At 43.6% G+C, this 1,153,433-nt stretch overlaps 10 protein-coding genes, 1 long non-coding RNA gene and 1 other non-coding gene across 35 annotated transcripts; 5 read left to right on the top strand and 7 right to left on the bottom strand.

Moving 5' to 3' along the window:
- Positions 1-304,331: 304,331 nt before the first annotated feature.
- LOC110478122 (uncharacterized) lies at positions 304,332-332,641 on the bottom strand. Its single transcript, XR_002466713.3, has 7 exons — positions 332,625-332,641; positions 329,194-329,245; positions 328,005-328,044; positions 327,239-327,348; positions 308,822-308,991; positions 308,216-308,283; positions 304,332-304,558 (listed from the first exon to the last, which is right to left on the bottom strand). It is a non-coding gene; the product is annotated as an uncharacterized LOC110478122 (long non-coding RNA).
- Positions 332,642-333,923: 1,282 nt separating this feature from the next.
- On the top strand, positions 333,924-835,861 carry FBRSL1 (fibrosin like 1). Of its 18 annotated transcripts, none has more exons than XM_077787180.1 (20): positions 333,924-334,240; positions 468,115-468,315; positions 553,526-553,627; positions 564,403-564,438; positions 665,360-665,389; positions 740,742-740,795; positions 780,443-780,488; positions 808,344-808,740; positions 810,313-810,566; positions 814,881-815,041; positions 817,486-817,536; positions 818,461-818,556; positions 821,968-822,039; positions 822,603-822,641; positions 823,485-823,556; positions 824,808-824,940; positions 828,050-828,127; positions 829,553-829,636; positions 830,611-830,851; positions 832,843-835,861. In XM_077787180.1, exons 1-20 carry the CDS (start codon positions 333,947-333,949, stop codon positions 834,074-834,076), a joined length of 3,675 nt encoding a protein of 1,224 aa, XP_077643306.1. In that variant the 5' UTR covers positions 333,924-333,946; the 3' UTR covers positions 834,077-835,861. The 18 variants fall into 18 exon arrangements, with proteins under 18 accessions (XP_077643306.1, XP_031362094.1, XP_031362096.1 ...); XM_031506234.2 differs by having other exon boundaries at positions 333,925-334,240; positions 814,881-815,368; XM_077787176.1 differs by lacking the exon at positions 814,881-815,041 and adding an exon at positions 815,133-815,368 and having other exon boundaries at positions 333,929-334,240.
- A 32,362-nt stretch (positions 835,862-868,223) lies between these two features.
- CHFR (checkpoint with forkhead and ring finger domains) lies at positions 868,224-888,742 on the top strand. Its single transcript, XM_021544489.2, has 18 exons — positions 868,224-868,323; positions 868,661-868,808; positions 870,792-870,891; positions 875,609-875,718; positions 877,294-877,353; positions 877,508-877,720; positions 878,411-878,626; positions 878,908-879,064; positions 879,290-879,444; positions 879,941-880,103; positions 880,930-881,072; positions 881,565-881,684; positions 881,975-882,058; positions 882,778-882,848; positions 883,466-883,553; positions 883,722-883,829; positions 884,862-884,934; positions 887,046-888,742. Exons 2-18 carry the CDS (start codon positions 868,673-868,675, stop codon positions 887,086-887,088), a joined length of 2,040 nt encoding a protein of 679 aa, XP_021400164.1. The 5' UTR covers positions 868,224-868,323; positions 868,661-868,672; the 3' UTR covers positions 887,089-888,742.
- A 4,702-nt stretch (positions 888,743-893,444) lies between these two features.
- On the bottom strand, positions 893,445-927,523 carry LOC110478085 (uncharacterized). The gene is made up of 7 exons (XM_021544490.2): positions 927,416-927,523; positions 906,422-907,416; positions 902,294-902,345; positions 902,091-902,193; positions 900,693-900,856; positions 896,712-896,957; positions 893,445-896,090 (listed from the first exon to the last, which is right to left on the bottom strand). Exons 1-7 carry the CDS (start codon positions 927,491-927,493, stop codon positions 895,353-895,355), a joined length of 2,376 nt encoding a protein of 791 aa, XP_021400165.2. The 5' UTR covers positions 927,494-927,523; the 3' UTR covers positions 893,445-895,352.
- A 6,415-nt stretch (positions 927,524-933,938) lies between these two features.
- GOLGA3 (golgin A3) lies at positions 933,939-958,239 on the top strand. Of its 3 annotated transcripts, none has more exons than XM_021544494.2 (24): positions 933,939-934,043; positions 935,692-936,041; positions 938,823-938,981; positions 939,963-940,075; positions 940,554-941,245; positions 942,430-942,541; positions 942,934-943,240; positions 943,839-944,041; positions 944,268-944,405; positions 945,344-945,505; positions 946,272-946,640; positions 946,982-947,059; positions 948,017-948,280; positions 948,769-948,863; positions 949,023-949,239; positions 949,805-949,948; positions 950,338-950,535; positions 951,032-951,148; positions 951,377-951,516; positions 952,332-952,464; positions 952,660-952,782; positions 953,125-953,289; positions 953,493-953,653; positions 954,116-958,239. In XM_021544494.2, exons 2-24 carry the CDS (start codon positions 935,912-935,914, stop codon positions 954,321-954,323), a joined length of 4,428 nt encoding a protein of 1,475 aa, XP_021400169.2. In that variant the 5' UTR covers positions 933,939-934,043; positions 935,692-935,911; the 3' UTR covers positions 954,324-958,239. The 3 variants fall into 3 exon arrangements, with proteins under 3 accessions (XP_021400169.2, XP_021400168.2, XP_021400170.2); XM_021544493.2 differs by having other exon boundaries at positions 938,823-939,104; XM_021544495.2 differs by lacking the exon at positions 938,823-938,981.
- Positions 958,240-959,176: 937 nt separating this feature from the next.
- ANKLE2 (ankyrin repeat and LEM domain containing 2) lies at positions 959,177-975,956 on the top strand. 3 transcript variants are annotated; one of them, XM_077787173.1, is made up of 13 exons: positions 959,177-959,253; positions 962,850-963,281; positions 964,216-964,407; positions 965,226-965,419; positions 966,235-966,423; positions 966,727-966,849; positions 967,193-967,259; positions 967,914-968,095; positions 969,466-969,572; positions 970,420-970,613; positions 971,225-971,906; positions 972,034-972,165; positions 972,901-975,956. In XM_077787173.1, exons 2-13 carry the CDS (start codon positions 962,861-962,863, stop codon positions 973,112-973,114), a joined length of 2,697 nt encoding a protein of 898 aa, XP_077643299.1. In that variant the 5' UTR covers positions 959,177-959,253; positions 962,850-962,860; the 3' UTR covers positions 973,115-975,956. The 3 variants fall into 3 exon arrangements, with proteins under 3 accessions (XP_077643299.1, XP_077643298.1, XP_021400171.2); XM_077787172.1 differs by lacking the exon at positions 959,177-959,253 and adding an exon at positions 959,279-959,560 and having other exon boundaries at positions 964,216-964,356; XM_021544496.2 differs by lacking the exon at positions 959,177-959,253 and adding an exon at positions 959,293-959,560.
- Positions 975,957-976,624: 668 nt separating this feature from the next.
- On the bottom strand, positions 976,625-985,609 carry PGAM5 (PGAM family member 5, mitochondrial serine/threonine protein phosphatase). Of its 2 annotated transcripts, none has more exons than XM_077787174.1 (6): positions 985,340-985,609; positions 982,309-982,487; positions 980,956-981,081; positions 980,472-980,560; positions 980,034-980,167; positions 976,625-978,245 (listed from the first exon to the last, which is right to left on the bottom strand). In XM_077787174.1, the coding sequence occupies exons 1-6, from the start codon at positions 985,594-985,596 to the stop codon at positions 978,095-978,097; spliced, it is 936 nt and encodes a 311-aa protein (XP_077643300.1). In that variant the 5' UTR covers positions 985,597-985,609; the 3' UTR covers positions 976,625-978,094. The 2 variants fall into 2 exon arrangements, with proteins under 2 accessions (XP_077643300.1, XP_077643301.1); XM_077787175.1 differs by having other exon boundaries at positions 980,034-980,164.
- Positions 985,610-1,001,552: 15,943 nt separating this feature from the next.
- Positions 1,001,553-1,108,122, bottom strand: ZDHHC8 (zDHHC palmitoyltransferase 8). The gene is made up of 11 exons (XM_021544499.3): positions 1,107,786-1,108,122; positions 1,023,720-1,023,841; positions 1,020,243-1,020,400; positions 1,016,990-1,017,162; positions 1,015,701-1,015,803; positions 1,012,342-1,012,433; positions 1,010,586-1,010,718; positions 1,009,593-1,009,710; positions 1,008,750-1,008,859; positions 1,004,838-1,005,874; positions 1,001,553-1,003,483 (listed from the first exon to the last, which is right to left on the bottom strand). The coding sequence occupies exons 1-11, from the start codon at positions 1,107,887-1,107,889 to the stop codon at positions 1,003,312-1,003,314; spliced, it is 2,322 nt and encodes a 773-aa protein (XP_021400174.1). The 5' UTR covers positions 1,107,890-1,108,122; the 3' UTR covers positions 1,001,553-1,003,311.
- Positions 1,108,123-1,115,271: 7,149 nt separating this feature from the next.
- Positions 1,115,272-1,124,796, bottom strand: RANBP1 (RAN binding protein 1). Of its 2 annotated transcripts, none has more exons than XM_021544504.2 (6): positions 1,124,695-1,124,796; positions 1,122,851-1,122,987; positions 1,121,688-1,121,845; positions 1,120,056-1,120,184; positions 1,118,145-1,118,210; positions 1,115,272-1,117,169 (listed from the first exon to the last, which is right to left on the bottom strand). In XM_021544504.2, the coding sequence occupies exons 1-6, from the start codon at positions 1,124,707-1,124,709 to the stop codon at positions 1,117,045-1,117,047; spliced, it is 630 nt and encodes a 209-aa protein (XP_021400179.1). In that variant the 5' UTR covers positions 1,124,710-1,124,796; the 3' UTR covers positions 1,115,272-1,117,044. The 2 variants fall into 2 exon arrangements, with proteins under 2 accessions (XP_021400179.1, XP_077643297.1); XM_077787171.1 differs by lacking the exon at positions 1,124,695-1,124,796 and adding an exon at positions 1,124,616-1,124,630.
- On the bottom strand, positions 1,117,934-1,118,065 carry LOC116184205 (small nucleolar RNA SNORA77). Its single transcript, XR_004148961.1, has one exon. It is a non-coding gene; the product is annotated as a small nucleolar RNA SNORA77 (small nucleolar RNA).
- Positions 1,124,797-1,124,876: 80 nt separating the features above from the next.
- TRMT2A (tRNA methyltransferase 2A) lies at positions 1,124,877-1,131,771 on the top strand. The gene is made up of 11 exons (XM_021544503.3): positions 1,124,877-1,125,843; positions 1,126,426-1,126,534; positions 1,127,000-1,127,181; positions 1,128,024-1,128,138; positions 1,128,395-1,128,510; positions 1,129,057-1,129,168; positions 1,129,642-1,129,764; positions 1,130,058-1,130,133; positions 1,130,651-1,130,767; positions 1,130,978-1,131,074; positions 1,131,388-1,131,771. The coding sequence occupies exons 1-11, from the start codon at positions 1,125,257-1,125,259 to the stop codon at positions 1,131,671-1,131,673; spliced, it is 1,920 nt and encodes a 639-aa protein (XP_021400178.2). The 5' UTR covers positions 1,124,877-1,125,256; the 3' UTR covers positions 1,131,674-1,131,771.
- A 1,125-nt stretch (positions 1,131,772-1,132,896) lies between these two features.
- On the bottom strand, positions 1,132,897-1,152,493 carry DGCR8 (DGCR8 microprocessor complex subunit). Its single transcript, XM_021544502.3, has 14 exons — positions 1,152,353-1,152,493; positions 1,145,649-1,146,648; positions 1,145,078-1,145,240; positions 1,143,797-1,143,939; positions 1,142,816-1,143,098; positions 1,141,114-1,141,311; positions 1,140,648-1,140,749; positions 1,140,002-1,140,100; positions 1,139,530-1,139,612; positions 1,138,339-1,138,439; positions 1,137,837-1,137,943; positions 1,137,493-1,137,620; positions 1,137,062-1,137,175; positions 1,132,897-1,136,721 (listed from the first exon to the last, which is right to left on the bottom strand). Exons 2-14 carry the CDS (start codon positions 1,146,369-1,146,371, stop codon positions 1,136,638-1,136,640), a joined length of 2,328 nt encoding a protein of 775 aa, XP_021400177.2. The 5' UTR covers positions 1,146,372-1,146,648; positions 1,152,353-1,152,493; the 3' UTR covers positions 1,132,897-1,136,637.
- Positions 1,152,494-1,153,433: the final 940 nt, after the last annotated feature.

The following is a 1,153,433-nucleotide window of genomic DNA, read 5'->3' as shown; positions in this document are numbered from 1 at the left end:
GTAAGTGGTCTAATGAAGTGACAAGCAGATTTCCCAAAGTAAAAGCAAGGCATGTCTCTGTCTGAATAAGGACCATTAGACTGGAACGTGAAAAAAGCTTGTGAGCATAAATGCTGAACTGGAATAATCACTTTTTCTAGGAAAAAATAAAAACCAAAAAACCAATAAAACAACCAAACAAAAACCACAAAAAACAAACCAAACCAAACAAAAACCCAAACAAATAAAAAAATCTCACTAAAATTTCCTAGCAAAGCATGTTTCCTTGCCCAGGCAGCAGCACTCCCCAGCCCCAGGGCAGCACCCTGGGCTCAGCCAAGGTCAATCCTCAGCCCAGCCTGGGCTCAGCTCTGTGCAGTGTCCCAGGGAAGGAACCCCTCTTCTTCCAGGGCAGTGCAGAACTACAGCTGTAAACGTTCTCTGGTCTTGAATCAAGTTCTCTTTTCCCAGTGGAGAGATTTTTTTCTGGTGGAGAAACTTCCACAGAACATCTCCAAATTACTCCCTGCGTTAGGGCAATTAGTGGAGTCCAGGGCTGACAGAGCTGGATCCCTTCCAGAGTCCTCCAGTCAAGCAAATCCAGCCCTCTACACTTAATTAAAGCACTAATAGGTTTGTTTCATCACCAGGGTGCCCCACCAGCCCAGAGTTTTGCTTCCAAATGACCTAGCCAGAAACCACAGGCATTCAAGTGATCTGTTATTAAGGAGTATTTATCACCAGGCAGGTATTTCAGCTCTCAGAAGTCTGCAAAATGGGGAATTGAAAGCTACAGCAACCTGTCAGGGCTTGGAGAGAGGTCCCCAAAGCAGGACCCCAATGCCATCACCTCCCTGCCCAACAGGCTCACCTGGCTCCTGCCCTGGCCCATACACAGCTCTCATAATATTCATTAGATCATACAGAGTATGCAGCTAATTAGAAAATTATTTCATTTACACGTGAGCAACATGGATTTTTTTCCCTGAGAGATTTATCTCAGTCCTGTTTCTGAATACATTCCCTGACTGCTTGCACACAGAGGCAGTTCCAAACTCAAAAACTGCCAGTGGAAGTTTCATTTCCTCCAGCTGGTCTTATTTTCCTTTCACTCAGGGATGCATCTGAATTGGCTCCGGAAGCTGCACATGATTCTGGGAAGAGGCACCAAGGACAAGACAAGTTTGGGGAATTCATTGTAACACCAAGTAAGGTTGTCATTTCATTAGTTATGTTCTTGGAACTATTCACACATCAGCTCATGACCCGTGTAAATGAAAACAAAGGGTTTGGTTTCATTTTTCATTCATTTTACTTCAGAGCCTCTACTTTGATCAGTTTACAGTATCAACACTCCAAATTTATTTACAGTGGCATATTTCCAATGTGAAAAAGAAAAAAAAAGAAGCAAAACTAACAAAGGAAGAAGTGTCACTTTGGGCCATTTCCAATGCCATGAATTACACAAGGCTGGATTCAGCTGGAACACATCCCACAAGGATGCATTAATTCCACACACTTCAAACCTAGCAACGTTGAACAGATTTATCAGGAATAGACAATTCAGAATGTATGAGTGATTTAGGACGTTGCAAAGGGGCACATATGCTGAGCCTCTCCTTAACTGGCCAATTTTTTTCAGCTGAGCTATCACTGACTGGGGCATATTTCATCACTGTGGAAACACTCCTTGGAAATAACATTAAAGGAGAATGCTCAATGCCTATGTTAAAGAATCTGTTACAAGTTTCTTTAGAGCAAAAGAGGATTTCAAGTACTGGGAATTTTTTTCTGTAGTCCCCCCAGAAATTAAAAGGCATAGTTTTTTACATTTTGAGCTTGAGTAGGGAGCAGCAACAAATGCCTTGGCACCATAAAGTCAGTGATTTACTTTATCTTCCTTCTGAGCTTAGGTAACACCCAAAAGCCTGAAGGCCTCCAGCAAATATAGAAACCTTCAAAAAAAATCTCAGTTTTGTCATCTACCTAGATAGCTCCAAGACAACCCTGTTAACAAGACTAAATGACTCTGAGACATTTTAACCCCAAGCCCTTGCATGTGGGCACTTTGATCATGCCCACCATCAGGTATTGTTTACACCTAACCTTAGCATTTGCCCTTTCTCAAAGCTGAGATAGGTTAGAAAGGATGGAATTGGCTTCCTGTTCACAGCATTTATCGACCTGGAGAGGTCGTTATGATAGACTGCAAGTGCACAAGGTCTCTGCACTGCAGTCTGATTTCCATACAGTTATAGATTTTGTGATTACAGCTGCTCTGTAGAGGTGCATTCAGCTAACAACTGCAGCCAGGTCCCCTGTCCAGCTCTGCTTTCAGCCTGCTCAGGAGCCTTGGTGCAGGGGCTGCCGTGAGCTCTTTGCTCTGCAGAAACACAGAGCGTTTGCCCACGAGGACAAAGATGAGGTGACTTCATGCTGGAGACCTCCAGCCTCAGCTGCACAGCTCCAGCCAGCCCCAAGACAGGTACCGAGGCCATAGAAAGGCCCTGACAGCATCATTCTGACCAGACACTGTAGCTAAATTGGTGTCCAGGACTGCCTTCAACATTTCTACCTCTGTTTACCAGCACTGCCACTAAAATAAAGCACTGCCAGACATTCAGAGTCCACTCTCATCTCCACATGAATACTGAACTGGCTTGTATTGCAGGAAAAAGGATGGGCCTGAATGCCTCAAGCTGCATTTCCCTCTCTTATAATGAGATCCATGGGTCTAGTAAGCGGTATCAGCCCCAACTAACACACTGCCCACGTTTTCTCCCATTGTTACTTAGATAAATGTCCATCCCCAAAAAGATTAAGGCACTAACAGGATGAGATACTGGCCTATCCCTGGTTGCTTGTCACAGTATTTGAACTTGTGTCTTACATGGTATTTTTATTTGCTTGTAAAAAATATTGTAAAACTAGATTGAGTTTTCCTGAGGGGGGCAGTGGGGGGAGGAAATTACAGAGACCAAAGTATTGCCATGGAACATTTTTCCTGGCTGAGAGGAAATTTTAAGGTTTCTGTTCACAAGACTTTTTAAAAGCCATCAACAGTTCTCAGAGGAAAGACACAAATCTCCACTTTTATTTGTTAACTTGATTAACTTGATTGGTGCTTTATTTTTCTTTCAAGATTCTGCTGAGTCTGCTTGGCTCATGGCCAAGGGATGCATTTTGCCTCTCTATTTGTATCAAATTAAGAATGACCATATCCAAGTTGATGTGGAGCAGGCTGGTAGACAAACAGAGTATTAAAAAAGCTCATTTCCTTAGCAGCATTTCCTTCTTCTCTGGTACTTCTGAAGCTCTGGTTTTCAGCACCACTCCATGCTGACAAACTTTCTGCCTCTTGACCTTAATCTGATCTGAGCTGTGCCAACACTAAGTGTCAAATTTAGATGGAGAAAATTGCTCTGAACCTCACCTTTCTTACAGCCTTCCCTGAAGCTGACAACACTTCATATTTCAGGAGATCATTACCCAGAGGAACCCGTGGCATTTAACGTGGATGAGCCAAGCCCCAAAGGGCACCTGGACATTTCCAGCCCTGCATTTTTTATTCAAGCAATGACATCCTTAATTAAGGCCAACTGAAATCTTAATCCTGGATATGCCTGTTGTTAAAAAAAAAAAAAAAAAAAAAAAAAAAAGACCATTATCTCCAAGCAGACAGTCCATCTGATCAGGGTACAAAAGTTTCTGTGCTTAACATAAAACCTTTGGTAGGAATGGAGATAGTATTTCTCTGCTCCTAGAGAAATTAATTAGTGCACAGAACTGTGTTCAAACACCTTCCTCTAATGCAGCAGAAAGCAGCTACTGCTTCACACTGAACTTCTCCTAAGCCTGAGATCTGTAATGTCTGTTTCTGTAACCTAACAGAGTCAAAGATAAATCCCTTCTCAGAAGGAGAAAAAATAATTACCAAAACACAAAGGGGTTTAATTAAGAAACAACTCCTCATTTATCAGTATTGGTATGAACATGTAAAACCACACAGGGAGTTCTTAAGACAAGAGTCTCAGGAACGAGGACTTGCTTTTGACAGGTTTGTGGTTAGCTCTGTTCTCATCAGAGATGAGCAGGAGCTGCCAACACCCACCCAGTGCCAGTGGTGAAAACCAGGAGGCGCCTCACGTGATCCAACATGTTTTAAGAGAATTCATATGCTTATTTTTTGATTTAAACCTTCTGTGGATCAGCTTCAGTTTGGGGTGTGAGGTTTGCATGCATTTGTCTTGAGAGCCTGAGGTGCTGTTAATCCATTTACACAAGCGTGAGCGACTGTTAATTACTGCAGTCTAAACAATTGGGAATAACATGAACCAGATCCATAGTTACCCTTTTCACACCAGCTAGGCAATACCTGGCCCAGCACCACCAGCCTAACAAAAGATCATGGTTTTTTATCATTTCAGAGATATTGCTCACAAACTCATACTTGCATACAGATGGTTGCAGTACAAGCCACAGAAGGAGGAAAATTAACAGGGGTGCAACAAGGCTGCTGCAAATCTTCCATTTGCATCCATTTTGCCACTGTGAAACAGGTGTTCTGCTGGGCTTCCCCACTGGATATGCAACTCACTAATTACCAGATTTGTCTCAGGACCACTGGCACTAATTAACACTGCAGTCTAATTAATCAGAAATTTAAATTCCACTGAAGAGCTTTTGAGCTATTTTTGTTAGACACAATGGAGGACATTTTTTGTTGTTTAGTTTGGCTCTTTTGACAGTTGTTTTTGCTTTGAACTAGTAGCAAGATTAATAGGCTTGATATGAGTAGAATTGATCACTTCCTATTAAACACCTTTTTGTCTTTATGTGTTTTTTTAAACAGACATTGTTCTTACCAAGCTCAAACACATACCCTTACCTCGCCTTTGGTTGTATTCTCAAAACACTGTTTTTTTCATGACATTAATCAATTTGGTAACTGTTGCTTGCCATACAAGCTTCCATCTCCTACTATGAGCAGGCTGGGCTTAACCAAGGAGTCATCCTGCCACAGATTGTGAAGACTGAAGTATCTGCAATTCCCTCCTAGTCAATATTAATTTCAGTCCCATGGGAGAGAAACATAATTTTTTTTTTTTTACCAATGCAATGATTTTTGGAAAATGTGAAAAAATATGAGTACTGATTGCTTTGAATAAAAAAAAATAATAATAACAGATGATAAATGCTATCTGCTTTAAATAATCCTCCTTCCCTACTGTTACTCCTCTACCTCTCTGTGCAGGTTTACCATAATCCTTAGCTCTACAATCTATGATTAAGGTGCTTCATTAGCTCATTTAAGTAGTGCAAAGTACAAAAAGTTAAACACAGCATCACACAAGCCTCTGCTCCAGAGTTTTCCAGCAGCCATGGCTTTGAGGAATTCTGGCACAGTTTGGTCACACAGCATTTCACCAGGCCAGGACAACCCCTCAGTCCCCATCCAGCAGGGTTTCAAACCTCTGGGAACGTCCTACCTGATTTTCTGGACCAGCAGGAGCAGGAGGTCACCGCAGCAGTGGTTAATTTTGGAAAGCACAGACACACCAGCTAAAACCCAGATGAAAGCCAGGGAGAGAAACTCTGCAGCTCTGGCTGGTCTGGGTCACTGAATACTTGAGCAGCTGAGGCAAAGGGAGCCACAGGTGCTGCAATATCACACCTAAGGTGGGGTGGGGAGAGTACCACAGGCAGGGCTTAATCCTGACACTTTGCTGAGTCAAAACAGAAGTTAACATTGTCTTGCTGGCTTCCACGTGGGGTAACATGGCAAGTCCTGACTGGCTGCACACTTTGGAAAACTTTCACTGATTTAAGAGATTAAAATCTAAACACATCAGAACAGGCAACAACTTGCAGAAAAGGAGCCCTCTGTGTGAGCAGGGGGAGGCACAAACAGCCAACCTCCCTGTGCCTGTGCCCCAAGCCACCTGCACAGAGAAAAGCCACCTCCAGAGAGGCTGCAGCAGCTGAACTCCAGCAGTTCCTTCCCCAGGTACAGCCTGACCCAGATGCTTTTACACTTGTACAAAAAGAACATCATGCAGGCCTTGTACCCCTCTGAAAACTAAGGCATGTTTTCCATCTCCCATTACACATCCATGCATTGCTGCATTTGCATTCCAGGGTTTTTGTGTGGAAGGAAGAGGGGCTTTGCAATCATCCTGCTGATTACACCTACAGCTGGTGAAAATTAGGGACAGCCAGATGGTGTCTCACCAATTGTTCTGCAGCTGGCCACAACGAAGGCAGCTGGGGGAGACAAATGCTCCCACCACACTCATCACAGAGAAAAGCACGGAAAAAAGAAATTGAGCTCCATAGAGCAGAACTCCAACTCATTGTTTGAAAAAAAAAAAAAAATACAGGATGAGGAAAATTGTTTTGTGTAATTGCCAGAGGAGAAAGAGGGGGGAAAAAATACCACCAACGTAGTAATTCAGTGGTATTATCAAACCAGCGCAGCAAAACTGAAATGAATGTGGTCGATTCCCAAGGCATGGAAGTGAGGGATGGTCAGGCACGTGTGTTCCTTGTGAGGCTGCACACTGACACCTGCAAGCTCCATGTGCTGTCCCCTGAACTGCTCAGATCATTCCCTCCCTACAGCACAGATGCAGCTCTGAGGCTCACAAGCTGAAAAACCCATTTTTGAGCAAACACGTGCTGGCTGACAGAGAACCATCCATTAACACAAGCAGTGAGGGGATACGAGGGGCTACAATGGAATTCTGCTCTATTGCAGAGCCTACTTAAAAAAGCCCAGGCTTTGGATTTCATTTTCTGTGACACACATAGACCTGTCCTTGACTGTCACAGACCCCACAGGCTGCAGTGAGCCACCCTCCCACCTGAATGAACCAAACAAGGAATCTCCATCTCAAGCTTTCCATAATGCTCAAGCACCAGCTCACTTTAAGATGGGAACTGTCATTCTGATGATTTCACAGATGATTTGGAAAGGCAATTCCCTAAAAGGTCAGTGATTTGTCTCTCTACACCTTTAGCTTCAATGCATCCAAGGGCTCTTCAGCTGCTGAATCCATTCCCAGAGCACTTTCCATTACATCTCTCCAGCCAGTCATGCCTTTAGCCTTACAACCCTAAGCTGATATTCCCATAGCCCTGGATAAATTGTGCTTCTGAGCTCTGATTTCTTATTCCAGAGCTGTGATGGCAACAAGTACACCAAAAATTGTCTACAACAGTTGTGTAAATCTTACTATCCTCATTCCCCTCTCACTTCAGCAGAGTTTTAAACTGCTCATGAGCACTCAGGAGCATTTACACACCTGCTGAATCTTCACTGTGTCAAATAATTGGTTGGGGAAAAAAGACCCCAAACATAATTTCAGTCTATGGCAGATTCAAAGCCACCAACATTCTTCCAGCATGACAACACTGAATGAAGCCTCTTGTCTGTAATAGAAATTGCACAAAATTGCAAATGAAGCATTTGAAATGCTTATTTTCTTGGGAAGGAAAACCAGAGCAATCTCCAGAGACGTGGTGACAAACCACCACAGTTCTGCCATCATGCCACATGATCAGGCATTTGTTCTCTTATGACATTCCATCTTCTCAATGCATTCGGAGTTTCTGGTTTTGTTCTTTTTTTTTTTTTTTTTTTTTTTTTTGCAGCCAAGTAACTACTCAGCACTACTACAGAGCTTCTGCATTTCATCCCAGAGGCTTCACCATCTAAATGACAAGGAAAGGGAATCCTGTGCATGCAGATGAGGCAGCTGTGCCCTGCAGAGCCAGCCAGCAGGAGGCTGAGGGTCTCATCATGACCAGAGTTCATGAAGCTTCACAGACTGGCTGCTCAAGCAGGGGCAACCTCATTGCTTGTGCATCTCACCCCAGAAAGAGGGAAAATAATCAGCTTGTTTGGGAAAGGCAAATGTGGCACTGACACTTTGGCCGCTCAAGGGGCTTTTCAGTCCACAGCTTGAAGAATATCATGCCCCAACTCAATTTAGCCTGACATTTAAATCAGAGGTCCTGGTAGGCAAGTACCTAATAAAAGCAGTATTTTGACATTGAACAGTACATGAGAAGGAAAATTGTCTATCAACAGCAGAAAAATTGTTATATTCCCCGTGTTTGTCCACATCTTCTTTGAAGACAGATTTCTCCACTAGAGAGAACAACAGAGGGCCATACATTAGTCTCCATTTTTTTTAATAAGCTCAAACTTATAATGTGCTGAGTGTTTTTTACTGAATGGTTATCAAGGGTATAATTGTGTGGGATTTAGCTAAAGGAGGAGGAGGAAGAGAAATAGGTCAAACTTTTGTGCTTTAGAAGTATCATAATATTACTTTTGTTTAATTAGTATTGCCACAGATCTCTGTAATGAACTTGCAAGGACAAAAAATAACACCTCATGAAATTTTCCCCCTAAGTTACAAGAATTGTACCACATTAACTGTGGTACCATATCAGTAATGATCAATAAGGAAAAAATGAGATAGAGTTACATAAATATACATATATAAAAGTTTCATGGAAGAAACTTTAACACTGTAAACTCATGCCTTTCTACAGATGATGATTCACTCATTAAATCTAGAAACATTTCCAGACACTGAAGCAGAATAACGTGTCTGTGTGGGTATGGGGTAACTGGAAAACTCCTTTGATTGATAGCTGGAAATGTTAAGATTCTATGTTAAGAACATACACTTATTATCAGAGCTGAATAGACTTGCAAATTTCCCCAGAAACTTAATGACCATGTTTTGCCTGTGTTTGATTGATTTACCTATAAATCAAAAGGATTTCCTATCAATTACCAGTCTGGTGAGCTGAAAGGGAACAAACCTATTTCCTAAGCAGGTCCCTTACAGTGCAGCACAGTGCCCATATTCCTTCTCCCCGAGGGAACCTCAGGGCAGCCAGCAGGTCTGTGTGCAGCTGAACCACACACTTCTGGCTCTTGCACTGTGCACTGGGAAGGTAGGGAAATGCATATATTGTGTACACATAGATAGATTTCTCATTTTAAATTGAGGTAGGTAGATAGAGAAACACAATAAGCAAATAAATAAAGCAGCAGAAAAGAAACCCAGACTAAATTGGTACTGGGACTGCATGGCTGCTGCTCTGGGCTCTGCTTTCAGCTCACCACATCCCCAGGCTGCTCTCAGCCCACGCTGCATCCTGCCACATCCACCAACTCCACATGGACCAGCTCCTCAGCTGGTACAAGCTGGCGCTGCTCCAATGACTTAATCAGAATTTTGCTAATTAGCACCAGCACACGGCTGATGGCTTTCTGCCTGAGAAGATGTGAACGTTTTTCCTGCCTGCTGGCCTGTGAAAGCTTCTGCTAGCATGGGGTGATCTTTTCTGATGTGGTGGAAGCACAGCTGTGTGCTGTGTTTGCATTCCTGGAGGGGACTCCAGCGGTTCCTGGCACCCCAAGGAGAGCCCCTGGCAGGATGCAGTCCTGTGCCATCCAGGGATGGCAGCCAGGGCACTGTGACCACACAGGGCAGCTGGAAAAGTGCATTCCTGCCACCCTGCCAGAGGAAAGGAGCCCTGCTGGCCATGGTGTGGAGCTGTGCTGAGCCAAGCAGTGCCCCCATTGCAGTGACAACCCAGCAGACCTGCAGGGCAATTAACAGCTTCCCAATTAACTCTGGGAAGGCAATGAACAGGGACAGGGGGCAGCACTTCACTGTCTCTGTGAGGGGGCTGTGTGCACACAGGCAGATTTAATTCTCCTGCCACCCCAGCAGGATTTATTGGTAATATTTGTGACAGAGGCACCTGCACAGTGCAACAGGGATGGAATCCAGTTGCACCACACACAGGCTCTGCCTCCAAAAGCACAACACACAAATGACACGGTGACAGATGAGGCATTTGTTAGCGAGGCACGGACAGGTTAAGTGATGTGACCAAGGTTGCACTGACAGCTGTGCATGTTACCCTTTATCCAACATGGGTAAGCTTGAAATGCATTCCCAGATGGAAACAGACTATAAAAACAGAGTCAGTACTGCCAGGAAGCCTAGGTTAAACTGGAGTAACTCAGATTTGCAGAACTGACTAGAAAAGCTCATCAATTTTACTAAGTGAGCATTTCATTAGATATAAAGAAGATGGACAATAATGGGCAGGAAATTAACAGAATAAAAGCAGTCCAGGATCATATAAAATTACAGCTTGATTGGTGTCCAATAAAATGCAACATTCAGAGAATGGTAAAGGCACTGCCACTAATTAACTAAAGGTGTTTGATCACATCATTACTCAGATTCCAGGTTGTAGCTGGAACTGTGCTGGTGTTAGGAATTGAGGCAGTGGAGAAGGCAGCACAGATCTTTCAGCTGACCTGACAGTACAGTGCTCCCACTCCCATCTTCAGCTGCTATTCCTTCCAATGCTGCCAAATGTTAAACAGACCCCAGAAGCAAAGAGCTCAGCAGTTAATGTGCTACAATTTACAGTAGGAGCTTCACCTATGTAAAATACAGCTTTGTCACCAGCCTCAGCTGCACGGGTTTCATACAGAAGACACAGAGGCTACTCTGACTCCCACAGTTATAACTCAGCAGAAGAGCTGGAGCAATATTTTATTATGAGAGGCTGCAGGCTTATTTATTTATCCAGTTTGTTCACCAAGCAGGGGCTAAGACAGGGATGCAGCCTTTCCCTCAGGCTCACACATGTGTGAACAGCTCCCTCCCAGGGAGGGAATGGAGCCTGGCTGAGGAGAACAATCCAGCACTGCAGGAAGCCAGGGAAGGAGCTGTGGGAATACAGGATAGCACTTTTCCCAAATGCCTCTCTTTAGCATTCAACTGAGAACCAGTATCAATCCAGAATTACATTTAATGGCATGATAAGGCTGTCAGAAAGAAGCCCTGAGCCAACAGGATTTTAACCTCTCTCCATCCTGGAGCAAGCACAAAGTGTGAGAGCAAATGTGGCTAGAGAGGTGTTTAATGGATGGGTTTTGTATTTGCTTTATGAGGAATCTTTTGATCTGGGACAACAGGGTGTACAAAGGGTACAGTTGCACAGGTACCTGACCTGCAGAATTGAGACATTGCATGGGATGCGGAGATTTGTGCCAGGGACCACTTCAATTCACACAGGTTATCATTGTCCTCAAGGGGCCACCCTTGAATCCAAAGTGAATAATGTGCAAGGGAATCAGCACAGGCAAGCACTGGATTCACCTGAGGATTCCCTCCTAGAGAGCTTCCATAACCCCACAGGCTGCTTTCATGGCAGCTCTGCAGAAGAAACTGTGCTTAAGGAAGACATTTCCTGTGCTTTTCTTTCTGGAGCAACTGGTGGAGTTCAGCAGGGCCCTGGGGAGGTTGTGAAGGGGATAAGGAATGAGAGGTTGCCTTTGAAAGATCAGGCCACACTCTGGCCTCTTCCCCAACATCCCCTGTAGAGCTGCTCCCAGCGAGCTCTCCCCTGTTGAATGGCATTCCCCAGGTCACTAGCACACACCAGGACAATGTGACTTTGGCAAGGAGAAGGCCTGCCAATAAAAGTGTCTCTACAGCAGCCCTTTCACCTCGCTAGGACTGACTGCTCGTGGAGTTAACTGTCCATTTGCAGCTTCCAAATGAAAGCTGTCAGCTGTGTAAATACTGTTGTTCCCATGGGAGCCGAGTTCCCAAGCCCTGCTCCAAATAGCAGAGAGAATGGGAAATCTGACAAACCCAATTCTTTGTAGGCTCCCTCTGAAGTGTTTCTGCAAATGACAGTCTGGAGCATCCTTCCAGGCTTTACATTTTCCTTCCTTCCTGCATCTGCAGGCAGCACATGCTCAGCAGCTGTGCCCTCACCTTCTTCCCAGTGCCAGCTCCTGGCATCAGGAAATGCCAGCTCCTGGAAATGTACTTCTTTGAACTCCACTACAACCAGGACAAAATTCAATGTGACACACAAAAAAAACTGAGTGCTTGTTTTTTAGGCCTGGCTGCAATTTAAATCTCACGAGCTGTAAGATCACCTAGGGGTTCTAAAATTACTTGTGTACAGGTGAGAAAAAGGTTCATTTATTTTCTGGCACTTTCTCCTGGAGAGCTGGGTAGCATCTGCGAAAGGCAGCGATTTCATTTTGATTAACGAGAAAGGTTTGCTGAGCACATATGGAACAAACCCAAACCACAGCGAGCACAACTGCTGGGCCCACTGCTACCCAACACAGCCCAGGAGGGCAGGGAACTGGCCCCACAGCCAGACATGGGCAGTTCCATGAGTCCAAAAGGACTCACAGTTCCTGAACCCAGCAGCCACAGAGCTTTTAGGACCACAAGGACAGGCTCGATCTCCACAAGGAAGAAGGCACCATAATTACAGAGAATTTTGGCCTGTTTTAATCAGGGTGGTGCCTGTTCATGCCAACTGTCATTAGCCCAGCACTTCCCCTGCTGTTGGAGGTAAATCAGGTATGGGTTATAACTTCCATATCGAGCACTGGCTTCCACTTAAAACAGACACACTGGTGACAGCTGGACAGATGAGATCAGGCTGGTGTTGAGGCTCTAAGAGGCATCCTACCAACGCTTCCTCCTTGGCTATCCACTTTCTCAGGTTTTCTAGTTCATTCTTCATTTGTCTAAAAATTCTTGCTTGTAGCTTCTTTGAAAAATCCACTTTTTCAAAGTAGTTTTTTCTACCTTCTTCAATTACTGTTTCTGAGTTTCAGCTCACATGCTATTTCTAACTTCTTCCCACACAGCTCCAGCTGCATCCACCTTCCCTAGAATTTTACATTTGAATTGTGTCCTCTCTTAGTTTCCTTTCTTCTAAGGAATTCAAGCCTAATTTTCTTAACCTCTCCACATGGCTCTAAACCATTGAGACATTTTATCCTACTAGTAACTCTCTCCTGCACCTTTTCTAATTATTCAATATGCCTTCTGTAATAAGAAGAAATTGGTAAACGCAAAAGCCTCTTTTCTGGCAAACAGAAAGATTAGAAAGAATAGGGCTGCCATGAGAATTTTTCTATTTCCTCTCTGTGAGGACAGACAGACACCTGCTTGCAGCCTGAGTAGACCCCAAAGCATCAATCCTGAGCAGGGGCAAAATGGGAGCAACAGATCTGTAGGGGATTCCTTCTGCTTCCTCATTTACTCACACTGCACAGACTGCAGCTGCTTCTTGCCCTGCTAACAGAGCAGTAAAAAATCTGATGCCCACTTCAATAAATATTTCACTCAAAGGCCTTTCAGCAATATTGCACAGTGCAAGTATCTTGCAGGCTGGGACAGAGCAAGTTCCTTTCAACAGTTTTACCAATTCACTTCTTTCTTGACCTAGACAGATGGGGTCAAGCATTTCATTCTGTGAGCATGTCTATCAGCCTCCTCATCTATTTCTTGGCAGCACAATACCACTGCAAATTCACGAGAGAGATCAATCTAAAGACAGCCAAGATCAGCATCTTTACAACCTGGGTGTCACCTGTAGAGTGGTCTGTAGGTTTATTCATCCCTAAAATAACCGCCCCAAGCAAAGCCCCGGGAGCCTCCTGGAGGAGTTACTGCAGTGTCACGATTAATGGGTGACAAACAAAGCAGTTCACAGAAACTTGTGAAAGACTTTGTCAGGCATCTTCAGCCTACCAAGTTAAGAGAATATGAAAGAGGCAGAGCTTTTTCCTCCTCATCTTCATTAACCCAGGAGAAACACTCTGCAGTGACACGCTGCCAGCTGTCATCACATTCTGCCTGTTAGTCCTCACAGTAGGAGAAGCAGCAGGGTCTCTAGATTAGAAATGCCTCTAACCTCGAGAAACAAGTCTGATGCAAATCTCTGAATTACTTTGACTCTTCTGAATTACCAAAGCACTTAAGTTCAGCTCCTAATTCCCCATCTAATTCATAATTTGTAAAACCTGGAAGTAAACACGCAATGCTAAATTTTAACCAACGTTGGAAGTCAATTCTGGATCAGAGCTTCTGCTAGGAAGGTTCAGAGCAGTTAGAAGCTCCATGAAAAACATTTGCAGTAACAGTAACCCATGCTGCTAAGCTACCTTTTAGTATTATCTGATGATTTTACAAATTAAGAAAATACAGTAATTATATCAAGTCATTGAAAGATTTTTTCCCCATTTTCTCCTTGTTTCCAAGGTGTACTCAGAGAAAAGACAGTGCCCCAGTGGGAGAAGCTGCTTTCAAGCCCACCCTCCTCCTGCTCACCAGCTCAGCAAGCCAGAGTGAGCAGGCTGCTGAGACCAGTAGGAAAATAAACCCTGAAAATACAACACCTGCAGGAACATTTTGATTTGATTTTTTTTTTTTTTTAGTTCCACCAAAACTTTTAAAAATCATACTGTTTCTTCTACCAAGCAATGAGCAGTTCCTGCATTTTCAGCAGCTTCCTTTGGTGGAGGGCACAGCCTGGTAGAACACAAGGGCATGAAATGAAACATTAGGAATTCCTCCCAGAATAATTGAACCCATTACATTCTATGAGACTTCTGCATTTCATTTAGGCTAAAATAAAACAAAGGCTGTGTGTCTTTCCTGAGATTTTCTTTCCATTAAAGTACTGAGACTCTCAGGAGGCTTCTCTGGGCAGAATTCTCTGGATCAGAAATGCACTGAGGCACCCACTTATTAAGAGGGGTTTGGGTGAACTCAGTGACTTCACATTTAAAAAGAGCAATAAGAATTGCCCAAGAATTTTCCAATGGCCCTTGACAGACCTCGAGTGTCAGGCTAGAATCATGAGTGTATAAACATGGGGGAAAAAATAGAAATATTTGATCAAGTCTAACTGGGCGAACTTCTGTCAGGGAAAGCACCAGGAGCACCCTGTGTTTGCTCAGTCCTGTTGTAAAATTGCTTCAGAATCTCCTAAAGCTTTCTGCCTGCAGTTTCTCCTGGGTAAAAGAGGTCTGGCTCAGCATGGGGTGCTAGCAGTGCCTGGGAGATTTAATGCTGCATTTCAGTACCAGCCCACGGAGCAAGCAGTGAAACACCCTCATTAAACTGCTCTGAGATAAATCAGTGCTAAACTGTAATTGCAATTTGCTTTTCAAGAACACCCATTTCTCAGAAGTCTATAAAAGTTCAAGCTGAACATCAACAAAGCCAAATTTTACTCTTCAGCCCCTTTGTTTTTTGGATTTGAACTACTGACGATTACCTTCCTTATATACCCTGACATTTATGAGATCTATGGGCAATGTGTTGTGTGCCTTTTGGCAGGAACACAGCATTATTCACACCAGAGATACCACTGTCTGTAATAACTCAGTGAGGGGAAGGTGTAAGCATGGCAGCCTGGCCTATCTGCAAAGAAAAATAACATTTCCCTCTTTTATGCTACCAAAAAAAAAAAAAAAAAAAAAAAAAAAAAAAAAAAAAAAAAGTGGGTTTTGTTTTTTTTTTTCCATTCACATCTAAAAAGGGAGCTTTGGGAGACAAAGGTCTCATTTTGAGCTCCATACCCTCTGAGGAGATGGAGAATAATCTCAGAGGCATGAAGGGGAGAAAAAAAAAAAAATTAAAATTACAGTTAGCTCTTTCTGTCCAATCCTGTCATTTGCTATCACAGCCAGACACACCTGCCCTGTGTTTCTAGGACCACATCTCATTAGCCTGGGGTTCACACATGCCTGGGGTAATCAGTGCTCTGCAGAGAGCCCATTTGAAGGAGGGAGCCATTTGGAAGCCCATTTCCCAAACAGATGTGCACAGTTTTCTCCCAAAGCTCACAATGCAATGATGTCCTTGGCATTTCCTTCCTCACCAAACAAATGTCCCCAGGAAGAGCCTATCTGCAAAGCAGACCTGGCCAGACACAGCCTGCTCAGCCAGCAGGGCCTGGTGGATTCCCTGGCAGCAACCTGGCATCGTCTGCCCTTGGGAGCAGTTTCATCAAGAGCCAGATCTGCTCTGGCTGTGCCAGCTCTGGGACTGACATCTGGGCCATTTCCAGCATGGAAACAGGGAGAGCTCTCCTGGTGGGAAACTGCAGCTCCAAACGAGAAGTGCAGCTCCACGGGGAGTTGAGAAATGAGAGCCGCATGGTGGAGTCCCGTTTTGGGAAAGAGACTCTGGGGAACATTTCAGTGGAAAAACCATATGGCTCTCCTTTCATATCGAGTTGTTGCCACTCTGGAGTGTCAGAAAAGGGAACTTGTGCAGTTAGCACAGTGAGCAACTCTTGCAGAAATCATGTGGGGCTTTAGAAGTGTACCTATTGCTGCAGTGCACGTAAGGATAGGAAGTGATCTGGGAAAGAAAAAGGATGGTTAATTGGATTGAGATGGCATTTGGAGAGAATAATTAATCAACACAAGGTAAATTTCACCACTGGCATTACTGCATTCCTTAGCAGTGGCAATTTTGTCACTTTGGACAACAGAATTTACTTTTGGGAGTGTCACCATCCAATTCTACTGTACTTAGAGATTACTTCTGTGAACTTCTTTTTTCTAGAACACAAACTACATTTCTTCCTTTTCAGCCTATTGTTTCCCTTCTCCTTTTGTACCTTAGCAAACTTACTTGGACAAGAGCCTACTGATGCTTTGAGCTTATTCTCAGTGCACATCCAGTCAGTCCTTTCTGAATATGTACTCGTCATTTTCAAAGTTTAATTGTGAGAACTTTTTAAATTGTGAGTATGCAAAGAAAATGGACTGTTGCCATAGTGCAAATAAATCAGCCAGCTGTGTCAAGAAAAACTTGGTTTCTATCTTCATTAACTCTACTATGTGCTTATAAAAGAGCTCAAACCAATGAATTCCACTTAGAATTTAAAAATAAGAGGGTGGGGGAGGGCAGGGAGAGATATTTCTTTTAGTACTGATTTTGTGATTGCTAAAGAAGTAAGTGTTACAGAATTGCTCCGTGCCATGGTGAATATTTTAATGGACACCCTCTAGTTTGTACTGCAGAGAATTTAATCTCTAGGATGTTAAAAGCTAAATTGCATAGTAAGACAGCAGAAGCTGGGAGATCACAGAGGACTTCCAGATCTGTTTGGGTTTTGTCTAGCACAATGGAGCAGCATTTTTCACTTCTGCTCAATATTTGTCATCCATTAAATCTGCTTAGGAGGTTAGTCCAGCAGTTCACACACACTCCATCTGGTTTCACAGAATGCTGTATCCCTTGGTGACTGGTAAAGCCAAGGAAATCAAGCAAGTGACTAGACTGTGTGGCTTCAAACAGTGCAGAAACACATGGAATGCTGAGTTACATCCATTTAAGTCTACCCTCTGCAATACAGTGCAAAATGGCAACGAGTGGTTTATGATGCAAGAACTGAAATTATGTATTTGCAGCTCCCCTGTAACAACCCAAAGACACTTTTACCTTTCCTGAGGAATTCTAATCCCTTCATGTACCAGTCTCAGGGCCTCTCACTGAGGATTCCCTTGCAGCATTTGGCCCTTGTTCAGCAAGGCTGCACAAAGCAAGCAGGAGGGAACACACTGCCAGGGGAGCAATGCACAGGCCAGCCTGTGTTTTAATTATGGAGAAGAGAACAAGTTATTCTGAGAGATGATGGCAGACTCACTGATGATTTCTTTGATGGAAGCCTGTCCTGGTGAATGGAGTGTCTTTCAGTACAGTGGAAATAATGAGCTCCCTAGTGTAGGCTCAGCTGTTTTTAAGAAACCATTTTCTTTCTGCTCCACAGTTATCAGCCAAGCTACACCAATCCTTTCAAACATGGCTCAGGGTAAAAAAAGGAAATGCATGGCAGTCTAGCCTATCAATATGGACAACAAAACACACTGTGCCAAGCAGCACTTCACTCTCTGATTCAGAAATCCCACATTTTGATCAACAAGGCCCTTTACAGTCACAAGCAGCACAGGTTTCACACACACACACAGGATTCAGCCCCAACATCAGCCTCATTAACCTTCAGATTCACCCAACACTTTCGCCTGCCTTGGCCATGACTCCACCAGGGCACCTTCAGCTGAGGCTTTATACTTTAAATTTTTCTGCTGGATTCCCAAATCAGCTCAACTCTCAGCCACAGCTCCAGCCTTCCCACAATTTATTTAGTGTTTCCCTTCTCTCCAGGGACCATTAGGCCCTACTGGCTCAGATTTCTTTGGAAATACTTTACTAGGCAGCTCTCAAGAAATAATATTTGACCCCAGCCTGCATTAAAGCATGAAGACATCAAAAGTTTCATATGACACACAGCTCCATGTATCCATATTTCCCACAGATGCCAGGTTAAGGACATCATCTCTGGTTCAAGGGTTGAGTACTTGTTATCCTAAAATTCAGATTTCTCCATCAAGGCCCAGTGTAACCCAGAGCAAAGGTGATACTAGAGGAACAGAGAGACCAACACCAATGCCAGGGCAATGTTTCTTACAAGTGGCAAAATTATAAGCAGAGAGGATGAGAAATGATTAAGCACTGAAACGAATATTGACCAGAATAAAACAGCTTAAGAAAATGAACATAACATTCTAATTATGAGGAGGAATTAACTTTCAGCAACAGCATAGCCTTAATTAAACCCTACAAAGAAAATGTAGTGGTAAAATAAAACAAAAGTAAAAACTGCAAATCAGAAATGAAGTAATATTTTCCTCAAGATAATAGGTGGGCTTGCCCCCTCTTCCTTTCCAGGTCCTTAAATACAATATACTCCCTGAAATTATTCCAAATCTAATTCTCCTTTTGAATGAATCAGCATTGATGCAGTAACTTCAAAAGCATATGTACAAACCAGAGACCTAATGCTGAAACTTAAATAGGGGAGGATGAAAGAAAAGGCCTTCTCTACTATTATTTATCTTTCATGAGCAATCCCTGAGTCCTGCAAATTTATTCATTATTTGAAAGCATTTCCCAAATAGGCAGTGTGAATAATTTCCAGACTTTGGGCAGTTGACTAAAATGTCCATTTCAGCAGATGCAATTCAAGATTGGCACTTTTACAGCACATTTCTCCTCCTGCCTCACCACCGGAAATATCTCAGCAGGGCTCTAATGAATGACAAGGAGAGAGGCAGTGCACATCCAGCACAAGCTGCTGTGTTTTCAGGAAATGGGGAATACTCTTCAGGGAAACCAGACACAAAGATGGATTTCTTATACACTGTAAGCATCCTTGAATATCATAAGCATATTATTCACGAGCCTAATTGAGAAGGATGTGGTGAATTGAGCTGCATCTTTCAGTCAGAGCTGGGACCTTCTGGCAAAGGCCTGGCCTCTGTATGAGAATCACTGAGTAGAGCTCATTAGCCTGAGTTCTAATAAAAGGTAAGATTAGATTACTAAATTCTTAATTAACTATAAATCTGTCTCACAATTCTCTGCTTCTGAAGTACACAAATTCTACAAAGAGGTGGCCAAAAGCAGAGAAATCCTTTAAGACTGACAGCTGTGCTTGGTGCACCTGCAGCACCACAGCTCTGCATCCCCCGGGACAGTGACTCCAGGACAAACCTGGGTGCAGAGCTGCAGCTCTCCCCTGCACAGCTGCTCCTGTCCAGAAACCAGGAGGATGCAAAATTTACCAGAATAAACCCATGAGTCAAAACCTGACTCAGATTTCCCATGAGCCAAAACGTGCTGGTATTAAAAAAAAAAGGAAGGAGGGGACCATGTACCAGGCTGCCTTCAGCTGCCACTCACCAAAGATGGATGCGTTCATTTATTTCAGAGAAAACCTCCTACAGCCCGTGCCCTTGGCAGATTGCCCTAGAGATCACAACTTTGAAATTACTACTTGGCCTGGATCTTTTTAACCAAGCCAGCCTGATTCACTGAAAGTCATTAAAATTTGGAGAAACTAATAAACCATACCAGACAGGTTTGGTCGCTTCAGCTCTATGTGTTGGTTTTCTCAAGTACTGAAACTCTAAGAGGAACCAAGCCAATGCTGTGGAATCATGCTCATCCAGCAGCATCCTGGCACAAAAATCTTTCCCAACATTGAAGAGATCACCAAAACCTCTTTGCTGGTCAATACTTGGTCCATCCTCATTTTGAATGGGAAGAAATTGGCATTGTACTGACTAACTCTGAGGGCACAACATGCCAACACAACACCCACCATGCCCTGTGTGTGTTGTAAATCCCCCTTCTCGCTCACTTTGTGGCAACAATTCCACTGCTCAACAATTTGAGTGTCTCTGCTCACGAGCCAGACCAGAGCCCACGTGCAAACCCAGCGTTTACCTGAATTTTTTTCGCTCAGTGAAGACCGTTCACCTCCCTGACAACACGAGGCACTCCAGTTTGATGGATTACAATCCCCACCGTGGGCAGAAGCGGATTTAGCTCAGGTACAACACGAGTGCAGCCACTCAGGGCAGCTCCACAGGACACCGAGGGCTCTGACAGCCGCGGGGTCGTTCAACGCGCGGCTCAGCGCCCGCCGCGTCTGACAGCTGGAGAATAACAACGGGGGAGCCTGGCAAATCAGCCTGGGCTGCCTCAAATTGGACCGGACTGACTCCCTCTCTCCCACGCCGAGGACAACAGCAGAAATTTGAGCCATACGTTCCACAGTGGAACTGGAAGTGGATATGAAATGGGCTCCCAGGGGCCTGGGTAGTTGATGCACTCAGACTCGGCGCTCCTTCCCAGCTGTCACTCAGGCAGTGCCTGCTGCTGAGTGCAGATAAAAGTTGTTTTTTCGTATCCAAAGACTCCTTGATTGCTGTTAGAGAGCCTGATCCAGGCTGTGAGGAGAAGGGAGAGGCAGAGCTGTGAAAACAGAGGAGTGCCTCACTCCCTGCATGTATTGTTTTAATTTATTTGTTTACCACTATCCAAACCTATGGCAATTAGCAATAAATTTAAATTACTTTTTGTTGAATCGAGTCTGTTTTGCCCATGATGGTAACGACCATTTTTCTCGATTACAAGACTTTCTATCCTATTTTCTCCCTGCCACCATCCTGCTGAGGAGGAGTGAGAGAAGAGCCCTGGCAGCCAGCCAAGGGTCGACCCACCACTGGAATATATCAAAATCTACTGCCTATTCTCCAGTATTTCAGATAAGGGGATTTAGATGAAGGCTTTGTAAAACTGGGGAAAACTAGGGAGACAGCAGCAGAGTGCACTGGAGACATTTCCATCTCGAGACATCAAGATGTTTTGCCGAGATCAGAAAGCACATTATACCTGGTTTTATGGGGGTCTACAGGAGCAAAAATAAGAACAGAATAACAGCTTCCTGGGCCCCACCCAGTCATGTTTGTAACATACATGGCAATACTGCTGCTAATACACATGAGGACTATGAACAATAAAAGTTAACACATCTGGCATTTCCTTGACAGACTGGCAGGAGGGAAATACATGTCTAACATCTGGTTTGGGGTTAGGGTTCCCTGGCACCCAGCTGTTGGGAAGCACAGCCAGAACACCCTTGTGCAGAATGAAATTGTCCACAGCTCAGTCTTCAGAGGCATTTACAGACTTCCCCTTTGTTAAAGCAAACCAATTCTGTACGTTTTGCAAAGCTTCAGCACTATGGAATAGAAAGTAGACTGAAAAAGAAAAATAAAAGCCAAAATATAAACCCTGTTAAAGAGAGGAAATTTTGCTGTGTGAAACAAAGGGGTTTTATGTTAGAAAATGGTTTGAGGGGAAGAGATGCATTAATCTTATATAGGATGCACAAGTAGTGGGAGCAGCAGAGGGTCCACGGTGTCATTGGAAAACAACCTTATTACCTGAGATATGTGTATTTTGTGTCCTGACAAAGTGTAATGTTCCATGGGATATGAAAACAAATGAAGGAAGAGCTACACCAAGGTCCACCAACAAAATGAGCATGGAAGAAGCACAAACATTGCTAGGCTAGAGGGAAAAACTGAAGTTCAGAGTAGCAAAGGGTGGTTAGCAGAGCTGATGCTCAGTAAATTCATTGGCACAGCTGACATGCACTGCACTATCAGTTTCAGTAATCTAGATGGAGAATGTGATGATATCAAACTGGGATGCTGAGCACTGGAGAGCTCCACACAGTGAAAAGACACCCAGGCAATGAGGCAGCTGCCTCCTGGTCCCCCATTCTGTCATGCTGAGAGCCAGGGGCATTGCTGCTGTCACTAAAATACCTCACTTTAAGGAGTGCACTGCCTGGCTCTGCCTGGGGCTGTGCTGGGTTTGCTGGCCAGGATCCCATCCCTGCTTTGATTTCTTCAGCCCTTGGTTGGGCTAAGACACAACATGATGAGAGACCTGCAGTCTGCAAGAAAGACAGAAGCACAAGGCTTCAAAGCACTGCTCCCACCTGGCCCTGCAGGAATGAGGCATTTCTGTTCAGCACAATCAGAGCTTCAGAAATGTTTTCTTCCATTTTCTAAAAGGAAAATTCCGCTTTTTAACTACAGTGTTTTCAGTCTGCTCTGTGGAGAGGAACTGCTGTGCTCAGACCTTTGCCTTTCTCTAGCCAAGGATTCCTATCACCCAGAGCTGCAGCATCAAGGAAGCCATGGAAATCTTTTGAAAGGTAATATAGCACTTTTAAAGCCTTGAAACATGCTGAGAAGGAAGCAGGTCACCTTTGCTACATCTATCACCAGTGTGAGCTATGTTCCCTGCAAGGGAGGCAATTCTGTGGGCACAGGCTCCTGTGGCTGTGTGTCTGTTTCTAAAACAGCTACAATGCAGATGCCAGAAAGACATTTCTCTGGAGCAGCCACCACGTTATAAAATTTGCTTTGTTGTAGGAAACCAGGTCCACCCTAGGAGCCTGCAATTGAGCTTTCTCCTGTCTGTGCTGTCTGTCCATGCTGTTCTGTACCACCATGTAGCAGTGACTGCTGGCACAGTTTGCTCCTATTGCTGCAGGAGCTTCTGAGCAAAAGAGAGCTGAGCCCATTAACTTAATTCTTCTCTTATCCAGCCCCATCTGATCCTCCCTGCCACTCCACCTCTGGCATCACTCCCCTCAAGCTCAAATCTGCAGGTGTAATTCCTATGGAGCTTTATCAATAGATATCAGCTCCCTCCTATGAGTTTCTAAGCCTTCCATTGACTTCTAAGGTAACAGGAATCATCACAATTTCTCTCCTTTTATATATATATATATATTTCTCTTGTCACTCTGCAAATGTTTCAACTGGCCCCAGCTCCATGCCTTCACTGTTCCTGAGTTGAATCCTTTAGAAGTTGTTGATTGTGACTACGGATCTCCTGGCACATTACCAAATTTCTTCTTTACAGTGTTAAAGTCTGCCCAGCTGCCAACCCCCCTTTGCAGGTACACATAAATAAACGAGCTGCTGAGAGCATTTTCAGCCTGTTATCACTGTATTGGGTGTTCCACACAGAGAAAACTGGAGCAGCTACAAGTCACACTCTTTTATTTAATATGTATCAATGCCAACCAGTATCTAATGGACATAATGATTGAATACTGACAGGCATATTTCTCCAGCCTAGTTCTCCTTTGGCAATAGTGCCTGACCAAGATTGATGACTCTAATACCAGAGCAGGCAGTTTGTTTGTTTCTTCTATGGGCTTCATTTTTCAAATAGCCTCAGATTCCCCTTCCCTCTCTCCCAAAGAAAAAGGGAATGGAAAATTGCAGTGACTGCTGAGATACCTGAACAAGTGCTGCTGCTGTCTCCTCAGGCCAGCAAACCACAAAGGTCAGGTTCACTAACGTGCTAACTGGGTTTATTCTGCCATAATTCACAGGGTTTTACATCAGTATCAAACTGGTGTGTCACAGTGACACGTGCAGCTCCCCGGGTGAGGATTCAGCCACTGGAGTGGAACAAAGCCTGAGCAGTCTGCTCAGATCACAACAGGCACAATTTCACAAGCACTCCTCGAGTGCTGCACAAGATTCCAGACAGCTCTCAGGAACAGGAGTGTCAGCAGCACAAACAAGATGAACAAAAGAGACTCCACCAACAAGGCATGGGTTGCTTTTTACATTCTTGAGGAATCAGCAGCAGATGCCAAGGACATCAGAGCAGCAAGGAAACATTGATGTGCCGAGCTAAGCTAGGAGCCATTTTACAGCAGGGAGCAAGGCTGCAGTGTATGTGGCTCAAAAATAAGATAATTAAAGTTTGTCTTGCCTAAGGACAATCCACTGGGAGGCAAAGTGCACAGCTGCATGCTCTTACCTAAAGAACAGAAAATGGAAGAAGGCTCTAAAACAGAAACTTGTTGGTATGTTCTGCTCTTAAAGGAGAAACCCAGAAATAATTTGCTTTTGTAGATCAGCTCTCCTGTGTTTTTATCAAGAATGCTGTGAACTTAGCCTACTGCTTAGTTCTGTTGTTCTACCACTTGCATTTTTATATGCTTTTTACAGAGAAGTTACCCGTGTTTTGTGGCACATTAGAAAAATTAAGATGCAGGTTCTGCTCCTTACTGGCACAAGGAACCCACACAAGGGACTGTGGCAATACACAGAGAGGCAGAATTTGCTGTAATCCATAAGCAGAAACAGCCTCTCTCTAAAATTTCCTGGGCCTTATTTCCATGAGGTCTTAGACAGCAGCAGTACTTGTAGTTCATTGTACTTCACAGCAAAAGCAAAATGCAGTCGTAGAGATGAGTGTCCCCAAAGGGATCTTTGCTCATCCTTAGCCTAGAGAGCTCCTCACTAGGCTATTACACTGTTCCTAATTTGAAGCAAGGTGTGCTATACAGGAAAGGTTAAACAGGACTGATCAGCAGGAGAAAGTGCATTTTACACACCACAGATCTACACTACAGCAACCCCATACTCTTCTCAAAAATCCTGTCCTGAATGAAGCATCACCACACACTCACACACCTGAAAAAGCTCACAAAGTATCCCTGCAGCTGCATCTTCAAATACAGACCTCTTTAAGGTCTGTATTTGAAGATATTTCCCTGTCTTAAAGGGGAAGAGACAAGACAGATTTCACACATTCTTGAGGACCTTGAGCCATGATTCTCAGCCATAAATCCCCAACACCATTATCAACACTTTTCATTCAACCCTCTGATTGTGCCCATTTCTTTGTTGCAGCTTCCCCCTAGTTCCACCAATAATTATTGAAAAGTCCTTGAAAAGCCCACAAGTCTGTAATCATAAACTACAGGTTAGGCAAAGGTGATTTAAAATGCCTGGACTGAGTGCAAGGACATTTGGTAAATGTCAATTAGAAAATACAAGAGCCACCAAAAAAAAAAAAAAAAAAAATCCCAGACTTTCATTGCTCTGAAGCACCTTTTGCACTCTGTAATACCTAAATCTAACTCATCCTCTTCTCACTTTATTGGGAGGTTTTTCTCAGAGCAGAGGTGCCTTTGAGCAAAGGGAGATCAGCCAGGAACAAAGTCTTCCTGGTAAAGAATCTGCGAGGTTAAGTTCTCCAAAAAAGGGGCAGCAAAGTAGGAGGTGCACCATGAAAATATAAATACTCAGAGTACATTATGCAGACACTGGAAATAAAACCAAAGCAAGCTCTCACTGTGTTTTTTTAGTGCTGGAGTTGTCAGGGTGCTCCAGTGAACAGCTCCATGATGAACATTCTCCTGTGACCTCTACAGACATACAGGTGCATTCTTACATAACCATCTTCATATATGGATGAATCCTGAATTTTAAGGTCTGAAACCAAACTAGCAACTATGTTGAAACTCAGGCTAAAACATTCTTATAACTATGAATTTAAATATTAGATCAAAAACCTCTTGTCCTAGAATCCACCATTTGCACCTCAGAGATCACTTGTATCTGTAAGATTCTGGTTTTCTTTTCAGCTTGGGACTTTAAAAAAAAAAAAAGTCTTTCACATTGTAATAAAAGACAGTCACAAAACACCACAGCTTCTAGAGTTTTGTATATCATGAATTTAAACTAATTCTTAATTATTCATGTGTATAGCATGTGCCAAGGGCAGAAAAGATATTAAACAATTTAATAAGCCTATTTTTAATTTATAACCTGCATCAGGCAAAACTTTGCCTGGATGTGCTCCTTCTCCAGGTGCATCCAAGAATTTATTGCTAGCAAAACATTACAGTAAATAGCCCAGTGCTGTAAAACACAGCCAATCAGCATCTAAAGTATTTGATAAAAATGCAACAGAGCAAGAATACAGACTCACAAGTCACTGAGCAGAGTGGCTTGGATGATGTCCTGCAGTGCTGTGGTCAAAAGCAAATGCATGAAAAGAGACTGAAGAACTGAATTCTGTCAGCTGAGGTAGGAGTGAGGAAGTGAGAGGACTCAAGGGCAGCACAACACTCCCAGGGAGCAAACTGAAAACAGAGTTTTAGTATTTGAACCATTTCACATTAAGCAAAGGCTGGCCCTTACCGATGTGTTTCAGTTGCTTCAATAAAAATTTCCAAACAAAGAAATGCAGTCAAGGAATACAGACAAAATAAAGAAATCCTGCTGCTTATCAAAGGCACACACTCATGGTTTTGTTTCTTCCTTCATAAATGCCTGGCTCAAATTCAAGATGTGCTTTCCTCAGAGAAGCGTGGAAGCATCTTAACATTTCTTGTCCTTTGATATTTGGTTTGCACACACATACCTGACACACAAGCAAGCCTGACACATTTCTGTGTGGGTAATACACAAGAGTAATTCTGCATCATTAATGCTCCTCTTTGCTTTTACAGCAGCACCACTAAAGCATTGTTGAGTAAGAGACCCTGCACAGTCCTGCAGTGTCTAAAACTTACCAAATCCCTCACAATCCTGTTAAGGCAAAGAGGTTCAAATGATCATAAACACAATAAAGCCACTATGAAATTCATGTAAAGGGACATCATGCAGGTAAAGTGGTAATTATTGGTATAGATCACAACTTAAAATCACTTAAACCCACACTTTATTTGAAAAATAAATATGTATCAGCAGACCTCCAAACTCTGCTCAATACACTGAAATTATCAGTAATTGCCTTAGATCTAACAGATGTCACAGAAGTGGGTCTTGAAGATACAGCTCTCATAAAATAAGACTTTTTCCCTCAAAAAGCTGTTTTATATTTGAAATAATTTGCAAAACATGGGGGATTCAACACAAATTCCAGCATCCCAGATCTCCAGGTCCTGGGAGATGCCTCACTGTTTGCCTCTCACTTGGTACAACAAACTCTGACACATTCTAGTCCCTGCCCAATGTGGTTCAGCAGGCTTGCCCTCTGCACAGCAGGGCAGGTGGTGCACGTCCCTGGGAACTGTAACTCATGCAATAACTGCTTTCTTTGAGGTCCTTGGAAGCACTGTAACTATTCCTGGGATATTTTCTACCAGCCCTTGCTAAATGATCCATATCCTCTGCTGCAGCTACACAACAATTGATTTTTCTGTTCTTTCTAAGCACTGTCCCGTTGCCAACATATATTTCTCATTTAAGTTCCTGGAGCATTTTGTTGCCTCTCCAGCTTAATCTCACCTTTCCATAAACTTATTTTATGAGCCTCCCCATCTGTTTCTGAGATGTGTGTGCATGTTGGGTGTATCTCTCTCTCCAGCTATTACCCAGACCAGGTGTATGTTTGCTGACTGCACAGCATGTACATGCAGCCTGTCAGGAAAATGAGATTCTGAACTGCTTCACTGCTGGTCCTGCTCCCCATTTCATACCTGTGACCACAATGAATCATGTTGGACACCCTGAATCACAGCCTGCAGCTCTCTCCCTGGTGCTACACAGATTGTTTTGAGATTACAAGCTCTTTGTGAGCATTAGGACTCAATTTCTGACCCAGTCCTATTGTGGATTTTATGCTGATAGTAAAGCAGGTTGTTAGCATCACATTCCTTCTCATCTGTTTGCCAAAAACCTTTAATATTGAAATAGTGAGTGAGGAATCACTGCACTGCCCAACCCTCCTGCCTGATATCAGTACCCTGGGGAGCTGCATCTGACACAATTAAATAAAGGTCAGTCCTAACTGGGTTTGGCCCTCAATAAAATGGATTTGCCACCTCTTTGAAAAGAAAAAAAAAATTAATAAGTGTCCATAGCACTAACATGTCCCTGTTGCCAGGGTTTGAAACCAGCCCTGCTGTGCAGGTGTGGACAGCAGCTCAGTAAGTGCAAGCACAGTTACTCAGGAACTGGAGCAAGACCAGCTTGCAAGGGCTGCTTTGTTACAGCAAAAAGCACAGGATGCAACCCCACAGCTTATTTTTATGTTCTTGGGATGGCTTTGGGGACTGAGGTTAGCCAAAGACAGCAGCAGTCAGGTATTTTCTGCTCGAACTACTGGTCCCACAGGCAGGGCTCTGTGCCTATAACCATCCCATCACATGCTCACAGCACTGTGCTTGTCATGTTCCTGGCTGGGGTTTAAAAAGAGAGTACATAAAGCTGTTGTTTCACAGAGCTATCACCCAACATTACGAAGCAGGATGCAGAATTAATTCCCAACTGATTCATTCTGCAGGCAAGCCAAGGGTTAAAACACCTCACCAGATTTTGTGTCTTTTCCTGCCCTTTGGTGAATTTTCATAACAGAGGATGTGTTTCTCTTCTTAGGTCCTCAGCTGGGAATTCCACCTCACTGAACTGCTGCTGTTGTGGGGACCTATGACCTCCAGCATGCCTCCAGGCCCTCCTGCTCTTTTCTTACAGCACACCACAGCTGTAGCTTGTGATTTTTATTTCAGGTCTTAAAGTTGTGCAGGGAAGTATTTTGTTCTTTATCACTGTGGGAAGCCATGGAGGATGGATTCTTTCAGACACTGCATTTACCCCCATCCCCAGCTCTTCCCAAACATGTCTTTCCACAAGTTGAAAGCTTCTCTCAGTTGGAGTAAAGAGCTGAAAAGAAAACCCATTTCCTCTGAGAGTTTGCAGACCAGCCTGTTTTCTGGAAGTGAGCATTTCTCTCCCTGCAGATGAAACACCAGGATGACCAGTAAATGTAATTTAATCATCAGGGGAAGATGTATTACAGCTCAAAAGCACCCCTGTACTTGGAGGAAGGGTCAGGGGCCCACTTCACCAGACGTAAGCAGAGTGAGGTTAAAGTGTCAGGGAAGACACTTTCCAATGAGTACCTGTAGAAAAGTACTCCTGAAAGTACTGAAACTATCATTAAACACAGCACAGGGTTCAAGTGCTGGAGACCCCATTTAAGTTCAAGTATTCCATGCTTCAAAACAAAGAACTTTCCTGCCCTACAAAGGGCAAGATCCAGCCTGGGCCTGGCATTCAATGCAAGTGTTCTTAAGTCAGCATTTCTGGATCCACCTATGCTCATATTTCTTTTTTAAAGTTTACTGTAAAGCAGAGAAAGAACTTGCAGCAAAGTGTCTTTGCTACAAGATAGATTTTCCAAAGACCTTCTGCCATTGCCACAGCCCCTGTGCCAGGCCATGTGTCCCCCAGAGATGAGGGATGACAAAGTGATGGGGGAGCATCTCTGACATTGCTCAGATGTAAAAGCCAGGGAGCAAATAGAAAAGGGAGGGAAGGCCATCAAACTAAAAGGTTTGTTTTGCTGTTGTTTTTCTCCCCCCACTCTCAGCAAATTAAATAAAAAGTCTAAAGACTACAGCTTGCATAATTTAACATGCCTGTAAACATGGAACATGCATAATTGATGTTAAACAACATGCTAATCACCTCATAATGTGAAGAGAGGGACAACCTACCCTCAGTTTATGTATAAGTAACAAGATGGAAGCCTGCTGAGCTCTGTATAATAGGTTCCCCCCCCCCCCCCCCCCCTTGCATTTGTGTCTCAGCATGATGGTAAAACACAGCTTAGGCAGGAAAGCTAATGTATTATTTATGCCAAGCTTTGAACTGAAATGCTTTTCCCTGTGTTATATAAATATATATATTACTCCTTCAAACACAGTGATTGATTCTGGCAGGTCACTGTGAGAACACTTTCCCTGCTACAATGGGAAGGAACTGCCATGCAGGGAACTCCAGCAGCAGCAAGGAGCTGCTCCCTCTGCACAGACACAGTCCCAGGCCTGTTCCCATTCCTGCAGCTGCCTTGGGAACTCCACAGAGGCCCAAGAGTTGTACAAATGCTGCCACCACAGGGGAGCACTGCCAGAGAAGCCTGCATGGGTGTCCTGAGATGCTTCACCTCTGCCACTTGACACTGCTGAATGCACTGGGGAGTGAAGGGCTCTGTTCCAGCCAGGGCACAGCAGGTGCTGCAGGGAAGCCAGAAAGTGCACCAGGATGCTGAGAGCAGGGACAGAGCTCCTGGAGACTTCAGAAGGAACATGGATGAGCTTAGTAGCAAATTTAACAGGAATTTTACACATTTTGTTTTCAAACAATAATGCAGCTGGGGGTTGAGTAGAGCAAACAGGTATTGAGCAGAGCACAGCAGAGAATCCACAAGTGCCTTCCATCTAGCTAACCCCATACATAGGGCTTTTGCCTTGTCAGAGGTCTGGCTTTAATGAAAATCCATCTTAAATAATCTATATGGCATTTCATTAGATGTATGCTGAGCTAGACTGTCAGTACAAATACATGTACCCAGTGTATCAGCTGGGGAGCTGAAGTCACAACAGGGCATTTTGGGTTCTCCTTTTTGGAATCTGTCATTTAAAGATGGAACACCACATAATCTTTAACCTTGCCCTAGGCAGACCAGCTCTCTCCCATGCAATATGTTAGCCAGATAATTAAAAGACTACAGATAGCCACAAACAGATGCAAGGCATTTTGTTTTAATGCCAGAGCTGTTTCACCAGTGGCAATTTAGAAATTTGACATGAGTTCCAGCATGCCCAAACTGTGCTCTCAGCTGAAAAAGAGGTAAATATTTAATGCTAGAAGGAGTAAATAAAAAAAAAAAAAAAAAAAAGAGAGAGAGAAATAAAAGGTTGTATGAAGTAAGAGATATAAGCCCTAAAGGAGGCAGCCAAGATAGCCAGAATCAGCTGTACTGAAAAAAAGTGGCTTTTCCATCTCTGAATGGAAATCATCCCTTTAGAGTGATGGCAGTACTGCTGGAAAGCTAATTGTGCAAACTAACTCCAGGCTCATTCCCACTGCCCACTCTGCTCATCTGTATCAGGGTAAATCTCCTTTAACTTGGTTCACATGAACTTCAACATCTTACAGCATTCAGATTGTATTTTTACTGATTTGAGGAATTGTGGTGCAGCTGGGTTCTGAGGCTCCTCTTGCACAGCCCCTGTGAGGATGTGACCAGCAGAGAAGGCTCCAGGAGGAGCAGGGGCAGCCCTGGCCCTGCAGAGGCACAGCAAAGCCCTACACTCGGAAAGGAGCAGGAGCAGCACACAGGAGGGGAGGATGGCACAGGGAGGGAGCTGGGTGTGAGGGCTACATCCCTGGGAATGAAATCCAGCTCCCAGGCAGATGGAGCTCAGTTTGTTTACGAGCCTGGGCTGTGCTATCCACTCAGTCCATCTGGCTGCCTCTGAGGGGGAGTCCTGCCAGCAGATAGCCTGGAAGGACCACGCTGCTCCAGCCTCCATTTATTTCATCATTCCACGTTAATCAGCGTGCTCTCCAGCCTGGTGGGGAGGGTATTGTGGAGAGGAAACACCAAGCTATGAAATGCAGCACTCTCTTCCTGATTAATACTAATGACTAAAAAAATTAGAGTCTCTTGAGCAAACCCTGCCAAATTTCTGCAGTCTCTGCAAAGGCTTACTTGTACAAAGATTACTTCACAGCCCTCTTACTGCTTGCTGCTGCCTTATCATGGCTGTAAATTGAATTAACACATCCAGAGCCCTGCAGCACTGCCAAGGGATTTAGAGGTCTCAAGATCAACAGGAGTCTTCTTCTGAACTATGATCCTGACCATAACCACACTGATGCTGCTGAGGGGAGATACAACACTGGACATCCTGCTACAAAGTGATGAGAACCTTCAGGAGATTGTTCCCAGAGACACAGTAACAAGTACCCAAGAAAAAAACCCCAAATAACCAAATCCTGGTTGCAATCAGTTGCTGACAAGCAGTAATGAACATGGGGCACCTTGGCTCTTATTTATACACCAAATGAGATTATGGAGGGCCACCACGGAGACAGAGCCATGTACTAAACATCTGTATATGCAGAGAGTATTTCATATTATTCCAAACAAGTTTTCATGGTTCAAAAACACCTGGTATAACACCAATAATGAAACTTAGTGAAGGCACCCAAAATACATCCTCAGCACTGGTGGCACAACTTTGTTAGTCCCATTTCTCTTAGGTGATGCAGGCATAATATCCCAAATTAAACAGAAGGAATGAACTGAACAGTTCTACATTTGATGTGAAAACTGCCTCTCAGTTCAGAGGGGAAAATAAAACCAGAAGAAGAAACTAAGGATGGTAAAGGTGCTGATTTTTGCTTTTCCTTCAGCAGCGCTGGCTGTCCCCGCTGTGGGAGCAGCAGAATTACCCCATGGAAGAGGCGATGCCAGCACACAGAGTCTGCGGGACAGCACCGTCATCTAGCGGGCATCGGGAGAGCAGAGCCACGGCTCCTGCCTCGGGACTCACATCTACCGGCATCGAGAGAGCAGAGCCACCTCGGGACACACATATCCGAGAGAGCAGTGCCACCGCTCCTGCCTCGGGACACCCCCGGGCCACCAAGCTGGGAGTCCCCGGGGCAGGGACAGCGGAGCGTCCCTCTGCTCCCATCCCTGCACCCCGGCCAGGGCAGCCAGCCGCCCCTCCGGACTCGCTCTCAGACTTCCAGGGATGGAGCTGTCTGCCACACCCTCACCTACTCAGAGATTTCTTTTTGGCAATCAATAGAAAGATTCATTTTGAATAAGGGTGAAGAGTTCAGGCAGGAAATTAATTGACACACATACCCAGAGGTTTTTTTCTAATTAAAGTTGCCACAGTACAGCAACATTAGAGATCACCTATCAGTACTACTGCCCTCTTCAAAGTAAACCTTCCTAATAAAGTCAGAACAAGGAACTCCTAGTGACACTGATCCATCACTAAATTCTCTTCTGGGAGAAAACACTAAAACCACCAAAGATAGCAAATACTCCTGAATCAGAGTGTTAAGGTCTGGATCCAGGTGTCATTCTGTTTGTTGATCACCATCAGATTTCTCCAGCCCTGTTCCTAAGGCAATATTGTCACCAGGCCCTGCCTTTAGGCTAATAAGCATTTGACCTTTCTTGCACTTAGCAGTGCAGCTGCCCCCTGTCTTGGCTGAGGGAAACATGAGCAAAGCAATGCATTTTTACTACAGTTTTGTTCTTTTATAATCCCTCTCAGTGGCAGAGCCTGGATGAGGACAGAGCTAGGACTGGGAATGTCCTGTGGGAGTTAGAACAATTCTCAGTCTCCGATGTACTGCTTAAAGTTCCTGCTTTAAAGTTGAGCCTCTGCTGTCAAAACATCTGCCTGGTTTTGAGTTGTGGGATTTTTCTTCCACATTCCCATTCTTCTCATTGTTCTCACAGTCCCTCTTTCAGTTTTCCCTCACCAAAATTTCCCTTTATAACACCATTTTCCCCTCCTCCAGAGATATTAACCCACTTCATTTGCTGCCTGCTGGGTAAAAAGATAAAAGGGCTCTACTTGTGTCAATTTAAACTCTCTCTTAATAAAGGGAACCAGAGCATTTATGCAGCAACTATTTACCTCATTATGTGGTGTTGTAGCCAGGTATGTGCTCCAAGTTTAAAGCAAGCAGCTAAAATCCATTTTCTGTTTCTAAGAGAGGGAGTGAAAGCAATTCCTAATGAGACTGCAAAGTCTCCATTCCCAGCAGAGGACAAAGCTGCATTTAACAGTAGGAACAGCACAAGAAAAGGTGGAGTCTTAATTCCAAAGCAGACATGCACAACACAAATTAAACAGCCAAGATTAAGTGTGCCACATTGGGATCACCACGTTTGCTACGATGAATATGTTGTACAATCCTCGTCAGATCCCGGGGGAATTAAAGCTGCAGGAAGGTCAGATACACTGTCATTACTGCCAGAGCATTCCATTCTCCACTGCACACAGAGAAGAGCAGAACACTCCATCCTCTGAGTTCTACCTTTTGCCAAATAACTGACTCTCATGACCTAAATTGATGCACTCATACCTTCAAAAGAATGCTTTATTTGAAGTTTCACCTTTTTTTAATTTTAAAACTATGAATGCAATCAGAGAAGGCATTTTTCTTCTCTTTCCTCTGTGTAAGAGTTCTTATGTCTCCTAGATAAATACTTCTGCTCTCATCAGATAAATCTGGTGCTGGAAATCCCATAGACATTGACTTTACTCTCACTTTGACTCAAAGAAGCTAAAGCAACAACAAGTATTAGTTCAGCTTTGTGGTGTATAGGCATTCATTTAGCCACAGAGCAAAAAGTGTTTCTAAGCTTAAAACAGCCTCAACTAATCTGAAATTATCATCCCAAAAAGCAGCAACAACAAAACAAACCTGAAGAGCAAGCACTCAGCTTGTAGTATTTTTTTAAATTGATAGATGGCAGTGATTGAAAATCAGGAGTGAGATCTCTAGCATAACAGCCAAGGGAAACCCTCAGTATCCATTTAACTATTCTCACGTAAGATTATCCCCGAAGTCTCACACGGTGCCACTAGATGTCATTCTTGGACTTTCAGTTGAAACAATTGTTTGGGTTTTATTTTTTCCTCTAGTTGTTACGCCAGTTGCCACAAAGAATGAAGACCTTGCCGTGATTCCACATCTTAATTTAATATGATAGTTCCACAAGAATATATTTGGCTTAATGTTTATGGGAGAAGACACATGCCAAATTCCTCCAGTATGAGACAGGAACTGGTCTGCTCATAATTCAGCCCAGTATATAATCTTTATAAAAGGAACACAGGCTTCAAGAACTTCTTGTTTAAATATTGATCTTATTCTCAGCATTGTTTAATATCTGTGAAAATATTAGAGGAAAGCAGTGTTTTATTGTGGGGAGGTTCTGCTTATTTGAGGGTTTTTTGGTCATCTCTTATTTGCCAAAGCTGGAGGTGTAAATGAAATTATGTTTCTGAAGGTCTTGTTATTTAAGGAAATTCTGATGGACAAAATGTGCACAACTGCCCACATTTTAAAATGCTTACAATTTGCACCTGTGAAGGGGGAAAGAACACGAGGGGTGGAACTGGGAGGCATTAAGTAGCAGAGTAAAAGAGGAGCAGGACTGCAGAGGGAAAAGAGCACAGCAAGCAGACCAGAACAGGACACCAGAATCAAAGGCAATTTGAGAAAAACTTTTCAGATTGCCAGCACCAGGCACCTACACATGTCCATAGTGAACACCATGCCAGAAGTGGTGTGGATTCAGAAACACAAAGTTTTTTGGGGTCAGATCCAGACCATGGTGCTCTAAAAGCTCAACACTGCAGATATCATTATTCCAAGGCCAGGGCTATAGACAGCCCCCTAACACACAGGGATTTAATTTTTTTTGCTGTGAAGGTTACTTAGATGCTTGAGTAAATCCATCTGACCCTTTTTCAAGGTTGATTAATCAAAACACTGGATAAACATTCCCTTGCTAGCAGCAAGTGCACTTAGGCAGGCAGCACTGTGCCCCCCGAGCTGATCCCAGCAGGGAAGGTCACTGCAGCACAGGCACAGCCTCCCTCAGCCCAGGCAGCAGCTTTGGAAGGACCAGGATGGATTTTTCTGGGTCCACATTGAAGGCACTTGAGATGGTATTCCAAGCTCAGACTCAGGTGTTTATTATTTCTTATCTATGTTCCAGTCTCACTGCTGTGAGTTCAGCAGGTTTTTCATTAGCAAGGCACAAAATGGCTAACTCTTGTTACAGGGTCTTTTAAAACTCAACTACCCAATTAAGAAAGGATACTTAGATTATTTTCACTTTTAACCCAATAAATGATCCCCTGAAGTCTGAAATGTGGACTTTTCTGCCCAAATACAAAATACCACCCAAACCCATGGAGAAGGAAGAAGGTGAAGAAGGAGGAAGAAAAAGGTAATGAACCTGTCTCCATCCTAAAATCTCTATCTTGCTTCATATTTATTTCTATAGTCTAAAACCCCAAACTCTAAGTTTTCCACTCTGCGATATTACACACTTTTAACCAACTGCACACTCGCAATCCCAGTGCTATTAATCAATTTTAAAAGCCTCTTCCACTACCTCAGATGAAATGCAGTGTTCTCTGTGGGTCTGTGCCTTTAAGCACAGAAAGTTTAAAATTCTCAGCATCCAGGATTCCAACAGAGCAGGGCTCAGAGAAGCAGAGCTTTCCATCCTGGCAGGATCATCCCAGCCCCTCAGCACTTTGCAGTTTCCCTGCATTCAGTTCTTTCAGGGAGAGGGGCCCAGAGCTGTCCCAGATGCCAGCTCCTCCAGCTGGGGGCTGCTCCCTGGGGTCCTTTGTTCCTTTCTGCAGCCAGGCAGGAGTTCACTGATCCCAGCCCTCCCTGCTTGTCCCTGAGCAGAGTGCAATAACCAGGATGTATGGGTTCAACTGCTTTCCTCCCACTATGTGCAGAGGGAGGAGGGTTCCCTTTGCCAGAGCATGCCTGGTGGCTTCGGAAGAGCAGATGCACTCCTGTCACCTGAAACCCATCACATTTGAGCTGGCCATCACAACACCCACCTCCTGCCCCACTTCCCACAGGATCTCTCATGTTTAAGCATGTGGAAGTGATGATCTCAGGACCAATACTCTCACCAAGAAAGGAAAAATATTGAAAACATAAAAATTTTAATATTGTCAGGAAAGAGGAAAAAAGAGTAACTTGCACAAGCGACAGACTCACAAGAGAAAGCTGAGCACAATCTTTACACAGGGAAACAACCAATTATTTATCTGTAATAAACAGATCTAAAAATGCAATTTGTGTAGAAAGAGAAAAGTTCTTTTACTGAAGAAAAAAAAAACGTGTAACATTGAATTTGAAATAATCCATCCAGCATCCATGAAAGATCCCATTCTAGCACTTACTCTCTTGAGGCACATTCAGAAGTAAAAATCTCATGTAGGGATTATTTCATTTACTGCAAGCTACAGCCCTTAGCCATGGGAAGCCTGGTGGCCACTGACCAGTAGCACCACAGAGAAGTTCAAGATGAACAGAACAAAGATATTTCTCTGGACAGGAAGTCATCAAACTCAAAACCAGCACATTCTGTAGCTGAAGAAGCTGCAGCCATCCTCAGGATGGACACCCAGCTATAATTACAGCTCAGCAGCTGCCTGCTCTCAGTCTCAACTCAGTCTTTTTTATCATAGGAAGCTGCTTCCTATATAAGCAATCAACTTGACAAACAACCCAGATGTTCCCACCCTCCTGCACTACAGCAGCTACATAAACTATGAGGTCCTCCAGCTTCAGCATTCCTTCTCCTGACCAAGAAATAGGCCATCTGCAGCTGGAATTTGGGACACAGCATTCCATACCTGTCTCAGAGGCTGCCAGCACGTCCCAGTTCTGTTTTGGTGCTGCAAGTACAAGGGGCAGAGCAGCCTCACTGCCTGATTAAAGCAGCCTTGATTTATGCAGTCGACTGGGGCTACAAGAAATAGATTTGTAGCAACACAACACAACCGTGTTACAAGGGGGAGCTGGGGATGAGTTCAGGACAGGTGTTCTGCAGAATTTATAATCCACATCTGTATTGTGAAGCAGCAGGCAGCTTATTTAAAATGACAAGGCTGGGGAGAGTCTGAACAGTCCTCCTTTCCTTTTTAATTTTTTTTTAAATACAGAGAGGCTGGTGGGGAGAAGCCCAGCTAGCATTTGCAGCGAGCCAGTGGTCCCACTGCAGTTCTAACATGCTTAACATAGGGGAAAACATCTTAAGGGAGTGAGTGGTAATGGGCCATGAAGCATATGGCAGTGTTGTGGCATCTCAAGAGCCATATGCACAGGCCTACAAACTGTTGGGATGTGATACACTACAGATAATATCCGTGATAAATTATTCACTTAACCAAAAATTGTACATCAACCCTCAACAGCTGGTAAAAGCTGGATCCTTGCCCAGTACATTAAGGAAGTTTGCTTCCTCAAAGCTCTACTGTTCTTTAGGGGATTTGAATTATGCATGTTACCATGAAAGCTAATGCTGTACATATGCATTCAAAGTTATTATTAACCTCATCAGGCAGAGAAGGAGTGGAGCAGGCAGCTGTTTTTCTAGCTCATGTGCTTAGGATGTGGTGATGTTTTAAAGGACTTGCTGAGAGCAAGGATGTAGGAGAGTTGATTTTCCCCTTAGAGTAGCTTGACAGTAGCCAGTTCAGCCTGAAGGGTCTCTGGGGTGGTCACTGACAGAGCCAAGCCTGCTCTGCAGTATTTTTATACTAGAAGAACTAAAAAGTAACATTTTTTGGTGATCCACATTATAGCTGTGCTGTGCCTTCCATTTAGGGTTCTTAAAATGCTTCCCAGACACATGGGGGGACAGGTCCCCAGCAGCAGAGCTGTTATTTTTAGTGACAGCACCAAACTCTACTGCACCTCCCAGAGCCCCCTGCTTGAAGTGGAACCATTGCAGGGTCTGATCTCATGTGGGCTGACCAAGCTGTCTTTGCTGGCAATTACACCAGCAAGTAAGGACTGAATCTTACAACTTCAGCACACAAAAATCAACTTTTTCTCTGCAATGTGTAATATCCAGGGATTTTCCCAGCCACCAGTTCATCAGTCCTTCCTTTCTCAGCCTCCCCCAGCCCCTGGGACCACTTTCCCCCATCTGCTTTAGGGAATTGTCTCCTCATGACAATACTGTATATCTTCCCTCAAGCATCCGAATTCACCAGGCTCCCACCTTCAACGTTTACATTTCATTATACAAATTCCGAGTTGAATTTGTTATTACAGATGTAAAAACAAATCAAGCTTCAAAAACCTCTCCTTGTCCCCATCCCAAATCCATTGGAGAAGCCTGACTTGCCATTAACAAGATTTTGATTTTTTTTTTTTTTTCTATTCAGCTTTAAGGCTACATCTTCAAATGCTGCCTGCAGGACTGACATTTTCCTCTTCACCCCAAACAGCAGGAGCAAGGCTGTGGCATGAACTGCAGATGGAGAGCCTGGGACAGTAAAGGTAGCACCATTATCCCCTGCTTGACATACACGTGCTCTTGGCATTCATTTTTTGAAGCACCCCCAGCCTTTCATTTTTCTCCCTTTCAAATATTTTGCTCTGCCAAGAGATTGAAAGCCAGGCTCTCTGGATAAATGGCCAGCTGGTGCTACAGCACAGAGTATCACAGGCTGGAAATGGGTTTGGAGAACAGTTTGGGGGCAGTTTACATCCCCTGGCCAAATGAGAATGGGGAGGCAGACCAGACATGCTGCTGGGACTGCAGTAAGATTTTGCAGCATTAACTGAGCTATTCTAGCAGCTGCTGGATAGAGCAATAATCTTTGAACGTGACTTCTTGGTCTCTTCTTCCAGAAAGACAAGCTAATTAAAAAGGGGTTACAGAGAGATTATGTGGACCAAGGGGAGATTTCTGAAAGGCATAAAGAGCAGCTCAGCAACCAGATCTCCCCCAAAATCAACGTGAATTAGGAAACTAACTCCCACTTGTCCTTTGAAAAGCTCTGCTTGCAGCTTTTAAAGCTTGTCCTCTGATCAAAAATAAATAAATAAATTCCAATTTCTGCTAGCAAAGCTGTGCATCACCTGAGACAGATTTCTGATCCCTTAGAGGATCAGTGCACACACACTGCGCAGCAATTTTTGGTAGTTCTGCTCTGTTCTGCCATTCCTCAGATGATCAATTGTGTAAACACAACCCATCGACCCTGGCTCCACGTTCAGCCAAAGGTGTTTGGTAAATAAGGCCAGCACAGCCCTGCTGCTGTGCTGCACACAGGAGCAGCACTCGCTGGCTGTGGAGACACAGGGATTAAATCAAAGTGTCCCCAGGTCTTCTGGAGACACGAGAGGAAGGAAAAAGCACCAAAGTGAGCACAAGGCTCACCCTGCTCCCCAAACAGCCCCAGCTGGCAGCAGCAGCTCTTTGCTGCAGGCTCTTCTCCAGGGCACCCTGGGAGGAAGCAGCGAGCTGCTGCCAGAGCCAGCATCTCAGCTTGAATGTCAGTGTCATTTACACAGCAAATGTCACTTCAAGCTAACACCAGAAGGAGCTTGTCGGGGTAATTCACCAAGAAGCAGCAACAGCAACTCAGCAGCTCTTTTCCCCCCATACATACATAAAAAACATATCTACCTAAAATTGGATTTAGACTGTGAAAGGTTTTCCAGTGACGACATCAGAGTGATGAGTTTGATTTTACAGCACCAAAATCAACATGGTACAATCATGTGCCACAAGCCTGACATGATTTAGACACTTCCCCTGAAGATGCAGGCAGTTTACACCCAGTATTGGCTCAGCCTCTGGCAGCTCTGCTCAGGTAAGAATCACAGAATGATGAGGTTGGAAGAGACCTCTAAGATCATCAAGTCCAACCTGTGCCCTAACACCACAACTAGACTATAGCACCAAGTGCCAAGTCCAGTCTTTTTATAAACATATCCAGAGATGGTGATTCCTCCACCTCCCTAGGAAGACAATTCCAGTATTTTATTATTCTTTCAGTGATTTTTTTTTTCCTAATATCCAACCTAAGGGCCCAGCTCTGCCTGTTATTCTCAGGCTGGATAAAGTTGTCCATAGCTGGACTGAGGATTGTTAGCACATTCTACACTGATCACTGACAAGCCAGCACAAGTGGCAGCCAGTCCCTGCTAGCCTGGATTTTGCTGAGAGTTGGGAACAGGATAGTTTCTCTCCAGCATTTCTGCTGCCTCAGCCAGATGCCAGAGCTGCACCTCAGCACCTTAAATCAGCTGCTAGCCTGGTGCCACCACAGCACACAGAGCCAATCTTCCTGCAGAGATTGCAGCAGACACTCACCCCAGTGCTTGTGACAAGGGCAGGGAAGGCCAGCAGAGAGATTCCATCCTCCCAGCCCGCAGAGGAGCTGCAGGGAGCACAGCACAGCCCATTTCCCCTGCAGGCTGAGGAAGGGAAGCTGGCACTGCGCCTGGGGAAGCCATTTCGGGTGCTTTTGGGGCTGTCTCCAACCAGAGAGTTGGAAATAAAGGTGTTTACAGCATTTCATACAGAGAGAATCTTACACTTGTCATTACCTCATCTCTAAAGCCACTAAAATCATCGGGTGTTTTTTAGGATATGCCCCGTTCCTCTCAAAATCCTTCCTGCAAGTTACCTGGGACCTGCAGAGCAAGCACAAGGGCAGGCTTGGGAAGAATTACAGAATTGCTCATCTCCAGACAATAAGGTTCAGTGACTACAAATTCATTTAGTTACTCTAACACAACCCACGTGCCTGACACACGCAAACAAAACATCCACCTGTTGAATGGAATTACCTGTGGTGATGTGCAATATATTTTTATAATGTAAAACACAGATTGGAGTCTTCATTTCCTCCTTCCTTGACAGAATGCAGCTGCACAGAATAGAGACATAACACGGGAGCCTCATGAATCCAGAGCTAAGCTGCAGGAGACCAGGGGCAAATAAATATTTCACAAAGTGTTAGCACAAGACACGACAGCATAAATAAGTGTGAGGATAATGGCTCTGAATGCAATTTGGTTTAAGTCATCTGTGCCTTCAGAAATAGAAAGATGATTTATTTCAAGCCCGAACGACCTGAGAGAGAAGCAGTGGGGGTTTTCCTGGGTTATTTATTTATTTTTAATCATTATCTTTGACCTTTCTGCAGGCAGCAAAGGGAGCAGGGGTGGTGGGTCGCTGGTACAATATGTAGGTTAGCACTGGAAATATTTCTCAGGGGTCTGAGAGATACATGAAGTTAGTTGAGGTGATCAGAGCAGTCCCCAAAGCCCCTTTTGCTGGAACCTGTTAACTGTGTGCCTGTGCTGAGAGCCCATGCTGTGGCCACAGCTGATGAAAGCTTTTACATTTAATAGCTCTCAATGGACATTCCTTCCTGCAATTCATCCAATTGCTTTTTGACCCACAAAAACTCAGCACCTCCCACCCCTGTGGCAGTGTCAGCACACTCTGTGAGGAAGAATGTCCTTTTTAATTAGGGCCCACCATCTAATCCCCCTTAAATCTCACCCTAAAAGAGTAAATGCATGGTCACTCCCTACTCAGTTTTCTTGTTTCACTCAGGATATTACAGCCCTTGGTGATGTTCTCTTTGGTTATTTCTTTCCTAGGAGGAGACTCCTGGCCCTTTTCTAGGTCTACTGAGCCCTGCTTGAGTCAGAGCAGGGCCCAAACCCAACACACTTGTCCTGCAGCAGATGTCCCACACACTCAAACAGTGGCAGAACAAAGCTGGACATGTCAGAGCCTAAACTGAACCAAGCTGCTGGAGTGAGGAGCACAACACTTCAAGCAAAATTTTGCTGAAACATTGCCCCAGATCTGACTCACTCCAACATCCAAGCCTAGGTCAGAGGGTTTGGCAATTACAGCAGAGAAAAAGCATCTTAAATGTATTTTTTATCTCAAGGCATTCCCTGGTTTTGCTGGATTTTTTTAATATTGCCACAACTCATACAGAATTATGCAACATAAAAACAAAGGTGAATCTTTTGCTGTTCTAAAGCCTTCATCAAGCATTAGCCCTTAATCTGAAACACTGGAAATAAAGTAATGAACCAAATACAAAACTCTGGAATTCACAAAATTTAAATTAACACAAACTTTGACCCACAAAACACTCTCAGGTCAGCTCATGAAGCATTCTCATTTCAGGGAATCACTTCCAGATAAGCACGCTGGGGGTTCCAGCTGCACACACCAACTCCCAGGCACCACAAGAACGGATCTGTGCCTTGCACATCGCTGCAGGCTGAGCTTTCCACAAACCCTTTGGAGCCTGGTGGTGCTTCCAGGCAGTGCCAGTCCTCCCCAGCCGCAGAGGAGCCTCTCCCTTTCCCACTGCAGGAGCTGGAATTTCCCCTCTGGGATTTCAGGCTGCAAGAGGCGTGCTGGGGCTGGCAGGCTGCCACCCTGTGCCACACAGAGCTGGTGGCACCCGGCCAGGGGCAGAGCTGTGCTGGCAGCTCCATGGCACCAGCACAGCAGAGGAAGGTGAAAGGCACCTTTGGGTGAGAGGAAAGGGCTGTGCACAGCCTGAAGGACAGTGGGGTTCACCCTTCTCTCTGGCCCTCATCCCCATCACTTGCTGCTGGAGGATGGCCCCACTGGGGAATGCTGCCCTGGCAGCTCCTTCTAGATGCTCCTAATGCAGCAATAGGAGGCACGTTTGAGGAAGGAGTGCACAGATAATTATTTCCTCCTCTGAAATCCCTGCTGGATTTGGCAATCCTGCAGCAAAAGCCTCAGCAAGAGCCAAGCAGAGGCCAGCCCTTGTTTGGTATTCCTGCTTTGAGGGACTGGCAATAACAAATCCAATCGCTAAACAACCCCTGACTGGAAAAAAAAAGGCAAAAAGAAACAGAAGCTGCGCTCGTAGAAGTGCAATATGTGTTTGGAGAGCATGGCTCCCAGCCACAAAGGCAGCCTGCACTGCTGTCCCAGCAGGCAGAGTGGGCAGCTGAGCCTCTGCAGAAGGGCTGAAACGCTCTGTAACAGCAAAGCAGGCACTGAATGCACTGAATGCCTGCTCTGTGCCCACAGATGGATCTGTGCACGCCCTGCAGCTCTGGCAGCACGTGGCAGGGCCATGGAAACACCTGCCAGGACACGGGGACAGCAGCCAGGAGGCAATGCCACTCCTTTGGCACTTGACAGCCATCCTGGGGGGCTGGAGCCCAGCACAGCAGCCCCAGGCAGGGCAGGGCATGCACTGACACAAAGGAGAAGGCTTTCCCTGCCTCTGCTCCCCCTTCCCTGCGAGCAGAAGGAGCAGCTGATCCCCAGCAGCTGTAAACCAGCCCAGCCTCTCTGATTTCCACGACTGGAGCAGCTCCTCAGCATTCCAGCTCCAGCCTAATTGAATCCAGCCCATCAGAGCCGGGCTGGATGCAGGAGCACAACAAACAGCCCAGGCAGTGGCAGCAGGCCAAGGCTGGAGATCCTGACAGCCCTGCCCTGCAGCGAGCACAGGCTGGCTCCAGCCCAGCATCCCAGAGCACAGCGGGCTTGGAAATGTGACTCAGGAAAAATGATGGTCATGTTCTCAGCTGGTATAACCTGGCTTTACTCCACTGACTTGTGTGGAGCAGCAGCTATTCAGTGCAGCTGACAATCTAATCAGATTGCCCTGCTTTGGCCTGAGAGAAGGTGCACAGCTCCCAGCCAGCGGGGGCAGCCACATGGGTCAAGGCCATGAACACACATATGGGAAAAAAAGCAAACTCTCTCCAAAAGAAATTGTCACATCTTTAGTGAGAATACTGTCCAACCCATTGTCTGGTTCAGTTAAATTAAAAAGATGCTATAAAAGACTCATATATACCAAGGATTGTATTTTAAGCACTTCCCCCTCCATCTCTGCTTGTGCATCCTTCCCCAAAATAAATCTCATCTCACGTACACGTGTCCTACTTGCAAATGTTCACACTCCACAAAGCAGTTTTATGAAGAGAACTCAATTACACCCAGGTAAAGTTCATGTAGAGAAAGAGCTCCACCCAGGGAAGTATGTGATCCAAGATTAATTAGCCCTACCACCTGACTACCCAGTCTTTTTAAACGGTACAACCTACCAATCTACCTACCAATTGTTTAACAGGACAATTTAAAAAAAATTCAGAAAAACCTACTAGATCAAATAACATTCAATACCCAAAATTAGCTGCATTACAAATATTGTTTCATCCAGTGTCATGATTTATTGGTCTCCTCCCTCTGAGAGCTTCTACTGACCTCAGATTCACCTCAATGAATCTTGATTTTTGAATGAAAACAGCAGTCAATATTATTTACTTCCTATTGACTTCATCCTCAACAGCATAAGGAGAAGACTGAACTATTCCTGACCCCCCTGTCTCAGATCTAATCACAGTGCTGAGATCCCAGGCCCCGTCTCTGAGGTCAGGGAGAGCAGTGACACCCAGCAATGACCCCACCGTGAGGTGATGGACAACTCCCACATCCAGCAGGTTTATTTATGCAGAGAGGCAATGGAATCCCTGAAATCTCATGGCCACTTCTGTGTGACAAGAACTTCAGTTTGAAAAAAAAAAAAATCTGATCCTGCTCCTGGCTAGTCACATCTGTTAAATCTACCATCAGGCAGCAGCAGCTCTAAACCATGATATGAAGACTTGCCATGAGCATCTGGCAGTCAAATTTACACAGAAGGAGGGATTCAATTGCATTCCAAGGTTACTGCTGCTGTTTATTTACACCTTTCCTGATGATCCTGTGGTTTTAAATGGAAAAGCTTCCATGTGCTACTCCTCACCCCATAGGCCTTCCATCATCAGTTTGGCAGTCAGGTGTCTCTCAGATGGTCAAAGTCACAGGTTGGCTTAGCTGTGACTGTCAATGGGAAACTCAAACCCTCCCATCACCCCTAATGAACAGACAGAGCCTTTCCAGTGCCAGGTTTATTCTCTGCCTGGAGGATTATCTGCAAACAGACAGTCCTTGATTCACACATGGTGGATCCTAGGGAATGCGTCAGGCTCCCTTGGAAACTCAACCCTTGTATTTACCAACAATTTCTTGATCTTAACTTTATTAGACTCCTTCCTTCAAATTCAGCTCGTTCTTTGCCTGACAAACCCAACCACTGCACTGGAGATGAGCTGTGCTCAGCACCCTTCCCTGTTCCCATCACAGATGTTTCGTGCCCTGCCACAGCACCTCAAGCAAGGCCTTGGCAAGGAGCATCCATCTGCATTCCCTACTCACCTCCTAAACCATGTTTCCTGCTCTCAGTCTCCCCAGTTCTGCTGCCATTTCCCAAAACTGAGCTCCCACACCACAGCAAATCCTTGCTCATGTTGCCTCCAAGCCACCTGCGTGGGTTTCCTCTTCTGACCCACCTGCCTCTGTAGAACTTTGTGTCTAGACACATTATCAGTCTCTCTTTACAACAACAAGCACTAAACTGAGCTTACATCCTTCATTCTTGCTGCCAGGAGCTGCAGGCAAAGCAAATGGCACTGTCAGGGAATGTGGGCAAGTCCCATGTGGCCAACAAAGCCAGTTGTGACAACAGAAACCAGCCTGCATCAGCAGGCACCAGCTAAAATGGGCCAATTGCCTACAATTTTTTTTTTTTCCCTTGGTACATTCAGGCTCAGGGAAGCAGTTCCAGGTTACCCCTCATTAGGCAGATGTTCTTTAAATGATTTATGCTTCTATCAAGCTTGATATCCCCACAGAAGATTGTTAGTGAAAAGCTCTGTGTAATCATTTATAGTGGGATTTATGATGTTTAACTTGGGAACTCTCTGCAGGCCCTCTAACAGGATGGAGGTGGGCTGTGGGCAGTAAAAGGTCAGTCCCAAAGGAAGCCAAACACGATGCTAAGAGGAAACTAGAATAGTGCTCTGAAGGGCTTTGTTCACATTAGAGGGGAAGCAGCACAGCCTTTAATCATCCTTCCAAAGGCATGCACATGTGAGAAACACAGGACCCAGGCAAGATTTCGCCTCCGATTTTCAAGGTTGGTAGTAAATATGGTTTTAGACTGGTTATTTGGTTTAATCTTGCCCTGGTTTCTTTCTTTGTTTATATTAAGTTGCCTCAATTACAGTCCTGTATTAAGCAAGCAGTCATGCAAATGTTTTTGTTTGGTTAGGGCTTTTAAGTGTTGTAAACTTATTGTCAGGCAAAAAACATACACAAACTAAAAAAATCCACCAAGAGATGGGATAAGTAGTGAGTAGCTCATTACACCAGACTTTGGTTCCTTCTAGTATACTCAGAGGTGGGAAGAGCTGTTAAAGTCATCTCAGGGACATCTGCTAAACACCAGGACATTCTGGAATTAAATTTCCAGTTTTAGTCATCTTTTTTACATCCCTGTTTCGTCCAGAACTGGGAGGTAAAGTGCTAGAACACACCCAAAAGAAAACACAAGAAAAGCCTGGTAACTCCAGGAGCAGGAATTACTGACAGGCTCCTGGGAACATCCTGAACTTTTCTGCTTTGCAGTGCAGCCCCCTCGGTGTTTGGATAATTCAGCTGTTTGGGTTTTACCCACCCAGGCTAAGCTGAACCACCTGGAAGTGCTGCTCCTGGAATCTCACAGTGATTATTTGGGGGCACCTGAGCCACCCTTTCTGCAGGTGTCTGAGCTAATGTAACCCAGCCAGGCCCCAGAGCCAATGGGCATGGACAGCATCACTGGGCAGGCTGGGAATGTGCTAAAAACCCCTAAATGACAGCTCATCTGAGCAAAGAGCATTATCCCAAAGTACCTGGGGGAAGGAACAATCATTCCTGGCATTCTCTTCCCCAACATACGCACAAAGGTTCTGCAGGGCTCTGCTGAGCTCAGTTACCTGCTTGCTGTCTGTTTCTTCACCTGCAACACGAGGTTTTCTTTAAAATCCTGCTTCTAGAGCACAATGTGAATGCTCTCACAGGACTGGAAAGTTTACAGATCTTTTACTGGTTTTATGCAAAGCAGCCATGGGACACATTGCTCACAGCTCATCATGCAGCAAGGGATGCTTCCCACCCCAGAGAGGGGCAGGCAGAGCAGTCTGGACATCCCACAGTGGTGGGATGGAGCAGCAGCAGCTCCAGCAGCCCAACCCCTGCTCAGCACCCCCAGCTCGGGCTCTGCTGTGAGGGCAGGCCATTAACAGAGCTCCACCTGCAAGCCTGGCTTCCCCACAAACTCTACAGATACCCTGAGAAAAGCCTCGCTGCTTCCTTCCCACCCACTTGTCCCCCAGGCCAGCTCTGATGGAAAATCCCATCCTCCCTCCCACACAGCACAGAGCAGGGGTTTGACAGTTCCTGGAAGAAAATGTTTTAACCACACACTTGCACCTGCAGCCTGGCCCTGTGTGTCACAGAATCTGGAATTAAGCAGCACAGCTATTGTAAAAATGAGTTACAGCACAAGCTCCTTCATCTCAGTCATCACAAGGGCTATATCCCACTCCTGTTTTGGTACCAGATGGCTCAAGGTCTATTTTTCAACAAGTGCTGTCTGCTACACTTGCAGCAAGTCCTTTGAGTTACAAGGCAAATCTCTTCCCTTAATATCTTTTTCATCCTTTCCCCCTCCCCTCTTTGAGCTCACAAGTACATCTTTTCTTAAGAAACAGAAAAAATCTATTATTCTTCAAAGGCCCAGTTGTGTCCTTCATTTACTGAAGTAGTCAAAGAATATTATGGGTCATTTTGTCACCATGGAAACCACAAATAGACCTTCAGGGTTTTGGAGAGGTGATATTATTTTGGAGAGGATGTGCAGGGCTCTCTGACAGAAAATAATAGGGATGGCAAATCAAGGAGACCTTTTATACAGACTGTGTGAAATGCAAAGGGTATCAAACATCATTTCTCTGCCACCGAAGACTACTCCAGGCAGCAGTTTAATATGGTATCCTCTGACAGCTGAGCCCAAATGGAAAATTAATGAGGCAGCATGATATATGAGTCTTTTTAAATCTCATAACCAGCCTCCTTTATAGAATAAAAATGGCCAAATCAGTTTAATATTAGTGGAGAGGTTCTCTGTGTGTCTTTCTTCTGAGCCTTGTCAGTGCAGTGCTGAAGAGACAGTTTTGGTTTATTGACTGTGTAAGTCTAGCTGTTCTCAAGTTTTGGACTGTCTAAATCAAAATAATTCTGAGCTTTATTGGTTTATCAAAATACAGTAAAGATATGAAAGCCAAAGGAGCACCTGGGATCTCAGAGGGGCCACATCCTGCCATTCAGGAGCCCTGAATGCCCTGTGCTGGTGGCCTGGGACAGCAGCTCCTGTTCTGCCTCCTGCCAGCAGGGCTTTCCCAATCCCACTCATCAGAACATCCCCCAGACTTGTTATTTCTGTCATGAAAAGAGGGACTTGTGCACAGTGAGAGTGCTGGCTGCTCTGAGAAAAGAGCAGAAAACAGGAGGATACCCTGAACTGAATGTAACCCAGCCCAGGCTCAGCCCTGCCCATGCAGCTCCCTCCTCTCCCACACTGCTCCACTAAAATCCTTTGGGTGGTGACCTTGTTCTTTTGCAAGGGAAACTCCTAGCAGCACAAATAACTAAACCCATGCAATTCTCAGGCCAGAAGACCCTTTCTGTTGGCATTCTGGCTACCATAGTCTCACAACTCAGTCCAGGCTAAAGACCTACAGAGATTAGAACAAAAGAAATTGCAAACAGAGTTTATACAAAATTATGTCCTATGCTACCTGGTGATGGATGAATTCTAAACCTACTGGGTACCCTGACACCTGCTGCTACTCCAAATTAGAACAAAACCTTAAAATCTCAAGTCATTCTGCAGAACGGAAATTTCAAAATGTTTCTGTTTATAAACAAGCAACCACTTCACTGAAACACTGAAAAAAACAGCTCAAACAAAACAAAGGAATCAAAACAAACACTCCTTTCCAAAGATTTCTGTCAAAACATCCTTAGATGAAGGTGAAATAGACACCTTCATGCAAAACATTTCTGCTGCAGAAGAAAAAAGAGCTTCCTTTAGAAAACTGCTTTATAAAAGATACTAACTCTGGCAGCTTTCTCCATAGAACAGGTGGAAACAGATCCATGGCAAACTTGGCTCAAAAATTGTGCTTTCCCTGTCACCTCTCAGCTCTTACAGTGTCTTTATCTCTGGGCACCTTCAGCACCCAGGCCTCCAATAAAACACAGTGCCCTAAAGACTGGAATTCACCACACGAAAGCAGAGGGATCAACACAAGTTAGACAAATACCACTTTGCTAAAGGTAAATCCTCAAGAGAGAAAACAAGGAGCATTCAACACAGAGCAATAGAAGGAAACTGCTGTAGAGTTCATTGCCTTGGTAAAACAACCTCAACCCCTCCAAAATACCACACTGGCTGTGCTTCAAACACTCCGATGGCACTTTTGCCTCTCACATCACTGCTTACCTGTTGGAACTCAAAATGTCCCTCAGACATTTTTGGAGGTTCCAGGCCCTGGTCAGAAGCATTTGAGACCCTGGCAGACAGCTGGAAACAGCTGTGATTTTGGATTTGAGCCATGGAACGAATTACCAACTTTAAAGGTGGAACAAGCAGTCACAAAAGGTTAGATATTATAGTAGAGGTAGTTACAAAGGCTTCACTCAGAGGGTGGGAAGATAAGAAGGTCATTTAATATTTCACGTGAAAAAAAGTTCACTCCCCAAAGCAAACAGTAAAAGTGGAATAATGTATGGTTGTTTCCTTTATCATCTGATGCTGTGTTGGTTTTGCTCAAGTTGTAAATGGCTGTTTTGTTCCAAGCCATCCTGCTCTCAGCACCAGTGGCTGCACAAGGCTGAGCTAAGATTGTGCCTGCTTTAGCCATCCCCAACAAGCAGCACCACATCTCCAGAGCAGGGGTCTGGCTGGCTTGAAATACTGCCCAGTGTCAGCAGGAACACAGCAGCCCAGTGTTTAACTTCTTACTCCAATAAGTACTTGGAGACCTTTCTTTCCCTAGGCTCCCTAAATGCTTTATAAACATTTATAAACAGGCAGAGTGAAAAATCAATGCAGAGATACTGTGGGGAGGAAGAGATAGCAAGGAAAGGAAAGACAAACTCAATGAAAAATGAAACAGTGCCCATATATTTGCTACCAGCAGCCTTGCTGTTGCAGGGCTTTTTCCTCACTCCTCCCTGTCCCAGTCTTTCTGTGCAGGAGGCAAAAAGCAGGCATTTTGTTCTGATCAACTGCAACGTGGTTTTAATAATGGGAGTGTTTTCTCTCCTTCCTTGAACTAAGATTGGGTTTGGAAACTCAGAGATGCTTTGAGAGTTCTGTAAATAATCCCAGGCTGGAGCTCTGAGCTGCAGTGGTCACTGCTCACAGCCTCCCTGGAGCCCTGGGGTGGACACTGGGATCCCACCCCCCATTTCAGAGCTTTTTGGGGAGAGGATGAACACAGACACGTGTGGGGAAGCTGAGCGGGGGGATGAGCAGTGCCAGGGTCTGTGGGTGAAATCAGTAGGGCTGTACAGACATAAAACTGAGATGAGATCAACCAGACCCCACTGCAGTCTCATTCTGCTTCCTGCATTGCTCAGGTGAATTCAGAGACTTTTAAAAAATGATTAAATAGAATTACTCAGCCATACAAGGTCAGAGTTTCTGCCCAGCATAGAAAAGACATGGTCTTGCCCTGCCATGCTGCTGGGAACTTCACTTTTGCCTTCATCAGGATCAGCAGCAGAGCCTGACACAAGAACATTTGCTGGGAACAGGCTCGGTGCACCTTGCCCAGGTGCTGTGTTTTCTGTAGCCTAATCCAAACACTGTTATCTCCTTTACCCTGGCAGACTACTAATAACAAGTTTATACAGTTCATCTTAAACAAATATTGGGAAAGTCAGACCTTACAAGGTCTGCTAAATTGCAGAGACGTCTGTGCAATTGCAGTTGATGACACAGTGCTGAATTATACAAAGGAAGGGGTCAGTGCCAGTCAGGCTATTTCTCAGAGCAGATTGCATGGAGGTCTCATTTAACACTGCCAACTCTGAACATGTGCACTGTATAAAGCAGAGCTTTTATGGTCCTATCAAAGGTCCCTAATTTGGCTCTAGGAGCCATCTGCTGATTTAATAGAGGATCTGGATTGTTAGGTCTGGTTTGGATTTTTAGTTTTTGTTTTGTTTTTTTTTTTTTTTTTCCCATTTGTTTAAACACCTAAAGCTTAGGTATTTAATAGAGAAAAATATTGCAATAAGTTAATCCTCTGTGCAGTAACAAAGAAGAAAATGAATGCGTTCAGCTTTGTTTAATTTTGTCTCCTAAGCAACCAATATATTGGATATTGTGGGTACCAAACCTTAAGTGTGTGAAATTCATTAAATTAGCCCTTCCAAGACTGCTGCAACCATATTATTAAGAAATTTTAGATGAATTACACTGTCAAGACTGTTAAGTATCACCTTGTGCTTTTATCAGCCACTAATCAAGACTGAAACAGAATGTTAATGCCCATCTTACTTTGGCTAAACAAACAGAGATAATACACACAATGTGTATCTATATTTAGATAACAGGCCCAACACCCACTATGCACATTACTCCTCTATTCCTCCATGCAGATCTGTGTGATCATTAAAAGCCCCCTGATGCCAGAATAAGGAACCTTGAAAGGGTATTTCACCTCCTAAGTGCCGTGGGGCTGGTGACATTTCCATTTATCTTCCAAGGTAACAATCTCAAGAGCCTGCTCCAGGAGGAGCACAGTGAGAGATGTGGGCTCAGCCACAGCCCCAGAGCTCCATCTCTCCACACAGATGATTTGCTGGGAATTTATTAGAAAGCCTGGGCTGACGCAAACCAGCACAGGACCCGGTTTGAGCAGAAGTGCCAGAGCAAACCAAGGATTACACGGGATCATTCCAACAGCTCAGGCTTTACAAACACCAGGGATAACCCCATGAGGTGCACCCCAAACCCATCCTCCATTCCTCCCTCCCTCCCTCAGGAGCAAGGCCATCAGCTTTCCAGCAGCAGAGCAGAGTGAAGGCTTCATCTGATGCAAAATTAATGCAGTGCCACTGAAATCAGCCCACCCTCACTGGAGATCCAATTCAATCACACTCCCTCATTTATGAAGAGTCTTGAACAAACATTTTATGTAAAGGTCTCCGATTTTTCATTTCAAGGGCTGTGAATCTCACAGGCAATCCAGAGAGCACAGAAACTGGGCAGAGGTAATTTCCTTTAACTGGGCTGCACCTTAGGTCCCTGGGGATTTCAGGGCAAGGACTGAGTCAGCAGCTGAGCACTTCCCCAAGACATTTTGGATGAAATCAAGGGCAGTTTCAGCACTCACATGTTGAAGCAAGATTATGAATGATCACTGGACGCAACAATTTACCTTGCCACCAGCATTTCTCTAAGATTTACTTTTTGCCCTTTATTCATGAAGTTGTTTGCAGGTCAAACATGTTCATCTGTTTTACTTCCCTGATTCAAAGTAATGCAGAGGAGCACAAATAAGCAACCAAGCAAACAAATCCCACCCCCCTCGCCAATGCCCCCCCTCAAAAAAAAAAATAGAGACCTAAACCTAAACTTTTTGTGTAGCAATAAAGATAATAAAAATAACAATTTATCAACCAATTTACTAGAAAACCGTGGTACATCTCCTGCATAATGGAAAATGCTTTAAAAATGGGTTTCTAGATTTCTCACTTGTGGTGAGCTGTGAGCACACGTGGATTTAATATCATGGGCAAAACTGTTAATTAGACAAGAAAAAGTCTGCCTTGAGTTCATAATATCCAATGTGATTCCTTCTCATTCTCAATCCTTGGTTGAGACAGACTTGAAGCATTTCTGAAACCCATCTTGTCCAGCATCTGAACACATCTTAGTTCAAGGAAGAGGAATTAAATGAGTGATGAATTACACCCTGAATGAAAGCAATCCTTCTGATGTTCACTCAAACACAGCCTCTCCCACTGCAGTCAGCTGGGGCAGCCACAGCCTTAATAACCATTAGTTATCCCTTAAGCCATCATCCAGTGGGGCAGCAGCAGATCCCTGACTCACACAATATGCCTGGAATCCTGCAGCCAAAGACTTACTGCTGTTTTTTTTGTGATGGCAGAGGTACCCCCTTAGTGCTCAGATGGACACAACTCAGAGACAAGCCCATCCCAAAAACCCTGGACTGCTTTTCCTTGTGGTGGTGTGAATTGCAAAGATCATGAACCGGCCTGTCCCCAAGAAGAAAAAGGGTGAGTGAGTACAGGGACAAAATACCAACAGAACTCCAATTCCTGCAATTAGAAGACTGCAAGAATAAAGGCAGGAAGAGGTGGGAAATTAGAGAAGAATGAAGCCTTAGCCTGGGAGCTGGGCCCGTAGGTGTACAGGGATAGACAGAGAAAGCCTGATGCAAAACCTGGCACTGCAGTCTGGCACTCTGATTGACCTCTTGGAGGAGATAACTCAAGAGTCTCTCTGTTTTTGTTCTCTTTAAATACATGTACAGTCTGCTCCAGCTGCTTGGCTCCAGCGTGAGCCTGTGGTGCCAAGCCAGACATATTTGGCTTTGATACAACATTGGCTCAGCCTTCAAATAAACCACTGCTGTATTGCCATTAGGAAACAGGAGCTGCTGAGTGATTTCATGGAGAGGTCTCAGAGCTGCAGTTGGGGCTGGGGCACAGCCCAGCCCAGCCCTGGGGCTGAACGTGACCAGGAGCAGCAGCTGCTGGGGAGAAATCTCCCCTTCCCAACATCTGCTGTTTATTCCTCAGTCTCACACCATCAGTGACAAACAGAGCAAGTGCTGCTGGGACACTCTGGATCTCAAACTGACAGCCTGTTACAATTTGAGTCTGTTCTAATTTATCACAGGGTTTTTAGGACAATGCTGCCCCAGCCTCTGGTTGGAGATGCTAAACCTGAGGTGTTGGATGAGCTACACAGAAGCTCTGCTAATTCATTCACTCAGTCAAACTTGGCTCCTCCTGCAAGGCCAGGATTAGCAGCCAGCCTGGGCAGAGTGATGGCAAGGAGGCTCCTCTTGCCACCACAGGACTTGGGATTTGCATTGTGGCCATGGTCCTCTCTCTTTCTTGGCAGGACCACACTTTCAACACTGCTGACACAACATCTCCCTTCTGCTTGCTTTGTGCCAGATCTGAAATTTGCTGTCAGCACCAGCCAGCTGCAAGAACCCATCAGGCTTGGGGTCACGAGGAAAGTGAGTCCCTCCTGCCATCCCAGTGTGGCCATTCTCTGTTTTCTGGTTTTGCACCACCCACCCCAGGGCATGGCCATGGTGGGAGATGAGAAACTTGTGAGGTTTGACTGCAGCAGCACTGCTGGGGCAGGGTACACAGGAAAGCAGCAGCACAACAGGATTGAGTCAGAAATACCTGCCAGAAGCCAACAGTGATCTTGTTTCATCTGCTGACAGAAACTCTGACAACTGTGTATAATCTGCCTGACTTTCTCTAGCCCAAATAGAAGTAGTTTAGCTTTTACAGAAGTTGGCACTAGGGAACAGAAATTTGACTAGACAAAACAGTGACCAGGGAGGAAGACTCCTCACTCTCATTCTTCCCATCTCTCCAGCATAGCAGAACCAGAAAAGCAAACACATCCAGCAGACTGTTCCCCTGAAGATGGGAAATGAAAGAAGGGAGACAGAGAGAGACTTTGTTCTATTTTTAAACACTTGAGAATGGCTCCAGAACTACTGAGAATGGCATTGAAAGCACTCAGGAAAAAAAAAATCACCCAAGTACACATCCAAATTCCAGCTGGCACCACCACAGGCTTTGCCCTCCACCAGACGAGGCAGGGGTGTTTTCTTTCCCTCCCCATGGGCTGGCTCATGTCCCCAGCCAGGCAGACTCGAGGGAGGAGCTGAGAGCTGGCAGGAGGCTGCTGCACTGCCCAGCCCGGTGCCTCCCCATGGCCTCACCTCTGTGCCCCGCTCAGCAGCACAGCTCTGTTTGCCCCAGCTGCTGTCCCCTTCTTCATCTGCCTCCAAGCCTTGAGAGCATTCCCATTCTTGCTGCAGATTCCCAGCAAGCTGCAGGGCAGAGGAAAATAGGGGGGAGAAATGTGTGAGCAGCAGAAGCCCTGAAAGGATGGATGTCCACTGCTCTGAACTGCAAAGGATGTGCCTGCTGGAAGCCCAGAGCAAAAATTCAGAGTGATGTCAAAGGATTCAGCGTTTTACTCACTTTCCTGAGCTCCCAACATTATCACAATAATCTGGCAAACTTTAGGAGAAACTTATTTAAGATGTGAGAGTAGGCTTTTCCAATCATATTCTGGGATTTATGCAGGGTTGGGAACTAAAAGTTACAGCTGAGTTATGGATTTCATCAAAGAATTTTCTATTGAAATAAAAAAATCAAATAACTATCCAGATGCTAATGGAAAGCAGGTGTTGGGCTTTAAACACGAAAGCATTTACTGATTTAGCCACATTAATATTATGGTTGAGACATACTGTACTGATTACAGCTTTAATTTAATAAAAGTCAGTGGTGCAGAGCATCATATCCTTTATTTACACATGGCACCCTTCCTCTGCAGAATGAAACCAGAAAAAATAAAAGAACTTTGTCTAGGTGAAATTCACCTCAGATTAAAGAAAGCTCTGCAAAGTTTAAGGTTTTAATAAACAACATCACGTGCTGCTGAACGAATGGCGCCACTGTATTGGGGGGGTTCATATCAATAAATACCAAGGTTCTGATTTGGTAATCCTGCACTGTCCCTTCCCCATCAGAGCTGATGGTTCCTTTTGCCCTTTTCCTCACACAATTATTGTACAATTTAATTTCAAAGGACTTTGGGACCTTCTGGTCTTGCCCAAAGCAATGCTGACTGCAGCCACAGCCTGAGTTTCTTGGGACAGTTTCTTCAACAGGAACAAACTGCTCAGTTTAGGGGCTTCCAGCCACTGGGAGTGACTGTCAGCACCTGCATTCCTCTTCCCCATTCATTTTTTCCCTTCTGTTTCAGGAGGAACAGGGCCAGAATCACGTTCAAAGAAAAACTTGGTGTTTGTAGAACACAGTGCACTGCTCGCTTAGGTCAAGAGGAAAAGGCAAAAGCCATAAAATTAAACAAAAATGGAAAATTTTCTGCAAAATTAGGGAGAAAGGTGTCATGAAAGCCTGATGCAGTGGATTTAAAAAAAGAAAAAAGCCTCAAGAAAACTTAGAAGATCTAGCCAACCTTACAACAAAATAGAGGAAGAAACTGAGAACACAAAAATTACTTTGAAAAGAAAAGCAGCCAAGCAGTGCCACGGTGTGAGTTTATCCCACAGCACCTTTCAGTGTGTAATGAACCCCCAAACAAAGCTGCCACTTGGGAGCAGGCCCTGGATCCCCCCAGAGATGGGCAGAGCTGATCCCAGAGCAGCTCCACAGGGTCACCCTGCTAGGAAGGGAGGGAAGGCTGATGGCCACTCCAAAGAGCCTCTGGAAAGCAGTGTTTGCACAGCCCCTAAGAACAATAGCAATAACATTCTATTGTCTCTAGGTTTTAGAGCCACTAAGACTAATGAGTTCATTTATTGCCCTGATGGAAGTAATTAAATCTGAAAATCAAAGCACAACATTCTTGTTTAGTGCTCTTTGAAACCAATATTCTAATGGAATGCTATCAGCAGCTAATTGAAGCACTAATCTTGCCCAGGGTTGGGCCCATTGCCCAGATGGCTCATACATCATTTTCTAGTCTGGCAAGCAACATATTGCACTGGCTGGATGAAGCTGAGATTAGATATAGCTATAGGATACGACGGAAGCACAAGAATTTTTCCAATCAGTATTTTGATAAAATTGATATATAAAGTCAGTCTGCCAATAAACTTCTTGCTGAAGTACAAGGACACATCCTTGGCTTTATAAATAAAAAAAAAAAAAAATCTGCTGCCTTATGCAAATAGAAGCTCCTATCAACTGGGTAGTAATAGCAATACAGAAACATTAGCAAGATAAATGCCCAGTGAGAGCCATGAGGACAACAGGGAAGCTAAAGAGCTTAATCTTCCTCCTAGAGCTGAACCACTTAACAAATAAAAGTCACATTTTTCTGCTGCAACACATCCTGTCTTGAAGTTTTTGCATATTGCATGCTCTGTCAGGGAGAGGAGGGCAGGAGGTGCAGTGGTGTGTAAGGTACAGCTGACAGGGATGTCTGAGGAGGCAGCAGGATTCTTGTCCTGAGATTAATGAGCTTGGGGTGCAACATTCTGCTTTTCTCAGAACTGCAAGTTAAAAGTATCAGGAGCCACGTTATCAAAACATGTCCAAGCAATACAATTCCTATGTTTTCCTGGCAGCTGTTAATTCCTTTGTGAAATTCAGTAATAGGACAGATTTGGCATTTTAGTTATTCAGCATCTCTGGCCTCTATTATCAACTTTTCCTACATTTTTCTTGTTTCAGCTGTGTGGTGTTTAGCCAGGCAGAGCCTCCCTGGCGTCAGTCAGCAGAACCCAGAGGAGCAGAGCCAGCTCAGGGTGGGCTCCTGAGGCACAGGGGAGCAGGGAGGCAATGAAGCAGGATAACTGCAGAACATCCTTAAGGAGCCCAGTGATCTGTGTCTGCACTCTGAAAATGCTGCGTGAACTCCAGCCTCCAGCCATGAATTAAGGATTGCTCTCAGCACATGTTTTTTCCTGTCAAGCACTGCACAAATCCTGGAGTTTGTGGGCAGCACAAATGCTGTTCTGCTTCTGTGCTTGAGCTTGCTGCTCACACAAACTTTTGAAACTGAACAATTGTCTGTGCCAGCACCCGGTCCTCTCTATAAAGTATGAATTATCTCAAGAATATCCTGGTTTATTGATATTTTTTTCTGCTGTCTGGTAAGATAGTATGTTTTGAAAATATATATATTTTTAAAATATCAGATGAGATATGGTTTAATTTCATAAGAGTACAAATGCAGCATTATCTGGAGACCTAGCAGGAGGCAGCATGATACAAAACTCTGACTTGAGAAGACAAGAATCTGCCTTGACAGGCAGCAAAAGTGAGAGAACTAAACATCCACGTTCATCTGTAACTTCTTTTTGAATATGCAGCTCAAATACTTTGTATTTTTGGCCCTTTACCCATAATAATATTTTTTTTGGTTTTACTTTGCAATTTAAGCTTTACACTTACAGTTAAGATTAGTATTTTCCCAAGGTATCTTAATTAAAAGCATAATTATTCAGAATTCCCTCAATGACAGGGAAAGAGAGAGGCAGCTTCCACAGACTGCTCAGCCCATCTGAGATCTGAATTGCTGCCCTCTCTGCCTCCCTCTGTCCCTCCACTGAGCCTAGGAGTGGCCTAGCACAGGAGTTTCCCAGCTTACATATCACTGATTATTTGTTCAATTCCAGGTGAACTGGAAAACAGAGGTTAAATATGATTCCTGACCCTTAAAAGCTCAACAACAAGTAGGTGAAAGAGTGAAGGCATGATCATCCTGCTTCTTCAGGAGCCCTACTAAAAAGGAACATTTCTGGTGCAGTCAGGCTCCTGGGAAGCCCTCTTCAACAGGCATAAAAGCAACCAAAAATCAGCTATCTGAAGATGTCAGAGATCCATTGCCTTTTAATGGCAAAACACATAATTGTCTCTCCTCTAGTCCAAAATGCTGTTACCAGGACACATTTCCTATTGCTTTCTTGTTACCATCTCCATTTAAGTCCTTAATTAGGCAGAAACATTCCACCCATGCACAGAGGAAAAAAAAACAAAACCCATAGGCGATATTTTAAGTAATAATTAAAAGGCTCAGCGAGGGATCCTTGGGCACAGCTCAATACAAAAAATATTAAAGCATGTCTTGAAATGTGCCACGTGAGGTGTGAGAGGTGCAGTGGCAGGAGCCAGGGCAGGAGGGGGCAGGGGAAGGGATGGGGCTGCTGAGGTGAATGTTAAGTGATGTTCAGCAGCTCGGTGATAGCTGCTAAGAATAATGAACCTGACCTTGTCAAAGGCCGTCATTATTGATAATAACAAAGTTCAACAGCATTATTATAGGATTTTACAGCCGCTAACCTTTATTGCTGGAGGGCTAATTGTGACCTTTCTTGTGTCTCCTTCACACCTAATTAGGTTTCTGTTGTAAAGAGATAAAAGAGTGTTTGTATCAGTGGGGCATCTTTTTCTGCAGCTGAATGAATTCATGAAAGACTGAGATTGTTAAGTGAGAGAGAGAGAGAGAAGAGGAAATACAGAAAAAGGCAGGAGGCATTAATAGACTTTAGAATAAAATCCTGACAGATTCAAATTGATTCTGCTGCCTGAGAAAATTGAGTGCGGAGGGAATTAGATTTATGCACTGTTAAATGTAACTGCCTGGCAGTATCCATACAGAAAGCTGTTAAAATGGTAATCTTTAGAGATGTATGAAAATTGTGTGTGAATAGACCAATGAACCATCACTCAGAGCATGTCTCTTCTAGCCGAATAACACAAGACAGTATTATTATTATTAATAATGTATTACAAACACTATGCATTATGTATGTAATTTAATCACAGTATCTAAATGTATAAACAACAGCACAGGCACATGGTAACTTTTTTGTACTTGTGGTTCCATATTCCCTTTTTCTCTTTGAGGACCCCCTGAGGATGCTGCTGGTGACCAGCTGAGCCAGGGGACCTCGTGGAGAGCCCAGCTGGGTGTGAGGGGCTGTGGAGGTGTCCAGGGGTGCTGGTCCTGCAGCCTGGACTCAGGACAAGACAGCAGCAAAAGGCCTGGAAAGGGGCTCCTTTCAGACAGGGAGGCTGTGGGCAGACAGCCCAAGTACCTCTGACCTGGTTTTTTGTTGTTTGAATCTTCTCAGCTTGGCTGGTGAACCTTCTAAAGGCTAATTTCCAGCAAGGGGCACAGAGCACACCAGTGTGGGTTACTGGGAGTTTTGAGTTGCTATCAAGGAGGCTAGGAACAAGTTTCTAATAAACATATCCATGGCTCAGATTGAGGGGGAAAATCAAGCTAGAAATAATCTCTTGATTCCCCCATTTGAATCCTGATCTGTGGTTCTTATGTCAAGATTACCCCTGGCATCAAAGCAACTTTGAGTGAGACAATGTCATCACTGATGGCAGGGACAATCACTGATTGATCTTTCACGATCTGATTTAGATTAGATGCTGTCATAGGCTCTTTCTATGACTCTAATGGTGTTAAGTTTGCTCTACCCACATCTGGAAGTGCACTTGCTGCAGTAATTGAGCTATTGCAGAACACAGAGAGTTCTCTTTGGTTCTGGCTTCATCCCATCAAGCAGAGGGGGCTGTGAAAAGTTGTAAATCCAGAAATGCTTCCAGGTGAGCCACAGAGTTACTTTCTTTGGATCTCTCTGGAACCAAGTTTGAGGTCCTCAAGTCCTCACACACTTTATTCTATTAAGAAAATGCTGTTTCTACACAGAACATTAATGCACTAAAGTTTTGCAAAGCAGCATTGCCATTTCCCAGGTCCAAACCATCAGCCTGTATCCAGTGCAAGGCCTTGCCAAAGACAAACACGGGTGTAAGGAATGGAAGTAACACAAATTAAAACTCTAAACCTGCAAAGAAAAGCCACTCCTGCCCAGCTCCCACCCTACCCTGCAGTCAGGCTGTTTATATCCTCCTCTGGGAGATAAAATACCTTATCTACTGCATCTGGTTCCATGCCAGAAACTCCAGAGTCAACACACTCCATCAGGCTTCCTGAAGCTGCTAGGAGAGAATCAGGGCTAGACCATCCACCCTTTGCCAGATAAGGAAAGAGCTTAATAAGCAAACAGAGAAAGAATTTTGTTTTCAAACATCTTGGAGGGAGCTACTAAGTGCATATTATAAACATAGGAAAATATCAAACACTCTTAATGATTCCCTACATCAAAAATATCCAGAATACTTTCCTGGTTAAAAAGCTGGATGAGCTGATAGATGTCTGTCTTTTAAGTGCTATAGACTTGACTAAAGAGATATTTTCATGCATATTTGTGGAAAAACTTTCAGAAGAATACAGAAACTAGGGTTCCAAGTACTCAGAATTACTGGGATTTTCCTCATGGGGATTTTTTCACTCTTGTTATAGATAGATGTGAGGTATTTTCTACAACTGTCCTGAGTACACCTTGGGGGAGCAGAGGCATCCTGAAAGAGACACATCTGGATGAAAACAAGCCACAGAGGAGAGCTTTTGGGTTTAGTGTTTCATTTTTGCAGCAGATATTTTCTGGGTATCACAGACCCCTGGTTTTATTTGTCTTGTTAATAATACAGAGCAGAAAAACCTGCTTAACAAAATAATTAATGAGCATTTAGAGCAATTTTTTTGGTAGCATGTTTCATTCTAGTGAAGACTGTAGGTTGGCTCTCTCAGAAATGGAGGAACAATTGGGGCACAATACCCTGAGCAGACACTTGGACTGCTTATGAATATATGGGGAATAAACTCTCCTTCTCTCCCTTGCATGTTCCTCCTGGATTTTGGTGAGGAATTGTGCAGTGCTGCCTGCTCATGACTCCACCTCAAATCGACAGGAAAAGTAAGTGCTCTGGGAATGTACTGAAACTGCTTAAATAGGAATATGCAATAACATGTTGACAAAAACATATGAGGAAAATATTCCTGGGTATATTGCTCTGCAGAGATGAGTATGCTAGCAAAAGCAAGTGTTTTATTTACCAGAACAGCTCATTTTCAGACTAGCTTTCTATAACAAAAGAGTTTAATAATAATGTTGAAGGCAAGAAAGATGCCTATAAATAGGAGCAAGACCTGTCTATGGAACTTTTTCATGAAACTTTAATGGCAAGAGAAATAGCACTTGGCAAATTCTTTATTGCTGTCCTGCCTGCACTAACTTAATGTGAAAGTAGGTAGCAGAATCAAGAAAATATTTCTTTCATGTGTTCACAACTCCCTTTTCTTCAGGCTTGTCTACCCAAAAGGCTGGCTACTGGTCCTGTGTTACCCCTCTTGGTCCATGCTTGGGTCTGGGGACAGTAACAGCCCTGCTTCCTAACACCTGCTGTTCCCATCCTCACCCAAGCACCTCTGTCCCTAGATCAGGGATAACTGGGCACTCCAGCCAAGTGAAAGGCAGTATTTTCTTCAGAGAAAAAAAAAAAAAAAAACAAAAACAAAAACCACTCAGCTCAGAGCTTTCTCCCACCTCAGTGACCCACCCACCAAGGGTCTGCCTCTGGATGAGATTCCCAACAAGTGGGGTTCATGAAGAATGCAGCTTCCCTATGGATAGAAGGCTCTGGTCCAAGCCATCCACTATTTCTGTATTTAGAAAAACCTTGGACACACAGGGCCTCTCAAAATGAACAACCCATTCATTCCCCTTCATCCGTTCAGATGGCCTTTGCTGTGTCTATTAACCACCAAATCTCCAGCCTATCTAAAATGCAATCTGTCTTCCATGACATTAAGGATTTTATCTCTGTGCCTCAGCACACACTGCTCTGTGAAAAGGACAGGGATTTCACCCTGGGCACTTCAAATGTTAGATATACAACATTTGGCATTTCAGGTGAAAAAATTTTTTTTACAAAGGAATGGACGTTCTGCAATTATTTTCCTTTTTAATAATTTCATTGGTGTTTATTATCCATCGATTATCAAACACTGCTGACAAGTATCTTCTTTTTAATGGCTTATGACTAACACTTAAGTGAGATACTTCAGATTGCAAAGGCTTTTTTTGCCTCTCCTTCCTCTTCAACCCCTCCCTCTTTAAATCTTTGCAGTGCCTGTAATAAAAGAGCAGCATGCCCAGCCTGAGATTCCTCAGAAAGAATCCAGAGCTGCATTTCTTTTCCTGGCTGCTGTGCATGTTTATGTGGACATCTGAGAAAGATTATAACTATCTCTACCTTTTAGTTATTTGGCTTCCTAGAACCATACAGGAATATTTCTAGTTGGTGCCACTGCACATATCTCAAGCACCTTGGTGACTTTATAGTGCTTGTTTCTCTAGTCCCACAACTCTTGTCCTCCCAGAGGTTTTATTTTCCTTTAGATGCACTCCTAAAGAAGGAGCAGAAAATGTCACATATCCCAAAGTGCTTCTACCACTCCACTGTCCTGTATAAAACTGAAATTTTTTAAAGAGAGCCTAAGGGGAATCCAGCATCCAAATCCTACTGATGGTTTGGGGGAGCAGTACTCTCAGCCTAAAGGAAGACTCGATCAATTCCTAAATATTCCATAGCAGAGCAAATAATAATATCATGTTACTTAATACTAGCAAGGGGAAGGGCTGGGAAAAGCATGTTTGCAGCTGGAATTTGAAATGCACTGGGAAGGCCTGTGCAGAGGGCTGGGTGGCTGCTTCAGGCAGGAGAAAAGGGTGTTGGTGGTTGCATATGAGCAGAGGAATTGGGAAAAGGCAGGGGAGGGAATGTGTATCCACCTGACTGACAGAGGAAAAAAAAAAAAAACAGCTCAGAGCTTTCTCCCACCTCAGTGACCCACCCACCAAGGGTTTGCCTCTGGATGAGGTTCCCAGCAAGTGGGGCTCATGAAGGATGCAGCTTCCCTATGGATAGAAGGCTCTGGCCCAAGCCATCCACTATTTCTGTATTTAGAAAAACCTTGGACACACAGCCAATGTAAATCCTGACCATGACAGCTCAGCTGAGAATTTCTCCAGCCCCTCCCTCATCCATGATCTTACTTCATGATCAGTATTTCAGGCTGCCACTGCACCAAGAGTGATTAAAAGCCAGCTCATGCTCCAAGGAAAATCACTTTACAGCAGGCACACTCAGAGATGCCTGGATCCCAGGAGATGGTGATGGTTTCCTTCATCCCAGAGGTGCTGCAACCTTGTGGCCAGAGAAACAAACCCTCTCTGGGGCATTTTCCATAACTGTTCCTGGCAAAGATGATTTCATTTTCCAGGTGCACGTGGCAGTTTTGATGAGCTCAGTGTCTAAGCCAGCAGTAGCCGTTTCCTTCTGCCAGATAAATAAATCCAGCAGTGCCGCCCATTTTAGCAGCACAGTTTATGCTACAACTCGCCCCATCTTGTACAGTTGGAGCAAAGCTTCACTCACAGCCCTGTTACTCCAAGTCTCTGTCAGGTCCTGACCTTCCAACTCCATCATTTCATGCTGGCAGGGTGAGTGGGCATGTCCCAGGACAGGTTTGTAAGAGTCTAAGCCGAGCTCAGTGTGTCCAGCCTGGCTTGACAGAAATGTCTGGCTGGAAATCATCAGCCTTTGCTCCACACCAGAGCCCAGCCGTGTTTACCTAATCTGCAGACCAGGCACATCCACTCAGGGAGAAAAAAAGAAAATCACAGGCAATTTGTCAGAGCATTAGCTGATAATTCAGACAGAAATGTTAGATCTTGAGGCATGGCTCGGGGCTGCAGGGGGAAATGTTATTGACTCTGACAGATCCCTGATGACAGATCCACTCCCTCTCCCAGGGGCAAGGCTACATTTAGATACACTTAAATTTTCATTGGAATTCCAGGGTAAGGCAGCAAGTGGACAGCAGGGAAAGAAAGGGAAAGGTTAGTGGAGGAAGAGGGAGCTCGCATGGTTTGGCTTTTCATCCCACCCCTGTAATTGTGGCCTAATTATTTCCATTTAAACTCATTGACTTCACCATGGTAATTATTACTCAAGCTTAGAAATAAATATCCCTTCTGCTCAAAGACAGCCATTCCTGCCTACTTAATGCTACTTTACTCCATGTAATAGCTCAGAGTCCAGATTTAGACAACAGTGGATTCTTTTCAGACTCGATGAAATGTTCCACAGCTATTTCCCAGCACCTTTGGCTTCCCAGCCAGTTGCATCTATTCCTGTCTCTCAGGCAGAGATTTTAAGAGCCTTCAGGTTATTTTGTTTTTCTTCTTCTTCTATGTATTCATAGCATCCAGCACAAAGCTGTCCTGAGCCTCCAATGACAGCTGTTAAGTAGCAAATAATAGTTATAATTGGAGCATTTCTAATTGGGCTGTAGCTTTTAAATTTGAGTGCCTGAGGAGGTGCATTATCCTTGAGCATGGCTCTGCCCCTAATTCACTCAGGTTGCCTTGAAAATGCCACACTCCCGGTTGTATTTAAGCACCTAAAGAAAGATCTTCATTTTTGGAGCGCCTGAAAACAAATTTCAGTAGAGCTTAGGTCTGAGACCTCTTCATAGGAAGAAAAAAGCACATTTCATTTGATGTTTCATCCAAATTGAGCAAAAATCCTACAATTATTTTTTTCTTCCCTATGTGGTTTGGCCCCCGTTTGTCAAAACTGAGCCTTGTTAATATTGAGACACGCAAACTTTAGCATAAACTTGCGCTGCCCGGTGCTTCTGACAGCACTGAAAGCACATCTAACATTTCATGAGCCCACATTACCTTCCAGGCTGTATATTCCTTTCATGCCTGCCCAGGTATGTCCACGTGGGAATGCAGTGCATGAATCCAGCCTGACTTTTGGCAGGTGCCCAGCCCCAGCTGCTCTGGTGGCTCTTTGTGCGTTTCACATGGCACAAAGGCTCTGCTGGAGCAGGCACAAGAGCTCCCAGAGCAGAGTGTACCCCATGAATCAGGGCCACAATGAGCAAGAGGGAAACAGGAACCCATTCAATCCTGGGCACGTGCAATAGTTTAAAGAAGCCCCTCTTCCATCCCAGCCAGCACACGGGGCACAACTGTTAACTTTCAACACGCTGAGGGCTAAAGACAATGAAAAATCCAGCCCTGGCAGAGGTTAAACCAGTGCATCTTTTGCCAGGGCGCTGTGAGCCATTAACCTTTCCACTGGCACTGGCAACCAAGAGCTGGGAGATAAACATGTTGGGGAGGAAACAAATTGGTTCATTCGAACGCTATTAATGTGTCTGCCCTTGGAGGCCACGTTTATGCTTTTGGAAAATTACACATTCATGCATAATGAAGTGAGATATAGCTCACCGATTGCCAACAGGGTGCAAAGCCCACAATAAAGATTTATAGCAGGTGCCTAATTCTCTAAACATTTGCAAATTAAGTATTTACGGGTGTAATGCTGGCGATTTTATTGCCAGTTTAAGTTACCATCATTTGAGCTTTTTATTTTGCACTGAAACTGAGCTGAGCGTTTAATATCCATGATGTGTAATTTATTCAAGTATAATTTGGTGATGTTATAGTGGGAATTAAGGCAATACCCAGAGACCCTAATTATGACACAACTACACATAAACATAGGAAGAAATCCCTTGTCCTAAAGAACATGTTCAAAGCTGACAAAAACAGATCAAGATTGTAATAGACACTGCAGAGTGGAGAAATGCTGTAAAGGGAGATTTAATGACTTGCCCAATGACACATGGAAAGCCATCCTGTTATAGATGGAAAAAATCCAGACCTCTTTCCCCACACACCTGGGGCACAAAAGTAGATTTCTCTACCTGCTCACAGAGGATGGGCAGCTCTCCCAGCCTGAAGAGCCTGGCTCTCAGTGATACTGAGCACAGCCACAGAGCACACCCCTGCTACTGAAATAACTTGTTTCCCTGGAGAGCTGCACAGCTCACAAGTGAGCTAATAGAAAGATTTCCACTAATTCCAAATAGACAAAGATGAAAGTATGGCTAGAAGAGAACACACCACCTAAATATTCCTGCTGCAGCTCTTTCCCATGGAACATTCAAGGAAAGTCAAGAATTCACTGTGAGTTCATAAGAGATTTTGCACAGCAGCAAAGGAAGCATTTCCCACATGCTGTGCCACGATGGCTGTGCCTGGGGAGCACCAGCTCAGCCCCAAAGAGGAGCTGGCAGTGCTCAATCAAACCCCAGCTCGCTGTGTTTGACATTCCCCTATCCCACCACAGCTGCTGCAGCCTGGCTGGACCACGGGAATGGGTTTGTTTTGGAGGGTATCCAGTTCCCCCACAGCTGAAGGAGAGCATGGATGGTTGGTTGAGTTTCAGCCATGGAATGGCTTCAAAACTCAGCACAAATGACCCTCAGGAGGAGCAGGGGATGAAGTGATTCACAGTGGTGTTCTCCTCGCAGGTGGAGGGAGCACATCTGTTTTTCTCAAAGGGAAGGAGCAGGGTCTCTCTCCCAGCTCAAGTGGCTGGTGACATATTCAACCTGCTCCTCTGGATCCACTGCTCAGCCCTCCAGCTGCAAGAGAAGTAACTTCCCTGCCTCCTCTCATCATGTGCTGAGGAGCTAACAGTTCAGAAAGAGAGGATAAGAGAAGATTACTCATTCATTAAAAATGTGGCTTTGAACCAGGCCTAAAGTGTTATTCCAGGACTCTCATAATGAAACACATAAGAGCCACTGGCAGCTTTCTCACTGTGCTGAGCAGCACAGCCGTGCAAACCCAGAGACTCTGTGAAGCCATTCCTCAGGAGACGTGTGGAGGACCTTACCTGATGTGAGCATTCCTCCCACCAGCTGCCGTGCCAGCACACACTGCCAGCAGCATCCTAACCAAATCCACCCCAGAGACACGACTTACACAAGCAGATCACGGGAGATGAAATCTCTCTTGGCCTCATCACCTCTTAGACTAAATCAAAACAGAAACTGCTTTTTGACATTGTCCAGACCCGTGTAAAAGGAGCAGACTGGTCTTTGTTGCACAGAAATACAGCTCCTGTGAAACAAGATAGAAAAAATTTGACACTCTGCTACACGAGGTTTTTAAAGATGAAGATCAACTAATCCAGATGAGTTCGTGGCACACCCTGGGAGCCACTAAACATATTCAGTATTTCTGGTTGGATGGAAAGTGGATAAAATTACATCATTATGGGAAAACTGTAAATGCACAGTGGTTCAAGAAAGAGGAGAGGAGGGAATAAGAGGAGAGGACTGGAACTACTAAGCACTTAAACTGTTTTCCAGCCAACATGTATTAAGAATGTATTTTCAAGTGTAGCAAGGGATGCTGTCAATAACTGTAAGTAAGCCCTGATGCCAAGTGCTGCATATACATTTAGAACAATTGACACTTGTAGAGGTTAAAATGGACATTCTTCATCCATGAGATGCTATTTTGGTCTCTTCCTCAGATGCTGAATGAAACAAAGGTGGCTACAATGACAGATTCAGAAGAGCTGTTAAACACAAGAGCAGCATTTGGAAGCACCTATTTTCCTGAGAGAAGCTAAGTGGGGAAACACATACAGGTCTGTAATTGTTTTCCTTAAACCACAGTTCCTTCCACTCACTCTCAGAAAATCCCCCTCTCCGGGGAAAGCCAGAAATAGAAAGGCAGGCAGAATTTTCAGCTTTTGAGCTGCATTTGGTGACAAAGCAAACAGGTCAAGGCTGTGTGACTTTGAAAGTCCCATCCATTACCTGGGGTTGAAGCAATGACAGAAAAACAAAAGAGGGAGATGGAAGACACACAGTGCCATCCACTCCTCCAAGATCAAAAAACATCTCCATCCACTAGCAGAAATCTTGTGAACTATTACCAGACCTCTTGGACCTTCCCATATGGTTAAATACGCAGCATTAAATTTCTTCTCTTTAAATCATTCCTGATTTGAAACTGTTCTTATGATACTCCTTCAGAGTGGCTGCTTTTCCTTCTACAGGCATAATTCTCATCCCCTTGTTACTTTACACACATGTAAGCTTGGGATGGTAAAGAGCTTGAGTTATAACCACCGTGTGTTATAAACATACAGGGCATTCTCTTATCTCCTCTTTTTTTTTTTTTTTCATTATTAATCCAGATTTTCCTAGAAAATTCTGTAGGAATTTATGAATTCTGTATATATAAATTCTGTAGGAATTTATGAAATCATTTCACTAAGTAACAACACATTGACCCAGGGGGAAAAATCAAAATTAGAAGCATTAGGTGAAATGTGGGCTGTGCAAGAGTTCTTACACCAGATCAGGAATGAAGGATCCATGTCAGATCCACCCACTGACATCACCACCAGTGGCCATCACACTGATGATGGTGTTTGTGCTTTCAGATCTCTTATTCATCTTTGTGATGTCTGAGGATTTTCACAACGGAAGAACACACTGAAATCAAAGGCTTGGTTTTGTCATTATTTCAGACCACTTTTACTTGTTTTACTTTCTGGATGGATACAAGCCAAGCTATGCCTCTGTCCCAAACATTTTTGCATGTTTTCAGTTTTGGAAAGCTTCATTTGTCAGAGACAGGGCGCTCCACACCTGTGACACCCAACCCTGGTGTGAGATCCAGGCATCCTCTGAGCTGGGGGCCCCATCACAGCCCTCTCTGCTGGGCTTGCTGGCTTTATTATCATCAAAGGAAAGCATTTGCTGTCAAACTGTGAAGAAGCAAAACCACGATTGGCTTCACCTTGCACTTACAAAAACCTGACACCCCGGCTGTGGCTGCTTGCTGTTTGCCTCAGCCAGCTCACTCCAGCTTAGGATAAGGGTGTCGTTTTTCAGTGTTGTCGCTATAGGACATGAGAAAGCACAACACGAGCCACTGCGATGGCAAGGAAAAAAAAAAAGAAGGTTTATTTTCTGACTCCAACTTTTATACTTTTCCAAAGGTGACAGTGGATTGGAGAGTGAATGCGCCACCTCTCCAAAGACATTGGACAAACCATCAGTACATCAACTTCCTCCACCCCCACAAAGGAATGCAAAACAATATGTTGTTTATAGAAAATGTGTGGGAAAGTTTTCTAACAGAATGTAATTTCAGAAGGCTTTAGAAAATCTTAAGAATCAGGGCGACACAGTGTCGTTTTATTCTCTAGTTTAAAAGCAGCTGAAGGAGGAAGCAAAGTGCTGATGTGTGCTTCCTCCCATGGGCACAGGTCACCAAATGCCCCAGCAGTGCAGACAGAACCCAAACACACCTGTCAGGGCATGAAAGGCACAAGTGGGACCATCCTCCTCTCCACCGTGCACACTCCTCCTCCTGCCCTGACAAACCACGGGGGAAGTGTGTCTGAGCCTGGAGCAGCTCCCAGCTTGGGGAGCAGCAGCCTGGCGTGCTGGGCTGAGCTGGGCTGAGCTGAGCTGAGCTGAGCTGGGCTGGGCTGGGCTGGGCTGGGCTGGGCTGGGCTGGGCTGGGCTGGGCTGGGCTGGGCTGGGCTGGGCTGGGCTGGGCTGGGCTGAGCTGGGCTGAGCTGTGCTGGGCTGGGCTGGGCTGGGCTGGGCTGGGCTGAGCTGGGCTGAGCTGTGCTGAGCTGGGCTGTGCTGGGCTGTGCTGTGCTGGGCTGGGCTGTGCTGGGCTGTGCTGGGCTGGGCTGGGCTGGGCTGGGCTGAGCTGGGCTGGGCTGGGCTGCTGTGGAGCACACACAGTTGTCAGCCCGAGCGCAGCTCACGGCGGCACAGTTACATCTCTTAATTATTACCAGCCTGGCTCCCCCAATGTGCACATTTTTTCACAGTTACTAAATAAGTTAATCACTTCATGAACAAGGAAATCTGCAGATGCCTTTGAGGCTTTGTTAACATAGTGCCTAAGCCAGCTTTACACTCTCTTCTAATCCTCTTTAAGACCGTATGAGGCAGTGAAGTAGCCTATAATCAGTTTTTAAGGTTATAGACAATATCCCCACTCAAGCTGGTTGCCTAGAGCAACAGTGCAGGAACTGAATACTAGCAATGAGATTGGATTACTTGCCTTGTTTATTCATCCATATATATTTATCCTCTGCTCTGCCTACAGCAGAAACAGGGATTTTTGTAGCCTGTGCCTTACACGTCTGGATGCAGAGCAGAATTTATGTAAAAAAATGCAGACAGGCTTCAAGAATTAATCTCCTTCCATTTCAGATTCTCTCTTTTCCCTCTCCACCTCAATACCTGAAGGTTCAAAACACTCCCAGAGCTAAGATTGCCTGCAGTCTCTCAGCAGCAATAACAGCCTCCCACTGCTTCTCATACACATGGAGGCAGAAAGCCCTCTTCCAAAAGTGCTGCCATCACCAGCAACATTTCAGCAGTGAGCTGGTGCCTGCTCACCAGCAGGAGCTGCTACTGCACTTTCACTGAGGACCTGTGCCAGCCTGACCCACAGGAAACCCCAGATACAGCAAACTGCTCTGCATTTGAAATCTGCTCACAACAGCTCAGTCCATGTTCCTCTTTTGCTCAGTTACAAGCATTCTGACTTCAACTTCTTTTCTGGAAAATTTGGATTTTTCCCTCTGGCCAAAGCTACTTCCCTTTTGTACTTTAAACTTAGGCATAGTTTTAACCAGTTAGTGGGATTTTGGTATGCCTTCAGCCTCTTTGAATATCCCACAGAGTCCTAGTGCTGCCATGCTTCTGCTCATCTGAGCCTTTTTGGAGCTCACACTTTCTGTATCAATCTAACCAATCTCTTCTATGCCAAAATACCTGCCTGGAGCTCTCTCCAACCACAGACTATACAGAAAGCTCCAGATCAGTCATGAACAGTAAAACTGAAAGGCCCTTCTTCACCTCTCACATTCCTGGAGCACGGCTGCGTTCTGTGGCCAGAGCTGACCTCTGCTGTGCAGCAAATACCATTTGCTATTCTTCTCTCAAAGAAGAAATAATCCACCCAATTTCCTGCCACAATCAGAGCATCACATCCTCGTGCAGCCCTGGGACACGAGAGCTGGTTTTCACTGCACATCAACACACTGAGGAGCTGCTGTGGGCAGCTCTGGGGAAAGCGGGGCTGTGGGAAGGCACAATGAAGGACCAAGTCTCAGGAGAACTGCCACACACTTCTCCACATCATCTGGGATATTCCACTTTATAACTCACTTCTTTACCAATAAAGTGTTGTGTTCATTCAAGCAAACAGAGGTTTGACACAAAATTGCTGAGAAACTGATTTGTGAAGAGATCCAAGTGAATGGCACATGAATTATGGGGATGGTTGTTGCTATTAGCAAAGAGGGTGAGGGGCTGTGAGGTTGCTCCTAGAAGGAAATCTAAAAAAAGAGTTCAAGACACTTCATTTCAGGACAAGACTGTTAAAATCAAAGGCCTCATTTTGGGAAGGATGAAATGTATCTCTAAAGTCAGCTCAGCTGATTAAAGCATGGTGCTGATAATGCCAGGGTCATGGGTTCTGCTGGGCCATTCACAGAAGACTTGGACTCAGTGGTCATTGTGGATCCCTTCCAACTCAGATTATTCTGTGATTCTGTGATAATATTTTCAAAAAGAAACTTTTTTGGCTTCTCTGTTTCAAGTGTTTTTTTCCCTTCACACTAAAAGCTACCTAAATTAAGAGGAAAAGCAGGTGAAAAATAACCCCATATGAAAATAACCCCATATCAAAATGAATACTGCTTCATTATTTTACCTAATTGATATTCCAGGTTGACCTGAAAGTTTTAGGTTTCACTAAAAAGATTAAAAAAAAAAAAAAAAAATTCTGTCTCAAACTGACATGAACCATTTTTCCCCTCCCATCCCACCTTGAAACCTGTTTTTGGTTTCTGCACTAGAGGATCAGCAATTCTCACACATTATTGCTTGGCTTCTTGCATCACTCCCCCAGCTGGTGACGTACAGCCCGAGCTGTGTGTGACCCTCTACCAGGTGTCCGTAAAGTCTCTCCCACAGTGGGATTTGGTGCCACACGCTGTCTCTGCTTTTCCCAAATCCTCAGAAAATGAGCATGTAAATATGGGAACCCTACTCCTGCCCCAGGTCCCTGTGCCCCCTCTCCATGGGCTTCCCTGCAGATGGCACTGCAGGAGCATCTGAGACCCCCAGAGCTGACAGGAGCCTCTGCATCCTCCACCCCCTGCCTTATCCCCTGCACTCACATCATTTCCTTGGCCTACTTTCTATTTAGGTTTTTTTTTCCTCCCAGAGAAATTATTTATCATAGGGATTGCCAGCGCCTAATAAACATCCCTCCAAGAATAAATTTGTTTATCTAAGGTATTTTATTATGCTGCCTCAGATAAAAGAGAGGGGGGAAAAATCCTCCCCAGAATATTTTGACTGTGCAAACAGTGGAAGAGCAGTGTCCTTGAGCACAATTTTCAAAGGGGAGGTTTGTCAGAAGCCATTTCAGCTGTTAAGGAATGAGTAATCTTTCAAATGAACAAAAAGAGGTGGCAGCACAGGCCCTGGCAACTGATCCAGTGTGACAGAGACAGATTTGAGAACCTCAAAGCATTTTGTTCCAGGGGCTGCACTGGCTGTCCTCCCGTTTCACCTTCTGTTTTCATCTCGATTGGGTGGCAGGGGAGGAAGGTGGAAGCATTTTAAATTCAGATTGCACAGGTTGGAGTCGCAACACAAGACAGCGGGTCACGGAAAATCAGGACTGCTGTCACTCAGTCCCAGGCTGGTTCTGCCTCTGCCTCTGCCCCTCCCCGAGCTGCAGCAGGAGCCTGTGTCTGTGCTGATGAGCAGCACACGAGCCAGCAGATCTGCTGCACCAGGCAGGCGCCCCACGCCACCGGGGCCTCGAGTAACACCAGCTGGGGCCCTGGCAAGAGCAGCCCTGGGCTGTGCGAGGAGATAATGCAGTGAAAGGAATGCTTCTTAGAAGCAGGAAGCCTGGCAGTAGGATTTCTCATCCCAAATACAAGGTTTGCGGCGGTATAAATAATGCATGTCAATTGCCAGCATCCTGAAAATTAGTTAAAGTAGGTTAGGGGGGAGGAAAAAGAGAAGGGAAGAAAAAATATTCACACTGCAATGCTCCACTGGAAAGGAGTTAGCTGCTTGTAAGGGGCCAGTATGGAAAGAGGGGGCATTAATTAAAACCTCTTTTTTTTTGCATGATAATCTGTTAGCAAGAGATAGAATATTTTGCAAGTTGTTGGACTCAACCTTTTGGCTTCTTGCCCTGCCTGGAATGTGAATGGCAAATCCTGTACCTTGGGCTGGAGCAGGTCACCCAGAGCTCTGCCTGGCTCTCCCTCCAAGAAAGCACCTGGAAATGTGCTGCCCACAGCTCCAGCACTGCTCAGGGATGGGGCAGGGTTTCCCTGAGGATCCACCCTGCCCTGAGAGCTCAAACCCCTCACAAGTCACAGCCAGGGAGCAGGAGGTGGTGTTCCAAAGCTCTGCAAAGTTTTCACTGAACTGGTGCCTTCAGACCTCTGAATTCTAAAGATTTTTGCTAGAACCCTCAGCACCTGAAGGAGGGAGAGGCTTTGGCTGCTGCTCTGACCCACAGCAGCTGCTCAGTGCCCACCCCAGTGCAGCACTGCTGCCCAAAGCCCCCAGAGCCAGAGCCACGGGGAGCTGCCCTGCTGGGCTGGCCCAGGGATGCAGGACCTGCTGGGAGCAGGGCTGGCAGCAAGCCACCCACCATGGAAATGCAAAGGACAGGCATGAAATGCACCAAATCCTCACTCTCTGTAGTGTTTTCAATGAATTTCATCTTCGTTTTGGCTGACAGGATTTGCCAGTGAAGTGCTGAATGCCCCCAGCACCTTGCTGCACGTTGCTGCTTGAGTTGGAGCCACCTGCAGCCTCTGCTAAGACAATGAAGCTTTTTGGATTTTCCTCATCTTCCTCCAAGAGCAATCTGAGCACTGCAGACACCTCAGCACACGGGAGGCCAGCAGCTCCCTCGGACTCGTCAGGAGCAATTTCATTACCGGCAGCAATTCAAGCAATGAGTTGTCCCCTTCAGATCTATCCAAATTCCAGATCCCACCAAACTCCCCCCTCCCTCTCTCAGCTGCAATCTTCCTCCTAATCTAATAATAATCCCACCAGCAATAAAACACAGCCATGCTGGTAGAATGCTTCCCTGCTAAAATGCCTCTGTGCACACCAGTGATGACCTCTGTGGAACTGCTGTGCTTAAATAAATATCCTAAAAAAATAAATCTGAAAACCCTGCATCTTTTTCCATTTCATTTTGATCACCATGGCTGACTTCCAGCTCCTCTGTCTAAGCACACAGGCCTTTGGAAAATACCAGATAGCATGAAAAAATAGTCCCCAAGGAAAGTTAAGCACTAAGCCAGCGATTGCCTCAAATAATCACCATATGCATGAAAACATACATCTTTCTGCACATGGCACCAAACCCTTCACTCCTGCTGGACCACACATTTGTCTTCACACAAATTTTCCAGGACTGAACTCCCCCTCAAACACACAGGATAGCACTGCCTGCTCCTCCAGGCAGTGAGCATGTCTTCATCACAGCGTCTGGTAGATCTGTCAGCATCACAGGAATTAAAAGCTCAGACTCCATCACAGCTGGGTTCTCCAGAGACTAAAACTCCTTACAGCATGGGAAGCAATTCCACTCAGAAAATAGAGAAATGTCCCCATCTGGCTTCCTGTCTATCCTGACCCAAACTTTGGATGCCATTCAAAAACACATCAGGGATCCAGAAAACTGCTGGAGCTGCCTCTTGCATGTTGAAACAAAGTGTCTGTTCAAAACATGATATTTTCTGGTTTTCTGTGTTACTTCTAGAGGATAAAGCTGCACGAGAAACAAATGGGAATTAGGGAGATTTTTTCTTCTTTTATATATATATATATATATATATATATATATATATATATATATATATTTTAATGAGGAATCTATGATTTTCATCTGCAAAGGCCAAAGCATTCAGCATAAGAAAGGACAGAAGATGCCACACATGGTAGGATATTATTCTCCTGAGCTGAGCTGTGACCACTTTGGCTTTTTCCCTAGGAAGGGCTGTAGATGTTCTCTAGATCCCAATACTTTTTGCAGTCAAATTAAAAGTGTTTTGGTTGGGAAGATCTTTTCAGCTGGGTCACATGCTCTTTGCTGTTAACCCATTCAAGCTGCACTTTGCATAAAAACAGGGTAAAGCCCCTCCAGGTTTTGCTTCACATTTCCAGCCAGAAGGGTGAATTTACAGAGCCAGGCAATGCACTTGATTACAGGTGAGGGTTACAAATCACCTTTTATACTTTTCCAAAGGATAGCCAGACCCTGGTGCTGACATAAGGTAAATGTTAATGCATACGACCAACAGAGCTGCCCAATCCATCAGCCACCCCAAGCACACCAGGGTAAAGCATCACAGGGTTGCTTCAAACCAGCAGCAAAAAAACCAACCAGAGTGCCGAAAAACCTAAATATGTGGCTGAAGAGAAGCCTGTTTTCACTTTTCAATGGGATCAAGTCCCACAAGACAAGGCAAAGGCATGTTTTTAGGTGTTTCCTGGGCAGGAAAGCACCTGGATTGCATCTCAGGAGGCTGCACTCAGTTCCTGGTTATGTCAAGCTCCCCAGGCAACTGTAAGCAATTGTATGTCTGTGCTCTCCCTCTGTAAAATAGCAATAATAATTCCTCCCATCTCCTTTGCCCATTTCTATTAAGACTGAGCTGTGCATGGCAAAGAACATCTCTCACAATGGGTTGTAGATACAGCAGCTAGAATAATTCACCTTCCCCACTTGTCTGCTGAGATGCTTTTAAGATAAAACTGAATGACAACAGTGTAACTGAGTTCATTTTCCACTTAAAAAGAGAAGTCTCTCATCACAATACTGCAAAGCTTTGTAATGAAATGTGCTTCGTGTGCTATTTCATAAAAACAGTGCTCAGGGAAACGCATATCATGACAAATACACATGTTAAAATGCCATTTATATGTTACTTTATGACAAATTCAAAAGCAGAAATTCTAGCATTGGGACCAAACACATTTCATAGCACAGACTATATTTAATACATGAGAAAAATTTGTAGGATTTGGAACAGAGTACAGATAACCTTCCACAAGAACATAAACCAGCCTAGTGTGACTGTGCTCACCATTCCCAAACAGGCACTGGGGGATGAGCAGGCTCTTAAGTCTTTTCTCCTATTTGATTAGGGAGTCTGGTTTGAATTTTTAATTTCCAGTGATCAAGTGCAGATTTTTTTGCTTAAGCAGAACAAATAAAATGGTAATATGAAAATTGCTCAGTCAGGGGAGCCTCCCAGCCAGCAGAGGTGTAGGATTGCTCCTGCCTGCTGCAGACTGGTTGCCTTACGTGCCCCTACAGGGCTGTGTATTGAGCACAGTAATTACAGCACTTCCTTCCCATCTGGGACTCAGTCCAAAGGCATTTTACCAAGTAACAATGCTTTCTCTATTCACCCTCTTCAGAACAGAATAGCATTGTTTAGTTTAAGTGGGCTTCCAGCCAGAAGAAGGTCAATCATAACAAAGTACTGACATTAAGATAAAGGCTAAAACTATGCTTTATGAAAAGTATCCAACCCTTGACAGTTGGCACTTGAGTGACAAGTCTGCACTGGGGGTGTTTCATGTACTTAGCTTTTGTAATTTGGGTAGTGTTCGATTTCACATTTGTGTTTATTTACTGCAAACCACCGAATCACCCTCCAGGTTTTCTCAATTTTCTCTTAAGGAAAATACAATGTTCTATTGCAATTAAGTAAACAAAGTTGGTTTTAACATACACTTTAAAAAAACATTGATTTTTGAGCCTGACAGTGGCTCAGCTTGTTTACAGTTTGCGGTCTCAGGCATTTTCCTGTGGTTCTCTGCATGGTAATTTTGCAGTAGAAAAGAGCTGACATTGTCTGGTCTCTTTTTTGTGTTGTCTGCAAGGAAAGCTATCCCTAATAAAGTTGTAATGGTGAGAATATCTTTCCAGCTATCACACCCCTGCAGATTAATGCAGCTTCTTTTATTTCTACTTTTCTTCTTTAAAGCAGCCCCCCCTGACATCTGAGCTGAACTTCCCCTGGTGTTTCCCCTCTGTGCTTTGATACACACTGCTCTCCTAGCAGTTCTCCAGCAAGCCTCTGGTATCTGGATAGTATCCTCCAGAGCACTTGTTTGAAGTTTTGCTGTGTCTTATCTTTCAGTCTCTCCATAACTGAGCATTTTTACTCTTTCAGTGTAGGATTAACCTTCTTGGCTAATTTTCCTTCCCTTCTAATGCAGTGGGTTTTGAGTTGAAATCCAAGAGAGGACAGTAACAAGTTTAAAACTCTAGACCAGAGCTGGGGAGGATAATTTTCTCTACAGTTTTTTGTTTAACTTTATGTGTATCACTTGACATCACCATGGCTTCCATTCCCATCTATAAAAGAGAACAATCCTTTCATTTATTCTAGCTCTTTTTTTAAGGTGACAGGGGTTACACACATCCCAGCACAGTGGAACCCCAGGTGATCTGGGGTTTCCAGCTGCCAGTGTCATAAAGCCAACACAGAGCACATGCAGAACCTCCTTCAGTGATGCTGTGTTGCAGTTTTGCTCTCTGATAAACACTCTGCAGACACAGGGAACCTGTGACAAGTTAAAAGGTTCACAAAGAACAACTGCTTACCACACTGTCACCACCCTCCTGTTGCCAAAGGGGCTTCTTTCAAAAACAATAATATATTTTTGAAAGATGAGGTTTTGTGATGCGCAGTGTACTGGCCAAATACTTAATACATGCCTCTGTCCAAGATTCCTCCATTGCCTCTCATATAATCCTCATTTAAGTACTCTCTATATACTACACTGTCCAATGTTTTCCCTCTGCAGACAGTAAAGAAAGAATTAACACCTCAATATTACATTTCAGACCCAGATTGCTAAAAAAGTTGAGGGGGCAACTCCTACTTATCTCAACTGCCTTGAACAAGAGCTGCAGCTAAGCAAGAAATCAGTAACAGCTCCCAGGAGCTGCTGGACTGTCACTTCATGGACATCCCTCCTGCCCCCAGGCAGTTCTCTCTTGAAATATTCCAGGGTCTAGTACTCCAGCCAAAGGTGTTAAGGAGAAGGAGGTACTGCTTCTTGTTAAGACAAGACAGGGGAAAATAAACTTCCAGGCACTGAGACTGTTCAGACCTGTCAGATAAAGACATTTCTGCCAGCTTATCAGAGCTGGGTAAGTGCTGTCAGCTGATTTAATGCAGGATGGTCTGTTTCCCCACAAACCTTACAGCTCTTATATCCTTAAACCACTCTAAGTCATTTTGAATAATTTATTCCTCCTCCTTCCTGCAAACCTAGAAATACATTGAAATATTAATTTAAAATATGCATGTTGAGGAATGGTGGGGAAGAGAGGAGAGGAAGGCACGTGGGGGCTCAGGCAGCACTGCTGGGAGGATTGCACTTCTCTGCCTTGCACTGGGGTCTCATCAGCCAAAAAATCACCAAGAGCCCCTGCACACCCCTGTTCTGCTGGTGTGCACTGGGCCCTGCTCACTTCCAAGCAGGGAAATTCCAAATCCTCATCACAGAAGCCATGCTGGCACCAGCCCAAAGCCCTCCTGACACAGGAATCAAACCATCCTTCATCTGTGCACACAGAGCCTTGCAGGGCTGGCCAGGAGAGTGTTAATGAGGCTGCACATGATGCCTGGGATAGCCTCAGCTTGTGGCACACTCTGTGCTGTCTGCTGGCTCCAGTCTCCAAGCTAGTTAAACTGGTTTCATTTGTCAGAACTAAAATTAACTCACACAGATTCTCAACGTTATCTTAATTTGCTAAATTCTACAGTTCAACCTAGATTATCCAAACTTCAATTATCCAAAACTCCTTGGTATTCAAAACAGGGTCAAGTCTCTTGACATCCATTAAGTACATTGAAAATTCCCTCAGTTATCAGAGACCTCATTTATATGAACATATTCCATATCCCCAATGGTTTTTATATAATTGAGGCTGAATGTCAGTAAGGTTTTGATTTCAGGATATTTTGACTGATAATTGAAACTTCCAGAGATAGCAATTATTCCACTATATTATTTTTGGCTGCCTTTTTTTTTTTTTTTTTTGCCCTGTCCTGAGAAATCTATTTTATTAAATATTGAAATTCTGACTCAGAACTCCTTCTGACATGCCACCAAGCACTTCCAGACCTTCAATGCCACCTGAATGCATCACACTGCTCACTGCAGGAGCTCCTGGAGGCCCTGAGTGAACTGGGAGAAAAGCACAGGGGGCTCTGGAGTGCTCCTCCCCTGGGCAGGAGAGGGGAGCTGGGGTGGGCTCACATCAATCACAGAATTTACAGTCACACTTGGCTTAGCCTAATGAGCTGACTGCACCTTGAAATGGAAATTTGAGCACAGCACCAGGGACATAGAAAAGGTCTCAAATGCAGGTTTGATAATTGAACCTCAGGCCCTGCAGTATCAGGCCAGTGTCCAGACAAAGACTGCCCTCCTGCATGCTTCACTGGGATGCTGCCCTGTGTGAGCATCTGACTCTGCAAGGTGTTCCATGGCTACCAAAATAATTTTCTGTAGCTAAATGCAGACAGAGACCAGCTCTGTTTTCAACCAGTGAGACAAATTTCATTGAGAATATAGAAAAATGTGTCCAAAGTAAAATTAATATGAAATTCAAACACTTACAAAATGTGAGGCTTACATAAATATTTCAAATCAACTAGTATTACGATTTGCATTCCACAGTTATTTAATTTAAATATGATACGTTGCTATGAGTATAGGTAAAGTGTACACAGTGCATAAAACTCAAATCTTTTCAGCTGTTTAAGCACTTCTGTGTTGCAAACAATTTGCATAATGCATGAACTGGAGAAGTTGATGTGGTGAGCACATCCCTGGCAGGACTCACCTGTGAATGTGAATTTTGGAGCCACAAGCCATGAGCAGAGCACGTCCCTCCCCAGACTCCCCCAGCTCCCCTGTGTGATGCTGCCAGGGCTGGAACAGGTCTGCAGAGCTATGGGTGAGCCTGACAGTGCTGGGAGAAGGTTGTGGGCAGGTTTGGGGAACACCAGCACTTCACCCTCCTCACCCACACCCCTGGGAAGGAACGGGGGCTAGGGAGCTCCCAGAATGAGAATGGGTGCTCCCACCCCAGCTGGCTCATGGTTATGCAGACAGATGTGTTCATCACTTACCAAAGAGAGTTTTTAGGATTCTAAACACATTGGCTGTACAAATGTGAGTGAACAGAGAGGCAGTCTGACACAGGATCATTCAAAGGATCTCCCACAGGGTACAGTGCTGCCCTGTAACCACCCAAGGGATTGGGCTGCAGCTCTGGCCATCCCACAGGGCCTGAGCCAGCCCACCAAGGCCACCCCACAGAAGAGGCTGATGAGGATTGTGGCTCTGCATGGGAGTGATAATGAAACACCTGAATGCTCTATAAACTGTTTATATAAGGGAGTGTAATCAAAAGCACTAACAGATGATTAATGGCTGCACTAATCAAATTTAGTTGAGGCTCCCAGACAGGTCACAAGGCAGAAGATTCAAGAGGTTGCTCATCAATATTCCTTTCCTACCTGCAACACCCGCTCCTGATCCTTAGAGCACACACATTGCCTTCTCTGTAAACATCAATAATATTTGTTAATTGGTCATTACTCCTTCCACAATGGAACCTTTAGGAATGAGCCTGGGCATTTGGGGAGTGAAAGACTGCCCTTACCACTAGGAGGGAACTGTGCTCTGGAACTGCTGAACTTTGATTGCATGCTGTGTGCATGAAAAACATGTTCCACAGCAAACTGACCTGTAGCTCCAAGTACTAATTCAAACACTTAAACATCACTTCTGTATAATATGGAACTCACTGCTGCTGTCAGCAGGAGCAACTGTGTTTGACACAAGAGCTGGTAGGGGAAGGTGTTGGTGAATGTGCACAAAATGAGGTCATTGCACAACGTGACACAATTTGTCACCACCCCTCCCATCCTCAGGCACAGGATTTTTGCTGATCCTGTATCCAGGCTGAGAAGGGATGGCAAGAGCAGAGCAGCAATGCTGGGCAGCCCATGAACAGTCTGGACTCTCTCTGGGCTCACAGAAATTCCAACTGATATGAAGTCACTAAGCAATGACAACCACAAAAATGTCCTTGTTAGCAGTGTCCTGGAAAACGAATATTCTTTTTGCTTACAAAACATTTGGTTAAAAATGGGTCCCTGTCTAAGCAAAGAGCCTCAGCATAGTAAATTTGTTTGCACTGTGGGAGGACAGCTCATCCTTCAGCACACAAAAAGAGAGAACAAAGTGTAGGGATGAGAAAGGAGGCAATAAAAGTGGAAAATTAACAGCAACAGCAATAAAAAGACAAGGTTGAAAAAGATCTCATGGAAGATCCATGTCCAGGAAATTTTGGGAAGGAGGAAGAAGGACTGACTGTGCTCTTATAAGAAAAATCAGATCGCTCCAGAACACTGAATCAAACAGCAGCTGAAGAGACAAAACACAAGGTGTCCTGTTTTCTGGGTTTAAGATAGAAAGCTGATTTTGGGCATCATCTGCAGATTTGTCTAATTATTGTCTTCTTTATGCTTTAAATAAAACCAAGAGACACTGCGAAATTCTGGAAGGTACATGGAAAGGTTCTTAGAGTTACACTTTGCAAATTTAGTTCAGAGGTGTGTCAGGAGAATGTATGTGTTCTGATGTTATCCTGAGAAGCAAAACTGGATCTCTGGGAAGAGGAAACACCAGAAATTAGGTACGTGTGTAATTCTAGCAATAGGGGACTCAGACATCTCCCTTCACTTTGTGTACCCAAAGTCACAGCTTGCCAAAAAGAGAGTTGCATAGGGAAGTTTCCAAAATTTGCTCATTTCAGACAACACAAGCCAACCACTACTCAGAGGAGAAAAAGACCTTTTGGATTATTTTCAAGGCTTGGCATCACGAGGGGAATCCCAGTGTGTCCCTGTGAACACCCATGCACTCAGTAGCACTGAGTAGAGAGAGAATTGCAGGAGCAGCCCCAGATGTGCTGTGGACACAGCCGAGAACCAAATGGGAATTAGGGAGATTCCTTCCCCCTGGCAGGCGAGGAAGGGATCCTTCCCTGTCCCTCTGGCCAGCCTGCAGCACACTGGCCTGATAAAGCTGCAATATCTGTGTGGAATTGCCTGTTCTGACAGCCTTTATCAGGCCAGGCACTTCCAGCACTGTGCAGCTGCCCCAGCAGGAAGGGAGCAGCTCCCTCCCGGCCCGGTGCATGCCTGCAGTAACCACATTAACCACAAAGCATGTTTTTATCTTGTTAAGCCGCTAAGCTCTGAAGTGTTCCGTTTAGTATGGTAATAACAAGGCTGAGTGATAAAGCTTTTAGTGGGTAGAGAAATAGCAGCCAAGATCTCCCGTGAAGGGGACATGCAGTTTGTTTTCTTTACAGGGATTCTTCTGGACATGCCAGCACAGAAATAAATCAAATTCCATAGGCTAGATAACACCCTGGCTGTGAGACAGACCAACAAAAGCGGAGAACTCAGCAATAAAAAGATGCTGTTAAGTGACTTAGGCCAAGAAGCCGACCTGTCAAACCTGATAAGGAATATCATCCGGATATGAACCAACCAATAAAATAAACCACACTATTTAGGAACTCGACTGTTTTTCAATAAACCCAATATAATGACAGCATCTGCAGAAATAGGTTATTTTTTTCCTGTTTTGGTTCTGCATGAGTAGTTCCCTAATGAAAACAGGAGCAGTAAACAACACGCAGTGTTCCGACCCCACCCACAAAAGTCATTCTATCCACCCAAAATGCTCTCCTCACTCAAATTAGGAGCCTAAGACCATCTCCCTAGTGATTTAAACCTGGAACGAGGGTCATTCATAACCACAGTGGTGTCTCTGCCCTTGGGCAATCCAGGTCACTCCCCTGACCCTCCTGCCTCCCAAAGAGCCACCTCCACTTTTCTTTTATCTCCAGCAGAGCTGGAGCAGCTTGTTCTTCAGGGTTCAGATCTTTCCTACTGCTCTCATCAATATAAACTGCTTTTCATGTTTTGAGCTCAGGCCTCACTGATTGGAAAGTCCCATTATAGATCAAAGGGGATGTTCATTTGCAACCCAATTTAAAGTAATGGAAAGTTATTCAAGCATCTATAGATGAAAGAGTCCAGCCTTTAATCACTTCGATTGCTATCTCACCCCTCCACTTTCAACTAGGCTGCTTCCACCCATGGCAGCTGCTCCCAGACAGGTGTAGATCAGTGGTTCATTTCTCACCACTGCACATTTGTGCTCTGTCCTGCACTCTCAGAGCAGTTTCTAACAAACTGTAGAAAGGACAAATTTCAGGTTTGTTCTTTTTTGTTTGTTTGTTTTGGTTTGGTTTTTTTTTTTTGGTTTTTTTTTTTGTTCAGATCACTTGCAACAGAAACTAAACTGAACAAGTCAAAAAACCCTCACAGAAAATGTAGAGCTCAAACAGAATGCTCCAATGGTGGAGCAAGGCTTAGGGGTGTCAGCACTGCCCACCACGCCAGACCAAAAATTTGGCTGTTTTGCAAATCAACAGGATGAAAACACTCAGAAGGGTCAAGTGCCTTCCTCTTGTTGGTCAAGTGCCACAGGATCTTTGGCTGAAAGCAAAGGGTGGGATGCAAAGAACAAAAATAAAAGAGAATAAACTAGGATTTAATTATTATTTTTAAGCAGAATGGGTGACTATTCTGACTCCTTCAGAAAGCCATTCCTACTGCCACCCTTAGAGCTGTCTGGGAGAGCAGCAGCTGGTGCAGCACTGGCTAAGCTGGAATTATCCCAGTGTGCCCAGCAGTGTGGCTGGCTCACAGCCCGTCAGGGGCTGTTCCAGATGGTACCACGCCTGCCCTGGCTGCACACAGCCAGGATTAAACCCTGCACTGTCCACTGGGGTACCAGGAGAGGCTTTGACCTCTGAGAAAATGGACTGAGCACTCAGAGAGACTGCCCGAGGAGCCTGCGGGGCTGGACTCTGCGAGGGGAGCCCTCATCCACACACAGGAGATCCACCCACAGGAGATCCACCCACAGAATATCCACACACAGATATCCACTCATGGAATATCCACCCATGGAATATCCATCAGTGGAGGAGCAGGCAGGCTCCATCCTGCTGCACGCCAGCTGGGTGAGGAAATGAATCCTCTCCACCTTTAACAAGCACAGAGCCAGGCTGACTGCCAGTCTCCCCACTTCCTCGTTCCCCCTGAAATACTGAATCTAGAAACACAAGGGAAACCACTGACCAAACCACTGCAGCAATCCCCTGCTGCAGCAGCTCTGAGGCACTTGTTTGACATGCCAGGAGTTAAACAGGACCATGACAGCTCGCTGCAAACCACTCCATGGAGACTTCTGCAGCTTCTGCAGCTGCACCAAGGAGCAGATTTTCAGGTGTCTCAGCTCCTTCACACCCACTACTGCTCTGTTCAAACACCACTTCACAAGCTGGGCCACTTTCCTGCTCACCTGAGATTTCCCAGCACTCTGGCTTCACACTCATGGACTCTGGTGCAGAGAAAAACCCCTGGTGACCAAATTCTGGCACCCTGGTCTCTTCCCTGATTCCCTGCTCCTGACATTTCTTGTAGTTCTATCAACCAACTCATAACTTCACTCCCCACAAAGAGTTTTGCTTCTATTCCCATCCTATTTTTCTGCATCCAGTTTTCTCCACATCACATATTTATTCTTACTGACCTTTTCCCTTGCCCCCTTTCTTCTCCACGTTGTTCTGAGCATATGCTGGCCTGCCTGAGGCTGGATTTTGAAGAGCTGTGAGTTACAGCTCAGTCGTGTTACCCACTAACATAAGCCGTGCTGAAGCTGCAGAGGAGTTTATTGGCATCACCTAGAGAGGAGCTGACAGCAGATGACAGACTGCAGAAGACACTGGGCAGGTCTCCAGCATGGTTCCACTCCTGTGGACACCTGCCCACTTAGGCTGGGAGAGCTCACAGAGCAAGGGAACACTCATCAGCTGGCAGAAAGCAGCAACAGGCACTCCTGTCTCCTGTTCCCTCTTCATTACTGACAGCTGGAAGCTTTCTACAGATGAGAAAGGGGCTGAGGCAATGGCCAGTAACAACCTCTCCATTACCTGATGTGGTTTGGATAAAAACCATCCTGAAATAAAAATCAGAAAGTGAATAAAACCCCTGGGTATGTTAAAAATTCTTGGACAAACAGTAACTTCGCAGACAGACTCTCCAAGAACACTTTTGTGCCCACAACCAACGAGGCAGGTGTTCATTTCCATAGTATTTTATCTTTGTTTAAGCTCACCACAGTGCCTATCCCTCCAGCATCTGCTGGGCACTGCTGTCACAGTGGAAACCTTGCCCAAACCAAACACACAGCTGAACCTCAGGGGGCTGCAGGGCACTGGGGAGTCAGGAATGCAGAGAGCAGGAGAGAATGAATGGAAGAGAGGAGCAGAAATTAAGATCTTGGGCTTTAAGGTTTGACTAACTGAATGAGACAAGATTATTAAAAAAGTGGGAATGGTAAGCAGGGGAGGAAAGCAATTTTCCCTAACCTGCCTCATCCTGCCATTAACATTTAAATTAAAATGATGAATTACTGAAATAGCCATGGTCAAGACCTTTGTATCCTCCCCCGTAGTAAGTAGTGTGATGCACTGTCATGTGCAAACATCTCCTTCATGAGACACCAAAAGGCTCTTAATAATGGATATTATACTTCTGCAATGATCACAGTGGAAAGCACCCAAAATTACCAGCTTTCCTTGCAGAATAATTTGTTATTTTAATGCTGTCAACCTGCAGAAATAGATTTATTGTTATTAATAATAGTGATTTGCCACATTTTGCTAGTTAAATTACAGTGCTGTATAGTTAGTTCCACAATAAAGGACTGGAAGTATGCCAGGAGATTGCTCATAGCTCAGAGTAACAGCAGTTGGCACTGTTCCCATTAAGGCATTAAAATTTGAGTCAGAAACATAACAGATGCAAAACAAAACATGAGGTCGCTCGCGGGGATTATATAAAAACAATTAAAACAAATTAATTACCAGTTATGTTAGTGTTTCTCGGCGTACACGTAGAATGATTACAAATCCATGCAGAGGTCTTTTAAAGACCATAAAAGTCAATAAGGATCCCTGAGGGACTATGAGGGAACTTTTGGTTTCCAGCATAGCAGTGGGTTTACAGAGATGAAATCCAGGGAGGCACAGGCTGTGGGACAGCCCAGGAGCAGCAGCAGCTCCTGGAGGCTCCCGAGGAAACCCAGCCACGAGGGCTCCTTGTACAAAAAGTCACTGTCCCTCGGTGCTGCAGGTGGCAGAGGGGCCAGGGGGTGGGAGCTCTTCCAAAGCAACCCCGACCCCAGCTCAGGAAAGCTGAACTGGGCCAGTGAGATGAACTGGAGCCAAGGGGATGCTCAAGAGCTCGCAGCAGGACAGACTTCTCATAAATGAGGAGTTTCTTGGAAGAGGCTGCATCAGTTTTCTCCCCATCTTCCCCCAAGCAAGCCTGAAGGTTTATAGTCCTTGATGAAAATTCACTGAAATTCAGCTTCTACAGGGAATCCCTGTGAGGAGTCCAACCATAACTAGATTCCTTTGAAGAATCAGGACTTTCTGGGGACAAGCATACAGTGGCTGCAGCTTTCACCTATAGCAAAGTTTCCTCCTTGGGCAGCATACGAGGTGTTACCTTTCTGTTGAACTGTTGTTTCTAGTTTTATGTTACCAGGGAAAAGAAAAACTGCCTTGGTATTTTAGCATCTGACTAATGGTGTGAAAACATTATCTTCCTATTGCTCTCCAAGGGGTGATTTAGTTCTTTGGAAAGAAATAGGTATGGAATAATCACACCAAAGCTGCTTATTGTGCATGTATAATATCTAATAATAAAGAAATTGAGTTCAGCCTCACCACAGACCTCTCCTGCTGTCCCCCATGTGTACACATCCAAACCATCGTTTTTCTTATTAGTTCTTGTTAAGCATCATTTAAGTGCTTGATGCAGCACAGGAGAGTACCCAGTCCCTGTCCTGAGGAGCACAGCTCTCTCTTTTTCCAAGAGATGTAATAGCAGGCATCAAGTCTTCACGTAAGCACTGATCCTGGGAGGTGGTCTAGACACCACTTAGAATCGCTTGAAGAAGAAAATAATCCGATTTCTTTCCTGCAATTCATATATTTGAATCAACCCATAGAAACCTTTTTTTTTTCCCAACTGTTTTAATTTGCACAAATACTGGCAAGGAAGGAGGAAAAGGGGAAATATACACCTCTGTGGCACAAAGACTTCCAGAAGTGGACAGATGGATAAGCAAACATTCTCCAGCACCGTTTAGTGGAAATAAATCCTTTTCTCCAGCTCACATCCCCAGTGCAAACCAAGCAGCACGGCAAGGCCATATTGAGTTAGGAAAGAGCAAAGATATGTTATCACCTCCAATGGCCCTTGCCCAAGAAGCACCCACATGCCCAAGCCAAAAACAGGGCAAGCTGGCTGCCAGGAGCAGCCCAGCCAAGTGCCTTGCTCTAATTTATTTTTCAAGCAATGAGGAATTTGCAGGCTTTAACTCCACCCTCTTAAAAAGCAGAGTGAAACAGTAAATATTGATGGGTATCACCAGATGTCACTGTTGTACAAAGCCATCCAAGATGCACATGGTAAACTTGAAAAGACACCTCCAAGTTTGCAGTTCCTACCCTGTGGCCTCCCCTCACCCCCAGCAGCCCAAGGAAAGGTTCTACAGGGGAGCAGCAGCAGTTTGCTCCCTGGCTGGGTTTAAAGCCACTTTAAAGCAGAGGCACACCAGGCTGTGGTTTGGGGAAGGAGCCACAGTGCACCATGACAGCTTTTGTTTCAGGTCTGGTCTGTTTATATTGAGCTTTATTTTTTGGTTGTGTTCCAATACCATTCTTTCTGATGGAAAGCTAAATTGCAGTACTCCAGCCACTGCTATCAGCTAGCAAAGAGATAACAATAATTAATACTCGCTAACATTGAGCCTGGAATGTCTTTTGCATGATGCTGCCTTATTAGTTTCAGCAGGGATTCTCTGAGATAATCAAACCCAGGATTTTGAAGTTCATTTACTTCAAGCCTCATTCACACAAATTTTGATGTACTTCTAAAATGGCTTGGAAATGAGCATTTGCCTTCCAATAGTATTGTTCCCTATCTGCAAGGTATCTACCAGAAGAGAACAGTAGCTAGATGAGCTTAAGTTTAAACAAGATATGCACAGAGCAGTGTCCTTTCTAAAGCAAATCTGCTGAGGAAATAATTTCAGCTAAAAAAATAAACACTACTGGCACTGCATCAGAAGAGCAGCAAAATAACGTTGATCCTCTAATGGAACACACTTAATGTTTTAAACCAAAACAGATCTGTGCAAGGAAGTGCTTGATTAAAATCCGTGTGTTTTTATTCTGCAAGTCACATTTAGAAACAAAAAGAAGGCAAAACATACAAGCATGAGGCCCCTCAGCCCCAGCATGCTGCTGCTGGTTCATGGTGTACCATCTGCTATTCCCAAGGTGACAAGTGATATCTGGATGCTGTTTGTGTAGTAATCCAGAACAAATTAGGTGTAATAGTTTTCTGTGAAGTACATTGTAAAAATAAAGAAAGCATGCTGATTGAAAAATGCACTTCTCCACACTCAGGGCTGATGGTGGCACAGGCTCAGTGGCTCCCTGCTCTCCTTCGTGGCCACATGGACAGAAAAGGGACAGAACTGTGCTGGGCTGATACCTCTGGTACTCAGCAACTGCAGCATGAGCCAGCCCCTCTCCTCAGGGCTGTTTTTACCTTAAGCTATTTTACTCTACTCCTCTCTTCAAAAATGCAGAGCAATTTTTTATTACTCATCAGCTTCCAGTTTGGCTCAGCTACACAAACCTTCATCCCTGTATAAAACTGCCTTAAGCACAAGGAACAAAGGAAAAATAAGGACCAGAAATGCATTAGCTTGAAGGGAGATACTCAGGGGATACTACAGGGATTTGTCTGGAGCCTAATACAATTTAAATTATTTTTATTAATGTGCTGAAAGTAGAGCACAGAGCAAATGGCACATGAATTAAGTTCGGATCATTCCAGAATGGAAAGTGTTGCAAAGAAAAATCAAAGAAAAATAGCAGTCCTGGTGAAGTTCACAAAATATTAGCATGAAGTAGCAAAATGATATTCCAGCCAAAAAAATGCAGAGTTAATGCATTCCATGGAGGCTGGAGGAATAAATCTCATGTGCAGCAGTCTGAGGAAAAGGAAGATGCTGCTGAGGCACAGTGAGGGGAGTGCTCAGAGCTGACACAGCACAGCACCACTGCTTAGCTCTCCCCTTCTCCCCACCAGCCCCAGCTTTTCCATGGGTCACACCGAGGGGCACGAAGGCAGTGCAGACTTCTAATGAGACAGATAAGGCAAAGAGCTTTGGGAGAAAGACTCCTTGTTTCAAGACAGAAAGCAAGCACAGGCTACCCGAGGTCAGGCAGCAGCAGCCCACATCGGGCTGTAATTGCCTGCTGCAGGATTTCTGACATTTTCGTCTAATACAGCTGGTAGCACAGTGGGAGACAAAATATCATACTCTGATCCAGTCCATGAGTAGACTTAATCTCTCATGCTTTCTCTCCCTGCCATCCTTCAGCAGTATTTTCTAATAAAATGGAAACGCTTGTGCTTCCATTAATAAGAGCTCCAAATTTAAAAAAAAAAAAAAAAAGCTTATTTTTGAAGGTCTGAAGCTACAGCTTAGTAATGCCACAGCAGGGTCAGCTACAGGAGTTATCCCAAGGTCAACCAGACAAGTCAGGGCCAACTCAGCAAACCAACCCAGATCTAAACCCCAGCCCCAGCTGCCTGAACTCCCCCTGCAACTGCACGGATTTTCTTTTGCTCTAAAAAGGGGCCACTCAGTGCCAGGAGAGATGAGCAGCACAAGTTTGAACAATCGTGACCCACGAGGCCCAGCAGCAGCAGTGCTGCAGACCCCAGCTGCATGGGAGGGATCCCACTGACAAAGGGTGTTAGAGAGCTGGAGCTGCCCCTTGTCCTTTACCCTTGCAGAAGCTTTGGGAGAGCAATTACAGCCTGTCAGAGCTGGAGGCTGGAGCTGCTCCAGGTTCCTCAGCCCCTGTTCCCTGGCTGACACTGCACCAAACCAGCCCCAACAAAGGCAATCCCATCCTCCTTGTTCCTGCAAGGCACTGGGGACAGCTTGGCTCTGGGAGAGAGCAGCCAAGTGCCGGAGCACCGGCGCTGGATAAACGCTGTCACCAAGCCAACAGCAGAGTCATCAGGGGCCAAAGAAAAGAGCAAATATTTGTAATCAGAGCTGCTGCAAGCTTTCTGGTTCCTTGCTAAGCCCTAAGAAAAACAAGGAGATGAAAAGTTGGCTTCTGCTCTTTTAAGTAGGCACTGGAAATGCCTTGGCTCAGTGCAGAGCCATGGTGTTTACACAGCCTCCCCATCACCTCCCGCCTGCACTCACCCCTGAGCTGCTTCTGTTGACAAGCAGCAGGGAATGGGATCTCTGTCCATGAAAATGGATGATGTCAGGGTTAATTAATCCGACCTGAGGTGACACGGCCAGCAGCAGCCGCTCCACGGGCTGGCAGGGAGAAGCTATATATAGTTCTGTGACACGATGAGACATCAGTCACGGGGCAAAGGAAATACAAAGACACTATGATTTAACAGCAAATTCTGCTTGGTGATCCCAGGAGGGCTGGCCAGCTGAAACAGGGCACAAAACACCACACGAGCACAGTGAAATATGCATTTTCAGCATGTGGCATTTACTGGTAGCAGTTTGCACCTAGAATGAAGAATATAGGATTTGTGCATCTTCAACAGGGAAATTTCCTTCTAAGTCTGGAGGTCACAGCTGTTCAAAACACCCAGAAGCTTTACTTCCCCAGGATATGTGAACTTTGTGCTCAGTTCAAACTGCAGACTTTGTTTCCCCCTGATTTCTCTTGCAAATCTGTCTGAGCCCAGAATGCAAAGCAGAATTCAGTCAAATATCCAAGCAAAGCCACACAAAGCCATGAATCTCATGTGGTTCTTGACAGGAAGCTATAAATCCATCCAGGGCTGCCCCTAAAGGTTTCCCAAACCTTCAGGTGACTTTTCAGCTATTTATTTATGGGACTCTAAACACGGGACACAGCTGAACTAAGGTGACTCTCTCAGGGTGCTGGGCTTGTTCCTGAGCATTTTCAGAGCTTATGAGGAAAAGCAAAAATCCTCCTCATGCTCTCTTTCTTCTCACCAACTACCTGAACATAAATCCAGCTCACCAAACGGCACCTTTCAGGAGGCAATTTCAGGAAGCCTTTGCTGCTGTTGGACAGAAGCCTTGTTTTGGTTGCAGGTTGTTGCTGCTCCCTGAGAAAAAAAGCTGACAGCTCTGAGCAGTGTTTGATCGGTGGTTGTGGGCAGCTCCTGGAGGGAGACAGCTTGCCTTCATCACATCAAGGGACAGCAAGCTTAAATTCAGGCAAACTCCACCAAGGGAACACTTGTCTTTGTTGCTGGTTCCTGCTCCAATCAAGGAATTGATGCCAATAGCCCAAACTGCCATTGAGATTGACAGCAAGTAAGGTTTTGTTTGCACTCCTACAGGCTCTGGTGGAGAGCTGGGCTGCAGGTGGGCTGGTGCTGTTCCACAGCCTGCACTGGGTAGAGTGGATAATGATAAACACTCCCTCTCGGCCTTCAAACACATTAATCCATAAATATTGATAGCCCTGAAGTGCTCTGTTTATCCAAAAAACAGGTGAAATCTTGGCAGGAGCCAAGTACCTGCCTGGAAATGGCTCAGGTTTATGTGCTTCCCCAGCCTGGGGAGAAGAAACGAGTGGTGCAGTGCAGCACCAGGTACCCAGAGATTGCCACCTGCTCCAGCAAAGCCAAAGCAAGCAGCCAATTTGTGTTACAACACAAGCAGAGCTGTGGGATGAGAGATTTTCTTGCCTTAGATGAGGGACAAGAAGGAAAATTATATAAGGAAAAAAAAATTAAATTCAACAACGCGCTGCCTCTGAAGACTCAAGTGACTGAACACGGCAGGTGCAGCAGGGATTTCTCAATGACAAACATGTGCAGGCAGAGTGTGTGTTTATCCTGTACATACACTGAGAAAAATATAGCCCCCATCAGTACCACGCCTGAGCACACAGCCTGTGGATCAGGACAGCCTGACAGCTGGGTATTATTTATGGCAGCTTTTCCAACTAGGTAGACATTTACAAATCAAAATAACTGTCATCTGTGTTGTCTGAATGCAATTTTTGGTGTGTTCTATCCTCTGCTTTCCCCTACCTACTGTATTATTAACAGCCCTTGGCCTCTCCCTGCCAATCTGTGTTTCCCCATGGATGTTTTCTCTGCAGCCACAGCCCCCAGACCACCAAAGCCCCTTGCCCAGCAGATGGCACTCAGAGGCTCCAGGAAAGCCACAGGCTTCCAGAAATCCTCTTCCTCCAAGAAGATGGGGGCTAATTGAGATTTTGTTTGTGGCTGACACCATCTCAGGGATGCTAAGCCTGAGAGCCCCCCAGGGCTACCCAAGGAAAACTGAGGTTGCAGCTCCCCCTTGCCAGGAGGGCTGCTGGTCTTGGGTGGTGAGGTGCAGCCACCCCAACCCCTCCGTGGAGCCCAGCTGAGCTGTGGGATGGTGTCTGACTGTAAGAAGGGTGAATTTTGTACTTTCCCTCAAAAGCTGCAAGGCAACCAAGAGGGGAGGTGTTACAGCCACTGCCTTTAGAGGAGGGTTGCAGGAACTGTCCAGCTTGTGGCCACCTAGGAGCATTTCTTCCCTCTAAGATGCCTTTCCTGCAAAAGCAGTCATGGGGCAGATTGTGCTACAGATTTGGAAAATGACTGCAGGGAATTTGGCTCAGGAGCAGGATCTGGCCAGCAGCTGTTCCTCTAGAGGACAAACAACTTCCACCAGCACATGGCAGCCGATGGCAAATTCACCTGTGCTCTCCCCCTGGTTTTTCGGGCAGCCACACAGCAGAAAGACCCAGTGATAATGAAGCAAACTCCCCTTGCAGTTCTGCTTTCCCCCACGGAACTTTCATTACAGGAATAAAACTGAATAAATAAATCCTCCTCACCACTACTCTCCAAAATAATAACCCCCAAAAAGGGTGCATGGAAAATTTATTTTTACCCCTTCACTGCCACAGGAACACACATTTGTTTCCTAAAAATTGCACCTCTCACCTCACACCCTGTGACCTGCCCAGGGCTGGTGCAGGGTATGGAGGGCTGGGAGCTGGCAGGGGGCTGGATTAATGAGGGCACAGGGAGGCTGCAGCCCTCCCCATTAGCTCTGTATCATGTGCAGTAAGAGCAGCCGTCCTACTGTGCAGCCCTTCCCATTCCCATGGAAACCACCGGTGCATCCCGCCAGGAGTATAAATAAACCTTCACATGAACTTCATCCCGTGTGCTGTTCCACAGCTGTGATGTCTGACACACACATTAGGGACACAGGTGCCTCTGTCTTTGTGCTGCACGTTCACTGCTGCTCCCCCTTGTACCTAAATCAGGCCAAGGTTGGGCACACAGAAAAACAAGGAAATGAGGGACCACATCAGGCAATATAACACATGGTCAAACACCACATTTCACACCCACAGTGAACAAAAACAGCCCTGCCACCAATCTTAATTGTTATTTAAGTGTCTAAGAACAGCACTAAAGAGACACTCAGAATGCATATAATCGAATTATAATGAGCCTTGCAAAAACTAGCCCTGCATCTTCCATCCCTGCAGTGCTCCCCACACTCTGGAAGGGAAGCACAGTCCCACCTCCAGGGTTATGACTCCTGTTAGGTATTTGTGATTGGGAATATCTGCTCCAAACACACAAGCCAGGGAGCTTGGGCAGGAAGATCAGCATTCAGCCAACAGGTTTTGTTTCATTTTAATTGGGATAACTTGCAGATGATTTTTTAAAAATCAGGTCCTGTGGTCCATGTTTTATGTACACACATTATACCTTTCCCACTCCTATCCCCACTTCCATAACCATTTTGTCAGGAAGGAAGGTCTGTCCCAATAATTTCCACGTTTGCTTTACACAAAGGATTAGACACTGCACAATATCAGATCACCTGCTGCTGCACCTCAGGATAAAGTCTGTAAGTGTTATCAGCTGCCACGCAGGACTCCACATCCCAGGGTTTAGCCCTTACACACAGGTAGAATTAAATATCAGAAGCAATGGTAGCAAAGGAAATGTCAAACCTTTCCAGATTTTGGGTTTTTTTAGCCAGGTCCCTCAAGCCTGCTGCCACCTGCACTTTATCAATTATTATCTTTAATAATTATCAGATTAAACTCCATGAAGAGAAACTTCTCCAATTAATTACAGCCAGAAATAGTAACGACAAGATCATTTCCAGACCTAGAGCAGGCTCCTCAATGATTCTGTGAACCTGTGAACCTGAGGCTCTGACAGCAAGGGAAAAAGCCCTGCCTGACTTTGTTGGAGTAATTTTATTAACTCTGGCTGGTTCTGTTAGTTGACAAAGTGACAGGATCCTGGGGAAAATTTCTCTGTGTGTTTAGTACATCTTTGGCAGGTGTCAAGGTATATTCTCTGGCTTGTCACTCACTGTGCTGCCCTTTAGATAGTTATTATTTCATGTAATTATGATTATTACATGTGGAGATGCCACCCTTATGAATAGCCTCTGGTTGCTGTCACTCACTGCAATGTGATGCGGGAGGATGAGTTGTCAGGAAGGAGCTGCAGGGTATGAAATTGCCACATTTCTCTATTTTAAAACAAATAATCCATGTTTTTGCTGGCCATCCCTTTTCACTTAGCAAGTAGCATGCTCAGGACTGGGCAGCACAGCAGAAAATCACCTGCTATGAAGCACTGTGCCAGTGTCACAGGGTAAGGGCACCCAGAGAATAATTGTGAAAGGAGGAAGGGTAACAGCCCTCGAGCTGCACACCCATGCTGTGCTGTGAATCCTCTGTGGCAGTTCTGCTCCAGGGATGCTTTCTCCTTCGCTGCTCAGTTCAAAACACCTCCTGCAGGTGCCCATGAGATGCATCCATCCCACCTTCCCACACTTCCCTAGCAGCTGAGCTGCCTGTTGGGGGTGACCCACACTCCATTTCCTGCAGAGCAAGGGAATTACACAGGATTTCACACCACCTCCTCAAATCTCAAGCATTCCAGTAAAAATCCTCAGTTTTGCAAAGCTGGGTCTCTGCAGCAGACATACCAATAATTCCTGCTCTGGGACTATTTCCCACCAACCAAAGCAAACCAAAATAAACTATGATTCTTTCCCAAAGTCTGCTACAGACTTTAATTGTCCTTGGGCAAGTCATTTTGTATTCCAGGGGCCCTGCTGGAAAATGGAAGTCAGGGTATTTTCTAAAAAGTCTTTGGCCAAGCATTCATTTCTACAGTAACCTCTGCAAATAACAGCACAAGGAGGATGCAATCTTGACTAAAGCCTTTTGGAGTAACTACAATGTTAAAAAAATGCACTTTCTCAGTCGATTTCAGATACCAAACACTTCTACAGCACACAGCTCCCATAGGGAGTTATTCACAATTACAACTAGATCAATATTCATAAATCGTCTCCCTACAACAGCTGAACAAATCATTTGTAACGATTCATTTCCTTGATGAATTTCACCTCTTTTCCAGTTTGCAAATTATGTGTGAACAGAGCTGGATTTTCCAAATTGATTTCCCCCTGCTACCACCCCAAACCTTTTTCCACCCTGTGTCGTTTCTGAGAACAACTTTGCATCTTAAAAGAACTCCAGGTCCTGCATCCTTGCCTGGCCAGAGCTCCCCACCAGACCTGAACCCTCATTAGCTTCAGCCCCTCACTACAAGCCCAGTTCCCCTGCTCAGTTTAATGGTGCTCATGAGCTGCTTGGCTGCCTGTGTTCCTTGCCAGGACAAGTGCAGCAGTCACCATCAAGTTTCTACTGCAAATACTTCAAATATCTCTGTTTGCAGTCCTCTTGGAGATTAATTGAACAAATATTTCCCTTCCACATGAACACACTCCTGCCAGTAAACGTGCTCACTAAAATATTCACAGCAAGCTAACACAAAAAGGACAAAGGAAAGGTAATACTGAAGCCAGGCCTGCTGAAGCATTTGCTCAACTTAATACCTGCTCCCTGTTCAAGTCTTTTCTTCTCATATCTGGAGCCATGGACAACACACCAAAGCATCCCAGCTCCAGATGCTCCCCTTGATGCCCTGATCTGTGTCTGTGTCTCACTGCCTCCTCCTCAGCATGCAGAGCCATCCCCAGCCCTGGCACATTTGGAAAGGACATCTCTCAACACCACAGTTAAACACCTGCATCCCAGCCAGGCTGGCTGTAAGCCCTGGCCACCCCAGCCATGCTGCAGGGGTTGTCCAGCTCCCTCCAGCTCAGGGCCTGCTCTCCAGCCAGCTCTGCACTCTCCTCCCACAGCTGCCAGGGATCCTGGTTCTGCTGCACCAGCACTGAGACCTCCTGTGCTCCATGGGGGAAAGGCAGATTGATAATTAAATCCACTATTGAGATATTCACATCCTGTTCCCTTGCCATTTAAGCAGACATAAAACATTTTATTATTCTGCTGATTTAGGAACCTGAATTTAAATATTAGAGTATTAAAGCGATACTTAATTAGTTGACTGAATGTTCTCCCTTTTATCAGTGTTGACAGATCTTAATTATAGCATGGGCTGTGAAAGCTGATAGAACAGCTGATGGCAGCAGCACCGCCAGGAATACTAAAGTGTGTCAGAATTACTTGTCTGTTTTCCCTCTTCCCTCTTGCTCTGTTCTTCAGGCATGCTCTGAAGTCCTTGGCAAATAAAGCCAACACTGCAGCCAAGCCTGAGCAATTTGGCATTTACTCTCAAGGACGTCAGAAACTGCTTGCCCTTGAGAGAGCCAGGATCATCTACAGGCCCAGACCTTTGGGAAGGAAAAAAACCCCAAAAAATAATAACAACAACAACAAAAACCCCTATATGATGGGAAATTATCTCCTAGTTAATCGTTTTCCTATCAACTAATCAAGCAGACACAGAGATTATCGTGGAGCAGGAATGCTGACGTTAGTTATTCAATTAAGCCACACTTTAAAATGCAATTCAGAAATGCAGGAATGGTTATCCCAATGAAACCTGCCCTTAAGGTTTTCAGCTGCCATCATCCTGACACGTCCCTGCTGCAGTGACAGCAGGGGTGGCTCTGAGAACCAGCCAGGCAGACTGAGGCACAGCCCTGGTTCCAGTGCCAGCACTGCCCTGTTTCGATGCCACCCAGAAGAAGCTGAGGGTTCAGCCTCCTTATTTACAGCAAGCACTGTGCTTGTTCCTGTGCCACAGCACAGGGATGAGGCCTCTGGCAGGAGGTTTCTGCTGGGGTGAATTACATCCCTCAGCAGCACATCCTTCACCTTCCTGGGATAATAACAAATGCCCACCTTCAGGGAAGGTGGCTGGCAGCAAGTATCTCTTGATGAACATATATTTCACCTGCCCCCTGCAGAGGCCAAGCCAGTCACTCTGAAGCAGCAGCATTTAACACAGCTCAGCAGCAGAGGCAGTGACAAAACACAGCACTTGCAAGAGGAATGAGGAAATGACAGCCTGGGTTTGGGCTGGGAGCCCATGAAGGTGGGCTGCTCATCCGTCTTGGATTCCTGACTTGCTAGCCCACTTGCCCAAAATCTACCATCCAGCTCAGCCTAAGAGACACCAGTCTCTGAGTTTATTTTTTCTATTTATTTTAAAACAAATTAGGAGAGCTGAAGCTTTAGTTAGATCCTGGCATCCCACAAGGCTTTACCAGAAGAAATTCACTTTGCGAGAAAAGATGTTTGGCCCCATTCCAACCCCAAATGCTCTAAGTACAGCAAATACTGTCCCCCTTGACTGTTCAGGTGGGGATGGGGAAGATCACTGTGCTCCAGTCTCATTTCTGCTAGTTCGTGTCATAGAATCCAGGAGAATACAACCTGCTTACATTACATTGCTTGCAGAAAAAAAAGTGCTATGAAAAATGTGAAGAAAATGAGGTAGGAGCAATGTGTCTGAGCCAGTTGTCTAATTAGGTAAAGTTACAATCCTAAACCAGTCCCTAGACACCAGAAATACAGCTCAGTTCTCTAAAGTGCTGAGTGCTGACTGCATTTCAACTCTGCATCCCCACCCAGAATACTTCAAGATTATTAAATCACCCAGATACAATTTTATTCTGGGGGAAAAGTGTGGTAAAAATAGTGAATAAAATCAGTAATTTTCATCAGTTTGTGTATCCTGCCTTTAGCTCCTTCCTTTTAAGGCTGCAGAGAAAGAGAAGTTGAAATCCCAGTGGTACGCTGATGCTTTAGAAGTTATTCCAGCATGAATGATCTCAACCTCGGGAATGATGTGTGCAAGCACTGCCAGAGCAGAGAAGACAGGCATGGAAGAACAGCCCCTTTGTTGTCACGACTCAGGCATGTGATGGGTTGTGACACCTTTTCTGTGAGTGCCATCCATCACTCCCAGATGTTAGCACAGAGCCTCGCTACCTCCCCACCAAGCAGCTTTTCATTTCCATTGCCAGGCTCAGAGGGAAACAAGTGCTTTTCCCTGCCTTTTTCCAAGAGATAAGAAATAACTTTGCACTTTGTGCATCACAGTGGGCAGGCAGAGGATCTATGCACTGGCGAAAGGCACCTCTCTGCTGCCCTGTGCCATGGCACTGATGCTGGGAGTGCAGCCTTGTCCCCTGTGAGGGACCAGGACCTTGTCCCCGCTCTGGTAATGGCCAGCACTCTCCAGCAGCTCAGTGAGGAATGCTGCCAGCATAGTCAGTGCTCAGGCCTGACTCACATCAGGCTTTTTTAGTTTATAAATTAATCTAGCTGGGGGAAGACGTGCCCAGGCTGCATTCCCTGCCACAGGCTCTGCTGCAGCAGCAGGGCTGGATCAGTAGGGCCTGCCTGGCTCCTGGCCTTGCCTTTATAAACACACTTAATGATCAGCAATGATGTCTTGGCAGCCTCAGCCTCTCTCACTAATGCCCATGTGCTAGGAGGGCATTTTGCCTGCTCCCAGACAAGCCAATCCCGTTTAACAGGGCAGAGATTTAAGAGCAGCAGCCCAGTGCCAGGCAATCCTCTCGCTGCAGCAGCCAGGCTCCCTGCTGCCACAAAGCTTCTCCACCTAATGAAGCTCTCCCAGGGAGGGAAAGGCATCCAGGGGACAGCACTTTCTGGAGTCCTGCTGGTGCTGGCTCACAGCAGCCCTTTCTGACAGGCAAGCAGACATTTGCTGCCTCTCTGCTCCCCACGCAGCACCGACAGGGCCGGGCAATGAGGTGATTTATCTAGCTGAGACTAAATGCCAAGGTAGCATCCTGCCCTGGTGATAAATCCACCCACACGTGGATTCAGCACAGTGTGCAGGCTGCAGGCAACAGGCAGGCAGCAAGGGAAGGGGTCTGCCTGCCCTGCAAGCCCCCCTCCACTCAGCAAGGACACCCTGATGCTCAGGTGTTATTCTCCATCAGCTCCTGGGTGAAGCCCAGTTTTACCAGACCCATAAAAAGGCAGCAGAACACACTTACCCCTGGGCTGGGGCTGCTGGCACTGAGCTGTCACCAGTTTGCACTGCTGGCAGGGGGCTCTGACTGGCCAGCCCCCAGCTGCACTCACAGGAGGGCAGCCTCTGCCCACCTGCCTGGAGGATGCTCAGTGAGTGCAGCTGCAACTCAAGGGCTTCCCCTGAGCAATCCAGCCTTGAGGGCTCAAAGGATAATGCCATTTTTCTCCAAGGTATCCCATTACAGAGCCATTCAGGGCAAATCCATCATGTCACACAAGAGCACATTTCAGAGATCCACACACCTGGGCAATGCCCACGCAGGGAGAGGGAGGAGAAATTGGACCTTGTTTGCCAAGTCATCTCTCATCACCGACCTCAGCAAGCTTTTCTCTCACCACCACTGTTTTTCTGCCACTGCAATTACACTGAATGAGTTGTAGCATCTTCCTGGTGTGTATTGCCTTCCTCTGGCCACCATCCAGTGTTTGCCCCACGAGTTCCCTGCCTCTCTCCAAGAAGCTGTCACAAATGGAGCCACAATAAATGTAATACACAGACCACAGCTTTCCAGAGAGCTGGCAGGCTCAGCCAGCAATGATAAAAGATCAATGAGAATTTCAGTTGTTGTTTTAAATGCCTGTTGGGCTGCAAGCTCCCTACCTTTGATCACCAACCACACACAGCGAGTTGGTTTTTTTTTTTTATTTAATTTGTATGCACAGGGTGGATGAGAGGTTTAGGATCCCACAGTGATGAGGGCACTAGAAACAAAAAATGCTGCCCATGGAGTCCTTCCCTCAATGATAGACAGGCTAAACTGGAAATATATAATAAGGAACAGGCAGGGACTAAGCAGAACCTTAGAAAGAGAAACTCTACTGAACAAAAGAAATAGAAATGCCTTTTCCTCCAGGTTTCTTTGCATTTAGGACAATTCTTTTCCCTCAATATCCATCAACAGAAAGGAGTTAAACTGAATTCTCTCAGTCCACAGGCTGCAAGTGTATTGTGCTCGTGCAAGGACCAGACCCCTCCAGTGCAGCACACCAGGGGTGGGCAAATGCCAGCTGGTGCAGTGCTGCCCTGGCTTGTGCCATCTGAGGCTGGGACCCTCCTCTCCAGCTGCAGCTGGCATTTCCCAGCCTCCTGCTGCCATCGCTCTCGGTGGGCAGCAAAAGCTTCTGCAGCACTGTTGTGATGGGAGCTCGCTATCAGAGGATGAAAAACAGTTTGCAGCCAACTGTAATATCATTTCAGCAAACAGCACGATAAATCAATGGCTGTAAATTAAGCATTTTGTTTACTCTCCACACAGCAGGGCTCTTCCCTGGATGCAACGCCAGCATCAGTGAACACTGCCCAGAGGAGCTGCCTGGCACAGTGAGATTGTGAGGGAGCTGTGCCACCCTGCAAGGGACTGTGACATGGGGACATCCATCCATGGGACTGCTCCCGTCCTGCCCTGCCTCTGCTCCGGGCAATTAGCCCTTTGCTGATGCCATGTGCATGTTTCAGGGCTGCCTGGAAGGCTCCCAGGGATGGTGATATGTCTGTCCCTTCTCTGCCTCTCTCCAGCTGCCTTTGGGAGGGCACAGGAAAGCACATGGGATCCCCATGAATGCACAGGAAAGCACAGGGATCCCCATGAATGCACAGGAAAGCACAGGGATCCCCATGAATGCACAGGAAAGCACATGGGATCCCCATGAATGCAGCAGTGGGAAAGTAAAAAGGTCCCAGATTCTGCTATGGAGTCACAGGCTAACTTGCTGGCTTTGCTGAGGCTGTGACAGACAAGAAGCTCTCTCCCCACCACCCCAAACCTGTAAGGAGGAGAGGGGATGCTCCAAGCCTGCAAAACAGGAGAAACGGAGGCTGCATCTCCCACTGCCTCCACACTCAGCTCTCAGTGTACAGTGGTTGGCAGGGGGCATTCCCTCCCCAGGGAGGGATTCAGCTGTGCAACATCCACCCCCAGCATCCTAATACTGCTTCCAAGGAGTTCTAACACTGACCCTGCAGCTGGCAGTGCCACAGAGCCTCTGTCAGCAGAGTGGGATCACTCCCTGCCCGTTCCCCATCCAAACCCCTTCAGCCCTGTTCAGCCCACAGTGCACTGATGCTTCCCCTCGCTCCCACCCCCACACTGTGTGAGAGACAGGGCCTTTATTGGTGTTTTTTATGATTTCCTGCTAACGTGTATATGCCTCCCTTCTGGCACTTTAGAGCAGAGGTGAGACTTGAGCTCCTATAAACCACCAACACCAGGAAGTCGAACAAGTCCCTCTCCCCACATAAAGAGTGCAGAATAAGCAGAGCAGTAATTCAGCCATGCTTCCAGGGATTCCCCCCCACATTTCCTTTCATCTGAGCTGCCACTCTCCCTCTCCCTCACCATGCTGAGCTCCCCCTTGTCCTGCCTGTGCTATCCATGGCATTTGCAGGCAGGCACTGGATTAAGGGAAAAGCACGCCAGGAGCTTTGCTGCTATTGTTCATCTCACAGCCTGTCTGTTCACAGTTTAACCATTCTAATCCCTGCTTTGTGGTCAGATGTGCCTTCAGCCACACAGGAGACAAGATGGAAAGATCTTACACAACTGTTTCAAGGCAGGGCTTAGAAGTACTTGGGTATCAGGAACCTCAGAGAGCCACACTCTGAGATACTGATGGTCACAAACAGAGATAAACCCAAAGGGGCTCACACAGGGACAGGCTAGGAGAGGAAACACAAGCAGAAAAATGAGGAGGGGAAAAATTCACACAGTGAATCACAACACCTAAACACCTAACTAGGGGTACAACACCTAATACAGCCCTGAGAGCCTGGCCAAAAATCAGCACATCACCATATCCTGCTCTCATTAAAAGGAATTGATCCTCCTCTCTCTGGCCAAGAGCTGGTCACCTCCTCCCAGAAATGAGCAAAAAGCTGTTTGCTGGTAACTCGGCCATGCAGCTCCTTCTCTACAATCAGGACACAGCTGCATTTTAACAGCAAAGCAATCCCTGCATTTATTTGTAGTTAGCATGGTGGCTGCAGCCCCTCTGGGACTGGGGACCTTACATATGTGAATGACAGCACTATTTCAGAGGATGACAGTGATAGCCAATATAGACTGTTGAGTTCCCTGTGAAGAAGTATTATGAAGCCCATAAAAACTGCAAAGGACTTTGCAATTGCCATCAATTTACTGGGGAAGATATTGCAGTGATGGGCAATGGGCAAAAACCTGAAAAGAGATTTTCCACCTGAGACAGGAGGGAAATGGAGCAGCTTGGGTAAAGACCACAGGAAGAAGGGACCAGAGCTGAGAATTGAACACTGATTCCTGCATACCAAGTCACAGACACAGGCTATAACGTGATAAGATATCCAGGAGAATTTACTCAATAACTTACTGTGAGGGCTTTTTCTGTTGTGACTTTTTTTTTCCTGTAGACCGTTGAAAATTGACTACTGTGTAATTATTTGTGAACACAAGTTTCCCACATTTTCAGCCAGCTCCAGGGAAGTGAGAAAGCTATATTTACTCTGGTTCAAGTGCTTTGACTCTCAGCAGATCCAAGTGCAGTATAAATCCCCAGGCCTCCCAAAGAGATCGTGTGGACCACTCTGAACACATCGACCCCTCTGCACCATCAGCCCTGGATTGCTCCTCACCTCCCAGCCCTGGGAAAATAGCTGGGAGCCTCCAAGCCTCTGCTCATCTCTCAGATAATGCTTTCATTTCAGTGAGGTGGGTACAGGTACCCTGGGATGAATTCAACTGTAAATATTCAGAGTGATTCATTGTTTGGCTTTTCTCTCCAATCTAAATAGTTGGAGCTGTCAAAATTGATCTGAGTTTTTTATGGTACAATACTTTAGAGAGAGAACAAACTGTGGATTAAATTTGCTGTTGTGGCCCAAAATAGCTTTCAAATATCAACACAGGCAAGATACACATAAAAGAGACTATTTCCTTGTGAAGCAAGGCAAGCCCTCATATCTCCATTTAAGTGTTTCTCCCTGGAGATGCACAGCACTAGGCTGAGCATTTGAGCTGCCTCCCTCTTACCTTCTCCATCACTGGGTTGACTGGGAGCTGTGTAAAAACCTCTTTTGCTCATAAAAAGTCCCTGCTTGGGCCCAGTAATCTGTCCAGGGTGGGAGAAGAGCTGAAAATAATGAGTGGCCCTTGCTCTCTTATATCATTAATGTAGGGCTGATAGAACAGCAGATTATTTTTGTTCAGTGGGTGTAACTGCTCTGATTTCTATTTCTGTACTCTGTACCCTTCCAGTAAAGAATAAAAATGAGTATGGATCATCCAGCCTTTAGATTCAGGGACATTCATGGGTTTGCACAGCTCTTTCAAACACACAGGTATCCTTGTGTCAGTGATTCTCTTTCCCCTTCCAACAAAAGCCTGACTCTGGCTCCCCTTCCATTGCAGGGAAGCTGCAGACTCATGAGATTGATGGCAGACTGGAGGAAAAAGAAAAAAGAAAAAGAAAAAAAAAAGAAAAAAAAAAACAACAAGGAAACAAGGAAAAAAAAACCTCACTTACAAAAATAAAGAGCAGATAAAATCTTGTCTGGTAACTCCCAGATTCCTGAGGTCTGGAGTGCTGAGTCGCCCCTGTGTGATTTTCTCCTGAGGCTGCCACAACACCTCCTGAAGGTGTTCAAGGACCCATGGCCTGTCCTGTTCCTGTTCTGGTGGGATGTGTCCTCATCTCGGGGTTTAACCTCAGACACTGCAGATGACAAAACCCTGCCCCTCTGAGGCTGCCAGGGTGGCACTGAAAAGTTGGTCTCCACCACCTTTCTTTGGTGTAGTCCTCCCTCCATGGATTCCCAACAAATTCCTCTCTGCTGCAGCTCTGCTAAAGGCAGCAGGATATGTTCTGTCACTTCATGATGAGAGAGGAGCACACTGATGAAAGAAAATCCCTGTCCAGAAGGAAAACATTCTCCAGAAGAAGAAAACTACTTTTTCCCAGCTGGAAGAAAAATCCATGGGAAGTATTCTAAATGTGAGTTACTACTTAGGTGAGAAGCAGTAAAAAATACACGTGGGTATAGTTGTAATCCAAGGCAGTCCACATCCCTACTATAAGCACAGCAACATTCCAATTACACGAAGTGCTAGAGGAAAAGATATTTTCTTTTGTTGGTTTCACTTTTAAAAAAACATAAACAAAATAAACAAAAAGACTAGAACAAGGCAGTTTCTTGAAAGAAGGCCAGCTTTCACAGGAGGCACCTTCCAGAATTTCATGCAAAAATTATCAAGCAAGCCACTGTGAGGCGATATTATATTGAAAAAGTACAAATAAAAAAAATAAAAGAAAGCAGTAGCAGGAAGCAAAATTAAGAATTCTTCACATAAATACACCACTATTATCAGCTCAGGCACTGTGCATAAGCAGAAAGGGACACAAAAAAAGAAAAAGCCAAAAAAAGCTCCCAGTTTCCACAGCAATTTTTCATTGTTCTTTTTGGATGACTCCTAGTAAAGGTTTTTCTTTTTTTGGGGGGCAAATGTGAAAGTCACAAAATGTGTGTTTTGACCTTTAATTCAATAATTAAGCTCATGTTGGGGTCACAGACTCCCCTGTGTGAGTTATGTACTTGGTTAAAACAAGCTTTTAAATCAGGTGAGCACCCAGTGCTCCCACAAAGGTCAGGGTAGAGGCCAGGGCACACTCCTTGGCTGGAAGATCAGCAGGGATTGTTTCAAGGTAAACAGATAAAGCAATTAATGCTCATTTCAGACTGGAGAATTGAAATAAATCATCCAAGACACAACCACATCATAGTCAGACCAAGAATCACCTGTGCAGCCAAAGTGGTTGACTAAATTTTGGGCACGGGAGCAACAGATGAAGCAGAAAAGCTTGGTGACAAGAGGGAAAACAGTGGGCCAAGAAGGAGCTCTTTAGGCCAGCTATTGACTGGCAGAGGCCTGGAGGCACGAGCAGGGAACACTTCCCAATTTAAAACTGGAACCCTGAAAAAAAAGGGGGACTTGGAGTATCCCTGCTAAAAAAAATACGTGTGACAATGGCCATCCCGATTTCCTCCCAGTACCAGGATGACCTCTAACAGGAAGAACTCCTATGAGAAGATGTGTGCTGCACATCCACGGTCTTTGTATCTGCGTGACAGCGTAACTGTGCCTCAGTTTCCCCCACACATGACAAAGCTACAGCCTTGGCTTTGTCCAGTCCCTTTCTCTGGGGCCGTGGCAGCCGATGCCCGGCGCAGGGGAGGTGCCCCAGTGCCACAGCAGAGGAAGAGCACTGGCTGAACTCCCTGCCTTGTGGCTGCAGCAGTGCTTGTGACCACAGCCACATGGACACCATGCCATGAGAAGGAGTTTTCAGAGGAAGAGAGACATTTATGAAAAGAGCCCTGGAGGCAGGAGGAAGGGGCTGCTTCCCAAAGCACCAGGCTCCTCTCCAGGAGCCCCGCTGCGTCCCGCTGGACTGCCAGCGGCAGACAATTAATAATGTAGTGGCTGTCTGCTCCTGCCAGGGACCCGGGGGAGGCAGGCCAGCAGCTGCCTGCTGCTCCATTATTGAACAGATCTGAGAACAAACGTAATCTGTTTTCCATTTACTCTTCAGGGATTACTGCATGCCGCCTTTGTCTAGAAACTGTCTCCACTTCGCAAGCCTTTTTCCATCCATTTGCACAGCCCTGGTCAGTCTCTGGCTTCAGAGGGGCTCCTGATTTCATGGCCCATCTCCAGAACTCTGGACCTTCTAATTAAGCCAGGCTGCAAATTAGACCATGAATGACCTCTTGGTCTGGGAGAGGAGGATCCAGTTTCACAGGGTTCCTCTGCAGAGCATGTGAAGAGGAGTTACAGGTGTAAAATTTGGGGAAGCATTGGAGATATAGTCCTTTAAATTAAAAATCCTTTAAATTAAAAATCAAATAACCCAAAAGACAGAGATTTGGATTTCTCATAGGAGCAAGCTACCTCTCCTCACTATCAGCGTCAACAACAGGTGACGGTCCCACACTCAGGACATGGGCATGGCTCCAGGCAGACAGGGGCAGGTCTGTCACTTTACCTGCTCCTGCTTTGCTTGCCTTCTAGTAGCAATAACTGAGTCACCAAGGAAGGAGGGGCATTTGCCTTCTGATTTACCCAAGACTACAAGCTGGAGCAGAGGTTCTTTAACAAATCTCAGATCACAACTGCAAAGTAAATCCCATCTCTACATATATCCCAGAGGACTGAGTGGAAGAAGACAGGATATAACAGGATCCCTCTGAAGTGGCTCAGACTATATCTCTGGCACCGAGAACAACAATCCTCTTCCCAGCTGATCATCTTCATCTGGACCCCTGGGGCTGTCCCACTACAGAGCAGTGCCGCTCCTGCAGTTTACAAACCAGGCTGGTCAGAGCAAGGTTCTGATTTGTTATTGCAGTAAGGACAGATGGATGATAAGGGTAGCTAATCCCTGATCACCATCCAAAAGCTTTTCTGCAAGATCTGGAGCAGAAATATAAAATTTGTATTCCCCAGGCTATTTCTACACAGTTGCCATTTGCATCTGTCAGCAGGTGGCACGGGAAAGAGAAACTCAGCTCTGCTGCCCGAGGCAAGGAGACCATGGATGACTCCTATGAGCTTTTCTGAAAGCTATCTGTAACTTTTGGGTTCACTCAGTCCCTCCAGCACTCAGTATTCCTTTTCTACATGAAGAAACAGCTTAAAGTGCTGTCATGAGCTAACAGACAAATCTTAATGGGTCTGCACATCACCGCCCAACCTGCAGGCAAATGTTCCTCTGCATTGAGGCAGGGCTATGAAAGGAAGGACACCCGTTGGAGTATTGCTGGCACTCCTTACACCAGTTAATGCTCTCCCTGCAGAGAGATTAAAATTTAGGAGGAAAGGAAAAAGAACAACAAGATGAGAATGAAGAGAAGAAAAATAGATGGAGTCTACCAGTGTTGCAGCATGTGCTGGCAAGTGGGCAGCCAACTTCTCTCTGCTTGAGAAAGGACATGTTACCACAGATTGATGCCTCAAGAACTTGGCTGCTGTACCTGGGAAGCAGACATTCACTTCCCCAAGTTACCTGGCTTCTCTGCAATCACTGCTGGCTGCCAGCAATTCACTAACTGGAGAGTGAAGCCCCCACCTAAGGACATGCTGCCCATAACAGGACCCCAGCAATACCATAATGTGCTGTTACTTTTGGGTCTGACCCCAGGGCTGAAGGGGCCAGAAAAGCTTGGTTGCCAACAAGATACAGGAGATCATTTGAGAGCTACTCAGAGAGGCTTCCTAAAGTCCAGGGCTGAGAACAAAAGCTCTTTTGGTTCAAATCCATGACAACACTAATGTGCATTAACCCATGGCACATAAATCCTTTAAATAGCATGAAGAAACCATTAAGCAAAACCCATCAAATCCATATAAAAATCATGCTTGCAGAGCAGGAAAGGGGTGGAGGAAACATACAGTGATTTCTAAATGTCTGGCTGAGGAGGAAATGTTTGCAGAAAGAGTGCAAGATTCCCAAGGAATCCATTAAATTCAGCATCACCACAATACACTGCCAGTGTGGAAGGCCTCATTACTCTCAAATCACAGCCTCTAACCCAAAGCACAGAGCTGCTTCCCTGAGATCTGTACCTGGAGAAGACAGGCAGCACTTCCTTTCAGAGACACTTGCTGTCTACAACCTCTTGCTCTGACACAAGAGGATATTTGATGTCCACGTGCACGGCACTGAACCAGAACACACTCCCATCTCAGCATCTTGAAATAATTGAGAGTCCTTGGAGCCAAATGCAGAAGTGGCTTAGCAGCTGTAAGGCAGCAGCACTTCATTCCCATGCTGTGTGTTCATAAGAAAGACCACAAGGCTCTTTGAGAACATCACTGTGCCATAAGGGCCTTGCTGGAGCCATTATTAAACTCATTTAGCTGGTGTGTAAATGGAGGCCCAGACAGGATAAACAATCTGTCTGCTGAGAACTGAGCACCTCTGAAACGGCAGCCCAAAATGATTAAAACTCTCATTTTCTTTACGTACCCCAAACATTTTTCCATTCCACTGGTGAGGCAAGGGGACATTATTGCAAATGTTTCCCTCCCCATCCAAATTCATTCTTCATCCCTGTCTGTTTTGAGACAGCAGAAGCAAAAGAGTTCCCATGTGTGGGGAAGGAAGCACCTCCTTCCCCTTTTGGGTGGGTCAGCACACCATGGCTGCTTTTATGTCTGTGCTCCTGCACAAATGCAGTCACAGCTGGAAATCTCCACCCTCAATTACAATTGCCATGGGCACACCAGTCTGCAGTATAACAACAGGTAAGCAGGAATGCTTGCCACACACCAAAGTGCTTGGCTGGATACACAGAAGTAATGGAAAAATGGAGCCATCCTTCTGCCACATTAAGGACATTGATCAATGAAAATGCTGCACAGAACAGCCTAATAGCATAGTTTAAAAGATCATTGCTGCTTCTTTAGCTAACAAGTCAGCTTCTGAAAAAAATCATTTTTTATGGAACCCAAGAAGATATATCAACACTGGCTGAGATAGCCAGCAGGTGTAAATTGATGTGGTTCCACAGATGAACATGGAATTGCTTTGATTTAAAATCAGCTTATAACTTAAGCATGTAGTATTTTGCAGCAGTAAATAATACCCATGAAAATTAGACAGGGGGTGAGGGGTCAGACAGGCTAAAGCTATTTTCTGTCTGTAGTCTCCATGCTGTGGAATTCTTTCAATAGTGCCAAGATACCCAGGGTCACCTGTGGGGTCCTAGCTGGTGTGTGACACTGTCATCAATCAGGCTGTTTCCTTCAGACTGAAAACCAGGGAAGGGTGTGGAGGCAAAAAGAAAATGCAGGATTCCTTCTCTTCCCATAGCTACTGGTGTAACCTCAAATGATTTGAACCAGAAGTGCTGCTCCAAAAAGGGCTTTATTTTAAAAAATGGGGTTTGCTTTCATGACCCTTCACACTTCAGAATTCTTCACCCTGATCCCAGAAGGTTCTCTGGAGGAGGAAGAGCCTTCAGGACAGCAAGTTCCTCAAGGGGCAGGCACTGGGGCGGGGTGGGTGCAGTTCAAAAAGCAGGGGTGGTGTGTGAAGCAAGCCCTGCTGTGCACACAGCAACACGATCTGCACAAGCCCTAATCCCATCAGCTCTGGTTAAACCCATAGAGACCATTAAGATTAGCAGGATTCCAAGGCATGGTATCCAGCTGACTTCCCACGGGAATTAAACAGCTCTGTCCTTGCTATCTTCCCCTCAGGCTCAGGTACTGTGTTTCACTTTCCACAAGCAAACACCACTGGAGAGAATACAATCAACACAGCAAAAAAATGGAACAATTTCCTGCATAAGTGCCCCGTGTGCTTTGTCTGGAAGTGGATTTTAAGGACATGAGTAATACCAATCCCAGAAGAATAAAAGGCAATGTGACTGCAGCCCAGGGAAGGAAGCATCTCCTGAGAAACACTGGAAGCAGACCAGCATCCCACAGAGAAGAGCACTGCTTTTGCCAGCACAATCCATGAATGCCAGCAGCTCTGCCCGGCAGCAGCCAGGCTGGTACCACCCCTCCCAGGCTCTGGAATCAGTCCAGAGGAGAGAGCTTGAGCTCATTCCTGCCCTTGACCTGGGCCACCTGAGCTGTGCAGGCAAGGCTGGGCAGCAGCTCAGGAGCTAAACCTGCCCTCACTGCCCATTCCAGCACCACTGACTCTCAGTTATTGTCCTGTTCTTAACTCCATGAGCCCCAGAGCCCAGAAAAAGGCTTTTCCATCTTCCAGTGGAGGAAAGAACTTCACCAAGAAGGCAACAGATTAGAGAGGTATTTATCAGGACCTGATCCTTAAAAAAAAAAAAAAAAAAAAAAAAGTAAATGAGGGGAAACAATCCCATTTTTGCTCTCTCTTTGCTTCTCTAAGCACCACAGACACGTGCTCAGACTCCCCCGTGGCTGGTGCCACTGAGCAGAGCAGAGCAGACGAGCTGCATGCAGCCCTTTGCTGGCACCATTGCTCTGCTGCCTTCCGGACGCCTGGCAAGCAGCAGCTTCCCCAGCCCATAAATCGTGCAGGACTCAAAATTAAGTCTCCTGCCTCCACTCCTGGTTTATTAACCCCATGAGGCATTAGAAGACCTTTTTAGAACCAGAATGGCAGATAAAGGAAAAGGTAATAAAGCAGAATTGGCTCTCAAACAACCAAGCTTTAGTCCCCAGGAAGATGCTTCTGGTCATATCTTTGAAATATTTATTCTACCTCCACCAGCCCTGCAATAGTAGAGCATTCAGATACCAGCAGCTGATGATTTTCTAAAGACTGCAGCATAAACATGAAACAACAAGAAGCAACACACCATGCAGCAAGACGTTTCAGGAGCATCTGTGCCTTGCCAGATCAACTCTCTATGATCCAACACCTTGGAACACCTCACCAGGAGCTGGACTGTAGATGAAATCTCTCTCCCTGACTTTTAGGAGGAAAACCTCCAACAATTTCAAAGGCAACATTTTCACCTTTTATGAGGAACAGCTGCCCAGGTGCAAGCCAAAGATGCTTTTATCACCTCATACCACTTGGCATAAAGGATGGCACATGGGAGCATCTGGTGTCACGTCTGTCTCATTCCAGCTCTGGTCTCCAGGCAGAGACACCCAACCCAGGGCCTACCCACCTTCCCAGCACCGTGGCACAGCAATGCCAAGGGATGTAATGGTGACCTGTATCTCTAATAAGCTGCCAGATCTCGGTGTTCCTTCACCTCGCTGCCCCTGTGCAGTGAGGTGCATCTCATTAACCTGCTTATTTCACCTCGCCTCTGCCTGAAGATTCCTGCCAACAGCAGCAAAACCCTTTCTGTGTATCAGGTACGCCTCTCCTCGCCATCACCCAGCCTCCTGTTACATCCTGCTCCCTGGAGAAGGGAGCCTGCCGTGTTTTGCAGCTCCCTGCCCCGTCTCTTCAGACAGATTTCACAGTAATTGCAGAGCGAGCCGCCTGGGCTGCGCGCGGTGCCTTCGCTTCAATGTTTATCCAAGGTGCCACGGATTTCCAGCTGTGATCTGTCACTGATTATTTCCATACCCTTCACTTCACCCCTCTATGCAGGCATGCACCAAGGAGAGAGCAGTAATTAGAAGAATTGGGGTCTATTTAATTACCTTCTGACATGATAACACAGTGGCTGCCTTCAAAGCAGGGAGAGTCCCAGCGAATCAGATGGAATGGCAGCGGAGCAGCAGCGTGGGACCTGCATCACATTAGCACAGGTTGCCTCTGCTGGCAGGGGGGATGGAGCATTTGGTCCTGGCTGGCTCAGCAGGAGGCAGGCTGGGCTTTGGAAGGAAGGAGGGCTTGCCCAAATTCACCCACAAGAGCCAGAAAGAATTGGTTTCACACAGATTCACGACACCTCATCCCTCAAGCAGAGGAAAGGTCTCCTCCCACACAACTTTCCCCTCTCTCCTTAGCAGCAGTGCCTGATTTCAAGAGGACAAGAACAGCTTGGGAAGGCAATGGGTAGTGGAGGTTCAACCTTCACCTTCTGTAGCCCAGAGACCCTCAGAGGACCCTGGGGAAGTATCTGGACTGTTCACCCACAGCTTTTTCCATGGGAGAGCTGAATAGTGAATATCAACCACCACAAAGCCTCAGGAGAAGCACCATGGGGTGAGTGGTCCAGAGAGAAAACTTGAGCAGCCTGCAAGTCCCAGGGTGAACTCCTGCACTGGAACACTGGCACTGAGCTTCTCATATTTGTTTCTCTGTCAGGATGTAATTGTTTCTCCTCATCCCCCTTTCACCCTGGATCCCATGGGCTGGGTCTATCTAAGTTTGTACTCGTGAAGGTCACGGTTCTGCTAAAGGCATCTTATTTTTGTTTCCAGCCCAGGCAGAGGGCACAGAGCTCTGGGGAAGGATGCCCCACTATCCTGCCTCCCAGCAGGTGACCTCAGCCCTCCTGCTGCAGGAGATGGCTTTCAGCAGCTCTTCTTCCCTAGCACGCCTCACCTCCAAGCTGTACCCTCGATCCTTTTGGACACCTCCTGCCTTAGGGGAACACAATTATCTTCAGGGATGTTTGCAAATTAATAAGGCCTGGGTGATGGCTGGAACACATCTGTGCCAGGACCAGCAGAGCAGCCTCAGGCTCAGTCCTGCCTTTGGGGATGCTGGCTGGCTCCCCACACCAATCTGTTACAAACCTGCGGTGAAGAGGCAGGATGTAAAACCCACAGACTGTTCCTCTGCTGAAAGGAAATGAAAACCAAGCAGAAAAATCTAACCACACACACCCAAGTTCGTCAGGAGACAACCAGAAAGAAGGAAAAAGAGGAGATCCCTCAAGATGACAGCAGAGTCTGTGCCACCAGCCTGATTCACACCAACCCCAGGAGGAGCTGCAGGTGCAGAGCACCTCTACAGACAACGTGGTTTTAGCTTCATAATTCACCTAGGAGCTCATAAGAAAGACACCCTACCATTTCCTCCTAAACAGAAAGCCCTTTCAGAATCTGTCAGGATATTGAGTTTTTTTCATGACAAAAATTGAGTTACATAAAAGTCTCTTCCCCAGAAATTATTAAATTAATTGTGTCTCCACTTCTCTTTTGGTTTTACTGGTGAAAACAAGAGTAGAAGATAGGCATCTTCTCCTAAGCTGTTTGCTGGGTGTATGCACAAACAGGATATTCTGGCTGGTTTTGGCTGTAGGAATCAATGTCATGTCTCTGTTCTGCAGAAGGTGGTTTCTCTCAGAGCCTAGCAAGAATATGCTATGATTTGAAATTCATTCTCTGGAAAAGTCCTCCATGCTTTGTTTAAAATTCATTGTTTCTTGTAAAGCCATTTACTAGAATATTAATAGAAGGAAAATATATAAAAGAAAGAAATGCAGCTGACAGGAATTTGGTTAAAAATTTAAACCAATGTTCACAGTACTTTTCAATTTCTCTGCTCTGGGTTACACAATTTTCAATGCACAGGCCCTGAAACAGGCCTGACTGCTAATGCTATTTTGAAAAGAAAAGAGATGATTAATGTTTTGGCAGATCCTTGATTTCCTTTTCAGCTCACTGTGAAAATGCAAAGATGCCATTAAAAAAAAAAAAAAGAAAGGAGATGAAGGACAGAGCATTACACAGGAGAAAAGAGCTTGCATAGCCAAACAGGTCAAAAATTGAATTTTCATTACTGAAAGGCTTGGCAGTGCTAGGTTGACAGTGGGACTCTGTGATCTTACATAAATGATTCTGCGGTTCTGAGTTTGGACCCAAAGCAACCACAATAAGACCAAAAGGTGCACAAACCCACTTTGGTGGTGCTCCAGAGGGGTGAGGAGAGCAATTGATAAGACAAATGGCTTGGAAAACACCTGCAGCATCTCTCCCACAGCCACCATTTGACTCCACAGTGCAGGGGTGAATGATGCCTGAACCAGTGACCAACTCATTACAGCATTCAGGTCTGTACCTAATTCACATACCACTGCATGTATTTCCATTAGACAAAATAAATACATATGATTCTATTAGTAATATCATTCTAAGTTGCAGAAGAAAAGAAACTGGTGGGGAAGGCAGGAGGGAGAAATGACTGAAGCAGTTATTAATGAGAAACTACCCTGTAATTACACAGATTACCATTACCCCATCAAAAGGCAGCAAAACCACACTGAATTAACACCCAAACACTCCCAATAGGCACAAACTCTTTCATAGCAGAACTCTCCTTACCACAGACCCTGCAAGTAGCAGGAGACTTGGCCTCACAGATGGCATCTGCTGTCTATCCACCCCCTGTTTATCTCCAACCATAATTAGGAAAAACACCAGCAATCAGAGGCCATCAGCTGCTCCCAGCCCATATTGGAACAGGGCTGGAACAGCTGTGTCACAGCTTTGCACCATTATCCTTCCTCCAGTTCTCTAACCACTAACAGCTTCATAAAGAATAAACCTTGCTATACCTGAAATACTTCAAAATAAAGGGATGGCCTGGCTCTGCTTCAGAAGCAGCAAAAAGAGGACAGAACCACAGTGAGCTGCCTTACTGGATCTGTTCAGTCACTACTACTGGTATTAAAAAGTGCAAAGACGTGATGTGACTGTGTCACACCAAATAAAGCAAAGATTCCTCTCAGCCTTTATTCAAGCAGTTAACCAAGATGACTGCAACTCTTCTGGGGTGGAACATGACCCACGGGAATCAAACTCACCAGTACAATCCAGAGGAGAGAATTGCCCTCATGAGAACTTCAGCTGCAATTTCAAGCGAGCAGAGCACAACCATCTGCACTGAAGTCTGGCTGTGACAGCTGCTCTTCAAAACTTCTTCAGACTTCCTACATCCTTTCAGCTATCTTTCATTTGCTGTACAAATCCCCTCCCAGAACTCAGTCCCTTGTAAGAACACCAGGAAAAATGAACTGTTGAGTGTTGACTTCATGCAGGGCAAGAGCAGAGCCAAATTCAACGCCATCCTCCACAAAGGGCATGACCAGGGAAGAGCTGGTCAAGAGCACTGGTGAGCCAGCCCAGCAATGCTCTTCCCCCACTGTCTGCTGAGAGCAAAGCTAAGGACTGCTGCAGCCCCCTTCCCTCTGGTCCCTGCTGACATGTGGGCTATGGCATCTCCCATCACCCTCCCTGCTGGTAGCACAAGATGAGCACAAAGCAGAAGCAAGGAGCCCATCCATAGAGCTCTGGGCCACTCTGTTGGGCAGACGAGGATGGGCACCAGTGCCTCTGACCTCCCAGAGCTCAATGTTTGACTGGTGACTCACAGGGGGAGCTGGCACCACACCAGTAGCAATGTGCAGGTACTAACTGCAAAAGGAGGCCTCAGCAGTGAGTAGTGCCATCCTGAGCAATGCTTGGTGCTGGTACTACATGAGTTTCCAGGGCCATTGCCATGGTACCTGCCCACGACACCCCAAAATCCTCCCGGCTGGGCTGGGAGCTGCATGGTGCCAGGGAAATCCTCTCCCCAGACATGGGGCTGAACCCAATCCAGTTCAGCCCCTCTCCCACTCCAACCACATCCATACTCTTGTGCAGAAGGCTCCTCATGGAAAACCCAAAAATGGCTATTGCTGTACTTGTGGGCGTGGAGGGAATTCTTCACTGGTGAGAAGCACTGGCAGGGACTCTTCCCAGTATGGGGCTTTGCCAGGACAGAGCCCATCCTGCCCAACAGCTCAGCCCCAGTGCCCAACAGGGCACAGACAGGACAGGCCCCCAGGTGTGTGTCTGCATCAGCAAAGTCTGCACAAACCACAGAGCCATTATCAGGGGTAAAATTAGCTCCTGTTACTGACAGCATCTATCACTCATTCCTACTCTAATCTCTACCAAGGGAAGGATTTACAAGCAACAGTGATGAAAGAGAAAAGGGAAGGGGGAAAAAAATCAAAGTAATACAGAGGGGAGAAGAAAAAAATCAAAGCAAAGATAACAAAAGCATTTGTGAGGCTGGAAGAAACAAACTACATTGTATTACAGGGACCAAGGGATCCTTATCATGCCCAGATAAGATTTTCATTCACCATGTTGGGAATTCTTTTTTTTAACTGTTTAAGAAGATTCAAATACACTGCCAGGTACCTCCAGCTCTATAAGGATTTCCTTTTAGCCATGCAGCATTGCAGCAGCTTGTCCTAATAAAAATCCTAGGGAAACACACACAATGGGAAGCAGATCAAAGAGACACATGTTGCAAGCATCCTACCAAACAGGTATAAGAATTTAAGGTGGGGAAAAGACAAAGATCAGATTTTATGTCAGTGTTATTCTTTAAGAGGTTTAGTCACTCTTTTAAAAAAGGATTTATTAAAAACCTATTATTCACAGAATAACCAGTTTTGATAAACCTAACCCTTAGATCAATGGATAGTACACTACTAGATGTGTATTAATAAATTATTATGTAATGCAGACATTAATGAGCTGTTATGAAAATTATTATTAAAATATGACCAAAAGAAGAAAGCAAACCACCAACAGTGCTGCTTGTTAACTCCCAAATAACCTTTGTTTTGCTTGCCCTTAATAAATTCCTTCAGTTACTGGCAGAATAAATCACCACAAACAAATGTAACTTGTGGATGCACTATTCTGTGAGCTGCCCAGGAGACAGAGCCTTCCTTTCCTGAGGGACACACCTAAGGCCAACTCCACGGGAGTCAACGGCACCTCAGTGACCTGCACCAACACCATCCAAAAATGTCTGATGAAAATGTGCACAGACCTCAGAACAGCTGAGCAGTGGTTATTAATGGAGCTGTTCAGCAAACCTGCCCTATCCTGCTCCTGTGGCCACTGCTGTGCCAGGGGAGAGCCAGCCGTGAGCTTCCAGCCTGACTTGGTGTCACACAGCCAGCTGGAGATGCCTGGGGCCTGTCTGAATCGAATAAAGGACAAACTAAGCTGAGTGAAGGACCTGCCCTGTCTTTACAGCTTCCCCACAGGCCAGTCTCCCACGAGGTTTCTCCAGCATTGTACAGACTTGTGCTCCTGAGCACCCATTTGGATGGGCATGCCTGTAGGATGTGGGCAGTGAGAGCTGGAAAAGCCATGAGCTCAGAAAACAAACCTGCTGGAGCTGTTGCCATGCAGGGTCTCACAGTGAAGAGAAAAGAGAATGTAGGGCTGTCTGACTACCCAGCAGTATCCCTCTCACCCCTCTCCCTTCCCTCCTGGCAAAGGGAAGGCATCAACATCTCTCTTGTAACAACATTGAAATAAATGTGAGGAAATTACCCATTTGCAAAGAGAGGCGATATGTATGCATATGTGTGTTGGGAAGTCTAATTTGCATTTCTGGGCCTCAGAGTGCCCCTAATAGAATTTACAGTGGGTTGTGAAGATTGCCATCCCAGCTAATCAAATATAATAAATAGCTCTGACTGAGCAGATGACTCTCCTACAGCACTGTGGTTATCAGAGGGATCGGTCTTAATTTGAGACTCCATTCATCAGCCCTGCTAACAGGATTGTGCAGAGAGTGATATTTGACAGAAGTGTTTTCGAAATTCCTAAATGGAGAGTGTGCATTGAGGGAGACAAGATGGATGTTTCCATTACAGTGACCGTGCAGCATGTCACAGCAGCCCTGGCTTCCCACCCAGCGACAAATAACTGACAGACACATGCCATTAAGGCAAATGCAGTAGCCACAGATTCCTTCTTGTTTTCTTTATCTAAAGGAAAATAATGAATTAATTCTAGGGATTAAGTGTGGCAGCAGCTTGTGCTCCTGGCCGTACATCACAGTGACAAGCAGCTGTAAAGCTCCACCTGGGGCCAGTGGTGAAGGCAGGGGAGACCTGAGGAACACAAGCACACTTGTGCACATGAGCTGCTGCAGTACCTCCCACAGCCCCGGGCAAAGGGGTTGTTAAGGATCAAAGGGCAGAAAGGACCTCCTGATTTAATGATTCATGTACTCCGCAGGTGGAAACATCTTAGAATCCCTTCCTCCAAGTTATCATGTCTCCTTTAAACCAGTTGGGTTCTTAGACCTCACTGCTCCCACTGGGCACTCACCACTCTGTGTTTTGTCTTGATCTTGACCTGCAAGAATGGTTCTCCACCCTAGGCACAAGGAGCAGCAGGAACCCCTCTCAACCTTTGCTTTGCTAGCCTGATTATCCCTTTAGTCCCTTTAACCTCCACCCACAACATAAACTTCATTTTGCAGCCATGCCAAACTGAGCTCACCTTCCTTGGTCACATGGGGCCACACCTTACTACAGGTGAGTTTATGCTTGCCCCTCCCCAGCCCTCTCAGGATCCTTCAGACCACTGGAGCTGTCTCCAGTTTGCCCCCACTCCACAGGGAGAAGTCCAGGGAGACTCATTCAAGCTGGGAAGAGCTGTGATGAAACCAGACCTGTTTGCTTTGAGAAGCTCTTCCACAGCAGATTGGGCCATTGATAAGGGGTTAATGAAAGATGTGTTAATTATCAGCACCACCATCACAGACATGCACAGGTTTTGAGACATGGTTGATAGCAACTTTCAGCACAGAAACAACCTCTTCCATTTCCTAGGAGGAGGATAATGCAAAGCCATTTTCTCCTTCTGTCAACAGCGCGGCTGAGGGGCAGATCAGATACAGTGAGCTGATGAAGGGCAGCGTGAGAAACACCACTCCTGGCCCAGCTGAGCAGCAGGCCAAGTGCCCCACAAAGCAACTCAGGGGCTGTGAAGGTTGGTTGCTCCTGAAAGAACAGAGCAGAGGAGCAGAAAGGAGCAATCAAACCCAGGAATTACCAAGTTGTCTCAGACCCATTCATCCAGGCAGCACATTTTACCCCAGATTTTGTAAACAACATGGTGGAAATGGTAAGTCACACAGTTACAGTGACATCCAATATTCTTCCCATCTTCCTTCTCTTCATCTGGAGCCATTCCTTTTGGCAGAAACAAAGGGAACATGAAACATGCTGGAAAAGGTTTCTTAGCTCTTGTCTGCTTGTTCCACCTTGAATAGCCACAGAGCTGAGAGCTGCTGTCCCAGTGTGAAACAAGAATCACTGTGAATCCTCTTCAGAGACAAGCCCATGCTCAAGGGACAGAGGGGAGCAAGGGCAGGTCAGTAAGGAACAGGAGAAATATAGATAAAAATATGTTTTTTCTATATATTAAAAAAGAAAAGATAAAAGGAAAGAGGGGAGCTTATTCTGCAAGTCAAAAACAGTTTGGCATTTCCAAGTTAAATAAAAGTGAAGCCTCTGTCCGCATGCTTCATTGTAACACTGTTGCTCTAAATCCCCTTTTATCCCTTTAATTATGCATGGAAAAACCACACGACCTCCCTGCTCGTATGCTCAGCCGAGCAGTGGCTCACAGTGCAGAAGGCTCATTATACAGCTTTAGCGGGGCTGAGTGCTCTGAATTATTTAAATCTCCATTAAGCCTCCACTATGGCATATCTGTGTGATAAACGGATCAGGTGCTGCTGGATTTCTCCCCTGGCCAACCCGCTCTCCCTTCTCCTTCCCTCTCCCCCTCTCCTTCTTCCTGCAAAACTCAGTAGGAAGGGAGATAATTGCCAAGAGGGAAAGAGTTTGCACTCGTGCTATCAAGTGTTTCGTTGTCATTTAAAAAAGGCCAACTGAGCCAAGTAATAAAGACACTTAATCAGGATTAGCACTAGAGGGCATGGTAAGGTGGTCAATGCATAACTTGTTTAATGGCCATTTTATTGTTTAAATTAAATAAAACTTAAATCAGTATGTTTGACTTAAGCGGTGTGAATGCCCTGTCCCTGTTCCCGCAGCACCACTTCAGCAGCACAGAGAAGAAATGGTGCATGGCCAGAGATGGGGCAGTGGAGATGATGAGGATCAGTGTACCCAGAGTGGGGATCATCTCATTTTTCCTCCCTGTCGCTTTTTCACATGCCCACTGTTCTGCTGGCCAGTATCATCAGGAGAGCAATGGTCCAAGGAAGAGCGAGGAGAACTGGACTGAGGGATCTTGGAGCACAGAGGGTGAGGGGTTTGTGGAACACAAATGGGGGAAGAAAATGGGGGAAGAAAAAGAATAATAATCACAGTGAAACACAGCAGTCCCTGCAGCTTCCCTGGGAGCAAGGGAGTTCATCCCAGACCAAGGAGAGGCCCTTAATCCCTGTGAAGTGCAAGATCAGTGCTCCTTAGAGAAAATTCCCTGCTGCCACAGAGCTCTTCAAGCATGAAAGGATGGGGAAACAGGAGAACTTTTCATATGGCTATGCAAAACACCTCCTCAAGGCACGGGCAGACCTACCCAAGAGCACCCCAAGGGCCATGGCAGGAAAGCTGCAGTAAACACATTTGTTTTCCTTGATTTCCTACCCCTAGGGACAAGTAGGCATGGGTGACACCAGGTCTGGGAACCCACGACCCACAAAGTCTGCGAAATAATTAACAGAAGTCTCAGGTAGAAACACTTTCAGAATGCTTTTGGGTTTGGGGGGGAAAAAACGCTTTTAATGAAAAACACTACCAGGGCTGAACGTATCTACTTGGTTATCTCAACACCAGGGAAGAGAAAGGATCCTTCCTTGGATGCCACCACTGAGGACCAGCACAAGTTACTGAGAGTTCCTCACCACAGCACACTTGGCTCACCAAGAGCTGTGTGGCACTGTCACATGCCACAGGCACCTGTCACCTGAGCTGCACACAGCCACACAAACACACCCCAGTAAAAAAACCCTCCACACTCAGTCCACAATGGCTGCAAGGGAAGCCACAACCCAAAAATACACTTGTTGTCATGTCCAAGTCACAATTCCCTACCCCCCAAAAAAAGTGAACAGGATTTAGCTCCTGATCAACCTCAGGTTTCCTGAGTGAACATTAAAAAGTCACAGATCTCCAGAGGCTTTGGCTCCTGGCCTGCAAGATGGAGATAAGGGTCCATCTGTTCCCCCCTCATGCTGTGGAAAGGCTGGAGGATCCCGAGGAGCTGCTGGAGGCTGAGATAAATGCCTGGCTCTCCCCACGGCCTCAGGAAGCACCCGCTGAATGGGGCAGGAAGCAGGTGGAGACAAGGAGGTGCATTAAGTTATTTATTTATGAAAGCTACTGGAAAATGTGCTGAGGAGAGGGAGAAAAAAAAGTCTTTTGTGTTAAAAAATAACCTCTGCCTTAAAAAATATTTAAAGGCATCTTGTTTTAGAAATTTTCCACCATATTTATTTGAGATAAATGGAGGCAGCATAGTGGCAGCATTTTCTTAAGACTTGAGAAATAGATGGCAGGACTCTAGAGACAGGTTTCGCTCATATATCATTGCCTTCCCCTCCCAGTCTCTGGGGGACACATGTTGCTGTGACATCTTTTACTAAGATTTACAGAGCAGTCATCCTGTCAGGGATGTGAAGGCAGCCTTGCTGCCACAAAGCTGCTGTCAAACCTGCCCCATGTTCAGGAGGCAGCAGCTAACCTTGTTTTCAAGCCACAGTTCCTATATACAGAGGCAGCAGAGACTAAGAAAGAGCCCAGTCTGCCTCACTTCTTCTACAAGGGGACTATTTGCTGTCTACTTACAGTTTTTTGAAATGGTATTTATTTTGCTGCCCTGGCAGTGCTTATTTCTTCAAGATGCAGGAAAGCGATTAGAGCTGGGCATCCTGTTCCTGCTCTGCTCCTGGTTCCCTCTGGGTTACCTTTGGGGATGGTGTGGGGGAAGCCTGACCTCAGTGGCAGTGCTGGAGCTGCCTCTGCTCTCCCTCCATGCCTCAGTTTATCACACTCTTGCCAACTCCCATCTGTATTTTTAAAAACAGCATGAGTCAGGCATGAGTCAAAGTCTTAAAATGTGAGGAACTGGCTTTAAATTCAGGCTGCATATTAAGGAGGAAGGTGCCAAATTTTGTGTTTGTGAAATCTCCAGCAATGACCTCTAGGTGCTTCTTCTAAAAGTCTGAGATTGATAATACCTATAAAATATTTGCAAGCATGAATAATCTCAGTTTGCAGAATATGTTTTCCCTTTTGCTGACAACTCTCAAACTAACTTGACTACATCAGGACAACCTTTCCCAGGCAAAAAGCATACAGCATTGTCTGCCATGAACAATAAAGCCAGAATAATATTAGGCTAGAAAGGGAACTTAGGCCTCAGGGCTTCAATGGGTGCCTCCAGTGACTCTCCAGACCAAAGCTCAGGGCCTCAGCCAAGGGGAGGGGATGCCTCAGCACCCCCAGTGCCCCATCCATCCTCCTGGGCAGCCACCATGCTGCTCCCAACTTCCAGAGACTGATCACAAGCAAATGCCTGCGAGATGGATACCCAGAGAAAGTTCAGTATTAAAAGAAAAGCACTATCAGTTTCTAACACAATTAACAGCCCCCTGCCAAGAAAGCCAGTACGAGCACTTCATCAGACCATTATAACCCTGGAGGGTATAGAGAGGCTGCCACGGTAACTCCTTTAATTGCCCTTAATGTTTCATTAAACACAATTACATTTAAACCTAAACTGTGCCATTTGTTGTGGTTTTAATTAGACAAAGGGCAAGATAAAAGGATTGGATTAACCCTCCTCTTCCCTCCCTCCTGTCTACCAGGGAATGGCCACAGTCAAACTGGATTGAAATAGGGTGAAAAGTAAAAGGATGGAAGCACAAAGCACATCCACAGACCTGTGCACATGGTGGAGAACAGCTGGACCTGAGCTCATCAGAACCTGATGTCAGGAAGGCAAAGCAGTGGCTGTGCATCCCCACAGACCTTGCAGTCCCCATCCTGGGGCTGCCACCCACCTGCCTGCAAGGTGTGTGCCACTTCTGAGCCCTGAGATCCCCCCTGGCTCTGCCAAATCTCTGCTGAAGTTATCAGTCAGTGGTCATTTGCTTCAGCTAGCGCAGCACAGGCTGGATGTGGGACTCCTCATACAGCCACACCTGGGAAGGATGGTCCCAGCACAGGTGGGAGCTCTGGGTGGACACTGGCCTGAAGGAAAGGCATTCCTCTACTTCTATCATCCCAGTGCTGACAGCAAACAGTGCTCTCTGACTTTGTGCAGATCACACTTACCCATTTTATCCAGCTGAAATCACTTCAGTGATTTCCCTTCAATACCCCCTCAGTTACAGCCCTTACGCCATGGATTAAGGTCTCTCCAAGGTCACCACTGGTTTCCATGCTCCAGCAGCCTCTGCAAGGAGAGCTGGCAGCACCCTCTGCTCTGGGCCTTTCTTCCAAGTCCAGCACCCCTTGCTATAGTTCCAGACCTCCTTTTTTAAAATCCAGTTCTGCAGTTTCTTTGGCACAATGAGTGATTCCCGTGGCCACACGGTCACGCTGTTACTGATGCCTTTCCTCTGCTAGGAAGATGCATCAGCCCAACTCCTCTGAAGAGAGGCTACTGTGCTGGATGTGCTCTCTGTCCCATAAGCCTTTAAAGCCATTCTAGAAACACACACTGAAAAAGAGCATGCAAACACTTATTTCAGCCTAATAAAAAGAAAAACCATACAGAATTTATTCAGTGCTTCTTTAAGTATTGCTTCTAAATTAAGTCTAAGGCTTAAATGCTGAGACTTTGCAGCCCTATTTGATGCTGCAAACAGCTTTGGCAAAACAGGCTGTCTCCTCCATCTTTTCTAAGCCTTTCAGTGACTTACAGGAAAAAGAAAAGAAGATTTAGCTGCAGTGCCACACACCCAAATCAGAACAAACTGCTGAAATGCTGCTCTGTTCAGAGATTTATGATACAATTAACATTTTCGTTGGTTTCTAATGACTTCTTTCTTCCTTTCTGAAGCTGACAAGAGAGTAGGAATAGCCACGGGGTATAATCAGACTGTCTGCAAGGTGGAAGGGAAATGAAGCAAAGCAGAAAGGGACTCTCTGAAGCAGCCGGGTATCATTATTATCTCTTTGTGGGAGCATTAGCACCATTGGAGGGCACTCGGGCACCACTGGAACAAGAGCAGCATAAGAACTTGAATAGAACCGAGGAGAAGATTAAAAGAATGAAACAGACACTCAGTGACAGGTCTGAATAGTCTCCTTTGTGCCACAAGACTTGCTGAGATTTTGCTATCGCTTGACAAGTGCCAAAACTCCACAGGTCTCATCCAAAGACTACATGTGTCAACAGGAAGCCTCCCATTAACTTCAGGGAAACTTAGCCCCAGCCAAGGTGTAATAGATCATGTACCACCATTACAGGGAAATAAGGGAAATCCATCTTGGAATTCTCACTACTAATTTTCAGCAATCTTTCACAATATATCTCATCATCACAGTGCCTACTCACACAATAAATCAATCCTTCTGCAGAGCGGCGAGAAAAATGAGGGGATGGGGCGGGAGGGAAAGGTGGCAGGGGAAACGTGTGCCATGGCTGAGCAGGGAGTAACTGCAGCAAGAACAAGCCTCCCTCTGGCCCATTAACACAGCTGACTAATTGCTGCCAAGGCGCACAGTGGCATCACCAGTTGAGGAGACAAAGCTTTAACACCTCTGCTTGGGAGGGAACCGAGGCACAGAGATTCCCCTGCCAAGGTGCTGAGAAAGGAGCAGCTCTCATGAGATTGCTGTGGCCATGGCTTGGTGCTCCACTTGGCAAAAACTGCTGGGGCAGGGCCCTCCTCCAGCAGTGGAGGCTGCCTGCCTCCAGCAAAGCTCCAGGTGCTGCTGGAAGAGCACGTGCACATCCCTGCTCCTGCCTCCAGGATTAAGGGGTGACCCCTAGGTTTGAGCTTTGGGAAGCCAGAGGGAGTGAGGGGCAGAGGGGTACGAGGGAGTGGGGAGAACAGCTGTTAAGCTGTTAGAGATAATAAATTGAATAGCTCTGAAATTGGACCCACAAGGATAAAAGTGATTTTAGTGCCTATAAGACCGACTATAAACTCAATCTGTCAGACAGCAGCAGCTGTTAAAGATAATGGTCCTGGTAAATTTAACTTCCAAACTGCCACAAAGGGACTAGTGTGATGTTAAGTTTCTCCCTTCTTTGAAAGGGGGTGGGGAGAAAAAAAGGCATCAAAAAAACACAAGATCTTAAACATGCATCTTCTGTCAGCTCATCAAAAAACCTGCTTTGAAGAGCCAGGCTGGGCACTACCCCCATAGGGGAGAAGGATCTCCCAGAGGCTTTTAAGCAGATGAATACCTCTGGGCTGCTTTGATAGGATTCTACAAATAATACCAAATATTTGCTAATCAGCCAAGGTCAGCAGGGAAAGAAGTGACTCTCTGCTCCAAAGCCAGGCATCTCCTAATTATTTAAGTCCACGCTGTGACTTTTTCATCAGCTCTAGGCAAAGAAAAGCATCTAGCTGGACTGCTCCTGAGCAGATGGTGACTCAGAAGCATTCCCTGTCCCTCAGCCCTCCCTCGTCCTGGCAGGGCACAGGGACTGCTGATCCTTTCCCCAGGAGCTGCCCAGCTCAGTGTGATGGGGCAGGGAGGGGGCAGCCCCAGCACAGGGCAGGAAGCCCTTGCTCCACCTAGGGATGCACTTCTGCTCACAAAAAATTGTTGCTTGTACCAAGTTCTCCACCAAAAACACAAGGAATTTTACCACTGAGCCCAGCAGGGTCAAGGTGTGGCTGCAGAAGGAAGTTCTAGACTGGCAAGTAATTCTTCCAAACCTAATTTCCCTGCCAAGCAGGTGATACAGCATTGCTAAGGACATGGTTTACACCAGCCACTGTTCCAAACAAGCCATTTGCAGCCAGTGGTTTTAACGTGACAATCAGAACTACTGAGGCAATTTCGGAAAGGCGGCAGGATCTGGCCACAGGAACTGAACACAGTCCAATTAACTGCACCCAACAAAGCAGCTATTGCAACTACAGAACTGTCATCAATTTCTTACAGAATAAAGCAAACAAGACCCAAATGGCCCAGGTGAGGAAGGAGGGCTGGTCTTGCTGGACTGCCTCCTCATCCCTGCTTGGCTGCACACCTCCAGCATGGTTTGCAGCATGTCCACTTCTACAGCCCTTCCCAGGCCATACCACAGGGACATGAACCTTTCCTACATGAACCTTTCCTTAGCACATATTCTTAATATCCTGCTTGCTTCAGGATCAGAGGAGGGTTTCATCTCAAGAGGATTTCTACACAGCTCATTTTTCAACTGCCTGAGTGGTACTGTTGGCCTCTTGCCACTCTGAGGGAAGTGGTTCCTTTGAAAATGTTTTTATCCCAATGGAGACGAGATTTCTCATGTGCTTAGCATAACATCTGTGCCTGGATGGATTTGGATTTCACTGCAGTGAAGGATATGGTGTCAAATGCAGCAATGCTTCCAGTCAAGGTCTTGGGAGAAGACCATGCAACTGCTTTGAAGCAATATCCTAGGGTTACTTCCCAAGCCTGGGATATTTTTCAAGGGGTTGGAGGAATCACTCCTTTTGGATGCACTTCAGCAGTATTCATCATTTCTAACCAGTAGTCAAAGAGGGTTGAAGGTGTCAAGTCAGAAGCAGAGCAATGTAAAATAGCTTTAAGCTACTTTGAGTTAAAAACTCCTGATTTTATTCAACACTATGGTTATTTATCACTGTTGCTGTCACCCAAGGACACAAGAAGAGTCCAGTCCAACTTAAATACATAGAATAACTAGGGGGGTATTTACAGATATGCTAATAATAGAAGAGAGCAACCCCAAAACCCAGTGATTTACACATTTCATTGTCACTGGAAAGATTCAAGAGCAGCTCCTCCAGCCTTTTCTGTATCAGTGATATGTAAGGACAGTATGGAAAGGATTGAGGGTTAATCCCTGTGAAATGATTTATCACAGCAACCACGTACAATACAGCTTCTGTCACAGTTGTCTGTCACTTCCCAGCAATGAACCAGGGAACATTATTCTCAGGAACATCCAAGTTTAGAACTGGAGTTCCCCTAAAGCGATTCCCCAGATATGAGCAGCCCTGTGTACACAGCACACACTGGTTATCTACCTCCCATCACATTTCTTTGTGCTCTCAGAAGGGGAAAAAAGAAAAAAAGGGCAAGGGAAGGGAGGGGTAGAAAAAAAAAAAAAAAATAGCCTCTGCAGGCCTCCGGGTTAAACTGTGACCTACTTCAATCCACACTGCTGCCCATTATTACCAATCCAATTATTCCAGACAGGTTAACTCAGCTTTAATTTATGTCAATCCAATTACTTTTTTTTATTATTTATTAAATAAAAAGATCACTTCATGCTTCAAATGATTTATGAATACTGGGTCAGCATCCCAGGGAAAGGACTTGGGAATGCTCAAGGTCAAGGCTGGCCTCATGTAGGAAATCCCTCCCAGAATTTGTGGGGAGAGCTTTACTCACCTCATCTCTCTTTTTGCATTTTAATTGGATCTCTCACACAAAAGCCTGTAGCTTCCAGGACTCTGTTCAGTGAGCAGGAATGGTATTCCAATTGCAAATATGTTTCAGCTGAAGTAAGAGGCACTTAAATTAACTGGATCTCCGTGTCTGCTGCAGTGTAATGGGCCAGTCTAGCACACAGCCTTCCCCGTCAGGGGAAAAATGAACCCAGGATGGACATTTTTCAGACACAAAGGGGAGTCAAGTATCCAATTCCTGCAAATGTCCACTTCATCCCCCTTTGGTGACCTTCTCTAGAAGGCAACAGCAGAGCTGTTTTAAACAGCCCCATCCCTACTTTCACTCCTACCTTCAGTCGCTGCCAGGATTCTGGCAAATTTCCCTGGGAATCAAGTGCCTTGTATCAGGGTGCTGTTAAAACATGCTCAGCAGCTCCTCCTCAGCAGGGCACACAGCCTCAGCCTCCTTTTTGCCTCCAGAGCCTGAGGCACCACGAGATGCTGTGTCTGCTTTCTGACACTGCTGGAACTGAGCCCACCTCCCCCCAAAAAAGAGCTCCAGATTACTCAGCTCAACTTCTGCCACTAACCCACCCTCTGACCTTGGCAAACTCCTTCTGACTTGGGCGCTCTGGTTTCCTGTCCCACAGAGCCACCCACCCACTCTGCCTCCTACCCCTGCTCAGCTTGGGCTGGCCACTACAGCCCCTGCCAGGGAGTAAGAGAATCTGAGACCCAGCAGCCTTCTGAGTGTCTCCCTGACTCCCAGACAGGCCATGAGCAGAGCTGGCTAAGTTCTTAACACATATCCCTCAATTCTTTTCTCCCCAGTGTTTCTAATTAGGACCAAAATAGTTCAACTCTTTTTGTTTTTCTTTAATCCTGTCCAGCTGATCTCAGCTGCCGTGGCAGCAGAGTCAGTTCTGCAGATAACGTGGATACCAGACCATTTCCAAGGCTTTGAGTTAAAACCTTGAGAGGTACCTTGAAGATAAGATAGAGTTGCTGAAGTCGGTGAGAGCCAGTTTCCCAAGCCAAATGGCAGCAGCCAGGAAGCCACACTCTACAGGGGATGGTGCGTCCAAACCAGCCCTGGAGCAGAGCCTTGGGAGTTGAGGCCACAGAGGCATACTGAGCCACAGGGAAGGGGGTGTAAAGCCTAACTGCATCCAGATGGGGAAATACAGGGAAGAGAGATTTCAAGGATAAGCACAACATCACTTCCAAAAAAGCATCTTCCTTTTGGAAAAATAAAAGGGAAGAAAAAGCATCTCAAATCAAGAATGTGATTTTAACAGCCTCCTCAAAATGCTTCCTTTATCTCCTTAGATGAACAAAACAAGGACTAGCTACATCTCAGCCTTAACCAGACAGTTGGACAGTAAGGTTATCTAAAACCATCTCAGTCATGGACAGCAAATCCTCTGCCTGAAAGCATGTGCAGACATCCAAACACTGAGTCACTTCAGTATCCCAGCCAGTGTGTCCTTGGGGGAGAAAAGCCAGACACTCCGTTGGGACACCCCACAATGCCAGACACCCCCTGGGGCAGAGCCCCTTCGGAGCAATGCCAGCCGGAGTGAGGATCTGTGGTAAGAGGTGGGATCTTGTATCACCCTTTCCCAATCTCTCCTGCCTTTTCATCCTCACACTACCCACTATCTCCAGCAGCCTGGGCAGCAACCCTTTCCCATCCCTCCCACATTGTTTTGGGAATAGGGCATGTCTGTTTTTATCTAACATCCTGAGAATAATTATCTGTGTGCACAGACTGCTTGTAGCTGACTGGTATTGCCATCCTACCCCAGTTTTAGATGAGGACACTGGAACAGGTCAGTAGGCTACTAATAGGTACTCAGTTCCCAAAGGCACCTCATTAAGGAGTGAAGGACTTTAGAACTTATTTAGTACAAAGTTAAATGCTGGATAAGGAAAGCATTAACATGCACAAGCCAATTATATTATTCCTTTCCTTTTTCAGGAATAATATTAGGAAATATGTACCATTAGGAAAGGACACAGAAACTGGAATTTTGCTGTATGGCTTCAATAGATGTCCACGTGCTTCTCAAGGACTTTTTGGATACAGCTTTGTGGAATGCACAGCCCAAAGTCATTATGTTCTGAAGCAGTTGTTGAGTTGTCTGAAAGCAGACAAATGGAAACCAAACCAAAATTACTAACTTTTGCAAAGAGGGATTTTTGAAATTCAGGAAATGTATTACTAAAGCCAGAGAACTTAAAACTCACATTTTGCATGCCACCATAGAAATGTGGATAGGCCTCCTTGGAGAGAAAAAGAAAACAAACACCAAAAAAAAACCCCAAAAACCAACCAAACAAAAAAAAAATAAAAACACCAAAAAAAATCCACCTAAAAAGAAAAAGTACATGTCCATCAAGTGGCTTTGAAATTTCCATCCCAAACACCAAGATGGCCTCTTGGGCTGGGACAGCATTGTTTCAATTAGTGCTGCTCTGCCCAGCCTAATTGTAAGGGTTAGGAACAGCCAGCATTCCCAAAGGGCCAGGAGCTCTTCCCCCTATTGTTTTAGGCTCAGCATTGAGAGAACAAGTGGAGGAATACCAGAGACAAACAAGAGGGAGGCAGCTATATTCACTTTCCCTAGGGCTATTTCTGCCAAGTCTTAAATTAATATTGAGACCCTTCACCCTCCTCCCTCTACATTTTCTACCACAGACACCAGGTTGTCCCAAGTTGTCTGTGACCTGGCATTTCATCTCCTGAATGGAAGCTCCACTTTTGAGGGCAAAATCTAATGTGGGCAGGCAAAAGAAAAATCCTTACAGCTCGTGCCTTTGGCTGAGTCCAGGGAAGGGTTTGCTCTCTGCAAACAAGGGCTGGAAACACTAACAGTTCTAGGCTGGTATGCACTGAGGGGAACCAGTCCCTCAGGACCCCCTCTCTGCCCTTCATTTCAGAAGTCCCTCAGCAGGCTCCAGCTCAGCATGTGCTGTCAGTTCACTCATGACACGTGCTCATGTTGCTTTTCTGCCAACCCTCTTTAGAAGCAAAAAGGATGAGACAAAAAAAGAAAAAAAGTACAGCAAAAAAATTATGCCACTCTCAAGAAATGGCACTTTAGGCAGTCTCCACTACATCAGTAATGACAGTCAATAGTGCCTCCAAGGACTTCCTTTCTTCAAGTCAATACTACATTCTGACAGCCAGTTTCTTCCTGGGATCCATGAGCCTCTCTTCCAGATTCAATCTTGTGCAGACAATCATTCCTCCAAGGCTTTTATCCAGATTACAGATAGTGCAGAGATACAAGAGCCAAACTGTGAGGAAATCTTTCTGCTGCTCTCCAGAAATGCACTTCTTTACTAAGTGGCTTTTCTTCCCCACCAGGGTCACACACAGCACTAAGCAAGCCAAGGGTCACGACAAATACAGCAGAGATGCTTAAACAAATACCCCATCCTGGATTCCACACAGCTTAGGCTTCAGGTGATCCCCTCCTACAGCTTTCCCTCTAAGGGGATTTACACTGCACTGGCTTGCAAACACTTGCACAAGAGGAAAGCAAGCCAGAGAAAAGGACCTTCCAAGAAGACACCACAACTTAAAAGCTACAAAGCTAATTTCCCTGACCTGGCTGCCTAAGCTAAGGCTGTCACCAGTTTTGGTGTCTCAGCAAGGTTGGTCCCATCTTGTTAAAAAACTGTTCACCTCCATCATTAAAAACATCTTTAGCAGACAGTCCTTTTCCTCAGGCACCAAGGATGAAATACACAGTCATCCTTTAAAGAAGGCTTGGAGAAGAGAAATCATGTACTAATATAATTAAGTTCAGTGCAACAAGCCCCTGGCCTTCACTTGCAAAGACACAAGTGTAATTGCAATATTAAACAGACACATGAAAGGCCTCCAGGGCATAGCAGGTTTTGCAGAGATCAACAGCAAGTCCTGTGCCTTGGCAAGCACAGCCTTAGCAGCTTCCACACCAAAAGGGAGGTGCTTTGTGATCATCTCCACTGATGTCCCTGTTTTACTCACAGCCTTGTATTTGAGGAAAGCCATATTTGTTGTAAACCTCAGACAGAGCCTTTAAGGTTTTTAAGGTACGTTCAGTAAGGACCTGTTCCTGCTTCTGCAGATGCCTGGTTTTAATGTACCTGAGTGTTGTGTGTTGCCAGGAGGAGCAGAGGGGTTCCCTGCCAGATGGTGAGCAGCATAGGCAAAGAGATCCACTGTAAATTAACCTGCTGCTCCCAGCTTTGGAAAGCCACAGTGAGAAAGTCAGGTTGCAGCGGTGTCCTTGAGGTGCTCCTTCTTTCCTACATGCCAAAAGCCTTTTCTGACAGGAAAGCTGTCTATCAAAGAACAGCTCATCAGCTAAACTGGGCTCTGCCTCATTCATCAGCAGGGCTTCTGCCCTCCTCCCTGCACATCTGATACCTGGAGCGAAGGAGGACACCAAGCCCCACAGCTGATGTTGTTCAGTGAGTAGATGAGGGCAAGCCTGAGAAACAAGGAATGAGATACTTTTCCCAGCACCTTGCACCTTCCTCTGCAGCACCAGTAAGAGCATTACACACCCACAGGCAAGACTCTCTGGTGTCACAGAAAGTTCACCATCTCAGAGTGAGAATGTTGGTGACTGATGGGGTCCAGGGAGGGAAGGATTACTACTGTTTGTACAGCTTTATGGAGGAAGCTGTAAGAGTGTTCTGTAGATGAAATCAGTACATATTTGCACATTAATGTAATTTAACCTGAACTCATTCTTTCTTTTAAACCTCTGGAGTGGCAGGGAAGACCCATGAGCAAACAGGCAAAGAACATCTTTATTAAGGAAAGGCTAAGGTGACAGCCTGTAACATGTCAGGCAGCTAAGGCTAGCAGGAGGCTGTAGATCCATGGAAGAACAGATTGCAAGAAAGAAATGTCTCAAAAGTGTTCTCCAGTACCCACATAGAACAGACTTTTACCTGGCAAATGCAGTTAAAGCAGTGTAATCCTACGCACTCAGGAATAGCTTGTTTGCATGGCTGTTCTCTTAGAAGGAAATGCTTTACTAAAAACAGATGTTCACACAAAATCCCCAGAGGCCCCTGAAAATCCCCTGCAGTTAGGAGCTGTCATGATCAGTATTTTGTACAAAATAATGTCAAGGACTGCTCAGTTCCCCACAGGGCAAGGTAGCTCTTTAGAGATTTGTTACTTCAGCCCTCCTCTCCTCATTGTGCTGATCCAGGACAAACTCACCTTGGTGGCCCACAGCAGCAAGGACAGGCTGACTGTGCTGCTTGGCTTTGTCCCAGCTCAGCCTGTCCTTCCACAGATGGTGCAGGAGCACAAGAAGTCACCTCAGGTGCTGCAGCTAATTCAGCAAATATGAGCATAGACGGTCTAGCTTGTCACACACACAGCCTCAAATATTTTTGGTCACAGTGACCTCTCTGTCACAACACCTCTGTGGAGATGGCCCTTGCAGTGCACCTCCAGAGCAGCACAGACCTGCCCTGAGCAGCAGGAAGGGTGTCAGTGAGGGCTCTCTGCAGCTCAAGCAGGTGTTCCCAGCCATGCTGAGCTCCTTGCTGGCACTGCTGGGCAGATCCCATGCCTGGCACAGCTTGCCACCCTGCTGTGTTCACAGCCCTGACATGAGACCAAGCCCAAAGCTGCCAGCTTTGTCCAGCTGGAGTTGAAGCTCTCTACCAGTAACAATGATCACAGCATTCCTAGGAAGGGACTGACTCAGAACAGACCAAGCAGTGGATAGAGCTGAGTCAGATGGGATAAACTCAGCATAACTCACTTAAAGAAAGCAACCTTCTCAGCAGGAAGAGAAAGGGAAGGAACAAAGGAGTATCCTGAGAAGTGATTGAGGACATTGCTAAGGAAAATGTCCTTAATGAGTTTTAGGATTTCCCATCACAGCTTCAGGGTGAAGCTGCAGAGACAGGACACAGAGCTCTCTCTCCACACAGTCCCTCCATTCTGTGCTGCAAACAGGGAAAGCATTCCAGCACTCCTCCAGCCACAGGACTGCTGCTCCCCAGCCCTCTGACCACAGCTCCTCCAGTCAGGGAGGCCAAAATTGTCTGCACTACAAGCAGAACATTTTGCCTGGGCCCCCCTCAGACTCAGATGTGCAGCATATCTCAAATGCCAGTGATCCTGCACTCTGCCCTCATCCCAGCAACAGCTCCCAGTGGCTGAAGCATAGGACAGTGCCCAGCTGACCCCCAAATCCAGGGAAGCACGCTGCTTCCTGCCAGGTTGACTGCACTAAAATTACACCAGGAGCTTCAGTGCCTCTGGTAAATACTGCACAGACTTGTTTAGCCTGTGGCTCTTTACACGCACCCACCAGGCTCTTTAGATGTTCCAACACAGCTTTTCTTATGGAGGACAGAGTTAGGAAAGGCTGAGCAATGAAAGCAGAGATTGTCACCAGCTTTAATAGGCTTTGGATCACGCCAAGAACGCGTTTCACTGTTTTAGTTGCTTCAGTATGATAATCCCACATCTTTTCTATAATAATCAGATGCTCCTCCACTGCAGTCAGCAGCAGAAGACAAAATGAGTAGTAAAGAGATGAGCAGCAATCACTTCAAAGAGCTGAGAGGACTGCCAAGAATATTTGTAATCTGATTTCATCCCATGCCTTCCCTGACCTGTCACTGGAACTCAGGGTGATCTACACAGTGGGTTTCAGGCTGTGGTACACAGAACACCTCTGAGCAAACCAAGGAAAGCCAACTGAGGGGCAGACTGAGATTCATCACAGGCCTACATCACTGACCTATGCCAACCCATTAGCTCATTTATGAAGGACTTTCACTTTATTACCATTTATGAAGGAGTTTCACTTTATTACAGGTCACTGAAAAAAACCTAGTCTAGATGGGTGATATATTTATTTTAGGGAAAAGATCCACTTAGTAAACTATGACCTGAACATCAGTTCCTCACTATCTACAGTGACAAAGACATAGTTGAGATTGAAACAAATTTCTAATAATTTTTAAAGATATTTCTGTTGAATAATATTGGAGGTGAACTCCCTTATGGGGAAAGAAAAAATAATTTATTATTTGCTCTCTGTCACAGCAGAGATGAACTGTGAGAGCCCAGCATGGCCTTCTCTGTGCAGGACAGTGAGAGCTGCAGCCACTTGTCACCTCCTCTCCACAAGTCTAAAGTGACACAGACACTTTTTGAGGCATGTAATATAACACACACAAAAAAGTAAAAAAGCCACACCATGATTCAGCAGCAGCACAACTGTCTTGCCTCGCACAGGTTTGCTCTGCTCAGCCAGGGACCTTTTCTGCAGAATGCACAGTAAAACAGCTGCAACAAGAGCTCCATGCCTTCAGAGGGATAATAATCTTGACAGTAAAAATATGAACCCAGCACAGCTATTTGTGCTCATTTACAAACAAGACACTGCACTAATTTATGTTCATTTGCACGTGAAAATTGCTGGAGTATTTACTGTACATTGGGGTGATCAGAACAGCTTTGGAGCTGCTGTCCTGTGACCATCACAGCAAACAATTAAATACATTTCATTACTCATTTTAGGGAAGGCATCCACAGTTACAAGGGAGAGACTGAAGTGGATGACAGGAGTGTTACATAAACGTTATTGATTTTGTTTCTCCAAACATTCACAGCAAACACACCAACTGGTTTTGCTGAACAATGCAATGCATCATTCAGCTTTCCAACAGAACATATCAGACATCAGCTATGCACAGTGTGTTCACTGGATGCTGCCATGAAGGACTGGGGAAGGGTGAAGTGGTGATCAGATAAAGGGAGTGCATTCATTCCTCTGGCAGCAGCTAAATTTCCCAGAAGCAGCAGAAATATAGTGGTACTTCTCAGGCAGAACTTACATTCTAAAATATCTCTTAAATCAGCCTCTTTCTTGACAACATCTGCAGTGACACAGGAGTTCTGTTCATCAGCACAGCAAAAAAAATCTCCACCCTAGTGCTGTAATCAGAAGTAGGCACAACAAAGGAGGAGGAAGAAGATAATCTTGTTCTTCCCCCCTTGGGAAGAAAATATCCAAGAGCATTTTTATGTTAGAGGCAGGAAAAACAATGCTGAGGAGAAAATATCACCAAAAAGCGCAACAGATACTTATGGGCAGATCATCTGCAAGAGAGGGCGTTCCAAAAAACAAACCAACCCATGTGGCCAAGCACAAGGATAATGTTGTCCTTGTTTCACCCACACCTTCTTTCCCAATATGTCTCTTTCTTCATCAGCTAGAGATCTGGTAAAAAAAAAAATCTACATTAAAAAAAAAAAGGAAAATTATGTAACTCACAAGTCTCCCATATGCTCAGTGCCTGTTTAGCTCAGAAATCATGGAATTGTGTAAACTACCATGGCAAGGGGTGGATGGACACCCAAAAAAGCAACAAAGACTGGCTTTGGTATGTAGAGCCTTTGGGCGATGAAGAAATCTGTCGCTACATGTTTTTAACACTTAATGGTTTATTTTTCCTTACTGAACAGAGGGAGAAGAAGAGGGTGCTGAAGATGTGAAATACTAGCCAATTTGATCTTTCAAGGGTTTGGCAACAGAATTTGTGCTTTGATACATCTAGTTCCATAAATCTCAAGACACAAGGAAATAAAAATCAATGGGTAAGAGAGATGGATCACTCACTGGGATGGAGAGAAATGAGTCAGCTTGTATCCGATCAGCCAATGAGGCCTAGGCAATCTGTCAAAATGCATTTTTCAGGGGCATTAATCCCCTTAACCAAGGGCGAGAAGCCTCAAGTACCAAGAAGGTGAAAGCTTAACGAGAAAAGGTAAGAATTCTCAAAACATTTTGGGTAATGTTTTCTATTTTAACTCTGAAGCATCATTCTTAACTCTTCCACTCCATTGAAGAAGGATGGGACATCTCAGATTCATTGCAGCTTCACTCCTGTATCACACTTGAAATGGAACCCTTGTGGCTAACCAAAAAAACCACCCTACATATAATTTGTTATAAAACTCAGATCATGGAAACAGACTGAACCCCTGCCCTGCTAGGAAGAAGGAAAATGGCATGGAAAATGCAGCTAGCTGCCTGCCTGCACCACCCAGCTCTGTGGCATGTCCCACATCACATACACACCCCAGCTGGTACCTGCTCTTGGAGAAAGACTCCAGCAAATGCCTTGGCAAGCCACACTCAAACCATTTATAGGCTCCTTCAGTAGGTCACGTTTCCCCTCTAGTAACTCAGTTGCCCCACCCTCGTGTATTTTTAGCATGCTTAGATAAGACTTTTCTGGTATTTCCTCACATCAGAATTTCACCTGTTGCATCTTGCAGTCAATCTGGGTGGGGCTTTTTTCTCTCTCCTTTTCCTCCCAGAGCATTTTGTGGGCAAGCACCTACTTGAGTGTTGGATGGGGGCCACAGAGAGGAAGAGAACGCAGGTGGTAAAGAACTGGAGATGCTTTTCCTTCTGTTTTTCTGTGCTGGCAACAACAACTGAAATGCCACACCAAAGCCACCCTCTCTGAAAAACCTGAGCGGGTACAAACACAGAGGCCCATCTGCTTAGCAACACACAGTGCCAGCAAACAGTTTCCAAGCCTCAGGCTGAGGCTTGCAGATATGGCAAAGGCACATTGGGCTCCCAACTCCACAGCCAGCCATCCAGAGAGGGGGCAGTGGCCTTGCCACAGCAGGCAGGTGCCACCAGCAGGGCACAGCTCCTTCCCTTCTGGCAGCTCCACACAGCAGCAACCTGCTTTAGGATCTCCTGTCTTCTGCAGTCCTCTTCAGATGCACCCTCTTCCTCTGCTCCTTCAGTACAAGGATGCTCTGTGCAAGAACACCTTTCCTGGAGCACAGGAGCAACATCCCCAGTCAGACAGCAGCTTCTCCCCCTTCTCTCCCCATCCAAAACACGTTTTCAAATTTTCCCAAATGCATTTTGACACCTGACCTGCTCTCCAGAGTTCATAAGAAATGAGTGTCTACAGCATGAGCTACACTGTACAAACGTCCCATTACAGGGGTGCTCCCTGATTTCCTGGTCTCCTTCCCATCTCCCAGTGAGCCCCTTCACCTTTCTTAGTGTCTGCCTGTCCCAAGTGCTCAGCTCACAGCAGCTTTGCCTCTTTCCTGGAGCATCTCTGCTGTGCTGGGCAAGGATCAAAGCTCACATGTGCTGTCCCACACCGTCCCTGCTGCCCTGACACAGCTGACAGCACTGCAGGGGCAGTGGCGTTATGGCATGTGACTGCAGGATTTCTGATGCATGTCACCCTTGATGCCAGCAGCTGCAAGAATTCCCCACATTAGCAAAACACAATGAAAGCTGCCCCATGGGTCACCCTGCAAGTCAGGGGATGGGAGCTGCCTTGAATAATCTGAGTCAAAGCACTGCCAGGGAAACCTAGCAGAAGGCTGGCTTTGTCTGAGAATAAAATCTTTGGTTCAAATAGATAAAATCCCACTCAGGAGAAAGCATCATGCTCTACTCAGAAGTCCTCCCCAGGACAGACATCCCGGGTGTAGCCAAACACAGCATCCCACAGCCCTGCTTTGGCCTGGGAAAATGTCAACGGTGGAGTGCTTGACCAAGAGAAATCCTCCTTTTTGACATCCAAGAGCAGACAGGGATCAGTCCACAAACCAGGACAAATAATGCAACTGTAGGCAACAGAGCTATTAGCTGTTCACAACAATCTGGGTTGCTCTACAGGGTGACAAAGTTGTGGTACTTGAAAAACTCTGTCAATCAAGTGTGACTTCAAAGAGGTTTATAATAGGGAAGAACACACTTGGTGGAAAACTAACCAAAAAACCTGTGCCAAACATTAAAATCTGGCACAAAAAGCAGAGAAAGTCAAGAACGGACAGAAAAAAAGGAAAAAAAAAAACACAGAAATGCCTGAGTGATCATAAGGAAATGATGTTTTGTTGTATGATCCCAAGCCCTCTGCCATAGGTGTCATATAAATAATTATTAATTATGTTGTTGATTATCTGTGTGAGCAATAGAGCTAATGAGCTGGTTCTTACAGGATATAAATACAGCTTCTAAAGAGCAGGGCAGCCATTCTGCCAACGGCAAGCAATTAGAATTATTTCTTCTCTGCTGAGAGTTTGCTTTTTTTTTTTTTAACCTGAGGACAACCAATACACACTGTAGATATTTGCTATTAAAAAATCTACTCCCTTCACAGTCCCAGTAGACATAAACTGAATTTCCTTTAATGACTGGGCCCAATTAACTGGAACCTGGAGCTCCACTTTGAAAGCAGCGGGGTTCCTCTTTGGAGGCTTGGCCCCGATGGGCAGGAGACATCCAAAGGTTGAGGATTAAAGTTGCTTTGTTTCACTGAGCATGTACACCATATTGCAGGATGGTTGGCATGGGAACACAGCTATGGAGCAGCCTGTAGTGCACAATAAACAGTCTCCATAAAATACAGAAGCAAATAACTGGAGAGATGAAGGGTAAACCCTTCACCTATCATTGGGAAAGCTCAGCAGATGGAGGAAGAAGGAGCAGCCCTTCCAATTCACAGCCCTTCATCCACACCTGCTTCCAGGATTTTTGTTTTAACATTAGTGCTTTAAGTGCACAAGTGTACTTGACCCATTTCACCATCTGGTGTCCAAACCACAAGATCCAAAAGGAAATTCTGCTTTAACTGCTGTCAGCCTTGAATTGCCACATCTCTCAAGGTGATGGTTGATCCTACGACAGAATTTGAGAAGGGAGCTGGCCAGCAGGGGCCTGAATATCCATCAATAAAAGGAAAAAGGCAAGTTTCTTCTACAGAAAAATACTCTTTTTCATCAGTCATAGATATAGGTTAAAAGAGGTTGGACCCTAAGTCTAATTGACAGAAAGTGCAGTAGCAAATCAGGAATAAAATGCATAAACCCGCTGCTGCAAAAGAGGGGAAGTGAGGGGAAAGGAAGAGCAAGAAGATGGAGAACAACCTTAGGAAACCTGTAATATCTCTATTAACACTTTATTTTGCTTCTTTTACAACAGGATTACCAGATGAAACACCACAAGCATCTTCTGGAAGTAACTTTTTTCTCTGATCTCACCCATGGCTGTAGTTCCAGCATGCTGACCTTCAATCTGCAGAAATTTCCTGATCCTGATCAACACACTAGATAAAACTTGCAAAGCACTGACCCTAGGGATTTGCTCAAGAGACAGGAACACAAAGATTCAAACAGGAAAAGCTGGAATTTATGGGCTTGCTGGCAGTCTGGCTGAAGTGTGGACATCAGTCTTCTGCAAGAGCTGAGAAAAGTCATTCTTTGTTACAAGCAAAACAGAGCAGAACAGACAACATCCTCTGTAGACCCAAAATTACGAGTTCTAAATACCATCCAGCCCCTCCATCAGTAAAAGCAGAGACACATCTTACACCAAACTGCCCTTGAGGCCTTCTGATGCAGCTTTGTCCATGGTTTTGAAGTGTGCAGTAGGAAATTAGTACATTTTCAGGCCTGTGAGTTACAATTTTTTCTTTAAGAAGAAAGTCCATGGTGCACTGACACAGGAACTTTAAAAATGCAGCTTTAAAAGGAGCACCCTGGGCACTGACCTACACAAGCTCCACTCAGCCAAGCCATCCACTCCTTTATTAGACATGATCCACAGTACTTTATGTATTCCCCTGCATTTCAAAGGGGTCAGACAAGAGTTGCCAAACAGGATTAGAGCTGCCAAGGAGCCCTTGCTTTTGTTCTTCAGTAGCCATGTGCTGGGAGCAGGGCTCTGCATCCTGAGGTTATTACACATTTCTGTAATGGATCTCCATGCATAATAAATTAGCTCATTAATGAATTGATTTGAAGGAAGAGTTCACTGCAGGGGCTAGCAATCCAAAGACACACGCCTAAGACTGAACAAATAAGTCACTTCTGCAGCATCACATCGTGCATCCTGCTGGTGAAGGCCCCACTAAATCACCTGGCGCTGCTGCTGCCTGTTCTCCATCTTCACCATTATAGAAGATATATGTGAACTGCTTTTGCCTCACAACTGCTTATTTGTGGAGGTCTGGTCTCATTCCTTACAGGCCTTTTCCATTTGGGACTGTCAGGTTTGTCGTTCATGTTGAGGGAGTTTGTAATTCCAGCAGCAGCTTTTGCAGTTTTTGAATTATTTGGATTGTGGCTCATTTGGATTGCAGCACGGGACTGCAGGTCCACCCTGAGAGCTGTTACCAGCCTGAAAAATCTCAAGGCTGTGGTGTTTGCCTGCTATTGCTGCCCAAAATGAGGGAATCATGTCTGAAAACAGCTGCCCTGAGCTGCTAACTGAATATTTCCAGATGATCCCAGGAACCTACCTCCATGCTCCAGCACCGAGAGCTACCTTGTAAACAAACGCCCTTATATAGGTCTGTGTGGGCAAAGTTAATTATCTCCAAATAGCTTCCAGAAGCCTCAAATCAATTTATGAAAACAAAAATTAACTTTCCATATAAACATAATTACAGTCAGACAACAGTATCCAGCCTGGTGCTACTGCTGTTTTTGGAAGCTGGGCAGAAAGCCAAATGAGTTCATTAGGCAGTGTAATTAATAATGGTTTTTCCCTGCTTTAGGAAGCCATTTATGGTCCTAAGAGGCAAAGGTACTGGGGGAAAAACCCACAACTGGCAAGTTTTTAAAGGTGCTTCTGCAAAAACAATTTATTTTAGAGCCTCTATGAGAATATATATCATTTAATGAACAGAAAAGGAGCATGAAAAAAATTACACTGCAGTGAGATCCATTCACTCTGCTCACAAAGATGCCTCGGAAGAACTTTCTTGAGCAGAAACCACCCAGTTTCTGATCCAGGAATGAGCTTCTCCCACTTCATAACCCAAGAGGCACAAAGAGAGCACCACATAACCAGCTTCCCCTGATTAGTTCCCTATGTCCATTGTGCCATGGCCCTAGAACAGCACAAGATCCTACAATTGCAAGAGGAGTCCACAAATGAACATCATTTTATGGCTCTGATCCCAGAAAAACTCTGGAAGTTTCTCTGGTTGCTAAGTCTACCCGATTATTACTTATCAGCTCTGAATTGCACTCTCTCAGGTTACAGAGATGTGCACTTTGCAAACACAGATCACTTTGTCTCTCAAGGTCACAATACACAATCTGAAGAGGAGTTTGTCCATGTGTGAGAAAGCCACATCTGTTACCCTCTGTCTCACTGGGCCAGAAGGGTGTGTTGATGCTACCAGAGAAGTGCCAGCCAGTGTTGATGGACACTGCACAGGGTGGTCTCAAGGCAGAAGAGCACAGGAGTTGAGCCACTTTTCACTGTGCACTCATTTCTGGGGAAGCAGAGGATCAGAACTATGCAAGTCACCAAATATCTACTTAACAGGACAAATTAAAAGCAGATAGAGACAGCAGCCACCTCATCATCCATATCCAAATATCTGTGTGCCTCTGAGCCACATAAAGGGAATATTTGGGTGTGCAGGCACCAAAGCCAAGAAAGTTGGCAATCCCTGCCTTCTAACACCCCAACTCATCTTCTTGCTCATCTGCTTCACCTCCCCATAGCAGAGGGTAAATCCCCTTGCCATGGGTTGCCTGGTGGAATACACAAACCCTGGCTCAGGCCTGCAGCACAGCAGTGTAATCTATTTATGAATGGCAGCGGAACTCCAAGATTGAATTACGAGGCAGGTATTCAATCAGGCAGGATGTGTAGCTGCTTTCTAACAGACTGGAGGATTAAGAGAGCGATAGAATACATCCTTTCCTTCCACATGACAGCATCTCCCTCTTCTCCCCTCCCCAGTGAAGAAACTAGCAGAGACTGTACTCGAAGAGAAGAGTATTTGCAATGCTCAGGACCCACAAGAAGGATTAGAGAAAGGTTCAAGAGAACATGCATACAAAAGACAACTCTCCTGTATTACCCCCAGCAGAAGAATTATTTAAAAGCAGTCTGTGCAAGACAGTGCAAACAAACCTGAGCTACCAAGAGAAGAGGAGCTGCAGCTGGAAGAACTGCCAGTTGCTCAATTTGCACTGTGTCTGGGGTAAAACCCCAGCACCTGGTTTTAGCAGAGCTCAAAGATGAGCTTCACAATTTTTAAGAGGCCTGTACAGTGCAGGAAATTGCAAACAAGACAGCCTGCAGTCAGTTGGTTTGTATATTCCCCTAACACCCAGGGTTCATTGCCTCTACCCACCCTAGGTCCTGCACAAGCAGAAGAAAGGATAAATCCCTGCTCAAAAGAACACATCACATGCAATGTAGAAATTCCCATTTTACCCACTGTCACCATTCCCAGGGATGTGAAATGTCTGCGCTGTAGCAGAGTATGACAAGGAAATATGGGAATGTATGGCTTAGAACCTAGAGAAGAACTATAGAGCATCGATGTGAAAATCACCTGATGGGAAAAGGCTGCAGTCTGGTGTAAGAAGACAGAGGACAGTGTTTCACATGGCACAGGGAAGAAATTCTCTATCTGATGCAGCAGGATTACATCATGTCTGACGGCAGAGGCCCATTGTGCTCTCGCTTGTAAAGGAGGATTACTGTATATCTGATCTGCAAGAAGGATTATTGTGTTTGAAATGGGCTCACTACAATCAGGCTCAACTGAAAAGCAGTAAAATATGCTGGTGGAAGTTTTTACTGGATTTGTGACAGGGCAGATGCAGAACTGTGTGTCCCTCTGGCATTCACACATTGGAAGAAGCCCCCAGACCTCCTAGAGATGATTTCAGCATGTGGCACAGGCCCACTTCGCTGCCAGCCCCCAACTCACTTGACAAGTCACTGAACAAAACTTATGCCTTAGTCTATAACAGAAGTACATGTAGTTCTGGGAAAAAAACACCAAACTCCCTTAATTCTCTTGATTTCAGTCTCTCTTCTGTCCAATCTGACCCAGAACCTGTGCTTAGCCCTTCCCTGATCATAATTTCCCATGCTTGAATGGCCAATTCTTTTGATTTATAACAAAAACCTTATAATTGGATTTGACAGTGATAAACATGCAACGTATTCTTTAATGTCTTAAAATATATGAACTCTGGGACATGTATCTATTGCATTCTCCATTATCAATAGTTCAATAAACTTTCTGTTAAACCTTGTTATAAGAAAATTACATTTTCATCAAAATCACAGGACTAGCCTATTGTAGCAAGAACCATATCAGGGAAGACATCACAGCCACTCTCACACAACACAAGCCAGACAGCTCTTAACACACTGGGGGCATTTCTCAAGATACTGACTATAAATCATTGCAAATGGAAATGAAGGAGAAGGAAAGTCCTAGGGGGCTGCTGGGATCACGCAGGCTCTCTTTTATTTGATGCTGGGTCACACAGGCCTTATTTTATTTTATGCTGGGTCATCCCTAGGTTTGTCTTCAATAATTTTCTTAGTTCGTTATAGACACCATCCCATCAGCAGGAGAAACCCTGTGCCTCACCACCTGAGCTGAAAGTTCTGCATGGAACTCCACTTTCAGCACTTTAGCTGAGGCATAACAGCCATGGGGACTTGGCAAGACTTGTGCTACAGAGAAGAGGGACTTGTAGACTGCAGTTAACCCTCCCAGCTCCTCATCTTAGTTGCTAGGAGGTTCATCCTCAGGTTTGGCACAAAAAGAAACTTCTTTATTAATATTCACCCACAAACACATTTCATTCTTTCGCCCTTTTTGCCAAATCCTCCTGCTAGAACCCATGCTTCAGGAGAAAAAAAACTCCAAACCCAGTAAAACTCTTCAGCAGAGCAGGCAGACTTGCTGCACTTTTATTCGACAGAAGGGAGAACAGATTGGGACTCCATGAAGAGTGACTCATTATCAGCAAATAGTTTTAAGTGATGATTGTTTCATCACCACCCACCCAGCTCTTCCCTCTGTCTGCAGGCTAGCGCAAAAACTCACTGCAAGAGGATGACAAAAAAGAAAAATTAGGCAGACGACCTTACCTCTTGCTTCCTCTCCCTGGATCGTGAGCAGAACTGTCTAAAAAGGGATCTGTAACCTTGGGTTACAAACTGAGCGCTTAAGGGTTTTCTTTTCTTCCAAAAGCAATGTGTAATATTGTGTCCCTTCTTAACCTATCCAAGAAAACGCTGAAAAACATTTTCAGATAGCTGCCCTTTTCCTGTGCAAGCATATGCTGAGCCTAACCCTTAGGGGCACTAACGCCCTTGCAGTCATTTAGCAGATAAGCCCTCGCTGTAGAATCAAAGCTCCGCTGCAATGTGCCAATTGATGTTGCTGTAAATGAGCATTAGCACATTTGGGATCCAGCAGGACTGGTGCCTGAAGGTGAAGAATCCCATCCTTGGAGTCAAACACATCAAAACTCCATCAATAGCAGGGTACAGAAGGTTACAGCAGCAAAAATGAAACCCTGGCTGTATCATGTTGCTCTCAGCAACTACTTCCAGCAGCGAGCTGCGTTCAGAGCAGCTGCAGAGCAAATGGAGAGAGAGGGAAAGAGCAGAAAATCATCACACACACTCTGCCTAGAGAGGGGTTTTCAATCGAAATGGCCCAAGGGCAACCATATAAGAAAATGGAGTTGTCTGGCTCCAGGCACAACAGACAAGCTTCTGCTGTGTAACCAGGAGAAAAGAGAGAAGGGAAGAGAATGGGGCAGCCCCCCATAGTGGTGGTCTCAGGGTCACAGACTGGGCTTTCCAGAACCATGACCTCTCCTGTCCACCTCTCCAGACAATAAAAAGCTGTTTCAGGTTTCCAAACGCTTTCAAAAGGATCCTCTGCAGGGAATCCTGCTCACTGAGGAGCTATTCCAGCACCTTCCCAACCCTTGACAAGCAGAGAGGCACACAGGAGTTCTGTTATCAAAAGATAATCACATCCCCGGGGCATTACCAAGCACAAAATGCAGCTGTGCCTCTGATCCTCTGGGTGCAGTTACCTCCTTATTCACAATGCTCCCACCTGCCCTCAAGCTGCCTTTAGTTCTATTAGGAAATTGTTTGTACCTCTAGATTGCTATAAATTATTGAGCAGTATCTGAAGCCCCAGAAGGCATTATTTCACCTATCCAAAATGAGTAAATAAATAAAACCCCTTTCCATCAGGACATCCACTTAGGCCTGAATATTCCAAAACCAAACAAAATTTACACAAAGGCTTAAAAAATTCCTTGTGATATTAAACACAAGCCCACACCATAAGAAACGACTCACAACTCCTCTACCATTTCAACATCCAGATATGCTTGCAGGCACTTTGCATCTCAGCTCCCAGCGTGGGCTGTATTTTGCAGGTTTCACATTGCTACCAAAGCTGGAGACAGCCGTCATTGACTCGTTTGCCAAGCAGTGATACAAACTTAAAATATTCTTCAATTGCTTTTTTTGTACTGAGGGCTATCAGCCTCATCTAGTTTCTAACCAGTGAGATCTATATCTTTTGATTTCTTCTGAGACTCTGAAGAATATAAAACCAGGCACAGTGGAGAGGAAGAATCATGCACGGTTTCTCCTCCAGAATTAAGTGGTAAGGAAGGATTCAAAGCCAGATGAGTTTGAGATGATGCCAGCTATCTGTTGTCAGGGAGGGGCAGAGCAGGTGGTTACCTCCCCACTCTCCCATCACCTTCTTCAGGATCTGACCAGAAAAAAAAAACACACTGCCATGCTGGCAGCTGCCACCACTTTATCAAAAGGGATTTTAGAGGAGAACTGAAGTTTTAATGACTTTCTGTTCTTAGCTCTCTGCCACTGTCCCTTAAAACATCTCTACAACATGGAGGTAGGAAGCAAGGAGAGAGAAAAACTGCAGTCAAAGTGACACAGCTGACCTCCCTGCCCCACAGAGGTAGTCTGAAAGTCTCCATTATCCAACAACTCAATCCCTACAGGGTCATGCAAGTCACCCCACAGGCCAAGGTCACCCTTAATCTCCATTAGCATCAGCCCTTGTTTATTTTCCAACCTTTACTCCCAGGAAGCTGAAAGCCCAAAGCAGGGCAAGAAATACAATTCCTTTCCCTAGACACTTACTGCATTATTAAACGTGGATTTAAACAAGGTTTACTATCAGTATGCTAAAATGCCTTTTTTTTTTTTTTTAAGACAACTTTGCCTGAGGGAAACCACTCTTTGTTTTGGCTTAACTGAACACCCATTAATTTTATAGGAAGGTCTAGGGGGAAGGGCTTGTGTCTCCACAGATTTATAGTCTTTTCATGCCAACTGGGAAGGAAATTCTCACATGCTTGTGTAGCATCAGACTTCTCCCACAAAGCTCATATTTACAGAAGAATGCAAAGCTCCCCCAGGGAGTCTAGGAGTTGGTGAGACTATGAGGATCTGTTATTTATATTATAACAGTGCCCAAGATTTTTGGCCATTGCACATATTCAGGGGAAGATGCAGCCCTTCTCTGACAGGGTTCATGCTCATAGCAAATTACTCACTTTCATGGAAATCAGCATGAGTTACACGTGTTTTTCTGGAACAGAGCTATTAGTTCACACAATCAGAGGCAACCTGATGCCTACATCTCCCCACTCCAGCAAACAATGAGCCTACTCATTCGGATCCTGGCTGCTGTGCCCAAACTTGCCAAACAGGATTTTTGGTCGAGCAACAGAAAATCCATCCTGTGCCAGATGCACCAACACCCCCTGGGAGCAACTCCACTGGAGTTGGTCACTGGTGTTGATTGTGAAAGAAATTTGTGTGCAATCTGACTGAGTTTATGTATTGCTGAATTCCTGAGAGAATGCTGAATCAACCAGCTGCCAACAGAGCTGGTGTCATCGCTTCACCTTCAAGTCACAGCTGATTCATCCCAGTGAACACAGCCTGTTTTCCACCTGCATGTGCTGGGAGGCACAGGGTGAAGGAAAGTTGCACCATAGTTTGCCCTAGGGCCAGAGAACCCTTTCTTTTTTTAATAATAAAATCTGTATTGAAGGGAAACAAGTTATTTCACTGACTTGAAGACACTCATTGAGATTACTGAGCCTTCCAGTATGAAAAAGGCTGATATGGATATTACCTTTTCTTTAATTCACTCTGAATTTGCCTGCAAGTGTCTGGTGCAGGTTCTATGGGAGCTTTCTAAAATATCTACAAGAGAAAAGAAGGGATGGGGAAAGACAGCATAAAGACTTCAGGAAAGAACCAGAATGGGTAGGGGAAGAATGGAAAGGCCCAGTAAGGGTCAAACAGGGTGATTTCTGCAGGCTGCAAAATCCTTTTCCTATTTGCAATGCATGTGTAGAAAACAGAAGTAATGGACTTAAAAACACAGAAAGGAAAATGTGAATTAGAATGAAGAAAACCTTTTCTAAGAGAAAGAACAAAATTTGTGAATGAGAGATGCCATGGCACCTCAGCTTTGGAGGTCTGAAAAGAATTGCCCAAGTGCACATGGTCTGAAAAAAGGACCAGTTACCTGGGGTCCCCTACCAGTCCTACAACCAACAGAGAACTCTGAGAAGAAGTGGTGAAAAATTCAAAGTGTTTCCTGATTGCAGAGCTCTGCCTGAGGCACACAGGGAGTGTCACCACATCCCAATCTCTCAAGCACACACCAGACAGGCTGCATGGGAATGACAGAGCTCCAGGAGGAAGCTGGAGCCTGCTCAGGGGGCCAGCAGAGCCCTCCCATCCTCACACCAGATTTGATTGAGTCAATGTTGTGAACTGAGACCAGAGGCAGCACAAGAGCAGGAACAACTGTATTTCCCAAATCTTGCCCAGGGCAACTCTACACACAGGATTTAGCCAGAAGTGCTCTCCCTTCCAGAACAAATCTTCCCACAGCTCAGGTTCTACTGGAGGTGATCTAAGCATCCCTGCCCTCAGGGCAGCAAGCAGGTGTCTACCAACTCCCTTTCCACATCAGATTTTACTTTTTCTCATTACTTTTAACTGCTGATAGGAAGAAAAGCCTGTTGTCATACAGGGGTTTGTAAGTGATGAACATTTGTCTCTCTGCCTACAGAAAGCTGCCAAATCATAAAGCTCCATCCTGTTTGTAAAATAAGCCCTGGGGTATTATTTTTCCTAAAGTCAATGATGTCACAGAAATACTACTTGAAAACAGAATCTAAAATTACACTCCTCAGTGCAGCACATTCTGGAGTTTTCATTGGCACTGCTAAAATTGTTCTGTTGTGTTTTTTTGGCACAGTCCATAGTCAGATAATTGCTTGGGGCTAATCTTGAGAAGGCAAAATATACACAACCAGCACAATTCCACTTCTGCTTCATCTTCTATTAAGAAACAAATATTCTCCACAGCATGAAGCCAGTTTTTTTGCCAACAAACTCTGCTAAATGGAGCAGAGTGAATTTGGGGGAGCAGGGGGTGGAGTGTACAATTTTGGCAAGGCAAAAAGCTGTTGTGAATTATTGCATGACCAAACTGTTAGCTTTTTTTAAAGGGGGAGAAGAAAGGCTATAAGAAGAGGTCAAAGAGTTTTGTTTAGTCTGAAGGTTTTCTGAATTATTTTTCCCTCCAGAAATACATATGAATGAGGGGGGAAAAGGGACACCTAGGCTATTTACCCTGCTCTGGCTCCAAGCAGAATTTCACGACTGTTCCAGACAAGTTCAATCAGCCATTTAAAGACCTTTCCACCTCCTCTATTTACTGTGCTATAAAAGATTTGCTGTGCAGCATTATTCCACCCTATTTCCAGTAGCAGTGCCAAGAGCCAGAGCACACCAAGTCATGTTGGTGAGGTGGTAACAAGCAGTGCCAAGTCCGGGTTTCAAGAATATGCTTGCAACACCACCAGCATGATTGAGTCAGATATTGTGTAATTCAAGCAGGTATTCACTTTACTTTGTCTGGCAGAAACACCCATCATTTCCAGATGGTGTTTTCACCTCAGCTTTGCTGTTGGGTGATTTACAGAGACTTGCTGCTTCTCCAGCAAGCACCCATTCCTTCACATGAGTGTCTCTGTGAACAGCCTTCCTTAAGCGGAGTAAGACATGATTTAATTTAATACATTCTTTGCAATTTGATTAATACACTCTTTTCAAAGGTCTTGCAGAAGTTAATATACCTTTAAAGGCTGCATAGTTGTCCTCCACCTGTGAGGAGATATTGTGTTGGAAGAACAAAAAAAATCATATGACTATAAAATCAAGATACTGAGGACCAGAGTGCCTAAAGTGGATTACAAAAAGTCATGTATAGGAATTAATCTGTCAAAATAATTCAAGCTGAGATTTCTATAAGAAAGGTCAACCTCTTGGACTTGGAGTGAGAAAACCAAAGAGTCAGGAAAGACCCAGCAACTCATACTGAACCGGTATTTCTGGTTGTATGTGGCAAAGTTCACATTCCCTTTTGAACAGAAAAGCAAAAGCCTGCAGAGGAGAAAAGCTGGAGAAAAATACAGGGGATGTCACCTCCCTTTCACATCCCATATTACCATAGTCCTGAATCAGTGTATTCAACACCAACAGTCTCAAGCATGGGATGCTAACAGTTTCAAACATGGGATGCTAACTTGCTCCAGCTTCTCCCAAGTGAGAGCACTGAACAGGGCTGAGCCCCAAAGCTTGCATCATAACCCAGCTTCCCACCTCTGCAGCTGGCAGGGGCAAGACTTTTCCTCCACCCCTATATATCAGCACAATAAATATTAACATTCTAACAGGGGAAAACAGCAGAATGCAAAATCTGCTTATTTAGGTGCACTGCCAATGCTTCCAGTAAAACCATCCCATCTTCCAGCCAGCTATGATTTCTTATTAGAGTATGAGGAAATTCAGCTTCAGCTGACAGTGAAATACTTGAATTAGCCACAAGCCATGGTAATTTGGGATTCTGGTTTCTGTCATCCCCTGCAAAGCTGACACTACAGTATTCAATTTCTGCAAAAAGTTGAGTTTGTTCAAGATAAGGCACTGACACAGTTTACTTATTTGCAATCCTTAGGGATTGCTTAGCAAGCTCTAGAAACAGGCAAAATAGAGAGTAATATGATGAAGTCAATTTATTTAGTCCATCAAGGAGACTGCACACACCCCCACCTTCCCAAAACAGCACTCTTCAGGTAACACAAGTCGAGGCACACCCAAGATAGTGGAGGTTAAGTCTGCTTTCAGCCCAGAAAAAAGGGAGTGGAAAAGCTGAGAGCTCTTTTTAAACTCTAAACACTGCACTACAACTAACCAACAAAACAAAGTAAGCTTCCTACCCATCAAGGACTGCTGTGACAATTTAATTCAGAGAAATGTAGCATAATTTCAGAGAAATTATGGCATTTTTTGTTGGCAAACATTCTAGTGGTGCAGTGATGCATGTTTCTCAAATGCCAGGAATTGTTATTTAGGTTTCAACAGAGTAACATCTCTCTGGGCTGGGACCTTCCTCGGGAGCCACAATGGGTGACCTCTCTTTCCAAGCAGAAGGATTCCGTGGCTATTTCATTGTCTCTCCAGAGACAAGAAGAAGGGGGAAAAAAAAAGTCTTACCACGTGCCTTCCTCAGCAATTTATCTAAGAGGCCAAATGCCTCCAAGACAGAGATTAATATTTCAAATAAAGTCCCTTGATTATCCTCACAAAGCTTCCCAAAGGGGCTGGAAGGAAAAAGATGCTCTGTGCTGATCTGGACCGCTGGATTCCCTCAAGGCAGATTGTTCCACAGTGACGTAAGAAAACACTCCAGTTAACAACAGGCCCTCTTACTTTCTTATTTTCTTTGTGAGGCTTGGAAAATCCCAACCCCAGCCACTCCTGCTTTATTTTGGCACCTTTGCTATTGATCCCAGATGAAGCCAGATACCACAGAGCTGCAGAAACATTAAAGAGAAATGCACCACACTTCATCAAAATTTGAACCCCAGATCCTCACAGTTTGGGCAAGTACACAAGTCAGTTTTATTTCATCTAGAGGTTGATCCTAATTAGAACGAGCAGATCTGTAAAGAAAAATCTACGCAGAGCCCAAGTGTGCAGCTAGTCAGGGAACACAGAGGTCATACTTCAACCACTCAAACCTCATTTCAGGCTGGGATTTGAACACAATGTTGAAAAAAAAAGCAAATACCTGGAGATCAGGCTCAGCACAGGAGCAGAAGTTTTAGGAGCCCCCCCAGGAAAGCCGGCACTCACATGCTTTGAATTCCCATCCTCCAGGTTCAGATCAGCCTCTGCATTTGATGCCAAACCAAAGTAGAATCCCAGGTTTCTGGGGTTAGGTCAAATCTGGCTTATTATACTCTAGTGCTTATCAGCTGTGCTCATACATGCAGTCACAGAGGAGCTGCTCTGGTGGAACTTGGTCAATAGTACTCAGACCTGATGTTACTTGGATTACAGCAGGGGTAGTAAAGAGCATCAAACCAAAGGAAAAAAAAAAAATCATCTGAGTGTGGAGCATGAAAAAAAACATCTGGGTGTGGAGCATGAATCTCCTCCCAGCCTGCTAAAGGATACAACCAGCTCTTGATATAGCAGGTGTCACTGCTGTTCCCTTAAAGCCAGGGCTAAGGACTGTATCAGTGCTGAGAGCGCTGTAGTGCTGTATTTTTACAGCAGCTCAAACTGGCAAATCCCAGGATGCTGCAGGTCTTGATTCCCTGCTGAGCCACATGCTCCCACATGCTATATGAGGAAGGCTTCCAAACAGGAGGCTGCAGATCTCGAGTGGCCACACATCACTTTTAGCATGGGGAGTATTCCTTCCACAAGAGGAATACATAGCAGTTTCATGGATGGGAAGCACCCTGGATCACCCCCACCTAATATTCAACAAAACTGAGAAAGTGAGCATGGTGTCCCTGCACCAGCAGTTCACTGATACCTAAAATGCACAATGAGTGCCACAAGTTGGCTTCTGAATTCCCTCGGGTCAAGGCTTATTATACAGAGAACAAAGAGCTTTTTTATGTATTTTTTTTTTTTACTCTCAGACAAATAAAAGTCCTGCCTTTTGCCTGAGGGCTGTGCTGAGAAAAGGGCTGTGCCTTGCAAAGTGAACAAGCTGCCCTGAGGCTGACAAATGCAGGGAACAAGGCAGCTCAGGGTCATCCTGAGGGGGCTGGAGGACTTGGTACCCTGATGAGAGAGCAACCTCAGCAGAGGGGTAGCACCTTGTCCACAGCTGCATTTACCAGCAAAGATGGGACCAGCCAGGGCCAGACACAAGTACAATCAGTGTGGGGGTCACCTTCAGCTGCACTGTGGTTTGTGTGCTTCAAAGAAGCCAGAAGGAACCATTTCAGTGTAGGAAATAAATCTGCTTTCAGGATGAAGTGACACCTTCACAAGGCTGGCACACAAGTCCAGCTTCAAAGCCAGGGAAAGCTAGAGGCAGGAGTTCTGGAGGGTTTCAGCCTTTCACACAGGGAGGTCCTGTTACCTGCACATCTCTGTGCTGCACTCTCACATTACATTTCCTCCAGCATCACAAGGAATTTCACTGCAGATGAGCAATGCTTTCAGACAGACAGATGTGCAGAGAGGCTGTTTAAACATGACAGCCCCACTGGCTAACTCAGTGCTGGCCCAGGGGCACAGATTAAAATGGCTCACAACCTTTGCTCAGCCCTCATCCCCACAGGTAGCCAGAAGATGGTAAACAGCAGGAAAGTCAATGCCTTGTAGTCATACAAGACAAGCAATGGCAAAAAGCTCCATGCCAAGCTGCAGCTGGTCAGGAAGCGTGGCCACATGTTTGTTTCATCGCAGTTTCACTTCATAACAATCAAAATTTTGCACAACATTTTGAGCAGGTTCTAGAGTTGGCAAGACTTCCCACAGGCAGCCAAAATATCACACTTTATCAAAACAAGGACTTGAGCCCTATTCTCGTCAATCACTGGCAACTGCTGAATTGTTACACTTGCTATTCACAACTAAAGTTCATGAGACTTACAGGGATATCTTTATTTTGCAGGTGAAAGCCAGTAATTAGAAAATAGGGAGTGGTGTAAACACCTCCAAAAGGGATGAAAACAAGAAGAACCTCAGCATTCTCATGAGAAGCATCCAACCCCATTGTCTCCATCACCTCTCAGCCACTTCCTGTAGCACCATGCTACAGCCACCAAGTCCCTGCTGAGGAGGCAAGGTGGCAGTCAGTGCTCTCCAGGGCCTGCAAGCTGCAGCAGCAGAACTGCAAGTTGCCACCCAAGGGCTGTAGCAGCAGCCACCATGCCCTGCTGATTCAAGTGGGTTACAGTCACTTCACACAGTTTGCTCAGCCGAGTCCCAGGAGAGTTTGGTCACAGCCAAGCACCAGCCCTTCTGACAGGGGAGGCTTGCACTGCACAGGGAGGGCAGGCAACAGAGTCTGAATCCAAAAGCTGTGCTTCAGCAGTGCCCAGGGCCCCATGCCATCAATAAGAGCCCTGTTAAGCCTCAGGCTGTACAAGTACAAGACAGGCAGGTAGCTTCAAGCCCAGGACAGAGATTATTTCAGTCTGAGATGAAGCAACAGGGGAACAAAGTAAGTAGAAAATGAAAGTAGATAGCATGAAAGGAGCAGTCCTAGGATAGCAGTGAATAGGTTTAAACCTGAACTCTCACTAGTGTCAGAAATGCTGGTCTAGCTACAGCCCTTGAACAGCTCTAGGGCTTGTGCAGCCCCTCACTGTGCAAAAATAAACTTGAACAAAACACCCACTCGCTCTTCTAGCACTTAAGTAGCTGCTAGAGATGGACCAGAAATGCAGAAGCATGAGAGAGAGTGGAAAAGCTTCTCTTTTGGTTTTGGTCTTAAGATAATACTGAGGACAAGAGAGGTGGTCCTGCAGATATTTAACAGATGATAAGCATGTGCCTGAACACAAGTGATGAAGACATTCTACTTAAATGTGGCAAACAGGCAGTGAAAGCTGCAGCTCTGACAAACAACAGGGAACAGCAGCACTCAGAACAGGGCAATAAGGCAAGCAGTTTATGGAAGGACTGGAGAAAGCTGAGGCAATCAAAGTGACTACCAGCTTTTTGCAACAACATCTGGACACACATTTCCTGAATGCACCGGTGACTAGTGTGGAAATCCTTAGAAGATGCAAGAACTGGAGCAGAGATGGAACCATGACATCTAATCTGGGGTGACATCTGCCTCTGGGCTAGAGCAGCGAGATTGTTTCTGCCACCACTGGAAAGAAGATTGCTGGAGTCAGGAACAGAGCCACTTGGGGGAAAAAAAAAAGCACTAGTGTAAAGAGAAAGCAGAATTCAGTATTATTCAGAAAACTTAGGTGCAAACTGGACATGATCTGTAGAACATCTGTAGAAAGAAAATGCCAGTCTGTGATCCCTGTGGGTCACACATAGTGAAGGAGTGACGCAGTTTGGGAGACCTGCCAGGTACATTCTTGTGTATCATTCTGATACCTCAGTTGTGGCAAGAGCCATTTGGCACAGACACCTTCCTAAAGTGGAAGGACGCAGCTGCAAAAAATGGAGACCACTTCCAGTAACACAACCTGCAAGGTGTGAAATCAAGAGAGAGGCAGGATGGGCACAGGCAGTCATGGAATAAATAGATCAGATCAATTTGGGCTTAAAATGAAAGACACGTTAGAAAGTCAAAATGAAACGTGTCTGTTTATTGATAGATCTTTGAGACTGAGCTAAATTTAAATCAAGAACACTTGAAAATGAAACATTCTGCAGAGATGTGGTTATTTGTACAGCTTTGGTTAACACCCTTCCTGGCAGTGAAATGTGCTTTAATGTGGTAAAGCAGTGCAAGAAGAATGTTGCTGTCTTCTTCTCACCGTGTCTTACATGTTAATCTTTGCATTTTCCTTACAAAAATCCTTGCAGATATTTGTCCCATGTGTCTCTGTGCAGCCCCATCCCCACAATCAGAGACCCTAGAAGTTTCCTCAAGTACCAGAAGGTCTAAATCATCAGTTCCCAGCACTACATTACATCCCAACTACAAAACAGAGCATCTGTAACAGCCTGAAAAGCATGGAGCTCCTTCAGCATCACTCAGACCTGGAAAAATGGATTCTCCTTTCCATTAAATCCCAAGTCTGTCATTGCAGAGGGTCAAGGCAGACTCTTCAGAGAGTCACAGGCTTCATGCTGTCACTCATATTAATGATGCAATGCTTTATTAATTGGAGTTTTCCTGAACAGCATGTGTAGTATCAGTGACACTCATAATTAAATAGGCAGGCAGCATTTTTTTTTTAAATGAGCTGAGAGTTAATTGAATTCTGGAGTCCCTGTGATCAGCTGTGAAATTTATACCTGCAATTTGTGCAGGCAGCAAGAACTAGAGCCTTTGGGGCCTTGTTATTCATCAAAAATAGGCTGATTTATTTGTGCCAAGTATCTCTGTAGGAGGCTCTTGGGCCCGATGTACAGTCACTTTCCTCCAATTAACCTCCCTGGCCTAGAGGGAGAAGAGAATTAGACATCTGTTAAAAGCACAAACCTAGTCTTGAGAAAGTAGGCACATTTCAGTGGAAGCCAGCTCTCAACTGAGTTAACCTCTGGCCACCACGGGCTGAGGAGTTCCCAGCATGAAATATGTCAAAAAACAGCTGACACAAACTACAGAATTAAAGCAATCACAGATGATAAGAAGTGGAAGGGTCCTGGCACAAGTCAGCTGGACCGCTCTGCTTCACAGAGAGCAGACCCCTCTGGATAAGGAGGAGGACCCCTGCTCTGGTTGACAAGTGCTGGTGTAGGACAGCAATTCCTCTCCTCCCATTTCCTATCTCTGCAAAATTCACTTCCCAGAAGAATGGGTGCTTAGCAACCTCTTTCCATGACACCCTCCTTTCTCTCACTGCTTGCATGGGTAGTAAGTCTTTGTACAAGGACTGGAACTGGTTCACATTTTTAGTTTCTTCAGGTTAGGGCCAAGCACAAAGCAGCTCACTGTGGTGAAAGCAATTTCTTAGTAAGAAGTCCCCACACATTTTCAGGAAGCTTTCCAGCCACAGACCACTTTGTGTCAGAATCATAAGGATCAGCCAGAAGCTGAAAAGAGATCTTGAGGACTGAATCTGTATCTCCATTCTGTACAAATCCTTTTGGGATCCCCTCTTAGGGCCAATCATTGCCTAAGAGCACCCATGAAATGGTACAGCAGAGCCAGGAACCAATAATACTCCCTGCTCAATGGATTTTCCAGTCCAAAGTTAACTCTGCCAGCAATATGACAACATTGTTCTTCATCACTGAAGCACGGCACTGAAGCATTAGCTAATCCCTCTCAAGTGTGTGGGAAATAGTTTGGAGTTCTGCAGTTGGCTTTTATAAAACCGTCCATCAGAAATGGCTCCAAGGCACAGACAGATCTGCCATGTGGCCATTCTGGGGAGCCCAAAACGTGACTAGTTTTGCATGGGAGAAATACAGGCCAGCATTTGTTTAATAATGTTTGCTTTCACAGAGAAAGCCTCAGATCAAAATGGCACCTGCTACCCTCAAAAGCACACCAGAACAAGCACAGCCAAATTGTCCACCCTGCTTTTGTCCACAGCAGATTGCAGCACCAGGTTTTTTTCTTCACTGTACTCTTTCTAGCTATGGGACCTGTGACTTGTGATTGGGATCTTGTTTGCCTATTTTTTCAGTGCTGGATTTCCTTTAAAAGGCTGTAATTTAGTCTGCAATTTATTTTGGTTGACTTGGGTATAAAGTTTACTCTGTCCACCACCTAAGAAAGCCCATATCTGTGTCTGCTGAAAATCATGGGTGGCCAACATGCTTCTCTTGAAGAATTCTTCTCTCCCATACAGTACCACTGGTTGTTTTTGGACAGTCCTTTAGGGGTAAAACAAAAACCCAGATACTCAAATCATAATACATACACCATATTGACAGCCTGATCAGCTGCTAAAAAGCCTATCTTTCTTTATGACTAAAAGCAGACATTTAAAATCAGCAGTCAAGACTTGTTAATGACTCTTGTAAAGATCTTCAGTGATGCCTTATGACATCATCATCACAAGAATCTATGTAAAAACTGTTTATATAGAAACCGCTCTCAGAGGCAAACAATTGCATAAATTGTTTTAGAAATTCTTTTGTATCTCAACTGATATTTGTTTATGAACTAGCTTAAAGTGCAATGCAACTCAACCTCCAAGCAGTTTGGTGGTTGATTACAAAAAAAAAAAAGGCAATGGCTGGTCCCAGAAGTCAGCCTGGGAACCTCATTTCAGTCCCCCAAGACCCTCCTGCCACTGGAGAAATGAAGTTGCAGCACAGCAATTGTAGCCTGCAGCATTAGGTGGGATCTTCAGTGGGTTAACTCCTCCAGTGATCCTGGATCTCTGCGGTTTCTCACAGGAGCACTTCATCATTGAACCACGCTTTAGGGCACGCTGCTTTCAGCAGGGGTCTCAGCAGGTACCTTTGCTCATTAAAGCAGAACACAACAGCCCAAGATTTCCTGCTGATCCAGGAAGTTTCCCTGCTAAACACACAGCAACTCCAGAAGCACACAGCTTCACATCCAGCCACTACCTGTAGTGCCTGAGTTCAGTGAGCAGCAGAAACACCACAGTATATTACCAGGGAAAGACATAACACAAGTACAACTGCACAGGAGTTACATGACAGGAGTCAAATGCTTAAAAGCATGAGATACACAGATCCATAGGGAGGTAAAATAAATCCCACAGGAAACAACCAAGCTGCTAACTAGGACCATACAACCAGGACTTATGAAACAGCTCCAGGTACTTTCAGTGAATGCAAAGCTGTATCTTCAATGTCGGACATTTTAACAGGATTTGAGTACTTTAAGCAACACCAGCTATTTGCAGCAGAGAACTGGGTACCAAATATTAGGCTCTGCCAGCCAGGGGAAGGCCCATGCCACCCCATGAATGAGCCTCCCACCCTGAGCTGGTGCAGCTGGGTCAGAAAATATCACTGCTGGCACTTAGAGCTCTCCTGGATCTCTGCAGGGAACAAGCTGGAATGAGTTTGGAGCTGCCTTCCAGAAAGTCTCAGACAGTTCATGGACAGCAGGCTAACTCACACCTATGTTAGGGAGAGTCACTCAGAGAAATCAGGGCACAGATGCAAAAAGGGCAGTTTTCAAGCCATTCATGGCAGAGGATCACTACTGAGATTTTGTGTTTGTGGGTTTTGTTGTTAGGTTTTTTTAAAGGATATACATACACTTACATGTAAACACACTTACAATGAACTCCAAACATGTACCTTGAAGTTATTTATGCAATCTCTATAGGTTTAGTCATCATAGACAAAAACATTGCATCCATCTGTCATGCTGGATCAGATAACCGATCCCTCAAACCTAATAACTACTTCTGGAAAGCCGGCGAAAAACACACTTGCTTAATTCTGCTTCTTAAAGACACAGCCACTTGTTTCAGTGTGGGCACAGAGGAGCCACCCAGGTCCAAAAGAACTACAGGGCATCAAATGTTTGCTTCAGGTCTCTTGAAAAAAAAAAAACTCAATCACCAGGAAACATAGAAGGATGAAACACCAAGAGGCTCTCCTGGTGAGCCATCCAAAAGTCAGCCATCAAGAACTCACGCCAAAAAAGAGGTCATCTCCAGTACAGCTCTTTTTCATCCACCATCATCCCGGCTAACGCAGCACAGCAAAACCCCCAGCACTCCCTAGGGCACTGAGAGTGAACAGCCCAGACCTCACATACCTCATGGTGGGGTTCTGCAGCTTTCATCCCAACAGGGATCACACAGCATGTTCTGCAGCCTTCCATCCCAACGGGGATCACACAGCAGGTTCTGCAGTCTTCATCCCAACGGGGATCACAGAGCAGGTTCTGCAGCCTTCATCCCAACAGGGATCACACAGCAGGTTCTGCAGCCTTCACCCCAATGGGGATCACACAGCAGGTTCTGCAGCTTTCATCCCAACGGGGATCACACAGCAGGCTCTGCAGCCTTCACCCCAACAGGGATCACACAGTGATCTTTGCATCCCAAAGACCTCACAGTGGGGCTGTGCAGGCTTCATCACAACAGAACCCACACAAGACAGGTTCTGCATGCCTTCATCACAATGGAAGCCCCTCTCTAGGATTCTTCACGCCTTCCCCACCATGGAACTCCCGAACGGGAGGGCTTTGTGACCCTTCTTCCCATGCCGGCTGGGCACGGCAGCAGGCGACTGCAGGAGCTCTTGGGCCGCCGCACTTCAGCCACCGCTGCCCTGCGAGGCCACGCAAACCCCACAAATCTGTTCTTTATTGGAAACACATGTGCGTGCCGGGGAGCTCCGACCCAGCTGCCCCACCCCAGGCCGGGGCGGCGCCGGCCACAGCTGCCTTGGCTTTGGCTTTGCCTCTCGCCCGGCCGGAGGGGCCGCAGGCGGCGGTGCCGAGTGCGGGGCAGGAGGGCGGCGGGAGCCGCAGCGGGTCCCGCACAGCCGCCGGCCCGGGGCGGCCACCAGAGGGGGACAGAGCACCGCTCTGGGCCGGGCCGGGCCGGGCCGGGCCGCGCTCCCGGCCCCGCGGCGCTCCCGGCCCCGCGGCGCTCCCGGCCCCGCGGCGCTCCCGGCCCCGCGGCGCTCCCGGCCCCGCGGCGCTCCCGGCCCCGCGGCGCTCCCGGCCCCGCGGCGCTCCCGGCCCCGCGGCGCTCCCGGCCCCGCGGCGCTCCCGGCCCCGCGGCGCTCCCGGCCCCGCCGCGCTCCCGGCCCCGCGGCGCTCCCGGCCCCGCGGCGCTCCCGGCCCCGCGGCGCTCCCGGCCCCGCCGCTCGCCCTCCACCCGCGCCGGCCCCTCCGCCGTGCCCGGGCGGGCAAGGGCCACACGGCAGCCCCGAAAGGGCTGCGGGAGGTTCCCCGGCTCCCCGCCGTCCCCCCGTGTTTGCGGTGTTGCTGTAGGGTCTGCCTGCTGTATTGGGAGCTACCCGAACCTACAGCTGACCGCAGCATCGTCATCGGACCAAGCACCGCAAATAGCGTTTTTTATTTAAAAAATACTAGACCAGCTCTTTGCCATAAGTGACAAGTCATTATTTAATTCCTTTGGTATTCGCGGAAATAACATCAATCAACATGAATGCATCTGCTAGCTAAATATGAACGTAATCATCCATTAAAATGTTAACATTTATGAAAACTGTTTATTAAAATAAAGTTATAAGAATCTCATTGTGATTTGATAATCAGTTAATGTCCCCTTAAGGCAGAATTTAAACATTGGATGTTTGGAACTAGATAACATTTTAAACGCCCCATCAATTTATAACTCCAGTTCTTCTGAAACATGATTAAGCCTTTGTGTTGCAGCCCTGGAAACAAATGTCCTTTTTTTATCCTTGTGCCCTGTGCAAAACGGACCTCCCTCCCTTCCCTAAAAAACCCAAATTCAGACAAAGAACCGACGAGGTGAATGTATGGAGATAAACTGAAGCCAAAATGAGATGGTCTACCCCACCGGATCTAGTAGGGCTTGTGTGACAACAAGAAGTGCTGAGTTAGGAGAGCCCTTTCCTTCTGGCAGGGTGATACTGGGAGGGGGTGACAGAGGAGCATCCTTGGTACGAATGGGCTGTGCCCAAGGAGACACTGATGTGACCAAGAAGCCATCCACATTCCCAAATATGCCTGCAGCTGTGGCACTCCAGACCACGCTCTGTCCTCGCCCTTGTGTAGCTCCCAGCTGGCATCTCCACTTGGATATGCACGTTGGCATCCTCCGCCTCAAACCCAGCCCCTTTTCCAGGAAGGGAGATGTAACACACGTAATTAGGTCCCATTTTGCTGTAAAACAGCTGACAGCCATCGGCAGGTTTCATTTTGAGTCATGCTTTCTATGAAGCCCGTGTCAGGTCTGCTTCCCTGTGCAGAAGCCCCAGCTCCCCAGGCAGCTTGCTGTGTGCCCAGCCTGGCGTGCAGGAACTACACGGTGCACTCATGTGCATTGAGATTTTTTGCCTTCCCTGTTCTGGTAACTCTTCAACTCAGATTCAAATGTGACTGCGACAAATTCAGTTGGCACCTGTTTGCTCCATCCAGCATTTCAACAGACAGCTCTGAGGGGAGCCAGGCTCCTAATTCCTGCCATGCTTTAATCTCCAGACTCAAGCCAGCTCTGGCATACCCCATAGAAAGCTCATATATGCCATTGTCCTTGACAGGTATAGTTTGATCCTAAAGGACTATCCTCACCACATTTAATAATGAATCATAATGAATAGACTTCGCAACAACTTCCTCAGGAACAAAATAGTTTCAGACACCCCCAAAATTGGTATGATTAGTCATAAAGTCAAAAAATATGAAACATCCAACGCTGTATGGGAATAAGAGAATTTTGTATCTTAATCTGGTTTTGTGCGTACTCTTAAAAAATCTTGAGAACTCTTAACACATAATAAATAGGGACTTCACAAATTTCCGAGTTTCAGTTGTTTCAGTTGAATTTAATAAACTGCAGTTTCATAATTCCCAGTCAATTCAGCTATAAACCCCCAATCACTGCCAATTCATTACATATTAGTTTTACCAGAATAGATCCAAATTCCTTTGATAACCACGAGGAAACTCTGAGCACTGTCTTTGTTCTGGAGAATTTCCACTATCATTCAGCATTAGTCAAGCACTAATGGACATTAAAAAATAAAGAATTGCTGTAGACTGTAAAAAATACATAATTTCAACTTTCCCATGTGACTGACGCCCTGAGAAATTGACTGACATTGCTATAACAAAATAATTATCCTGTTATAGCTGTGCCTATATAACTTCTCCACATGGACACTCTATTCTAAAATTTAAGTGACTTTATTACAGAATAATTACTCAAGGACTTTAGACCAGAATGAGGTTCTGCACAGGAGAGTTTTGCCAGTGTGGCTCTGGTGATTTAAATTCACCGTACTAAGCAGGTAAATTTTGCTGTGCGAACTCTCAGGAGAGCCTGCCAGCAGTATTAGATAAGACATCCCAATTCTGTATTATCTGAAAATTGAACTTCTGCACTGTGCAGGGCATAGCATCCTATTTTGCATGCATTGTTAAACAGGCAAGGCTTTTGCCTCCCAAGGGAATGTCTTCTTGAAGCTCAGAAGGAAGGACAGACAGGCATCACTCTGTTGTAGAGAAAAGAAGGGAGGATAAACCCAGAGTCACATTTTCCAAGCACACTATCACTTACTTCCATTTGCAAACATGAACTCTGGTGTCCAGCCTTCCCACCCACTTGCCTATACTTTCTGGCTAGAAAAACACACCTCTGAGGCCAAATTCCTTTTGCTTGCTGGTATTCTCCTAATGGGCTCTCAGGAACAGGCGGGCCTCACACGGGTTGCAGCTGGTCCTTCAGACACGCCGTGCTCCCAGCACACGCTGTCCGGACGTGCTGCTGAGCCCCTGGCTCCTCTGCCCGCTCCTGGCTGCCAGCCCGCGCTGCCTGAGTCACCCTGGCCACAAATTATTCATTCGAGCCACCGAGCATCAGCACAAGCCACATTCTTTTAACAAGACTTCACACGCCTCTGCTAGCAAATGTGACGAGTTGGGTCGTGGAGACACGGCGAGAACCTGAAGTGTGAGATGCACAAGGGAGTCGCAACCTCCTCCTCCTCCTCCTCCTCCCCGCATCAGGCGGGCTCCGGCGGGCGCTGGTTACACTGGAACAGGGAGCTGTGTTTTGCCTGATCTCGGCAGCAGGAACAGCTCTGGTCTCTGCACAGAGACCACCCGAGATCCTTGGGTGCTCCAGGCACAGAGTCATTTACCACGTGCTTGAAATTGAACTAGTGGAAAGATCTTGTTCGGTCCCAAAAGGCAGCTGAGCTAACACACAGGAATCAAAAGGAAACAAGCAGCCCTATTAACAGCAGGATCAGTGAACACCTGGTTTGCTGCGCATTTGTCTTTCAAAGTTGAGCTGCTCTGTGGATTCCCTCGTGCCTGAAGACTGAGTTTGTGCCTTTTATTTGATGGACAAGTGTTTGCGTGACAAGGTTTTGGTGGCAGGGTAGAGGTGGCTTCTGTGAGGAGCTGCCAGAAACTTCCCCTGTGTCCAAAAGAGTCAGAGCCAGCTGGCTCCAAGACGGACCCACCACTGGCCAAGGCCCAGCCCATCAGCAACAGTGGCGAAGCCTCTGAGATAACATTTAAAAAGGGATGGTGGGGAGGGGATGGGGGTGGGAGTGCCTGTGCAACTGCAGCTGGAGAAAGAAGCAGAGAAACAGCCCTGTAGGCACCAAGATCAGTGAAGGGGGAGGATGTGCTCCAGGCACTGGAGTAGAAATTCCCCTGCATCCCATAATGAATGATGGCAATGGTGAGGCAGGCTGTTCACATGCAGCCCGTAAAGGTCCATGGTGGAGCAGATACTCACCTGTAGCCTGGGGAAGACCCCTCATTGGAGCAGGGGGATGCCCAAAGGAGGCTATGACCTTGTGGGAATTCTGCACTGGAGCAGGTTTGCTGGCAGGTCTTGTGCTCTTCCTGGCATCCCTGAAAGGTTCAGCTCTCCACTGAGCTGTGGAGCACTTCACAGGACAGCTGGGGGGACTGCACTGGAGAGATGGGAGAAAATATTTTTCTGTAGATCTCTTCTTAGTCCAAAATCAGGGGGAGTAGCTATACACGGGACATCCTGTTTTAGAAGAGAATTCTTAAAAGTAATCCTTTTTTCCTGCAGAAATTTTGACACTTCTCATTCTGGACTCTACTCACCATAAGTTTGTAATGGGAAAAGAGTTCTGTAGCATTTGAAAGCAAGGAAATACTGAACAGTTCTTGCCTTGCAGCTAAGTGTGATCCAGGCTCCACTGCAGTCAGAGCCAGGAGTCCCACTGACGTCAGTGAGGCTTGGATTTCACTTCTGAAAGTTTGTTTTTTGTTTTGTGTTTGTATTAAAGAGCCTGAGAACCCATGCTTGATAAGGTCAAGCAAGCCCAGCAGGGTCGATACAATGCTCTTCTCCCCTCTCAGATCCCAGGCACAGCTCAGACCACTCTGTGTGTGTCTGCCTCGGAATTATTTAACTGTCCAGCTGGTTAAAAATAGCACAGCAGCAACTCCCTCTCCAGCCTGTGACTGTTAAATGGGCCATCAGAGCCCAGCCAAGGCTGAGGTCGTGGCCTGGGCTGCACATGTGGCCAGGGCGAGCTGGATGCCAGAGGGAGGGAGAAGCATGTCGCCGCAAAGCCCGCTTCCAGCACGATGATATCAGCCTGTGAAAGAAAGGCAAGGCAAACTCAGAACACTATGAAGCTGCCAAAGAAAACACTGTCTTCACAATGAACAAAAGTCTGATTAATTATTAATTGCCTGGCAGCTAATTAGCATTCCCTTGGGCAGCTGTCTACAGAGTGCCTTATATTTCCAACACACTGTGGGCCAACATCATCGATGCAAATGGCTTTGGATCAGAGTTAGCAACTGATTTGTTGCCTGAAACAAGTTGTTCCCCTCCCATCTCCCCATCTCCTCCTGTCGCCTCTCTTTTTTCCACCCAGGGACTTGGGCTCATGACAGTGTGAACTGAGCAGAAACCATCCCTTGCTGATGAATCTCCTTCCTGTGATGCATTTCCAAGGCAGCCAGACATCTCCCAGCAGCCACCCCTGTACACAACCCCAGCCTGCATAACAAGAGGATGACTGCAGTGCTCCAGCCCTGGAAAAAGCCTTCCTTGGCTCTTGTACGGCCAGAGGGGAGGGGAGCAGCTCTAGGTGATGAGGAAGCTGCCCAGTCTAGGCTTTAGAACTCAAGGCAGCATTTAGGGAATTCAGCATCAGCTATTGATGGACTCGTTTATGTTAGAAAAGACTTGTAATGTCATCGGGTCCTACCCACTGCCAAGGGCACTACTAAGCCATGTCCTTAAGCACACATCTACACATCTTTTAAATCCCTCTAGGGATGGTGACTCCACCACCTCCCTGGGCAGCCTGTTCCAATTATTGACAACCCTTTCAGTGAAGAAATGTTTTGTAATATTCCAGCTAAACCTCCCTGCTTGCATCCAGCTCCTATTAATGTTAATGGGACTTAGGCACATGCATCAAGGGCAAGCACACCCCTTATGAGAGCATGAACATAAATTACAGCTATGTACAGGCAGAGCAAGCCTTCAACTTGCTGTTTTACAATGCCAAGAAAGACGCACTTTCCATTTTAAGAACTTAGCAGCTTTAATTTTTATTTTTTTAATGGAACAAGTCAATGGAATTGGTGAAATATTGCAGCAAAATCTGAAGGTTTCTCAGTTTATCATCACACCACTTGGCAAAGGCTGTCCACAAACCTGTGCAGCCTAGGAAACGAGTTTAGGATTACTAGTGTCTCCAAAATGCACCTTTCTGAGGTTTAAGTAGGTGTCATGCTGTCCCTGCAGTACAGAATTAATTTCAAAGAGTTTTTGACATTTTCCCTGAGATATTCACACAGCCTCTGTATTTTACACCTGATATCTGAGTGTACCCGTCACTCCTATTCATTAGATGAAAATGTGTCTGAGAGCTTAACAGGAAAGAGGGCAAACTTTAAAAGAAGAGATGGTGAAGGAAGCAAGGATCAACTACAGAGAGGGCTCAGGTGTCAGCTTTGGCCATCAGGAGCACCAGAGAAGGTGAGCTGACCTGGAACCCAGCAGAGGTAATGGATATCACCCCAACAACTTCACCAGAGCTCAGCCTGATGCTCCAGCTCCAGACATTAGAGGAATGATCACTTTCCTTGCAGACAAGGCCAGGTGATAAAAGCTGCCATGGTGATCAGAGAAGCCCTCATTAACAGGAGCACAGGATTGCTGAGCCAGAGAGCAGTTTCCTGATCTGTTTACACATTTTTTGGAACAAGGAGTCCTGCATCGAAGACTACATGTCCTGGCTGTTACTGCAATATAAACATCATAAAATGACTGTTTTCCTACCCAAAAGCCAGAGGATAAGTGCTGATGCAGCAAGATGATTGAGATAAGAACAGTTGTTTTCAGAGTGAAGGGATGCAATCTGTGGGAAGTTCTTTGTTTCTAGGCAAAGAATTTGAGCTACTAAGTGAAAAAAAAGCCCACAGTCAAATTTCAAGTTCTTATTCTCATTCCACAGGTTTACCCTGCCTGCTGCCTTGTTCTAGCTCTACACTGTGCCAGCGAGGCAGCACATTAGTCAAATATGAGACCATTAAGTTATATGTCTGTAGATATGGGATATAACCCCTTGAAATATATATGCACTGCAGAGGAGCAGAGCATGGCTCTGTTGTACTCCTGTTAACAGTTCTGCAAGGAACCTCCAGCTATGATGCACAGCCAGATATTTTATTAGACTACATTTCTCCTTGCATACATGAGTCACATAAAGTACATAAACTCATGAAGTCCATCTAAGACTGGCATAAATCAGGGGTAACACCAGTGGAGCCAATAGAGTTGCACTGGGGTTTAAGTGGCATAAATCAAAGGCTGATCAGGTACACATTTTCTTTAAGGTAGACAGACCATTAAGTGGCTTACATAGACTTCTTATCACATTACAGTTCTGTAAGGTAAATAACAGTCACCAAGCACTGTATATAATGAATTGCAGCCTGCAACATAGAGCAAATGGCCATTTTTCTCTGGGAATCTCTCAGCTCAGAGCTCTGAGACCAAAAATAATGGGCAATATTCTCCAGCATTCGTGTGTGACATTCCCATTAGTATAAACAGGAGGTATGTGCCCAAAGTCAGGATGTATTCATCAGCAATCTGAATTGGATATTACTGAGGCTCCCAATGAACATTCCAGTTTCATCCCCAGCCATGACCTTCCTAGGGAGCAGCCACAGCTCTTTACTTGCCTTTGCACAGGAAAATATTTATTTGGTGTCAGGTAGAGATGGAACCAGAGGAAGCAGGGTAGTCTGGTATCACTCACTCTGAGCATCAGCCCCCAGAGGAGCCTCGCACGGGCAGCCCAGCTGGCAGCAGCACTCACTGGTGCATGCACTGGGCATCTATCACAGCAAACAGCAGCAGGACACGGAGGCTGCATGGCAGCTGAAGCCTGAAGAAAGTAAGAGAAGTGAAGTGACCTCAAAGTCACAGGACAGATCAAGAATTTTACACTTTAAATGACCAGCCTGACCAGTAAAGCCTGCTTTCTGCCTATGTTCACATTTATTGTATGTTGGAAGGGCAGTAAAGAGATCAGAGTTTGTTTAGATTGAAGTTTAAAAGTAATTTGTCTAGATCAGGGGAGAAAGATGCTTCTTGAAAGCGTAATATACGCATTAATTGCTTAATTTTTAAATTAGACTTCAAGGTGACTGGAATACAGAGTTCAACAGGTAACCAAAGTGTAGCTAACACAGGCAGAGCAAGCATGTGTACACAGCTCTGTTAACAGGAACAAATTGCTTCCTGCCCTGAATTGCACCTAGGAAGAGCCATAAGCTGGTTCAAAACTAAATATACACCACAGCATATGTACTTGCTAAGAAGGTCATTAGAACACAAAGCTAGGGGAGACAGCTGTGCCAGAAGAAAATAAATATAAGATGTAGTGGAATCTGTGCAAGAGAAAATAACTGAAAAGACACGGAAGGCCAGGGAGCACAGCTGCTTGAAATAATTTTTTAGAAAAGAAATGGTGCAGCTGCATGCCTTATTCTAACCTCCTGTCTCTGAAGGTAGGAACCTTAGCAATGCTATTCCTGCCCCGCTCAAGAGTAAGCATCTGGCACTACAGAATGCCTTATGGAGAGCCAAAGATGAGACTGCCCATCCAGCCTAAAGACTTAGGTTATAAGATTCTGGAGGTCTTGGTTTTGCAGTTTAACAAGTCTCCTTAGCAAAGACTTTCTCCACTGCACTAATGCAGACTTCTCTCAGCTCTAAATGGAAGGGCTTAATCCCAGAGTTACTGGCTTGTCAATAAAGTCTCCCAGAATACTGTCCATACCTCGGACAAGCTGCAATTAGTGTAACAGAACAACATAAACAGGGCTCTAACCTAAACATGACTGGCAGGGATACAATAGAGGGGTCAGGGGGAAGCTAATCCAGAAATTCAGTGTGCACCCCCTTAAGCAAGGAATTTGAGTGCAACTAAAAATAGAAGGTGAGACTATCTGACAGCTAAATTGCCAGTGGTAGTTTAGCATGGATTCAGTTACATTGCTCAGCGACCCTCAGTGAATTAAACAGATTGAAATGCTAATGATAGAGTGAATTCCCAGTACAGAGGTAGAATAAAGTAGTCAGATTAGGCTTCAGACAAGGTGAGTTCAACGGCAGCAAAGAGATCAGAGTTTGTTTAGATCAAGGTACAAAAGTAATTTGTCTAGATCAGGGTAGAGAGATGCTGCTTTAAAGCTTAGGGGCTCCCCAGTGTTAAGTAACATGTCAAAAACAGTGTAGACCTGAAAAGCTATTTCAGTGACTGCTATTTTAGGTGATTTCTGTCAACACTGGAACATTTCTCACTGGTCTCAATACACTCCTAATGGCATCGTCATTTATCTCCTAATTAATTAAATGCTACTCTGATGACAGATGTGCGACAGTTCACCTGGGCTGTCACTCAGACTGTACTCGTTTCATTTCTCTGCATATTCCAACCAGGGTAGTGCTGCAATGAAACCAAAACTGTGGCATTTCTTCTCTTTGGGGTTTACAGGTGTTACATGACATCTCAAGTACACAGAGGCTCATCCCCACTGCTCCTCCCAAAGCTCAGGAAGAAGGAAGGAGTCACAGGCTTGATCAAGTGTCTTACCTGCCACTGCACAGACCAAGCCCAGGCCAGCTGCATAACAAAATTTAAATCCCAGGCTAATGATAATGGAAAGTGATACTCATAAAGCACAAACAAAAATTAAGACCTGAACTTGAAACTCCACTCAGGGTTCAGCTGTTCAAAACAACTCTGGAGGCTCTGCAGAGCAGGTGTATTAATACATAAATTCTAGGATCAATTTAGCCTTAAACAACTGATCCATCCCTTCTCTTCCAAGGTCACAAGGCAAGTCAATGCCATTAGATTAAAACCAAACTTGATATAAGATGCACTGTCCTCACAGTGAGGGCAATTAAAGACCTGACTTGACAAGATAGCGGGCTCACCATCACTCAGAGTTTTAAAAATGGGATTAGGCATCTTTCTAAAGGATGTGTTTCAATTCACTACCCTTGTAATTCAGGATAGCTATTCTCGTAAGAAAGTGACATTGCAGCTTGTCATTCAACTATCAATCAGCAGTGTCATAATACTTCAGTGTCAGTTGTCTGTTTCCATTACAATAAATAAATAAGAATTACGTATTCTAGTCAAGAAAAAGCAATGCAAGCCTGTGTAAGGTCAGGGGAGGTGTAACATGTCATGCCCATGGGAATTGCTCTTGCTGTAGTGCTTATATTAAGCAAGAGCAAGAAATCCAAGCTTTCTGACACCCGTGTTTTCAGTCTAAGCACCAGACCTCACCATCTGGACATTGGGCTAATTACCATATAGGAAAAACTACAAGAAAAAACATCTTCCAGAGTGATAATTTGATTTAGGTTGCTCTGCTTGAGGTCTGACACAAACAGGACCAGTTTTGAGATGGCAGCTGACTTGGCAGGAGTCAGGCCCTCAGACAGACGGGCTGCACTTTGAGCAGTCACTTCTCAGACACTGCATATGGGACGGGACTCACTTCTGCCTTCCTCTTCACCGAGGCCAGTTGTTGGCTTAGTCTTAGTGTTACTACAAGACAAGGCTTTGTGGCCAGTATTTAGGAACTGTGTGAGACAGCTTTGATGACTGCCCATGAGGCACCACCTCAGCACCAGCAGTTAGCAAGATCTGGGACCAGTGAAAACCTGAGGAGCTACTGTCCCTCAAGTACAGAGGAGCTGCCAGGAGACTCTCACCCCTTGTGGTTCCAGGCCGAAATGAGATGCAGCAAGTGGAAATAATTCTTGAGAAGCAGAGCCCTGATGTGCTTTCTCCATTCATAGTAACAGTCCACTTTATGCCAAGTGACTCATTACCGTGAGTGAAGGGAACGTGATTCAACCAGAAAAGCACATGTAATTTGCATAGATTACTTTCCCACTTGGTTTTCATGCTGTGAAGTAACAGGGACTGCCTTCAAGAGGGAAAAAAAAAAAAACAAAACAGTGAGTCCCATGAGTAATTCTTTGCTTAAGTATTAAAATATAATAGATTGAAGCGACATTTGGATATGGCAATCTAGAGGAAATAAAAACAAACTAAGCATTGTGTTCTAGTTATTTCTAGTGTTGCGAAAGCAAACAGAAACTATTGTTCAGAAAATGCTCCAAACATCCTTGCAAAAGAAGAAATAAATGTTTCTGTGAGCCCATGGCAGGCAGGCAGAGGGGGCAGACTCAGTCATGAGTTGGTGGGATTTCAAGATTTGTTTTACTTCATCGGCTGAGTGCATCTTGTATTTTTGTCAGTGGTGACACCACCCTGACCAGCCTCTGAGGAAAGACCACTGCAGAGCTGGAGACTCCCTCTGAACAGGGTGTGTTCTCCTTCAGACTTGCACCTTGCTCTGGGCACTGCAGCATTTCACAAGGTAAAATTCAGACCGCTTTCAGCAGTCATATATCCAACCATTAACCTAAAAGTAGGATGTGATTTCACTTGTAACTGCACTGAAATGCAGTGGCTGCAGTGGGTAGTTTGCAATTTTCTTTTGCTGAAGCACTTGCTGGAAGAATGGTGATAAGAATAAGCAACTGGTTCCAGTAAAGTCACAAGGGCAAACCCAAACTGCTTACTTTGTGTATAAATGGTTTAAAGTGACAAGGAATGGGGAAAGCAGAAGATCTGTCAGAAAAAATAAACAGGAAAGAAAATATTACTTCAGAATAACTCATCCCAAGTAAATTGAGCTTTCTGAAGAAGCAGCTTGTAAACTATTGGGTTTCAAGAGCTGCATCCTGGCTCCAGGCAATGTATGATGCTTCACTTGACAAACAAACCAAGCTCAAGAAAAAACAACTTTGCTAGATTAAGACAGCAAAGAGGTTTTGGGAAGAACTGAAGTGACACACAGCTCACCAGATACAGGGCTCGTTTCACTGTAAGAGAGCAGTCAGGCTTCAGATGAGGCAGATAAACAACAGCCCTGACACCCACAAAATCTTTCCCCACATTTTGAGCCAACTGCAAAGATCAGTTACACCGTATTTTAGGAAATGTGCAGAAGAAAAGTTGCAGCTCCTAATAGCAGCACAATGAAGACATGCAAATCAACATGCAGCTACAAGCCTGGAGCATTACTCAGCTTTCTATCCCCAGGCCTGCATCTCCTGAAGCCTTCTCCCTCTGTCTTGCATTTCTCTTACTTCCAGCGCCATGGCTCAGAGGTAGTTACATACCTGAAATTGTGCTGCTGAAAGAGGAGGTTCACCTCTGGTGTCCTGAAGGATAGGAAATGTCACTGCAGAGACGGGTGAAATTACACCCTCTACAAGGCACTCCCTTAACATTCCAAGAAATTTATTATGAACCTCATATAAGAAACCAGCTGAAAAATAAAGAGAAGACAAGTAATAGAAGGGCACTGCAAAAGTAGATAGAATTCATCAATAACAGAAAAACAAAACAAAAAAAAAATCCCTGTTAAGACTCTGATCAGCTTCACATTTTGATCTGGGCTATCTCAGCATGTCCCAGCATCTTTGACAAGTGGGCCTTGTTTACAAGTGGCAGCAGCTGGAGAGCTCAGCTCCAACTGAGGTCTCCTTGGGCAGAGCTCCCTGAGGAAATGGAAATCAAAATGTGCTGGCTGAGAGCTTACAAATGGGGAACTGAGGCACAGGAAGGTTAATAATAATGATACCTCACATTTCTTTATTGCTTTAAATGGCCCACACCCTTTACAGACGTTACCCTCCCAATACCCTGGGGAGAGGTGACTGGCTATTATTATCCTGTTTTTCCACCTATGGGGACAAAGAGTGTGAAATGTGTCATTCCTCAGGCCATATAGCTGACAACTGATGAACATACTTCTCTGTTTCAAGTCCAGCTCAAGTGCTTCATGAAATATCATAGTATTCTCCTGGTCAACCTTGTCTTTATTGCTCCTCCTAACTGCAGACATTTGGAACATCCTTAACTCCTTTGCTGGAACAGTTGGTTGGGGGCCAAGCATAAGGTGCCCTCACCCATCGAGGACAGACAGCTCCTTTCCCTGGGACATCCCTCTCTCCCATCCCCATCTGCCAGCAGCATTCCAAGTGTGTGTCCTTGCTGGGCTCACTCTTCCTAAACATCTTACTACAACCACTGATTTTATTGCTCCAGTGCTTCCTGTAACAATCTCCTCCTTCTTCCCTGCTTTTCCAGCTGAAGGAGGACCACACAGGGCTGGGAATGGGGCTGAGCAATGATTTCTAGGAGGATAAATAGAGAGAAGGGAAATAGCTACCAGGCAATGTTGACATAAGTCTGAGTGGAAATTAAACAGTTTCTCACCAGCAGAGTAAGCTTCTGGAACAGGCCTGGGAGCAGCAGTAGTGGGGAGTAAATATCAAGGACAAAAAAAAAAAAAAAAGCCCTCAGCCAACCTATGTAGTTTTAGTATGGAGCTTGTTCAGTCTATAGTGATGGGCCTTATAGGATGATCTGCTGATGGAGGAGGTCTCCCCAACCTGGAACTCCCTGTGACTTCTTTGAAAGCACTGAGCTGTGCAGCTCACAGCCACCAAGGTCATTTCTGTAAAACCTTGGCTGCCAAACAAACAAAGCAGTCACCAAGAAAATTGCATTGCAGCACTCAGCTCCTGCTCTGTTCCTGGCACTTTGGGAATCTGTCTCTTTATATCCTGAAGAAGTACCCCCATCCCTCCTATGGCAGGGGCTGCTCGAGTCCCACCTTAACGAGGTCCTGGGATGCTTTGCTATAGGGCTGGTGGTGCCTGACTCCAGTGGCACTCAGTCTGCCTCCCCGTGTCACACCCAGCTGCTCTGATTCATTTTGCTTTGCTCCAAAATAAATTACACAGGGCTTCCTGTGGCTAGCATGTCCTGTGGACATGGATCACAGGCCCCTTTGGTCAGGCTTGTGGAGAAGGCTGTAACAACAGCAAGGGGAGTTGGTATGATTTAGGAAATGTTGGGAACTTACATTCAAGCAGGCAGCCCCTTCACTCCCCTCCCTGCTTTCCCAGGGTGCAGACTGCCCTCGTCCCCACCAAAATCAGCCATGCAGTGGGCACACTTCCAGCCAGAGGGGATGAAAGGGATGGGTCAGAGGCCAGGTCCTCCTGCCTGACCCAGGGGGGGTCAGAGGCAGCCAAAAGCCATCCATCAAATGTAAGTGCTTGGTTATCACAGAGGGAGTGCTCGAGGCTTTGTCTCCATGGGAAGATTGTGCTGGTATCGTTCAGGGTATGAACACAAATTGCTGTGATCCCTTGGGGCCCTTCTTCGCTAGAAAAATGTGAGTCCTTAATGCTCATTAATTAACTCAAAGGAGGCTTTGCGGGGAAACGTGTAGTTTTCACATGAATCAGGAGGTTATGTTAAAGACCAACTCTGCATATTTTATTGCTGCATGATTCAGCAAAACTCAAGCATGCACTTAAGTTTAAACATCTGCTTAGAGCTCAGTGAAGTCAAGGGAAGGCTGCTAAAACACTTCAGTGAATTGGAGCTTATTTAGACTGGGTGTGATTTAGGAATCAGCAATCAAAAATTTCCAATACTTTACCTTGTACTGTAGTACCTGAATATGTCCTGCTTTCCATTTGGCTGGAAAGCTGCTAGCACTATGGGAATAGATGAGACCCAAGAGTACAGAAGATTCAAGGCTGGCAGTCATGGCACAGAGGTGCATGTTTCTCTCTGCAGGACTAAATCACCCCAGTGCAATTAGGACCCACACACTGGTTTTCTGCTTTCCTGAAGGCTGTTGCACTACAGACTGAACTGCTTTGTGCCAAGAGGCTACAAGGCACTGCCCAGATATGCTGAAGAGCTTTTAAAAGTGCTGTGTGTGTTTGGAAGGCACTCACAGCCCTGGGATGACGAGGTACTGCTGTAAAGTTGAGAAGATCAGCTGTGCTTTTCTGCCTGGATAGTGGCAGGCATAAGGCATGTGCTGCCACAAGAAGGCAATTCCTGGAGCTCTCTTCTCCTACCATATGACAGTGATATAAGAGGGTCCCAAAACCAGTAAAAACACCATCCTTCAAGCTGGGGCTGACTTGCAGCTGGAGCAGCAGATGCAAGACCCAGGCTGTTCCCCCCTCAGCTTTTCAAACGGCTCCCTTCCTCCACCAAAGCCTAATGATTGTTCTTTAACCTTAAAATATGACAACCCGTGCTGCACTTCTGTGATCCTGTAATCATATCTTCCTATAGACACCCTTCTCGTGCAGCTTAAATATTTTACAAATACATGTCTAAGTACAAATCTACCACATTAACTCTTGTATAGAGGGTACTTATTTTCAGCTGTGTGGCTGGGATTCCTATCAGTGTAATTTACCATGCAGCATGACAGAGCTGAACTAGGAGGCACAGCTTTTACTAGCTAAAATACAATAAAATATGCTACACCATGTTTCACAGATGAATCACTTCTAAACCATGCCTTTAAGTATTGTCTGTCACTGCAGTTCCTTATTGTAATACTGTGTGAGAGCTAAGAGAAGGAGAGAGAAATTGCCCTTTAAATCTCTACAAAGCCTATCATCTAGAAGAAATTAGGGACATTTGTTCTTGGAGTCAGGTGGGTTACATAAGAGAAAACTATACACAACAGGTCTTATAGGAGTGGAGGTGAGGCAAATGTGTTTTCACTTATTTATATTATGTTTTATTCTAAGAATATCGAAGGACCAGCTCACAAACAAAACAACACCCAAACTCTGTAAAGAGCAGCTGCAGTCCAAAGGGTACAGACAAGTATTTCCTCTCGGCTGAAGCTGCCAGGCCACCAGCATAGAGACCCCAGGAGAGCAGAACTTCCTGATACCTGCTCTGAATTAGCTCCCAAGGGGAGAGTCAGCAGAATATGGACAAAGTAGAGGAGCAGGTCAGACAAATCAGCAGACAGCAAGGTATTCCCATCTGCAGTCAGTGCCAAATGGTCTTTGCAGCCCTTGCTCCAGAGGACAGCACTGGAAGTACTGGCACAAGCCCCAGCAGCCACAGAAAACCTGAGGAGCAGACAGCTATTTGGGAAATGGCCATACAAGACCCATGCCAAAGATCTCTGAACACTTCCCAATGTCTAAAATCAAACTGAAGTAGGAAAGACCCAAAGTTACAGGGAGAGAGGAATAATGATCTCCAGTGGGATGTCTAGAGTCTGGCCAAAGACTTTATAATTTATGTGACTGGAAGGCACACACTTCATTCCTTTTCCTAAATACATCTCCACTCACCAGATACCCAGATTTTCCCTGCATTCTCTGGCTTGCCTGCAAGGGCCCTGGAGCCAAGTGTCAGGTTATCCCCAGGGCTGCTGGAGCCCTTCACAGACCCAGAAGTTTCTTCTGCAGATTGCAGCAGGTTGTTTCTAAACCAGCATCTCCTGGGCTCTCCTCTCAGTTCTTTAAGGCCACCTCTGAAATAATGCAGTAAAGACAAAGCTAGAGCAAGAGGGCTGTCACAGCTGGTGGCCACAGCTGCAAGTTTAGGCCAGAACACATTGTTCTTCCTGCTGCAGATGCTTTCTGTTAATAAGACACTAACTACAGAGATGTTTTCTTCTTTGGGCATCCACAGCACAAACCAAAACCAAGATCAAAGTCCACTTTTTCATGTACCATTTTGGAAGGATAAACAAGAAACACTTCAGTCCCATCTGACATAAATTAATAATGCTCCTGTTATTCACTACCTGTCAAAAGTTTCATCAAGCTCAGGTTTTGAAAGATATCCAAAGGAGATTAAAATGCTGCATGATAGAAGAACACTTGACCTTGAGGGCAGAGCTGCTCAGCAGCAGTACAAGAGCTGTGCATGGCTGCTGCACAGGGGTGCACACACACAAACAGCCTGGTCCCTGCAGGGACTGTCACTGAGCTGCCAGCACTGGGATGAGTGTTAGAGCTCCGTATCCCATGTCCACTGAGGGTACAATCCAGAAGGTTTCTCCCTCTCCAATATATTGCAGAGAAGACTCCTCTCCTGCAGCTCTGAAATCAAGTGCAGCAATCATTTCATGCTGAAACACAGCATTCAGCTTCAGAGATGAAGACTCTCTGGACTGTGTGCCACTGCCTTTTGGTCACATAGATTTGAAAATAAAATAATCAGAGGGGAAACACTGAGTATCGGCTCAGTGAGAGTCCTCTTCCAACTTCAGAGAAAAGTGCAGTCCTCTCTTCCAGCTTCAGAGAAAAGTGCAATTTAGGGTTGCTGGAGATCCCTGGCATGCCCAGGGCTGGTCCCAGGCTTACATGCAGCTCTGGATAGCTTGGAGCAGCTTCCCAGTTCACTCCACCCACAGAGATTTTCTATCTCAGGCTGCACAACTGAGTGTGTCTCAGTACAAAAACCAGCATTAAGTTAGTTGGACTGGTGCTTTCCTGTACATTTTGTAAACACTTTGAGGGCACGGGGTTTCACTATGTCTCATGGCTTCTGCAGAAGAAGGGTGAGTCAGAACTGGCCAGTGAAGAAAGCTGTTATGTCTGGGACCCTGCTCCACCAGTTTCAGAAGCTGGCTCTGGGACACATCCTTTGATTTTTGGATTTTTTGCAGGCGGCCACCCCGTCAGAGCCACAGGCCCCTGGGCACAAACAGCGGATCTTTTCCCTGGGAAGGAAAACTCGCCAGCCCAGGTTCCTGATGTCAGTTTGTAGGGCTCCCCTGGGACTGTCAGGGCAGCACGAGTTTGAGGTTGGGGCAGCTTTGGTCTTTGACACATCCCTCACCATTCGGATTTTTTGATGTCAGGGCACCCACCCGGGGTTACAGGGCCCTGAACACAAACAGTGCCACTTTTCCCTGGGAAAGAAAACTTGCCAGCCCAGGTTCCTGATGCCAGTTTGTAGCATTAGAGTTAGGTTTAGGGTTAGGTTTAGGGTTAGAGTTAGGGGTTAGGGTTGGGGTTAGGGTTAAGGGTAGGGTTTGGGTTAGTTCCAGCACAGAGGGTGACAGTCTGAGTCAGGGAGCCCATGCTCTGGACCCTCTGTGCTGGAGAGGGTTAGGGTTAGGATTAGCTCCCTCCATGCTCCCTGACTCAGTCATCCTCTGTGCTGGAGAGTCCCCTCTGGCAGCTCTCAGCTGGCCTGGGGACCAGCCCTCAGACAGCTCCAGCTGGGAGGGAGGAGGTGATAGTGGCCTGGAGCAGTGGTGCCCTCCCAGCTGCCAAGGTGGTACTGGGAAATATGCCCTGGTTCACTGGGGGATAATGGGCTGTCAGCTGAGGAGATCTGGGTGTTTTTAAAGATCAGCTGTTTTACATCTACATTGTCAAACTGAGTAAAAGTTGCCCTTGTAGCAAATTACTTCTATAAAGATCAGAAATGGATGTTGCTTATTGCCTATTGATTTCCTGGATGAGGAATGTGCACAAGGCACAGAGCAGAGCGTTTGCATCCCAAACACTTGTATAATTATGGGAGAAATACACATTAATGAGGGGCTGACTATATTTTCCTTAAGTGGAAAGTGTATTTAAAAGGAGAAGGCTCCTAGAGCTTTTGAAGTCAGAAGTTGTTAAACAGTCGGCAGATGGAAATTTAAAATTCCTTCACATCAAGGATCTGTGATCAATAGGGATTAAGTCAGACAGGACCTTTCAAAGCTTTCCAAGCTCCTAGCCTTATTAACAAATAGGTATCTGAAACACAGAGACACTGTGGAGGTATCTGTGAGATCTTGGTGTCAGGAGAGAGGCAAGGGGACAGAGGCTGAGGCAGAGACACGACCATTGTACCTGGCTGACTCACCTACAGCCACAGCAGCCAAACCTGGATGCTCATTTCCCTTCTTTTGGTGCTGCCTATCTCCTGATCACATGCCAGTCTGAAGAGGAGGTTTCCTACCACATTTCCAGGCACCCTACTCCTAAGTGTGCCATCATGGTACCCCTTTCCCACCAGGAGCTCTCTGTTGCAGCTCAGATGGTCACAGAGGATCAACCAGTCCTGGGAGCAAAGACCCACCTGTGGGCAGGGAAGGTGCAAACAGTTCCTTTGCATTTGCTCCACTTGCAAAGTTTAATGTCCCTGGTTTTATTCCAATCGCTTGTTTGGGTTTTTGCTTTAAACTTAAAGCTTCTCAATCTTCTTTGGGACCAAAGCTTTGTCTGAGTCAGGGTTTGCATCACAGGAGATTCTGTTAGGTGCTCCCAGGGCCTTTCTTGGAACTTGTTTCTGCTGCTATTTAAAGCCCCAAGGCCTGTGAGCTACAGGTGAAGTAAGACTCCCTCTGCTACATGTTCACATCACAAAGCAAGGGGACTGATTTGTAAAAAAATCAGCAGCTCATATCTCTGCACCTCTGGCCTCACCTGAGAGTCCTGTCTGAGGACTGATATTGTGAAATGCCTGGTTAAGGCATTACGACAGTCTTCACTTTCTCCTGTCACCTGAGAAGCACTGAAAAGAGGAGAAAATGGATCTGAATATCTTTGTCTTTTTCTATTTTTTTTTTTTATCAAGGAAAGAGAATAGATTAAGATCCTTTCCTTTTCCTGACAGTTTTCCATTAAGTATGGACTGAAGAAGCATTAGGTCCCGGGCCTATAGAAAAGGTGTCCAGGCAGCAATTCTGTAAAAGAGGAGCAAAGATTAAGAGCTTTCCCCTGATCAGTTCCAGAAATCAATTTCTTCTTCTTGTAGGATTTTTTTATACAGCAGTTTTGCAGCTTTACTAGAGTTATAAATATGCTGTCTTTTGAAGAAAAAAATAGATTCCTGCAAAATTAAGAAATACAGTCCCTTTCTTTTCTTTGTATCTAGCAGGTGCAAGCTACCAAAAGAGATTTCCTTCTCAGCAGACGCTGTATCCGAGCACTGCGGTTTCATTTACAATATTTCCTGCATGAGTGAGCATAGCCCTGTTGCTGCCACGTCTTTGGATTTACGATGTGGTCAACACTTTGTTATTCTCTTCTCCACCTTCCAATCGCCTTTGTCTCGCTCGGGTGACACGGGAGGCTGAGGTGAGCCGTGTGGCCACTGGAGACTGCTGTGCATCTTCCCCAAGTGGCAGTGGGAGCTCGGGGACCCCGGTGATGCCTCAGCCAGAGAAGCAGTGCAGTGACAGACCTGAGACCAGCACAGCTCAGAGCCCACCGTCCTCGGCACAACATCGCCGTGCTGACGAGCGGAGGGAAATGTTTTCTGTTGCTGTGAAAGGAACCGACGCGGCTGGAGATTGAATCCTTTTGGATTCATCCTGGCACAGTGCCTCTGGCGTGTACAAATGGAGCATTTAATGTTTACAGCTCTGCTCTGGCTGCACTCTAACCTCGCTATGGCGCGGTGGGGATTTCCAACACGGCGGTGCCACACGTGGCATCGCCACTGGCAGCGTTTGAAGTGGGCGAGAAGCACTCACCCTGGCACTGCAGCCTGCCCTCTGAGGGCCTGGCACCCAGCGAGGCACCTGCACCAGGAGAGCTCCACTGGGGGCTCCTTGGCATGGCAGCACATGGCTGTGGTGCACAGCGTGACACTCCAGGATGTGACTTCACTGACCACGCCGGTCTGTGCCCGTTAAATAACGTCAGAAGTTCGGAAAGGACATCCTTCTGATAGCGTGGCACCTGTTTTGGGCAAACACAGCCATGTGGAAAATAAGGTTCCACCAGCTGCAGCAGCTTCCTCTTCCCCCACTTCACTCCAGATCAGCTTTCCACAGCTGGAGACCGCAGGAGGAGGAGACTGCAAGTCCTGCATCCCTCTCAAAGCAACAGCAGACCTGGGTGAGGAGAGCTGGATCTCTGCCTCACATTGTGCAAAAGTAGAATGAGTACTACAATATCATGGAAACTGAATCAAATGGGGAAATGCCTTTTTTGTGCATATATTTTTTTTCCATTCCTCTCCCCAGCCCAGCACAGTGACAGACTCCTACAACTTGCAAGCTTCCTGAGGATGCCTTTATCAGCCAAAACAGGGATTGTTTGTAACATTCCTCTCTTTCCCTCTTCCACATCACTTTTATTGGCTGGCTCAGCTTCCGCTGCCAAGTGCTGTTCACTCCTCCAGCAGAGGAAATGAGCAGCACACACAGGCTAGGCAGGAGAACAATATTAATGAAAGAATTGGGAACCATTTAATGCAAATTACCCTGGGATCAGACTGAGCCTAGCCACTGCTCCCCATCTAATATCATTTTTGTTTTTCAGAAATATCTAAATGCTGGGAGCAAATTTCAAGTGTTGTTTGTACTTGGCCCCAGTGTGGGTCAGACAATACAAAGCAAACTCCCACGTGCTCTGCCCCAAGGAAGCTGATTTCTTCTGCACTCTGATTTCCTCCTGCCCTGAGAAACATGTATCATTTGTTACTCAAGTATTTAAAATGCCAAATGTGGCAGGATTTGTTCTAATCAAACTCAGCAGTACTGCTGCAAAAGCATCTCTGAATCTGAGATAGGTTTTTTTCTTTGAACATTTCCTCTCCATTGCTAAACCTTACAAGCACTTACAGCATCTGGCATGTTTCTTGGTTGGGTTTCCTGGGACTAGACCTCAGGAAGCCACACAGTTCATCTCCTTCCCCAGGGAAGGTCTAGTTAACAAAGTCATCCCTGACAAACGTTCACCCTTTTTAGAAAACTTCCCAAGATGGAGGGTTTGTAGCTTCCTCATGTGAGCCATTTGAGTGCTTCATAATTGCAGAAAATACACGACACCTTGGGAAAATCTCCATAATATTACCTCAACCTCATTCTGCCATCTGCTTTGGTTTTAGTAATGACATCTCTTAGCGTCAGGGAAAATCTCTGACTCAGTATTTGCAGGACAATGGCACACACAGGTATCATTGCAGGGAGAAAGCTTCCAGGAACAAGTGGATTTAAAGAGATTTGCTGAGCCTTAGTTGTGAGGTTAACTCTGGATATGAGAAGAAAACACAGAGGGACTGTGAGGTATCAGAAGAGCTGAGTTAGACAAAGAGGGGTGGAATGGTGTAAGAGCAGAGAGTTCTGTCCTCACAGGCATCGTTATCCAGTGGAAGGAAAGACCTTACAGAGGGCAGTACTGCAGGCAAAGGTCAGCCTGTCTGCTCAGAGTGTCAGGACAGCCCTTTCTACAGCACAGCTTCACAGGGGCCAGCCTGCTGGGAACCAGACAGGACCTGGCCACTCACCAGGGCACTGAGCAGCCTCAGGGTACGCCGAGGACATTCACTCATGACTGACATGGTGTGATCTGCCACCTCTGTGGTGGAAGGGAAAGCACCTCTGAGTCATCCCCGCTCTGTTTACTGTTAGCAGGGAGTGCTGAGAAGGGAGCAGCCTCCTGGGGCACCTCCTGCCACAGAGCCAGCTCCAAATGGCCCACGCTCTGCAGAGCAAATAGAAAGGCTGCTGCCGCAGGAATTTCCTACTGGGGAATGGTTCAGAGCAGAGTGAGGCTCACTGTGGTTGCAGTTCGCACGTTCCATTGGCTTTCACCTCCAACAAGTGCTCCTGCATGCCCTCTTCTCAGGAGTATGTGTATTTTGGGACATAATTTAACTTCCCTGCCAGGCAGATCAGCTGGGTTCCCCTCTAAAACACTCAGCCAACCCACTCAGAAGGGCTGGTGCCCCTCACTCCCCAGCTCCCAGTCCCAGCTGCTTCCCAGAGCAGTGGTTGCTGCCTCACAACCTCCTCATTGCTCAGGCCCAGGGGAGAGGACAACTTCTTCTCTCCTCAGAAACATTCACAGCACCCCTGATCTGGTCCCACACCCCTCAGCCCCCACCAGCTCTGGATGCTGACTCTCACCTGGTCAAAGCCAAACCTGTGGATCCAGGGCTTGATCCCAGCAGAGAAAAGAAAAGGAAAGTCTCAGGAACCCACAGGCAAGAGACAGCAGGCACATCCTGTCCTATTCACATTCACACAAGGGTGCAGATTGCCAGCATTTGAAAGTTCCCATGTTCTAATGTATTTTTTAAAATAGGCATTTTAAAAAGCCCTCTCACACAGAGAGGATTTTTTAATAAAATAGTATTTGAGGAAAGAATAAAGCTGGGATTTTGTTGGGGCCAGAGGGCCTAGATAACACTACTGAGTAATGAAACCGTGCTCAGCTAACCTAATGGGCTTATCTGGATGGTCTGTGGGTTTCTCTTTGTCTCCAAGCCAAAACTTGAGAAAACACCTGCAGCAAAAATCTTATCTGCACTCTTCAGTTTTCTTCCCTTCCTCATCTCCTGCACTATGTGTTATAAATAGTTTCTTTCCCTCCTCCCACTATCCCATTTATCAGCACAGCACTGGCTCTGTTAAAATAACGCTACATCTAGAACTAGGCTCCAAGCCTATTTGGAAGGATTTGTAAGTATTATACATTTCTTTTGTTCAGCAAACAGAAATAAAATGGGAATAAATCTGTGAAGGAGCTCAAGGCTGATACCCTGACCCCCACCCCCAGCAGAGATTGTGCACCAACACCATCAGTTCTGGCAATTTTCTCAGCAGGGGTGGCACTGAGCTGCTGTGAGTCCCTCTCAGGTGGCAGTGTCCACCCAGAGCAGATACAGCACAGATGGAAAAAGGCAAAAATCAAAGCCCAGGAAGGGACCCTGTCAGCTTACCAGAAGTTTAAGGAAAATTTAAGTAAATCAGAGCAGGTTGTGCTGGTCTGGAGAAGACAAGGGCACCTGTGATGTGTGCAGGTGGCTCTTGTGGATGGTCTGAACAGGGAATATACTGACTGCAGGGAAAGCAGAGCCCCAGGCTGTGCTTCAGTGCATTTGGAAAGGAGGGATTCACAAGAGGATAAAGCAAAGCTTCAGGCCCAGACCTAGGTTTGGAACAAAGGTGACTCCAGCCTGATGACTCTGAGAAAGGAAAAGCAGGTACCTGGGAGTCATCCTGCAGTGGAAGCTACAAGAATAAAATGGCATCTCAGCCTCAGGTAAATTTATAAAGGGAAGAGCAAGAAGAAGAGGACAGAGGATGTCAGGACAATGTGCAAACATAAGAGCAGCTGACTGTGCATACCCAGAAATGTATCTGAGCTGGGATGCATCTCACTGTACTTCAGAGGCATCTCTGTCCCCCTCATGATGACTCTGGGCTCCCTTTATAGTCACAGCAGAGAAAAGGACCCATTTACAGAATGATTCATCTGACCTATTTTAGACATTTACTCTAGCATACAATGACTCATGTCCTTGGGGTGCCCATTTCTTTCCTATAAACAAGAGTCTAGACAAGTAACTCAGATGTAGACATTCACAATTAGATGTCTACGTTTGGACAGATGAATTCTGCCTCTAATGTTCAACCAGAAATCAGCCTAGAAGCTCTGCCAAAGACAGCTCTGGTTGATAGCCACGATAGGGAAGAGAAACAGGGTCATTCATTCTTTTTGATGGTGCATAGCTCCCTGCACAAAAAGCTCAAAGCACTTGCTGAAAGATTAACCATCCTGTGAAGGGCTGTGAGAACATTCCTGGAGCAGCAGCAGGGACCAGTAAATGCAGATTCATTATTGCAACTATTTTTCTAACGTGCCCCTTCATCTAATGTGTCAGATCCCTTTTCAATCAAAGTCACTTGGCAAAAGGAAACACAAATCAGAGGAGTCTGGAGTGCCATCACCTCTCGGGGTGGTTGGTGATGGTACAGATGTGCCATCCACTCCCCCAGACTTGAGAAAAACTGGTGCCAAATCTCTTGCTAATCCCAAGGGTCCTTTCTGCTCTCAGCAGTTAATGCTGGGGCTCTCAGAAGCTCCTCAGCCTTGGAGGTAGCTGGCAGGATCTTGTGATGCCTTAGGATCCAATAATCTGGACAAGTCAGGCCAGACCACTGGGAAGACTTTTTGTTTTGACAGTTTTAAAGTGTTTCTCATTTCAGCCTGTCAGTCTGATTTCTGATGGCTCACACACTCGCATGGGCTGTGTCTCCCTCAACAACTTTGAACTCGTTGAGCAATTTCAGCCAAATTTGACAGAGAGATAACAGCCTCAGAGACAATTCAGTTCCTCAAAGGTTCACAAAAATAAACATCCACGTAAAGGAGAGAGTTGTTATGAGCAACCTCAACTGAACAAAAGGCTTACACTCGTGAGCTCAGCCTTGAGAATCAGCACTATACATTCCTCAAAGGAAGGAGTCTTTGCAGATCACTCAGACCCCAACCCTGGGAACAGTTTTCCTGACCTCCTCAGCAACCCAGACACACCACCCCAGAGCAAACTAGTTTCACCCAGAAGCCACAGGGCACCAGGGTTATTCTCCAGGCAGTTTTAGTAAGAATCAGTTGAAGTTTGAGCACAGTCTCACCTCAAATTTGAAAAAACAGTTCTGTTGGGTGGGTGAGTTCTGTTTTAATGTTACAACTGCAGTTGCAAATGTGTAAAATCAGGATACTTATGCCCACAGAGTTGAGTTTTGGAAGGGAAAGGTAAGCATTTTCTGATTTAAAGAGTGTGATAGGGAGGCTCCCCAGCAGCTCCTGCCATCACATCTCCCAGGGCAACACTTGCCAGGCAGTGTTGCCCAGGGAAGCACCGTGGCTGCCAGCCTGGGCAGGGAGCACAGCCCAGCCCTCACTGCTGGCACCAGCCAGCCGATGTCCCTCCATGTCCCTGCCCTGGGTGGGTCTCAGGAGCTGCTGGTTGTCCTCCCCACACCCCCCTGAGCTGAGCAAGCTGGGTTTATCAGTGCCACCAAGTTTGCTTTGGGTCCCTCAGAGCTCCTTGTGGGCTCTGCCAGCGGTGGCTGGAGATGCCTCAGCTCAGCAGAGGCTCCAGAGAAGCCTCTTGCTTCCCTCTGATAAGGGGAGAGCGGGTGGGAGGCTGCTGGCACCACGTCCCCAGACTCAGGCAGGGGCCAGGGAGTCGTGCAGAGAGGCTGCCCAGGGGCACTCAGCTCTGGGGCTGGCAGCACGGCAGCCAGGCTAACCGGGCTCACCAGGCTGCCATGGCTGTGCATGAAAAGTTCTGTGTCAGCAGGAACTCTGCACACTCTGGGCCAAGTTCTCCACTGCTCACTCCCCAGCCAGAGCCAGGTGCCTGGCTGTAGGAGCAGCCCTGCTCCCAGAGCCCCGGGGTGCAGGGAACCAGCCCTGAGTTTCAGCTGGGTGCCCTCCCCTCTGCGTGCCAAAGGGGCTGCCCTGCAGCTAAAGGGCAGCTGGAGAGTGAGTGAGGAGTGAAGCCCTTCCTCAGCACCCCCAGAGCCACGGGCACTGCCAGGCCGAGGCTGGGAGGCAGCAGAAGGCACAGCTCTGTGTGCTCCCCTCATGGCCGAGTGGTGGGAGCAGCCCCACATCAGGTCAGGATTTCATCACGGGCAAGCACGGGTTTCTCAACCCAACCCAAACCTCACAGCTCTGGGCACTGCGGGGCACAGGTTGTGAGAAGGAGGAAATCTGCAGCATCATCTGATTTCTGTTGCCACCTGCCAAGCCTCTCTTTCCCTTCCCACACCACCCCAAGCTGTAGCACCTGCAGAAGCCCCGGGACAGCTCTGCTGGCCCAGAGGAAGCAGTGGCATCAATGGCAAACACAGGGCTCTGTTTTCCTCGGTGGCTGACTCTTGCAGTACTGCAACAATCCAGCCCTGCACAGCCAATGCCTGGAAAATTCCTCCAGGCTGCCCCTCTGGTGACCCCCAAGTGATGAGATTTTATTCCCTGACTTTATCACTCCCACAAGTGGCAGAAGCCAGAAAAGACCAGAAATGAATGCTCGCACTGGGCTGCCACAATTTTGGCAAAAATCAAAACGGCATCAGAAGTAGGGGGCTGACTCCGAGGGAAGAAGCACATAAAAAGTTCCAGACATCCTGAAGTGCTCAGACAACTCAAGCAGGCTGTCGGCCTCCCTGAGAAAACACAGATAAAGCCAAAAGCCCCCATTTCCCACTTGCCAGAGCTCTGGGAAGCTGAGCTGGAGGAGAACTCAGCCACTCCACAGCCAGAGCTTGCCAGAGCTCCTCACCAGTGACAGGGGAGCAGCAGCAGGAGGGGAGATGCTCCTTCAAGACACCACCAAGATCATTTAGACACATAAATCTAAATAATCACCACCAGATACCAACTTATTTTCAGTACATCTCTTTCCCCCCAGCACAGCTTCTGCAGTTCAAGCAGCTCAAGTGGTGCATCTCGCTGCCTCATTTATTTTAAATGAGATTTATGTTTGCATTAGTGAAACAAAGCTGTCTCACTTTCACAGCCATTAATGGACAGAACCAAAACCCCAAACCAGGCTCTCCAAAGTGGCAGAGGGACCTAAGATCACACCTCATGCTGTTTCAGGTGGATGATTCAGCCCAGCACTGCCCATCACACCTCCCATGGCACATCTAGGCTGCAAAGCCTTCTCTGAAACCCAAAGGGGAAGGGAGCTTTGCCCAGCCAGGGCAGCACCTGGCAGTGGGGTGCAGAGCTCTGAGCCTGTGAGAGTGGGAGAGGCTCTGTGTCTGCAGCAGTGCCTTGTGATGGTTCCTTCCACACTGCTCTGCTGATTGATGGCTCACCAGGAGCTGTTAACGCAGCAATATCCCAGCCCTATTTACAGACATCTCTGCACATTTACTTTGTCACAAGTAAACTCTGCACACGGCAATAAAGCTTAAGGTAATGACTTCTTCAGCACAAAGCCAGCAATTTCCTGTCAGCTTGGTTTACAAATGGCCAACTCTGTGCCTAATTTTCAACTGTGGCTCCAAAGATGGCTGTACAAAGTGGGGGTGAGGGGAGGGAGAAACTGCAGGCTGTGCCACTCAGAGCTGTGGCAACCCTGCTCTGAAGGATGAACAGGGTGGGCAAATGCACCCCATGCTCACCCACAGTCACGCTTGGGTGAGCATGTTTTGCTGTTTTGCTCTTTTTCCATCAGCAGGAAGGCCAGGGAATGGCAGCCCCAAGTCTTGGGATAACTGCCTCATGTTCCTGTGGCTGTGTGCCCTTCTCAAAGCCAGCTTGGCTCTGTCACAGCTGCTGTGACACAAGGAGAGACCACAGTGGGTTTCCTCTCCAGAGGTTTGTCTGAGGGAGATGCAGGCATCCCACTTCCTACAGCCTCCTGCAGCAGTGCTGTGTGACCTGGCTGGGAATTGTGACCACACTCCCTCTACCATGCTCAGCATGACCAGAAACAGAGCAGAACATCAGCTTGCACAGGCCTGGGAGTACCTGCATGGGCTTCAACACCTTCCTCTGGAGCAAAGGGAAACAGGGCAGGGAGGCCATAAACCAGGGAACTGGGCTGCAGAGAACCTGCACACATGCACACAACCCACTGCAGGCATCAGGGAAAGCAAAGTGGCTATTGCTGCTCTCTCCTGCAGCATCAACCTTCACGTGCTGAAACTGTGCTAAACATCTCCAGCCTCCTGCTATAATTAGTGCAGAGAGAGGATGTCTGAGAAGAGGAATCTATTTTAGGTGTCATGAGTCACCTTCCAGAGATGTGGATTTTTTTTTTTTTTTGCACTGACCATACAGAAAGATCTGAAAGTAGATACTTAAAATAGACGGCATAAATATGCATTGAAAGCTTGGAGCATCCTGCCCTTTAACTGGGTTATGATGTTCCTCCTTACCAAAGGGTGTGAAAACACTTTGTCACACTGAAATCTAAGCTGCTGCACCTAGGAGGGCTGTCAGCAGCCAACTCAGGTACAGAGGGGACAAGATTATGCTGATGGAGTTTTTCCAAACCATCCTGAACCTGCATCCTCATCCCACTGGAAAACAGCAACCTGCTTTCCAGCACAGCCCCTGGACTGTGAGAAAACAGCTTTGGCATTGTTGAAAAGGGGGAAAGTTAATATATTTCCATCTGTGAAAAAAGGGTCAAAAGATCAAGAGCTTTTGTTGGCTCAGTCTCCAAAAGGCAGGTCTATCTGTAATGTTTTCATTTTAAGCTGTGGCTAAAAGGTGAAGAAAATAAAGATGGGAAAAGGCATCCTCTAGATCCATTAGGGAAACAGCTGCAGTGAAGCCTCAGAGGTTTTCCACCCTGCAGCCCAATATTTGGGGGCTTCCCATTTTTCTCTTAGCTTCCTAGTTTTTCTGATTTTTCCCACTTAATGTTTCTCTACCCTTTCACAACAATTTCAGACAGAAAAATTGTGTTGGCTAAAGGGAACCTCTGTGTTCACAAGAACCCAGTCTTCAACAGTTTTTGCTTATTCTTATTGAGATCTCACTCCCATTGTTTCATTTCTACTTTGAAACCCCTCAGTCTCCTGTTTCCACTATGAGCTGCTGTCATTGTTCCTTTTTTATGCCCATTCCAATTCACTCTCCTTTAAAGGTTCTCCTTTACCCTCCCAGCTTCCATGAAGACTCCCTCAACCCCTTCTGTAAATACTTCAAAGCTTTAGAGAATGAACTGTGCTTCAGCTCTGCATCCTCTTAAACAGCTCGCTGAATATGCTTCTTGTTATTTTTAAGAATCTGTTAGAATTAAATCCCTGTAAGAAATCTGCCACCATTGTGGGGGAGAGCACATTAATCAAAGACACAAGCTTCTCCCCAGCTGCCTGGGCAGGGCCCAGCCTGGGATTGATAAATTGCACCTGGAGGTAACTAATAAATCTGAGAAGTCATTTGCTTTTTATGAACAGGAGCAGCAGGAGATCCAGCTTCCAAAGGAATTTGGGGGGAAGCAGAGCAGTGCCTGGAGCCCCCAGCACATTTCTCCTCCCATTCCCCTGCTCACTGTTACACCTGATGTCCTCCCCTGACCCACTGCCAAGCACAGCAGGTCCTGCCACGCTCGGATGGGGAATATTTAGGTGAATCCCTGGGGTTTTTCCAAGGCACAGGGCAGGAGAGCAGCCAGAGCTGCATTGCTGGCACAGCCTGCACAGCTCCAGTGGGAGGGGAGGATGCCCTGACCTGCAGCTCTGCCCAGAAAAGCAGTGCTGCTCCTGCCAGGAGCTGGGACAACTGGAGACACCTCCTCCATCCACACTGCCTGGGCTGGAGGAGGAATTCTGCTGTTCTCAGCAGTGGAGCAGCAGAGAACCTCCTCATGAGGGACTTGGAGGTGAAGTTCTGAGATTCCCCAGCTCCTGTCACATAAAGGTCAGCACCTTCCCCCTCATCATGGTCTGGGCAAACTGTCCCCACTCCCCACCTAGCAGGGGCTCCAGAAGAGTCACCCCTCGTGCTGCAGCCTCAGTGCCAGCACTGGGGACTGCTTTCTGCCAGCATTACTGTCATGTACATGTCAAATAACCACCCCATGGGCAACTTTCTCCCACTGCTATCACTATCCACATTTGACGATTACCTCATCAATTTAGAAAACGCATTCCTTGTCTTTCTTAGTTAGAAACAGTTACATGGTGCACACGTCATAAAAATCTGCAAAAACTAGGATAAATCATTAATTAGACATCTGGTCCTAGAAAATACTGCAAATTACTCTGTTCAGAAACACGGGGTCAGAGAAAACCCATCTTCTGTAGCACTGCCCAAATGTTATTTCCTGTTTTTCCCAGATCACAGCTTCCCATGGTAAGCAGCCTTTTGTACCCATGCACTGCACAGAAGAGAACACAGAGCTCTAGAAAACACACACCAACCACGTACACTTCAGTGACCCAGAGGGAGGATCAGACAGGATGTGATCACAGGAGAGATCATACTTGACATGGGTTAAGATGTTTCCTCCCTCCCCCTTCCTTCTCTTTTCATGTGAACATCATTAGGGCAGCCTGGAAGAGCTTTCCTGACACAAGCAGTGATTTTTCCAGAAAGCCAGGACCAGGCATGGGCAGTGGGGCTCAGGTCCTGGGCACAGAAGGAGAATCTGCTGGCATCCACTTGATCCATGGTGGGAAACAAATGCTTTTCCCCAATACATTAGAGCACAATTCAGACACCAAACTTCAAATCACAAAACTGCATTACAGCCTGTATTTCCCCACTGACCTCACTGCAAGAGAGGATCAGAAACATGTTTGGAAATTCAGAAGTGTTTGGGGTCATGCTGAGACAGAGGCAATCCTTATTCTGCTCCAGGATGTGCTGGCCTCTGCCAAGGCTCTGATTCATTTACTATAAAAAAAATCTCTGCTATCCAAATGTCCATTTTTTCAAAGTCATTCTCTCTGTGGGCAGGGAGAATGAAAGAGCTTTTTCTGCACTTCTCAGTACCACACCTGGGGATAAACATATCCCCTCCCCTGAGGCACTGTGCAATACATCCCACTCATCCAGAGATGCAGGGACACAGAGAGAAGCACATCACATCCAGTGGAAGTCCTCCCAGTGCTCCTGGCCATGTCCAACACCCACACCACATCCATCACTGTGGAACAGCATCCCCAAACCCAGCCCCTTGGTCACAATCAGCAGCTGTGACTTTTATTTTCCCTTTCCTACACAGGGCTGCTCTGATATTTGTTCACAACACAGGCTGTGTATCACATCAGAGGGGAATTACTTACTGGCAATTATTACATTAAAGTTCAAGTGGAATGATGTACTAATTGTCTTGTTATAGCTATTAAAGCTCTGGTGTGCAAGCAAGGCACTTTTCAGATTATCTGCATCCTCTGTGGTGACACATGAAGCATAACACGATCTGCTAAGAAGTGATTGCTGATACAGTCATAGACTCTTTAATAATATGTACATTAAATAAGCAGATATTATATATAAATCTAATAATAAGTACATATATATGTAAATAAGAGAAGCTTTCAAGTTCAAGATTTGCTGGGGATTTTGCAAGCTCCTAGAAGCAACTGCTCACTCACTGACAAAACAAAAGTCCTTATGAGGTACTGACCAAATCCAAACTTTTAAAAGGGAGTAAATACAGCAAGAAATACCACTCTAGTAAGAAGAGGAGAGGAGACACCTCATCTCTTCCCAACATCTCTGGCAGAAAGCCATCCCAGGCATTTCAGTGATCCCTGCCTTCCCCAGGGTCTGATCCCTCACTGGAGGGTTTTGGATGTATAGGAAGGAAGGAAGAGGAATCCTCTTGTTTAGAGGGATCCTGGTGGGATTTCTTGGAACTCTGAGCTGTCTCTGGAATCTTTGCAGGGAGTTCATTCACTTCCTTCCAAAGGGCTTAACAGGTAGATAAATGTGTGAGCTGCTCCAGGTATTTCCAGCTTGGAGGGGGGGGGGGGGCGGGGGGCGAAGGTGATGTGATGACACCATGATTTTCTTGCAGCTAGGGAAAGAAAATAGCCTGCTGTCTCCCTGCTTCCCACCCTGGGATCAAAGCAACCTCCTGGATCATGGTACCATGGTCAGAGACTCAGCAGGAGCCAGCTCTGCTGTTCAGACATTGCATGAACATCTCGAGATATTAATAGGAGGTAACTAACTATTCCCTCATAGCAATGTGTACAAAAGGAAGGGTGAAGGGCCAGAATGGGATAAAATCAAGTTTAAAAGGCTGCTGCAGGGTTTTATCCTCAGTCAGGTTCTTGTACAAGCTCCCTTGCAACTACATATAAAGTTTTTCCAGAGCTCCAGCTATACCCCTTGCACAATTCTCACAGACCCCCTCTGGGGCAAGGCCATTCCCTGGGCAGATTCACACAGAGGTGCTTTACAGCTGGGACACAAGGAAATAATGCTTAAGAAGTCATTTAACCTTAAACTCTTAGATACCAAATCTGTTCATATTGCTACTTTTGTGGGTTTGGGGAGGATTGATTGAGAAGAAGAGGTAGATAAGAGCTGAGTTGCAAAAAAAAAATAACAATTGTTTGCTTTGTGATTATTTGAAACTGTAGCTTACTGTTATCAATCCCTTGGTCTGGTGCAGCTTGGTGCCAGCTCAGGCCATGCAGGCTGGCTGGTGTCACCACTAAAATGTGATCCTGCTTTTATACCATTGCCTCAAAGGGAGGGCAAAGCAATGAACTCATTCTGGCATAATCTTTAGTAAGAGATAGGGAAAAAAGTGTAAGAAGAAAGTAGTATTTTACAAAGGTGATAATGAAAGAGTCAATAATATCCAGGTATAAACAGGAGCTCCTTTAAACTACCCAAGTTAAACTCCAGTCTGAATACATTTTATAGAAGCTATGCATCACACTAGACACAAATTGCAATTAAAAATAGACAACTTTTGTGAGGAAACAGCACTGCAAGCTAACCAAACAAATGGCTTCCCACGACTTCAGCCCCAGCTTTGTCTTTCTCATGGGCTGGGTCCCCTTCCAGCACTCACAACAGCCCACACCCGTGTGCCTGCTGGCAGGGATGGAGCCACCTCCCCAAACCCATACATCCAACCTGACAGCTCCAGCGAGCCCGAGGAAGGCAGCAAAGCCTCCTGAAGGCAGCAGGGCTCCTGCTGCACCTCTGAGGTCTGAGAGGGGACAGCAAAGTCCCACAGCCCCCTGTAACCATCAGGGTGCCATTAGAGCCCTGGGATGCACCAGCTCAGTTGCCACCCAATGGGCTCCTCACCAGCCCATCCCCTGACAGCCAACTGAGCTGCAGCTTCCAAACCTGTAAGGGGGAGGAAAACACCACCAAATAGATTAGCTCCACAGTTGGGCTCTTAATTATGGGTCATTTAGTTCAGTTAATCAATAGGCAGACTTCTTTAACAGGCTAATTATGCCAAACTGCTTCCACAATGAGCAGGTTTGCTGCTGGTTGTTAACCATGAAGGGATAATATTTCACTGTAAAGATAAGAACGGTCCCAGTCCTCAGACAAATGCTTTGCAGTCACAGGCTGCAATTTAACCCATTCCACTCCAAACAGAGGCTTCCAGCTGGAGCAAAAAGGTACCAGCATCTTTGGCTTCTCAGGGCTGAAGCACCAGGGTGAGTATTGCTCTGATCACTCAGATCATTTACTCTCCAAATTACTCCTGTTCAAGCTAAACAGGAGCTAAAAATTATCTATGCAAATCAACCAGCTGAACTTCTTGGTGGCAGCCCTGCTAAAAACCAGCCAACCTCCTCTGCCTTTCAGGCAAGGAATGCAGTTCCCTGCCTTGCTTTGCCAGGGAGTTGCATGACAGGGAGGCAGGAGTCTGGAGAGCCAGGCCACCTCCTCCTCCCAGACCCTGCAAGAGCAGCTCAGCATGCAGAGGAGGAGGTCTAGGCCCTCGTTTGTCAAAACAGATAAAAGGCCAAGACAACCTCTTGTAACTTTTAGTTGTTTAGGAAAAAAAAAAAGAACTGATTTTGTTGCAAACTTGAAGAACTGATTACTGGATTCAAGGCCTCTGCTGAGGTCATCAAATAGTTATTGCAATAGGGCAAGATAAGAGCTAAGTGATAGCTAAAGTTTGTAGCTGAATTTCCTGGATATTTGTTTTAACAGAACAAAGCAATCTGTGCTCAGGGTTTGCTGGCAAATTAACTGGGGAATAGCAGGGTGCTGAGAGAGCATCCCCAGCAGAGCCCCTCAGGATGCTGCTCTGCCAGTGCTGGGCTTTCAGACACCTCTCCTGGAGGGCTCCACTCCCACCCCCCAGGACTGGGACTGTCCTCAGTGCCTCCATTGCCTTCTGAGTGCCTGCAGGGCAAGGCACGGCTCCTGTCCTACCTGTATCCCCCATTTTGACTTCCCCATCTCATTTCCCCTCCTTAACACCCACCTAATGGCAAACCAGACCTTGGCTTTTTCTGCTTGAGAAAGCCCATTCATAGACCATTCAACAAATTCCCTGTCCTTAAGAGCTGGCCTAAAATTTACCTGCATGGAAAAGTCACACTGCTGTAGCTTACACCAGGATGATTAATCCAGTTTGATACTGTCATAAAAACACAACTGAAAGCAACAAATACCTTCACTAGAAGTATCAGCCATCTCTGTGAGGAGGAGAGTTCAATGATAGGAGCATTCAGAATCATTTTAGAATAAACCACTGTGTGTCTAATTCAGCTCATCACACCAGCACAAAACTTGCATTTCTACAGCTTTTAGTAACTGGAGAATCCTGAAATGCAGTGCCTGGGGCAAGGGATGGCCCACAAGCTGCCTCTGTCACCTCTTCACATCTCTGATGACCTTTTTGGACCACTTCACTGCATTCTCAGCCACAACAGACCTCAATAATTTAAAAAACTAAGATTTTGCTGATAGAAGTTCTACTTTTGCTCCCTATCACCTTCTTTTTGGCACATGAAGCCATATTGTTTTCCAAGGAAGCAAGGCTTTAACTTCAACATTTGTCTGCCATCAGCTCTTTCTAGAATATATTGTTGAAGTGCAAGTTTTATGTAAGCTTTACAGTTTTAGAAGCTATTTTCTAACCTCCTAAAACATTACAAACATTGCAATGTTGACTGGAAAAGAAACGGAACACAGACTTGTAGAAAAACATGCATTGCTGAATCACTAAAAAAAAAAATGTTTAAAGAGCAGTAATGTTTGTATCCCAAAGTCTATCATCTGCAGAATTTTCTTGCTGAAAAACAGGGTGCTATCAAAAAGGGCTGCAGTTGGATTCCAAGGGAGTTTGGGCAGAACTGCAGGATCAAATTCCAGGCTAATTCCATATTTACTCTGGGAAAAAGTGCTACTGAGATTTAAACCCACTATTTCTAATACTATAAAACATCATACATTCCCACATGCAACTGATTTATTAAACTTTAGTGCATCTGCCAGCAGCAAAAATATCAAACTAGAGCTAGGAAACAGAAGCTTAATAGTTCGTGTTAAGGAAAAAAAAAGTCAAGACTGTTTTTACTTGGATCATGAGAAAACAATGGGATAAGGGGTATTCCTTTGGGACATGCAGTGCTAGATTGCAGATGTGATTCACAGAGACATTCACTCAGATGGCACATCAAAAGCAATGGTAAATTACACGTCTTCAATAAAAAAACCCCATTAACTCATAGATAGTTGGCCACAGAGGAAGGCAATTAGACTTAGCATTATTTGTTAAACAACAGGCACGAGATGATACATGGTGAATTTTTTTGCAATAATAGCCATTCCTGGTCATTGGTTTTGAAGAGAATAAACCTGTCACTTGAGTGAAAACAATTGACAGCACCATTTATTACCCTGCATGTTTCAGAATAACAGCACAATTTACATGCTGCCCTTTGGCACTGGGACTCTGAGCTCGCCTAGAAACAAAGCAAAAATATCTACAGACCTGGTAGCAAGGATTTAAGCAGCAGATGACCTTATGGGGTTTATTTAAACTTCTATAATGGGGCACTCTTGTTCAGCCTCTGGTTGTAGAAGAAATAGGTTCTTCTGGAGAATCCACAGCCTTGAGACTCTGCAACACAAAGGGTCATGCAGAGGTCTCTGTGTCTAATAGTTCAGAGAGTAATGTTTTAGCTCTGATCCTCTGAGATATCTCCTGGGAATTAAAGATATTTGGTTTCCTTTCAGAGGCTTTAAAGGACTTGGGTCCATCAAAAAGGAGGAAATTTTCCCCTAGTTCATGAAGATATATCTGTGCTAAATCTTTCTTTTCCATGTGAAAAAGGCCATGTCCTCAGTAAATCCAAGCCATTTAACCCAATAGAAAATAAACCAAAAAAAGTCTAAGGGAAATATTACTAGAATAGAATATACTCTGCCAAAAAAAGAGACTAAATATTCCTCCTCCCCCCCGCCCCCCCCAGATGCTGCCTTTGATAGTGACATCTTTGTGGCATCAGCTGTTGGCTGGTATTTCTTTTTGAGAAGGTGTCCTATGGCACCTGTAACAAATACATGAGACACTCAAGTTTGGGTTCAGTTATAATGGAGGAGAAGTCTGAAAACAATTTTGGAAAAGCATTTTAAAGGGATAATTAGCTCTTTGAATCCAATAGAAACACTTAGCTTGAGAGCTATTATAATCCTCTACAAAGCACTTCTGCCTACTTCAGCAGCAAAAAGTTGTCCAGAGTGGGTAAACTGAAAATACCTTACACTCACCCTTATGGAATTAAACTGGGATTTCAGGACTATAAATGGATGCTTAGGACAGCTAGGTGCTGGCAAGGCTTCCTCTCTGCACAGGGAGGTCTCCACACTCCAGCACACCCCTGCAAGAGCCAGAACACACAGCTTTTCCCACCAGAGCCCTCATTTTAGCAGTGGCAATTCCAGCTCCGAGGGTCAGGCTGCTCTTCCCTTTGGCAGTGATGCCCTGAGCCTGGAGGAAGGAAGGGCAGGCCCACAACCTCTCTTGTTATATTTACCATGCAGACTGGGCTCTTTGGTTTTGTTTTCCACCCATGCTTGCTAGCACATGGCCAGGTCAGTAATAGCCTGGCCATTTATTGAGGGACTCCACCAACCCCAAGCACTGCTCTGCACATGGTGAAATCCTAGAGGATTATTACAGCTGGAAATCTCATTTATATTTTCAACTCACACCTTGTGCCTTTGTGCCTCTTCCTGCAGCACCCAGGTCCTCGTAGAGCTATGAAGCACCTGTCACTCTGAATTCTCCTACTCTCAGCATTGTGATATTGTTATAAGCAAGTCAATTAAATCCTGGATTTCAAGTACCTTGACAGATTTTAGCCCTGTGCTGTTACAGAACATTTGCAAAGATCCAGCCTGTATCTGCTTTCCTAGTATTTTTTTCCCTTAATTCCCGGAGATGCTAACATATAAACAAAGTGTCTTTTTTTTTTCCCTTTTTTAACAGTTGTCACCAACCTGTAGTTATGTTGTCAAATAAACTGCTGATACAGGTGTATTATTTACTTCAATTTCTAGTAGGGCTGAGAGCAGAGTTTCTTTTGTTGTTTTGGGTTTTTTTGTTTGTTTTTTTTTTCTTTCTTTAAACACCACAGCATAAATTCCCACCTGACTCACATATCAGTTCAGAGCTCAAAAATACCCTAAATCCATGTGAATAGATTGAATGACCAAGAAACACATGAGAGGGTGCTGGACAGCCCAGAACCATGAAATTCCATGTGCATGACAGCAGACAGAAACCATCAACCAACCACAACTCCTTGCTACAAACAGCAAACACCTGAAGGTTTGAACCTCTCCCTCTCTAGTAAAATCAAGAAACAAAGGCTCTAGGTAGGGATTATTTAGCTATTTAACCATTCAGCTTCCATTCAGAAGAGCCAGGGCTAAATCTTGTATATGGTCTAATTTTTATAAAGACATTTGCACAGCAAAACTCTGGGCAATGGGATTTTTGGTTTACTTTATTTCCTCTTCCTCAATCTGACACAGAGACCTTCAAGAGGAATTGTGCCTAGTCTGTGGTGTATAAGGTGAAAGCTAGATCTCCTCACATCTAGAGTTCTCTTAACCAGGCCTGAAATCCTTTATCCAGTTCCCTTCATTGTGCTCCACATCTGCTTCCTCTTTAAAACAAAATTTGGCAATGGATGAAGCAGCACAATACCAGGCTTGTGGGGCAAACAGAGGTCACATAACCTGTCTCTGCCTGTGGAGTCTAAAAGCAGAATACTGAGTGTTATTAGCTTTTCTGCATGAGTGATCAATCCCAAATTGGACATATGGGTGCCATGGACAGACTGATAAAAGTAGCATTTATTTTTTTCTGAGTGAGCTATTTACTACTTACTTGGGACTGCAATAGCAGCTGCAAGCTCTCCTGCAGTGATGTGCTGCTATCATCCTTTGTGATAAGGCTGAAACCATTAGGCAGACAATAAACAAACAAACAAATAAATAGAGGGGAAAGTGCTCATGTAAATGCTGGGGAATACTTGAAGGCAAACTGGATGTCTGCTAAGAGAAATGACACCACTAAATTTTGTCCTTCACAGGACTACTCCTGCTGCCTCTCTACAGGGATATCTGAAGATGTAGAATAATCTTCTACCTATTTTAGGTAGGTATTTACCCTCAAAGTCTCTATTACACATGGGCAAAAGACTGCTTCCCTTTCTCAAACACACTCAAATATCAAAATACCCAGTTCTTGCAGTTTTCCTTCACAGCCTTTATCCTTTACTTCATAAATGGAGAGACAAAGTCACAGCCATTTCCCCATGTACAGCTGTGGGACTTTGCTCACAAGAATAATTAAAACCCCACAAATTAATCACATTAAAGTTCAGATGACCTTCAGCAAGTCTCAGAAATTAACTCTGACACACCCACACACCTTGTAAGGCAATGGGGAGTTATCACCCAGCTTTGACACATGGTCTTCTCAGGGCTTTTTGCTGTTCAGCTGAACTTTGAATTTGAAGTTTCTGCCTCCTGGGGAGCAGGGCAGCTGCATCCAACAGGGGCACTTCTTACCACGTCAGGCCAAGCAGTTGTTCCTGAAGGTGAATTTGAGGGCCACCACAGCCCTTCTGCACTCTTCCCCATTCTCAAATGTCTAGAAGGAACTGAAAGAAGTCACGTCCTGGAATCAGGGAAATCAGAGCAGGGGACTGCCTTCAGCCCAGTCATGGTCCCTTGCATCATGAGAGAGACACCCATTTCTGTAAAATACTCCCTTCAGCTTCTGTTTTTTTGTTTCACTTCCCTTCCCTGCCCTTTGACACTGCAGACCTCAAATTTGGGCTTTAGCAGGCAGACCAGCCTGGGTCACTCCTGCAGCCAGGCCAGCAGTGCAGGCACACCTGGGCTCCTGCCTGGCCCAGGGCTTTTGAGGAGCATCTGCTTCACCATAGGAGGCAAAGCAGGGAACAGTCAAAATTCTCTGAAATCCATACTTTGCACTTTGCCAGGTAATTCCCTTTATAAGCACTGTCCTTTCTATATGGCAAGCATGCCAACCTGTAACATTTGAAGTTACTTTGCTCCAGAAAAATCTTTTCCCAACATCTACCTTCAATAGGAAACCACCCACAGGAGCTGAGGGTCACTGCCCTGTCTGAGCACATTGGACACCAAAGGAACAGCACAAGAACCAAACTCTATACAAAACAGTGAACAGAGTTTCCAGGAGCCCCCACATAAATCATCTTAAACCCACTGAAATCACAGCCCAAGCCAAAAAACAGTTCATTTTAACACTGGGACATTTTTACTTTTTTTTTAACTGGCAGATTAACTGGAAAACTGCTTTCATTTCGCATGGCTTTACAAGTTGCTCCAAGTTGTTTGCAGCCCAGCAATTCCAAATGTCTGCTCCTGCAAAGCTGTCTACATTTCTTGGCACAGCTGAGCTTTCCACTGCAGATCCCATGAAATTAATCTGTTCTTTAGAAAGTGAAAGTCAAACAAGGAAGTCCAGTTGCAGTTATGGGAATCTTTTCATGAGCTTTAATAGAAACTGAGCACTGGGATAACTCAAGGCTTCGGAACAGTCCCCAGGTTTGAGACAGCAGACATGGGGAATGGAGTGCAGTGATTGATGTTCTGCATCCCTGGATAGTGCTGCTCCCAGCTCTGACTGGCCAGTATGGAGCACATAGACCAGAGCCATGTCCCACAGGCTGTCTGGGGGGGGCTGTGAGGGTTAATTATTGTAGATTGATAAATGAAGGCAAACAGGACAAGCACACACCCACCCTAAGCACAGTGCACATTTTACAGGTGCCAGGGTGCACAGTGTGCTGGCCCTGGCAGTTCGTGTCACACACCCTACAAGGAGCTCTCCTCAGTGGTGCATCCTCCCAGCCTCATCCCCAGCTGCAGAGGCACATAAACCACAGGGGACAATGTCAAGGGAGGCAGTCAGCCCAGGTCTGGGATAAATCTCAGGAACCAGACACCTGGCAGGTCACCTTGCTCTGCTTCCCCAGCAAAGAATTTTGCCTCTCAGGTGGAGCTGCCTCCAGCAGCCATCCTGCAAGAGCTTGTTAAAACAAGCCCAGCAGCACCAGTGCTGCCCATGGCAGAGACTTGAATCATGAGCTCATAAACAGGCTGATGGGATCATAACTAACACGCCTGACAGCGCTCGCTGCTCGCTCCGCTTTTGTCTCACACAGCGGGGACAAAAGGGGGCTTGGAGCTGAAGAGAAGCCCAGGACACATCCCTGCAGCCTCAGAGGTGTTAAGGGCTGTGCTGGGCAGCAAACACAGCTCTGGTAGGGCCCTGGCACAAGCTGGTGCCCTGCATGCCTGAGCAGCTCCAGCAGGGAGCCGGCCAGGCTCCCTCCCAGCACAGCAGCAGGAGCCCAGGGGGGAGCCCGGGATGGAGGGAGGGGGCAGGAGGGTGCAGCACAGCCCATGCTGGGCTCCTCAGCTGTGAGAATGTGAGAATCATGGGGAAAGCATATTCTTTGACTATAACCAGAAAATGAGAACCATAATGAGTCATAAAAATGAAGGAAACTGCTGAAAATCAGCAAGAATTAGGAAATTACACTTCCTTTCTGCACTGAGAAAGCAAGGGTAGCAATATTTCCTTACCTGGACAGGTAAAACACTTTTGTGGGTCTGCATTTATTGGGTTGAGAGCATCTTCTGGTACTTGAGCAACGAGGCCATGCTCAGGGAAACAAAGGCTCCTGCCCTATGGGGCAAAAGGCAGGGCAGGTACAGGAGCAGCCCAGCCCAGGCCCCTCTGAGGGTGTGGGTGAAGACAGATCAGCCCAGGGTGCCTGGCTGAGTGGGGCATGGCAGAGCTGGGGACACCCTACAGCACCACTAGGGAGGCAGGATGGCCCCAAACTGAGCCAAAGCAGGTGCCAGAGCTCACCCCTAGGTCAGGGGTGGCTCCATGTGGTGGAAAACTCTCTCCTCCAACCCATGCTTCCAAAGAAAGGCTCAGTTTTCTTCTGTTGTCTGGTCTCAAGGCAGTTTATTGCAAGTTATCTAGAAGATTTTCTTCTGGGGCTGCTGTGGTTTGCTCACAGCTCAGGCAGAGGCACACACACACCCTGACATCCTCTCTGTCTCTGTCTTCTTCTTCTCTCCCCGCCCAGGGCTGCTGCTGTCTTTTATATGGTACATTATGTGTTACATGTTTACAGTTTTCCCCCAATGCCTATTACCTATATTAAATGGTGCTTTTCTATCTTTTATATGGTACACTACGTGTTACATGGTTACAGTTTTTCCCCAGTGCCTATTACCTATATTAAATGGTGATTTTCTATCTTTTTTATGGTACATTACGTGTTACATGGTTACAGTTTTTCCCCAGTGCCTATTACCTACATTAAATGGTGCCTTTCTACTCTAGACCAATCTGTGAGTGCCAACATCACCAAGAACATGGAGGTAAGGAAGAAGAGAGAAGGAGGACAGTCCCAAATCCTTCCATCTTAAACCTTCTGACCCCCATGTACAAAACTTAAATCCTCCTGTACAGCACTCAAAAATACTTCCCTTTACTTTGTGACTACTTCTACTCTAATATCTAAATTTTGTGACTTCTTGTTCTTCCTGCAAGGTTGGTAACTCATTCCATGGTTCGAATCCAAAATCACAGCTGTTTCCAGCTGCCTGCCAGAGTCTCAAATGCTTTCTGACCTGAGCCTGGAACATTCAAAAATGTCTGAGGGACATTTTGAGTTCCAGCAAGCTGTTGTACCCCAGTGTAGCCCATCACCAATCACATGCAGGTGAAGCTCTCACACACTCATCCCACAGCAACTGCTCTGGGGTGCAGGAGCCACCCCAGGCAAGGTGTGACCCCCTCCAGGGGGGTGACATCTCCCATTTATCATGTCCCACTGCACCCAGCTCAGGCTTCCATCCAAGGGGCAATCCAAAAATGCAAGTGGGCCCCTGCAATCCCATGAGCTGTGGAACTAAAAGGAGATGAAGCTTTTCTACAACTGCTGATTAGGTTATTTTCATGGATAAAACATTAATGATAGGTTTTTGGATGGTAAATGGGTATGGGAGGAGATGGATTTTCCAAGGTGTCAGAACATTTTGTTTCAACATTTTTCAAAATGAAAATGTTGACATTTTGCAAGGAAAAGAAAAAACTAATTTAGATTTTAGTTTAATATTAAATGTGGATTTATCAAGAGTAAAACTCCGGAAAATGATCCATTTTATGTCAAGCATTTTAGAACTTAGGTCAAAATGAAATTGGGGTTGAGATTTGTTTAATTAATTGAACCCTTCTGGAAAGTACAGCTTTCAGCTGGCCTGAAGTGATACAACCCAGTTTACACATTCAGGCATGGAGATAGATAATTCTACATTCAAATAAAAGGGAAGTGGGGGAAGAGAAATCAGCTTGAAACACAAGGAATAGCTTGGGAGAGGGAGTGAGATGTACAGGACTGAACAGTGCAGATGTCAGGGGAGAATATTCTAAGCAAAAATAAATTATGTACAAGTGCATAGACCCCACTGGAAAGGGATAGAGGATTTGTCATTGTAGGGGAAAAGTAGGATGCAGAAGACAAGGGGCTTTGCAAGCATGCCTTAATCCCTTTGCATCCTCAGGCTAAGCCCAGCTTCAGAAGATATAAATGCTTAAATAAACATGAGTCAATTTATTATTCCTCTGTGTTTCGCATCCTCCTCACCTTCTGCCTGGCTCATTTACTGCAATTAAATGCTTGTAAACAGATTATACCCTGAAAGCTACGTTTTCCTGGTAAGTGGTCACCTTAACCTCCTCTGCTTTGACTGTGGCTAATATTCCCCAGGTCACACTATAATCACTGAGCAATGGGAGCAGAGTGAATCACGAGGTCACTTGGTTGGCCAAAACTCTCTCCAGCAGCCAAACCACATCTGGGACTGGGCTTTGCTGGTGGCTGTGACAAGCACTGCTTACACACTCAGGAAAAGGATTACTAATGTCATAATTCTTACAAATCTGAATAAAACCTGCCCTGAACACAGGACACACGCTGCTGTATTAGGCTACTAAGCATAATGACAAACTCTGCACTCCCATGGGTTTGCTTTGTGGTTGGTTATGGCATTGTACACGTTGTGAAAACAGCAAAGTGGAGCCTGCTGTGACACAGTGCAATTTTCTGGAAACCAGAAAAACTTCTCCAAACCATTCTGAGAACTGGTGTTCAATTGCCTTGTTTTTAACTCAGATCAAAATATTTTTCCTCACAACCAATACAGGTGTGGGGAACTGCATGGCCAGCTTGTGGAACCTTCTACAAGCCTGACTTTTAATGCTTTGTTTGGTTCTAGAGGCAAGGTCTGAGCTGAAATGCTACTGACAGGGACAGAGTTTATTATGGATTCTCAAATGGGAAGTAAGTTCTGAGATGGTGTGGATGAGCAAGTCCCCTGAATCAAGGAGGGTCACCAGTTTACAGTAATTGGCAGTCTTGCTCTGTATTTTCTCTCCTCTGACTGTCAAACTGCATTTATTGTCTCTGTCAAAAAAAAAAAAAATCCCAAAACACATATATATAGGAGAGAATAAACAATATTCCCACATTCAGATTAAAAGATTTTGCTCTCCTGAACAGGTTTAAGTAGATAATTTCTCTCCTGTATTTTTCAGTGCCTGCCCTTCATCTCCCTCAAACACAAAATAGCTCTGCAAAAATGAGTAAGAAATCTGAAGCTGTCATGGAAAAGAACTACATTGCCTAAGCTGAGCTTGTAGCATGAGTTTCACAGCTGAGTGGTGCCTGTCATGGGCTGATCTCTACATCCCTTTGGAGAAGCAGCCTGAAAGTCAAGACTTGTGCTCTCCCCCAAGCCAACATGCTGTGCTGCCCCTCAGTGCCTCAGGCCCAGCAGAACAGAGGAAAGGAGGCTGCTGCATGCCACTCACTACAGGAAGCCAGCTCTTTGTTTTTACATAATCATCTCTATTCTGAGCTTTATGAAAAGTTCATAAAAGGGAAGGAACAGAAAGTCACAGTGACAATGCAGCCCAACTCAGAGATGCAGTGTGGTACTTAGAAGTGTTTACCTGCTCCAATAATTCTGATCCCAGGGCAGAGCACTGAAGATTAGCTCCAGACCTCATTAGGCAGGATAGAATTATGTGGGTTAACAAAGTAATACTCTTGGCTTTCTCTTGCATTTTAAAAGTGGCTTGAGACCTATAAAATCCCTTTGAATTTTATTAAAAGTCTTCTGCAATCATTTTTCATCCTGCAGCCCAGTTGAGCTGAACTAATAAATTAGCATGTTATCTGTGTGGATATCCATTAGAGCTTCAAATGAAGATTATTAGAGCCAAAGAACTAACAATGCCACTTACAGCTGGGGAGGAAGCAAACTGCTCCAGTGAGCAATGGGCATGGAGGATAACACATCCACCCCAAGAGCCAGCAGCACCAGGAGGAGCAGCTCCAGCTGCCCAAGGGTGGGCTCTGGCCACCCCAGGCAGGCAGCCAAAGGCAGGGAGAGCCAAGCAGGAGCTGCTAGAAGTGAGTTTGTGTGAGAGCTCCAGTGAAGGCAGGCAGCCCAGGCACATCTCACAGGGTGCTGTGTGGCCAGCGTGGATCTGCTGCAGGCTGCCAGAGCCTGGGCTCACCCTGCAGCAAGCTCATCACAAGGCAGGGTTTTAAAGGAAATGTCATCACATGCTGCCTGGCTCACTGAACCACAGCAGCTTGGTTGTGCTTCCCTGGGCTCTTTTCTTTCCCTTAAACAAGGCCCTTTTCCAGGGCTCCAGACACAAACTCATTTCTCAGCCCCCACCCGCATCAACACCACTCTGACATTCATGTGGGCATGGGTTGTTCTTTCCCAAAAGAAAAGAGCTCCTGCCTGAGCTTGAGCTTCACAATGTGATACACAAAGTGAATTTCAAGATACATCTCCAAGCTGCTGCTCTTCCCCTGGGGTCATACAGTCAACCATTTCAGAATGTCTTTATTTCCAGCCTTCATCCTCTTCATCTAATTCCTTTTCACCTCCCACTCCTATCCTTTATTACTCTTCTATTATTTTCTAAGAGGAAAATGTTTCTTTTTTATTCTTAATCTCTGTTCTTTTCCTCCTGTCATTCCCTTCATGTCTCAGCCATGATGATATTTTTGTTCATGCAATAACTAGTTTGCTCTTTCTCCTCTTCCCACTGGGCTACTTTGATCTACTGCTCCTGTGCCTGTTTTACACATTCTTTTTCCTCCCTCCAAAGACACATCAGCCTGTTTCCCATTCCCTCCTCCTTACTCATCTCTTTTCCTGCTCTGATCTATTCTTGCTGCACCAAGCTCGTTTCATGTGGAGATGGTTTTAAAACCTGCTCTGCTGCCCAGATGGGCACTACAATAAGTGCTGAAGGACATGATCTGTCAGTCCACTCACCCTAAACCAACACAGGATGCCACTGGAACACCCTGCCCATGCTTCATTAAGAAGAACACCACCTGACTTCCAGAGGCAAACCTAACCCAGGGAGCACTAAGGACCATAAACCCTCGGTCACTGCAAGTTCAGCAGCTCAAGTTGCAGCACAAACCTGGAAAAGCCCCCAGGGACTTGTCTCACTGCCTGGATCCCTGACAGGAAGTGTGCCAACCAACAGGAATGGACTTTTTGTTGTCTGTCATCAAGAAAATCTCCCCCAAATTAATACAATTTACTTGCAGCTTCACAGCATTGTGGAAAGAAGAGCTTTTAGAGCTGTGTACAGTTACAATAAATCACAGCAAGATTTAACATCAAACAGGAGGGAGCCTGTTGCCCCCCCACACACACAGCAGGAAACAACCTGAGGGTGGAAATTACTCTTCCCCTCCACATGGCAGCCACTTGTACCCATTGTCCCTTGCCTGAGAACCTGTTTAAAACCTGTGCTTTCCCCCCTTTGCAAACAAGACAGCAGCACTCTCTGCAGCTTCTCCTCCTGATAGAAACACACTTCTACCTCACCTGGCTGCTTCAGGGGGTGAGCAGGTAACAAATGGCACAGAACCTGCTGTAGCATCCTCTCCTGAGACAGAAAAATGCTTCCTCGGGGGCAAGCACTGTGAAACAGGGCCTTTTGCAGCTAGAACATTTGGACAAAGAGCTCACATTTGACCATTTGGTGCCCAGCAAATGCCCACTGGGTGTCTGGGCTGGCTGCCAGGCCATTTGTCCAGCTGCCTCACCTCCAGGCTGTGATGAGCAGCACTTAATTCAAAGGTTACAACAGAGAGTTTTGGCTACTTCAACTCATAGTACACCATCCAGTGATTTCATTAATGCTGTGGAGCTCTGGGACTCTTGCAAATGTTGGCATTCTCCTGGAAAGGAATAAAGAGGCTTACTGCATTTTCTTTGTTCCAGACTGGAGAATAGGGGAACAAAGTGCTGTGCTTGTTGTGATAGGAGTGGTCTGTCAGCAGAGCAAGTCTAAGCTAAAATACCCAGCTGATGGCAAATGAAGAATAGTTAATTTACCAGAGCATTTGCAATACCAGTCCCAGAAATCTGGCTTTGCTTCTTTTACCTTAAACCACCACGTGAATTAGTCATTTCCAAGATGAAAACTGCAGTGAGAGTCACAATAATGACAGGAAGCTGCAAGAGAGCTCTGTGTGCACTCCAGCACCCATGAAACAGCAAAGTGGCCACAGCAATCTTTGTGTCATTGCAAAGGTCAGGTGCAGGCTGCCCTTTGCATGCCCCAAATCCAAACCTGGGCTATGTCTGAGTGGGGAGGAAGGGGGGAACCGAGATGAAAGAAGTCTCAGTGATTGCTTCACACACACACTGCATTGTTCCACAGCACTGGTCTGAAACATTACACTCTCACAAGGCTGTAACTGCATCACTTAGAGCCATTACACAGGCAAAATGCAGTTCAATTTGGCAGCATTTTGCTTTGGTTTTTTTAGCACAGATGGGAAGAACTAGAAGCCTCGTGAACTTCTGTAAGCCCATCCTAAATAATTTCACTGAAATGTAAAGTATCATGCCTCAAGTCAGTTCAATCTCTGGGGCATTAAATTAGCCCATTTGTTGAATAAATACCATTATTTCTATGTAGAAGGGAGCAGTTCAAGTAGATGACAAGTATCTATTGCCACTTTGACATTCAATTGTGCCTGATGGAATGGGCACACATCTCCTGCATCCTAGATTCCAGCAGTATGGCCACTTCTCAAATGCTGCAGAGCATCAAAAATGTCGCGAGACACCTACATTGGGGCACCTGATCCACTCCCACATGCCCCTGCAACAGCAGCTGATGTAACATGATAAGTCTCAGTGTGGAAAATCCTTCCTCTGTACAATTCCCAACCCACTTCTGACCATGAGCCCACTGAGGCCTCACAAAATTACCTCAAAATCAAAGACAGTTGATTTAACAACAAAGTCATAGTTATTAGTATATTTATGTATGGCTTCAATATTGCATATATTTGTGCCTCCCCTTTGTATTCTGCTTACCAAGGGTGACCAAATTCTCTCCTTGGAGGTATGGTGAAAGCCTGTGGGCTCAGATCAGGCTGAGGCAAGGGCAGCACTTGTTCACAAACTCAAGTGACACAGGTTAATGGAGAAGAAAGATAATTTCATTACCTGAATCTGAGCAGATCTCGTCATATAAGAAAAAACCTTAATGCAGTGCTGATAGCAAATATAAGTAGATACCTTAATAGCTGTCATCACTGCCTGAACCATATGAACACCTAACACAATTGCTGTGCTACAAAACAGCTTTTGACCTGCTAGTAACATTTCATTTTGAACTCAGCACTAGCTACAAAACCCAAGTCCATTGAACCTGTAAGGATGTACACACTGCACACACAGTGAACTCCTCGCCTTGAGGTCAAATGTTGCCTTATTTGGTGAAAATTGATTTGATTTGTCAGGTGAATAAAATTCTTTATTAAATTTTCCCAGTTGAAACTTCGCCTGTGTATTCTATTTTTTCATTAGAGCACCGCTGAATTTGTCTGAAGTAGTTAAGAACATTTGTAAGTGATATGGCAGTAACAATTGGACCAAGCCACAGCAGAAACCCCCCAGGAGAACACACTTTTCCTATGGAACTAAACTCTAAACACTGCTGGTTTCAGTTTCTCTCTGCCAGAGGGGACCAGAAGAGAAATTAGGCTAGAAAGTTTGGGGTTTTTTTTTACTTTTTAAACAAGAGAAAATAAAACCCTCAAAAACACCTCTCCTCACTCACACACACAGACTGCCAGGAGGGACAGCACAAATATTTCAGAATTAGCTGTGACATTTGGCAGCAAGCATCAGGGCCAGGCAGAGCTGCCTCTCACCCTCCCCTCTGTGCTCCCCACTGCCCTCTCCACACCAAACACATCCCACGCCTGGGGAATTGGCTTCAGTTGCCCCAATCTGATTTCTAATTATGATGCAGGATGCACGGTGATAAATTTCCTATGGGATACTCATTATATAGAGCATATGAATGTGCTGTAATCAGGCGTATTTGTTGCTATGGGAAAAACACAGCAAGCACGCAGAGCCTTCTGTGTGGCATCTTTGGTGTCCCTGCACTCAGATTCCTTGGCAGTGTGTGGCATAGCAACATGTTACCTGGCACCAAAGCCACGGACCATGCAAGTTTCAGCTGGAAAACTTGAGGGGTTTGTTAGCCTATTGGGACTTCAAGGGGTGTGGGATGGTATAAATTTGCATAATTCCCTTTTAAAGCAAAGAGGTCAAAGAAAAGTATCACAGAAAGCAGGAGGTTTAGAGTGTGACCTTGCCCTCCTCCTGTTTGCTGCCTTCCTCATCTGCAGACTGGCCACATCCCTTCCAGGAGGTGGGATGGGATTGCTGGAGCTGTATCCATGTGCCATGGCTACACAGGGCCAAGTGTGGCTTTCCCTGTGCCCAGGTAAAGGGGTGTTAGCCTGAACAGCACAGGGCAATGTCCAGGTAGGACACACCATGCTAAAGGGAAGGAAAATTAAAAAAAAAAACAAACAACAAAACAACAAAAAAGTCACTCACTCTGCTTATTAATTAAATCCTGCGTTAATCCCTTCTGTGAGAAGCTGGTGGAGGTGGGGAAGGTGCCAAAGCACAGTTCTCTGTGTGCTGCTGAATTAAAAGGATCTTGAGGCACATGGGAACACTCAGCCTGTTTGTTTTTGCCTCCCATCCTCTAAAACACTTAACCCGTGGCAGCAGAGCACATTCCCTGGGGGCTTGCACAGTCTCCATGGAGAGACAGGACAGCAGCAAAGCCACCTCACTCCAGAGGCTGCTCCTCCAAAGGGACAGGGAGGCAATGCTCACTTTCATCTTCTCTAAACAGCTCTCAGCTCTCCACTGCTGGAGGTTCTGACCCAGAGTCTGCTTCTTGTGAGGCTGTGTTTGATGTGAGCAGTGAGATGGTGCAGCTGAAGAATTGCCTCCACACCTCTATGGCCCACCCAGAAGTTAAACTGGGGCAGTCTCAGCAGTCCTCTGCTGGCATGGCCAAGCACCCACCAACAAGGATGTGGATCCTCCCAGCTAAAATTCTTAGAAATTCTTCCTTTCAGGAAAGCAGGGTCAGTTCTTCTGGTGGACTTTTGCCAGGCTAAGTGCATGAAGCTGGGAGCAGGCCAGTTTATATGCATAACACTGTAAAATCAGGGCTCCTCACAGTGCACAGCTCTCACAGCAGTCTGGGACAGAGGCTTGGTTAGCTTGAAGCCTGACTGCCCCAAGAGGAGCACAACTAATGAGGAACACACCCTACCAAGAAGCCTTTGGTATTGCTGCCATTCTTGTCCTTACTCTCATCTGAGTATCTCAGGATATTCCACAAAATCAGATTAATACCATCACTCCTATTCCTTTCGAAAACTGGGAACCAGGGAGCAAAAACTAAAAAGTTTGTTTCATTTTCCTGCTAACTCCTTCTAGGTTTTGAGGGAACACCACACACTGTTAGCCATGTGTGTGTACAGCCTCTCACACACCATCCCAATATCCCAGATGGGTAATATCATCCTACTCACTCCATAAAAATTTACCAGCATCTCAAGCTCTTGTCTTATATCTCCCTCCAGAACAAGTTCAGTGATGAAAACTCATCTGCAAAGAGGCTGTGATATTAAACTGAGCTGACAGCAGACCAGTGACTGCCACACTCCCCAGCCCCTGGCAAGCAGCAGGTTAATTGTGAAGTGTTATTCATCCAGCTTGAAGGAAAACTGTTCAAAACATAGCTGGTTTTGTTAGCACAGCTTTACACAGTGCTTATAAATGAGGAACTGGACAAGAAATGTGAATACACTGTTTCTCAAACAAAACACACATAAAAGAGTGAAACTCCCCTCCAACTTCAAGGGGAAAGTGTCTAATTTGCTGATGCCAAATACTGATTTAAAACACTGACAGACTCAGACCACTAAAACTTCCCGTAATAAACTGTGGTTTTCAGTGTTGGTAAAAAACCTCAAAACACAACAGGAAATGAGGCAAAGGGTTTGTTTTGTTTCCCCTACTGGTGCTTATATAAAAGGGAAATCGTTATTGTCTATTGCTAAATCCATAACTCAGAAAAAAAGACCTGATCCTCCCACTCCCCTGCCCCAGCCCCTCCTTGATCCCAACTCCCACGTGTCCTGGGGAGCTGCACCACTGAAAGAAGCACAGGCCTAGGTCATGCCAGGTGCAAATGAAAGCAGAAGTCTGGTCCTTTTTTTTTTTTTTTTTAATGTTCCAAAACCACTTTTCTGTCAGTTGCACATTGCCAGCACCACCACCATCATTACCACTGGGGGTTTGGGGTTTAAAAGTTTTTGGTGGTTTTTTGATTCTCTGATGCATATATTGATATTTTTGATCTCTCTGCTGAAATGTTTCATAGTCCCACAGGGCTTTTCTCTCCCCAAGCAGAGGAAACCAACACCCATAAAGTTTTTTCCAACTCTGAATTGAGTGTGAATATAAGTATTTGAGGTTGCACTCCCAGTCTTGGGGACCAATCACACTTCTGGGCTAAGCTAAGTTTTACAAAACTTGAAATGTAAAAATCTCCTTTTTGCAATGATTTCTGCTTAGAAACTATAAATAGATAATTTTTTTTAAATCCATAGAAATATTGCAGACACATTTCACCAACTGCATTCAGATGAGCTGTGACAGGAGCCTCCTAACCAAGGCAGTATTGGTACATGTGTCAGAGCAGCTCTCTGCAGCGTTCATCTGCCACGCTGCATTTATCCCCAAAGGACAGCAAGCACACAGGACCAGTTCTCTGGAGTGAGGAGTGCTGCTGTCCTGTGAACAGCACCCAGCACGAGCTGGGTAGATAGTGAAGGATGAAAAACAAATAGAAATTACCTCGGTTTTGAAGACAGAGTCCAAAGAAATCACAGCAAAGAACCCCAAGCTGTGTCATTTTGGAGCTCAGCCAGAAGGTGCCATAAATAAGGTCTGGAGGGCAGGATGCATTAGGGAGGCAGAGGACAGTGTTCCCATGAACAGAGATGGCAATCTCTGCTCAGCTGCAAAGGGCTGCAGCTGCTGAAGAATTGCTTCAATACCAGTGGTTTCAGAGAGGCCTTATCAGCCCACCCTGTCCTGCCCTTGGAGTGGGAGGTTAAGGTCCAGGGACAGAGACAAATATAGAGGGACAAAGAGATGATAAGTAGAAGGAAGAGGAAGGCCTCTGCTTGCTTCCCATTCCACTTCTAGTTTAGAGAGATAAGGATCCTTTTCTTTTTGTCAGAGCAATAAAAGGGAAATGGATTAACTGTGTTGGCCAGGATTTTCACTGTGGAGCCTGAGGGAGGGGGAGCAGCCAGCCTGGGTTGTGACTCCCTCCTGATGTCTCTGTGGCATTACTGATACCAACTGTCCTGGAGTGAGCAAAGCCTCTTCCAAATGGGAAGTCGCCTCAGTGTAGCTACTCACTATTTAAGGTGAAAGAAGATCACTGGTTTGTATACTTTTGACAGAGCAGATGGGATTTTTTTTTTAGCAAAAAACTAGCACAGATTTATTAGCTGGGGCACAGCAGTGAGCTGATGCTACTCTACAGCTTCCAGGTAGCAATAAAGCAATGCCCAGCAGTTCAGCACACAGGAGCTCATCTGTGTCTGTTCTGGCCTGAAATAAGACACCTTAAGAGCATTAAAAATAAAAAATAAATATAAATACACCTTTTAAACCTGCATCTAGCAGCAGTGAGACAGAGGGCAGGTAAGTGGGAAGAGGGAACACAAAAGCTTCAATGAAAAATTTATGCTCCCTTCATTTTCAGGAAGAAAATGTCCAGCAGTACATCATGCTAACACAGCACTGCTGTGCTTAGAAAAAACCTTTGCAGTGGGTTCTCCTCTTGGCAGCAAAGCTGCACTCTGCTCCTGGGCTGAGGCTGGTGGAGGCACCATGTGCCCTCAGCCCAGGAGCTCCCATTTCACTGCACTGCTGGGAAGGGCATCGTGGAGAGGCACAGATGATTATCTTAGAACAGCATTTTTTAGTGGTTATCCATGGCTACACTCAGTTTTGTCAAACAGTACAGCACTGGGATGATGTCACTTCTTAAACCACAGTTTAGCATAATTCTTAGGTGCCTCATTGAACTCACAGGAAATTAAGCAGATGATTATCTAATCAAGAGCACAAACTGCAATAATTTCCCCTTATCTCCTCATCAGCCTAAGATCTCAAAGCAATTTACAGAATGAGTGAGTCAAGACATGTAGCTCATCTCCAAGGGATGGTACCATGCTATTCTACAGACAGAGAAACTGAGGCACAAGAAAACTTTCACTTGACACTGTGACCACTCACCCAGATCAAGGTGGGTGACAGCTGAAATGGGAGGATGGAGGGAATAGGGACAGCCCCAAAAGCCTGAGTTGCAGATGAAAGGGTGGCTCAGAGCAGGAAGGACCTCGGGAGCAGCAGTGCTGGGTGCAGCCCTGGCTCTGCTCTCTGGGCACACACAGAATCTCTGTCCCTACATCAACAGGCACAGTGCACGTGGTGCTCTGTGCAATCCATTCCTGCAGCAGCCCGGTGGCTTAGCAGCCCTGTGCAGCAGGGGAGGGGTGGTGGATTCCCATTAACATGCATCCCGGGAAGCAGGCACATCCCCAGGGGAGCAGCATGATTCATTTTTAATGATACTTCCCCGAGTCTGTAGGCCCATAAGCCAAGAATTACAAGCCTTGAAAGTCATCACTGCTGACTGAGCTGTTGTTGGTGAAGGAGGGTTTCCAGCCCAAGTGGGAGTCGTTACAGCACAGGGATCATTTTAAACTAAGTGACAAGAATCTATCAGGGGAAGGAAAATTACACTTTCCAACAACTGAAGAAAATAAAATTTAAAAAAAAACCACTTCCTGCCAGAAATTCTGATTCAGAAACAAGACAAGAAGGCAAATTGCATCCCCCAGTCTACTCGGCATGGAGCAAACCTACACACATAGGTCAGAGGCCTGGCAAGAGCCTGAGGCTAAACTAATTATTGTGATTTGCTCGTCTTTTGTAATTAATCTAGGAAAGGCTTAAGGCTGTTAGCAGCTTTAAAGAAGTAAATCTGAAGGACCAATTAATTAAGAACAGCAGTGCTTAATGAGGACCTTTTGGTTCTCTCATGTTGATTGTTATATTTGTTGAAAGTTAAGTTTCCGCTGTCTGTCAGATCTTGTCTAGTCTTGTAAAATAGATCTTCTTACTTGGTGCTTAACCACTTGACACTGGAACAAAAGCTTTCGATTACAAAGCAATTTGTGGGGATTATAATGGAATGAGCTACGCCCACAGTCCCCGATTTAACAATCAATTTCAAGCAATGTTCAGTTCAACCCAGAAGGCTTAAGGATCCTGAAAGTACAGTTTGGATCTCCTGGTTCCCTGCCTCCAGGCCAGACCCCACAAGTGCCAATGGTGGAGCTAGGTTGAAGCATGCACCTCAAATCCTCTGAAAACAAAACAGGGATGTACTTTTCCTTACTCCTTCTTGTCTCAAATTGGCAATTAAGCACCCATCTCTCTCCACATTTTCTGTGTGTCAGTCTGGTGCAGAGCAGGAAAATCAGGGCCTGCTGCACAGCCCAGAAGTGAAATTCAGCTGAGCACCACAGAGATAGAGACACATCTTTATCCTCTCCCACCAAACACCATGGAGCCAAACCACATCTGAGAGATCCTGCACAGCAGAGTCCTTCACCTGGGGCAAATGCAGCAAGAGGAACAGGGCACTCGAGATGTCACAGCCAGAGCTGACAGGAAGGGTCAGTGCTGGTTCTGCTGTGCTCCTCAACACCTTACCTGATTTTCTCACACGTGAAAAAAATGTTCAGTTTATTTAATTGGAGGAACAAATAATTCACCCCAAGAACAGCCTGGTTTTTTCTGCTTCTGTTAAGATGGATCTCTGAACCAAGTCAGAACAGTTCTTCTGTGGGGGGAAACATGGCAAACACATCACCCAGAGGCCCTGAGCATCTTAGAGAGACCAGCAATATCATCCATCAACTGAGGGAGGCACCTGCCATTCACAAACACCAAGACCTCTGCCTGTTCTGTCTTTATGTAAGATAAACACAAATGTTTTGTGCTAGAAGAGACCAGCAAGGGAGTAAACCATGTGAAAGGAACAAAGATCAGGTTAACAGCTTACCTCAGAAACAGTCCTTTGTGAACAGAACTGGACTATTTTGCTTTGCAAGGAGAGAAGACATACCCATGCTGTTCTCTTTCAGACACCTTCCCTGTCATCTGTCCCCACTGCCAGCATTTTTCACATGCAGCAAATTAATTTTACATTCTCAGCAGGCATCTCTTCTAGAGACCAGCCAACTTCCTGATATTTTCTGTTCAGCTTTTTTATCTGCAGATCTATTTTAAATAAAAAGCTATGTGTTTTACAAAACATGAGTGCCAGTAACACAGAGGAAGAATGTGACATTTTTCTCCCCAGGATATTTTGACTGACACGTGAAAAAGTCTATAATCTTACATAGGCTCAAGCTGCTCATGTTGACATCCAAATGTTTGATGAAAAAGAGCTTGACTGCCTTCCATGAAAGGTGTAGTCTTCTGATTTAGTCTCTTTAGCCCAGAAAAAAAAAAATGACCCTAAGCTCTCTCTCAAGTTATTTTACTTTATTCCCCTGTCACAAATGCAGCAGATGAATTGTGGGTGAATTGACTTTCAACTCCCTAACCAAATCTCCATGCAAGACCTTGTTTATTTTCATCATGTTCTCATACTACCAGCTGTGCCTGTTCCAAAAGCCACCTCAGCTCAGTGCTCAGCAGGATGGAAATGCTCCCTGGCTTTTACAGCTGTGTGATCATTAACTCAGTGGCCTTCTTAGAAGCTCCTCACAATGATCCCTCATCATCCTCCTGGAGAACCAGCCACCCCTGCAGACAGGAGCATCTGACTGTGCAAGAGAAAAAGAAAAAGCCTTCCTATCCCACACCACCACTGTGCTGCCTCATCTCAACATGAGCCAGCTTTAAACACCTCCCAGGCAGCAGCACAAAACTCCAAACAAGAGCTAGAGCAAGAGTTTACCAATTTTTTGTATCCTCTGGTTGTGTACTTGAGTGAAAGCAAGACAACATCCCCCAGGGGTTTTCATCCTCAAACACCAGTGTCATCAAATGTTAGGAGAAACAGGCCGAATTCACTACTGAGCATTGCAGGGCATGGTAAATGTGCTGGAAACTGGGTCTCTCTGAGCAGAAACCCACAAAATCAGCTCTGCCACCCAAAATTGTAGATGAGTTACCAATGTGAACAAGTAGCTAATCTCTCCAGGATGAGGACTAACACAGATTTCATACTGACCGTTGCAATGTATCAACATTTAGGAGTTCAGTTTGTGCCTGAGCCATATCAGCACATAAGACAGGAAATAATATTAAAGATAAAAAGCTTATTTTGCAGTGCAGGGAGAGGTCATTTGTCCATGCTCACACTAGGTTCTGAATCTGAGCACTGGGGCTGGGGAAGCTGCAGTTCACTGCTGCATCCGTGGACTCAAAATGTGGGATGTGTATCTGTGTCAGCAGGTGTTGCCATACTTCAGAGAAAGGAAAACTTGGGGCAAACAGTGGAAGAGGGAGATTTGTTTCTGGTTCATGCAGATACACAGAAGCTGACTAAGGGAACTGATGGTGGAGGGGTAAATGCACCTCTGGTGATCCTGGGTTTGGACATGAGTAAGATAATTTTGAAAACTGCAGAGCTAGAAGAGATTGCTACAGAGTCATGGCAGGGCTGAAGCCTGAAAGGACCACGTCTTAGGATTAGCTCTGAGCATTTCATGGTCACTTAACTGTGGCTAACCCCAGTTTTGATTTACTTTATGGTAAGGGAAAAAAAAAAAGGGTGTTGGGGAAGGACAGTTCACTGCAGAGCTGTTAAAAAACAGGGCTAGCCTGAGGGATGAGGCTGGCAAAACCCTACTCTTATATTTAATATTAGTACAAGCACAGCTGGGCATTGCTGGACCCAACCAGCCTCAGAGCTGCAAGGGCTGGATGTTTATATGTGCTCTGAGACCAGTTTCTTGCCGAGCTCCTGGTCTGAGAAAGCAAATATTGACACACAAGTGTTCCCTGCTCATGTCCCTGTCCCCCTCCCAGCACTGCAGGTCTGGGTCTGACCCAGCTGGGCACCCCCAGAGCCCATCCCTGCCCCAGGCAGGGCTCCAGAGCCAACCTGCTCCAAACCCTGCTCCTGTCAGCCCTGCCAGGGAACACAAACACAGCCTGCACAGAGGAGATAAACACCCAGAGGTGAAGGCAACAATTTGTGTCTGCTGATACAAACCCAAGCAGACAGAACCGTCTGCCACAGCACAAACAGCAGCCCAGCCCTGCCTTTTACCTTCACTTTCCACAGGAGACTGGGCTTCTTTTCAGCTCAGAGGCAGGAGGGGAGCTATGAGCTCTTTAGGTGAGTGCTAAATATTAAACTCACTAAGATATTTTTCTTCTTAGCATAAGGTTTCCCAGAAGTCATTTTCCAGCAGATCTCAGCTTGATGGTCAGAAGTTTTGCATAAACACACACACACACCAGCTTTGCAACTTCCCAGCCATAAATGCAAGACAGGCAGAAGGCTGGCAAGCTGGTGATTGCTCTGCTAGATGGCAACTAGGAAGGGAACAAAAAGTCCTGATCCAGCAAGTTTAATTCCTTGTTTGTTCAGTTCAACTTGGTAAAGACCATGGCAGCATCTGGCTGCTTCTAAACAGAGAGGACAGAAGTGCGTGAGTGTCTGGTTTGTTGAGTATTATCCCTCCAGATCTGGGCCTCAGCAGCTCTCTAGAACTGTGATTTTTGCATATTCACTTCAGAGCAGGGCCCTCCTGGGAATGAGAGAATCCAGCAGTCACTGGAAACACTGACTCCCTGCAAATCACAAAGTAGAAAAAAAGTGTATAGTGATTGTGTTTGCTATAATTCAGAGTAAATAAAAATCTAGTAAGATAATCAGGAAGGGAACATCTAAATGCTGTTTTATGCAGGACAAGAACACTTGTTTGGAAGCAATCAGAAGATGCTTGATAACATGTTTACAGCTGTGTCACTGGTGACCTATCACTCTCCTTACATATGAAGATGGATGTCAAGGCTGAGCCATTGTGTATTCTTGAGATACAAAGGAGAATACTTTGAAAAGTAGTCCCAGAGCACTCCAGTCATCACCATGAGATGAAGTACAATAAGACATGTGAAAAGCTGTGGCAGTTGTTTTATGTCTCATATGTGTCTTTGTGAATAGCAGCTTCAGTAATTTATGTTCCTGGTTGAAAAGCTTTTCGTAGCCTTAATACACAGAGTGGTTAACCCTTATAACTCCTCAGCTCAAGAATCTGTACAAGTCACTGAAGACAAATAGCACCATCCTTGGCTCCATCTCCAGCATCCTTTTTTCATCTGCACACCAATATCCCTTATTTTCCAGGCATATAGACTGGCTGCAACCCTGAAGCACAGTAGATACTTCAGAATACTTATTTTAGGGTATCAACACATGAATTTCTCTACCCTTCTGCCACCCACCTCTCCCTCAACAGTCTTTGTTTTGTTCCTTTGGCGCTCCATTCTCTCCTTCCTGAAGAATTAATCTTTTCCCTTTGCTGCCTGCACATAGCCTGCCACCCAATCCTTCCTGCAAACATTTTGCAAGGGATCAATTCTCTACATATCAATTCAACACAATTTCAGTCTTTTTGGGCAAATACACGTCTTTCAGAATGACCTCTACAAATCATATTGAGATACAAAGAAACCCAAGTTGCACCCAACAGCTACTCACACTTTTTAGCTGGTAGGATTTTTGACAGAAGCACTTGCAGTGGTTTTGCACGTGTGTGAACGTGCACACAATGAAGAAGATGATTGAGAGAACCAGCATCACCCAAAAAAAGAACAGAGAGAATAATTTGTTGCAATAATATCAGTAGAATAAGAATTTTTAGTGCCATATGCTGTAAAACCAAAATAACCCTATCTTTAACTTGTAAAGGGCATTACCTCTTGCCTACATGCCTTTCTGCATGCTCAGCCTGCACTGGCCTGTGCCCAACTCTGTGGGGTTGAGTCAACAAAACCCTCAGAGAGCAGGGCAGGGACAGGAGATGCACTGAAACCTCTGAGGTGTTCACACGTCTGCAGGAGAAAGTGACACTGCCTCTGTTACACCCTGCTGCCACCACATGTCACTGTTAAGACAGAATGGCAATGAGTGACAGGGACTTTTAGGGAATGGTATAAAAAGAGGGAAGGCTCTAAATTTCTCATGGATGTGGACCCCACAGTCCCCAAGAGCTGCCCCCAGCTGTACCTCAGCCAGCCCCACTCTCCTGACACAAGTGCAGCATCAGGGCCTCAATAGCATTTGGGCCCAGATGAAAGCAGCAGCAGAAGAAAAACACATGCTTGGAAGAGGGAAAAGGGGGGAAATGGATGTGAGAAAAAGGATGTCAAGGGGAAGCACAAAGAGCAATGACTAAAGATCACCTGCAAGCAGAACAAAGTTAGGTCCTTACCTCTGACAGAGTCTATCAGCAGTGAGCAATTTCACAGCAACACAACCATGTCTGTTTTAATACTAACAAAATAAAAAAAAACCCCAAAATCTTTCAGTGTGCCCAAAATTAATAGCAGCTAAGCAGGGACCATTACTAGCTGCACTTTGCTGGTGTGTTGGCAGCCCCATCAGAAGCACAGCTCTCAGCAGCACTGTGACAGCACAAGCTAAAAAACTAAAAAAGGCATTTTCAGAATCATCCCCCTCTGCTCCTGCCCCTGCAGCCACAGGAGACCCTCTGCTCCAGTGCAGGTTCTGGAGCATCTTGTGCTTGGCCTTGTGTGCTGGCATCATTTCTAGTTATGAGATCTGGGAGACTCATTTGAGATTAAACAAAGGACTAAAGATTAGGTGTTCTGTAATTTAGTACTTCCTTTGCCTGCTTTATGTTCAGCAGCTTTTGGCAGTGGAAAGGAGCAGCAGCAGCCAAGATGGGCTCTCTCTGAATCCACACAACCTAACCAGAAACAAGAGCATATACTTGACTGTAGTTAGCAAGAGAATTTTCATCCAGGGTCCCTTTCCAAACACTACACTTGCATTCATTTTGCCATCAAGCCATGTGGTTGTTTAACTAGACTCATGGAAAACACATTAAAAAATAAACCATAGAGTAGATCCAGATGTTTTGAAATGCTAAACTTAGTGCCTCACACTCTTCCCTCCTCATCCAGCTTAAAAAAATTCCTGAAAAACTCAAAAGCATTCCTGAACTGGTTTGTCATGAGCCATTACTTCATACCAAAAAGTATACTCTAGCACAGACTTAAATAATCAATCTTTTAGCCATAAACACAATTACCAAAACACTTTGAAGGTTTGGATCAACTTCATGAAAGGATAAAAATTCTCTGCTCTCTCTCCTATTTTAAGTAAGAGTCTTGTTTCCAATAAACGTTTCTTTCCACATTGAAAATACACACAGAGAAGCAGGATGATATCCCTGAGTTCCAATCTCAAGATGATGCAGTAGGCAAGGAAGACTGGAAGAGAAGGAGGCAAAGGCACTTCACACATGATTTTCAAGGTGTTGTGCACAAAGCAGGAGAAATAGAGCTCAGCAGCACTGCCCTGCTAAAATACCCTCAAAATGGGAAGAAAACAAATTTTTGCTAGTTGTACTTAGTTCTGCAGTCATCTGCCATTTCTATGTTACTCCTTTGTCCCACTCCTATGTTTTATTTCCAATGCAAAGATTTTTAACTTGATCTCCTTCCCTTGAGCTGTCCAGGAACCTCCTCCATTCCCTCCCCACACCACATGTCAGACTCTTAATTTAAATAGCTGCCAGGCCAGAATCAGTTACATCATTTTTCCCCCCTTCTTTTCCAGGTATTCTTCTAATGGTTCCTAAGCTCTCTCCCAGAATATTTCCTACAGTTCTCAGGCAGTTTGAGAAACAATGGCGATCACAATCTATTTTTTATAGTCCTAGATGTGGTAATTGAAGCCTTACATCCCTGAAAAGCAGCTGAGGGTTGTTCACTGGATGAATGTCAAGTGCATGAATATATCCAGCTTTACATTCAGCCATGAAAAGCTTTACTGGGAAAGACATTAAGCCTAGGTCACCACAATGAGACAACTGAGGTGATGGCCACCCTCTGCGTCCCTCAGGGCCAGTTTTCAGGTTTATTTATGCACAAATACCAAGAATGAATGAGTCAACATGTCCAGGTGCTTTTGAGAATACCCTGAAGGTACTCATCACCAGCTATAAGCACTTCACTACCTCTGAAGCCCTGATCCACAAGCTCTCCTTTACATATGGAGCACAGAAACCCCCTAAGCCACCCAAGCCTCCTAAAAAATGAGGGGTTTTAGCCAATGGAATGGTCTTTGCTTCAAAATCATCCACTGAGATACATAAAAAGGAAGGGGGAAAATACATTTTTTTCTAATTAAGCCTGCATCAAAATTGTCAATATAGTATTCCTAATATCAAAACTCTGCTCATGTCTGTGTATCCTCTCTGCACTCCTCTCCCTCTTTTTCCCCAACCCATTTGGTGGTTCCACTTTGTCCAGGCCAATTTGTGGTCAGTGTAAATCTTACACGCATCACTGAAGATTTCCCCAACAGGGTTTTCTGTAAAAGCAAAGGATCTGGGTCTTTGAGACTTAACTACAGGTTGCACATCAGCTTTAAAATCAGCTCCAAAACATTTGGAAATTGTTACAGTCCGCTGGCTCTGTAATTATAAAAAGCTGAAATTACTTTGAAGCTTCATTTAGAAGAGACTAATGCTGCAATTACTCAGCAGAGCCCTTTGCAGCCCGATTATCAATGAGGGCTGCATGTTCCTCTCTGTGCACAACCCGAGGCACAGAAGGGCAGGACACCACGAGCCACCACCCCCAGCATCTCTCGTTAATGCTCCCCCCATAAAACAACCCTATCAGCTAAGAAAATAATACACTGCGTGCTGCTTTAATTGCAATTTACAGTTTCCTTGTAAAGCAGAGCATACAAGAGGGCACTGAGAGAAGCTGGAATGTTTTACAGAAGAGGCCAGCAAATTGTGGCTCAGCTGGATGGCAATGATTAGCACCAAAGCAGCAAAGCCCCACAACCGTGAGCTCAGCGTTTGGCCCAATGCAGAGACTGAAACGCCTGAAGTTTTCCTGGGCAATAAATCCAGTGATTACTGGGATTATTATAACTCAAATTAACTCTCAACGTGTTTTTTTGGTTTTTTTTTTTCCCCATAACAGCACAAATAGTCCTACTCAGATCTTGCCCAGTTGAGCACAAGCCTTAAAGGTATTGCTTCCTGTGGGAAGGAGAGATGAGTCACATAGGAAAACCTGACCCTCTGACCTCTACTCCACTCACATGAGTAGACTCTAAGCCTGATAAATCTGTTCAGCAATCAAGAACTCTCAAAGTTTACAGGTGTTTGTAATGAGAAAAACTTCAGTTAAAAAGTTTTTATTAAAAATCACAACTTTTCTCTTTAAATGTTTTTTTTTTTAAATACACACACACAAGTAAATTCATTCTGCCAGCAGAGAACAACTTTTTAGCAATTTACTGACAAGCAAATAGTTTTGCCAGACATTTTAGCAAAATGAAAATACAGTTAAAAATAAGTCCTATGTAAAAGTAACAGTTTATTTTGTTGGAGGGCTGGGTTGGCTCAGCTTGGGTTTGAGTTGTGTCTTGTTTGTTTTTTTCTTTGTTTGTTCTGTTTGTTTGTTGTTGGAGTTTTTTTTACTCTGTCGGACTCATTTTAATTACAAAGCTAACTGTGAGAGTAAAGATTGCAAAATTAAGGTCCTTGAGTTGTTTGGTTGCTTGTAGCAAAACACACAACAGCCAAGGGGACTATTCTTCCCCACGAGGAAGATGCTGTGCAAGGGCCACCATGAGCCCTGGTGCACCCAGCTGACATGCAGCAAAGGTATTCTCTAAGAAATCTGCTAGGTCATGATGTTATTAATCCTCCAATTTATATATGCTGTAAATTAGTAAAAAAAAAAAAAAAAGAGTTGCTGCTGTGGCAAAAATGCTGGTTAGACGCAGACAGGGTTATAAAACTAGGCAGAAGCATCAGTCTTCTCCCACAAACACACAGGCAGTGAGGAAGAAGAAGGCAACTTCCCATCCAGTCACTTCTTGCAGGTTTGGTTCCAATTCTTGTTACAGGCATGCAGCCCTTTTTAATCGATGGGGCTGTGTGAGGAAGGCCCTAAATTCTTGTCTGTTTGTTAATATTGAGTATTTTGGAGAGTAGAAAATGTCATTCTTCTGCCTATCAGTGCCAGGGAGACGAGCAGCGTAGCAGGAAGAAGCACAGCAGCAGGATAATAAAGATCTCCATCTTGCTGATGAAAAATTAAACTCTACAATTTTAATAAAGATTTGTAGGGAATGGGTGTGTTTATTCACAGTGCTGTGGATGCATGTCAGGACTCACTGCCCTTTAAAGGACATGCACACCTCTGAGAACTCCTGATCTTTTTTTATTATTCTTATTAATTTCTATATGCATAGAATTTTACTATAGGTTAATGCATATTCATTTTGCTGATTTTACATTACACTTATAACTAGTTACACTTGTATTTAGTTTTTGTCAGAAAGTACAGAAAGAACTCTTAGGTTACTCTGCCCTGTCTGTTTTAAGGTCTGAGGAGTCTTTCTTGAAATTTGCATTTTCTCCTTAGCTGGGATAGTTTTCTAGAGCTGCAGTCACTAGACTAAACAGCATATTTAGCAAGCTCAAATGGCACATTTTACTTAAATTCAAATAGATTTTTACCTTCTTAAATTTCCCCTCTGTCTCACTATCAGTGCCAGGAAGACGAGGAGCTTAGCAGGAAGGAGAGCAGCAGCAGAGAACAAAGATCCCATCACGCAGCACCTGCGGGGAGCTGGGGACACCTGGCACCAGCCTCGCTGCCTCTCTGAGCCTGCTGATGTTCCCTGCACAGCTCCAGCAGCAGCAGCAGCTGCCTGCAGCACACCTGGGGCTCAGCACCCAGCCAGACCCCAAACATGAACCACTTTGGACACTACACCCTGCCAACACCCCTGCAGCAGCAGCCCTGGGCTCCTGCAGCTCCAGCAGGGCTGGGGCACACAGGGCCTTGCCTTCAAGCAGACACACTTGGGAGAGAGAATAGAAGGCAGCACTTTCTCCTTGGGTAATACTGACACTTTCACTTAATTAAAAGGGTTTAATAAGCATCTCGCTCCCTCACACCTCCCTGCTAGCAGACACTTATTCAGAGCCGGAAGATTAACAACACTTTTGCTACTTTGATGGTACCCAGCACAAATTACAAGTTAAATTAATCTAGTTAGTCATTTCAAGTACAATGCCTTTTGTGTTACATTACTAGTTGTTTTTAGGTTTTTGGGTTGTTTTTTTTTTTTTTTTTTGGTAGCCTGACACCCAAACTAGAAAGCAATTGGATACTTGTGTGTTCACAGCATTCAGATTTTCTGTGTTAGTGTAAACGTGCCGTAAAGCTTTGACTCAAAGTCATGAATACACAGGTATATGAGGAGGGGGAATAATGCAATTTTTATGCAAAATTATCGACATCACTGCTTTATAGTTCTGTTTACCTCAGAGGCTCCCTTCAATGCCATGCCCTGTTTGAAAAGTCAACTTTGAACCAGAACAGATACAGCACCACAGCAACCACAAAGTCAGCTTGAGTATCCCTGAGGATGGAGATTCCCCCAAGCCCCCTGGGCCCCAGCTCCAGTGCTAGACCACCCTCATGAGAAAAAATAATCGACAAAACAGCAGCAGTTCTCATATTGTAAGGTCAGCAAGGGGACTTGACTGTTAATCTTTTATCAGATGTGCAATCTGAAGCAGCAGTGGCATGATTGCATTTCTGCCTGAACCCCTGCCCTCTGCTATGCAGGGCTGCCAGGAACACATGCACAAGAGGGGAAGAAAACCCTTTCAAGGGCATCTTTGCTTGCTGCCCATTTGATTGCTGAGGGGTAGGTTGTTCCTCTCCCTTCGCATGGAAGCAAGCTGTTGTTTCACTCCTCCAATAAAGCTGTTGGTGTGGTATACTCAGCACCGAGATGCAGAGTTCAGCAGTTCAGGGAGGGAGCTGTGAAGCAGCCCCAGCAGCATAGACTGCTCAGCCCATGTCTATTAAAAACCCTGCCCAGAGCTGTTCCCTCTCCACATGGGTTTTTAGGTGCTGCTTTCCTCCCTTGACAGAAGTGCAGCTTGTAAACTGGGAACTGCAGCTACTCCTCTAAACAGGCTTCTCACTGTAAGCTGAGCCACACTGTTCCTCTCTGAATATTTTATCTGTTCCTAGCATTGAGAAAAATTGGCTCCTTCCTTTTGGCCTCCTCTGTTGACCAGAAAAATGAAGTTACAGGATGAAGTACCTCCCTAGCAGCAACAGAGCCATATCACCATGAACCAAATCCCCACTTGAAGCCAAGTTTTTTTAAAGAACCCAGACTTAGGGGCTCAATAAGCTCGTGTGCCCATGTCTGCCTTTCTCTGCCCATCTCCAAGCTCTCAGACAGGATCCCCACACATATCAGACATCAAACCCAGATCCAGCAGCCACCTCAACTCTTCAAGTCATCGCTCCCCACCTCCCATGGTTTCCCTTATCTCTCTGCAGTGCAGATGCCACTCTCCAGGGCCATGAAACTGTACCTCTATCACATTTTCTCATCTCTACATAAAGTCATAGTCCCTTTTTCCCAAAGGCAAGCAGGAGACTACAGTAATGCTTGAAAATGAAAAAGCCTATAAAAGGTACAATAATTAAAATTCCATTTTAATTCCTCTGCACAGGGGAAGAAGACAGTCTCCAGCACATGTTCTCCTACTACCACAACAGTCCGTGCATTGTGTTATAAAATTTTTCAGTGCCATTTATTTTTATTTGGCCTGTGAAATACTTTGGGGAAGGCCTCCTTGTAAATGGCCCATAAAATTTGACAGGAACTAAACCTCCTACTGTTTTTGTGACTGATATAAAAGAGAACCAACTTAGTTGGCACCCTTAATGCACGTTTTATGGGAAAAGGAAGACTGTCCCCTGTGCGAGCAGTCAGTTCTGGGCCGGCGGAGCTCAGGCCTGTAAGGATCTTTTGTGGCCTTTTACGAGGTAAGGCTTTCCCTATAAAGTTTGGGCCTCACCACAAACCCACTTCCCTCTGGGCTCATCCATTAATAAGCACTTTCATTAAAATTCCACCTTTCTTAGGGAAACAGCGGAGCTAATTTAACAGGAAATTAACTTTGGCCGTCGCCTGCGCGCTCTGGCTGCGGCGACAGCGGCCGGCGCTGCCCGCGGACTCCTGCCATGAGCATTTCTCCTTCGTGCATCGACGTGCAAAAGCCACAGGGCTCCTGGCACGGTCTGGGGGAAGAGGAAATGGGACAGTCACTCAGAAGATGCAGCTGCTTTCAGAGAAACACTGAGAGGAGATTGATCCCTCGCATCCGTGGCAATCACCAGCCCCAGGAAAGCACAGGAGCAGTGATGACACTGGGTGAAAATAGAGTGGGTCCAGTCAAACACACTGAAGATGGACAGCAGGAGGAGATCTGCTTAAGGGGGATTAAGTGCAGGACAGGGTCTGGATCTGAGCAAGGATCTGGCTGTCAGTCCATGCCATGCAAGCATCATCCTCCTCCTGAGGTGTTACTACACTACCAAAAGATCAGTCTTACAACCTCCTGAGACAGACTGCATTCCAGAAAATAAATTTCATCATCATGCCAATACTTTTGGAGCAGAATTCATTAAATACATTATATGTATCCTGTATATTGGCAAACTTAAAAGAATTAAGGACTTTCTTGGCTTTATTGTAAAAATCTATTTCATTCTCTTTTGGCTTCCAAGACAAGCTTTCAGGTGGAAGGCTGTACATAACACCACTGTATTTAGAAATGAGAAATCAGAAATGACACCGACTCCATCTGTCCATAAAAAAACACAGCATAAAAAATTCTATATGAATTTATTCTGCATTCTAGTGAGGTATCTCTCTGCATTTCACAAGAAAGTGTCCAGGGAAAGTGACAGGTTTATTTTTAGCCTTTCTTTAATCTTTGCAGAGTATGGCAGCAGATTGCAACCCATCATGAGTATCCCAAACTAGGCTGAGATATGCTGCTGAAAAAGAATGGGTTTAGATTGACTGTCATACTGCAAAGATATGGAGATGTTCTTAACAACCAGCCCCACTCCAGCTATAAGAAATTTGATCATATGCATTTCATTCTCAGTGTCACATATAAGTGGGAGATACATTTGTCACTGGATAATACATTCAGAATTAACAAGAAGAACTTGTCAGGTTTTGGCTGCAACCACTGAAGCTAAAGCCTAGAGCGAAATAAACTGTCAGATCAGAGCTTTGTTAAAAGGATTAAACCCATTCTTAAGGGTGGAGCTGTGGAAAAGCTTTTAAGCTTTATACTTACACCTGAAAGGTTTTTAACCAGGTTTCTAAAAAAGACTGACACAAACCAAATATTTTTAAAAACAACAGTTAATCTGACCTTGAAAGCAGGGCCATCTCCAGGATCAGCTGTGTCGTGAGCCCAGCATTGAGCAAATGCTGCTGAAAACCCTGGATCCGTCAGGCCGTCACTAATTATTGGCCACATTTCTTGGCATCTGCTCAAGTTGCTGTAGAATCAGTAACTGTTTTGTGGGTTAGACTCATTACAGACTCACTACAGTAATTGATTTGCACAGTGGCCGTGTGGTAACTCATAAAACTTTTCACAGGAGTCCCAATTCTGCAAATATTTCCTCCTGCACTTGTGGGGAACAAAGCACTCTCTAGAAGCCGAGTTCAGGCACACGCCCAGCCTGCACAGAAGCATTGGGAGGGCAGATCATTGCAGTGCAGCCTTTATGTGAGGGCAAAAAGCTCTTTTCCTACATTCAATTAGTTGCAAAATTGCACCACATGATACCCTTGCAAATGGAGTAGGTGTTACCATCCCACTCCCCCGGCAGCTGGGGAGGCTGGGCTGGACTCAGAGGTGCAGGGAGCTGCTCAAGGTCACACAGGAGCTCAGTCATAAATAGTATACAGGTGCCCAGCTCTGAGCTTCCTCACACTGCTTCTGCAGCATTTTGGGAGTATAGCTTCAGCTGCAAACAGGTTTTGAAGCCACTCAGTGTTTGGCCTGTCCTGTATCTGCTTCAGGATGGCAAAGAGCACAATCTCTGCAGCAGGGAGGCTGATGGGCACCAAAGCAGTTCAGGGGGCCCTCCTTACACTGACTCATCTGGAAGCAGGCAAATTGTGGAATCCACAAGGAAAAACATCCTTCTGCAGTCCTAACAAATATCTCCCACCAGGGAGGCCACAACTCCAGCTGTCAAATGAAAGGCTTCACTACTACACATAAGCTGTGGGCAAAATCTTCCCAGCACCCAAGTAACATCTGAAACTTCTGCACCTGTAATCAGCCACTGGCCAAGGACAGCTTGGATGGGACCAGCTTCCAGCACCTGGGCTAGTGGAAGCTGTTCCTGCCCATGGCAGGGGGATTGGAAAGGATCTCTCAGGTCCTTTCCAACAAAAACCATCTTATGATCAGTAAAATACAAAGTTGGGTCCTTCAAATCCCTTACAAAGCCCAGACACTCAAACAGCTGAGGGTGACCTTTACCTCACCTGTTTGCTCTCAAGGCAAGATTCTTGGGCTCTGCAGCTGTGGGAGCTGAACTTCACAGGACTGGACCCAAGAAAGAAGGGAAAACCAGCTGCAGACCTCCTGGCTTTGCAGTCTCTACAATCCAAGGACAAGGAGCTAGAATGAGTGTGCATCACACAAGCCAGATGTTTTGCCAGAAGTGCCATAAAATGAATGCTGATAAGATTAAAGTTTAGTGATTCTGACAGACATCAGGTAGACCTTTGGCACTGTAATGGGATCATGAGAGCTGAAGTCTAATTTCACTACCAAATTGGAACAGTCATCTAGGAATGTGAGCAAGTGTCTTAAATTCTCTGTGTCTCTCTGCCAGATGATAGGATACATCTCTATTGACTTATTCTGTGCAGGTTATCAAGTCATCAGAGCACAGCCTGTTGCTCAGCAGTGCAACCCCCACCACAGCCTTCCATAGCAAGCTCATATTTAATGCTGGCCTCTGTGTGGTGTGGGCATTACTAAATCATTTTAAGGAATATGTTCAGGCTTCTTAAAGCAAGGAATTCTTGTTTCACGTTTGAAGTCAGTTTTGGTTCAAAAAGGCTCTGTTGCCCCACCTGGGAGGAAAAGTATCACAGCTTTTTTAGTGATCAAACCAAGCTCTGCAGCCTCCCAACACCTTTAATCACTGTGTACCATAACTGTGCAGCACCAGCCCCTGTGCGAAACTCTGCTCTCACCCCTCCTGCTGTCTACACCAGTCTGCTTTAGGGCTGGGTTGTTTCACTGTTTTTTTTTTTTTTTAATATTTGAACTCAATTGTGGTAAGCATTGTACACTCACTGAAATACCAATATACCCCTGGCCACCATTCCTGCCAGGTAATTAGGTTTGTTGCTTTCAAAAAAATAAAAAAATAGAAAGCAAATAAAATAAAAAAGTGTAATTATGGTTTAGAGAGCGCTGGTTTAAATTTTTCTGTTCTCAAAAGTCCTCTAGGGAGCCAAAGAATGAGCACTACTTATTGATTTCATCCTCCTAACACTCACACACAAGACTTGCTGGAAAACAGGGCCCCTTGCTAGAAATCACCGCTGTCCTCAGCTCCCCCAGGGAAACAGGGAGAGGGAGACACAACTGAAGACACTTGAGTTAAAAAGGAAAAAAAAATACAGAAGAAGGAAAAAAAAAAAGAAAAAGAGGGCAACAGTTTCAGCTTTCATTATAAGCACTGTTATATCAACAATGGCTGGGGAACAAAGGAAGCCATTTCCACTAGTTCCTGCTTCAATTAGTTATTTGAACTAGTGAAGATTGTGCCACTTTATCTCCCCCTTGTAACATAATCATTGTATTTTACATCTCATGAGAAAAAAGGCCTGCCAGAGGACGTTATCTGGCTCTGGGTCATACATCACAGGAGATAACATCGTTATTCATGTCAAAAGGGATGATCAAGGTCTTCCTGTTTTATCAGCGATTAGCCGGGAAAGAAAAGCTGCTGCTGCTGCTGGCCGGGAGCCAGGCGCTGTGCAAATCCCAGGAATGGTCCTTCCAAGCCTTCCAGCCCCGGCTGCCGGCGCGGCGGAGATCCGCGCAGGGATGCTCCGATCCTGCTCCCACCTCCGCACCCTGCGCGGAGCGAGGCTGGCAGCCAAGCCCGGCTTTTAACAACTTAGGGTAACTGGGAGGCACCCAAGTGCCTTGGGAAGGAGCCAGCCCGTCCTCTCACCCCCACATGCCCTCACCTTGGCTGTGCCATCTGCGCCTCCCTCCATCTGCTGCTTGCGGGGCTCCTGCCCGTGCTGCCCGCAGATGGCTGCGGCAAAGCTGGGGCACGGCTCAGCCCCTGGCTCTGCCACTCGCTGAATTATTCCACTTGCCAAGCGCCTTCCCTGGAGCTCAGGGCTCTTCACTCCTGAATACTTAGCATATTCCCATTTTAAGCATCTCGAGCAGTTTACCTACTATCTGAGAGCAACAGTAAAACCTACACACCTTATCTCAGCTACAAGCCCAAAGGGAGTGAGAATTCAGTGCCTCGTGCCTCCAACACTAACAAAAAGAAGAAAACGGCTGCCATTTGAAAAATACACCGTGTTGGACTACAGAGGTAAATTCCACGGTGGCTTCCTGGAGCTGCTGAGCTTTATGTGCCTGATGCAGGGTTCATTGAACCAAGAAAGTGTTTCCACTCACTTGCTGAGCTCCAGCACTGTATCCACTGGCAGTAACACAGCATCATGGAAATCCAGTGCCCCAAATCACCAGGCAAGGCTCATCTGAGCAGGGCTTTACTGCTTTCTCCCACCCAACTGGCAATAAAGAGGTCTGTTCACCATCAGTACTGTCATAAATCAAAGCATGTAGAAGATCACATGCACGAGCTGGGTAATTCTTTTAAGAGGAAATATGTACAAGTTCTCAGTGTTGCTAAAATTTAAAAAAATGTGATTAACAAGCACAGAAGCCCATAAGGCATATACAAGCTCCTGCTGTGGGGAAAGAAATAAGTTCTTTGAATGCACTCTTAGGTTTTAGAAATCTTCCCAGATTATCCATCATAGGCCAAAGATGAGGAAAGCCACGGAGGAACTGCTACATCAAAACACTCCAAAGTTATTCCAACAAGTTACCCCAGCTCAGAGCCCAATGTGCAATTGTGCTGTTGCAGCAGCCAGCATGAAACTGGAAGAGTGTTAATAGCAAAAATAAAGTGTGAACCAAAAGCTATTAAACCTTGCCATACGTTAAAAATAATAACATAAGAAAACTGAGACCAAGTGCCATTTCCCTTCAAAAGGAGATAAAATTAAAAATGACTCAGCAACTATGAGTCAGGATGGGAACTTGTCCCGGAGCCAGTGATTGTAGCTGCAGTGGAAATGGGCACAAGGGCTCGGAATTGCTGTTGCTGGTGTGTTCATCCCTGCCAAACACAACGTGGGACCTGTCTGCAGAGCTGCCCAGGACGAGCTCACCACAGAGAGCTTCACAAAGTCAGATGTTCCTCCAGATGAGTTATGAAAAGGAAACATAACTGCTCAAACAGACCACAGAAATAAGCCCAGTTAAGCCAACACAGCTGGGGCGCTCTCAGGTCACACAGTTAAACAGAAAAACAGTGAGTTTGGGGCACAGTTCATTTTTTTTTTTAGAAGGGGCTGTGATGGAAAGCTGGGAACAGAACTTTTCTGAGGGCAGAACTTTCCTCCTGCCCACCCACAATGCTGAGGTGATGATGTACAGCAACTGTACCCCAAAGGGGAGCCTAAACCTCGTCATCCTTTTGAGTGTGGACACAAAAGGACTTGGACTCTGGGGCATCTTGTCTGACCAGCTGAGACAGCAGAGTCATCCCAGCTCTTACAGCAGACCCATGGCTTTGGTTTGCCACAAAAATCATGAAAGCAGAGCTGGAAGAAGCAGCCTGGCACCCACTAGAGCTTAAGGTCCTGCAGTGCCCCTCCTGCTCCTCACAGCACCACAAGCAGCAGGTTCTTGCTTCTTCTTCATCTTGGGGATGCATTTTGCTGCCTTGGCACACCCAGGACCAGGAGGAATCTCCACTGCAGTTTGGCTCAAACTCAGCTGATGCCCCAGCTGCTCATGAGGCAAATCATGGGAAGCTGAGCTGTACAGAGGGAAGTCACCTCCACTGTCACCATCAAGACTAAGTCAGGCTGATAATTTGGCTTCCACCCACGGGCATCCTGGGCAAAAATATTCAGCCCTCATGAGCTCCAGTTACTAAAATCATGGGATCCTAACTGGGAAAGGCTGGCAAATAAATCCATGAGTGGTTAGCAAACCCTGCACTGTTCTTTTGGAACAAGAGCCAGGAGATCACTATCTAGATAGAAGAATTCATAAAGTTTTACTACAGAGATCATATAAGCCCTGCAACCTTTAATGAAGCCATTATAATTACAGAGGATTCTTATTTTTTAAATCAAACGTTTCAAGTAGCAGGTATATAAAAACACTCTTGCACAAGCTGCCAAAAACGAATCAAGCAAAGTATGTCCTCTCCCAGTAATTAGTATTTATTAGGGGTAATTTGCATGCAATCCCTCATCAGATCTAGAAATACCAATCCTGAACAAGTGCCCAGTTTGTCCTTTGGGCATGTCCCTTGCTCATATCCTGTCAAACCTCATAGAGCTCAAAAGACCAGCAGAAAGAGCTGGTGCTTGCTGCCACAGGAGGATCCTTATTGAGCATGTAGCAAACTGCTCATGGGCCACGGCAGCAGAAGCTGCAAAGCAAACCTCATATCTGAGCTCCATTAATTAGCTGACACATCTTGAGTTTATTCTAATCTTTTCCTCTTCAAAGGTGGTCCAGACCATCCCTCTGGTAGAGTCCTCCCAGAAAAGCCTCTCTTGCAGGATTTTTCCCACCCTGCCTGGAGCAGTTTTCCCACAGCCCTGCACATCCCATGAGGAGCAGCCTGCCCCCGGAGCTGCAGCCCTGCAGAGGGGCCCCACAGCCCAGGTAATGGGGTCAGTGTGGCTGCTGGGGATGTGGGGAGCAGAGCCAGGAGCACAGAGCTGGATGAACCTGGCAGGGCCAGCCCCGGTGCAAAGCAGCCCTGCTCCGAGCTGGAAGGGGCTGTCACAGAGAGCTGCTTCTACACCCACCCCAGGAAAGCTCTCTGGGGTTGAGTAATGGATATTAAAATACCAGGGAGATGAAATCCATCTGCAAGTGTTTCTCGTGGAAGCATTGTGCACTACAGAAACTGCACACACTGCTCCAAGCCAAAAGTGTTATTTTGCATGGGCTGTACCACATGGTTATTTTTATTACTACACTTCATAAAATATTTCTGAAGTTTCCTGGAAGATACTGTTTCACATGCCACCAACAAACACAAAGCTTGCTCCAAGCAACTCCTGACACATATGCAGAGGAGAGAAAAAAAAAAAAAAAAAACAAAACAAAAAAAAAAAACAAATAATCACCTAGAGCTTTTTCATAAACCATATCTCTTATGAACTGCAGAGATAAGAGCAGTGGGTTGTGATGGATGGGGCTGTCACTGGAGTCCCACTCATGCAGAGCCTTCCCTGAAAACCACACACTCACTCCATCAGGGGTCTCCTTGGATCTCAGCAGCAGTGCAGGACAATTTCCCACACAAGTGTCCAGATAGACCCTGCCAGCACAGTCCCCTCTGCTGCCACATCTGCTCACTCTGTGACTGCTGCGGCCCAAGGGGGACCAGAAGGGGTTTTTGGGTGGCAGCAGCAAACCCCAAAGTGTGCTGCTCAAAACCCACACCAGCAATCCTTCCCCATGATTTTCACTTCTAGTCCTGCAACAGCTGGGCCTCAACAGCACAGAGAGAGCCCTAAGCATGCACAGGGTTATTTCAGCCCAGCTCCATCACCCACAATGTGGTTTTGTAGCCTGGATCTGCTCCACAGCATCTCCAGGAACTGGTGTTTGTGTCCCACCTCCACACCTGGAGCACCACTGAGACCAGCAGTGACAGGGTTAGCCCAGCAGCCTCAGCTGGGAGAAAAGGAAACACACAGTAAAAAAAAAAAAAAAAAAGTACAGTAGTATTTTAAATAAATGTGGAATGATGGCTCTTCTTAGAAGTGCTGCTATTAGGCAGCAGGTTGGAAAAAAATGTCTGATAAAAAACCACTTAAAGTGGTGCTTGTTTATTCACTGATTTCTTAGGTGTTTATCAGCTTGGTATGGGTTAGCAAGGCGTAGCAACACACTGAAAAATTACTTTTAAATCTCATACTGTGACAAAATAATAGCTGGATAATAAGGCAATGACTTTTAAAGCCCACTTAAGAGGGGATATTAATGAAGATATTCCCTAACTTCTAAATTACTGATATTGATTATATCTATATAATGAGGATAGATAGGATTTCAATTTGAGAGTTAATGCAAGTGCTGAAATAATGCACATGAAAACACTTCCACAACTCAGTTACTTTTGTTTCTCTAGAAATACTGACTTGTAACATATTAACAGATTACTGGGCTCTTAAAAGAAAACATCCCAAATTCCTCCTTCATGTTTCAGTGAAGTGGGTATTTCCTCAATGATTTCTCAGTAAATTTATTACAAGTGTCACACACAGAAGAACGTGAATTAAATACCGCAATCTGAGAAATCATTAATTTTGTGATATTTAATTGAAATTTTTATCCCTGAAAAACTGATGGCTTCCAGGCAGGGTCTAGCTATAAATAAAAATAAAATCTATAATTCCTCTATTTCCTGAGGAGCCAAAGGAAGACTAGAAACAAGCAGTGCTAAAAGAAATAATAAACATAAGCATAGACATGCAAAGTTCCTTTAGTCTGTTATTAAATGATTAAATAATTTGAATCTTTATAATACCATGCAACAAATTACTGGGAATAGTGGGTCATTGTCCCATTGCTACTGCATAGTGGTGCCAGTGCAATTAATAACTCTCATGGATCCAAATGCAGATCCTGGAAAAGGCTTGTCTCTGCAAGTGTACAAATGGGGAAAACCAAACAAAAAAATGTTGATCCACACCTCTGAAATAGAAGCACAGATTTATCAAGCCCTTCTTCCAGGAACACATTTTTCAGAGAGCATTTATAATAATAATTATCCATAACAGTTATGGAGAATGACACAAAGCACTAAGTCCTAGACTCACTCATTGCTCCTGCCTCAAATCCCCTTGCTTCTTCCTTTGCTTTATTTCTATTTTCATGGGTTTCATGCACAAAATAAAGAAACCTTAAAGTACTTCATTTCAAGCTGCCTATTTATCCAAGTTTCCATAATTAAGAACTTGGAAATAACAAGCTCTATGACTTTCCATTCAGCACTAACCACTTTGGGATGTGCAGATTTTTTTTTTAATTAACCTCAAAATCTCTGCCAATATTTAGGGGAGGAGGAGATATGTCCTGGAAGGGAGGTGCTTAAGATAAGAGTGGAAATTCTTGCAGGTTTTTTTTTGCTCACAACTTTGCATACACAATCAGTAGTCAGGGTTTAGTTTATTGACAAAGTTTGTGGCAGATCAGACAAGGTGTTTGTGAGATATGGGACTCTGAAAAATGAGGTGCAATTCAGCCTTTGAAATACTCCTCTAACAATTTATCCTGGAGCCATATCTCAAAACCTACTTGACCTAGAAACTTCAGGTTTGTTTTATTCAAGAGTCCTTGGCTAGATTCAGTGCACAGAAATACTCGAGATAAGGTCAAAGTCTTATTTACTATATCCTACCCCCCAGTTGGGTTGTGTTGATTTTGTTTTCTTTTTTTTCTCCTTCCTTAATCCATCAAACACTCCTTCAGTCTGTAAAAAAGACTGTAAAACAGGCTCTGCCAGGATTTTGGCAGGGATTAGTTGCTGTGTGGGGCTGTGGACACAGAAACACCATCACTGCTCAATTAGCTTGACTTCCAGAAGATTAATTCCTGCTCCCCAGCTATTCCCTGGGATCCTCACACTGGCACTTGATTCACTCCTGCTGGAGCCACACAGACACAATACAGAGCCCTTCTGTAAACTGCATAAGGAAAATCACACCTGCCCAGAGCCAGCAGCACAAGCAGCAGCCTCACACACCCCAGCAGAGGGGCTCCAGGGCAGGAGATTTCCACACAAATCTCACACCAGTCTAAGGGAGAGAAAAGGAAAAGCCTTGGATGAACATTTGTTACCTGGCTTTTCTACATCACTCAACTGCTCAACTCTGCTTTACATGGAGCATCCCAGACCCACCCAGCACAAAATCTGTTGGAATGTTCAGAGAGCCCCACTGAGTCAGACAAGCTGGTACCTTCAGGCTGAAGGCAGGAAAGCTTAAAAGGATAAACAAAGCACACAAACTCAGATTTGTGATCATACAGGGGGGTGGGATTTACCCAGAGCAGGAGGGGAACCTGAGAGAAGAGCTTCCAGAGAGTTTCATTTTATTCCAGCTATTATTTAGAAGAACTAAAATACAAAACCTGCAAGTGCTGAAAGAATAACTTCACCCTAGGTTTATAGATCATAATGTTAAAGTCTTCTGCAACAAGAGAGAACTCAGATGGTCTAGAAGTGCTCCTCATGGCATAACATCTCCACTGAGTAGCTAACATTTAGACGGACACATTATCTCAGCTTACCTCTCTGATGCTGGTGCTGGTTTCTGGCACATAAAAGGCACTCAAGCTTCTGGAGTCAGAATTAAAAATGGAGGGGACAACAACCAGCAGCTCCTTGGTGCCTGAGAGGACACCACCCAGCTTCCCCAGCCAATGCTTTGACTGAAAACCAAGAGATGAGGCACCTCACCCCAGGAAGGAACCAGAACCCCTCCCTGACCTCTTTATCAGCCCCTGCTTTATCCCTCCCATCAGACCTCCCCTGCCCCTCATCTGTTACTGGACCAGCACTGGCTGTAAATTGCCATCCATGGCAGATGGATCCAAATGATTTTGACCTCACAATTTCAATAATCAGATAGGCTTTTCACCTGTCTCCTACCTTGACAAGCAAATTATTGTTGCAGATGGGGGAAAAAAAAACCCAGCAAGGAGAAGGGGAAGAGAGGGGAAGGGGTGAGAAATGACAAGCTTTTCCTGTCTTGCCCCAGGTGAGTGCTGCAAATTGGCAGCAGTGGTGAGAGAGTCACCCAGGGTTGCCATGCAGTGATTTGAGTATTAACGAGCATCCTTCATTGTTTTAATCCATAATTAACCCCTTGGAGCCACCAAGTCTGGGAGTGCTCTTGTAAGGGCTGATGTAAAAGGCAGCATGACACGCTGCACTGGGAATTCCTAACAGCCCACCATCAAAGGTTTAATCACATGCAATTTATGCCTTTGCCGTTTATTATATATTGGGGCTTGCTGGAACCTCTCCTGTTATCATGCACCAGCATGCAACAACTCCATGTAATCTCCAGTTGAGAGCATTGTCTCACAAGTGCCCTTTCCCCACAGGAAAAAAAAAAAAAAAAAAAAAAAAAAAAAAAAGCCAAGTAGTAACAAGGCATTTTTAAAGAGTCTAGACTGTAAATTGAATAGGAGAAGATGGAGGCTGAGAATGGAAGATGTGAACGTAGCTCCTTTAATACAGGAGATCACACATACATAACTTGCTTTAACTCTTGTGACAGTTTTGGAGCACACACGGGGATGCCTGAACACAGAAGTTTGACTTTTCTGGGCTCTAAAATACTTCCATTAAATATGTATATATCACTTCCCAGATGGAATTTCTTAATATCCAATATAGGTGTTCTATAACAACAGAGAAATATTTAGTAAGATACAAATCTACAGCAGCAGGTTGTACAAAGGAAACTGCTGAGACTCAATTTTTGTGTGGACAGTGTCAGCTCCAAGGGACTCTCTGCTCCAGGCTAGAACAGAAAAAGCAGCTTCTCTCCTGGCTCCAATGCTAGGCCCATCCCCATGCACAAGACTGATGAGTTGAGCCTGGGGAAAGTCACAATATCAGCCCAAATTTCTTTGTATTTGAAGAAATAGCAGATTCCAGCCATCTGGGGACATCTCTCTCAGGATCTTTTTTTGTACTGGTGTTAGTGATGTTCTTTTAAAAGACAAGATAATTAAAAAAAAAATCCAGAGAACCCAGGAGCCAAGATTCTCACAAAATCAATGAAGTGAAGAAGTTGGGATTTAAATATTGCAGAAAATCTCATGAAGATATCAGTCTGGTTAGCAGTGAACTGGAGGAAACTGAAATACTTTCCAAATCCAGAAGTTAATCACCTAAAGTACTTTATTGGTTCCAAAGAGTCTGCTGAGACTCCTGCACCCAAAAGAGTCCTGCCTGGACCACAATCTGATCCACAGAGAGCAGGCAGGGAGGAAAAATGCAGTATTATGTTACAGATGAGGAAGAAGACAATTAAGTGGCTTTATATCACAGGCAGTATATATTTAAGTGGCTTTAAATTACAGGCAATATATAACAGAAATGAGGGATGAATTTAGACTCCATAACTGTCACCCAAGATTATTGGCACAAAGCTGGCACTTTTGGCACAGTTATTGGCACAGTGCCAGAGAGAAGCACACAAGAGTCACCCAGAAGTCACCCAGGTGTTAGAAATGATGGACGGCTCCCAGATAACAAATGCAAATAGGTCATCATTGCAAAACATGGCAGGATGTTTTTCACATTATCACCTCTCAAAGACAAGGTCTCAGTGCTCCCAAGCAGAGAGGATTGACTTGTTCTGCAGCAAACACTGAACAGGGAGTTTGCCTTTGCTGTAGCAATGCCACTGGAGGAATGACATCCTCACCCAGGCCTGGGAGTGACACTGGAGCTCCTCCAGCAAAGAGAGATACAGGATCACATGGCAGAACATCTGGGATGGGAAATGTCTTCTGAGGGTAACTCAGCTCTTCTGCTTTCCTGTTTGTAGAGAAAAAAAAAAAAAGAAAGAAAGAAAGAAAGAAGTAAAGGTGGCTTGAAATTATGGAAAATAATCAGTAGTACCGAATGCTTGCATTTAAAAAAAAAAAAAAAAAAAAAAAAAAAAAGGCACGACAAACCCAGCCAAACAGGCATATTCACTCAGAATCCATCCTCCACATCCCTCCTGTAGGGCTGTGTGTTTTTAAATCTCGTATCAGCACCTCCTTTCTTCCTGCAGGCCAGGCTGGGGGTGTCTGTGCAGGGCATTTCCCCGGTGGCTGGCAGTGGATTATGCATTCATGGCTGCACAATGCAAACTCCCGTGGCAGAGGAAGCAGAGGTCACAGACTCCTGTGCTGCTGCTCGCCCTGTGCTGGGCTCTCCACTGGAAGGAGGGTTCCAGTCACATCCTCACTCCCTACACGCCCTCCCGGCTGGGTTTCCATCAAAAGCAAGCCCAGGGTCTGAGCCGCCTGCTGTCATCTGGAACAGCTGGAAAAGGAGAAGCAGCGCTGGGCTGCTGCAGGGCTGGGGTGTGACAGCTCAGCTGGGGCTGGGAGCAAAGGCAGCTGCTCCTTTGAGCTGGTCTGGAGGGGTTTGTGGGACCAGCTCACCTCGCCAGTGTTCCATCCACTGCAAGCTGGATTCCAGCTCATCCCTGTCCTACATGTACTTAATTACCTCTGAGTAGAAACAACTCCACCAAGAGAGAAAAAGACAACATCTATAAGGTAAAAGAAAGCCCTTATTCTGATTTTTGCAGACTTCTCACACATCCTTTCCCCCCACTTTGAACAGCTACTGTCCTATCAAAGTTCAAAACATCAAAGTTCATAACAGCTATCTACCCAGGAGCTAATCATGTTTCTCACAGCCAGGAGGCAATTTGGGCTCTAACTTCTCTGTTCTGGGATCCATGTCAGCAAACCACTCTTCCCAGGTCATTCCTGGTCCTCTCCCTGTGCTTTGAGATCTCCCTGTATTCTGATCAGTAACAAGGTGCTACGAGGAAATCAGTCATTAAACTCAGGACATCCAAAAGAACCCAGATCCAGTTTAGGATAAGCAGAACTGTTGTAATCTCGGCTGCTTGGGTTTCCATTGCCAGACACACACACCCAGAAATCAAACATTCCTCTGCACTTCAGAGGAGATTGTGACAGAGGAAAAACAGGTCTGTGGGTGTATTTCCCTATCTCCCCTTAAGCCTATTTTCTTGGCATCTCTTAAGAAATCATTGTGCATTATTAAGATATCTCTTAATTAGCATTAACTACATGACACTCCGATTTTTTCATAGGCAAACCAGATCTCTTTACAGCTGCATAATGTCAATAAATATCAGATGAACCTCACATATGTTCAGCTTGGAAAGAAGTGTAGCTTCAATTTGAAGCATCCATCATGCAGAAGGAGATCTGATACAGAAACTCTGCATTGCCATCATCCTCTGGCTGCTCCCTGAATGGGAGTGCAATGTACAGAGCTTCAGCTGAGCAGAGCACCTCCTAGAAAAGGGTATGGAAGCTATTAAAGTTTAAAATGCAATCATGTGCATGGAAGAGAGGTCATTCTTTCATACTGCTTTGAGTTCAAGGAAAAAAGAAAACAGTAAAGTACCTCAGCTGATTAGAAGAGGTCAGTGGAAAAGGACTAGAAAATGGGAGAGGTGGGGGAGAGACCCAAAATAACTTAGACTGCAGTGTCGACATGATGCCCAGAACAAGGAGCAGGGCAGCTTGGTCAGGACACACCTCTGGCACATTCCTTACCCTCTCCTGGCCTCAGCTCACCCAGAGAAGCCAGGCCAGGGCAGGGTTACATAGATGTGCACAGGTTTTCTTCAGAACCATCCAGATTTTGAAGTGAAAAATGTTGGGTGAGATGCAGCTCGCATGGAAATCCCCAGGCACTGGTCAGGGCTGACCAGGGCAGGGATGCACAGGGACAGGGGGACAGAGTGAGGACACCTCTCCCACCTCCCCACAGCCTGTCCTGTCCCAAGCTGCCCTGCTGGGAGGAAAGGTGAAAATATGCAGGAGACAGAGCTTACCCCTGGGGGACATCATGTGCCCCTCCCCAAACCTGAGGATGGGCAGGGGGTGGAAGGATGAAATTGAACCCCCAGCTGTTCCACGAGGGAGCAGGTCAGAAGAGGCAGCCTGCTGTATTAATAAAAACAGGACAAAGAGTGCCAGAGGTGAGGAGTACCTCACCCATGCCCCATTTCTCCCTTTCTCAGCCTCCACCTCCACAAAACTTCTCCAGAAATATAGGGGTGCTATTTTTTATCAGCAAAACTCCAGAAAAATGAGGGGAAATGGTGAACTGTGCCTCTCCAGCAGCATAAATATCTACATCTATTTTTCATAACATAATTCATTCTTAACTAGGGTCTCCGTCAAGCTCCAATATTGGCTAAGACCTGTGGAAGCAATAACTTATAAATTACTAACAGTAGCTAACAAACAGCTTTTTCAGCATCTGCCATTGCTTGTGACAAAAAGGACATGCAAAGCCCTGGAAATCACAAAGTGTCACCTGAAGAAACATGCCAGGATGAGTTTCCCCATCCATCAGAGTGACCAGCACATCTAACCACAGCTCAGAGCAGAAGAAAACAAATGCTTCCAACAAGCTGCTCTGTATTTGCTCTGGTGACTAACAGCTCGGGGGGAAAAATTTTGCAAGCAATTTATGAGCGGAAAAAAAAGGTAACACTTGAATATTATTCATTACAAATTATTCATGCTCTTTTTCATGCAAGTAGTCTGCCCATTCATCAAAATTTTTGCTCCATCCAGGGCTGGGAAACAAGCTGTTACTCATTTTTATTTTCTTGTATTGCACTCAAGGTATAATATATGAAGAAAGTAATATTCTGCTGGTGCACAGGCAAAGGACAGAATTACAGAGTGAAAACCTGCAGGCAGCAGAGCCATGGGGCTGCAGGCAGCAGTCCTGGAAAGGGACAGCACTGCTGGTGGCAAATCCACAGAGGAAGGTCTGCTGTCAGTGGGGAAAAGCCAGGCTTTGGATTGCACCCCTCCTTCAGCACAGCCTCTGGAGTGGGGTAGTGGAAAACCTGCAGAATCTGCTGTACCCAGCACAGAGGGTCCCAGAAAGGCAGGGAACCTCCTGGAGGGCTGGGACACAGGGCCTGGCCACCAGCACTGCCTGGCTGTGGGAATACAGAGCATCCCTCTGGCTGCCCTGGCTGCTGTGGGACCCTGGCAGGGGTCAGGAACCCCCCTGGACAGAGCCCCCAGAGACACTGGCTGTGATCTCTGTCCATGGAAAAGAGTTTTCTATCTCACAGGTTGAATTACAAGCTCTGAGTGTTTGATAGAAGTAATAATTAAGTGCGGCACGGGTGCAAAAGTAAAATTTTAGGATTCTAGATGAGGGGTCCAAAGGGGACAAGATGGAGGAAATTGGGTGTGCCTTGTCCTTTTTCTCCTTCTTCATGCCCTCCATGTTTCACTGTAGTGTTGGCATTTTTCTGTTGGTTCAGGCTGGGGACACACTGTCCAACGTAGGTGACAGATATTGGCACGTTATTGTAAATCCAGCCCAGGGAGTTTCTGGTATTTAATGTTTGTAACATCCCACTGAGGGCAGAGCCCCACAGGCTGCCCTGCAGGACAGAGCTGGGCAGGGCAGCAGAACATGTTAGAGATAAACAGAATAACCAACCTGGAAACCAGCACAGACCAATTATGGCTTCTGCTTTGGCAGAGGGGCAGAAAGACAGAGACTTTCTACAATCTCAGAATCATCAATACCTCAGATTCTGACACCTGGGGACACAGGGCAGTGCCTGATGGGCCGAGCTGCTCCCCCAGCCCTGCTGCACAGCAGGGAGGAGGCAGCACATGCACCTGCACAGGGATTGAGTCATTGCATGTGGCAGGTACCAGACGGGCCTTTGCATGCATAATTATCCAATCTGCATTGCTGATAATTGCCTGGGCGAATCCGGCACGCAGGCGGGTGTTATCCTGGGCTTGTTAGACTGCTGATAGAAAGGGGAAAAAAAAAAAAAAAAAAAGATAAAAAAGAAGTCAGACTTGCTTATGCATTCCTGTTTTGTTGTTATTCCATCTAATTGATTAAAATGTGAGAGTGAATTTAGCCTTAATGAATGTCAAGGGCTCTCTTGCTGGAAGGAGAGCCAGCTCAGGCTCTGCACACTCGGGGCACGGGGCTGTGCCAAGGCACAGTGCCCCGACTTGCTGAGCTCCAGCCCCACCAGAGCAGGGCACAGGGGTGGGAATGCTGCCCCCCATCCAACCCCTGTGCCTGGGCTGCCCATCCGTGGAGAAGCAGCAGGAAAAGCCAAGCCAGGCTGGCGTGGAGGTGCCAGAAATGCCGTGAGTGTGGTTCTGCTCCTGGAGCACCCACCCGGGCCAGGCAGAGGCAGCAGCTCCTGCTCTGCCCTTGCAGACTGAAGTGTTTACCTCGAGCCCTGCCTTTCTGCAGCAGCTGGAAAGTAGGCTGAAATACAGGAAACATGACATCATTTGCCTTCTCCCAGCACAAGATAGATTAGCTCCTTTGTAAAGGGAAGCAGCGGTGAGAAACACACACCCCCAGCAGTAAATTCCACTATTACAGAGACACATTTATTGGGAGATAACAAAAGAAAGCTGCTTCTGCAGTGACTTTTTGGACAGAAAAGAGAAGACATCTATTTTATTCTTTGAAGTAGATGCTGTGTAGGAAATGGCTAGCTTTTTACAGCTGGCTGTGTTTTCAGCTATAGCTTTCCCCAAACCTGCTCCTGAAGCTATGTGCTATATGAGTCACTCCATCAAATAAAGAGCAATAATAAGTTACTGTGAGCACCAGGCTTTTAGATTTCTCAGTCTTCTCATCTGAAGAATAAAAATTACCCCCTTCCTGACTTCTTAACTTTGTTGGCCAAACTTTAAAGCTGTGGCTGAAAACCAAGCAAAACTACCAAGTAGGCTACTGTAGTGCAACTGGTTTCATGTAGTTCAAAGTCAACATTCCTGAGTTCATTTCCCAGCTCTACCATGGGCTGTTCTTTTCCTTTTTTTTTTTTATCAAACCTTAATCGAGTCATTTGATGAGTTTTTCCTCTGAAAACAAGCCTGTCCCGAAGGACACCAGGAGGTGCAGGAATTCATACAAGCAAATTGCTTTAAAACATTCTTTGCTTGTACAGAAAGTCAAATAAATAATGAAATTAGTTGCTTATTCCTGAAGAAATTAAAATTTAAGGTAAATGTAGCCCCCTGTGGCTGTTGCATCCAGCATTTTTTTTAGGATAGAGTGCAAAGCTGGTCAGACCAGGGCCTTTGACAGGTCAGCCTGGGTTAGATGGGTTAATTCTGGGAATATTTCACAGATTTTCTGCAATTAGGCTTTTGTTGCACTGTTTTTCTGCGTTTTCCTATTTCTGATACCAAAATCTCCCTGCCATCAGCCAGCTCCATCCCTGCAGCTCTGCTCCTCAGTGCTGGGATGGCTGGGGACAGGATGATGTGTCCCATCAGGGACTCTGCAGGGAGGACACACAATTTTGGCACTGCTTTGGGTGGGGGGCAGCCTCTTTGTCTGCAGCAGCTGATGTAGCTCCACGCCTTGGACTTCACACCCAAACAGAGAAAGGAAACCACCTCTGTGTGCCTCTGCACACACTGCTAATTCCCACAGAGCTGGGGAACCTGCCAGGAAGGAGTTTTTTTTCAGAGGGCAGATCCTGGCGAGGTCTGATTTCTAGCTGGGAAATGCATTATGCATCTGGTACCTTGGGGAATCCATGGAGAAGGCTGAGAGAGGCTGGCAGCAGGTAGCTATTAAATATATTGCAGCTATTATTACTGTGGAGAAGGCAGGCACCAGAATATCATTGAGGGGGGCTGAAGAGGAGAAATGCAAGCAAAATACAGGCATCACATAGGAAATTACACTGCCTTCAGAGAGTAACTCAGGGAAATGCAAAATGCTGGTAAAAAGAGCTGGAACTGGCAGTTTTTCTGCAAATATTTCCACATTGACCCCTCCACCTGCTCCTCAGGCACCATCAGAGCCCCATTTTGCACTACAGTGGAATGGTTAAACCCAGCAGAAATGCAGCAAAAGTAAAGGTTATGTGCTCAGTGTGAGATCCTGCAGCCAAAAGAGCTCATTGACTCCAGGGGCCCCTGGGTCAGGGATTCACTTGTACAGATTTGGTTGGAGCTATTCTGGGAAGGATGTTGGCTTGTTCTCCTGCCCTGCCTGTGCAGCCAGGTGTTTTGGGAATACCTGGCACCACGATACCCTGTGAACACTGGTTCTCAGAGGTCAAGTTGCCATGTTCCCAAGGGCTCTGTGCTTTGGAGGAGATGGTCTGGAGGCAGGAGCAGACAAAGTGCAGGGCTCTCCTTCATTTCCTGGTTTCGGCAGCATTGCTTCCTTAGAAATAAGAATTAAGGATATTTGAACCATTTCAGAATTAAAGACTACACCCAAAGCCCAGTGAGGAGGAAGGAGAGATTCCTAGCGAGCCTGAGAATCAGCCCACAGAGCATGTTGCTCTCCTGATTTATTGGAGACTGAAGCTCACCCTCCCATGGGATCCCCAGCAAAGAACAAATGAAATTAAGGCTGCTGCCTTTGGAAATCAGATTTCAAGACAATTAACTGCTGCAAAGAGCTTGCTGTTCACATCACAACCCCTAAAACTGCAAAATTCTGCCTTTTATTCCTCAGAGGTCCTGCAGTAGTTCATAGTTCTGTTAATACAAATAACTCTTCCACCCATAAATACCCCTCTAGCTTTCACCTCTCATCTTTTTCTGTTAGTGTCCTAGATCAGCTACCAGGAAAGCAATCTTATCATTCCTTGTAAAGATTGTCATAGGAAAGTAAATACCACATGATCTAAACGCTGTACTGATGGGAAGTAAATCACTGTATTCTCACTTAAAATGTGATGGCATTCAGGGCTCACGTCCAAATCTGGATCTCTCTGTGCATGGGGCGATGCAGACTTCCAGCAGATAACCCCTATACAAAAGGCAGAAGGAATTGGAATAAAGGTGTGTTGAAAGCGCCCCTTTTATTCCACTTTGTTGAAAGAAGAAGAACTTTAGACATGTTCCCACTCCTTTCTTCTAAGGAAATCAATGGGGCTATTGTCACCATTTTCAAAAGAAGCAAGATCAGGCCTTTCACTGAACACACCAAAACAGAAAGGAATACACTTTCCCTTCCCTGAAATACTGCTGCTGTTTGGCCAGCCTCCCTGCCCTGCACAGACAGGTAATGCTGTGCCAGCTGCAGCACGCTGGGTCATCACAAAAGCCAATTACACTGAGAAAATTCAGTGTATGGGATTTTCCAGCAGCCAGGCCCAGCTCAGATGGTCAAATCTTTCTGGATGGCAGAGCTGAGGATAAACATTTGCCACCCACCTCCCTCCTGCTAGGGACAAGCAGGGAGATGGATGCTAAGTTCTTCCCATGCTTTTCTCTCTCAGAACTACTTCCTAGGGAATTCCAAAACAAAGCTGCTTTTATTCCAAGCTAGACTAGAAGTTTCCCAGAGGAAATGTCATTTATGCTGGAGTGCATGCCAGGCTGCAGTGAGGCCCAGCCCTCAGCAGTGGAAATCCAGTTCTTCTTTGGATTCTGTGCTAATGGCCAAGGAGAGCACAGCTCCAACCAGCCCTGCACTGATGTCAGCCTTGTCCTGACCACCCTGCAGCCCCCTCACCAGCAGCTTTCCCAGCACACCCCTTCCTCAGCATCCCACTGTGCTCAGCAACACAAATTAAACATTTTTTCATCAGGCTGGGCTGCGTTTGTGGGCAGGCCAGGGCTTGTGAAGGCAGCACCTCCCTGCCTGCAGGGTATCTGGTGTTACCTGTGGCTTGTCAAACCACTTGGGGATTTGATCGTCCCTCCAACTTCCTTTGAAAAACGCAGCCCCAAGGTTTCTCCTTCCCTAGCTCACACAGAGGGAAATTTAGGAGAGCACCTGAGGCAGTCAGGTTTACCTCTGCAGGGGTTTCAGGACTTACCCAGTCTGTACAACCTCTTCTCTACTGCAAGGGGAGGAGTGAAGTTCCACGTGGTCAAGTCCTATTCCCCCTTTATCTTTTAATTTCCAGCCCTGCAAACAAGTACATCTGCCAGGCTGCATGTAAATAGAGTAATGGGTTCTCTGGCCAGCAGGAAGGTATGACTCATTAATTGCTTTACACCACACTATAGAAATCCATCAGCATCTGCTATGCCCAATCTCCTTGTAGGAAAGACAAATTTGGACTTCATTTCTCAAAAGAAGTTTCTGTGTGCTCTGCTACTGTTTGCTATGCAAATTTTGGTGTTAATTGCACCAAAATGAGAAACATATTACTTAAATCAGTGCACTCCTCAGATGGGCATCAGTGTGTGTGTGTGATATTCTGCCAGATGTTATTTTATTACTGCAGTTTAATACCTAACCATCTGTTTCCTTCTTATTTTGTCATGGTTTGTATTCTCCCTGGGACCTCTATTCTGTTAGGCTGGCTTTTATCATCTGCATTATGTATTAGTGTGGCCAGGGCTAAAGGATGGCAGTATCCAGAGCTTGGGATTTGAGCAGAGAAGCAAATGAGCAGCAGATCATTAAAGGAAGAGAACAGAACTGATACTCCAGTTGGATCAAAGAACAAAGTTGATAACAAAAAGATAAAATCAGCATTGAATGCTCAGGGATTAGCTATAGTGATCCCAACTCAGACAGAGTGTGCTATGCTCTGGCAAACACCTTGCAATTTGCATCACCTTGTAGCTTAAAAATACCTATAATATTTTAAAGCCTAGGAGGGATGGACTGGAAAAAATGTATTTTATGCACTTATTTGAAATTGCCTTTTTCTGCTCCTTTCTCTTTCCAGGCTGCTCAGTGCTGCAACTGCCCAAACATAGACTAAAAGAAGAGACAGCAGCAGGGATTTTAGCTCAATTTCCCCCTTGCTTGTGCCATGTTAGCAGTTTGAGCCTGGCACCTTGAGAGCACTGAGGTGCAGCACAGCAGCTGCACAGCTGCTCACACTGTGCTTGCATGAGGGCAAGTGAGAACAGGAGGCAGTGGAAAATTCAAGAGAAATTATCAAGATGAACCCTTCCATATTGCAGGAGGACAGTACTGCTAACAAAAACTAGGAGAAGGAAAAGCCCTGTTGAACATGGATGTTCTCAGGGGTTGCCCAAACACAACGATCAACAACAGGAATTACAGGATGTTTGCCTTGGACACACACATTCCTACCTGCACTCCTTCAATCCCACTTCATAAACCAAGTTCTTCATTGGCAGAAAAGAGTGTAAATGCACCATCTCATAGCCACCCTGCAGAGGTTTTTATCAAACCTCATTTTTGTCAAACAGGGCCATGTTTCACTGCTCTTGATATTGGCTCTGAATATTTCCCTGATACGGCTTAGGATTGCATAAGTCCATAAGTCCAGGGAAGGGAAGATGTTGAGCCAAACAGCCACAGGGGCATAAAAATGAAAGCAGCAGTCAGATGGAGAATCTCATTCTTATTTCTCATCCATTTTTTAAAACAACTAGAGAAAGTTTATAATTTTTCCTCATCATTTACATCTTGTGGAGATGTTTTTAAGGGTTTAATGGACCACCAAAATCCAGGAGCCCACCCTTCCCAGGTTCAATTGAGGTCTTTGAGGCAGTTTAACATTCCTGCTCTAGAGAGAAAATGAGATGATTCAGATAATTCATTTTATGAACACATAAAGCAAAATTTTCAATAGTTCTGTCTAGTTTTCAATTTTATTGTCTAGCAAGAGATAATGGATAAAAACAACCTGACCTTTTTGCAAGTAAAATTCCACTGGCCACACATAAAATTAACCAGCACTTCAGAGCTTCGAAGCATCATACAAATGATGTTGGTATGTGTTGGTAATTTAGTGTTGGTAATTTTCCAGTACACTGGAGAGCAAAGAGTGCAGCATTTATGGGAAGCATTGGGACCACAAGGTATAAATCTCACTGGTTTGGGGACTGTACTACACCAGGGTCATGTCCTTGCCATGCAATCCCAGTTTGCCCAGTGGTCCTATAACTGTTGTGAATAATGTCCTGTAAGGCCATAAAACAAAACCAGTTGTGTAACAGTAACCCATATCTGGCTCCCTTTCAGTTAAGAACAAAATTAACTTTCAATTGATTAGGAATTAAAAGCATAGCAGGGAATATAACCCAAATGCACTGCTCGACGGGCAACAGACCTGAGCACCAGAAGCTCCTGCCTCCAACCTTTAAAGCTATTAACCCTGGCATGAATTTTTATTTAGTGTTAATTAGGGGACTGGCAGCAAAAATCAATTAATTAATTACATCTCAGATCCACTGGAAAGCATAATGGAAATCAAAGAGAGGTTGTTCTGCCTCCATGGAGGAAAGGCTGCTGCACAGCCCTTGGTGATGGCACTCCCTGCTTCTTTTACTGTAAAGAAACAAGTGTTAAAAACAGAATTTAAAAAAAAATGGGCAAGATCATTTTCCTTAGTTGGAAATGCCAAATACCTCCTTGACTTGGCCCATCTGTCAAGGGCTGCTGCTTTCAGCTTTGCTTCTGGAACTCTCTAACCCTGGGGATTTCTTGCACCAGTCCCACAAAGTTCACCCTCCCCCTGCCTGCTTCCAGAGCACCATCCACACCCTGCCCTCAAGTCCAGGTTATGGGACCAGTGGAGAAGGTCCAGAAAGTCCCCAAGGGAGATGTTTCTGCAGGACTCAGAAGGAGCCACACCCCTCACAAGAACACACACATTTGGCTATTTCATCTATTTCAACAAAATTATGTGTGAGGTTTGGTTTGCTTAGGTTTTGAATGCCCAAGGTGCAATTAGCTAACTAACATGGCTGGCAGTGATTAGCGGGTGCTAATTACAATAGAATTCCTGTCAAATTACACGGTGCATAAGTACAGCCTGACAAACTAGTTCAATTTTTAGGGAAGAGGGGGTGAGTGGAAGGGCTGGCAGTGCCGGCAGGCGTCTCCACCATTAACACAACCCTCATCCTGCACAGTGTTTCAGGCAGCCAGCTACCACAGGGGGATTTTAATTTGGGTAAGATAATGACATTTGTCTCTTAAGACTTCAAGAGATAAAAACCAAGAGGTGAGCAAGCGTGTGTGTTTGTGGTGTGCATCGAGAGCTGCCCAGAGCACAAAACTGCTGCTGTGGAAGCATGAAAAACTTGAATTTCATTACAGGGATGCTTGAGAGCAGCTGGTTAGGAAGGTCCTGAGTGTCCTAATTGGAAGTGTTCTGATGGGGTTGGTGAGAGAAGGGCTGTGTCCTTGCCAGCCCAGGAAGGGGCTGGTGCCAGAGCCCTTTGCTCCAGGAGAAGCAGGCAGAGGGAAGCAGCTCCACCAGCCTCTGCCGACACTGCTCAGCCCATTTATCAGTGCCACCACAGAGAATAAATATTTATAAGTGGTGTGTCAGGTCTAATGTGATAAATTATCTCCAGTCATCACAGAGATGGTTTAAGATGTGTTAAGCCAGTTTTAAACATTTAGCTAAGAGAATGTCTGAGAGGGGACTTGAAGGAGGAAGTACAAGAAAAAGTCCCCACATGTGCCAAAAAGAGGACAAAACATTTACCTGTTTGACTTTGTACCATACACATGGCCCTGGGTTTGTGAAGTGCAAGTAACCTGTCGAAGTACATTAAAACTCTCTTGACTTACCCCAGTTTATTGTAAATATTACAGCAAATCCATTGTAAACAGCAGCAAGAGGCTTTTGGGAACCCATTAATCAAAATAAACTGCTCTGGAAAATGCCTCTGCTCAGCTTGTTTAACTAGTGCTGCAGCTCCATACTGCATAGCTGATTTCAAAATATACAATTTATTGCCTTGGATGTCTTTGCTCAGAGCTAGAACTAAATTCCTCTGGGTACTTTAACATACAGTTAATCAAAGCACAATGCCACCCCTATCATATTTACAATCTGGCAGGCAATTAGTCAATAATAAATAAAATGCATTGGAAAGACAAATGATATTACTGTGTATGTATCAATGGGCTTATAGGCTCAAAAGATTTATCAGTACCACCGGAGAGAATAAATATTTATAAATGGATGTGTCACTCATAAAGTGATAAACTATCTCCAGTCATCACATGAAGAATGCATATTTTCAAGTTGACATACTTTATTATCTACCTAATCATTTTTCAAAAGGTGTTTTTCAACTTTATTAGCCGTACTTAACAACTGGAGGAACTTATTATCATCATCACTGAATTGAGGTTGTGCAGCAAAGCCCCACTCAGGTTTCCACTGCAGGTTGTACAGAGAGAATAACAGATTCCTTTTCTACTTTGGCCCCAGACTACTGGAAGACCTTCAAACCCTATTTTTATGAGTAGAACCACTTTAAAAAGATTAAAACCCATAACCTACCCCCAAATAAAAATTTCAACATTCACAATGTTTAAATTTCAAATGCCACTGACACACAGATACAGAAAACCCATTGGGACTCAAACATTTTGATTAGTTCTACCACAGTTCCCTGCTGGGAGGGAGCAGGGTTTGAAACATCAGTACAAAAAAGTATTTTCCTTACAATTCTTTTCTCACCATCTCAAAAAATAGGAGCCCTGTTTATACCCAATCCTGACAATCTAAATGAGTGACTTACAGTGTCCAAACTAAGGATGTGTTTTAAAACCCACTGATTTTTTTTGTGTAAATATTTAAATAAGAGTACTTTTTAGGAAAGTAGCTTGTGTTAGCAAAAGTGTGAATGGAGTTGTATTTGCATAAAATTTAAGCCAATATAACTGCATCCACACACAGAAATGTTCACAGCAATCACACAGAAACCCAGTAATTCTTTTCTGCTTACATCCTCACCAACAGATCATTAGTTAATGATTAACTCAGCCATATTTATTTATAGAACTTCGATTTCCATCTTATTAGATGGTATTTTATTGACTGAAAGGCTGGAGTGGTTACATTCTCACTTATCCACGCAACCGTTTTAGGGCCATTAATAACCCAATAACAAAGCTTTCCTTCAGAACTAGAAATACCAGGAGTTTGTCCTTGCAGGAGTCCAGCCAGACACCACATGCTGCGAGGACAGATGTTTGCATGGCTGCTGCACCTCTGGGTTTCCCTGCCCCGGGGGATGGAGCTGTACTTGGCTTGCAGATGGAAGCTTGTGAGTAAGCAAAGGAAACTGGATATCCCCACATTTGCAAATCCACCATGCCAGTTAGACCTGATAAAATTTTAAATGCTCCCTTGAATGAAGTTTTTTAAATGCTGCTGTTGTTATCCCACTCATTTTACATCGGAGTTTGGCAGCGGATGCCATTAGTGAACATTCAGTGTCAACAGTGTCATGATGTTGCTCTTAGAGATGTGTCAAGTACCGTAGCATGATCTTGTTGCATTTAAAATTAACCACAGCAGTGAGACTGTGCCAATTTCTTGCATTAGATCCAGAATGAAGCCAGCAAACGTGTCAGGTGCACAGAGCGTGCTTCAAGAATAAACAAGCAACAAAGGAAAACTCCTTTCTTCTGCTGCTTTTTTTCTTTCCAGCACATCTTGTCACACAAATTAATTGTGAGGGAAAAGCCTTTCTTCTGCTCTGCTGTGCTGAGCAGCCTGCCTGTGCAAGGGGAGAGGAGAGGTGGTTGCCAGCCAAGGGCCCCAGAGCCCTGGGAATCCTGTAAGGCAGCCACTTACAGCCTGGGCTTAACTTGCTTCTCATTCAATATTCTTCCCAGAATCTTTGGAGGCAAGACAAGAATTTAGATAAACCACACAGATCTAGTTCCCTAGAATAAGAAAAAAACCCCTTTATTTTAGAAGTGTGGTGCCCAGGCCACATTAGTTAGCAGATCTGACTAAATGTGCTTTTTTCCCCTGACATAGTCACATAGTTTCTCTCTGCAAGTCCTTTCTCTGTCTAAATCTTCAGTTTCTTGGAAACCACATGACTGATGGTCCTGACTGCTCAAGCTTGAGATAATCTATTGCACTTCAACTGCAGAGTTGCCCACTCAGCGTTATACACGGCTCTGGTTTGCACCACTTGTTTTATGAGGTATAACACCAGCTTTATATGCTTTGTAGCTCAAAGGCTGACAATTTTTTTTTTCCCTCTATGATTCAGACCAGAGGAAAGAAATGCATTTGTTGAAGTGAGAAATTCTCACGTTAAACCACTTTAACCCTGCTTATTCACATGAGAAGATTTAGGATGGAGTCCCTGTAGTGTGTGTGCAGAACCAGGGTTGAGGCAGAGACCGGACATGTCAAACACCAAGATCAGTTTGCTCAGGGTCACCTGGGGCTGGCAGCAGGACTTGTGTGTGACCCAGGGACTTTGGCAAGTCCAGTCACCTTCAAAGCTTCTGAACAAACCAACTCTGTTCCTGTTTCATAGCAGAGTGATGGAGACCTTGCCTTCCTGATAGTGCTTCTTGCACAACTGGGTGCAAGAAACTGGCAAAGCTGCTGGAGCCAGGTCAGCTCAGTCCTAAGGCCCAGCCCAAAGTCCTGCCAGCTCCTGTGAGTGCAAGGCAGAGCTCACACCCAGGTAAACCCTGCTGCTTTCATCCTGGGCACAGGGCCAGGTTCCCCGTGTCAGATGGGCACTGGTGGCAGTGGGCTCCCCATCCCAAGGGAATGCTCACACATTCCTCCTGTGTGAGCAATCCCAGCCTTGCTTTATTTGGCTGGGATGAGGCTCAGTTGCTGTCTGACCCAGTGGAGATGTTTCCTAGGGATGAGAATTTTTTCGAGAGCTTGCAATAAAGCAAACTGCTGGAGGCAAAATAACAAAACTGGGAGGATGAGCTCTTCCAGTGGGTCAGCTGAAGCTAATGCTTTGAAAATAGCAATCTTTCATCCAACTGCATCTCACCAAAACATTTCCAAGACAGATATCAAGCGACCTGCAACAAATCACCCAGGAACTTAGGTTAGAGCTGAAATTCCAAGAAAATCTGAGCTCAGGGAATAGTGGCTGAGCTAATACGTGGGAGAGTTGACTTATGCTGTGAAAGGTTATTCTGGTGTTCTGTAACAGGGCGGGGAATGATCTTTCAAGTTAGAGATTTCTCAGCTGAGGGTGGCTGTTGAATAAGCCAACAGCAAGGCTCAGAAGGACATTTGAAGGAGCTGACTCCTTGCAGCAGTGTGCCATGCAACTGGCATTTTATTTCTAGCAGTTGAGCAAAATTGCAAACAGCTGGTGGATTTTTGGAACATTTTAAAACATTTCTTTCAAGGTACGTTATTGCTTCCTTAAAAATAAACACACATGCCACACATTCCTCCTTTTGCAGATACAGTGAACGTGTGTTCCAAGCACCGTCTATTAGCTGTGCTACAAAACCCCTGTGCTACAGTGGTGGGACTTGATTTTAATTCTTCTTTTTTTTTTCCCTGAAGCCTGGTAGTCCCCCTGTACCAGGTGAAAAAGTGCACATGGTAAAGGAGGAGAGGGTGATGACAGAAGAGTTGTGTTATTATTGTTCTCTCCCTCCTGGGGCATAACCCCTCAGCAGAGCATCCCAACTCAGCAGGGAACCAAGAGGGGGTTTCTAAAAGGTGACTGGAAAAACCTGATTACTTTATGCATGAGGGACTTGTTTCAAACGCTGCTGTGAGGACTCCCCAGAGGTCCTAAAAGCTAAGGATGGATTGTAAAAACTGTATTCTCGCACGTGGAGGGAGGGACTGATGACTGCTCTGCTCAATTCCCTATAGCAAAAGTCAGGAATAGAAAGGAAAAAATTAAAATCTCAGCTCACAAATTGTCTCCCTGCATGAATATTTTGCCTCCAGTTAACACTTACTGCTGCCTGTCCCCAAATCCTTCCTGTGCCTCCCTTCATTTGTCACTGCTGAGAACACAAACATCCTCTCCAGCACACAAGGTCATCTCCATCCTGCAAGCCAGGCCCCGCTGTGCTCACCCTCCCCTTGCTCTGCACTGGCACCAGGCTGCATCTTTGCCTCCACCACTTCCAGTGCAGTGGGAGGCAGCTGGAAAGAAGCACAGACAAGGTGAGGCGACCCTGCAAGGCGAAGGGCACGGAGTCAACAGCACCCAGCTGCTGGGAGTGCTGAGAGCAGCGGGGGATGCGGCGCTGCGCTCCGTGCATTTGAACACAGGCTCTAATTGAATTCATTATGAGAACCACATCCCCACATCATCAACACCATACGGTATTTTGCAGCTGTGGTCGTAACTCAGCTTCATCAAAAGCCTGCAGTGGCGAGGAATGAGCAATAGCAGCGGTGTGTCACTTTGTCACAGGCTCTTGGGCAGGGTGTGGGTAACAGGCAAGTGAGTGCAAAGTCAAGAGGAAAGTGGGGGACTTTGGTTTTCTTAATTTTCATGGCAGTTTTGAAATATCAGAAGCAGAGACTCCTTTGCATATGGACACATTTTAAAAAAATTAGTGAATGACAATGAAGTGCAAGGGCAGTTGCTGTGGATGTACCTGTGGGCTGTGCTACATCAGTGACACTTCCCAGGCTGAGCATTTCCAGGGTTTGCTGTTGTCACAGGGCTGTACCACATTCAGTCCCACTTGTCTTCCCTCTTCCCCATCCTTTTCTCTGCTCCCAGAAAACAACAATATGCAGCGTGAGAGACATGTTGGAAACCAGGAGTGAGTCCTGACAGTCCATGTGCTTTAGCAGCTGTTACCTTGGGATAATGAGGTCAATCCTTTCCAAAGTGAACTTCACAAAATCACTGTTCTGTCTGGAGTGACACATAAGGACGTCACAGCAGACCTCCTACAGACTTGGCACAACATGTGACACATTTCCACAGCCTTCAGTCATCTAAAGCCTCACAGAGTTCTCCTGCATCCATGTGCCCAGGCAAGGATATTCCAGGGGATTTGGGGGGCTGTTCCCCCACTCACAGGGATAAGCATGTGAGGCGCAGGTGGGTGGATGTTAGAGGATGCTTTAGAGGGCAATGACAACACTTTCTCTTTTCCATTGTACAGCAGCTAAACACTGGTTTTAACTTGAAAATGAATATTTGGTATTTCCCCCTTTCAGTCTCTAGAGACCTCCCCTGCACGATGCACTTGGGCACACTTGCACACACTCATCCATCTAAAATAACTCCTGCTTGATCCACACCATTTAAAAAGCCTCACAGGCAGTGGCCAGGACTCCTTTCTTTCTTTGTCCTATGATAAAACTCTGTTCAGCAAGCCAAAGGACAAAACCCCTGGAATTTCATCTTGGCTGATCATCCCTCTTTCTTCTCCCTGTCTCAGAAGTGCAGTTGCTTCCAGCAGCTCTGCTGCCTTGCCTTAGGAGTGGGTCTCTTTAGGAGGAAACTGCAGTTCCCTTAAATTAGGAGGGGGTAGAACTGAAAAAAATTTGGAGGTTTGACAGGGCTTAGATCTGAAGCTTTAGTATGAATCTCTCTAAAGACTGAGAAAAGGAAATTTCACAGAATGGGTGTTAAAAAAAGAAAAAAATCTGTAATCAGTCTAATTTGATAACCAATTTGTCACAGCTATGCTCTCACCCTTGCTTTTGAAATGAATGTTGTTTGGAGACAAATGTCAGCAAGCCAGGCTGGAGTGTGAAATCCATCACAAGCACAGCCACCAGATGTGTTGGCTTTATGAACTTCGGATTTCCTGAACCTCTTGGTTTAAAAGCATCTGTCTCTATTACTTGAGATCAGGAGTGGTGAATTCAGCAGCTAACAATCAGGTTGAAGATGTTTATTGAGAAGTTTCTTATTTCTTGAGAAGTTTCATCAGATTAGGTTATTCATCATGGAATACATGCTCCATTCAAACAATTTGAAACTTTCCAACAATTATTTGATTCCAGACTCACTACCTGGATGCAAAATATTCTAATATAGTTATCATTTCCAGGTGTAAATATTCAGTAATAAACCCAAACTTGTCTTTCATTAAAGTCTCACAGCTGAGCTTATGAGATTTATTAATCTCTAGAAGCATCTTCTGATGCAAACTATAAAATTATCCATTTGAGGCAGATCCTAGATCTTCATTGGAAAAGGCTTGATTTATATGGTTGTAAAACTTTTGCAGGAAGCATACAGTCTTTGACTTTCAAAGAAAGAAAGCTGGAAAGAGAAAGCTTCTTCATTTGCAAATTCAGCTTTCAAGATCAAGAGCAACATTCATGTCTTCAGACTTCCCTATAAAACCATTTTAAATTCACTCTGAGCTACACTGAGTATGTACCCATATTTATATAGAACTTGCTGGTATTTCTATCACACCAAGGTTTAAATTCAGCATTTTAGCTCGTGCCACTTCTTGCTCGCACAGCACACATGGGAGATGTCCCTTTTTTCCAAAAAACTCTGGGGTGAGCAGCTCCCACAAAAAAAACATCAGCAAAGCTGCCCCAAATCCAAATTCAGTATCAGGTTTGCAATCTTCTGTCCAGTAACATTTGTTACAAGCACACGTTTACACAAAGCTGGATCCACATAGAACAGGAATGGTACATTTTACACACTTTGTTCTCAAATTTCTCTGCTAGGATCAAGACAAAACAGCTGAACTGCTCATTCATCCTCCCTAATTTAGTTCCTTATGTCTGGGACTGAGGGGCACAGGAGGCATCCCCTTCATATCCCCAAGTTTCGGGGCTGGATGTATTTCTCCCAGTGGAGAACATGCTCAGGGAGGAACTTGCTCAGCAGCACCAGCATCACTGAATGAGCCCCAGGCTGGGCACTGCCACAGGTGCCACCACAGTGCCCCAGCACAACCCTGGCCTTCCCATCCTTCTCTTACCTCCTTTCTGCTCTTGATGACCATTCCTGCTCCAAAAGGCAATAAAATCACAGGGGATGCTACTCCTTCTCCTGTTTATCTGAGAGCCCAGCACAAAGGCAGTTCAGGAGCAACTGAAGTGTACTGGGAATTGATGATCAGGCAATAAAAGTGTCTTTAGATAAGTAGAACAGTTTGCATACGCCTTTGTGCCTGCACCTGCCTGTTGGGCGAGTCATCACTCATTTCACAGCTCATTTCGCTGACTGTGGTCTGCAAGTTTTATCTCTTTAATTGGCCAAACAATACACACCTCGTCTCTGCACGTAAAGTCCAGTGCTAATGTGTGTGTCTCCTACAAGTTGGTGCTTTGGCTCTTTTTTAATCAGCTCTAAGTAATGCTGAGCATTTAAGGTGGAGGGGTTTTTTGGTGATTGTTCCCTGTCTGCAATGCAAATACTCAAATTTCTGCAAGGATTTTGATTCTGGCCAATCTTTGAGAGTCCACATCTATTGAAGCCCAGGAGCAGAGTCCCTTTGATATCAAATGGCTTTGGGATGGACCCAGCAGGGCTAAAATGAAAAGACAAGAAATGTGAGTTCCCCACCCTCCCAAGAAAGGAGTCTAAAGCAGAATAAGGGTAGTAGCAGAAATTTATCAGCTACCCTACTTCAGGGGGTTTCTGTAGAAAATGATTGGGTTTTTAAACTCACAAGTGTTGGAACTCAAAATGTCTCTCAGACATTTTTAGAGGTTCCAGGCCTTGGTCAGAAGCATTTTAAATCTGGCAGGCAGCTGAAAACAGCTGTAATTTTGAGTTTAAGCCATAAAATGAGTTACCAACTTTAGAGGTAGAACAAGCAGTCACAAAAAGTTAAATAGTGTAATAAGAGTAGTTACAAAATAAAGGAAAAAAAATTAATATTGTACAGGGGGGTTTTAACACCTATACAAAAGGATTTTTACTTCATACATAGGGGTCAAAAGTTCTAAAATAGAAAAAAATAAGATAATCCTATTCTTCCTCCTTCTTCTTCCTTGCCTCCATATTCTTAGTAATATTAGCACTCACAAATTAATTTAGAATAAAAAAAACACTTTATAATATAGGTAATAAGTATTAGAGAAAAACTATAAACATATAATACATAATATATCATATAAAAAATAGCAGCAGCCCTAGGTGAACAGAGAGAAGAAGACAGCAAACAGAAAAAATGTCAAAGTGTGTGTGTGTCTCTACCTAAACCGCTAATCAAACAGCCGCGACCCGCGAAAACAATCTTTTAGATAACTTACAATAAACTACCTCAAGACCAAACAACAAAAAGCTACAAATTTTTTCTTTAAAGACACAAGTTAAAAAAAAAAAAAACTTTACCACCACACAAAACCCCAGACCAAACCCAAAGTTCTCTCACACAAGCAGTCACAGGCTTTAGCATCTCCGCCGAGGCCAGCAGAGTTCATGCAGTTACACTTGGCCTGGCAGGAGCAGCTGAAAGTGCCCGGGCAGAGCACGGCAGTGTTAATGTCTCCCTCCTGCTGCACCTCTCGCTGCTCCCTCCCCAGGATGCAGGGGATGCAGGGGGATGCAGGGGGATGCAGGGGGTGCAGGGGGATGCAGGGGGATGCAGGGGATGCAGGGGGTGCAGGGGGATGCAGGGGATGCAGGGGGATGCAGGGGGATGCAGGGGGTGCAGGGGGATGCAGGGGGTGCAGGGGGATGCAGGGGGATGCAGGGGGATGCAGGGGATGCAGGGGGTGCAGGGGGATGCAGGGGATGCAGGGGGTGCTGCTGCTGCTGCACCACCGCCTGCCAGGGGCTCTGCACAGCTCTGACCGAGGCTCTGAGCTACCAAGGGCAGGACAAAGAGCAGAGTGGACGAGGCTCTCTGCAAAAGGATGAGCACCCATCCCTGCGGCAGCTTGAGCAGCAAGGCCAGAGAGAACCACTCAAAAAAACACACACCCACACAGGCTTTGCAGCATGATTAGTTTTTGGCGAAGACGCACGGAATGTAGGGGGGGGAAAGTGCTGTCTTTGTTCGAGGATGCAAATGAGCATCTTTTTTAGAAGCTGAGAAAGAGCCCCGACTAACCAAAATTGTGCATTGACTGAAATAAGCCAGGCTGCCTTTCAGATGTAGACTTCAGACAGAAAATGAAACATATCAAAGTGTCTGATTTGACGTGGCTTGCAGCTGCAAGGCAAAGCGACTGTCCCATTTTTTTCCCCTGAGGCAAACACTCAAGATTTTCTTGATCTTATCTTTGTCTTTCTATAAGTCTTTGAAAACCATCTGTAGAGATTCATAAAGGGTATTTGTGTTTTAAGTAAACTGCAGAAGTGATCTATACCGAACAGATGGAAACAAATCAAAAAGCTTAACGGGATGCAGAAAAACAGCAACACTTAGAAAAAATGCTAGATATGAATGAGTAGGCAGGTTGTCTCCCATTTGGATTACATTTGGGGTGGCATCTCTTCCCCGGAGCTCTCTCTGCAGCCCGCACAGTGAGCTCTCCTCTCTCCTCTCCTGTCCTTGTTCACAGGCTGCAAAACGTTCCCCTGGCTGCGTTTGCTTTTCTGGACAAGCATCCCCGTGATGGGAATAGCTCAGCTCCTTGGCAGAGCCCTCCTATCCACCCGGAGCCCTCATGCAGCTCCCTCAGAAATAGATTGCGTTTGACAGTAAAGGGTTCTGATTTTTCACGACTTGCCAAAACATTTCTGCACAGGGAAGGTGGGGGAGAGAAGTGCTACAAATCAATCTCGGCGTGCTCGGGGATCCTGCGGTTGTTTGTTTGTTCCGGGTGATGTTTTTTTCTGACAGACGATTTCAAAGAAGCACAAGACTGCTTCCTCAGTACCAGCTTTTCATAGAAGACACAATAAGGTGCAAAATGATGTGTCTTACTGGAGTGAGTGGGCGTTAATGGGACTTCCTGAGAGTACTAGCAAAACCCACAGAGAAAAAGAGAAAAAAAACACTAAAAAATTTCCCTGGTGTTTCAGCTGATGCTCTGCTTGTTCTGCCCCCATTAGTCAGAGCCCTGCGTGCCCAGTTTGAGGATGATGTGACACTGCAGGGGAGCATCAGCCCTGGTTCAGATCAGTCATTGCAGTGAAGCTGTGGCCAAGGATGGGTTTTGCTCAGGGTTACAAAGACTGTTTTTATATCAGGGTGGCTCTGACTTCACAAAATTCCCAGCAGTTTGTTAGGAGAGTCTGGTCCCTGCTAACACAAAGTCTGGACTGTATAATCTCCTCCATAAATTTATCAGCTTCCATCATAAAACCACTCGGACACAGGGTTGCTGCACAGCTGTTTCATAACCTCAACCCTCTGGTGGCAGCAATGCCTGTTTTCTTTCCAGCTTACATGTATTAATGGACAGTTTGTACCTTTATTTCCCCTCCTCCTTTTCCTTTCTTTACTCACCAGTCCCTAACAGGCCCAAGGCAAAGGTTAAGGTAAATTCCAGATGGGAGACCCAGATGGGGATGGAGAAGGCTGTTGGAGTGACATCAAAGCACTCCTCCACTTTGTTTTTGTAGGATGTTACATGATAGAAGTTCAAGATAAATGTGTGTTTCTATTGAGCTACTTAATTTATTACAAAGCCAAGACACAGCTCCTGCCTCGAGGATCTCAGGAGGTGGGTGCTCTCATCCTGCACTCCCCAGGATAGGTCCTCCAGGAGGACATTAGGGACAGTCCTGTCCCTTTAGACTGAGACTCTCTGCTTGGGGTCCCCAGCCACACTTCAAATGAAGCAATGACAGGATATGCTTTGGCCCCACATCAACCTTCCCCCACCAAGATGAAAGTCCAGCAGTTTTAAGCCATGGGCTGAGCTCAGTGCAGACCCAGATGTGTTCCCACTGCTGTCAGAGGGAATTCAGCATTGGCTTTGCTAGAGCTGAGTGGGACAATGTCAAAAGCATCTGAAAACTCAGTTCTCCTCTCTCTGCCAGGAGGCAGGGCCAGAGCAAACCCCTGACATCCCTCCACTCCCTCAGCATGGGGCTCAGGCCAGGAGCAGCTGTAGTGGGAAAGGCCCTTCCATGAGTGCCCACCAGCCTCCAGGACAATCACTGTGCTGTGCTACCCACTTTTACCACCTCTCTTTTTGATCAAGGAAATTAAACATTCCTGTTTTTCTCTGCCCCTTCCAAAGAGGTCATTGCCTTCTGCCCAGTCATGCCAGCTTCCTTCTCCAGAGGGGAACAGGCCAATACTGCCTTCCAGCCTTGTCCATCAGGCCACACTCACGAGACCATGTGTGGATGACATCTGGGGCATTGTCACCCTGACCACACCCATTTTCACCCCCTCTGGAGCTTAGCCAGCTCCAGGCTCTGCCTCCCGAGCAGGGCACAAGGCATCCCATGCTGTCATCCCAATGGCCCTTTGGTATTTGTGTCCGTATAAGTGCAAATTCTCATTTCTATCCATCTACCAGCCCGGAGAGCCTTACATGCAAAAATAGAGGCAATACTGTGACTGATATTTTTAGAAAGGGAATGCATATGTAAATTATTCCCCTGAAAATGTCTCAGTGCGTCAGCCTCTCCCCTGATTCAGAGAACATCCCTTCTATCTTTTCCTCAAGTACACGCTGCGTACAGAGAGGCTGAACATCTCAGGCAGAGGAGGTTGCTGCAAAGTGATTCATCTATCACATCCTTCACAGCTTCGCTAAGCGGGAGCGCTGCGAATCTCTGCCCCCAGCCTTGGCTGCTCCAGCGCTCCGGCTTCCCTCCCATTCACAGCTTGGTGCGCACGGCGGAAGGCGAGGAGCGCGCCTGGCTCCTCACCTCGCTGTGCCCAGCCTCCCGCCGTGTGCTGCCTGCCGAGGATGCGGGCAGAGCCCAGGCAGGCCCATCTGCCGGAGCTCCCTCCCGGCCGGCGCCTCGGGGGCTGCGGAGGGAGCTGTCCGGGCGGCCAGGAGCCCTCGCTGCCCTCTGCAGCCTCCCACTGGGCATCCCACTGTGATTCCTGTGCCCAGGGCATCTACTGCAATTCCTGTGCCCAGAGCATCCCACCCGTGATTCCTGTGCCCAGGGCATCTACTGCAATTCCTGTGCCCAGAGCATCCCACCCATTATTCCAGCATCCCACTGAGCATCCCACCCGTGATTCCTGTGCCCAGAGCATCCCACTGTGATGCCTGCGCCCAGAGCATTCCACTGTGATTCCTGCACCCAGAGCATCCCACCCGTGACTCCTGTGCCCAGAGCATTCCACTGTGATTCCTGCACCCAGAGCATCCCACCCGTGACTCCTGTGCCCAGAGCATCCCACTGTGATTCCTGTGCCCAGAGCATCCCACCCGTGATTCCTGTGCCCAGGGCATCTACTGTGATTCCTGTGCCCAGAGCATCCCACCCATCATTCCAGCATCCCACCGAGCATCCCACTCTCACCCATGATTCCAGCACCCATAGCATCCCACCCATGATTCCTGTGCCCAGAGCATCTCATTGTGATTCCTGTGCCCAGAGCATCCCACCCGTGATTCCAGCACCCAGAGCATCCCACTAGATCAGCCCCAAGCAGCCGAGGCATCTCACCTGTGCTCAGCTGGAGATGGGGAACCTCCCAAGAGGAGGAGGCACCCCCAGTCACCACCACACGCAGCTGTGTTTCTCCACCCCCTCACATTCACATCCTCCATCCGTGCAACCTGCCCAAAACTTCCTGCAGAAGCTCCTGGGCAGCCCAGGCAGGGCAGGAGCTGTGCATGGGGATCCCACAGTGCCCTGAGCTCTGGGAGGTAAACAGCCCAGTCCCCGACGTTATGTTCCATCACTGTCCAGAAGCTATTAGGAAGCTAATTAAAATGAATAAATCACTTAAGTATTCAGAGTTCATATCCCATTAATTCAACAGTGCAAGATACAGAGGAAAAGACAAAGGCTGAAGAAAAGGCCAAGGACGCTACAGAAACCTTCTGCAGTGTGGATTTTTTTACCCTCCATTCTTGTAATACAAAAGATAAGTCTGTCTCCTGGCTTATCTAGATACATTTGTAAAGATTAAAACCACACTTCTTTGCCTTTGCATTCTGCTGTAAATGATTAGCCCATGGTATTGTTAAGCAGGCGCTCTGCCAGCCCCAAGGTTCTGACTTAAGCCACAAAACCAGAGAAATTCAGAGGGGAACCTGCTGCTGCCTGTGAGGAGCAGCCAGGCAGGCAGGACCCTGCCACTGCCTTGCCCTTGCAGGCAGATGGGGAGATGGGGCTGCACAAGCAGCCTCAGCTCTAGAGGAGAGGCTGGCCCCAATTCCTGCACCAGGAAAAAAGAGCATTTTCCTGTTTATTGGTGCTGTTTGGGAACATGGACACTGGTAGCCAGGCAAGGGCATATCTCCCACCTGGAGCAGCCCAAGACTCCACTCTGGCATGAGGCTGGCTATGAATGGGAGTAGCAGTTTCCAAAGCCTTACGCAGGATCCAGGGAGGTTTTCCCTGCAGAGAAACCACTGTCCCCAAGCACATCCTGAAAACCCAGCTCAGCAGGAATGAGCAGGCTGCAGAGGAGGAGTCAGGTAGCTCAGAGGGTGGGAAATGGGATCACACCTTAGAAAAACCACTGAAAAAGCTTTTGCACAGCCCTGCAGCCTGTAAGACCTGGATGCTCTCTGCTGCAAAGATCTGGTTGCAATGGTTCAGTGTGAGGCCTTGGAGAAATTCAAGAGTGGCTCTGGTGCCAACCCCACCCCGCAGTGCCAGGTTTGTGCTGCTCTATCACCCTGCTTCACATTCCTTTTCAAACTGGCATTGCAGGCACCAGAGTCCTCTCTGTCTCCCTGAAAATATTGCTGGGTCAGAAATTCCTGAAGGCAACCTCCTGAAGAGTGGGTGTGCTTGTACCCAAAAGATTCTACTCTATGGTTTGGAGCTGAAGAAAACCTAAGCAGTCAGGGAAAGGCATTTCTTTGTCACATTGCAGACCAGCACAAATTAATGTATCGGCATTAAAAGTCCATGAAAAATGGGGTTAATTACAGAAACGATGACCTTTATATAGTGCAGCTCAGGCATGGGCTGCTCTCATACATCATCACGTTAGGAAGAGCCACTTACTGACACACAACAGCAAATAATAAATAATAAATAATTAATCCATCAAACTAAATTGAACTTTGTGTAATGTAGTCCTGACAAAGCATAGATTAATTTGCCTAATCCATCATCTGCTAATCCTTCATCCCCAAGAAATGCACGTAAGTGCTGCAGCTGTGTCATTCAAGTCTATTCCTACAGGCGGGGTGACTCAGGTACAGTCTTCCTGAAATCCATCAACTGAATTTCCCACCTTTAGCAAATACTGCCAGAGCTTTGCAGATTCCATATGTCAAAGGTGGATAACTGGAGCATCAGAAATTCTGGATTTATGAAGCCACAAAAATAACAATCAGGGGTTTATATCATCTGTAACTAAGACAGTTACACTGAGTTTATTGCATTGTTTGCACTATATAAATAATAAATGCTAATATTCAATGTTAAAGGAAACTGGAGCTGAAACCCATACCAGTAATCTACACAGTAAAGCTCGTTGCATAAAAAGAATAAGGCTCTTGGCAAAAGGAGGAAATTAAGAGGATTTATAGGTTTCAAATGTATTTTATTCTGGGTAATTTTAGGGTTTTGCAGCTGTGGGAGAGGTAACACAGCATAGCTGGGGAGCTGTACCTGGAGAAGACACAGAAGTGGTGGGTGTGCCCATCTTAGTACAGGTACTGGAAATTGGCAATATATTTCTGTAGCCACCAAGTGCCAAAGCCCCAGAAAAGAGCAACCACTGGATTTAAGTGCAATAAAATCTCCCAAACTTTCTGTGGTAATCAGAAGCTTTTGTATCAAACTCAATTGAAGTCAAAGGTGCAAACTAGCAGCTGGTACCAAGCCCTGTAGCAGGAGACAGGCAGGAAGGCAGACACCCAGGCAAATTTGCTGCTCGGATCTGTCCAACTTCCCAGGTTAGTGAGGAAATTTCATACAGAACTCTTAAATACTGAAGGAATCCAGTATTTTCTTCCCAGGTCATGCTGAGTACAAGTTCCACAGCAGTGGAAATCCTCACTTATCCAAACCATTATTGGAAAATAATGTACCAGAAAGGTGCCTACTCCCATGAGAGCTGGAAATCTGTGTCTGGTTTTAAACAAAAAGTTGAGAAGCCAGCAATTAAATACCTTCCCTTCCTGTAACAGATTACTCCAAAGTCAAGTTGTTTCCCAGTCTTGTCCAATCTAATTAATTTGTTCTTTGCAACACTGCTTGCATTTGCTTTAACTGTCAAGTGACACCATGAAGTGACAGTGCCAAACCTGCCCAAGAGCTGCAGAGAATCCCTGCAGCCCTTCTGCATTCAACATTAACCCCTTGTGTTCCCACTCAGCTTGTGCATTGTGGCTATTGGATCCTCACCGAGCAGCTGGGAGAGTGTGCAGGCCTGCAGGGTCCTTCCCTGGCAGAGGGACCAGGAGGATGCCTCTGGTGGCATCAGCACAGCAAAAATCTTGGAAAACGTTCCAGAGATGGCAGGAGCAGCAAGGACAGCTGCTGACAGGAGGGTCATGTTTTGCTGCCTTACTTGGCAGCAAAGAACAGCAGCTGGCATTGGTCCTGCCCCACTGCAGAAGTCTCCATCCCCAACAATAGACAAACTTTGAGGGGGAAAGCTTTCAGAATAGAAAGGCAGGACTGCTGAGTGGGAGACAACACAACCAACTTAGCTACACCCCAGAGAGAGGGCACTGCACTCTCTCTAGGGGAGAATTACAAAGTATTAACATGTTTGTGTGTAAAAAGTGCAGTTATGGCTGAAAGCTGGAAACCAAGGGTTAATGGAAGAAGCCACAGTCACCTGTGCAAATGCATATTTAATGTTCTCAGAGGACAACTGTGCCAACTGCTCGGCAGCCAGGAACTCTTTCTTAAGAGCTACTGTTACAAGCTTCTGATCTAGTTCATAAATAATCATCAAATGAAATGATTTGCTGAACTGAAACTTTCTCTGTTCTTCCTCAGCTCCTCTTCAATGTCTGGGAGAGGAGGGGATGCAGCAGAGCTGCAGGAGCTGCGGCTGATGTTGCACAGGTTAAAATTGTCCCTTGCTTTGCCGGGGGCAGTGTAGGCAGCTGAACCTGGCACAGGGATACCCACGGGATGGACTTGGGAACAATCTCAGGACCCTCCTTGGGTCCCAGTGGCCATGTCCATATCTGGGACCTGCCCCAGGCTCCTGCCCTGCACAGCATCCTTCAGGTCCTGCCTTGTGCCAGGCTGGGAAAAACTTATCCCACAGCAGTGATGATTAGATTACTACCCAGACTTTAATCTCAAAATTCCCAGTTCATTTCTCCAGTTATCCCTTTACTCAGAAGAGCCAGACTGAACATAAATTGACACCCAAGTGTTACACGATTATCACTATATAAATAAATGTCATCACATTTAAGTCACAACTCAATCTAACTTTGAGGTCAGCCCTGCTTTCAGCAAAGGTTGGACTTGGTGACCTCTTGAGGGCCCTTGCAACCTAAATTATTTTTTGATCTGGTGGCTTTCCCTGACAGAAACTTCCATCTCTTTTAACAGAAGTAATTTACTGTAAGCCACAGGAAAAAGAAAGTTTAATAACAGATAGCTTCAAAATAGGAGGTATGTTGAACTCAAAGCTTTAGGAGAAGTAAATACATTTAAAAGACACTGGAGCCTTTAACAGAGGGCACAGGTTGCAGTCCTGTAGCACTCTGCACAGGGCAGGAACCCAGTTCCAGTGCTGGCATGACTGCTTTCATATCTATTGCTATTTGATTTTATAATGGTATCAAATTACCTTTCATAGCATAGAAGACAGACTTAAAATATGTCCTATATTTAGGTTTTTTTCATATTGCTAAAACCCAAACTCGCTTGTAGCAATTTACAGGCTGCTGTCCTCCTGTGAACACCAGTCAGCTCCCCGCAGCGTATTTTTGGTATATTTACAGAACCTTTGGGGTCAGATGGTCATTGTGGGGTGGACAGCCCTTTGCTAAAGACCCCGAGAACTGCGTGTCCCCCCTGCCAGAGCCAGGGTGTCCCCAGCCCCTCCTGCCCCGCTGCGAGCATCACGCCGCGCTCGTGTCGGGCTTTGATGCTCGCAGGCGGAGGGAGCTTTGCCGGCGCGGCCGAGTGTTGTTTTTACACAAGATTTATCAGCACACTTAACACAGCGCCACGGAGCTGCTCCCTGAGCATGCCCTGAATGGCAATGAGCGCTGGCAAGCCCGGCTGCTTCACCTTCAAAGGGCTTTGCAAACAGCAGCTCGGGCAGCATCGCCTCGGCTCCCCGGGGAGAGCCCGGCTCTGCTCTCGGGCAAGGCAGGGAGGAGCAGAGGTCAGGACTGCGTTTGTGATGGGCTTGGGAGAGCCGGCATTCAAAAGAGATTTAAGTATCTTATTTTCACACAGACGTTTATATTAGGCTTACACATTGTACTGCCTGGAGGAACCTCGCACTTCGGCGCCTGAGATTTTTGGTGGGTTAGGATATATTTTATCCTGAGCTGTGTAATTTTTCAATATCCAACAGGATGAGCCGCTCTGTAAAAAAGAGTTCTCAAGCAGAAGCTTTGTTGAATTTTAACAGAGACACATCAATGAATCCACACTGAGATCCCAGGGAGATCAAACAGGAGGCTAGAAAAATTACAGGGAAAAGCATCTGGATCCTTTGGGGGAAAACTGTCAAAGTGTCACAGGAAAATATAAAGCTTGATGGGGTATCAAGAGGTCATCCAGTCCAGTGTTTATAAACCTTTAAAAATCACTTAACTCTTTAATTTAGAAGTCACAGACTACTTTGTGTACTACTGGCACAACTGCCCCACTTGCAAACCTAACCAGGATTTGGACCAATGCTGAAACATGTTTTTTCTTTTTTAATCTCCTGCATAATTTATTCTTTCCTTGTTGTCTTCTGAGCTACCATGTGAACCATATTCTGTGAACATCTGGCCTCACCTTCCAAAGTCACAGGTGCCATCAAAACCATCCATGCCAGCCCATGGCAAAATGCTGTTCCCTTCAGTGACCTCCAGGCTCCATCCCACACGTCACCCCATCATCTGAGATCAGGGCTCCTGTGGTTTACCTGCACAGGAACGTGCTCAGTTACAGGCTTTTAAAAACAGAGCATCATTTCGTAGACCTCTTGTCAAAACGTCCCCAGTTTCTTCCAATCAAAGCTGGGATGAATAAGTCTAACAAAAGCAAATGGGTCTTACTGAATTTGCAAAGGAAGATTGCTTTGAGATACTAGAGTCATCCTCAGACCTCTGTGAACAGCAAGATTTACAGATCCAGCTGTGCTGCCAAAGAGAAAAGCCCAGCAATTTAAATGAACACTATGTCTCTAATCCATGTTGCTCACTGTCCTGCCCAAATTTGACTGTCTCCTGAGCTACCCTTTGCTGTAGGAGAGGCTTATCAATACCAGGCACTGAGGCCAGATAATCTGGGCAGCCTCTGGACAAAATCCTCCTGATCTCACCCAGAGCCAATCCCACCTCTCCTAACTCTTGCTGCAGGACTCTGGCCCATAACTTCCACCCACCAGGACACACAACCTTTGGGATGCCACCAAGCAGCTATTTTCCATATCCATACACAAAACCATTCCCCCATCAGGATTCAAAGCCTTTGATACGACACCAAGCGTGCTTTGGGTTTGTTGTTTTCTTTTTTTACATATTTGAGCAGATAGAAGCGAGCATTTCCCACACCTTTCCCACACCTCCTCCCGGGAACAAGCCCAGCCCATCCAACTCCTTTCCCAACCACAGGAACCGCAACCCTCTGTGATTTGTGTACGTAACTAATGCGCCGAGGTCTGCTTTTTGTTTAAATAGCTGTGAAAAGCAGAGTGTGTGTTTTAGCCAGAGATATATTACACTTGATTAGCCGGGGCGCTGGAGCGCGAATGCTCCAACAGGAGACGGACGTGCTTAAGCAGCGGCTGGAGCCCGCGCTCCGCACCGCGGGGTCAAGGCAAAGATTAACTATATCTGACTGCCGTGTCAAAACACTCAATTGCAGCATTTAGAAACCACAGCACTAGTTGCCTCGGTCGGCACAGCAGATTTATTTCCCTCGGTGTGGCTCCCACGAAACCAACCCGGGCAGTTGGCAGGGCCAAGCCTCGCTTTTGGCTCCTGCCAAAGCGCAGGGAGAGCTGAAAAGTTCAGATGGAGATAGGAGGCTTTCAATATCTTCAGAGGAAAAAAAAGTAAATTTAGGGGAAGAGGTGGTCATCTTTCTGTTGCCTCTGCTTATAGCTGACCCCCAGGCAGGTGTATAATTCAGCTCAGTAAGTCACCTGGCTAAACACTTTTAATAGAAGAAAAAAATCCCATTTCCCTGCTCTTCAACACATGTAACACACACATAATAACTTCTGGTTTACACTCAAAAACCTTGTGAAAAACAAAGTCCTACTTTTGACGCTAGGGATGTTTGGGTTTTATTGCTTTGTAGAATCCTAGAAATGTGTTTCTGTGCAAAACAAGTTGAAGGTGACCCCTGAAGAGAGACTCCCAAGGGAGCCCTCCCACTTCAAAATCAGCATCTTTTCAGGATGCTGTGTTTTAAACTCATGGTTAGATTTGGAACTGCACATACAGTCTCAAAGTGCAAGTCTAGTTCTTTTTATCTCAGTATACATCTCCACTGGAAAAGATTGAGGGATGCCCAGTGTGAGCAGACAGCTACAGCATGTGGCCACTGAGAATCAAAATTTGGATAACTGGGATCACCACTTAAAAAAAACCAAACCAAAAAAAACAAATCAAAACAACAAAAAAACCCCACCATCTCTTCAGCTTTATGATATCTATGAGTAAGGAAGAAAGCTTTGCTTCCCTTCTGCTCACAAATTCAAGAATTTTTTTTTCAGCATCCAGACTCAATTCTATCCAATTTACTTCAAATTTTTCCATATCAAACTCAGTGGTCATCATATGACGTTACTGACAGCTTATTCCTCCCTATTTCATCTGTGGTTTCAGCATCAAGGCCTGGACTGGAGATGTCGTCAGCATTTAAAGAAAAAGGTGCCAGACATCCAGGGTCAGTGTCCCAAGAGCACATCTATTCACCACACACACTGCAGGTACTATTGCTATTGCTCCTCATGCTCTCCAAAAGCAGCAAATTCTCTGTATTTCAAGCCTGTAAGAGCACTTTTGTTTCCAGGGGCAGGACCAGTGCATCCGAGAGATATCAGAACTAGAAGAGTTCACCCTTCAAAGCCTCCCAGGTGTTTCTTAGCCTACTCCAGGCCTGTGGACTCCCAGCTCACAGCAGCCATTGCTCAAGGGTTCCTGCTCTGCACGACACAGCTGTGCCCTGGCAGAAGACACAGACATGATTTCTCCACTCAAGTCACAGGAATGTTTCTGGGTAGAGACTGTCTGGATAAACCAGATGCTTCAGCACCCTGAGCTATGCTGCAGGGGTGCAATTTTGTTTTTAAACTGCACTTAGTAGCGTTCTGACTTGCAGGTTTCACTTTTTAATAGTAAACACATTCTGTAGGTGCCAGAGAACATTTCAAAGCATTTCAGTGGAGTCCTTTTACCTCCACAGCCTGGGGGCACATACACTGAAACAACAGCTGAAATCCAATTACTGAGGAATATTCCCAAGTGCATTTCCATAGGTAATTTGTTAGTCTGTTGGAACATGCAAAGTGATTTTTCTCCACTTCTTGATGCTGTACCATAGGCTTCTAGGTTCTGAAGATTTCTGTCCAAATTGATAAGTAACTACCACTGGAAGGGAATCCACATAACCAGGGGAACAACCTGCCAGCACTTTCCAGGACCCAGCCCTCACCTTTGATTTGACAAGAAGTTCATTAGCCCAGAGCCACCACAATCCCTGCTACCAACAAGTTTCTCATTGCCCAATCGGTTTGATGCATAAAGACATGAGAGGCCTGAAAGTATTTTTTCCTTCAGCATCCTGTTTATTGATTTAGCAAGGAGCTGACACAGATGTGCAGTTCTAGAGACAAGGCATAATGCAATCCCTTCATCTGCTGTCACTCAAAATCACACAAGCTGGCTGCTGCCATAAGGGGAGGAGTGGCCACCCTGCTCATTTTGGGACTGCCAAACAACCCAGCCAGGAGCTTTGTCCTCATTAGGGAGGCACCCCCAGATTGCCACCACATCTGTGCTGTATGTGCCATCACAGTACATCAAACGCTGTGCCCAGGAAACCTCCACGTGCTGGGTACACACGGTGCAGCCACAATGTCCTTCCCTTCTCCCCACAGTCAAAGAAAGGCATAAACCAGCCCAGAAACCACTGCTGTGATGGTCCTGCCTGGGGTCTTCTCCCACTCTCTTGGGGGGTAACCCACACCTTCAAGCCAGGGCAAGAACCCCTGGCCATGCCAGTAACACAGGACAGGTTCACAGCAGGGCTGGTTTGCAGGTGGGAGTACCTCATCCTCTCACTATCATCCCCACTGGTGAAATATCCCTGGAAATTGGTCTAATTTCAGAAAGAGGAAACAAAAATTAAGCAGACAAAGTTTGGGTCAGAGTGACAAGGAACATAATCAGAAAAGAGCATAGATGAACTGCCTGTGAGTTAAAGATAATTCAGGGCAAATTAAAGCATCTGAACTCCTACTGAGAGCCACTGATTTAGAATTATGAAGTTAACTTACAGCAATCATTTTCTATATGAAAGCAATTATGGATGGGTTAAAAGCTTCTGTTATTATGGATTGTGTATGGCTGCCACAGAGGGTTCAGTCTCCCAGGATGAAAATTTAGCCTTCGTGAAAAACTACTACATCCTGTATGCCAAATCTTGTTCACCCATCAGACAGTCATTGAACAACAGACATTTTATTAACCAATGCAAATGCAGACAGCCAGGGAAGAGGTAGATAGGGAACATCCTGCTCGCCAATAAAGCACATACACACAAATCACCATGGTTCACTTCCCAAAATAATCACACAGGCTCAAACACACAGCTGTGATGGATGGCAAATTTCCAAGTCTTAATGCATCAGAAAGCAGAACCATTGTTTGAAGTGGTCATCTCTTGAGGGGAAGAGAAAAGTCAGGGGAAAGCTTGTGAGAAACCTGCAAGCACGGGGCCAGCCCCAGGAACGGCCTGGTGGTGCTGCAGGAAGGTCACCAGCCATGGTGACAGTGTCCTCCTCCATCTGCTGCTCCTGGGCAGAGCCTCCAAAGCAGGTCCAGCTCCCACAGGGAGACAAAGGGATGTTAGAGAGAAACACCCCAGCTCCTGCTCCCTGCCCTTGGCAGGAAAAATGGGGCACTTGGAGTCTGGGGGCACAGCCTCTTGTCACAGCTGCACAAGCTCCAGGCATCCCAGTTTCCATTTTACCTTTCCATCTCGTGTCCCTTTTCTCTTACAGAAAGCAAACCAGAGGCAGACAGATACCAGTGTGTGCAACCCATCCTTACCCTCCCCTCCTGAAGAACACATCAAACACTCTGACACCAGCAGCTCAGGCACACACTGTGCTTGTGGGACAGCCCATCTTCATCTCCACAGCCCCAGGAGAGCTGCCTGTCCTGCCTGCCCCCAGACCAGCCCTGGCACTGGGTCACATAGCAACAGCTCACAAACGGAGCTGACGGAACCACTTACCAAAACAATCTATTACACTGAGCCTCTTCCTTCTCATTCTTAATTGGGCTTTATTTCTTGTTCAGTGTTTTCTGAGCAGTTAAACGAGTTGACAGACCTTTTGTTTCTGGAATGAAAATGAGATTTGGACTGCAATATGCATGGCAATGAGCTGAGGGTGCGAGGGCATCTCCATCATGTGTCTTTCAGGGATGAGATTTGGAAGAATGGGGAGAAAAGGGAAACCTGTCCAAGACCTATTGGGAACCAAAGGTTCAGAGGTGTTCTGTGTAGTGCAATGGTGTAGATATTCAGATTTCTCCTGCTGCACAGGCTGTGGGAGCAGGAGGGGTGTGTAGTCACAGCCAGCCTGGTCCAAGGAGCAGCCCTGGGGCACTGCAGGCATCCCTCAGCAGGGCAGGGAAGCACTTGCTGCTGCACAGGGGCCAGCAGGGACTCAGCACAAGGCTCTGATGGGCAGGATGGATCCACAACTGACAGTCAGAACAAATGAAATTGAGCAGCTGAGCTCAGAGCGTTGTGATAACAGCACTGAGCCCAGCAGTGCTGCAAAGGCAGGGAGGGAGCAAGGCTGGTGCATAATGCATGAGGGGGAAACCCAGGGCACTGACAGCAAGGGCTAAATGCTGCTTACAGAGAGGTGGGAGGCAAAGATCTCATAGGATTCAGTAAAATCTGAGTCCTAACGAGGAGATAGGGCAGCTCATTCTCATTACTCCATCTTCCCTGAGGACACCACAAATCCTGCTCCTCTGGCTCACCTAAGGCTGAGATCTTCTGGCAGGAGGGCTGCAAGCCTGAACACAAACCCTCACAGGTACTTCTGTGCTCTCCTGCTCATTTCATCCTGCAAGAGAATCTCTCTGTTTGCCCCACACAGCCTGTGGGTGATGGAGATGGAGGCTCCTCATGGTTTTCCCAGGGCCATGCAGAAATTCTATGGCAAAGCACAGCTCCAGGCACTAAATGAAAATTGAGCATCCTCCCTGCAGCTTTTGGGAAACTTTAGGTGCTGGTTTTCTGCCTGGGTTCCTGGCTCAAAGGTAAATGTGATAAATAAGAGAAACAAAGCTTTACATTCCCAGAAATCCCCTGCTAAGGTGGATTTGGAATCTTTATTACCACTTCAAAAGTGCTGTTTAAAGTGGTATCTTTTGGGGAAAAAAAACCCAAAGTGGCCATAAAAACTGATAAATGATCACTGGGAAGCAACAAAAGAAGAAACTCAATCTTTTTCCCTTTCTGCTCATCTTTTCTATGCATGTTTTCCATAGCATATTCAACACAAGAAATGGCACCTATTTAGCACTATTGATCCAGCTTACTTCAGTAACAAACCACATTAAGTTAAAATCAATACCAGCCACTCTTAAACTGATTTAGGAGTGTCCACACAAAGGGGCTCACACCAGTTTAGACAGATTTGCTTTGTAACCAATTCAGTTAAAACATGCAATCCAGGGACTGATCTGTGCTGTGAACAGCTGGGAGGCATTAATTCCTGGGGTTCAAAGGCATCAATTCCCAAGTGTCATCAATGGCTCTCAAAGGACAGGATACAGGAAGTGTCACTGACAAACATCCATCTTTCTTGGCAAAACATACAGGTTTCCCTCACTCCAAAAGCCAAAGAGATGGGGGAAACCCAAAGAAAACCAAATTAACCTCAGAGTTAATTTTATTTCTACAGCTCGAACTTGTCATTTAAAAAAAGAAAAGGCAAACTGAAGCTGCAGGAGACAAACAGCTCAGAAAGCTGTGTTTTATTTCTCCCCCTGGAATAATTACTCCACAGGACACACGCACTGCAGATCACTGTGCCCACTGTACATCCAGCAGCACTGGGCTTTGCAGTTCAGGGTGCAGTGACCAGGGTGAGGGAATGCAGCACGAGGAAGGGTCTGACATGCTGCTGTGCTGTTTATCACAGCAACCTCCTGCTCCTTGAACACCCCAGGGTCTGCACGAGGGGAGCCCTGGGGAGCACAGCACGGATTTCATCACACGCCATGACATCATGGCAGCACTGAGCAGGCTGTAAATCTCAACACAACAGAGGGATCTTACTTCAAAGGAGATGGGGCTTTAGTACTTAGTCAAGGGCAAGCTCAAGGGTCTCCATCAGATGTGATGCCAGGGAAAGGCTCCAAGAATACTTTTGGTGTTACCCATGCTGGCCAAGGGGAGGGAGCCCAGGCCCTGTGAGGTCCTGCCACCCCTGTGCCTCAGCACCCAAAAAGCTGACTCATCATAGAGAAATCAGTAAAGACTATCTTAGGCTTGAGCTTCAGAGGGAAACTATCAAAAATTTGCTCAGGACTTGGGGATTATTGGAGCAAACAGCTTTGAGCAGGAGCAGTTCTGGTTCATCTATAGCAAAGGAGAGAAGAGGAAATCAGGCTACTCATCCCATGCTTTTTGCCCACAATATCATAAAATTATTGCCTTTTACACCTTGGAGAAAAATGTGGAAAAGCATCAGGCCAGTGATGTTTGTTTGGTTTAAAACCAGATCTTTGGGTTTCAGCTGTCTCTGGGTTTGTGTGGTTACAGCCACAGGATGAGCACAGAGCACCCAGACAGGGCTGTCAGATCAGCAGAGTAAAAACCCTCTGAGCCTTCAGGAGCCGCACTCCTCCAGTCTCTAAACCCTGTTCATTGCTTTCTCCTTTCTCCCCACTCCTTCCCTGCAGCTGCAGGCACCATTTCCCATCCTTGGTCATTACCTCAGGAGATCAGGATCAGCCAACCCACTAAAAGCCTTCCAAAAGGCAGGAAACACCACACTTCATTGCTGCTTATCCACCTACAAAATATGCATGTTCAGGCATCTTCTCACCTCAGCTGCTTTTACACCTGCCACTCAGAAGTGGTTTGGGGCTTCAGTTTCAGGCTGTAACTCTGCTTTGTGATTTTCTGGATACCTGAAAGAGATTTTTAAATGGTTTTCCCTGCTGTTACCAGCTAATAATTTGTTTCACAGAAAGAGTCAAGAGTTATACTTATGTTGCTGAATTAAACACAGGAATGTTTTGGAAATAGAAATAAACCCTTTTGGGTTTTATTATTTATTTTGCTTTAAAGCCTCAGGTGCTAAAAATTAGCCTCCACTCTTCCATAAAAATACAAGGAATGGGTTTTTTTTCCAGAGTAAATAAAATAGGTAAAGGAAAAAAAATCACTTTCCACATATTACTGCTGGGTGTAGAGCGTTCCTAAAGAGGGACAAATCCTGCTGAGATGTCCTACCTGGGGTCTCCAAGTACAACAGGCACTGGGATGCCAGAGCCAGGCAGGGTTTGGTGCTGGCATCCCAAGCTTGTGGCCAAGGGGTCAGGTCTGGGACATGATGATATCCCCATATTAACTGCTCCAACCACACCGAGCATCCTCACGCCGGAATCAAACACTTCTGGGAGCAGCCAGTGCCCAGCAGTGCACTGAAACCCTTATTGAGCTGTCAGAACACAATGCCCCTCACTGCAGAGGCCACAGCTGGAGCTGGGGCACTGGCATCTGTCATCAGGCTCGATGCTGCTCTGAAAGGCAGAGCCAGGGCTCCGTGAGCCCGGGCGGTGACAAGCGGCCATCAGGGACACCCAGCTCGTGGCTGTGATTGCTATCAGGCCTTACTGGCAGGGAAAGGCAGCACACAGCTCACATGGCCATTTAAGGCCTTCTCTGATGCAGAGAAGGAGAGAAAAACCCTTCTGTGAGTGCTCCATTGCAGGGAAATATGAATTAAGATGCTTCCTGTGGTGAGCAAGTACTTTCCAAATCACCAGATCTAAAGAGAAAAGTGAGATCCTTATGGGCACAAAGCCTGAGACCCTTCTGGGCACAAAGCCCACGCCTGCAGAAGCTTCTGCTGAGGATGCTGAGGAGGATCCTCACTGCCAAATGCTAGTGCCAACTGCACTGGTGGTGGTGAGAGGGTGACATTTGGTCTGATCTCTTTCTTTTGAGCACATACACACATTTTTCAGTGCCAAGGGCACTTTGCAACAGGAGGAGTTAAAACCCAGTTGCAAAATATGCTGCAAGCAGTGATCAGAAATTAATATATTTTCACTGTCTAATCTAATGTGTGTGGCAAAGTTCCCACCACTCTGCTGGACCCACTCTGAGCTAATCTGAGAGAGCCCAATAAGCTCTGCCCAGGTCACTCTGTTTCTGTTTTCATCAGAGCCACAGCAGGACCTGAAATGGGAAAAATCTGCAGTGCTCCAAAAAAACCACCTCCAAGCCCAGCATCTGAACCCCTCACCAGAATTTTTGCTATATACAGCCAGTCCTTAATTCAGTTTCACTCATAGAAAATGCCACAAGCCAAGTTGGTCTTGCATGATTCTGGAGAAAAATAAAAGTATTTTGGGGTTTGTGGCTTCAAAGGAAGCATTAAGTGCCTATTGACCACATCCTCTCAGTCATTCCTAGGAGTTAAATTCACATGACCCTCCTGACAAGGCCTCACCCAAGGCTTGCTCAGGGTGCTGTGGGGGCTGGTGTTCTCATCTCTGTTGTGTCCTGTCCCACTGGGAAGGTCCCACATTACCAGTGCTCCCCAAAGGAGCACTGGTAATGTGGGACCTTCCCAGTGGGACAGGACACAACAGCATCCCTGAGGCACAGCCCATGGAACTGCACTCACCACTGGCCAGCCAGGCAGGAAGAAGTGGAAGCCAAAGTCTAAGAGAAGAAAGGTGGTCAGGTGAAGGCAGACAGAGGATTTCTGTCCTCATTTTCCATGTGACTCAGGCTGATGGTGCAGCAGAGCCTGCAGGACAGGCAGAGGTTGTGTTCATGGTCACAAATTCCCCTCCCACCATCCTGTCCTGTCTCCAGCCTGCCCTTAACTCCCTCCACCTGCTGAGCATTCTCAGAGATACAAAAGCTCTCACCTGAGTACAAATTTACAAATTCACCTGCACAAGGGGCAGCAGCCTCGCTCCTCTCCCCACACGTGTGTCCCACGCAGGGACACCAGGGACACTGCCAGCCTGAGCTGCCCCACGCACAGCTCCGAGCCAGGAGGGCTGCAGGGATGTAAACCACCTCTCCCCTGCACTGAGGGCATTCCCAGCCCAGGGAACAGGGACAAGCCCAGGTCACTGCACAGGCACATCAGCCCCTGTGCCCAGGCAGCTCAGAGAGAGAGGGACAGGAGGCAGCCAGCCCTCCTTTCTGTCTGCTCACATGGCTGTGGCCACAAGCAGTAGCCAGCTCCAGGGCACCTGGCTCTGTTTGCAGCAAAGCAGCGTTACCACATCCTTGCAGTATAAGAATTTTTTAAAAAAATAAATTAAAAAAAAAATCAAAAAGCCATGACCTAAGGTTTGTTTAATCAGGATTTGCAAAGCACTAAGAGATACTCAGGAACCCTTAAGTGCAGACTAACATCTCCAATCACCAAGTGTCAAGATGTACAGAGCTGCCTACAGACATGAAGAGGCACTTAGCCCACAAAAGCCCCCCTGTTCCACTGCTTCTGGAGTATCTCTGTGAGCCTGGGGCTGGATTTACCAGGAGATGTGATGCCTCCAGATGAATGCACGCGATTTGAATGCACCTGGGATGGGGTTTCAGCTGGGTGACAGCCAACAGCATCAGGCCACCATGGCCCAGGGGCATCTTTGGGTTCTCAGGCTGCTCTGGCTGCAGAAACAAAGCACTTTACCTTCGAGACAGAGCACCAGGAGAACCAGAGCATCTCCAGCCACCCTACCTCAAGACTAAATCACATCTTCTTTTCCTTACCTTCAAAGCAATAAATGCAAGGAAGGATTTATTGCTTTTTAACAAGTGCCACAGAATATGCATTTCATTAATTTACACGGGAGGCAGGGAGGAGGCGAAGCCAGCTCAATAAATTCTCCCAGACTATTGCTTTGAAACAAACAACTCTGCAGATCCAGCCTGTGGATGTCACAGCAGAGGCTTTTATCCAGATGAGCTATATGTTCAACAGGGTGACTAAAATGCTTCAAGAAAATGAAAAACAAAACAAAAAAATAAAAAAAACCCAACAACAACAAACCCAACCAAACAAAAAAAACAAGAAGAAACCCAAAGAGGGTGGAGACAACGGAGCCGCTCTCTACAAAAGGCAACGTATCACTGACACGTTGTTTGAACTCCCAGTGGTGTATTAAAAAAATAAAAATAACCCCCCTCTGAACCACAGCTGCATCCTTAGCTCTCACTGCTGTGTTGTTTTAGCTCGGAGGGAAAAACGACATTGCTAATGCCTTTTTCTTCCCTCTTCCCCCCCACCCAGAGAGGAAAACACGTTTGTTTTTCTTGCAGTGTTTACCGTGTGGATGGTGCAGCTCCACTCCCTTCAGACTGGGGAGAAAGGCAAGAGTGGAGAGGGGTGGCTTCAGGGTGGGATCCTTCCCATCTGATTTACTGGCCAGGCCAGAGCAAATAAAAGGGATAGTCTTTCCCCCACCCCAGCACAGCAGGGCTGCAGATGTGAACAGTGAATACAAAATCCCGCCTGAGCCCACAGCATTTCTTTGACAATAGAAAATAAATAGCTCCATATTTGTTTATTTAGTTAACTTCACTTCTGAGGGATTCATTTTGTGCTACTGAAGAGGAGGAAATAGGGATGAGATGAGGCTGGCTGGGCAGCCCTGCCGACCCTGCTGCTGCTGACACCAGTCCTTGCCACAAAGCCTGATGCTGTCCTGACTGCACCACCCCAGGGAAATCCACGGGGATGTGGTGCCAGCCCTTTGCTGGTCACCAAACAACCCAGGAGTGACGTCTCACAGTGCCAAGTGCCCCAAGCCCAGGGGCAAGTGGTGCTGCTTGGCCAGCCAGGCACTCACAGGGGACCCAAAATGTCCAGGGGCTCATCCCAGCTTTGCCCAGTTTGTGACCAAGGACCAGCACTCCAGCTGTCACCCCTGCACACTACACAGGGTCAGCAGCACAGAATCAAACTGTCAGGGCAAGGGTGGCTGGGGAGAACCTTCCTCTGTGCCAGGGGCACCCCAACACTTGTGCTGCTTCTTGCACATCACCAGTGCAGGAGGGAACAGGAGCACCTTTGTCCCTGGGAAGGCTGGGCTGGGATGGCATGGAGCCAGGGTGGGACAGGGAGTGTGAGGGAACCTCCAGACACCACAAAGGGATTCCCCCTTTCCCCACACAAACAGCTGCACGAGGTCAGAAATGGGCACAAGAGTGCTGAGGGAGCAGAGGCAGGAGGAGGGAGCAGTGGAACATCAATCAAAGTTACCCAGTGGTTCTGAAACAGACCCAGGACAAGAAGCATTTTCTGCTGGCACCTGCTGCTCTGCTGGTTTCCATTAGATTGTGGCATAAGGATTGGCACTGGAGCTGCACAAGCTCCAGGCATCCCAGTTTCCATTTTACCTTTCCATCTTGTGTCCCTTTCCTCTTACAGAAAGCAAACCAGAGGCAGACAGATACCAGTGTGTGCAAACTCATCCTTACCCTCGCCCTCCTGAAGAACACATCAAACAATCTGACACCAGCAGCTCAGGCACACACTGTTCTCTCCCCACGCTGCTCTCAATGCCATTTATCAGGCACAAACCTTTCACTTGCACACCTGTTTCTGAGTTCCAGATCAAAAGCATCCTCTTTCCTTAAAAAAACCTCCCAGATGAGCCAAGTAAGCAAACCACAAAGGCACAGTGCAGGCCCTGCTCTTGAGATGGGGAAGAACAGACAGATCCAAGGGTGCTCCAGGCTTCTTTCAGGATTAGGGCTCAAGCAGCAGAAATTCCCCATCAGGTTCATTAAGGTACCTGGGGTCAGGAGGAGCAGCACTGGGGGACCATCCTGAATTACCCCTGCCAGGGAGATCTGCTGGGGAGGAACCTTGCTCCAGAGCCTCATGGAACACCCACTGGCATTTCAAATGTGTCGTGTGTTCCTCTGGCCTCCTAGGAGCTGGCTGTGTGTCCTCCAACCCAACACACCCCATTCCATGGGTTTTTAACACCACTACCACAAAGTTAACTCAATGTGGACATACACTCCTGGGATTTCCCATTTTCATTCAGGCTCTGTGCCTCTTCCCCCAGGTCTGCAGAGCTGCTGGGTGCTGGCAGCCACTGTCCCCTGCCATCTCTAAAGGCAAATATTGAAGGTAAAGCTTGCAGATGTTTATTTAAACAACTGGGAAATACATCACCCTTATCAGAAAATGTTCTGTTTGATCTGCTTTGCCATCAGATAAGAGTAAAAGCAGAGGGGTTTGTTTAAAATGGTACCATTTTTTCCCCAATAATTGCTGTTAAAATTATTCTTTTTATTTTCTGATGATTTCCAGACTTGTTTTTAAAAATCTTCTCTCAAATACCAACACTTCTGCCCTGCTCATTGCTACAGCTTCTCAGCACCTCACAAATCTCAATTAACCTCAGCCAGCCTGGGAGGTAAAGGCATATTAATAATCCTGTCTCAGATATGGAGAGACCAAAGCTGTTAGCAAATGAGGCCAACACTTCTCACCAAGTGCCAGGACTGACACTGCTTGATCTGGGGAGCAGGGAGGTAGAGCAGGAGCTTCAGGGCTCTGCACCTTCCCAGCAGCATGTCCAGAGCACACAACACAGGGAACTGGCTCTGGGAGATGGTGGCAGAGCCAGTTCAACTGGAATTATTCTGCTAATTACATTTCAGCACCCTCACTGAAACATTTCTGCTCCACGAGATGCAACACCAAAACCACTAAATCAGTTTTTCCCAGAGGATTGCAGATTTTGAAACCCACACTGCTGTGCTTCACCCCTAAACTCAGTTCCTTTTCCCCCCATTTTCCCCCATTCTCTGGTATGGATCCCTTCACCAGTCCCTCATGACTTTTACTGGGCTGATCTACACAGAATCTCCAAGATAACAAAGTGCTGTTATGCCAATTTCACAAGGCAGGAGGGGAGCACAGACAAATTAATTTGGTTAGCTGCTATCACAAGCATCTATAGCACAGCCAGGGGAGGGACACCCCAAGTCAGAAACTCAGCTTGACATCTGTTCTATAATTCCTCTGAGATATCAGCTGGGATTTGACCTTGTAGCTACTTGAGCAGAGATTGTGAGCTATAACACAATCTTCAGAGAGACAATATTACATGCCTGCTTCCTATATCACGCAAAGATAACACTACTATGTTTTTAAAGCATGTGTTATAAAAGAAGGCAATGAGAGATTAAGGCTACTGATATTTTTCTGACAAAAAATTTTCAGTCTCTCCACAGCAGCTTTGTCACAGAATTTAGGGCTCTGAGAAATACAGTTATTCTGCTTTATTCCCCCTAGACCCTCTCAAAAGGCAATTTCCCAGGTTATAAAGCTACAGGAATGTAACACACATTACCTGACTGCTGTCTTCTGAGGGCACCAGCCCATGAAGCACCATGGCAGGCAATCTCCAAAGTTTTGTCCAGAAGCAAAAAAGCCTGGTGGGTGACAGCCTGCAGGTGACACCCACCAGTTCTTGTGGACACACACCTGAATAAGGCATCACCACACCACAGAGCAGGATAACAGCTTCTTACACCAGCTTAACCAGGAGTTAACCAGCTCTGCTTCCACCAGCCACAGCCTCACAACCTTCCTCTCCTCATTTGGTACAAATGAGATACATCCCAGCCAATTAGCTAATAATTAAACCTGACTGCCAGGGCTCAGGAGCTTTTAGGGCACCAGTTCCCAAGCCTAAGCCTCCTCCCAGCCACTTTCACAGAGGTTTGAGCTCAGGGTGCATTTCTGTGTCTCGGGGCTCTGGGGTGATTCTTGGCACAGGGGCTGCGATGAGCCCAGGCCAGCCTCGGTCACTGCTCCTCCTTTATCTCTCCTTGCTGCCATCAACACCAATGCAAGGACCCAGAGTTCTTGGTCCCCTGCCAAAGTCCCTTCCTCTCCACAAATAGCCCGGAAGAGGTTTGTGGCACCAGCCTTTGCACTGCCTTTTTTCCCTTTGCTTCGCAGGGTGTGAGGTTTCCCTCACCTGCTTGTTGGGCAGGCTACAATCCTTCTGTCTGCTAAGCTTAGAGATTATTCTGCCAGCCAGGAAACTGTGTGGGACTGGTGGTGAGACCCAAACTGAAAACAAAACTTGGGACAAAAGCACTGAGAGCCTGCAAACCTGCTCAGATTAACAGCAGGTGACAAAGAGGCTTTCACAGGCTGGACAGCAGCACATGCTCTGCCCTCCCTAAGCTGTCACTGCAAAATGAAATTGCTGATCTCAAGTGCCAAGGGAAAAAAAAAGAGAGAGAACTTGATCCAAAGAGAAAATCTCACCCAAACTGGCCTTCAGATGGGGCAGCAATGGAGAGAAGTTGAGTCCCTGCTCCCCATTCTCCCCCTGCCCCAGGGATGCTCATTTTTATTTCCCCCCTGGAGCAACAAGTGGATCCATCCTGACTTAGATTAATTGCTTATGGAAGAAAATAGGCATTTCCTATCATATTTTCCTCCAGCACTTGGGTGGGACAGCAGCAGGCTGATGAGTTTTGGCAGCAGCAGGGAGCTGGGGAGTTGGTGGGAGCTCAGCCCAGCACTTGCTCGGGGTGGGACGGGAAATTCACTGTGGATGTCGGTCAGCAAGATGTGACTGCCTCGAGTTAAAAGCAGAAGCATTTTAATAAGAAATATGCCTCTGAGTCATGATGCTCCAGGGACCAGTGGTGTACTGTCTTACCCACCAGCCTCACTCAGGGACTTTTTTAAGGTCAGAATCTGGGCTTAAAATTGCTCAGCTGTGAGGAGAATAAACACTCGGTCATGTTTGCTCACTCGAGCTAAAGGTGAGTCACCTGTAATAACTTTCAGAGGGAAAATTATATGAGTAATACTTTGAGAGCAAGGTATGAAAAATACCAAGAGGGAGCCTTGTGATGTATTTAATAATCACGACCCCTTGCTGAATCATGATCCTCTCAAAGAACCATTCCCTCACTCACCATCATTTGATTGCATGGCTCTGGAGCGTGCTAACCCTAAAACATTCTGCAAATACATTTGTGTCACTCAGCTCTATCTGTGTTTAGAGAGTGCCTTGGAGAACACATTAAACACTTCAGCTGCTAAAGCGAGTGTCAGCGCCGTCCCAAGAGCCTCTGAAGTAAATGATGTCGTTAAGCACATCGTGGGAATAGTCATATTAATCTCCCAGCTCGGAGCAAACCTGCCTTTGCACCAGAGCCACGGGGGTCAGAGTGGGTCTGCTGGCACATTTTCAGCACTGCCAGCTGCTGGTACCGGCAGCAGGATGAGCTGTGTGAGGCCTGACCCTGCTGCTGGCTCCTGTGGAGCTGGAAATGGAGGAGCAGGTGGGAGATTCTGGCCAGGGCAGTGTTTGCCTCAGCACCTGGCAGCATCTCCTCAGCCCTGCCAGGCTCCTGCCGCACTCTGTGCTCCCAGCCCAGCCCAGCGAAGGCAGGGGGGCACTCCAGCCCTGAGGGATGAGCATCCACCCCCAGGATAGCCTTGGCTCAGGGGATCAAGCCAGGGAAGTGCCTCCTGCTGGGTATTCAGTAAGGCCAGGGGGCCTGGCTGCCTCTCCCAGGCAGCTCTCATGGTGTGTTGGATCTGCTGTTGCACGCTGGCCAAATCCCTGGAGAAGCTCAAGCATCAGCCTCGAGCTTCCTGGCAGGTTGCAGGTTTGAATTTACAGCATGTTAAAGCACTGTGGGGGCTGAGAGAAGGCTGAGCCGTGGGTGCAGTGGTAGCAGAGCATGTCCAGCCCCAAGGGCAGAGCTGCAGGTGCCCCAGAGCACAGAGGAGCAGGGTGGGCTCTGCTCCAGCCAGCAGCTCCCCTGTGCTGTCCTCACCATGTGCTCAGGACGCATTGCTCACGCTGCCGGGCAGCAGGATCCTGACACGGCTGTAATGTAATTTTGCATGTGTTAATTTCATTTCTTGGCTTTGCTCAGGATCAGCTATTATTCTGCTGAGATCGTAACCAGGAACGGGCGAAGCTGGTTCAGAGAAAACAGCCAAGCCCATGCCTTTCATTTCCTCTCTCCTCCCAACTGCTGTGACCTTTGCCCATTATTAGAACCAAAATTGAAATAAGCCTTTTCTTTCTGAGGCTCTGAAATACTCAGCTCTGAGTCAAATTCATGGAACAAGGGAACTGATTCAGACAGCCACAAGCTATTGTTTCAGTTCCACCTTAAAGCAGTTCCAGCTCTGTCAGCTCTTTTCTTTCCTCCTTCTAAAACCCAGCTGGGAAAAGCCCCAGTAAGGGGCCGGTTGACACTGGGGATGGAGGCACTGGGCTGCTCACAGCTCTTTCCAAAGCAGCAGCACACATCTCCCACCCTGTCCTGCCCAGGCAGGGGCTCCCTGTCACTCAGGGGACAGACCCTGTGCATTGTCACCTTGCTGGAAAACCGGCGCCATGATACGGCAAATATGGAGTGGGTGGCTCCTGAGGCAGGAGCTCATTCTTTGGAGGGCCTTGCTTTCACTAGATCCCAAAAAAAGCCAGCAGCTGGTACTGAATCCCTTGGACAAGGGAGGAAGCCCCACTTGAAGGACTGCTCTGCACAGTCTCACTCCCACAACACAATAGTCTTATTTAAATAAATAAATCCTCCATCTTTAGCCAGCAGCATGACAAACTCTGCCTGGACATCCCTGCAACCTGCACAGTTCCTGGAGGAGGGCTCCCTGCACTGCTGTGAGCATTTCTCCCAATCCCACCCTGCTTCTGAACCACAGGTTTGTACTGGTCCAGACCTCAGTGTAGCTACACCCAGTCTCAATTCCCTGGAGAGGGTAAGCCAAGCCCCTAGGAAAAAGGCTATTATGGGATTCTCTGAGTCACCCTGTGCCTTCTCCAGTTGTACTTAAACCTGATACTGATCCATACTGTTGTTAAAAGCAGAAATTAAGCAGACAAACAAGTAGCTGGGAAGGCACTTTAAAGACTTCTCCATCAAAGGTGATTCCAAAATATTTTCCAACTCGGCATCCTTTAGCATAAATACACCACCCAGCTTCCCAGGGGCCTTTGGGGTAAGATCAGTGTGGTAAGGAAGCTTCTTCTCTGCCAAAGTCTGATATTTGAGCAGCTCCTACTTGCAAAATAACACAGGCACCTGTTGTTTGTTTTGGCAATTCTGAAATCACAGCGTTCCTATAAACTCCACACACACACACAGGTCCTGGGAGAGCCCTTGCTCTCAGTGCTGGAGGAGATAATGTTTTTAAATAAATAAATCCTCAAGGTTTCTGAGTGGTTTAGCCAAGACTGCATGGAAAAATTACCGTGCAACTGTCAAATAGTTGAGATTTAGGCCCAAAGGCCATGAAAGGTGTCTGTTCTTGTTTCATTGCAATGAAAGCTTGCCAGCCATGACCACAACTGAGCACAGCTCCTGGTAACAGAAGTGCTTCTTAACAAGGAGAGGTGGGATTTGCTTTTAGAGCACCTTTACCACCCAGTCCAGTGGAAATCTCACAAGGAACGTGGTAAAAGGTAAAATTCAGATGCAAAGCAAAATTTAAAACCACCAAGAGCTAGAGCAGATACCCACATGTGTGCAGGCACGAAGATGTGTTGGTGCAGGACCCTGAGCAGGGACGGGCACAGGGATCCTGCACCACTCTAGGGAGGAATAGACAGTGTTTGAAATGAGGCTTTTTGTCCTCTTCCAGAAAAAACCAAGCCCACAGATGTTAAAACTGCAGTGCTGTGCATTAAATAACAACCTGTTATCCAGCCTCTTGCCTGAAACATGTTTGTTTTGTACAGCATTTATGCAGAAAATTTTTTCAGACACCCAAGACAGTTGTGATTACTCACCTTAATGTTCAGCATTTATCCATATCTATCTCATGGTAGTTAACATACACAAGCCAGCCAGGCTTAGCAAATCTTTGCCCTTTCCTACATTATTGATCTGACATTTCCTCTGGAGTATTTCAACTGAGAATTAAATTAACGCCGTATCTATGGACATTACCTAGTTAAAGCAGACCAGCTGCACAGCCTGGCACACCCTTTGTTCAGTCAATCACCATCTTCCTTTTATTAATTCATGAAACCTTGTTGTTATTTCTTAAAAGTGGAAGATGCCATTAGCAATGCTAATGAAAACTACCAGGCTCATTATGGGCAGAGCTCTGCAGACAGCCCTGAAAGGGCTCTCTCCATCCTACAGAGACCTCGCTCTGCCCTTCCCAGGCAATAGGAACGAGCTCTTTGCTTCCCCTCAGACATGTTCTTGGGAGAAGATATGCCTGCACATTAACTCTGTGGTGACCAGACAAACGTGCTCCACCTGGGCATCTCCAGGAGTCCCCTGGAATGGTCCCACCTTAGTCCTGGTGCCAAGGAGGAGCCAGCACTAGGAGGAGTGGCATCACCCCAGTTCTTTCCCTTCTCTTTTTAAGCTCAAACTAGCTTGTTTCCACAGTTAAATATTAAGGTTGTATCCACAGTTAAATATTCATTTTCCCTTTTGCTTTTATGTCACAGAAACCCCACTGAAAGATCAGGAGGAAAAACAAATTACTCAGGAAAGGCTGTTTGGCCTCAGGAAGAGGTGTCCTCAGCATAGACTCAACTGCCTTCCTGGATTTACAGGGCTTTCTTTGGTATTTAATAAAGATTGCTGCTCTGACACTAAAGAGAAACATCTGCTGCCTTGTGTCTGGCCAGCTTTAACAGCCTTTATTTTTCCTCCTTAAGAGAACAGTTTGGATTGATTAAGACTCAAGCAAAGTATTTTATACTTTGATACATCCCCAGCTTGTTGAAATCTTACCTGAAATATTAAAAAAAATCCAAACAAACCTACAAAAAAAGTACATTAAATGAAAGTCTGGAGGACATGTGAAGGCCCAGAAACTTCAAAGCAGCATTTTCAATGCTGAGGACTGGATCTAAAGACTTTTCTATTGCTCCTGCCACAAAGAGGGCCTTCAGCTGGGCTCTGCTTAGGCTGGGGCTTCACCTGCACAAAGCTTTGCTGCAGCTGAGGGGCTCCCAGTTTGTACACACACACACACACAGAAGCCTTGTGAAGAACAAACTGGGCAAAATCCCCAGTTTTGACTCTGTCTCACCTTCCACCCAGTTGGAGAGCAAAGCATCCAGAGGTTTCATATTGCTGGGTCACTTGGAGATGTGATGGGAGAACCCGGGGATGCTCTAACACTTGCAGAACTGCATCTTCAGACTGGAACAAGACAAATTTTCAGTTTGAAGAGTGTAGTAACATAGAATAAAGAAAACAAATCACAGGCAGTGCCTTTTCAGAGCTTTTACACAGCTCTGAAAAGGAATCAGTGCAGTCTTGTTGATTCCAAGCATAGAATACCTCTAGGTAAATAAAAATACTTCTGCTTCACACATTGCCCTGGGTTATTTCTCCATGGAATACCTAAAAAGAGGTTTTAGCTGTCAGATTTCACTTCCTTCTTTAAAACTCCTCTAGTTTTTGTTTGCAGAAAGGAAAGCTGCCAGAGGAGATGATAAATGTTAATGTTGGTAAATGCACAGTGCTGGGTGAAGTCGTGGAGCATTCAGGCAGATGATGGCTCTGTAAAAGCATTTCAGAGGAGAGGAGATCAGGCTCAGGGCTGGCTGGATGCTGGAACATGCTCCAGGTTGCTGCTCTGCACCCAGCACGAGCAGGCACAGGGTAAGGGGTTAAGCACATGCAGCCTCTGAGCTGCAGCAAGAGGCCTCCCTCATGCTGAAAACTCATCACTTGAATAGCCCAGCTCAGCAAAAAAAGCCTCCATTTCAGAGATAGGGAAATGATGTGCTACGGTCCCTTGCACAGCTTAGCTGATGGGGTTTAGGAATAATGTGCTTTGCTTCTGCTATCAAATATAAAAAAATTCCTTGCTTCTGTGCACCCAAAGAGTCCATTCATGGGGGGGTATTTTGTACTGCAGGTATAAATCAAGTGTCAAAGCATGGGGGACATTTTGTGCTGTAGGTAACAAGTGCCCACTGGGGTTTAGGCTGGGGCTGCTTCACCTCCCCCTGACCACAACCACCAGCTAGGGACCACCCTCACTCAGCTCCTCTGTATTTTGATCCCCCTAAGGATTGTCCCTGTGTAGAAAAGACATCTAATTCACTCCCTTCTCCTGTAGTTTAATTGCTGAAATTATATTATAGAACTGGAGAAGGACACAAACCATAGAAACCAAACCCCTGGAAACATCGTGACACCCAACCACAACCCATTCTCTTCACAAAGAAGAAATCACATCAGGTCAGCTTCTGCACAGCCAGTTTATTTGGCTAAGACAAGAGAGTTGCTGGAGCAAATAATTGAGGAATAATATGATAAAACACAATAACAGCAATAAGTGCCTTTACTGATGGGCCTCTGAATGAGACGTGCTCAGTGTGCTGCACGTGCCCCACGTGCTGTCATTTCCTTGCTCTGAACAGATTTGCTGAAGATTTGAGCCCTAATCTGTGCATGTAACATTATCTCAGCATTTGTATTTGTGTGCTGATCTTCTGTGGTTAGACATGGCTTTGGCTCCCACAGGGCTCCCTGACACACTGTGATCCTGTCTGCTCTAAAGAACTGCACACCAGGTCTTACATGGGGAAAAGGTTTGGTTTGGTGTTTTTTTTAATAGATTTTTTGTTGTTGTTGGTGGTTTTTTTTGTTTTGGCTTGGGTTTTTTGTATGTTTGGGTTTTATTTTTTTTTTTTAATAAAGCCACAGATTTGTGGTGTCTGATCCCAGTGCTCACCCTGGGTCTCAGAACAGCAAAGGCATCCACTGACTTTGGCAAAGGGCCTCATCCAGGTACCCAAAACAAATGACAGACCCTCAGCTGATGTTAAATCAGTGCTATTCACACTGCATCCCAAGGCAGGATCTGTCTGAACCACTGCCCACTGAAAATGCAAGAAGCCAAGTGAAGACCCCAAACCGTTACCAAATAACTTTGTTTTTTTTAATGTGCTCAAAACTAAACAATCCATGTCAGGAGCATTATCCTGAGAAGGAAGAGCACCTGCCACTCCTATGGTCACAGTCTCCCTTTTTCTTTATCTTGGGCTTCTGACTCCTTAAACTGTTGTGGAATGTCATTTAATTAAGCATTTTCAGGGTTCACTCTAGGCCGTGGGATTATGCTGTAAGCAGGCAACGCTGGCCTGGAGTTGTGATAATTAAGGCCACGAAGGACAGCTTGGCACATTGTCTAACCAGGGAGCCAACATAAATATGCCAGAGCTCGTACTAAATATTTCCAAGGTAGAAGAATTCAGAGTTACTAGATGGGGTTTCCCCTAATCATAAAGGAACAGAGAAATAAGAAAAAAAAAAAAAACCACTTTTCCCAGTTAAATTAAATTAGAAAGGAAATAAAAGACATTAGAAACATTCTTGACAGAGGAGGGCCTGAAAAGACTTAATTCCAACCTTACTAATTCTCTGCTTTTATGAATAAAGGATTAATGAGCACTAAGAATGGGCACTGCTGCCTCTGCACACCAGCTCCACAGACAGACCCTTCCTCCCCGTGCAGGGTATCACCCCAAGGGGGGCAGCTGGGTCCCCACAGCACCCATTGGGCAGCCTGGGGAAGGAGAAGCATAAATTAGGGCAGGAGAAGAATAAAATAAGTGCCCAGGCCCAGTTCCCTCAGGCAGCACCTCCGTGCAGTGGTCACTGCCCAGTGGTGTCCCTGGAGCCACAGGAGCACTCATGGGTCACGTGAAGGAAAACCACCACCTCCTCCTCCACTGCAGGTGCAGAAGGGTTTCTTGTATTGCTGCCTTCACTTCTCAGCTGCAGCTCCAGCTGAGTTCTCCACACTGCTGCCTGGGCATCGCCTCTCCTCCTGTCTCCATTCTCTGCCTCTCATCCAGTTCTGTGCTCCACACCATTATTGCATTGTGCAGCTTCTGACAAATGCCTGTGGAAAAAGACAGAATCCTTCAGCACAAGAGCACCTGCCAAGATTCCATGCTGGTGAGACCCAGTGGGCACCCAGCACCCAGTGCTGGCACCCATCTCCTCCCAGCCTGGAGTTCCTGCACAGACAACACCCTCAGGAATTTTCCCCGGTTCCCTGCTCCTCTCATGGGATAGGAATTTACACAGCATGATGTTTCTCTTAGTGATAATCTTGTCTGTTTTCCCAGTTTGCTTGGGCTTCTTATGTGCTGGCAGAGGTTTATTTTATCCTTGAACAGGCTCAAACACAGCAGATGGGTACAACCAGCTCAGCTACCTGCTGGAAAGTCTGTATTATGGTTGTGCTATGAATTCTCACAGAAGTTTCTTTGAAAATTACCAAGTGTGACACACAGTTTTGGGTTCGAAGGTTCCTGTTGTTTCCAGTATTGCCAGGCATGACAAATTCATATAATACAACAACAACGTTCAGGGCATTACAAAGGAAAAGGGGGAAAGATGCATTCAATCTATGCAATGTGATTATGGAAGAAAGACTGAAAGACTGGATTAAAAAGAAAAAAACAGAGAGGCAAATGATAAATAGAAAAGAGCTCTATAGTCTAAGCATAACTTCAATGAATAGTGACTCCTGGTTACTGAGCTGCATTTTACAGGGCAGGGAGACACTGGTGTGTCCAGCACTGAGCACAAACAGGGCTCTCTGTGACCCTGTGCACCACTGGACCTCACAGCTGCCATTCACACAAAGGCTTGCAGGAGCCAGGTCATTCTCCTGCTTTTATGTGCACCTGAGTGAAATGCCAGCAGGCTGGGCAGCAGCCCTGTGCTCCCTCTCTGTGCCCAGCAGCCTGGGCTGACAGCCGGGGCTGCGCGGCGTCGCTTCCCCAGCGCCTCCTCATTAGAAGCCTCTCCTGAAACATGCTCAGTGTCATTTCCATTTAGCATCAGGTGACAGGCATTTCCTTCTCTAACGTTCACTTTAACAGTGGTATTATTACTTTTACTCGAGTGCTTTGATTTAAGCCACGGGAGATGTCACAAATTAGTGTTTACAAAACTTAACACGAGGGGGCTGTCAGTACTTGCTTGAAGACAAGGATTTAGATGGTTGAGACCCCATTGAGGAGGAAGCAGACTAATTGCAGGAGCCAGGGTACAGAAGGATTCTAGACCAAAGTGTCACCTCAAGCAGAAGTGAAATTAATGATGCTCAGAGTGTAGCTCAGTCAAATGAAACTCCCTCCCCCTTTCTGTTGTTTGTTGTTGTTGTTGCTTCGGTTTTTACACAATGCAAAAAGGAATTAAAAGAACAGAGTGACAGAGTCCAGCTCACCTTGGTAACTGCTCTGCTTACAGCATCCTGCCACTGCCCATGAGATACATGAACACACTCAAACAGTGAGCATCACTCATGAACCAGCACCAGAGCTATGTGCTGCAGGAGAACAGAATCCAAGAGGGCTTGAATAAATAAATTGCCTCATGATTCAAGGAGGATATACAAATTCTTCTGTGATCCAAGAATTCAGTGACACTATCTGTTAGTTAGGAGACTGTTTTCCAGCAGTTAGCTATCCAAGTGGAAGGAATCTATTTTGCATTCGAGAAAGTCTGAAAAATACATGTAATTGCTCTGACTAATAAACAGTCAGGAGAAATAAAAATTGTAAAAGCGTGATATTTAAAATCCTTCAAGTATAGAAGGCATCAGTGTGCAGAGGAATGCAGAGTATCCCTTAGAAACACGGCTCTCCTAAGAGGCCCTTCAGCAAGGCAAGGTATTCCCATGTTCACCGTTAATGAACAACAGCCTGCCACTAAACACACAGCAGCACTAATGAGGAGTTTGATACCAGTGCAGCTTCCTCTCTGAGATGAACACAGAACCTCAGAGCCACCAAAGTGGCCGAAGGTCCCATCAGACACCTCCTCTCCAGCCTTTCATCATGATTCATTGCACTGCTCAGTGCAAATCACAAGCTACAAAATTGCATTATCAGTACAGCTCTTTTTAATCAATTCAAGGTACTGATGTTTAAATATCTCCTGCACTGAAAAGCAATTGCTGTTTAAATCCATTTTTTTAAGAAATCATTATAACATTCTCATAATTGCTTATCTCTCAGAAGAAGATAACGCAGACACAGCTGCTATTTCAAAGGCCATTTTAAACATGTAGCTCAAACAGTCACATCTGAAATACAGCAGAGATTCTCTCTAATTCAGGAACCTATTTATTGCTGACTGCATCGTGTGGCAGGGCTGTAGCCTTAATTACACTCACACCAGAGGTATTTATATACTGTGACTTGCCCAAGGACTTTTTCCTGTGCTGGGTCCCCTTCAGCAAAACATTTCAAGAGATGCTCGAGATCACACACAGGTGACTTACTGAGCATCTCTACAGTGGCTTTAGGGAGCTGTTTTCCTCTGGATGATGCTCCCTTTGCTTCCCCCAGCCACATGTGCCCACCAGCCACCTCTGCTCAGGGTGGGCGGATGGCTTCAAACCTCAGCATTGCCCCACGCTCACCCTTGGAGCCCCAGTCCTGCCTCTCTAATAGAAAACCTCAGGAAAATATCTGTGTGGTAGATAGGGTCACATAATGCTGCTGGGGTCAACAGCCATCTCTATCTGTCTGGATTTTAAAGAGGAAATATGATCTTGCCTTGAAATTGAATATCTGCCTTGTCCACAGGTGAGCGAACGCTCCCAGCTGCCTGTGGAGTGCTGCCTCCCCAGCCAGCACAGCCCCAGCAGCAGGGCTGGTCCCTGGGGGAGCTCAGATGCCAGTGGCCAGGACAGCAGCACAGAGAAGTGCACTCCAGCTGCTGCTCTCAGTGGGGTATCAGCTCCCACAGGGTTCCCCAGAGCCCCCCTCCCATCCTGCCCTGCCCCTCCTGCTGCTCTCCTCGCCCTGTGGCTCCCGGCGCAGCAGGAGGGGTGATGGCCCAGGACACTGCACCTGCATGCAGCAGTGTCCCCAGACAGAGCCCCCAGCACATCCCCACTGCCACCCCTGCGAGCAGCCGAATCCCACATCAGCACCTGCTCTGGCAAATGCAATCAGAGGCTCTGGGAGATTGCAATTCCCATTTCCATCAGTGATTAGAGAGCCCAGGAGCCTTCCAGGAGCCAAGATTTCCCACCAGTTCACAAGCAATTCATTGCCCTTCCCCTGACGTGGCCTGAGATGGAGATCTCGGCTCCACAGTGCTCATTCCTTCCACAGTGCACTGCCAAACCCTCTCTGCATCCTTTCCTGCAAGGAACAGAGCTAAACACAGTGCCCCAAGCACCAGGTTTGGGAAGTCCCAAAATATCATGGCCCATCAGGATCATCCATCTTCCACATAGTACAGGCCTCAGGGCTTCCAAAAATTAATGACAGTGGAAAACCAGGGACATTTCTTAGGAAAATACACATCCTGATGTTATTATTGCTGGTACTGAAGGAGGTACCGGTGCTTGTGTTGTTCCAACAGTTAATTATCTTCACTTTAAAAAATGTGCATCCTTTTTCCCCTGACAGAAAACTATGCCAACAAATTAGTCAAGCTAATCAGTGCCCTGACTCACTACCTAACATCTAAGAACAGGAGAAAGAGATGAGATAAAATACATGGGTAATACAGGTTCTAGAAAACTACAGATAAAAATACTCTGGAAACTAGGTTAAATTACCAGGAAGATAAAGCACATTAAAAAACAGGAGGATATGAATCAATAATTTACATTTCAGAACAGTTATTCAGACATTTACAAGAACTTTCAAACACCTGTCTCCCTTATCCCTCTCCAAATCTTGACCCTGACAACGATCCCCAGCGATTTCCTCAGAACTGAACTAATTTTTACAACCTCCTGAGATTTTGCTAGACAGGAACATGGCAAGTGAATGGAAAGGGAGAAAATATTTGGGGTGTAGGAGGGGATCCAGAATCTCACTTGATTGCAATTGTTGCCACCAACACAGTGTAGGTGATTTCCCAGCACTTATAATTTAAACAAATTAATGCAGTTCTGCTGCTAAACATTGTGTTTAAGGACACAGAGCCCCTGATGTTGTTAACACAGCTGGAATGCCAGCTCAGAAATGTCAGCTTTCCTCCCTGCACTGCAAAAGCTCTACTGTTAATTTTGACATCTGGTTTTTAGTGAGATGCATTTCTTGCAGAGCAAATGCACACTGACAAATCCAGGGCCCTCTGTGTATTTTGGTAAATTGCAATCCATTATGAATATATATCTTGCTGTAATTAAATGTTAGCTTTGCAGTTGCAATGCAAGCTGTCCAAGTATCTGGTGGGAACATTTAATAACAATAATATTTTGCTACCTCATTTAAGTATACCTAATACACTTGCCTGGATGAGTTTTTCCCCCGATATATTAACAGCTTAATAGCACACAGGTGAAAGCAACGAGGTGATATTGAGATAAAAAACTGCCCTGGCAGCTTGGAGCCTCTCTGCAGAGGAAGCAGAACATTGACATGTCTGCAGCAGCTCCCACTGGGATCTGGCTGACAGCAAACATCATGGATCAAGACAGTCCTGCGACAATGCACAGCTCAATTACTGCACACTGCTCGCCCCGAGAGTGCTCCCAGGGCCTGGCCCAGGGGGCTGGGGCTGGGTGCACTGAGCAGGGCTGGTGGAAGCCTTCCCTGCACCTGCTTTCCAGCACTGCGCAGGAGTCCTTCCCCTTCTCGGTGATAAACTGTTAATTTTTCTTCATTTAGCCCAAACTATTCTGAACACAAAATCAGATCCCAATGTGAAGAATCACATCTGTCCCAGAGGAGAATGGCTGAGGACGTGGTCAGGGATGGCACTGCACCCCCAGGGCAGCCTGAGTGCCCCTGGGGCTCGGGACTGTGCCTCCAAATGGGCTTCCTGCACCAGCAGCCACAGCCGAAATACTCCAGCTGCACTTAAGCCTGACCTGTTCCGAGACCCATTGCTTCAGCTGGCTCGGTTTGACTTGGCCCTGGATGCGTATCCCAGTGAATCAGCTCCCGCCAGCAGCACAGGCTTCCAGAGGACTCCCCTCAGCCTGGGGCGCCGGCTCCCCGCGCACCCCAGAGCCAGGGCAGAGGCGACAGAAGCCAGCACTGGGCCAGACACACAAAGCCAGGGCTCCAGGCCCCGCAGCCAGGCACTGCTGCTCTCAGAGCTGCACTGAGCAGAGCAGAGCCCCGCAGAGCCCGGCTCGTCTGCTGCTCCATCTCAGAACCTTCCTGAGCAAAGCTGGAAGCCAGCATCCCCTGGCAGAGCCAGCCCACAGACACGGCCACCCCCTCCACGTGGCATCACCTTTTTCTGCTGTATTGCAAAGTTAGTTAATTTAGCCCAAAGCTTCAGGAGTATCTGACTCTACCTGATATTAAGGATTCTGTCAGAAATATATTAAAAAGGAGGCAGCAGTTGAGTAAATCATGGCAAGTTATGACAAGAAAAAGAGTACAATGAGGCCTAGACACCAGAAAAACAGACTAAGGAGCTATTTAGACACAAGCATATTTTTTAATCTCATTAATTTTGCAATAACTGCTCTCTATCTTAAATTATATAAAAGAAAAATAAACTATAGCATCTAGAAAGAAAACCTCAAGAAGTCATTAAAACTTTTGACGCTGTTTATAATCAAGAAAAATGAATATCAGGTAGCAGGGGAAGGCAACTCAGCAGCACAGGTACTACAATTCCTGGGGATTTATGAGCAGCCTTGGTGTGGGGAGAGGGGAGTTTTCCCAAAGCTCTGCATGCAGACTGGATAGAACAGCCACACAGAACTTTACATGGCAAACAGGCAACAAAGAGAATCACAGGCTCTCATTTCTTCTAAATTGCTCACCATGTCTTGCTCTAGCACATAAAATTTGGAATGTTATCCAACATATATCAAGACTCCAGACAGTAAAATCTAGAAGGAATTAGGACCTGTGTTTTTTCATCTCAAATCAGTACCTTGTCCATCTACTGGAACAGTAACAGTTATCCCAGATAAAAAACAGTCTGCACCATCTGCTATTACTGTCAAACTTATTATTATACTCCTTGGTTGTATTTTATTTTAAACTGCTACTTCATAGGAGGGAAGCAAAGCTCACAGTGAAAGGACTTAACTGACATCAGGGATGTGGATCAGGCCCCTGGTGAGTGGAAGAGAATTAATATTAATTCCTAACTTTCCTATTTGAGCATGACGTGCCCCCGGGCTTGCTGCTTGTCGTAGCAGAATCACTATCTCCTGTTTAGGCATGACAATATTTGTCAAGTGTAATGCTCATTAGGCTGCTGTGTGGTCAGGCCAGCAGTGGATAAACACTGGGGAAGATCAGGTGGGGACTAAAGGTCTGTGCTTTGTGGTCAATTACAGCCAGCAGCATTAATGATGTCACCATGGAGAGCCACACGGGAGGAGAGAGGGAAGTGCTTCTCCAAGGCTGGTCTTGACAACACACCTTGGCTACGAGGAGCTGGCAATGAAAAATGTAGTGTGCACTTCCAGCCCCTGCCTAACCCTCTCAGTGATTCATTTCAAGAAGAGTCTAGTGGCTTCTTTTTTTAAATATCTGAATAAAAGACAGGCTTTCTAACCTGAAGTGCATTCTCTTCTATTCTTCAGAATTCACATTGTTGATGATACTTCAACTTGATGTCTAATCAAAGAGAGAAAAAGCAACACAGGAGCTGAAGGAAGTTTCATATCTATGCCTTTGTTTTGAGCTCTACACTTCTCCCCCCCAAACCCTGCAATTTCCCAGCAATCCCTGACATTTTGACTCTATTTGCTTGGAGAGTTCTTATCCCAGCTCCTATGCAAACTGTAAAAAACCAATATGGTTTCTTACCCCTCTGCTCTTGAAAAATTACATGTCTTTTTTTTTTTTCTGCTTTTAATAATTATTAAGATGGGGGTTTAGTTTTGCAACCTCTTAAAAAGGGAAGGATAAAAAAATCTTGCTTTAAAAGCAGAAAGATGCAGCAATACTTAAAAATACTCACTAAAGGAAAACTAATAGTATGGTTCATCATCATCTTCAGCTGGCAACATCCCACTTGCTACCACAGGAGAAGGGCCACTCGTCAGCTTCTGCTGCCAACCCACTGCAGGGCAGTGCTTCAGTGAATGAAAGCAGAAACAGCATGAGCTTTTGCAATCCTAACTCAGCTCCCCAAGCCCACTGGAGCACTATAAATACAAAGGAGCATGAGACAGCAGTAACAGGTCCTGAAATTTGGCATATGCATAACAGACTAAGTAAGCATGGGTATCCCAAACTAAAAAAAAAATAACCCAAAAATCCATGGTCCAGCCCTTCCCCAAGCAGGAAATTACCTAAGCTCAATTTTAAGCAGGATTTAAAACTATGTATTTAAGCTCAGGACAGGTTGAATGCCTTGCTGAAGGAGGAGTGCTTTGATCAGAGTCATCATTTGTTTAACCTATGACCATTCATTTCAATTTAATTGGCATCCATCATCCTCACCAATGCAGTGTAACAGAGCACTAATATGGGGGCCCTGGCCATATTCCATTCCTTTAATTGCATTTGTCAGCCTAAACAGAACCTCCATGTAAGGTTATTTATGTACTTGTCTGTGGACAAGCAAGCTAGCATTCAATATTTGATGTGTTCTCTAAAAAAGAAAACCACATTTTCTGTAAGTGAGGTGTAGCTCAGCCAGTAATTCAAACTCTCAGCATCCATGAAATCCTGCAATCCATTTATGCCTGCTTTGTAGAGCTGACGTGTGCTTGGTGGTCTAAAGCCTTTTATTTTTCTCTTTTCCTTTCCAGCATGTGCTCTTGTACTTACCAGGGCACTTACAATATTATTTAGGCTGCTGCCTGCAATATTTTCAAGCTACTAGAAGACAGTTTCTTAGACATTTTCATAATGTTTTGAAATGCTGATGAGGATTTAGCATTAAAATTAATGGCAGCCAGCCGTGGTCTTTCAGATGTGAGACTGTGCAGTATTTTCTGGGAAAAAGAGGGGGAGCAGTGGGGAGAAGAATGGAGATATAAATAGCCAGTCTTGCTTTTCTCTAAGCAGGATCTTTTTAATCATGTAAAATAGATTTTAAAGATTAAAGACTCTAGGCTCCTTTCTGCCTTTGCTCATGTCTTGTATCACCAATTTTTTTATATGTAATTTGAATGAAAAAGGACACACATGGTGTTTTCATTTGCATTATCCCAAATTGGAATTTCCCCTTGAAGAACTTAGCCCCTATCTCGTTTGCTGCAAGGAGGAAGCCACCATACCTGTGTGGAACAACAAAAAACAGGAGGAAAAAAAACCCACAACAGCAAAAAAAAATCATTATCCTATTTTTTGGAGCTGGAACTTCAGTTTTCTGAGATTTCATTTGGAGCTATGTCTTATGAGCTGAAAAGGAGGCAGAAGAAATTCAGTCCAGGTGCTGTGTATGTATGAGCTGCAGCCTCAGATTTCATCCAAACACCACAGAACTGCACGTGGAAAACCTGCACTAATAGGGGCATCAGCACTGGGAAAAATAGCTGCACCAGGGGCAGGAGATCTCTGTCCTGCTCAGGAAGTTCAGTGGTACCAGGGGTGCTCTGCAAGAGCTGCCAAAAGTGCAGGGCAGAGAGGAAAGGCCCAGCTCCACAGAGGAACAGTTAATCAAAGCTTTCCTGCAGGACAACTCAGCCTGGCAGGAAGCCAGAGGAGCTGCTGGGAGGAGAGAGTAGATGAAAGGACTGAAAATCTGGGGCAGAGTAGCCTGTCCATGCCCATGAACGAGAATGAATGGAACCAAGAGGCTTCCTTCTGCCACTGGCATGATAAACCCTGTTTTGCCACATCACTCCCTCTCACCAAGACACACAATGCAACAGGACTTTGATCTCAGCACAATGCTCATTCTTAAATCTACTTTTCCAATTCAGGTTATGATAAATTCCCCTTAGACATTGACCAGAGCATCCTTTCCCCACCTTACACTCTTTAGGCTTGCAGCTACAGTCCCACTCAGTTTCCAGCTGTGACTCTCCTGGAGCAGGAGGTCTCTCATCTCCTCCAGGATTCTGAGGCCAACAAAACTCAGTGCTGGAATGCATTGGTTTTATTGTCTGTACTTAGTTGTACCTCCCAAATGACACAGGCACAGGACATCTGGATAATTCTCCTTGATTATTTATGAATACTCAGAGCATCCTTACTTTGTTCCATATACTAAAATATCAGTGGCCTCATCAGCTAGATATTCTTTCATATTCATAATAGAATGGAAACAAAGAATATTGTTCATCAGACACAAGCCCATAAATCCTCCATTTGGAATTTACCTAAAAATCCTGGCCAAACCTGAGACAGTTTTCTGGTGAGCTTCATCTCTGTGGGTTTAACAAGTAGAGTCCTGTAGCCCACACAATTACTCTGCCATGCACGTGGCCTGTGGAGAGAGAGGTACCTCAGAGCATGTTTATATTTAAAAAAAGCTGTTGTCATTCTAAGCAGTACCTTCTTGTTGGGACTGCATAGTTAGAGTGAAAAGAAATCATAGCATAGTTTGAGTTGGATTAGACCTTTAGAGATCACGTAGTCCAATCCCTTTGCATTGACCTCAATGAGATCAGGTTCCTCAGAGCCCCATCCAACCCGGCCTTGAATGTTTCCATGGATGGGGTATCCACCACCAATCTGGGCCATGTATTCCAGTGCTTTACCATATTCATTGTGACAAAAAAATTCTTCTTTACATCTAAAACAAACACACACAAGCATACTACAAGAAAATAAAACATGTCTGTTATTACAGGGAATAACTTTTCCTTGACAGCTCTGGAAATGAAAGTTCACAAAGCACATATAGTGTGGGAAGTGTCAGCACAAACCTCCCAGGAGAGCCTCCAGCAGCATGCCCGGGGGATGAGGGCAGTGTGTTCCCAGCCTCCAGGCCTGCTCCTGCCTCTCTGCCAAAAGTGGCCACCAGCACTTTCAATTAATTCCAGGTGGGTTTGTTCCACAGGCACCGATCCACTTGGAGCTGAACCAAAACGCTCCCCTTGCTGCAGATACTGCACATGCTCTGCTCAGTCCCAGCCTGCAGATCCATTTCAAGGTCCTGACCCGAGTTTTTAAAGCCCTTAATAGGCGAGGGCCTAATGAACCTTGGAGACTGCTTCTTACTGCACACTCCAGAGCAGCAGCTGGGACTGCTCTGGGTGAGCAGGGCTAAGTGAGCTCAGGGTGAAGCCCTCCTCGCTTTCTGCAGCCAAGCCTCCTGCCACCAAAGCCTGAGCCCTGCCTTTTAATAACATCCTCAGACACTCATCTGCAGTCCTGACACAGCTTTCTCCACTATGGCTGCTGCAGCATTCATTAAAACGTAGCACAAGATAAAGAAAGGCTACATTTTTAAAAAAAAAACCTTCATTTTGGAAACAGGACATTTCTTCAGGTCTTTGCAGAAAGTCATGGTGAGCTCATGTCCTCAGGAGCAAAGGGACAGGGACATCTTCTTAGACTATAGAGAAGCAGGTTTGGGAGTGAACTTGAGAGGTGAAGGTCTCATCCCTGTGGGGCTACAGCGAGGGCAGCTCAAGCACAGTCACCCTGATGGAGCAGCTCTGCCGTGAGCAGAACCAGCCCACTTCACATGCAGACCCTCACAGCATCAGCCTTCCTGGGAGAGGCTGTGCCAGATGTGTGTGTGGAATCTTCATACTTCGTAGGAGCCAACACTGCATGCAGCTGAAAGAAGAAATTCCCGATTCCTGAGATATTAATGCTGCCTCATTTGTTTATTGGGCTCTTACTCTTGCACATGCAGCCTCTGCTTTTTCCGCTACACAGCTATGAATAGAAAAGCAGAAATTACCCTGCCCCTAAATGCTGGTTTGAAAGCTTGTCTGTACCTCCATCCTGCTTGCCACATGCTATTTCATACTTTATTTCAAACTTTAAAATAGATGAGAGGCTGATGAGCTAAAACACACCCAGCCTGTTACTCCTACAGCACTAGCACCACTCTCTCCCTGCAGTCTTCCTCTCCTTCATCTCCATCTGTCCCCTTTGCCTCCCTCTGCCACCTGCCCCATCCTTTCAACAGAGCACAGCCCCTGCTCAGCCAGAGCTCACCTGCCCCTGCCAGGGGCCACCAGGCACAGGTTTTGCTGAAGCCCTTGTCTTGCCAAGCAACTCATTCCTCTGTTCCTCATCTTTGAACTTCAGCTGGCCACACTGGGCCCTTGTGGACAGCATGTTCATCTGCTTTCACAGCCTGCTGTGTTTTGTAAGCACAGGTTTCAAAAGAATAAGCAGTAATTACTGCAGCCACACCTATACTGGAAATGCCTGTGCAGTGATCTGTAGCCCATACAAAGAAAACAAGAACTGTAAATAAATGAGCATCCATTTGATGTCTGGTCCTTCTCTGCAGCATGGACCCGGTTCTCTGAAGCCCTGAGCTGCCATAGCCCCTGAGAGACTTCAGTTTCTTCTTATACACCCAAATACAAATCAGAAATCACACTACTGAAGCCAAGTGAGTTATGCAGGTGTAACCTCTATGCGACAGTGAGAGCTCATGGATGTCCTTTCATTTTTCACATGATTTTTCATTCTCAGCCACTTGTTTAGTGCAGCTACACCAGCACATGTAGAGCTGGTGCAATAGGATGGCTGATATTTAGGGGAAATCACACGCTTAGATCAATGCACACTGCAGGTATTCAGCTGGAACCAAATATGTTGGAAGCAGTGTAAACCCCAGGGGGCTTGTTCACTAATCAATGAACACGGGGAATGTATGCCACTGAGTTATTGCTGCAGTGTTAATTGCAGCTATACAGGAGGGTTTTTTCATTGCTAAAGAAACTGACATCTTTTCAAGAGGTATGGCTTTTACAAAACAGAGATGATATGAAAAATACATTGCTATTCATGTCTCTGATGTTTTTGGCTTTAGGAAAGCACAGGAGGTTCTCTGTTTTGTGGCTAATTAGAATCTCCCTGTGCTGCCTCTCCAAGGAGAAAGGGAAGTTCACAGTGCTTCCAATGCCCTGGCTTACCACAAGTGACATTTAAGCAGTCACCTGGGGGAAAATCCCAATGGGAGCACTGACAAAGCTTACCATTTGAAAAAGGTCACACCTTCTTTTCTTGCTCGGAATAGATGGTGCTGACCTTAAAAGCCTTCCAGTCCCAGTCCCTCTCCTCAAGCATGTGATGGAGCAGCCAGGCAGGGCACTTCCAGCCAGGAGGAGACGCAGGGCACCACTGCTCTGCAGAATTTTCTTATGCCTTGTTTTCCTCTTGATAAATTGCAGATAAATCAACTCATCTGAGAGCAGGTGTTCCCAGTGTCAGCAGTGCAGGCATCAGTACAGGAGCACCAGGCAGGGCACAGGCTGCAGTGGGGTACTCATATACCTCTCTCTGAGGTGGCTGCCTTGAAAACAGATGGCAAAAAATGTAATAGCACTCCCAACCCAGGCAGAAGTGGCATTTGCTGTAAGTATGAAGGGAAAAGGGAGATTCATAAAGAGCAGCTTTAATCAAGGCATTCAGAGCAGGATTTGCCATTTAGCAGCCCTGATTCAGCCTCTGGAAAAGCCTATTAAATACAGACACTAAAAGAAACTAGTCAGCTAAAGTTAGCTTTGTGACACCCCTCTCTTGTTTCATTGATTAAGGCCCATCCTCCCTCATCAAATTAATTACAGAAACAAAGAACAGGCAGATGGAGAAACATCTTCACCCTGTGGATGGAAACTAAACCTCTGGTAACACTTTGAGCACAAGGTCAGGCAAGGCTCCCAGAGCAGAAGTCAAATCTGGGTTCATGAGGTTCTAGCTCAGGACCTCAGGTGAACCTCCCAGTGTAATCCTCTAACTCTTCAGCTTTATGGGGAATTGCCACCCTAGCACCAGGCTGCAAAGTAAAAGCAGCACCGTGCCAGGCAGCTGCACCCAAACACAGCTCTCTGCCCCCTCAGTACCAACCAGAGGGTGCTGATGGGGAGGGTGCTGATGGGGAGGGTGCTCCACACGGGCTGCAGAGACTTGCAGCTGATTTATCCTGTGGGATGAAACAGGACAGCCCACAGCGGTGATCCCAACTGCTGCAGTATGCTAGAAAATCAGTCCCTGACTGCTGCAGTCATGAAAATACAATAAACATGCCCTATGATTCCATTTTTAGTTGCTTTTCAATGCAGCACTGCAGTTTGTCAGGCTTTCTTGTCCCAGCTGGAATAGATGAATTGCTGATGCTTTTTAGGACCATTGGCAGATGAGCACAATAGAAACATCGCTCAGATATTGATGACTAATGCACACAGAACGTTTCCAAAAACTGTGTTGCCATCGCAGCTAAACAAAGTGTACTAAATTAACATTCACATGGAGGGAGAGGAGCTCATTTCCACATATTCAGCATTTAAATGAACCTATGGCACCACTGGGAAACTCAGCTGAAATCAAAAACTGGCCACAGTTCTCTTGAAAGTTTCATGGACCTACCAAACCCTAACTCAGGTTTCAGGTTGGCAGCAAAGCCTGGGATCTCTCACAGGGTTTGGGATTTCATTATAGAAACTTCTAGCCACTACTGGAAGAGCTTCTCTCGGGTCACAGACCTGCAGATATCATCCTCTCTTGAAATTATTGTTGCCTTGCTACAGAATTGACATGAATTACTTGTAGGGAATAGTCTGGCGCGTTTCAAAGCTCGGAAATCTTTTACCAGCTCAAAGGAATTAGATCAGCTTCTTCATGGGAAACCTCCCAGTTTTCCCTTCAGGACTGGCAGTAACCTGCTGGAGCAGGGCACCAGACAGAGCTACCCTGCAGAGGTAACAGAAATCCTTGCAATGGCTGAAAATGCCACCACCACAAGAACTGAATGCACAGAAAAAATAACTTAATTTAGAGAGAAGCTAAACCAGCAATAACCAACACATCTAAGAGCAAGACAAGGGAGCTACAGACAGACTAATGCAGCAAAAGGAAGAGCCCTCTGAAGCAGGGCTAAGAATATGACTCGTGTTGAAGTTCTGTTGCCATCATCTCTGACTAAACTTTATATTGAAGTCCAGATACAAAATGATCTGACTCTATGGAGAGTTCAAGCACTTGGAAGGAAACAGAACTCCCAGCTCCAGTTCCCAGCTCACAGAGTCATTTGAACCCTCCTACACAGGGTTGATCCACCCACTTGAAAAATCATAAGCAGGAAAAAAAACCAAAACCACACCAACTTTTTCTCCTGCCCTGTGTGCTCTTAAACTTCCTATTATGACAACAATAAAATTTATAAATGCAGAAGCACAGACCATTTCAAGTCTCCAAGAGAATGTTGCTTGTTTTGTGGCTGAAGTTATAAATTTCCTTCAACACTTAGTGAGGATTGATGTTCCAACACACTTAGAAATTTTCTTGAGGATTTTTTCTAGCACCTATTCAGATTATAGTTTGTTCATCAGCTACAAACAGGCAAACAGAGCAGATTTCACTATCTCTGGCTATGGTACCAAACCCAGAAAATCCCTTTTTGTAGAGATTTCAATCACCTTTGCACAGGTAAAACTTGTATTGACTCACAATAAAAAAGTGCTTTCTGCAATGCCATCAAACCATTAAGAACCCTAGATACAGGCTCATATTTCATAGATAAATATCCATCCCTCCTCTTTAAACAGGAATATCACCTCCATGCTCCTGGTGATTGCAACTGCTGAGAGCCAAACAGGGTGGATATATTTTAACAAAAAGCTCCCTTCCAACAGACTGAGTCCATATTAATGAAATTGTTGAGGGGAGAGAAGGAAGAACAGGAAATGTTCTTGAAAATAGTAGAATGTTTTTATATATCTCATGGATTTCTGTTTCATTAGATATGGGAGCAGTGCCTTTAATGTAACTAACATGTGGCAACCACAGGGGAACCACAGAGAGTAAATCTGTCCTGCAGGAGGAAGCTCAAATGCAGCAGGGTTTGTTTCAACTGCTAGCAAAAAATCAAAAAATCTTTTTAGCACTGGTCTCAACTGGGGGCGGAGGGGAGGAGAACTGAGAAAACACTAATAATGACAGCTGAGAACAGAAATGTCTCAGCATTTGTGGGTGGGGGAATCAAACAGGTCCCAGCATCCTGTCAGTGCTCCTATTTATGCTCCAGATTTGCTCTTGTTGGGGGAAAAAAAAACATATCAAAGCAATAGATCTAAATGCCTTGAGATGGTCTTGAGCTAGATCTGTTTATTACCAGCAGTTAATCCCAGCATTTCTAGAGATGTGCACATTTCTGTGCAAAAGCCATGCGAGCTGGAGGAGCTGCAGTAAGGCCTGGCTCAAATTGCCCCATGGTTGGGAGATCACAGTCTGTTTCACTGCTTTCCTTCAATATTCCCATCAGGACTGCAGCTCCCTTGCTTTGTTCCCCAGACAGCCCAGCATTTAACAGATGTCCTAAGTAAATCATGATCATTTGGTAGGCTTTGGGAATAGAAGCTAGATGGAAAAATCACAGTCTAATAAAACAATCAGAACAGCACCAGCACATTACAGGCCATTCCAAAATAAATTAGGGTATCTTTTAAATCTCTACACAACAATTTGTATTTGAAATCAAAAGACCGTATGTCATTGACTTTCCCCTGAGTAATCTAAGTGAGAGAGCTCTCTGAGGTGCAGTAATAGGATGTAAGTGAAGAACTGGGTATTATTTTACCCGTGCTGTGATAATCTGAATGCATCACTGCCCAGCTTCATAAACAGTGAAGTGAGAAGAACAAACAGCACTTTCAAAACCCCCATTGCATTTGGGGACTGCAGGAGGGGGTGGGAGACCAGGTCTCCAGTGAGAGGGAAAGCAAACATTTAAAACTAAAGCAAAAGCAACACAGTATTATTTAAAGTCTAAAGAGGAAAACTACAAAATCCTGCTTTTCACGTCTCCAAGAAGTAAAAAAGGCAAGTCAGAAGCAATGTCAAGAAATAACGTTGCAAGCAGGGAGTGCAGTTCTTAATAATCAGCAGTATTTTAAAGATCTTCTTGAAGTTTTGCACTGAGACACTGTAATTAAGGAAAGAAATCAAAGCTTACCAGTTATCATCTGTCTGGAGCAGGGAGGGAGCTGATGCTACAGGATCTTTTTCACGGAGTGATGCACACTGCAGAAGTACCAGGAAGGGAAAAAAGTAACAGAGCCATTACAGACAACGACAGCAGCCCCATAGGTCATGCTCTGTTTTCCTTCTCTGTCCCAGCCAGCCAGGAGGGTTTCCTCCCTCTCCCCCAGGCACAGCCCCCTTCCCCCTGCCCAGCATCCCACCACCCACATGGGGACAGGCTCCAGGCTTCATTTGAATGGTGTCAGGAAGGGGAAACCAAGCCTTTAAGCTGCCTCTGGAACAGACTGGGGTGAACAATGCAGCCACCCGGGAGCAGGATTATCTAAAGGAAGGCTCAGCTCAGTTCTGAGTCTTACCTGCACTAATCAGGGCAAATCAATTATTTTTAAAGCATGAAGACAGAGAAAAGGATGATTATGTGTAATTATTTTAAAGAACTGTTTTAACATCCTTTTCAATGTGAACTGTGCAAGTTAATGCTGCACACACTGAGGAACCCACAGAGGTTTCTGTGTCTGGGAAAGGATTCTCACACACAGATTTGCCTCCCAGGAGATTTCTGTATCTGCTTGCCTACCTGCATCCTCCACAGCTACCCAGAGCTGTGCAGAGCCTGCCCAAGCAGGGCACACAGCCCCCTCCTCCTCTTTTTAATTTGTGTGTTTGCCCACAGACAACTGGGACCGTGAAGCAGAAGAGTCACCCGGCACACCAGAGGGAAGGTACATCTGCTACTCTGCACCAAATCTGGAAAACAAAAAAGTGGCAGCTGATAATCATATTCAACAAGCAAACTCCTGCTTTTCCCTAGAAAAACCCTTTTTTTCCCTCCTCACTTTAGTTCATGACACAGTGATCCAGTGTTGTGGGTTTGCATCTGTTTGCCAGGTCGTTCACATTTAATTTCTTTTGTCTGTAATTTTTGTTATGCGTTCCACAGAGAAGGCAGGTAACACTACACAGAGCTCTCATGTCAGCAGGACCCCAAGAAAAACCCAGGTACAGTTCAGTGGGATACATACCTGCACTGAATAAAAACCCTCACAGGCTGATCTGTGCATTGCTCCTGAATTACTAGGGGTGATTGGATCTGAGAAACATAATAGCTTTGTACACCAAGCCAGTCCTCCTTTGACTCCAGATGCAAAATTACCATTTTTCTGCTGAAAGAGTGATTTCATGCCATAACTTGCATGACTAAGGTTTCCAGAGAAGACTTTTGTTTAGATAAGGACAAGAGATGCCCCGAGGCTTGTATTGTAATGTTATATGGATATATAGATAAAGAATTTTTTTGTTGAGCTGAGGGTGTGGTGTGATTTTTATCTGCATGATTACTTACTGACAGACACTGGGAACAGCAAGATTCTTCCTGACCTTTTTTCACCTCTGCCTGGTTGGTTATAAGTTCCACAGCCAGTGCAGTTCCTGGGTAGCACAGGCAGCCCAAACTGCAGCTGCTTTCTCTGCGTGCCCACCACCAACTCTCCCAAGGCACCCCAGGAACTTTGCTGGGAGCTTCACTGTGTGTCCTGTCTGAGGCCATCCACTATTCTTATCTTCTCCTTGAGTCAGTGGATTATCTCAGTTCAGATTACTACAAGGCTGTAAAACTCTAGATCAGCCTAAAAATTAATTCTCAGCAATTTCTGAACTCAAGAGCAAAGCAAGAGATTGGATGGTTGGGGTTCAGTAAAGTCAAAACCAGACTCACTAAAGGGATAGCTAATCCCAAAAACTGTGAAGCCTTTTCAACCAAATCAGAGAATAAAAATCACTCCTGCTTTCCAGAGAAAAAAGGACAAATTAAACCACTGGCTGTCAAGGTATGACAGAGAACCTTCAACTGCTGGCTGAGGAAAGCTGCTGTGAGGCAGAAGAGAAAGACCATGGGAGAAATCCCTGATCTGGCAGCCCTTCCCCAGCTGTGTGTGTGCTTTGGGAACACACACACAGCAAGTGGCTGCCCTCCAACTTTGCAGCTAAACATGTTTCCCTTCTCCTTGCCTTCTAATTGATATCCCAAATCAGAAACCTTGAGCTTGTCTTTAAACATGAGCATAATCTCAGGCTCAGACAACTGATCCTCCAGCAGGAGCATAAAGACAGGCAGTAATCAGCTCCAGCAGTGAACCAGAGTCATGAGCAAGTCATGGAAATGGCATTTCACAGTATTCTCTGTCAGGTTTTGTGATCTATGATTTCATGGAGTTTTGTTTTATCCAACCATCTAAGTTTCAAAAGTTTCAGTACTAAAATTGAATTTTTCTTCTAGCCAGAAAGATACCAGTGAGTGCACATAAGTACAACAACTGCAGTTTAAATCACATAATTCAACAGTACCATTACAACAAACTCCTGATAATGGGACAAACCCAGCACCCTATTAATTCAAGTCCCAGGGGTAAGGTAGTTCAAAACAAACATGAAAATATTTTTGATAAGATGAGTACTCCTAAAATGCAATCCAACTCTAGAAGCTTCAAAATATTAAAGAAACATTTTCCCATCCAGTTTCACTGGTAACAGCATTTGAAGAACGCTCTTTCAGCAAAAAAAGTTGACAGTTTGAAAGGGTTTGAGGGCTTTCTTCCTCCTACTTTTGCTTTCCAACTATCAATGATGCAGCCCAGTGTCACAGTGGCACTGTGTTAAGGGGATTGAATCCTCTGTTCCTTTAAGCCTAAAGATTCTTCACACTTTCAGCCTTATCCTTATTCAACTGTGGGAAGGGAAATAATCTGTCTTGGATTCTACTCCACATTTCAAAATAACAAAACCATCCAAACAAGAACTGCTTGTGTACAGGGCAAAGTCTTTGTTTTGACTGGCACACGGGAGGAATTATGACATACTATCATCAAAGCAAACTGCAGATTATGGGGTAAGCAAAACGAGTTTTCTCAGTTTTCTGAGTTTTCATCATACAAATATCTCTGTAATTAAACAGGTAAAATATATAGGTGTTAAAATCTTGGAACCAATGTAGTAAATTGATTTTCAAAAATTAACTACTGTCCACACAGAAGATGTTTCTTCAACATATGAAAAGCATATGCAACTTTATTATATATATGTTTTTAAATTGCATTCCGTCAGGTTTTGTGGATATGTACACACATATCAGAAGTATTTAACACTTCCACATCGTGGTCACACGTGCACAAATACATCATTCTGCAGTGGAAGAATGCACTTCCTCTGCATAGTTCTGTATAGGAAATACTAATCTGCTATAAATTTCATCTTAGCATAAAGACTCATTCTGGTGCCTTGGAAAGAAATTCTGAACCTTCAAAAAGTTTGAGCACCAGGTTAAGGCTAACATTGCATAGAAATCTTTGGGCTGGTTTCTTGAGATGTTTCTTCAGGAGCAGGAAGAAAAAAAGAAAGATGTCATGGCTTTGTAGTTACTAAACACAGACATTAAGGGTTGGAATTTGAAATATTTCTGTAAGCTTATAAAAATTTGGAAGATGCAACAAAATAATTTGAATTGTTTAACACAAAAATATTGGGCACACACCGGAAGGGTCTTCCTGAAAGTCATGACCTCTCCCCACACACATCACCATCTTGACAAGACAAATAGGGCAGCCAGACACTGTCCCTGTACCTCCAAATGAAAAAGTAACAGGTAAGGACAATCAGCAGAGATTTTTAGCTAAAATGCAAATAAGAAATTCTATTTTTTCAACAGTCTGGTTTTCATCAACTTTGGCCTCAATTGGTTTCTTACCTCTCAAACATTTGCTTTTCATAATTCCACTTTTCTAACAAAGCTCTTCCAAAGTCCTCTAATCGAAGTGTATTTGTAAAGCCACACAGGTCCTTTGTTGAAGCTCCTATTCTAATCTGGGAACTTTAATTTTCAGAGAAGCTGATTCCTTAGAGGTACGGAAGCACCAAGATGAAGGTTCAGTGAACCCAAGGTCAATAAGTCACACATTTCTTTTGACTAGTATTTGTTCCTGACAAGCAGGCTGCTCACAAATCCCTTCTGCAAGTTTAAGGCTCTGTGTAGCCCGCAGAGACAAAATTAGAATATAAACATCTACTCACTAGAGAAAACAAGGGAGTTATTGTCACTGTAAAGAAGGAGACATCTAAACCATACCCCCTCTGCATTAATTCCATTATTGTGCACAGGCAAGATGACAGTTATACCACCAAGCAAACTGCAGTTATCTAGTCAAATGATCATTTAATGTTCTTTATTTTACTTTTTCTAAGGAAAATTGATTTCTTGCTATTTATGTTCTGGGTATTTCATTGTGCTGTGATTATAAACCAGACTGAATGCATATCCACAGACTCCCTGCAAAGTGTGTTTTACAGCCCTTCCTGTTTGCACAAGGCAAGATGTCTTTTTTAATTGCCAGTCTGGTTTTTTTAAGTAGGATGCATGCTTGTTTGTTTACTCAGAAGCTCTGAGAGAGCCAGGCTGGACTCCAGTCTTGCAACAGGCTGCTGTGAGATATGGAAGGAAATATCCCCAATAACCATGTCTGCTATGCAAATGACAGAACCGCCCAGAGCCCATTAAACTTCATCAAGGCTTTGCAGCTCTCTGAAATATAACTTGTAAGGACAATTCCTGGGGTGGGCTCTGGGGCACAGCTGTCACTTGGATCCCATCAGGTGCTCTCTTCCATTCTGCTGCAGGGTTTCCAGCCTGAGTGGACAGTGCAGAGCAGCACAGCTGGAGCTGGCAGAAGCTGCCCAGCAGGAGCAGCACCAGATCCTTTCTCCCACACACCCAATTAGCCCCTTATCTCTGCCCTGCCAGAGCACAGAAATAACATGAAATGACAATTCAGGGAGTGCTGCAGCAACTGGTGTTTGAGCTGATGGAGCAGCAAGGCACGGCCCAGCTCTGCTGCCGGCGTGACACCAGCATCGTGCTGAGCCAGGTTTAGCAGGGATTCACTCAAATCACCTCATCTTTGAGGAAATTAAGCGATCCCTTACTTGAGAAGATGCAAACTTTCCATCTCTCATCTGGTTAGTTTACCCACCCCCAGGCTGAGAGCCTTTGAAGGACAGACACTTAGGCTCAGGTTTTGAAACACATTCAACATCCTGTGAATATTTTTTTTTATTTCCTTCCCACATCTCAGTATGTAAAACCTTATTGCTGTGGAAATAAACATGTGAAAAATCAATCAGACCTTTGCAAGCTATAAAAAGTCCTAATGTAGCATCACAGGTTTACCACCAGCCACTTAAAAAGAAGCTGTCTACAAAACTGTGTGGGAGACATTCCCCATGACATGGGGATTTTGATGGACATACACAGTATTTTGCATAATCCAGCAACTATTTACCTACAAAACCACAGTCACCTCCACAAACACATAGCTCTATAAATATTATTTTACTGCTGCCCTGGTCATCTTTAGCATCCCCCAGACAATCCTGAAACACTCAGGAAAAGGGGGGTTTTGGTAACTGAAAAGTTGACAGGCACACACAAACACACACCCCATAACCCCAGACACAAGACACTTTCTTGGCTGCCCATACAGAAAATTCATGAAAACTACAGTGAATAGCATGGAACAGAGGTCAGCAAAAATACAAGAGTTACTCCATCAGCATGAGTATCAGCCCTTTGCTGACAGCAAAAAAGTAAGTTCATCACAGTTTAACAGGGACAAATCTACCTCTGAAAGAATTAAAAGCAAATAAACTCGCCTTAATCCAGCCTTGCAAACCCTGCTCTCCTAATTCCCTGCTGCCCAGGCTGGAGGGCGTTATGGCACCTTGGCAGGACACGTTTAATCAGCAGCATGACCTGACCTGTTGTGCAGGGAGAGCCCTTTGTGCCCACATTCCAGCCCTGACCTGTGCTGCAGCATTTCTCCACCGTTACCCGCAGGGTTCCATCCCAGCAGCATCCCAAGTGCACGGGCCATTGCCCCTCTCCAACTGAACACAGCACCAGCTGACTCCAAACACCCCCACCACAATCCTCCTTGGGTTAGACAGAAGCTCAGCAGCACTCTCAGTAATGCCTTTCAAATTCCCAGCCATGCCTTTTTAATGGATTCTCCCTAAAACGACCGCTGCTCCTAGAAGCAGCCTCTTTGCTGGTGAGATGTACTTCCCAGAATTCTCAAAGGCAAGGAGCTGAAGAGGGGGCTTGTCTGCACCAGACAAGCACATTAAGCTCTGCATGAGTCTGTGTGTGCACTCTGTTCTGCAGACAAGTCATTAGCGAGCTATTTCCCAGTCAGATTAGAAAGGAAAATCCCAGAATTATAAAGTCAAACTTGCAGGGCCTGATTCTCTGCTGGATTGGATAATTCGAGCGAAAATTCCAGATTAAGCAAGTGTAAGACAATGCTTCATGAGAACCAACCTCATTGAAATCACCAGGATTGTCCTTTTAAAGGACCATCTCATTCAGTGTCCACAAAAGTGAAGCTGTTCCCAAGAGAGGTCCAATTGCAAGTGAGAACTGCAGGGAGTTCTGAGAAAAACAATTCTACCAGGATTTGAGGATAAATCCTCACATCTCTTGGTCATGGCTCCACTTCTCCCAGGTCTGTGAGGAAGCTCACAGTGCTGATGGTACTGAGCTCATGTAAGTGTCAGTTATTTTGGAATCTCTCCAGAGAGAAATATTTTGACAGTCATATTCTGTTCATTATTCTTTCCAGAGAGGAAACACGCACGTCGTTATCAAAAGGAGTACAGTCAGCCCACCATGCTCTTGCCTGACTGGCTTACTTATCTTGATAAATGCCGGCTAAGATCAGGACTTAGTGCCATTAGATGTGTCTAAAACATGAAGCTGTCATTACTGTGTCAGCACCAAGGATTGTTTCCAACCGTGATAACGGTGGGGCCACGTTTTGAACAAAGGTTTGAGCCTGCAATGGCCTGCCACACCAGCTGCTTCCCATTACCGCACCGAGACCTTTTGCTCACGATTATGAGCTTCACCATTTCTTTCTTTTTAATTGGAAACCAGAGCTATCCTCCCCATCTATGACTCATATTGGGCCTAGCAAACGGTTACCTCATGGCTAGGGGCTGGCAGGGTTGGAGTCCGCCACAGTTCAAAGATCTGTTTGATGCTAAGCCTGAAGAGCAGTGGGTTAAGAGCTCCAGACTGCAACCAGCTCTGCCACACAGATCCTGCATCCTGATCCTCCCACACTGCCAAAGCCCCAGCAGCACAGACACAGAGCTGATGACACAGTGCTGCTGCAAAAGCACATCTCTGGAACACCTTTTTGACACTGGTCAGCTCTAAGGTGAGCAGTTTCATACCAACAGTGGGATGGGAAGAAGTCAAATTCATTCCGACCTGGCACAGCCCAATATTTAGGCAAAATGCTTAAGCACTTCCCTGTCCAGCAAAGAATTTAAGTGTGGGGTTTAATTTATAAAGGTAAATGTTTATGTGCTTTGGACTGTTGAACTGGCAGGTATTACACCATTACACCAACTGCTATGTATGTACATATAATTATATATAGACAACTGTTAAAAATATATCTATGGCTGGTTTTAATCTCAGGTTTAAGGGATTCTCAGTGGGTTTGTAGAAATTACATAGCCCTGCAAACAAACATAATTACATACATCATTCAGCTGCCTTCCATTTTCCTAGCAGAGATCTGTCCCTGCAAGGCAGCAGCCTGTGCTTTATTCCCCTGAGCCAGCACCTGAAGCTGTGTCGTGTTCCTGTTCTTGTTCCCACCAGACTGAGTGCAGAAGATTCCACATGAATATAGATTTAAGACTTGCTGCTTGAAAATGTGCAATGTCAAGTGTCCCACTGAGTTTTACTGAGCTGGCTGTGGCAATATCTGCTACACGGTGCAGCATGATCATTTTAGACTTTAATCCTGCCTAATCCTGTTCTACAGGGTTTCATATTCCCTCCCATCCTCTTTGCCTGACAGTTTTGGCACCTATACCACACACATCACATTACTTATACTGAAAACTAAGATCATCTTAGGGTAAGGACTTTTGCTGACCACAGGGTTTTTCTGAGACCCAAAACCCAGCACCTTGTGTTCTCACCTTGGAGTTCTGTCCAATCTCACCTTAAACCATTTAAATTCCATTGTGCTGAGAGCTCCCGACATTTTGCTCAGTTTACACTTCGGTTGGTGGCATCTCTTATTTACAGTACATTGTAATGCAAATAGTTTGCAGCTATTCAGCATAACAAAACTGTGATTTCAGAAGAAGCAGAAATCATGTGCCTCTTCTTTAGATTTTTTCCCCCTATGGCAAAGCAACAATTTACCATCCCTAAAATAAAACCAGTTAAGGGAAAAAAAAGTAATTAATTTCCTAGTAAATAGACACAGCATTAGAAGAGATTTGTTGAAGTGTCCTTCTGGAGCTGCAGGGTTGACATCAGGTGGAAGCTTGGCCCTTGTTTGATTAGGAGCTGCCAGTTTTGGAGCAGGCACTGGGCATCCTCCCCCCTGAGGAAGGGAGATGCTCTTTGGGTGCCCACAGAGGCACAGCCTCATTGCCATTCACTAACAGCCAAGTTTCACATTTTTAAGTGTTTGGCTTCCATAAAAAAAGGTAATAATGCCTCCTGAAATGAGGAGAGAGATGAACCCACAATGAGCACAAGACTGAAAGGAGAGAGACAGTAAAATGCTTTTGTAAACAACTTAGTGTGGAGACACTTTGCTGCATACTGCTAATGCTCCAGTCCTAGAAAAATGACACAGCTCCTGAAAACAGCTCTGGGCACTGCAATGTGAAAATGAACTTCAGAGACTGCAAGGGCATGGTTTCAAAAGGCAGATATGTATCTTAGACCTGTCTTCAGGGCAGGTATAATGCAGCAAACCAAAGAGAAGGAAAATAACCTTGTTCAGAGTATGGCAACTCATGATCCCAAGTGGGCAGCAGTAAAAAAGGAAATTGTTATTTACTACCCCCACAGTGCCTGACAGGCTCTCTTTTGAGGTAAAACACACAAAGATCTCTTATGGACCAACCAGAAAGTTTTAAAAGGAGAGCACCTGGGTCTGTATTTGGTAAGAGCTTCCAAAGCCATGTGGGTGTCAGCCCAAGGTTTTAGGGTAGTAGCCTGTAAGACAAACTGCTTGCAACCTCCTCAACTGAAGGACAGTAAGATCTGGTACTTCTCCTCTTTAGACACTGAAAGCTGAGGTGTTTCAGGGCTTTTTCATTAAGCTCAAAGCATTCAAGGGATTCAGTGATAGTGAGTACCCAGATAAGACCCTCACGAAGCCCAGAGGAGAGTAAGGATGCCCACAGCCCTTGCTGTTAGCTGTGATGGGGAAGTCAGAGTTTGGTTCCCTGGTCTGATGCCAGCTGCAAGCCATGGTTCCTCCTCTGCCTGGACATCTCATCTGTGCAGTCAGAAAGACTGGGCTAACAGCAATCCCCTGCCTTCCACACTGCTGGCAATTAGCTGCTGCAAGCCTCCCAGTACCACTGAGGCCTCAAACTAGAAGTGATACAATACATGATGGGTCAGAGCAGGACAGATTTTACCACAAAAGCAGCTGTGGGTATCTCAGGCAGAGGATAAATGCAGTTAACATGCTCCAAAATCATTCTGCTATCATATGTTGTCACTATTCAACAACTAAAAAATACAGATATAAATTTTTATGCCTTGAATTTTCTTCTTTTGACAAAGCACTTTTGCTGAGAATTTTGGAAGGTTGCTACACTACTTTTACTTTGTTCAAGTGTCCCTGATGACAACCATATCCTGGAGTGTATTAGAGTTTAAAAATACAGCAGCAAGATAAGCAGTGGCAGGAAGATAGAGAAATTCAGAACTTTGAGAGTCAGAAGAAAAGACATTTCTAATCTCTGTTGAAAATATAAGACAAAGTGGATAAGGCAGACAAGCATGAGGAGGCTGTTACAAACAGGAGAGGCTGGAAAGGAGGAAAGGAGGAAGGGAGGGGGAGCTTCTCACACCAGCAAGTGAGTTTGATAGCAAGATGAGAGAGAGAGGTCACAGCAAGACAAGCAGAGCAAGCAAGGAGAGCTCCACAGAGATACAGCCTAGAAGACAGGTCAGGGCAAGTCTGTATCTATGGTTTGCTTTGTTCTTATTTTTGGCTTTCCACATACTTTTAAAAGGAGAGGTTATCAGATAAGATTTGATGGGACACCATTAAGACAGAAGGTTTTTCCAGCTCTATTGTGTGCATGACATTCCTTCCCCCCTGGTCTCCAGAGAGCTGTACATCTGGGGATGTAATCTGCAAAGCAAGAACACAGGACGGCAGAGCGACGCTGCCTTTGGTGAGGAATTTGATCAAAGGTGCAATTTAAAGTGGGTGTTTAATGGCCTCATGGTGTTTCTTTACCCTGGGATTGTACAGCCCAGCCTGTAACATACCCCTTTGTGCTACCAACAGGTGCTGGGAAGTGTGCCAATGTCCTCATCTCACAGAAAGTTTCTGCCTCTGCTGATGGACTCCCCATGCTAAAGGAATTCTAGACCTTCACTGCTGTAAGGCAGGAGATTCAGCCACCTCAGCTTAAGAACAATAATTGGTACCAGATGTTGATTTCTGGAGGGTTAAATCTACAAGAATATAATATATTGGAAGGGAAAAAAAAAAGTAGTGTGTTTTATAGCAATGCTGAGGGGATTGAGGAGAGATGTAAGCAGAAAGGCTGGTTTCCACTGCAGCAGTCAGAAGTGCCATACTTCTAAAGGTCAGAAGATTCTGCATAATCAACATGGGAAAAAAAATACTGGTGTGGAACACTTGGCAAAAAGAATCAGTAACCATAGAGGTGGATAATAGTATCACCAGTGGTGCTGCCAAGGTGAAAGAGGACCTGATGCTGTTAGCTTGCTGAATACACACTAAGACACCAGCAGATGAGATGGGGGCTGAGGTGGGAGGAAACTATCATTCTAAGATTTCAGCTGCTCTTTTACAGGAACCTACCAGTTCCTCCCTTCTCTATGCTTCTTTTCATTCACCTTCACACTGAAAAATCTCCAACAATTCCATTCTCAAAGCATTTTCCATGTAGCCCACCGTATGGACTAAGTTCTGCCAATTTATGCCTTGCATCAAAATTACTTTAGACTGCTTTACTTTTAAAGAAACTCCAGACCTCCCATGGCCACGTGGACTCAGACAGATGGCACTGGAAAACTGCTCAGCACTCCCTTTCATGCAGAACTTCTCTGACACACACACAGGATATCACATTGCCCAGCACAGATTCTGCTCCCAATAACCCACCCTCGAGCCATTGGGTTTTATCCCTCCCAAGAGTTGCCAGAGGACACAGGAGAAAGCAGAAGCTATGACACAGCTAAATGTAGGGGCTATGGGAAGACAACAGGAAAATGGCAGAGATGCATGAAGATGTCAGAGGTAGAGGGAAATGACAACAGGGATATCAGGAAGATGGGAGAGATGAGGCTGTTGCAGAGCAGAAATGAAAAGTCTGCAAAGATTGCTGCAGCAGAGGAGCACACAGGGCTGGACAAACCCCCACTCCTTGTACAACAACTCCTTGTTTGCCATTTAATATTCAGGGCTATTTTACAGCAGCAGGATGCCCCTGACTCTTCCCCTGCTCGGGAATGTGGATAGCAGTTGTCTGTGCTCTGCCTGTGCCACCAGCACGGCCTCGCAGGAGGCAGGAGAAAGCCCAGCTTGTTCATCTTGAGAGGCTTAGGAGAGAGATCAGATTTGAGCAGTTCAGCATCAACACGACTTGGATAATTCTGGGCATGCAGAGGAGAGCTCTAAGTACCTAAGGAACCCTCTTGGTGGTGATACTCAGCTGCTTACAGAAGTAGGTGGGAGCAGTCAGGATTATCCTTTAGGATTTAGGTGCCTAAACTCTTCCTTAAGGTCCTCCTTAGGCATCCATTCCTTTCTGTAATTCCAGCACTTAAAAAAAAATCAGTGCCCCTTATCTTCCCTATCCATGGTTAAAACCACCTGACTCTCCAAATAAATCCAGGCATCTTGGAACCTCATCTGCTCTTTGCAGCTGACTTTGGTACAGCAGGGTGATATCAAAATCACAGAACTGTTTAGGTTGGAAAAGGCCTTTAAGACCATTGATTCCAACAGTTAAACAGAAGATAAATAACAGATAAATAGATAAGAAGATAAATAACCTTCAGAAATAGGCAAGAGTGCAAAGAACAAACAACTACAGCAGGAGATAATGAAACAAAAATACAAAAACAATAACAAAGATTGATCTTCTATTCTAGTGAAGCAACTCACATTACTGCTCTTCCCCTGGGATTGCTTTTGGGTTCCCATCAAATTGACCACAGCCACACAATTGAGGTTTTGAGGGCTACTTATAATTTTTCCCTTTTTACTGTAACTTGGCCCCAAGAATCCCTCACAGGAAGCCTTTCTAATATCCTCTCTCTTTTACTAATTATAAATGAGTAGAAATATTAAGATCTCCTTGCAAGAAACCTGAGGATTCCTGCAGAGCTTGTTTCAATGTAAATCTCCTTAGTAACAAAGGAAATGGAGGGGGGGGAGAGAAGGAGTCTGCACAGGATTTGCAGCCTGCTTTTCTAGGGGTGTTTGCTGCCATGCTGTTCCAGAGATGATTCAGCCTCTCCCCACCAGCACCCCTCACTGCTCCCAACTTCTGGCAAGGATCACCCAAGAGGAATGTGTTTTTTTTTTCAAAGTTCTCAATGAGGTATCAGCTGTTCTTTAAAGAGATTATGGTGGGAGCATTCCTAGCACATTGGCTCCACTGTGCAGCCAGCCTTGTGATTAAATGGCTCAGCAAAGGTGGTTTCCAAGGATAAACTGTGCCAGGGATGACAACATTTCCTCACCAAAGGGGGGAGAATCTAATAAAAAATAAGGATAGAGGGAAACTGCTTTAACTCTACAGCTATTATTAGTGTCTCAGAGCATTGTCACTGCTTTGCCTGTGCTGTCAGATGTCACTTTGCATCAGTTCAGGGCAATGCTCAGAAGAAAAATGGTGGAACTCATTGAATTCTGCAATGCATGACTGGGCTCTGCAGCAGGGCCGCACAGAGGGTTAAGTGACCTCTTAATGCTGGTGGGAGCACTGCTCAACAAGTTCAAGTGGGCTCTCCAATAATTTATGCAAACACCTTTTTGCATAGACTGGCAATTTATAGCAATTTATCCCTTCTCTCCAGCTGCTCTCGCAAAGCATAGAGCAGGAACTTAAAAATGAGTTCCAGCACTCTGTCCTGCTGTGCCCTGCAGCTGCTCCCTGCTGAACTGGCAATCCAAACCAGGGGGAAAAGACAACTGAGGCAAGGAAATGACTGACACATAATGGACACTTGGACTTTCAGGCACACTTGGAACCCAAGTCTGGGCCATGCACAACCTATTAGCAGCAGCACAGCTAAATCCCTAAACCCACCCTCTCTGGAAATTTGCTTTTCCACAGTCATTCTACTTTTTGGATGATCATACTTTTCGTCCTGATTTGTTTTTCAGGGGCAGCTTCTCGGCATATAGCTGAGCAACTTTTTCTCAGTGAAGAACTCTGCCCTCAGCAGATGCCAACTGGAATTCTTTCTGCTTTGAGGAAGCACATTATGAACATCCTCTGCCCTCTCAGGAGGAGTCCAGAATCAGAACATGCTCCTTTTCCCTGCTCAGGATGACCAAACGCCCGAGTTCATTCTGCTGATCACGTGGCAGTTTACTTTGAACTCTGTGTACAAGCGAAGTTAATCGGAGCTGACGTGAGACCTACACACATCCTACAGCATCCACATTACATGCTTTACACGCCTGCCTTTGCTCTGAACTGAAAGCCACAGCCACCAAGAAGAAAGAAACATATCTAGTTTTCCTTCTGATCTTAGTCACCTGCCAACACAGTTAGTCTGCTCTAGCAGAGCACAGGATTGTTTAACAGCCAGCTAAACACAAGTTAAAATGGCAGCTTTGGGGGTGAGGGAGGAATAAAAAACCAAAAAACACTGGTGTTTGTGACTTTTAAAAATAGGCTAAAATCATACCTTAACATCCAAGCTGCAGACAGACCCTGTATTCTTGAGGTGAATTTTGGGAAGCTAATTTAAGTTCTCCTTTCAAAACATCTATTAGCAATTCGTCACACTTGATGTGACTGGGAGCAATGTCATGCTGACGGCTGCAAGATTTCAGCCAGACTTGTAGATCAGAGGACCTGATGGATTGCACTTCTAAGTACCTGCACAGCTCTGAAGCTCAAATTGACTGTCTGGCAGTATTCTTTCTGTCCAGCTGCATTGGAAAGCTTGATTTTAAGGAAAACCTTTCACAGTTTTGACCACAGTGTCCAAACCTCAGAACACTGAGGAAAAAATGGATTTTTATTTTCTGAAGACAACAAAAGACAGCTGTGTACACACAGGCTGTGATGTAACATTAGGAAAATCAGAGAGAGACTGAAGACATTTTTGTATGCAGACACACACCTGATTCCCTGGGAGAAGGCATGAATTCTCCATGGCCAGCCTGGAGGTAGAAGGCAGCTCTGACAGCTGCTTGATGACACAGATCCCACAGCTCCCATTTCATCAAGGGCTCTGTCCCCTCCATCTGCTGGGCTCTGCTCCACTACAAGTTTATTACTAGCCACGTCCTGCTACCTTGAGAATCAAAAGCTCCACTAAGCTTTTTTTTTTTTTTTTTTTTTGCTTGACCAAACCAGGAATAACCCCAAAACTAGAGGAGAAGAAAATAAAAAAACCACTCATGCACAAATATTTGAGCTGTTAAGTACCACTGGGGAACTCTTAGACTAGAAAGCACAAACAGAATTTAATGATCATCCAAAGATGCAAGTGTGGAAGCATATGAATTCCAACTTGGGAATGAATTCTTTGAGAGTTGTGCTTCTTTGTTTCCAAGGTCTGAATTTGTATTATTTATTTTAGCAGCAATAGTACTGGTAATGTTTTCCCCCTTCCCTCAAGAAAAAATAGTAATGTCTACTTTAATTTGTTTTCTCTAAGCTGCTGCCTTTGAGCTTTGCAGAGTGACACAGAAGTCTAAGCAAAATTTCACTGACTCTAAAATCTCTTCCTTTGGTTTAACCACAGTTAAGGCTTGAGCAACAAGCACACAAAGGCTACCTCGAGTGTAAAAAAATAAAAGGGTGAAGAAGTGCATCAAGTGCATCTGCCAGGCAGAAAGCAAATAGCTAAATTTATAGAGGTGGCTCCTGCTAACAGAGGAGCTGCTCAGCCCCAGCTATTTCATTACTATTGCACTAAAGGATCCTAGGGACGTTCTTTTTGAGGTGTAGGCAATTCAGAGAGCAGAAACAGCGCTGTAATTTGGCCTATGAAAAATGAGTAGGTGTTCACAGTTCATTTCCCAACAGAGAAAGTCATGCACATCACAGAAACCATCATCATGCACAGAACTAATAGCTGCCCTGCTCAGCAGGCACACCCATGCAGCCTTGCAGTGCCCCAGCTCTCACCACATAAGAACAAGAGACTTTTGTTGGCAACACTGCCAGCAAAGCACCTTTTTTCCCGGATCTACAGACAGGTGAAAAAATATAGCAGTGCTGTAAGTAAGTAAATACGTACAACCGGCACTAGACTGCTGAAACCACAAAACAAATTGAAAACTGTGAAACATTCCCAGAGAAATCCCCTGCTCCCAGCTGAACTGAAAAAAAAAACCCACTGAGAGAGTCATAAACACAAGTGAAAAACTCAAGGATGTGGGGGAGAGGATGCAAAGCTAACAAAATGTTGGCTAAACAGAATAAAATCCGCTGCTGTTTATCAGAATGAATAATATCAGCTGTGGTCAGAGGGCAGTGGCTGGACAGGACATGGTCTTTTTCACATTCCTGTTGTAGGCAAAGGAGAGGGCAAGGCTGGGGAACAACAGAGCACCAGCTCTTGGGATTCCAACAGTCAGCTATGAGCCTACGCAGAGACTCTGCCTTAAGCCCATGCCAAGTCTTAGAAAACCACAAGGCTCCCCTAAAAGACCATTAGAATGATTTCTGCTTGGATATTGCGAAAATAAACCAAAGTCAAAATTAGACGTGGCTGAGTCCAATTTCACCTTGATTAGTATTTACATAATGCACAGGAAAGAGGAGAGGAGCACATAAATAATGTACTGTTTGTTGCAGGCCTCTCAGGAGGAGAGTTCTCAGCTCTGCTATTGATCTGCACACACACACACCAGCTCCCTGTGCAGAAACCCCAAATCTGCCCTCTAAGAACAGCAGCAAGCTTCCAGAAGCTGAGTCACACAGGTTGGGGTGCAGACTCAGGCTTTACTACACCAGAGGGTCAGCAAGCCACGCTTTATGGAAAAACATGGGGAGCTCCCAGATCTGGTTAATTTAGAGGACGTTCTCCATTTCCTTCACTTCTTTCCTTCTAGCAGACTTCACATTTATGACGACAGTTCCAGGAAATGCAAACCTGGGAGAGGCTGATCGTTGAATTTTTCCTTCTGTTGCAGTACCACTGCTTATCCACCCAGTCTTAATACAAGTTGGGGGGACTCCAAAACAAAATTATTACCTGGGAATGACTCAGTACCACCAGTTTCTAAGGCAGCTGCACAATACAGTATTACTCAACAGCCACAAGCTGTCAGTGCCACCTGTGAGAATGAAGTGAGAACAGTTTCTCTTCCCCATTCTCATTCTTTTCATGTTGGAAGGAGGGGTTAACTTCATGCCCAGTCCACATGGGTAGAGGTGGAACACATCAGGACACATCTTTACTATACCTTGGTGAACATTGTTAGGAAAATAATTCCAATACTTTATTTGAAGAGACTTTTCCACTTCTACTTATCCTACTCTGAACTTCTAGGTTCTTTTTAATGACAGCACAATCCTCTACCACACTGCTCCCCAAAGCAGGAGATGTATCTGACTCTGGTTTGCAAAGTCCTGGGAAGTATCTGCAGACATTCAACCAGAGTGACAGAAGATGGCCATGTGGCAAAGCAGGTATTAAATCCACCATATGCTGGAAGCTACAGTGTTCCTCTGCAGGTTTACAGCCCTAAAGCTGGAAGTTTACAGCCCTTAGCTGTAAGATTAGTAGCTGAGGGTATAACTAGTGGCAAGAGGCATCTAAACTGTCCAACACATCAACTATCCCCTGATAAGGCACTCAAACTGAGGCAGCAAGAGAGGTACCACAAAGATTCAGCATCACTATTTTCCTGATGCATCAATGTCTCATAAGTTTGCAGCAAATGAATGTCATCCTCAAGCATACTGTTAGAAAAGATTGCTTAAAACTAATTAGCTCAGTGACAATGGCCTGTCATTATGCTACTAAGTCACCAGCACGAGCACATAAGTTACAGTGACAGCTCAGGGTATAAAACAAGTGCCTTTATATCAAAATTTGCAAAGTGCTTAGCAGTCAAATGCCAATCTATTCACATCTGGTAATATTGCATAGTTTCCTCTTAATAGACTGCTCCAAACTCCCACACAAAGATATGACTTATTTTACTACAGAGAGGTCTTTCTACTTCATACACTGTCCATGCACAAATATAGAAAGCTTTTTAAAGTGCATTTACTTCTACAGTGTTGATTCATTCCACATCAAGATGAACATGAGATTCAGAACATGACTTTAGAAAAAGCTAAAGGTAATAGAACAAATACTCTCTCTTGGGTGACTTAGCCAGGGATGCATGATAAACTGAAGGCAAGGACCGGATTTTGAGGGGCAAGAACATCAGCAGTTCCCACATGCAGCACTTTACAAGATTTCCCCAGTAGAGAAGGAAATAGTTATTGCTATAATTATTTCATAGTTCCAGTCAGCTGCATTCAGTTGTACTGTTATATTCCAATGGCAGGAAAATGGAATACAGTAAACTATAAATATCTGTCAGAATTCCTTTGAAAGGACAACAGTTAATTGCATAGCTTGATCTCCTGCCGTGCAGAGCTTGCATTTCAGGTTAGAAAGGTACAGATTGTTATTGATTTCATTCTCTTGAAACATGTGTGGTATTAAACTGTTCAAAAGACTTATGGGGGAGAAATATATGCTTCCAAAGGAAGTCCTACAGCACAAGACTGTGGCAGGCTACCTTCTTGTAAAATGCTTTCTGAAATTCAATACATTCCCTTCCAAAAGCCCTCACAGCCCCCTCAATAAATTGAAGCTCCTTGCTTCATTTGCAGAAGTGAAATTAAATCAGCGAATCAGATGAAGGACAACAAAAGAGTAGCAATAGTATAAAGTGCATGTAAAAATTTTCTGTGTTAAGAATAATTCAGTTCTTATTACACACTCACTCTAACAGAGCCATTCCCATCTTTCCTGTTTTCCTTTCATCTAACTTCCAGTTCTACCTTTCTCTTTGCAAAATGATTCCAGGCAGTCAAGCCAATCCTTTTGGCTATTATATTCTTCCGTCTTTGAATCCACTTCTGATTTGGCTTGTGCAAAGTTGTCTGGTGAACCGAAGATATCAGGACATACAACTGTGCAGTAATTAGTTAAGCCTCATCCATTCTGGGAATAAATTTCCCCTCATAGACATGGACAGCAGTGAAGGTGAAGCCCTGTTTAACACTTGTCCAGCTCATATACTTGCCATGAAAGGTAACTTGACCCAGCGTAAATTATGGAACATTGTGATTTTGCCTGCCTCCCCCAGTGCTTAGCCTGCTGCTGGTACACAGAGAGCCAAAATCCCACTGCAGGGAAGCCTTTATTAACAAGTTACACAGCTACTAGAAAATAGCTTACTCCCAGATTCTTTAATTAAGATGACACAACTTCCTGATGATTGCTTTAAAGAGACAAAATATTAGCGGAAGAAATGCTACAGAAATGTTTCAGCACCTGTTTATCAGGACCATGTGTTAAGCTCCATTTGCACACCCTGCCAGCCTTTATTAGGAGAGGTCTGCAAGTTGCAGACTGCCAAATGTACCTTCTCTGAATCAGTTGTTACTAGCCTTCCCCTCACTTTCCAGGCTTAGGACACAAAACCATACTTACAGTCTTAATCTTCAGGTTTCCCAAGGTGGGTGGGTGAAGGCTCTTTCTTGTTAACTTGGGAATTTAAAACATTTTTTTTCTTTGAAGCATTAGGTGATTCATAATATGCCCTGAGGGATTAAAAAGAAATGCATTGCTTTAACAAATATAAGAATAAATTGAGGACAACCTCTGAGACACTTGGAAACAGAAGCAACTTCTACATGAGGAAAATTTTTAACGCTTGCACCCAATAAAATTGAAAAGATTGTGACTTTTATTCACCCCTAAACACCCTGCACCAGGACACAGTGAGCAGTGAGGACTGCACGCTCACAGTGTTCTAAAGGCAAGCAGAAGCATCATCAAATAGATGACTGAGCCCTACAGGATTTAGGCATCCCTAGCCAAGCAAGACACTGTGAGAGGGGAGGCCAAAGCTGGACTGAGGGGAAGAAGGTACAAAAGAATCTCTGAGGGAGCAGAAAAGAAAAATTAGAGAGATATTTAAGATATCAGATAGTAAACGCAGACAGGATGCAAATGAGGAATTCTTCCAACAGATTTCTACCTCACAGGAAGCGTTTGGGCTCACTGCTGCATAGGTGAGGAATATTGCCTACTAAAGACATTATGGGAGAGGAACACTGGGCTTTTGTCTCTCGAGCTCAATTTCTGTGGTTTAAAGCAAGGATAAAGATAATAACATCCTGTCCTGAAACAATTTCAGGAGCTAAATAGAGTATATACAGTCAAGTAAAATTAAGCTATTGTTATTAACTCTCACCTTCTCTCACCCATGATATCAGATGAAAAAGACAGTTTCTCTGAAGAAGGAAAAAAAAGCATCATAAGAGCTACCATTCACACTGCTATTACCTATAATAGCATAAATCCTCAATATCTGACTATTACAGATAGACTTGAACTCCTTCTTTTTCTTATTAAAATTCCCCCTCCTTTGCCCACTCTGAACAGAGGCAGGCAACTCCTTCCTCACAGCCTGGCAGTGAGGGGAATGGGGACAGAAGCCCCTTCTCCCCACACAGCAGCCTGGCAGGAGGGCTGAGCACCCCAGAGCTGCTACAGCTGGGCTGGGCAGAGGGGCTGCACCTTCCACCCCCTCCTTTATGACTCCTCAGACCAGCAAAACCACCCCATGTCAGCATATGGAAGCAATTAGTCAATGAGGGGAGGGTCAGATCCAGCTCTCTAAGCATTGATTGCAAGCTCACAGTTTCTCCCAAAGGCAAAAAAAAAGTGTACTTGAACCCTTAGAGCAGATAGGCTGAAGCTGATTTATTGGGGTGATTTAGATCTGTTGAAACAAATTTAATTTTGAATACAATTTTATATCAATTAACAGAGTCTCACAAGTGTAGCCATTAAGGAATCTCTTTCCAAAACCAAAGCCAAATATTCAAGATTTATGAGACTGACTTGCCATATTGGAAGTAACTAATTATTCGTAATGATTCTTTGTACTCTGACAGTGATTATGTATTTTCAGTGCAAATGACCATGATGAAGCAAGTGATAAAGGCAGCCCGTGTTTGTGAAAAGGATACCAAGCAGTTAAGGCCTGATCGTTTTGGCAAAGTATTGGTGTAACAGGGAAAGAAACAACAGAAAACAACTAAGCCCATAGACACAAACCCCAGCTTATTTAACATCCTGAAGAGTCTCCTGGTGTATGTCAGAGCTGTAATGAAAGTCTGTGGTCTCCTTTTATTGCCTGAAGCAATTTTGTATTCAGTTTATTTATTGTGACCTTTTGGTTGTCCTTCCACCTTGGACATGACAGTCTTTAACAAAGCAAAGCCTCGCAGACTCAGCTCGCAGCATTTGCTACAGATTGTGGAGCTTGTTTGGGGTGAGAGGAACAACACAGATTTGGGGCATGATTCTCATTTGCACTGAATTTTCTTCACCTCACTCTGATGGCACTGAGCAGCAAAAGTATAGTAGCAACCTACCTCCACTGGAAGAAGGAAATGTCTCTGGATTATTCTGCCCTGATTAAAGTACCTGTGAATCGAAAATGATAGTTACACAGGGATTGGGTAGATTTTCACATTGCCTCAGGCTACTGAGGATACAAAAGCACCGCCTTTCTCCTTTTTCATAACTTCCAGTACTGCCCCAGACAGAGGAACAGAGTAATTGAGAACAAAGTCCCTGTACCAGTGAGGTGCTCGGTGCCAGCAAGGTTAATGTCCAGGGGCAGGCTCGTGGCAAGAGCAATGCCATGTTTACTGCTGTGGTTGCTGCTGCTCCGATACCACACTCACCCCAGCCATGGACAAGGGTCTAATTTCTGATCCTCAAAAGGCAAAGGCATAGCAAGTTTGTCATTAAAATCCGCAGCAGCATGCATGCGATTAAAATGTTAATGTCAATATTGTAATCAAGGTCTGACTCACAGGACAGCTGGTAAGAGACTTGATCTGTATTGCTTAGCCCCAGTCACCTGATGCAGACCAGGGTTACAGAACGGTTGTGCCCCATCACATGGCAGGGATTGGCATTCACTGGCTCATGTGGCGAGCTGGAGGCTGCAAAGGGACAATCAGCTCAAACCCAGCTCCAATATTGGTAAGTTCAGCTGTGCCTGCACTCCAGCCAGAGGAAAGCTTTTCAATACATTTCCTCGGCATCACCTGGGCTGCAGCTCTGCTGTAAAGGCACTCAGGTCCCCTGCCTACCTGCAGTGCTGCTCCCAGGTTGTCCTGTCCCCTCACTCACCCATCTCTCTTGCTTTTGGAATTTTCTGTGCTAGTTTCTATCCAGTTGAGTTTTAGACATTTAAGCCTGTGGTAAATTTTGCCTGATGTTGTCTAAGCACCAAAAGAGCTATAGTCTGCAAAGCTTCTTTTCAGTAAATTCAGGATTAATGAAGAAGGCCTCTCTATTGTTGGAATGTCTAATACAATTATCCACTGAATGAACGGACTAGGCAGCAGTGGAGGGCTCCCAGGTTTGTGGCAGGGAATTGTCTGTTTTAACATCCATCTGTTTTCATTCCCTCTGATCCATTATCATTCACCTAGAGTTATAACATGATGAATATCATTGTATGGAATGCCATTTGATGCTGGGGGGAAACAAAACCACTGTAGGTCTGCCTTCTATTGAAAACACGAAATTGCCTTGGTGGAAGGAAAGGCATGATTGATTCAGAGATGCTGTTTCAAGCAGAGGCATCCTTTCCCATGTGGACTCTTTGATTTTGTTAATTCCTTTGGATGACCCTTCTGCTGCATCTTTCAACAAGAAAAAATATATATACAAAAATGAGAATAACTATGGACAATCATAATGCTGCTGAATTTGTGGAGTTAATTGAAAAAAATAATGGTATTCATATCTTTCCCCAGAAGGCACCTTTGGTTTACGTTCCCAGTGACATTAAAGTCCTGTACGTAAACATGGGATGAGAATCTTGATGACCCTGCTGACAGGAAATAAAGAAAGGAACTTTACAGGCAATTTCCACTGTCCTTGTTGGTCAGCAAATTTGGAAGTGAATGAAAAAAAGAGAACTAGAAATGCATATTAATGATGGAGGGCCTATAGCACAACGGGAGTGAGATGAGTCCTAGCAAGAGAAATGGTTAAAAATACCCCAGTTTATCTTTTTAGTGACTTACCCTTATGATGTACTTATCAGCAACATAGGAATTACCTTGTGAATAAAAGGAAAGGCTCACCAATGTAAAAAATAACTAAGTGAACTCGGTGTAAATGCTTTTTTCCTATAAAGTGTCCTTTAAAATACTGGTAAGGAAAATGAAGTTGTTAAACCCAATCCACTGTTAAGCTAGGTATATCTAAACTGAGACCTTTAATTAACAACCATCTCTGGGATCTTGGTGTCTTTCAAATACCACACATTCAAAAAAATACTGTACAGTCGTTAATGAAACAGGAGAGGAAATACCCTTTGGAAATCCACAGTCCAGCAAAACCCAGGGCAGATAACTGTCTGGCTCCCCACTAGCCTGTAATTACCCGGGGAAGCAGCTAGATTTAGCTATCTTCCTTCTTTAATTGGCACGCAAAAGATTATAGGATTTTATTAGGACACAAATGACACCGATATGAGTGTGATTGAGGCATGCAATGCATGACTGACTATTTGCATTAAGAGGCTTTGCACTACACATGGGATTTCTACCTTTGGTTTTAAATGGCTTAAATTTAAATGACGTTTCTATGCTACATCTTAAGAGGATGATATTTATTTTAGCGCTTGTCTAAGCAAGGTAGGGCAACGTTGTTGCCAGACATCAGAAACCTTTCTCAAAGAGCTGTTTGGGCCAGGTGGAACAGGGTTAATTTTTGACCGCTCCAGTGTTACAATTAGATCAAGAACACAAGAAAATGGTGGGAAAATGGGCATTGAAGTGCCCACACTGAAACCTTTGATGAGTGTCTTAGACATTCAGCTGCCAGCCTGCCACTTCTGGAGACACCAGCCTGAGGAAACCACCATCCCCAGTGATGACTGAACTGGAACACAGTGGGAGCAGATTTTTTTTGGTGTCCCTTACTTCCATGGCTTCCACTAACTGTGAATCTCCTTCATGGATTTTTTTTTCCCTTATACATGAATCTCAATGGATTTCTTTAGGCTTTATTTCACAGCCTCTTTCTAATGTCTCTCACATCCAGAACTAAAGGCTACCCCCCAGGGAAGGTGAAAGCAGCTGAAGAAGTAAGGAATTAAGGTGAGTCAGTCCAACGGAGCAAAGGCAGCCCCACACAAGGTAGAGAGTACCCAGAAGTGATAGTAACATGCTGCAATATCTGACTTTGTGCAATAAAAGATGATAACAGGAGGATTAAGTGCTGCTACCATTGTGATATGTAGGACAGCCCTGTGCAGGAGCCCTGATCCAGGCACACCTTCCTCAGTGCTGTCCTTGGCACTGGGCACTGCACAGCTGCGCAGTTGGCCACCAAACCAGTCCTGTCCCAAGGGAATGCCTGAGCACCAAGCCTTTGGCCAGGCGATGCTGGAGAGAGGAGAGGGCCTGAACATGCAAAGAATCAAGAAAGAAAACAGCCCCCTCCCACACTGCAGAGCCCAAATATAACCTCAACAAGATGAATGGATGGGGAGCAGGGGCTAATGAACAGGGTCTCCTGCTTCCACCTCCCTGAGTCTTAACCCTCGGTTCCCTTACACTGCTCCATGTCCCACCCAGAGCTCTGATGCCCAGCTCCCGTGTCCTGCACCCTCACCACCATTTCCTAACTTGTCCCTTGACACAGAGGTTGTTCCTCAGCTCATCCCATCCCTCCGCTCTCTCCATGTCTCCCAGCCCTTCCTGTGCTCCCCAAGTTATCCTGAACCCCCAGGCGATCCCTCAGCCTGACCCTCGGTTCAGCGTTCAATCCTCACCTCGTCCCTGGCTCACCTCCGACCCCCAGCTCGCTCCTCGCCCCGGGGCTCCTCGTTTGGCCCCCAGCCCACCCCGCAGCTCAGCCCCGGTCCCACTGCTGGCCGCAGCCCGTCCCCTGTCCCCGGCTCCCCTCGGCTCGCCCCTCCGTCCCGCGTCCCGGGGCCGCGGCGGGAGCCGGGCCGGGGGAAACTTTGCGGGGGGCTCGGGGGGCGCGGCGCCCCCGGCCCGCGCGGAGGGAGGCGAGGCGGCGGCGGGGCGGGAAGGAGGCGGAGGAAGGGGGGGGGCCGGGGGCACGGCCGGGCCTGCGCCGGGGAATGACGCGCAGCTGGCAGCCCTGCTCATGCGCGGCCGGCCGGGCGGTGCTAGCGCCGCGTCCCAGCTCGGGGAGAATGGGGCGGCATCCGGGCAGCGCCGACTGAGCGGCTTCTGGGGGCCGGGGCTGCGCCGCGCCGCGGGCGGCCGGGCTGGGGCGGGCGGGCGAGCGCCATCCGGCAGCGGGCGGCGGCGGCGGGGGCGCCGCGCCGCGCCGGCGGGGGGCTGCGAGCCGCCGGCGGCGCCCGGCGAGGAGGGGTCGGCGGCGGCGGGCGGCGGCGGCGGGCGGCGGCGGGGGCTGCCCAGGGATTGTCTCGCTCGTTCCGCGGCAAGAAAGTTGGGCGGCGAGCGCGGCGGCGGCGGCGGCCCCCCCGGCGGTGCGCGGCGGCCGGAGCGGGGCCCCGGAGCGGCGCTGCCCCCGGGGAGGGGGCGCCGCGCCTGGATTATCCCGAGCTGGGTCGAGCCTCCTGGATCTGCCTCTCTCTCCTCCGCGCCGAGTGAATCCGAGGTGTCCTCGTCCTGATCCAGATAAATCTTCCCCCCCCTTCTTTTTTTTTTTTTTTTTTTTTTTTTTCCTCCCCTCCTCTTCCCGTCGTTGCTTTTTTTGGGGGGTGGGGGGAGGCGGGGGGTGGAAATTTGTCAAGGTCATTCCGTGGATTTAATATTTTTTGTGTGTGTGTGTGCCGCTCGCCCCACCGCCACCGCCACCCAGCCTTGCTCTGTGGATTATCATCGCTCTGGATCCGAGGCTCTGAACAGCAGGATTTTTTTTGTTGTTGTTGTTGATTTTTTAAAAATTATTATTATTATTTTTTAAGAGCTCCAGGGTTTGGAGAGGGGAAGCGGTGAGTTGGAGGGGGGCGACTTTTCTCTCCCCCCACGCCCCCCCCACTCCCACCCACCCCCCCCCCCCCTCGCTCCCGGCCTTCTCATTTTCTTTTTTCTTTTTTTTTTTAATATTTTTTAAATTATTATTTTTAAATTTTTTAAATTTACTTCTTCTTCGGCGATGGATGGGAAAATCCGGCAGAGCCGGAGGTCGAGGTCGCAGCGGGACCGCGTGCGGCGGCGGGAGGCGGCGGCCCGCGACCCGCGGAACCAGAGCCCGTCCTCGGGCTCCGAGAAGGAGCCGAGCCCCGGCAAGGAGAACGGCGGCCAGAACTGCACCGCCCCGCGGGGCCCGCCGCCCGCCGCCCGCGCCGCCCGGCCCCCGCGCCGCCGCCGCCGCGAGTCCAGCTCCCAGGAAGAGGACCTGATCGATGGCTTCGCCATCGCCAGCTTCAACACCCTGGAAGCGCTGGAGGTACGAGCGCCGGGGGGCTCTGCCCTCCCGCGGGGCGGGGGATGGGGCGGCGGGCAGGGTTTTGTGTGTGTGTGTGGGGTGGTTGGAAGGGAAAAGGAACGGGGGGGGGGGGGGGGGGGAAATAAAAAAAAGGATTTGAGAAAGGAAGCGCGGCGCTTTCAGGCTGCTGAATTTTGCAAATAGCAATTAACGTGCATTAATCCTGGTGTCAGCCCGGGGGGATCCCGGGGCTGCGGTCAGGAGGGTGCCGGGCCAGCCCCGGTGATCGCGGCTCCGCTGGCAACTTGCTGCCCCCCCCTCCTTGCTCCTTCCCTCCCTCCTCTGCCCGGCTCCGGCCGGTGTTCGCCATCACTTCGGGCAAGTCAAATGTTTGTTTGGGGTTTTAATTGGCTGCAAAATATTCCTGGCGTGTTGGGATGGTCCGGCATTGTTGTGAATGGTGGAGCTTCCCCCCTCCCGCCCTCCTTCCTCCCACTCCCCCCTCCTCCGGTTCGGGAGTTTGTGTTTGCATTGCCAAAATGTTACTTTATCTGTCTCCGGAGATTGTTAGCAAATGGCTAGTGTTTGACATTTTGTGGAAAAGAGATGTTTAAATGGATAATAATCCCTCGGTTGTAATTCCCATTTTTGAAGTAATTGAACAAATTCTTCATCTCTTGTTGACTGTACATATTTTTCTGGTGTTAATAGGCTGGCAAAAAATATTGCTTGTCTAACTTATTACAAACAATATTTGCTGAGCAAATACTGCCTGCCTTGTCTGAGCTAAGTTAAGCAGAGCAGGAAATTTAATATTTTCAGAGGGGCATTGACAAACTACGACTTTGGCTTTTGATTTTTGTTTTGTTTGTGTACTATTGGAAGAAGTGAGTTGTCGAGAGGAAGCACCTCACAAGTTGCTTGTTGGGTGTAATGATTTGAATTCCCAGTAAGTAGGAGCAATTCTGGTGCTTTTGCCCACTTTCTTTGACACACCATGGTGGAAACGTGGGCAAAGTTTTGGGTGCTCTCCCTGCTTTGGATTTCCTGCCACTTGTGTATCTGTTAACCTGTGTTACAGTAGTGAAGAGTTCTGCGTGGGCTGCTGGATGCTCTGATTTGCCCTGGGATCTGTAACATCTTTGGCTCAGACTGTGAGGTCCCATTTTGTTGGTGGGTTTTGCTGCTCTCCAGCCCACCCCTCCAGCCACGCAGGCCTCTGGTGACATCGTGGTTATCTGGAGTTTTTTGCCTGTAGGAACAACTTCTCAGAGTCCCAGAGATGGTCCCTGTGTGCTCGTGGAGGTGTCAGCGGTGGCCTTGGTGTCAGGACCCTTGCTGGGGGTGCCAGGGGTTCTGCTCAGCAGGGACATTTAGCCCAGCAGTCCCTGAGCAGCTCTGCGTGTGCAGGTGCTGGAGAGGGAGGAGGGTTTGTGTTGGCTTGGTGATGACTGTTTTTTGGCTTTTTGTGCTGTCATTTGTGGGGTGTTGTCCTAACAGGAAAGCCAACTACTTTGTGTATGCAGAACTGGTAATGAGCGAGCAATCTGCTTTCGTGTGCCTCTAAACCAAGCCCTAGACCTGTCTGTATAACCTTATTTTTTTTTTTTCTTGGGCATGCTCTTAGTCAAATATGCATCAGCAGAGAGGTCCAATTAAACCCCTGAGTCTCTACTGAGCTGTCAGGGAAGAAAGCAAAATTCATCTTCCTGCAGAAATTTTCTACCATGATGAGCACATTATCAGGAAATAGAATTCAAATGATAGTGCAGTCCCTCCAGGCTGACGGGGAAAAACTCTGGGCTTTTCAGATGGGGAGAGCCTTGTTATTGAATCAGCCAAACCTTGATAATAAGGTACACAAGGGTAAAAAGTGACCTTAAATATCTGCTGCTCCAAGGTACTTCTGTTTGTGGAAGCACATCTGGTTTTTCCTTAAAAAAAAAAAAAAAAAAAAAAGTCTTTACAAAATTATCCACTTTAAAATTCTTGCAAAAAACTTCAATGCCACCCGAAATTAACCCATTTCTACTCTATCTATGAGCATGTACGAAAACAGCTTCCTGAAATTAACTGATATCTACTATGTTTACCAACATATACCACCTGAAATGAAACTATTTCTACTATATTTAGCAACATGTAAGAGAACACCACCTGAAATTAACTGATTTATAGTGTTTTTGCCAACATTTTAGAAACAACACATATGCACCTCTGCAACCATGGTGGTTGACAGCTCAGAGGGAAAAGTGTGAGCAGAATTCACCTGTTTCACACCAACCAGGTGTGTTATGTCTGAGGTTGTGTTCTTGGACATAATGATGGTGTGCATTTCCTAAATCTCTGTAAAACTAGAAAGAAGAAAATACATTTTGTGGATTTTTCCCTGCAGCACTGGCTTGGACCATGGGTGATGTTTGGCAGATGTGATGCAGCAGCAAAGGAAGGGGATGGTTAAGGCAAAAGCACTTTAAATCAGTATATACCCATGGAAATTACTAAAATGGCAAGGTCATTTTGTGTGGTGTGGAACAGTGTTCTCTGGTGAACTTGGCTGCAACAGGTGGTTTTCTTCTGCTTTGGAAGAAATCTGTATTTTGGTGTACATTGGTTTTTTAAGAGGATTTCAAATCTGTTGTAATGCTTTTTTAAAAATAAATAAGAATTGAGGGGGAAGAAAGTGTAGAAGTGAGTATATGGCTTAGGAACAGTACTGAACTAAGAAAGTATTTTGTTTAATGTTTTAATTCTTAAAGGAGTTTTTGTTGCCTATGTGGTAGTTCATTGTGGTATTCTAGGTTGGTGTGTCTCTTGATGTTACAGTGATCTCTGATTATGTTTAATAGACTAACTGAGTCTTGGGCTCCCCTTGGAAATGAAATTTTTCAGTGTTTAGGTAGAACTTAATGGTAGAATCATTTGGGAGAGGTAAGGTGGTTTTTGGTTTGTTTTTCTTTGTATCTCACCATATTGTGAATTCCCCTTCCCCACTGAAGGAAATTCTCACTGCTGGTGTTCCTGTAAATAAAGGGTGCTTTATAGAATAAATATATGTATTCTTCCTTTGTGTTGACCTGGGAGTATGAGCAGTTAGGTTTAATACTGAAGGATGGCTTTGAGGTCTCCTTCAGCTCTCTGGTGTGAATTTTAAGCATTTTGGATTTTAACTCCTGTGGCAATGTTTCCTTTGGCAGTTGTCATCTGAAAACCATGTGTCTTGCTTTGGTGAAACTTGTGACTTACGTATCTCCTATCCTACCATCTTCCAAATAAAAATTGAGTTGATTATATATATATTTTTTTTAATTAAGTAAAAAAAGAACACAGACACACAAACAGCAGCCTGTTTCTGTGTATAAGAAGCTAAAATTTCTCCTTTCTCTTCCTTCCTCTGGATCTTCCTGTATGAATTCAGCTCAGGTTTCACACAATTTAGGGCTGGTGTGTGTAGTGCTGTTTTGTTTGGGGTTTTTTAGTACCCAGCCACTCACCACGACTTTGGACTTAACCTGGAAGTGTAGTTTGCTGTGACCTCTTGGCTTGAGGTGGTCAGTGAGGTCAGCTGCTGGAAAAACCATCAGGTGCTGCCCAGGAATGGTTTCTGTGCCAGGGGCCAGGAAAGCTGGGGGCTGAGGAAAGGGGGATTTCTGCCCGCCTTCAAAAATGCATGGTATGGATGTGAGCATGTGTGTATATTCATTACGTTCAGATGAGGCTGCTAATTATTCTTGAAGGTGATTGGTGAATCAGAGCGAGAGAATCTAAATGAGTGAGTCGGTAGTTGAGGGCTCTCTCTGATCATAGCTGTTCCTTTCAAGTATGAAAAACAGCGCTAAAAGGGAACTTCATCAGAATGTTAATGAATGCGATCTTTGAGAGCAATTGTTCTCCCAAAGTAGTTGAAAAGACAAGGGGTTGTGTTTTCTTTTTGGCTGTTGTTTATCATTTTTACAGATTCCAGCAAAGCTTTGGCGCTCTGAATGGAAATTTTAACTTTCTTGGGAGGAGTGTGTTTGTGTGTATGGGTTTTTTTGAGGAATGTTTAACCTGTTTATAGACTCTTGTGGAGAATCCGTGCTCAGACGTGTGTGGAGTGCTGCGTAGAAGCAGATCCCCGAGCTGAAAAGGGGCAGACCTGGACTCGGTGCACGTGGTGTGGAAGTGGAGATGCTGCCCTCCCAAGCTGAGCTGGGGCCCAGCTGTGCCCAAGGAGATGGATGCTTCACCCGCTGTCCCTGGCTGTATCCAGAGCTCAGCAGCGCTGCCCCGCAGTCCCAGCTCTGCTGTTCTGCCTCAGTGTGGGAGTTGAGAGAGCCTATTGCTCCTAGTAGACTTCTGGACAAAATCCATAAGTTCTCCAGCTGTCATCTTGATAAGGCTGTTTTCACATGTGTGCTGTACACTGTCCTGTTACTGTTGCTCTGATCTCCCATTGATAAGAAAACCAATGTATTTAACTGCAGCTTCCTGTTCCAAAGGTTTTGTGCTAGCTCCACTGACCTAGCGATGTAACTTCTGATTTGTCACCATCTCTCTCCATGTCTGCTTTGCAGCTTAGATTTTTCCATAGCTAGCTTATGTTTTCTAGATATTTAAGTATTTTTTCCTTCTACTTAATTGTCAAGTGATGGTGTATCAAGCTGGCGTTTCTGATGGCCAGTTATTCCTCTTTAAAAGTGCTTTTGACCCCAGGAAAGCTAATGATTTTCTGGATGATGCTCTAAAGGCTGTAAATGCCTTTTGGTTTTCCTGAAGGCTTGCTAGTCTTCATTGATTTGTTCTCCTAGCTGTTGATTTTCTTTTTGTTTTTGGTTTGTTGTTGGTTTTTTTTTTGTTGTTTTTTTTTCAGCATCTTGTCTGAAGCAGGTACTTAAGGTATCTTTGTTGTTGTTGAGGAATCAGAGGTGATTAAAGCAGAGGAGGAGAGCTCTGGAAAGCTGTGCCAGGCAGGGAGGGGAGCGATGTTCCCTGCAAACTGTGGCTGAGCAGTGGGCTCTGGTGAGCAGGGATCCAGCCCTTCTGCTGGGTGGGGAATTCTCTGCCTCCTCACTGAAACCTGCCGGGATTAAAGGAGTGATGGGGTGCATGGCAAGTACAGCCCCTGCCTGGGGCCATCCCTGCAGCCAAGTCAGGGCACCTTTAGTGCACATAAAGTATCTGCAGGGGTGTTGAAGAGAGAAAATTGCTTGGAAATCTCAACCAAGCTCAGGGGTCACCCTCATCCCTACCTGAGGTTTCATTTTTAACTCAAATTGCACTTGATTCTGTTTGTCTGGGTGTTTTGGAAGACCTTTTAATATCCTACCAATTTTTCTGAAGTAGTTTCCCATAGTATAACTGCTCAAGATTTCTTGGGCACTCTGAAACCTGAGGCAGAACATGAGGTGAAGTTCGCTGAAATGTCAAATAGACCAACCATCACAGAGAATATATATATTCAGTTTTAGAATTAATAAGAATCTATACTACTTAAAATAATAAGGTACTCTGTATTGCACAGGTAATATTTTTTTTTATAAAAGTGACATACTAGAACTAGTGTTCCACTTAATTCAGATAATAAATGTTTATTTCAGTAGTGCATTTGACTTCATGCCTAGTAAGAACTGAAAACTTTACTGTCCTCTCAGTATGCTAAGAAGATGCACTTTTTATAGTTTATCTCAGTTATTTCACAGAATGAGACTGTCACAATGCTTCTTTCTGGGAAAACAGCAGTGAAAAAGGGAGCTGGGTAGGATGAGATCAGTCTGGTGTTTCATGTTGTTTCTTTGGTAGATCCGTGCTTGCTCTGCAGAAGGGCTGATGGTCATGCGACTGCACTTGTGAAAAAATTCGTTTTGGTGCAGAGATGCAGTACTGTGGCTGGAGACATTGATAGCAAGGCTTTGGGATGGTTTGGTTTTTTCCCCTTTTCTTCCCTGCTTTTTTTGGGTGAGGTGTGAAATTCTCCAGGCACAGCCACAGCAGGCTGCTCCCCTGTGTCAGGCTTTGCATGCACACGGATCCCAAACTTGCATTCACCTTGTCTGGGTGCAGCGTTGTCAAAATGTGCTTACTGCTTCAGCTTCTTCAGCATCTGGGCTTTGTCCTGGTGGTGCAGGATGAGGGAATATTAGCTTGTGTAGCTTGTGGTGCTGCTGCAAGTATTCGAAAGAGAACAGTATCAGCAGAACTGAAACGCTGTTTCCTGCTTGATGCAGTTTGTTTTTTTTTTTTAAATAAAGATTTGAAATACAGTGCGTAGGGTGTGCATCTTGGTATCAGCTGTAGGTGAACATCCAGCTCTAAGTGAGAACAATTTCCAATTCGCTGCACTTTAATGCCTCCAGTTTATCATGGTAAATGTATAAAAGAGTTTTATGTAGGTGAAGTGGCTCTTGCTGTTTAAATATCTCCTGGCTCTACTGTGTTCAGCACAACAGCAGCTGTGACTGTTCCAGCCATGCTCTTCAGAGAGAAAAGAGATGGAGCGCAGTGTTACCAGCCCTGGTCCATCTCCTTGAGAAATTCTCTTTCTCAAAACTAATGAACTATTAAGAATACTGCTGTGATGCTGAAAGGAGAATCAGTCTTTATGTTCTAAATCCAGAAGCATTTAACATGGAGCAAGGGTTAACCAGCTCCTGAGCCGCCCAGGCAAAACCAGCCTGTGTGTAGTTGTCGGTCCAGTTCCTCTGGTGCAAGAGTTGTGAAAGCTGGGCAGGTACAAACTGCACCAGCTGTGGGGCTCCCACCTGCACCAGCCAGGCCAGCAGTGCTGAGCCCCAGTGACAGGCACAGAGGCGAGTGTCACCCTTTGCACTTAATTATTTTGTACTGAGTGACTGGATGGGAAGTGCAGAATTACCTGGCTAACAGGAGCGTGGGGGCAGCTGAGTGCACAGCGCTCGGATGATCCAGGGTGAATGCAGAGTGTTTCCTTTGTAGCTCTGTCTTGCTTCGAGCCAAAAAGGGACTGAACTTGAACAAAAGTTGCATCTGCAAGGTCAGTGGTTGGCATGGATAAGGGGATTGAAGGGATCAAAATTATTTCCCTGCGCCACTGGCTGCAAAACATGGGCTTATGGCACCATTCCTGTCTCTCCCTTTGTGCTCGGAGCAAAGCTTTTTTAAATCTTGTGCTGGCTATCTATAGTGCCACACAAACGTGGCAATTTGAAGTTAAATGTTCTATTTTGAGGGCTGCCGTGCACAGTCAGCAGGGCAAGGAGCTGTGCTTGGGCTCCTCTCCTCTGCCCACAGCCTGCCTTGCTCTCTCTCCTGCACAGGTTGTCATAGAGAGGAATTCAGAAAACACATATGCATGATGCAGTTGTGTCTGTAGTCTGAATGTGAAGCTTATAATGTTTGTGGTTTGGTATCATTGTGTTACCTTGCCCTTCAAAAGATGTTCTTTCTACCTTCATAAAAATAAGATAGTGATTGTTTGGTGTTTTGCTTTCCCCTTCCCCTCCCCAATTTTACATATAGATTGATTCACTCTGCTGCTGGGGTGTCCTTGACCTAACCTGTACTTAGTGACCAGATGCTGAAGTTAGGAGCAGCCCAAGTTGGGAAACAAATGGTAATTCAGAGCTACTGGCTGTTGGGTGGCTGCTGAAGGCCACCAGGCTCATTCCTTTAACCCCTCCTCTTGCTGACTGAAGCTGCAGCTTCTTTCCTGGGAGCTCTTATTTGTAGAGAGGAGCAAAAACCCCCAAAGAGTTTCAAGGAAAGTGGTGTCTCAAAGCTTACAGTGACATGAAGTGCATCAGGTAATAAAATGCATTATTGCTGTTGATGTTTTGGTGGCTCTTAAATGTCTCTTGCACTGCTGTGGAAGAGGATGTGCAGCCTCTTAACTCCATTTAGCCTGAGCACATACCTGCACTCAGGGGGAGTGAGACTCAGGATGGTGTGCAGCTAAGAGATGTTTATTGAATCAGTCATACTTGATATAAAATAATTATGATGTTTTGACATCTTGTTAATAACTTGCAGCCATTGGGAGAAATGGAATTATGGCATTCTCAGTCCTTGATGGAACCTTGGCATTTCTTTCAGATTGTAAAATTAAAGAAAAAATGTGAAAGCCATTAAAATAGTTGGATGTGGGGCCTGATAAAAATGATGGGCTACTTAATTGAAAATGTGCTTCATTCCAATTGAAGTTCATTCCAGCTCAGTTCTGCCCACTTCCTTGCATCTGTAATGGAGAAGGAAAAGGGCTGATCCCCAAAAAATCTGTCTGTGAGAGCGTTTTGGGTGTCACTTGGTTCTTCATCTTATCTGTGAATGAAGTGGAAGGAAATCCTAGTGAGCATTAGACATGAGAGAAAAGTCTTGTCACCTGTAATGACTAAAATCCCCTGAAGTGTTGCCAGCGTGTACTTTAGGAATCATATAATTATATGATTATTGAAAGAGACATAAAAGACCTCATGGCAAAAACCTTAGAAAGGGGGAGGGAGGGAATCCGTATGCAAATAAAGATATGCAGAATTTGCTGTCTGTCTCTTTTTTTTTTTCCCTAGTTATTTTTCAGTCCAAAGCTCAGTAATTGCTTTTATGGGGATTACTTAATAAAACTGGGGCATGCAAAGGAGGGAGAAATTGTTTATGCCAAGTCACAGGGCTGGCTTGAAGTCCTACGGAATTGGAGTAAAAATGGATTTTTAAAAGTAAAACTGCAAAGTGGGTTTTCTGCTAAGAGAAAATAGCTATTTGTTGAAATTTTATCCTACAATAAAAGTGTTTTGTGGTCTGGTGGTTAAGCAGAGGGGTCCGGAAGTTGAGATAACGGGGTTTTCTTTCTGACTCTGCCACAAGTTTCCTCTCGCGGAGCTCTGGGCGAGTCGTTTCCTCGCTGCCTGTGTCACCCTGGCCGTGCCACTGCCGGGGACCCGGTGGGTGCTGGATGTGCCACTCGGGGAAACTCCTGTCACCCCTGTGACGTGGCGGAACCGTCGCAAACCTGACGTGGGTGCGGTGTTTGCGCCTCGCCAGGAGGTGATGGGAGAGCCTCTGATGTCAGAATCTCCCTGTGCACACTCCCAGGGAAATGCTTCTCCTCTGCCCCACACCAGGCGTGGGTGGGAGAGCCTTTCCTGTGGCATGTCCTGAGCCGTGCCAGGCCCTGCTCTGGGCATGCTGATGGTGCAAACGCAGCCTGAGATTTTCCTGAGCTCTAGTTCTCCTCTCAGAGCTGAAACACAGGCCTTGACTTCAGGCTTCTTGAGTTCCCTTAAGCTTCATCAGTCCTTACTGATGCTCTGGATTTATAATCTTGCTTCTCATAGGAGCACTCATTCATGCCTTTACTAGGAAACTCTCCTGATCAGAATAGACATATCTCAAGAGAGGTTTTGTTGCAAGATAGGCAAAAACTGCCTTCCATTTGTTACTCAGGCTTAACTAAAGCACTTGGTGCATTAAGAAAAAGGAAAAAAAAAATCCTATTATACTGCTATTAGTGTTGAATTACTGAATATTTTGCAAGATCTGCCCAGGAAAGAGCACCACCACTTAGTTTGGTATTCTAGTTTGACACTGAATAGTACAAAGTTGTGATATGAGTTTGCTGGTGCGATTTGTAGCTGAAAATGACAATGGTTTTCCAACCAGATGGATTTTATAACTTGCCTGCCATCAGCTCATCCATCAAACTCTGCAGAGATCTGTACGTTCGTGTCAGTGTGCACATGGCAGTGTTGCTGATGACATCAAACAAACTGATAACTCTCTTGGAGCCCTGTTCCCACTCCCTGGGCAGCCCCTGGGGTGGGTTTGGCAGGGAGGGGAGCTCTGGGGGTTTGTTCCCAGCCTGTCCCCCGGGTTCTCGCTGGCAGTGTGGAGCTGAGCTCAGTCCCAGCTCCTGTGGAGGTGGCTGCAGCTGCAGCATCCATGGAACTTGTGCAGGGAGTGCACACAGGCACTGGTTGGTGTTTCCAGTGCTGTTTGTGTTGGGAAGAGGGGTAATGAGACATGAGTGAGAGCTTGGAGCTGCACAGGGTCTGGAACTTGGTTTCACACAGCTCTTTCATGCTCATACATGACTGTTCTTCCATGTTGCTGGAAGATGCTAAGTTGCATGGGGTTGTGACTTGGAAATTAAAATTTTAGCTGCATCTAGGCAAAAGTGATTGCAGGGCTCAATCAGAAAAGGTTCCCATCTTCATTACTAAGTCACCTGTGCAACTTTTAGGCTTTTTGCAAGGAAAGATGCTCCTTTTAGCAGCTGTTGGATACAGGAGTCTCATGCTAAAATCAAGCTGGTTTGCCCTGGTTAGAAGATGACGCTGTGTTTTGGCAGGGGTAGGACAGGCCGTTTGCAAACCAGAGGTTATGGAACTGCTGTAACAGGACCTGTGCAAACTAATGTAAACCCTCAGGTGACACCTCAGACAAACAGCTGTATGCAGTTTGTTTGCTTGGTAGGTTCCCAAGAATTATTTTTGAAGTTAGCCTTTAAACAAAAAAGAAAAAAAAGAAAAAAGGACATAGTTTGCACAAGCTGTTTCCAGAGAAATCATCTTTGGTTTCTTACCTTCAGCTGTGTTATGTCCTGAGAAACACATGGATGGTTTGTGGAGTCTGAGTGTGTTGCCTGGTTCTCCTCTGCACAGAAGATGTTCAGGGTTTTATAATTATAAAGTTGCTGGTCTCCAAACACTGTAGCTCTTGTGCCACAGCTCTGAGGCCAGCCATGCTACTGGACTGTAAGATCATTAATATTATTTCCTGAGACTATTGTGCCGTGCTGTGCTCAGGTGGAGTGGGCGTGTGTGGCTTTCCAGGGGAGGCTGTTCAAGCCTGGCTCTTGGGCAGGAGCGAGGGCTCTGCTTTCCTGATCGGCGCTTCCTGCTCAAAATATATCCGTGGATTTTCTTTACCACTGCCAAAATAAATGCTGCAGACAATCCAGGGCCAGGAATGTCATCATCATCAGGTTACTGAGTTTCTGCCTGAAGGTCAGCTAACTGTGACTGCTACTAAATAGCTGTTTGCTGATATGGTGTCTGCAATCATACACCACTCCTGGTGGCACATTTTCAGGGGAGTTTTGGCATGGAGCTGTGTGGCCCAAACAGGGGCATGTTTGATGATCATTGTAAGGTTGATACAACCTGAAAAGATACTAATTTGACCTAAAAAAGGACATAACATGAACGGTGAGTGTTTATTTGTCTTAAGTACAATGTGCTGGCCATCCAAAACCAAACTAATTTGGTTTGCTGTTCTTCTGTGGCATGGGATGGGGTCAGCACCTGGGGTGGTCTTGAGCAGTGTGGCGAGATGCTGTAATGCAGAGCATCAGGGCTGGTAAATGGGCAGCTTCTGGTGTTTCCTGCAGGCAAGTAAAGCTTGTCTACCCTTGGGGTGCTTCCCTTGGTTTGTTCTTTTGTGTACTTCTGATTATCTGCTAGTTACCTGCAGGTGAATTTTCACTGTTCAGTGCACTTAGCTGGACAAAAAGGAGCAGCTACTGAAGAGGGGGAATAGATTTTTGTCTCCCATAAAAAATGAATTCTCCTTGTTCTTTCATGTCTTCCTCCTTTTGTGCTTGTGTGTGTTAAAATTATCATTCCCTGTTTATATATGTTTAGCAAATGAAGTCACTGGTGTTTTTCCCAGTATTACCTTTACAATATTATGAACATAAGCAGAATGTGATTATTCACTAAGTCTCTGCTGAATGCTGTAGGAATAATGGGTCTGTGCCTAACACATAAAGCCAGACAAATAAAGCATGCCATAAGAATACAGACATCGGGGGGAAATGTGAAATGTAGCTTCTTTTACCAATTTTACTGGAGCATTCCAGTACTTACTTAGAGTTAGGAGGAGGTTAATCATGATGTAAGACTGGTATTTTGACCTGAGGGAGCAGAAAGTGGGGACAATGTGGGGGTCACTTCCCACCATGGGAATCTGTGTTCCCTGGGGAGAGTGACAGCTCCCAGCAGTGCACTTTTAATGGTGTACGTGGGGGGAAGAAAATCACCTGGCTTTGTGTCTTCATGGGGATCAAGCTTTTTCAAAAAGAGTGAATTTTGGTGTCTTGCAATGTATTCCTGATGCTGGTGAAAGGAACTGAATTAGGCTGTGGAGGTTTTCCCACCTGGTGCATTGGCATCCCGTTGCTTCTGTCTTCCCAGGCAGCTGCCAAACTAGAAACTTTGGAATGTCTTTTTGCAGGTTCTTTTTAAGAAGGTCAGAATTTGGGTTGCAGCTGAATTACGAAGTAAAACCTTTGCTGTGTTGTGCAGAAATGTTTTTGGACTTTCTCGTTCTTCTAATGATACATTGCCAAGCTTTAAAGTTGAATGAACTTTAAATATCACCTCTGTTTAGCAGCAGTTGAACTTTGTTTTCTACTTCCTTCAGCCTCAAAAAAGAAATAATACTGTGTCCTCTTTAGACTATGGCCACTGAAATGATGTTTGCCTCTATTGTTAAAAAAAGAATGAGAATCTGGGTGCCTAATTACCCAGTGCTGCTCCTTTTAATTTTGAAAGTTCATCCTTTGCCCCTGCTCTTTTTAATGTAGATTTTCTAAACAGCATCTAAAAAGGTGTGTCTAAAAGACCTAATTAGTGTTGATATTTCAATATCTGAGCTTATAATTTAGCTTTTTTTAATAGGGCACCTGGGTATCAGCACTAAATATGAGGAAAATTGAACCTATCTCAAAAGCCAGTTCATATAATTTTAATTGGGGATGGGGGAAGAAACAACCCTTAAACTTCAAATAGAATTATTTGTTTGGGCACACTTGGAACATGTCCCAGGGAGGGAGGGGGTAAATGGATTTAATTAATGCTTTAGTAATACCATGCTCACTTAGCTTTATGGCTTTAGGAAAATTTGCCTAGGCAAAGTCATCCTGGCCGAGGTGGATATTTGTTTGGTTGATATTTTAAGTCTGATACAGCATTGTTCACACCTTCTTGGAATGTAATACAGGAATAAACGGGAAACCCAATCTCCTTAGCACCCTGAGTCAGACAGACAGGCCGTGCTCTGAGACAGGGATTTATTTCATGCATGGTGGCCTAGACATGAAACAAATGTGTGGAAAGGGGAATTACGTAGAATTGAAAGTGACAATTATGCAAACATTCCAGTTGAGGAAGAAGTAAATTCTTCTCTTTTTCCATGTGCTCAGCTTCAGAGCTAACGAGCAGCCTCTTGGGGGTTTTGCTCTGTGTGTTTGTATCTGTCATATCTCTCTCATCTCTCTTGCTTCTTGTTCCTTTTTCTTTTTTTTTTTTTTTTTTTTTTTTCTGGTTTGACCTTATTTTCCCTTTTGTTCCATGGAGTCATTCAGTCTTTGTACTGCCGGGTTTGTTTACCTTGCCAGAGGAAAATGTTAGCACCCTTCCATTTAGGAGCCCAGGGCTGCTGTGCTCAGGCCCTTGCAGCCCAGCACCGTGGCCTTCGCTCCCTCCCTGGGCACAGGAACATGGTGACTGATGGCATCCAAACCCCTTTATTCAATTGTTTTTTTGCTTTTAAAGGGAGTAGAAGCTGGTGAGAGAAGAAACAAGCTGTGAAAATAGCTCTGTGTTTAGATGGACACCCTTTTGCAAAGCTAAACAACTTGATCTTCCGTGCTGCTGGGTAATTCCCATGCTTGCAGAAACAGGGGGAGAGCGAGCAGGGAGCTGGGGCTGTGACTACTTTAATCTGACATAAGTATGTGTTCTTGCTGAAGGGGATGGTCCTTTCCTGCCCTGGCTGCTTGTCCTGATTGCCTCCCTTGTGCCAGTGCTAGCATTTATGCTGCCAGGAAAACTAATTCCCTGGTTCCCTGATCTGGCTCGCTGCACAGCCACGCAAATGCCCTTCTGGCACAGGGCAGGCAGGATGCAGGGGAGGAGGGGATGCAGAGCAGATGTGTATTGATTAAAGAAACCCTGCAAATATGGCCAGAGCCTTTGGAGCAGGATTACAGCTGCATGTTCTTCCTGTGTTTTAGGTCATCTTCCAAGTCTACTGAAATGGGTAGTGTAAAATGATGGTTGTGCTGGAGTGACTGGTCTTGGTTAAGCTTGTGAAGTTGGTTACATACGGGGTAGTGGGGAGTGGCTGAGGGTAGAAGGGATTACTAGGAAAGATAAACCCTCACTTGCAAGTTAATTGCTCCGAGAACAAGTTTCTACCTTGTTTTCAGTGATTAGTTTCAATGTGACAGGGAGAAAGAGGAGACAAGCTTTTTTGTGCTTGGCTGGTTGCTCAGAGTGGATGAGGTATCTAACCCCTTTGATGGCAAGAAGTTTAAAAGCAGTTCAGTCTGTAAATGGCCTTTGTAGCTCTGTTCACACAATAGTTCTTAGTTTTTAACCTTCTGTTATTTTTTTCTCCTCCTGTCTTTCTTTCTGTACTGTATCCCATGCATGTGTTGTATTACGGAGAAGCCTGTATTGGATATTAAATCCAAAGAGTGGGAGAAGAAGGAGCTCGTCTAATCAGTGTCATTTTCCCAGCTGTAATCCCACAGAGGGATTGAAGAAAGTGTCAGGAGGATAAGATCAGTGTTTGAGCCCAGCTAAATGCTGGCTCTGCTGTGTGAAAATGACTTCAATGGAGCTTGGTTGTGTGGGGAGAAAATTGCACGTAAATTGTGCAAATTTCTCAATAAAAAGCATTTAATTGCGCTAAAAGACGGGGAGGGCCCCTCTTGTGTGCAGGTCGGAGACTTCAGTGAGCATAAGTAACCTCTGTGGCACAGCAGTCATTGACCTCGTCAGGCCCTGCCATCCGAGGTCACGGCTGGTGAAGTGGGTTGCCACAGGGGATTAGCACATCTGGGCAGAGCAGAGGGTTTTTCCTTCTGAGCCCCTGCACACCAAATCCCATCTCCAGCAGCGCACACGGAGTCATCAGAGAGCACAAGGGGGTGGGGAGGAACCTGCCAGAAGAGCAGGGAGAAACCTGTGTAGAGCCAGGGGCTGTCTTGGCCCCAGCTGCAAGAGAAAGAAGACTTGGTTACACCACAGACTCCCAGGAGGAGGTGGACTTGAAAATTAACCATAAAACCCCACAAACTTGCCTTGGTAGTCTCATAATGAGATAGCTTTGAGCACAGAACTGTCTTTTTGCCCAGGTTTCCCTTACAGTTTTGCATGTACAAATGTACTTTTGCATCCTACCTGCAGCTGTTGGTTTGGTGTGAGAGGTACAGTTTTATGCAGGAAGGAGGCTGATATGCTTATTTACTGGGCTGAAAATATGCAGAGGATGATGTTTTGTTATAAACCTCAGAAGGAATGAGTGGTATATCGTCTCCTGTGTAAGACTGCACAATTACTGTGTGAAGATATTAGGCCCAATTCACAGATGGTAGTGTCTGAAGTACAGGGAAAACAGATAATTACTAGCAACTGATCCATTTGCTCTTTGCCTAAAGGAGAGAATATTTAAGGCTGGCTTTCCTGCTTGAATGAAGTGTTTATTAGAAGGCTTGATGCCATGGCATCCTTGAAGTCTAAGCATTGCAGTGTCAGATTTTATACAGATCTGTTCTGCTTTGCTTCCTGTATTCTTTTACAATTCTGCCTTAGTTGAATTAATGTCATACTGCAGGAAGAAGGTATTAAAAGAAAATTACCAATACTTCCAGCAGGAATAGTTGGTATCTTAGTAGGCAGAAGATAATAAAGTTGAAGCTCTCTGGTCTTTGTGCTCGCCAGTAAAGGATATAATTTGTCATTAATGCCCAATCACCTCCTGGATGAGGAGAGAAATGATAATGCTCTGCTTCTGCCTTAGTTGTGAGTACCTAGAATGAAGCTATAGTTGGTTGTAGTTACTAGAAGACTGGGTGCTGATGGGGTTTGGTATTTGTGCTAAATTTTTGCTAGGCAGGAAAATGAGAGTTGTGCAAATTTACAAGTTAGAGAAGGCACAGTCTGAACAGCATCAGGAAAATGATGCTGAAGGTTGGCTGTTGGAAATTCTTTGTTCAGGCTCACAAGTGGTGTTGGTGACACCACAGAAATGCAACCCACACTGGGGTTTTCAGCACTGGTGGCTTCTCAGACTTCAGAGGTTACGCAGTTCCTACTAAGAAGTGTTCAAGACTGCTGGGCATGGGTGGTTTTTTACAGTCACCTTTAGAAGCTGTGCTTGACTTCCTGCCAGGAACTGTGGGGCACAGATGAAAGTCTGGACCTGTGTCACAGTAGTAGTGGAGAGCTGGATGGATCTGGATCTGTTTTGGCACTTACTGTACCATATTGCGTCTGAAATACCAGTTTGGACTTGGAGAATTAAGTGGAGCAATTATGAAGCAGAGGGGAAAAAAAAACCACTTATGTGGTGGCTGTGATAAATTAGTCATTTTGTACCTCCAAATAGCCAATTATTCCTCTGACTGGCTTTTATCTGACCAATTTGCATGTGCAGTCATGGTAACTGGTTTGCAGATGAGGTGCAGAATTTCATGTGGATCTGATGTTGCATTTTCGTCTTGCTCCCTTGGAAGCAAAACACATGGATGAAGGGTTCTGTGTAACTCATTACTGTTAGCTGCTTTGTTTTTTCACTCTCAAAGCTTCTTCAGACTTGAAAGAAACAAGATGGCTCACTCTTGTAGGTTGGTGTTTTTTGTTTTGTTTCTTTTTTTTAATATCAGACAAGATGATGTAAAGTGGTCCCAGCTCCATAGAAGCTGCAGCACAGATTTCATTTGTATTGGCGTTCTTGGCTGCACCTTTTGAGAACACGTTGTTTGAGGGCTGGGAGCTCACTGGAGTGTATTTCAGAAGAGATGTGAAAGGAGAAAAATTTAAAAAGCTAAAATAAAGAAGGAAAAATGAACTGAAGCAGCTTGAAGTGACCAGGGGTGAAATGGTGCCTCACTGAAGCCAGTGTCAAAACTCTGTCCTCTCTGGTGCCAAATTGCCATGGCTGCTCTGATTTTGATCTGAAGCTGAAAATTAACAAATGGTAGTATATTTAATATTGTACACCTAGAGAGCTAAGTGAAGTCTTAATTTGAAGAATATTAATTATTCAGGTAGCTGAATTTTACTAGTAGGTTACACAAGCTCTGTTTCTGTCAGGGATTTGTGTCAATTTAGTTTGCTGTGGACTTTGTAGAATCTCTGATATGAACAGTCTTTGAAGTGGAGAAATGGTATAAAATATTTGCCAACAGCCACCCAGCTTTTTAAAGCTTCATTTCCTTCAAATAAGTCAGCCTTTTTAAAAAACAAATAAAACTGAGTTGCAAGTACAATAATAACTATCAAAAGCTGGGGTTTTTTATATAGGCTCCAGCAATGCAGCTGTAGTTACCTTGGTCTCCAGTGCTGCTAAAGACAAATTAAGCTAATAAAACAGTATCTTGCAACATCATAACAAACAAATGGGCTAATCTGTATGCAAGTTTTTTGCTACACCAAATTTACACTGCTTGAGCATTTCCTCTTTTGGTGAGAGGTAGAGGTTTTTTATAAACATAACCTTTTCAAGGGACTGTGGAACAATGCCTTGTCAATCATTCAGGATTTAGGGATTGAAGATTGCATGTGAAGAGGTATTTCAGGAAATTATATGTTTATTTTCTTGTGACAGCTTCATGTTAAACTGAAGGCAGGTTCCAGGGAGGCAGCTGTATCCACCTGCCTGCTGTTACACAATTCCATTGGTAGCTGAAGGAGTTCCCTGGTTCCCATCATGTCCCAGCTAGTATATGATCAGTATAAAGTGGATGTGGGTGCACATCATGTATGAGCAAATGTGCTTTCTCTCCTCTATGTGCTTAAAATAGTTGGACCTGTCTTAGATTGCCTGTAAACTCCTGCTTGTTCCTCCTGTTCTTTTGGATTGAGCTCTGATGTCACTGTGTGTATTTTTTTTTTTTTTTTTTTTTTTTGAGTGGAGCAGCACCTGTGAAGTGTCCTGGTCTTACATAAAGCCTTTTATTAAAACAATTGCAGGTGGACAAACATTTAACTTTAAATTCTCTGAGCTGTTTAAACTTGTGAGTTTCTTTACATTCTGCTTATTGAATTATCAGGGTGTAAGTTTTATTAAAACTGGGTGTGAAATTTAATTTTTGCAAATAATTTTCTCTGCAGTAGCTGCTGAAGAGCCCTTCCAAAGCACTTTCAGCACAGCTTGGGGCAAAGCTGGAAAAATCAGAGTTGAAAATTGGGGCACGTCACTTTCCCCCCTCTCTAGATAAGTTATTTAATCTCTGTCCCTCTGTTTCTTCTGTAAAACAAGGATAACTTATCTCCTGGTACTTTACTGCTTAGTAGTTGTAAACCCTGCAAGCAGGATCTTTTTGATAGGGAGTACATTAAGATTAAAGTACACGGTGTTTTGTTCTGAAGAGTTTGAGGATGAAATTTATAGGCAACTGTAAGCTGCATGTTTGCTTATGATAAAATTGGGGGATGAAGTATAAAGGAACAGACATTGGTACTGGCCGTGTAACTTGCAGCTTTACAGTACAAACAGCCTCTTGTTTGTGGTGATAAAGGCAAGAAATCCAGTGTATTCTACCAGCTACAAATAGTTGCATGGGGTAGAGCTTTTCACTCTGTAAAAATGGTCTTTTTCTCATTCTCAAATCAGTCTCTCAGCTGTTCCTGCTAAAAGGTCCTCTCTCCACTTGTTTAGTGACTCTGAATTTTTGTTACTCTAACAGGAAAAAGCATCTTTCGCTGCTGAACGTCCTTCAGCCATTGCTGTTCTCTCCTCTCCCTCCCTTTTCTATATTCTGAGGATTTAGTTGGTGAAATTCCCCCCAATCCTTGGGCTTAATCAGCTGCAAAGTGCAGCCAGCAGGCTGGCAAGGCAGTAGGTTGGATGATCATCCTTCTCCCAGCCCTGCTGCCTGCTCTGCAGAAGGCTCATGGATTGATGGCTCTGGAATCACGCCGGGATTCTGCAGCACATCAGAGTGCCCTGCAGAGCAGAGCCCTTCCCCTGCACCTGCCCTTGGGATTTCTGTCTCGTCTTCCAGAGCTCTGCCAAGTGCAACAGCAGCCCTGCTTTGTTTTTCCCCACCTGCCAGCTCTTCTGGATGTTGTGTATATATTGGGAATACTGGGGAGGGGGATGAGGTTTGTGTGGAGGATGAAGAATTTTGGAGAGGGAAATTGGCTTGGTAGCCTTGGGATATGATTTTATAACTAATAACTGGAGATGTCTCTTTGCTTCTTTCTGATGGATCCACTGTCTTGTTTTGGCAACAAGATTCAAAACTGATATTTAATCTTCGACAAGGGGAAAGATAAAAAGCTGAAAGATCATTTCTCCTCAAGATTGTACATTTAGATATTTCTGGATGTGTGTCTGTGGGTTGTTCTTCATTCCCAGTGCCTTCCACAAACACAGCTCACCATCTTGTGCCATTGATCATTCCCTTGTGGTTCTGAGCCAGAAAATGTCAAAGGCTTTTCATACCTGCTTAGGAGATGTTTTAATAATAATGGACCACTGGGGCAGGTGTCCTGGAAAGCTTTTCAATGGTGGATCAAAATCAAAACTAAACGAAAAAAACCCAAACTGATAATACCCAGCACCAAACCCACCCAAATTGTGTAATGCATATAATGAACTGTGAGCCATTTGATTCCCCAGAATTCACACTGGTGCACTGTTTAACCTGTGATGTGGGTTAAATACCCCTAAGAGAGCTTGTCTAGTACAAGCCTTAGATCTTGAAAAATGAGCAAATTGTGGTTTAGGCAGGTGTGTGAAAGGCTATGTTAAAAAGAGCAGAGGGCCACATTAACAGGGTTGTAGCTGGGATAATCAAGAGTTGTGTATGGAGCTGTTGTAGTGATTGCTGCCAGGGCTGGTCTGCATCCCTTTACAAGAAAATTATATCCATAGCATGGTATTAACATGTTTACATGAAATCAGGGTGAGCCTGGGCTAGGGCACTGCATCTAGACCCTGCCAGAGCTCTAGATCATTGCCTAAGAGGGGATTTTGCAGCGGCAGAGGACCATCATGGGGAAAACTCCTTTGGGACTGTATATTCCTGTTATTTTGTTGGTATTTTTTCAATAAATTGCAGGAAAAAGCAGCAGAATACTCAGATATGAAGAAGCAGGTGGCTGGTCTTCGGGTTAGTGGCAGGATTGTATTATGTTCAGTATTATTGTTACTTGGTCATTTTATTTTTTCCTCTGCATTTTGTTGAATTCTCCATCTCTCCATGCACATCATAGATGGGAAAATTGCAGGGAGAGTTGCACAAAGCTGCCTTTCTTGTCATTTCTGCTTAAATCTCACGTGACAGTTGGACAGAAGCTGTTTTCACTGCTTGAAGTGAGGGGGAGGTGAAATGGGTGGTGGATTTCTAAAGAAAACTATATATACTTATTTTTCTGCATGCAGGCAGCTTGTGTTTGTGGTGGTGTGGGCAAGGAAGCACCTCATTACACAATCTATATTGGGTCTGTAGTGGAGAGAGCTTGATTTCCTCCTGGGTACAGATTTATCTCCCCTGTCAATTGAGTTTAGATACCCCTGTGGAGGGGATTTATTCTGCCTTTCCTTCCCAACCAGTTACTGCTGGGGGAAATGCATGCAGTGGGAACACAGGGCACAGTTTGCCTTTTTATTTCTTTCTTACTTTTTTATTTATTTCTCTTTTCCCCTCCTTTCAGTGGAGAGTAGGTGCAGGGTGGAGATGTTTCTAAACCACATTAATTGGCTGTGCCTCCACTCGGCCCCTGGCCAGGGCTGACCAGGCAGGGCCAGTCATCACCATGGCCAGGCCCATCTGGGCTTGCACCACAGCCCCAGCCCTTCACTGTCAGGAGAGCTGGAAAAAACACAGTTTAGCTGTGGCTGGGATTTCCTGGCAGGGATGCAGGAGCTGCAGCACTGTCTCCCCAGGCTGGGGCTGGTGGGTTGGTGACTGTGTCCCAGCACACTGCAGGAAATGACAGGGCTGTGCTTCCTCCATCTGCGCTGCCTCCCCGGGGCCACCTTCCCCAGGGCCATGCTGCTGGGCTTGGTGAGGCTTCAGAGACACCTGGGTGTGCTGGGGCACCCATGGTCCCACTGTGACTGGAAACAAGGGCAGGGAGTCCAGTTAGAGTAAATACTGAAATGGTGGAGAACCCGCCATGCTTGACCCCCACACCCATCACCTCCTGAGGTCAGTGGCTGGCAGGAGGACTGACTCACCCCTGGTTCCTACTGAATAAAACTTTCCAACTGCAGTCCAGAAGTGGAAGTGGAGCTGGTCCTGGAGTGCTGGAGCTCCAAGGAAGCTCCTGGCCAGCCTTCCCAGCAGCAGCACAGTGCCGGGCAGTTGTTGATGTGGAGCTCTGCAAGGTGCAGCAAGCCAAGGAGAGAGGAGTGGTCCCTTGGTGGCCCAGGGGCTGCTGTCCCTCAGGCTGGGCTGTAGATGAGCAGATCTGTCCTCAATGTGTTGCTTAGTGCTAGGAGCAAGTCAGGCTCTGTGTCCTGGCTTCCTGTGGCCACAAAGAAGTTTTGCTGTGAGAGGTCAGGTGAGCTGCAGGCATGGCTGTGCTGCTGGGCTTGGCCAGCTTGGTTACACAGCTCTGCCCCTCCTGTTGCTCTTGCAACAGATGTAAGGGAATTAAACCTCAAATTTGAGTTGGTGTTTTAAAATCATGCACTCTTCAGAACAGCAGTCAGTGCTGGGGTACAACACAGTGCTGTATGGGGGAAACAGAGGAGCAGTTGGCACTGGCATTACACAGGTTGTTTTTAGTGTGATAGTCTAAATGTCTCTAAGGGCAAATAATTTAAAATACATTTACTTGTTGACTTAAATCTCTATATCCCTGGACTTTGGAGCAGTTCAAGTCTAAAACTGAGGGTTTCTTTTTTGTCATTCCACCACTTTCTTCCCTCTAGGAGTGTGAGGATACCCAGCCAGGCTCAGGTCATGTAACATGGGTGGAGCAGTGAGCCTGGCTTTGGGCGAAGGCTGTGAGCAGGGAACTTTCTCCTAGGCTGGCATTCGTGCCCTCTGGATTCATGGGGGGACACGGTGTACAGCAGGAACGGGTGGGAGAATGAGCCCCATTGTTTGCCAGGGGATAATGTCTGCACAGTGTGAAAGTCAGCTGGAGACTTGGCACAACAGAATTGCAGTGTGCTCACGCACGTGGTGCGGGGAGCCCTCGGCACAGCCAGCACTTCCCCTGCCTGCCTGGCTCCTGGTGTGCTCAGCCCTTGGGCAGGGTCTCCTGTGGTATTGAATAGGAAGGATGGGTGATCAGGTTTGGTTTGGGTTGCTTTCATGCATGTCTAGGGAAAACAACTTACAAAAGAAGGAACAAAGGTCATCTCACACGCATGACAAAAAATGTGGCAAAAATACGTTGCAGTTGCACCAATTTTCTTTACCACTAGGACTTTATTGGACTAGAGAGAAAATGGGAACCCAGGAGAGGTATATATATTGAACAGGCAACCTTTTAAAGTCCAAGGGAAAAATAATTTGTCCAACAGCTTACAGCTACGTATTAAAAGTTTTCACCTGCCTACCCCTCTTTCCATATCTTTCTCCCATTGTTTTTTCTGCATCAATCTCATAGACTCTTTTTCCCCTGGCTTATTTGCTGACTCTTAGTATGTGGTACTTGTCGGTTCTCTCTGAATTCTCTTCTCCTTGGCCATGTGGAAAAGCTTTCCTTTAGCAGACACTGAGCAGTAGAAGCACAGGCACATGTGAGTGAACAGCAGATCAGGATTTGAGTGTTGTTGCGTGTTTTGAGAAATGGTGATCTTTCCCCTGAAGGACTGAGCTCTCACATCTGAACCTGGCACTCCCCCTAAATTGGACTTGGCTTTCTCTGGGAACTGTAAAACCAGCAAATTTTCAAAACCTCCTGCTAATGGCTTGCTGAGTGAAGATCAATAGAGATGCCTAGAGGAGCCAGGCCTGGAGAAAGAACATATAATGCAAGCTGCCTGATTAATTTGCTCTGGAGAATAAAAGCCTTCAGAGATGAAAACAGGGTATAATATAAGTAGTTATAGACTTGCTATATGCTGAGCAGAGTATGTTAACTTCTTCAGTCTGGTTAAGGGTTTCCAGCATTAGTTTTGTAATAGCATAGTGTCATTTAGTGTGAGAGGGAATAGTCAGAATGTGGTGAGACCCCTGCCTAATGCTCTGCCACCCAAAGTCACCTTTACTTCTAATCTGTATGTCGTGCAAGCACAGGAACGGAGATGTGTTGGCTTCTAAACTGGAATATGTATCTGCTTCTAGTCCTTGGAGTAGGTTCATGGTTTTTATTGTCAGTGCTGGAATTTAACAGTCCTGGCTGTAAACAACAATAAGAGACTGTTTTCTTCCCTTTTGGGCAGTTTCAGTCTGTATTTAAATACAGTATTTCTTCAGGAGGATTAGAGTCATCTCTGAGTCACGTTTAACCATCTTTGTTGGGCAACCACATATGGGGTGGAGTGTCCCGAAGTTGAAGATGGGCAGTGAACAAAGCTGCCCTTGAAGTGTTTGCATGCCTGCTTCTCAGCTGCTCCTAATTCAGATGGCTGCTGCCTTCCCCAGCCCAGTGACTTGCATGCTTGTGGTGTTGTTTGTGTTGTTCTTCTTGATGGCTCCAGTTGAAGAGACAAGTCAGTTTTCCAAAAGAAAAGAACTTTAAAGGCTGTTTTATTGCACGCTCTTCTGTTGCCATGATGATACTCATGCTCAGAGCTTTGCTGGTAAAGAAAGGAAAATGGGATTTTGGCCACGATACTGGTCCTAATCTTTTCCCTCTGTTTAGAAAGATTTGTTAATCACAGGTGTTCAGAACCCCCAATAAATATCCTGGCGGTGCTTTGCCAACAGCAAAGGTGTGGGGGTGGCTTGACTGGATCCTGGAGTGATTACTTGGGCTTCCTGCACTACTGTGTTTCCAATGAGAAGAAAAATGTTATCCTAAAATCTTGTTTTCATGTTTGTTCTCAAGCTACTTAACATGCATGGTTTATTTTTAGAGAAAACAATGTCAGCCAGATTTGTGCTAATTGTTGGCAACAGTATGTTAGCCCCTCAAATGCTGACAGGGAGACAATGTTTGGTGATTGCAGCCATGCAAAGCTAAAAATGACTTTAATTAAACAATCATGAAGTATACTTTTCCATGTATGAGTAAAATAGTGTGGTTTTTGGATTGGAGTTTTATTTATGTAGCTTTTTTTGCTCAGTTGATTGCAGGTGTTGTGTGACAAATTGGATCTCATTGTGTTCTGCCTTTAATTATTATTCCTGAACATATGAAAAAGATGAAGACTGTGACATGTCCCTCTCCTTATGACCCCTCCCCTTTGCTAGCATTGTAGTTGCTCTCTGCTTTAATTGCATTTATTTGTGGGCTTTATTTGGTTTTTAATTTGCGTAGGGTTTTCAGTGGTGTTTTTTTGGTTGCATTTTCACAGATCTTTCTTTTCTCGTTTGAATGTTTGAAGGCTTTGGCTCACTTGGTAGTGCTGAGGCTCAGCTGAGCTACAAACACTGATTTTTCTTGTTTTGTGTGTGCAAGCAGAGCACGTTGGGTGCCAGTTTTCTTGTGGGCCAGTTTGTGGGGTGCAGCACAGGTGGGTTCCTCACCTTCCTCATGAGCTGCCCTTCCTCTGCTGGGTCTGGGGGGACCCAGGAGGTTTGAGGGTTCAGGGAGTCCCCAGTGCTCTTTTTGTCCAGCTGTGAGCAGCACGGTGCATTTCTTGCCCTGGTGTTCTGCTCTGTCTCAGGGATGTTCTGAAACCCCCTGGAATCCTGCTTGGCCTTGGGAAGAAGAGCAGCACTTGCTCTCTGAGGACACACAAATAGTTGCGGTGTATCTGGTGCAATTACCAGTTTACTAATTTGGGAGTGTGCTTAGGCACCATGTGGTTTATTGTCAAGTTTCATTATAATTGCACAAAATCTTAATAAGAAAGTTTGGGAAGGGAAAAAAAATCCCCACAACTCAAAAATCCCCACAGTTGGGAATGATAAATGTTCTCCAAACTAATATTATTAAATTTATTTTTAATTTAATTTTTCTTAAATCTGAATATGCTTGTAGAAGTTAATGCTTCTGACTCTAGGGAAGTTCTTGTTAGCAGCCTGGGGGTCCTGTTGATGGCAATTGTAGTAAATGAATTTTAATAAATATGAAATTATGATTCTGTTCCAAATCTCCTACCCTACTGAAATACAATTGTGATTTGTCTTGGAACACACCCTTTTACTTTTGTTTTATAGAATAATGAGGCTTATGAGGCTGTTTTTTCTCATTTATTTTCCTTGAGAAATCAATTATGTATTTCTTGTGGTGCCAGAGTAAACAGTGCATTCCAGAGCAGAGCAAAGAGCACAGCAGCCTGACTCTAATTCCAGTGTTGCATCTTGTCTACCTTAAATCTCTAGCCATTTTAAAACCACTTAGAATTAATTATTGAGCTTTAAAGCACCCTTTCTCTTGTGCCTGCCTACAGTAGCCAGCAACAGAAAGGAGGACTGGATATAAATAAATGGTGTTGCATTGCGTTCTCTGGTTTGAAGACATCTTTTTTCTCTTCATTTATAAACCTTTCAAGTGGAATTGCCTATTGAAACGTGACTGTTGGTGTTGAATCAAGTGGCAGGGCTCCATGAGGCTTCAGAGTGCTGTGCAGTGACAGTGCAGAGGAAATTAGGTGTTTCAAAGAGCTGAACAAATTAGAAGGCAGAGAGTGCTACTTACGGCATATTAAAATAGGAGTTTTAAAGGGCCTTTGAACTTATTTTTCAGTGGCTGGGTCAGAAACATGCTGTTTAGCCTGACAAAACTGCTCTTTCCTCTTTTGTTTGCTTGCATTGCTGGGTCTAGGGGAAGCAAGAAAGGAGGTTTTGTATAAGCAACCTTGTCAAAAAGCTTAAATCAGTTGGGTTTATTGTTGGTGTTTCCTAAATACTCTTTAGCACTGGTCATGTATTTCTTAATTCTCACTTTGTTGCGGTGGTTATTAAATCCTTTTGCCTGTTGCAACTCAGACCGGGTCCAGTGTGTGTGCTCTTGGTTGCTGGATTTTTGTCCAGAAGGTAAATGTATTGGTGTGACACCTTTAGAGCATCCTCACCACCTTCAGCACTTGCTGTGTACCTGCTCTAACCCTCATACTCCTCCTCCCATCTTTCCCCTAGAATACCAGGCTGCCTGCTGTGGCCATCTTTGATGAAACAGCTTTTATTTTCATTCTGTACTGGGAGAAAGTGCTTCAATTTTAGTAATGTAGTGGGTAGAAACTAAGAAACTACTTGGAGGAAACGTAGCATATCCCAATTAGCCAGAGGAAGCAAGAAGAAAAAGCATTGAGAGCAAACCCAAGCAAGCAGCCAGGAAAGCCAGCACTGTTTATTTTTGGCAGGAGCTGCTGAATGGAAGCTGCTTGTAGTTAATGCTGTTGGTGGCAAGATGCAGCCAGGGTCAGGTTACAGATTCAGTGACCAGTAAATGGTTTTCCTTTTTCTCTCTCCTGGATTTTTCCCCTTCTCTTCCTTTTGCATAGATGTTTGGAGGACTTCTCTGGCCCTGGGTGCCCTTGGAGGAAGATGCTGGGGTGGTGAAATCATCCCCAGCAAGCCCAGCAGCTCGGTGGCTGCTGCACACTGGTGATGGTCGGAGTGTGCCTGTGCTCCTGGCACAGGGAGTGCTGCTTGTATTCAAAGCAGTGCAGCAGAAAACTTCCCAGGGAGAGCCAGGCTGGGCCAGTGCCGTGCCCTGGGCCAGCACAGCTTTGGCAGGGCCAGCAGGAGCTGCTGCAGTGGCCACAGAGGTGCAGAGAGCCAGGCTGGCACGGCTGCCATCAGCATGCACACAGAGTATTAGACAGATCATGTTGTGTAATGCTGGGGTTTGATCACAGCCATGGGCAGGAATGAGATGAGTGAAAGGCCCTGATGAAAGGTAAATAGAGCAATTCCTTAGAAAACAATAGGGAGATCTGCTGGAGGATGGAAAATGTATTTGCTGGTGGGTGGAAAGAGCCCCTTCCTTTCCCTCTATGCATCCTCTACTGCTGCTGCCCCTCAGCCTCTGTGACTTTCAAAGTCACTTTTTGTTTGCTTCCCTCTGGAATCTTAAAAGGAGATACAAGTCACACTAAAAAATCAACTCCACAAGAAAAATAACCAACCCTCCTTTCAAACACAAGCAAACAAACCCAACCACACACAAGCAACAATGAAAAAAACCCAAACAATTTTAAAACTGTTTTGTGTTCTCTTTCCTGTCAGCTGCTCTGTTGCTTGTTTTCTTTCAAGGAGGAAAAAACTCCCAAAACATAATTTGTGTTCATTTGTAGATTAGAAGAAACTTACTTCTCTCAAAACAGAATATGGAGTAGATGTTTAAATATAATTTTGCAAGGTAAATAGTTTCCCTCAGTCTTCCACTTTAAATACTTGAATTCCCTGTTTTACAGTTTCTGGATTGAAAAGCAGCAAAGAAAATTCCCCCACCAGCATCCTCTGAACTGGGAGCAGAGATCTGTTATCTAATCCACAGTCTGGCATGTTTATTAATACCTTTTGCTGCAGTGTTACAGTTCATTAACACAACGTTGGGAAGTTTTAAATCCAGACAACAAATACTTTCTAATTAGAGTTAAGGGATAGCTTGTTGCAGCTCTAATCTTCTGTTTTGCTGTAATGGTTTTAAAATTTAAAAAATAATTTAAAAAGGAAGCTTACATCTCTACAGAGTTTCTGTGTGGCAGAACTATTGGAAAATTGGTCATTTCCTGGCAGGCAATTTCTGTGTTATTTTTCCTTCTCCTCCCTACAAATCAATGATTATAACTAGTTTTGTCCTTTTTGGTGCCTGTGTAAGGGTTCAGATGTGAAATTCAGCATTAGTGTATTTCTGTGTGGAAGTGCAGAATTGAGATGCATTGGCTGTAGTGCTGGGGAGCCATGCTGCATTTTTCATATTCCCATTTAGTGAGATGCAAAGAGTAGCTGCAGCTCAGCCATCCTGCAGTGTTTCTGGAAGTAACTGAAAATCCATCTAATTGCAAAGCCCAAGGCTAATAAAAAGCACATATGTGCAACTCACAAAAGAGAGCAGCTAAAGATTGGAAGGCTATTGTAATCTTATCTCAGTAGGGGAAAAATTAAGGATGTATTTGGCTCAAATTATTCTCTTTGTCTCCCTTGCTGTGAGAATCAGTAATGACCATCTTCCTACCAAACTGGTGTTTTAAATTATCTCCTTTTTGTCACTGGGTGGTCACTGCACTGCTGAGGTGGGCTTGGTGGCTGGTGTGGGTGAGACTCAGCTGAGATTTCAGAACCCTGAGTGTTTATACAGTGTCCTCTTCATGTTAGTGCTGGAATTCTAATGTACATTTTTCCTAATGTTAGGAAGTCTCACTTTCTGAATAACACCCTTTAAATCCTGGAGGCTTCTGCTTGACTATGGTCACATAGGTGTTTGTAGAGCTACACTTGTTTGATGCATACATTACATTTAAATTGCTTTGGTTGTAAACTAAAGGAAGGAAGGGCAGAGAGTAAATTATCTATTGATGTGTTTCTTTGTCCCAGAGATGAGTTTCCAGGTAGCAGCAGCTCACTGAGTTGGTTCACTTAATTCAAATGTGTCCCACCCCTTAAATGGTGGGACTAAACACCAGCTTGATAATTTAAATATCGAAACAATTGATTTTTACTTCTGGGGAAAAAAAAAAAAAAGTCTTGAATTATTTCCTCTCTAAAGGAAACATTGAATCTCTGGATGGAAATGGTTGGTGTGTATTTCTGGAAAAAACAATTTGCTGAGCAGTTCCCAGCAGCTACACTTGTTCCTCTTGGAGCATTTGACCAGAAAGAAGGTCTTAGAGGGGAATCTAATGCTCCTGACTGGGTACACAAATTTCACGTACTTAGGAACCGAGTTTAAAATTTAATAGGCAAGTGTAACTGTTGAGAAAGCAGATGTACTACTTTTAGTTCAGTTGTGCAGAGACTTCTCACATGTTTACAGTTAAGGAAATGGGAAGTCTCATGGGAGATTGGGGGAAATACTTGGAAACATGCTGTGGCTCTCTGCTAGATCAAGGCTAATGCTGTACTCATTTTTCAGTTTTAATTCTACTAACATTTTGCTAAAGCCCCCTAAAATCTGCAAGAAAACTGTACAGCAGTGCTTTTATTTAATTTCTTATTCACAAGACCCTGGAGCAATTTCTAGACTTTCTGGTAAGTTGTTGAAATTACTCCCATTTCATTGCTGCTGACATAAACCTTGCTAGTGAGACAAGAAGACGAGAATTTGCTTTAGCCAGTGTTTGAATGGGCCACCACAGTGTCCCTGTGACAGGGTAGCCCAGCTGCCTGTTCTCCCCACCTGTGTGTTGTAGCAGATCCCATCCCTCATCTGGGCTGAGTCAGGAGTTTCCCCATCCTCCTGCACAAAGTCCATAGTGCAGCCTTCAGGAAATGACAGCTTTGAATGTGGTTTGTCTTCTTAAAAAAAAATTTAAAAGTCAGTTTGCCATATATTGCAGTTATTTTCTCAAGAGGAATGAACCATACTGCAATATTATAAATGAGCCTGTGTAGTCTTTTCATTCCCTTTAGTGAGCTTCACCCACTCATTGGAGCAGTGGGGAGCCTTTCTGCTGGCTACCACTCAAAGCACTCTTGGGCCTTTTCAGGGTGGAATTAAGACTTCAAGAAATGGTGCAGTTTGTTGGCATGAAAACACAGTGACGTTGTGTTCTCTGTGAGCACCTTCCCTCATCCCTTCAGCAGTCCCAGAGCAGCGAACCCCAATGAACTCGAGGTTTCTTAGGTTCCATGGTTTGGGGCCTACATGTGGTAACTGTAGAGATGGAGGTGTGTGACAGCCATAAAGGAGCAAAACAATAACCTCAATCAATTATGGTACTAACTGATTATAACCAATTGTAATAATTGATAATAATCGGGCAATCTTCAACTCAGAGCAGCACTGGAACACTGCTTTATCTGGGCACTGCTCTGAGTCAAAAGCAGATGGAGAGTGAGCTGCTAGAGCTGAAATAAATAGGAGCAGTTGGTTTTAATTTGCAGCAGGTAAAATAAAGCTTTGACTGCTTAGGTTCTTGGAAGTTTTGTGTTTTGGGTTTGGTTTACTTTTTTTCTGTGGGGGGGGAGGTTTGTTTAGGGTTTTCTCTTGGTGTCAGTGGTGTGTGTTCTGGAGAAGCATTAGGGACCATGAATAACTGAGGAGCTTGCCCAGCGTTGGTTTAGTTGAGCTGTTTGTGGAGCGCCCTGTCCTGCACAGGGGGGTAGAGGGTGTTTGGGGAAACAGAGGGTGTTGCACTGGGGCAGGGAGGTGCAGCTGTTGCTGCAGCTGTGCTTGCTTTGCTGCTGAACACAGGGCAGCCTCTCCTGGGGAGCCTGCAGCCTGTGTGGGTGAGCTGCTGTTCCTGCCCGTGCTCCCAGGAGAGTGTAGGCATGGACTTGAAAGGACTTGTCTGCCATTGCAGGTTGAACTTGGTGGTGAGATTCCCCTGCCCACCTACTCCCTGCAGACTTCCCTGCACAGCTCAGACCTTCAAATATACTTTCTACCAATTACATTGGTTTTGCAGCAAAGTGTTATCGTAGGGTCTAAGTGGATGAGGGTTTTTGTGTGTGTGACTCCTTCAGGCTTGCATTTGGAAGTGTGTTAGAGGTGGAAGGCAGTGGAACATGACTCACAGTGAATATTATTTCCCTCCCACCAGTCTTTGAGCAGGTTGGGTTTGATGGCTGAGGAAGTGACAGTCTGACTTGTCTGTAAGGTCAGTGGGATCCAAGCACTTTCTGTGAAAGCTCTGTTTCTAATATTTTCTGAAGTTCTTGAATTCAGTCCAACAGTCATTTCCTAGTTTGTCAGGAAATTATTTTGCTGCTTTATTGAATGAACTGCAAAATAATTCCGAGGAGGGGAAAATGTCTTAAGGAGAGTCTCAGCAATGCTTTAGCTGCTGGTGCCTGGTAAAACTGTGTAGATCAAAGGTACCCATCCAGCTTTTTTATCCTTATTGCTTTCAGTAATGATATTGAATTGATTCTCAGGCAACTGGAAAATGCTGGGTGGAAGTTAATCAATAAATGCACAGCAATATCTCCTCATCCATACCAGCAGTACCCTGGTTGATGGAGGAGCTGCTTTAGGTCCACTGAACCCTGGGTGCAGCAGAGGAAAAAAGGCTGTGATGTTTTTCCTACTCGATGACTTAAGTGGAAGGTTTATGAGCTGGGTTGAGGATCTTTTCTTTAATCCTCCTGGGCTGCTGTTTTGATGTTGGGTCATGGCTGGGTTTGGTGTTGGCCCTTCACAGTGTACTTTTTTCTGGACCTGGCTCTGACCTTCCACTCCATGGCCAACGAATGAAAAACAGCACACAAGGAATATCACGTTTTACATCAGTGTCAATGACTTTTAATTTACAGTATTATGGAAACAATATCTCTTAAGTTTTCCTTTCATGGGTCATACTTAGTATTTACTTTATTATGTGTTCTCTGATAGTGTCCCACCCTCTCGCTGCATAACTTGTTTTCCTGGAGGCTGGACCTGCCTCTAGTTGAAAATATTGCCAAGCAAAAACTAAATAGCTGGCTCAGATGAACTGCTAGAAAATGTTTCTACAAAGTCTGTGTAGGAGGATAGAAAGGGAGAGGCTGTCTCATGGCTGCAGAATAATGTAGAAGTCATATGCTAAGTAACTTCCAATAAGTAGTAAACTTTTTCACTAAGTTGGTATTAAGAAATATGAAAAAGTGACACAATAATAGTGCACTTTGAGTATTGTCCTCCTTCTCTGCTCTGGCCAGGCTTCTGCTCTGCCTGCCAAAGCCCAAGCTTCATATAATAGATGCTTTCTTAAAATAAAGCTGTATTGAAAACCAGTGAGAGGCTTTAGTGATACTAAACCCCCACCCAGTTATGAAATGCTCAAAGGGGTTTTTGTTTTTGTGGGTTTTTTTTCCTGTTGTGGTAAAACTGATAATGTGGTTGGGGAAATTAGGGAAGGGGGTTGGAACTTGAATATGTGTTTTAGAAGCACCCAGACTTTAAATGTTTTATTGCTGAGGTGAAAGTGATTCTTATGTGCTGCTGAGGAGTAGGGGCTGGGTCTGTCCCCTCCTGGACTGTGTAGGGCATGGAAAAATACCTGAGGCTGTTACCACCAACCTTCTAAGGCTGAGAACAGTCTGGATATCCTGGACCAAAGCCCTTCCAAAGGGTTAATTAAGTAGTCTCCAAAGAAATGTCCCCTTTGAGATGCCAGTGTTTGATCCCAGACACAACTAGCTGTGTAAAAAAACCTGGGTTTAATTTACTGGATTCCTGCTGCAGAGAGGCTTTTGTTTTTGATGCACAGTTTGATGAGTGCTTTGGGGAGGGTGTGAAATTCCCTCCTGATACGAGTTTTGGGACATGAGGGAATGACCTTTCCATGCAGGCTAATGGCCCATGCAGTGTAGCAAAGCCACATTACTTACCTGAGCCAGAGGCAGTGGAAACAATCCTGAAGTGAAAGCTCTAGGTGATCAGATGCTATAATGTACATTTTTTTGCTACAGACACAGCTTATCTTGGGCTTGTTAGTGCTTAGCATCCCCCTCCTCTGCCCATTTCCCACTTCCCCCCTTTTTTACAGCTGCTGTCAGCCCTGGGTGGGAGCTGTTGCAGCCCCTCCTTGGAGGGCCAGCAAAGCTCCAAGTGCTTCCACCACTTCTGGAAGGAACACCTATGTGACAATAAGTCTGTTCCTGCTGTTCCATGGCTACAGCCTGAACAGTGCAGGGAAAATACCCCTGGAGAAAAGCCTGGCTCGGCAGGAGAGCCCTGCTGTGTGTCTGCACCAGGCAGGCTGCTCACATTAAATATTCTTGTTCCCAAAGTGCTGCAGCAGCCCAAAAGCTGTGTGGTAGCTTTGCCTGTTGGCATTGCTCTAGGTAAGAGTTCTCTGCAGGCTTATTTCTATCCCCTCTAAGCAGGGACGTGGCAGACCTTAATTCCCTTCGGGCTGTGTCATTGAACCTCAGCATCTCATTTTATCCCGTTACACAGAGACTTAAGGAAGATCCAGCCATCTGAGGGCTGCAGGAGCTGGGGCTGGACTGGACTGGTGCTCTGGGAGGATCTGCCTGAGCCTCTGATGCGGATTGCTGGCATTTCTTTTCAGTCTAATGGGTTCCTGCTCTGTCTGCTCACAGACTTCCCTCTGAGCTGAGCCCTGGTGCTCACACTCCATGAATAAAGAGCTGCTCTGTTGCTCCTGGGATCCTTAACACGATGCTAGGAGCTGTCTGATTTGTCTTTTGCTCTTCAAATAATTACTCAGACTTTAAAAAGTCTGAGAGCAAATTTCATGGTGAAGGAACTTCATATGTTACACAGAGCCCAGGCTGTTCTGCAGGAAGAGTTCATGCTTTGGCTTCTGCAGGATGTTTCAAAGCAGACGAAAGAGCTGTGTGTGTATTTATGTGTATATAGCTGTGGGTCTGATGGGATGTGGATGCCTCAGGTGCCTCAGGCTGCTGCAGAATTCACCATAGTCTGGTGACAGGAAAGTTGCAGGCAGAGGTTTGTTAAACTACAGGCTGGCATGCAGTCTCAGATAAATGGGTCTGTGAGCCCTTATCAGAAGAACCCTTTTATTTTCTCATGTTTTTTAACTTCAAAATCAGTTGAGCTGGATCCCAGAGAGCTCTGAATTTCAGAGCTGACTTGGACAAGTTTTTAGTTGTGCAGGATTTTATATTTCACTTGCTGCAAGGGGAAGAAAATCCCCCTTACAAGGGTTAACTGATAGGGCTAATGGCTCTGTCTGCCTGCTGGCTTGACCTGGTGTTCTGACACCAGGTGTTCTGACCAGCTGCTAGTCATGATGGAAACGAGCTCACCTGAAAAGAGTTACCACATTAAGTCTCAGAGTAAATAAATGCACCCCACCTCACTCTGGCCAGAATAAGTGCTGTTAGATGAGGAGCAGGAGCTGTGCTGTGTTCACCATCGTGCCTTTTCATCAGCTCAGGCATCACAAATTTTAATTCAACTTCCAGCACTGGAAGAGTTTCCAAACCCTTTGTTACTGATACAAAGTCCAGAAGAATTTCACTGAGAAGACATGCTTGGCTGTCCTCTAACAATGACACATGTATGTCCTGCTGTTGCTGCCTGTGCTCTGGAAACTTCTGCAGAAGGCAAGTTGGATTGTAGCTACAATGAGCTGGGCTTTTCTTTACATATTTGGTAAATACACAATGATTTCCTTTTTCTGACTGGTGGCTTCGAAATGCAGCTTGCACATATTTGATGAAATTAAGTATATTTATTCTGAATAGGTATATGGGTTGTTTTCTTTGCTTAAACTCTATAGTAGGAAAGACAGGTGTATATTCTACTGTCATTTCTTCCTGGTGGTGAAATCTCTGACTGAGAGGCTAGGTTAGTGCAGATAAAAATAATAATTGAAACTCCTCCCCCCCAAGCTACCCCCTGCCATTAGAATTGCAGTGGAATATGTGGCACAGTGTGAATTGTGGCTTGCTTAGGAAAGGGCACTGCTGTGGGAGAGGCTTTAAAATGAAGTCTGGTTGCAGGTGAGAGATTCCCCTTTTGGGTTCCCTTTGAGTGGTGGAGCACTTGGTAACAGTAGATTTTTCTCCTGTGTGGCCCTTGCTGTCTGTGTGCTGTGTCCGTGCTGCTGAATTGTTCTCTTGGTAATAAAGTTCTGCTCAGTCACAGAAATTCTCACTCGGGCACTGGGGTGACACTGCTGTGGAGCTGGCAGCTGTGGGGCTATCATGACTGCTGGGATATTTTAGCATTTTCAGAAGGCTGAAAGAAAAAAACACCATCAATATCTCTTGAAGCAATGGCCAAAACCCAAGATTGGCGGGAGGAGACTAGATGCCCACACAAATGTAATGGTTAAACACTTAAAAGGATTTGGGGGAATTCTTTTTTTCTCCAGATTGATTCTCTTAGTATTTCTGTAGTCTCTACAGAACTGTGCCTTTCTTCAGTGATGTTAAAACCAATTAGGGCAGAAGTTCTGACTTAGACTTTGAATTTTCAAGTTTAAACTAAGTTACAAATAGCTTTCAAGGTCAGTATGTAGTTGCATGCCATGAAATTTAATTGATATTTTTCTTCCCTAAAGCACTGACATATTAGCAGGCAGCTCATCACTTGCATAGTATTCCCCTGGACATCATTAAATTTAACCTGGGATGCTTTATCTCTGAAGGACTTGTATTCAAATTTTAAACACTTTCTTTTTCCAGAAATAAGTGATAAATCCTACTTAATGTTTCCAAAGGAAGTATGCATGATGAGAAACAGGAGGAAGAAGGATTTAAGAGTGGAAGTGCACACATGTAATACTAAGCAGAAATATTTTAGGTGGAAAAAGCTGGAGGAGCTGAAGTTAAAGGTCTTTAGAGAAAAACAAAGCAGAGAGTTTAAGTGCATGAGTATTGCCAAGATAGAAGTATTTTTTTTTGTTAATGCAAAACAACAGCATTCTCATTATTGTGCTTTATAGATGCTTAAAATATTTGGAGGCCATTTCTAAAGCATTAGCAAATGTATAGAGAACAAGCACCATTTGTCCTCGAAAGAGCACGTTTTGGGGATCATTTAAATCATATAAAGGTAATGTGCAAAAGCACTTGCCCTCTTCAGAGGTTTGGACTCTTTTCAAGTTTTCACTGGGTATCTAAGCAAGGCATTCCTGATTATTAATCACCTCATACTTAAGTCCAGGTTTTTCATAGCTAATGAGATTTTTCCAGCGTGGCCAGTACCTGAACAGTGCCTTTGGTATAATAATGTGCAGTAACAGAAAAATGATGTGCAAGCCAAATGTTATGTGATTCCAGTGCTGGACTCTGTCCTATTTATTCCTGGCAAGAGATCATGTACCATAAGGGAGTGGTGATGCTTCCAGAAATCTGTGGCACGTGATGTGTTTCTCTTCACTAAGGTACGAGGCGATGTGCCATGAAATGTTAGCTCCCTCTCTGTTTCATAAGCGAGTTTGTTCATTCAAGGAAGACATTTGTAATTAGGTAGGTGAAATTGCTGGGAGAAGCATCCCCTGTCCCTTTCCAAATGCAGGTCAAGGTGTTGTGTGTGTAATCAAATCTATAAAGTAATTTGTGTTTATAATATAAGTTAGAACAAGCAAAATTCTGGCCTGTGAGAAGTTGGAGAGAAGAGGGGGTTTTATTTTAGTACATAATCAAGCAAAAAGAACAATATCTCTTTTATGTTGATAGCCAGGATTAAATGATTCTTGGACTCATTATTAAATGAAGCATATGATTAAATACTGAAACGAAGACTATTATTTTTCATATCTGCATTGGAATGAGGAAAAAGGAGGGGGAAAAAGCCCCGCTAAGGATGAGTCAGTTCCTGTATCCAAAGCAGTGGGAGAGAAGGGAGCTGTTTGCTCACAGGAGTCCTGGGTTTGCAGCGTGGGGAGGAGGAGGTGTTCACGTGTGGCTGGGGGCAGCAGGCATTGCTTGCTCCTCATCACAGCTGTGCAGGTGGAATGAGGCACCTCTTGTAGGTGCATCACCAGCATCATCAGTGCTTGGCATAATGCTGTAGGATCTGGTGCTTTTCTCAAAGGGATCCTCTCTCTGCCAGCACTGAGAGATAATGATCTCCCAGAAGACCCAATTTCCTGCTGCTGACTTGCGTATGTGTATATCTCTTAAAGCAGATGCTGGCTCAGAATGTACATTTAAGTGGATAAATAAATACTGGAGTATTTAGTTGCTGTGGGAGATCCCAGTGAGGTTAGTGCTCTGCTAAAATCCTGCTCGACCGGGTCCTATTTTACTCAATAGCCCCAAGGGTCTGCACAGCAAAGGTGATGGACAAAAAAGGAATGAAAGATGATTAACCCCAAAGTGCAGGAGTTGTGCTTCAGGTCCTCAGTGTGTAGTTTTCTAAAGCCATATGAAAGGCTTCCTAGAGATTCAAACCCTGTCTCTTGTTTATGGCTAGGTTACACATGTGTGCATGTAAGCCAAACAAAACCCCACTGCCACCAGCTCTTGCAGCATATTTCTGCTTTCAGGTGGGGGTGAATGTGCTTCTTTGCCTGCAGTTTATGGGAAGAAGCTAAATTGGTAGAAGCATGCCTGAGAGACATGGTATTTCTAGTGAAGTAAGAATATCATAAGGGATAGAAACTGGGGAGGAAGTGAAATTGCCAGGCATAATTCTCAGTCTGTTTAGGTTTATGGTATATGAATCAGTCTGATGGGAACTTGGGAACTCGGCTGGGAGATGCAAAAAAAAAAAAAAAAAATATTCTTATGGATGCAGAAAGTTATGTTTTGTTGATTTGTATGCTACCAAACCTCTTTACAAGAAAAGAAATTACAGTTATGAGTGTTTTGGGTGGCAGCTGCGTTATGCTGTCAGCACTTCTTAATGGCAGTGGTCTGTCCTACTGGGTTTACTTTGGTTTTTGCATCCAGTCCTGTCCTAAGGTGGTTAAAGTAGAATGATCCTTTTTCCCTAAATGAAACTAGAACATTTTAATTGATTTCTCTGCCATGTCCACAGTTGAGGAATTTCCCTCATGCAATTACTGGCCTTTTTCACATGATGAAAAAATAAGAATTTGAAATGTCAGAGGAGAGCTGCGAATGAGAAATTGATTTCAAATTCAGGTGGTGTTATGTTATGTGTGACAGTCTGCAGTATGAGCTGAGTGCAGGGAAAGACTTCACGTTGCAATGTGCCATTCCCAACTTCCTCCTCTGAAGGCACATCCCTGTTTCCCTTGTGTGGCTCCCAATTCCCACAGCTGGGGTTAGAGGGGAGAGCAGGTGAGGAATGTGGTCTTTTTTTCCCAAGGTTAGACATGTCAAGCTCTCTTGACTCCAACCACAGTAAAGTGCATTAAAGTTTGCTGCTTTTGAGTAACATCCTCAGTATTTCTATTTCTGCCAGCTCTCAGAGGTGTGATTTTGGCTGCTGCAGCTCCCTGATGGCCCCATGGCTCAGAGCTTTGACTTCACTCAGCCCACCACTGTCCCCTCCCATGCCTTGGTCCACTGTGTTTCTGCAGTCTTCATATCTGTGCTCTTCTCTCAAATGGGAGAGAGAGCTTCCCAAATCATCACGAGGATGACTTTGGTGATGAGTGAAGCTGTGTTAGTTGCTAAAAACATGAGAATGAGTAGCTCAGCAATATGTGTGTTTTCTAAGGCTTCTTTCTGCTGCTCTGGTATAATAGCTGCCCTTGCACAGTGTGTTGTTTGTTTGGTAAACTTTCTAGTACAGCTATTAAAAGTATTTAGTTTGTTGTTGCATTGATGGTGCTATTAATAGTCTAACTTGGTAGGAATGAGTGGAAGTTGATGCAGTAGTACAGGTAGGCCTTACCCAGGCTCCATTTTGTTATTTTTATTAGTGACAGATGTGCTTTGCTGGCATGCTGTCCCCCACAGCTGAATTGCATCAAAGTCCTCACAGTCTTGGAATGATACCATTAAAAAAAAAACCAAACTTGTTTGGACTGTGGAGCTGAATTTTAGATTGAGTCTGTGGGGTTGTGTAATTTCTTAATAGTGTATCTCCAGACTTGCTGAGCTGTGTTTCTAAATCAGGCTTCAGTCCAGTTTGCAGTGTCAGTAAACCTCCCGAGTGACTTGGCACTTGGCTTTTGAACGGTCAGTGGGCAAAGTCCAGCTGCAGCCGGGCTTGCATCACCAGCAGTACCCAAATATCCTACGAGACAAGTGTGTCAAGTTGCAGTTAATGTGTGTTTTCCTGTGCCTGGGATCTTGGAGTTCTTCAGCCATCCGAGGACCATGGGCTGCTGTGTTGATTCACATCTTTAAATAACAGAACCTGCCATGGGCTGATCGCATCGATTCCAAACTGGCAACTAATGAAGCAGATCAAATACACCAGGGAGGCTCTGCTCTTCCAGAAATTAAAGTTTTCGTTATAGAAATGTGGAAATGGAAGACTATTAATTTTGTTCTCTTGACAGTTGTTATTAAATCCTACTTATTTCATGTGGTCTCAATTATTTTCAATTTTGACATTTCAGTGCACAGGAGATCTGTGCAAAAAAAAAAAAAAAGCCTAGTCACTCTAGAAGTTACTGACAGATCTGGAAGTGTTTTAAAGGGGGAGCCTTGGGGTTGTTTCTGCTGTATCTGAAGCAAAAATATCCACAATGAAACTCCCATTGCCAGTGCTGGAACATGCCTCTTTTCAGCCTGCCTCAGTCCTGGATGGGCAGCATTGTGTTCTTTATAACAGAGCTCCCCTTTCTGAGGTGTTCAGAGCTGTCAGCTGAAGCAGAATGAGTTTATGTTCTAGCACAATTTCTAGGTGGAAAATGGTGTGAGAATGAGACCTTTTATCCAAGTCTCTAGCAAGGATTTCCTAAGCTCATGTAAGCCCGAGCTGGGAAAACATAAAGGCAAAGGTTTGTAAAATAAGATCCTTTTGCTCCTATTAATGCTTAGAGGAGGCCTCCCAAGTTGCTTTCAGAGAAGAGCGTTATGGATTTTATTTTAAAGCTATGTCACATTTGCTTCATTGCACAATACAAAATATCCCAGTGCTAGATCAAACTAAACTCATTTTTTCCCCTCCTGTTTCTGCATTGTTGGTTTGATCCCTAGATATAGAAGATCAGCAGAAATCCCCCACCATTTAAAAGGATTAGAACTGGCTGGTGGGATTTTGGCTGTAGAATTAACTGGTGGGAGCAGTTTTAAAGTAATACTGCACAGGTCAAACATGGGGATGCATTGCGTGTTTCTGTATAGAGCAGAAAACAAGGTGTGCAGTCCTTAAGCACAATTCTGTGTCTGCTCAGAATGTGCTTTTATACTTTCTGTTGGGCTTGACACTTGTATTTCAATTACTCCTGTTGCCTTGTACCTCTTTGCCTGCCTTTTGTGGTCTGGGCAGTCCCATTCTTTCCAAGTGAAATTCCCCTTCTGCCTACTGGTTGTCCCTCTGGTGTGGAACCTGCTCTGCCGGTGATAGTGATTGATGACCACATCAAGCCTGCTTGTCTGAACTCTTTTCTGGCACAAATGGGAAGGCTGAGGGGTCCATCAGGGCTCACAACAGCTTTTCACTTTACTGCATTGCCTGCCACCATATACTCACAAACTTCCTTTTATTTCTTGGAGCAGTAACAGGGTACTTGTCTCCGGTGGTGTGGTGGTGCAGCAGGGAAGGGTTTGAGCTGTTTGGGATGCTTGAAGGATCTCCCCCTATTGCCTTTTTGTTCTTGAAGTCTGCTTTCTGTGTGGCTTCCCCCTTTCCCAGTCAGTGGAAGGTGAGGGTCAGAATCTTGTGCTGCTAGATCCTGCTGCTGAATCTGATTCCTCAATCTCCACCAGTAGGTTCAGGAAGTCAGTGAGACTTGGCTGCACCTGAGTGTTCCTTACCCTGTGAATTATTTTTGTTAGAAATGGAAATGAGCCTTCTGAGGAAATAAATTTGATTTATTTCCTAGAAGTTTATCTTCTTACTCTCAGCTAATGTTTCTGGTGACTTTTTTGATACCATCAGTATCTGATTGAACAGTTCTGCTGTGCTAATCCAAGCTATTTTCAACACTGGTATTAAGCCAGGTGTTTTAAAGAGAAAGTCAATCAAACTGACTTTGGAAAACTTTTGTCCTATTCTGACTGACTCAAATCTTTGCTCTGGAGAGCCTGTGACCACTCTAGCAGGTGACCTGTGTGTGTCTGCCCTGTGGTGGTGTTATCTGGGCCTGCCTTGGCTGTCCATGCTGGTAATTAACACCTGCACAACATCCTTCATTTTGAAGGGCTACAGGAGATGTTTTCTTTAACACAGAAACTGTTGGGATCTGTATGAGTGAAGTGAGAGAAAACTTAAGTGGTGTGAATTTTCTAAATCAAATGTCTCCGTACAAGGCGTTGGAAACAACCTTTTTCTGCAAAGGTGGGGGCACCTGTCTCATTGTGCTTGCAGTTTTCATGGGAGCACCTGGGGAAAAGCTTAGATTGGGAACATAGCCAAATTTCCACCTTTTAGAAAGTATCTTGCAAAACTGGCTCCAGTTGCCTTGCTCTGGGGTTGACTTCTTGCAACTATTGGGGAAGGGTTGGTTTGGCTTTTAATTGCTTGTCATCTGAAATAAAGCTCCAGACCTTCTCTGGCTTGGGTTAAAACAGACTTGTCCTCAAAATTGAGTGATTTCCTGGCTATACTTCACTTACTACATGTATGAGCCAGAAAAAGCTCTTCAGTGTCAGAAATCCAACAAGCCATCTGAAGAGTGAGGTTTCTGGTGATCCGAGTCTCTGTCTCCTGATGTGTCTCTTGAGCCAAATCTAGAATGCAGATTTTCCACTGTAACAGCAGATTGATGTGCACTGGTTTTGTCAGAGATGCTGCTGTTGTTAAGGACTGGGGAAAGTACCTGCACTTCATGTGCAATGTTAAATATTGCTTCTGAAATAAGATATTACTTTTGGTTAGTGTGTCCAGTTTAATAATTAACTTCAGGGAGAAAATTCTTCTAAATAAAACACTGGTTTACAGTTCAAGAGCTACCCTGACTAATCAGCAGATACTTTTTTACCAAAAAATATGAATAGATACTTGACTGAAATGTTATTTTTCATTTTTAGAAGTGGAGTATATTGGCTGAGGCTTCGAGCTTGGGAGCTCTGACTGCAGTCAGTATTATCAGTTAGATTTTAGAGATAGGAAATTGAGGCAAAAAAGTAAACAATTTGCCTGAGGTTAAATGAGAAATACGTGACAGCTACTGATGTCTCCTTATTCTTTGCTGGCCTTGTCTGCTTAGAACTTGTCATAAACTGTTTTTTGTTCCCCAGCCTTTTTATAGCACCTAGTACTCTTTTGATTTAAGCCTTTAGCCTTTGGTTTGAGTGGCTCCTGTAACATGGTAAAGCTGAGCCCTGTGAGTCTCTTGGCATGTAACAATCAACATTTGAACAGAAGTAGCAAAAAGACTGCAAATACTCCTAATTCCTTTTCTCGTGCTGTCTGATGCTGTCTGCTGTCGTGCTAATAAATTCACAAAGCTTATGTGATTAAAAACTTGAGAACCTGGTGCGCTTTATGAGCTCCAGAGGCTCTCTGTGAAGGGCTGGAGGTGGCTCTGAGAGCTGGCAGCGGGGCTGGGGCAGCGTGCTGGGCTTTGCTGCAGGGCAGGATGTGGTTGTGTGCTGGTTGTGCCTCTGCAGCTCCAGGCAGCACAGCTGGGGCTCACTGACTCACCGGAGTCTTGCTGTGACCTGGGTAGTTTTGCTCAGTGCTGCAGTGGGTCACTGACTGATGTGGCCAAGTTACTAAAGAGAACAAAAGCAGTGCTAGTAAAAATAAAGTGCTTTTTGCCAGTGTCTAGTCTGTGAAAGTGGTGTGTTTGCATGGTGAGAGTTTTTATTTAGTGGTTCCAGATTTAAAAAAGTTTTCCCTCTGCCTCCAGATCCAAGGATGGCCCTTCATCTTCTCTCCTTAAATTGATGTGCTGCAGAAGTTGCACTCCTGCTCTCCTGAGCTGCTGGTGCCGCAGGGTCACTGATGGAATGTTTCAATGAAATAGGACTAGTGTATAATTAGGATCAATGGGTAGCTGAAACCTTTGTGTCTAGACTACCTGGTCAGAAGCTGGGTGGGTGAGGTGATGGTGAAGGCTGGAGGCCATCGTTGTGTTCACCCTTGGCCATCATCAACCAAGGAAAGCCATCACTGCCCTCCTTATGAAAGGAAATTGAAGTAAAGCAGTGTCAGGCTGTCCCCTGTCCTCCAAATTTCACTGCTTGGTTTTAGCCACAGTCCTGTTGTCTCTCTTAGTTGGTCTGCTCTTGATTTACTATAAGAAAAAAAATGTAATTTTGGCTTTGAGTTGGTGCACTCAATAAACTCTGGCTGCTTGGCTGTTAACCTGAGCTGAGTAATGCTGAATGAATGAATCATCTCTGCACAGCAGCAGCTGGGGAAAGGCTTCCTTCAAGGATCAATCCTGCAGTTTGTTTAGCAGCACAAAGGGCAGTGGCTGTGGCTTGCCCTGGTTCAGGGTACAGCAGGGTGGCTCTGGTAGGGTGCAGCACAGTGGACTCAAATAAAGGAGCACCAGGGCCCAACTGGGAGTGCTGCTGCTCTGCCCTGCATCCCTGGGAACCAGGAGACAAGTACCCTACTCTGCTGGAAGCTTGATCTTATTAAAGAGTAATCAGCAGAGGATATGTGAGCATAATTTACTGGGTATCAGAAGGTCTCTTTAAACACTGCACTGAATTAAAAAAGAAAAACTGCTATGCATGGTTTTATTGTTTCTTTATGAAATACAGCTGTTCAATTTGTTTTTTCCCTCATTATATTCACTGTCCCTCAGCCATTTATCATTACAGCTCTCTGGAGCTGTGATTGCTCCCTAGTCTCAAATATTAAAACCCATCAGAAGAGTCCAGTTGGAATTTTCCAAGCCTGCATGGCATCTTGGCATCACATTTCTCATTACTTCTTGTGACATTAAGGATTGAGATCTCTCAGTCTTTTGGAAATATTTTGTTTTCATGAATAAGAAAATGGTGAGGGAATTTTTGCCTCCAAACTCCTTTTTCTTAGTTTTCTTTTTTTATCTCTCGAAGTGACTAGATGCAAGCACTTCAGTTATCCTGTTGGTGAAAGCTCCTCTCCAGCAGTAAATGGGAGCTGGTGGTGTGGTAGGGAGCCTGTAGCTGGCACACAGAACACTTGAATTAAAGCAGCATCTCTGCAGGTACATATTTAAAGCTAAAATATTACAGCAAGTTAAAACAACTTTGGCAGCATGTGCAAATTACTTGGCAAAAGTGTTAATTTCCTTGTTAAACGTCGTAGCAGAAAGGGCCTTTGATCCCAGCAGCCTGTTGGGAGTCCTTCCTAATTGTTATCAAACTATCCTGTAGCTTTAAACAGATAAGACCTAATTAGCTAAAGTGGTGCTGCATTTTTTCAAAATAAAGAGTGCCCTCTCAGTGTTAGGCACCTGTGTTTCTGTGCTTTCAGCTTGAATTACAAACTTGGTGCAGTGCCCAGCATAGGACTTCAAGCGAGAGCTTGGCTGTGGCACTTGGTGACTGCGGCTTGTGGAGACCCAGGAACAAGGTACAAAGAACCTCCTTCATATGGGAGGCAGAGAGTGGCACATTTTTAATGACAGTTAAATGCAATATGAAGGGCTGATAGAACAGCCTTTGTTTTTGTATCCTTTGTGCTGTGAAAAGGAGCAGGGGAAAGTGCATCAATGGAGCGAGGTCCAAGTTCCTTGTCTCGCTGTAAAGTCTTCTCCACTTCCAAAGATCACTTTAATGATGAATCTGAAATTCTCTCTGCTGTTATTAAACTCAGGCTATTAGTGAGGCCACCACAGAGAAGAAGGAAGGAGAGTTGTTGGAAATGCAGTATTCTTGTGTCTCCTCCACCCATCTGCTTCCAATGGGAAAACTGAAGCATTAAGGATTTGGTTCAACACCTGTTAGGTTACTCAAGGAAAAACAAAGACTTTGCCAGATGTTTAAGAAGAAACATATGGCAGGCAGGGAGGGAGAAACTGTGCCGATTTGTCTGTTTAATCAATCAAACTTGTAACAATCAATGCTATTGTCCATACTCTTAATAAATAATTGTTCCCATGAAATGCTGGTTAATGCAGAGTAGAACTTCATTAATGGCCCATGGCAGTGGGCAGAATGAAGGATGCAGTAGGTTTTCCTTCCTTCCCTTGCTGATGGTGCAGAGCTTTTGAATTTTTCTTGTTCCATGTGCTTAAGACACAAGCAAAACAGCAAAACCCAATCAGTTCTGGGAATAGATCAAACTACCTGCACAGTTTTCAGAGGTCACTTGAATTTTAGTTTCAGTAAGTATCAGGGAAAGTTGTTTTGCAAGGTATTTTGTGGATGTTGGTTCCTGGAAGTTCTGAAGCTTAGGTTTCTTCTTCATATAAAGTAGACATAAAAAAAAACACCTTTGCTTTCAACACAAGCTGCCACTGATTGTTGTCTAGAAAAATACTTTGCTGTAAGTCCAGATAAGTCCATTTAGTGGTGTGACATGGGTGTGAAAGCTTTCCAGTGGTTGATGGAGAAACACTCCACACCAGGTCCCGTCCAAGATGCTGTTAGACCTGCAAGGATTGAGCCCTGAATCTTTTACCTGCCCCCTCACCCTGGTGCATCCTCCAATCTTTGGCTGTGGGTCAGAAGGCACTGAGCAAGCTGGGGATGCTTTCTTAGTCATACAAATGTGGAGCATGTTAGGATAAGCAACTTGTCATTAGAGGCAGGGCACAGTTCAGCTGCTGACATTATCTCGCAGTGGTTTGCCTTCTGTCGCATCCTAATGATTAATCACAGCCCTGTGCCATGTGTTACCAGGCAGCCTGCATTTGCTCAGCAGTCAGGAGCTGCTGCACGTTCTCTGCTGCCTTAATCCCCTGTGACTGTTTCCTAATGCTAACACTGCTGAACAATGGGATATCGTGACAGCTTGTGATTGATTCTTTTTTTTTTCTTTTTAACTCTTTTGCAAGGAATTGGGAATTTCCTGGTTTAAGATGCTTACTTAGCTACCTTTTACTGTCAGTGATTAAGAACTGCACTGGTTGCTGCCATTATCAAATAGCTTCTAACTCTTCTAATTCACTATTTGGCCAAGCAGAAAATAAGTGTATTTCCTTTCTGTAAGTTCAGTGTGTGAATTGTTTGGTAGCCAAGTACTAGGTCAAACAGAGGGGAGCATTTGGAGCTCAGGTTTGCTTCAGCTGCCCTGCACAGCTCACCCCTCCTCAGGCACTGGAGAAGTCACTGCAGCTTGAAGGATCTTGTATCTTTAAAAAGTCTCAATTGACATCCTTGGATTTCAGTGCTGCAGTCTTTTCTTCATTACAGTGCAGATGGAACTCATTTTATTTTGTTTAGGAAACAAAAAGCCCCAGTTGTCACAGAGCATACAGTTTGTTAAAGGAAACTCAGGGTTTGCTTTGGTCTGTACCACAAGAGTTGGCTAGAAGAAGTCTTCTCCATAGCATATGGGAACAGCAGTATGATTTTAAAAGGCATTAAAGCCATCTACAGACAATATTTTTCTTAATTCATACATTTTTTGCTGGTGTCAGAAACTTGTTTAGGCCCAGCTCAGTGTATACTTTAGCTGTCAGGCTCTTTGTGAGTGTGGTGATTATTGTTAAGTGAAGCATATGCTAATCCAGGTCGAAATATGCTTTTTCTCTATTGCGTGACACTGTGTTAATTAAAACATCCCTTTGCTGCAGGAGCTGATGGGGGGAATGCCATCCTGTTTCCTTAGAGTTCAGCTCAGGCTGGGCACTGCTGCCAGCCAGGGGCTCTGGGGGCTGTGGATCCTGGCCCTCCTTCTGCTGGGTGCCTCTGCCTTTGAGCAGAACTGAATTATTAGTGGAGGAACTGGCCAAGATGCAGCTTTTGAGAAAAGCTGAAATTGTGGGGGGGAGCTCCAGTGTGAATGATTTATGGCCATTTCTTCCCTCTGCTCTGCTGTGGCTTGGATTTCTGGGAATGAAAGATGCCAGAAGGTGGAAGGAGAAAGGGCTGTGTGGCCTATCCTTTTTCCCCAACCTCATATAATCTCCTTAATTTTCTTTGCATAAACCAGTTCTCATTTCCTGGCACTTCCAGGCAGTTTTTCAAACTGTGGTAGGCATTATGTCCACTGAATTTCATTTTGGAATAATGAACCCGTGCTTTGCGTTAGGGGCTAAAGTATGCCCCTGTAGAATTTTTAATTGTTCTTTTTTCCCCCCTAACTTTCTGGATATCTAAAGGAGGCTTTCCTGCTTTAATCCAGATCACTGGGATTTGGTTATATATCAGATGCAAATCTCTTTGCATCCATAATCCTTCTTTATGAACCGTTGCTGACTTTTCTGTCGATTTTTAAAAAATTATTTTATGCCCTATCTCAATGAGTACATATATTCTGAAGTTTGAATTTTTGAGGAGTGTATCTCAAATGAGTTATGAGACAGATCTGTACTAATATGATTTGACAGCCTGCTGTGGGGTTTGGAGGATTGTGCTAAAATACACTATCTACCCTGTATAAGCTCTTGCATTTTCTGAGATGCAGGGATGAAAGGTTTGTCACTGTTCTAAAGACTTTTGTGCGTGGCTCCCCTGGCAGAGCAGTCCCTTGTGTTTACCAGGCTCGACTCTGGAACCAGGGGGAGGAAAAAAGTTGAGGCTGTGTTTTATTCAGCAGTAATGGAATTGATGGGCGTCACATCCTGGTGTTGTCAAGTGTGACATTCTTCAACTCTGTGAGGGTTGTAACAGAGAAGAGAGGAATTTTGTAATTGAAATTTATTCTGAAGACAGCTGGATTTAGAATAAGTGTATTAAGCAATATGTGAGACAGTGGAAAACAGCATGTCCGTGGTTGAAAAGAGAGGGGCAAAGATGATGTCTTAGAGCCTGATTAATTGGTGGTCTCATGTATTACTGCCCTTTTCTACAGATGGAAAAAAATCCCTAGGATGACTTATTAAATGATTAGTTTTATCTTTGTGTAGTTAGCTGATTGCAGTACAGTAAGTAATTTTGTTGCTATTGCTGTTTAAAATTACAGTTTGATCTGGAGTAGAGCAGAAGTTTAACAGAAATTGGGTAAAACATAATAGCAACAGGCTCTTTGATTAGAGCCTGGAAACAGAATGAAACTGAGGAATTATGATACAGGCAAAGACAGAAAAAGGTGCTGGTGGTAGTTGATCAGACCTGGTAAATCCTTTGGGATAGGGGGGATATGGGAAAGACAGCAAACACCTCTGGGCAGGATCTGCACTTGGCTTGGAGGTGGCAGCTAGGACCTGGTGTGTCCTGTGTGTCAAAAGAAAGTGAATGCAGCAGTGAAAGTTTCATGTTTCACCTGAAAAAGCCAGGGATGATAATTTTAGGGTGAGCTGCTGCTACCTGAACCTCTGTTAGGCAAACAGTACCTGAGGCTGGGGTCAGCAAGGGACAGCCCCTCTTGTTCCTCTGTGATTCCTTTGGCTGATAATGGGAAAAAAGCACTTCTAACCCAAGTATCGGTGATGTAGTACCTTCAGGTAGGATACCACAGAGTGGTTTAGGTGGAAAAAGACTTTCAAGACTGAATCCAACCATATGGAACAAATCTACAGCATCTTCTATGTCGGATACTAGGAAAAGAAAATAAAACTTTTTTTTTTTAATCTTTACTAGAATGCACCTAATTAAAAACAAGAAAAAAAGACATCCAGATTGTAATAACAAAATATGCTTTAATCACAGTGTGACCCTTTTATAATGGTTTTCTTGTCACAACTGTAATTGCTGATGCTTTGATACTTCCTCCAGCATGGCTTACAAAAGTTGCAGCATGAATATAGAAAGGATGTGTACTGAGTTTTGCAGTTTTAAAAACATCAAAGCAAAGCTGTGACATTGATTTTTATTCTTTTGTTGTTCATCTGCATATTCTTGCATCTGTAGGGAAAGCAGGCAGTGACTAACAGCTGGTGAGTAGTTAGAGAGTGGTTTGGGGTTGGTACAAGGTGAAAACACCGAGCAGTTATCCAAAATCCATTATGTATTTACATAAAGCTGTTTACCTTTGGAGGCAGTGGTTATAATATTTAAAAGCCAGCTTTTGCTGTCACACTGTAGGATAATTTCCTTGTGTTGTGACAACAGCAGCAGTGCTAGTGTTTTGTCAGTGGATTTTCATTGCTCAAGATCCTTAAACAAAGAGAGTGACTCTTGGGCATTTTCCTCTGACAAAGAGTTTTATCTCCTTTTCCCTTGTGGCACCCCAGCCTTCCTTCCTTTACAAACATCTTGCAAGATGGTGTATGGATTGAAGGAGGCTTGGTGGTAATAAACCTGCTAGGATTTTTTGCCTGGATGGTAGGAATTTATAATAAATGTGACGAAAAGCTGCTCCTTGATATCGCTGCCCAAAAGCAGCCTCAAACAGAAAGCTTTATAGCCCCAATGTGCCTGGGGTGAGACAGCAGGTTTATCCCATCTCCTTGGTGAAGGGCTCACATGAGGTTGTTCCAAATTCCTCTCCTGGAAGGTGTAACTCTCCCTGCTTGTTTATTTATCCCTGTTTGCAGGCGGGAGCAGCTCCCACCGCCCAGCAGTCGCAGCGAGCGGGGCTGTCAGTGCGAGAGGCACACAATTGAATCAAGGCACTAAAACATGCCACTCCAAAGCTGTTTAAATCATCCTAATGCGAATTATGAATTTATTACAATACATATTACCTCAGGGGACAGAGAGGGAAGGGAGATCTGAAGGGGCTGTTTGTAAACATGTAAAACAATAAGCATTTCCTGCGTTGCCACTGCGATTGGGAGCTCGCCTGCTGAAATAAAACCTAAATAAATAAATGTGTTGACAAGCAGCAGCTCACCTGGGCTCAGTGGCTCCCAATGGGTCATGTAACAAACTGCTTCCCCCCCCCCAAAAAAAAAATGATCAGCAAACAACAATGACCCTGAGGGGGCCAGGAGGAAGCAAAACCTCTGAACATTGGTTTGCTGTTTGTGGAGCAGAAGTGCTGTGCTCTGCATGGTGTAATGTGACCTGTGCTTGAGACAAGCTGCCGCAAACTTAAAAAGACAGGCAAGGTTGGAAAACCACGAATTCAGCAGTGCTTCCTAAGGGGAGAGGAAAAGAAATGCACACCTCTTGGGGAGCATCACAAGTGCATGGACACTCAGCATTTCCCTGAACAATGTTTCCGAGTGTGTGTGGTGGTTGTTTGGGGATTTTTGTTCGGTTCTTAGCAGCAGTGCTGATCCTTGGTGTCTGGCAGCCTCAGCTGTCACTTCTGAGATGCTTTGAGAGGTGAGATCAGCAGCAGCTGCCTTCCCCACCTTCAGCTCTTCACAGAGGGCTGCGTGCTCCAGAGAGGATGGGCATCCCTGATGGTGCAGAGCCCTGCCAGCCCCTCCGTGCAGCTCCCTGGAGAGCAGCGCTGGGATAATGAATTCCAGGCACTGCAGGCTGGGAGAACATAACAAAAGAGACAGCGGCCAAGGAGGGATGGCTCCATATCCCAGCGCTTCTGCTTTTGAGAGCAGTGTGCTTCACAGGGCTCTGCAGGGGATGGCACTGACTGATGTGGAGGTAATGATTTATAAAGTGGAGGACCTAAACATAGTGCAGGCTGCATTGCCAGCATGCTGGCTGTCCTCAGAGGACTCCGGAATCTGCTGCGTTGCAAGACTGCAGCGATTTGGCTGCAAGCTATATTTAGCCTATTTATTCTTTGTTGGTGTATAATGTGCAGTTCAGTGGAAAACTTGGTCTCTCCAAAAAGGAGGTTTGAACTGGAGTCAAGACAGGGAAAACACCATCTGTCTAGAAACCATTTTTCTTAAGCGATTAGAAAGGGGAGGCTGTGTACGTAAGATATGTGCATGGTGCTTTGTTTGCTGTTTGGGTCTTTTTATTTAAAGTTTTTTTCCTTCTTCAGTGGTCTTTTACCCTGTAAGTTATTAAAGGCTATTAAACATGTAGACATCAAAATGCACTTTGCAATTCAGCTTTATAGACCAATTCTTTAGTAAGAAAATGGAAATTGTTTTTCTACTCACATCAAAACTCCAGTGCTAGGGTAAAAATCAACTGTGCTTTGAGGTGGAGTTTATTCCTGTTGGAAGCACCTTTAAATGTTGAACAAGGATTAGTCTTGTTGTGTTAAGGAATGGAAAAGAGCAACAAATACTGTCTGTTTTAAAGGGCTCACAGTCTGGGATGAAAGGTTGGCAAACTGAATAGGTCACAGTGAGCAGCAGCAGGCTGGTGGCTCCCAGCGATTCATGCATGCAGGAAATATTTGTGCTCTGCCTTGCCAAGGAATGTGTGCCATCACTTAGAAATCAGTTCAGGAACTACCTTTGGGAAGTGTCTGTAGCCTGAGATGTGCTCCCCTGGGATCTCCTGCTTTCCCAAGACATTGTCTGCCCTCATGGAATGTAGAGCCTGATCACCCACTCAGGGAGGTAATGCAGAAGGTGTTCTGAGCTTGGCTGGGAGGAAGAGAGAAATTCTGACAGCTTTGCTATCTGTTATTTTTCTGAAGTTAATACAGTGTATCTGCATAATGATACAGGTGTCTTAAAATACTGTTCTAAAATGACTGTATAAATAAATTCTGGGTAGACCATGCATGGAACAAAATTCCATCTATTCTTTTTGAGTTTAAATAGGCAAGGAATCTTTATGCAGATAACACTTTCTTAGATAACATTTCCTTAGTTTTAATAATGTTATATATGAAATATTGCTTTTTATGGCTATGCAATACCTTTTTATGTTGTTTCTTGGGTGTCTGTTCATCTGTCTCCATAATTATATTTTACTTCCTGGAATTACACAATCCATCAATGTCGGGAAGGGCAGGGTGGTTAAGGGTTGCTCTGAGACTCATCAGGCAAATGCAATGCATTGCTGGCAGTTACAATTGTATCCTTATTAAAATGGAGAAATTTATTCTCCCCACCCCTTCCCCAGCTTCCATGATTTAAAAATACACCTCATAAAATAGAAATCTCAGTTTCTTACTGTGGCTTTATAAATTTCAAACTTTATTTAAAAATAGCCCATGGTGAGTATTTTTAAATGAATTGTTCTTTGGCTTTGATACAGTGTGCAAATATCAAAGGGTCTGGCTGTAATGGTGTTTGATTGCTACCTGGCTTTTCTTGCTCTAGAGACTTTCCATGGGAAAACTTGGGTTGTACTTGGAGAATGTTCCAGCAGTGCTGACTGCAGTGGGCAGAAACCACATCATGGTATATGTTTTAGACAGCCTGAGTTGTACATGGTGGCTGTCAAGGACCAGCATCAAAAAATGTTAATAGATTTAAAAGAAAAACAAATGTAAAATAAAATAAAAATATAATAAATACTATCTAAAACTAAGTACAACTTAAAAATCAGTAAAAAACAAAAAAATATTTAAAAATCAGAAATACTTCTAAAGTTTTTTAAAAGTAAGGAAAAGGGACTAAAGAAATATAGCATGTGCTGTACTTAATATATACTCTGAAAGACTGAACTATTTTTGGTAAACTTAAAATGGAAAGTGCATGGGACTGGAGTTGTGGGGAATACATGGTTCATTCAGACAGCCTTACAAATATCTTATTGTGATTATTGATCCACCCCTGCAGAGCCTGGTGCCCGGCTCACCGTGGAGCAGGCTGCTCAGTGTGAGGAAGAAGTAGGAAAAGTTTTGTGGAACAAATCAAAACCAGGCAGCAAGGTGCCGACCTGCTGGGCACTGTGGGCCAGTTGTGGTGCTGCAGATGAACAGCAGCAATGCTGCCAGGGGCTCTGGTGGAAATCTGCTCTGATGAGCTGAGCTGCTTTTGAAGCCAGCTTCAAGCTCTGTCAGCTGGATGAGGCAGAGTTTCGCCCCCAGGGCTCAGTGTTGTGTTTTGGGATCTCTGGTGCATTTTGTTTTACTCAAGACAAAAATAAACCTGAGTTTTTAATTCGTGGTCCAACGGTGGCTTTTTTCACCATGTCTTTTTTCACAAGCTGGTGAAGCCTGGGCAGGCAGGTGTGATTCTCTGACTCCCTCAGCCTGGGCTGTGCATAGATATTCCCACACCAGGCCATCAGCTTAAGTGCAAATCTATAAATTATAAAAGCAGGTGATAAATGGGAGAGGCTGCAGGTGCACTTCAGCACTGCAGTCTCTTAAATCCTTCTCGCTGAGGGTTTTCTTCTCTTCCCTTTTCTTCCTCTACAGTTAAGCATAAAGGCCTTGGGCTTTGCTTCCACCTCCTTGAATTCTTCAGAGTGCACATCACAGTGTCTTTAAACAGTGTGAGACGTGTCGGGGAACTGAAGGCATTAGCAGAGCGCTGGGATTTATTGGCAGATTGACAGCCTGATAGGCACACTCCCTTTTTTCTCTGTTTGTCACTCTTTGATACTTTCCTTTTCACGCTCCAGGAGGAGGGAGGGGTCCCACTGTAACACTAAATGTCTTCAGCAGTTCTGCTCTGCAAAACGCTTTATCTTGGTTCAAGATTTTTTTTTTTTTTCCCAAGTCTGTAGTTCACCTTATCCTTAAAGGTGCATAATTTACCAGGCCTCCTGTGATAACTTTGTATCTCGCAGAGAAACTGAGCTTATTAAAACTAAATTAGTATAAAAAGAAAAAATGTTTTTCCTTTGTGGCAATGCTAGCAACTAGTGTGAAAGCCTGAGATGCTGCTGCTTTGCTGGTGTGAGGATAGCAAATGAGGTGGTAGCTTGGGAAACCGAATCTCTCTCACGATCTGTGTTGAGCAGTGCTCAGTTTCAGGCTCAATAGACTAGAGAGAGGCTGATTACATGTGTGAGATTGGGATTTAAATACACTTCTCAGCTCTGATGTTTCACAGGTTAATCTCCCTGTGCCTCCCTTACCAAGGTTTTCAACAAGACTAAAAAAACTCCCTCTGTCACTTGCATCTGTTCTGCCTTTTTCATTTAAAAGACACTTAAACCCAGCAGTGATGTCTGTGTGTGTTTTTACTGACTGCACCTACACACTGTGGCTGTGCAACGAGCCTTGTAGCTGGCTCAGAGTTTGCACCCCTAAAATTGGGGTCTGTACCGATCAGAACAATTTATTTTAACCTGTGTAAGACAGCAGAAAATACTGACCCTTCGTATAGAGTTTACTTTCTGCAGCTCTGCCAGCTCTGACCAGGCACTGAGCTGAGCAGCAGCAGCCAGTATTACTTACCCTGGATCCTCTGCCTGCAGCAGATAATGCCTCAAAGCTCCTTCCTCCTGTGCATTTAAAGTACACAGCCGTATTAGAAGATTAAGTTACTTTGAACAGGAGCAGCTCCTGTATTGTAGCTCAGGCTGGTTTTCACTTTGTTCCACTTAAGATGTTGCCAAGGCTCTCTGTGACTTTTTTTCCCCCCATGATGTAGTTGCAGAGCATGAAATTGTTTGGTACTGGATAATTTGGTGACCATGGGGTTATTGCTGTTACCTTCAACGTGTTAGGCAGCTGTAATTTCTCTTGACATTTTGGTGTCCGGGTGGGTTGGTTTCTGTGGGTTTGTTTAGGAGTGTGTGTGCTATTACTGCCACTTATTTTTTTTCCAGAGCTTCTTTTCCTGCCTGGCTTCATACCTCACCAAACTGTCAGATGAGGAATGAATACATTTGGTAGAGAAATTAGACCATTAATTCCGCAAGATGTTTTCAGCGATATGTCAAGATCTCAGTTTGATAGAAAGGACTGGTTAGAGGAGGAAACCATCTGATCACTTCAGATTGAGCAATTAACTACTTAACAGCTGGAAAAAAGATTGCAAGTGATGTGATTCTTCACACCGGCAGCACTTAGCTATTCCATCCACAGTTTTAAAATGCTTTGAACAGGAGATTAGTATCTTGCTCATTTTGCAGATGAGCAAACAGAAGTACAGAGGGGAGATGAATAGGCTGAAGCAGTAGGTCAACAGCAGAGCCAAGAGAATGAATCCTGGCTGTCTAAATCAGCTCTTTTAGAGCTGAGGCAATGTTTTCCCCTAGGATTATTTCATCTGCCAGGGACAACAGGGCCAAAATTTTCAAGGCTTTATTCTATGTTAATTTTTTTCTTTAACATGTAGGTGGCTTAGTGAAATCCTCATAGTGAGAGAGTCTACATCCAACACTTGGCAAACATGTGAGAGCCTCTGGTTCAGCATGCCTCATCTTTGTGATAACTAAAGAGCAAAACCAAAATGCTTCTCTGCACACTTGAGAGCTGGTTCAGTGAGCCTCGAGCTGTTTCTGAGCCCCAGCTCAGTGTGCCTACCACCTTTGCCATCCCCTTGGTGATATTTTTCAGCAGGTCTGGAAAAGTCATGGGGCTGGGGCTGTGTAGCTCCATAAACAGCCAGTTGTGCATCCTGGTAGTGAGAGCCAGGGAGCTTCCACTCTCCTGCAGCCCGTGCTTGGGCTGACCCCTTCATTTTCCCCTTCCTCTGGACTCCTGGGGCTCTGATCTGACGTAGCTGTTCCATGGCGCTGCTTCCCCGTTAATCACGGACCCACAGCCAAATTTTGGGTTGGAGTTTGGATGTGGGAATTCAGGCAGGCTCTGCTTTGCACTCGAGAGGCCTTGCTGCTCCCCTTGCTGTGTTGTTCTGTAGCTGGGTTTAAAATATATATTGTTGCTGGCATTGGAATCCATATCTGCTCCCAGCATATGCTATTGGCACAATACCAGCAGATGCTGTTGAGCGGTATCGGGTCTCGAGGCGCAGCTCTGCTCTGAAGTGTGACTCTGTGAAACGGCACCGTGGGGCTCCTCCTCAGCCTCTCAGTGACTTACACGTGAAGTTCTCTCTTAGCAAGTGAAAGATGCTGGTTGTTTGTTTTTAGCAGCCGTCCTGACAAACCAAACCTGTGACTGGATTTGGTTTTAAGGGAAGTGGCAGGGCTGAGGTGGGTTTCTGGCTCCTCTCCCACCTTCTTTCTGTCTCAGTTGTGCAGCAGGGAAGTTCTTGGGGCTGGGAGAGGGGCATTTGTCAGTGCCAAAGTACTCAGGTTACAAATATTTCCATTTTGCTGTTTAATAACAAGTTGGTCATGCTCCATTTGAAACTCTCTTAAAAAATGCAAAATCCATGGGGGGGGGGGATAAAAATTTCAGAGATGTCAATAATTAGCGTTGTCAAGAGTGCAGGTTTAGTTATAAAAAAGAAATAAAGTGAATGAATGCTGAGTTAATGTTCTTCTTTACATCTTTCCATCCTTGTTCTCCTTTTGCTTGTTTGAGATGAAATGATTATAAGCAAACTTACTGCACAACTGACTCTTTGCTTATTGTTCCTCCTCCTATGAAGTGTGGTGCCATCTGGCACATGGACAAGTGGAGGAGATTGATGGCTAACAAAGAACACCATTCATTTTCTCCTACCAGATTTGGACAGAAAACAAACGTTTTTAATCAAATCTATATGTTTTTGAGGAATATTGGCTGCTGAAAACTTGCCAGCAGCTGAATTTTCCCCCTTTCCTTGCCTTGTGAGAATTATATCCTGCCAGGCTGATTCATGGATGGGACAGTGTGGGTGCTTTTTCTCCTGTGCCTTGTTTTCTTTCATCTTATTGAGAGACAAGCAAAAGAAAGGGCTGTCGGTGCTGAGGAGAGAGAAGAGGGGGAATGGCTATGTGTGGTAGCACAAACAGTCTTAAAATTCAAGAGTACAGTTGTTTTAATGGCCTCACAATGAATCATGCAAAACAACTGTCTGAAGAAAACACACAGTTGCTTTCAATGAAGCAACTAAAACATCAGTGGAAAGTTTGCCTGCAGCGTTCTTTCATTTTCCTGAGAAAAATGAAAGATTTATGGATTCCTTCTCCCATCTATCTTCTCTCAATAATTATGCAGTTGCTGGATAATACAGGAATTTAGGATCCATAAGGGGAATTCAGTCATGCTGCTCAACTGGGAGGGGGGGAGATTCAGGTTTTCCTGGCAGGGTGGATCCATGGTATGGAGCAGCTGAGCCACAGAGTGATGTGGAAACCCAAAGCTCTGGTTAGGGAGCTTGGAGGAGGTTCTGGGATGTGGCTTGGCAACTGCCTGGCACAAGAAAGGAGGTGATGTCCAAAGGCAGAGATGATGTTGGTTTTTGGGGTTCAAGGAACATTGCCATAGATGTTTAAATATCCTGGCAAGTTCTAGATGGGTTCTGGCCTTGCTTAGCTGTGTTTTCACTGGGCACATTTAATGAGAGGGGCTTTTGCTTTAAGCTAAGATACAGAAAAGGGGGGGAAAAAAGACTTGGCCATTTGAATATTAAATTTAGATGTCTTTAATAGTACCTATAAATTAATAGGATTTCATGCCCAGCATTCAAAAATATTGTAAAGAGGATGTGGATATGTAAAGATAAAATGGATTTTGTAGCGCTTTAGCTGTGGAAAGAAAATTATTTTCGTTTTGATTTTTTAATGTATTTTTTCCCTTTGAAGTCAAATAATGGACTTAATTAACTCTGAGCACCTGGATTTGAAGCTTTGAAAATGATTCTTTCATTGCAGTGCTGCTGAATTTTCTGGAAAGTTGCATCTGCAGGTACACAGCCTTGTACAATGTAGTTGTGCTGGCACAGCCTGAAACTGCTGCAGGTCTGAGCCTGGGGTGTCCTGGGCCTTGGATCTGGGGTCTCCCAAATCCCCAGGGCAGGTGGGAGCATCTGCAGGGCTTGGGGAGAGAGGGGAGAAGGGACAGCTCTGCTGTCATGGTGTTTGAAGGAGAAATAAAACCAACTGAGGGAAGGGAGTGACTGTGTTGACACAGAAAGTTTCCAACTGTTATATATAAGTTCAGAGCTTAAATTGCTCTTGAAGAAGGCAGATTTATAATCCTTCGAAGCATTGCTGCATACTGTTCCCCTCTTCTTTTCTTCCTGCTGCTATAAATCTGGATGCTCTTGTTGATATAAATATCTTGTCTTTTAAAGAATTTTTCTAAGTTTTCCATGCCCTGAATCAAGTCCTCATGGGCTTTGCTTTGCATGGGATGATTAAATTTTCTCTTTATAAGTCTTTGATTTGCTGCCTTTTAAATATTTCCTTGCACCTTTTTTACATAATAGGAAAATACAGAAGGGAGTGTATTTCTGACAGAGGGACAGCTGGTCTTTGTATTTGAAGGAGAAAGCTTGTGTTTGTCTGCTTTAAGATGGTTTGTAGGAAAAAAGTGGCTCTGAGGAGAGTGGCATGGCCAGGAAAGGGTTCAGGGTGGAAATGTGCATATTCCCTGCTGCCTTAAAATGTATTGGTATGGCCTCTTAAAAGGGCAAAAGTGAGAAGCAGTGGCAAATCTTGGAAGGTTTTCTTTTTGCCCTCCTGTGACTCTGCACAAAGGCTTTAATTAATGAATCCAGTGATGCTGCTAAATGCCTGTGGTGCTCCCCTGGGGACAGCCCGGGCCATTTGGTCCCCAGGAGGGTGCAGGATCCTCACTCTCTGGGCTGGATAGTGCTGCCCTAGGCTGGAGACAATAACCCTCAGTTTGTTGAGAGGCTTGGCTTGATGTGTGAGAGCTGAAAATATTCAAATATGAGCGCTGTGAAGGGAGGGATCTCATAATCTTCGTGCCTGACAGAAATCCGTGGGTGGGCTGAGGAACCAGCACAAAGCTGTATTTGGGGCTGGGTGTCTGTCTGCCCTCTCTGCCTGGTGTTAGTGATGACTTTCACATCATAAATGTGTACTTAACCAGCAGTGTGGCTGGGCGAGCTGATGTGCAGCCTGTAGAAGCAGAGGGGCGGCTTTCCATTGTCTTCAGTGAGTTGTGGATTAACTCTCAGGAGAATAATAATATCATGGTTTACTTGGCAGTAACAATGCTAGCAGTGCTGTTTGACTGCAGACAATAAACTGAGCAAGTTATGGAAAACATGATAACCCTGTCCTGAACAGGAGGAGAGCCACTCAGACGTGAGAGGAATCAGTTTTGCATTCTGTTTCTGTGGGGAACTTTCAGCAGGGTATTTTGACATATGGCTTCTACGTAGATGAAGTGCCAGACCTTAACTGGATAAAGATATAATTAAATTTTCAGTGAAATTGCTGGGAGTGAAGTATGAAACCTCATTTGGAAGTTCCCAGAGAAGGGGAGACCTGTCTGCCCTTGGAGGTGCAGAGCTCTGGCTGTGAGATGCTTGTTGAGTTTGAGGGCTGGCACCACCACCCTTTGTGCTGTGCTGAGAGGCTCCTGCTTCGCCAGCTCTGCTCTGGAGCTGGTGGTGTGGTTTGTCAGGTCTGGGAAGGGACCTTCTTTGGTTTTTAAGTTGTTTTATATAACTCACTGCAGCTTTTCCCGTTATGGAGATGCTCCTGCTGATCAGACCTGCTGTGTTCAGCAGTGTCTGTTGAGGAAATGCTCTGGGTTTGATGCCAGATTAATGACGTGGGCTCTCAAGCTTCCCACAGGAGGATGGGAGCAATGTCTGAATGTTCACACAGGCTGAGCTTCCAGAGGAGCCCTTGTGAGGCAGCAATCGTGGGCCTTCTGTGTCACGTAATGTTGGTTTCTGGAGACACAGGTGTGCCAGGGATTGTTGACTCGCTGACTTGCTGTTTGTCCAGCTAGAGTGACCATCTGTGGTCCTGCCTGGTGGTTTCTTTGTTTTGTGGGTGGTAGTGTGAAATATATAGCTGCTCAAAAAAAGACAAAAAAGGACCATGCTGTTGTATGCTTATTTTAAAAAAAATAGTGAGGAAAACGAAACAGAGATTAACCCAGGGTTCTTAAACAAAGGAGTGCAAATCCTCAAGGCACCCAATGGTCTGATCCTCAGAGGTAATTAGTAGGTAGCCCTATTAATTTTAATGGCAGCTCTGAGCTGTTAAAGCTTAGCTATTGCCTCTATATTTTAAATATTATTAAATGTTACACATTCCAAGTACTTCATTGCTCTCATTTAAGAAAAAAAGGCAGCTTGTTCATTGGGTGTCTCACTGAAAATCATTTTTATTTTTAGTGCCTGTTGGAAAGCAGGGAGGCTCTTCTGGGAGGCAAACTGCTGTTAGGGTAATTGTACTCCTGTGCTGCTCACAGCTTCAGGGAAATCCCTTCAGGCTGTGCTGGAAGAGGCACCAGGTGATGAAGGTGTGTGTTGATAATCCTTGGTTTTGAATGTTCCTCCAAAGCCTGAGCTGTGCCACAGCACAACTCTTGAGGGACAGATGCTGGCAGTGCCACAAGAAGTCATTTGACTCTGGAGTGGGAATAAGTGGTCCTGCCAAGTCTTTACAGCCTCTTATTTCTCTGGCTGGTAGCATCATTCTTGGGTGGCAGAAGCTGCTTTGAAAGGCTCCCCCCTGGCATTTCCAATAGGTGTCCCATGCTTGTATGCCCTGTGTCTCCTTTTACTTCCCTGCTTCTCCCAGGCAGGTGCCTGGGGCCTCAGTTGAGCTTGTGACACTTGTTTTAAAAAAACCCTGGGAAATATGGATGTTTTAAAGACCTGATTCTGCATAGGGTTGTACAGCTGAAGGTGATTGTGTGGAGGGTGACAGTGGCTTTTTGCTGGAGGGGAGGATGGTGCAGCTGGCTGTCCTTGGGCCAGCAGTGCAGATGTGACCTCTCTCTGGATTTGGGGATGAAGTGCAGAGCATTTAACCTTTCCCTGGTGCTCTGTAGCATGTCAGGTGAGGGGAGTTGGAAACCCCAAGTATAGTCATTCCTTTGAGGGTGTCCTGGCAGCCTGGCAGGTACCCAGGCTATCTAACATCCACAGTATTACATTGTTTTTCAAGTGGAAGAGTTCAGAGCTTTTCCTAGGCTTTTATTTATTTTGCTGCTAGTTTATTCCGGCTCAAGTTGTGAATGGAGCTACCATGGGCTATGCCCCAGAAATGCTTGGCTGCCCCACAGCTTTCCTCTGTGTGGGGGTGAGTGTTGCCCAGGGACCTGCTTGAGGAGGAGCTGGTCATTATTTTAGGGCATGGGGTAGTCCTCAGCAGTCCCACTGTGATGGAGATAAATGTTTGGGAGCATTGCTGTGCTAAGGGCAGGTGGGCATGGTGTGAGCAAACATCCTTACAGGAGGGAGGAAGGATGAACTGCAGTAGCAGCCAGTGCTGCCCAAAAGCTTCTTGCAGAGGGAAGCTGCTTGAGTGATGATCCCTTTTTACTCACTTCACGTGTAAAATATAACCTGCAGCATCTCCCTCTAGCAGCAATGTCCTTCCACATCTCCCTTTTATTGGAATACGTGCCAAGTGTTTTAAAACTCACCTATTCTTTCAATATTATAGCATTGGGAGAGAGGGTAATAAAAACAAGCTCCTGCCATTTCCAAGCAGCCTTGTTTGTCTGGCACTGAGACTTACTGCTGCTTGCAGTTTGCTGCCTTCACAAATGGCTGTTAGAGCAAGAAGTGAGGCAGCTCTGGATTTGTGCCTCCCTTTGCCTCCCACCCTTAGGAAGCAGGTTTCCAGTGTGGTGTACGTGTATTACGCCAGCTGATTTTGTATTAACACAAAACCCCACCCGTGCTGTTATCTTCTGAGGGAGGCGTTTTGAAGGGAGCTAATGCTGGAACGTCTTCACAGGCTCACAACAGGATGCTGAGTTACTCCAAGATGCTGTGCTCGGCTGGCACTCCACCAACAAGCTGATTTGGGCTGAGCAGATGTCTGTTAATCTTTCTGAGTGGGGTGGGCTGGCCCTGGCTGGGTGCCGGCTGTCACTCACCTCCTCAGCTGGCCAGGGAAGAGAAGGTACAGCAAAAGATTTGTGGGTCGAGATAAGGACAGAGCGATCACTCACCAGTTACCATCACAGGCAAACCAGACTGACTTGGGAAATTAATTTAATTTATTACCAGTCAAATCAGAGTGGGGTAGTGAGAAATAAACACAAATCTTAAAACCTGCCCAGGTTTTTTTTTTCCTCTTAAATTCCTCATCCCAGAGGCACTCCCACTGGCACTGATGGGCTCAGCCTTGGCCAGTGGCGGGTCCCTCTTGGATTCAGCTGGCCTTGGCTCCCCTGGACATGGGGGAAGCTTCTGCCAGCTTCTCACAGAGACCACCCCTGCAGCACCTGCATCCCCTCCACAACCAAACCCCAGCACACAAACCCAGCACAGTGAGCAGCTACCTTGCCATTCTGTCAAGCACAGCCTAGAGGACAGATGTTTGATGAAAGCACTGAAATATTTATCTAGGATATTTTTCCCCCTGCAGCCGAGATTGCTTGTTGTGCCTATTAATCTTTTACAAGTCTTGCATCTGCTCAGAGGTGGGTTGTTTCAGGCTTCGAATGAATTCTGTGTCTGTGGTTTGAAAGAGTGGTGTAATGAACAAACATGATGTGTATATGAATAAATTGAATGCATAAAGCAGATGAATGAATCCCTCAGTCACTGAAAGTATTTTCCAGTAACAATAACAAAAAAACCCTATAATGCCCCTTCTTCTATGGGCATTTACTCCTCTCTTTCAAGAGCATCTCTGGTCTGCATTTTGTAAAATTAGAACTTCAATGGGCATGTCCTTAAAGAGAGTTTGTCCATTCATGTATGGTTTTATAAAGCGTGGGTACAGCATTGCTAGGTAGTGCACAGTTTTCACTCTGAATTAGCAGCTCTCTTGTTTATTCAGAATTTATTTTCAGCTACAACAGTACCTTTCTGTAAAGCTTATTTCTTCTGCATGCACTTGTAATCAGAGGCACTTGTGTCTCCCATTCCTCCTGTTGTACCAGGTGTGTTAACCAGGGCTGGTAACTGAAACACCATAACAACCTTGGAGAACAAGGGGCATTGAAAAAAGCAAAGAAATCACATACAGAACTTCCTCTCCCCAACCAGGAGTAGCCTTATTGGACAGTATTTTATACCCTGTGTTGAACGTCAGAAAAAAATCCCAGTCCCGTAATTAATAGTTAATAGGGATTAATACTTGTAAAGTTATTAAAAAGGTCTCCAGTGCATTTTTTTTCTTTGCTACTTCTGACTTAAATCATAGCTGTTTTTTTTGCTGGTCTATTCCAGCCTGCTTTTCTTGAATGTTGCAATTCTGAGCTTAAAATCCAGTATTGTCTTTTAAGTATCTCATGGGTGTAATCCAGTTTTTGTTTTCTTTAAAATTCCTTGGCTTTTGAATTCCCCTCTTCTTTTCTCCCTGTATTAACTAAATTGAAGTAAAATGGGAAATTGTCACGCAGAGCCATCTAACTTTCCCCTTCTCTGAATAGATGATAAGTTACTCAGTAAGAGTAGCACCAATTTGAAAATGATTTAGCACAGCCAGAGTTCTACCAACCACTTTGAGAACATTTCAGGGCAATCCCATGAGATGATGGTGTATGATGATAATTATTCTTTATCAGAATAGGCCTATCGGATGAGCAGCTCAGGCTCAGACACTTATATCCAGTCTGTGCTTTAAGGTGTACAATTTATTCAGTTTCCTCTCTGCATGTTCATATTTTATATGCAAGATTAACTTGCTTAGTCTGTAAAATTCACCAGTTATTTTCTGTTTATGTGAACCTGCCTAGTTTGAGTGATGTTGCTCACGTCACAGAAAGTGATGACAGCCCCAGTGATGTCTTCTCTGAGCAAACGTTCTCAGAAGTGTCCTCAGTTGTAATAGAAAATTAATTGTTCAGCTGTCTCTCGTCTTTTTTCTTGCCTTATGTATTCTGCACAGTGGCATTCTTCTTTACTATGATTCATTAGTCTTCAGATTGCTTAAAAATATCCTGGACTGGAAAGACGTATTAGCAAAGTCATAACTATATTGGCGGATGAATATAATCTCATTTCAAGTGTCTACATATGTGCCAAGATCACATCATGCATACAGAGAATAAATGAGTGGGCTTGTGAATGAGCAGGCTTCTGAAGGGCTTCTTTTGTTAATCACTAGCAAAATTGGCCAGAGAAGTTAAAGAAAAATCCAGTCGGCTTTTTTTAGAATTTTTATCACATTTTACTCATTGTCAAGGTGCTTTTTTAATATAAGAACTCCTTTTCCACCTGTTCCTCCTGTGAAACCTGTTGTGCTGGACCTCAAAATATAATATACTCCTCAGAGGTGTTTGTAGAATTGCTGTATTAATCATGCCAGATAATTACGAATTTGTTTTTGCCTGCTTACCTGGTTTGCACATCTCTCTCACAGCAGTGCTGCAGGGCAGCCCCCCAGTGTAAGCATAAGCAGGATTTTCTAAAGCACTGGCATTGCCCAAGAGGAAAAAATCCACAGGAGGGAGAGAAATTGTGATTCTTATTAGAAGCATAATTGTTACATTGTGATTTGCCATGGTTTTCTTGTTTTGCAAATCAGGCCCAGTTGATGGAAACCATCCTGTGGCAGAGGGATGGGAAGAGATGCTTGGGAGGCTGACTCAACAGCTCTCACAGCTGCTTGGCAATGCTTTTTCTTTAATGGTGTTTAGCTGCTTTTATGAGAGATGAGCAAGACATGGTTCTTGAGTTTAGCTTAAGGATTGAAGAAATGACAGAACTTGTCTGAAATGGTGCATGTGGCTGTGTGCACCATTGCTGCAGGACACCATGCAGCTTTCACTGCATCATTTTGTTGTGTTGAGCAAGAGGAAGAAAGGGGGGAAAAGAAGTTGGGGACCTAAATTGTGACCTCAGAGCTGTTGGTACATGCTGTGTCTCCATCTATTCTGCAAACACTGCTGAGTGGGGGCGAGCCCTGGTGTGGGACAGGCTGTGCCTCAGGTGTGGGCTCTGTTTGCACTGTGAGCCTTGACGTGGCTGGTTAATGGAACTGGCTTTGGCAGAATGGAGTGTGTCAGGCTTTCCTCTTTGTTACGTTCATAGGTTATTACGTAGGACATCCAAACTGTCTTTCTAAATATGGTGAGGTTTAGTACAAGGAGTACTAAAGGAGTACAAGGAAATTAGAATGGAAAGTATAAGCAAGGCGGGCGTTTATAAATGATTGAACTAAATTACACTCAGTAGAATGAGCTGCAGCTGTGACAGTGATGTTTCTTTCTTCAGGTAAATAACATTACCCATCATTACTGGTTATGCTAAAGGACCATAATTCCATGTTAACATGTCTTATTGCAGCCTGATAAGTCATAGCCTAATCTCCATTACCAGACTGGCCATAAATATTAGAGATATGTGGGACAGGGAAGGAATGAAATCTGGTTTTGATGCAGCAGTATTGGTGCTGGCTGGCCTTTGACAGGTTGCAGCTGAGTCATTTGAGATAAGGCAATTCCTGTGATGTGTGTGATGACTTTGTTTTTATTTAATTAAATATAAAGCCGTGTTGTCACCTGCCCACTTTTCTAAGAAAAGGATATTGTCCCAAAAAGCCTTGATGACTTTTGCACACAAGGAAATACAAATAAGTTTTAGCTTTAAGGTTGTAAGGATGTTGTATCACAAATGCAATACTGCTGTTGTTTTCGCTTCAGTAAGTTATTGCTTTTTGTGGACAATAAAACCACAGGCTGTTGAAATTATATGGTATAATAATGGAGTCAAATCCACATGCTCAAGTGATCCTGTGTGTTTTTGACATTTTATTAAATTGATGAGCGAGTAAAAGGTTGGACTATTTCCCCCTTTGCTGCTAGAGTTTGAATGAAAACAGGGAAGCACAAACCTTTCCAGTTAACTATTCCTATAAAACATACATGTATTTTTTACTTTTTTCCAAAACGGTTGCGAAAGTGCATCCCTTGGGATGGCCTGGAAGTGAATGACGCTGTAGTCCCTTCCTGTTGGACTTCTTAACTTTTCAATTCATGGTGAATTGCAACCAGCACTTGTTTACTGCAGAAACCCTTAGACTGAAGTTGAAATCAATGGATCAGCTTTGTTTTGTGACCCTTTCAAAAGCACCCTGTGCCAAATCCACTGCAACAATTTCCATTGAAAGCTCAGTGTGATTTTTTCCCCTCCCCATTCTACTCACTGAATGTACCAGGAGCAGCATTTTTAATATGTTAAAGTAACAGGGGTGGCAAAGAGAAGTTTGAAAGTGTTACTAATGTCAGGTGAGGTGTTTTGAGTCAGCTGTCTGTTCCCTGAAGTTATAATAGAATTATAATAGAGCAGCACACTGATAACTCTCTTGCACAGCCTCATGCCTGGGATGAGGTGTGAAAGGGATACTCTGTGATCTGTTAAAAAGGTAAATAATTTTGGGCTCTAATGGAGCAAAAGCTGACCAACAATTGTAAAAATCCTGTCAGGGAAAAGGGTGAGAATCAACTTTTTTTTTTACTCACAAGAATGTGAGTAGATCAATGTGAAACAAGTTAGAGCATGAACTTGGAAAATACCTGTGATATTTTAAAAGTATTTTCCAAGCTAATCCCATAAGTAGCTGTGTGCAGTGAGCGTGGGGAAGATCTTGCCCAGCTGCAGAGATGGGTCAGTCTGGATTTGGGAGGACATCCAGAGCCATGTGGTGATGGATACACTGGTGGTGTTTTCCTTGGGCGAGCAGAGTGGGCACACCTTCATGGGTTTGCAGAGATGAAAGTGACATTTATTTCCATTGCTCAGTTGTGCGTTTTCCTCTGATTCTGCTGGTTTTTTTCATTGTTCTCTGTTACCAATCCATGCTTTCAAAGCTTGCTTTCTCTGCCTTGGATTTATTGAGGGAGCACGAGGGAAAGATGAAGTAATATATTTTGCTTGTCGTTGTCTTGCTGTCAACTGAGTCTTAGTGGTACCATTACTCATTTTATGACATGTTGCTGTACCTGGGTGAGTTTTGCTACCCTCTGTGTGTTTGGCTGAATTTCTAAACATGTTGTTGTGGGTTGCCATACACCCTGAGACTGGAAAATATGCATTTTCTAAATTCAGTTACTTTCTGAGCTTTCAAATCTTTGCTCTCCTCACCCCGATATACTCCTTGTATCAGTCTGTATTTCTGAGAGCTCTCAGGGCTGGAAGTGAGCTTTATCCTTGTTGACACAATTAGCTGCTTTGCAGTGTGAGTGTGGCAGTGACTGTATGCAGGTCTGGTGGAGTGTAATTACAGATCCCAAAAGAAGATGTAATGTGAGGCTGACCAAGGAATCTTTATTTTTACAGAGCTCTGCTCAGTAAGGATGCTTGTGACAAACTCAAACCTTATTTTACTTACATGAACATTTAGAATGGTTGGCTTTGTTACATTTATAGAATCATAGAGTGGTTTGGGTTGCCTGGGACCTTACAGAGCATCTCATTCCAATGTCCCTCTTCCCCCCTGCCACAGGCAGGAGACACCTTCCATTAGACCAGGTTGCTCCACCCTGTCCAACCTGGCCTTGAACACTTCAGGGATGGGGCAGCCACAGCTGCTTTGGGCATCCTGTATCTCACCATGCTCACAGGGAGGAGCCCAATTCTGCTCCCAATCGAAATGATCACCATCACAGATGTTCAGGAGCCTTGACTCAAGGTGGTTAGAGATGGAGATATGGACCTGAGCACAGCTCTGTGCTTTTCTACTCCTTCCTTGCAAATTCTAAGTACAGTGGAAAAGTTTGAAGTTCACATAGCACAGGAGAAACTGGAGTTTCTTTTCTGTCCGTGAGAGCTGTGGAGTCCTTTGTGTGTGCATGCAGCTTATGATTGCTGTTGCTAACAATTGGTTTATAGAATGTGGTTAGTGGGAATGGCAAGTGTATATTGGCTCCAAGGAGCTGGATGCAAGGAGCAGGCTGCTCATGCACCCCTACAGAATCACTGGTTTTGCACTTTTTGCAAATTATTATCTTTGGGCTCTACCTGCATTAAGGGCCTCTTGGGTTCAATGCTAGAAGTGTGAAGTTTGTGGTAGCAAGTGCCTGGCTGACTAGGTATAGTTACACTGGTTAAAACAGAGGTGTTAAAAATGTTTTCACTGAAAACTGAGACTATGATTACAGATCACAAACTGATTCTAAAAGTTGACTAAAAGGTCAGTAAACACGTCTCTAATCATAACTGTGTGATTTTGAGCATTTCTTACAGGGATCATTCATCTACAGCTGAAAGCTGGGAAATTTTAATGTAAAGCTTTCAGTGAATCACAACTCGGGGGCAGGGAGTGGAGAATTTGAGAGCAGAGAAGGAGAACCTAAAGGTCAATTGAATAATCTTTTAGTCCAAAGTGAAGGTGCAGGCCAAGTTTTTTGTCCCGTCTACCACACTCTAAGCTTTGCTATATTCTAGCTTTCTTGAAAATAAAATAAAACTTGAGTTTGTTTCCCTCCACTCCTCCTGACTGTGAGTTAGAGCTGCAGGCTCCCTTGGTGTGAAGCCACCAATTGTGTCTCCACAAAGTGCAACATCAGACCAGTCTGGGAACTAAGGCTGTCAAGTTCAATTTAAAGAAAAAGGATTTTTATTTAGTTTGGTCTCTTTAAATGCAAGCATCAGGAAGACAAGCCAATGTCATCTACCACATTATTGCTATTTTGTGTTAAGGGTTATAATGCTTACTGTAATACTGACACAGGCTGGCATCTGTTTTGTTTCAGCTTTAGTGATTGAGAATTACCCAAAGCCATCATGCTTTTGGGATTCAGATAATGTGGGGGTGAGGGTTAGCCAAGAAGCCTGCTCAACATGGGGCTGTTACCCCTGCTAAAATATCTCTGTGGGTGACTTGGATGTTGGTAAAGGAGATTGCATGTTGGTTTGCAGGAGAATTCTTTTGAGCATAGACAGTAATTTCATAATTAGCCCTTAAAATTACATGGTAGTGAAAACTCTGAAACATTAAAGATCACTAACATTAAAGCATCTGTTTTATATTTCAGCTATTCTTGTCTGGATCCCACTTGCAGCTTCTTAAAAAGGATGTGAAAAAGATAGTGTGCTTTGAATTAGTGCAAGGACTGGTTAGAATGGTAAAGATGATTAAAAGCAGCTACTAAACTGGCCATAAGCACAGGCCATGGGATGCTCTGAAAGGACAGGGAAATATTTTTGCACAGTAAGAGGATCTGTGTGCTGAACAAGTAGATGCAATCTTCACTGTCTCTAATATTTAACCATGTATAGTTTATTTCAGGTAACATAATTCTCAAACATCCATTGACACTGCAGTGATACTTCCACAGAGTACAGGACTTTCTTTCTCTTACCATGAACTTTTTGAGTTCAGGTAAGACTTCAGTGAATATAATTCACAATTTTAAAAAAGCCTGATGGGTGTTTCCAATATTGTTCTCTACAGAGATTTTTCATTTTCCTTCTGGTGACAGTCTGTTGCTCAAAAAAAGAGAAAATGATGCCACTAAAATCAGCTGTTATACCAAATTATGGAAATTTAATAGTTTTCCCCCTACTGCCTGTACCTTGTTTTCCTTACTTAGAAGCTGGTAACTGTTTAGGGATTAATCCTTCTCTTTTGTTTGCAGTCCAGTTGCCCAAGTTGCATGTACACAGCTGGTTTAGGAACACACAAAAATCCTTTTTCTGACTGGGCATTTTAAACCAGCTCAATTCCCACCCAGGAGGCCACTTAAGCTCAAAGCATTTTGAAGTGTTTTCAGAGCTCATTCACAGGAGACTGCAGGTAGTTGCTGAGCAATTCCACCTTTCTGTTTGTGGAGGTGGAACCACATGGCTGGGTCCAACCTTCTGGTTATCCTCCACCTGCCAAGGAAGTCTGTGTCCAGCCCGAGTTATGGCCTGAAGCTCTGTACACTGGAGCTGCGTGGGCCTTGGTTTTTCTTCTGATACTTGAGAAAAGGCTTCTTGTGATACAGACATGTGAAATGCTTTCAGCATCCCCACTGATGACTGGCTGACAAGTCACGGATCAAAAACATTCAGAAAAAAATCAATTTAGCCGTATTTAACTTTGTGTTATGGAGGAGGAAGATACAACTTAATTGCTTTTCTGTAACAGTGGAGTTATTTTAAAAATTGTGTTGAAAAACATTTCCATTAGTGTTTGGTCTAAATAGTGTTTACGATATTTTCTATCTAATTTATTCTGCCTGTATGTATTTCATTTCTAAATGTCAGTTTGCCTTTCGATGAAATTAAGTGTAAGGTGATGACTAAAATCACAGCTTTTCCCAACAGTTTACACATTTGCATATTCCTAGGGCCTTCATTCAAATAGAAAAAATATAGACTAGGTAGGAAGAAATTATTTGAGGAAATATTTAAGTGAAATGCTCATAGTATCAGCAAATGTATCGTCTTCTGAATTGTAATTATTCCTGTCAGATCCATGTGAGTTTCTTGCTTTTGTTTGTGTTTTGTGCCTCTTAGGAGTGTCTGAAAGAGACTTGGAAGCCCAGATCTGCCTGGGCTCTAAAGGCAAGGACAGAGTCCTTTTTTTCAGGAGCAGAATATAACTTGCGAAGAACCCAGGGCCATGGAATTCTGGTTCTGGAATCCCTAAGGGAGGAGTCAATCTCTGGCACTGAGGAGGAGAATGTAAAATGGCCTTTTCCTTGTGTGTGTAATTGCACACACCATGCCCCAGGCAGCAGGAAGGAAAACCACCCGGCTGGTTTTGAACCCATTTTCCTTTCTTCTCTGACTTCGGGTTTTTTTTTTTTTTTTTTTTTTTTTTTTAATTTAATTTTTTGTCCAGCGCCCTGGTTGTGCTGTTCAGCCCCAAAGCTGGTCAGCATTGTGAGGTGCAGGCAGGAGAGCAGACTGACACAGGCTGCTGAGACCCGGTTGTGGTTAACACCTTGCTGAAAGAGCAGTGAGACCTTAAAGCCATCTACCTCGTCACCACAGTGCTTTCCTGCCGCTCATCACTCTTTAAAATACTCCTGCCCAGAAGTGTTTTAAAGCTTTGAAATGTTAACGCTTGTGGTTTAAGTATCTCTTGAAAAGACAACAGCAGAGTCATGTATTTGTGCACGGCGGTTGAGCAAGACTAGGCTGGTGGCATCTCCAGCCTAAGTTTTTGTTCTTAAACGCTGTATTCCTCACTTCAGAGAACTCTCATAACCCCCATGCTTTGGAGGAAGCTTTTTTGTTTCCTGGACTCCTCACTGTCCTGCCTGCTGAACCAGTGGCCAGCCACTGGGATGTTAATCCGAGTTTATCTAAAGTGGGCTATTTTCTGTCTGCTGACACCATCCAAATCTTCCAAATCCACTACCTCCTCTAATGCTGCTTTCAGGGATGAGAGTAACAGATGTACCTCATCTTTTGCAGGGTGGTCTAGACTGTCATGGAGGTTTAGAAATAAAATATATTAATAATGAATGTTCATAACACCACTATTACTATTCGTGTTATTTATTCACAGCTGCTTTGATCCTCCTCTCCTCAGTCTTGGTTGCAGTGCAAGGGGCAGCACAAAATCTGTGATTTGAAGCCCTGGTGGGGAGGGGTGAGCCTGGGGAGTGGGAAGTTCCTTCACACGGAGCAAACCCTGCATGTGAGGGTGATTTCTGCTGGGAAAAGGGCAAGAGGAGGGAATGGGGAAAAAAAAACAACATTAAATATGTTTGAGGCGAAGAATGTCTTTTTGTTTAAACAAATTCGTAGTTAAAAAGAGGAATAGGTTGAAAGAGGAGAGGGTACAGTGAAGGGAGTTGGAGGGTGAGAATGTGAATTCAGCAGCCCAGACGTGCAGATCTGGCAGTCCAGGGCAGGGTGGAATAGCTGTGTGTCCAGTCTGGGCAGTAGAGTGGAGGTTTCAGACTTAACCAGAGCTCTTCAGCTGCTGTAGCAATCCCTGATGGCTGCCTGGGAGATAATCTGTGTTCTTATGCATCCCCTGCCTCCTGAGGACTGCCCAGATCCCTCTTTCCAAGTGTGCTGGGGAGGGTGATGTCTTAAATCAGCTTGCAGATAGAAACTGTACCCCAGTTTTCAAGGGGTGGTAACTGGGGGGAAAAGCTCTGCCTGAATTCCTGGTGTGAGAGGAAGCTTTATTCCAAGCAGACTTTTAAAATACATGTTCCCAGCATTTATCAGAGCACGCCCTGAGCCAAGTTATGATTCTTCTCAGATTTTTGTTCCCAGGGCCAACCCACCCTCAATGTTCATTAGCAAATAAAAGCACCACATGACCCACACACTTGGCTAGCAGCACTCCAGCCATCTTGTAAGCATTTGAAGTAATAGTACAACTTGAATACATTTCCCAAGCAAGCTCAGTAATTTTATGTTTGGAGAGTTTGAGCCAACTGGTATTACTTCCAAGAGAAACACTGTGTGTTCACCCACTTTACCTTTAAAGCAAGAGAGAAGAAAAAGGTTTGTATGGCCTGTGTTTTGCCACCTCTCCCATGGGGCTGCTTAACTACCCTCTTGACATTTCTTTCACAAAAGAAATAGTAGCTTTCAATATTTTTCTCCTTGAGTTTCCTTAAAAAAATACAGTAAAAAGAACCCACTGAGGTGCTGGTGCCAGAGGAGGGAGCTGACCCTTATTTGGTGATTGGCTTGTGTTGTTCATAGTTACCTTTTACAGACTCTTCTAGAACTAATCAAAATACTGCAAACTGGAGATGGATGCAGTGGGAGACACAAAGATTGCTGCAGTGACACAGCTTTGGTACCCTCGGGGGGGATAGGCTGTCCCCACCATCTTTTCATCCACTGCAGCTTCAGATTTGTGGCAAGGCTGAGAGGAACAAAAGGGTTGCTGATAGGTTTGAAAAGGCTGAGGGAGAAGTGAATGTGTTTGGAGCAGCCTCTGGGGATACTGATGAATGAACATCTGGTAAAAATTAAATATTAGTTACTGCAATAAAAATAACCCCAACAAAATGCAAGGTGGCTAACAGCCAGGAGATGGCTGATGGTACATTCTGCAAGCAGCACAGAGTAAACAGTACTTCTGCATGCACCCCAAGCCTCACAACCCTAAACAGAACACAGATAGTACCTACTGCCCTGTCCTGGGCTATCCCCAGCCCCAGTTAAATAGATCTCCTCTAGACCATCAGGCATGTGCTTTCTAAAGTCCTAACCACTGCTGTGAAGTGACCTGTGACTGTGACAGATGGTTCATAAACACACATGTTTTATTTAGGTGGTCACATCGTGGTGCATTTTAGGAAGCTGGTCTGCATAGGAGGAATTTTCAGCCAACTGGGTCTCAGGTTATAAAAAGGGCCAAAGATAAGTTTTAAAACTGGTTAAAATGGCTATCAGGTATTAAAATAACTTTCTTAAATACTGCATCCTCTGCTGATGGGTCCATGGAGTTTCTGGCTTTCAGTTTATATGTCTGAGCTTTCCTGTTGTATCCTTTTATGTCTCAGCTAAGTTTGTTTGAAATCAGGGCAAGTCTCTCTATTTTACTGGGCCTAAGGTAAGAATTTTGCTTACAATGCAGCCAGATTATTTTTGAGGTATCCAGAAGGTTAGGGATCCAGAAAGCTTCTAAGGAACGTCATACTTTTCTCAATAAACTAATTTTAGTAAATTGACAGCGTTCTCTATTAAGAGATTAGACAAATCATGTGCTCACTGCTGTCAAGTGTCAACAGTGATCTGATTAATGCAAAGTAATGTTGTTTGACTGATTGTTTGTAGCTGTCCATAAGATTTTGAGTTTGAATGTGGGGTTGTAAATTAATGAGTTTGGGAGTATTTTTCACTCCTGATGGTGGTCCAGAGCCAGATCTTGGAAAGACTCAAAGGCAAATGATTTGATTTGGATGTACTTTGTGAGGGAGAGAACATTCTGTTCCCATGTGTGCTGTTTAGCAAGGGAACCTGCTTTGCCTGGTGTCACTAGAGATGGCACATCATGCTCCAGCCCAGGGCTGATCCACCACCACTGCCCCTTGGCACAACCAGTTCAGGCTCTGTTCTGTCACCTGTGCAGAAGACTGGTGTCTCAGGAAAGGTTGTAGGAGATGAGAGTTCCGGTTCATGTGAGCAATTTTACATTTTATGTAAATTTTACATTTTATGTGCTGCAAGGAAGCAGCACTTGGTCACTGCTGCACATGAGCTGACTTCTACAAACCTACCTGGGTAATTATTTGAAATAGCATTTAATGCCTCAGGTGTACCATGTGTTTGACAAATAGTATTTTCTCTGAAAAATATCTTTTAGGTGCACTGTATGTCAATCCCTATTTACTTCTAGTCTTTCTCACTTTCCAGCTTATCTCTGACCAATTTAAATAAATTGACCTTTGGGGTTTTTGAGGTAGAAAGGAATAAAGATGTGACTTCAATGTCATGAAAGCCACTGGGTTGACTCTAGGGATTTCTATACCATGTTATCTTTGCTTTTATCTAAAACTCTGTTCTGATGTACTTTGATCTTCAAGGATTTTTAAAACATGGGGTTTTTTTAATGTGCAAATGGCTACCAAAAAGTTTACAGATTCACAGCGTGTGTGCAGTGTAGGGCTCTCTGAAGACTGCTTTTGATATCTGACTATATCTGCACCAAAAAAAAAAATCCTTGAGCACCTAAATAAGCTTACTTTGTATGATAATACCTGGATCTTACCAGTGTGCTTTGTCTCTTGGTGTTGAGGCTTTTTAAGGATTTGGTTTCATTTTCCTCGTTTTACAGATAGTCAGGGGAATGGGAGTTGGGAAGTACTTGTTTAGGAGTGGGAGTGGGGAGAGAGAGAGAGAAAGAAGGGATAATTTTCATTTCCAAAAAGGCTGGGGAGTGGAGATACAAATAGCAGCTGCCTTGCCTGAACACCCAGTCTGGTACTCCATAGGATTGCATATGTTTTTTTTTCCTGGGCATGCGGGCTTACAGCTGATGAAATACATGATGTCTGGTGTTTGGTTTGCATGAGCATTTATTTTTATTTTGCTAAGGTTTTTAATATCTCATGAAGACATGTTTATTGTGCCTTAAAATCTGATTTTTCCCTTGTGTGATTTTCAGGCTCTGGAGGACTTCTAGTATCTCAGTTGAAACCAAAGCCTGATCTTCCCGTTTGGCTCTGGCAGATGTTGTGGAGGATAAACAAAAATCTGTGGAGCTTTTCTGTTTATTTGGAGTGCAGTCTAATTTGTGTTCTGGTGGAACAGGAGCATGGTGTAGGACTGCAGGAAGTGCAGTACAAGTGGTGCTGGAGGAAGGGTACCATCTCCTTCAGATTGCACAGTTGGACTGTGCATCTGAATAGCTGAACATTTTCATGTGCTTTGCTAATTTGTTGTAAAACAAGGCTGACTGATAGCAGTGTTCCAAAGAATCTGAACTGGAAATGGTCGTGCAAATTACTCAGCACCTTTCAGTCACCATCAAAGCCATTAGGTTCCTTGGAGAATGTCGAGAGGAGCATTAATTAAATCAATAGGAATGGACAGGGAAAGGAGTAATAGACAAACAGCTGTTCAGAGATGAGATTAAAAAAATCATACATCAAGCAGGGCATGTGATAATGTGGGAAGATCTTTTCAAGACTTGGATTGTGGCATCCAGGGGTGGAGACCACCCTTCCTCCCAAGTCCTTCCAGCATCTCTGGAAGGAGGCAGAGATCAGGGAAGCGAGCACTGACCTTGGTGACCCTTCCATGCTAATGCCTTGCTCGGTGCCACCTCCTGAGGGCTGGCACAGCCTGGCAGCACCAGCAGGCACGTCTATCCTGCCATCTGTCCTGCCTGCGAGGAGGCAAAGGCGCCACATTCCAGCCAGGACCTGGCGAGAGATGCTCTGCTGGGGTGGGGGACAGCAGGGATGGAGCTCCTCCCTGCACACAGTCCAGCGTGCTGTCCCCAAACAAGTGCTGCCTGCTCTCCGTGGGTGTCTGGGGGATTGGGGGGAAGATGGTGTGTGCAGCCCGGAGCTGCAGCAGCATCACAGCCTTGGGTCCCTTGGTTAATTTTTGGAGTCCAGCAGAGCAGAGAGATCAAACAGTGAGGGGGCAGAGAGGAGTTGTGGTAGAGTGAGGAGAGTTACAGCCCTGATCTGTTCTTCTTCTGCTCCCCTTCACCTGCTAGCAGTTGGCTCCGTTTTTCCCAGTGCACTGCTGAGAGCTGCTATAAACTGCAATCAAACTTGATCTTGCCAAATGCAAGTTAAAATGTCACAATGTTCTTCAAATCCTTTTTTAAAACTACAGACTTCTAAGGTACTCTCCCCCAGTATTTTCTCCTCTTTATTCTTTCTTCTCTTATCATTCATGGAGTGACCGTGTGCTCCTGTGCATAAAAAAGAAGCAAGCATTATGTTCATAATGTGTCAGATCACACAGCCACGTTTTGCTGGCACATTTGTACAAGCTCCCATTATGCACACTGGAATATTTTCATGCTGGCTTCCAAAATTCATGAGCAAGGGCAGGCTAGGTTTTTGTGTTGGACAGAAATCAAAGGATCTGGAAATGTAGCCAGTGACTGTAGAATAAAAGCAATTACCACATGCAACAGTATGTAAATGTGTTTATTAGGAATGTGTATGTCCCTTGTTAGCGTGTATCTTAGTGCCACAGTGTCTTTCATTGTGACAATGGTCTTGTGAAACATAATAGCCCTGTTTTTCCCCTTTTGTAAAGCTTCATCCTAAATAACTTCCCCTTCAAATTAATTCTCTTGGCCCCCTTTCAGACATGCTATTATTTTCTTTTCTTACCAGCCATCTAGCGATGTGGTTGACCTTGGTTTTCATATCCTGCAGGCCAGATCAACTACTTCCTGAAAAATATTTGACCAAGGGGAAATGTAAGGCAGGACAGAGATTTCTGACACGTTCTGCTTTCTGTGCACAAGCTAGATGGTGATGAGGCAGGAGAAGCTTGTACAATAACCTTAGAGGCAGTGGGGATGCTCAGGAAATTATCTTTTGGAAGTCTGTCAGTGCTGACTGTTTCAAAGCAAACAGCCCCCACCCCCCAGGTAAACAGACATAAGCAAGGTGGTGTGTATGGAGTGGGCAAGGGAGGCTTTGCTGTACCTGGGTGAGAAACAAGATTTGACAGCTGGTTAGAGGCGCAGGTGGTGCAGTGCAGGGTGCTCTGTGGAAACATTTTCTGAAGCACCAGGAGAGCTTTTGTTGTCATCTTTACCTTGAACCACATCTGTGCAACATCTGTTGTTTTAAAAGCACATACCTGTCATTAGGTGTACATAATTAACTTAATTTCATTTGAAACTATGTTTATTTTTTTTTTTAATGAAGCACAGGCTTGTTTTCTCTTCTGTGGGGAAACTTTGTTTGGGAGTATACTTACAGCAAGCAAGTCTCTTCTAAAATGTAAGAGCAGCACAGCTTTTGGCCTTGAAAAGAGGGTGAAGATTTCTGAAGAAAACATCTTCTACTTGATAATGTTTTGGCAGGAAAGAGTTCTTCATGTCACATAGTTTGTCTGATCCAACCAAACTTCCCATTCAGGCAGCAATTCTTTAAAGGAAATGAGATAGATAATCTGTCTCATATTAGTTGCCAGAGCCTGTGCAAGGTGAGGGCTGCAGGTCAGCCTCTCTGTGCCTGTCTCCTGTGACCGCTGGATGGTCAGTGCTGATGTACAAATGTAGCATGGTGTCTGGCAGATCTGCCTCCTTTCCAGCTTGTGAAATCCATCCTGAAGGCTGGAAACAGCAGTGAGCTTGAGCCAGGTTAAGTTTGGAAGAAAGGGGAAAGTAAATAACAAGTGCAGTCTGCAGCTCAGGATATAAAACCCCCTTCCTTCCTTCCTGTGAGCAGTGGCGCAGGGACGGGGTGGCAGGTGAGTGGTGTTCACCCACTGGTGACTTTCCCAGCAGCTGTCATAATGTTATTCTTTTCAACAGCCTCTTTTGTTTTTGTTAAGAAACTGTTTCAAACATTTCAGCCTCGATGCTGTGGGAAGGAATTAGAAGTTTTGGCAGCTGGAATTCATCCAGCTCCCTTCCCTCCCCCCAAAAACACTCCTTGGGGAGCTGTGGCCCTAATCGCTGTCCCCAGCATCCCCAGCACTGGGTGGCTGCAGCCGAGTGGCACCGGGGTGAGTGGCAGTGGCAGTGCCCCGTGGTGAAGCAGCTGGAACAGGCTTCCCTGCTGTGTCTGAGGGAGCTTAAATAAGAACTGAAAGCTCATTCTTGCTGTGGATATGGTTCAAAAGCCAGCACGGGTTGTTGTGGGGTTTTGTGTGGGGGACGCGCCATGGTGGGCGCTGGGGAAGGGGAATCATTGCCCCTTGAGCTGCTGTTTGAATGAGAAAGGGTTGGGAGAAAGACACCAAAGGCTGCCTCTCACAGCAAGTTTCTTCAGCATTTGTGTCTGGTGGTGGCTGGAAGGCTGTGCTGGTTGGCGTGGCTGGACACACAGCAGGACTGGTGTGTTGGAAGTGTGAGAAAAGCCTGGGCTGAGCCCAGGGCAGGGCACCTCTTCTGGTGGGTTCTGCACAGCTCTGTGTCACCTTGGGGCTGGGGAGGAGGCTGAGGGCTCAGCCTGGCCACCTGTGCCCAGCAGCAGCAGTGCCCAGGTCCCTGACCCCACTGAATTTTGGCTCCCCAGCACTCCTGCACTCGCCTGAGGCCGGCCCCTGTCCTGGGCACCAGCTGCTGTCCTGGCAGTGCCCAGCTCTGCCTCACCTGCTGGGCAGCAGTGGGCAGGAGGTGAGCTGGAGCAGTGTCTGACATGGAATAAGGAGTTTGCGAGGAAAATCTGCCAAGGTTATATTTGGGGATGGCACTTGGAGCAGGGATGTGCCAGCAGGAGGGAAGGAGGAGCAGCAGTGCTGGGAAATGAAGGCCTAAAGATGTGGTGGGTGTGAGGTGAAACCCCAGCAGGTGCTGCTGAGAGCATTGAACCAGAGTTCTCTGGGTCCTGGCAGGGACACAGCAGGGCTGTTTGTCTCGGAATTGTCCCTGTCTGGGTTTGGGAGGCTGTGGTGCCTCCTGGAAAAGGGAGCGGGTTTCAAGCCATCTCTGCCGTACCTGTGACAGCTGCCTGCCAGCTGCTGGCCATGGTTGATGGAAAGAAACCACAGAGATACTCAAGCCATTGCTATAATATGGAAAAAAAAACAGAAAAGAAATGTAGCCAGGAGAGGGAGGGGGTCTAGTTCTTGTTGGAGTGAGGCTGCTTCCACAGCAGTAAGTACAGGGAATGGATCTGTGGTACTTTGGGACCATCAGGCTCAGGAGACCTTTTTTCTTTCCATTTTTTTTCCTTCCAGTTAATTTCCCACAAAAGGTCATGGCCTGACATAGTCATGGCTGATTTGCAATCCCTGCCCAGCCTTTCTGTGCTCAGGGAGCCTTCGGCATTCAGGACTGTTTGCTCAGGGCAGTGATTTGACTCCAGTCCACTTGCCTGTTACTCAGACTGCTAAAAACCCTTCTCTGCACTTGCCTGAAGTTAGGCTGTGAGTCTTCTAGTTCTCTGAGTGATTTGCCTTCTCTCCTGATATAATTTAGACAGGGAACTGTAATCAATCAATCAGCATAGTAATTGCCTATTTAGCATTGAGGACAGTTGAGAGATTGCCTTGCATTTAACAAGTCCTCTCTGGTGGAGACAGCTCGGAGGTCAGCACCCTCTGACTCCAGGGATCTGCTCCCTGGGGAATCTGTGCCTCTCTTTTGGGGGATACAGTGCAGGGAGAGCAGTGCAGTTGAATTTGTAGTGCTTGCTGTACTGGTTTGGTGTCCTAGACAAGAATGGCAGCAGTGGGATTCTGAGAGATCCTCACTGGCTGCTTGGTTGGAACGTTATCATGGGACATATATCCAGGAAAAATCACAGTGGTATCATGAGCAATTGGTTTCTTGGGTTATTTGGAGATTTAAAGGTGGTATTTGCTCATATTTGGCAAGGTAGCATGGGGGATGTGATCCAGAATTTCTTTTGGTGGGGAACATGTTGTGTGACCTTCCCCCCAGATATACCTCTTTAGGAGGAGGACCTGTCCTTTGAAACAAAGGGAGAGGACAGTTTGCCTGCAGGACATGTAGAAGTTGACAAGTAAGATGAGCAGACTATGGAGCTTATTCCAGGTAGTTATGCTTCCTGTGATAGCATTTTCCAAGTTGTTGGCTTGACTTTATCAGGTAGCAAGACCCTAGTGGGTTTTGGTCAACCTACTTTTCTTGTCCACCTGCATAACATCTCACTGCCTGGCAGATGTTTACAGCACTGTCCCAAAGTCCCTTTTCAAGAAGCAGTTATCCAGATAAATGGCAGTTCCTGCTTTGAAGCCAGTTCAAATCATTGGTCAGTGAACCGCATAGTTCTGCTGCTGTAAAACCTCTACTTCTGCTATTTACAATGTTAGAAACATGTTACAAATGTACAGCTTTATCCCTTCCCCTGTCTTGTCCTGACAGCTGCTGTGTGGTGATCCCAGGCAGTTTAACTTACCCTGCCATTTTCGGCAGGAGCCAGGCTGGTTGTGTTCAGCAGCCACCAAAACCTCACACATTTTTCCAACCATTTGATTGCAGAAGTTCTCCCAACAAGATTATAATAAAGCATAAGAAATCAACAAACACTCCTTCAGACCAGGACAGAAAAATAAAATAATGGAAAAGTCAGTAGTGGCATTAAAATGTAAAATGTTGAGAGCACATAAAAACAAAGAGGCTCTGGACAAAAGACATCAGTGGACCTGAGCTCTCAGAGATCTGAGCTCCAGTGCAGATGCCTGCAGTTGGTGGTGTCCAGTTAAACTGGGGGCACGGGAAGCAGTTCTCAGTCATACCGGTCTGAGCAGTTTTGTGTTTCTCCTTCCTACACACGTGATGTGCTGTGCCAGCCGAAGGCTTCTGACATGGCTGAGCTCTTCCACACTGGTGGAAGCTCTTTGGTTCCCCTCCCCTTCACCAGTTCAGGGAATTGGCTGATCCTGGGGTGGCAGTGAGCTGTTTTGTGAAACCTGAGTATCAGCTGTGCCAGCAGAAGATGGTCTCCTCCCCACATTTTCTTCCCCCCTCCTTCTTTAATGTTAAATGAGGGTGTTAATTCCTTCTGCCATTCTTCATTTCCTGGTCTGGATGTTGAAATAGTTGTACTGCCACAACTTGCAGCGGTGAGCACCCAGTGGCATGAGGCCGGCTATGGGGTGGGCAGCAGAGGGAAGGGAAGAGAGCATGGCAGGAACTGCTGTAATCCACTGTTACTGCCAGACACATCACAGAAACACAGCCTAAGTGCTGCTGAAAGATTAAATATTCAGCAGCAGAAATATGTCCATTGTGAATTAAATTGTAAAGAAAATAGTTAATTCAGATTTGGACATCCAGTAGGATGTAGCTTGCTGCAGAATTACTCTTAACAAAGGAATATTTTTCTGCTTATTGTTCAGAATTCCATTGGAAGTTTGATATTTGGTTTCTGGAACCTGTTTAAAGATAATCCTTTTACTATTTAACACCTTAAAATAAAAATTCTCTTGCAGTCTATATAGAGGAAATAAGCACTTCTTAAATTACTGTAATTAAAAAGCAGCTGTTGAGGGTTTTTACTGTGGAGCTTTGCATGTGGTTATGATCATTGTCGAGTCCTTTCATGGGGGTATGGGCTGTGCATCATTAGGGAGTGTACAGAAACGAGGTGTGCATCATTAGGGAGTATACAGAAACTAAGACAAAATATGGCTGTAGAAATTGCACTGAAACGCCGCGTCTAAACCAGCCAAGAACAAAAAGGATGGTGTCCCTGTTCTGAAGACTCCTTAGAGCTCAGGGTTACATAAGAGATGGGTTGCCAGGTTTCCAACCTTGCTGGCTCCTGGTCTCATCAGCGCTTGTTCTCTCCTGCCCATCTCCAAAGGCTCTCCATGAACAGCAGATTGCAGAGCAGGTGCTCTGACTTGCTCTCTAGCAAGGCAAAGGAGTGCTTTTGTTTGTGTTTCGCAGTAAGAGTTCATCTGTGTTGTAATTTAAGCAGATTCGTTGTTCTCCAAGGAGGTTTAACACGCACCTCCCCTTCCCAAATGAAAACCCTACCCTGTGTCTTTACCCATCCAGTTTTCACTCCTGTGAGGTGTTTGGCACCATGCTGCGTGGCAGTGTGAAGCCATGCCTTGCCAGAAGGCTGGCAGGTATTTTTAGCATAGCCTGTTTGGCAAGGAAAGGGACGTGTCCCTCTTTCCCCCTGTGAAAGGAAGCAGGACCACAGGACATGGTGTGGTTGGATGGTGCTTTTTCAAATCTTATTGGGGTAAATGGTTGCCTTCCCCTCTTGTTCGTAAAGAAATATTTAATGCATGGGTGCTCCAATTTCCATAGCTGTCTTAGCTTTTGCCTTTCCCTGTCTGTCTCTCCCTATTTTTTCCTCTCTTTGTCTCAAATTAGCGCTACAATTAAAGTGTGAAGCCTGCTGGCAGCTCACTAGTAATTACTGTACAGTGAAAGAGAGGAACATCTGTCAAAGCTAGGACAAGATAACAGCTGTAATTGATTGCCACATCATGGAGCTTGACCACCAGCAGATGGCTGGGGCCAGTTTCGGAAAACCAATAACAGCAGCGGTCCCAGGGATTCGGGGTGACTCTCTGAGGTGACTGCATGGGAGTTACACCTGTTCAAAAGATGCAAGGCTCCATCCATTTGGTTTTCCTTCTTTATTTTTGACTCCCTGCTCACCTCGGAAGCAGCATATGCTGGCGCTGGTGCGGGGAAGAGCGAGCGAGGCCCTGGAGCTGCAAGCCGTGGCTCCATGGGAATTGGCAGCACTCGGCACGCCGCGGCTCAGCAAGTGCCTCCGTCACTGCAGCACTTGAGAAAAGCACAGAAGCAAGTTCAAATTCATTGCAAAGCACAGGGATCCCTTCTGAGGCAAGCTTTTAGCAGGGAAATGAAGGGGGAAGCCATTTACTGCAGAGCGTGGGGCTCCTGCAGCAGAAGTAAATGCTCTGAGTGCTTGTCCCGAGATAATTGGGCTTGGTCCCCCTGTTACATCCCCTGAGTTCACAGCTCCTACTCTCATCTCCCGAGCTGGGTCTCTGTGGCAAAGTTGACAGTAAAAGGTCTGAGTTTGTTACAACATCACAAGTGGTAAAACCTGCAGACTCAGACTCAGGAGCTGTCATTGTTTCCACTCCAGTGCTGGCTCTCTGTTTGACTGCATTGTTTCCAGTATGTTTGTGGCACATTCTCTATATGCTAGAATTGTTGCTGAAGAGGTAGAGAATGAATAATCTTAGAAAAGGGTCTAACTTGTATTGCACATAATGTCACATGCTTTGTGGTAGCAGTGAGATAAGGCCTGAGGAATTGGTTCTGTCCTTATTCTCTAGTTTTCCTCTTCTGGTCACACACATATGTACATGAAGCATAAGGAATTTTTCTTTTCCAGTTTCTTCAAACCCAAAGGAATGTGTGGCAAGGGGGGCTGGGGGAATCTTCTGTTTTCCATGAGAAAGCAAAATGCCTCAATGTAAATGAATTGCAGAGACTGGATGTGAATCCCAAACTGCAGAGAGCCTGAATAGCTGCTGCCATTCAGCTCGCCTGGTGTTCAGTCATAGGGTTAATTGTTAAACAATTAGTGCTGCATTTCAAAGGCAATCAGACAAATTGGCTCAGGTATGGTGAGCAGTTTCACCTTGCACACCACCCTCCTCCCCTCCTCCCTGTGACTCAGTTGGATGGAGCTTCCTGGGTTATTGTGTAAAACAGCAGCTTGTTCTAAACAGTGCAATCTGTCATTAATTCAGCTAATAAATCACAGCATAAGAACAAGAGTCTTGTGAGATTAACATCTACAATCAATTGGGAATTACAACATTGGCTTTCATAGGCAAAGCTGATCGTTAAGTCATGGAAAATTTATTACTTTACGAATCTGCTTATAGAAAGTGTTGAAGCCTTTATAGATTGTACTTATTATCAGATATTCACAGTTTTTGATGAAAGGTTAAATAAGTATTTGTGCTCAGGGTTTGAATTGCAAAAAGCAATGGGCAATTTTCTAAGGAAGATGGAAATTTTTGTGCAATGATCTTATTCAAGTCTTCGGTTCTTGTGAATCGCAATATTCTTACCTTGACAATACCTATGTTAAATGTCATAGGAGGCCAAAATCATCTTGTGAAATGTTCCAACAAGTCTTCAAACTGTTTTTGCTTGTGCAAAGTGAAGCAAGATGTGTTATTTTTTCTTTATCTGGAATAGGAGAATTCTGTTAGAGCTGCAACACCGCCATTGTTGAGACTTTCCTGCCCTCTAATAGGAAAAGGAAGTCTGTTGAAGTTTCCTATTAAGAGAAGAGCAGATACCTATGTAAAATAAAACAAAATCCAAGGAAGACATCGTACAGTGAGTCCTGGATCGTTTTGTTTGTTCAAGGGCTTTCTTGATCCCTAAAATTAAGCTCCTTCTTAAGTGAGAACATGGATTCTTTGTCTTGAGTATCTCCCTGTAATTTCTGTTCAAAATAACCAGAAGGTAACTGTACAGTGTATGCACAATACCAGATTTTTTGTGATGTGCAGACCACATAACCTTAAATTTAATTTAAAGTGTTACTGGATATTCCAGTGGCAGCTCACTATGAATGAGACTGACCAGCTGAATCCTGGAGATAACTAAGAGAGTTTCTGATATTTATTTATTTATTTGCCTATTTCTTTTATTAGCTGGATTTTTAACAGTTGCAGCATTTAAAAAAAAAAATTATAGATGTGATCCTGGTAACTTGTCAGTTAGCACCTGTTCAGGTATGTAAGAGTAATTTCCTACCTTATGGCTAGGGTGTTTTTTGGGCTGGAGTGTGTGTGAAATGGTATCTAAAGGGTCCTAACCCAAGTGTTACTGTCACAGTTTGATTTGGGAAGACACCTCTTCTTACATATATATATATATCTTATAAATATATATGTGTGTGTGTGTGCGTATGTGTATGTATATTTGTATGTTTCCTCTTTCTGTGTACCCACCCTATCTTTTAATCCCAGGAGAGCTCCATGTGAGGCTGGCAGCTGGTGGGAGGCAGCAGAGGGGCACTGGATGCTCGCTGGGGTTTAGGTGTGGGATCTGGAGGCTGAGGCAGGAGAGGAGGTGATGTCAGCATCTGGGGCGCGTGCCAGCTCGGTGCCATTCATGCTGCGCTGGCAGCGGGCTCCAGAGAGTGCAACAAAGTGAGGAAATGGAGGGGGAGGACAGAGAATGCAGAGAAAACAGCTTCGAAAATAGAGGCGAGGAGAGGGCAAATGCAGGAATTAATAACTGAAGGAGCGTATTTATGGTGTGAGGACTGGGTACACTACCAGCTGGGACTATGTGAAGCACTAATGCAGCTTCAGAAATAAATTCCCCATCCCCTCACCCCTGTGCCTTGTTGGTGGCACCTCGGGGTTAGTGTCCTTTGCATTTTTATGCATTCCAGAGCGGTGGAGACGGCAGCAGGCAGCACACTTGACATGGAGAGCCCCTTTGTGCTCCTGAGCAGCAGGTCAGCGAGTGAGCAGGGTTTGAATAAGCAGCCCTTGTGTCTTCATATGTCTCTCTGATCCCTCGAACAAAACCAGCATACGAAAGGCAGTAAGGCAATGTGAAGGCCTCCTAAATGTCACCATAATGTCAGCAGCACTGGGAGCAGAGCAGCCTCCGAAGAGCAGAAAGCTTTGTAATATTTATAGAAACAGAAATTGTTAAAAATACATTTGCCTGTTGCAGTTCAACCTTTTGGAGTCCTCACTCCTTTCAGCTCCTGGAGTGGGTGGTGAGTTGAGAGTCTCTGCATGTGTTCCAGGCTGGGTTTAAGCTGTTGCAGTCAGGCTGGGATCCTAGCACATGCTGGAAATATGAGAGTTTTGTAATACTGTGGACCGGGAACAGCCATGGTCCTTCTACCAAATGAATTCAAAGTCACTTAAAACCAAGACTTTTCTGCCTTTCTCTGTATAAACATGAAGGGGCTCAGAACCAGTTTTGCATTTGCAAAACAAAGGTAAATGTGGTGTAAAGCAGATAGTGATTTTTTTTCTCCTACTAGGTAACTGAGTCACTGGCAAGGCATGAGATACCTGGCACCCCATCCCTGGAAACCCGTTTTGTTTTTTGGTAGCTGGACTGGGAGCTGACAGCTGAGAACAAGGCAGACCTGTCTGCTTGTTTTTGCAGAGCCTCCTGCCTTTAACTGCACTACCGTCATGGTTTGTCTTGTCACCATGATCACAGGCATGTAATGCTTTTACAGCATAACAAACTGGACCTGGAAAACAACCAGGAAATGGAGCAAGAGATTGCTGTGAAATGACCCTGGATAAACCTGTCTCTTGCCCCATGTTGTGCAGAAATGCCAGCGATGGCTCTGCTGTTCCACACTGCCTGTCAAGCAGCAGTGGGGGCTGGCAGCAGGCAGGCAGTGTCTGTGACCCACATGGTCAGCAGTGCTTTCCTCCCACAGCCCTTTGGAATAACTGGGAGATCTGGTCCATGTGCTCTGGGGAGCAGCTTCTGCTGTTAGCATTGTTAAGAGCATCAGGCCGGACCCTCAGTCACCTGAAGTCACAGGCACTTGTGCAATGTAAAAATTATTTTCTTTAACAAGGCAGAATTGCTGATTCTCATGTAGGCTTCTTAATTTTTTTTTTCTTGCTCTTGATTTCTTGCACTATTCCTATTCCCCCTCCAATCTTAGGGGAAAATCTCTTTGACTGTTCAGTCAGCACCCCCTCCAGAACTGTTAAATGACAAATTACTGCTTAAAAACTGTTGTGAATCCCTTTCCTTTCCCTCGCCTTTCCTCCATTCCAGCTCTTAGTTGCTTACATTCCTGATGTGTCTGGTGAGCAGGAGTGTTGAAGATGCATTGATTCTTGATTCCCAGCTTGGTGCTCCTGGTCTTGCTGCTCCCATTTATCTGACCTTTGTTACAGTGAGGTGGAAAAAATATCTGTAATCCTACCAAGCTGCTGATGTCTGGGTCAAACATGCAGCTGTCGTGTTTTAGAGCACAGTCTAAGGCTACGTAGGATATATTCCATTGGGGGAGCAGGAAATTATTCTTTTGTTCTATGTGTTTGATATTGTGCAAACATTTCCTGGTACCAGATTTGCTACTGTGCTGCCCGCCTCTCACTGATGTCTGCTGGTGTGTAGCAGTGTGCTGGGAGAGCAGAGCACTCACTGCCCCTTCTCGCTCAAACCATATGTTTTGCAAAGGCATTTTCTCCCTCCCTCCCACCCTTCTGAGCAGGAAAGGCCCAACAGAACATGTAACAGCTCCTGCTGGTTTCCCTTCCCTGAACATTAAAGTCATTGACAAACACACCACTTTAATATTTTGGATGGAAAATCAGCAGAGCTCAGATGCAGAACCAAACTCTGTTCATGTGCTGCTGTCACAGCCCCCCAAAATCCGGGGCGAGGCAGCTGGCCCAAGGTGCAGCCACAGGAGCCATCCTGGGCCCTGGTGAAATCTGCTGTTGTTTGTGGGTTTGCACAGACACATCCTGACTGCCCTCCCACCACCTCTGCTCACTGCGACTCTGCATGGGTGAGTGGAGCTTCATTGTACTGGCTGGAATGGATGGAGAAGTGCTGCTTGGTGGATTAATAGTGTTCCTCAGCAGTTAGTGGGTGCTTTGATTACAGTGTGTCTTTTTTAATGACCACTTGACTGCAGGTGGTGAAGGATGGCTTTAAAAGGTCCTTTTAAAATTACTTTCAGACTCCACAAAGAAATATGAAATTGTACCTTTTCCCCTTCCAGCAGAGCTCTAGCAGAGCTGTTACTTGCTTCTGGTGTATAGAACTACGTGCACCTTTTTGATTTGTCTCTCTTATCAGTCTCTTCTTGTATGTTTTTTTTTCCCCTGTGGGCAACTAAATTGGTTTGGAGGGAGGAGAAAGATTAGCAAAAGGAGTGTTTATCCATCTTAATTAGTGCTCTGTAACTTGAATTTACATGTTTATTTCTTGGACTAAGTTATTGATGGAACTTAGTGCAGATGGGTACCGATTCCCCTTTGCCACCAGACCCTTGGTGACTTTTTTGGTTAGTCACTTGCCCTCCATTGCCCTGCAGGGTTGCCGTAGGCTGTACTTAAAGGACAGACTATGGTGGTTCACAGAAGGGGAGCTGAGCTCTGGCCATAAGCTGGGGTGACCTGTTTTTGGAGCTGCACCAAGAGAGGCTTGGAGCTGCAGCCCTGGATCAGGACCACAGGGTGACTGTACCTGGGGTGGCTGCAGGGAGGGCTTGGAGAAGGAAGATGTCAGGACATGTCTGCAGAACTACACAAGGACCCACTTTGTGTCACGGCCTCCACTCTGTGTGTTATCAGAAGGTAGAAAAGAAATGATGGGCAGAAGGACTTGAATGCTGAGCACAGCACTCCTTGTGTTCACTGGCTGTTTTTGGAAGCTTGCACTGCCACTTTCATTAATCCTCTAATACATGTGAGAAGTTTTGTAGCAAAAGCTCAGCTATTCCCTGGCTTGGAGAGGAAGTAAACTATCTAACAGGGCTTGAAGGGATTTGTGGATTTGCCTAGCTCTTCTACCCCGTAAAAAACCAACCCAGCTCTTCTAGCCTATGTCCTTTTGGAATAGGGACTCAGTGATTTCCAGAGGTGAGTATGCTGTTGCTCATAAATATCTTCCCTTCACAAGCTAGAGATGGCATTTAGTGGAAGATTCTCTGTAAAAGCCCTTTTGGTGGCATCTTAGTGAAATACAACTGTGTGATGTATACAAAGAGATCATTTTCTCCACACTCTTAGGAGGAAAGATGTCCATGTAGTATCATCCTAGGCCTAAGCTGCCCTGGTCACTAGTGGCTGGTTTAATTTTCCAGATTTATTTTTCTAACTCAAAAGAAAAATAATACGTGGCTGTGGAGATAGAAGGTTGCTATCACTAATGTTTGCCTTGAAGTCCTTAAGTGGAATGTGCTGTAAGGGATGGTCTTCAGGCTTTGTGGTGTTGCATTAACAACTTCCAGTGACAATCCCTGCCTGTCCTCTCCTACCTCCCTGCTCTTTGCCTTGGATTTTTAAAGAAACTTGGCAGGACCATTTCAGTTTTGAGCAGAACTTTTCAAATCAAGTGTGAAAAACCGCCTGCCTCTGTGGTTTACTGACTCCTTGGGTAATGTCCCTTTAAAGCAGCAGCTGCTGCCAAGGTCTGGACGCCGTGGTCACTAAATCATTTAGAGCTGTGCTGTAGCTGAGGGCTTCCAGCTTCGCCTTTTGTTACTGTCACACAGTGGGACCTGGAGGAGCGCCAGGGCTGCAGGCGCCTATTGTGCAGGAAAGCCGCACATCTGCAGTGGAAGACGAAAACTGGATGTCAGCTGCCTGAGCAAAACTTCTCAAAAGTGGTGTCGTAAGGCCTTGAAAGGGGGCCTGGCAGGGCTTTTTCTCCTCTTCTCTGTGCAGCCAGGCTGTTCCGGCGTGTTTTGAATCCTGATCCGTCTCTGTGTTTTTAAGCTCTACCTTTCATTTTGGTGGAGGGGATGGTGGTGGCAAGAGAGAAGCGTGGCCAGAATCTTTATAACTGTAATAGACTGCGACAAAAGGTCTATTCACTTCTTGATGAACCAGGGATTTACGTGCATTAGTCCTCGCTCTGTACAGAGAGGGGACGACTGCCTGATGAAAGGAGAAAATTCCTCTATTCTGTGCACCCCTTCCGTCACCCCCCATGCCAAGTCAGCCAGTGGTGTTTGACAGGGCTGTTCAGTAATCAGGAATCTGCAAACTCTCTGCTTGGGAGAAGTGTTTCTGCACTTTGCTTTCTTGAACATTCACACAGAGCAGCAGGAGCTCCTTTATTTATTTTAGCTTTCTATTAATTTTAATTTTCAGTCCAAATGTTTGCAAACATAAATTAAGTAGGGATGGGTTTACATCACAGCCAAGATAGTTGTTAAATGAAATTTGTGTATAATGTATATATATAGTACAGAAACAGCATGCTTGTCTCATTAGTGCAGTCAGAAGTAATTGCTCTGAGTCTGAACATTTATGTTGTAGCAAAGCCCACAAGATTTAAAAAAGGTCCATGCTGCTGGATGCTGTATGAACTTGTGCAGCAGAGTAGAGTAAGCAAAAGTGAATGAGTTTTAAGACCACCTTCAAAGTTCCAAACAAGGCTGTATTTTTTCTTTGAGTCAAGGGAATACCTTTTTCTTACAATGCATTTCTCTACCCATCCCACCTCCTTGTAAGTCCTCCAGATACTCCAGAGTCAGTCTTCTCTGTGTTGTGATGGGCTGAAACCAAGCTCTGCCTTTCAGGGACTTCCACTGACCACAGCGTGTCCAAAGCTGTCTCAGGGCAGCGTGATTATGGTGGGACTGACTGTGGGGCTTGGCCTGTTGCAGAGCTGTGCCTTGAGATCCTGATCAACATTGGAAATAGCTGAAGTAACTGATGGAAAACATCTTGAACAGTGGGGAGGCCAAATTTGCTGTATTGCAGGGTTCTGAGAGTGTCTGTTGCCTGGAAAGGATTATTCAAAGCAGCAACATACGTGTATGGCATGTGGTGTAATGCAGAGGAAAACAGCAGCTCCTGTGGCATCCAGCCCCTTCCTGCCTGCTGGTGCTGAAGGGCTCTGACCCTTGGCATGTGCTGCAGGCTCTTTGTGCCTGACAAGCCTGGCAGGGACGATAGGAAGGAGAAGGGTGGCTTTCCTTTAAAAACAAAGCTGAGGACAGGAAGGAACAGCTGCTCTGTAAGCAGCTGTCTACTGATGCAAGTGTATTTTCCACTAAGACACAACTGGGAACGATGTACCCACACTAAGGGAAGATCTGATGCTGTAGTTTATGTACGTGTTTTGGGGATGGAAAAGTGTCCTTATCCTGTCTCCATAGCACTGTACTTTGGGAGCTCCTTCATTCAGGCTCCTGCATGCTGCCAAAATATGAATGTATTTCCAGGGACATGGGACAGACTCACATTCTTAATTCCACCTGAAAACACATTCTCTGAACCATCTCCTTGGGCAGACATAGAAAGAACCACATTTTGTTTCTTCTTTTAACATATAAGCATGACCCTGTTCATGAAGTCAAAGCTATGAATCCCCGTTCCCTGGGGTTTTCTGCTAGCTGTCTTTGGCTCTGGGATAATATGCCAGGAAAACTCTCTGGATTTATGAAACCACAGCCTGGCTGGATTATGCTAGCAATATATTTGGAAATGCAATTTGTCTCTTGAAACCAAAAATAACAGTGCACTATTTTTCATAGGGCTCTCATACTGCTGATACAGCTAATGATTAGAGAAGATTTGGAAAGAGTTATAGCAAATCATAAAAATAAATCTGAACTGAGATCATAATTCAAGAGGAACCTTTGATAAGTCTAGGCACATCATGTTTTCCTGATTAGAGGTCACTCAGCTTGCATACTTTCTATAGTCAGTTAATTCTCCACAGCCTGTGTGTTAGTGTCCTGTAACCAGTAAAACCGAGCTGAAGCTTCCTTTTTCAAGGTATTAAATTTTGTAGCACTCTGCCAGTCTACTTTTATAGTTACTGGCAGCCATAGTTGAGTTTTGAGAGGTGGATTAGTCCTCCTCACTTCGCTGTGTGCCCCAGCACAGCTCCCCTGCAGTACAGATGTGTTGGGGAGTGCAGAGGCATTGCAGGAGCTCTGGGGAATCCATCCAGTGCAGCAGGCTCAGCACTTGGGCTGCAGTGCCTGGGATGGTGTTTTGGTTGAGACATGCTCCTGTGGTGCCTAAAAACCAGTCAGAAATCTGCTAGGGGAATGAAAAGGTTGGCACACAAACTGGGGATAGGAGAGTCTGCAGAGTGTTTGGTTTCTAAAAGAAACAAGTTTTGGTCTTGAGGATCATCCTGCTACCAGCAATGGGGGTGAATAGGCAGGAGTTGGAAGCAGGATTCCCCATGAATTAGTGCTGTGTTTCTCTTTGGAATTGCTGGCCATGGAGGGGGTGTGGGATGTGCATGTTGGTGGTTAATGGTGTGAAGGGCTGTAGCTGTACTGGCAGCTAGGGTCTTTAGATTATGCAAATGGCCAATGCATTATTAGTGAAGCACTGTTCAATTTTTAATGTAGTACATGGAAGCATAGTGGTATTACTTCCATTATTTAATTAGAAAGTTGTCTGGGCAACAATTGCAATCCTACTTTGAATTTTTGCATGTTAATAACTGCTTTGTACCAAGTTGGGAGTGCCCGGTTTTAATAACATCACATGTGTAAATACTGTTGTCTTCAGATTGCTGAGACCTTTCAGCAATACCGAGGGGAGGGAAACAGTCTGTATACAAATGTTTAAACTTCATTCTGACCTTGTAAATCCTGTTTCCTCCCCAAGTGCAAATCTGGTGCAATGCAAACAGCAGCGCTTCAAAAATAACCCTAATTAGCAATTAGCTGCAATAAATCAAGCTTGGATGGGTGTGCTCAGTGCTGTTGAATTTGATACTATATTATGGCACAAGTTGTGTAATAGACATTTAACTGTTTTAGCTTGTAACACTGCTTTTCTCGCATTAAGTAAAATATCTAAATGTCATGTGGATTTCAGTAGCAGTGTAGTGGATCATATGTATACTTCTGGTATAGTGCATATTTGCTTTCTGCATAAGGATAACAGATAATCTTAAATAACTGCATGCTGCTGAGGTATTGATGTCTTTTTTCAATATTAATAAATATAATGATTCAGCCATTCTGGTTTCCTTCTGAACTGTGTCAGGTTTAAATATAATGATTTCTGATAGCAGCCAGAAAAAAGCTAGAGACACGAGAGGGATCTGGGGTCTAATTGGGCTTGTAAAAAGGCAAATGGTATTTTGATGATATTCTAACCAGAGTGATGAGAAGTGGGTTTTTATGGCCTGGGATACATGAATTTTCTAAGATCCTTTAGAAGTAACTGGAAACTATTCAGCATTTTCTAACATGTCCCATGCTGTTTGTGGGTTCTGAAGAAGCAATTCTCTGAAAGCAAGAATCGGTGCTGGGGGTTTCCGGCGTGGGAAGATGACAGCGGTCAGCAGAGCAAGCACTGACATATCTCTTTAGCAAGAGATGTTAAAAATGGTTTTAAACTCCACCTTTCTATAAATGGCTTTACTTTTTCCATAGCAGCTGTGGGGCTCTGGCAGGGACCCAGGGCAGTGTGGGGTGGGTGGGAGGTGCAGAATCCTGCTGGGCCCATCCCTTGGGCAGGGATTCCCTACAGCTGCTGCCACTCAGGGACCTGCACCGGCACCAATATTTCCCTTCCTCTGACAGGGGCTGAAGGGTGCAGCTCTGCTTTCAGTGCTCTCCTTTTGCTTTTGTTTTCTTCTGGCTGGTTTGAACATTTATTGCACCAGTGAGCTCTTGTTTACGCGCTCTGAATTTGCCTTGGAAACTTTGTATTGCTGTTAGATCAATGTTTTTCTAATACAGATTTGGATTTTGGGGGACTTTAAGTTCTTTTCAAATTGAAAAGTCAGTATAATTTCTAAACAGTAAATACCAATAAATGTATTTTTCAAAGCAGCGATATAAATAAAACTTTATATTTTGCATATATCTATTTTACACAGTATTTGTTTTGCTTGGTCCTTCTTTAAGCTAGATAAATATTGCTGTTAGGCCTCTGAGTCAGCTATTGAGATTAGGAGCCTTTTCCATCGATTCCCAATCCCACAGCTCAGTTAAGAGATTACATTGACTGGATTTGTCTTTATTTAAATTTGCCACAATGTGAGCAGTGTGGCCTGGTGTTACATTCAGGGCCTCTAAAGTGGCCATAATGCATATTCTGGCTTGGTCAGACAGTTTGCTTTTTTTCAGTTAAAAAAGTCAATATTATATTATTGTACAGGAAAGAATGGCAGTAGTGTCTCTCACACCTCAGTTTCTTGAAAGAGAATGTAATTATTGGTACTAATTTAGATGGTGGATCCCTAATTTATCATCAGCTATGTTCTCAGTGTACTTTATTTAATTATTTTTTTGATTTTTATCTGTGCCTTACAGAATTATAATGCTCTTCTTAGAGGTCACCCCCCTTCAGTTTCTGGGAGGATGGTGCCTTGCTGAAGTTGAAGGCAGGAATGGTACTGTTGTGTTGAAAGGGCAGAGAAAAGCAGGTGCCCAAGGTCTGTTTTTGTTTGAAGTTGCAAAAACTCTTGGTGACTTTGTTCTGCTGGGTGAGGGAAAGCACTGCCCTGTGTATGGTCAAATAGCAAAAGTGACATTTTCTTCTTGTGACTGAATGAGCTTAGGGAGAGTAGGAAAAAATAGAGGTACATTTGCAAGAAAATCTAATTTAAAAAATCTAATTCTGCATGTACAGGAGCAAAAGCTCTTTTTTGGGATTAAATTAGAATAACTGAGGGGTGATGATTTAAACTCTGTGTGTATGGCTTTTAATCTGAAATAAATGCTCCCTCTTGGTCTATTTCTAAATCTTCTGTTCTTATTATACCTTATTGTTTCTGTTGAGCTTCCCTGGATGTCCTCATTGTGTGCTGAGGTCTGTAGTGACCTTGGGGACAGGCAGCTGCTTTTGGGACCAGCTCCTGTTGAGCTGGCACAGGAGGTGGTACTGACCCCCCAGCCCTGCCCACTCTGCAGGGCATCAGAGTTGTGCCCTTGTGGGTTCTTACCCTCTCTTGGATTCTTCCATCTATTATAGGATAGGTGGGACTGAATTCCACAGTGAGATTCTATTCTCTGCAATGACTGAGTTTTAGGATTTACACCAAAGGAAAAGGAGTGTTTTCTTTCCCTACATGTTTTCAGTGTGCTGTTTGCGTGCGTTGAATTTCTATGCAGAGACCTTCTCAGTGTATTTTGAAGACAGGTAGTTTAATTTTGAACAGTGCTTTAAAGGATGCTGGCTCTTATTCAACTAAAAAGTGAAATCCTTTAACAACTCCAATCTTAACCTGAAATTTGTGTTGTCTTCTCCACAATCTTACTCCACTCATAACTGACTGTGTGTCATGTAGTAGCAAAGATGCTGATAGTGTTGTCAGCACCAGCTGTCCCTCTTTGCTGCCGTTTCTTGTACTGAATTATTTACTACTGGGATTTATGCTGTGTATATAGTGTAAAAGTTTTATCACGGCAATTGTGCATGTAAACTAGTACTGGGTACAGAGATGGTCTCCAAAGTGTTAGAGGAATGCTGGAGGGGAGGACTTCAGTTTAATTTGTTTTATCTGTGGCTCCAGATTTATTAATTCTTCTCTTTATCTGTAGCTTTACAAACAGTCATTCTCCATAATTTGACACATTATATGGCTCAGTAATTATGTTCTAATTATGGAATCCCTTAACTGCAAGGTATAGTTCCACAAAAGGTTTGGGTCTTTTTTTAACTTGTAGGCACATTTCTATGGGATCTTTTTTCAAAGGAATGTGAGGGTTCCCAATACTGGAAAACTTTAGATTCGTATTGTGATTTTTATTTTCAGGCAGCGAGACAGGAGTGAGTAATGAAGAGAAAAATGAAAATATTGAAGGGCAACTGTTAGCCAAAAGTCTTGGGGTAGTCCTTCAGTGCAGCCAGCAAGAATCACTTAAACTTTAGCTGAACTGAAAGGGAGGAAAGTGTCTGACTCATAAATTTACAGCATGATACATTGAAATGTAAGCAGATTATTTAAGTAGTTCAATGTACCTGTGACTAGTGTCTTTTTTTGATGACTTTTCTGGATATCTCTCATTCAAGAAAGCACTAAAGTGCATCCATTAGTGTCTGTTAGAATAGCTCAGGACTTCTCCAAAGTGAAAGTCAGCAGATGAGATTTTTTAAATGGAAAAAAAAACATCCAGTTTATTAAAAGTCTAAATGTAGTGAGCCGGGAGTGTCCCTGAAGCATGGTCACCACTCCTGCTGGGTGGAGTATCTGCAGAGCTTTTGTTGTAGGCTTGGAGCCCATTGTTCACTGATGCTCTCCTGGGCAAAGGCCTCACACCGTCTTACCAAATGTGCTCAGAGCTGCCTCCCTTGTATCTGTTCAGATGATTTCCTGTAATCTGTTGATTTAATGTCCATCTAGGTGGCAAGCTCCTTGTCCTTCCCCTGGGCAGTTGTCTGGCTGGACTGAGAGTGCTTGGAGACACCAGCACTGTGCAGCAAGGCCAGAGGTGCCTGCTGGGTTAGGTCATTTCTAAGGAGTTTGAAAATATTAGCAAATGTACAAACCAGCAGCGTTATGTCTTTTGCCAAAGCAAGCACTTGTTAGTTGCCAGCTATTTCCTGCTGTATTAGAAGTCTTCAGAGAAGAAATGCCTGCCCTCCTCAGAAAGGGCTGCATTATGTGATATTATATAAATAGTATATTGCAGAGCTTAATACTCTTCTGAAGTGTATTTCCTAAAGATGTGTCCCGATTTTATTGTAATGTAACATCTTGGATCTATCAAGACCTGGAATTGTTATGAGATGCTGGACACATTCCCAACCATGTAATTTGATGCTGTTTTGTTTGATAAACAAGAATACGTGGCTTGCAGTTGCCACAGTGTGAGTGGTAAGTGATAAATCACAGGTGTGGTGCTTAGCTGGGGACTGCTGGATTGTTTCCAGTAATTTTCAGAATATGTAAAGGTGGTGGTGCAAAGCAGACTTTCAAATCTGGTTTTTGGGGCTATGACACTTGATAGGGCAGGAGGGAAAGAGCAGAGGAAAACCCTTGATGCCATTCCTATTTGTGTGCATAGAGGTTGGAAAGCCTGCTACATCTTTTCACCTTTATGGGAGTTAATTTTTTATCAGAAAAGATAAATACCACTTTTTGTTTAGCTGTTTATATAAATGTCTAATAAGTGCACTGCCTTTAATTTTAGAGAGGGATGAAGGGGGTTTATTTTCTTGTGCTTGAGCCTAAGAATTGCACTGCCTTCAGTTTTAGATAGGAATCAGGGAGGTTTGTTTTCTTGTCTTTGGGCCATGCTAAATGGGCATCAAAAATAGCTTCAGAAAGTGCTTAGGACAAGGTGAAGGCAGGTACATACACAGCCTTGTGTGCGCCTGCACAAACTCAGGATATTTCCCAAGTATGTTTGTCAGAGAAATGTTTTAAAAAGAATGGTGGGAGGATTTATTTATCCAGTGGTCTTCAGCCAGAGGCACTCAGAGATTGCTGTCCCATCCTCCTTACATAAAGGGTCCATAAAGAATAGGAGATCATGGGTAATAAATATCCTTCTGTGCTGGAGGAGTTCCAGTTCAGAGGTGGACTGTCCTTTAGTTACCAGAATTGATGTAGAGACCCCTTTAACCAGTCTGGGTTTGATGGTAGATATTATTTCTGTCTAAAATTCTGAGAAGGGGGTGGGTGTCCTGAGGAAGAGTCTGTTATTGCCTTCCTTGTTAACAGAAATTGTATTTCACTACCAGTGGGCAGAATTTGGCTCTTTGGAGACATCCTATTAAATGCTTTAGGGAATAGGTCATACATGATGTGTTCATTTCCTTAGTATAATTCCCTATCACCAATGCCATTAAATGCACCATTACCAGCCATCTTATGTAAATGATTTTTCCAGTCTTTTCTCTTAGCTCAAAATACCCTTTTGGAGGGCTCTTGATTAGTTGAACTCAATTTGCTCAAAGGTTAGCATGTTAAATTGGTATTTGGTTTTCATTAACCTGTGGAGTAATATCTTGTCATTAGGAAAGGCCTTTTGCAGGGTTTCCATCATCATTCATTTCTTGTAGCCAAGTGCTTTTCCTTTTCTATCCAATTCACTCTGTAAAAGATGCTGCTGTAAAAAAGCAGTTTGTCCTTTGTATCACACAAGAAAAAACACTGTGGTGGGATGTTGACCCAGAAGTGTTCTGTGCAGTGGGCTCAGTTAGCAAGAGTAGCTGATTCTGGAATTTTTTTTAGTCAGCCTTCAATTAGGTTTTATTGAGGTGTTATTGTTACAATTTCTTAAGAGTATTTATTGTTTTGCTGACTGAGGCACAGTTGAGTGATCAAAAATTAACAGTATAAAGAAATAACCCAGGGGAAACAGGTGACTTTCTGCAGTGGCACACTTTCAAGAGACACAGATTAGAAAATCCAAAATATGCTGCTAAGGAAGGTTTGGCTTGGTTTTTGTTTCCTAAATAATGATAGCTTGCCTGTATATCTGCAGGAGGGGATGTAAAGGCAGGGGTCTAAACATATGGTTGCAGTAGATTTCTGAATAATGCTTGGGCTATCTATTACCCTGTAATTGCTGCCTATCAAGGCTGTGCTGCATTAATATGACTGATCATCCGAGGGGGTTCAGGCATCTCCTGCTCTGCCCAATGCCTCATTCTGAAGTACAATCATGTTCCTGCCTCCTGATGCATCTCTCTCGCTCATACCAAATTGATAAAAGCAGCATATTTGAACATAAATAAAATTAATGGAGCAATAAAACAAAAGAAATTGTATTGTACTAAATCCTCTCTGTTTGCTTTGCTTAAAAAAACAATATGTTATTCCAGGGATAGAGGGAAGCAACACACGACAAGCTCTGAATCAAGCGAGTTTCTTATGTGCTTTCCATCTCAAAAGAGGGAAGCATCCATACAAATGGTTGCTGAAAAGAAAAGCAAACCCAGTGATTAATCTTTGGTGCCTAAAACCAACAGTAGAATATGGAGTGAGATTTTCTTCCAATGCTGAACAAAAGTCAAAATTGGAGAGGAAAGATGGCAAGTTCCTGTCCTCATGGAAAATGAGAATGATTTTTTGTTTTGTAGGCTAAAGTTTCATCCTGCTCATGATTTATTACCTTTTTCAACCCACCAGTTCTGACTGCAGAAACTGTTTGAGTTTTGCACCACACAAAAAAAATTATTCTACTGCTTGTAGAAAGATGTGTAACTTTGGGCAACTCCTCCCGCATTTATTCATTTTATTAGTAATTTCACAATTGCAATGTGTGCTTCTGCAGTTGCAGCAGAAATCAGAGTGTAGCTGAAATGCTGCAGGTTGGTGTCATCTCTTAGAGCAAACTGGTGACCAAAGTGACTTCCTGTGGCAGCTCTGTGATGACACTGAGATAACTCTATTCTTCTGCTCTGCCTGCAAAGACATCAATGTACTTAGGTAGAGAGAAGAAATGTGGATTTTTCAGAGCTTCTTCCACAGAAGAAACAGCAGCTGTCCCCCAAGGGAAGGCTCAGCTGGGTCATCCCCATTCTCACCCAGCTCTGAGGAGGCTGCAGGCTGCTCCTGGCAGTGCTCAGTGGAAGGAACTGAGACCTGTGGACTTCAGATTTTTACCTGGTTGAGCAGGAATTTGAATGCTTTAGGAGTTTGAATTTTCTGTGCAAAGCTTTGCCGCATTAAGAATTACAGAAACAATAAAAAAAACTAAAAAACAAAAGTCACTCTTACTTTACAGAAAATCGAAGAACAGAAGCAACGCAATTTATTGTTTCATTGAACAGAGATTTAGAAATTCCCTTAATGATTTATTCAATTTAATTTACTAAATTTTTGTTGCATCTTGTTTTTTTGATTTTTTTTATGAGTTAAATTGCACAAGTTTGTTATTACACATGAATAATAGCAAAGGAAAGAAAGTAGAACCTAATTAAAGTGTGAATTTCCTGGGGAGTGTTGCTTTAGCCAAAGAACCATTTTTTGTTTTTGAGGTGTCAGAGTATTAGAATCACATAGGTTATGAATGATGTATATTAGAACTTTGTTTATAAACAAAGTTACGTTGGTTTTAAGTGGAAAAAAAATATTGCTGACGTTTGTGACCTAATGTAGGCAAAGGTTTAAGGCATCTGTTTCAGCTTTTACTTTCTAATCTCGCTGGTAATTGCTTGTTGTGCATTTGCCCTTTCACTCCTAGGAGAGGTTTCACTTTTCCCCTGCCAGGAGCAGCAGAAGCTGCAGTTTGCCCTGTGTGTGGCAGAATGCAATTCCACAGTTTCTGCTGAGCCTGCTCAGCTGCAGGAGCAGCAGGGATGATGAGGATGCTCCCAGCACCCCCAAACCTGCGCTGATGAGGAGCTTGGGAACCTGACTCCTTCCCCTCTGCCAGGAGCCAGAGTGCAGCTCTGGGTCTCCCCAGCTGTGATTAGTTTGAAGCGTGGTGTCATAAAGAAATCTTGGCTTTGAGGAATTGCCTGGGATTGTTTCAGGCCAAACTATCAAGAGGGAAGAGTGGAGCAGCAGCTTATTGAATCTAAAGCCTGAGCTCACCTTTGATACGTCTGCATTCCAGTTTAAAGAGCCCTTAAAATCACTTTATTCCGTGCCTCTCAGCAGTGCTGCGTGGGCAAATACATTCTTTCAGGGTTGTAAATAGGTGCTTTTTTATGAATAAAGTGCTTTCCTGAGCCGTGGGGCTCTGTTCTGTGTGGGGCTGGCTGCTCCAGGAACCCAAACAGCACAGACTGCATGGGAGTCCCCAGGGAGGGGCAAGGGGAAATGGCAACTGGAAAATCATTTGCAGAGCAGATGCTCTGTGTCAGTTTTTCCTGTTGCCTTGCTCCAAATTTTCTGGGTCTTTGGGTGTGTTTTTCTTAGGTGGGGTTTTTTTTTTTTTTTTTTTTCCTTTTTTAACGTTGCCTTTTGCGATCACTGGGCTTCCTCTGGCTGGGCACTTAGTCTAGGTCAGCAAAAAGAAAATGAACTGCTCACTATCAGACCAAATGGAAACAAGGCTTCTCCTGCTGTTTCCCCAAGCTCAGGTGCTGCAGCCCTTTGGGGAACCCTGGGCAAATAATGCTGATCCTGTGAAAAGCAGGATTCCCCTGATTCCACCCTGAGCTGATGGGAAATGTGATTAATTTCTGGCAGTGGGACTTGGGAGCTGACAGCAAGTGGAGGGTGCAGGGCACAGGCATAGGCAAGCCTAAAGAATTTAGAGTGCAGATTGTGGCAGGCAGTGCTTAGAACAAAGGGTTTGTCACTGTGGCTTCCCTTGCAAGAAGGCATACCAGCTCTTCTCTGCTTCTATTGGTTTTATTCTCCTTTAAATCACTTTTGGAAAGGCAGAATAAAGACTACTTTAAGAGTAGTCAGGAAAATGAAGCCAAATATTTGCAGGCTTAATCTTTCAGCAGCAACAGCTGTCTCCTGGCAGGTGACATCCTGACTTGGAAAAGCACATGCCACTTCTGGCTGGTGTTGTGTCAGGATCCTAGGATAAATTCTGAAGTTTTGAACCCTGCAGAAGTTCCTCTGATGCCAGAGCTGAGCTGGGCAGGATCATGTTGGAACAGCTCTATTTCTTTCCCCCAGGGCACTGTTTTCATCTCTGCCCTATCCCTGAAAGGGAGAAACCTGATTTGTTTCCCTCCCTACTCAGTGCCCAGCAATGTAAGCTTTAGTAGCAAATTCCAGTATATTATACCAGACTTAGACTTGCCAAAACTACATACACCAAACAGACTTGATTGAAAATTGGAATTAAAAAAGTTGTAAAACCTGATCATTCGTGTTTAAGACTTCCCTGGTTTGCATAGCTCTTTCATCCTCCTAAAACTGGTCTCTCAACCATCACACCTTCTCAAACCTTCCAGATCAGAGCTTCCCTCCCCCAGAGTGCTGAGTTTTGTTCCTTCCAGGCAGCAGTGGGGATGGTGTTTCTTCTGTGCAGGTCTGGAAGGAACGTTTTAGCCTTTTTGGGCTAGAATTTGTGGATAATTATTAATGGCCCATGAAAACCGATTGAAAAACCCAAGTTCGTGTGTGCTTTAGAGCACTGGATGCATGTGAAAATTCTGTAGATACCCACTGGCAAGAGGCCATGCTTTGCAAATCATCATTTTATTAATCAATAAGGCCCTTTTTTCCCCCCAAGATTTCTGGGCAGAAGTGAAGGAATGTGAAATATGCTGAGTTAGCAACTTAATAACCCCTTGCCCTCACATGTGCACTCCGCTACAGATTGGAACTGATCCCACAGTGCTATTTGTATTTTATATGTGTTCATTTCTTTTATTCTTTTTATGTTGACCAAAAGAAAATCTTTCATGGGAGTACAGTGAATTTATTTTAAATGATGTATTATTTACACAGTGGTAATGGCTTCTTTGTAAAGATGTCTTTTGAAACTTTTTAGCATGCATATTATCATTTAAATTCACACACAGAGACTATTTAAAATGTGTATTACAGTGTACATGTGTATTTAGAGGCTTGTGTATATTATTTTATCCTAATGGGTAATCCATCTTTTCACTGTGTATTTAGGGACACTTAAATCCATGGATTATTCAGCAGTTGAGCATGCACATTAGCTTTGCAAGCTGAAATTCAGATGAAATGTTACTGTGTTTAGAAAGAAAAACACATCCAAAAAAGAGGTGTAAGCTAGCTTTCCTTGGACTGCTCATGGGGAGGGGGACCCTCTAAGAATCAGTCCATGTATATTTTGTACCAAAAGATATTGCCTTTATGGCAGGAAAAAAAAAAGAAAAAAACCTCCCATTAAAAAGTAGTGCTCTTACTCCTCTCCTGTCTTGTATTTACATTCTTTGACTTGCAGAGAAACAGTGAGGTATTAAAACACTTTTAATTTAAGAAAAAAAAAGATTTCTTTTATTTTTTGTCAGTAGATCTGCCTTCTAATGCAGAGAAATGTTTTCTTTGTCAAACTTGGTTTCATTTGAAGTAGGGGCAATTGGCAGTTTTGAGAAACTCTTCTTTATGAAGACTTAATTTTCAGGCTTCATCCTGACCATCTCTTGGATGGAGAAATACCACTGAGAAGCTTAGTTCTGGTCTCATTTTGCATATGTATTTTCACTGAGGCCATGAAAAAAACAGGTTAAGTCTGGCTTGCTTTTTTTTTTTTTCTTTCCAACAGCTTGCAGACTCAGAACTGCTGACACTTGGTGGAAAGCTTTACTGTCTAGAAGAAATAAAAATTCTGCTTTTTTCTCCATTTTGCTTGTTTATTTCCATGAGTGCTAACCTGAAAACAGACTGTTTCTCTCTGGATGATTTGTCTGCTTTTGGGCAGTCTTGGAGCCGTAGATAGCCATCAATGCTGCTTGTTCTTCAGGGAACACAGAACAGCAGCTTCCAGGTAACAGCGAGCTGGAACTTGTGCACATTTTAAAAAGCACATCTTCAGCTTTGGGGTGGATCAGGCTGATGAAACGGGAATACACAGGCAGGAAAACAGATTCCTGTGAGGTTCCTTCCCTTGCTCAGTGGTCCTTGGCACAGAGCAGCAGCGTGTCCTCGGGACTCTGCCTCCCACCTGAGGAGCTGCTTGCTCTGGCTTTCAGTGGTTGGGTTTGTTTTTTAAGGATGTTAATCCATGAAAAACCATGACAGCTGCAACTGGATTCAGGATGGAGAGGTGGCTGTAATCCACTGGGGTTTTTTTCTGAAGAGAACTGTGATTATTATTGCTCTGAAGTCCCTTCAAAAATAGTGTGGCTGTCCAAAAGCTGGTAAGCAGCTGCAGGAGGTGGAGTGTAGGAGCTCCCTGTGTTCAGTGGTGGTTTGTAAAGCTGTGTGCAGGTGCACAGGAGCATCCCACAGGCCTTGGCCAGCAGCCTCTGAGCATGGCCTGCAATCCTGCTCCAATGGACTCTTTGATATGCAAACAGAAAGGGATTGGCTTCAGCCATCCGAGACAAGGCAGCTCAGGCAGAGAAAGCACGAGCGTGTCCCCAAGAAGGAGCCACTTGCACCTACTGGAGTCAGGCAAGCAGATGTCTTTCTGCCCTCTTGTGCTCCACAAATATGGCATTTGCTGCTGTATAAGCAGCTTGCCAAGCCAGTTGCCAGGAGTATCTTTTCATCAAATGGCACAAAACTGATAATCAGCACAGTCTATTTCAAGGTGGAGGAGGGCATGCAGCAGGCAAAAAAAAGCCAAGCAGTAGCTTTTACTAAGTCTACAGATGCTGGACATAACCTCAGCCAAATTTTGTATTGGCCCCCTGGGGAATTGCAGTTGATGCTTTCTGAAACAGTGGAATTTGGGTCAGTGTATTTTGTTTTTCTTATTTTTCTTCTCCTTTTTCCCTGCAATATTATTTTTATTCCTGACTATGCACTTTTCCAGTTCCTGGGTGCATGCAGAGTTTCTCTTGGTGACAGCAGAAGGACTGCTATCATAAAAATATTTTTCAGCTCTAGGCTGTGAACCATGGATAGAACAGACAAGACCATCAGTCCTGCTGCTAAGAGCAAATGCCATTCCCTGGGAGTCTCTTTTGCTGGAAGTAGCTGAGCCTGGTGAAGGGGACACCCAAACTAAAAGTCACCGTTCTGCTCTTTTGATTTTTGACATAAACACTGTAATTAACTTTTGATCACCATCAATTTTCATGTGCCTAATTCCATGGAAATGTTAATGTAGGAAAGGCACAGACATTTATCAGTTCTCAACCAAGTAATGCAGAGGTATCTGATCTGCCAAAAGCTCCAGGTTTTTGATACCAGTGTATTATTTACCATTTCCCCAAATAGCTCATAAAGCAGTGGTGAGTGAAGATACTGCAATACCAAAGCATTAAAGTGTGAAGCTTTTGAATGTCTTTAATGGGTCATTTTGAAGGCTTTTTCCAAACCTCAGCTGTTCTAAATTAAGTGCTGTAAGGTAGATGTTACAGAATTTGCCTTCTGCATGAAGAGAGGGGAATTTTTCCACCCCCACTTCTCAGCCTACTATTACTGCTACAAGAGGCTTGTCATCCTACACTTCTTAAGGAAGCCAGATTTTTGGCTTGAGTTCAAACATATGTTTCTCTGCTGCTGCCTTGTGTGCTCTCTGATCTGCCATTGGAAACCAGTTTCAACTGATGCTCTTCCCCAAATTTCCTTCCCCCACTCCTGAAATGTTGCAAGCACCTACGAAGTATGACTGGTGGATTGACAAGAAAATTCATGTCTCCTCAGAAGACTGAACTTTATTATTCTATGGCCACTTTATAGATTTTTCAGTCTGTTTAAAATAAGTATTAAAAAAAATCTATAGCACTGTTATCCCAGACATCAGGAACCTGTACTAAAAGAGAAAGGTATTCTATTTATTAATAGCAGTATTGTTAGTATTGTTTAAATATTTAATGGAGAAATTATAGACTGTTCATTGGCTTCAGTGCAGGAGTTTCAAGGACCTGAATTCCCATGTTAGCAATTTGTACAGGTCTGTGGTGCTTTCTAGTCTGTGTGAATGTGACCTGCATCTAAATGAAAGCAGCTGGTGGAGGCATGAAGTGCAAAGCTTGGTGTTTAAACACATAAAGGCTGGCTGCTCCCGGGGGCAGGCAGTGTCCTGGGACCTTTGCCTTCTCAGCTTTTGGAAGTTTTAATAACCAGTCTGGGGGAGTAGCTAAAGCAGCAGATGCTTTGTCCTGTGAGTTTGTAACCAGGCCATCCTCAGATTGTTTCAGCCTGTAATGAAGTGTCAGTGAAAGGATGCTCAGTGGGGTTACTGGATGTGTGATTTTAAAAAGTTCTTCTATATGGAGCAAAAAATGTCAAGAAAACCCCCAATTTTGGGCCATGACTATGAAAGAGGAGGGTTAAACTCAGGGAACTTCTGTGCCAACTGTCTGAGGCATAAGGGCAAGAGTAGCTAGTGCTTTGTATTTACCCAGTTAGAAAGTGCTGGAGGACTTAATTGTGTGAAGTCAGGGTTTATTATTAGGTTTGGGCAGTCCTTTGTTTTGGGTTTGTTACAGGTAACTTCAGATACTGATTAAAGAAGAAAAAATGCCTCTGCAAAATCCCAGTTCTTTCTGTATATTTTTCTTTCCCAAATTAGCAACCTCTCTATGCAGGTCCTGCCTCTGTAAATAAACCTGCTGCTTCTGCCTTACCAATCAATTCCTGCACTCCAGGATCCTGCTGGGGTCCTGCTGCTGCCCGTGGGTCTCAGGTGTGGGGCAGGGCTTAGCCAAGCTGGCACTTGGCTGCCAGCCCTGCAGACCTGGCTCTTGGGGAGGCTCTGCAGGGAGGGTTTGATGTTCTTGCTCCCAGTGGGGAGAAACTCCTCCAGCTCTGTGGGCTCTGCCCCCCAGTAATTGCAGAGGACTCAATCCACTAAGCTCATGGAGATTTTACTGAGCCATTTCTCACCCTAAATTTCTCTAGTCCTGAATCTACACCTTTAAGGAGGAAGCAGCAGTCAAACAAAACCGTAATTCAACCAAGAGTGAGTTAAAACTCAGCAGGTTTTTATCTAGACATTCTCTCAAGTTTGTGGACTGCAGAGAGGTGTTTGGACACCTCTGGCAGCTTTAAGTGGCTTTGTTGCAGCAACCAGAAGAACATACCCCTTCTGCTCTAGCACGTGTGTGCCAGTCTGCAGAGCTCCCTGAGCCCCTGCCTTACCTGTTCTGGCCATCACCTCTCTGTTCCTGCCTGCAGGTGCATCACAGCTTAATCTTCCTTATGGCTCAAACAGCAGGGAGCACTCCTGCCAAAAGGAGACATTTTCACATACTTATTTACTCAAGGTTAAGGTTACTGAGAAGGCTTGTAAAAATACAGTAATGGATGTAGGCACATGGATATGTTTTCATAGAGGCTTCAGAAAGACTTTTATAAGTAGATGTTGAGTGGCAGCTGTGTGCTTTGTTTGGAAGTTTTTGAGAAACGCTGGAAGGAAATATTTATATCAGGTTTGGTTTTCTGGAGGTTTGTTTGTTTTTTTCAAGGGGGTATGGTTTGTATTTGTCAATTCACAAGGTTTGTTCATTAAATTATACTTTTTCTACAGTATTTTAAATTCTCACAACAGAGGGAGAAAAGCTTAGTTAGCCCTTTAGCTTTCCATTCAAGTAAACAATAGTGGGCATAGCCAAAATCTTGCTAACAGGCAAAAGCCTGTTTTTACTGCTGCTGAGACAAACAATGTTAATTCTATCAGAGAATCAAGAGTGTACTTTTACTCCAAATCTCTGAGTGCTCTCAGGCTGTGACTAGAGGTGTTGCTTGCAAATATAGCCCTGTTGTCCAGGGTCCTCTGTAGTTAAAGGGGTTTCACTTACTCTCTTTTGACCATCACTTTCCCAACTTTTTATCTTGTTTTGGCTGTGGTTCTCTGTGGTTGCAGGGGTGTGTGTGTGTGCTTTGATTTAAAGGAGGATTTTTAAAGAGGAATAATGATAAATATTTTCCAAATTATGTCAAAATCTGATACATTTTTCATCAGTCTGACATTTTAGGATAGAAACAGAACGGTCAACAGGACCATCACAATGATCTATGTAATGTTATCCTTTCCCTGAAATGCCTCGTGTGCCAGATGATGCACTTGCATGCTTAGATAAAATTTCCAAAACCTTAAATTTTCCTGTTTTGAAGGAAAAGCAGTAACAAATTGATTGGAAAGAACAACAGAAAGAAACACTCATTAAAAAATTCCAGTCTTTCAGTCCCAGGAGTGATTGTGGCCAGGCCTTGGCAACCTTTTTCTTTGGCAGCACCTTCCCACGAGTGTCCTGGGGCATTGGCCTGTCAGGGTTCCAGAGGCTGCAGCAGCTCTGGCAGGGTCATTGCTCACAGTGCAGGGAAGGCTTGGCAGGAAGGGAAGGTGATGAGCAGCTTTCAAGTCCTTAGCACTAATGAGACATGGTTGTTACTGAGGGAAACTGCTGGGGCTTCATTTGTGCCTTGGGTTGAAAACTGAGGACTAACTTAAGTGTAGCTTTCAAAATGTTGAAAGTCTTTGTGGTTGGAAATGTAGATCAGTAGGAAAATGGAAAGGAACCAAAGCTCTTCACTCTGACAAACCCTTGTCTTTTTGTTCCATTGACCCTCTCCAAAACTAAATACTGGTGTTTCTTCCAAGTGCTCCTCCTGCCTTGACCTTTCTGTCTATGCTGATGAAACACTGTCCAGATCCTTCTCATCTCTTGATGGCTTCAAGCCTCTCAGTGCTAACCTCTTAGAGATTTTATACCTTTCCTTTATCTGCTCTGCTTGCACAGTTGTTCAAGATGCAATTTAGACGTAATCTCAAGCTTATCTCTGGCTGTGCCATCCCTGGTGTTGCTGCATTAGATTAAAATGAGGAAGGGGACCAACTTCAGAATTGGTGAGTAGTGGGCAAGAGGTTTGTCCTAGAAAAATCTGTGTATTTGCTGAGTGGGGAGATCTCAGCCAAATCACTCATTTATTCATTCTTCCGTTCCCCGGCCTGCCTTGGCTGCAGGTGTTCTGATATCAAAAAGCCTGGTTACTCTACTGGTGGCAGTACATGTTTGCTTTATCTTTAACCTGACAAGCCATTTGTGCTCCAGGGCATGTGTAAGAAGAATTAAATGCAAACAGTCAGAGTCCTCTGCAGGTTAGAGTCAAGAAAGATAGTGCAAAGGGATTAAGGATTAAAGGGAGAACAGCCATAAGCGGGATAGAAGGTTCATTTATGCACTTGGCTCCAACTAGATAAATATTTATGAGCAAGGGGAATGGATGGCTGTAAGAATTTCTGGCGTTTGCATAAGCAGGGCAAATATAAAATTCTTGAAGGTTTTGGCACTGTTGACGTTCAGAGATTATTTTTTTTTCCTAGCAGTTTGAAGGAGTTAGGAGCACAGATCCCATTTAAAGCCCTAATTAGCTAGATATTTATGGCCACTCCAATTCTCTTTGAAAGTTTGAAAAAATTGTATTTCCTGGTTGAGCTGTACTTGATCTGCTTTTGATACTCTTTTCACTTGCTTCTCTTCAGAGTAAGTTTTCTATTCATGGGTTTTCCCTATGTTATGTAGATAATACACTACTCTCACCATACAGTATAATTTTCAATTTCTTGTGAAGATTTTAATTTATTTTGGATCTACAAAATAAAGTAGTATGAGGTGAGAGGGACTCTTTACCTGGATTTTTTGTGGGTGTTTTTTTTCTTTTTTGGAGACAAATGACCAATGGAAAGACATTGAGAGGTCTGGGAAGTCTGTTGGCAGTAGACATGAAGGACAAATCTTCGAAAATGAAATGATGACACTAGGCCAAATTCCAGCAAAGTTTCAGGGACACTTGCAGGGAAATGAGGCTCGCTAATTGTTTGCCTTGAAGTATTAAATGATTAGGAGAGAATGCTTGCCCTTAATGATTTGATGCTTTGGCTACTTGACTGGCAGCAGTCATTTGTGCAGTCTCAGGGGTCTAGGTTGGCTTTAACCTGCCAACTTTTGCTAGACAAGATAAAGGCTTTACACTGATGTGGCTAAAAACATTGGCAAGCATCAAAAAAGTTCATTTATATAATTTTTATGCTAATTCTTATGAATATATTCAGAACCTCATTTTGCAGAGATGAGTCAAATCATAATTACAGGAGTGTTTGAACAAAAACTTTGCATGGGGAAAGACCTGGAGTTGTGGTACTTTCAGAGCTGTTACTGCAGCTAAAGGGGGAGACCAGGAGCTTTGCCTGGTGTGATTGCAGGCTCACTTCAAGAAGTCCTCACAGTTGTTCCTGCCAGGCAGGATAAGGGGCTTGTCAGTTCTAGTGACATGAAAGCCACTGAAAAATGACATGGCCAAATCTGCCAAGTACTTTCCTTGGTGGGCAGAAGGTAAGGAGGACAAATGCCTGGTGAGCTGGCAGAGCTGTGACAGGAGAGAGCTGTCAGCCTCTGCTGGGCTGGCTGCTGTGGGAGAGCTCCCAGTCCCTGCCTGCCCAGGCTCCCTGCCTTACTCCAGGCTGTTCCTGCCAAGTATGAGGAAAAGCAGCACCCTCCTTCAACCTCAGGATGTGCTCAGTGCTGGGCATGAGGTGCTATTCAGGCTTTCAGTGCTGTGTAATATGCAGTGTAGCCCATGAAACTGCCATTTTACATTGATTTCCTACACCCCTGCATGAATTTATCATTAACAGCTTTATCATGCTGTTCTTACAAGAAATTCCAGATTGTTTGTTACCCCCGGGAAGTTGATCCAGGGCTATCTTTACAGCTCTTTGGGAAGAGCAATCTAAGGATGGATTTAATTTCTTTAGATGAGGGGATTTAAAGACACCTGTTCTGCAGCTAATCTTAGGTTTTCTTTGCACTTAAACTTAATTTTGTGCCTTTTATTCTCATCCTTAGTCCAGAATCTCAGCACTGACAAGGGCCAGAAAGTCATAACCTCACTATTTTGCAGGTGAAGTTGCTTTTCTTTCCGTTGGTGTTACTGATTCATTAAAGGACAAACCCCAGAAAGACAAAGGATGTTCCTCACTCCTGAGTCATCCCTGTCTTTGTGTACAGGTGAGATTTCACAGCAGACCAGAAATCCTTTAAAGTGTGCCACCAGTGTGGAAAGTAGGCATCTTTCTTTGTGGCATATGTTTCATATTTTCCCTTGCACTGGCTTTTTAGCAGCATTTGAAGTTTGTAGTTTCCAGATCTCAGATTTGGAGTGGCTGAAGACCAGGGTAATTTGAGAGATTAAGGCACGTATGGTTTTGCGCCATCAGGAGCATTTTTTAAAGAATAGAATTAGCTCTGAGAGCAAGCAGCAGTGTAAGAAACAAATGTAGAACTTGGCATTGACTTCTGCAGCGTGCAAGTGTGGTGATGCTGCTGGGAGGACAGCAGTGGTGGTGGGCCCTGCTGTCACAAGGATGAATTTTGGGTTTTAGACCCAGAGGATTCAGCTGTGTGCATTTAGATATTATTTAGATGCATTCTTTGCATCCCTTTTCTCATGCTTGCTGGTCTGTCAGGGACCTGTTTCCAGCAAGGCTTGTAGAAACATGACGTTGGCTGTGGTTGTGGCTTTTCAAAGAGGCTGCAGAGCAGCAGAAGGACTTTGCAATTATGGTATTTTGATACAGAGAAATCTATTTTAAACACAAAATGGGGATGTGAAGTCTGGTTGGTGACAGGTAGATGTACTGGCTGGTTTCCTGATACATCATTCTGTGGAGATGGGGGAGGAGGGGAGTGCATTTCATCACTGGACCTCACCATCTAGTCTGGATGACCTCCTGTTCCAGTTCTCTAGGATTTAGAAGAAACTCTGCAATAACCCTATAAAATAACTTGTAATGTTATGGGTCAGCAAGCTCAAATACCTCCTTGTCTTGAAGTGGGGCTGCAGAGCGTGGCTGCCCCGTGCAGCTGCCGGGGCTGGGTGAGGCTGGGAGCTCACAGTGGAGCTGGCTGAGCTCTGGCTGGGGCTGCTCCTGCTGTGCAAGGGATGGGGCACGTCTTGCACAGCCTCCTGCTCCTCTGGAGAGCCCTGTTCTTATTGCTCTTACATCTCCCATTGCAGATTGTCTAATTCTATCGTGGTGGGATTAGGGGACCCCGCTGGGAGGAGCTAAGGGGACCAGCTCAGAGGCACAGCCCTTGTTTCTCTGGTCTCAGAAGGCCACCCTACATAACCCTGAGGAGTTTCCTGGGAGCAGGAGCCTTCCCTTCCTCTGCTGGATGTGCTGCCTGTGCTCCTCCCAGGCCTGTGGCAGGTTTGTGACTCCCAAAATGTGCAGCTCTGCTCTCCAGAGGGACACTGTAGGTAGATGAGTGTGGACTCTTGGACACTGAACAAGCTTTAAGCTATTTACATGGTAGCTGGGAGCTCTGTTTTCCTCTGAGGTCTGAAAGCCCCAGGTACTTGGTTCAATATATTTTGAAGCTGAGGGGTTTTGTCCCAGCACTATTATTTGTTAATGCAGATACTGAACAGAAGCAGCATGAGAGCTGCATTCCAGACTGTCCAACTGGAAGGTTTCAAAACCAGGCAGACAAAAGCAGTCTCCAGAAGGTATGTTTGTACTAGGTTCTTAGCATAGCACTATTTAACTTCTTTTAATCAGTGACCTGGAGCAGAAAAAATAAAACCATTACTCATAAAGCTCTCAGATAACACGCAGATTAGGTGGAGTGCAAGATAAGGCAGGGCCTGAGTGACTGGGATTGCTCTGTGAACAGTGTGTTCTGATGCAATAAAATGCCATACTCTAGAGACAAAATGAGGCCCTTCTGGTATAATGAGGAGATGGAGGAGGGATAGCTGTCTCCTGGGAAATGGCTAGCCTGAAAGGGCTGGCATGTCAAGGCAGATAACCATCTGAACTGGAGTTTTCCCAGCCTAACTGTGCCCAAGATTGAATGTGTAGACAGGGAAGTACTGAGCTGAGTAGGTCCAAGGTGGTTATAGCCCAGTATTTGGCATTGACACAAGTGTAACTTGAATTCTGTATTCTAGCCTGATGCTTCAGTTCAAGAACAATGGTTAAAATTGGAGAAACTTCAAGAGAAGTGTCATGAGGACTGTTAAAGATTCAGAAAATCTGGCAGGGAAGGACTCCAGGAGCTCTGTCTGTTTTATTGGAGGAGGGCAAGGGGTGACATGACTACAATTTATAACAGCCTGTGCAGGGCAGAGAAATTTGATAATAGAGAGCTCTTCTGTCTGGCAGTCAAAACTGTAAGGAGATCCAGTGTCTGGAAGGCTCTAACACTGATACTTTTAGACAAGAGATAAGCTGCAAAATTTTACTGGGGTGAATAATTAATGACTGTAGCAGTTTACCAAGGGTTGTGATGACTCCATCCCTGGATATCTCTGAACAGAACCTTTCTAAACAAGAGGCTGTGTTTGAGTCTGGGATTAATTCAGATAAGTTGGGTGGCCTGTGTTATGGCAGTGTGCCTGCAGTTTTGAGGCAGTAGATTTTTCTCATAGAACAGTCTGGGAATTAATTTACACCTGAGGAGACAAAGCTGCTGCCCAGGTATGTGAATTTTAAGAGTTCTCTGTGTGCTGACCATTTTTGTATGTTGTTCTCAAAGACCTTGAACAGTTCCAGCTTGCAGATGCTGCTACAGCTCTTGCTAGGAAAACTGCATTTTTGAGGTTAGTTGTACACCAGAGAGATGCAGATCTCTTTCCCTGTCATGCTTCTGCTTCTCAAGATTCAAAACCATTGGGGAAGCAATGTTTGTTGTATTTTCCCTGATAGTGCAGTTATGTTTTGTAAACTGGTGAATGCTTGGTTGGAGCTTTTGAAATGGGAGAGATGGGGACACCTGGCGCCTTTGATGCATTTGTCCCTTTTGCTTGCAGTGAGGAGGGTTTGCACTGAGCTACACTCATGTTTTTGCTGAAGAGTTACCTGAACTTTTTCTTTTGACCTCGCTGTAGAGGATCCTGCCTGCTTCCCTCCCTGTCCAGGATTTTGGGGGAATATATTAACAACTGACATTGATGATGCCAAGAAAACATGGTAATATAGGTGCATTAAAATTGTAATATAGGTGCTTACCTCCCTCTCTGTCCAGGTTTTTGGGGGAATATATTAACAATTGACATTGATGATGTCAAGGAAACATGGTAATATAGGTGCATTAAAATTGCTGGGGCTCTAAGCATTCTAATCTCTCACTTCTTGATGAGGTTTGTGCTTGTTTTGCTTATATGTCACCAAGTGGGTCATGACTCAAATTTAGCCAGGCTGTAGTTAATGCTGGAGCAAGTCTCCAGCGGGCTATTTTTAGCAGCCAGGGCTGTTGTTGAGAGCCTGAGCTCGCTAAAAATGCCTGGGAATGATTTCGGGCGATGCTGTCTGTGCTGGAATTCGCGCACCAGCTGTCTGTCTCGGGGCCAGCCGATTGTGTTGACACGAATTCCCTGTGATTTGTCATCTCTGCTCCCCATGGCTGTGACAGGCGTGCTGTCGGTGTCTGCTGGCGGGCAGGGAGGGCGAGGTGACAGCAGCAGCCTCGTCACTGGCAGCCTGGGGAGGGCTGAGGTGGCAGGGGCACCTCGGCCGGGCTTGGATTTCTCCTGCCTGCCCACCAACGTCCTGCCTTGGAGCTGCTCAGCATCTCCCTGATTTTAGGGTTCCTCCACTGCTGAGCTTTGTTTTGTTGCTGGGAGTGGCCTTCTCCCCTAAGTTAACAGGATGGATAAAATGTAAGCCAAATTTTCAGAGAGAATACCCCAAGGAGCAAGGCTTGACATGGGATCGCTGCAAATTGTGATTCTGGGTTTGACTTGTCTGCTGATTTCATGTGTGGCCTGGTTGTGTATGGTTCAGTTCTCCCATTGGAAGTTAAAGGGTAAAGGAAAGATATGAGGTTTATAAATTAAGTGATTAAGTTATTAAAATTTATTACCTAGTGTATATCTGGGGTAGTTTTTAACCTTCAAATACAATAAAATAAAAAAAAAACTTGCTAATATTGCCAAGTGCCCTTGCTCCTGTGAGCACAATACACAGAGATGTGAAACTGCACCTGTGACTATTTTCTCAGTGAAATTACTACTTCAGTTAGCAAAATAAAAAGGTGTTAATGCTTATCCAGGGATTTCAATGTGTTATAAGTCCTGGAAATACAGAATCGTGACATACCTTTGTGTTTTGTGACTGAGAGGTGAATCAAAGCAGCTGTGATTAAATGATTATGAATTCATTTCAGGACTTTGTTTTATAACAAATCCACTGATGAATGCAAACAGCACAAAACTTTCAATTCACAGACCTTCAAAGCAACCCTTTGCTCTTGTCTCTTGAATCTGAAATATCCTACTATTTTTTTAGCGTTACACAGATATGGATCTCAAGTAAATCTGAAACTATGCTAGGAAGGCAAACAGGCAGCTAGTGATGCTTTATAATGCTGTAGGATGTTTGCCTCCAGAGACTTTGATGCAAATCTTGGCCCAAGCCTGTAGAGGAAATGAGTTTGGTTTTAGACTAATTCCTAGTGGATTTTTGTCTATGTTACAAATGATGTGTGGCTCGTCTGGCAGTCAAAAACCTTCCCTGAGTAAAGGCTGAATTAGAGAATGTGTTTTAATAAAGCTTAATGGGGAAACGTGTCTGGATGAAGCCGTGAAGAATTTTGCACCACTTGCTTTTATAAATATCAAATTTGGCAGAAATTATTTAAAATGGCGGGGAAGGGCAAAAACTGTTAGTGGTGCTCTAATTTGCTGTGGAAGAAGTCAGAACCTGTAATGGTGTTTGTGCCCTCCTGTTTGATACATACAGTATTGTATTTCTGTCCTTCAGCTCTGAGTTTTGCCACGTGAGTGGGACTCTGTTCTACCACAAAGGCATCTTTTTCTTTGTCAGTCTGAGCCCAGCACTGAGTTATCTGTCCTGAAGGGGCTGCACCAGCAGCAATAAGCAATGGTTGAAAATCCCATGCACATGGCTCCTAAATAATTCAGCTGGCAGGTACCTTGTGCTTCTGCTCACCCTTTCAAGTGAGTGCCTCACCCACGAGCCTGCTTGGGGCTTCCTGCTTCTGTGTGCTTGAAGTGGTTTCAGAGGAAGGCATTTGAATTGTGCCTAAAATAATTCATGCCAGAAAGAGGTTCAGGGACAAGGAAAGTGAAACCTGTGGGAGCACTGATGTCTCCTGTTGGAGAGGTGATGTGAAGGGTGCTCAGCCCCAGTCCCTGCATGGGGCTCTGTGTTTCTGGCTGCTCAGCAGCAGATTTCGGTGTGGCAAACTTGCTGGAATCCCCCGATCTCTTTTCCTTAGAGTGCATGAAGGCTGGAGGGGGATGTGTGCATCAAACTCCTTCACTATCCTCAAAAGAATGACATTCTTAGTCCAGCTGTTCAAAAAATGAACTTTATTTCCTTTACTATTCCCTTCCCAATATCTACATTCCCTTCTCAGTACTTCCCTTCCAGTGACTTCCCCATTTTTACCTTGGCTAAAGGCTGGGATTAACTTTGTGTGTGTGACTGTACATGCAGCCTCAAGCTGTACACTTCAATATCATGGGAAGGTCCAGAATGAAATATTCTGGGGATCAAGCAGCAAAGAAAGGGAAGGTATGTTGCACTGCCTGGCTTTGTTAAAAATTCTGTGATATAACCACCTCTGCTGCAGGGAGGTGAGCACAGAGCTATTCCAAGATCCCCTAAATCCTGTCACTTTGTAAATTAACCCTGTGCTATGAATCCAGATGCTTGGTTCCAGGCAGTGAAGAAGAAAAGCAGATTTTGGAAGTTGTTTGTTGGCAACTTGAAGCTGCAGTTTTGTGTCTGGTTCCCTTGTGCTCGGCAGTGTGATCAGAGTGGTCTGAAGCTGATCAGAAGTTCAGTCACATTTTATTTGTAACCTGTAAATATCACCAGTTTATGACCTTGTTATTGTGCCTGCTGCCTTCAGTCTTTGCCAGCCTTTGTGGCTCAAAGGTTCCCTTCAGATGTGTGCTGGAGATCTTTAGGAACTGACATACCCAGAATTTCCATGTAGCTGTTGGACAGAACAAATTTCAGTCCTGTGTTTCTTGAGCTTGGATATATTCTGTTTCATTTATTTTACTGGTAATTGATACTCTGGGTCTGTCTGCTAGAGGTGGTGTCTGTGATCAAAAAAAGGAAAACTTACAAGTATGTGTGAACTGATTGCTATAAAGGCAAGTGCATCAGGTGTTATGAAGTGAGTGCACATGCTGCTTCTAGAACAGTGTTTGCTCTTTAGTTATTGCTATGAATCTCTGAGTTGGGCTATTAGTTAATCCGTTTAATCTGTTAAAAAGAGATTCAGACATGGAGCTCTGTTTATTGTTCTTCTACCTCCCCCCTTAGCAGCTTTCCATTCACTAAAGTCATAAGTCACCATGGCATATTTAGAGCATCAGGATTTTTTGGTTCCTTGTGGTACAAAGAACTTAAAAAAGGTGCACTGATAGGAGTTTCTTATTCAAATTTCCAGCCACTTAATGCAACTTCTGGCTGATAAGAGTAGAAATAAAGTATATACATTTTTACTGTAGTGTCCTTAAATACCCTTAACACTTGAGAAAAGGCTTATGAGTTTATTTGAAGAATATTGAGAGCATTTGGATTTGGTGACCTTTTTTTCAGTCAAACACTGCAGTGGAACTGCATCATCACTTCTGAATGAGATGATTTGACCTTTATCAAGAATTTAAAACCTCTGGACCCAGAAGAAGAATCCAAAAAACCTACTTATTTCGGAGTAATTATAAGCATATGGCTAGATCTAGCAGTGCCATTTCTTTTTTAATTGGAGTAATGTACTTCACACAAATACGTGCAGAATATGAGCACTGCTAAAGGAAGCTCAAGTGAAAGAAAATTTCTGGGCTGGTTCTTGTTGAAAGTAGTTTCAGAAAATGCAAGTTTTCACAGTATTCCAGTTTTTGGGGGTTATTTTCTTCCTCCTTAACATGCTTCTCTATGGAAGCCAGATGTGGGCAGCCAGCATGGTTATTTACACAAATAACTTAAAATCATGCATCAGAACAAATTACAGTGTATGGGACATCACACTAGATCATTGTTGCAGGCAAAGATCCACTTTCCCCCATGAAGAAGTTTATGAGGTTCTTAAAACAATGAAATACTGTTTCCTTACTGTTTTGTCAGCCCAAACACAAGGTAAAATCAGATGCTTTTGCAAAAAGTGTTCCTTGGGAGGAGAATGAACTCCACACTTCTGAATAAATTCAGCTAGAGTAGATTATTTCCTCTTCCTTGGTGCACAACAGCGCTTTCCTTGCTTGTTTAAATCTGTAACCCATAATAAACCCTTAATTTTTGTGTGGTTAGCTTGAATTTACAGTTCTCCCTTTTTTTTAAGGTTTCCTTCATCTCTGTAACCAACAAGCTGCATTAATCCTTTCTGTATACACAGATTTATAATCTGTTGTTGAAAGTATTATCCTTTCCTTCTAGGGATCAGATGTCAAAAGCAGAGTGTTTCGGATTCTCTATTTTTCTTCAGATTGCTGCAAATGTAGGGTTTTTTCTTCAGTGAATGTAGTATAAACCACTCTCTTCCTTAAGTACTGTCTGAAAATTCTAGCCCAACCTAATGGATTTAACTTGGTAATGAGGGGTTACTCCTCTTAGAATACATAAGAAGCAAGGGCAGAGAGATGAGGGATGTGGGTTCATTGTCCCTGAGGGGTTCTGCTGCAGCAGCTGAAGGTGATTTAACTGTGATCAATTTTTAGCTCGCAGTAATCCATCAGGTTATGAAGCGCAGGGCTGTGGGCTGGGTGAGCTCTGTGCTGTCAGCTGCACTTGGGAGTGCTAAATTCCAGCAGGAGGGCAGGGAGGAGTCAGGGCAGAGCTCTGCCAGCACTGCCAGGACATCTACCCGGGGTCACAGGGACAGGTGCTTTAAGGACAGCCTCTGGCCTCCAGTGCCCAGGAGGCTCAGCACGGTGAGCAGTGCCTTGCTGGTGGCAGTGGCACCCAGGTCAGGCCACCTGCGGTGCCCCAGGTGTGTCGGTGTTGTGGGTGAATTTTGCAGCTTTCCTTGCACGGCTGGTGTTTGGGCTGTGGAAGGAGCTCACTGCACTTTGCAGCCCCGTGGTATCAGCCAGCGTGACCAGCATCACCCGAGCTAGCCACTAAATTGTCCTGCCCAAGCCCCAGACTTTGCTCCTGATGTGTCCTGCCTGCCTCTCTGCCAGGTGCTGCTTCTGCCTGGAGCCTTGTTAATGGTTTTCCTTCCATGGGCCTGAAATTTCAATCTCAATTACTTTCAGCTGCACTTCTCTGAGAACTGTGCTTCCACAGTACATGCTAAATTGTTTGGAAGGACTACATATGCCTCAGGATCAAAATGCAACAGGAAACGTCAGCAGCATGTCTAAATAAACATCTCTGTCTCTCTTACAAGAGTGTTTAGCAGCTCCGTTGGCAGATGTTTCTATAAAATGTTAAATACTGTGCTTTCCAATCCTCCAAACTGTTTGTAATGAAGCAAATAGCAAAGGACAGGGAAACCAGCTGAGGAAGGTATGGCAAAGAATGGGAGAGCCCTAAAGAATTAGAGGTTCTGTAGAATCAAAAAGTGAAAGTGGGTCCTGGGAATTAGTGTTTCATTGATAATGGTGGGGTTTAAAATCCTTTATTACTGAAGTGCTTTGGTTCACATGTGTAAAAGTACAGAAGGCAATAGGTCAGTTTTACGCAAGTAAGGGGCTTTGTGACTAATGTCTGATTTTAATGTATTGAGAGTTTTCTATGAGCATTTTTGTATCAGTAGCCTGACTTAACGAGTTTTTGAAGTGTAAAACCTGAACAGAACTTAGTGATCTATTTTGTGGGTTGTTTTTGTAGTTGTTGTTTTGTCTGGAGGGATTTTTTTCCCTTGTGCATCCCTTGCATCTTACAATGCTTTTTTGTTTCTCTACTTTTACTTTGGGGTGCTGGGGGAAACAAGGGACTTACTCTTTTTCAGTTCCTCGTTGTGTCTTCTGTCTCTTCATTCCTTCATCCCACAATATGTTTCAATTTAAGGTCAGGATATCACTTGTTTAAGCACTTGTCAGTGACTTTGCTGGCTGGGGCAGTGACGAACACCTCTTGCCCTGCTTGCCAAGCTCAGCTGTCCCTGCGTGGTGCCAGGGCTGCTGCTGCTGAGCTGGGGCAGCAAACTGGTCCAGTTTGCTGTGCTGCTGCCCAGATGTTTGTGCTGCTGTCCAGGTGTTTGTGCTGCTGCAGCAGCAGGGACCCATCAAGGAATTCTGAGTTGTCTCTCGGTGCCTTCATCATTCCTGGTAAAGGAAAAGGCTTTCTCAAGGTCATTCTCAGCAGGTTTGGGCACAGCTGGGAAGGGTGGCAGGGATGGGACATGGCCTTGCACCAGCACCTCCTCACTGCCCACAGAGACAATTAGCACCTTCCTTCTAATCTCCCTGGGTGCTTCTGCAGGCTCTTTTTCTTCCAAATGCTTTAAATGCCAGACCTGCGATACTGTCAAGTACCAGAAAGCGAGATTAGATAAGGGGAAGTAGCAAGTGTGTGCTGAGAGCCGGTGGAGGTTGCCTGAATGGAGCCTTTGCATGGGGACAGCTCTGGGCTCTGTGTCCCGTGTTCCTTGGCTCTGGAACCACTTGCCAGGTTTCAGGCTTGAGGCAAGTGCTGGATCCTGCATTAGGATGCACAGGCCAAGCAGTAGGGCTGGAGCTGGGAGAAGGCACTGGGCTGGCAGTGGTATCACTGCAAAATTGAGGAGGGGATAATTGGCTTGTTCCATAAAGCCAGCTGGGAGTGAATAAAAACAGGTCAGGCTCAGAACAAGGCTGGATAGGTTGTCTGTATTTTCTTAAACTGTAATAGGCATTTGGTCTGATTACTCAGTGATTCCTGGGGGTTTTTTGAGTTGGCATAAACTAAGATCATGATGGTTCTCTCTTCTCCACCACTGTAACTTTCCTTGTCTCAGTGGAGTTCACAGCTGCATAAAACCATGTAGGTGAATGCAGAATTGGATGGTAGATGGGATATGAGACATCCCACTTGTTCTCTTGAACAGATTGCAATTCATGCTGTTACCTAAGTATTCTCACTTCCTTACTGCCAAATCATCCCTGAAATGCTAGAAACTGAAACTAGAAGAATCTAGTGCATTGAGTCCTGGTAGCAGGAGAGGACGGAGTGGCCTGTGCCATGGCTGGGAGGCCAAGCTTTAAGAAATTCTAAGCCATGGAATAATATGTTGGTTTTATCTGCTCTGTGGTGCCAGGAGAATGTCATGGAAGAGTGAATATATAGAGGTGGAAAAACAGGGTTTTTTAAATTTACAGATTAGTTTTGGGGCAGGAGAAGTGTGATACCCTCTGCTTCAAACCTACCCCAAGAAAAACATTTTGCATTTTTGTTTGATTTTGTTTGTGGGATTTGTTTGTTTTTTTTCTGTTGGCAATGCTTTCTGCCAAAACAAATGCTTACCTGTGTCTTATCTGCATGAGAAATTCTCAGCCCTTCTATTGCCCTGAAGTCACTAAACTGGCCCTGTGTTTGCAGCCTGCTGAGCTGGCTTTGCAAAGGCTGAAGAGATTTGGAGTCTGTGCTGCTGCACTGATATGTCACTTTATCTGTCAGCCAGGAGTCTCTTCTGTCCTCTTTGTATACACATGCCCATGCTGGCCAGATGGTGCTGGATTTGGGTGCCATCCAAAGCACTGCATTAGAAAGGCCAGGTTATGTGTCGTATTTCAAAAGCCAAGAAGTGCTGCCAGTTCTGCTCCTCTGGTAAAAAACCAGCTTGACTTAATATATTGATCGTGTTGTCCTTGCTATTCTCAAGCTGATTTCATCTAAGACACTCAAAGGAATATAAGGTTGAAGCTGTACAGATACCACCTGTTGCCCACTCTGTAGCAAATAGCTGCATTTGCACATACTGTGTGTCCTAGAAAAATCTGCTCTCTACCACCACCACTAAACCCTTCCCAGTGCCAGAAGGAGATTTTGACAGTGTTTGACTGTTGGTTCTCCTGCAGCACAGTATGATTAGGAGCTGTGAGATGAAGATTTGCCAGAGAACTGATGTTTGATTTGCGGTGAGCTGCTTTGCATTTGTTAATTTCTCATTTTGTAGAAATAGAGGTCAAAATGCTGATTCCCTTTGTGTTGTACTTTAAGAATTGCTAATGAGAAAAGCTTGATAAAAGCCAAATTGTGATGTTATTTATAAATTATGAAAGAACTTTCCCTCACCTTCTCAGCATGCCTTTTTTTTTTTTTCTTTTTTCTTTTTTTCCTTTTTTTTTTTTTTCTTTTTTTTTTTTTTTTTTTTTTCCTAGAGGCAGACTTTTGCTAATGGGATGTGAAAGCCACAAACCCCATTCTGTATCAATAAGAGAGTCGGGTGGAGAGAGAGATGGGGAATTAAGTGCCATTAAGCATGTGTTAATTAACATGGCCCTGCACTCCCCGGTTGCTGCCTTCTGTGGGATGGGTGCACACTGAAGCCGGTTTTTCTGGTTTTTAAAGCCTTTCTATTGTCAGCCCGGGTCTGGAAGGTTTATGAATACACTTGCCTCTGATATATTTGCAAAGAGAGTGCTGGTGTCTCAGTCACCTGCTTTTTCAGATTCTGCTGAAATCTGAGAACTAATGCTTACAATTTTGCTCGGTCACAGTGGGGAACTTGAGAAAACCGGATCCTTCACTGGAAACAAACACCTCAAAACCCCTGTGTTTTTAAACCCCTTTCTGCTTTAGTGAGCACTTCTGTTCTGATGTGTGAAATTTCCCCTTGTGCCCTTCTATCAGCTTTTTGAAACGGAGTACTCTTGATATTATCTTTTTATCAGCAGTTTTTTCTGTCACAGGGCTCCCTGAATTCCTTGACAGGAGCTGCTTTGCACACAAAAGCGAGATTATCAAAGCTCCAGGAGAGACGCTGCGACCCGTTGGGTGCCGGGTTTGGGAACAGCACCGAGCACCGCGGGGGCAGAGCTGGAGGATTCTGCAGCATCCCGGGGCACTTTGTGTCTTAGCAACAGCCTCCCGAGATGGAGGTGGCAGAGGGGACCAGCCTGCTGCCCCCCAGCATCTCCCTGCTCTGCTGCCAGGCTCTCCTCCTCGGCTGAAGTGCTGCTGCCCCGGTGTGATGTGCTGAGGGCACCAGGAGTGCCCTGCTTACAGCTGTGATGGAGATTAGATCTTTATTAGCAAACAGGAGTTGCAAGATGCTTTTATAGATTTTTGTCGTCTTGACAGTTCTTTGTGTTGTTGCACGTTTGAGCTGTGCCTCAGCTTTTACTTGATTTTATGAGCAGGTTTTAAAACAACTTTTAGACCAAGTATCTCATACATGAAGTGTACTTGTTCCCTGTTGCTTGTGCTGTTGTAGGGTTGTTAGGCAGTGTGTGTGTACAATATAATTGCCATGTCAGTTTTTTTTGTTTCTGGTTATCTGCATAAGGAAGCAGAGAGCTGGTGGAGATGTCAGCTGTGATGTGGGTTATTAAGAATTACAAGACAGAAGCAATCACAAAAAAACCCTGCTTCCACACAGGCTGTTCCCCAGAGTCTCTGGTTGCATCTGTTCCATCTTAACCTTCTCGCATTGACTGGTTTTTTGGTTCTTGCCAAAGGGTTATGCCTGTTTGAACAAATAAATGCTGGGTACTGCATCTGTATTTCTCTCTCTGCGCTGTTTACTGTTGACAAGGTGCTGTGAACAGTAAATGAGAGGCAAAGTTGAACTCTCAGATGTACAAGAATCAGATGTTCAAGTGCTCTTAACTAATTTGAGTGGGTCACCAGGGATGAAAGGTGCTGCTCTCTACCGTGTTTTAATTCCCTACTGTGTTTCAAAGTTGAGGGCTACCAGCAAATGGAAAACTTTGCATGAATGCCCCTTTCTTTAGTCTCTGACTGGCAAAGTCTTGTTTGAGTAAGGAATAAAACTGTCCTACAAGCCAGCCAGCCTTCAGTTTCGGTCTGGGAAGTGCAGGTAGATGTTTCTGTATCTGAAAGCTAAGCATTATGAGAAACTTGCAATTTAGCATGGGAATTGAGGAAATGGTTGCAGAGAGACAGAGCTTAGCACCTCTTGGTTGGGGGAAGACTGAGGTTCTCTAAGCATGATGGAGAGAGTGTGAAAGCCGATGAAAACTTGGAGCTCTGGGTTTGGTGCGGGAGCGTGGCGCGAGTGACAGCAGGGCTCTGTCCCTGCAGTGGGTCCTTGTCCCGGCAGCTCTGCCTGCCCCGGGCTGTGTTTGACATGCTTGGATGAGTGGATCACATCATTCCCGCTCTGCACGTGTTCTCCTCGCTGCAGCTTGCTGGGTTTGTTCGCTTCTATGCTTTAATTGTCTGCTGTCCTCGTTGGGTGCTGCTTGGTCGCTTCTTCCTTCACAGCAAGGGAGACTAACCAGGGGAATCACACAGGCTCCTTTTCCTCGGGAACAGTAATGGATGTGCTGATTTATCTGTTCCTTCTTGGATGGCCTGGTGCAAGCTGATGTGCCCAGGAACTGGTGGTGTCATTTGTCAGTCTCTCTTCCCATTAGCACTGCACTTGCCCTCCCTTTCTTGCTTTCAATTTCATGTCCCGGAGGAAACCAGGCTGGAAATGAGAATGAAATACAAGTTTCCTTCTTAAAAAGAAAATAAACCAAACCTTAAGGTCTTCCTATTTGGAATGTGATGGGATTGGAGTCCTATCTCTTACCCTTTGAAAATCCCAGCTGGAATTATTTAATGTCAAAGCCTGGAATTTCCCAGTGTGAAATCCATGGCTGGCTAAGGATGCACTGGGGATTAGAGAGACATCACTTTGCCAGGGTAGCGTTGCTGTCACTGCAGGAGACCTCAGTCACACAAAGGGACATTGCTGGTCTGTCCTGCTTCAAAGCTGAATCTTGGGGATGAGATTCCTCAATTCCCATTGAGGTTACATGCTGTGTGACTGACAGCTGGATGGGGGCAGAATAAACCAGAGCGAGTAACACTTTGCACTGCCTGGGAATAGAGAGGGACATGAGCAAAACATAATCTGCTGATTTTCGTGTGTGATAAGAGGATAGTTTGCTAGTGCACATCCAAAATTTCCCTGAGATATCTGCTGGGTGATTTTGCTCATTTGGCTGCATGATAGAAGAGTCAGATGATTACAATAATTTAATCTACCCCACAATTACAATAAAATAAAAATCTATGTTATGGGGCCCTGATGTCTTGCAAAGCTTTAGCTTACATAACAGCACTCTCCTTAGGAGAAGTCTCTAAGTTTTGTAGGATGTCTTCTCAAAATCAAAGTAGTTGTATAAAGAAAAAACAGCATATTTAAACAGGATACTAGGTAACCACTAAATGGTTTTTTGTCCCTCTGATCAAGGATGAATATTTTAAGTAGGCATCAATGTCTGTATTAGGGATCTATAAAGGGCTTAAGTAAAACAGAAGCTGGTGGCTGGATGTGCACTGACTGGTGAGGTGTTAACAAGGTGTTGTTTCTGAGACTCATAAATCAGCAGTGCTTTAGGTGATGGGGGAGAGAGAAGAGCAGCTCTAAAAGCATAACCTTGCTGGCCTCTTTTTCTAAACTGTTGATCTATCTATAAAAGAGGATTTGCCCTGCTGTTGTAATAAGAGTGATAATATATGTGTAATTAGAATTTAATAATTATTTGTGCGACTGGATCTGCTGCATAAGCCGGTTCAAGTGATTGTGTAACCTTTGCATTGTGTTCATTATCTAATGTTAAAATAACAGCTGGAAGTTGAGAGACTGACATGCAGTTTTAAAATTACAGAGCTTGAAATTGCTGCTGTCTGTAAACATATGAAAATCTATTAATGACCTTTGAGCTCTCTGACTGAAAATGTTTTGTAACATAGAACACATTAAAATTGCCTGCTACTGTAGTGTTTCCCATTTCTCAGCAATTGCCTAGGATATAAATGAATGTTTTGCCTCTGCCACAGATATCAGACTGTTTGAAACTATTCTAGGATGCCCTAAGGATATATTGAAACATTTGGCTGCTCATTGTTTGTTCAAGCAAACCAGTTATAGAAGAGCTGCTCGGGAGCGCGTGGTGTGCTGAGCCCCTGGATGTGGGAGGACATCTCTGCTGGCCACACTGACAGCTGCAGCCTGCACTGTTCAATGCATCTCTCCAGCAGCACATGAGCAGCAGCAGGGGTGCCCAGGGTGCCACAGATGCACTGTCCCGGGCTTTTCATCAGCACATGTGACATTTAGATGGTTAGAAAGGCATCTCTCTCTGCTAGAAGTCATCCTGCTCAGAGCTTTCCCCCTAGGTTGCAGTAATGTGCTATGGGCAGCAGTTTCTGGAGGAGGCTGGCTTCTGCATATTTCCTCTTGTTGAACCATTTCTATTTCTTGTCGTTTGTTTCCCAGCCAGAAGAAAACTACCAGAGGACTAATTATTGAATACACGTTCTAGAGCTCATGACAGCTGAACTGCAAATTGTTGCCTACCACTGAGGGCAACTGCAGAGTTGGTAAAAAAATGCCTCTAGTGTCATGGTGCTTAAACATAAATTAATTTATAACGCAGCCCCAGGGATCAGGATATGGCTGTTTTTATTTCTGGAGACTCTCACCCCTACAGCAGAGTTGGCAGGAGCGAGTGAGCAAGCGCTCCTCTCTCCTGGTGTGTCAAACTGCAGAGCTCTGCTGGAGCTGAGGAGCGTTCACCCCTCTGCTCTGCAGCAGCACTGGGAGCTGCACCCTTCCTGGAAGGTGGAAATAAAGAGTGTAGGCTGGGAGCAGAGTCCCAAAACGTCTGCAGTTACTGCTACACTGAATGTGCTCACCGTGTGGGAGATACGTCTGGAGCTTTCATGCTGTAGGTGCTACTGCCTTAAGAGCAGTGCATTTTTCATGGCTGTGTTTTAAAAGTATGTACCATGAAGTGAACGTGTGGTGGAATACTAAAAAATAGAGAAAAGCTTCGTATTTAGCAGGTGGAAGCCTTGAATTACTTTAGAAATCAGGCTGAGGTTCTTGAAGTCATGGCCAAGCTACCTAAGGTTATAGCTGTAGCTCTTCAGTCTGAGTATGGAGCTACTCACATGGGAGTCAGTACAATCATACTGAGGTTGTTGTGTATTTCACACTGTGAAGATCAACACTTTACATGCAGGAGTATAGATGGAGGAGAGCAATTTAGGCCCCTGCCTTTGGTAAATGAGCCATGTGTCCAGTCCATCTGCCCAGGCTCAGCTTGGCTTAACTCCATTTCCAGAGTCCAGCTCATGGAAGCATGACATCCCCCTCAGCAGAGGTGGAAGCAGTTGGGTTTTCTCCTTTTGTTTTTAATTTTAAAGAGAGATACAGTATTTCTAAGCATTCCTGTCTATTGTAATAAATAGGCTGGAGGCATCTTTACACAGCATTGTGTTTCTGGTTTTATCTGACTAGCTTAGCTGAAAATTGGTAATGATGAATGCATCCAGCTGCCACACCAGTTTGTGCTGGTAGGATCTTCATGCTTTTTCCTTTGGCAGCTTAGGGCCAGCTGGGGACTGGAGGTTGTGTTACCTTTCTGGTAAGACTGGAAATGAGGGATGAAATGGTCACATCTGGCCTTAGAGAAGGAGCTGCTTCTTCAGGTCCTGATTCTGCCACTTGGTGGGAGCTGTTTGAATTCAAGGAGTGCCTGTTTGAATAATCTGGGGAGAGGGAAATTAGTTCAGATTAGGTGTTTAAAGGCTGCTCTGTTAAGAAGCATGTGTTTGCTAGCTGTCAGCAGTGAGGGCTCAGTGGTGTCCTTGGATATTGGCACACTTGTGTCTTCCCAAAACACTGATATGGAGTGCGTGCCTGAGTGTGTCACTCTGCTTACTTGCTGAATACCCATGGAAGTTACATGAGATTGATGGCCCCAGGTCACATTCTTCAAGATGGGGATGTTTTGCACAGTCTGTCATTGTGGGATGCTGGGCAATGTGGTGCTGCTGCCATTCCTGATGGGTCCCTTGGGAAGGAGCTCCTGGGAGGATGGGAGTTTGCAGAAGGATGTGCTCCCTGCGCAGCCGTCACACCTGGCAGTGCAGCGATCAAATCAGCTGGAGAAGGTGCTGTCTGACAGGCACAAGCTCTTTGCAGCTTTTTTGTACACTACATGAACCAGGCAGGCTGAGCTTCCAATCTTGCCTGAAAGCAGCTTTAGCCAAAATGTACTTTTTTATCTGCAGTGAAAGCTGGGCAGGGTGGCCTGCTGGTGCCTGGGCAGCAGCACCTTTCAGCACTCCTGCAGGCTGTAAAAGCTGGGCAGGCTGCACTTGCAATATGCCTCATTTCATCTACCTGAAAATGGTGCCCCAGCTTCCCTTCAATCATTTAAGCTCCCTTGCTCTCTGACACACTTTCCGCTGACAGTAATTCTGCGAGCACTCGTCGGGCATTTACTGCCATCACTGGAGGAAATACTGATGGCTTAAAATGGGATCATTTCCTTTCTGATGGACAGCAAGCACCTGTGGGAGTTCTAATAGCTGTGCAGTGTCTGTGGGTAGGCAGCGAGGAAGACGAGTGCAGTTCTCTGCAGCGAGGCGCCTGCAGGCTCCAAGGAGGAAATTGGAGGAGAGGGAGAAAGTCACAGCTGGCTGCCCATGGAGCCCGTGGAGTGCAGCTTCAAATCCCAGAGATTTTGTGTATCCACCTCCCCGATGGGTGGTGGTCGACAGGGGTTTATACCAAAAACATGGGCAGCCCTATGCTGACATTACTGCGGATTTCCTTGGCCTCTTGCTAAAGTGAAGGTGTTTGCTGCATGCGTTCTTACTTTTATTGTCCCCTAAATGAGTGTTAAACACTCTGTTTCCATGTATTTCCTACTACTGTGGAAGGAGAGGACTGGATTTTTCCTTAAGTAATTGAAAAAAGGAAGGGAGCAGTATCACCCCCTTTCTCCTCAATATTTAAAAACAATTACTGCTCAGCACTATATCATTATTTATTCAGGTCACATGCAAACAAAAAGAGCAATCAAAGCCTTGTAAATTCAACGTGGATTGAAGTGCATTTAAAAGAACAGTGAACTGACCTTCTTTTTTGTAATTTTTGACTATGTTTTATTGAAGTAACATTTGTCCAAGCTTTCTGTACATGATACCGTGTCTTTGAGGTCCTACAAGCAAAGGTCTTAATTCTTAGGAGACATAACAGTGGGAGTTCAGCAGAGTATGGCAGCTTGCTCTTCAGCTATTCATAGGTGACAGGAACATATCCTCTGGTAATAAATGTGAGTGTTTCAATTACAGTAAGTTTCTTGGTTCATCCACTTGTATTTTTAAGTTAAATCGTGTATCATAAACCCGCAAACCAGTGTCGGCTTCAAATGTCTTAACATTTCCAAATCTGTCTTGTCAAAAAGTCTTCTTATTCTTGAGCTAAACATGTGACAGGGTCAGAGCAAATGTGATGCATTTTAAAAAGCAGGACCCAAACTCATCTGGAATATGTCAGCTGTGAAAGGAGAATTGCAGTCCAAGGTTAAACAAGCAAGGATTTCATTTGCAATCATTTTAATTGATATTGATTGCGCTTCTTGAATGTCGGGTCAAAGCAAAAAAGTCACTTCAGATCTAGACTCTTGTTTCTGCCTTTTAAAACAGCTTTAGTGTCTTTGGCTGAGAGGCTGGGGGTGCTTGAGTTATGTTTGCAGTGAAGTTCGCAGTGGGGGAGAAGAGAGGGCTGGGAAGTAAAACAAACAAGCGTGTGTTATATTACAGCAGAAGTGAGAACTTCCCCATCGGTGGAAATGGAGCCGATGGTGGGGCATGCCAGCAGCCTGCTCCCCAAGTGCCCTGGGCTCAGACACACTCTGGGACAGGAGTCTGGGCTGGCCTCCTGCTGGGGGCTTCCAGCAAGGAGCCACAGTGCTGAGCTGTGGGCATCCCTCCTTCCCCACCCTTCCATCTGCCATCCCTCCTTCCCCACCCTGCCGGCCCTCCTTCCCCACCCTGCCGGCCCTCCTTCCCCACCCTGCCATCCTTCCTTCCCCACCCTGCCATCTGCCATCCCTCCTTCCCCACCCTGCCATCCCTCCTTCCCCACCCTGCCCACCCCACCCTGCCATCCCCCCTTCCCCACCCTCCCTGGCCTCACTGCCAGCAAACTCTGCCCACAGCTCTCCAGGGCAGAGCTCAAACTTCTCCCCTCTCCCACTGCTACATGTGCTTCTAGTAATTTTCGAGGTCTCCAGTTGTGTTTGCTGCCTGTTCACCCTGCTGAGTTCAAATTCAGTCAGATTGGTGTAGTGCTACCTGATGCCCTTCAGTAGTCCTTTTTTATCCTTTTTCTTCCTTATTTTTTCACCTAATTTAATTTGCCTTTTGGCTATTCATCTCTTCTTGTGCTGGCTCCTGTTCTTGTAGTGGTTTCTCTCTCTACAGATCTATCTTCAAATCTATACTTTAAAGTTAGTCTTTCATGTACATTTTTTATGTATATCTCCAATATTATCTTTCCATTTGAATTACTGTCTCCTGTGTCCCCTTTATGCAAATAAATGGACAGTAGGTTTGTGTTAGTAGTGATCCTGTCTATTTGTAATGTATTTTGTCTGCTTAGAAAGTACGAGAACATTGTCAGCAATTGTTTCTGTGGTGCTGTTCTATAAACTATCAGGTCAGTAGAAATATTTAAAAAATCACCTACTTAAAAATCTGTTTCAGATCCTTTCTGAGCCGGGATCTTTCCCTGAACTATTAAACAAACACATTTGATAACCCTACTGCTAATTGCATGATAGAGTTGATACAAGGATAGATGGTGCTGAGATCCTCAAGAGCTTTTCCATTGCAATTTTTTGAGAGAAGCTGGAGGCAGAAGCGTGGACAAGCAGGTTCAGTTTCAGAGGCAGTGGTGTTTTTCATTTCCTTTGTGTGGATCCTTCTCCTGTGTGATGTTGGGTAGGATATTTCGCATTGCCCAACTTAAGGAATAAGTGCTGCAGTGAAGAGAGAAGCTGCAGGCTGTCTTCCTTCTGGGAAATCAGCCCATGTAATCTTCTGCAGTTGGCAGAGGCAGTCTGGCAGGAGTGGAGTGTAACCAGTCCTTGGCTGAGCCTCGCAGTGTCCGATGGGCCCTGGGGACGGGGGATTGTAATGGACTTGATTTTGCACCAGGGCTGCATTTTGAACTGATGCTCGAGGCCTAAGGATAGTTATTTTATTTTCTGTAGGTGTTATTTTTACCCTCTGCATCCCAGCAGCAGACTCGAGGGTTTTCATCTAGCTGTGTGGGTTTTGGACATTTCCTTCAGGTTCTTTAAGTGTTCCCTGTGTATGAAAGGTATTTACAACCACAGCCTTCCCCTGCACACTTTCTGAGATCTCAGAGCTGTGTAAATTCAGAGGATTAAGGCTGAGTTTGAGCTGGGCTGAGCAAACAGGCAGCGAAAACTCCAGCCAGTGGATGGCTGTGGGATGTGAGCTTGTGCCAGGATCCTCCAGGGCTAATCATTATTTCCTGATCAAACACAAAACGTGGAGTCCATTGTGCAGAAGTGTCTTGCTGTGGCATTTTAGGGGTAAGAACAGTCTCATTCCAGAGCTGAGGGCTGTGCAGCCACATTATTCCCAGCTGTACTTACAAACTGGGTTGTGTGTACCTTGAGTGTCTTTGGAGATTGCAGCTGTGCCTTGGTGGCAGAAGAAAAATGGCTTTTCAGGAAGGAGTGTTGCAAGTGATTCAGGGTTCCTGCCAGATCCGCTGCAAGCAGAGGTGCAGTTGCATAACCAGCTTGGCCTGATAGTGATGGAAAAGAATCACAAAGGTTTTTATAGTGGACTCCCAAAATCTGTTGCAGGGCCAGCATGGGTTGCCAGCCTTTGCCAGGGTCTTTGTCAGTGAATCTCCACAGCTGCTGGTGTGTGAGGTAGTCCAGGGGGAGCTGGAGGAGGTACCACAACCCCATTTTCCATGAAGTGTTCTTTGCTGTCTGTACATCCAAATAAACAAATAGGGAGATAGAATCTGTGTGTTTCATGGAGTAACTGCCAGAAAAGAGGCTCTGAAGTGAGGCCTAATTCTTCCTTATCTGTAACCATGCAGCCAATTAGAACCATCTGCACTCTGTCTGCAGCCCAGACAGACAAGGGGGCTGCAGATGGAGAGGCTGTAGCCTGCCCTGGAAGGTGTCAGAGAAATTCTGAAGTGAGGACAGGTAGGAGACAGTCCTGGAAGCAATGAGTAGTAAGGAATAAAACAGTTTTCTGTATTCTAAAGCAAGATTTAGCAGTCTTTTTTTCTGGAACCGAGAAGAGAGAATGGGCCTGGACCCACCAGCCTTCGCTGGGGAAGGGGATTTAGTGGAGCTGTGGCAGGAAAGGTGGTCAGCTCTGCAGACCTGGGTTGGGCAGAAACCACAAGGCTGATGTGAAGACCTGCTGACTTTGGGGTCTGACTTCAGGTGCTGTCACTGTGTGAATCTGCAGGTTTTACCTGATGTGCAGAGGGTGAAAATACCTGCTACTCTGGGCTTGCCTTGGGGGAAAGGCTCCAGTGGGGCAGTTTGTCAGGAGGCCAGCCTCACCTGCAGGTTGGGGTTTCTGGGCTGAAGTCTGTCAAGGTGCATCAATAAACGTCCCCTCTTGTGATGTCCTGTATATTCTGGATGTGCTTAAATTTTCCAGCAATTGCCTGTGCACAAGCACAGATGCACATCCAAAAATAGTACGCTCTTGTGCTAAGTGAGGTCCCCAACTTGGAGGTCATAAACTTTAGTAAAAGAGCAATCACTGGAAGGCTCTTTTAGTAGAGGAAATAGAAAGGAAACAAAGGAGGCAAGAACAGAAACTCCATTAGCCCCCTCCTGCTCTGTGCCTGAGGCTGCAGAGGTCTGCATTTAGCAGCCCAGAGAAGAGCCTGCTGTCACCCTCTGTCAGCAGGGACATGCTGAGCTCAGTGTCCTGCCTGCCCAGGAAAAATCCTGTGGGCTGTGTCCTCTGCTGAAGCTGGGAGAAAAGGGACTCTGGAGCAGGTTTTCTTGTCACACAAACGTGGCTTTGTCCCTGTGGCTGCCCCAGGTCTCCCTCCACTGTCCCCCTCTGGAGGCAGGAGCAGCCTTGGCCTTGGGGCTTAATTCAGGGCTGTTTGGAAAGTGCTTGAGATTCTTGGATGGCACTACAAGCGAATGAATTATTTCCTTGGCTTTGATCCAGCTATAACTGTATTTCATGAATTAATTTTGCTAGTAGCTCAGCAGTGAGACAAGCCTTAAATCTCCAGACAAAATAGGGATGAAAAGCTGCATTTCGAAGTAGGGAATTTTATAGGATTCAGTAAGGAAAAAAAATGGAGATTTGTAGACCAGTTCTATGGCGAAAGGAATCATCTGAAAACCTGCAGTGAATGTGCTGTGGGTACCAAGGGAAGACTTTCCCTAAAGCATTAACAGAGACCCAACCACCACGTGAAACCAGATTGAGTTTAAAGCAAAATGGTCATTTATTGGCTTTGAAGGCATCTTTAGAAATGAATATTGCCCCTCAAGCAGGAGTGCACGATTTGCTGGTGCTCTCAGGTGGTGGCATTTCTCTGTCCCCCAAACTCCTTTCTCCCCTATCAGGGGTCATCTTATGCAGCATCTTCCTTGCGCCTGCTGTCACATCACAAGGTGCATCTGCCTTTGTGAAGAAGTGCATGTTTGTGGCGATTCCTGTTTCCAATGTTTTGCTGAATATCAGTTAGCAGATACCATTTCCACGTGACAAGTTTTTGATTAGTTGCTGAAGATTAGCCATTTGATTTTTATCTCAGTAGCTTCCCAGTAAACAGCACAATATGACCTTCTTCAATTGGCATCTTGAACTGGTGCTTTAAAGTGTTACCTTTAAACTGAAAATCAAAGTGAGCAACTAAACATTGATTTATATTCCTTTGTCATTCATGGGTAATAATGTCAGACAGGTATTTTCCTTGCTCTTTCCCTAATAATGGAATAGGCAAGCTGAGCTGTGTTCTGTGCTCCAAGACAGTGCTAGTTATTTTAATTTTGGTGGAAGAGTTGTATCTTTGGAGGTTTTCAACTTGATATATTTGGGTGTGCTCTAAGAGGAGCCTCCAGCCCCACAGGACTCTGTGCAAGGTGTACAGAGGTTAGGTGCTGGCTGATTCTCTGGGAGCCTGGGCTGGAACTGGAAACAGCTGTATTTTATTGCCTTGGTTCTAATTTCAATGTGTCTGTGACCCTAAAGTGCCAATGCATCATCTCACTTCCCAGGGAAGGGTAACTTTAAACAAGTGACTGATTTGGAGTGGAATCAGCATGTTGCACACTGAGGCAGTCAATTCACTAATTAAAGAAGAGGGGGAGGAAGTAATCTGGAGCAATCAGCAGGGCATTTCATTCCAGTTCCTAATTTTCTTTTTTTGTTGGGCTTCAGTTTTTGAGAGAGTAGAGAGCTAATGATTTTCACGAGCTCTTTTGCGTACTGAAGGTGTGTGCATTGATGTGAGCAGTTGTATTGTGATCTCCATTCATGTAAGAAACAAATACCTGTCATGTAACTGCTTGAATCAAAAGCAAGGCATTTAGAAAAATACCTGTGGCTGAGTTTTGGCATAATAAGCAATGCTTTTAGGGTATTTCCTAATCTATTTACCTCACATTAAAAAATAATCGGAATAGATACCCTGCAAATCATTCCCATAAGGATTCAGTTTTTATCCTTGAGCAGTTAATAAAAGACATAAGGGAAAAATGTATCTAGCTGTAGTGACCCAGTGTCATAATGTTTTGTCATATTGTTTCTTCAACTCCTTTTCCACACGGTGTGCATAGAGAGAGAGTTTGGTACACTGTCACTGGGAGTTCAGCTTCCAGTCCTCAGAGATGCCAGGGATAGCAGAGTAATTCCCTTCTCTGATCTCACTTCCAATGTTAATCATTATGACATGACATACCTGCTTTCAAACTGTGCTTGGAGTGTGTGTTACAGCCTGGTTGGGGCAGACACTTAACACTTAGAAGTGTTCAACCTCTGTTGTGTGTTTGGATCCCATTGATCTCTCTGGCTCAGGGAATTTGTGGTAGGGCTTTAGAAGTGCCTTTCTCCATATGAATGCTGCTGTGAATCAGAGACTGTCAGCCCCAGGGGGGGTCTGATACTTCTCAGATCAGAAACAAAACAAAACCCACCTCTGTTTCAGTTGAACAGTTTAAGGCTTCCCTTCAGGATGCTGATTTGCTCATGTGTCTTGACGTATGGTTTCTGAATTAATCTGAAGTGAGCTCATTTTCATACCCGGTTTCAGCATCACTGAAATTAATCAAACACATAGCCTGGAGAATATTCATCCTAATCTAATCTAAAATTACTGTTTGGTTGTGCATGCCTAATTATTCATTTTACGTCATCTCTGGAAGATACACACTGTCTTGTTTGTGTTTTTATTGAATATTTATACATCTTAATGCTTAAAGGTAGCCACAAAGAACATAAAGAACTTACCATTCTCTTTTTTAATCTCCTCTACAGAAGGACATGTCACTAAAGCCTCAGGAGCGGAAGGAGAAATGGGAGAGGCATCCAGGCAAGAAACCTAGAGAATCTGAAAACTGTGTATCTGCTGAGCCAAGTGAAAATGGCCATAACAATGATGCGGGGAGCTCCGAGAGAGAGGCAGAAAGAGGCAAGGAGCGGATGAAGAAGAAGCTCCCCTTGAAGCTATCCAAACAGGTAGGGAGATACTTCTCACCTGAAGAGACCATCTTTGGTGTTGGGCACTGTGAAATGTTGTCCTTGTTGGCAGCTGAGGTTGTCCATGTAAGTGGCTTCTCTGGTGATCTGTGCTGGTGAAAGCAATGCCTCTTAGGAGACTTGTGGCACTGCATAAATCCTGTGCTGGGGGCAGGGTCCATAAGCTGAAGTGGGAGCCACTGTACTGAGTAATGTAGGCAGGAGGCAGCAGCTCTCCCCAGTGCCTGCAGCTTTGAGACAGTTCAGTGGTTCCTATGGTAGATTTGTGGCCCTGATGGTCTGGAACACAGGTAGGAATCATCCATCAGATCATCACCTCCTTTGGAGGATTTGTGCTGGGCAACATGCACCTGGAAGTTGCAGACTTCTCTGTCCATCTCACGACTTGGGTTTCATTTACCCCCAAAAGAGAGTGTTGAGGAGGAGAGACTATTTAAGTATTTTAGAAGTGAAAAGTCATTTTGCAGGAAGCTGTGCCCTGGGCACTCTTTCTTGTGTACCCTTCTAAAATGTGGTAAAGCATTAATGAAGGAAGAGTTGTCATGCTGGAGGGAATTATTCCAGAGTCTCCATCTGAGCCACAGAGGGGCAGGTGACAAAGAAAAGGCTTGGAGGCTGGCAGGCTCTTTATCACTTAACTGCTGCTCAGCAGGGAGGTTTGTTAGTGACTTAGTGTGCATTCATGGGTTGGCAGTCTCCATGGCACAGCAGCATCTCTCCGTGGACACTTTCCCAGCTGTCCTTAACAGGGTGCCAAGTGGCAGCCAGTGGGAACACCAGTGTACTTGACCTTCCAGCATTTGTTCTGAGCTAAGAAACACACTACGATGAAAAAGTGGTTTTTATTCTCCATTTCTCTAGCAAAAAAAAGAGCTGTTTAACTCAAGCCACCTTCTGTTCTGTGAAACTAATCCTGTGTGTGTGCCAGACAGCCAAAGATTGAATTGTCCAGTTACTGGAAGTGTTTTTTCAGACTTGCAATACTTTAACATTTAAAAATGTGGTGAAGGTTATGTTATGAAGCACTCCCCTATATCTTCTCCACCACATATTCTTTTGTTTTTCAGCATACTGATTTAGAAGGGCTCATCACATTTTAAGTTAGAAATTCTCATGGTCTCTGGTGAAAGTTGTTTCTTCAATTCTATTACACTGCAGGAAATCCAGTGCATGGCAGGGATTTGCATAGTTGTGGATGTGTGAGACAGTGGGGAGGTTCCCCCTTCCTGCAGGAGGAAGAGGTTGTTAACAGTGACATCTTCTACGTGAAATTTAAAACCCTGTTTCACATAGCTGTGTCCACTAGGGATTTCATAGCACTTCCATAGAAGCCTCTGGGATAAGAGATTTTGTTGCACTGGCAGATTCCAATTTCCCTCATACTCTGCTGCCTTAGTTTACCAAATATTTAGTTTCTTGGTAATTCAGCTTTGAAAAATGAGGATGTTTTTACTTATTTCTTTTGAATAGTATTTGGCTGCCATCAGTGGTTAAATAGGGGATTTGCTGCCGCATTCATAAAAACCTAAATTCAACTTCCACTGTTTATTTTTTTTTAAACCTGTAAGGATAAGTAACAAACTCTAAAAAGAGTGAGGAGCTTGCACAAAGAATATAAAAGAAAACCTGTGATGAGTGACTCATTAGTACATGGTGCCTCTTTAAATAAGTCACACTTAGAATTCCTCTGTTGTTGGAAAGGGAGGTTTTTTAAATATCTGCTATTATCCTAGCTGATAAAAATTGTGAAAACCAGACAAGTTTGGAGGTCTGTTAAGTTGATTAAAGTAGCAGCAAAATATAAACTACATAAACTAGGCTATTTTTAGTTCAAATTCATTATGCAAATTATATAGACAAATTCAATAATTTTTCTTTTTTTTTTAGTAATCATGAAGTTCACACCTAGAATTCTGGCATTTCCTGCCAAGCTGTCTGGACAAATTTGCTATAATACTAAGATTCCTGGAATTTGGGGGTGATTTTTGCATCTCAGCGTTATTTAACATAGGTTTATACCTAATTTGGATAGCTTACTGTAATTAATGCTAATTATATTGAGATGTTGCTTAGAAATTACTGTTCAATTTGAAGCTTTCCTTCTACTCTCATCCCTTCTCTTCACAATGCTACTGAATTGTCATCTTTTCCATGCAGCTTCCTCTAATAAATCAAATTGGGCATTATAATTATGGCATTCTGCTAATCCTTGTAGAGAGGTGCAAAGTGGTAAGCTGATTTCAGTGCCAGGTTGTCTGCTTTGTTTAGAAAATTAGATTTATACTTCACTCCATTTGACAAAGCATCCAGATTGCTATTGCTTCTGAATATTTGGTTGTTCTGTACCTCAGGCTATGGGGAGAGGGCTGCAAGAACCAATCTGTCCTTTCCAGCCTATTACTCCCAACTGTGTATAAAAATCATTCAAACACATTTATCTCTTACTGTAACTAAGCAGAGGGAGAAAAAGGCATTTCAAATGGTCCTTTTGTCCAAGGTTTGTCAGAGTTTGGGGCTGCTGTCAGTACACAGGGAAAGGTGCTGACTTCAAACTGCTGTTCTACAATGGGGATCAAGAAAAGCCTTTACAATCACCAGGATCAGGTATGTCAAGCAGTGAGAAAGTGTTCAGAGCTGTGGTGAATTTTGGTGCAGCAGAGTGTCCTGCAGTAAATCCAGCCCCTCTGAAAGGCTGCAACTCCTCCAGCACAGGAGCATTCCTTGCAAGTTGAGTCATGGCCTTTTCAAAAGCTAACCCAGAAAGGATGGGGGACAAGGACAGTGCTGGTGGGGGAGTGCAGCCTGTCACCTCTCTAAGGGATTTTAAGGGATTTAAAGGGTTGGATGTGTAATTTGACTGGATTAAGTAAGAGGTACATATACTATGGAACCTCTTAGTTCCAGTGTTCCCTTATGTGTCCTATGTTGTTCTTCCAGTTTTTGGGGAGTCACTCTTTGAACTTGTGAGTCAGTCTTTGATTAGCCTTAGCTAAGCTGTTCTTCTCTTTTCTGGTTTCATTTTTGGAGTTGCTTATCCCTCTGAATGTCTGAGCATCATGGGCATAGAATAGTTGGAGTTTGGGTTTTTTGTTTTTTTTTTTTTTTTCTGGGTTTTAGAACACGTTACCCTTTCTGTACAATGACCTTGCGAAAAGAGTTTATACAGAGTTTAAAGGAGTTTATAAAGAGTTTAATAGGAAAGAATTGCTAATATTTCCAGTTAGTTTAACCTCAAGCTCTCTGTTTAGTCAGCTTGGGAGCATCATGGTGTGTTGAATATATTTAGATGTTAAATGCGGCTGTAATAACACAGTGTTCTGCAGATAGTCATTTGTCACGAAGATTAGTGTCTTACACCTCCTCCTTCCTTTTCTCACCCACTGTTTAAATCACCCGAGATGAGGGAGAAGCTGAGGAGAGGGTGGTGTAGCACGTATTTAGTGCTCATAAATAGCGTGCTGGGCTTGCAGCCGGGGAGGAGAGGGCAGGGGACTTACAGGGTCCTGGTGCTGTGGCATCTCTGAGGCTTCCCGAGAGCTTCCTGGAGGGAGGGAAGGCACAGCAAATCCCCGAGCTCATTCACTCCCCAGCTTCCCCACACTGCTGAGTGCTGTTGGTGATTAATGTGTCGTGTTGGTGCTGCTCTTGCTGGACTGGAACTGCTAAATTGCATTAACAAGTTTGATTACCTATTCATGTGGTTTCTCTGTGATGCTCATCATCTCGTTATCCAACATTCATTAATGGATGTAACACCCTCCCTGCCCCCCAGGAGGGCTGTGCTCTGGGTTACTGCTGATCTGAGCTAAAGGTGATACACTAAGTCATTTTTTCCATCCAGGATGCATGTTGTTTCTTCTGATGTCTAGGTGAAAATTGATAGCTCCTTTTCAAACCATTTACATACCCTTGGCCCCATTTGTGTGTGCTGGTGGTATTGAAAAGCTATGGGGCCTTTCCCAAGACAGAGAGAAATAGTCTAGAAGCTTGTCTGGATAATGAAATACTGTGGAAGATTTCCTTTGGCATCATACTGCTCATGCTGACAGTTGGGCAATAGAACTGTGTAGCTGCTTGAGTTTTACTTGTATTTTTCAGATAATGGTAAATAGTATTTATCATGCTTGGATTTGTAGCCACTGGTGGGCTGGAGGCAGTGTGTGCTCTAGTGGTGCATGGTTCAGAGGCTGAAATGTCCCTTTCTTAGCTGAGGTTCAGCTGCCACACAGGAGAGTGAGTCTGGAAAATAACCTTTGGAGCCTTTGTCTTTAGCCAGAGGACATGGATATGCCTGTTCTTCCATGGCTTAATAACATAGCATGTGGAATCTGAATTGTGTCTAAGAGGGTCTAGATATAACCGTAAATTATTCTGTTACCTTCAGTATCTCTGCTAAAACCCAATGAATTCTTGGCAGTCAGCTTACAGGGAAAAAAAAAAGACAAAGAAAGGTTGCCTTTAATGTGGGTTTTGGTGATTGGTTTGGTTTGGTGTGTGCTGCTTTGGTGTTTGCATTTCACTGCTTTTGAACACTGAAATTATACAAACTAGTTTCTTTTTTGTTTCTAATTGATATTACCCTTTTTGTTAGCAGATATTGTTATTTAAACATTCTTTGAAACCGAACAACAAAGCAAAAGGAAAAAAGTCCATTTTCTTTTAATCAGTAAAAATGTTGCTTAAAAGCAGGATCCATTTCTACCTTTGTAAGAAGAATGTACAATTTGGACGTGAAAGCTCTTAGACTGATTTTTTTAAAGCAGGAATTTGTGTTGGCTGGGAGAGCAGGGCTGGTAAGGTGGTGCCATTACCTGTGTGGAGCCTCTGTCCAGACTTTGGCCGGGCTGCTGGGGAGGAGAGCCAGGCTTTGGCTTCCCCAGGGCTCTGCTTCCACCCAGAGCGGCCGTGCTGGAGTGGAGGTCCCCGGCTCGGTGAGCTGTGGTGCTGCGTCCAGCAAAGCCTTCCCAAACACCAACTCCCTCTGACCTCCCGAGCAGCCTGGCTGGCTCCAAAGCTCCTGCTGAGGGTGCAGGGCAGGTGCTGCCCTGGGGATTTGGGAGGAGGCTGAGCAGGGCTGCAGGCAGCCGCAGATGGCCCTGCCCTGCTCTCTCCGCTGCTCTGCAGCCGCAGAGGCTGCACAGCTGCCGGGGAAGCCGCTGGGGAGCAGCGGCGCAAAGCGCTGAAATGGGCAGCACAGCATCCAGGCATTAGGTTTGCTAATCCAAGGCCTAAAAATCAGCCTCATTTCAATCAATAGCAATCTGTTTGCACTGTCAGGAACTAATTTAAAAATCTGCTTTAAGTCCTGGTTAGGCACTTGGTATTCTGTTTTTTGGATCAAAGTAGAGGGAAGCAGTGGGCATAGCACAGCAGTGGCAGGAGGAGGAAAAATCCTTTGTAAATAAAAAGTGGATGTTTATTTCCCAAATGAAACCCTGCTATTACAAAGAAGTGCTGTTGTTTTTGCTAAATTTATCCAAGAATTCATCAAGATTCTTGAAGTGGCTGCAGAGCCTGCTCTGCAGCAGAGGGAGAACTTTGCAGAGTGTGTAGTTAATTTAAAATGCTGTACCAACCCATAGCCATTAAAGTCTGCATTATAGCTGTGGCACAGGTAACTTCATCATGGGATTGCAGCCACCTTTGGAGAGCTACAGCACGGCTTCCATAACAGATTTCTGTAACACACTGCTTCAGGAGTAGTGCAAAACAGTGCCATAAACCCTCTGGGAACTGTGACAGGAGGCGGCCTTTGCTTAAGCCAGAAAAAATGTATTTCAAAACCCTCTGCAGTTCTGGTAGGGAAACATAAATTGAAGAGATCATGCTCATTAGAATTGTGGGGTGTCCAACTGTTTTTAGACTAATGCTGAAGAATGAAACAGAAGCATATGCTGGATTTTACTACATTGCAAATAATATTTTCTAAACAGTGAGGTAAAGCATGTTTTGGCTGCTGGAAGTGTGACATGTAAAGAATGTGGCTTTGCCTTGTTCACTGAATAGTGAAACGCTTCCTTGGACCAGTGGGTTCCCCTTTTGTAGCTGACCCTCCCTTGCCAGTGTGGCTGCTCCATGTGCCCCACTTTCCTCTGCTTTGGTAGAGCTCTTTAGAGCTCTTTTAGATTCTTTTAGAGAGGCTCAGCTGCCTGTGTGGGCTGGGCAGGGCTGGCTCACCTGGCCAGCATTTACTGCCATGGGCTTTTTCTTGATTTGTTCCTGGTGTCAGAGCAGGGGGGCTGTGGGGATGGGGATGCAGGGATGCAGTGAGTGCACTCTGCTCCCTGCTGTGTGTTTGAGGATCAGACCCTGCTGTGTTCACAGCTACACCCCAAGGCTTTGCCTGCAGCACTGCCTTCTGCTTTCTTTGTCTCTGCTTTTCCTCTATTCCAAAATTCCTGTCTGTCCCCACTCACCTCCATTTCAACCTCTCCCAGCAGCAGGGTGGTCAGGCCTGCAGATGGCTGCTGGCACTTTTCAGGACGTGTTGGAGTAGATTTGGGGAGCATTGGTGACAAAGCACTGGATGCACCAGTGCTGCCTGTGCTGGGCTGTCTGCAGTGACTCCAGGGGCTCCCCATGGAGCTGCAGCTCTGGAACTGGAGTTACACATTGTAGGGATTTCCTAAGGAGGGCAGTCCAGAGGAAGCCACCCAGAGCAGCTCCCATCGGGCAGGACTCGTCCCCAGCAAACAGGGCTTGCAAACAGGTCTTGACCTGATGGTCCTGGTGGTTTCAAAGTTAAGACAGGCCAGAAAACTCAAGTGGTAGGAAGATAGTTAAGCCATGCTGGTGCAGCGTTAGGAAGTGATGTTGTATGTGTGTAGGGAATCAAACCAGTTATAAGATCCATGTTTTAAAACTCTTGCTGGTCACCTTTAACTTCTCTGCCTGCATTGAGATGACTGATAATGACTTTAGGTCACATTTGCTTAAATATAGCCTCAGAGAGGAGCAGAATAAAGGGAAACAAGGCGATCCTCTCTTCTCGGTGACAGTCTGTAAGTAGTTGTGAATGAATCTCATTACAGCAGCTTCTTTTGAAAGGGAGAAATAAAAAGGAAATTTCATTGCTAACAACTTATGTGGCATTAGATGCTATAAAAAAGGTTGTTGGTGGTCACTGGTTACATTGTTATAAAAGACGAGCTAAATGGTCTGTAATTTAGAGAAAGGAATTTAATTACATGAAGTAATTTTCAGGAAGCTATAACCACTCGTTTCTTTTTCTCTGTTGAATATGAGTGGTTGACACAATGCACTAAGTCCTCTTTCTTTTCCTCCTTCCTTCCTCTCACTTTGTTTTAGATATATATATATATATTTTTTTTTTTTTTTTTTTTTTGGAGACGGTACCAAGATAAAGCTCTTCTGTTGGATCTTGTGATTTTAGCAAGTTGAAAAATGGAGTAGTGTGAGCTATTTGAATAGATTCAGAGCCCTGGCTGGAGGTTTTTATTGTACATCTTTCCATAGCTGTGAGATAGGACATGTTCCAGGTGTCCTGTGAGATATGTAGAGACATTATTCCCAGGTTCAGTGAGAATGCTGCAGGAGGGGCTAGGACCCTAAAGATGCCACAGTCTTTTTGGAGGTTGTTTTTCCAATTTGGACAAGAAGCATCTAAAAGGTTACTTCACCTTGATTTAAGTGCTAGCTGCCCAATATTTTAGCTAACTTTGCAGAAAAGGCTGGGATCTGTTACCTAACTGTGGCCTCTGTTCCTCTGCTTGCACCACATGTCTGCATGATCTTTGGGATGATCACAGGTATTTTTATTGGTGTGAAATAAGCACATTGGTGGTGATGCAGACAGCCAATATTCTTCTCCTAGCACACTTATCAGTAATGATGACTAAACCATCTGCGCCACACCAGTCTAAATCTGAGCTGATTTTAAACAAACAAAATTTCATCCCAATGTCACATGTGGCTGAGGCAGGATAAATACCTTTTTCATGAGGTACTGCTGCTTTCCTCATGCAGAACTTGTCCCTGCTGACTGCTGGCCGTGGATCTCAGCTTCTGCAGGAGGCTGCTGGGATGCCCAGTGTGCCAGGAGCTGGAGCAGGATTGCTTTGGCAGCTGCCAGTCCTTGCCTGAAGTCATTCAGTGGCACTGGTCCAGCTGACTTGGCTTTCCTTGTGGAAGCCTACGGAAGCTGATGCTGTGTTCCACCTCCCAGTCCTCTCCCCTCCCAAATGCAGCCTCGGGCAGTGTTACCCACATCCCTCAGCCTCTGTCTGGGTGGATTCTTAAGGGAGATAATTTTCATACTTCTGCCTGATGGATGGTTTACACGAGCTGTTCGAAGGCATCTTTTAGGTAAAAGCACTTGCATTTTTCCTTCGAGCAAGGTTATTAGTGGCTATTCAGGTGAATGCCATTGCACGATTGTTTTAGCAGAATCAGTCTATTTTCCCTAATGTTTTGTCTTAAAGAAACATGAAAATCGAATAAAGCCAGCAGGGGATTGTGATTTAAAGCTCTTCCAAACTTACTGGTTGGGAGAGTCCTAGGGTGTAGCTGGGAATGTATCTTTTAAGAGGTGAAATATATTGTGTCTGTATGTAGTTTTTTCCAGCTATTAGCACTCTAAGTTGATTCTAAATTTTTTTCTGAAGTTTAGCCTTGAAATTAATTTATTTTAAAAAATCCTAGCAAGGTTTTATGTGTTCATTTTAGGAATTATACTTGTAAAGTCTTGTTATCGTTATATGCAAAAGTTGGTATTTTTTTTTCTTTCTGGTAGCTTTCTTTCAATTTTGCTTTTTTCTGCAGTTGGAATTGTTGAGATTACAAAGCAAAGTATTCTTTGGGTAGCTGCTGGATTCTGAATGTTGGTCTCTAAAGTTAATTGTGTAAATAAGTGCAGGTTTTTAAACTTCAAACCAAATCCTTTATCATCACCTTTTCTTCCCCATTCTGCTTTCTTCTGGTTAAAGGTTTTTAGTTCAGCTCTAGGGAGAGGAGCACAGTTTGATTCTTCCTTCATCTGCAGATCCATTGCCAGCTGAAGATGAAGATTAGCAATGGGTTTCACTTGCTCTCTGACATTTCCTCTTACAGCTCGGGTTGACTCATTGAACTGAATAGTAAAAACAAGGAAAAAACTCTCTCCAGGGGAAATATTTTCCAGTGCAATAATACTGCTAAAAGAATCCAGGGACCAGGTAATGGATCAAGCAGGGGGTGTTGTCCAGGGCAGTTTGAATAACAGTGCCATGATGACCAGCCCTGTGATGCTGGAACATTTCAACCTCTTGCAAAGTAGTACTAGATCTCACAAAGTTGTTTTTCTGCTGGTTCTCAAAACTTTCAAGTGATCATAGGGCAACATTTTATAATTTGACTTGACATTTATTGGCTGTAGTGTCAGTCAGAAATATCTCTTTGGACTTAGAGCTTCAGTCCTTTTAGGATTGGAGCTGGAGGTAGCTCAGCTGGACATTGTGGAGTGCATTTGCAGCTTTAACGTGAAAACAATGGATGTTCCAGTTTCCAGTTACTTTTTAGCTCCTGTGGAGCAATTTCGGTGTATAAAGGTGTAAATGGGGATAACAAAAAGAGTCATTCATATTGTGTTACCTGAACTGAGTGCTTTGAACTTGTTCCAAATTTGTACATGTGCTCCTTTTCTTCCTGGTTCAGACTGCAAAAAGCAGCGATAGAAAAATAAAGCAGTTATTCTTTCTTTACTGCATAGGAAATAACAGCTGAACAAAGCTGAGGTCCTCAAAACCCAAACCCCATTCTGCAGAGCTGGATTTGGTTTTTCCCACCATGTGTCCATGCCCTCTGTTAGAGGGGCTGGCAGTGTCACTGGAACGTTCCTGTGCCGTGGTGGTGTGATGGCTGGGAGCCACTGGAGATTGCTTCTCCATTTTTATCTCTCTTTCCTTGCTACTGCCTCATTTTGTTCATAAAGCAGCTTGTAATTGAGTGTTTGACAAAGAAGTGTTTACAAGCAGTGTTTCTTGTGCATAACTGCCTAGCTGAGGGGAATAACAATTTGGGTCTGAATTTCAGCCCTCCTTTGTCACTGTCGTGTCATCGTCAGTGGCAGTGCTGTCTCTGCTTAAAGAGAAAGATGGATTAAAATGGTTTCAGGGCAAGGCACCCGAGTGGCAGTGCATGGTCTTGGAAGAAGCTGCCAACTTTGCTCTGTGGCCCCTGCTCATCCTTTGTCAATGTCCTGATTTTGAGTGCACCAAGGTGTGTGCTGATTAATTACCAGATGTGGTGACTTAGGGGTTTTTACACCCCTGGAGTCTGCTATTTTAGGGGGAATTCTATTCTGGCCATATGAAATGTGAAGGTTGGAGTTCTGCCAGATTTTAAACCTTCTCCAGCCATTGTGGTGGGTGAGATGCTGTCCTAATCTGTGTGGGGATATGGTTGGAGTTCACTCTTCATGGCTTGAAACTGACTGTGCAGATGGGACCGGTGTAATGAAAAGAAAAGCCACGTTTAGCTATCACACAGGAAGAAAGGGGCTCTAGGATTAAGCTTTTTAGTTCAGGCAGCATGTGGGTGTTTCAATTGTCCATGCTAAAACCCTTCTGCAAATTATGCCAACCGGGCAGGGTGTGAAGGGAATAGAAGCAATGAAGTTATGCATGAGTAAGGAACAGCTCAGGCTTTATTTAGACCCATTACAGGCCATTAGCAAAGGGTTTTTTTTTTTTTTTTTTTTCTTTTGAGGGGGATGCCTTTTAAAGGGGCTGTTTGCAGGAATTAACGTGTTTGTTCAGAAGTGATGGGAATCAGCCATAGGGAACAAGCAAAGACCTAGAACCACCCACAAATCATCAGAGCTCCAGGCTCACTCCAGGTTGGGGGGCTGAATGGTTTGGTTCCCAGTAATGTTGGTACCAGTGTGTGACTAAAACCCTCGCACAGAGTGAAAAGAAATAAATCATAACATAGGAAACAAAAGTCATGCAGTCAGGCATGAGTAAGAGTGGTACTCAGCATTGTGGCCAGTGAGATTAACTCTTTTCCTGCTGCTTGATGCAAGCCTGAAGTGATTTCTGCAGCAAGTTTGCCAGTGTCAAATCTGCTTTTCTGGGTAGAGTTATTGCCTATTGGTTGATACTGATGTGTTGAGCAAAACCAGACCTACAGTCAGAGCTTTACTGACAAAACTAGGAGAGGGTTAATGTGATGACTGCACTGCTCAGAGCATCTGTGAATTAGTGCTGTTGCTTGTCAGAGTTATTTGGCTGTAGCAATGTACTGAACTGTTAAATTCCTGTATGAAGATGACCACGCCACTCTCACATCCAGAGTGCCTTTTATTTATCCTCATGCAAAGTACTGCAGGTGTTTTGCTAAGACATCTTCCAAATCCCCATAGCCTTGTTCTGAATCATCCTGCTGCTTTGAGTAGCTCGATAAATAAACAGTGTGGTTTTATATGCCTCTACAAATGCTGGTCTCTTACAGCTGGGTATTTCCTCCCTGTTTACCTGACTTGTCAAGAGCAGAGGGAGAAGAAAAATGTCTTTGTGACAGCTTTTTTTTTTTTCCTTATAGTGAAGCAAAGGAATAAAGGGATTATTTTTTTTCCCCAGACAGTCTACCCACAGCAGCAGCACCAGGGACCTCTAGTAAATTGATCAAGGAACATATTTGACCTTAGGGCTGCTTGTTAGAGAACATTGTTATAGGCACGTTGTAATAGCAGATGTAATAAAGTCTGCATTGTCCCAGAGAAAAAAACAAAACAGTAGCATGTTTTGTGGTGGGTTTTTCTGTTGGTGTTAGTGGGGTTTTTTTGTGTGTGTGTTATTTAGTAGGAACTGCATTGTTGTCTGATAAGCCTGGGTCACCTCAAATAGGCATAAGCCTAAGGCAGAGCCAAAAGCAGATATTTTGGTAGTTAGTAGAGGCTTCACTGACCCAAGAAACAGGGAAAGACTATTTTTCAGGAATTGGCTATCTTTATAGTGCTTTGTGTTCATCCAACTATCACATAGCTTTGTAAAAACTACTGCAAAAACCCATTTTTATTTCTGCAGCTTTTGAGTCCTAGCTGCTTGAATTGCTTGAATATTTTTCTTACTTTTTCTCCAGTTATACAATTACCACCACTCTGGATCTCAGCATTTACTGACCTGCCAGTGTACTTTAAAAATAGGAATTTATTTACAGTCCCATGGTGTCTGGTCATCACAAATGATTATTTTTCTATGAGAGTATTTCAGTGGCTTCAGATTAGGTGCTTGTGAAGTCTGAACTCACCTATGTGTTCTTCCTGTGAATAAAAAAATACAGGAAAGGGTAAACTATGTTGGGAGTTTCTTCCCTGAGAGGGTGGGGAGGCCCTGGCTCAGACTGCTCAGAGGAGTTGTGGCTGCCCCATCCCTGGAAGTGTCCAAGTCCAGGCTGGATGGGGCTGAAATTGCCCCCATAAGGATTCAGTTAGTTGAGAGCCTAAATCCCAGTGACTTGTTGATGCAATGTGCCCCTTGTTCACTTCAGCATTTACATAAATCCCACATATCGAGTTTATTCTGATTTCTAATTTCATATTCTGACATCTTTCACTAGAATAAATGCCTTTCTCTACTTCGATAGATCCAGGCACATAAAACGTAAAAGCTGTTTTAAGATGTTTGTTGTGGTCCATTAATGAGACTCAAAATAGGATTTCTAATAATTCTAGAGGCTTCCTTCTGTGGTGTCATGTGCTCGTTTCCTAATGGTTATTATTTATTTATTTTGGCAGAATGTCTGTAACTTGCATAGGCAAGAAGAGGAATTTCTACTGCTTCAGCTGTGTTCATTTGCAGGATGTATAAAAGGAGAGGATCTTTGCAGCCCTCAGCACTGTGTGGCTCACATTGATCAGGTGTGTCCTGCTGTTCAGAGACCTGTGGAGATGAGCTGTCCTGGCCTGAGGTGCATCTGCTCAAAAGGGCTTTTCCATTTCCTGCAGCAAAGGCTGTTAATACAACTACACAAATGGGAGCTCTTAGTTAATTCCTGGTTAGGTATTGACACACTTGTTGACTTGGAGCTTGTTCTGACAGAATTAAGGTTTAATCAGAAGTCAATCTTTTCTTTCTACCTATCCAAAAAATGAGCTGTTTCCAGTGCTGAACTATTTATGTTACAATAAAAATTAAGCAATGATACATTCTTTTTCACCATCAGATAATGTCCTTCACCTAGTAATCACTCTGTAAGTGATTAACTTGTACGTGATATTTTTATTTCTGTATTGAATATGAATCTTGATCTCTAGCATGATGGTACTTGGTGTCTGAGTTGGGGTTTTTTAATGTTTTCAGACTCTGCAGGCACATAATTTTAAAACCTCTTCTCTTTGTTCTCCTCAAAAAATAACTCTGGGAGAGGAGAAGAGGCTGTATTCTTGCCAGTAGTGCTAGTTGGTAAAGTTGTTGAGTTTAAAGGATTTCCGCTACCCGGTTGTGCTGCTAGATTATTGGGCAAGAGGATTAATTGCTTTAGCCATCCTTTGTGTGGCTGCTTATTTGTAATGGGGAGAAAATAATTTTTACTTTATTTTTTAAATGCTTGCAATACACAGAAGAAAAGTAGCAGGGAGCATGATGATTATTGTATTAGCATACAGGAAAATACAACACTATTTTTTTTCAACCTGAAGAAGGAATATAGAGGAGGTCATTGCTGTAGGAGTCTGGGTCTTGCAGGATGTAAGGGATCAACCTTAAGTTGTGGAGCCTCATCATCCATAGACTTGTCTGGATTTGGAAACAGCCCTGGCACGTCAGCTCAGAGCTGACTCAGAGCACAGCAAGCTGGTTCAGATGGAGGACATGAGAGAAGTGACTCCATCCAAGTCAGTATTTCTGCATCATGCCAGATGAATGTGCCAGGTCAGGTGTCCAGGATGGATGCCAGCATCAGATTTCAAGGACTTGCTTAGAGGTGCTGAGCACCACTCAATGATTTAATCCAGCAAGAACTTTGTAGAAAGCTCTGGCAGTTGCCTAGGATGATCTAATGCTGGTATTAATCATCATCTCATGATTGAGAACTAGGTGTGAGTACTGAGGGTGTTTCCACAGTACAAACCCAGGCAAGGATCTTGATAGCAAACTCGCTGAGCCAGATTTTAAACCGAACCATTTTCTTTTTCTTAATTATATACCCTCTAAAAGTCTTCTGGGGTGAAGAGCTGGTTAGAGGTACTGAACATGTAATTTAGTGGTTTTCTGTCCTTGGTAACTGGTTCTTGGGTAGCTTTAGGATGGAATAGATCCAGTTAAGGAAGCTTAAAATAGGGCTCAAGGTATCTACTGCTCTGAAATAGCCCTACTTGATTAGAGTGAGCTTAGAATATGAAATGTACAAATCTACATAGAGCTAATTCCAGTGAGCTAAACAGCCTTGCCAAGAAAAAAAATATTTCTACAATTCAGTGTTATTCCATTTATTTTATTCTTCCCAGAAGTGTCATTTGTTTATGTGCTGCCCTTAGCTCAGAGACCCAGACCTCCATCTCTCATGTGGTCTTCTGGTCCTCCTGCAGTGAGTGCAGGAGCCCTTTGCTTTTCCTCACTGACCTCAGGTAGGAAGTGGCAGAAGGAGTTGTCAAGGTCTAACTGGGTGTGTGAAGGTGGCAGATCTGTGCTTCAGGGGGTTTGGCATCCAAAAGATTTTTCCTACCAGAAGATGGGAGGGAAATAGCAGCTGCTGGTGGGTTGTGTTGGCACCTCCGGTGTTGGTGGCTGACATTCTGTTTGCTGAAACTAACGGGAAAATATTCCAAATTCTTAAAATTCTGCCTGCCCAGCAAAATCCATGGGGAGTGTGGCATTCCTGGGCATGGGAATGATTGCCTCATTTAGCAACAAGTAATGAGTATTCAGTGGCATAGGCTTCAGCAGAGAGGAGAGGCAGGAACACAGGCCCATGGGGATCCCAGCTTCTTAACCTGGGCTGCCTTGGGCTCTGCTACCTCATGTGTGCTACCTGGAAGGAAATCTGGGGTGCATTCATCCATGCCACAGCCCAGCCTTGGCTTTGCTTCATACGTGTTCCCGTGGAGCTGCTCATGTGGAAGTGGGACAGTTGGGCTTTGTGTGGCTGCCAATGCATGTGCATGTCTGTCAGGTTTACTCTTGCCGCTTAACCTAATTCATTACACAAAGCCTGTTTGTCACACATGACTTTCAATATCCATGGGCCAGTCTCGTACTCACTCCAGTGTCAGTTGTAAATACAGTCAGGAAAGAACTGCAGTTAGCCCAGATCCAAGCACAGAGGATGAATGTGGCCTGTGATAGGAATCTTCTCTTTACCCAGTGCTGTACCTGCCTTTGCTGAAGCACCAGAGGTTCAAATGACTTGTCAAAGGCTGCAAAGCAAGGGAGCAACTCACTGACATTTGATATCAGGAGCCTTCTGCTTCCCAGTCTGCTGCTGATTTACACTTTCATCCTTCAGTACACATAACTGCTGCTTGAATTAAGCCGTGACACATCTTCACTTCAGTGTAAAATTATTTCAAGTTAGACCTTGCAAAAGGAATGTTGTTCCTTCCGCAAACACCGCGTAGGTTCAGCACGTTCCCACCTGGTCCGTATGCCAGTTCAGCAGCACCGACTAATAAATTACAATTATTGAGGTATCAATTCATCATGTCTGAGGCATGGAGTTGCCTGTTCCACTGCATTGACCGGAGCCGTTTGCTGGCTGCTAATGTACTGCGGTTTTACTCTGTCTTGTCCCGTAATGATGGCATCCCTTGTACCAATTTGAATCCTATTAGATTGCAATTAATTTCTCTCTGCTGCAAACTGAGGCTGAGTCAAGTGCTGTTCAGTGCAGAGCTTACAACACGGCTATATCACAAGGGTGAAGTGCTAAGAACCCAGCCTGAACCATTTTTTAATCTGTGCTTCATGTTCCCCAACTTCCCTAATGGCACTAATTAGCAAAGCAAATTCCTTGCTTTGGGAGCACGAGTGTGAGCAAGTGAGGAGCAGAAGGATATAACTGGTTTGAGAATGAGAATCAGAAAGGGGGGCAATTACAGAAAGCTGCTCTTTTGGGGGAGGGATCTCTGCCTTCAGGTACAAGAGGTTTTTATTTCACTGCAGTGGGACATTTTGCTACAAGACAAGTTGAGCTGGCTTTGTTTCACAGTGAGTCATTTAATGCATGGAAAGTCCTGCTGCAGGTTCCATGAGGAGCCTACTCAGGTGTGGCTTTGATGTTCTTGGTAAGAGAGTGCCTGGGCAAGGTCAGTGCAGTTCTAGGATCGATGTTTCTCCAGCAGGGCAGGTGCAGGTGTAGCCTCATGGGCACAGTCAATACACAGGTGCATTGAAACTCCTTCCTGAGAGGGAAGTCCTCAGGGCCCCAGGAGGTCTCTAAGTGGTCTTCCTCAGCTCTGTTTCTGGAAATATCCTGAGAATGCCAACACACCGTGCAGTCACCTGGAGAATAGCAAAAGTAGCTCTATGGAGGAAAACAGAAAAGAAACCCCAAAAGTGGGACAAGAACCCCCATCTGTCCTTCTTGGTTGTTAATGCAGTGCTGGAGCTGTGCTTTCAGTGCTAAATAAATATGTAAATGTCAGCATGCAGTCATAAGACAGTTTTGTTTTATAGTTCAAGTTCAGATTTTGGAGAAGGAACTTGATTGCACCATCACAATGCGGTTTCTATTGGATAGATTGATCCTTGGAAGCAAACTGGATTAATACTAGGAGGAGATGGATTTAGAATTTGTCCTTCTCTGTGGTTTCTATAAACTGAGCAATACTTCCGGGCTCTTTGTTGCTCTAGCAATTTTCTCTCTGTTGGATGATGACCCTTTCAATAAGTGGTCATCCACATTGAATTTTTCTGACTCAGAGCTTAAAAAACAGGGCTTTTTATTGACTATAGAATTCCCATACTGTAGCTTGACCTCGCTGTCGGCTTTCTTTGGAGACTATACAGAGATTTCTGCTAATGCCAAAAGAAGCCGTTCACCTTTTAAGCTTTCTTTTCCCTGGCTCATAATCTACATCTGAGTGAAATACAAATGCTTATCTCCCATCTGCAAAGCTTCAGTAAGCTCTGGGCTGCCAGAGTGCTGCTGTGCCACCGCTCTGGAGTGCTGCACACCCAGCCCTGGCACAGGTGGCTTTTGGGGCAGGCAGTTCCTCAGACAAACTGGGCATATTGCTTTAATTTTTTTTTTTACTTACAGGAACACTCACATTGGAAAAGACCTTTAGGGTCAAGTATTGCATATAAGCTTTGTAAATTTACTGTCTTTTATTAACTTACTGGTGTCACACATGGCACTGAGAACCTGTTCGGCTCCATTCAGTTCGGAATGGATTTCTACTCAGTGTAAATCCAAACAAGAAAAGGAAATGCTGTTACATATTAATATTTGTAATTTGTATTTGAAATCTCAGGTTGTATTTGCTCCAAATTTTTTGTTGGCCTTTCACTAAGAGTTTACAGCTCTCTGGGGATATCTGTACAGAAAAAATACTTGGAGTAGGATAGGAAGGAGAAGGAATGAAGGAGAGAATGCAGAGAAATTAAGAAACCTTCTGCTAAAGTACAAATCTAGTACTGTTTGTCAAACTGAAATGGTTTTATCTTTAATTTTGAGGCAGGCACTCTGAATTTCATGTGCTGCTTTCCTCCCTAATTAAGTAATTTTGTTCTACTACATATTTATACTGTGTCTTGCTACTGTAAGTGGCTACAACATTACCTCCGAACAAGGCTTCTTGAAATGATTAAAAGTTGATGTTTATGTATACCTGTACTTTTGGGGCCTTTCCACTGGAAAGAAATATTTAACTCTGATTTATACTACATGAAAATCCCCTTAATCATAGCAAGAAGGAAAGGTGGTTTCTGGAGTGAGATGCAGAAGGTGTATGGGTCATCTCTAGATCAACATATGACCTTCAGCAGTTTATTTAAGGTACTTCACTCCCAACTGTTCTGTGTCTAAAGCCAGGCATAACACCTTCCTATTACACACAGGAGTTGTAGGTTGACATTTTGTGGCCATTACATATTCCAGTGTTGCTGACACTGGCATAGCCTATAAAAAGAACCACTCTAACCTTCCATGTGCTAGGAGTAGGAATTTGACTTTCAGACTCCCTTCAGAACATCCCTAATACAAAGCTATTAAAATGCATGTCAGATTACAGAATAATGTAAATGGTGGATATTGGTGGATGAAAGGTTCATTCTCTGGGCCTTGTCAAAGTGCTGTAAAATCAAGCTTGGGAAAATGAAGGTTTTGAGAGTACTTTGTGTGGGGCTTTCACGCTGGGCTTTTGCTTTGAATTACTCAGTGCTGCTTAGTAGAGGAGAGGTGGTGACTTTCCAACTGCACCCGTGGGCTGAACGCAGCCTGCCAGATATGTAGGCTTTTTTGTCTATACTTGGAAGATATCTCTGGATGATGGACCCCTGATTTACCCTAAAATAAAAAAAGTAGGAGGGGATAGGTCCATCAGCCTGACACATGCTGATCTGTGCTCTCCCTGGTGAGCAGGACTTCTTGGGAAGGGAAGTGCAGCGTGGCACAGATCAGCAGGTTGAGGTGGAGCTCCAGGGAAGCAGAGCAGGGCAGGTCTCCATCCCGCTCCCAGCTTGGAATGCCGGATTTCCCCACCATGGCTTCCCGTCTGCCCCCTCCTCCTGAGAGCTGCTTTGCCTTGCAGGCTGCCCCTGTGACTCCAGTGAGTGCTGGAGACTGACTGCAAGCTGGTTGCAGTCAGAGGAGGTATTTTTTACAGATTACATTGCCCGAGGGTCTGACCTGTGCTCTCCTCTTTGCAGCTCTCCCTCCTCTTGCCGTGCCAGGGGTGTGAAATCCAGAACCTCTCCTGACATGCACTTGGCAGTTTGTGTCTGTATCTCTCCAGCTGGAAGGGCAGTGGGGGCTGTGTGCATTGATTGCTGACCCTTTGAAATGTTGGCGCTTCCAGTTGCTTGAATTTTTTATAAATATTAAGTCTCTGCATAAATGATCTTGTACACCTTCTACAAAGCATGAAAGAGGAGAGGTTAAATTGAAAATGAGGTATATTGGACTTCAGAGCACAAAGATAAATATGTATTTAAGTTGAAGTTTAAATGAATAGTTCCTTTGGATATGTACTATTGGGTTCAGAGGGTAATTTTTTTTTCTTAACCGTGATACGTTCCACTCCAGCCGTGCAGATCTAATTAGAGCCAGCAGCACTAACAGGGCTGAGGCACTATCGCTGTGCTGGGCAAGGCAGAAGGAAGCCAGAGTCAATATTCTGGACTTTTCCCCCATTCATCATTAAGTTTCATTCCTCTCAGCCCTGGCGATTTGCTGATGTTTCCCGTCAGTGGCCTGGCCAGGGAGGATATTCCATATGCTGCATAAAACCCAGGATATCACTGGGAAGGGTGGGCACTCCAAATATCTGACAAGCTAGTAACTCTTGGATTATTTATCTTTTGATTTCTTTTTTCTTTGACTGTTCTTGTGTTCTTAGGATAAGTGATGCATGAAGACAGTAAGCGATTGCCAGTCCTGTGTTGTCTTCAGTGGTTTTTAGCTGGTGCACCTAAAAGGATGTGACCATCTCCGTTTGTTCCTCTGCCACTTGACATGTCCTATTTGGCTTCTTATAGAAGTACCAGATTTTGCACAGATCCATCTGTGTTCCTCTCAGGGGCCCTATTTGGAAAATGCATTTTCCAGACAGGGAGTTTTTCAAGAATACTGCTGGGTGCTTTTACAGTAACACAGACAAACCCCATGTGAATATCCTCAAAGTGCAGAGGTATTTTCTGATCAGAGATGGATTAAAAAAGTTTAAAAGACCATTTTATCATGTAAGAATTAGTTGATCATGATTTCTGCATTATTCAAAGATCAATCACAACTGTTGGCAAGTCATCACAATTGTGCAACTCTAACAAAAATGGAAGTTAGGCCCATGGCTTTGAGAATTCCTGTGTCTTTGTTTTGTAAGGAGTCATAAACTGTCTTAAAAAGATAAACCAGTGGAAGATTTGGGTTTTGATCTAGAGATAAGGAAGTCCTGTATACTGCTTGTTCAGCGTTACCAAATGTTCAGAATCATAATATTATCCTGAAAATAGATGATACTTCAGCATAAAATATTTTAATCTATATACTTGCCATTTAGGTACATAACTTTCAAATCCTGCAGTTATGCGGGCTGCTTAAAAGGCTTTATGAAAGGAAGAATATTTAGATTTTCAGATTGCAAGACTCCAGGGTGTTGAATTTGAGAAAAATCTACTAAATATCAGAAGACTGCCAACTCTCTTGAGTTAATGACTGTGTTCTCCTGTCACAATGGTTGTGCTTCATTTTGCATTATAATGTTGTCTAACAGCAAGTGGCACTTCTGATTCTTTTGTAATTTCTAAGCAAAAGGCTGTTTGCAAAATAAACATGCTGAGCATTTCCTAAACCTAATGTCATCAGCAGAAGTGAACTGCATAGCTGGGTCAGTTCTTTGGTGGAACAGAGATGGCTGGCTTCTCTTAATAGTTACTGCACAGATGTGAGCCCCAAATTGTTTTCTTCCTTCCTTCAGCTTGAGCAGACTGCAGCTGTGCTATGTCAATTTATTGCTGTGCAGTGGAGAATGAAGCAAAACCTTCCTACTTTGCTGCTTTTCAACAGAGTTGACAGTAAGACAAAGCAGAATTGCTGTGCTGCTGTTCTTGGAGCAGGCTCGAGGATGGCTGCCACACCACAGGGCTTGAGCACCAGCTCAGGACAGATCTGGTAAAGGGAACTGAGCCATTTCTCCTTTGTATCAGCCCTCCTTAGGGAAGGGAGAGAGGGAAAAACAAAAAGGGTTTTGCTTAACCCCTATTGCTGTGGATTGTTCTACTATTTAATTTTAAAAAAATCTAATTAATAAAGCAAGAATTATTATATCTTAGAATACATAATATAATGAGGGAGGTGGCAGGGTGAGCAGTGATGTAGGGACCTGGTATTTAATCTCTTCATCTTTTAATGCTAGAACAATTCAGGCTAGAAACTAATGTATCTGTGACTGTGAAGCTTATATAGCAGTGGGCCAATTTAATTGGGATGTGATCAGAGTTTCTTTTTGGCAAGATTGAGTTTCTTCCTTAGAGAAGCCTTCAAAATTTAAGGGTAAATGTCATTAATAAGCATGGTTACTGTCACCTCTTCACGTATGCCATGAAGTTTATCAACCTTGTGTTTGTGAAATACTGCCCTGCATTAGATGAAAACCTTGAAGCTTGAATGTAGAACATAAGTCTTGGTAATAATCAAGTAGCTACAAAAATTACCTTTTGCCATCAATTTCTTAGTCTTCTGCAGAAAAGTTCTTATTGCAGTGTTGCAGATGGAAAAGCTCAGGCTGAGGCTTGCGGTGGGGCTGGATTCAGGGGAGGGTTGGAGGCAGACCCCAGCCCCGTTGTCAGCTGCTCTGGTGGACTGCATTTCCTCCCTGTTCCTGAGCCTGCAGTACGAGTGGAGATAACTTTCAAGAGCGAAACCACAGGAGAGCAGTCAGCCATGCAGTGGTATTTGAGTTTGTTCCTACACATGGGCGATAACTGCTGGTAGTTAGATAGCACTGTAGGAAAACTGCGGGTAAACGTTGATTCATGTGTTTAAGGGTATCCGCTGTGGGAGCGGGGGAGGCTCTGAAGTTGTCTCTCTGCGTGTGTGTAGGAGGGATATTAAAGATCCAACTTGTCAGGGTGTAAATTCATGCCAGAATGAAGAAAAGATAACGCTCCAAGTGGAAGCTTGCTGTATGGTTAAATTCCCGTGGTACATCAGGGAGACAACAAAGGTGATGTAAACCGAGCACTGAGGTTGAGTGATGCAGAGGAACTGGAAAGGAAACCACAAACCCATGCTCTGTGCAAATGAGAGCAGTAGTGGCAGTGAAGATTTGTGCCTTCTGAGAAAGCTTCAGTGGTAGGCAGTGTAGAGGGAGTCCTGTCTGCGGGTCAGGGTGCTGGACCTGCTGGGCTGTTGGTAAAACTGAACTAAAATACAGGAACTATCTTAAAAATTTGCATGTAAGCTGCTGAACTTTCTTGGAGCAGAAGTTGTAGAAAGAAAAGGGAACTAGGACAAAAAGCTAGTCAGTAACCCTGTGAGAATGAGGTTTCTGTTGTTCTTGTAGAGCACATCTCACTTGGAAGGCTCTCTTCTATGTGATGTCTGCCTCTAGCACACAAACACTCCATGGTATCTTTTGGTGACTTAATATTTATGGCATGAGCCACAGGCCATCCAAGCCAGTCAGACCTAGTCTGGGAGAGCTGAAAATATGACAGCCTGAGTAAGTACCATTTGAGAGTATCAAAGAGCTATAATAATGTGGAGAGCATTGCATTAGAGAACCAAGGTGGGAGGATTACATGAAAGCAAAACACACAGACAGGCCCCAAGGGGAGACCATCCACCACAAAGGATAATTTCCTATGGGATTCAGCCCCAAGAACACATTCCTCTGAGGCTGCTTTAAAGCATCCAGGCAAGACATCTAAGGAGAGAGAAAGAAATTCATAATGCTTTTCTTAAACAACTGTGTGTAGCTGGAGCAGATGCAGCAGTCCCTGGTCTACAGCTCTATCGTTCGTCTGGACTCCTACATGTTTTCCTCCCTGTGATCTTCTTTTCAACCTAAGAAGGATGTTTTTGAGATTTTTTTTTTTCCCTTCAGGGAGAGAAGAAAGGAAACATCTTTCATCTGTGTTTTGGATTTGTTTTTGCTATGTAGGCAGTGCTGCAGCCAGATCCAGGCTGTTCCCTGGGAATTGTTCTGACCTTGCAGGACAACATGGTAGTGGTACCACAGCTTTTCCCACAAAACAGGAAGGGTTTTCAAACTACTTTCAGTGCTTAATCCTGGTGGTTGATAACCTAAATTCAATAAGCAGTGATTCTTGTTTCCCCCTCCCAAGGTAGGTGCTGTTTATAGCCCTTTCTCCCACACGTCCTTTGCAGTAAGTGAATCGCAGGCAGACTCGTGTGCGTGCTTGTACATGCAGTGTCTGTGTGCCTCGCCACAAAGCATCATAGACAGCCTTGGACAGGGCAGGTTTAGACTCTTTGGGAAGCTGTTGCAGTGCTTTGCCCTTTAGTGTTTGTGTGAAGGGCCAGGAGGAGCATGCTGGCTGTGTTTCTCCTTTTTGCCCCTCTAGTCCCTGATGGAAACGCAGCAGGACCGCGAGGTGCTGCACTTCCAGACACGGTGCCCTGGCAGGAGGGTTGGGGTGTGTGGGGCACAGGTTTCTGGTGTGACAGCAGAATCTGCCTGTGGGCTTCTGTGCAGAGAAAACCTGTAGTCCACTTTGTCATTTCAGCTCCAGGCCTCTGGGAACAGAGAGATTTTTATTATGGGGAATGTGCTGGGGAAGGAGCAACAGCACTTAAATAAATAAAAACAGTCCAGTCCCTCTGTGTGACAGTAAAATATTCAGAGAAATATGTGCTTTTTATCCAGTAGGCATCCTGAAACAAGGCATTGGCACCTCTACAATACAGAAACTGGAGCAAGATGTTTGGAAAAGACAGATAGACAGCTGGTTTGTGCCCAACTTGTGGTTGTATATAATCCATCACTGCCAGGCCTGAAAACAAGCAGGAGCTCACAGGCACTGACTTCCTGGCATGGTGTCTATTCAGCAAAAACTCAGCAGTGGCATGAAGCTTTTCAGGGCTGTGGAGAGATGCAAAATCCCTTCATTCTCCCTTTGCTGGGGAAGCTGCTGGTAGGCGGAAGCAGCTGAAGTTTTTGGGCTGCTGCAGTGCTGGAGGAGCTGTGAGTCAGGTGTATTTTTCCTTGTGATCAGTCTGCACCACTGGCCAGCTGGTGGGTTAAGCCATGTTTTCAGGGAAAAGGAGAACAAAGCAGGAGGATTGGCCTTGGGACGGAAGATTGTGTTAGAGCATTTCCTAAAAACTCTTTTATTGTTCTTGCACAAAATTTGTTATTGTTATTATCACTTCAGAAGCCTGTAGTGATAAAAATTCCTTCTGGCCATAGTGCCAATACTGTGCCCTCAGTGGTGATGACAGAGCAGTTTGTGGGACCATGCAGCTGACAGATATGTCTGTATTGGAATCCCATCTTATTGCCATGAGTTTGGGACCTGTTTGTTCCTTGTTACCTCACTGGCTTGAATTCCATCATTCAGGTATGGACACATGGCTTTCTAGTAGCTTACTGGATAGTCAGCTTAGATATTCCTAGTGTGTCTTGTGTGTGAACTGAATTTGGTGGATGTGAGGATTTTCTGGGTGGTTTTTGTAAGGACAACAGTACGTGGTGCTGTGTGGTTCAGAGCATGCCGAAAGCAGCAGAAAAGGTGCCTGTGGACTATGTAGGATTTGGAAGCCAGCCAAACATCACTTTATTGCAGATTTCATGTATTTTTCTTAAGATGATTGCTACTGGATATATGTTCAGGCCTGTTACTGATTAACAGCCAACAGGGAAACATCCTCTTTTCCCAAAATTGTTAATGATTTGCCAGCTGGTGTTCATGTTGGGAGAGGTTTTGGTGCTGGGCTTTACACAGAATGGGATTGATGTGTGGTGTAACTTCAAGTATCTGTTATCAACAGTTACAGCTTCTGCAAAATAATAGAAAAGATAATACAGAATAATGTAATTAAATATCCTGTTACAAGCCCTGAAGGCCAAGTATCGAACCAAGGAAAGGACCTATTTTTTATTTCTTTAAATTTTTTATTTTATTCTGGAACCCACACTTCAGCAGTTAACATTGTACTTAGCTGCCTTGTACAGTTCTGCTCCTGATGTGTCTCTTCCCTGCAGCAGGTGAAGAAAATATTTGGGGAATGACTGTGGCTTGGCCCTATTGACTTCAGTACAGCTTTTGACGTATTTGGGGTTCATTCTTTGTTACTTCAAAAGCAACAATCTCTGGGTTTTGGGGTTTGATTTTTTTCATACCCCTCCTCCCCAGTCTACTATTACACAAATATTACACAATCCCTTTGATCTTAAATTGCTTTTGGTCTTGATTTAAGCATGTTTATGACAGCCTCTCCTGGGTTGGAAAGATGGTTGGTAATAACGTATGTTCCAGTAAAACATGACACAAACAAACAAGTGATTCTGCAAGAAGTCCTGCTCAACAAAACACAGTAAAAAACACAAAGGCTGTGATACAGTGTCTTTTCCTTTGGCAGCAATTGTTCTGCTCTTTGTATTATCTTACACAACATGACCACACCACCCGCTGCTCTGACTTCTGAAAAAACAAAACTGTTCAGCCATGAGCCAAGAGGAACCAGAGTGATTCTAAATTGCATAAATTGTAGAGGAAATGACTTGTTCAGTTGGGCTGCTTACTACTGAATGAGCTTCTCATCATCTGCAGCATGACATTGATCAACCCCACAGAATTCCTGATGCCCATGGGTTCCTCAGGGCTGTTGGTAGAGGCTGGAAGGGCAGGTGTGGAGGCTGCTGGGCTCCAATCCATGCTGGTGGACTCTGCTGAGTTGTTAGTCTCCAGAACAGTGCCCTGGGAGGCACAGGCACAGGATTTCCTGGCAGGAAACCTCAGGACAGCACTCCTGGCATCTTTACTGTCCTGAGACTGTCTGGCCTTCAGTCAGCTACACGGTGCTGCCAACCTACACCCCACGTCCCAGCTGTATGCTAATGAAGCAGAATTATGGCAAAACTGCAGTGATGGATTGTCCCAATGTTTTACCTTGTTACCCTGTTTTACCTAGAACAGATGTATGTGTTAGTTGATTCAGAAATTCTTTTTTTTTGTTGTTGTTGTTATTGGTTTTTATTGTAGCAGTTGAAAACATCTCAACTCCCAAGGCTTTTGCTGGAAATTTCTTCCCTACGCACCATCTTATCACACATCCTCCCTCATTCTCACTTTGCATCCACTGTGAAACGACAGTTTCCCAAAGGGGAATTCACCTCAGTGGTTGCTGAGCTGTTTATTTCACTGGTCCCTAACACCCTGCAATTTCCTGCAGACAGCTGGAGGGTTTAATTTGTGAGATGTCTCTGGTGGGTTGTGTCCTGCCTTTGCAGGGGATGGAGCATGTAATCTAATAGGTGGTTTGTTTGCTTTCCTTTTCCAAGTGCTATAGTTGTGTTTCTATTGGAATACCTTTTCAGTTTTTGAGGGTAATGAATGCTAACAAATCACTGGAAATGAAAATAAAAATAGAGAAGGAAAGTAGGTGAGATTGCCACTGCAAGCTTGGCTTATGCTTCGTGGGTTCTTTTTTAATAGCAAAAAAAAAAGTGACATCAGCTCTGCTGCAGGCATGAATTAAAGATGAGAACTTAATAAAACTTGTTGGAGGGGAGAGGGAGGTAGGAAAGTGGAGCTAAAGCAACGATGTCTTTATTTTTAAGCAGACAGCACCACCTCTGCTTCAGCTCTCTGAGATGGCGATGGAGAAGAACAAAAAGCTGCTTCTGAAGTGGTGTGTGAATCAAAAGTGCCCTCTGCTGGGAAAACCCTGCATGAGGGAGCGTTTCCAGACCATACCCGAAAGCCTAATTACCCTCTTTTGCTGGGGAAGAGGCTGGATGTGGTCCAGGATGCTCTCAGCAGTTGCCTTTGCCATTACATGCCCTGTCGGGATTGCAGTCTGAACATGTCACAGGGTATTGGAGCAGGCTGTGATTTCATTAGGGCTTGACATCACGTGTGTGTGGTTGCTCAGTCACTGCTCTGCTCCTTGTGAACAGAAAACAGGAATTTGCATTTGCAGTATTGCCACGTGAAGGATAAGAATCTGGATGCGAATCCCATGCAGATAACATCACCCTTGGCAAATAAAAAGTGATAAAATGGGATGGAGCTGGGAAGGAGCCTTCAGTAGCCCTGATTTAATTATTATTTGTTTTATGTGAGCAGCATTGATGAAATACGTGGTGTCCATGCTAAACTCCACAGCCCTGCAGGGAGCCCTTGTTCTTCTGGGGCTCTTTGCCTCTGGCACAGGCCCTGCCCCAGTCTGAACCTGCTGCTGGCTTGGGTGCCCCAGCAGGAATATTCCTGGGATCCCTGCTGCTCAGTCCAGTGGTTCTTCTGCATCTCCCATCAGCTCCTTCATGGGCTGTGTGGGGAACACTGGGCTCCAGGATGGCTTTGATAAATGGAGATGAGCGATCTCTGAAGGCTGCTCTTAGAATGTCAGGTTTATTAGGGATGGAGAGAGGTCCTGCTTGGAGCTGCCAGACACAGCACGTGGCAAGGCCTGAGGGGATGGGGGAGTGGAGAGACAAGGGGTAGAGGGGATGCTCCAGGAGAGGGTGGAAGTTCCAAGAGGGGGGAAGATCCAAGAGAGCATCTGGCCCCTTGGAGCCCCCTTATCAGGGGACTTCAAGGTGGGCTGGAGCAAGGCTTGGGCCAGTGGGGTTACAGGCACTTGATGCTCCAGGGGAGGGTTACAGGTGTGGGATGAACCGTACATTTTGGGGGTGAGATGGAACAGTCCATTTGGCTTTTGGACCTATCTGTAGGTAAGGGTATTGTCCAGCCAGTGGGGAGGATTGTTTTCATCCTGGCTGTACTATTGTAAATCTTTTGCCAGGCAATTACATTTATCCATCCTTTCCAACAGGACTGCACAGACAGGGCTCCAAGGGTGGAGGATGAAGGGCTGTGGGGAGGACGTTGGTGTGAGGTCCATAAAGTGACTCAGGAGGCAAGAGCCGGGACATTTCTTCTAAGACCTCTTCTTCATGAGGTCCTATGGGTGTCCAGCCCTCCTGCCCTTGTAAAGCTGCATGGAGCCTGGATATCCTTCAAATTTAGGGAGTGAAGGTTCCATCCACTTGCATGTCCTGTGGTTCAATGAAATGAACTATTTGTTTGCAAAAATACAGCTCTCACAAGTTCAGCTGCTTGCCTTCTCCAGCTGGGTGTTGCTGTTCCCAATCTGTAAGTGCACAGAAGCACAAGCAAGAAAGATCAACAGAGAACAATAAAAATCCAATTGAAAAAATAAACAAAGAACAATAAAAATCCAATTAAAAACATCAACTTAAGTGTACAAGGTTTCAGCTGTTAGTACTCTGTTGTGAGCTTCTTTAGCAATTTCAGTGACAAGGGCTGTTTCTTATCTAAAGTAATTTATCTTAACATCTGGAGCAAAAAGGAATTGATCTATCTTGTTATTTGTCATCACAAAAGACTGTTTTAGAAGATGAATAGTCAGAGATATAAAAATAGAAGAAATCAGAGCAAAGAGCTAAACTGATTTTAAAAATACGGTTAGTACTGGTGTGCTGTTTGTGCCCCTTGGGAAGAGAAGCTGCTGTGTGATGCATCATGTTGATGTTATAGAGTAGCAAGGAGTGATATTGATGAATTCTGAAAGAAGAGCTGGCCAGGAAAGGAGGGAAATAATCCTTGTGGCTATGAAACAAGCTTGAAATCCTCTGGGATTTGTAACGGAAGCCTTTTTTGTCAAAGGAGCTGTGGAGCAAGTGTCCCAGGTTTCACTCTGCTGGCACTGGTTGATTTTGGCAGGCAGGAGTTTTTCCTATAATTGTCCTTGAGAAGCCTTTGATTGTTCTGCCTGCACTCGTGGGTGGGAAGGCAGCTTTATTTAAGGAGGAATAAATATTTATTCTCTTGGAGTGCTTGCCACAGCTGCTGCTTTGCAGAAAGATGGTAGTTTCAGTTAGAAGCGAGTCATGCAAACTCTGTGCTTTTATGAATTTGCACCTGCTGAGCTGTGGTTTGGGTTTGAGTGAATCTAAAATCTCGGAGGTAAAGTTCACCAAAAGTGGTAAGTTTTGACTGTCTAAACCCAGTGAACTATTCATTCCTTTCTCCCAATACCATTGAATTACCACCTTATGCTCCTGCTGGTGCTCTGGGTGGATTTCTTAGTAAATTTGGATGTTTCAGGTGCACAGCAATCATTTGGCCTGTTTTCAGATTTGATTTCGGAAGAAATGCAGAGCTAAGTCTTGTCATCCAAAATACCTGTGAATTCAGAAACAGGGGTTTGGTGCCCAACTCAAACAATGCATTGAACTGACAGTGTGATCTGTGTTTCAATTTACAGCAAGAAATGGTGGTTTTAACCTATGTGAAATACCTCTGTTTGGTGTAGAGCTGTTATCTCTGAAACCTATCACCAGCTAAATGTCATATTGCCTGGTAGAGTGTGTTGTGTGCTTGGCAACATGTACTTGAGCAAAACGTGGATTGTACAGGAAGTATTTACATAATACATATGCTCCTAATCGTATTTGGTTTCTTAGTTACTGGGTGTTTGTTGTTCTGTTCTGGCACTTCTGATCCTGTCATCAGCTTTTAGATCCAGACATTCAGGAGTGTCCTTTTAGGAGCTGTAGGAATGGAGAAATGTGCTGCAGATAAATTGCAAGTTCAAATGTACACAAATGCAGGATTTTTCTAATTGGTTTCTCCAGAAGTGGGGAATTTAAGTGACTTTGTAATAGTTACTTTTTAATCCACCCCAGTTTCTTCCTGCTTTTCCATGGACAGTTCTAACATAGAATTTACAGATTGATGTCCCTCTTTCCAGGTAGCAAATATGAATCAGAAAACAGAGATTAAAAAAGAAAAGGAAAGGCCCCATATTTTAATAATATAATGCTTATTTCTAAGCAATATTTGGTGCATTTTTAAGAGTGGCCGTGATGTTTTCATAGGGATTAGGTGCTCAGTTCAGCTCCAGGGTATCATTGTCTTGTAACAGAGAGACTTATGCTGGGCTTCTGTAAAAAGGCACCTGCTGCTGAAAGCTCCTCAGGATTGATGTCCCAGCACCACACTGCCCTTCCTCTTCCACCCTGCGTGCTCTGTGTTGGTGCACACAAGGCACGAGGCAGCTCCACCTCCAAAGGGGAGAAGAGCAGCTGGCAGTGCCTGGGCAGTGCCAGCCCCTTGCCCCAGCTCCTCCCCAGGGCTTCGGCAGCTCAGAGCCTCAGCTGAGCTTAATTTGGTGTGCCTGGGGAGAGTGCCAAGTGCTGATGGCATGGCACACACATGTCAGAGCCTGATGATGTGTCTGCACCAGGTCAGCAGTTGATCTCTTAGTCCACACCAGACCTTCCTGGAAAAGGGACCGGGAGTGCTTCTGATCACAGTGAAGGTCTGCGCCCAGGGAGGGGACATGCACAGGGTCTCCTGGAGAAGCAGCACTTTGCCTTCTTCACACCTTAGTCAGGGGATACATTTCAAGGATAAATCCAGTGATTTGGAATATGTGTTTTGTCAGCAAATGAAAGGAGGCTCAGCTGAGGGAGCTGCCTTGCAATCTCAGCATGGGTCATGGAATAAGATCTGTGAAATGATTCCTTGTTAATTTGTCTCATTAGCAAGATATGAGGAGCTGTATGTGATGCAGAGTGTTCCTTTTCTATTGTTCCCCATGTTGGTGATTTCTAAGTGTAATAAACTAAATTCCCTCTGCATTAGCAGTCCCTGAAGACAGCTGAGCCACTGGTGCGCCTCAGCTTTGCACCTCACTCCTGTATTTCTGCATGGAGAAACAACTGCTTGTCTCAGTGTAGAAAGAAACAGATTAAAGAGCCACACTTGGTTGCTCTTTTGTCAGTATTTCAGCATGGAATTCGTCCTCAAAGAAGTTCTAAGTTCTAAAATCCCTGAAAGCTCAAGCAGGATGTGCTGGTGTCTCTGCCCCTTGCTGGGGAAGCGAGGGCAGCCTGAGCTCCGGGCTGTGCACTTGCTGAGGTCAGACTTTCTTGTCTCTTCCTTCCAGTGCTTTTCATCTTTCCATTTTCTGATGAAATGAGGCCATCCTGATAGGAAGGAATGCCATGTACTCTCGGTGTGTCTAGTTTGTTTGTTTTTTAAAAAGCTTGCGCTTGTTTCATATTTCAGCAGTGCTTTAGGAAGGAAAATAAAAATTCATGCAGCAGTCTTCATTATTTTGAGCATGATTCTTTTCAAAGATTTTTTTTTCCCTAATAAGAACTCCTGCTGTGTACATGTGTACATGATGTTTGATAGTGTTTGGTTATTAAAAATAAACTTCATGAGGAAGTTAAATTTTAGGAATTTCCTCTTACAGTGAAATAACAGATTTTGCTTATGATAGAGAATTTCAAATACCAGCGTGTGAGTTGTCACCCCAGCTCATGTCCATTGGTCTGCAGCAAAACATGAAGATGGGGAGGCAGAGAGAAAGGAGATGGAAATGTTTGGTTGCTTTGTTTGACATGGAGACAGTGAGATATCATCCTGAGTTTGGTTTGGACATTCAAAAGTGAGCAGATACAAAGGTTTTGCAAGATGCAAAACCTTCTGCTAGGCTGCATCTCTCTTTGCAGACACTGCTGTGACTCTGCTCTCCTGACCCCCTCGTGGCTGCCTGTAGCTCATCCCTGCTGCTCCTACTTCTGCTCCTTGGGTTCTCCTTTCTCAAGCACTTTGAGAAATGAAGGGTCTGATGAGCACCAGAGGTGTTCCAGCAGCTACTCTGGATGGGGCCTTGTAGTCAGTGGAGCAGGAGTTTGAGGGAGTGTCCTGGAGTTGTGATGGGCACAGAAAGCTCACATTTTGGGGGAATGATCATCACTTACCCAAAGAATCCTGCCAAGTGAAATGAAAAAAGCAGCAAATGTAACATGAAGTTTAAGCATCCTTGAGTGTGAAACTTAGCCTGACTTATTTTCTATGCATAAACTGAGTCAGGAGTTCCTGGAATAATATTTTACCTATTGGTATCTGTATTGGTGAGCATCTTCTCCTTATTGCCCTGCCCTGGCTCTGGGTCCTTGTTTGTTGTTGAATGTGAAGTGCTGCTGAGAACCAATCTGGCTGGGGATTTGGTTTCCTGCTGGTTGAACTGGTATTTGCAAACACTGGAGGATTAGCAGTGTAGTGATTTGCAGAGCTTTGCTCTGCAGAGGGGAAAGCTGCTGCCATGGACCCATCCCACACTGCTGAAGTGCTTAAGCACCATCTCAGGCAGATCCTCACTGTCAGGGCAGTGTTAAAACAAGATGCTTAAACCCTTCTAAAGCTGCTGATTATTGAACAGAAACACTGAGCTCAGGAAAGCTATTAGTATGCCAAACCAGCCTAGTTTTCTCACTTAATTTTAATGTGAATAACTTTATTTTAAATTGGTGCTGGTAAGAATCAGGAAAGCTTTCTGAGAGAGTTTTTTCCTTGCTGTTAGAATAACCTAATTTCAGGCTGTGCTGTGAGACTTTGTGGCAGCTCCTTTTTGTTGGAAGGTTGCCCCAGGTGACTTATGGTTCATGCACTCTTGTAAGTGCTATTAATTTGTGAGGTTTCAGTGGTTAGACTGAGCTGCTAAGTGGGCTCTGAGCAGATAATGAGGTCAAGCAGGGAAGAGAGGAAAGAATTCTGCAGGTTCCCATTTGGCATTTGTACCCAGGTTGCACATTTTATGGAGATTTTGTCCTAAAAGCGAAGTTCCTGTAAAGTCATAATTTTGCAGAGGTGATTTACAATGCTTGTCCAAGCCTGAAAACAAACCTAGTTGTTCATGCTCTGTGGTGCTGCTCTTGAGATCACTGCTGTCATGCTGAAATGCAAATTTACTGCTGTTTGTTTTGGATCATTTTGTGCTGCATTAGAATGAAGAAACTACTCAAATGCTGGTCCTTATTCTCTGAGGGATTTTGCCAGGTGGAAAAGCACTGCTTAAGACGTTTTATAAAGAAAGCAGGTTATGAAGCAGAGGAGGGTGCAAAACTAGCTGTAGAAGGAGCATTATTGTCATGTATTCAGTCGTTGGAAAACCTCAAATACATTAGCTGAAGCAGTTTGCAAACAATTGTCTTCTATATTTTACCCTAATCAGCTCCCTGACTTTGATCTTTTAATAATCTTCATCTTACAATTATATCACAGAGGTCCTAGGTTACACAAGGATTTTGTATCATTTCTGGGATTTGATTATCCATTGCATTCACTCTGAAAGTTTCAAATGCAGTCATTCAGCATGTCCAGGGCAGAAGGTAGCTATAAGTACCTCATGAGAGGCTCTCTTTTTGCATTTTGAGGCAGGAACATGGGCCCTACACACTCCAGAGTTGACACAAGTGGAGCCTTTGGTGGATGTTAAGTCAAACCAAGAATTAAAGGAAAGTCCCATTGTTTCTGGCACAGCACCAGCAATCCTGTCCATTGAAGCTTTTAGTGTAATGTGAATTTTTGCAGAAGTTACTCTGCTGTTTACCCTTCAGGTGGTAATTTCAGTGGGATTATTGATGGTGCGTATAGTGAAGTGTTAATGTAGGATCAAGATCATCTTTAAATCTGCTCCTTGCAGGTCCAGATACAAACAGAGTGTTCTGCAAAAGGGAACTGGCAGCACTGGTTCTGGCCTCCAGCCAGCTGCTCGTTCACAGATGAATCAAAGTTACTTGAAGAAACCAGGTCTCGAAAGGATCTCTCTCTATTTCTGAAAGCATGGTATGATTTTTAACAGCTGTCTTATTGACCCAGGCGAGGAAAGCTTCAGTCTTTTTTAATAGAGCAATGAGAACATGCCTGTTCAGTAATACTGCAGATGGCAAATGTTTCTGTGCTATGCAAAGTCTGTTGGGTGAAGGTGACCGTGGTAGTCATAAGACGTTTTCTGTAATAGCGCACTGTGGTTTCAAAATGTGCATTTACGCTCCCTTGACACTTATTTTTTCAGTGCTCAGGGTTTCATTAACATTGTAGTGATATCTTCAGTTGGATTTGATTTGCATACAGAATACTTGCTTAAAAAGGGACTCATGGCGGAGTCGTCTGTTGCTTTTTGGCTGATGTGTCTTTCCTCCTGAGCTGCAGCTCAGTGAACAGCACAGGAGTTCAGCATTGCGATGTTTCATTTGCCATCAATTTCTTTGAGAGAGGGAATTAGCATTGTGGCAACCTCCCGTTCTGTAAGCACAAATACACATGGCATAAACGCATCACTTTGTGACTGTGGGTCTTTTCCAAGACATTTAGGGTGATGGTATAATTTGAGTTTTTGCAATGTGAATGAGTCCATGCTGGAAAACATGGGTTGTGGGGAGACTGGGGAGGTGTTGAAAGTGAAGAAGCTGTCCAGGTTGGTGTGGTTAGCAGCACTGACTGAGGCAGTGGCTGCAGGAGGGGTGCTGGGGCCCTGCAGTGACAGGGGCAGTAAATGGCACTGGTGTCCTGTGACCAAGGGTGTGCAGGGCAGTGCTGGGCAAGTGCTCACCTCCATGGAAAGAAAAGAGAGGTGTCAGTACAGAGAATGTGTTCTAAACCCACTGTGGTTAAGGAAATACGTTTGTTGGTTGTGGACAGGCTGGTGCTGGAGTTCAGTGGCAAGGAGGGATGCAGAAGACAGAAAGCCTTTGGGACAATGTGAGCAGTGTGTGGTACTCTGAGCTGACTTCAGTCATCCTTTTGGATTTACAGAGCACACAGCTCTGGAGAGGCACATCCATCATGGGTCATGGAATAAGATCTGTGAAATGATTCCTTGTTAATTTGTCTCGTTAGCAAGATATGGGGAGCTGCATGTGATGCAAAATATGATGAAAGAGTGTTCTTTTCTATTGTTCCCTATGTTGGTGATTTCTAAGTGTAACAAACTAAATTCCCTCTTCATTAGCAGTCCCTGAAGACAGCTGAGACACTGGTGTTCCTCATCTTTGTACCTCACTCCTATATTTCTGCATGGAGCTTGTCTAGATAGGCTCTCTTGCTTACCTAGGCAAGGCACAAATGTGTCTGTTCTACCTCAAGTGGTGGTTTGAGTGCCCCATTGAGCTCTGTGAGGAATATGGCTTTTCCCTCATAGCTGCCCTGGGAAGAGCTTAGAGAATCACTTGTTCCTGTAAGCATGTCCTTAGATCTGGGTGTCGGAGCATGTGACAACATCTGTGCTCTGCTTTGCTCAGGAACCTGCTTGAATAGAGTGGGAATACTGATAACAAGTAAATAAATGTGTAAAAAAATACTTCATCCACCCTGCAACAGCCATTACTGTCAGTGTTATTTATAGGTGGTGTATCAGAATCCCCTCTAAGAGATGGGAGCTGATGGCACTGAGCAAAGTGCAGCCTATTGCAGGGGGTTTTCTTGTTTACACTGGGCTACTGATGCTAGGAAATAAAGGAGGTAGCTTAGCTATCATCAGCTGAAGTCACAGTGCTTGTTAATGCCAGGGTTTGGATATCAAAGTGTGTATCACTGAAGTACAAATGTGGAAACTTAGTTCTGTGTGCCTCACTTGTTGTCTGTTGCCAAATATTAGTCATAGGCTACTACAGCAGTAAACTCAGTCCCTTCCTTCTGAAAGTATAACCACTTGCTTTAACCTTCATAAGTTTTAATTAAAATGAGCATGCAATGATTTTGGGATTGAATCCAATTTCATGTGCTGTTTAAATTAAGAAATAAAATTATTTCCATCAGGCTTTTAGTTCAAGGCTTGTGACTGCTGGATCATTTCCTTTTTCATCAGTTTCTGAGTTTTAAAATGGCTTATGAACTTCAGTGAAATCATTTAGAAATGGATTTTATGCGGAATAGTTAATAAATGGATAGCACAACCATGTAGTGAAATGAATCTTGTTTGCATCTCAAGCAGCACAAATTTAAATAAAACGCAGGGCTTTGCATAACAGCATTTGTTTTTAATGCTGGCAGTATTTTTCAAGCCACCTCCAACGTCCTTCATTTTTCACCAGGATATCTTTATTTTCAGGGGCTGATTCAAGGTACATAATTGGAGCAGTGAGACTGCACACACAAAGTGTCACTTAATGGATGAGGCTGGTTTAACTGTAGCCTGCTCAGAAATAACCTAAGAAATACTTCACTGGTAGCTAATGCAGAGGTGTAATTAGACTTCTACACAAGTGTAATTAGACTGATTGCATAGAGAGAAAGACAGTTCATAAGGGTTTTCAAATATGTGCAGAGGCATTTTGTCTCAACTGTCTTGTCCCTAAGCTTCTGCTGTATTTGTGTTGAACTTGAATAAATAAGTACATTGGTCTTTGGCTGGCAGTTACCTGTAATCTTCCATCCTTCCACAGTGGGTTTTACATTGTTGTTTGTTTATTTTAAGGAAAGCTCCAATGCTGCCATGCCCAGACCAGGGTGAGCCTGTGCCCACATTCAGCTGTGGGTCTTTAAAACAGGAAGGGGGTACAGAGTTCTAGGAGAAAAAAAAGGAAAGTCTGTTTTTTTGAGAAATGCTGTCTAGGTTTATTCTACATTTGTTTAAGCAGTGGTAAAGAGGAGAATGCTTGCAGTAATCTATAGTTGTTGCCAGTTGTGAGCATACAGAAATCCAGAGGAAATGTACCCCCAAGTCAGGAGCATAAAACACAGGGCTGTTTCTAGCAGTATCTAACAAGGGGAACAATTTCTACTAAAGAAAGCAAATGTGCTCCACAAGTGAGGGACACTGAGGGGATACTGTGAATTTCTTTACATCAGCATGAATAAAAAAGTATAAGGCCTTCCAACTGGTATTGTGCGTTCTCTGGATTTGGCATGACTGGTGAATAGAGGTAACATACAACATTTAGTGCTTATAAGCTGATGTTTTAATGAAAGAAAGCCACATTTTAATAAAATATGGGCTATGTCCCCACTCCTGTTCCCAGCATCCCAGTGCATGGCCCAGAACCCTTCTTTGGACTAAGGATTTAATCTTCATTTTGGAGAGACTGAACTAGAGCTCAATAAATTAATAACTTTCTGAATCCACTAGGCATGAATTCATCCTTAGTTCAAGTGATTTACTTCCCTGCTGAGGCTGGAGTTAGGTGAAGTTTCAGCATCATTTTGCTGTCTATGTGCTTAGGTAGGTAAATAACTTCAGTGAAAAATGAGTCTCCCAAAGATGAGTTCGCCAATTTGTATTTCCACACTTGAGTATCTCTGAATGCTTTTGTGGAGTAAATCCCAACATATGGCTCAAAGTTGATTATAAAATACAGACACTTTTGTGTGGTTATCTGGCTCCATTCTTCTCCCAGCTCGGTAATGGCCATAACTGTTCTGTCTGACAGCTGTGCAGTGACTTAGAGAACGAGACAGTGGATCCAGTCCAGCTCCCAGAGTGCCAGCATCTGCACTCCTTGGCTCCAGCTTGCTTTTGGCAGTCCTGACTGAGAAACCACTGATTCATTCAGCAGAGAGAGTGAAGCTGAGTCTGACCCTTAGAGGATCTGCTGCTGGGTCACTGGAGACCCACACTGGTGTACTGGGAAAGTTCACACCTTCAGGCCTGCTGCTGTGTTTTGCTGTGTGTAAATGTGGCTTCAGCATCCTGCAATACCTGTGCAAGGGCAGGCATAATGTCTCTGAAAGCTCTGGCTGCAGTGGTGCCCTGTATCCCAGAGGAAAGGCCCATGGGGTTGGTCATCTCTAATGCAGGCTTTGTCTTTGCTGCAGAAACAGGAAAAGAGGGAAGAGTTCCCATGACCAAAGCCAGAGAAGAAGAAAACAGACTACAGTGAGGAGGTGGTAACAGGAAGTACATGGTATGGAAGGGACAGAAGAGAAGCAAATCTCCTATACCCTCATAGGGCTTGTTTTGGATTAAGACCTTGTTGCTGTCTCCTGCTAGTCCAGCTTGCTCCTATGTGACCCTTAATTTCCAGTCTTTGCCTTCTCCATTCACATTTTTATTTCTTTTCCTGGTTACTGTGGGTTGTACTGAGGGATAAAAAAACAGGACATCATATGTGCTTTGATACTACATAGCATTCATGACACATGGGCCCAAAAAACAGAGCTAGGGGCTTTATGGAAATGGTAAATATTTATTTCCTGTCCTAAATTGGTCACATTTCTTAAGCAGAAGATTCCTGACCAAATCCTTAACTTGGGTGGTTTTTAGAAGACCTCCCAGTTGTTTCCTTATCCAAGGTAACAGGAAAGAATATAGAAGAGCACCATCCTGAGTTGCTGTTACAGGCTGGCACCCTCTAGCTACCTTTAGAGGTTCTTGAGCACAGTGTAGCTTATTTTCTCTAGTTTTGTTAAGTGGTAGCATTTATTATCTGCCAGGTGCTGGTAAGTTGTGTGATTACAGCAGCTTGTTTGTCTTTGCCCTCTAGCTCAGATGGCTCTTGTGGGCCTCCATAAGTGAGGAAACACCATCTGGCTGCTGCTGCAGGATACTGGGAGATTTCCATCTCTCAGTTCTTTCAAGCTGGAGACTTTTTTTTAAATTTTAGAAAGCCTAGGGACACTTCCAGCTCTGTTTTCCCCTTGTTTCTTTTGGAGCTGAAGAATGTCTCACAGCCTCTCATTTCCAGCCCCTTGCTGCAGGCAGGCATTGTCAGAGAGCATTAAGTGCTGGGAGCTGGCAGAGCTGTTCAGGGTTCCTGCCTCCCTGCTCTCCTGCTGGCTGCAGGGGAGGATCCTGGTGAAATGTCTGGCAGAGAATTGTTTTTCTGAAACGCTGCAGATGTTACCTAGCTGGGCAAAGGTGGGTGTTCTGTAATTCCCCACACACACAGCACGCAGGGCTGTTGTCAAGAGGAAAAACCCATCTTCAGTGAAGGGTGTGTGTGTGTGAAATGAAAAGTTATGTAATAGCAACTCAGATCTGACCAGGCTTTTGGGTCTAAATTAGCATTTATACCAAGAGGGAGAGAGAGAGAAAGAGATGTAATGGTTATTACTGTGCACAGCTAAAGGTAGCTGGGGGAACAGCAATATTTAAGCAGGTCAATTCTCATCCCTGTACCTCCTCTGCAGCTGCATTAAAAATGTTTTTTATGAAATACCTATTGTCAATCTAATGAGGTAATGTAATGTAGCTATCTCTCTGTATTAGCTGCATAATTGCAGGCAAGAAGGAAATCCTTTCCAATAAGGAAATGCAATAAGATAAATGGGAGAATTACTTAGGGTAGGGGAGTTAAGGGTGAGTTCTGTGGGTGGGAAATGTTTGTGCCTTTGCATATGTAATGCTGCCTGAAAACCACCTTCACAGGTTGTTTTTCCCCATCCACCCTTCAGTGGGGAAAACCAGGGTATTATTTTCCCTTGAGAGATATAAAATGTTTGAGGCTTCCCCCATCTCCTCGTGTTAGAGGCTCCTGGTGGCACAGTGTGTGAAGGAACTGCTTGAAATAGGGCTCATCCAGCCCTGAGTGTGTCTGTGGTTCTGCCATCAGGTTCCTCCAGGGTGTGGATTAAAGCTGGCTGGGGGAATGACAAAGCTGCTTTGTTGCAGCTTCTGAGATTTCAAAGTTTGTTTTGGTTCAATGTTTCAACAAAAGGAAAAGCTTTTGAGTGTTGTTTGCAACATAAGAGTGTGTTGAAATACATAATTTTGGGCAGCCTGGGTGAGGATCAGCCAAGTAGCTGCCAGATGTAAAATGGCTAGAGACAGCTTTGTGCTAGAAGAGCAAAGACTGGGTTGTATCTTATTTGCCTGGCCTTTTTCTTTAACACAGCACTCTTGGCATCAGAGAAAATGACATTCTTGCTTTGTTGGCCAAAAATAGCCACCTAATAGCCACCTCCAGAAAGAGTTTTCTCCTTAATGCTATATGGGGGCCATTTATTGCATACGGTTCTGGAGCAGGGCATTGTTTAGGCACTGAGCTGGTCCTGCTGCCTCTTTCCACCTGGCTTCTCCCTCATGCCAGCTTTCCCTGTGGCAGGACAGCTGTGACTTAGGATCAGAGTCAGCTGGGTTTTCCCTTAGTGGTTTAGTTTTGGTTTTGTCTTTTTCTTCCATGTTTTGGGAGGTTCTTTTTAGTCATACCAGTTTCCTGATGTGCACCATCACCTTTGCTGAGGCGCAGGAGCAGCAGTGACCTGGAGAAGATCCCACATTTCTGACCTCTGTGTGAGTCTGTGTCACACTGAAATCCCTGTAAAATTACCTCCCTAAAGTTGTCGTAGGTACCAGTATTTTGCACTCATTCTCTCCAAACCCCAGTGTTCTGCTTGGAGCTGCCTTATTCCACCACAATGGTTTACAACAGCTAAAACAATCATAGGTGCAGTGTGATTGCAGGTTTGTGAGCTGAGCAATACTCTTCCACTATGGACAAGACAACCTACAGTTTTAACAGCACATTAAAGAGTTTTTAGTTTTCAGGCAGTACAAGCTATGACAAATTGTGATTTTTTCAATTAAAATCAATAACAATGCAAGCTAAACAAAAGATTTAACAGCAGGTGGGTGGTTCAGCTGGTAAATTGATTTCCTTTGGGTGCAGGTGAATGTGCATCATGGTGCTTCTGTCATTAAATAATTTCTGTGGTGAGAGACACAATCAGCTTTATTAATGTGAGTGTTCTTGTGGACATCTAACATAAATCAATGCCTGCTGGAAAACTTAGTGTAATTGGTTAGAGGGATGTCAAAGCAATATATTTGAGTGCAGTTTACTAATCTTTGTGAAGTGCATTAAAAATTGTGTTGACTGGAGAGGAGTAGTAACTGTTCATGCTGTCCTTTCCAGAGTAAAATCAAAATAAAGTTTACACAGGCTTAAGAAAGAAAACCCTACAGGATTTACAACTCTCTGTGTTGGTGCTACTGTGGCTTGAATGCATGATCAAAACCAAGATTGTATTGTTTTAGTAGCACAACTGAACAAAGTTCTGGATACTTCACATTTGGTAATAATTTTCAACTGTGGAAAGATCACAGAGTAACTGGCATATTGTGAATCAAGCTGGTTAATAATACACCAGAAGTGATAAGATACGAGGCTGAAAAGTCCCTGAGTCTTTGCCTTCCTTATCTCTTATCACTCTCCTTAATAGTTATAGTTTTAGATTAAGTAACCTCTCATATCATAAAATAATTTCTGGTTTATTGGTGCATGATACAATTTTGCTTCCTATTGCCTTTTATTGAGATTTCAAAAATGTCAAAGGTCAGCTTTTTTGTTTTTTCCCTTGTAGCAAGTGCTTTTCAATTCACAAGTAAGAATATTGTTACTTAAAAGATACTGATACTCCCTTTCCTGATCAAGGTTTAGAAGAGGATAAGCCAGAGCAGGGGACTCGCAGTCCAGCAGCCAGGGTTAGAAGCCAGACACATTTTATTCAGGCTGCTGTGCTCTTCTCTGTGGCTTTAAGAGCTCATTCCTCACCTCAGTTTCCTCCTCTGCAAAATGGAAAGAAGCCTCAACCACGCACTTTCCTTACTGTGGCTCTGCTAGTTAAATATTTTTAAAGATTTAGGGGATGGCAAGTCTTCAGTGTTAATAATTAACCTGCCACTCTAACTGTCCTGTACTGTAGCTTTCACTTCTCCAGCTCTACATTATTCTTTTTGTTCATCTTTGTGACTTCCAGCATGTCCTGTTGTCCCTGCAGTGCAGAACAACCTTTCCCTGGCTCCCAGGGGCCAGGCAGGGCTGTGTCAGCCCAAACAATCCCAGACCCTGGTGCTGGGGGAGCTCCAGCCAGGATGGGCTTTCCCTGGGAACTGGGCTGCTGAAGGTGGGAGGTAGCAAGGAAATAGTTCTGGTCCTGCCTCTCCCTTCAGTTTCTCTGTTGTGTGGGTGCCCCAGCATGATTGCTTGATTTCAGTTTTGACTACTTGATTTCAGTTTGGTGAGATGGTGGGAGATAGAAGCTTATTTTTTTTTTTTCTTGTTATTTTCCTTATTTTACAGCTTACTTGGTTTTGTTGGGGGTGGTAGTTGATGTACACAACCCTATGCTGTACTGTAGAGATCCCAGTTCTGTTTTCAGTCCTTGTTTTTACTGAGAAACATTTAGTTACCTTACTGGAATGTGAAAACACAGTGCAGAGTCTTCTAATTGCTTATGACAGATCTCCACCTGAAGGAGAAGCTTGAACTGCTCAATGGCAATAGAGTCATCCTCCACTGGGAGATTCTGCACTTTTCCAAATCCTCTATCAGTTTGTGAATCATATTAGTATTGATTAAAAGCTGTTGTGCGATGCAAAGCATGGATGGAGCAGGGGTTTAGGATGATGATGGTAGTATCTGATTCTCTGAATGCAAAATTGGTGTTAATGAAAACATTTCTGGAACCTGTGAAGTTAAGATCACAAAGGGGAACAAGAGCTCTGAGTCTCAGCTGTTCTAACATAGAGCAGATGGTTAACTTGCCTTCTAAATCTTTGCTAAAATTGAGTAAATTCTCAGGACTATCTATGGTCTTTCAGCCCTTTCCCAATTTCTTTTTTGCATGCTAGGAAAAGAGTAATTTGCAAATCGGGTCCAGGCTGTGGAAAAAGAAGGATTTTGCAACAGTGAGAAAGTATGAGTCAGAAATAAGACCTCAGGTTCCACTTGCAGCATTTTGCCTGCTGCAGGTTGGTTTGCTGGAAGCTGGGAATTCTGTCCTTGGGGCCCTGTGGAAGTGAAATGTTTAATGCCTCTTCTCTGGTAGTGTCAGATGAAGTGCAGTATAAAAATGTTTAGTCTTGACATTCTTCAAACTATCCTAGCAACACTGTGAGAAATAATGTTATTCTTTTCTGTAATATCAGTACTAATTTCAATTTCTCTGAAATTTTCTGTTCTCTAGTCTCCCACAGAACCTTGAGGTTTTTTTCAGCATTTCTCATGCATTTTCTTTTATTTCCTTCATGAAGAATTCAATTTGCTGCAACAAAATAATCTTAGTACTGAAATAATAGATATATTAAAGTTGGAATTACCTTGGTGGCAATAAAGGACAGGGTTTTATTGTTTGCTTATCAAGGGGGGTTTTTGTTTATGAGTTTGCTGAGAAGTAAGTGCATTACGTTAGAACTAAATTTAACCTGGCTTGGTAACAACAGCACACATAGGTAATCCATAAAGACAGTTCAGATTTATATGTTAATAGCTTAAAGAAGTTTAAAAAAAATAATTCAAGGGCTTTAATGGTTTTTTTACTTGACTATGAAGTTGTCGGTAGTATTGATAAAATAGATGAGTGTAGCTATTTTTAAAGATTCCCATGAAGAAAACCCAAACAACAGCTAATCAATAGGAAAACTCTTGTAGATGGAAAGCATTCCTAGTCATCCAAACAGGGGCTCAGGCTGCAGCAATTTGGATAATACTGATTAAATTCCATCTCTGTCTCTTAGGTAGAAATGAATGTTTCTTGTTCCAGACTGTATAGCTCAGCAAAATCAAGTGTTGTCAGCAAAATCAAGTGTTGTTAGGCCCCAAGTGTTTTATTCTTAGATCTTGTAAAAAGTAGAGGGAATGAGCAGACCACTTTACAGGGTAATTCCATTTTCCAGGTTAATTTATATCTGATGAGCTTGAGCTTTTAGAAGGAGCAGTTGCATGTCAAGATTAGAAGCTTGGATTGACCAGAAATGGATAGTGCAAAGTGGTGAATGAGTAGTTGGGCTGCTTCTATTGAATTTTTAAAAGGTCATTATTCACTGTGATAGTACTGACTAGTGCTTTGTAATCTGAAAAACCTTATTTGAAGTAAAAAAAAATCAAGAAGGTCATTTTCTTGAGTTGAGCAACTTCACCAGCCTTGTTCCCTGACGCACAGAAGTCTTTGGTTAGTGTGAAGTTCAGCTTGGCAACTCAGCAGCTCAGCATCTGAAATTCTTCTGATCCTTCCTTTTGCCATTTAGGAATTTTCATGTGTGATTGTGTGAAGGCACTTAATAACAATTGTTTCAGGTAACAGCATGAAGAACCACTCAAGACACCTGCTCCTCAGTCTCCATCTGGCTGCTGGTTTTGTGGGTTCAGTGGCTCTGCTGTAAACTTACGGATGGAAGATGGTTAATAATGATATCAACTGTTAAACAGCAGTTAATTAGAAGATCATTAATTAAGTTCATTTAAGTTACAGGCAGTAAGTTGCATCCAACCTATTCTGTTTAAGGAGAATATAGAATAGTTAATTCTATTATTACTTTGCCAGTGAGAGAGTAAGGCTGTGGTGTGGGACAGAACAACTAGAGAAGGAGGAAGAACTCATTTTGTGTGGAGAAGTGTAGTTTCTGAAGGAGCTTTAATAATCGGCTGAACAAATATACTCACTTTTGCTTGCTTCAGAAGTGCAAGCCATGTAAGCTCACATTTTTGGACAGCTCTCAATAAAAGGGAATCTGACTTCTTTTCTGTTTTGTTACTGGGCGTTTCCTGTCATTTGTTAATTCGGTCACCCAAATCGCCATCAGCAGCAATGGTCTCCCTGTGTTGCAGTGTTCTGCAGACCCCTCTCAGTGGTTCCTGCTGGCTCCTGACCTTGGTGCTGTCCCCGGGCGAGGAGGCAGCACAGGGACGGGCAGTCCCCAGTGCCAGGCTGGGCCATCGACCCGAGCAGCTGGGCACGGCTGGGCCGGGGTCGATGCGCGCTTTGTCCAGCTCAGCACAGCTGGGTGGGGAATTGCTTCCATGTGCTCTGCTTTAAAGGCAGGCTTTTGCTTTCAAGGGCAGGCAAGGAGGAAGCAAATCTACAAAGTCTGAGCAATGTAGCTTTAATTGGAGTTGTACATCTTGATGGAGCAGAGGTGAAAAGGAGGAGACCGTATGGTGTAACCTTTATTTTTGTGAAGTTCCCTGATAAGCCATTGATTTGATAAGAAATACTGCTCCATTGGCTGAGCTTGCAGGGTGCAGTTCCCTGATAAGCATGTGTTTACTGTCTGCCATAAATGCCTGAAGTGACAGTTTATGGTGGGTTGGATTGGATGTTTTAAATGCTGAGTGGCTGCATCATAACTGTGCTTTCACAGGCAAGCTTGCTGTGCACTCAGGTTGGCTGGAGAAACAGGCTGAACTGTGATGTTCATTTCTCCTTGGAGCAGAGCAGTTGCACCCAGGGTAATGCACAGTCCTTGCAAATATTACACAAAAAAAACTCATTAGAACACAATATGCAGCCCAAATAACCTCCCAAAAGAGCTTTGCAGGAGGAACACAAAGATGATGTGTATTTTGTTACAAACTGCATGGCTTTTATGACCAGATGATCACTTTCTTCCTATGTGGTAGACACTCATGCTGTCCATATCTTGATTTTCATGCCCAGTGAATCAAACTGGTGGGTTTCCTTGATGTAAGAGACCAAATGCTTTCCCAATCAGAGGAATTCAGGGATGAAAAATAAATTTGTTTTCACAATGTAAGAGAAAGGAAATAACTTCTCTGTCTTTGGGCTAATGAAGGCTGCCATGGTATATTTATGGTTCTGTTCCTACCTGTGCTGGATATTTTTTCTGGAACTCAAGATATTTTCTGATTTAAACTGAAGAGACTCTTACTTCTTTAACCACATTTAAGTCCTGTAATGTAAACAAATTAGTCTGTGCTTCGTGTCAGACACTGATTTATAGAGGAAAATGGGAGTTTGCATCCGGTATGTCTCTTGAATCATTAACTTTTGATTGAAGAAAGGTTTTGAAATAGGGTGTAAAATAATTTTCCATCCTTAGCAAAGGGATTTCTTGGGGTATGCAGCATCTGGTTGGTTTTTTTTTTCTTCCTCCTGGTGTGCGAATACCAAGAAATATTGGATTCCCTTTCCTGATTTGGAAGCTCAACCTGAGACCCGAGGGAATTGAGCAATTTCTCTGGTTTTCACCGTTCACTTTGTGTTCATATGAAGACAACACCTCTGGCACACTCAGTGACAGCAGCACAGAAGGGACCTGGCCACAGGCTGCACCAGGGGCTCTTCCCTGGTCTCTTGGGTACCTTTGGTGGCTCTGCTGCACTTGCAGGTGCTGGGTGTGCCCAGGGCCTTTGCACAAGAGCTGAGCTTGGCTCCCCAGTCCCGTGGGTAAACTGCTCTGGTTCTAAAGCTGCTCTGCCTGTCCCGTGTACATAAACATGATGTGATAAAGGCTGCTTAGCATTGGAGTCATAGCAATGTCTTAGTAGCTTAATATCACTTCTGTGCTCCAGCATAAAGAGAGAAATAATTAGGAACTGTGTCAAGGCAGTGTCTAGTGACCAGAGGAAATTGCATCAGGTGGACTGATGGTTCTGTCCAGTAGAGGTAGCTGGTTTTGTTTTGGTTTTGTATGTCACTTGCCAGCTACATTTAGCATGAATAAGTGTTTTCAGACGTCCCATATATCAAAGTCTCACCTGATGTAAAAAGTCTGTTGCAAGAAGAAATGTAGAAAGAGACACTGGGTGTTCTGGCCGGTGAATGATTTGGAAGATGAGCCATTAAGATAATCCTGCTTTGTGGGTGAGGTGTTCTAGGTAAAAATCCCATGGGACTACAAAGAACATATTTCTACTGCGCTACACCCAGCCACGCCAGGGCCAGGGCTGGTCCTGCCTCGTGTTTGCTGCCTTTGGTTTCCCTCTCCTCTCCCACACAGCAGCTTGTGACAGATGCAGCCACCACTTTTAACGGGACCTTTGTCAAGCTGGGGAAAATGGCCACTGGAATTCAGAGGGAAAATAATGATCCTTTTGATGAACAAGCCGGCGGTGGCGGCTGGGCTGCGCACACCGGCGGGCAGAGCTCAAAGGGCACCAGCCATGGCAGGAACTGAGCCTGGCTGCAGAGAGAAAACCTGGCTTGTGTTTGGAAAGAACCGAGAAGAGAGATTAGAGGTTAAACTGGAAAGGGTGTTAAAATATTCTCAGTGTATGATGGCTGTAGCAGTGGATTTAAATTGCTGAAATTACCTTGTCAGGATGCCTTATCAGCTGCTGTTCTAGTGATTGTTTGGTTTAGATAAGAACTGGAGTGCGATAAAGCCTTGATAAGAGTTTAGAGATTACAGCTCTTTTGAAACTGCTGGCACTTGCCAGGGGCTCTGAGCTACGCTTGGATTTATTCCACTACATTTTTTTTTTCCCCTCCGCCCCCCTTCTCTTCTTTTGTTTCATGTTTTTGTTTAAGTGCCTAAGCTCTTGGTTTAGATCCTCCTTATTTTGAGCCACGCAGCCTCTTCTGAGCACTTCTGGGGAACGGGTGCATGTGCTGAGGAGCAGAGCTGAATGCCGAGAGAGAAGAACAAGGTACTGCTGCCCTCTTGCCATCCGATCCCACTGCAGGCTCTGAGCTGTGCAGTTTCACAAGCTGGGAGGACACAGAAGGCTGGGTCCCACAGCAGGCTGGGGAGCTTTCTGCTGGCTACTTCCCCAAAGTTCCTGTAAAATCTGTTGGTTTACAGCAATGCATTGAATGGGGATGTAAAACACCAACCCTTAAAAATCTATGCTGTGCTTGTGTTCTGCAGACTGTTGTGTTCACCTTTGTGTTCTTCATACTGTTTTTGACTGCATTATCTCTTGGGGTTTGTGATTTTGTGGGGTTATTTTTAAATAGAGACTAGTAACAAGCCTCCAGTTGAACTCATCCCATCTGCGTGCAATGAATGGGGCAGAAATCAGTGTGGTGTTTCTGTCTAGTTCCTGCTGAAGGTGATTTATATGGTATGACAGTATGGCTGTATTTTGGTCCTGGTTCTCTTCCTAAAAAATTAGGCAATCAGCAGCTCTTGCACATCTGAAAGCATATGCTTCTTAGTTTTCCAGAATAATTCATATTGGTTTGTTTTTTGTGTAAATATAATTTGAAAGGAGGAAGCAGAGGAACTCGTAAGTACAATGGAAAATAAGGAAAATTCTGAAGTTGTAGGACTATGGTTAGAAAATGGAAATTGAGGTTGAATTTTTGTGGTGAAAACCCTTTGTAGTGTTTGCTTTCAGATTTCTGCTTGTGCTTATTAGGATTAATAGTAGAGCAGTGCATCCAGGCTTTCCATCTCTACGCATGTGTCCTTAGCCAAATGATAAAGTTAAAACATTATGAAAAAAGCATGAGGAAGAAATACTGCTGCTGTTAGACAGGTATTCATCCTGCTGCTGTTGTGTGAACCTGAAGATACTTTTGTCCTGTGGTTATGAGGTGTGGCTCTGCCAGGAGCTGTGTTCAACTACAGCTGAAGTTACAGAGAAAGTGGAACGTGTTGGTGCTTCCTTATCTTGGTTACTTGTGCTTTTCATCCAACCAGAGTCTTGAGATGCCAGGGTGGTTGCAACTCGAACCTGCCTCTTGCTGTGTGCTTGAGTTTGGTTTTACATTTGGTTTTGGTTTGTGTAGCTCAGTGATTTCTTTTTCTTCCTCTTTAGTAGCAAATCTGGTGTGTCCCCTGTTCACTGGTCAGCCTGATAACACACTAAGTCTGCTCCAGTTGGCTCAGGCACAGCCTGTTCTACAAAGTTCACAACAAAACTTTGGACCACATAAGTTTGACTATCTGGGGATATGTCAATAATTGCAACACAGATTACCAGGGGAAACTGTACTCTGGAATAACCAGACTTTGCTTCATTGTTGGCTTTGTTTTTGCTGGGCTTTTTATTTTGTTTTTAAATGGAAATGCTTCTATTTTTCCTATAATATGGGAGGAATTTTTGTGGCAGCTGACTTACTGAATGTATGCCCATGTCTGCCTGCAGCTGCTGAAAAATGTCACCTAAAAGCACCAATAAAAGAAATGTAAGAGAATGGTAGCTGTCTGTATTAGTACATCTCAAAACATCAGTTTTAAAATATCACTGCAGAGTGACCACCTGAATTCCTTAGGGTTGTGAAGGAGGCCTGTGAAAGAGGAATTTACCAACAGATGGACCACAGCAGAAATACTACTCCAAATTATTTGAGTTATCAAGTCTAATCAAATAATAAGATGAACAAATAAGCTATCCAGCAAGCAAGATACTTAATGAGCACTGGTTTAGAGTCTTCTTAATTGTATTCAGGCACTCATGGGCTGTATTTGCAAGTCTGTGTTTATGACTTGAGCCTGTACACTTTGTTTTTTCCTCTTAATGAAAGCTCAACATTTCTTTTGTTCCAGCAAATTTCAGAACTTAGAAGATGATGCCAAATTATCACATGCCTCACTACAAAACAAAGAGCTGGCAGCATTGCCTTCCTAGGGGAAGCTGGAAATATCCCAGGCTTTGCTCCTGCCATGTTCTAATTTGAGGTTTAACGCTCTGTTAGCAGCAGCCCACGGCTGCATCCCTCGATAGATGTGGGCTGGGACTGGGGAGAGCAGGAGCTCTCACTGGGCTCTGCACTGCATGGGGATGGCAGAGCCAGGAGCTCAGGGAGGATTTGCACAGGGAAAGCAGGGTGGCTTTTGCCCCCCAGGTCAAGCTGTGGGTGAGGATTGCAGAGTGAGCTGCAGTTTGGTCTGTGGTGGGGTCATTGACAGCTAATTGTCCATCAAAGATTGCAGTCAGTGGCTTGGGTGAAAGTGGCCCTTGTGGGTCTTCCCTTGAAGATGCAGTTTCACAGAGCTCCTGTGGACAGTCTCTCAGTGGTTCTGTGCCAGAAGAAGGTGTCAAAGCTAAGGTGAGGCATTTCAAAGCAATCTTTGCAAAACTCAGAAGTTTTGCTTTTTATCTTAAAGTTTCATTTTGAATCTCAGCTCTATTCCAGGTGATACCAAAAGTGAAACTCAGCCAGCTCTTCTGGGCTGGAACTTACCAACAAAGGTCTTGCAGCTCACAAATGGCTTGCAGTGGGAAAAGGCACAGGTGATAAGCCATTCTTCTGCTTCTTAAGAAGTGTCTTAGGGAGAGTTACACTTCTGCAGACACAAGAGGTAGATAGATGTTCATGCTCTATGCCCCTGTTGCTATCTGATGTTTCAACTAGAACTTCTTAAAAAGGAGATCTCAGTTTACTGCTTCCTTCAGCACGTTCTGCTTTGGCAATTAGGAGGTAAACTCTGCATTACCTCTGTGATTTGGTTAAAATAATGACAAGACAGTGGTGTCCCTTCCTCTAGAGCCTGACTCTGAGTTATGATGATTCTATTCTTGAAACTCTTTGCATATCCTACATGCAAGTAATTCTGTTACTGTTCTCTACCACCAGAAAGGCAGTAACTCAAATTGCACAAAGGTTTTAATGCCAGTCTCAGTGGTTGCTGTGGGCCCTGGCACCATGTCTATCTGGAGGAAAGGGTGGTGACAGAGCTGCATGCCCTTGGTTTGCTTGTCTTTCTGTGTGTGTGTGTGTGAAAATGGAGCATATACATGAGGCGGGTCTAACTACTGAAACCACAGTGCTGTTACAAAATGCAGAGAGGCTCAGAAGTTATGCCTCTAAAGATCTGGTTTGTGACCTGCTGGTCACCTTTCTCATGTCTCTTAAGACATGAACACTCTTACAGTAAAAACTAAATGCAATTACAGTGCTCAGAACAGCTTCAAAGCAGCCTGGCTAATTTTGGGTTCAAGTTTGACCCCAGAAGCAGGTCAGTTACATGGGATGGCAGGCTTACATCTTGAAGATTATGACTAAACCACACCAATTTATTTAGCTACAGTGAAGAATTTGAGTTATTCAGGGTTGGTTTTTCTTTTCCTTATAACCTCTCAAGAAAGGCAAACTTTAAGCTACCACACACAGCTGGTGTTTCTAATAAGACACAGATGTGTTTTGGGATCTCTTCCCATCTCCTGCAACATTTAAATGTAGATAAATAGAACTTAATCAGCTATAAATAACAGCGTGTCATGCCTGTGGATCACTAACCTTCTCTGGGACTCCCACAGGACCAGGGTTAAGCTTAATTACTTCAGTCTACTGCAAACAACAGAATAATCAGCTGTTGGATATTGCATGGGGAGAGGTGGAGGGAGCATAAAGAAGCAAGTCAACATCCCTGGCCAGTGACTTGATGCCCCACTGCTCAGTGCAGGATATTTGGAATGCTTCAAGACCGAGGGGATTCTTTTATTCCCTGTTTTGGTTTCAGTGCACAGGAGGTTTAATGTCAGTACTCCATCTGTGAGTGTTGTTTTTAAAAAAAACTCAGGAGGTGCCTATGAACTCTTTTCCGTTCTCCTTAGGGGATATCTTCTTCCCCTTAGGGATAGCTGCTCAGACTTGCTGTGTAAAAAGGTGGTGATTGTGGTTGTTCAGCTCTGTCGTAGATGAAGGCAAGTTGTTCCTCTGTGGCCACTGCATATTGCTAATTTCGGAGGGCAGATTGGTATGTCTGGTCTGCAGTGTGGTGGCCGTCAGCCACAGGCAGTTCTCCTAGGCTGGAGGAGTCAATGTCTGTCAGCTTCCAGCACTGGGCTCGGTGTGTCTGGCCAGGCTGGCAGGCATGGGAATGTGTTACAGAGCTGCTGTCTTCTAGCAGCTTTCTGCTGGAGCAAATGCGAGGCAGATGGTGGTGAAACCACTAAGACCAATTGTCCATTGCTGCTGGGCCCTGCTCCTCCTGTCCAGGCTCTGCTCAGCTCTTTGCTCAACACACAACTTTATTTCCACACTTTGGAGGGACCGTGGGCATCACTCCTCCACAGGACAAGCTGTGACAAGGGAAACTGTGATGTCCCAAGCTGCTCATTGTTGGCATTTGTACTGATATTTTTGGCTAATTGCCACTTCTCTCAAGAGCACTGCCGAAACGATATTTGCTAGACATTTTTCCCTTTTAGTTTCTGTTCCTGCCTGATGGTTAACAGAAACGGGGCTTGTTATTTCATAACCTTTTCCCAGCTAAAGTAAGTTTGAGCCATAGATTTGGTTTCTTACAGTAGATTTGATTTACGAAGCTGTACATACTGCTGTCCAGTAACACAAGTGTTGGGCTTTGCTGGGCAAAGCCTCGGGTGATCCAGACAGGAACTCAGGGCAGTCCTTACAGCTCTCCTGAACAAAAGGGCCTCACAAGGGCTGTGTGGAAGAAAAACTGCAGTGCCTGGCATTTGGGGTGTGATTTGTGGTGTGGACTGTGTGCAGTTCCGCTGCAGGGACTCTGCGTTGGGTTTGGCTCAACACTCCGTGGGTTTCAATGTCTGCTACTGTCCCTGCCCTGCTTTTCTTCTCAAAGAGAGAGCAGGTATTGGGTGTGCAACTAACACAACATTACCTCTTTGGATTTTCTCCTTCCTTGTGTCCCTGTAAGCTGCATTTCCTGCATGGGAAGGTAATTAAAGGTTTTATGAGGGAGGAGGGCCATACCTGGAGGGCTGTGCTGGGGCAGAGCTGGCCCATGGCAGCCCTGCCACCCCTTCCAGCACACAGCCCCAGCTTGTTTGATTTCCCCTGCTGCGGGCCAGGCTCGGGAAGACAGGGGAATATTTATTTATAAGCTGTCTGTACAGATGTTTTCCTTGTGGTTTGCGGTGCATTGGTGCCACTTAGTGGGAGGAGAATTGAATTGACAGCTTTAACGGTGCAAGGGAAAACAAGGAGAGATGGGTTTCATATTCCAGCCCCCCTCCACCTCCTTGCAGTATTTCTGCAGTTTAAAGACAAATCCAAATCTGCTGCTAGCCACGGAGCTGTGGTGGGTTTGGGAGCTGGCTGTAGGCAGAGTAGTGCTGGCAGGCTGGGCATGCATTGACCCTCATCCCAACAGGAAAGCTGCATGGAAAGCACTGCAGAATATTAGACTAAATAGGCTTTGCTAATAGAAAAAGCTAATCCAGCCATGCCTTGTGTTTAGCAGGTTTTTGGCAGGCTTAAAAATCATCCTCTCTCTGTTACAATTTCTATTATTTTAGGTGTAGCAGGAAGGATGACGGATCAGGATGGTGTTAGCTCTGATTCAGTTTTGGAGGAGCCAATCTATACAAAACGTTAACAGTGTTTATTCAAAATCATTTAACTAGATTTTGTATTGATTTCCCTACAGAAAGGCCTGTGGGAAAAAAAGAAAACCCTGTGCTGTGATATCTGTAAGCAGTCTATTCTGCTCCCCCAGATAAATGCTTAATGTTAACTAATGGTACCTGGAAATAGGCTCAATGTGTGCTGTTGGCAGGCATGGGCATGGCCATCAGTCATGTCCCCATGGGCCTGGAGAGTCATGGTGAGGGTGCAGGGGAGCACATGGCACTCAAAAGGCTTTGCAGCATCCTCTGTTGTGTGTGTGGGGTGTTTTACCTTGTCAAGATGCTCAAGAACATCTTGTCTTTGATTGGTATCTGTATTTTTGTCTTGTGTAGGATGGGACACCTTGGGCTGGTTTTACCTTGAGTTGAATTGAATTACTGTATTGGTTTTTTTGCTGTTTGCACATTGTTTCCTTACGCTGTGGAGTCATTTCTCTGTGCTCCTCATGCAGTGGTGCATGTCCCTGAGCTTCTGGGGCTCTGAGCCTGGGTTTGGAACCCCTCTATGTAGGGAACTGCTGCTAATTTTAGTGAAATTTCTGGGCATGGAACAAGTTTGACTTTCAGTCCTTAAGAAAACACTCTGTGCCCAAGGATTGTGCTTATTGGCTTTAATCATACCTGCTGTGGCTTTCATCTTAGCTGGTCCCATGACCCTCAGCAGGAAAAGCAGCCCTGGGAGAGGCTGGCACGTCCCAGCTGTGCAGATGTTTCCTGGAGCCTTTGGTGGCTCCTGTGTGATGCTGTGGCTGGGACAGGAGGCAAAGGAGAGCAGCTGTGGCTGCGTGTCCTGGTGTCAGCCCTGCTCCAGCCTGCCCTGTGCTCGTGGCCCGTTCCTCCCCAGCCGTGTGCTGCCAGCCTGGCAGTCCTGGTGATGCTCCTGGGCACAAACTCTTGGATCCTGCGCCTGGTTTGAGCCCGTTGGTGCCTCTGTTGCGCTCTCACCAGAGGGCACTGCACAACATGTCGCAGCCTAATAAATAACCTCTTAACCTGCTTAGCTGCTTTATGCTCAGTGGCATGTTTTACAACGTTACCTGGAGTCCTTGAATGCTGGTTCCCATGGCAACCCGATATAGCATTTTTATTCTTTATTACTATCACTGTTTTATTGCTGCCTTGTTCAAATGCGCTGTCATCTTTATTTTGCCTTGGTGTGTGCGTGCGAGCCACAAATCTGTTTCTCAGAATTATATTATTAAACTATTTAGTGAATTTAGAAAAAGGGTGGTGATCTGTCACTGTCGATTTAATATTAAATGGAGAAGCACACCATAAGTGGAAATAAGCAAAAAGAAAAATAAACTAGCAACCCAAATATTGATACAGACAGTTTAAGATGTTTGATGGAGGTGCAAATAGTTGGATAAAAGCAAATTAACTGAAGAAGTGCAGCTTCTGTAAGGGAATGTAATAGTCCTAATTTGCATGAGAGGGCAAATTTACAGTGTCCAGATGTTCTTAGGAGTGGAGTTTGGCCAAAGATTGTAACAGGAGCAAGGACCTCAACTGTCTTAAGATGAAGCTTAGAACAGCCAGAAATTAAAGTGGTAGTGTGGATAACTCATTGTTTGCACCATACAACCCTCCATTAATCCTATGGCTGATGTCTCCTGCTTCTCTGCAAGGGTCAGGGAAGATGTCTTCTGGGTGATAACTGAACTTCAGGAGTGGGGGCAGGAGAATCAGCATCGCTGGAGGATGAGGTGGGGCTGGGGATGGGATGCAGGTTTCTATTGCAGGTGTTTCTATTGAACACCCAGGGGTGTTCAACAGAAAGTTGCAAAAGGCAACCATTGACAGATTTGGTGTTGGGAAGGACCAGTGGGATGAACCCAGACCTGGGTGGGGAGTTTGCTTCCTGCTCAGTGCAGGGCACAGTGTTGATCTGCTGGGGGATTGTTTGGGGTGGCTGTGGGGCCAGCCCTGCTGCAGCCTGGCTGTGGGGGCTCCTTGGGGCCGGTTAATCACAGCTGGCAGCAGGAGGGGCTTTGTGCAGGGCAAAGACTGCGTTTGTGGGAACGGCAAAGCAAACAGAGTTAAAGGCAGGGTGATGCTGTGCACACAGGAGCCAGCTGGCAAGCCCCAGATAACAGATATCTTCCCAAGCACATGTCAGGAGCAGTGCTGCTTTCAATGGCTCCCTTGTACATGCTGTCGTCTCCCCATCCTGCTCCTAGTATTGGGGGCTGCTGTAAAAATATTTGTTTTTTCTGAGCTCCTCTAAGTCACTGTTTCCTATCGACTGCTGCTGTGAGCGAGGCACGGCTGGAGGATTTAAGTATCCCCTGTGCAGAGAGAGGATGTTGAAAGGACTGGGGTCAGGGCTGACTCCCCCAGGGTGATCTCCCGTATCTGAGGAATGGAGAGGCATCATTTGAAAGGTATAAATTATCTAGGACAGCACATAGAATTTTACAACCTGTACTTAAATCCTTCATTATATCTTCTGCCAGCAGCAAGGCGGATTCTGTAGCCCTTTCTAAGGACACTGAGCTGAAGATTCAGATGCTTTGGAGGATGTGTTGTCTGTCCTTCCAGAAAAATCTGACTCTTTTTTATCCCACTCCCTTCATTCTTTGTCAGTTCCTCTATTTTGGGGCGATGCTTTGTATCAGGACAGGTTTGGCTGTGATGCTTTGGCGAGAAAATTTCTTTTAAGTGCTTGAAGTACTCCCTTGTTCATCTCCAGAACCCAAAGCAGAACAGATGCAAACTGATCTGTAAGTGGAATTCAGTCCTTGGGAAATTTAGGAAATGAGTCCACCTGGGCAGAATAGCCTTTCTAAAACAAAAACATTTCTGGATTGCCAGACTGCTGATTATTAAGAAGGAAAGGAGGGAGAGCAGCATGGGGAACACAATGGGTTTTGGGGAAGTGGATTTCAGTCAGCTCAGAGCTGCAATCTTGGCAAGCTGCTCTGAGTGAAGAGGAAGTTTGGGAGAGTTAAAGGTTTCTTAGAGAAGCAAATTCAATGCACAAGTAGAACTCTCTTAATGGAGAGGACAGATGGGAAACATAGTAAAAGATTACTTTAGCTAAATCACAGGGTCTTTAATGACCTGAAACTCAAAAGCAACATAAAAATATTGGAGAGTAGGTGGAACTATTGAGAATAATTTTATCATGAACATGCAAAGAAAATTGAGAAGCCAAGGTCCAAATGAGCCACAATTGGCAAAAGACAAAAAGGGCAGCCAGAGGGGTTTCTGTGAATGTGTTTGTAGCAAGAGCTGGGCCAGGGAATGAGTTAGTCCACTGCTCAGTGGAAAGGAAAAGCTCTCAGAAAATGGAAGTGAGAAAGCAGAAGTACCAAATGACTTTTTTATTCCTTCTGTTCTTCCTGAGAGGGTCAGCTGCAGCCAGCATGCTCTCAAAAAAGAGAGAAAGAATAGATTTGAATGCTTAGCGGAGCCTGGAGGAATTCAGCTCCAGATAGTTAGAAGACTGGCTTAAGTGATTTCAGTGCCATTAGTGATAATCTTTGAAAATCTGGAGGACAAATGAGGCTTGAGAAGAGTGCAGAAAAGAAAATTTAATGTGATATCTTTCAAAAAAGGAGGAAGGGAGGATCTGAGAGCTGGGAAGCCTGTAATGCCTAGGGAATATTTTTCAGGAAAGTATGATAATGATGATGAAGTTGTTTCTAAGCACATGGAAGGCAGCAGTCCCTGGAAGAGGTGGAGCTTCCTCAGCATTCTCCATCTCCATTAATACTTGGAAGACACTCTAGTGATCACAGGTATCCTGCAGGTCATGCCAGGCTGAGATGGTACAAGCACAGCAAAGCTCAGGACCAGGATCCAGAGAATATGAAATAATAGAAAAGGTCTGAAAAAGGTTGGTTCCAGCTTAGCAGTGCTAAGCAAAGAAGCAATGAACTGTAAAAGACCAGAAGTGGTCAGGTACCTCTTCTACCAGAAATGATAAAACAAAGTATGAGTGGAGGGTTTGGGGTTTACAGGAGCTTGATCACTCAGTGCTCTGGGATCTGCAATGGCATCTTTTTGTAGGGGGAAAAAAGTCATCAGGAAATAGAAATATGGTTCTCTATAAAATATTCAAAGCATTTAGCTCCCTTTATTCAGTTCTGGTGGTGGGTGCAGTACGTTTCAATCTGAACATCACCGTCCAGGGAGGATACAGGCTGCCAGAAGAGACATTAGGAGACATTTGCAGCATGAGGGCTGGTTCAGCATGGGGGCCAGCTTCCCTGGGGAGGCTGCAGCTGCAGTGAAGCAAGAGGGACCCTCAGGTGATATTTCAGCTCAAGATAGGAGTGATTTATTTATTATTTTTTAAATCATTCTTTTACCTCATAGCAGAAAAGCTGAGAGATTTACTCATGCCTAGGGAGTAGTAATGTTAAGTAAATGAAAATAGAGTATTCCAAGCTAATTGGCAAAAAAAGGGGGCTTTTTTGGACATGCAAGTTATCAGGTAAGACACAAGCTTTTAGGCATCTCATGTGAAAGCTGTGTACCTGGAAACTGCTTTTTCCTTTCTTTTTATTTTTACCCCCAGGTAGCCCAGCTGAATAACAATAGTAATAAAGCTCCAACTTCCTTTCACTTGCCTGGGATCCTTAAGTTGTTACAGTTGAAACATCAACAAAACTGTAAAATGTTTTTGTTTTGTTCTTTTACACAAAACTGGAATTTTCTGATTTTATAGTGTGGGTTAGTGAGAGAGATCCCTGATTTAAATACTGGTTAAATCCCTGGTTTAAATGCTGGTTTGCATAAAATGCTGAAGCATGGTGCCTGGAAATTCCTTGGTTCATTGTTGATTTTTCATATCTTCTGTCTAGCTCTAAGGGTGCCTGAAGACCTATAAAAACATAAAACCCGAATAGACAGAAATTAATACCAAGTTCTTCAAAAGGGAAATGGAGAATATAAGTGGTGTCTGGGGTGACATCAACATTTGGATTCCCCTCTTTCAGTCTGAAATCAGGCTTAGGATGGAGATGAAATGGCATCCAAGAGTTTTCATGACAGGAAGAGTCTTCAGACATCAGAAGACTCTTTAATTATGGGCAGAGTGATTCATTCAGTGGTCGGCATCTGTATCTCGTTAAAGTCTGAAATCCTTCACTGTTTCTCCTTTAAATATGAAGGTATCCCTGTTTTATCTTTTTTGGCTTAGCAGAGCTATATTTTATGTCAGGTCAGTGCAGTGTACCATTCGAGTGAGCCTGAGTTATGTGCAGATTATTTAATGCTGAAAATGTTGAGCAAATGTAATTCACCTGTGCTGCTTTCTCCAGAGTCTTTTCTCCTTCAGCAACCAAGTGCAGCAGAAAAGCAGCTTGAAATTAAATTGGAGGATTAATTTCAAATTATTTGGGGAATGGGAGTTATCAATGAAAATAAAATATTCTTTGTGTTTATTCCTGCTGAGCCCTAATCAACAAGTGAGGATTTTCCTGGAGCAAACTGTCTCAGTGAGCCCAACCCAACTCCTGCTCACGTTGATGGAAGAAAAAAGTCTCCTATGGACTTCAATGGGAGCAGCCTGCTTTGAACTAGCTTTTATTGTGGTGGGGAAATATGCGTTCTGTCTGCAAGAGATTGACCATAAATACGTGTGCAGATGAGCACAGCAGCAGCTCAGTACAGCAGGATGGAGGTGCATGAGGGTCAGGCAAGATAAGCACAGGTGAAAGCTTTTTGTTACACCTTCCTTTCTTTCCCCCATGCCACCAGAAAACTGCAAGCGATATTTTGGATCAATAAAGGAGGACTTCTCAGGCTAAAAAGTATAACTTGCCAGAATTTCTCAATTTCTTTTCCACCATCTTGCTGCGATTTTCTTTAGATTTTGGAAAATGGGGTGTGTGCACACATAGGATTTTACAACCAAGTAGAAGCAAAAATGAGTTTTCTTACATCAGCTGTGGTTAGTGCAGGGGCTTTCTACTCTATTGCCTCTTTCCAAAATGCATTAAGGCTGTCAGATGTAAATTGGGGGCATCAAAGCACTTTCTGCATAGGGTTATGAGCTGGTCTGTAGTGCAGCTTGCTCTGAATTTTCCCAGTGTGTCCAGTGCCAAGCACAAATCGTGTTTTAAAAGCAATGTTTTGTTTGGCCACCATGTATTAATCTAACTGCATTCAGCAGCTGTGTGGTTAAATTCTAGTTTGCCAGTTGGCTTTAGGGTTTAAAAGAGAAACACAGCAGCAACAGGTTTCTCAGCCTTGCCTGTGATAAAGTGGTGCTGGAAAGAGTGGGAGAGGAGAGAGTGTGGAGATGCCTTAATTCATCAAGGGCAAGCACTGAGCCACGCAGGCGTTTGTTGCTCTTTGGTGGGTGTTATGATCTGCCCAGAAATACCAAAAAGAGGGAGACCTAGGTGGAAAGTTGGGACAAAAATATATAAGGAGCTGGAAAGAGGGCTGACTGCCAAAATCCGTGGTGTTACAGTTGGCCCCCAGCTTTGCTCCTTGCTTGTCTTGGCACTGTAGTTGCAAGACAAATATATTTGTTTTACTGTTGTTCATGAAATCTGGCTGGCTGCGGAGTGATGGTGCTGAGCAGCAGGGAGACTTCATCTCATGAGTCATCTGTGAATGGGGAGCCAGGATGGAGGTGATGATTTGGGTCATGCAGGCTGGGAGGTGGGGGTTTGGTGCTCTCTTTCATGAGCACTTCAGCAGTAAGAAATGGCCCCAGGCTGAAGGCTTCTCTCCTGCAGGCTGGAGCAGCAACACTCTGCTGGAGTGGGGCTGTCTGGTCAAGAAGAGAATGTGGGATAGACCAGGAGCAGTGAGGAAGAATCATGGGTGGTTACAGCATCCTGATTCAGGAGATGAAGTCTCCTTGAAGCAGCAAAGAGCTGAATTCAGTCTCCAGTCCCTTTTCTTTATCTGTGTAACCGAAATCACATCAGTGCCCAGCTCGCCAGAGCACTGTGAGGATAAATCCACTGCGGACTCTGAAGTGCTCAGATAAATACCTATGAGAGCACAGGGAGGCATTTGTGCTTGTATGAGGGATAAGTGCTTTATTAGTAATGACCCAGAAAGGACAGAGCTACTTGCAGGTGCAGTAAGCGCAAGCAAGTACCTCCTATAGTTGACAGGCTCTTGGTATAAATCATTTGTGGAATAAATGACAAAAGAGAATTCATGCTTCCTAGAGGAGAAGGGGGAAAGTCTCTGCTGAGTTTAATAAAAATGAAAATTTGGTAATGGATAATACAAGTCTAGAGAGGGTCACAGTCTGCTTGACAGGAGCTGTAAGGTCACAGATTAAGTAGGTGCCCAAGTCAGTTGCAGCAATATGCAGGAGATTATTGAAGGGAGATGCATCCTGGGAATCTCTCCCTCAGAACAGCAAGATCTGGAGTAGCTGTAACTGGGGTTTTGCACAACAAAATTCAAAGTAATTATTGCAGAGAACAACTAATTGTCTATTTGGCATCATAACTTCCAAACAACCAGGTTGGGTTCCAGCCTCATCCACCTTTGAACTTTGGAAGATCCCTGTAAAACAGGGCAGGCAGAGCTTGCCCTTTGCTGGGCTTCCCCATCTTACAGGGACAGGGTTCTCCAGCTCCCTCCCTGATACTTCTGGCCACATGTTCCCCCTCCCTCAGCCAAGTGTTCATAAGTGCTGAGAGAGCTCAACCAGCCAAAAGCTAGCATGATGAGAAAAAAAATTACTTATTTTGGGGGATAATTTCCTGAATTGTCTCACCACTTAGTCATAAAGGTACGGGTGCAAGAGAGAAGGTGGGATTGTATGGCTAGGGGCAAAGAGAGGAGTGGGAATGGGATGGTTTATAACTCACACCACCTAAAGCTGCCACGGGACTGTCATGTCTGGACTGTTATGGCTCTGTCTCCTTGGAATGGAAGAAGTGCATCAGGCCGGGGTGAGGTGTTCCTTTGGCGTGTGGCAGCCCTGTCTGACCACTCCCCGTGTTCTTCCCAGGCCTGCTGCAGGGAAGGAGCAGTGGGGGCAGCATCCTCCCCATGGTCTCCCAAAGAAAAAAGGGTTGGCTGGGGAGCAGCAAGCAACTGCTGCTGCTCTGCGGTGGCCATAGCCTAGGAAAGCTACAGAAACATACCTGGGCAGGTTCTGCTCGTGGGAAAGCAGGAATTTTAGCTCATTAAACCACCAAGGCTCCAAACATTGTAAAGCCGAGGTCAGGAAGTGGCTGTAAATTGAGTGACTGCAAAGGAAACCCAATTAGCTGCTTGTCTGTTCCGGAGCTCCTGCGCGGGGGTCGTGCTGCTGCTGCCGCTGCAAAAAGCCTCCAGGATGGTGCAGCTCATCTCAATCGATACAGCCTTTCACTCTCCTGCAGTCCTGTTCCCCAGCACTGCCTTTAACTGCTGGAAAAAAGTATTTGAAAGAAGGCTTCTCTTCTATACGGCTGGATTTTCCCTGTTATAGTAGCTCAGACTTCTCTTGTGAGTCTGATTCCTCCTGCTCTCCAGAATTCACATTCTTCAGGCATATAGCAACTCCTACCAGTTATTTTCCCCACAGTGATCACTGTAGAGCCAAGTTATACATCTCATGTTGTAGAAATTTTCTTTTAAAAATACGTTACTTCAGCTCCAGTAATAAGTGTTTGTTAGTTTGGGGGTTTTTTTCTTCCAACAGCTTTATTAGTGTCTGGAAGACTGGCCAATGTACAGAATTAAGCTGCATTTAGACTGGAGAGGTGCAGCTCTCTCCCTTTTCTGTGCAATGGTGGCTTGTTTGTACCTTGCCAAAATTTTGCTTGCCCAGGCACCTCACTTCATCATGCTACATGCTCTTGCTTAGATTGCTGTTTTTCCTCACCACCCTGGACAACCGTATGTGCCAGATGCACTCGTGGTTCTTGAGACACAAAGCCATGCCCAGTGGTGTAACTAAGCTGGGAAGACGTGTGCTGGCCTGGTCATATCACAGCTAAGCCCAGGGGTTTGTAACTCGAGAATGAAACTTTCACTATTACCCTGAAAACAGAAGCATAAAAGGAATCAATTTGGAAAGAGCTTCATGTAAAATGTTTATATGCCACCCTGCTGCCAAGATACCTTGCCAGCTGGGTGGTAGTAGCATGGGGCTTAACTTCTCTCTCTGTATGCCAGCAGGATGACTTAACCTGTCCTCTTTATCCCTGAACAAAAGAAAAAGCTGATGACTTGAACAGATGTTTTGTAAATTAGGAGCTGGCTGGTGGTGCAATAGGGGAGTGGTGTGGTCTTTGAACCAAGCTTTGTCATTTGCCCCTGGTGCTTCCTGTCTGTGCCCTCATCTTGTGCCCAGCCAGGTCTTTTTCCAAAAGACAGAGATCCCAGATAGCCAAAGGGAGAGAGCTTGAGGGCAGGAAGAGCTGGCAGGTTGTGCCCCACGGTGAGCAGCTGTGCTGTGCTGCGAGGAGAAACAGCAGCACAGCTCTGGGGCGCCGTGGGAGAAGAGCCTCGTGCTCGTGGTGGAGAGGAGCAAGGGCTGGAGATGTTTGGGACAGGAATGGCACCGTGTGCCTGGGCAGGGGGGATGTGGCAAGGTTTTGGATGTGCAGTGATGAGTGAGAGTCACAGCCTGCCCAGCTGGTTGAGGTGGCTGCAATGGATCATTCCCCAGAGGAAGCTGGGGCCTCCTTAATCCAAAGAAATGGCAGCAATTTAGCAACATCATTTTCTGAGTACATGTGGGTAAAGTGGTGCAGTCCCTTAGCATGAACACTCAAATTGGTTTAGGAGTGGCTGAGATAGATCAAATGTATTGGAACCAGCTAATTTGAGAGTGTCCATGCAACAGGGTTACACCAATTTAACATCATCAAGTTCAATGCCAGTAGCTGAATTAGTGCAGTGTTTGCAGGCTAACAGGGACAGCAGCTAGGAAATGGCCTGAAGAGGCATTTTTCACTCAAAAAGTGTGCAAAGCTACTAAAATTAATAAAATCTTTGTGGTTTTATTCATAGCAGAAACTTGTGATCTGATCTCAAAGGGACTTGATCTTTCTGGGGACAGAAGGAATATTGTTTTCTTAGTTTTTATGGAATGAATAGTAGAAGTGCATGATTGCCATATATTATGCTTGTATCTCCTAAAATCTTTCAGAAACATTCCCCCCAAAAATGCAAATTTTAAGATGCTGAGAGATCGATTAGGGTCTGCATGGCAGTCAGGTGTCCCAGCATGTGGGATTATAGTCAAAAATGAAAAATTAAGTCTAATTTTTCTGCACACGAGTGGTTGGCATCCCTCGAGGTTGCTATCATGCCTAACTAAAGTTGGTTCTTTATGCAATGTATTTCTTCCTACACTTGAGAGATCTCTTCCCACCCTCCCCCTGCTCTGTGGTGTTACTGTGCTTCCCCAGCTACAATTAAAATGTTGACACCTGGCTTGGCTCTGCAGATTAGGATTTGATTTTCTGTAATTATATGTTATCGCTCACATTCAGTAGCAATTTTGCCTTCTGTACAGTATGATAACACTTATTAATTCAATAAAAGAAATCAATTCACAGGCAATTTCCAAATGTAACACCTTGGTAACTGAGTACTAACCAATCAGATTATGCATCTGACATTGTGCCTTGTCATTTAATCAGTAATGGGTGATTGCAAAAGCAGATATATGTCAGATGTTAATTACAAGTAACACAGTTTGGGACCATAATGTTAGCAGTGCCTGTTTTGTTATGATGCTGTGCTGAATATAGCTAATATTTGACTTGCACTTAAGTATTATTTACTGTAAATGGAACGATAAGGATATTTATTCTGTCTCTGTGTTCCGACAGATGTATTAAATTTTCTTTTTAATCAGTGGAACACTGAGTGTTAATGGACTGCCACACAGTGCATGTCTATGTGGGATGTGGAGGTGGGTTTGTTTATAGTGAACATGCTCTATCTTATCTTTTAGAAAGTTATACAGTCTTGCTTTCCTGTGGCTTTTTAAATCTTTTTGAAGTGTTTTACTTGGCGTATGCCAATCAACTCTTTCCATCAGATTATTGTTATACTGTGGAAAAATACACGAAAGCTGTGGGTATGCAGTGCCTTGGACCTGCCAAGACCCTCCCACCTCTCCCTCCTGCCCCTTGCAACAGGTCCCAGGTGAAATGTGTTCTTCAGTCCTGGAGAGAATGAACCACAGGCACATGACCGAAATCACCATGCTCAGCTGCCGTGTCACCTTTCATTCCGTTTTTACACCTGATGTTTTCTCCCTTGGGGATGTCTCCAGACTCCAGCCTGGCTCTCGAGGCTCCAGCTGGGGCTTGTTGCCCTCCTGGGTCTGTTCATTGTGACTCTCAGCATTGACTCCCTTGTCTTCAGCTGCTTGAGGGGCACTCGGTGCCACCCCTCTGCTTTTGCTGGGGATCACAGACATGCAGGACCTGGCCCTTTAATTTCCTGTCTTCACTTTAAAGACCCTTTTGTTCTGCGTGATTAGTACCTATTAGTCCACTTAAATCAAGATGAGAACAGGTGAAATATGCCTGGAAACGACATTTCAGCTTAGCCAAATGTTATCATGCTGACACAACCTTCCTTTCTGCTTTGTAATTAAGTTAGAGCCAAGGCCACCAGCTATTGAACTCTACAAAGCAAATATATAAGATGCAAGGAATCTCCAATAAAGTTGTAAACCTCAATTAGATAGCACCAGCTCAGGGTCTTGAGGTTTCATTGGATACTTACCTAATTTTATTATAACAGTAGAATTCTAAATAAGCAGCTCTGGGGCACAGTCTATTAATTTACCACTCTGCATATTCATTAAATCTTGCAAACCAGCATCAGTGTTTTGTTTTTAGCAGTTTATTTATTGGAAGAGAGAGGCATATTCAATGTTAGATCACTTACATTTTCTGTTCAGTAAGCTACTATCATTCAGAGTTTGCCTAAAATGAGGCAATTCATACAAGTTGGGGTAAATTTTCCCATTGAAGTGATTTGCTATCACTGTTTTCAGGGAGGTGAAAGGATTGCAGATGGAGATGGAAAGACATTTTTCAGCCAAGCCTGTTTTCCCCTTTCTCCATTTTACATACAGACAATGTAATGTCAATTTCTCTGTTTTTATTTTTTATTAATCATCTTTAGAGAAGGAAAAGGTGCTTCAAAATAATGCTTTTCTATGTAACCTCTCTGTTGTGATGATGAGTACTTGTTTTGGCTTCTCTTTCATTAGTGTCCCTCTATAACTGAACCAGTCAGTGATCTTAGCAGAGCTCTGACACCTCAGATCCCCATGTGTGAATCTTGGCTTATTACTTGTGTGGCTTTCTTGAACTTCTAAGGAACAGGGTGTTTATTTTAAATGTGCATGCCAGTAATTAGTCTATATTTTGCAATAATAAATGAGGAGAGCAGCTAAATTTGTAAATGGTCACTTTTTAAATTGTCTTGTTGCACAGGAGTTTAGAAAATACCTTGTCCCTTCAAGAGGCCTTAATGTGCTAAATCTGTGTTTCTGTAATGAAAGCTATTTATGGTCTAAATTCTTTTATGGAAAAGAATAACTTAAATTATTTTATCATGAGAATTTACATTTCTACTTTGCATCTTATGCAGGTTTTCTCAAGTGTCCTTAAGCAGTGAAAAAAGGTTTCTTCCTTCCCTGCAGCTGGGGAGCAAAGTATGACCCTGGTGTTTTCTGGCAGAGTGCAACTGATAGATAAATTGATACTGGAAATAATGTGGAACCACTGAAATTAGGTCAAGCTGCTGGTTTGTCTGTGATATGAGAGGCTTCTATTTCTCCTTTAAAAAAGGATTTATAATGGGATTCTCTGCATGTTTGTGCATATTGAAGCAGAAGCAGATCATGGGCTGCAGGGTTTGATCAAGCTGGGACAGAGTAGTGATTTCTACAAGGCAATACTGGCAGAAGCAGTGAAAATTTTATGAATGCACAAGTAACCTCATGTCACACAGGGATTATTCCTCTAATGTGTTTATGCCTTTATCAAGGATGGGATGGCTTTGTTGCCTAGCTATATAGCATTAACTTGCTACTATCTGAGAAATAATACCCATTAGTAAGTTCTGACTTAGGTATTTATTTCCCATGTTCCTTATCTGGTATAAGTTGATATAAATCCTTCTCCTGACAAATCAGAGCATGGATGAGTTTCCTCTGGCAAAAACTGATATTGCAGCTCGTCCTTTAGCTCTCAGGCCTCGTGGGTTTAACATCAGTGGTTTGACCCCTTCCCATTCTGAGGATACCCTGGCACTGCTATCTGTAGAGATGCACGATGACAGAGTAATCATACTTGGTGCTGAAGATTACAGTGCTTTTGGCAGTCACAGATAAACTCAGCCTCACAAGCTGAGCATAATGACATTATGTAGAACTGGTTTCTATTTAGAGAAAGAAAAAAAAGAGGGAGGATGATAGTGGAGATGAATGTGCCTGATGTCAGAACTGGGGTAGAACTTGACTCTGCTGTGTTTGCCAGCCTCTGTGCTGTCCTGGCTGCTGGACAGACAGCTTGTGTTCTGCTGGATAAGCAGATGTCCTGGAGAATTAGGGATCGCTGTCACAGGCCTGCCGGCAAGAGTCCAATCTGCTCTTTGACATGGAGGCTTTGCCTCTATTATCTCTCCATATGTGTATTTTCCTGCCCAGGGATTTCATGGAAATGAGTGTTAGACATTGGGATGAGAGAGGCTCCTCGAGGTCACTTTGCTCTGTGGGCAGGTACATTGCACTGCCACTCACATCTGGGCACCATCAAACTTCAAACACAGCATCACAGAGCTGAGTCTTCACCCAGCAGGACCTAGATTTGTCAGTGAAACTGGAACTCAGAAGCATTTAAAAAGCACTTTTAAGTACTTGCATTCCTTCCCTATATTTAAATTCCGTTACCACAGTTTTATGTAGGAAGTCTCATGGCCACCAGGAAGGTTCACTGAGTTTGGGAGCTCCTGTCTTGCTTGTACTGACTTAACACACATAACCAGCTACAAAGCAAGTAAAATTTTGACCTGTACTAAGCTCTTCATTTCAACAAAGAGTATTTCAAGACTTCAGCATTCTCAGACAGATTTGGAAGGATACAGTAGAGATCTTAAAATGCATGGTTGATTTAGTTTAAGCTGTGATAGTAAAGATGGATAAAACCAGAAATAAGCTCTCACTACCAAGGTCATTATTTCTCAGTTCTAGGTCATTTGATTTATTTGCCAGCATACTGCAGGCGCTGAGAGCTGAGTAGATGTTTAACCATGGTAACAGTTTTACTTTACCCCACCCAGTGTTGCTACTGGTTGGCAGAGTAAAACCTGGCATTCAACCACGATGGAGGGGCACAGGGATGCTAAATGGCAAAGCTGGAATCTCTGCTTTCTGTTGAAGCACAAGGTTTGTCAAAGAGCAGTGTTGATTTTTACCACACTGGTTGGAACTGGCTCTTTATCATCTGGTTTTCCATTGGGAAATCAGAAATCCATGATAGCACCAAAGGACTTAATTTTAAGGCAGTGTGTAAGTCTCTTGAGCAGATGGGAGAAACTTGGGTTGAATTAAAACCATACTGTGAAAGGTGATCATTGTACTCCTCTCTGCATTTTCTGAATTTACTTAGGAGGATGTTTAGGAGAAGAGAGAAAGGATTTCAAATAACAAGTTGCCATCCTGGGAGTATAATCTCTGGGGTGCTTCCTTATTTAAGGGGATTATACTCCAGAATTCAACAGATAATTAAAATTAGTCCTCAGAATGCTGACCATTGCACAACTATTCCTGTCTCAGCCATGCAAGGAATGTCTCCTGCCTTTCTGCCAGCACCTCCTCTTCCCTTTCAGTGACCCTCCTGTCTGTGCCCTACTTGGGTTCCACTTCAGTCCCACTTTGTGGTGAGGCTTTCAGGGCTCTTAGCCAGCATGTGAACCTTGTGCAGCTGTAGCTAATCCCAAAAGCATGTTCCAGGTTGCTGTTCTCATCAGAAATGTGGGGAGAAAACAGGGCTGGGAAGCTGGGAGGGGGCTCAGCATTCCCACACATGACAGCAGCCCTGTGGGGAGGGAAGGAGGGTGCAGCCTTAGGGGGAGCTTCAGGAGAGCAGCAGCAAATTTAAATCACATCAGCTCTGCTCAGGGCTGTAGCTAAAGCTTCCTGGAGTTAGAAGTTCATGTGAACAATCTGAGAGGCTCCCCTGCCAAGTGATGTGATGAAAACCAGAGCAGATGATGTGAGGGCTCCTTACAGATGTCCCTTGCACAGCCACCACTGCTCTTGGATTGATCATCAGGAATTAAAGAGCCTCTGCAGTGGCTGAGCAGGGGTGTGTGCCGTTCACAGCACCACGAGCTGCTTACATGGTTTATGTTCCATGGTATATCAGCAACAAAGCAGCCCGGGTGCAAAGCCTGTGTGAAAACTGATCCTCAGTGAAATGGGAATTTACAGATGTGGTGTGTTCCTCTCAAAAATAAAATTGAGCTTTACCCATATTACTATTAAAGTATAAAGCTTTAATTATGCCCTAAATCCACTTCTTTAGCTGGGGGGCTCACATGATTAGCAGCAAGGAAAAAAAAAAGGGCATCTGGAGAGGCTGTGTGGTGCCATGTTTTCCCATATGTGAAATTTTATACAGTACAAATTATTAAACACCAAACCTCCGGAGAAAGATTGTAATGAAAAATTTAGCACTCCCCCATCAGGCTGCAACTAATTTGCCTTCTGACTAGATCTGAAAGAACAGAGGGCTGTGCTGGTGGTAACCCTTGATGAGTAGCTGGAGAGAGGAAACAAGCAGTGTTATAATATAGTGCAGTGGGAGCTGTAGGCTGATGCTTCTGTGGACAGCCTCTCTGAGACACATTTAAGGTAAACATAAAATAAAAATAAATCACTGCTTTCAGCAGAGGTCTGTGGGAGAATATCCTATTTTTTTCTATTTTAATTTTGGCCTCAAGCTCCCAATTTTCATCTTGCAGCACTTCTTTGTAATAGAGATGTGCAGGAGAGAAGAGGCTTGGACCAGGTGCTCTCTGGCTCACGTGTTGGGGTGTCCTGCCCTGTTCATTCACCTTCCCCTGCCCTTCTCCTGCTCACACCTGAAACATCCAACCCTGCACACTCAGGGGCTTTGGATGTGAGAACCTGAGCTGCTCACTGCTGTCAGAGGCTGTTCCCCAGGAGAGTGATGGTGTTTATAGAAACAGGCAGCTAATGGTGGACTGTTTCTCTACCTGCTTTACATTTGTTTGCAGAAGAACATTAGTTAGCATTTTCTTTAAAATGGCTAATGGATAATTTCCCTTTTTCCCCCAATTTCTTCTCTGCCCCCACTCCCTTTTTATTTTAAATTTGGCCCTGAAGAATTTTGAAGGCATGTCACTTGACAGGTAAAGCCAAAAGGATGCTGAAGGTAGCCTGATGTGACTGGGGGCACCCACTGTGTGCTTCTCTGTGATTAACCATTGTTACACTCTGCTAGGTGCTTATTGCAATTAAATTCTTCCTTCCCAGAGCAGCCTGTGTCATCCTGATTGGCACGGGGGAGAGCTGACAATGTTGCAGCAGAAGGCTGGAATCTCCACGAGCGCCTGCCTTTTCCTGGCCAGTTTTTTCCACATTTCTTGCTAACAAAGGAAAGGCCCCGTGTGACCCCAGGGGCAGTTTATGCTGTCTCGTTACAGCTGGAACATGATTTTAACAACAGGGAACTAACCTTGTCATGTGCAGTGTGTCCTCTGGCTCAGAAAGCCTCCAAATCCATAATTTCCTTGAAGAATTTACCCCACCATCCCTAAGTTTATATTGCCCCTAAAAGCCAGGGATCCATATTGCCTGGATACTTCAGAAGCAAAGGTCTGTAGGCACAAAAATGCTTTTCCTCACTGAGTCAATCTAAAATCCAGATTTTACAGTCTAAGTCCAAGAAAACTCAGCGCCAGCAGATTGCTCTTGGCCCCTGCCTGGCAGGGTGTTGATTAATAATTTGAACCTGCAAATCCTTTTTCAACTTCTGTGAAATCTAAATTGTCCATCTGAGGCTTGCTTCTTTCAAAACAATTCTACTGTGATTTTCACTGCCAGCATAATTCTTTGTAAAATAGATAACCCTGTCAGTGGCAAAGCTGTGCTGCACACCTGGAAGGCAGCACAGCTGCCTGGCTGCTGGCAGATGAATGTGGAGAGCTGAGAAGAGCAGAATGGAAAACTGAGTTCAGTTCAGAAATACCCAGCTACATTTTGCTTCCTTTGCACTCCACCATATATGTTTGCTTCAGAAGTTTTTAATTTTTTTGTTAGGGCTGAAATTTTAGTATAGACCAGGAGAGATTGGAATCTCAATGCCTGTAGGAGTCAAGTTGTGGTTAGAAAATCTCAGTTTTAGGACTTGCCAGAAAATAATGGTGCAGCCACTTACTCGAGCAAGTCACATTTTGAGGCTGCTCCTGCCACTGCATTGTCCCTGGGGCAGGAGGAGGTGGTTTAGGGGGATAAAACAACAGAGCTTTCTGTGAGATGAGTTTCAGGCTTCTGCACAGGTGGCCTGGGAGGTGGGAGCGTGCTGGTCCTGCTGGGTGCATGATTTTTAGGAGGGACAACACCAAGCTCTGACAAATGTGTTGTAGTTTGTGAACTTAATGGCGTTACAAGCTGCTTTCATGTTTTCTGCTTAGCTGTTCTGTTTCCATTTTGGCTCCTTTTTTATGGCTTTGGTAAAATGATATGATTTTACTCTTGCATCAGTGCAAATCCATAGTAATTCTATTAATGCAAGAAAAAACAACACCTGGTTTTAGAAACCGTGAGAAAAGCAATTGCTGTGGTGTTTTTGAAAAAGGACCTTGTTTGCCCAGTAATTCAATCTTGCTATATCATCTCAATAATGAGAGTTCAGCTCATAATGGCAGCACATTTCAAAAAAGGCCATACAATTTAAACATGTTGTAAATCCAACTAATAAGTATAAATTGATTTTTAAGGGGAAAAATGCATAAAACTAGTCTTTTACCATATGTTTCAACTCTACCAGAAACCCTAGTTGAATGGTATTTCAATGTGCTTTACCTATTGTGCTGCAAACTTTTTCAGGCCCTGTCAAGTTGTACTAAAGCTTTTAAAATACAGATGGTGGTAAAATCCCCAGTGGAAAACAGACTTCTATTTCAAACTTCAGTGCTGTTTTTTTCTCTTCTAGTTCATAGCAGATTTTGACAGATCAGAAGAAATATTCACAGCTTGATGCAGCTGGATTCTTCTTTGGCATGAGCAGAAACATCTGGCCCCAAAACAGCACATTTTACCAAAGGGCCGAAATACATGCACATGCATCTGTTGTGCTAATATATTTTCCTGTGAACTCAGATGTTAATTGCTTTGTTTTGCTGAGACAACAGTGTTGGTTCATTGAGTAAGATTGTTTCCTTTAGCCCTCTGTTAATGGTTTCCTTTAGCAAGTAATCCTCTTTTAAATAGGGAACTGCCAGGTACAGTGTGAGCAGCAGTAAGATGCAAAGTGTTTTGAGCAAGGGTATTTACACTGCAGTGGTATCTGGATGTGTATTGCTATAAAGAATTTGCATGTTGACTGAGACAGCTATTAGCACAAAAGCTCCATGTGAGACCAGTTTCAAACGTCCAGTAGAAATGTTCAATTTCTGCATCAATATTTTAGAGGCTTTGGCCATCCCTGCTTGCTACTTCTGTTGTTCTTTTTATTCTCATCTGCAGACAGTAACAAAGGAGCCATAAAATCTGGATAATTACCTGGTTATTTAGTTCTAGAGCCTTCATGAGTTTTGGTTTTTTTGGGCTTTGTTCCTTCTCCCACACTTGCTTTTTCAGGAAGAGCTACAGTTCAGAGAAGTCCTTTTGCTGACTTCTGGTTCTGGATTGAGCTTTCAGTCTTGTTCCCTGGTTTGGGGCCCCAGTGCTGCTTGTGAAGATCCCAGGTGAGGGAAATGACCTCTGTCATTTCCCAGATCCGTGTCCAAGGTACTTGGGAGCCTCCTGCCTTGGGCAGCACTCAGACACAGATCTTTGTGCCACAGGAAACCTCACTGACCTGTGTATCAAGAGCAGTCCTGAATCTAAACAAATCTTCCCAGTAGCAAAGCCCATGCTCCCTTACCCTTTCTCACAAAACCTGCCTTATCTGGTGGCTTCATTTTTTCATGCTAACTGTGTCTCTTTTTAGTAAAATATTTCCTGTCGAGGTGTAGGGTTTCCATGAAGTATCCAAGAAAGCAGCAATTCCTTTTTTTTTTTTGCTTTCTCAGCAAGCTCTACTCTATTAACATTATGCTTTCATTTTAAGAAATATTTGCTTACATGTCACCCAGGGAGAATGATCTTGTGGTTAAGATGCAAGATGGTTGCTGTTAAAAGCTGCAGTGCTTTTAGCCATCCTGTTTTCTCTGTAGTTGTAGTCCCAGCCTTATTCCAGGTTCATTGCTTGATGTTCCCAAAGTCATCTGGTCTTTTCATCCCTTCCGAGAAGGGATGATAATACTACCCACTGCACATCCTTGCTATTTAAATTTGATGAGTATTTGCAGAGTATTTGGAGATGCTCTCAGGAAACATTAGTAGGATCATTAATAAATGCATCTTGCTATTACAGCATCCTCTAAGGTGCTGTGTATATAATTCTAGACTTTCCCACTGAACAAGTAGAGAAAGCAGATGCTTACTACTGTTTAAAATACCTTTCTGCACCAAATGTGACAAGGAAGATGAGCATTTCCTGAAGCTAAGATCGTCCTTATGGGAAGGACTGCAGCAGGCTCAATTAACTGGGCTGTTACTTTAATTTCATTTTAGAAGCTTCTTGTTCCAGTTCAAGTTAAACTGATTGATAACTTATTTAACTTGAAAAAAATGAAGGTTTGGCTTAAAACTTGACAAGCATTTACAATGCTTTAAATCAACTTCAAATCAGGCTTTTAGTTGAACTAGTGGACTTGTTTACTTTGGGCTTTGGCAAGCCTTTGTGCCCTCTGTGAAACAGTGCAGGTGCAGTGGCTCACATTTCTCTGAGCCTGCCTTAGGCAGCTTCTCCTCCTCTGGACCCAGCTCATCCCCAGGCACAGCCTGACCCCTTTCTGGAAGGCAGCAATTACATTTTTCTCTCCAGAATCAGTGAGGAGAGGCTGTCTAAACTCACAGGGAGCAATTCAGGCCAGCTGGATAACCCTCAGTGTCTGCCTGGTGTCCACTCTGCAGTTTGCCCTTTCAGCTGTATTGAAGCTACAGAGTGTCAGCCAGTCCTTTTGTGGCTGAGAAATGTTAAAAACCACTGTTTTAGGGAATGTGTAGCTACTGCCAAGCCTCTCCTGTGCTGCACATCATGAGTGTACAGCCAGGGCCAGCATCAAAAATTTATCTCCACAACTGCTGGAATCTGTGGGAAGAAGGTAGGGCAGGATCCCAGGCCATCTGCACTGAACTTTTGGTGCTGGCTTTAGTTCCTTGCACGTTTGGGTAGTGTCCTGTGTCCCTTGATGGTAGCACGTACCAAGCAGGTATTTCAAGGAGCTCTGGGCTCAGCCTGACAGCAGAGCTGCCTCCTAAAGAGCTGCTTCCCCTTCCTCAGCTGAGAACATTAATCTCAAAGTTCAGTGGTCATTAGCTAAAATAATTGTCACTCCTTTTTAGCTACTCAGGACTGAAAATTACCAAAGGGTTTCACCTTAGTTGCTTAGTCTCTAATTATTCTGAGATTTTTGTTTTCTTCAGGATGTTAGTCAGCAAACAGGACGTCCCCCTGGGCAGTTAGAGGAAATTGCTTCTCTGCTTCTTTGAGGAACTGGCTGTGCTTGCTCTGGTAGTTTCAACACTTTTCTCAAATCAGAAAGCTTGTCCTGGTGGTGTAGGAGCTCACGGCCTTACTGAAAGTTTCCTTGACAGCTCCAATGTCATGACTGATCACAATGGATGATCACAACCAGACACAGTGGTGTTTCAGGTTGCTTCTGCTTCCACTCCAGACCTGCAGAGGTGTGAGGTTTGCTCTGATTTTTGCCAGAGTTGGCTTGGCTCATCTGTTAGTGCAGGGAGCCTGGAGAAAATGGCTCTGGCTCTTGTGGAACAGAAGCAGCTGTGGTCAGCTCTCCAGTGCCTCTGGGAGACCAGGGACAGCTGCTGTGGGAGAAAGACCTCTCCCAGGGAAAGGACAGACCCTAAAAGTCTAGGCAGAGTTCAAGGAGGAGCTTTGTAGAGTTTGAAATAATAATAAATGCAAATTGCAGGTCTGGCATGAACAAGGTAGGAGCTGGAATAAAACTGCTCATGGTGGTGTGCATGGGAATTGTCTCTGCTTTGCGAAATTCCCACTGTGCCAGCCAGCCATCAGTTCCCTCCACACTGAAATGGTGATTCTGTTCTTGCCTTTAATGCCAGCAGCTGCCCCAGCTGCTGTGAGGCTGCAGCCTTGCTCCTGGGTTTTAGGGGATTGTCAGCCATGAAAGGGACGTGACTGGGGGCTGGTCTGTGGAATGGCTGGAAACACCAATGCCAGCCAGATCCCGGGCACAGGGGAGACTCTCCTGGGATTTGAAATGTGCCACTGCAGCTTCACCTCACCCCAGTGCTGGGCAAGAGAACTGGTTTGGGGTCCGCTTCTACTCCATGGGAATTGCCTGCTCCAATGGCCCAGGGCCAGGCTGTGACTGTCCTGCTGGGGGTAGGGACCAGCAGGGCTGGGGCTCTGCACAGCACTGTGATCTTTGACAGCAGTTTCTGCAAAATTCATTATTCCCTAGGCAGCCTTTGCATTTATTTATTTACTGTGTTTCTTTTATTTTTTTTTTTTTTACTTTGGTTTATTAGTTGCACGTGTGGCTTTATCTGGATAAAAATGCATGCAATTTATGCATGCCTACAGTAGCATATGTTTTATATATTGGGTTTATAGGGATGGTACTGATTCCTGAATTAATTTGAACAGCAAATTGTTGTTGTATCTGCACACAGTATGTCTTTTCTTTTTTTAACATATATTATATGACACACATCTGGTGGTGTTTTAATTGTGTTATTGTGGTGCCTCAGAGTCCTAGCAATGAATTTGAAACCCAACTGTTCCAAGCACAGCTTTTTCACATGGGACTCTTGGAGGGGTTGAGTGAATTGTTGAGCAAGAATGTGGGTGTTTTTGTCTCTGCCTTGAATTGTGAAGAAGAACCCAAAGGGGTTTGCAGGCTGCCTTCACTGTTGGGCAATATCAGGGGACAGCTCTTGTGCCCAGCTCTGGGAAAGGTGAGACCTGCAGTGCCTCACACCTGGGGAGCTGCTGGCAATTTCTGCTTTTTTAAATGATGGTTCAGCTGGTCTCTGTGATCCCCATAAGAAGGACTTGGACCAGTTCAGGACAACTCCAAGTGTGTCCCATGGGTTAGGCTGTACCACCATGGGCTGTCTGTCCAGTAGAGCTGTGCATTGCTGGTGCCCTGGGGAGGCTGAAGACCTTCCAAAATCATTCCTGTCAATGCTATATCCAAGAGAAAGTGGCCTCTCTTGCCTTGTTGAGGGGTTGGATTAGTTCCCTTTAGGTGTAGCATTATGCAGGAGGACCACAAGGACACACAGTCCAGTGTCACCTCCCAGCCTTTCCCAACAGGCTCTGTTTGGCAGCACAGCCTCTCTTCTGCAGGAGCTGCTCTCATTCCTCATGACCACAGTGCAGCCCTGCTTTGGGATACCTTTTCTCCTGAGGTGTGCTTTCCACAGAATTCAAGCTGCTGCCTAAGGCTGCCTTCCCCTCCTCTTCCTTATTTATTCTAAAATGGTATCATTGGCATCTATGAATTTTATCTGCAGTGGTTTTGATAACGTTTTTTCTCAGATATTGATGTGACTATTGAATAGCTTCAAATCTTGTTTAAATCCTTTTACCTTCTGTAGTGAACATTAATGTTTGTTTATTGACACTGCTTTCTGAGAACTCAGCTGATCTGGTCTCCACTTAAAATATGCTACATTGATATTTATACAGCACTAACTTTTATCAGAATGTCTTGTAGTGTGAGTGTACCAGGAATCCTAAATGTATCACATTTATCCAGTTCCCTTTTCAGCCAGAATCATTGAAGAAATGAAACCAAGCTTATTCAAGAAGATTAATTTTCCAGAAAACCTTGTTGAAATAATTTGAGTCAATTTACTCCAGTTATGGTTTTCTTTTCTTCTGCTGCTCAAGCCTGGTGTCACAGCACTGTGCCTATAGCAGCCCAGCCAGGCCTTTTTGTTCTTCTGAAATATGTCTCCAATACTTGTCTTTTGTTTGTCTTCTCAGTGGATATTCCAAGATCAGCTGAAACGTCTGTGTGACATGACCTTCCATTCTATTGCTTGTGTGACAGGTCTGGATTTTGTTCTTGGCAAATGCTGTCTGATATCTTCCCTTAGCTATCCGAATGTCTGTTTTCTTCCCAAGGTTGAGGCTGAACTGCACTGAATGCTTTGCCTTTCTGACATAATTAGTAATAAGTTTACCTTGCTTTTTGGGATCCTCTTTTACTAAAATCACCTTTCATATTGAAATCAAAGTCCTCAGTTTTGTGGAGTACCATTACCAGAAGAGAACTATTGTAATATACAGAGATATCTTTTCTTGGTGGAATTTCCTAATATATTTTGAAACATCTCCTGAAGCTCTGGACAATTTAATATGTATATTAAATCTACTTTTGCTTTGAACATCACAGCTGTTGATATTATCCTTTAATAGATGGTATCTGTATGCATAGATGGCAGCAATGTTAAAGCTGTCAATTCTGATTGCCTCCTACATGGTGTTTAAAAGCATCATGTAAGCTCAGCCTAATTTAGTCCATTGGCTCCAGCTGAACACAGCTCTCTCCTTGCTAAGTGGATGCTCAGTCAATCATCCCCCTGTCCTGCTTGGAGCTACTTCCCTTACAGTGATCCTTTTGCTATGCTCCACTGCACCAGATTGGTAACACTTGATGCATCTGCTCTAAGAGTTCTCAGCTCATCTTCAGTGTATCCATTGCTTTCCCATTACCAAAAAAAACCCGTGCCAAATCAATTTTCTATTTGATGCATATTGGATGGCATTTTATAACTGAGAGTCACAGGTTCAGATCATCTTTATGTGAAACTTGAACCTACAAATCTTATTTTCAAGAGGCACGGAGGCTTTCAGCTCTAAGAGGCTCAGAGGCTTTCAGTTCTCTCATGGGCTATTTATTGGATGCTACTCCTTGAGACCTGTCACCTCATTATGATCTTCACCACAGGCTGCAGGGAACTTCTGCTCCGCTGCCTAGAGCTCCTCTTCCTCCTCCTTCTCCACTGATTTGGTGACTGCAGGGCTGTTTCTCTCTCATATTCTCACTCCTCTCTCTGGCTGCAAATGCTGCTGTGCAGCAACTTTCCCCCCTTCTCAACGGTGTTATTCCAGAGGTGCTGCCACCACTGCTGATGGGCCTGGCTTTGGCCAGCCGTGGGTCCCTGTTGGAGCCAGCTGGCATTGTCTCCACTGGACTTGGGGCAGTTTCTGGCAGCTCCTCACAGAAGACACCCTGCCACCAAGACTTGGCCACACAAACCCAACACGTGCCACTCTGCTTGGCTCATCCAGCCAGCCCCGAGGGCTCGTAGGTGCCATCTGCGTGCCCTGTTGTGAAGGCAGGTTTTAGTTAAAAAGGTTGGGAATGCTCTTTCCCCCTCGGCAGTCCCAGTCCCAGCGCTGGCTGCCTGTAACCCGAGCAGGTCTGCGCTGACACAGTTTGTCACTGACGTATGTCAAACCCAGATTTTCCCAGCTGTCTGCTGCCATCTGCCAAGTGCGGCTGGGGGCACGCAGAGTGCAGTTTGCCATGCAGGCCTGATGGCAGCTGTAAAATCGAGCAGTTTTGCCTGCTTAAGCACCAGCTTTTTTCCAAAATAAGCATTAGGTCTCGCATGGCAGCGAGGCTCCTGATCCTGAGAGCGCGGGCCGTGCTGGGGAAGCGGTGCCGGCTCCGCTCCGCAGCCGCGGCCACCTGCCAGCCCAGAAGCTGTGAAAAATCACTGCAGCAGTTCCAGAGCTGCAGAAAAGCCAACCCTGCTGCTCCACACGGCCTCTGTGTGCTGGCCACTGGGGAGAAAGGCTTCTCCAGACCCCAGGGTGCTGGCCTGCTCTTTCCATGAACCATGGAACCAAGAACCATGGAACCACAAGAACCATGAACTCCGACAGAGTTCCTCACTAGTCAGAGGTGGCACCAGGTCTGCAGAAGTGTCTCCCAGCAAGCTGAAGCTGAGCTCATTGCAGGATGTTGCCCTGGCTAATCACAGCACCAGACAGGAGTTCTTCCAAAAACTGCAAAGGCAGCTGCCTGCACCTAAGGAGCTTGGGTTTCATTTGCTCTTAGAAATGGAAGGTGACCCTCATACCTGGTTGCAAGCATTAAGATGTAAAGTTAGGTTGTTAAGGAGTAATTAGTTTTGCTCTTGTAGCTGAGAAACTATCAGTGGCTTTTGAATATTTTGGTTTTTCACTGGTAATACTTTTTATTAGAAGTTGTTGTACTTGCCTTGCATTAGCAGCTGACTCAGTCTAAGCTCAGAAATCCTTTGCTAGCATCAATTCAAGTTCTCTGCATCCCAGGGAGAGGCTAAAATGAACCACTGTGTCACAGACTGCTTGGCTGCAACACAGGTTATTGATGTAGATTAGCCAAAAGAAACTGGTAAACCAGAATTAGAGAACCAGTAGTCTGCATAGCAGGTAAATGTGCAAACACTAACCTTGGAAATATCATGGAACTGAGTGACTGTTAAAAAAAAAGGACAATTTTCCTTCAGTATCATAACACTGCTGCTGTTTGCTTCTTCATCACAGTAAGTAAAAACGGACGTGTCCTGTTTAAAATGAGTTATGGCCAAGATAGCCCATCACAGTATCTACAGCAGCACCACCCAATTAGAAAAACTACTCTAATCCAACCTGATGCTACTGTCATTTTTTTAAAACGAACCCTACTTCAATCATAAAATACTCAAACCATAACACTGCTTTCTACTCCATATGTCCTTATTTAGAGGGGAGAAAAAATGATTGCACCCTTAATTCAAAGGAAACATTTCCCTCTGAGCCAGAACTCAATAAAATGTATCAAAAAAAAAAAATTGTGGAAAAGGGCAAGCAAAGAAAATCAAATTGTAGCGTGTGAAACGATTTAAGGAGGGACCTAGGGAATACATAATCTCCAAACTGCCAAGTTAGAGCAAGTATAAAATATACAAACAAGCTTGATATTTTTCCCAGTTGATCTCATTATGAGGTATGCTTGGGATAGATAAATTTTGTTAGAATGCATTAAGGCTGGATTTTCAAGGAAACAAATCAGAAGTAATGTGTTTAGCTGATTCCACCTTGTTTTGATACGTGGGCCTTTTCAGGTTTAAAGAAGTACATTTTTAAAGCCAAATGGTTTGTTTTGTTTCAAACATTAAAACCAGAGGCAACTGGGTGACTTCCCCCCGCCCCCTTCTGGAAAACAGACGTTTATAATTTCGGCGTGGTCTTTAATCATTGGGGTAGAGCTCTGTGCACTTTTTCACTACCACTTATTGTTGCCTGCCTAAAATACATTGAGGAAGCCTTGAGTGCGATCCCTTAATAGACTGTTTCATCCACAAATAGTACTTTTTCCAAGTCTCCAATATATTTTAATTAAATTGTCCATTTGTATTTATTAAGGCAGTTTACTGTCTCCTGCTGCAGAAAGCTGCTACTGCTGATGGTCTACCAGAGAAACATGAGCTTATCTGGGACTTGATAATAAAATGCAAGCAAATGTTAGTAAAAAAGTCTCTGAAAATATTGTTTAAGCATATTTTTCATCCTTTATTGGGAAGGGGACAGGCCATACAATTATTTTTGATAAGTTTTTGGAACAATTTGTGTCATCAATTCTTGTAACCATAGGAAATCATGATCTTTGCTGAATGAAACGTTACCTGCAGGAAATTTTTCTTCAACCCTGTAGAAAGAGTTGAAAAAGGGTCCTTTGGCAGAGCTGATGATAAAGTCATTACCTGCTGATGAGATGTAAAGTGGTGTTCAGCAGCATTAGTTTAGATAGATGAGCATGATAAGGTTGATTCATCCCTGTCTCTGGTGATCTGAAAGCTTGGACCTAAACTCTGGGACTTGGATGCCTCTCAGCTCTACCCACTTATCTCCAAGTGGCTCCTGCCAAAATAGATTTACCATGAAGTCGGTAATATGGAAATCCAGAGGCTGTGTTTGGTCTGTCCTCTCTCTCAAGACAAATGAAAGTGGATCTTCCAGAGCTTTATAAAGGAATTAAACTTTCTTCTCAAAGTTAATGTGCTCCTGAAAGGAGGTAACTTGGCTCAGTGCTGTGTGGAGCTCTTTGCCCTTCTGATCTGGAAGGGCAGCTTTGTTTTCATGGACCATTCCTGGCTCCAGAGTGCAGCACAAAGTCGATGGGCGCCATTCCTGCTGGTGCCTATGCACTGGCAGAGGTGACAGGATTAGTGGATTAATAGACCCATCTGAGCCACCAGAACAGGCATCCCTGAGATTAATATCTTCATTATGTGTCTCCCTCAGGCTTCTGCTTTCCGTCTTTCCTTCAGAACTGTGCAGAGAGGTTGCTGGGAATTTCTTTTCCCACCCTGTGTGTAAGCAAGACCTGTTTTATACAACACAGATACAAACCCAAGCAACAGCGAGGGGTTTGAAATGAGGCCGCTGTGACTTTAAGAGCGAGGGGAAAAAAAAAACTGTTAAGGAAGGAAAATAAAAATCCCACAGCCTGTTGTAGCAGCTGTAGCTTCAGATCGTGTGGAAAATGAAGGCAGATGATTCAATTTGGCCTGTGCCCCGAGTACATTTCCAAATGCTTCTGTGTGTGCGCAAGATAATGAACAAATATATTGAGATGGCACAAGATCAGTCCGAGCTTGCCGCTGCACAGCCCGTGGAGCTCCCAGTAGGAGCACACGAGCTGGGCTGGGTTAATGGGGGTGAGGGTCGGCAAGCCCAGCACCTTTCACAACAACTTAAGAAAAGAATTTGTCTCCTTTTGCCCCAGGCTCCCCGTGGCACTCAAATGGAGCTTGTGATAAATCGAAGTGTATTTATTAATAATGAGCAGGGGCAGCGTGCCCATGATGGGAAAATAGGTGTGCCAAATAAAAACGTGCTTCCCTCTGACATCGGAAAAGCTTAAGTAAATGGAGAGCAGGCTGATCTATTATGATTAAAAAGCGGGGGCTGAGAGCCAACATAGTGGTAATGATAAAGCCCTTTCAGGGAAGCAAGGCCCATTCTGCCCATTCATATATTCCTCCACCCCACAGGAAGAAGTAGGGAGGGGGAAGTTGGATGGGTGAGATGGAAAGGCAGCAGCATTCCAGGATAGCAGAGCTAGAGCTATTAGTGGGATGAGTTATGATATTTAATCATGCTACATGATGTCCAACAGCGCAAGGTTCATAATTCTTGGCTCTGAACGTGGCTTGGGACTGTGTGTGAGCACCTGCAGAATGCAAATTGATTGTGGCCTTACAAACCCTCTGTACCTGCCCCGGTCCTTCCCCACCGAGCCAGCCCTGCCTGCAGCCCTGGCCCGTTCCCACCAACCTGGAAACGGCCTCTTCCACCTTCCCAAACACAAATCTGGCCTTCCTGGTGACAGCTGACTGCAGAGAGCTGGGATTGCCTGCCACCAGCTTTGCTCTGCGGTGTGTGGTGGGTCTGGGGTGTTATTTATCTTGCAGGAGACTGCATTGGACTGGTTTTTAAGCAGCTTTGGGTTTAATTAATGCTTTTAGAGAATTCCCTTCAACAGTGAAACAGGCTCTGCTGGAGTAAAACTTTAGCACCTATTCAGTGTTTCAGTTCATATGCATGGACATTAATGTCTTGCTGTCTTAGGGTTTGGAAAATATAAATTCACAAAGAGCTTCAGTTGTCCCCATATGCCTTTTTATTTACTTACAGCTTTGCTCTCCTGAAGTGACACAGCAGTCAGCTGTTGTGCAAGACAAGACTCCCTCCCACCTGGAGGCTGAGGAGCACCTTTCCAAGCCCCTCTCTGCAGAACTTTGGGCATCAGAGTTGAGACATTTTCCTTCTCAGATGGCTCCCAAAACACTTTGAGCAGACCTAAGGGCAGCTCTATCAAACACACTCAGGTTTGGCCCACACACTTCCTCCTGCTGTTCCCAGTCTCTGCTGTGGCTCTGTTAGGCTGGCTGGAACCCTCAGTTCCAGTTGGGAAGACAGTCTGGATTAGTTCTGCCTCAAACAGGGCAAACCCATCCACAGGATTGTTCTTGCCCAAGGACCTGGGTACACTCAGTGGGTAATGCAGAGGGATGGGGACACACAATGTGTGTCTGAAAAGGATTGGATTTTGGGTTAGAACAGCCTGTAATGTTGAATTGCATATGTAATTGTGGTTGCTGAAGGACATTGCCACTGTGGGTAAATACCCTGGAGAACCAATATGGGCTGCTCCAGTTTTAGTGGCTCATCCACCTGAGGTGTTTAATCCCCATGGCTGGTGTTGCATTCGTGCCTCTGGAGGTCCCTGGCAATGTGCTGTGTGAGAGGGTGCAGTGTGTTTGCCTGTGGATTTGGGGAGTTGGGTTGTTGGGTCTATGCTGAGCTGGGGATGACATCCCCAGGCTGGGAGCAGGGCCAGGAGCCCACTTTGCCTCTGGCCCACCTCACCTTTGCAGGCTCTGAACAGTAATGACTTTTTCCAAGGGAGAGGAATACTAGTTTTTATAGTAAAACTCAATCAGGGAACGTGGTCAGGAGGAATTTCCAGAACTCAAGCAAAAACACCCAGAGAAAATCACTAGAAATCAAGCAGCTAAGCCAGTGGCAACTTTGGGAAAGAAGCTTTTGGCCAGTTTGCTAATACCCAGGTCTGCCGAGAGTGCCCTGAAACCAATGCATCCATTTAGCAGAACAACTTGTCCTCCTCCTTGGGTCCTGCATGTGGCTCATTAGGGTAATTACTGATGAATTAAGGCAGCTTGGCTGAGCGCTGGGGCTGCGGGTGTGCGGGCTCCCCTGCTGGCAGGCAGCAGGTGTAAATGAACAAGATCTGTCAAAAAGGCTGATGACCCTCTTAATTCACAGCAGCAAACTGGGGACAGAGGTAGTGCAGCAAGTTTAATAATTGATATTTACTTGGAAAGGTTAATGGCAGCAGTGATGCTTCTAATTTGCTTGCCTGTGCAAGACCTTGTCAGGTCAAATTGTCTCAATTTGTTACCGTGTGTGTAGGTGTAGTTTTCCTTTAATGAAATTTGGAGAAAAGAAACAGGTGGTGTTTGGAGCTGACTGTAACTCAAGAAAAGCAGCAAAAGGATCCAGTCTGGTAACAGGTTGGGTGAGTCTGTGCTAACTTTAAACAGCTGTCAGTTTAGTCCTTTTGAATTAATTCTAGCAACCATTTGCACTTGGGAAGGTGAAAGGATTTGGAATGGCATAATTTATTTTTCCTTTAATTTGCAGCTGTCTAGGAGTTGTTTAGGTCAGAAGTGTAGTAATTTTGACAGGCTTTGATGTGTTCCTAGGTGGGAGGGATAAAGTTATGGATCAGAAATCAGAAAGCTACAGAATTCAATGGGCATTTCTGTACTGTATTTAGGGAAACTGTAATTCTGCCCTGCAATGGTTAAGTGGTTCCTATTTCAGGGTGAAACAAAGCACCTGCTGTGTCTGGAAGGTTTGAAATTGGCAGGTCAGATACTTTACATCCAAGAGTTTTAGAAGAACTGGGTGATGACTCTAAACCAGTGGAGTTGGGTTTTGAGTAAGTGTAGAAAGACCCAAATGACAGAAAAAAGCTGGAGTGCCAGTGTTTGAAAGGCTGTAATTAATGGGGTATTACCATTTGTCTTGTTGGCTTGGCATCAATCCTAGGCAAGATAATGGCATAGCTGAAGTAGTAATTGCTTAATAAAGACCTCAAAAAGAATAAAATAAGCGAATGACAATCATTTAATGTATTTAGGAAAAAATATAGTACCAAATTTACTTAATTATATGTGGAATTAAAAATTTCATGGCTTATGGCCAATATTGATGTAGTATAGTTAGATTTCTCTTTTTGATGTTGTTGACCTAGTTATTAAGGAAACAGACAATATGGATTGAACATCATGAACTTCAAGGGGATTATTTCTTGCCTTGATACGTGGTGTGGATGGTTGCAAATACAAGCTCCCTGTTGTTGAAAATGCTTCTAGCAGACCCCAGCAGGGATTACCTCTCATTGCAGTGCTGTGCCTTTAAACATTTTGACAAAGGAGCAAAGATGAAATATTGGTCTTGATAAAAGTTTTCAGGTGAGCAGCATATTTGAAAGGTGGTGGACGAGGAGTGAGACAGGGCACTGCACTGAGAATGGTGGTTATATGATGAGGTGGCCATGAAAAAATTTTGATTTCTATCACTTAGATGTTTCTCAAAGTCTTATCCTGCAGAAGAAAGCATGTTGGTGAGGTGTAAGGTGGTAGAAAGGCATGCAGAGCAAGGACATCAATCAGAAATCTACTGATCATGATACTTTTCCTTCTACTTCTTTTCCTTTTACTTCTGCTACCCAAGCCCATACAGGGCTGTGCACCTGGATGGGAACTGGAGCCCATTCCACACACAGTCCCTGAACATTTCATTAAAAATATTAACAGACCGTAGGGCACTTAACTGGCAGCACTGTCAGACATCCATGGAGTGCAGTGATCAGTGCTCCCAGTGCTCAGATTGCTGTGCCCACGTGGTGACAGCATGTCCAGCACCACAGGGGCAGGGCTGCAGCACCACAGGCAAACCCTGCTGGCTGCCAGCACCACCATGGAACAGGACAGCAAGAAACAAAGGGATTTTATTGCCATTAAAAATACCAATTTGTACAAGCCGACATTTTAAATAGTGTAATTTAAATGGAACCAAACTGATATGAATAGAACCTATTAATAAATTAAACACTTATTTCCACCCAATATTTCATGAGGGAATTAGCAGAATAATTTGTTAGTAAATGAGCCCAGGAATGAAGCTGTGAATGACATCTATCCTACCCCTCTCCTCCCCCTGTAAGACTCTTTGCAGATGTAAGAGGAAGGTTGCTGTGATTTCAAACATTGGCTCTCTCACTTCTATCCACACAAGCACAATTTCAGCTGAAGGGAGTGGGATGATTCAGCAGTTAGAGCACCAGCCTTGGCTGTAAGAGCTAATCCTGATGTACTCCAAATTCTCTGTAGTATTTCAAGCAAGTTCTTTCAGCGAGCGTCCCTCAGTGCCCGTCCTGACCTCTCAGTGCAGTCCCTGGGGTGGCCCCAGGGCACATCTCTGGGGAGGATGGCCAGGCAGCCCCAGCAGTGTCCCAGCTGAGCAGTGCTGGCAGCTCAGTGAAGGGGCTCTGTCTGTCCACTTCCCTCTTGTGTCCAAGGGCTTTGGCACAGCCTCACCTGCTCCCAGGAGTGCCAAAAGCACCTTCCCTCCCACGCTGGTGAAGAGGAGCATGGACACACGTGCAGAGAGCCCCACGCATTCCCTCCCTTCCACGGTGCCGTGGGAGCCAGACATTGACTAAACTGCTGTCGGCAACCTGGGGAACAGGTGGCAGAGCAGTGCTTGAAAATCTCCTTTTTCCCCCTCCTTCTTCTCCCTCTAGATGAAGGTCCCTACAAGCAGAAGTGGCAGAAATAGCGAGGAAGACAGCATCAGGGAGGCCACAAGCTCTCAGCGGAGCAGCTCAAGGGACCGTCTCAGTGATGTAAGTACCGTTCAGGAGAAAGCATCGCTTCATTGCAGCAATTCCCGCTGCTGACATGGCTTTTCATAAATCTTGCTGAACAAATGTTGGCATCCAGAGGTCACTGTGTAATAACTTTTTTTTATGTCATGATTGAATGTTACGGCATAAGTGGTTGAGCTGCCTTGCAAACACTATAATCATGGTGCAAATAATATGATAAGCGAAAGATCAGAGATGGGAAAACAAAATGGAATTGTTATTCCTTGGGGAAAAATGGCTTGATGGTTTGTTTTGTTTTTTCAAAGAAGTTGTGTTAAAAAGCTTTTTACAGCATCTTTGGGTTTAACTGCTGCACGTAATCACATAGTTTGGGTGCAAAGTTAGTTCATCTAATTTTATGCTTCCTGCCGCCAAGATATGAGAGGGTTTTGGGGGAAAGCTGTCTTTCTCTCAGGAAATTCGACGGTACATTGAGTGAAATGTTATGATAAAACAAAAGCAAATGGTGCCTTAGTGTGTAAACACACAAATGGGCTTTTGAGTCACCAAGAAATCAATGGCAGTGCTGGGATAATTTTATACGAAGGCTTTTTGTGTTAGCAATTAGCATTTCGCCTTCATTAAAACATGATTTTTTACTAATTAGGACCTTTCCCGTTAGGAGAGATTTAAATGAAGAACAATAATCAAACGCTGGCACGAGCATGTCTGAAATATTAAATTTGCCATTTCAATGGCAAGCCACAGAAATCCCAGAGCGAGTGGTTTTCATGTTGAGTTCTATTAATGTAAAATATGCTTCATAACTAAAACCTGTCACAGAAAGTGGCTCACACCAGCTAAATTCAATTGGACAGTTAATTTAGCTTTAAAATTGAAAACACTACCTCCGCTTCAGGATGCAAAAGGAAGAGGGGGGGAAAGCCTTTGATAAGTGTAATGTATTTGCTATTAAGGCTTTCAGAGCCTGTTCTACAAGAGGAAAAGGGAGAAAAAGGGGGAAAAAATGGCTCCCACAAATGTGTTTAAAAGCTGAAAGTATTTATTAAAAATGTCAGCAGAAAAGTGCTTTTGGCAGATTAAAGCGGGATTCAGCTTGACAGCTCTGACAGGGAAATGTGACGGGGGAAAATTCTCTCTACATGTTTGGAGTGTGAATGGGGTGCTGTAAACAGCCGACGCAGTGGGAGGAAGAGAAAAATAACATGTCCTGTGATCTGCTTCCAGGATTGCGAGCCCACGCGCCGCCGTGGGGCCGGGCAGCCGGGGGGGCCCGGGACAAATCCCCTGGCTGTGGGACATCCTTGGCTGTGTTACTAGTCAGTAATGGTGGTGATTTTATACACACACACCGATGGGATTCTCTGCTTCCCCTCCCCTCGGCCGCTCCTGACGGGTGTGTGAGCAGGAGTGCCTGGAGCTGCATCTAGAGTGGGGCTGCAGGAAAGGAATAACATATTCCAGCTTAGCCATTAGCTTAGGTCAAAGCCTTAAGTGGTCTTGGAGACTTTTCTTGTTAAGCCGATGCACTTCCAGTATTTCTCCTCCTTTCCCTTTGCCCCCAAAGTTGCAGGCTGAGCCTGTAGGAATTGACTCAAAAGTGCCTAATTTCTGCAAAATCTTCAAAGCCTGCTCAGCAGCCAGTGAAATTCAGTGGGAAATAGGCACTCTGTTATTTTTCAGTCAGAGGAGACGTTTGGGCAGTGCCTGGAGGCTTGGGGCACACTTCAGAGCTTTGCTGAAGCTGCTCTCGTGACCTGGTGACCCATCGCAAATGAGAATTTTTCAAATTAGTAATTAAACAGTTTGAAAAGTAAGGTTCATGAATCACAGAATGCTCTTCGTTCGTTATTTGATGAGTGCAATTTAGCTTTAATTACATATAACACTGCCTCGTGTACTGGTACATGTTCTGTAGCCTGTTTAGTGACTGTCTCAAAGTCTTAGGAAGTCCCACGGGTGCAATCAGATGGTTTTCCCCATTTCTGTGCAGAGGGATGAGGAGGCAGGCTGGTTCTCTCGCTGTAGAGAGGAAGCAGGGAAAGAGAGGAGACAACAACATGCTACAGAGTGTTGATTTCTGCAGGATTTTCTGTCCAGCCATGCCTGGTCCCTGTTGGCTCTGAAGCTGTGTGTCCCAGCACACAGTTTAAATAGCTGCTGTGCCACTGGAGCAGCACAACTCCTTACATGTGCTCAGGATCAGCAGCACAGGGCAGTCAGGATGCCCAGGGAAGGCAGGGAAGGTGTTTCCTCGAGGCTGGTGGTTACAAACCGAGGCTCCAGCGCCCAGCAGTGCCCCTGCAGATGGATGCTCTGCAGCAGAAGGCACCTGAGCTGTTTCTCACTCTCCTGCTCTTCCTCGCTGCATTTGGCCTTCAGGACTGCTCTCTGTGCTGCCTTCCCTCCTGTGCCTTTCCCCATTGAGTGGGGTGAACAATGGAGTGAATGAGGCAGGAGGTGACAGGTCTGGCTGCTGTAAGGTCGCACACAGCAGGTGTGGTGGGAAATGTGCCCATCAAAGTGTCAGCTGTGGTGGTGCCATCTTGGGAGCACTAGGTCCTCTCTGCAGCTTCACTGGTTCCCATTTCAGAGGTGCTATTCTGAACAGCTTAGCCCCTCTGTGCCATTTGTTTCTTAAGGTGACTTGTTCAGTGGGATGCCAGCAAGTTGTTCTTTATTTACATTAATGCATGTCATTAGTCTCTAATGGACCGTGAAGTCAAGAGGTGGCCTGGTCTGTTGAGAAATAATTGCACTCTAAAGAAAACGGAGGCAAATGATTGATTATGTTGTGCACACACACACACAAACAGCCATTGGTTCATGCACTATGAAACCCAGAGCATTTTGCTCCTTCCTTGCCACAAGTGAAAATTCTGTGGGGAGAGAATGACACGATTTCATAGTGAGACAGTAATTGTCTGGCTTGTATAGTAAGTCTTTCCAGACATTACACTGAGTGCCATTTATTATGGGTCATTGGGGGAAAAAAATGCTTATTATGATCTAGTGAAATCATCTCTGGCTGCAGAGGTTTGATTTGTTGAGGCTGGGCTCTTCTTTGGGATGATGAAACTTCAAAGCAGAAAACCAGTGAAGTTTTAGCCCAAGTTTTGTGGTGCAGAGAGGAGATGGAAATCTGCCACTTGTTTATGTTCCCAGTGTTGATGTAAAATTCCCTTAAAAACTACTACTGAGCTAACATCCTTGTTGCACGTGTACTCTCAGGTCTTCTACAACCAAAACAGAGTCAACAGCCTTTCTCCAAAATGGGATTTTCCTCTGCTGCTTTTCAGTGTGAGGTAATTGGAAGTTGCCAAAGAATTAAGAGCCAGATAAGCCATATTGCTATTTTGTTGTGTTGACCCAAGTAAAAGTGGAAAGCTTGGGCATTTTGTTTTGGTTTTCCCCATGTTCCATAATTGTCTTAATCTTTTCTGATGTCCTGAACAGTCCAAAAATCCACACAGAGCCTTGTATAATGGCTTAAAAAAGGGTTTTTATCTTTTTCTTGACCCATCAGCTTAAGAACTGCCTGCTTTTTAATGGATTTTCTCCCTCACTAAATTGAATGGATCGTCCCTCATTATCATTTAAATAGAAGCCTCACTCCCTGTGAACATGGAAAATTTGAATGTGGTAGTAGAGCTGCGATAATTTGAAATATTCGGAAGGTGGGGGCAAGGAGGGGGAACAGGCGGCAGAGTGCAGAATTGCTGAATGTAATTGTCATGGATTCTCAATTTTGTTGCCACAAGATGGGAAAATAGACTAATAATTGTCTTCCAACCCTGGTAGAATAGTTGCCCTAGTTAGCTGAAGCTAACACTCTAATTGTCATGGGGGCACAGAGATGAATGAGGATGTATGCAGGGCACAGCCAGGGCTAAATTGAGTGATATACTAAGGCAAAGAGCAAATTGGCAATTATTGGCCCAGCTGAAAAGGTTGGCAGGTGTGCTGCTTTCTCAGGAGCCCTTAGGGGGAAATTGGAAATATAAAATATCGACCATAAATACTCGCTGATTAGGAAATATGTTGCAAGAGGTGCTGGCCACTTAAGAGTCAAAACTCTCCTTTTCAAGGGATTGGCTTCAGCTGTGCATAAAGCCAGCAAGCACTGCTACTAAGTTGTTGAGAGCCTTTTCCTCTCATCCCCCAGGCTATCTTTTCTAATTTTTCATCATCCTATCCTCATGTGTTTGTTTGTTTTTCTTTAAACATAATAAATGAAAAGCAGTCTTTTAGGAAATGCAAAGATTTTCCTCTCTCTAAATGTTCTTTGATAAGTGTTTAGCATATTGTATAGGCTAGATATAAAATTCTGTCTCTGGTAGATGAATACAAAATAAGTTCTGTGATTTCTAAGTCAGGCAGTTTACTGTGATCTGCTTTTCTTTGTGTGCCATCACAGGCACGGTCTCCCCCTTCCCTCCTACTTCTTGTACCACACTTCCCCTCCTGGGGCACAGGGATTAGAGCAGCAGTAGGGTACAAAGCTGGAGGTCCCTCATGTGTGCCTCAGGCTGAAGTACCTTGCCAGAAGCACAATCAGATGAGCCTGTGAAGTGAGAATTGAACCACAGTCACTCATTTATCCACATTCATCCACACTGTAAACTTTGGTGCATGTGGGATGCCTGCTCTTGGCTCCAGTAGGGTGGCAGGGGGACCTCAGAGCCATGGTCAGGGGTGTCACAGAGCACATTGAAGGAGTTTTTGGAAAGCCTGGAGTAGTAACATGTGGGCTGCAAACTCTTTGTGGCATGTGCTGTCCACTGTTCCCCTTGTGTAACACACTGGGATCTGATCTGCAGTTTGAAGAGTGGAGTTAAGACCATCCTAGCCAAAAAGAGTAGCAACAGGATAGTTTTAAGACCCCTTCCACAAACCATGACTCTTGGGAAACTGGTTTGAATGTACATGGAAAGATCATGAAACCTTGCAAATCTCATTCTTCTGGAGGCAAAAATTCCCTTCCCTTCAGCACGCTGTCTGCTTTTCTCTTTGTCCCACAGAACACCAAATGCTTGCATGGAAACAGCTTCAGCAGAGGTTAAGTTCTGATTACTGGCACAAAGTTTCAGTGAGGGATATTTAGGAAGAAAGAAAGTCTGGAGAAGTTTTGTGAAGCTGGCAGAGGTGATGGTTTGAACAAGAGCAGCACTCATGTAGGTTGTGTGTTTCTGTGAAGACTTTTCCTGTTGTTCCTGGCTAACTGCACTGAGTTTGTTCATTCCCGGTCAGTGGGCAACTTTCCTTCTGCCTCCATCAGCTGTAGGAATAGAAGTTCTTGTGTGGAAGCTGTCCCGTAGCTTATCAAGCCAGTTATAGATGTTCAGACCTTGTGTAGTTTGATATCTTACCAGACTGGTTTTGCAGTGTTTCTTAACATAACATTCTCTGTTTATCCAACAGAATAAAGTAAGTTCCAATTCAAGAAGGAACACATTCAAGCATTGCAGACGTGCAAATCATTCATCACATGTTGTGATTATCTTGTCAGGTCCGGGTTCTAATCTCAGCGAACATCAGATGCACTGGTGACCTTTGCCATGTCAATTGAACTCACTGTATCAGCACACAGGAGTGTGGCTCTGGAAATTAATTGCATTAAGAGTCTGTGTTGAGGTCTGGGATATCTCCTGCCCTTGGCTCTTTTTGCCCTCCTCTCCACTTACCCTTCTCATTCCATGATATTTGAGTTTTATAAGGGATTTGCTTGGGAAGGAAATATGAGACTTCTCCAGTATTCAAAGCTGAACCCATATTATGTTGTTGAATGCTCTATAAATGACCAAAGGGAGGGCAAACACGTGCAATTCCTGGTGCTTCTGCCCTCTCTGACTGTGGAATTGGGAAAGAGTGGAAGGTGGGTACAGCTGAGGTGACTGTCATCCTGAACAAATGCTATAAATCAGAATTCAAAATCAGATTGTTCTGTGCATACAATTGATTACCCCTGCTGAGTGCTAACCAAGCAAATCAGGCTTTTGCAGCACTGATATGATGAGTTCAGGCCTGTGATTTGGCAAGGCAAGATTTGGCACTAAGTAGGAGCTGGGTATTCTGCCTCAGTTACCTCCTCTGCTGGAGGCTCCTCAGGTGCCACTGGGCATATTTGAGTCTTTCCCTGCCTCAGTTTCCACACTAACACAAGGATGGCATTAACAGTAGGTTGGAGGCTGGTTTTGGGGACTGTCCTGTGCCACATGGGAATAGCTTTGGCTGAAAATAGCCATTTCAACAGCTGCCTTGGACCTACTTGAGACACTCTTGGTTTCAGCCAATGAAATGGCACATGTCATAAAAGCAGGAATGAACTCTTGACATTTCTGGAATATGTTAATTTGTGTCCTTTAGCCAAAGAGGATGGAAGGGAGCACTATAAATGACCTCATTTTGTGGTTGTGCTGCCATCACCTGCTTTTAACTAATCCCCTTATAGCTGGGTTTTATATCAAAGACACAAAAGATCCAACTTGAAACCTGCCTGACCCATTGAGAGTGGGGAATTGCCTTGAGGTGCCCTATTACCTTGATTATTACTGGATTTTAAAGCCCTTCCTGCTGTCTTTTGAGTTCAATAGTAACCCAATAGCTTTAAGAAACTGAACAGAGGGTGTCTTAATTTCTTTTGCATCACAAGAGCAGTGGAAGGCCATGCTTTTATTTATATAACAGAAATAACTTTTTCTATCAATTTAATGGAAGTCTTAGAAAACCTGCTGCAGGTTATTGGTGATATTTTCTCATTATTTTAGTTTCTAAATTGCAGTTGCCATTTTTATCACAAAGAAAGAAATCTTTTAAATACAGTTGCAGATAGCAGCGTAACTCAAGCTCTCAAGGACATTAGTGGGGGGGTAGTAGAGTCTTTCAGCAGTAAGATTTTGCCTTTGCTTCCAGAAAGGTGTATTTTTTTTTATATCCAGTGTAATTAACACAAGAGCTATCCCAGGGTAGAAATAATTCACTCTGTGACATAACTGAAATGTCTTGTCTGTGCTGTCTGGTTTTGTTTTTAACCTTGGGCTTAAAAGGAACCAAAAATCTCCAGTTGTAAAAAAGCACATCATGTGCAAAATATTATAAGCCATTTATTTTTATGCACAAATGCCACCTAGCAGTGCAGCTCCACTTCTGCATCATTAAATGCACACACCACACTCATTTTGCCCCTAACAGTCTCCCTTAGGAAGGCTGGCTATTCCAAAGAGCCCTGGAAGAGGCAGAAGCTGGTGCTCAGCAGGCAGAGAGGCTGCTGCCCTCCCTGGGGCTCTGCTCAGGGCTGCTGAGCAGCTGGACCAGAGGTCTGGCATTCAGTGCCTGGCTGCAGGGAGCTGTGGCCGGGTGGGGTCACAGTCCTGGCTTTGAACCATTTGTCAGCCCTTTTCCTGCCTGCCCTGGTTTCTCCAGGCAGTGTCTGAGGGCCAGAGCTGAGCCTGCTCGGGTGCACTGAAGCTGCTTTGGGTTTGGTCTCAGGTGAGCCAGAGGTGCCAGGCTGGCGCTGTGCTGGTGGGAGCAGCACCAGCAGCAGTGTGGCTGGCTGGGTACCACGGGCACCATCGTGCCCTGCTGCTTGAGGCCCTTCTGCCAAGGAGAAAATTGACCAAAGCAGCAAATAGGCTCTTTGGAGAGGGAGGATTGTCTGACAGCCCTCCATGTAAGTGCTCCTGTCCTTATAGGGAAGAGGCTCGGTAAGTTGTTCCAGCTGAAGGCTTGCCCCGGTAATTACTCCTGCCAGACAAGCACTCATTCACTGTGAAAGGAGGTTTCTTCAGCATTGGGTAGATGCCAAGTTAAACTTCCACTAAGATTTCTTATATTTGCAGCCACAATTGATTACTTTTCTCATTATTTGATCTTGATATAGAGATATACGGACTGAGCCGTGTTTGTATTAACCCCCAAAGATTTTTTATATTTAGGAACATCCATCACAGTTGCATGCAAACTGTTCTGCTCTGGCACTCATAGCTGATATTAGCAGGGTTTTTTTCAGAATTGCTACATGTGACAATTGGTATGGATTTGCCTAAAGAGCCACAGTGTTCCCAGCTAACCAAAAAAGCAATACTGGTTTGTTAGATGTGCAGAAAAATGCATGCAAAGAGCCCTGGAGAGCGTGGCGCATGGTTGTGCATAAACCTAACTTTGGGAAAAGATTTTATGAATTCACTCCAAAGTATTCGCCAGTTACTAATTTTATATATGTAAGAAAAATTCTGAGGGAGGGGGAAAGCCCCACCCTTTTTCACCACTGATTTTTCAGGAAATTTGATGTTAAAACTTTTAAGAGAGAAGAGGCTCTTGGATGTGAAAAATACCAGAGTCAATTGCCATTCAGTTTTCATTATTTCTGATGTAACACTTTACCCAGTAACTGGTCTTATTGTTTTCTACTCAGTGGTTTTAAATCAGTGGTCTGCAGATTCCTGGGGTTCTTGGACAGCTTGGGATGCCTGAAAATTTTTTTAAGAAAAGCAAGTCTGTTGTTAGTGTGCTTGATTTGTTGTCCAAGAATCTACTCCATCCCAGGAAAACATTTTTCGTGTGCACAAAGCTCAAAGATAAAAAATAACTGTGAGAGTGAAAAAGCTCTGAGGCTGTTTCCCTAGAGAGAAGCTGCTAATGAAACCTCTTGTTTCTGTTTTTGGTTATTATTTCCAATTTGTTAGACCTTGTCATTCTTGGTTAAATCTCAGTTGATGGAGGGCTGGAGTGAGAACTTCCACCCTTTTCCCTTTCCTCCTCCTGCCTTTCCAAGCAGGTAATTTGCCTCCTCGTCATTTCTGTGTTTACTTTAGGTGAACTGCCTGGTCAAGCTCTCCAAAGTGACGGAACACATAATTGTGTTCAGCTGTTTGACATACTTATGTAGATAGCAGGATATTGTTATTAACCTTTTTCTGTACAAGGCTGAATTCCATGAGTTCTTCAGGGTATAGAGTACGCAGAGGGATAAGTTTGTCATAGTTTCTCAAAAATAGAGGTAAATGCCACTGCCCTTCATTTCACTGGTCTGTAGCTTTATTTCTGGGCAGTTTGTATTTAGGAGTCAGTTTGTAATGTTTGAAGGCAGTGGCCAAATCTGTGTTCAATATGCAGAAGGTAGGAATTCAGATGCTGTTACCAGTGTTGCTGCTGCCTCAGGCTCCCCTCTGGAAGCCGTCCCTTTCCAGCAGCACAGAGGTCTCTGGAGCTACAACAGGACAGAGGTGCAGGTGTAGATGCCAGGGGTGGGGACTGGCACTCAGTCACACCTTGGCTGCAGACCTGTGTGTAAGAGCTGGGTCACATCTTTCCTTCTGTCTGGCACCCTTGTTCTTGTGCCAGCTGGTGTGAGGGTTAACAGGGAGCCCTCCTCCTACACCCACATAATTGTAGGACTTTGCTCTTGCCTCTTGTTTGCTTTGGGAGCTTTTCTCCATGGGCACTTGGCTGCAGAATTGCCTGTCTGGTGTCGGAGGCAGGTGCAAGCCAGTGGCACGGAGCTGGCGTGGGCAGAGCAAGACAATTGTGTCTTCCACTGAGAGCAGGAGTCTGGGAAAGGTTTCCTGTGTACATCTAGGTATCCTCTGATCAAAAGGCTTTCAGATTGCTGGTACAAAGGGGCTGTTATCTTGCTGGTGAAAAATTACAAGTATTTGCAATCAGTTTGCATCAATCTCTTTGGAGTATTGTGCTGTGCTGATTTAGTAACGCGATAACTTCTGGCACTGCTGCAAAAAGACAAAATAATCCTCACCATCAGCCTGCAACAATTCGGTATTTTTGGTACCACTAGAACATCAGTCTTAGAAACAGGACTGCTAAGACTCCCTGGATCTTGTTTAATAAAATCATGTAGTGAGGGCATCATGATTATAAATCACACTTGGAAATTGGCCTGCAGAGTACTTGCTGGGTTATGTGGTGTCATGTGTTCCTGGCTCCTTTTTAATTTCCGAAAAGAAGGCATATAGCAGCAGCTGCAGCTAGAGGTGGAATTCATTTAGCTGCTTTGAGAAAGCCACTGCCAGCAAAAACCCAGCAGCTCAACAGTCTTTGGTTGTAGAGAGAGGAAAGGGATCCAAGTGACTGGAGCTGGTGTAATGAGAAGGAAAAGAACCAAATGATTTGGCAGCATGTGAAAGAGGTAAGGATGTGGTAGAGAAAGGAGCAGGAGGAGCTGAAATGAAGAGCAGGAGTAAACAATGTAATTTAACTTATTCAAAAGGGACAGAGTGCTTATTAAAGCTCTGAGAGATGATAAATTAGTGCTTTGCTGCTATTGTTATTTCAGATAGAGTTGTCATATGGTAATGCTGCAGCAGTGAAGGCTGGAGGCTCACAGATTCATGGAGGGGAATGGAAAGTGGGATATTTGGTTACATGATTGAGAGTTGGAGTCGATGAGGCAAAATGTGCAAGCGTGGTTCTGGAGAGCATCCTTACATGTGCGTGCTGTTCCCAGGAAGCACCGCCACGTCCTGAAGAGGGATGGCTCAAAGTGTGTGTCCTGCTGCTGTGAAGATGTGTCCCACACTGAGAGCTTTTGCCTTGGCTGGGAGGAGCTGCTCTGGCTTATGAAACCCTGCCTGAAATAGCCCCAGAGCCCTCACCTGGAAGTGCTCTCTGCCTGTTACTCCTGTGGCAGCACACAGAGTATCAGGAGATCATTTGAGGTTGTGGAGTTTTCCCCTGAGGAATACTGGGCTGGGGGAGGGAATCGCAAAATGATTCTTAACTTACATTTCCCAGAATCTCTTGCATTACTTACTGTGGCATATTGTTTCCTCCCACAGAGTTCTGCTCAATCGCTTTCAGGAAGAGGCTACTCCGTAAGTCATTTTACAGCTAATTCTTTCACTTCTGTTGATGTTGATTGCAGAGGTTTACACTACCTGTTGCACAGCCACTGACATGGAAGAAATGCAGAACAGAAACAGGGTGAGAGCACAGGGCTGTCGTGCACCTGGCAGGGGACAGCCCTGACATGTGAGAGTGCATTAAGAGCCTGGGGGCCTCTTAATTTAATATTATACTTATAGGGAGGGTTTTTTTGGTCAGTTTATGGTGTATTCCAGCTAGTCACCAAGACCTGAGTGGGGAGAGTTTTCAACACCAGCAGGAGATGCTTCCCTCCTCTACTCTCTCCCCCATACACGCTTTCATTTGTGTGTTAAATACAAGAGCCAAATACACAATTGCTCCCATTTTACAAAGAATTGCAGCCCTCACCATTGTGAACAACAAGAAAGTCAATATTCTCTTATTTACAAGCCTCTAGTTACAAAACAAGCTCACTTGTTTTCAGGGGAGGGTGTTGCTGATATTTCCTTCATAGGAGTACCACAATGTTCGAGGGTGATGTTACAGGGTCAGGACACTGCCTGTGTATGCAATGTACCAGACATGTTGAATTGTCCATTTCTGTTCATATGTACCTTATTTGTATGTGCAATAATGACATTTCTTCATATAGAGGTGGATTGTTTGTTTTGGGTACATTTTCTGCTCAGCTGTCCAAAAAGGCAGGCACAGACATCACTGAGTAGAGTAATACAGAAATAGGAGAGGGTGTGAGAGGCTTAGCAAAGTCAACATGAAAATTCCTGGAATCACATTATATCTGACTCTCAAAACAAATGTATGGTGGGGAGATATGATACCCTGGTTATTCAGACAGTAAGTCATGTGGAGTGCAAAGGTTCTAGATGAAGGTATATACAAATCTGAACATGGATGTCTCAGTCCAGTAAACAATTCCTGCCTGCATGATTGACAGTAATTGCTGTTTTCACAACCTCTGCCATGATAAAGTTTTGCCTTCTAGGTGAGTGGTCCCAAACTCTTTCATACCAAGAGCTAAAGCTGCTCATTCTCTATAGAACCAGAACAAGGGTGTATTTTATGTACTTCAGGAAGTTGACGCAGAGGCCCGGAACACATTTCTTATGATAATCACCAGAATTATTTACTTTCAATAATTTATGTTGTAAGTTTAGGGTGATGGAACTTAATAACCTTCTACCCAGTACACAAAGAGAAAAAATTGCCAGGCAGTGCAGAATTTATGGTCCGATTTCATAGCAATACTGTCCCATGCTATCATGCATATTATCAGAAATACAAGATTAAGTACAAGATTAATACAAGATTAAGTACATTTTCATCATAAAACCATTACAAAATAACATATGACTTGAAAAGTCTGACAGTTTTAATGAAATAATGTCACAAATTTTTAGACAGTAGTTACATGTTTATTAAGTAGCTTCCTGTCTTGCCAGTATCCTCCTAAATCTTGCCAGTATCCCAGGTGAGTATCATTGCTTAATTCATTGAGGGATGAGGAATGTTTGCTTTAGGACCCATTAAGTGCTGCTTTTCATACATTTGGAGAATCAGATTCACCTAAGCTTCTAAAGGCAGATGCTTTATCTTCTATTTGTCTGTAAAATGCCATGCATGCCCATGGCACCACATAAATAATAACGAATCATCTTCACAGATTTTATGACTGAGGGCCTGGTTTGGGAACTAAACAATTTCCCAGTGGCTATAACATAGGTTGCAAAATCGTAATGGAAAAAGGCCAAAGAATTCTTCTCAGAGTCTCAAGGCAAATAAATCATAGGACTGTTTTCTTCCATTGCTGGCTATTCAGAAATGTCCTTTTGTTTCTCAGAGAAATGATTTTGAGAAAATTACTAGCTCCTTCTCTGTGCATGTGTGGGGATATGGTTCTCTTATTTTGCCAACACATAACTTCTTGAGGGAGGTAAGAGCATTCTGCATGCCAGGGCAGTATTTTGAGATCATGAGTAGTGTGAACTGGCATTGCTTTTCTTTTTGGATTGTCATTTTCCCTGTTAAACTGCCTTCTGCCCCACCATGTGCCAGCTCTTGAGGCTGGCTGTTTCCCCCAAGTCTCCAATGCTGCTCTAAATTGATTGAGCAAAAGTCAGAGAGTGCCAATTCCATTGGCCCAGACTCCCATGGGATGCTGATTCTTGCAGGTGGCACAGAGATGTTCAAACCACCAGATCCAGACAACTGGCCCACAGCAGGAGTTGTCCCTCACATCTCTAACAGTTCTGTTTTCTCACAAAGGCAGCTGTCTGTGAAACATTAAGTCACTGTGGCATTTTGGCTCTGCCCCAGTTTACATTGGATGGGTTGTCTCCCAGACATGGTGAAAGCAGTGGTAGCAGGAGGCACGGTGGAGACACTGCTGTGCTGGGTGTTCCTCCTGATAGCTGTGCTGATGGCTTGTGTTGTGGAAGACTTGTGGAATGATGATCTGTATTGTTACTCGGTGAAGTTCTTGTACTGGGTTCCATCGGCAGCTGTTTAAATACCACAAACTATTTTGTACGTGCTCAATTTTAATTACCTCGTTCTGAATTCCCACTCTTCACCATTCACTTGCGTCAGCTGGCCTTGCAGAGATGTTTGCTTTCAGAAACATTTGTAGAAAATGCACATTTTAAGGAAATGAGCATTTTCCCAGAGAGAACTTAAAACCTGCAGTAGGAATCTTGCATGGAAAAAAATCTCGGTGCAAATTTGGCTCATCCAGCTGAGCCATCAAGGCTTGTCCAGGCAGTCAGAGCAGGCTCATTGGTGAAAAACCTCAGCAAATGCCTCGTCCATGAAGTGCAGACTCTGAAGCTAGAGGCAGGAAGAAAACTAAATGCAAATGTCTAAATAACTAACTCCCGAGGGTTGGATATTCCAGCAACTTCCTTGACTTCAGGCTTCCCATGGAATATTAGGTGCCTAAATAAAAGGAGCATGCTTGAAATAGCTGTGAAATTTTGTCTTATTGAAGTTAGATCTGGTGAACTCTAGTTGCATCTAGATTTAATTTGAGCCTCAAAACCAGCAGTAACAGTGACCTGGCACATAGTTGCAGAGTCTCCTGTACATACAATGGACAAAATCTCTTAAAACACTATTTCCCCAAATTAATTTTCAAATGGTGTTGATTTTTACTTGGATAGGATGAGAAACTTCTAGGTCTGTCCTGCTACTGCAAGCCCTTTCTCTTCTCAGCAGCATGTGTTTCGTATCCATATCTCATTAAATGTATACTTCCGCTGTGCTGAGAAATAGAACACGAGTTTGTTTATGGAGGTTAGTATCTCATTCCCTCTATGACTTGATGGTTACATTTGTGTGATAAACTACTCCAGCCATTTGTCACATTTCCTGCATGCACAAATGAGATTAGTGATCTTAGTCAGAGAGGTCTGTCTGTCTTCTGAGCAGACAAAACAGATTCTCTTTTTGGTAACAGGATGAGAGGCCTGTGTACCTGAAAATGCACTGATTTGTTAAAAAGTACACAGAGAATCAGAAATTAGAGTTAGAACTAGTTGAGGTTTTTACATCACTGATACATATCCACACTGTGGATGTTTGTCAAGTTTTTTTCTGGTAGTTAACTTTGAACCAAACATGGTTATAAAGTAGCTACAATGAGTATAAGATAATACATACAGTTTGTTATTAATGGCCAAAAAGTTGCAGTTGTTTATAAGGTTGAGAACACTGTAGAGACAAACTCAAGCTGCAGCTGAATTTGACTCAGTTTTGTAGAGAGGATGGAAAAGGATAGAGCTGGGGAATATGTGGTAGCTTAAAAAAATAAACAAAAAACCTCTTCCAATAATTTACGTAGTTTATTTATAGAGCATCTGTGCAGCTGTTCGTCTTCTGAACTGGAAGGGGCTAAAATGTGGGAGTGAATGAAAGAATAAACTTGAAAGCATATGGCAAATGGATAGCCAGTGAGCCAACCTGTCTGAGTGTGCCTTGGAACAAAAGTGCAGGAGGATGAAACGTCTTTGTTTGGTTTTATTTGTTCTTGAAAGGTTTTTGGTTTTTTTTTAATAAAACCAGTAACATACACTTGGCTCCAGCAGCAGCTGATTTTTATTCTGAGCTTCTGTAAAATATCAAAGTCTTTGTAGCCTAGTCAAATCCCTGGCAGCTGATCAAATTCTGTTGATTTTACATCTTCCTTGTTGAGCGCAGGAAACCAGTGTCTCAGATAACTCAGGCTGGAGCTCGTGGAGAGAGAGAAATGTGCAGAACACCTTAAGGTTTGCAGAGACTCTTGGGTCATCCAGAGTCAGCTCAGTGCTATCTGCAACCTTCATTCCACCTGCTTGGTGATGTAGCATGAGAACAGTTTTTCCCCTGGGTGAAGCTGAACCTTAGATGACTCAGACAAGTGCTGGGTCTGCCTGGACCCCAGTCTGCTCCTTCTTGGCTGTTCTCTCAGATGATCTTGTTCATTTTTTTGGAGCTGGCTTTCCAGCTAGTTTGGATCTGTGTTGCCAAAGATCTTTACAGCCATCCAAGACTCCTCTCCTGTGCTGTGTGCTCAGTGTTGCTGTACAGTGAGGCTGTTGCCCAAAAGAGTTCCCCACAACCACCCTGCCCCTGTCAGATCTCTTTGGCTCGTGCCCATGAGTGCCCTTGCTGGGGCAGCTGGTTCTGAGCTGCATTCCCCTGGTTTGCAGCACAGAGATAGTGCTCAGCTCAGCGACCTCAGTAGGAGGGAGGACAGGTACAAATGGCTGCAAAGTGCTGGGAAATCATCAGCAGAGGAACTGTTGACTCTGCAGGTTTATATCCCCTGTAAAGCTCTTTTCATGGCCTCTCTGTTTTGTGCCAGCTCAGTGCAGCTCTGTGAAACTCTGAAGCAGATGGTGCCTGCTAAGGAGGCTGTTCTCAGGCCAGAAGTCCTTGGTGTGAGCATGGGCAGGTTCGTGCCTTTGGTGCAGTGGTTACAGGGGCTCACTGAAGATCCCACCAGCAGCATTCCTCAATCCACTCTGTGCTTTGAGGATGCTCTTGTGCTGTTAGGTTGGAACCAAATTATCACTTGGATAAGTACCTTTAACAGCATCTTTTCTGTACAGACTTTGAGTCATTGCCATTTCCCACATGGATCCCAGGGACAATTGTATACCTTGACATCTTTGAGATGGCCGTGGAGAAACTGATGTCCTGAGAAGGATACATTTCTAAATAATGATAAAAAAAATATTGTGATGAAGCATGTCATACTTCTGTTTGGGAATTCCTGAGCATGCTTTCCTCATGGTGTGGAAGCACACTCAGTGACCAGAGGCACATTGTAATTGTGACAAACAGGGTTTTTCCACCTGCTGCTCTGTCACACGCTAATGAAAAATATCTTCAGTAGGTGGGTAACATTTCTTAGTTGGGATGGAAAATTCATTGTATTTTAGGACTTCTGATAAATTAGCATTTTTCTGTGCCAAAAATCAATATTGGAAACGGGGCTCTTGTTATGACTCTAAAACTCCTTGAGCTGGAGCCAAAGGTAAATGATAAAACTGAATTTAATATATATTTCCTACAATAGTGTGCCTGTGGGCTGGCAATGTGAGCAAGACTTTCTGGACAAGATTTATGAATAAAGGAGTATTAATTCCAAAATAAGTATCAATCTCCTTTTGCCATGATGCCAAGCATAAAAGAGGTACTCTAATTGGACAAGAGAAAAGAATGGCAGATAGGTCCCCTTCAGGTGGAACAATACTCTGTCTTCTTCGAAGACAGCGAAAAGGAAAAGGGACTATAAAAAAGTGATGTGGCCTGCTAGTGCAATGACAGCACAAAGGATTTGAAAAGATAGAAAAATAATAATATGGAATAGAGGTGTAAAGTATTTTGAAAGAAATTTTCCCCGTAAGATACCAGGAGTTTTAGAGCCAGGAATAAAATGGTGGCTATCAGTCCAAAGCATTTAACTTCTGCTGGTTTCCTTTTCCCATGTTCCTAAATAGCCTCACTTCACAAAAACTATCCCCATGCTTGAATTCACCTGGACAGGCTGAGTTCACTGAATAAATAGAGTTTTGTTTGCTCTTAGTGTTGTGTGGGATGGAGCCAGGTTGCTGTAAGCCAGCTGAGGAGCTGGACCCTTGGCTCCAGGGACTGTCCCATAAGCCATGAGCTCAAATTGAGTAATTAGTACACATATTATTCCAGATCCGTGGGAGCTCTTCTGAGGGTTTTTGAAATGTCCCATGAAAAGCTTAAGCAGAAGTACGAACATAAATAAACTACATACTTCAGCTTTACAAATATTGAAGTCCGTGAACTTCCTTACAACACATTTTCCTTTAGAAGTTCCCTTTTCTGAAAGTCTGTTTCTTCTTAGATGACCTCTGCTTTTAATTAGGATGAAAAGTCCCATGGATTTTCACTCATCTCCACAGCCATAAGCAAGCACAAAGGGCCCTCTCTGTCTGAGTTTCCCCCTGTCTGAGCATGGCCTTGGCAGAGGGGCTGCCTCGGAGGCTCAGCAGTGGTGCCCCTTTGTCCCTGTGGCCGGAGCGGGGCGGGAGGATCCTGATTTCCATAAACCCCCAGCTGCAGGGAGGCCCAGCCAGCTGACACCATGAGCCCCTCCAGGGATGGGACATATGACTTGTGTGTGATTTTTGCCCGTGTTTTTAATCTCCCTGCCGCTGCCCTCCGCTCGGGGCACGGCAGGAGCAGACCTCTAATCTGACTAGAAAGCTGCTATTGTTAAACAGATGCATCCCCCGAAATTCCCAGTGCTCCTTGGCTTTTGGGCTGGGATAACCTCGCTGTCACTGGCCTTGCACGCTAAAATGAAAAGTTGTCCTAAATCCATCTTGAATTCACCAGCCTGGAAAGGATTACATCCTGCTGAAGAGGAAAGGCAGAGGATTTTGAGAATATCTGGTCTTTATTTCTGGACCTTTTTGATTAAGACTGTCCTGAAGCAGTTGTGTCATATACGTGCTGTAGCTTTCTTTGTGTAGCAGAGCAGGGTATTTGCTTGTCTGTCTCAGCTGTTTTCACATTGTTGTTTGCTCTCATGACTCTGTTTCCTTAGAATCCATTGCCTTGTTTTAACTCTCCTTTCCCTTTACCAAAGCCAACAAAAAGATGATTAAAGCAGACAGCTGATTAGGATCAGGGCTCCTTACCTAACTACCACAGTCAGCAGGGGTTAAGTGTGGGGCCTCTTGGGGGATTTGTTTTTCATTTTTGTTTAATTCTCTGATAGTCTTGTGCAGTGAGAATGGGCAGTTTTGGTATTTTATAATTACAGAGAGGGTTAAAATAGTCCATTTTTGAGGGCTTCTCATGCACTGGTGCTGGGTGCTGTGGTAGGTTCCTCAGAGGAAACTCATGGGGGTGGGTGGAAACGGGGTTCACACTTTCTGGTTTTGTCTCATATTTCACTGCACCCAAAACCCCGACATGTAAGGGGAGCAGCAGTGGAAATAACAGTGCCACAGCAGAATGCAACTGCAGAAATAAGAGATGAACATGTTTTGTTGGCCTTGATGGTGAACAAGAGAGATCAAGGAGAAGAGCTCGATTGCATCAACTTTGTGGTTGTTATTGGCATTAGAGAACACTGCCTGTCATCTTGAAGCATCATAAATATTTAATTGTGCAACTCAGTGGAACTCCCTGATTGCTGTCAGTCCCAAAATGGTTTTCCCAATGTTAAACTGTATTGAAATAAAATAGTCTAGAGAGGATAAGTTCTTTGGGTGATGGTAAAACTAGTCACTGCACATTCAGAGTGTAGGGAAGGGTTCCTGTAGGTTGGTGGGTTTTACTCAATTTCATTACTTGTATTTCTTCCTTGTCACCTTTTTTTTTTTTTTTAATTGGAATTTGTTATTATAGATGAGAGAGATCTTTAGTTTCTTTCCTGTCCTAACAGAAGGCAAAAATGCAACTTTAGTTTAGCAAAACAACAGATGCAACCCTAAGTCAGCTCTCACACCAAAGAAAACTTTTGATAACATGCTGAAGGTGTGGGGGCTCTGCTGTGAAAGCTGCAAATGGGTGGAAATCTGCTGTAGGCTGAGGTTTCTCTCCTCATTTCGTGTTTCAGCCTGCGATCAAGCTGGCTGCTAAAATGTGAATATACTGGGCCATGTGGTTCCTGTGCAGCGGGAAGGCAGCTCTCCTCCATTCCTTGTGCGGTGAGAGAGCAGAGGGGCTCCATGCTGCTGTCCCTGTGCGGGTGGCTCAGGCAGGAGCCTGGGGCTCTGGGCTGCCTTTCCAGGAGCTGTTCAGCTCCTGCTGCAACAGAAGAGTTGGTGAAGAGCAACTTTCTGATCTGCTTGAATGGCTGGAAGAGGAGCATTCAGATGGAAACCCTGGTCAGCCATGCGAGATGTTTTCTACACAGGGTCAGTGTTTTCACTTCCTGCTGCCTCAGCATTTCAGCATCACAGCTACTCATGGTCAACACAAGCCCCAGTCACCATGACCTGCTGATCACATTTTAGAAGGTGTCCTCTCTCCTTTTTCTAACAAAAACATAAATGAAACTCTAAGAGCCTTCCTATAAGGACCAACTGCAGTTTTAGAAAGCCAGGAAATGCAGGGCAAGGGCAGAAATGTCAATGAATCCATTGTAACTTGGGTGTGAGATACGAATTACAACAGGGTGAGAGGTCTTTGCAATGCCATTTGGCAAGTAATAAGGCCAAATACTCTCTGCTTGTTCCCTGTTTCTTTGTTTTATTAAATACCTTTAGGGAGGCAATGGTGGAATTCTGAAATTTAAGCACTACTGTATCCAAAAGTTGTTTTAAAACCCTTGGATCAATGATACTTAGTTTCATGAAGAAATCTATAAGTTCCAGTTCAGAATACCTTGTGTTTCAGCATAGTTTTCAGGTGATTGTAGCTGTTCTGTCTTTTCTCAGCTCGTCACAGGTCAGAAACTCAAAGGCATTGAGGTTGAGTAAAACAATTCTTCATCACTCTGAGCTTTGCTTTGTTTTTGTGGGAATTGTCTGCTTCTGTAGCACTTTCAGTTTCATTACTTGTTCTAAAGTTTGGTTTACTAACCTGCTCTAGGAACAGATACAACCACCAAAGCTGCTTTTTAATTAGCCCTGTGGCCCATCCGGTGTGGATGTGCTGATGTCCTAGCAGTACAATGTACTTCCAATGAAAGGGAACAGTCTGCCATAGTCTTGTGACCTTGAGGTCAGTCTTGTGCTCAAAATTGCTTTTGATTATGGAGTTAGTATGTGTCTCAAAAATAAAATAAAAAATCCAGCAAGCACTAGCGATCCTTACACAGTGCTGCTGAGTTATACACTCAAGTGGTATCACATCTAGATTTTAATGGAATTAACTGCTTTATTTATAGATACTTTCCAGATGTCGTGCTTCTGGTTGTGAATATTTAGAGGTTTGCAACCAGAATTATGGAGAATTGGCATATAGTTCCATCACTGTGGACATGGCTGCAGTGGTTTCTACAGGAATGTAGCCTGATTCATACCTTTACTGTCTGCATTTCTTCTCTGTGCTGTATGATGGATAAGACTTTGTGTGCTGAACACTTACAGCCTAGATGTGTAGTAGTATCCTAAGGAATTTTCTTGTCTGATTAATTCACCACATGTGTTCACCAGAAAGCCTCAGGACATCGGCAGTTTTTGGGAAGATGTAAGATATAGCTGCATGGTACTTGAAAACCTCAGTTCAGTTTTTTTAGACTGGTACTTTGTTTTCTGTAAACAAGAAGACATTTTGGAGCTGATTAAGAAGCTAATTATGTGTGGTTCTTGGGTTTTCTGGACAGGGGGTTGAAATGGTTCATGCTGCCCTTGGAATCAGCTGATCAAAGCAGGACAATTTTTGGACATCCTGTAGCAATTAGAGTGCTGTGGATGAGGGATGGTACAGACTGTGTAGTGTATGCTTTGAACTTGTGCAGCAGCATTCTCAGACCAGTTGGTAATCACCAAAGGGAAAAAAATGTTGCATTTGAGCTGGGTAAAGCGTATATGTGCTTTATTGGATTGATGAAATTCTGCCATCACCTGCAGGGTAGCAGCGGCATTGAACAGCTGAGAAGCTAAACTTAGTGGGATACTTGTAATGAACCAAAGATTCAAAATTTGATCTCAAAAATCACTTGTCTAAAGGGCTTTCTCTGCAAGTATTTCTCATAGCAAAATACAAGCAGGTTATAAAGCTCATGACCAAAGTTAGATCAAACCAGTTCACAGAACACATTTTCCCCATGTATTCATGTCTCTTCCAAAGCTGCTTAACAGCATCTAGTTCTAGTAGCATCCTGGTTTAAGAGAAAATCAGCTGTAGTCACAAAGATTTGGATGTCACAGTGGAGATGCCCGAGGCAGAGCACTGTGTAACGGGTGCAGGGTGCTCACAGCCTTTGCGAAGTATCTTTCCTTTTCTCTAAAGACTTGTTCTCTGAGGAGCCCTAATTCAGTTCATTTCTAGAAAGCTGGGGAAGAGGGCAGGAGAGAATAATAAATGGTCCCTTGAAAAGAAGAGGCAGCAATAGACGCCACACGACGACCCAAACAGCCTATTTAACTGCGGCCAGTTTCCTGCTGAAGATTCATTTCTAAGAGATTGCGAGAGCACTTGAACAGGAAGCTGCAGCTTCACCAAACGGTTTCAGTATCAGTGTGTTATCTGTGGTCATTCCCCTCCACAGCTTGCGGCTGGCTTCTGGTTAGCAGAGACAGACACTTTGAGCTGAGCTGGCATCAGTTCCCACCTACTTAATCAGTTAAGTTGTGAGCCCTGTGGTTAGCTCGAATCCCCTGGTCGTCTTGTGGATTGCCAGTGACAGGAAGGGGGAGATGCATTGAGTGGTTCCGGCAGGAATAGCTTGGTTATCTGATGGTCACCCCAGAAACTGATAAAATTATGTGAGCTCTTTTCTGAGAAGACATCAAAAAAGCAGAAACTGTTGTCTCTAACCACCTGAAGAGTTTACAACGTCAAGGGAAATTTTGCTTATCTTGAAAGCCTCAAAACTGTTAACCCGCCTTCACCACTGCAGACCACAGCACTGCCTCAGACTCGCAGTGCACAGAGTGAAGTACAGATCGTTGTGTGCAGAGCTGTAAATTCTTACTGAGGAAACATTATCGTTCAGATCTTCCAAAATTACCTTGGCACTTCAAATTCAGAGGTGAACAACGTGAAACATATGAGAGAACCGGGTTTTTCTGTGGAAGCGTGCTCCGTATTTTTAGAAAACTTGGCCTCCTTGAGTCTGTCATGTTGTCAGGAGTTTGGGCATGCAAAGTGATGAATCACTTTTCAAAGTGTAGCCTGTTTGATGAGCCTGGATTGATCTGAAGCCAAAGTGATGGTGACTGTGACAAGGGCTTGCAAAGGTTTAACAGAGAAGGTGGTCGCATCCCGGGGATGACTTAGGGTACTTGGTTTGTTTTTGGCATGTGTTTGCTGAGCAGACTTCAGCATCAGAATGGATTTCAGAGATAAACAGTAAGGAAACGAGATTTTAAATTAGTATTTTCAAAGAGCCTTGGGCAGGTTCCTCTGAGCTTCAGTGCCTGAGTGTCTCTAGCCTTAAAATGGAGTAGTGGTACTCAGGTCTTTTCTTGAGGTGTGGAGATGGGAGAATGTTTCACTGAGTATTTACTGAAATAGGTGAGGTAGTTTGGAAGATCCACCTAATTTTCTTGTTTTGTGCCTAGAATATTGGGAGCTGCTTGCCTCATGTCCCTGTCTGATCACCCCTCTCTCAAACCAAGCCCTTCAGCTTCTGTCCCAGACCACAGCTTGCAGCCCAGCTCCCCATGCTGCAGGTGCCTGTCCTGGTAGTGGCTGTGCTGCTGCTAAGCAAGCATGGGAAAGGCATTGCCTCCTGCTGGAGCAAGGGGCTGAGATGTCTTTTTCCATGGGGGAAAGGCTCCCATGGCTGGTCCAGAGCCCTCATGCCCATCACACCAGCCCTGGACATTCTGGCCCCTTCCTCACTGTTGGCCTTGGAATAAAAGCAAAGGTGGGCTTGGCAGCCAGGCTTCATCAGCACAGCCTCCCCCTGTACCTGCACATCTCAAAACTTCACATATGATGTGTGAGTTGTAGCTGTAACAGTCACCATGATGAAACCCTGTTTGCTGCTTTTGTCCAGGTTTTGAAATCAAAGCTGGGTGTTTGTAAGGGCGTGTGTCCATAGAGGAGGCATGAGAGATGCTCTAGTCTGCTGATGTTTGGCTCAGCCTCAGTCAACAACAACTACAGCAATCAGTGCATTTTGGACTCAAAGCTATTTCCTTTCCTGCTGCAGATTATGTCTGGTATGCATAACATGTTAATTTAACAAAGCAGTTCTTTTGATACAGCTTTAATTTTTTAACAACAGCTCGAAGGCAATGATGTACAGATTATATAGTGTCAGTTTCCCAATTAAAGTTTTACAGGAAAATACTTTGGTTTTGCTTTAAGCCTGTTTTGAATTCTTCCTTCTGGCACTTGTGCAAATGGAAACTGTGCTATTGCAAAGCATCCATTTGAAACCTTGAAATATTTATTGCGGCTGCATTGAATACTGAAGCAGGAATCTTCCTGTAGGCTTGTTGATGTCTGTCATATGCATTTATTTTGTAATTAAATGTCTGGAAGCTTGTGTGTGTCCCTGAGTGGTTGATTTCTTGTGTTTTATTTTTTGCAGGTTTTTTTGCTGTTATATTGTTTTTTTTTCTGATAAATGCTTTAAACTCACCACTTTTAAGAGTTCTATGAAAAATTATCCACAGCCAGACCACATCTTTGATGTATAGCAATGAACCTCCTACTAATTGCTGTGCAGAACACTGAGGAGGTGGCTAAACCACTGCCCTTCCTAGAACACCAGACCTTGTGAAGCTCATTGCTGCAGCAGAACATGCCTGTTTGAAGGCTAGGGGATGGAGACTAGCTGAGAAAATTTCATTCTTGAAACACTACCCACAAACTGAACTATTTTGTTTTTTTTTCCTTCCCTCTTTTTTCTCTTCTTCTTAGCCTTTTGTGTTGGATAATATCAGGTCAGTGTCCTTACCTGTTTATATGGGCTGGCAGCAACAGGGACTGATGATATCTGAAATTGCCCCCAGGGTGTGTTCCAAGGGATGGGATGGTGGAGCATAAGCTGAACCTCAGAGGGCAAGGCACTGGCATTAGACAGGACCAGGAGTCACCATCTCTGGTGACAGCAGACCATGCCTCTGTGAAGCTCCAGAACCAAATCCTCCTTGGCATTTCCCTGGTGGCTCTCTCCAAGTGCTCCCCCCACTGCTCATCCTGAACCAAGGCATATCCCTACTCCAGGAGTCTTGCTCTCCTGGAGATTGTGTGATGACTGGAACTAGAGTATTGGACGCCTAATTCAGATTAACTTGCAGCCTGGCGTGGCCCGAGTTATTGCCCAGATTTGCAAGGCAGCAGGGTAGTATGAAGGTCTCTGTGGTTGCATTCCAATCCAGCTGCTTTTAAAGGACAGGGAAAATGATCCCTGAACCTGTGCCCACCCTATGGGCTGGGGCAGGCAGCTTCTCTGCCCTTGGAATGTGCTGAGAGTCTGAAGAATTCCCTGCTGCCAGAGTGCCAAAGAAGCCACCTGGCCCACTTTGAAACCAAATGCTGTGTCTCATGTGTTTATCACCTCCCTTGTTTTCGTTCTTTTTTCGTTTCCAGCTAATCTCTTTGGATTAGTCCTACTGCTGGATAATTATGACTTTCATATCTACATCTATTTCTCAAGCTTGGCTGCATTATTTTTGGGCAGCTATTTAAGACTTTGTTTATTTTAAAAAATATATTGTGTCTGTATTTGCATATTTGCATTTCAGAGCTCGCAAACAATGATACTTCTCATAGTTCATCATTCTTCAAATATTTTTCTTAACAAGTAGAACTTTTTCAGGCATGCCAGAATCAGCTTCATTATATGAATCCTATGCATGGATCCTATTTAGAGTATTTGCAGGGAGAGAATTAATTGGGCTCTTCTCACAAATACATATGTCTGGTCCCATGTAAGAAGGGAGGGTAATAATTGGTTGATATTTCAAGGAAATTGCAGTGCTTACGGAGAAGAAAGGCCTTTGTTCTTTTCCTGTCTTTTTTGCCTTCCTTCCTGGAAATAAAGTACACATTTATGTGGGAAATAAAACCCAAAGCCTTCATTATCAACACCAAAAGAAATAGATTCTGCAGCAGTGCTTTAGTTCAGTGACTTTATTTGTATAAAGACCAATGAATGATGTAAAGATAATGGTTTTATCTGAAGGATGTTAGCACAAGCTGACAGGTACCCTGTGCAGCACTGATGGGCTGCACCTGGTTGGTGCAGAGAGCACAAGTGTGAGCAGAGTGGTCTGTCAGGCCAGACTTCATTCTTCAGGGGGTTTAAATTATCTTGGGGAAAGGGGGAAGCAGCAGCTCAGCCCAGGGATTTTGGGAAGTGTTTCCGTTGAGTTCCTCAGTTGAATGATGGCCAATGAGCTGTTGGGTTGGCAGAATCGAAGTGATAGCTAGCTTTTGGAACTGAATAATGAAATCTGCAAATGTAAAAGGAAAAATGCAAATGTAAAAGAAAAATTGCAAATGTAAAGGAAAATGCAAAGGAAATCAGTTCCTCCAAAGTTTCCAGTACTACTGCAGAGAAATGATCAAAATATGGAAGTTGTTTTAGGCAATGCAGCTTAAATGAAGAGGATGTGTTCAAACACGCACGAAGAGCAATGCAAGTGAACTGTAGGTTGATCTGGTGTTTAGAAAGGAGGAATTTGGCGTGTTTTTAACTAGAGTGTCAGCATGGTGCCCATCTTGGTGGCCCAGTGTGCTCTGACACGCTGCCTCGGTGACTTGTGCTTCAAAGTTTCTGTTCAGGTGGTTGGATCACCCATGGAAACAGGCTCACAGCGAAATCAAAGGGGACGGCAGGTTTGCCAAAGAGAGACAAAAATTAGGATAGTTTTACATTAATTTTCTTCAATGCTATACTGGATAGCCAGGGAAAGAGGGCAGAAGATGGTTGTGTGGAAAGATTGAGTAATGTGAAAATGTGCAGAATCAAAGCTGCTTTGGGGGCTGCCTGACAGCTCTGAGGTGTGAGGCCGACAGGATGATCATTATGAGGTGTGTGAATGGTTCAGCCTCTGAACAGCACATTTGGCACTACCAACTGGTTTATCTAGAGGTTTGGGGGGACAAGGAAAGGGATTTTAGAGATTTTTTTTCTTTGTTTTACTTGAGAAATGGAGTGTGAAAGAAAGATCCTCAATAGGACTAGTTTCTGCTTCACATCTCACAGGTGGTTTACATCTGATCTGACCAAAATCTTATCTCTGATCTGTCTGCCTTGAGCAAACATCCTTGTGGGTATTCTGTTCAGGTAGCTCTTTACCTCACTGGCCTTGGACAATGAGTGGGAGAACAGTAGGATTTTCATCTCTGTCAATGACAGCAGTCGAAAATTGCAGGAATCCCAAGAAAACACAATCTGGAGAAGGGAGTGGGTCTTTGTCAGCTCAGCAGGACCACAGCATGGCTGTGACTTGTGGCTTTACTGAGTGTGGTGTTTTTCACTCACCAGTACCTTCTCAAGTTGATTGATTTTGTCAGAATTTGCTTTAAAAGGAATGAATTCTAATCAGTGGTTGTGAAACTTAAGGCAAACATGTCATTGAAGATAAGCTTACAGTGGTTTGATCAAGATCCCATGATTTGAGGTTTTCAGACATTTAAATGTGTTCAATTGCTGTGAAGCTGGAAGCACAGGTAGGAAAGACTCATAATTAAAGTTGGATGGTGAGGAGCCAGATTCAGAACTTCCTGGAGCCTTCCTGATGGCATTTTCTGATTCCAGACTCGTAGTAATGTGTTTATAATATTTATTTGGGTTTCAATTTGGTCAAAGTCTGTTGCCTTTTTACCCAAACCTCTTTTATAATGGTAGGTTTCTCTCATACCTCACTTGGAGCCTTGCTGGTGGTTTTCAACCTCTTTCAATTTGCAAACAACCTAAGAAAAACGCCACTAAAGTTGCAGAGCCCTATATTTTGGATGCAAAGCCATCTTGACCACAGGCTTGCATTTCTTAGCTACCTTTTTACAGCTCATTTAAGTACTCAGCAAAGCTGGAGGTCTCTTGTTCTAGGGCTGAAAACCAGTAGCTTAATGCAGTGGGGCCCCGTTTCTGGTTCCTGGCTCTGCTGTAGCATGAATGCAGACTGTGCAAACCATGTTTTACAGAAATTTTGTTCAATAAAAGTATGTCTTCAGCGTCAGCGCAGACTCTGTCTACCGCAGTGGATTTTCTTCCTTCTGACCGGAGTTGGGGTTGGATTTGTTTGGATATTGTGGTGCTTTCTGACGCCTATTTAATTTTGCTGGAATGGTATTTTTGTGACACCATGGTGCTGTGAGAGTTGTAAATTATTCTTTTACTTAAGTAGACTTTGTAATTTGGTGGGAAAAATTGCTTTCCAGCAAAACCCAGCCTGAAAGTTAACATGTTCATTAGTCACTGCAGTGGCCCACAGTAGTGCAACTTGCGGATTATTTTACAATATGTACTTTTCTGGTTGCTTGCACAAATGTAATACAAAAGTTGCTTTTATATTAATCTTTAAAGTTTCGGCCTTGAACGCTTGTAATTTCTGCATCCTGAATATTAACCAACAAAGGAAGCGAGGTTTTGTGTTCAAAGCCAGGAGGAGGAGACAGGAGGTCTGTGCTGTATTCCCAGCGCTCCCGTAATCTTGCTCAGGGATCTGGGGCGTGCTGTTTGCTGTGCCTCAGTTTAGCTCATGCATGGGGCAGGGAGACCTTCTGGGTGTGTTCGCTGGAAGCTTTGATGCTCTATGGGATTGCTGGTGGAAAAATGTCATATTGTGTTCAGCGTGCAGGAATCTGTGGGTTTAGAAGTTACTCTGACAGCTCCAAGTGGCATTTCTCCCAATTCTGGCCAGGGCTGGCATCTGCCATGAGCACCCCCACTGCTGTTTTCCCCCTTATATGTTTTGCACACAGGAGCTCGAGCAAATGTGGGCTTTCAGACTGGGCACAGCCACAGATGATGGTTTATCCTTGAACTCTGTGTGCTGTTCTCCTGATGTGTGAGGGTGCCTCTCCCCAGAAAGTTCCTGCAGAAGCCTGGCACGTTGTGTCACAGCCGGCCCCTTGTTAACTCTGAATATCCCTAGCTCCTTTGCCTCTCCAGGTTTGAGTTAGACGGCTTGATGTTACTTCAGAGCCGTCCTTTTGATGGCTGGAAACGATAATAGCCTGTGTCATCTGCCCTTTAGAGGGAAGGGTTATGCCTCGTCCTTTATTCCTCGTCTCTCCTGACAAAACCCGTCCCTCAACGCGCCCGAGCCGCTCGCAGGTGTTCCCGCCGCTCTGCCCTCTCACATGCACCGCAAATTAGTAACAGAAGCTAATGGCCCAGCATGCGGCCATCAAAGGGCTGACAATTCCAGCCTTTGCAAAGGGCCCTTTATGTCGGAGCCCCCCAGGAGAGCTGTCGGGCTGAAAGGGCCGTTTGTGTGTCCCTGTGTGCGGGCCGTGCCGCGCCCCGCCGGCCGCGGGCCTCACGCTGCGCCCCGGGCCTGTTGCTGCTGGCAACAGATAAAAACAGATAAAAATCGCTGCTGGCCACAGCGGGCCCGCAGCACATCAATCACCCGCCCAGATAAAGCCCTCGGGCCTTTGGCCCCATCCCTCGCTTGTTCCTAAATAATTTCCACTGGCTGAGCATGCTATGGTGTAGGCTGGGTAATTCAGTCCAGAAAACTTCATTTCACTAAAAATGCTTTGATTTTTTTTTCTTTTTTTTCTTTTTTTTTAAAGACTGTTTTTGTTCAAATAGATGTTTGTTTCGAAAAGGGGAATTTAACTGATGAAAGGGACGCCGTGAAAAGTTCAGAGTGAGAATAATAACTAGGACTGTGTGGTTAAATGTAAAGTACAACCAAGCGGCAGCAAAAAGAATTAGCATTTACCAGGAGTAACAAAGCACCTTCGCACTTCAGAAGACACCTTTCAGCTTTGGCATCGTTCAGCTTCCTGAATTTATATATATTTAAATAGAGGTTAATCTTTATATATGGATAACATCATTTCCCACCACACCTTTATTAAAGAGATTTATAGCCGGGTATCAAATTACACTTTTAATATAACCTAGTTGATTTTTTGGTAGCAGCAAATCATATTTGTAACTCCGAATAACTAAACAAATTTGACAGTAGCAAATTTTCTCCTTGACACAGCTAATTCTTCATCCTGTCCTAATGTTCTGCTGTAAAGCCATAAGAAATTGTGATGCTTAGAGCCTGACAGTCATAGGTTTTGTTCTTGCCACTTAGCAATCCTTCAAAGAAGAAGCCATTGCAATTTAAATTGAGGGACAACGCTCTTTGTAGATAAGCCCTGGTTTGTAATCTTGCTGGCTTGTGCTGTAAGGATAGGGTAGGAGGGATGTAGAGGAATACTGAAGGTAAAAATCAAGTGTTAGGTCACAAATAAAATTGCTGTGGAAACCCTAAAAATTAAATCTCAGCCAGCCTGCCCTCTGCACAAACATCTTTGCATACTAATTGCATGGGGCTTTGTATTATTGTAGATACTAATTACCAGTAGTTCTCAGAGGGAATTGGACACCTAATTCTCTAATGCTGCTTTTAACCTCCCAGCTTACAAGCCTTGCATCTCAAGGCACCTAAATCCCACTGCTGTCTTCCAAGTACAGGCTTGATCCAGCACACAGGCACTGCTGCTGCTTCAGTGATAGAGAATCCTGCAAAATTTTTCAGTGTTGGCATCATTCAGGGTTGGATGTGATGATGGACTTCAACAACAGCTGGAAAGGCTGTCTGAACTCTCTGAGTCTGCTGCAGTCACTATACTGGGCTTTACTTTCTCTTGTTGCTTGTGTGGCTGTGTTGAAGCTAAAAGGGATAAATAAGGAGTTAAATTGTCACCTGAATGGTATTCATGGGAGCTGAGCCTTTCCTTTCACCCCGACAGGACTTCATTGAGTGTGCCCTAAGAAAGCTCAGAGGTTCTGAAATATGACTTTTCGCTTTGTAGAACCTGGTCTGTGTTTCACACTTCACTGGATGGATGTGATTTATATGAAGAATTTGAGAAGTTTTCTGTAGAAACAGGAGACATACTGGCCTGACAAAGTATGCTTGTGTGCTACGTCCTTCAGTATCATCTCTAAAAACAAAACAGATTTTAAGATTGGTCCTGTTGGATTTTGAAATAAGTAACAGTGCAATAGTTTCCACCCAGCAAGGTTGCTGTAAATTCTGGCATCAGATCTGAATGATGTGCCACTACCCTGTTTCCACTTCTGCTTCTTCTTTTTAAAATTTCCTGTATAATGCTGCCTAAGAAATATTGCAGGGATTGACAGGGAAGGGTAGGCTTAAATAACCCTGAGGGTGCTTATCTTCCTTGGCATTAACTTCATATCCACATTCATTACATGAATGGGCCAGGGAAACTGTTTCTGTGACAAATTGGAGTGCAGGGTAGGTTGAACAGACTCAGTTCAATTTTGGGTAATGGTATACAATCATCTCTATGGCGATGCGTAATGCATGGTGTAGTTCCTCATTTAGAGAAGTTTGAATGCATAAAGCCCTATAAGAAACACGGAGATAACTCAGTTTCCTATTTTCAGAAGGAGTTGCAGTGTGCACAATTAGCTCCTCCATTCCCTCCCCTTCCTCTTAATAACACCAGAGAGGAGCTTCCCTTCATCTCTAGCACTGCCTTGTCAGGGCTGAGCTTCCACCGCAGCTGCAGTTGTGAGGAAGATGGGGAGCACGTGAGAGATGCTCAGGCAGGAGATGGACAGGCACACTGACACAGCCATTATTATTCCATGGCAGCCAGGATGGGTTACTCTTCCCTCGCCCCGCTGTGTGCATACATCAGACACAAGACAGCTTCAATTTGAATGGGAAGATGAGTGGAGTCAGTGCTTGGGGAGAGCAGCCGCCAGAATCTTAACTAACACGCCTGAGCCTTGCTGTACACCGTGGCTGGGAGTTTGCTGAAAGGCTGCTTGTGGAAAATGTAACAGCACTTGTTGATAAATGTTCTTTGTGCTAATTGACCACTGTGTTTGCAGACAGATGCGCTGACCTAGAGCTTCCCACGTGCTCGTGCAGATCCCTAAGATGGGCTAATTAACTTCTCCATCTTCATTTCCTTGGCAAAATCCACTAAACAGAGTTATGCAAAGCAAGTGAAAGAAAACACTGGGCTTTAAGGAGGAGGAGACCCGGGCTACATATAATTTGTGTGTTAAGAAAAGGCCAGCACTGGGTATCTTCAGGGCAAGACACAAAATTCCTTCTTTATAAATGAGAATAAGGAATGATCAGGAAGTCAAGAAATTGTTCTTCCTACCAATTTTTAGATTTGGATGTCATTTTGTCAGCTAAAACGAGAACCTTCTTGCTGCTTTTTAAGGCTTCTCTGATAGGTACCCCATGGAAGGATTTTAATCACAGTGATCTCTGCTAGGCAGGGGGAGATTTACTTTAATTTTTTAATTAGGTACAGATCCACTGGCAGCATTTTATTCCATTTGTGTTAGATGGATGCCTGACTTGACTGTAATGATTCACAACTGTTCCCAGTATTACTGCCTTAGTTTACTGATGTGCACTGGTTATTGGGTGCTGTACATTACCTGCTGATGGCACATGCTCAGCGTGGCTGGTTACACAAGAGGATGAGACAGCGTTGTCGTGCCTGTGATCTTTGCAATATGGGTGTGCTAATGTTTCAGCCTGCCTTGCCTTTTCTTTCAACATGGTGTGGATCCCATCACCTCGTGTGTTTAAATTATTGCTAAATTGCAGTGTTTTGAAGCCACGGGAATATTGCTTAAAGAACTCTTCTCATAAAACAGCTCATTAATATGTGTGATATTCAGGGTTTGCCAAAAGTTTTGTGGTCTGTCTTGCCTCCTCTACTCTTCACTGCTCTCTGCCCTCAAAATGTCTGCAGGAAAGCGTGGGCAAAATTCATTCCCCTGTGGCTGTTTCAAACTACACAGTTCGGGCTCATCCTTTGATCCCTCCTCATGACTTTATTTCATTATCCCTTAAGTATAAGGAGGAAAGTTAATGACATCATAAAAACTAGAACTCTATAAAAGATGTTTCTGCTGATTTACTGCCAATGTACTAGCAGCATGTCATATAACTGCCCATTAAAGATGGTGAGTTGCTCTCCTGCCTGCAGCTTTCCTTATCACCAGCCCTTTTATTTATGACCAGATTATAGGGATTGGGTGTGCACGGTAAAACATAAAACTTATTTTTATCATGCATATAATTAACCCTTTAATTATAGAATTAAGCTGCATCCATCCTTCTTTTTAATTTAAAAAGGAATTATTAAATGTACCTGTTTTTCTTCAAAGAGCCTCATGTGTTGCTGGGAGAATGCAATTCATGGTTTCTGGTTATATCTCTCTTTCCCTGTCCAAGCATTACCTAAACAGTTATGATCAGTGAAGAGGACAGGAGGGATAGTAGAAACTTCATTACTTAAATAAACAAAATCACTTTTCCTGTTCAAGGAAGTTGAATTTGGTCTATGGAAACCCTGATCTTCTTGCTTGCCTGCTTCTTAAACTCTAGTTCTTTAGACATCCCTCCTCATCCCCTTGGGATACACAGTCAGCTTGGTAAGCAGTTATTTGCCATCACAGAATCCTTCACCACTCTCACTCAGAGATGGGTCTGGTCATGCAGCTTCAGGCTGTTCCTTTGAGCTGCATAATGTGAGTGTTTCTGTTGGCCAGTACCTCCTGTTTGCAAGAAAAGCTTCTTGTTTTGGCTACCAGGAACAATTTTGAATGCCAAACACTCCCTTCCTCCCACCTACAGCTCTAGGTACTTCAAGATAAGCTTTCCTTCTCTGAAATTAGGGCTTCTCTTAAAGCATCTTGAGTTGTAGACAGGAGTGAGGAAAAGGTTAGGTGTTCTGACATGACTCGTTGCTTCTGAGAACCTTTGTTAGTGAAGTTACTTATTTAAAATTGATCATGTGCCTTGTGCATCAGGCATCTTCTATTAACACAACCATGGTGATTTCTTTGCTGGATACTTCCAAGATCTCAGTCTTGGGAGTGCTCTGTGATCGACTTTCCACCTTATTAAAAGCTGTTTGTCTTTTTGTTTTTCACCCAGTTAGTTGTTCCGATTTTGTTTTGCTGATTATGAATTGCTGAGAAAGAACAGACATTCCTCAAGTGAAAAGCCAGAACAAAGCTTTGCATTCACACCATCTCTGTTACCCAGGCTTTTTATTAATACTGACATAGTTCTTGAAAATGTCTAAGAACAAATGCTCTCTAATAGCTGCTCTGCTGGGTTTTTCCTTGGTTAGTAGTAGGAGTTTAGGATTCCCATGTGTAGAGCTGATAGGCTGTTGTAGGGAGATGATAGTGAGTGGGACACTGGGCTGGCTACACCTTTGCCACTTGTCTCAACTGGGAAATTCTCTCTGATTGTTTCAGTTGTTTTGAGCTGATTTCCTCCCCCTTCTTCCAGGAAAGAGTGGGAAATGTGATGTATGATTGCATAAGATAGTTTTTATTCATGTGAGTGATGAAATAGGAGAAGTTCCAAATGAGGAAGTCATAAAGAAAAATAATAAAGGAAGGAAGCAATGAATTCAACTCTCAGTGCTTTTTTGTATGGCTGTGATTTATAAAGAGGTATTTATTTATTTATTACATCTCTGCATAGAGGAAGACAAATAATAATAATGTTTAAAAATAAAGTATTTCTGTGTCCATACTGGCTCCTGGCTGCCTGTGATCTGCTCATATTAATTTTATTCAGGATACAGTAAGTATCTCTAAGCTGACAATAGCACTGATGCTCAAAGTCTAGGCAATAGACAGTAGTTTTGTTTTTTTTTTTAATATCCCCATTTTATGAGTAGTAAAGAATAGCAAGTACCACACTGTTCTGAGGGAAAGGTATTGAGCATGACCCATTCTTAATTACAAAACTGTTTTAGTTGATGTGGTGGCTTTAAATGATGCAGAACAATGCTATTGCCTTTGAGGCAAACCTAATTGTAGAACTCTGTAATAGGTGGGTGTTCAAATTGAGTGGAGACTTGCAGGTCCCTGGGTGTCTATGCCCAAGACTCAGAACATGTCAGACAGGAAAGGGAAGCTTTTTGCATGAACCCCTCTTTACATGCTGGTTTTAAGGGTGGTGGTATCTCACTTTGTTGGCTTAATGAGGCCTCCTAAATCATAAAGGTCAGCTATTCCATGTGTGTATTGGACCAGGTATTCCACAAGCTCCCCTCCCCCTCTGGGCTTCCAAAGATCCTGTGCTCGTTCAAAGCTTAATTAATTAATAAGTAATCAGTTTTCAGCTCTAGGGTATCAATCTGAAGGAAAAATTTATTTTCAAACCCAAATGTCTTAGACTATTTATATTTTGAAACTACCGTGCCTGTCAAAGTCTTATTTAGAAAAGTGTCCAACTCCACTCAAGGGCAGGCAGCCTGAGGAATAAATTAATTTTTACCCATCAGTGGATGAGTGTTACAGAGAAGCTCTGAATAGCGGTGTGCTGGTGAGAAGGAACCTTGTGATTCTTACACCTGAATCAAAATTGGCCAAGTATTTAAAATGCACATTTCATTGCTGCCAGACATTTACCTAGGATGAACATTAATAGGATGAGAGGGAAAAAAATTAGAGGTTCAACAATAATTTGAAGTTCTCTGTTTATAATGTGAGAAATCATCAATTAATTCCATACCTGGAATAAAACATGCCCTAAGGCCTACCATCTGCCCACATTTAAAGTTGAAGATAATAGATTTGGAAGAGAAGTTTGTAATTATTTGCTAGGTGGTTCTGATTAATTTACAAGGAAAATTGCTAATACCGATGGTATATTACCCTGGGGCCAAGTGGAAATCACAATATTGCAGAAAGGGATAACAGGTAAATGATGGCTTGTGTGTTATCTGTTAGCCTGATTGGACAGTCTGATTATTTTTTCTTAAGCCACTAATGGATGCATATAAGATTAGAGTGTGCTTTGGACAACATGACTATAATTCTCACCTAACAGGCCGTAGAAAATATGAAGCAAATATACCCCAGTGGCACTCTTAGAAATTAAAAATGCTAAAGGCTAGATTGTGGAATTATAACAGATTTACAGCAGCGTGACTGAGATCAAAATCTTGCCTTGTAGCACTGAAAAATATATTTATGGGGTGATCTATACTAGAAAGAAATTATTACACAGGGAATGCATGGGAGCAGACTAATCTGGCAAGTACCCATGTGCTTTCATGATGTGCTGAAAAAGCCACTGCAGAGTCTTGTATTGAATTCAAGTTGAAAAAGACTTTACTGGACTGTAGCCCAGTGAGGATGGAAGAAGATAATTTATTTTGAACTCTGAAATATTTCGTTTTGGCTGCTATTTACTCTCTTTGGAGAACACTGTGGGCCTTCTGTGCACCATTACAGTTACAGCTGCGCAGCTGCACGACTGGGGACTGACCTTTAAAAAGGGTGTGAATTCTGTGTTGCCAAGGTACAACTGGTGGAGCACAAGGTGTGTGTGATGTAGAGAGTCCTGCAATAACAGCAGAAAATTGATAAAGTGAGACAGAGAACTCATCTCCCTGGCTGCTGGCCAGAGCCACTGCCATCATCACTCCTGCTCCTGTGTGGGTTGTTCTACTCAGTGTAGCAAAAGCCGAATGGAGAAAGACTCCTAAAACGTTTTGGGTGGGTCTTTAGGTTTGGGAATTGTCTCATCAATTTAAAAGAGGGACAACCTTCCAAACAGAACCTCCTTCCCTGTGATAGAATTCTCCCATGTAGCTGGGATCAAGCAGAGCTGTTGGTCCTCAGCAGCTTGTGTGGACATGCCCTGGTGTCTGGTGACTTACAGAGATCTCCCTCAGTTCCAGCAGACCCAATAATTTATGAGTCTCTGAAAGACTGCTGCATTTTTAGAAGGAAGAGGTAGCAGTCATAACAGAGGGAAAAACCAGACTGGAATAGCTTTTTGTTTTCCTTCTCTGTTTCCCCATCTTGTGTTTTCTCTCTCATTGTAGAGCCTTCCCTTACCTCCTCCCTTCTGCTGGGAGCTCTCCTGGCTGCCACTCATCTCTAAATAGTTGTGATAACTTGCAACATCGGGTTTGTGCTGGTGGATTGTTGCCATACGCCGCTGTAAGTTGTCAGTGAGTGTCTGAAGCTGTCAGTCAAGACATTCTTTCCACGTCCTGCTGCTGTGTGAGCCTGAAAGCCTCCCCAGATGCCCCTGCCTTCCCCCAGGACAAGGCTTTGCCCAGGCTCAGCGTGCTGCTGGGATGCAGCCAGTGCACAGGGGTAGCTGTGCTGCCATCAGACCTGGCAGGGATCTGGGCAGGAATTTATTTCCATGGTCAAGTGCCTAAGTTAGAGGAAAGCTGGTGCACCAGCAAGGAGAGAGGCTGTGGCAGGTGGCAGAGACAGGCTCCATGGCATGGGATTGTCCCCATGCCATGGGTCAGTCCATCATCTCTCTGTGCTCTGCTCTCTGACGTGGCTGTGGTGCAGGGGAATTGCATCTACCCAGCAAAATGCTCAAGAGGGGAGTGCTGAGAGGGGCTGAGTGTCTGTCTCATTCTGCTTTAACTTTTGTTCAAGCTAAACAGATGTATGCTCTTTGTCACTGTCACGGTGTCAAAGTTGCAGGCACTGCATTTCCAACATGTCCTTTTATTGTCCAAAAAATATTCTGGACAAACTGGAAAGAGCTACCTGCATTGTCTTGCCTGGATCTTCTTAGTTACACTTCAGCCCTTCATATTCAGGGAGTTTTATCTGCGAGTAATGTAATTTTTTTTTTCCTCTGGTTACTTTTTAATTAATATCCTGTAACTGCTTCAGACTTGGGAGGAAAGTGGTTTTGAATTTCCCTTTTATCAGGTAACTTTAATTATTCACACCATTGGCTTCATTAAGTTAAAACACCTTAAAATTATGTGTGAAATGATGATCTTTGGAACAAGACAAAAATTATTCCTAGCTTTTTGGGAGCAAATTGGCTAAAGTGCCACCAAAGCCACATATCCCTGCTGTGAACAGATGCTACATTACTCGTGCTCTGCTGTGTCCCAGTGGGTGATGCCTGCAGTGTCCCCTCCTCAGCACTGACCCATGGGGTTAAATGCAAATTGACATTAAATTAGTTCCTGCTTCTGTCTGTAGTTTTTCATTTCTGTTCCATAGCTTTGAGACTAAACCAAGGAGTTGATAGGTACAAGAAGGGACATTGGAAGCCAGTGTGGTGAGTTTGCTGTGTGATTATTGTTCTTCATCCCATGACATCCTGAAATGCTGATCATTAAAAGACTTTTGCTTTAGAAAAGCACTTCCAGCTTTCAAACTCGGGCATCTTAATGCAAAAAACTTGTGTCTTAGTTATATCTCACAGCATCAAAAATTAAAGTCTTCTAACTGGCAGGATCACAGTCTCCTGCCTGTTGTTGTGAAATTCACATTGTTGGCAATGCTGCAAATGAAAACCGGAAAATACAGGATGAAGGAGCATTGTTCCAGCAATTTCAGTGCTCCCTCAGTTGTATTTATTTAGATGTTGCCTGTGGATTTGGTTATTTCTGTGTTCCTGTTGGTTTTAGTAAGTAATTGTGTTGATTGTGGCAGTGTGGAACAATCACACTTGCATGAATTGCTGTGTCCTGTTTAGGACTGCATTGTCCTCTTCAGTTCTGCTGGACTTCCACTGGAAGTCCTGTCATTCCTCAAACTGGCCGCCAACGACATTAGGATCTTTTCATAATTGTTTGCTTATGGTTAGAGAAGTACTTTTCTTGTGGAAGTGCAGATGGGGCACAGATGAGAATTTAGTATCAGTGTCATCCAGGAACCAAACAACCTCCAGTACACACCAAATCTGGTTCAGAAATTATGATCCAGGGCAGTTCTTACAGCCCTCCCAGGTGGATGTGCACCCACTGAATGGGCAGCTCCATTTCTGCCAGCAGAGGAAGAGTTGCAGCTAGGATGATGCTCCTGGCTGGTTGTGGGTGAGGTGTGTGCTGGTGGCAGGGCTCTCCTGCTCCTAAAGCCATGGGCTCACAGCTGGGAAAGCACAGGGTCACAGCCCTGTGTCTGCCAGGCAAACCCTGCTCCCTTTGTCACACAGGGGCTCTCTCTGAGCCTTGTGCTCCCCTCCAGAAAAAAGCATTTTAGTTTAAGTGCACCACCATATCAGTACATAATTATCCTGTAGTACAGCTATATACTCTCCCAGTTACCTGTTCTAAGTACTTTTATTAAAATGTGATAGTGGGAGCTGACTTTTAAAGGAAAATCAAACTGAGAGCTGCAGGCTGCCCTTTAGTCATGTAACAGTCTAAAGTGCTGCTGCGTCCTGTGCCCTAAAATCCTTTCTCAACCAGGGCAAGAAAATTAAACTTGCAAGCTAATTTGACATTTAAATATATATATATATATAAACCAGGCAAGTAAGTGTGTCCAAATCAATCCTTGAAAAGTGTGTTTTGAACTACAGAACATTTCTATCCTTGCAGAATGACAGTTAAAACATTGCTGTTAAAGCAGCAAACTGAAATTTCAGTTGCTTGTCAAAACAAGCAGCACTTTCCTTCTGCAGAGCCGAAGATTCTGAACAATAGGCAGCACCTTGCAAAATGGCATCTTCGTTATGCAGGCAGGTTTCTAATTCATCCAGGAGCAGTGTATTATTTCTCCATAACACTTTGTAATGAGTGGACATTAAATTAATGCTACATGACAATGGAATTCCTGCAGAGTTATGTACTACCCTGAGGCAAGTGCCAAAGGGATTTGGAGCGATTAAAAGGAGAGGTGGAAGTGGAAGGAGGAGGGAACTGATGGCTTATGGCAGGCACCTCGGCTCAGCTGAGGATAACAGGACTGTTCAAGGGTTTCAGGCCTGAGGGAGGGCTAAAAAAATCCACGAGCCCAAACCTGAATTCAAACCATAAATGTTAGATTTTCTGGCTCAGGTTCTTGGGAAAATGATTAACATCCTTTGCTACATTCTCGCAACTTTAATCATTAAAATCCCTTTGTCTTAAATGTGAGCAGGATGCATATGTGAATTTGGCTCCATGGATCAGAGCCATGGGAAGCTGTAGCTGAGGGGAGAGTTTCACACACTTTGAACTGAAAAGGATGGGAAAGGATCACAGCTGTCTGATGTCCACAGGGAGATTGTGCCAGTTCCTTAGGAGATCTGTGATGGGGGCTGTGCCACAAGAATGAAACCCTCATTGGCAAGAGATCTTCTTTCCTCCCGTTCCTCCTATCCAGGGTACTGAGTTGCAGCATGCTGATTAAAAGTGTTTTTCAGAGGAAATAAGAACCAGACATGAAAAAGAAGGAGCAGCAGCATTCGCTGTCTTCTTGATCATGATGGAATCCCTTGGATTTGATGACTGAAGAGAACACAAGGAAAAGCTTGTGCTCATCTCTTCCATACAAAGCTGAATTGCAAGTAACAGGGAGTCCTATTGCCCATGCCAGTGTGCTGCCTCTGAAAATACCAATTTGAATCCAAGTGAGAACTCAAGAGCAGCATATTCATGGGAGAAAAAGAGAGTTGTTTTTCTCATGAGTATTTTTACTAGGCAGTGGCAGTCAATAGGCTTTTTCTGTGTGTGCCATGAAGGCATAGCAGACAGTTAGAGAGCAGGCATGCAGGCATGCTGTATCATCATCCCTGCAGAGAACAGAAGTAGCAGGCCATTTCCTTCCTTCATGGCAGAGAGCCTGTAAATGAAATCTTCTCTCTGAGGACATAACAGAGGCCAGATGGGAGAGGAAACCTAACTTGGAGTGTAAAAGCGGAGTCCTGCTGCTGACTTCTTGGAGGACAACAAACAGTCAGAGGCAGCCTTTGACCAGCTTGGCTGGTGGTAGGTGCTGATGTATAATTGGGCAGAAGGCAGCAAGTGCTGCTGTTTCATGTCACCAAGACATGTTTCAGTCTGAAGCTGGAGCCATTTTCTCATTGGTACAGCAAGAGCTCTGTATTCCTTCTCTCCTCGATCTGCAGCAGCACTGACCCCAGGGGAAGCTGCAGGGCCCATCCTTTCCCCTAAAGAAAACAAGACTTGAACAGTTCAGTCCAGGGAACTGCTGCTCTGTTTGTCTAAAAGCATGGTGATTTCTGCTCCCAGATCTGATTTCTCCACAATCTTTACAAGAAGAAGCTGTCATTGTATATGTGTGTAGCCTGAGCACACACTGTGGGAGCAGGTGTGTAATTGGTTCCCTGTTTCACTGAGCCGTGACCTTCCAGGAAGAGTCCCTGCATTTGTGCAGCACTTGATTATAGTTCTCAAACTCAATCCCAAAATCTCACTTTGGTTTGGAGTAATCACAAAAATGAGTTTCTGTGAAAATAAATAAATAAAACTTATCCTTGTTAGCAAGTGCTACCTGAGGCTGTCAAATAGCCCTGCCGACAGGATGTTCTGTTTCCACAAAGCTGTCTGTATTCACAAGGGTATAATGTGCAATTCACAGGCTTGGCTGCTGCTCTCCAACTTTCTCTAAAAGATCCGCAGTCTCCTCGTGAGCAGATGTTACTAAATCCCAAACCCCTTATAAAGTCTTTTCAGGTAACTCGTCCTTCTCTCTCCTATTTGATGCTCTGAAATATATTTTTTTAAACACCCACATTCAGCCAAGAAATACGACAAATAATTCAGATAGCACAGAGCTTTTTCTTCTTGGTGCCTTAAAGTTAACAATGCCTGCCAATGGTGTGCTCATGGCAAATAAATATCAGAAATAGGATAGTCTAAAAGGATGTCTCAGAAAAGGAAATAGAGATAGGCAGAGACACAAAGATAAGTTGGAACAAAGAAATGTCACGAGCTAATTATTCTCAGCACATTATCAGAGATGAATGGCACATACATCATGTGCAGTTACCTTTCTGTGAACCAGAAATTAAAGATTAGCAGCAGACGTATCTGCTAGGTCTTGACGGTCTGTTGGGCTGATCAATAGTATCAGTGCTATCTTGCTTTTCTCTAGATTAAAATAATAATAATACCTTGCAGCTGGGTGGGCACCTGAACTGCTTGTGAGAGCAGGGACAGGGCTCTGGGCCAGTCTCCATGGGGTTTCTTAGACACTTTCCATTACAAGTTTGCCTAATTGCTATGGCAAAGTATTACTGGACAAATAGTAGCAACAAGAAGCACAACAGACATTACTTGAAAGGGTTTGGATCAGCAGGGTTTTTGTTTTTAACTGCACAGGAGTAAATGTAACATACTGTGAAGGAAAAAGTAGTGGTATTTAACACATGCCTACAAGTAGATACTTGCTGCATAATCTCATAAAAGGACAGTAATGAATGTTTTCCTTGGGAATTACCTTTCCTTTCATGCTAACTTAGAATATTTTTGTTTCATGCTGAAGCCTGAGCTATGTCCATGGAATTTTCCAAGCTTTCTTCCCCCCTCTGCAGCTCAGCTCCAAGCCTGGGTTGGCAGCAGGGCTGCAGGAAGCAAAGCCCAGGTCAGTCTCTGAGCCGTGTCCTTGGCCTGTCCCTTCTCTGCCCTCAGTCCATCAGCGAAGAAGGTGCAGGTTACAGCATTGTCTTTTCCATCAAAATGCAGGTGTGTCTCATGCTGGTAGTTGATTTTCTTTCCCCATGCCCTTTCTTTCATTTTCTGGTATTCCTATGTCCTGAGTTCCATCTTTCTGACTGGGAATTTCTAGAAAGATGCCTTTGTAACTTAATGGTGAGCTGAGGTTGATGATGCAGCCTGTGTGTGCAAGTGAAGTAAATGAAGAGCACAGGTTCTTCCCCATTGCCTTATTCTGGGCTGTGCTCTCTGGTGTGTGACTTGCAATGTAAAGGTCAGGATAGTTCATTGCCTCTCTCAATCTTTTTTGCTTGTAAATTTATGCTTTCTTCCTCCAATTCAGCTTAAATTTCAAAAACCAATGGGCCAGACGTTTAGCTGGAGTAAATTGTCATAGCTCCATTGATTCCAACTGAGTGTGGTAGCTTTCATCAGTGAAAAATCGGTCCTGTAAGCCAAAATTATTAACTTACAAAAACATTTGATTATCACATTTGTAGTTTTCTATTGTTTTTAATGTACTGTGACAATCTTTAGAAGGATGGTAGCTCATGATTGAATTATCTTTTTGTCCTTTCTAAAAATTTTTTGTTCTGTTAAGGAGATGTCTGTGTTCAGAATATTTGTTTTGTAGTGATAATGCTTTGCAGATGCCAGTAAAGTCCTAGTACATGGAAGTTGAGCAGGAGCTTCTCCTTTTTAGTTATTACTTTAAACCTCTGCCATAAATGACTGGGTTTTAGTTTGCACTGCACCTGTGCATTATCTGCAAGTTATATGGGAATCCTTTGGAGATTTCGGGCTTTGTACAGTAGGGCAGGTCAGCAGCTGGGATGACTGATTTGTCTTGTCTCTAGCTCGCTCACACCAGTTAAGAGTCTGGACCAACCTATGAAAATGATTGTGGAATAATTTCAGTGTAAGTCCTAGCTCTGTGTGAAAAGTGCCTGGGCTGATTTGCTGGGGTCTGTGAGCACTGGGTGATCACAGTGAGGATGTTAGGGAGGCTGTGTCTCCTGTCCTCCTGTGCCATGTGCAGCTCCAGCCATTTCCCTCCAGAGCTGAGTATGAGTCAGGAATGACAGAGAAATATCGGGCAGCTGAATGCTTAGATTTCTTGTACACAAGGAAAAATATGGTTTTGCCTGTGCTTAGTACTTATAAGAATTAGTTATTCTGATTTTCTGTAATACCTTTCCCCACACCAAGTGACACAGGGCATTTGTCATTTGCCGTTTGACCTGGTTTTTATAGAACATACTTAAATGCAGTTTAATTTCATCAAGATTTATGCACAGTAAATTTCCAATTATTACTCATGTCTTAACGGCTTCGTCCAGAAAGCTTGAAGCTTTTCCCCAGCATATGATCAGATGTTCTTTAGCACTATAAAATTAGTTAGAAAGTAATTTTCTTAATTTGGTTTCTTGCAACCAAATAAATGAAAATCCATCTCCAGCTGAAGCTGCGGGATTTAGGGTTTTCCTTTATTAAAGAGAAATTATAATCTATAAAGCAGGGATGTGGCTGGGGACGAATATTAACTACTAAAAGGCTTATCTGCCATAATATCTTAGAGATGCTTCAGCAACTAGTAATTCCCCATTGACATTTCTTATATATTTTGCTTGCAGCAGGAAATAGGACAACTCTTATGTATCATAAGGAAAAAAAAATGGAAGATTTGGTTAAACACTTTCTCTTCTTCATGACTTGTGACATACTGGTCTAAAAGCAGCAAGGACCTTGATTTGATATGTTTGACACCAATTCATAGAAGCATTTAAGCATTTGCTTAAGTACATTCTTATTCAACAAAGCACTTAAAACATTCTTGGCTCCAGGCACTTTAAGTCCTGTTAATTTTAATGAAATTTAAGCGTGTGCCTAACTTTAAATAGATGCTTAGCAGCTCAGCTGAGTGGAGAGCTACATTTTAGATACATGATCCTGATGTTCTTTTTCTGGTGAGAAGAGAAAGTAATTCCCCGTGGTTATGGTTACTGAAAGACATGGAGACATGCCATGATTGACTGGAGGTAGAGGGAGGAAAATGACAGTGCAGCTGGAGATCGCAAGCTCCTCCAAAACCTTGGGTATCTTCAATCCTGCCTCATCAAGGCTCTATTTTGCACTCCCAGCTTCTCTCCCAGTATCAGTATTCACAGTGTAAACTCTTATTCCTATGGAATAAGGTCTTGTCACTTTCCTCCATCATCTCTCTGTCAATTTTCCCACATTTTGTTGATTGACAACATTATGTAAGCTGACCTCAAGCCATTTCCATAAGTACACATGATAATTGGGGCACCCAGCAGCCAACATTAACCATGCCAGCTCCCTGTCTTCTGCAAAGAAATACATAAAATGTGATAATGAGTAAATGAAGTGTAAAGGCTTTCCTTCCTCTGATTTATGTGCAGAAGTGTTTCTAATTTTCCTGATGTTATCTCCCTTTACAGGATATAATTACCTGATTTACTTGATTGCCTTCTGGGAATATTTTTTATAAATTGACTTAAAATTGTTTATACTGTTGCAAACTGATAATTTCATAAAGTGCCTGCTAATCTGCTTGAGTTGTTTGTTGTATTTTATTTTGTATTTTTCCTCTCTGCCCTTCATTACTTCCATTTGTAGTTATTATGGGAAGTTGATATCATGCTCTGGACTAAGCTGGAAGTAGAACAGCTTGTCAAGACTATTCATGTTGTTGCCTCAACATGTTACTAAGAATAGAACCCCTTACTTCATTTTATCAAACAAAACCAGGGCTTTAACTTTTAATATACATGACAGCACCTCAGGAGGTCTTAGGATAAGTTCTCCATGTGAAATGTGATGTGTGAGATCCCTTTTATTCAAACAGATGTTGGTGAGAAACCATCTCACTTGTCTTAAATTCCTGAAAAATTGAAAGCTTGGACTGAGCAATAAAACGTATTTCCATGTTTCCATTGTCCTTCAAAGACATTGAGGAAGGGAACATCTGGAGGAGCTCTTGGGCTTCCTTGAAGTTTATGACAAGACAATAACAGGCTTTTTGTTTACAGTCATTACATGGACACAGGCTAGCAATTTATTCTTTGAAATATATAAAGCTGTATCTGGGGACAGAGGAACGAGCCTGTTGAAAAGCATTGAGTATTGGGGTTGTATTTTACATTTCTAAATGGCTTGTAGATGTAGTCCCTATGGATGCCTCAAGGATCTTTGTATTTTCAGAGAGGAAAGCAAGTTCAGGAGATACTTTATGTGCACTTCATTCTGCAGCCAAGAGCTCAGCGGTAGTGATGCTCCCTGGTACTGTGGCAAATTGGTCATTTGGCCCAGGATTTCATGGTGACCTGGCTGGCAGTTCTGAGCCATTTCAGCTGTCACCTCTCAGCCACATCTCTGGCTCTCATGTTCATATTCCAGCCTATTGTTCTGTGCCCATTGCCCCCGTGTGAAGGCACCTGTGCCAAGAAGGTGCCAGGATGCTTCCACCTGCCTCAGGGCCAAGCTTCTGCAAAGATCCCCACAGATTGTGGTGATGTCTTGGTAACTTTTAGTGCCCCTATTTTGGGTTTGCAACTTCAGATGTGTTATGTTTGGAGAAGAGCTAACAACTGCTTGATGCTGTTAAAGAGAGGGATAATTATGATTTTATTTAATGGCTTCTCTACCATGCTGCTCTGTCTGATTACCATAAACTGAGCACTAAGCGAAGTGAAGAAGCCTCTCCGTCATTGCACTTGCTGTGTTTATTGTTATTGTGCCGTGTCCCCCCTCTGGAGCCGCCTTGGGTTGATGGCTTGCATTCGTTCAATGATACTTTACCTCCAGCTCTCCCAAAATGGCATCTGTTGCCTGGAGGCCACATGCTCCTCCCGTATAGGCAATTGTGTGATCTGTAAATAGCTATTAGACTGGCATGGCCTAAATTAACTGCAAATTGACAACTCAATTGTAAAACAAAAAATGACCTAGTAATTAACAGGATATTTCCATAAAGGCGTAATTACCATTTAGCAGGCCGGTAGTTGTACTTCCCTTTATTCTAATAAAGCCTCTTTTTATTTCATCCTTCTGCCACAGAAAATATTATTGTTCCAATTTTTATCACTTTTTCAAGCTGACTTTAGGAAAATAAATGAGGATGAATGAGTAGTCTGTTTCTGTCCTCCCCTTCCCTCTCCTATAAGGAAGAGTCAAGTTTATTTGTACTAAACAACCTTCCCTTAGTGGGGGTTTGGTTTCTTTGTTTTAACTTGGCGATAGCATCTTAACTCTGCTTCTCAAAGTTAAAGGCCTTTCTCCTTTTGTCACTTACAATCACTGGTATGTTGGGCTCTCCCAGCAGCTCTTCCCCACCCCCTCGTCCTTTCTCCTCCTCCAGCCCAGGGAAATAATGGCACTGATGAGCTCTTATCTTTTTGTCACACTCCTGCCAGCAGAGGAGACAAATTGATTTATGTATGTGGCATCCTACTCCTGATAGTGCCATAATTTACCACTAAATATTGCTTTGACACAATAGTTTTGTAACAAATACATAATGCATATTGCTCTACTTTCCCTCCACCTCAATCGGTTTTTGAATTAATGGAGTGAGACTCCCTCAATTCAGAGGAATCTCTTGTCCAATGCCTGCGTGGAGCCTCACGGAATACCAATCTGCTGCCTCTCCTCCTTCTCTGCTTAGTGTCACCTTGAAATGAAGCTGGCTCCCCCATTAGGTTTTTTCCCCTTCCTTGCACTGTCAAATGAGGCGGTTCTTCACTCCTTCACAAGGAGTGATGCTTTACTCAAAAAGGCCTGACTTGATTTATTAGATAAAGAAATAAATTGTGTAAAAGGCTGGAAGGCTTTGCATGTCCTTGCACAGAGCTGAAGTGCTACATGGGAGCTCGCAGCCGCTGGTTTCATTACACTGGAGCAACACACTTGGAAATGCAAAATCCTTTTTGAATAAAAGAGGACAGACACTTTCTGTCTGACTTGATTGATAGACTGTCTCTGCCTCCCGTCCTCACCACCACAGAGAACAGATCCCACGAAGGGGATTCTTCATCCTCAATAATTATTCAGGCAAGTGAACAGTTCAGTGCTTTTTTTTTATTTTAAGGAATACCATCCATAATGATTCTGTCACTGAAACCATCCTTGTGTTTTCTTGTCACTTGGTTTAGGAACACAGCAAGAGAAGCAATGGTGAAATTGGGAAGTGGAGGTGTTGAGGGCCTTTCAGACTATGTGGTATAAAACACAGGCTTAAGCTGGAAATGCCATAAACTGGACCTGGTTAACAGCAGCAGGGGTGTGATGACTTTCTCTCCCCTTTTTTTTTTTTTTTGGTACTCCTTTTGAGGGTGTACATGAGACTGTAGTACATCTTTCCTCAGTTAACCTGATGAGTACTTTAAAAAGCAAAAAGAGGATAGAGAAATATTTATTTTCCTGTATTATTCTGTAAGTATTTTGAAGAACAAGAAAGACTGTGCCCCCATGACAACATTTGAAATTGCTGCATTTCTGTGATGAGCTGAGGCTGCTGAGGCTGATTGAAACCACATCCCTGCCCTCCAGAGCAGTCTGTGAGATGCCATGATTCCCAAAGTCTGCACACTCGATAAAAACCCTGGCATTTTTATGTTTGCCTGTTTTCTCTGCTGCCCCTTTGCTCTCTTCTTGATTTCACATTTCTTCTTTACCAGTCAAGGCATAGAGAACCTGGAGGTGTGGGGGAGAATTGGAAAGAGCAACTGCTTAGCAAATCCATCAGTGGCACAGGGCAAGCCTGGCAGGGGCTGAAATGTCATATTTAAAGCCAGGCATTTTGCACTGGTTTCTGAATTCAGGTGTCCTACCCCACCTCCCTCATCCCTTCTAGCAGTTCAAAGCAGCCATGCTCCTGCTTTGTGGCAATTACCCTACTCTTACATGCTACTAATAATGGATGTTTGCTCCCTGCGGGTCTTGTACTAATTTTCAGTCAAGCTCTATTGAAAAAGAGGAACTTCTAAAATGATTATGGGTTGTAAACTCTATCTGGCAAATTACTACATATTTCTAGCACAGTTTCAGTTGTCAAAGATACTTCTCAGCCTGTATGCTTCCAAACAGTCCTATCAATTATGTTCCTTTTGACGTTTGAGTGGAGCTACTGTCAGCTCACTTAGCAGCAGTTTTTCTTTGCTTTTGCAGCTTTCTTGTGTAACCAAGTACACAAAGCCCAGGGGAGTCTGAATCCTAAAGCAGTCATAAATGAAAAGTTCTGTTTTCTATGATTTTTTATTTTCTAGCTGGGAGAGAGGTTATTTACAGGCAGGTCAGATTTGAATTTCAAATGATGGTGGAAAATAGAGATGGAAAAGACAGTTTGTCTAAGTTTGTCCCATTGCAGGTGATCAGACTGTGCCCAGCTGTGTACATGCAGCTTGGCTGATGGTGGCCAAAGCAGCAGCAGCCTTTCTGCATTCCCCTGGGAAGGTTGCTGAACTCCTGCAGTTGCTCTACATTGTAATTTATTTAATGAATCTTAGTATTTTTCCATTGCAGACAAGTCAGAATAACAGATATAATGTTTCCCCTATTTAGGTGTCTGTTTCAGTACATTGGTAGTTGTAGTTTTCTTAACATGATTTAATGACAACATACTTCCCCTCCAGCATGGCATTTTTGCATGGCTGTTGCTGTCAAGGCACCTTCTCGTTCACTTTATTCTGTCATAAGTCATGAAGAGATTGCTTCAGTTCCCTAATTATTTTTGCTGTTTGATTCTCTCCAGTTGAGCAGCATCATTGTAATTCAGGAAGGTCTGTTGCTGACCGTGGTCTTTAAGCAGTGTCAAAGCTGTTAGACACAAAGTGATGGATTCTCTCCTTCTCTGTCATGTAGTGCCTGCTCATACGTCACAGTGATACATCATTGCTGTAAGTTTTTTCAATCGGTGTATTGGGCTGAAAATGTATGACCCAGCCAGCTGGTCTTAACTGAGAATGATGTTAATGCTTATGCTTTGGCAGCAGAAGACAAAGATATTGCAGCATTATGTGTACATGTCCAACTTAACCTGCTCTGCATGAGCAAAGGAATAGAATTTTGCGAGGCTGCCACAGGTGTGTGCTGAAAATATGGGATTGAATATAAACCCTTTAACCCGCTTTTACTGCTACCCATTTCCTGGTTTTATTGTCTCCTCTGTTTTGAGGAAAGGTCTCTTGCAGCATCTTTGGTTTTCTATAATTTTACTGCTTGACTCCATGAATTGTGATGTTGTCAGATGCTCATGCGTTTTGAGAGGAATGCTATTAGATATGATTCCTTCAACAGACTCAAGAACTGGTCATCTGTAATTATATATGGCCAAGAAAATTTGTTACCTGAGCCAAACAGCATTCACAGATCTGAGATATTAGTATGTATTTCAAATTCCACATTTATGAAATGTAGAAAGCTGTGCTGATGAAAATTATGTGCAGTATTTAGCAAAGACAAGGCTGTCAAGTACTGGATTACTGCAGATTTCTTAAATCACTTTTCTCCTTGAGAATCACAGCATCAATTTACTATAAACATTGCCTAAGTAACCAACACTGAGCCAACTCTTCCATTTCTCTTTTGTTTGAGAAATCCCTTTTTGAATTGCTCACTAAAATTATAGCATTTAGGAGAGGGAAATAGCTCACAGTCATCAACATTATCTCTTCAATCTTAAGAATACCAGTGTCTTATCACTCAGGCAGTTGTTGAGCAATTCATTTCTCTGCCTCTACGAAAGAGGAAACAAAACAGCTGGGTGCCTATCAGAAACATTCATTATAATGCCAGAGTAATTAAGAGGTTCTCTTAAATGATAACTTTGCTGATCCTTTCAGATGATCCTAAAGTAGGGTATTTGCTAAGGTTTCAGTGTAAGGCTCTGTTATTGGTCACAGTTGGTTAATTACTGTTCTACAAGTCATTAAAGTTTAAAAGAGGAGCAGTGCTCGTTGCCACTAGCTCTGTGTGTGCTTAGAAATGCAACATCATGGAAGAGAGCACCAGTGGAGGGACTGAGCATTTCATACATTTGGGAGGTTTGATAGGTATGTGTAAGGTCAATCAGCTTGTTCTTCACAAAATCATGGAGAATTTGGCTCATGTCAGGAAACTGCCAAACCTTCAAAGTATGGACAGTCAACAAGGTATTTGTGCTGTGGTTCATGGCCACCTTAATATTTCCAATCAGGGGTAGTGACAGTTCAAGTACAATGCAGCCAAGTGCACTGTCTAATAAGGTTGTATAATTTTGATGTAACAGCCTAGCTCTGTTGTACTATTAAAGCTTTAAAATATTAATGCTCGTTAATGGTGTCACTCAGCCATTTTATATGATTAGTTTTAAGTCTCTCTTGGGTAGGCAAGAAGGGGAATTTTTAATGAAATGTTCCCTGCTCATCTGACCTGCTGTATTACTGCATGAATGCCATTTTTATGAGGCAGGTTTATGACGTTCATTACTCTGCTCCTTGAGCCACTTCATGGCTGCTGTAATTTTTAAAGAAGAGATAAAAATAAGTCAGTTCTTTCTTTGCAGTCAAGAAGCTCTGCATTCTAGCTTTGACCTTTAAGCTGTCATGCATGGATTAATCACATTTCAGCTGGAGATTGTTTTAGACTTAATACTAGCAGTGGACTGATTAGCTTACTTGCCTTACTGGCGACTTCTTAAGGAGGTTTGTCAATGATTTAGACAAAAAAGACAATTAGCTTTGTTTCTAACCTGCCAGCTTTGTGTGTCTGTGTGCGTTCACATAGGTATACTTGCACATGTCAAATCTACGTGGTAATGCATATGTTTTGTATGTAGATAACCTTAGTGCTACAACCACAGGTTCTTAGCATGGAAATTTGTGATTTCCAATGTGAGCAGCATTGGAACAGAAACCAAAAGTCCAGATTCCCACTTCAGAGCTGTAACTAAAGAAGCTTTTTCTTTGGGAAATGAAAAAAAGCTTAATAAAAAAGAAATGCCCCAAAATATCAGCCCTTGAACAATTGTTTCCAGGTGAAATGGTATCACATTGTTATCTACTGTAAATGGGATCAGAAGTTTAACTGCAGCCAGCAGCTGCATACAGAAATTTGACAGAACAATAGCACAGAGCTGCTGCTGTTATTAGCAGTGGTGTAAGGTTTATGACCTTTGATAAGCAAATCTGGTGGGAACACTAGAGTGAAGTACTCAGGACTGGCAGAAATGGTATTTCATGATTCAGTGATCATTTAAAGAAAGTTCTTGAATCAGGATAAGAAACAAGTGCTGTCTCAGAATCAAAGTGTGGGAGAGGGAACTCTGCCGTTGGAAGGTGCAAAGACATAAGGAAAGCCTGGATGGAACATGCAAAGTGAGAAATTTAAAAATCTGAGAGTCCTTAACTTTTTTATGGGAATGCTTGTTTTTCCCTTTGGTGTCAGAACATTCCTGTAAGCACTAGAAAGTACACTTGCTTCCTAAACCAGATGTTTTGAGGATGTAGGTGAGAAAACACATTATAAAATCTTCACTTACACAGTAAGAGCTGTGGCACTGCACAGTAAGTAGAGTTTTAGCCAATGTGTAAGGCTTGAATGTGATTTCTTGTTAAAGAGATCCAGCACCTCAGTGCAACACAGCTCTTCTTTGCCCAGCTGGGTAAAGACCCTGACTGCAGTCATCTGCTGGGGAAAGGCAAGAATGGTGAAGTCACCTGGTGACCCTTTGTGCCGAGCATCAAAGGGCAGTCAGCAGGACCATGGCAGGTGTTCACATGGAGAAATGCAGCAATGAGAAGAGACCAGAGAGTCACCAAGCTCAGCCTGGGTCTCCTGGACAGAGGAACAGCACAACATCCTTGTGCTGTGCTGTAGTGTGAAATAAATAGAGCCCGTAGCTTGTCAAACAGCAGACAAAAGATTCCCTTGTATGAGGTTTTGGGGTGATAAAATAAATCATGACAGCAGAGGCAAAGCAGCTTGTGCATTCAGCAAGAAGAACCCTGTGATAAAAATAAAGCTGCATAATACATATTATGTAGATGTACTTTACTGTTTGATACTTGTATATCAATGAAAGGTGAAAATATTTTATTCCAGCTTCAAAATTTCTGTTTTCAAATGACTGGAAGTGCTTTCTCCATGGTGCCATTGCTTTCATGTGACCTTCTGTGAGCTCCTTTCTGTCTCCCAGTGCCTTGCTGCCTCCCTCTTACTGCTGTGTTCTGGGGTGGGGGACTGAAGATATGCTACTGCAGTACAGCCAATTTTTTCTTCAATATTTAAGAGCTCTAGTTTTCATTTGTGACAGCAGTTTGAGGAATGTTACAGTGTATTATCACAGTACATGGTATTACTTAGTGAAATGTAAGGCTCTAAAAGACACTATTCTAGAGTCCTGGTTAAGAAACAAATGTATTATGCATGCCTACATCTGCTTTTACTAAAGTGACAGGTACTAACTGTGCTGCTCTCCTTTTCCATTCACCTTTTTAATATGATTATCTGACTGTTTCAACAGAGCATAATTTGAAGAATGGATTATATACTGAGCATTCTTAATAAGACATGATAAAAGAGCAATTCATTTACTCCTCCCTTAAGTTTCACATGAGCTGAGTGAAATTTCTGCCAGTGCTTCTTTTGTGGGAAAACCAAAAAGCCTTGGTGCTGGGAGCTGCTCTCATCCTGGTTTCTTTCTTACCTTTATAGGTAATGAGACAAAGCAGGCTGCAAATGTTATCACATCAATTAGATTCAAAGGAGGGCTGATAAGATTAATCCTGTTTTACGGACAAATAGAGTTGTTATGACATGTGGCTCAGTATTATGAAAAATAGAGTTAAAATAAGGAAGATGTTCAGTGTAGCAGGGATGGCCTTGGTGCAGCTGGGGACGAGGTCAGGGGTATGTATGATACTTCACTCAGGACAGACCTGTCACCATCTCTTGATAATGTTTAACCACATCAGCTCTTGGATTTGAAGCCCTGCTAGCTTAATCCTGACCTTTTTTTTTCCCCCTAAAAATTGATTGTGCAATTATTTCCTCTAAAAGTCAGTAGCTGTAGCTTTATCCTTTTCTCACTTTGCCTACCATTGAGATGTCAGTAAAAAGCTTTCTCAGGAAAGGTTGTGGAAGAGGTGAGGTACCTAGACAATATTTTATTGGACAAACTGCTGTAGCTGGAGAAAACAGACAAGCCCTTCTTTAGGTCTGGAGCAGAAGTGTCAAACTTCCTGCTGAGTGCAGCTTAGGAACGGGTAAATGGGATGAGCTTATTGTGTTCAAGCACCTCCAGTCTTATTGAAAAAAAAAAAAAAGGAAGAAGAAGCAAAAGCAAATCCAGCTTAATTTATCATGTGGGAGCTCACGACACAGCATGTTTTTCCCTTGCTAGGTACTTCTATGTTCTCAAAAGGCATTAGGTATTTCACAAACACCAGGCAGAACGTGTGCCACGTGGCTCAAAGCTCTCTCAACTTGGCCTCAATCTGTGAGGGCTCAGCTCTTCATGAAAACAGAATAATTATCCTAGCATGGACAGGGAAGTGGCTTAGTGTTAAGTGACATAGAAAGTACTTGTTATGCATGCTGAAATAGCTATTTTCAAAAAAAAAAAGCCTTTCAACCACACTCCTCCCTGGCCATGATAGCTTCTTCCTCCCCTTGTTGCTGGTGTGAGAGCACTGAACCTGATGCAGATAGCACTCCATTATAATGTATTTAAAGCTGTATAGCTAGAGACATAAAGGAATATAAATTTAATTTAATGGAATTATGAAAATCAATAAAGTAAAGTTAAACATGCAAACTCATCAAACACCCAGTCCTGCATACACAATCTTTATCTTGATGTTCACTTCTGTGTTTCCCCAGTTGCAAACACTATAAAATCTTCCCAGTGTGACCTCAGACAGGGTACTCACCATCTGTGCCTCCTCACCTCCTATGCACACCCTGACAGTATTTGCAAAGTGCTTTTCTTTGTTGGGGGGTGGGGGTAGTTTTACGAGGGCAACTTTCTAGCAATTAATTATTTTATGTGACCCACATGCTTTTCTTTGTACATTGTGCTCATATGGCCTGAAGATTCCTAAATACTTTGCAGCACATTGTGTTCGCTCTGCAGGCACTGGAGAGGGAACGTGGCTGGGCTGTGCTGTGTCTGACCCTCCCAGGGAGTTTGGCAGGGCAGGTCTTTATAATGGGCAGCTCAAGAAAAAGTGATAATCCTGCAGCAGAAAACTGTGTTTTTAGAACAACAAAAGCTGCATTGCTTTCTCTCCCTTGTCATGCTCTCCAAGGGACTCTCCCTGCTCAGAGGAGCTGCCTGTATGTGCACCCTATCCTTGCATAGGCTTGTAAAATTATTCTAAATACAGACTTTGTTCTCTGTTACTTCCCACTTTCTAAACAGTGCCTATCACCCCCTTCCTCCAATAAAATAATCCTGGAAGCCTAATTGTGGTGGCCTTCCCGTTGAACTGTATATCATGCAGCTGTCTCTGAGACAGCTATAAATTCCAGCATTTATGTACCCTGAGCTTCCAAGTATCTTTAACTTTTATTGAAAAAGACAACATTAAATAACAGAGTTGGAGTAGCTCTCCTCCTCTCCTCCCATCTGGCAAGAGCCTGCCCTGCCTTTCCAAGTGGGCAAAGCTTGCAGGAACCTTTGATAAATTCACTGTTGGCCTCCTGAGGTTGCGTTTTTCTCCAGGATGCTGAGCATTTATCAGCATGTGGGACCTTTCTTTCCATCTCCCTCACAAATAGCCCATATCAGTGCCCCCTCTGAAGGGCTGGGCAGGAGCAGGCTGCTCTGTGCAGTCCAGGTTGTCTTTGTGGTGCCGGCACCTATCAGCACACTGCTAATTACCTCGACGTTATTTATACCTCACTCCTTGAAGTCTGGAGCACAACCCTTCCATTTTAATTTGAAGCCTTATCTTGGAGCTGAAAGATAAAACCAAAACATTGCATTTGCATGTAGATATCAGTTAGGAAACAATTTGGGCAACAATTAAGATACAGTCAGAGGGGGGGAAATTCCTCATGCTGTGGGTCTTTAAGGAAGCACCAGAAGAGAATATTTTAAAACTTCCAGTGATTTTCTGTGCACTCTGAAATTGCAGAATTGCAGCAAGCAGGCAGGGCTCATTTCATCAGTGTTTCACTGAAGTCTGTACATTTATGTGCCCTGTAGGACTGTACATTGTCCAGCTCAAGGGCTTGCCCTCTGCCTCTGGCCCAGTGTGGAGAAAACCTGCACAAAGCAGATGTGGAATTTGGCTTGACAAGTCCTGGGTTTTGGTTTGGGTGATGGTTTTTCTGCCTGTGGTGGTTTTTCCTTAGCTGGAGTCTGCAGTGGGTGTGCTGCTCTCCATCCCTGCGTGCAGAGCCTTGGCTGTGCTCGTGCTGCAGCTCATACAGTCTGTGCTGGAGGCTGCAGAGCTTTCTGCTTTTCCTGGGATATTGGCAGAGGAGGCTGCAGGACGTTCCCACACAAGACTTTGAACCTAACTAGAGGTGAGGGTCAGTCCTGCCTGGGGGTCTAGGCTGGTGGAACGACTTCTCCCCTCCACAGCCATGGGCTCCAGGAATTTCAGGAACTCTCTGCCACTTTCTTCCCACAATGTTCAATTTTACTGTGTTTCAATTGTACTGCTAAATCATGTAAACCTTAATAGTTAGAGTCTCTGTTGAGCAAGATGTTTGTAGGTCAGTTGCACATATTAGTAGAGAGTTCTAGTCAAAAACATGTTTAATTTGGTGATGTGCAAATCTGCAGTCAGCATGCAAGTAAAGATTTCACTGTAGCTGCTTATTAGTAATTATCATTACTTTATAGCCTGTGTTCTCTCTGTTTCATTGTTGCTTCATAAGTATATTTCCTGAGAAATGTGGATGGGCAGAGGAGTCAGAAAATCCTCCTTATCTTCTTTCCCAAATTATATTTGAAAACTAAAAATCATAAGTTAAACTGCATCCTGCCTTATGTTATTATTTTCCTGTCATGCATGGTGAAGGGGGAATCTTTGATTTAAAGGGTTTATAGACAGGTTAATTGACTTCTGACTTAGTAAAAATGCATGTTTCCCTTGGAAGTCTTGGATTCTAAACTGATCCAATTGTCCTAAATTTGAAGAAAATTGTGCTCTGTTTTCCCTTTAGAGCTCTCCCATATGCTAATTCTTATTTTATATCATAAATATGCAGCAACAGCACTCGTGGGTTTTCTCTTTTTTCACACCATACATTATGTTACATGTTTGAGAGCAGAATTCATCATTTACACTCTGAGTGACTGGAAGGATGCTCAGTGCTGTGCACAAGTTGTTTGGGTGTCCCTCTCAGATACTGGAGGCAAAAACTGTCTGTGCAGCTCTTGGAGGACCTAATTTAATTGTAATTTGTGTGTTCCGGCTAGATTTTAAATGTACTTCAATGATTACATATTTTCCATTTAAAAAAAGAAGAAGTGGGGGGGAACAATATGATGACAAACCAATAAACCCAGCAGCATGAAATGAGATCTTGGTCTAGGAAGTCACATCAGGAGGTAGGGAGAAGAAGTGGGAATGACCAATCCGAGCAGTTGCTGTTTTATTTCCAGTACAACAAGCTGTAGGTCTTCCTTGCAAAGCACATGTTTAATTACAGCTTCAGGAACATAAAGCCTGTTATTATTTTAACAGAAGGAGCTGAGATTGAAATAAAGCTGAGCTGGGCCCATGTCTTTTCCTGGCAACTTGTAATTTCATGGATAGAAAAAACACCTGTTCAATGGGGAATCCTTATCATTATGTTTTAGATTTCCCCATTAATTTATTTTACAGTCTTTAAGCACATATACAGATGGAAAGCAATCACGTTTAAGGCCTCTCATCACTCTCTCCCTAGGAATTATGGTGAGGATGTCACTTCTTCATTAATTTACCACAGCAGGCTCAGGATTTACCTGTGCAGAGAGTGCTGGCTGGGGACAGTGGGACACAGGGACATGTCCTGCAGGGTGCCAGCCCCAGCCCTGGGAGGAGGTCACCTGCAGCTCAGCAGTTGTTGTGCCCTGGGGCTCTTCACCCTTGTCAAGATTAAAATCTTCACCTTCAGCTATCAGCACATAGCCAGGAGTTATAAAACTGTTTTACTGAAATAGCTCAAAAAAATTAGACTCAAAAAGGCACCTTTGTGTCCTTGTAAGCAAGATTTAGCAGCGTTTGTTTTTGGAGGTGGCTGCCTTTAGATCCTGACCTCGGGGCAGGGTTTGAGGATGTGCTGTCCCCCCTTGCTGGCAGTGGCAGGCAGGGTCAGGGCACAAAGGTGAGCTGTGTGGCCACACCACGTGTGACTTGGAGCATAAACAAGAGCATTTCCCAGAGCTGGAGTTTGGAGTCACAGCCATTGGGCTGGATTTGAATGAAAGCAGCAAATCTATGAAGTGCTGAAAATGCTGATTTGGTTCTTTAGTCTTTTTTCTATAGAGAATATCTGTTTTTATTTTTTGTGCTGTCAAAGTAGAATAAGGTTTGAACGCTGAACTGAAGTGACCCTTTGCAGGACCAAAGAGAGCAGCTGGAGATGAAGGCTGAACTCAGTTTGGCTTGGAGCAATTAGCTTGTATTACAAATGACAAAATGAGATAAGGTGATCATGAGGTCTTCACAGCTCAGGGACTGCTAGTGGGATATCGAAATTTCTATTTTCACTGGGCAGCTCAAATCAGAATCATTTAAAAACTGTAACTGCCTGATGCCTGTTGAAGACTTGAAATGAAATGCTCTGGCTGACAGCACAGTGTGTCCCAGCAGGTGGTTTGTGTTATGCACAAACTCTTGCAGTGCCACTGCCCCAGGGCAGCTGGGCTCTGCTCTCTGAAGCATTCCCTGATACACAGAAGAAACTCTTGCCTGGTGAGGCACTGGAAGAAGTTGCCCAGAGCAGCTGCCTCCTCCCTGGAAGTGCCCAAGGCCAGGTTGGATGGGGTATGGAGCAAGGAACAGCTGTGGTCATCCCCAGCATGGATGTTGCCACATGACAGCAAGGGAGCAAGAGCCTCCCATGTGTGCAGTGAATTTTGTGCCACTTCTCCAGGTTGTAGCTCCAGCACCCTAAAGGTACCGTGTGGGTAGGAGGCTGTGGGGTGGGCACACTGCTGGTACCATTCTTGAGCAGGGCCTGGAAAGGCAGAGGATGGAGTTTGTTGTAGGATAAACTGGAGTGCAGCTGTTCTAGCAATTTGTTGTTAATAAATATGCATAAAAATTCAAGTAAAAGAATATCAGTACTACTTCATGATCATTTGACTCCACATAAATTTCGTGACAAGGAGGAAAGTAATCTGTTGTGGGGGAGAGCAGGGAGGCTTCTCTTCTTTCACCCTCCCCTCTTTCATTCCTCTTTTAATAAAGAAAATCACTTTTCTTTGTCACCATTTTAATGATTCCCAGGGCACTTCACAGCACAGTCATAAATCTGGAAATCAGCTCTCAGAAAGAATGAGAGATTTCTCTTCTCTAAATCACAAAAGTATGCTGAGCTCTTTGTAAATCCCCACAACAATGTAATTGCGGTTCTCCCATCATTATGTGGAATGTTTTTGGTGGCTTGTTTACAAGCTAAATAAATAGCTGTGCAAAACATCTGGAACCACAGTATGTCTTAAAAAGCTGCTTTTAGTAGGGCTTAGAATCTCAGTTATTACTGGGCTTTAGTCTTTCTGATCTGATTGGCATATATTAATAAATTGTATGGAAATATTTGCCTGAAATATGATTAATGCTCTTAATTATTCATAGTGAGAGTTGGAATGATTAGTGTTTTATGGGGAAACTGCATTGATCTTTCTGTGTAGTAAAATACCCACAAAACCAAGGTGTAACTACCTTGTGCCCAGATGGTTCCACTGTCCAGTTGATGTCAACTAGTTACAAGCACAGGGGTTAAGGCAGAACCAAGAGAGATGGAGGTGTAGGAGCTTTCATCAAAATCTTAGGTAAACTCTTGGCATCCCAGAGTTTTGTTGTTATACTGTGGAGCAATGTTGGGGTTCTTTTAGCCCTGCAGATACATTTCTCAAGAAGAGAAGCTAACATTCTTAATATGGCAGATAATCCATTGAAGTTTAGCAGATTAGTTTGTGTAATAGTAAATAATAATAATTGTAGGCAGTGGCAAGCAGTGTGGTCTCCTAAAGTCTTGGCTGAAGCATCAGGAAACCTGCAACTGCATCTATTAGCTCATGAGAACTGAATATTTCTCAGCTACTGAATTTTCAGAGCTGATTTTGAAGACCCCCTTGCATTACTGCAAGCCTGGCCAAGCAGTCTCATTTCAGCAGACTTTTAAGATGGGTGGGAAAGCTCATAACTAGTTAAACCTTTTCCTCTGGGAGGAACACCCTAATTTTTTGTCTGTGATTCACTCAGTTGCCTTTGTATGGTCCTATGTGTAACACACTGTGGACATTTGGGATCAGCAGGAGGAGAGCAGGAGGGGCTTCAGCTGGAGACCTGCACTGGGGGTGTCCCTGAACTCTGAGTAGACCAAAACAGTTCTCATTCGAGTTCTGCAACATCCATTGCAAGTTTTAGTTCCAGCACTCATGCAAGGACTTAGTAAATCAATGTGAAATGTATGATAGTTACTGTACTGGTAAATCATGTTGCCTGGGTCATTGCCCACATTAGCCTAACACTGTAGCTCTTGTGATTTGTGTGGGGTTGTCAGTGCAGTGCTTGTGCCTGCTACAGGTCTTGTTGTTTTCCAACCCGAAAAAAACAAAATTGTGAATAGGCTGTCCCAGAGCAGAAATTCTCCCCTGTGTTTTTGGAATGGTTGTGTTAATACAAAGTGATTTCTCAAAGGCAGAGGCAAACTGAGCCCATGAAAGGCTTTCCAAAGCTTTTGGAAAAAGCAGAGCTGCTGGGGTACATTGTCATCCTTCCAGCAAAGAGCATGGAAGAGTTGATCCTCCTAAGAGAAAGGAGGGGACTAGATGGTCCTGTCCAGAGCTGGAATGCTGGCAACACTGCAGAGTGAAGTTCTTCCCAAAAATCCCAGTTTATCTGGTCAAAAACCAAAGCTGGGTGGTAGGGCCTGGAGTCTGCTACTTCTTACTGTTTGCCTCGTTCTTCTAAGGTTTTGGGCCTTCAGGAAACATTTGGAATTCTCATCAAAGTTGGACAGTTCTCTACTGTACTTCCCTTTAAAAAAAAGAAAAAAAAGCAGAGGATTTTACCATTGCAGCTGAGGATTTCTTTTTCCTCCAGTACACAAGTGGATGACGGGCTCTGAGAGCACGTGCTGCAGCAGCCAGGAACCTTTGGGACAATAGGCCAGCCTTCAGAAGACTTTATGTGACTGTGGACAATTTACTGGGGTTACCAAAATGTTGAGAGAAGAAATAATTGGCAGATTCCTGTTCATGTCACATGCAGTGAAAGAGGCTTGACCCAGAAACCTTAAGTACTTTTCTCTGTCAGGTGTTTGGGAATTGCTGTAGCCAGGTCATGTCCCTGCGAAAAGAAATATTAAACTCAATGAAAGCAGAACAACTGATATGAATGTGTGATTAAAACAAGCTTTTCTAGGCTTTACACTAGTCCTTGTGCTGGTTATTGAATACAATGGAAATTGCACCGTAAATTTTCCATGCAACATTGAGAAAATAATACTTACAGTATGTTTGATGGTCTTTTACACTGCAATTAGCAGGGAAAGATTGCTTTGGGGAAGGGTTTTCCCTTTTAAATACAACATTTCAGGATGGAATAAGACTTTGTTTACTAGTCTGGTATTGAAATGATTACTTTTAAAGCGTGACTTGAGCAACCCTGATTGCCTCCTACAATGAAGAAGGAGAGAATTAAATTCCCATTTTCTACCACAGAAAAGTTTCGTTCCTAGTGTTTCTTGAAGGATCTGTGGTGCTCAGCCACATGAATTGAGTCCTATGGATTTCAAAAGTTTCACTTTTCAAACCTGAGAGGAGCTGCACCAGTTGTAACTTTTATGAGGAAAAATCTGTTATAGAATAAGCCTAAAAGGGAAAAGAAAACTTGCCTGTCCAGACTGGCCAACTGGCGCAGGTCTGCATAGTAGTAAAATGGGTAATTTTCAGCCACATGGGCCAGAGAAGATCCAGAGCAGGGCTTTTTTCTTTCCTTCCTTCTTTCAGAATGCTTTGGAGACTTCTAAAATAAACCACAGTTCAGTCCAAAAAAATAGCCACTCTAAAATCACTTCCATCCGTGGCCGGGGTATGTCATACTCGAGTTTACTGGAGCGCTGTGGAAAGCCTATGCACTTGTCAAAAAAAAACAACAAAAAAAGGGAGCAGGGGATCTACCTCATCTCCTTTTTCTTCCAACCACCCCCTCTTTCATGCGCCTTCCCAAATCTGTCATAAAAGGTATCCCAAGGTGGTTGTTAGTGAGCTCCCCTCATGAGAGATGATTAAAGCCAGATGAGTCGGAGCCCCGAAACACAGTCCCTTTGTTAGGGAAAACAAAGGCCTTGGTAATTGGATTCACATTGAGTGAGGCACTTAAAACAGCAAAGTAACAAGAAAAATCTGCCGGGTTATGTCATAACTGCCAGGGTGGGTGTTTTGTTATTTTAAAAGAGCATGACCGTCTCATTTTTTTACTAGCTTAGTCTGGTATATTGAAGTGGAAGATTAAAAAAATATATATATCCCCAATTGTAACATATTTTACACAACTGACAGAGAGAGTTTGGGACATGGGAAGCAGCAGGATCCGGAGCAGGTCACCGTGCTGGTGCAATAGCCATAAAGCAAGGAGCTGTTTCCATCTGTTTGCCAACGTTGCGATGTGCTGCAGAGGATATACCCTCCCAGAGCCTTTGGCGGGGCAAGGAGTCAATCCCAGCGTTTCACTCATCCTTAAATCTCACTTGTTTGGCTCATGGATAAACTATTCAGCTTCCAGTTGGCCTGTGGAGTCGTTTTCCATAGCTTGGGAGCAGGCGTGTACAGATGGGAATTAGTCGTCACCATCTTGTGCTGTATTTGGGGAAAAAGCTAATAAATACCAAATTGAAGGGAGACCTGAGCTGTCTTGGGGATTTACTGCAAGAGTGCGTGTCTTCCAGACCTTTGATCATCGATTTTGCTTGGAGCACTAAGAGTACAAGGAACAGCTGAATGTGCCAGGTTATCAGGCCTCCAAAAAAACAGGTTGGTGTTACTTACGGAGGTGCTAGTGAGATCTTGCAGGAAGGATGTGAAGTGGCTTTCAAGAATTGCTTTTCACTGTGTCATGGCAAACAATTTTAGATTTAATATGCAAATGTCTGCCAAAGAAAAGTATCTGGTTTGGCAAAGACTGATTTATTCCATCATAGGCTCCAGAGTAAAAATAAAAACAACTACAGAAAATAATCTGCTCTGAAGATCCCAGCGCCTATAAAAGATTAGTCTTAAGAAGAGTTAGCAGAGTGTTGAAAAATGTGGTGTCTTGTTTTCCATTGAAACTTGGCTGGCAATCTTGGATGGAAAACCCAGAATCACACAGCCTAACACCCGCAAAGCTCAGCACTTTTCAGCTCAGATTAAAACACTCGTCTGCTTTCTTGTTGCAAAGGCGTGATGCACACAGCTCCTGGGAAGAGCAAACCTTTGATTACCAAGTCAGTCATTAGGTAAAGGGTAGTGCTCATTCCTCACTTTGGAGACAGTAGAGATCTTCTTTATTAAAATTTCACAATGCTCTCAGGGATTAAGGCACCCAGTTTCCACGAATTTCAACTAAGCATCCAGATCCTGCTGGTAGCTTTGTAAAAACAGCTTTTCTTCCTCAGAGTACCTGTAGTTCAGGGGTTTTGTTCTGGATCCCAGCAGGAGCTGGGTTCAGTGTGAGCCACAACAGGTTTTGCAAACACAGTCCAGCTCCTGCCCTGTATTGGGCACTGAGGTGGTGCACAGCTGAAGGACAGGACTTCTTTCCTTTTTCTCCTTGGGTGGGGTTACTCTCCCTTGTAGGAGCTGCAGGATTTGTGCTTCGCAGGGTGTCTGTCTTCCTCTCCTCAGCTGCACAGTCGCTTGTCTGAGCTCTTGGTGCTTCTCCATCATCCCTGTTCAGACCCGAGTTCCTCTGGAGGTCCAGCAGCAGCAGCTTCTCTCTGTGCTGGCCGTTCTTGGTTCTCATTCAGCCTCTGGGTTTAAGCTTCCAGGAAAAGTAAGAGAAGAGATCTTGTACGACTAAGGAGTTCCCACTTCATTCTTCTTTACTAGGATGGGAACGAGCCAAGGGGATTTAATTCTCTTTTTGCCCTTGCTGACTCTGAGAACAGAGGGAGAAAGCTACCAAAGCTGCTCTTTGGCTGAGTTGTTGCAGGATTTAGAGCCTAAAGTCATGTCTCATTTCTATAAGGTCCTCATGCTCTGTTGGTAATCTCTGAACTGTTTCTTCAGGGATGAACAAACCTCAGTCACTGAGTATGAACTGAAAAAAAATGGTACTAGACTAGTGCTGCTTTTCCAGGAGCTGTGAGCACAGGCTGATGTGTTCCACCACGGAATAAAGTCATTTCCCTCCTACACATGTGTTGTTACATCTCTGCTCTTGGTCCAGCAGAAGCATAATTTCCCAAGACTCTCCTGCAGGGAAGAGTTGTGAATACAGCCCTTAAGTCCTGACTGAGCCCCTGAATCTTAGGCTTTACACTAATCTTAGGGTAGGTGTGATATAATTAAGCCTAACCTGTAAATCAATGCGCCAGTTACTCAGAATTGGCTGGGGACAGCAGCTGAAACCCACTTCTACAGCAGCTGCAAATGGGGTTGCAGAAGCTCATGCATTTGGGGAGCACACAGGGGAAAGCAGGGAGATAGATGGGCTCTCATCTGGGAGAGACCAGGTGGAAGAGCAAAACCAGGAGCCAGCAGAGTCTTTGGACACTTCCCAGCCTCCTCCCCTGCTGCAGCCCCTCAGGGTGCTCAGAGCAGAGAAGGCTTTGCACGTGTCCATACCAGCTCTGCTCAGAAATGGCAATAGCAGGGTAATGAGCAGCTCAGCACCTAGAAGTGTGCTGGGGAGGAGGGAGCCACAGCTCTCCTCATCCCTGCAAAGCCATTCCACGTTCTGCAGTCAGGCTTATTGCTCACAGAAACCTGAGCTGCCTGTAATGCACCAGATGTGCAAAAAGAGCAGCCGTTCCTCTTGCTATCATAGGCAGCCACACTTACAACAACAGTGACTTGTGCTTTGATTGCTTGTCTAAAACTAAAATTCAATTATGCAGTGCAGGCAGGCTTTGCTGTGACACAGAGGGTTAGAAATTAATGTTAACACTGTTTCTGGTTAAGACTTTTTGTGTTGATAAATAATTCATAAGGCAGTTAGCTCTTTGAGTCTGACAACACAAGAATATATTAATACAGTAGACTCAGCTAAAGGTCAGCCCTGAACAGTGAAGCATCTGAGCCATCTTTTATTCATTTTCTGACACAGACTCATTAATTATTACCACATTTGAAGGTCTGCACGGGAAAAGTGCTAATGAGAAAAAGGATATTGGGTTTGATATCTGACGCTCACTCTTTGAAATTACTTTAGATTAAAAAAAAAAGAGAGCAGAGAGAACAATACAAAACAGTCCAGGTAAGACCTTTTCTTTAATAAAAATCTGAATTAAAAAATGAAAAACTAAAGATAACTTGGGAGACATTATTCAATCAAAACCAGATGCTGATGTGCTGCCAGTTTGAGTGGCTGATGGGTGATGAAGTTTTTAAGAAAGCATTAATAAAGACATGATTAAATTATATCCCTATTTAGGCGAGATGTAGTTGCTTTGACTCTTATTTGTTGCCCTCAGGTTTGTTTTCCACATTTTTCATTTTGACTGACCATTTACCTTTCTACATAGTTTATGATCACAAAAATGAAGGTTGTTCTGGCTTTGTGCTGTTGCTCCTGATGTTTTTCCATACTTTTTCCATGCCGTGCTGTCTTTAAATACCTTACAAAACCTGCCTTGATACACTTATCCATGCAGCCATCCACCACCAAAGGAGATGGTTGCTCTTCTCATTTAGCCTGGTTTCCTAAGGAAGCATGATCTGTGGAATCACATGTCCTTGTGTATGTATGTTTGTACTTCCCCATTCTAGTAATTATTTTAATCCCATCAGAGAGTTGGTCTATCAAATGTGATGGAACAATAAATATCTCAAACCCAGTAAACCTGCAGTGTTTGTGGGAGACAAAAAAAAGAAAATAGCACATCTTCAGTATTCCCATAGGGAAAATGTTGAAGCTTAAGCTTACGCCTTATTAGATATCAGAGAATTTACACAAGAAGGAAGTCTAAGCACAGGCCAAAGGCAATGGGGCCTCGTTAGCAATTCTGCTTGGGGAAGTGTCTAGGGACAGGATGTGAGCAGAACTCTGTTTATCCATAAGACAGATGAGGTCTCCTTATGCTTTTGAATTTGTTAGCACAGGTGTGTCTCGTATTTATTAACGAACATACAGGAACCAGACCTGGGCTGTTCATGGAATTCAGAGGGACTGTGATGATACCAGCTTGAAGGTTTGACGTGTGTGTGTGCAACTTGAAAAAAATACATACTTCCAGCTCCTGGACTTCCAAGGAATGGCTTGTCTTTAATATCAGGTTAAAGTCAGGCCACCACTATACCAAATAATCTTTACTGCTTACAACATGTTTCCATGGAGTTCCTGGGGAAATGCAGCAGCCTGCACTGCTTACATGATTTTGGTCTATGAAACAATCCTTATTTACATAGTGCAGCCTGTGCTTTGAAGTGACACTATGTCTGTGAAGGAGGTGAACTAAGGTTTTTTCGCGTGCTAGTAGATAAATGGAAACCTGTCTCATATGGGCAGAAAGAAATCATCGATCTATTTTGAATTTCATTTAGTCTCACTCAGAAAAAAATATATTTTCTTAAACTGTGATGAAATGGTTGCTTTACAAATAGAGCTTTTCTCCATGCAATCAAAATTGCACTAAAAGATACACCCATTATTGATGTGAAAATTGAACCACACTGAAATACAGGTATAATATGGTGGGTTTGATGTAGTCATTGAAAGGAAGAGAACACTGGAGCTAAGACCAAACTCTTCCTTAGCTTTCATACTGCTGTGCTTTGTTGCTGCTCAGTGTGCTGGAGGGGAGAGCTTGCTCCTAATACTGCACCATCATTCAGGGCTGTGCTTCGTCATAGGTAATCTCATCTGTCTTACAGGAGTTTACAGAAACCTCTTGTCCCTCCACACAGTAAAATGTCCTCGTCTTCACAACCCAGTTGCCAACCTAAAACTTCCAGTACAATGTCACTTCCTACAGAGAGCAGCTTAGACTCCTGAAATAGGTGCAGTTATTTGTTGAAAATGACTGAACTGTGATTTCTTCCTAAAGTAAGGCAAAATTAAAAATTTTAAGGTGAATGTTACTTACCTTGGTTAAAAGCCACCTGATTTTTCAAGAAGGCTTTGAAATACAAACATCCACTTCTCATCCATCCCTGGGCTGTAGCTGCTGGTACAACATGAGAGACCTTCCCTTTGTCAGAGCTCGGCTGAGTAAACTGGCAAACTATTCACTAAACCAGTGAATGATGTTTCAAGGCTGTGAAAATATTAGCATGTAATGTAACATCTCTGGAAATGTAATGTTTGCTACAGCTGTGTATAAATTTGTTTAATGGGTCTCTAACTCACCATCAGACTCATAAAGGCAGCCACTGTACAGGCTATTAGGCTGCAGTAACTTAATTGCTCGTTAATTGGGTAATTAGTGCTTTGTTTTGCTTTAAAGCCTAAACACTCATAAAAAGTGAATTAGCTGAGTAAACAAGAATGGAATTTTCATGATATGCTGTCCCAGTTATTGCACATAATTAATCAACCTTTTATTATCATTGCTTTTTTTTTTTATTTTTTTTTCCCCTCTTGGTGACTGCCTCAGGTAGGTTGGATAAACATCCCAGTTCAAAGCCCAAGGAAGGAGCCCCCATTATATCTCATTAGCTGAGGGTGGTGCCTGTATTCCATGGCTAAGGGGGTTCATGTACTGCTCCCAGAAGCAGAGAGGGCAACGCAAGTGGCTGGGGCTTGGTGGAGCCAGTTGGCTTTTAGGTGGGAAGCAGTGCAAGAAAGGACTAATTTACCTTTTCCTATTTCCTGGTATAGTGGTGTTCAGTTCCACAGCTCAGACTAATCTACCAGAAATGTAAATGAAAACCCAGCAGCCTGGAAAACTGGTTTATTTAACCAAGATGTGCATTAACATGAAACTATTGCTGTACTGCTTTAGGTATTTGGGCAAGAGATGGGCCTGCAAATGAATGTTCTTAGCAGTAAATGTCCCCCTGGCTTTAACACAGGTAGTTAAACTAAATATTGGGAAAGGAAGAAGTTAATGGAAAGCCTGTTTGCACCCAACTGTAGGAAGCTTAATTTGCACTCCCAAACAGGATCACAGCACCCTCATCCCTGCCAGGGTCACACAGTCCTGAATGCCAAAAGGATTGCAGTTGCCATGCTGCTTTAGCAGTGCACATCCTTAATTGGGATGAGGCCGTTGCTCTAACGAGCTGTAGGTGCTCCGTGGTGCTCTGCCTTCCATTGCTGGGCCTGGCTGTTTAATGATGTCTTAATTGGCTTTGAGAACTCCTCAAGAGGAGGAGAGCCAGAAAGAAAGGAATTGGTGCATTTTTTTAATATGTTTATTCTTGCTTTAGAGGAAATTTTAAAGGGAGGACAGCTGAGGCAGAATAGTGCTCTCGTCGTGTAATATTTTACATGTGAAGAACAGTTTGGTTCCAGTAAAGCAATGGAAGTTAATCCTGGATTTCCACATTGAAGGGAAGTTAAGTATTTACTGGTAGATGCAAATGTCAGCTGCATGAGCATTCACTGACTAAGGCTAAAGGATTTAGTGCACAAAGAGAGCACGAAATGCAATTAAAGTGAGTCCCAGTAACTTTTATATTTGGCACTTGTGGTCAGATGTTGATACTAAATATAAGCAGAACCGTGCTGTAAAAATTAGACCTCTTTTACTGCAGAGCAATTGAGGTTTTACAAAGAATGGCACCAATCCACAGAGACTTTTTCCTAGTGAGCTGATAAAGGGAACAGCTGCAAAGTTTGACGCGTAGAAAAGTTTGAGTTATAAATCTTTGATCTGCTTGAATATATGAAGTTAAACACTTCTTTCATGCTTCACGTTTTCCAGATTCAGCACTGTCTATGGTTGCTTTCTTGGCTCTGCTCTGCACAGGCATCAGTTAGCAAAGGGCTGAATGGTCTGTGAAGGAGAGCACCAGTCTCTTCCCTCCAGCATCGTAGGCTGGCTCTGGATGTCCTCCTGGGAGCAGAGTTTCTTAGAGATCTGCTTTGGTGTGTGCTTTTATTTAAAACCCATCTGTCTGTAACGTGCAGAAGTTTGCCACGTAGCTGCTGCTGTGTTGTGAGACACTGGAGCATGCAAGGGCTTGGCTGGTGGTGTGGCTGTGCTTTTCTAGTGCTCAGAATCCAGCTGAATGTGGCCTAGTCCTTTTATTGATCATCAGGAGGGCTGGGGCTAAAGGAGGGACTGGCCAGAGTTAGGAGCCAGGCGCCTGGAGTTACAATAGCCAGATAAATCCTGTCTTGATTGTCTCTCACAGACCTGGCATTTCTTGAAGTCACTAATTGGGCAATAAACACTGATTTTCTATGTTGACTGCAGTAACTCCACTAGACCATCACTTATTGTTTTTACTTCTTGAGGGATTGTGCCATACCAAACTTATAAAATCTCAGGAAGAGACTTTGCTGTTGTTACAAAAAGAATTAGAGGAAATAGATCTTAATGAAAATACTGAAACTATTTGAAATACCTTGCCTTTCTCTGCACTTTTTTAATGTATGCTTCAAAATTCCCTACAAAAATGCTGACTAAAAAAACATGGGTGAAAGGTGTGTATTTTTTCCACATAATCTTATACCCTCACCATTTTTTAAAAGTAGCATTCCAAATAAGTTTTAGAGAATTGCAGAAAATGTATTCTGTAATTTGTACTATTCATGTACTTAAGGGTTTATTTTTCCCTTTTGCGGAGATTTTTCCAGTCTACAAGGAAATAGTGGCTCCTCCAAAACTGTGCTGGAATTTTTTAAATTGGCTGAAGGTATAAATGCCGGGAATTAACAGGTTTCAGCCTTTCTTTATAAGCGCATATTAAGTTATATGTAAAACATATATTTCTCCCAAATAGCAATTCATCATCTATTAATGCTCAGGCTGCAGTGCCTGGCACGTGCTGGAAGGAGTAGACAGCAGATTTCCCGTTAACCACTGCTTGGCTCTGCCCATGAAATACCTACAGCCACATTCGTCCCAAGCAGGGTGCAAATTTGCAAAGCAGACAGACTGCCAAGGCGAGCCAAACGTGATTTATTGTTTCACAGTTGCGTAAGTCCTGCTTGTGTTTTGGAAATTTCACTTGCTCAGAAGCTGCTTGAGGAGAGGGGGAAAGGAGGAGACAACCCTGTAAGCACCAGTGCTCAGGAGCCTTCTGTGATGGTCTGTTGGGAGCAGTCAACATCCAAATTGGAACCTCTCGTTGAAGACAGTCTGCAAAACTGAAGCTCCTTGTGATTTTTGCCTTGCATGCAAATACACTCTCACGTTTATCTAACCAAGTGGAAGGCAGGTTTCAGGTTTAACCTTTAATCCTTTGGCCAAATGAAAACTTTTCTCACTTTTGCTCAAGATCTCATTTTTTCAGGACTATATTTTCCATCTTTCATTTGGGAATCACCTTCCTTGAAAGCACAGTTCATAGTGGAAAAACTTCCTAGCTGGATGCCATGTGCTCCTTAGCGGAACTGAGCCTGAGAAGCAAAGTGAGCACTGATGGAGCTGGGGGAGGAGGGTGTTACCTGGAAGCTGGCATGAACTTCTTGTCAGCTAAGTGCCCTCATGGGAATTGGTGAAGTTCCTGGCAGGCTTGTTATTAGGTGTGGCCAATTAGTAGCAAAACAGATCATAATGGGGTGAAGCATTATCATGGAAGAGTTGTCCTCAGTGAGTCCCCCAAATGTCAGAGGGGGATTCTTTTTTTCCAAGTGTCTTGTCCCCAACCCTTTGGACCTAACCAAGGAAGCCAAAAGACAATCATGTAGACATTTCTTCTCCCTCCCAGATTTTCTGCTGAGATAGAGTGGTTCAGCTAGATGTTATTGTTACTATTGCTGGTATCATAATAAGGGTGACAATTTTGTCATGAAGGGATACAGCCCTCTGCAGAGCCCCACCCCTGGAAGTCTGTGACATTGTTTGGCAGCTGCCTTGATCTCTCTGTTTCAGGGAGTTTTCAGGAGGACTGTAAGGGATGATAAAGGCTGACAGAGAAGATCAAGCTGATAAATAGTCGGAAAATTTTCACATACAAAACCCAGCAAATCTGAAAAAAGAGCCACAGCAGCAGAGAGATTTATGTATTATGTATTGAAAAATACAAGCGTGGCATGCTTTGTGAATGCTGAATGGCTGGCTCTCCTCAGCTGGGCTTTCCAGTCTATTAAATTTCTCTGGGCCATAATCTGTTATAATAAATCGTTTGCATAGCACCTCTGGAGCACACTGCCAAGCAGAGAGAAACAGGCGACTTTTTCTCTGAAAAGCTTGTGGCCTGACCAGTGAGGAGTCACAAATGGGGCAGTGGTTCAGGAGAAAGGAGATGGAAAAATTATTAAGAAGGGGGGTGGCAAGGGAGGTTTTCCTGGGAGGGTTGTTTGTTATAGTGGCTGTGTAAAGGACGAGAGCTGGGGCTGAAAGATGAGGAGGGAAGAAGATGCTGGAAAATAAAAGAAGAGAGCAGGATGGGATTTCTATCATTTAGCCTCCATGGGATCAAATGCATTACTGCTCTGAATAATGCCCTCGTTTAGCTCCATTGTGTGATGGATTTGAAGCTTCAAAACATAAATGAAACTAAGGGCCTAGATAGCCTAATGCTGTTATAAATTTTGAAGACTTGGTTTCAAATATGATTCAGGGGCCTTAGTGAAATGCGTTTGGGGATCTCTGCTCCATCCCTGTTGGGTAATTGTGCACATCACAGAAACATCACATCCTGGCATGATGTTGGTGCTCTGCCAAATGGAGGCTCTGAGGCTGCAATAGCAAGGGCAGCTGCAAGCTGTGATTTAGGAATGTTGGCTGGGAGATGTGGAGGCAAAGTCTACAGAGTTTCTGCCTAGAAAGAATTTTAAAAAAAGGAAAGGAAAAAGAATCTCCAAGTTAATTCTCTTGTGGACAAAAGCATGTTGGGAAAGAGGCAAGTACTTTGTGAAATTGCCAATGCCCCATTTCCCTGGGTTATAAAACTTCTGGCAAATGCATCAGCTGTATTCCCCTCCCCTTTCAGATTACATGTCGTGTGTTTGAAAAAAAAAAACAACAAAACTTTTTAACAAATCACAACATTAAAAAGGAGGACAAAAGTCTGAATAGTATCTGCTAGGTCAAAGACGAAATACTGGCCTAATGCACAGCAAAAGTAGCTGCTTCCATTACTGTTGCTATTCTAAAACTCATGGTCACTGGCTGTTTGTGTCCACCACGTGGGATTACTGGCATTTTTCTCTGTCATCCAAAAATGTATAAAAACTTAGGCTGCAAACATCCTCAACTCTGTTTGAGTAGCTCTAATTTACATGACTTAGGTAGGCGTAAAAAGTGAGAAATGACCTTTTCAACATGACTTCAGATATTAAAACGATCTTACAATCTTATTATCATGAGAACATTTCGCAGAGTATTAAGCTCAATAAATTACCTTTTCCCCAAGCTGCTAACCCTCGATCCCTCAGGGGCAGCTGCAGCAACGATGTTGGTTCACGGCCTTCTTATTTTAGCTGAATTGCTTAATTGGTATGTGTTCTACATCCCCGATTGAGTATTTGGAGCACAAATGAAGGTTAGAACCTTTGCGCTAGTTATCGACTGGAAGAAAATTGATTCACGCTCAGGAGTGCAGTTGGGAGACAATTCACAATCCTCCCTTGGAAGGAAAGATTCTGCTCTTTTCTTTTCCCCTAGATTTCTTGCAAAGGTCACTCCAGCTGAACATGGTCATATTTTTGGTTTGGTGGTTGCTTTTTACACAGCAAATCACTGTTAGAGAGCTGGAGGTTGAGTTTCCTGGGCGTGTTTGTAGCTGAACTTGAAATTGAAGTGCTGGGGATGTTGTCCTTCCCTCTCCCTGCCTCCCCCTGGTCTTTGCACACCTGCATTTGCTGTTCTCCAGAAGAAATGTCCCTGTGTGGGGCATCTGTGGAAAAGCAAGTTATAATTCCCCAAGTGTTCTCCACCTTTGTTGGATCCAAGAGAAGGGAGGAAAGGGTTACGAGAGAATGCCTCTGTTTCAGCTCCTAATCTCAAGATGTATTCCATAAGGTGACCTCCTGAAGACATCTTTCCATTGTGCTGAGCATCTTCAGTTTAGTGAGTGAAAATAAATCCTTATGTAAAGGTCATTCAAGACAAAGCTCAGAAATGCCAGAAAGCGACAGCAAAATTTACCAAATTGCTGTGCTGAACAAATTTAAACTGAGCACGTGCTTTGTACTGCCTGATAATTGATCTTTTCTCTGCAATATGATCAAGCCCTTCTGCATCAGCTGCTACAGAAGCCTTTGTTTTTTTGTGATCCTCCTAGCAGGAACCTGAGCTTTCTTGTGGCCTATATTAATAGAAACATCAAAATGGCAGAGATTCTGCTTTCTTTTTATTGTTCATTAAAGGGCAAACATGTGACTTAGCCAGCCACAGCAAGATTCCCTGTGGCTCCATGAGCATGCCAAAAAGAGAAGCAAGGCAGCCAAAGCAAGAGGCATTCCTGGACTACAGAGCATGTTACACATAATCCAGAAGGGAAATGGAAAGAAAAAGCTTAAAAGTCAGACAGGCACAGAGGGGGCAGCAGGATGTCAGCTCAGCATGTTGACATGCCACAATCTGTTAGCTCAGTCTCATTAATACGGAGGCCAGTGAGAGAGGAGATAGGCAGGATTGGAGGAGGAAATTTGGCAGCATCAAATAAACCCAGATAGAGTCACTGAGATGCCATGAGATGCTTAGTCTAAGGAACACTGTAAAATTAGAATAGAGCTCTTCAATTCAGTACTGAGCAGTGTGCCACCTTGAGTGCTTTGTCCAGTGGGTGGTAACTAATCTGAGCACTGGTAGATCTCTCCCATTGCTGCAAGGGACAGCAATTCAGTAGAAATTGTGATTTTTGTATAATGCATGACCAGATACAGTGGGAGAACCCATTTGCTGTGACAGGTTTTGCCTCTGTAACTCACTCACCCCATGGGCTCTGCAGAGTTCCAGTGGCCATTGGCCACCATCCCAGGGTCTGTGGCTTTCCCAGGCACTGCAGAGGTGGAATGTTTGTGCAGCAAAGTGAGACAGCTGGTATCTTAAAGATAATTCCAGTGCTAGCTGTTGTCTGAAGGTATGTAAATGCCATAGTCTGAAGCACCCTGTGGAAAGCTCGAAGTTTTTTTTATATGGCCACCTGCCTTTATTTTTCCTATTTTGTGGCACACTATACTTCACTGAAAGCCTTTGGATGCCACTGAGAGTCTTAAAACTTGTGGTAAGCATTTTGATGGTTTAAATGTATAAATTTAGACTTGTTCTTCTGGCAAAAGAATAAGTGTTTTAGCTACTTGCATAGGAAATATAACGGAAAATTATCCACTGCATGGAATGTAACACAAAAAGATATCACTGTCCTATAAATCTGTAGGGTAAAAATATAAAATATCAGCATTCAGAGTTAGCAACAGTAGTTCTGTGAATGTCTCCGTTTGTTTTTGGATTTACCCTGAGTTGTATATTATCTTTATTTTAACACAGCTAAGATTTCAGAGCCAAAGACAAATATCAGCATGATCAGTTACTGACCATAAAAATAAGTAAATGGAGTACTCCCCTGATTCTTGGCACTTCTGCAATGTTTTTTCTTGGTATTGTTTGGAAGAGTCTCTTGGGACCTTCAAAATGAAAATGTTTCCTTATGTTTTCTCTTCCATTAAAGCTGACACTGAACTGGAGGTTACTCTTGCTGTCAAACTGTTGGTGTTTAGGGCTTTTATTTTGGGTTTTGTTTTTTGGGTTTTTTTTTCTGTGAGAAAAGTAAAAAGCTTTTCAGTAATTTATTTTAAATTCTCTTGCTTCTCACACAGTTAAGGTAGGTAACAGCTCATGACTTAAGCTGAAAAAGAGGTATTTGCTTCTTGTGTCACAGCAGTTGCCTTACTTAGGTTGTTCCAGATCTCCTGCTGTGCCTGCAGGAGGTGGGAATGTCACCTTTCCCTGTGGAGGAGACTGCCCTCCCAGGGACCAGTAGCAGGAGGGCAGCAATGCCACACCAGGGTTTTGCCAAAGGAAATCCAGCAGATGTGAGCATGTTAGGAAAGATGCAGTTGGCTCGTGCTGGAGGTAGTCATGGTGACCTGCCCTGTCCCCAGGGGAGCATCCCCAGGACAAGACCTCCTGATGGACCATGGCTCTCCTGTGTTGTCTCAGTTCTGATCTTGGGCCTTCAAAACTTATCATCTGTTTCCCTTTTTCTTCAAAAAAGAAATCCACACACACAAGGATTTTGTGTGGTCTAAATGTATTTATAACGCTTCTAATAACCCACAGGGTTATCCTGGCTGGGTTTGCCCTACAACACGGCTGCGGCTCATTTTGCCATTCTGATAAAAGCAGCATAGTCCTTAAACCACTTGAGATCTCTCTTGGCTGAAAAGAAATATGTTTGTTATTAGGCTGTGTAGGGGAACGTAAATAATTGTACTGGGAGTGAAATAATATTTGTAGCTTTTATTTATATCGTGAATGCTTGCAGTGAAAGGTCTAAGGAGCAAATGAGCAAATACCTTTTTTTCAGTGTCTGTATCACGCACATTGTCTGCAGATACCAGACACCAATTCCATAACTTAAAAGTTATAGAAAGCTAACTGTAAATATGTCAACATTTTCTTTGTCATCCCAGAGCACTCAATAATCTCTTAGATAACTTGGATGTAAGCCGGAGAGTGCCGTGGCAATAAGGTCCAAGGCTTTGAACTTGATTCAAAATTGTATGGAAATTGAAGTTTAAATTGAAGATTTTGATGTTCTTACAGTAAGTTCTCTTGCCAAAGGGACAAATTCCAATATTTTGTATTACTTAGGATTTTTGAGTGCTGTAGTCTTCATGCCTAACATGCTGTCAGTTCTGTGACTTATATGGCAGCATTGAAACTGCAGTCCAGCTTCCCTTCCCTCTGAACCGTGTCCTTTGGCACTGCCTCAATTCCACCCCAGGTTTTTACCTTTTGTGCGTGGATCTTTCATAGGTAGAGAGGACATTTGTGTACAGAGTCCAAGCTTTCTGTGTCAGCAAAACCACCAAAGTGGTGGCAACTTGGAAGTGAAGTAATGGAGGCATGTGACACTTTGGGGACCTTTCAGGTTTATTTCCACCTTCTTGATGTTTATTCAATGGTGTCTAGTTTCAACAGCCTCTTCGAGGCAAAAGAACATGTCCATCTTCCTGTAGCATGTTTTTGCCTTGTGCCTCTCAGTTGGTGAGCTGCTGTCATTGACTGGATTAGCCAAGTTACTGAAAACCCAGGAGTCCTGGCCGTGTTCCCCAGGGGAAATGGGGAGGCAGAGGCACCCCATGTTCTCAGCACCATTGCAGCAGTGCCCAGGCCGAGCCAGGGGCACGAGGTCCGTGAGGAGCCGGGAGCGGAAGCGTCCAATTCTCACCCTGCCAGCTCCGGGCTGGCAAACCTCCCTGCTGGCAGCCAAGCCACTGGGGGCAGCCTCCGATTGAATTTCCCGGCCTGGAAAATGTTCTAAGAAAGGAAAAGGAGTTAAAACAGAAATAGACAAAACATGCCAAATGGCAGCCAGGAATTCGAGAGCAGGTTCTAGGCCAGAGGCCAAGCGGGGCTGAGCGCGGCGGCGGCTGACGCGCGGCGGCAGCACGGGGACACGGCCGTCCCCTTGCAGAGGAGCAGCAGCCACCAGCACTGGAGGCTGTGGGCTTTTGGAAAAGGAAACAGCCCTCCAAGTCTCCTGCTAGGAATACCACATTCTAAGGGCAGAAGGGGTGAATTTTTAAGAAAAACCATGCAAGCCAGCGCAGCATTTGTAAGCATGAAATTCTGGATTCCCAAGCCATTTTTTAATTATTTCTTTTTGCCATTTTTTCACATCCCAATTTTCCAAGCAAATGTTTAAACTTCAGGAGGAAAGTGATCCCTGTGACTCAGAGAGCAGCCGTGGAGGTGTGAAATGGGGGGCTTGTGGGTGTGAGAGCAGGCTGAGCACAGGGAGGGTGTTTGGATGAGCAATGCTGAGCAGCCAGCTCACAGACTGCAGGTGATCAAATACAGGTGGCTAAGAGCTTTAGGGAGTTTTAAGCCAACATAGTAAAGTACAGAATATTCTTTCATAAAAAAGTAGTTTTCAGGGCCAGATGGAACCAGTGCCTTTCACACTTTATGTATAACCCAAAGCAGGTAATTTTATTCTTTCAGTCTTGTGGGCCTGGTAACTTGGGTTTGGCCAGTTCACGTCATGCTCAGCTCTCCTAGTCTGGGTCAGAAGACTGAACAGTGATGAACCACAGCAGCTAGGCCAGGGAATGGTCTGGGAGGATAACTGGACTGATACCTCTTGGCCTCCTTTCCTGTGCTTACTGCATATCACAGCTGCTGCCGGCCTTGTCTTCAGGATGGTTCAAATTCACTGGTTTTCTTTCTCCTTTTTCATATTTCAGCAGCAGCAGTGGTCCAACATCTTGCACCAAATTTCTGAGTTTGTCCAGTTTTACCATCCACCATTTCTTGTTTAGTTTTCTGTTCATCCAGGAATAAAAACAATTATATTACCAATAAATCTCTTTAAACCCAGTGAAGGAAATTTTGAAACAACAGTGATTAGCTTATAATCATTGTGGTCCTAGTTTCAGATTAAAGCAAACAAGCCTTTGTGTCCAGCATATGAAAATATATATAATTCTAGTTTCCATCTTCTGAAGCTCCTGAATCAGCAGTAGGAATCCTGCCCAAATGTGGAGGGCAGGTATGAGCTCAAAAGCTTTGAGATTCTTGGATCTCTCTTTTCCTGCGAAGGGTGGGAGCAAAAAGAAGGCACAGAATGTTCTCATAAGCTTTCACGAGGAAAACAATATGGTAAGATTGAGAAGATACACATCTGGAAGGAATGTACTCTTAAGATCAAGGTACTCCAGAGGGAGATCTTGGGTACATGTGAGTCCTTGATTAATTCTCACTGCCTGCTCTTGTGGCAGAGGGAAAAAGGGGAATGAGTATGAGCAGGGTGGGTTCATGCCTTCTCTACTGTGCTCTTCTGGTGCACCTTTTTGCTGTGTTCCTCAGCTCAGACATTTACTGCAGCACGAGGAGTTGCCTGGCTTACACCATCACCAGGTTTCTGTGGGGTGGTTTTGTCGCTGGTTTTCTCTTAAAGTTATAGCTGTGCAAAAGTCATTGCTTTTCAGTGAGTTGAGCAAGTTTCTTCCTTCAGTTTCTTAGAAGGATAGTAAGCAGACAATCAGGTTGAAGCAGAAACTGAGAAATGTTTATTAACACTTGCTTTGAATGTGTTTTACTGCAAAGAAGCTAAAGAATCAATATATATTCTAATTCTGCTAAGGAGGAATGGGTGACTCACTGACAAAACTCCACTGTCTGTGTTGGGTGGAGTTTTGCAGGTTTATGCTTGTTAACATTAGTATCTTCTAAATTGATGGTTTTAAATAAACAACCCAACTCTAGTCAGAAATTTGTGAAAGAAGTAAAATTTTGCAAAATAGTCTTGCCAATTAAGATCAGGATGTAAGTTTATCAGATGAAAAGTAAAGCATTCTTTTCTTTGTTCTTTAATGGAGGGCTGGTTGTTTTGAGCACGTAGCCAGCCCAGGTCACTCAACCACAAACGTCTTTTCAAAGGTATTTAAATTGACAACACAGCCTCAAAGAACTTGTTTTTGTTTCTGTTTTCATGACAAAGAATTACATTTAATGAGGGAAGTTATCAGGCTGAATCTTTGTTATCCTAAACTTATGTTTGGAAGAGAATAAATTACAGGATCAGGTTCTTCTGTAGTCGTTGCTGGATTTACAGATTGTGTAACTGAATATGAAATTATGACCCAGTTTTTTTGGAAGTGGTTGAATACACAAGTACAGCCAAAGATTTCTTTGATGTGGTCTTTTATTTTTCTTTTTGCAGTTGTAGGTTTTAAACACGCAACTAAGCTTTTGTTAAAAACCCACAGGACACAGGTGATGATTAGGAACCAAAATGCTTGACCTTGAAATAAGAGTTGAGATCCAGATTTTCTTGTGTTGAGGAGACTTGGAAAAGGAAGAATATTTGGTGATAGCTGTTGATTCTTATGATGTGCATATAAAAATGGCAAAGGATGCCACAATCATAGAAAGTAAATGAAGAGTATGTGAAGAGGTGACTGTGGCCCATGTTACAGATGTGTCATTCCTCTCTCAGACTCCATGTGTTTTGAATAGGTGAGTTAATTTCTTGTGTTTAGGATGTTATTTGATACCTGGATGATAAGATTTTTCAGGTCTGAGGACTGTGTTTACTCTAGAGGAACTTAAAGTGGCCAAGAGAGAGAAAAAGAGAGTAAACAGTTAATGTGTTCAGGAAACAGACTTCAAAGTTTGCTGTGAGAGTAACATTCTTCCTCCTGAAAGTTCAAAATGCCAGACTCTAAAAGCCACTCAGTACTTCAAAAGCAAGTGTATCACAGTAATGTATAACCTTCTAGATAAGGTGTCTCCTGCCAGCAGGAAAAAAAGAAAGTAAGCCTGAGTGTGTGTGAGACAGACAGAGATGTTGGGTGTGGTGGGCAGGGTCTGGGTTCCAGCTGTGTAGAGATGGTTTTTCCTAGTGAAATCCTGAAGCAGGGCTGGAGACAGAGCCAAGAGCTCCTCAGTGGCTCTTGACTTCATCCCATCTCTCCACATTCCTCATGGCAGGAGGTGTGACAGAGTGGGGAGCCATTAGACCCCCACTGTGCAGCTGCTCCTGCTCAGTCCAGCAGCATGAAAATTATCCTTAGAGATTGCATGTGCTCTGTGTCCTCCCCATTTCTCAGTATTTCCAGTCCTGCTTCACAAAACCATGTCTGCACCAGTTTCACCAAGAGCACACACGGAGCATTTGGCAAGAGTGCTGCTACATGCAGATTTTTTTGGGAAGCGAATCAAAGTGGGAGTAATGACTTTCATGAATCATTGTGGTAATAGAGAAATTCTCTTTATTGACCTGTGTGGCTGGCACTGATATCCGTCAGTACTCTGTGGGGCTGTGGGAAACCTTATGAACATCATTCATTTAAGCAATAAACAATAAAAAGAAAAAAGGCATCCAGACTGCATATTGTTCCCAGTGCAGCCTCTTAGCAAAGAATTGTCTCTAGTCCACTGCAACTGTGTAACATTTCATACATATATGTGTTGTTATTCTTCCCCTATTTTTGCAAAGACATTTTAACTGTTGTTTTCTATAATTAAAGGATTGTTCTTGTCCTCCAAAGAGAGTAAAGTATAGAAATCACAGGATTGTTAAGGTTGGAAAAGACCTCCAGGATCAAGTCCAGCTGTCCATGTAGCACCACCACCAAATGTTCACCACTAATGTAACCATGGCCTCAAGTCCATATCCATGCATTTCTTTAACATCCCCAGGGATGGCAATTCCACCACTTCCCTGGGCAACAAGTGGCTCATGGTCAAGCAGTAGCTGTGTGGCAGCAAACCCAGTACATTGGTGGGACAGTAATTTCAGAGAGACCTTTCCTGCAAGAGCAAAGACAGTTTTGCCCTCTAATGCTGCTTTCCATCCAGGTGCTTTGTACACTCTGGGATCAAGCTTTTTGCCATCCCTCTGTACTTGCTTCTATTGTCCCATAAAGAACAAACAGCCTTCTCTGAAGCACTGGACATGAAGTGGTGGTGGGCGTGTTAGAAGAGCAGGACTGAGAGCCGTCACCTCTACTTCCAAACCTTCTACAACCCTGCACATGGCTGTTCCCTGCTGCCTCTTTAGCTATGGAGCAGCAAATGTCTTTTATGATGTTTTGGTGTGGCACGTAGCCAAAGCTTGGGCAAGGGCAAAGGATGGAGAACCATTTTTTCCCACTGTATCACCAGACAGGTAGGTAGGTGAGTCAGTAGGCAGAAGGATAAGGATGCAGCTAAAAGTATTTCCTCTCTTTCAGGCTGTAGCAATCAGCCAGTCCTTTCCCACTGATGCATATCAGATAAGTACATAAAACCATACAGCTTCTTTTTTCCTGAAAGTCCCCTGCACACTTGAATATTCTGTCCTGTTTTCAGCAGCAATGCAGCTGCACCAGGGCTAACAAAAATCAAATGCTCGTGTAGACAAGGCCTATTCTCTCAGTGCACTCGTGGGTTTTTTTCATGGCATTGTAGTAAAAACACCTGAGCCCTGTCTATTTTCAGATGCACAGGGCTGTTGGGAAGTGAGTGTGTTTTGTAGGGTACCAGAGGCCACAGATTTGGCTCCTTGCTCTATAACAAATACTGCTGGAGAACATTAAGCAGCAATTTGCTGTTTCATTGGCAGGAAATAGGATGTTTTTGAAGTGTGACAATGTGTCTGTTTAAATTTTGATGAGACACAGGTTCACGAAAGGTAATAAGGGTTTGTTAACCATCTTGGAGTGCTTGCTTCAGAGGTGGGTGTCTGATTTCAGTGTCAGCTGATGGGGGAGGATGTTTGTCAACCAGTCTGTGAACGCTGCTCGTTCACTGAATCTGGTGTCCATGTGCTAAAGAAAGGGACAGAAATGTGTCACTGGCCACTGAGCATTTCTCACAGCTGACCAGTACCTTGAAATCAAGCTATTCCAACCTGCTGGAGGTATGCAGTGGAAAGAGTCCTTAATTAAAACTCACTTGGAATTAGAGCCTAATTCAGGCCAGATCACTGAAGAGCACTGCAGGGAGTGAAGGCTTCTGGTGTTTTACATATTAATTTGTTAGATATGCTGTAGGGCAAGCCTTGTCCTTTCCTAGGTGGCAGGACCAAAGGTTTTATGATCTGGCATGGGATTTTTGTGTACTAATTTCCACCTCCCTTTGTAAGGACACTATCCTGGTGTTCAAATTGTGCCTTCAGAGCAGATCTGTGCTTCAGGAGCACTGTGGGGTTGTGTGAGTGTTGCTGGGTTATCCCAGGAGCTTAATTTCACAAGGTGTATGTGAGCTAATAAGGCAGCTCCATTTCAAGTCTTAGGTGGCTTTATCCTTGTCTTGTCTTCTGCTGGGAACTGTTAGCAGCATTTACCTTCTTCTTTCTCAGATGTCTGAGATGTACTTTGGACTGTTCCACATTCTTTGTTTGTGTAAAGTACAGTAAAAACTGCAAACAGGAAGGATGTATGTGATTGCCTGCTGGTTATGAAAGCTCCTGTAAGCGCCAGCTTGGAACAAAGGAAGCACTGAAAAAGGCAACTGTAAAGAAGCAAAGGATTAATTTTAATGCAGTTTAGAAATTCCAGCAACTTTTTTCTGAGTGTAGAATAAACATTTTAGTGGATCGAGTGAAACAATCTGGAGGAAACAGGGATTTGTGTTCTTGATGGACTTGATCCAATTTTTAGTGGAAATTATCCTTCAAAGCTTTACTGAGGCCCAGATTTGAAAAAAGCAGCCCTTCCTATCAAGCCTGTTCAGATGAATCATTGTTCATTATTTGTGTTATACGTTAATGTGTGGTTGCTTCCATCCAGATAGATGCTCTGCCATATGCAAGCACATATTAGAGACTGACTTTGCCAAGAGCCTTCCCGATAGCTGAGGGGGGAAGCAGGATGGGAGAGGAGGAGGAGGAGGAGGAAGGAGGGCTGGATGACGAACCAAGCGCCAACAGGGAATGTGATTTCCAGAAAAAACCTCCACTGAAAGTCTGCCAATGTAAAACCAAGGTTGCCTCCCCACACATCTTCCTCTAATAGCCCATCAACCATGGACTCCCAAGACATTTGACTGCACCTACCTCCTCCTTGTATGCCTTTCCTTAGCTGGAATATCACACTGTCTCTGAGCATGATTTATTAAGGCTCAAATTGTCATAAATAATGGGAAGTGACTTGGTGGAGCTGTCCAGAGCACCAGCATAAAGGTCACAGCACATGCAGAAGAGTGTCACCTTCACAGCCCAGCTTCTGAGCCATTATTCCTGGACCTAACAGTAGTCTTAGGAGGAGAACTAATAAAAACATCATGGCAGAATGAATATACAGCAGCCTGAGTGCACCACGTCTTCATTTGATTCTGCATCGAATACAGTCTATGATTTTTATCTCCATCACCTCAAAGCAAAAATAAATAAATAAAATACAGATTTTCCCACCTGTTATGCATTACTATACTTATCCTGTGCAATTGAATCAAAAAGAGATGAAAAGAGGGTTAATTACCATATGTCAGTGTTTCAGATTCCACAGATTCTGGGGATTATGACACTATTCAAAAATTGCCAAAGATTCAGAGATAAATATTTTGCTTCTCATCAACAAAAAAGTTCACTGCCTGGAAATATCCTATCCCTCCATCATACAAGATCCTGTACTGGAGCAATGGCTGGGACCAGGGAAAAAAGCCATTTGAGTGCAGAGTCATTCCTGTAGGCACATTCCATTCCATAGATTCAGTGGGCCAAGCACATCCCTGGCTGCTTTGCAGCTGAGGAATAAGCAGAGGTTTGGCCCCTCTCTTCAGAAGTGAGAACCATTTATCAGGACTCCATTCCTGGTTCCTCATGTGCTCAGTGGGGGAGCTGCACTCAGCCAAACGTGAAGGGGTGTTGGAGCACTAGAGATAGTTTATCTTTCACTAAAACATCCGATCTTGATTTTCAAGTGTTACAAGGTATTATGGTGTTAGTGATGGACTGCCACATTCAAACATTCTGAGTCTGGCAAGAGCATGCATCTGCCGCATTATCTACACTTCACTTCTTTTTGCTCATATTAAATACTTGAATTTATTTCTAATTTCTGTAGGTAATTATAATTAACTGCGTAGTTTTTCTCTCCATTTTTGATAGTTATAATTAGATGTCACAGCGACTGTATGTTATTGTTCTTATAATTTTAGGAAGACAAAAAAACACTGATATAATATTTGATTCCTACAACATTTTCATGCCAGCTTCAGAAAACACAGAAATGGTGAAAGATCTGAAACTCCCTCACTGACCAAGAGGGAAAGCGAGGCACAGCTGAGTTAGGTCAGTTGCTTCAGTCCCAAGTGGTCATGGCTTGGTTCAGAGCAGAGATTTCACCTCTGCACCTCAGGATTTCTCAGACAAACTGGAAGAGTGATAGGTACTCTGGGCTCTCACAGGGGTTTTCAAATCTCCTTTTTACCTTTCTTTCTGAAGAAAGGTGTAAAATAGGGTTGCTTTCATGAGATGTGCATAAAGAAGGCAGCTGTTACCAAGCTCTGAATAGACCTGATTAATCAGATGTATCCACAGCGGGATGTTGTGTGTCTTGTGTGTAATTTGGAGTTGGATGTTTTTACCTCTAGCACACCTTAAAAACCTCTCTGGATAATTCTCAGTAAGTCTTCCATCGATCATATGGAATTTTTCAGCTGAAATCTGCTTTCCATTTACTTTTCACCTTCAAATTGCAGTTCCCCAAGGTCCTTTATAGAGAACTATAAATTGTAGATAGACGTTTTTGATTCTTTTTATTCAAGCTTAATATCTTGCTCAGTTAGTGAACCCTTAGGAATTGCCGTGTGGCCCCTTCTAACCAGGGTGGTAATAAAGTGGCGGATTTGCAGAAACCCTATAAAAATGTGTGCAACGGTAAATTGTATTTAGGCTACTACTGGGGAGAGAGGCATGAATGTACAATTATGAGAAGGATGTCCCTGAAGAGAGATTTCAGTCCGTTGCCATAGTCTAAATCCTCTATCTTGTGGTGCACAAGGTAATTCAGGCATAGAGCAGAGGATTTTTTTTTCTAAAGAGATTATATTACCCATCTCCTCTGTTGATGGATTTTATTGCACAGGTTCACTGAGAGTTTTATTATTGCATTACTTAATGTGTTTTTGAGGTTCCTGAAACATTTAAAATATAATAATGAGTTCAGCTGTATGCCTGCACTTGGCTCCTCTCAATCTGTGACCCCGGTGAGCGGCCGGCCCGGCAGCTCCCCGGGGAGTCAGTGGCTGTGGTGGATCCCAGAGCCCAGATTCCCTGGAGAATGGCTTGAATGGTGAACAGACTTGTCAGATATCATCTAAATAACAGATCCCAGTCCTTTGCCTTCTTTTGAAACAGGGCAAGGGCGAGTTATGACAAAGATGGAGCGATGGCTACGGGATGTGCCCGTGATTGATAGGCTGCTTCTGCCACCCCAGTTCCTGGTGCCACATCTCCTTCTCAAAGCCAGCTGCTCAGATAACGAAGTGTCATTAAGAGCCATGACACTTGTCACACCATTTTAAAGAAGTGTTGTGGTGTTACTAAGAAAAAAAAGCACTCCCATGTGGAAATCGTGGCATAACATCCTTCTTAATAGTGTGATAATGTGGACCACAGTCTTAGTTCTCTTCAAATAGATAAGAAGTTCTTCCTAATTAGCAAGAATGTTTATATTGTGTTGATAGGATGATTTTTGAGACATAATCCAGAGCCTTTAAAAAAAAAAAAAGTGTTTCTTCATTACAGGAGTTTTTTCCTATGGAAAACAGTGGATTTTGCCAGCCTAACTGCATTTTTTTCTGCTATTCTCAACAGAATGGGAATAGTAGACCTGTTGGAATAGTTCAGCATTCATACATTGTTTGCTAACCCAATCTAAAAGAAGCCTGGGAATATAGATCTTTATTACAGTGAATTCCCATACTGCTAATGTCAGAAATCATACAATATTTTGGTAAAAGAGCAACTTCCACTACTAGCAGTAGGAAGGTTCCAGGTTTATGATGTCATTTATAGCATAAGACAAAAATTAACAAAACCACCATGACTGAACCATGCAAGAGGTTGACTGCTCTTTTGCAAGGTTTCCTTTGGGCTTTGCTAGCTGTGGACTGCTGGGCAAATCCTGCAGAGTGGTCCTATGGCTGAGCAGTCATGTTGGATTTCTTCTTTGGCTTTTCTTTTCCCAAATGGTTACCTGCAGCAGCACAAAGTTCTCTCAACAGGAAGAGTTTTCTGTGCCCTACAGAGCTTAATGAATCCAGTTCTCAGCATTTTAATGGGACCCTGAAGTTCAGTAGAATGCCCACAAGTGTAGGCTTTTTACAGCTTGGTAAAGTCTCAAATGAGTTTGCCTGAAAGTTTGTATTCGTAGCTTACAGAGCAATGCTTAACATGAGTAAGGCAGTAATATTGGAGAGAGTCTCTTATTTAAGTCTTTTTCACTCTCCTTTCCAGTGAATTATGTGGATCTAGGGTTTAGATTATGGCATCTGAATGTGAGGATGATCTGAGACCATTTAGCTCAGTATGAAGATGATCTAGCATCTGGATTTTAGAGGAACCATGTCTCTAAACTCTGGAAAGTTGCTTTATTTTTCAGTATATTGAAAACCAATCTACTTTATTCCCTTTACTGTTATTGCCAAGTACACTTTCCTTTTGTGTTACCTGTGCCTTGCCATGTTTCTGATGCTGGTGAATAGCAAGTATCTAATGTTCAAAGGTTCCTGCAGGATTACATTCAGTACAACCAAAGCAGCCCACCTGTGCCTCTGAGCTCTTGTGTCTAGTAGTCTCTATATGTAGTTATAAGCCACATCTACAAATGAAAAAAATCCTGGATAGGCAGCTGGAGACAAGGGAAATGTTCTGTGGCATGGCTGAGGACAGTTAATCTGTCCGCTTTCGTTAGGCGATGCTTAGCTGATAATGAGCCTCAGCAAATGGCCTGCATTCAATACAAACTCCTCTGTGTGTTTGAATGTTTCACCAGTCCACAATATAGTTTAAGCTTTATGCTTCTAATTTTACTCAGTGGAAACCAGATGAAATGAAAACAAGAATAGTCAAAAGAAAACAGTTTGAAATACAGGCCTGTGAGCAAGGAAAAACCCTGAATTCTTTCTAAACCCAGATGAGTCACCAACCCACTGTAAGAGATGCCTCAATCACTTGAGTACTCTCCATCTTTTATTAAGCTCAGCAGGAAAAGAGCTTAAGCCGTGATAAAACTGACCCTGCAGCTGCGTTATTTTATCGGGCAAATCAGCCTGGGATGGAGGACGCTGTGATTTCCCAGATCAGGATGGTGGAGGTTGGCCACATTTCACCCAGCAGATTAGTCACTGCTCTGGTGGCTTTGCCTGGTGCATTCCCCTCTGCTTAACCATTGGCCACGATCGATTGGGCTGCGTCTGTGTCGAGTTTCCTCTTTGTGGTGGATGTGTAGGAGGCTGAATTTTGGTTCTCATGAAAGCGAGAGAGCGAGCGGTAGCCAAGCATGGGACGTGCAGGTGCTGCTGGGGTGCTCAGTCATAACCCAGAGCCTCAGCTGGGACCCGAAACTGCCCCAGCTATTTAGGGTTTAACTGCAGCCGCCGTGGCCCCAGCGGGACCGAGGTGTCTCGTGTCTTGGGGACACGGACACGCTTCCATGGAGATCAATCTGTGACTCGGAATCCTATTTGCATTACTAGTAGAGACAGGTCGTTTTCTAAACATAGATCTTTAAAATGTCAAGGTAAGATATCAACACAGTTTTAATGTATTAGTAAGTAATAAACAGAAATAAACCTCTTAGAGGAAAGAAATCTGGGAACAGACATGCTTTAGATCTCCTCTTTGGTGAAGGATTTGTCCTTTCTAAGTTCTGTCTCTTCAATCAAACTTTATCTTGTAGATTGGACTCAAACCAGGAAATTAGATGCACTGGGTAGTGATTTAAAAATACAGAAGCAGAGATATTTGAAAGTATAAGCAGAGACAGAGTATCTGTGGTTTGGCACCATGGAAGTTCCCCTTATACCTAAAGTAAATGGCTTTTCCATGGCAAATGATAGGCCAGCTTTAAGTTCCTTGTTTACTTTTTGAATAAGAGTACATTTTGATTTTTTGCAAAGCCATTGCCAGCACTGTTTCAGCTCTGTTTCTAGGACAATCTGGGAAAAACATGAGGAATCCACTCTTATATACAGTCATTAGGTTTGTCTTCTCCCTGGGAGGTTTAGTTACAGGATGTCTGGTAAAGTAGAAACCAAATTGGTCATGCTGGTAGTATTGGTGACTCACATAGAGATATTTTCTTACTTAAAACTGGAGCAAAGTGGTGCAGTTGCTGGATCTGCAGCTCAAGCTTGATGAATGTTTTGGGCCAGCAACAATGGACAAAACCTGCCCTCATTTGCTCCATTATGTTCTCAGTGAGGAGCTCCAGAGCACAAACCAGCTGCAAATTGGTCCAGCTGAGATACTGATATGAAAATCTACAGGACACTTTCCTTTAGTCAGAACTTCTTTGTGCATGAGCTGCTCTGTGATCTGACAGATTTCACCTGCAACATTGCAGTGATCTGAAATGAAAGACAGCACTTCTCACCATGGCAGGAACAGCCAGGAGTGCAAGGGAAGAGCAGGCAGGGGAAGCTACAGCTTTGCTGGATATAAAACAAATAGAAAAAGAAGGTGTTTGGCAGGAGTGAAGACTGAAACAAAATGGTTTGCGAAGGATTCGTGCTCACTGATACTGAAAGTGAGTGGTGGAGCCCAAACACTCATTTCAGAAGGAAGCTGGTCAGGATCTCAGTAACCTCAGAGTGGGAGGAAACTCAGCCTCAGTGCAGGATTGACACCTGAACCCTGCTCTGTTGTTCCCCAGTGCAAACTCAGAAATTATTTTAGAGGTGTATTTATTTTTTCTTTTTCATTTACGGGTCACCACTGTATTGCATGATGAAGAGGTGCAAGCTCAGGTCTCAAGAGCAGCAAATGGATTTTGAATTCTTCTGGCTTTTAACAGGCCAGGTGTTTTCTTAGCAGTCACAAAGCACTGTTCTGCTAGAGTCATGCTGGAGTCAGGCTCAGACTGGGACCAGAAACTTCCAAAATGTTCCACACCCAGTGCTGAGTTCTCCATGTGTCTACCAAGCACTGAAACAGCCATATGTGGATGTGATTTGTGAGTGTAGGCTGTCCAAAAGACACAGTGAGTACAGTGTCAGCTTTAGAAAAGCAAAATTAGTAATTTTACATCAGCTGTCTATCCCCACTCGCTGTTCCCAGCAGATTTACAGTGCAGCTGAGAATCCATCCTCACAATTTTGCCAGGAAGGCAAATCTCTGAAAGATACTTCCTGCAACAAAAATACACGTCCCAAGAAGGAGAGGATTGTTTGCTCAGAGAAGTGCAGCCAGGGAGCAGAGGAGAGCAGCTGGGAAGAGCAGGGTTGTGCCTTGCTGCACCCAGAGCAGCTGAGAGGAGCCGGGGCAGCGGCGCTGGCTGGTGATGTGGGAGCTGAGCTTGGTCAGCTCAGAGCCCGTGGCAGTCACACACAGCAGTGCTGCTACTTGAGAGAGGCATGCTGAGGTTAAATGCACTGCATTTTTCTTTATCACCCAGCTAAGATACAGAATTGATGAAGCCAGTGTGTTTATTTGCTTTGACTTTTCATCTCTTGTTTACTGTGTTTCCTCTAAACATCAACAGATTATCTTTCAAAGGCCAGGGTGGCACTCATCAGCAACAGTTTATAAAAGAAGAGAAAGAAGCTGCTAGCATTCTTTCCTGTCACTTAATTGTAAAACAAAGACTTAGATTTCTTAATAACTTTTTGCTTTTAGAGTAGAAGTTTAATCCCATTTCTTTTCAAGGCAGGGACATGATAGTAAGTAAAATTTTAGCAGATGTGAAGGAGAAAGTATATTGACTGAAGAGTTTGCTGCTTATAAGGGTTTGTAGTTCTTGGAAACTTAAAACTTCCTGATTTTGGTGGCAGACACTTTTGGGAGGTTTGACTGCATTGCTCATGAGTGTTCAGAGTCTTCTGCTTTAACTGGTGGGCTTCAGCTTTATTCCTAAAGACTCAGTCCTGGGAAACCTAATCAAGTGTTGCCTTCCAATTCCCCTGTCATTACTAGAAAATTCTGATAAGTACCTCTGTGACTGCCAAAACCCTTCTGGGTTTAATGGCACCAGCACTAGCAAGAGAAATACCTCCCAGGCTCTTGAGTCACAAGCAGCAATAAATATGGTGTTACATATGAAACTAAGCCTAGCACAGGTATAGGAACCCCCTGGAAACCATTCAGACCAGGAAATTTGGGGTTCTAAAGAAGAGTCTAGTTTCAAAATAGTGCTGTGGGAGGGAATGAGTATACATTTGTGAAGCCTTGTTTCCACTGAGATCTTAAACACACTGCCATGATTATGAGAGGTTTTTCCTTGTTTAGTAATATTTTTAGCTGAAGGTTCTTGCCTAAGTTCAGAGACTTAAGCATATGTTAAATCAGTCTACTTGCCAAAAAAGCTTTCTGGGAAGTGAGATTAATTAAGAAATTACCTCAAATTCACAATTCAGGCATCCCTTCTTGCAGCATGTGCCATGCTACTGCTGGGTGGTGTTTTTGTGAGATCAACACAGATAGAGCACACAGACTGTGGTGAGGCTCTTGGCTTGTCTTTGTCCAATAGTCTGTTCTGGAAGAGGTGGTATGTTGAAAATTTTGATGCAGAATAATTTTTTAAAACATGGGAACACAGATTAGGGAAGTTTTTGATTTGAAGAGTGATGCTTAGTGACTCACCTGAGGGGTTTCTCTTTATTAAACTAACAAGGAAAGAAAACATTGAGCGGTTCAGACTTTGAAGGCCTCATCAAATTTCTGCTTCTGCTGTGGTGAATTTGATTAGGGAAGGGAAGGAGTTTCACATGATCCCAAAAGCTTTTGTGTTACACTTGTTTCTTGTTAGTCCACTAAACAGCCTTGTTCTCCTCACACTTGATCTATGCCTGACCTACATGTCAGCAAACAGCAATTCCTTTTGTAATCTTAAGAAAAAAAACACCTCAGCTGAGTTTTAATAAAGGTGCAGCCAACTTGCAAAGCATTCGCGTGTCTAAAGCCAGTTACTTGAAAAGAGGGTTTAGATCTTCTTAGAAGCCATGCCAGACATAGTGGGACCTTGCTTTAAAAGGTGACATTTTGGACTGCATAGAGTCCTGATAAATTTTATGTGACTGACAAAGTTTCCCTGGAGCCCAATATTTGATTGTCAGCACAAAGGTACATTTGGACCATTTTTAGAGCAATATGCAGACATCAGCATCTCATGACACCAGATGAACCATCTTAGTTGCTGTGTTTTGGCCAGGTTGGTGTAGTGAGTGCTGTGCCCTTAGCAGAACAGCCATTTCAGTTCACTTTTATTGTAAACTGAGTGAATGATGCTGGAAGACACCATTGGCCAGTGAAAATACGTTGACAAGGTCATATGTAGCCTATAAAACTCCTGTTCCTTTTAGATCCAGCTGACAGGCATCCTTTAGACTTGAATATTGCTGTGTAACCTTCCCAAGGACCTCCAGAGCTGAAATATTTGACAAGAAAACTGAAGCTCAGCACCAAGGTCTTCCCTGCTCATGAATTTTTCATGTCTTTGTTTGAAAAATGCTAGGCAGTAAAACCCTCTCGTTATCTCTGCTGTAAGGCACTGTAATTAACATTCACACTGGAAAAAAAAAAAACCCAAACCAAAACAAAAAGAACTGTCTTGTTTCTGTTGAAGCCTAATTGCTATGTTGATTTTATCTTTTGGGTTTGTGTGTGTCAGTGAAGCCCCCACTCTCCTCTTTCTCTTCCTTCTTCCTCGCTCAGATCCCAATATCAGCCTCATGGCAGCTAACAAAACACACAGCACTGGCTGTGATGAGATCAGGATTCAGCCTTGGATCCTGCATCTTCCCGTGGAGCAGGATGGGTTAACTATCCCTGCAGGTAGTTGGTGTTATCAGTGCCCTCCTTGGCGTTTAGGTGCTGCTAAGCTGTTGTGTTGTGATGGGTTTAATCCAAGCCATGGTATCTTAGACCTGGGAGCCGAGACTGAAGCAGTCCTGTTCCAGCAATGGCTCCATCCTGCTGTGCTCCTCCAAAGTGATGCCCTGTGTCACAGCTCCTGCCTAGGTCTCACACTGGAATCCAAAGAAAATACTGGCAGCCTGAAAGTATATCCTGGGAAATTGTATAAATGCCCTTAAAATATGGAAGAGTATTATTCCCTGCCCTTTAAGGGAATAATGTTTATCCAGTGAGAGCTTTGGCTCATGCCAGCTGCCACTTTTCTCAGGAAAGGAGTCCTGATGCTTCCCAGGGCCTTCTCTGATCCATACTCATTAATAAACAGGACCAGAGAGAAGGCATATGATGTCTATGTTCCTCAGGCTTTCTACAGTAGCTGAAAGGAACTTTTAGTTTTGCTGACCTTCCTCATAACCTACAGCGACTTTGAGACCCCAACTTCGCCCTGATGAGCTGAGGTGCTGTACAGATCCTGTCATGTTGACCTCCAGTACCTATTTTATGTGCTGTAGGCAAATGTGTGGTTGCAAAATGTTAATGGAAAGATAACAGTATAGCCTGACTTGGCTTTCTTTGGTGCAAAAAACAATATATTGTGATAAATGACAAATTATTGTGCATTGTAAAGTAATACAATGACTTTAACGCACTCACTGATAGTTCCTACAGCAGGAATGTAGGAATAAGTCAACCACTTCTCAGTTCTCTGGCCAACTTTCCTAACCCCTAAATATTAGCTGCTTTATCAATGAATATCTGAGAAATACCTTTTTTTAACCAGAAAACCCTGAACCTAGTCCTTATTGCTGCTGAAAGAGAAGGGAGTATGCTGATTTACCTACATGCCAGTTGCTCCATCAGTGCAACATAGTAAAACAATTGTGGCTTGGAAAATGTGCAGTTCATTTGCATAGAGGTGGAAAAAAATCTTTATTCAAAGATAATTATTGCTTAAGAACTTACTACAAAAATATCAATGGATTTTTCTTTTTAAATATTGTTTAATATTCATAATATGTTACACAGTAGAAAAGTACATATCCCTACCGATCTGTCAAAGGTAGGACTGGTGAACAATAGATACTGTTCTACATGGGAAGTGCAAAAAGCTTTAGCTAGGATAAGGGTCATTATCATCATTAGTATTATTATTTTACTCCTCCTTAAACTCTGAAATAAATTGAACTAAGACTTTTCAACAGTTAAGAACCTGATGGAGTTTAATTAACCCGTTAAAGAAAATTCCACTACAGAGTTGAAAACTGATGAGGGGAAATTTAAATTAATGTATTTTAGTTGATCAAAGCACAATCCGTGGAACAAAAGCTTCTGAACATAATTTTTTTAGCCTTCCCTAGATGTTGAAGAGCATTAAGCCTGTAAAAATTATCATTAATGTGTGTCAACTCCCCTAGTTTCATTTTCTGGTGACTTTGAGCAGATGTAGTTCACATTTATAACCAGCATGATCTTCACCATCTGAACATTCATGATTTTATGAAATAAGACCCTTGAGACATAATGTTTTATTCCCTCAGGGTGAGATGTACCCATGAAGTGACTCAGATGGAAAGCTTGTCTCTGTTACACTCACTAAACTTTCTCTCTGTGGTGGCACCAAGACTGTCAAATCAGTGGGCGGCGTGGTGTGATTGGCAGTGCTGTTCTGAAGGTCGTTTTGCTCAATGTATTCAAAGTGAGACAGATGTGGCTTTTTTTTTTTTTCAGTTCTTACTCTGATTAATTGCCTCATTCAATTTCAACTCTATTGCAGTTAAACATTAATTCAGTAGGACTTAATAATGTATTCATTTATGATCTTGCTTGTGCATTAATGACAATGATTTGCTGTTTTTTTAATTATAGGGATCCATGCAATGCGTATTTTACATCCACTTACAGGAAAATGCTATACACTCTTGTTCTTTTATGTCAGATAAATTAAACACTCAAAGAAGTGCTGGAGTACTTTATGAAATATTTCATTCTAAATATTTGCTGCAAAATATGTGTTGCTACAGACTCTGGCTTTAAAAACACTTGGCAAAGATTTGTCTATACCTAGGGATTACATCTTTTCATACATTATGTGAGTGATAGTCCTAGACCTCTACAAGAGCCCACTACAGACAAATGTGCATTCTGCATAATAAGAAAGTGCCTTTGTTTAATTTTAACAGTAATTAGAAGGTTTGCTTTGTTTTGTCTTTCTTCTGCCTCAGTTCTTTTCAGTAACTCAGGCACTGGAGAATAAGTGGTTTAATGTGGTTTCTGCATCATGTTAATCTGTCTTCCAACCATGGGGCATCACTAGGGGACCCCACTTTCCCCAGTCCCCAGATATTATTTTTGATGTCAGCTCACAGAGATTTTGCTAAGCTTGAAGAGCAACTGTGATGCATCTATAGTGGTTTTAATTCTGTGTGGTTTTTCCTTGGTCACATTTCTTATTCCATAAAAAAAAACCCAGTTTTTTTTTCCCTGAGCTTCCACGTCTATTTCTGCATCATAATGGAGTTCAAAAGTAAATATTCACGCACTGAGTATTTCCTTGTTTCGTGCCTACTCTTTTGGTACGTTTCATCTTTATTTTATTTCAAACCACGAGACATGCAGTGCCTGCTCCCGCAGATGTGGTTATCCAATCTTGCTCAGTACTTTTATAGGATTAGAGCCGCACACCTTCCCTGCATTGCACTGGATACAGCTGCCTCCTGGGACCTCAGTCTCCATTGGCTGGAGCTGCAGGTACTAGTTTGCCTGGTAATCCTCACAGGTTACCAGATTGGGCATTAAGAGCCTTCCCGTGGCCACATTTATACTACTCGTGGTTCCTGCTAGCATAATTACTTAGTGTAGCTGGAAAGGTCTGATCACCTACGGCTAAAATGGCACTTCAATGGGGATTACAGCTTTCCAGCTCGAGTGCTCAGTGGCTTTAATTAAGCAGGAAAAGGCCAGATCAGTAGCAGAGTCAACATCTCTCTGTTGGATGGCATTCTGGTTTGATCCCAGGCTCTGCATTGGTCCCACGAGAGTGATGTATTGGGATGGCCTTTTGGCTGTAAATGACTTTACATATTCTGCCATATACTGTTCCTCTGATACAGATTGCATTCTATATTACTGAAGTCCAGTTCCAAAATTTCAGGTGAAAGCTGGACAGGAATTTCTTTTCTTTTTCTCTTTTTCCACTCTCCATTCTGGGGCTACATCTTTTTTTCTCCTTGTGCATGTCATACTAAATATCTTTTTTCATTCTCATTACTACAGAACAACTCTTGGGAAGATATTTGTTTATGTTCCACTAAGGCCATTAGATTTTTGAAGTTCAGCAAATGTTTACTGATTCCTGAAATATCTCTGTATCTCACAAACCAATGGGAGTATTTTTGGTGATGGTAGAGGGAGGTAAAACAGTGTTTTTCAAATAATTATGAGCGCTATCTTTCTGTCTTAAATATTTTCATCTATCTTAAATATCTTCACTGGGGCATTGAATACTCTTTCTCTCTCTCTTTTATACATTTGTTTATCCACTTGAAATTTAAAGTATTTCCTTGTGTCTCGTGGGTTCTTCAATCTTTGGGCAGATAGTCTAAACTTCTGCAGTTTCTTATTTACTGATCTGCATTGCATTGGGGCATCAACTAGACTAAGCCAGAAATTCTAATTAGCACTTTACATCTTCAAAGCATTGTACAAATGTGAACTAATCATATATTAATCATGCTGAATTTTATGTTGGCTTATGTATTCTGTCTCATGTGCTGTATGTTACAACAATCATACTATGAGCCATAGTATTTGTTAGATGAATCCAATCTCAAATTGTCTCAAAATAGCTCCTACTGCTTTTCTTCCTTGTCTTTAACATTTGGCACTATCAGTAGTCATTTAAAAAATTACTATCTTTATTTCTATGGATTGTACAATTATGATTGCTCTAATCTGTTCACTCTGATTTCTGCTTCTTCTGATTGTTGCCTCACTGAGCTGTTTTCTGTCATTATGTAGGTCCTGCAGTTGCTAAGTAGAATGTAGCATTGCTTTAATTTAAAAAATATACCATGTAGTGTTTGTGCCCAAATTGATTCTTCTTCCCTAATCCCATTTAATTAATATAGAATCTCTCTCTTGCTCCTTGCTTTGTTTCTAAATGAAATAGTAAGAAGTTGTTAGGATACCAGTGCTGGTGGGTTCACTGGGAGCATTGGCACTGTGCTGGGCTGTCTGTTACAAATGCAACCCTGTTACTTGTGCAATGGTTCTGATTCACATCTTGTCAGGCGTGACTTAACTACAAGATCTACCCAAAATAAAAATGCAGTAGATTTATTTTTAATAGTCACTCCTTGAGTAAAATAAGTGAATTTAATTGTGAGGAAAATTAGCCAAGAGTGCGTCTAATCAAAGTATCCTGGTGTCATCCTGTGGGTAAATATTTAGAACCTGGTCCTGTAGCATGTGAGTGCTGTCACTTCCCACCATCCCACCAACCATTTGCTCCTTGCAAAAGCTGTGTCCAAGTGATTTCCAAACTTCAGGACAAATCCTTGTGGAGCTGTGCTGAACACCACAGCTTGGTGAGGAGCAGCAGAGTATCTGCAGTGCCAGGGTGTTTGGCAGGTGCTTTAGGATCCTGGAGGTTTTCAGGTGACTGAGCCTCATGAAAATTTGTAATTCCTGCTGCCTGTGCTCTGAGGAGTATTTCTGATCTGAACCTCTATTAACTCTAGCATGATGCAATTTGCTTAGACATTACCATGCTAATTACATGTTAACTTTTCATACTTACCATGTACTATACCTCCCAGAGGAAAATACTGTATTCAGAACCAAAAAAGATTTAGAGTTCATACTCTTAAAAGAATGTGTAAGACTTTGGCAGGAAGAGAGTATTGAAGTAATCTATCTTCCTAATAACTAAAATAAGCAGCACTGTGTTGCTGTAGGAATTTTTCAGTCAACTTTGGTTAGTTATTTGAAATATGGTAGGATGATGGTTCCCACTCATAAATGTTTGTCATCCTTTTCAGAATGGAAATTTCTGAGAACAGATTGTGCTGAAAACTTGTATGAACTAATTGCACAAAGTACAAAAATTTGTGTGTGGACTTAAGTTACAAATACACTCCGGAGCAAAATATAACTTTTGTTGCCACTTAATGGGTTAGTATTGCATTTCTGGATATTACATTAAATCAGATCAATACAATAAATGAGGAAATGCATCACATTGTGGCTTTATCATGTGTGTCATTGTCTTTAGAGATCATCAGATAAGCAAACAAGAACGTGATTTCTCATTTCTTATTTTCAATGAGCAATTACAGTAATGTTGAAGTATATTATGCATCATTACTTATTCGGTGTCCTTTATTAAAAAAGAAGTGTCGAGGTTTAATGAAACGTCTTTAGATAACCAGGAAGTTGTAGAAATACAAGGAAGTCACTTAAAGCAAATTTTAAATGAAAATTGAATACTATTGCTCCTTTTCTCTTAGCACTGTGTTCTCAAAACAGGACTGTGGGGTGAAAGATGCATCACTGTCGTCCTCCAAGAGTCAGGAAAATCAAGGTTCAGAACCACTTGGCAATCTGTGGTTCAAGTTAGGAAGTGAATCCAGTCCTTGCTTGCACTCTTATCTTCTGACCACTTCACTGCTTTCCAGACCTCCAGTGTATGAGCAGCAGAGAGAAAGGTGAAGTGGATGTTACCAGTAACATTTGCAGTAACATGAAGAGGAATTATTTATTAACTCTGGCTCAGCGCAGGAGAACCTTCCCCCCATCCCTGGTGGAGGAGCAGCCGGGGTAGGAGGCAGAGCTCGACCAAAGGTGGCTGATGTGCAGAGCCATGGCTCACTCTGCTTCACTAATGGTAGCCATGGCAACCCCAGGACATTAACTTATGCAGTGATTGCAAGCCATGAGCATCAAAGCAAGTAATTAGGGAGACAAATGGGAAGTCTTGATGGATTCTTCCATCAAGATCAAAGCTTTATATAAGTTTTTCATTCATTTGGGAGCAAGCACTGAGATTATTTCTATGTTCTATTAGGCTATCAATGAAAATTGGGGCCAAAGCTACATTGTTTCATAATTTTTCAAGGAAGGGCCACTCAGCTGAGCCCAAAACCATTTAATAGCCATGATACCAAATCAGGAATTTGACTTGTTGATTCAGGACATTGGAGTATTCAGTACACACCTTGATATTTTCAGGAGAAAACTGCGCTGAACTGAGGTTTTCTCTGTCATTTCCAGGAATGTTAACTGTAAAAAAATTTAAGAATGCAATTTTTAATCCATGATATATGCTTCTAAAGATTCATATGATTAGGGGATTCACTCTGAATATCTTCAGACAAGAACAGAGGAGATTTTCTGTCTGAAGTGTAATGACTTGTGCTATATGAATGCTCTGAAGTGATGCTGTGTGCTCCCTTCTGCCTTTATACTTTCACATGTCATCTTCAATGAAAGACACTGGGCAGCAAAAACCCTGTGGGCTGCATAAGGTCCTCAAACAACAGGGGAGAACATAAATTGAAAGATGCAACAACAGCTAATTGTAACGTAGATCTTTGCACAAACTTTTGGATGGGCAATTTCTCTCAGTACTGGGCTTTTGGAGTGAATTTTCAAACACTCTATTTCCTGTTTTCCCCCAACTGCACACATTTCATAACAATAACCATTGGGTCTGTTTCTCTTTGTCCAATATTTACTTTTCTGAAAGGTAAACTTTCTAAACTTACCTAAATCAGCAGGAGTTTTTCAAATCAATGAAACTTCCACAGCACTCCATTAAGTACAGAGCTTCATGTGGGATGCAGCAATAGTCCCTAGAGCATCAATAAATTCATTTTGCTGGGATTTTAAGGCAGGCATTAATATTTGGGTTGGGCTTTCATTTTTAATTGATGAAGGAAAATACTATCTGCCTTTCTTTGCTTCTTGATAACACAGGCTTCTCTTTAGTAACTTCAAACACCCTAATTCTTCAGTTGAAGGCGAATTAAGTTTTCCTGTATTTAAAATTAGCTCTCTGAGGGTGGTATCAGCTCTCTTTCTTTTATGTTTTAAGTCCCAGTCCTTTAATCTGTTTCTAATACATTCTGTTCTGCAATTTTGCATTTCTGTTTTAGTGGAAGCAATGCTGATTAATTCCTTCTTATGACATCTGTGGCTGCATCCTAGATTAAACCTACTCTAATACAGAGCCTATCATTAAGTGTTAAATATTCTTGCAAGGCTACTTAAATTAGATTCAACATCAGTGGATCATTTAGTAGAGAGTCGTTAATTCTCCATCTTATGGCAAGGCCACATTCTGGTGATGCTTTTAATCAGAAGATTATTGAGGTATGATTTGAAAGGGATATGCTGCCCATATTTTGCCTTTGGGCAAATTATGAAAGGTCAAGTTGCCAAGGAAACAAAACTAAGATAACATTACTAATTCCTGACTCCAAGAGTTGTCTTTCCTGATCATATCATTTGCTCACTGTACATGCTTAGAAAAGATACCAGCTGACAATATCTCTGCCATTTAGTTCAACAGAAAATGGCTTTATAATTCTTGCTCCCCTAGATAGTGTTTGCAGTGATGACAAGGCTCCCCAGAATACTTGGCCTCCGTGGAATCCACAGATTGGTTGGTTTGTTCACAGATAAGGTAAATTATTCCTGATTTATGGAAGGGAAAAGAAGGAAGGGAAGGGTTACAATTTACATATTCAAAGATAGCTGCAAAGTTAAGATGTTACTGGTTTTGACAGGCTAATTTACAGCTCTTTAGAGAATCCTGATGTTCATAAAGTGAAGAGCACTTGATAACACAACTTCATTAAGGCCCCTCAAGTTAAACACTCAGAGTCACTTCTTCTGGTCACTGGTCAGGCCAGTGGAAGAGCCAGGAAGATTTCTCCAATATTTGCTGCTATCTTGAGTGTCATGCTTCCTCTTTTTCTGCTATTTTCTCTTCTCCTTTCCTATTCCAAGTGGGAAGGAGCAGTATAGGATTGGCTCTGGTGCCAGAGAGCCTGCATGGAGTAGCAGAATGTTGAGTCCATTCCTGTCCCTTTCTCCTTTCCATCCACACGTGTGTGTGTGTGTGTGTGTGTGTGTGAAATGTGTGTGTGTTTGTGTTCAGTTCCTGGTCCTTCTTGTGGGGAACTCATGAGAAAGGAATCATTTAATTCCCTTAAGTATCAGCATCTGAGATTGTGGTAGACTCTGTTCTTAAATTTTCATTGGGAACTGTGCTGTGTCGTAGGGCACTGCATAATGAATACGACCCTGCCAATCAAGACACTCTGTTTTATATCACTTATTACTAAATTGAAAATGGTGTTTTACTACAGCAATAAAGTGCTGGTACAGCACGAGGTACATTTTTATACAACTCTATGAACTTTGTCATTGAAAACATTATAGCCTTGAATTTGAGAGCACAGTGGAAGGCAGTATAATTTGATTACCTATATTAATCAAGTCGAGTACAACATATAAAACCAGTAATGCATAAGTCTGACTGGAGCCAGATAACCCTCTTGTGCATCTTAGAAAGATTTATTTTCTGCAATATAATTCATTTGACATGAAAGTATCATAATTGTAGTTGCTAGGAAGGATTTCTTTCTTTCCTTTTTTAGGAAAAAACCCCTATCATGCTTTCAAGAGTAGTTTGTTCTTCTAAAGCTCTGCTTACTGAAAATTGAAAGCAAAGATTTGTTTTTGTAATTGTGGCAATTATTCATTAGCCAGCTGAGCTAACACAGTGGTTTGTTTTGAATACTGCTTCTTCTTCATAAACAAGTGTTAGGTGTGAATTTAAAAGAATATTTTTTGCTGTACATTGATTACATTGATTATTAGTACTGTCATTCTCAGCCTGTGCTCCTAAAAGCTGCCCAGAAGCTCTTGAGCCTTCAGTTATCTTTGCATAAACTCTGAAAAGAACTTCCCCTCACTCCCTCCATGAAAAAGCTTTAAAGCATATTTAAAGACACCTGATTACTCTGCAGTCTGTGAAAACCCCTGTTGTTATTCGATATGCAGTAGGGACATGTACTAATAATAGCATTATCGTGAGTTGCTATTTATGCATTTTATTGCTGAGTGTGGCTGCAAGCCACACGTGAGCTGGTTGGTGTATCACAGCTGATACAGCAACATTCACAAGTGAAAAAAGAACAAAATGTGCCGAAAACTTGCCTGCTTCATAGTGACAGTGCACACAAACTGAGAGGGGTTAAATATCCTGCTTCAAGGTATTTTCCAGTCCTTCAAACAGATTTCACATTCGCCTCTGTTCATCATAACTTACTGGAAAATAAAAGGTTTGTATAATTCAATGTGTTCTGACTCTGTGACAAATACATAATAGCTTGTTCCAGCTAATTATTATTTCCTCGTTGTACTAATGAAAGGTGATATAGTCCATTCCCAACAGCCCCATCTCATTATTGGGCCACAGAGCAGTAAGTTGTTTTTTTTCCATTTTTACTCTTCAGTCTTCTGTTCTTTTTCTCTTCTTTCCCATCTTGTTGAGATGTTTTCTCTTTCTTTTATTCTCAAGTAATTGCTCAAGTCTGGATTAGACAAATAGGTGGTCATCAATGCTGAGGGAACACTTTGACATGCTGGAATTTCTGTTCATAAATGACATCTATCCACAGAGCTGAGCATTTCCTCGTCTGCTCTGGAAGGAAAATACAAATTTTAGAAGTGACAACAGGAAAGCATGAATTTGCTCAAGCCTGTTCAGAAAGTTTCAGGATGGCTTAGCTAAGAATACTCACATTCCCATCTTTCACCATGTGCAGCCAACCCTTGTCTTGGTCTTTGAGGTCAGTGCTGGTCAAGCTACCTTGGAGTCTGAAAGCAGAACAGTGATGTAGGAGGCTCCATTTGTTAATCATCACATTTCCATCACTCATGGGCATTTTGGGGGCTGACAAGAACAAATGAGTATCATGGGGCTTTGAAAGAGAGGAGCAGACAGAAGGTAGGGGGAAGCCTTTACAATTTTACCTGAAGTAGTATATATATATATATTTTCAAAGTTAGTGTTTAAAGGTTTGTCATTTAGTGGTCCAAAGAAGTATTCTCCAGGTAATGGCATAGGTCTTGAAGCTTTTATATTTAGCTTTGATGGGGCATAATTCTGTAAGAGTGAATAACCAAGTGTATTATTTTCTTATCTAATTAGTTTGAAGTCTCTGCTATAGTCCTTAGATGACATTGAAGATACCCCAATATATGTCCTAAGCAATACTTGTCCTTCATTTCCAAGACTTCAATATTTTTAAGATCTAAATGAAAGGAAAATAAAAAAGCAGACTTAATTTGCAATGTATTAATGCTAATGACAACTGCTGGATATTGGGGATGTGGAGGTGTGCAGAGGTGGTTTTTAGTTTTCATATTTAAAATCTTTTTTATTTCTCTCTAGGTGAATTTCTTTGTTCCAGGGTAGTTCTCCTGTCATGAGTGGGGCAGCCATCCCTTAAGGTTTATTTTAAAAGCAATGGTTGAAATTTGTGAGCACATGCTCTGGGTTTCCTTGAAGGAATAGGCCTTCTGTAGATGTCTCAATTCTTGTGCTAAATATTTTACCAGATTTGAATTTTAATGTTCAATAATGCAAACATCAATAGTAGCTATAGTAAACTTAATATTTTTTACCCACAACAACATAAACCTTGCTATGAGTTAAATAGCTGTGGAATTAAATAACATTAATCATTACATTAATTATATAAGAGTATAGTTAATCTTGACTCTGACAGCAACAGGGACTTTAAGGGACTAAAGGCATTTGGTAAAACAAAGCAGCTGATTCACTTAACCTTCATATATTCATTAAGTGAAGAATGAGCTGGAGTTCTTTTCACTGAATTAGTGTATTTTGAGAACACAGTAGGTGCTTTAGATTGTTTTCCACATCCAGAATCCCTCATTAAACACTGCTCTAAAATGTTTTATTTACCAGGGCAGTGGTGTGTTTCCAGGTGTGTAGCTGGTCAGCCCAGCTTCACCCACCTGCCAGCTCCAGCCTGAGTGGTGACAAGGCACAGCAGAGATTTGCCTTCACACCCGAGTCATGTCAGCTCTGGTTCTAAAATTAGTCCCCACTTCTGAATGTTCATGTCAGACATTTTTGGGCCTTCAGCTTGAATTTGAATGCAAAAAGCTGAAATACTCCTGTGGGGGAACTTTAGGGTTCTCAGATGGGTGTCTTCATGCCTAACCTGGTGTGTTCTTTTGTTGCTGCACCACTTGGACTTAAAGGGAGGAGTAAGGAGGAACAGAATTTGGCAGCATGAGAAAAAGTGTGTGTGTGTAAATACATACATCAAGAAATTAAGTGTATAAATGAAATAAACTAAGCATTCACGTGAATGAGCTGTAAGAAACCACAGCAAGCTTCATAACCAGAAATCCATCACCCTGATTCCAGAGGGTGGCTGTCATTTAGCAGGATAGGGAGGTATTTGGAAGTGCCCTTCCTCCTGAGTTCCATGCTGAAATCCTCTCTAACAGCTTCCTGCAGCTCATAATGGTTTTGCACAGAGGGAAGACAGCCATGCATGTTCTCTACTAAATAAATATGTAAATGGAGCTCCCAAACAGAGTCACATAGCATGGAGTCACATAGCTGAGAATAACTAAATGCTTTCTCGTTAAAGGAGGGTACTTTAACAAATTCTGTTGTTTTGCACTGGCCCAGTAGTTTTTGGTGACTCCACAGCAATGTGGACATGGCATAGTAATAGACTAGATTTGCAATCCAAATAGAGTAAAACTGATGTTTAGAGTAAATGGGGAATTACTAGACAAATCATTATGGTTGAAGTGGCTTTTGACTATATCCATATTAAGTCCTGAACTCCTTAATTTTAGAGAAAGCTTATAACCCCCTCTCCAAACAGCAGCAGCCTCTCATGGTTATAAATAATGGCTTTAAGCCATTTTTTTTCTCTTGGATGTATCATCTAGGCATCCTTGCATTAAACAAAACCAGAGTTGCTCTGTGCAGTCACTGCATATCCCATCTTGGTTTCTGCTCCTCTCAGGAGAGCATGAGGGACCAAAGCAGCTGGGGCAGGGGGTCCAGGTAACTCTGAGCCAGGAGGCTCATGGTAAAGGGGACAAGATGTCTCTTGCAAACACATGGTGTTAGTCATAGCCTAAAACAAGAGAATTAGAAAGTAATGGGTGTTTTCTGGTTTATTAGTGAAAACCCGTGTACGGCTTCTGTAATGTCTCCAAGAGTGTCTAATGAAAAGAAAATGAGTGACAGGTGACACAATGCCCAAGCAAGGAAAGAGAGAAAAGAGCTTGTGAGCACTTCAGAAGAGAAGCAGACTGCATCCCTTTTCTTGTCAGAGTTTCCTCTGTTTTATAAATTGGTGAAATGCAGCATCAACTATTCAACTTTGCTGCACTGTTCTTTCAATTACCCAAGTGTGGCTGTGGGTGCATGGCTGGAGATGGTGTGGAAACAAGGAGAGGTAGGAAGGAGGTGAAAAGGCTCCAGTTCATTATTTGTGTGATCCCTGCACATGCTGGGCTAAGTGTGGCCCATAATTCACATTACCCTTTGGTGTAGTCATAGACAGTACAAGTGAAAATTACCTCCTGCATTGTTTGATCACTCTCCTTGGGAAATATGGGCTGAAATTAAGCATAAAATTGTATGTTGGGTTTTCCAAGTTTTCCCAAGGGTGCTGAGATTCTGCAACCATAGATATAATGAGTCAATCACAGTCAGTAAATTGACTTCCAGGCAGCTCCATCAGCCTACCATTAAATACTTAGAATGAGTCCAAATAGTGAAAGAGAAAGTGAGGGAGACTATATATTGAAAGAGGTGTATTGTATGAGGATAGATATATAGATCTACTTTTTTTCTGACTATTGAGTAGAATAGATTGATTCTGGAAAGAGCATCATTATTCATCCAAAAATTATGGCAAAGCATTCTAGTGGTATATTAAGGCCTGAAGTAGGAGGTATAATATGATAAACCAGCCAGAAGGGCTCTCCTGAGTGTGGTGCCAAACTCTGGTGTGTAGATGGCATTGGATGCTGACTTTTCTTTTTTTAATGAATGTGTCTTTATTAAGCATTTAGGTAGCAGCATTTATCTGTGTAGGCTCCAGTAAATGACTGCACTATGGAAGGAGCTTTCTACCTTTCTTTGTGGGGGAAGGCTGTGGGAAATGAACAGAAATCTGGTGGCTTATACAGCTTTTTCAAGATGGGTTGGTCACTCTCTGTCTTGAACTAGGTAATTTTTAGACTTGGCTGGAGAGTAGGCAGTTGTAGATCTTAGGTTGTAGGTCTTAAGGAATAATTTGTGATTATTCCTTTTTCTCCAAAGTGCTTTCCTGTGTATAGGTATAATAATAAAGAAACCATTTTCAGCATAAAAGATGTGCTTGTCAAACCACAGCAATGATTTTCCAGTTCCTGGCTTTTTTAGTTGTGCAGCCTTCTAATATTTCTGCTTGAATTCTTTCACGACAGAAGCAAATGAAAATTACACCGTGGTTTTTAGGTCTCTGTTCCCTGATTTTTGCTTGTCATGTCATGAACTTCTTCGAAGCAGTGAAATGGCAGCCCATCTCCCTGAGAGCTCCAGACAGATTTCTAAAGTTGTCTTGTTAACAGCTTGTCAGAAACCTACATTTCAGTCTCGCTGAGTTTATATCATGCAAAAAAAAAAAAAAAAAAAAAGTTGCTGGAAATTATGATTTTTACAGGTTCTGACATTTTTCTAAAGAACTGAAATGCTCAAGGCTGCTGCCTCCCTTAACAGGCTGTGCTGTTTTGGGTAATATTCTGCGTTGCATCAACTGAACATCAGAGCAACATTCAGTTTCTTCCCTTTAACATGTTCTTTGAATTATTTAAGGTGTTTTGATGTTGGCTAGAATTCGTAACAAAGTCCTCCAGCTTTTATCCTAAAATATCAAAAAGGTTGAGATTTTTTTCTTCCCCCCCCCCTCCTTTTTCTCCCTCTTCCCTAACCCTTCCTCCCTCCCTCCTCCCGCTTTTAATAGATCCTTGCATGGATCATCAGGGGACTTTCTTTTATGTTGTACAGCATGAAATGACTTAGTCAGGGTCTTCCTGATTAATTTATGAGTGCTATGAAAAAGGGAAGGGGGGAAAAACAGTCCTTGAGGGATTGACCCTAAGCTGCAGCAGATCAACTCAATTTTATGGAATGAAAAGAGACTTAAACAGTATTTTTAGCGTCGGTTTCTCAACCCACAGAGGTAGAGAAGCTCCCTGCATCCGGCAGGCTGGAGCAGGGCGAGAGGTGCCCATCTCTCCGGGTGGCTGATGGAGTGGAGCTCGAGTCTTTGGAGGCACCGAGCACGTTTAGAGTTAAAGCTGTGGCAGATTGGTGGATTAATGTGCTCTGCCTTCAAGGGACAAATGCTCTTTTTTTTTTTTTTTTTTTTTTTTTTTTTTTTTTTTTCCCTTTTCCCTTTCCTCTTGCTCCCTCCTTCCCCACTCTGGGCTTGCAGATGACAGCTGTTGGTCACTTAACAAAATGTCCTCTTGATTGCTGCTTCACAACAGGGGCCCCCTCAGACCAAACAGCACATAGCCCGTACAATGCATCACTGCCCCTCAAAATTAGTTATAGTGCTCTGGGCTATTCTCGGCTGCCATGGCTAATACTCTCTTGCTGTTCTTCTCTCTCCCCCTCGCCCTCCCCCTCTGCAGACAAAGGCTCAGCCTATACATCTGTAGTGCTCATAACCTCCCCCTTCCCCCAGCCAAATGCTGAGGAGAGAAAGGGAAAAAAAAAAATTGCTGCCCTGAGGCTCAATCTGTTTCTTACAGCTCTACCCCGGCACTTGGAAGCCTGAGCTGGTCTAGCCATGGGGAGGCCCTGACTCATTTCATCAAGCTGTCAGGGAGGCAGTGGAGCTAAGAGGACTCTGCTGCCTGGGGCAAGTTCAAGTCAACATTCGATTTCCGTCCTCCCCCCGGCCCCCGCCTTTCGCTTGGACACTTTCTGTGCTCTGGATCTAAACTTCTCCCCGAGCTGCAGCAGCTCACAGCTTCTTGCCAGGAGGAAGGACTTGTGGGACCTTATAAAGGACACAGTGGCAAAATTGCTGCAATAAATCAGTGGCCCTCTGACACTTGGCGGTAGCTTAATGTTTTGGCACTTTCTTTCCTGTGTATGCCTCAAGTCCCATTAGCAAGCTTTTCTGTCAGTCTGGCTCATGATAAAACTCTCTCTTCCTATCATCTTAAGCAAGCCCCTGCAGACATGAATCTGATGCCAGACTTAATAGGAAACAACACCCTCCCCTGCACACACAAGCGCACATCCGTACCACTGCCGCTGCTCCCGGGAAGTCAGCTCACAGGGCATGGGGAAGTGAGGGCTCTGAAAAACAGGCTTGATTTTACTCCTTCCTTTAAAAGAAACATTAAAAAGCCGGGATTTAAGCTTACTACTTCCCCAAGTCTTGCTATTAAAAGAAAATTCAGTAATTAAATATGATTGGAAATAATAAGATAGCGGTAACATGGCTGTGGAGTGGGTGTGCAGGCTGTATAGGTGTCTTCACTGTTCAGATATTCTGTGCAAGTTTCTACATACATATTCTACCCTGCCAGCTTTCATTGTAATGTTCTAGGGAGTATATGTAATATTTTTGCCTCCTCTCCTCTCAGCCTTGCACTTCCCCAGACAGTTCTAGTTGCAGGTAGACTGGTTAGATTACATGTCCCTCCAGGCTGGGATCTGTTTCTTCACGTGGCTAGCTTATATGTCTATCACTCTCTGCTTAATCATAGTATAAATAATATCTATAGGTATATGTGTTTATGTGGAGAGGAAAAAAACAAGCCTTTCTCTCAGCTGTCTGAGCAAGAACCTGTAACTCCTGTGCCCTACAGCATCTGACACAACTGGGCCCACAGCCTTGGGACTGTGTAGTCACAACCTTAATCATAAACCCCTGGGTTTGGGTGAAGTAGGAGATAACCATTTTTGTGTGGATAAGCTGAGGTAGCTTCTCAGAAGCTTGGAGGAAGTGGCTCCATTTGAAATAACCATATTTCTCTACACCCATCATTGACATAACATCCAGGTATTGCCAGTCTTGTTGGAGACTTGGATGGTTTTGTTTTCATTTCTTGAAGCTCTTATTCCTGGCATGAGACAGTTTACATGACTATGTGATGTCAGTTAATCAATGCAGTGTTTTTATTATGTCAAGAAAAACTGAATGACGTAGTAGTTAAAACATTGGGGGTAAGAAAAGAGTCAAAGGACATTCTCCTGATTCCTACACTCACCAGAAAATGAGAATCATAGGACAGTTTTAATATAGCTTGTAAGGAGCTCGATGCCAGTCTAAAGGTAAGAGAAAGTCCTTTGCCAAATACACTGTTGTCTGTTTTACAGTAGCCATAAATTCATCTTTGTCCCCCCTTGAGGTGGTTTGTAGAAGGAGGTCACGGAATGCATCACAGCTCCTTGCCTGGTTGGAAAACCATGATGGAAAGGGGTCTTGTAAAGAGAGATTTCACCCCAGGCATCAAAAAAATGAGAAGGCCCAGTCTACACACATGGATGCTCCTTCTGTGATTCCTGAGTTTTGTGTTGTCCTGCTGAACCTCACCTTATGGGAGGCTTCCTTCTGACTGGAATCTGTCACTGCAAGAAATTGTTTCCAAAAAGCTGCACAATTAGGGCTCAACTTTGCAAACATTCTTGGTGGAATTGAGATGCAATTGGCACAACCCAGTGAATAATCCCTTTAGGAGCCTTTATGAACCCTGTACAATGGCTGTTTACAGTCCTGCTTATAGACCAGGAGTGTTAACAGGACTTTAGAAAAATCAGGTAATTGAAGCTTTTGTCTTTCAATGAGCCCCCGTTGCTTTCAACAGTTGCCATTCTCCACATTTTCTTTAACTTTTTTTGTTTTGACAAGGGCTTTTGTCCCTCAACAACAGCAGCGTGGGAGGTGAGCCTGGCCGGGTGGTGGCCTCAGCCTTCGCAGCATGGCCTCCTCCTCCTCCTCACACGGGATAAGTTGGCTTTTAAGCCACAGAAAATCCTCTGTGGCCAAACCAAAGTTTCTCCCGTGACCGCGTCATCCATTCCAGCATCCCGGCGACACAGTCCCTGCCTCGTGTCTGTGCTGGGGGGTGAGGAGGAGGCTGGAGCAGAGGCTGAAGCTTTCCCACAAAACTGAAGCAGCCCTTCGAAACTGGGAGTTTTCAACAAGCACACCCTGGCCAAGGGGAGGGACGGGGTCAGCAGCGGTTCTGCTTTTCGCAGCTCTGGCTGCGCCCGTTTGGTTTTGCTGCCGTCAGTTTTTCTGTGCTGCTGCTCCTTCAGCAGCCTCTGGGTTCCTGTTTCTTGATGCAAGTGTTCCCACACTTGCCTGTTCCTTTTACATAAAACAAAGTAAACCTGTGGGAATTTGCAGCTTGGGGCCTTTTCCACCAAAGGTGGTTGTATTTTCTTCAGGAGTCGGTGGGAGGTTAGCATAGGTTGGTAGCCATGAGTCTCAAGTTTTTATTTTCTTGTATGTTAAGCAGAAGTCCAAATTTTATAAATATCAATGTGTTAAATCCTCTCCATGATCTGTCATCCCATAGGCCAGTTTGGAACATCCTCACATGGATTAAGATCAGTATTTTGGTGGTTTAAAGCCAGGCAGGAACCAATACAAGGGACAGTTTGTGAGTGTGAGTGATCCTACGTGGCTGCAGAGGGGGCAGAGGATTTGCTTTCACAAGGCAGACAAGAAATTAGGCAACTCACTGCCACAAATGCAGTTTTTAAACCACTCATCTTGTAGTCACAGCTTCACAGAAGGCTCTGTGTCCACATGGAGCCACATTGACGTATGGGTCTACATCCACAGCCCTGCTGCCTTCTGCAATTTCAAGTCTGATGCAATCATGATTAAAGTAAGGAAGATGTAAGCTAAAATGAAACAAAATTCTTTGCTGTCTTTTCCATTTTAAAAGCAATTAATTATGAAGTCTTTATAGATCCTGAATGGGGAAAAATGTATCCTCAGAGAGCAGATGTTTGCTTCGTTCATATGTCTGTTTATAAAATCTAGCATGTGGATTTGATGGTTCACTGGCTTTTTGCAACTTTCACTTATCTACATGAGACAAAGTTGCATATTGGTACAAAGCAAAATTAGGCACCTAAATAAAGCAGTTCTGCACCTTTTAGTAATGTAAGCTCTGTAAGAGGTCTTTATACTCATTATAGGTATACAAATTTTGGAAGTCAAATCTGTTTTCAACAAGAAAAACCCTCTTGTCTCTTTTTTTAACATCATAATGCAGTAAAAATTAGGAAGATATGTTCTGTTACAAAACCAGAGAAGACTAAAATACTACCTTGTATTTGAATAATAATGGTTACTAAAGTTCAAAAAAATTGTTTACATCTCAAATATTTTTAAGCTAAATTTGGTAATGTTTACAGTATTGAGGTTTTTTTAAACCAGGACTCATAGGCAAAAGTATCTGAGATTTAGTGATAATTTTGAATGCTTTCTAGTCAATGGATTTCAAAGTTTAATTTATTTGGTTATTTTATTAATCCAGTGTATAATTTTTAAGCCCTGTTGGAATTAAAATTTGTGTTGATCTTGTCTAAGCATACAATTTGAAGAGACCCATGGCTGAGTGTGCTGGCTTATCTTTATGCTATTCTTGCAATAGGTGTAATTCTACTGTAACATGCTTTAGTCTGAACAGTGAATCACAGAGTCACAATATTCTGCCTCTAAAATACAAGTGTTCATGTGAATGAGGACCAGGATTAAATTGGTAACTTAGGATGTTTTCGTGTAGACAGGCTTTAAAGGGTAAAATAACGAGGTCTTTGTGACCCACTCCATTATGCCAATAATTTGGGGGAATGCACAGTCCCTGTAGCATTAGGGCTTGATTTGAGCTCCCCCTGGGTGGAGGTGAAAGGCTTCCCTCCACTCAGCCAGTGTTTCTCAGGAGCATGTAAATAATGAGAAGTGGACTGCTGTGCTGCATTCTCCCCCAGCCCCAGCTGGGTTTTGATGAATGTGCTGCTCTGTCAGCGTGAATTATCGCTGTCTTGGGCAAGCACAAATGCAGCAGGTACTGGGGCAGCCTTTGCCCAGCAAACCTGTTCCAGCATGTCTCAGTGTGATGGACAATTAGTCCCATTCCAGGCCCAGAGCAGACACTTCTAATTGTCTGTGGTTGCATGACACAGGTTTGGGGAAGTCAGCAGATGGCTGCTTGTGGTGATTTATCAGGATTGATTTTACTTTTGGTTTGTGAAAAAAAACAGAAATTGTGTTTCATATAATAATTTTCATAAAGGTCAGTGACAGAATAAAAGTCACAAAAAGGCACAAATGGCTTATGGCAAGGTATTTACTAAAGACATGACTATCTGATGTTCTTGCCTACTACAAAGCAATTGGCTGGGACTTTGTGCAATTTGCTGGTATTAACTCTGGTTTTTCCCATAGAGCTTGCCCACCCACAGCTCCTGGCCCCTGCAAGGCAGTGTCTTATTACTTCTTCCATTTTTCTTCAGGTTCTTTCTTTTTCAGAATGGTTACACATACAATTAGAACTGTGCACATTCTGCTAAACAGTCAGATTTCTCTGTGAAAAACAGGCTGTGGATCATGTGAGACAGTATAAAATGGTTTCATTTTGGAAGAAAAAGAGTTCTGCTTAGTCAAGACCATAGAAAAACAGATTCCTTAAACCAAGCATTTTCACTGCAGTAAAATGGGAATAAGGTGTCAGTTGGGAAGCTGAGCACTCTTCACTGCAGAATCACTGTGGGAGATTCCTCCAATATAGTGGAGCTATTTGTGTGCTCGGTGTGTTTCAGATAATTTAAAAATAAAAGGTTCCTCAAGTATTTAAGGTCAGTCATTCCATGTGCCAAATAGAAGAAGAAGAGATTAAATATTCTCTCATAAATAAGCAGAAAATTAAGAATGTAACAGCTGAAATTTCTGCTGTGTGACTTGAGGATAAAAGGATGTGACAGGAAAGATCCCTCTTCCCCAGTCCAGGAGGAAATCTGGACAAAATGACCAAACGGATCTATTCCTTCTTTTACATTCATGACACTGAATCATATGCTTTCTCATGGCCCATTTCCACATTTGGAGGTTGTCACTGCTGGCTTGCAGAGTCCTCTCTTGTTGACCCAGTGAGCTCTATAGGATGCTGCCAGTTACAGAAACCCACCAGGCCATCCCCATCAGCAGTTGGCTGAAGGAGAAAATTCCCATTGGGCACCAAGGCTACAGAACACACTGACCACTTCTGTCAGCATAACAGACACCAAGAGATTTACTGCTGTTCCCAGCTGTAAATCTTTCTGAGCTCCAGCCAGCAAGATGTGCATGTCCTGAAATGTTCAGTGCCCAAGTTATCTCTCCATCATTTGTGCTGTGAAAATAGAGTATTTCATTTTCAGAGCCTGAAAGAGATTGCACTCCAAAACTCTTTAAGTAAACACTTCCCTCTGGGATCATGATCTCATTCAAACTAAAAAATGTACCCAAATTTATGATGTATTTTAATTACTATTCGTGGTACCACTCATTAAATTGGAAATTGATTGCCTGTTTCACAGTTTCCTTGTTAGATGACAAAGTGCTTATCAAGGTGAAGCAATGCAAAACTGTTACTATATATTTGGGATGATAAAAAAGCATGGTTTTTGTTGTGGTACTCATGTTACAGTGGTTGTTATAATGTATCACTGATTGTCTTTTTTATTTAAAGTTTGCTTTCCCCCATCCAAGTAAGAGTACACCTTAAATCTGTGTAAGAGAGAATCTGGCTTTGTCTGGTTTATGCTAGCAATGTACAAGGCATTACTGCAGACATCAGAAGTGTGTTTCATTGAGCTGTGAACATCATAAACAGCTATCCTAAAGATTTAAGAGGATGATGCAAAAGATCCCCGTACATAAAGGTGTTTCTCAAAATCTTTTTTTTCTCTCTCTAATCCACAGTGTGACAGCGAGAGCGATATTGACGATAAGGTAAGACTGAATTTTCTTATTTTATATGCTTGGAAATTCCCTGATAGTCAAAATAAGAATGAATTTGAAAATAACATTTTCCTTCAGTCTTCATGTCAAATTTAAAAATATCTACAACTGAATGAGAAAACGTCAGATCAGCTACTCTGTGATCTTCACTAGCTTCTATTTACAGGAAAGAGAGTTCTGTTAACATAATAGTCTTTATTGATTATTATGTGAGCATTTTGTGAGACCTGAGTTGTAACATTAGTGCTGTTTCATTGGAGGTTTCCTCTGATAACTTGTCAGGAGCCAATATTTTATATACAGTAACCTTTGAAGATGTCAGTTTTGTAATCAGTTAGAAGATGGGACCTGCCCTCCCAAGGCAGTGTGGTAACTGTCAAGGAGTGTTTTGTCATGTTGCATGCATATTTATCACAGAGCAATGATTTTTCTGACCTTCTTTTGAATACAGAGGTTGGTCATTGAAAGGTTGTAGTTTATGTATGGGGATTTCTTGTTCACCTCTGCAAGGAAAACAGACAAGTCCCACTGTGTAGCACCAGTGGCACCATGCTTTTAAACAAATATATAAAAGACTTGAGTATTCCTTGCCAGCTTCTGGCAGATCAAACCTGTTAGTCTCAGGTCAGCTCTTCATCAAACCTTTATTATATTTTGGCTGTATAGTCTCTTGCATTCATTGATGAGAAGCTGTGGCACAGAGTTCTCTCCTGGATCAGCATTACCCAAGTAAAGGCTGACTTCAGATAGCCCTGTGTCCTCAGCAGCACACCCAGCTGCATCAGAGGTTACCATGAGTTCAAGAGACTGCTCTGAAAGCCTTTTGTTAGTATTGTTAGAGCTTTAGAAACATCAGGGTTTCTTCAACTTCTTCTTTTAAAAATCCCATCAGATACTAAATATTCTTGGAGTATGGCAAAAGCTGTGTTTTGAGACGGTGGCTTGATTGAAGAGGAACATGTAAATTGTGTGTTGAATGAAAGATACTGTACATATTTTATTTTATATTCTTCTAAATTTATATGAGTATATATGTGTAAAGTCACTCACTGAAAGTACCCCTCTCCCCAAGTTCTCTTTCTTACAAGGTTACACAGCAGCAGAGCTGACAGCAGGGGTGGTGAGGGTGAAATATTATTCCCTAAAAGCTTAGATACCATGGGGTTAAAACGTTTCTCTGACTGCCCAATCAAAGGAAGTAAAAGCAATCACTTAGAAAACTGTTTAAAGATCTGCCAGTCAAACCTGAGATGAAGTTGTAAGTGACATGTAGTTTTATTATACAGCTATGCTATTAATGATTATCTAAATTACACTGGTAGACCCAGCTAGCGGCATTACATCTGAGACTGACGTTTGTTAGATTAGGTTTGACTTCACCTTGTAGAGAAGAAATTGAAATCTGAACAACATTGATTAGCTTTCAGAATGTGGGATCTGAGGTTACCTTCAGAGGAAGCTGCATTGTGTTTGGCTGGTAACTTGATGTCCTTTACAACAAATGAAAGGCTATTATAGTGTTCCTTACCATTAATATGACATTTCTTTACATTTCTTTAACTGTAATTTGACTTTCTAGGCTCACCTATTTCCCAGCTACCTTCTCCTTAAGGTGACTCTGCCTTAATAATAACATTTCTTCATAAGGAGAGCAGCACAAGATTATCATCTTTCTATCTCTTGCCTGATCTGCAGAGACGTAAAACATGACACAGTCCTGTTACATAGGTCTCTGGAATTAAGTGGGGCTGCTTTTCTTGTCAGCAAAGATGTGGGCACATGCACATAAACTCTCAGGGTTGAAGATGCTTCAAGCCTTTCATGGGGACAGTGTAAGCGCAGCGTTGCCTTCCAGCTGGGGAGCACAGGGGCAGCCTGACTCGCTCCATTGATACCTGACATTCTGCACTCCCCTGGAAACTCATCCAGTGTTTCTCTAAAACTTAACCTGACTGATGCAACAAAGAGCTGTAAAAATTCTGCTGTGACTGTCCTGAGGGACTACACTCATTTTCCTCCTCCCTGTGATGGCAAAATGTATCTCCTGCCAATGCTCCCAGGCTATTGCAGGCAGGTGGAGGATTCAGCACAGTGCCTAGCCCAGCACCAGCCTTCCCAAATTACGGGATGGGTTGGCTTCCTTCCCCACTGCTACAAAGCAATGCTGCTCTGCTGCCTGGTCAGCAAGAACCAGCGTTTTCAAGGTACACCTACATATGCTGGCACTAAGGAAGGGCAGGGCAGGAATTACTGATGTACTTTTGATTTGCATAACATTTTTTGTTAGTCATAAACAGCGGGCCAGTGTTGTCTGCATAAAACTCACGAGGAAAGCAGACAAAAAAAATTTGTGTTCAAGTACAAACTGAGTCAGCAATGAGGTAGAAGCAAAACTGAAATTTTCCACCTCCTACTTCTCTCTCTGTACCATGCTAGTAATTATCCACTATTTATTTAGTTCATAGGTGTATGGGCTATTGAGCTGCTAATGTTTTCAAACATAGATGTTAGAGTAAAATTAAGGTTTTACCTTCCCTGCATTGTAAAATATTAACACCTTCCCGATGGTTTGGTTTTTTACCTTGTGTGGGGCTCCAGGGGAGAAAAGCAATTGAGCATAGTTAGTCACACGTACAGTGTATCAGAGAGAGGAGCCATTACTTTAGTGCAAGGTACAGTCTCACAGCAGACCGTGAGTGTTTCCAAACATTGCGCTGCTGTTTTTAATAACTGGAGAAGAGGAGCTCAAAGCAGGGGACTTGTCAATCCCATCTACTTTCTGAGAACTGTCCCTGGCCAAGTATAGCCTTTCACTTCTGCATCACTGCTGAAATCTCAGAGGAAGTAAATGGGATGATACTTTCTCACACCTATCATTCTGTCTCCATGTGCTTCTCACAGAACTGTTTGAGATACCCAAACTAATAAAGTGAGCTGTCCAGCCATTTAACCAAGCGAGAAACTTAGCAAATCATGCGTTCCCCGCGATGGAAATGCAAATCCTGTTTCCTTTACTCTGTGTTCAGTGAAGGGCATTGGTTTGGGCTCTGCAGCTGTAGGGAGGGTTGCAGTGTTGCTGGCTGAAGCTGTGGAAATGATACTGTTCTTTTTGAGAGGGAGGAGGGACAGAAAGGGAGTCAGTCTGATACTTGTATTACACTGTCTCTTCTCTGTGTGCTAGCTGAGATGTGAAGCTCACGGTCCATAAACATTGTTACTGAAAATATATACTTCCTTTAATAGCAACAACAGCATTAACAGATAGCAATTACCCTTCATTTTCAGGAACTATAAAGTCTCCATTAATTCAAGATTTATGTAGTTATAGCATTTAGCACAGGAATAACACCACAGAGAATTGGTTTATACACATGTAATGAGAGAGCTTATGGCATACTTTAGTGAACATTAACATAATAGAGTAATATAAACCATCAACAGTTCCACTTATTGTCTCTTACCTGCTTTAGCATCACTGTGAAAAGTGGCTAGCAGCTTGGTAATGTGCTCTGTTAAATGGTGTTCTGCAGAAAGCCAAAAGTCAACTTGTGTAAAACAAGGGAATGAGTAATCTCTGCTCGTTACTCCAAAATGTTGCTCTCATTTTTTTAATAACAGTGTTCAAGATTGCATTAAAAAAAGGCGGCTGTTTCTTTCTTTAAAAGTAATTCAGTGTTCATGTTCTTTCAGTCTTGGACTTCTGTCTGCTCTGTGTGAAATTGTGGGTTGTCAGCTTAATTACATGGCCCCGCCATGTAAGTGAGCTCTCCAAATCAGGGGTTAGATATCAAGCATTCTTCATTTAATGTGATGCTAAGTAAAATGTGCAAAAACTGGAACTGTATTTCTAAGTTTAGTCAGTATTTACTGTATATTCATTCTGTAGTTTGTATTTTAGCTATAGCAAACAACCCCTGAAGCAGGCAAAGTTAAATCCAAGGTGGAGACAAAAACTTTTGAAATAATTTTTTCTCATGACTTTCTGCAGCAGCCCATTGAGTTCCTTAGGCTGTGCTTGTGGCAAAGTGAATCAGCCTTGCCATGCTGTAGTTTGCTAATCCCAGCGTCCCAGGAGGTGCCTGGAAGTCGGCAGCAGCACGAGAGCAGGTGCAGTTTAGCTGTGATAGATGGCAGGGGAGCAGCACTGTGGTGCTGTGATCCCTCTACCTGGGGCTGGGTTCCCATCCTGCTACGTGCTGCAGAAACACAGAACATCTCATGGGTCATGGATGAGAGGAGAGAGAAGGCACCCAGGTGAGTGGGGGGACACTGTCAGCAGCAGCACTGTTTCAGCATGCCGGCAGCCTCGTTGTTGTCCAGCTTTGATTTCCTAGGTATTAATCTAAAGGTGGTATTTGTAGGTATTAATGTTTTAGGAGGCATTTGAGAGGGAAAGTCAAGTAGCTTTATGGCAGTGAATGGGAAGTTACTCTCCGTAGCAAAAGGCACAGTGGTAAGTAGTGAGGAGGTGCTTATTTGAAAGTTTACCAAGGGAGTGATTGAATCAGACCAGTCGGAGATGGAAGCTTGCAGCAATGCTGAATGTCAGTGTTGGGAAGAAGAAGTAAGCTGTGAAAGAGTCAAAACACAAAGAGTGATAGTTTGCCATTCAGGAGTCAGAAGCTGTGTAGGAAGCAAAGCCACAGACTAGGAAAATTATCTTGCAGCAACTTTTCCGTGGCACAAGGACACAGTTACATCTGCTGTCACCAAAGGAAAGACAAAATGGTAAATGAAGGGTGAGGTAGCTTGACCAAGAATGTAGTTGTGTGGATAAACAGAGGATGCTCATTATGTTAACAAGGATATACAGGACTTAAAATATAGGTTGAATATTTTGGTGTCAGGAGTATCATGAGTCAGAGTGCTGAGAACTGTGGGCTTGAGTGAGAGAGGGAGGTGATAAGAGTAGAAGCAATGAGAAGAATAAACTGTATGGAAGATCTGGTGGATGAAATTATCACTGTTGTTTCAGCTGTGTTGACCTTGAAAGGGTATCCACAAGTCCACGGGAAAAATCACAGCTCAGGCAGCAGGAGAAAGAGATGCAATAATGAAGAGAGGCTGAGGAGTTGCTAGTTCCTGCTAGTTCTTAGCAGGAATGGTCACTCTGTGTGTGTATGTTTGTGTCTAAGATTACCCAGCAATAAGAAAAGCCCCCTCCAGCGCTATTGCTGGAGGCTTCTCTTCCTCTGCTTTTTACATTTTATCTGGCAATGGAAAAGGTGGGTTCCATCTGATTTGTTTTTGTGAGGCTGGAAGTTTAGTTCCCAATTAAGATAATCTGTATTTGCTATTTTTGAAGCCTACCCATCCCAAGGTCCCCAAACTGGTTTTGTCCATCATTCAATTGTCCTTTTCTCTGAGAAATTAAACTTGGTACTTTCCCAGAAATTGAGATTCATACTGGTTGCAGCAGAAGGGAAAGATCAGACATGGAATTGAACCGAGGGCTTTCACATGGCAGTATTTGCACTTCTGTTAGCATTACACTTCAGTCTATGACAGTTTTCAGCTGTGGCTAATAGTGAGAAATCTCCATTTGCCAGTTACTTCCCAGCTGGGTTCTCAGACAGAACTGAAGTGGTTTTTACCATAGCTCTGGCTTATGGACAGCAGTGCTGAATGTCCTTGTGGAAGTGTGTGGCTGGGCTCTGCTGCAGGCTTGGCATCCTGCAGTAGTGTTGCATATATGCATGTGCATGCACATACATGCACAGAATCAGTGCTTCTGCTGAGGTTTATTTCTCACAGACAGAAAACCCAGTGATAAAGAGTGAAAACTAGTGAGAAAGCTCTCTCCCATATAGTAATAACTGGGTAAAGACTGTTAGTTCTCCTAATGGAATAAAGCCTCTCTTTTACAGACAATCTGCATGTTGTTATTAAAAACAGATCTGCTTTTTAAACAATATCAAAATATTGAATTTAAAATAACCTTGTAGCCCTTGAAAGATTTGGGTGCTATAAACAGGCAAATGTAATCTTGTTGCCAGTGCAGGAAGACAAAAATTCACCACTCAGTGAATTTGTTTTATTTCATCATTCTCCAAGAATAGATTTACCAGAAAAATAGCATCCTCTAAGCCCACTGCATACCCAGTTCACTCTGTTGCTTTTTGGAAAATGCCATATGGGGGAGAGGCTTGGCATGCCCTGGGTTTCCATCGATCCACCCACCATGTGCATGGAGCAGACACAAAGGTTCCCACTGAGACTTGGGGCAGTTGAGTTAAGCCCTGCAAGTCCTTCCAGAGGGAGAGGAGCCTTCCAAGTTGTGCTTCTTAACTACAGCTCTGGTAAATATTATTAATAATAATAGCCCTTCTTGACCTTTATATTTAAATAAAACAAGAATGCAGTTAAAAAAATGAAGCAGAGTCAAAGCTTCAGCACCAATGTGCTCCCCTCCTACTGAGATTTTGTGGTTTTTTCTTATCCAGACAAAAACTCCAATTTTAAGTACATTAGTCTGTATATAACAAGCTGAGTCATCAGTCTGTGGTGCTCGTATTCATTCTTGAAAATGTAGAAAAGAGTTTTCAGAGCAAACAATGAGAAGAGCCTTCTAGTTTGCTGAAAAAAAATCCATCATTAATTCACATAAAAAGCTTGAAGAGATCTTATGTAGAGCTCTTGGGCACAGCAGGATAATACCAGTTCTGTTGCTAGCAGTCAGCATGTCCCTGGCTCCCTGCTTTCTCCATTGTTTAACATCTCCCTGTTGCAGTTCCCCATCCAGAAGCATTTTCTTATCTTGCCACGGACCTTGTGAAGAAATTTTTAAGATGTGAGGCAACAGAGAAGAGAGCAGTTGTGTACAGCTGTCTGCCCACATCAAGAAAAACCATTATAACATTATAAAGTAGTCTGAGTCCAAAGGGCTACCTGTGCAATGGCAGGAGCTCCTTGGAAGGTGATCAGATAGAACATAACAGAGTAGGCAGGTGATAGGAATTGGCAATTGAGTTAAGCAATTCAATTAATTAAATCGAATTATATAATTAACCGTAAAGATGCCAAGGAGATGAGAATTCTGGTGGATGCATGCTCCAATAGCCACAATTGCAGGCCCTCATTTGGCTTGCAGAGCATTTCATTCCTGTATTCCAAAATCATTTGCCAGGTTAAGTAATACAGAAGGGCACAGTGTGCAGCATTGTGTCCCCTGGGCAGGAATAAAGGATACAGCTCACGAGGGCTCTGTTCCTGCCCTGGCTGCACCTGGCGTGGGAAAATGAACCTTCCTCTGTCCTGCCCACCCTTGATGCTCAAAGCACAGTATCTGCAAACAAGATACTTTTCCCTCATCACAAAATTCAAGTTAGAATGTCGCTTCTGATTCTGTATTAGTCATTATTAATTTCTCTGTGTGTACTGTAAAGATTGTATAATTCCAGTTAATACTTCATACTTTTTAACGTTTCCTAATGGTCTTTAATACTGAGTTCTACCCAGCTGCATTTTTCTTGAGAAGGGAAATGTTCTCCTTAGCAAATGGCTTACATTTGGTTTTGTAGTCTTAGAAAGCTTCACTCGATTCCTGGTATGGGTGTTGGTCTTCCAAAGTTTCTGCATTTTCATGAGTTTGCTCTAATTTTGTTTGATACCTGTATGATTGTCTGAGGAATGTACAGTCAGTCAAAGCTGTGCATAAGTTCAAAACACAGCAGTGGCTTGAACGAAGCTTTTATGAACTCTTGTCTACTTAAGGTGAACTCTGCAGCTTTTGCTCTGAGGCACACGGTGCAGCACAGCTCCCATCATCTCTGTGTCTGGAGTGTCAGAAGCATCAGCAAGTCTGGATTACACCCACTGACGCCCAGTTTCCCACTCTTGGATGGTCAGATTGAAGTATCTCACATAACGGGCTCAGTTTCCAAGGTTTCCAAGTCTTTCCTTGGCCTTTGCCACACCTGTGTCAAAATTAGTTGGAGATCTTTGCCTAAATCTTTGGCAGCAGCTGACTTAATTTGTGGTTTACTACTCCTGACAGTTTATTGGGGAAGCAAAGCGTGCCTTCATCTCCAATAATAAACAGCCCACCCGCCGACACTTTGACAGACTTAATGGTTTTTTTATACAAAAATGGACAGACTTAATGTTTCAACTGTAGCGATCATCTGTCCTGATCTCCTTAATGAAATTAGATTAAGTGCACCTGGGAAAATGCTGAGACGGCACATTGCCTTCATCACCTTCCTTAATTTAAAACCAATTTGCGGGGAAAATATCCTCTGAAGCTGAGGGAGGCAGAGAGAAGGGGGAGGGAAGGGGATTTTAAAATCTATCTGGATAGCTACTGGCAGTTTTAATTCCTTTCCCTGCTGGCAATGTGAAATATTAACAGCCATAAGAACTGAGAGTTTAAAGACTTACTAACCTTTTTGCCTTTCTTAGGGGAAACAGAAACAAAAAAATATCTTTACCGTCAAGATCACATATAGGAACAAAGTCCAGGATATGCTGGGGCTCAGACTTGGGGCTGGGCAGGGAACAGAGAAATGGCTGAAATATGAAAGTGTCTTCTTCCAAGAGATAGACCATGTTTTCCTAAAATATACTGTAACCTCGAGGTGTTGGTGGTGCTCACTGTCTGCCTTTACCTTGATAATGATTTAGTTCTGCCGAAAAACAGTAATTTGCCCACATAGCTGTGAAATCAGCTGCAGTATGTGCAATATAATGTGACCTGGAAACGACTGCAAATGTTCCTTTGGCTCATTCTGAGAACAAGAAACATGTCTTTTTAATTAAAAATAAAACGTTGCAAAGAATAACAATAACTTTTCTTTTTCTCCATGAAGGATGATTCCTGTTCTTTCACTGACTCCACTGATTGGAAACACGCTAACAGTTAGCTCAAGGTCCTCCAGTGCTGAGGTGGTCAGAGAGCACAGTAGTCTGTGATAGGCTGGAAAGTCTCTTTATAGCAGAATTTTAAATGCTTACAGCCTTTGTTATTGGACTGTTATGGTCCAAGCTCAGCAATGATTTATCCATCTCCTGTCTCCAATTTCAGTATTGCAGGAAGAGGAAAATTCACACTAAAGATGGGCATTTTCTGCTGCTTGGAAATGGTTTTCTCTATTTGCTTAGAATTGGTTTTGTTCTTGGTGAAATCTTTCACAGCCCAGGTTGGGCAGAGATGTCCACCTCATGTCTGGCTGATCTCAGGATCACTGTGAGCCCACACCAAAAAGGGAAGCCCCATCTAACCCAGGGCTCTAGAAAAGTCTGGTAACAGGCTGGGGTTTTGTTGAGGTAATTGATGCACAGTCACTCCTGTTCCTCCAGCTGCTGCTGATCATCCCTCAGGACCTCAGTCATGGTGACCTGTGAAGAAAAAGTCATTCAGAACAACCATGTTGAAAGTCTCAGATAAATTATATTAATTAGTGAAGGTGGGGCCCCATTTTCAGAAGTGCTCCTCACCATAATCAAAGTCAGCAGTGTCCATGGATGCTCCGTGCATCCCAAAATCTGTTCAGCCATCTTCATCCACTTGACTGGTCTATCAGTGGGACTCCTTATGTAAGTAGGAGTTTGTATGAGTAGCCCAATTGCTGTCAATGAATAATTTAAATGATTTAAGCCTCAGACGTGCTTCTTAATAATGAGGGAAATCAGCCCCATATGTCCTTGTCCATAAATACTAGAATATGGGGACAAGTCACTTTTAAATGGGATTCATTTATTTTTAAATGGAATCATGATAAGTGTTTTAAAGGTAATCAAGCATGTGTCGCTATCCTGACTATTATAAATATAAAAGAATATTAGCCTAAAATTGAAGGGGATCCCATTCATATATAAACTCAATTAAGGTATCATGCAAGGATAAAAGCACACAGTAACCTTTGGTAACCAAAAAAGATTTTAAGGTGTCTGTTCTTTTTATTAATTGCCACAAAGGTGACTTAACATGTGTTATACATGTCATTATATATTATGGACACTCAGATCCCAGTTACTGAGTGACTGCAGCCATTTTCACCCCTTTAAATTTGTAGATAACCTCACCCTGCCTGTAGAAGGTGAAGTCCAAGGAAGTAAGATTTTTTTTTTGCATGTGATTATTGAGCTTGTTCCCATAAAACAACATATATCCTACCAGAAAGTTCTCCTTCCTATCCTTGTGTTTTTAGTCTCCCTTTTTTTTTTGGTGAAATATAAGTTTATTGTCCTTTTCCTATCTCTCAGTTTTTGTCTGACAGCGTCAGTGGCCCCTCCCCTGCTGTGCCTGTGCTGCTGGCCCTGGGCTGTGAGATGCCAATCTCTTGCTGGTGGTTTCTCCACGAGACAGGCTGCCTTCAAGGACCAATCTGTGGCTCTTCCCCACAAAACCTAATGAATGTTGTATATATAGGATGGTATGCAGTTAGTGATTGTTTGTATTGCTGGTGAGTCTTACATTTTAGGATCCATAAGACAGAGAATCCATATTGAGACATAGGGAAGGAGAGAAGTATGCCTGCCAGTTATTTTTAGTAGCACTATAAAGTCAATTAGAAATAAAGCAGATGTGTGCTAGAAGTTAATTCATATTAAGAACAGCACTACACTAGCTACCACTTTCATCTGGAGGCAGGTGCAAATCTGTGCTACTTGCTTGTAATGTGATCTAGTGCAACAAAAAAAAAAAAGGATCTTTTTAAGCCACCTTATTAGCTTCTACAGTTCTTAGTCTGTATGATCACTGGTGTTGAATTGATTTGTCAGTGCTGCCAGTTTGCATTGCCATGGATGTAAAGGAGGTAGGAGGAAGGACAGTTCTTGCCTGGACAATCATAGTTTCCAGCTACAATTCTTCACTGTTCAGTTGGTGAATATATTTGGTACAGTAGCAGTGCTGGAAAATATTTCAAACAGGCCTGTAAGACCCAGTGATCATTAAATCCATTCTGTCTTATAATTTCAAACTTTCTTCTCCCTCCCTACCCTGGCTCCCTTTTGCCTTTCCTCTGCCTTGTGGTCCTTTCAAGTTGATGTTCTCCAAACACAAAAAGGATTGAATGGAGGTAGGAAAGGTGATGTTGTTACCTCTCAGTGTTACTCTTCTTCCCTCCATTCGGCAGAATAACTGAGCAATGCCAATGATGTACCTAAGTCTCCTCTGCATCAGTGTAAATACTTGAAGTGGAGTGAGAAGTGGATTAAGCCTGTGCCCTGGTGCCCTGCTAGGACCCGATCTCGGTTTTCACTCCCCCACAAACACACAAGCCCAGGGGCGCTGGGATGGTGTTCGGAGTCGGGGCTGTGGCAGCACAAGAGCCATTTCTTGTGGCTGAGTGCTGAAACTCGCTGTTCTCTGACCTTCAGTTGTGGCTGTGTCTCAGGCTTGTACCTTAGGCAAAATTCCCATTCATCGTGCCATTGTAAAGAGCAAACATTGGGGGGGCAAAATAACTCTGCGGCGAGGACTGGATAATGTAGTTCAAGCCCATGGCCTAATTCCTCTGATGATGTTGTTTAAAACATTATTTTCTCATTACCCTTTGTGAGCTGAGCTTCAGAGCTCTCCATTAAAAATAACAGCAGTGACTTGAATTAATTGGTTAGAAAACATTTCTTCTCTCAGCCGTGTTCCACAACAAAACCTGAGGAAGCCAAGAAAAATGCTGGCCCAGATTTGGAAGAAGTTTTGTTTAGAGGCCTGCAGTCTCCACATTGCTCTGCAGACAAACACACACATCCCTGGGTCTGTTGTAACTGGGTTTACAGGAAAATAAGCCAGGCCGGCTGCAGGGCTCAAAAACAGTTGCTTGCCAGATTCTGATTTATTTGACAGCCTCCATAATAAAGTAACTATTTGTCTAACTCTTCCTGATTAGTCTGAAGAGGTTCTGCCAATCTGAAAAGGATCGACTAGTCAGGAAACCACTGGTATTTTGGCTTTTTTTTTTTTTTGTCTTTAAAGGCTGTGATATTATTTGTAATAATTTCTCCTTTATTAAGTTTGGCATTTCAAAATTATTCACTGCTGCAATGTGAACATTTTCCACATCAACAATAAGTCTATTACGGAGAAATTTACAAAAACAAAATGACTTCATATTGCTTGCAGATGTATTCGGTAAAAGTAATTGTTTTTCACTAGATTTTAATGTTTCTAGGCCTTTGTAAACATAATGCCTAAATACTTTTATTCAATAAACGAGACCCATTCAGTAATTGCTTGCACATTTGAAGTCCAGTAAATAAGGAGCAGATTTCGACCAAAATCTGTGTATCATTTAAGCTGCTTAGGTCACAGCCCTAAGGCAGAAAAGAACTGGTGAGAAACTTGTGTTTTCAGAAGTGGAGAACTGTGACTTCAGAAACCAAGACAAATAAGCCCCATTTCTCTTTAATTAGTGGATTCCTGCTTTCTTTATTCTTCGTTCAGTGAGGCTGGGAATTCAAAGGAGGCTGGAGATGTTAAGCGTTCTGTTCTCTGGACTTCCTTTATAGTCTAGGGATACCAAAGTCCTTGAGGCTCCATTGGAAATCCCATCACACAAATCCATATTTCTTTCCTTGAATGCATTGTTTTCAGGTTGGAAGCACCATTGTGCATAGACAGAGAACATACAGACATGTGGAATGGAAATTGTGGCTGGTGTCACTAACTGTGTGCCTTGGTTTTATGTGTATTAGGTTTAGTATGTACTAGTTTTTAAAAGCCAGAAGTATGGGAGACCTCATTGAAGCTAGGAGAACCTCTAGGAAGCATCTTGTTGTCTTCAATTTGGGCAAAATGTCAAAACTTAAAACAAAAAAGGCAGTGCATGAATAACTGGATATTGCTTGTCATGCAAGAAAAATCACTTACAGAGCAAAGTAGAATCCAGAAATAAAATTGAAATAAAAACAAACAAATACCACATGTATTGTAGTTTTTGTGTGAGACATGTTTGGTGGAGTCCTTAAATCAAACAGCTTACAGACTGCATTGATGAGCTCTCACCGTGCCTGAGGAAAGTAATACCCAGTGAAGTATTTTCTGTGGTGGTTTGTTTTCCTCTACAGATATTTTACAAGGCATGAGGACCTTTTAATGGAATCAAGGAGGGGAAAGGTCTAAAAGACAATGTGTAGTTGTTCTTTGGACCTTGTTACCTTCTGTTCTCCAGACACTGTATTCCCATAGGTGAATCTTTGGCCTGTTCAAAGGCAGCAATAAAATCCTGTTTCATTTAAGTATGACCAAGATTTCAGCTAGTATCAGCAAGAATGCACCTCACTGTCCCTTAGGCCATCGTGTTCTTTTAACATGGGTGCACAGGTAAGCAGTGGCAAAGCTGGCTTTTCTCTGGATGAAGGTGTGTGCAGGAATGGGCAGTCATCTCTTATGACACTGGGGATGTGGGGTGCAGCAGGTCACACTGACCCCGTTCCAGGTGACAAGTCATGAAAAAGCAGACTTTTTGAGTAAAACTGGTATCAGTATTTGAGTAAAACTGTATCAGCCCTTAACCTTCTGCTCGTGTGTATGACAAGGTGTTTCCCTGCCATCGCAGGTCATTCCAAGCCAGCTCGCTGCATGTCTGATTCTCTCTCCTTTCCCCCCTCCTATCCAAAGAACAACAACCCTAAAACCTCATAAAGCTTTGCAGCTGTTTTCACACATAATTAAATTGTCCTGGGTAATCCTTGCCGGTGGCCTTTGGTACAGTGGTGGGGGAATCGCATTGAAGGCACCGCCATGATTTGATTACTGGGATTCCTGGCCACATCAGCTGCTCCACGAAGGCCTCTGTGATGTTTCCAGGCCTCAGCAAAGCTTCACACAGGGAAGAGACATTCCCTGTTCCTCATAGCAGCCGCCTCTGCCTGCATAGGGTGGAGGAGACACAGAGCAGGGAGAGGAGCTTTAGACTCTGTACCTGTGGCTTGGATGTTGCTTGTGAATCTTCTCTGTCAGACCTCTGAACAGGCTGCTGTGATCTGTTCCATGTAGAATTTCCCTTAGGGGTTTTAGATTTATCATTTTCACTTGGCCAGAGGTGTGTACCTGCTCTTCCACCTGCACTTCTTCCTCTCTTGTGCCTCTAACTTGGTTCTTGTGCCTCTGACTTGGTTCTTGCTTTATCAGATATTTAATATTAAAGAATAGTGTGAAAAACATTGAATCAAAGGAAATAAGGGGTGATTTGAAGTGACCCTTCAGCATCAATAACTGTGGTTTTCTTCTGGAGTTTGCAGAGGCTGTAGCATTTTTCAGGGCAGGAATGAGCTGGAAAATATTCTCTCCTTCAGAAAAGCCAGGAAAATCAGTATAACAAACAGGGACATACCAAAGCCTTTTTCTCTCACTGGGTAGTCTCTCTGGGGAATTATATATTTTTATATATGTATGGCCATGATACATTCTCTTTATTATGTCTCTCAGCACACAGCACCACTGCTGAAAGTACTTCCATTCACTTGTTATCTAATCTCTGTCATCAGAGGTCAATGGATACAGCCCAAGGTCCTCCCTTGGCTTATTGCCAAGCAAAAGCCCTGCATCCCTTGAAAAAGCCTGTTTCAAATGGAGTATAAACAGGGACTTGCCTCACACACACTGGCCAGGAATCCAGGTTCTTCAGTGGTACTTTCCTGGGTCACGATAGTCACTCGTGCAGCTTTGTCACTGATTCCAGAGGTGTCTGTTGGTGATGCTGGATGTGACCTGTGTGTTGTATCAATGCCCCCAGGAGCTCTGGCCAAGGACTATATCCTCACTAGGTCACAAAAAGGCTGTCCCCACTACAGGCAGCTCATGTAGCAGGGAGAAGGCAGGAGGGAGTGTGCACAGGCTCTAAAGAGGTCCCTTATATCAGCAACAAGGTGAGGAGTGGCTCTGTCACACCTGGAAGGCCTAAGTGCTGTGTGCGGCATTCCATTAAGGTACATTTTGAGAAGAATAAGGAGGCAGGTCTGTAGGTGTCAGTGGGAAACTCCTCCCAAGGGAGGCTGGAAGAAGGCATGGTCCAAGAGGTGGGTGCAGGAGACTGGTCTCAACCTGCTCCCACTGTGGTTGGGCGTGGAGATGCTCTCCAGAGAACTGGAGAACGATGAGAGGAGATGCAAAGGAGGTGCAATGTTTTGTGCAGTAGCTGTGTTTTGCAACTACCTTTGTAATTAGAGGAACAGAAGCTTGTGTCCTAAGGAAAACACCCAGGTTGATAGGCTATCCTATCCTGCAGTCTGACTAGACATTTATGCATGAAGGAAGGTCACATCATAGTAATTGGATTACTTAATAAATAGCTGGATGTGAGCCTGTTACAGATGGGGAAGGCTTGCAGGGCACTCCCACTTCTTTAATTGCTGCTTTAGCCTGCTGGTAGGAATTGGGAGGTGTTGGGAAATGACACAATAGCAGTTTCAGGAGCATTGCTCATGAATCACTGTCTGAGTACATCCTCTACTCTAGTCTGTGTCATGCAGCAAGGGGGTTTTATGACTATTTTGTTTGTTCCTATGATTTATTCCTAGCTTTCTTCTGAAGCTGCCAAGGCAAGGTAAAAGATGCTTGTCTCTCAGTGTGTTCTTGTAAGTCTAAAGTTCAGGGTTATTTTCTAAAGGCAAAATGAGCATGGAAAATCTTGTCCAATCTCTGCAGAATTTTTTTCCTTGAAACAGCATTTGTCTTTGTCATGTGCAGCTGACTTCATTCGCTGCTTGAAGCTTCTCACTGGTAAGCTTTACTGTCATCCTGGATACACAAATTATCCTTGTTTATTTTGGAATAGCTTTGGAGACATGTTCTCTTCATTCTGCTCAAAGTCACAGAACACAGAGGCCTATTCCACCCTTCTGTAAACAGGATGAGAAGGAAAGCCAGATGTCAAGGTTATCCTACAATTTATACCATGAAGCCCTGCTTTCACATGCTTACAATCTGCCCAGACTTTGTCATTGTGAATTTCCTTATTGAGAGTCTTCTTCAGACTGAATTATTTGGGTGAATTTCAGCTGAAACATTTCAGCAGAGTGGTATCTTCAACTTAGTTCTCCTTGCTGCCAGCACGGATCTGGAGCAGCGAATATGGTAGATGGCAAAAGAACATCCGTTTACACTTACAGCTTTTCCTGCTGGCATCCAGCAGTGTGGAAGAAGATGACAGGTGCTGCAGGGTGGAGGTGTGGGCCTGATGTGGTGTTGGGGAACCAGAGCCTGTGAAGGGATTGCTGAGGAAATGTGGGAGCCAGATTTTGAAAACAAAACACTACCAAAGCATGTGTGCAAAGGGGAGCTAAACTAAGATCGCATGGACAGCCCAAAGTACTTTTTCCCCAGATTTTTTGAAATGCTTTGCTTTGCATCTTTAAACATTTGCTTTTTTCATGCCTGGTTTTATGGCAGTTGAAATAAGTGAGGCTATATAAAAAGCAGTATTACATTTTGCATGAGCCAAAGAGCCATCCTAAAGTGAGAAGCAAGAAAGTGTTTCTCAAATGCCTGTGTATGTTGTTGGGTGCAAACAGATGTTCTGTATGTGAAACTTGGATAGGAACACAAGTTTAGCAAAGCCTTCTCTCATCTTTTGCTGTTGCTTTTAGGGATGTATCAGCTTTCCAGAGATCAGGTTCTGCAGATGGTACAAACCATTGTTTTTTCTTAACAAGGTTTGCCAAGCTTGTCCCTGATTGTAAACCTTTATTTCCTGTAATTTAAACAAATGGTGCATTTCAGTATTTCTGCTAGCTGACTAGATGGAGGCCTGGTTCATCTATACTGCTGCTTTTCCCAAAGCTACTGCATAGCCCATAATGCTGTATGCAGTTCTCAGCTTTGTTCTGAATACTTCCACAATCTCTTTCATGCCAACCTGAGTCTGAAAGAGCATTTGGGTAAGTTTACAAACCATCAATGTTTGAGTGGATTGGCAAAAAGCAAGGCAATTGTTTCTAGAACTGACACTGCTTTCCAGAAGAGCAGGCATGTTTGAGATGATCTCTGGCTTTGTGTCCATATCAGGTTACTCAGAAAAATTAATGGAAGTCAACTAAAATAATAAAGCCAAAAGCCAAGTGAAAGCATGTCCATGTGGACAACGCCTTTTGTGGCATTTCATTACTGAACTGATCTGTAAGGGTCTGAAGTTGTTTTGAGTTGTGTAACTATTTTAACTAATCTGCTTTGTCTTTGAACCTTCGCTTGCCTTCCTTTACCATACCTGTATTTTGGGTATCATAACACTGGTCTGATGCTCAGAAAGTTCTGAGCATTACCTCTGGTTAACATTCATTCTTCCTTCTAACCTGTCTTACTTGCTGCTTGATGACCCATTAGGCAGCTGTTTTTAATGAGCAAGTTAACTACTAGTTGCAGTGCCATGATTAAAAAAACCCCAAACTAAACAAAACACTTAGCTTCTGAAAGTGTGGGTTAAGTTATTCACAATACTTTTTGTAAACTTCTTCTTAAGAATAGTGAATTTTTGTAGCTGGTGGCCTCCTTATCTTGTCCTGCAGTGTCTTTGGTAAACAGGGAGAAAGAAGACAATGTTTGCTTCTGTTTGAAAAACCCCAAATTGGGCAAATTATTGTCTAGAACAGAGATTTCATCAGATACTTGTGGTCAGCCGGAGAGATTTGCACAGGCCTCAGACACCTGCATAAGAAGAGCTGCAAAACCTGTTGATGGAATGAATGACATGCAGGGACTCTACCAAAACTCTCCTTAGATTTCAGCATAAGTGAAAACAAATGTTCTGCTGTAAATATCCCCCAGGTGAATACAATTTTTCTCTTCACAGCTTTGAAACACGCTTCAGGCTAGAGAGGCTCCCTGGAGAGGGAATTTAGCGCTCAGAGCTAAAGGTCAGGGTCAGGTCACTCTGCTCCATTTGAAATTTGGCACCTAGGTACATATGGCAACTGCATCATCCTAGGGGCTAATTTGCCAAATCAGATTGCATCCTCTTTCATTGCTGTGTGCCAAGCTCTTATGTCAGTCTACTCCCTGCAAAGTTGAATGTAGAACATCCAAGAGCTTCTTGTAGCACCAGCCACTTTCAGCAGCTGAGCTCCCTTGGAAGAAAACCAGAGCACACCTACCTGATAATATGAACAACATTTACATGGTGGTTTTGATTTCAAAACTTTATTAAGCATCAAAGGCAAAGTTGCACTTGACCCTTGGAGGCATTTACAAGCAGCTCTCTTCCTCGCTCATGCGCAAGGGCCGTGGGGTGAGTGGATGGAATTGTGAATTCCATAGAGGCGGGTGCAGACCGTGGCTCACAGCCTCTCCTGTGAAGCCAGCACCTCCCAGGAGTTCCCCAAGAGCTTATAATCAAGGCACAGATGGATGAGAGAAGGAAGCAGAGACACTGGAGAAGGTAAATGGTAAGGATAAGGAGCATTTGTTTGGCTGAGTGCAGAATCCACGATGCTCTCGGCGTTATCGCGCTTCATTCAGAGTCAGGTTATTACAAAGCCCCACTTGGGATGCCATGGTTATCTTTACACTACAAGTTCTAGCAGCTTAATTAGGTTGGTCTGGGATAGGAGGAGATTGGCAAAAACTCCTGCTGAACATACAGTTATGCTGAGAAACTAGTTTTTTCCCAGTACAGCTTTGCTTTGATAGGTGTTGTCACTGGGATGAGTGTTCCCAGCATTAATACACATAAGTTGTTGAGAGTTTCTAAACCTAGATGTCCTTTCTTCAAGGCAGAAAAGGGGAGTCATGTAAGTGAAACAAGGGAAGAACTGCAGTGAGTTTCTGCCAGTGATTATACTGAGATTTGGGATGGTTTTGTTCCTGCTTCTGTACCCAGGCAGCTATAAAAGGCATCTCTGTTGTGTCAGTCATCTGGATGCTTTTGCAGAGGCTGGGGCAGGGAGGCCGCAGGGGAGGGCAGAGGAAATGCTGAGATAGAGGGGGAAATTTTGGAAAACCTAGAGGGTGCTGGAGGCTTCAGCTTGCTTCAATTAGTGGAAATCATTGTGCACCTCCTTCCCTCACTGCCTCCCTTTGATTTTTCTTAAAGGTGTAGTGCTAGAAACAGATTTAATCATGATACCAAAAAAAACAGGAAATGCAGTCTGTAGCTTTTATGATTATTCCCTCAAAAGGGCCTTGGAGATTTTAGCTTTCCTTTTCTTCTGGTCTTGGAGATAGACATGTTCATATAACCCTACTCGTTTATCATTCCTATCAGTAACATGCCTGCTGCCAAATCCGGCATTTCCTGATACAGAGGCTGTGCCTAAAAATCGCCAGCTCTGAGGGGCTTTTGAGGATGATGGCTGTTTTCTCTGCAGGTGGGTGTGAACAGTGCCTGCTGGATAATGGTGCACCCACCCTTTGCCCTCTGTTTCTGCTGAGCACTCACTTGCCCTGATTTGTAGTGCTCTCCAATCCTGTGCTCTTTTTTCCTCCCCTTTTTCAACATGACAAAAGGTTCATGTGTTTAACCTTCAGAGGCATTATTGTTAGTCTGTGTTCCTCTTGCCAAGAGGATGGGGATGTTTCTGACTAATGAAGTCCAGGAGCAGGATGGGACTGGACCAGAGGGTTGTGTTTATCTACTATGGCATCCTCACCACAGTCATGCAGTTGGGAGGAAAGATAATCTTGTATTTCGAGTGACTGAAGCCTCCTAACAGGAGATAAAAATACCTCTCAGAAAAATAGCTGGCTAAATATCCATTGGTATTATGCTGTGTCCAAAAGTCAGGGAAGAATTTTTAGCCTGTCAAGCTACTGAAAGTAAATGTGAGCCATGTTTTACCCTAATTCAGTAAAATAAAAAACAAGCCAAAATGTTTTGTAAAAATTAGTCTTTGATCTTTCCTAATGTGCAGCCTGTGTTAGTGGTCACAGCTGTCCAATTCTCTCAGCCTGTTTCTGTTCTCCCTGATGCCATTTTTACATTGGTGCAGTTTTCAGTGGTGTCAGTGGAGCGGTTCCAGATTTATACCAGCAGTTTGGCAAACCTCAGATGTTTAAAAAGCATGAGTCAGGCTCCAGAAAATAATGTGATTTTTCTTAAAAATCATTATTTAGAACAACACGTTGGATTAGGGGTATGGTTTTTAATTTTATTTTGAATGTTTCTGCTGATGGGTGCAGCAGATTCTCTTTAACCTGTCTGTGAGGTCTGGAAGATTAGTTTGCAGTTGCCAGTGAAGGTTGTGACTCCTGCTTGTGCACAGCACTCCTTTATAACTTGTAAACTTGGAACTTTTAAAGAAGAACTTTAGTCAGATATTCTTCTTGCTCTCTGGGCAGCACTTGGAGGGAAGTCTCTTTTCTGGCCCATGCTCTGAATTCTGACACGTATATAAAATGTGATAATTTTTCAACACAATTAATAATCACAGTTTTAATCAACATAATCAATATAACAGTCATCAGTATTTTATATTAAAATCCTGAGAGTTGTCAGAATTGCATTTCAGTAAGAACCAAATGCATTGATTCACCTCTCTGTTGACTGATTTTTACCAAGCTTGGAGACAGAACACAAAGCATCCTACCCCAGCAATTTTGCTTTTAGCTTGGAGCCACGACACCAAGAATGCAGCCAAGTGCTGGATTCCTAGTGAGCTAATATTTTATACTCCTGGTTGGATTAGTTAAACTGCTCGGCAGGAAAGCCTGTGTGTGTGTGCGCTTGCACGGATCTAAACAAAGCTCCTCTCACACACACAGGAAGCCAGCCAGCTACTCCATTGATTGTGGGTTTGTCTTTCTGTTGCCCATGCCTGTGCCTTTTATCATTTATTTGGAAAGTTAATGAAAACAAGCTTAGTACAAGGAAAAGCACCCAGCAGAGCAGCCATCAATGCTGCAGAAGTTTCTTCTTGCCTGCTCATAATTAATGCCTCTTCCAGCAGAGAGAGACTTAATGTGGCAAAGCCAGCCAGCATATGCATCAGTCTGCTGGAACGGTGATTATTGAGAATGGCTGGGAGGGAAAGCTGCCTTAGGTAGAAGGAAGACAGCATGTCTTACCTTGTGTCAAGGAAAGTGTGAAGACCATAATTTTTTGAAAAATTATTTTTAAAAATTATTCTTTCAGCTGTCACAATGACACCATCAGCCCTGGGTAGTGCTGGCTGTGCTGTAGAGCTGTTCTGAGAGCCCTAACGTGTATTAGCAGTCTAGTCTGGCATGCTGGTGCACAAATGCCACTTGTGTTGGTTAAAAACAGTGAGCCAAATGTATTTTGGAAACAAAGGATGAACCCAGTATGGCATCTCTGGTTAGTGTAAAGCATGGACTGAGTGAACTGGAATTAAATATGCATTGAGATTAATGAGGAAAGTTGTAAGCAAAGCAGAGGAGTGATGGATGGTGATCTCCACTGCACATCTCCTGGAATAAATGTCATTATAATTCATGCGGTTCATAGCACCAGGCTTAGCACAAACTCCTGCAGCTCTTGGCCTTGGGCTTTGGAGACACTGCCCCACCCAGAAATGCCTTCAGCCATACTCAGACCAGCATTTTTCTGCCGTGAGATTTTAAAATTCCTGGGTAGATGGTGAGTTAATGACCCGGCAAATTAATTGCTTCATGAGGCTGCATTAATAATTGATATTCTCCTTTTCATATTATATACAAATGCTGTTCAGCATCTGCAACTAAAACAGGCAAAATTACAAAATTGCTTATAATCCCTCACTGAGCATGCAGCTCTGGCAGGATGGGATGAGTACTCAGGTACTGCTTTTAGTGCTGTACCAGGGAAATCAATTGTATCAACAGGATCTGAAGTTGCAGGAAAACTTGCTGCCCAAGGGGTAATGAGAGGTCACGTTTTCAGATTAGGGGTTATGCCTTCCTTACAGGAAGCTAAATTTTAGTTGATACCTGCCTGGTGTCTGGAGGAAAGAGCTGTGAAAACTCTGACTTGAATCCACACCAGCAAGAGAACACATTTATTTGAGAGGCCTTATCTGCACAGAGTATTGCTGGTTGTATGACTTTGTTTTCTCAATACATATTTCTTATTCTTGCAGCTCTACCTTTGAGACCCCCTGATAACAAATCACTGTGACACTTAATTGTCTGGGACTTTCTCCTTTCTTCAGAATATTAAATGAGGTGGTTTAAACATTAAGTGCAGGAGATCACTGATGGGCCTCTGTTAAACTACTGTAGTGCTGGAAGAGATAACTAGAGATACAGAGACATGTTTTCAGGAAAAAATAAACATTTCTAGGAGGAGGTGGATGTGCTAGTGACTGGTGTTTAATGTGGTGTGAGGTTTGATGGCACCTGAGTCGCAGCCACGTCTTTCCCCTGGCACTGCCACCATTCTGTGTTTGTGCCCTGAGCTGCTCCAGGAAACTCAGCTAGCTGAAAAGTTGGAGGTTTGTTTGGCTTCTCTTCATCTGGGACAGCTCTGGATTTCTGTGTTATTTCATGAATTCCAGTGCTGGCACTGAACAGGAGATGGGAACGTGCAACACACAGTGAGGGAGCCCACAGTGTTTAAAGCTCCTGTGGCAGAGCATCTAGGTATCAAAGATGGAGGAAGTTTATTTCTAATCAACCAGTCTTACATTTCAATCAAAGAGTTTAAATTTATACACATAAATAATTCATGCAGTTATTATGCTCCACATTCAGAATGCGGAACACACATTAACTTGTCCTTGTCCCACTCTAACAGATATGCAAGTGTGATCATCCCTGTTTTATTAGGGGAAAATGATTCCAAAGGTGAGATCTTGGTGCATTAAAATTCATACAGACCCCCCCCCATTGCAACTAGATTTTCTCTTGAAATAACTGAGGTGTCTGACTGTTGCTCTGAGGGTAGTAGTGGCACTTTCTAGCTCCAGTGCAATGATTGTGTCACAGAAAGGATATTAGGGTAGTTATGCAGCAGAAATAAGTGAGTGTGGCATTGCCTCAGTGCTCCCAGGAATTAATAACCCCACAGGGATGTGAATGCCTTACCTGCTTTGCCATTTTTAGTCCACGGGGCAATGCCACCTCTCATCTGAAAAACAGAGATAAGTGTGATCACTAATGCTTTATGCTAAGAATGTATATCCTTGCCACTTATAGAAGGATAAAATTTATTATTAAACTTGATTGTGTTGAATTAAAAAAATTTGGGTAGTTCCTAAAAATATTCTTTCATACGATATACATGAGTAAGCCTTTGGCTTGGAGAAGAGTGTTGTGCCTTTCCAGTTGCTGCTCAGTTTTGTGTTGTTCTAATTCATTTTCTTTGTTTGAGTTTTTTATCTTGGCAAGATCCCGACTTGTTATTTCGCAGTTTGAGGAATTAACATTTCCGTTTGATTGAAGATATAATTTAATATTATATGTAAACATTGTATTGCAGCAAATGTCACCTAAAATGTCTAAAGTAGACTTCAAATCTGTACGAATAATGGGTGAGTCTTTCAAGTGTTTTGGAGTAGCCGTGAGTGATCCATCTTCCCTTGCTATAAAGCCCCTCAGTTTTAAGGCTGCGCCTTCTTCACTTCAGGCTCCTCATTGTTAGCAATCCACTCAGAATGCACACCACAAATCACTGCTCCTGGCTCACCCTGAAGAGCTGGCTGACACAAGGTCCATGCCTTCCTGGCCAGGCTGCAGGTGGAGCTGGAAGCCCAGCCCGATATGGGGATTGTCTGGCACTTCCCTTGCAGGGCTGTTGACAATTGCCTGTAGCTTTGCCAAACTTCAGCTGTTAGAGCTGAAATTTTCCATGTCATGTGTCTGCCTGCAGCTGATTTCCTTTTCTTTGAAAGTTCAAATACAAAGATTTGGCTGCCTAAAAAAAAATAAGGTAGGGAGAAATAAATTGGTTTGGTCATGTTAAAAGTGCTTGCAAATAGTTTGCTAAGAAGTTTGCACACTTACAAACTTTGAAGCAAGGATGTGAAATTTGGCCAGGACTTAGCCCTGTGGAAGACAGACGCCTTTTGCTATCTCTACAAAAGCTGCATAAATCAGAATACTCTCAGAAGGATCTGTTTGCACATTCTAAGAGTTTCAGGAAAACAGAGGTAGTCTTTTGAAAGGAAAATACCATTTCCTAAGTAGTTTGCTGGATATTCTATATATGGAGTTTTCCAAAAGACAGCCTCATAAAGACATGTCTTCCATCAGGAAAACAATGAATGCTTAGGATTGCTTAGCAGCCAAGATTACAAGAAACCCCAAGTGTACTTAAAGGGCACCTGATAAGATCAGTGAAAAAAATACCCATTACTGCCTCTTGCACATCATGTAAATCTGTCTGCACTTGCCTTTCACACTTTTAATTGAAAACATAAAGAGGTGGGGGGAGCATTTGAGCAGATTAGCTAATTGATTGATTATTTACAAGGAATCAAAATTAGAGGGACAATGATGTCTTTTTAGAGAGGCATCAAGGCAAATTATATGATTATCAAGTTACCCATATGCACAGTTTGATATGCACAACGCTGCAGCATCCATTTGTACACAGATCATGTACCAGGGGTTTTCCTAGCACATTTTAAGAGAATATAACATGCCTTTCTCAAAACCCCAAAAGCAATACCATAGTGCATTAAGAATGAAATATTTAACTCTGGCAGCAAGCGCTTGTCTGCCTCGTGGATGCCAGTAGAGGTTTCAGTGCAGTATTGACCATGGTTTTGCTGAATGCTCTGGGGCCAAATCCCTCTCCTGCTTATTCCTGGGCAAGAGACAGGCTCATGAAGAATGTGTGTTAATGTGCACCATATTCTCAGCCATCTGTTGACCCCATCTGACTTGCTCTTGCCTGTGCCTGTGGGGTTGCTCTCTGGGGAGAGCCAGCAAAGGTCAGGAGGGCACTCAAGCCTTGTTGTAAGCTGCCGAGTGACAGTGCCATCTGTAAGACTTTCTTCCTCTGCTTCTGTTCCAAATCTGCCTTCTTGAGGGTGGTGGACAAGTATTTTGATATAATTAGTTAATCCTGAAAAAGCCAGCCCCATGCCTGACAGCCAGCAGTCCCGTCCCGGCTGGAGCAGACCTGCCAAAGGGAGGGATCTGCAAGTTCATTCTGGTTGTGCTGCTTGCTGACAGCCCTCGAAGCCCATGGGGATAGCTTGGCCAGAAGTGATTCCTTGCAATGAATGGTGTGATTTGTGCCAAGTGTTTTGAGACTTCTTTTTTTTTCTTTTCTTTTTTTTTTTTTTTTTTTTTTTAATATTCATGTATTCAGTACTTTTGTCTGGGCATGGACAGCCTACCATTTTGGCATTTTGAAATTTAAGCACCTTCCTTAGTAGCAAAAGGCAAGTTCTCAAACCTTTCCCCTGGTGACATTCACTCTTGGATGTCTGTTACAATCTTGGCAAGCAAAGATGACAGATCAAGCACAGAACCTGGCCTCCTCTCCAGGTTGCCTTGATTTCTTATCTCTGAAGCTGGATTATTTTGCACAGATCTTGCTGTTTCATAGGTTTCATGGTCCTATTTCATTTAATACCATCCTGGGGACACATGAGCCCAGTGTAAAATGTCATCACGATGTTTGAGAGTGGTTTTGAGAGTCTGTTCTGCACATACTAAAAACTGTGTCAGGCTTTTAAAAGTGGTGTTTATAGCACCATAATGACTCTGTATCTAGGTCTTGAATCAGAACAGGGTGTGGGCCCTTTACAATGCGAATACAATAACACGTATTAAATAACATTGAGAAGTTACTGCCAGTGCCCAGTAGCCAATTTTCCAATGTTAATACCTGAGAACAACAAATCGTGAGTGGGGCTGGCCAGGCTGGCCTCGGGCCAGCTTTTTCCCAAGCAAGTCTCTCAAGTCAGCCCTGCTCAAGGTGAGCTCAGTGCTCAGTGGGGCTGAGCCCTTGCAGCCAGCAGCATCACCCCGTCCTTGCCCCTCCCAAGGCAGGAGCCCTGGCTGGGCTGGTCCCCAGGCTGCCCTTGGATGGCTGGGTGGGGGAGCCAGACTTTAGAGACCCTGTTGTGAAAGTGTTGATCTAGATCCCCAGGAAATCCTGTTAAGCAACAGCAGAAGTGCCTGGGGCAGGGGAAAAAAAAAAAATCTGTCTGCTCTGAGCTGTGGCCCTTTCGTTTGCATGCAACATATGTCCTCTTCGTTTGCGTGTCAAAATAACCCTGCCCCAGTTGCCTCAAGCAAAGAGATTAGATCTGGGGAGGAGGCTTGCACCAGGACAACTTTTAACACAACAAGGAAATTCTGAAAGAGTAAAGATAATTAAAAACAAGAGATGAAAGCTCAGTCAGCTTGCTTGACATAGCCAAGTATCTCCCAATATTTCAAGAAACCTCTCAGTATCCAGAACTGTCCATCATCCACCCGGTTTTCCCCTGCCAGCACGATCTGGCATTTTAAAATTAAAATTGTTGTGCTTGTCCTGCTGACTCATATGTTGTGCATCTCTCTGCTGTCCAGATTTGGGATGAAATCTTGGCCCTGTGCTGTAAGCCTGTGTTGTGCAGGAGGTCAGAGCAGTTAATCAAAATGGATCATTCTAGCTTTATAGCATAAAAGTCAGTTAAGTCATTGGCAAAACTCCTGCTGATGCCTATAAATGTGGAATTCGAGCTATATAACCCCAAGACATCCAAAGGCTGGCTGTGAGATTCTGAGCCCAGCTCTTCTGTTTAGAACTCCAGAGCCTCTCTGCTTATTTACTTTCCTTTTTTTGCAAACGTCCCATGTATTTGAAATGCTGAGATATTTAATGACAAAAACAAAGCCTTGTTTCTTAGGGATAAAATGTGGTTTTAATATATTATTTTTTGAGTGAAAATGAATGACTTGAAAATACCCCTAATCCATTTCTTACCTTTTTCACTGTGAATTTTCTTGTGCCATTGCAATAAAGCAAATTTATTTTTAATGGGATCGGGGGGGAAAATTCTAGGATCATTTTGCACCATATTTCTACCTACAGCTGAAATCTCAAATCTAACACATAAACCCTTAAAAATAATGAGGAGGAAAGGATCATTAAAACTAGTTTTGAGACTCGCTATAAGAACATTATCTGTAAAGACTGTGTGTTGGTAACACTGACTTAGCAATAATAAGCAATAAAAATAAAGCATACTGCAAGGCTGAAACAAAAGCCTAAAATGTGAATTTTGGAACGTTCTGTAGTAATGTGGTTGACCAGTGCTGCTGTAGTCAGGGTTTCTGCATGAAGATACACCTGCTGATCAGCACCTTGCCCCCTACTGTGTTTGGAAGCTCTTGCTCCTGCTTTTCGTTAGCCCCATTGCTGGAAAATGCAGCTGGAGCTGCACCACAGAGGATGTGGTGGTTGATGGACCTGTGGAACACATTTCGCTGTGCATAGGTAACCTAGCAGACCTTCAGTTTAGGTGAGTCCTAAACAGAATGAAAACTAGGCTTGGATCAAATGCACAGTTACCTTTGTGTCTTCTCAGGGGGCTGAGAAGTCTCCATGGGGCAGAGGAAGCTGAGTAAGTTATGCAAACACTATTGTGTGAGACTTGTATAAGGACTAAATCATTTTAGCCTCTGGGCTAAATTGTTTGATTGGATGGAAACCATTTAAGATGAGACTGGGTTTTTTTTTCCTTGAAATAGTTTATTCCCTGACCACATTTTAAGTAGCTAGAATGTTTTGCTTGGTAGACTGTATGACTGTGGGGGGTAGAGAGCAAGGGAAAGGGAATTGGTATTCATTTTTGTGGATATCCCAAAATAACCCAAATGAAGACAATCCAACCTGAAATGTAAGAATTCCCAGAGGCTGCTTGGTCACAGGATATATTTCCACATTGTATTAGAGCAATTCCCTGAACTGGAGAAGACAGAGGCAGTACTGGCTGACTTGTAGTTTTACTGCCCAATTGTTTATTAGCAATCCTGCTGTGCAAAAGCATTGAAGAAATGGAAGTTATTCAGAGGCAACTCTGAGCCAGACTTGATTGTTAGCAGCTTTAGGGATTTGGCTATTAGCTGGTGCGTTCTGTGGTAATGGAATATTGTAAAAATGTTTATATAAAAAAGTGCAAATGTCAAGGCTGTGTGTATGTGAATAACTCTTCATACAGGAATAGTTCTTAGAAGCAAAATTTACCAGAAGTGCAACAGTAAAAAAAAAAAAAAAAAAAAAAAAAAAAAAAAAAAAGTTACTCTGAAAGATTTGGTTAGTCTTTAATTTACTTTGCTGTAAAACCAGGTCCTGCACACTGGGCCCAAATTATAGAGTTTGGAACCCCAGAACTGTCTGACCTGACTACTGATGATCAAGTCAATTCTTTTTATTACTGCCGTGGGGTTTGCAGTGGGCTGCAGGGTTGTGCATTGAAAGTACATCAGTGCTTTTAGGGTGAACTGGTGTTTTAGGTCGATCGGTAGGAGATAAATTGGAGCTTTCAGCACCCACTAAAGAGATGGAGGTAATTTTTTTCCTCTTTTTCATCAGCAATTTGCACAGCCATTTCCAGTAATGGGGATAGGGCACATCACAGTTTGGGGGCCAAGGATGACTTCAACAGCAGAGCACAAATGTGGAACCCTTCATCTCCAACACAGCAACTCACAGCTGCACCTGACTGCTCTGCTGCTGCTGTCCCCCAAAACTGCCATCCTTTTTGGACAGCCACAGAAGTGTAAATTAATTAAAGCTATCATTACGCAGTCAGCCAGTTGTATTCATCTCCAGCCTGTGCTTGGTAGGTTCCTGAATAAATGCCCACTCGTGCTGTCTCAGGGTCGCTGTTCCTGCCTGTTTCCAGCCTGGATGGCTGTGGCTGCATCAGCTTCTGCTCGAAGGTTATCTACCCAACCAGTAGGATTACAAGGGCAATATATTTCTTAATGAAAATGTTGATTCTGGAGTACAGTTATAGGGTCATTTACATTATTATGCACATAATCTCTTTCAAAGCAGGGGGTCTAGAATGACCTTTTAAGGTCCCTTTCTGTACTGCATTTCTGTGATTCTATGAAGTCCTTGCTGAAAACAAATAAATGTTATCAACATTCCTATAAATTATTCATTTTTTAAATCCACTGGTCATTATAAGATGATTGGCATAAGTAATAATCTGTGTTAGGGATGAGAAGGAGAGCAAAATGATAAAAAGCCTCCTTGATGTTCTGCTGCTGTTTGTCATCCTTTTGGGAGAAAGCGGGGTCTGACAGCCCTCCAGCTTTGGCCTCAGAGGACCTGGGCACCAGGCCCTGCACTTCCACTGCTTCTTTTGTGGTCTTGACAAGTCATTAGGGAAAGACTGAAACAGTGCATTCAAAGCATCTTAGCTGCACTTCAGCTGGCTGCCCTGCTGCTCCCATCCCCCAGACTGCCCGGCCTCACAGACTGCATTAATCAAAGCTGTCCGTAGACATTCAGCCACTTGTATCCATCTCCAGCCTGTCCTGCTTCTGTTTGGCCCACAAGCAGTTTTTAAACGTTCTTCTTGCCTATATTTGGATTTTTCCAAGTTTCTAAAAGACCTTTTCTTTGCATTTCTGTTTTCAGACATGGATTGTAAAAAATAGGTATTCGGTGTGTAAACACTGTGCCCTAAAATCAGCTTTTGTCTCCTTCTGCTCACTCTCATCTTGCAGTGACAGAGAGACAAAGGGAGCTGCTTGCAAGTGGCTCAAACACATCTGAGCAGACACCCAGGGCTGCAGCTCCATTGTGCTGGGCCAGGTCAGTGGAGTCAGCACCAATACAGGGCTCCTCACTCCCCGGCTGACCAAACTGCTGCAGAGCAAAGAGCAAGAAATAAAGCTGCTCGTACTCTTTTGCCTGCAATAAATGGGTTTCAACCATAAGTCTTTGGTTTCCTCTGCAGACACTTTCAAACACTGTGCCTGTAGTTATTATTTTTAATCCCTATGAACTCACAGCACGGGCTAGATGTTGGTGACCGTGGTGGCGTGGGTTACACAGCTCCTCGAAATGTTGATTTTGAATCTCACTTTAACTTAACCAAATGTTCCTGGTGGGCTCAGATAAGTACAATTAGCTCACTTAAAATGATGCCTCCGGTGTGCTAAGACACTTAAAATTAGGACCAGAAGTTAGGCAGTTAATCTGTAAAGCTCAATAAAGCCCCCTGTTTCATCCAAGGGTTGTCAGAAAATTCGTTCCACATCTGTACAGAAAAAAAGCGAGGTGTAAACTGCCAAGAACCATTTTAATGATGGCTGGAGAAAAAAGCAGCCAGATGGCAGGCTCTGCTGTGGCTGCGGTTGGTATTTAACTGCTTTTTTATTGGAAAAATATGGGGTGAAAAATTGTGTGGGACTCATTAGGCAGCCTGCTGCGATTCTGATCAGCTTGCCAATCTGTTCAGTGTGGCAAAGATCCAAACAGCCATAAATTTTTAGCAGAGGCTTATAATCTATGACTTGGAGCTTGTTAAACCTTCTCTACTCCCCCCACTTTTGTACACTGCTTAGTTTGGTTTTTTTTTTTTTCTTTTTTTTTTTTCCCTTTTTTATTTTTTAATAAAAGCTTCAGGGCTCAAGCTGTGCTGGGAAAAAAAAAGATGGGGGGGGTGATCAAGTCTCTCAAAAAAAAAAGCTCCAGTGAATAGCACATCTCTTTGCTCCTTCTCAAAGTAGGAGCCCATAACACAAGTTTAATTTTCCTGATCCTGCATATTAACTAAAAAATTGGGTGTGCAGCAAGATCTAAAGCAAGAGGGTGAGTGGTGTTATCTTTCCACTGGCATAGAGGAGCAGAGGAAATCCTCCTGCTCCTCTATTGTCATCCTCAGAGGGAGGCAGGTTGGCGGAGGAGAGGGCTGGTTTTGCAGGCAGGCAGCTCCGTGCTGTTTTACCTTTTTCCTGAAACAATCCCAAAGTGAAGAATATGCAAATTTCAGGATTTCATAGCTTGGAGCAAAGTGTTAGGATCACAGCACGGCTGGCGCTCAGGGGAGACGGTAAACTGCTGGCAGGGTTTTAATTTTCCGTCGGAGTGGTGTCTGGATACCGAAGGATTCACAAAGGATCCTAAGAGGAAACTTAAAGCTTCCTTTTTCTTAATATTTGCATATTACAGAAATCAATTTCAGACAAAGGAAAAAGAGGTTTTAGAGGCTGCTGTGACATGTTTCCAAGTAACATACACAGAGCTATTGATCTGGCCACTTTTATGGAGATGGAAAATAAGCAGCCAGCACTCCTTCATGGAAGTATAAATATTGGTTTTGAAAGATTTATGGAAGCAAGAGGCCAACAGTGGTGTATATGGTCTCTAGTATATCTACTGTTAAAAATACTGAAGTATGTCTCAGAAATTGCCCCAAGAAGTGAAATAAAATTATAAGCTATGGAGTTTTGATGCTTAACTGAAGCACTACTCTACTGAAATATTTTTATAACGATAACACTGAACTCACGTGTGCATTTATATCTGGGCATGCACGCAGCACGTATGATGTAGGTTCAAGGTTATTTCAAGGAGATGTTTTAAACAGAGCAGTGAGCCAGTTAAAAAGATGTGTATGCAAATAGGTCAGTGTTCACTATTGCTGTCACAAGCAGCTAAACCAGAGTCCTTGCCTGGACATGGCAAAGGTGTTGACTCCTGCAGAAAGTGAGTGGGACTCCAGCTGATTAACTTGGATTTTTCCTGCAATTTTAAATATGGCAGGAGCATTAAAATGAGCATCTGTACAACCCCAGTGTCAGTGATTGAGATTTCTTTTTATTTGAACTAGCATTTCCAGTAGCACGTCTCTTCTCATTATATTTTGGGACAACAGTACAGCAGAAATAGAGAAGAGCTAGCAGACTTCCTTGCAAATGCCAATGAATTTGTTTTAATGCTGGCCAAGCCTTCTCTAGCTAGTTGTCTGCACCAAAATCAGAGCCCACATGGATGAATGTTCTCCTGCTTTGCCCAAGCTTACATGTACCTATTTCCCTCACCTTCTACTAAACACTATGGCATTTCTTGCTACTAGCCGATTTCCTCTAGCTGTTGTCTTTGTCTAGAGTACACATGTAAATAGGGAAGATAAAAGGTGAGTTCCTTCTTTCACAGAATTTATTGTAAAAACAAGAAAAGAGCACTATGAAAAAGCCTAGGGATGTTGTCTCATATTTGCTATAAACATAATACAGTCAGAAAGTCTATGTTGTGAAAAGAGGATAAATTAGCAGATAGTGATAAGAAAATGCAAGGGTACAGTGATCTACTTGCAGTTTTTCTCCTTTTTTGTGTTCTGCCAGTGGGAATATTTGTATATTCCTGTTCAAAGAAAAACTGTCTGTTTTCTTCCTAAAGTAATAATTTATGATGCATGAAGGACACTTTTTATTCATATTGACTTGTCTGCGTTTAGAGAAAGTTGTGTTTTTCCTTCTCCAGCTGCAGGACTTAGGGGTTTTGGGCTCGGGCTGGTTGTGGGTTTTTTGGGATATTTCTGACACTTGGAGTGGGTTTTCTTTAAACAAAAAGTTGAATCACGCCTCTGTCTTCCCAGCTGGCCTCAGACTTGCAAAGACAGCCAATTTTTCTTCACTTCCAGGAAACTGGTTTATTCCTTCCCCTCCCCACCTCAACATACATACATTCATAACACAGCTCCTGCCCATGGAAAGCCTCCCTCGCCCTCCAGCACGCAGCATCTCCTGAAGGTGTTGAGAGGACTTTACTCTCCGTCGCCGCCTTCTTGTTTCTCTTTATGCCGTCTGCGGGGTGTGTAGCCATGAAAACAGCCTTATCACAGCCTGTCTAGCAATAAGATCCATGAATACTTTGGCTGTTCCCCAGGATGGTGAGAGCACAGCATGCCTGTCACTCACGGCAGAGCGGGGAGCAGAGCGGCAGGGTGACAGCCGAGTCGCTGAATTTTATTTGGTGTGGGAGGAGGCTGGAGAGGGACTACTGGAGTGTCACCAAATCTTATAATTCTGATGCAAAATGTATCCTTAAAGGCGCAGCTCCTGGAAATCTTCAATGAGATGAGGAATTTTGGCTTTGCTACAAAAGATGTGTTAACCCATGCAGCCACTAAGGAGGCTGGGCAATAGGAATGACCCTGCTGCAAAGTCAGTGAGAAAATACAAGGAATTGTATTTCTTTAAGTAGGTTTTCATCTTCCAAGTTTGAGGCCAATCTTCTGATTTGTTGGGAGAAAGGGAGGAAGATAAAGAGGCAACTATTGATTTGTGTTCTCTGCCCTTTGGTGGTTCATTGGAAATAAGAATTGTCAACATGCCTTTGGTAGTTCCACTGGGAAGAGCTTTTGCTCCTTGTTTTGATAAAAGTAAAAAAATTAATTAGGATAGGATCTTCTCAGACACCACTAATCTTGTCTCTGTCTCCAGAGGTTTCCATCAGTGGTTTTGGGAGGTGAATGCTACATGTGGGGTGGATTCAGCCTCTTCTCACAGCCTCTTCTCTTCTTCTCACATAATCAGATAGAAGCTGAACTCAATTTATGTGTGTAATCTGGAAAGGAAGGACCAAGTTCCCCAAAAGTTTTTTCCTACTGCACAGTACAAAGCCTCACATCCTCCTGGCCAGGCTTTCAGCACAGGGCAGTGTGTAAGGTGATGCCCTCAGAGCTGCTGTGACCAGGGCAGGAGGCTCTCGAGGTCTGTGCTGGGAATGGGCACCCATGCCAGCTGAGAACGGGTCCCAGCTGGGCACAGCCATGTTCCAGACCAAGTGCTCACCATCATCATCTGCTGCATGGGCTGTGGGTGGGCAGAGCAGCATCTCCAGGACTAATTTTGGGTTAACAAGAGGACAGGAAAGATCTCTCTGGAGCTGCTATTATTTAACGTGTACAGCATGATACCAGCTGGCTGTATTTAGTGAGTGTATCTTTTTCCTGTGCATCAGCAATGTAGAGAAAATGTTGTTTGCCTTATTTTAAATACCATGTTTCTATACACAGCAGCTTTGTGGGGGTTACAGAACCCACACCAAAGCTGGGGTCGGCAGCCCCTTCCCTGTGCCACCTGCATGAACAAGCTGCTGTAACAGCCTCACTTTATAAGATTCTCTTTTAAATAAATAAAGACAACTCCCAGCAGGTACTAGCCCTTTACTTGCTAATAACACTCAAGTCCTTTTGGCTCTCCAAAACATCCCTTAAGAGAGGGGATTCTGCATTAAGCAACTTGTTCTGTCAGGAGCGATTCGCTCTGCGACAGGTCTGGCCCGCGGAAGAGACGGTCGTCATCTGTGCAGCCTCTGCCTGGGGAGGAGGATACACAATAAATGAAACAGATTAGTCATCTACAGGAGGACTTGATCGTCTGTCTTCCCAGATCTCTACGCTTCCAATGGAAGATCTAATTTTTCAATAAAGATAATTCAATTAGGAGGTTTTAATTAGGGAGTTGAAGCTGATTCCCCCCCACACTCCTTCCTGTAGCTGTCAGCCTCTGCACGGGAGCATCCGTGCCCCTCCATCCATGCTTCTCTTTTATTTATTTTTTTCAATTCCTAATCATCCTGGTGGAAGAAAGGAGGGAAGGGGGAAAGATGATGAAGGGAGAACAGGGACATAAAAAAAAAAAATAAATAAAATAAAAAAAGACCCACAGCATGTTGTGTCATTAAAAAGTGCCTTGTATTACCCGGGAGCTTCTCCATCTGCTTTCGGTGGGCATCCCAGGAGGACTTGGCGATTATGAAGGAATTCTCGGAGGCCATTACTGGGAAGAGGAAAAAAGGCTTGCTGCAGACAGCTTAATGGACTAATTTGTAACTGTGAGAGCAGGAGAAATGAGTTGTTGGCCACGTTTTAATTTGACAGCGAGTGGCAGAACGAATGCGAAATGTGATGAGTGAGCAGGCGCGCTCCTTTTCGCGGTGCACTTTGCAGGGGCCCCTTGGCTTTCCCCTGGGGGCTGTCACTATTATTTTTTGCCTTCCCCATCCAAGCGAGGATGGTGGGGGCAAATTGGTGGGAGGTGCAAAGGGAGAGGATAAGTTGGAGGAGGGGAAGCGTGATCAAGCAAACAAGGCTCAGAATGCAATTTTATACTGGCGTAAGGAAGACAGGAGGGGACAGCTAAAGAAATTACCAGTATGTCTTAATTCTTTGTGTGATGAATGGGAGGAAGGTGTCTTATGAAGAGCATTTTCTCTGTACATGACGACTTTGTTGTCATCTGACATATGTGCAGCCCTGCCTCTAGTGATCCATGTGTCCAAAGGTGATGACCTGTCAAAGCAAAACTTGGTGGTCTTACCAGGAGAAACTGCAGCTCCTAATCAGGCTCATAAAGCTGATGTACAGTTGTTGACCATTACCCAAAACTTGTGCCCTTGCTACAGCCACTCAGAGGCCCTTATCCTCCAGTGCTGATGCTTCCACCACCTCCCAGGGACCCCCTCACCACTCTGACACTGCCCAGTCCTACCCGTGCCCTTTGGGGCATGGCATTAATTCAGGTGGCACCTGACATGGAGCCAGGAAAGCGTGGCGATGGCCACCCCTGCTTGCTGCCCCCATGACAAGCCCTGACTGTGGTCTGATGGGCAGCTTCAGCACCCAGCAGCCTCCCCTTGCCCTCAGGTGCCTCTGGGCACATCTCTCACCCTTTGGACTGAGGCTTCTGCCTGAGGGCAAAGGCAGTGCATTGCCTTCGCTGCATCAGGAGGCCTCTGTTCCACGCTGACATTTTGTCAGATCCGTTGTTCTTTAGCTTGTGATGTTTAAAAATCAATGCTTCCCCACCCAGAGGCTATAGCAGAGCAGCTTCTATGAACTGATAGATAAATAAGTGTGGTTCTGCCCATGCTACCTTCTTGGCAGCCAATGCTCACCAGAGTTCCCCATCACTGTATTTTTTTCTATTACGTGTTCTTCACTGAGGTTCACACAAGGGGAAGAAATTCCAATTGGCTGCTGTGTTTTCCAGCGAGTTCTCTTCAGCGACCTGTTAGGAAGTTGTATGATTTAAAAAATACTAATTCTGCCAGAAAACACACATGGATTATAAATATGGATTATAAATAAATTTATATGTATGAGGTGAATATTTATGGTTCTTTTCCCATGCTGCGCTGTCAAGGTATGATGATGACATAAATTGCATGAGGGTTTCTTGCAGGACAGCAGACCAAATATCATCCCACACCTTTGATGGGGTCTTGGAGTTTCCAGTTCCCTCTCCTGGCCTGCTGTTCCTCACAGCTCTGTGCTGTATAAAGGGCTCCTCTACAGGCTGAGGGATCCACTACATGGTCCCTCTGTGTCAAGTCCACCTTTAAGTGCCTGTAAAACCTAATAGGAGCCATAAATCTTCCTCGGAGCTTTTACTGAGCACCTAGAAGGAATTTGACTTAAATTACTTGAGTTGGATTACAAGAATTTATTTCTATCACTGCTGATAGAGGCAGGTACACAACATCCAACTCCCCTTGATTTTCTAAATGTTTTTTTAAAGATAAGCTCGTGTAACCTTGTTTGAAATCTTCATGTTATTCACCTTAATTGTATGTAGCTCTGGACTTTTAAGTGGGGTGGGAAAAATCTAAGAAGACAGAAGCCCACACTTGGCCATGGCATGGAGAGAAGAGAACAAAGAGAAAGGAGACTATTCTTACAAAACATTGGCTTTGTGCCTCCTTTACTCATTAGCCTCGGCTCTTGCTTTGGTGTTTTGATAGAGGGTGACGGGCAAAGGACCTTTTCAGTGCTTATTTTCATCTCACCTACTTTCCTGTTTCATCTCTATCTCTGAACACGGATCTCCAGAAGAGAAGGCATTGGGATTTCTCCAAGTTGTCACCCAGCCTGAGGATGTGATCCATCTAGGGCAGCAAGGAAACTAAATATAAGGAAGATAGAGTGTATATGGCTGTATTTATCAAGAAGACTAAGTGAATGAAATCCATGTTGCCTCCAGGACTTCTGTTCACACCTCAACCTGTCCCCTTTGAATCTAGAAACATGGCCCTCTGGTTTCAATCCTGCATGCACAGGCAGATGAATGGAAACTAAAATTCCTAGATAGCAGCAGCCAGGATGTTCATTTGCAACAAACATGGTCTTGTATGTGGGACTCCCACTCCCACTGGGCTGTGAGTCCACTGTGAGCCAGGCTGGAGAGCTGGGGGTAGGGAATCTCCAGGGTGTGTCATTCCCAGGTAAAACCTTTCTTTTAAGGCCCATGTAAACTTTAGGGAGTCCCGTGCCTTGGGTCTGTAGTACCTCAAAACGCAGAGCTGGAGCTCGGTGATGTGTAATTCCCTTCCCAAGGCAGCGAGGCTCCGCTGCTGCCGCGGCCGCTCGCCCCCCTTTTACCTTCCAGCTCAGTGCGTCTGCTCCTGGAGCCCCGGGAGGCTTTAACAACCACTAGATTGTTAGTGACAGTCAGACACTTTAACACTTAAAGTAGAAGGTTTGATTTAATCGCAAGGCTGTCATTTATTATTTGTCTGCTGTGTTCCGCCGGGGCGCCCGCTGATCAACTGCCTGCTCCCAGGAGGGCTTTTTTTTTTCTTTTTTTTTTTTTTTCTTTTTTTTCTTTTTTTTTTTTTTTGTTATGTCTAAATCCTCAATACAAATTGCAGCGCTCCTAGATCTCCCAGCGGGACCCATTACCGCCTGTGGGGCATTAAGGATCATTAATAGTGCTGTCAGCAAGCTAGCCAGTTGGTTAGCTTCTCATAAATAGGAAATTAATCCATCTACTTCATTAATAATGCCGAGTGTAGCTATTTTGTTGCACTTGATGTAAGGGGCCCTGTGTTTGTCTGTAATGCGATAAGACAGGACTCCAAATTAGCATTGAATGTCTGATACAAGAGTGCAGACTCAATTACTTAGTGGAAAGGTTTTTGTTTTGGTTGGGATTTTTTTGTGGTTTGGTTTTTTTTTTTTCCCCCAAACCTCTTTAAAGTTCTTGAGCAGCAAGGAAAATAAGCCAACAACAACAATGATTTGCTACATTATTTGTATTTTACAGGTTCTGTTTACATCGCTTGTTTCTGTTTTTAAGAGTAAATTGTTGGGGAGGGAAACCAGGGAGTGAGAAATGGGGCCACACCTGGCAGGAAAAGCAAAATGCATTAATTAGAGACAGGGCTAACTAGCTGTGCTCATCAAGCCTTCTGTGCTGAGGGCTTGGGGAGGGGGGTTTGCTTTTTACTTGTGTCTCTAGTTCAGGAATCATTACTCCACTGATGGATATTATATTTCACTTTGGAGGAGGAGGAGAGGAGGAGCAGTAATAGAGCAGGTTAAAGGAGAAAATGATCCATGGTAAGAGTCGTCCAGCTTTTTATGAGAAAATCATTTGCCTACCCAGCAAACGCAGAGTCCCTGATGGGTGGTATTGGAGCCACTTAGAGGATATGAAGAATTCAGAGTACATTTATCTATTGCATTTCTAATTAGTTTTACTTAATAATATCTAAGCACCAGGAACAAAATAGAGTTGCATGGCAATTATCCATAAAAGTACTTCATCCTATGCTTCTGTGCTGTTCAGATCTTCCTGCATTTCCTTCCTTCCTATAACTTTCTCATCAGTGCATGGGAAAATACAAGTAATTTTTCAGCCCTAATTATTAAAGAAAAGCTTTTCAACAGGGGAATGGTTTCCCTCTTGCCCTGGAAAGACGGTACATTTGCCTTTTTGTACTTCAGCCTTGTGAGTTTGTTTTCAGCCAAACAAAAAATTCAACTCGGATGACTGGCTCTCACTAGAGCTGGAGTTGCAGTATGGGGAACCACTCAGCTGCATGGGAATTTTATCTAAAGCTTTGGGGAAACTTTGCTGGCAGTGTCTTTTGTGGTACTTGAAGAAATTGCTTTCACTGGCTTTTGAGCAATATGCTGTTAAGTAGCATGTAGAGGAGGAATTATAAACATGTAACCATATCAGGTCCCTGCCTCTGTCTGGGGCTTCACAGCACTGCCACAACATAAATAACAATCATTATAACTAATTACTGTTTGGGCATTGGGGAGGGAAAGCACTTGTATTTATTTTTATAATGGGAGGCAAATAAATTTCTGAAATATCAAGAGGAGGGAGAAAAGAGCTTCTATAAAGTGATGTGATAAATAGATTTGGAAACATTCCAGTTCTCAGAAGCCAGTAGTCTGGAATGGATATTTTCTGTTTACAAACTCTTCAAACCATGTGAGCTGTGCTGTATTTATTTACATCAGCTTTGCAGTAGAAATGCATTTTCCAAAAGTGGCATGTGAACGAAGAGGTACAGTACCACAGCAGGGATGATCCCAGAAGGAAAAAGATGTAGAGGATTTCCATACCAGGCAATGGAGAAGTTTGAATTTTTTGTGTTAGATGCACGTTGCATGATGGTGCCCTCTGAGAAATAGCCTGAAGTGCAAAACATACAAAGAAATACAGGAGGTATAGACCCTCTCTCTAAAAATGCCACCATGGGCACCTTCAAACTTTACAAATATTCATTGTCCAAATTCCACTGATGGTTCTGGATTTCACAGTTGCCCTCAAGGACAAGCAAGAACAAAGGGATAAACCCAAACAACTTTGAACGTAGATTTGCACTGGGAGAGGGGCAAGGAGGAAGTGTTGGAAATTCATATATAGGAACTGTGCAGATTGGCTCCATTGCCAAAGCATATTTTTTTTAGACAGCTGCCTTCTCCTGTTAGGAACTGTTTTGTGGTGTACAGGGAGTGGCAGTCACAGCAAGCTGTCTGTCTCCATGTCCCCTCACCTGTGTATTATTAGCAGCAGCGGTGCCGAGAATCCAGTGGCCGTAAAAAGCCCAGCTGCAGCCAAAATCCTAATGCACTTCCAATTCCCAGTGCATTAAGCTTGGAAGAGTCTGTTGTGTATTGTCCCAGGCTCTGTCCAGTTTCTCTAGAGGTTTTCTGGTGCTAAAATCATTGCAAGCATTTTTGTCAAATGCTTAATGCTTTAAAACTTAACCTCATTACACTCCAGGCTATTTCTGTATTGAAGGAGAAGGGAGCATGGGAAGGATCTTTTCCCTGAAATTAAAAAAGTCCAGCCAACATAAGTTAGATGCTTGGAGGTTCTTTTATTGTAAACTACAGGAAAGGACTTTGGCAATGTGTTGAAATTGTTAGATTAAAGCTTTCTCTTCCATCATGCCCCATTCTGCCATTAAAGACCAATGCTGCTGTAAACAATTTATGGCTTTCTTAAAGGAAGTCAGATAATCCTGGCTGATTTGTGGCCATTCCTTTATTGCCTTGCCAAACTTTGCTTTGTCATTTCTGGTTGGAGGAGAAAGCACACACAGCCACACATGTGCAAGTTTCTGACTTAATTTTCAATGTTATGAGAGAGTGAACAGATGTGTCTTTGAAAAAAAAAAAAGTCAAAGAAAAAAAATCCTAGAGTAAAAGAAGAATAATTTCCCTAGTAATTTTTATATATTTTTTTTAAGAAATATGGGGTGTAAAATATAACATTACTGATTTTACAATCACTTGACCAGTCAGGCAGGAGAGCTGGCTGACCCAAGCTAGCAGAGAGCACCATTCCGCATTAGTGTCAAAATGGATGTTTAGTCGTGTGCAGCCATGGTGAAATTGGAAGTGGAAAGGAGCCAATGCTTCTTTCAGTGAGAGGGGAATAAGAAACCCTCCCTCTTGCTTTACAAATCTCTCCAGGGATGATGTAAATGGCTCTCTTCAGCATCCATCTCGTCCTTAGTTCTAGATCAGCACATGTGGTAGGAAAATGTGTAGATATGTCATGGCTTCAGAGAGACTGTGAAAATAAAAGGGGCACATTTTTGCCCTCTGCAGCCCTCCTCCTCCTTGCGTTGTGACTAATTATGTTACCATTTAGTGAATATTTATTGTTGTAAGCAGAGCTTGTAGTTGAGTGCATAATGACAGTGGCCTGGCACATTTCATGAGATGTGCTTTGCAGTAGCAGGTGTGCACTGCCTGTGTCTGTCTGCTCTGGAGTGTGGATACACCCTGGATGGAGATTAAACTACTTAAATTTTAGGATGGAATAGGTGTGTCAACAAAGAATGTAGTGAAAGGCAAGGACTGACAACAAACAAAAAGAAATTGATTTTTAAGACCTGTCCTCTAAAATACCCGGAGCTAAGATTGTTGAGCACTTGATTCTGCTGTGATCACTGGAGGGTTTGCAAGTGCCCAGCTCCTCTCCAAGCTGGGACAGAGAGGTTTCAAGAAGTATTTCGAGAAATTCAGGGACACTGGATTACTGGGACATTTTTATTCTTAGAAATTGTGATTCTGAGATTTGTGTCCAGAGCTATATGGAGAGACTTTGATGGAACCAGACTTTCCACTTCCTGGAGTTTACACTCTTCAAACTTTCTAAAAAGCAAGAATGTTGAGTCTTTTACCATAATGGTGAATTGCTTCAGGAAATCTAAATCTGAAGGTATTTTGAAAAGCTGGTAACGAGGAGATGCTGATTTATATTGCTCAGAAGTGGCTGCAGTGGAGAAGGCCTGCACTGGTTTTAGTGCCGCAATGCTGCTACAGACTTTTCAGATACCAACGTCATTTCTCTTTCCTTCTGTCCAGTCTAACTGTACATGAAGCAGCAGACTAGACTGGCTGTAACTGATGTAAAACATCATTTGGCAAACTGTTAAGATCTCTCCTGAACGGAACATAGTCCATATTTGCAGTGGGGTGATTATGTTATGAAATGGCATTCGATGCAGAACAAAGCATTGCCACAGCAATCATTTCCAACATCCTGCTCTAACAATAAGTCATCCCCAGATCCCTACCACAGAGAGCCAGGCTCTTTGTTTACAGTCAAAATGAGAATTGTGAGACTGCAACCCTGCTTGGCTTAAGCAAGAGCTGCGGCATCTCAGCAGTGTTGTATTAAAAGAAAACTGTTAAGACCCTACATGACCATGTCTCCAGCCTGCCATGACCTCTCTCCTGACAGAATTTCTGTGAGTGGGGTTTCTCCTTGGAGAGGATCAGCAGGACTCAGCCAGAAGGGAATCTGTTCCTGAGGAAGCAGCACTTGGGGGGAGAGCTGTGCTGAGCTCTGCCACATCTCAGCACTCGCTGTGAACACACACTCGGAGGTGGTTCCTTTCTCCAGTTACGCTGCTCAATTGGAGTTGCAGAAGCCCAGGGCAATACAGCTGTAGTAACACTTCCATTTTTTCAGAAATTCATTGGTACGTGAACTAGTCCTTTCAAAACACGTGTAACATCTGTAGGTTCTTAACTACTTTCCTTATTAATACAACACTGGTGAATAAAGGGACAATGTTGGTATAGATTATTAGTAATAAACATGTCACCCCTTGAAGTATATATACTTTATTAGCCTCTCCCTAGCACAGCCCATTTTTCAACTGGTTATAATTTCTCCTACTTATTCTTTCCTCCATAAATTTTAGAAGACTTACTATGTGCATGCTTGCAATAGTGAAAATAGCCTTTGAAGATATGTGTATACCTTTTTTCAGCTCATTTTTGAAAACTACTTTATTTTGTGTTTAGAAGGAGTGGATTGGTGTTTTTTTTTATTGTAAACAAGGAGGACTTTTTTGGTTTTCAAGTCATAATCAATAGCAATTGCAGAGGAGGCCAGAGAACACTGGATTTGTAATGCCAGGAAAGCCTAAATAGGCTTTTGTGATATGATTCCTTGATATCTGGTGATGGTTTAACTCAAATGATAAAGGGATTTTCCCTATCACTCTGTGTTTCAGTGATGATGTTCCACTTCTTTGCTAGCTTATATGTGCCAATTTCCACTACCCACAGAAAAGAGAAAGAGAAAAAGTAAATGAAACACCAACAAATAGGGTTTTTTACAACAATTTCTTTCAACTACCAGCTTCAGCAATGGCTGTTAGATCTCTTTAACTGAACAGTCTCCAGTACAAGCACATAATAATAAGTGTTTGGTGTCTTCTTCAGCCTCTTGGAGCAAAGTTGTTTCACCAATTCTTGCTCTCTGGTGGTGTTTGTATCCAGTGGTTGTTACTGAACCCATTTCCCTGCATTTTGGGTTGCAACCACTGAACAATCCCACACTGCCACTTCTTTATTGATACTCCGGATTCATCAAGCTCATAAAATTTAACTGGATGCAAAATGCTGCAATTAGGCTTCAGTAATATATGTGGGTTTAACACAAAATCATCACTGGTTTAAACCTGTCCATTCTTGTTTTTTCATATCCCAGTGCTCCTAATCTTTGGAAATGCAGTTCCCTCTGCATGGGGTGGGAGCCATCCCCTCCAGAGCAAACCTGCTGCAGCTGGGCCAGGGCAAACCCCATCTGGCTAATTTATGAGCAGCACTAATGGGTCCTCAAGGGACCCCATCAGGAGCCTCATCCAGGATGCAATGCCCATGACACAAACCTCCAGGGGAGACTGGGGCTGGTTTTAGGAAGAACTTTGGGATGACTGGGGGCATAGGGAACAGGAAAGCACAGGATATCTCTGGATGATGGGAAAATTATCACCCTCACAGCTACCCTTGTTCTGTCTCTCGTGATACCTGAACAAATGTCCCTGCATCATCAGGTCAGAAATCTGCACAAATAAATTCATGTGACATGTTGTTTTTTCTCCTGTGTTTAATGGCTACCCAGTCAATAAATAATTATTAAGCAATGATATAAGAGCTGCACTCTCAGAAAATTCCAAATTTAGTTTCAGAAAAATGAATTCATCCAGAAAAAACACCTTTGTGCAATAAGGACTTGAGAAATTAAAATGAGATTGAGGGCTTTCTTTCCCCAGGCTTGGATATTGCTTTATCAATACAGTTCTGTCAATAAGCTGTGAACAAACGCAGGCCTTGTCAGATTTACTAACTAATCACAGAAAAGTGTTGGCAGGGCTTAAAGGATTGAGTGACCAGACATAGTAACTCATTTTAAGTGTTTCTGCTTGCTGTAATTTTTTTTCCTTCTTTTTTTTTTTTCTTTTCCTGCTCCTTACTTTTGCTGTTTTAAGTGAATAGGACAGCAAACATCTTCTTCTGACACCTTCTGTCACAGAGAAAGATGTGCAAGCTCCATAGATTTTGCTTGTCTTCAACCTAGTTCCTGAGCCACAGACACAAAAGTATATATGTGCCTAAATACTGTCATTCATTAGATGCATGCACATCTTTACAAGCAAATACACTATTACATGTATGTGCTGTCTGTGTAACCATGTGGTAGATTTTTAATTGAAGGGATTCCATGGCTCTGATGGCTCTGCAGTGATTTCCACCCTCAGCTTCAGTGGCGCTGCTCATTTGGGCTCTTGATAACAGGTTTTCCTTTAACTGAAAAGACGAAACGAGTACATTGGAAACACTTTTTTCCTCTTCCTCTCCATAATTTGTCATGAATTCCTCTGTTTTTGCTGTTCGTTCCCTGCTGGCAGTTGCCATCTGTAGCAATTTTTCTTCTGCCAGAAGGATTGGCAAGCAACTCCCTCCAGTGCCCACATCAGCGATGCCTGGGCGACAGCCGGGTGCCAGAGCGCTGCACTACCTGCACCTCTCCCCCCGTCCCCCACCCACACATGGAGCTCACACAGCCTCAATATGTCACTTTTGGAACAAAGCTGTGCTGCCAGGGCCCCCAAATCTCTGCCAGCCTGCCTGGGGACTCTGGGGTCCAGCCCTGGCATGCCCCTCCTGCAGCCTGAGCACGCCCCAAAGGTAGGGCTGCTTTTCCCTCCACCTTTTTCTGCAGGCATGGGAGGATTATATTTCAGTATTGCTTGCTTGTAAGGCACTGCTTGGCTAAAGCAGCTCCAGCTCACATTTGCTTTCCATTGGGAGATTCAGACCTAAAGTTGGAGTTAATTAAGTCGATAGCCCCTGTTAGAAATGCCACAAAGCAATGATGGTGTGAGGAGAATCCTCCCTCAGAAAGGCTGGGGTTTAGATTATAAGCATTAATTTTTGCAAGAGTGAGGGAAGGAAAGAGAGAAAGACAAAAGAAAGAGAGAGGGGAGGGGGAAAAATAAAAAAGCAAGCAAGAAAATATTATTCGAGTATGTACATTTTTTAGATCACAAAAAAAAATTATGTGTGGTTACAAGAGGGAGCAGATCCTCCATTTTCTAAAAAATGGGGGAAAAGGGTTTTATTGCAAGTTAAAAATAATTTCATGTATGAGGGTTGTGATGGTTATTAACCTGCCGATTGCTGATGTGATTTGAAGGATGGAGCTGGTGTTCTTTGTTCAGAGGCAAATTTTAGATTATTTGCTGTAAAGGAACATACAGATTTGTGTACATGTATATATGCAGAAGATACATGTTTCCATGTGGTCTTTCACTTCATTTAAAGCACCCATTCTGTACTCCTAATGCCTGAGACTCTGCATCATCTTGAAAGAAGTTCAAACAAAGACAACTCGTAACTCAGGGCAGCTGGTGGAAGGGAGCTGGCAGCTGGAAGATGCGTTGGGGTTATCACAGCTGCCATAAATATCCCCCAGACCTGCAAGGAGCCTGATGCAGTAGCTTGGCAGCCAGGGCAGGAGGGGCAGGCAGGAGCCATCTCGTGTTGGATTTTTCTGTCAGAGTCAGGGTGAGCAGGAATCCTGCTGCAAAAATGTCCTGCAGAGGATTGCTGGTGCAATTTAACAATGGCCAGTGGTCAGGGCTGGTGTTAAGTCCTCTGTGTGTGAGAACGTGCATATCGGCCTTAGGGTGAGCAGTCTGTTATTTCCAAAGCTAAAAGAGGAGCATATCCAGGAAAGTCTGGGGCTCTGGTAAACCAGGGCTTGATGTTTATGGTGTGGATGAATTTGGCCATGGGAGAATTGGCTGTGGGTCTCACAGGACCTGTGTGTGTCAAGCCTGGGTGCAGCTCCTTGTGCATGACTTGAAGGGAGGATGCGGCTTCGCAAGCCCCATCTCCCTCAGCTCCTGTCCTCCTTTCCAGAACCCCCAGAGCTCTGCCTCTGGCCATGTTTCACAGTCAGGCTTTCCCCTTCTTTTCCCTGGTGGCAGCCCAGAAGGACCTGAACTTGGCTACCTAACTGCATCTAATGGGGAGAGCAGGGCTCCTGTTTCACCCGGCAGCCAGAGCTGCACAGCTTCCCCCAGTCTCTGCTGGAGCAAGAGCAGTTTCAGTGGATCAGGCTCTGGTGAAAACACTAAGAGCCTCTCTCTCCCCCAGCTGTCAAGGAAACTTGAGGAGGCATTCAAATGAGAGACACATGGATGTTTATAATTCACAGTTTTGCCATTGTTGTCACCAGAGATTTGTTCTTCCTGCTTGGTGAAGGGAAAAAAGGAAGGATAAAATTGGTACCATAACATGGCCAGACATAACTTGTTTGAAAGATGGGCCTCCAATTATTTACTTAAGGAAATAGTGGGAGATTTATTAATAACCTCTGGCGACTTAAATAGCTCTAGTGATTTCCATGTGTGACCTGAGGCCTCAGCCTTCCTGGCTGATTAGACACGAAACTCAACTAAAGAGCTGACCTGGTTGGTTTCAAGCGCTCTGCTGGTTAAGTCCCAGATGTGAGGCCGAGGAAAAACAACGTCTGTCAGAGCCATTACAGAGCGCTCTGCTACAACAGATTTAATCTTGCCCCTGATTTCAGAGGAAACTGTGCAGTAGGAGGGCTGAAGCTGTAATGATCTCTTAACACAAAAAACTATTCTCTTCCATGCATCTGAGAGTGAGCAAAAGTCCTCATCTATCACTGCCTGCGCCGGGAAGTCTCCGCTGCCGTTTGTGGATATGTCACTTCTTTCTTCTTGACAAAAAGAAAGATTTTTTTTTTTTTTTTTTAATATAAAACCCAGAATAGTATATTTTTTTTTTCTGGCTATGTGTAGTAGTATTTCCTGGGGCTGGTATCCATATTGCTGCTGTATGGCTTTGCCAGATGTTGTCTATATAAGATAGCTGGTGACCCTGAAATATCTCTTAGGCTTTACGTCATGACAGCAGGATCTGCTCATTCTCTTTGTTTGTCTTCTAATGGAAGATGCCATGGGTTAGAAAAAACTTCTCTTAAAAAAACACCAAACAACCCTCTTCCTGTCTTCCCATTGCCTCCAAATAAAAAAAAAGTACCCCATGAGGGTAGAAGAAAAAAAGAGAAAACCATAGGGAGAGGTTTGTTGGGGACCACTGCCTCTCCTTGGCTTTTGCTGAGGTCACCACACTGATTTCTGATGCTTTTGAGCACAGGGTGGATAACTTCTTACAGATTCCAGTATGTTCCCAACTGACAGGGATGAGAAGAAATGTTAATGTCTTACAGACTTTTTGTGGCACTAGAAGACTAAAAGCAAATTATGGAAAAACAACAAATTAAACCAGCTAGAATTGCATTAGCATAGGATGGCTCTGATTGAAATTAAGGAGGTGTTCAAGTACCAAATGGTTGCTGGTATCTGACCTGAAAACAACTAAACCTGATGCAACAAATTGAATAAAACAGCACTGAAAAATAATTTAGATCTACTTAAAGAATATGCTGATAGTGTGGAACTTGGTGCTGTGTTAGCATTCATCTTGATGTCTGGCTTCAAACTGGCTTCCATACTCAGGCCTGCTCATGCCTTTTCTTTAATTTCTCAAAATTTATGACTAATAGAAACTGAAAGGAACAAATGGTGGTGTTGTTTATAGGTGGTAGCTTTAAAAAAGAGAAAAAGAGGCTTAAGTGTTTTCCTGTGATTTATGAAGATAGCCAAAGGCTGACTAGGGGAGTTAGGGGTTTTGCTTGGTCTGTAAATCTTGGTTTGGTCAGTAAATTTTCTGCTAGTCGTGCATTGTCCAGCTGACTCTAAAGGACTTATGGAATCCATGAAATTACATGACCAGGAAGGATCATCAGATGGAATGCTTAAAAGAATAAAACAGTTTTACTCAAGCTGTTTAGGCTTTCTACTGCTGAAGATGCTTGTGTGTAAAGTACAGTGGATAAAATCTCAGTAGGTATCTACATGTATTGTTTAAAAAAAAATGTTTTGGACCATCTTTGTACAGCACAAGGTAGCAATAAAAGCACAAATGAGCATTAAAAAAAATCTTTTCTAAGAATTACTTTTACAAGTGCTAAGAAGTAAAATACGTTCTGATTTAGGTACTGTTTGTATTCACAGTGGTAGTAGTCTCTAACTAAGGACACGACTTAAATCATTTGGCTTAAACTATGGAAAACTCTTCTTCCCTTTTAAACCAGGATTAAATAGATTTATCTTGATCTTAATTTAAATTTGCCTAGGCTTAAATCAAATTGAATTTGAAATAACTCATCAAAGTTTTGCCACGCATTAGCAAAATTGTTTTTTAAAACAGTGGAAATTTATACATAGACAAGATGTTATTGTGAATTAGGCTATTTAATTCATTAGATGGCTTTGGCTAACTGTTAGCCAAGGATTTTGAATCATGATGTTTTCATTATGTCTTGCAGCAAACTTATACAGGTTAATTCCAAATCTGTTCTGTGCTTTGTATCTGAGGTATGAAACTAAAGAATGTGATTAAGAACTTGTGCTATTTTGGGGTTTGCAGAATATGAAATTTAAGTTACATATGGGTGCTTGCAATGTGGGACTCAGTTGAGTCCAATAAATAGATTTGAGTCACTTCCTCAAATATCATGTTTCACAGAACATGTTTTGTTTTTAACAGAGAGGTCTTGGTTTTTAAGTGAGATCTTTTTCTCTGTCTTACCCCAGCCTTTGGGTGATGAGGGAATGCATTTAGATCACATTTTTAAGCTTCACAGTGCTAGAAATTTATCATTTTCTGTTTCATTGAACACCAAGATTCCCACAGAATTACACTTAGAGATGGGCTTCAAGAAAAACAACAACAATCATAAGACTTAAGAATTGCACTATGAATTTAAGTCAGAGAATGGGCTCTAGAGCTCAGAGTTATGTCCCTGTTCATTTGCACCCTATTGAAGCAAACTCCTCCTGCATAAAATGCTGTAATAATTCTACTTTTGCAAGACATTTGGTCACGGCATTGTTTAAATTACTTAGAGGAATAAGAGTCAAAAAACTCTGCTGAATATGCTCAGCTGTTTCACCAGAATTTGATCACAGTAATAGAGCAGCTGCACGATACCCATAGGAATAAACAATTTATTTGGTTTAATATCTTATTTGGATCTTCTTTTTGAATTGGGATGGCAAGAAGTGCGAGATACTTTGTCACTGAAATTATTAGCAAGGCTTGTTTTTTATTGGGAACTATGGAAAACCTGTGAAGAATTCGGGGAGGAAAAATGGCAGCGTTCTGCATGTGACCAAATTCCTCGCTTTGCATCAAACTTTAGAACTTTGTTCAGATCCAAATGTTGTGGAGATCAGAGGAATCACCATACGGGGATAATTTTTCCAGCACAGAAATCCCTGCTCAGTGCTTGGGAGGGAGTGTAGGAAGCAGGACTGTGCAGGGTGAACCTTTCCCCAGTCCGATCCTCCCCGCGCCCGGCAATCGGCACTTGAGGAACTTCCTGAGCCAGAGGTCGCATCCCGACCATTGTGTTCAATTGCCACTGGTGGACTTATCCCCCGTGAATTTGTCTAATCTTTTTTTGAACTCATTTATATTTTTGGCCTCTGCAGCATCCTGTGGCAGTGAATTCCACAATTTAATGACGTGTCAATGTGGAAAAACTGCTTCCTTGTGTTTGCTGTAAAGAAAGGTTTACAGGTTTCATTCAGAAAAACTGATTTCAAATCAAACATCAGAATTAATATTTTTCTGAAATGAGGTCTTGATTCAAAGCTCTCTAGAATCAAGAAGCTCTGCATTTTTTGTTTGCAGAATTAAAAGCATTTTAAGTTTCTAGACTTGTTTGACACTAGCAACATATTTTTCTGTCAGTCAGGCGAGTTATGTGAAAGAATTTGGTCATACTACTCAAAAGATGGATTTCTGACTCTTACAGCTAATTCAGTTGCTGTTATTGATGGTGTTAGTAGTAAAAACCCACTAATACCCAGCCTGAGCAGAGTGATAGCCAACATATGGTGCTGCCTGAAGTCCCTGTTTCCTCAGAATTTCATTGATAGCAAAAAGCATTTGAGCTGGAATTAGCCAAGTGTTGTTTGTAGTGGTGTGTGTTTTACTTCATTTTGACCACTTCAAACAAGTGTTTTCCTTTGGCTTTCTCCAGTTCTTGGTGACATTTCAAGATTTCAGTCAACCAAGAATTGGCACAAGTATTTTGGGCCTGGAGAGGGAGCAGATTTGGAGCCTTTCAAGAGGAAGGAGCACACTTCTGTTTCCTACTGTATCATCCTCCCAGCTCAGCTTCCCTCCTGTCCTGTGAAAAGAGAAAGGAAGCATGTCTGGGAGTCCTCAGAGAGCTGCTGGCTGCGTCCAGAAGCCTGGAGCTGGCAGGCAGAGTGCTCACTTGGAAGTGGTGGGTCCCTGACAGCAGGCATCCCTTCAGAAAGGAAAAGACAGGGAAAACATGAATAACCAAAATAACACAGTGATCCCAAGTGTAAAACGGAGCACCAGCCTCCTTCTTCTTTGATGGGATAGAGCAAGGCAGGATGTGGAGGGAAGCAGAGGGTGCCTGGTGTTCGGCCAGAAGATGGAACTGCGGCAGAAGGACAAGAGTTCTGGCACAAGGCCCTCACAAAAAGGCCACTGCAGAGGCTGTGTGTTCTGTCCAACTATTTAGTACAATAAAAAAATTACCTCTGCTATAAACCTCACGCTGTGCTTGTGGTGGCACGGAGACATTAAAGTGATCAGGACTTCCAGGTCACCCAGCAGCTCTCTCTCCATGTTGGCAGGTAGCTGCTGTCTCCACACAAGGCTCTTGTGGCTTTTCCTAAAATGGAAGTGTGACAACCAATGCATCTTTCTCTATTTTTTCCCTAAATACTCCATCTCCTAAATCTCTTATTCTTAATGGTGGAAGTTTTTTCCTGCAGATGCTTGAGTGGAGTTGCAGAGGGCAGAGCTGTCCCACAGCTGGTCACCTCCCTGCCCAGCAGAGGAGTCCCAGCAGAGCCAGAAAGGCAGCAGCTGTTTCCCAAGCAGGGATTTCATTTTGGGTGTTGATACCAGGAGGTTTAGTTAAATCTTTGCCTCTACTGTAAATTCATTAGTATAGGTGTAAAAAGCTAAGAACCAAAATCCATTTTTGAGTTTTCAATTTGTCTTGATTTTCAGAGCTCCTTATCTTGTATTGACTTAGGTATCTAATGACCCAATTCATCAAGTAGTTTAAGCATGTCGCTAATTTTAATCAAGTGCATAATCCCACATTTAGTTAGGCATACATGTAAGTATCTTTCTAAATGAAAAATGGGTATAAAGCCTAATTTAAGACAAATCCCTGCTTGAATGTGTTGCCATTGTTCTTCCTGAGGAAAATGAAGTGTTTTTGGAGGGAGATGTTTCCAGGTGAGCTCTTCCCCCGCGGGCCGTCCGAAAGGGGCGGCAGCGGCGCGTCCCCAGCTCGCCTCGTGTGCTGACCCTCGCCTCCCTGACATCCATCCCCCTCGCCTAACAATGACAAATGGAGTTATAATATTGGTTGTTGAACCATAAGCTGTAGATAAATGTGCTTCTGAGAACCACCATTAAGTCCCTAAATGGATTATATATATTTGGTTTAGAAACCTAATATTTAATATTAGTGTACTCTCCAGCGGTTGGCTTTATTTCTCTTGATAATCTATTCCCACTCCATTTCCTTTTAGATTTCTAACCTCATTAAACCTTTCATATCACAGTTATTTTCTGTTCTAAACAAAATTAAAGACACACCATCCCCAGGTTTTAAGAGTCTAATTTTACTCCCGAACTGGAGGAAACACAGAAATAAACATTCTTTTCAGTGATGAATTTTAAAACCGCTTTACGAGTCAGCTGAAATTGCTAACCATATTGAGGATTGTAAAAGTCTGTGAAAGGCAGCATAATAAATGATGCTTGAAATGGCATTTGTTGTATGGGAGTTCAGATGCTTACATGCTATCTTCCCCTTCTTGGTTTTGTATAAAATGTGAGGCTGTATCTCACATCATACAGTACCTTAAGAATTTATATCATTTTGCTTCTGGTCTGATTGTCTGCAAGGAATCTCAGTTACCAGCAGGGGTTCCTTAAATTCACATGGCCAGGAGAAAGCTGTATCTGTGTAATACTCTGCTCCCAGTGTGCACATTAAACTGGTTTTTCTTGATCGAGGACACATTTCTTCCTTATCATCAGGCACTTTGGCACATTGCTTGTTCTGATATATATAAGTATTGCACTCTGCCTTACTAGACACATTAAAATTGTGTTTGACCATTCTTCTTGTTATACAATGCCCTGGCCCCTACAGTGGCTGCTGTAAGAAAAAATGCAATATATGTGCTGTTGAAAAGAAATCTGCAGGCTGGAGGAAGCTCTAAAACATATATTTTATTTGCTTAAATCCATTTCTCTTTTCCTTGTTTTCCTGTAAGGCGTATAGTACCTCTGCTAATTATCAAATTGCATTAATGGCATTAAATCAGGGTTAGACACTTCATAGGCTGCCTGCTCCTTCTCTCTCCACTTCCACCAGAGTCCTATGGCAGAATTATGACATCCCACCCATGTGCAACATTCCCATCACAGCTGATGGGGCTCTCACAAGCACAGGATCATAGGGAAGTCTCTGTTGCAGGTCTGTTGTCTGTGGTGCAACAGCAGCTCACATAATTCTGCTACTTCTAATTCCAGTGCCAAGACCTGTAGTCTGAACTAGTAATTAGCACTTTGCATCTTAAAAAAAACTTGTCTTCCCTTTGCCTTGTGGCAGGGCAGATGCTGATACTTCCCATCCCTGTTGTGCAGGAAGGGAAGGCTGAGGCAGGGGCACGGTACCCAGGATATTATGCTGTGCATCAATAGCCAGAATTACCACCAGCAGCTCCTGGCTCCCTGTCCTTTGCTCATCTGTTAGTCATGAGGTGGGAGCTAACATTTTAGGGATTTAAAATCAGAGACAGGGGGCTCTGCAATTTGCAGAAGCTCTCAACATGCCACAGGAGCAGGCCTGGTGACAATAGGCATTTGTTTGACATTGAAAAAATGATAGTGAAAATTGGCTGAGCAGTTTCTGATCACTGAAGTCCCTGCTGATAGCTTTGTGCTACTCTTGTTCGAATTCACTGTAAGAAACAGCATGGTGCTAATCGCTGAGAAGTTCTGGGAGAAGGCTGGTCAGCGGGGTGCTTATATGAAGAGTGATGTGATGAAATGACAAGGAAATAGGTCTTTACCCTGACCCTTTTCCTCTCCCTTCCAATTGCATGGAGCAGTTAACGATCACCAGAAACTTTCCTGGCAAACTGACCCGCAGGTTTACATTTGTTTCCAGGGGTTCAGCATCGTTGTCTTTGATAGGATGCTCTCATCTGGGACTTGGTCATGGCTCAGTATAAAGTTCCTACATTTATGTTCTCTGCCTGTTTTCTTCCACCATACATAGCATCATTCAGATGAGGACAATGCCCTTGAGTGCACTGTGATGCAAGAGGATGCATTATTACCACAGGGGCATTTTGAGCCAGTTTCCACCAGGATTATTACACCCTGTGAATTCATTAGGCTCCTGTTCACCTTTCTTGGAGCATGTGACAGTGTTCAGAGGGCAGGAGCAGGCAGCTGGGCTGCTCAGTTTTAAGCTCTAATGGCTGCTTATTTAATATGATTTTATTTTCACCCATCCATAGCAATCATCACCTTAAAAATCACCTCCATTATATCCATTCTGTTCTCCACTGCTGAACAAATCAATGCACCTCTGACAGTCAGAGGCTGTGTGAGTGTGCAGGAATCCTGAGGAATCAATCGCACCCAGGTGCATCAGAGAGGATTAGAGGTTTTCCCCAGGGAGAAACGGCTGGCAACAGAGGCCCCCTGTTCTCATGACTCAGCAGCTCCCCTCCAATTTCCCATTTCAAATACAGAACAGCAAGCTCTAAATCTTCCATGGCTGAGTGCAGAGTGGAGAGCCAATACAAAGTTACATTTCAGTTTGCACCGACAGATGGAAAACCATAATAACGTTCCTTTCTCCATGAGGAGCGATGGGTTCCCACAAGGCAGGAGAGATTCCGAGTGCCTCTGCAGAGGCTCAGGCAGTGCCAGGAGCTGGATGCTCATGTGAGAATCCAACGGATGTTGCGTGGTGTCTCGCCCTAGGTGGGATAGTTGCCATCTGTTCTACAGTGATGCTGTCTCAGACTGTTTGCAAATCTTCTCCAGTACCCCAAAAATGCTGGAGGTTGAAGAAAGCAGGGGAAGTGAAAGCCTTTAAAGGTTGGGATAGATTTCAGGAGGAGATCAGGTGGGAAAGCATGTTTCTACTCCACTGCAAAAGTGGAGACAAAGGATTTTAGATGTGGGCTTGGTACATCTCACCGATACTATATTTTCTCTTAGGGGTTAATATGGGGCATCTGAATCCACTATCACTCAGCAGGCATCAGGATGAAAGAGACAATCCTTATGACCATAAAATAGTGATAATCCAATGCCATAATGTTAATGAGCCTCAGGTTTCCAGGCTTGCCATATGCAACCCCCCGCTGGCTTTAGCAGACACTACCATATGCGTCAGATGTCCAGAATCAGGCTTTTTTTCTCATTTCCCATGTTGGAAGAGATGCCTTTCTGCAGAAAAAAAATCTGCAAGTTTGCCTGTAGGTCAAAATAAAAAGGTTTTTCATCAAAGGAACAAGTTTCCTTCCCGTTTTGCTCGCTGGTGCTTTCAGAAGCTCTTCTCATTTGTGTCCCCCGTGCCAAGTCAACCCTTGGTGTTCCTGTGCAAGAGACACTCAGCCTGCCTCGGACTGACTCGGCGAGTTGGGAGCAGATGTTGGCTCTGTGACAGGTCTGTGTCAGCAACGTGTTTTGATAAGAACAGACTATTCCCAGCTGGTTTCTGTAGAGCTTTTCTCTTTTTCCCTGTTTTCCTTCTCTCTTGCTTTGAGCCCTTCATCAGCCTCAGAGCACGCATTCTGAAAAGATGTGCCCAGCTCTTTTCTTGATGTTGTTTTATTTTCTGCACATTTTGAGGCCTTTTTTTAAAAACATTATCCTTCACATGGTTGGGAATCTCCCAAATTCAGCTTTTCCTTTGCTGACTAATTTCCATGGAAGAAAACTCTGCATTTCTTTCAATCAAGCAAGAACATGGAGACATGCAGTCCCTGTTTAATGCGGCTCTGCCACCAGAAACCAAATAAAAACTCAGATTTAACACAGTTAGCTACATCCTTTCTGGGAACTCTTGGTGCTGAGCTTTGGTATCACTAATCTGGGCAGGCTGTGGGAGATGGGCACAGCTGAGCCCAGGGAGTGTCAGTGGTGGAGAATCACATCCAAATGGGAATGCGTTCCCTGCCTGCAGCCCAGCAGTGCTGTCAGCCAAACCAGGGTTTCTGTCAATGTGTTACTGGCCTCCAAATAAAGACTTGAAGAGGAGGAAGCTTGTGATGTCTCTCTAGATTAAATGTGGGAACCGAAGTTCACCCACCACGCTTCTTATCTTCGATCAGATTCAGTGTTAGATTAGTGTCAGAAGACTGAAGACTGTTGGGATAATTTTTTATTCCACCTCCACCTTCATGCATCTGCTTACCTGGTTAATTGTGGTTGGAAAATCCTGCAACCCCTTATTTTAAATATATATGACATTTCTGTTGCCTCGACAGGGCAGGAGCTCTTGGCTGAGCCTACACTCCTAGAGGATTCTTCAGAAAGAGATCCATTTGCAGAGCCAGTAGCAAATTTCCAGGCTCATTATTGAAGCAGTGTGTGAACAAGTTACTTGTCCTCTTTTTGCTGTGAATCTATAAAACCAGGGGGAAAGTAGAACCTCTTGGGGCTCCAGACAATTCACACTTCCTGTATTCTCCTGAGTTCCACTGAAACTGCACAAGCCACACTGGCCCAAGTAAATAACTCTCCTTTTTTACCAGGAGTCTATAAGACCTGGTTGTTCATTCAACTACTTTCTCCTGGAGTCTCAAACTCCCTGCAGCAGTTTCTAGGTGAGCAGCAGGCTTGGGGACTGTGTTGTAATGGGAGACCTCTGTTTCCCTTTTAACCAGGACTTCAACCCTGCAAAACAATCAGCTCTTCCCTTTCCATTGAGAGGCAGCAGTATCTAATCAGGTTTCACTCCTTTGTTGTATCTATTGATCCTCGGCACTGTAAGATGCAAATTGCCATGCCTGACAGGATTCAGGGTGTTTTATCATCAATGGAGAGTAATTATCCTTGGCTGCACCAATATTGGATTGTTAAGCCCCAGGATAATGCACAAGGTAAAGACATTTAGAAGGCAGTCCACCTTGGGGATTTGTGTAAATGTGATGGATAGAGTGAGAGCAGGATAGCTGAATTACAGCCCCAGGGACTGACAGCTGCATGGGGCTGTAGCCTTGATAATCCTTACAGAGAAGCTGGTGCTGCAGTTGGTATTGAGACACAAAGTGTGTCTAAAGCTTTAAGTTTCCCTTTCTGTTTAATCCTTGTAATGTGTATGTGCTGAAGAAGAAAAAACTTTTGCAAGGTTTTGGATGGATTCTATGCTCTTGTGAGAATGGCCAGACAACTCTTTCTGTTCATTTATTTATTTAACCATATTTCAGGCTTTTCAACTGAGCATATTTTAGAGGCAAAAGGGTGTTCAGGTGCTTATTTCTTCGTCTGTGGATTCCAGTTCAATACTAAAAGCAGAATTACAATTTAATAAGAAGGAGATGCTTTTATTTTTTGGGAAAATATCTGGTTAACCATTGCAATATTCTGGAACATAAAGTAGTTAAGCTGTCTTAGCTGTGGGGAGAAAATGTATGTCAACAGAGATGCCATGTTAGCTGACTAATCCTCGGCTGATAGCAGCAAACCTGAAAGTAGTCTCAGGGAAGAAAATCTCTTTTTCCAGAGTTATCCATATGAGCTAAGTCTTATACCTGTCACTTTTTTTTTTTTTTTTTTTTTTTAACAGACCATTTCTGTAGCTGTGAAATAAATAAGAACAGAGATATAAAGAGGAAAAGGAGTGTTGGTGCCTGGAAACTGCTAAGATGAATGTTGAGAGTATTTCCCAAAGACCTTTAGGCTTCAGGTGCAACACTAAACTTGCAAGCTGCGAGTTCTGTTAGCATTTTTTAATGTTTTTAGTGGCAGTTCTTTCTTGTCAAGCAACTCCTTGTGTTTGACCAAGGCCATGACTAAGATCAGCCAACTTGCTTGGCATGCAAAGCACGCTTTATTCTTGTTAAAGCTGCAAAGGATACCACGGAGCAAATGCCAGAAACTTAAGCAAATAGTCCACGTTTTACCAGAACTGGGCCAGATTTTGCAGCTCTTTGCAGCCCTGTGCTGGCAGCCTGTGCCCTGTGCTGCCACGGAGCCATTGGGGTTACTGTGCTCCAGTGGGATTTTTCTGACATCCTTCACAAGTGCCCCTGGCTGCTTCATTTCACACATTATCATCAAAGTGTGCCACAAGCTCCTTACAGTGCTCCAGACCTTCAGACAAGTGAGAGAGGGGGGTTTGCTCCACAGTCAGTTCTGTCTGCAGTTTGGGAATATGAGAAAATGGAGAAAGATTAAGAAAATTGTCTCACATAACTATGCCGTTTGTCATGGTTTTAAAAGGGAGCAAGTCTCACAGATGTTTTGATTGCCAAGTCAGAATGCACTGCTCAGGAGGATGGAGTCCAGGGAAGTCATGTCGGGGGAGAGAACAGCCCCCCAAGCTAGGAGGGTGTTCTGTGAACAAGTTAAAATGATGCAGTAGAAGCTGATGCTGGTTGGGCTTCTCCCCCTGCCTTTGGCTGCCCAGAGCTTTTGGGATGCCCTCCAGGGAATGCTGCTGGGGGAGAGCAGCTCCTGCACCCCCGGCCCCATCTGCCCTGCGCTGCTGAGCTGTGCTGGCCTCGGTGATGCAGGTGATGCGGGGCTGGCTGTGAGCGCAGCAGCCCCGCAGCCGCTCGGGCAGGTGCTGCAGCGAGCAGCCCGGAGCCTCGGATCCGTCACCGGCTCCCTGCAGCGCTGCAGGCAGTCCCACCTCGCCCTGTGTTTTCCTGGGAAGCTGCAGCACTGCACTCCCCAGCTGCCCCGGCAGCCCACAGCAGCCTGGGCATGGGACAGCTGTGCCTTGAACCCCCCGAGTGTGCTGGACACGCACAGCCTCGAGCAGGAACACTGAAATCCACATTTCAATGTGGCCCTGCTGCTTTTCTGCCTGTGCTCCTCCCGTGCTGCATGGGAGCACTGGGGCTTCTGCAGGCTGTCGAATCTGTGGCCAATTTCTGGAAATGTCAGTGTATGTAGGGCAGTATCTTTGGGGAATTTTGTTGCGTGCTCCCTCTTCCCCACAATCCCTCCTTTTTTTTTCCCCAGAAGCATCTCAAAGCTGTGCAGTTCTGCAATTGAAACGTGCCACGGCTCATAGAATTCCTTGGGATGCAGAGAATGGGTTTGTGGCCAGCTGACAAGGCTAACCACTGTACTCATGGGGGAGACCCATAAGCAGAACCATATTGTAGCTTTTAAAGATCAACTGGTGCTAAAATTCCAAACATCCCAATCCTGGAGTTTGGTGAACTCAAGATCTAGACCCCTACTTTGTAGCAAGGCCTGAATCTGACTTAGGCCAAGCCAGAAATTGTGTGAGCTGAGAGGTTTGGCCCTCAGAAGGGGGAAGATGCTGGTGCAGAACCAGAGCTGAGACCTTTCCTGCTCCATGGCATCGTGCCACAGCACAAAGCCGCAGAATCCTGTAGTCAGTACAGATATTTTAGGTGAAGTATATGTGAGTGGAGGATCAATACCATATGGCATGCATGTTAAAATAAAAACATGCGTACACTGAGGGCTGGATTTGCTGTATTCCACACGAAAGTAGGGGTTTTTTATTGGGAAAATGGTTAGATTTGATGGCGGTATGTAATTAGTAGTTTGCCAGCAATAATTACAGGGCTGTGCTCCAGAATAAATTATGTAGCATTCCTGTGCATATAATATGGTATACCACAAAATAGGAGTTGGAAAATTGCAACATTGCTGGATCATCATATATCTGACATGTTGAAGGGGTTTTTTTGCTCTGATAGTTTATGAAAAATAGTAAGTATGGTGCACTGTGAACCAAAAGGCTTGCTTTGTTAAATTAACCACAATTGCAACCACAAATTATGGCTTCACAAACTATAGATTTAAGACTGGCTTTTCATAAATAGAGCTTCTTTGTGTTACAACAAAACATACATGAAAAAATGGAGCTGTACAGTGATGCCAAAGTAGCACTTTCAAAATCATCAGCCCATTCAAGCCTTTGGAATACAATCATAATATTTGTTTAAAGTTTAATATACAGAAAGGAAATTCATAGAAACCCCATAAGCTTAACACAGTTCTAGTGTAATTTCGGTGTGCCTTAATGAAATATTAGCAAGATAGCAACCTTGAAAGATAGGTTTGTATTTATTTAAAAGTTTGTGTACATTTGAAAGTTTCACTTGCACAAGTGAATAATTTGACACTAAGTGAGCAAAGTTTCTGCAAAATGAAACAGTACAGAAAAATCCTTCTGTGTTTTTTACACATAACATTTCCATATATACAAAGGACCCAAATCTTTCCAAGTAGAGGGAGTGATGCCATTTTTTTCTACCAAAGGTAAATGTGCCCAAAGAAGAGTCTTCTCCAATACAGGCTGATAGCTGTAGATTTCTCCAAGTTTTAAAATATCCTACAGAATATTGGCATGCTCATCCCAGTTTTGAAAGGCATACTTTTGGCAGCAGCCAACTGAGGAGGGCCATGTGTTAACATCCTGGTTTAGCAATATGTATTCCCACATGCTAAGCTCTCGTACAAATGTAGTTTTTATTGCTGTTGACTTCAAACAAAGATGCTTTGACATCTAAAGTTGTATATGTTACAGATGCAATGCCTAACCATACTCATGCTGTATATTTTAGGATGAGCTGGCTGTGCTCCCAATTATCCAATGGAGTATAAACACTCCCAGGATACAGGGCCCCATACGGAGAGTCGCTTCCCTGTGTTGTGCTGTGTTGTACTGCACTGGAACATCTTGCCGTGTCTGACGTTTTCTACTCCAGCTCATTTGCACATTGTTGCTTAACACAATGTATAAATAACATAAAGGAGCAGGCAACATCTCCTGTAGTCTGCCTTGAAATGTGGAACAAGCATCGTCAAGGATAGCTTGAGTTGGCTCCCAAATCCACAGGGTTTCCCATTCCATGTTCTCTCATCCTCACACTAACAGTGAGAAGGAGGATAATAATCTAATTTGGAAGCATTTTTGAGGGAAAAAAAAAAGTGTTATTTATTAGGCAAAATCTTCATTCTAAGCAGTTTAAGGCTTGCCATTTTGAAATGGTTGGTGGTTGGCTATTCCTTTGCAGCAATAGGTTGGCTTTCTGGAAAAAAATCCTTTAAAAGTTGAGTAAATAATTGTTCCCCTTCCATCACTATCCTCATCAGGAAATCAGAGTTCTGCTTTACTTTTGCACCCATCTTTACAAGTTACCTGAGCCCAGGAAGGGCTGGCTGGAGCTGTCTTCTTCTGTCCTTGTGAAAGCTCCAGGTTTTGTCTTAGCTGCTGGAACAGCCTTGTTGGGTCTCCAACGCAGTTAAAGGACAACTCATCCACTACCTGCTTTGTTTAGTCTCTCCCAGCAGTAGAAATCCTGACACTCCTTTCATTTGCATCCAGGAGGTAGCTGAGCCAGCACTTGTGAGGTGTGGGAGCACCCCCAATCTCTCAGGAACATCCCTCTGGGGATGGTTTGCCAGGAGGGAGGTCTGTGAGGGCTGGCAGATCCATGGGGAGATGGGGAACCCCGGGGGCTGCACCACGCTTGGCAAGAGTCCAAAAAAATACAAGTCTCACCCGTCTCCTTGTGGTTTTGTTCTTCAAAGGTAACTGGATTTGCACATAAGGTTTTCACTCCTGTGGCTGGCAGTGTGTGTACAGGAGTTCTTGTAATAATAATTAGCTGTAAATATTTTGCATCTAATTCTGAAAGGTTACTTCAAAGAAACATTTCTGTCTTATCTCTCAGGATCTTTTCTGATGTTGAAATACACATTCATGAGTGAAGCACTGCAATTACAAGGGTGTTTAGAGAATCACAAAGGTATTTATTCTTGTCCTGGCTAGTTTATAGTAGCAAAAATTGCAAGTGGAAAGGCTAAGAAAATGTATTCCAAAAACAAACGTGTAATTGTTTTGTTGAGAGTTAGAGTCAACAGTGTTTATTCATGAGGCTTAGCTGCCCCAGGCGAGAGCAATCAGACTGGAGGTACCACCTCCTGTATCCTTGTTCTCTTTAATTGGAGCCATAGCCTTGGATGCCCCGAGGCAAAGGGCCGTCTCTAAATGTATTCTGTTCGGTTTATGAACATTTGAAAGTGCAGTGGAAAAAAAACATTCTTTTGTTTAGACAGTTTCAGACTTCCCCTCCTTTTTCTGTTCAGCAAGTGAAAACTGTATGTCAAAATGAAGCTCTTGAGCAGATATAGATTTTGCATGTAATGCGATCCTCCAATGGCTAAATAGTTTTGCAGTGTTGTTGGGCCCGGGAGCAGAGCTGTGCATCGCCAGCAGGCTCTGGGATGGATGGATGGATGGAGGGATGGATGGATGGATGGACGGATGATGGATGGATGGATGGATGGATGGATGGATGGATGGATGGATGGATGGATGGATGGATGGATGGAGGGATGGATAGATGGATGGATGGATGGATGGATGGATGGATGGATGGATGGATGGATGGATGGGTGGACGGATGATGGATGGATGGATGGATGGATGGATGGATGGATGGATGGATGGAGAGCTGCAGTCCTGCTCCGGAGCTGCGTGCCCAGCCCTGGCACTCCTCAGCCCCAGCACACTCCCTCGCCCTGCACACACCGGCTTTGAGGCAAATGAGAGCATATTTTAACAGTTGCACTGCAAATTCCTGTGTAACTTCACTTCTGCTTTAGGCCCTGTGAGGGTACCTAGCACAGCCCCAGCCTGGGAGTAGGTTCAATATCAGATTCAATAAAACTCTCCTCCAGCTGGCTCCCAGCAGAAGCCCAGGTGGGGACACATGATGCAGGCAGCAGCATGTGTTATTGAATCTCACACGGAGTTTATCCAAGCTCTTCCTGAGTGTTTTTCTACTCTCTCTACTGTATAATCCTGATTTCCTCATGATATCTTTATGCAACACAATAGTTAAGTGCTCTTTCTGTCTGTTGTCAGCACTGCCAGTATCAAACTGCTAGAAGCTTTTAGCTCCAAAATACAAAGTGTGCTCTGTCTCACGGTGAGAGTCTTCTGTGCTCTCTTCAAGCATCAGTCTGGTGTGATGGATCCTGTCTCAGTGGAGAGCTCTCCACTTGAGACAGATATGCTGGTGGAGTGCATGGCTGTGATCCTGCAGCCTTGAGTCAGGCCTGAGTGAAAACAATAGCCCCAGCCTATCTCATCTCATCTCATCTCATCTCATCTCGTCTCATCTCATCTCATCTCATCTCATCTCATCTCATCGAACAATCATGCTGGCCCCACACCCTGGTGTCTCAGCACCTTCAAGAGATCAGCACCAGCTCGGTGTGGAGTCCCTCGTGTGGTCTGCTCATGCTGTGTGTAAGGTGTTGGTGGTCAGATAGCATCTTGAAAAGACGAGAAAACAAGAATACACCCGATCTCAGCTCGGCTTTCACATTGCCCCAGCCCGGTGCCTGGCCCTGGTGCTCTGAGAGTTCAAGCAAGTAACACCCAATGTTGTCACTGTGGTTTGCACGTTTGAGGCTGAACAGAGAATACAAAATAAGCATCTGATATTGCAGCCTGTGTGCACTTAGCCACCAGTCCCCACCTTTCTGGAAGGATGTTAAGTGGTTTCCCCTGCCATTGATGCTACTTTAGGTTAATTCTGTGCTGCTTCAAACCACCTTTGTCCCCATTGTGTTCTACTGCAGTCAGAAGTAGGCAAGACAGGAAAGGAAAGGGACGGTGTGGCAGGTAACTGATGGGATGAGTACTTGATTCCAGGAAGATTTGTCATTCACTGGTGGTGACTCACTGCCAGTTCCTCTGTAGATCCTTGCAAACAGTGCTTTGGAGCTCTTCAGAGCCCTTTCAAGGGAATGGTCTTTCATTTCTCACATCTTTTTAAAACAATGTTCCTGAGTGGTTTACCAGGTATCCCAGATTTTCTAGACTATCACTCCAGTCCTCTCCTGCAATGAAGCTTTAAAAGCCACCTGTTTATTTAGTTATTTCATACAACTGGTGAGGCTTAAGTCCTGTCCCTGAATGGTATCAATTCTAGTGAGAAGTATGTCATAGCCCTGGAGACTTTATCTAAATAATCACAGCTTTCTGGAGTGCAGTTTTCAGATTTGAGTTATTAGATTTAAACTTCTGGTCTTCTTAGCAAAACACCTTCCCTTCTATCCCATTTCCTTGCCCCTGATCCAAGGTTGAACTGTCTAGAGGATGGCATAATATTTGCTGCATATTTGCCTTGACAAATGGCTAGTTCCCACTCAGATCCATGGGGGCTTGCTGTGCACCAGGGACAGCAGGCTCCTTGGCTTCCTTGCTGAGAATATTTGTTTAAATGCAGCAAGTCCTTTCTCCAATGTTGTCTTTGCAGAATGTGGAGGGGTGAGCCTTTTGATGTTTGTATTTACAGTGTTTTCACATCTGGATGTCATTTGTGACACAGGCTCTCCTCCTTTTTCTATCCCTGTGTCTTCCTGTAAAATACATTTTGAACATACAAGCTCATGTGGCTTTAATGTGTGGTAGTCAGCCAATGCATTTAGCAGGCCTGTAGTAGGCCAATAAAGAGGTACCTTGGGTCATGCTGTGCGCTCTTGTAAATTTATCCCAAATTAACCCTGATTGGCATCCAGCTCCCCTGCTGTAAAGATACAGATGTGCATGCTCTCCAACATCTGCTGCTTCATGAGGAGCTGTGCCATAAATCCACAACCCCCCGTGACCTGCAGTCTGGGCTGAGGGTTTGGGGATACTCGTGCTCCTGTGCTCCCAGATCAGGGTGGGTACCTGCAGGAGGCAAGTGGCAGCTCTCCTGACACAAGGGCAGCTCCATCCTTGCGTTTTCACATGAAAATCCTCTTGGTGTTGCAAGAGCGTGTTCTTCTGCTCCCTGAACAACACCAAGGTACAGCCTCCAGTGTAGATCCTTCTTGTGGCTCCCTGTTTCACGCAAGTGGTTTGAATATCCTCGTCCAACAGGTTTCTTTGGGGCTCGTACTAATTCAGCTTCATTTTTTAAAATGCAAACTTGGGCATGGCAGAGCAGACTCCTTCTGCTGCCTTCACTTGCAGAGGAAAGCTGGGGAATGAGATCAGTCAGAGCAGCCAGAGTGTCGCTGCAGTCCTGCAGCCAGCCAGGATGCAAAGGGAAAAACATACCCATCAATTTCTAAATGTCAGCTGAGATCCCCTGGAAATTATTTATTGCGTCTGCTGTCGTATTTAATGATTTAACAATATACTAATAATCATAATATATTAACTTTGTGTAGTGATATACCAATCAATATAAAATAATGAACACATCTAATGGATTTAATAGTATACAGATGTTTACCGCCTTTCTCCCTGAGGATTTTCAGATAATTTTTGCAGGCCAGCTGAAAACCAAGCTCGGGCAGTTCCTTTCCCCTACCCCAGAGGCAAACACAGTGCTGGGGCCATTTGGGGACACCCCAAAATCCTGCTGAGCGAGGGCCAGCAGTGCAGAGCAGGGTGCTGGGGTGCAGAACAGGCTGTTGGGGCGCAGGCTGAGAGACCAGGGGCTGTGCTGAAGGCTCGTGGGTGTGACACCCCCGTCCCACGCGGGAAGAGGAGGGCAGGGGCTGGCCTCGTCCCCATGAATCACGTTTGCTGCAGCAGGTGCTAACCAGGCATGTCAGGCAGCGGGGATTGTCGGCCCTGTGGCCATTGATTAACCATTTATTAAAGCACCTATGAGTCACAGCAATAGTAATTATATTTTAAATATACCTACTAACAACTGTTTTGCAATGGGGAAGGTTAATCACGATTAAACATTTCCTTTGCTTTTCTCTTCTCCCTCTGCTTGAATCTAAAACCCCTGGGGGTCCAAATGCATTTCAGGGACACAGGAGGCTGCAACTAACATGGAAAACAGAGGGAAAGGAGCCCAACCTCAGCCCATCCACAGACTGGTCAGGGGGAGGGAGCGTGTGTACACACACGCACCAGGGATGCACACGCCCGGGCGCTCAGAGAGCACTGACACACTTCATCCACCCCTCGACTGTGTGCATACGGGCACTGTGCACAGACTGTGCTCACAGAAACCTCACACACCGTGCACACACCCAGACAGCGACAGTGTGCACGCACACATACACACACATGGGCTGTATGCACTGGCTGTGCGCACAGACACGGCACACACACTGCACAGAGCCACAGGCCACACACACAGGGACATGGACTGTGCACACAGGGACTGTGCACACAGGGACATGGACTGTGGGCGCATGGAGTCAGACTGTGCACACACAGACTGCGCACACACGGACTCAAACTGTGCACACATGGACACAGACTGCGCACACACGGACTGTGCATCCATGGACTGTGCACACACGGACACAGACTGCACACACGGACTGTGCACACACGGACACAGACTGCACACACGGACTGTGCACACACGGACACAGACTGCGCACACACGGACTGTGCACGCGCACACAGACTGTGCACGCACAGACTGTGCACACGCGGACTGTGCGCGCATACGGTGCACACGAGGACAGCGCCCGCGCACAGACCGCGCACACGGCTCACGCACACCTGCCGGGCAGACACGCCCCGTGCACCTGGACGTGGGCCGCGTGTCCGCGCGGCCCCTGCGCACCTGCGCGCGTGCGCGCGCCCGGCAGTGCCGGGGCGCGGAGCGGGCGCTGCCGCGGGCGCGCGCGGCTCGGGCTCGCTCTCGCTCCCCTCGCGCTTCCCCCGCCCGCGCGCTCCCGCGGCGCGCGCCCGCCGCCCCGACGGCGGGTCCCGCGCGCGCCCCCGCGGCGGGGCGGGGCCGGGGCGCGCGCGCGGGCGCGGCGCGGGGCCGCGCGTCTCGCGGCCGGATTGGCCCCGCGGCGCGGGCGGGCGGGCGCGGGGCGGGGCGCGGCGGCCGCGGCCGCGCGGAGCAGTCGCGCCGCGGAGCGCCCGGGGAGCGGCACCGCCGCCGCGGAGCGGAGCGGGCTCGGCGCGGTGCCTCCCCGTCCGTGCTTGGGAATAATGGCTACCGAGGCGTGAACCACGAAAAGAAAGAAAGAAAGAAAGAAACCCGCCGCCGGGGGCAGCCCCTGGATGGGGCCGGGCAGGCGCTGCCTGCGGAGCTGAGCGTTCCCTTGCTCCCCTCCTCGGATGCCGGCCGGAGCCTCCGCCTGGGTCGCTGCCTTTTTTTTTTTTTTTTTTTTTTCCCTGTTTTTTTTGCCTTTTTTTCTGGTGCGTCTGTGGGCTTTTCACCCCTTCGTGCGTTTTTGGCCCCGCGGGTGATGGACCCGTAGCGCCGTCTGCGCGGCGGCTCCGGGGCTGAGCGGGCGCGGGGGCGCAAACTTTGAGCCCCGGGTTCGACCGGGGGGAGAGGAAAAAAAAGAAAACAAAAAGAGGAAAAAAATAAAAAGAAGAGAAAAAAGCGAGGAGACGCTGTGCCTGCAGCCCCAGGAGGAGCGGAGGGAAGCAGCGAGCGGCGGAGGACCGCGGCGGGAGGAGGAGGAGGCGGGGGCCGGCGGGACCCCCGGGGCACCTCCGGGCCGGGAGCCGCGTTGCGCTGCTGCTGGGGGCCCCGAGCGGCTCCGCTGCGCTCCGCGCCCGCCCGGCCGCGCCCGGAGGATCATCCCGCGGGGCCCGGCGGGCCGGCGGGGCTCGCCATGGTCTGCGCGCCGCGCGGTGAGTAGCGGCGGGCGGGTGGGAGCCCTCCGGGCCGGGGACCCCCTACCCCCGGGGGTTTCTGCTCCCCTCCCTGAGCCCCGTTCCTCGGCGAGGGAAGTGTTTTCCAGCCGGGGAGCTGGCGGCTTTGCGGTCAGCCGAGGGGAGGAAATCGCCGTGCTTCCCGCCGGTGTGGTGGTGGCTCCGTGCGTGCGGTCTCTGTGTGTTTCTCTTTTTCTTCTTTCCCTCTTGCGCCGTTTTCGGTGCAGCACGAGAGGTGGGTTCGGTTTTCCCGGCCGCGCTGCCGGCCCCCGCCAGCCCCGGTGGCTTCCCCGGGGTTGTTCTCGCCGCGTTCACCCGAGCGGGGTCGGGATGCGGAGGGGCTGGAGCCGCTCGTTGCCCATTCCCGGTGGCGAACAGAGGAGCTCTCCGAGCAGAATTATGGAGGATTTTTTGCAGGAGAAACTGGGTGTGTTTAAATAAAACACAAGACAAGAAAGAGGCGCAGCGGCGCGGAGCTGCTTGGATGCGATGCGCTCCCGAGCTGCCTTTTATTTTTTTTTTTTTTTTCACCCCATTTCGCACATTCCTCCAGTGCGACCGCAAACCCCTTCCCACCCTCGCGGGAGCGGGGAGGGTGAATAATAAATATTGATCCTCCGCCTTCTCCGGGCGGCAGCTGCCGAGCCGGGGCAGCGCGGGTGACCGGGGGGACACGGCTGCTCCCAGCCGCCCACCCGCGGGTGGCCCCGCAGCGCGGCTCGGTGTCCCTCCAGCGCATATCGCGACTTGGCTCTGTCGGGTGTCGCTCGCCGGCTGGCGCTGGAGCCGGCTGCCGGATGAGGCCGGTGTTGGTCTGGGATTTCTGGCTGTTTAAAACGGTAACAAACTCAAAAATCCGTGCCCGGCGGTTTAACCCCTTCGGTGCGGCCACAGCCCCTCTACTCGCAAGGAATAGCAAGTCTGAAAATGGTCGTCGTGGATTTTTAATTTTTTTTTTTTTTTTCCTCCCCCGTTTGTCTTTTGGCCAGAGAAATCCCCGCCGCTCCCGAGCCGGGCAGGTTGTGCGGGCCAGGCCGGATCGCGGGGTGCGGGGCTGCCGGGCTCTGCTCCCCTCCCCGCGCCTGCTGCGGGGCCCCTCTGCTTAGCCTGAATGAAAAATTTAATCCAATTAAGAAATTAAACCTTGTATGTTTAAAGTGACAAATTTGAGAAGGGGAGGGGGAGGCGAAATAAGATTTCCAGGTCACTGGTTAACTAAAGATGGTTTGGAGAAAGAGCTCGGGAATAAGGTGAGGGCAGAGGGAAGGAAAGAAGGACCTTTTTAAATGGCAAAGGCTTGTTTTTCTCTCTGGAATTTAAACCGGTTTTTAGGCTTGTAAAATCTTCTTGAAGTTGCGAATTTATCTCAGGAGGCTGCTTGCCAGCTAATCTTCTCAAGGCATGTCCTGATTTTTTTGTAACGTTACGGTATCTGAGGTCCTTTTAACCTAATTTTGTAACAAAGATAATTTCTTGTTATGTAAGTTACTGTTCTGAATGATTGCTTTGGGTCTTGGAGAGCGTCCTTAACTGGTCTCCCCTGTGCCGCAGAAAGTGGAATTATTTACTTCGTTATCAATTCTTGAAAGAAAGCCTTGCTCAACTGGAAAAGGCTGCCAAGGTATTACAGGAAAACAGAGTCTTACCATTCTTCTTTCTAGAGAGTTAAATCTTTGGTCATCCCTGATCAGAATTTACTTCAGAGGTTTATGTTTATGTATAAATCCGATTTTCCCCACATACAGACTTACAAGGGCGAGCTGCTTGAATTATACACACGGCATTAATTTCCCACAAGTGGCAGGCTCCTAATGCTCTCTTCAAGAATTTTCTTCTTTGCTGACAGCAGTTCCCTAAAACTGCCCTGTGCTAAAGCCAAAAGGCACCAGCTTGAGATGCCTGATTTTCTTTCCAGGGGAGATTAATGCTATAAGACAAGGCAGGCAGTATTTTATTTAGCTGGATAGCAAGTTTTCACTAGTATACAGTGGGGTTTTTTTAAAATTTTATTTTGTTTGGAAGGTGGGCTATTCTGAGTGAAACCTTAAGCCTTGTTTATCTGAGAGGGGCAGTCTGTTCTCATAAACAAACGAAGGGGTAAAATATATCCCAGTGTTACTCTATCAGGACATGCAGTCATCTGCTGGACCTTATGGCCTGGGCTGGCTAAATCAAATAGCAGTGTCACACGTAGCTCTGGTATTTTGAAGTTTAAAAAGGGATTGGAGTATGTCTCCAGTTCCAGTGACAAACTACAGATATTTAGCAGTAGCTGATACTTATTTTCCTCTGATTTTCAAGAATGTGCCATCTTGAAGTGTTAACTTTGAATTTTAGTGTTTGCTGTTGTTGATCTTTACATTAAAACCTGGTAGGATGTTTGGTGGTGATCTGTTGACAGAAGTAGCTGCATTCTTCAACTGGCTGGTCTCTGCTGCATGGTACTTTTGGAGAGCACAGATGTGTATGTAATTTTTTGCCTTAATTTTTTTTTTTTTTTTAATTCCTTGCCTCCCTGCGTTCTTATGTTGAATGACCCACAATATCCAGGGCTTGAGGTGTCTGGATACACTGGAATATGAAACAGGCTTTTTAAATCCATTCAATTAAAATTATTTTTATCATCAGGTTAAGAAATGTAAGATGGTTAATTTTAATGACTTTATGAAATTGCAAGATCTGAGGTGAGGCAGGTATAAGAGTGTGTTAGACCTTGCTTAATAGCATGTTTGAGGAAAGACTGGCATCACGCATCAGAAATGGAAATTTTAGGATCTCCTGGAAGTTTTTTTTCATCCTTCTGAATAAAGATGGAAATTCTAAACTAGGTAAAGAAACATATGGTTTTACCAGAAATTATTTCCTAGACTGATCAATTACTAGGAGAGGTAATGAGAAATATACTCCTTAGGGGGAGGAAGGAGGGATTGCCATTACATAATATCCCTTGGGAGAATTTCTGTATCGCGTAATGAGGTTGATGATGGAACATTTGGGAAAAATGCCTATGGATAGGAATTTGTTCTTCATATTTCCATCAGGAAAACATATTACTGGGAAACAGGCTTGTTAGAAGTAGTACTGATATGTTAGTAGGTGGGTGCTTTGCCTCCATACACATTTCTTTTGTTCTCATAACTACTGTGTAAGAGATTAGGTAACTCTAAGATTGAAACATCCGCAGAATGAGAGATGCCAGTGAATAATTTCCTCATTTACTTAACACCAAGGGTAGACCATTAAGGGCTTATGTTCTGTTCTAGGCTCTGTTAAATTATTTCTGTTTGTCTGTTGAAAATAGGTCCTGAGGAGAAGTAAATCACTAGCCTTGATGAGGGAAACTAAAATTGCCCTATCCTCATGCTAGTGAAAATGAAATATGTGGAAACATGTATATGTGATGTGTGGATTCAGCAAAACTTGGTAGCTGGACATATATTTTCAGAGTCTTTGTGATATCCTAAGGATCACCTAGGAGTTGTCTTTCAGATGGAGAAGCACACACTTGTTAAAAGTTACTTAAATAGAGTCTTTTAGTAGCAGTTGCCTTAAGGAGGTAAACAATCCATTTCCACACACCTGCCCTTCAGCACTGTTGATGCTCGGAGTCCAGAGAGGCTCCAGGAACCACAGCCTGGCCCAGAGGTGTTAAAACCAACAGAGGAAAAGGTGAACAACCCCAGCACCTCTGTCACTGCTGGGGAATTTGCCTAATTTGAGCTGCTCATTTAAAACCTCGAGCGCTGGTGATTTTAGCAGTGTTTCTGATGGCTCGGCCAGCTTCTGTCGGTGGAGTTGCGAATGCGTTCCAGCCTGGGCATCCTCCGGCCGCGGGGCCGTGCCCCGGCGGTGCCGGGCTCGGTCCCGGCGGGCGCGGCCCGGCCGGCCCCGGGGCTCAGGTGCGGGCCGGGCGCGCTCGGAGCGCGGCGTGCGCCACCGTGTGGCGGCGGGCGCGCACTGCGCCAGGTGCGCCCCGGCACCGCCCCGGCCGCGGGGCTGCGCCAGCCCGGGCAGCGTCACCTGGGTCACTTACTGTGTCACTTACCTGTGCTCGGCTGCGAGATCCTGCCCCAGCTCAGGGCAGTGTCACCTGGGTCACTTTGTCACTTATGTGTCCTTGGCTGCGAGATCCTGCCCCAGCTCAGGGCAGCGTCACCTGGGTCACTTACTGTGTCACTTATGTGTCCTTGGCTGCGAGATCCTGCCCCAGCTCAGGGCAGCGTCACCTGTGTCACTTACTGTGTCACTTATGTGTCCTTGGCTGCGAGATCCTGCCCCAGCTCAGGGCAGTGTCACCTGTGTCACTTACTGTGTCACTTACCTGTGCTCGGCTGTGAGATCCTGCCCAGACTGGGACAGTGTCACCTGTGTCACTTACTGTGTCACTTACCTGTGCTCGGCTGCGAGATCCTGCCCCAGCTCAGGGCAGTGTCACCTGTGTCACTTTGTCACTTATGTGTCCTTGGCTGCGAGATCCTGCCCCAGCTCAGGGCAGTGTCACCTGTGTCACTTATTGTGTCACTTACCTGTGCTCAGCTGCGAGATCCTGCCCCAGCTCAGGGCACTGTAACCTGTGTCACTTACCTGTCCTCGGCTGTGAGATCCTGCCCCGTCTCGGGGCAGTGTCACCTGTGTCACTTACGTGTCCTCAGCTGCAACATCCTGCCCCAAACTGGAGACAGTGTCACCTGCGTCACTTACCTGTGCTCAGCTGTGAGATCCTGGTCCATGGAAGTACACACCACAGTGCTGGCCTCTCACTGGTGACATGTGTCTTACTCTCCAGGTTTGTGTTAGGGCTTGGCATTCCAATTCCAAAAGTTAGGAACGTGGTGCAGGATTTAAGCACTGAGAGTTTGCATAAAGAAATTACTGATGTTCTGCACTGTGTGGAAACCATTTCTGCACCATCAAGGAAATGGGAGACAAGCGTTAGTGATAGTGGTGTCAAGACTTGTTTGCAAATGGTGATTTTCCTTGCTGCCTGTCCTATTAGAGCTTCACAGACAGGGACCCTGCATTAACCATCTCAGAGGCACAGGTAGTGACAGCATCTCTCAAGGTAGCTAGTGTAATTTTGAGCACAACCTGTGATTGATTGTTCTGAAAACTTCAACTAGAATGGTGTTGTTGGCATGGACATAGAAAAATAGGTTCTTGAAAAGACCCTTTTGTACCTTACTTGGCTGCATGGGAAGGGTTAAAGATAAATGTGTGATCTTGATTACAGTAAAAATAAACCTTATTTTCTGGTGGGTGGTAAGAGGAGAGCTGGAGTTTACCCAAAGCCAGCATTTCAAGGTGGCTGTTTGTGTTGTTACCAAAGGTATTTCTAGCTTGCTTACAAAACGAGTTTTTTTAAAAATGCTTTTATTTTTGCAAATACTCAGTCTAGCTTTTGTGGAAAGCTAGCTTTTGTCTAGCTTTTTCTTGTGGAAAAAGTATTACAGTTAAATTGTTGTGGAAGGTAGCTGCACAGCTACCTTCCAGAAGGTTTTTAATATTGAGTTGAAGCAGTCTGGGTACATTGTTTGCCATAATATTTCTGTGGGGGGTAAAAAACATCTGACCATGGATGCTGTTCCTGCAGTAACTGCTATTCCAGAGGAGAATCAGGGACAATAACAGATATAAATCTTAGGGGTTTTTCCTGGAGGAATCAACAATAAAAAGTGTTTAGGCTATTAAGATACCTGCAAGAATATCCTCACTCCAGAGCTGTCGGTTATAAAGTTATAGTGCATTCCGCCTTCAAAATGGTTGGAAATCCGTCATAAATATCTCTTTCCCACATCCCCTCTATCTCCCTGGATGATTGGCTTTCTAGCAAAGCCTTCCGTAGAGGGTGTACTGTAATCCTTTTACGTTCCTCCTTCAGTGCAGATTACGCAGCGAGAAATAATTAGGAGATTAATTTTCACCTGTCACTGCCAATAATAGATAACCTTGATACGGTGACAGGGCGAGGAATTTGGGGGGAGCGGAAAAGCGCTTAACCCTGTAGTGATTGCTGCAGGGACCAGGCAGAAAATGGTTGCCAGAACATGACCTCCCTGCTCGCTGTCAGGCGAGGCGGAGGCGTGCGAGGCTCTCCCGCGGACGCTTTGCCTTCATCCGCGAGCGCGCGCTGCGAAATTCGCTCTGTGCCGCAATGGTGCCTCGCGCTAATCAGCCCCGAGCAGCCGTCGGAGACCTTTGTAGCTTCGTCTTTTAATTCAAATGCAGTTCTGTTGCTTTTCATGATTTCAATTCCCAATCTGACTGGTATTCCTAGGCTGCGAGGGAAAGGAGCAAACTAATGAAGATGGCTTCATTAGGCAGAGCGTGGTTTAGCCCTTGCTTCTCTCCAATAAATGCAGCTGAAAAAACATCCCAGAAGTAACTGGGGTTTTGGTCTTCAGAGAAAGCAGAGCTGAGGTGTTTCTGCTCCCTTTCAAAATTAATTACTAGCTCTCATCAGGTGAGCTTAAAAATGCAGCCTGTGCTGTAAGGCACTGAAGGTAAATGGGAAGGGGAAAAAAAAGCCACTCTCCCCCCCACACACATACTGTCTTCTTTTTTATTTTTTCTCTTTTGTGCTTAAGTTTACAATCTGTTGAAAATGTAATGGGAAACCAGCCTACAGAAAATGCCATTATTCATATCATCGTGAGCTCATTTATTTTATCTGCAATAGTAATGATAAGACAGACTGCTTGGCAATGCTGATAAGCTGAGAAATATCTTAGAGCTATTTGTAAAAGTTAAAGCAGATCTTGGTACTGAGAGATAGGGAAACTGATGAGCCTTTGGGCAATCTGCAGAACTGAAAGCTAATAAAGATTTTAATAGGAAGGCCTCATTAGGATTAGGGAGATCTATTATCTGCGATTTACACAACACAAACAGTGGGGCAACTTCAATTTTTGCTTCTTTGTTCATTAAATACTATTGCTGAATGTGAGGCCTTTTAACTCGGATCTGGATCTCTTCCTCTTCAAGAAGCCATCACCAGTTGATGGCTGAGCAAAGATAAAAGGGGCAGCTGATGTGGGAATGTTTGGCACACAGGAATAATGCCAGCAAGCCCTCATAGCTGAGGATCAGTTGCTTGTTGGAGGTATAGAAATGCAGTTGTTTGTAGGTGCCTGGGTGGCAGGGCTCTCCTTAGTGTCTTTTTTTTTTTCTGTTGTGAACAATATAAACTTCTGGCCCTGAACAGCATCTTTAGAAAGAAATAAGCACATTGCTGTTGTGCTGGTGCTCTGGAAGGTGATGCTGAAATACTGCTGTTGACAGCCTGGCCACCCAGCTCAGCCTAGTGGAGTGGCTCCTTCATTAATCGTGATCACCTCATGGATGTGTTCTAGTAGAGCAGCTGTCTCCAGTGCCATTGCTGTGGTAGGAGTGTGTGCCATGGGTGACCTGAGACAATGGTCTGGTAGTTACACACAGGACTGATCATAGCACCAGGTGCATTCTTAGACATGTGATGTAGCAAACCTCACTTTGAGAGGTTGTGCAGACACCTCATGGGCTCAATTGCTTTAGTCCTCATATGTAACACAGTGTGTAAGGTGCATGTAAACTGCTGAAAGAACATTAGTTTACCTGGGTTTACAGAAGTATTTAATTTTTTTTTCAAGGACCATCCAGGCATTTTTTGTGGTTGAACTGAATTGTAAACCAGGAGCAGAAGCTGTGCTGGGAAATTCTTTGGTTTGCGTTTGAGGTCCAAACCATGTTGTAACTTGATTCTGCTCACCTGCAGGTGAAACCATTTTTACCACAGGTGATGAGATCTAACTGAACCTCTGGTGCAGACGAAGGGCTTTGTTAGGTGATATCCATGCTGGATGTGAGAGGCCTGGTGTGACCACACATGTTTTTGGGAGCAGTCTGTTTCCGGCTCTGTGTGGAGCACACGTGTACAGAGCCTTAGCTTCTCCCATTTTCAGGGCACACACCAGCTCCCTGCTGAGTCAGATAACTCCAGTGGCACATTCTATCCATGGAAAAGTAATATTTGGAAAGATGTTCTTGTATCTTCAGCTGCCTTTAATACAATGTAGCAGCCAAAACCCAAAGAGGACCACAGCACCACCAGCCACAGAGAAGTCTATTCCAGATCATAGTTTGGGTTCTGCTGGTTCAAACCAGAGCTTGCATAGGACGGTGCAATGATAGATTTAACTCCAAGTATTCCGTCCTCCATGTGCTTAAGGAACTGGGAGCAGCTGGAGCTGTGATCTCCTCCCCTTTGCCGTCAGCAGTGTGGAGACAGATGGGCAGGGCTGGGAGCACCTCCTGCCCAGGAGTAAAATAAGTTTCTCACAGTGGGTTGGTGTCAGTCTGTTGTACCTTGTCTGTAAGCACTCCCAGGTTCTGTCAGCCAACCAGCGTGGCCTCCCAAGGCAGTAGCGCTGTTTGCACCTAACGTGTTGCTCCAGCAGGGCTGCCATTTGAGACGTTTCTAATATTTATGTTTGATATGAATGAAACTTTTTGTTTTGTCTGTAGACCGCAACGGAACTGGAGCTGACTCGTATCAGGAGTGCCTTGATAACAAGCAAGGTATGAGATCAAGTCTCTCCAACATGGGCACTTGGGACTGATTTAGCTTGATTTCTTGCAGCTGAATTGGTTGCTGTCTCTGTCTCTCTCACTCTGTCTCCCTTTTTTTTCCTCCCTTTTTTTTTTCCCCCCACTGTCTCCAAGCCAATTCACTGTTAACAGTTCCATGTCAGCTAACCTGTTAGCTCAGGGTCTCATTGCACATTTGTGATAAGTCTTCTTGTTTCTAGCACCCCAAACCCTCAGCTGTTAATGGAGGAAGTGAGAAGATTGTAAAACAGAAGTAGCATGTGCAATTGCTTGCAGCTGTCTTCTTCCTCGAGGTTTAGTTGCACAGCCAGGCAGAAAAATATTAAAGCTGAGCTAAGGGAGGGCACGTGCTAGGCTGGCTTACCTTAACATCAGACATCCTGTTATAATTTGTGTGCTGACATGCTGCCTCAGACTTGTCCAGCCTGCTGTCTTCTGCCATGCTAAACTTGGTAAGAGCTGGAAACATCTCTTGTGATTTACAAGAGAGTGATGACGGTGAAGGAGGAATCTATTATCCTTTTGCTCTAAACCTGGAAACAAGAGTCACAGCAGTAAAAATGAAAATTGTAAAGAATACCTCGGAAACAGGACTTCAATGGCAAAATCATGGATGTTGGATTTAAGAAAAGGGTTGGTGTGTTGTGTTCTCTTCAGCTACCTCTCTGAGAACTGCAGTCAGAAGTGCCACTCCATCGCTGTAGCCATGTAGTAAGTGTTGAACCTTCTGGTAATCAGGGAGCATAAGCACCCTTCAGTCCAGAACATCATTCATCATAAGCCGCAGCAAAGTGTTAAGAGGAAATGCTTATCCTAACCAGGTTATAGGCATCAATTACAGGTCAACTTTTACCCGGCTGTTGACCCAGATCTGTGGAAGTAGCTAAAATTATAATTTCCTTAAATTCTGATCTTTCTTGCGTAGTTTTCTAAAGTAGGACCAAGAAACACAAAAAAACTGTCCCAGTTTTGGTGCTTGGTTGGGTTTAATTTTCCACAGGTGTCTCTGCTTTCAGTATCCATCAATCAGTGTTACATGTGCTTTAAGTCAAAGCTGCCATGAAGTGCATCTCCCCTTGCTTGTTGTTGGGTTTGGGATGGGATTATCTGGGGGGTGGGGGTTGGGATTTTTTGCTTGTTTTATTTTCCTTCTCTCAAAAAAAAAAAAAGATACGTTGTTTCTTTGGTGGCCTTTATGATCATCTTTTTCTTCACTATTTCTCTCTACTGACTGTAGTAAATACCTAATCATTGCTAAGCTTTCATTTCAGAAGTTACAACTGGAAGACTAATGTGGAAGAACTGTAATCAATAATGGCAATTCTTATTAGATTAAGTTTAAAAGTCTTGTAGACCAGTGTAATTCAGCAGGCTCCTTTGATAGATAATTTGTTCTTAGGATGAACAGTTTTCTCCAGTAACATTTTTCTCGTTGGCTGGGGGAGGCTGATCCACTTGTCATTTTGTAGAAAGCAATCAAGTTTCAGATTTAAAGAAAAATGAGTATTCTCATTTTTGGAAACTAATTGCAGTCCCTTTGATGTGCCAGTTACCCTGATTTATCTGACAGGTGGTATTAAATGGCGTTATATCCATTACTTTCATTTGTCTGTTAATACTACAGATTTTTCTTGTAGTGTGATAGGTTTCTTTGGCTTCACTGCTAACACATGAACAAGCTGTGTCATTATAAGTACTTTCGATGCAGTATGAATTGGATCTGGTTTGGGTAATTTACCCTGTCCATGCTGCATCGTTGTGCTTAAAGCAACAACCTTTAAGAATGCAGAGGTTTAAAGGAAAAAGTATACACAGTAACTTGTAGTGAGTCTCTTACTGACTCCGTTACATTTTTGAGCATGCCTTAGAGTTGAATCCACCATTTGCAACAATTTACAGAATATAAAACACATAGCTGACAGTGGACCCATAATTTTGGTTGTTTCTCTTACCTTCAAAACAAAACACCACCAAAGGCTGAAAGTAGCGGTGGCTGTTTAAAAGTATTAAATCTTCAAGCTATGTGAAATGCTATTGCCATGGATTCCTTTTATAACAGCATGCTTGTCTCCTGGAAATTATGCTATAATGAGGTTTGGTTTATATATTTTACCCCTCTCCTCATTAAAGTGCTGTCTCTCAGAAGAAGCGCTTTGTGTTTTGAAATACTGCGCGGTTAAAACCAAGGCAGGTTTATAACGATTTAATGTACTTGGGAGCCAAGGTTTTGCAGCTTTATGGCAAAGATGTTTTAACAAAGGGCTTTATGGTAAGGGTGTGCTGTATTTTAGTCAGGCAGTTGCTCAGGGGAAAATTTTCAGTGTGAGCACGTCACAACAGCAAAGAGGAATTCAGAGGGAAACAGGCTTCTGAGATCCAGTCACCAGCTTGGCTGATATTAAAGCTTAATTCTTTGCTGTTTCAAGCTCTGAATTTTTTTTTTTTTGTCTTTCACCTCTTCACTCAAGAAAGACAAAGCCTTGTGCCATATAATGTAACTTCATAAGCAGGCCATTTATGCTTCCCATTGGTGCAGGAGAGCTTGCTGGGAACAGCCACAGGTGGGATTATTACCCCCTCTCAGAATGGAGCTTGCTTTTTCAGCCTTATAACTCCAATATTCATTATTAAATTGTACCCTAAAAGCAAGGCATTTTCTGAGTGTTTGTGGTTTGGAAGTAGAGAGGGCAGCAGTTCAAAGCAGTTGCCCATCCACTGCAGCAGAAGATGTGTCCTGGATCTGCCTGTTTCTCTGGAATATACTTAATAGCCCATGGTTTCCTGAGAGCCAGGGGGTTCTGCCATGGAAAACAGGTATAAAATTACTGCCAGACATAGTTGTTTCTGGAGCTTCTCAATAGGAACTCACTGTTATAATTATTAAAACAGTGCTGGTGTAGAGGTTTAGGCAATGAAAAGCCCTTAGAGAGGGCCCTGGTGGCAGCCAGATGTCACCTCTCATCCCTGAAAGAGTGCATAGAGAAATTTAAGCTGATTCCAAGTGTTTCATGTTATCATGTGTAGCACCTTCTCTTATTAATAGAAAATGGTGTTTTATTTTGCTTGAGCAGTCTTCTCTATGTCCCTGTGTCCTCAAGTGGGCTGGTAATGGGTATTTTGCCCTAGTGGGCTCCAGCTTTCCAAGCAGAGCTCCAGGTTCCTGCTGGAGAAACCCAATACCTCTCACTTTTCCTACTTTTCCTGAGGAGTATTTCCCCACAGATGAATTAGCTGGTAATTTTCCAAGATGAACATGGCTTAATCTTTTTGATGGCACTATTAACTCTTTCTGGTTTTCTTCGGATATGTTACACCACTTCCTGAGTTCAGTGCTGCTTGCTGCTGATGTATTTTGTTAGCTCACCTCAAGAGGGAGGATGAATGTAATTTGGAGCAGTGTTTGGGGGCCAGGAGAAAAGATGGTTAATCTCGATAGGGATCAAAATTGGCTGCAGTTGAGCTAATAGCACCTCTGTTTGAAGGGATGGAGGACTGAGTGCTCCTCCCCTGGGTTTGTGCTGTGAGAGGATCCCAGTTGGGCTGCTGAGCACGGAGGGGATGTCTGTAGCACCAGGCTTGATTTTGAAGCAGTGGCAATAAACCAAAGACTTTTTCATCCTGTTTGCAGTCTCCTGGGCTGTGCAGTCCCAATGTGTGTCATCTTCTATTAGTCTCGATGCAACCAATGACCTTGTTTGTGTGAGCACATTAAGCACAACATTAATAGCTAATTTGACTACTTTGGATTCAGACAGGCTGCAATCCATCACCTGAACTCTCCTGATAGCAAATATGGTTGGATGGGATTAAGGAGAAAGGATAAAATGCCTGCTTGGGCCATAACTCTAGGAAATTGGAAAACTGCTTGTGAGCCTGTGTAGTTGATGAAACTGTAGCACTTGATGGAAGCATGTCCTTCACTGGAAAAAAAAAGCTGCAAAAGTGAGAAGAAGTGTGTGGTCTTCATAGATGTTTGTTCAGCCCTCTTCCTGCCTGTCAAATACTGGCGTGGTAAACGAGACCACCACGATACAGAGGCATCTTTTAGAAGGTGTTATTGGGGTAAGTTCTAACCTGTTCCAGTTCTTGGATCCCTTTTGATCCCTAACAGGATTAGTTTCAGGATGGCAAAGATGAATTACGAAGCAGATAAATAAAAATGGCAGACTGGCATATAGCTGGACTGGAAAGTGCGGTCAGAATAGTTCTGTCATTGAAGATGTTATTTCCATTAAATGTTTAGAGATTTAATATTGATTTCAGTGAAATTACCCTTGAAAACAGATTTCCTCCAAACTTTTTTTTTTATATATTTGTTTTGGAACTGTTTTGGGAGGCAGAAAAATGAAACTCCAGCTTCAAAAACAGTTTTTATGTTTTGAAATGGGCTCTTTTCACTGTATGAACAATTTTTAAAATATTATTGTTATTTGTATTCTAGTCATGCCTGTGCACTCCAGTTATGGGCTAAACGTCATTTTGCCAACCACAAGGCAGACTGGGGGGGATCAGTTTGCCTGAAAATGCTTTGGGGTGTATTTCTGACAGGCTGCATTGATTGCCAGTGCCTATTTGAAGAAAAACCCAACAACATTCTCATTTTACAATATGTTGGCTGTCTTTTTGTTTGAAAAATTATAAATAAATCAGCAGATTTTCCACAAAAACACATATGCTTTCTTCCTGATGAGCACGATGGTGCACCAAGAATCCTTGCAAGAGGCCTTGAGTTTCCTTCAAGTAGATGGTAGGGCTGAGGTTGAAACTGAAATTTTAAATAACTCTTCTTTAAGAAGGATGCTGCTGGAGCCTTGTTAGCAGAAGAATTGCCATTTTCTGGCTAACTTTTTTTTTTTTTTTTTTTGCCAGCATGGGAACAAAGAAAGAAAGGAGGAGGCAGAATAAAAGCCTGTGTGAGTGTATGTACAGAGGCTGCAGCTCTCTAGACTGGTAATGGTATCTGGAAAGAGTCCAGGCCGTTGTAAATATGAACTTTTGTCAATATTCCCCAAGCTTCTTTGGACTCTAGGGTGGGCTTTATTAGCTGAAGGTCACACCATTGTGCTGTCTCCCTCTCCTGAGACCTCTGATACCTTCCTGAAAGGACAGCCCATTATCCCTGGGCTTAGAAGCCAGCTTTCTCTTCAGTGGCACTGAAGCTGATAAGCTTAAGAGGCATATTTCATCCCCCCACTGCTGCTTTCAGGAAACAAACAGTGTTTATCATTCCTGATTAATTCCAGTTGAACAAAAAAATAAAATAGAAGGCATGTGTGTGTGCACATGGGACACAAAGCTGAATTTTTTTTTGAGGCTGTTCTTGTGTAAGGTCAGCTCACGGCACTGGCCACAGCCAGCAGCAGTGTCTGGAGCTGGAGCTTTGCTTTTCCTGGGTGCTGTGTCCAAAGATGGATTTAGTAACATGAGAGGATCCTGGGCTGCAATCAGTGTGAGGAGAAAGGGTTGGAAACAGGGATGGGGTAGCAGCAGCCTGAGCATCAAGGTTGGAATTGATTTGTGGCAATTAAGCATTAAGGTCTGTGAGAGCAGCCCACCTGCTGGGAGATTGGCTTTCCATCACCTGGGGAAGATGAATGGCCCCAGGAGAAAAAGGGGCAGGGATTTCATACACAGCTACCTGAAAAGAATCGTAAAACCACCATATCTCACTTGGGTATCTTGCAACCCTTTTTATCACAGCTAAATCCCTTTGCTGAGAGTTGGAGGCAAGCAAGTTGGAAGATAAAAATGCTAGTTGTTGCTGCTTTTTCTCCATTTCTGTCTTTGGCTCTGGCTTGAAATTTGCTAGGAGGTGTCTTACTGACTTTTTTATTAGTCCTCTCTCAGTAGGACTGTGTTCCATACATGGCTCTCAGTTTCTTAGGGTTATTTTTTTCCCCTTGTACAGAGATTCAGAGTGTGGAATTAATAGCAATGAATAACACATGCAACAAATAACATATTGCCCCTCTGTGCTGATGCAGTATGTAAAGCACCCAGGTAGTGTGTCCCAGTGGCCAGGTCACCCACCCATGCTGTGTGCTCCTCTCCAGCACGCCCTTGATGGGCAAGGCACCTCACCTGGCTGTGCCTCTTGAGGTTCTCGAGTGGAAAATGGGAGTCTTGGCACTGTCCACAGTCCTGTTCCTTTGGATGAACGTGCAGCTGCAGCCCAGGTCAGGTCTTTTGGTCACAGCCCAAGTTGGGTCACAGATCATCTAAGTAATGTATGTTTCATCAAATATTTATTTCACTTCCAGCATAGGCTGTGTTTAAACCAGATTCTTGGTGTTGAGGTTTCAACTGGCTTTGTTTCCTTTGCCAGAACAGAGATGGAACAAAATTTTAAAACCATTTTGCAAAACTATTTTTAATTTTAACCAGTGAGAACCATATTTAAAGGTAGATTTTGGTATTATGGCTCCCTTGCTAACATAAACAGAGTCTGATGGGAAAGGCTGTAAAATAAATAGGGCTATTGGTCATGCTTGGGGAAAATAATTTCGAACTGGAATAGCTCTGAAGGTTTGGCTGGCCAAACCCAAGTAGCATTTCTGATTTTAAATTGTTACAGTAGCACACAGTGGAATGGTGGGCCACTAGTAGCTTTTGTTCAAAGGTAAACTACACAAGCCTTTCTGAATTGAGACACTTTTGTGAATTGGGTAAACTTGTCATTCTTCACATGAAATAGAATACATTTAAGTCTTAGATGAGAACCTCCTTAGATATACTGCAGACTCCTTTCTAAGGGCAAAGTAGATTTGAGGAAGATAATTATCTAGTAATCTTAGTGAAAGCTTCATATATGGCTCTTTCTCCAGATGGGTTAACGTGGTGGAAAGATTTTTATCAGTCCAGTCGTGCACTACAGACTGCAGTAGCATATGTACTTGCTTGGACCTCGAGTTTAGTGATAAGTGAAATGTTAATATATGCTTGGCAGAGCGAGCTCTTAATTTCCCTTAAAATGGAGGGGGCAGAAATGATCTCATCGGACAAGATGTCTTTGGGCTACTGCCCACTGTTAGGTATGTCCTAGACAGGGTTTATTTACTCGGTGTAGGCAGATTATTTCCCTTTCCCTCCATAAATCTGGCCTGCGGTAACTGTTAGCAAAAGAGCTTTCCACCTCCTGTATTGCAGGAAGCATTTAAGCTCTTGTTGAAATATGAAGCTCCCTTCCTTTATTAAAATTAAGAACCACTTTCTCACATGGCAAAGTGATAATAAAGACTGAAATTGGATCTATAACTTCATGAAAAGAAAAAGAATTTTTTTTAAGACAAATCATGCATGGTAATGCCTTCATTGTTCTCTGGCTGTGTTCTTTGTATTGCTTAACTCCCTGCGAACAAAGAACCCATAACTGGAATTGTAAAAATAATCCAAGCATTTAAGTCAAAACTCAAAAGGCCCTTGGGAATCTCATGCGAAGGTGTGCCCTTGAAATGGTGGTTTATGAATTGTCTGAACAGGTTTGAACATCCTGGCCCTGAGGAAATCTATGGGAATTTTGCTGCTGACTTCAGCGGGGTCAGGATTCCAGACGCGGCGCTTTGTGCGCGCTGCCGGCATTGAGCAGAGTCGCCTTTCAGCCTTTGAGAACGTCTGACTCCCTCCTCACAGGCAGGCGGGAGATTTTCTACTTGGTTGCACTTGTGAATTCTAGTTAAGGGAATTGCTTTTGGTCCCTCCATCTTTGTCACTTACTTAAACAAACATGCAAACTGGAAACATGCACTTGCTCAAGCTTCAGCAGCGAGTGCCTCCTCGAGATCTCTTGTTACTGATCTAGAACTTAAATTGATTGGGGAAGTGGCTTTAAGATGAGGTTCAGTTGTGCTTAAATGAAACCAATTGGGCAGAGAGATGAGAAATTTTACTCGTACTTGCCATTCAAATGTCTGAACCCAACTAGTTTGAAGTATGTAGGTTTGGTCCCTAAGCTTGAACACAGATCAGTTGGGATATTGTAAATTGAAGCAATGAGTATTTATTCAGCAGTTTATTGCAAAATAATGGGGTTTTGGAAATACAGGGCTATCCAGGGTCAAAGTCACTGGGAAAGAAAGGTACTTAAACAATGAAGGAATTAGTCTGAAATTTGCATGCAGACTCGGATAACCTGGGCCCTTTAAAACCCAATTGAACATAGATTTAGCCCTGCTGAGGAGGAGACAGAGCCACAGGACCTCTTCCAGCCCCTCCTACTTCAGTGACTCTGATCAGATGTCTCATTCCTGCCAGGGTATTTGGGCAAACCAGTGGTTTGTCTGGCTCTGATTGTTGTAAGCACGGACATTATTTTCCTGTGTCATGTCACAGTCCAGGGAGAGGAGTGGTTAGTTGCCAGAGTTGGAGGGAATTTCCCCATGTCCCCAGTCTTCCACATTCATGGTGCAGTGTCCAATGACATCATCTGTTGTTTAAGAACTGCTGTTTATGAAATAATCTCTGTATTTAATGAAAAACAAAACGCAAATAAACCATATTCCTCAGAAATATGATCCAAGGCACTAAGAAAATTGGCACACTTTAGTTGCCTCATCCTAGTTCTCCATCAAGAGAAAAAGTTAAGGAAAAATTAGTAGAGAAAACGTTCTAAGCTTTCAGCAACAATATCCCACAGACTGTTGTTCATCCAGAGTAACCCCACAAAGCTCAACAACCTGGTTTATAACAAACTTGTTTTTAATTAATGCTAATAAAATTAGGTCAGAAATGCGAGCTGTGTGCCACTCGTGTTGCTCTCACTAGCTGGAAAGGGGAGTTGGAAATCTACATCCCAGGTGTATCACAAGAGCTTATTTAGACTTCCCTGCCACTCAGGATTGTAGAAATTGTTGCAGTAGCAGAAATATTGTCTGTAACCTTTCTGTGTTTAGCTGTAATGGAACATGCAATAGCTTGAAAATTTCTGGAAGGTGCCTGCAGAGGCCTGGCTGTTGTGTTAGCTGGAGTATGCGTTGAAAACTGCTCAAGAGAGGGACACTTCTTAGAATAGTTTGCAGAAAGTAACAATCGCAGCCCAGTATGGACCATTAGAGAATATTAGAAGTAAATGGTCAATTTTCCCCTACTTTTCTTGCTTAAAAAAGAAGCTTGGTTGTTCCTCACTGTAGGTAGCTGTGTCTTGAGGGCTTTCCTTAATGACCCATCTCTTTCTGTCCAGTATGGAAAGAAAAACCAAAAGAGTTAGAGACCTTCCTTTGTCTCCGTGTGATTTTAATCTGATTAATTCATTCCTAATCATCTTGAAGGATTATAAAAGCAAAACCTGTTAAATCTTGATTCTTACTTCTTTTCTTTCTCTCCCAAACATAATTATTTGTTCCTTTATCATGTAGCATTTCTTTACCCATGAATCAGCTGCCTTTTTATTTTTCCTCTCTACAACAGAAGTTGGGCAGGGAGGGAGGGGGCAATGGGAGCGCTGCTTCCTTTGATTCGTTCAACACAAGTGTTCCTTGGCCTTTCATACTGAGGAGTGGATGCAGCTCTTGAACAAATTGGACCTACTTGTTTGCTGGCCTAGGCCATCTTGTTATCCAGCCAGCTGTGTTTTGATCTTGGAGGGCCATTTGAAGATTAAATTGAGACATCTTTTGTTACTATTAAGTGCAGTAATTAAATCAGCTCAGTGTTATTTAAGTGTGAAAAATGTCGCTTTGCTGGCCCATGGGTGTCTGAAGTTGCCATTAGACAGCTGTGTTGCTTCCAGTGCTAATGATGAAGAGGTAGGAGAAAAGAGCCAAGTGCTCTCTAAATAATTTTCACCTCTTTCTGGGTTATGCTGGATCCCCTCCCTACCTCTTTTTATGCTGTTTCTCCTCAGTCTCCTCAATTCATGAAGAACAAGGTTTTTGAGAGGGAGCTTGAGCTTTGTCGGGTGGAGAGCTGGCAGCAAGTGCCCAGTCCTGAGCAGAGGAGTGGAACAGTGTGGGTGAAACCTGCTGAGTTCTCTGGATGGCAGCTGCTGCCCCATCTCTGAGTTTGCAGTTGTTGGCTCTGTGAACAACAAAGAGGCTGACCTAGCAGGGTGGATCTAATAAATGAGCAAAGTTGATTGCCTCCCCGCCTTTCCTCTGTGGTGGGAGTCTGCCAGTCAAGTCAAGCACGGCGAGTACATTTGCTCCCATGAGGGTCATTGTAATACAATTTGCTGGTGCAGACTGGCCTGACTGTGAAGTGGTGGCACCTGGGAGATGTGAACTCTGGCTCAGGCAGGGCTGGTATCATTCAGAGGTCACCTGGGACTTACTAGGGCAAGTCAGCTGCCCTTCCCCAGCCCCCTTTGCCTGCTGCTTGCTGAGCAGATTGCTTTGAGAGAGGTGGCTGGAGGTGATGATTGGCAGCAGGGAGCGGAGCAGACAGACGCTGGAAGAGAAAGTGAGAACCTCAGTGGGAAAGGCAGTTCTTCGGAGGTCGAGTATGTTTTAATGCTGGGTTAAGTTGCACAGCAGTATTGGCTCATTGCTACTGGCAGCACTGATCGCTTGAGCATTGCCTTACCCTTCCCGTCGTGCCCTTTAGAGCCCTGGCTCACCTCCTGTGTGCAGCTGAGGCTTCTCCTTGCTGCTTTCGCTCCCGGCCAGGGCTCAGCCGCGGCCGTTCACTGCCCGTGCCCGCCGAGGCAGAGCCTGCTGCTCCCTGCAGCCCGCGCTGCTCCCCGGTTAGCCCGGCCTCGGTTAGCCCGACCTCGGTTAGCCCGGCCTCGGTTAGCCCGGCTTTGGTTAGCCCGGCTTTGGTTAGCCTGGCCTTGCTTAGCCCGGCCTCAGTTAGCCCGGCTTCTGTTAGCCCGGCCTCGGTTAGCCCGGCCTCTGTTGGCCCAGCCTCGGTTAGTCTGGCCTCTGTTAGCCCGGCCTTGGTTAGCCCAGCCTCCATTAGCCTGGCCTCGGTTAGCCCGGCCTCCGTTGGCCTCCATTAGCCCAGCCTCGGTTAGCCCGGCCTCTGTTGGCCCAGCCTTGGTTAGCCTGGCCTCTGTTAGCCCAGCCTCGGTTAGCCCAGCCTCTATTAGCCTGGCCTCCCGGATGCCCCCGGCTCTGGGCTCCCACCGCAGTAATTGCCCAGCAACATCTATTTGCATTGCTTTTTAACGCCACCCGTGTTTTATGGAGGGGGAAGTGTGTTTGCACTTCGTGAGTGTTCCTGAGCCGTGGCAAGGGCAGGAGAATGGCAGATGGGTGGGGATGGGAGAATCGGGAGCGTGATGAATCTGTTTTTCTTACCTTGTTTAAAACCGCCTGTTAAAATTCAGCAGCCGCACCTCCGATCAGCCTAATGGTGTCTGCCATGTTGCGAATACACAGTCATTAGTTGGTCCAATTCATGCATGCTGAGGTAGGAGGGTGATGTGAATGCAAAGGAGCTGCAGAGAATGGGAGCTGGGGGGGCAGGGGAAGGAGGGGGAGAAGCTTGGTAATACAGTGACAATGAAACATACGGTAGTCACACTGGAAAACTTTCTCCTTCATTAGCAGGGATCTGTTGAGTTTCTGCTCACATTAGGGTAATTAACACAAGTACAGATTGTTGAACATCTGTGCAGTTTAACTATATGGCCGGTTCCCAGGCTTTAAACAGGGCTGTGAGGAGCCAAATGCAAAGCAGTATGAAAAGCCCACACACTATTCATTTTACTGAAATTAGCATTTCTGGATGAAAGCTGATGTTGCACGTCGGCTATAAATTTTCTCTGGTCTGTTGCCAGGTTGGCTAATGATCTGAGGTTAGTGTTTGTTAAAAAAATTTTAAAATTTGTTACTTTTAATATTCTGGAGGGGAAGTTTCTTAAAAGGCAAAACAAAAAGCAAGCAAAACAAAGCATATGGGTATATTATAAGTAATGTTCTTCTAATCTTTTTCCAGAGGAAACTCAGGAAGGAATTGCTGGTTCAGCCTCTCTCAGAGGCTCTCGGCTCCATGAAACTACCAAGGGTTTTTTAGTATTTCGGACCAAACTGCAGTTTTAATTTTCTAGCCTTGTAAATGCCTGGGAGGCTCCACTTACTATGTGTTGTAGATATGAGCTGTGTAAATGAAATGCAGAATTCTGTCTGCAGGATAGTGACTACACAGGTATTGCTTCTCCACACATCACCATATTTATGGACAGTCTTCTGCAGTGGTTATCCCAGAGGAGTGTTGTGTTGCTGTGGCATCTTGAAGCTTCCTCCTTGCTCTTTTTACCTTGCCCAGCTGAGAGCACACGTTTTTCCTACAGGTGGAATTAAGTGTGTTCAAGGCCAGGCTGGATGGGGCTTTGAACAGTGTGGTCTAGTGGAAGATGTCCCTGTCCATGGCAAAGGAGCTGGAACTAAATGGGGTTTCAAGTCCCTTCCATCCCAAACCATTCTATGTTTCCATGAGTTGCTGTGAGATGGGCAGCCCTTATAGCTGGGAAAACAATTAGTGTGTCATGCGTGCCAGGAAATTTTGTCTTAATGGAGAAGACTTTCGTGTGTGAAGATAAAAAGCCTACCAATATGTGTAAAAAGAACAATCCTCATTAGCACTGTTTTGTCCCTGCTGTTTTCACATAAAAATTTTGTTCTTGGTGGAGTGGTTTTTTTATGTAATCCCTGTGGGTTGATGTGAACAGAGCTGACCTTTGAAACACTACTTAAATTTTAAAAGGTTTGTATATTTTTTTTGTTTAATTGGGAAAGGAAGGGGCTTGGTGTCTTGCAGGAAGTGTTATTCGTACCAAGAATGAGTGATTTGATCCTTCAGTTCACCCTCAATTCCTGCTCTGTAATGGCTTATGCTCCAGCCCAGAATTTAGTTTGGCATCACTTGAAATTGTTGGTGAAATTGTTGCACTCACCAGCTCCTCAAAAGTCTGCTGGCAAACATCAGAAACTGTCAGAGTTTCATATTCTTTGTGACTAAAAAAAACCTTCTGGGACCAAAATCCAATCTTCAGATTCGGTCTGCAAATGTCTCAGCCTCAGGAGCACCATCATCCTTGACTGTGTAATTCAGCCTCATAAATGGTTTGTCATTGAAGGATCTCTTTCAGGGGTGAAAGTGTCCACACAAGACAGACTTGCTGAATCATATAAAACTCTGGAAGTTCTGTTAAATATGTGGTTTATTTCTGAAGCACTAATCTAGTCCAAAATGAATTTTAGTCTGGCCTACTTAGTTTTGTAATAGTTTTTCAGATAATTATGTGTGTGTATGTGCACGCAGGTGCACACTGGTTTAGTTAGGAAGGGAAAAACCGAGTGAAATGTTCAGCTACATTAGACTTCTTACCTTCTCCACAAAGGATGTCAGAAGGTGACATGTTGCTTGGTCACAAGAGCACAGAGAGCATCTCTTACAAGGGGCTGACAGAGGGCATTGGCCCTTTCAAAGCAGGGTTGCAGTGAGCTGAGCATTGAGATTTCCTCTGTGGTGGTCTTGCCAAAAGGGTCCTGACTCTTTGGATAAGAAGTACTTGTTTAAAGCTAAATTGGAAGAAAAAAGCATCCTTACTGTTTGTTTTTTTCCTGGACTCAATAATAGGGTTACTTTGAGTACTGGCAGTAAATGAGGATGTTCAATCTTAACCATGGCTAACATCTGTGCTCCATGGATTTGTACCCTCTGTATCTCTGCTTGGATTTTATTTCGTCTCATTCAAGGAAAACCCTGCTCTGTGCAAGAGAGTTATGCTCAGAAAAAAACCCAAAGAGTATTTCTGTTAAAATAGAGAGACTTGGGTTATTTTCACGATTAGATTAATCAAACTCACCTCTTTGGGTATGTGGACTGACCATGAAATTAAAGGGCTTTTTTATCTGCAGACACACAGCCAAAATTTAAAAAAATCTTTCTTTATTAATGCCCCATGCCATTTCAGCCTTGCTTTTTGAGAATATTTTCTACAGACTGGACTTAAAATGCCAGAAAATGGCAAAGGATCCAGAGAAGTGGTTTTGTGATTTTGGTAGATAGGAAAACTGCAGCTGGTGAAAGGCCTGTCAACCTTCAGTTACATAGCTGTATCTGAGAGTGTTAGTGTAATGATTTTTCTAGCAGAATTTCCCATTATGTACTGGAATGCGCTGAGAAACTTGAGGGGCCATAATTTTGGAGGTCTCTCAAAGTTTCTTTGGCGTTTTCACTTCATGTATCACTAAGCCAGCTTCTGTGAAGCAGCGAGTTCTCTTGTGCTCCTGCTTTGAGCAGGCAGATGTATTTATTTAGATACCTAAAATAAGCTCAGAGAACTTGACCCTGCTGTTAGTGCAGGCTGCACATCCTCAGGATCTCTCAGACCTTTATCAGACTCCAAACTGAGCGTGTCGCTAACTCTGCAGTTGTGTGGTTGGAATTATCTCCATTGTGTAGAAGGGAACACTGAAGCAGATTGGAAATTACTTGCCCCAGGCCATCTAATGCTGACAATAGACCACACAGTCCCTTGGCCTCTTTCTGTGCCAAAACTATTCTCTTGTGTCTGCATATGGAAAAAACAGAGTAGATCGAGCAGAGAGTGGTATTTGTTGTGATAACAATGTGCATTGGGTCCCAAAAGGCCATTGGACAGTGATGGATACATGGCTGTGAAATTAAAATCACCCAGAGATGCACAGGAGGAAGGGCTGGAGTGATCTTTGGGCAGGGGAGCAGGCAGGGAGGTGCAGCCCCTGCGCCAGCAGCACATTTGCATTCTCCTGTCAGGGAGCTGGAAGCTGCCACTGAGCAGTTTATACTCAGCCTGTGCTGGCCTTGAATTATGCATGACCAATTTATCATGCCCCCAGCTGAAAAACTAATTGTGTCCCTGGGATATATTTACTAGAAATTGTAGTTTGCTGTGCTGGGGTCCCCGGAGTGTCCGGCAGAGCAAACGACTGGGAAGTCAGAGCATGTTCAGAACAGGACTCCTGGCTCCACTGGAGCCTCGTGCTGTTGATAGATTTTTCACTTCGATTGCCTTTCCAAGGATTTTCCCCCTCCTTCCTATTTTTTTACACTGCATTACACTTAATCAGGCTGCAGGAGTCCTTCCAGTAGTCTCCAGGATTAAAAAGCACACGATGTGCCTGAAAAAAGGCAGTTTATTCAGGAAATGCCAGCCAGGTTGGGAGAGGGGGGCTGGTTTCCTCTGTGTGTGGTTTTACTCTTCTTTTTTTTTATAAGCACAGTGTGGCTTCATATAATGTCTCCAATTACCATGAATGTCCCCTTCCTCTCCAGGTCTAGAGTGATGAGATTCCCTAATTACTGTCATTTGAGCAAGAGGTTCAGGAGGAGATTGCTTTTCCTCACGCAGAGCTTGTGGGGTAGGCTGAAGCTTCCAAACTATTACCACCAGGTCTGTCGAAGGAACATACAGTGTCCCAAATGGAGTTTCTCAGTGGTGAAGTGACAACTGCCAAACCTGTGTCAGGCTGTAAACCCCTCATGCGGTAGTGCTAAATCATAAAGATCATCAGTGGGGGCGAGGTTTGAAAGGGAAGGAGGCAATTCACTGATAAATTAATCACCGAGTTCAGTCTGTCCTCCCCCACTTGTCACAGAAGGAGGATGTCAAGGAGTTAATCACGGTAAAGGAGTCAACAGTAACAAGATTCAGAGGCAGAAGAGCCCTCTGGAATCTCTTGTTCCCTTTCTGTTCTCCTCCTTGTCTGATCTCGTACGTTTCCGCCTGATGCCGAGGAGCCACATCTCCAAGGTCATCAGGAGCTGTGCCAGCTCTGCCTGCATGGCTTCACTGCTGGCAGCACAGGCACATGAATCACAAGGCCTGCTCTTCTGAGAGGCTCCGAGCCCACAAGCCAGGGCTTAGGAGAGAAGGACTGCTCCCCTGCCCCTCCACAATGGGCAGGAGCCTTTCTTCTGACCAGGCCAAAATGGGCTGTACACTCCATGGCCAGGCTGGCTCTCCCACTGCTTTGATAGGATTCACTGCATGTCCTCTTGGGAACAGAGCTGCAGGGAGTGTGAACTGGGCTGGAAGAAAGGTGCTGGCAGAGGTGCTTTCTTAAATAAATTTAAGATCTATGAAATAGTTTATGCTAACTGTTTGTAGAGAAGTTGGAAGACCTGAAGGTGGTTTTACGTAGTTTTTGAATGCCACAGATCTGGATCAGCTTGTAAACATTTAAAAGCTCTCTACAGCTTACTTCTTTGTAGTTCCCCAAATTTGTATTCATCATCAGTTCCCCAGAAAAGATGTGGTGAAAAGATTTGTTCAGGTGACTACACATCTTGCTGCAGAAAATTAGAGCAGATCTGCCATGTGATGAAACCATGCTCCTCTTTGCTGAAATATGTGATACAACCAGCATAAAAGTAGATCTGAAGCTTGTTAAGATCGTTTCAAAGAGAAGGCATAAACAGGTTTGTCTCTGTATGCTGCCAACCAAAGCAAAACCAATACAGAGTTCAAGGTTGGCATGAATTGCCAAATCAGGACTACCCATAGTTTATCTCCTCAAACCCTGGTGTATGAGAAATAGTCACGAGTCAAGAGATGTCCTTGCAGATCCCACACTCTAAGGTTGCCTTGCTTCCTTGAAACTGCTGATTTCCAAAGAACAGTGGGCTGGTCATGGAGCTCGGTGGTTTAATGAGTCTGTGCAGAGGGACAAAGGAAATTCTTGAGCTGAGCTGTACAGTGTTTGTTCCAGTCCGTTTTTCTGGAGGATGTTGTAGCACTTAGGAAATTACTGTGCTTTTTGAACAGTGGGCAGAGCACAAGACAGACTGGAGGATGGAGACCACTTTGATGTAGCAGTATTTGTACTGGTATGGAAAAGGTGTGCGTCACAGCATCTTCTGTTAGTTTATTTTTTTAGCTGTGGCAACTCAGTGTCTGGATGGTTTTGCCCTTTCATTATTCAGAATGAAACACTTCAGTGAATCCAGGTTATGTTCCTTTTGCTGGTGGTTCTTGTTAGCTTGTTAATGATCTTGCTAGGTTTTATGTGCCTACAAATGTGAGTTCATGGATAACTTCAGTTCAGGGCAGCCATCCTTGGCACAGTGTCCTGATTTTTCCTATGAAAATCTTCCATGTTTTGTTCTATTCCAGCCCCTGTTAACTTGTCATTATAAATAGAGGGGAAAAAAAACACTGGCACTGTGTTGCCTTATGGATATTGCTCTTCCCTGAACCTGCCTCTTATGCTCTTTCCAAGGGAGCTTGTCTGGCAATTCAGTTTCAGAGTGGCTCTACTGGGTTTTTTTTCTCAGTTTTATTATTCAAGCACTTTTGGCTTTGCTGTTTTTTGTCAGTCTGTTGCTGTGCTGTTTTCAAGTTGCCTGAGCTGTTTGGTTTTCTCTCATTTGCTTTGCTGCTGCAGTGGGATGAGAAGCTGCAGCATTGCTGGGGAGGGTCAGGTGCAGAGGAACCCACAAACAAGTCATGGCAGCAGCTCAGAAGATGCAAAAAGCTGGTGAAATTGGGGTAAAATAGAAGTCAGTGACTTTTATAACAGGCTGCATGACAGAGAGTGACACTCCCCTCACTCTCTTACATTCTTCTCACCCAAAGGTCCTGTCCTCCATCCTTTTCTTCCTCCTCCCCTTTCCTTCCTGTAGCTAGGATACACTGCAGTGTCAATTTTCATTTAGTCCTGTGCCTAAAGTTATGTAAATAGAGAAAAGCAAGTTGTGATCAGCAAGGGGAGATGTGATTTTAAGAAGAGATTTTTTTTTATTCATGCTGAAGTGTTGAGGGGAATTACACTAACATCAGCTATAACTTAAACATAGTACTTGCTACCACGTTTTCAAATCAGTGTGAACTTAGCTGAAACACCATTCTAGCTTGGGAATTTTGAGGGGGGTTGGATGGAGCCCCATGTTCTGAGCATTTTTCAAGTGTCACCATGTTTTTCCCAGTCAGGAATGAGAACTGACAAAAATAGATGGCGGAAAGGGAGCAATGCATTTTTCTCATCACACAACCGTGGAAGCATCTCTGGAGACGTGTGCACGTACAGTGGCACATCCACATCCCTGGCTTAGGGATCTGTGGAGGAATTCTGAGGCGGGGGGGTGGTGGGGGTGGCAGGGAGCAGGAGAATAAACCTCGCCGCTCTAAGAAATCCTGAAAATGTCCATCAGAAAACGCAGCGAGTATTCGGAGGCTGCTGGAAGCGTTCCAGTATCGGAGTCTTTGTCTCCATCCATCAGAGGCACTGCAATCTTTGTGCCCCCAGCTTCAAACAAGGGCTTCACGCTGTCCTTGCAATCTGCCTTTATGCAGCGGAGTGTGGAGGCTTCTAATTACGAGGCCGAGCGGCGCGGCGGGTGGGGAGCCGTGCTGCGCCCCACAGCCGCGCACCTGATTATCCGCTGCCGAGGTCGTTAGAAGGGTTACTCCTGAGTTTAAGCCTGCTCTGCAAGACCCCTAATTATATGCTGCTCTGCAAGTTGCATTAAAAAGAAATTGTTGAAAAGACAAAGGACAGAATAACATTTCCTCCCTCGTCTTCCCCTCTCTCCCCACCCCCCCCGCGGCACACACAGACACACTCCCCCACCTCTCCCTGCTGGGCCCAGAGCTACTTCTCACGCTTGAGTTGGTGCAAGCTCTGATAGAGCCATTGAAAGATGCAGCAGGGAGACAGAGCGCTCCCAGGGACAGAGGGAAGCAGAAGAGGAAGCCGAAGTAAAATGACCCCCTCCCAGGTAGATACAGCCAGGCGCTGCTTGCTGAAGGAGTTGTCCCACAGAGCAGAATTAGAGAAGAGATTAACCGTCCTTTATTGTTTTGTTTCACTTCCTAGGGAGCAATGTAATGTGGTTTCTTCCATCGTGAAAAACCTGCTTCATCTGGAGCTCCGGGAAGCCTGAATCACTATAGATAAGACATTCAAAGTGCAGTATCCCTTGTACATGCTGCCAGTTCTCATTTTAATCTCCCCAGACATCAAAAAAATTAAAATGTAAAATTCTAAGCTATGCAGTTGAGTGACATGAAGGCTGCATTAGCTGCAATGCAATTTGCAAATCTGGGACATGCACACATGTGTCCATTCCTGTCAGAAATAAGAGTTTTATGTGTGCTTTCCATGAGCCCATGAAGTGTACCACTAGCAGAGATGGAGAATTGAATGGGTTCTTCATTACCACATGTCTGGGCTGCTAATGAAACTAAACCCAGGTTCATAAAAGTAGCATTAAATATTTCCAGAACCTCCTGGTGCAATGGTAGCATTTTCTTGTTATTTCAGGGGTATCTGCAGTACCAAGTGCAATGTTTTTTTCAAGACTGTTGTTTCAAGGGTGGGTGTTTTTATTACTCTCTGTGTTCTAGTTGTACCTGAAGGCCTGAGTGGCAGACCAGGATTTTGCCACACTAGGTTCTGTACAAACATGGTAGGGGAAAAAAGTATTCTGTGCTGCAAATGGGGTTTTTTTGGGACGTGGTTATGAAACTTTTTCATTCCTTCTGTAGCTATAGAGAAACCCATATTTGAACAGGAATTTCAAAGTCAAAATGTCAAGGTTGGAGTCACTTCTGCAGTGGAGTACCTTGCTGACTCTGTCATGTTGTACTGTGCTCTAATCTGTGAGCTTTAAACCTTGCTCGGTCTCTTGGATATCTCAGCAGCAGTGCTCCATTGTATGCTCCGTGTTTCTTACTAGTTTGGCTTCACTTCATTCTGGTGCAGAGCACTGGATTCACTGCCCACCAAGGCACTAACAGCAGGGGAGCTTCTGCCCCTCCTGTCTCATGAGGCACTTTTTTTTTTCCCTGCCCATGTTTCTGTGCATTCAGTTTGTCCCTGTGTAGTGAGGAAGGTCCCTGCAGCAATCTCTGGGGTTCTGAAGAGAGCAGAGGTGCAGCCACGCTGGCAGCACAACATGCTGTCCCATGCCTGTGCTGGCATTCCCTCCAGAGCTGGGGCCCAGGCACCAGGGAAAGGTTGGATGTGCTTCTCTTGGTCGCCTTGTGCTCACCCACATTGCTCCCTCCAAGGCAAGATCCCAAAGCATTGCAGGATCACTTCCTTGTGTCAGTGTTTAATGTGAGCTCACAAGCCTCTCCTGTGTACAATGTGAAATAATCCCAAACCCTGAATCTGATAGCCCAAATTTTTTTCTTTTCATCAACTTGACATGCCCCTTTTGCTTGCTTGTGCCCTGCTTTTCACTGCTGCCTCTTGAAGCATGTCTTAGGTGTGGTTACTGTGGGGCATCGTTCCTGGCTACCTACCCAACAGCAGGTTTATATGGCTTTTATGCTTTGGCAAGAATGTACAACAAAGCTCCCTAAAGTTACTCTAGAGAGCAAAATCTTTGTTTCAAACAGTGTTTGGAGACCTTAGAGTCATGCCTCGTATTTTTATGACATCTGTGCCTTAAGATAGTTCAAAATCTCTCTGATTAAAGATGTCATTTTGTTTGGGCTGGAGGTGTAACTCTGTCTTCAGGCCAGGTGCAGGAGTGCTGGTACCTGTTTAGTAGCTGTGGTACTTTCCTTGTCCTGCACTCTCTTCTTGTTGGCTTTTCAGTTTTGTTCTGTGATGTCTCCCTGCTTTAAAATGTGTAAAGAGTGATCACAGTGTTTTCATGCATGGTTTGTCGTTTTTTCAACCCCGAAGTCCCCAGAGTCTGCAAGTTGAGTCATTTTTCTACTGCCAGAGTTGTGCAAGGGTTTTGCCTCTGGAGACAGCAGAGTCTTGAGGCTTTAGCCATGTATTGTTGAACAGTCTCCAGAGTAAGTGTCAGTTTGAAGTAAAAGAACTTGAAATCTAGAAGCAGAGAAGATAAAAGTGAATTTGATTATAGTGCTTTTCAAACCCCATACATAGGCAAGATAATGAAGCAGGCAGCGTGTTCAGTCATAGGTCACTTAATTCATGTTTGAAACCATAACCCATGGTCATGGCTGCTGCTTTTAGAACACAGAACTCTGATTTCCATCTGCCAAGGAGGGATAGAAGGAACCTGGTATCTCGTTTGAGCCACAACACCTTTAATGTGTTCATTTTTTCTGTCTCAGAATCAGAAGTGTCTAAATTCTTACCTGTCATCTCAGAAGTCTGGCTCTGGTTCAGAGGTCACCTAGATATGAACTCAGGCAAGCCAGATATGGCTCACTCCCTTCAGACTGGGAAAAGGGTAGCTTAGTATTTTTTCTATTTTACCATGCTTTTCTTTCCATTGTGTGAAAATGTTTTGGGGAAACAGATAAGCAGTGGCTGAGATCAGGTGTATGTTTGTACTAGTGGAGGTGAACAAAGAGTGCTTTGATAGAGCTGTATTTCTTCATTAATTACTTCCCTGTTATGAAGGGATCTAGATCTCCTGGCTGTAGCCCAGGTAAATGTGAAATATCCAACACAAAATTCTGCAGTAGCAATGCAAAAGTATATTTAGGTTTATGAGACAGTGATAAAATGGGCCCTTGAAAACACACGTGCCTGATGCAAGCCCTGGCCCTATAGCTGGTGTTCATACTTGATGACCTTGCACACCATGAAGGATTTGCTGCCATGCATTATGACCCCAGTTCCACCCTGGACTTCTTCATTTTAGCACAAAAGAACTGAATACTTTGCAGTGGTTGCTGCAGATTCATGTTAGGATGTGTTTGTGGCAATTGTCTGCATCCACTTCAGTATGTGGTGTGATGAAGTGTATTAAAAGAACCTGGTCTGCAAGGACTTGGAGAGATCAGGTAGCAAAGGAAGGGATACAGATGAGGCAATGAATGCTGGCAATTAGCTGAATTTCAATGGAGCATCTTAGCTGGGACTTCTGGAACAGTAGTGACTTTTTCTGTTTGGAAAACTCTTGACAAATCTCTTCCACTCTTGTACAGCTAAAGAAAATGTTTATATTTGAAGTAAGGAATGAGCAGGTGAAAGAAAGTGACTCTGTTAGTGCCAGCCCTGAGCCTTATTGTATTAGAAAGTGTAAAGTCATAGAGTCAGTGGTCATGATTCAGAGTCAAAAGGTTAGAGGGTTAAATAAGAAGTGAAAAAAAAAAAACAACAGAGTTCCTTATTTGTGCCCTCTAAGTAGTTGAGCTTTCTGTCTGGCCAGCTGCCACAGCCTTAGGACTGTAACCAGCCTTGTATATGGAAGGTTTTCTTTTCCAGTTATCTCTCAGTTTATCCCTCCCACTCTTTAGGATAGATACTAGGCAAATATATTTCAGAAACATTGTCAGTGGCCGCTGCTCTCGCCCTGTCTTCACCAGCACTTGTGCTATGGCTGCAACTGGTGGAGCTGTGTGAGCAGAAAGCTGGGATGGATCAGTTCAGCAGAGGTTAATGCCACTTCTGTGCCACAAGAGCCTCATATTAAATCTGAACCTTGCAAAGATGTCTGAAAGCCAGCAGAGCGGGTGGCTGGAAGATTAACTCTGCACAGGGACACTTTGAGGAGCAGAGGACCACAATAGCAGCTTCAGTGCCAGCTTTGTCCCAGCTGCCAGAAGGGACTTTGTCAGGGGACTCCTTTACCATGGCACTGCTCCCCCAGCTGCTGGAACAATTGCTTGAGACCACTGGCAGTCAGCATGATTAAAGCAGCCTTCAGGCAGCTTTATTTACAAGGGCAGCTATCCAGGTCCAAGGACTGGCTCAGCCTGGAAGGATACAGAAGGAAGTTTGCTGTATTATACCCATCCACATCTCTTCTTTGTCTGTGTTTAAGGGTCAGGCCTGGCTTTGTGGTTGATCTGTAGTCACCCCATGTTGAGTCCATTAAATGCTCCCAGTACCTCTAGGTATTGACTGATCTGACAGGACAGACTGTTTTTCCTTTGTACATAAAGGTGCCATTTAATTGAATTAATTACCTAATCTATTGCTAGATTAACTGGGATTTTAGCTGTATGAATTAATAGCACAAACTAGGAGCGCCCTTAAAACTTAAACCCCTTTCCTTTCTCTCAAACTGGGTGGCAGCTGTTACATCCCATTTACAAACCATAAGTAATGGAACTGCTGATACACAGTTAGCAGTTCCATGTTGGGATTGAACTGCAAGAACCAAACAAAGTTGCTTGCTCAAGCTTGAGTTGCCTCCTTAGACCAGGTAAAGCTTTTCCTTTGCCTTTGTATTTTTAAAAATGGGAACTAGGAGGTATGTTTACCAAAATGGATTTTTGTCCCAATGGGAATAGCCCTCTTTTGCTTTCCTCTGCTTTTTATATGTGAATATGTAAATATATGTAAATGTATACAGGGGCTTGGATTTACCCTCTTCGTCTCCCCCTCCCATGTATAATGTATGTGTTAAACACGTAATCATTAATCAACTTTGTGGGGAGTGGAGACAAGAAGGGCTCTTTGATGATAGATGTATACTTGTGACTGTGCTTGTATGCGTGTTTATTAGGCAGCACAGTGCTATCAAAAGAAACTCCAGGTCCCCAAGGATAAGAAACAACACAGGGAACAAATGAAGAGGAAAAAAAATCCAACCCCTCTTACTGTAAAACCCTCTGTCTTCTACCATCTGTCTCTTTTTTGGAGTGAAATAAATTGGGGAGAGAGCTTTGAATAAGGTGCTTATTTGTAATGCACTGAAACGCTCATGAGGAACAGAAGCAAAGTTATGGTTAATGTTGCCTCTGATGGCTGGGAGTGTTGGAAGCAGGATGACATTATTTCTTTTGTCTGTACATGCTGGAAGTGGTTTAGAGAAAAACAGCCTTCAGGATATCATGCACAAGCACAACTATTTCTAAGGTTTTAATATCACGTTTGATGTTATGGAAGACACAAATTAAAGGTGGCCATTGCCCTGAAGTGTTCATAATAAAGACAACAAAATCCACAGTGGTTCTTTGTGAGTACCCAGCTCAGAACATGCTTCAGGCTGTTCTCTCTTGCTGGAAGAGGACTTGGGGCTCTGGAATTACATGTCTGGAGATTAAGGTAGAGGCATAGGGATGGACTTCTTTGCATTACTTGCATACAGCAGTGAGTCTTGGGACCTGGATGCTTTGGGCTGGATGTAGAAATCCAAACATTTCCTTGGTTGTGCTAGAGGGGAACTTAGTCTGGTAGAATTGTGCTTATGGTCTTGCACAAAATTTTGTTGTCCAAAATGATAAAGTTGCAACAGACATGTTTGGAGTAAAAATAAAAATCCAAAGTATTTAGGTGCCTTTGATTATTTTTTGCTATTCTCATTTAGCTTGTGCTTACAAGTGCCTATTTTGAGAAATACCTAGTCAAATAGATATTTCAAATGAGCTTAAAATGTGGCTTTGGCTCATTGGGTGTAGAACTGCTGCACTGTTTGCTTTGTGTTCTTGCAGAGCTAGGCAGGAGACACCAAGGTCTGATTGGAAGCGCTGGAGTGCGTAGGCAGCCGCAGTCCCAGCTCCATCAGCCATCTGCTCCGAATCCAGGAGCCTGCACCAGCCAGGGCACAGGGGAAGGGCTTGCAAGTGTGTTCATGGGGAGCAGCAGCAGTGAGACAAATGGGAGGCAAATGGGAAAGCAAAATTCCATTTTCTGCAGTCTGCTCAATGTAGAGAGGCTGATGGATTGGCTGCAGCATGCCAGATTCGTCGAGGTATATCTGGTATTGTTTGAGTAAAGGAAAAAAAAACAATAAAATCCCAGGAAGGTTATACTCTACAACAGAGACATACATTTGCTTTGCACTAAGCTAGGCTTTGTTTATGATAACATACCCTCATCCATTCTGGCTATTTTTCTTTATTTTCTATTGATTTTCTCCTCCAATATGCCAGAGTCAGCACTTCCAAATTGTTTTACCGATAAGCTGAAACCACAGAACTTGAGAATTTTCCTAAACTGTTGACTGTTCAGGTCTACGTTTTTGGTTTTGGAGGTCTTTCCACCATTTTATTTTTCACAGAAGGGATAAGCAGGGCTTTGGTTTAGGAAAGTGCTTCAGCTATGGAGAGATTAAGCACATACATGGTGCTAAACATTTGATCAAGTGCTTTTCTGAATGCGCTTTCTAGAAAATCAATGTCCCTTCCACTGTTCTTGCTAAGCTAATCGGGAGATGCTGAGGTCTGATCAGAGTCTTTTGTGCATTTTCAAGATAGTGTCTCTGGAGGATCATTACACACATCCCTCTGCAGAGACTACAAGGAGATTGTCACCAGGAAAGCGTTAGTCACTGTGTATTAACATGCAGGATTATTCTGCTTCTTTCTTCCCTGTAAGCTTTTCATCTCCTTACTAAGCAAGCACAGTTGTGTCTGGGCTAAAATCACAAAGGTTTCTTACAATGCTCCGTTTGTGCTTCCAGTTCAGAAATAAGCTCCGGTGAAATGAGCTGTTAGCGGCTGTGGGACTGTGGAAGAGAGGCAGGGAAAGGGCAGTGGCTTCAGCCTCTCCTGCCACAAAGAGTCCAGAGGGAGATGAGCCAGGCCCATGGCACAGGAGCCTGGCACTCGGCTCCTGGAGGTGCAGCTGTGGGGGGTTAATGACCTGACAGCTGAATAGAGTTGTTGATGCCTTGGCCAGCGAGCAGATGGTCAGCCAAGGAAGGGTCGAGTACAGCTTGCTCTCCTGCTCCTTCCAAAAGCATCTCCTGTGCAAAGCAGTGGTTGAACACACACCAGAGATGTTCCTCCTCCAACTGGACAGCTTTCCTGCCCAGAGCCATGGCCATGCCTGTGGCAAAACAAGGCAAGCCATGTCTGTGATTGTGCTGGAAACTCTCCAGCTGGTGGCTGAGCATGGCAAGCATTAGTCAGTGACTGAAAAAACATTTGCCCTTCAGACATCACCATGAAGGGAGAAGAGCAAAGCCAGAGCATTGGTGCTCTGCATATTCACAGGTCCATGAGCAAACACAGTAGAGAGTTTTAGAACACAAAACAGACAGACATCTATCGCTTGCCCCAGGCAGATGAAACTTTATGGGTGAAATTGTACTGGTATATATGGAAAACTAAGCTAGTAATCGCCCTGCAATTATGCCTCATCAAAGCAACTGCTGTTAGATGGCATGTCCTGCTACACCACCTTCCCAGTACGAGTCATGCATCTACACTTACAGCCTTCCATCCTGCTTGAGAAACACCAGACTCCAAATGGAGCAGAGCCATGTTTTTGTTGGAAATAGCTGGTTACTGATACAAGCCAATTACTGGAGCTATTTCTTATAGTTTGTGGAAATGGCCTGGTTTTGTGGTCAGCAGTTGGCATGGTATGCATTTGACTGCTTTAATAATTTTTGCAACCCCACCCAAATATTCACTGTAGTACAAAAGAAATAAATTTGGAAGAGTTGCTTGGGTGTAGCCGATCACATATTCACCCTATTAGCTTCAGCTGGCCTGTAGAGTTCCTGCACCCAGAACATTGAGAACACACAGCTTTTTGAAATTAAACTAGCTGCTCCCTATGTCAGATCAGTTCATGTCTGTACAGATAGTTTCTCAACTGGAATTGCCAGTAACATCATTGGCAATGGCTCTGAATGACATTTTTTGTCCATTTAGGTTTGGGGCTTTTTTTTTTTTTTTTTTTTGTCTCTGACTGTATTCATAAAGGAAAAATTGCAAAGAAAAGAGTCAAAGGAAAGTCAAGAGGCATTGTACAAGAAGGAAAAGATTATAGCAGGGAGGCATAATGTATTGGAAGTGAAAGACTGTTCCCATCTATTGGGAATTTTCTCAAGAATGTGCATGTACACATCTACTGGAAGAATGGGGAAAGAAGGGCTGGCACTTTGTGGGGTTCAGACAAAAGAATATAGATCCTTTTCCCTTCACATCAAGTGGTCCATGGAAATTAAATTGTCCTCTAAATGCAGGGGGGAGTTCCTGTCCAGAATGGATCACAGCATGGTGGTGACTGTAAAGAGGGTTTCTCTTCTACTACCCTGCTCCACAGGGCATTTGCTTGAAGAGCATAATTAGGATGTGCATCTGAAAAAACACACCGCCAGACAGAGATACAGTAACACACTGGAACTCAAGTGTATTTTAGTCTGCTGCAGACAACAGAAAAACTGAGATGAGCACTGGCTAAACTTCCTTCCCATTAACTTTCTCTCATCATTTCTTCACATACTTTGGCTTATTCACATACAGACCTCTTTCTGTAATGGAGAAAGTTGGGTTGTTTAAATGCCATGAAAGAAGTTTGATTTAAGAGGAAGTTTTAAAAAGAGGATGAAGGCCTGGTTGGTGAGGCCAGGAAAGCTTTTCATGCTTTGGACAGAGGGCACAAAGAGCCTGGGTAACTCTGCTGGCCCAGGGTTTACAGTGTGGCTATTGGTGCCACAGCTGGTTTCTCAGAGCTGGGAGGTGCTGAAGGGAGCTTGTTGTTGGCCAAGTTAGTCCTAGATTGCGGGGGGTGGCGAGATGCAAGAACTGAGAGTCTTTTAGGATTTTTGGAGACAAGGATGAGAAGATTGTTTGTGAAAGCAACTGGAATGGGGCATGGAAAAATCCAGGAAGGCTGTTTTACCCACGGGTGAAACTCTCTCTTTGGTTTGGACTATAGCCAGTGGCACAGAGTAACAGAAACTTTTGAATTCATGCATCTGCTGCTTAGCCAGTCCTCTCTGGAGGCTCAAATGGAGCTGCCTGTTCTGGAACCATTTTAGCTCAAATCAGCTCCCAGAAGAAGGCTGTTAATAACTCATGTCTCATCAGCCCTCTCCTCCTTCACTCCACTCCCTAAAAACTGGGCTGGGAGACTGTGCAGGAATTCGGGCTCTCCCAGGCAGGCCAGCAGCAAGGTGACAGGCTGAGGTCGTCTGCTAAAGCCATCGCTGTCCTGCAGAGCAGCCACGACCAGAGCACAGCCCTGTTCACTTTCTGCCTGTTTTAATGCTTTAAACAGGGCTGTGCATTCAGCAGTTATTTGTATAAGCATTCTCCAGGCATTTGAAAAAGACTTCTGTTTTCCAGAGAAGAGGAGGAAAGGGGCCGGAAGGAACTACGTGGGGCAGAGTAGGGGCGAGCAAGAGGGGAGCAGCCAAAATAGAGGGATTTGGGTGAGCTCGTGTGGGGGTGGCTCTGGGCAGACACATCGCTGCACATAGGCTTGATCAGGCTCCCCTACACCTGGTATTAAATCAGAGAAAAGCCTTCCACCTTCTGGTGCTGGGAGTTATGCTTTTTAGAGCCGAGTTCGACAGTTGTTATTGCAATTTTGTGGTGCTCTTTTGATTTACAGCTGTTTTTACGACCATTGAGGCAGCCACAAATCGAGGAAATCTCATAAAACAGAGAGTAAACGTCTCCTTCACAACCCAGGCAGAGTTTTGGCATCCGTGCTTATTCCATAGAGCAGGATGTGTAAACAATATTGTGTCCCCTGAGTGGCTGATATCAGTACAGTTAAGTGGTAACAGCTTGAAAAATGCATTTCTCATATATTGGTGGTAAAATTCGAAATGGGCCCCCAGGCTAAAGTAAATTGGTGACATTTTGCAGCAGAAAGGAGGGGAAAAAAGGGGGGGCGGGGGGGAAGGGCAGCGATTGGAAATGCAGAGCCCCAGCTTTGAAAGCAGTGGGACTGGAGCCAAAGTTGGGTTTATCTGCATTATTGCAGTATGGAAATCAATGGATCCACCACACTTGTTGCAAAGCGTATCTAATTGGAGAAGACAGATTATATGTTGGCTGCAAATGGGGGACTGCCCCATCCGCCACCTTCTTATACAGAAGATGAGGTCAGTTAATGCCATATTTAATCAAGGTACAACAATGAGAGCTTCTTTCTTGACTTGCTGTATAGCACAGGAGAAAAGCCTGGTGACCCTTTCCTGTAGAAAGTAGGTGAGTGCACTTCACTGCCCTTGAATGAGTGAGGGAGAGGAAGCCAGATGCTTTGCAGATGTAAACCATAGGCTTCCTTCCATATTTTTTCCTCTGCAGCCTCCATTTGTAGAGAAATTTATATGCTGTCCTTTTCTAAGGTGTTCCTAATTCCTTCTGTTGGGTCTTTAAATAAATGTTGGGTCTTTAAATAAATGTAGTGTGCCTTCAGTGGTGGGTGAGGGTGTCCACCAGTGGGAACAGAACTGTGGGGAACAGCCAGTCCAATGGAGACTTTTTTTTCCCTAAAATGTAGAAACACGAGACCTGAGACAGAGGGAGAAGGCTTGATGGGCAGACCTGATAATGAAGTTAAAAGAGTCAATCTAATAAAAACCAGAGAGACAGCTTCTAGAATTTCACCATGTTTTGGGATTACCGCATTCGTATTGTTTACCTAATGAATATTTGATGTTTCCTTCATGTATAGAGTTGCTGTTAGGTGATGGGGGTGACAGGAGGTGTTGTCATCCTGCAGCTTCTCCATCTGATTACCCAGGGTCTGCTGAGCATAATGAGTGGGGGTCCAGTCCAGCTCAAATTAATCTGATGTCTGTTGGCAAAGGAGAGCCATGAGAAGACCTTGGGCAGCTGTCTGCTTCACAGAACCTGGCAGGGAGTTCTCAAATAAAAAAGCTGTTGTTCCTTTCCTGGACTCATACTCAGCATCTACTTGCCCAGTTCTAATTAACCTAATGGATGGTGTTAAAACTGGGCATCTGCAAGGGTTCGTAGACCAATAATCCAGGTGGTTCGGGAAATAGTTCCCTCATTGGATCAAGAGAGGAGGAGAAGGCAAATGATCATTCATTTTTGTTTGATTTTGCTTTCCAGTGCTGTCTGAAAAAAGCTAGTGTGTAGATGGTGAGTTAGGAGGTGGCAGCCCTTTTATTCTGCTGTTTCCTTGGGCAAAATGGGAATGGCCATTCCCCAAGATCATGCACACACCCAGCGCTGTTGGTGGTAAAGCTGCAGTGAATGACATTTTATCCAGAGGTTATTTGTTAAATTCTTTACTGGTGTGTTAATAGAAAGCACTGGAGGTGATTGCACTGTTTGCTTATGAATGTCTTCATGTTGGTAACATTTTTATTAAAATTTTACCTTCTGGAGTCATGTTGCTGCATGGGAATCTCAGCTTCCACACATTTTACACTTCAAAGGAAAAATCCAGCTGTGTGTCTTGGTCTCAAGGATTAAACTTGAAAACTTAAATTTAGAAATGAATGTTGACAAATGTAGACAGATGTCCAAATTGGTTTCCTTTAAAGTTGTATTAGATTTTAAATCTTTTTCGTGTGAGTCCCCTTGGTTTTTATAATTACTTTACATTGTCCTGCCACAAGCACAGAGCTGGAGGGCTACAGCAGGTACTGGCACTGAAGGAGAGGAAAGCAATCCCTGAACCACAGTCCACTGGCAGAGGCAAATCTCCTAAATCTCTGTGCTCTTACAGCAGCTGAGGTGCTCAGAAGGGCACGGCCAGCACTGCTCCAGTACAGCTCACATGACTGTACTATTCATCTTGTAATAAGAATCTCTCCTACACATAATTCTGGTGGGAATGAAAATTTCCCAGTAAACCTCTTAGCAAGGCTGGTGAATTAAAAAGAGGAAATACTTCTTAGGTGGTGAAGCCTGCCTGAATCACACAGTCTCTGCAGGAGCTGCTGCTGGTGGCCCAGTCGCCTCATCCCAGAGCTCCGAGTCTTGTGGGATTTGCCTTCACATTCACTGTGGACACATCCAGCATGCTGCAGCTGTGGGTGAAACCAGGGATGTGCTTTGTGTCCAAGCTGAGTAATCTTCTGCATGAAAGGGGAGCCCACTTCAGCAGCCCCATCCTCCTGGGTTGCACAGCTGTGCAAGGAGTGGACCTGGGAAAGAACAGTGCTTTTGTGCAGCACAGTTATGTGTTTAACATAATAAATGTTTATTGTCCTCTGGAGCAAAGGAGCAATAGGCTAAATTATAGCCTGGGGAGGGAAAGCTAGAATCATGAGGTATAGGCTGTTAATTATCTTTTTTTTTTTTTTTTTAGCTGTCATAATGTACTGGCATTGGCCTGCAGCCCCCCCCCCCATCACTGCTCCATTACCTTCACCACCACTATCTCTAAAATATCTGCTTCCCCTACCACTGGGCCCTCCTCCTCTCTGGCCTCCTGCTCTTTCATTTGTAAGGCATCTCTGGCCTCCTGAGAGATTTGTGACTTCTCTCCCAGCAGCCGCTCACGGTGATAAAGGCCCTCAGACTGCCTCTCTCTGATTAATCAGCCCTCGTGCAGCCTCGATAGGGTGTTAATTTGTAAACTCAGTGGACAGGCAACTGTGATAAGCCTCTGCAGCTGCTGTGTGTCTGCCGGGGGGATGGGCAGATAAGGCTTCAGCCCTGGGATGCAGCCAAGAAATATTTTGGAGCAGTGAATTAGAAACAACAACAACAAAAGAGCCTTCTGCAGAGGCACTCCTTTGAGGTTGCTGTGGGTAAGACAGCAAGTTTCAATGGCAGCAGACAAGAGCTGCTTTCCTGATAAGTTCCCTGACCCCCCCCAGGCCCAGGAAAGGGCCACTCAGGATTGCATCCCCAGTGGGGAACTGTGTCAGAGGGATGTCCGTGTGCCACGTGCCATGGTCTGGGCTAGGAGGACAATGCCATCTTCTCTGTGCCTCATGTACTCACTGCAGTTAACCTGGTGCTTTTCAGAGAATTTGATGCTGGTTTGTCAGGGCTGTCTGGCATGACATGTCACCTGCAAGAAAGGGATGGACACTAAGGGTGTCCAGAACAGCATCAGTGTCAAATGATTTTTGAGCACCTGTAAATGTTTGCTCTGTGATATGGTTCACGTAAAATTCGGTATGGAATCTACTATGTATCCAGTGTATGGATTAAAAACAAGAATACAGCATTTTCCCTAGAGAGCAGACCATGCTGAGTGGTCTGAGACCCAGAGTAGTGCTCTGAGAAATAGCAAAGCTGGGGGTTAAGCTTTGGAATACCCAGGCAGATTGGAGAAGGCTGCAGTGATGACAGGCATGTATTCTGTTTGTCTGCTCAAGGTTATGTTGAATGTTTCTGGTGTGCTCATGCAATTTTCCCTTTTTTATTGATTTGATTATGTTTTCTTCAAAAATTGAAAGGAGGAGATATTTCACTGAATTTTTATCAGTGCTTTGGTTCAGCTGAATCCTAATGATCCTGCCATTGTTGGCCTCCCTAATTGTTCTAATATTATCTGACAACATTCAACAGACAATGGAAGTGGTTCCTTCCCTGTCTGCCAATGCAGGTTGTTATTCAGTTCATTTTTGAACTGCAGCAATCCTCAGACAGACAGTGACCTTTTTATGGAATCAAATGTCTTGCAAAACCCTCTTGGTCTCTGAACTGTGATTTATAGCCATTTGTGTTGGAGAAAGCTGCAGGTGGGATTTGGGTGACACATAATTGGTTAAAAGATAAAATAAAATGAAGGTTGCCCTGCTGGTACAGTGATGGCAGGAGCTACAGGAATGAATTGCTTGGCAGTGCAGAGCCTGGCCCTCCTCCTCCCGCCCTTCTCCGTTGCTTGCCAAGTCCTGTCTGGCAGGCCATTACAATGATAAATGCAGGTAGCTGGCAAAGACCACAGCTGAGAGTTTGTTCTAGCATGCCAAGCCCTGCTTGGCATTCCCAGTTGGTGCCAGCATTTGCACTCTTACTCAGTTTGACGGAAACCAGGACATGAGGTGTGAATTTATGTCCGCATCCTTCCAGGAGAGAGTTGGGATAATGAAATGCCAAGGCAGCCCTGGGAGCAGCAGAGTAATTTGGTAGGTACCAAACAACAGTCTGCCACCTGTCATTCGCAGCACAGTCCCTGCTCTCCCCCATCACTCTTCCCACAGTGCAGCCTTTGAATTATAAGAAGTTTTAGATAGTTCTGCAAAGAGCACTCGCTGTTCCCTTTGATTTAGTGCAAATAAAAAGCCATATCCCTGCCAAATAGATGGGCTGACTAGATAGGATCAAGCTGTAATGACAATAATACAAACTGCTGTAGCAGTGTGTTACACAGCATTCCGAGCCTTTCCTATCTGAAGGTAGGTTTCCCCTTACATTTGTAGCAAAAATCAAATCTGTGCTTGCTTTAAGTGAGTGTCTAGGCAATGAAAAATGAAAAAAATTTGAATATGGAAGTGTAGGCTGAAGTCTGTTTTGGGAGGGGGTCATCTCTCTGAGAAAGGCATGATGGCTCTGGTGTTTGGGATGTTTTAAAGCAGACCACACAAAGCCTTTTTCTCAGTGTGTCATGGAGAGCTGTGTTTCCCTGACTGTGGTGTGTATCAGTTGCTTTTAACACAGACAGATCATTGCCTCCAACTTACCCTGAGAGCTGCAGCCTCATCCAGCGGCACATTCAGACTGTCCTCTGGATGCCATTCACAGACCAGAACACCCAGGAGCATATGAGCATGTGTTATGGGGAAATCAGTGCTGATTAAAATGGAAAATAGCAGGAATGTAAAGCAAAGGTAGATTTGGTAGTGGTTGGGGAGCTGAGGTTTGAAGGAGGAAGATCCTGTGATAAAGACCAAGTGCACTGTAATTTAAATTAGGACACACAGGCACACTAACATTAAGCAAGTATTTTGCCTGGTTTTAATGAGGGACAGCTGGAAATTTTCTTTTCTTGTTGGTGTCTCTGGAAACAACCAAGGAACCTTCTGCAGCTGTCTGACGAGGTGAGGTCCAGGAACTCCCCAGCTTCCTCCCTTCTCCTCCTTCACTAAATTTTTTCAGTACATGTATCTATTTATTTATTTATTGGAGCTGAGCTGGGAAGGAGAGGGAGTTTGATCTTTTCCTTTGGGAGACAGCAACTGCTCAGAGGAAGATGAATCATAAAGCATTGCTAATGGAGGGGATGGGAAGGGGAGAACTCTGGGCTGCAACCATTCCCCAGGGGCTGGGGGGATGGTTTGAGGAGAGAGGGAAGAGGAGTTAGCAGGCCTGTGCCCCAAGGCTCTGATGGCAGACATGCTGTAGGTCAGATGTCCCTCTGTGTCAGAGGATCAGGGGAAGAGGCACATCTGTGCAATAAGCAACACACCACAGTAGCCTATGTTTAAGAATTACTGCTGCTGCTCAATTTAAACTAGTTTGTTCAGTCCCATGATGGTTGTAAAATGATGAGGAACATGCTCGGGGTTCAAAATATTGTCAATTTAAGCTTATCACTGTCTTGCCAAAAGAGGACCAAAACAAGATGTCAAACAGTGAACTTGGTTCCTCACTGCCCTGCACTGACTGATCAGACTCCATCCAGGATTTTCTTCAGTGCCTTCCAGTCCTCATCCACTTTGCCTCCCATTCCACTTGCCATTGTGTAAAGTCAGTGTAATTCAGTGGTAAATTAGGACCAGTCATCTCTGCTTCTAGGCTCTCTGTGGCCTAATTTAAATCTATGTTCCCAGACTCGTGCTAGCTTCTCAAAGGGGCTGTTGCAAAAAATAGTCATGGTTTTATAAACTGCTGAGAGAAATGAGCATTCTTGGAAGAAAAAGTGACAAAGAGGCAAGTGCATGGTGACAATCCCTTCCAGGAGCAGATTATGACTGACTATCTGTGCTAAATGAATGTAAGTGGGAACCTCAACAAGTGTGTTGCTGTATGGAAGTACAGTCCAAGAAACATTTTGTTTCTGGTGAGTATTCTATAGAGTAAATTCATGGAAGATACAGAAGACCCATCATACCTCTCAGAGATGGTCTTGAATCATAATTAAACTAGAAGTATCTGTGGCATTTCAGGCATTGCCATATCAATAAGTAGTTGCTGGTTTGGGGTGTTTGTGCTGTATGTTTCACTGTGATGTGTTGTTGTGTAACTGAAGGTAAAAGTGTATTGTTAGGATTGCTAGAAGGTGCAGACTCTTGTTTTGGGAATATTATTTATTATTAGTCCTTATTTGCACTGGAGGTCAACAGACAAAATTTCATAAATGATCCCAACAGAACAACCTGGTCACCATTCAGGTTTCTAAATGGATTTTTGGAAATGCTCTATACCCAGTAGCTCCAGTCAGGCTGATGCCCCAAAGGCAGCTGCTGAGTGCTGAGCCCTCTTGAAAACCCAGTCTATAAATTCTGTGGGAAGATAATCACAGTGTGGATTTGTAGAAGTCCTGTTCCCTCTTGCTTAATCCCTCACACAGCTGGGCTGTGCTGTGTTCCAGCCAGCTGTGTACCACAAAGCTGGATATTCCTAGAAGGTTCACAAAAATGAGTGAATTGGAGGTCTGACTTTTCTTTTGTCTTCCTAACTGAGCTGTGGTTTCTCTCCAAAACTAATGCAGGTTTTGGAAAGACTGTAGGCTACCTTGAAACATCCCCTCACAATGCAGGCAGTGTTACCCATGGGCTGCTCCTACATCCTGAAATGTGTAGAGTACTTTGTTAGTCTTAAGGGGGATTTTTACTTCGGGGTTTTGTGTGCATATGTGCTATTTCTAGGCTACGTTTGCGCCTTTCCGTATGTATCAATTTCCATTTCCTACAGAGAATCACAACCCAAACAATACCTTCCTGTTTTAGTTATTGTTCTCATATTACTGGATGAGTGGTCTGGTATGAATGACTTGTAGAGTGAACTGCAAAGTAGTAAAGCAGTACTGACGTGCTGAAATTCTCTGCTGGACAAACGATCAAGTGGCATTGGAGTGGTTGGTAAAAGCAAGGGATATAGATCAGAGGAAAGAATGAAAATTCATCCAGAATTTTCAGGTAGTGTCCGTGCTTTATGCTAAAACTTTCTTGAAGTGTATCCAGCACTTCTAGTACAGTCCAAGAGATCTCCCAGAGAAGGGTTTTCTTGTGAACTTTTTAGTGCTTGCTAAGTTCAGTAATTGTGCAAACAGTCTCTCTTGAGACTGGCTCTTGGCTGTCTAGTAGATAGGCAGCCATCCAGATCTAAAATTTAAACTGTATTTTACTGTCTCCTTCTTCTACCTACTGTACCCAGAGTCTTGCTATCAGGCTCCTGGAATATCAGGCTTGGATCTGGCGTTTGGTGCTCCAGGAGATGGTATAAAGGTCCACAGAGCCTCTGTTTTGGTGATAAGGAGCAGTTCTATTCTCTGTTAGCCGTTTATAGGCTACAGATAAAGGGGACAAAAAGAAGTCATTGCTGCGAGACCTGACATAATTTACAGTGCTGTCTTTGTCAGAAGATGTTGTTCTGTTATATATAATCATTAAATTATTAATCTGCAAGAGTTCTTGCACCTTCAGCTAGCTTGGGTTGGTGGGAACCAGGATGGATGAGGCATGGACTTCATTATGCCTCACTGCTCACCTTCAGAGGAGAGGGTGTGCTACATCCTTTGTGGTTACCACCTCAAATTTGAGGGAAAAAGCTGCCTTTGCTGAGCTTTCAGTGCTGAAAATTGAATCAGTGTTTATATGTGCTGGGTTCAGGGTGAGGAAGGGGGAGGGACTGCAGCACCACTCCTCTGCTTGCTCTCCACAAAGCAGAAAAGGGCAGAAATGTTATTTTCCTCTGCAGTGTATTCAGCCTGGTTCCAAGCTGTCACAGAACTGGGTGGAGGCATTTCCTCCTTAGGTCTAGAGTAGAAAAGAAAGAAAATCAAAAGGTGACAAAGGATTGGTAACTTCATTGAATAAGCCACAAAGGGGACCTGGAAGGCTTGGTGTCATCGAAAGGGTGCTGGGTCTTAGAGATTTCAGCAACATGAGGTTACCTCAGAAACTGCTGCTCTGAGGACAGATGTCAGATATGCTTCAAGTGCCACAATTGTTAATGGGGACGAGGGTGGGACTGTGCAAGCAGCATTTTTATGAGCACAAGGCTGGGGTGGGTTCTGTGGCTGTGGGCTGTGCTCCAGGGCAAGGGAGATGAACAGCCAGTGAACAAGGAAGGGTGGAGGTGTCTTCTGTCTGTGAACTTCAAGCTGGGCAGGTCTCGCTGCCTCATGCAGCAACAAAAAGGAACTTGAGGGGTTTGTGAAATGGTTCTTCAGATGGAGACAGGCAGGAGGCAACAAGAGGGGGAAAAAAGGAAATTTTTTGTTTCATTTTGCAATCAAAGAACATGTGATTTCCTGTGATGGCTTGAACTCTGCATAAATGACTCCAAATGCCTGATTTTGTTCAGAAGGGAAGAATTCCGCTTTATTAATATTATTTTTAAATCCCTTATTAAACATATGCAAATGATTTGCTTGGAACAGCAGTATTTGGGAGGGGACTTGTTTTAGCAGATGTGTTGGTTTGCTGGATTTTTTCACTCATTAGTGGGCTCCCTCAGACACATAGGTTTTATTGTACGTTTTCATTAAAGGGTGACTGATAGGGTTGAATGATGTATTCAGGCTCTTCCTCCCCCAGCTTCCCTCCTGCCTTTACAGCAGCTCGCAGAATATCCTATAGCACAGGCGTTCACTGTTTCAGAATGGTGCTCGTGCCAAAAACTGCTCAGATCTGGAGCTAGAAATCACCAGAAGTGAGAGCAAAAGTTACTGTAAACTCTAGGTGTGAAGGTTTGCGTCTGTGAACCGAAGCTGCGATGCTGAAAACGCTGCTCTGTAAATGTTGACTCTGATTGTGGAAGGCGGTGGCACATGCTGATAGCAGAAGACTGAGCAATAATCCGGGTGTTTTACTTTGTCTTTAAAGTGAATTTTCTGGCTTGACTTCCTTAAACGTTGTTTTATATAGTCTGGACCTGTAGCACAGAGGTCCTTAGCTCCCGGCTGCGCGCTGAGCCCGCGGTACCGAGGTGCACGGACGGGAGCGAGCTGGTGGCCACCACAGAGGTGGCCGTGAGCCTGGACTGTGCAAACCAGGGGAAGCACAAAGCTTCTCCCAGCTGGGGTGGCTGCCAGGGCAGAGCCAGTCCTGCAGCCGTGGCTGGCTCCCCAGGAAGGGCTCTCCCAAGCAGGCTCCCCTGGAGGGCTGCATACCCCAGCATCTGGACCCGGCATTTAGGATTTGTGGCTCAGCGGCCAATTTACTGCTGGGGCTTTAGTGCAAGCCACGCCGAAGTTTCATTGCCTGTAAAATGGGGGAATCTTATTTATCCACCTGCCACGTGTCCGAGAGCTTGTGCAGTGCTTTGAGAGTAGGCCCTGGCTTTGGTGAGCTGTTAGCATGGGTGGGTTCCCAGAGCCTGCAGATGTGTTCTGCGTCCGTGGTGACTTGGTGTTGATTATAAGTGAAAAATCTCCTAACAATGGGTTGTAAATTCAGAGTTGGCTGTCAAACGTTTTATGCACCACTGTTGTTGCTGCTGTGTGACACTGTTACACTTTCTTTGCAAACCAGCCTAGGCAAAACATTGTTTAATCCTGGTTCTTCCTCTTTTTAATCCATGCAGTGAAGGGATCGTGCAGGTAACTGATTTTCCCTAAGATTTTAGGATCTTTTTGCTGAGCTGTGTAATGATCATACATGCCACAGCTACACGTGCAGCTTTGTTGTGGACATAATTCAGAATTTTTTTCTTATGTGTCTCAGCCTCAACCTATTTTTCATGTTGTTTTCCCTCTCTTTTTTATACATTTGCATTAAGTAAGACATTCAGTGCTTGCAGTGCCACTTTTCTTAGAAGTAACATTAATGGATCACTCTTGCTTCTTACTATATCTCATGCAGAACTTCTTGCATTTTACTATTTGTTTTTTTCCTTCTGAGTCGTCATTTAAAATATATAGCAATGTAATACAATTTGTAGTGCTCTTTATCATGCAAATCTCCCAAGGCACCTTAGAATAAAATCAATAAAATAAAAAAAAAATCAACTTAGTTCAGCCATGTGTTGAATTAATTAATTGTTTTTAAAGCAGAGCCAGGGGAAAAAGGCTTTTTTCACTATCAGTATCTTTTGCTCGTCAGCTTTGTACTTCACTCATTTTATTCATGCAGCAGTCAGTGCCAACACGTTGATGATACTTTCTTGTAGATGGTAGTAATGTTGATCATGCTCCTACTCCCAGACCAGCTTTGATTCTGGAGAGGCTGCTTGCTATTTTATCAGATAGCGAGGAGGAAAAGCTTATGCTGAAATCGGTTGACTGCTTGATATCAGTGGGGGGAGGAAAGAAAGCCATCAAATTAACTCATAAAAGCTTTAGTTACCATGAATGGACTTTTTTCCCTGTCTGTCGTTATCATCTTGTCTGTAACCTAGTGACCCTGATTATCATGAAGCTGTTTACAAGGTTTAGGTTAATTGGATTTCTTTAACTGTTTCCCAGAGCTGTGAGGAGCACAAATACACTGCTGTGAAGTTCAGACAGCATAGTGCAACCCAGTCTGCAAGGATACAGGCTTCTTCCAAGAGGAAGTCATTTTATTTCATACTCAACTAAGTGCATAGCAGCATGTACCTGTCATTTGGCATAATATTGAACAACACCCTCCTTCATACAGATGTGTTCAGTTGCAACTTGTGTTTCCAATACACAAATTACATTTTGCATGTTCAGCAAGAATTGAGCTTATTTTCAGTGAGAGAGCCTTTGAAATGTGTTTTGGTTTCTTTTTTCTTTTTTTTTTCCTTCAGCTTGATAGCAGTTTCACTGGTTTTGTTTTTATATGAGGAATCATGGATAAAATAGCTGTGCATTGCATGGCTGCCTAAATAAACGAGACAGGAGGATGTAGTTGGGTGAGATCAGGACAGTCCTCTTGCTTGGCTTTCATCTCCTCAGGATGCATGCTCGTTCTTTAATGGCACAACATTGCACCCTCCAGGTGCAATGCGCAACTGCAGGTCTCCAGATAACCCACTTGTTTTATGAGCTGTGTTTTTGTGAGCAAGCCTTCCAAATTTCTCCTTCACGATTATTCACCCTCTCTTTCTCTTCATTTTTCAGGCTTCTGTAGGCTCTGAGAAGCTGTTCTCCCCTGCAGCAAATAAAGGTAAGTGATCTGGAGAAATGCTTTCCTTATTTTACAGCAAGAGATTCGGGTTGTGAATCCGTAGCGTGTGAATAGCAGGACATCAGTTTTGCCAGAGCCTGTAGCTTGGCCACACACATAAAGATCAGCTTTACAAGCTTGTGATGATTTAAGTTAAAATTTAGAGCTGCATTGTCTCAGTGTGGGGTGGGACTTCTTCTCTTTCAGAAAGATTTGTATTAAGTGTCTTGGAGAGAAGGATTACTGACAAAGGAGAAGTCAGTCCTTACTGTAGGGGATATGCTTCTCCCTCTAATACAATCAAATCCTTATTTCTTTTAAAGAAATCAGTATTTCAGTGCTGTCTGTGTCATCCTGACAAGGGCTTGCACATCCCTCCCCAGCCAGTGCCCACGGTGTGTTTGTGTCTCAGTTCTCCAGGACGTGGTGGAGGGTGCTCAGCTCCTCTCCCGCTGTTAATGACAGCTACCTGTGATAGGCACTGGGTGTTGCTAAGAGACTGCCTTGTTCCACATCCCCTTGGGGGGCACAGCCACGGATCTCTAAATAAGCCAAGCCCTCCTCTGAGGGCTCGGCACAGCCATAAAACCCGGCTGCTCTGCTTTCCCAGGGATAATCTCACCAAGAGGGATACTGGGCAGAAATGCCAAAGAAACAGCCTTGGAGAAGGCAAACTGTGGTACACGGTGGAAAGCGTTGTACTGGGAATGGTTTCACTTTGCTATGCAAGGAGGGTTGTATGGCTCCAAATTAATTGCCAGGGCTTGTGGCTATCTGCAGCATCCTCTGCATTGAGCTGCAAAATAAAATCAGTTCACAGCAGTAGTGGATGTTAGAGGCATGCAAATACCCCAAAGAGGGGAGATGAGGCCCATCAACAAGAAGTGATGAAATAACCTTCTTGCATTTTTTCAGTGGGGCCAAGAAAGGAACAATTTGCAGTTGTGTAGGAGTAGGTGCCGGACATGGAAAGGCATTTTGGTGGTTGTGTGCTCCATCACCTGGATCCAGGCCCAGTTTTTAGCTGGGCTCTTCAGCAGCAGTAACTATTAGGAATTCTCTTTCTTTCCAAGCTTTGCAGATTTTCAATGCCAAATGTGGAAACTGATGACAAGCCCATTATGTTATTACATTTGTAGATATTTTTACAAAAGTATGCAGCTTTATCTGGGGGAAAGAGGGAAATTTAAACAAATGGTGGGGAAGAACATTTCTCTTCTCTCACTTGGCTTGCTGATAAGGCAAACCAGATTGCCCATATGGCATTGCCTCGGCAAAACAAAAATCTTGCCATCCTGCATAATGCCTGGCACAGAGATCTGCTGGAGAGGCTTATGTTGAAGCGTTAGCAGCTTTGTTGGCTCTTCCTTGTGCTGAAGCCCAAGATCCCCCACCCCTTCATATCATGGAGCAGCTCAGCAACATGAGTTTTCAAAATACCTCCCTATCAGGAAGTTAAATGTGCGAATGCCTGTGAATTTTCTGACTTGAAGTTTGTGTTCAGTGCTGTTTATATCTCTATAATTTCAGCCTGTTCCTGTTTCCTTTAATGTGGGTGTAGACATTGCCAGCTTTGGGTTCAGATCATGGGTTTTGTCTCAGACTTCTCTTTTACCCTGGCCCTGTACCGGTGTACCTCGCTTATGGCATGGCCTGCCATCGTGGGCAAGCTCCCCTGGGGCTACCTCAGCATTTGGCACTTGGCTTGACAGGTGAGAGAAATTCGCCTCTGCAGAGATTTTGTGCAGAAACCCAAACAGTGCTAAATTTTACCCCTCGCCCTGTTATCACTCCCGCCGTGCAAGAGCCAGATTTGTCTCTTGCACATGCAAATGAACGCCGCTCCTACACGACCAGGCTCGGGGATGCCATATGGCCGGGAGAAAGTGACTTTCAAAGCATTGCACTTAAATTCCTTTTGTGAGATAAGAGCGTTGATTTAAGGCCGTGTTCTCCAGGGCTGGAGCCCTGGTGGCTCTGTGGGGAGGGGATTAGCTCGACACAGTTTCCTGATGGGCACACGCATGGTGCGGCACGCGCTCGTCCTCTCCCGTGGGCATTTGCACTGTGCCCTTCTCTTGTAAACAGTGGCGGCCTTTTTGGAGAGGTATTAGCTAGCAAATGTGCAGCATCCATGCTGCAGCTTTTATTGAAGGTAACCAGGCTTCTAAAACACATAAAGTGGATTCATTGTCTGGTGCAACTCCCCGTGTTCCCAGTTCATTGTTCGGTGCAACTCCCTCTGTTCCCACAAACTTTCCCTGGGGATGTGCTTGGCCCCGTGTATTTGTTTTATGCCGTCCTAGTTTATCAGCAGCTTAGCAATGCAATTAAGTATTAAGATAGGCGGGTTACGCTTATTTGAGGCTGGAACAGCTGTAAAATGTAACCTTTGACCGCATTTGAGAGCTCCACAAAGGGCCGGAGGAGCAGCGTCTTTTGTCTGGGGCTCTGGGTAACGTTTGCCTTTGCCCCCTCCCTGGTGGTGGCCGTGCTCCTCCTCCTGACACCAGCTCATCTGCAGCAGCAGATGCACGGCGTGGATGTCCACTTGGGGGACCAGGCACTATTGTGCTGCAGAGAGAGGTGTCCTGACCCGGGGTGACCTCAGGAGTCACAGCTGTGAAATAGGCTGAATGGGGCGCTTTGAGCTTCCAGCAGAAGAGGAGATTAAATCCTCTGTGTGAGGAAATAATAATTAAAAGTAAGAGCAGAGAAGCCCTGATCTGCTCTGCTGACAGTCTGTTTTCTGATGTAGAAAAGTGTTTGTTTGGCCAACTTGTCACTGCAGTACAGAGTTACAAGGGCATTTGCTGCTGAGGGCCGGGTGTTACATCCTCCTGGAGAATAAATCAATAAACAAATAATAAAGGTCTGTTTGCTCTCTCATGGAGCTTCTTTCTCACAGGAATCTGCCAGCCAGCCCTTCCTTTTTCTGAAGGGCAAGTACCAGGAAAGGCAGGGGAAGCAGAGGCGAAAGCCAAATCTGTCCCTCTGTCTCTGGGTAGGAGCATGAGGCAGAGGGGTGACGGTCAGGGACAGGAAGGCAGATGAGTTGTGGGGCTGAGGAAGTGAGAGGGACAGTCACCTGAGTCATGGCAAGGACCTCTTCCTGACTGCTGCGACCACATTTTGAAGTGTGTGGGGTAGGACAGTTACTATTTTCTGGACTTGAGTGTTGGGTCCCCACTGCTGGCTCCCCCCAGCTGTGGGCTTCCCTTGTGGGTCTGGCTGGAGGCACCTGAGCTTCCTTGCACCAGTCCTTGCTCCAGAGCTGCAGTATGCCAGGGAAAGCAGGAGAGGTTTGTACCACAACAGCCTTGCAGCTGCAGCCCAGGTGACCTGCTGAGTCCCCACTGTTTGAACCCAAGGCCACTGTAGCAGTGAGAGTGAAATGGATGTCTTAAAGGAGCTGTTCTCTTGCTTGGTTTGATAGGTCAGAGGCTCCAGGCAGGAAAACCTCCATCAAAATGTGGAGCCTGGGCAGCAGCCAGGGTTTCTCCATTCATAACCCCGGGCAGGCTGTGAGTGGGGAGGTGCCTGTGAGATGAAAGAAGTGTCCAGGAGCCCCTGGGGCATGAGATGCCCATGGAGGAGCCAGACCTGCGCATCCCCATCTGCCCTGCAGCCTGGGAGGCACTGGGCAGCAATGGGGGGGGAAAAGAGCTTTGAAGTCTGTTGAGGACAGTATGTTGCCCCTGTCTTTGGATCCGAATCAAGCTGGGCACGGAGGGAGCAGTGTAATCCATCTGTCTGGTGGCACAGAGTGGCTGGCCAGGACCCAGCCCTGCCCTGGCTGCTGGGGGCTCGCTGAGCTCCATGCCTCAATTTCCCCCTCCTGCGAAATGAAGACTAATGCTTGTCAGCCAAGTGCGCTCAGAGACTTAATTAATGAATGTTTGTCAAGCGATTTATCAAGAGATCCTTTTAATGAGAGATTCCATAAACAGTGCAAGGCTTCATTTTCATGGCAATAATAAATGACAGTGAAAGTAAGTCTTATCCTTCCCCCGCATATGCACCCCCCAGGAAAAAAGATTGCTTACCCTCTGCTCTTACTTTTCCCTGGGTTTCTAGGCAGAGGGCTTTGAAGTGCTATCTTTCATCATGAACTGTACACATCCTCAAAGCTCTAAAGCTCACAGCCTGTGTCTTATCCCTCTGACAAGAGGGAGGCAAGCTTTCTCGGCATGCAGGTCATAATTGTCAGCCATGGGATGTGCCGCAGCCACCCGCCCCAGCGGGCTAATGCAGCTTATGCTTCTTTGAAGTTCCCTCCCTTTATTTTCTGTCCTCTTGACCACAAAACTGTGCCTTGGGCCAGTAAGAGAGATTTCTTGTTCAGAGACGACACTGAGCTCTGACAAGCACATCTGAACCAGAGAAGAACCCTTGTTCCTCTGAGATCACTGCTCCATAATGTTGTTGCCTTAAGGGTACTGTCTCTCCTTTTTCTCTCTGCTTCTTCTCTTCCTTTCTCTTACTCTTTTTTTTTTTTTAAATTCAGCACTAAACTGTCACACTAAATCATTTTAAAAGCTGGAACTACAAAACCTCCAGTGTAGGACATGCTGTTAAAAACTGATGGTTATTACTGTGAGATGGGGTGAGAGGGGAAAGGAGGGGCAAGGAGGGCAGGGGCAGAACGGGAGAGCAGCAAGTCAGCTCTCCAGGAGGAACCTGTGAGTGCCTGGTGAAGCAGAAAACAACCTGAATGCAGCTGAGTTCAGAATACCGTGCTTGGCACAGGTTTGCAGCAGCACAGCTCAAAGGATGCTCAGCACTGACAGGGCAGTCAGGAGCCCAGTGTCTCCCGGGCTTGCCGTGCTGCCAGTGTGCCTTGGTCCTGTCCCCCAGCACTCTGTCTGCAGTTGTCAGGGCCAGAGACTCCCTGTCTGGGCTGGGACAGCATCTCCTGTAATCAAGTCCACCTCTCCTTCAGGGCTTTGCCTTACTGTGCCAGGAGAGAGGGATTTCCATCACTGGGAGGTCTGCACAGATAGAGCAAACAAGTCTCACCGCACCCAGTCAGGCACTTAGCTGTGTTTTACATGAGTGGAGGTCAGGAGAGATGTCATCAGTTTTCCCAGTTTTCTTGTGTGGGCTCCACAGTGGGATCTGAGCTGCATCCTGTCTCGATCTCAGTTTTATCCCCATGTTCTGGTTACATTTTGATGAGGTCACCATCTTGTGCTTGATTACCTGTGCAGCCAGGGAGCTTGAGGGGGATGATAATTTACAGCTGAGCCTTTGGACAAGAGTCCACCATGATTACAGGCATGCAAAATTTTCCACAGCAGCATCTGTAATAATAAATAAAATAAGTAATGCATTTATTTAGATAGCATCCATATTGCTGTGATTTATTACAGTGCTCAGGATGCTCTGCAGCTGCTCTGCTCCCCATGCTGCATCTCTGGTGATTTTATCACAAGATTACTAGACTCTGTGTTTTTCATGAAACCCAGGCTCTCAGAGGATTGTACCAAAATCTAAGATTTAATTTCGTTATTTAGGCAAGACTTCAGTCTTCCTGACTACAGAGAAGAGCCTAGAATTTTTGATTCTTCTGTGCTTCAGAGCCAGCAGGCAGTCATAAAGAAGCCCAAATACTTTGGTTTCAACCTTATTTTAAAGATGGCTTGTGATCTGTAAACGCTTCTGGGGTTGGCAATACTGGATACCCTGAGTTTAATGATAAATCCAGTGTGGGAGCCTATCCAAGCATCCTCTTTTTGAAAAGTTCTAATTTTGCCACCAGGATGAGTGAATTAGCTTTCTTGCATATGTATAGACATAATTATACAGTGGTCTGAGAAGGAGGACTTTGATTTTCAAAAAGCATGGGTAACCAAGATAATCACCCAAGTCACAGCCAGTTAGCCACATTACAAATCAAAACTAAACACAGAAAATAGTGCAGTAGGTGCAGTCTTTTAGTGTTTGTAGTTTTCTGGTTTTGTAGGCTAGGCTCTGGAAAGCTCAGCTTTTCTTCGGGAATGGGAGAGCACCCTGTGTCTCCCCTGTTAGCTGTTTTGCATGTATGTATTATCCAGGCTATAGCCATCCCTATCCTGCAGCAGCTGTCTGTGAAATTATGATGGACAAGCAAGAGACCATTCACCGTAACCACACTGTCCGGTTAGTTTGGTAAAACTCAGACTGCAAAAGTGGGTAATTTATTAACTTTGACACAAACTGAGTGTTGTGTGCCTCCCAGAGTGAGAGCTGCCTCGTGCAGGCCAGCAGGGTCTGCCTGCACCAGTGGCCATATGGTTTGCACAGGCATCTCCAGGCTTCTCCCCTTCCACTGAGCCAGCATAGAGCTTTCTTTGTAGCTTCAGGCTGCAGCCAGGAGAGTTGAAAAGTTGAATTATAAACATTTCCAGGCCTTCTGGTTGGTATCTTGTGTTTTGTTTTGTTACTTTAAGGATGTGGTGGGGTATGTTGCTGCATTCCTGTCAGTGGGATTAGAATGAATAGAAGCAATACTGTAGGAGATAAAATGTGTTTAATTATTTATTTGAGAATTACAGACTGAAATTGCTTTTTGATTTAAAGCTTCCAAGTCATGGATATGTTTTTGGAGTAGAGAGAGACTCACAGAAACATATATATGCACAATTATCTAGGGTAATGTAAGAAGTCTCTTTGCTCAACTGCCCTTCCTCCACAGAATTTGTTAATTTCCTTAAAGATTTTAAATTTCAAATGCGGCTTTGTTAAGTATCACAGAAAGCTAACAGCATGCTGTGCCTTGCCCACCAAAATGTAAATAAAATAAATAAAGTCTTCATTGTATAAATGTTATGAAGTGGGTGGTTTATTTTCTTTAATTATACATTTATTTAAAATAAACTATAAAAGCAAAATATTATATATCCTGAATGGGCCAGCACAAGCTCATATTGATTGAGTAGGCACATTCTAGCTTTTTTCAGTTCATGTAAAAGTAGATAAAAGGACTATCAAACTGTAAATCAGAAGGAAAAGATAGAAATTCCTTCCAAGTGCCTGTAGTAGTTTACATTGCCTAAGCTTTTAAAGGACGTTTGAAAGATACCATCTTTTTACTCCTTGTTTATAGTTTGTTTTTCTTTTTTGTCGAGTAGCAAAAGCCAGTGGGTAAAGTCTCAGTGCTGTCTCCAGCTGTGGTCCCTGGTTGCATTTCAGCACAGAAGGATGCTGTAGGGTGGTGATGTTAAGAGCAGCAGTTGCAGCCCCGACAAAACTGTTGGGTCTTCTCAATTCTGCTTTTAAAATACCTCAGAGACATGTTTTATTCATGGAAGATTTTGTAAAGCTTCAGTTTCTGAGCAAATTAAACGCTGGGTATAAACCTGATTCCGCCTTCCAAGGGGTGAGCAGTGCAGGATGAGGGGAGGTGCCTGGTGTGGGTCTGAGCTGTGCCCAGCACATCCCCAGGATTTAAATCAGCCTTGCTCCTTGCCAAGGAGAGTCCATGCTTTCTCCAGCCACCCAGCCTGAGGCTCTGCTCAGCCCAGGCTTGTGCTGGTTTTCCCAGCTCTGCGATGCCCCTTTCGGAGCCGCTGTGCAGCCTGAGCTCTGTGTGTTCGGGGAGCAGTGTGACAGGGTATCCCTGCAGCTGTGCTGGCTCTGTAAAGCCCATCAGGGACTCCTGCATACACAGCAGCCCCTCACAGTGCAGCTCACCAGCACAGAGCAGGGCAGCCTGGCCATCCACAAGGGATTTGATAAGGCAGTGCTGGTGCGGAGGGAGCTGGATGTGACCCGGGTCAGCTGGTGTTTTCTTCTGGGCAATCAGTGGAGTGATCAATGAGACCAGGGCATGCTGTTTAATTGCAAATGGATCTGGCTACTCTTTGTGTGCAATGCTGGTGAGGTCTGTAAGTCCCAGCAAGAGACTTCAGGAACAGAGGATGCTGTCAGCTTCTCCTGCTCCTCTCACTGCCCCTCTGGAGGCTGAGTCCTTCCTCCTGGGGCAGATGACAGGATCCTGCTGTCCTCATCAGCCTGTAGCAGTTCATGCTGTTTCTGGTTTGGGCTTGAGTTTTCTGTATTAGCTTCATGAAATCGGTGCTGTAGGTGATGGAGCTCTCTGTTCCTGTCCTGTGGGAGGGGAGGAGGGAGGCCGGGTTCTGGGTTTGCTTTCAGCCATGGGGTTCCTGCCGTTTTCTGCTTTAATGACCGTGCGAGCCGTGCACGCGAGTGCTCGCTGCTTCCCTCACCTCCGTGCTTCGCTGGCCATCCTTCCTGCTAACAAGGGCTGAGCACGTTCCCCGTGGAGCCTGTTAATGTTGCTGCCGAGCTGCCTGGGGACTCACAGCATGAGCCTTTCCTTCCATCTCTGCTGCTCCGGGCACTCGGCCCTGGCTCCCGGCCTCAGTTCAGCCAGGTAAAGCCATACTGACTCCATTGACTTCCCTGGATTTATTTGGGTTTACACCAGTGTATAAGAGCAGGACTTGGCAGAGTGTTTGTGTTTGCGTGTCTGTGTTTCTGAAAAGGATACTTGTTCTAGTTTGTTGGGTTTTTTCCCCAAACAGTAAATATTTTCTTGTAAATTGCTGGGAAAGAAAAGTGACTACAGTGCTTTTAGTTCATGTAGTTGCTTTAAATGGATGGCAAAGACTTGCAGGAGGTAATAGGAAATTAAAATCTTTTAACCATCCTGCAAAATTTATTGCAGAATTATATCCCCACTCTGGGATTCTGTCGGACAGTTCAAAAAGCCTTTGGAAAGGTTCTTGTTCACCATTAAATTTTTTAAGTTATTGAAGTAATTTTATGGAACCCTATTAAGTTTCTGAAGAAACATACTGGTTTCATCACTAATAAATTCTTAAAGGCTTACCCATAAGGGAATAGTCAGTTCCAGATCTCTCTCCAATGAAGTGGACATTAACGTTTTGCCCTGTTGGAGATATATTCTTAAAAAGTGTCAGCAAGGTGAGTGGGAAAGCTGGGAGAGCGTGACTGCACCCAAGTACATTGTCAAGCACTGTGTTAGGTGCTTTGCCAGTCTACCCTGCTGGAGTTAGGTTGGAGATTTAGAAAGTGGAAGTTTGTAAGGAAGAAGATTGCAGATGCATCTATACAGATAATTCCTGGTGTGGTGTTAAACTTAGACCCTGGCATCCGTTTCTGAGCAGCGTTATGTTCAAGAGAGGTTGCAGCCTTCTCAGAAAGAGACACAGTGAAGCCTGGAGCTCGCTGTGTCTCAGGCACTCATGGTTCTTTCAAAATAATACAGAATAATGCATTCACTGTGCTTTCACACCACATCCAGAAAAGCACACAGAAACTTCCTCCCAGTGAAAGCAGAGCATCAAGCTGGCTTTGTGCTTCACTTAGTGCTCACAAGCGCCTTTGGTGTGTGAGTGCAGAGCCACCTGATGCACAGGGAACGGGCTAGCAGGGAAATAAAACTGTGTAATTGCCAGTTTCCTTCAATTCCGCTCCCTCTCCCGTTGTGCATAAAGGAGCCTATTTAAATCTCAGCTGGAGTGAGGCTTGGTAATAAGCAGACCTCTATGAACCTGCATCTGCTGCTGGTGTCTGCTAGGTTTGTTCTGTATTTCCATATTTATTGACAATCCAGTTTTGGGAGAGATCTGTCTGAATGCTGTGTCCCATACTGTGAAACCCGTGGAAGATGAGTTTGTCCCTTCAGTCCCATGAGTCCTCATCCTTGGGACATCTTGGGAAGTGCAGGACCAGGCAGCATCACCAAAGCTTACATCAGAGTTTGCAAACCCACCCCAAGCTGCATTGGCTGGCAAAGCCAGAGCTGCTCCCTGGGAAGCTCTGTGCAGAGCAGGGTGGCAGAAAAGGGACAGCCTTGTTGGATGAAGCAGCTAACATTTTAATGTTTCTCTGTATTACGTGATTTGGCTTCCAAACAGCTGAGCTGTCCCCAGCCACTTGCTTTTGTACATGGCTGGCCTTCTCTGGGCACAGGAGAGGTGCTCACAGTGCAAGCTCTGCAGAGACAGCCTGATTTAATACAGGCTTAATGGATGGAGGAATAAATTTACAGCGTGAGCACTGAATGTTTATACAATAATGAACATGTCATTATTTGTGTTATTGAACCAGTCTTTGAAACTGAGCTAGAAACATGCAACCAACAACTGGAATATGTTCATTGCATTCTGTACTGATCAACTGAGTAACCAAAGTAGAGCAGATTCTTTCATGCCTTTCATTGTATCAACAAAAATGTTCTCTGAGCATAATGTACCTTTTGGCCTGAAATATTTTTGTGTTACAGGCCAATCTCTGGGCTCTTTATGTCATTCTAGCAGTATGTGCTGTAAAGCTGCCTGTAGCAGACATCTGGGGACTCCCCACTGACTGGCAGCATGCTCAGCCAAGCTTAGTCCTGAGGCCAGGGCAGAAAAGGGCCTGACTCAGTGGTTGTGAGCAGCAGAGCACCCTTTTGCCAGCCACACAAGTGGAAGTAATTCAGAGAGCTCTGAAGGTACTCCAGATGTCTCTGTGAGCTGTGCCAGGAGTTCAGATGCCCCTGAGAGTCCGTGTCAGTCATCCCAAGGCTGGTCCTGTGAGAGATACTGCCCAGGCTACACTGCTTGCAGTCTCTCGCAGTAGTACCATTGCTTCACAGTAATAGGCCAGCATGGCTACATGAAGAGCCAGAGTTTGAAAACACTGCCAGAGAAGCTCTCTCCTTTTCTCTCATCAATTCTCTTCTCCCAAAGATTGAAGAGAATTGGGTCTAGGTTTTTGGCTCAGACCCCTGCCTGCTGCATACATTTCCTCCAGCAAATGGACACAACTATAAACCTCTTTCTGCATCATTTCCTGCAGGCCTGTACTAAACATGCCACCCAGGTGTCCCCGTGTAAAGCCACTTCTTGCTGTGTCTGCTTCTGTTGCTGCTGGCAGACTTGCCTTTGCGTGCTCACGGCAGGGCTCCCATCACAGCGTGTTAATTTTAAACAAACAAAGACTGCATTTTGATTTGGAAGGGACTTTCCCATCAGTTTGTGTTAGACTTTCTTTTAAAAGGAAAGGCTGGATTTTGTTTTGTTTTATTTTCTGTTTTCTTCTCTTTTAATATGATCCCTGCAATTTTGTTTTCACTGAAATATTGACTGGCAGCATTGCAAATTGCCTGCATGCAGTCAGGAGCTTGCCAGCACTTTCTTACTCAGCTAGCCGTCAAGGTTGTGGATTCCACCACAATCGGTGCCAGGAAAGCTGTTGATCAAAAATATTCCTAACATCTGTGAGTCCTCTCCATCCAAATGAGATGTAGTTACATTCTCCTTTTCCCTACGCTCCTTCCAAAGTGTTGCTTCAGACACCTAGAAAGCCCTGGTTGCAAATCATAAGCTGATCTCTGTTTGATTTGCAGCTCCATTTCCAACTCTGTCGAAATCCAATATAAACTTCGAAGTGCCCTTCCCCCAAGCATAATAAGTGAAAAATATCTGCCTCCAAAGGGAGAGCAGATGGGTTTGCTTTGCCCCAAGCATCATTTGATCCAGATGCTGTCCCATGCTGTCCATGCCCGCTGTGGTCACAGGCCAACAAGGAGGGTCTTGTGTGGGTGGGGAGAGAGGACAGGGAGCAGAGGAGGCTGCGAGGCGTGCCCAAAGCCTCACACACACGTGTGTGTGTGCACACACAATTCTGCCAGCACAAGGAGGGGATGGGAGCGGGGGGGAAAAGCCTGATTTCCCTTCCCCCCTTTCCTACCACCACCACCAATTCACAAGCCAGCTATTAAATAATTAACGTACCCAGTGGGGCAGGAGAAATCAAAAGCTGTTGTGTTCCCAAGTTTTCTCTGGCTCTGAAAGGCACGTCTCGCTGTGTATTCTGGCACCTTGGAGCGGGTTTTCCTCCCTCCTTCGCCTCCCCCTTATTATCCCGTGTGTGTGCTGGAGAGGGAAGTGGCGTTCCCAGCCCAGCGGGGGATGCCTGTTATTTCAGACTAGCAACAGGGGAAAAGGAACAGCCTGTTGCCTGATTGATGTTTGTTTTTTGTGGACAGACACCAAAGGTTCATTAGAGATGGAAGGTTTGGGAGGAGGGGGGCGGCAGCGGGGGAGACGCTCGCTCTTAAGGAACTATTGTACCCCTGTGCACTAACCTGGGCCTGCACTTTCTTTGACTCCTGTGAATGTCTCAGCTGTACCATTTTGGCCCTGGCAACTTTAGGAAAATATACACACCACAGAGGTTCCAGTGAAAGCTCTGCAATGAGGGGCGGTCAGGGGAAAAGGAAGGGGAGGAGAGAACAATGCAGTGGGTTTTGCTGTAATTAATTTCAAATGTGCTGCTCATCTCTTCTCCTCAGGTTTCAAAGGGAACAAGGGGAGCTTGCAGGGCTTTTCCTACCACATCTGCATCTTTCCAGAGGTGGGCTTGGAAAGGTATCTTTCCTTCCATCTGGGGGTTTGACCAGTCTGGCAATGTGGAGTGCCGAGGGTAGCACAAACTGACAGTGAAAATGATGTGCTGTCCAGAGGTGGAGGAGAGGGAGAGGAAGGAAGGGTGTGAAGGAGCTTCTCTTCTTACCACACTGGGTACATGAAGCTGGAGAGACTGAGGAGGTTGGTACTGGGTAAAGCAGATTCTCTGCAAAGAGTTAGGAGAGCACGTTTGCTTAAATAACAAATGTTGCTGTATGCTACTGTTGTTGGTCCTGAAATGCTTCCAGGTTTTGGTGCAGGTGAACTGCAACAAAGCTTTTAAAGATTTGGGTCAAACACTCAATTTCTTGGTGACTTCATGCCTTTGAAAAATCTCAATTCCTAATTGGGTGGTAGGTAATAAGTTTAATGTTAAGCCTTTGGTATTATGTCATCTTGAGGCAAAATAGTTTCTTCTGATTGCTGTGTCTGAAATCTCATCTGTTGGGCTCTGCTGTATCACACACAAAATAGGAGCTTGGCATCTGCCATAGGGCATTGTCCTTGTGTCCTTTGTTTTCAGGTCTTAGTATCGATGAAGTCACACAATTGCAGCAGTAAAGAGAAGTAAAATGGGCCTGTTAGACTATTGACTTCACTCCCCTCAACAAGATAACCAGATGCTAATTTGATAGCACTATGAATCTTAACCAGAAAAATCAGTAAAACAGAAACTTAAATTACACTAAATTACTGTTACTGCTTTAACAGCTCTATTTTCAACTTGCTTCTAGCTTAGAAGCTTGCACTGAACCCTGGTGCTGGTGGATAATGACTTCTTGTTTAAACACGTGGCTACTTTACGACCCTTAGCTCTTAGAAAAACCAACCTCAATATCGGGTGGTGGATATTTCTGAAGTTTTCCCATAAGGAAAACATTTCTACAGGTGACTGAAGAAAGTGTTCTCTTTTCTGGTCAGAAACCAATTCATTGCAGCCACAACATGCTGAATACCCCAAAGGTACTTGAGGTGGGCACTTGTTTGTGATACAGTCCTCTCCAGGATGCCAGTGCTGCTGTGTGACAAGTAGAGCGTGACCATACAGTGATAAATGTTTCTGTGGTTCTTTGGAAGGGATGTAAATACTGCAGCGCTGCTCCAGGCTCTGTAAAGGAGTGTGCTGGGTTTTGTAGTCTTACAAACTAAATAGACTTTCTGGCACTGGTGTGGGGCTGGCTGCTAAAAAGCTGGTCAGTGATGGAGTTTCACCAAATGTATGTGCAGTGCGTGGGGTGGGGTGGGCATAACTTCAGGCTGTGAACAGGCAAAATGGGTATAGAGAACCAAAGATATGGGGAGAAGCGCAGAGCTTCTAAATGTGGCATATCTGTAGAAGACTGCAAGGACTTCAGACCTTTTTCTCTATAAATTTCTTGTTGAGGAAAGGGAAGTCACATTTGGAGAACATTCAAACCCACCGCCACCCCCTCTTTGTGGAGAGAAACCCATATGAGAAAGAAGGAAGAGCTGAGTCAAGTCCAGGTTTAATTTCCTGATCCTTCTCCATAGGAAGAAATATCCCTTCCTTTTAACTCTTGAACAAACAACTGCATTGGCCACATCCACAGTGAAGTATCCCTTAGATCACAACCAAATAAACCTGGATTCCAGCATTTACTCCTGGTCATGGATGTTTTCGTACCTTGTCCTTGCCAGCAAATAGAGGAAAGAAGCAATATCTGAGGTGTCTGTAGAAAGCACATATATTCCTCTGCCTCCTTTGCTTGTAGCTGGATTGGAGACCATATCCTAATTCCCTGCACATAGGGAGCAGCCATAACAGCACTTTGGAGCACAGCAGGGGTGCTTTGAATGCTCGCTCTGGAGTCTTGGCCATGCCTTTCCAACTTGTCGCCTCTCCCTTCATCCATTTTGACAATAAGGGAAGAAGAAAGGCGGATGGCAGGGCTGGAGAGGGGAGCTGGGGAGCGAGCTGCTGTCCTGGGGCTGCAGTTCTTTCCAGGAGAGCTGCTGTCTCCAAGTGCCACACAGCGAGCCCAGCCTTTGCCAGCCACGTCCTGGGGGTCCTTTCCAAGTCAGACTTCTTTACCTGTCAAGTATCAGGCAAGAGATTAATGTATATTGCTCGCCTCAGTGTATTGTGATGTTTCTCTGCAAGGCTGAAGATCAGAAAGTTACTGTAGAGGGGTTTTGCTAAAGAATAAAAGCAAAACCCCAAGGAGGGTTTTGCAAGTCTGGTTTTTTGATCTAGCACAAAACTTTGTTCAAACATTGGATGGTTTCTATATGTTTGAAAAGGATAGAGGCTTTTGCTGGTTTTGTAAAGCTAGATCTCAAATCCAGGGCAGAAGACAGGCTCAGCCCTTAGCCTGTCCCATCAGGCCGTGGAACTGATGCAGTGTTCCTGAAATCCTGAAATAAAGCAGGCAGAGCCACCCTGCTCCCTGGCATCCCAGGAGGCAGGGGGTGCAGGGACAGGGAGGGACATTCATCCTGCCTGTCCTGCAGCTGCAGGGCTGGGGTGCCAGGGGGGCACAGAGCACTCAGAGCAGCAGGATGTGCCTGCCATCCAAGCAATTCCCATAGGTGCTCAGTAAAACCACAGGAATCAGACTTTTTCCTCTCCTTTTATTGGTTACAAATGATTTTTCTCTCCTTTTGAAGGATTCCTACCACCTGTTCCTGTCAGCCAGCAAGATTTGCTTTAGAAGCTCATCTTAAAAAGGGAGAAGGGAGGGATGGGGTATGTAGGGAGCCTTGAACCACTGAGAGTTTGCCTTTGGAGATTCACAAGGGAAGAGCAGGAATAGGGAATGCTGTAGGGAGGTAGTAAATGAGGCCCTTTTGTTTCACTCCTTGTAGAGCATGAAAATGCCCAAGGCATGAATACTCTGTTAAGATTATTCTTGAACATTTAAATGTCTGTTCTGGTAATTTATAAAATGAAGGGGAGGGAAATGCCTTACACAAGGAAGAAAAGGGAGACCTTTACTGGCATGCAGCACTGGTAACTGGGGAGTTGTTCTCTGCTGCTGTGGGAACAGGGGGAGAAGGTGGATTTATCTTGTGGATGCAGAAAAGCTTTTGTCCCCAGAGATGTGGTGTGGTATCAGAGAGGCTGACTGCTCCCTCAGTGTCTTTTTCCTCCTTTTCTAATGGGGAATATCTTTGCTTCCTTCCTGCCATTCGTGGTTGTGTTCAGTCTTAAAAGAGGACAGGATTTTTCAGAAACATGCAGCACCCAGCATAAGGGGAATCTGGCTTTGGTTTTAACAAATTCATGGGAAGAAACATATTCATTCAGAGCAGGTTCTCCAAGCCTCTGGCAGGCTGAGAGCTTGTTGGGAGCAGCCCAGCTCAGAGCCAGCCTGCCTGCAAAACAAAGGGCTGAGGAGAACCCTCTTAAAAACACAGGAATACTTGCTGTCTGTGAGAGTGTTCCAAAATTTGTTCCCAGCTTCCCATCTCTATGTATGAAATAATGGGTGCTCTGTCCCTCCTGGCCTAATTCCTGCTTGTGGAGTGACCATACGGTAGAATGTGATACTCCAGTCATTGCCATTAGCCATGAACATAACCTGTAACAAAGCCCTGTTACTTGTGTTTTTCTTGTGACAACTACCCCACTGTGAGGTCCACAGCCCCAGCATGGACCAGTGCTACTGTTTTCTGTCTTCTGGGAACACGGACAGTGCAAAGCAAGTATAGGTCACTTCTATGTTAGGGTAAGGAATCAGGAGGATGGTGTGGATTTTATTACTTTCAGATATTTGGGCTAGAGGCTCTCATGCTGTCAGAGCTGAATCAACTCTCAGCCAGTTTGCACGCAACATATGTGATAGATTTTGCAAATGAATATGTTAATGTGGGAGGAGGTGGTTTTCCCTGAAACCAACTGCTGGCACTTTGGAGTGTTGTCCTCAAAAACAAAACCATATTGTGTCCTCAAAAACAAAACCAGTGGCACCAGCCCTTGAATTCTGCCCCTTGAGAGATGAGGCATTTCATTTGTAATCGTTGAATTGATTAACTATTTTGAGGTCCATTAGAAGAAATGCATTTCCCCTCCCTGCAAGGATCTCCAATGTCATCTCCAGTTAATTTAATATGAGCAAAAGTACCTCAAAGCATTACTGAAGGGCTGAGATGAAGAACTGCATCATTCCACTTCCCTGTGAACCTCTTTGGTACAGAAGCTATGAACTGCTTCTTACTGGGCTAAGATCTCCTATCAGTTGCAAATGCATCTATTTCTGAGCCTTGCCTCGTGCAGAGGGCAGCACACCTCCAGCCTGTGGGACCTGGAGTTGGTGGCGAGCCAGGTGGCTCTGGGAGAGATGCAAAGGCTCAACTCTGACTTCACAGAGAACTGCTTGAAAGGAAATACAGATATAATGAGTGAATGCTGATGTCTGCTGTGCTAATGGGGAGTGGAAACTCTCCAGAATTAGCTTAGATCCCCATTTTCCTCTCCTAGTGTGCTAGAATCTGGGAATACAGTAATTTGCCAAACCCAAGTAGCTGGTTAATACAGGATTCTAGGCGTGTTTGGTGTGTGTGCAGTTTGGAAAAACTGTGACATGGAGAGGACTTGAAGGAAAAACTTAGAGTGATTTCAGTGGGATTGTTGGTACACATGGCGAACATGTAAAAACAAGACTATGAATTATGCAGCAATTACTGTCTCAGAAAAGTATCTGCAGGCTAAGCCCACATACTTAACTTGTCTCATTTCTTTCACCCAATATTGAAATGAAAATGTGCTGCAGTTTCAGAACAGACTATCCCTGTGATTATCTTTGCAGAAGTCTGAGCCTGTACTTGTTTATTGCCCAGGACAGAGGTTGGATGTGGCAGTGCCTGCCCAATTCCAGCTCAGAGGGTAACCTGGGGATTATGAGAGTCTGGCTCTGCCTGGGAAGTGGAGAGCTCAGAGCTGTGTGCTGCTGGGGCTCCTGCAAACCCCTGGCACCAAGAAAGCCAAATGCCTCAGTCAGTAGGGCAGTGAATACTCTCCTGAACTATTTCCCTCACTACAGTGAGTAGTGAGAACATCAGAATCACAAGGGTTTTCCATGGCCTTGACAACCTGCAGCAGATTCCATCCAGCAGCCTTGTGGAAATTGTTGTGCTTGATGATCTTTGCAGGGCCACTGCAGTGGATGTAAAGGGACCCCAAGGAGTCAGTGGGAAGAGGAGTGCAGAGCACACATTTGTGTTTGCAAGTGCTGAGTGACTGTTCCAGGCTGGCATCGCAGCAATCCGTGCTGCCTTGCACCCTCCAGCCTCATAAGACTTTTTTCCACAGCCATAAACCCTCACACAAGAAGAGATTCAAGAGTACCTTTTCATTAATAGGGTGTGATTCCATTGCAGTGCACAGCACAGTGTTCCTCTGTTAGGTCTTACTAGATGCCAGATCATACATTATCCTCCAGCATATCCAGCACTAAAATATTTCCAGAATTTCTACTGCCCATTGAAGAATTCACACTTCATCAAAGGAGAAAGCTGGAAGGAGCTTTGCAGCTGCACTTCACACACTGAGACCATGCTGAAGGAGTTTGCCTTCTGCAGTGCAGTGAAGTATTCTTTTCTTTCCCTTATTGCATACCAAACCACTCTTTAGAAGGGAAAACCAATACTCCCTGATATTTTTCTTCTTGAGCATTCTGCAAAGCCATCCCTCAGATGCTGTTGCATTCTCTTAAGTGCGGTTCCTGTTGAACCAGGTGGGACAGAAAAGATTTTTCAAAAGATGCAACACCTTCCAATGTGAGGTGTGAAAACTATCACAAAAAATCAAGGATTGAGAACTGAAGTGAAGGAAGGCTCCTCTGTTCTAGAACTTTTTTTATCAGTAGTTAATAACTGTGATTCATGTGCAACACAGTCCAGTTTTCTTAGTAGTGACCATGTTTAAAGGTAGAGTCAACCTTTTAAATCTTAAAAAGCAAAAGGTCATCTGTGACTTCCTGATGCTGTTTACAAACATTTTTTTGCCTGTGCTCTACTGTCAGTAGCTGTATTTATTCATTGCTTACTCTGTGAATTAAAATGTTGAGGCAGCTCCTGACATGCTTCTTCCAGCATATCCTTTTGGAGTGAATTTTTGGTTGCCATAGGGACCAAATCCAAAGGGCACACACCATTCAAATAAATGTTCCTTGATTAACAACTTGCAGCTTGTCCCTTAAATATTTTAATTATCCATGATGCAACTGGAAATGTTGTTGAATGTATTTAGTCTGTTAGTTTCAGTATCTCCATTTTTTCTTAAGATGCCATTCCAGCAGCTCAGGAGCTGGATTTTGACCACGCAAAGAGAAGTGACATCTTAGTGCTTTTAAATTTGCAGGAAAATTCTTCCAGTTTCTCTTCATCTTGACCTTGTATTTTCAACCAAGTTAATGGCAAGAGGTGCTGCTCCACAGCTGCTAGTAAAATGGAGGCAATTGGTAACAGCTGAACATGTTGGTTTAGGGTAGTAATGTGCTGCTACTGAATCCATGGGAGGGCTTTGTCTGAAAGGGGCATCCTTGTGCCTGGAGGGCAGGGGGAGAAGGCAGGGAATGGGGAGCTGCTGGTAGGAAAGCAGTGGCCCCACTTGACAAGCACTCGACCTCAAGTGTTGTTTTCACAAATTATGAGCGTATTAGCACTAATGTGACAGCAGCTACTGAGCTGTGAGGGCTGGACATAACAAACAAACAAGATGGGATTTTGCTAATTTGTGCATGGTTGGTCTCTCCTCTCGGTTCCTGCTTAGCAGAGACTCTGTCACCTTGCAGCACAACTTTGCATTCTCATAACATCAGGTATGGATCTCACTCTAAAACTGTTTCTAAACAGATCTGTTTGCCACCCTTTAGGGAAGAAGAAAACTGGTTTTTTTGGGCTCTTTCTGTCTCTGATGCAGTGGGGAATAGGTAATTTCCCTGCCTTCCTTTGGTAAAAGCTGCCTGGTGGTGGGAAGCCATGGTGAGAACCCAGCAGTAACAATTCCCCTCTGCCTGCTGCTTTTCTTGTGGTGCTGATCTGGTGCCATTTTTCCATGCCAGCAGCAAGGGGAAGCAGGTAGGCAGGAACCAGTGCCCCTAGGCTGAAGGGTAACATATGAACTCATCTTGATTAGCTCTGTGGTGTGGATCCATCACCACTTAATTGGCTGCCAATAGCTCCCCTAATGAAGGATGATGGATTGGGCTCCAGGGCTGTGGGAAGGGGCCAGCCTGTCAGAAGCAAGGATGCTCAGGAAAACATATCTCACCTGGAAAGGATGGACAGCCAAGAGCTTGAGCACGGACAGTTCTTTCCTTGCATCAGGACAGGCATCAGTTGTCTTCCAAGGCAGAGATGGGGATTTCTGTGACCCTGCATATGCTTGGCTGGTTAGGACAATCATCTGTTCCCAGCAGAGATGATCTGGTTTTTCAGAATGTTCTTTCTTGCCTTTTCTGGTTTTGGTTAGCAAGTGTGCTTTCTCAGCCAGACGTTGACTTAACTTCTCCAGGCTGGAAGATCCAAAAGGTCATTCACGCTCCTCCGGAACAGTCTCACTTTCTGATTTTACTTTAAATCATTCTTTGGGAGTTTGGAGCTCTCTGATGTCATTTTAAAAAAAAAGAATCAAAACCTTCGTAAGACTGTGCAGATGAAACAAAATTGTTGTCTTAGCCCACACAGGGTATTATGCAGCCTGGCAGATCCCTTCCTTGTAGCAATAAGAAAAGGATTTGGCATTTAACCTCTTGAAATTAAACCAGAGTGTGAACTTCAATAGTTCAATCTTATCGGGGCTTTGCTAGAATAACAAATTGTGAAAAAATGTAATCATGTCTCCAATGTGACCTTGGCAGATCTGCCTCTGTGATGTGAGAGATTAGGTAACTCTAAGCAGATGTCTGTTTATTTTGAAAATAATAGTTATAAAATCTTTCTTTTCCCAGTTTGTTTGCACTGCCTGTGAAGGATATGACAGAGAAAATTGTGATCTGCATGGAGCTCTGTGTTACAAGCTGCTCTATTATGCTGAGCAGTAATTGCTCTTGGAGGTTTGAGTTATCGATCTATTGGTGGGGGTTCAATTTCAGTGTAAAGACCTGTGTTCATGATTTAATTGGAGTGATTAATAACTCACTCGCAGGCTAGATGGGAATCAATATGGATTTCAAACAGCAAAAGTAGTACATTTTCCCAGGTAATGTAGTAGTTGATGGTTTATTATTTGCCCTTGTTTGCCTAATTAAAATCAAAAGATTCCTTGGTTTATATCAGTTCTGTCTGTTAAAAAGCTTACAGCTGGAGTTGAGGATGTGTGCTTGCTTGCTTGTTTTCATATTGGAGGAGTGTCTTTCTAAATAACTTATTTATCTTGTTGCTTGTCTGTCACTCAGATTAGGTGTACAAAAGGCCAGCACACATTAAAAAACAGAACAAGACAAACATACCTTTAGCATACAACTACAAGAAGTTGTACAACTACTACACTACTACAAAACAAGTAGTGTTTTCTGGCCAGGGAAGTAGAGTGGCTCCTGTGTCACTGGTTTGTAGGCATTCAACATCTGCTTAGGAGCATTGCTGAAGAGATTTAACCCATTTGATCCAGCATTATAGCCCTGGATTAAAAAGCCTGTATGAAACTTTCAATCTCATTACAACGCCAGCATCCACAGTAGGTGATTTAGCTGTAAATCCAGTTCCAGCTTTGCATTGAGATATTGCCAGAAGCAACACTGCTAGGAAAATGCAGTGTGACTTACTTTGGGGGGATTTGAATGGTGATCCTTCTTCTTTATGCTGTGGCCCCAATCCTTGTGTTTGGCACCCATTTTCATTCATCTCCTGCAGCTTTGGTGTGTCATCATGCATGCTTACAGCTAACGTGCCTCGATAGAGCATGGAAAGCTCCCAAATCTCTAGGAATAAAACATCCCATTAAAGAACCATAGAGCAGCAAATAGGCATCAAGTCCATAGATCTTATTGCTGCTGCTCCTCAGTTTCTGCAGGAGGGGCTGAAAGCTTTCTGTGCTTCAAGCTTTGTCAACAAAGGCTCTTATCTACAGAGCTGGCTGAGGAAAACATCCAGTGTATTGCATTTGAATGTTCTTTTTGATTTCTAGAATCCAGTAAGCTTTCTGGTGAATGGCAAATCTCTATGTTCAAATTAATTCTAGTGATGGCAGACCTTTCCTTATCGATTAACATTCACAAACATCTTGGTATATATGTGAGCCACAGACGTAAAACACTGGTCTGGATGGAAGTGTTTTTATTTTAAATAGGTATTTATTTAAGAAATTTTTCCTACTGGTTCTGGAAGAATCAAAGTAAATGTAAACTTGCCATGCTTGAATTTTTGGTTGGGGGTTGCAAAGCCCTTGAGGTGGTCAGGGCAACCTGAAGCCCTTGGGTTGCATCAGCTTTACCAGCGTGGTGGTGACCCATACGTGGCCCGAGCTGGCTCTGGGCAGTGCCCACAGGATGTGTCCGTGTGGGTGCAGGAGAGAGGAACTCTCTGCCCAGGTGTGCCCCTAATGTGGAAATCACGGAGCAGGTCAGCCCTTCGTTCTGGAGAGTTGCTGGCTCTGTTGTAAAAATCAGAGATGCTTTCCATCGACATTACAAAAATGACTTGAAGATATTTCACTTTTTAAACTTGGGCGCTTCGGGAGGGCGCTTGGAAGTTAATTCTGAGGACCAAGCTGACAGCTTTTTGCCACTGTTGCTTTCTTCTAGGTTGAAAAGCTGAAGGCTTGTTACAGCCCCAGCATACAGCAATCTAGCAGGTTAAATGACTTGGGCAACACAGTTTATTAAAACTGGCAAGTGCTCGCTCCAGTTCTCTTCCTGATAGTCAGGGCTGCCTGAGAGAGTAATTGATAGTGGCAGCTGTTGGGAGGGTGTTTCAGATTGCAGCGGGCGATGTGACTTGACAGACAGCTCTGTACAAATGAACTGAGCGATAGGGGACGAATCCAGACCAGGCTGGGAAGAGCTTCCCACTCGGTCTTGGGAATGGGCTGTGGGAGCCACACGGGAACAAAGGCGGCTCCTCAACACACGGGTTCAGAGCCGGGCACAAGGGCTTGTGCTCACACTCAGTTTGCTTTTCTCTGTGAGAAAACACTGTCGTTTTTTGTGGAAAACCCACCAGGAGCCCATGATGTTCAGAGGAGCCCGTGGCACAGGAGAACATTGTTTTGACACAGCCTAATGTGTAGCACTGCTGTCGTGATGGAAACTTGGCCTTTGCTTCTCAGTAATGTTGCACAACCTTGGACCCTTCCAGACAGTAGTTTTATGTGCAAGTCCCACATCTTTATCTCTTATCTTCAGTTGATTTGCATTAAAATAGGTGGAGGAACTCTGTGCTCCCTTTGTTGGGGAGCTTCTGTGCTGTAGTTCTGCTTGCCTTACCTTTGCAAACAGCCTAATCGCTTAAAGTCTTAAGTAGTACTACTCTCCTAAAATGCAATGAAAAAGCCGTTTATATAAAAGCAAAAGCCATCTAGAGATAAAGAATTAGCACTTAAATATTGATTTTCACTTGTAAGCACTCTACCAGCATCAGTGTTATCATTGTCAAAGCAAAATGCTTTATTCTCTCTTCTGGTTATGATATGTTCCATATCCACAATACATTATGCAGCAGCCTAGAAGTTCAATTTAAAATATCTTTTGTTTTTTTTAAACCCCACAAAATGTTTACTGATGTTTATTTAGTTATTTCTTTGTTTTGATCCACTGCTGTAAAGTCCTGCTCTTCTTTACTCGCTTCCCTTGCTGATGTTTCCAAACTCTTCTCTGGGACTCATCAACTTGCTCTGAAATTCTCAGATTCTTGCCACGTCTAATTTCTGAGGTGCTGCTTTTCTAGCATTTCTTGCTGGAATATGGAACAGGGTTCACCATAGCCAGTCTGGCCTCTGTTTTCAAGGATATGTACAGGGCGGATAGATGGGCTACAGATGGTGGCTGTTGTGTTTCTTGGGAAATTGCCATTGGTAAAGATGTCATTGATGGATGTAGGAGAGGAATTTCTTTCTCACATCACCCCATCACCCTTGCTGCTTGAATGCAACAAGGGAGACTGCAGAGGGAGGCTGCAGAAAGACATCTGAATGACTTCACTTTTCTTTTTTTCAAGAGACAAAGGAAAGGCGTGCAAGCAAGATTAGATTATTTCCAATCACATTGTACGTGTGTTGACAGTCCCCTTTCAGCAGCAACCAGCAGCTTGCAAAGAGCAAGAGGCAGGGCTGGAGCTGCTGTTGCCCTAAGTACTGTTTGTATAACACAGTAACTGCTTATTGGAGTTCTCAAAGCAGCCTTTACATGTTTAATCCCTTGCACTTGAGCTACTCTTAATCAGCTTGAAAGCAAATTCCTGTAACAGAAAGGTTTAATTTGTGTCTGGGACTTTCTGTATTGTGCTTAGCCTGCAGTGCCGTGTAGTTACACACAGGCAGGCATGTCACCCTCTGCAGCCTTGGGGATGGGCAGTGCACGCTAATTCCAGTCAGATTCAGAATTCAGGGAACTTTCAGATGGGGTCGTGGCTGATGGTCTCTCAGCCTTGGCTGACTCCTCCTGAAGCACACTTTATACAGTAATTGGAGCTGTTGTTGACTTCGGGGTTTCCCTTAAACTTCACCTCCGGTTTCTGCAGATTTACACAGCAGGAGCTAAAGCTCTCTGTGCTTTTAAAAATTGTTAAGTTTTCTTTACCAGTTGAAGTAGGAATTGGACGTAGCCCAAGACGTAGGGAGGTTAACCTTTTGCAGCACTCCAAATGAACAAATTAGTCGATCAGGGAGGTAAGAATTACTAATCTCAGGTTGTTGGGGTTTTTTTCTTGTTAGTGCAGTTTCAGCCTTTCCTTCCCTGTCTCTCACACTAAATCATCATTCATCCCTGTGAGATCAAGACATGTTTCACTATCTGTTCATTTAAGAAAACCTCTCAATGGAAGAAGTCCAAGGTGTTTGGTTAGAAAATAAACAAAAGTTGGCATGCTGAAAAGGGGTAGTGCTCTACACAGTGGAGAGTGGCAGATGTGATCCAGCCTTTCCGTAGCATGGCTGGAACATGAATCATTACAAATGTCAGATTTCCTGTGAAGGGACAAGCTGAACTGACATGCGTTCAGGTTTAATTAAGGTTGAATTATTGGAGCTGACTGTCAAGTCTTAGGCAAATTGGCTCAGCCTGTTATCATTAAGCATGAAAATTACTCTAGGACTTGGTAAAAATAAACACATTTTTGCCTCTAGAACATTGTGGTGTGGTTGGGTGGGTCTGTGTTTTTGTTGGGGCAGTTGTGCTCAGCTCCCTGGGTCCATCTGCTCAGGAGGGCTGGATTAGCAGCCCAAGAACAGAAATTTCTGAAAGGATCTCCATGCAACCTGATCCAGTTTGCACAAAAGGGAATATTTGGTTGCTTTCCTTGGGATATTTCCATATCTGAGCAGCAGTCAGCCTGGTCAGAGCTCAGGCATGCACGAGTGTAATTCTTTTAGGAGGGACATTCAAGTATCCTGCAGAGTAACTACAAAGTTTGAGATCCTGATCAGAATGGGCAACATCCCTCATTAAAATCATTAACTTTCTGAGGGATTTCAGGAAAGATAGCTTAGAGACTTCCAAGCTATTTCCATCAGGAGGAAAAATGACAAAGTTACCAAGCACCAGGATTCTCCCCTTCCTGTGTGATGCCTGAGAAGGCTTGGGGATTGCTCTCTCGGATGTTTTCCCCCACTTGCCCATGAATTCACATCGCATCTTTCCCTTCTCAGTGCTTCTGCTTTTGTGCAACATGGCTGCAATAGGAGAGAAGATACTCCCACTCGTGCCTGTAGCTTTTCTGGCGAGGGGGAAACTGGCATGTGGATATTTTCATTGCTGTCGAGAATGAAACGCAAAAACATTTCAGCACTGCATCCTGAGAGATGGAAGTTGACAGCAGGAATTAGTCAAGTACCCCAGTACTAACTAGCACAACCAGGCTTGGCTGGTCAATTCTAGCCAGCAAGGGAGACTGAGCTTTTGCTTTGAGAAAATTGCAAATGAAGAACTAATGCTGAAACCACAGGGAATCAATAGTTGCACATAAAACTGGTCAAACAGCTGCTTTTAATGTGGGACTTTATTGATTTGTTTTGGATATAATTGACTTTTTACTCAACTTTCGTGGTGCCAGTGTGTTTTGAATATACGCCATTAGTCTACATTGCCTATAATTATACAATATGAAGTTTAACTCTGTTGGAGGAAGCCTGTTGGATGCAAAGAACTAATAGGCTCTGAGGAAACCTATGCTCAGGAATGATATCCAATTGCTTTTAATGGGTAGCTCCTGAAAAATAGTGGAATCTACAGCTGTGAACACACTTGATCCAAACCGCAGTTTTGGGAGCCCTGGCTTGACTAGGCAATGACAATTTTTCAACTGTTAGCAGTAAAAACTAAGGAAAATTTACACACATAAACATTGAGAATTTTACTTCAAAAATAAATTCTGAATAGCATTGGAATCAAGTCTAGCTACAGCTCACAACCAGGTTACCTGTGATGCATGAATTCATATTTGATAAAGAAGTTCACTGAAATGAAATGCTTATATTTATTGTAGAGATTAATTTAGGATCTCCAGACATTGTGTCAAACCTGTAAAGATATATAAGGTGCTGGAAAATGCAGTGTTGATAGTACTTGCTGCCAGCCAAAACACTGGTGCTTGGAAAGGCTTCTGTTCCTGTTACTTGTGGGTTTGAGGCCCCAGGACCTCAAGACATTTTCAGCTGATAAATATAGTTCATATGTTTCCATTCGTCCTCTTCTTGCATTCTGAATTTCTACACATACAGTGATGAGCTGATTGATTGATGGCTGAGGGAAATGGTGCATTGGTGAGAGTGCAGGCAGAGCCAACAGCAGTGTGGGAAGCTGCCTTTTATCTCAAGGGAGGAGATGCCATCACCACGTGGGCATTTCGGGTACAGAACACGAGCTGGTGTGCTGCAGGCTCTGATTCATTGCTGTCCTCCTCCCATCTAATGCCAGCACGGTGGCACTCAGGCTGTGGAAGTGGCACTGGGGGCTCTGGCCTCGCATGGGCTGGTTCACAAACAGTGGTCAGAGCGTCTGCACGGCCAGAATTAGCTCACAGGGTGTGCTGTGTGTTATTTCCACACCCTCCTACATCAGGAACTGGCTCCGTCCTTTGATGAGACGGGAGGATTTCAAAGGTGGAATTTGTTTGTGAGGGTGGTGGGAGCATGTTAATGAGTGTAGGTAGCATCTCCTGCGTGTCTGCAAGGCAGCGAAATGCCAGCAGCCCCCGGCACGTGTTGGTGGGTAACAGAAGTGTGTCCCCTAAAAGTCAGAGGTGTGTGCACAGTGGGATGTGTGTGTGTGAAACACACCAACAGCCCTTTAGCCCATGAAGAGCTTTTCTTGTAACTGTGGGTATGTGTGCACTTAGGGATCCACAGATTATGGGGAAAAGGGAGTTACAGTGGGAGTTGAATTGCTTTCATGTTGGTCTTTTCAGTTGTCTTCAACCTTCTGGATACTGCTTGATCTGAAATGTCTCTCCTTTACTCCCTTTTTCCTTTCCAGCCCTTTAACTCTTTGGGATGCTTTGTTTAGCTTAATTATGAAGAATGGCAGGGTTTGGAACCACAGAAGAAGTAATTCTACATGAAAGTCTCTCTGTAGGTGCATTTTGCAAGGTTGCAACATTCCTGATAGTTTCAGCATGCCCAGCATACAAGTGTTTGCACTGTTCAGGGTGAGCAGAATTACACTTGGGTGCCCACTGAGCTTCTGTCAGTGGGCACCCAAATGTAGCATTCTGTGTTCTGTTCTTCCACACAAGTGTGTGGCCAGGGGACAGCAGCATCACAGCTTCTGTCTCATCCTTTGCTACAGAGATCCCAGGTACTCTCCATCCTAGAAGACATGTAGGGTTATCATTAAGGATTGATGCTTGGCTCCTGGTGCATTGGAGCTGGAGTTGAGCCTAAATCCAATGTGGATTACCTTGAAAGGGCATTGAGAAAATGAAATCTCTTAATGATGAGGCCTGTGTTTCATGAACATGAAACTTACATTGAGCAGGAAATACTGTAGCAGTAACTTGAGACATGTTCACACTTCTATGCGCATAACCTTGGGCCCCTGAAGAAGTCACAAAGCTGTGCGTTCTCTGTAGTATGCATTCATTTAGTGACAGCTAAGTCTCTTGCACACATACTGAAAGTGCTGTGGACTGGCCAGTCAAGGACAGCGGAAGGACAGACTCAAACACACATCCATCTTGCAGCAGCACTGCTCCCACGGCGCTCCCACGAGCTGAAACATGACTTGTTATTTCCCAGGCATATGTTCTACCAAGCAGAGAAAGACAGGCAAACCTTTCAGCATGCGCTTTGTTCTTTTTCTTGTTGCTCCATAAGGTCCCACCTTGAATGACAAGCCAGAAGCGAAAGCAGCCAATGTCCCAAAGGTGTCTGGGCTAGAGCGGAGCCGGGAGCTGAGCACCGACGTGCCCTTTGCCCTGCCCATCCCCAGCCCCCAGCCATTCGCTGCCGTCGTGACTTCGACTTCCTCAGCGCCCACGTCAAGTGCCAGAGCAAGCCCCCTGCTGAAGAAGGAGCCAGTGATTTCAGCACCAGCACCACCCAGGCTCACGCCTCAGCCGCAGCCTCGGCCGCAGTCGCAGCCTCAGCCTCGGCCGCAGTCGCAGCCTCAGTTAATCCCCGACCTTCGGAGCCAGCCGCCCAGCCACATCCCTCCGCCTCTCAACTACCAAGTGCATCACCAGGTGGCCCACAACGGACTCAATAATATCAGGTAGGGGGAAGGGATGCTCACCTGATCTTCAGGCTGCTGCAGGGCTAAAGCTGGTTTCCAACAGGTAGGAATTGCTGGGAGGCAAAGCGAGCCCTCACCTGGGCTGAGGTGGTCCGTGCTTTGGGTATTGGATTTAATGGGCTGACTCCAGGCTGGTTTTTCCAGCTGTGGTGGATCAGTGCATTTGAAACATGATAAATGAGGGGATGACTGCACACCTTCTGGAGAAAGGCACATGCTCCTCTCTGTCCAGTTTCAAGTAAAATTTTGCATGGTCTTGTCTGAGCTGGCTAGTTCTTGACTTAGAAATTTAAGGTGGTTTGAGTTTGAGCAGCACTTTGTCCCATATTTAGAAATACTTCCATTGCTCATGGTTCTCAGTTTTTTTTGGCTTACCAGCATCAAAAGAGGGATATCTGTGTTGGACTGCGATCCCTGTGGGTCCCTTTCAGCTCAGTATATTCTGTGATCTGTATTGGAAAATGCTGTGTCTCTGGAGACCAGGGTTCCCATGTGGGCTGAAAAATCTGCTTCAATCTGACATGTTCAGATCTTGCAGGAGGCTTAGCTCTGCTGTTTAAATTACCTCCATCCAGTAAGGAGGGTGGGTGAAAATGGTATGGATAAAATGTTTCTAGTGAAAAGAGTTTAGTCAGTCAACTGGAACCTGTATAGTCTTTTTGCTGGTACAGAAAACATGCCTTGCCTCCCAAGCAAGAGCTAGACTAGTTTAAACAAGATGAGAAAACTGATTTAAAGCATAATATTTGACTGCACAAAGGTCAGAATATGAATACAGAGAGCTGCCATTAATGTGTATTTCAATGTATCCTGCATACTTAAGCTCTGTTGTGGTTTTAGCTTGTAAATGCCACCATAGTATAAATGGTGAATAATATTTCAAGCTATTCAAGATCTCTCTAAGGTTTAGCTTGCAACAGATACTCAGTATTGTGGGAATTACACAACTAATAACTGCAGTGATAGTGTGTTTCAGTCCACAAAACTTAGATCACTTGCAATGGAGTAATAATAATAGAAGAAGATGTAAAATATAAATTACAATGAGAAAAATTATGAACATGGTGTGCATTTGCATGCTTGTGTGACTACAACTGCACAGCACATGTGCAGCAGATCCAGCAGGGTCCCAGTCACTCGTGCTGTGCAGCTCTGCACACCCAGAGCAGCAGAAAAAGGAATTGGTGTCACTGTATCCTCTGGTCACAAGGATCCACATGGACACTGCAAGTCATCAGAGGCTCCATAAAGGTGCAAAAATCCAGCTGTCTCTGTGGCCCTCCTCAGTACTTGCAAATAGCTCTGAGGACTGTAGCACTGGAGGAGATGTCCCTCCAGAGAGCCCAAGGCCCATTCTGCCCTGCTGGAGACGTTCATTAAGATTCACTAAATATCTCCACTGCCATTAAGACAAGCAAAAGCATAAGCCTGGGGAGATCAATGTTCCATAGTTGTGTTGTCTCTGGCAGTGTTTCTTGCACCGTTTCAGTCCTCATTGTAACACACTCTTTGTCTGTCTCTCTCCCCTCCCTCTGGTCTCTCTCTCTGCAGCCGGAGCAGCAGTGCTAGCAGTGCAACGAGCATCAGCCTCCCGAAGCACCTGCCCCTGTCTCCCCAGATTCCACCGCACCATTCCTCCGGCCCAGCTCTGCCCCTCTCCATCTCTAATCTTGCTACCTCGCACTTCTCTCTCAGATCGCAGACCCAGCACCAGCACCATCCGGCCATGTTCGCCACCCCACCCACGCTGCCACCTCCACCAGCGTTACCCACCAACAGCCTCGTGATACCAGGGCACCCTGCGGGTAGGTCCCTTCTTCTCCAGGGCTAATCGGCCGTGCATGCACTGGAGGGTGTGGAGAGATGGGCTGGCTGGTGGGCAGGTGAAATACCTTGACACAGACACCTCAGTGTGTGCTGGAACTGTGACAGTGCTCCTGAAACAGGTAGGAGACCTTGACGTGCTTTACCAGATGAGAGATTATAGACACATCACTTTCTCTAGGAAGTCTTCAAAACAAATGCTTCAAAAAAAAAAAGTCCTGTTTCAGGGCATGAGTTGTCCAGTGTGGCATTCCACAGTCATTAGACATTTTTTAGATTAACAGAGAAGTGATGCGCAGTTTGCTATTCTCCCCTTCTCTCTCCCCTCTCCAAAGAAAGCTGCTGCTGTTAGAACCGATGAGAAAATACTGTTGCTACAATTGTTCTAACCAAGCACTTGAATCTCACTGAATCCCCTGCCTGATCCTTCAACTAGCAGCACATCCTGCTGGCAGAGCAGGATCCTCTGCCTGCAGCAGCACAACTGCTCTATGCCCATGGCTCTGTGGCCTTTCAGTCTGAGACAGCTCAGCTGACAAGCTCTGCTGTTCTACTCTCACTATCTTTGCATCTTTTTAAAAAGTTTCCTTTGTTCACCCTGGCCCCCATTCTATTGTCACTTCTGCCCTAAATGCCCTGTTTATAGCTTATCCATTAGCCTACAGCTGTCCCTGGAAGAGACCCTGGCAGCTGGAGACTTCCCAACAACTTTCACTTGCTGGGGCCTCCTTTTGATCTGGCATTTGAATCCACAACTAACTCAGCAGGGATTAAATAGGACAAGCATTTTGCAAAAAACACACTCTCTGTTTCCTATGAAGTCAGTTAAAGGAATAAGGAAATGACAGATTTGCTGTGGAAAAATCTGATGGTCTTCCATCTCCCTTTTTTGCTTCCAGGAACTAAATAATGTCTCATTATTTATTACTGCTTCTCTAAGTGAAAAAAAAAAAGTACGAATTGGTCCAAAGTGAGCTCTGAGAACGATGATAGTGCTGTGGGTTCCCTGCCAGAGACAGGACCACATAGGCCAAAGCTGGCAGCTGTCACGACCCCTGGCACCATCTAGAATTTCAACCACATGGCTGGGAAGATGTTGGCAGCGCTGTGGGAGACCCATTCATTGCTTCCCCTGTTTAAGGCGAAGGACTACTGTGATGGAGACTTTGAAAGCATAGCAAAAGGAAATAGCAGAGCGCTCACTAAAAGCATGATATTGCAGTCACTGAAAGCAAGTGTGTTTTCACCATTAACTTCAGGAGATGCAAGATCAAGTGACCTATTCACATTCAGCAGCTTGCCAGGAAACAGTAACAGTCTTGCTCCTACTAAAAGGATTTCTCCTGCAATTTAAGTAGGAGAAGCTGAAGTTAGTGGAGGGAAAGGTCTGGGTGTTGAACCCTGCAGGCAGTGAAATGCCTCTTGTCTGCACTATATGAAATGCCTGTAAAATGGCACATCATAAAATCAATACAGAGTGCTACAGAGCTAGGAGCTTCTGTTGTCATTCACATAAAACTTCCTTAAAAGCAAACAATAATTGCTGAGCAGCCCTGAAGAGTGAGACAAGAATGTACTTCTGGTGGCATTTCTTCCTTTTGAAACCTAAAGCTAATACAAGTAATAACTTAGGAGCAACCCTCCTAAGCAACCCTCCTAACCCTCCTGGGGTTCTGCTGTCTGCTCAAGGGCTGCCCTGATGTGGGATACACAGAGGAAACACTGGTCTGTGTCTCTCCTCTCATGAACATGAGGGCACCGTGAGCAGGAGTGACCTTTTTGTGCCATGCCCAGCTCATGTGTGCATACAGGACAGTTTTGGCAGGTCCCAAGGGCTGCTCAGCACCCTGCTCCTGGCTGTGTTATTGTGTGACTGGACCTGACATCACTGGCACACTGGTACAAGAACTCAATTCTGATCCAGACATTGCTCAGAGCCCCTCACAGAGCTGGGCTATTCCTTTGCAATTCCATCCTTACTATGAATCAGCCACTCCTCCAAGTGCCACTCAGCTTCTCCAAACATCTCCAGGCCTTTTCTTTTCCTGACAGAGGCCAAAGTTGTGGTAGAGGGCTATGGGCTGGAGCCAGCTGCAAATCTATCAGTCTGACTTCCAGTCTCTTAAAGAAATTGGATATCAGAGCACTTAAAACTGCCAGCTTGCTTTTATCTCTCCCTCCAGAAAAGTGGATTATCTTGATGCTAACAGAAGGATTCAGTTTCTTTAAGTCATGCCAGATTTAAAAGCATAAACACACACACACATGAAATCATGCTCATATTCTCTAAAGAGGTTAGTTTTTGGACCTAAGTGCTTTCAGCCTATAGTTTTTCTGTTATTTGCTCAATCCAAGGAGAATTCATTATAGGCTCTTTTGCTCCAGTGCCTTAGGCTTCAGTATCACAAATATATATACTTCCTGCTTTTGTGTTAATTATTATATGGATTGTAGCAGTACACAGTACCTGCTCTTAGCAGTACATTTATTACTGAAAAGCAAATTAGACTTAGGCACCCAAAATTTGCTTTCAAATGCAACTTCCAATTGTAGGCTTCTAAGTGGTAGTTGAGACCTTGAAGTTCCCCATCAGAGTGCCTGTTTTTAAAGATCTTAACCATGTCACTTCAGAAAGTGATTGATTTAGACATTTCTAGTGTTACTGTAAAAAATTGAAGTAAAAGAAATCCCTGCAGAACATGAAATAAAACTTCAAAGTGCAGGTGGTCTTTTGCCCCTTTATATTCAGAACTGTAGTTTAAAGGCATTGTTAAAGTGAAAGAAGTGGATTCATGTAAATTCAGAATCAAGTAGATCAGTTAGGTTTGTGACATCCACAGCTGGGGACACAGGCTGTTCTTCGCTTAAAAAATATATAACATGCTGGATGCTAATCCCTGTTTGAAGTTCTAAAGCAAAGCCACAAATAGATTTAATTACACCAGCAGACATTTTGGAGAAGTGGACATCGGTCCTTATTGTCTTCAGTGACATTATTTCTAAAGCACAGGTGTCTTCCGCTGCCCTGAACCACATTCACATTCAATGCAAGTTGTTATTCCAGAGGAAGATGCTCAGAAGAGGCCACGTCATATGGTGGAACATTTTGTTTCAGCAGTCATTGCAGCCTTGATGAGATCTTGAGGCACTTCAGTGTTTATCCCCTCCCCACTGATTCCTCCTCTGTATTTTCTCAGAGGAGAAAAGCCTGGAGGCAATGACAAAAAACAAGAATTACAGCCTGTTACAAATTGAGGAAAGGACTGCTTGCTATTTAAGATCTCAAACAAAAACCTTACTGCAAAGAAGGCCTTGATACATAGGATATATGTTTCTGGTCACTGCATGCATGTCCTGGGGCTGAGAAGTGGGGTTGGCACAAGGATGGATGTCCAAGCAGGCAGTTTCCAGCCACCCAAACCCATGGTTCTCTCATTGCACTGCAGATCTTAGCAAAATTTTACCTGTGAAGTACCTGTATGTCAGAGTTTAACACACATCAATTCTGTGTGTGTGTGTGCCTCTGACTGTCACACACCCAGAGGACGAAGGTCAGTACTGCTCATTTTAAAGTGAGCTCTTGGCCTCCAGAGCACTCCCCAGCACCTCCCTGGTGTGGGAAGGTGCAGCTCCCGTGAGCCTGGGAGGTGAGGCTGGACCCCTGAGGTGAGGCTGGATCTCTGAGGTGAGGCTGGATCTCTGGCGTGTGAGCCCAGAGGTGAGCCTGGATCTCTGAGGCGTGACCCCAGAGGTGAGGCTGGCTCTCTGGGTGTGACCCCAGAGGTGAGGCTGGCTCTCTGAGGTGTGACCCCAGAGGCGAGGCTGGCTCTCTGAGGCGTGACCCCAGAGGCGAGGCTGGCTCTCTGGGTGTGACCCCAGAGGTGAGGCTGGCTCTCTGGGCGTGACCCCGGAGGCGAGGCTGGCTCTCTGGGCGTGACCCCGGAGGCGAGGCTGGCTCTCTGGGTGTGACCCCGGAGGTGAGGCTGGCTCTCTGGGGTGTGACCTCAGAGGTGAGGCTGGCTCTCTGGGCGTGAGCCCGGAGGCGAGGCTGGCTCTCTGGGTGTGACCCCGGAGGCGAGGCTGGCTCTCTGGGCGTGAGCCCGGAGGCGAGGCTGGCTCTCTGGGCGTGAGCCCGGAGGTGAGGCTGGCTCTCTGGGCGTGAGCCCGGAGGTGAGGCTGGCTCTCTGGGGCATGCTCGCAGACACAGCAGGCACCGGGAGGCGGGCGGGCGCGGGCGGGGCGGCCCCGCGATGTTTTCTGCTGTGATGACTCATGGTGTTCTCTCTTGTCTTTAGATACCAGCCTGTTGATATCATTCAACCAACCAATCATGTATTGCCAGCCTCATTCGGGGATTCTGATTGGTACTTTGTCACAGGCCTCTCTCTTACCTCCACCAATGAGTCCTCACGTAGAAAACCACCACAGCATGACCTGCAGAAACAGGGAATGCCAGGTGAATATTGACTCTTTCTCCTCCGTCTTTGTGGTACTCACAGGCCCACGGGCCTCTGTGTCTTTTTTTTTTCTCTCTCTCTCTCCTCTAGATCACGAACTGCTCAGGCAAGAGCTGAACAACCGGTTTTTGGTTCAGAGTTCGGACCGGGCCGCTGCCTCACTTGGCCCGGTGCCGCTGCTGAGAGCGGAGTTTCACCAGCACCAACACACGCATCAGCACCAACACACCCACCAGCACACATTCACTCCTTTTCCATCCAGCTTGCCCCAGACGCCGCTCATGCCGCCCTCTGCACCTCCCATGGTGCGTACCCCAGCCCAAAATGTGAGGATAAGTAGAGCATCTCTGGTCAAAAAGCCTAACCCGCTCTTGTCAAACAAAACCCAGCCCTCTTCATTTCAGCCAGGTGTGCTGTCCCTGCCCTTCCCACCTGGAGGCCAGCACTCCCAGAGGGACCCCTTTCTACCCAGAGCCCCCACACCAAGCCTCCTGGTCCCCCGTGCTGCTACCCGTGAGCAGATACAGCACCCACGAGACAAGTCCAGAATCCCTTTGTTTTCCTTTTTGTGTGTCCTGCTGTGTATTTCTCTTCCCCCTTTCCCAAAGCCAGCTACCTTGACACATGGAAAGATGACACCAACCAGGATGCCACAAGATGGGTGGCTTCCAGCCCCAAACACTGTCTCCACAACTGCTGGGTGCAGGGCAGACCGTGCTGGCTTACCCAGAGCTCTCACCACAGTGCAGCATTTCATCTGATACCAGTTCTGTCCCTCTTCCTCCTAATACCCGATCTGTATTGATTTAGGCATTTTATTACTTGATTACATCAACAAGCACTAATCTGTGTGTGGCTGGTTCTGCTGGGAGAGATCCTCCTGGCCATGTAATAAGCATTTGGTCATTGAATTTGCTTGTAACACAATGGGACTTTGCTGCAGCTGTTACAAAATTGTTAGGGGTCTGCTACAAATGGATTTTGTCAGTACTTTAAAATGCACTCTCTCCCCATTTCTGGCAATTACTTTGTGAGATTGAAAGCACAAGATTGAGCTTTTTTCCTCCTCTCAGTTTCACACTGTGTCCAAAATGCAGAAACAACCCTGTTTAAGGCTAGCAAAAGCAGCCTTTGGGAAGAACTACCGAAGACTCAAGGAGCATAGTGTTTCCCAGTTTTCTTTCCCACTTCTGGCTGTTCAGTGACATTCTTGGGTTGTAATCTGCTTAGCAGCGAGACAATTAAAAGCAATATCATCCAGCCAAAATCCAGCCCCAGGTGTTTGCTCAGCGTACTTGTGTGTAAACACCTTCCCTTCTTTGCTTGGTCTGTGTAAAACAACCCCGGATCTTTTCTCAGAAGTCTCCTGCGTCATTTAAGAGCTGTGATATCCAAGCTCGTGAACAGCTCCCTCTCCCCCCACCCGTGCCCATTGATGTCAGCCCTCAGACCAAAAACAACTTGCAAGGCTCTTTTGTTATATTTCACTCACATCTTATATTCCACTAGATCAGGTCTGCTAATCCTAACACCAGAGAAGAGTGTTGAAATTACAGCTGCATGTGTTTTGGTAATTTACGGTATTTACACTGGAGGGGACATGGCTCCAGTAATAACTGTAATTAATGAAATTACAAATCTACTCTCCTGCACATAGAGGAGTGTGAAACAACAGCTGACTTGCCAAATAAGCAGCTTTTCCTGGGGTCCTACAGCTCCCTTCCCTACCTTCCTTCCCATTCCCTCCTCCCCAGCAGAATGTACATACTGTTCAGAAATGCAATGTGTGTGTGCTTTGGGTTTTCTTCCAAGATGGTACAGGACAAACAGGGCACAGACTACACACATGGAGGTGTTAAAACCCCATGCTGGAATGGAAAAAGTTTACAGCCACCTTTTCTCTGGGGAACTCTCCCTTTTACAGGGGAGTGAGAATATATTGAGATTTGTGTATCTAAAGTAATTCAGCCCTTTCCCAAAGAATTTTGGTGCTTACAGGAACCCAGGAAACTGGGAATTGGAATTGGCTGCCCCACAGTAGATGCTGGGTCTAATTGAAAATGTTTCTTACCTGCTAGTCTGTGATCTAGTTCAGTGATCCAGGGGCAAATCCCAGATGTGGACCTGGAGCTGAACTTCCCTGTGTTTCACTGTGCTGCAGTATCAGGACTGGTCTCTTCCCAGAGCAGGAACCTGTTCATGCAGTGCCTGAGACAGGGTTCTGCAGTGAGCCTTGGCAGTGCCCAGCGTGGCCTGGGGGCTCCTCTCTGTTCTCCTTAAATCAGTCATGTCCCCGATGAGCGGGTGTGGAATAACCAGTCAGTTCTGCTCTGTTAAACGCTTACACACGGCCATGATTATTTGTCTGTGTTGAAATCCTGATGTGTCTGCTACTGCCAAAACCAAACTCACCTGTTTCCTTTTTTTTCTCTTCTCTTTCCAGTTTGACAAGTACGCTCCCAAATTAGACAACCCTTACTTTCGACATTCCAACGTGAGTGCTCACCTTCCTCCTTGGTTTCTTTGTTAATGGTTCTGCTTGCTCTTCTTTTGCTTGTTTTCAACTGATGAGTAGTGTTTTGATCCATTCATTTCTAAAGCTCTTTTTTCTGTCTTGATTTTTATGTTTTTAAGGTACCAAGTTTTCTTTGGGCTTTTTTTTATTTTATTTTATTTTATTTTTTAAAATTCTCTGTCTCCTGCATTTTTGCTGCTGCGGCTCTGTATGGCTGTGCCTGGGATGGCAGGGAATGCGCAGGAATTGCTCAGTCAGTGGTCACTGCAGTACCTTTGCAGCTGGTGCTTCTCCCAGTGCAGCAGCCCGGAGTGCATGGCTCTTTCACAAGGTTTTGCTCAGGTCACAGGAGTAAGTCAGACTGGTGGTTTCTTCCTGGTGCTCCCCACTGCTCCAAAGCACAAAAAACTACATGTTTTGGGACTTGTAAGACTGCTGTGTGTGCTCAGGAAAGGCCTAAGCAAAATTTCACCCAGCCTACACAACTACAAGGTGGTGTGCATGTTGCCTGTGGTTAGAGTGCAGCACAGCATCTTGTGGTTCCTTTTGCTTTAAAAATTAAAGCAGGTCACATTTCAAAACAGGATCAATTTGTTTGCAACAGCAGAAAAATGCAAAGTTAATGGAAAGTGAACATAAACCCCAAATTATGCTCTGTGCTTTCTGCAATAGTCCACAATTTTTAAAGGCACATTCATTCAGCACTATCTCGAAAATTTGTCAGATGAGTGCATTTTTCGAGTTTGGGCTTTGCTCTTAAAAATTTTGAAAGCAAATTTATCGTGTATTTTCACTGTGGCACTTGTTTAGCACAGTACTATTTTTGTATGTGCCAGGCTTGGCACCTACCTCCATTATTGTTCAAGTCATCCTGTGACATAAGCATCTCTTTTTCTTTTGTAGTTCTTTCCAACCTATCCTCCAGCAATGCCTGGAATGCCACCCATGCTTCCACATTCAGGTCCCTTTGGGTCACTTCAGGGAGCATTTCAACCGAAGGTACAAACTTCTTCTTCTGAAGGCTTTGTTCTTTTGCTGGGAGAGAAACTGTGTTCAGAGTCTTGCCTCTGGTGATTTTGCAGCACATGATTTGAATAGCAGAAGTGCAGCACAGGGTTGGAAAGGATCACCCACAGAACTGTGAGCATCCTCTGCACAAAGCAGCCAACACTTTAGCAGAAATTCTCTTTTGGCACTGCAGATCCTTCCTTGGAAAGGATGTAGTGGTTCACTTGGGAGGTCTGCTGAAACTGGAGGAGAACATACAGTGAAGTGCATTATTTTGATTGAAATATTTACAGTTCATAATAGACCAATGAGTCCCAAATCATTTTATACATTGGATCATCTGAGATTGCAAAAGATAAACTGTGTTTATTCCCAGAAAAAACAATGAGAATTTGACAGCACAAGTGTGGGAACAATAGGGAGAGACTGCTGGAAATGGGTAGAACAATCTGAAGGAGCTGAATTTTTATTCCCAGTTCCAACACTGTCTGACCTTGGGCAAGTTGCTTAAACCTTCTGTTCCTCAGCTTCCTCATCTGTAAAGTTATCTTGCAATGGGTTTTATAAGGGTTGATCAATGCCTGCAAGCTTCTTTGAGATATTGTATTTGAAAGGTGCACTGCAGCTGTAACATGTCATTACAAATAGCACTGATTGGCATTTAGAAATGTTGCCTTCATAACCCCCATTTTTTTGGCAAATTCTGTGATGTGCACTGCTTTTTTTTTCCCTCCCAGAGATATTCTTTTTATTAACTATTTTAAAATGTACCAAAACTGTTAAATCTCTCCAAACAAGAAATAATGGATTGTATCTATATAGCATTTGTTTGAAAATGGAGCACAATACTCCATTTGTAAGGTGACATGTTCAGCTTCCTTACATGCTGTGATTTTAGAGATTTCTTATCTTGAACTGCATTTCCATAGAACTCTGCTACTGTGTAATAAGGCTTGAGGGAGCAGCACTGTAGCCAGGCCATTCCTGTTTGCATTTGGAAGGTGATTTCCATATCCACACCAGGCAGGTCTGAGGGATGTGCTTCCCTCAGCAGTCTCACTGATGTCAGTGGAAGTCAGTAATTAGCAACTGCTGTAAATAAGGCCTTTTACAACTTTCCCTCTTTACTTAATGCTTTTAATGGAATCCAGATGATTTCCTCAGAGCCTACCAAATCCTTGACATTATTTTGTTTTAGGGATACATTACAAATAGCAGAGTCTCTAAAATGGCTTTGTTCAGAGACAGTTTTGTATGTGGTAGCTGCAGGCCTAAAGAAGGAGCAGTTCATGGAAGCAGAAGGAACAAGAGGGACAGAACATGGCCATCCTTTGATGGAGTTTGTCTGCCATTGTTAATTGTTCTTACTCTTGCAAGGAATGACAGGGAGTCCTTACAGGCCCTGAGTAGTCAGGGTGTGAATTTGATTTTCCAAGAACAAGAGCTTCAGGAATGTAGCAGCACATTAAATGTACTACTACACAGGAATAAGGTGAAATTGGACACGTTTTGCTCACGTGCATCCAGGGCTGTTTTACCATAAGGCTCCTTCCTGTTCATGAGGAGCTGCTGCTACACCAATGGCACATTCTTCTAGTTTCCATCTTCACTGTAAAATAGCATTAGGCCAAGCAGAAGTTACATAGTGAGAAATAAAAAGTGAGCACAGACCCTTTACATTTTTAAGCAGTTCCTAGTATTGTTATAACTACCTTTTAATTCATTTTAGATACATCCAACATTTGCTAGCTTGAGTTTAAGCAGTGCAAGGTCACACTCTGGTGCCATGGCTAATCACTGACATCATTTGATCTTTGCACAGTGCAGTATTTACATACAATCTAACATCTGAAAAAGAGAAGAATAGGTTGAAAAATGGATCTGCTGCTTTGGCATGTTACTTTCCCCTTTCCCAGTGGAGGCAGAGCTGAACTGGCAAAGCCACTCCAGTCATCCCTACTGCATCGTTCTTCCATGGTCTCTCCCTCCCAAGCTGTTTGACTAAAGCCTGCATAATCACTACAGACATGATGATTTGGCTTTAGCACTCTGACTCCTGCACTTCTTGCTTTCCAAAGCAGAGATCTTGGTTTTGTTTTTCCCCTTCCCATGTCATTTGCCTACAGCTGTGAGTGTGAGTCCACTGCACATAAATCCAGGCTGACGGTAAATTTCTCAGTGAGTTTCCTGAAGGCCATTTCTCACAAGCTAAGAACTTGAAAAGGTCAGAAGTATTCAGTTTACTTTGCTGGAGGAAGCATTCACGTCTTTCTCCAGGGGACAAAGGGACAGGATAACACCATACTATTAACATGTTGTGATCTTTAAGCTCTTGTCTCTATGAAAGCTGTAACTTATTTGCCACCTTATATCTACCTCAGCTGTCAGAGAGGCCCCGAGAGTTCTGATCTGCCTGGGGAGTGCATTGACTTACCTATACACACACACACACACACACACACACACACACACACACAAGAGAATTCACTCTTTAATGAGTCTGGAAGTTACATAGCCTTGGACAAACTAAAACCTACCTTCCCTCCTACACCCAAGATTATACTCATGCCTTGTACTGTTTGAAATCTGCTATAATTTGACCTAAAACATGAGTGAAATAATCTCTTGGGGAATGAGGTTTAACCCCTCTGCACTCAGCTGTGCAGAGGCACCAGGTGCAGCTGCTCTGGGAGTGGGAGATGGATGAATGCCAGAGTGAGGAGATGAACGAGTTCTTGGGGATCATTAGGACAGGACAACAGGTGGGATCCGGAGGAACAGGGATTCCTTCAATGAGGTGTTTAATTCTTGCAGGAAAATGATGGGGTAAACAATGCAAAGCTATAAAAGACCCACAAGCACCTTCTAAGGTTTCTCATTTTTGCCTTGTTGAAGCAAATAGATGGGCTGTTGCTGGTTCAGGCATTGTGTTACCTGGCCCCAGTCAGAGAGGGGCCATGGTCCACAGTGTGGAATATGGGACTGGGATGCTCAAGTATTCTGTTCCTGACTGCTGTGCTGGTCGCTGCCTAGAAAATGGAGAAAGTCAGGCCACCTTTCTTGTTCTCTCTCCCACCTCTTGCCTGTTTTGTCTAAAGAATAAGCTTGGGGGGCAGGGACTGTCTCTTCCCATGCACATGCACAGCACAACGGGGTGTGATCTCAGCAGTGCTTAGGGGTGCTACTGGAACACTGTTACTGCTGCTCAATAATAATAAATGACATGGTGGTTAAATGCTGTTGGCTGTCAGTAAGAGATAACATTTAGCACTAATGTAGCAATATGCGTGTTCAAAGCACAGTGCAAACATGGACTAATTAATGCTGTTAACATCAGATAGAGATGTTAAATGTACCACTGGTATGATACAGTATTATTCACGCTCTCTTCTTGTCTTTCAGACTTCAAACCCTATTGATGTAGCAGGTAGACCAGGCACAGTCCACCATACGCTGCTGCAGAAGACTCCAGGGGTAGGCAACAATATATAAACTTCCTTTCAGCTTATCTGGGTTTACAGTAAACACAGTGATTGCTGATAAAAAAAGGAGAGCAAGCTGGTAAGCAAATTGGCCTTCTGGGAATATGCAGTGAGGAGAGAGGTTGTGTCTTTTTCTGGTGAGACAGCAATCTCTACCAGTCATGAATTCAAAGGGATGTATTGGCTTCTTTCAAAAGTCAGAAGAAAATGGGGCAGGAAACCCCTTCAGTGTCTTTCCTCTAAGTATTGCTTGGAGAGTACTTTTATGTGCTCTATTTCAGAATAATTACAAGGTTCAGAAAAGCACTGGCACTGTTCAGTTGCTGGCATGAAGCTGCTTTGTTTATCATAAAATTCTGCTGAGTTTGGTTCAAGGAATGAAAGAGAAGTGTTAAGCCTTCTTTAAGCCTTTTAGGTTTCCCCTGTCACAGGGGACTTCTCTGGAACGTTGTTTTCTAAATGCTTTTATTTGTTCAGAGGAAGGAAGTTCCCCACCTTTCTGTATATTGGCTAGTTTTAGAAAGACTGATTGTTTTATTTCTGCTTTTTCCATAGGTGTCAGACCCTTATAGACCTCCAGTAAGAGTAAGTAAGGTTTGTGGGGAATTTTATATACATATTTATACACAGACACTTGGAATACTGTGCATGTGCTTTTGAAATTTAACATGTCCAGTAGAAAATCTCATGCTCATCCTTTACTTCAAGCAAAATGTCAAGTTCGCTCTCTGCCACTTCTGATTAATAACATTTAGGTTGAATCCCAGCTTTATTTTGCATCCATTTATGTGCATTAATAGTTCACGGCATGAAATGAGGGTCACAGAAATAAATGACTGTGAGCATGGGCAGACATTCACCAGTGAACAGATTCGTGGTGGCTAGGTCAGTGTGCTGATGTTCCACATAAACAGTGGAACAGTGAGTACCATAGCTCAGCTGAAAATAGGGACTTATTCAGCTGTGGCACTGCTCATCCTGGGGATTGTTTGTCCCTACCCTTTCCCTCCCCAAAAGCCAGTAGCCATAATAACCACGCATGACTTAGCCTGCAGTGCAGCAGGGGTGAATAAACAGGGCTCTTTTCAGAAACAGAACTCTCAACCATTAGCTGCTTTCTCTTAAGCATGGCATACTGTTCTTTGCTGCCATTCATTTCAATTTGGGAAGGGGGGAGTGCAAGTAGGAAAGAACAAGGCAGGATCTCAGATGTCCATGAGATGGGGAAGATATCCCACATTCTTCCTGTTTCCTTCTTAATTTAAACATCATCTGCTGCAGTACAGCAGAAAATGTTGATCACCCATTGTGCCGTTTTAGTAATCAGCCTTTCTCATTGCTTGGTTGCCTGGTTGACAGTAAGGGAAATGAAATGTTCTATCTGATGTAGATTGCTAACGTATAAATTAATCTAAATTCTTGTGCTTTTCACTGCAGAAACCCGGGAAGTGGTGTGCGGTTCATGTACAGATCGCCTGGCAGATCTACCATCACCAGCAAAAGATAAAGGTAATTCAGATGGTTTCTGGAACAAAGCCAAGTCTTTTAGCTTATAGATTGTATTTGAGTGAGTAATGGGCAGGAAGCAGTTACTGTGGTGATTCTCAAGCTTGCCTGTATTGATTAACTAATACTTACACTCCTTTAACATTTATTGTAGCAACTGTAAAGTTTATCTGAGGGCAAAGGAGCTGTGTGGAAAGGTGTACAGCCAGAAAGAGGGGAAGAAAGTGAGGGGCAGAGTAATTTCCCCAAGTCAGTCTTTTTTTTTTTTTACAAAGCATGCACATTTAATGTCGCTTCCCTTCTGCATTAGTACCGCCTGTGGAGAAGGTAATGAAATGGCCAATGCAGTGAAGAACATTACAGAGCAGAGAGCAGCAGAGTAGATTGATAACATCAGTGTTAGAGGTTCTGAGGCTTCCTGTGCTGCTGTGATGGTGGGCAGAAGGAGGGGGTTTAACACTCGAGAGGTAACAGGATGTAGGTACCCTGGGGTGCTGTTGCAGGCTTTAGGCTCCCTATGGCAGGTAGAATAGCTGATGAAAGGACTCGTGTAGATTTTATTTTTTCATAGCTCCTGCAGTCGTTTTTTTGGCCCATTAATGAAGGCTATTCTCTGCTTAAGTAGGTGCCTCTGGAAGGGGTGTATGTCCATATACTTTTATAAGCAAGTACATAATCTTTAAGCTATTCATAGGCTTCTACAACTAAGGTGTAGTTCTGGCCATGCTCACTTCTACAGGGCAAGGATAAAAACAGTCTCTGCAGGAGCCTCATAGCTTCCTTCATCCTTTGCCCCTTTCCTGCACACTGAGCTGTCCTGGCTGCAGGAATGGCACCGTCTCTCTCAGACTGGAGAGGCAGAACAGACGAGCCCATCACCCAGCTCTCGAGGCTTCTGTCGGCAGCTTTGGGCCTGCAGAGTGTTTTCTGTCAGGCTGAGAGCACCGGCTGCTCCTGGGGTGCCGTGCACTCGGTGTGTCGTGTTCCCGCTGCAGGCTGTGCTGCAGGCTGAGTGCTCCCTGCAGACCCTGGGCTGCCATGGGGCATGGGGCAGGCAGCTGAGAGGCTGCGGGGTGGGGTGGCCCTGCAGAGCCCGGCAGAGCGGCCACGGCTGCGTGGCGTGACCGGGGACGCTGCCATCGCTCTCGCTAATGCTCCCTGGCAGGGCTAAGGAGGAATGAGCCTTAACTCCCTCTCTTGTTTCCCCATAAAAAAGGAAGTATATAATGAGATTGGTTTTATATCATTTGACAGCAAATGCAGCTGGATCCCCACAAGCTAGAGATAGGTGGTAAACTTGACCTGTTCAGCAGACCTCCTGCCCCTGGAGTGTTTCCAGGCTTCCATTATCCACAAGATCTTGCCAGGCCTCTGTTTTCTACCACAGGTAAGGGAAGATCATTCTTTTTTGATTAAAAAAAACCAAAAACATTCAGTGTATGTCCTGCATGACTTTACAGCTACATATGCCTCAAAAATAGAAGCAAGGTTGGTTCAAGAGGTGCAAGAAACACTGCTGTGACCAGGGCTCTGCCACCACCTCCAGTGCAGGATCCTCTGCACATCACTGAGCTGCAGCAATTGACCCCCAGTCCTGTGTGTGCAGCTGGTTCTTATCTGCCTGATTAATAGGCCATAGAGGGATTTTTTAAAAGCAATTTTGACAAAACACTTGAAAATGTTTCCATTGCACAGGATTGGAAGTGGCCCCAGTCTCATTCTTGCTTTTATATTTGCCATGTTAGTCTTAGCAGCTCCTCCACTCACCAAGTTTGTTTGTTTTCTGAAAACAAGGGGTTTTTTTGTAAAAGGAAAACTTCAATAACAGCATTGAAAATATCACAGATGTATTTGTCAAGTGTTTGTTTTTTAAATAGAAAATTCCCCTATGTGTTAAAAAGTTAAGCAAAGTCCAGGGCTTAAAATGATACACTGAATTTACAAAAAGTCCCAAACAATTAAATACAGTTTACACTGATCAATTGTTTTCCAATCTGTTGGAGAAGTAATTACAAATACACTATTACCAAAGGACAGTAACCTTCACTGTGTTGTTCTCAATGTCTCTGACCATGACAGACTGCAGCTCTCTGGTCCAGGATGCCAGCATGGATTCATGTGGACATCTGTCTACCAAATGCTAAATGTTGCTTTTATTCTCAAATTTAACTTTCTTCTCAACTTCTTCACATTTTCTCTCTGCGTTTGAGATGCCAGAGTCTGCATTCTGAATGAGCTGCATCAATTGACAAGATGTAAATTATCTCTTTATGTATGTAATTAATGGGCAAATAATGTAATTTTCTTCACTGGTGTTACTCTGGTTTTATGATGCAATGTTGCACCTGTGAGAAAAACTCAGTGCAGACATGGTCATATTCAGCCTTGGTTCAATCCTGTGGAAATTAATGACTTTAGAACTGTTTTGAACTCAGTCCCAAAAATGACAGAAAAGCAACAGATGACAATCAAGCTGAAATTTCTGTGAGAATTGAGTTTCAAATGCAGATGCCAAATAACCTTCAGGACCTCCACCAGTGCTTCAGTCTGTCTTTCTGCTCTACCTGTGGATGGAAATTCTTAAGCATCAAATGCACCTTTCTACCACATGTAATCAGTGCTGGTACTAGCTCTGCATTGTAGGGTGCTACCCTGTATTTTGGTCACTATAAAGGTGTTTTGACAGTACAAGGTCAAGATATTTATTGCATCTACTTGGATGCATAAGCACTGATTATTTACAAACCTCTGGCTGTTTTCCTGTAGCAGATGTTTTCTTATCACTGTCCTGTGTTATCATTACAAGAATCTTGTTTTATGTCTGGTTTTGCTACTGAAGGCTGTTCTGGACAGAGTTACCCTAACAGGCAGAAAAGCACCAGTCCAGTTGGTATCTGGGGTTTTTTGCCTTAAAAGATGCAAGCATGGCTTGCTTTTCATTCGTAAAAGCAAGAGGAAAAATAGTATGAAACAGAAACATTAAAGAAGGCAAACTAATAGAAAACTTTCAGTAGAGAGAAACAACCTTACAAAAACTTGTCTGTGAGTATATTAATCACAAGAGCCATCAGATAGTAAATCCAGGTAAAGAGTGTGAGCAGACACTGCAGCTGGAATACGTGGAGGAATAAAGCTTTTACTCCACAATATCTGAGGCATTCTTTTCACCTTACTGAGCACGTGTGCAGTTGATGTGAATCATTGGTTCTGCTGCATTGCCTGGTTACTGGGGGAGACATAAGTTATCTTAGGGCCACCTGTCTCCAGGAGGGATGCTGGGCTGCCTGGCAGACGGTCTATTTAATAACTGCCTGACAGCCTGCAATGCTGCTCCTGGCTTTCTCCGGAGGATTTTTTATTATCAGCCCATGTAGTGGAGTTTGTAAGCTGTCTCCTTTGAAGAAATCTCCCATCCATTATACACCTTTTGAAATCTTAAAGGATTAGAAAGATGACAGTCTCCATCCGTCTTGAAGCATTGGAGCAGTCAGAATGTTTATAGAGAGGTACTAGATAGGTCTCATTGCCGTGGTCTCTCTTAAGTTTCTTCAACTCATTTTCTGGCTGCTTAGGTTTGAGGTGCCCAAGCTGGTGAGGGACACAGAGCTCTGTCTCCCTCTCAGGTTTCGCAGTTTGCTCATGCTCTGGACACATGAGTGTGTTTCACAGCAACTATCAGGGGCTGGGCTCTGACTCCAAGGAAGGCCAGGTCAGGGGCTGACCAAGTACCCCAGTGACAGCTGACACCAGTGCTTTTCACACTGAGATTGCAAGCCTGTTCAGATTCACGTATGCCTGCCTGCAAAGGAAGAAAAATTCTCATTTTCTGCTCTGAAAGAAGAGCAGAGTGTTCTGAATGAGCCTGGTCCACCTTGAAATACAAGGCAGACCTGCTTATTTCACCCCCTTCCTTCCCATCTCCTCAGCCTCCTGTAATCCAGCATGCTCAGCAGTGGTGTTCTTCCCACGAGGAAGTGTGGCACCATGGCAATGAGCAGTGTCTAGGAAAGGGAAAAAACACCAGGGGGGATCCTGTGGATGCAGAGACAGATGTGAGAGCGTAGCTGGAGCTCTCATGGGAGAAGCATGATTGATGTTCCCTGCGTGCCTGTCATTAATTGGTGTTTCATACAGACTAATCAGTCACTTCCGAGCTCTTTCTGTCTGGGCCCATAACCTGGGCTGGCCCTTTTTCATGTACACGTGGAGTAATGACTGAAAATGTCAGACAAAGAGCTTGGCTGCCCTGTTACTCCAGGTAAGCAGCAGCTCTCAGTGCAAGGTCTCCTCCTGCCTCCTAGTGCCCTGTTAGACTCCTTGGTAGGGCTCTCAGGGAAATCCAGCCTGTTGCTCACTCAGCCAAGGTTTGGGGTCTTCCCCTACCTTTGTTGTTTAAATGTGGCCTTTGCATCCAGCTCTTGAATGTGATGGCCAGGAGCTCTGTGCATACAAGGAGTCTCTTGCCCCTGAACTAAAAAGGGACCTTGTTCTCACAGGTGCAACACATCCAGCCACCACCCCTTTTGGTCCCTCACCTCACCACAGCAGTTTCCTGCCTACGAACCACTTGGCAGGTAAGTGTAAGTAACCCTGCCTTCACCTCGTACCTCTGCCCCCTTCCTGGCTCTCAGTGTGGTCCTGCACTGTAGCACTAGGGGAGGGAAAGGCTTAAACTGCCTGAGGATCCAGAAGCTGGCCAGCTCCTCATTCCTGCCAGCTCCTAGCACATGTCCTCACTGTCCCCCAAAGGCGAGGGCAGTGCAGAGCTGTCACATCTGTCACTGCTGGGACACTGCACCGGAGCCAAAATGTGACCTGTAGAGTCCTGTGCTCCTGAATGTGCCTGAAGAAATGGGGGAAATTTATGCAGATACCTCAGACAAGCCCCAGCTTAAAATGGGCTCCTCTTGTACCATTTTCCACCTATGAAAGGTCTTGACTAGGTTCTTTAAAAGAGTTCAGGGAACAGTTCCTGGCAAGTAGATGTTCTGCACATTTTGCCAGACTTTCAGTTTCCTAATTGGCAGTAAGTAGAGCCTGATTTTGTCAAATTTCCTCATTTTAGAAGCTCACAAGCAGCTCATTGCCAATTAAAGTTCAAGCTCTGTTGATTAATGTTTTAGTAACATTCATCCAATCAGTAAATGTGGCATGCCACATGACCTAGTAGACTTTTTTTCTCTTGCAAATACCCAGATTTACATGAATTCCTGAGCATTCTGTCAAAATTAACTATCTCTACTGAGTCACTCAGCCACTGAAGATCAAAGAGGAAGGGCAAGAACATCTGTTTTAAATAAGTATATAAGAAAATAGCTGTTTGCTTAAGGATACAAGCTATTTGTGCCATTTGCCTTGATATTTTAAATGTGATATCTGTGAGGAAGTGGAGAGCAGCATTACCTCCTGTAACATGGCAAGTTAAGGGCTTGAAGGGGACAGTCAAAAAGCCAGTGGACTGGAGAAGGTGTTGTTTAGAGATGACCAGTAGGAAAGAAAACAAGTACACTGGTAGGATTTAACCCATAGATGTTCTCTGGAGTGTGGAAACCTGAGATGGGCTATGTGCTCTCAGAGAGGAACCTCTTTACTGGAAAAAAAGCACTGAAACAAGACAGTCATCTCCTCGATGCTGGCCTAGGGGCCTGCTGAGATTCTTCTTTCAAGGCAATTGCAATGTTTCTACTATTAGTACCGATAAGGAAAGAGTTATAGCTCAGCAGCCACCCTAATTTCAGCTATTAGACCTTAATTTCTAACTCACTTCTGACTCGAATACAAAAGTTTATTACGGCACCTGTTTGCAGAGTGAGCACTGAATCCCTTCTCCATTTTAACATGATGGGAATTTTCTGTGCAAAGAACCTTGCAATGAGAAGGATCAGCTTAAAGTCTGGCCTAATCCTACTTGGATTCAAACCGTTAAGAAGGGGAGGGGTGCGTTTCATTCTCCAACATTCTTGGCTAAATGCCTGCTAAATCCCTGTTTGCCTTTCCAGATCCATTTAGCAGGTCAAGCACCTTCAGCGGCCTTGGGAACTTAGGCAGCAATGCCTTTGGAGGATTAGGCAGTCATGCTCTGAGTAAGTACTGGCTGGGTTACTGCAGACAAACATCCCTTCCAGAAAAGCCACATGCTAATATTTACAGCAGCTGGTGGTAGTTTTTAAAGAAGTTTAATTCCTAACCTCCATTCTCCTATCTGAAAACACTGCACCTAAGATTTCCAGGTCTCTGCGGTGGGAGCTTTTCTGCATGTCACAGAGATCAGTAGCTGTTCTCTGTGCCTCCTCGCTGCTGAGGGTTGCTACCTTGTGTGCTCAGAGAGGCACTGGAGCTGCAAAACCCCACCAAGCTCTGGGACCCTGTGGGCACCTAAAGTAACACCCTTCACCAGCGAAGATGCACAGTGGAGCAGCTATTGATACTTCTAATTCGTGTAGACATCCTCTGTAACTGTTGGCTGAAGTTTAAATTATCCGTATAAAATAATTCTACTTCAAAAACATGTTACCTGTAGGCAAAACATGCTTGAGAGCCACACATAAGAGAGCATGGCTTGTGCATCTCACAGTGCAACAGGAATCAGCTGAAGATGGATGGAGGAAAATCGAGTGACTGTTCTGAAAAGCCTACAGCCAAGCTCTGTGTTTATACACACACATACATACCACCAAATAGTCTGGGTTCTTCAACAAAAAAAGTCCCTGAAGCCTCAGCTGCAGGCAGCTGATTGCTTGTAACTACCCACAAATTAAAGTTTCTGCCAGAGAGAGGAGCTGAGAAAAAATACTGCTTTTGTGCTGGAGCCCTTGCCTGGGGTGGGGGGAGAAGAGAAGCTGGGCATTTTCAGTAGTCTCTGAGTTATTGAAATGTATAAAGCTTCCTCCAACAACAGCCTTAAAAGAGCTGGTGTCTCCACTCAGTAGTAGCTCCCCCTCACCATTAAAAAGCCTTAAAAGGACAGTTCTGGTTGTGACTAATATTATGAGAAATGTCTGTATAATGATTTGCTTTGAATTATTTTTAACTCTTCCTCCCCCTGCCATTATTCTAGCTCACAACAACATTTTTACTCACAAAGATGGCCCAAACCTGCAGAATTTCAATAACCCCCATGAGCCATGGAATCGACTCCACCGGACCCCGCCGTCCTTCCCAACACCTCCCCAGTGGCCCAAGCCCTCGGATTCGGAGCGGAGCTCCTCGGTGACAAACCACGACAGGGACAGAGAGCGGGAGCGGGAGCCCGAGAAGAGGGACCTTTCCCTGAGCAAGGATGACAGAGACAAAGAGAGGTGAGCACTGTGGGCTTCTGGCCACTTCCTACTGGGACTGTTTTTCCTCTGTATTTTTTCTATTTTCCCTAAAATGTTGCTGATCCTTAAAGCAGCTGATAGGCCTTTTCCTCAGAGAAGCACAAGTACTTAGCAACACCAAAAAAATTCCTCTTTGCCTTTTAGGATTTGTCTTCTGTAGAAATACAATAACCAAGTCCCTGCTAGTTGGTTAACAAAATGCACCAGGCTGAGGAATTGAGTGTGTTGCTGTGTTTTCAGTGTGCTGAAAAGTTGGTTGTTTTCAGTGCAGCTGCTTTAGGATTCCTGTGTATTCTGAAATTGTGATGGGTCCTTTGGAGACAGTCATAGTTCTCATTAACGTGCAGATATGCTGATGAATTCAAATGTTAGCTGGACGTTAACGAGATAACAATGCAAATGCCTGTATCTGGAGCAGTGTGCATGAATCCATTAGCAAAACTGATTTGAAAAAATTGCATTGTGGGCAAATCCTTATTAAGGATGACAGGCCTGTATCACCTGGGCTATAGTTACTTCATTAGCTCCCGGTTATATGATTTTGAAGCTGTGAAGCTCTTTATATTTCAGAGCCCGGTTGTCTCCAACAGTCTTCTTTGTAGGCAATAACAGCCTGCAAGTCTTAGATGTGTGTGCTTGACTAGTGATAGGGGTTCGTAGTTTGCGGGAGTGCTTTTAATGAGATCTTCAGGCAGTACCTGTGAACAAGATTATATGGAAGCAATAGGCTGAAAATCTTCTTGCTTTACATGTTAAATTGTTTGACATCCTTGCACAGATTTCGTTCAGTTAGGGAAGGTATCCCTTCTTGCTCTAGTGGAATTCATTTGCAGACCAAGGTTACTTTACTCTCAGGAGTGTTCACACAGGGGTTAACAGCTCTATTACACTTCTATTAATTTAGCTTAAACTGTCCCCGGCATCCCTATTTGGCCATGGTTTTAATAAACCACATCCTTGACCAGCAATCAGGACTACCACAGAGAAAGAAAGCTGGGTTAGCAAATGTAATCATAAGGGATAAATACTTACACAACTCCCCAGAACATCTCCAGCTTTCAGCGCTTAGGTCTTACAGCTCTCAAAAACAAACATAAAACTTAAGCAAAGTGAGCCTCATAATGCAGTTCTCTCAATCACACAATTATATTTTGCATTTAAAGTGTCTCTCATTCAGAGCAAAGTGCTTTTAGAAGGTGAGCATTATTTATTCCCCTGTTAAAAAGGTGGGATTAACTGTGACTAATTGGCTTGCTCAGAGGCAGAGGTGCAATTGGAAATGTAAACCTTTGTGCCTTTCTTTCTAAACCATGGATGTTGTCATCAGACCCCTTGTTTATCACAGTAGGTCCTTTTGAAACGCAGCTCAGTTGCTCAGTTTCATGGCTGATTCAAGGATGTTTCTCCTGAAGCATCTGGCTTACCTGCAAGAACTGCCGACAACAAAAAGTCTTGCGCTTACATAGGAAAATCAGCTTCACGTTATGACTGCTTCCAGTCAATGAGACTTACGTGAGAAGGACCTGCATACATTTCTGTAGGCTTCTGTTTTGTGTGCCTGGATCCGTGTTTTAGGAATGGAATGCAAGTTTTACAGCTGAGAAGGTCTGGCAGCAAGATTCATACATGAGCACACAATAAGCATCTTTAAAGAAAAATAACCTGTCTAGAATCCTTCTCTCCCTTATTTCTCAGTGAAATGGTCTTAGGGTGAATATAGTATTCTTGCATCCACATCCCCAGTTTAGTCCTACATTTGTGAACGTTTGTTTTTTTTTTTGCTTTGAAGTGTGTAAAGGTAGCTCGTGCATATTTCTTAGCACAGCATCACAGCTGTGGCTGATGTTTGTAGAGCTTTCCAAATCCTTTCCTGAGCAATCTCAAAGTGTACAACAGAGCATAGCACAGCCCAACATCAGGACTGTGTTTGTTCACATATAACCAAGGATGTACCTTCCGTCTTTTTACAGGGACCTCATGGATAAAAACAGACATTCGAACAGATCCTCGCCAGCATCAGCCCCAGTGACGCACCAGATCAGCAATCTCATCCGCAGCAACAGCCAGAGCTCCAGCGAGCCCATCAGGCAGGTCAGCCTCGGGGACAGGGAGAGGTCCAAGGAGCCCGAGCGAGAGCACCCCGACCGGCTGAGAGAGCCGCCCATAGCCGAACACAAGATCAAAGAGAGCCGTTCCCCAGTGAAGGAAACTCCAAGCCATGATAAGAGACCCTCTGAGGACAACACAAAGCCAGTAATCCAGTCTGTATCCCCATACAGCAAACCTGCACTAAGTGAGAGCCTGAAGCTTACCAATCTAATGAGCAAGGACATGGAGAGAAAGACAGAGCTTCCCAGCGACCTCCAGAAGATTAAGAATGACATCAAAGTCAAGGAGGAGAGGAAGGAAGACAGTGATGTGCTAGTGGTTGGGTCTGAGCCTTCCCAGCACTCCCGGTCAGTGGAGCATCCCCCACCGCCCACTCTCCATGGATTATCATTGCCTCACTCAATGGCTGCGTCCATGCCCATCTCCATGGGCAGCGTGCACCAGATGAACAACATGAATGTCCTGGACCGCAGCAGGATGATGACCCCGCTCATAGGCATGAACCCTTTGTCAGGAAGAGAGAGGCTGCCGCATCCCGGATTTTCCTGGGACCCGATGAGGGACCCGTTGCGAGATGCCTACCGGAGCTTAGACCTGCACCGTCGAATGGACTTCCAGCTCCGGACAGATCCTATCCATAGGTTTCCTACCACCTCTGGCTTTTATGACCATGAGCGTTCCTACAGAGACAGGGAACCACACGACTACAACCACGAGAACCTTCTGGAAGCCCGCCGAGAGCAGGAGCGGTTGCGGCAAGTGGAGGAGCGCGAGCGCTTGCACTTACGGGAAGAACTTGAGCGTGCCAGAATGCACCACTTGCACTCGTCCCCCATCGAAAGCCACCTGGCACACGTGCCATCCTTCATGCCTCATTTGAGCGGGATGCATTACCCCAGACTGAGTCCATCCACTGCCATGCACAACGGGATTTTGAACAGGAACCCGCCGACCGCAGCGCTGAGCGCGCCGCCGCCTCTCGTACCAGCCAGCAGCACCAGACCTGCCTCCCCTCGCAGGACTACTCCACTCACAAACTCAGAGTCCAGGGACTATTCCCCCTCTAGGAACCCCAAAGAAGTAGAGGCACGATAGTCCCCAGCGTTGAATTTTAAACTCACCTGTACATAAAACAAGCAAGCAAACAAACAAGCAAACAGCAACAACAAAAAAACACAAACAGGAAAAAAAAAACCAACAAAAAAAGAAAGAAAACAACAAACCTTTTACAAAATGCACTGCTGTAAACTTTTTTTTTTAATGTAAAATTTGTAGAAGTTAAGCACATTTCCATAAATAACGGGGTTGGGGACTTTCCAACAAGAAGGTTGCTGAGAATGGGAATTTAATATATAGGTATTGATTTTTGGTTTTGTTTTTTGTTTCTGTGCTAAAAAAAAATGAGTTAAGAATATCAAGTTTGTACATTTTTTCCCAAATGTGAGAAACATTTTTAATGGATTTGTATTTTTTTTAATTTTGTGCTCTTTATTCACTTAAAAAAAGAAGAAATTTTGCTTTTGTTTTTAGTTAAATTTGCATTCTAAAGGCCTCAGATCCTTAAGAAAAAAATACCCAGGGTTTCTTAAAAGTATTATTTATGGAAATACTGTAGTTTTACAGTCCACTGTGAGGTTCCCTTCTGAGGCCAATTGATCACTTACCTTGGTACTTTGGAACCGAAGTTACAGATATATATTAAAATATTAATAATAATAATAATGTACAAAACTGTTTGTTTTTTGCCTTATTATATTATGCAGAAATTTAAGAGGAATTTTTTTTGACTTCTTGTTTTAAACAAAAAAAAAAGAAAACAAACTGTAAATATTCTGTTAATATAAATGTACACCAATATTAAATTCTTAACATAGGTAGACTTTATAAAAATGGTTTCTAGAACCACTCTGGTTATTTGTTAACATGGTTACAACTCATACTCTTGTCACAGTCAGAAATTCACACTCAGAAAGCTCAGTACGGCATATATACTTCAACTATGCAAGAACTTGGAGGCAGGTCTTAGTGGATGTTGGGGGGAGGAAGGTTTAAAAAAAAAAAATTAAAAAAAACAACCCAAAAACAACCAACTCGCAACTCTGGAGACAGAATGGCAATGGCATGTGAACAGGAAGAAGGATGCTTGTGTTTAACAAAAAAAAAAAAAAGAGAGACTGAATTTTTTTGTACAAACACAAGGGACAGTTCGTCAAGGAAAGAGAAAGACACACGCTCCTGGAAGGGAATTTTGGTTTCCTACTTTTCAAGCTGGCAAAAGCAGATGGAACTGGCACAGTACCATGCGGCAGACCCTTTCCTTATTTTTTTTTCCTTTTTTTTTTCTCTTTTTTTGTGTTGTGGGCAGGATCGCTGGCAAGCAAGGACAATTTTCCGTGGACCCCTTGTGCTAATTGTGCAGTGTTCTTATTGGAATCTGTATACAAGACAAAGTAGAATTTTAGGAGTGCAAAAAAAAAAGTCTAATGGTTGATTAAAAAAAAAAAGAAATTCTGATATATTATCTATAGTACATGAAGACCATAAGCAAATGTTTGTTTCAGTGTGGTTCTGCCTTGAACTGCTTTTTGGCATGATTTATTTTTTATTTCCAATTTTACTTTTCATCCATATGTAAATTTTGCCATGTTTTACTTGCTGTACCATCCCCCCTTCCCTTATTTTATTTTTCAGTGTCCATGTTTTATATATCCTGGGCTTTTTCTCTCTAGTTAATTCAGCCATCCGCTACTATTTTCTTGGCTCTGTAACTCTTGTTTCCCCCCCCTCCCCGTCCTCCCCCCTGCACCCCCTGTAATTTTAAACATTCAGTTTCCTTGTAGATCAATGAAGATAAATACAACATTGATTTTGGATGAAAAAGGCAGTTGAGTGTTTGTGTGTCGTAGCCAGCGCTGTTGACTCGAGGCTAATGGTTTATTGACGGCTGGGAGGAGGCAGCTGGCGGAAGGGGCTGGTGCTGGGATTTGCTTCTGCCTGTGAATCCTTCCAGCAGCAGGAACATGCTCTGGAGGTGGGGATTTGGGGGTCTGGGGAGGAGAGCAGAGCAGTGCCCCCAGCCCTGCAGCATCTCCACCCCACGTCCCGGGGGATGATCTGCTGCCGGGGGAAAGAAGGCCAGCAAAGGAAGCACAGCCTGTGTGCAGCAGCTGGAGTGGAGGTTCCCTGCTGCTGGCATCACCACGGGAAGGTTATCCAGCCTCCAGTGCTGCTCTCCACCTCCTGTTTGCTTCCCCAGGCTCTCCCAGGCCATGGAGCCATGCCCCGAGCCCCTGGCGCTCCGCGGCCGACGGGGCGGTGGGTGACGGGGCTTTGGCAGCGTGGTGCAGCTCCTGGGTTTAAGTCTGCGTGTGACTAAATTACTGAGCGTGAAAAAGTAAAATGAAATAAAATAGCAGGGTCCTTAATCTGATGAAAGGAGGCTTAAAACAAAATAGGCATTAAAAATCAGCACCTGCTCTCCCAGCTGAAATTGGAGGAACATAGAACACGTGGTGGATGTGAAAAGTGTGTTGGACTCAGCATAAGGATTCATAATGCTGGCTCAGGGGGATTGTAATTCTCCTGGTGCCAGTGTCCAACATGGGATCTTGTTTGACACCATTTCTGACATGGACCTGCATAAATAAGCCCCCCTAACCTCTGTTAGAGTCCATACTAATGCATGTGTGCAAGGAGGTTGTTACTACAGAAAAAGCTGCAAAAATGGGCCATACCCTTTGGAAGCATTTGGTCTGTGTATGACTTAAAAAGTGAGCATTGAATCAATGCTGTGCTCCCCTGGCATTCCTGAAGGATTGCTTATTGCAGCCACCCTGGTGCCAGAAGAATTCATCGTGACTGATGTTGTGGTGGTCTGAATATTAAAAGAAAATCAGTGGTTTGCCATTTACTGTATTAGGAGGCATTGCTCTCACGCCTTCAGAGGATGACCCATCAATAATGCTGCACTACAGTGGGATTCCTGTGGAATTACACAGTGTCGAGTATCAGCCTTCTCACAAAATGGTTCATCATGATTAATGGTATTATTACCTAAACAGAGAATCTAATTAATTCAGCCTAATTCCTTTAAGCCACCCCAGCTGAGCTGCCTTCTGCTAAAAGAACTGGTACAGAAGGACTTCCTGGGTTTTATGCATTTCTACCACTGTTCAGCTTTCATTTTGTGCCATTTTCACCATTTTTATTCTACTTTTGGCTGTCTCCCCAAAGACTTCCCTCAGTCACCAAAAAAGGGTGGAATTTAGCAAACAAATGACAGTGGGTGGGAGGAAAAAGATGGGATTTGGAAGGTTCATCGTTTGCCTCAGGCAACCTGTGTTTAAAAAGACACTCAGGAAGCTGTAAGGAGGGAGACCAGTGGTTGCACTTAACATTACCTTTTGTTCAAAATGCCACATGCCCATTGGGGCTCCATGGAAGATGTGTGCACCAGCTTCAGTTAATGGGGGTCACTCTTGGCCCAGTCAATAAAATAGACAACCAGGATACCAGGGAGTGAGGGCAAAAGCCAATCTGTAAAGCTGTAACACATCTTCAGATCACTTGTCAAAAATACTAACTGTTCCTTGACAAAAAGATCTAGCGCTTCCCTAAAAAGCCAGCTTTATTGCCTAAAATAAGCATATGGGAATTGTCCTTTCCAGCCTATATAGATACCATAAATATGTAGTTAGCTGTTGGTGACCTGAGTTAGACAAACAGAGGGTTGATGCAGGGGAGCCCAAGGACTCAGCAGGCTGAGCTTCCATGGTCAGGTCTGCAACGCCAGCCCCTCCCGGGCCCAGAGGAGGGAAAGCAAAAGGAGCCAACTAGTCAGGAATGTCCTGAGAGCTTGGGGAACGAGACACACCAGCTGTGCTTCAGGCAGCCCAGCAAGTGCCAGAATGAGAGCAGGGGTAGAGATCAGAGATGGATCCAGCTCAGGCTGGAGCCGAGAAACCATCAACAGAGGGGAAAACAAGAGGTGTGTTTTCCTTGGCTTGTGCCAAGCAAAAAAAAAAAGTAAACCTTTCCCTTACCTCCCTCAGGAAATCCTTTTTGCCAAAGTCTTAAGAAAATAGTTGTGTTGCAATATTGGGGGATTTTGGTAATGGTCTTGTGAGAGGCTGAACTGGCATTACCCATCACCAAAACCTGGGTGTCTCCATGCCAACACCCCTTGCAGAGCTCTCCCCAGTGCTTCTTGGTGCCCCTTTGCACAAGCAGTTGGCTTTGGGGGGAATCCAGCTAAGGAAATAAAGATAAATGGGGCTTAGACAAACAGATTTAGCACTTTTGCTCAAACGTTGGGGAGCTGGTAGCCCAGGGCTTAGCTCAGAAACACGGTGCTTTGGGAAGAGCAGGCAGGTCATGGGCTCAGCCTGAAGCTGGGCATCGCTGTGGGCAAGCAGCATTGTCCAGGGAGCCACTTCTTGTCCACTTGTGTCCAGCGAGATGGCATCCCCCTGCTGAGCCCACGGCTCTTTCACAGCACCTGAGATCAATACTTAGTCAGGAAAATGCCTTTCCTAGTAGTGCACTGTATTATGTGAAACTGAATAAAAAGCAAGGAGTGGGGGAAGGCTACACCAGGCCTAAATTAGAGGCTCCCGTTTCTGAACATAATGGAGAAAAAGGAAAATCAAATGATGTTTTGAAGTTTAACTTGGAAAATATTTTTCCAAAGCCTTTGAGGGATGTGTGTGTGAAGTAAAAAGGTCGGCTCCCCTCATCCCAGCCCCTGCTGCTGCGGCACAGCTGGAGGCTCCCTGCGCAGCGGCTGGGACCTCCTTGCAGGTGTCGGCACGGCAATTCCTTTGTCTTCTCACAAAAAACCTTCTGCTCCATTAAGCTTCCCTAATTGCTGCATTTATCATCAGCCATTTTCTGCTTGTTCTATTCCTCATTCAGCGAGGATGTGTCAAAATAGAGATCCACCCGCCGTCCCCGAGATGAAGCTGTTGGAAGCACCGGCTGCTCAATTGGCCGTTCAGCAGAAGGTGCCTCATTACCGCTCGTGTGTCACACACATCCCGGCAGCCGGGCCCTGCTGCCCGGGTGTCAGGCCCTTTGCACTCAGCCTTGATAAATAGCTGAAAGGAGAAAAATACAGGGCTTCTTTTTTGACTCAAAACCCAGCCAGCTTCGTCCTCCTCCTCCTCCTCCAGCTCCTGATTGGAATTCTCGCAGCGAAGTGCAGCTGCCCGCAGCAGGGTGAAGCCCTCCATCTCCCCCCAGGGCAGTCTGAGGAGCAGAGGATGTGTTTGACACCCAAAGGAGAAGGGGCCCAGCTCACACCCACACCAGCCCCACTCACACACCAGCAGCAGGAGGAACCCTGGAAGAAAACCACTGTGGCTCAGTGGGGCGGGCAGGTTTCTGCAGCTGCTTTCCAGAGGAGTTCCCATCACATACGAAGTCATAATTAGCTCTTCTGCAGCATTTGCTCACTGTTCTATCAAAAACACTTTTGTTAGTATTATTATTTCAGGAAAGGGAAAAACCAATCAAGACACTGAAGGAAGTGACCAGCTTTCAGAAATGCTCCGTTCCCTTCCACAGCCTCCCTTCCCTCCAGCATTTCCAGCTGATGGAGGAGGGCCAGAGCCCAGCGACGTTCCCCAGACACGCTGGTGGTGGTGGGATCACTCAGAGGAAATTGCAAAACAGAAGAATTCTGCAAATCCATATTCAAAGTGCTGGCCAGAAAAAAAATACAATGATGAGGAACAAGTTTGGGGAAGCTTTTAGGTTTCAGTATTCAAAAATCTTTCCTTCCTTTTTGAATGCTATTAAAAAGCCTCCTCCTGTGGAGGGAACAAAGGAAAAGGGATTAATTTTATGGGGCTTTTTTCAAAACTAAGATGGTTCAGGACTTTTAGTTTGTTAATGGACATCTAAGAAACTACAGAGAGTGAAAAATGTCTGACAAGGGAATCTCGTCTGAGGGGTGATTTGCACTAAGCCACTCTGGACAGGGGCAGTGGTAGTACCATAAAACAGACTGCTACATCTTCCATTTAAAAGAAACCCACCTTAACCCCCAGCACATATCACTGGTGGCCCTGAAAAGGCCAGAAGCTGTGCTCTGCTGTCATGGGGCTCTGCAGGTTAACCATGTGTCTGCAGCTGGGAAAGAAGGGACCAAAAGCAGCCCAGCTATTGAAGGAATTAATTCAGCTGCTGGGGCTGGCTCTGGAGATCACACACAGCCAGATGAGCCTTTCCAAGAGCTCAGCATTTTCTGCCATGTCCTATGGAGTTTCACTTGTCCAACTCTGCAGAATTTAAAGGTTAAGCCTCAGGCACGATGCAGCTACTTTGCTGTCAGATACAGAATCAATCCCACTTCTCTGGCCAGCACACAGTGGCACTGGGCTGCTAATGGCCCGTGCCCAGGGCACAGCAGAGCCACAGGAGCAAGGAGACTCTCTCCCACATGGGCCTCCAAAGTCCACAGTGGCCTGTTTGGACCATTACTGACAGATCTTGTGGCAAAGGCACAGTACAGTTTTTCTACACCCTGCCTCCAATGTGTTCACTGGATGACTTCACGCAGCCAGACGTGGCCAAAAATGTGCCTCTGTGAACTAATGAATTGGTTTAATTGTCTGCCAAACCTGAGAGCAGCCAAAAGTAACAAATTAAAGTTTACAATCCTGTGGTCTCATTTACAAGGGGATAATACAGCAACTGTTTATTTTGTGAGATGTTGGAGTGAGTCGGGAGAAAATTACAGCCCCTATATAATATTAATAATAATCAACATCATAAAAAATACTTTTAATAGGAAACACCGATGGTTGTTTTGCTCCGTTAACTTGCACTATTGTTCCAGCAGGTCTGGCTGCCAGCTCACAGGGCAGGGGGTGTTGATTCCCTGGAGGCCAAGCTGGCTCCACAGCCACAGCAGCTCACAGCAGCTTCACACTCAGGGTTTAATGATCGCTCTGGCTGTAGCACGGCAGCGCCCATGGGAGGATCCACAGGGCCAGATGATGCTTCACAGGGCCATGGAAAGGGATGGGAGAGGAAGGAGATGCCAGGAAGCTCCAGGGAGAGCACAGCCGAGGTCCCCAGAAGGAGCAGGCGGGGCAGGGAGGTGGGAGCAGCAGCTCTGCAGTGCTTGGAAGACGTTTGAGCCACGGTCCTTGCCAAGGGATGGAGGTGCAAGATCAGCCTTGATCACCCCTGCAGCCGTGTCCCAGGCAGGAGGGAGAGCCCGGCAGGCCCAGGGACACATCCCTGCTGGTCTGGCACACGCCCATGGGCAGCTGGTGTCTGCTCAGCCCTATGGCAGTGGCTCTGCTCCTGCTGGTCCCCAGGCCAGGGCAGCAGAGCCGTGACACTGCCAGGGCAGGAGCAGGAGCCTCCTGGGCTGGGGACAGCCGTGAGCCCAGCGCTGCAGCACCGCCACAGGCCCCAGTGCCACACAGAGTGACCAGCTGAAGCAGGTGACATCCTTGCACAAGGATAGTCTCAGGTTCTCCACCTTTTTCAAGCCACTGCATCAGAAGCCCTGGCTGCACCTTCCCTTGGGCACAGGTTGCTGAGCATGGGGCTCACTCCAGCCACGGGCTCTAGAGAGGAGGGGACTTGTGAGACAGGCTCTGGGATGAGGGACAGTCCAAAATATGGGAAAATTGCCACAACAGACTTATTTTCCCTGCAGAAGTGATGAGGCCCATATGAAGCTCAGCAGAAGGTGAATGGCTGTGTCGCCAAAGGCAGTTGAACGGGAATGCAAGAGGGGGGAAAATAAATAAATATGTCCGTACATCCCCATGAAATTAATCCCTCCCCATTCAGCCATTTCCCTTTATTTCTTCCTTTTAGAAGCAAGGTTATCGGGTCTAACATCACATCCAAACATTTCAGCACTAGCATTATACGGGATGCTCCAAGGTCAGCGCCTGCAGCTGTAAACTCATTAGTCTTGTCTTTTGTGAGAGAAGAAAGCCTCTTCATTCCTCTCTCACCCCCTTCCCCCCTAATTAAAATTAAAGTATTTCCTGGCCAAAAGTCATTTCTGCATTCATTCATCTCAATTCTTTTCTGTTTGGATAAACCACCCTTTGGTACTCCCAGGGTGTTATGTATACAAACTATAAACTCTTAATGGTCCTGCAGTGTGTTATGACTGGCCTAAAGAGCTAAAGCAGGCTCCGAAAAAGTGGTTCTTGGCAACGCTGTGTATGGAGTTCAGGCTCATCAGTCATATGCAATTAGAGATTAAAAGTGCTTGATGGACTATAGGGGAGACCAGCACAGAGGGAGATTAGGAATGTAGGAGAGAAAAGGCAAACAAAAGCTTTTATCTCAGCACAGCAGTTGCTACTACAAAAGCAGCAATGGAAGGACAGTCCCCATTTTCCAGAGGCACCCATGGCCTTTCCAGCTCGAGGGCCCCAGCATGCCCCATCCCCGTTCTGATGACCACCCACACTCCAGCAGGGTGATGCAAGTCCTCAGGCACACCAGGGCTGTGGCTGTTGCCCAGGCAGGGCTCGGCAAGGCCAGGCTCTGGAGAGGCTCACACTGCAGCCCAGGCTTTCCAGATCCCACTGCCAGCTGCCCACAGCACAGTGCCTGGCAAACCAAACCCCCCCAGGTGCTGGCAAGGGCCAGTCTGCCCAGAACAGGGGCACCTGGGGGGATCAGGAGCCTGGTGGCTCTGTAGGGATGGAGAGGGAACAGTAGCTCTTCTTAGAACAATGGGTGTTTCCCCATTAGGGTCCTCTTGCCCTGAAGTGGAGTGGGTGGCATGTAAATGCTTTTGAAAGGTTTGTGGCCATTTATTTCTTGTTTTGCGGAGTGTGGGAGCCTGCTGTATGCTAAACTGGCTATGGGGCACAGCAGCTCCCTGCTGACCATCCCTGCTGGATGCTCCCAAATACAGGAAGGAGTAGGACAGAAGGGTTGGCAGGGACTGTCTCCCCCTCTCTTTCCACACCCTCAGCCTATGCAACCTCTCCAGTTTTGGACAGGCTCAGAACACTGGGCTAACATAAGATATGGGGAGAACAAAAATTTTGTTTCTTCCAGCAGAGAAATATTGGGGTTTAGAGACTGGAGGCAGTTTGTGCTTTGTGCAAGGGAAAGGTCTGAGGAGCTCTTCAGAGGACAGTGATCACAGTCTGATAGATTGATTTATAGTATCAGGAGATGCAGGTGGGACTTACTGCCTTGTGCCCTTCTTGGTGAGGCTCAGAGTGTCAACCCTGGAAAAGCAGGGAGCCTTCCCTCCTTTCTTTGCCCACAGCACAGTTGTGCTTCCATCCATTTGTTTTTCCTACCCACAGCTAACAAGAGAGCCATGGAGCCACTTGGAATGCCCAGCCTGAAGGAAGGAGCTGACTTTTTATGGAGTTTCATTATAGAAGTCTCAATCAGCCATTAGAGGTTCATTTAAATGGGTTTTCTTGAGCATTAATAGGATATGGTAGTGCATTCATAGCCAGCTTTCCTCAGGTTTTACTGAAAGTGGCATAAGTGGGTTTCTTCAAGTACATGTGATTGCTCACAGCCACTGAAGTTGATTTGAATCACTTGCTACCAGGCTCACCAATTTAGCTGATAAATTGTGCATTATTAAATGGGGGACAGGAACAAAGCTGTGTTCTCCCAGAGAAGAAAATGCGGGATTTCTCATCAATGAAGAATGATTCCTCTCATCAGCACAGTCTGAAAAAGGTCATAATGAACCATTTGCACCTAAGAGCACAAGACTTCAGTCTACTTCATTCCTGATCCGTCCTTGCACTCCGAGATTCAGAGATTATGGGCTCTGCCCAGAGCCAGCCACGAGGGCAGATAAATCTGACCAGCAATTCTCTGTGTTTAGCTAAGAGTGTGCTTGTATCAGTGCTGCCTGGCTCTGCTCATCAGCCATCAGTGCTATCCTCTGCACAGGCAGCTCTGCCTTTCTGCTCAGGGGCACTCACAGGCTGCAAACTGTCCATGAAAAGGGATTCAACCCCTCACTCCAAGCATTAGTTCTTGATAAAGAAACAAACGTATTTGGAAGGCTTTTTCTTTGTGTTGAATAGGAAGCATCTGCCATGCAGGAAATCACTATCTGACTCTGGGGAGCTGGTCTCACCCTCAGCCACACAAGCTGCTTGCCAGTCAACTCATGATCACTCACGGAGGTCATGAATTGGGGCTTGGGAAGGGGCTGGTCTCCATTACTGCTGTAATGACAGTATTGTTTTGGGCTGATGTTCTGAAATGCCTTTTAGGCGGTTTCAAACCCGCCCTCAGCTGCCACAGTGTCTGGGTGTGGGAATAACCCGCTCTGTTTGGATGACACTGAATTTAGTGGGTTTAGTTTAGCGGGCTTTCTGCATCCACTGCTCCAAGACTGGCATCCTGCTGAGGTGTCCCAGCCTGCTGAGGTGTCCCAGCCTGCGTGGGGCTGTGCAATCAGGCTCCAGGCTGCACTCCTGTCTCAGCAGGGTTACTGAAGCACTCGGTGTGACAGCCCCGGCTCCGCGGATCCCGCTCACACTCGTGGCCTGATGGATGGAGCCGTGCTAATGAGCTCCGAAGGGAACCACATGGAGCCCTCCTTGCTGGAGGCACAAGCCTCTAAGGGAGGGAGTTAAAAGGGGGCAAGAAAGAACAGTAGAGAAAAGGGATAGACTCCAGATAGCTCCTCTGGGGATGTGAGGGTTGTGCTTGATTAAAAGCAGTGCTTTATGAAAATGTTATTTGCTATGCTTGGAAGATGACATTCAGTGCAATAAGAGCGTACAGCAAACCTAATATGGTCCCTGTGGAAAGGGCTGGGGTGTGGGCCTGGGAATGCATCCTGCCCTCTTATCTTTGATCACTTCTCTGCAGTAGCTGGGTTTTTCCTCCTGGTGCTGGGAGGTTCCGCTTTATTCCAAATACACAGGCATCCTTACTCTGTGCCAGTGTGCAAGGAATGATTTGGAAAACCTCTTTCATGAGGAGATTCTCACAAGCAGAGGACTGTGACTGCCTCTCTGGGAGACAAGGATGACTGGTACCCAAATCTCAACCCTCCAATCCTGTCCTGAACTCACAGGGTGTATTTGTTTTGGCCGCCGTCAACCTGGCTACACCAGCACAGCAGGAATGAGCCTTTCAGAAGGTGATGCACAGATCTATTTCCAAGTAGTTTGCACTAGACTTTGTCTGGATGTGTTTGGTTTTTAATGCTTTCCCAGAACACTTGTAAATTTTTTATTTCTGCTGAGAGCAGGAGAAACTAGCTGCTGTGCACAGAATAAAGTTGATTGTCTACAAAGTTTAATGCTGTTTTCTTGCTCTATTATTTGGCCGTTCTCTGTTTGTGCAAAACTGGTTTAAAGCTCACTCAGAGCTCCTGGGCTGTGCAAGGAAGAGAAAGGGGAAAAGTTATTTCTCTACTCTGCCAAAATATACAAAATTTTATGTACCATGATGGAAAGTTAAGGTGAAAAGGGCTGGATCTGAGACAAGAAACATTTCTTTAATTTTCTCTACTTTTTTTAACAGGATTTGCTGTTGCTTTGAAAACCTCCTGCTATTTTACAGGCAATAAAAAAGAGAGACTGAAAGCATTTATTTCCTGAGACCTGCTTGTTTCTTGAGCTCTGTTAAACTGAGCTTGCCTAGCAAAGGAAGGGAGCCCAGCAGAGCCTTCATCCAGCTGGGGAGACCAGGCTTTGCCTGCCTGGCCATAATAACTGGAAGCTTCGTCCTGCTTTGCAGCCCTCGTGCTGTGCCCTGTCCCGGGCAGCCCTGGGAGCTCCTGAGGATGGGAGCTGCCCCCCTGGAGCCAGGTGAGCTCCTGGTGCTGAGAGGAGGAGCAGCTCCCTCCCGTGTGCCAGCCTCGGAGCCTGCTCCGGGCTCACAGGTGGGGATGAAGATTTTTCCCAGCCAGAGGCTGCACCAACAGCCCCTGCTCGCCCCACGGTGCCAGGCAGTGCCCTCCCCAAGGGAGGACAGGGCTTGCAGGTGGCAGCAGCCTCAGGTGTGGCCCATCCCCAGCCCAGGGAGGCACAGGCTGTGCCAGAGCTCCAGGGACAGTGACCCTGTGCTTCCTCAGCTGTTGGCAAATCCAGGCCGTGGACACCAAGGTCAAACCTGCAGCTGCACGTTAACATTCACAGACCATTTCAGAAGCATGTGCTGTAAAGGAGAGGATGTGTGAAATCAAAAATATTTTCACATGATTCTCATACAGTTTAGCCTTCCTTTGACCCACAGCTTTACTTTCACTTACTGCCATTGTTTTTGGCTGAAAATTACAAAGCTGAAAGAGCATCTGTTCCAAATAATGACGGTCAGGCTTCTGGATAACAGCTTGGCAGCTTCCTGCCAGGAGCAGTTGCTGTGGCTTCTTGATTACTCTTAATTTGAGGAGGATAAGAAAGTATCATGAGGATATCATCATCCATTCCAAGATATTTATTAGCAAAAATGATGGGAGTATAGCCACAAGTTGTACAAAAGCTAGTATTTCAGCTTTTAAAGAGAATGAATAAATAAATAAAAATAAAACCCATTGCTGAGTTTGTGACTTGATCTCTCCAGCAGCAATAGCTGGAGACTGGGAGTTACTGAACCTGCAAGCCCAGGGCTTGCTGATGGGATCTTGTGTACGCAGTGCTGGTCTGCATTCCTGCCAGGTGGAAATGCACAGCAGGTTCCTTGTGTTTCTTGGGATGGGGTAGGAAGATCTGGTTTTCTCCTGATTTACTTGCCTCCTGGTTTCTCTGGTATCTTGGATGACTCTTGTTTGTGAACATGCCTGAAAGCTTCTCAGCAGTTTTTTTCTCTCCCTCAGTTCAGATTATTCCCTAGCTCACAGTACTTTTCTGTTATCTATTCAGATGGTTAAACTAGAAATTAAATGGAGTAAAAAGTTATTACATTAAAAAAAAAAAGAAACTTCTAATTTTTTTGGCTGAATTCCCTTGACTACATTATATGGGGTTTTTATTTGCTGCAGCAGGTCCCCAAGCTCCTGACTAATGGTGCAAAATGTTAATGGCTTCTCTCACTTTCCTGCACTCCTTCGCCCACCCCCCAACCAATAACATAGTCTGCCCATACTGAGTGGCTGTTTGGGGTTTCTTTTTAAATTTTTTTTTTTTTTTTGAGACTTTACTTCCCCATGGTAACAATGCTAGTGCAAGCACACATGGGCCATGTGGTTACCCCTAGGCTGTCCAAATCTGTACCCTAATCTTCACAGGATGCAGATGATCAAAGACATTATAAGAGGGAAATCAGTCAGACTGCCATACTTGTCACTAATTTACACCCATGTGTAAATAAATATTTTCTTGCAGTCATGTTGCTAAGCCTGAAGGTAGACAGCTGAGTCTTTCAAGGATAAAACTGATCTTGCAGTGTTGGGCTATGGAGTGAATTATTGGGATCTCATGGAGGAGCAGGCTGAAGCATGCCAGGAGGTTTTAGCCAAAGTGGCTGCCTGAAGGTCACATCCTCCTCTGGAGTGTTTGCAGTTTGGAAATAAACAGAACTTCCTTGGCAGAGCAACCCTGAGTTAGGGACAGACCCAGGGTGGGAGAGGCTCCAGGAGCCACTTGGCCAAAGCACAATCCCCCATTAATTACCAGGAAGGTTTCCATGTGCTGTACATTCCAAGAGGCTTTGCTTGGCAGCCATGTCAATCATTCCCAAAGCACTCTAAGAAGGGAAATTTGGGCAGTTTATAATTCTTTGTTGCCTGCTGTGTGTTGAGCACAGATTTTTGCACCTGCCCTGCTGGTGTACCAGGCAAATGCTTTAGGGGGGCTGCTTTGCCTTGGGACAGGGCATGTGAACAGCTGGCAAGACAGTCATATCCCTCCCACTCCTGTGTGCTCTACAGGCCAAAACCTTGCTGAAATGTTCATTTTTCTAACACCCTGCAAGATGTGACACAGCCCTGCATTCTGGAGCCTGTCATGCACAAACCAGCTGCAGGTGGCGAGAGGGCAGACTATAAGAGCATAATTTCAAATCTTTGAGCTTATTCCCATACCAAAAACCCAAAAAATATTTTTCCCTGGGTTTTCCCTGAAATTAAGCTCAATATTTCCAAGGCAGTGGGGAAAAAAAATAAACAACTATAATATATATAAGGGAATTGTTATTCCCCAAACAATCATTTAAAAATGTAGGAACCCACAATTTGAGCCACATTTTAAAGACACTGCTCTAAAAGCCTAATCAGAGCAAAACCAAACAAAGAAAAAGGTGATTTTATGGGTATGACATCCCCAGTAACCTCAACCTGACCCTTCAGTGACCTACAGAAATGTGGTTTAGGCTTGATCACTTCAGACAGAGCTTTCCAAGCAATGGAATGGTGGGAGATGTTGGTTTTGTTTCCATGACCCTTTTTGGCAGTGCTGTGGGCACCTTTGGTGTGAAGCAGCTGGACAAAGTGGCCTGGAGGTACTTTGCAGCCACAAAACATTTCCACAGGGACGTGGAAAACACTGGAGCTAAAACCAGGAGTTTGCCTCCACAGTGAGCTGTACAACTCCTGCAGTGCACCTGGTGCTGGGGGAAGGGCATTGCTGATGTGACTGGGATGGATTGGTGAATGTGGAGCTGAATTTGGAGATAATTCAGTCATTTATAGGCCATGCCAAACCCTGTACCAAAGGCTTCAGTGCTTTACAGGGGTTGGATTCCCACTTCAGTTTGTCCCCCTCACTAGTGCTACCCTAAAGCAGAGGAAAGGGCAGCCCTTAGTGAACAGCTTTGGGGCTGATCTCACATGAACTTAGAAACAGGGGCAGCTGAGCGAGCTCACCTCCCAAAGCATCCCCTTCTGGTGGAGCACTGCCCCATCCCAGAGACAGCCTTCCCCTTGTGCAGACCATCAGTCACAGGAAGGTGGTGAGAGGCTGAGTTCTTCTGCCATAATAACTCCATTTTCATTCCTTGAGGTTATTTGTAGCCTATATAATCATAGCAATTACATACAACCACTCTTAGCTGCATAGTTTAATTACAACTAATGCACGTCATTTCAATTAATTTTAATTATATGGAAAATGTGAATAGCCTGTTATTCCATTGTAAAAATCATTTGGGACAAACAAGACTAAAGTGCTAAATTTCATAGAGGACCTAGTTATTAATTTTAACTCACTAATGAATGGATGTATCTCTAAATTCTCTGAAGATATTGTCTCTACTTGAAGAGTCAGTGCTGTAGATTTATGGATATGCTGCCTTATATTCAGTCCCAGCTTTAAATGCAAACTACTGCTGTCTCAAGCAATACTACCAAAGTTATTTCATCTTAATTAAAAGTAACCACCTTAGAATTAACATCCACTGTTGCTGAAATATCACTTTGTGGACATACTTGTGACAAAATAAATGTAGGCATGACCATTTACTTGGAATAATTTTAGCTTCTAATTAATCCAACACATTTCTAAGACATTTTCTAGACCTCCTACTAGCTCATTTCTATTTAGTCTTTGAAAGAAAATGTTTCATGCTCCTTAGGCAAGTTTGGAAAGTCTCATTTATGATATGTACTATTTTTATCTGCTCTTAACAAATACAACTCCCTTAGAAATAAAATGTTTCTGGAGTTTGCTACATTAAAAGGAAAAGAAAACATAGCAGAAACTTTGAGTCCAGTTTTAAAGCATAAAAGGGTTTATCTTATCTAGAGCAACCAGTACAGGATAACCAGTGTTATCTTATCACCACATATTGATGTCAGGGTTTAAAAGGACTTGAGGCTGTTATGCTACACGGAGCAGAACTCCTACACTGATAAACACTGATAAAGCTGCAGTGCTCTAATCTAAACTACACCTTCCTTCTGCCCCAAATACACATGAGAAGAGCCAGAAACATTTTTTCCTTACACAGCACAATCCTCCCAGTGAGGGTGGGCTCCTTGTCCCACTGGTGCTGCCAAGGAAGGTCCCTGAGCATAGGCAAGGCTGACAACAACCTTGAGGAAAAGAAATAAAACCTGTCTCCTGGCTGAGCTTTGCCCATGGGGATTGCTGAGCTCCAGCCTCACAGGAATAACCTGAACCAAAAGCAAAGCTTGTCAAAGGGTGATGTTCAAGTGAGAGGGTAATGAATGGGCCTAAAGCCAATTCCCTTCTGTAAGTGGCAGCAGCCTGCACTCACAGTGTTGACTGCACCAGCTCCAACCCTTCACCAGCCTGGCAGGAATCATCTGCAGTTCCTTTAGGAAGGGATGTTCAGCCCTAAGGACTTTTCTTGTCAGGTGTGGGATGCAGGGGGACCCCAGGCTACATAAGTGGTTTCTTCTTGCCTGAGTAACGTGGATGCCAGTGACTGATGCTTAATGCAATCTTCCTGTGTTGGGCCATGGAATCAGCTTTCAAAAGGAGCAACATGGATTCTAATTAATAGAAGGATGTTAATGACTTGAGGGGTCCTGCTTTGCCCTGCACAGCCAGGTGCTGCACTCCAATGTTGCTCACTCACAATACCAGGCTCTGGACATAGTCTATAGCTGGCCTAAGTTTGCCTCAGGGCTTGCTTCAGGGAAGGGGTAAGGGCATAGGTGTGACCCTGATAACAGTGAGGCTGTTGGAGCCAAGAAGAAACCAAGTCATGGACAAGGTCCTGGCTCACCTCTGTCTGCACACAGCCTGCCAGGGGGAGTGGTGCACTGCAACGAGGCAAAGGGCACAAGGGTGTACAATAGAAATAAGGATGTACAACATCAGTAACCAACATGAAAGCTTGGAGCAAGGACCAAAGTACAAGGCAGAGAGAGTCATGCTGCAGATGTTCAAAATGTAGTACATAGGACACCCACACAATCTATGCACGAACTCAGAGCTTGACACCTCTTGCCTGCTTGTGCAATTCCAATTAAATTTGGGTGCATTAATCTCTCTATTCTTAATAGAAACTCACTTGCTTGCTCTCTCACCTCCATTTTCTGCCAACTGCAGATAAAACACACAGTCAGCCCTCTGCTTGTTTGATCCTAAGGTGAAGCGATCAAACACGCTTGCACCCTCGCTGAAGGATCACACAGAATGAGAAAGTGGCCTGCAAGGCAGATTAGTGAAATCACTTCCATTACAGCTCCAGGCAGGGACTGTTGCTGTCTTGGCACGTTTCTTTTATGACAAGCATAACTTTCCCTACCTTTCCCTTTGGTTCTGATGTGACATTGGTGTCCCCTTCTCTGGGTACTAAGGTTAAAACTCCACACCAGGGAAGCATGGCAGCCTTGAAGGGCCTGATGTTATACTCCACCACCAGCTGCACCAGCTTCTTTTACCTCAGTAGAGCTGCTCCACCTAGATGTAGGTGTCATGACACATATGGTACAACATACATTCTCTCTGCGTTGCCTTGAGCTGACAGAGTGTGATTCCCAGCTGTGTGGCAGCAGAGCCACTGCTCTACAGTCCTGGGACCAAGATTCTGCTCACTCTTTCCACACTTTTTAATAAACAATATGTGGCAATTTTACCAATTAAGTGTGTGGGGAAGCAGCGAGTTTGGATCAGATGTACACAGCAGCTGCCACAGCATGACTGCGCAGCACAGAGAGGCTGCAAGCACTTAAGCAAGACAGAATTATCATAGCACAAGATTAGTTCAGATATCATAAAGCACTGTTCCAACAGCTCCCCACCAGGAAATCTCCACCCATCCCTGCAGTGAGATGTGTATCCATCTTACAATGTTAATTGTGCTGGCACTGCCACTTTGCCATGGTTTCTGTAGGCAGCTCAACATAACGAACCTGGACAGTAAGGGCATCCCAGTGCTGGAGTGCACAGTCCAAGAAGGAATAAATGTAAGCTATGTAGTTCTGCTGAACCTGTGGTTTAAAGCTTCTAATTGCTAACTTTCATCTTTTACTAGCATAAATAATAAATGTGGCATGTTCCCCATTTTCCATCACCACCACATTATTAAAGCAATAAAACAATTTCAAAGGTGTGGTTATCATAAGCTAATGGCACCTCTAGGGGATTACTAACACCCCAGGAGACTTCTTAGCCTTAAAAAACCGATCCCCACTGTCAGTGTGTATTAGCTCAGCTGTGTGCCAGCATGTGCACAGTGGGCCCTGCTCATGCGATGCCACTCGGCACACAGGACAAGCCAAGTGGCACAACTGCAGGCATAATTAGGTCAGAAGATGCTTCCAGGCAGACAATTAAATAAAAGAGAGGAGCCCTGCAATCATGCACAGTTCAGATGATGCGCACACACAGGTAACCCAGCTGCCTACAAACCAGCTGCAGCTCCTTCCAAGCCAGTTCAGAGCAGAGGGAGAGAACCCCCTTACGGGGAGAACTGGGGAGCAAGAGCTCCCTTGCAGAGCGCTGCAGAGGGAATGCTCTCACACCTGAGAGCATCTCCTCAAGAGCAGGCTGGTGGGAAGGGAGTAGGTGACTCGGAGAGAGCCACCCGCCTGCCTGGAGGCATCACTTGGTGGGGTTTTGTTGTGCTGACAGCAGAGCTGTCTGTGAAGACGAAACTCCCGTGTGCCACATCGGGTGATTTGGGAGCACTCCTTACACACCGCTGCCTTGTGGATACTCCTCCCTTACCTCTCCAGTCTCTGTAATCTTGCAATGACATCACCGGGAATTAGTTAGCTTTAGTATCTGCTGGGGCGTTAAGCCCAAGCTATTTAGCACATCAAAACAACAGTATTAGCAAACAGACCTTCCTTTAAGGTAATTACGCACCAAGGAGACTGCCTTATCTTTCATCTCCTGTTTATTTTGCTAACAGTCACCCAGATTCTTTAAGTAATACCTTCCCTGCTATCAGTTATCAAAGCAATGATGGAGGTGGAAGACAGCTGAACGCTCTAAGATCTAACAGCAAAAGCCTCGCAGGTGGGAGGAGGAGGAGGAGGAGGAGGAGGGACAGCTGAATAAGGATGAGGGATGAGGACTGTCTGTCTCTGCTTTTGTCTGCCTGCCAGCAGTGCTAAGCTGGGAGTTCTGATCCTACAGGATTTTGCACAGCCTGGAGCAAGGATGGGATTTGGAGGACATGCCCTACACTCCGTCATGCCACGGAGGCTTCACGTGAGCACAGGCTTTTGCTAATTGCTCTTGCAAATGATCACAGTGAACCTTCAACTTCCACAGTGAAGATAAAGGGGGCAAGAGTGGGAGGATCTAGAGAACGGGCATAAGGCAAAGCACAACGGCCTCAAAGATCAGTGTCAGGCTAAGGAAGGTCTTTAGGTGAGCACTGCCATCCTCCCCCACATGAAGGACGAATTCATGCTCTGTGGTAGGCAGCAGAAGGCACCAGTGTTTTGGCCACATCATCCAGAAAGCACCTGGGAACTGAGCTGCTTGAACCCATGCTCAGCGTTCAAATAATAATGAACAAAGGAATCTTAGGAACATTTAAAAAGTCCTGCAGAAGGGAGTGGGGTGGAGTCATGTCTCAGTGATATTAAAGCAGTGGAGTACTTGAGTTTGGGGAGAAGTATTGCAAACTGGGGAGTCTTGTTGTGGTTTGGGAGGACCTGATAGGTTAAGAGGCCAGTTGTAGAGGTAAAAATCCTTTTCCTGTGACTCGTCAGAAGGACACAGTACCTGTGTCCTGTCTCTCAAGTGCATTCGAAAGAAAGAGCAGTGAAATGCCTTGAGAGAACAAAACCTTGGAGAAAATCACAGTGCAGTGCTCAAATTGCAAACCTACCAGGAATAGGAGTGAACATAAAATGTAGGGTCTGTCTCCGTTAAGAGACAAGCAGAGGGAAATGGAAGAAGCTCTGGCTGTAAGCAGTGCTGGGGCACGAAGCAGACAATGCTGCGAGAGCGCTGTGCAGCGCTGCCGGCAGGGAGCTCGGGCATGAGCACGGAGCCACCTCCCTCTCCTCGCTGAGGCCAAGCAAAGCTGGGCACAGCAGGGGCTGGGGCTGGGCTGCGGTCCCTGGGCTGCGGTCCCTGGGCTGCACTGGGCCGCACCAAGCTGCACCGGGCTGCATTGGGCCACACTGGGCCACACCGGGCTGCATTGGGCTGCATTGGGCTGCACCGGGCTGCACTGGCGCTCCGGGCAGCTCTGCCATCCGTGTGTCCTTCAAGCAGAGCTGTCTCACAGGCTGTCATAACCAGGAGCTGCAGGGGCTGTGGCAGCCCCAGCTGCTGGCACAGCCGCAGCCTCCAGCTCTGCTCCGTGTTTTCAAGGCAGGTTGTGTAGCATTTGGCCTCAGAGCATGAGGGTTGAAAATTACAGCATATCTGGATGAAATACAGGAATGCTGACAAGAGGAAGCTTGTTTTGGGGACACGGTCTACATATGCTTTCATCCTGAATTCAATAGATGGATAAAACAAAGGGCGGAAAAGGTACTCTTTAAATTCACTGACCATCTCGTTTCATTCTCTTGTTAGACATAATTGCTGCCATTCAAAAATTTTCATTTCTTTTATGGGCCTATTTATAATGTTATATCCCTTAATTAAAGGACAATATAATATTTTCTGCTAGCTACAACTAAGCAATGGGCAATTGATATTATATTGGCAGAAAATATGATGAAAATTAAATATCCAAATAATTTTCAAACAGGAATCAAAAGTAATCTGGAAGTTACTGTAAGCTTATATTTAGTAAAATAATGCAGATACTAAGAGGAAAATCTTTTAACATTCAAAAGATAATGTAATTATGGCTGATAAGCAGAACAATTGGGGAGTTATTCTGTTTTTTATAGCTTTTTCATATGTGACTGATGGAAACAGTAATTTAAATCCTTTTGGGTATTGGCACAGTCATGCAGATGACAAAAGCATGAACTGTAAACAAAGGACTGCAGGAAGTGAATGCACTGTGTAAAAGAAGGACATCCAGGAATGTGTGATTCATTCATAGTTGAATACAAAGAGTAAATTGGGATACCAGAGCACTCTGCTGACTCCACTAAATGGGGAGATTTTTTAATGCACCTGGAGGAATAATAACAAAAAAAGGACCTAGATAGACTAGAAAGCAACAAAATAGGGAGATTTAATGTGGAAAACTGTAAGTAAATCTGTCTAGGGAAAACTAATCCAAAACACAGATGTTTTCCTGGAGAGAGAAATCTTGAAAGCAATCATGTTAAAGCAGACAAGGAATGACAACAGAGTTAATGGTAAGTCCCTGGTGCAACAGGCAGCACAAATTAGGCTGGGGAGTTTGTCTGCATGGACTGACAGCCCAGTGTTCATCCCATACTCCTGCAGAGCACAGCTCTTGCGGTGAAATGCTAATTCTAGCTGTGCCATGGGCACAGAGAGAGCTCAGAGGGGAGGCAACCCTAAGAAGTAAGGTGTAAAACAGGGGATAAGACCATTAATTCTGAAACTGAAATGTTCCTTGGCATGGCAGATCTAAAAACTAAACAGAAACTAGAAACCGAGTGGCAGATCATCCCTGTGTTGCAGAGTTCAGAGTGTCCTTTATCATTCATCTGAAAATTTCCTCTTAAAAACCTGTCCATGACTGACAGATAAAACTCCAACCAAAGGCAACAATAGAAAAGGCTTTGTCTGTGACTTTTTATTAAGAAAAATGCTTTCATTTTAAAGAAAAATTCACTGGATTAAGGGTGATTAATAAAATGTCCAGAAACCAACTCAGAAATGCTATTCTGGACTCAGGAAAGGAAATGTTAACCCTTTCTGGGCAGCAAATCTGCAGAAGGCAGCTAGTGGTGGCAGTGCCTGGTGGTGCCCAGGCCAGTGTGCCCCAGCACTGCCTGCAGAGCTGCAGATATGTGGCCTGGTGGCAATTTGGGCACAAATGCAATGCTGGCACATGGGCTGCCTGCCCATGGGTTTCATGCCCCATAGTGTCTTCCATGGGTCCCAGCAACAGCAGCTCAGGCTGGGCAGAGCGGTGCTGCTCCCCTCGGCAGGAACACGGGTTGTGGCCACCACTAAAGGGCCCTGCTGCTGGCTGCAGCTCTTATTTCCAGGGATGGATAAAATCTAATCTGGGAAGAGAAGCGATTGTTGGAGGCACAGGACAGTGACAAGCCACCCAAGCAGCATTTCTTGCCACGATTTGCCTGAGGTCTTGCGGGGGTTACAGGGCGGGGTGCAGAGGAGCGCGCAGGGATGCTCGGCGATGCTCGGGGGTGCCCAGGGGTCCCCACGCCCCGGGCTGCCGTTCCAGGGCTGCCGAAGAGCCACATTGCCATCTAGTGCCGCCGGAGCACAGGGACCCCGGGAGCGCCGCCCTGCGCGGAGCCCGTAACGCCCCGCTGCGCGAAATCCGAGGCTGCTCTGCCAAAACTCGGCAAGCCCCGCGCAGCCCGGCCTTAGAGCCTGCTTTGTCCCACGGGCGCTGAAGGGCTTAGGAAACGTGCGAATAGCCTGGCTTAAGAGCAAATATTACCGCTACTAACAAGCTCATCCTGACAATGGAGCAACTGAGGTGAAGTCTAGCAGTGTTTGAAGTACCTAATATTTCTATATTTTCATGGAGCTTTACATGCTGATGTACCTCCTACCTACCCACGCTCAGCCTGGCTGCTGTGGCCCCGCTCTGCCCCGGTGCCAAGCAGGGCTGGGTGGGTGCAGGTTTGGTGCCCGCAGGAGCATTGAGGTGGTGCAGAGCACTTCGGTCAGGTAACAAGAAATGGTGACAGTTCTGGTGAGAATTGGGGTGTTCACCTCGGTGCCCTAGGCAGGATCCGGCTGTGGTTTGCCTGCAGGGAGAAGGCGAAGGGAAGGAACGAGGCTGAGCAGGTTGGGTCCCGCCCTGTTCCTGCTGCAGACCCTGTCCTGGTGTCTGTCCTGGCAGTGCTGTGCTGCTCCTGTGGTCTCCACCCAGAGGTGGGCACGTTGCAGCTGTAAATCTCTACCTCCAATAGACAAGACTGTAATTACAGTATTTTCTGTGCTATCCTTCCATGCCAATCACTTTTATACACAAAAGGGCACATACTAAGTATTTTTCATGAGACTTCCCACCATAAGAGATTGAACTGTAAAGTGTTATTATGCGTGTTACAAGAACACCTAGAAGCCTCAGGTGAGACAAGGGTTGCAGTGTGCTCAGTGGAGTATGCATGTTTAATAAAACTCAAGGCTTGTCTGTGCAGAGCTGGCAATCTGATTGGGATGGGACAGAGGAGTGAACACGGCACAGTGATTTGTTCCACATCATAAAACAGCTTAGTAGCTGACCCAGGTTTCCCAGGTTTCAGCTTGCCAGCCAGTCTTTTCAGTTAAATGTTGTGCATGGTGGAGTTTGTTTATTTTCCAGACTGTGGTTATGCTCTTGTAACAGGGGACTCCCAGAAAAAAAGAGCCCCTTCATGGTTTCAGTGATAGAAGAGAGACCCTGCTCACTTGCCTTCCCTCCTCATGCCATAACTGGGAACTCTGAGCACCACTTGGCAAAGGCAGAGAGATGTGGCACACTCAGCTGTAAGGACTCCTGAAAATTGTACCAAGCAACTTCATGACAGCATGCAGTTACTACACTTCAACAGTGAAGTGACAATCTTTGATCAGCAAGAACTCCTGGCTTTCCAGCAATGTAGGTACAACTGATGAGGTGCAGAGCAAGATCAGCCTGCTCTTGTCCTAGGAAGGATGGCTGGAAGGGCTGAAGCTTTAGGGCAAATGTCCTTCTTGCATATCTTGGTCTTCTGCCAGGAAACCTCATAAAGAAAAAGCCACTCAGAAGCACCAATTGTGATCAGCTGCTCAGCCCTCACTCGAGTGTAGGTGCTCTGAGGGTCACTCATCAGGCAAAGGGGGAAAACAGTTCTGCTTTGGTAGCTGAATGTTTGCAGGTGTTCAGAAGACTGAGGGGAAGAGGGGGCTTAAACTCTTTCCACATTTTGCCTAGGAGTCTGTCTAAGGCCTTACAGGTGTCACAGGGGGGAGACAGAGGGGTATGCAGGGATGCACAGTGATGCTCAGGAGAGTCCAGAGGTACCCACCCCCCCTTAAGCTGCTTTCTCTGGAAAAACATCACCTACTGAAGCCCTGTAAGCAGAACATCCTTTTATGGAGACAAGCAAACTTTTAGAAATCCAGTCACTGTAAAATCTTTCACCCCTAATATCAATTTTTCACCGAAATCTGTTTATTTTAGGCCTGCTGTGTCATAACAGATCCAAGAGCTGCATTTTCTCTTGGAAAGAGACAATGTTTTGTTTAAAAATATTAACTTTTCATGGCATTTAGTCTCAATGTCTATACAAGCTTTTAAACTCTGGCTCTCTGGTGCAGATGAAGGAACAGCTTCTTCCCCAGTGTAATTCTGCCTAAGCCCATGCATTTACAAGGTGGGGGGGTGAATTTTGTCCATAAGGTTTGTGATTCTCAGGCAGAGGCTTATTGACAGGCAGTGTGCTGAAGATATTTACATTCAGCAAGGCTCATAAGCCACTGAACATCTGTTCTCTCGTTAGCAGTCTCCTCAGCATTTGCCCTGTAGGCAGTAATCTACAGGACAAGTTTCCCAGCATCTAAACTACTGTAGGATAATTCTTTAACTAAATGGAAAGCAAAGCCCAAGGCCCTGGGAATTCGCTTTTGTACAATAATCTTTTGTGTGCATACAGTGGAAACCAGAGGATTATGGAGTCAAATCATGAGAATTCAGGTCAAGTGAGATTTGGAGGGGGGAGGAGAAGATGACAGAAGCACCAGTGGGAAGGTAGTGATCCCAGGGGAAGTAACGTGACGCTTGCAGATAAGCCTGTTCTGCTGTCATGGTTTAATTTTACACATCAGTATTAAAATTTCTGAGCATTGCTGAACATCAACTCTCCTTTGCTGCATGAAGTCCTTTTGTGTTGGCTTTTTTCTCCTCTAGCAACTGCGTTATTTTGGAGTATCCCTATGTCTGAGTTATTTTCTTGCGGCATGCCTCCATTTTCTAGCTCTTTATTATTTTTTCTGTCTGAGAATCTGTGTGTTTAAATCTCCTTCCTCCATTCAGCTCCCTGTTATTTTTCTCATTCTTGCTAGATCAAGGGTTTCAAAGATCCTCTAGATATACAAAGCAATTCATTTATCTCCCCTGGACATTTGCTTAATGGAAGGAAGGAAATGTCACTAAAGAAAAGCACTATGAAAAATGTGATGCTGCTTTTTCTCTTTCTGGCAAGGGATTGATGTGGATGTCCAGACCAACACCCAGAAACTCTATTCAAATGCTTGTCTGCTCTTCCCACAATACAGAAAGATCCAGCTGAATCCAATCAAACATTTCATGTGCTCTTGGCTGGTTTACACTGGTAAGCTGATGGGAGGATGTGCTGTTGGGCAGTGACTGCTGAGAGAACAGTGAAATAGAAGGTGTTAAATTAGACATTGATGTAAGCAAAGGGAAAAACAGCACTGAGGAAAATTCACAAGACTTCTGCAAAACGGAACAGCTGTACAGCTCATCTGACCATGAGGATTTCCCTTACCTTTGTAAGAGATAGGCAATATGGTAGAATGGTGATGTTCTACTTGTGGCCTAAAATCCTGTCTCAATTGCCATATGTGAGACCTGGAAAAAAATACCTCCTCCACTGCCTTTGTGAAATATACCATGCTAAGCAAGACACTGCAAAAAGCAGCTTTACTTTCTGCTCTGCAGTGGTGGTAGCAAAATTTTGAGTCTCTAAGTGTTTTGAGCCATGAATGTGCTGCAGATTGGGAAATGTAAGGGGAAGAGAGTTTGGTTGGTTTTTGTGTTGGCTTTTTCGAGTTTTTTTGGGTTTTTTTAATGTTTTGTGGGGGTTTTCTGGTGGTTTGTTTGGGGTTTTTTGCTCTGGTTTTATTAGTTGTTTTTTGTTTTTTAATCACAGCATTTTCACACTTCCAAGAAAAGAATAAATGAACCTGCCTGGATAGGATAGACCTAAGGTTGCCCAAAGAATTGTAATTCAGTGTTTCTCTGTGTGTGTTATGATAGACCTGAGCTGTGTGCCTACACAGTTTTCCTTAACATCTCTGAGATATTCTGTGTTCTTGCTCTTTTTCCTTTGTGTACCCTTTTTAGTTGTTCAATTCATATGATCCAAATGAGGACAGACTGCATGCTGGGCCAGGGAGGGAGGCAGGAGGGATAATAGAAGTCGTTGTGGGGAGTAACCCACAGTTTGGATGTCATATTTTAAAAGTATGATACAGAGTACAGATGTTATGGGTTGTATTAGCTTGGTCTGCAGGGAATGACATCCTGTATTGGATGAAATGGTTTGACCTCTTCTATTGAAATGCTAATGTTTGACCATTTCCTCCAGCAAAGTGAGTCTCATTATTTCTCATTGTAGCCTACATTTACCCTTCCTCCACTCTGCGCCACCCTGACCCCAGAGTTTCTGCTTTTCCAATATGCACTTAAAATTTGTCTGCTATGTGATCGTTTTATGAGGTGATATCATGAAGCATAAGTATGTGTTCCAGCTGTGTTAGTGACCCTGCCTATAAACCAGGGAGGTTGGCTAAGCACTCTCTTGCCCTCTTGCTTAATGTGACTCACAACAAGAAGATGCAATGATCCAGACTGCAAATGTGAAAGACAGTGAAAAACCCAGATTAGACCCTGGAAAAAGGAAACTCTAAGTGAAACTGACTTTTTATCTCTTTGTGTCTTCATGTTGACACTACATTAGGAAGGCTGACATCAGGTATCTCCAGAGGCCCAAATCCAATTTTGAATCAAATTTAAAAGACCAGCTTGTAAAGGCCAAGAATGAATTGGTTCTGCCAGAAGAAAAATTAGCACAGAAACAAGCTTATTTCCAGAGAATCTAGTGAAATAATGACATGATGCCTTAATAGGGTTTGTGCTTGTCTGATTTTTTTTTTAAATTAGTGAAAGTTCACCCTTTGAAATGACCAATCTGTATAAGGAACATATCCATCTCCAAATTTGTTGCATGCTGTAATCTGTAGTTAAGATTATTTAGTTAGCATTGAAACAGACTGCCCTTTTTATTCTGTGTCTGTTTTAGCACTAATCACTGAACAAATACAAAGGCAAAACAGATATGTGCCTGTCCCATTCCCTTCCACTTACATCTGTGAGAAGCTGCAGCAATTTTGTGCTGCTTAGCTGTCATGCCATTTCTTAGTGCCAAGTTCTCATATTGCTGCAGTTCTAGGCCATTTGCTGTTGCAGGAGAAGATTTAGGTCAGTGGTTTTTCAACATTTTTTGATTTGTGGGCCCCTAAAAAATTTCCAGCAGTAGTGCAGACTCCTTTAGGAATTTCACATATGTAGATTGCTGTCTGACACATATTAATTTTCTTTTTCTCAATCACTTTTTTTCAGATTCTTTAGAAGTTTTTCATGGGCTTGCCAGGCTCTGCAGACCATAAACTGCAAACCAATGATTTAGGTGAGCTCTTGAACCATTGCTTCTCCACAAATACACTGCTGTAAAAGATGAGAATGTAATGAAACAAGTAACAAGACCGATGTTTTGGGATTGTGACTTCCAGTACTTTACAGTCTGTCAAAGCTGAATGCAGGGTATTTAAGAAGCCAGGGCTCACATATGAAAAACCACATGGTGATGGTGTGCCAACACCCATGTTGTCCTATGCTCTCAGTGCCTGTGGATGTTGAGCTATGGGTGTTCTAACACCCCCATAAATCACAGCCAGTTGCTCCCCGAGTTAGCCAGCAGATAATATAGCCTTTTTGTCTTCTCAAGGCCTACCCCAAATAACGGTCTTCAATTTGATTTCTTTAGACTGAGACCAGGTTTAAGAGGAAATGTGGAAAACTGGAACAAAGAGGTGATACAGACTGACAATGTAGCAGTTAAGAAGTGAGCTTTGACTCATAAAAGTTAATTAAAATTATAGGCTGGATAGACTTGGGTCAAAACAGCTCTTGGAAAATTAATGGAGTAGCTTTTTCCTTGCTGCACTAAAGAAAGGTGAATCAAAAGATGGTTGTAAATAGAAAGTTATTTGGTCAAAGCAGGCCACTGAGCTGGCTAGGAAAAGGAATGGGGCAAAAAACCAAATGACAAAACCAGAGAGAATAATGCAGTGGTGAAGATGCAAAGCAAAGAAAACATAATTAGGGGTTCCAGCTTCATGGATGGAGAGAAAGCATGTATTTCATTTGGTTTACAGAAAGAAACCATAAATGTGGGCATCTTTTGACCAGGAGTGCCAAGAATGAGGTTGAAGTTGAAGATGATGTCTTGACCTGCATTTCCTCTTTTTCTCCTTTACTTGGCCTTTGTCTTACTATTCTCTAGCCTGACACTGATCTCAAGGTCACTGTTTTCATTCTGCTCTTATCCCTCCCACCAAGAGGTTTATAGAACTTGGTGTTCTTTATAATGAAACTATAGTGCCCATCAGCCAATACTTCCAGAGTTTCAATTTTCTTTTTGGCCTCCTAAGGCTTTAATATGAAGCCTTCCATCTCACTGTCCATCAGAACTACTGCTCCTGAATTATGGCCGATTTCCTCTTAATAACCACAGCAGGGATTTTTAAGAAATCAAATAACAAATAAAAAATGTTGCCACATCCCCTAAGGTTGACTCCCTGACAATAATAAGGCAGACAAGATGTTATGGGACCATTTGTTTCTGTACAGGACACAGAAGACAGAGCCTTCCCTTTCTCAGGGGACAGTTCAGTGTTAACCAGCTTAGTTTACAACTAACTGCACAAGTCTGCATCTACAAAGGTAATGCCAAACAAAAATATGAATGTGTCTCTACAATATGGCATTGAGAGAAAGTGAGGAATAAAGTAAAATGTTCCATTAATCCCAGTGTCTAGTCTGAAGATCATGCTATTTAGGGCATGTTATCATTTACCAAAACCGTTACTAGACTTCCAGGTATGTACTGCAAGTGATTTTTATCTGTTGTCTCTGCTTCAGTGCCTACACCAGGCACAGCTCCCTACATGGTCACAGAAACCACCCCCAGCACTCAAGGCTTTGGTTCATGAATTCACTGTGCTTCCCCAACAATTTAAACTCTACACAAGTGATCATATTTTTAGCTGATGCAAAGTTGCTGATCAGTGACTGCACTGGAGCTCCACTTTTATAAGCAGCTGAGAATTGAGTAAAGTGATTTTTTGAAATAATAGGCATCTCTTCTGCATCTCAGTAGGGTGTTAATTGACAGCCCTGGGTCCAATATAATTCTAATAATGGATTAATATAATATTCAGGGTCTTCTTTCATTCTGACAATGTCCACGCTTATGTGATATTAAAGATTAATTATGTTGGTTTTCACTGCTAGCATTGACTGTTGTGGCTAATCTTAAAGTAAGAAAAATAAAATTGCAAGAGGTCAAATTAAGTATATATCAGAGATTTTGTCTTTTAGTATTGGAGTCTCACAGAAATTTTCTTCTTAAATACTTATTCAGCAGAGATTTTACTGCCAAGTGGAAGATAACCAGGCACTCTTTCAGTAATATTTCTGTGGGAAGCAGAATGTCTTGACTGTGTGATTATTTTAGCTGCTGTGTAGATAAAAGAAAAACATGAGCAGTGAAATGTTGAAAAGGTTTTGATATTATTATATGACTTCTCAACAATTTTCTTTTTTTTTTTTTTCCTTGCTCCTTTGACTGGAAATAGTGATTAGATCAATTTCCCTAAGAGTAAAGCAGTTGCCTGTTCAAGGCATAGTTTCTGTTTTAAGTGACAGATTTCTCTTTTCCGAGCCAGTGAAACTTCTCCTCTGCTCTAATGACATTTACAACCATCCTACTCATTGCTGACATTCCCTGCAGACCTATTGAAAACCTGATGACACTCCTGACCATGTTTTCTCCAGCTTTTCTGTGTCATTTTAGTTCTTGTGTCCAGGTTTCTGTCCTTATTCATAACACACACAGCTGCCACTGCATTTTTTACTTCTTCCTTCCCCAAGGTCTCTTTTTTTCAAAGGCTGAGATGGATGCATTTCTCCACTCAGCCACTCTTAAAGCTCTTTTCTGAGGGATGTAGCCTACCTGAACTCGGCAGAACATGTGTGTGACCTTAATTGTAGGAGCAGTCAGCAGTTTCTGACTTCAGGAGAGTTTTGTAAGTAAACAGCTGAAAAATTTCACTCTGGACACTGGAGCCTTTGGCTCAGACTGGAGGGGTGCATCACTCACAAGGCACTTTGAAATGTGCAGGATGGACGCTTCTCTCCTTGGTGTGGATAACTCACACATTTTTATTTTCCAGTGGTGTTAATCTGGCACCCCCTGGAGGATGCATATTTCAAAACACTCAAAGGAAAGAAATACTTAAAAAACCCCCTTTGATGCAATCAGTTCTGCATCCAGACTGTAAATTTTCCCAATTTTCTATGGATTCTTTGCAGAAATACTAATGTAATTTTTCTGTAGGTAGGCTTTCATCCTGAGATAATATATACAATTTTTCTTCCTTAGACTAAACATGTCAATCTAAGATTTACTGATGAAGTGCTGGAGGATTTCTCAAACTTCATGAATTATGTGATCAAAAAGAAAACTTGGACTGTCACCTATAAATGACAAGAAGAACCATTAAAAAGGTCCGTGTGAATCTGGTACAAGAAAAGTGAGAGTAAGTGTATGTCCATATGCTTGTGGCTAGTGTGGGCTCCTGTCAGGTAAGATGGGGGAGGACTTTACTGTAGGGCTGAGCCTGGATCTGCAAAAAACCCCAAACCCATGTCTTGGAAAACCTAAGGCTATCAGGAATAGTTCCATTTATCAAATCAAGTGGAATTGGTTTCTTTATTAGACAGAAGAGACCATCTTCTGGGACTTGCAAGCTGCCTACAGAGTTTGATGTTTGGAAACTAAAAAGTGCCAAAGGCAAGAATTTGAACTGCTTTCCCCCAACAGCCTGGGGAGAAAAAGGGAGTAAATAATGCCAAAAGATGTATTTGTATTGCTTTAAATTCCATTTGAATGTAACAAAATAGTTGTTAGCAATTTCTAAGTGTCAATAAGGTTTGTTTTAAATATTATTATTATTATTATTATTACTACTACTATTACTATTACTATTACTATTACTATTACTATTACTATTACTATTACTATTACTATTACTATTACTATTATTATCTCTCTTTGGGAAATACCTGGCTGCATTTACAGAGTGATTTCAAAGACAACTGGGAGTGTTGTTGATCAGTGAAGCTCACTGGGGAAGTGTGAACAACAGTTGCATTATTTTTGATCTCTGTTTACCAGTTGGGCACAGAGCAGCCTCTCCTCATTGCTCCTTCTCCCCCAGCAACAAAGCTCAGCCATGGTCCCTGCAGAGAGGATCTTCTCCCTGGGAACTGCATTGTTTCATTAGCTCCCCTGTGCATGATTTTGGTGTGTTGGTTTTGTTTGCTTTCCTCTTAATTTCCCAGGGAGTCCTTCCTTTGACTTATTGCTGCTTAACTTTGTAATTAATGAGTAATTCCATACTGGTTTTCCCCACTCTGAAAGTGTCCTAAACACTAGGAGTGGTCAGTAATGGATGTCTAGAAAAGGACATAAGTGGCACTTTTCTTTCCTTTTCATGTGATGTCTCTGGCTGCCTTCCTGTCTCTACCACATAATAAGGAAGAAATCTGAGGCTGGTTGCCTGACTAGGAAAACCCCTCATGTTGTCCAAGTTGCTTTTTCCTGATCTGATATTAATAATTTGATATTGCTTTCTCCAGAAGTGAAAAAAAAAAAAAAAAAAAAATTGAGGAGAAAATTAAATAGCACCAGTTTTTCTGAATGTTATCTACTGGGTGATAGAGAGCTTCAAACATTAATGCAATACAAATGCATTTGAACATTTACAATAGGATTTGAGTAGCTGCCTTCAGGTCCTTTTCAACTGAACTCATTTTTATATTGTACTTCATAAGGATGGCCTAAATTTCTTTTGCTAGAACTAGTATCAGAGGTGACAGTTTCTAGCTTGTACCCCTCCATCCACGATGGGGTATTTTCAAACTGCTGGTTTGTGTATCACTACTTGTGGGGAAAAAAGAAGTAATATTTATAGCTTCTTTTTCTGCTGGTATATGTATACCTACACAGTTCAGAGCCTGAAAACTAATTCCATCTAGAATGAGCTTGAATAAAGCTAGGAACAAAGAGGAGGGGGAGGTATATTGCTAAACAAACATTAACTGAGGGAACAGATGGGAAAGGTGATCTCTAGAAAGAGATCCTCTCCATTTTGCCCAGCTTTGGAGGGTGACAAGTACAAAATGGGGCTGTTGAGAGATGGATTACTTGGAATGTGGGATAAAACTACCCTGAGCTGGGAGAGAAATGTGGTGATTGTACATGGAGAGCAGTTACAGCAGTCAACTGCACACAGCAGATCAGTACATCTCTAATTATTATTTGTCTGGCTGGCTAAGCAGTGCAGCATTTAAAACCTAATTTGTTGTATAATTTAATTTTAATTGAGTCTCCTATCCACACAGGACTCGTTAAGCTAGCTGTATGTTTCACTTGCTGTCTTTTTACATGGATACTATGGGAGAGCTGCAGGAGCTGAACCAATCGTGTCCTCGCTCTGTGCTATCGCCGAGGTGCAGTAATTCCTTGCTATGATTGCAGAGGGATCTCTTGGCAGGAATATTTGGAAAATACGTTTTCTCAGTGCCACAATATAACAAAACAACTTCCTCTCTCAGCTAATGCTACAGTTTACACAAAAGATTTGGTCGTTGGGTTGTTAGTTGCATCTCCCATGTGCTGGTATTTTCCTCTGCCACTCAGAGATAACAATTACCAGTCACTGTGAGCAGTAATAAAAATGAAGCACCATGACAATGCTTTTGAGTGATTGTAACTTCCATTGATGTGCTTCTCTTCAAATGTATAAATGGCTTTATTCCTCAGCGAGGACAATGTTGAAAGCAAGCAGGGTTTTACAGACAAATCCTTTTGGAGGAATGTAGACATTCAGGTCTCAAAGAACTATTTTTTCATACTATTATTACTAAGGGAAGAGTTATAGACTAAGGTCAGTAACACAAAGCTCTTAAGTACATTCATCAATTTTGACTCGTGTTCTTATATATTTTTCTCACCTGGGGCTCATGTGATTGGGACTGTGGAACAATACTGTGTTGGGTATCAGTTAAAACTGCAGATCCAAACACGGCTTGGATCTGCAGTTTTTAAATAATTTTGCTTCTATCAGTGGTCCTGTCCAGATGTTTTGCACAGGCTGGTGTTACTGTGAGGTTTCTGTGGCCGAGGGGATCTGCAGGGCTTCCAGGAAAGGTAAAAAAGCAAAATCTGAGAGCTCAAGCCTGTGAACCAAGTGAGAGTATCAAGACCAAGAACTGCAAGTGGGTTTGTTTTTTAATGTTTTATTTCCATATTTTTTGTCTTCTCACTTAATTCAAACTTCAAAATAATTTAAGTGAAGGGGGAAAAAGGAGTCACTGCCTTTGTATAATTTAAGAAGTAGGGACATTCAGGATAGTTCAGCTTCTTGCTCTTGTTTTGATGAACATAAAACTGTTTGAAGTCCTTCAGATGAATAAGATAAAGAGATCTGTCACTAGAAGGATGCTGCGCAAAAGGACCACAATTCATTTGGCTAGAAAGCCACTTTATACGGGGTGCTAATTGGCGTAAAAAAACCCATGGTGCACGTGGTACAAATGTCCCAGGAAACAGAAATGAAAGCGGTATAAACGAGCGGATCAACAAGTGCACAGCAGGGACACTGTTTTACACAAAGGACCACCAAATGGAGGACATGGAAACGAGGTGTCCGATGCGATAACAGAGACAAGTGATAAGTCTCAAGGTTCGGGAAGCTCTTGTCCCGATAATGCCGGGGTTTACTTTGTAAGAGTCTCCTGAGTGAAACTGGGGGTGCCCCTCCGTGCGTGACCCCTCCACCAGCGGACACCGATCCTGCCTCAGTCCGAGCTGGCTTTTTTAAAGCCTGGCCCTAGAACAGCAGGGTGTGTTCTTTATTTAGCCGCTGCTGCTTGCTCAACAGCCAAGAGTTAAACTACGACAATTTTTCAGGGGATCCAGAGACCGCTGAAACGACCTCAGCTGGCCCCCGGCACGCACGGTCGCGGTGAGGCGACGGATTTGCCCGTAACAAAGATGGCGTCGCGCAGCCTGTCCCGCCAACACCCAGCATGCCTGCCCACACACAAGATGGCCGCCAAGGCGTCACCGCCGCCTCAGCCCCTCCACAGCCCGGGTTTTCCCTACGGGCGGCGCGCGGCGCGGCCTCACCGGAAGCGGCGGCGCTCCGGCCGGCGCGGCGCGGCTCGGTGGCGGGCGGCGGAAGGGCCGCCCCGCGCGGCGCGCCGGCCAATGGGCGCGCGGGCCCGCCCCGGCCGCACCAGCTGGAGGGGCGATGTCTGTTGACAGGAGCCGCCCGGGCCGCGGCGCTGCGGTGAGGGGCCGGGCCGGGCCGGGCAGCGGGGCCGCCGCACCCCGGCCCCGCCGGCCGCGCCAGGGAAGGCAGCGGACGATGGCGGCTCCCCGCTGTCTCCCCCGCTCGGTCCGCTCGGGCGGGGAGAGGCGCGGGGAAGGGGCCGGGCTGGCTGCGGGGGGCCGAGGCGCAGGGAGGGAGGGAGGGTTTGCGGCGCCGCACAAAAGGGAGCGGCGGGGCCGGGGCAGCCGCGGGCATGCGGGAGGGATGCGGGGTAGCGGGGGTGCCGGGCAGCGCTGTGCCGGCCCGGGTGCCGTGTGGTGACGGGGTTTGCGCTCGCTTTGTTTGTTTGTGTCAGATGTGAATCCAAATGGAGCGGTCGGAAGGAGGCGAGCAGAGCCAGCAGCAGCCGCAGCCCTGGGGGAAGCTGATCCGGCTGGGTGCCGATGAGGCGGAGCCGCACGTCCTGCTGCTGAAAAGAGAATGGACCATTGGGCGCAAGAAAGGTGGGACGGGGACGCGCTGCGCTGGCCTGGGGCGGTGCTCGGGGGACAGCGGCCATCCCCCTGCTGGCCTTTACAGCTTGGAAGCGGACTGAAACTAGTTGGGTTTGACTGAAACTAGTTGGGTTTGGTGCTTTCAGCTGTTGGAGGTGCTTGCCAGGCCCCCCGCCCCCTATTCCCAATTTACCTCTTAGCTGTGTGAATATGTAGTTTTATGCTGACCTTTTGTTTTCAGTAACTTGTGGCACGTTTCGAAGTCAGTGTCCCTTTTAGGTAGTCTGTGGCAGTTTGTATAAATAAGGAAACCCCCACCCCCTATTCCCAATTTACCTCTTAGCTGTGTGAATATGTAGTTTTATGCTGACCTTTTGTTTTCAGTAACTTGTGGCACGTTTCGAAGTCAGTGTCCCTTTTAGGTAGTCTGTGGCAGCTTGTATAAATAAGGAAACCCGGTTGTTGATTCAGAAGTTTCTGTGTTTCAGGTTTGTTTGTGTTCTAGTTTCATTTCTGTGGTTAAAATAAATTGGAAATGCAATGCAAAATGCTTCGGCTTCACAGAGAAGAAAACACCCACATAAAAGCCCTTAATTCTTCTGGCCATATAAAGACTGCCAACAAGTACTGAAAGTTCTCTGAGAGTCGATTTGAAAGCTTTTTTCCCAGAGTCTAGGACTTGTACTACTTCCCTTTATTTTAAAGGATTTCATGCTCACTGTATTTGAAAGAAGGACTGAAGTTTTTAAACTTCCTTTTATGCTGCCTTGACAGTGCTGATTTTCTTTTTCCTGTTTGTCAGTTCAAGCTGTTTGGCTGATCAGTCACTTCCTGTAAATAGCTGTGAACAAACACCAGATGCTATAGCTCTATGACAAAGGCAGACAGTGTCTTGCAGGAAAAATGTTTTGCAAATTTACAGTTGGTGGTATCTATTGAGATTGCTTATCATTTATCTGTGGGTAAATTCTTCAAGCTGACGTCTGTTTGAGGGTTGTCTGGCAGAAAATAAAAGGTGAAATCTTTCTTGTTTAGTTGCTTTCATAGCTGTTTGCTAATGGCTTAGTTGAATGGATGGTTACTAGAATACCAAATTGTGATTTATAAGCAATATGAGGTAGTGCCTGCTGCTTTCCTGCTGGATCTGTTGTTGAGATCAGTTCACCCACAGTGTGAATAGGTAGAGGGGAATCATGATTGTTAGTTATAACTTTGGTGTAAGCTAGTGCTTTGAGTCCTTTGTGAGAGATCAGTGGAGAACCTTGAGTGTTGCTTTAAATATTCAATGTTAAAGTGAGGTAAAAAGACAAGATTTTCTCAGAGCCCTTGAGTTGTAGGTAGGAAGGTTTTTATTGCATTGTCATTACACTTCTCCTGTGTATCCCTAAATCTTAGTCCTGGATTTGTAATTCTCTTCAGCTTTATTAACATAATAATGTCAAGAGAGATGAGGAAAACTTTCCTGTTTAAAAAACAAACAAATGACTGTAAGATAGAACAGTGATAATAATTTTTACATATTTTTCTTTTAACAATTATTGGTTCCTACCACTTCCCCCCAATACACCAGAATAGAACAGAAGTTAAATTCAATGAAACAGCATTACTATGATGTGGGAAAAGAGCTGAGTGCTGTGGCATGTGCCTTTAGGAGTTAAATTGAGCACTTCAGATATGTGTGGATATTTCTGTAGCGCTCTAGAAAAGAGTTATTGTGATTTGATTTCCATCTTTGAGGGCTAGGACTGGGGGGAAAAAGGAATTGAAACATCTTCACATGGTTGAAATGGTTATATCAGCACATGGGGCTATCTCACCACTTGTATTTATGTGTTTCACACTGGGCTGTGTTGCTGCCTGTGTGACAGCAGAAGTTTTGAACTATTGCAGATGTACATGAGTCAGTTTATGTTGCATTTATAGCCATGTAGAATGCTGATCTGACTGTGTAATGTGTATTTTTAAGCTTGCTGGAAAATCTTTCTTTTTAAGGCTGTGACTTATCTTTCCCTGGCAACAAGTTGGTGTCTGGAGATCACTGTAAAATCATAGTGGATGAAGAGTCTGGTCAAGTGTCATTGGAAGACACAAGGTTGGTTTCTCAGAATGTTTTTGGAGGTACTGTTGTCAAAAGCTCAGCAGGTATTTAATACTAACCCTGAGATACCATAATAGCATATTTAATTGCCTTCTGGGTTGAAACAGGGATTCGACATGATATCCTTCAAAACCTCAAATGCGAAACTTTCCTCTTTATCTTTGTATATCATGGGCACATTCTGCTGACCTGCCAAAGTGCCCCTGATGGCAGCTCTGCCCCCGCTTTGTTGTCATCTGCAAATGTCATTAGGTGTATTCCCTCTCCTCTTCAGGTTGTAATTAAAGATAGGTCCAGGATATCCAGGATAGACTCCTGCAGGGTTTACACTCCCAGAAGCTGTGGCACAGAATGCTAAATTTTTGGGAAAAAAAGATTAGCTGAGATGTCTGGGAAAGGTTTATAGTTGTCATTCTCCAGTATAACCCTAAATTTCAGGATGTTCCAAACAACAAACCAAGCCATGTTTGCCTGGCATGGCAGTCTCAGAGTGTAGCTATAAATCTCACTTGAGAAACTGTCCCTGGCAGAATTGGTTTAAACCAATGTTATGACAGAACAAGCTAAATAAATTGTGCATGATGCAGAAACATTCCTGCCTATTTTTCTTTTCCTTACCACCCCCTGAGACAGAAGGTGCAGCCAGCAGAAAATCAGAAAAGCCAAATTAAATTTAATTTTGTGAATGGTATATTCATGAAAAGGTGAGGCATGTTATAAGGTAGTGTAGCAAAAGGCAGCACCCATGGAGCTTTGCCAGGGAGTTGCTTGTGCCTGTTACACTTCTGTGTATCTAACAAAGAGTAAATCCCTGGAGTGCTCTCCCTGTTGTGAGTTGAAGTGTAGCTGCCAGTTGCTGAATCGAGAAACCAAACAGGTTTGATATGACTGCCTCCAGAAAACTCTTCTGGTTCTTCTGGGTCTTCCAATGTTTGTGCCAAATAGCAGATGAGTCCCAAAAAATCAAGCTGAAAGAAGATGGTTCTTGAATGTTTGAATTGGCAGTAAAGATGCCCAGAGTCACAGAAAAATACTGCAAGGTCAGCTTTTTCTTCTGTGAGTGGAAAATAATTTGGGAACATTGCTGTGGTCAAGCTCACATTTCTCTGGTGAAGAGGAATGCATTGAAGGAGGCAGTGAGTATCGGACAGTCAAACTGAGTGGACTTTGTTTCTCTGTTGTGTTTAATCCAAAGAACATAATCAAATATATGTAGTCAGACAATATTTTTTCTTCTGATGGTATAATGAGTTCTTGAGTATACTTTGAAAGAATTACCCAAAATTTGCAGGTGAAAGAAAATGTGTAGAGCATTCGAAATCATTGAGTAAATAAAAGTTTGGAAGTAGCAAAAGCCAAGAGTTAGCAAATAGTAAAATCAAATACTCAGACTCACCCTCTTTTGGGATATGTTTCTGCTTTATTTTCCAAACCATGCACTAGTTGCTTTGTACTGCTTCAAAGAAAACAAACTGTACAAGCTGACCTAATACAGTGGAGGCAGCAGTTGGATTTCTCCCAGTAAAAGCAGCTGTAAGATTCTCCATTTTGAAAAAGGAATTTTAAAGGCAACTAGTGTCATTTCTTGTTATTTTCTAGGATGTTTTCCTTTTAAGATTCTAAGTAGTAGGTGATGTTTCTGATCAGTAAACTATTTAGACTAGGCTGATACTCATGACAGGCAAGCAGATACTCAATTTCTGTGGGTAAATTGGAGGTTGGTGCTGGTGTCCCTTCTGCTACTGAATCCTCCTCACCCTTCAGTCAAAACTATGTCTATGAACATTGAAAGTGTGGAGAATTACAGTACAGAAAGGATTCTGTACCTTAATAGAATTCAAAACTCATTTCAGTTTACAGTGTGTTCAGGATTATATGCACTTTAATATCAGATAACTGTTGACCCAGAAGCTTTAACATAAACTACATTGTTTTCCTGGATGGGTGCAAATAAATATTAGAAATTATTAGACTGGCATTTTTCTTGGAAGGGTATGAAAGTTTCATACAATACATAAATCATTCATCTACTTCAAAAGTAACCCTGTTCTGAGTGAAACTGTTCATATCTATTCTGCACAGCAGATGGGATTGGGAAGTAAACAGAATTTATGGTTCATTAATGAAACTGTAGAGTCATCAACCACATGGTAATTGAGTCAAGGCCTGATTTTTTTTCTTTCACTGTTTAAAAAAGTGACATTGGAACATTTTGTGACATAGTTTCGCAACACAGTTTGTATCTCGTTGTACTGTTTTTCTTCTCCCCCTGAAAAATGGTACAGCCCCAGTTGGCATCAATTCAATATCAAGTCCTAATGAATGGCCTTCATATCTGGGATTCTCATTGTACTTTGTACTTATTTTATGGGGAGTTTAATTTGAAACACCAGAGGAATGTACAAGTGTCATAATATATCATGTGTGTCTGGTTAAAAAATAGCCACAACATTAATCTGGAATGTCAACATATCTGTTAAAAGCCTCATGCTAAAGCCTGGAATTGGAAGTGAAAGACTGATAAAATTATCTGGGATAGTTGAATAATTTTTTCCCTTTGGTTGTTGGCTGAGAGATAAATACAACTGCTTTCATTTACTAATGCATTGAAGAAAAGCTTATGGTTTTCTGTGTTAAGTGATAACCATTTATTCCTATTTCATTTGAGTCCATGTGTGCCAAATAATTCATTAGTCAGCTCTCATTGAAGTCTATGTAATTACAGAACTGAAAAGATGGGGCTGTCTGTGGTCAATTTGATGAGTAGGGTCTTGCATAGCTATTTCTGCATCTTGCTTTGTGTAACCAAGCCTGAGTGGTTACTTGATGCATGATATTTTGGGGTTTTTCCTTTCCCCAAAGATACCTTGTGTTACTGTCCCTCAGAATAATCTTGGAACTTGGCAGTCATGACAGAGTTACTTCATAAAATACATTATTGTGATATTTTCTCCCCTATGTTGAATGAAATGTTTGGGCTAGGAATTGCCTGTAGAAGCTAAAATTCAGTAAAAGACAAGTCTTTAGCTGATTTATTACAAAGTAAGTTCTAGAACACTTGAGGCAGGTGGGAGATGCCTTCTGGAAAACTGAGGAGGTCAAATTTGATGTTTCCTAGTTTTGTTAAAGGACCTCTGACAGGTTTCAGAGGTTGGTGTAAACTTTACTACTTATTTGGCAATTGAAGGAAATACAAATTTTGCTTCACATAATATTTTTAAATATTATCACTGCCATCAGTGTGAAGTTAAAAATCAGTGTTGTTTTTAACAGACTGACTAAAATTCTGTTTTCCTTTTAATTGCTAAACTTTGGCAATCATTTAGTGATTTCTCTGTTTTGCTAGTTCTTTAGTGCTTATGTCTTTCAGCCTAGTCAACATGTGCATGCCTGAGGGGAAAAGGACAAGCTATGAGTAGTTTTCTTGCTCATAGGAGAAGCTTGAAGTTTCATCAGTGTGACCTAAATATTTTTTTTTCATTTCTTGAAATTTTAGGGTAGCTTTTCTATTTTTTTGGCATCTCATTTATGTTGGATTAGTTGATTCAACCACATAGACTGTGGAAGCAGCTGCATCAGCAAGACCAAGAACTTATACCTTGATCAAGACTTGCTGTAGTGCTTCCAAAGGGCTCGATTTTCCTTTTGCAGTTTGAATTGATACTTTTGTGTTAGAAAAGAGAAGGGGGAAGGTGCTTATTTCCAAAAAACTCCCCAGCAGTGAGGAGCAGTCCGTGGTGCCCTGGGCACGGGCTGTGCTCCAGGAGGTGGCAGCACAGCTTTGCTGTTATTTCTTGCAGCTGCTCTGCAGAGAGGGAAAAGCAGAGAAAGGAGGTATTTTCTGTTCATTCATATTTGGTACCAGTTGCTGAGATTTTGAGTGGCAGGAATCTGAAATCTGAGGGAGCTGCAGCCCTGAAGGATGCTTACTGCAAGTGAGCTGGAGTTATTCAGTACTTCAATAACTTGACCTGGTTATACAACATTAATGGCTCATGTATACAACATTGCCCGTAGTTAAGGGGATAAAGAAATTAATCAGCAATGCTCTGCATTTTCATTTTCCCTAGTTTAATTTTTTCTACAAGTATTGCATTTTTTATCAATATAAAAATAATTCACTCAAATTCATCTTTCATTATGTATCACTTTTTTCCACCTTGGTAGCTTCTCACTTTCAAGTTGCAAGCAGTCAAAATAACCTCACAATTTTAGGTTTTTTCCTTTTTGAAGGAGGAGAGGGGAAAAAGATTAACACTGCATGGCATCTCTGACTGTACAGAAGTTTATTTGTCACAGAACCTCTTACAAAATTTCCAGTATTAAAAGGAAAACACAGCTTGGAGCTTTTTGACTAGAACTCATATTGTCCTTTCAGTTTTATACATAAAGGGTGGAGACTATTGTACAGAAACAATAATCTAATTATTTGGAGACATTGGCCAAATATCAGGGATCTCCTGTTTGGCAACTGGCATCTCTTTACCAGTAGCTTCAAATGAGCTTTGAAGTTCCAGTAGCTCTGCATTTCTGTCTTTGGAGAAATATTTTGTTTCTAGACTTCCTTTTTTTAAAATATTTTTAGTCTACTTACATTTTTAGGGGGCAGCCAATAGCCTTTCTTCTTTAAATGTAGCTTGTGCTTTCCCTTCCTTCTCCCATGTAATTATGAAAACATTTATGTTAAGTTATCTTTTCTTTCTCTTTACAGTACTAATGGAACAGTAATAAATAAACTGAAAGTGGTTAAGAAGCAGACATACCCATTACAGACTGGGGATGTGATCTATGTTGTTTACAGAAAAAATGAGCCAGAGAACAGTAAGTGAATAATACTTTTTAAATGGCGTGCTTAGTCATTTTCTTTTGAGTCATGAGGGAAAAGAAATATCAGTATAATAAAATTGAGTAGTTCTGCTTTAAAGGGAAATGTGTTTAAAAACAAGTCTCTAGAGAAGAGGTTATGGATGTGCCAGTTTTTACAGAGATAAATCTGAGCAACTGTCTGAAATTTAAATGTCCCTAGAAGTAATTTTGGTAGAACTAATGCATGGAATGGTAAGTAATGAGGTTCTAATCACATGTCCAGTGCTTCTTTTAGAAGTCAAATTGCTGGGGTAGTTAGTGATACTTTATATATCCCAGGGAAGCAGTTTTTAGTGCCAGTAGGAAAGGCTGCAAAAGCTTTTTGTTTAGTGTGTATGGGGTTTTTTTGTGTGTAAGTTGGCTTTTTTTTTTTTTTGTTTTAAAGAGGGAAGAAAAATGGGGGGAGATGGGGAAAACCCTACAGTGAAAGTAGAATTGGTAAACCTGGAACAACACTGTATTTACAATTTTTGTACAGAAATAAACATATAAACTGTTAATTTAAAAATTCTAGATACATACTCACTATGTAAATACTTCCTTTATTAAATTACTGTTAATCTATATACAGACAAATTTATGCTGTCTGGTGTAAATGTTACATGAAGCATTGATAAGCTGTATTTTTCTGTCTGTGGAGTTTATCTCACAAATCCTTTCTAAGTTGGCACTATTGCAGTTGATGCTACTTAGATGAATCACTTGGCTGAATTTTCCAGGCAATGAACTGAATCACTGATTTCCATTTGGGTTAATAAGTAGTTAAATTACCAAGCCTCCACTTTTGCTTTTTCAGCTTTTCCATATTGAAACACAGAGAAAAATTTGGATAGGGCATGCCTGTTTGGCCATTCTAAGTCCTACTGAAGGAGACAATATTTTAACTTCTGATCAAAAAAAGGATTGCTGCAAACTAAGGCAGTCTTATTTACTTGTAGGTGGTTGGAGGTGACAAAAAGGTAGCAAGGTAGAGGAGTTTTTGGAACAATATTAAGTTCAAGTAAGACTGAAAAGAAAAGGATATTATCCAGTTGGTTTTATTAATAGATTCTAAATTAGTTTCTGGCTCAAACTAATGGCATGTCCCAATCTGTATTTTGAGAGTTCATGTAGTTCACAAAGAAATGAAATAATATTGATTGAAGAGGTTGAGAAGTGAGCTCAGAAATAATAAGCTTCTTCGAAGAACTTTGATTCAAGTATCAGTAGAAATACAGTCTGTTCTGACAGAGCAGATTTTAGGCTTAAGAAATGATTAAGCCTCTGGTTCCATGGCTGGCACAAGTTAAACGTCACACAAAAGCTGCTCTGCCTGGTTTCCTGGGAAGAAAAGATCTTGCTGTGCTGCTCCTAATTGCCTCCTAAATAGGAGTATTAACATGGTACTATTGAGGTGACCCCTCATTTGCCTCTTCCATTGTCAGACACTTTAGGGATGCAGCCACTTGTGAATAGAAGTTGTTTATGTGGGATTAAGTTTAGTGAATTTTTGTTTAAAGAGCATGATTAATATTTTTAATTCTCTTTCAGATGTTGCTTATCTTTATCAATCCTTAAACACAAAACATGATGCAACTCAAGAACCAGTAGGTAAGGAAGTAATTAGAGATCCATGAAGAGGAGCTAAGCTCCAATGAACTAATGTAGCCCTCTTGAGAGAGTTTGATTCCTTGGAATTTTGAAGCCATGATGTGGTGACTGTGACACAGATATTTTTCTTTCCTTTCCCTCCTTCCAACTGTAGAAGTTAATGTAGAAAACCAATGCCATGTGACCAAAGATACCTCAAGTACAGGAAGAAGTAATGATGAGACTCAAATTACCTCATCACTGTCAACTACTCAGTCTTGCTATGAGGAACCACAGCCATCTACTTCTACGTCAAACCTCTTTAATGCTTCTGCTACCTCTCCGCTTGGGTCTGCATCTGTTCAGCAGGATAATCCATCTACATCTGGTGAGACTTGGGTCAAGTATTTAAAGTTTGATCACACAGTTATAGAATATGCTGAGTTGGAGAGGACCCATGAGGATCACTGAGTCCTGCTCATCAACTGTTACTCCAGTTTTTAATTTAAACAGATTGATCTCTTGCCCCTATCTCAGTCTAGAATTTGCTTTTTAAAGTTCTAGTGAAAATACCAGGTGGATATGTGCAGTTTAACTTTCTCTCTGTGGCCAGGCAGGGTAAATCCTGATGGATGAGTTGGAAGGAATTGTGAGAATTCCTTTATGCATTTGTCAGCAGTTCACTGGGCCCTCATTGGCTCCTATGGAAACAAAGCTTTCCCTTTGCTGTGATCCCAACCTGTTAAGTTTGATCAGTATTGCATAACTTTGGCCTGGCATCTTTGTCAGGAAGACCTGGTGTGGATAATAGTCTTAAGAATAAATACTCGCCAATTGAAAGAGGAATGGGGATTTTAAGTAGGGTTACACAACTAATAGGTTTTTTCCCCCAGGTTTTCCAATTAATTGGTTCAGAGTGTGTTTAGTATGTTATGCAGTCTTTGCTTTTCTACTCCACTTTTTCCTATTCAGATGTTTGGATTGATGCGTGTGCCATGTCAGGGTTTGAGTACCTTTTGTTTTCACATATCCCATAGCTGTGTGCAGCCATGTTCATGTTTCTGTTTTTATTTTATAGGATCACAGTCCTCAGTTGTCACTCCTGTGCCTGCATTCCCCATCTTAGAATCCATGTGTCTAAGAGCACTGCACAACAAGCATGAAAAGGTGGATGTGAATGCTGAAACTTCTGCAATTGCTACAGAAATCACTGACAAAGAAAATGCAGAATCAGATTCTCAAAGAACAGGGGAGGAGGAGAGTTTGGAACCTGCTAAGAAGAAACTAAAAGGAGGCTAGTATACTATAGTATTCTGCAACTTAACCCTCACCCCTCTCTCTCCAAATTGAATTACAACAGCTGTCATCAGTCCTTCAGCTTTTGTCTCACTTACTTGATTTCTGGTCCCATGAAAATAATGTCTTCAGTAGTAGAAGCTGTAGTGTGTAAAGCAAGAGCCTCTTTTGTGACTATGAACAGTGAATCGGTGCCTATCTTTCAGGGATTTTTTTAATACTTGAATAAAAATAAGTTAAAAAAAATGCTTTAAAAACTATCTCCTCCTGTTTTTGTAGATGAAGATACCTGTCCAAATCTTTCACCAGCAGCTTCAAGTGAATGTATAATTAAAATTGGCTCTGAAGATGCAAAAGCATCAAATGTGAAACCAGATAAGATGGAAGAGACATTAACTTGCATTATCTGCCAAGAACTGCTGCATGACTGTGTAAGGTATGTAAGAGTGACAAAAGCTTTAATCGTGGTAATAATGCAAGAAATCCAGTAACAACTGTTTGAGGAGGTCAGGATAATGAGCATTTTCACAAGCCCTCTTGATTTTCCTTTTCCTACCCTATGTAGATAGTCAAATCAATGCTAAATGTTTTTTTCAGGGTTATGGGTGTATCTGAAAAAAATGAAAGATTTATATTTAGACTCCTTTTCTTTGTTTTCCAGCTTGCAGCCTTGTATGCATACTTTTTGTGCTGCCTGCTACTCAGGATGGATGGAAAGATCTTCTTTATGTCCAACTTGTCGTTGTCCAGTAGAACGTATTTGTAAAAATCACATATTGAACAACTTGGTTGAAGCTTATCTGATTCAGCATCCAGGCAAGTTGAATAGTGTCTGTGGCAGAATCCAATGGATTTCACACATGAGCTGCATAACTGATGTCAGGACATACTCTTATCTATAAAATACCTGAGTGGGTTTTTACCCTGCTGTTTTCTCTGACATGGCTTGTCAGAAAACAAGTGCATTTAACATCACATAATAAACTGTGGAAGGTAATGTAATAATGTGAGTGTGCTAAGAATGCTTCATTTTAATTTATTAATTAATCTTGAGAAGGATGCTTTGGAGAAATATATTTGAATGTAGATTTCATTAAGTTTGATCATTACTTCTTGAAAACAAAATTTGTTGCCTGATACTGGACCTTCTTAACAGAGAGGGGAGTTTAACAAAGATGATCTACAACTCTCTCATCCAAAACCAACTCTTATGGAAATGAAAACACAATAATGGTAACTGTATTAATAGAGTGCAGATAAGGGATGTGAGGTGTTATTTTCTCTTGAAATTTCAATTTTGTTCTCATGCCAGATAAATGTCGCAATGAAGATGATGTTCGGAGCATGGATGCCAGAAACAAAATCACTCAAGACATGTTGCAGCCTAAGGTGCGGAGATCTTTCTCAGATGAGGAGGGAAGTTCTGAAGATTTACTGGAATTGTCCGATGTAGATAGTGAATCCTCAGATATCAGGTATGTCTGTTTTTAAGTTGGGTGCTGAATTAGATGTGCCTGTGTTTGAATGCACAGACCCACAAACTGAGTTAGTTTCACAAATGCTCTTATTCCTGATAGTGTTTCTGTGAGTATTGCCAGAATCTGTTTGCAGATTAAATTCACTCTTGACAGTAATTAACCTTGTAGTTTTGCTAGCCATGCTTTTGAACCTTGAGCAATCAGCAGAAACTAGAACTTTCTAGAAGTCCAGCAAGATTCAATTTGGAACCAACAGTTCTATGTTGAATTGTGCAAAAGAAAAAAATACAAGTTTCTGGCTAAGATTTTATCAGGAGATAAAGCAGTCCATGATCTTTGAATGGGTTTGCAATGATTGTGCTTTCTTATGTGTCTGTAATGCTGCTCTCACTTGGTATATGGTACCAAAGTGGCTGATGCTTAACTCTAGAAATTCCCAAATACCTTCTCTTTATTTTCAATAGCAAACACTTTTTGCTCCATGTCTACATTGGAGCAGAAGAATTCTTGTTGATAATTCTTGTATGGGAACAGAAGAATTCTTGTAGATAACTATTCCAGCTTTGTTCAGCTCTCTTGGTCACATTACTCTTTTTTTTCCCTTTTCCTTTTGTTTAAAACTTCTTGAGGAATACTACAAAACTCAAATTTTTTATCTGTCACAACTCCAGCAGAGCTAGGAACTGAGTTTACATAAACTTTCATCTGTTACTGAATGAGGAAATCCTAAATTTAAACTAAGAGAATCTGACCAACCTTGTCTAACGTAGTGATGTAAGTTCTGTTTGCATTTGTTTGGTATAATTTCATATTGTTCTTTCAGTCAACCATATATAGTATGCAGACAGTGCCCAGGGTACCGAAGACACTCTGTTCCAACTGTGCCTGGCACAGGCCAGGAGACAGAGACAGGAGGAATGCAGGCTCTGGGAGATGCTCCATCAACCTCTGCCAACTTCCCTGCAGGTCAGTGTCACATTGCCCCAGCACTGCAGCACTAAAATAGGGCAACTCAGACGCTTGGGGCAGAGTCACAGAATGGCTGGAGTTGGAAAGGAGCCTTGAAGATCATCTCTAACTCCCCTGAGCTAAGCAATGAGCTGTGCTACAACAATGAACTAAATTAGATCTAAGCAAGCTCCCTCTCACAGGACTGTGAGAGTAATGTCCACACCAATGTCTCTGCAAACACAGTATTTGGCTGTAATTGTCCAAAATGGGTTGTTGATGGATGATGAGATGGTTGAAAAGTTCTTAACTTTTCTACATTCTGAAATATTTTACACACCTGTGCAGTTTAGAAGTCTGAATGCTGGTTTTTTTTGCTGTTTCATAGAGTCTTTGTAAAAAGGTTGCTTGTTACTTTGAGATTTTTATATTGTTCACTAAGAGTCCCCATCCAGATTGCAATTGTTTAAATTGTTGAATCTTTTTTTCTTTCCTTTTTAACTCATCCAGCTGTTCAGGAGTACGTGTGTCCTGCTCAAGGAAGTCATGTAATATGCACATGCTGCTTTCAGCCAATGCCTGACCGAAGAGCAGAGCGTGAGCAGAATCCTCATGTTGCTCCACAGCAATGTGTGTACACTTTTAATTTTGTTTTCTACAGAACTCTCTCCTTATTTATTATTAAACTTAAATTTACTTGAAGACTGTTTTTTTTATGAATCTTCTTTATTTGGATGCTTGTAATGACAGCATGAAAGAATATTCCTTTATAGAATTTATTCGTCCTTTAAAGAATGTATTTTAAATTAGGAAGTTGTACCTTTTTCAAACCAAGTTTTTCAGGGCTCTGTTACTGATTTATGAGAATGGTTGAGTTTTGTTGAGTTCAGATCCTTACAGGGGTTTTCTTTATTTTACAGGCACAGTTTGTCTGCAGCCCTTCTGCCACTTGTACTGGGGCTGCACTCGCATGGCATGTTTTGGCTGCTTGGCACCATTCTGTGGTATTGTGGAGTCATTTTTTGCTTATCAGTCTGTTTAATTTGCAATTATGTCTGCCTGTCTTGAACTTTAAGTAATTTAAGAGACATAGATTAGTTTGTAGCACAGTCATGCAAAAAGAAGCCAGGCCTGTGTGCTCACATGACAAACACAGAAAATTGAAGTAGCGTGCATCTTAACTTTGAGAGGATTTAACTTTGTGTCTTCATACAATATTGGGGTTAGAAATAACACTTGCTGAGCACAATTCTTTCCAATATAAAAAACCGTGGTGTAGTTCAGTCTAGTAAGAGAATCATACAAACCAGTGCAAAAGCACAGAACATCTGATGGTAACAGATCAGAAAAGAACCTTGCCCTCTTAAACATGCAGGCTTCTGAAACTCAGGGTTTTTTGACATTTAAAAAAGTAAATTAGGACAGTTAGAATGGTTTGGCTGCAGTTTGGAGCTAATAGAATATGTCTGACTAGCACTGGTAATTTGTGGAGCTTGGTAGTGTTTGTGGACTGAAACTGAAATTTTAAAATCTCAGTATCTTGTCTTTGCCACTAGAAGTTATAAATCACATGCATTAGCAAATGTTGAAGGCAGTCATGTACTTGGTGCTCTCATGAGCCTGTGCATGTTATTTCAGGAAACAGAAGAACCTTTAGAAAATGTGTGAGGGCCACAGGGTTTGGGCAAGAAATAGTAACTTTTCTTCTTCTTGTTCCGATTAGAAATAAATCTTGGTGATAAGTGTTTAGATGGAGTTCTGAATAACAACCACTATGAATCAGATATCCTAAAGGTATGTTTAAAAATCATTGTGTGTGATAATAACAAATATACAAAGTTTAAGATGTACTCACTGATGAAATGGAAGCAATGTGCTGCCTAACAGTTACAGTGGCAGCAGCACTGTGTCACTTGCAGAACCTGACTCTAAAAGGCTGATTAAATGAGTTCCAAATGATCATCCAAAATACTATTTAAGAGAAAAACAATTCTGTAGAAACATGCCAGGAAAGCAACACTTGATAAACATTTTGTCCCAGACAAGTTAAATTTCACACTAACTTGTATGGAAAATATTTTGCCCATACTATAACAGGGTTGCCTAAATTAGGTAAACTGGGTGTAATCTTCATTTGAGGTAAATGAGAATGTGACTGGAATTAATCTATTTGCAAACTTTTGGCAAAAGTGGAGATCTGAAAAAATGATGCTTAGTGGAAGGTTTTATTGGTGGTCTGAATGTATCATGCTAATTAAGTTACAGGTATTTAATTTTTACTTGTCATCAGCATAAACCCATTCTGAAAACATAGTTACTGGTAGATTTGGAAATATTTGAGAATAAATGGCTTGCTTACTGTTTAAGATTGGAGAATTTTCTAGATTAAACACTTAAATTGCTCTTTTCAGGATTACCTGGCATCCAGGGGTCTGACGTGGAAAAATCTGTTAAATGAAAGTCTCTTAGCTCTTCAAAGAGGAGTTTTTATGTTGTCAGGTATGTGTTGTGTTCAGTTTGCACGCGCATGACTCCTTGTCTGGATGTAAACTCAGCAATGTTATCAAGAAGTTTGGAGTTCTGTGTACAGAACCAGTGCAGTCCTGGTTCTTTAGTTAAACCTGATTTATTAAGCCTTACATTTTTACAAACTGTTTTTCTCCCCAGATTACAGAATTACTGGGAACACAGTGCTTTGCTACTGTTGTGGCCTTCGCAGCTTTAGAGAACTCGCCTACCAGTACAGGCAGAATATTCCTGTTGCTGAATTGCCAGGTGGGGACTGTTTTGCACAATAAGAACGGGGAAAGTAGTTTAAAGAGTTAACAGGAATTTTGTCTTTGTATCAGTGTTCTTTTGGCACTTTCATGTAGCCCAGTGCGAACCTTGTTGCAGAGCTAATGTCTTAGCTCCTTGCTTTACTTGTCAGCTGCTAAGCTTTTGTATAGTTATTTTCAGACTCCCTAATGGAACCTTTTCTTTCAGTATAATTTTTCATCTGTAGAACAAATATATCTGCAGAGTGAAAAGAGGAACTCAGTAAAATCAGAATATAGTCAACAGGAACCAATTGCTGTAATTAAATATATTTTCCCATTTCAATACTTAAAATTATACATCTTCTGAAGAATTTAACATTTTACCAGCTCTCAACTAGGAACAAGAATGTTTTCTGATTCTAAATCTTTGCATCTGCAATTTTAGTATAAAACAGCATGCAAGCAGCTGTCCCTCCTTCAGACCTAAATTTGTTTGGATCAGAAGCTGTTCTGACAGATTGCTTTTAAATATTACTTTTGTCAACTTAGTTCTTGCTGTTAGCAACATCTTCCCAGTCTTAAGCTGTTGAGAACTCTGCTTGCGCTGCTGTGCATAATGAGCAAAAATTGTGTACCTAGTTTGCCCTTAGCATTGCTTTTCAGTTCAGCTGCTGGACAGCTGAGTTGTAATGCATGTGAAGGTGGGGGAAAGCAGCAAACTCTACCCAAATTAATAATCTTTCTTTTGTATGGAAATGCATCTAGAAAAATGCTGAGTGTCTAATCAAGTCCATCTCTATTAAAATAAGTGGTAAAACTTAAGTTGACAGCATTGAGAAGCAAATACTTTCATCATAAGTCTGCATTAACATTAAAAACTAATTTTTTATCCTTCACAGAGTGTTGTGAAACAATACAGTTCTACAGTCATTTCTTGCCAATCATATGTTGTTTCTGATGAGTAACCACCATTAGCAGCGGCTTAATAATCTGGGTCACTTTAATGACTTTGGTAATAAATGCAGTATTCTGTTTGCTCTTCTTGTAGTGACTGTCACGTCACGTCCTGATTGCTACTGGGGACGCAACTGCCGAACTCAGGTCAAAGCACATCACGCCATGTAAGTTGTACACTTTAGAAGGTGGTTTTGTTTTGTGTTTTTTAAAAAAAACAAGCGAACAACGGTCTAAATGCAGCCTTTGAAGTGCCAGAACTTGCAGCATAAAGCAGGATTGGGTGAGCATTGGGGAATTTTTTTGTAATTTTTGTTCTTAACACAACTTTGAAATGAGCCCTCCGTGTATATCAAGGGCACTGCCAGGACTTGTAAGTTAATGTAACCCATGGCTGACACTTCTCGAGTCTGTTTTTCCACCCACTGGGGTGGAAGGATTCTTTTAGTGAAGTGCAGCTTCCATTGAAGGAATCAATTGGTGGGAATAATTAGCAACAGGAGCAGCTTGGAGCATGTAACACAAGCCACAGCAGGTTCCCGAGGAGTTTCTAGGTCTTGCATCTCTGACCCAAGGAATCTGGCATGCCTCAAAAATTAAATACTGAGCCTGAAAAGAGATTAACCCTCTACTTGTCAAGAGTTTTAATACCAGCCTTGGACTCCTGGTATCTGGTGAGAAATGTACTTCCAAAGTAATTCAAGCTTCTTGAGTAAAAATATCAAGGCCTCTGATGACCAATGCAGTTTTATTCTTATAAAAAAGATGCATATGTAATAAGACAACTATTAAAGACTCAATAAACAAAACAAAAATTTTCTCCCTAAGAACTTAACTGGTTTCTGGGAGGGTTGAAAAATCCTTCTAGCCTTATGAATAATTCTCTAAATTCTCAGTGTAATTTAAGATAGAGGAGCTGTTACCCCTTATTGAGAAGTTGCCTTAATGAATAGAAGATTCTGCAGTATCTTTCTAATGTTGCAATGTACATACCCGCTTAGCATAATTCCTTTAATATTTCAGGTACTGTGGGTTGAAAATAACCAGTCTGTGCAGCTCAGGCAAGCAGATCATAAGACAGACTTGTAAAATATTCATCTGCAGTCTCTTACAAATTCAAGAGTTTTACCAAATAGCTTTCAAAAATAATTTTGGATTTAAGTTGCAGATATAATTTGAAGTACCACTGCTATCTGTAACTTCACATTATAGGACTGTTTGTGTTCCCAGAGGAGATTTTGGTTTGAAATGTTAGTGTTAATTTGATATCAAAGTACTCACCAGTCATCTTTGTTCATGTTGTGGATAATTTAATCTAGAATAAAAATGACTCATGGGTTCTTTCCTTTTTTTTCCACTTTATTTTTTTCACCCCCAAGCATTAGTCCTTCCTAGAACTTTACTGTGCCTGCTACTTAGTTCCTAAAATCCATAAAAACAAACAATCCTGTCATACCACTCCTTTATATCCAGATAATATTTTAATTTTTTAATTGAGATGAATTTTTCTGCTAAGTAGTTAGATTATGTGAGCAAGGTTTTCTGATCTTTGATCTGATCCAGTTGAGGGGGAAATTCAGGGTCTCCTTTGCACCATTTCCTCCACAAGTAGTGACACACTCAACACCCCAGCTTCTGTTTCAGTTGTGTGTGAGGGGCCACATGGCCCAAGCAAGAGTAAAACAAGGAGTGAACAGTGAAATGTTTTTGAGAAGTGGGAAGAAGTGCTTGGTACTAAATTATGTTACCTGTTTAATCCAGGAAGACAGGTTTACCATTCCCATAAAACTTACATAATACAGGCTGAGAAAAACTTTTTCTTTCTAGAAGATCCTGAGCCACTAAGAGAATGTGTTTCTGTTGAAATGTAAAATTAGCCTGGTTAATTCTAGTTCTTAATGACTTGTGTAATGTTGTCTACTAAAAGTTACTAATATCTTGCAGGGGAAAATTAAATCACCAATTCCTGTTTTAATTGCCTTCTGGGTTTGAAGTATGCAGAAGTGTAGAGGAATGCTTTTTAATAACAGGTTTTCTGTGTGCATAATAAAACTATGAGGGTTAGGCAGGAGAGATGTTGAAAATCCTGTTACATGTAAAATGGCAGTAAAGTATGATCTAAAACAGGTTCTGAAAAAGAGATTTTTAGTGTGTAAATGGTCTGCTTTAGACTATTTAACATTTAAAATACCCTGTGCAAAATGCTGACTTGCTTTTGTTGCCTGACTTCTGAGAACTTTGCTACATTTTAATATTCTTATGTTTTTCTTTATTTTAGGAAATTCAATCACATTTGTGAGCAAACACGATTCAAGAACTGAAAACTTGTAGTCTGTAGAGAGGGAACAAAAGCCTGTTACACTGCTTGTACAGTTTAATGTTTCAGGGGATCTGCTCAGTTCCCCCATAGCAGGGAATCATTCACTTTTCCATCAGGTAACCTGATGTGAAATTTTTAATTTGTAGAATTTTACAGCTGTACATGAATAAGGTAGATTTTTTTTTTCCCAAGGTAGTCCAGCAAACATTGCATTCCATGCTCATGACTACAGTGTCCCTGTGTCACTTCAGTGAAGAACACAAACAAATCACACTCACAAAAACCAGCCATATCTTGGGATGACCTAAGAATAAGGAGTGTATTTGCACTACTTGTGAAGAAACTAAGAAAAATCGTTAGACTTAAAAGAGAGAAGTTTTGTAAAAGTATCTGATGGGTATTTCAAGAGCCATTAATATTTAAGGATATTGTCAGTGTATATTTGTAACTGCATTTTGCGGTAGTCTGATATTTTGTTACTACCCATTGCATTTGGACCAGAAACCACATTAATATTCCTTTTTAAAAAATCCAGCCAATAAACAGCTGTTTCAACTTAAAGCTTCTACCATATGTGCAGTGCTACAGTGGAGGTAATAGTTTCCTTTTTTAATTTAGACATGTTGATGTTTTTATTCACGTGATACTACAAAAAGAATTGCACAAAAATTTGAAGATCACATTTAAAGTTGGGGTAATACTTGAAGCAGAACAGACATCTGCTAATATTACTTCTGTAGTGTTTTATATCAGAAGACCAAACAGTGCTTTTGACATAGAGCAGCCAGTAGGACACACTGGTTCGTTTTTTTGTATTTCTTTTTTGGTTTGATACCATGTGCTAAATATGTACCTCTGCAATGCAGCTGTTCTCTAGCATGCAGACACTGGTGAAAATGTAGAAAAAGCTATAATTTAAGACAGAATATAGAAACTTTACTGAAAGGAACAATCTTAGAGCAAATGAGTGAATTTGGACAAATTGTAGCAATATGGAGGCATTTCTGGTTAGGGATAGGGATCATGAAGGGGCACACTGGTGTCACTTACATAGGAAATGTAGACTTTATTTTCATGCCTTCTGCAGAGCTCATTCAGGAGATGTCCCAAGTGTCATTAAAAATAAAGAAATCCCAACTTTCCCTCTTCCTTTCAAATTGATTTGATCATAATCTGGTTGCTAATGTTGACAAACCTCGAATGGGACCAATTTTGTTTTCATCATACCTAGAAGAATGAAGCAGAATGAGAAGAAAGCATACAAAGTTACCTCTGTAGAGACCATGTTACTTTTAAGTATGCCTTATTTTATGAGCAGGATTTATACTTGGATGTTAAAAAGTGTACACACAGTATCTTGTGATATAATGGAGCACAAATGATGCAGCACATCGTGTCTACTGGTTGCAGTGAATTAAACAACTATTTCCAGTAATGCACATCTTAATATGAATGCTAATTAGAATGATGTCTTTCTGTTTAGATTTTTTATTTTTGAAAATAGCTGTCGCAAGGATGGGTCTGTTGACCATGCCCTTATGCTATTAAAAATACACTTTGGTGTGGACTTCTCTTCCTAATCTCTGGGCATTTTCTCCTGTGAGTAGGATTGAAATTGGATCTGGAATATTACTTGAAACTTCCTTTAACAACAACAGTGTGTTTCTGTCTTTTAGTATAAACAATGTTTTGTTGCTTCTGTATTTGTATTTTATGTTTAGATTTTTTTAATGGTTATTGTATCTTCTCAGGACAACCATTCCCAGCTGGTTTTGATCTCATTTCATCTCTGGCTGTGCATGTAGCAAATTGAGTGCAGTTGTGGAGATCAAGCCTTTGCACATTATATGCAGAAATGTGCTTTACATTTTCATTCACCACTCCCACACCCCAGATGGGCTTTCAGCACAGCCTTGTTGTTCTGAAGTTGCCTCTTGTTCTGAAGTTCTGAAGTTGTTTTGTTGGGCAGGATTAACTTGCACTTACTCAAGTTATGTTTCTGTAGGGGTGTATTGTGTGACCATAAAAAAAAAAGGGGGGGGGGGAAAACCCAAACAGCAGAACTCACATGCTTAAAATCTAAAATACCTGTGCAGTAGATGTTCTTCAAATTCTTTTTCTAGACCCCTCTTCCTTTTCCCTGTCACAGGTAATTAATCTGCCTTTCTATGCATATAGGGTTGCAGTAGTGCAATGGAATGAAGGGGGTTTTTTGTCATTTATATTGTACCAGGAAGAGATCAGAAATTGACTTGCAGATGGGGAGGGTGAATAAATCCTGATCTTTATATGCTCTTAAGTAACTAAGAGTATCTGTCATGGGTATTACATACTCTACATTAGACCTTTTTAAATGTATGGTTACCAGGTGATAGTTAATGTGATAAATGTATGAACTATGCTTGGTGTAATTGTTTAAATACTTTAAAGGTGCAGCATATTTTTAACCTGTCTAAAGCACATCCCCACCTCCTTTATAAGAGATGTTTGGAAGCTGAGTGTGAAATGTGGTAGAATAGATGTGGAAACTGAGGTGATTATGATAGGATTTGACATAGTTGTGAACAAGGTATATAGTCTCTCTCTTTGAGAAAAGTTCTTTTATAAAGAAGGTGGAGAGTAGTTCTTCCAGTTCTCTTTTGTGGTTTATTTTTTTTCCTGAACTAAGAAGTTATTAATTAAAAAAAAAGAGAAAAAAACTACTGAAGTTGTCTGTTTTGTTTCTTCTGTGGCATGTACTGTCATCACAGAAATGGATGTATGCAACACTTGCTAATACTTGGTGAAGCTGTTAATTAGATGAATGTTGAGATTTTACAAGCAATTACCATCCCTGAACTTGTAGTAACTGAAAATTACATGATTTTTTGTCATTCTGAAACTTCTTTAAAAGTGTCTGATGATACTGCAGAGGATCATCAGTATCCCTACAGGATGTATAATAAATCTTATGAGCAAAAGATTACTAAATAGAAATAAGAGGGCTTCAAGATGCTAACAAATTAAAAGGCTTGCTACTTTTTAAAAAGTAGTTACTATTTTAGTTCCTTGAAACACCATAAACACCAAAGTGACAAGTATTTTACCACCTGACTTAACAGCAGCCTAGATTAAATTACTGTAATACTGTGTTCATCTTTATTATAATTTAATTTGTATAAATTATAAACTAACTACTGTTAGTACAATGTTTTCTGAACAGACCTTTATCCTTGCTGAGTAAATAGGAGGACTTGCCTGCACCCTGTTGTGTCTGAGGAGGAAGACAGCAATGCCAGAGTGGTTAAGCTTCAAGTTGCAGTTTAGCATCCCAGGATTTTTGTGCTGCTGCCATTCCCATACTTGAAGCTGGATACCCTTTAATGTTGTAGCTAATCTATGTTGCTGTTCTTAAACCAGCTGTCTAGCTAAATTTAAGTGAAACTCAAACTCGGTTAAGTACTGTACAAGTGAAAACACAGTGTTGTTCCATGAGATGAAAGATGAGCTGATAGCCTTTAAAACTGGTAATTTTGGCTGGCCTTGCACTTGCAGGGGTGGGTTTAAATGTTTTATACTCCATTATGTCAACAAATGACTTGTAACTAATTTAGTTTGAGGAAGCTGCTGATTTGGAATTTATGCACTATTGAGAGATCAGATCTGGCACAGCCAAAGCTTTTCCGAGCCCTTTCTCTATAAAGAGTAAAGAAAAACTTTGGTGGGACTGAGGGGAACAAATGCACAGCCACTGGGAGCTCATAGAGCCCTTGAGTGGCTCAGGTACTTGAACTCTACAGGATAATTTCTGTTAAACTCTGAAATTTCTTTCCTTGTATTTAACAGAAAAAAGTTGGTATTTGACAGTCCAAGGTTAATCATTAGCTCTTTCATTCAGCAAACAAAATACATGCATTTGGTATCAATTTCTAGTCCTCAGTATAACTGTATAGGGCAGATAGCTTAGCCTGCAGCAAGGGCTTAGGGAAATAAGTTGATTCAAGTAAAAGGAGTTAGGAATTTGGGAAGTGAATGCTTATTCCAAATTATGCTCTGAAAATCTGGTTTCTTATGGGCCCTTAAAAATCTGCTGGAAGGGAGCTTTATTTTTTATGGTCTGCCCTCTTAAAATAAGTCAACAGTCACTGAAAGTTAGGAAAAAAAGTCTTGATTTTAAGAACATGTGAGGATTTTGCATTTTTTCCATCTATTTTATCTAACATTCTTTCAGCATGATGTTTGGGAGCTGAAATATCACTTACACAATTCCAAGGAATAAGTTCTGAAGAAAACTAATTATACTATTTCCCACAGCAATGCTTAATATGCAAAGATTGCTTCTAAATCTGCTTTCCAGGTCATCCTTCTTTTCTTCACACTTCCATTTTGACTTTCAATGAGGTAATTTCACCCTTAAGCTCATTAGTTTCCATAGGAAATGAATTATAAAAAATGCTAAGTGTGCCATATGAGGTTTAACATCAAAGACATTTCCAGACAGACCATGAATATATGTTGAAGCTGTATTTAGTCTCTGTTGGGTATTCTTTTCAGTGCTGCTGAGTTTCACTTGCTTTCATTAGGTAAGTGTTGGCTTAGGACTTACCTTTTCTTTTCCCTTGCAATTCAAATTAATCTTTAATTGTTTAGAATAAAATCTACTGACTGGACTGTTTAAGTCCAATGTGTTTTGTTAGGACTCATGTGCCACCCTTCTGAGGGAAAAAAAAAAAAACAACAAAAACTAACAAAACAGTTCTGAGTAAAAAGAGTTGCAACCAAATGCTCTTAAAAAAAAGTTAGAGTTCTGAAAGGAAACCTCAGATCTTGTTTTGCTACTAAGTTATAAATGGATTTTTCTTGATAAATGCTATTCTAAATCTTCCAAGTTAGGATGCATTACCTGGATGCTAAATCTGTTATTTTCCCTTTGAGCCTCCATTCCCAACCAGTTCAAGTATCTGACAGTGAGAACCTCAGCACACCAGATTCTTGTCAGCTTGTATAGCTTCAAGCTTTTATTTTGAAGCTCTGTTTGTACAGTGAAAAAATGGGGAATGCCCACATGTTTTTATTCTATTTAGTCTGCCTAACACATTGGCTAGAGGGTTTGACTAGTATATTCCAGAATAATTCATTAAAAAAAAGAATAAAGGTGAATACTACTCACTTTTGTTGAAAAGAATACTTCTCTTTGCTAGCTCCATATTTTTTTACATTTTCCCCCCAGGCAGTTGTGATTGGAATGATTTTTCCCCCCTCTTCAGTGAGTGTTTGGAGTGCTTATCCCATTTGCTGCTTGGTTACAGAACACAGAATCACGCAGCAAACCCTGCACTGCACAAGGGTAAAACTGAATCCAAACCCATGCATGAGGGATGAAGTTTTCTGTCATTAAAAGTGGCACCATGGCTCTCCAAAGTAATAATAGCTGTTAGGAACAAAATAAATGCCATAAGTAATACTATTTAAAAACTAATCCTAGTCAATATTTACAGCTGAGAGTATTAAAGCGCTTTATTCCACCCAGAGCTTTCAGAATTTCTTAACTCTGCACTGTGACTTTGTTGAAGAGTTTAGATAGAAGCTGTTTGTGTTCCTGTGGGGGGGGGGGGGGGGGGGGGGGGGGAGGAAGGGAAGAAAATAAGAATTGCTTTAGCTGTAAGAGGAAGAAAATATTTTATACATTCTTTGAAGGTACAAAATGTAACAGAAATACCTTTATAGGAGCTATTTTTAGTTATCTGCCTAAAAAAAAAAAAATAAAAAAAACCCCTAATCAAACAAAAAAACTTCAAAAGACAGGTCAGGAACTGAAGTCTCCCCTTGGATCCCTGCAGCACCCACCTGCAGGCACTGGGCTTCAGCATCTTCTGGTGCCAGAAGGCATCACCTTTAAATAATTGGTAAATGAGCCACCTCTGTTCAGAAAATAAGCAGCATTGTTCAATATTGCATGCTCATCAGAGCAGGGCCTCTCTCACCACATATGTATGTTTGTATATTTATAGATGTGTGTGCAGTCCAGGCTGCAGCCAGGGTGTCTGTGCAGTCCTGTGAATAATTGCCCATATGCTGCTGCAGCAGGCACTGATGGATCTGAGAGGAAACACAGACTCCCACAGAAACCTCCTCTGGCAGCAGTGAGACGAACCTGGTGAGCAAAGTCTGGTTTTGGTTATACAACAGGTAGTGGAGGAGGTCGGTGTAAACAACCACCTCATCTTCAGTCTCTGAGAAATTGGGAAGGATCTAAAAAGGAGTGTTTGCTTTTCTGCTCTTCTGCCACCACTGGGGTACCCCACACACTCTCCTGGTGCTCTGAGGCACAACTCAGGCTTTCACCAAGACAAATTAAGTGTTGTTACACCATAGAAATGAGTAGTTAAACATGCTTTTATTGAAAAAAGCCACTTTTTCCAGCCCTTCAAATGTAACTATTGACATTAATTGAATGCAAGTACTTTTCAAAAGTAGATTTTAGTATTTCAAACTTTAGAAATGTAGTAAGTAACAGAACAATGTGTATGAATTTAATGCAGTGGAAGTTATTGTTAGAGTACTGAAGACTTCTAAATATTTTTAAAATCATAAATATATTAATCTCTTCCCTTTGAATCAAGTAGCATTAATTTAAAACAACAATGACAAAAAAATACCCACCAAAAAAGAAGCAACCAACATGGAGCCAGACTTTGGCACTGAATACAGTCTGGAAATGATAAATGCAGAGACTTGTTTGCTGTTCATGTTTGAGTCAGCTGCTAAAGGGCAAGTGTGTTTTTGCTTCCACCTCTACCAGCTGCACAGCTTCTATGTCTAGGTAGACGTGTAAACACAAAGAGAAAATATAAGGCAAAACCTATAGTCTTGTGTTGCATATCTCAGACATTAATGGTGGCAAATGGAAGCTGTAACAGCAGGTGAAATCATAAATAATTCAGTTAAATATTTCAGCAATCAGTCTTAAATGCCTTCACAGAGAAGGATTAAGATAACTGGATGCACACTGCAGCTAATACAGGGGAAGACTTGTGCAGAAGATTTCTTTCTGACACCTGTTTCATGATATACTATTGCTTTAAAACAATGTGCTGTCTCAGCTGCAAAATGCAGCTTCAGAGGGAATTGTTTCATTTAAGAAAGAAAAACAATTCTGAGTTGTGGGACAAACATGCAGGAGTCTCTTGCAAAGATAGGAAAATACCAGCAGGAGGAAATTAAAATACCAATGGGGTTATTAAAGGCAATAGGACTAGCAGGCTTCCCTTTGGTTCAGTGTTCCATTGAATGCCCTGGATTTGTAGTCAGGGAGGCACAGCCACGTAGGGTTAATTTCTAAAGAAAGTGAGCACTCAAAGTTTGCCCCACCTTAATTTTGTATTTCAAGTCTTGCCTGCTAAAGGAAGGGGAAGAGCTCTCTAGTCAATGTGCGTTACCAGCAATAAATAGCTGGTGAATATAGGATCAGAGCAGCTGCAAATATCCAAGTGTTGGATGCTGAAGACTATTCCTAGTATTTCAGTGTTTTTGTACACATGCTCCTGTTGCCATGAGGAGTCATTTAATGTAGTGGATTGAGGTGTTCTAAGCCTATGTAGACCTAATAAAGATAAAGCTACATCAGACTTTAATAGAACAAGCATCTGGTATTGGGTTGCTCAGTCTGTACACTTCTCTAAAGAGTTAGGAGATGAGATAATCTTGCTTTTTACTATTAGAGTTGCTAATGCTTGGTAAGCTTTGTGCTAGACTGCAGAAGTTATGAAATACTTAAAATGAAGTTTACAAAACTGTATGCAAACATGCATGGTAGAATTCACCCTTGGCTTGGCAAGGCTTGGATTGTACAGGCAGAGCTATAAACAGAACCTTACTCAGAGCTCCCAACAGAAAGACTCAAGTGATGCCACAGGTACAGGGGACTGATTTACATTTCAGATATAAACCACGGTGTGACCGCCCCAGGTTATTTTCATTCCCATCCCAGAAAAGGGGTTTTGCAGTCTGAAGTACCTTTTCAGAGGATTCTTTCTTGTACAAACTACATCCAAGTCTCATGCAGAAGAGAGATGAGGTTAGTGAGCTGAAGGGGAGATGATGTTTGTGCTGTGTTGTGGTTTGTATCCTTGTAATCTCTGTCCCAACATGTGGGAAGCAAAGACTGCTCTCAACAAAGCTGCCACATGTGACTGCCACACTCAGCTGCTTGGCACAGCTTCTGCTCTGCTCATGTCCCTGCTCCCTCTGGGTTTGGGAACTGATGTTTCAGACTTTCTCAGAACATCAGTGGACTGACGCTTGGCACAGCGCAGGAGTGGCGGGGGTGTCGCAGTTCTGTGGGGGCCCAGCAGTGTTGGCATCTCCACCCTCCGGGCTCTGCTGGTCCCTGCAGGAGCTGGGGGCCTTCCCGTGGCCTTTGTGTGAAGTGGGGGATTTTGCCCAGAGGGGAAGGCTCGACGTGAAGGGGGCAGAGCTGTTCCTCTCTGCAGTCAGAGCCACCGGCTGTTTCTCCAGCACGGCTGGAGCATACACAGCATTTTGCTCTGACAGGTGATCTCCACACTGACTGAGGTGTTCCGCCAGGACCAGAGGCTGCTGATCATCCCCTTCTTCAGAAATAACAAAAACTGGTTTGTTTTTATCTGTTTCTACCATAAGCTCCTTTGTTTTTGAACCGTTGACCAAGTTGATTTTCAGGGGGTTGGAGCTCTCTAGAAGATTTTTTGGGCTTTGGCTGATAACTGGAGATGCTGTCCCTAGATGTCTTGAGGGATCCAAGGACCTCATATGTTTGCTGTCAGGGGAGCTGGCTAAAAATCCAAAATAAGGGTTCCCAAATCTGGATTTCTTCAAATTGCAGGAGGTTAACTTTCGCTGCCTCTGTGCAGACAGAGTGAGGGGATATGAGGCATTACTGGCAGATGAATCAGAGTAAACAGTCTCTGATGCTCCCTCTATCTCAGTGGCTGAGATTACCTTTCTGGTTGGCACACCTTGGGGTCTTGCAGCTGTAGAAAAACCCTGCACAAAATAGTACAAAATTAGCAGACGTGCCATGAAAAGCAGCTCTCTCTCAAAAGTTGATCCCGAGAGAACTAAAAGTAAAAATTCCTGGTTATTTGAGAGGTAAGATGCGTTCTTTAGCAAAAACCTATGTTATTACCTTAAAAAGGAAGAAACATCATTCATTAGCTTTGTAACAAGCTGTTGGTTTGATGACTACAGTCAGTGAGACCCAGATATCCCTGCCACACCTACAGATTCCTTGCAGTGAAATAATAATACATCAATTTTAATAAATTCAAGGCATAACCAGGGGGGAAAAAGCACATGTCAGAACACTCAATGAGATAATCTTGTCTGAAGGCATTTTTTAATGTTCCTCTGGACTGGGGATAATTTCTTAACCAGGTGCCAACTGCTGGAAAATACAGGTGCTTAATATTTTAGTAAAGCCTGGCTAAATTACAATATAATTAGGCCACAGAGTTTCCCATACACCAAGGAAAACAGACTGAGATGTGTTTGCACTGCAGGACAGAGAGGTGAGGCACTGGCTAAGGGGAAAATGCGTTCCATCAGTGAACAGTGGGAAATACTGGAGCTGAGACCCCCACACCCTCCCCTCCCTGCAGGACTTACACTGCTGTCAACCAGCTTTGTGAAGGGGCTGTTGGTGCTCCAGCTGCACCATTTTTTCTGTAGCTGTGGTATTGGAGCCAGGAGGTCGTGGAAGGTGCGGGCGCTCCAGGTGCGCTGCCTGGGACAGGGATGCTCCAGCTGCACGTTCCCCTTCTCAGCAGCATCTGCCCCTGCAGCTGTGGGGTGGGAGCTCAGCCAGTCAGACACAGAGGCAGGGCTTGTGACGCTTCTTTTCAGGTTTTTGTCCTGAAAAGTGTAAATAAAGATCGTTTATAGGCATCTTTCATTAAAACATTTTTAAAACACTTTGAAAACAAGCTGTTAGTGCAGGAGACTGATTGATTCAGTCATTCTCAGAGGACTCAGGAATGCAAGTTCTCCTCGTTCTTCCAATGTGCTGCCTGAAGCTCGGTGGCTTCCCTGGAGGAAAGTTTTACCTTGTTCCCCCAGTTTTGGGTTTAAAGCTGAAGTGGGAAATTTCAGTTACATAAGATATAATCCTACAGCCCTCACTAAATATATGAAATATCTACAGCTTAATTTTACTGGAAGTATTTGAGAGATCAGAGTCATAAACTTCCCTGTGTAAAACAGAATTCTTCCACTCTGCTTGGCTCTTGGAAGGCTCCAGGTGTGCCTGTCTGGGGAAATAAAACTTAAGGGGGATGGAGCTTACTGAAAGAAATCCAGAAGCAAGCAAGAAGAGAATCAGAAGTCTCAAAAATGCACAGTCTGGGAGAAAAGACTGAAGTAAATGGTGCTCTTTATCCTATATTAGGGAAGAATTTAAAATAATGAAAAATAAAGAGAAAGGAAATAATCTGTTCTCAGTGTCTGTGCTGAATAGAACAAGAAGCACAAGAACTGGATTGAAGCAAAGGAGATTTGCATTTCTCATAAAATAAGGCTCTTCAGGTGGACAACATGCTTTTGGAGTAGAACAAGACACCTGACAGCTGTAAAATTGGCATCGTCAGGAGGTGAGACTACATTAAACTGCTGTCAGCAGCCCTGTGAATGAGCAGAGTTGATCAGACATGGGAATGAACTATAGACAAACATCTCTTCTATACTTTATAAGTTCTGATGTTGCATTTGAAATCACAATTTTTGTCCTTAATATTGGTATAAGCTTAGAGCCAGGAAAGTTAGAGAATTCCTGACATTCCTATAACTCTCCTTTCATTCTTACTAATACTTCACCTGTTATTTAAGCCTCCTGTTACACAACTCTATATATATATATTTAATTTTCAGCTGTGTGAATATGGTTGTCATGAGAAGAATGCAAAATCCATATTCTCAAAGTTTACACAGTCCTTAAAGAGTATCTAAAATAAATCCCACAGTGTCCTGGATTTTAAAATCCTGAGAAACCAGAAACATGTAATTTGTTATTTCTGAGAATCTGAATTTTCCAAGTTTCTGCAAATCAAAGAAACTATTTAGTGAATGTGTCATATTGGAAATGGATAGGCAGAGAGGCAAGAAATTAGCACTAGATCAGAAAAAGAAACTCAGTGGGAAGCCAAGAGAGGCATCAGGCTCTGGATAAGTTGGTTTCAATATTAAGCTCCTAGTCTAAGATTTCTTTAAAGGGACAATCTTTATTTATAAATTTTTAAGCTGGCTGTGGCTTAAAAAATTCTCCTAGGTGGCCCCTTTGGGCTGTCTTAGTATTTATCATTCTAATATTATTATAAATACCTCCAAACTGGTTTTGAGATAGTTACAATGGAAGTAACTGTGAAGATGAACAATGTATTTTCTAGACTTTTGAAAATGTTTTGGCAAAAAATGTTTGTTAAACATCCATGATCATACTCTTTACTCAAACCTTTGCATCTGAAACTTGCAGTGTCTGATCAGAAATCAGAGATCATAGTCATAAGCCAACCAAAGGATGAATGATGCCTTAAACCAAAGAGGATTTAGAAAGCCATGACTACTGGAGGACACCTGGAATCTCCCCAAAAGCCTTCTCACCCTGTGTTTCTTCACACCAGTCACAAACAGAGGGGGTTTTTTGCTCTTCCCTCATAACACAGGACTGGTGTCTTCAAACAGGTTTGAAAAACTGCAGAGCAAAAGCTGCAAAAGCCCAGCTGAGCTGAGGCTCACACTTGGTGGGCAGCACAGGACCAAGCAGCCAGACACAATTTCTCAGGGAAAAAGTCAAGATAATTTTTAAAATGAAAGCTCCTTATAATTTCACAAATTTTAGTCAAGCATTTTGCGTGAGGTGAGTCTGCTGGCATTATTTACTGTACTGTGAAGGCCCAGGATTTCACACATGTTTTCACAAGGGGATAACTGCCTAGCTCCTGCCAAGGAACGGGCTGTGCTCCAGCAGATATCTCATCCACTGCCTAGTGCTGTGCCACAAAGCCACACACCACATCCTCTGTGAGGCCTGGGGGCTGGCTGGCCAGCAGCATTTCACACCCTAAAAATACACACCTAAAAATTCAACTGTAAACACGGCTGACATCCAGGAGCCCTCGGTATCAAATGGCCTGATGAGAGCAAGAGTGCAAGTTTGTAGGTAGTCTGCTGTGCTCAATTTCCACAGCCCTGGAGAGGATGGTCAGCTGTGGGGAAAGGCCCAGGGATTTTAAAAAGGCCCTGCCATGCTTCCAGCCTTTGTTCCTTGAGGAATTTGGTTGGGAGTATTGCCTCACTTGTGGGCATCACTGAGGAGATGTTTTCTGACTTAATAATGTGTTTAATTCTTTGGGTTACTTTCACTGCTTTAATGCTCTTTTATTTTTTTATGTATAAATGCCCTCTGAGGATTGCTTGCAGAAGAATAGAAATGGGGTGGGTGTGTGTATTTCTTCCTTCTGACTGAAGTTGGGAAAAGGGGCAGGAAAATGGTTTTGCCTGTTGCCTAGAAGCTGGATGTGTGTGGGGCTGCCACCAGGTGAAGCTCTCTGCTCTGGAAAGGACTGGGGAGTGCAGGTGTTTGTTCAAGGGTGCCCATCTGGCCACAGCTCCCAGTGCCCTGCTCCACAGAAGGTCACGTTCAGGCAAGGGAAGGCTCCAGAGTTGTTTTCCCTTCTTTCCCTCTTTCTGTTCATCAGGGTGGCCAGCTGGAGGCAAATCTCAGCACGTGTTTTACACCAGTGTAGGAAAATCCTGACCAGCCTGGTCTCCCGGCTAATTTCCTAATCAAGTGCAGGGATACAGAATGCTTTTGTTTTGTAAACTGTGACAGAAGTATTACACAGCCTGTCCTGGGCATGTGAGTTCCTTGTGCTGGTTGTTTATCCTCTTGTGGGAAAAAAGAGACAGGGCACTGGAGAAGAGAGTATTGACCTGGGAAAGGCTTTAGCAGACACTTGCGATGAATGTGCTCTGTCTGCACTCACTCGAGGTTGAAGAGGTGACAGCCAGACCTGAGGCTTCTGAGCCATCATCTGTTTCTAAACAAATGAAGGATCAGAAGTGCAGGGGAAAAAGCTAAAATAAGAGAGAACCTGCTGAATCAATTCAGGTTTTTATCTGTGAGGGCCTCAGTGCTTTCACTTGAAGTATTTTATTTTTTTAGAGCCTAAGTTGTTAATTTTCACATCAGCTTGATGAGACACTTTCTGAGGAGCTGAGTAACTTCAGTGATCACTTGGAGTGGAGAGCAGTAGTAGGTCTGACTCGGGTCTTTCAGTTGCTACAGGTGGTAATTTTAATGAACATCAGCTTTGCCAATTAACACTTCTGCAGGTTGGTCCTACTGTCTGCTGGCAAACATCTCCATTATTTGCTAATAGGGTTCTGCATTTTCTCTTCCCAAAGCTGGGAAGATACTGGCTCAGGGGATCAGAGTCCACATCATTTGATGGCAGCTCAGCTTGAGGGGTAGGAGAACTGCCTGGTTCAGTCCCTGCCTTTCTAGAAAGTGTGAATTAGGCAAAATGGACAGGTAAGACAAGTGCTGTCCAGGAGGGACAACCTGCAGCCTGCTAGAGATGCTGGGGAATGTACCTGTATCCTGTAGGTGGTAAAGCTCAGCCCACTGGTCCCAGGTCCAGCAGAAATGATAAACACTTCATCACTCCCAGTCTCAGTGGTCACTGCAGAGATGGAGGAGGGCACATCTGGGTCAGTGTCCTGAGGAGACCGTTCTGTGCTGCCTCTGCAGGAAGTGACTGAGAGAGGAAAAAAGATCAATAAAGACTGCTTGCAAGAGTCCAAAACATCTGTTTCCAACTCCTCCCACCCTCATCAGACAATCTAGAACAGCCTTTGGCTGGCTGTTGCACCAGCCAGAACAAAATTCAAGTCAACAGTTTGCTCTTCTGAAACTGCAAGCTTTTAAAAACAAAACAAAAGAGGAGAGGAGAAACGCCCTTGGGTCTGCTTTCTAATAATAACAGACATGAACTGAAATTCCTTGTGTTAAACACATGAGGTTGTGCTGCAGATCAGAAACTTGCAAACTTGCTCAACTCACTATTTATTTTTATTTAGTCATACCTGTTAATATTGGGAGTTGTAGTTTTTGGTTAAACCCCAATGAATCTGCTCCTACAGGCAGCCTGATGCTCCAGGGACTGCTATGGAGGGTTATGTGTGTCTGCATGTGTTCCCAAGGCCTGTCATCTGGTCCAGGCAAGGAGGACTCTGGCCGTAACCTCCTCAAGAAGGAGATGGGAAGCTGTCATGGCTGGGAGTACAGAATTAGCTTTTTGTGGACATAATTTTGTGAGGGCTGAGTGTGTAGCAGCTGATAGTTCACTGGGAAACTGATGGTGTGTCACAACACAGCATAAAGTTCCTCCCTGTTGGTCTCCACTAACCAAAAGGGGCACTGGGACAGTTCATGTGTTGTGACTCAAAATTGCAGCAAGTGACATTCCCTGCAGCTTGGCTGGGATGCTTTTCCTGGGAGCTCACTGTGAGGTTAATGTCACCCAAAGCACCTCCATCCATCCAGACCCACAGAAACAGGGAGCACTGGGAGCTGGAGTTGGCCAAAGACCATCTGAGCATTGCAAAACCCATCCTTTCTGGAGCAGGTTAGGCCCAGGGCAGGTGAAGCTCTTCCCCAGTTTCTGGGTGTGTGTAAGTTGTTTGTAGCAGCCTGAACCCAACACATTTGCTCTGCTAACCCAGTGTCTCAGCAGTGCCATGTGCTGTGACAGCTTGTGTTGGCAGCGCGCTGGAGCTGCGCTCGGGTGAGCTCCTTGCCAGGGGAATTACCCTCCCAGGGAGGGGGGAGCAGCGAGGGACAGTCCCCACAACAAAGGCTTTCTGCTGTGGAGCAGCTCTCCAGCTGTGCATGGGCGAGCCAGTGACCAGGGCTGAGGGAAGAAAGGATCTGCTGGGCCGGCCCGGGGCTCGGGGCTGCCCTGACCGCCCCGGCCCACGCCCCGCGCTCACCCGCCTGCTCCCGGCTCACAGAGTGGTTGTTGTTTTCATTCTCCCGGCTTGGCACCACCAGCTGCAGCTCATTGATATCGACGGTGGAGTTCTGGATCCTGTTCTACAACTCAGAACATGCCCCGGTAAACATCGTCAGATAAACAGTGCAACAGCCAATATGAAAGAGAGAAACAGAAATTGCTGAAGCCATTAGCACTAACCTCCTGGTCACTGCATGCGTTGGACGAGCTCCTTTTGGGGCACGTTCTCTGCCTGAAAAGGAGAGACAGCAACAACAACAACAAGCCCTCGAGTGAGTTAAAGATCCACAGCAGGAAAGTTCTCGGCTCTGCTCATCCTGCGAGGGGAACCCAGCAGGTTATGAGCATCCAAAATACTTGCCAAGATTCAAGGCAGCAAGGCCTGTAAACAAGGGGAGAAAATTATATGCTCATGTGGTGGAAAGTCAGCTAAAGAAGAGAAGAACCTGTCATCATCTTCCTCTGGTCACTGCAAAAGCAGGAGCAGAGCTCAGACCTCTGCCAAGTCCCACCAGGCTCCCCCCTGACAGCTGCTCTTTCACATCAGTGGCTGAATAGCAGGACTGAGATCCTTCAGTCTGGGCAGTGACATCCTTCTTATCCTGCTAGACAGAATATTTCATCTGCATAGCTAATACTGCATACTGAGCTATATTTAGCAAGCAGAGAGCATCAGATGCTGTTCATTTGTGTGACTTTCACTAAAAGGCAGTGCTGTGGCAGATGATGATGGGATGAACGTGCCTCTTGGCTGAAGGGAAATGCATGCATGTTCTTAGCCATTTTTTCACATTTTTACTAAAACTGAGATTACGAAACAACTAGTGTTATAATCTTTTGGATGAATAAAACTAAAAGACGTCACAAAGAAGGGCTGGCGCTGGTGGATCTGATAATGACTGGAACAAGTGTAGTCTGTGCCCATGGTTCTCCAGGGGACAGAGCAGACACGGGGGAGCATTAGGCACTGGCTGGTGGGATGCAACCCAGGTTATTGCAAAGGCAAATTCTCACCCCCGTGAGAATCTGATGGATGGGCAGCAGGCAGTGACTGGCAGGGCAGCTTGGGTGGGGAGAGTTGGCAACACTGAAGTCTTGATGGAGTCACTATACACTCAAGGGTTGGGAGGCTATGGAGATGTAAAGTGCACTGCAATTCATGGGTTGCAACCATACAGCGAAAGTTTGACTGCATGGGACAGGATTAAAATTAAATAAGATGGACGTATCTGTTGTTCTTGGGGCTTGGGAAAGAAAATAAAAAATCCCCCATTACTCGAGCCAGGCTTCATGGCCAAAAGTAATTAGAATTATTGGCCAACTAACAACTGAAGCTTTCATTCCCTCCCCAAGTAGAAAACAAAAGCTGCAGTGTGGCAGAGACTTGGAGTTTCCCCAGAGAGCTTTGCCCTGCTCAATGCAATGAGCCTGAGCAGATACTGCTGATGACTTGGTGCACTGGAGTGGCAGTGAGTGCCAAGCCCATCCCAGGCCATTTCTTCTCCTGGCAAGGCAGATCCTGCTACTTTTAGCTAAGCAAGAGCAGCAGATAGAAATGGAAAAAAAAAAAAAAATCAACAGCTGAACCTGGTACCAGAGGACTAAATAAAGTATGAAGAGAAAAGAAAGTGGAAGGCAAGTTTACAAGGCCAAGAGCTTCCAGGTTCCTCTTGGCATCCTCTGCAGTGCCCAGTCCAGCCAGGACAGTGTCCCTGTGCCTCGGGGAGCTGGTCCCAGTTCTGAGTGTGCTGCACTGGCAAAGCAGCATCATTTCCCTCTCAGCCCACCCTGTGCCACCCTGACATTTTCTGCAGAGAGGACAGACTGTGGCTAATACACATTTGACACCTCATTTCAAGCCTCTATTTAGGACAAGAAGCATAAAATAGAGCTTTATGGGCTCAATCTAAAAGAAGTTTAATGCTTAGTGCTTAATGGCCTCAGCAGTCTTATTCTGAGCTGCATTAAAAACCCACAGCTGCGAGTTGTAGGCAAACTCCAGCCAGTGCCAGTGGTTCTGGGACCAGAGACCAACACCCTTGAAGCAGTTACCACAGTAGAGAGGGAGAAAAGGCTCTTCCAGTGCAACACAGGTGAGGTAACTCAGCACAGGTCATGGCATCACTTCCACCTGGTCTCACTTAAATGCTCTGACAAAAAATAGAGTGGTGTAATCAAGGCTTCCCAGGAGCAGCATGCAGGGAATACAGGAGGCTGGGATAGTAAACACCCTGCCAAGAGGCTAAAGGAGTAGGGCTAGTCTCTATTTCCATTCAGTCAATAGCTGGCTGAAGTATAGATATCTTTTTTAAAAACAGAAAACAAAACAAAAAAAAAAAAAAAAAAAAAAAAAAAAAAAAAAAGAGTTGTACAGCAATGAAGAGGCCAGTGTTAAAAGAAGCAAGCCTAATCCTGTGCCATAGGGACCCCTGTAGGATGTATTCCCAGTGACCAGAACACACAAACATTGGTGTGTGGGGCTGAAGCCCTGGGGACTGTTTTTTCTCTTGGTCAGCAAGAGCAGAACATTATTTTGTAAACATCTAACAAGCAAAAAGCCAAACTGTGACTGTGAGCAGCATGGCTTGACTTTCTAAACAGGCTTTGCAGAGGAAAACTCAGCCAGTGGAGCCTCAGATTGCCAGTGCACTTTTTGGGTTGAATAATACTCTGCTTCATGGATTGTTACAGTGAAATTAAATAGGGGTATTGGAGCAAGAACAGCCTACTCAACATGTGCATCAGCCCAGACTGCTGCCATAGCAAAGGGAGCCTGTTTCTGTCTCTTTTGAAGATTGGCAAGAGTATGAAAATAAAGTATTTGATATCTGAAAGACATTTTCCACCAGAGTTTTTCCTTTAGAGCTAGCAAAAAATTGTGGTCTAAATTAGTGCTCTGCAAGCTCTTTAAAAACAAAAAGGTTACTTAGATGTAGTACATGCAAATTTAACTCTTATAGCTACAAAAAGCTCAGACCCTGAAAGCAGGAATTTCTATATATACAGCAACAGAGATGATATTTAAGTTTCAGCACTGTGCCCATGTTCTCTGGTGCTCGGTCTGATTTGCCTGCATTTTGTGTTTATTCAGCCAGAGCTAAAATGCAGCCTCCATCAGGACAAGGAAAACCAAGTTGCTCTGCCAAACCAGCCCCAGTGGTGAGGGGTGTCTGGGCAATCCTGACACTCTGGGGCTGGAGGATGAGGCAGGGGAATGCAGGGAGAAGCCAGAGCAGCTGCTTGATGGCTTTGGGAAATGAAACTCCTGCCAATACCCAGCCACCAGAGTGGAGCCCTGCAAGGAGCACTGTTTGTTTCAGTTTACCTGATGTTTTCATGGAAGTCAAATCATTTGAAAAATGGTGTTTATTTTGACAAAAACCTGGGGAGAATGGGCTCTGTTTTGAATTTGTTGGAAGGGAGAGAAATAAATCACTGTTTCTACAAAAATGTTTTCACTAGGGAGTTAGAAAAATGCAAACATATGCTGGGGGGCGGAGAAGTGTTGCTTGGATAGATATAGAGGAAAGAAATACATAAAAGAAAAGCAATTGACTGGAGTGGCATGCTTGTGTAACTGTTAGCATTTAACTAGTTAGCATCAGGACCTGGAAATCCACAACCCAGCCTGACCATCAGCTCATTTGACTGGATTGTTTTGGATTGCATTTGGGAACAATGAGAGCTACTGCAGCATGGCTCTGGGCTCTTCCCCAGCATGAAAGGGATGTGCAGATGCTTTCTTAACACACTGAATACATTGGATGTAGAATTTCTGCACAGTCTCTTGGATAAAATATGCTACAGATGGAAAAATATTTTTAAATCTTAATTCTATATGTGGTAATACTTTGGTTATTATTTACTTTTCTGCCGAGTGCTAGTGATGGTTAGTTAGAGCCAAACTGTGGGATCTCTGTAAAAAGATGCAGTGACTGTCAGCTCAGCCAGCTCAGGAGAGTCAGGAAAGGATGATTTTGTCCATGAGCCAAAAACTGAGGTTCCAAGGCACCACTGCCATAGAAACAAAAAATGTCCACGAAAGTCCTGACTGTTCAGGTATTTCTGCAGGAAAAAGAAAATAAATTTGAGGTACAGGAGCTGTAGAAGTAGGAAAGAAAAGTGAGGAGCCTAGGGCAGGAGCAGTGAGGGGCATTGACTTCCTCTGTACCCACTCTACCATGTTTGGAGAACAGCAGGAGTTAGCAGAGCAAAGGAAAGGTGACTCTTCTCTGAAAATTTAACTCTTTTCTGTTCATTTCCCTATGGATAATATCACATGCTTCCAAGGCTCTGGCATCACCTTACCTGCAAACTATGCAGAGGGCAGAGAGCAAAGCAAGAGCAAAGACAACAATCCCTGTTACAATTGCCAGCATCATCATGTTTTCCTTCCTCTCCTGCCTCACAGCATCCACAGTGCTGGGGTCACTGATGTTCCTGTACTCGAACAGCATCGCAAAGCCTCGGCCCCGGTCCGTGGTGGTGATCAGCTCCATGATAACCTCAACCATTTCCAGAGATGAACCAAAGACCATGGTCTTGTTCACAGGGGAATTTGGGCCACAGAAGCGAGAGGAAAATGTGATGAGATCAGAAACGTATAATACATCATGGGGACAGACATCCACTGCTGTCTGGGGGCTGGAGGAGATTTCCATGGGCAGTGCTGTTGGGGGAAGTGTCCAGCTCTCTGCTGTGACTTCATCTCTCTCACTAGCAGCTAGGTGGGCAAGTAACACCTTCCCTTCCAAATCCTCTCTTGTTCCCAGGCCGCTGCTATTTTGCCTCTGCCCTGAGGCACTGCCAGCCACAGGGAATGGCAGCTCCTCTGGCTGAGCCTTGGTAATTGCTTTGGGCTCCTTCATCTGCTTCCACTGGTTTTCTTCAGATGCTTGTTTGGCTTCATTTTTTTTTGAGATGGTTCCTGGAAGTTCATCCAGGCGACCAGCAAGGTCCTTTGACTGGTCTCTGGTGCTGCTCAGATTTTGAGCCACCTTCGACGTCGAGGTCTGGAGAGAAGGTTTTGTGGTGTGGACAGCAAAGGCCAGGTTTTCCTCAAGAGAAGGCATGTCCTTATTTTCTGTTGTAGCAGGGGCTGAAAAGCCATCCCAGGGGGTTGGAGTTTCACTAGAGCTCTCAAAAATGTCAAAGTCAAATATTTCCAAGATGAGATGGGTTCTCATGGGAATGAAAAACTGCCAGACACAGTGTGTCCCTGGGTAGTAGTTGTTTGGAAAACCTGGTGACAAAATCAGGCCTCTTTCCATTGATTCCACCACTGCACCACAGGAGTAATACACCTGGGAAACAAAACAAAGAATCTTACATTTTGCCATAGATTATACCCAGGATGCAGTCTGCCACACCAATGGAAATTCCAGCTCTTTTCTTTCCCTTCAGAGACTGGTTTAAGATACCCTCAAGACAGGGGAATTCATTAAGCTTGTGCAAGTCTTTGCTCCTACTTTTGTGGAGCATTAATCTAATATGAGAAGCAACACTTAGAGACTATGGAAGTGTATATTGGATGGTCAACCTCCAAGAGAAATATAACCCACATAAGTAATTCACATAATTCTCACTTCCTACTACTGATAATTTGTGCTGTTGGCAAACATACAACTTTTTGACCACACAAATGTGTTGCCCTAAACAGTTGGTTGTGTGAGAAAAACCTTAAGAAGCTAAAGGGAAAATGTGTCAGAGCATATAAAATTCTGTGTTATTTTCATTACAAAAACATTTTCATGTAAAAAAGAACCTTTGCATTGATGATCACCCATGATTCATCCAACCAACTCATCTTCTGTTTCAAGGACATTCAACCTTATTTACTTCAGTAAAATGTAGCTGCTTTTGATTGGGCAAATCGTCTCTTTTTCAAGTGCAAAGCCTCTCAAAATAGTAACAGCAGATACCAGCTCTCACCAGTAAACCAGCAACCAACATGCATTTTACATAACACAGTGACAGTTCCATGTAAATCTGCTATTTCTTCCTTCTCCACAAATAGCCTCCAGCCTCCAAGGAGGAAGGAAGTCCATAAATGGCAGCACTAACCACCATTCTGTGCTTTTCTAAAGGTGCATGAGGCTGCTTTTGCACATCATATTGACAACTACCTTCTCCCAAAGCCACTCGCAGAGCCTTTTTTCAAGATTCTTTCATAAATTTGCAGAGCACAGAGCCCAGTCTGTGCCTTAGGCAATTGTTTTTGAAAAGGGGAAGAAAAGAAACCCAGAAGTGCTTAGGTCACAAGCCCGGTCTAAGAGCATGGGTTTACAAGCATTAATTGGAAAAGAAAGGGAATGCTTTGGGTTTGGTGTGGTTTTTTATTGGAAATGATTAGTCGCCTTGGTCTGTTATCTATTTAAACACAAAGGAACTTGGCAGTAGAACAAACGAAGCTTATGAAGTCCATATAAAGCCACAAAGATCAAAATACTCCAGATTTTTTTTCTTTTGGTCCCTCCCCTTGGCTCATATTGAAATGGAAAGAAAAAAAGACACAATGCCAAATGTTAAAAGCTCCTAAATAGAAGCAAAAAGTCAGACCTGTTCTACAAGGCACAACCTTTGTTTTCCAGCAGGTGCTGCTCATATTCTGAGGGATTTTAGGGTGGATGCAGGATGGCCACAGAAAAGGACCAAAACGTGGGTGGAAACTGTGCTCTGTATTCAACTTGGAATCCAATATTTGACTTGTAAAAGTGTCATCTAAATCAAAGCTTATGTTAATTATAATGGAATAAACTACAGGCTGCTCATTTAAGGCACCTGGGCTGGATTATGGCTGGAAGTCTCAAGTGGAAAAGAAACCACATTTATTGCCACACACATACTATTCTCTGTCTAATGCCTTAGGAGTCCCACATGTAAAACCAAAACATATTAATGGAAATTTACTGATCTTTTCTCCAGGAGGCAAAATGTTGGGGGTGAGTCTGGATTAGTTAATTCATGGTAGAAGTCCTGGGGAAACAAGCAAAACTTTATATCGATTTAAGACATAAAGGTCATAACAGTTAGATCCATTTACTAATTCACACCAGAATTATAGATACAGTTGTTGCCACTTGGATTTTACTGAAAACTTGCTGATTTCCAGTGAATATGGTCCTCTTTCCTCAGGGAGAGGATGCTTCCTAGACTTAGAAGAAGAATAGAGGGATTTTCTGTTACTTCTCTTGTATTCCTTCCCTTCATCCCAGCATCTTGATGTAGTCTTGCCCTTGTTCCACATTAATCTTCTGAGCTCACTTTTAAACAAGCATTTGCATAGCAAGAAACAGTAAACACCACCTAACTTTTGCACTAAAATATGTGCCCAGTTTAGGAGGCAGAATGTGCAGCAGAGCTGCTGCTCTCGCAGGGTGGCACTCCTGGATGTGGGAGGATCACAGATTGGCTCAAACCTCCTTAAATTAGCAGTGATTGAGGGTTGAGATTTTGTTTTGAGGAATATGTGAACTGATCCAGTTGCCTTTTTTCAGACACTGAGAAGGCGCTTGGAGGTGTTCACAGCCCCTCCTCTACTACCAGGAGACTTTGTTAACACCCCAAAGCTGCAGCCAGCAGAGCAGAGGGTCCTGGGGGACTCAGCAGCAGAGTGCTGAATGGGAAGTGCATCCCCCCAATCCCTCAGCCCCACCCTCAGGATAAGCTCCCTTTCCTGCCTTCATTTTCACTCAGATCTGTCAAACTGTCACCATTTGAGGGGGAATATCTTGCACATTCTGTGTACAGCCAAGGAGTCTCAGATGCAAGGTGCCTCTTGAGCCACCAGCTGGCTACAACAAAAACCCCAAGAGCTGCCCTGCACCCCCAAATCTGGACAGGGGGAAAGTGCAATTGTGAATTGCAAGTGTGAATTCCAGAAATATGGCTGAAAGGTTGTGGCAGTGGGGGAATTGTTAATGTATTATGGCTTGTGAGACCAAAAAGGTTCAAAACTTGCTCTGAGATCAAGGGAAAAAACCCACAAGGGACAGGAAATGCAAGATAGATCTGAGGGAAGGGGAGGGGGAAGAATTTCTGATTAGTTTATAATTCCCAACTGAATGAATGACAAAATGGTTTTGTTCATTTGAATCACCCATTATGAACCCTGAGTTTTGCCAATTAGACACAGATGTTCACTTCTGCAGCAAGCTACAGACTTGTGGGATTTTGACAGATGCACACAAAAATATTGGCACATTTTTAATCTTTGCAAATGAAAGGTTGTTATCTTTTCAAAAACAACACTTGATTTATGCCCACACCAATTATGTGAATTATGAGCAGAGAGAACCAGATTACCAGTCCTGTCTGCTTTCCAGTCCTTTCCTCTCTGGCCAGAAATTCCAAATATTTCCAACAGTTGTGTTGAACTGAAGCTCCAGTCCATCGTGGTCAGACAAATCCTATCTGCTTTCTGTACTGGGGTAACTGGGGAACTGCATTTGGTATGTTTAGAAATAACTCAAATCTCAGCTACTGCTGCTCGGCCATAGACACAATGGTTGGCTATTTCAGAACATGCCAAGATGTTGCATTTCCCCCTTTGACATTACACAGCCCACTCAAAAGCTTAAATCTTGTGCCATTACTAAAAAATACCCCATTGTCATGCACTTACCTCCTCCTGTGCTGGTGTTTGGACTGAGAAGTTAATATTGACATCAGCTTTGAGCTATTTAAGATACACATGTGTGAGGAGTTATAAGGCCTCTGTACCAAGAAACACAGGGCTAAGGAGTAGAAGGAGGACCTTGTGCTGTCCTCAAAGGTGACAGTGGAAGTGGTGCTGAGAATGCTCTGCTGCCCTCTGAGGAGCAAAGCCATGTGTGATGCAGCTGTAGGGAGCTTTTATTGCACATAAAGCTGTGCTGGGTTAGAACAGATGTGGCCAGAAGTGACTGCAGGAACTGCTCAGGACTCTCCCTGCAGGCACCAGCAGCTGCTTCCTGAGGAGCACCAGCTCCCAGAGAAAGGGGAGCCCTTGCTGTGTTATACAGGGGAGCAGCACAAAGCCAGTGTGTCATTGCTTCAAACTGCATTCTGTACATCAAAGAGCTCTTGAGAAGCAGGAGGCACTGATGAAAAGCAGAATTCCCATGCATAAAGAGGAGAAAATTATTGTTTTGGCCAGATGGGATTTTACCATAAGGCCCACCCAAGAATATGCACTGAAAAGAGTAGTTATCATCATCTGATATATAATATAAATCTTAACTGCTCTCCACTCATACAACACCTACAAATGTAGGCCTGGAGCCTCTGCATTCTTCCTGTAGGAACACTGTCAGTGAATCAACACATTCTAAGGGAATCCCACACTCTAGAAGATTAATTTAATTTAATAATATAATTATCACCCTTTAGTCACAATTACTCCCAAAGCTAGAGCTGGACTAGAGGCATGCTCAGAAGCAAGCTCCTCACTTTGCCAGGGCAGGATAAGCACTTGCAGCAGCTCAGAGCAATCCCATGCTCAAAACCTGCAGGGGTCTTGGAAAAGCCATGAATGGCAAATTGTGGCAGCCTCTAGCTGGCCCACAGCCTCTTCAGTGATGGGTACCAGCCTCTGCCTGAACCACAGGGAGCAGGCATGGCTTGGGTTCTCAAGCTTCTCTGTCCTGCCTCCAGGAGAGAAGTGCTGCTGGCCTGAGTGATGCTGGGAACCCAGAGGGAACGTGGAGGATGCTGTGACATGCAGCTGGTAAGAGAAGGTGACCATGGCCATGTGGCTCAGCCTGTAAAGATACAAGCCCTGCTGAAGAGAATTGGAAACAAAGTGATGCAAGGGTAAGGAAATCCTCAGCCCATTTTTATTCCTAGATTTTAATTCTCTTTCTTCATTCATGTCAATGCTGGTTTCAAGGAGCTGCTGGTTGCAACGTCCTAGAGGACACTGTCTCACTTGCATCCCAAAGAATGTTTATTTTTAAAGTGTATTTATTTCAAAGAGGGGGAAGGAGAGCATCCTGTCTTGATGTTTGATATTCCTCTGTGAGCACTATCTCAGAATCTCTAGCTTGGGACCTATTCAATGTAGCTTGTTTTCTTTTATAAAATACCCAAGAAATAGCAAGTTCTTGTGGTACATATCCAGAGTCAAAGCTCAGCAAAGGAAACTGGAGACATACAGCTGAGCCACTGAATTTCCACTACATCCTTGGGACCAAGCCATTCACCTGATAGAGACACCCAGCTGCAGGCTTGCAAGGAAATGATGTGCAAAGTTCATAACCCACTTTGGCCTCATTAATGCTTTATGCACATCTCCACTTTCTGTGCATTTCTCACATGTATTCCGAGTTTCAGGCAGATTTTAAAATGTCACTTCCACTTCCTTTTAGAAACAAGCATAGGAATAATCCACTATATTTCAAACTGACTGAACATTAAGAAGTGGTGTATTTATTAGTCTTTTCAAGCACAGATGTGTATTAACTCCTTATCCAATAAAAGGGCTTTTTGGTCTTTGCTTGAAGGGGAAAAAAACTAGTACTGGAGTAATTAGTAGAGGTGAGGATAGAAGCTTTTCATGCAGACCTTAGGCCTTTTAAAAAATCATTGTGAAGAGAGAATATTTGGTTATGATCCCCTGATTTGAATCAGAGGGTTATTTTATGTTTTGTCCCTTCCTCCAAAATAGCTCCACTACTTAAACACTTCTAAGAGTAGAAAAGAAAGAACTCCTCTACGGGTAGATTTTTTTGCTTAATTTAAAAATCAAAATCCACTGCAGCTGCCTAGTGCCAGAACAGCCAGTGTATGGGCATCTTACAGTGGCCTTATCTGGTCAGGCTACAGCTGATTCCACAGAAGCCACAGGGGTAAGGAAACAGTTTCTGCTCTAGATGCAGTCTTAGAATGCAAGATTGTTCAGCCTGCATGATTAAATTTAGCCATATGAGCTCAACATAGCATCAGTGGGATGAAAATCCATCAAGCTTTATTTGGGATCACTCACCCCTCCAAAATTAAAAACATCTTATGTGCACACATGCACACACACGTGTGTTTCTTTCAAAGAGCTGGAAATGCTTCAAGGCTCCTCCACCAGCTCCTTCACATTTCTCCTGCCCAAGGGACCTCTTTAAAACTCTGGCTACACCAACATCTATGCTCAAAATACAGAGGGAGAGGTATGGCATGCCAGCTACTTCCCCCTTCTCCCCTCCAAACATAGGAAGTTCATTCCAAATTAAAGATCACTCAGGCTCCTGAGGACATTTGAACAGAGCCAGCCACCTGGGATGAAATATGAAGTGGCCCAAACATTCAGCCAGAGCAGAGAGAAAATGCTAAACTTGGGGTTTTAAAAAGAAAATGAGAAGGAAAAAGGGAAAATTGTCATTCCACAATCCCAGCTTACAAGGAAAAACAAAATAAAGACAAGTCTTTATTTGCTGACATGGCTGGAACTCCCTGCAAAGCTACCAAAAATACCATTCTTGTGGTTCCCAGCAAAAGCCCCAAGTTTTCCTTTCACAGTATTTCCAAGCTAGGGAAGTCTGAGCTTTTTGGATGCTCATCAAATACAGGATCTGAGAAAAGACTATCCCAAGAGTGAGATAGAAAACTCCAGTCTGTTGGTTTAAGAAGTGACCACATTTCCTTCACTAGCTGACTGATCTAGAGATCAAAGCTGGTAGGACTTTTTCCAAGCACAGGACAAAGTTAATCAGAGACTTTGGAAAATCAGTGCTGTATTTAATTTTGCATTTTCAGCTCATCATTGCATGCAAGGTTTATTTTCTTCCATTAGAATGAACAAGATACAGCTGTAGCACATCTAACCTATTTTTTCCACCTGGCAGTACAAGAGTTCCTAGAAATGCCTTGGAATAGCCACTTCCCCCTCTGCCAAATTGCCTTTCCTGCTTGAAGCATGAGAGCAGCAAAGGAGACTCTCTCATCCCACATTAGGGCAAATCTTCAAGTGTCTCTGGATGATTGAAAGTAGCAGAGTTAGCACAAGCAGATCAGACAGAGCAAAAAGCTTTGCTTAGTTATTACCTTCCCCCATCTCCTTTTTTTCAGTCTGTGTTTGTAATTATTCTTCAGCTTGGTCTCCAAAAGAGTTCCCATCAATTATGATAGTACTCTGCTTGCTGAGGGGTCTCCCTTGCTCTCCCAGTATCTCTGTTCCAGCACAAACCCACCTTCTGCACACATGTATGTTCTCCTTGCACACTGAGCCCATTCACACAAACAAGCTCTGACTGGGGTTCAGTGTGGGACTCAAGCTGGGCTGAGCATACATTTGCTTTTAATACATTTATGGTACCAGAGCAGTTGCACTCATGTTTTTAAATAAGGACCTAATACTTCTTGAAATGAGTGCAACCTGCTGGATTTAAGCAAAACCAAAGCCACATTTTTTAACAGATGCTCTGTTATTTTAGTGGTGGGCAGCAGCAGTTCCACCACATGAAAGTGATTATGGATGTGACATTTCCACTCTGCAAATCCTATTTTCAGGAAATGGACTTGTCTTGTATTCCTTCTTGGCCCACATCAGACAGCTTCACAAGGCCCTGTTTTCACATTTATCTCAGAGTTTTCTATTGTTTTTAATAATTTACAGGACATTTGAAGAGAACAAATATACAGGTAGGAAGGGAAGGAGGCTGTGAAAGCCTCTTACTGAAGGAGACAAGGAAAACAAAATACTGCTAGAAAAGCAGGAGAGGGAAGCAGGAATGCAGTTCAGCAATTAGAGCAAAAAATGCAAAGTCTGAATGAGACTTGAGGACTTGGAGGTCCAAATGTGCCTCAGACTGTAGACATGCTATTCTCTCTTATTCTTCCCATATGTGATTCTGCTGCAGTTCAAGCATCACAAGAAGATTTCTAGGAAGGCACTGCTTTATTTCACTGGAGAACAGGCAACCCTCTCCTCACTTCCTATGAAAATAAGAATAGTCAGGGGGGAGGGAATGTCTTCATGCCCTTGGATGGAGGTAAGTTCTGCTGGGATGGAAAGAGGCTGGCAGGGCTCAGGGAACCCTCACCTGCTGTAGGTCCCCAGGGCCAGCTCCAGAGCCTGCCTGTGGATGCAGCATTCCCTGCAGCAGCTTTCCAAACCGTTAGGCAGGCATGGCCACAACAAATCCCTGGGAATGCAAGCAGCTGCAGGAGAAGTGGCAGGAGAAGGTCAGTGATCTCATTAGAGCCAGGAGCCAGGGCCCCCAACCACAGCGAGCTCCCAGGCCACAGCTGCAGTGTGTTTTGATACCTGGCTCTGGCAGATTGCATAACTGCACCATGAGGTCACCATCCCTCCTCCTTGATCCTCGCTCAGAACAGGAGGTGGGGAAAAGGAAAATCACAAAAAAACAAACACGGGCACTCGACAACCACCAGGCACAGCGACACTCCAGCCTCTGTGGAGAACAACAGCCCTCCTCATTTAACTCCAGAGATGCTTGTTCCCAAACAACAAAAAAATGCTTGTTCCCAGGGACACAAGCAGGGGCTGTTTGCTGAACAATCACCCATGGAACAGCCCAGCTTTCCATAGCATGATCAGCAGTATATGCACTCTGAGCATACATTGACATTTCGTGCTTGCCTTCAGAGCATGCAGAGGAAAGGCAGCAGAATGCTCTGCTGCTTTTGGGAGAAGAAAAACCAGTTCATCCTCATTAGGCCAGAGATGCCAACCTACCCCGTAGTTATGAGCAGTGGGCAGATTTTTCTGCAGCAGCCACAGACCTTTTTGGGTACCTGATGCAAGATTCCTATATAAGATGGAGAAGACACAGCTCTGGGTGCAGTAAATGCTGGCTAATTTAGCTCGTTTCCTTCTGCAGGCAGAAGCCAGAGTTGTTTCCTGCAACTCTGGGAGAGGGAGATTCAGAGCAATAGTTAGAGGTGGTCTTAACAGCCCTCTGGAAGGATATATCCCCTCTCAGCAAAAGTGGGACTGCAGGAGGCTCGTTGCTAACTCAGCTACATAAGGGTTCAGAGGTGAAGTCTCAGAACACTGAAAAGAATCCTTGTTCTTTTTCACCACATCACAAATAGGCAGAAGTTTTAGTTCTCCCCTTTCAATTCTGTAATTAGGAAGGAGTTGGATTCACCTACAAGATCCCTTACAAGTTACAGCTATGATCTATATTTTTAGAGCTAGAAATGCTTATGATGAATAGTTTCCTCTGGGCTTGGCAGCTCATGGGTACATTTGCTGCTACCTGTCGGATTTCCAGATTGAAATTATCATTATAGGAGTTATCCTAGCATTCACTGATTACTCAATAGTTGATGCATGTTAAGATGCAGACACACTTATGAAGTGGATAAAATGTTGGTAGAGTGTGAAATACAGATAGAAATGCTCTGGAAGAGACCTAGGCCAAGGTACAGGACATTTTTCCTTTAATTTCATTTATATCCAGGTGCTTTTCTAGAAACTAAGTGCCAGGTCTTATTCTGAACTTTCCTCTGTCTTGACTGCAGTCCCACATTACAATATTAATTTCCTTCTCATTTCAATCTGAAAGGACAAAAGCCAGATTGTTTTCTATCAAATGATTTGAAAAATCTATTTAAAATATGCAAATCCAGTGCTTGGAAAAACCCACTTGACTAGGCAGTGTTCCTTTGGGGACTGTAACCATTACACCCATAAAGCAGAACTATTTTAAGCAAAAACCTCTCATAACTGTCTCATAAATATACTTGCTATGCTCATGCAACAAATGTGATCCATGTCCCTAGGAGAGCAGTCTGAACATTGGCTTTCCCCTTTCATCACAACAGCAGCTTTATGCCTAAGGCAACATGTAAAGTATGTAACATAACATCCACCAGGGAGTGCTGGAACTCCCAGCCTTTTCTTGTGGACCTTTCAGATTAATCCTTGCAGGGAGGGGAGAAACAAAGCTAACTCTTGTGACTGGACACTCAGCAAACTAATAGAGATTCTCTAATAAGGATGCAAGATGCCCTATCAAATAAAATCCTTCATCTACACAAAGCTGCTATCCATGTTCTAGTTTGTTGGGTTCCTTTTTCAGAAAATACCCTCATTCAAATATACAAAAAAAATGTAAAGCCTTAGAAAGAGAAACAAAGGCATCATTTAGAGTGTCTCCTCAGGCAAATAATCCTGAATATGATGGGACCATGGTAAATAAAAGTAAGGCAGTGTAATGAAGAGTTCAAGATGCCATGGCCATTTGCTTCAGGGCTTTAATAGGTCACATAGGTCTATTCTCTACTGGAGCAAGTTCTCATTAACAAAGTGTACACAACATATCATAGAAAAATTAATAGTAAATGATAGTGTTGGTGGGAACTGACATGGGTGATGAGGCAATTTCCAGAAGATCAATCTGGTTTTCATTTTCTATAAATTGAGCAATTTAAAGTAGCTCCAATTAAAGAGTAGAAAGCATGGTCAGATTGTTTTCTACTGCTTGGTAAACAGATGGAATATATAACAAAACAAAAGCTACAGTCCTGCAGTAAAAGTTTACTTGTGGAGTTCAGTATAAAAATTGAACACCATTAAACAAGTTATGTATATCCATAGGAATCTGTAAAACTAATGTTCCCAAACTAACTTTATATACATCACCTCCCAAACACATGGGGTAGATTTAAATAATGAAATCCACAAGCACCATAGGTTCCCAAAAGCTTTGTTTCGTTTTGAAAGGACAAGAAACAGGAGAAAGGAGAATTGAAAGGCAGTCCCATGCAAAATTTGCTGGCCACTTCCTGGGAAATAAATTTGTATTTTTAAAAGCAAACAAAACACACACATATACATGTAAACTGGCCTGGCAGAAAAAGAGCTGTTTGTGCTTGGACTTCCAGCTACGTGACCCTATTGTTTCATTCAGACACTTCAGATGTTTCACATGCTGGAAGCCTATTGTACAAACATATGGAGAAGAAAACATTCCATATGTGAATGCCAAACCTGCAAATATTGTGAGTCACCGTTACCCTGCTGCAGAGCTGTTATCCCAGCCTTTTGGGAACCAGGTTGTTGTGTCACTAAATGTCACTAGCAGGTGGGAGGGCCTATGCAGAAGACATGAGTAATGATCTTTCAAATGCAAGCAAAGAAATCCCTCTCATTTTCATGCAATCTTTTTAGCTGGGCTTCCACATGAGCCATTGCTGCAGCTGGAGCTAGAGCATCCAGGGGTCTGCTGCTCATCCTTAGTTTTAGATGGTAAACAAACAGCAGCACTTCTCTCCACCTTGTTCTCCCGGGATTAGTCTCCTCTTGTGCACTGGGGAAAGGGAAATTTCCAAGACTCTGTCTTTGCCAGGATTTCAGAGAGCAGGATGCTTGTAAATTTTACTTTATTGCTTACACATAAGGAGAGACCATGAGGGCACAGCAGGGAGGGTTGGGAGAAAGCTGAAAAAAGTATCACAGATACTGCAGAAAGAGGAAAATCTAAGCCTGGGTTTGTTGTTACAGGGTCCCAAACAGTGAGCAGTTTGTTTTCCTAAATAAATCTGCTTTGCAGACATCCTTTCTTCTTCCCCATTCAAGTTTCAACCAGGAAACCTGGAATAAGTTACTGTTGATTTTAGAGGCAAATCAAAGTGTTCAGCCTGCTAAGCTTGCATTTAAAGTTAGTCTTGATGAGCAACTCCTTGGGGCCCTTGTATTCAAATAGTAAAGGCTCAGATTTACCTGAAGTGCCCACCCATGCAGATCTGGAGCACAGAAGAAAGTCAAGGGCATGGGCAGCCCAGGCTTTGAGCCTCAGTGCTACCAGTAAAAGCTTCACATTTTCAGTCAAAAAATCTCTTTAATAAAAACTCAGTCTCTAAACAGTGGAATATTTACTAACCAAGACCAGGAGAGAGATGGACTTAAGTAGAATAAATCAATTAGATCTCCCACTGCTAAACCCAGCTGAAGCACAGTACAGAGCAGGCACACTGTCCTTGCAAAGGCTGAGTGACCAGCTTGCTGGGGTTTGGATTGGGCTGGACTTTCATGTCATCCCAGAGCTCCTGTACCCAGGAAGCTGTCACTGTTGGCTTCCTTGGCACTTGACCCTAGCTAAGTCCTGCTACACCTTAACAGAGTAAAGAAATACAAATACTATGAAAACAGATCAGTAAGACATGGATGAACTTCGGAAATCCCTTCCTGAGGGCTGACAGTAGTTCTCAGTGGAGGTTCGTGGCAGCCCATTTTGTTTAGCTCATTTGGTGTTGAAACCTGGCTGCTAATATAAAGAAATGAGAGGAGTAAAACATAGGATGAAAATGAGATAGTGTAGCAGGTTATGGCTTGCATGTGAAAAATTGCTTTTGTTTTGCCACTTTGAACACCACCCATCTCTGCTTTCTGTTGAGGCATAATGGTACTGCCTGTACTCCCCCAGGACCAAGGATTTCACATAGTTTAATAGTTTCTGTAATTAGATATTTGTGAAACTCTGAAATGCTCTGATGAAAGGTACTGTAAAAGTATTACCAACTCTTCTACCATGAAAAAGCTCCACCCAAACCCAAATACAGATGTTGTCCTCAATGCACATCATTACTAATCCAAGTCAGCAGTACTTATGGCCCGATTTAAATCCTCCTGAAGTCTCAGATGACTTCTGTGAGCTCCAGTAGGGCTCCAAGAGCTCTAGAAAGGAAATACAGGCTGTCCTGGGTTGTAAGATAAGCTTGTATTCCATTTGCCATCTGTCGAAGGCGAACCGGTTGGACAGGTTTTTTGTTATCTCTCTCAGAGACAATGGTTTGTGTATACACCTTCGACTGATTCAATGAAGGGGGTCCCACCCAGAGGGGGGAAGCAGCTCTCTCCCTCTTCTTCGCGGGACTCCGGGAGAAGCAGCTCTCTCCCTCTTCTTCGCGGGACTCCGAGAGAAGCAGCTCTCTCTCTCTCTCTGCGCGGGATTCCCGGGGAAAGCAGCTCTCTCTCTCTCTCTTCGCGGGATTCCTGGGGAAGCAGCTCTCTCTCGCTCTCTCTTCGGCGGCACTCGCAGCGAAGCAGCCGGCGCGTTGAGCCGACGGCGGCGGAGCTCAGAGGCAACCCCGGCGCAGAGGAAGACCGGCCCCCACTGCCACCAGATCTTCAGAGGGAAACTATACCCTTCTAGAGATCACCACTGCAGCTACAATTCACCAGCCACTGCAAGGGAAGCAAATTGTCCCAGTAGAACTGATACTGGCACCCCGCAGGTTCTGGACTTTTTTTTTTTCTTTCACTGGTTTTGTTTGTACCGATTGCATTTGCCTTTTTAAATTGTTGTCTAGTTTTCTCCTAGTAAAGAATTGTTACTCCCACTCCCATATCTTTGCCTGAGAGCCTTTTAATTTAAAGATCCTCGTAATTCAGAGGGAGGGGGGTTTGCCGTTCTCCATTGCACAGGAGGCTTTGCCCTCTTTCACAGACTCCTGTCTTGTCGAACCAAGACAGAATTTGGCGCCCAACGTGGGGCACGAGACCGAGGGGTGGATCTAACCATGGACAGTGTTTCCCAGGTTATCCATGACTGTGAGACGTGTGCTGCCATCAAACAGGCCAAGAGAGTGAAGCCCCTATGGTATGGTGGGCGGTGGTCCAAGTACAAGTATGGGGAGGCCTGGCAGATTGACTACATCACACTGCCCCAGACACGCCAAGGCAAGCGCTACGTGCTGACCATGGTAGAAGCCACCACTGGATGGCTGGAGACTTTCCCTGTACCTCATGCCACTGCCCGGAACACCATCTTAGGCTTGGAAAAACAAGTCCTGTGGAGACATGGCACCCCTGAGAGAATTGAGTCTGACAACGGCACCCATTTCAAGAACAGCCTTATCAACACCTGGGCCAGAGAACATGGTATCGAATGGATATATCATATTCCCTATCATGCTCCAGCTGCCGGCAAAGTTGAACGGTGCAACGGACTCCTTAAGACTACCCTGAAGGCACTTGGTGGGGGAACATTTAGAAACTGGGAAATTAACCTGGCAAAAGCAACCTGGATGGTCAACACCCGGGGGTCTGTCAATCGAGCTGGCCCTGCTCAGTCAGAACCCTTACACGCAGTAGATGGAGATAAGGTCCCTGTAGTACATATGAAAGGTATTTTAGGGAAAACTGTTTGGATTAATCCCACCTCAGGCAAAGACCAACCCATTCGTGGGATTGTCTTTGCTCAAGGACCTGGTTACACTTGGTGGGTAATGCAGGAAGATGGGGAGACCCGCTGTGTACCACAGGGAAACTTGGTCTTAAGAGAGAACTGGGTGTAAGATTTCATGGTGTGCAGATGGAAATAGAATAAGGGGTGGATAATGTCCTGGGTTGTAAGATAAGCTTGTATTCCATTTGCCATCTGTCGAAGGCGAACCGGTTGGACAGGTTTTTTGTTATCTCTCTCAGAGACAATGGTTTGTGTATACACCTTCGACTGATTCAATGAAGGGGGTCCCACCCAGAGGGGGGAAGCAGCTCTCTCCCTCTTCTTCGCGGGACTCCGGGAGAAGCAGCTCTCTCCCTCTTCTTCGCGGGACTCCGAGAGAAGCAGCTCTCTCTCTCTCTCTGCGCGGGATTCCCGGGGAAAGCAGCTCTCTCTCTCTCTCTTCGCGGGATTCCTGGGGAAGCAGCTCTCTCTCGCTCTCTCTTCGGCGGCACTCGCAGCGAAGCAGCCGGCGCGTTGAGCCGACGGCGGCGGAGCTCAGAGGCAACCCCGGCGCAGAGGAAGACCGGCCCCCACTGCCACCAGATCTTCAGAGGGAAACTATACCCTTCTAGAGATCACCACTGCAGCTACAATTCACCAGCCACTGCAAGGGAAGCAAATTGTCCCAGTAGAACTGATACTGGCACCCCGCAGGTTCTGGACTTTTTTTTTTTCTTTCACTGGTTTTGTTTGTACCGATTGCATTTGCCTTTTTAAATTGTTGTCTAGTTTTCTCCTAGTAAAGAATTGTTACTCCCACTCCCATATCTTTGCCTGAGAGCCTTTTAATTTAAAGATCCTCGTAATTCAGAGGGAGGGGGGTTTGCCGTTCTCCATTGCACAGGAGGCTTTGCCCTCTTTCACAGACTCCTGTCTTGTCGAACCAAGACACAGGCAAATTAGCCTTTGCTCCTCTCAAAATTGGAATCTCCTTTCCATTGGCAATGATGTGAGTAAGGATATCCAAAATGAGCTGTGGGGCCATTTGCTGCTGAGAGCTTGTAAGAGGAATGATAATGTTTTCACACTGAGTTTGAAAACCAAGTCTGACAGTCAGGCTTCTCCCTATTGCTGTAAAATTGTTACACATATTTATGCAAGCCCCTACAGTGCCCCGTCCCTACTCCACCCTTCTCCTGCCATGAATTTGTACAAGAGAATGATTTTTCTATGTAGTACTTCCCATGCTCAAGCAAGTGTCTAAATCTCGCACTGAATATTTATGATTTATAGATCTGGGATATCAGTGCATACAAAGAACAGCATGTAAGGGCAATAACTGCTTTACCAGACCTGGTCTAGCTACACTACTGCTGGGTAGTCACTCTCTGGTACAAAATATGCCATGAGTTCCTTTATTTTTTATGAAGAAAGAGAGGCAGGAAGAAAGAGACCTGAATATTTTAGCACCATTCCTGATCTGTCACACAAAAAAGCAGAGGAGAGAATAGCAATAATTGGTTACCACAGGACAGGTTGCTTGCTGGGTCTTTGCAAACCAGTGCAACAGGATTGTTTGCTCTAACCTCTTAGATAGTAAGGGAAAAAAATTATTTCAGCATTTTCACCCCAAGCATGTTTGGTATCTCTACCAGCACAACTTTTAGCTCATTCTGAACAAAGATTATCCACATAATTCCAGAAATCTTCTGTCTCTGGCTTGTTTCTCTTACCTCGGCTGCTGCTTCCATTGCTGGTCTTGGTGAAAGACAGAATTATGGTTCAGCTCTACAAAGAGAGAATCCCCTGTGCTGTGCAGGACTTGAGGCCATCCTTGTCGATCTTCTCAGTTTTCAGCTTCTTCAGTGCTTTCATAATTAGAATTATCAGGACTAAAACACTGTGGACATTATTGCTGCTTAGCGTGAAGCTAACAAGGGAGCGCCAGATTTATAACACTCTGGCCAGACAGAATTAAAAAAGAGTTACAAATCATTGCCCAGTTCCAGGGATATGTACTCCAGGATCTTATTTTGCCAGAGACTCCATGTGAACTTTAGCCTCTAGAAGAAATCCGCCTGCAATTTTCTAATTTAAATACCAGTCAGACCAGTGGCGGGATGTAAACTAACATGCATGAAAAATAAGGGTTCAATGACCCAAATCAATTATGTTTTAAGGGCACTGCTCTGGACTCAGTAGGAAATATTTTAAACAGGAAAAAGAACTAAATAGGATCATTCATTGAACTGACTTGGAAATGAGGCAGAAATTTGGTAAATAAGAAGTCCAATGCAAGCCAGCTTTATGAACGAAATTTAGTGGATTAAAAAAAAACCAACAAAACAACAACAAAAACAAAATCCAGAAAAAACTGAACCAAAGCAACAAAAAAACCCAATTCCAGATAATATTTAGGCTCAAATAATGTTTCAGCCTTCTGGGTGCTAAAGTGAACAGTGCAGTAAAACAAAGCAATTCTCATGCCTTGCTTGAGCCCAGGCAGTTTAACACCATTTACATCCAGGCATTAAAAAAAAAGTGGTTTATAGAAACCCTGAAACTGTATCTTTATTAAAATGGGACAATCTTCAGGTCTTATGTATAAAGAAAACTTAATAATTTAAAGGAAAAACAGCTTCTGAAGTTCAGAACCAGCCACTGTGACTGGATTTTTAAAGCACATACACAGAGGCTAGGGCAAAACAGCTCTACTGCTTTGGAATATATGAAGGTAGCTGCTCCCCAAACTGGCCAAACATCCAAACTCTCTGCACAGTAAACATCTGATCTGCCAAGATACACTGTAAACACAAAAGGATGCAGTTATGGCAATTAATCAAGATACAAAGAAAACAGGAAAGACCTATCATTTCTCTGCTCCCCAAGCACAAAGTACTTTCACAAATAGTGAAGAGATTAATAGATATTAAGTCTACTGCCAACAAAACTTTCAGGTTCTTTGAAGGTGCCTTATTTGTCTTGACTGGCTTCATCTCCTGAGACAGAAATATAGCCTAGTGTGCATACCCAGTGTTTTACAGTGAGGAATAAAGCAAAAGCTACCTGGACCTAAAAATCCCATTAAAGTATTACTAAAATAACCCCCACACCTGGCAGCTGCTGCGATTGGAACCAGATGTGCAGTACATCTGGTAAAGAATGAGACTGCTGCTAAGAAACACTGAGCTATTTGAGGGACATATTTTTCCAGTCCAGCAAGGGTCCAGAAAGACTTAGTAAAAGTTACATATTTTGCCCCTACTTTTCTCAAGGCAGATGCTGACCACTGACAGACCTATTGTGTGCCAATTTAAAATATTTGAGACCTTTCCTATCCTCCTGACCCAATCAGAAGTGCATATTTTGCTGCTCCAGTTGCATAATTTATTGATTCAGCTGCATGCTTGGTTGATCTGGTAGGAGACTAGTACAGTAGTTGAGATTCTGGATACATTGCCAACTGTGCAGTGTGCTTTGTTGATCAGGGCTGTAGAATTTAATAGCTGAAATTTCATACACTTTACTAATCAGGCCACATTCTTTGCTAATTGAGGTGCATATTTTAGTAGTTGATTTTTTTTTATCTTTCACTGATCTTGGGAAGGATCCTGCTCTTTCTGAAACCAGCAGGAATTTTGTCATAATTCTTGCTGGGTAAAGGACTAAGACTTTCACTAGAGGATGTAGGATTGCTAATATTTCTTCTCTTAAACCAAACAAGAAAGGCTTGATTTTTTTCTTTAAGCTAGCAAGTGAACAGAAGAATACCAGATGAAGATGGCACTGGCATAGAGAACTCCTCCACAGGGATTTGATTAAACAGATAATATTTAATGGTCATACAGAGACATAATTTTGACTATGTTACTCTTTCATCAGGCTTACATTCTTCCTTCAGGATAAACAAGATGCTTATCTGCACATCTTGTTCCATTTGATACAGACACGCAGGAGGAAACATCATGCACTTTATCTTCACATTTTCTTTCATTTGATCTAACTCCTACTTTTAAATTGCTGTAGTACTTGGTGAAGGATTCCAGAGAGAGCTATACTTTGCCACAAAACATGTTGCAAACATCCACGCTACCTCACAGCACCACAAATTTTCTCAGCTCTTACTGGCAGAGACCACCTTCCTGGATGAAAAGACCAATTCAGTTCCTTGTACCTCATGCAGACTTTGTCCTTGCCAAGGGAGTTTCTGTTATGTTTTTACATTTTTAGCTCTAAGCCAGAAGACAAAATATTTCTCATGAATCGTTAAATACCTTTTTTCAACTGATAAATTGAACTACATTTGAACCACTAACTTAGAGTGGGATGTATATTTCTTTACTAGCATAGCAACACTATCAGTGTAGCCAAAAAGATAAAAATAGTGACGCCTACGCAGCACAGTGCAGTCCTCGATGAGTGAAGAGCAAGTGCAACTTACTCCAAGAAATAATAAAAACAGGGAGCAAGAGGTGTACACACACGTCTGTTTGGACACAGAACTCCTTGTCACATTGAGGAAGATAAGTAATAGAAAATGCTTTTCATTCTGCAAAAGGAATTGTCCAGTATGTTAAGAGCCTATAAACAATGTGATCAAAAGAATAATTGACACAGCAAGAAGTCAGGTCGGGAAAAGCAGGCAGGAGACTGCTGCTTCTTCATTAAAAAGGCAGTTTCTTTTCTATAGTGCTGTTGGTCAATACTTTAGTTCAGTTACTTCCTGGTGTGAAATCAAACACTCCTGATTTCAGAATCAGAGAACAATTGAAGCTGACTAGGGAACATCAGAGAAAAATTAGAAAAAATTAGAGTTTGCTGATCCATTCAGAGTCCCACCATTGCCTTTCACCCCCAAATGCACAGCACACAGCCAGTACTTGCTCCTCATAACTGTACAGGCAAAGGCAGAAGAGAAACAGCACAGGAAGGATGCAATAATTCAGGGAAGCAAGCAAGTTATGTAGTTTAATAAGAGAGGTATGCAACTGCATGAAGGTAAGCTTACATTCTTCATTGCAATCCTGACTTGGAAGAGGAACAAAATACAAAGCCCTGCAACCATACAATTGAATAGATCTTGGTAAAAGTTAGTACTTTCAGGGCCAGAAATGTGGCTTAATTAAGTTCTCACTGTAGCTATCTTCACTAGGATACCAAAGAGAGATAAAACATCTTCATTTCAACCGCAGTCATTGCTGTGTCAGGGAATTACTTTATCAGGCAGAATTATAATGCTACTTGCCACCAGAGAAAGCAACTCCACACTTTTTTTTTTTCTTTATATATACATATATATGTGACAAGACATAAATGTATGGAATTATATTTTCTTATACTCTAGTGGCTCATGTTTTATAGAAATGAGAATCTCTACTGGAAGTGTCAAACCGTGGTTCTATCAGGGTCCATAGGAAAAGTCCCACTCCCTCCAGCGGGACCAGGACTGCTCATCCTTCCCAAAGCTCAGAGCGACTGCTCTGCAGCTGCTCCCGGTTGTGGGGGTGCTCCGTGTTTCCTCCTCTGCCTTTCCAGCGCAGCTCGGGTGCCTCCCGTGCTCAGTCTCTCTCAGCTCCCCGTTCCCACTGGCTCTCAGCTCTGCCCGGGTCCCTGCCCTGGGAGCTGTACCCGTCACTTGCAGAGTTTACCTGCTCTCCCTGCTACAGCCGAGGTGTGCAAGAGCGAGCGTGGGGACTGTAAAACAGCACGACGTATTTGGTTTGGACCCCCCAAGCCAGGCTGTGCCCGTGGCAGGGATGCCTTGGGGCAAGGGTTCTCATTTCTGCCGGGAATCCGTAGTCACTGGGCTTTCACCGGATTTCGGGTCCGGCTGTACCGAAGCGGTGGGGTTGATTCGGAGTCCCGGAGCATCACGGCTCGCGGTGCCTTTCGCACTCCGAGGCGACTCCCCGTGCAACCCTACACCCCAAACACCGAGAGACAGGGGCCGAAGGGACCCGCAGCCGCGCCCGCCGCGGCCGCCCGCTGCATCCCTCCTCCCGGTGTCCGCGGCGCATCCCTCGTCCCGGGAGCACCCGGGCTGCCGGCAGCTCTGCTTCCCCTCGCCCCGGCTCTCCCGGTCCCTCCCCTCCTCCCGGCGGAGCTCCCGGGGCTCCCCCTCCCCGTCGGGCTCGCCGCCGCCGCGCTGCCCTGCCCGGTGCGGGCGGGGGCCGGTGCCGCCGGGGCCGGGGGTTACCTTGGCTCCCGCCCCGCCGAGGCAGAGCGCCGCGGCCGCCGCCAGGACGAGCCCCGCGCCGGGGCCGCTGCGGAGCATGGCGCGCCGTGCCGAGCCGCGCCGAGCCGTGCCGAGCCGAGCCGCGCCGCGCACAGCCAGCGGAGCCGCCGCGCCGAGCCGTGCCCCGAGCGGCGCCGCTGACAGCGACCCCCCGAGCCCGGCCTCCCCGCCCCTCGCCCCCTCCCCCGGCCGCTCCCGGCCCCTGCCCTCCCCCGGGGGGTCACCTGCGGCACGGAGCTCGGCGGGGCCCGGCGGAGGCGCCGCGGGCGCGGAGGGGCTGGGGGGCAGCGGGGGTTGCCTGGTCCGAGCACCCCTCCCCGGGGTGCTGTATCCTCGGCGGGCTCGGGCCCCGCCGGGCTGGAGGCAGCTCAGCCCCTGCGAGCCGCGGCGGGAGCGGGCTCCTGCGGGAAAAGTTTCTCCTGCGGGGCCGTGGGAGATGGAGGGGCTGCGGTGCTGGCACTGGAAAGGGAGGCTGCCCTGGGCAGCGCACCCGGCCGCTGCTCCAGTCCCCTGCCCGATCCTGGAGCCCAGTCAGCGGAGTGAACGGTCAGAAGAATGGGAAATAGGAAAAGGGCTCAGGTCTTTCCAAGCTAAAAGCACCCCTGCTTCATTTGAGCACGAAGCAAAGGACGGGAAAAGAATATTCACGGGCATTCTGAGGAGCCCAAAGCACAAGACCTGCACAAAAACCATCAGTCAGGGTACAGCAGCCACATAACCTTTCTGAAGGTGATGGGAGGGCAAGGGACACTCCTTGTTTCTGATGCAGCTTTCTGGTTTACACTCTCCTGTACCCCACTGACTCACACCACATCCTGCAGTGAGTGTCAGACCACAATGTAATCAACGGGAAAAATATCGATAATACCTTCAATTGGTGTCCAAGTGGGTGCATATAGCAAGTATGAAGTTGGAGGGCTGGTGTCAAAGAAAACTTTTTTTCTTCATAAATGCAATCTTGTGTTGAATGCATCCTGCCACTGACCTCCTGTCCAGTCCAGGCCCATTCACCTGCTCCATGGGTTTGATGTCCTGATTATAGGAGATAATGCCTGAATCCCAAAGAAGGGAAACAGGTCTCCACCTAATCCTTCCAGTACATGTGAGATGAAGCTGCCTGTTAGCCTTTACTAACAAGCACCTACAAAAAGTAACAACATGATTAGCCTAAGGCTGAGGGAGGCTCAGGGACAGGACTGCTCACTGCCCGCAGGGACCACGCTGCCTTCCTGGAAAATCTGCAAATGCTAATTTAGAAGTAGCTTTTCTATGGAAGGACACATAAGGAATGTCTTGATAGCTTAATTGGCTTGTTTATACTTCTTGCACTGAAAGCAGAAGATGCAAATAATTCTTTATGCAACCAATTCTTATTTTACCCTTCTTTTTTTCAGGGCAAACTCTTGTAAAGGGTGTTCCTGGGCTCTGACCTTGTCAGTTACTTACTGTGACTGCCTGTGTTTGAATCTACATTTTGCTCCTCCCGGGTAATATTTCTTTGAGTTACCTGTCAGATGAAAAAGCATATATCAGAGAATTTATAACTATATTTTATCTGTTCTGAATAAACACAAAACCCAGAACACTTGGCATCCTTGGCAGGAAGGTTTTTCTGAGCAGAACACTTCTGCCTGAAGGGCAGTCTGGTCTCTGTAGCATAGCTCTGTGGCACATTGCTTTCCTCAACACTCGTGGTTAAATCTCAGGGCGATGTCACCATAAATGTATGTTAAGCTTTAAAAAATCTCCGAAAACAGAAATCTACTTTTTTTCCACATGATGCTCAGTGTGACAAGAAGTAAATGCAGAGATTCCATCTCCTGTTTCCTTATGCTGATGCACAGTTGTTGAGGATGTAAGTCAAGGACTAGATGGCAGAAAAGGACATTCAAAACCCTTCTTTGCTTGGGCATTGCTGGAATAATAATATAAAAATACCTAAATGAAAGAGAAAGAACAAGTCCAAGTCTAGCAGCTCTCTTTTTAAGGATCTTACAGCCCTGTTATTTGGATTCCTTTCCAGGGGTCATCTGAGTGCAGGCACCCGTAATCCTTTGGAGGCAAAGGGGGTGCTCTGTGGGCTACGCTGCCATTCCAAGCTGTAGACCTTGGACGTGCAGCACAGAAACAACTATATGCTGATTTCTCATGTTTGTGTTTGCCCTGCTGTTGGCCTTGCAAACTCTATCAGTGTGTCTTTGTTCCCTTATCTCAGCATCCCTCTGCTAGCAGAACCTGTCCACACCACATTTCATCACTACAGCTTAGCAATGACTTAGCATCTAGAATTAAGGATCAAACATACAGTAGTCTGCTCATAAAGTACTTTCAGGTCAGGTTGTTCACCCTTTCAAACCATATTTTTAATGAGGATTGTGTTTTATATTTATGATCTCCTTCTGTGATCAGGCAGGACGACTCTGTATGGGCTTGAACAATTTCCCACAGCAGGCAGCACAGAAGACTGAGTGCAAAAGGTGTCTGATGCCCACTGGAGGTAATGACCACGAAATCAGGCTTGCAAGTGGTACCTGCAAACCTCTTCCAGGTGAGCTGCCTTCCCCCAGGGTCACAGCTGCCTGTTAGACAGATGGGTCAGACAGCTGGAGGGTTTACTGGGAGGATAAGAAAAGACAGAAGGGTAAAAGACACTTTGCTTCCTGCCTAATATTTATTCCATCTCCCACTCCCTACAGCCCCACATCTCACAGAGTTGCCACACAGCCCAGATCAGAGCTGTAGCCCATTCTCACCACACATCAGGAAAGGAAGATACAGGGGCAAAAACTGTGCACATCCCTGAACAAAGGCCAAGCCTCTTCCACAGTTATTGAGACATCTTTAAGAAAGTAAATGTCCTGCCCTCTGTGTTTGACTCTCTGTTGAAAACTTCAAGGTTTTCATGCTCTTTTAGCAAGTCCTTCCAAGGATAGCGTTTCCTATTGTACCATGTCATTTTGAGAGCTCTTGAAATGCTGAAGCAAGCACCAATTTCAGTAGAATAGTGACATTTATGAAGTTAGTGGATAGGACTTGTGTATGGAATGGCAGCACTTTCTTAACCAGTAGCTCCAGGCTGGGAAAGTAATTTCCAGGAAAAAAAATAACTAGAAACTTACTGCTTCCAGACTGGCAGCAAAAATCATTTATTGTGGGAAATCTAAGCTTGAAATAAACCCCAGTAATTTCCATAAACTCTCTCTCTACCACACACACAGAGATACATGGAAAGAGAACTTTCTGGATTAATTTCCTGGAATATTAAGGCATCCTGATACCAAAAGTAATTCTCCTTGCCCAGAGAGGCTATTGTAGAATGTCCCACAGAAATGAATGCAGCTCTTAGCAGTTTCTGTTTTTCAAAACAGCTGGTGTGATCAAACTTAATCCAGATTTAAACAGGAGGAGGGCATTGGCAAGATACTTTCAGTAACAAGGCCTTAAATCTTAGTTTATTCTATGTATGCAAGAGCTCCCATATGTAAACCTTATGGTTACACAATGTGGCTTTTTATGGTTTCCTAGCCTTCTCTTAGGTATAGTAAAGGTTGATTAAATCCATTCTGAGCTACATTGTTATATCAGACACACCACAGTTGCATCTGTCTTCACTGTTTATAGAAATGAGTCAGGAAAGCAACATTATAAATACTTAACCATGCTAGAAAAGATGTGCTAAAAATTGCTTAGGTGTAATGCTGCAAAAATGTTTCACATATAGAAATAAAATTTATGGGTAAATAAAATACATAAATTAAATATTAAGGCAATGTTTAATAAAGTATGTTTCTGAAGATATGCATTCTAGTTCCATTGTCTGTATTTAATGCAAAACTTGGGTGTGAGAGGCGAGCTGGATGCTTGAGTCTGATTGCAATCTGCCAGTAATAGAGCTAGTTTTATGTGGTTAGCACAGGTTTCTTTTTAGATGAAATTTTTGCAGACTGAGTGACACCAAATAATAGAAAAATGTAAGCAGAAAAACATGCAGTAAGTACAGGGAATTGAAACATTGTGTTGTCAGTGGCTAGAGAGCAAGAACTTCCCTAAGGAAATATTTAGAAAAACGTGTTTGTAGCTATAAAAGCTGTAAGTGGAAAGCACCACACATGGGCTTTGTGCTGTGCAGAGAGTGCCACCCTCTGCTTCTGCAGAGTATGGAGCCTTTCTCTCCTACCTGACTCCTCTTCTTTCAGTAGTGCAGTTCTCAAGCAGTGACTTACAAAATTAGCCAGCTGGACAGGAACTCTACAAATGGCCAGTATTCCCTGGTAATTTTGTTAGGTCACTCTTTAATTGCATTATATGCCTTTTTTTTTTCTTTTTTCTTTTTTTCCTCAGGAGAAAGATGAATAAATTTCTTTTTCCCTTTTAGGAACAAGGCCCTGTGGGTTCCTGAAAAAGACGATTTCTATTAAGGTCTGACAGAGCTCACTTGGAGAGAAGGCAGCACGGCAGCTCCTGTATGTAATCTAGTTGCAGGCTGAGAGAATACTGCAGCTGGCTGTGGTTAAAGAATTTGTTGTGGTACCTTCTGATCTTTCTTCCTGAAGAATTAAAGAATGCTCTGCAACAAGAACTATAACAGGCTTTGGGATAAGCCATGGGCTCTTTCACCGCTGGAGACTGAGACTGCACATTATACAATTTGTCTCCTGCAAATTTACAGGAATTCCCTCCCTTAAAGGCCTAATTTATGATAGTGTTTGACATTTTTTTCTGGCTTTTTAAACCATGATATTCCTCTGTTGTGCTAAAAATTACATTACTGATGATAGACATCTTTCAGTATAAAGGATTCTCCTTCAGGCAGCCTGGTTTAAGCCTGTTGTAGCTTTGTGCCATTCCTGGGCAATAGTCTCCAAACAAGTGGCTATTCCTGTAGCTGGGGTTTTGGTGTTATGTGGCAGAGTAGCAAGTAAAAAAGAGATATTTCGGAGTTTTATCCAAGCATTACATTGCTCTAGAGAGATGGGATCAAAGTCAAGAAGCAAACATAGACAAATATTCCAACTGAAGAGAAAAGCTACTTCAGTGACCTAATAATTGAATTCTCTGTTGGTTATTGTTTTCTGGTTTTGAGTTCTCTGTGTGAGGCAAAACTCCAAGCTTTTACATTCTTACAAGAAAATCAAAACCAGATCAAATGAAGATCAAGCATTCAATTCTTCCTTACCATATTGTTTTTGACATCTTCTGTGGAAGAGTATCCAGTGAAGGTCCCTACTAAAGATTTGGAACACTCATTCACACATACAGTTCTCATGGTTTTCTCCCATACCTCATCAGAACCTTGCTCTCTTTCACTCAGCTCCCCTTTACACATTTAAATCCCACATATGGTTTATGAGCTCAGTGCCAAACATGCATGCAGCCAAGGTCAAACTTCAGTGTGGTGTTGAGCCACAGCCTGGGATTGCCCCTTCATGCTGGCATCTGGCTCAGGCAGCAGAACAACAGGAGGCTGTCCGTGAATCCAGATCCACTTTCTCTGGATACCTCCGAACATCACGCTGGGAGCCTCTCACATCCATGCATTTGCACTTGAGAACAGTCTTCTTCCTGACTTAGTTTGTAAAGTAATGGTTTCTTCCAAGTAATGCCTAGAGGGCTGTGTAATGTGTGCTGGAAAACCCTCAGTTGCTGGCAATATCCAAGAGCTCGGTTATCAGGTTTGCAGTTCAAACAACATGCTGGTGTTTTGGTTTATCAACCCTCTTGACTTTGGAACAGCCTCCTGTCTTCATAGAGAAGCAGCTCAGAGGATTCATGTTCATAATAAGGAAAATTTGGAAAGGTTGATAAGAGAAGAATATCTGGCAAAGCGGACACTGTTCACCTGGCGATTATATTAAGGGTGGCAGTATGTTAGCAGTAGCTTTCATTATGAAATTATGTGCTCTGATGCACCGGCTCCGAATACCCCAGAGGACTTGTGGGATGGCCGGCTCCAGAAAGACGCTGAAAACTCTAAAGACTGATTTATGAGGAAAGGGCCATCGGGAACGCTGAAAACGTGATGTTTACAGGACATGTCACTGGAGCCTCCTGACTCAGACCCTGTAAAAGGCGACGCTAATGCAGGAACATGAATGATGCAGATACACAAGGCTGCGAGGGGCGCGCCACCTCCACAAAGAAATTTAAATGTTTAATTTATGCACAACTTAACTTTAATTTGTGATGTCGGTGCCCGCCGCAGGGTCCCGGAGGAGCCGGCCAGCCCCCGCCCCTCAGGGAGCCCCGGCACCGCCCGGGGCGGGCGCTGAGGCGGCCCGGCCCCAGAGCCGCTCCGCCCCGGCCCTCCCTGCCCTCCCGGAAGGGTCCGTCAGGAAAAGCCGCCGCTTCTCCCCGGGCCCCGCGGCCCGCCGCCGCCTCGGAGCCCCGGGCCTCGGCCGCCCCTGTGCCCGGCGGGGCCGCGGCGGCGGCGCGGGGGCCGCAGAGCCGTGGGGCCCCGCGGGGCCGCGCCCGGCAGCGGCGGCAGCGCCGGGCCGGCGGCGGAGGGAGAACCGCGCTGCACCGCCCGCCCCTTCCCGCGCGGGCAGCGCCACGTCTCGGGCCGGAGCCGGCGCCGGGCGGGCGGCCTCAGGTCTGCGGGGCTGGCCGGGATGGGGGCGGCTCGGGCCGGGGGGCGGGGGCCGCTGCAGGCCGCGGGGTGCGCCGGGGAACGGGGAACCAACGGCCCGGCCCGGCCCGGCCCGGCCCGGCCCGGCTCCGTGGGCTGCGGCCCCGGCCTCCCGCTGCTCCTGCCGGCGCCCAGGGACGTGCCCGGCCGGAGACCCCCGGCCGTGTCTGCCGGTGCCTCCCCGGTGTGTGACCGCGACCCGTTGTCGCATGACTTGTCGTGTTCCAAGCAAAATCGGTGTCTGCGTACAGCTGTTTCCCTGTGGGCTCATTGCTGTGTTCTCGTGGCGTGCCTACATTTGTGTGTGTGCTTGTGCGCAGCGCAGGGATACGAAAGGACTCGGAGGCCAGAATACTCCAGCGTTTAATATTGGGAATGGGTTGTACAGGAGAAAGCCATTCTTCATCACTTTGATCATTTAAATGCGTTTTATGACAAGGACAACAAACCATGTCCGGGTGGCTGGATTTTGACAAGGTGTAAGGACCCAAAATCTTGCCTTTTGTCTGTGATTCCTTTTGGAAACCTGTCACGTAGCAGCTGTTTGCTGTACAGTGGCAGTTCTAAGAGTTTTATTGAAAGCTTTATTATACTGAAAATCTTTAAAAATTAGTAAGAAATAATAGTGAAGGTATTAATTTTTATTTTTGTTTGGGGGAGATTTCCCGTTGGAAAGGTGCTGCAGGTTTCTGGCTCCTTCACAGCTCACCTCTGTAAGGATCATCTACATAACCGTATTTTGTTGTGTGTCCTGAGCTGTTTGCTGCTTCAGTAAGATTTTGGAGGTGATGGTGGTGTTGCAGGGTGACCAGGGCAGTGTGGCACAGTAGCAGTTACACAAGTGCTCCCTGAAGAGATGGAAGGAATGTTGTTAAGTGTTTCTGTTCATGTAAAAATGCAGTCAAAATATTCCTGATTTGACACCCTCCAACACTCCCCCATCACCCCCCGCACCCCAGAGGTTAGATTAGGTATTCAGAGGTTAGATCTGAATACCTGAAGAATCATTTGCAAATTCCATAAAGTGTGTTTGCAAATCCTTTTCTTGGCTGGTCACAGGAGAAGGCAATGTTGAGCTGCAATCCAGGCCATGTTCTGACTGCCAGCTTGTGCTGTAATAAGTAGTTCAGAGTCTGTACAATGATTCATACTTGTTATTCTGCAGACAAGTAAACAGTAATGATGTAATTTAATTTTTAAAATGTTAAATCTGAATTCCGTACTTCATTTTAACAAAATATATTGAAGCTCATTCCTTTAAGTTAAATAGGTGGTATGTTTGCATGTATATACAGAGGAGGATACTACTCTGTTACTGGCTTTGTTCTTAAAGCAGAGGCCAAAGAGGTCTTTCCATTAAAAGGGACAATGATTCTAAATCAGCTGTCTTGCAAAATATCTGTTGCATCCTTCTGCAGTGTATCATTGCTACTAAAATAGTGAGCATAAATAGATCACTTTTTATCCCCTGAGCTGGATTCTTGGTTGTATTTCATTGTCCCTGTTGTTACCATGTCCTGGTTCTGTCTGTGGGAACTACTTTATTTTTAACTCATATATTAAGAGCTCTATGTTTGTAAATGTTTGCAAATGCACTACATTTTGTTTCTAGAGGATGCAGCTCCTTGGTGATTACGACTGTGGCTGCGAGCTGTTTCCGTGATGTGGAGTTAGCAGCTGCCTGCTGCACACCAACAGCTCTACAGCTCAGAACTGTGCTCTTGTGTGACAACTTGATGCTGTTCTTGCTGATGGAGAGAAACAGGACTTGGTAGTTCACTTGGTGACAAATTGTTGAGAAGAACTTTCCAGGGATCTGGATAATTTTTACCATGGACTCCTCATCTGTCCAGCAGGATGTTCACTTGGAGAGCAGAAGCAGTAATGGGGCTCCCAGTAGCTCTGAAGAACTTTTGGATTGTAAAGCCAAGTTACAGCTGGTTACTACAGATGAAATTAACAGTAAGTTATTTAAAATGTACCAAATAATTTCCTAGCCGTACCCAGGCTTTTATAGAATCATCTCTGTTATTGTTCAGGTGAAGATTTTCCTTGGGGTCTGGAATTTTTTGTACAGCAGTTTTAAGCAAGTTTGGTGAAGTCTATAGCTCTGTGTTTATGTATAACTGTTTTTTTAGCTATACAGCTTGTTCTTTTGAAAGCAAAATGAAACTATTAACTTAAATACTATCAGCTGTCAGGTGAGTATTTGTTGTTCAGGGTGTTTGTCTTCAGATAATATTTCCAAGAGTGTACACCTGAAACTCTCTAGAATTATCAGCTCTGAAATGACTGTTCCAGAGTAAGCTTGTGACTGGAGTACTTTATTCTGGCAGGAGAAATCTTCCTAATACATTAAATTACTTAGGCAAAACCCAAAATGTCTGGCTCTGCTTCCCTTTATGAAAGAGAGATACTGGCATGTACTCTACAATTTATCTCAAAGTAATTTTTATATGTAGACAAGCTCTATAATAAAATAATCATGCGGCTGTTTACGAGAAGCTATTTAGAGTCCACTGTCTGAATAGATAATTAAATCAAACTTGAGTTGAAAGGGAGCTGTGCAGGTTATCTAGTCCAACCTGCTGCACTGAGCACACCTAGTTCTGGAGCAAGATCAGGATCCTCAGGGCCTTGTCCTGTTGAACTCTGAAAGTGTTTGTAGAGGGAGGTTCATCAGCCTCCCTGCCTATTCCAGTATTAACTGCTTTCATTTTCAAAGTATTTTCCCTGCACTGAAATGAAATCTCCATGTTTTCCTGGCAGGAGTCTGAGGATATGTTGGATGTGGGGGTGGCTGGGTGGAGAGGTGTGTACATTGTGGCTGCGTAGGTACACAAAACCACAATGGTTCCTTATGTGAAAGGAGGTGACGTGAGGAGGCTGGGTCCTTCTGGTACCACAGATCTGTCACCTTGTCACAGGCAGCAGAGAGGCAGCTCTGACACTTTATTTGCTTTTCTTACTCTGCCTGTTACCAGAGTGGTAGAGTGTCGTTAGGTGATGATTCATTAATCTTTTATGAAGTGGGAGATCACACGTTCCTGTCATCTCTTGTGTTGGACAGTTGAATTGTGGCTTACATATAGATTGTGTATCTTTCTACTGTTTTTATTCTAATTTCATCTCCTTGACCATTGTTCTAAAAAGACTGCAACTATATTGACACTACTGCCTATAAATCACTTTAGTTCAAGGAATGTTTAGATTGTGAGTGTCTCCTGGCCTCAGGAAGTTGCCAGGAAACCATTCCTCCAGAATTTTGCTCCAGCATCTCTTTGCTATATGTATGTCACTCAATGCTGGGAGGAAAAAATGTGAATAAAGTATAAACCTGATGCAGCTTCTGAGATGGGCAGAAACAATATTTCTGAATGTATGACCCGTCTTCTTATTTTTGGCTTCTTGTGACTATTCTTAGCATTGACACCTATTTTAAATTTGGTTTTGCCATTATTCTAGTTTTAAAATGTTAGTCATTAAAAAGCAGTCTTTCCCTCTGTCGTCCTTTACATCCTTGTTGAACTCGCGCCTTCCATCATGCCTGCAGCTGTTTTTGTGAAGACATGATGATCTAACTCAGAGAAATTATTAAGGCTGCATGGCCTGAAATGTTATCTGCATGACAAATAAGATACTGAGAAGTATTTTGATTCAAATCTTAGAGCTGATGGGTTTTGGCAACCTAAGTCTGAAAGCTTTTTATTTCTACCCCAATTCAGTTTCTTCATTCAGTTTTCTCTATGCTGTTTCACACTGAGCTGGCTTGAGGGAAGATGCACTGCAGAAGTGGGAACTTGATTTTTGGAATTGCAAATACTTTGTGTTCATAAATGTTAAATATTTTCCACCATCTTTAGGAAAAAAAAAATTGCATATTATTCCAGTTGCAGTTACTTCAGTGATAACGTGGTGTGGGAATGAACAGAAAGGCAGTGGTTGTTTCAGTGCTCTGCTCATTTGAGATCTATAGTAATTAATTTAAAGTTACACAGGTTTTTTGCAACAGCAGGTTCATAAATATTAGTTGTCCCCATCTAAGTGAAATAAAATGTGTGAGAAATCCAGAGTATAAACCTGTAAAATGTTTATCTGGGTTTGAGTATGCATTTTTTCCTGCTGGAAAAGAAAAATACTAGTAAGTGGGGACAGAATTGGTGTTGAAGTGGTTCTTCAATTGCATTTTAATTGGTAGGTTCATTATTTTGATACATATGAGCTTTTCTACTGTGCTTATGATGAAGATATCGTATTTGAAAAAGTGTAAGCTCAGCTTAAAATTGAGAAACTGCTTGGGCCAGGCTGGAAATCGGGATGGTGGATGCTTTCTCCCCAGTGCCCAGCTGCACATCAAAGAGCTGAATCATTCAGCACAGGCCTGCAGCTGCTGAGGCTTACTTGTAGTAGATTGTCTCTCGGAGTTCCTTACACTCGGTGTTTCATGCTTCTAAACCTAACAAGTTTTAAAAACCTCTGTGAAGTTTTGAAGATATGTTTTGTGATGACTTTTGAGGTCCTGCTTGAGGGCAACATAGTAAAGCAAATGAAAAGTACTTGTTCTGGTCTTTTAAAGTAAAGAATCAAAAATCCTCTATGAAATTTCTCCTGCCAGTTGCTGTCAGTAGAAGTTTCTATATTCATACAATGTAAGGGCAGTAGTGCTGGCATTGTATTTGGGTGGAGCTGTGAAGATGAATTATGTGGCTTGAAGTTGTAGCTCAGTAAAACTTTCTTTTCCAGCTACCAGTAATAACATCAACAAAGTGCCAAATGAAGAGGGAAGTCTGGAGATAAACAGCAAAGTGGATGCCTGCCAGAATGGGCCAGAGTCACTCTGCCTTGACTCTCCTGGATCTTTTGATCCTACCAGCAGTGATCAGGGTGAAGAGTCATCCCCAGGTGTGACTGGTTTCCATGACAGCCTAAGGAAGTCTCAGGGAACTAGTGCTGAGGGCATAGCTCTTAGAAAAGAAGCTTTGCAGTCTCTCAAACTAAGTCTTCCCATGCAAGAAACTGAATTGTGTAAGCATCTGTTTATGGTGGTGCCCCTGCTTTCTCTTGCTGCATAAAGCTTCTTACTCTGAGCCTGGCTCTGGACTTCTGTAACATCATTTAAGCTTCAACTAAACTTCATTTTTGCAGTAAACTTTTACTTAGAACTGCAGTTCATTTTCTTTCAGTAAACCACCCTCTGCTGTTGCTAAGGCACATGCCTTACCATTTAAAACTGGCTCTTGGCTGGAGGGGAATTCATGCTTTCTGGGGCTGAAGCTATTCTAATCTTCTAGATTATTAGGAGTAACAGGTGACATTAAAAAAAAAGAACAGCAGAACCGGGTGATTTTAAGCTAAGAAAAAAAAGAAAAGATCAGTGAAGGGGAGGAGAAGGGAAAGTCTTTATATTAAGGTGTCTAGAAGCCTTACTACAGGAAAGGTTTAATGTGAGTTAAGGTTTAATGTGAGTTAATAAAAGGTAAGAAAATATATCTAAGGAACTATTTTCCACTACTTGTAGGGAATGAGTGGACTATGTAGGTCTTGCTTAGTTTTATAATTTTAGTACCATCAGAAATGCAGGACAGGTGAGATTAAGTGACAGCAATATTTTTTTCCTTGCTCTTTAATGTCTTGTCATCTCCTCCATCTGTGGAGGAGCTATAGCATTTGCAACCTGAGCAGTGGAAGTCCACAGGCTTTATCAGTGCTTAGACAAGGATGTATTTGAAGAGGGTCATTTGAGGTGCATGTCAGTGGGCTTTCCTTTTGTTCCTTGCTTAAGCATGAAGCATGTTGCTGATGGTAGAAGGGGTTTTTACCTTTTGCATCCCTTTTATCTGCATTGGAGTTTTCTGTTTGACTGAAGATTCCTTTCTCTTACAGGCTCCGTAGAGTCTTCACTGCCATTGGAAAATGAAGAACAAATCAGACTTCAGGCAAGAAGGCGTCTGGAAGAACAGCTCAAACAATACCGAGTGAAGAGACACCAAGAAAGAGTGAGTACCACACAACTCATCTTCTAGATGGTGTTTTGTTGAGAAGCTTGAAAACTTTACCATTTCTGTTCCCTGAATTAAAACAATCAGTAGTTTTCTGAAATGAGAGAAAACATTTTTTCCTTCTGGATGGGCAAGATTTGATTCTGTTACCTCATCAGTAATGTACCATTTTGTGCTACTTAAAATAGGGGAGGAAGAAACAGACACCAAATTTAAAGTAACCTAAATGTTCAATTTTGCCTATATTTTTCAGTTTCCAGTATTTTTCAGTTACCTTTTGGAGTCTCATATGAACTTTTTCAACATCTATATACTGAAGCTTGATAGGGTTGATTGCTGGCATAATTTACCTTGTTTATGAAAGGACATATGTTTAGTATCAATGTAAAAGTATAGATCTTAATATCTTAAGCTACAGCAAAATAAGTCTTGGATGCTATTTCAGAATTTATTGTTGACTCTTTGCTTCTTTTAGTCAAGTCAGTCTACATCCAAAGCCCGTCCCTCCAGCACCCTGGATCCTGAGCTGATGTTAAATCCAGAAATCCTGCCAAGAGCCAGCACTGTAGCAATGACAAAAGAATACTCCTTTTTGCGGACCAGTGTCCCCAGGGGGCCAAAGCTGGGTAGCTTGGGACTTCCAGCATCCTCAAAAGAAAGAAGAAGCTCAAAATCTAAGGCCAGCAAGATCCGGTCCTTGGCTGATTACAGAACTGAAGATTCAGCTGCTCAAAATGCTACTGGGAATTCTGTGGCTACTGACTTACCTGGGGGGGCTCTGATGCAAAGCAGAAGTGGCCCAACATCAGTTGTGTCCGAGATCAGTCTACCCTCTGACGTGGATGATCGAGTAGAGAATTCCTCCTTGGCAGGAGACAGCATTTCAGAGATTGATGGGAGTGAAGTGGGAATGAGGCTGGATGGAAATGAGAGCGACAGCTCTACCTACAGCAGTGTGTCAGGGAAAGGGCTGTATAGCAGTTCACAGAATGCAGAAGGCAAACAGGATACTCCATATACAATAAATGGCCAGAAGATACATCCTGAAGCAATGGGGCAATTTCCTTCCATCAGTGAGGTGCTGCAGGCTGCAGCAGTGGAGCATCAGGCCCAAGAGCAAGAAGTTAATGGAGAGGTACGGAGCAGGAGAGACAGTATTTCTAGCAGGTAAGAATATCTATTGTTAGTTAATTATATTTTCTTGGAATAGGCAGCCTATTACTTTTCTCTCCTACTAACTTCAGATCCAGTTTTAACTTACCCTGTTGTTGAGTCTGTTAGTAGCTTACAAATTCTAAAAGAATCTGAGAGGTTGCTTCACTTCAGTACCTATTTGCTAAGTATATCTTTAGAGAAAGATATTTTTGCCACTGGCTGTGTTAAATGTACTGCAAGCAGTTGTTTCTGTCTGTATAGAAGGACTTCATTCACTGAATCGCTCATGAGCCTTTGTCTATAAAGTCTGAAAGTATAGACTGTCTCAATGATATTTAGTGTTATCTTTTTCATAATCTGTGCATGTACCTTTCAGACCTCACATAGTTAAGAAATGCCAAGAGTCTTGTCCTAGATATCTTATCCTCTTCAGCCCTTTGAGAATGAGATTTAGTTTCCCAAGCTTATGTGTATATGGCAGGTCTTAAACTGATTCAGAAAGCTAGTGCATAACTGGTGAAGCCCTTAACAATGTGTGCTTTTTATCAGTTTTCTGCAGATGCGTATTTTATATGTCCTACTTTTGAAATTACTTCCCCCTGCTTTATTGGAATAAAGTGTCATGTCCAAATATGTTGAGGTGTGCAATCAGTTGTTGATTATTCTGGCTTAGATTTATTTCTATGGTAATGAGAAAAGATATTTTTCTCCAGATGCCGTAGCTGTACAGCAAGGAATCAGCATAAGGAATCCCTTATGCCAAATACCTTTATTCCTTCTTTTGCAGCAGCTGATGGTATGTCCCAGGCACATTAAAGCAGACAATTATAATTGTGAAGGTTTTGTGATCCCATCATGTCCAGTTGTCTGCTTAAAATGGGATCTCTAAATACAAAATATGATGAAGTCAGTGATTACAGTTCTGAAAAATAGCAAATATATGGTGCCACACTAGGTTCTAGTTGCTGCAAGTACAGGAAACTAAAGTATAAAAACTTAGCATGAATATAATTTCTTTCTCTTTTTATCAGAGGTTGTTACACTGTGGTCTGAATCTGTCATAAACCAGAAAAAATGTCAAACAGCCTAAACCGTACGGATTCCAAGTACCTCTTAATTTCAGAGCCACTTTTCTTCAAATAGACAAGTGCTGTATTCTAACCCTGTAACTGTGCTTATGTTGTCTCTGTCTGCAGTGTTTCTATGGAAAGCTCTATCGCAGGAACTCATGACGAGATGCTGCAGGTTATGAAGGAGAAGATGAGACTTGAAGGGCAACTAGAAGCACTCTCACTAGAAGCTAATCAGGTAGAAAATGAATTTGGAATTCTGTATTCAGCAAATCAAAATAATATTTTAATAAATTTTCAAGAACCTCTTGCTCATTACTTGTGGATTTGTGTTTTGTAAAAACATTGTTAAATTAGGTACTTTACAAGAATGCTGTGGTGGGCTGACCCTGGCTGGATGCCAGGTGTTCACCAAAGCTGCTCAGTCCCTCCCTTCCTCAGCTGGTCAGGGAAGAGAAGAAATAACAATGAAAGGCTCATGGGTTGAGATAAGGACAGAGAGATGGGAAATCTCAGTTCCAGCGCAAGAGGCACCTCCTTTGTGCCTCCTTGTCAAAGCCACTTTGCTGGGCATCTTTTTTAGTCAGCCACTAATAGATTTTCTCATTTTGATTTTGTGGACACATTCAGGCTCTAAAAGAGAAGACTGAGCTACAAGCCCAACTTGCAGCTTTGAACATGAAGCTTCAGGCACAGATGGAGCACAGCCAAAGCAGCCAGCAGAAGCAGGAATCCCTGAGCTCAGAAGTGGCCACATTAAAGCAGTCTTGCTGGGATCTGGAACGAGCAATGGCTGACCTGCAAAATGCCTTGGAAGCAAAGAATGCCAGTTTGGCTTCTTCAAACAATGATTTGCAGTTAGCAGAGGAGCAGTACCAGAGACTCCTGCAGAAGGTTGAAGATATGCAAAAAAATGTTCTCACCAGAGACAGTACAGGTGGGATGATGAAAATGTCAGTCTTTAAAATTTGTTGTTCCATAAATAATTTTATTTCAGCTTCATTCTGAAGTCCAAGAAGAAGAAGAAATTCAAACTTGTGTTTATTTGATATCATACTAATAAAATGGCCTCAATTTTAAGATGTTTGGTTTTGATTTTGTGTCACAGAAGTGTCACAGTTTGCAAGCTGCCACTGCCAGCCTGGAGAGGGAGGCATAAATATTTAGTCCAGACAGTGGCCTGGTTGTTTTTTTGGAAAATTGTACAAATGCTTATTTGTAATGATGACTCTACATGCCAGGACACCTACTTCCTGATGTTTAGTTAGTTCATGTTTTCTGCCTCTAAGGAACTGTGAATGCTTACAGAAGTGATTAATTCAGTTTAATTTTATTCTTCTTATGACCTGGTACTTTGGATTCTAGCACTTTGGCAGGAAAAACCAATCTTTATATAATTAGGCATATGTGCTTTTGTTCAACAGTTAAGGAGAAATAGATAAAATTACAAATACAGCAATAATCCTTGAAAAAGTGTGCATAAAAATAGCACAATGGGGTGTGTTAGTCCAAGTTCTTTATTTTTGTTTTTCTAGTTCATGACCTGCGACAGCAGTTGGCCTCCTTGCAGACCCAGCTTCAGAAGGTGCAGCTGGAACGGACCACACTGACCAACAAGCTGAAGGCATCTGAAACAGAAATCACATCTCTCCAAAATGTGAGGCAGTGGTACCAGCAGCAGCTGGTCCTGGCCCAGGAGGCCCGTGTCAGGCTGCAGAGTGAGATGGCCAATATACAGGTATTGTGATTTATTGCATATGGGAGAACTGACAGTCTCTTTTTTGTCAGTTTTATCCACAGGACAACCTAGTGGCCTTCTACAGTGGCCTGACTGGATGAGTGTCATGAAAGCAGTAACTGGAATAAGGCACTCACAGTTTCAACATGTTTTTTTTTGGTTTTTTTTTTCCTGAAACTCTTAAATTCTGTTGGTATTTTCTGTGGTTTTTTTTTCCTTCCTTTAGGCTGGGCAGATGACTCAAGCAGGGATGTTGGAACATCTCAAACTAGAGAATGTGGCCCTGTCTCAGCAGCTGACTGAAACCCAGCACAGGTCCATTAAAGAAAAGGAACGTATTGCAGCACAACTACAAAATATTGAGGTATGGTTGTTGATGGTTTTTGTGAGTTAAGTTCTGTCTGGGTTGTGTATTTATGTTTTGCAAAATCAAGATTGTTTTGGCAAAGTAATATAGAATTTGTATGAATTAGTTCAAATCCTGCATTATAAAAGTAGTAAATATTTCAGAGCAAATAAATTTGCATGGCATTATGAACAATTAGAGGGAACAAAGCCATGTATTTCCCATTCAAAGATGATGCTTGAATTTTCAGTTCTGGTATGTTTTTAATTGAAGCTTGAAGGCAAATGTAAATGCTGTCCTTTGCCCATCCATGAACTTATTCAAGAGGAAACTTAAATGGAAATTAATCTAAATCAGTAATGTGCTTTTTAAGTGTGTGAAGTTGCTCAGTAATCAGGTTTGTCCTTCCTTCCCTCCAGTAAGAAAAGTTGGGTAAAATCTGAAGTGCAGTACAGTCACTTCCAAAGCTCTTAGAACCTTAAAATCCTCTGATTTTCAGCTTCTGAGTCTCAAAGGAGAGTAAAATTCAGGTTAGTGGAAGCACCCCATCTACAGTGTTACTGACAGCTTGTATAAATGACAGGCCTGTTTCCTGAGTAGCTACAGCATCCAAGGAATCCCTTTTAGTTTAGAATTTTCCCAAAATCTTCATTTTAATAAAGATTCTTTTTCTTCATGTCAACTGAGAAAGGACTGGGTGTTATTTAATAGGCATTCAGATTGTCACAAGTATGCAGGACATTCACTATTATTCTAAGGTATTTTAAGTATAGGAATGAGTGACTTCAGTAAAGGCATACAGGTGTGTAAGGCAGATATCAGAATTATTTTTGTGTTTTTCCTCTACAAATTTTCTTGATAATTTATTTTTCTCTTTTCCTATTTTTTTTTCCTTTTTCCCGCTCCTTCCCCTCCATTGGAACTGTAGAAGTTGATTCCATGCTTTTTCTATGCAGGCTGACATGTTAGATCAGGAAGCCGCCTTCATGCAGATCCAGGAGGCTAAAACCATGGTGGAAGAAGACTTGCAGAGAAAACTAGAGGAGTTTGAGGATGAGAAAGAACAACTTCAGAAAATGGCTGATTCTGCAGCAACATTGGAGCAAGAATTGGAACAGGTAGACTCTTGTTAATCAACTTCCCAGAATTCCAAGGGAAATACTTGTTTGGTAGAAAAAGCAATAGTAAATAGATACCAAGCTCTAAACTTCTTTTTGAAACCTGAAAGATTGCTGCAAAAATGAAGTGCATACTAAAATCATTCTGTTCCAGGTGAAAAGGCTTTTTTTCCAACCATGTCAGTAATAATACTTTTTAAAAATGTCATAACTACTGTCTTGACAGATGCTGGGGATTTTTTAGTGAATTCAGTATGTGATTATTTAAGTATAGACAAGAACCACAGATCCATGGTCAAAGTTGTTAAGCAGTCAGGATATCATTACTTACATTTACACTTGCAGAGTCCTGCTTTAACCTTATGCAGGCAGCATGTCAAGGGCTGCAGTGACATGAAGTATGTGATAGCTCAGTACTATATACCATGTAATGATATGGTATTATTAATAATGCTGAATTTACCTGCATTTTCTGTGGACGCATTTTTCAAGTAAAACTTCTGAATGCAGTGAATATTATAAATATTTTAGGTTTGTCATTCTGGTCATTGCTTATCCTGTAAGGTAACAGATGCTGCTCAAGGCGGTGGATACAATTAACAGAGTAAATATGAGTGGTCTAGGAAAGTTTAAAAATATTTTCACTTTCTGTTATTTTCTCCTAGAGGCTAAAGTATTAATTATAATACTTGATTTTGACTAGAGTGCTTTTGAAAAGATAACCTTTGTTTTATATTAATTTAATCTTAAAAATATTTCCCATCAGGCCAAGTTGACTTTGCATCAGCGAGAGCTGCAGCTTGAATCCTTGCAGCAAGAACACCTCGACCTGATGAAGCAATTGACTCTAACCCAAGAGACACTGCACACCAAAGAGCAGTCCCTGGATGACCTGCAAACACAGTATGATGAACTGAAGGCCAGGCTAGAGGAGCTCCAGAGTGATGCTGCTTCTAAAGACGACACAATCCAGTATTTGCAGAACGAGAAGATTGTGTTGGAGGTGGCTCTGCAGGCAGCAAAAGCAAGTAAAGAGCAACTTGATGAAGGGGCAACACGCCTTGGAGAAGATACAGAAGTAACATCACAAATCTTGGAGCAGCTGAAGCAAGAAATGTCAGTCAAGTCAAGCCAGGTAATGATTTTTCTGAAATCTTACCAGTTTTATTTATTATTTAACAATAATTTGGAGTACAGTCACAGTTGGGGTAGTAATTTTGTAATGTGCTCTCTTCTGTGGCACTATGGGCCAAACATCTTTCTTATGCCATAATTTGGTTCCCAGTGTGGTGACCTGGTGAATGTATTTCTGTAGAAAATGTTGTGTTATCTAACCACTGAGATGCTTAGTCAGAAACAGCATCCTTGTTAGATTAGGCAATTGTTACAAATCAGGCAGATAAGCTCACTGAAGAAATCAGGTGTAATATGACATTTGGTACATAAAGCAGTGTTTGCTTTTTCCCCCTCTGGCAGGTGGAAAATCTGCAACAAGAAAATGCTAGCCTCAAAAAACAGCTTAAAAAAGTGAAAGAACAGTTCCTGCAGCAAAAGGTAAGTGAAACCAAAGAAATTTCAGATACCTAAACCAAGGAATACATTTTTTTTTTACAGTGAAAGCATGTACTTCTGGGGAGGTTTTGAAGATATTTAGATCTATTATTTGTATCACAGAACTTTGTGACATTAAAATACAGAAACTGTATAACTTTCAGTTGAATTTCTATCTGTAACTAATGTGAAAGCTGATCCACCAACAAATGTATGCTTTGATAGAGCTTTGGCCTTTGCCAAGTGATCCTCAATGGAAAATCTCTCTTTGATTTGTTGATTAGGTTTGCTTTTGCAAAAGCACTCATGTAAATCTTCAAACATTGTCATTCCCTTGCAGCTTTGAAAAATAATATTTGCTTCAGTAATTAGATGGTAAATAAGTGCTTTACTGCAAATTTTATTCTGAATTTACACAGTTTTGAAACAGTAATTTGAAATGGATATGTCATTAGTGTTGCACATATATGTGTCTTATTTATAAGGTGGCACCATTAATTTGCTGCTTGATTGCTTATTAACCTAATGTCAAAGTTTGTTTTAGCTTGTTATGTTTAAGTTTGGGAAGGCTGTTTAAACTGTCAGTCATAGTTATGCCCTCTTCTCACAGCAAAAGTTGCTAATTATGTGTGTAGGATAGGATGGTTAATATTTTACAATTAGTTTGGTTTTTAAAAATGACACACAATGCAGTTTCCATAAAGAATGTGAAGAAGAGTACTCCTTATTGCAGAGAACACTAAGGTGTTTCATTTAATAAACTAACATGAACTGTTATTTGATATCTGATCTTGCAAAAAATCCTTTGAAGCAGAGTAAATATCTTACAGAAGCTGATGCTGGTTTGTAAGACACCCCCACCCACTCAAATGAAAATAATATCAGTAAATATTTTCTAGTAAATTAGTCAAAAGTTTTCAAAGCTGAAACAGAAGTGACATTGAAACTCTTGTGTGCAAGGTCATGGTGGAAGCTTATCGAAGAGATGCGAGTTCCAAGGACCAGCTCATCAGTGAGCTGAAAGCTACAAAGAAGCGGCTGGACTCGGAGCTGAAGGAGATAAAACGAGAGCTGCTGAAAATCCAAGCTGAGAAACACTCACTCGAATCTGAGCATTCAAAACTACAGAAGGAAGTATCTCAGGTTCACCAGCAGATGGTGGAACTAGAAAATCACCTCCAGTCAGTGCAGAAAGAACGAGATGATATGGAAACACGCCTGCAGGTATGGAAGGTATAAGGAGTGTTACATCCACGATACACTGCTGTTTCTGTTAACTTTGCAAAGAAACAGAATGACCACCTGCAAGTTAATGTTCTTGGTTATATATTTAAAAGAGTCTAGACATTTCAACATATACCTACCAAAATTCTGTAAATGCATGACTGCTTAATGACATCTCATGTAAATAAGTGGGGAGAAGTGCTACAGGAGTGATAGAAGACTGATGTGGAAACAGTTTCCTTGGTCCTAAAGTGAACTCCATCTGAGAACAAAGTCCAAGCACTCTTCATATGTGTTAACAGTGGTGGCCCCAAAGCAAAGAATTAGAGAAAATAAAAGGGAAAGAGAATATGGAGCACTGGAGAGCAATTTAGATGTAGAGATGGAAGTAATTTTGAAATTTTGTTATTTTTCTTTTATAATCAAACATACACAGCAAACATGCTTTTGTTCTTACATTCATGGGTCTTCTTTTTCTTCCTGTTAAGTCTTTGCAGTTCGATAAGGAACAAATGGAATCTCTTGCTGAGGCAAATCAGGCATTAAAACAACAAGTAGAACAAATGCAAGAAGAAGCAAAAAAGTAAGTGTTCTTCTAGCACAGACTAAAACTACAGCATTTGTGTTTCATATTTGGCTTTCAGATGTTGGATTTTGTTGGGTTGTGAAAAATTAATCTTGTAGTACTGTTTGTCAAGCAGCTTTTGTTTTTACCTGGTGTTTTCTTTTCCTTTCACACCAGGGCCATTACAGAGCAGAAACAGAAAATGAAGCGTCTTGGGTCAGACCTGACGAGTGCTCAGAAAGAGATGAAAGCAAAACACAAAGCCTATGAGAATGCAGTTAGCATTCTCAGTCGGAGGCTACAGGAATCTCTTACTGCAAAGGAATCTGCTGAGGCAGAGCTGAGCAAACTAAAAGCACAAATCACTGATGGTGGGAATGACCAGATTGCTCAGGTATGCAGATATCCTTTGACATTGTACAAAGACAGAGCTGTAAGTCTTGAAATACTATTTCATCCTGAAGTGATGAAAATATTTGGAAAATAAAGCTAGATAAGAACATGGTGTCAGGGTTCTGAGCACTGAGAATTTCTTTAACTATATTTGAGAGACATGATTTGGCAAGCTAGATTTATTGATTAAATTTTTATTGTTGGAATTGTTTAATTTTTTTAAGGGTTAGTATTTGAAAGTTTTCCAAGATTCTAACTTACTGCTTTTTTGTCATTGACAGCTAAAAGTTTTTCAAGGTAGCCATAGCTTATTTATATATATTAGGCCTGTAATAAGAAAATTAATTTACTAAGGGAAGCTCCAATTTCTTGAACCAATGGAGCAAGATATCAAATACACCAACAGCAGTAGCTGGATGCAGAGGTGGAAAGCTCTGAGCAAGACCTTTAAATTAAACACTAGCACCTTGTTTCTATTTGCTAGAGAAGCAGGCTTCTTAACCAAAGCAGAAGTGATTCCTGAAGATGGGTGATGCACTAATCACATGTGACCTCTTTGTCTTCAGGAGAAGATCCAAGCTCTGAAGACAGAACTGCAAGCTGTGAGCAGCAGTAAGTTGATGCTGGAAAAAGAGTTGCAAGAAGTGATTTCACTGACCAGCCAGGAGCTTGAAGAATACAGAGAGAAAGTGCTGGAACTTGAGGATGAGGTGATTGCTTGAATTTGTTTGAATGGGTATATGACAGTAAAAAGTGCCTGAGAGACAGGGAAAAACTTTAGTTCCAAAATTTTATTCCAACAGTGGAGAAAATTCAGAATCATGGGTAGGAAACATCATGTCAGTGGTACTTGCAAATTTTGTTGCCTTGTGCTGGTTCTTTGTGGTTCCATGAATCATTGTCCTATAGGGAAAGGAGATGAGAGAGAAGAGTGGTTCCTGTATTAGATATCGGCTGTGTCTGGTCATGAGACAGTGAGGATACATGAACCATTAGCTTTTGGAACTACTGGGACAACAGTAACTGACAATTTTTTTGTGATAGTAGCCTGAAGCTGTTTGGTTATGTTTGTTTGATTTGTGTTTTTCTTTGACTATAGCTTCAGGAATCTAGAGGCTTCAGGAAGAAGATAAAACGTTTAGAAGAAATGAATAAGAAGTTGGCCCTTGAACTGGAACATGAACGTGGAAAACTTACTGGTCTCAGCCAGTCCAACGCTGCTTTGCGGGAACACAATAATATCCTTGAAACAGCATTAGCAAAAAGAGAGGCAGACTTGGTGCAGCTGAATCTACAGGTATTTGACTTTTTGATGTAATAACTTCAGAAGGGAATTGGCTCATGTGATACAAAGTTGGTGCATTTTCTCCAGCTCTCTCCCCCACGTTTTGCATAGCAGCATCAATATGGGGGTTGAACAAGAGATCAGAAATGGGACTTGGCACTAAACAGAGTTTTCTTTAGAAAAAAAAAATTAATAAAATTGCACTACAATATTTGCAATAGTGAAAGTGTAGGTAGTAGGAACATACCTAATCAATTTGTGTTGTATATGGATTCATTGAGATAAATAATTTTTATTCCAGTAGTAGTATATTCATGTGGACATAGGCAATGAGCTGCCATTTAACCATAGCTACTTGTAAGGTTGAAGGTACTGTGTGGAAAGAGTGATCAGTGAACAGCAGGGAGTTGTTCTGCAATCCCTGCACTGGCTTCTGTTTATATTTTCTCTACTCCCAGTGAGCCCACACAAAGCGTGCATTTGTATTTGTTTTTGTGATGTGTTACAGGTTCAGGCAGTCCTAAAGCGGAAGGAGGAAGAGGATCAGCAAATGCAACAACTTATTCAAGCTTTACAGGCTTCCCTAGAGAAGGAAAAGCTAAAAGTTAAAGACCTTCAGAAGCAGGTAATGGCTCATCTTTTATTTACTTACAAAGTGATTTAAAGCTATTTAAAAAGTATATTGAAATGAAATCTGTTTTGTAATGTACTGCTTCCTGCAGGGGGTTTGTCAGGATGTGTAGGGGCTGAAAGATCAGATGATGTCTCCTCTGTTGTGTGCTTTGTTAAGCTCCCTATATGATTCACTTGCAGAGGAAAAACAAAGTAAAATTGCATCCTTTTGTCCTGTTAGGAAGCAGCAGCCAAAGCAGATGCAGCCCATAACCGGCGACACCACCGGGCAGCGATGCTGGAGCTCAGCGAGATCAAGAAGGAGCTCCACGCCAAGGAGCTGCTGGTGCAGGCCCTGCAGGCTGAGGTGGACAAGCTGCAGTAAGTAAATGTCTCAAAAAAAAACAGTAATTAAAACAAATCCTCTGAAAAAGCCATACATTAGTGAATTTTTAGGCTTGCCCCTTTGGGGTGGATTATGTTGAATTATGTTCCTCAGCAGAACCTGACCATGGATGCTTGTTTGGATTCTGGGCAAATACCTGCATTTTTCTCTCTTTTTAATTCAGTTAGACCTGAGGTACACTGTTTTTAGGCTTCACTATTTGCTTTTTTTTTTTTTTTCACTTTCACCACACACTTCTACTATTTCACATTGCTAGTAAGGATTAACACTTGATATATACTATTATTTTTCTCTTTTACATCCCTGAGGAACTACATAGAGAATTAATTTGATTATTGCCTATGTTTCACAATGTATTAAAATTCAGTTTGCTCATACATTAAATTTTTACTTAAATTATAAAATATTTTCAGACCTACATGAAAATGTAGGATATAAACTTAACCCTATTCCTCCAAAAACAAAGCAAAATTGCAGATGGGTGTTTGGGTTTTTGGCTGCATAATCTGTTGTTTGTAATTGGAATATTAGTGATGCTCAAGAATTGCATAAATTTTTTTTCAATATTCAAAATTTATACATATCTTTAATAAAATCTTCTTGTGATCTAACTCTTGCCCTATGAATATGTTGGCAAAGCCATCAGTCAAAGTTGTAATTAACTGTAGCTGTAATTAATGCAGGTTCCATGCACAGTCATGTCATTTATAGTTGACTGGCTAACCCAGTGAAGTTCTTGTTTTAAAGAACAGATTGAGTAACTGCTGTGTCTGTTAATCTTGCTGTGCAGGGTAGAGGATGAAAAACATTCCCAGGAGGTATCTCAGTTCCAGCAAGAGCTGGCAGAAGCCAGATCTCAGCTCCAAGTTCTTCAGAAAAACCTGGATGACAAACTTAGTGAACAGCCTCTAGTAAGCCAAGAGGTAAAAAGTGAACACTTCCTGTGTTTAGCTGTATTTCTATTGCATTGTATGACTTTGTCTTTAATTCAGCATATTTAATAAAGTTTTGTTAGGTTTTCTTAAGAAGGTTTTTATGAGACATAAGAATACATTTCAGATTTTGTGGTTGATTGCACTGTAGATAATTCCAATTAAATTTTGTTTTTCCTCTGGTAGGTGGAAGACCTGAAGTGGGAAGTAGAACGAAAAGAAAGAGAAATTGAAACACTTAAGCAGCAGCTGGACATGACTGAACAGCGCAGCCACAAGGAGTTGGAAGGGATACAAGCTGTCTTGCAGGTATTTAATCAAGCCAATCCTAATGGATGGAAATTTTGATTGCTGTAGGGGGATAATTAAAACTATATTCTTATTTTTTTTGAGCATACTTACACTTTTTTTTGAATTTTAATTTTGACTGTGCTGTTACCTTTGTATTTCTTCAACCAGGAGCCATTAAAATAAGCTCCTGACTTTCTTTTAACCTAACATCTGATTTTCTGCCATGGCAAATTTGTTTCAAACAGCACTGTTGTGTTTTTCTTCTAGTTCCCTCTGGAAACTGATAATATTATAAAAACATTGGTTGGCTGGAATTTTTATGCTGTTTCTCTACATCACACTGATTCTCCTCCCATTTAGAACATCAAGACTGAGTTGGAGATGGTGAAAGAAGACCTGTCAGCAACTCAGAAGGATAAGTTTATGCTGCAGGCTAAAGTGACTGAACTGAAGAACAGCATGAAGTCACTGCTGCAGCAAAACCAGCAGCTGAAGTTGGACCTGAAGCATGGCAAGATGAAGAAGGTATTTAAATAGAAAGAACACGTTGTAAAGTACAGGAAAGTTCTCTGCTAATGCTCTTGAATAACCTAACATGAATGTCCTGTGATTCCTGCTCCTTAGTGCAGATGTGCACCAGTAGTGTGATGTGAGGCTCTTTCTAGATGGGAAAAATTATATTGATGAAATAAAATCGTGTTTCTGACTCCTTTTTTTCCTTTAACCAGAGGAAAGAACTGAAAAGTGAGAATAACTCTTCCAATCCAGTGACTCCAGTCAAGATTCCTGATTGTCCAGTGCCTGCTGCCTTGCTGGAAGAACTGCTGAAACCAACAGCTGTGAGCAAGGAGCCTCTAAAGAATCTGAACAGCTGCCTCCGGCAATTAAAGTATGGCCTGTTATTTTAAACCATATTAAGGAATCTTAAAAATGTTTTCAGGAAACCAGCTGCCACCATGAGGAAAACAGGATTTGTAGAAATAATTCTTTATTGGGACTATATTTAGAACAGTAGGATGTTCTGTGATTGTGTTTGCTTATATGGTCATTGCCGTAGTGAAAGAAGACTTTACAATAAGCTAAACAAAATGTCCATCCTGAATTGTACACAGCAGAAAAAAAATCAAAACTAGCTATCAATATTTTTTTATTAAGCACATTGTATTTGTTTTGCTCTTAAGACAGTTTCTAAGCTTCTTGTAGATTTCCCTCTCTCTCTCTTGTGTACAGCTATATTTTAGGTAGTCTCGGAGTAGGCATCAAGAATCAGAAAAGTAACTTTTTGGTCTTGCATTTAGCAGTCAGTTTTCTGCTTGCTAATTTTGGCTTTTTTGTTCTCAAAACATTCAAGGCAAGAAATGGACAGCCTTCAGCGCCAGATGGAGGAACACACCATTACAGTACATGAATCAATGTCTTCATGGACTCAGATTGAGGGCAAGTTAATGGACCTTACTTCTACAAGTCCTACAACTGCATCAGACCAGCAGGAGACTCCCAGTGCAGATGAAAAGAAAGAGAACAGTAGTGTTACTGACAAGGAAGCTTTGACACTATAACCTCCTTATCAGTTGTCTTTCTTCCTATTGCTTTAAGTATATAAACAAATCTTTATAAAAATTATTTATTTCATTTTTAAATGGTGTTCAGAGTTGTGCTTTTGCTTATAGAAGCAAAGGGCACTCATTTGAGAAACTGATGGGATAGTAATTGCAGAATGTGCTATTCTAAGGGTTTGTTTGAAACAATTCTGTCATGTTGGGTACTGCCAGGTGGTGAATCTAGCTCAATTGAGGGTTTAGTAAGAGATTGAGATGAAGATTTAAAATGAGGTCAAGAGGAGCATCTGGTTTCGAGCATGTACTTGTTCAATCTAGGTGAGTTTGTTAAGGAATTACTGTTAATTTTGTAACATCTAAGTTTTCTTGTTTGTTTAGTTTTTTTTAAATTTGTGGGAGTAGGATATATTTTTTCCCTCATCTTGGATTGTAGCCAAACTACAGAGAAAAATAAGTTCTTCTCATGTTCAGCCATTAGCAGTGGTTTAGAACTGGATGTGCTGAGTATTCTTTTGTTCCTCCTATAATCTCTTACTCTTGAAATTCAGATTATAGATATCTGTATTTGAAGGAAAATAAGTTATTGTAAGCCATTTCCAGTTTTGAAGATGACCTCTGACCTACAGCAGAAGAAACAAGACTATAAAGACAAGCAACACAGAGCAGTTGGTATCTTTGGCAGATTTGCCTGGCACGTTTGCTGATGTTTTTCTCTTGCAGTCACAGGCCAGTAGTGAGCTTTGCTTCACTGCACAAATACTTTGCACCTTTTTATTTCAAGTTTTGAAGTAGACACCCATTTAAAAGTATGCGTGTAAAAAAAATATATATATATACATAAGAAAAAAATCATAATTTTCTGACTTTGAATATCTGGTTTAATATGCTTATATACTGTAAGTTAAGGCTACAATGAGGGGTTTTGTTACTGTTATTGTTTTAATGTTATGTTTCAGTTTGCTCTTCTTTGACATACTGTACAAATGGCTTAGGGAAATAAGCCCCTAAAGCCAGAGCTTTTAGAAATGTAATTAATTTTACTTTAAAAGACATAATTATAATGCCTATAAAATTATTATTTTTAATAGCTTTATCTTCTCCCACAGACTCCCTCTACTTTTTGCACCCTCTATTCCAAGGTGTCCACCATGAATGGAAGTGTTGGTACTGTGGCAGTCCCTATGCAGAGCACCTTGACTAAGTTATTTTTAAAGCAGCTCACTTTTGTTCTCTTCATCTTTGGTCCTGTTGCTCCATGTGGCTCATAGTGCAGTGACAAGCCAGCCCTCTCCTCACTCTAAAATTCAGTGTTAGAGTGTTTGGAAGATTTAGTGGTTATTCATGTACTAGAATGTTTTTGTCCGTAAAACAGAAAACAAGTCAATTATATCCACTGTAGTTTGGTGTTTACAAAAAAAACCCAAAATAACCTAACTATTAAGTACAAGTGGATTCAAAGGCTGGAAAAAAATTCTAGTTCATGTATTTTTCCAAAGAGGCTGTTGTGGTTTTGGGTTTGGTTGTTGCAGAGGAGGAGGAAGGATATTGCATTTTGTTTAGCAGTAAGGCAAAAAATAAATAACCAAACAAAACTCCCAAACCCATTTATCCAAACCCATATTTATCCAAAGTCTGGTTTCTTGTAGCTACCACTTCAAGCTCTAGTCCATTTGAACACTTTGCACTATAAATATTTATGCTGAATGATTTCATGCCCTACAGCTACTGGATTTTAACTTAGATTTTATTGGGATCAAAGTCAAATGATGCTGAGAGTCAAGGTTTTGCAACTGGTAAAGGAAGAATGCATTGATGTGGCATCAGATGGATTTACCAAACAATTCAAAATCAGAAGCTTTACAAACTAGCTTAAGATATGTCTGCACACTGCTGCAGTCTGCTTTGTAGAGTAAATGGTACTGATTATCTCGCTGTTGTCATGTTCTTGAAGTTGCCTGTATATTAAGCTCAAAGAAGAAAAAAACCAAACCACAGTATTGTTAAAGAAAAAACTAAAACTGTAATGAATAATATATTCAGTACAAGAAAACTACCAAATGTCCAGGATTTAAAATACTACTTGTGCAGCGTTAATGTTGCTGTTCGCTTTATTAAATACATTGCCTACAGTTCAGAATCCCCTATGTTCTAATCTGTTAGTTCAGCAGTGGTTGTATGGATAAAGGTTTCATCTGGTATCGAAGAAGCCAGAATTTTTAGAAACTTTCCTAGTTGTTCTGAATGTCAGCTCTCCTTTTTGTGTCCATTCTGCATCCTGCTGCAGTTTCTCTCTAGCTCCTGAAGACATCTGAGCTTGCACAATCAAGTAGCCTTAGATGTGTGTTTCCCTTTCCAAGATGAGGGAGCTGTTGCGGATTAGATTCCTGCATTGGCCCAACTGCTGCTGGCAGTACCTGGACACTGGGTATTGTCCTGTTGTATTAACCATGTGCTTTTTCTACAAACACCGTGTCATTTACTTAAATGAAGGAAAGTGAGACTTTAGAGGGTCTAAATCTAGTGAGGTACGAAGTTAGAGAAGTCACTAGGAGGTCTTCTAGAAGGAGCATGCAGTGTGTGATAAAGGCAAGGCCTTTTCTTCGAAGCTCATCAGCAATGTTTTTAATGACCCAGAGAAATAGTTGCTGGTTTATTAAAAGCCTCACCCTGAGACTGAGCATGCTCAGTCTACAAAGCTGCAGGTCTCTGCTGTCTAGGCAATAAAATAACTTAGCTGTAGGAATGAAAATTGTCTCCTCTCTGCCTGTCACAGCACTGCCAAATTATCAGGAGAATCTGAAGAATAATATCTTAAAATTTTATTTTACTTTTTCAAGTACTGCAATAGAATGTATTTCCTGTGTTTCTTCAGTGATTGCTACGTACTAAACCAAATCTAGTTAATGAAGGAGAAATGTCACTGCAATGTGAGAATGTTCCCCAGTGCTGAAAGCTGGTAAATGGTGCAGCATTATTCTTTCAGATGCTGTCGAGATTTTGAGGGCTCTTGAATAACTGTGCATTAAAAAAAAATATATCACAACAAAGACCAGCGAACCCTACAATAGAACAAAATGTTACTGAGTCTGTAGCATTGCTGAATATTGCATAATGCTCCATTCTGTTGTCTTCCAGATTTCTTGGAAATATTTGTGTACTCTATTGGGATCAGCTGAGCCCCTAGCCACTCATGCAGTGGGAGGATCTGATCCTAGCAGAAATCTATGGGATTTTCTCGTGTGTAAACTAATATCCAGGATGAATGTTCTATTGTTCATATTGTCATGGATTATATATTCCTCCTTGGGGCAGAGAACTGCAGTGGCACATCTATTTTAGTGTTAGCTGTGACAACATCAAAGGTGTGCTGGGGGCAGGTAGTATTACCAATATAGCTTTATCTTAAAGATGACAAATTCACTCCTGGTGATGCAGAAGCTTGTGATGTACATTTTATTAACTTTGCAGGGAAAGAGGTAATAGTTGCATGTGAATTGCTGTGATCAGAGCCTGTAAGTATTTTCCAGTGAAAGCAATTGATGTCCAGAGGAATTACTAATGCTCATCAGCTGTCATCAGATCACTCTGCCTCCTACTAATGAGCAACACTTGAGTCTCAGGCAGCCTCATTTCCAATACAGATGCACAGATTTCTAGGGGAGGGAAAGATGTTCTGGATATTGTAAATGAAATGGTTCTATTTCATGTATGACATTCAGTAATGTCTGCTTAGGCTGTATTTGTAAAGATAGAAGTTAAAAATTCCATGTTCTTGAAGAATGGATAACCAGGGGCTGGAGGAGTTACACTATGTACAATTAATGTTTATGATCATACAAAGCATGTTGATTATAAAAATTATGTGCATAGGGATTCCTTTAAAAGTTTTGTGCAATAAACTATTTTTGCTAAAGGGCGCCATGTTGTTTCTACTTTGAAAGAGTTACCATTTTCTCTCTGGTTTTGGGTAGTTATTTTTATGTTGGGATCCTGAATATGCTGTAGAGCCACCTTTAAGGAAAAAAAATCTTATTTTGAAAGACAACATTATTGTGTATTGATTTTTCACATGCCTAAACTTCATTATATTTGTATTTCCACTGTATTTTCTTTTTCTCAGTTAGGTGAACTTATCAGGGAAGAAACACAATTCCTTGGCCTGAATTTGTCAGTCTGTGGAGTTTGATCGTACAAAATGGAACAATGCAGAAATGTCATCTTCATGCTAATATAGCCAATTAAAATGACAAGGAGAGAAATTCCTGTACCTTGCTTGCAGTACTAAACAATGTGAGTTAAAGCGATACTATTTTCTTCTTTAAGGACAGCAACTTAAGCGACCAAGTGCCTGCACTGCACGTAGTACAGGTGCCCGTACCCTAAGGCAGGAATGTTGCACTTGCTGGGAGGGCTGGTTCACATCTCAGGGAATCGTTTTCCTCTCATTCACGAGAGGCCTCCTGCTCCCTGGTTTCCCATCTCTCATGGCTAATCGGAGCCTGCTGCCGCACTTTGAGGTGAACACCCGGACGGAACCTTTCTGCGGCGGCCTCTGGAAGTGCCTGTGTGTTCCCGGTCCCCAGGGCTGGTGCAGTTCAAACCCTGCCCGCCTGTCCGGCCCTGGGCAGCGCCCTCCGTCCCGCCCGCCCGGCGGCCGCGGCTGTGCGCGGAGCCGCCGCGCGTTCCGCCCCGGCTGCGCGCGGAGCCGCCGCGCGTTCCGCCCCGGCTGCGCGCGGAGCCGCCGCGCGTTCCGCCGGAGCCGCCGCGCTCGCCTCGGCCTCCCCGGCCCTGCCCGCCGCCCGAGCGGAGCCGCGGCCACGGTGAGGCCCGGGCCGGCAGCTGGGCCCCGTCAGCGCCGGGCGGAGCCGCCGCCGCGTCTGCTGGGGGGCGGGCGCGGGGCGGAGGAGGCGGAGGCCGCGAGGCCGCGGAGGTACCGTCCCTGAGGGCGTGCGGGCACGGCCGGCGGGCGGGCCGCGGGCCGGGCATGGAGCGGTGGGTCGGGGCCGCCGGGGGCTGGGAGTCGCTGTGGGGAGCCGGCTGGGGCCGATGGCCGTGCTGGGAGCTCCTGGCCGCCTGCGCCGTCATCGGCGCCGTGGGCTGGCTGCTGCGGCTGCGGGACAGGAGGCCGGGCGGCCGCCGAGCGGCGGCGGAGACCGCCATCTCCTCCGCGACCCCCATCGCGTCCCCGGCTCCCCAGCGCGCCGCGGGGAGCCAGCGCTGCAGCGGGAGCCGCCCAGGTGAGAGACTCGGGGAGCCGGGGGTGGTGCTGCCCTCGCCCCGCGGCAGGGCCGGGAGCGGGCACCGGGCGCCGCCCGGGGAGGCCGTGCGGGCCCAGGGCCCGGCCGGGCGGGCCCCGCCGCCCTGCCCGCCCTGCCCGCCGTGTCGCGGCCCCGCTGCGGCTCCGCATCCCCTCCCGCGCCGCCTCTAGACAGCGTGTGCGCTTCTCCTCCCTGGAAAGCTGTCCCGTTTTCCTTCCCTTTTTTCTTCTCCCGTGCTTTGTTTCAAGTTAGTTCAGCAGTTCCCTTTCAGCCACGTAGTTGATAACTGGTGGCTCGTTCGCCCACCGGCGGTACAGAGAAATCGCCCCATCGCGGAGCCGCGGTTCTCTCACATACGCGAATCCCATCAGCCGAACACAGCTAAAGCCAGGATGTGACTCTCCGTTCCTGCCTCGGGAAAAAAAACAAAACAGCCAAAAAGAGCAGTTTTCTTACATTACTCATTTATTGAAGGTTTTTAAGGATACTAGTAGAGTAAAATAGTACTGCCATCCTTAGAAATCAGTTGTTTATTCTGTCATGGGTCTAGGCTTAATTTTTTTTTTTTGGAAGCAGATTCTGCTGTTTCATACTGACCTAGTAAGACAAGGGAAAATACAATTCTTGTCCGTTCTTCCATGTTTTGATTGATTTGGAAGAACCCTAGAATATGTTGTTAAAGCAACAAGGCCTTACATGCTGAACTAGAAGAGGTAGCAACCTCAGTGCTGGCTGTGCTCTGGATCATTTGTAGTTGTATTACACATTTTATGGTTCAAATAGTCTCATTTGTTACCTACACGTAACAAACAGTCACAGGATTGTCTCAGAATGAGCAGTTACTGTTTCTCAGGTTTGCAAGTGAAACATTTTGTTTTGACAGATTAAAATAGGTAATGAAATGAAAAACCAATAATGCTTATCTAAGTTAGCTGAAATTCTATTGTCAGAGCACAAATGGGTTTTGTGAGCGTTCTGTGTTGTCACTCCAACAATGTTTTCCCTATTTCCACACCAAACGCCCTATAGAAAACTTCATACCAACAGCAGATCTTAAACCTGATTCTTCACTACTGGTCTCCTTTGCCATCTCATTTTGATTCTTTTGTGCCAGAGTTGTAATAGACACACAAAATAAATAACTTTTAACAGACAAAATTTTGAGCACTATGTTTTACATACCAGGGTCTGTCAAAACATGAGAAAGCAGAGAAATCACTCCCTCACAGCATTTTTTTGCTTAACTACAAAGCAGGAATGATTTTTGCACATTCCTGTCTACTCTCCATACATGAATTATATATATGTACAGGCCTGCTCTCCTGCAGAATGATTGTGCTAGTTCTGAACCCTAAAAATAGGAGCATTTCTGAGCTAATTCTTTAAGGCATTATGTTGACTTCTCAGAGTGTTTTCATTGAGCTGTTTTTACCGTGAACTTTCTCACCCCTGAGTTTTCATCTTCTTGTGATTTTACAGTATGCAGTCTCAAAGGGAAAATCCTTAGAATAGCAAGTTTGGATATTTTATTTGACCTTAGGGGCACATCCCTTGATTAAAACATACTGGTAGCAAATGTTATTTCAAGAAATAAGACAATTAAGAATTAAAAACAAGTAAGAGGATCTTTCCTATCTGTTTTGTAGTCTTGTGGGCAGGTCAGATAACCAAAACAGTGAGGTTGCTTGGAAGCTCAGGAATCACAGGGGAACTACAATACTTTGGGGAAGTGGCTCAGCAGCATCAGCTGTGGCTCTGCTGCTGTTTGGTGGGGTTTTTTACTTAGAAATACTCTCATTTCCCTTTGTTTCAACGAGGTTCCAGTTAATACTTGTGAAATGTTCAGGGACTGATGTTATGTTGTTCTCTAACCACAGACATTCAAAATAAGAGGTTCATAAAAAAGAGTCAGCTCTCAAAGGAAATGTCCCTCCAAGGAAGCAGCCCTCAAACTCACATGACTGTTGACTTGTAATAATTGAAGGACTATTGAAGTTTGGCATTAAGTACATTTCCATAGTATTTCCTAATGCTAGGAATCTGTTTGTTCTAACTCATATTGCAGTGTAACTTAATGTGGTGCTGTATTGATTGCTGCTGAAGGCTACAAAAACTTAGAGCGTGCATTTAGGTTTTTTTAAATATATGAAAACTAGTCTTAAGTGTCATTAACTGAGGATGAAACCTAAAATTGAAAATAAAGTACTAAAACGGCCATAGCAGTAGAGGCCTCATGAAATGGCTCAGCAGTGGAGGAGGGGGCAGTGCAAGGCAGGAGCGAAGGAGGCTGAGGGAATGGCACAGCTGAATCATTCCTGTCTGGAGCTTCCCTTCCCGAGCAGTGTGCCAGGGGAGTCACAGCCTGTGTGCAGGTACGTGGCTGCAGCACCTGATGAAATCATGTGAAAGCTTCTTACATTTTTGAGCTGCCCAAATCTTGTATTTTTCAGCTGTGTTTTTCAGAGCAAGGAATTTGTGTTGGCTTAAATTTGGTTTTAGTTTCTTCTTGCTGACCGGTGTGGAAGCTGTCAGTGTGGATTACATGAAGGGGTGTGAGCCTGGGGAATTTTATCATAGCAGAGAGAAGGATGTTCCTCTGGAAATGGAGACATTCTCCCAGCTTCTGTTTTTTGTTGGAGAAGGAGATCTGAAAAGATCAGTTGTTTTTGTCTTCTGGCTGTTTGCTCTCAAAACAGGCCTGGGAAACAACATGCTGTGTACATATTTCTAGCCTTTCATCACAGCCAGAGAAAGCCTGCCCTGGCTGCTGTGTTGTGCTTGTTCCTTAGACTTCTGTCAGCCAGAAAGTCCTAAGGAAATACTAGAAATACTTCTGTGCCTTTAGCTGGAGGTGCAGCCCCTTGTCTTGGGGCTGACTGGTGCTTGTGTCCTTGTATTGCATTGCACAAATAAATTGTGTCTTCTTGACAGGAATCAAATATTCCTCAGCCTGTCATAAATTTTAATGAATAAATGCTCTAGATTGAATTTTCACTTCAGAAGCAATTGAAAAAGGACTACCAAGAACAAAATGTAAGCTATAAATATTCTTTGAAGTAGTTGAGAGAGGAGGAAATAAACTTCCTATGGGTCTGGTAGCTTAAAAACATTGAATTGAAAAATATTTTGTCTTTTCTGCATTGCAAGGATATCTTCAGAATCTCAAGAAATTGCTAAGAGGCATTTTTTCCCTTTGCTTTAATACACCATTTAATTAGCAGAAGTTTTGTTTTTTTTCAGTTTTTCTCCTCTTTTGCCTTTCTTGTAGGTGGAATAACAATGGATACAATATTACCCCGATTAAAGAAGCTCAGCCATGATGAGCTTAGAGAAGAGATTGTGAAAGCAGGACTGAAATGTGGGCCCATTACTGCAACTACAAGGTTTATTTTTGAAAAAAAGTTGGCTCAGGCACTGTTGGATCAGCAAGGAGCATTGGAGGAGGAAGGGTCTGCTCTGTCAGAGGAGGCTGCTGGAAATGTCCCAGTGAATCACAACAGCCATGGAAGTGCTTCTGAGGAGGCAGATTTTGGGTACTCTGTGGGTCTGAACCCTCCAGAAGAAGATGCTGTGACACACATGAACTGTTCAGCTGCAGCCTGTGGTGCTGATTCACAAATCCCTGCTCCAACACCGTCCAGAGATCCTCCACTGTTCTATGGTGTTTGCCCAGTTTATGATGACATCCTGGCAAGGAATGGTGAATACTCACTGCCCTTATTTCCAGTGATAGGCATTTTAGTAATGTCTGAGTAACAGGTGTTCTGAACACCACTGCTTTAGTATTGTAGACATTGTTTGAAGTATTTCTTTGGTCCTATAAACAGTATTTATTCTGAGACAAAGAGACAACAGTTCAAGACATCTCAGGTGTTTGCCATTAGAATTCCAACATATGAGGATCCTCTACTCTGTGTAGCTCAGATGAAGAAAATTATTTCTTATTAAAGAAATAAAGACCCATCCAGTGTCTTTAATCCCTTTCAAGAATAAAAAGTAGTCCTGTAAATAAGCAATCATTTAACTATTTATACTGTCATCAGTTGAAGCTTAAATGATCTCTTCTAAAAGATTTCCTATCTTCCTTTCTGTTCCTGGCAGGAGTAGAGTAGTGCACAGGATCATTTCCTCTGGGACAGTAGTAAGAATTCTTACTAAGAAAAGGTATATTAAGATATCCTTATTTGAACAATATCATTAAAGAAAAAGAAGGATTTGTTTATTATCTAAGATTTTCAGTGTAGATCTTAAAGTTGTGGATCAGTTACAAGGTTGGTCTTTCTGAACAAGGCAGCATCAAAAGTAATGCAGGGTGAATAAGCTCTGAGTTTGCTTTTCCATCTAAAAGTGAAGTGCTTTGGTGAAGGTGGTGCATCCATTAAAGGGGTGTTGGTTGATGGGAATGGCTGAGCCCTGTGCAGGGATCACCTGACATTACCTGGAGTGTGTGGGAGGCTCCTACTCAGTATCCAAGAGACAGGATTTAAAAGGGCTTTTGACCTTTATGTCCTGTTTTGTAAGAGAAACAATCTGAGACCAAAGCTGGAATGATAGTCTAATGATTCTGTAATATGTCTAGGAATTGAAATCTGAGATTATTAAAGCAATGTAACTTTGTTGGTTCTTTGTTGCAGAGAGAATACATGTGTATGAAGATAGGAAAGAAGCTCTCCAGGCTGTCAAGATGATTAAGGGTTCCCGTTTTAAAGCTTTTACAAACAGAGAGGATGCTGAGAAATTTGCTAAAGGAATCTGTGATTATTTCCCATCTCCAGGCAAGTCCTCTTTATGTTTGTCTCCAGTGAAAATGGGATCATTTAACAGAGGTAAGTGGGGAACTTCTTCTCAGTACAGTAGATGCAATAGAAAGCATTGATTTTTTTTTTTTTGTGAGAGGAGTAACAATTCCTATTAGTACCAATATACTAATAACAGAAAAAATTCAAAGATGAAGCACTGAAGAAATTGAAGTTTAAAAGAACTTTTATTTTAAGTGTAGAAATGTTTAAAATGTGGAAAATGTTTTAAAAGTAAAGTACCATTGCTACTTTTCTAAAGGTGAAATGTAGGTAATGATCTGCATGGATACTTTGCTTTGTATTCCATGGTCATATTTGTTAGGATTTGATTTGATTTATGGACTTCAGGATTTTCACGTTTAGTAAGACAGACAAAATTGCACTGGATATTAAAACTGTACTCAATTCTAAGTATATTTGTAAGTTCAGAAATAAAATGGTAAGCACTGATCATATTTCACAGCATTCCCAGTTGCTAGATTAAAGTGACTTAGGAGTTACAGAACTGCAGAAGTAATTTTAATTATCAGAAAATGGTTGTTTCTTGCTGAATTTTCCTTTTAAATTTGGATGGGAGCAGACTGCTAATTACAACGTTTACCAGTCCCTATTAAAGACTGAAAAAATTTTACAAGTTGATGAATCATTTTCCTCTCCCTCCCTATTACCAACTACTGGTGTATTTAAATGTCTCCTTGTTGAGTTCTGTTTCCTCGCTCCTGTATATTAAAGAGGTTAAATTAATACATTGTTAAGATTAAAAGGAAACTTTTCATGTTCTGGGTGTGCAAATGGTGATCACTGGAAAGAATGTATCTAGAAAGGAGTGATTTGTGTTTTGATAGATGGTTTGTGCTCCCCTGAGAGTGACACTGTGAACAAGGAGAGAGCCAACAGCTACAAAAGTCCACGGACTCAAGATCTCACAGCTAAGCTTCGGAAAGCTGTGGAGAAAGGAGACACAACAACCTTTTCAGACCTTATTTGGAGTAACCCTCGTTACCTGATTGGATCAGGAGACAACCCAACGATTGTACAGGTGAAAAACCAGCAACAAAACAGGAGAATCCAGGTTCTGGTTTAGTGATGGAGCTTTTGGGGCCTGAAAGCAGAAGTGGAAGGGATGATGTTTCCTGCTCCTCCTTCACGACATCTCCTTGCACCCAGTGCAGGGTTTCTGTGTTCACTGACAGCAGCTGGGACACTTCTCTGTTGGTCACCCTGAGAGCTCCAGCACAGCTAAAGGAACTGAGTGTGCAGTTCTTCAGGGGAGGAATAGTTGTGTTCAGTAGTGCAATAGTAGTCTTATTACTGTTTGGTTTCCTCCAAGTAATTGCAATCTTTTTTAAGACAGGCTAAATTTAAAGACCAGGGTACAGCCAGGGCTGTAATTAGGAATTCCTACATCATTGCTTATCTAAGCACCTCCATTAAATTCCAAAACAATGTATAAGGTGCCATTTAGCAAAACTGACAATCTCACTTCAGCTTGTATCAGACCAGCTCTGTGAAGTTGTTGAAATTTTTTATGTAATATAGCAAAGCAGCTGAATTTTTTATTTCTATACCCACTTTCCTGCTCTTTATCTAAACTGAACTTCCTACCTGCCTGTACTGTGTAATATCTTAATGTACTTTTTTTGCCACATTCTTCCCTTAAATAAAGGCACTGAGTGTAAGAATAATTTCATTAATTATAAGAATAATATGGGTGCAAAGATAAGTTTTAACAAAAATATCCATATAAAACTCACTGTAGGAACCCATGTATTTTCACAGTTCTATCAGTTACATCTCTGGGTGTAAGAAAGCAGTTTAGACTGAGGATCATTCTAATACTGGTCTTTAATTCAGGAAGGGTGTAGGTACAATGTCATGCATGTTGCTGCCAAGGAGAACCAGCCTGCTATCTGCCAGTTATTGCTGGACACTCTGGAAAATCCAGAATTTATGAGGCTGATGTACCCAGATGATAACGATGTCATGTTGAAGAAACGCATCCAATACATTGTTGACCTTTACCTGAACACTCCAGATAAAATGGTAAGATCTCAGGGGTTACCTGTTTTTTATTGTTGTTGTTATTGTTATTATTACTATTATAATTATAACTGGAAAGGGCTAAGGATGTGTAAGGGAGACTTAAAGAGAGCAGAAGAGGAGCTGTCCATGAGTTCTGTGGGTTTTGGTAATCATTATTCTGCACTATGGTGGGAAAAGATTTGTTAAGAGCTGAGACAATTAGTCATGACATGTATTTACTTTCCTGTCTCAAAATTAAATGTGTGGTATTGACTTTACAATCTTTCTAAGTGCATGTGAATTTTTCTCTTTTTCCCACTGCAGTGGTTTGATACTCCACTGCATTTTGCTTGCAAGTTTGGGAATGTGGATGTGGTTAACGTGCTTACCTCACACCCAGCCATTGTAAAAAATCCAAGAAACAAATATGATCAAACTCCAGCAGAAGTAAGTCTCTTCATGTCCACATCAAACCCAGAAATGTTATCCAGATCAGCATTTTTCATATTCAGACATTACCACCATAGATAGAAGACTTGTAGTAAAGTGCTAGTGTCATGATTAAAGAGTAAATTCTGTATAACATTACAAATATTTTATGCTGATTGTGTCTGTGGAAAAGTTTTAGAATTAATGAAGTTGGATCTATTTTAGTTGAATTTTACTGTTAATTAAAAGTACTGGGTGAGATGGGTAGGGGCCAATAATGTGATTGTTCAGAAAGAACAGACATTGCAATTGATTTGAAAAGGTTATTATGCTGCCCTAACAAGTAAAAATATATTAACAGGTAGTTTGTGAAAGAAGCAAGAACAAATCTGCTGAATTGAAAGAAAAGATAAAAGAGTACTTGAAAGGTCTGTATGCAGAGTTTTGTACTGTATCAGGCATGTATTTTGGCTCTTGGCTGTCTACTGTTTGCTTTCTGTAGCATTTTAGTTCATAAATGATGCTGCTGTACAGTGCTCTGAAAACCAAAGGGAAGCTCTAAAATTGAGCAGAGACAGAGAAATTTTTGTCTTTTAAATGACAGTCAGAACTCTTAATGTATGGATCACAAGGTTGCTCTCATGGCTCTGTAATGTAGTCAAGGCCCTGATTCAGTAAGCCTGGAGCAGAGTGTTCAGTCTAAAAGAAACAAAAAACTTTTGGAGGACAAGAGATGTGTCTGTCATGATGGAGAATCCTGTCATTTTATAATTTCCTTGACACAGAACTTTCTGTGTTTTGTCATGTGTGTGTTTAGGCAAAAGGAGGTTGTGAAAAATGTTAAAAGACCCTGAGGGAAGGGCTTTATGGATTATTGCAGGTGTTCTTGTGTTTGAAAGAGGAGGGAACCTACACTAAAATGTGATCTGTAATCACTGAAGCAGTGAGCCTGCATTACAAGTAGTTTTACGAATGAAGTCAAGTTAGATGGTTCAGTGTACGGGTGCATTGGCAGTCCAGGAAGGAGCAGCAGTCTGATGCAACATCAAGTGAATGAGAAAGCTTTGTATGATTTATTTTAGGTCACTATTATGTCCCACTCCTGAGGGCAGAGGACAATTCCTCAGCTCCGGTCATTGGGGCACCGTGGTCGCCCGACCAGACGGACGATGGCCCCCAGAGAGCTTGGCCGAAATACCCCGGCAGCCCCAAGGACCCCGTGCTGTCCATCAGGGCTTTTGCAGGCCCCATGAGCCCCTCAAAGGTAAGGAGAGAACTCCCTGTGACTCCAATGCCTATGCTTCTCCTTTTTATGAATAAAGAAGATCTCCACAGGGTTCCTGTGTGGTGGAGCTTGCTCCTGGTACGGATTGTGGCTCTCTTTGCTGAGGAGATGGATCTTCCTCCATGGAGAAGCACAGAAACTTGTAAATACTTTTTTATTGTTGCAGACAGAAATGTGGTGTAAATAAGAACAGTAGCAGTTCAGTCAAAAATGGTTTTCTTTTTCCTCTTGGAATCTATTCAAAGAGCACCTTTGGCAAACCTTTAATTTCTTACAGATAATTGCTGTAACTTTCTAACCTGAAGCAAAGCCTTTCAAAGCAGCTATGAATCAGTTTTAAAAACTTTAACTGTATCTTTATCTCATTTCTAGAAGTTGCCACTGGATGTTAACCTCTGCTTGTTGAATTAACATAAATATATTTTTCTAGATGGAAAAACTGACAACCAAGTAGTAGGTGCTGGGATGGTTTTGGAAATGTATTGTCTGTATAGTGAAAAGCAAAATCTTCAGTTTTCAGAAGGAATACTTAGATATCTGTTAAATATATTTCAAACTTACAGGTGTTTATTTGACTCATTTATTTAATGTGAACATGCTGTAAATATGACAGCTTTAGAAGCAGTGAATAAATGCAGTGGAGGACTGATGGTTGCATTCTTTACAATCGAGGTCTACTAAAATGCTTAATGCTTTTTCTCCCAGATGTTCTTGATCAATTTGCTGTCTAACTGACATAAATGTAAATATCATTTATACTCCATAAAATATTATCTAGGGTGTAAACAGTTCATAATTTTAATTGCTGAAAAGTATTTTTAATGTCTGAATGTAATTCTTAGTCATCATTGTGATCTTCGTCATATAAAGTGAAGTGCAGGATTTTGCAAAAAATTTCCCCTGAGGCATTCCAACTTCAAAATAGACAGCAAGAATTTATTCTAATAATTGTAGCAGGACTGTACATAAAAAGATGTCCCCTTTGCATCCTAGAAAACAATGATCAGGAAGTATTTGGAATTAAATAGGATGACATGGCAAAATCAGAAGGCAGTTCTGTTTCCTGCTGCACACACATTAAAACCAGGCAGATGTGGTGTCTGTTGATTTTCTGATGATTGTACATTGAGTTCCTTCTCTTTCATGAGCAGTTAAGAGATCAGAGTAACCACCAGTAGTGAAAGGAGTAACTTTAGATCCAGTGTGAGATCCTTCATAGCTGGAGTTGAGCAGCACTTGTGGACAGCAAACAGCTGAACATCTTCTAGACCTCTAGGTAGATGTTTAGCCAGCACTGAGCGAGTTCATACTGGGGGGGTAATTTTTGTATTTATTTCTGTTTTTTAAAGGCTGAAGAATTTCGCAGGCTGTGGAAGACTCCACCACGAGAGAGAGCTGGCTTCTTTCACAATGTCAGGAAATCTGATCTGGAGAGAGGTGTTGAAAGAGTTGGAAGGTATCTAAAAGATTGTCAATATAAAAACTTAATAATAGAGCATGCAAAAGCAAAACACTATGCTGAGAGCACAGTTATTACTCACTGCACAATATATTGGAGCAAAAGCTACTGCAGAAATATTTAAAGAAATATTTTGTGGTTGGATTTTTACTGTATTTTTATGTAAATAAGATATTTAAAATGTGAGACCTATTTTTCTTAGCTTTGGCAATAAAGATTTTAACTGTTATTGATGGTATGTGTGGAATGCTTTTCACAGATGTTTACTTGCCTCATTTGTCAGATCTAAAATTATGCATAGCCTGTTTGTTCAGTGAAAGTGAGGGATTGTTAAAAGGGAGTAGAATGAAAATATTATAATACAAATTTCCTGGTTTATAAAAGCTGTGTGTGTGTGGTGTGTCCTTGCAGCTAAAATACCTTGTATCAGCAACATTTGGAAAAAAAATACTTTGTTAAAAGCTGACTGCATTTCAGTCTATAAAATAATCCCTCACTTCCTCCTCCCTCTCCCATTCCAAAATAGAAAAAGCTGGTGCATGCAGTATCAGTGGGGATTCTTCTCTGTCTGATGTCTAGATACAGCCAGCTTAAAGACAGCAATGTTTATGCTACCAACTGTAAAAATAGTAGATGAAATGTGGAAAATGCTGTAGAACAAATGAGGTGATACTTTGCTAAGGATGTATCTGTGATTTTGCAGACTGTTGATTGTGGTGGGATTGTGTTGCCTGGTTGCACGTTTGTGCTCCTGTCTGTAGCTGTTAAAATGTGATCAGAAAAGCTGTTGTCTAACTAATATTTATGTCTTCACAAATGATTCGTTTTATTTTATTTATTGCAGGGAGTTAGCTCATGAACTGGGGTTCCCGTGGGTTGAATACTGGGAATTTCTGGGCTGTTTTGTTGATCTGTCTTCCCAGGAGGGGCTGCAAAAATTAGAAGAGTACCTGAGTCATCATGAAATGAGCGAAAAGGCTCAGCCAGAAACAGGGGAAAATGAAACCTGCAATAGATATAAAACTCCACATCCCTCTGGTAAGGAAAGGACAAATGCTGCAAACAATGGGTTGTACCTGGGGAGAAGTGGGACAGAAAAAGCTTGGTGCCCAGGGGAAGCAGTGTTCACCTGGTGTGGTTGCTATTATTCATCTGTAATCCAGAGAATCTGATTACTGCTTCAGAAAAGGAGCCAACAACACTGTGAATGTAGAAGTACAGTTTTTATCTTTCATGTGAAGTAGTTTATTTGAGTGTAGGCCCCAAATGAAATCCCTGTAAGAAAACCTCTATCTTCAGTATGCTTTCACTCAGAGCATTTTGGCATTCATCTTAAAAGTATAGAATTTTGTAATCCACAGATATGGAATAAATAACATTTTAAAAACAAAAGAATAATTCTTTACAACTGAGAGCATGAAAAGACACAAGAAGCAAAACCCAGGAAAGCTTTTATACCTTAGACCACCTCTTGCCCTGTGTGCATTTTGCTTTTGTAACTTTAGCCATGTTAGTTCATGTTGTTACATATAGTCGGAGAGGTGTTCAGGAAGTAGAATAAGGCATAAAGATTGTACATTTTTTCCTAGCTTATGTACTTGACTGTTTAAAGTCTTCTTATGTGTTGCTCTTGTTAAAATTGTTAACAGGCAAAAGCAAAAAGTCCTGCAATTCCATTTCTGTTGGAGCATTTTTGGATGAGGATGATGATGACATGAGCTTAGAAGAAATTAAAAATAGACAAAATGCAGCACGAAACATCAGCCCCTCTCTGGTGTCCAAGGAGCCCAGCATTGCTGCCATTGGAGATGCTGAGTGTGATATCCTGTCCATGGAGTGTGCAGGAAACATCATAGAGACCTCAGCTCACCCTCGGCACTATGAGAAGGGGGCTGCTGCCAGCAAAAATGGGTTTTGCAGTCCTGTGTCCAGTAAAAGGATCATCAGTGACAGAAAGCAGCTGCATGATGGGTCAGAATGCCTCATGTCACCTGTTTCAAATTTGATGTCAGAATTTGAAGGCCTGTCATTCCAAGAACAAGAGATTGCAGGAGTATCTCATAAAATCACTGAAAAAACTGAGAATGAGGGAATTCTGGACAAGACCTGCTCTGCAGCGTCACTGGCAAGTTCTTCTGAGCTAGGTGTTACAGGAAAACATAGAGAGACCAAGTTAAGGACAGACCACAAAATACCATTAGAAAAGCAGAGATTGTCCAGAGAATCTGGAATTCAGACTAAGGAGCCACTGCAACGTCAAGAACTTTCTTCCCAGAAGTTTCTTTTGAAGACATCACCTACAAATGACAATTTAAAGTTATTCCTTCTTGGGTAAGAATTGCCTTTTTAAACTCTTACTTGCACAGACAATCTCTTTGCTGATAGTTTATAAAACTGTTTTGAATTGGGGTAAACAAATACTTGGTTCTCTTTTCATCTAGTTCTGTTTCCATTCTAGGGAGCAGCCCTCAAAGCTGGATGGTGATGTCTTGGCAGCTATAGAAGGAGCAGAGATTGATCCCCAGAAATTCCCAATGATTTACAAATGGAAACATGCGGTGCAATCCTACACCTCATCTGACAGGCAAAGGTATTGCTGCAAACTCAGTCAAAGGAGCTGAAGTACATTTTCAGTGAGTCAGCTTGAATAGCAGAATTTAAGGCCTTGTTACTTCCAAACCCATATTTTAAATTAAGCAGAATTAACTGTTTTCTGAAGTTAATCACCAAAGCCTTATTTGACTGGTGTCTGTTGATAAGGACTTTTTTGTGCTGCAGTCATGTTCTTTCCATTCTACTGCTGTTCCAAGTAACTTGAGCATGTCTCCACAGACAAATCAGATGTGACTGTTCTCCACTTGGCCAGTGTCTCACTTGGCTAATTTGGTACTTTGATCCTTCACTGGACCCAGTGATAGTTGTGCTTTTGGTTTGTATATCCCTATTTTTGATGCAGTGCAGGAATGTTGTGTTTGTTGCCTTGTGGTACTTAGATTGTGCTGAGGGATGTTAAGGTGAATTTAATATCTTTAGACATCTTTTTATTAGTGGGGGTTTTTTTATCCTTTATTACAACAGTCCAAAATAATTGTTCATGTGAAGGGTGGTGTGTGTCATCATGGTCATTTTGAAAGAAATGACATCTATATAGAATATTTCATGCTCTTCCTGTTCCTTCTCTTCTTCCAGACCTGTCTCTTACCAGACAGGATTTTTCTCAGCTGGTGCATTGGTTCTGAGATCTGAAGTGATTCTGAGTTCAAGTGCTGCTCTCATTATTGCAGTTTCCTTTAAAACGTGTGCAATGACTTCTGGTTTCTTTCAGTTGGCCAAGTCCAGCGTTGAAGGCAAGATTGCAGTCCCAGTCCATCGCTGCTTGCCCTCCAAATGCTTCTGTGTATCCTGGTTCAGGAAGGAACAGTCCCATACCAGGGAGTCCGGGGAAACACGGCAGCGCTGCCTCCTTCCCTCCGGAGAGCCCCGGGCGCTACAGCCCCGCCTGCATCCTGCGCTATTTCGCAGAGCCTCCTGCCCACTAGAATGCAGCTCCTCATCCTGGGGCCTCAGTTCTGTTCTCATTGTTAGAGTGGAGGAAAAGCTACAGTGTTACTAAGGTGACATGAGGTTTGTACTCGGCTATTTATTTTTCCTCAATTGAGGACAACTGTTTAAACAATGGAATATATGTCTTAATGCCATATACGAGGTAGATTTATTACTGGTGATGAGCAAGAAGTTTGTGACAGTGCAGTTGTCCGGTAGCTGAATTAACCCTTGTTGCCAGTACCACAGTGGGCTGAACAGTCCTTAGCAATGGTGGTAATTGCTATCACTACTTATCCTCATTGTAATGAACACACAGCCCTCAACTGCCTTTCTTGACCTTGGATAGTCGAGGAAATGCATCATCAGCAAATAAAACATGGGAGAGGAGATTGATGGCAGAAAGTGAAACCTTCTCCTGCTTGCAGGGGGAAAAGCCTAAAACATGCCTGGGAATGCAAGGGCAACTTTGCAGTGTGGAGCAGGGATGTGAAACCTTGTGCAGCAGTAGAGAGTGTTTCCAGCCAGCTGGGCTGGGCAGTTGATACCCACACCCACCCTCACCTGTCTGTCCATGTATGTGTGCACAGATCTGCACAGAGACCCTCGAGTTTGCTTGTTCTGAGGCTGTTACAGACACTGAGATCTACCGAGTGCTTTAGAAACAGGGCACTGTAGAAACTATTGGGATTCCTTTAAGTGCTAGTGGGAAGATTTAGGGAAAAGAAAAGCTTAAAAAATAGCTGGCTATTTTTTCCCCAGAGAATCTATTAACAGTAGCAGATTTGAATAGTTATTACACAAAAGCACATCAGCAATAATCTCAGCAAATTTACCAGCAAGATATTTTATCTTAATGGTCTGGTTTGTAATATATTAGCATGGTAGCCAGTGGCCCAGGAAGTGGCTATTTCCCAAGAGAGAGGACTAAGGACAGAATATTTTTATGAAATCTGAGCTTTTACTGTGTCTCTAGTGTTGATGTGGTAATGAGTTTTTGTTACAGCAGTCAATAATTATATTCTGCAGCCTTTTCTAAGAATGACTTGTTTTGACAGCATGATGCTGAGAGTAAGAAAGCTTTTCAAAACTCCAGAGAGTTTTCCATTTCAAGCCTAGTGCTTGTAATGTTGTATGAAAAGCTTCCAGAAACAGCTCTCTAGGTTAAAAAAAAAAGGAAAGAAAAAAAGACCTATCTACTGTTACAGATAAATCGGATCAGAGAATGAAGTTCTGCAGGAGTGTGCTGTTGAGAAGGGATGGATTAGGATGGGCTGGTGCCAGAGTCAGTGAGAGCTCGGAGCCCCCTGGCAGGGCTGGCAGAGAAGGGCACCGCGTTGAGCAAACAGGGGTGGGAGGCAGGAGGGCCGGCCCCGGCTCCCCAGGGTCCCACCCCGGCCGGGGCGTTGCAGGGCCGCGGCTCTGGGCTGCTCCCACGGCAGCGACTGTTCTACACAAACTGTGCACCCTCACAACTTCCTGGCTGGTACAAACCTAAACACTGCACTTAATGCTTTTGCAAGCTCAGTAGTGCCTTTTGTAATATATTTTTTTAATTGAATTTTTTGTTCTTTTGGAAGTTTTTAAAAAAAAGTGGCATCCACTTACTATGGGCAGATAAAATACAGTTTTTCTCTGGGCTTTCTGAACAGGATCTTTTAATGTCTCTACATTGGATTATTTGGTGCAATAGCTCTCCATGGGGGGAGAGACTCCTCTTTTAGAAATTATTCATTACAAAAAAAAAAAAAAAAAGGCTTATTTTGCTCTTTTGTTAAAAATGAACCTAGTTCTATGGAGCTGGACATTAGGAAGAGCTACTTTACATAAATGCCTCTCCTTCAGTCATATTTCAGACAAGTACCAGGGTCCTGGGGGGGTGTGTCGTATTTTAGGAAACATGTTTTTAAAAAACCCAGAACCAAAAAGATAACCTTCTGTTTCTAAGTGTATCTGTTACTAAGTATATTTTATAAGGGTTTTTTGTTGGGTTTTTAATTTTATTGTTATGTAGCAGGCTCCATGGTCTCAAAATATGTTAAGAACCCACATGCAAGTTTTACTCCAAAAGGATTGAGATTGGTTTTTTGGGTTTTTTTTTTTGTTTTTTTGCTGGGTGGTTGGGTTTTTTCAATAATTTAATGTAAATTACATCTTTATCATGCTGGAGAAATGGATCAGCTTATGTAATTGCCTAATACCATGTTAGAGCCAAACTACTGGGGTAAATTGCTGTGGGTGCAGCTGCTGTTCTCCACTCTGGTCCTTCAGAGCTGTGGTATAGCAGCATTGTCCTTTTGCTAAGTTTGTTACTGAGCCAGGAGACTGATACCAACACTCTAGTTCTCTGTCCTTTTTACTTTTATTATGCTTTATTTTTTTTAATGTTTAAATATATGTTACTGGTATGTACCTGTGGCCAGACACCCCCCACACTCACCCACACACCCACCACACCCTTGCCTTCCACTTTGTAATGTTGTTTTGGTTCAGTCAGGAGAGTATTTTTTTAACTGTGTTATATAATGTGCTTTAGTCCAGTTGTACTTCACTTAAGAGGTCATTTTTCTAACAATGTGTTACTTCAGCTATGACAAAAATAGCAGTTTATGCAGCAGTTTGATAATTTGTGATTTTTGTGAAGAAAGCCCTTCAACACTGAGCCTGTGGAGACACTTTAAATCAGTGATAGTGCTTGAATTGTTTTCTTGGCCAAAAGTTCACTTTTAAAGGTGCAAAATAGCTGTGTTTTTGTCGGTTGTTTTTTAATTAGCAAAGTGTAATGTTAAAAATACAGAAGTATCCCACTTTCTATTAAAATCAAATGAATAGCTGAAAGTGTCACTCTGTGTTCAATATGGGGATGTGGGGAGAAGGAGCTGGGAACGACAGGGCAACTCACTGGCTTGTCTAGGCCTGGCTTGTACAATACCTGCAGCTTTTATGTGTGTTGGTGACAGTGTGGCAATGGATTACACCATCAAAGACTTAAAAGAAGAGTCTTACAGTGTTGAAGAGACAGGAACTGAGACTATGGTAAAGACATAATTTTAACTTTCACACTTTCCACCCCCACCTTAAGTGTCATCAAAACTATTGTTAATTTCTGTACCTGTGCAAAGAGGTGTTGTGTCCTCTGGTTACCCACCAAGAGCTCATTCACTGACACAGGGGATGTAGAAGGGGATGTGTGTGAGGTACCATATGCACCAACAGGAAACAAAAAATCACAGAATTTCCATCTTACAGGTGCTGGTGCTCCTGTTCCTCGTGGTGGTGACACAGCCCTGCAAATGGCTGTGCTTAGGCTACAGCAGTTCCCCTCCTGGGCAGTTCTGTGGCTGATGGCAATTAACTGCTCTGGCTCCCACCTCCAGTTCACATTTCAGGTGGTTGTGAAAGAGCTGTTGCCCTGAGCAGTGTGGGACACACCAGCAGTCCCCACAGAGCTCCAGCCACACTTGCTACAGCTGCCCATGCAGCCATTCAGCTGAAGAGACAGGAAAGAAAGACAGACCAAGTATTTTATTCAAAACTTTTAAAAAGTTAATAGACAAAAACAGATAAATTATTCTCATTGCATTAATGAGAGATAAATCATGATGGTTTCCTCTTGCCCCCCACACCTTACACTACACAATAATTAGTTTGTTCCCTCCCAGTCGCTGTTCCTTGAACTTATCCTGATGTAGCAGCAGTTCACTATCAAGACCTTAAATCCTCTTTTCCATAGGCTGTGTGCCCTGATTATGCTTCATACAGCTTTGACAGGAGTAAGTTCAGCATCTCATCAACATCCTTATTGATCAGAGAATCTGTCAAACAAGTTAGTTATGTCTGCTGTCCTACTATTAACTGAGCCAAGTTGCTGCATCAGCTCAGGTGCCCAGCACGCTTCAGAATGCTTCTGAACCCTCCCCTCTCACAAGCCCAGCAGTATGAGAGCTGTATGAAGCCTTCTGCTCAATGCCTGTCCTGTACACTTGCCCATGACGAGCTACCTGCTCACCATTCTGGCAACAGCAGTTTGCTCCAGTGCTGCAGGACCTCTGACCTGCAGCACCACTACCCTGAACCTAGTGGTGGTATTGCTCTACTCAGAAAGCAAGGTATCAACAAATACAAATCAGTGGGAAAGAGCACTCAGTAAATATATGTCAGTAACTGAAAGCACTTCGAGAAGATTGCTGCTTTCCTTTCCTCCCATCTTACCGCTACAGTCTCATCCCTACAGCCTTCTCTAGACCATGTTTTGGTTAAAGGTTTACAAGACTGAAAAATATTCTTAAAATCATCTTAAAGGATATCCTGAGGATGGTGGAACACTTAATGTAAGCAGCAGTTAGTTCTAGCACCACAGCTCTGAGGCAAATGATTTTTTTACCCTTTCCTTTATGTTCATACCTCCAGGCACAGTTTACATGGGCTTTTTGGGGGCAGAGGGGAACAATGACACAACATCAACATACACACTCAACAGCTTACAAAAAAGCTTTATCCCTTTGTCCTTTGGACAGCAGAATTCCCTGTTTGTCACTTCTGCAGGAGCTGGAACAACCTGGCTCACCTTTTGTTTTACCTGCAGTGTGATCCAAGGCTTTTCCCACGCCAGTTGCTTTCCTGCACAAGAAAAATACCCACAGGACCGGACCAAGCTTTGGTTAGAGAAATTCACATGGGGGTGAGGGAAAAGTCATTGCTCTTGCAGCTGCTGAGCAGACATTCAACCTGTATTCCACAGCTCAGCTTTGAGTTTTGAGGAATACTTAAGGACTGGACATGTTCAGGCTTACAAAGATTTCTTCTTTTCTGGACTGAAAGGCAGATATGAATATGAAGGAGGAATGGGGCCAAAGGACATTTGAAGACAGCATCACACCCCAACATAATAAAAATCTAGTGGTACTGTAGCAGAATGTGCTAGTGCAAAGAGACTAGAGGCAGCTCCTGGACAGCCATCGATCCATCTGGCTCACTCAGGTGCGTGTGATTTTGTCTGGAGGCATGAAACCTGTGTCACCCAGTGCTCGAAGGGCCACTCTGCCGTTGGGACGTATCACCAAGTGAGTGATGCTGCCGTTGTTGAGGGACAGTCGCAGCCAACCTTCAGGGGGGAACTGCAGTGCTCTGGTAACAAAAACACATATATTGGTAATTCATGAACAGTTAGATTAACAAGCCCTCACAGCATCACTTTTTGTCCCAGACAGGGGGAGAAGGAGGGGGAAACTCAAACTGGTGGGCATTGTGTGGCTTGCATACCAATGCCCCCAGTCAGCCTGGGAAAAAAAGCCTTTTCTTGTGGAAATGCTGTAAAACCACAGCGTTGGTAACTGGAGCGGAGCCAAGAGTGCCCTTGGCTAAGCAGAGTCCAGCAGATGGGTGTGATTACTGCTGACAGGATTAGTTCAAGTGGACAGAAGGCAGCAGCTCAATGCAGTGAGGCTGCTAGGAGTGCTCTCAGCAGCCCTGTCACAGCGAGGCTGCAGCACCACAACACCTGAGCAGGTGGGACAGGCAGAGCTGGCTCAGCACCCAAGGGCTGCCTGAGCAGAGGACCTGGATGTGGCAGACAGTGACACACTCCATTTCAGCCACACCCCCACAGCAGAGGCAGCGACAAAGGATTCCCTCCAGTGGCCTGCACGAGCCTAGGGAAGAAATTCACTGGAACTACTTTCCATGGGTTACATAATTCCCCAGGAAGGACAAGGACAAGTACCTTGTGCCTTCCTAAGAAACACAGCATCACAGCTGGTCTGCAGCCATTCTGAATTTCCTAGCTCAACAGCCTCAGGAGCTTCATCAATTGTATTAAACAGCTGGAAAAAATACCATGTTGCCTCAAACAGCTTTTGCCTCTGATACTGAGGAATAACTTGGTTTTGGCTCTTATGACAGTCTTGTAGAAAGCCCAAAAAAATTAAATACCAGCTCCAGCCAAGCTAGATTTGAAGGAAATGTTACACGGATTGTGTTCCATTGTACTATCAGACTGACTGGAATCAAAGGCACAGAAGAGACATTAAAAAGAGGAGGAAGGCAACAGCAAAGAGAAAAGGTAGATAAGTATTTCAGAAAAAGCCTTGGCAGGAACAACATACTATTTTTTAGCACAGGAAAGAGTAGTCTCTCTACCTGATCAATAATTTCAAGTATAGCAATTTTGAAAAGCTCTAAAGCAGCCCAGAGAGCAGATAGGCCAGCATTTACCTAGCTCAGCTAAACAAAGCTAACTGAAACTGTTGTAAGTATTGATCAGATTAAAGTTTAATCACACCTGTCCTGCTCACGACAAATTGTCTTGCAGACAGTGCTTTGTTGATGGGGAAGACTAAAACAGACTCAGCTGACTGGATACAGAAACAGGCAAAGATCCAGAACTGTTTTCTCCTTTATGAACAAACTTGATGTTATCAGAAATATCCACTCTCCCCGTAATCCAATACTGGATGTTACTGCAAAAACACGCTAATGCAACTTCAACATAACTCAAAAATATCCATTAGTAAAGAATTCCCAAAACTGAATCAATCTTTAATGACATAAGCTCAAATTCATGTCACCTCAAAGAGATGCATCCAGTAATGCATCTATTTGCTATCTTTTCTAACAGGCACTACCCTCAGGTTTATGGAAGCAGGAGCACATAGCGATTAAAGTAACTGTCCAAATGTACAAAAAAAGTTGTTTCACTGACTTAGCCATTTTTGCTTTAGAATTAGAATGAAAGTGTTCTAATTATCGAATGTCCCTTGATAAAGTTGCAGAAGCAGCTGCTCACAATGCAGGCACTGATCTCCAACCACTCCAAAGAAGTGAAATCAATGCATCTCCTCCCTCGGGGGTGCCACAAGGCAGCCCTGTTGGAGTGAGCCCTCCCTGGAGCAGCCCCAGGGGAGCAGGCAGCCCTACCTGCACACGATGTAGCGGATGACGTTGGCGTGGCACACGAAGATCTCGTAGCTGTCCTCCTCCTGCTTGGCGTCAGCTCTATGAATGAAGTTTCGAAAAGCAGCCTCAATTCGAGCTCCATCTTCGTAATACTGCTGAGGGCACCGAGGTCACAGTTACACACAGCTCAGAGCAGCCCTGCCTCCCCAGGGACCTAACCCCCCAAGAACTCCTGGTTATACTTGGGGTGCACTTGGGCTGAACTAATGCTCAAGCACTGCAGGTTATTTTAACTGCTCTGCACACTTACTGAGGAGGAAGAAAGAATGCAATTATCTAAGGGCTGTGACAGCAAATATCAGCTCAGGCACTGCAAGTTATTGCTACTGTCCATACAGAGTATACTGAAAAAAATCCCAAATCATAAATAAAAAAAAAAACCTCTAAAGAAAAACTTACCACAGCTTCTGGTTTCCAGTGGGAGACTGGAGGGTCTGGTTCTATAGGTGCTCCCTCTCTCAGCAGATCAGTACTGATTTTTTTGACTCCTGAAATATTAGATACACATTCAGAAAGGAGTTGTTCACATGCCAAGACAAACAGCCCCACAACTCTACAATCACTACATTTTTCATAGTCTTTCTTTGAGGAAGGCTTATTCTATGTGTATCTCTCCAACAAAATTGTTTTGCCATCAGCAAGACAACTTACTCCAACTGAACAACACAGCCTGTCTGTTACACTTTGAAAAAGTGTATTTGTACTTTTAAAGAAAAACTGGAAACAAACAGAATTATGGCTGTAGGTTTCTTTATAAATACAAACGTTCACATAGGGCTGGGAAATGGCTAAATAACATCTCAACCTTAAGGACAAGCTAGAATTCTACTGAAAGCCGTTTTAAGGATCAGAAGACAATAAAAAATTAAGGGAAGTCTCTTACCTGGGAGATGTTTGCTTATAATTTCAGTTGTTTCAGTTGCTCTAGTCATGGAGGAGTGGATAATCTGATCAAATTTTAATCCCAAGCTTGCCAGCCTGCGTCCAGTCAGTTCAGCCTGCTCTCGACCTTAAAAAAGCACATTCATTCTATAAATTGGTGACACTCCCATTACAACCTCACACAAAGTACCAAGAGAATTGTCCAGCAGACATGAAAGGTCTGCATCGATGCTGAGCTTTTTCCTTTCAAAAAGCAACTGGAAAACATTTTCATCAGAGCCACTGCTCAGGCCAAGCTTACTGACTGAACAATTTCAAGTCATACTTGCATCAGGAAAAAATTCTTTCTTTCAATTAGGAAAAAAAACCCCAGAAACCAAAACTTACTTAGCAACTTTTACTGAAGTACTCAATATCCGTGCTAGCCCCATCCCCAGGAAGCAACAATTCCCCTCAGGCCTGACAGTGTGTTGTTGTTCATAAAGGCAACACCAGCCTGGCACAGTTCACAGCACCTGGGCAGCCTCAGGAAGGTTCATCCCACATTTCAGGCAGGCAGGTGAAAAGAGAACAGTCAGGTTAAGTCACTTAAGGCACAGGATGAGACAGGATTAACATTATGTTTTGTTACCAGTTTAAGATACCACTTGAGGCCTGCAATTAGCATTTCACTCCTGTTTGCACACCAGTAATTGAAATGTGGGTGGGAAAAAAATCCACAGAAATAATTCTTCCACCTCTGAAAACAGTGTTGGCACATACATAATCAAGGAATTGTTCACTGCTTTTCAAGTACATGATTAAAAGTAATACTAATTGGCATCTGAGACCTAGTCACAGGATCAGTGAGTTAAGACTAACACAAAGGTTATCCTCAATTCATCTAAGTGATTAGCAGTACTCCCAGAAACAGTGACAGCAGCAAAAGTGCAATGCATTTAATTATAACACTCCAGCTGAAAGTCAGAGGTGTTTTTTTTTAATAAATCAGCAGATTAAATTAAGAGAAACACAAGAAAAATCCATCTCAATGAAGTTAAAAGCCCCAACCCTTAGGAATTACATCAGCTGGCACAAACGAACGTTTGCTGAAGCAAACTTAAGATAATTTGGAATTTACTTTGACAAGTTTCTTTACAACTGAGTGTGTTTAGAACTCTCTAAATCACATCTTAATGTTTGGATCAAAACCGAAGAAAGCAAAACTTATTAATGACATCTTTCTGCCACAAAGGAATACAGAAAGTACATTGAAGTTTGGCAGCAAGACCCAGAACAGTGCTGAGTTACTGACCTCACAGGTAAAAAATAATTTCCTCAAAATGCAAAGCACGATGCTGCTAGTGGTACCTACCCAGTGGGGTGAGAGTTCTGTCTTTGTCAGCCCGGCCATCCAAGTGGTACTGGGAATGGCGGATCAGGAATATGTGCCTGGTGGCTTTTGCTTTGCAGTGATCTAAGCGAGAGGCAAGCTCTTCTTCACCCGTTTCTTCATTTTTCTTTTTGAGGTTGATAAGAGCCAGTGGTTCACGTCTAAATAAACACATTTAAAGAGTCATTTTTAGATGGGGAGACTGAGAGGCAGGGGAATTTTACAGATATATAGTCTTGATTTAATTCCAGACATAGCTGGAGAACTAGAACTGGCAGTTTAGCCATTTGTACATGAAGCTGATTCAAACTTTTGTGTGAAAAGTAAAAATAAATGCCTGCATGAAAAAAAAATATCATGTCATGGGTTAAAAGGTGTAACTTGACATAAGTAAATTTGCCACTTAGTGCCAGCTACCTGAATTAATTATTGGAAAAAAAAAAAAAAAGCAATGAGCAACAGAAAAACTTGCAGCGTACAACAGTATGGTTTTTGACAAGAAAAACTAACCAGGAAGGACACCCAGGAAAAAAGGAAAAGGTGCTGACTGATCATTAGAGAAAGAAAATGCTTCATATCTAAAAGGCCCTGTAATAACACCTACAAAATCTGCACTTTATCAATCACATTTACATCAAATGACTAAAAAATCACCCCCCAACAACATCCTAGAAAGACTCCAACCTTTTGCAGTGCACATTGAGGATTATTTTCTGCTTTAAACTAGGTCACATCAGTTCTCTCCAGTAAAACTTTTTATTCTTCACTCTGGAGTGTTTTATTTATCCTTTCATCTTTTCAGCACTCTCTCCCCTCATGCCACTTTAATCTCTCTTCCACTTGTCACAGTGCACATGAGCACCCTGCTCTGCACATCACCCAGACAGCTGACCTGGTTCCTGCTGAGGACAGGGGGATCTCCCCCTCTCTCTGCTATCACAGGTTTGGTGCTACAGACCTCCCACCTCCAGCACCGACCCTGCCCAAACCTTCCCCACGTTAATCTGGGCCCCTCTCTGCACTGATCCTCCACCCCATTATACAAATCATTTTCTGTCAGTCCACCTCAGAGCGTGTTTTATTTATGCCGCACCTCACTTGTTCCAGTATTAAACTTGTTTATTTGATGATAGATTTTTTTTAATAGATAATAATTTTTATTCCGTTTGGGACAAAATAATTTGTTCACAGAAAATTGCTGCTTCTCACATCTATTTCTCACAGCAAGATTGGCTGTGCAAAGCCTTCCTGCCTCCATTTTGCTTTACTGAACACATGATTTCCATTAGACAATGAGGATCTACACATTCCTCAAGCTGTTAATTCCTCAGCAAGGCATTAAAAATGAAACAACAAGCCAGAAACAATAAGTTCTATTGCTCCTTCACAGGATATTTTTGATTCACTGGAAATTATTCTGCTGGCAAGATACAATAGGAAAACAAAAAAAATCTTTAAAATCAATTCAAGCACATTAGTAAAGCAGCAAGGGGAATAACTCGTCTGATGTCTGTCATTATATATTCCACATGAATGAAACTAGATCTGTCCTCTCTGAGAACTGAGTTGCACAATTCCTGTGCAAGTGGCAGAGACCAACATTCCAACTGTGACACCCTGTCAGACCAATAAGAAGTTTGATATTTGCATTTGTTTGTTTCAAACATGAAAAGCCACTGGTTGTTAAGAATATTCTAGTATCTAGTTATCTGCTCAAGGCTTGACTTTCTAAACATTCCCTGCCCCCATAGAGAAGTGGTCAGATATTCTGTGTATTTATAAGCCATTTAACAACTTCGCACATTAACTGCTTCTGCCAATAACATCCAAAAGTCAAGATTAAGATTTCAAGCAGGCACAACCTAAGCCACAACTGGTAGACCGCAAGCAGCAGAAAACAAATTGATTTGGGGTAATATATTCCACTGCCACTGTCTGCACACTGTGAGGAATGGTGATTTGCTATCCTGAACTGCTAGGAAGTATTATCTGGCTGTTTTTGCTCAGGCAGTGGTGACAGCTCTGTAACCTAAAGCACAATCTCTACTTCCTGGATTGGTTTAAAAAAAATTACTTGAGTCTAAAAGTACCGTAGAATCCTTGAAGAAGATCAACTATTTAGCAGAATCAGGAAGCTGCAGTTAAACAAGCAGCTTTAGTACCTCCCTCAGTAAAATTGTGTAACCAGTTGTAACTTTATTTAATGAAGGCATTATTTTTATCACTGGGGTGTGCATAGCCCTATTTACATGAGCATTTGATCCTGCAGCCTCTCAAAAATCAAAATAATGCATTATACAATAAAATCTGTTAGTGCTTAGGTTTGGATTTACTATGATTAAACTGGAGCCTGACATAAGTCTCCCCTGGGAGATAATTCTACCAGACCGAAGCTAAATGAGCCAAAGCTCCATGCGGATATCTGCACATTCTAATTAAATATTCAGAGAAAATGTAGTCAACCCCTGTGTGAACGCGTTTCAGCGCTGAAGAACGCGAGTGAGCTGGGTTCAAACGCCACTGGCTGTACCAGGATTTGAGCGCAGGAGCTTCCCGAGCACAGGCCCCGCGCTGCCCACAGAGCGCCCGGCACCCACCCGGGACTGCTGCCGAGCCGACACCCGCTGCAGACACAAAAACACCTGGCACGGCCGGGGAAAACCCAAACGGTGCTCGCATCTATCACAAGCCTGAGGCTGGCAGTGTGGCTGGCGGAAAGCAGCAGAATAAAGGCACCTGCACAGGGTTAAGTGAACAAATCCCAGCGCTGGCACATCCCTCCACAGCGCTCCGGCGCTCCACGGGTGTTCGCGAACTTCAGCTGCGTTCTGCTCTGAGCAGCACACGGAATTTCACCGGGAAACGAGTCCCGCCGAGCCGGGACTGCTCCCGACCCCCGAGGGGCTCCGCAGAGGGATTCAGCAGGGCAGGTCCCGCCGCCGCCCGGATCGCCCCCGGCCCTCAGCACAGCCGCGGCCTGCCCGGGGGAGGCGGCCCCGGCCCCCGCGCTCACCTGTCCCAGTTGCTGTCCCAGTAGCTGCCGCTGCCGGCGGCTCTCTCGATCCAGCCGGCGGCCGGCGGGCAGGAGGCGGTGGGCGGCAGCAGCAGCAAGCCGGGCGGCGCGGCGGAGGGCGCGGCGGAGCCCCCCGGGCGCGGCTCGCTGTCGCCACCCCCTCGGGCCGGCTGCTTGCCCACGACGACGGCGGAGAGCAGGACGGAGCCGCCCGCCAGCCCGCAGGCGGCGAGCGCCAGGGCGCGGCGGGCCGACATGGCGGGGCGGCCGCGGGCCCCTCAGCGGCGAGCCCGCCCCGCCGCGCCCCGCCCCGGACGGAGCGCGGCGCGGGGCAAGCTTCCTCCCGAACGGGGAGCGCGGGGCTGCGGGGACCCCCGGCCCGACCCCCCGGCCCTCACGGACCCTCAGAGACCTTCACAGGCCCGTCCCGGCCCCTCTCCCCCGGCCGCGGTGCCGCGCCCGCCTCTGGTCCTGCCTGGCCGCTCCCAAACCGGTTCCCACCCCAGGCCGGTCACCGGGTGGGGCTGGGCAGGGATTCCCCGCCAGCCCTGCCTGCTTTAATCGCCTGAGGCGGCGGTCAGTCCTTCAGGGCGAAAAAGACCCGCACGTTGAGTCCAGCCACTAACCCGGCACTGCCGAGTCCGCCACATTTAATTACAAGCCCCGAGCCTTATCACTTGTCCAGCTGCTCCTCAGCACAACAGACCAGGAGTCACTGGAGAGGGTCCAGCAGAGGCCACAAGGATGATGAGGGGCCTGCAGCGTCTCTTAAGAGGGCAGATATGGGAGCTGGGCCTGTTTAGTCTGAAGAGAAAACTCTTTCTCACTAGTGCCCAGTGATGGGATAAGGATCAATGGCCTTAAACTGGAACACAAGAAGTTTCACCTCAACATGAGGAAGAGCTTTATGTTGAGGGTGGCAGAGCACTGGGACAGCTGCCCAGGGAGGTTGTGGGGTCTCCTTCTGTGGGGACATCGCAAACCCACCTGAATGCCTTCTGTGTCACCTGTTCTTGGTGACCCTGCTTTGGCTGGGGAGTTGGACCAGATGATCTCCAGAGGTCCCTTCCAAGCCCAATCATTCTGTGATTCTGTCATACTGGAATAGATTTCTTACAGGCATCACTGGGTCTATGGCACTGGAAACCAGGAACCTGAGTTTTGGTTAATAAAAGTGGTTACCAATTTACAAACCAGGTGGATTCAGCAGAGCTGAGCTGGCAGCACCCACCTGGGCATTCCCATCCCACCTCTTGTGCCTCTGGCCTGAACGCTACTCGCTCTTCACACAGAGGCTCCCTCCAGAAGCCAGAGCTCATTACAGCTCCACACATTGCCTTGTGCACAAGAAAGACACGGTGGAACTGAAATGTTAATTACCTCACACTGGAATGTTAATTACCTGTAGATGGCCGATGGTGCTGTCTTAAGCTCACAACAGAGGCCTCATGGAGAGAGACTCAGAAAAGAGCCCTCTTTTTCTGAGCTGACATCCCAAATTCAGCACTGGTCTCTACCTGTCAGATTCAGTAGTTTGCAAATGGTGATAGAACTGCTGCTGAATGTGGACCTTGGGATGCCAGAAGATTCTACAGATTCCACTATCCAGCTTTTGTTAATTTAATTATGCATTCTTACAACATCTGTCCACCTGTTCAAGCTCTAACTCCACACCCATATTCCACAAATTCTGTAATACTATTCCTGCTATTCCACTGGCATGCCAGCTGGGCAGACAGTTTCCAGCTGCCGGATTTCAACCAGTGTGAGTGACCCGGAGCCACTGAGACCAGAGCCTGTCCCCTGCTGAGTTAACAGGCTCAGGCTCCTGCAGCACTCACAGCAGGGGTACAAGGACGCTGTGCCTGCCCAAAGAAAATGGTCTTTCTGTTAAAGTGAAGCAACCTTCCAGCTTTCCCAGCCGAGTGTCTTTCCCCTGCCCACCACTCCGTGTCTCTGTCTCACACACAGATGATGCAGAGGAGGCACATCTGACTGGAGCACAGGTCCTTTGCCTCTGGGACATTTCACAGGCCGACAGTGGCTCCCAGGGGTCACATAAGTAAATCAGACCCTGATGAAAATCTGCTACACACCCTCCTTTATCCTTCTTGCCTGCTCATTCTCTGTATTTAAGATACTCGGCTTTCTGTTTCTTCTTATATAGCTTTAAAATGTTAATTTTTTTCTTCAGTTTATCTTATTATATAGGCAGGTGTGGGTATTTATATTGTGTATGTTCTTTCTTACCAAGAGTCCAGAGGAAAAAAGTTCTGTTTCAAAACCTCACATCCAATTCCTCCTAAAGTAGCATGGTCCCTTTTCCCCAGGTCTCAGTCTCCCAAAGTCCTGCAAATGCTTTCAAAATCTTTTCTCTCATAATGCCTGTTCTCTTTTATCCCTCGTAATACTTATTCTCCATTAAATGCTCCCACTTGTGTCCTACCTCTTCCTCTCCTGCCTGCCCTCTAACTGAATCCCATTTGACCTCCAGCATCTCACAAATGAAGGAAAAAACTGCACCAGACACCATCACTCACTTGGGGACAGGGACAGGTTGAAGCTGGATTGGACAAATAAAACTATTTCTGGTGAATCTCTCAGTAGCTTGAACTGAATTCTAAAATCATATGGTTCCATTTGAAATTTCAGTGCTATTCGAAGTGCATTGCTCACACAAGTACCTGCCATTTGAGGTCAGAATCCCAGTAATAAACACAGGCAAGTTTCTGGAGTGCATGACAGTGTCACCAAATGCACCAGGGCTGAGCTCTCTCTCTCACCACCAGAAAAATTTCAGACTGTTATTAAGCAACAGTCAAAATTGTTTCCCCAGCACAAAAAAGTATTGCTGAACATCTGGGCAATCTCATTATGCTAGAAAATGAAAATTGATAATATTGTTTGCCTCAATGCTGCATTTTGGCTGTCATTAGTCTGCATTAACACTTCACCATCAGGAATCTCCTGTGCCTGTGCTCCATTCTGCAGTTTATTTTTGCTTGGGTTAGGCACTAATACACTTAGGCAATTGATGTTCAAAAGTCTTTTGAGATTACCTTAGATTTTCCTCAGTATGTCCAAAAATGTTATTAATTAGATTATATTTACCACTTTTTAAAACTTGCAATTCAATTAGGTAAAAAAAAAAATCTCAAAAATAATTTGTTGAAGATTACCACTAGCTTGAATATACAGTCCTGTGTTCAACAATATCTACCCAGCTTCTTGCTCTTTGTTCTTTTTATATGTATTTATATTGCTGCTCTTTTAATCCAGTTTTATTGTGTTGTATTTCATTTGTAAGCAGAAAATCCATCTAAGAGGATAACAACCTACTGATGCCCACTAATGGAATTATTCTGTTAGTGAAAACAGTAAATGCTTTTTCTACTGATGCCATAGGTCCAATCTTCAGGGATGATTCCCAGGGGCTTATCCCATTTCTGTGGTTTGATGCACAGATACCTTCAAGGAGGATGCCCAAGGTTAGGGCAGCCTCTGAACTGTGCTGTGACCAGAACAAAGAGAAGAGAAGTCAGAAAACCAGCAAAAGGTTTCAGAAAGTTCAGCACAGGTTGGGCCCAACAAATGGTTTCCCCTGGCAGGCAGAAAATCCCTGTGGCTAAAGCAGACCCACAGCAGCCCTCGGGGTTAACTTCACCAGGAAGACAAACAGCTCATCTCTGTATGGGACTTGGATCAGCACAGGGATGAGTCAGTGTTTGGATGTTTTAGCGTTAGCTACAGGGAGAGCAAGGGCAGGTCTCTAGCCTACAACTGGCAAGCAAAGTTTATGAACTTTCAGGCTTTTTTTTTTTTTTTTTTTTTTTTTTTTTTTTAAGCAAAACAGAGTAATAAAAGGACATTTGAAACAAGGAAAATGTGGTTTTGAAAAGCCTCTTCCATGACCTCAAAAATTTTTACTCACCATGTATCACCTTCCCACTATTAAACAAAAACAAAACAAAAAAGTGTAAATTTATTCTCGAAAGAACAGAGAGAGAGAGGAAAAAAGCTAACACTATATCATTTGAACCACATGTGTTCAGACATACACTGTGGACTTACTGCTGGCCTTCTTAAAGGAAATATTGATGTCATCCTGGCCTGCTTCAGATCCTGCAACATTTAAATGATACATTAAACATTTGGGTTATAAAATGATGCTACTTAAGCCCATTTAATATTATTTTTTTTTTATGAAGCAAGAGAGAATACTAGTTTTAAGCAACTTTGGTTAATATGATTTGATTAGTTAAAAAAAAAAAAAAAATAAGATTTTGAAGCAGACCCTGGCTTCCTGACTGTGTCTGACTGCATCACTGAAGGGTAACCAGGACAAATACTGTGTTGGTTAAATACAGCACAACATTTTGGGAGATTGTGGCATGAAAGAAACTCTACATATATATATATTATAGCAGTGATTCAGATCTTGAATTTAATCTAGATGGTGTGAATCATCTACTAGAGGATTTTTCAGATTTCCTTTGACCAGAAAAAAAAAAGAGAAGCGCATTTAAGATGAAAGACTCCTCCTCCTCCCCAGGCACACTCTCTAGAAGCATATTCAAAAGCAGGCTTCGCCTTATCTAAAGCATACAAAGTCTTTATATCATGAATGATTAATCTATTTCTTAATTTTGCTCTCACAGTCACCATCTTTCTAACTGAAGTAGATTGAAAGAATTTTTTTTAGTAACAGTGGGCATCACTGGTAAACTGAAGTATCTGAAATACACCTATAAGGAACTGCTCTTGTTTGCTGGGACTGGATCCTTTTCCCTACTCCTTTAGTAAGGAGTGAGTGAGCCTCTTCAGTACACTGGGACTGAGAATTTAAAAAAAAAAGTCTCCTTGCAAGGTCTTGTACTTCTTAAACTGTCCCCCAATGGTTGACAGGACAGTTCTAGGACCAAGGCCAGTCTTCTGTCTATTGGCATGTGAAGCTTAAAAAAAGTTTCTACAGAGGTCAAGAATGAAAATGTAGAAAATTCCTTCAGATCTGGGGGCATTACCTGCCAGATCTTTGTGTGCTCACACATGGGGTGTGCCTTGAATGCTACAGGGCATTGGAGATTTCTGGAATGGCTGTCACCCCATCATGTGCAGGGACTGTATTTCCAGCCTTAGGTGTCTCACAGTTTGTTACTGACAAGTCCTGCTCAGTACCTTTGCTTTCAGTCATCCAAAGCCAGAAGTTTTCACTCTACCAAATGCATTCAGAGTTGCAGATCAAGACACACCAGAAATGTAATTGTGAAAGACCTATAAAAAATAATTTCTGAGCTGGAAAACCAGTTTTATTAACAGTCTCTGGCCCTTTCATTAAGTAAACACCTCAGTTCTGTCCCTGAAGTCACACTCATGAAACTAAGGGTTTATAACAGCCATACTAACACTGCATTATCTAATGTAACACTCTAATAAATGATGATGTATCCTGCCAGAAGCGTTTAATTTGAAACAGATGGGCTAAAGAATGGAAACATAAGCAAAGTATTTCACTGCAATCATTTTCCAGGAAACAAAAGGGGATTTGATATTATTGCCTCAAGGATCACCTGCCCCCCCTCCCCCCTCAGTGTTTTTGTCTTAGATAACAGTAAACTTTGATTTTGCTAATGAAGCACAGGTGCTGCTGACAGCTCCCAACAATGAAACAACTCAGGCATTTCTCCTAATCCTGATTAACAAGTGAGAATTTGCTTTTGCAACAGCACATGCTGCTTTTGCAAAGTTCAACTGATTTCCCTTTGCACTGCTTTCCTTTATTTTTGTTTCAGAAAGAAAAATAAATAGTTGTTATGGTCTTGACAGTGTTGGCTTCTATTGTGTTTGATAGTAACTGTCACTACTGAGGCATTTAATATTTAGGCACTGTAAGTGGAGCACTGCTTTTAGGTGCCCTTGCAAACTACAAAAAAACCTGCTCTGCAAAATTCCCTTAGCAGGAAAGAGAGTGCTCTGCCTGCAGAACCATCTGAGACACCATGACGTACATAATTACACACTTTAAGAGATTTCTAGTTCTAAGGATCCCTTTAATGCTTTACAAGAAATACAAAGGCAAAATTCTAGCTCCCTCAAATATTCTTTCCTATCTCTCTGCCAGGAGCTGTTTTAGCTATTCCCTGCTTTACTTCAAAAAAATCACCCTAGGGATGAGCTTGGCACAGGCTGTCTAAACCCTGCTGATTCTTTTTTTGGCAACAGCATTTAAATGCAGTGTTTTCACATACAGGCTGCATTAAGGATGTGTAGGCAAAACCCTGGGATGAAATAGTTTTGGGAAAAATGCTAGCTCCAGGTCTGGAGAGCCTGGGATACTCAGCCACACAGGTGACATTCTCTGCTGGCCACAGGGCAGAAATAGCAGCTATGGCAGAAATTTAGCCAGACAAGCTCTCCCAACACCACTCTCCCTTCAGAGACCAAGACCCAGGCCAAGCCAGGCACTTGCTTACACAGCCCTTTAAATACATGAATAATCTTTCTGAAGGCACTGGACCTTGTCAGTATTGTGCCAGTGTTTAAAAACCCCCACACTGTGCAGGGAAATAATGACCTTTGGAGAGACTCCATTTTTGTATTTCAAGCTACTCTCTGCAATGCTGAAGACTATTTCTTCCCCTCACCTCTAATGAAAAACTCAGAAACCCAAAAAGCAACCATTTACTTGAGACTTCAGGAGCTTCAGGCCATAAAAATCCCAAGCATTGTGAGACCAGTCCAAATAGCTTGGAAGTAAGAAAAGCTAATAACATATTCAACTGTTTCAACACAGATGTGCACTTAAGTGTCTCCTACACATTAGTCAGACTATCTAGGAAGCTTGGTACAAAGCCAGGAGCTAAGAAATCTTTAATATTAATGGCTATTCTCCTGAGTCACCGTGTGACCACTCTTCTGTAGTAACTGGCTGAGAGCGTTGTCCTGGGTGCTGTGCAGTCTGTGAGCACAGGGACCCTCCAGACCCTGCAGGGAGGAATTTCACATTGTGCTCACTGGATTTATACCTCTAGGGAGAATCCCAGTGGAAAGGTGAATTTGACAGTATCTCTTGAAGGAAAAAAGGGATGTAATATACATCTACATGACTGCTGGAACACAGCAATAGCCTTGCCTCTGCTGACAGAGGTGATGAGCAGAGCACCAGACCGCACAGCGCTCTCTCCTGATGGTGTGGTTGTGAGCACTGCTTCCACATAAAAGGAGTTAATCCTATGTCTCATCAGGGTTTGTTTTTGCCTGAACACAAGCTGCAAAGTCCAGGATGGAGAAAACAGAATCTAATATCAGTTATGACAGTCAGCACCTGGATCCCGTGGAAGTATTCCAAGCTTTCATTACTCTGAGACCTCTCCTACAGCATAGTACACAAACCCCCAGTCTGAATCTCATAGCTGCGAGCAGCACATAATGATGTTATTTCACTTGAGTGGGTTTTTTAAAAAAAAAATTTCTCTCAACAATTAGAAAATCATGGAGAGCATCTTCTCATATTACAATACTCATTACTACACATGCCTTTCTGTCTCATCCTCACTAATAAGCACAGGACCTAATTATCCCCATTTATAAATAACTTTCCTCATCCTATCTCTGTCCAACAATGTTTTGGCAGGCATCCTCAGCAGAAGATTTGAAATTATGTCCCTGCCAAAAACTATTGCTGCTGATGAATCACAGCACACACAATTGAAAGGCTGTGGTTGGTTTTATAAATATCTGGGCATATACATATATATGTAAATGTATGTGTATATTTATGTGTGTATGTGTAACAACTTGGAAATTGCTATAAGTATAGATCAGACAAAATGGCATTGTGACTCTTCCTCTCTTCCAAATTATGTTACTGAACTTATTTCATCAAATTTCTGCTAATGTATTCATGCATTTCCTAGGGAAATGTTAAGGACCCTCAGGTAAAAATCAGCCTGCTGCATTGAGCCAGTCTAAGGAGCACATTAGTGTAAGTTATTCAAGTCACTAGTTGTAGGATTCAAGTGATTAATTTATCCTTAAGCCTAGGATTAGGCAGTCATGGAGCATCCAAGGAACTCAGCTTCAAAAATCAAGTAGTGTCAACCCAGGCTAAGGAGAGCATTGCTTTCCCAACCAATGCAGGGGATTGCTAATAATAGTAGCAGAGTGTATATGTATTTTTATACATATAGAACTGAACCAAAAGCAGAGAGCACACCCCAAGTCTCTTATGCCCAAAAAGGACTCTTTCCATCATCTGTGTCACAGTGCTGAAATGCAGTCCTGCAGCATCCAGGGCTTCAGAGATGCATAAATAGAAGCTGTATAAATATCCCTAGAATTTGAGTACATATAATAAAATCATTGTTCTCAAAAATGCATGAAAATATTCATAAATAACCATATTAAAAATTATGTTAAAATGAGGGAGAAATACACTAAATTTCTATGATATCTATTCATATGAAGGTTTTTATATGTTTTTAAAAATGTAGCTATTTTATTTTTCAATAAATGTGGAAACAATTTTTTTTGCCTTTGCAGTTAAGTAAACTCATGAGACTTCAGTTTACACATGTACACACCTGGTTTTCTCTATTCCTTAAATCAGGATGTACTTTCCTGTGTTAAAATCCCAGTAATTAATAATTTCCATCTTATTCCTACTCCTTGAGTGAAAGACCATACTAGAAAAGGAAAAATTTTGTGCACTAACAGACATTATTCCTTATTTGACAAGCTATATGTGCTGTTAATATGACAATGTAGATAAATGGATACTTACTTCTGTACAACACTAAAACAGACACAAAAAAAGACCGAAATTAATAACATTTTTCACATGGCAACACAGCAGTTCAGTCCTTGCCCTCAAGAGATGTGAAAGGCTGGGTTTCCTCAGCTGCCCACAACATGTCAATGGCTGTGGAACACAGCTCTTGATGTGTTCTCTGCTTCACCAGCACATCACAGTGTCCCCCTTTCTTGAGGTCACTCCCATGCTACAGCCATTTCTTTTACTGCATTTCTGCTCAGTCATTTTGGATATTATTATATATATGTACAACTGCTCCAAGAAGCAGGCAGGGAAGAGCAGAACTGCTTAAGGCAATGAAGCATATGGTCTCTTGGAATGAGGATTGTGCTGTGTGGGTAATGTGCAGAGGCTTTGGATTATAGGGAAATATGCACGGAGTCAATGGAAGGCTCAAGGCAGAAATGTCTTTATCTGTTTACTAAAACAGCTTGCCAAGGTCAGTGTGAAATACCAAGATTATTGTCAAAAACACCCATCACAAACACCCAAAAACTTCCTCCTCAAGTACCTGACCTAGGTGATGCTTTCATCTGAGGCTAAATGTGCCCCAAATATGCCCTACTGCTCCAGGATACCTATGGGAGGCATCTGCCTGTCTTCAGCCACAGAGCTGACTGCAGAACAGTAGGGCTTGAGCCTCTCACAAACACAACACATTTGTGAGTCAGGAAGTCACATCCCCATCCAACATGGGGCAAAGAGGCACAGAAAGACAAAGGAGGCAGCAGGAATCTGCAGTGGAGTCAGGAACTGGTGCCAGAATGCCTGAAGCCCATTCCTGTGCCTCACGTGCAGCCTGTGTTTGGAGAAGAACATCTGGCTGGTACCTCTGTCACTGTGAGTCACAGCTCGAGCTGAGAATCTCCCAAAAACAGCAGTGCAAAGCACGTGAGTTCTGATGGAGGAGATTGTGGCCAACAACAGAGCAGTTTGTCTCCACTGTGTCACAGTGTGCCCAAAAAATTAGTCATAACCAAGTATCACCTATTTATAACTACTTACTTCTCTGTTTTTAAGTCTGTTGTTTTAGGTACCTGTCAATGAGACAATTAGGGCTGATCCCAAGGCCAGATGGATCCATAATATACAGACTGCAAAAAATGGATTATGCTGTTACTCACTGAATTTACTCAGACACTGCAGTTTCTAAAAGATGAGTTTTTCCTGAGAAAAAGTAGCATTGCTTGTATTTAAAAAAGGCCCTCAACAGTCCTTTCACCATCTGTTCCAATGACTGTACAAGAGAAAAAGCTAACAGCAAAGCTGTATTCTGCTAAACCACCTGTACCTGTGACTAGAACCAGAATATAATGCAATTTTATGAGCCTCCACAGTCAGCTCTGACCCAAAGATCCCCATATGCTCTGCTCCTATGTAACTGAAAGAGGCTTTCAAGTTACTTGAGTGTGCAACTGGCACACCAGGAGCCATCCACCTCATATCCATGGGAACAGTGAATGCAAGAGCAAACCACTGCCCTGGTGGGGCCATTCCCCTGCACACTGCATGAAAGGACAAGCCAGAAGGCAGAAGAGCCCACACTGCTCCTCCACCACTAATCTCAAATCCCTCCTTGCTGCCTGCCACTCAAAAGTGCCTCCATGAAGACTATCTCTGTTCCATGGAGTAGGGACAGAAGTCCCATTAAAAACAGAGTTGACCCCGAATGGGAATGTGTTTATGAAATTCCACTTTTCCCTTTGTGCTCTTGTGAGGAAAAAAACCAAACAAACAATGGCAAGTATTTGATTTGATCCAAATTAGAGGCTTGAAGAAGTCCTAATGTCAATGAAGTACAGCAGAGAGCAAATTCCTGTGGGTGCCACTCCTAATGGCATTTAAAGTATAATGAGGCACTATTAAAGGAAAAACTACCACTGATTTAAGAAGTAAGGAAGTAAGTAAGATTTTAGTGTGAGCTAGGGATGGCATTCATGAGCTCTGATATGTTATCATTATTCTGAAAACAGGAATTATCATTTTAGGTGTTCAATTGGGGTATCAAATCTTGTGATTCAGGTGCTGAAAGCCCTACTTCGAGTCCTCATGGCTGACTGTGTGCAATGGTAAGATTTAAAGAAGCCAAATTCAGGAGCATTCCTGTATTTCAAAACAATAGTGATAACTAAAGGACAGTTCTTCACCTGCATGGAAGGCAACTTTTCCCTCAGAGAGTTCCAGGCATTGCCATTTCTCTGGCTAACCACACATATCCTTCCCACTATTTCTTTCAGTTACCACTGAACTCAGTGGGAGGGTTTCACACACACAGACAGTGCTCAAATAAATCCTTGAAAATCCTGCTCTTACCCCACATTGAAGAGATAGATGGATGGTCCAAGCCCCATGTGGAGGCTGGAAGTTAAAAGGTGTGAAATAAACCTCAGAAGGCAGCACACAGCCTTTATGGCTTTTACATGGCAGATACTTCACAAAGTCTGCTGAAATAAAGGTTTTTGAATTGTTAATGTTCATAAAATAATTTTATTTCAGGAAGGGGGATATTTTTTAAAATAAAAGACTTACCTGCAGTACTCCTTTTGTTCTACAATGCAACTAAACACCTAGAAAATCTCCTGGTCTGGCAGAATCTGCTGCCTAAGCCATGTTGGGCATGTTATTAAACCTCAGCATTGCCCACAGTGCTCACTGTCCATCCCAGGCCAGGGATATTCTACATCTAATATCAAATGGACAGGCTATGTCAGTGCTGTATAAATTACTGTCTGAAAAATCCATACAAGGGATGGATGTGTAAAAGGTGAACAGGATGGCAACACAACTTCTAAGGCAAGTTGCTCTTACATATTCTCTACTTTTTCCACACTTCCAGCATTGCCTTCCCATCTCTCTGAATATCCCTTAAAATGGTGGGTCTGTCTACCAGTCTTCCATGGCCTGGAACATAACCACTGGCAGAAACACTGTTTCCAGTCTACTTTATTTGCTTACATTTTTAAAAAGTAATTTCAGATTTGTATTTTGCTGATGATACAACCATTTTCTTCCTATCAAGACAGATCAGTTCCATTTAAAATGTATCAGAGACAGACACCTGTAACTAGTTTTACCTCACTCTATGTACACAGTTACATATACATTATATACATATGGGCATTATATATATATACATATTAATATATACACATATATATAAGGCACTGTAAAATGTACCATCACTTCTCCAAGACTGTTTTAATCTGTAAAAGTAGATCATATTTTTAATATAATTTGAAATGTTTTTAAACATTTAAAAAAAGGTTCAGGGTTAGAGATATCAGCTGTGAAATAAGCCTTATGTTAAATTTCAAGTTATTGTAACAAGATGAACAAAACCAATTTTGACAGTAATTCTAATCTATTTATTGTAAAACTGATTCTCCCTTTTTAAAAGACATATTCACCTGTAAAAAGAGTTTCCTTTGTCTCTCCTTATTATGTTCCAAAATATAAACCTAAACTTGTCCTGCAGAATGAAAAATAGCAACAATGAAAAAATGAAAGACAAACGTGGATAATCTACCCTTTACTTAGAGGAAAGCCAAGACTGCTGTAAGCCAAGATATCTTTAAATGTATTGAAACCAACCATAGCCTTATATAATCCTGCTTGATGTAGCCAACATCCAAGGAGCCTGGTGATTACAGTTTGGGCCATTTCATATAAAAGGTAATCTCTGCCATGTGAAGACACAACAGCACACAAATATGACTGGCATTTATAATGAACATGCTTGAATAGATCCTTGCTTAATGCAATTAGCCTATATATGCAAATTATGGCATCAGAAATCCTGCAGCAGCTGCAGGGCTTGGCAGCTGCGTGTGTTGTAAGACAGTCTGACAGATCAAATGGACATATTTCCAAAGACTACAAACAGACAGATGAAGACAGATTAAGAATTGCGCATGTTTGGGATTTATAAACCCACATGACCTGGACAGAATGTATTCAATAAATACCAATATAAACATTTTTCCAGTTACTCTGTGGCAGTGATTTAAAACTGTGCTGGACCACAGGATCCCTATTAACCCCACAACTTAAATAAACAGTACAGAAAACTTCATTTAGTGTTGCTTATGGACCACTTGCTGTGACCTCCCAAATATTGGTCATAACTGGGAGACACTCTTTTAAAGACTCACTATATCTCCTACTCTACCACAGGCATCTTGAAAATGAGATTTAACATGCAGTCACTTCCTCTAATATTTCACCAGTTTCATCCTTTGCACTGGAACTGGCCTTTCCAGTTCTGCTCTTCCACTTCAGGTTTTGCACAAGTGGAAGTGAGAAAAGGCAGCGCAGCGTGAACCATCTCAGCAAGTGAATGTAGCTGAGGCAGAAACGTACTCTTGAAAATACTGAAGTGACTCAAAGTTTTAAAAAATATATATGTATTACGAGAGCCACAAAAAAGGTTACAGACAGAGCTCCACAAAGCCTGCACAGATACATTCCAACAATTCAAGGTGGCAGAACAGGTGAAATACAGACCATAAAAACGGTTTGACATTAACTTTCCAGACTGTCAGAGACAGAAAAGCTTGACCCCATCTTTCCCACACACACAAAAAAATATTGACTATTATATATATCTCTCTATATATCTCTAGTCTGGACCACAGATATAGTCCAAAGAAAACCACATTGCAATTTCCATATTAGGCTTGTAGGAGAGTAGGCATCATCTGAGGAACGTCCACTGTAAGGCCCGGGAGGGATCCTCGTGGGCCGAGCTGACACAACATCACGCTTGGTTAGAATTAGAACAGCAACACCCCACAGCTCATGTGCTGCACATGGCTACCAACACAGAGCTCTGTGCAACCCCCCGAGCTGGCTGAATCAAACTGAGTAAATACATTTGTTTTGCTTAATTAAAAAAAAAAATTAAAAAAAAAAAAACCAGATGTAAGATATTAGGGCATTTCCTGCTATCACCTTCTTTAAAAATTCAAGACTTGAAGACTTCTTTAATGTACTTGCTTACAGACATGTTTTGAGACTGTATTAATGATCTTCAGGAAAATATGCCACCCTGAGGCTTTTTCCCTTGTTCACTTCAGGTTATGTCTGCATCCAGTTTTGACATGAGGGCCAAATGCTGGTTGTCTGTCAGTGCAGTATTTGGCCCGGAGTTTCAAAGTCTTTGCTATTCAGACTTTCCTATGAGGTCAACAAACAAAGTAGTAAAAAAAGAAAATATTAAGGCTTCAAGTAAAAATATTTTCTCTCTCTCCCACCCATGTAGTAAGGTACATTTAATTCCATAATACCCAATATATTATACAATTAAAGATATAGAGATCCAACTTTTCAAGGCAGAAAAGTACTACAATGAAAAACTGGAGCCTAAGTGGGAGCACATGAACAGGGAACAAACGGATAATAAAATGCAATATGCAATGAAAACTGATGCATAAACTAAAAAAAACCTATTGCTCTCTTTTAAATAAGTAATACAATCCACAGCTACAAATAAGAACATGTTGAAAATATTTAAGACTTTTGAAACATGAAATAAGCATGACAAAAATAAAGAAGCTACTTTACAGGATGTGTTAACTCGTGCTGGATTTTCATGGCTGATCTCCACCTACTATAAATTAGCATCAATTAAATGAGCTTTCATGGAGCCGCACCAATTTACACCAGCTGAAGATTTGGCCTGCAGTGTCTGTAAAAACAGGGTATCTTGACAGAAGAACCTTACTGCTAAACTGTAAACTGCTTAAAGAACTATGCTTTAATATGGGCTGTATTCTGCTCAAAAATTAGATTTAATAAATAGGTTCCCAGTCCCACAACAGGAACTATGGAACAGACACTTACATTTATGAGAAAATAGCTGCAGGTTCAGTGCCTTGGGTAGAAATGAAGCTGGATTTGCTGCATGCAATCTCCTGTTAACAGTTCTGCTTAGATTATTCTTTCAGAAAATCTGAACCATTTACTCCAGGCTATGTGCATTGAATTAAATGCAAACCTCAAAAGGAAAAAAAAAACCCAAAAAACAAAAACCAAAACCAAAACAAACAAACAAACAAAAAAACCCCCCAAAAGCAAAAACACCCCACAAAAACAAAAAAAAAAAAAAACTTTGGTACCATTGTAAACCTATGAAAAAGTTGAATGTCTCTCAACTGTGGGCAAAACTACTCACAAACTACATAATCCTTACTGCTGAACCTGTACTGACACAGTGCATCCTTTTATTCTCCCTTACCCCTTGTGAACTATGTCAAAATAACCCTGGATATTAGTGCTTTATACACACAATACTGTGTTTAGTCTTACTGAGAAATTCTCTCATGAACTAATGTAGTTAACTTCAAAGGCTCTTTGGCCCTTCAAGTTCCTCAGTAGCTTTTTCATTTATAAATGCAAGAGAAAGAACGATCAAAGTGGAGCATCACTGGGATGCAAATCTCAAATATTACATTGGTGCAAATTTTCAGCCTTGCTTGCATGAATTTCATGTACGTATTCAAAGATACATGATAAAATGTGCCCTTGTCTCACTCCCTAATCCCCTGTGTTTCCTACCCCCTCTTTTTTAGGGCTTAGCTATGGCATACATGATACTTTAAAAACAAGTAGTTTTGTGATACTCTATGCACCAGAGTGAATTCCAGTCCTTAAAGAAGTACTGCATCTTCCTGAGGAGTTAACATCAGGGTAGACTGCAGATTAATAACAGTTAAAGATTAAAGAAATCTGTAAGGCCATCTGGTCTACCCCTTGTCCCTACAGACTCACCTCTCACAGATATGTTTTAATGACTTGTCCAAATACAGTGTGACTGTCCTAAACAGTTTGACCAAAACTCTACTTGGAAGACTATTCACTGCCCCTTCCTCTCCATCTGTTCTGCCCCATTCTAAATGTAGACCATTGGTTACCAGTGACAACCCTTGGATTTACCTTTGGTTTTACAACTTTTAAGTAACGTATTTGTAAAATTATGATACTCAATTTTCACTTCATTGCTTAGCCAGTGGCATGTTTTAGCCCTTTAAATCTTCTCATTCGCCAGCCCAGCCAGTTCTTTAATATATGTTGCTCCATCAGTACCTGATCCAGTTTGCCAGCATCCTTCTGGTACCATGATGCCTCCAACTAAAGACAACGTTCTCTGTGCCACTGAGCAAATCTGCACAGCAAGACTATTGCTTCTCTGCTCTGCAATATCCCTACACCAGGCATTTAAAATGTCACCAAGGCAATAAAATGCACACTGATTTCTACTTCACTCTCTCAAAACTTTAGCCTATTGCAGATGCATTGCTTTCCACGTTTCTTCCTTCAGGCAACATAGAGCGTTACACAGAGAGATGATTAACTTTCTTATGTTCTCTTCAACCTTTGTCTCCAAAAAATAATGTGATATACAAGGGACATAATAACCATGTATTGCAGCAGATGTCAAGATTCATCAAATCAAAATATAAATTTTAACCAGGCAAAATTAAGGTCAATATTTGCCTTCTGGAATAATTAACCTCAACATACATGAAAGTAAGATATTATGAACACATTCTGAATTGCTACCAAATACCTGGAGAGCTTTCCATTATAGTCAAGGACTGAAAAGGATTTAACCCCTTGAAATGAATATCTTGAAAAATGATGGATTTAGATCTCTAATCAAAACTATTCACCAAGAGTACCAGGTGGAAAGTCGAGGTCTTGTATGCTGACTGCTCAACGATAAATAATAATTTTTAGTGACTTTGGCAACAGTCGTTCAGGATATTCTTAATTGCACACATGATCTAGTTAGCATTGGTCCAGATCTCAGTACTTTTGACTTCTGAGGTGGTAACTGAATGGTAAGGAAAAGGAGATAAAGAATCAAGAAATAAAAATCCATTTGTCCCAAAATTAGTTTTTCTAGAGTCCTCATATTTTTGACAAAAGTAATGCACCCTTTTCTTGTTTTTTATGGTAAAGTTGTCTTTAAATCCAACAAAGTAAATGTAGTTTTCTGAAGACAGGAAAAAGAAACCTCAGAATGTTAAACAGATTTGATTGATATTATTTTAAAAAGTTGTTCCCCTGGGGGAGGAAACCCAAATTGAAAATCCTTTGTCTAACAGTATTGAAGACCAGAGGGAATGTGCTAGTAATTAGGCAGACAGAAAATTTATATCCTTTAGATGCACGCTTGGCTCAGTTACACACACTGTAAATTCGACAGCTTATGATAACCTTGCTGCGGGATTATACTGACGGCACCAGGGCAAGGCAGTAAACTCTGTTATTGCCTAAATCCAACAGATAAGGAGGGTGCAGGGAAAGCAGCTGATGGCTGTTTAAAGTATGTTTCCATCTGAACATTTCCTTTCTTATCTGCTTGGTTTTGTTTCCGGGTCAGAGAAGCCTTTCAAACCCAGAGGGAGCAGGAGGTCAGAGTGGCAGATCCTCGCTGGTGTTGCGGTCCTTTTCCATGGAGACAAACACGCACACACACACACAACTTCACACACAGGGAGGCCAAGGGCAGACAGGGAGAAGCTGTTGCTATCCTTTCTCCTGCCCCCATCTGGGACCAGGGAGGCTTTTAAAGAAAACATGATGTCTGCAGCCCAAGCGGCCTTGCCTTGTTCCTTCCCAGGAGGAGGAACCTGAGCTGCAGCACCTGGGGGACGAGGAGAAGCTCCTGCCCAGCGCAGGAACCGTACTTTCCATGTCAACAGGAAAACAGCAGTTGGTCCTCTGGCTCCTGCCAGACACATTGCTGGCCAGAAGAACTGGGAAGGGGCATGGGAAAACTGACTGATCCTGGACTGACTGAACTGTTTCACAGCACAACTGGTACACAACAGAGTGGTCGGACAGACACGCGCACAATGGCTTTAGCGCTCTCTTGCAGGAAGGAATTCTGCTCGGTGGTGGTCTTAAGTCATAGCCAGCTCCTGCCTGTTGTTCAGGAAGAGTCTGATAGACTGTACAATTTTATTATTCCCTCAAGAATAAGGCTGCAGCTGGTTTTTGGCCAAAAGAGAAAGATGAAAACAGAACAAACCCAAAACGAGAAAAGGAGAGTGGCCGACTGCTGCTGCTCCTTCTTTGTTGTTATTTGAGTCTTCACAGTGCTCCTAGCTTCATGGCTGGCTGAGTGGATGGCTCTTTGTTTCTAATTAATTTTATTTTACACTGAAATTTCATAGGTTGTTCCACCAACTCCAGACACCTTCTTAACATTTGAGTGTCTAGCAGGGCTGACTGGCGTCCCCTGGGAACTTGATGTTGAACCCAACCTGGCTATTCCTTTTGGCTGTCCATTTATTTTACTGTGAGGTGTCTTCAACTGCATGTCATCCCTGCATCAAAAGAAATATCAAAAGATGTAATATTAGTGACAAAGTGTGATAGCAGAATGGCTTCATTCAGAATAAACAATTACCCCTGTCACCCTGAGTTCCCAGCATTGCAAAATATTCAAGCCTGGGAGCAAGCTGGTTGAAGCCAGTGCATTCCATGAAAAGCCACTGAAATGAGAGAATTAATTTGGCCATTAGGTTAGTGGACCATGCCTGAGTAATATTTTTTAATTTAATTACTTGCTTAAATGCTCTGTTGTTCCAAACTAATTGCATAGGCATTTGTAGGGTGCAGGAGAGTTTAACTGTTACCACTGCTCACCACTGACCTTAAGCCAAACTGTATTTTAAAATCAGAAATAAATTCTCAGAAAAAAACATTTTACAGTTAAATATCCAGGTACACAAAACTTTGTTGCTCATCTCTGAAACAACTTGTTTGCACTTAACTTCAGGAGATCTACAATAATGGTTCTCGCACATTTCAGTAAGTTTTCCAAAACTGTTGGATAACAGAAGAGAGAAAACTGGGACCTTAACCAGAGGCCAGCACAACACAGGAAGTACCAGATACAAAGGAAACTTAGACATTTCTGAAGAGCAGCTCTCCAGGTCCCAGGTAAGCTGAAATACTGCATGCTGAACAGGATCATGACCTCTTCAGATTTTTCAAGCTCCATGGCTTCCAGAAGGAAAACAGAAGCACATGCAGAAGCTGCAGCTGAGCATCTTGCTCAGGCAGCAGTTACTGAGGCTTTTGACACAGCAAATCCTTTCTCTCCATGCTTTCTCACAGAAACGAAGGAAGCAGCAAGGCCTTAAGGTAATGTCATGAAGCTCTGTGCTTTTACCAGCAGGTCTGTACTATGGACACTCCACACTACTAAATACAGAGCTGTCAATGCCAAGCACCAGGACTGGTCTCAGCCTGTTTCCCTCAGTGCAGGGTATGTTGCACAAGTAGGATCCCAGCTCTGCCTCTGTATCCATGCAATGTCTGGGTCAGCCTCCCTTCAGGCTGCAAAGTAAAACAGGTCCACCCTTTTGTGTGTAAGGGGAGGAATAATCTGCCTCACACCTTGGAAATAATTTTCCAGGCCAGCTATGACACCATATCACTATGAATTCACAGCAAAACTGACCACCTGCAGTTCAAGGTACAGGAGAAGTGCAAACATTTTGTCATGATGAGGTTGCTGTGGGGGTGTGACAGAACTGAAGAGCACCCACAAACCTCCCACCATCATGGCCCACAGCAAACACCTCATCAGGGTGTGCCTCCAGCACAGCTCCAGCTCCAGCCCTTGCTCACAAGCAGATTCCCACTGCTCTCAGCCCCTCAGGCAGTACATACCTCTGTGCTCCCACTGACTGCACCTCTGTAATTTCCACAGTGTTTACAAATGACACAGCCTTCGGGCCTCCGTAAGAGGGTGACCTAGGCATCCCTGTGGGGGACGATGGGACCTGGTGGCCTGGGGATTTGTAGGAGCCATTGCTCACCCTGCCCTGTAGTGCTTGATGGGACTGCACATTATTATTGGCTAAATCAGCTTGCAGAGAGGTTGTGGAAGTCCTTGGGGCTCTTGTCATTGCACTTGAGAGTGAAGACACTGAGGACTGCAGTATAGGGTTCCTTGTGCTAAAGCTGGTGGCAGCCATCAGATTGTCCCTGGATCCATATCTCATGGCCATGCTGCGCGGGTCTTCCGAGAGCGTGCTCACTTGCTGAAGGCTGTAGGAGCTGGGCGTGTCATAGACACCTGAGTCTGCAAACACCGAGTCAGGGTGCGAGTGGAGGAGCTTCTCCCTCTCTTCCATCTCTTTCCTTTCCTGGATGGATGCCATAATTGTCTTGGAAAGGTTATCATAGCGCACTGGGGAGGGGTCTCGCTGGTGCGGGGCTGGGCTCCCCAGCACCGGGCTGAAGCTCTGCGGTGGCTGGCGCTGCAGCTCGCTGCCCCGGAGGTGGCACATTTTGGCTGACAAATATGGGGAGTGGTACCCGACAGAGCTGACAGCAGAATGGGCAACGCACTTCCTCCCCGAGGGAGACATGGGGTTCAGCAAACTGTCATACGAAAGACTCCCATTTCTGTTTGACAGGGAATTGGGAGAAAAGATGCTTTTGTAAGGGGTGGAAGCAGCCCCTTCAGACTTTATTGGATGAAGGGGCACTTTGTCTGTCCCTCTCCTGCCAGCAGATTTCAGGCTCAGGGATCGTGAATTGATGGCAAAGGAATCTATCTGGAGTGGGGAAGACTGATAGGTCTTGTGGAGGGAGCTCTTCCGGTAGCTGGGAATATCCAAGCTGGGTTCGGACTGGTAATCAAGGCTCCTGCCATCCTCTTCTATCAGAGCCCCTTGACTGTGTCCCTCCTGCAAGGTGATCTAAAACAGAGGTGAATATGAGAAACAGAAGCCAGTGACACATAAGTACAGGTTTTCTCTCTCAGTGAGTGCATGGGAAGGACAGAGCTGAAGGTCTTCCCTCTGACTGTCAGCCCAGGTTCATTACAAAAAAATCTCCTGACTTCTGTTCAACATATAGATTAGCACCTTAGAAGCAAGGAGGAGTTATTCATAGTAAGTGCTAAATAATATTGACAGCAAAGAGTAAGTTAATACATGGACACTGAAAACATTGAATGAGACCCAAGCTAAGACTCAAGTCTCTGTGAAGGTAAATCAGATTGTTATCTGATAATACTGCCCTTGGAAAAGCACTGCACTTCACATTTTCTACAAATAGCTCTTGAGTTGAGGGATGTCTGGTCTTGTGTGCTGAGACAGAAATACTTTGAGCTTTCAACATGCTGGGGACCAGCACACTCTTATCCACTCTACTCTGCACTATGAACATTCAGTAATTCTGAATTTCTGGTCATAGGTCTTCAAAATTAGGCACTTAACCTTAATTAAAGCAGAGAGGCTCCTTCCCACCATTTAAACAATGAAATGAAGCATTTTTCTCTTTTTTATTGCCTGTGTAGAAGAAAATGGCCACATCAGAAAAGGAAACAAAGCCCATAGTTTATTTATGTGCTTTGGAAACAGATAGGACTTCACTTTGCTTTACTCTGTGAAAATTGCTCAGAGTTCTGTTCACTTAAAACACTATTCTGTGCTAAGCAAATAGTTCTCGCTCTTATTTTTAAGGAAGAGTTTGCCATAATGCACAATAAATTGGCTACACTGGCTCTGCAAACAAAGAGTTATTACCAGTCACATATTAAATCAGAAATGCAACTGGCATAGCTTGTTCTTTAGTTTCTTTTAAAGGAAAACTATTGAAAAAAAAAATGGAATGACAAACCCCTGTTTTATTGTGGATGTTTTTAAAAAGCTTTTTCCTTTCAGCTAGAAGATAGAGAAATATGTAAAACAGCTCACTCTTCTAGAGCATGGTGCTAAATTTGGCCTTCTCTGGAAAAAAGAGACCAAGTGACAGCCTGTAAAGGAGGATGAGAGCAATGACGTAGCTTTTAAGTATATTTGTGCTACTTATCCTTGTGTCCCAATGCCTCCTTCCTAGCAGCTTTCACTGCTCAAAAGCAGAATTACATTGACAGGCTGAAGAACTGATACAGAACAGACACCATGGCATTCCTCACACGGCCCAGTCTCTTTCCCTCTGTACCTCCTTAGGCCTGGCAGACAAATCCATGCCCTCCTATCAGCTCAACCCCATTTTATGATACTCCCAGCTGACTACTACAGAGTTGTGACTACTATAAAACTGAACAAGTCCCCAGAGCTTGCACACCAGTCAGCAACAGCAACAGCACTCTTTTGGGTTAGGATTGAAACAGCAACCCTCAGAGTGAAGGTGCTGTTCTGTGTTATCATTTCACAGCACTGTCCAGTCCCCTGGCCTAATCAGAAACTGCCCTGTATCTATATTGCATCTCTGGCTGTGCCCTGAATGAACAACAACAAGCCTCCCTTCCTTGGCTCTCTGACTTTTGGCATTATGACTCAGAATGCTGTGGCTTCCACAGTTCAAAATTGCTAGATGATGCCTGTAAATAGAGTATTTTGAACTGGATGTCAAGCCATTTTTCATGTGATAAAATGAAAATCATAGGATATTAAACTTTCTGGATACAGTGAACATGCTGTTGTTCTTGTGTTCCCTTTCATAAGCCACTCGTTTCTTCATTAAGTGTACAAATCCAGAGAATAAGATTTACCATTACTCTAGCAAGACTAAAATTTAAACTTGGTCATAGCTGGAATTCCACTATCACCGTCTTTCTTTTCAAAATGAGAAGGATTCAGGAAAAGCTTTCCTCACAATTTAAGGAACATTCTGTCTTATTACAGTGTTGCTACATTCAATTGTTTTTATCTACCATATTCTCCTTTCCTTACTTCTTTCATAATACTCCTTCCTATCACCTCCTGCTTGTTATTCCAGGGGTGATACTGAAGGACCTGATGAAATTAATTTTGAGAAAACTGCACTGTGTGTGGTATGTGTTTTTTAAGGATGTCTCCACTGGTGCATGAAGACTCAGATACATATTGCAAATATACAAGTTAGACCAGTAATTTTCCAAATACTGTTTTCAGGTCTTGGGGGCCAAGGAATATTTGCAATAAATCCATGAGAAATAAGTTTCATAACTTCTAAGCAAAAGAGAAAACAGTCAAAATTCCACAGCAAATCTGTCTAATTGTTTGGATCTCAGTTTTCTTGATAGGTGAAAATGATGCCAAGAGTTAGGAAGGTGTTTTTTTCCATATAACCCAAATGCACTGAATAGGTGCCAGGGAAGGTCAAACATGAGGAGTCCTCTGTTAATTTTCACTAAAGTATCTCTTGGGATGCTTTAAAAGTTCTTCCCATGTTGCAAGCTGACATCTTAAGGAATCAGTGAGTACACTGAGTGTTTGCTAAAGGGTCTGATCCAGAGAAGCACTCAGCATGCCCAGCTCCCTCTGAAGGGAATGTGAGCTGGCACCTCTGCCAGGAGAAGCCAACGGGAGGTGACACTTCTCAGCATCCCAGGATCAGGCCGAGATCCCGGAGCAGCGGCAGCGCACGCCTGGCAGTGGGACAGACATGTCAGCAGGGGGAAGCTGTGAAATCAGACACGTTTCCATAAGGAGCACAGTGAAAATAATACACTGTCACACAACAGTGCCAAGCTTTGTTATTTACTTTTACACTCTGGCATTCAGTAGAGCCCTGCAGTGAATTCCTCCTCAGCTCCACACTGCCTGGTGTTAGCTGGTAGCAGAAACTCCCGGGCTCGCTCACCTGCTCGGCCGTGGCATGGTAGTGGACTTTGGGATTGTTGCTGAAAGCTGGTCGGTATTTGTACATGGCAGGAGTGGGAGGGCTGATAAGTTTGGGTGAGAGGCCACCTTCTGCAAAAGAAAAAAAAAAAAGTACTTTCTATTACAATGTGTGTAGACAGAAAGCTGCCAGCCATAATTTCCTGCCATCCATCATCCTCTGCAAATGGATCTGTTCTGGGAAGAATAGAACTTGCAGTACTTTTGTGTAGCATTCACCAAAATGAGTGGGGTCCCTATGGCAGTAACAGCACATTGCTGCCAGATCAGCCATCTGCAGACAAGAAGAAACAAGACACAATATATTGAATGGGGTGACACGTTTTGGTGAGTAGAAATTTTGCCTAATTTGAAATACTAAATATTTGGGTTGGATTCAGCTACTAGTTCTGTCTGAATAAAAAAAGAAAAAAAAAAAGGTTTATTCACAGTATCAAAGCATAAAGTTCACATTCTTAAAAATTAAATATTTCAGTTTGCAATGCCTAAGAATTTTGTCCCAATATTTCTGATGCCTTAGATTCCTTAGACCATTTATAATTAAAAACTGATTTAAGAAGGAGATTAAAAGAGTTTATACATGCTGCAAAACTGACATGAAAAATTCAACCTAGGCTTGAATAAACCACTTCAAGCTGGCTTTTCTTTCCCTTTCCTGCTGTTAATTCCCGTAGTCTGGAAATCATATAAATAGAAAAAAATCCTTCACCCAGATGCCATGTTTTGAAATAATACAAGAAACATTTCAAAGAGGCTAAAATAGTTTCTTATAAATAAAAATAAAACACTGATCATGAAACTATACCTTCACTGGTGCCCAGCTGCCCTTTTAGCTCAGAGTACTTGCTTGGATCTCCTTTGGATGGGAGAGATGGTTGCACATCCATACTCTTATCCTCCAGACCTTCCAGGCTGATTTTAGACTGAAAATGATCCAAAAAATCAATCATTACATGCAGCTTGGTTAAATAACAGTGTGTGGCAGAGTGCTGGATGTACCAGAGGACCAGAACTACCTATACCTATAATGACAAACAGGATTTAGCATGTACTGCAGGCAAGGACTGTCACATGTAAAATTTGCATTCTCATAACCACCCAGTAGAATTTTAAATGCACTATCCTGGTCTACTTGGCAGGCTAAGTACTATAATCATCATGCTAATTAATATGTGGTAGAAGACAATAGTGCTTTCTAGCATTTTTCAGCAACTTTCCAGGTAGCTCTCAGCAAGTAACTATCACAAAGGAAGTAACTATCCACAAAAATCTTGCAAGTTGGCTTCCTTTGAATCCACCACTTTTAATGGGACTAAACAAATTCTTCTCTATTATTCATGCCAGGAGAAACTGAAAAGAGAAGAGAAGAGAATTCAGCTTCTGAGTCAGTATTCCTTGTCCTGGACCACAAGCCTTCCTGCAGCCTGGAAGCTCAGAACATTCTTTGAAGTAGAACAACTGACCTGGTCTGGTGGTACAAGGGTTCATTAAAATTAATTTGAACACCAAGAGATGACAGATCTTGGGACAGAAAATAACTACTGCAAAGAACAGTCAACTTTTCCAAAAGAAGCCCAGAGGGATTCCATGCTAGAGCTGCCTGTTGTTGGATAAAAAGCTGCTGTTACTGAACCTGCAATGGAGGATGAAGTGTATGACAGAGGATGAAGTATATGACAAGGACTCAAACTCTAGTTTCTGCATTATCTCAAACAGATTTGTCCATGAAAGACTCATTCCCAGGCTTGATAATGCTCAATCCATGCCCTTCAAAAGCAGAGCTTGGAGATCTCCTCACCTTGCTCCGGTTGAGGTTGGCTTGGATGCCGTTGTCGCTGATCTTCACTGTGATCTGTCGCTCAGACAAATCCGGTCTCAGGAAAGGAGGCTTCACACTCACAGCTTGCTTTTTCTTGGGCTCAACCACGTACCTGATTAAGTGTGCAACAGTTGTCATTAAAATAAACAGTAACCTGAGAACAAGGACTGAAAATCTTCCCACTTCCAGGTTATTGTTTGTTTAAGAATGTGTCAGAATGTAGGTAAGAACCTCCATTTATTTCAATGTATGTAATAATTAAGCAGCAATTAAAAAAAATTAGCGAGCAAAAGGAGAGGATGCATTAAAAATCAGCAATTTTTGAAGCGCTAATGGACAAGAGCACAAAGAGAGCAAGAGAGGCCTGCCACCAACAGAAGTGACTGACTACATCATCCCAGTTAACCTGAAACAGCTGCCCTGTGGTGGGAGTCAGTGACTGGGGGACAAGACCCAGCATGAGGAGTTACCATGGAGAAGATGATGTGCTGCCAGTTCTAACTTACCACATGGTGACTTGTTTCTGTAGCATGTTTAGTGTTCAAATAAATGGAAGTAAAAGAGACTGCCAAGTCTATGGGAAGCAAAAAATCTAAGAGGAAATAGCTGACTTTAGATATCTAATTTCCGTCCAGTGGAATAGAATTCTCTAAGTGCAATTGGCCAGTGACTGTATTATGCCTAAGTATCAATACACACACCAGCTTTCTCTGTTTTATGTAGTGACTGGGATATTCTAGTAGTGATGGCTCAGGGACCTTCAATACACAGAACAATGTGAACAGGCCTTCACAAAACACAAATGTTCGGCTTGTTATAATTCTGTGAATAGCCATGATGATGCCACTCACAACCCCTCTCTTAACATAAGTGTCTCACAGCATTTAATACCCAGCTCTTCTCATCCACCTTGACATGATTTTCATGTTTTGGAAGGTTTGAGAAGCAACTACTCCAATGTCTTTAATACATGTAACAGTCCTTTAGGACTAATTTGTTGTATAATAAAGGGGAAAAGAAAGCAGATGAGAGTGTCAGGGTCTGGAATTGTTCAATACCCTAAAGAGGCTCAAGTAAGTCTTGTAGTATGATTATGAATGTTTCCAGGCTGGACAGCTCAGCACCCAGAATTATTTATAGTCCATCTGATCTACTGCATTAAGATCCTGATTTCAAAATGAGAAACGATAAATCCATTTCCCTAAAAATAGAAAGCCATAAATAAAATCTCAAGTTCCGTGATGTAGATCTCTTTGATAATCTGTTTTATGATAATGAAAGTGCCAGTGAGATTGAAAACCACAGCAGCCTTAAATTAGAATTAAATCTTAAGGAGAAAGGCTGATTTTAGCTTGCTTCCTTTTCCCCAGCAGACTGGACATTGCCTGTACAGTGTAAGAAGTAGTGTGGGCAATATGATAACATATGGATATTTACCTTGTTACTGAAATCCACTGGATAAACAAGCTGGTGAAGATAAGGGTGTAAGCTCAACATAATTTGACAAGCTTATTCCAAAAATAATTCTGGGACAAGGGTGGTGAATTACAAGTTACAGCCATGCAACAGGGAAGCAGCTATCACAGAGGATATCAGCCTTCAGGAGTGTTTTTGCTTTGCTTTCCTCTTATTCCATCAATGATCCCTGGCTTGTGAGCCCAGCCAAGCACATTTCTTTCCCTGTCCCATCAGGGACTCTTGCTCCCTCATTCCCAGCTGAGAGCATTTCTCTTACCTGGGAGCCAAGGGGCTGCAGAGCACATGTTCCACGTTTCCACAGCATCCACGGGTAAAAGGATTCACTCCCCCACGGAATTTCCCTGTCACCTGGAAACGTGTTCAGGACAGTGCTCAAACCTCTGGTTATATTAAAAGTCATCATCTAAGCCTCAGAAAGCCAAGAACAAGTCTGACCCTTCTGTCCTTCCCAAAGAGATCATTTTTCTTTGAATACTGCACTTTTTCTCTCCAGCTCTAATACGCCACCTCTGTCAGCTAATTCCATCAAGGAGGCATTTAACTCAAGATCCTTCCCAAAAGGACACTGCTGAATGTGACTGGGTTTCAAAGTGATGTGTTCACCTCTCCATCCTGCTCCTGCACTGGATTTGTGTCTGCTCCAAGCCAGACATCCTGTTTTAGTCTCTTTCCTTCCCATTACTTCCCCTCCCCTGCCTTGGCGAGTCCCCTCCAAACCAACAGAAAAGTCAAATCAACATTCCCAAATGCTGGATGAGAGCAATGTTTCCTCTCTCTCCTGAGCAGCAATCAGTACAAACCACTGCCTTATGTGGGAGGGTGCCAGGAACTCCCTGGTGATTACAATGTTTGCTTGTAAATGAGCAGGTTTAATAAAAACCAAGCCTCATTAGACTGGCGGGATCCATTCAAGGCTTCATAAGCATTATAAAGAGTTTGTACTCTACAGGCAGATACTCGAAAGTCACCATATGGGGATAAATACCAATAAAGCCAGGGAGATTAATAGTGGTTGCCATTAAAAGCATTACTGTTGTTGTTTGCAAGTAAAGCATTTTAATCAGCTCATAGTTCTGATCTAGCAACAAGTTTGCAGAGTACCAGAAATACTTTAATAACTTGCACATAAAATAACAAAGGTTAAATAATTCTGCAATATATTATGCTGCCTTGTTGATATAACATAAAGCTCTTTAAGAGGCCAAGAGAGGCTGGAAGTTCTGAGATTTGGAAGAGCAACCTTTTGATGAAAACACGGGCCTGGGACATTTGGCACATCTGCATTCAATTCTAGGCTCACACTGACTTGTGCCAGATGCTGGCAAAGCATTTAATATTTTTGTGCCCATTTTCTCAAACACAGTATGAAAATAAAATTTCTCCAAATCACAGATTACAGTACTAATTATATGAGTTTGGTTTCTAAAGTAGTTAAAATATCACTGCTAGAAAGCAGTCTAAGAAGGAAGAGTATTTATTTACTCTGTTCAGAAACTAAAAATACCAGGATATGAACAGATGTTGTGTTCTGGGTTATTTTGATTCCATAAAAGAATTTCAGAGGCATTCAGAAAGCTCAGAAACATCTAAACCCAGCCACTATGCACTTTTCAGTCACAGTCTGCCTACTATGAATGCTCAGAACTTACAAACTCCAGAATTAATAAATACCAAAAATTTACAGTAAAAACCCAAAAATGTCTGTACCACTGGTCTATAAAATGTACTGGGAAAAGAGGACATGATAAGCTGAGCATATTGCAACTGGAAAGCTGACAGTAGATAACTACCACTGTGAGAAAAGAGAATCAACACTGAGGCTGCAGGAGAAAAGCAAATGTTTTAGAACAGTGGCAAAGCCAGGAGCAGATCTCATATCCATCTCTCCTGGTCTGGTGCTCTAATTACTTAGATATGCTTCCTCTAAAAGAACCTCAGGGCTGGGAACATCCATCCTTCAGTTACAGATAACCCCTACATATGACTAAGCAGAAATTATGACCAGATTATATTGAATTTTCAAAATGGCATGGGAAGATGTAATAAATCTCAAGTGGTTTGGTAGCTCAGGAAACCAAACCAAGCTAGGATACATTTTCCAACAATTATTTCAATAACAGAAAAATCCTCAACCTTTCTAAATTCTAGTGCAGCCAAAAACATGTGAAGTTAAATTTTACATTTTTTAAAGTTAAAATTTTCCTTCTTCTTCAGTTTAAAATTTTCATGGAGAGTTTATATCACTGCACAAAGACAAGCCTAAGGTAAATAACGATTTGTGCTATGAGACCAAAATGCCCTGTGTTTCATGCAGCTATTGTTAGCACTATCAAATGTAATACATAGCCAAAATTAATTTTAAAATTAAGAGCAGATGATTCTGAGCAGGACAGAGAAAAGCATTTGAGGATGACAGCTATGGAAGCTTGCTTTGTTCAAAGGCCATGTTAGGCAACTGTTCAGGATGACTTCAGATTCCTTGCTTATGTAAACCTCCCACACTCTTCTGGATAGGAGTTTTTATTGTCTCTTGTGGGATGGAGACAATGTCATCTCAGTTTGCGAAGGCCTGGCCTCAGACAGATGTTTTCATCACTCACAGCCTGCCCAGGAGCCAGACAGCTCCACAGCACGGAGCCATCAGCCCCCAGGACAGCCAAAACAGCTCAGTGGGAGCTGCAGAGCACCCATGGGGGAAAGAGCAGCAAAAACCCATGTGAATAAAACCCAAACCACAAGGGAAAAGAAGTATGGTGGGGAAAAATATGAAAAAAGCTCAGATGTGAGGGGCACTTTGGAGCTGGAGCTGTGGAAAGGTAAAGCACTGGAATGCACAGAGTTCATGAGCCTTGGGATGAGGGCTGAGACGAATGCCAACTGCAAATCGTCCTTGGGGTGGCAGAGGCCTCTTATTGATCCCATCGCATCGATGGGATCAATACCACACCAGGCAATTAATGTGCACATGAATGCAGGTGGGCATCAACCACAGGGACTGTGGGTCATGGACATTTGAATAACTGCAGAGGAACTGGAGTTTTACAGGCTTTTTGGCACAAGATGTAATTGCTGGCACTTGGTTTGGAGAAGCTAAGCAAGCTGGGTCCAACAGCACTCTGTGTGTGTGTGTATGAGTTCATATGCATGGGAACAAAAGAGAGACACAAAGAGAGACAAAGAGCTAACTCAGACCCTATTATGGGCTTGCTGGGGGAGTTCAAAATACCAGGAGAGAGGGCAAATGATTGAATATTTTCCTTTCATTCTTTCACTCAGTCTTATGAATTGTTCAGTCTGACTCAAAGTTTGAAGTTCTGGGGTTGATGGTATTTACCACATAAAACCTATTTCAAGGCCATGAGTAGATTTTAAATAGTAAATAAGCATGGGGTGATGCTCTGTGGCTAAAAAAGGGAAACCTTTGCCTGCAGTGTATTAAAAAAAAAAATCTGAAAATAAAATAATAGGCAACCTTCCTAGATCTTCACAAAACCTCCAATAAGAGCATTACTGGTAAGATTTGGACCATCTTTATCTCTACCCAAGTTAACTTGCTGATTTTCCTTCCCACCCCAGTACCTTAGCCACAAACATGGAGAAAGGATTGCTTCTTACCTGTTCATTCGTTGTGCGCCCTCGGGCCACTAGAACAATATGGAAGCCAGTGAGCCCAATGACTGGGATAAAGAATAACCCAGCCACACACATGACAGCCATTCTGTGTCCAGGAGTTAAAGAAACTGGGATGAGTGAAGGGAAAAAAGAATCTGTGAAAGACAGGGAGAGGAAAAGGAGAAAAAAACCCAAAACAACAGGGGAATGTCACGTTGTCATAGAATGGTTTGGGTTGGAAGGGATCTTTAAGACCACCTAGTTCCAACTCCCCTGTTGTTGTCAGGACACATTTCACTATCCAAGGCTGCTCCAAGCCCTGTCCAACCTGGCCTTGGACACTTCCAGGGATCCAGGGGCAGCCATAGCTTCTCTGGGCAACCTGTGCCAGTGCCTCATAGTGAAGAATTTCATGCTAATATCTCATCTAAATCTGCCCTCTTTCAGTTTGAAGCTGTTCCCCCTCATCCTTTCACTCCAGACCCTTGTCCAAAGTCCCTCTCCAGTTCCTCTGGAGCCCCTTTAGGCACTGGAAACGGTTCTAAGGTCTCCCTACAACCTCCTCTTCTCCAGACTGAACAACATCAACTCTCCCAGCCTGTCTCCAGAGCAGAGGGACTTTAGCTCTCTGAGCATCTCTGTGGCCTCCTCTGGACTTGCTCCAGCAGCTCCACATCTTTCTGATGTTAATACAGCACTCCAGGTGGGGTCTCATGAGTGCAGAGTAGAGTGTTCCTCACCTTTAGCAGGTCTAACTAAATTTAATCTCAAAGTTAAGTCCATCTGCTCCTAGTCTGGGTCCTCACCCTTGAGATGGTTAAAAAGTAATGTGAACTCAGTAACTCTGGCTCTACCTTTCTACCTTGTAAAGAATATTCTGCACTAACCTATCAAGAGCAGTATCATCCCGCAGAGCCAGCAGTTCATGTGTTACACTTGCATGGATTGGGCTACTTCCAGATCATACTCTGCTCCAAAGCACAGCAACAGAGTTTTAAATACAGCAAACAGCAGTTGAGAGCTACACCTAGTTGTAAGTAAAATTCAGGGAGGCACTCATCCTTCTGCGGGGGTGTCATGACAAAGATTGAGAAAGACAAAGGGTCAGCTACAGTTTCTGGAGCAATCCATGCTCACACAGGTACAATGGGAACAGAGGAAAACCTGCACTGAGCATTTACAGGAGAGCAGTGGGGGATCAGGAGAGGCTCCCCCTCCTCCCGGGGGACAATTGTTCAGATTCATTCTTTCCTCAGCCAGCTTGAGTCTGGAAAAGCCAAAAGGAAGGATACGTAATGGTGGTGTGAGCTGCTCCCAGCTTTTCCATGTGGTTCAGTACGAAGATGAGCCCAAAGGTGAAGACTCCGACCATGTGCGTACTTAAGGACAGCAAGAAGAGAAAAAAATAGCGGTAGTTCCTCCGTCCTATGCAATTGTTGACCCATGGGCAGTGATGGTCAAAATCCTTGTAAAGAAAGGGAGAGATAGGGAAAAATATCCAAACAGTGAAAGAAAATACATTGCCTTAGAGATGAATCTGAACCACTGTCATGTGAAATTACATCAGACGACTTCTGCAGCTTTACAACATGCTTGACTGTCTTTTATAAGACTTTTTACGACCAAGTTGTTTCTCTATCCATGAATGGAGAGGTACTTGAGTGTTTATAGGGTTTGAAGAGAGGATATATCAAACATAAAGGACAGGCTATTTATCTGCTAGCAGCAGAAGCCCTAATATTTTATCATCCTTAGCATGAGTCAATTGCAATGAAGTTATTATAACATAGAATGCTTTGAAGATGCAATAGTGCTGCAGAATGCCCTGTCCCACATTTCAGTATTTATACATCACTGAATGAGTCCACTTTGAACAATGGACATCACAAAAGTATCTTTTTACCAAGCAAGTCACAAAGAAAAAGAACAGTTGGATCAGACAGAGGCAAAATTACGCACAGGTTCATTAAGTTATGAATCCAAATCTAACAGTTTGTCTCAGTCACAAGTCCAAAGTCCCTCACAAAGTCAGATCCCTTTTAACAGGAGAATTAATAATGAGGGCAAGGCACAGACACCCTTTGCACAGTTTTGTAAGCATGTAAAACCACTGTCTCCAATGGGATTATTCCTGACATGAAGGTGGAAGAAATACACCTTTCTTACCTCTGTGTTCTTCAGAGCAGATATTAAACATTCATTGCAGCCACCAAAGAACTGTTTATTCTTTGTTTTGTGGCAATGCTATTTTTAAGCACTGTTCAATGACGACACAGGGGGTTTTGTATTTCTAAGTTTTGCACAATGCATTTACCAAAAATTTACAAAATACAAAAAAATCGATTAGACCTTTCTCAAAGCACATTAGAAAATGACAGGGGCAACTTAAATAGTAAGATAATTTCAGGCCATATCTGAAATGCAGGCATAACATCTGTGTGTTATGCAAATCTGGCTGTGTGCCCAAAGTACCTATGGATTATCAAACTATGTAAGTACTCACTGCAAACATTTCAATTAAGAAAACAAAAATCTGACTATTTTTGTCACAAATTCATTTTTGTGTCCCTCTGGTAATAGCATGCTTTAAGTTTTAATTTATTTCTGCAAGTGTTGTCTGCTTTTGCTGTTTATTCATTTTTATCAAATTGGTTCAGGAGTCTTGTATTTGGGAAACTAATTTTTATTGTACATTCTAGACTGACAGTGAAACATATGAACTACAACCCTGAATGGATCCTACATGGAAAGCCAGCAGAGTCACTCCTGTTAACTGTCTCAAAGCTCTTCTAGAATATGACAGTTGAGTGGGAAATAAGCATCACAAGAATCAATAAAACATGTTTAAGGCCATGATTTATTGATTCAGGAGTCATTAATACTTTTTGCCTACATTCCTCCACAGCAGTAATAATTTAATGACAAGCAGAGCTCTTTACTTGTGCACCAGAATAGTAGGAAACATTCAACTTACTTGACTATCAATAGAACTTGTGGAGAGCTAGCCAGAGTCACCTTGCCTTCTGCTATTTTATGGAGGTTTCTTTTGGATTCCCTCCCATTTTCATTTCTCCTGCAGAACTGACTCCCATGGAGGCCTTACATCAGCATGAAACTTCAAGTGTTTATACCACTGAGTTTTGAGCAATCTTTTTCTGAGAAAACTTCATTTCCTGAATATGAATTTTTATGCTAAGTCACTGGGGAAGGAGGAAGAAAGAAACTCCATGGGACAACTGAGAATTTACCATTATCTAAACAATCCTCAAAACACAGAATTAGTGAAAACATTTATGTTTTAAAACTAGTAATGTATAATTCAGGTTTTCTACCAAAAATCTACCTCTGTGCAACAATTCACAGCAGTCTAAACAAACTGTGTGTCACAACTTATAAATAGCTGTGGCTACTTCCCTCTACCCAGGGACCTTGGCAGCTCCTCACTCTCAGGCTTCTAAAAGCCCACATCCTTCTCAAGCCTTCCAAAACAGGGCAGCCTTGTCCTATTTATCAATGGTTACTAGGCACAGCACTGCTTCCAGATAACTATAACTTAGCTCTATGACTGACACAAGATAAATCCAGGCAGCCTTTCTCTCACTGGTAACTGTGCTGCTCTCTTTGGGACTATTCCCTTGCTCATGGCAAAGAGGATTAGGACAAAGGTAGTGTATACAGCATTCCAGCTGACTCTGGTATTTTTTCCCCTTCTGATTAGTAATTGCTTTCATTTTAATGGCACAGCTGAATATATGTTAGACATATTAAGATTTCATCTTTCTGTTAAAAAAAAAAATAGACCTTGCAGCAAAAATATCTTTAGAATTTTTAGCTCAGCAATAAAAAGTCCCCTGGCAATACACTGCTGTGAATACAGTGCTCTGTACCTACATGTCTGGGAGATGCTTATAGCCCAAAAGCACATCTTACTGTTTAGGGATTATTTTTTTAAAATCCTGTGTGACTCACCAAGACCCTAAGGGCAAAAAGAATCAAGAAAGCCCCTTAATTCAGAGCAATCAACATTAGAAACATGAATGAGTTCATGCTGTGAGCTGGGGTGTTGAAAAACACATGGGCTCCTCCCATTGACTGGAGAACATTTGCTGAGCTCCAAGTTTTGTTCTCCTGAACTCACACACCATTGCGGCTTCTCTGCTTGTCCATTAATGTAGGCACCAGTTTGCTCCAAATTAAATTATGAACCTTAAGCTCACACATGACAAGTTGAAATGGTTCACCCTGAATTTCTTGCTCTCTTGAACTCTTCACCAATGCTCCCATTCACCCCTTTTTTTATATTCACAATCCCTTAGCTACTTCAAGGATGATGCAGCCAGCATTATAAATGTTTATTTTAATCATCACTGGCGATAGAACTGACAACAAGCGTCGTTGTAACAACAGAACTGAGGGCTGTGCTTCGAATGGCACAGCTCAGCGAGTCCAGCGAGGCTGTGAGCCCCCGGGATCTGGAACTCTGGGGCAGCCCAGCGCCCGCTCCCCGCGGCCGGGCGAGCGCAGCCCGCGGCACAGCAGCGTTACCTCCACGCAGTTGTCGCAGACGCTGCAGTGGGAGCAGCGGGGCGGGCGGTAGAAGTGGCAGGTGGCGCACCACTTCATCCGTACTTGGATTCCTTTGATCTCCACGTTCTTGTACAGCGGCGCGCGGAAGTCGTCGTCTTTATCCTCATCTTCGTCCGCTGCTCAACGCGAAACTGAGAGTTAGTGCAGGTAGCAGAGGGCAAGGAGAAAAGAGCTAATCCTGTCAGTACCTGGGACACAGGGCCACTGCACAGTCCCCTTACTGGGGACAATGCAAAGGACAGATGGTTTATCACTTCTGTCCTGTTTAAGAAAAAAGCCCATTTAACAATAAATGCACAAAAATCCCCCAGACTACAAGAGACAAATATATACTGGGAAGAAAAAATATTACTCTAGATTCCCGTGATCTTTATTTGTTTCCTCCTGACAGAAAATCTAAGAAGTTCACATCTATTTAACACCTGGTTAAACATTATAGTGCAGCTGGCATTGGTTGACTGGGTCCAAATTAGGTGGAATTTGATAATGTTGTCCCAGAGGAGCATCAATTACTGTCATGCAGTTCTATATTAAATCTTCTTTAGATGTGCTATCATGATCCAATTTCCATTGACTTCAGAAGGAATTTCTCCCTTCACCTAGATGAGCTTGGAATCTGGCTCAGCTACAGTATTTATCTGCAAGAGTATTCTCAGGATTAACGTTTGTGCTTGGAAGGAGAGTGCTGTACTGGCACCATTCCCTATAATTTTCCTTCATAACTAGTCAGTGGGACTCTTAGAGAGAGTCAGACTCTAAATCCCTTAGGCACTTCTATAAATACAGTCTGTAGGTTCTCCAATACCATTCTAAACCTGCCCAAGCTATGTAATACATGTGGGCAGATGAAAACAAGACACCGGAACAGTCAAACCATTTAAGCTTTTATAAAAAATCTGACTAAGCTGACAAAAAGTCTGTACATTATATATACCTACATGCATTTAAACATGTTCCTTTTGCAGAATTCAGAGTTTGTACAAAACAGATCCACATCAAAAATACTGAATCCCAATTGTAGTTGGTATAATTAGCCAGCAAAAAACATAGCCAGTTTCAGCCTAGACTGTAAATCAGATTTTTCAAAGCAGCCCCAATTTCAGTTACTTGATACTTCCTTTCCTACTCATTCATTCTGGTGTATTACCAGAAATTCACTCACAGAGCCAATACTGATTCATACCAGAAAGATTCAGAGAGCCAACAAATAAAAAAAAAAATGTTAAAAATGAGTAACAGAGCTGGGAGTTTGATTAAGCTCCTCTTCAACAAGCTGGGTTTCTGCAGCCCAACTTTTATCATTTCCCCCCATCGGCCAAGTTCTATCTGCCAGACCTGTAAGGTCATATAACATAGCTAGTAATGTGCTTATTTCTAGTTTCCTGAGCAGAAGAATACATTGACAAAGGAATGTATCTTACTACACAGATTCTCATACATTGATCCACTGACATGGAGCAGCCAAGTCTCCTATTTTACTAACAGATTTTTGGTTGCTTCCTTACAGCAATTGTGTGATTTCATTACAGTCTCAGCTTTTGTCCTGCTTATTTGTTGTTTTGGTTTTGAAGTAAAATCCTATCAGAAATGTGCTAAGCTTGAAAACCAAGAATACTAAACCTAATTTCAACAGCAGAAAGCAAACAGAGTGATCGTGTATTCGTTTTAAGTCACTCCTACAATTCCTGAACTCCTTGCGCTGGCAGCTCTGCGGGTGGCGTGGGGTGGTGATAAGCTTTTTTGCACATGCACACTTGTGATCTGAAATAACATCTGCTCCTCTTTCCTCTCAGTACTGGTATTTATAGTCTTTTCCATCTTTTCCCTTATCAGTTTTCTTCCTTCACACATCTAAACTCCTGCTCCATTACCTTCTCCTAGGACAAATGCCATGTCTTTTCTCTCCCCTTGCTCCCAGCATCTTGCTGATAAAGCACAGGCACAGACATGCAAAGCCAAGGCCACAAATGAAGTGAGAGACAGTAGAGGAGTGAACTTTAGGAGCTCCTCCTCTTCCTGTTTTGCTCCTGACTCCCTTGTGTAAAGGGAGATGGGATGGGAGGGAAGGTGATGAGAAAGCTTCTGTTTGATCTCCCCATGTATTTCTTCATTAAATGTGTAGTCCAAAACGAAGAACTTGTTTGCAAAAGGAAGTTAGAGAAGCCCAGAGGAAGGTATGAACTGACAATACACTCAGCACTGATCACTCCCAGGGCCTGGTGATGTCCAGCTCTGCTCTGAGGGAACTGCCCTGCACAAACACACTGGATTCTCAGACTGATAATGTTTAATGTTTGATTAACCACTGCTATCTCTGCTAAGATAAAGAAACTAACAAGTCCAAGAAACTTCTTAAAACTCCACCTGCAAAAGTTCTTTTGAAAGTCACTAGCATTTGTAGCTTTAAGCACCTATACACTCTATCAGTTGATCTTACACAAGTGACTGAATCTTGCCTCTGCCTTAAATTGCCTTTACACACAGTAATTTCCTTAATTGGAGTGGTGCAACACTTAATCAGGGGTTCAGAAGCTTCAGATGAGAGGAACGGCAGAGAGATGCTCATCATTAGAACACACTACCTGGAGAAACCTGGCCTTGCTATTCAGGGAAACCAGCAGGACTGGTACCCTGCTCTTGTCAGGTAGCAATTCAAAATAGACACTGAACGTGGTGAATAGAGGTGAAGAAGCACAGCTTGCAGACAGCACAGATCCATTGGTTTAGACAGACTGCCTAGAGCAGTCTCTGCTGCAAACTGCGTGTGAATAATTATTGGAAGACAGATAAAATGAGGTGATAATTCTCTCATTAGGATGTGTTAAAAGAGATAGCTTCACTGTGGTTCCCATTACAAAAGCTGAGTGATCTCTATCCTATTTAATCAGCTGTGAATCAGTACTAATTTAAGCAGGAATATATTTCTAAATGTATACATTTTTAGACACTCTAAGGCAAGCCTTAATCATTATCTGTTCTAGCGTTCAATGCTTCTGCATTTCTTTTAAGGTATTCTGGAAGGACTGCTTTGATGAAACTTGCAGGAAGTTTAGCCTCTCCCCTCTGGCATGCTCTGCTACCTATTGTGAAGACAGTGACTTAAATCCAGTGTGCCAGCATGACACAGGGGATAGCAATCAAAATCACATCACTCAGGAGAGCTGTCCAAGGAGAACCATTCTACACAACCCTGTGCCCTCAAGTGCCAGTCTGAGCAAGTGCAGGGACACCCAGGAGCTCAGAAGGGAGCTGGAGGGTACCCAGCATTTCACTGCCATCCCATTCCTATTGACAGTCAAGTACACTAAATACACTAAATAAATAAATAAAGTATACAAGATTAATCAGCAACTTATGTGTTTGGATACCTGGCACCTCTTTTGGCTTGGATTTTCAATGAGGTGCCCCCACCCGCAACAATCCCATTTCTGTTACCTCTTGGGAAAACTCCAGGGTCCATGAAAGTTGCCATGCTGAAGTTTGCCAGCACAAACAAGAAAACGAGTCCATTGTACACTGGGATGGCTGGGGAGATGGCTTTTGTCAACCAGGGGCACCTGTGGAGAAGAGAAGTTATGGGTAAGGGCTCTTTCAGCTGTAACTCATAGGTTCTTCCCACTCACTGCCATCATACAGAGAAGTACTCTGGGCCGCCCCAGCCATGCAGCAAGGCTGAACTTGTAATGCAACAGAAATTTCCACCGAGCCAGTTTCAGTGATACTGCAACAACCCTCTCTAAAGCTGCTTTGTTCCAGAGCACAGAAAGCCCTGACTGTTCACAGGGCTCACAGGGCTTTGCCACCCTATTGCCTTATCTGCAACCTGGCATTTTACTGCTCTGTAGCAGCTTCATCCCATTGTTGCAATTCTTTTACCTTCTCTATTGCCTTTTTGCAGCTGGGGTTATTTTCAATTTTCCCTGGTGTAAAGCACAACAGGATTCAAACCATTGATCTCCAAAGCAAGGGCAAAGAGAATCACATTTGCTTCTCACTAAGCTTCCATGGTTTTTAACACTCAGAACCAACACTACAAAACCGCTCCTTGGAGGAAAGTTTTGTCAGACCAAGCATGGCCTTTGCAGGTGTCAGCAGAAAATGCAGTATCAAAAAGAAAGTAGATGGCATATACCATGTGAACAATGTTCAGAAACACCAGAAAGATTTGTTGCTTACCCAGTGAATGGAACTGAGAGGAATTGAAGAGAAAAGTAAAGGAGAACAAGTAGGAGACTTTGGAAAAAGGATGGACAAATGCCTGTTAATTAGAGGAAAATTGTTCAAACTGCAAAGAACACTTCCCACCAGCAGAGAAGAGCAGGATGAGGCAGAAAAGAGCCTGCCTTACAGGCAGCTTCACCAAATAAAAAGCAGTGTGCATTCACTCAGCCATTCACAACCTCTGAACACCCCACCAAATGCATTTCTCCTGTCTGCAGGAGGAGGTTTGGTGTTACAGGGCCACTGAGGAGAAAAATCTGATCAATCTCATGATACTTGCAAATATAAATAAGGAAGAATATGGGTCAAAGTATGTAATTGAAAAAAAGACCCCTCACTGAGTTGCTCCTTAGATTTCCACTTGTCTTGACAGCCAAGGACTCTTCCAAGGCTGCTGAGCAGGCAAACATTCAGCTATGCCTGCTGCCATTAGCATAAATCTCACACTGGCCCCATGTATTCTGGGATTTTGCCTTCATTACATCTACAGTTGGATCTGATTGTCTGCCAGGCTGAAGCCTGTGCAAACAAGGAGAAAACAACAAGCAAGCAGCTCTCTCCCACAAATTTGCACTGGGTTTGTTACCAACAGGCTGTTTTGAACAGCTGAGAATCGTGTTATTGACCTTGAAGGGACACTGTCCAACGTGCTCTTGTGACAGTGTTAGGAAGTCACCAGTTTCCTTCTCCTGTTTCTTTGTGGGCAGGCAAAAAGAGATTGTTTTGCACTCCCCACCTCTTCACAGCTGGGCTTTTATCACTACACTGCTGCAAACTGCTTTTTAAAGGACCTTTCCTTGGTGTGCTTCGTTCAGCCTGGTCTGAGGTGAGGAAAAGATGGACAAGTTCTACCCAGGGTGAATGAATTGTAAAGCCATGAGAGAGACACATCTATGGCCAGGGCCAAACCTCCAGGCTGACTAAGGGAGAAGGAAAAAAGATCAGCCAAAGACAGCTTGACTCCATGAGGTACCTACCCTAAGAGCCTTATGTTTCCCAAAGGGTGGAATTTCAACAAGTAGTGAGGTCATACTGACTCGCTGCCTTGCTCAGTTTGCCTCAGAGCAGCTGCTGATGACTGCAAACCAAAGCAAGGCACAAGTTTCTCACTTGCCAGGAAAGGTGCTGCTGCAGTGACCTTGCCAAGCAAACTGCAGGTCTGCCACTAACAACGTTTTCTTCCACATCCTTTGGAGGAAAGCAACATAAGTCCTGAAGTAAGTGGTTATAAAATCGATTCTACACAGGGAAGAGTTCTTCCCTCTAAATTATAGTAAAATTAGATTCAATAATGGGCATGACTGACTTAATTTCTTCCCATGAAGAAACTGCCTACACAGAGAAAGATTATGAAGTTACCCATTGCTTGTAAAGCATGGAGGAGAGATGTCCTTGGCAGTAAAGTCGTGTAGGTTGGCAAATCAAGGGACAGGAAACCCTTTCTTACAGATAACTAGTTCCTCTGAACAAGATTATAATGAGAGAGACTGTCTCAGATGATTAATGTAAGTATTTTTTAACATTCTCATTTGTGATTTATTTTGTCACTTTCCCAACAAATACATAAAAATATTAGGAAGAATTTTAGCCATAAGATAAACTGCACAGCTCATTTAATGGATAAACAGTGTATCTGAAAAGACTTCACGGAAGTTGAAATAAAGAATAGAGTGAGTCACTGCACATACTAGCCACAAGGTCAGTTCACAATCCTTCCATTTCTTCTTCCCAGAATTGTTATGCAGCATCACAGATTACATAAAATTAGATGGGACAAAAGGGGCCTCATTTGTAAACTAGACCGGCCAATAAAAACAGATGTGGAGATCAAGTCCTGGCTCATAACTGTAAAAAAGTCTGAAAAAGAAAATTTCCAATAGGATTCATCAAAATGATGCAGCCACCCTGCCCCTCTCCACTAATGCACACATAATTTTTGGCAAAATAACAGAAATTCTAATTTGAGCCTAGCAGGTTTTTTTATCACTAATCTATCATGTAAAAGCCTGGCTTCTGCCCCTCTGCCTCAAGAAGAAAGCTGCAGAAATGTTGAAGCAGGACCTGTAGCAAGTTTCTTTTTACTTTGTGAATATTCTCTCTCCAGCAGATCTACTTCCAGCAGCAATTATGCCTATTATATAGGAACAATTATAGCTGAACTTTTCCTTTCCTTTTTGCTAACAGAAGTTGTTCCAAATCCAGACAAACAGCACACAAGATTTAAAGCTTTCTTTGTCTGGTGAACCCAAAATTTCAAGCAGCTACAGTTTTGTGTCCTCAACTCATCTCACTGTGGAATTATATAGCAGGAAGTGTACCACAACTTTTATAGGGCTACATGAATTAAATAGAGCCAGGACCAGTGTATAATCCCCAAATGGAGCACCACCAGATTTTTCTCTGAGAGAAAGTAATTGTACAATACATGTCCTATTGCAAGTGATTTTGGATCCCTCCCTTGAACCAGAAGACCTGCAGGGCAATGTAGGCACCAGCCATACTGCATCAAGGACTGCTCCAAAGAGAAACTTCCCTTGGCTTTGCTTCTGGAGAGATTCAGAGCCAGCACAAGCCACCCTGGCATGCTGGGGATAATTACCAATCTCAATTTTTTCCAAACAAAGCATACAATTACACAGGCAGCATTTCCCTCATAATTATACTTCTCTGACACAGAGTGATTCTGTTCATAACTCAGTGGAGAGTAATTCAGGGCGACAGATGTAATCTCATTTATCCTATTTGCTCTTGAAACCCTATCCTAATAAAACGGAAAGTTAAAAAGATTAACAAATAGGATCACACAACTTGCTAGGTGTCAGATAGACTTAGTGTGATCAGCTGCCTTCCTCTGCTAAATTAAACAACAAATAATCCTTTCTGCTTTTTTGCCTGGTGCTTTGCAGCAAGACATGTTTGTGTCTTATAATGATAGTTCACCCATAATTAAGTAATTGAATAGGATATTTTTCTTGAATCCTGCTCTAGATTAAGATTTTGCATTTTTCATTAAAACATGGTTAGAGAAACAGTAGGCCACAGAGAATGGAGCCTGAGATTTCAAGAACCAGGTTCTAGTCTTGGCTCTGACATTGGCCCACAAGCCACCAAAAGTCACCTACTCCCCCTGGCCACCCCAGTTACATATTCTGCAAATGGGACCAAACCCCTGTCAGACCATCTTCCCCACTGCAGGGCAGAGAGTTTGAAAGTTTTAAAGCATCTCTGTTAGGGCCAGGCTGGTGGCAGTGGTGTTTGTGTCCTTGGAGGCAGCTCTGGGCAGCCACCAGCCTCCCCTGAACGGGGCAGGGGTGAGGCTCCTGCTGCTGGGCTGGGATGTGAGGATGGGTCTGGGATTTACCCAGCAAACAAGGCCAGTGGTTCATTCTACAGCCAGCCTGCAGCACCACAAGCACACGTGAGCACGTCTGGAAGCCAGAGCCAAGGAGCAGCACATGGGGCAGGAGGTTACAACCCTGCCCTTTCCTGAAGCTGCTTGTGCAGTGCACAGAGATGTGGGAACCTCAAGAGATGGGCATCCAAGCTTTGGACATTTATCCACACATAATAAGAAGACCCTCAAGGATTGTCTAATTGACTGCTCAGCTGCTCCTAATATTTGATCTGAGATTACCACACATCCTTCCCCTCAGCCTCAAACAGATGGCTGTGCACAACAAAATAATTTATTTCTTCACAAATCACAAGGCATGGGGTTACAACACAGAAAAGAAAGCACCTCTTAGCTCAAATGTACTTCTGCCATTCCAGTGGTAAAAGAGGAATGTGGAATAGCTGATTCAGTGCATGCTAGTAGAAGCAGCTCAGCAAAGTAGGGACTAATTAGATAAGAGGGGTCAACAAGCAAGCATAATTTGAGTAAGAACAAGTACTAATTTCACTGGAAACTTTCAAACAATGTCCAGAGACTGTAGAAGCCTGTCTCTGATTTCTTTCCAAGAGCTTCTAGCCAAACCCTGACTGTTAAAAACATGTTTGCACTGTAAAATCCACATAAACAATTTCTAATTATCTGACCAAAGATTTAACATCTCTAATATCAATCCTGGACATGGAACCAACATCCTGGGGCTGTCCAAAAGCTGCCCTGCCCTGTAAGGCAAAACAGTCAGGATGGCTGAGAGGACACACCAGAGGTCCCCAGGGGTAAAAGTCCTCCTCAACCAGCACTGCACCAGCTGGAACATAAATGAAAGGACTATCAACTGACTGATTCTGAACACCCACACTGTAGAAGGATTTGGAGTTGGATATAAACACTGTACTTCAAAGACCATTCCACCAGTTTGTATGTGGAACAGAGAAGGTGCAAGACACATCCTGAAGGCTGTGCATGGCCCAGTCTGCACCACAGAGCAAAGAAGAGCAGAGCTCTCTTAGTCTTCAGCAGTGTTAATCTAACACATTTCTCACATTTTCCAGTCTGGGAAAGATTTTTCTATTTATATGCTTTTTCCTACCCTGAAATTATAGAAAAGTACCTTTCTGGAATAGTAACAGAAGAAACATTTTTTGTCACTATCAAAGACAGCATGAAGATTATTGTACATCTAAAAATATTTTCCAAGGTGCTGAGACATCTGTAGGTTTAACAAGGCATCACTGGAAACAGTCAGGAGAGAATTTATGCGAGTGTCATAACCAATGTGAAACAGAACAGCAAGTCTTGTGAAAATAGCAGGAGGTTCTGGACTGCCAAGTTCTTTACTCAGCTCTGCACATTAGATTTTGATAAGTGAACTAATTTCTGCACCATATCTTACTCACTAGCATGACTGCAGATAATACATCGTTGCCATAGCACTACACTCTCGCTGTGAGTATGGCAGTTGTACTGACAGAAAGTGATATAAAAGTAAAGGATAACAAACCCAAATGTTACCAAAAAATGGGAAAAGGACAAGTAAATACTGGAAAATTTATTACTGAAAAGCAGTAAATTATAAGAGTTGACTGCTACATAGAACAGCTCACACTGGTGATAAATAGGACCTACCAAAACATCTACCCTGAGTTTTCAGGTGCGGTTATCCATCAGAAGAGGCAAAAAATTACCTCAAATCCCACCACTGAAAATCTCATTAATTTCACGAGTCCCTTCCTCATTGAAATACAGACAAACACTAGAGATAGACGTTCAAATCCATCACCTGCTTAACTTTGTTTAATTATTCACAAGAAATGTGCTGGGCTGGAATTCACTCAGGTTTAACAAGAGCTGATGGGGTTTCAGTGAACTTTCCATTACACTCTGGACTCCATCCAAAGGCTAGTGGTTCATGTCTGGCAACATACGATCAGAGGAGCTAAATCAATTAAAAAGTCAACTTGAGATGTAATGGTCCTTGGTGAAGAATCTTACCTGGGCTATACATCACCCCCAAAGTAAAACACAATCTACCCTTTTCATAAAGCTGCCTGAAAGCTCTGGATCATGTTGCCTTCAGCTCTTTTTTAACAGTCTCCGAATATCTGAGAAAAAGCAGTGTTGTCATGTGAACTAATGTGAGAGAAACACAGAGAAGGAACAAGAATACCAATAACCTAATCTGAGTGAGACCACCACGAAGTTAACAAAGTTAAGCAGGTGATGTAACATTTTTGTATGAGGAGGAGGATGATGCTCACAGCAAAGTGAGGCAGTAGGTCTTCATGGCACTTCAAGTGTCTAATGGGCTGTGAGCAGCATCACTCCAAGCAGCTCAGAAAAGGAGTCAATTGCCAGTGCTTGAGCAAATCAGAGCAGATTCTGGGTGCAGGCACATGGGGTGAGCACACAAATCCAGAGTCAAACACCTTTTGTTTGCCTTTTCAATCCTGGACTTTGCAAAGCCTAAAATGCCACATAGGCTGGAAGAGTCAAGGACAAGTGTAATCCAGGGCTTCTCAGACATGCATCAACCTTTTATTAGTACCATGCTGGGCAGCTGGAAATGAACTCTGCTTTTTCCAGCAGCCAGTAAGAGAGCTGAGTGTATGGGTGGTGTTTGGGTTGTAACAGAAGAGATGGGCAAGAAGAAACAGCAAAATAACCACAGCATGAGAGACACTAGTTGCCCTGTCACACTGAAAGTTTTAAATCCACTTGGTTAGAGAAACAAAGAACTGCTACTCAGTAACATTACTTTGCAGTCCTGTCTGCACAGGGCTGGTCACCAGCATCACTGCAGTGCAACAGCTGAGTGACTTCCAGCCCATTCCACGGGTCACACAAGCAAGTCATCAAGCCATGGAAACCTGGCTAAATGGGAAACCAGAGGATTATCTCCAAAAGATGCTGTATGAACCAATAATTCACAAAGCAGCAGAGTTCTCAGTGCATGAGGCTGCACTGCCCTGTCTGTGCTCCCATGTGCACCACTTCCAGCAATAATGACAGTCCAGCTGCCCAGGCCAGTGTCCAGAGAGGGCAGAAGATACCTCACAGTGTCTGAAAGGGACACACAATGCTACACAAGACAGGTTTTTCTGAGCATTTTTGAAAACACCATGTGGAATGCAAACCTGTGCTTCTAATTTGCAAACATCATAACAATGAAATGAATGTGACGCCAACTACAGCAGTGCTAGAAAGGACAGCCCCTCATCCTGAGTCCTCCAGAGTCCCAGTTCCCTGAGTAATGAAGAACACAGCTTATTTGGTCACCACTAGTGACTCTCGGGACCTTCCAGACCTCTCAGCAATCAGTAACACAAGTTTTTGTTGGATAGAAGGAACTGCATTTACCAGATCCCAAGATGGAAAAAAGGCACAGGATAGCTCCTCCCTGGCTGAAGGATGTTCTCCTGTTTCTCTTTCATCTTCATCCCTGTTAATATACACATGTATCCAGCAATGTGGAAAGTAAAGGTGGGCTGCTGCTACAGAGTTGCTTTTTGAAACAAGTTTAAATTATCACCAGCCTAATTCAGACACACTTAAGGTGATCCCAGCTATTGGCACAAGGATTTGTACACTTGCTCATTGTATTCCCCAACCACAAAATGGCAGAACTTCTAGTACACATTCAGTCTTTCAATTCATGAGATAGTGGGGTAGTGGAAACAAGGCAGCTCATTTTATGTGGTGATGAGAGAGAGAGAAACAAGAAATATTATGATATAAGGAGGGAGGTGGTGACATCAGTGAAACAGCAGTCTATATTACCCTTGTTGAAAACTTAATTTGATTTTTCAGATATTCCTTTTCCACATGAGCTCAGTAGAAAGAAATTAAACTTCACAAGATACCATCCCTTTACAGCAATTATCTCACTAAAAGACAGCATCTATTAGATTAAAGTATGTGCCACTTAAATTAACAATGAGCCAATATGCATAAGAAGCATTCAGTGTGAGCTCTGAACTCTGTGATCATGTCCTCGGTGCATTAGCACAGAACAGGGTAACACGATGTGCTTTCAAAGGTGCAGGGAAAAAGAAGAAAAGCAGGAGCAGCAGCAGTGCCAGAGGCTGATCTCGGGCAGGCTGGTGTCCTGGTGTCCCAGCGCAGCCACAGCGCTGCCTGTGCGAGGGGGCACTGCCAGGGAATGTCTCACTGGAGGATCTCATCCCTCCACCACAGGTGCCACTCCATGAACCAGCAGTGGGAGCCCAGCCAGCCCTGCCAGGGCTGTCACTCGAGCAGCCCTGGGAGGACAGGACAGACCATCCACAGCAGGTGAGGTCTGACACTGCCCCCAGCCCCCAGGTGTTTGGCAGAGCAAATGTACCAATGTACCAAATGTACCAAATAAATACACCAGTGTACCAAATAAATGTACCAATGTATCCAAAACCCAGCTGGCTCTGACAGATCTGCCAGATGCTCTTTGAAATGCTGGGGGCACTACAGAGACTTGGACAAAGGAGGGACAGGAAAATCCTGTCAGGTGGGTGATAACAGTAAATTTCTTCCATGACTGGAAAATGCTGTTCAGGAAATATACAACTAATTGAGACCAGAGGTTCTTGCAGACCTGTCTGGATCTTTTACTACCTTTGAAATCTGGAAAGAATACCTGTCCATGGCCTGAATAACATGCTTTAGAGCTGCTACATGAGGCTGTTCATCTACGCAATTGCTTGCCCATGTAGGAAAAGGAAACCAGTTCCAATGTGAACTCTCTTGTTTCAAGATTTCTAGACACATGGTGCAGCAAAATTACTGCAGTTATTGCAAGCTTCCCCTGTGTGAACCAAAATGATCAGGGACTCCATATTTTATAGAAGACAGGAACAAAACAAAGAGATAAAGGCACCTCTATTGCAAATAGATACAGAAGATAGGGTAGTACTGGAACAAATATATAATAATAAAACAAAAGTATCTCTTAGAATCCTGTTTTTAATTTCCCTCTGGAATATCATCTTGAAAGGGTTTTACGGAAACCTGAACTGAGAGCATGACATTTTCATACCTCATTCTCACTACACTGAGAAAGAACATTTGCACAGCAGGTATAAAGCCTTAATATATTAAGATTTTAAGCAGGGAGTGAAAAATCAAAACTATTTTAGCTGATTTAAGAAGAGAAAAATATAAGAGGCTGTCATGTTTCAGCATATAAAACTTTGCATTTGGAAAGAACATGCTCCTGTGGCCACCTGCTTTGGGATGTTGCATCCCTTCTTCAAGCCACCAGCTGGTACCAGTCACCTTTTGAAACTGGACATCAGAGGAGAATCATCAGTGATTCAGCCTATTTTGGCAACACCTTTAATCATTAACTGGAAGAGACATAAAAATTATGGCCAAGGTAACAAAACAGAGCAGAACACCCCATCCATTCAGCCCCCTGCTACCACAGACACCACGTGCACACCTCTCCTGGCCACACACTGCTCTGAAACCCAGCACCACATTTTTATATCCCACATCTCTTCCCTGCAGTGTGGATGACAGCAACAGCAGGGCAGAACTGGGGTGCTCCCAAACTCCTTCCCAGCCTATTTCTGCTGGAGGTCTGGGACTGTTTTGGGGCTCAAGGATGGAGCTGAAAAATCCTCATTTCTTCCAGCAGAGGGTAGTGGGACACACAGGCCCGCAAGCAAATGTGTAAGATTATATTGCAAGTGAGAGATACAGGCAGTTCAAACCAAACCAAGGGTACAAAACCACAACTCCACTGCCTAAACCAGTGGAAATGTTACAGAACTAAACATATTTCTTCATTTGCATTCATCAAATGAAGAAACACATCAAAATCAGCTTGTTCTCATTATCTCCACCCTTCCCCAGTAACAACATCATCTTCATTCCCTTTTCTAATTTTGGGAAGGACACCCCCAGGCAGCAGCAGAGTCAAAAGAGCCTTTTTCTAAACATCTCTACTAGAAATCTGCCTTCTCTTTCCCTCTGTGGAACTATTCTCCTTTCCTTGGATCGCCTCGACTTTCAGACACTGTTTCATCTTCTCTGCCTCTGTTTGTCCTGTTCTAAATCAAATGACTGAGCAGTCCCACATGTCCTCCTGCAGCAGAGCAGCACGATGCAGTTGCTGCTTTAATCTGGGTGTGTGGCCACCCAAAGGCATTCTCAGGTGCCTCCATGGGTCTGGAAGCCCATGGGCAGAGCTGCACAAAGATGTCCCAGGCTCAGGGCAAAGGTGACACATGCAGAGGTCTCATAGCTGTTCCCATGCATTCTCTCAACAGATACCAAGAAGAATAACTAAGGGAGAACAGTCACAGCCTTCTCAAACTATTAAATCACTATCCCAAGACTCCCCTGCCTGCACATCAATGACTGAAACATCTCTGCTTGCCATCTAACAGGATTAGGGCAAGCTTCTGGAAGCAGCCTCTCCTGCAGGGAAAATCTTATTACAGAACCCATCGAAAACCAAAATGCTTTTGGGGAGCAATAAAAACCTAAAACAGAACACAGTGACTGTCACATTAACAGTAATTTTTTTTATTTAAATGATGAAACCCAGCAGCATCACCACCTTAGGTCTAAGTGTCTCTGTCAGCTTGGACAAAATATAAAGCCTGTCTTCCAATATTTGTGCTGGTGCACAGGTATTCAATTCAGGTTGACAGAAAACAAAATTACTTTCTTAGAAAACATCCTGTGAGGGGATAGCATCTTAATTACAGAGCTAGGGAAATGGGATTCAGGCTGGTATATAGATTTGTTTCTTGCCAATTCCACTCCAAAGTGCACAAGGCAAGGATCCCCCCCAGCAGCCACAAAGGTGGGGAAGTGTCACTGCTTAACTTTTGTATTATTGACTATATCCCCAAACTCAGAACTTTAAAAGGCAGAAGAGTGGCTTGCTCACACAGTGCAGTGGACACAGGGTAGCTGTTTTCCTTATTAATACCCCACTGTCCACAAAAGCCCAAGGATTTTGTCATTTTGGGGTGCATTTCTTTGGGAGAATCACATAGTAACCAGAAAAGGTACATTTATGCACTGGATGTGATGAATGAAAACCCTTCCAACTCTGTGGCCATAATTCAGGAACATAAGCTAATTACAATTACCTGAGATGCATTAACAAAGCTTAATACTCCCAAGTCAAAATGGGAAAATTAGCAGCTCCTGTACCAAAATAGAAAACTATGGAAATGACGTATGTGCCACCATCTGCTAATGACATGCAATAGGCAAACCAATTCAGGATGGAAAAGAAAAGAAAAATAAAAAAAGAAATGGTTTCTTGATGAAACTTGTTCCCATTTCCAAGAATCAAAGTGAATATTCAGCTTAAACATTACACTTTCCAGATTCCCAGCTGGGACCAGAATGAGAAGCATCAAGCATCTTATGATTTAACTGTTGAAAAATTTCCAGGCCAAATTTTCAAGCAAGAGGTTTGGCTACAGATCTAACTGTGGGATGTTTTGTCTGTGGAGTTCTGTCCTTGCTTCCAGTGGCAATAACTTGCATAAGTATGTCTACTTTTTAAATGACCAGCTGTTTCTGAACTTTGTTAAGTTCTTAATTAATGTTTTTTCCCTTGATTTAAGAGTAGGGATCATCACTCTGCTTTTCATAAAAAACTGAACATTTACTTCTTGCTGAACAGCTGTCACAGTGTAATGAAAATAATTTACTGTACAGTTTTTCTGAATGAATCCCTTATCCCTCCTGTATTTTCTTCCCTGAATATTTCCTGAAAGTCATAAACCACCAGCAAAATAACTTTGGCTTATACTAGAAAACTTCTTTAACTCTGGGATACCTCATTGCCCTTTACATTCCTCTTTAAAAGCAGATGAGTCTGCCACAGTGGATAGGGGAAGTGTGGAGCTGCATATCACAGGAGAACAGCCACAGAGACATAAGCAAAGAATGCTAAGATGAAACTTCCCCATCATCTCCTTTGACTGGGAGAACAAAATAAAAAAAAAAAAGAAAGAAAATCAGAGTAATCAGAAAATCCAAGCATGGAGCTGCAATTCATACTCTGAGGAAAGCTTTGAAGAAAACTTGTAATTTCTGATATTGTAGCACAGGGCACCTGATTCCACAGGTCAAAAACAAGGTAGAAATTAACCATGTTCTGGGGAGTTAAATCCCTTAAGTACACTTTGGTGAATATGAAAAGCAATTTCTTTTTCAGAGCCAGAAGAGTGGCTTTTTTAGGTTTTAATTCCAGGATGTACCTTTGAGTTATCCAGGTAATATTTTTCTCACTCACCCAATGGACTAAAAACAACCTTTTGCTTATTTAGCTGAAGAAGCATAGTCAGGTATTTTGAGTGACCTGGTTGGGGGTTATTTTTTTCACCAGTTTGTTTATATATTCCACAATTCAGCACATTTTTTTCCTCTGGAAACACCCCACTTTTAACATTAACTTCAGCATTTTTGGGAAGTTTTCCATTTAAAACAATACAAAGATATGTCAATAAAAATTAACTGGAAAGTATTATAGCCCGTGCCAAGAGAAAGTCACCAACTAGGTACAAAAATTTTCTAAAAGAATGGCTGAAATGAATGACTCTCAGCAACAGACATTAAACATCCTTAAACAAGAGATTTTTACTGCTGCAGGTTGGGCATGGAGATGCAGATGAGGAGTGGGGCCCATCCTCTTCCTCATCTTCTGTCACAAGAGCCCTCACAAAGCTTCTTGCTTGTGATATTAATTCTGCCATGCTTACAGGCCTGCTTCCACACACTACAGAGAGGAAAAGAGCCTTTAACATTGTTTATCCCTTGGACATGAGTGACAGACTCATCTATCAGCTCTTCAACATCTGCTGTTCAACAATAAACAGAGATAACAGCAGATTTTATTTTTTTTTGCAATACCAGATCCATCAAGTCATTTACAAGTTAACAAATCTGCTTGCTTTTAATGGTGCTTTGCTATGATTTTTTATCATTAAACATAAGATTGTTTGGATCTTGCCTTTTCCCTCAAAATGGAGCACTGCCATATAGCAGTTTAACTCTGTATTTAGCTTCTAAAAGTATCATATTTTCTCTTCTCCCTCCCTACAACAGCTCAAGGCAAACCACAGTCCCTGAGACATCTGGAGGTTGGAGTTTGAGTGTATCCCTTCCTGTTATGAACAAAAGCAATCAGCTTTGCTGAATTAATAATTATTTAGGAATTGTTAGTATTTCTGAATTGCAAAACTTCATGCTTGCAAAGGCTGTAAAGAACACAGTTCTCCTCCAGAAGGATATTAGAAAGAAAATAAAAGCTCCATGTTAGTTGTCTTAACTGTGCAAGATGAGAAAATGCATTTGCCTTGTTTCTTTAGTAACTGCTATGCAGCAGCTCCTTTGGTATTCCTTGCTTCTCTCAAGTTCACATAACCATGGCTTAGTTTAACCAGGGACTTCTTGTGGACATTGGAAAAAACAGCTAGAGAGAATGATACAGTTATGCTAAAGATACAGCAAACAGAGCCAGCAACAAAATGCAAGTATCCTCATTCTGAGTAGGAATAGATGCCAAGACAGCAGAACCCTGCCTTGAACTGGAAATGTCTTCAGTTAGTCACAGTTTCTGCCAGCAAAACAAAAAAGGGGTTAAAGTGAATTCAGAACATCCTAATAGATGTAGAAAAAGCAGAGCCTGTGCAGAGGGAGTGCTCCAGACACTGAGGGGCCTCTCAGTTATGGTTGAACTGTATCCATGCACTTAAACCATCCTGGCAAAGCTGTGCCCTTTGGAAAAGCCAACCTGGGTGTGCACTTCTGGCAGAAAGGCTGCCTGGGCAAAGGGGAGAGCCAAGGAGAACAGATTCCCTTTCTACAAGGATTTTGTTTCCTACGTGTTTGATTCGACTGCGAGCCCTCGCCTGCACAAACACCCGGGCGTTGAATTGTTCAAATTACACAGCCTTGTGTTGCTCATTTACAACAGCACAGCCAGTGACAAAGAAAAGAACTTGAAGTGCTCAGCGCCCTTCAAATAGGAAGAACGCCCGTGGTGACAGGCTAGAGAATGCGTGACTTGTTTTTCCACCACCCCACGATGCACACACACACCACATGGAGCTTGGGAAGCTCCAGAAAAGTCTGCACACAGGCTCACAGTTGTCTGCAAGAGAGTTAAACCTCCAACTTCCCCTCCCCGAGTTAGGAGCACAAAGCACGAAAAGCAGGACCTCTCTGGAACATCTCTCCTGCAAATTGTTGTAATTTCCCATCTGTCTTCAGCTTGGATGACTTTGCCAGGTCCACAGGGGACAATTTCCAGCATTCGTTTTGGATTAAGGGTTCCCTCACTGTGACTCAGGAGGCAGAATAAATGACCTGCAGCTGCCTCACAGAGCCATGTCAAATGGTGAAAGTGCCAGTCCCAAGGGGCTCTGCTAGAGGGTCCTAAGCCAGTTAAAATCCAGCAGTTACCACCTGATCTCAAATTATAGGAACCAATGACTGTGTCAAGTTGATTTGCAGACTGATAACCATGTGAAAGATTTGTTGGATAACCTCCATTGCAAAGGACAGAGTTTGTTCAGGCTTTTTTTTTTTTATAACTAGCAAAATTGTTGGCTGAACCAATCCAATTCTTTTTTTTTCTACTAGTGAAATCTATTGTTTGTCATTTGCTTTTGTGCTGAAAACTACTTCTAAAACAACACCTTACTTTGTGTGCAAACAGTATTACAAACAGTTGTGTTTGGCTTGACATCTAGTCTAACTGCAGTGTGACTTCACAGAAGTTCACAAAGACTAACAGGCATAATAAGAACAGGATCTCCTGGATCAAAAACTGTTTTCAGAAAGGACACATAAATTTGCTTATTATTTCTCTGGAAACTTCTGGGTTTTGGAATTTTCTGGATTTTTCAGTAGGCACAAAGTCCTTTTTCTAGTGGAAAAACATGTTTTACCTTTGTCTTTTATGATGGCATTTTCTATAAACTCAGTGAAAACCAACACTACAATACTGTGTTACTGTACCTTTCCCTCAATTTTCAGTTTCATACAGTCACACTTTAGCCAATCAATGTTGTTGTCTCCAGTGCTACATGGACTTTCCTCTGCTGTACACTCATAAGTGGAGGCCAGGCTGTGAGAGTCACCTTGAAATGTTTTGGTCCCTAAGCATCCCATCTCTGCAGAGTGGATACACCCTCACAAGTGGATGCTGCCAGCCAGTATTGGGTAATTAACTGCAGTCTGGTAGAAAAATTGTATTTGCACAGCCAAGCCTAACATCGATCTACCAGGTCAGTGCAAATCTGCAATGCAGATGCAGATGCCTATTTAGCCAGTTTGCTTAAGTATTTTAATTTCAGTAACTGAAGCAACTCTACCAGTTTGCTGTTCAGCATCTTCCACACTGTGGCAGATTCTGCAAAACTGACCTTAACTCTTGGTTACTGAGTGCTCTGTGTTGAAACATCCATGTTTGAAACACGGGCAGTGCCTGCATGTATGCAAACTGCTCAGAGACTCAGCAACTAAATAAGCATAAAGTGCTGTGGGCATTGTAATCATTTAGTGCTCCCTCATCTCCTGCCACTACAGCTGTGTGAGAGGAAAATGGGTCAAGGAAAGATACACCCTCAACTTTCAGATACTTCCAGTTATGCCCTCTCTTAATGTGGCTGCGAACTCTGGCCCCTCAAAGCTTTGGCAACCACTCGCTGCAACTCCACTATGTCAGACTCTACTCCATAGTCATGTTTAAGCCAATTACAACGTGGACTTTGCAATTCATTGATAACATAAGACAGACTAAGAGACTAACACATTGCCTAAGCACACAGGAAGACAATTTTCCATGGGTACAATGCATCCCTTCCTTCTGATCAAAGATCTGACAGGAACAGGACTGTAGTACAAGCTCAGGAATCAAAAAACTACCTTCCAGCAGAGCTGGAACCGAGCACCAACTGGAGTCAGCCTGGAGCCTGGTCAAAAGGATAGACAGAAGCCTCAAACCTTTGCCTTCTGGAGAAGATGGGCACCAACACTGTCACCAACATCCTGCTGTACCAGCTGGCCCTGTCTACAGAGCAGCACGCAGAAAGGAAAGCAGGACTTCTACAGCTTTCCCTACAACTTCCATTTGCATCAGGGAGTGAACTAGTTAAACCACTCTCCATGCCACCTGATAAATTCTGTTCAGAAACCAAGTAAGCATTTTGAAAAAAGTCTGAATACAGCTGCCTGGGGGCCTGGTAGGATGCAGGAAACTTATGTGACCCACTTATACTGCTGATCAGAAGCCTCTTCCTAGAACACGGTGAGATAGTGCATGAGGACAGCTTCAGGGGAAAGCTCTGCACAGAAATATTCTGCCATTCGTTGTCTCCCACTTTCACTACCATCACCATGTAGCATCACAACTCTTCTGGGCTTTTGACTACCAAGGACACTAAATCTTCTTCATGTAATTTCTCTAACATTTGATTTGAAATTGTTTCCTTCAATGGAGTTTTTTTTTAATGCTGAAAAGCTTTGCACACTAATAATGTGTCAGGAAAACTCCCTGTGCATAAAGAATTTGCATACCATGCAGCAAAAATCTTTTATAATTGTTTACTTCTGACCAGAAAGAAGGCTCAGAAAGAAGCCCCTGATGGCTTATAAGTGGCAGCAATGGTAAAGTAGGAGTAAAAGGCTGCAGCCATGAAAGAGAAAAAGAATGTAATTGAATCATGAAGTAGATGCTTGGAACATATGTCAAGGCCAGATCAAAACAGCCAATTGTTGCTATTATCTACTTAATCTTCTGTTGTGTGGAAAAGGGAGTTAGGAAATTCTTTTCAGCCAACGCGTCTGTCTAAGCCAATGCCCAAGGCAAATAATGCTCTAAACAATAAGGCATTTTGTTTAACTCTGCAATAAATATTAAATTTGCAAAGACAGCTGTTTGGTTGCAGTCTCCTCCTGCAATTTCCAGTCAATGTTTCATATTTACACAAATGCGTAACAGTACATAATCCCCTCATCCTCAAGTCTCAGCTCCTTGAGAGAACAGGCAGAAGAGTGGAAACTGGGGCTTAGAAATTTAATTATTGAAACAAAAAAATTAGGTTAGGCTGCTTCCTTGAGAGTTCCACAAAATGTCTGTTTGAAAAAGTGACATTTGTAAATTTTTACTTTAGAGTTATTGAAATCTTTTCACAAGATTATCAATCACAGAACAGTTTCAGTGCAGAAGGATCTCTAGCAGAAGAGGAAATTGGCAGGAGCAGCTCCTGTAGCAGGGAAACTTGGAACAATCATAGGTCAGGGCAGTAATCTTTAACCTTTGTTTTCAGGGGAGCCTGACCTTGACCAATTACCAGCAGCATCTGACTGTACCATGAAGTGATCCCTGATCCACTCTTGCACTCACACCAAACTCTGCTAAATCTTCCATTCCAAGACCACCAGAGTCCCCTGAATAAAAATGAACAGACATGGTTATTTGCAGATACAGGAGCAGACAGACAGAGCCTCTCCACCATAAGCATTCCCATGACCAGATTTCTGCATGATGGCTCAGAACACCAGGGATGCAAATCCAGTCTCTGCTGAAAACTCTGAGGATAAAGAAGTTTTGAATCTAACATCATCCTTCTGAAAAAAAAAAAAAAAAAGCCATCTTTTCCCTATATGATTCAATGCAAGGCATAAGTCCTTGTGTTCAGTGGGATGAGTACAAATCTTTAACTTGATTTGGATCCTCTGCCATTTCCATTTAGAAGTTAACTTGCATATGGCCACACTAAGGCTAAAATAAATACATTCTAAGGGAACCACAGGCCATCCATGAACCAGATCTAGAGCACAAAAACTCAGGTGTCTGATGTGCTACTGAAACTACAGATGCTTGAAATGTTAAAGGAGAAAAAGCACATGAGCCCCAGCATAGCTCTTACACCTAGGTGAATCTTGCCTCCCCCTCCTCACCAGGCACACAGCCCATGCAGTGACAAGGGAGCTCTCCCAGTCTGGTTTCCTGGGAGTCTCTAATGGCTGCACACCAAGCCAAATGTTCACTTTGCTATCAACATAGCCAGGGGGCTTAGAGATGCTCGCCAGCCCTTGTTCAACCACTGTTTCTGTTTTACAACATGTCATGCTTGGTGATATTGAAAGGGAAAGCCAATAAAAGGAAAAATTCATCTTGTGATTAAACAAAACACTTTGGATTGCTGGCTGCTCACACTGGCATCAAGCCACCTTCTTCGAGGACAGAAGAGAACCTGCCTGCTGTCTTCACCAACAAAAGGATTTTTACAAAATAAGGGTGTCTTGCTATGAATGATCAAAAAGAGCAACTTGGCAAATGGACCTGGCCAGTCCTCAATTACAGTCTGGTTTGACCCCAACTTAAAGATGATTTTGCTCATTTCCAGAATGACATGATCCTGCTCTTGAAGAATTTTTGCATGCCATATAAGCTACATTTAAATTCACAAAACACAGAATTTATAGCAAATTTGTAAGAGAATAAGAGTTTGGAAATTTGTTTTTAAGGTATTTGCATGTGTCAATGCAGCGTACAGTTTGGAAATCAGAATCCTCAGGGCTTGCTAAGCACCTGCTCTCTCAAAAGCAGGCTTATGTACCATTGAAAGATTTGTGCTGGGAAAGGATTAATTCCTTTTCAACTAAGAACATTTGCATAGGGTACTGTGTTAGTTATTCCAAAGTCCTCTTTGATAGTTGCATAAACTGCAGTTTTTGTCATCAGTTGTACAATGTTCCTTTTTATTCTGGCAAATGCTAAAGTTTAATTTAAACACTGCTTAGTAGGTCTCTCTTAGGCAAATTCAGATACACAAATAAACTTAATGAAAACAAAAGAGCTCATAAGCATAGTCAAATCAGAACATACCTGACTGGCTTCTCACCATTGCTGTGCTAGAGAAATAGGACAGAAACTCCATACTATAAACAGCAGAGGCTGTGTCAGTTGTTTGAGCTGGAAGATCTTCCCCAAATTCTATGTTTCTATCTATGGCAAATCACGTGAGCAACTGATACAACATTGCCACTAGAATCATCAACACCACCTTCACACAAAAACATCTAAAATGTTATTAAATCCAACCCCCAAACACTGTAAGACCTCTCAGTTTTTATTTCAATAGAGTGCACCCATTAGTCTTGGCAGCACCAAGACCCTTCAGTGATCAGTGATGAATGTCACTTCTTATAAACCAGCTTTCTAAAAACCAGTTTCATCCAGCAGCTGTCTCCCAACAAATGTGATGACAAAGTTGCTTCCCAGTAATAAATGGTGAAGATACTACTGCTTCCCCAAATTAATGCTATCTCTATGAAAACTTCATTTGTTTTTTTTATGATTTGCAGTCATTCCTAAACTCATCACAGGGGACACTGGGAAGTCTTCCTGAGAGCCAAGTTTATGAAGACATAAATAATTTGATCAGAAGAAAACTTTGACCAAATCTTTGATGATGAATAGCAAAATACCAGTTTCTGGAATCAGTGTTTCAAACTTGAAATGGTTGTGGCAGACAGAAATGGTTCAGAGACATAAATCCTATAATCTGACATGGAATACTACCTGCCTGTTTGTGTGCTTCCCCTACCAAAGGAACTGTAAGAAGCTTTTCTGCAGCTCACCAGGCAGGAAAAATCAAGTGTTGATAGAAAAGTTGTGCTACCTAATGCTGTGAATCTATAAAGGTGATAAATAGCCCAAATGTTGATGCAGCTGGTGAGAAGCTGCTGTCAGATCATTAAGCACAGCCAGGTGATTTGTCAGTGTTCAAAGACGCAGAATTTCCTATCTTCCACTTCCTCCCTCAGGCTCCTTGCACATGCACATGTCCTCCAAAGCCATCTTTCATTACAGCCTGAAAATCATATTTTACCTCCTCTTCACTCAACTCACAAATCTGCCAGGTTTCCAGGGATGATTTTCAGCTCAGTCTCTCCTTTTTCAGAGAGGATGGGTCTGAGCACAAACCTTTACCAGCAAGTTTAGGCTAACACACTGCACTGTGATTGTCACGTTCACTGTTCTAAGGAAAGTCTTTGCTGCTGCAGTAGCTGAATGCATGTGGGTTTTATTCTCTCTCTCTTACGGCTACAGGCAATAAGCACTGCTGATGTGTGCTTTTTACAGAGCAGCAGATTGATGTTAGATTAATTCTAAAACCTATTTTATCAGATTAGTTTGATTAGCTTGGATTTCACATCTGTTCTGTAAGACATAACAAAAATCTCTCTCCAGTTTAAGTTCTGTGAGAAAAAGCAGGGAATTCACAAATGTATCCTAACAGAGATATAAAGCTCCTCCTAAGGAAAAACCCAGAAGTGAGAGGCACCAAGGCAACAACAAATGGCAGGAGTAAAAGCACAGATAAGCCTGAGGAAAGCTCCTCCAGTAACACCCTTCCATGACTTTGTTAAGCAGCACTGCAAGACCCCATTGAATTTTTTTACTCATGTAAAGCAGTCCTGCTTGGGCCAGAATGACTGAGCAACCTGGCAGGGATGTTCATGGTTTAGTCCCACAGACATGGGTAAGAAGATAATTGGAATATTCTCCATGCTGCTCACAGGATGGATGCTCTTCTGCCTTATCCATAACTCTTTAAGTGAAACATCTCACTGGAGACAAGAGGAACAGACAGAAATACAGTGTGAGAAAAGGATCTTCAAAAACACCATACAGAGCAAGTGTTTTTCACACTTGTGCAACTAAGGTAATTTCTACTGGAAAAATCCATCTCTCCTGCAGGCTAATATTTTGCATATAGTGAACATAACCCTGAACATGGAGGCTTCAACTATGACACAAAGAAAAACAGATACCTTTACATTCTCAAAGCAAGCAAACTTTTGACTGGCTAGGGGAGAGCTGGAGACACAGGAACCTCATTTTTTTGTCTCAACTGACTGCCCTCCTGTAACTCAGCAGCAGCTCTGCACTGCATTAATCTTACTTTGCAAATGCTCCACAACATGGACTGGCTGGGCTTCAAGACAGTCAAGAAAAGCTCAAGTGGAAACTGCTTGTGTTTGCTCAACACTTCATTTTCAGGCCACTTGTCATCTTGGTATTAACAATGCCATGGCAATTCTACTGTGGAACAAATTCCTTATAAATATGGATTTCCAAAACTGGAATGCTTAGGTAATAAATACAGTAGAGACACAAACCCACAAGTAGGATCATATTTAAGACTGGTTGCAAAATGTGACTTTACTGACAACTCCTCTTAACATCTTTATAAATTTCATACATAAGAAATATGCATTTAGACAATACAGTGAATAACAAAAGCAGCATTAGAAAACTCAAAAGAATGCAAGTTGCAGAAATGTAAATAGAGTATTTTATTATTGCACTACATTTTCAGGCTGCATAAATAAGTGTACATATATTGTGGCTGTATTAAGCCACTGTGACAACTATGACTTTATTGTGGCAACAAAATGCCAAGAAATCCCCAGAGATTTAGCAATATTTTCTGACACCACAATCCTGCAGCTATCTCCACAAGCAATTAAATGAAAATGCTGCACTGCCTCCTGCTACATTCCAGAGAGCTGTATCAGGCAATTCAGCCTGCCTAAGAAAAACACTGACAATGTACAGCCAGTGACTGACAGCTGCCAATCAGCCACAACCTCCCGAAAAGGTTCACACAGGCTAGCAAGAGAAATACTACACTGCATTACCCCATAGATATCAAGAATACCTTCCAAAGAGGTTAAAAGGAAACCTATATTCTTCAAGGGGGAAAAAATACAGTTGTGGAAGATGCCAGGTTGGTTTGCACTTTCTGTTCCAACCCTCCCCTGCCACCCCCACCACAGAGAGAGAAACTGGGCCATGGTGTGAGGAGCGTGGAAGCAGCCACCAGGAATATCCAAAGGGGAGATGCTCAGCTGAGTCCAGTCAGGCACCCAGTCTGTTGCTATCAACTTCTCGCTCGGCTGGAGGAGAGGGAAGTTTGCAGCTGGCTGAGATGCACCAGTGCTGGCATTAAAAAAGCTCCTGGGAAGGGAACAGAAAGGATATAGATGTTTCCGAGAGAATAAAGCAAAAACCCCAGTTAAAACTGACTGCCTTGGATGAAGTGTGTAAAGGAACAGTAAGCTAAAACAGGGTGAGGTGTAGAGGAAGGAACAGTGAGGCCAAAGTACAGAAGATAGAAAGGAAAGAAGGGTAAAGGAGGTCGCAGAAAGAGCTGCAAGAAAACAATAAGCTTGTTTTCCACAGCAGTGACATACTGAAGCCAGTGTGGGTAATTTTTGTTCCAGCAATGGCTTTGGGGAAGACAATCCTTCCACCTTCATTCCCTCCAGTGTGATGCTGCTCAATCAGGCCCAGTAAAAATCTGTGCCTCAGAAGGACTACTGGCAACCAACTAAGCTTGTCCTTAGAATAAAACAGGGAGCTGAACATGGAAAGGCTTGGCATCACACAAGACAGGTCGCTGAAAGCTGCTAAGAAATCTTGTACATCCTCAAGCTCAAAGATACCAAGGGCACTTCTACAGTAAATTTACAGAATCTCAGTGGTCGGGTCAGAAACATGTAGCCTTTAGCTCTTAGAGGTTATTCATTGACTAGCTGCAAATTTTGGCTTCTCTTTTTTGGGGGAGGTTCTCTTGCCTAGTTTTTGGCTCTGTGTCCACTATGAGCTGGGTTCAGCTTAAACAATTGATAGCTCTGCTTTGTCATTCCAGAGCTGGAGCTCACAGAGGTGCAGCCTGTATGTGTGTGACAGACTCTCCCTTCAGGTTGTTCAGGCAATTCCTGTGTGTACCAAAAGACATGTGCTATGCAGGAATCTGACACACAGGAATTGACTTTAACACATTATTTAGGATTATGTCTGTTTTCATCATGTGCTTCTATTACAAGCAAAATGACTTTCTGGAATTATTGAAGGACCTGGCATCAAATAAAGCAGAGCCTCAATTCCTGCCTGGAGGGTCCGTGCTGCAGCATAGACTCAATCAAAAGGTAAAGTTTGCTGATAGACAGCCAGACTTTTAAACTAGTTTGCTCAGGCTGCACCAGAAGCATCCAGCACTAATACAATTCTAGCAAACATAGCAATCATTTGTTCTGCTTGACAAAGGTCACCAGACATCAGCTTGAATCTCCCACTGAAGTCCCTTCACCAAATTCTGCTTTCAGTGGCAGAACCAAAGCTGTCTCACAATAAGCTGGGGCCCATTTTTTATAATAAACAGTGAGGAACATTATGTGTTCTTTATACTCTGCAATTTAAAATTTACAGGGTATAACCCTGAAAACTAGGATTAAGTTTAATATGCTCTGAATTCACATGATCTCATTACAGGATGAGATGATTCTAGACAGACTCTGCACAACTGCATGGTGAATGTACTCAGGGGCCCAACATGTGACAACCACGCACGTAACTCAGAATTCTGCCTGGAAAGGGAGGGTGTGTATAATTTTACTCAAAGAACCTTTTGATTTCAGTCTTAGTCTTTTGGCTAACTGGCAAATTCTGAACACTAAAGTAGCCTGCCATTTAGCAGCAACTCCACTTAAAGCTCTTAGATTTTATTCTGGGGCACAAAAAAGGTACACAGTTTTAAAGAACATTAAGCTGGTCTCTTTCACTACAGCAAGCTATCAACTTGCTCTTATCTTGCAGTAGGATTTGCAAGGTAACAGCAGGTTGATACCTTGTCATATTCACAAGTGCAGAGTTATGTGGCTTGTGTGTCTAATTTATACATGGACATTTCCAACTTTCAAAGGGGAAAATGTGATTTAAGTACACGATTGTCTGCCAAATTCCTCAAACAATCACAGATGTTTCATATATGTCTGACTTAAGAGGGCTGAATGCTGAAACCTAGACTTATCCAAACCACTACAAATTCCTCTACAAGCCATTTGTCTAGAGGCAAAGGACAAGATGTAGATTTATGGATCATGACACAAACTTATAAATCTTTGCTCTTAGTTTACAATTTAAAAAACATTTAAATATGGAGTTTGTCAGTCGAAGTAGATTTTGGTCCTTTAATCCTAAATTCCAGTTTAATGGAGCAGAAGCAGCACTTGTGTTTCTCTTCCTTAATGTGCACTTACTGATTTTGTACAGTGCCAGTGTCTGCAGCATGAACAGAAGTAACCAAACCTGCAGATTTCTGGGAATGCAGCTGCCACCTCCACCAGGGGGAATAGCAAAGATGAGGAACCTTTTCCCCTCAGCCTCACCAGTGGGAGGAAGAGCCTGCAGGGTTCCCTGCAGAAAACTGCTGCTGCCACAGCAGCTATTGCTTCTCCATCCTCCTGAGAAGGTTGCCTGGCAGGGAAGGAGCAGACAGGCTCTTGAAAACCCACCTGCCCAACACCCAGAGTCTGTGCCGTGTGTCAGTGCCACTCAGCTGAGGATGGGGTTTGGGTTTTCATACAGCTTGTCTTGATAACTGTGGAGCAACCCCAGAACTGCCTCATGTTCAGCTTTTATTCTACATCAAGTTGCCCTCAAATCAGTGTTGCTTGACAATTCCAAAAAAAAAAAGAACCTGTCTTCAGTTTCATCTAATGTACCAAATTTCAACAATTTTGGGGGGACTAAACATAAAATTTTCAATTTGTGACAAATATATTTTTCAGTTAATTTTTTTAACAAGCTGAAGAAAACCACTTCTTGCCCACTTAAAATCCAGCAACTTAATCTTTATGATACTAATAGCAATGATGTTTGGTGCCTGAAATTTGGCAGGGTGTTGCCACTGATTTCTTCAAACCAAAACTTTTAATCATATATTATCCCAATTTTTAAAATAGCTTTAGCTGGTTCAAAACACCATTTTTTCAGTGAATGAGCTATTCAAAAATCCTAATCAGGGACCCATTTTACTAGAAGCTGTATAAACACAGCTGCTAGAAAGGCTCTGGTACAGATTGTAACATAATGGTTTGAATTCTGTTTGGAGAAGAACCTCACAGTGGCAACTTAAACATGTCAAATGCACTTCTGTAGCCCAAAAAAGTAATGTGATATGGTTTGATTAAAAATAAACCATAACAAGTGAAATGTTATACTAAAATACAAAGAGCAGAAGGTGAAGCCAAAGCAACCATGATGTAAGTTTATGAGAATTTTTTCTTGAAGAGCAACACCCACGAGTAAAAGAAGAAGAAGAGGAGCTAATGAGGAAAGACAGCTCTGAGGAAAGGAAGTGAAAATAACCTGAAGCAAAACCAGAGCCAAGGAGGCCACCTGAGAGGTGCTCTGCCTGCAAGAGCACTGCCAGCCCTGGCCATTGAAGCATCTGAGGAACCACTAATCCTGAAGGGAGGATTCCAGGATATAGCACTAACATGTGGAAGACTCTTCAAATTGCATTCTGCTTCAGTCAGGTCATTTCCATTCAAAAGAATTCACTGCTTTCAGGGTTCAGGAGAAATCCATTGTGGAGCCAAAACCAGATAGGAAAATGTTTAACAACATGCAGAGTACTCGGTGCCAGGAGAAAGCCCCAACACAGCTATTTGGAGACAAAGCTCATGAAGCTGCAGGTGGAAAACAGCAAGAGGGCTGCTCCAGGTAGCTGCTTCCAAAGACTCTTCTGGATGCTGCAGAAAAAGATCAAATACAAGTTATATACACTTTGCAGTGCTTTTACTGAGTGGGGCGGGGAATGGGAAGGTTGTTCAGTTTATTTGCTTAATGCTGAAATAGCTCTCAGTTGCTGCTACAGAGAGCTATAATCCCTGCAATCATTTTATTGTGTCACAGAAACATATATTAGAGGTAGTCTAGCTGGGATTTATTCAGTACATATAACAGCAGCAAGCAGTTTTCAAAACAGGGTTTGTGGTTGGATTGATGGACATGTAATCACTTTGGAAGGCAAGATGAATCACTCAAACTAGTGGGGTGAAGCAAAAATACACAATGAATTCCCCTCAGCCAAGGAAACAAAAGAATAAATTATCACATTCTACATGAAATGGGTAGAAAAAAAGGACCAGAAAATTTTCTAACTGACTTCAAACAGTATTTGAATTTTACAGTCAAAGGATTTCTAGGAAGAATCTTTTTGGAATGGATGTGAAATTTGTAATAACTCACTACACAGCTTACCTTCTTGCTGGTACTCGAATTCATATTCCTAGGAGAAAAGAGGAACATATCAGTGTTGCATTACCAGGCTGAAGCTGGGAGTATTCTTAAGAGAATTTTCAAAAAGATCTACTTACCAAACAAAACTCTGTGCCTCTCAGGTGAGGAAGGTCCCTGTAATTTGGGTTCTTTTGGTCATCTTCAATTAAAAAAAAAAAAAAAAAAAGAAAAGAAAAAAAAAAAGAAAAAAAAAAAGAAAAAAAAAGGGGCTGCATTCTCAGATTGAAAATGCTGGAGTTACCCCATTTGAACAATCAGTGTTGGCTGCTGCAGGTGAAATTAGCTATGGCAAAGTATGCATGTTGCATAGCAGATGACTTAAATCTTTTCTCAGGCCCACCTGCACCACACAAAGAGAGAGCTGTATACTATTCAATAACCAGGCTGGGTTGCCTGAGCTTTTCCTTGGGTATTTCTGCTTGTTCCTTAAACTTATCAGCTCTTTTGACTGGACAATTTTGTACAGAATAAATGGTTCCTTCCAAAAATACCATTACAGACTATGGATTTCCTCCCATTGCCACCAGATTCTACTTCTACTGAAGCACAAGTCTTCTCCTGGACTTTCCCTGCTGGCAAGGCAAGAGATCATTGCTGTCCTTTGGATTGTTTTTGCTTGCTTGTTTATAGGAAGCAGTCTGGACTTCCTAATAGGCTGCACCTGTGAGAGATTTGCCCAAGCAGCAAAATCACTCCCAGGAAAACAGTTCTTAGCCACACTATTTAATAATGATCTTGGGATGTACTGTGGATTTCAACATGGTGACTCACAGAATGTTTCCATGAAATTGAGCTTTTGGTCTCATAATGAGGATACTTCTTGCTGGGAATGATCTTGATGCTCATTTTCTTTATGCAGAGATTGCTAATTTGGAGAGAGAGATGAGGATAGCCAAGGAGAGCTCCAGAGGTCAAATCAAGGCCATGTGGTAGGGCAACTATAGATCCCTGGATTTTGCTGCAGTATTTGTACATCAGGCACCGCATTAAGAAATCTGATACAAAAGCCACAAACAATGTAACATGTTCAATACTGGCAACCTAAGTGAGCTACAAAGTCCAAGCCCAGTAGGAGGAAAACTCTGCAATATATTTGACATATGTTTGTTCTTATACAGCCCCTCCCTATACTGGTACCCATAGACTCCAGTGCTTGAGTGCATGGCTCAGTGTTTGAGCTCAGTTTTGGAAGGTATTTAAAATCCTGATGAAGGATCTTATTTCTACCATAACAGTTACTCAGATTCTCTGACAGGACACAGGACAAGATGATTTCAGGCATAAACTATCTACAGGAGAGTTCAATGTGTTTATTTTGCAGCCTTATGAAGAAAACACTGATGGATTTTCAATGCCTTATCACATATCTTCCAGGGCCATGTGGCTGGCATTACTTTGGACCTTTAAGCAAAGAAAACTTTCAATTCCACTAATAGATATAATCCAAGAAATCTTTTTTGGTGATCTCGCAGGACTGCTTACATGTCAACTAAATATCTGTAATTACTGAAAAAAATCTTATCTGGGGTTGAACATAATTAAGATTTCTGTTGATTATCCAAAGCCTTGGAGACCCCTTAACTTTGCACAGTGTGTTTATTCCAATTGACATAAGTCAGTTTTCATGAGCCTGTAAGGAAATCCTTCTTGGATGGATGCTGAGTTGGTCAGAAGTGTTTGATTAACAGCTGTGGAAGTTGAGGACTTCTGCCTTCCCCAGTGCAGTAAAATACAGTCCAAATTCAAGTTTCTATACTTGCCGTGACAATTTGTCCTTTCTATCCATTTTTCTTGCTAGCAGAGTCTTTGCATGCCTTCTCAATCTCTGCTGAGATTAAGCTGCTATATTTTAACAAACAATACAAGCAATATTCAAGCCAGTAGCTTAGATATGATGGACTGCTTTGCTAACAGGATTTTTTAGGAGGGTAACGGAGATATTTGTTCCAGTCTCTAACTCTAAAAGTTAAAACCTACAAGTTAAAACTTTCTCAGCTTCTCTGACTCTCAGCTACTGACAGCACAATTAGGGGGGTAGAGTATGATACTACAAGTGGAGAAGATAAAACACAGTCAAGTGCCTTTCCATTTTCATAAAATGGACAGAACCTTGTCTGATTGATTCTTTAAAGAACTAACCTAAGGAATTAGCTAAAACATTAAGTTATACTCCCTTCTGAAGTACAAGAATGAAGTTACACAGACTGTATCAAGATTTTTCCTTAGCTAAATCCTCTTACCAAACATAATTAAAACATTGTTTAGGTTGCACTTATCTTTTTTTCATAGTACCAGACTACAAACACACATATAAATTACCTCACAGTTCTCAGTATTAAGATGGAGTTTAAAACCTTCTTTCTAACGTATAGCTTTGATTATTTTAGGTTTTGAATATTAACAGCAAAGTTACTTTTAGAGAAGTAAATGTTTATTTCCAACTTAAAAAGACAAAAAAGTTGTTACTAAACAAATTGCTTTTCTCAGTAATCAATTCTCCCCATCAAAACTAGACTGACTCTCAAATGAATGACCTCTGACATCAAGACTCCAGCAATAACCAGAGATAAACCTACCATTGTCACAGCACAGAAAGGGTCAAGTTTCAAGACTTATTTACTACCCCATTTCACAAATAGAGAAGGGATGCACTGAGGCTATTAAAATACTTATCAAGTACAAAGGTAAAACAAATAAATCTTCTTAAAATGTTGTGGGCCAGCTCCCACAGCTGGAATTTAGCTTTTATGTTGAAAGACCTTGGTTCAAACCCACAAACTCTTTTGGGGTCACTGCATAAGTGCTTTAAGTTTCCAAAGATAAGTAAAAATCAGGTTCATGGTCTGTTCTCCTTAATAAATAACAGTAATAATATGAATCATTCTCCCCTTTCAGAATCAAAAGCTTCCCAGAATAATTCCAAACTTCCCCCCTCCAGCCTTATTTTCTAATAGAAATCCCTAGTAAAGTAAAATGAGGAAATTCAGTGCTTGTTTGCAAGAAGTATTCCCTCCCACAGAGCCAGCATTTTTCCACCCTTGGAAAAGGGTGCTTCCCAAAATGAGGCACTGCATTACATCAATATCCCTGTACATGAACAGGCAGAGGCATGAATTCCCCTTGTTTCTGGAGGGCAGTGCAGCCCCCAGTGTGATAAAAAGCCTGACCCAGCAGGTGTCTATCCCCAGCCCAGGATCAGCCCAGGCATCTGGTGACAGAAGTGCTGGAGCTGTGCTGCTCTGCCAGGGAACTGTGCAGGGAAAGTCTGTTCCACACAGGCACACAGTCAGTCTCCTGGGAAACCTCTTCCTGCTTCAGTTCTGAGAGCATTTGAAACTCTTAATAGAGTATTCAACTCAGCTTTAACATAATCAGATCGATCAGATGAATAAATAGAAAATGGTTACCAAAACCTATTAATCTCAGTGTTTTCTTTGGCAGAAACAAAAGTAAGTTCTGGTAAGGATGAATATGCCAGGGGAAAACACCCCCAAAGGATGAGAGAGAAACTGGAGTCACAAAGGCAAACACATGGTAGAGAATCAGAAAATCCTCCACTGGGTTGCAACTCCTAAATTAACAGTATTCTGACGCATGCTGGGGAAAGGCAGCAGTGAGACAATCTGGTTGTTCCCTTTATGAGATGAAAACAATCTCTTCTCCTTGCTCAACCTTTCACAATCATCCCATGAGGAATTGCTGCAGCCAGGCACACACCGAGCCAGCACACCCACCCAGACAGGCTGCATGGGGCAGGTCTTTCCCACCACCAGTCTCCTGTGTCCAAAGGGTCAGTCCACAACTCCCAGCTATTTCAGGGACTGGAGTGCATGTGGAAGGCACAACTGCAAACCCACCTGCAGGACTCCATGGCATGTGGGAAGGGGAGGAAGGTTATCTTTTGACAGTAGAAAACAAATGCAAACTTTAATTGCTATATAGGCAGTGCCTAGCACATGTGAGCAGGGATGATAAGGAAAACACCTATAGCAGTTCAAATTGGGTTTTAAAGAGAAAGGGCTTAATCCATTTCTAATTAAGTCCCACAAAGTAGTGAATTGACATTCTAAGTGTATGTATGCAAAAGCAGCTGAGAAGAGAAGCTGGGTAACTCTTCTCAGCAGAAGTTGGATCACTTCTGCAATCTGTAACTCATCTACGGACCGCACTCACCGTGCCAAAACTCCACGTGGCCACTTGGAACTGGAAAAGAAGCCAACAGCAGAGGACAGGCGTCCAAAGGGAACACAAAAGCAGATTCCAGCAGCTTTGCTTAGGGGCTCTATTCACGGTGCTTAACCCCACACAATGCAGCCTGGCAGCCCCTGCCTGACCAAATTAGCAGCATGTCCCTAATGAGCCTGACATCTCAGGATGCTGCCATTAACCAGGCAATCGATGAGACTTCCCTGCTCCCTGTCCAGGCGAGGCCTGTCCCTCACACATGGCCACTTCCTTATGGGCAGGCTGGTGACCAGTTACAGAGGGTTGTGATTTTGGATTTTTACAATGGTGTTTTCAGTTTACAGATAACTACAGCCTTAAGCCAAAAGGCAGAGAAAAAACCCAAATCCTGCTAGATTTGCTGAAATAACTTCTGCCCATAGAACTGTGCTTAGTAAAAAGATACAGAACAGGAATACCTCTGCACTGATCTCCACTCAGACACTGCTCAGCCAGCAGCCATCTAGGACTTTGGTAGCCAAACACCATCATGTCCTTCCTCAGGGAAGCAGCCTTTTGCTTGGCCTGATGTTTTTTGTAAGGACCTCCATCCCTCTACCCACTCCACTTCCAAACTCCAATGTCAGACTTTAAAAACAAAAGAATGCTTCTTACAAGCATTCCCAACCAAAAAGGAAATGATTGGTAGATCTGAGCCTTCTTGACCTTGAATTTTTTGATGGACATATGATTCAAGATGGGCTAGCACCACACTATTGAACTTCAAATCCAAGCTGTGAAAAGGCTTGGTAGAGTTGTTCAATATTTAATTACAAAATTTAGTCTCCTTATATATGATGATATACAAATTCAGAATTCTGTAGTCTACTTCTATTCACCTCTTTCCTCCCTAGTATGTATTCAACGGCTCTCACAAGCAAAATTTTAATAAAAACAGAACAATCAGCCTAAAGGATACTTTAACTCTTACAAACCTCCCTAAATATTTACAGTGCAAATGTAGCATGGGAAGCTTTCTTCTCTAAATTAGAATTCAGCTGTGTTGATCTCTAAAGCAGTTCAGACAGAGAGTGTAACCCCAAGGTTACACTTTTTCCTAGACTTCATCCTTCAGCTGGCTCTTTCACTGAAAGATGGAGTGTTATGATACTGCACTGCAAATTCAAAAGCAGGATACTGGGCATAAGATACACAACCAAGTGCCTGCAAGGATCAAACATAAAAGATACAGAGCACAGTGCTGCTTTCAGAGATATGAAAGATGATGATGATATTTATTCTATGATAGATTAAAATCTTCCAATATTAGGTCAGCAGCTGCAAGACTTGGCACTCTACACATTGGGTAGGCAATTGCCATAGTAAGGAGACCTCATCTATCCCAAACTGCAGCCTCTTTAACCTGGATTAATTAAGCTGCTTTCTAGCATGTGGTTCTTTCCTCATTATTCAAGCACAGACAGGAGGAAGGTGCACAGTTTCAAGTAGGATGGAAGGTGAAATAGCTCACTGAAATCCATAGTGACTCCTGGTCGTCAGAACAGGACCTGCACATCTGTGTGAAACATGGGCTCCAATATGTCAAAGCCAAAGTTTCCAGCTCTAAGAGCCTCATTTTCCAAGAAACAAATGTTACTGATAACAATTGTTTCTCCAGACCATGACTGTCTTTCATTCTCAAATCCTTGTTTCATCTCACTAATAAAGTGAACAGTACTTAAGCAGCCTTGAGATGTCATGCACAGAGAGTTAGGCAGTCTCATGGAGCTATTTTACATTTTAAAAAGCACTTATATTTTTACATGTCTAAATGTTATGACTTACATTAAAAAAATTAAGTCAATCAACATTTCTATCTGTTAACACTACCAAATTTTTTTAAGTTTTACATAGGATATTTTTTCTTAAATTCCTTTGAACAGCAAATTTCAAAACTAATCTGCAGTGGAATTCTGGGTGGACAAAATTCTGAACAGAAGACATTTTGCAATTTACTCCAACACTGACAAAACTGTGACAACAGCAAAGCATACAACTCACTCTGTCCACATGATACTTTGCTTTGTTCAGCTTTTTTACACACTTATTTAAGATGCTGTGAGAAAGTTGTATAAAAAAATCTCCTAAGTCCTAAGTAATACCAAAAATAAGGAAGTATTCCTTCAAGGTAGAGTTCTTAAAAAACCCCAAGCAAACTCTTCAGTTTCACCTATATGCAAGCTTTCTAAAAAGGAAGTATTACTAAAGAATCTTATCTCTTATAAAGTGATCTGCAATTAAAGCAGAACAATAAAAAAAAATACCCCTCAAACACCAACAAAAAAGCCCTCTAAACCACTTTTGTGACCATCTTGCACTGCTGGCTCTCCAGAGGGAGGACTGCAAACTAAACAAATCCATGAAAGCAGCAGCACACATTGGTTTCAACCGGTTTTGAAGCCTCACCTCCTTTTCTACCAAACAAAAAAACCATCTTTTTTTGCTTAAGCCAACTGAACAATAATTTGCTTTCACACAAGCTCAGATACATTTCAATAATTATAATAATAATTTGAGTCTTGATTTTAGAAGTTAATTTCTCAGCCATATTGCTTGGGGGAGGGAAAAAGGAAAAAGAAATGTCCAAAGCATAGATAATAGTAGTAACAAGGATATTTGGGTTCAGATTTCTCTGAGATTATCAAAAGTGTATGTGAGGCACTAACCTAACCTTACTCTTGCTGGTTTAATGCCTTGCTCAGCCTTTTCTTCATCTTGCAGAGCAAGAAGATTGTGGGAAGAGATGCAGATTTTGTCTCAAACCTGCCACTGTGTACTTTAGACCAGAAAGAGTTTCTGGATGGAAGACAGAGCGAGAAGATACATCCCACATGACACAACCCAACACTACACAAAATACAACCTCACTTAAAAGAGAAAAATGCAGATAGGAAGATGACTTGCTTAGCTTATCTAGTCTGTTTTCAGAGCAAAACTTGCTTTAATTCCTGTCCATTTTACTAATTATTCTAAAGTGTGTGTCTGTGCTCAGTGTTGCTAATCAGAGTATGCAGAAACAATACCCTCTCTGCACTTAGAGCCAAATTTAGAGGTCTGCTGTCCAGTTCATAAAGTTCAGTGTTTCTATGAATAAGCTTAATTAAGCCTTGGAGAATATCCAGGCTTCAGGACACAATTTCCACACAGAGCCTTTGAAACAAGATTTCAGCATCATTCCTCCAGGAGACAAATAGATTTGAGTGACATGGCATCATATTTTTTTCTCCTTTAACCTGAGACAGCTTAAAATGGAACATTGTTACTGAGCAGGAACCAGCTCTTCCTTTATATATTTTGTGTATTATATCCTGGACTTTATCCAGATCCATCATTAGAAAGCATCCAGAAATAAAACAAGGAAAAGAGTTTATGAGCAGCCCCAAGCTAAAATGAATAGCACTTTACCCTTGTTTTTCAAAAAAATCGTCCCATGTACCACCAAACTGCTGGAAAAACTCTTTCTTCCCAAGCCCTCTCTTCTCCCTACCTCATCACAGGTTCCCATTCAAGGTCAGTGACTCAACACCTCAACAGGGAAAACAGTCCAGGCTGAAATTTATACCCAGCAGGATGGGAGAATGTTAAGATCATTTCAAGTAGGAAGGAAGGAAAAGCCATTAGCAGTCAGAAAGGAAGCACATTTCAATAAGGCTCTTTTGTCTTTAGAAAAGGGAAAGCAAGCTAAGAAAACTTCTCCCCACTACACAGTTGTGCTTACATAGGTTTCTTGCTTGGAAAAATCTTTGATTTTGGCAAAAACTACACAAAAGAAGAAAAAAACTAAACTGCTTAAGAAAAGACACCATCTAAATAACAATAACATAGATCTGTTCTGGAAGAGATCTAAATATTTGCATCTTTCAAGTAAATAGGAGAAGTCAAAGCCTGAAGGTGCCAAATACAGGACATGCACAGAATCATTTTTCACAGGAGCAATGACTGTCAGACTGGCTCTGGGTGAGTGGCTGGGCACACACCAGGGACACGGTGCTGGACCATCTTTTCTTTTCTGTCTCAAAAAGAACATAAGAAACAACAACCCCAGCATACCCCAGAGGTTTCTCTGGTTGCCTCTGTGAGCCCACCAAGGTACAAGAACTCTTTATCACACAACTGTGCACTCCGAAATGGAGAATTCAGCAGGGACACCGGGCAATGAGGTGCTGCTGCAAAGGAGGTAAGGCTGAGCTCCTTAAAACAGGGCCTCCAGCACACTCCATAGATATAAGACTTGGAAACATAAATAAGTATTTGATGCACTTTTCTTCTTCTAGTAAAGCAAGCAAATCCTGGAAACAGGCAAGCATACAGCGCTGGGAGAAATGCCAGGCAGGTTCCTCCCCAAAATGGCATCTCCCTGAGCTGCAGGGGCTGTGGGACCATCCATCCACTGGCACAGAGCTGAGGCCCTGTGCAGAACAGCAGTGCTGTCCTGGGGTCTCTGCTTGCAGCACATGCCTGCGTAGTTTTTCCAGAGAAGTTGCAGCTCCTCCTGCAGCTATGCCCGTCCATCTGTTTCCTGCCTTTGATGAAAACTCTGCAGCTTGGCTAGACTGGATTTGAGCCTTAATAGGGATTGTTTTACTTTCCTCCAACCCTCTCCAGTGGAAATCAAATGTGTAAGCACAGCTATCCCTCAAGATCACAGAAGACAAAGTATTATCAGTTATATTAGCTGCCTTCCATCTGACAACTCCAAGAATAGGAACATTATGTACCTGTCACTGCTTGTCCCCATTGAACAAAGCCGCAGTACTTTATGCTTCCATTGACAAGTTTAGGCCAAGAAGAACAAGTTCAAAGCACCCCCAAACCACCCAATGGTGGGTGGTACCAGCTCCAGCCTAGAGCACCTTTGCATGCACTGCAGACACAGCTTGGCCATGATTCGTGCCACCACACATAATGTGCTCTTCAGAAAAGGGTCAAACAATAGAAGATTTGTGAGATAATGTACTGGAGCAAAACTGAGTACTTAACATTTTGAAAAGTACAAGGGCCTGATGGGGCCGGGCAGAGGCAAACACTGAACAAAACCTTTCAGAGGCAGACTGGAGCTGCCCACATGTTACCAGCTACCGGCCTCCGACAGGCACGAACTGAGGCTCGATTGTGTAACACAGATCAGAGGCTTTCACCACAAGTCTGGCAAATTGAAAAGCTCTCTTAAGTTTTCAACAGTTTGGGGCTGTTAGCAGGAAGCACAGTTCATATGACCCTCATAGCCTTCCCAGGAAGAAAAGCAACAGCCTAGAAATGCAATGGAGAGATGGGATCAACAATTCTGTGATAGTAAAACAGATCCTAATAACATCTGCTGCCCTTTACTTTATTTGAGCAGGCTTTCCTCTGCATATTTCAACTCTTTACTTGAGCTGAATATTTTTTGAATACAGAAGGTGTTCTTAACTTTCTTAGCTTTCTTATAACAATTATTTAGACTAAGAACCCATTATTCTTCAGTTATGCCCCAAACATAATATTGCTTGGGCTCAGGATAGCAAATTCCCTTCCCAGGCCTGCTCTGCGTAGCTGTGGTGTGGGACTGCTGCCCAGGACCTCCTGGTGATGAAGGAGCCACACGCTCACCTGAGCACTCTGTCCCTCCAACCTGGGCACCAGCACAGCTTCTCCAGGGAGACAGCTGGAGCTGGATCTCCTGGCTCCTCCATACAAGGAGCCAAAAGCTGGCAGCCCCAGCCCTGGCACAAGTTGTGCTGTCAGGGCACTCTCTGCAACACACTCTGTGCTCCTTGCCTGACACTGTGCAAAGAAGGCACCACTGCTGATTTAAGAGCATTCTGGGCTGCAGTTGTGGGAATCAGGGACAGTTTTTTGGCCAAGCATCTCATCTGGCTTGTTCCAACACTCCTTTTCAGGCAACTGCTACTGGCTACAGTCACAGACAGGATATAGGGCTAGGTGGACCCAGCACAGCTGAACTCATAGTTGCAAAAGAGCCCTGTAAGAGGAAATACACATCAACACAGATTAAGTTTTTAGGTGTCATACTGGGAATAATTTGGCCTGCAGAACTTTGGCAACAAGGGCTGAATAGCATGCTGCGACTTCCAGATCTGCATGCCTCACAGAGCTCTTCAGTTAAACAGCAATTCTCATCAAGAGCCTCTCTGGTCATTCACTGTGAATGTGGTCATTCATTTCCTTCTGTTCAGAGGAAAAGCTAGTTTCAAGTTAAAGCTGGGGGTTTTAATTTAAAATATTTTTAAACCTATTGCTTTTTGGCCTGAAGCCAATAGACAAAATTCCATTTATATTTATAGATCAAATTACCTCCTCATCATCCCTCTGTTTAGAAGGTGCACCTTTCATTTATACCTTCTTAAAGAAAAAAAAAAAAACAAACCAAACAACCCCAAGTCTTTTAATTTCTTCAAAGCCTTTCAATGACTATAACCGAAATTAACAGCACCCACCTGTGCATAACTTCATTGCTATTTGTCATGTAAGCCTACATACTGTAACTACAATAACTTAGATGACAGTAAGAAGTAAGGAATTGGACAGAAACCTGTAGAAATATGAACAAGCCTGTAGAAAGATGAATAAACCTGGGGTGGGTTTAGGCCATCTGATTCTGAATGGATGGGGAATGGAGCTCCTGCCTGTCAACACCCTGCTCGCTTCCCACGCTGCCACAGCTCAACAGCACACCAGAGGCTGTAAAACCCAGACTAGGAAAAAAGGAATAGGCCAACACACTCCTGTACAATTAACAATCACTTTTAACAAACACTACCTTGGATGGAGGCTACAATCAGAGAGTTTTAAGATTTGGGAGTTTTTTAGGGTTTTTTTCGTAAAAGCTTGTAATCTGCCTCAGAGACAGATATGCAAGGCAAATTTATCAGTATCTCTTCACGCAACCCTTCCCCTTTGCAGTTATCTCAAAATAGTTCAACCTGCAGAAATTCAAACTTTAGTATCTGCTGCTACAGTAAGCAAGAGGGAACTATGTCTAAAACAGAAATATTGATTATCAAAGCCATTCTTGCTTTGGCCCAGATTTTGGCAGTGGCAGCTTAAATCCTGGCCCAAATATCCCCCTGCTACCCCTGTTTCAGCCCTGTCACAGCCCCACAGAGCAGAACAGCCCTGAGCTGAATACCCGAGAGCCAGTTCCCCACTACAGCTCTTCCTGAAACTATTGTTATTCCCCCTTACCCAGGCAGACTAAAGAACACTAATATAAAGGAAAATATTTACTTAATGCTGCAATCTCAGCAGTGATTGTTCTGGAACGAGCAGTGGTAACAATGCCTCTATCACTGGGAGCAAAAGCCTGTTCTGCAGAACGGCTGTGGAAGCCCCACCTGCAGCTCTGGGCTCACCTGCCAGCAGCTGCAGATGCTTCGTCACCTCCTCAGCACAGCAAACAACGCAGCAGCCTCGGCTGTGCCCGCCTCTCATTTCATTTGCAAAGTTACAGATGTGCCTACTCAAAAGCACCCTTTACAGGCAGCTCCTCATAACATTAAAGCCCCTTTGCACCTTCTGAATAATTCTAGCTGCCTGTACAGCAGGGATGTTATTTGTTATCTCATCCTTAGGGATTACAGTGGAATAACTTTGCTGTATATTATCCTCTACCCAAATATTCAAAAATCATGCTGACTGCTTGTCTGTGCAGGAAGTAAGAGTTTCAGCTGTATCAAAGGGGAGGAAAAATCCAAGCTGTGTCTACAGTGAATCTCCTCTAACATCCCACCCCCCACCTGGTACTGTGCAATTTCAATGTCAGCACTACTGTAGTTCAGCCAGACTGCCAAAGCCTGCTTAAAAACTGAGCAACAGAGATTAGAGATGGAGTGGCTCAAAAATGAAGTTAAGCAAAGCCTTTATGCATTTATCATAAAATTATAGGCTTCATAGTCCATGAGGATACTACTTGGAAAACAATCTGCAACTGTGATGAATTTCCTTAAGCTTCTGCAACCACAGGTCTGTACAAAATGGGATTAATTCAAAACCTTATCAGCAAAAATTCATATGGCCCAGTTCATGGATCCTGCTTTACAGGGTTAAAATTTAAGCTATCTGGTATACTATGGAGAAAAAAAATGTTTTTATAACCACACTTATGATTCTCAGAGCACAATTCTGCCCTTGAGCAGGTTTGCTATTTCATTGTTAATAATGAAGGCCTAAAGGAAAAGCTCAAAGGAACTAAAAGGAAAAAGAAGAAATCTCAAAACTATTTTTTTGCATTTAAGTCTTCTGCTGACATTGCCATTTCCCCAAGATAAATATTTATTATATTCCTTAAGCAAATAAGATTTAATCCATGGTTCAGTTTTGAGATAATACTGAGCATACTATGGGTTTTAGCTCCAGCCTTGTTTTCTTGAGGTACAAGCCGTAGGTGAGAACACCCTGAACAAGTGTTTCTTTTGCTGCTGTGTAGAAAACAAAGCTTGGGCATCCTGGGGGACTTTTTTCAAGTGCAGTGAGCCACATGCCTGTCTCTACAGTGATATGACAGCAACGGCCTCTCCTATCACTCAGAGAGGCAGATCCATGAAGCAGCAGCTTGTATTCATGGGCCATCAACTGGATTAATCCTGCTGTGAGCAGATGGCTCTCCCTCACCTTACAGCATGGAGGCTGTGATAAAGACATCAGTCATGGATAATTCAAGTTATCAGAAGCTCCATCAGAAGCATGTAGAGGGTGCTGACTGCACACCAGCTGACTTCAGGAAGTGGGTTTTGACTCGAGTTTGCACAATTTTGATTTCAAACCAGCCTTTTCTAATTTTGAAGAAGGCTAGCAAGATTAGTAAAGGCAGATTAAGATTAGTAAGGATGGATTTATGCAAAACTAAAATAGACTTAATTTTAAACTCCATTATGTTCTTCCCACAATGTAACAGATTCTTCTTTTGAAATTACAGTAAAGTAATATAAATTTGCTAAGAGGGAAGCCCTTGAATATTCTGAAACTTTCTCAATATTATCTTTCAAGCAGTAAAGTTATAAAATAAGCTCTACTTCTCCTCCCAAACCCTCAGTGTGTGATGTTAATAGTGAAATCCTCTTCCCAAGATACTGGGTCCTGGGAAGCTGCTGCAACAACCATTAAACTTGAGAATCTAAAGCAAGAGATCAAGCTTAAATCTGCAGTAACACCAGTTTAATTTTTGATTACAAGGCCAGGCCAGTTTCTCCACTCAAGGAGCTCAAAGATTTAAGAAATGTTAAGTTTAGCTGAACTGTAATGAGCATTCCTACTAAGAAGTGCATGCTACATTTAGCTAAACTGTGATGGGCATTCCTATCTGGGAACATTAATTAACAATATCTCTTTCCACTGAAGAAAACACAAGAAGAAACTAGACTTGTGAATCAAAGTATAAACAAAGACATCAAATACAAACACTGTTGTTCCCAGAGATGCTGACCTCTGACAGGCACTTGGAACACAGAAGCACAATTACAAGAGTCACCAAAGCCTTGATGGAAGCCAGCAGCCTGTGATCTATTTGAAACACTTTCCTCACCCAACACTTAATTTATCAGCTCCAAATTTTCCAGTGTGTCTGCAGTTTTTACCAGCATTAACCGATACTCAGCCTGTAATGATTTCCTTTTTAAATGTAAATTTCACTGGATATAATTCTCCACAGTTCCAGAAGAAATGACTGCTAACTTCATGCCTCAGCCACTGGAGCCTCATTTGTCCAAAACCAGGGCTGGACTGAAATTGAAAAATTTTCATAGGTTTCTTGTAAAGGACAGGAATGCAACTAATGGCCATCTCACGGGGTTTATGATACCAATATTCAAACAAACCTGATTTCAGAATTTGAAATCACAGGTTTGGCTGGTAGAATTGGTTGAGTACTTAAGACTTTCAAGGCACGTGATTTACACCACATGATATTCTGACTTCAAATTTGGCTTGTGTACATAAAGCCCACGCTAAATGGATTAAAGGTTGGCTAACTGACAGATCTCAAAGTAATTGACAGTATAAAGTCACTGGGGAATGCAATTGCTTTAGTTTGGTTTTGCATTTATCAGAGTTAGTCAAATGCTCATGCAGATACATAAAAATGCTGAAGTCTAGATATAACCAGTTCCTTGGAAGAAATATTCTGCTAAGACATAGATTGGCAGAATGAAATAAAAAAATGGAAGTATAAAGAAGAAAGAAAAATGTGCACATATTAAGTTGACTTCAGTTAAAACAGGCAAAGCCAGAGACAGAGCTACACCTCTGGTAACACAGAGCAGAGGCAAAGGAAAGGAGATGTCTTGAAGAACTTCAGCATCCTGGGAGGTGAGTGACTCAGGAGCAGCCACTGCCACAGCACAATGAATAAATTACTCACAGAGCCTTCAGCTTCCTAAAACAAGGGAACAGAAAGTCAGGATGCAATTCCGTGGCACCACTGATGTATTACATTCAAATCTTAGTATCCAAATTTTTTAAATTTGCATTGGAAAATTGAAGGTGGCAGAAAAGAAGCCACCATGAAAAAAATCTGAGTGTTGAAACTAAAGGTTTCTATAGTAGGCTTTAAACATGCTTTCTGTTGGGAAGTGACCATTATAAACAGCAAGAAGTAATCCTGAGGAGATGCTAAAGGACTCTTGACCCAGGAGTGAGGACAGAGTGGGGCTCAGTCCCAGAAACTGCTGCACAGTTCAAGCAAGACAAATTAGAAATATGATAGTAATTTATGAGTGAGGCCAATTAGTTATTGGAAGAAAACGGGAAGTAAAACAGCAAATCTTTCACTTGGTGTCATTCGATCAAAACTATCAGCATTTCAGAAAAATGTATTTTAATCAACAAAGATATGGGAATGCCCACGGGTGAGAGATGGTGAAAGAAAATAATTGTTCCTTTTAGCTGTACCTTTTTTACATCTGTGCCAGATCCTGCAGAGACTTCCAGGTATACTTGTGGGCATGCACACCTGTATCATTCTAGTAAGGGTTGGATATGAAGGAAACATTAAGTTACTTCAATATTAAATTTGAGAGTGGAGAAAGAAAAGGAATTCATTCAAGGCTATTATGATAACATGGACAGAGACATTAAGTAATTAAATTAATACTGACATTTTCTAGCCAAAATTTGCACTTGGGAATACTGAATCAATATTAAGATCTCCTCTGAACATTACAGGGGACAAGAAGGTATTAAAGCTAGTTGGAAATTATATATACATTTATATAATCTTGCAGTCATTCCCTTAGACCCTTATCACACTATACCTTTAAGCATGAAGTTAAAGAGCTATGTTTTCCAAATTTCACATGCATTTTGAGAGCTTCCTGTACCAGAGCCTCTTAATTACATATTGTATGTCTACAATTAGGTATTAAAACAAGTAAGAATGAAACAGGAAGGGAAGCAAAAGCTATGCAGAAAATAAACCCAGAAAAACTACCTGCACTCATTCAAAAACAACACTGCAAGGCAACTTTTATGTTTAGACTACTGGGCCTCAAATTTCCATTATGTGAAGTTTGAATTCATAATTCAGGAGCCAGTACTCAGGTTTTGTTTGCAGCTGAGCTGAGTCCTAGCCTTTTCTTGGATTAGATCCAAACTCTAAAAAGGGCAAGGAGGCCATCTCTAAGAAGGCAAAAAGACATTTAATCTATTCAGGAGCTTTCAAGACCTGTCAGTATTAAAAAGCATCACATGTTCCTTGTTGAAGGCTCATCCAATATGATCCCCTAAGGAGTAATGGAAAAGTTTAAGACCAAAACCTACTAAACTGGAATATTTACAAAGGAAAAAAAAAAAAAAAAGTTTAATTGAGAGATTATTCCACTCATATCTGCCCTGGATATTAAGATACAAAACACTGCTTCCCTTTATTTCCTTATTAAATCAGGAGTGGACTCATCATTCAGTTAGAAACAGATGCACCAGGATTATGTAAATGTTTTTACTGCTCATGAAGTTCTAATGTCAAAAGACAGAGTGACCCCATATGTGTGTCTGTGCAAGTGTTTGTAAAATCAGGTTTTTTAAATTCATGAATGTTGAAGTCAGGAAATTTTTATTCATATTAATAAAGGAAGGAGGAAGAGCAGTGAACCAATAAATCAGCAAACTCAGAAACTATTTATGATGAAAACATTATTATTCATAGCACCAAGCTTAACTTGTTTATTTGCAATTTCAGATGTTCAAACTAGTCACATTTGCACCAGTGAAATCTAGAGATCTCCTAGAAACTCAGATATTAGATAGATGGTAGATTTGATCATTTGCAGTCTTAAACCTTGTATACGCAAGTCCCAATTCAGTCTTTTTCACATACAGTCATGCCTTTCAAACAAAACAACAGAATCTCTGGCTAAGACATAGACAGCTTTGCAAAGTTAAAGATAAAACCAAACATTCTGTTTCCAAGGTGGTATGTAATGAACCTCTGATCATCTCTCTGCATAACTTCCAGTTCTCCTTCAAAATATGAGTGTGATGGAGCAGCCTCCCATTTCCACAGATATTCTCTGACATGTGAGCACGATGGAGGAAAAAAACATTTGCCAAAGTTGCTTTCCTGAGAGAGTCCAAGGGAGAGGGGAGGGTGGCTGACAGGAACAATGTGCAGCCGTCAGTCCTTGGGTGAAGGGAGCCAACGAGAGGCAACATGAATGCTTTGTTTTGAATTGCAGCCCTCCTCCTCTTTGGCCCAAGCATGATGCATTACAGCAGCCCAGTCATGCAGGACCCCCCTCCTTCTCCTCCTCTGCTTCAGAGGGAAGGAGGATTTTCAAAATTCTTAAGAAAATAACACTTGTTTGATACCAGAGCACAAGTTCAGCAGGCTCAGGCTCCTGTCTCTGACAGTAGCCAACAGCAGATGCTCAGGAAAAAACCCTAAGAACTACTCATTCATCACTTCTTATCTATTCCAGCATTCTTGTGCCACTGACAGTAAAGCTCAGGGCAGACAGAGCCAGCAAGCTCATAATTTAGCACCAACAGTAAAATGTTCCATTCTCATTCAAAGCAAGACATCTGAGCTATCAGAAATTTTAAGCAGTTCAAGACACAAGATGAAGGGCAGGTACATCTATCAACTGTGCTTTTGGTTGAATGCACATTTTTCATAGTGCTGGATTTGATGACCCATGAAGTTCCTCCCAGCAATAATACCAAATCAAACAGCAGTTTGTTTTCTTTGACTTCAAGCAGTGAGATGAGCCCCAAAGAAAAATAACCCAAGGATCACAGCTATATTTCAGAGGAAATTTGTTTCAGGTTTGAGGTAGTCTCCTCTCTGTCATTTGGTCTCATTTGACATGCTCAGGTATTTGTTACAGCTCTTCCCATTATTTTAGAAATATATGTGTATATAGTTCATATATAAAAAGAAAAATCTATGTAAAGATGACCTGTCCACACTGGCCAGTTCACTGGTCAGCTCCTGCCATATGATGTGCAACAGCTAAATGCTGCTTCCTCCTGAGCAGAAATGTTTACTTGTGTCACCCTTCCATTTCAGAAAGAGCAATGCTCTTCCAGGCTTCCAGCTCTCTTCTCAAATGTGGAAACTGACCAATGAATTCAGAAATTATTCAGCTGACAGAGCAATTGCAAAATCCTGGCATTTCCTTAGGAAGCAGTCAAAATAGAGTAAACAGCTTTATACAGTATTCAGATTTAGTCTGGGCATCTTTGGTTGGAATACCAAAAATAGTAAGGAGAGATAAGAAGTTGCTCAATAGCAATATCTTTTAAAATCAGAAAATAGGGATGTAACATTTGCAGATATCTGCGAAGCTGGGAAACACCAATATCTGAACTGTCCCAGCAGCAAGCAAGCTCTAAATGCAACATTCAGTGTTTTTCAGCACCTCTGGCAGGTTAGTTCTTACCATCAGAGAGCACCCACCTGGACACAACAAGTTTGAGAGCCATTTCAAACCTGGCCTAACAGTATATTAGCAGTTTCTATTATCTTCTAAGGTCAATTTTGGTTTAATCTCTTCTGCAGAGTTAGATAATTAGAATTTGCTCAAGAAACATTTTAAATGAAAAAAACCAGAAACCATAACTAGGGTTCCTACAATAACACCACACAGTATGCCCAGGTATTCACATCTGTAGTTTTCACTTCTTACGCAATTATGTAGTCTGCTTTGTGTGTTACCAATTAAGTGATTTTACCATTCTATTGCATTTTATATAAGGACCATTTATATAACATCTAATCTCACTAAATGTCAGAACTAAAAGCTCATTGTTCTCAGGCAGGAAGGCAATAAAATGATACCATCAAAAAAGTCAAAGGCCTCCAGGGTCAATTGCCAGGGGCCAATAACCAAGCACCTCCAGGCTCTCCACACACCTGAAACAAAGCTGTGCTCTGGAAATGGGTCTCCTTATGAAGGAAACTGTGCAAGGAGGTCAGAAAGCAGTGGCTGCCTCAGGACCTCAGGTTATCGCTACAGCAGAGGCTATTTCTATTCTTTTCTTCTGTTCTCGTCACTGAGATGAAAGCAGTTGATGGAGACACTGATTAAGCCTACAGACATTTTGTACCAGTTACTATCACAGGTCATTGTTCTAAGATTTATGGCACATGAGCAGTAATACAGAGACATTGACAAACTATATCAAAGAAACAAAAATCATTGTTAGTGAAGGCCATGATGAAGCAGCATCAGTCATTTTTCTAGGTATGCAAATTATTTTTTTTTAATCCTTCTTTCTGTTGTGAAATAGGACACTATTTAACAATTTATTTAACCAAATATTTTCCAGCTCAGGAGAGAAGTGTAGGAATAAGGCAGTCAGATTCCACTTTAGCTTACAGCTCAGCAAGTCAGGTGTAGGTGTGGAGAGAAGTTTGAACCCAGATGTCTATTTGTTTAGATACCTCACTCTAACCTACATTTTGGCATTCCTAAAGGTCTCAAAGACCCACAGACACTGAGCTCTCAATCTTGCCTTTCACTGCCTTCCTGTCAACACACAAGACACAGCAGATAGGACCTCCAGAGCTGCTGCTTATTGTGTCAGTCTTGCACAGTGGAAGTGAAAAGCAGTTGTAAATAGTCCAATATGCTAACTTCCAATATTAAAAGTGGAGGCACACCCTCCATTCCTATCGAGCATCCCTGCTGGCAAAAAAATGGCCTTGGATGGCATTGTCATTTTGTAGAGTCAACTAGGAAATTAAATAATCCCCATGTGAGGAAAGCTTGCATTAAGAATCTTTCCCACCTCCAAATCTACATCTCAAGCACCAACACCAAACATATTTCAGAGCACACATCAGCTGTTGTACAGAGAATTCAGGCTCAGTCTCCTAGCAGCACCACTATTAATAGAATCTGTTTAGATTAATCTTCAGTTTCAACCTTACCGAACTCTGTGGACTGAATTCCAAAAGCCAAGATTATTTAGGTATCCATAACAATTTTTTCCTCCTCAGTTCTCTGCAACTGATGTACGTAATGTCAGAATAAATCCAAACAACAACATCCTCAATAAGTGGCTGATCAGTCCAAAAGACCAGAATAAGAATATTTCACCTTCATTACAGATTAATTGGCTCACAGGAGCTTGTGGTTTTGCCAACATGCCTGTTCTGTGGCAGAGATGTTTAGGAATTGTATAGTTCTACAGAGTTACTTCTAGAACTAAAGCAACTCTAATGCTAGTGTGATGCCTTTGAAATTAAAAATATACACATGCTGACATGTTTTCAAACTTGTCAGTTCCCATCTGGAGCTGCATTCACTCATCTCTGCCTTCAGCCTTAAAAAGAGTGCTGTTTGTGGAACCACAAATGGAAAAGCACTGTGTGCACAACCCTGGGCCACAGAGCCCAGGGATGGGATCCATTTGAAATGTGCAGCAGAGACAGCAATTGCAGCTGTATCACACTGACAGGGACTAACAAAGTCTGACCTCCTTCTGCCCAGACAAAACTCTCTTCCAACTGCTCTCTAATGCTCCCAACTCCCAGAAGGACACGTGCTCTAAGCTCCAAGGGCTTTTAGGTCTTTGGGAAGCAGAGTTCAGTTGAGAGGTACTAACTACAAACAGCCTGTTCCTACTTAATAAACAATTACAACACACACAGCTGCTTCTTTCCCCCCATGGTTTTAAAGCACTCAAGCCACTACAAAGCCTTCGTTCCTTACAGCCTCTCTAAGTGTCTATCTCTCAGCTTAACCATTTATATATTGCTCAAAACTGTCTGTAATATCTCTTTGTTTTGGTTGTTTCCCCTTCAGTTCTACCACACCTGAACACCATTTATGACAGCTGAAAACATACAGAGATATTACTGTTCTCTGAAAGAATCTCGGAACTGCCTCTTACCTGCAGTCAAGCATACAGGAGACAATCACAGATTTTTGTCTTGGCAGCTGTTTTGCTTACTAAGATACTTTTGCTCCCCCTATAAAGAAAGGGTTTCTTTCTTTCACTCCTCTTGTATCCCGAACCTTGAAACGTTGGTACCCTCTGTGTCAGTGTCACCATGACCCTGGAGCCTCTAAACCAGCACATTCTGACCATTGGTATCTGTTGGTGCAAATTACTTTTATTGCATTGCTTCTTATTCAGATGTATTTTTCATTATATCTGCAGTGCTTTATGCATCTTCAAATCCCACCTCCTGCACCTCTTATGTCCACAAGGACACCCTCATGGCTCTCTTTGGTGCCTTACATCCACTGAGCATAGAACAATTCTTTAGGGCAAGGATTATGTACTGCTTAGCATTCTGCCTCTTATTAGACACAAGATAAATTATTATTATATTTTAAAAGGGACATTGTCAAATTCAGGCCCTCAATATTTTAGACCATTTTCAAATGATCATGAACTAGTGATATTTCTTTTGCATTCTTTCACTGTTTTACTTTCAGTACCAAACAGCACCAAACACAGACTCACATATAACCCACCCCTGGGAGGTCTAGTTCCTGTGATACAGATCATCAAGCTCCATGAAAATCTTATGTTCTTTTAGCTGGCCAGTGAATCACAATTCTAGAAAATGGTTTATTGGTTATTTTATACTCACCCTTTAGTGTGAAAGGTAAGTCTATCTGTAAGTCAACATTTATGTGAGACATTAAATGAGCTCCCTAAAGGGGAGGGTCTGTTTATTGGACAGGTCCTTTTTGACTTACACAGCCAATATATGACAAATGGAAGTAATTAAAATATATGTCTATATGAATAGCACCTGCATTTTAGGAGTGAAAAAACTTAGCTCTATAAGACTGACACTGTAACTTAACATGAAAACAAAGGTGTTTTTGATCAACCTCCAGCTTAAAGGCTCAACACTAAGAATTTCAGTTTAAGTGGGGACAAAAATCACTGGGTAGGTTTAAGTTCAATCTGCTTGGCTGCCTTATGCCCCATGGAATCTAGGAACTGATATGTTCTGAACCACTTGCAAGCCTGGTTGGATTGCACAGGCACAGAGGAAAGAGTAGAGAGCAGAAAAACACCCCATTACAATCAATTCACCATGCACTTTCTATCCACTTGAATTTGCAGGGTGGCACTTTGCTCTAAAGAGTAGGTAAAATAAATCAGCAGCCACCTATACAAAATCCTCCTTTTGAGTTCAGTTTGAAGCCCAGGAAATCCAGAGGAGAAGAACACAAGTATTTAAGCTGAAGAGTGAATCTCACCCTAGATAAAGCTAATCCACCCCATCAGGTCTGACTTTTATCCATAGTTGAAAAGATACTTTAAAGAGAGAATATTTTGTATTTCAAATGCATCTGTTTTGTATTTCAAATGCATCTCAATTCTTATGAAAGACCATGCAAGGCAGGATGTCTCCTAAACCTCTCTACTTGAGACTGCTTTTCTTTACAAATCAAAGTGAGGACTGAACTGAACCCTGGGATCTGGGTAAACCTGCAGTTCAGACATTTTGGGGTTTAACTGCTCATGAGTAAATCACCTCCTGGAAAAATGGGGAAATAATGCTTCCTATTTGCTATACTTCCATGAACAAGAGGTTGGGTTTTTCCTGTAGTGGAGGGAGAGAGGAAGGAAAAAACCACAAAGAAACAGGTGGTGAGTAGAAAGAACTGGGTTTACTACTCATCTGTGCTTAGTAGGACAATGTGCTAACACCTACTGGACCCACATAAACCATCTGAAAATCTCTCAGGTGTTTGCCTCTCCTGTTTGGTTCCATTTTCAGTATCTATCCTGTAAACTCTGTCCACCTGACTAAATGCTGCCTCCCTTTCCAGACCTTTCTCTCCTGTGCTTTAAGAGGGGTACAAGCAGAGGAATGTTTCAGAACATCAACAGTCAATTACCACAAGGATTTCCTTCAAAAGTGGCACCGTGGCACCCTAGGTAAAACCTAATTTTATGTTGAGCATAACCTATTTTATTGACAGAATAACAAACTTCAGCTTTCAGCTAGTAAGACTCGCTAAATTCTCAGTTTCTACATTTACATTTAGACATTGCTGGCAAGAGACTTGGTACAGATCACCTAATGCAGGAGGTTTTGTACTTTGCAGGCACACTTCTTGGGAATGAGAAGTTAGGTCCACCACTGTCCTGCCCCTGAAAGGAAACAGCTGGGATAAGTAAGCAAACATTAGGCAGATTGCATCTGATCATACCTTATATCACGTGCTTCAGAAGCCCAAGTTATTGCATTATTTTGTGGGAAATATTAGGAAAATAAGGCCTGCAGTTTCAAAATGTAGGCCAAGTTTTCAATACTTGAATGCTAAACTAAGGCAGCCTGTTCTATATTGTTTCAGATATAAACTCCAGAAATAGAATATTCAATTACGTGTATGATCAATATTTAGTGTCAAGGAAAGCCCATTGGGTATTTTATGGAATTTAGAAACAGATTTACAGTCTTTTAGGAATGAAATACAGAGATATGGATTCTCTCTGGAGAAACTGATGCTCACAGTGGGTACTCCACAAGACTGAAGCATAGAATTTGGGAATAAGTTTTAGAACATCTGAGATGTTAATAAGGATTTATTAAGCACTTTTCAAGATTTCAAGTCCAGTGAGTAGGGAGAGGGGGCAGGAAGTATGAAACCATAAGAATTTATTTTGCCATTACCCAAACGCACAAACAATATTCTGTGGAATCTTACCCAGTCATCTTTATAAGTGCCACCAAAAAAATGGCCTAAAAGACCACTCTAATCTGCTTCAAAAGTTTAAATATCTTCATTTACATATACAGATACCTAACTAAGGAGTAATTTTGGCATTTTGACTCCAGTGTATCACTGATTCAGCTCTGCAACACTTGGGATTCCCTATAGTCCAGGTCTCTCAGGCAAATAAGTCAGAGCCTTTGGTCTGAACACATTGGCTGTGACTGACACCAATTTACTGTTGGATCAGTTTTTCCCAGATCTAAATAGATAATTTTAATTCCAGAAACAGGTTTAAATCCGTACTGTTTGAGAAGGTTTACAAAAAGACAAAACAGGAGCTGAGCTCTGAAGGAAGCAGAATTACTACAGAGACTCAGAAGCCTATGCATGATTTTATTTTGTTCAACTGCATTGTAAATCCACCCACCATCCCGCAAAAATAACAGATTGCACTATTCTGTTTCTTGGACGAGATTTTCAAATAACTTTCTAGTTGGCCAAAACACGCTCCAAGACTTTTACTAGCAACTTAACCAACAGAAAAACTGACACGCCTCTGGTAGCACTGAGAGCAATCCCAGTATGGGATGTGTAATAATGCACTCGGCCTTTCAGCCATGAGGGCAGCTCAAAGTAAACACTGCCAAGTATCCATCTTGAATGTGTTAGCAAAAACACCCCAGCCAGCAAATGATCTACAGAGCATAACTGGATGTTTGCATGAAGCTTGCAGATTTAAAAAGTATCTACAAGTTTGTTTCAATGTACTAAAATTGACCAAAAGCCCTTCTTTTAAGTATAGCACTCCTTGTAGATAAAACCTTTCATTCTTTTATTACATGGTCATTATAAAATTATATATAGCTTCAATTGTGCTAACTCATAAAGCATACATTTGATTTCCTGAACACTAAGATCTGAGACAGTGGGAACATGGTCAGCAGCCCTAAACCAAATCCTTCCCACTAATACACCTTCCTGATCTCTTCTGCAGAACTTTGCCACCACAATAAAGACACATTTTGAAAAGAGCTCCTTTTGAAACATCTCTGGAGTGGCAGCTGCCAGGCTAGAGCTGTGTGAAAATACAGGAGTCCTGTAAAGTTTCTCCCTAGACCAGTACTACACAGGGTAAACTGCAAACTTCTACAGAAATCTGATGAAGAAATAACACTACCTGGTACCTTATGAGAGCATAACCTGCTATTGAGCCAATGCAGTCCTGTATTTCTCCAGCTCAAAAGGCAGCAGCTACTTATGCTCAGCTATTGACTGAGATTTGGTTCAAGCTTTGCACAAGGGCAGTCTTCACAGCCTAACACCTTTCTGCTGCATTCCACAGCCAGATTAATACAGCAGCAGGGTCTGCTAGGTTAGGAAGCCAGAGTAATTACCAGTCATTTACTGCTAATGGCTATTCAAACTCTCAAGGTACTGTCAGAAAATATATTAATTCAACTCCTGCTTTTTGCTAACCAAAGGCCAGTGAGTCTGCCCTGTGTTAGAGTGAAGAGTCTATTTAAATCCCACTGGAAATAATGAGGCTAAAACACAGCAAAGAGTTAAGGAAACAGAACCCAGACTTTAAAAGAAGCACAAGTATTGCTATTCCTTCCTTTAATGCGGGTTTTTTCCTTGGAATGTCATCAGCCTTGCACAGCAGTCTGAGAAAGGTTCACTACAGAAAAAGACCTCTAGAAGAACTCCTACCTCCAGAAATCAAGACTTCAGCTCAAAGCCCTGATTGTATCAGGGATATACAGGAAAGAACATGTGGTGGCTTTGAGCCATTTCCCACTCTATCACCATTTCTTCCCACTGATCTTGAGAAGTTCAAATTAGCTCAACACTATTTCAGTTATTGCTCAAATAAAAACACTCTTGCCAAAGCAGAAAAGAGAAATCAATCTCTCAATTTTTTCTCTAACTAGAAATTTGTCTAGTACAACCACCTTCACTGCAGTCCAACCTGAAATTGCTACCTGTGAAACAATGCCCTTTTGAGAAAGCCACTGTAGAAGCTTATACAGTCTTGGTGTGTTTTAGGACAGATTGAAAACAAATTGAATCACAGACAGAGTGATTCTTTAAGGAATTCCATTGCTTAGTTGTCCTGTAGCATCTCACATTCATGGATTCTCTTTAAAACCATCAGGAGAATTTTATCACTGACGGAATATTTAACATAATCACAAAGATAACTACAGTGTGTGAAATAACCTGGAAGCAACTGCAAACTATCTACTGGAAAGTGTTAAGGCCAGTCAGCCAGGGAAGGAGAAGAAAAAACTGAAGCTTTTTTGTATTGCATACAAAGTGCAGTTCATCTGGGTCTACTTTACTGCCAAGATTTTATCATGGCTGAGTTTGGGTTTTGTTTTTCTCTTCAAAAGATTAGTGTCCAAGCATATGAATACATGCTATTTGTTTTGCTGTCAAAACATAAATACCATGTGTTTCATCCAGCAACACAGTTCACTTCAAAGATTCATCAGAAATGGAAGACATACCATAGCCTAAGCCATTCCTCAATTAGGCAGCAGAGTCTGGGGCAAAATTTCTGACTTCAGCTCAGCCTCTAAAGGCTGGTTATTTTATACTCCACAAGAAAGTACTGATACATTCTTTGCTCTTCTGTTGTTTGAGATCCACTCAAAGTCTCCCAGTGCATGTGTTTTCTTTAAAATTTCATCCCCATCCTTAATTACTTTCTCAAAGGCAACTGTCAATGTGAAGAGGCCCATATATTTGCTCGATTTATAGCCTTTTATTAGCTCCCCCTGCATGTGATGCCAAAGGCTTTTTTTTGCCAAGTCTCTTCAGTCCCTGCTTAAAGCAGAAGCAGATGCTGTGCATTGTCAGCACAGAAATACATGTTCTGATTTAAGCCACTCTATCCCATTATTTATAGGTAATTTCAATTCTTGCAGAAGCTTGAATACCACTTTCTCATGGATAGGACAAGAGTGGCTTAGGAGTTTAAACTAACTTGTTCCCAGATCCCCTCTCACTATGAATTATTCCCTCTACATCTACAAGCAGCCCATTTCAGAGTAGAGCTGATAAGGAGAGGATTTCCCTCAGCAGCACAGCCCAGACCTCTCACTATGGTTCTGCTGAGTGTCTGGCCAAAGCCCTGCCTTCTCCCCAAGTACAGCACAATTAAACCCCAAGGCCATTGCATGTGCTGATAGATTGGAGAGCCCTAGGTTACCTGACCAAGAACACCACCAAGCAGTGCTCCAGGAACACACTATGCTCTAATCTTTCTTTAACACAGGTAAAGTTCCTACACTTCCACTACAAGTTCAAGTCTGCTCAAATATCTTTGTCCTCCTTTAGAATTGATTTCTCAGTCTTGGTTCAGAATAGCCATGATAAAGGGCACCTGTCCATCCTCAAAGAGACAAGAAGAGTCCTATTCTTTTCAAAATCTGCTTGCCAAGCAAAGCTTGCTTCTTCAGAGCCAGCAGCATGCAGCTCCAGGATTAGCAGTTAACCAGCTCCCAACCACTGGTACACAGCTTTTTGTTGTTAATTACTCCTCTTTCCTGTCTGTATCATTCTCACTTAGTGATCCAATTAGCTCCACTCATAAAGAACAAGTAATTTGCAGCACAATCCAAAATAAAAATATTAAAAACAATTACTGGCTATATCCAGTAATAACATGATCGTGTTAAAGTTTTTTCAGTCAAGTTTCCTATCCAGCATATTGTTCAGACACCCACATCTTTTTGTATCCCTCTGGACTAAAGTCAAACTGTACATTAAAAGGATGAGCCCCTGAACACACCTGTAACACTCTAGTACACCCTCACTTTAAAATTTTCCATAGGATCAACACAGTAGCTCCAGTTGCCTTGGCAAAAATCTCAGTTACGCAGGCTAAATGCTAAAACTCAGAAAAACAGACCTCAGCGATCAAAATTCACCCTGGAGATTTTATTACTAAGAGCAAAAAACCCCACAGTTTCCTTTTCCAAACCAAATAAAATCCTGGAGTAGTTTCAATGTACTAGTCCAACACCTGAAAAGTTCAAAACATTATCTCCTGTTTGGACATGGCTTTCACTCACACATCCCTCATATACAAATTATTTTAAAAAAACGTTTAGGTGCAGCAGAAGGAGGGAACAACAAACTGTGCTGGATCAAACACAGCAATGAAGAAACAAAGTAGAGAGAAATGTAGGTCCTGCTTTATGGGTTTAAAACTGCATGGAATGAGCAAAAATTGAACTACTGACTCTTCTGAACAAAGTAGAGTTGTCCTACTTCTATTGTGGGTGTTTTTATTTACAAATATATGTGCGTATGTATATATTTATATATATATATGTATGTATGTATGTACGTTAATGCTGCATAAATAATTGAAAAAACTATAGAGAGAAGTTAATTTTTCTGGCTCCCAACCCAATTACCTCAAACATTTACTGAAGCATCTTAACAAGTCCCAAGAAGCCAAAAGGCATTCAAATTTTTCTTAAGTGTTTTAATTCCAGAAACATCACCACAAGAAACAGGGTCCTATTCACAGCCCATTTAGACTTCAACCAACGGATCTAGCAATCATTTTTAAGTCACAGAGAGACATGAGCTACAGGATTACTCCTCATTCTTTAGTAATACTGAGGCTGCCTGGAACTGAGCTCTGCAGCAATTCATTTCTACTGATTCTTTATTGGCCCAGCAAGCTATTTAAAGGTTTTGACAGTTTTTGACAGTTATGAATTTGCAGTAATTTCTCCCTGCAGCTATTTTCTGATCTTTCCTGCATTCTGTCCCTTTTCTTCCCACCTGACTCCTCCAAATATCCCAGCAGCTGAACAGCAAATGTAGAAAGCCACATCTTAATCCTGCCTAATAGACTGTTGAGCAGGGTACTAAGAACGAGTGGCTCAAAAGCAGTAACCTTCAGTAAGGCAATTGCAGAGGTGTTTATGCAACAGTGTCTCCCTCAAAGAGCATTATATAAGCACAGTGATCACAAGGGCTGCCAGAAGAGTGAGGCATCAGCAGCTCTTGATTCCCCAGTCCAACACATCTGTAAGCTAATTTTACACACAAGACTGTTTAAATAGTTAGGACATGTGTGAGAATATACACCAGTGTTCCAGCATTGCCTCTGATACAACTCAAACCTTATGAAATTGTAATTTTCAGATCTACATTGAAAACATACACTAATTCATACCCAAACCTAGTTGACTGCAAAGAACTACCAAGAATATGAATTGGTCAGTCAGGCTTACACAAATAAGAAAACAGTTTCCTAAAACACATGTCCTAAACATGTCCTCCCACTTACAATATACTTGCAAAACAATCTGATACAACAGAAAAGGAAAAATTATTCCTTTAACATCCTATCTGGGCAGACCATTTCATAGCTTTTTTCTAGCAAGGGAATATATTGCCAGTTTTGTAGCTACATCTATGCTGTTCTTTGTTAGAAACACTCCTCCAGTATCTCAGAAAAACAGCAAATATGTGAGAGACACAGGAGGGAGATGTTGGCAAAAACAAACGTAAGAAAAACACATGCAAAGTCTGGAAGGTCTCAGTTTTTACACTGGTACTTTGTCCTGCTTGCTTCATGATGGGTGTTCAAGAAGAGGGGAAGGACATGAGTATAAAAAACAACAGAAGCTTGGGCTCCTGGCCCACAGGAGTGGAACTGAAGTCTAAGATAAAGCAGAAGGAAACTACCAAAGAACCCAGATGTGGCCTTGCTAGAAAGAACTGACAAATGCTGAGGCACCACCCTTCATCACCTCTTTGCTAAAAATATGGGCCAGATCCAGAACTCTTTCAAAATGACTGGAATCACTCCACTTAAATTCAGTAGGCTTTGGACCAAATCTTTAATTGGGCCAAATGCAAACTCACCATTTTCTGATCAAAGTTCAACAAGAGATTTCAAAATACATACTTTCCTTGGTAAAGACAGACAGCTTCTAAATTCTCAAAGTTCCTTCTGGAAAAGCAACAACCAAGGCAATTGTTGGCTGATTCATTGGTGTGGCCTCACTATAGCTTGGAAATACACACACAAAAAAATCTTTGTTTATCTATTATTTAAGACTATTATAAGTACACTGACTGTACCGTTGCCATTAAATTGAAGCAATAAATAAGATCTTATTAATACAAATAACATTTTTGAAAACTTAGAATTGTAAAAATCCTTTAAAATTAGTATCCCAATGAAACATTTCTCCAAGCTGTAACTTGGAAAAAGGCTCCACTTATACAGAGTAGCTTTCTTTTTATTTGTTTAGAAAGCTTTACAACTATGGTCTGTTAGAAATCTTGAAAAAGCAGCCTCCCCATAATGCACCTTTAGACTTAATTTACAGTCCTACAAAAGCAGGGCCCTTTCCTGCAAACACATTCTTGTGCTCCATACCTAAATAATAGGATATTACTGTAAAACATGTGTGCACTAGGAAGGAACTGTTATGTTTCCAATACAAAGTGGAGTGCCAAAGACTAGACAGAATATCCTCCCAAAAGAGAAAACACCGTTTAGCTTCCATAAGAACCCACAATGAACTTTGCCCAGTGGACTGGCAGGAACAGAGGTATATGACCTCAGTGATACTAACACATCACTAGTATGAGAGTGAAGCCATTTCTTCCACTGGATATTAAACAGCAAAATATTTCACTGCTTCTAGTCCTTCCCCTAGAGGAAGATAAATCACTGCTGATGTGAAGTTTCCCTCCAGAAAATGTTTTATAAAGCATACTTAAAAAAAAAGAAAAAGTGCTGTTAAGCTGTCTTATTTCTACAGCTCTGCCAGAGAAACTGCTCTTGCTATAAAGCTCTTGTTCCCTTGGACAAAAATATGCAGTCTTAGCTTCAAAAAGAGAGGGAATTTCTCACCTGCACAATTTGTGAAGGTATGAAAACCAGTTTAAAACTCTCCCATCGAAAGATGCAAGGTGAAACAATCTGGCAGCTGGATCTGTAAGCAAAATGAATCATGTCCAGCAGAAGTGTCTTCTAGAGAAACCTCAAATCTAAATGGGAGATGCTGCCAGCCTGCTTTTGCCAGCTTTTATGGGGAACCAGACCTTTTCCACAATTAGGCTGTGTAACAGCAATGCAAAATGCTTTGATCAAGCCCTTTATTAGGGACACACTGGAAGGGACTTAAGGAAAACAGCATGTCTGTCTTTCTCCTTCTTTTGTGACTGAGAAATTGTTTGTTTCTATGGACAAAAGCATTACAAAAAGGAGTCCAAAGTTAGTCACACACTTGTACAAAATTGTCTGACTACCTCCAAATAAGGCAAATTCACAAGTGAAGGGGAAAGAAAGATGAGCTCTCTGGCCCACACCACTTTCAGCAACTCGAGGGGGAAAAAGCTCCATCAGTAACCCACAGATGAGAAACAAGCCAGAGAAGGGGCAGGGGGGGCTATAGGGTCTGTAAAGCACAGCCCTGACAAGTTCAGATTTTTCTTCATTCCAAACCACTCCAGTACTCCAGGGTTTTCACCAGAGTAACTAATTTCCAATGAACAATAGCATTCTAGCATTTTTATGGTCAAACCTGCACACACATTTAGGAGGTTCATTTTCTGCCTTACTGTATACAAGCACAGAGAAACTCCTAATTTGCTAATTTTTCTCCAGACAATATTTTGACACTTATGGAGAAATAAGATGTATAAAGTGATTAAAAAAAAGAAAATAAAAATAAACAGAGAAGGTAAAGATAGGAATTATCCTAAATGCTGGTAGCTCAGGAAATGTCTGTGATTTACAAGAAGGCAGCCCAAACACTTGACGTGGAGACATCCACCTTTGCCAAGAGTCCATTTTTTGAACAAACTGTCCAAAACTTGGGCATTACAGGACCTCCAGCATTGAAAAAATGTCAATCATACTACACAGCACCCAAGAGATCTTATCTTCCGGGTGTATGCAAGCATCTTTTGCTTAGTTCCTCCAGCTTCAAGATTCCTGAAAAGAAAACTGGCCAGGGGAATGCGTCTCAGGATCCTCTGCTGTGCTCCTCCCCAGACTCTGCCTGGCAGACTCACACAGAGAAGGAGACTTCCTTCCTCTGATGGAAGAAGTGCAGCACAGGAACTGGACATCACCTCATAGCTGCAAGAAAGGGGAGGAGATTTTGGCTTCTTTTACATTCCTTGCACAGGAAAAGAGATTTCCCATTGATAGGAACACATGAACTAGCTTGGCAGCTGGGAAAAGCTAACTGCAAGGAAAAGGGAGGCTTTAGAAGGGTGGTGATCACAATCACTGTGTAGATAAATGCAGAGAAATCAACAGCACATAGATGCTACTACTGAGTCTCAAAGCAGTTGCAGTGTTGCTGCCTCTCTACATTTGCCATCACGACTTCTTAATACTCCTCCACTCAGAACAAAAATAGCCTCTTCAATATGCCAAATGTGCATGGCAAACATATTTGGCTTCTACATCTCATTTTTTAAGCAAAAAAATGAGGAAATGAGGGTGATCTGTGACAAACAGCAAGACAGTCCAGTTGAGTATGTTCTCTCTTCAGTGTAAATTTTTTGGGGAAAGGAGACTACAGATGTAAGGACTTGGGAAAGGATATTTCAGCATAGCATCAACAAAAGTAGATTTTTGACAACAGCAGTAAATGAAATGAAAGATTTCCCTGCCATCAAAACTGTTAGCCCCTTCTCAAAATTATTACAAATACACAACGTTTTCCAGGATGACCATCATCACAGCTCAGCTTTTGTGAGACAGTGTCATTCCACCCTCATTCCTCTTTACAAACAGAGGGCAATCAAGCTCATTGAATTTTATTAGTTGTGCCTCTATCCCCAGTTCAGGTAGAGATCAGCAAGTTTGCTTTAGGGAGACTGAAGCTCTTCCTATCCAGCAACCCTGCACTGTTTTGGAACCTCAGCATTGACTTATAACAAGACAGGATGAAGCACAGAGTAAAAGACAAAGGAAAATATCTCTTGTAGGCAGCCACGTGCTTGGTATGAGCAGCTCATCACTTCCTGAAATTCTAACATTTGTCTCACCTTGTTTTCCTCAAGGTCACAAATCAGCTTTAAACTAGATTTTCTGTCCTTTCCTACTTGTACAGGAAATCACACCTCCACCTGGTTAGTATTAAGCAATTCCCCTAGTTATAACCCAGGGAAATCATTTCAGTAGTGTAGCTGCATTCACAGTAAAAAACTAGCACATCTTAATATGGTTCATCCCTTACACTATTTTTAAAGAAGTCTTTCCTTCTAATTTAATTACTTGGAAGTGACTCCAAGTTCAGTTCCCTCCAGCAAGCCTGAATTTAAAAATACCTCAGACTGATCATTCATCAGTGGCATTTCTGTTGCTCTGCAAGGCACAATGGCTTCTTTTTATCATTTCTGATTAAGTTAGAAGCTTCTTTTAATAGCAAGCAAAAGAGTGTTGTAAACTGAACTGATGCTCAGAACCCAATTAACATTGATATTCACCAGAAATACACATGAGCGCTATTTGTTTTTACCCTCCAATGTTGCTCTGTGTCATGAACAACCTACCAGCCAAAAAGTAAATATTTCCACTTCTAAAGCACTGCAGTTTCCTTTCTGGATTGCCCACAAAGAAATTCACACAATAAAATGAGCCTCTCTGCATGCCAGACGAAGAAAAGAAGTGTAAGCCCTCCTTTCAGCCATTCTACACAAGAGCTGATGAAAATTTGGAACCATACAAACCAAGATAATTATTTTTAAATACTGCAGTATGCTGTTACTCAGTGGAAAAAGCCATGCAATTTTTTTGTATATTTGGTAAAAGTTCAATGGTTATTCCAGGCTGTGAAATTTTTACACTATACTTTCCTGGAATGAGCTCTTTTAGAGGTAAAAAGCTGCCATTTGTTTCCGCTAGAAAAAGGGACGCTTCCTTTAGCTGAACCACTTTATGTTTGCAATATAACACTCCAGGGTGCGGTGACAAACTGTCTAACAACCACCACACCTACCCGTGAATGAAGTCAGTGTGTCCCAGCACACACTGGGTGTGGCCAGACTGGACAGCCTCATTGTATCCTGTTGGAAGTTATTACTTAATGAAAACAAGCATCAACTGGGGGCAGGGAGGGTTAAGCGGTGCTGAACTTCAAAACAACTCTACACATACTGTACCCAGCACGGAAAGACAAGGAAGCAGACAGAAGGATCCATGTGCATCATTTCCATTTGCAAAGTTTGCCAAAAAAATCCTTTCCTAAGTGTAGACTATGCAGACTTTTTCTTCCTTTTATCTCGTCTTCCCCTGTCAAAAGAGGTTAGAATATCTTTTTTTCCTAGTGGGATGATTCAACACTTACATTTTACATTTCAACAAACAAATTACATGAGAGGGAGGAGGACGAGCAATAAACAACACAAAACTATTACAAACCCTCCTGAAGTCAAAGCAATTCTTAATTTGGTATTGGAGATAATCTTGACATTGACCAAAGCTCATTATGCCTTTTTCTTTTTTTCTTTTTTTTGGTAAAGCCAAACCAGGTTTAAAGATTATATAAAATTTAGAAAACAGCAAACTCCTGAAAGACAGGAGTTGAACTAAAAAATCTCATGACTATGGAAAGGGTGGCTTGGCATCTTACAGAATCCTGTGCTTCATTCTGGAAATTTTCTTTCCAAGAAAAGTCATCCCATGGTAGAATTATCCTTCCCTGAATGTTCCTGTAGCTCAAGTTCTAACAATCAAAATTTGAATTCTTTACCCATAATCCTACAGAGAAAAGAAACAGGACTCCTACTAGAGCAACAGTGATTTAAAACTTGTCACTGTTTCACAACACACGTTCTCAGTCTAAATGTTCTTTTTCAGTATCATAACATTTTTCATATGTTTACACTTGAATCAATGTAATAGTGTCAATTTTAAGTGGTTGCTTAGAGCAATAATTATATTTCAAAATAAATGTTCCAAACATTTTCTCTTGCCCTCTGGGAAATGAACAAGCTTTAAGAAGATGGCTGGTTGCTCAAGCAGCCAGGAGACACGGAGGCGACAGCTGTCAATACAGACAGAAACCCACAACTCTCATAATGCAAACCAACAAACATTAGGATATAAAGAAGTCTAAATATAGATCAGTTTGATTTCTTTTCCCAAGTTTCTTTCTTGCTATAGTATAAAGAAATTTTGATTATACTATTCCAGAATGGAATTAAAACCACTTTCCCAGCAGCCAAGTCCTCCCATTCTACTCCTGTCCACCCTTCCCACTGCTGCTACTAACTCCAGTTTGATTCCTGTGGGAATAAAGTTCCTTTCTTAATAATTTTTAAAGACTGGAATTTCATGGAACCCAAAATGTTACCAGATTTTTAGCCTGCTCAATCTTCTCATACACACTACATTTTTTATTCTCAATACAATTCTGAAGATTTTTAGAGAAAGTAGGGAATTACATTTAGACAATAAATTATTTATGCTTATCTCAAAGCCTGAGAGACATAGAGTTTGGCTTTTTCTTTTTTCCCTAATCTTTAAAAGTACTGGAGGAAAAAAGGTATCTTAAATCTGTGCAGTAGGACTTTTAGGACACAATATCTCCCTTGTTTTATTGTGCCACAAAAACATGGTGATTACTCCTTTTCCCCTTCCCATAAGGGACTGATTTATTTGATTGATGAACAGCTTTGCCTGTAAGAATTTGAAATTCCAGTTATTTCTGCCTCAAATAGTTGCCATGCTTGTAATTATTTCAAAGAATAATAATTACTTTCACCCAATCTATTTGAAGTTATAAAAAAAACACCAGTTTTTGAACTCTAATCCATAAAACCACAACTTGTAAAGTCATAAAGGATTGCAAAAGAGTCAAACTTGTGAAATATTAAACATCATGGAGAATGCAAGGAGGCCTAAGGTTTTGTTCTTAAAATATAAGACATGTATTTATGATACTGCTTAATACATCATACGATCCCCTTTTTAGAAGTGAGAGATGGAAACATCCCAGATCTTGCAGAAATGTGACCACAACAAACTGAAACCCATAATTCTATTTGTAAAAATAGGCTGTAAGCTAAGATTAATAGACTTTACTGTAATTCCTGGGGAAGCAAGCACTTTTCTGAATATTTCTGCATCCAGTAACATCTTTTACTTTCTCCAAGATCGCTGTGATGATTTTGACAATAAAGATGAAAAATGCATTTTAAAATCCAGATCAATCCAAGGGAACCCAAGTTATTTATAACCTTTAAACTTTTCCACTTTATAGATATAATATTGGATTTCTCACCTTTCTCAGACTAATAATTGAGTGAGAAAAAAAACCAGCTCCAAGCCAAACACTTCTTTTTGCAACTTGACACTGCAAGTTCATATTCACCATCATATTTTTTAAATACATTAAAGTGACAACACTTTAATGTATAAAGGCAAGTGCTTAGAAAATTGGACTGCTGGAATAAAACTGTCCATGAATCTTTAAAGCCACTTGCATGTAACAAGAAGGCCAAATTTAATCTTTTTATTGCCTATATTCCCTAGAGGGCTGCTGCTGCTCTGCATGCTGGCTGAGCAGGTACTGCTCAGGATCACTGTACCCCACCAACATGTGGCCTCGGGCCATACTCGCTGCATGCCGTGCACATTCTGTACTCAATATAGAATTGTTGTCCTTCTGGGATGTTCTGTTATAATTAACTTCATGTGAGTGTTTTGCTAACATCAGCATTTATCATTTTAACACCCCATGAGTTGTTATTATCTCTCCATCTCAGCTGGATTTTGCAGATGGGAACCCAAAATGCTGCGTGTCCCCCATAACCTGACTTTTCAGGGACCTTGGCATTTGGCAGACAGTGAAAATGGCACTGCCAACATAACATGAACTTGGTATTGCTCAGAGCTTAGAAGTTCAGGATGACACTGCTCTGCAAACAACCCAAAGCTACAGTCACTGTGAGATGACTGAAAGCAGCTCACCCAGGGGCTCACAGGCTCTTTGCCTTCCCCTGCCCAGCTCCCTGACTGCCCACCTTAGAAGCACTGAGAAAACACAGGACTATTTCTGAAACATCTGCTTCTGCCCCCATTTCTGCTGCTTGCAAGATCCAAGGTCTGGGCAAAGAGTCCCACGTCTCCTCCTCAGTGAGCAAAGCTGCCTCTGCAGGGCAGGGCAGAGGTCCTGGGCACCAGGTCATGTGTGAGGGTTCACCTGTGAGGGTGAACATCAAGAGACTGTAGCACGCTGCCCATGAGCACAAACCCCACTGCTCTTGTAGAGGCAGAAAAGTCCAACCACAAAAACAATCCTGTGATCCCATTTCAAGTCCCTAAGGTTTAGTCTTGTTGAACTTGAAGATTAATAGGCAAAACATTTTTTTAATCATTCTGCTTCAGCCTAAGCACACAAAAACCCCTCAGTATGAAGTGCATTTCTTCACCCAAATGGCAAATTTCACAGAACTAAACCTAAGGCCTCATAGTGCAAATGTTGGGGATAATTACGATTAAGGTACACTGCAACCTGCAATTTAAATTTCAAAGCAGTGATTTCATGCACAAGGGAGGCTAAGAGCATAGTTTCAAAAAAAATTGATGCCAACAGCAGAGAGAGCATAGAACCAACCCTCTCTGCTATTGGCTACACAGGAACTGAACCACAACAGCACACCTGATGAAAGCCACCATCAGTGCTGGCACACAATGGGTGTAAAGGGACACCACAGCGCTATGGTCTGGTAACTTTTTCAGAAGCAGCACAGGGTAAGTCAACTTCTGCAATCATAAACAATGTCCCAAAAACTACCACAGCTTTTAGTAATCCCACTATTTGCTTCTGTCTTCCATTAATGTCAGAATCCATTTCACTGCTTGAAGTCTTGCTTTCCCATGTTTTCCATCCTAGTCGCATAGTGCCCAAAGTGGCCAGCAAAGTTAGAATCACAGCCTATATATTTTATTTGTTCAGTTTCCTTACTTTTGGAAGCTTTCCAGATGGAAACAAGGAAAACAAGTTTTAGAGATAGGGAATACTGACCAAGGGCTTAAGAAGCATCTGAAAGTACTTGCTTTTAAGAGGACTATATTACAACTATTTTTAGTCCAGCAGTAGAAAGCTGGGCAATTTTTGATCCAATGCAAGCCTTGGTGGCAACACAGAAAGCTCTGAGTTGGATAAATGATCTGCACTACTTTGACAGAGTTAAATAAATACAGAAGCTAAAAAACAGTAAAAAGAGACATTAAATAATACCTTGGATCTCTTGTCTCATTAACCTGTGAGAAACCTGGGAATGTCAGACAGAAGGGCTCCCCCTCCGAAAGTGTTCAATTTTAGAAGTAGTACATAGCACAAACAGTGGTTTCCTACAGCTTTAGTAATCTCATCTCCAGACAAGCTTGCTGCTCAAATGGGAGGACAAAGAGCAGAAATTACAGTGTCACTTCACACTGCTGTGGTTCTCTGGAGCTGTGTACTCTGCTCCCTCATGCCCAGGTGCCAGTCCTAGCTGCTGCAGTTTGAGGGCCTGCAAATGGAGCTGCTGTGAAAGGGCACACCTAGACTCTGAAGTCCTACTCAAAGAGTGAGGTGACATGGTCTGCAAAAATTGCAAGTCCTTTATTTTAATTAAACACATGCAGATCAATAGTCACTCTTCTAGATATGCATAGTCTTGAGTTAATTAAACCAGTTAGTTCTTTTCTTTCCACAGCAATCAATGAAAACCATTTTCATTAATTAGTCCAATGGCATCCTGGCTCTGAAGAGCTTAGTATAAGCTGAAGCACTGAACAGGTAGGCAATATACAGAGGAGAAGAAAATCCACATGTCTTTTATCTGTGGAGAGGAATTACTTAATTTGATGTTCTGTTTGCTTTCCAAACAAGGCTATGCTGGAAATAACTATGGGCCATAATATCTTTTTTGTTTTCAAAAGAACACTTGGCACAAGAGTTTATCAAGGCCAAGTACTTACTCCCTTTCACCACAGAGGAGATAAAAAGGACAGACAAACTTCCAGAAAGTGAATTGCACTTTTCATTAAGAACATAACTTTTTGAGAACGTGCATTTTCGAGTTTTGTAACTAGAATATAAAAATCATGCAGTACACACTTGTGATCAAAGAAGCTACAAATTACAACACAGAATTTCCAGTTCTGCTCTCCATCCATGCTAGCACCCACTTATGAAGATTAGTCATTCATACAGCTACAGGAATGAGACTGGTAATCATTGTAGTGCAGTTTATCACTTTTTTTTTTCAGATGAAAGAAAATGAGCAAAAAAATTTAATTTGTTCTTTACATATTTGCTGTTCAGTGACAAACTAGGTATGAAAAAACCCATGTTGTAACTAGGTCTCCTTTCTTGTCTTAAATACCATGACAACTTCAGTTCTTTGCATTATTTGCTCATTCAAGTATTCATAATTCTTCCAGTATGACACAAAGAGACATATCAGTTCCACTAAAATTTCAAATACTCTTTTGTACTACCTTAAATCAATGAAATTGCTTGTATACAGAAAGAATTAAAGTCACCAACAGGCACATGAGAGTCACTTCATTTTTCTAATGTGTTTTAAAATAGCTAATGAATGACAGGCTTTTTATAAAGCTTGGCATGTATGTAAAAAACACCTAAGCCTTAGGATCTGATTTTTTATTAGCCTCTTCTTTTGGATCTCTGACACTGCCCACCTGTCTCTGGTCATTCTGGATCACATTTCACCTCAGAAACAAAACTGGAAGCAGCAGGACAGATTTGCTTTCTTCCTGCCTGAAGACTTCAAAGGAAGGTCTCTCATGCCTCATTCCTGGGGAGCAAAATCTCCCTTCCAACCCCTGAGCACCTTTCTGAAACTGCCAATGCTAAATGAAAATCCAGAACAGTGACCAAAGCACTCAGATTCACTTTACCTCTCACTCTCTCCTGCAGGTTTGTCCTGTAAGCCAGCAAAAACCATTGTTGTGAGGAGCAGCACTGTTGAAAAAGCACAGATTAAACATCCACTGGTTCCCAGTCACTCTTCACCAAAAAGTATTCATTTGGGCCCCACCTGCTTAAGCAAAACCCCTCAGGTGAAACAGGGATAGTCCAGTGCACCCCAGAATGAGACAACAGGGCTGGGGCACTGCCAGGTGCTCAGAAAAGGCCAGAAACCTACAGTGGAACTTGGTACACAGGGATCATGTTTGTCTGCCTCAGGAAGCTGCAATTCCTGGTTGTAACAGAGTAGGTTTAAGGTTCCTGTGAGTCATCCCTCAGCAATAGTGTCCTTCCTTTCAGCAGGTGCTGCAGGTGCCAGCCAGGGCTGTGCCTCAGAGGAGCTGCTGCTCTCTGAGCAGTTTCAGCACAGGAAAGAGGAAGGAACACAGTGAGGAAGATGAGCACTTTGCAGCACACAGCTGGAGCACTGTAAACCCCCAGACAGACAGTGGGTTGTAACAGCACACCTAAGGACATTCCTCCCCAAACCCCCAAAGTGCTTAAACAGTCTTCACTCTGTCAATAAGGAACACAAATGTTCTTTGAAAGCCCAGGATGAATTTGCTACAGGAGCATTTTTATGCTTTGCTAATAACTTATTAAATGAGCCAGCTAAGCTCACTACATACAATTTGGGCTTCAAATATTCAATATACTCCTGGCAACAACTCTGCTACATACCGAAGGAGCTCCTACTCCAGCAGATATTAGCTCCAGTTGTAATTTTAAAAAGTAATTCATTAAAATGCTGTCATAATATGATAAAAATGTTTTTAATAACCTGTAGATCATTTAAATGCCTATATTCTTTTGAAATTCAGGAAGATTTAACTACTGTCCATAGTACACAGGGCTGGCCAAAACACTGACAGAAGAGGTATTCTATACTCCAAATCAATTTTCTTCTCCAGTCAGCCTTTAAAGCTCTTAGCTTTGGGACTGCATGAGATTTTAAAAGTGAACACAAGAGAGGCACATTTCAGAGGCATTCTGGAAAAGTTTGGTTCATTCCAAGAGGCACTGAAGCAAAATTCTCTATACTCTATTTCACTGAACTATCAGCTGCAGCAAAGCTTTTGCAGTGGCTTTAAGATTTGGGAGAGCAAGTGAAAAGGATGATCACTCTTCTGTATCACCCCAGCTCTGAGAAAGAGTTGACAAGTTCAGTGGTCTGAGCCTGGACAAAAAAGTGATGGTGAGCACCGACTCCTTGCAAGCCATGAGTAACTGGGGTAGGAGGATATTCACAAGGGCAGGGAGAGCAGATGTGACAAACTGGCTTTTAAACCATTTGGAAACAAATTGTGACATTAAGCAGCAAGTTTGATTTAAACAACTCCAATCTTGCACTCTTGCAGCATTTTCTGTTCAATACTGAGAATAATTCTTATGTTTCAAAACAAACTTATAATTTATGTTTCAGTCTTTCTCCCTGTGTGGAAGATATTTCTATCAGAAATAAAACATTTCCAAAACTGTCTTCCAGTTAATGAAGTCTTTGTGCATCAACCTAAAGGGATTTCCTTTGGGAAAGAAAATGTTCAGAGGAGATTAAACCCACTGCATTAAAGTGGATTGAAAGCCCATCAGCACAGTAAAGAGCAGCTTATATCTCACTTATATTTGCTCCAGGCACTCACAGCAGAATTACAACTTCAGTTCAATGTAAATAACACTATTTTCATATAGTTGTATTTCTTGCATCTAAAACATTAACCACATTTCAAAGTTAACCTGGAATTCGCGCTGCACAGGTAGACAGCAAATTAAAATAATTTCTCATCAAGTCATCAAGCTTAAATACAGATGACCTAATGCAACTGTGATGTTCACAACCATAGGTGTTGATAAGTCTGACTAATGAGCACCACAGTAGCAAGGATCACTCTATCATATGTTAAGGAAAAACTCCTGCTGCAACTTAGCTTAGGTGGCAATAACTATTATTGTAAGCCAGGGTCTGACACAAATACATATTTAGAGTGCACTGGCTTTTTCTATCCAGCCATGAGGCACTGAAATCTTAGAGAGGAGCCTCAGCTTGTTAGACTGTGCTATAAACATACTTCCAGCAGTCTGGATGCTGTACCAAAATAAACAGAGGCATTAAAAGCAGTTCTCCAGTATTTTTAAAGGGGCCCAGGAAGGACAGTCAATTTGGTTTATGCACAATGTGTTACTGTTTGGCATTATTTCTAAATTAGGGGGGAAAAAAGCTGGTAGACCTAAGCAAGTATGAGAAGACGGGCACAAGCCACCTCTGTTCTGGCAGGGCAAAACACATTGTTGTCACACTACCAAGTTAAATGCAGAACAGTGACATCTCTTGACAGGTGTATTATGAGCAAAGGCAATAATGATGGAGTGCTTCAGGACAGGAAAAGAGACAACTGCGAACTGACCTGAAGCTTTAGTGTTTCTGCTCTGGAAACTTCATTTCTCAGAGTTTTTGACCTAGTCACTTTTCCTGACATTGACAGAAGATGATTACTTCTCCTTGGCTCTTCCTATGTAGTCTCCAATAATAGGGTACAGCTGCCAAAGTTACCCAAACATATCTCTGTAAAACTGTGGTAAACGTTTCACACCTTTTTTAGTCCCTGGAGAAGAGGCAGCTATTTTCTGGAAAGTTTCCCCTAAAAATTTCAGCCCTATAACCAAACCCCAGTATTTAAGAGAGGTTAAAATTAACCCCCTTAAGATTTCTCTGGGATTGGAGGAAGGGAGAAAGCTTTTCAGCAGCCAGTCAGCGGCAATGCAGTTGGCTCGTGAGGCTACATAGAATTAATTACCTGATGCCAGGCCCTGGTGTGGGGACATTTTCAGCCACAGCCTCCCACCGGTGAACCCTCCTCACCAGCAGCTTGTAGAGCACAAGAACTGATGGGCTTTGTGTCCTGTGCTTGGCCTCCAACAACCCCCAGACCATGACAGAGAAACTACAGTGGAACATGCAAATGAAGGATCGTCAAGTCACAGCTAAAGAAGCCACGTTAACGTGACTCATAGAATCACAATGGAAATTCTGAGGAATTTCATAAATCAGAGTCAACCATTGCTGCACTCTGACATTCAGCAATTTTCCTGAAGAGAGATTGTGAAGCGCTACTAAAAAACAAGTTCACGAGCAGAAAAAATGGGCAAATTCATTTTCCTCCCAAATTGTTTGACTGACCTTGAGGTACTGGTGGGGACAGTGAAGGTCAAAACCATATTGTTTGGTAACAGTCTCCTTCTCCTGTACGTCAAGACTCATTTAAATGTAGAACTGCTGGAACATCTGTGTAGAAATGTTTCCTCTTTGGGGTTTGGGTGCCTGTTTCCAGACGCTGAGGGCTGCTGGGGGGCTCTGTGAGGGGAGCCCTCAGCCAGGCTGCGGCATCTCGGGAAAGGGCAAAACCTGCACGGAGTGTGGGGGAAAGTGTGAGGAACGTCCCTGGAGAGAGGGGAAAAGTGTGAGGAATGTCCTTGGGAGTGGCTGTGCTGGATTCCCTGGCAGCCAGCACAGAGCAAATCCACACTGCAGCCCGTGCAGAGCCTGTGCTGAAGCAGGGGTATTTCCTGAGGGAACACGGCAGCGAGAGGAGCCACAGCCCATGGAGAGCCCACATGGAGCAAGAGGGGCTGGAATGGACTGACCACAGCCACATTTCCCCTCCCTTAGCCCTGCTCAGGGGCAGGAAGAGGTAAAGGAGTTGGGAATAGAGGAATGAAGCTGAGCTTGCAAAAAAACAGGGTGTGAGGGGAAGGCATTTAGGTTTTATCTTTGCTTTTCATCGCCCAAACGTAACTTAATAATTATTAAATTAATTTTCCCCGAGTTGAGTTTGTCTCTGATGACAACTGGTAAGTGACATCCCTGTTTTTATGTCAACCCGTGAGGTTTTTCATGCCGTTTTCTCCCGTCCTGTGAGGGGGAGAGTGCCAGAGTGGCTGGGTGGGCACGCAGCCAGCCGGGGTCAGCCAGGAAGGGCAGGGCAGAGGGAGAGTCCGGATGGGAACTGGCCCAGGCTGCTCCACGCTGGGCTGCAAGCAGCACAGAGCCCTTACACAGCAATAACTCTGCTTTGTAGCCACGACTCCAGCACCTGGAACTGAGTATTTGCAGCATCTCTAGTTATAAACCAGCCATTCTATAGGAAACATAAGCAAGGGTGCATTTAAACTGCTGTCAACACTAACTCTGATCTTTCATGCTGACATTCAGTACCCTCACAATCCAAGAGTGAAGGAATGGATGGAGGAGTGACAGGCCTCACAGAGAGCACTGAGGAAACAACAGCTAAAAAAAGAAAAAAAAAAAAAGGAAAAAATTGTGCTTCAAAGTAAAGGAAAAAAAAAAAAAAAGAGAGAAAGATTATTTAATCAAAAAACAGGCAGCCAGATTTTATTAATCCTGACTGCACTTGCAGGATACCCAAATGACTACAGACTAGTGTACTCCTTATGTAATTCCTGCCAATCACCTCTTCGAGCCAGAGACACCAGACAGAAAGCACTCTTACAAAAAAAAAAATTAAATGGGGGAAAATTCAACTTTTTAGGTTTAGATTCAATAAGATACTGGACTTAATGAAAATAGAGGGAAAGGAGATAAGAATCAAGAAGAATTAAGAAGAAAAAAGGGCAAAACCCCAGCATTTGTTTTGAAGACTGTTTATGTAAAATTGCTGCTGACCACAAAATGAACAAAAGCAACAGGAAATAAAATATTGCCGTATCTAAGTGCCATGTTTCCATGATAATATGGAACAGCATCATATGCTGCAATGAAATGTTTTAGCTGATCATTTCTTGTCTTTTTGGCACTCTGCTGACACACTTTTAAAGTGTTAATTAAAAAAAAAAGAATCAAATCAACACTACAAATTGGATAGATTTGTGCCCTGCAAACAGTCTCTTCTGACCAGTAATTTGTGGAGCTGGGGCTCAGCCAACTTCCAATGAATCTGTGGAGAGTTTCCAGCAAACTGTCATCGCAGCAGGATGCAGTTCTTGATAGGGTGATCATACATGGCAAGTGAAGTGAGGCAGAACTGTCACTAAACAAGTCTATTTTATTGTGCCTGAACCTTCCTTTAAGGCTCACCCAAATATGGAGATTGACAGTTTATATCCAGATAAGCATTTATACCATAATGCACCTAACACCCCATGGTATCCACATGGAAAGAAGCTTTCTGGATGACTGTCACGCTGTGGGAGAACAAAAAAGAACACTGGACTAGCCACAGCTCTAAAACACAAACACTTTTTTATATTTATAAATCAAATAGGCCATGACAAGAAACCTGAACATGCAGTACTTTCCCCTTAGGGGTTCTGACTTCTTTCCCTTCTATTTTCTTTTGTTTGAAATAAAGAATTTTAGATTTGATATATGTGAGAGCATTTCAAGTGTGTCTAGTGCAGCACTCATCCTGTATTCATCTATTGTTAATACTTTAGAAGGCTATTTCCAATATACAGGTAAATAAGCACAAAAACAAAGCTAATCTGCATGTGGAATACTAACAGTAATTTGGAAATTCAGTGTAGATTCAAGATCTCTTGACTTTTGAGAGGTTTCTGCTCTCTGAAAATGGACCCAGTCAAGGCTAGGCAAATACAGAGTAAGAATCAGCAGTCTAAGCCTCCCTTGATGTACCTTCTCTCCAATAGACTTCAAAATACCCTAGGTAATGTCAGGAAAGTGATAGTGAAGTGTTTGTGTACTCTTGGAGAAAACAGAAAATTCCTTCTGTATTACTGCCATGGAAATCAGAATATCCCTTCTCACCCTGCAACTTCTTCCTTAGATACATAAAATGGGGGGACAAATAAAAATCCTTGCCTACTGCACAATAATTCATAATAGCACTGTTTCATATTCTCCTGTCTTTCCATCCTGCCCCCTACCATTTAAATGGGTGCAGACTGCAAATTGTCTGAAATGTCTTCTAAAAGAGATAATTTACCTTAAAATCACTGTTTTCTGAACTCAGAAGAACAAAAAGAGTAAACAATACATTTTTAAGACTGTCAATGTACAGAAGAAGCAGATTTAAGAGGACTGACTTTCAGAGAGAAAGCTCAGTATTTCCTGAAATCTAGAAAGACCAACTTGAAAACTAAGGAGTGAAGAGAAGCATCTGAAAACTAGCAGCCACTGGAAAAGCTGATGGAATGTGTTTAGATATCTGTTGATGGGCCTGAGAAGGCACAGGTATAAAGCAATATTGCATATTTTCCATCTGAATCACTTTGCCAAATTAACTGTTAGGCTGCAATCTTTCTGCTACCTCTGCCCTTCAAGCAAAGTATTTGTCCCAATTAAGACTTCAACCAAAATGATTCAGATGTTTCCAAGTGGAAGCTGAAGAATGTTTTTCTTTTCTCCTGTTGAAAAGCTCACCCCTTCACAGCTACAGAACAGGATCTTGTCTTGGGCACAGGCAGCCATCTTTCAGAAGGGTAAGGCCCAGGACATTTGCATGCTAAAAGCTGCTGAAGGAACACAATCAGCCAAGCCAGGAGAACCAAGAGCCCTCCAAAGGATCTAAACCAAACATGCAGTCCTTGGATACCTTGGAGTAATCACTTTGCAGTGAGATTCTAATGGGCAGATCAGGAGATCAGATTCAGGTTCTAGCTTTAGATGGGCTTCAACCCATCTCCGTAATTCTTACACAGCTTCATCAGGTTATGTGAGCAGGCACAGTTAAGAAAAAGTGAGAAGGAAACTAAGAGGTGAGATCTGGATTAGATGCCGGCTGTTTAATTAACTATCTCAATATAACTGTAAGCTTTTTTATTAAAAAGGAAAATAAATACCTTCTAAAAGAAGAGGCCAAACTGGGCCTAAAAGACAGAATGTATATTAAAACCTCAAGTTTTCTAAGTGAGGAGTTGGCAGGACTCACATGCCCAGGGGAATCAATCCCTCATCAGACATGCAAGCATCCACTCATCACACATGCACAGTGTGCTGCTTTGTAGACTTACCACAACATACACAATGTCAGAAGCAGCCCAAAAGAAATGTATTTCTAGGGGAACCAAGAAAAAAACTGGCAAGAAGAAACACTTTTTAAACGATGCCAAGTCGATATTACACTCAAAATAGCTTTTTCTCATTTCCAAAACAGTTGAAGCAACAAAAATAAATAACGTCACTCTCAAAGACACAAACAAAAGCATGAAACATATTAATCACAAAAATGCAGGATCACTGCCTCACTCCACTAAACAGGGCTCTCTGTGTTCAGAGAAGGACAATGTAACTGGCAAATTGCTACACATCTTTCCCTTTTGACCAGCCAGCAACTCAGCTTACTGTTCTGGAGCAAATAAATTCACAAAGAATACAGAACTTCTTAGTGGGAAGAAGATAGAAATGTTGGTCAGCTTCTTTGGAGAGGATGCCAAAGATGTGTGAGTCACAATAAAGACAGTGGCCCACTGAGAGCACTTACAGTTTCAATATAGAAGAATTGTTTATCTAAGAAGCCATCCCAGCTCAACAGATAGGATTAGATTTTGGATTGCATCTTGTAAGCCCTCTACTCGGGCATTTCAGAAGGGAAACAAGCAGTGGATCACCCTTTGTGAATGTATGGGGCAAAAAGGCATTATCCACCTGAACAGATTGAACAGGAGATCACCTGTTGAGAAAGATAGAGAATAGCAAAAAAGAGAAACAAACCAACACAAAAAAGAACCCAAAAAACCCTAAAACAAACAAAACAGTACAAGAGAAAGACAAAATGCAGCCAGATAAGCCCATGAAGATCCAGAGTGATGGAAAAGACCAAACATAGGAAGTGAGAGATGTGTTCTGTAAAGGGCTCATAGCTTAGTCCACAGCCATGCCTCTCCCTGAGAGGTAGAGTGGCTGGAAGCAGCCACTCAGGACACTTAAAACCCCCAGAGCTCTCCATTTCCTTCTGCTGTCAAGTGCCTCTGAAAGGCAAACCATGTACCTGGGTTTTGCTAAAAGTCACGGGTCATGGCAATGGGCTGTGACAGCAGCTATGACATTTGGGGTCAACACAAGCCCTGGGGCCAGATTCTACGGAGGATAAAGAGTCTCATGTGGGACATGGGAGGTGCAGAAAGTGTGTGTCTGGAAACCTTTTTCAGGAGCACTCTAGGGCCCAAAATTCACAACCTCCCAGCACCCACCACAGGAAGAATTAAAAATACCCCATCAAGACATAAATGTAGAGTTGATAGCTGGCTCAGAAGAGCATGTCTCTTATCAGATATGAATTATAAATCAAACACAACAGGCTAGAGGAGGAATCATTAATTTTTCAGTTCTCAAACCATAGATATCATGTTTAGCTTTATCCCACTAGTCACTGTAATACAATGCAAGAAAAATTACTTGCAAAAGTAACTAATCATGGCAGAATCACATACAAATAAAAGTTTAAAGACTACAATGTTACCATTAAACTTTTAAAGAGAGACAACAAAGCTTTAGTACATGTATTCCTCTATTCATACATTCATGCAGTATTCAAGAAACAAAACAGTCTTGCTGCATGATAGATGGCCCAAAATTACATTAGCTGGAGTAGAAACTGTAGAATTAAGTAAATCTTCAGAAGCCCTCTCTGAAAGAATTATCTCCATTGAGTTCTGGGCTGACAGGGCTTCAGCCTTGAGTTGGCTCATCTGTGCAAAACTTGCTGAGCACCAGCACTCCAGTTGTGTAATGCCTCTCCACCTCGGTTTAAGAAGCAAGGAGGGATCACAGCACTGATGACCTTATTCACAAGTTGCCCTACTAGAGACCAGTAGGGATGGAAACTTCCTAAGGAGAAGCACAGCTTTGCCCCAGCAAAGTCTTCTCAACTGAAGCAGAGAAGGAAAGCAGTTTTTGAACCTGTTTATAATCATCAGCAGGCCAAATTCAGTGCTACATATAAGACCTTGTATCTTCTTATCATTGCAATCTATTTGTCAAATGCCTTATTCTAAAAATAAACAAAGATGACACAACCAGAAACATTTCATTTCAAGGAACCAACCCTTCCAACATTATAAAAACCTGTATCTGCCTGTCCTCCTCCACTGCCCACCAGATTCTTGAGCACTGCTCATACAGACTGGCTTTGACGTCAAAATTCATAGATTATGTAAAATCTTGGCAGAGCTCTGCCAAGAAGAGTTGAGGTGGTCGTTGCATTTTATTTTTGATTCAAAACTATCTGGACATGTATTAGAAGTTTTGCTTCACAACTTAAAAAAAAGTATCACATTGATCCAATGGCTGCACCCAGAAAGTCCTGTTATTTTAATACTGCATTGTCTTTGCACTGAAATTTTTGTAGCAGATATTAATGTCCTTTGTTGCTGCAAATGCTACAACTTCCATACATGATTTAGAAGTCATCTTATCAGATTCAAAGGCTTCATACCTCCTTCTGTTTGACTTGTACTGTGTATCAGAAAGCAGCCATTTTATATACCTCTTTCTACAGAATTCTCAAAACCTAGTAATTAAAAAAATATAGTGTCTGTTGATGCTCTTACTGTTTTTGCCACAAAGACTCCTTAGCCACTTACACAAGATACAGTATGTGCAAAGAGTTTCAAAGAGAAAAGCAAGATGTGAGACTTATACACCACACAACAGAGAAATGAGACAAGAACCTAGAGATCTATAGTTACTGGTCAAAGCCACAGGTCTGAGCACATGAAGATGACCATAAAGACATCCTCAAAGCCCTGCCCCATCACTGTGCCTTGGAATGCTGGAGATAAGCCAAGTTAACAGTGTGGTTTCACAGGGCAGTGGCTCCTGAGCCCAGTGCCAGACACAAACCCCATGGAGGGAGAGCTGCCCACATACACAACTCATGGCTCCTGCTGCTTGGAGCCAGGAAACTGCATCATCAAATGCTGGGGCTTGGTAAAACACAGGAGGCAGTTCAGCAAGCTGCTGACAGCAGACAAGGGTTAACCACAGCATTATTAGATCATAACACATCTGGAGAGTCTTATTGCTGGGGCAAACAATCTCCAGAAAAAGCTAAACATGCAAAATGAGATCTCACTTATGAAGAATTGAAAGGGAGGTTATACACAATGAAAATAACCCTAAATAACTTTTGAAACTGAACTGGCTGGAAAGGGGGAGAGGAAGTGTTTTTCCATAAGAAAATACCTACCTCTCCTTGATGACTGGGATCAGAGTAAGTGGAAAAGTTTTAAACTGAACTTTTCCATTTTGAAGCATTTCTACAATTGACCTAAGTTTAATTTAAAATTATGCTTGTTTATAGAAAGGTCCAATCTTTCCTTATTCCCTGAACTGTACTTAAATTGTGTTGATATAGATATTACATTACATTATTTCCCTGAAGACATGAATAAGAGCTAATGTAAATGCCAATTTAGTTTTAAGAATCCTTGGAGAGTAATGCTTTGTCTGGCTTTATTTATGAATACCCTTATATATTTACGCAGTCTCAAGTTTGCTTTGTTGGGCTCCAACTTAAAAAGTAATTTGTTCATTTAAGAATATTCTGCAATTAGTTTTGTCCGAGTGTGTACCAAGCTTTTCAGGAGAGTAGCCATTTCATGGTGCACACATACACTGAAAACAGCTGCTATGGGGTTTAAGATTTCATATTCAAGAGATATTTTTCTTGCACCTGGCACCTCTGTCTTCTGTTGCTTGATCATCTCAACACACAGCAGCAGAGTACAGGTATTTCATAAGGATTTCACATTTGAATTGCACAATTTGTGTTTACACTTCCACAAAGAACCATGGTAACCACTGCAATATCTAAATATGGGTTACTGTACAATTTATTCCATAATATCCATCCTGAGAAAAACAAAGAATCAGGTACTCACTAGTGTTTGCACAATAGTTTAGAGTGCAGAATTTTAGGCACTTTGGACAGCTTTGAAGCTAGTCGAGCTAAATTGCATTAGTAATTGCAAAAAACCAATCAGCGACTAATTAAATCCTCTTTCTGGATACAGATTACTGGCTCAAGATTTATGTAGTAGACACTATGCTGTGGTGTACTCACCGGAATTAATTTTTCCAATCACCAAACAAGGATTCCTAAAATTGCCTCTCCATGGTAAAATAAGATCAAGGCTGAGTAGGTTTTTCCAATCTATGGCATTATTTGCAAAAGAACAATACAGAATTTCTATTAAAAACTGCAGCATTTCTGTCTCAACCCCCGTGCCTCTTTCAATTTCATTAGCTGCTCCCAATGACAAAGATCAACTAATAGTATCTCTGTAACAGTGCAGCCAAATTGAACATTACTCTTGGATTATAGAGAAATAAGTGTTGTATCTATTGGCTTGAACCAAAGGACAGTAAATCAGTGTTCCAATTCTGCACTGATTACACAAGTGTATCTCGTGTAGCTTTTACAATACTTCTCTCCCACTCCAGTGTGTATCTCCTTCATGCTCTAAATTGGCTTCATCACTTTACTGCTGTATTTCAGACATCTTCCAAAGCAAACTGAAGAAAGCTTATGGTTTCCCCTTTGTTGGCCTTGAAAGGTTTCCTTGCAGCTTATACACTATGTGAGCAGCGAAATCCTGTTCCAGGTCATCTCTCACAGGTCCTCCAGGGATCCCCACACCACAGGGCTCTACAGCTGATTTCAGCTGAGAAGCAGGTAGTAGCAGAATAAATTGTTTACACAATAATGTTATGTGTATAATTGGTGACTAGCCCAGGTCATGAATTTCAAAAATCATATCTCCAAGGTCACCACGTGTATTTATCTCACAGTTTAAGTTTTTTGGTCTTGGCAATAACACTCCTTAGTTGACATTACTAACAAACCAATCGAGCTTGAACAATCTTGTAGAGATTGTTTCTATTTATAAAAGGATACACATGTGGCATACTTCAACAAACAAGGACAGTATTTAAATTAGCATCTTGAAAGGACTTCAGAAAAAAAAAAAAAGGAAAAATTGCTTGTATATTCTTGTACAAAGGCTGAGAGGCCCACCCTGATCTAATTGAGACACTCTCATTCCTATTTCCATATGACCTTAATCTCTGCTTACTAGGAAAAATAGAAAGGAGGTTGCTACTGGCATGAATCACACACTGAGACTATATCAGTAGCCCATGTACAGCAATAACTTCCATTCCAGTAGCTCTTCTGCCTTTTTCAAAGTGGATCTCCAGTGAGCACTGAAACACCACTGCAGTGGCTGCAGAAAGCTCTGCATCCACAGCTGAACATGTGTAGCCATTTACTGCCCTCAACAAACATGATTCTCCTTTTTACTTTCTCAAACTAAAAAAAAAAAAAAAAATATTCCCACTAATAATAAGTATCAGGTTTTTTTCCTAAATGAATTAATTCTAATAGCTTTTAGAAAGGTCCTGTATTGCGAACTTTGCTGATGGAAGCAAAGACCACTGCCTTTAGAAGCAAAGATCACAAAATCAACTAGCTAAAACCAGTAAAACTGTGACTTCTTAAAGCATTAAAAAACAAACCCAAAAACTTTTCACACTTCAGTTAAATATATTTTCCTGTTGAGACTGCCTGTCTTATCTAGAATGACAAGTTTGTCTAGATTCTATTTCCAAAAATTTTATAGCAAGATGAAATTGCCACAGCTTAAAAGGACATTTCATTGTCATAACCAAAGTAAATATTTTTCAAAAGCTTACAGACATGACAACTGAGATGACTCAGGTCAACCAGGCAAGCACTACTTCTTTTGGATTGCAGGTAGAATGGACAGGAAAAACCTGCTATTAAAAATGCATTTAACATGGAAAATGTTAAGATATCTCAGGAGGTCAAACTGCACTGCTTGAAATCAGTATGTGACTGTGAAGTCAGTTTTAAAATTCACCAGATTAAACCAATGCACACTTGTTTGCACACTCGTTTCACCCTGTACAGTGTCACCTGCATTGCTGCCAGTGAAGCTGCTCCCTACCAGTTCCAGCGATTTCTTGGTTTGGCATGTGGAAAGCAAAAAATAAATAAAAATCAGAACTACATTAATATTCCAAATAGTAAAGAATGGTGTGGAAAGAATGTCCAAGGAGGGGGGAATTTGTTCTTTCTTAATTAGCATTACCACTATCAAATGGACCCCTGGCTAGAAACAGACAAGGCAGAGGAGCTTTGTGCTCCAAAGTTTTCAGAATGCCAAGGATACCTGATATGACCATCTGGTTAGGATGGGGAGAAGTGGATTTGTGGAGTGGCAGTGTTTCCATGTGCTCTCATACAGACCAAGACCACAGCACACCTGGATCTTCTGGCATCACACAGCACAAGCAACTGCCACCAGAACTCTCCCAAATCCACAAGCAGCCTTCAGCAGGTTATTGGGCAGAAGCCAAACTGGAAGAAGGATGTAAGACCACACTCTAAGGAAGAATTCATGCTGTCCAGCAGCATATCAGGATAAAACAATCTGAGCTACAATTTTATCTTTATATTCTTTATTGTGCTTCTACTTCTCAGCATTCAGTTCTATTTCCTCTAGGCAGGTATAAAACACACCTGTGTTACAGATGAAGCTCCATAACATCTGCAATACACATTTTAAATCACATTTTATCACTTAATCTAACTGAAATCACAACACTGAACAGGCAGAAGTGAACATCTGCACATCTGGAACTAAATACTTTAGGCAAGGAAAACATCTTTGGATACAAATCAAATTCACTAAAGCAAAGATGATCTTCTATTAGCTTGGCCTTTGCTAGTGACTAAACAAGCCCAAGTGAAAACAGCAGACTGTATTTTTCACTTCATGAATGTCATGAGAGGAAAAGACATAACAGATAGTTCAAGAACTCTAGGTACACGCATCACTAGATTTTCACTAACTACCATCCAGGATGGTTATGATAGTTTTAGACTTTAAAGTGCTATTACCCGTTTATTTTGAGGCTGTTCCAGTGCAGGATCAGATAACTGCAGGAAGGGGGTAGTTATTATAATTTGAGGGGTGAATGTGTCAAAAGTGCATCTAGATTCATACATTTCTAACTACAGAAATGCTGAGTCTTTCTAGTTCATGAAATGCAGTAACACGATATATAAATGTAGGGGGAGCACCAATTTTTTAAAATATTCATTAACCAAAGCCAAGCTTTCCTCCTTGTTAGGGTAAATCCAACAGCCCTGCTATGGAATACAGTCTACCAGCCATTCTTCCTCCTCCTGCCATCTGAACAGCACAGATTTAGGCTATTTCTCTATTTTCTTTCCATCCCTACTGCGACTTCAACTTCAATTGCTCTTCTACACCAATTTATCACTCCTCAATTGTTTCCTGAAGGCTATTGGTATTAGACTCCCTGTGCCACAGACTGCATTAGAGCGCCAATTGCAGGTATTTATGGTGTGTATCTATGATTATCTCCCATTATGACTCTTTAGAAAAAGTTGTTCATATTTCAGTACTGACTGAGTTTTCACCTTATTTGTGCTTTCACTTCACCCAGAAAATTACCCATTTTATGATCCCATTTAAAGAAATAATATGCAGCACTGTTACTACCATTATATCAAAGAAGTAGTGGCACCTAGACCTTTGTTATGAATTACATGTTTCCACTGTATTTCAAAGATGCTCAAGAGGCTGCATGCTACAGAAAATAGTCTGAAAATGGGTGTTTTATGAGGAACTTCAGGCCTACAATATTCAGTGAGAGAATGATGAGCTTTTTTCTCCTTACTAAAATGAGCCACAGTTTCCCCTTAAAACCATATGCTTTCAGCTGGCTGTGTAATCTCCAGACACAGGCATTGCAGCTGCTGAACTATCTCAGAAGTTCTCAGAACCAACACCTACAGTAAGTAGCCAATTTAAGCAGATGAGAATTATTAGCTCCAGAATAATTATAGAATAATTTAGGTTGGAAAAGCCCTTTTAGATCATGGATTCCAACTGTTCACATGTGACATTCTGCTTGCTGATAATTAAGCTGCATTCTCTCCTAACGTTGAAGTTGCACAGCCTAAAATAATGTGGGAAGTGCTTGAAACTCAGGGTCTTTGAATGAACACAATTAGGTCTACATCACAGCACTTGCTAGTTCAAGGCATAAGAGCCCAGACTTCACTGAAATAGGTTAATTGCTACCTCTAACAAAAATTCTTATGAGAAATATGAAGAAAAAATTATTTTGGTAGAAATAAGTTCAAGTTTGCTAGAACTGAATCACTGGATTTATCCTATGTTAAGAAGAATTAGTTATTCATTGCACCATTTGATTTGCTCATATAAGTAAATTAACTTAATCATTCTATACAACATTATTGATAAGTTCCTTCATAATGCTTACAGTTAATGCTTATTTACTCTCCCACTGTGACAAATTAGACTACCTACTCAGACACTGTATTTATTACTGAAGGAACACACATGGAGTGCTAAAAGCCTGCAATAATACAACTTCAATATTTAGTTGCCTTTCCAGGCAATAATCTTGATAGCTAAATAGTTTAGTTCCCCTTCATAAAACCAGAAGAAATATAGCAGTGATACAGCGAACCTGAAAAGCTTAGTTGATGAAAAAAAATAAAGGAGAATCTAAAATGGAATTTTCCTGAAGTATAACAGTACCAGTGATCAGCACCATGATGAACTAATAGTGGACACTGTATATTTCAAACACTCTTTATGTGCTGCTTTTTAGCAAAGGTGTTTGGAAAAAAAGCTAAAAATAAAGACCACATTGCTAAAAAGCTAACCCTGGCCTTAAAGTTCAAAGAGCTTTTCATCCAGCAGAAGACACTCATAATGTGTGGCATGAGACCACAAACGTGTCTAGGGAAAAAGCCAAGTCAGAGGCTGTTTTCATACGTGTTACTCAGAAATGTTTCCAGTGCCCTAAAAGTTTATTTTTTCTATTCCGTAAGTGGTTTAAAAATAGTTATTATTCAATTTTTCCATGTATATTATCCTCTATTATTCAGTTCCACTGTGCTGAAGTTGCTCTAATCCCTGACATCCCACTGAGGTAACCTGCACCCAAAATTTGATAGGAATCCAGTTCACCGTGACTTTCATGTATTTATACACAGGTTACTTCATTAACAGACAGAGCAGCCTTAGCGCTTAATGACATAAGTAATTAATAAACACATACGTAAATCTTCATCTGATTAAGTTCTTGTGGTATGACAAGCAAGCATGGTTTGTATCAAAAGTACTGCTAAAATTGCTAAAACAATTTTAGGCCAGTGTTTCAATTGCTGCATATCAGAGCTCTATCCAACATCAAACGAGTCATACAAATCAACACACCTGAAAATTCAGGACAATCTCAGCCTTTAATAACATATCACAACAAAAAGATCTTCAGGAGACAAAACATTGCTTGTGGAAAAAGATAAAAAATTGAAAAGCTCAGGAAAAGGGGAAAAACCTACTGCCACACAAAAGAAACTAATCTCATGTATATGGCTTGCTTTGGTTCCACAACAAAGATAGATTTTACTAACACTGCTCAGCATGAAAAACAACACCAATCCCATACAAATTCATCTGAGTATTTTTGAATGGACAGGACTTCAGATTCTGCCTGACAACAGTTGCTCAATTATGTGTTACTTTTATTACACACAAACTTGGCAACAGCAGAGAACGTATGTCTGGGACAATCCTCGAAAAATTTACTAACACTTCAAGATACACAGGCCAAGTTACAATATGGAGAGATCCTTAAAATACTTCATTTTGCATGTAATTATTCACTGATAACAGAGGGAGCAGAGTGAAGTTTCAGATTTGGTAATAAATTAAATGCAATTGCTTCTTCTGTACAAATTGTAAAATGAACATCTTGGTTGATGTCCTGGTGCCAAAAGGATGTTTCAACAAAAACTGTGTTACCAGGAAAGTCTTACATCACTAAGCAATTTACAGCTCTACACTGGAAGTATCATGTGAAAACATACAGCTCCCAAAACAACCTTAGCATACATCCATTCCTCAAGCAGACAGAAAAATAAATGCTGGCATTAAGGCCCCTTTTTTTTTACCATTTAATATTCACCACTCCAGTGTCAACCAAGTTCATCACAAAAGCCAACTTCTGTCTTGTGTTTGCCAAACTATAATTAGACCACCAAATCATGAATGATAGGCTGATACTTCTACTAGCTCTTGAGACTTGACCAGTTCTTGAAACACTGTAATATCCTGAAAGGATTTATCCACACTTCATATCAAATGCACTGAAAACAAGCAATGAAAAAAATCAACGCACATTAAGTCAAGAGCAAAACTTGGTGTCAAAATCTGTTCCGATTTAAGAAACTGTTAGACAAAACAACATTTATGTTTTATTCTGAAATCCTACATTGAGATTACCATACCAGTGACAAGCATTTTGAAACATCGAGAATCATATCACAGCCAAACCACAAAAGATAATGACACAGACACATACTCCCACTCTTATAAGAGCCTTCTGCTTCCAACAGCTTCACTGAGCTCGGTTAAAAAATAGCAACGGCAAAACAAGAAAAGGAGAGTTTCAAAATAAGTAAAACAATAAATCTTCATATGCAATAGCCATGTTTTCACCTTCCCAAAGGCAGCTTAGTCAAAGCTCCTTTCAGAGCACAGTTTTGTAGCATCTCTGGAAACGGACACCTCTGCAGGGAGGGTGCTGCTACCCCCGCACAGGAAAGGTTAGCGAGCTACAGAACTCGATTGTATGGAGAGGAAACAGCCGAAGCACTACAGCACTCACATATTAATATAACTACAGGAGAGCTGCAAGGCGACAGCCACAGCTCCATTCTGCATTTAAGCGAGAAGGGAATGAGAGAACAAGAACCAGAGAGGGGAAAAGTTTCCTCGTCTTTCCTTGAAGCAAATGTAAATTCGTTCATTAGCTCCTCAAGCTTTCAAGAACAGTTACATAAAAATATGTAAAATCGGTAATGCTTAGAATAGGATTCCTTCCACTTCAAAAGGCTGTGCCGGATAAACCCTGAGACACGCGAGAGATGGACGGGAGAGGCCAGCTCTCCCTCCTGGAGCAGGCTCCGGCCAGCTGAGGCACAGGCTGGGTTCACGCCTGCCGGCAGCGGGCCGGCTGGGGCTGCGTTTCTCTCGCGTACACCAGCCCCGCACGGACGGGCAGCGGGGCTGCGGGGCTCTGGCATCTCGGATGCACACAGCCGGCAGCTGCGGGAGGCTGATGGGGTTTTACGTGCCATGAAATGGTGGATCTGACTATCGGGCACATTTTATGATAGGGAGAGATCGTGAGCCTCTGCAAAGCAAATCCGGGCAGGGATAGCAGGAGGCAGGCGGGGAGCAGGACCGGCAGCGGCAGGGCCTGGAGGACTGTCAAGCCCAGCCGCCTCCCCCCGCCGGGCCGGGCGGCCCCAGCCCGGGCCCCCCCTCCGCCAGAGCGGTACTTACGTGAAAACAAAAAATAAAGTAGTCGAACCCACTAATAAGGCAGCTGCTGTGGATACCGGGATGTATTTCGTAGGTTTAAACCTCTTTCCAGTGCTGCTGGGCATCCTGTAGTTTACACATCACTATGTAAATCCAACCCGAGAGGAGGGAGCCGGGAGGATGCGGGTCCCTCCGGCGCGGGGAGAGCGGGACCCGGGCGGCTGGGAGGGACAGCAGAGGGACGGGAGCAGCTGACCTCCAGCACAGGAAATCCCACCCACACCGCCCAGCCCACTCGGCTGATGTCAACCAGCCCCTTAAGGTAGCGCTGCGGGGAGATGGGAGCGGGGCGCTCGGAAAGGCGGCGGAGCTGGGGCTGCTCGGGCCGCCCGCAGCGCGGCAGCCCCTGCCGACGGAGAGCCCCCAATTCTATGCTTTCTACAAGACACCACCCCCCTCCGAAAAGAAAAATGGCAATGCAGTGAGCTCCACAGGGCGCTGTGTGGGACGCCGAAGCTCCTGTAGCAGCTCCCCGAACAGCGGGGCTCTAGAGGGGGCTGCGGACGCGGCACCGCCGCAGCAGCCGCGGAGCGCTGCGGGGTCCGCGCAGGGAGCGGCTCCGAGCGCGGCCCCGCAGGACAGGGCCAGCTGCAAGCGAATCCTGCCGTGCTTGTTCAGGGAATAAACCCTGCTTTTCATTCTGCTACACCCGGAGTCACAGCATTAAGGAAACTGCTGCACTCTGCCAAATTTAGCTGATTCCAAGATCCATAACTGAGTGCAAACATAACTGAAATTACACTATACTCTGTTCTTTTAAAATCTATCCATTAGCATCCAGAGGCAGACAGAAGAGGTAATTTAAGGTAACAACGGAAAGTTCACCGAATCAGCTTTCCCAAGAGCAGTGTGAGAATGGCTCCTCTGTTCACACTCGGGGGCACCACCCAGCAGCTTGCCTGTCTCAAGGAAACCCACCGATGGGAAGAAGGGCCATTTGGAAGTTTGGAAATCAAGACCAGGAGCTGCATACATCCCGCTCCCTCCCTCCTTTGTTTTTCAGCTAATCCCTCTTCTGCAGCTGCCAACATGCAGATAAAGTAACCCCTGCCTAACACAAAAGCCACATTTGCAGCATCTGCTGGGTGTTGTTAAAAGCAAGCTTGCCCTAGAAGGCAAACACTGCAGTGCTGTTCAGAAAGGACATTTGTAATTTTTCATTTTAAGAGACTTGATTAGTTCCACAGTCCTAGAAGTCTTAAGAACAGAACAAGTAAAACCCAACCAAAAATCTGTCAAGGTCCTCAACTTTGCTGTTTGCAAAAAAATACCCCCACAACCACAAACCAAACAAAAACCCAAATTTTGAGCATCAGCTTTAACAAAAGCAAAGCCATCAAGTTCCAGCCTGAGGATATATGGCTATGTGAAATCTAAGCTTTTGCTAATAACTGCCCTTCAAAAAACAAAAAACAAAACAAAACAAAAAAACAAACAAACAAACAAACAAAAAAAAAAGTCTTATCCAAAAGGGACTAAAGCCACAAGGCAACTTAAAAATAATCTCCAGACTTAAGATTTTTGAGGAACAGGAAGGAAAACATCTACCTAAACTTAGTTATTTTTGCATGCTTGGGGGAACAATGTTTCCTATGCTTCACTACCCCTTGTCATGCCAGCTTATTGGAATTAATTATTCTCAAACCCTTTGTAACTAATTAAAAGGTCAACAATTTCACCCAGGCTCTGCATATGAAGCTGAAAGGCTTCAGGGTGCAGCCTACATGAGCATGTTAAATCAGATCAAAAGCACACCTGGGAAGCAAATCTGTCCATCACCTCCACTTACCAGGTCTGATGTGTATTGCTGAGTGGTCTCCCAGGAATCAACTGGGTCTCTTTTCAAGAAAACTGGGCTGGAAGATCCATTTCAGGAGCACACCTAATGCTCTGGGTCACAAGTTAGTTTAGCACCACTTACTTGACAAAAGCAGAGACTTCATCACTTACATGAATTTAATCAGCTTCCTCCTTTCCCCCTCAAGGGAAAAAAAAATCCTTCCCTTCCCATTCAGTCTGGGCAAAGAATTTAAGTTGCAAACAGAACTCTGAATGATTTTCTAGTGATATTTTTATTTTAATCTAGAAAATGTTATCCTAAGAAGCATTATAGACTGTCTATGAAGTTGAGTGAATGTCCTGTAATGGACAACATTAATTTCTTGAAAAATAGTAAAGAAGTTGTCTCCCAAGTGATAGTCAGATCTGCATTTTTAGCATGGACCTGCAAGCTTCCTTTCTAGGTGAGCCACAAAAGCACCCTGTCAAGTTTCTAGCATAAACTGGGAAGCAATAGGCACAAGTTAATTTTAAGATGCATATCTGGAGTTTGATGATTTATTTAAATTTCATTATTTTTTAAAGACTAAGCCTTTCTGGGACAGTAACATTCCCTCATGAGAATTGTGGAGTTAATCTTAAGGAGCCTATGCCTCCTCTGCACCTCATTAATTTCAATTGTATTTTCCCCTAAGGACTCTTTCCTCTCTAGAAAATCTGCTTCTCAAAGACAGCTTTGCAAGTGGGGAGGATTCAGCACTTCTGCTCATTCCACTCCTCAGAATGGTTTTCCCTTCATCACTCTGACACACTGATGCTGATCCAATCTTGCTGTATCAGCCCTCACTTATTGGGCCAATCTTTCAAACCATTCATGTTCTGAAAGGGGACTCTCAGCAGCAAGCAACTTTGGCTTTTTTTAATACCCCAATCACACAACACTTCTCTAGAGGGAGACTAAAGATAACTGTGAGTTATCAGGACACAAAAAATTGTACCTTTCATAGCAACAAGAAGAGGTGGATCTCCAAACTGAACAGATCTTGAAGATCACAGTGCCAAGCTGGGTCTGGGCTGCACAGTCATCCTGTGGATCACGACAGCTGTGCTGCGCAGTCGTGCAGATGCAGCATTTCCAAAAGAGGGCTGAGACATTCCATGTTACAAGGCTACAGTGTTGTGCTGAATTGGGCTTTGGGATTACTTTTTTTCTGGTGCACATTGTAGATTACCTATCACAAAGCAGTAATTTTCTGTAATTTTGTGTCCAAGAGTTCCCACAACTCACCTCATTTCCTTCCTACTAACACTCCAGTTCTCAAGAACGCTGTTTTCAAGCCAGCACAAAGCACTGCTGAGCAACACTCAATCTTGTTATTACAAGCCAAGTATATTTAAAGCAGTCAGATGACTTTACCTGTCAAACACTGAGGATGTCTGAGGAGGACTTGACTAAAGCAGAACAGGCATGTCTCAGAATTGCTCTCCTGGAACACCTTTATTTCAAGGACTGCAGTTTCTGGATTCACACTACCTTATGAGCATGCCAGAAGATTTTGGCAGCACTGAGGTAAACAGCAGTGGCAGCATGAGTTAGGGAAAGACTTAATCACAAAGAACAAACAGCTACAAAGAACAATCTAAAAATAATCTGGCAGAGCATGGCTAGTAATTTCATGTCTTCTTGCAAGATTTTACTCTGAGGTTTTACCCCAAAGGAGGAAGGGCCAACCACAGAAGCTGTGTTGGAGCCACATGACAGGGTATCCCTCTCAGAGCTGGCAAGATGAAAGAAAACTTACAACAGAGCAAGAATCAAGAAAGCCATGCAATTTTCATATCAAGTCACAGTACTCATTGTAGCTGGAAATCTTAGCTACATGATTAAGAAGATTATTTTATTTTGCACATTTGAAAATACTGAATATCCCTGGAATATTTTATTGGTCACTTGCAAGTTAGTTCCTAGCTCTAATTTTCTGTTGCCATTAAACAGTGACCACAATAAATAATAATACTTTCCTTACTGCATTTTCTTACTACAACTACAACTGATGTTGCCAGCCCATGTAGTACTGATGACCTGGCGACTCTTCAGGGTCATTGAGAGATCCCTCAAGGATCACAAGTTTGTTGTTTAATAAAAGCTGTTTTCCCCCTCAAAATTTACAGTGCTCAGAACAGAGACACCTGGATCATCTTGTGCTGCACAATGCTGCCAAAAGTCCAAGCAAGGGCCAGACATTTCTGGGTACAAGCCAGGCCTAGTAAGTTACCCACTGAAACTTTAATATGACAATTTTAATTTAGTTGTTCATTTCTTACCAGATAAATTAAGAAATTATTGCAATCAAGAAATTACATACTCAGTAGCCTTAACAGATTTAACACAAAATTTTCTAGATGATTCCAATAGATATTTTTCATGGGATGGTATTTGATCAGAACAGATCTGGTGTATTTCCCAAGAGCAGCGATGGGGCATGTCAAGTTGCATTTATTATGAGACTTTAGTAACTCTGCATATTGATTCCTAAATGACCCCCACAAAAAACTGCTTATATCAGAATGAGGTAGGCCTCCAAGCAGTTTTAAAGATTCACTAACCAATGTTTAAAACCATTAGTAAAGTGCAATTCTCCTCTAAATGAAGCATCACTCTAAATGATTCTGCTGAAACTCTGCAAGCCAACACTGTTCATAAACCAGCAAACAAGATGTTAAAACTGATAAGCACTATTTATATGAAGCAATATAACTTTAATTATACCTGTTAGAATAGTCTTGAGAAATATCCTCCAAGAATACAAAATATTCAGTCATTTTAATGTCCAATCCATCTTTGTTGATGTTTACAGTAGCCATAATTGCTTTTGTGGAAAAAAAGCATTAGAAAATGATGAAATTTCAACTACCTGAAGTGAGGTCAGCCAGCACAACATGAATAGGCAAGGGCTCATGACACTGTTAGCTTCTCTCTTAGGTCGTAAGTAAATTACACACTGTGATACAACAGTTCATATCTACAATACAGTGAATCAGCTGATGTAAATCTGTAGAGTCAAAACTGATAAACAATGAGCTGGACTTTCCCAGTTTGAAAGTTGGAAAGATATTTAAGACTGCAAAGTTGATGAACTTGTAGTAGTCAGACACCTTCCACAAAATAAAAGAAATTTGCTGTATGAAACATCTAATCCAGATTTGTGCTAGCACCTTCTTTGTACTTAAAATATTATATTGCTGTAACAGAAAATACACCCCACAAATATTACCTGCACCATTAATACTTAAAATTGCATTTCTACAAATGTAATTTATTTATGGATTTGATGTAGGTTGCATTTTCACTAGACTACAGCAAACTAGTTCGACAAGTCTTACAAACACAGGTCTTAAGTCGGTGGTTGGTGTCTAATGTGACTTAGGTGGACAAAGATATTCCACACCTAAATTTGCATATTATAAAAAGATAGTGGTCACAAAATCTGTTGCATAGCTGTAGATACTGCTCAGCTCTTAAATATTAGGGAGATCTTTGCTCCTGTGCTTGTCAGTTTTCACAAACTCAGTATTTATTTCCTTATTCTTACTTGCACAAGCTGCTTGAGAAGCACCTTATTTTCACACAAACTAGTCCGAGAAATCACTTACATGTGGAATCCACTCTATAGCTCATTACTTCAAACTTTTCTTCCTCAAGCAAAATAATTCTGATCTGTTGCAGTTAAGTTTTCCTTAGCTTGTTACTCTGAAAATGATACATTGTCAAAGATTTAGTTAAGGTTGGTAAAAACATGGCAATTTCTCTCTATTTTGAAGAGTAATTCTGGCTAAATCTAATTAGGAAGACTGTTAAAGTAGATCCTAAGTAAACCAAAATCCTTTATACACAACTCACTTCACTGAACTAGTGTAAGTTTACACATGACTTCAGCAATGAAAAACACTTTGAATTTAGTTTGGCTAATCAAAATTAAAACACTGGCTTGCCATGGATACCTCAGAAAATACAGCTCGCTAGAAACAACCTGGAACAGCCAGGACAGATGGGTGTCCTGGGAACAGGAGAGCATAAATAAAGACAGCAGTGAGAAGTTAACTGGAGAGGTTTGGGTTATTTAAATAATCACCCAATCTTCAAGGACTCTGCACTGAAATCCAATGGCAATTTGTACAGATCAAAACCCAGCAGAGCAGTTTGTAATGTAATCTCCACCATTATTTCCATTTCTACATAAATAGGTGCAATTTAATATTATTAAGGTGTCAAGCTGAGTTTTCTGAACTCTGATTCGGAGTCCTTTCTTTAGAGGAAGGTTTCTAGTAATATTAAAGTTTGTCACTGAACTATGTGAAGGAAAGCACTGAGTTGGAGCAGCACAAAGCCCAGCACTGCTGAGGGACATCAGAATTCAGCACAACTCATCCTGAGCCACACACAGCATCCTCCAGAGGATACAACACTAACTCTCAACAGCAGTTAGCAACAGAATCCAAAGAACTACTCAGACTAATTTTTTCCCCATGTTGCATCAAAATTAAGAATTTACGACATTCTGCTATTTGCATAGTGTTGAGAAGAATTTTAATTTTCTGAGGTTTTTATATCACTGAGAACTTGTTTTTGATACAAGCTACCTTATTATATAGGGAAAAAAATATCAACATTTAGTGTTAAAACACAACAAATTGGGAATGTTTGCAATCTGTGAATGAGACATTTAGTGTTACTAATACAAACTTATTCCTGGAGAAAACCCCCCCAACAATTAGTGTAGTCTTCAAAATAGTTAACACGGGCTCTAGAGGGAACTAGTTTGAATTAATTTCTGTAATAAGTGGACTTCTTTAAGACCTGAACTTGCTGTTAAGATGATGCTATTTGGATGCTTGTCAAAATGTAACAATTTTTAAGTTGAATTTATCACTCAGGAGTCCTCATTCATCCACAAAACCATTCGTACCACCAAAGACTGGATCACTAAACCTGGCTATATGGCATCTTTCTAAACCTGAAGCAAGCAGAAAATTTGTATGAATTGCAGACTTTAGCACCCAACAATTAACCCTGTTGTATTTCCCTTGTTTATAAAAAATGGATCAGAACTTTTTAAAAATCTTCACTTGACAGTCTACTTTACCTATAGGCAAGTTAAATCATTAGAATGACTTGCACAAAACAAGACTTATTTCACTGAGATAACTTTAAAAATACTTACTGCTTTTTAACGTGTAGAACAGCTAAAGTGACCAAAACACTGAATGACCATGCTTTAGTTTAGAGGACTAAAATATTCTTCAGCCAAATGTTACGCAGAGAAATTATTTTACTGAGTGGTCTCTCTTAGCTTTGCTCTTTGAGACTGAAGACTTGCAAGCATGGTTGCAATCCATGAACTGTAAACACAGATCAGTTAACCTTAATAAGAATGGAAACGTCTTGAAATCATTTAAGCATGCTGAAGTAAGAGAAGAGAGGGTAAGAACATTAAGCAGGAGTCATCAATGACTAATACTAAGACAAATTAAGTCGTTCAGGTGCTGCCCCCTCCCTTTTGTACAACGTTTGACAGTGAAATGCAACTCACCTATTTTGCTGCCTTCATAATTTTGCCCCTGCAGACTAAAAATGCATTCCCAGTAAGTTCTCAAAATGAAAAGCAAATCCTTTAAATGAAAATTTAAGTTTATTTTGAAATTTTTAAGTAATTTCTATCAATTTAGACACAGTTTGACATTATCAGATCATTTACAGTGATTCATGGATAAAAGATTTGGCTTTTACATTCAAATGTTAAATACTTCAAAATAGCTTTGTCTTGTTGCTTCCAAACCAGAAACACTAAAGAGCATTTTATATTGCCTTTCAACCATCTTTGTTAATTAACAGACTTTTGATATCTGCTGTAGTTGAAGTGGAACATGCAAAACACCAAAGGAATTATTTTTTGAATGAAGTGAGTACCTTAATTACAGTTCCAGATTTAAGACTCATTCACTGTGGCATCAAAAGGCAGTGCTAAGAAGAAAGACATGATTTATTTTTAAAAAATATATTTTCCTTAGGTAGACTGCAGAACCTGACTGAGTTAAAAGCCTCTTTATGAAGACAAACAGGTCTTGCTATCCCTTGTTAACATCATTCAGTCTTACAGTTTAGCAAGTTTTGTCCAGTTTTCATAATTATTTTGGAAATTATTATAAAATTTCATCTCTGTTCCTAACACAATCCTTCTATTAGTGTTTAACAACAAAATTCATTTAATCTATCAGACTTAATTGTGATGATTTTATTGCTTACTATAGTTTTTCTTACTCTCTAGTGCTAATTTGAAATTGGATAAACAAAAAACATTTGCAGGGAAGAAATTTTACCAATTTTCCCATTCTGGCAAGGAGGGTGTCCCTCAAGCACGTGCAACACAATTAACTGTTCCAAAGGGAATTCCAGCCTGCTGCTCTCCAAGGACAGCCTCCCTACCAAACATCTGAGAAGTTCAAAATTCCTCCAGTTTGTAAAAACAGGAGCTCCAAAGCCCTGGAAAAAAAAGCTTATACATTTTAGACCTATACATTCTTGAGACTGTATACTGGCAAAACAATATACTGGCAAAGGGGAATCTCACAGGAAGGTACTCAAAGAGCTCTGATTCCTTTGCACATACTCAGCATAACAGGCTGCTGCAGCTGCCTTCAGTCAGTAAGCAGCACCATGGAAGATCTGGGACAGCAGCAGCTTTCTGCTAGAATGAAGCCTTTGTACTATTAAAATTTGGGGCGGGGGGGAAGCACAGATTTTGTTTTGTGAGAAGAAAATGCTTCTCAAATTTGACATAAGAATTTTTGTCCCCACCTTTATTTTCACCATCTGATGGATCAGCAGCAGCAGTGTGTCAGGAGTGCTCTTATTGCCTGATTCCAGACATCTGCTGCATTTTGAGAAGCACAGGCACATTCCCTGCTCAAGTACACACAGCAGCAGGTGTGAAAGGTCTGTTAGATTACAATTTAGAAGCCATATAAGCAACACAAATGCAATCCTAATCTTCCCTGCTGACAAAGTCTATTAACCTACTTAATTCACAGGAATGGTGATATGTAGCTCAATTAAACAAGTGTATTCATAAGCCTTTACAGTACACAGAAAACTCAGTTCTGTCCCCTGATGCTGTTTTCAAGTTGGTTTTATTCACTCTTTTGGATGACTGTAAGTGTTTCCACTATGGAAAAGAAAGTTAGCACAGTACATTTTCATGACTGGGGAATGAATTTTTCTGAAGACACCTTCCAAAGGGCAAAAGCCTAGAAAAAACAATGTGAATGTTGAATGCAGTTCCATATAAAGTCCCTTGTAAAAATTAAAAAAATAACAAAACAAAGAAAAGGAAAAAAAAAAAAAAAAAAAAAAAAAGGAAAAACTGCAAGGCCCAGGATGATTTTATTGCTTTTCTTCAGTTTTTTCCTTGGTCTCTTTCTTCTCAGATTCTTTGCTCTCTTCCTTTACAGAAAGCTCTTCTAGTTTTTCAGCAACTTTATCAGCACTATCATTTTTGTCTGTGCCTGCTAAAAGATTGGTTAGGAAAGGTATTACATACAAGCAGTAATGCATTTTCTTGTTAGAAAGAGTAAAGAAGTAGAAGGTGAAGGGGGTGGGGAAAGACAACTGGTATTGGACAAAAAAATATTCTTCACTGACCACTGGAGTGACTCATTCAATTTCTTTTCCTTTGGCAATTACTTCAGATGTCATATACATTAATCACTACACAAGGGCTTAATCATAGGGACTGAGGAATGTGTAACATCTGTCCAGCTGTGCTGCTACCAATAAAGTATCCAGACAAGCCCTTAGTTTCTTGGCATCTTAACAAAAAAAAAAAAAAAAAAAAAAACCAAAACAACCCACAAAAAAAAAAAAAAAACAAAAACAAAAAAAACAACCAAAAACCACCAAAGTCAAGTTCCCCAGTTTGCAATTGGAGCATAAGAACTCCTATGACTGGAAAACTCCAATCTAAATATCCTGAAGAATGCTGAACTGCAGGCAAGTGGTAGTCTGTACTTCAGAAAGGCAGAAATGTTTATTTACATGGTGACATAATTCATTACAAAGGCAATTCTAAAGAAAGGTGCAATAATCTGTTAGACTTGTGAACAATCTCACACACTAACTATAAAAACCAGTAAATATTATACTTGCATGATTATACATTTGCAAAATTTGGGAAAAGGACCTGGAAGGAAGAAAAGAGCACTGTGGTTGCAGTGTTCACAGTTCATTTGTTTACTATAAGCCATAAATATTTCCTTGTCAGCCTCTCCAAAGCAGCCATGTCCCAACAGCAACTGTAACAGCCTTCCACAGGAAAGAAGGCCATCGTCACTCCTGTGAGCTCTTACTCTCGCAGACAGAAAAGCACCTGAACTGACGGCTGCAGTTCAGCACAGAGTGAGTCTGCTGGAACACGACACTCCAGGGTACTGTAACCACTCACACAGCTCAGAAATGTGGCATCAAGCACACTGAGACTACCTTACCTTTCTTTGCTGTCTTGCCTACTTCATTCCTGCATTCTTCAAATTTTGCCTTGAATTTCTGTGCATCTGTTCCAGTGAAGATAAAATATTTTTTCATTACTTTTACCGCCTCAGAACACTGAATATTTCTAATCTTGAAGAAAGATAACCTAGGGGAAGCTTTGTGTAAACAAAATTTGTAGGGACTTATGAAATAATCTAGTAAATCATACAAAATGCAAAATTCTTCAGTCACATCTTCGTTCAAAAGTAATTCATCTTCTTCAGCAAGTTTACTAAAGCAGCTTATTTTGCAAAATATTCAAAATGTAATGCCAGCAGGAGCTGTTTGGAGTTACTGCAACTCCCAGCTGTCTGTAGCCTAAAGGAATAGGAATATGATGTCAGAGACTGCTAATACAACAATCTGTATGCAAAAGACTGAAGATTAGCTTTGAACTGCTATCCTTGCCAACTATGTTACACCTTAAGAGTCTTCCACAATCTAACTATAACTGGGAGTTCTTACCATCAGCAAAGGATGATAATGCCTGTTTCACTAGTACAGCATTCAGACTCTCTACCCAAGGGTTATTCCTCGCTGCAAGAGCCAACAGTGCATAATCCTCATTACATTCAACAGCCATTCCAAGCAGCTGATCAAATTGTAATAATGCCTCTACACAAGTAATACAAGCAATAAGGGACTGAGCAAGGAGCTTCCTGACACCAGAATGACCAAGGCGGTACTACCCTGGCATCCCAGGCTGGTCTGGCTGACCACAGGAGGTCACTGTTGCCCCACAGGAATTCTGAAAGCACTTGGTAAGTAGTCCAGGAAGTGTTTGTATCGATTCCTTTTTGAGCATCTCAAACAGAAGAGACACCTGAAGGACAAACTTAGGTCTGTTCACCTGTCAGCTGCTTAGTCAGTACCACAAAGGGCAAAGAGGAAGAAAGGACTACTCCCTCAAGACAATAAGCTGACATTCAACAAGCAACATTCAATAAGTTAAACAGCCTCTATCAGAAAGAGGGACTTTTCAGAGATTAGCAAATAGTTACTCCTTCATTTCCTACTTGATCATGAAGCAAGCACTAAGCAGGAGGACCAGAAAGGTTTATTTGGCTAAACAAAATTATATCCGAGACTTAAGGCAAAGGAAAAAGGCAAGATATCCTTTCCTGATAGAGTCAAATCCATCAAATTTTAAAATAGTCAACCACTTCATGATTCATCTAGTATATAAGGAGAAAAGGAGACTACCACACTAAACTTGTGTGGCAAATTGTAAAGCAAGGAATGCCAACACTTTTTCATTTTGCTCCTTTAAAAATAAACCCCAAACCAACAGCAAAACAAAACAACATAAACCCCCTCTGCCTCCAAAGACTACTTTGATTCAATCCTAGCTGATCCACTATTAGAGTTACTTTTCTGGTACTCAGTGTAGTCACTTCAGAAAAACCCACCAACCAGCATGATGGGTCTGACTCGCACTTTTCACTGAGGGTTCTGTTTAATCAAAACAAAGAAGATACTACATACACCATTAAAAAAAAGTAAAACCAACCGAGATGTAGAAATATCAGGTCAGGATTTCCTTATTTCTAATGCAAAACTCTAATCTTAACTACAACTGAGCACCTGAATTACATTAAAGTAAGCTGTATGTGAGTCTTTAACTGCCTATAGTTTTATTCTAATTGGCATAGCACTTACATTAAATAGCTTAGGTTAAGAAAGCGCCTAGGGCAGAAACTGTACAAATATTACTGCAGACCTTCTCTCAGATAAAGAATTAATTAGTTAACACTACCACACAGGGGTGAGATGCAGCACATCTCCAGCAATGGTTGAGAGCAGCATTTAGACAAGCAGAGTAACATAGCAGTTTACAATCAGTTTAAGTTCAGTGCCAGTCCACTCACTCTCTGCGTTTAGAAATCGGATTGCCAGAAGTTCGGGCTTGGGGCATTCATCTGCAAAGTCAGCATGTGTGTTCCAGACCCACGCCCTGTCGCTCCCAGCGTTAGGCTTCAGCTCCATTAAGGGTGTGACTGAAAGGAAACCATTAAAAGATGTACAGAGCCCAATAGCAAATGCTTTCCACACCAGACTCCATAACCTCAGTGAAAACGGGCTGTGATACTAAGAGATGCTAAGAGTCACTGAGCACAGCTCTGAAGTACAAATGATTTAGAAGGAAAAGGCATCCAGACAAACAACACTCATTCTTCTTCTGCACACCAAAACTACTACCAAAATTAATTTTAAAAAGCATTTTTTCCTTCAATTAGTCATCAGGTTAATTACCTGTCCTATCAGTTTAAAGCTGTACTACAAGATATTACAGAATTCTGTGGTGCTGCAAAGTATACAGTGTCTTTTCAATCTATTCACTCCCAGTAAATGGGTCCTGTCCCTCCAAGACACACAATTACCTCACCTGACTGACTGGAGAAGTTGAAATGTTACTTCCCACAGTATCTTAAGAGTTTTTATATTACAGACATGCAAAGTGTAAGCAAGGCTTTTCTTCTCCTTGGGCCTTGTCTAGTTCAGGAGAAATCTGGAGAGTCTACTCCCTTCCCTGTATTTTTAACATCTAGAGAAGAAAATACATTTTGCTCCATTTAGCGCTTTGTAAAAATCAAGAGAATTCTTTTGTCTGACTGTGAGTCAGCATAAATTCAATAAACAAATCTATATGGAAAGCAGCTTTTCCAGGAAAAAAGCCTAAACAACTTTTAACATGAATACTATAAATTCATCAGTTCTGTTCTCCTATGTGCAACGTTTATTTCCCTAAACAAAAGGTTTATTCCTACTGGTTGGTGGAGTTATTGAGGTTTGCATTAAGCTACTTCTTATTTCAAATTATCTAAATGTAGTTTAATGTCACAGAACTTTACAGACTTCTCATACAAAAATCCTAGCACCACCAAAGCAAGCCAAGTGTCAGCAAACTGGTCTACTTGTTGCAAGGTGTTCTGACTTTCAAGTCTGTCTTGCTCTTTCGTGTTTTTTTTAATTCAAAGAGGATTCTTTTTGGAATGAGTCAGCCCAATAAAACACATCCATTTCAGTTTATTTCACAAGCAGAGATAGGCAGACTCATATTTACTTAGCACCTCAGTATCTGTTTTCTGATGGTTAAGGATTGGTTTTAGAAATTCAGACATTTAGCTCAAAGTAGTAAATTATTACATCATGGTTTTTCTCACTCTTTCACAAAAGTGAGCTAGCATACATTAAATTCTTATTTCAAGCACTAATTAAGGCCTACATTCTACACTTTATTAATCATTAAAATAAAAAACACACTGGCAACAACCACATAATATCTGTCTATCACAGCTAAATTTTAAAGTGACTTTTGTCAGTCTTACAGCACTATCATACTCTTAAAGAAAAAACCTCCAGCTTCCTTCCATTAATACAAATAACCCCTCATGGTTTTTGATATCCAAAGCCTTGTATGAAGAGCAAGAAACAACCATACTTAAATTCTACAAGCTTATTTTTTAAATCAAGAATAAGTATAGAAATGTATAACATACTGTAATGGTTTGCACAGATTTTAAGGGTTTTATCCCTCCTCATGAGGAGGCGAATTGTTCCCTTCTCCTTGTGTTTCAGGAGTTTCACATCACCAGTTCCTCGTTCTTTCCACTCTGGAAGGTCATTCTCAGATGCAAACCGGAAAAGCTTTGCTCGCCTTGGAGAACAGAAAATTTAATTAGCATGCATACAATAAAATACCATACCTGACCAAGCAGCACAGTTCTTTTTAAAAGCCACACACAAGAAGGAAACAATTCACTTAATAAGATCCCCTGTTCTGCTTCAAAATACACTTTCAGAAACTGATATGATAATTCCTAATATTTTATTAGATTTTAATTTATGTAATAACTGTACTAAAATTCAACAGGTTCTGGACACTCTTAGGGGATGACAAACATATTTTGTGGAGGCAAACCTTTAAATTCAGGTAGCTAATTAACAGGTTTTGCTACAGCCAGAGTTCACCACACTACCTTGTCAGAAGCTGACCATAACTTTAATTTCTCCTTGTACAGATTCTGATAATAACTAATCTCTCTTCCAGAGGAGAAATACTGTTCTGTGATTAAGCAAAATCAGAATTTTTAAACCTATTTCAAGCCAGCACATCAGGGATCAAATTCAAAATGCTTCTTAAGCCTTTAGACTACATTTTTCTTCAGACAGATCAAGCCATCCTAATCTGACAATAAGCATAATCTAAGGATAAACTATGTTGAAGGCAACTGACAGGAACTGCCACAAATGCTCCAACACTGTACTGTGGCTGTTGCTTTTATTATTTCAGTACCTTGTACATCACACTTTACCCAGGGATGCATGGCAGCAACACCACATACATCTTATTTCCTTCCTCCCAAGATACTTGTTTCACATTCTGTGACCATAATTTCAATAATTATTACCTAAGTTGTTGTCTTCTTTTAAGCAAGCAATGCTAAAGCCAGATTCACACGATCAGCTCCCTTCTGTGGTTCCAGACTTCATTTTCTTGGGGCAACATCAATCACCCCCCACTCAATCTCTGCCATCACAGTGCAGACCCACCAAGTCAGCCTTCATACAGAGACTGCTGCAAGTTATGCAGCTTTTTGTAAACACTGTCAAGTTTAAGCCTAGCAAACATTCAGATAATAGTGAAAAGTATTCTACTCACATCTTAAAGAGTTCTTCCTCATCCTCTTCCAGAGTTTTTATTTCTTGCTCTGGAAGGGAAACTATGGGCTCAAACTGAGGATCATGGTTAGAGTCATCTGCATTTTCAGTAGAAGTATCATGCTCCTCATGTGCTTCCTGAGGAGGAAAAAAGAAAACACAAACTTGCTATGTATCCCAAACCTGAAGTACTCCCATCTGCATTTAAAACATGTATGACTTTTCAGCAACTAGCTCTTATTAACTGTAATACCCTGTAAAAGTAAAGAAATATGATTATACCTGAAAACAAATTACTGCCAAGTCAACTTTCAGGCACACTAAGAAACAAAAAGGTGGTCATGCAGTGCTAGGTGTTTTAATCCTACCACTCATGAATTGTGCAGAGACTTGGCCTTGGAGTAATAGCTCTGGGTTATAGAAAAATAATTTAATCGACAGTTTTTCCTATGTAATGTGTTTTATGCTGCTAAAACCCTACTATTTCTTAGTGCCTAATGACCATTGTTAATGGCAAAATTAGAAGGAAAGCCACACAACATCCACTTAACCCAGCTTAAGGGACATATTGCATCCCAAGTTCATCATTCTGTCTTATGCATTTGAATCACCTACAGTCAACATAATCAAAGACATTTTGAGGCACAGCTGTAATACTCATAAAATAATTTAGGTTTCTTGGTTTAAGACTCCTCAAGGAACTTTAGGTTACAGGTAAATGGCCAAAATAATACTTCCTATTAAAGTTGTTTAGCAATCTGTCAGAGGACTCATCAAGCTTAAGAATGGTTTTTACTACCATGACTAGTAGGTAAATGATAAACATCTCTAGTACTTCACACATACAGACTGCTAAGAAGCACACAAGCCTAGGAGGGAGATTCATATGCAAGTTTAACAAAGCCACAGAACAGCTATCTCAGGTCTAGGGAACTGATTTGGGTTTGGGTTTTTTTTTTTTTTTGTTGCTGCTTGAGTAACAGAAAGAGCAAACAGTCTACACGTATAAGACATTTAAATAATATTTTTACGATACAAATGGAAGAGTCCACTCCTACGGGCTCTATTCACTATATCCTTTATAGAGTAGGTACACACCACGTGTGCATAAAACAACAGAAATAAAGCAGTCTATTTTTACTAAATACTAGAGAAAAAAAGAGGGGGAGGGCAAGGGAAAATTAGGTAAAAGAAATGGTGTTAATAAAATCTAGTTGTATCATCAACGTCACAAAAGCTATGGCAAATTTTATATGCACAGTGCTCCAGCATGGGAAAAAAGTCGAGAAAGGAATTGCGTCACATCTGTTTCCTAAAAAAAGGAAATGTTAGCCAAACTTTTATACATTGTATCCATGTGTGCAAGCAGCACATCCCGCAGGATAATTCATCGTGCGTTCTGCGCCGGAGCAAATAATTGCACAGAGTGAGAAAGGCACAATGCAGAGCGGGCCCCGCAGAACGCGGCTCCCGTTACCGCGACGCGATCCCGCCCGGCCGCGACACAAGCACGTGAGCAACCGGTGCGGCACGAGGGGCAGCGGCCCGCGGGAGGAGAAGAAAGGAGGGAAACGTGGCGAAGCACTACCCGACAGATCCCGGCTCGCCCGGGCTCCCTCACGCCGGCGAACGGCCAGAGCGGCCGCACGTGCCCGGAGCGGTCGCCAAGCCCCGGCCCGGCGGGCGCGGCCGCTCCAGCCCCGGCAAGGCCCAGCGCCCGTCCCCCCCGGGCCCTGCCGGACCTCGCCCCCCCCGCCCGGCCCCACCTGTTTCCGTTACTCTCCCATCCCGGCCCGCGGTGCCGCCCCCTCCCCGCGCTGCTCCCGGCCCGCGGCCGCCCCTCACCGCCGTGTCCGCCATGGGCCCGCTCGCCGCGCTCCGCTCGCCGCTTCCTGCCGCGCGCCCCGCCCGCCTTTACCTCATTCCCGCAGCCCGCGCCGCGCCGCCGCAAGGCTCCATGGGAAACGCCCGCTCCCCCTCGGCCCGCGCCCCGCCCCGGCGCGGGCAGAGCCCCGCCCGCCCCGGCCCCGTCACGCCGCTCCCCCATGGCTCCTCGGAACCGGCCCCGATACCGGCCGTGCCGCCGACCCGCGGTACCGACCGCGTCCCGAGAAGCGTTTTCCTTGTCCCGTTTCCCAGCGCCTTTCCCATCACCCCCCGCGCCATGGCGGCGACCGCCCGCGTCCCGGCCCAAGATGGCGCCCGCGGGAGGGAAGGGGTGATGCGCGAGCTGCTGTATTTAATGTGCTTAAGGGCCGCGGGTGCTCTCGGAGCCGCAGCGCTGAGGGGCAGCGCTTAAAAAACAACCAGATCGCTCCCGTGCCGTCATTCTCATCGCAGCGGCCCGCCCGTGAGGCGACAGCCCCGCCCCGGGAGGGCGCGGGGTGCCTGAGGGGGCGGCCGGAGCATGGCGGAGGAAGGCGAGCGCCGCGACCCCGACCGCGACCGCGACGCGGCTCCTGTGGCGGAGGCTGGAGATGGGGCTGAGCCGGACAGCCAGGCCGGGGAAGACCCCGCGGAGAGCCCCGACGTATACAGATACATTAAGGGAGACTTGTTCACCTCCGAGATTTACAAAGTAGAGATACAGAACTTGCCCAAATACATTGGGTTTAACGATGTGAAAAAGTTCCTTGCCAAGTACGGGCTCAATCCTCACAAGATAAAACTCTTCGGGAAGCAGACGTTCGCCTTCGTGACGTTCAAGAGCGAGGAGGAGCGGGACAAGGCCGTGCGGGTGCTGCACGGAGCGCTCTGGAAGAGCCGCCACCTCAGCGTGCGCCTGGCCAAGCCCAAGGCCGACCCCATCGCCAAGAAGAGGAAGCAAGAGGAGGATTCGGAGCAGGGAGAGGCGAAGCGTCCGGCTCCCTGCGGAGAGGAGCCTCTGAGCAAGCGGATCGCGGATGTGGTGACCCCGCTGTGGAACGTGCCCTACGAGGCGCAGCTGGCCCAGAAGAAGCAGGAGTGCGAGCAAGTGCTGCAGAAGCTGACAAAGTAATTGCTGTTTGTAACGTAATGTGTACAGCACTTGGCCTTGTGATGGGATATAGCTAAATTCACACCAATTGATACCTCTAAACTGAAGTGAGTTAGAGGTAGGTTAAAACTCGGATCCCCTGTCAAAGTAATTACAAGATAATCTGCGATGCTACAGCTTAAAAGCTGTTCCATCTGACAAAACTGCTATTGATGTTCTTGGTCACCTTCAAAAGATTGCTTAGTGAAGGGAAATTGGGTTTTGAAGCCTCTTGTTCTATAAGCAGAAGGATGTTTGTGCCTGTAAAAAAATGGCATTGTCATATGGTGTAAGAATCAGTCTGTAGAGATGACAGATTCACTACTAGGATTTTCCCTTTTAAAATCCCCTCAAAATTTTATGCCTGGTCTTTGAAGATCAAAGTATCACATTTGTCTCTTGCTGTGAAGAAAACTGGTATTAATTATCATGCATAGGTACATTGATAAATCCAGTACATAACCATAATATAACCAGTACATTTAACCCTGTCTTGTGCAGCTCTTGACCTCAATTTATCTAAATGTGTGCTTTACATTTTTTGTTTCTGATTTGGACAGGGAAATAGGAAATAACAACAGAGCTTTATTACCCTGGTTGTTCCTGCAGAAGCAGAAGTTTAATAAATTATGTTGCCCAGTGGAGGGAGTGAAAGCATCACCCTTGCAGGTAATGTAATCTCAGGTAAAGTGCGGGACAGGGTAAATGAGGTGAGGGTTTTGCTCATTATTTGATCTTGAGAAGACAGTGGACAAACTGAGTATTTGACTTTGTCTTATAACAAATGATGAATTTTAGATGTTGTCTTTCATGTAAATACTGTGTGGAAATATTAACAGGAAACAGAAAAACTGGGTATTACAACTTTAAAATGAATATGCTGTCTTTGCAAGCCTGTGCTGTAAGTTAATACGTTCCTCAACAGAGGCAATATGTTGCTTTTTAATTAACAAGATTTACTAATATCTTTTCATTATTCTGATGTGTGTTAGTTCACACACATCAGAATCCATCAGTATTGAGCTAAATGTCCTTTTAAATGCATTTAACCACGTGGGATTTTTTTCAGGAGAAACTTGGCATGTGCAAATAAATGCTGTGTAAATATCTTACATAACTTTATTTTAAATCTAGACTGAATATCGCAACAAATGTGAGTTCTTGATTGGGATTGGTGTAAATCAAGAAGACAAAACTGTGGGTTGTCGTCTTGGCAAATATAAGGGTGGTACATGTGCTGTAGTGGAGCCATTTGATACTATTCACATTCCTGCTATTGCCAAAAAAGTAGTAAAAGCTTTTCAAGACTACATAAGGTGAGCATAAGTAAAATGAGTTATCCATAAAGATTTTGGTATCTTAGTCAAAAATATTTAAAAGTTTAATTAGTGTTTATTCTGAGCTTTGAGATCTAAGATACACTGGTCTCACATTTTAGTGATTCTTTGTTTCTGCCTTCTGCCTGCATCATGGGGAGTTTTGCTGAGGATGTGCTCCTGCTCAGCTGCTCAGAGATGGGGTCAGGTACCAGCTGAACACAGCTTCAGTGCAAGCAAAGGGATGTGTAAGTCTGCAGTAAAAAGTGTGTATTACTCAGGAGCTGCTTCCACTAACTAAAAGTAAAGAAGCACTCAGAAAAACACTTCTGAAAGGAGGAATTAATTAACCAAGGTCCATTGTTTTCTTGGATGCGAAGAATCATCCTACAGAAAGGAATAAACCAAAAGTTGCACATTTAAGCAAGAGTACTTTTTTAGAAAAGAGGATACATTCTTTAAAAAGCAGTTAAATCCACAAAAATAGAAATCTCAGAAGAATCATGAAGATGGAAGATTTGAACTTGGTGTGAAGCAGAGAAGCTAATGAAAGCATTGTAAAAAGTGATGTCATTCTCTGAACGTAGTGAGAAGCTGCCTCTTGCCTCTGTAATTTTGCATGGGTTAAAATGGGCAAGAGGATTGTGTGGAGGGACAGGTTATTTTGCGGTTACTATCCATCAGTCTTTCTTAGTTGGAAGTCATTCTTTGTTTGACAAATCAATGTACCCTCTTCTTGTACTCAGCATTTTTTCCATCGCTTCTTTTGATTCAATAAACTGTTTAATGTTACACAAAACAAGAAATCCCTGTATAAGTAACCGAGCTTCTGGAAATTGCAGGTCAACTCCTTACTCGGTGTACAGCCCCGAAACCTATGAGGGGCACTGGAAACAGCTCACGGTCCGCACCAGCCGCAGTGGCCACATCATGGCAATTGCTTATTTCAATCCTCAGGTATTTCACTTTATACGTAATGGACAGCCCAGGCTCAGCTTTAGAACTACTTAAATTTCATTTTATGACTTGTGCATGCAAAACAGAAATAGAACAATTATTTGTTGTGGTTTACCTTGCTTCACTGCTCTAATTCTATTTAGATTAATCTGATACATGGAAATGAAGAAGTAATATTATTATGTAAAGCATACACTAAATCATATCTTGAAGTCACTAAATTATTATTTTCCCTTCTTTCACATGAAAACTTTAGAAATTGAGTAAAGAAGAGCTAGCTGAATTGAAAATCTCTCTGGCAAAATACTTCACAGAAGGGATGGGAAAGAGCAGCGGTGTTACTTCCCTGTACTTTGTGGAGGAAGGACAGAGGTAAGGGAGTTAACTTTATTTTGGGGGATTTTGGTGGTGGCTGGATTTTTGGTGTTTGCAAATTTCATAGCATTGTTTTGTCTGCTTCATAGAAATAGCAGCAGTTGTTACTAATTTGTTGAAGTTATTCACCTTTGCCACAAGAAACTCCTGAAATAAAGGCAGCAAGAGTTTCAGTGGGTGAACGCACTGGACGTTGCTGTTTGTCAAGCTATAGAAGGATATACTGCATGGATGAATGTTTGTTATTATCAAGTAACTCCTGCCTTTCTTCCCTATTGATGTGAATTTTTCAATCTCCCCATCCTCCATGGATGGCTCACACCATCTTCATCCAGAGGTGGTGGAGGTCCTTGCCCACTGTGAGACATTAATGGCCAAGGAGAGTCTCCAAGAGCAGATGATAAATGTCACTCCTCAGGATGTAGCACTACAGTTTTTGGGATTATTACAGCTTTGGTAAAGATTGTAGCAAACGTGTTTGTCTTCTTTTTGTGGTTTTGATTCCCCCTCTGTTTTGTCTCCTCATTCCTCCCCTATCCCCAGGAAATCTCCCAATCTGGAAGACTTGCCTTTGGAGCATGTGGCTGGTGATAAGTACATATATGAAGAACTCCTTGGCCTAAAATTTAGAATTTCTCCTCACGCATTTTTTCAGGTAAGGATGATGTGAAGCTGCTCATTTAACTGGAGATGCATGAATGTTCTTGAGCTTGACTAATGCTGTGGAACAAGACGTTACATACCTAGAAATTTAACTTTTTTTATATTTGGTATGATTAAATAGCAATAAGCGTTATGTTTGGCTGTAAAAGCAGTGAATGACTGTAAGCTTGCTTGATGGGAGCACATTGAAGACAACTTTTTCTATTTACTAGACAATTATAATTTTCCTCCTGTTTCATGGCAGCCTTTTGTAACACTGAACATGCAATAGTACAGTTCAGGACTATTGTATTACTAATCTTTGTTTGCTTTTCCAAAACTTATTTCTGCCCTTCCAATACTTTAAAATGAATTTTTAGTATATAATGATTTGTTTATTAGAAACAAGAAAACGTGCTTGACTAAGACTCATTAAAACATATTTACTGTTTATGAAGTAGATCTGTTGGAAACTTAATTTCCCAGGTGAACACGCAAGCTGCAGAAGTGCTGTACACTGCCATTGGGGAGTGGGCACAACTGAGCCAAGAGAGCACCGTGCTGGACATCTGTTGTGGGACAGGAACCATTGGGATTTCTTTAGCAAAGGTTGGCAATTTCTCTTCCTGGATAGAAGCTACTTTTTACCCATTTTTAACTGTGGCTACAAGGGAAGAAGATACCTAATGTATGTGAAATGCAACAGATTTTATATCTTCATTTTTTGAATTAATTTGTAATTGAGCTGCCTGCAGCTGCTTTACCATGTCATTATGAAAGCTCACCCTTATGTTGAGCAGCCTAGGTAGGAGTGAAAGTCCCTGTTAAGTGCTGATGCTATAAAAAATGGTGACATTCAGACAAACAGACCACAGAGTGATCTTTTTCCTTTGATTCTGCAGAGAGTGAAGAAGGTAATTGGAATTGAGCTCTGTCAGGAAGCTGTGCAGGATGCCAAAGCAAATGCCCAGATTAATGGTGAGTTAATTGAAATTAAACCAAAATTAAACTGAAATGCTGAAGCTTTTGTTTGGTAAGGAGTAGTTGCACAGCCAGCTGCTCTTTACCTTATCTAAGCAGCCTGGAATTACATGTTGATAGTGATCTTGTCTCATTTAAACACTTAATCACTCTTGAAAACAAACACCTTGTTAGCCCATGAGATCAATTTTCCAGTTGAACAGCTTTTTTCTTTTAATTGAAAAGTAAAACATTTCAATGTAAAAATGAAATGAAACCACAGCTACCCTCTTAAAGAAAACATTAACATAGCTGGTGTTTGTGGGCTTTTGCTTTAGTCCAGATAGTGGAAAATGCTCAAATTACTGTTGTTTGAATGGTCTGAAGTTAAGTTATTGTTTAAATTACTCTGTTTCCAGGGTAGACTAAACAATTTGGAGTTTCTGTGGCATCAAAACTTAATTTCCAAGGTACAGAATTGAAAGCTGCTTTGACTAGACAAGTACACCAATAACATCTTTTCTTTTTCTTACAGAATTGAATAATATTGAATTTTATTGTGGGAAGGCAGAAGATATTGTTCCTTCCCTAATGAACGTTTTAGCTCCTCAGAACCTGATCACAATTGTAGATCCACCACGAGCAGGGCTGCGTAAGTTAGGGTTCAAGTCTGTTCTCTCAATGGGTGTTGGGTGGGAAGCCAAAGAAAACACAATTGGAATAAATTAAGTGGAAACTTCAGGTATAGCTTGGAGCAGCATTGCAGCAGTTTTGTTCATACTGAGTATAACCTGGCATTTTTCTGTGGTGCTCTTGCTGCACACAGAACCACTAAATAGCTGTTGTGGTTTTGATCATCTAGATTCCAAGGTAATTCTTGCCCTTAGAAGAGCTGAACATCTGAAGAAGCTCATCTATGTCTCCTGTAATCCCAGAGCTGCAATGAATAACTTTGTGGAGTGAGTGTTTCTTGCATTAAGTTGACTTAATAAATGTGGTAAGAAGAAAACTATGTTTTTTTGAGGAGGGGGGACCATTGCTGGACTTTTTGCAAGCCATGTTCCTTGAGGCTTAACTTTCACCAGAAACACCTGGGAGCTGCAGGAGCTGGCTTGGAATGCTATTGCCCAATACACAAATAATTACAGAAATATTAGGGATAATGAATAAGCCTATGGAGAAGAAAAACCTCTCTGAGAAGAGCAGCAGGGATGAGCAGTGTTCTGACATATTAATACATTTCTTCCTGCCTCTCTTTCCTTCCCCATCAAGCCTGTGCCGGGCCCCTTCCAACAGGGTGAAAGGAGCCTCCTTCCGGCCCATGAGAGCCATGGCTGTGGATCTGTTCCCTCAGACCAGGCACTGTGAGTTACTGATCTTCTTTGAGAGGGTGGAATACGCCAATGGCAGCTCTGCAGCAGCAGCACCTGCTGCCAGTGAGATCACAGCAGCAGCCTGTGGCACCGAGGGCGTGGATGGCATCAGCCCAGCAGGCAGCGAGGGGAGCCAGGCAGCTGCTGGACACGGGGACTGCAGTCCAAGAGAGGGCCCACCTTAACTCCTGAGAGACTTCGTAGAAACTACTTTTGCTTTTCAACTGCATCAGTAACAACATCACTTCTGTAACATGCAGGTAATAAATCTCTGTACAACAGAGTAATTGCAAAGCTTCCAACTTATTTCATCATCCTAATTTGAATTCAGGTTTCATTATCATCGATTCCCAGAAGGGTCTGTGCTGGAAGGCACCTTAATGATCATCTCATAACCACCCCTTTGCCACGGGCTGGGACACCTTCCACTCAAACAGGTTGCTCAGAGCCCCATCCAACCTGGTCTTGAGCACTTCCAGGGACAGGATGTTACATACAACTAGCCCAAATCCTGCCAAGATACATACCTAATATATACATGTATACATCTATTCCCAACTGGGTGTGTATATATACACCCAAATCCCAAAGCAGGTCATCTTGCTACAGGGACCTGGACCTACCTGTCAGTATTTCATCATGGTCTGTCGCCCTGTCAAAATGACCATGTTTTTTCAGTGTGCAAGTGAAGATTAACTCTTTCAAAAATAATTTACTTGCTAAATCTTTATTAGAAAGTAACAAACTTGGTCTAATAAAAATGCTACAGTCAGTCTTACTTTCAGACTAATATAAATGACAAGACCATAAAGGCTGTAAGTTTCCTACACTACACTGCTAAAGCTGAGGTGATTTTGCTCAAGCAGGTCCTCGCCACTGAAAACTGACAGCCAGAACTGAACTGCCCTGACACCAGCAGCTTACCTGCAGCCAGAGGCTCAGCAGCTCCCAGTAATGCACTGATCCACACTACAGAACAGACAGCAGCACTCTTGGAAGGAGAGAACACATGAAATCTCAACTTCCTTCTAATATACATGTAATATGGCCTAACACCAACACAAAAGTTCTACTACAGCCCATGGCTGTGCTGATACCACACGTTTCCAGGGTTTGGTACCTGCACCAAACAGGTACCAAAACCAGCACGTTGAGTTGTAACATTTCCAGCCTTGCCACGGTTTGAATAAAAATACAAACCCCAATTCAAAAAAAGGTAACTTAATTTCATTCCAAGTGTTTAACTTCATAAACATTCAATTCCTCACCAAAAAAGTGATTATATTTCTATTATCAATGAGGCTGCACTGATCTAATTTCTCTTTAAAAATACCTAGAGTACTTGAAGAACAGGAGTTCCTTTCTCTAGATATGCTTACACTATCATAATACTGACCACACTGGCACATTTTATAATATCAAACTTTATTGCTCGAAACTAATTGTCTGAAAAATACACATGTAGTACTCAAAGACCAAACACAGAGGATTACATGATTGTGCAGAAAAAAAGCAAGCAGAGGCTCAGTGAAAATGAGGCTTTATAGTTGTACCAATTTAGCACTGGCACCAAGCAACTGCACCCAACACAACTGAAAACAGCAACCATTGTTACCTGCTGGGGCAATAAGGATGAACTTTGTTTTGTTTTCCCATGTTCTCGGATACACATTGAAATACTGTCACCGATAATTTTATTTGGTTAATAACAGCATGGCTTCTTGCACTTCACACTTCTTCCCACAAAGTTAGGAGGCTATCACTTCCTGAATTTCACTCCAGAACCAAAGTACAGTTTCGTGAATGAATAAGATAATCATGATGCTTTTAAATACTTGGATGTTACAAATATTATTGGTATAAAGCCTAACAGCATCACAGGAGAATGGAAGTTTACATACAACAGTTAAGTTTACGCATAATTGTTTTTCCAAAGTTCTGAGTACCCAACTAATTCAGTTTTGTCTAATAAATATGTTTTAGAAAGCTGATGACTGGTGTTTCAGTAGGTAGCATCTGACTAGTCACCGGAAATCACAGTAAGTTTTCTGTCAGTACCATGAAGATTTGAATGCACATGAATTTAATCCTTAAAGTCAATATACCACACTTTTGTCGAGAAGCACATAATATGCAAAGCAAAATCTGTCTAATCCCCAAAGGATGGAACAGTTCTTAAAAATACACTCCATCCCTATAAAAATACCCATCTTCCCCTGGATATAGAAGGGATAAATAACAAGGATCAGTGACAAAAGCAGCAGTTTTATGCATTCATACAATCAGATCTAAACCTTTACAGCCGATTACCTAGAAAACACACAAGAGTTACAAGACAAGTTTAGGATACATCTTGAATCACACTGTAAGTGTTCATGCAGAAGCTGAAGTTAATGCAATGGTCTATCCTCTATCACAGCAGCTCGTGCTTATGTGCAAATGCAAGACTGTTACACTCCAAACAATAGTAAACATTAAAACACAAGAATACTTCACAATGACATAAACAGCAGTTACGTTGTTTGTTCCAGCAGTTATTGCGCTATTTTCTGGACATCTCTCCAGTTAAAGGCTGCAGCAAGGTCTAATACCATCTTTTGACATTTGTTTTTGTTTAGAATGCATAATATACTTTCTAGGCTTTGGTTCACAATGAAATCTCTGGGTGTTTCAATTAAGGGCAATGGTCACCTTGTGATTCTGATAGTGGCAGACTGAGGTAATACAGCAATCCTCTTAAAATTAATGAAAACAAATCGGTAAGTGAGGCATCTATGGATATTCTGCAGGTGACCTGCAAATGCATTGACATTCTGATTTCAGAAAAATAAAAAGATCTACAAGGGTGATTTGTCTTTTACAGTGGCATCCAAGTACAGATTTTTCTGCTGAAAACACAAGCTGAAATAAAACCTATCTAAGAGTAATACATTTAGGCATAGAAGATAAAAGCCCTATCTTTATGAAAACAGAAAAGTCCCAATAAAAACAATGAAAAGAGACAAACAGCAATCACTGCTTGTCACTACTGCACCAATATTATATACCCTTCAAAACATGGAGATTTATTAAAGCTATACAAAAAAAAAAAGCAGAGGCAGTGTTTTTTTGTGTTTTTCTTTTTTTTTTTTAGACAGGCCACTTCTTTAAATAATAGTTTATATATTGTCTTCCAACTACCCGTATCCTGTTGTAACAGGATTACAACTCATGGAACTAAAAAACTAAATATAATAGTAAAAAATGGGTGGATTCATATTTGCAGAGACCTCCAAGCACATCATTTAAACAGAGAAACAGGTAAGACTCTATGACTCTTCCTGTTTACCATTATATGCAATACATTAGAGAACATTAGTGAAATATAAATTAAAATCCACATATTTCCAAAGTAACGTGTGATGTGTGATGTTAAAAGGAGGCCTTACAATACTGATGCCAACATTTTTAAAATCCAGTAGGCACTAAATTCAATATACTGCAGCACTCTCTAAGTAACATGATAAATTAAAAAACAAAACCACACCAAAATCAGATTAAAAACAAAACAAAACAAAACACCCTCAAGCCCCCAGATCAATGTCAATGTAAGTACCAGGAGCTGCAGCAGGTACAGAGAACTGACCTTTCATTCCAAACAGGAGCAGGAGTGTAAAAGTGGAGCAGTGCAGCTCCTGGATAAATCACTGCAGCCCTGCCACCAGCTTGGCTTTTGCTCTCTTCTTTAAGACCAAACCAAAAACTGGTTGCAAGAGAAGAGTTCCTGCAGTCACCCAGTGAACCCCGTGTGAAATCCACAAAGCAGTGCTTTCACACAGCTACACTATTTCTTTTGTGCTTGGCTTAGTAAACCCTCAGATGACACAGTGAGTACTGCCTGTTTGCCAGGATTGTATTTTAGCTTAGTTGCATATTTGTGATTTTCTTATTTATGAGTATAACTGGTTATGGTCTCATTCTACTTATTATTCTAGGCCATATTCCAAGTCTACATTCTAATTTTCATTGCAGAAGTTACACACTTCCTTTCAAAACTAAAAATGTAATTAAAAAAAGTAAAAACAAACTTCTTAAAAATCTAAATTGCTGCAGTCAGACTTAAGAGTTATGTTTGATTTTTTTTCCTAAAGTCTTTGCTTTTATGGTGCAAATTAATTAAGACTTAACTGATCAAGTCAGATGCAATCTGACACCAAACAAATGAGAAATTGTTTTATTGCTGGGAAAAGGGAGTGGAAAGTCATTGGCAAAGTATTTTCAGACTATCAACCATCATCAGCTGCATTTTGGCTCCAAGCTTTGAAAATAGCCTTTCAAATTACAGTTTTTATTTTAATAATGTAAGTGGGGCCATATTTTCCCTGTTCAACTGATCTGTAAACTAACACAGGCTCTTTTCATTTAAAATAAACCCCAATAATTTTGAATCTCCAACCTTTTAACACTACCAGGTATTCTTGTTCTTTTCAAGTAATAACAAAATCTGCATCCTCTTAATCTCAAATAACTAGGCCTGGCAGGAGACAAGGAACAAGACAAAAAGAAACAGCGTTACTGGCCTAATCCTATGGCATTAGGAACATTGCTCATCATTTTCCTGTATTTGTCACCAAAGTGTCTTATCAGTGCATATTATTATGTGCTGAAATGCAACAAAATTTTTCACAAAAATAGTTTTAGGCATGTTCATACAAGAAGATGTACATATACTTACTTCTGTTATATATACATATATATGAATGTGTATATATATAATATCAGCTTCAACCTGTACACAGATATTCTGAATTTCATACTTAAAATACATCCATTTCAATCAACATGGATGGCTTTCCAGGAGAAAGTGCTTGATTGGTTTTATCCTGTGTGAACATGCCTGTCCTCTGTGCATTTGCCCCAGTAGAGATCTTTATGATCAATTCTTTAAACATACATATCTCAGAGGTATTAAACGAGGAAAAAAAAAAACAAAGAAAAAGAAACTAGGAAAAAGTAATATTGCCCTGATGATGCAAAACGAACAATGCATAACTGAAGCAGCTTGGATTTTAAAAGTTATCTTGCATTCTGCAGCAAACAATTTTTGAATAGTTGTTGAAGATCTAGTTCCTCCATTTGTGTTATTGCTCCCCACTTGCACATTTTCTCATTAAACATCAACAGTACAGAGAGGTTCACTACCAGGTTGAGCTGATTCCACTATTGTCATCTTGGGTTTCTTTCTGGTTTCCTCCTAAAAAATACAAAACAGTCCCCACCACACAGTCATGAAGAGAACAGAATCATAAACCAGTTACAATTCTGAACCATTTTAGCCAAACTCCTGTCAATTTTTGCAAGAGGCTAACTCGGGCTAATGTTAAAAATAAATGTATAGAAGTAGGTACAATCAAGTTATGAACCAGTTTAAAAGACAGTATGGCAATCTCTCTGGAAGTAGATCCCCAATCAAATTTTAAAGAGCTCTCTTTACTTAAAATACTGTGTAAAGTAAGCCAAAAAGCCCTAATCACTGGTACACGTGACGCCATGACATTCATGCAGTTTGTAAATACATGAGAATATATACTCACTCTTTCCTGTGCCAGTTTTTTCATTTCTTCCTGTAACTTGTTCAGGATGTGCAGATTTGGCTTGTTCTTTTTGGCATACTGCTGAAGTTCTATCACACTTCTATCAGAGGTTTCCTATTCAATAGAATCATGAGCAATAACTGATCAACTTTTTATGAAAAAACATTAATGTACATGGAGCAAAGTTCAGTTTGTTGTATTTCTGTAGTTTAGTCTGTAATTAGTTTAGCTCCTTAAGTAGGAACATCTACTTCTATGAGTTAGTTAAACAGGACTTTTAATTTTGACATGGAAATTGTAGTATTAAACAATTATTACTGTCAATGAAATCCAAGCACCTTAAAGTTTTGTTGTAACAAAAACTTTAAGGAAAATCCAGAAGCAAAACTCCAGTTACAGAGTAGGTTATACTCTAACAAAAGCCTGCTCACCTGTTTAACCAGCTTGCTATTCTCTCTGCCATACATTCGCAAGAGAGAGCCCCAGTTTTTCACATGTGGATGCAGTAGCTGAAGGATTTTCTGAGAAGCCAATTGCTTCCCTACTCTTTTATTTTTGCCTGTAAAAATAACCATGGCAGTGTGTAAATACCAGCACATTATGTGGTGATAACCACAAATATTCCCTTGAGTTAGACAAAACTGAGATACCAGAGAAGAGCATGACAAGCACACAACAGGCTTGGTGGCTAAACAAGCACCCTCAGAATGGACAGCAAAAGAGACAGGAAGAGAGGAAGAACAGATTCACACATCACACCAATTATTGTACTTACACCAGCCTCGCACTGTGTGCTTGCCACAAGTCATGACATATTCACTCTTCTGATTTTTCCCAGGAATCACTTCAAACTTTATGGATGTATCACCCATTCCGTGGTTTCTTAAGCACAAACACAATAAAGATCACATACTAAGTAAAACTACAACCAAGTGAAGTGGCCACAGTTACCATCTTGGACAATCACTGCAATGAAATTAGATTAATTAACAGGTTTTTTTCATCAGTAACTTGAGTTAAATGAAAAAGCAACCCTGTACGAGAGGAAACCAAATACATTTGTCCAACAACTACATCCTGATCTCCAAAGAGGCATAAACCAGCAAATGTGAATTAAAGAGGAGTTGGAGTTAACCAGGTCAGCCCCACCAGATGTCTCACAGGCCAGGGAGCTCAGCAGCTCAGGCAGAGTCACTGACAAACAGCAGCAACAAGCCAAGAGCCAGTCCTGAGCCAGCACCTCACTCCACACACGGGGCCCCATGCTGCAGCCTTACCTTTTAAGGCACTCATGGAGAATCTGATATGGAGACAGGAGTCCAGCTTTACTGGTGAGTTCATATACCCGTGAGTCCTCAATACTGATATGGTTAAAATACTGCAAAGGAATTGAAAAGGGTTATTGTGCTTTGTGCACGTAAAACTCTAATAGTGTCCTTAACCTTGATTTCTCCTTTGCTACATTAAACCAATTCTGTTGCTCTGTGCTTAGTACTTTAAAAAGTGTTTTTAAATCCATAATAGCTAAAAGCAGTATCATTAAAACTGTCACACCTAATCAAACATTTGCAGACAAAAATTTTAACTCAAATCTTACATTATTCAATGTGTACATAAAAATGACAATCTCATTAATTCTTTATCATAATTTCTCCATCAGGACAAGGTTATTTTAGCAAATTATGAAACTATTTACCAAAATGTGGTTTACTAAAAGAGAACATAACAGCTATTGGCACATTTGCTATTTTATTTTAAAAGAATGGAAAAAATTGTCTGCATTTCCTTAATGACCATTTCAGTAGTGCAAGGTATACAATACAGTTCTAAGTTAAAGCAAGGCTACAAACTACTCCTGTATCTTACTTCATTTTAGAAAACATTTCTTTCAGGCTGATCAATTAGTTTTCCTTTACTCCTTTACTGATGGTATCACTGATCAATGAGCTATTTAATTATCCTAGTACCTGAGCATATAGCACAACTGTCCTCTTAAAGAATTTCTTCCTTTGATGTTCTCAAATGTCACTGGCCCAACTATGGGATTTAACTTGTGGTAATAAAAACATCTCAGAAGCCTGAGCACTTTTACTTCTTACTTGGTATCCTGAGATGATCACACAAAACCAAACAGCACCTAGCTCTGAACATTTACTGGCATCAAACAGAGGATTCTGGAAGGCAGGGCAGTACAGGCAGTCTGCTGCCTTGGAACATCTCAGGAGTTCAGTAAGTGACCTGATGGTCAATAAAGAACCAGTTCTCTGCATGAGCAAATTTTCTGATCTATTAAAATAGAAAAACAAGTATTTTCTTCGCCCTAAGTCTTGCTCTAAATGGAGGATTTTGCACTTCCATTTGACTGAGAAAACAACCTTAATAATTTTCAGTAACGTTTCTGATAATAAATGTGCAGTGTTTTAAAAACAAACTTAAATTATGCCAGCCAGGAAGCATGAGCTCAGTACCTCAAGTTCTTGACTGTCTTTGGGCTTCTCCTCGGAGGTCTGTTTAACAAAGTCAGGAATAAGGATTTCCAGTGTAGCTCGAGCTGCAGAAGTGATTAAACATCTTTATTAGGTTTATTTTAAACAAAAACATCTAATCTACAAATTGTCAGGCATTTTCTTCTGGTAAGACATTTACTCACACTTTTCAAAGGAAAAAAAGTTCTACTAGTTCAGCTTGAAAATTAAAGCCTGATAACTTATTAAAATAAGAAACTACTTTTTAAGTGCCTACAAAAGGAAAAATATCCTAGTCTCATTTTAGAGGTGACATAGAGCCTTTAAGACCAAAAATGAAAGAGTTATTATCACCCCCTAGTTCTTACAGCCAAACCCCTGTACTGAGTCACTATGGCCTTTGGAACACCAGAATGGTACAAAAAGCAAACAGAAACAATTCAACAGTTGGTACTGAGAAATAAAAAAACATTACCAGCTTTATTCTTGGCAAGTTTTTTACTGCTGGCAGTTCCTGCCCCATAAGTTACTCCATCAATAATCACTGAGGCTCCAAAAGGTTCACTTGGGTTCTCTGGAAATGGAGGAGGAAAGTAAAGAAAGCTTTCTGGAACTCCTAATGTACACTAAATATCACCACTATCAAGATTGTTTTCTTCATTTTAGCTTCAAGAGGGATGAAAATTGTTTATTCTTCATGAAGACTGAAAAGTTGTTTAACTAACAGAGTTTTCTTACCACCATATACTTCACTCTTCCAAATAAAGAGCTTACAGATTTTAAGAGACCACTGGTAATCTGTGAGAACTCAAATACTAATTCCAAATTTTTTGCATCATGGTGTGAATACAAAAACTACACACTCTGATATAGAAATTTCAGTTGTATGATATACTGCATATACAGGAATAGCATAACTCTGAATAATTATAAAGTACACTCAAAAAAACCCCACAAACTAACAAGAAAAGCAAGAATTAATGGAATGTACATTAGATAACTTGGGGAAAAAAACCCCAACGTTAATCTGATTCCAGTTCTGCTTTTCATATATGCAACATCTTTGGCTTCTTGGTTAAGCATCAAGACCAGGATAGAGTTGTTTAAGGAAACAGACTTACCACATTCAAAGAAATTGTAAACAGGGCGAACCTTTAGGACTCGTTGCATATATTCATGCAAGATGCAAACTTCAGACTTCCCATTGGGATTAATGACAAACTCTGTAAAAAAGATAGGAGGAAGGGAAGAAGCTCATTAGTTCCAGTCTTTGAAAGATAATTTCTGTTACAAAAAAATCAATATGAGCAACACTCAGCAGTAAAAGTGCTGAAGGTAGGCATTACTTACTAGGACTGTAACCTTAAATACGCATTTTCTTTTTTTAAAAAAATTAGTCTTTTGAATAGGAAGTATATTTTGACAGCATTTTTCCTTTCCTATGTAATATACGATGGGTCAAAGAATATGAAATACCAGATCAGGAATTAAGTGGACTTATTACAGGATTTTTTTATTTTCAGTCAAGCTCAGAGCTGCAGTTGGTCTTCAACACAGCCTGTCTGATCTCCAGCTAGACCAGCTCACCTTTCTTTATAGGTGCATCCTGCACAGACAGGGTGATGAGTTTCTGGTTGGCGGGCAGGATGGGCCGCTCGGACTCCGCCTGCTTCCGCTTCATCTCCCGATTGAACTGGCGGCGCTCGGCCCAGGTCCGGAACTTTTTTACCGTCACTTGTTCAAAGTCAAAGCGCTTTTCGAGATAGCGTCTGAAATCTTCCAGATCTGAGAAACACAACAGAGTTACTCTCTCTGCTTCACCACTGAACAAGTATTAATTCTCTGTTTGTACTGTTTTAAACGTGCTGTAATTATTTTCTCAGACTACGAACAAAAGGTTAAGATGTTGTTTTGGATTAACAGAAATAACTTTAATCTAATTTACTATAATAGGAGAACTTAAATGCAAAATGTCTGTGCAAACCCAAAACCAAAAAAACACACCATTTTATTCTGCCACTTGATTATTTTACTAACCCCTAACCAGCTTTAATACCCAACACAATTTACAATAAAACACTAGTAATTGTCCTGCTTCAACATCTAACCACCTTCCCTTTACCTGAAGCAAGGTACACAGTGAGTACAGTAGTTGTACTTTCAGCCTCAATTCCCTGAAGCCAAACCAACTGTTGCTGCCTATTATGCAGTGTACCATGAAAAACTGTACAGTGATGTTCCATGAACTCCAGGGGTATCTGCAGCCTCTGTGCAGAATTTAACACATTAAATTCACATACAGAGTACTAAAAGATTGCCCACTTTCAGTACATCTCCTTTATAGATCGTCTGAAAGTATAATCAGCAAGAATAAAGAGTAGCATCCATAGATGTAAACAAACAAAAGTAAGCTCCTGGTATTGTTTCCTTCCACAAGGAATTCCAAATGCAAATCATGCTGGTACTCGATCACTCAGTATCTTTTTCAATAATACACAACAGATCCTACTTAAAGGGAGGCAAGTGAACTTCATGTAGAAAAGTAAGTGCTTACTGGCTTGAATTTTGCATCTAAATATTGATGATTTGGGGGCTTTTTTTATATCTTTTGGCATGGTTTTTGGACTGAACATGACACATAATGACAAGGACAAGTTTTATGTCTGAGCACTACAAAGGCAAATGGCAGCCCATAAGCTATACCAATACTCTCAGCAGCAGAAATTTTACATGGATGGAATTCTCAGGTATGTATGTATGATGAGGTAAGTAACACATGAGCTGCATCTTCAGCTTCCTCTCCATTGGGTGGTGATTTTGGCATGGTGCCTTAAGACAACTTTTTGTGTAGAGGCTATCAGATTTGCATAAATAAAATAATGAAGTATCACACCCCTCTGTATGAGTGCAATTATATTTGCATGACTTAGTCTACCAGACTTGTGCAAATACAGAAATATCGTTTAACTACATCATATATCTTAAGAGATCATCCTGAAAACAGATACAATTCAAACAATTCAGAGCGCATAGAAAATCCTACTTGAGGAAGTCGCATGAATACATCTGATAACAGCAAATGAACACACTGACATAACAGATTCTTATATTGAGTTAAAGTCTACAGGATTGAACTACCAAATGTTCACTTTTTTTGTGTAAAACCTTTCCATGTGCATTCTCAGGGTTTCAGGGAAGATTGTAATTCAGTAGCCAAGTCTGGAATAAAATTTCCCAAATGCCATCACCCCAACTCAAGTTAAGAAAAGACTCTACTTCCCATACATACCTACAGATTCATCTTTACATACTTCAACTTTGGCCTTAACTTGTCCCAAAGCTCCTTGTGCTGCATCTCCCCCAGAAGGGTCTTTGTCATCTAAAGGCCCAGAATCAGCAGCAGTGGAATCTGGTTCTTCTGTCTGGCAGTCCAGTTCTGAGGATTTATCTAGGTGCTTTACAGGTGATACTTCCCCATTTGGGGTTATGTCATTGTTTTGTTCCCTTTCCTCATTTTCCTTCATTTTTTTGTAATGAAAGCAGGGAATGCTACTAAGGGGAGGATCATGTTTCTGCAAATACAAATAATACAAAAGGTTTCAGTATCTCAAGGTCATCAAAAGCAAAACTCAAACCCAAAAGATGCAAGCAACATGGAAGCTATTTGTATTCAGTACAGGCTCAAGCTCCTCTTAGGTCACTAAAGTCATTCTGTTCAAGAGCTGAGCAGGGTCACTCCCGAGGGACCTTCACTGTGACTGTGTGACACTGACACAATCCTGCTGGTTTAGCTCCAGACTACAAACTGTTCAGCTACATGCAAATACTTCCATAAAATCCACTGAACTTTCCTGAGGCATAAGCCCATTGCATTAAATCCAATTTCTGCAGATTCCTTGGGTGCAAGAATGTCATATCCTTACTTCTGCACTTCTGTGGACCATAAGCCACAGCTCAGACTAATTTATAGCTACAAATAAATGATCCCTAGATATATGTCATGGTGCAATAAATCCCCAGTTTTGCAGCCATACTAGAAAAGTGTAGGCACCAAACAGGATCCCATTCACTTTAACTGTCCAAACAGGAAAAAAAAAGCACCTAAGAAAAAAATATATCAGATTTTCAGACACAAAATACTTTATTTTTCAAGGATGTAAATTCAAGCACTGGAAACAAGCCTGTCAAAGCAGAAAAACATTCAACTGCTTTGAGGAACATATTTAAATCTTTAATCTTAGTTAAGTATTTAAAAATTGACAGCTCTCACCCTTATGCTTCCTGTTCCCAAAAAATAAGGTCTAGACCAGGTAACAACTCTAGATTCTCTGTGCAGATATACAGGAATGCCTGAATTATGGAATGTCATGATCCATCCATCTGGCAAAGGTTCTGTAGGAGGGCGGCCACGACCTTTAAAGCAAATAATGGCTTTAAACTTGGATAGACTGCTTAGAAGAATAGAAAAAAACCCCAGGTTTTTATTTATTGCTTTTTCTGTCCCAAAGAATAAAATGTCACTGAAACAAGATTACCAATGTTTTGTAGAGAGATATTGTTTTAATAACAAGGTATATGCCTCTAACCCAGACTAAATCCTGCAAAATTACAGATTCCATGACAGTCTCAAGTAAAGGCAATAGCAGCAATTATTTTTATACAGACTGATTTGTTTGTTTCATCACTGAAGTCTCTTTTTTTCAGTCTTTCTATACATACCACAAGCACCAATTGAAAGTATTTACTGGAAAAGTCACAGTTGCTTTAGAAGCAACTTCATTTTCCATTAAAATATTTTCACTTGACACTCGGGAATAAATTTGCATCAAAATACCACCAGATTCACAGAACCAAACAGGCAGCAAAGAGCTCATCTCTAAACCAAGGTCTCATCTCTCTCTAAATCACAAATTAGAGACTATTCATCTGCTGGAAGTTTCCCGGCAATCCTCTGTCACTATACTTTTGAAGAAAAAGTTATTTGTTTTTTTTTATCAGAATACAGTGAAGCTGTTAAATAGTCCTCTAGTACATGCTTACATTTTAATTCTAATTCAGAACATTTTCCATTACATTCTTCTGGATGGATTTGTGTTCTCAGCTCTTCTTTATTAGTAGTTTCTAACACAATGAAATTGGATAAATGTAAGCCACTGACTTTTTTAGTTATTAAACTTGACCTAGACTGCATTCATAGAGACCTCACATGGGGCAATTTCAACAGCAGAAGTTATGTAACTGAAGCAGGAAAAAGGCCAGAATTTCCAGAGACAAAAGCCCCAGATCACCCTTGTTCACCTCATTATTTTACACAAATCCACACATTAAAATATATTCTTATTACATACATACAATAGATCAAAAGCAAAAATCAACTGTTTTAAGAATATGAAAAATCATATTTCACAGTAAGAAGTCTTCCAACAATAAAATTCTCAAACATAAACGATTTAACACAAACCTGTCCCACACTTTGCTTCTTGATATTCTTTTGTTCTACAGACATGAGCCATAGACAGGACCTACAGTTATTAAATGCACATTAACTTACTCTTCAGTACAGTTTTAATTTTGGTCATCATTGGCTGCACGCTTGTCTCTCCATCAGACTGGTGATCACTTTCACCACCATATTTCTCATTATCTAGTCTCCTTGTCTTGGGTGCTCGAAGGCCCTCCTCCAGCAGAGCATCCACATCATTATCAAAGTCATCCTGAAAGAGACTTTATCAGACACTATCCTCCTGGGCCTACCAGCCTCCCTTTTCCCTTGCAAAGAGAAAGCAAACATTTTTTATATGCACTTCCATGCAGACAAACTAGAAATTTCCAATGATTCCAGTAATAAGACTGAAACATAAGAAAATAAGTTTGTGATAAAATTAACTTCAATTGTGTGAGAAGACTTCTAAAGGCTATTTTTACAGAAAATTATAGAACTGCAACACAACTCAGAAGTTTGACTAAAATAGTTTACAGTTTCTCATCCAAAGATCTGTCTCTAAAAATTCTGTGGCTTTGACTCATGAACTGCACACTTCTAGAAGAGATTATTACTTTGCATATTTTTTTCTAGCCACTTGGAAACATCTTACCCAGCAAAGACCTGTGGATTTACTTACCTCATAGGAGAAATTCAAGGTTTCTTCATCCACTTTATCTCTTTGAACGATTGCTTTAGATGTGAACCCTCCTCCTTCTTCATCTATTTCCATCAAATTATCGGTAAAGTCTTCTAGCTCATCCAGAACTGCAAATTCCACTCTCTTTTCCTGATCAATATCATTTTCATCATCCTTCTTGTCATCACTTTCACCCCCTATCCCTGCAGCTTTACCATTACTACCACCAAAAGGACAAACATGCAAATCCCCATTGACATTATTAACACCAAACTCTGTGTCTGCCTTATAATCCTGCTCAACTCCAGTGTACAGAACTTTCCTGTCTTTACTTTTGCAGCTTTCTGTAAAGCTAACACTAATCTTCACATCCTTCAGTAACTTAAGATCTGGGGTGAACTTTCGAACTGATGGTGCGTGACGAGCAGTTCTCGGGCTTTGGTCGCTACTGTTGGGGTCTATGATAAGACGACTTTTGTAGCAGGCAGATCCCTTTGTGAGCAGCTGTGTTCTGCAGAGACTGTGCGTGTCCCCAGCAGGGGTATCTGACTGTCCATCACCACCAGAGCCAACGTCCATTACCTCTGCGTCACTGGACGTTTGCAGGGGAGGTGGTGGAGGCTGTTCGTTGGGCGGCAGAGGTGGGCGACAAGTGTGATTCTCCACATTCAATTCTCTTGCAGGTTCTTTAGGGAGGGGTGGTACATTTTCATAGTTCTCCATTTTTAAAACTACTGTTTTAAAAAAAACAATGCTTTAATAAATGTTTATCCCTATATTCCTAACATGCATAAGTCCATCAGGATTGTTTTATCATGTCCTATTCAATATGCAACACTGATGATTCAGTTAAGCTGACTACATTGTTCTTTTCATTAATGTAGACAGCTTTCAGAATCACTGTCTCAATTATTGGAAATCACAATGCATTCAGCTTAAATAGCTGAAGACTAAGAGTGCATCTTCACTGGACAAGCTGGTTTCCTTTTCTTCTTTCAACCTACAAGAGGAAACAAAAAAAAAAAAAAAATCTTGTCACAGGAAAAAAATGGAAATAGTATCCCAGGCAGAAAGAAAACATGTCACTCCTTCTAGCATAATTTCAAGTAGAAGAGTGACACCTTTACAGTGAGAAAAGCAGGGTACCCAGATACCATCTTGAATGAGGCCAAAACTAGAGTGGTTTTATTTCTTGAGCTGTACACCAGCACAAGAATTTACTAACACAGTTGCCTTTATGATCAGTTGATTATCTCTGCTTTGTTAGCAGGCAGGGCATTAAGCATGAGACTAAAAACTGTATTTTGAGGAAGTTCTCCCATAATTTGAAACAAGCTGGTATTCAAGCCATACTTACCCGCACAGCAGAAAGGATAATTAGCTTACAGTTTAAGACAATCTGCAAAACCAACAAGATTTTAAAGACTGTGGTAATGGCTTTTCGAAATTTAAGTTATCAGCTATTTCTGAAAGCTCACAATTTACTAAAGTATCACAGAAAATTACTCTCTAGATAACCAGATATTAGACACTTCATCTTGTTTTTTTGCACTATTATAGAACTATTTATTCATTATGGCCAAGGAATTCAGGTTCAGATACACAGCATTAAACTTTAAATTAATTTTGGAAGGTATTTAGAAGCCTATGTTTTAGGGAATTTAACCTGTAAAAAGTATTCAATTCCTCTAGGAAATTTTACAGGGCATGGGAAGTGTTTAAGGCTTATTTTTCACATTAGGTTGTTCTTTCTAGCATGTCCATGATGGCTTCTTCAAGTATACTTTTGTCATCTGTGCAGGACCATAAGCACCTGGGGAAAAGAAGGATCATTTCTTACCTGCTTATTTTGATTTCTCCAAGTCCCTCCATGCCAGCCCAAACCAGGCTGCAATCTTCCTACAAGCTAGAAACAAAGCACTGTCACTCTGCCCCAGGAGCCAGCTGGCTGAATCTGCTCTGTTTAAATTACTCCCAGCTAGCAGAGAATGTCTTCCCAAGTATTTTGGAAAGACAAGCTCCAAGATCTCTCATCTTGTTGTGTAACACTGAAGGCAACAGGGCAGGAGGTCTGGGCTGCCATGAGAGACTTAGGGAAACCAAGGGTAATTCTCTCATGTATCTCTGTGTCAGCCCAGGCAGAACAAACCAATAGCAATATCCAAACACCAACTGGGGAAAGGCACAAGGCTGGGAATCAGAAGCTGTAATGGGATCAATTAAAATTCAGCAAAATACAGCAGTTACCTACCTGGAAGCTGGAAGAAAGCATAATATAGAGCAAACTCTAGTATGGCAACAAAGCAAATTTTGCTGGGGCAGCAGAGGAATTCATATTTTGTGGTGTTTTTTTGAAGCGTGTAGCGTTTTTTAAACCTACTCAGAATTGTGACACATCCAACATGCCGAGTTTGACATGCATTATAAAATTACTAAGGAGAAAAACTGGTAAGAACTCTAAAATAATCCCATCTTCTCTGATACCAACACATTAATTCTCAGATTGAAAAATGGTTCATTCACCAGTAAGACAATCAATTCTATATATCTAATTCCATTCCATCCTACAAGATGACCTAAATACAATGACCTCAGCAATGAACAATTCCTTCATCTTTCAACAGGTTCTGGAATGTATAATGTAGAGAACACCCCTAGAGAGAAATTTGTCTATAAATTTCCTCATCTTCAGATTAAAAAAGTAAAAAAGAATGACAAATTTTTACATTCTTCACAGTAAATCCTAAGTGTCTTAATTCTGAACAAAAGAATCAAAAGTCACAGCATGTGTTCAGTAACTCCTGGAAACTAAATGCCTAAGTCATCTAATTTTTCCATCTTAAAGAGTCATCTAAAGCCTCTTGAAAAGAGCAAGCAGAATTCACACAGAAATGGAATACTGAAGTCAGCATTCTAGAATTTGAAAGAGCAAACCCTTCCCTTGTGTTCAAGGAGCTTCCTCATCCTGACAAAGACTTAGTTTTGACAAGGCTACGACATGATCCTCAATGCCACTTCCAGACCCCCGATACATGTCCTGCTCCTATGCTGAAGGGTTTTACCACCACCAATGTCAAAATAATACTTAACCTTTACCTGCCCAGCTCAGGCAGTTCACTGATACAACATCTCTGCTCTTTGCAGGAAAGATGTCTTGTTATTCTATTCAAGCACTGGTAACAATTATATTCTTGTTGTCTTCCCTTTCTTGCTGGCTGTGAAACCATGAATAGCTGAACGATGAACAGCAAATGACAGCCAGGGATTTTCTGCTCCTCAGCACACACTGGCTCAGGAAAAGTACTAGACCAAAATGGGTTCAAATGAGCTTTTTCCATTTCTAGCCATGAACCTGCCACATCTCTAGGGTAAAATAACAGGCTGGTAGTAATGCCAAAAAGATTTTTGCTTTTTATATGTTTTTCATATATTTGCAGCTCTGTAGACTACTACTATAGAGTTATATAGCTCCTTAATTAACTCTGGTACTTTTCCCACTTAGACTTTAGAGCAATAAGACCTTCTAAACACATTCCTGGTATATTGTTTAGTCTTATTCTAAGCAGGGGACCTACAATAAGACATAATAAGAAGTGGGCAGAGACCCCTTGGACCCAGGGATGGGTTACAAGGGCAACTGAATCTCCTGGGTGTACCTGTTAGATACCCTAATTAATTAACCTTATAATAGCAGAAATCTGGTGCCAGGTGTGCCATCATGACCAGACACCTGGAGGTTTCCAAAGAAAGGTCTGTTGTTACTATTCTAACACTGTTGCAAGGGTTTTTTTCTCTCTTTTGAGTATAGGTAACAGTAGCTCTACAGTTACAGTGGGTTACAATACCTGCCTAAAAGCCACAAAAAGCAAGGCAGAACAAGTGGAACACAAGTCCAATTCCCATCTACTTCCCTGCCAGCTGACATTACAATATGCCCTTTATATCAGGGGCTGGGAAAGAAAAAAACAACAACAACAAAAAAAAAAAAACCCCAAAAAAAAAAAACAAAAACAAAGCAACAAAACCACTGAGCTATCAGGTATTTGAAGAGACAGAAGGGAGAAAAGGCAAAAGGATGAGTTAGATGAGCTTGTAGGTAACAAACAGCCAAATGTGCCTTAGAAAAGGGAATATAACAGCCACACACAAAAAGGCTCAGCATACCAAGTTACATCATAACATAAGTCAGTTTCCTTTTGTGATTCTTCACGGAATTGTCCTGAAATAACATTTTATTCTCCAAGGCTCCACGAAGTTCCATTAACTATTTCCATAAGGATTCATTCCTTCCGAAGAGACAAACACCACTGGCAGCTGCAGCAGGCAGTACAAACACTGAAAATGTGAGTGCACAGCTCATGTTCTGCAGATTACAAGCACATGGAATTTCCACAATTTTAACTCCTTACTCTTACTTTAGCTAATCGTTTAAAAAAGTTTCATGCCACAAAGTAAACTAAACAATGCAGATACTGGGGAGCATATAAATGTAATATAGCAAACTGCACAGGTCCCAAAGAAAGCAGAGTAATCTTAGCCTCATTGTCTTACAGATGTCCTTTAAATGCCAAAAGGAAAAAACCAAATCTACTTTGCTTAGTAAGTACCACTGCCCAGTCCCACAATCAGACAAAAAAGGAAAGGGAGAAAAAACACAAAGAAAAAAGGGTATCCTTTTTCAAGACAGAAAAGAACCCCAGAATCTTAAAATTTGGAAATTTTAGCATCACCCAAACGCAAAGAAAAATTCCTTTCTGTAACAGCAGATCAGCAGTCTAGAAAAGAATTTAATAAAGAACATATTTTCTTTACTAATACACGTAGCTGCAGCAAGGAACAGCATACCACAAATTCTCTCTTCAAAAAGTCACTTTTGAAAAGAAACTGTGTCAGAGACTGCTCACTTCACATTCAGTGAACCCCAAAATGAAGAGTGGCTCAAAGGAAACTCTCCTTATTTGCTAACCAAATACAAATCCTCCGCCTCATCCTCCAGCCCTAAATGGCAACTCAGGTGCTGATCCATTAACCTATATCAAATTAATTTCCCACTCTCAGTCATCTACCTTCTTTTTATGAATACCTAATGTGTCTTTTCAACACATACAACTCTAGAAATAAGTTAATCCTATTTATTACCACTGCTAAAAAGAAAACCCACAAATCCAAAACAAAACCTGAAGAGACAGAATTTATTTTCTTTAAACCAGAACAGAAAATACCAAAAGAAAATGTGCTTTAAGATAATACTACATGTAAGAATTCAGTTCTCCTTATTATGAGCTGTAGTGTAGAAAGATTCTGAAAGAAACAAGCACTTTGTGCAAGTCAGTTAACCAAGGATGGTTAAGAAAATGGAGCCAGAACCCAACAATCATATTATCAGTGCAAATACAGACAAGGCTCAGTAACTTCTCTAGTTCCTAACACTTCATTCCATTTCAGAACGAACAGAGAACATAATTTTGGAAAGCTATCCTCAGAAACGGCAAAACAACAGTTGCTTTTAGAGCTTGAGCAGTGTTCTGGCATGATTTAGATGGCTTGATTAATTATGTAAGACAAGAAATTGATTTACAAAAGACGAAAATCAGAGCCTAGAAAACAGAAAATATAGTCTTCCTTTCCCATTATATGTAAGCTTCTTACTTGAAAAGAAAAACAACAGACATAAGGAACCAAAACCCCTTCTCTTTCTCTAAAGAAGCAAAACAACCTTGATAATCAGAAGGCGGTGCCTAGCGACCCAACTCCTCATCCAGAATTAAAAATAGGAGCCCCCAAGTTTAATTACCCAAACAGAACAATCTCTCAAATCACAAAACAAAAAAGATCTAGTTCCAAGACCTCTAACGGAATAAAGAAAACTGAATGTGTTCACCCAATTCCAGTTTATGGTCGCGCAACGCCTGGGTATTCAGGTCTCAGCAGGCAAACAAACTTTGCAGACAAACCCAAAGCTTAAGGAAAGGAGGTACAAAAGAAGGAACTATTTCCAACCAAAAAAAGATTAAAAAAAAATTTAAAAAAAATGAAGAAAGTTGGGAGCATTAACCTTACAGAGATTGAAGGAGATAATTTACTATTAATAAAAAGAACACATTAGGAAGAATGCTGAGAATTACCAGACATCACGTTACCTTCAGTGCACCAGAACTAAAGGAGTGCCCGTTTGCCCGCACACACGTCGTGCCTTTTCTTCCCAACTCCGCTGCGGGGCCGAGCCGCGCTCCCGGCCCCGTACAAAGGGCTGCGGGCGGCGGAACCCCCGAGGCACGGCCCCGCATCAGCCCGGCCAGGCGGGGCCGCGGGCACAGGCACGGCCTTGCCTTCCCTTCACAACCCCCAACGCAATCCCACGGCGAGGCGAGCAGGGTAGGCGGGGAACGACAAAAAAGTCCCCCAAAACACAAAATCACACAAGAAAAATCCCCAACAAAACCAAACACCAGCTCTGAGCAGAGGCCGCTCAGGCCGGGCGCAGGGGACGCGCCGCACGGCAATGCCCGGCGGGCAGGGCGGCGCCTTCCAGCGCTGGGGACGTCGGTGCTCGGGGAGCGGCTGCTCCGGGCTCCGCGCCCGGGGGCCGCTCCGGGCCGGCGGCGGGAGCGCGGCGGGCCCGCTGGCGCTGCGGCCTGTGGGGCGGAGGGGTTGGCGCCCGCGCGGGCCCGCCCCGCCCGTCACCCCGCGGGGCCCGCACCCACCTGGGCCATCCCCGGCGGCCCCGCCGCTCCTGTGCCGGGGCTGCGGGTGAGGGCGAGTCCGGCCGCCTCACGATCGCCGTCCCGCACTCCGCGCTGCCGCCATCTTTAAACGCCTGCGCTGGGCCCCTCCGCGGCCCGCGGGCGGGACCCCGCGCGCGCCGAGCCAATGGCGTCCGTAGCGAACGCGGTCACCGATTTGAAATCCCGGCTGCCATTGGCTCCTTCCCGTGCCTGTCACCGCGCTCCGCCAATAGGAACGCGAGAGACGCCCGCCCTCACAGGCCCGGGCCGCGGCGGGGCGGGCGGGTCCTTTGTGTGGCCCGGGCACCGCTGGGGCCTTTTCCCCCGTACAAAAAAAGCCACTTTTCCCTGAAAACGCTGTTTTGTATCTTTAAGGAACAAAACTACAATATCACTACAAGGCTGATCTACCTCAAAAGGATAAATCAAAGTAGAGCGTTTCTGCTGCTCTGTGTACCAAGCAGTTGACAGAACAAGTCCCAAATCTGACTGCAGTGTTTAGACAGTATTACTAAATAATTATTGAAAATACCTTACATAATTTATGTAAAATTACTTCGAAAGTGTTAACATTTGCTGTCCTGGTTTGCTCTATTATTTTATCATTTGCGAGCAATATAGAGCTTTTATTGATATACTTATTTATAGGGTTATTTCTTTTGTTGTTCACTAGTTGGAAATCAACATCAGACAAAATACTGTGATAATGGATCCTGATTTCATCACCAATAGTATGTTTGTGCTTGTTTCATGTGTGACTTCAGGATATGAAAGTCTTTTTCTAGTATTTGACTGATCTCATGTTTTTGAGGTCCCCAAATACTACTATGAAAGATAACTAATGTTTTAATAAAACTTTAAAAACTTACTTGGAAGACTGCTGTTAGGTCTTTACATCTTTGTGTCCTGCTGCACCAACACTTCTAATGATAGGGTGATAATTTGGACATAACACCATGGTACCATGTCAACACAAAGATCAGGTTACCAAAACTGCTTTAAATCATTGCAAGCTGCCCTCAAAAACTGAATGCAGTTTCCACTAAAAGCAGTCTCTAAT

Source organism: Lonchura striata, chromosome 18, assembly GCF_046129695.1.
Source record: "Lonchura striata isolate bLonStr1 chromosome 18, bLonStr1.mat, whole genome shotgun sequence".
NCBI classification, from domain to species: domain Eukaryota; kingdom Metazoa; phylum Chordata; class Aves; order Passeriformes; family Estrildidae; genus Lonchura; species Lonchura striata.
Note: the sequence above shows the minus strand (reverse complement) of the source record. Positions and strands in the feature narration are given on the sequence as shown.

Bases quoted from the DNA above. Each gene is read 5' to 3' on its own strand.
- FBRSL1 (XM_031506234.2), top strand. From the start codon at position 333,947: ATGGATGGGAAAATCCGGCAGAGCCGGAGGTCGAGGTCGCAGCGGGAC. The intron at 553,628-564,402 runs GTAAGTACCGTT...TTCCTCCCACAG, and splicing joins CAAGGGACCGTCTCAGTGAT to AGTTCTGCTCAATCGCTTTC. The intron at 817,537-818,460 runs GTGAGTGCTCAC...TTTCTTTTGTAG, and splicing joins CTTACTTTCGACATTCCAAC to TTCTTTCCAACCTATCCTCC.
- CHFR (XM_021544489.2), top strand. From the start codon at position 868,673: ATGGAGCGGTCGGAAGGAGGCGAGCAGAGCCAGCAGCAGCCGCAGCCC. The intron at 877,721-878,410 runs GTGAGACTTGGG...TTTATTTTATAG, and splicing joins GGATAATCCATCTACATCTG to GATCACAGTCCTCAGTTGTC. The intron at 878,627-878,907 runs GCTAGTATACTA...CTGTTTTTGTAG, and splicing joins TAAGAAGAAACTAAAAGGAG to ATGAAGATACCTGTCCAAAT.
- LOC110478085 (XM_021544490.2), bottom strand. From the start codon at position 927,493: ATGCTCCGCAGCGGCCCCGGCGCGGGGCTCGTCCTGGCGGCGGCCGCG. The intron at 902,194-902,293 runs GTTAGTGCTAAT...TCTGAGTTGTAG, and splicing joins ACGCATGCAGTGACCAGGAG to AACAGGATCCAGAACTCCAC. The intron at 896,958-900,692 runs GTACATTCCCCA...TACACTTTTCAG, and splicing joins TTACCACCTACAGGATACAG to GACAAAAACCTGAAAAGAAG.
- GOLGA3 (XM_021544493.2), top strand. From the start codon at position 935,912: ATGGACTCCTCATCTGTCCAGCAGGATGTTCACTTGGAGAGCAGAAGC. The intron at 936,042-938,822 runs GTAAGTTATTTA...TTTCTTTTCCAG, and splicing joins TACTACAGATGAAATTAACA to CTACCAGTAATAACATCAAC. The intron at 939,105-939,962 runs GTAAGCATCTGT...TTTCTCTTACAG, and splicing joins CATGCAAGAAACTGAATTGT to GCTCCGTAGAGTCTTCACTG.
- ANKLE2 (XM_021544496.2), top strand. From the start codon at position 959,308: ATGGAGCGGTGGGTCGGGGCCGCCGGGGGCTGGGAGTCGCTGTGGGGA. The intron at 963,282-964,215 runs GTGAATACTCAC...TCTTTGTTGCAG, and splicing joins TGACATCCTGGCAAGGAATG to AGAGAATACATGTGTATGAA. The intron at 969,573-970,419 runs GTATCTAAAAGA...TATTTATTGCAG, and splicing joins GGTGTTGAAAGAGTTGGAAG to GGAGTTAGCTCATGAACTGG.
- PGAM5 (XM_077787174.1), bottom strand. From the start codon at position 985,596: ATGTCGGCCCGCCGCGCCCTGGCGCTCGCCGCCTGCGGGCTGGCGGGC. The intron at 982,488-985,339 runs GTGAGCGCGGGG...GTGTTTATTTAG, and splicing joins TGGGACAGCAACTGGGACAG to ACGTGAACCACTGGCTCTTA. The intron at 981,082-982,308 runs GTAGGTACCACT...TGCTTTTTTAAG, and splicing joins CAGAACTCTCACCCCACTGG to GTCGAGAGCAGGCTGAACTG.
- ZDHHC8 (XM_021544499.3), bottom strand. From the start codon at position 1,107,889: ATGCCCAGCAGCACTGGAAAGAGGTTTAAACCTACGAAATACATCCCG. The intron at 1,010,719-1,012,341 runs GTAAGAGAAATG...ACACTTAATCAG, and splicing joins TGCAGCCCCTTGGCTCCCAG to GTACGTGGTTGAGCCCAAGA. The intron at 1,008,860-1,009,592 runs GTATAGTTTCAT...TTTCTTTTGCAG, and splicing joins GCAGCTGGGCACCAGTGAAG to AAGGTGGCCTCTCACCCAAA.
- RANBP1 (XM_021544504.2), bottom strand. The intron at 1,118,211-1,120,055 runs GTGAGTGGACTG...TCACTGGAACAG, and splicing joins CCGATTTCTAAACGCAGAGA to ATGCACAGAAATTCAAGGCA. The intron at 1,117,170-1,118,144 runs GTAAGGTAGTCT...CCAATCTTTTAG, and splicing joins AGGCAAGACAGCAAAGAAAG to CAGGCACAGACAAAAATGAT.
- TRMT2A (XM_021544503.3), top strand. From the start codon at position 1,125,257: ATGGCGGAGGAAGGCGAGCGCCGCGACCCCGACCGCGACCGCGACGCG. The intron at 1,127,182-1,128,023 runs GTGAGCATAAGT...TGGAAATTGCAG, and splicing joins GCTTTTCAAGACTACATAAG to GTCAACTCCTTACTCGGTGT. The intron at 1,129,169-1,129,641 runs GTAAGGATGATG...TTAATTTCCCAG, and splicing joins CTCCTCACGCATTTTTTCAG to GTGAACACGCAAGCTGCAGA.
- DGCR8 (XM_021544502.3), bottom strand. From the start codon at position 1,146,371: ATGGAGAACTATGAAAATGTACCACCCCTCCCTAAAGAACCTGCAAGA. The intron at 1,143,940-1,145,077 runs GTAAGTTAATGT...TTTGCTTTAAAG, and splicing joins AATTAAAACTGTACTGAAGA to GTCGTGGCCGCCCTCCTACA. The intron at 1,138,440-1,139,529 runs GTACTGAGCTCA...ATTCCTTTGCAG, and splicing joins AAGACAGTCAAGAACTTGAG to TATTTTAACCATATCAGTAT.